This window comes from Ambystoma mexicanum, chromosome 11 (genome assembly GCF_040938575.1).
Source record: "Ambystoma mexicanum isolate Mex_15411 chromosome 11, UKY_AmexF1_1, whole genome shotgun sequence".
In the NCBI taxonomy this organism is placed as follows: Eukaryota; Metazoa; Chordata; class Amphibia; order Caudata; family Ambystomatidae; genus Ambystoma; species Ambystoma mexicanum.
Window position 1 is genome coordinate 710,302,798 of NC_090934.1, and position 1,153,433 is coordinate 711,456,230.

At 44.8% G+C, this 1,153,433-nt stretch overlaps 2 protein-coding genes and 1 pseudogene across 4 annotated transcripts in view; 2 read left to right on the top strand and 1 right to left on the bottom strand.

The window, feature by feature from the left end:
- Window positions 1-192,596: 192,596 nt before the first annotated feature.
- KIAA1549L (KIAA1549 like) lies at window positions 192,597-932,251 on the top strand. 3 transcript variants are annotated; one of them, XM_069623582.1, is made up of 22 exons: window positions 192,601-193,024; window positions 457,814-458,110; window positions 461,804-462,454; window positions 470,181-470,311; window positions 538,833-539,064; window positions 596,223-596,359; window positions 641,803-641,971; window positions 645,078-645,137; window positions 664,896-665,041; window positions 674,594-674,765; window positions 696,652-696,815; window positions 704,223-704,398; window positions 719,477-719,604; window positions 721,465-721,488; window positions 755,927-756,105; window positions 767,555-767,775; window positions 838,895-839,027; window positions 893,848-894,198; window positions 897,415-897,512; window positions 898,261-898,406; window positions 915,874-916,022; window positions 929,861-932,251. In XM_069623582.1, exons 1-22 carry the CDS (start codon window positions 192,850-192,852, stop codon window positions 930,140-930,142), a joined length of 4,221 nt encoding a protein of 1,406 aa, XP_069479683.1. In that variant the 5' UTR covers window positions 192,601-192,849; the 3' UTR covers window positions 930,143-932,251. The 3 variants fall into 3 exon arrangements, with proteins under 3 accessions (XP_069479681.1, XP_069479682.1, XP_069479683.1); XM_069623580.1 differs by having other exon boundaries at window positions 192,597-193,024; window positions 457,814-462,454; XM_069623581.1 differs by lacking the exon at window positions 721,465-721,488 and having other exon boundaries at window positions 192,597-193,024; window positions 457,814-462,454.
- On the top strand, window positions 205,350-206,084 carry LOC138504640 (divergent protein kinase domain 2A-like; annotated as a pseudogene).
- Window positions 932,252-1,039,815: 107,564 nt separating the features above from the next.
- C11H11orf91 (chromosome 11 C11orf91 homolog) overlaps window positions 1,039,816-1,153,433 on the bottom strand; it is a 356,004-nt gene continuing 242,386 nt past the window's right edge. The window contains exon 2 of the mRNA XM_069623583.1: window positions 1,039,816-1,040,020. Coding sequence (XP_069479684.1) covers window positions 1,039,935-1,040,020 — 86 coding nt within the window. The 3' untranslated portion in view covers window positions 1,039,816-1,039,934. The remainder of the gene's footprint in view (window positions 1,040,021-1,153,433) is intronic.

A 1,153,433-nucleotide genomic window follows, 5' to 3' on the forward strand; every position in this document is an offset into this window, starting at 1 on the left:
GGAGACCCCCGTCCAATTGATGACAGTGGTAGGAGCACCACCGTCATTTTTTGATGACGACATGAGGCTCGTACCAAACAATTTATGGACAACAGGCCCCCATGATGTAGGGCTTTTGCACGGAGTACGACCTGTGGTAATAAAACTAAAGCAAGGAGCAATTTTACCCAGAGTTAAACAGTATCCATTGTCCCGTGAAGCTGAAGAAGGGATAAAAGAAACAATAAATGCACTACTAGCACAAGGGATAATAGTGCCTTCAAACTCCCCATGTAACACATGTATTTATCCAATCAAAAAAGCGAAAGGAGGGTCTTGGAGGATGATACAGGACTTACGCCCCCTCAATGATGTAATTCAGAAGGAGTTCCCTCTAGTCCCGAACCCTGCATCGATACTATGCAGCATCCCGAAAGTGGCATCACATTTCACAGTAGTAGACTTGAAAAACGCATTTTTCTCAATACCCCTGGCTGAAGAGAGTAGATACCTTACAGCCTTCACACTGGGGGGTAAGAGATATGAACACTGCAGACTACCACAGGGATACTGTGAGAGCCCGAGCATATTCAACCGCATATTGCATGAAGACTTGGGAAACCTATCAGTTGAGAGTACGATTATTCAGTATGTAGACGATCTATTAGTGTGTGCACAAGACGAAGCAACATGTAGAAAAGATTCAACAACGCTCCTGACTTTACTGGCCAACAAGGGATGCAAGGTAGACAAGGAGAAGCTACAGTACTGCCTGACTGAGGTCTTATACCTGGGACAGCTCATATCAAAGGATGGAAAAAGAATAATTCCCGACAGGGTAGAAGCAATAAGATCAGTAGGAGAACCCACAACAGTGAAAGATATGCAGAAATTCTTGGGGATGTGCAACTATTGCCGAGCATGGATATTAGATTATGCAGCATACACGAGGCCCCTCCTACAAGCACTCAAGGAAGCACAACAGGAGAATGAAAAATACAATGGTCAGAAGAAATGAGCGAATCATTTCAATCATTGAAGGAGCTAATTTCAAGCGCTCCAGTATTAGCAAACCCCGATTATGGACGCAAATTTTACCTATTCTCACACTGCAAGGAAACACTCATGACAGCAGTACTGACACAAAAAACGTCCTTAGGACACAAGCCATTGGCTTACTATAGTGGTACTTTAGATGCCGTGATGCAGGGCCATTTCGCGTGCGAGCAATCACTCGCTGCAGCCGCGTTCGCGATTGAGAAAAGTGCTACAATAGTAATGGGTTGCCCTGTGACATTGTTTGTGGAACATTCATTATTTGCAATACTTGAGAGATCAAAAAGCACACTGACCACACAGCGGGCGACAGCCTACGAGATTATATTGTCCAGCGCCAACATCCATATAGTGAGATGCAAGACAGTGAACCCCGCCACATTCATTACAGAAGCGTGCACACTAGAGGACATGCAGAACCACGATTGCGCAACTTACACAGGAGAAAGAGGGGAGGACACAGTGGTGTGTGAGAATGCTCTAAGCGAGGGGGAAGTGTACTTTGTGGATGGGTCTGCATCAATTGACGTGGACACGGGAGAAAAACACGTTGGCATGGCAGTAGTGAGGTTAGAAGATGGTGAGTATGAAACACTAGTACAATACCGCCTCCCATCACATTACTCCGCACAGGCAGCAGAACTGATTGCGCTCATTGAAGCACTACATGCAGCAAAGGGTTGTGCAGTGACAATATACACAGACTCAGCTTACATGACGACGACAGTACATGGAGGTCTAGCAAGATGGGGGCGTAGGGGATTTAGACGGACAGACGGAACACCAGTTCAGCATGCAGAATTGTTGAAAGAGCTAATTGAGGCCCTACAAAACCCTACTGCAGTAGCAATAGTAAAGTGCCAAGCACATACATCCAACACAGATGTTGTGTCTTTGGGGAATGCGGCAGCGGACGCTGCCGCCAAGGAGGCTTCCTATTTTCAGAAATATGACACAGGTGAGTACATGCTTAAGCACAAGAGAGACGAAGAGCCCCCAGAAGGATACAACATGATGCCCATATCACAAATACTAGAATTGCAGGAAGGAGCTAGTGCAGAGGAAAAATTGATGTGGACAAACCGGGGGTGCAGCAAGTCGGGAACAGACCTGCTGTGGCGGCAAAATAACTCAGGGAAAGTGGTAATGCCAATACAGTTACTAGAAATTGCATTTCAACAGCTACACTTCCCTGCACATAACACCAAACAGCACATCGCAGCAGAAATACAGGAAGAATGGTTCGTGCCCTGTCTCCAGGAGCATGTGTCTCGATTGGCAATGGAATGTACAACATGCCAAATATACAATTCAGGAATGACATTACGTACTCTCCGGGGAACAATTCCTAAACCCATTGGCCCATTCAGAAAACTGCATATAGATTACGCAGACATGGGGGAAAGGTGTAATGGTGCGCGGTACATGATCGTGGTTGTGTGCCCATTTTCAAGGTGGGTGGAAGCAGGACCCTGTGCGCGACCTGATGCCAAAAGCGCCGCCAAGTTCCTAGTAAGGGAAGTGTTCCCGCGCTGGGGAATTTGTGACGTGATTCTCTCAGACAACGGCACTCATTTTGTGAATGAGCTTTTCAAGGAAGTAACTACATTATTGGGAATAAAACATAAATTGTGTTTGATTTATCATCCTCAAAGTAAGGGCGTAGTGGAAAAGATGAACGGACTATTAAAGGGCAGGTTAGCAAAACTATGCTTTTCATTGAAGAAGAATTGGATTTACTGTCTACCCCTTGCGCTATTTGAATTGAGAAATCAGCCAAGCAAAGACCACCATTTGTCCCCGCACTAGATCATGACTGGGAGACGAATGAACACAGCACACTCTCCACTGCGCGAACACTCAGATGCTCACAGAAGCGCCGCAATATTGGGAGATGAGTTCACAGACTATTTAAGGAAATTGACAAGGGCAGCGCGCGTGATATCAAAGCAGCTCTCCCCACCCTTCACTAGAGAAGAGGGAAACGTAACAGGATCTGTCACGGAGCCAAAGCAACAGCTACAGCTGATGCCAGGCGACTCAATTTATGTCAGAAGCTTTGTGCCTCGGTGGAATGCACCACGATTCCATGGCCCATACGAGGTAATATTTTGCACGCCCACGGCAGTGAAGGTGAAGGGCTTGAGGTACTGGGTGCACTTGACCGATGTACGGAAGGCATATAGCAATGTACAAGAGGAGGTAGATGAGGAGGCACAGACAACATCAAACGATGCAACTGAGCAGAATGTCTGAATATGAACTTGTGTGTGTGTGTTGGTACTGGACTTGAATGGGAGAATAACTGATAAGGATACTTAAAAAAAAAATGTGTTCTCTCTTTTATCTTGTTGAGTTGTATATAATTAATGGAATGACCAAATTATGGCCTGTATACACCCTTGTCTGTGAATACCCCTCCCCGCATCCCCACCCGCTTCCATTCCCCGTCAAATATATATTGGCACTGATGGTGCTAGCAAAATGTTTACATGCATGCACTTAATGCACTTTTATATCTCAAACAGGAGCTTCCATGGCATCTAACGGGCAGCCTGCAACGGATAGAATTTGTAGAATGAGAGAATTAGTACATGAGAGATGCAGATATTCGTATGAGTGTGGATTATCTGTATGCATCACATTGTTTTTTATGCTAATGTTTGGCCTGGTTACATATTGGTTTGTAGCGTTCATCTCTATCGAGATGAACGAGGGGGGAGGGATTAACAGCACTACTGGGCCCAATACAACTACAAGGGCCAATACAAGGGAAGGTGATTTTTTGATATGGGACGGAACTAAACTTGTATGGGGGTATCATACCACACCATCCAGTGCTGTCATCTTACAAAGAAAAAAGCCACAAGGTGGAATGCAGAACAACACAGTGTCTCCACCAGGGGTATCTAATTACAATGCCCACAGTTTAAATGACCGAAACCCGTCTGCCATATCATGGTTGTATAACACCCTCACCAGCCAGCCTGCCCCCATACTAAACAACAACCTGCCAGATAACGTCAGGAAGGAAGAGGAAAAGCTACTAGCAATACACAAAATATTATATGATGCATGGGCCAAGGGGGGCGGGAATGAGAAAGGGGGGTCTAGTTTGTCCCTTGCCCAGGGAGTTGGGAAGTACATGAGGAACAAGAACAACAGACGGAAGAGGGAAGCAGGGAGGAGGAAGTATGATGAGTACTATGGGCTAGGTCTAGATAAGATGGAAGACCCACGACACCCCCACCAAACAAATAAGTGGTATGCAGATATGAGTGCCACAGCTAAACAAACAACAAACGAGAGTTGTTATGCCTGCTCCCTCATCCCTCACGCATCAGGTACACCCAAAGTATTGTTACCCAAAGAGTTGCCAATTATAGATGCCCAATGTCTCCTTCATCTCACGTTATGCAGGATTAAGAACACCTTCCAGGCACATGAAGTGACTTTTCAAATGCTGCAGAACGAGAAAACATGCTACCCAAAAACGGCAGGGGTGGTATGTCTGAAAGAACCATTTTTTGTAATTGAAGGGACACTTTTTTCTGATAACAAGCGGAAGGATGAAGAAGTAGTGTGCAAAGCGGAAGCACTGAGAGGTGTGGCACCGGAGAAATTGCAGTGGATAGAAGAAACATGTACACCAGCATGGAAAGAACACATTTCAAAACTAACTTGGGTAACCGCCATCGAAAAACCTTTCAAACTACAGAGCGAAATGGACTATGAACTGTGTTTTAAAGGAGAAGGGAGGACCTCCATGGGAACAAACAAGAGCTGTAACAAGACCCTCACCATCCCAGATCTAAGAAAAGGGACTGCGGCCCTTATGGACACGTACTGGGTATGCGGCAACCAGGCATACCTACACCTTCCCCCATCATGGAGTGGCAGCTGCTCAATGGCCACTCTGCACTCAGCCCTAATGGTGATACCAGAAAGCCACATTGATGGGAGCAAACGGACAGAGGAACGCATGCAACAGAGCGTGGCTCAACCAACTGCAGAGTCACAAATGTATGTCCTGTCTTCCGGAAGCAAGGGAGAGGTGCTGACCCGTAACAGACGAGCATCAAATTACATATCAAAGGCATCATCAGAACTACTGGCTCAGATCCCAGACAAATATCGATTATTCAGCTCAGCAGAAACATTTTTTGCCTCGCTCGTCTCAAGTGTCCAAGCAAGGGCAAACGCAAAATGGCTCCAGATAACCCGCTGGGAATTGATTCAACTGGCAAACGACACTGAAGAAGGGTTCAACATAATAAAGGTGGAACTAAGAGCTTTACGACTGATGACCATGCAAAACAGGTATGTCCTGGACCTGTTGACGGCGATGGACGGCGGTGTTTGCCGAAAAATAGGAAGTGCCTGCTGCACTTTCGTACCCTCTGAAGACGCAGAGAACGGCTCCCTGTCCCATGTGATCGAAGCAGTCCACAACCTAGGAGAAAAAATAAAAATGGAAGGTGGAGCAGAAGACAGTACATGGTTCGATAACATCTTCTCCTGGGTCCCCTCATGGCTTGGAATAACTGTGAAATTTTTGATGCCAGCTGTGGTGTTCCTCCTTTTAATTTTTTGCCTGTGCCAGGTGGGTCTTCAAGTTTGTGCTAACGCAGTACCAAATGGTGCAATGATGATGGTGACAGTGGGCAACTCACACGGTACAATAAAAACGATGCAAGAAGCACAAGTACAAACAGGGATAGATAACACACCCAGGTACCAACTGGTGCCTATGTACCACGATAAGGATATTGTAGATAAGTTGTGGCACACCACCATCAAAGAGCCCCGTATAATAGAATGTATATATCTAACGTGTACTCCAGATGAATACGCCAGGAGAGGTGAGAGCTTAAGGGGGGTGTGCAGAGCATGGATGCCCATCAAAGGAACTCCCGCATGGGATGAGGCAGTGATGGACGAAGCAAAATGTAGGAGGATAGAAGATTTAAAGAATTTGTTACTTAAGTAACGAAAGGGGGGAAATGTAGGAGAGGACTGGTCCAGGAGACCCCCCTCGCCTGCGTCTTCTCCCCAGGTGAGGGCTATGGCTCATTGGGCGTCCCCTCATGCCACCCGGGCCCAGGTGATGGAGGGTTCACCCGCTGGAGACATTGCCCACACGTATTGATTGCCCACACGTATTGATTGCCCACACGTATTGATTGCCCACATGTATTAAAATTTAGCTAGGCCCAGAAACCATTTTGTCTGGCAAAGATGGTGTGAGCTCAGCGCACTGTAGCGCGGCCCCCACCCTTGGAGAGTCTCAGTCATCCCTGTCGCCGCAGCACCCTTGCAGATCCGCTGCGAGCACGTTCCCACGAACAAGACGGACATGAGCTAGCGTAATACACTAACATTGTATCAGTTCACCTCCCGCAGTGTATCATCGCTCCCAGCATGACCCGGCCAGCAGGCCAGGGAAATGAAAAGAACAGTAAAATGGTCATCAGATGGCAAACAGTCTTTATATATTAATGTCAAGACCACTCACAAAGTATGCTTTCTTCCACAAAATCCCTTATATTACAAAAGCCTGTAAAATGTATAAACATAAGAAAGCATGCTTCCATGATATCAGCGATGGCGAGCCCACACCATTGCAGTTGGGTGCTAATAACAAAGGAACGCACCAGGGATCTATTTGTTACGTGTATCACTGGGAAAATTACACTCTATGGGCTTGCGCCATAACTGAACTAATGCTGCTAGAGGACACGAGAAGACAAATGTAACTATACAGAGGGCTTATGTGAAGGATGCACGAGAAGGCGCTTGTCATGTGTGCATGTCTAGGCCCCACATGTGCCACCACCGTCACGAACAGTGGCGGGTTACTTTCTATGTACTTCACCAATCCTAATTCTACCTCACTTACTGCAAATATATATGCATATAACTAAATACTGTAGTTGTTAAAACATAATGTATGAATAAGGTGCTCAGACTGGGTATAATCGAGACACATCCAGCAAAGTTTAAATGCATGTTTTGTATTGATTTGAATAAGTATTATAGAGTGTTCAAATGTTTGTGATGTCTTTACCTAAAATCGGCAACACACGAGGGAGATACCTTTGTGAAATACGTGCAAGGCCATTCCCCCTCCCACCCTGCGAAGGCTGCCAAGGCATGAGAACAGAGGCCGCGCCGCACTGCTTTACCTCCCCCAACCAGACTGGAGCCGCTTCAAAGATTTGTAATCCCCTCTGTAGCACCCAAGGCCGCGGCCCGCCACCTGCATTATTTACAGCTCAGCAGTAAACCTCTGCCTGAACACACGCGCCCCCTCGTAAACCCCACAACCCACCGGACCACCTCAGACTTATGGCCCTGTGCAATCAGGACACCCAACACTTTGACAACACACCGCGAAACATCCATAACAACTTCTAACAAGGCAGGAAGACCTGTACCGCCCGTCCCAGGCCCTGAAGCTTAGCCCCTCGACCTATGGCCCCGGTCAACAGGACACTGGTTACCATGTCCTGACGTATTACCCCCAGACCCCTCACAAGGTACATTCCTCCTGTGTTGCATTAACCTGTAGTATAACCTATTTGAAGATTTACTGAAGAAAATAATATTGAAATGACTGAATGACTGCGGTGTGCATGGCATAGGGCAACCAAGTCAGGAAAAGACATTCATCTCTGACACTGGCCACAATGGCACAACAACACCGTCCGGATGAACTCAGCCGACCTGCCAGGCCCAGCCCAACCCACGAGGCTGACCAGTGACGTCTTCCAGCCAAAGCCAACCACATCGCAGCAGCACCTATAGTTAGTCGTCGCCACCCAATCCCATTGAACTTGTGCCCCCTATAGTGTGTAGGTTCTTATGACGTTTTTTGTAAATATATACGCCTGTCTTTGCTATTGTCAGACAGAGCGCTCTCGGAGTTTGCAGAGTTCTTTGCATGCCCTATTCTGATTGATAAACTCCCATTTACGCTCACCCGCACTCTGTCTTGGCCTTATTCCCATTTTGGGAGAGTCCTTCATTGTCTCTCATTGCGGGGAGGATCGTGCTGTTTGGGGACGCTTGCCTTCAGTCTGTACTGTGTAAGTAAATATTGTCAACAATTGGTGATAATTGAAATAGAATATTCATTGCTACATTTGCATAGCAATTTACACCAACTATATTTGAGAATTTAAATGGTCCAGGTAGTTCTGTATCTAACTGCTTTTTTTGGAGTTTGTCTTCCTTCTTTAAAGAAGTACCTGGTTTACTTTCTCTAATTGATTCTTTTTTATTTGTGGTACTTGATGAAGTATTAGTTTCTTTTACTCTCTTTGGAGGATTTGCGGTGACGTCCTGTTGCATTTCTGTTTGATTTAGTTTTCTTTTACAACGTTTTGGTTTTTGTGGAACAGAATATGTGTTTAGATGGGGAGTGTATAGTGAGCGAAGTCTATTATATTATAAAATGCAAGGAATATCAGCGTTTACTTTACTTGCATCAAAGTTGATTAGAAATAGACCGTCAAGTGTACGTAAGCGTGATAGTGCTACGTAGCTCATGCCTTCTTTAAAGACTGTGTTACCAATATCTATCATTGCTTTGTCTAGGGTAAGACCTTGTGATTTATGAATCGTGACTGCGTATGCAAGAGTTAGAGAAAATTGTTCTCTGCGTACATACATATCTTTGAAGAGAAGGAATCTAGCTGTTGAGCGTCCTATCCGTTTTACTTCTGAAAGTTTGTCAAAGAGTATATTGACAAACTGAATTTTGTTGTCACGTGGGTATGTTTGAAAGCCAACAACTGTACCCAGTGCTCCATTAACTAGTCCTTGGTCCACATCAAGGTTACGTTTAAGCATTACTATGCAATTTAAGGATAATTTTAACATCTTTTCTAAGCCTGCTGTGTTTGAGATTGATTTTTCTAAATTATTTAGTCTTGTTGTGGCTTGGTCACACATGGGTAGTGTCATACCATGTACATCTAGTTTGTCTGTGGCGCTAATTTCCATTATTGGTTGCATTTCTTTACTTAACATTATTTCATTGAATTTGAGACAGCTTGCAAGAGTTGGTATTAAGGCCATACAATTGACATTTTTGTGGGCTAATTGTTCCATAACATCTGTAGCACATGCATTATGTAATCTGAGGTGAATCAAAGCTAACATCAGGTTGGAGACCATGCTCACTTCATCTATTAGTAGCATTTTCATTTGTTTCAATACTCTGCGTAATTCCATTGCAGCTTCTGCAGAAAGTTTGTAATAGTCTAATTTGTTCTGGTGTTCTACTGGTAATAGTAGTAATCGGTGTAATGTAACACCATCTATGTTGTAGGCAGCTAAACCTGTGGGGGCAGTGACAACACCTGACAGTTTGTTGTTTGTCAATTGTTGAAGGAACTTAGTAATGATTTTGATTAGGAATGTTTTGCCAGAACCAGCTTCACCACTGACGTACAGTAGTATAGGTTTATAATTATGGCAGGAACATTCTTTATTTTCATGTTTTACACCATGTGCAATTTGTTTTGTTACTTCTTGAAAAATGCTACTTTGCTCATTGTTTAGTTTTGATTGTAGTATAGTTAAGTCTTCCTTATCTTCATACTGACACATGGTGTTTTCTACTTCTATCATAGCTAATTCTGCCTCATTTGTTATTAGTGGTTCTCCAAGTGGTTCTTGGCTTCCTGTTACAGAAGGTTGACTACTGTCAGGAGTATCCTTATCTAGTTGGGCTTGGAGTTCTTCTTCATGTTGCTGTTCATTGTGCAACATTGTTTTGTACTGTGTAAAGTTTACATCAGTTATAGTGCTTTCATTTGCTTTGAAAGCATCCTCAAATGAGTCATAGTTATCTAGTAATTGTTCTTCTTTTCTCCATGGTTTGAAGAGTTGTAGCAGGGACATGTAATATACTTCTTTATGTTGAGGAGTCTTCAATGACAATTTGATATGATTAATTAAATTTGGTTTAGTGAGTTTAACTAAGCTGCCTTCACAGTCTGTCACTCTATATTTACCTTTTTTTTCATCAGGTTTCATATTATTTTTGTATGTGTAGTTTTGGGCTATTTGGTATAGACACATGTTTTCCAAAGTATGACTTCTGTTTGGGTAGTATGTGTCCAACAAATTGTTTTTTAAAATGTCTTGGCTGTTGGGATCATGTTTGGCTATTGTTTCTATATCTTCATATGATTTTAGAACTCTTTTTTCTAGATTCAGCTGGACCAAGACTTAGCCATACTATATTTTCAGATTTACCATACAATGAAGTACCAGTTAAACGATCAGCTGCTTCATAAGATCCACATTCTCTATGGGTGAGCATTTTTATGCCCAAGCTGTATAATTTCTGAGATACTGTTTTATCTGAAGCCAGGTCATTCCAGAGGTCTTGGAGCACTGTCTTTTCCGCTTTAGTTAACTATGCTGTGACATATCGTGCAACTGCAGTAGAATTGTCTGCAATGTACTGCACATCTATGTTTGCATTCCATAAGTGGGCAATGATTGCATTATAATCATTGATATATTTTTCCTCTTCTTTTCTTTTAATGTAATATGTATTTTTAGGTGACTTACCTTTAACACTATGTCTAACTGAAGACATGAGGTTGTTTACTTGACCTGTATTTGTAACTGGTCTAGGGAAACCAAATCGGCATTTGGTGTAGTATTTGCCTTTGTTTTTGTATTTGCGACGACAATATTTTCCACATTTGTGTCTTTGAAATTGTAAAATTTGTGCATGAAGATCACTATTTGTGGCTTCTGATGAAATTTCACAAGTGACATATTTTTCAATAAACTGTAAAACAGTGGCATCACTGTCTTGACCAAATTTAGGAGCATTTTTAATCCATAAAAGCATGTGGATATGTGGTGCTCCTCTGGCTTGGTATTCTTTTCTCCAAAAGAAGTGTTGCACTTCTCCAAGGGGAGGAACAGTTTTATTACAAATAAAATGTAGCATAGCAATGAAGCGATGGTGAAAATATCTTGAAACATTAACAGGATCCAAAGAACAAAGTTCTCCAGGTGTTAGAATATCTATGTTTGTTTTGTTTTTATTTGATATGCGTAGGAAATCATGTAAATCTTCCCATGCATATTCTGCACAACTTAATGTAACAAACCAAGTGGGTGGGCCAAGGTTTCCGATCATACAACGTACATCTCCATGACGTCGAAACCAGTACTCTTTAGTACCACGCATATTTGCTAATAGATTTGTAATATTTGATTGTAAAACCTCATCCTTTTGTTGCACTTTCTCTAATAATTGTGTAGCTGTCATATTTTGAAAGTGTGATCCTGATTTTAATGTGTGCAACTCCGTAACATAAAGTTGCTAGTTCACTTTCAAAGAGTAGGTGGAATATGAATTCCACATTTTGTCTAAATCTGGGATCTTCAGAATACATCCGTAATGAGCGTTATTCTGAAGCTGATATTTGAATAGGTCTATCATCATACCTTCCTCCTTTGCCAGTAGGAAAGAGTAGAGGAAAGGCACGTGCTTCTATCCTTTTTTCCCATATACTGATTGGCAATCCTTTTGTTTGACGCATTTGGTAAGTTTCCAGTACATCTTGTACGGTGTCATTAAAGTGCAAAGGATGAATTGTATAATGGTCTAAAGTATTTGATATTGTAGCAGGATCTAGTACCTCAAATTGACCAGCTTCTTGTGTTTCTTGAATTATTTCAATTGTATCTTTCAAGTTTTCTTCAATATTAATTTCTTTGTAATATTCATTATTCTCTTTAAGATATTGGAAGGCTTGTCTAACTTTATATAAATCTACCAGCTGTTGCCATATTTGTTTGTCTTTTGTAGGTACTCCATTTACTAATATAATTAAAGATTGCTGCATTGGACATTGCACTCCTAGAGTATGCACATTTTCTTTTAGATTTAATGGTAAATAAACTACTTTTCCACGAACGCCTTTTACCAATTCAGAGGGAGGTAATTTTGCTGTTTTTGGTTGAAGGTGTATTATTGCTTGAAATGGGTGTACTGTTTGAATTATGATGCTCTCATATAAATTAAGTTGTTGTAGAGGTTTTGGTACTGGGTATAATTCCAAATTATTTGTGATAGAACGTGAAGGAGTTTGGTTGTTGTCAAGTTTTGTAGTGCAATAACTGCAAAGTATTAAGGGCTCAGTTATTTCATATTTGTTTTCTGCTTCAAGGTAGAGAGCTAATTCAAACCATTTAGAATCTTCATTGTCTTCTATTTTGTATGATAGGTCCACAGTTTTTGTGTTACTTTTATAAAAAATTCTACGGCAACATACACATACATGGTTTGGTACTTCAGCTGATGTACTTTTAAATTTTAGTATTTCTTTTTTGTATGTGTTTAGCAAAAGGTTGCCATGTGTAGAATTGTTGCTTAATTGGTTTAAAGCTATTTCATTCTGTAAATGGCTTTCACTTCCAAAATATTTTTTCTGGATATAGTGAATTTCTTCAAGTAGGTCTTTTGCTGTACCATGTAGAAGGATGTTATTTAACTTTGCTAGTGCTAAAGCAGGACTTTTAGCATAGTACAGTTTATAGACTAGATTTCTTATAGTTGAATGATGGGTTGATATCCTTTTGATATCATGGAAAGTGGTTTTACAAGTAGGTTCTGTAATGCAGGCCAATGAATGTCCTTGTAGTCCTTTGTACTTGCGCACTGGACAGGTATCTATATTTTGCAGTAATTTAATTGTGATTTTGTCTTTGCTTTTTACATATTTATTGAGGAATTGGCATAAAGATTTGAAACATTGTTTGGGAATGTTACACATTGACGTGCATGGCCATTTGTACACTAGACGTTCTGATTCAGTTGAATGGAGGGGTAATTCTAGGTTTTCAGGGCATATTTTTGTAAGAAGTACTTCTTGTTCCATTATGGTATTATTCACTTTTTCATAACCTCGACCACTGCTATGTATGGCAATTGTATTCGTTTGCTTTTGTTTGTACGCTTCTTCATTAAAATATGGTTCTGTGCTTGTAGTGTGATTCCATTCACCTCCGCTGATACTCAAGAAGTTCTTTCTGTTGATATTTCGCTTATTGAGAAGTCTTTTTTGTAATTTAGTTATTAGTTTTGTTAGTGGCTTCATTTTGTTTAACAGTAAAATAAATACATTTCTTTTGAGAAGAATTGCACTGTCCATCAATGCTTCTAAGATTAATTTCCTACGATAGGTTTTAAGCTTTGAACCTGATTTCTCTCCTGTTTTTGTAAGATTTTGAAGGACTTTGTGATGGTATATTTTGGCTAAAATACTTTTCTTGGTATGCTTACTTTGCACTATATTAAAATTTGAAGAAGTAGTTTTATCTGTACTGATAGCTGATTTTCTGTTAATTGTTTTTTGGTTTGTTTTAAATTTTGATAGAGGAAGCGAAGTTGTTCTACTTGAAACTTCTTGTGTTTCACTAAACGATTGTATTAGCTGTTTTGTTTCAACTTTTTTTACAAATTCTGCTAGAGATGGATGCTTATGTTGGACACCTTTATTTTCATTTGCTCTACTTTCGCGTTGCTTTCTACGGACTTGACTTTTGGTAGGCATTCTTTAGGGTCTGTTAAATAAAGAAGATATGGGTTGGGGTGTTCTGGAATGTATGTGTACTGTGTGCATGAGTGTTTGAGTAAGATGATAAAGATGTATGTAATGGTGTGTGATTGTGCATTGGGAACTAAAACTAGTAGGGATAGGTATTCTTGAATTTATGTGTTACTAAACTGGGGTTCAGATGACAAAAAAAAAGTAAGCTAGTGGTGTGGAAAAGTACAAATAGTAAATCTAATGTATACAATTAAAACAGTTGTTTGTTCTATAATATGAAAATTGTAGTGGTTCAGTTGGGTAATTTGTGTGTCCAAAAATAGAAATTTGTGGGCCATTCTGGCTGTAAATCGCTGTTTAAGACATGGACATTTTTGGACAAAATGGTACAAAATCTCTATTTTTAGAAACCGAAATAGCTCGTATTAACGGTATAGTATATTTGATTAATAATACAAATATTATGGTGATATTTTACTTACTTTTTTTAAATTAACAGGTAACTTCTTAGTTTTTCTTTCTTCTTCGAATTCGGCTGCTTCTTTTCAGGAAACTGGTCTTCACTGCAATTGTAAAAGCTTCAAATTAGTAACTTTGTTTGTATATAGCACTGTTTTTAATTTAGATATTGATTTTTTTAATTGAAATCCTCAGTGCCTTCTGTAAAACCATTAAACTAATTTATTTACATAAGATACATTGCATCAGTTCAGTACATATGATATGTTCTTAATGAACAAATTGTATTGAATGACTAACTGTAGCAACAAAAAAAATATCTTTACTATGTCTTGTGAAATTTATAATATATTAGTGAATACCACTATTTCTGTAAGTAAACTGTTCTAGGTAATAGCGCCTCAATGTCATGTCTAATTTAAAGTAATTAAGTAAATAAATAAATAAAAACAAAAAATATGAAATTGTATAAGTATTTTTATAAAGGTTTAAACATAGATTGTGTTTGCAAGCAATTTTCTTTGAATATATGTAGTCTATATATTTCATTTAAAAAATGTTAGTTTAACATGATTTGAGTGTGTGTGTATAAAGAAAGTAAATAGTATAAAGGTTTATATGTGATAGTTGATTTTAGGAAATTGAAAAAAGTACAGTAAATTCATTTTACAGATTTTACAAGGTAAAAGTCTGTTTGAAAATGTGTTCATCTACTGCACAGAAAATATGCATACCTGAAGTTTGTGTTCATGCATATGGATATGTATGGAGCTGCAAGTAGAAATCTTGAAGACTTGTACAGTATTTCTGGTAGATGCTGCTTGCCAATGATATGACACTTGTACTCAGAGAGATTCAGAGTACATTTGAAGTGCTGATCTATGATGATGCAGTTAGATGTAGAGGTCTTAAATGTGATTGGTGCATGGTCATGTGATTTTTGAGGTACATCCAATGAGGGAATGGCAGAGAGAGTGTAGTGGAAATGGTAGAAGGGCTGTTCATGTTACGATATGTCCGCGGACATGGCGGTAGTTTGCGGACATCGGGAGTTACATCCGAGGATTTTTGGGTTCAGAAGTCATGCAAATGAGAATAAGCACTGAAAGGGATTGGTCAGGAAAGTTTGGTGGGTGTGTTGTTCCAGGAGAGATTTTCTCAGATACTCTTTTTGCTGAGAGAACAAAAGATAGCTATGGCTGTGTGTTTCAGAAAACAGATTGTTTGGATTTTAGGAGATTCGTGGATACATTGGTTGAAGGTGCATGCAGAAAGCTGTGGAGTAGCTGTAGATCTTGGATTTCCACATGTGGAAGTACACTGGCATGGAGTACGTGGAATGAAGTGATTGGACTTGCTACCTCTCTGTGATACTTTGGAGACAGAGCAACATCCAGACATAATTGTAATTCATTGTGGAGGGAACAGTTTAGGACATGTGACTGGAATTTTTTTGCAATTTGCTATGAAAGAAGGACTTAGGAAGGTTATGGACATGTTTCCTAATTCTCAAGTGATATTTTCACGGATTGCGCAGAGACAAATGTGGCTTCGTTCTTTTTCATTTGGTCCACAAATGGAAAAAGCAAGGTGCAATGTTAATAAGGCTGTTTGTGCCTTTCTAAGAGATTTTGGCATGTCTTCTTTTCACAATGAAAATATTATGTTTTGTAGTACATACATTTTTCGCAGAGATGGAGTCCATCTTACTTATGCTGGCAATCAGATTTTTCTGAGAAACGCACAAAACGCATTGCGACCTTTTTTGGAATTACAACAACGATTTTGAAGTAGATGTTGAACATTTACAATTTTTGACTTACAAACACCACCCAAAGGCTCTTTTCAGAGCCACCACTTCTTTCCAGAGAAAATTACAATGTTTGTGATGGAGTAGCAACCCAATTTTTTTAATGTTTGCGAACTGTCTGCGGACTTCTAAAAAATACAAAGAGCCCTGCTTCATTTATTTTCACTTATATTTTTTAACTGGGAAAGGCGGCTCTGAAAAGAGCCTTATTTTTTTTTGATTTTTGTAATTTTGTATTTTTTTGGGTTTTTCAGACACGACACACTAGGAGAGGAGGGTAAAGGAGGGTAAAGGGGGGGACACCAACCACAGGGATAAGAAAGGGCAAGCTGAGAGAGGAAGATGTAGAGTGGGTTTTATTTGGGTAGTGAGCAGGTCTTCTCGTGCTCTGAGACGATAGTCTCAAAAGCACTCCGAAGTCGCTCTCCCCTGCAGAGTACTGTGACACAGTACATACATACAACTGTGACCCTCGAAAGGTAAGGGTCATCAGCATTCTGTATGGCCTGTGAGGCAGCTTGAGGAAGACGCTGTCCCACAGAGGTGGTCCTTGTGGTGACAGGATCAGAAACAGAGGATGAAGTAGAGGAAATCAACCTGCTACGTTCTTCGCAAGGTACACCCTGCAAATAGCCCCACATGAAATGACCTCAGGTGTCGCTTCATAGTAGTGGTCCCAAAGCTGTACTTACCGTGCTTCCCGCGACTGAGTATCATTTTGCACTCATTGCAGGTAACACGGTTCGCACGAGCCTTAGGAACATTACCATGAATGGTAAATAACCGCCACACCCAAGACTCATGCCTAGTGCGGATAGTAGGGTTTTCCTCTACCTCATTCTCATCATCTTCTTCTTCCTCCTCCGCATCCTCACTCCTGTTCCCCTCTTCAGGCCCTTGGGGAGTTGGTAGTGGTGGTGGTGCTGAAGCAGGTGCAGCACCAAGTGGCAGTTCAGCAGCCAAGGATGCCATCTCGATGATGGTGTAGTCTGCAGGTGGCAGCAAAAAGCACTGTGTTCTGAAGAATAGCCAGAAACACAATGGGAATAAGCTCTTGGGCGTGGTCTTTTATAGGGGTGCTTGTGCGCGGTTCGCGGACATGCGCACTGTCCGCGGACAGATCGAACACAAAAAAAGGATCGGAAAGTTTCAAAAGGTATATAGAAACTCAAGATTGCTATGTGGGACTTGTGCCATGGTGAGATTTTATTGAAAAATATTATGGATTAACTGAAAATGTACTTTTAAATTGTTTGGGGACACGAACAGTGTCCGCATTTCAGGACACACGATGAGCGTGGGCGCGGTCATATGATCCGTTCGCGAACTAGTCCGCGAAGGAAGCGCCTGTCCGCAGGACACCAAGTGCACGGGGATTGGTTAGCGCATGCGCATTGATGTCTTACGGACACTGTTCGGGTTTTGAAGTAATTAAAAGTGCGTCAAACGAACATTTCAGGACACCGCGTGTGTTCTTAGAACAGTTTAAACTTGGTAGCGAACAGTGAGGACAGATATAGTATTCTTCAGGACACGTGTTATTTCGTTTATGTACGAACATTTCAGGACACCAATTGTGTTCTTAGAACAGTTTCAATTGGGTAGCGAACACTACGAACAGGTATAGTGTTCTTCAGGAAACCTCCATTTTCGTTTACGTAGGAACATTTCAGGACACCAATAGCGTTCTTAGAACAGTTTGAACTTGCTGGCGAACAGTACCGGACAGGTACAGTGTTCTTTAGGACACTTTAATTTTTGTTTGTTTACGAACAATTCAGGACACCGCGTGTGTTCTTAGTACAGTTTCATGTTGCTAGCAAACACTACGAACAGTTGTACTGTTGTTCAGGACACATCATTTTCATTTATTTACGAACATTTCAGGACACCAATTGTGTTCTTAGGACAGTTTTAAATTGATAGCGAACATTACGGACAAATATAGTGTTCTTTAGAACACTTTAATTTTTGTTTCTTTACGAACATTTCAGGACACCACGTGTGTTCTTAGAACAGTTTCAACTTGCTAGCGAACAGTACGAAAAAAGGTGTGGTGTTCTTCAGGACACCTCCATTTTCGTTTATGTACGAACATTTCAGAACACTCCCACTGTCCGGCAATATATGTAATATATATATATATATATTCAGTGAAAAAACTTTGTTAAAGGGACGTTATGGTTAAGTTGCGCTACTAAAAAACCTATGAAATTCAGTGAAAAAAACTGTGTTAAAGGGACGTTATGGTTAAGATGCGCTACTAAAAACCCATGAAATTCAGTAAAAAAACTTTGTTTAAGGGATGTTATGGTTCCAAGTAAAACCGAAAAACCCCTGAAATTCGCCAGTTATGGTAAGCTAAGCAACCATAACTCGCGCCACCACTGTGCACTGCTAAGACTAACACCCAGGACATCAAAGATGACATCACAAATGTCATTGATGACATCACTGATGACATCACATGTGCATTTATTTTCATAAAAAATCTGTACAAGGGATTCTTATAGTAATGTTCATCAAAGTGTGAAGGGTTATAGTAAGAAATTTCATGAGGTACGTAGTGCATTAAGTAATGCATTGATACAAATACCATTCTATTATCAGGTTCTTTCCAGTATACGAAGCTACTCATGTAGAAAGATAGCCATTGTGTGCAACATATATGATGGATGTGCAATATTATTAATCTTACCATGTTGAATAGTAAAATGATATATGCTACTTATTACAGTTCTGTCTACTGGTCTACATTTAATAACTAGTTAATAAAACCCACTTACTTCATAATTGCATTATTCAAAACGAAACACAAATAACAACACATACAAATATGAGCATATACATGGAAAATTAAGTAAACAACAGTACTAACAGCCAATCTTCATAACCCAACTGTAAATGTAAGCCCTATGTGCTGGGTTGCGCTCTTCGATCAGGTGATGCATTTCTCGTGGTCATTCCTAAGTTTTGTCATCTGAGAATTGGGGGATGCGCCTTCACTGTCTCAGCGGCCAAACCTTTGAATAGTCTGCCCACTCCTCTTAGACTGGTTGAGAACCATCTGAATTTCCGTCAACTCCTTAAAAGTTGGCTTTTTTAGTCCCCCTACCCGGCGGCCTTGATACACTGTGTTGCTCATCGCGCCATGATGCCTTAGGGGACCGTGCATGTGATACGTATTAACATAACATAACATAACACATCAGCAAGGCATTGTGGGTATGCAAATAGCTCAAATGCAAACCTTTTGCTTTTTTCCAAAGTTTGGTAAGGATTCGTCAAGGGGGGGCCAAAGCTATAGGGGGGTCCCAAAATGTCTTTTTTTCCCTCAGACTGAATGGGGCAAAAACTTTGCGCACGGCTACAGGCGAAACCACTGGACAGACTGTCATCAATTTTGCAGCAAGGGCAGGGGTTTGTTCCCCAAAGCGTGCTTTTGTAAATTATGTGCAAAATCTTATTGTAGTTTCCTTTAAAATGATCAGAAAATAGCTCTCCAAGAATTAGTGATATCTATGTCCGCTCCGTGGTCCCACTTCCCTGTTCGCTCAGTGGAGAATATTTCTATTGGCTAATGCATGGCATGCTGTACGTCAAGATGTTGCGCTTTGACCGATTGGGTCTGCCGCAGCGTCAGGTGCGTAGCATTCTTTTGATACGGCCTCCATGGTCACTTAGTTTTTGAGTTGTACGCCGAAGTCAGCGCAAACAAACCCTTATGGAACCTCGTGTCGAAAGGTAAGCGTTACTTATAAGTGGCAGTAGAAAGTGAAACAGTACTTTGTTCTTGTTACCACTATCGTACCGTGCACTGCAACTTGGTAGACAATGTACTACAATCCTTTACTGCATCTTTGTAAGAAGCCAACACCAACATTACTGCGGTTAGACTGGCGTCCTATAGTTTGGAATGTGAGGCAGCCACCTGCACGGTTTCGTAAACAGAGCGCGTCTGCACGTGGTCAGGAGTAACAGTTCTCATGAGTGACTGCTGATATGTAGTAGCAAAACGAGAATTTATTTGCGGTCGGAGTGAAGGTCAGTCCTCTCATTTCATTTTTCAGTAGGCGCTCAGTATGGTCGCGCACGCACCAAACCTCATAAGGGTCAATTGTTTTTTGACCTTGACGTACAGGGAACAGAGACAGAAAGAATGTAGGGAGTCACAGTTTGTGAAACATTCCCTTTGATAACTTATGCTTCAAAAAGGTTTGTGAGGCACATGAAATATCAGTTCCTGTGGAAGTCTTCTAGCAAAGAACTACTGTGTGACTGCGGAGGTCGAAATGGAGCCGGTGCATTTCATGTAAGCTTATTTTAGAGGCCTGTACACCAACCTGCCATTATTTACTTAGTCTGAAAAAAAAATATTTATTACTAGTAATGATTTTGAAAGTTTGTGTGCCGTTGAAATTTCATATTGCACATTACCGCCCTTTTGGAAGTTTGTGTGCCGTTCAAAATTCATTTCCCACATTAGTGCCGTCTGTACAATGTCACAACAATTTCCACTATTACCTACGACATTTATGTGACAATCATATTTTTTTAACTACTATACAGATTGTACATTGTCGCCTTTTCTAAGGAGTCAATTCATTTCCCCATATAAAAAGAATTGTTTATAGAAATGTGTTACCCTTTACATTTCTGCAAAGGCTTTGTATTTATTCCTTTTTTTTTTTGTCATTTTATCCTCAGCTACTTCCTTCCATACTGCGAATGTCATGGACGTCAGCGTCCGACTGACGGTTTCTTTAATCGTCAAGTGCAGCTTTTCGTCACCGGTTGTATATGCGTCATCATTGAATGGGATGACCGCATCGGACCTCTATGTCCGTATGCGGTTGTAGCAGTAAGAAGCAACATACCATCCTGTCTGGTGTCATAGGTCGCAGCCATTCACGTCGCCTTGTAAACCACTGTGACAGGAATACGCCTTCTGTGTCAACAACGCATAATTTCAGTGTGGTTAAACAACAACGTCACCATTGCCAGTAACATTATAAGTAACATACTATACTTTCTGATGGACTACATCACAGCGATTGACGCCGTCTTCACAATGAATGTGAGAGGAAACTGACTACTGTGTCGCCACTGCATACTGTGTATGTGTTAAACACTGTGGCGCCAATGCATGGTGACTGTGTGGGAAAACATCTACGTGACCGTCAAAACTAACATTTTAATTGTGCAGCAGAGAAACAAGTTTCCAAATTCTTTGCAACTAAGAACAGGACGATGATTTGACACTGTGCATTGTGAAATAAAAGTCCCTTACTACTGCTCACATGTTAGTGTGTTTTTTAAGCATTTCATGTTCCCCTTCATAATCTGCCATGCTACGTTGCGGGTTGTAGTATGTTCTTTCATAAGTGGCATATTCCGCTACGTAAGCCTTTATGGAATCTTTTCTTTACGCTGCCAAGGTATGTTATCCAGAGCGCTATTGCACACCACTTGCTTTGGCAATGTTAGGCTCAGGGCCATCTATTATGCTTTTGTGCTGTTAGGGTACTTTTTAAAACCCAGATGCCCCAATTACCAAGATCAGTTCTGCATGAAGACGCTATGTTGTCAGATTTGGTATCTTTCTTTAAGTGGAAAAATGAGATCAGGTGCCGTGAAAGTGTTTGCTGTACAGAAACGTTTCAAAAGCAATGCTTCCTTATACCTTCTCAGTACACCTTTCTTCACTCATCTCACCTTGTGACACACAAGAACGTGTGCACAGGTCAGTGGTAATGGTGTTGCTTGCAATATTTCTACCATTAGTGCACTTCGCTTCACAGGGTTTGTTGTGAATTTGTCCACACATTAGAACAGTAATTCTTTGCCTTCTGTACGCACATTTTTGCCAAACATATTCCCTGTATGTTACACACATTTATGGAAAGGTCATTGCGCACGAACAAACACCTTTGTGGTTTACATGTGGTAGTGTTTTCACAAGTGTCGTCATGTACATAACACAATAACGGTACGCCTTTCGTCTCTGAAGGGTACGCTGTACTTATGCTTACTGACCACAATATCGGGCAGTACATACTGCCATTTACTGGTTGGCACAAAACATTACATTGCAGGCGCCATGTGCACCAGACACTGGCTTTCTGTTAAAGGTGTTGCTGATAACCACACATTTTAAAACAAATACAAATCTTCTTCGCCCACTACTATTACACGTTTTACTTTTTTACTTTCTGGCAGCTGTAAGGGAAAGCGGAAAAAGACTTTCTATGCAACGGCTGCCTTCCCTTTCCATGGTGGCCATCTTGGAAAAGGATTTGTCATCTTCAAACGGGAACGCCGGAGGCATTCCGGTTGAAGATAAAAAATCCTTTCTTTTGGTGCAATGGGTTAGTGGCCTAAAATCTGTGTAGCTAATGGAATTCAGCGCCCATTCTTTTAGGGTACAATGGAGTTTGCTGATTCAAAGACCTCGGTATGCACTCTTCCTTCTATTGTGGGGCAAACTTGCCCTGTTGAGTTGTGAACGGGAATTGTTTCAGTTACAAGTTCGTACAACAATATACAATGTCCTTCCGCACTATCAACAACTCACCCATACTATTGTGAAGTGTGCATGAGTTTTGTACCATGTGGTCATGCTGTGCTACAGCATATGCTACTGTGCAATTTGTAGAAAGAAGAGCACTGCAGTGAAATGTTGCTTTACAGTATGCTTATGTGTTACTATTGGAATCCTTCCAAATACTCAGTACAAACTTTGGTCAATTTATGATATGATTCACTTACAGTACTGCCAACGTATGCAAATAATTGAAAAAACGTTTCTCAAAGGGACATTATGGTTACGTTGCCCTACTAAAAACTTCCAAAATTCACTACAAAAAAAACGTTGTTAAAGGGACGCTCTAGTTAAGTTGCCCTTTTTAAAAACCTATGCCATTCTGTACAAAAACATTGTAAAAAGGCTGTTATGATCACCAGTAAAATCAAATCTAAAAACCCCTGAAATTCGGGAGTTATGGTAGGCTAATCACCCATTTTTCCCATCAGCACTCTCCACTGCTACCACTACCACCCCGACCATAACAGATGCCACCACTCATGTCATTGATGCCATCACTGACGCCATCACTTCTTTAGCCCCTTTCTTTTATGTCAGCTAAGCAACCATAACTTGCGCCACCACCGTGCACTGCTAAGACTAACACCCAGGATATCAAAGATGACATGACAAATGGGTGATTAGCCTACCATAACTCCCGAATTTCAGGGTTTTTTAGATTTTACTTGTAATCATAATGACCTTTTTACAAAGTTTTTGTACAGAATGGCATAGGTTTTTAATAGAGCAACTTAACCATAACGTCCCTTTAACAAAGTTTTTTTGTAGTGAATATATATATATATATATACATATATATATATATATATGCTGTGCTAAGACTAACACCCAGGACATCAAAGATGACATCACAAATGTCATTGATGACATCACTGATGACATCACATGTGCATTTATTTTCATAAAAAATCTGTACAAGGTATTCTTATAATAATGTTCATCAAAAAGTGTGAAGGATTATAGTAAGAAATTTCATGAGGTACGTAGTGTATTAAGTAATGCATTGATACGAATACCATTTTATTATCAGGTTCTTTCCAGTATACTAAGCTACTCGTGTAGAAAGATAGCCATTGTGTGCAACATATATGATGGATGTGCAATAATCTTAATCTTACCATGTTGAATAGTAAAATGATATATGCTTCTCATTACAGTTCTGTCTACTGGGCTACATTTAATAACTAGCTAATAAAACCCACTTACTTCATAATTGCATTATTCAAAACGAAACACAAATAACAACACATACAAATATGAGCATATACAGGGAAAATGAAGTACACAGTACTAACAGCCAATCTTCATACCCAAACTGATTAACTTTATACACAGAAGTGATCGCTGTGCTTCAAACCTACAAATTGGCTATGTATAAATTTCATATAATGTGACTGGACCCTAAGGAGAGTAGTGTGCATACAATGTATACAAATATGACCATATCGAGGAAAGTAAAGTAATTAAAAAAAGGCAGGACTATAAGAAAGTGTTAAGAACCTTACTGACTATCTTTATACACACAAACCAATGCTGTTTTCCAAATCTGTGTTTTCCCCTACGTATATGTTTCATATGCTCTCAGTGAAACCCGAGTGAATTACGGCAAGAACGTATTTGAAAAATAACTCTACAAATATAGTACTTGAATATAAATAATGACTTTATGATTTCTTAATTCCTGACTCTTACTGACCTAGATATGTCAGTAAAGGAAAAAAGAGGGAGCCAGACATGTGATGTCATCAGTGATGTCATCAATGACATTTGTGATGTCATCTTTGATGTCCTGGGTGTTAGTCTTAGCAGTGCACAGTGGTGGCACGAGTTATGGTTGCTTAGCTTATCATAACTGCCAAATTTCTTTTTTTTTTTGGTTTTACTTGGAACCATAACGTCCCTTAAACAAAGTTTGTTTCCTGAATTTCATAGGTTTTTAGTAGCACAATTTAACCATAACATCCCTTTAAAAAAGGTTTTTACTGAATTTCATAGGTTTTTAGTAGCGCAAATTAACCATAACATCTCTTTAACAAAGTTTTTTTTACTAAATATACATTTTCATAGTGTACATTTGATAGATGTGTACTAGGGTTCCCTTACTTTATATACAATTAACTTAGAGCATACCGAACACCCTGCTAATGATTTTGATGTCCGCGGATGGTCACTGATGACATCAACACTACCCAAACAAGCATGGGGTATTTGAAATTGTTCGATCATACCATATAAACACTATGCAAGTTGAAAAAGCAGCACATATACACATTATATATATTAATAAGTAAGCAGTGCAACCTACATATTTAACACACCAACCAGCCATTGAAATACGATATGTAATAAAATGGAGTATACCATAACAAAAAAGATATATCTCTAACATAATTACCTCACAGAAACTGCAGAGCTAGAAGCAACAGTAGACCTACACAACACAACGAATACAACTTTCCAGAAACTAGTAAGTAAACTTCATTTTTTGTATATATTGCTCTACTTTGTGTGTGAGGTACAGTATAATTAATATATTTTTGTTTTTCACACAGAAATGTGCAGTACTTTGGAGTGGCTGGAACAAACTTTTCCACATGAGGAAACGTCTGAAGAGAGTGATAATAATGGTAGGCACTTGTCAATACAAGGAAATTAATAATCATTACCTAATGTGTACTTAACATATATATGTTTATTTTTTACAGACCATACAAAGATTGAAAATGTGACTCCAAAAGACACAATAGAAAAGGCTCTCGAACGCATTGAACAGAAAGTGGTCATTCTTAAGGAAAATTGCAATAGTTTGAAACAGTTATTGGAGGACCACATCAAAGAAAAAATGAAGTACCTTTATCCCACCTGTACCTGTGCCCCTCTCCATGTCCCAGTGAACTATCCCCAAACCGTGAACAACAAAATAAACGTTTTGATGAGATTTCCATCCCTTCATCCCCTCCCATCCATCCTCTCCAAACCCCTAATTCCCCTATTTTTGCATCAGTTTCTGCTTCCCCCTCTCTCTCATAATTTGTGTATTTGTATATAAATAAAAACATTTTATATTTCTTGTAATGAAAATCTTTGTATCTTATTTTTTTTTTTAAAAAAGCAGTTAAAATGTTGGCGGACAGCATGCCTGTCCGGCCTGTCCGTAATTAATGAAATGTGGATGTCCTAAGGACACTACACCTCTCCGTACCATTCACAACTAAGATGGAACTGTCCGTAGAACAGGCGCGGTGTCCGGGATGTCCGTATACAAACAAAATGGAGGTGTCCTAAGGACACTATACCTGGCCGCACAGTCTGTAGAACATCTACGCACATGCGCACCATACCTATACGTCCTGCGAACATCGCACCTATCCGTAACTGTCTGTCTCACTTGTGTCGTACTTTTAATTAGTTTCAGGACCCGAACACTGTCCGTAGGAACACCCGCGCGCATGCGCACGACCGCTCCTGCGCATTTGCTGTCCTGTGGACACCCGTTCCCTTCGCGGACGTGTTCCCGACGTCATCATGTGACTGCACCCACGCTGAGCGTGTGTCCTAATTTGCAGACTCTGTCCGGATGCCCAACATTTTAAAAGAACTTATTTAGACAATCCAAATTATTTTACAATAAAACATCACCATTTCACATGTCATAGACAATGGCCCTGGCTTTCCACATATTTTTTGTAACTTTTTAAACGATTTTGAGGGTTCGATATTTTATCGAAGCGCACCCCTCCACCCCTCTAAAAAGCCACACCCCAGAGCTGATCTTCATTGTGCTTCTGGCTATTGCAGATTGACTTTTGCTGCTTTTAGTGCTCTAGCTCAGATTACTGCATCAACCCTAATGGCATCCATGGCTGCTGTTGCTACATCAGCCTCAGCACCACCCCCAAACCCTCCACCACCACCACCGCCACCCCAAGGGCCTGCAGAGGGGAACAGGCGTGAGGATGTAGAGAACGAGGATGAAGGGGTTGAAGAGAATGAGGTGGAGGAACGCCCTACTACCAGCACTCAAAAGCACGTGCTGACAAGGTCACCTGTAACCAGTGCAGTCGTGGGAGCCGTGGTTCATACAGCTTTGGTACGACATCCATGAAGCAATACCTAACTTCGTTCCACGGTGCGGACAGTCACAAGGTTGTACCTTGTGATGAAGGTAGTAGGTTGAGTTCCTTCACAGCATCCTCCGTTTCCGCTCCTCTCACCACAAGAGACACTCCTATGGGAGAGCGCATCCCTCCAGCTGCTTCAAAGGCCATTCGCAATGCTGTTGACCCTTACCTTTCGAGGGTCACAATATTGTGTATGTACTGTGACGCAGTACTCTGCCGGGGGGAGAGTCTTCGAAGTGCTTTCGAGACTACGGTCACGGACCACCAGAAGACCTGCTACCTACCTAAATAAGGCCCACCCCACATCTTCCTCTCTCCACCTGCCCTTTCTTATCCCTGTGGTTGGTGTACCTTCCTTACCCTCCTTTGCCCTCTTCTCCTAGTGTGTCGTGTGTAAAAAAAGCCCAAGAAATATAAAACAAAAATCCCCCCCAAAAAAGGCTCTTTTCAGAGCCGCCTTTTTCAGTTTAAAAATAGAACTTTCAAATAAACAGTGCCGGTCCCTGCACATTTTTTTTTTAAAGTCTGCGGACAGTCTTAGTACAGAAAAATGTTTGGGGTGCTGCCCTAGCAAAACTAATGCACTTTTCTCTGGGTGTAAGTGGTGGCTATGAAAAGAGCCTTTTGGTGGTGTTTTTGTGTGTTTGAAAAACTTGGAATCGTCAACATCTACTGCAAAATAGATGACTATAATTCCAAAAAAGGTCGCAATGCATTTTGTACATTTCTCAGAAAAATCTGATTGCCAGCATATGTAAGATGGACTCCATCTCTGCAAAAAAATAATGTGCTACGAAACATAATATTTTCATTGTGAAAAGAGGACATGCCAACATCTCTTAGAAAGGCACAAACAGCCTTATTGACATCGCGCCTCGCTTTCTCCATTTGTGGACCAAATGAGGAAGAACGCAGCCACATTTGTCTTTGCGCAATATGAGAAAAAATTACTTGGGAATTTGGAAACATGTCCATGACCTTCTGAAGTCCTTCTTTCATTGCAAATTGCAAAGAAATTCCAGACACATGTCCTAAACTGTTCCCTCCACAATGAATTATAATTATGTCAGGATGACGCTCTGTCTGTAAAGTAGCACAGAGAGGTAACAAGTCCAGCCACTTCATTCCACGCACTCCGTGCCAGTGCACTTCCATATGAGGGAATCCAAGATCTGCAGATACACCACAACGTTTTGCATGCACATCCATCCAATGTATCCATGAGTCTCCTAAAATCCAGATAATCTGTTTTCGAAAAACACACAGCCATAGCTATCTCTTCTTCTCTCAGGAAAAAGACAACCTCACTAAATCTCGCCTTACACAACACACCCACTAAACTTTACTGACCAATCCCTAGCTCCGCTCATTCTCATTTGCATGCCTCTCCACCCCCGAATGCCCATATGTAATAAGTGCTGTCCGCAGACTACCGCATGTCCGCGGACATGTAGAAGGTCTGAGCGTGGTGAACGTACATGTAAATAGTGTTCCCCATGTCCCCTTTAAGGTGGGCACCGAAAAGAGCAGTTTTTTTGTTTTTTTTTGCAGATGCCTGACATACACCTGTTATTTTGTATTTATTTATTATACTCTGATATAGTTTTATAAACAAAAACTTTACACATAATTCAACATAGTAAAATAATTACATGATTTTTAACATAATTTATACATATAGATTAATATCTTTCTTATTCATTTTCAATTTCAATGTTGCAGATTTCTCCAAGTCGATCTCATATACACCATTAAATAACTTAATCTAGTGACTTATTTCCTTATTATTTCTGGGGAGGATAGTACTTTAAGTTTTACCTTGGCCATATTCCATACTCTATAGAGAGCCAGATGTAAGCTTGCATTCAGAGTATTAACGCACATATACCAGAAATCTTTTGACTTAATGTGATCTAAATTATGGACATACTTGCTATAATGCTTCATGTAGACGATACTCAGTCTGGGACATGTCATAAGGACATGTCTCGCCGTTTCGGTGGTGGTTTTATTCTTACATATCCTACAGAAGCGCTCTGATTTGGGAATAGCACTTTCAAGGCCAAAAACGGTTAGGACTGGTAGGTGGTTAATACGTAGTAATAATACAAAGCGTCTTAAATTGTCTGAGGGACATAGGTTCAAATATCCTTGTGCCTTTCTATAGGTGTAAAGTATATAGGATATGAACCCATAGCTATGTAGGCTTTCAAGATGTTTAAAGTTATTTTGCCAGTCCCAAATTTTTAATCGCTTTCCCATTTGGTATTTCAGATGTTCGAAATTCTCGCTCCAATTAGGGGTCCACTCAATTTTCTCAAATAGTAATGTCATTTCTCTTACAAACTTAGTCTGCTTGTTCCCAATTATCTCTTCTTTCATTGTCAACAGAAGAGGATTAGTAGTGCTCGTATGCATCTTAATGTAGAGTTCAGCTCTTTTCTTTAAGACTAGGGCTTTTAGGGAGAGTAGCCCCAGTTCCAATCTTAATATCGCCATTGGAATTCCCTGTGGTAGGCCCAAAAGCCTATGCCAAAACCTACCCTCCAATACCTGGAGCCATTCAAGATCAAGATGGATCAGGGCTTCCAGTCCATAGGTTACCATTGGCACCAAGCATTGCATGTAAAGTTGGCGAGCAGCCCAAATAGAATAACCACTCTGCTTATAAGAGAACTGGCAAATCATAGCGGTTAGTTGTGCCGCCTTTATTTTACGATTTTGTATACAGGATTGAAAATTTCCTCTGGAATCAAATTCCACTCCTAGGTATTTATAGGAGTGTGTGTATTGAAATTCGAATCCTCTAATCGTCATTCTAGGGCGGTTTACCTTACTATGACTGTAAAGAATCAGTTCTGTTTTCATATGATTTATTATAAGTTCATTTTCTTCCGCATACTTCCAGAGCCTCTCAGCCGAGCGTAAAATTCCATTGAACGTGTGGTCAAAAATAACCACATCATCCGCATATGCCATAACTAAACAATGCTGGGTGCCTATTTTGGGGGGGCAGTTATGTACCTCCCGTAAGTATTCCGGAATATCAGAGACATATAGATTATAGAGGGTGGGTGCAGTTACACACCCATGTTTCACCCCTCTGGTTTGCTTTATCACCCTGGTAGTAGTCCCACTTCCATCTAGCCTCAGCTGTACTGAGGTGTCTTGATGAAGGAGCTGTAGGTAGTAAAGCAATACTTCGGGGTATGCCATTCCCCCACAGGTTCTCTCTATTGACAGTGTCAAATGCAGCCTTAAAGTCAATATATAAAGCATACAACGGGGGGTTATTAGGAGCAAGGGCTTTATCTCTCAGACTATTCATGAACAATAGATTATGAGTAGTAGAATATCCCATTCTAAATCCGCTTTGAAAGCGGTCCAAGAGTCCTGTCTTACCTGCCCAAGTCTGTAGTCTCTGCAGAAGTAAAGAGGCAAATAATTTGCCCGAACAATCTAACATGGATAACAGACGATAGTTTCCTGGGTCCGTTCTGTTGCCTTTTTTAAATACTGGTACTAGAATTGCTTTTTGCCAGGTTTCTGGAATTCTCCCCTCTGTTAGTACCTTTTCAAAAAGTATTTTTAGTAGATTTGCCCAGAAAACCGGGTTATTCTTCATGAGTAAATTAGAAAGGCCATTCGGCCCAGGTGCACGTGAGGCTTTAAGTTTTGAGATCTTATCTATAAGCTCTTCTAGATGTACCGGGAAGGGTTTAGGGATATATGTGGTAATATCAGAGGTTTCAGCCTTGCTATCCTCAGTCCCATTACGTTTTTCAAGAAAATTGACCCATTCCTCAGCGTCGATCGGATTTATTTGAGGGGTTTCCCTACTTCCCCTTGCCTCTCCCAAAAGTGCCCAAATATTACGGGAGTTTCTTGAGCAAATAGTTTTCACAGTCTTTTGCCAACATGCCAATTTTTTTGATCTTTTCCATTGTTTTAACCAGGACCTATACTGATTTTTAATCTCTTTAGTCTTAGTGTGTATACTAATAAGAGATTTTGTATTGGCCCTGATTCTGCGTATCTCCCTTCTTAGTAGGCGTTTGGCGTCTCTTATTACTTTGTCATATGTCTCAGTCGAGCTCTGATCTTTAATAACAAGTGATGATTTTTTAGATACATATTTGCCCATAAAGTTATAGATCCACCCTTCCAGGTTCTCCATAGACATATTAGCAAACATGATATTATAGTCATGATCCCAATCACCACAGTCCTCACTTGCTCTCAGTATATTTTTCTCGGACCATATTATTCGCGAGCTAGCATGATTAACAAGCAGGCTTCCTGTCGTTATAGTTGGGGGAGATTCAATACCACTATTCAGGGTTATCCTGAGGCCATTATGATCACTCCAATCATTGTCTATTATTCTCATGTCATTAACTAAGGATGCTACCTCTGCGCTGGTAAAACAATAGTCAAGGGTACGACATGCCATACCTACTCCCCAAGTGAAGTGCCCCGGGCGGTCACCCATGGTTCGTCCATTTAGACATTCCAAATCCCAACTCCTCATGAAACGTAACCACTTCTCCCCTTCCTTATCATTATAGTCATGTTGCATGATGGGATACGGGTAAAGGTACTTGTTGTTGGACGTGCCTCCTTCTCCTTTGATAAGGCAATTAAAGTCCCCTGCAATAATGATAAGATTACTTTTACATTCATTTTTCCACGCACTCAACAAGTCATGCAACCTATCTTGAATTTGATCACTAGCTGTGGCGTCGTATGGATTATAGAGATTGACCAACAATAACATGGCCCAATTGTCCTTTATTGATATGACCACTTCTACTGCTTTGATGTTATCCCCCAATTCAGTGAATATTTCTCTAGATATTATTGATTTCCCTATCCCGATCATCAAACCTCCATATGGTCTTCCTATTTGTCCTTTTTTAGCATAAGTATGATACAGCTTATAGCCATCTATTACAATCGGAACAGTCAACCAGGTTTCTTGCAACATGAAAAAAGAATAGTTCGTGATAAAAGTTAATGACCCATTAATGGCCGTAAAATGTTTAAAACCCCTGGTATTCCAAGATAGCAAGGAACAAGTTCAGGGTTTATTTAAAACCAGGGGTAACGCCTCTGCTAGCCATTTAAGAGTATTCTGAATATCGCTCATTTGTACTTGTTTCCCAACGATTGGCGGGGGTTGGTTTCACCATTATTTTTAGCAGGTTTCGTTTTATCATTAATCAATGGATCTATTTCGTAAGGGTTAACATCTACACCCAACCCCACCTGCATCAGGTAGTCTTTGCGTTTTCGTATCAGCTGTGCAGAGGCCAAGGCCGTGCAATGTAGCGCCGTCACATTCGGGTTAATAGTGTGTAAAGGCTCCACAAAAGAGAAGTCCTCTGACCTTATGACTCTTAATTGAGGGATCAGGTGGAGTTTTTCAAGCATAGCCATTCGTGGTAACCATTTACCGCAGGATTTCTGATTCAAGTTCTTTACAATACAGATCCTATTTTCTTCGCAATTTTTTCCTCTTACTGGCACCGAGGTTTCCCTCTCAGTGTTCATGCTTTCACAAATACTATTGACACTATTCCTTTGCGGGGTGGAGAATTGATTATCCATAATAGATTGATTATCTATAAGAATAGAGTCTTGACTTGTATTGCTCACCACCGATATTTCTTTAGGTTTCTCCGGCAGTATCCAACTGGTGAGTGTTCCGGGGCCCTTCATTAAAAGTTTCTTCCTTTTCAGGGCCCTTCTTTTTGCTTTTCTTGATTTTTGCTGCGGCTTTGCTGTATTAGGCAAAGGTGAGGCCGCCTCCACAAGAGTATTTCAAATGCTGCTCTCTTAGCCATTCTACGTTGTTTTTTTGTCAAATGAATATTTTCTTCTTTTGAAGGAGGCTCTGCCCCCTCAATATTCGTGGGGGTAGCCGGTATTTCAACCTCTTTTATTTCTTCGGGTTCCTCTTCATAGGCAGAGTTAGTGCCCGGGCAAGGTAAGTTCAACTGCAGAACAGTGTTGACATGTATTTTCCCACAGAGTTTTAATAGAATTTTTAGCGCAAATTGCAGTGAGGACATTGACACCTGCAAGTCTGCAATAGCTTCAGAGTTCAATTGAGATAATTCATTCCATCGATCTGCATTATACTTCCTTGGTTCTTCAAGATCAATCAATAAGTTAGGCGATTCAGATAGTCGGCCCTTATCAGTGGCCTCTGATGAGGCATTTATTGATTTTAACACCTGCGCTTCTACTGTGAAACTTACAGCTTTCTGGGTGTTCCCAGTCTCATCACTCCCCCCCTATCGGTCAGAGGGGGGGCCATTGATTTCTGTATGGACAGACATAAATCGAATAAAGAATTATTGTCTATATCGTCAAAATTTGTCGTGTCCAAGGGACGACTTCCATTGTGCACTGTCGACAGTGTCTCCTCAATATGTTCATTACTGCGTACCAGTGGGATTTTTTCAAATAGAGCAGGAATCATTCCTCTAGTATTAACTGGGGATTTCAAATTTTTCCCCTCAGACAGTTTGGTGTTCGGCATATTTAAGTTATTGTTCTTGCCTCTCCTCAAGTTATAAGACATTTTAGCACCGCATGCTTTTGGTGGCATATTCTCTCAAGGAGGGATTAGTGCAGGGATACTAAGATTGCCCCTTTATATACCTGCTCACACTGCACTTGCGGGCGAAGTTATTAAGTCCGATAATCACCCGTATAGTATAGTGGTCAACCACGCCCGTGGGATCAAAGGAGATATTACTCCCCCACAGGCTCCCACCGGCTCCCACCGGCTCCCACATGTGTAATACGCAGTGGTTACTCGATCAGGCTCACCCCTTACGCCAAAGCCTCTTCGCCGTCTGCAGTTGGCCCAGACGGCCCGTTTTCACCTAGGTCCCCCTGCAAGTTAACCAGGCGGTCTACAGATAGGAGCAAACACTGCATACCGCTTGCCCTCCCGCAGCCTCACGTGGGGTTCTCGACGTACTCACCGGTACTCACCGTTACTCATTTGTACTGGCCGCCACTCGCGGTATGCTCAGCTCAGCCAGGAAAAACCATGGTATGCTCAGCCAGGAAACCGCTATCCGCGGGCCATACACGGCCCCGTCGCCTTTGGGCTAATTCCTCTCTAACGCTCCTCTCCGGACCTCTCCGAGCCGGCCAGCCCCACGTAGGCTCACACAACGCCGGTATCACGTAGTCACGGAGTCGACGGGGCGCTGCAAGAGTCTCTGGGCGGGCTCCTCCCACCAGAGGAATGCACCCTCTTCCACGTCACTGTCAAGCCGCACTGAAGCAGGAAACAGGAAGCAAGAATTCAGCCGCTTCCGACAGTAACAAGTTATTTTGTATTATTTTGGGGGGGGTTTTCTTCTTACTTTACTCCTAAAATCTTCACATAACCTGTTCCAAAGCAACCCTTTCATTCCAAAAGAACATGGCATTTCCCAAAAAAGATAGTCAAACACCATCTGCTTCATAATAAGCAACATTACTCGAAACAATATTCCCGTTGTTACAGAAAAACATACCAGCTCTTAGCATGAAAGCACACATGCCTCGATTGATTGCACACCTAGCAATGCTTTGATCAGGACAAAAAACTGTTGTCCCATTTTGCTCTAGGAAGTAATCCAGAAAAAATTACTTTCGCATTTGGAATGATGTTGATTACTGCTTAAACCAACTGTTCCAGATCTGCTAACAAAGTAGGGGAACTCACATAGCCCAAATGGAAAGCACCATAGTGCAAAACTACCACATTGGGACTGTTCATCCTACGCATATCTCTACAAACTTGGAGAATTGCCTCTACATTGCAATCAGTCACAGCGCTCCACACCACCTCCACTCCTCTAACATCGAAATTGTTTGCCGCATGCCTGCATTGAGAATACTCCTGTAAATCATGGACAAACATATCTCCGAGCACCAGCACCCTGACTTTCTCCACATCTGCCATTTTCACTACACACACTCTCTTTCTTGACAAATCAACAACATCAACATCTGATAGGCTGATCCCTACAGTCCCCTTTCCATGCTAGATTTGCTGAAAACACCGTATGTGGCACACCCTACTCGCGGACCGCCGCAGTGTACGCGTGGCATCTAACTCTTAGCCAGCCCTTCTACCCTTTCCACATCACTCTCGGTTCCATTCCCTCATTGGATACAGCTAAGCAGTCACACAACCATCCACCAATCACATCCAAGACCTCTACATCTAACTCCATCATCAGAGTTCCGCACTTCAAATGTACTGTTGATCACGCTGAATACAACTCTCATATCATTGGAAAGCACCTACTACAAAAACTACTGTCTCAAAGATTTCTACTTACAGCTCCATACATATCCACATGCATGATTACAAAGTACAGGTATGCATATTTTATTCAGAGTACATGTACAACTCTTATGATTCCATATAAACAAAGTAATGCCACTAAATCTGCATAGCCAATACATACATGCCAACGCTCCCGATTTAATCACGAGACTCCCGATTTTTCATTGAAAAATCGCACTATTTTGTACTGTCTCCCGCATAACCTATACATACATGCCAACACTCCCGATTTACACGTGAGACTTTATTTTTCATTGAAAAATGTCACAATTTTTTACTGTCTTCCGCCTAAATTAATGCTAATCCCAATGCAATTGTATAAAAAAAATAAATGTTCCCGATTGCTGTGGTGAAATCTCCCTCTCAGGTGCTCCCGATTGTTTGCATGTCTAGTTATAATATGAAAATATTCAAATTTTTCCCATCTACTAATGACCTATCACTTCCAAACCTCTCTGCTATCTAGAACACAGCTGTAAAAAATCAAGTGAATTTCATGAACTTAAAATTCTACTCATTTGCGAAGCATGTTCAACTAACATACTGTAAATAACATATAAAGACTGCACATAGTCAAATGAAATGCATACATACACCATGGTCAAATATCAAACAAGAATACTACCACAATTACATAAAAATCAAAGTGTACATTAACATCGGTGCTATAAACACACACAATTAGTAACTTCTTCCTTTTACAATTGCAGTGAGAGTTCCACTCTCCTGAAAATCAGCAGCATCTAAACTACAAACAACATATCCGAAGAAAACCTGCTAATTCCACAAAAAAAGTACGTACAATACTACCTTTATATTTCTACTGTTCCTCAAAGACACTGTGTGGTTCATTCATTCATGTACTTTGTGCACCAAAAAAAACATCGATTTCTGAACCATTCTGTTCACCAATCTGCATTCATTAAACAGAGATTGGCAGGCAGAAGGGCACACAAATCCCCATTTTATTCTAACACAAATAACGTACTCAACCCTTAGAATATTAGTACTACAAAACAAAGAACTGTTTTAATTTTATACCATTACGTTTACTATTAATGCTTCTCCGCACCACTATCTCAATTTCTACTCTCATCTGAACCGCAGTGTAGTAACATACAAACAGAAGAATAGCCTTCCCAACTCATTGTAACTGCCCAATGCACATTCACACACCACCACATGCATCTTTCCCATCAAACTCATACACGCATGCACACAGCACACATACATTGCAAAACAAATCAACCCATACCTTTTTTTTTCAACAAACCCCAAAGAATACCTATCAAAAAGCAAGTTCGTAGAAAGCAACGCAGAAATAGAGCAAATGAAAATAAGTGTCCAAAATAAGCATCCATCTGTACCAGAGTTTGTACAAAATGTCAACAAAACAGCTAATGCAGTCATTTAACGAAACAAAAGAAGCTTCTAGTACAGAAACTTTGCCTCCTCTGTCAAAATGTAAAACGAAACAGAAAGTTATTAACAAGAATTCAGCTACCACTACTGCTAACACTGCTCCTATAAATCTTGATGTAGTGGCAAGTAACCATACCAAAAAAGGTATTTTAGCAAAAATGTTCCGCCACAGTCCTTCAGAATCTGATAAAAACAGGAGCAAAATCATGCACAACCCTTAAAACCTACCGTAGAAAATTAATTCTAGAAGCTCTCATAGACAGTGCAATCCTTCTCAAAAGGCAGTTATTTATTTTAGATTTAAACAGGATGAAACCACTAACAAAACTAAGTACTAAACTACAAAAAAACTTCTCAGTAAAAGCAATGTCAACATAAAAAACTTCTTAAATATCTGTGGAGGTGAATGGAGTCGCACCACAAGCACAGAACCATATTTTAATGAAGAAGCATACAAACAAAACCAAACAAACACAATTGCCATCCATAGCAGTGGACAAGGTTATGCAAAAATTAATAATACCATCATGGAACAAGAAACACTGCTTACAAAAATATCCCCAGAAAACTCCGAATTACCTCTCTATTCTCCTGAACCAGAATGTCCAGTATACAAATGGCCGTGCACGTTAATGTGTAACATTCCCAACAAATCTTTAAAATCTTTATGCCAATTCCTCAATCAGTATGTGAAAGGTAAAGACAAAATCAAAATGAAAGTGCTGCAAAATATTGATAGCTGTCCAGCGCACAAATACACAGGACTACAAGGACATTCATTAGCCTGCATTTCAGGACCTACTTGCAAAAGCACCTTCCATTATATCAAAATGATTTCAACACATCATTCAACTGTAAGAAATCTAGTCTAGAAACGGTACTATGCTAAAAGCCCTGCTTTAGAACTAGCCAATTTGAATAACACTTTTCTACATGGTACACCTAAAGACCTACAAGAAGAAATCGACCGTATCCAGAGAAAATATTTTGGAAGTGAAAGCCACTTACAAAATGCAATAGCTTTAGAACAGACTATCAACAATTCTGCACATGGCATCCTTCTACTACACACATACAAAAAAGAAATACTAAAATTTAAAAGTACATCCGCTGAAGTACCAAACCATGTGTGTGTGTTGCCGCAGAACCTTTTACAAAAGTAACACAAAAACTATAGACGTAACATACAAAATAGAAGACAATGAAGATTCCAAATGGTTTGAATTAGCTCTCTACCTTTAAGCAGAAAACAAATACGAAATAAATGACCCCTTAATACTTTGCAGTTACTGTACTACAAAACTTAACAAACTCCTTCACGTGCTATCACAAATAACTTCGAATTATTCCCACTACCAAAACACCTGCAACAACTCAATTTATATGAGAGCATCATAATTCAAACAGTACACCCATTTCAAGCAATAATACTGTGATGCTGGAAATGCATCAGAGGGACAGGGCCTCTGTATCCTTGTCCTTTACTGCTTTTTATCGTGTTCTGTCGTGTTTTCCGCGCAGGAGTTCATGTGGGACTCCTGGCGGCGCAGCTCTCTCTCTTAGTTTGGTGAACAGAGCCATGGGATACCCTTATGGCACCCATGGGTAGGGGTGCAACCCTGTGCCCCTAGTGTATGTTTTTGGGCACCTGTGTGTAGCCCACAGAGCTGGGTACAGGCTGGTGGCAGCTCCGTGCTGAAATGACTGGTGCCCTGAGCGTCCTCCATTTTGGGATGCCCAGGCCATGTCATTGGAATCGGTAGATTCCTGATGGAGACAAAATGGCCCCCATGGCCTCTTGCCTTCCATCGCCTGTTACCTTGATCTTCCCGAAGTCCCGGGAAGCCCTGACTCTGTCCCTTCCCCCTGACTGGCTGTTGGGTGGAAGTTCCATATATGGTAATGTGGGGAAGTGCTGACCAGACTGGCTGGAGCCTTCCCAACGACCGTATGTTGTGGGTATGCCTGTGGGTGGGACCTGGTTGAACGGAGTGTGTGACGAATACGCATTCTATGTTGTGGGTGTCTAGTATCTGGTGGTTGACACAATGACTGAGACAGCCCTGCCCGAAACCACTGTGAATGCAGTATGAAGTGTTGAATGGCTCGGTTCTTGACCCAATACAGATAACTTGTTGTGAGTGTCTGGAGAGAAGTGAATGGCCTGAATGCACTGTGTGCCTGATTGGCTGCCTGCCTGCATGAATGCCCTTGGTAGTGATTTGGATGCTTCAGTGTGACCCAGCAGAATGAATGGGAGATCAACAGTATATCTGGGGACCTCTCACTGCTAGGAATCATGTTCAGAAGTGTTCAGAGCTGAAGTCCAAACTACGAAGAGTAACTGGAGTGAAACTGACGCTTGACGTTGAAGCCCTGCTGGAAGCGAAGAATTGCTGTTGCTCTCCTTCACAATCTGAAGGCTGCTGTGTCTCCAAGGACTGACCCAGAGAGGATCTGGTAAGGCGCCCTCTTCCCGAGCTACGAGGGACCATTGTGCACCAGCTGACCTTTGCCAAAGCTCCCTGGTAGACAGACCTTCGACAGGCTGCCGACCCGATACTGGGACTGCTGCAGAACTCCAAAGAGAAGCACCCGCACTGTTGTCCGCCACTGTCACCAACCGCCGTCGCCGACCAGAGCCGCCGTGCTCCCGTTTGCCTAAGAACTTAATTGATCCAAGGATGCTCTTGTCCGCATCGTCACCGCTGTATCCTGCTGGAGAAGACCTGACCGTCGACGCGCTAAGGAGCATCCGCCGGTGGGTTTCCTGCCACCCAAAAGACCACAGAGACGACGACGACTCGACGCCCTTGCTGGGCCACAGTTCTTCAAACTCTTTGCGGTCCAGAACTTTCGACACCGAGGTGCCCCGCACGCCTCTTCCTTGCAGGATGTTTACGCTTCCCCGTCAACAAGCACCGCTAGGAACGATGCGGCCACTTCACCGTCACAGCTCAACCTGTTCTCCGTTGGACGTTCAACGACCCGTGACTCCTGCCTTAAAGGGAGGGCACTCAGGAAGGGCCGTCGATTCCCCGACGAGGAACGCTACAACGTCAGGTAGTTTGGGGTTGCAGAACTATTGGAAAGTCTAGTGAGAACAATATATGGACTGGGCTTGTGATACATCTTTGCTTTACAGGTTTCCCAGGTGGGGGGATCTCCACACAGAACTGTGTCTAGGTAAACAGGGCCAGTATTCTGCCAATTGCTCAACCATCTTGCTTTCCTTCCTCTCTCTACTGTTGGTTTCCGCTTTATTTTGATCTGTGTGTCATTCTGACCGTATGCACTTTAAGGAGATCTGATAACGTTAGTGGTACCACTTTAGAACTGTATATATTTACCATTGTTGATTTTCGGAGTCCAAAGTGAGTTATCGTGATATTGTATATACATTTGAATATTAATTATATAAAGACTGTGTTGTAACCGATACAGTGCGTGGGCATTCCTTTGTGGGTGCTTGGGGACTAAACTTATTTAAGAATCAGCACGCATCACCTCCCGAGAAGCTAAGCCTTGATTGCTCGACCATAGCTACCAAATAGAGAATCTTGGCTGGGGTCCTCTGTGCCTCTCCTCTACCATATAGAGAGCGGAAGTACAGACACCCCCCACCAGCGTCTTTACAAATACGCCTTCAACCAAAAACAGCAAAATTACCTCCCTCTGAATTGGTAAAAGGCATTCTTGGCAAAGTATTTTATTTACCATTAGATCTGGCAGAAAATGTGCTCACTCTAGGAGTGCAACGTCCAATAGAGCAATCTTTAATTGTCTTAGTAAATGGTGTACCAACAAAAGACAAAAAAATGTGGCAACAACTCGTGGACTTACATAAATTTAGACAAGCCTTGCAATATCTAAAAGACAATAATGAGTACTACGAAGAAATTAATATTGAAGAAAACTTAAGGGGAACAACTGAAAAAATTCAAGAGTCACCAGAAACTGGTCAATTTGAACTTCTGGATCCTGCTGCAGTATCCAATATTTTAGACCATTATACAAGTCATCCATTGCACTCTAAAGACAGCATAGATGATGCACTAGAAACGTACCAAATGCGACAAACCAAAGGGTCACCAATGAGCATTTGGGAAAAAAGTATAGAAGCACATGCTTTTCCTCTACTGTTTCCTACTGGCCAAGGAGGAAGGTACGATGATAGACCCACTCAGATAACAGGATCAGAATACCGCTCATTACGAATGTATTCCGAAGATCCCAGATTTAGACACAATGTGGAATACATATTCCACCCACTCTTTGAAAGTGAACTAGCAACTCTATGTTACGCAGTTGCACACATATTGAAATCGGGAACCCACTTTCAAAATATGTCAGCTACGCAATTAATACAAAAAGTGCAAGAAAAAGATGAGGTTTTACAATCAAGCATTACAAATCTGTTTGCAAACATGCATGGTACAAAAGAATACTGGTTCCGACATCACGGAGATGTACGTTGCATGATCAGAAACCTTGGACCACCCACTTGGTTTGTTACATTAATTTGTGCAGAATATGCATGGGAAGATTTACATGATTTCCTACGCATATCAAACAAAAACAAAACAAACATAGATATACTAACACCTGGAGAACTTTGCTCTCTAGATCCTGTTAATGTTTCAAGATATTTCCACCATCGTTTCATTGCTATGCTACACTTTATTTGTAATACAACTGTTCCTCCCCTCGGAGAAGTGCAACCCTTCTTTTGGAGAGAAGAATACCAAGCCAGAGAAGCACCACATATCCACATGCTTTTATGGATTAAAGATGCTCCTAAATTCGGTAAGGACAGTGATGCCACTGTTTTGCAGTTCATCCAAAAATATGTCACTTGTGAAATCCCTTCACAAATGGGACATAGTGACCTTCATGCACAAATTGTACAATTTCAAAGACACAAATATGGCAAATATTGTCGTCGGAAATACAAAAACAAAGGGAAATACTACACCAAATGCCGCTTTGGTTTCCCTAGACCAGTTACAGAAAAAGGTGAAGTGAACAACTTCATGTCTTCAGTTAGACATAGGGCCTCATTACAGGTCGTGCGGTCCGGAATTAACAGTGGCGGTAAACCCGCCGCCACTGTTAATTCCAGACCGCCCGATCCCGAGTCCTGCAGGCGCGAGGTGATCTTCCCGCCAGGTCTGACCTGGCGGGTTGAACACCTCCCACCTGCAGGTGGACGTGGAAACACCAGCACCATCACAAGATGGTGCCGGTGTTTCTACTTCCCCATTCCCATTGAGTCCTGTGGGACTCAATGGGAATGGGGACTTACCGAATTCCGCCTCTGGAATTCCCGGGACACGAGGGTCGTAATGCCCTGGTATTTCCGGGAGTCAAGGAGGCAGAATGGTAATACGAGTCCAGTGGTAACCAGGTGGTTTTACCGCCACGGTTACCGCCGGACTCGTAATGAGGCCCATAGTGTTAAAGGTAAATCACCTAAGAACACATATTACATAAAAATAACAGAAGAATCAAAATATATCAATGATTACAATGCAATCATTGCCCTCTTATGGAATGGAAACATAGATGTGCAGTACATTGCAGACAATTCCACTGCAGTTGCACAATATGTTACAGCCTACTTAACAAAAGTAGAAAAAACAGAGCTTCAAGACCTCTGGAATGACCTATCATCAGACAAAACACTATCTCAGACATTGTACAGCTTAGGCATAAAAATGCTCTCTCATAGAGAATGTGGTGCCTACAAAGCTGAAGATCGTTTAATCGGTACTGCTTTGTATGGAAAATCTGAAAATATAGTATGGCTAAGTCTTGGTCCTGCTAAATCTAGAAAGAGTTCTCAAATCATATGACGACATAGAAACAATAGCCAAAAATGATCCCAACAGCCAAGACATTTTGAAAAACAATTTACTAGACACATGCTACCCAAACAGAAGCACCACTTCGGAAACCATGTATCTATACCACATAGCCTAAAACATTTCATACAAAAATAATATAAAACCTGATGAAAACAAAGGTAGACATAGAGTGACAGATTGTGAAGGCAGTTTAGTGAAACTTACCAAACGAAGCTTAATTAATCATATCAAATTATCATTAAAAACTCCTCAACAGAAAGAACTATATTACATGTCCCTGCCACAACTTGTTAAACCATGGAGAAAAGAAGAAGAGATACTAAATAACTATGACTGCTATGAAGACGCTTTCAAAGCAAATGAAAGCACTATCACCGATGTGAACTTTATGCAGTCCAAAACAATGTTGCAAAAGGAACAGCAACACGAAGAAGAACTCCAGGCCCAACTAGATAAGGACACTTCCAACAGTAGGCAACCTTCTGTAACAGGAAGCCAAGAACCACTGGGACAGCCACTAAAAGCAAATGAGGCAGAATTAGCTATGACAGAAGTAGAAAACACCATGTGTCACTATGAAGAAGATACAGAAGACTTAACTGTACTACAATCAAAACTTAACAAAGACCAGCACTCCATGTTTGAAGAAGTAACAAAAGAAATTGCACATGGTGTACAACATGAAAATAAAGAATGTACCTGCCAAAATTACAAACCTATACTGCTATGCGTCAGTGGTGAAGCTGGTTCAGGCAAAACATTCTTAATCAAAATCATCAGCAAGTTCCTTAAACAATTGACAAACAACAAACTGTCGGCTGTTGTAACTGCCCCCACAGGTTTAGCTGCCTACAACATAGGCGGTGTTACTTTGCACCGATTACTACTCCTTCCAGTAGAACACCAAAACAAATTAGACTATTACAAACTTTCTACAGAAGCCGCAATGGAACTACGCAGAGTATTAAAACAAATGAAAATGCTCCTAATAGATGAAGTGAGCATGGTCTCCAACCTAATGTTGGATTTGATTCACCTCAGATTGCAAGAATTACTTAAATCAAACTACGAAGAACTCTTTGGAGGAAAACACATTGCTTTCGGAGATCTTCTTCAATTGACACCAGTGAAAGGTTATCCTATTTTAAAAACCTTAGGACTCAAACTCTGCCGTAAAACTGTTGGCAGCATAGGAAATGTCAACCTTTGGCAACATTTCCAATACAAAGAATTAACAGAAAACATGCGCCAATCTGCAGACCTCACCTACCCCAAAATTTTAAAAAGCATGAGAGTTGGCGTACTATGTCAAGAAGCACAAACAATATTAAAAACCCGGCACATCCATGCACTTTATGGCGATAACTCATGTGTTACTGATGTTATGGAACAATTAGCGCACAAAAATGTCAATTGTATGGCCTTAATGCCAACTCTTGCAAGCTGTTCCAGCATATCACATCCATTGTGGCTTATAACTTCAGTACTTATAACTTCAGTCTTGGGTGCATGGCCTCTGGCCATGCACCCAAGACTCTAGCCCTGCCCACAACCACCTGATAGATATTCGATTCTATGGGTGTATCTATGGGAGTGATATGCTGCGGTGGTTGTGGCCAGGGCCTAGAGTCTTGGGTATATGGCCTACGGCCTGCAGCCATGCACCCAAGACTCTAGGCCCTGGCCACAACCACCGCAGCATATCACGCCCATGGTGGCTTATAACTCATTATCACACCCATAGAATGAAACATTTTAACTGCAACATATACTCAATTTGCTCCCAAGTCTCTAGACCCTGCCCACAACCACCTAATAGATATTCGATTCTATGGGTGTGATCTATAAGTGTGATATACTGTGGTGGTTGTGGCCAGGGCATAGAGTCTTGGGTGTATGGCCTACAGCCTACGCCCTGCACCCAAGACTCTAGGCCCTGGCCACAACCACCACAGCATATCACAACCATGGTGACGTATAACTCAGTGTGACACCCATAGAATGAAAAACGTAACCTGCGGCATATACTCAATTTTAAAGTCCGCTGACACCACGCGTGTCCTTAGAACAGCTTCAACGTACCTGCGCACAGCACGGACAGCAGTACTATCTTACAATACAGTATTTCACCCATCTCTTCCTCCCTAAACCTCCCCAAGCACTCTTGCACACCAAAACACTCCCCAAAACTGCATTTCGCCTCTGTTCGCTGCCGCGCTGTTGGCGGATCCAAGATGGCGGGCGCATCGGAACAATCTGATGCACATCATGCCTCACTCCAGCCAATCAATGGTCACGTCGCGTGTCCATGGACATGACGCGAGCCCATTAGCCAATCGGTGTCCTGCCCATGGAGCGAACAGGGAAGTGTCTCTGCGGAGCGGACATAGATATCACAAATTTTTTTAGACCTACTTTTTGATAGTTTTTAAGAAAACTACTGGACGGATTTTCCCCAAATTTACAAAAGCACGCTTTCGGGACCAAACCGGTGCTCCTGCCGCAAATCTGGTGAAAATCCGTCCAGCGGTTTCCTCTGTAGCCGTGTGCAAAGTTTTTCCTCCATTCAGTCTATTGGGAAAAGTTAGTTTTGGGACCCCCCCTATAACTTTGCCTCCCCCTGGACCAAACCTCACCAAAGTTCGCAAATCAGAGTGGGCCATATACTTTTTTTTGCAAAGTTTGGTGAGGAATCGTCCATGGGGAGCGGAGTTATAAGCCGCCCAAAAAGTGCTCTTCCTATGGAAACAGCAACTTAACCATAACTACATAACTACACGGCCACTAACGTGGCCGGGTAATATATGTGTATATATATATATATATGTATATACACACACACACACACACACCCCTCTATAACAGAAAACCTGGAATGGGGGGTTGACCAAGTTCGCTCAAAATGAGTCAGTTAAACTCATTAAGCATATGACGAAATGAAATAACAGGAAGATTGTTTTTCTACAGCAATAGAACATAAATTGACCATTTTATCATAAACATCAAGGATGCACATTTCACCTGCTGTTTGTTACTAGTCCTTGATAGCCTTCGTAACTCTGAAATGCCTCGTCTTCTATTATTGAGAGCTATAGAGGCGATTGCAGAAAGAGTATAAAGTCAAGGATTATAATCCCATTAGTTTATTGTAGCCAGAAATCAATGTTATAAGAGGACCTTTACAATCTCAGCCAATATCTCTCTATTTAGACTTTCCACATAATAACTAGATCGAACAAATGCTTTCTTCCACATTCCATTTATTCAATCTTTTTGACATTCCTAGTTTGCTTTCTGATGGGAAACAATCACTAAAGTACAGGTATCTCAATGTCATCCTTAACTCTGCACCCAGATTACTTGCTTCCCCCGAACCGCTACATCTCTATCCATATCTGGACCACTTGTTATTCAAGTAGTGTTGGGGAGGAGGTGGTCTAATTCTGCCCCCTCACCATTCCCAAATCAACATACCTTGTAAGGGTGCCCTGCAACACGATATAATATAGATATATGCGTGTATAACACAACCCGTAGACTTGTTTTAGGACTCAATTTTGTACCGCGGAAGGCGCCATCTTTCACTAGGCCCAGAAATCATCCCCCTGCGGAAAGCAGCGCTCCCATCCCAATCCCCAGCACAGACAGCCCCGAGCACCGCCAATCCCTCCTACTCTGCCAGCTCTGCGCAAGCCTTGTTCTCATAGAAGCCTAGCAATTAATTTGTTGCAAACAGTCTAATATCACATCCTCACAGTGTCCATTCTGCAGAGCGTGCGATCAGAACAGGCCTCTGTGCCCGAGCCCATCCATCTCCACTAAAATGTCTGTGCCCCCCTGGGCCCACACCCAGTCGGACCACAGCCCACTAGCTCTGACCACTCAACTTCTTTCATACAGATACCTATCTGACCTGGCCTCACCCTGACCACACCAGAACTCCCTTCGAGTCTTAATCCTGCGTAGCAATATATTTTCCATAACAAACACATATCCCCTAATACCAGTAAGACAGATTGCAGATCAAACCTTCGGGTGGGCACCTGATTGTGGGGCATGAAGTCATCAAAAGCATTGTGGAGGGAAACGGGTTGGAATGCCAATAAACTAGCTAATTTGACCTAAGTACCCCCATTGATACAAGATTGTATGTGCACCATTATTCTCATATTATCAGTTCCTGTTTAGTTTAGTTAGATAGATGTGTGTCTTGTTGCCCTGACCTTCACTGTGAAGGTGAGCCCAGCCGACCCACGTGCTACGGGAGCGACATCAGAGCAGCAGCCAATCCAACTTGGCCATCCTGTATGGAATTGACTGTATCATTCTGTTTCTCCAATTATTATCCAGATTTGTGTACCTATTTCCCCTCGTCACAAGTGACATATTATTCCTTAAAATGTGCTTCCTTTGTATTGTTTGGCAGAGTGCTCTCGGGCAGCAGAGTTCTTTGTTTGCGTTGCAATCTTATATAAAGATTGTTATACTTGCAATTTATCTCAGAGCTTCATTCCCCAGATGGGGAGCGTCCTCATTATTTGGTTTATTGGATATTACGTGTTGCATTGGGAGTGTGCCTTCATTAGTCTTCACATCTTCATATGTGTCCGTGTTAAAAAAGACCTGCAACACTTCACAAACTGCATCTCAATCAATTGTCCTGCTTGGTTCTGTGTCAATGGTAGTAATTTGTAGGCATGGTTAATGCTGAACACTACATTGAGCGAAAGCCTTTCTACTGCAGGTCAGAATTCTGTCTCAACCCAAGACCGTACAAGATTTCAAATACAGAAAATTATGGCTCTTCTGGAATTATCCATGTATCTAGTTCTCCCTAACCAGCCGAAAAATAACTTTTCAGTGGTGTCTTTTTCTCATCTGAAATCCTCATGGATCCTCAATCCAAGCTTGTCACCATTTGAGAACAGGTTCAGGAATCTGCTCTGGTGGATGCAGACAAACTCCTTACATGTTTCCCGTTGCATATTCCCAATCCTCCCGTTTCAATCACAGTGTTTATCAAAATGTGGATGGGGAGGTCACTGGATTTGGAGCACTCGGGTGGAAAAGCAATATCCTGACGCTTGGAAGAATTGTCATTGCACCAATATAATTTTTCTCTTTCATTCAGAGAAAGGAGCTATTCATTTTTATAAAGACTTATTTTTTTTACAAACAGATTGCATTGTATTGTCATTTATATAGTGCCTTTTACCATTATTATAGTCTCAATGCGCTGGTGGTGGGAACGCCCTCTGGGACCGAAGTCCAGAGTGTTGGAGGTCACAGAGTATGATTTGAATGCATGTCTGCATTTGGCCAAATGAAGCTCAGCAGGGCTGGTCAGGCTCCGGTAGAGACAACCCATGAGGTCATGCATGAGGATTGGTGCTGAGAAGAGTCAGGAGATGGTGTGAGTGCTAGAGACTCACTGTGGGTTCAGCGTGCCCGAATTTGTCATAGGCATTCGCTGCATACTGATGTGGGAGGTGCTGCAGCATAGTCTGATGCAAGCAGGCAGAAAATTATGTGACCAGCATGCCAACATTTTGTCATAGTACTTGCTGTATTCTGATGTGTGCGGGTAATGTCCACTGGAGTGGTGTGTTATACAAACCTAGCAGATTCCTCTGTTGATTCTTGCGGCTTCAGTAAAACTGTTGATGACAGCGACAGTCTGTGCTTCAACAAATTGCAGCTAGAGGAGCACAGGCTATACCTATAGGTTCTTCTAGGCGGAAAGAATGGCAAACCTACCCAGATATCATGCTAGACATCATCTCAGTTGTTATCTTTACTATGGGCCGCCCTCTCATTTTTCGACAAAAAATGCTGAAAATATAAAACGGCACAAGTCACCAGGGAGAGCCCTGGCAGGGAGAGGCTCTCCCTGGTGACTTGTGCCGTTTTATATATTTGGCTTTTTTTTGTCAACAAATGCCGAAAATATAAAACGGCACAATTAGCAGATGCGCCGGGAGTGGTCGCGGGCCACGGCTCACCAAAAGCACTGCGCAGACTGCGAGCTGGTGCAGCGGGGGAACAGTTAACGGCCCTCAGGATGAAATAACGCCTGCGAGCCCCACAGCTCGTGCCGTGGCATTGATCTTTTGGTGGGAGTCCAAGTGGTTTTAACAGACGCGAGAGCATGAGGATCCCTGGGCAGGGGAGGTATTCCTGCAGGAAATACGGCGGGAGAGTGGGGAAACAAATAAATTGAAAAAGCAGAAGAATGAGACGAAAAGTGAGCAAGAGAGCGAGAGAGGGTGAGAAGAGAAAAGGTACAGCAGCCCCAGCACAGGAGGGCGGGGGGGGGGGGGACTCAAAGAGGGAGCCAGGGGCCACTTGTGTTTATGCAGCAGGCTTTTCAAATGACGGCCTAATTCCTTTTCCATATTGCAGCGAAGCAACATCACAGAGAGAAGGCTCTCTTGTGGGAGAGCGTTCTGCATTATTTCCTGTTTGAAGAGTCGCTGATCATTGGAAGCTAGATGGGAGAGGACCGCTAGGTGGAAAACCCCTTGGCAGCAAGCTGCAGCTTATTCTTTCTGCAGGCGTCTGAGCTGTAAAAGGGGAAAAGGCTGCACAGGGTGCTTCCTAACGATCTGATGTGCCAGGCACTTACCCATGGTCTGCACCTCGCCTTACAGCCATAATGTGTCATGTGTGTCATTGTGTACGAACATTTAAAAAAAATTCAAATCTGGTCGAATTCATGTCAATCAAAACTGCACGAACAAAGTGTAGACTTCAGAAAAGAAGGCTACGAAAATACGTAGAACTGTTTTAGCCCCAGGGACATTATTTCTACAGTGTCACCATATGCACTAATGGATATGGACTGGATATCGACCAATGACTGCCCTGTTTTATGTTAATTGAGAAGACAAGACACATTCATCTGTGAATTCTGGTAAGCTAAGCAATAGAGGCATTCTGTTTACAAATCTGAACATTAAAATTGGAGGCCTTAAAACTTTAAACTAGGTATACAACAGACTACCAAACGTTTTCCTTTAGGTTGTGGAATTCTTTGCTAACACAATTGTGCCTTTTGCAGGCGATTGAATGTGTTCCATGTTGCTGGGTAATTTGGTGAGTTTTGTCACTTGATCCGCTAGGTGTACAGGTGCACTCAGGGACCTATATCTCGCAAGTGTCCTTTTTTAATTATATTAAATACATGACAATTAATTCTCTAATTAGGAAGGCGTGCCAAATTCGAAGTAAAACTGCTCTTCCCTCATTTTCATTTTTTTCGACTTGTAAATTGTTTAACATTATGTCCAATGTTGTGCCATTTAATTATTTAAGAGTAGTTTATTTGTTGATGCAGGAGAGTGAGACCTGCAAAAGACTTCCAAAACATTTGGTCTACTCTGGTCCGCCAGCTAAATATGTCCCTATTGTGAACAGCTCTAAGCAGAAGTTCCTACCTTAAAGGAATCTCTGTTATGCTGGGGGAGGTAAGTTACTCCAAGGATGACCACGGTGTTGTGTTTCATAAACACTACACTATTGTGACATACCCTTCCTTTCCGCAGAGTGTGCAGGATTACTATTCTTCATAATATGTGTTGCACACGTTTTTCGCCGTTCAATGTTTTCTAGGGAAACAGATTGCAGTGCTGTTCTAGGACTCCTTTCAAATGCACACTTTGCATCACATTACATCAAAAACTCCCCCATCAGTGCTGCTCAAACTGTCGCAAAAGAAATGCAGCAAAGGAAAAATGCACTTTGAAGACATTTTCTTATATAACATATAAAGTTTCATAAGCAACGCGTAACAGAGCTCCTACTGAGCCGGGGTCATGCCCCCCAGAGCGACCACTACTGCAGGGCATTTCAAACCTTTCAAATGAAAGGGGCCTTGAGCCTCAGAGGAGCTCCAAGCAACTGCCCCCATGTTGGCAGTCTGCAGTCTTCACAAATAGCAACATATTCTTTTCATTCCTGGGTTTAAATGTGCATGTGTATTTAACTGTCAGCCTGTGCTGCTTTTTCTTGCTGTTTACCCACCTTCCCCTTTGACCTCAGCTCACTGCCTTGTGTTGTGCTTGCTTGATCTGTCTACCTTCACCCCTTCATCCCTTGTTGTGGCCAGGCACAGCTGTAGCACAGCTACACTTGCCAGGCACGGTGCCACTTGCCAGGCACAGCTGTAGCAGAATTAACTACCCGTTGTAGAAGCAGAAACATGGTGCAAGTTCCTGGGCATCATGATCTAATAGCAGTGCCTGGCAGAAGCTTACCCCGCATGCACAAGGCCAAAATGTTGGCTTTGTCAATGCTTGTGTTTGAACAGGATCTCAGTGGCTTTGCCAATGATGTTTTTAACAGGACTTCAGCGAAGGACACGTAGAGTGCTTATAAATCGGGTGCCTGAAGGGCTGCAGCAAATTAATTTTGTAATGTGAGCTCTGCAAAGCGCACTTTTAAAGCCCCAGAACGAAAACATTACAAAAATGTATATATTGCAGCATTATACAACTGACGACTGGCACATGGTGGTAGTTGCTGGTACTTTCTTTACACATTGTACTAATGATTATTCTGGTGCAGCTTCAATGTAACAAGCAGTTACTCTCTCTCCTTCATGTGTGAAAACGATTTTATACTGCTCTGAGCCTATGTTGCCCTTTCCCAAATCAGTCTCTCGCTTTCTCTTTACAGACAATCAGCAACACCGTCCTTACATGAACAAATCCAACCAGTCCAGGGCAATTGTGCAACTAAAAACATCGGAATACAACCTCCACAGTGCACCTTCCGGGATTTGGATTTCCCATAGCCTGCAAAGGAGTTCATTGCAGTGACCATTCTCCAGAACGAGGTGAGCTAGCATGAGTCTTTTGTAGGGTTTGGTGCTCAGAGCACTCCAACTCTCTTTGTGTTCATCTGTAGTAAAGAAGGCACACAGCTATCTTGTTTACATTTTTTTAAAAAGAAGCCCATGTTTGTGGGGATCAATGAGGTGGGGGAAAATCAGATGAGCAGTGCAGACTTCAGATACAGAATGGCATCTATGACTAGCTGAGAGGGTGGCATGTGAAAATGGAAAGTCATACATATAATGCAAAAAGGCCTGCTTATGGTTCAACGGAAGCAAACCTGTCCATTTGGAAACTGTTTTTCGAAGGATAGGATTGGGTGGTGGTTCCCACTTACCTCATGATGTCCTGGTATCTTCCAGTTGAATGGTATACAGTAATTTGTTTTACTGCTGTAAAATCCCACAGTCTGTCAAACATCAGAATACCTTCTTTCTAATCTTCACCATTGCTCCCACAGTGCCTGGGAGGGGTTGGGGTTGTGTGATGCAGTCAGAAAAATCTCCCTACATTGTAAACAATGTTTTTTTAGAACAGTATTAACAGAACATACTTGCCTCATTTCTTCCATAAGTACTCATTTGCCAAACAAGCTGCAATACGTACTGTGTGGCTGGTGTCAGATTTGCTAATGGGCATGTGTGTTAACGCCTGCATAGATAACATCGGCAATTATACTCAACAGTACTGGTCGAAGTACAGCAGAGTTGTGTATAATTGCAGATGTCTGTGTCTAGTACCGACTAATCATACTTATGTGTTATTGCATACCTAACAATGACTACATGATCCCATCTACATATACATAATCATTTTGCTTATTAACGGGTGTCACTGTTGCCGAAAATGAATTCAGTGGACCAATTACTCTAAAAACCATTTTCCGGACTCGCACACAGTGAAAAACTGGAGGTGAAAAGACTAGGGCCTCATCGGCCAGATGTAAAAATTGAACAGTCCGCAAAAGATAGGGGAAAGGCTTACACACGCACATTTTCCATGGTGTGGTATGAAAAGAAGACATGGCTCACTAGCAGCATTTCTAAGCAGTCTTTGTTCTGCTTCCCTTGCTTGCTGTTTGGATGTGAAACGGCCTGGGCAAAAACAGGAGTCACTGACTTAAAGCATTTGCCAGAAAAAAGCAAGAGACATGAATCGTGCAAATCTCATACTGAGAATATATTACAGCTGTGCATGTTGAGAAGTGTAAACATTGCAACACAGTTGGATGATGCCTATCGCCGGAGCGTGATGAGGCATAATGAGGATGTGGATAAAAACCGACACATCTTATCAAATTTAATAGACTGTGTGCGTTTTTGTTGTGCTTTTGAATCGGCTTTACGTGGCCATGATGAAACTGAAGACTCTTTAAATACTGGTGTATTTAGAGGCCTGGTGGATTTTGTATCCAGCATAGACAGTGCAATGGAACTACACTTAAAAAATGCAACAGTATTCAAGGGCACTTCAAAAACAATTCAGAATGAACTGCTGGACTGCATGCTCACGGTCACCAGAGAGATCATTGTAGAGCAGTTAAAATGCACTGATTATGTGGCTATTCAGGCAGATGATACAACTGATATTTCCACTAAGGCTCAGTCTGTGCTAGTCTATCGCTACATTGATGAACGATACAGAATTGTTGAAAGGTTGTATGGATTCTCTCATCTGAAAGACTCTAGTGCACAGACCATTGCTACTACCATAATGGAAAAATTGGACAAAGTATTCCCTGAAGATTGCCACAAAAAAAAGTAATTGCGCAAGCATATGATGGTGCGAGTGTAATGAGGGGGGTGTCTGGTGGAGTCCAAAAGAAAGTAGCTGAAGTGTATCCAAATACACATTATGTACATTGCTATGCACACCAGCTTAACCACATCATTGAACAGGCTGTTTCAAATATCTCACAAGCTCGAGTTTTCTTTTTTGATATCTCTGGCTTCTGTACATTTTTTTCTCGTTCTCCAAAAAGAACCGCAGTTCTAGATGAGGTATCAGATCACAGACTTCCAAAACCATCTCGCACTCGCTGGAGTTACCATATTCGGGTAGTGGAAGCCATATATCAGCACTGGGAAGCACTCTGTACATGCTTTGAGAAAATTATTGAAAGACGGAATGATTTTGAGGGGGTTACTGTGCATGAAGCCCAGGGATTCATTCGAACTCTGAAAGAGAAGGAGTTCCTTTTCTTCCTTTTTTTTGTTCAATGAAATAATGCCCCATGTCGACATTCTATATAACCAGCTTCAGAAGCGAGACATTGGGCCTCATCACGACCTCGGCGGTAACCCTTAAATCCAGCAGTAGCGCTATTACCGCCGGATTTAAGGGTCCGCCGAATCAGGGCTTTGGCGGATTTCGCCCCAGCTGTTGGCTGGGGGGAAATCCGCCGACAATTTGCCCTATTACCGCCGGCGGGAAATCCGCTGGCGGTAAGAGCACACATTTCCCCCATTGAGCCCAATGGGGCATTCCCGAATGGGCTCAATGGGGAATGGGGACTTCCAAGTCCGCCCAACTCATGATCCCGCGCTATTAGCGCCGGGGGCTATGGCGGTCACGCTAATAGCCCCCGCACTAATAGCGTTAGCGTTACCGCCGAGGTCGTGATCAGGTCCATTGACTCTGTGTATGTGCAGAAAGCTACTGCAACTTTTATCAAGTGCATTGGCAGAGTACGTGAAAGCACTGACAATCTGGAGGCTAAACTTCCATCCGAGGCAACTTTTTTAGGTCGCAATGCAAATATGAAAAACTTTGAATTGTTTGGCTAAAGAAGTATGTGATATTATAGTTACACAAGCCCAAGAACGCTTTGCATTTACTAACCACTTGGAGGGGGCCAAATTGTTGAAGAGTGACCTATTTCAAACACATGGACGCTCTTTTCCCAATGATGCTCTGAATGCAACTGTCCAAGCGTACCCCATGTTAAACAAGGAAAGACTGCGCACTGAGCTTTCAATTGTTTATGAGAGACCAGTTCAAGTGGGGCAATTTTTTTATCAAAATCGTTCATTGAAAACAATCTCGAAGAAGCATTTAGTGAGACAATGCAGTTATTAAAAATTCTGATTACTACACCCATGACAACAGCTGAGTCTGAGCGCTGTTTCTCCACCTTGAAGCGAATTAAAACATTCTTGAGAAACATGATGACTGAGGATCGTCTGAATGTTTTGGCCACGCTGTCCATGGAAAAACAACTATTTCAAGAGATCCCTGACTTCAATACACAGACTATTGATAAGTTTGCCTCTCTGAAAAATAGATGTGCACAATTTGTGTACAAACTTTCAAAATGATTGACCAGTGAATGTTCTGTTACAAACAAGCCATTTGCAGTTATTTTGTGGGTTACCTTGAATTCTTTGTTTCAATGGCCTCATATATATTAGGATTTTGTGTAAGGTTGCAGTGATCTATTTGACAGAACAGTGAGAAATGTGAAGTATGTTTTGATGTTATGGTTGTTGGTTGATAATAAAGCACTCAACATAATAAACTTGGTAAACTATTTCTGTTGCATTTTTCTCCATGCAATATGTATGTGCTATTTCTGAGACCTGTGCACTCCACGTGTTGCAACTTTGAGCAACTGGAGCAATGGCAACTCAGCGAGGCAGACAGCCATTAGAGGTAGGACAAATATGTTGCATTAATTTAGTGGTTAAAAACTAAAGTAATATTTTAGCTTAGTTTCCCCCTTTCAGAAAATGCCTAAAATCCCACCTTAGTAAGAGGATGAACGCATGCGAATACCAGTAACAGCATGACAAACATGTTTCAATCATTACTGACTGTGGGCCTCATCACGACTTAGGCGGTAACCCTTAAAATCGGCGGTAACGCTCTTAGCGCCGATTTTAAGGGTCCGTCGGATCACGACTCCAAACACCGCCGGCTCAATAACAGCCGGCGCAAGGACAGCCGGCTGTACAAGCGCCGGCCATAACAGCGCTAGGAACCCTTAGCGCTAAAACAGCATGATTCACGAGTCCGGCGTAAGCGCTATTAGCGCCAGAAAAGCGGCGGATAATCCACCGAAAATACCTCCAGCAAAAAGCTGGAGGTAACAGAACACAGGCCACAGCAATAAGGGCCCAGGTGGAAGCAATGCAAATCTGAGGCCTACAAAGGACCCACCCATGCACAACACCCTCCCCAATCCCATTACACCAGCAGGGAGGAGACAGCAATGAGGGCCCAGGTGGAGGCAATGCAAATCTGAGGCCTACAAAGGACCCACCCATGCACAACACACCCTACCCAACCCCATTACACCAGCAGGAGCAGGGAGGAGACAGCAATGAGGGCCCAGGTGGAGGCAATGCAAATCTGAGGCCTACAAAGGACCCACCCATGCACAACACACCCTCCCCAACCCCATTACACCAGCAGGAGCAGGGAGGAGACAGCAATGAGGGCCCAGGTGGAGGCAATGCAAATCTGATGCCTACAAAGGACCCATCCATGCACAACACACTCTCACCAACCCCATTACACCAGCAGGAGCAGGGAGGAGACAGCAATGAGGGCCCAGGAGGAGGCAACGCAAATCTGAGGCCTACAAAGGACCCACCCATGCACAACACACCCTCCCCAACACCATTCTGCCATTTGGAGCCGGGAGCCTTGATGTCGACTTCTACCTACTGTGCCTGGAGCTACAGAGGCCAGTCAACCAGGCCAGGGCCCTGGGAGTGCAGGGGGCAGTGGGGATGAGGAGAAGGAGGAGGAGAGCAGCACCAGCAAGGCGGCCAGCCATCCCCAGGGTCAGGCCAACACCCTGGGCCCTAACTGATGGTCAGTTGGTGACAGAATATCGGCTGGACAGGGCAACCATCACCCAGTTGCTGGACACAATCCAGGGTGACATATGCAGCCGCATAGCCACCAGCATGGCAGTACCTCCCCTAGTGAAGCTTGTGTCTGTGCTTCAATTTCTTGGGACTGGCAGCTACCAACACACCGTTGCCATGATGCATGGAATGGCCCAATCCACATTCAGTGCCATGGTGGGACAGGTGCTTGATGCACTGTTGAATCATGTGAACGAACACATTGCATTGCCAGCCACACAGGCACAGGTGCACCAGCTTAAGGGTCAATTCTATGCCATTGCCCAAGTCCCAAATGTAATAGCAGCCCTGGACTGCACACATGTGGCACTTGTACCACCCCAGGCACATGAGGCTGCCTACAGGAACAGTTAACAGTACCATTCCCTCAACGTGCAGTTGACATGTGGCCCTCACCTCACCTTCAGCCACTGCTGTGCCCGCTACCCAGGATCCACCCACAACTTCATGGTCCTACGCAACAGTACCCTGCCGGCGTACATGGAAAGGCACCGAGGCCAAAACACATGGCTACTGGGTGAGTACAAATGTATACCACAAAGCATGTCAATCCACAACTGATGGTGCCTGTCACAGAATCCATCATTCCCAATAGTCAGCAGCATCACAGCAGCATACACATTCAAGCACCTTGCACGATGAACCTTGGACATGTCCAACACAACAGAACACACCCATGCAGGATGCCAGACATGTGGCGGTACAGTGACATATGGAAGTCCCACCACAACAAGGCCTCCTGTGTGAGTAGCACCATGGCTCCCAACACTGACACAGTACAGATATCCCACCCTGGCCATCCGACAGTAGTGAAAACCCAATCCATGAGCTGGCACATCCACGAATGCTCCACACATAAGTAGGTCGAGTAATGACAATGGACATCCCACAAACACTGTCCCCAAAATGGACATGGAAATGCATGGATAACAGTACAGAATAGTGAAGAGCAGCAAATGCAACAGTAGCCAAATGGATTTGCAATGACACATGAGGCAGCCACTTCTGTCAAGCAGAAGTAGATGGAAGGGCCCCCTCTTCCTGCGACAAGTGAATGAGTACTGTTACATACAGAAACATAGGTGTACCAAGTGGAGAGTACCCCATTGATTCAATCGTGCCCGTAGGACAGCACACTCCACAATGTTATAGGCCAAATGACAAATATGGCAAAATCACACTGATGACAGGGCTCTGTACACCCACTCGACTCACCTTGTCCCCATACCGGCTTTCTCTCCCCTGCAGGTGATTCGGGATATCCCCAGTACACGTGGCTCATGACCCCTGTGCGTCACCCACACACGGCGGGGGAGCGGGCATACAACCTTGGCCATGCCCGTACACGGATCTGCGTCGAGAGGGCATTTGGCCTGCTGAAGGCGTGCTTCCTTTGCCTCGACCGCACGGGAGGTGCAATGATGTATGCACCAGAAAAAGTTAGAAAAATAGTACTGACATGTACCATGCTGCACAACATCTGTTGTCGCAGAAATGTGCCACTGCCCCAGATGCTCATGTGCAGCCACCTGAGGATGGTGGTGAGGGCGATGAAGTGACAGAAGGTGTTGCACATGCACAAAGGGTTGGGCTGAGGGAAGGGAGGTTGGCCAGACAGGTATTGATTGATGGATTCTTTTAGAAATGGGTAATAGGTAAATTGTACATATGTCACTTCAACATTAAATTGCATTTGTAACAATCACTACTGTCCATGCATTGTGATTTTTTTAACGTGATTTATTTTCCGTCCAACAATCCCCCCCTCCCCCTAGTGAACACCCAACAATCCCCCCTCCCCCCAGTATACAACCCCAATCTGTACAGTTGCCTCATCAGGCCAACAACAATGATGCCATGCACCACTAGGATGGGCGCGGGCGCTTCCCTCTCCCAGGACCCTCCGGTGTGCGTGCCCTCAGGTGGCACAAGGACCGGCGCCTTGGAGATGGGTCTAGTGAACCCTCTGTGGGTGTGGTGGAAGTTGAGGGTATGGAAGCTCTGCCTATCATGTGCTGGCGCATGAGGTTATTGGCCTCGTGTTGCTGTTCTGCAAGTGCAGACACTGCCTCTGTGAATTTGCGGACTCGTTGTCCAAAGCCGGTCAGGGCAGTGGTGCATTGTTGCACAACTTGTCATGTGCGGGCATTGTCCCGCGCAATGTACCGGCACCCATGCCAGATGGAAATGCTCATGGCCTTAATGTGCCGGCTCTGGACCTTTGCCATTGCTTCCACCTTGGCCTGTTTTGCCTCAATGACATCCAGCCGGCCCATGACTGCTGCCCCTGTGACAAAGGCCTCTACTGGTGCGTCAGGTGGTGGACCGCGAATTGGGTGCTGTCAGGGGGGGGGCTGCATGGCGACATGCCACCACACTGGACTGGGCTGCCTGGCTCCGATCGATGGCCCTCTGGGCTCCCATAGGATGGAGTGTCCACATCGGGCTGTGGTGTGCTGCAGCCACGCACAGGCACATGGGGCCTCCCTGCCTGCTGTCTGCCTGGGCTTCCATGGGGTGTTGACACCGCTTCCCCATCACTACTGCTGTGGGAGTGTTGTGCGGTGGCATGATGCACACGTGGAGGTGTTGCTCCCACTTTGGGCTCCCATTCCAGCCTCTCTCCCTCGGCATCAGTGCTGTGGATGTTGGGTTCTGGTGAGCTGACGGTCGCCTCCCTGTGGCCATCTGGCTGCTGCTGCTGTCTGGCGGGGCTGCGTCGGGGTGAGGTGGGTGTTCCCCGGTGTTGTCTCCCATGGGTGTGGCCTTTTTTGGGGGTGCTGGTGCTGGTGGAGGCACGGTGTTGTGGGCGCATTGTCTGTGTGGCCTCATCGCCATCATCACCGGGCTGTTGGGATCAAGGTGTGCCTGTGGGGTACATAGGGGGTGGCTTTAGTACAATGCTACTTATGTGTGTGATGCAGGTCATGCCAACACGTGTGATTGAAGACAGTAACAATGACGCATTCAACTTGCATTCTGTTCAGTCACCATGTGGTGCTTGTTGTGGATGTGCATGGAGGTACACTGCATGGGAACGCGTGGTTGTGGTGGACTGCGCTCAGGCTTTTGTGGTTGTGTTGATGCACAGTACCACTCTATGTAGCTGTCCTATGGCTATGGGAGTCTAACCCCTGCCCCGGTCATTCATGCACTGCACGTACAGGGTCGTCTAGGCAGCACTACCGTTCTAGGGATGTGGCCCTTCTTGCATTAACCTCTCCATTTGGGTCCATTTGAGGTGAGAAAGTCCGAGCAGGGGGCCCTGGGGGAATGTGCCCCTTGTCTGAGGGGGAAGAAAGTGCCTGAGTCAATTTTAAATAACGCCTATGCTATGCCTAATATATGCATGATCTCACAAACTCCATCACGCTTTTTAATATGGCCTTCTTTTTTACATTTTCAGACCATCTTTACCAGTATTTGAGACATTTACATAGCTATACCTTTTTCACCTCTCTCCTTTCTGTATTCAGCATTCCACGTTACACCTTTTCTCGTCATCTCCTTTGCCCCCGCCCCACAACCCCGACCATACATCAATTTCCTCCCAGCAAGCCAATGACCTCGCTCTAGCTGCTCTCGGAATTCACACTTTAGTCAGCCACTCTTTCCACAGTCGAAGTCGACATTTACTTTTAAAAAGAAACTACACATGAAAGTGCCATCCATTCAGCCTTCTGCCACACCCAGCCTCCTTCTTCAGGAGTCCTCGTTCTGCTCCTCACCGATGCCAGGATTTCTGTGCAGAGATAAAGGTTTAAAACTTTAGACGTCTGCTCGACCTGGGGGACACTACAGAGGAATCTCCCATTAACTGATTGTTCCTCCATTCCTGTAATGTCTATGCTTGTGCGGGGGACCGCGCAGCTCTGGCAGCACAAAGGCATAACCACGCATCTCGGAGGTTAAACAGTATCTGCTTTATTCACGTGCTTGGCATGCTCACATTAAATGTAGTCAGCTGACCATGACACACGCACCGCCGTGTCCCTGTCCGGTGACCACCGCCGAAGCTACATCTCCCACCAAATTAACATTGTCCTACCGCATTTCCTCGATCCATCTTCTCGGTGCGGCAGGGTCTGTTTTTGGTATGGTATGCTGTGTTGCTTGCTGCCAGTACTGCACTAGCTGCTGCACTAGCTGCTTCAGCTGCACTACTCCTCTTCTTCTGATTCATCTTCGTCTCCTGACATCACCCTTGCATAGTCGTCTTCCTCCTTGCTCCATGTCTGAATTATTTGTGAACGGTTGTCGCCTGCTTGCCTGAAGAATGAACTGTTTCTTGTCAATGTCCATCCCTCTCTTTCCGCCGTCACCGTAGACCCTTTCACGTGAGTGTCTGTTGTACCAAGACATGATCTCCTACCACCAGGTCTGCTTCTCGTGTCCAGTTCCTTTGGTCGGCATATGATTTAGTTCTTTCCTTTGCTTGGCTGTCCCTTCTCCTCACTTCACAATCTTCTGCATTCTCTTCCAATACTTGACCTTCTTGAAGCAATCTTGAACGTACATGGTGACCAAACATCAGTTCAGCTGGGATCATTCCTGTGGAGTCATGTGGCGTGTTCCGGTAATCCTGCAGGAGCTGGTACAGTGACTGTTCTACGGGCATGTGGCAGATGTTTGCGTTGCATAAGGCTCTCGTAATGTTTGCCATAAATCGCGCCACAGCTCTGTTTGCCTGGGGCACAGTAGCATGACCTTGCAGTGTTAGGAACCCATGTATGTGGCAAACTCACGAAAGTCGCTGCTGGTGAACGGAGGGCCATTGTCCGACTTCACCATGTTGGGTACTCCGAACGCTGAAAAGATCCGATCTAGCATGGGTATAATGGCTATGGCCGCTGTGGAGGACACTAGTTCTGCTTTGGGATACCTTGCGAGTTCATCTAGTACATATTCTCCCAATCTCAGTAGGCCAAAAAAGTCAATTGCTATTTCCTCCCACACCCCTTCTGGGAGTGGGGTCACTTGCAGGGGTTCAGGGAACGCAGGAGGTTGCAAGTTGAGACATATGTGGAATGTTTTCAGCGCTGTCTCAATCATTTTGTCCATTCCTGGGAACCATACTTTTCTCCGGAGCATGCGTTTGATGGACACAATGCCCCTGTGGTGTTCATGTGCAATGTTTGTTTGTTTGTTTATTAATTTGTAGGGCGCAAAGCATACAAAGAATACTTAAAGCTTAGTTACAGGTAGAGACAGGTACAGGTAGGAAACATACATACATTAATGGTAGAACAGGATACAGGACAATCGGGACCGGTTCAAGGAGCATCTGTCAACTGCGTGTCAGTGGAGGGCTGCTGGTCATACTATCTGGTCCCCTTTGAGTATCAGAGACAAAGCAGATATGGATAGCTTGTCTTTGTACTTGGAGCGTATTTTGAGTAGGTGCTCATCAAAAGCCTGATTGTTTCGAATGGAAGCCTGGGCTGAGTTCCACCGTCTGTTTCTGATGCACGCTGTGACAAGCGAGAGCGTTGCATTCTCCGCCGTGCACTTAGCTCTGCTATCAAGATGGCTGGTGGCATTGCGTAGTGGATGATGTAGTTTATGTAACCATCCGCCCGGTTGCTCGATGTCTGGGGGCCTGCAAGCGGGTGCCAGGAGAGAAAGTCAGCTGGCTTCTCGGATTTCCCAGGCTTGCGTATAATCACGTATTTGTACTGCTGTAGGCATAGTCCCCATCTTGCCATCCTGGGCGGCATCTGGCCCGTCAGTTTGAGCGCCTGATGGTCTGTGATTATTGTGAAGGATTTTTAATAGAGGAACAGGTGGAAATGTTTGCCACACATCAGCTACGGCTTCTTTTTTCTGCTTGCGAGTACCTCTGTTCAGCCTCAGTGAGGCTCTTGCTGGCATAAGATACTATCCTCCTCTGTGTATCGTCAGTTTCTGAGTGTTGAGCTAGGACTGCCCCGAGACCCACCAGGCTTGCATCCACCGTCGCTACGGTATGCAAGTTGGGGTCGAAGTATGACAATGCCACAGCCATGGTGATGTCCCTCCGGATTCTGTCAAAGGCCTTCTGTTGCGACAACCCCCATTTAAAAAGTCTATCTTGCTTCATGAGTAGGTGAAGATGGGCATTAGTGGTGGCAAAATCTGGCAGGTACCTGATACAGTAGCTCGCCAAACCCAAGAATGATCTTACTTGCACAACGTTCGCTGAGCGAGGGGCTTCTGTCAATGCGCAGATCTTGTCCGGATCAGTTGAATGCCTTTTTCAGAACAGATGTGACTGAAAAACTGTAGTGTAGTCTTGTTCAAGTCACAATTGTCTTTAAGTGTCAGATTAGCGTCGTTTAGCGCTGTGCAGACTTTGAACAGAGTGGCGTTGTGGGCTTCCTGGGACTGACCGAATACCAATATATAGTCACTGTAATTTATACAGTGTGGTATGTAATAGATAATCCTGCGTATTTCGTCCTGCAATATTTCTGCGGATGATAAAATCCCAAAGCTCAGGCGCTTATAGCAGAATAGTCCTAAGAGGGTGGTGAAGGTTGTAATTTACCTCGGCTCTTCACTGAGTTCAATCTGATGGTAGCCTTTGTTTAGGTCTAGGTGAGAGAAAACTGTGGCCCTTTTGAGTAGATGCATCACGTCGGTGATGCACGGTGACTGGTGTTGCTCCATGAGGATGGCTTCATTGGGTGCCCGCATTTCCACACATGGCCTTATCTAGCCTTCCGGGCCCCTTTTTGGTACAGGAACCACCGGAGAGACACATGCCGTTGGTCCTGATGCAGGTTTGATTACATCTACCTCTACTAAAGCAAACAGTTCTTTCTCTACTTGGTGTTGAATATTGAAAGGAATACCCCTGAAGTGTTGGGCAAGGGGTTTCACTGTTGGGTCAATGTGCAGCTGGATGTTGCCCTTTTAGCTTCCCGATTCCTTTGAAGAGTTGTGGAAAGCTTGTTGCTATTTTGGCAGCAGGCGAGATGTATTTATTCGTCATAATCTGACAGAGTATGTGTATCAGTCCCATTTGCACAGCCGACTTGAAGCTTAGTATACATCCACTCGCTGCTTCTGTCACCAGCACATAGACTAGTGTGCAATCTTGTTTGTCTAAGTGTCAGCAGGGGTTTTTAAAGGCGCCCAGGCACACAAGAGCTTCCTTGGCCTTGTATGCATAAATGGCCACTCACGCTCTTTTGAATTTGGGTTTATTTGTGAGGTTCAGATATTCCGATTCCGGCATAGCATTCATGGTTGCTCCTGAGTCAATGAGAAACTCAAAGTTTTATCCTTGAATGGATAGCGGTAGAGTGGGACTATGTTCCGATGCGGTGGGATTGCCCAGGGCATATAAGTATCCTCTTCTCTTCCTGTCAGTGCTAGATTATGATTCAGACTTGCTTGTGGATGGCTTGTTCATGTGGAGATGGTGGATCTGCCTTCTACCTTTTTGGCGGTTGTCCGGTGATGGAGAATTCTTTCCTCTCGCGTGGCGGTCTCTCCTTATAGTGTCGTCTCTCAGGGATCCTTGTTCTTTCTTCACGGTGGTGCCGGGATGGGGACTTGTGCCGGTGTGATTTCCGTTCTGAAGAGCTAGCTCTCGCCACCTTTGGGTTCCGGCACATAGCGTGAAAATGATCTTTACCCCCACATGCGGAGCATATTTGGCCGAAGGCCGGACACTACCCATCATGAGGTAGATCATACCCACATTGAAAGTACTGTTGCTTTTCTTGTCGGGTATCTTGTGTTGCATGTTGTTGAGACATGAGCTTGTTTATTCTTTCTTTGATGGTTGGTGTTGTGGAAATGTGGGTCTTGTTCAACGTGGATACTTGGAGGTTCAAGGCTGAAGATGTTGCCATGACGAGTATTTCAGCTAACATGTGTGATACCTGTAGCATTTTCTTTTTTAGTATTAGGGACTCGCATCAGACAATTACCTGGGACTTGATTGCCTCTTTATTGTTGTACAAGTGGAATTCACAGTGTTTGACTTAGGATCTGAGGCGTGTTACAAACCTGTTCATGCTTTCGCCCGGGAGTTGTGTCGTGGTGTGAAATGCGTGTCTTTCATAATCAACGTTTCTGTGGGTTGTGAAATGTTCCTTCAATATTTTCTTGAGGTCGTCATATTTATATTCCACATCTTCTCACAATTCGCCTCTGGGCGCCTGTTCCGAGGAGGCTTTAACACCGAAGCAGCCTAAACTCAAATGAAAGAAAACGTCTGGTCTCGGTGCGCACAACTAGTGTTCTCAAATAAAGTCCCAAGTAAAATGTGATCAAATCTTACAGATGGCTTTCATAATAGTATTTTATCCGGCCATGATACTTGAACTCAAATTAAACATTTTATAGCTAATTGCCACTTGTGCTATTGTGTGCCCACATCTACCTATTGGTGCACATGCAAATGTTTCAAGTTTCACCTAGTGTACGCTTTGTCTAGGCTAATACATTTTGTTTTTTGAGTTCTGAAATAACAAAGAAGTACAGTGTTTATACACTTTTTTACAATAGTTAGCTACAGCTGTGTGAGAGCACAAGAAGATAAGAAAAGAAGGGGAGAAAGAAGGACAAATGAGAAGTCCTTGAGTACATTCAGCATATAAAACAGCACTTTTTGCATATTATGTAAATTGATATTACCCCTCTATTGTGGTTGATTATTTCAACTTGATATCTCACCTATTTCCATTGTGTTCTCTTTAGGTCAGGAATGGTCCTCGAGATTTCTAGGACTTGTAAGGATAGGATGTAACCAAAATTCCAATTAGAGTTATAGTAGCCCATTGATATGGTTGCTGCTGGCTAGTAATACATAGTCAAGTTTGATTTATAATTCAATGATGAGATTTCCCTCCCAAACTTCACGGTTCTTTAACCGTATTGTTGGATGGAAGAAATGTATTCCTGGTCATTCCTTTACCCAAATTGGCTACTTTGTTGTCGCATATCGATAACACTTTTCCTGTAGAGCCAAGTATAGGACTTGTATTAGTTTGGAAGGTGGTTACCTTCCACGTAATGTTGATTGCACCCTAAACAACAAATATTTTAGGAATGATCTAAGGTTTAAATTACCTCATGCTATTTGCTCAATTTTCACTTTGCTGTATTTAGAGAAAAATCCTTTCTCAATCGCTCAAGTCTTGCATTTATGATAATATTCCAATGTTACACCTGCAAGACAAATATAGGGCCATCATTGGCCTTAGTCATGATATTAGCCTAATTTGTGTTTGTTTCATATTTGAATCTTACCTGCAATTGCAGCTGGGTCTTCTTTCAAAATGGGGCGGTGTTCCATGTGGTGGATCGCTGCCACCATTTTGAAAGACCCATTTATATTGTCTGTGATTAACGCACGCACAAGATGATGCCACGGCTCCGTGACGCCAGCTTGTTTGAATGTAAACAAACCATGAACTCGGTCTTGGATCCCTTTGTGCGTTTGCTTAATTTGCCCTTCTAGCAAATGCTCCCTACTGCCCATATTTTAATAACCATTGAAGCATTTTAGTATCAGTATATAATGGACATTTGGCAGCCTGACTAGAATATGTTAGTAATGCGTGTCATGCACTCAGTCTGATAAGTGATATTCTTAATAGTATAGAAATCACTCTGTATGTTTCGATAATGATACGATAATGTATTCCTTACACAAACAAGATGATGGCACGTATTCGTGGCTTCATCACGTACACGCGTTAATCAAATAGACAATCTTAATAGCTCTTTCAAAATGGTGCGCATAGAGAACAGAGGTTTTCTGTAGTGTCTGTCTGTACATGGTTTTGTATTTGTCATTTTATCTCTCACTGAAAGCTTTACTAACATATCGTTTTTTGTTTTGTGTATTTTGTATTTTTCCCTTTAGTGTATCCCTTTGTTGGAATTAGGCATCTCTTCCTTCACACTCCCAATGGTCCCAGGTGAAGACATGGTGCCCTTATGCAATGCCAGCCCGGCCTTTTGTGTGAATGAAAGGCGTCCCTGCTTCTTATTTCCCTTTGCTATTCAGTGTTGGCACTGCTTCCAGACTCGCCCGTGTACCAAACTACAGTGCCTCACCCTCCTTAAAATGACAGCCCCCAGATAGGCCAGTCACAACTCACCCTTCAGCTCCTCCTCTGCTGCCCAAGTGCCCACCAAACATGGGTGCACTGGCGTGCTCAGATCAGCAAGGAATCGTTCCAGTAGTCCTGCTTGCTTGGTAGCGGCAGCATAGACTGTGTGGCCCGTGACAACAGATTCCCCCAAACCACAACTCTCCTCCAGCGTCCATGTGGGGAAGGGACCACCCTAGGCTGCTCACCGATCCGTGCCCTTATGCTGCCTGGTTACATAAATACTTGCCAACCAGGGGCTCTGTCTGATCCTCCCCCGCAGAGACCGGTTATCACAGCATCTCTACCCCTCCAGGGGGCTCCGATTTGCCCCTACAGAGGCCAAGCCAAACCTCTTGTCCCTCTGCCCAGCTCTCGTGCCGGGACTCAGGCCCAGGGATTAGGAGCACTCACCGCCAGGGTGCCGGGTACCGCCTCCACCATCAAAACAGCAGCATCTTCACTACAGCCGTAATCAGTATTCCCTCTCCAGCATGGGATCATCGGACAGTGTGTCCCTAAGGGCGCCGGAAAACCAGGCAGTTAAATGTCTCTCTTCGGTATGCTCTGCCAGATGGGTGCTGGTCCCGATGAGGTAGGATCACTGCTGACCCAGTTTGGGTGGGGCTGCTCCACTCCTCCTTGTATCCCACAAACCCGTTTAAGCACCAGCCTGGCCATCACAGCAAGGCCACTGGTCCCTCTCCCCCACGTGGCCTCATCCAGTGCCAAAATATGGTCCTCCACTGCAGAAGGGACAGGGAGCACACATATTCCAGGCCGTCTTCTGAAGACGCTGCAGTTGTCCGACCCCAAACTGCAGTTATGTGTTCAGCAATGCCTCATGCAGGTCCGCTGCACATTAGCTACTCCACCATAAGGTCTCAGCTGGCATGTGCCTCCTCCTCACATACACCTCCAACGGGGCTTAGAAAGCGGCGGCCATCTTGGTTGCTGGCTCTCGAGGACCCCTCAGTGTATCCTTTTAGCAGTTTTAATTGAACAGTCTTGATTAGGTTTTGGCAGTAATTACTAACAGTCATCTTCCAGGTGCAAATTCAGAAGGTTTGGCGCTGGCTGGGGAGCGATTCCCATCCGCATGGGTCGTCCGTCCTGTAATAACTGCGTGTGCGGACAGACCATGCTTACACTGTGGTTTCTTGTGCATGTAGAACAGCGCTAGGGGCAGCGCCTGGGGCCACTTAAGCCCTGTTTCCTAACATACTTTTTAGAGCTTGAGTTTTAGATTACTGTTTCAGCCTTCCACTGTGCAGCTCAACTGGGGTGGTAAGCACAGTGGAACTGCTGATGCATACCTAGTGCCTTGCACACCTCTCTGGCAATCTCACAAGTAAAATGTGTGTCTCGGTCACCATCAATGAGTGGGAGTCGAAACCGAGCTATAAATTCAGACAACAATTTCTTCACAACAGTAATGGTCCCTGCTTTTCGGCAGGGATAGGCTTCTGTCCAACTTGAGAAAACATCAATGATCGCTAAGCAGTTAAAATTCTGGCACCAGGAGAACTGTATGAAATCCTTCTGCATGTTCAAGATTGGTCCTCTGGCACTGAATGTGCAGACAGCTTTTATTTCACTGCTGGCCCTAGGTTATGGGCTAGCCACACTGTACAATTATCACAATACACCTTTGCAATTGTCGCAAAGCTATGAGTAACTACAAATAAAGGAATTTAAGAGCAACTTACCAGATGTGTCAGGGGCATCCTTTATAACAGTGGCGACGAGCTGGTCTTAAAACCAGCTCCAAGTGTGCTCAAAAAGAGGACCAGAGGAACATGCAAGCTGCTAAGGGGGTTGCACGAAAAATGTATCAGGACCCACTGCCCCCAACAGCGTCACCCACAACCCACGGAAAATAAAAAAGAAAGGAAAAGGGATCTTTGGAAGTTCACCTACCTGCTAAGGCCCAAGCCGTCTTCCTTGGCTGGTTGTAAAGCCAAGAGACTCAGGGACTGTACCATGTGTGCACAGCTGGTTGGGAAGACCATTTTATAAGAGACTGCAGGGAGAAGTAACTCTGCGGAAGGCTGTGGCAGGGAGAGAGACTGTGCTGAGAGGGGTGCAGACAGTAAGGTCCTGTGGTGGCGAAGGCTAGATCGCAGCTGCAGAGGGCAACAGAGCTGCCTTGGGTTATTGAGGACACAGGAGCAGGGTTGTGTCGAGAGAGATGGCTGGGGCACCTTCGATGCTGGTGCTTGCGCCAGCAATGAAGACACAGAGCGTTCCCAACCTTACTTCTCAGCCTTTTTGCTGGAAGCTGTTGGTGGAGTCATTGGGAGGGAAGAGCTTTGCATTGCTCTGTGTCCTGTAGTGAAGTGTTGATGTCATAGCTGCTGCTGACGTCAGAGCTATGATGGTCCTAGAATGCCTTCCTGTGCCAAACCGTGCATTTACATTTATGTTATCTATGCATTTGTCACGTGCCATAGCCCGGAGGTATCAAGGCGCACACATAGACAAACAGCCTATAGGACAAAGTACAGTTCAATTGTCAGTCAGCAAAAGAGCAGCGTCTTCAATGATTTCCGAAATTTTGTAAGGTTTCCTTACTTCCGCATGGTCACAGGAAGTTAGTTCCATGCCAACGCTGCTTGAAACGGAAACGCCCGGCTGTTCCCTCTGGTTAGGGCAATTCAGATACATAGTATCACTTAGTCTTGTAAGTCTCGTGGATTGATGGTGGTGACTCGTACAAACATTTGTGGGTCAAGGTAGTGATTTTAAAAAGGACTGTGCTGCCACTGGCAGCCAGTGTAGCGTTTTCCTGTGTGCAAATATGTGGTTACTTTTAGTGGTCCTTTTAATGATTCGCACAGCATCATTCTGCATATCTTGAAGTTTTCTAATGGAATTTTGGCTCGCTCCACTCAACAGTGCACTACAGTAATCAGTCCATGGCATAATGATGGCTCTTACCAGAGTCTCGCAATTTTGATCAGATAAGTATGGCTTGACTAATCTTAACCTCAAATGGTACTGTGTCTTCTTTGTCATATTGTCCACTTGGGCGTCAGTCCTGAGGGTAGAGTCAAAAGTGAAGCCTAAGGTATTCACTTTCTCTCATACTTAAACAGAGTGTCCATCAATAAAGAAGCCCTCATACTGCTCTCTATGCTTGGCTCTTGCTTGCTTGGTGGCAAAAATAAGCAGCTCAGTTTTCGATCCATTAAGGCAAAGCCAGTTAGCTGACATCCAAGATTTAATTGATTCATAGATATTTGAAATTATTTCTGTGTCCTTGGCATAGTCTCCACTCAGCTCAATAATGAGCTGAGTGTTGTCTGCGCTGTTGGTGAACTAAGTCCCCAACTTGCCCAGAAGATTGCATAAAGTGCATATATAGAAGTTAAAAAGGGAGGGCGAAATGCATGCGACCTGAGGCATTCCATATGTAACTAACTCTGCTTCTGATGTAGATTTCCCCCCAGCTGATTTTAGATTTCCTATTTTTTAAGAAGGATTTTATGCATGTAGTAGCTTTTTCTGAGGATTGTCCTGATTTGGAGAGGGTGGTAATAAGTCTTTCATGGTGCATCAAGTCAAAGGCTGTTGACAAATCCAGTAACATCAGCATCTCTGACTTGCTATTATCCATTATGTCTAGCATGCCAGTCTGTAGGTGAACCAAGGTGCTCACCGTTCCGTGGTTAGACCTAAACCCTGATTGTCTGACAGCTTGTTTTTCCCAGATGTTCCTGCAGTTGTGCCGTGGCAATTTGATCTATTATTTGTACCAAAAAAGGAACGTTTGTTATGGGCCTCAGGTTAGAATACTCTTTAGGATCTTGACCAGATTTTTATGAGGGGGGGGGTTACAACTACATTTTTTATAATGTCAGGAACTGTTCTGTGCTCAAAAGTGGCGTTAATAAAGCAAGTAAAAAAAGGACTAAACAACTCTGCACTGTTGAGGATTATTTTAGTCGGAATGGTGTCACCCACACATGTGTTGGGTCACATATTGTAAAGTGTGGACACCATAGTTTCCATAGAAATATGGGCAAAATGGAATTGTAGCTAGGGTGTTAGCTGCTCAATTATGGATGTGGTAACTATATTTAGGTTCCCAGACTGGGTCCTTTTATCTGTGATTTTTCCATATGTTAGCTTAATTTTATCCCAAATGTCTTTTGGACCTCAATGCAATTGGTTATGGTGGGAGTAAATGAACTCAAGTATGCTTGTTGTTTTTCCAATTTCCTTAAAATATGAAACAGTTTTTTGGTTTTGGTTTCAGATTTTTCGATTTGGATATTAAAAAATCTCTTCTTTTCCTCTTGTATTTCTCTCTTGTAAATGTTCTCCAAGGCCTTCCAGACATGTTTATTTTTTCTGATTTATCTTTCTCAAACCCTCTCGGCCTTCCTTTTTCCTCGCTTCCTACTGATTAATTCAGGGGTATAGCAATTTTGTTTGTTAGTATGTTCTCTCACTGTTTTTAATTTCATGGGGGCCACTCGCTTTATTAATATCCTTATAGTTAAATCATAATTAACTGCTAGTTCGCAAGGTGCATTAATGTCTGAGGTAGAATTCATAATCTTGTCCATATAGGTAGCAAGATCTTCAGCACAGACTTTATTATAATTTCTGCTATATATTTGTCTTAGTTCATTCTTTTTTTGGTTACTTCTGGTAGGTAGTGTGAGCGAAAACTTCATAAAATAATGGTCTGACCAAATGAAAGATTAAAGAATATTGAGGCTTAATACCACATAATAGAAATACGCCAGCCACGAGTCCAAAGGTACCATTTAAATTTACTAACAGGCAGCTGTCTGGTCTCTTAACACCCCGCAATGTTTGGAGGCAGACACCGTGAGATGAGAGAGTGATGAACATTTCAAAAACACAAGTATTTATACAGATTTTCCACAATCCCGGACACATCGTCCAGCCCCTCTTCGCGTTATACATTTACCTAGGGTTCATGGCCTATCCACATAACTAAGTCATGCTTAAACATCTTTGAATAGTTTGGTGTTTTCCTTCAAACATTTCACATGTTTTCCAAACATAAGACACAAAGGTAACATTCCTTATTTTGCTCGCTTATATTTGTCTATCATTTGTTCTTGAGTTTAAAGTCAGCTTAGTTTCAAGGAGCGAAAACAAAGATTTCTGCAAGAAGAGCACATTCAACTATTCATCATTCTATTTTGCTGTTTGAACAGAAAAGGCACTATTGGAACAGATGGTATCTAAATTATTGATTAGTATGGCTTTTGTTTAACTCCAAGGTTTCTCAGTGTAGGACAAACAGTCCACTTTAGCAGCTTCAACATTCTTATCTGCGTTGACATCATGGAAACAGTACAAAGTTAATTTTGCTCTGCTGTAGCCAAAACACAAAAAACGTGGGATAGAAACCAATAGGCGATCAAAATAGCGGATAACTCAAAATGGCGGCGTAGTCAGCGTGTTTCAGGTTAATTCCATGCAATTTATAGTGCGATGCAAATGTGCTTAGACCAATCGTTTATTATCAGGCAGTATTCATGCAAAATATACTTTTACAAACCCTCCTTTTGGCCTAAGCCAAGAGCATTACTCAAACATTAGCATCATCAGAGCATCCTGAATTGCTATCTTCAAAAATATTGATCACCATTAATTACTTTATGGCAATGTCATGCATTACCAAGGCCTTAGTAACTTTTCCCGGCCTATGTGTCTTAGGTTCTAGTTTACCAACTGCTTGTGCACAACTTCCCCCTATCATGGAACAGATGACAGGAAGACACTTTATGGAACAACAGCAAAACAGTACAATGCCAAAGATCACCATTAGGACTGCAAAGATTTTCCAGCCCCAAGATCGTAACAAGTCCCAGAACCATGTGCCAATATCCCAGTTTCCCTCTGGAACGTGTACATCCGTACTTAAGGTGTACAATTTCTTAATTGCCTTAAATATGGTGGGGGAGGAATCTGGTACAAAAACACTACAGGCGGATCCCACCATTTGCACACCCACCACGCTCAGCTAGAATGATGTCTAGCACCATCCTATTTTGAAGAGCCACTAATCAATAGCCTTTTTCTCTAGTGTCATGTTATATAGGATGTCAGTAGTTTCATTGATTTTATTTTCTAAAACCCTTGCCAATTTTCTAATGTCTTGAGAGTTTATTATCTGCCCCCAAAATGGCACATAGGATTTAGCAACGTCACCCAGAATCTGTGAGGGAGTGTCACCATCCTCATCCAGCCTGGGACGAGTTCTAGAAACTTCAGCAGTAGTGGCGACATATACACCGGGTAACAGTATTCCTAAATAACAAGCACCCTCCCAGTGTCTTGGGAACCATGGATATGCCTCATTACTGCAAACAAAGTAAACGGGATCTCCTACATACAGACATCTATCCTCACTGGTAAGTACAGCAGTATTCATACATCCCTCAAATGTACCTATTGGCTGGGAACCCTCTCTCTGTATACAAAATGGAATGGAGTGTGGACTATGATTGATGGTATAGGAAGGAGACTTGGCATCCCTATTACCTACAGGAGCCATTTTAAAGGTAATCATAGATTGGAAAGGTCTGGAGAGTCTATCAGAAGGCCTAATAGAAGCAAGATTTAGCTGGCTCCTATTTGCAAACAGAGAACATCCTAAATGTGCCAAAACTCATTTTTCAAACTCATTAAGATTAGTCCCATCAAAATTCCCAGTGACACTATCGTTCCATCGGCCAAAGAATAATGACATAAGCGAAGCATAACAAGCAGTAGTTAGGGGGAATGGATGTATATACCAGCCCAATCCCTTTTCCCCATGCTGTGGCAGATGTGAACATATCCAACAATTGGTCGTGTTAAAAATGGCATGTGTGGCGTTCATGATCATCAGGAGAGTGTTGTTGTGATAACCCCCTCTATGTTGGAGGTCTCGAGGATGGAGACTATGCAAATGCACATTACGGTGGAGATGTACTGGATACACTTGCAGTTAGCAATAAAATATGAAGCAGATGTGTGCTCTCCAGATACCAAAACACAAGTGTCAATGTAATTACAATACAAGCTGTTATTGTGATCAGTATCCATTTGGTCCTAGGGGAACATGGCCCTCGATGTGCGGACTCATTATCAGCAAAACGATCAGTATCCTTATTAGTACGAGTGGCCCCAAACACAGGCATAGTTTCTCAGTGTCCATTAAGAATTCTCATAATTAGGCTCTTTTAGTTCATCCATGGATGTCACTTGTCCACGTGGCCTATCTTGATTGAAGGTAACTTTGCTGGTCCCTGCTTCGTATTGTATGCAGCAGAGGAATGACGAGGGACTGACTCGACGTTGGTTTCTTGTGGGTTTCTTGTGGGTGCAGAATCCTAGCTGGACTTTCCTATTCTATTTACATTCATGTAATGTCAGCAGGCCCTAAATCTAAATCCTGTTCTGTGGTCGCAGATTGTACCTTAAAACACCAAGTACAAAATGATCAGGGAACAAAGCATCGTCGTTTCCTGAAGAAGATGAAGAAAGAGAAACAAGATTGATCGACAGTGAAGAAGCAATTGAAGAAGAAGAAGCAATCTCCCCAGACCTCACGGGCTCAGGAAGAACTTTCATGGCACCCGCGGTGTCGCTCAAAGCAGGCTCGTCATGAGCGTTAAGATCATCAATTCCCTTCTCTTCCCCTTAATCATAGGGTAGAGGAAAAGGAATCCTCTTCACATGTGTCACGTGGATCTAGTGTTTCTCTCCGTTCACTCGTACTGCAGTTTGCATAGCCAAAAGGATCTGATGGGGTCCCTTCCAACGAGTTGCAATGCAGGTGCACCTCTCAAAATTTTTCACCAGGTCGGTGACCTGGACCTGGACCCTCATATTTTATAGGGAGGCTGCTCGTACCTGTTGGTGATTCAAACACAAGTTTTGAGTCAACTGGTCACAATAATCAGGCAAAACTGTTTGGGCCTCGGTGCATTCCATATGTTGGCTGGCCTCCCCATTGACAATCTCATAGGGGGAGAGCCCTGTCTTTGACTGTGCGGTCGTCCGGTCCGATAGTAAGGCTATTGGCAAAGCCTCCTGCCATTTTTGATTGCTGTGTGCAGAGACTTTAGTGATTTTATTCTTTAAGATACCGTTATGGCGTTCCACAAGGCAGGCACTCTGAGCATGTCTGGCCGAGTGGAACCGTTTATTGATCTGTAATCCCGCACATACTTGCAGGATGACAGCAGCGATAAAATGTGGGCCATTATTGGACCAAATTTCTCTCAGCAAGCCAAACCTAGAGAAATATTCCCTAAGAATGGCCTTTGCTGTTGACATTGCTTTGGCGTCTGTTAGTGGGAAAGCCTCAACCCATTTGCTAAAGGCACAGATCACAACTAAGACATATTTATAGTTTTGGCAACGTTCCATCTCAATGAAATCAAAATGGATCACCTCAAAAGGCATGGAGGGGGGGGACCAAAATTGCCCTTCGGTGTCGGTCTTCCCTTTCCAATTTTATGTTGCAAACATATCATGCAACTCTGGACCAAACGTTTAGCAGTTTTCTGCATATTAGTGTTGTACCAGACGGGATCTAATTGTTGACAAATCTTTTTAGCACATATGTGTGTTGGACCCTGAGCCATGGTGACCATAGCAGTGACATAGGCATTGGGTAGCATCCATCTTTGCTTCTCATTATTCACCCAACAACTCTCATCATCTAGACCCGCTGAACCCTCAGCCCACTGTTTGATTTCTTCTGGAGTAGCTTCAGCCTGAATTTCTTTTATACATCTAATCCCTTTGTCCATCATACAAGTATTAGTAACCCATCTTGCTTAATCAAACATGTACATTTTTGAGTGCAAATCAATAGCAGTCGGTTTGGCTTTTCTGTCAGCAAAAGCATTTCCTTTTCCTACATTGTCCGTCACTTTCTGATGTGCGGCGTACTTCATTATTGCTAGTTGTGTAGGAAACGCAACTTCTGATAGCAACCAGACTATCAGAGTGCCATGTTGAATTTTTGTTCCATTTGAGGTCAAGTATCTTCTCTCAGTCTATAGTCGGCCAAAATTATAAACCACCCCAAATGCGTATTGGCTATCTGTATATTTGTTTATACTAAGCCCTTCAGAAATTTCACAAGCTCTTGCGCAGAGTTATGCGGCATTCGTTTACTCTCCAAAACAGTGCTTAATGTGGTGATTGCATAAGCAGCGGTAGATGTACCATCTGGTAGTTTAAAACAGAAGCCATCACAGAATAGCTCCCCTTGTGGATTCCTTAAAGGTGTATCAATTAAATCAATTCTGCCCTCTTGTTAATCGAGCTGATGTGAGGTGTTGCATCTGTGTTCTGTTTAATAGAACTCCTACGGAGTGGGGTAGCATCACGGTTGAAGAGTGACCTAATACCATACCCTCACTTTGTTTCACTGATGCAGCAGCTACAGCTCTCGAACATCTCAGCAAAGGTGCATGCAACAGGGTCTAACGTGGAGGTAAAATAGCCACACGGCCTATTCTTGCTCCCATGTTCCTGTGTCAAAACAGCCAAAGCAGATCCATCACGTTCATGCACGTACAAAACAAATCCTTTTTCATAATTTGGGATGTCCAAAATTGGTGCTGAACACAACGCAGCCTTAAGCAAATCAAAAGCGTGCTGGCAATCCATGTTCCACGGTAAAGGCAAAGAAATGTCCTTCTTTATCAGTGCTAACATAGGTTTTATCAACAACGAAAATTTTGATATCCACTGTCTACGATATGAGGCCATGCCTATTAAATCTCTGACCTCTTTCTGTGTATTTGGAACAGACATATAAGAGATGCTTTGTATCCGTTCAGGTGCCTGTCTTCTTCCCTCCTTCGACAGGAGATAGCCCAAATAGGCAACCTCCTGTCGACAATACTGAAATTTCTCCAACGAAGCCTTATGCCCATGCTTTGCTAAATGAATAAGCAGCAAAACATTGCCCTCTTTGCAGGCATCTTGAGAAACAGCAGCTAGAAGTAGATCATCAACATATTGCAACAACATGCAAGTGGAAGGCAACTCGAGCGTATCAAGCTGCTCTTTCAACGCTCTACTATAGATGCTAGGACTCTCAGTGTACCCTTGTAGCACACGAGTGAATGTGAACGTGCGTACCCCTAGGGTGAACGCGAACAAATATCTGCTATTAACATTCACAAGGATACTAAGGAAAGCTTTTTTTTCTAATCCACAACACTAAAATGTGTAGCCGTCGCTGGAATCATAGTCAGAATTGTGGTGAAATCGGGTACAATCGGAAACTGTGGAGCAACAACCTTATTAATGGCACGCAAATCAATAATAAAACGAAAAGAAATCGCATTATCCCCTTTTTTGTAAACTGGTAAAATCTGACTATTACACACGCTCCTCGCAATTACCTCAATTACACCTCGATGTACGAAATCAGAAATAATACTCTTCAATGTCTGCTCACCTTCAACCGAAATGTTATATTGTGGGATACACAACAATTTAACACCTGGTTTCAACACAATTTTAACTGGCTCAACCTGTAAAATTCCAACAACATTGTCATTAGCTGCCCATAAACATGTCAGAACTTTATTCAATTCAGTTGGTAAAGGCATAGACACAAATTGTGGAAGTTTGTTGGGGCGAAATCGTTAAGTACAGTCCATCTGGAGAACAGTAAATCACAGCAATACATTTCTTTAATAAATTTAATCCCAACAAATTTTTGCCACAATTTGTCGTCAATAGAAAGGGACAAGAATCAGGAAATGGTCCCAGTGAAATTGGTACTGGCCGAGAGACCGGACTAACCACTGGCGTACCAGGGAACCCTACAGAAATGTTGTTCTGCCCTAATAGTGGAATATCTGGAACCCGTGAATGATCAATGGAACACTTCTGTGCTCCTGAATCTATCAAGAAGAGATGCTCCCTATTCCCCACCTCCATTTCAACATAGAGCCCTTTCTGATTGACGGGCATAGGTATCGGTTCCAGACCCTGCTTCGGGCTGTCCTAACGGAACAGTATATTGTCAGATCCCAAATCTTCAGAAAAATAGACATTCAAAGGATTATTAAAAGTATTCCCACTACTGACACTCTGTTGCAGATTATCTTGTGATGGTGTCTGTTGGTTCTGTGCAAACTGACTTCTACCAGGACCCCCTATCCCAGGACGGCCTCTGGATTGTCTACCCATGGCACCATATATGCTATTTGATCTCTGCTGTAGGATCGGGCATTGTGCTCGCCAATGACCCTCCTGTCTACAATATAAACACTGGTTTATGTGTACGGGACCCAGTTGTGCACCACCTTGTGGTGTAAACTGGCCTCTGAACTGTTTATTCCCACCTCTGGCTCCTCTAGCTATTTGCTGCAATAATACTCTAGTCTTCAGGTTTCCCTTTTTCTTTTCCACCTTCTCCTTCTGTGTATTAACCCTATTTTTTTTTTTAAACTTTTATTTTTTGCTGGCAGTGGTAGTTGACATACACACACAACAGGTCGAGAGTATAGTCTTCAAGCATAACAAGGTACATTGCACAGGAATGTTCACAAACAACAATATAAATTGTCAGACAGAGATCGGCTGAGTAACGTATTAGGGAGCACAATATACAGAAGTGGGGCCTAGGACGAGCTGTCCGCCAAAGGGGCAGCGTCGAGGCCGTTAAGGTAGCTGTTGAAAGCAGTCCAAATGTTTTTGGGCCGGGACCGGCCTGGAAGGGTAGTGATGTAGTCCTCCTCACAGTTACGGGACCAGGTCACTAGATTTAGCCATTTCTGGAAGGTAGGAGGGGCCGAACAGTTCCAGTTTTGAAGGATACATTTTTTAGCAATTGCGCAACATACGTTTAGCAGTTTGGCCTCCCCTCTGGCGCCCTTATCAACCCATAGACCAAACAACACCCCCAACGGATCAGGCTCGAGCACTGCATCGCAGAGACCGGACATGGTCTTAATAATCTCGTCCCAGAATGGGGCCAGGTTAGGGCAATCCCAGAACATGTGGAGATGACCTGCATCCTCCGCCCCGCAACGGGGGCAAAGTCGCGTGTCGGAGTGGGCGAATTTGGAAAGTCTGCGTGGGGTAAAGTATAGCCTATTCAGCAATTTGTACTGTATAGTGAAATATCGAAAATTAAGGGAGACCCTACTGGTGTGGGAGCACATTTTACCCCACAATTGTTCTAAAATGACAACCCCCAGTTCAGAGGCCCAGTCCTCTCTCGCCTTGGAGGGCGGTGGTGCTGAAGCGGTGAGCAGGAGTTTGTACAATGATGAGACCACTCCACGCGCCCCCCCGGAGTTGGCAATATAGGAGATGGCAGGGTGGTCTGGGGGTTCGCTGGGGAACACGGGCCAAGCCGCCCGGAACGCTGCACGGAGTCGATAATACTGTAGTAGCTCAAGTGGTGAGCCCGAGTGGGCTGGCTTCCACGTCTGTGGCGTTATGAATACCCCATCCGGGTAGAAGTCAGTAAGGGCCAGATAACCCAGGTCCCGCCAGTGCCGTGCCAGGGCTGTGTCATTCGTGGGTTCCAATCCGGGGACCTGCCATGCGGGGAGCCATTTGTAGTAAGGGTGAGCTTCGGAGCCTGCAGCGAATATCCGCCTCCAGGCCAGTAAGGTGGCCTGGACAGGGTCTATGGGAGAGTCAGGCTCATATCTCCGATGTAAGAGTAGGGACATAATATTAGCACCGGAGGCAGCAAGGGTTTCAAGCTTCACATGCGGGCGAGAAGGAGGACCAGGGTACCAATACGTGGCAAATTGTGCCTGCGCTGCGGTCCAATAGCTCATCAAGTCAGGGGCCGTGAACCCGCCCCTGTCGTAGGGAAGAGTCATAGCGCCCCACTTTTTCCGCACAGCGCCAGAGTGCCACAAGAACTGAGCACACAGCTTGTGTAGATCAGTGAAGTACCTCCTTCCAGGCCAGATGGGAACATTAGTAAACGTGTACAAAAACTTAGGGAGCAGTATCATCTTGACCAGTGACAGCCGCCCGGCTAGTGATAAGGGAAGAGAGCGCCAGCGCTCCAGTTTGGCTTCGGCCAGTGCCGCCACTGCCACATAGTTGTCAGTCAAAAGAGCCTCCCTAGTCAAGGACATATGAACCCCCAGATATTTGATCCCGTTGGGAGACCACCGGAGCGGGTACTCAGTGGCCGGCTGATGTGTGGAGTGCGTGAGGGGGAAAAGTTCGGACTTGGTGTAATTTATAGTGAAGCCTGAGAATGTCCCGATGCGAGTGATGTCCCGGAGGAGAGGGTCAAGGTGGGAATCTGGGTCCCTGACGAACAGCAGGACATCGTCAGCGTACAGGGAGACAATTTCGGGGGTGCCCTGAAGACGTATCCCTCTGCGCATGTGCCGTTCCCTGATGAAGTCTGCCATAGGCTCAATGGCAAGAGCAAACAGAATTGGGGAGAATGGGCAGCCCTGACGGGTGCCCCGAAAGAGAGGAAACAGAGCAGAAGTTTGAGAATTAACGCGAACTCTGGCAACCGGGGAGGTGTATAATAATCTGATGTACGAGATCATCCCAGGACCAATGCCCATGGTCTCCAGGACCAGCCACATGTATTTCCAGGAAACCATGTCAAAAGCCTTCTGGGCATCCACGGTAACCCCCCCCGCACTCACATTGTGGTCAATGCGGGCCATCACGTTGAGAAGCCGTCGAATATTGTGTGATGTGGATCTGCCAGGGACAAAACCGGATTGGTCCTCATGTACCATGTAAGGCATAACCGGGAGAAAGCGATTGGCAATCACCCTGGCGAAGATCTTCGTATCCAGGTTCATAAGTGAGAGGGGGCGATATGAACCACATTCACCAGGCGGCTTGCCAGGCTTAAGGAGAACCGTGATGACAGCCTCGCGTAGAGATGGGGGAAGAGAGCCCAGGCGCAGGGATTCGTTCCAAACCTCGAGCAGTTCAGGGCCCAGTATGGCTACATGCTCCTGAAAGAATTCAGCCGTAAGCCCGTCGGGGCCCGGTGCTTTCCCCTTCGGGAGGCTGGAGATGGCCTCTACTATTTCATTCAGGGTAAAGGGGGAGTCCAACTGTTCCCTTGTAGCATGGGAGACGATAGTGGTGGGGATCTGGGCGAGAAGCTCACGCATCTGGGATTCCCCATGTTCGGGGGGTTGCGAGTACAGTTCAGAGTAAAAGTCTGTAAAGATCTCCAAAATGTGCTGGTCAGACCACTGGGTCAACCCTTTGTTATCTTTGGCACAAGTGATTTGGGCTAGGCCCCACTCCCCCCTGGCCAAGGCGGCCAGTGTTTTGCCAGGTCTGTCCCCCTCACCGTATTTCCGCGCCGCCTGAGGTCGGCTAAAGTACTGCACCTCCCTGATGGCCTGCTCGTTGAAAAACTTGAGTTCCTCACTTATCTGGGAAAGGATGACAGGGTCAACAGAGGCAGGGTGGGCCCGCTCAAGATCTCGCAGTTTGGCTTCGGAGCGCGACAGGGAGGCCCTTATGGACTTGAGGACCCCGGACTCCCTAGAAATGGCTGCCCCCCTAATGAAAACCTTGAAGGCGTCCCAACGGATCCCCCGGGTGGTGTCCTGTGGTGAGTTGAATTCAAAGTAGGACTGGATATCTGACAGAATGTCAGCCCTGAAGACAATGTCCTGCAGGGCGGCCGATTTAAAGCGCCAAGTATTAATGGTGGGAGCTAGAATACCCATATTGACAGTCAGTAGGACCGGTGAATGATCAGACAGAGTATGTGCAGAGTATGTGCAAGTATACGAATATCTGAAACCCCGCCAATCAGTTGGCCCGACAATAGGATCAGGTCAATTCTAGAAGAGCTGTCGTGCACCGATGAATAATATGTGTATTCCCACCAACTGTCCAGGATGTCAAGTGACTTGCAGTGTGACAAGAGCCTGCGCGCTGACCTCGCTAAGGGACTGGGGGCAGAGCCGGTCCTGTCCACGGCGGGGTCCAAAATAAAGTTCATATCACCACCCCAAATGATCTGTACACCCACGTATCCCAGGAGTATGGACACTACTTGGTCAATAAATTCAGGGGAGTCTACATTGGGGCCATAGGTGTTCACGAGTAGATAATCTCTATTGGCGATGGCGCAGTGCAGGATAATGTATCTCCCCCCCGGGTCAATATAGCTCCTGTGAAGAACGAATTTAAGAGACTTGTGGATTAGTGTCAGCACTCCACGGGCCCTTGTAGAATATGTCGTGAAGTACCTGAGGGTTCCCCAGGTGGGCGCTATGCTTCTGGCCAACGGACCAGTGGAATGTGTTTCCTGCAGGAGTAACACCTTGCAGTGGTGCCTATTGGCGTAAGCCATGATCCTGCGACCCTTAGTGTAATTACTGAGGCCGCGGACATTCCATGTCATTATAGTCAGAGCCATATTAGTGCCCTAGTCAATAAAATCCCTGGACAAGGAACCCAGGGAAAATGATCCAACGTCAAAGGACGCTGGGTCCCCCGTCCCCCAGTACCGGACCCCAGTACCAGGGTCACCAGATCTCCCAATCTCAGAGTGACCATGACTGAAGCGGACACATGCATCTCGGCAGACTTAGTGAACATCCCACCACAGTTGTTGAAATACAGAAACAGGATGATGCATAATTAGACAAAAGCGACCCGATGTGTAGCTGGCTGCCAGCCCGCCACTGCCATTTTCAAAAACATGTCCCCAATCCCCACCCATGCCACCTCCCACCCTCACTGCCCACCCCCAACTTGCAGTGTGAATCCCCCACCCTCCCCCGCAGGTGTCTCCAGCTAGCCCGACTCTCCCAAAAACGTGGAGGTCAGGGGGCGAAATCCAACAGGGATGACGTCCTTCCCGTGCCCAACAGGGGCACCAAAGCAGTGACAACCAACAAACCAAGAACATTGCAATTGCAGCGAGGTGTGCTGTAGCCGTGTGGGCGGCTTTGTGGACTGATATGTAGGACAGCAACGCCGTCAGTAGCAGGTTCTGCGGTAAACGGATCACCAGACAGGCCTCCATAGCCAGCCGAGCACCGCGCCCGGTTAGGCGCCTAGGGGGCCTGAAACCATAGGACTGTTGTGCGTCGTTTCAATGATCACGTTCCGATTGATGGATAACCTGGACGAAAAAGAGGTGTCCGATCAGTGTGTAGCATCAGCTCAGTCATCTTCAGCCGGAGCTCCCGCCGGATTGGGAAGCGGCAGGTGCGCCTCGATGAATTTCACCGCCTCTTCTGGTACAGTAAAGAAGTACAATTTCCCATTATGTGTAATTTTGAGGCGAGCTGGAAACAGGATAGCATAGGGGACATTCCGCTCTCTAAGTAGTCTCTTGACTCCAATGAATTGGCGCCTCTCTTGCTGGACCGCCACAGGGAAGTCCGGGAAGATTCTCACTGTGTGTGACTCGAAGCGCAGGTCTCCGTTCTCCTGCGCCAGGCGGAGGATAAGATCTCTGTCTGTATAGTTGAGAATCCTGGCTATGATGGGTCTAGGGATGTCACCCGGTCTGGGCCTGGGAGAAAGAGCCCGATGGGCGCGCTCAACAGTGAAATATGGGGACATGGCAGGGTCGCCCAGGAGGGCCTTCAACAAAGACTCGTCCGCGTCTTCCATGCACCCTTTAGGGCACTTTCAGGGACTCCGATAATACGCAGATTATTCCTGCGGGAGCGCGACTCAAGGTCATCACACTTCGCTTTCACATTTCGCATGTCTCAAGACAGTGACGCCACAGTGTCCTGTAGCACATGTATAGCATCCTCGTTAGTTGATATACGGTTTTCAGCGTCCGTGATTCTAGTCCCCGCCTGATCCACCCGTGTTTTTAAAGAGGCAACATTGGCATTGATGTCGTCAAGTTTCTCGTGAAAGGAAGCAAAGTTTTTTGCCACGGCTTCCATGACCATGGTCAGGTCCGGGGCCGCAGGAGAAGGGCGAATGTTGACCTCCAGCTCCTCAGAAATAGGCAAGTCCTGGTCAGCCTCCCCCCTCGGGACAGCTTTAGTAAATCTATCCATGGCACCCCCTTTGGAGGACCCCTTGATCTTGCTAGGCATCGTGGGTTGGTGCTCGGGAGTGGAACAGGTTGTGATCCCAAGAACAGATACAAGAGTGCGGAGCCTATGCCAGGGGGGAGAACTGCGGTCGCCGAGGCTTCCCGGGGTGAAAGAGATCAGGGCTCAGCAGTAGCTGATTCGGGTGTGTTGGTGTTGGGCAGCTCCCAAAGCCCACAGAGTGGAGAAGCCCGGGCCACAGAGGCAGCCGACCCGGGACACGGATCCAAGGGGGGAGCACCACAAAGCCCCCCCGCCACACCCCCAGCACCACAGGCAAGTCACTAGCGGGGACGTAGTGAGCAATGTCCACTTTGAGGCTGCAGCGAATACCCAAGGAGGGGCACCCAGTCCAGCCCCTCCAAGCGGCCCAAAAAGTGGAGAGACTAGCAGCAGGGTCAGCGGGAAGGACGCGGGTGTCCAGTCCAACCCGCCAGGAAAGGAGCCGCACTCAGCAGGAAGCCGACAGAAGGAGTGGCAGCCCACCAACAGGGGAGAGCCGGGGCCAGATCCCCCGCAGTTAAGGGCCCCAGCCGCAGCCCCCAGCCGCAGCAGGCAGCGGTGTAGTGATGGGTCCCCCAACGGGCCGCAGTCCACCCAGGACGGGGGGGAGGGGCCGGGCCGGCGCCGCAGCTCCAACTATGGCGGCGAACACAGCCGCAGCAGGGATGTAGGGCACTCAGCTAGCCGCCTCTCACCTCCCGGGGGCGCAGCCCCGCACTCCCCTGATCCCCCGCAGCCCCGCCGCCCAGTGGGGACCGCGACGGAGACTCGCCCGCAGCCGGATGGATGGGCCGGGGCGCGCTCTGCGTCGGTCCCGGCTACGAGATCACAGTCGGGCCGCACCCCGGGGGGCCGGGCACAGGACGCCTGGAAGCTGCTGGGGCTCCGATCGGGCCGCAGTCCGCCCGATCGAGCGCCCGGGAGAAGTGCCCAGGCCCTGGGAAGGGGGGGCCTCGGGCCGACGCCGCGTACGCCGCGGGGGAGAGGGCCGGAGTCTGGCCGCCGGATCAGAGGCCTCGCACCGGATCACCTGGGGTCGCAGAGGAGCCGGAATTTCGCCAGGCAAAGGCGCTAAGATGCGAGGCAAAAGTATTGAAGAAATGAGCGTAAAACGCACAGTGTAGCCGCAGATGTCCGAGGATATCACCCAGTCCCACACGGAGCCCAAAAGCTAGGCAGCCATCTTGGGCTGCTCCACAGCGCCACCTCCGTATTAACCCTATTTTGATAGTACTGTGCACTGTGTAACACTTCAGATTGCGATTTCGCTTGCAAAGCACTCCCAGAAGTCATAATCTGTGATTGGATTTCAGGCAACAATCCACGCACAAACTTATAAAAAAAATAGCCTCTTTACTCAAATCTTGACCACTAAAATCCAAAAATACTTGCTCAAATCTGTTAAAATACTCTGTCGCACCCTCTGACTTCCCCTGCATGTAAGCCGTAAGCTTATCCCATACAATTCTTTTTTCAGGAACCAGAGTTTTCAATTTAGACAGTATTCTATCTGGTAACATCAGTATCACCTGTGGCGGTTTCTGACAGGCATTCCTTTCTCCATCTGCTCGTACTAAGGCATCCAATGTTGGATTTATCAAGTAGAGTTAAGATAGCCACAATTTCCTCTAGGAAGGTAGGAGTGTCCTGGGGAGGACGATATAGCAAAATTATGTTAATACAGTGGTTGGGGGTGGGGATAGCTTTCAAAAGTATTATTTCACATCCATTTCATTGAACCTAAGTCTGAAAAAGGCTGAGTTCTTGTTTAGGTAGGATGACAACTCCCCCCCCACCTCTTTATTGTTCTCTCTGTGTTGACCCAAAAATATATATCCTTCTGGAGTGGCTAGTTCTATATTAGGACCACTAGAGTCCTTTAGCCATGTTTCCATGATACAAATGATGTCAATATGCTTCTCTTCAATGTATTCACATACATTTGTGGTATGTTTCTCTAAGGAGTGTTTATTTAGCAGTGAGATATTAAGAGTTTGACTCATTGTCTTGCTTTCCTTGAATGGTGGGTTAGTGCTGTGTGTACGAGCAGTTCAGGCAATGGTGAAGTACTGGATAAAGTAGCCTGCGACATGTAAAGACTAGGGGCCCAATTCATGGAATCGGTCGCAGAAATGTCGTAAGGTTCGCGAGCCGAGAAGGACCTTGCACGAGCTGTGGTGCAGATAAAAAGTTGCGTGGTACACTTCTTCATGGATTCCAAAAGGCATTAGTATCCATTGCGCAAGTAATTGCTAGATGCGCGAGCAATGCCCCTGACACGCCTCCACGCACACCAAATAGCAAGTGATTCCTGGCCCACCAACCAGCACCCCAGTGAAATCGCACAACAACACCTCGCAATCCCCGGCCGCACCCCAGACAAATCGTGTGCACTCCCACACAAGGGCAGGCCATACCCCAGCAAAATTGTGCAACAACACCTCACAATCCCTGCCGGCACCCCAGACAAATCGCGTGCCCTCCCACACAAGGCCAGGCCATAACCCATCCAAATTGTGCGACAATACCTCGCAATCCTGGCGGCACCCCAGAAAAATCGAGTGCCCCCATGCAAGGCTAGGCCGTACCCCAGGCAAATCGCGTGCCCTCTCACGCAAGCCCAGACCGTACCCTAGCAAAATCACACGCCCCCTTGTAAGTGTTAACTACACCTATTGCAAAAACCTAAGCCCACCTACACCATCAGCATCCACCCTGTCCACATACCCGCCACTGCACATGAACCAGTGTAGTACACACACCACCCCATGCCCCCTCGCCTGTGAACCCCCTGCAGGCAGCCCCCACTAGATGGGACACCACATGAAAGCAGCTCACTCATGAAGGGACACCACCCACAGGCCCTCTCAACTGTGTCACTGCCTGCAGGCAGCCCACACATGAAGGGACACCCCCCAACAGCACCCATCACCTGTGACACCCCCTGCAGGCAGCACACTCATGAAAGGACACCACCCCCAGCACCCATCACCTGTGACACTCCCTGCAGGCAGCCCACTCATGAAGGGACACCACCCTAAGGCCCCCTCACCGGTGACAGCCCCTGCAGGCAGCCCACTCATGAAGGAACATTACCCCAAGTCCCCCTCACCTGTGGCACCCCCTGCAGGCAGCCCACACATGAAGGGACAACCCCCACCAGCACCCATCACCTGTGACACTTCCTGCAGGCAGCCCACTCATAAAGGGACACCACCGCAAGACCCCCTTACCTGTGACACCCCTGCAGGCAGCCCACACATGAAGGAACACCACCCCAAGACCTCCTCAACTGTGAAACCCCCTGCAGGCAGCCCACACATGAAGGGACACCCCCCACCAGCACCCCTCACCCGTGACACCCCCCGCAGGCAGCCCACCCATGAAGAGACAGCCCTAAAAAAAACTCACCTGTGACACCCCCTGCAGGCAGCCCACACACGAAGGGACACCCCCCCACCAGCACCCATCACCTGTGACACACCCTGCAGGTAGCACACTCATGAAGGGACACCCCCCCCCCCCAAGAACTCCTCACCTGTGACACTCCCTGCAGGCAGCCCACTCATGAAGGGACATACCCCACCAGCAACCATCACTTGTGACACCTCCTGCAGGCAGCCCACTCATGAAGGGACACCACCCCAAGGCCCCCTCATCTGTGACACCCCCTGCAGGCTGCCCACTCATGAAGGGACACACCACACCAGCACCCATCACATGTGACACCCCCTGCATGCAGCCCACTCATGAAGGGAAACCACCCCTCATCACCAGTGGCAACCCCTTGCAGGCTGTACCCTGACATTGTGACACGTCATCAATGCAGCGATTGTGTTTTGTGAACCTGGACCGCTGTGTCGTGACATCAGCCTGAATATCATCAGGAACATATATCCTGCAAACAAAAAATCAATGCATTCCCCAGAGCAACATCTGAGTGTTGCATCTGCGCACACGCACTTCCTGGCCTTAACCATCCCCCAACATAAACATGTGATGGTGAACATGTAACACTCCCACAGTCACCCAACCTCCCTCAACCCCAATCACAATGAAGGAAAACATTGAGTGATGCTGCACATATGAAAGGAAATACCATTTGACAGTGCACATCCATCTGTCAACTTGACACACCAGCACCAGATAGCCAGATGTGGATAGTGCCCTCGCCAACCATCCCAGCAACAATACACAGGCATGTACGCAACCAGACACATGACTACCAATGGAAGAAGCATGTCTCATAAATAGCCTAGCATCGAAGAACACACCAAAAGGAACAGCAAGAAGCGATGAATTTGAGTAAACCAAAATTATAATATACACAAGTATTAACATCATAGTCTGTTTTTCAAAAATAATAGTTTTCATGTATATAATAAAAACCTAAATATTAAATGCTAAAAATACTAGCTACACGATCAAATAGAAATAAATGTCCATCAAGTCTGGTATCAAGAACAGAATACCTACACCTAAATTACTATGTACAAACAAAAACGGGAGTATAGTCCTAATTGTCCACTCTAAAAAAAACAAAAAAATCAAAGGAAACTTACACCTACAGAACTACGTACATAGGCAGCGGGCTAGTCCATCTCCTTATCTCCTATCTCACTCAGCGTCTGGGCCAGGGCATCATCAAACACTGTGTCCATTTCCCCCAGACTGGCCTCCATTTATTCCTGGAGGGCTTGCAGGTACTCCAACATGTTCCTCTCCAACCCCTCCGCCTCCCTGCAAGTTGCCTCCTGGATGGCAGCCTGCCTCCTTGCCCAAAACAGTGCAAACTCCACTTGGGCCATTGTCACTCTCACCTCCCGAGCCTGCTGCCTCTCTGCTCCAATACGCTGCCCGTAGCACACAAACACAGAAGACATTCTGATTTTCAGGTCCAAATTTGCATCCTGCTTGATGCCGTATACCTGCCCCCTTGTGATGTTACGTCATGAGTAAAATAGCCTCCCCCCAGAGCCTGCTGCTGCCATTGCTCCCGGTGCCTGCTTAGTGTGGACACCCTTTGGGCTGATGACATTACCCGGAGGTGTCTGGCCTGTGCCCTGCTCCTGGGTGCCTTCTCTCCCTCCATTGGCGATGCTCCTATCATCGCCTGGATGGGCATGGTGACCACCTCAGCTGATCCACTGTCAACTCCTAACTCAGGCATAAATGTTTGCTCCACGAGACGGGCCGATATGGGTGGGACTGGTGCACAGGGGGCCCTGGTGTTATCTTGGTCTGGACAGTATCCCACATTACAACTGGTGCACGGAGGAGGAAGACAAGGAGGGGGTTGCATTAGGGGACAGCCCAAGCAGCACAATTGAGACCAGGAATGCTGCTAGCCAGTTGAGGAGATGCCATACGTCATTGTGATGATGTGCAAGCACTTGACAGCAAGCCTGCACTTAATCATGAATCATGCCGGTACGCCTCCCAACACCAACCAGCAGGGGTACCACTTTGTCCTGAATGGCAACAGCCGCCGGCATTGGGGTGTCGGTCTGGGTGGAAGCATCTGACACCTGGGGCTGGCTCCGAGTTGAGGCCTGCCGGCAGGTGCAGACAGCTGCAGCAGCTTGCCCAAGGACAAGATTTTGCACAGGCACCTCCACGGTGACCTGCACAGCCTCATGCCCCAGTGGCAGGACTGCAGTAGTCACACCCACCTCACCATCCCTGCCTGACCCCATGGGCGCAGTTACTACGGCCGCCTCCTCTCCCTCCACCACGGCCAACCAGGATGACTCCTGAGCGTCTTCCGCACTGGAGGGCCCCTGTGTTGTCTCACCTGTCCCCCCGCTGCTGAGGAATCCACATCCACCTTCGCCCTCGTGGACTTCCCCACCAGCCTCCTCGCTGCCCGATGATGTGCTGTCTTGGGGGCGTGGCTGGGCATTGCGCTTCTGCCTGTTGGAGGCATCCCTGCTGCCTTGCTCCACAGTACTGTATCCACCCTCTTCTGCCAACGCAACTGCGGATAAGGAGACATAGAACACAAACATCAGGGTACTGCACCAATGTGTGCATGGCAACACAAACTTGCACATGAAGTACACTGGTAAAGGGAGCAACCATCATCCTTCTCCCCAACACACATTTACATGCAATGTACATACATGCACATACATGTATGTCCATCCCAACAGACAATCACATCTGGGGACATGGCACTCTCACAAGCTATCAATCGCGCATGCTGCACATACATGCATCATGTGCTCAGACACATATCATGCACACACATCACCTGACAGTTCTCAAGCAGTGCAATGAGCAATCACATCAGAGGACCGTCAATGACAATTCTGCCCCATGACTACGCTGCACATTGAAATGCACCTCTTTCATCCAGCCAGGAGTAATGGCCAGTCACACAATCACATCTTTGACAGATACACATGAACAGCAAGCATGCATGCATATGATGTTGCCAACAGCACCTCATCTGTCACACTTGTCACACAGGCACGTCTCAGACACATCTAACAAGACAAGTGCACGTCGTGAAAGGCGGCGGAACAACACACAAAGCAAATTTAATCTAATTAAAATGACACTTGGTTCACTGCTCACATGTCGAGCACTGTCTGGGTCATGCACGCAGACATCCCTAAAACAGGCATACTTGCTGTAAGCCTAAGGTGCTCACTCCCAACATACAGGAACATGCACTGTGGAGCCCAACAACACATGGACACTCATCTGACAACTCCAGACGTTGCCGCAACTCGCTGACCTGGGTGTGCAGCACCGGGTAGAACATTTGCAGGACCTGCATGTCGGTGGTGTTGATCCGGCACATGCACCCCTCTCCGGTGGCACCGGCCTGGAGGAAGCCCAGGGCCTTGCTGTGGGTCCTGGATTTTAGGGCCTGCCAGTGCTTGCGCACATGTTGGAAGGGGTTCCTAGTCACTTTTTCGACAGTGATATTGTTGAAATACAAATGTTTCGACACAAAATCATCGGAAAAAAAATTGGAATGCATTTTTTTTGGGGGGAGGTCCCCCAAACCCCTGTTTTTTTTTTTTAAACACAAATTACACTATACGAAACAAAAAAATGTACATAAAAAAATGCATTCGAAAAACAAAATGTCTGACGATTTTGTTTAGACATTGTTTTTCGAAAATATGTTTTTGAAATATTGACTGGATACCGTTTGAAGGTGCAGGATGCCACCCCCTCTGCGTTGATGGCATCCACAATACCGTCACAGATCTGCTTACATCCTTCCTTGCCACGTTGTGACGGGGCATTGAAGAGGGCATGATAATGCCCAGGACCTGCTCCACCAGGATGTCAACTTCCTTGGCAGTGAAGGTGATAGCCTTCTGCCTCGCTGCCACGGGTTTCCACTTACCTCAGAAGATGTTGGTTGAGACATGGCAACATCCGAGGCAGGTGTGGGTGGACAAGGTGGTCCTGGGGCTGGGCTGGGGAGCAGTGGTGATGGAATGCCAAGTTGGGAGTCTGGTGAATCAACTGTGGTGGTCACAGGGCCAAGGACAGGAGCTCTGGAAATGGCTGTACAGCAGGCACTCAAAAAGCAGGGCATGTGGGCAGCAGGGACACACAGTGGGCAGGCAGCAGCAGATGGCTCGGTAGGAGGCAGCTCAGGGCAGTAGGAGGCAGGTAAAAAGGCTCGTAGGGAGGAGCATGGGTCTTTTATGTCTATTGCATGGGCAGTTGGAAACAGAGTGACGGTTACTCTGCGCATTCGAAATTAGCACCGACACGTGAAATCAGAGGAAAGGCCCTCAGCGGGTAACTTACGTGACATGCGCTGGTGTTCAGAATCGGGATAAATAAGTGTGTAGAAGCAAATCTGACCGTACGTGCTATTGGGAGTGGTTGGACGAGTACATTACAAAGTATTTTGGGGAGCCACGCATTTCGTTCACTACTGTGACAGTACAAACTTCTTATTTTGGTGGCGGATTTGCCTCTATGCACACGCGCTTGTGATCTTTTCTTTTATCAGAGGCTAACGGTGAGTCGCGTACGCATCATTCATACTCTCGGTGCCCCTGTGTATCGCGTACCTCCATTATTACCATTACAGTAGCTTTCCGGGCTTTTTGTATGCATTTTTTGTGTTGCTGGATGCCGCAGCGTATCGTGTAATGCCTTTTCTTTTTATGGGAGCTACTGAGGTGTTGCATACACACATTTTTGATTTTTGGGGTGCCTGTGCGTCTCGCGTCCTGTATATTCTTTCACCAGGGCTAATATTGAGACTTGCTGGACCACAGAAGTGCGTTTCCCATCATATACACTGCCCCCTCACTCCGATTACCCAGGACAATTGCTTAGTGTGCCTTCCATTGAACAAGTCCATCTGTACCATGAGTGGGAAGGCCCCAAGAGGGAAAGGTGGCAGAGGTGGCAGGGGTTGGGGACGTGCAGCAGAATTAGCGGTAGCTGTTGTCCCCCCCGCCAGGTACACGGACATGCAGGGGCAGATGCTGACCGTCCCTCATAGGATAAGGGATGTCCACGTTAAGCTCCTGTCCTGACCACCCGGGGTTAGGGACCTGCAGGGGCAGCTGCTGTTGTCCCCTCCCAGGTTCAGGGACCTGCAGGTGCAGCTGCTGTCCCCACCACCCAGGGCCAGGGAGCTGCAGCGGTAGCTGTTGTTGCCCCCCCCAGGAACACAGACACGCGGGGGAAGATGCTGTCCCTCCCTCAAAGGGTAAGGGACATCTAGGTAAAGCTCCTGTCCCCACCACCCAGGTTCAGGGATTTGCAGGGACAGCTGCTATCCCAGCATCAGTGGGTGATGCCATGGCCCAGGCCACTGGTGGTCCAGCATCCGGTGCCCTCAGTTGCCCCAGCCACACAGGGACTGCACCACATGAGAATAAGGCAAAGCGTGCATGACAGGAAGAGGCTCAAACCCAAACCACGGCACAGGACAGCGCCATGTCGAGGAAGAGGCGCTTCAATGATGATGAACTCCAGATCCTCGTGGACTACGTGGGTGCACACTGACACCTTCTCAGCGTATGGTGCACTGGCAGTGAGTCAACGTCATAGGGAATGAGAGGCGCACCGCTGCTCGGGTCATGAAGCAGTGGAATGACCTCCACCGTCGCACCAAACACAAGCTGGGTGCCAACCTCACCTCTGCTCTGACAACTGGAGGGGGGTCACCAGAAGAGCAGGAGCTCACACCAAATGAAGCCATGAGCCAGTTAATTCATGTGGATCAGGTGCAAGTCGTGGGAGGCCGGCCAAATTACTAGGACACGTCCGGTGAGTGACCAAGCATGTGCATCCTGAGTATGTGTATGTAGATCAACAAAGAAGTATGATTGTGTTGCATTTGTGCCTGCATTTGAATGACCGCCCTGGGTGAGCCATGTCATGGTGTACTAACTCGTGCACTGTAGCGTACTGTAGAGTGAATACAGCCCATGTGTTGTTGGCATTATGACAGCAGTCATCACCAACTGGCATACAGAAGAAACATTTTCAACATGCCACCACAATGTTGCATCTGGTTAGTTGCATCAGTGATGTTAGTGACTCTGTTCTGCTAGACAAGTACTTGTGGTTGTAGTTAGTCCATCCACACATGTATGTAGGTGGCTCCATGCTACAGATAACGTCCATGAAGTCTGCCAGCGGGCCTGACGGTGTGCCATGGGTGACATTGCATTTTTCAACACTGTGCACATCCCCGCTGCAGCTATGGCATTGACCCCATTGTCAAATATTTGGCAGGATTCATCCCTGTACTCAGCACACACTCCATGGGTCCATGCCCCTGTTCCTCTTGTGTGTCACTGTCCCTTCTTCCTATCTCCCAGTGCATGTCATTACTCTCTCCACATCACACACCTGGGACTCCACACTCAGGCCATGTCAACATTTTGTACACTCCCTGTGCTAGTTGTACACTGGTGTGTCATATAAGTGTAGTGGACTTGGCTGTGATTATGTATGTACGTGTTCACATGTACTCTAATGGCATGTTGCATAGCCACATGATGATGCATATTTAGCATGTTTCTGTCAACATTTAGCTGTGCCATGGGACAGAATGTGCTTTCAGAGATACATGTTTGTTTGCACTGTGTCCACTGGCTACATGGTCAGGGACATAGAATGCTGTTGCAAGTCTGCATAAGCCAATGTCACAGGCTTCTGGTACATAGTGTGTGTATGCTATTTCTGGCATGGTAGCATGCATGGCAATGTGTTGCAGGACAGCATTGTGATACTGATGTATATTGTGGAAGCAATTAACTTCATTCTTCATGTTTTTATATGTCCTTGTGCAGGTGATGAGGCACTAGATGCAGGGAAGGAGGTCGAGGAGGAATGTGAGTCTGAGGCACAACCAACCACCAGTGGAGGATGTGGTGTGGCAGCCCATGAAAATCCACTGGTGCTACAATCAATCCAGGGAATGGCTCAGTACGACACTGACTCCTATGAAACCGGCAGCTCTGGTGCTGGACTGGACGCCCAATCCTCTATGCTGTCGGAGGTGAGTGCACCAAGTGTTGGAGCATGGGCCCTGCACATGTGGTGGACGTGTGCAGGCTGGGGAGACAGCGTGGGAAAGTCGATGTTGCGTGTTGCACAAAAACAGGGTGCTGCCTATGAGATGTTGGCTGAGGGCATAGATGGAGGAGCCAATTCCAAGATAACACCAGAAACACATATAGAGCATGAGCTGCAGGCATTGCGGTCCACATGCCGCTCACACAGGCAGCACATAGAGGCCAGCAACTGGAGCCGACAAACCGATCTGAAGTCTCTGCAGGCATCCCTGCTTGCAGAGGGTTGGGCACACAGGGAAGCCCTGAGGCAAGAGTTGTTGGCCCTCATAGCTTCAATGGAAGTGCAAGAGGCAGCCCATAGCACACAGTACCAACATGAGATGCAACTATTGAGGCAGACCATCTTGGAGGACATCTGTGCATCCTGTCATGTGTTGCATAAGGACCTCCGAGGCTTCATATTGCAGATGCAGTCATCTGTGTCCCAGCTGGCCGCTGCCAGTGAAGACCAGGCCAGTGCACAATGTGGTCAACCTCCCTTACCACTACCACCTTCTGATTCTACCCAGGAAGGTGGCCACAGTAGAGACATGCCTCCCAATCCTAGATAGCCGTGCGGTCCATGAGCCCATGGAGGGAATTGTTTTTTTCAACATCTACCAATGTGGGAGTTGGCGTGCACCCTGCCCCTCCCCCATCCCAGCCGGGCACCTCCTGGTCCAAGATGGACATTTTTATTCTTGCTTTTTTTGTTTTTTTTTACACCCACCTGGCCAGACGTTGGCTTTTCATCTTTTGTTTTGACATTTCCTGGTTGTGTTATTTTTTCATTTTTATCTTGATTTCCCTTGAGGTGTGCCATTAACTCCTCACTGACCACACATGCGCTGTGGTGTACATGCAGGCATGCCTAGTGCACTCAACTAGCATGTTTGTATGGTGGTGCACAGGATGGCATGTGCAGGTAATTAATGGTTTGGTGTTTCGTTGCACGTGTGTGCTGTGTCAATGGTACTTCACAATGGCTGGTTTAATATGTTCTCCCATGTTGTTCCAGTAATCTGTGATGTGGCGGTGACCGCTGTCCCGGGGGAGACACCCTGCACCATTTCAAGTCCATGCTCCCCATGCCCTCCACCAGGCACTGTCCTTCCTGTGCCTGATTAGGAAACACAGTTCCTGGTGAAGGTGATGTGGGATTGACACCATGCCGGCACAGTCAGCGGTAAGCTTTTGCACGTTGAGCATGCGTATTGGTGTGCATGTTTGCTGCATGTCTTGGTTGTCTTATATGTCCTTTGCATGATGACATGCTGTTATGGTAAGTTAAGTGGTGCTCATGTCACTGTGTTGCCTACCTATGTGTATTCCTCTATGCACACACCTACAGTGTTGTACAGCATGTCATTGTCCATTGAAGACAAGGCAGTGTACTCCTTGATCTGGCATTTACTTGTGATTCCCTCTCTGTGTCACTCTCTCTGTTGTGGTACACTGTACTCCTGGACTAATCACTATCGATTTCCATTCACCCTGTGGCACCCTGTGTTGCTTCTGCACTGTGTGTTGTATGCATATTTTCTTTCTGTGATCAGGTCTGATCATGTATGTGCCTGTTGTTTGTGCTGTTACTCTGCATTGTATTCCATTTAGGTGAAGCCTCTACCGATGGTGTGCATTGTATGCAAGGCAGGCGAGTTCCATGGCCAGGTAAGGCATTTGCTGACACTTCTGTGGTGTTTGCATGGGTGTGGGGAACTGTGTATGTTCACTTTGGATTCACTTACCTTGTGCTCAAACACTATTGCTTTAGGGGGAATGATTCACAAAGGGGTGATTCTAATGATGGCTGTGGTCATGTATATCAGATGCATTGCTGGGGCCACTGTTCACTGATTATGATAACTGTGCTTTCTATCTGTGTGGTGGGCTTTCATGGTTGGCTGGGAGTGTGTAGCATGGTCAAATGGTTGTGGACTGTCAGGTGCAGATGTTTGGGCTGAGGGGTGCCTCATTCAACTTTTATCATGTCTGAGTGACACATCAGATCCCTAGCAAGGTCTGTGGGATTAGGGCTGTTTGTCACATTTGGCGTGTCCAAATTATGGATCAACTATTAGGGTGTGCTACAGCATTGTGAAGCCACAATCATGTTTCTATGTCTGATGTTTTGTGGGATATTTGGGCTAACAGCACATCAGGGTTTGTGTTAGTGGGTTTTCTTTCATTTTTCATGCATGCCGCATGAAAAATGGTGTATGCAGCTTCTAGTGCAACGCGTCTGGGTGCATGGTGGTGTTGCAATACTAGATGCAGTATTGGACCATTTCTATGTGGTGACAATGAAGTGTGCATTCACCATGGTCTGGTGGTTTACAGTGTACTTTTTGCATAAATTAATCATTGATAATTTTATCATATTGCTTTGTGTTGTCTGCTTATGTCTTCCATTCCGGCTACATCGGTGTGTAGAAGTACTTTGTGCCATCAAGCATGGTTCTAGCAGCGGTGCAACAGGTGAATGGCTCATTGATTGGCAGGACATCCACTGTTTATTCTGAAAGAACTCCTTCACAGTACCTTTGTCATGTGCTCGCAGCACATATGTCTTGCAAATACACATGACTCACTGAACCAACTTGTGGCAGGCTCTTCAAACACAGCCCTCTGCACCTCTGCACCCCCTAACACTCACCATCATCATTATTCATTCTCCTCATTCACTCATGTCTCCCCTGAAGTAGTCAACAGAGTTGACAAGTCCATGAAGGTGTCATCCCTATTGGTGTTCCGCTGCTCCTACAGAACCATCATTGCCAATATCTCCTCTCTGTCAAATACTCTTGGGGATCTATGCAAACTCTCCTTTCCTTGTGTTTAGTTTCCATCCTCCATCAGGAACTCACTTGTACGCACCATCCTTACTATGACATATGCACAGCCTTCCTGACCACCAACATACTGGGGAATCGCTTTATACACCTTCTGGGAGAAATTGCTTGGCAAGTTGGTCCGCAAACAAATGTATGCCCTTGAAGGCATTCTTGGGGATGTACGTGGACACCAATGTGGATTGAAACTGTCCGGAGCAACAGAAACTGCTCTATAAGGAAGGGGTCACATAAATGAATGGTAGCATCCCTCAATTCATAATGCCCTTCAGTCCTCATCATCTTTGATGTCTCATATGATTTTCACACAGTGATGCGTTCAATCCTCATTTTGATGCTCCACGAACGGACAGTGGACGTGCTTAGGTCATTGCAAAAAAATAAATTCCATAGATACCCCATACTCTGTCCTTTCTTCTACCCTACTTCAGCCAACACCTGTGGCATCATGCCGCTGTCCATTCCTTTTCCAAGCATCTGTGACATATATAATTGTGCTGTTACTCTGCATTGTATTCCATTTAGGTGAAGCCTCTACCGATGGTGTGCATTGTATGCAAGGCAGGCGAGTTCCATGGCCAGGTAAGGCATTTGCTGACACTTCTGTGGTGTTTGCATGGGTGTGGGGAACTGTGTATGTTCACTTTGGATTCACTTACCTTGTGCTCAAACACTATTGCTTTAGGGGGAATGATTCACAAAGGGGTGATTCTAATGATGGCTGTGGTCATGTATATCAGATGCATTGCTGGGGCCACTGTTCACTGATTATGATAACTGTGCTTTCTATCTGTGTGGTGGGCTTTCATGGTTGGCTGGGAGTGTGTAGCATGGTCAAATGGTTGTGGACTGTCAGGTGCAGATGTTTGGGCTGAGGGGTGCCTCATTCAACTTTTATCATGTCTGAGTGACACATCAGATCCCTAGCAAGGTCTGTGGGATTAGGGCTGTTTGTCACATTTGGCGTGTCCAAATTATGGATCAACTATTAGGGTGTGCTACAGCATTGTGAAGCCACAATCATGTTTCTATGTCTGATGTTTTGTGGGATATTTGGGCTAACAGCACATCAGGGTTTGTGTTAGTGGGTTTTCTTTCATTTTTCATGCATGCCGCATGAAAAATGGTGTATGCAGCTTCTAGTGCAACGCGTCTGGGTGCATGGTGGTGTTGCAATACTAGATGCAGTATTGGACCATTTCTATGTGGTGACAATGAAGTGTGCATTCACCATGGTCTGGTGGTTTACAGTGTACTTTTTGCATAAATTAATCATTGATAATTTTATCATATTGCTTTGTGTTGTCTGCTTATGTCTTCCATTCCGGCTACATCGGTGTGTAGAAGTACTTTGTGCCATCAAGCATGGTTCTAGCAGCGGTGCAACAGGTGAATGGCTCATTGATTGGCAGGACATCCACTGTTTATTCTGAAAGAACTCCTTCACAGTACCTTTGTCATGTGCTCGCAGCACATATGTCTTGCAAATACACATGACTCACTGAACCAACTTGTGGCAGGCTCTTCAAACACAGCCCTCTGCACCTCTGCACCCCCTAACACTCACCATCATCATTATTCATTCTCCTCATTCACTCATGTCTCCCCTGAAGTAGTCAACAGAGTTGACAAGTCCATGAAGGTGTCATCCCTATTGGTGTTCCGCTGCTCCTACAGAACCATCATTGCCAATATCTCCTCTCTGTCAAATACTCTTGGGGATCTATGCAAACTCTCCTTTCCTTGTGTTTAGTTTCCATCCTCCATCAGGAACTCACTTGTACGCACCATCCTTACTATGACATATGCACAGCCTTCCTGACCACCAACATACTGGGGAATCGCTTTATACACCTTCTGGGAGAAATTGCTTGGCAAGTTGGTCCGCAAACAAATGTATGCCCTTGAAGGCATTCTTGGGGATGTACGTGGACACCAATGTGGATTGAAACTGTCCGGAGCAACAGAAACTGCTCTATAAGGAAGGGGTCACATAAATGAATGGTAGCATCCCTCAATTCATAATGCCCTTCAGTCCTCATCATCTTTGATGTCTCATATGATTTTCACACAGTGATGCGTTCAATCCTCATTTTGATGCTCCACGAACGGACAGTGGACGTGCTTAGGTCATTGCAAAAAAATAAATTCCATAGATACCCCATACTCTGTCCTTTCTTCTACCCTACTTCAGCCAACACCTGTGGCATCATGCCGCTGTCCATTCCTTTTCCAAGCATCTGTGACATATATAATTGCCTGCTGCAATGCATATTTGTGCCATTGTTCAACTGATTAATGTGCTATGATGAGGAGAGACTACTCTTCAGCACTGTTCCTAGCGACACACTTGAATCCTTATTCACCATGTCTGCCTCAAAGCCATCCTGGACTGATGCACTCCAAATGACCTTGGCTTATGCGCCATTTACAAAATTGCATGTCCAAATTGAATCGACTGCAGCCTACTTCTGGCATTGACTCTGCCCTTCCTACATGGGCTCACTCCCTGCCCACTCATCCCAAGGCAGGAATCTTGGATTCTTCTTCAACTACCCCCTTCCCTTACTGCCACATATTAGTAAGATTGTCAAGGAGTCTGACTTGCAGCTCTTGATGCACACAGTTAATGTACACTTCCACAACATCACGCAGAGGTGCAATGGTCCACTTGCTGTGGTAATCCACACGCTACACTACTGCAACATCCGACTCATAAGTGTTCCTTGTTCTACCCTACAACCCCTACAGCGTACCCAGATTCTGTATGGGTGACTCGTCATTTTACTCAGGGCCAGAGCCAATGTCTCTCTTGCAACATGAATGCTCCTGAGGCTCACAGACTACACGTATTACATTGTAATACCGGTATATCATCCACAGGGATGCCTGGGTCCCGGTACAGTCTTTCCTCGCTTCCTGATTATACACTACCCTTCTGAACTCATGCATTCCTCAGGCAACTACTCCATGTGTGTGGAGCACTTAGGTATTGGAAGGGATGGTGGTGGGTCCATTTGCTATGTGTGATGCGTTCTGTGTAGTAGACTCACTCTCCCCCTGCACATTGAACAAGTACTCCTTAAGGTCACATTGATCATGTAGTTCTTTCTCTTCTTCACTTCCATCTCCCACTCTATTCCGTACTATTGATACAGTAGTCTGCATCATGTCCATGTGCCTTATTGTCCTTGGTGCCCTGACCTCCCACGTATCATGTAAAGTACTGTGTATATGGTGTACTTGCTCACGATCAGCATCGACACAAAACTAATCACTTTCATTAGTGTATTATTTTCTTGCCTTTTCTGCACAATATGTTCTCCATGCACTCATCCCAACCTTTTGACTTAACGGCATCAGCTGTACACTTGCACGTTGTAAACACTGACAAGGCATTGTGGCCTTGTCTCCCCTTCCAGTGATTGTCATGATTTCTTGGAAGTATTGATTGTCTTATTGTTCTGTGTTAGTGAATGATTGTCTACATTCACCTGGCCCTAACCTTTTGTCCTGTGTGCCCTTGCAAACTGTTTTGGATATTGTATGTATGCCTGAGCAATGTGCAACACGTGTGTTAATTGGTAATGTACTTCCATGACTGTGTGGAGTGCAATGTCCCGATAATAAGCAGGTGATGGGCTGCCTTATCCAGACATTGGTATTGTTCGGAGGCTGTCGCATGTTTTGTTTTGTTTGAATTTTTGGCATATGTGCTATCTTCACAGTTTCATGCGGCATGTGAAGTGAAGTGTGCATTGTGTATGTGACAACGTGTAATGATTGTGGATGGGTTGAATGCACATTTGCTGCATGTCATTGATGGGGACAGGCAGTGTGTGAGAAATTGTTGGGTGTGTGTATTGTGTGTTTGGATCGCATGCACTGTTCATGTGTTTGTGCATGTGTGCAGGGACACATGTTGATGGCAGTATTGGGTTGTGGTTTGCATGTGTTGGATGTCACAGAGGGGGTGCAGGTGGCTCTTCTATTCATTCTTTTCATGTATGTGGTACATGACCAATGTTTCTTGTGTTTCTTTGTCTACAGATCCTTAGATTGGGTAATGATGGCTATTTCATGGAAGGCAATTTGAATGTCAACTGCATGCAGACGGGACAGGTAAGATCTACTTTTATTTGATCGTTATGTAATATTACACATTTTACCTGTATGTTAGTTTTTCAGATACACCACTGCAGAAGGGGACGACTACAGTGGGTATGGTGCACAGGGTTCATGGATCACGCTATAGCGTCGTTGACCTCATTTGTTTCTGACCACCCATCCCAGGTGGGACTCGAGGCATTTCTTTCTTCTATAGCTCTTTCAAACTGTGGCATTCCCCAAGGATGTGAGCTCTCGCCTTGGTTCTTATATGTGTACATGGCTGCCTTGGCACGTGTGATTTGCACTTTCACCTCTACCTTCCAGTATAATGTGTTTGACACCAGACTTTCTTTCAGGCTACCCTCATCCGCCTCCTCTTCATCACTCATATCTGACTGTCTGTCCACGATTCAGTCATGGTGTGCTACAAACACCCTGTGCCTTAACGCTAGCAGGACAGAGATAATTTGCATTGGGAAACCTGCTGCAGTTTTACCACTTTCACTCTGGCCAGACTCCCTTGGCCCTGCAGCCGCACACACATACAAGTATACTAATCTTTGTGGTCATCTTCAACTCCACTATCACCTTCTCATGTCACATTTCAGATATCTCTTGAGAGTTCAACTATCAGCTACACCTCCTCAGTGGTCCTGTGCCTTTTCTCACTTTCCCCCAGCAGGTCACTGTCTCCATAGCCATGGTTATCTCCAGACTACTGCAACAGGCTCTTTATCAACCCCCAGCTTCCAATCCACCCACTCAATGATTGGACCATGATATAACCACAAGACTTAACCTTGGCATCAAGACCAGGGAGCACATCTGTCTGGCACTGAAATCCCTCCACCCGTGGATGCAAGTGGCAAATTTGAGTAACTCTGCATTGTCCACGAGTGTTTGTGGTGCCTGGGACCTATCTATCTGGAACAATTCATACCTAAATACTCTCCCTTCCGAACCCTACCCTCATGTACCTCCAACCTTCTCCAAGCAAGCCAGTTCTTGAAGAAGGGATTTGGAGGAAGATCTTTATCCTCAGCAGGGGCCTCCCTCTGGAATGGTCTCCCTGCTGCACTCTGTATGGAGTCTCATCTCCTTAAATTCATGCAAGTTCTCAGGCGTTTACTCTTATACTCTTCCTTCTCTCTACTTCTTCCCTGCTAAAGTATCCCTCTGATCTATCCCTCACTCCCTCATTTTCTCCATAAAGATCGATGACTGGCTGCCTGATGTATCTCAGGGTCTCACAGGTCCATGGAACCCCTGGCAGTGTTTGGCACACTTGCCTCAGGGACCTGCACTAGCCTCATCCTCACTGCACTTGTGGAATGGGCCTAGTGAGTTGCATCACTTAACCCCTGCCTCTACACACTGGATGCACTTGGACAACCCCCCTAACTTGTTCCCACCCTCTACCTGCCACTGCCCTGTAAACGTCTGTGCACTCGCTGGTTCTGATTGCACCATGGCTGTAGATCATCTTTATGTTCCACCCTGCCCTCACACCCTGCATAATGGCACATTGAGGCACTTGGGAAAAATGGTATAATAGTCATCCAACAGATTCACTGTTACATCCACTTTTAATAATATACTATGCACTTACTCGTCGTGTACAGACTATTATGGGTCTCCGAAATGAAGGGATCTGAACGATTGTTAATTTTCCCCTTGTTCCATCCATTGTTGAGCGCTTTAAGACACTTGCCTTATGTATTGGACATTTATGTAGCTCCTTTGACATTACGTACCATACCACAGTCTGATGATCATTTTACATGGCATATGGGATGGTTTAGGTGACACAGAGGTTATTTGATGGATAGTTTTGCATGGTGGTAGTGGCGTACTCCCTCTTCAATGTGTTTACTTTGGCAACACACAATGAAAGGTCTTTCATTTCTAAGTGATGCACACAATGTAGCACTTCCAAGGACACTTTCTCAGGGTGGATTTATGAGCACAGTGGATTGGCCCATTGCCATCATTCAATGGCACATGTGTTGTACCAGGATCGTGTGAACTCCACAGGTGAGGGATTTTTGGTGAAATACAATTGCAGAAGCTGTGTACATGCATCCTCTCCATGTACACTTTGCCCAAACATACAGAAGGGGCGGAAATGTGGGTGTGGATGGGGTGCCACAACCATGTCCACCTTGACACCATGCCATGTTGCAACATTGGGCATGGCACATGCTGCAAAAATGATCCTGTAGAGTAGAGGTGGTGCATATAGCAACACACCTACAGAGTGGTCAAGGGAGACTATCCCCTAGCCCCCTCATCTCTGACAGCACCCCCATGCACCGCAGTGGCTGATGAGTAGCATGACACAAAAGCACACACAGTATCGAGAGTGTTGTGTGCTGGTGGTTGTCCATGCATCAGGAGTAAACACTGATGAGTGCATGCCACATCTCCACAGCCACGGCCACAAACCACCTGACAGTCACATTACAAAGGCATAGCCAAATGAATGCTTAATACATGCTGCCATTTAACAAAGAGACAACATGAAAGGTGTGTTTAACAACAGAAAACTGTATTACTCACATGCACACAAAATTAAACATGGATGTAGGAAGGGGGAAATGTCCAAGGGCAAAACAGAAACTACTGCTACACACAGGATCTATTTACACAGGATGCCGGTTTATTGCTTGTCCCTTCGGTTATCCAGGGCTGACTCGCATTCCTCCTCTTCCTCTTGGAGGTGGGCCATTGCCTGGTCCTGGATGGCTTGCAGCCTGTCCCTCAACCTCTTCTCCAGCACCCCTGCAACCCTGCAAGCCTCTTCCAGGATCTGGACCCGCATCTGTGTCCTCCTCTCCACTGCCTCTGCCCTGGCAACTTGTGCCTCCCTAGCAAGCACCCTCTCTGCGACCAGCAGCATCCTCATTTCCACCTTGACACACACCATGTCCCTTGAGTGGTGGTGCTCCTCCTGCCTGGTCACCGTTGACCTGTGTGCATCTTGGCTCCTCGATTGTAATTGGCCCAGGGAAGAGTGGCCCTGACCACTGCCATGGTGTAGCTGCCTTTTCCTGCCCGCCCTGCGCATGCACCACCGCCATCTTGATGTTGTTTGATGGGTGGGTACGGTGCCAGCACTGTCATGCTGTGCCAGTTGCCCCACTGATGCTGGGCCTGCTTAGGAGCCTGGTCAGCAACAGCCACCATCTCCACTGTACTCCCTTGGACTTCCACCTCAGGCAGGGATGTTCTAACCACAAGACATGGCACAGTGGGCACAACAGGATTAGAGTGGGCCATGATGGGCACCTGCAAGGAAGGGCCCCCTGAGGATGACTGGGACACAGAGGGGGCAGCTGAAAGTGCTAGTGCACACAGACCACCAGATAGCAGTGCACGTGCAAGCTGGGTCAGGGAGTTGCTCATTGACCTGTGATGATCTGAGAATCCCTCATGAATTTCCCTCACTTCATCATGGATCACACCCACCCACCATGCAATCCCAGCCAGCATGGCGTGCAAAAGCTCTGGGGTGACCATCATAGCCCTGAAGGGGGGCCCGGCCTGGGTGGAGGCATTCACGAGGTTGATCTGTGCTGCATCAGATGGATCAGGGACAGGAGGTTGCTCAGTGCCCTCCATGCTGCGCTGTACATACTCCTGTCCCTGTTCCAGGGTTGCAGCCTGAATCCCTTCCTGATGTCTCCACCCAATTTTGGGTGGTGGACTTCATCTTCCTCCTCCTCCACCACCACCACCGCCTCCATCTCCCTTGATAAATTCAGAGAGCCTTCCTCCCTGGGCGGTCCCTCCGTCCCTGCACCCTGGACCACAGCCACTGAGGAGTCCCTTTCCATGCCGACCTCCTGGGACATCCCACTAGCATCTGGACCATGTACACCCTCAGCCAACTCACCCTCAGATGAGGCGGACTGAAGTCGGCCTGTCTGGGGATTGCGCTTACGCCTGGCGGTCTTGTCCCTGCCATGATGCTCCACAACAACGCCTCCACCCTCTCCATGAGCTGCAGCAACTGTAGGTACATAGGAGACAAAACATTGACATCAGTCATGTTTGACAATGGATGTCGGGCATACAACAAATTAACATGGCATGTCAGTCATCATGTCACATCCATGAACTGAGTCTCACACAATGCACACACGCAGGCATTTCAGCACTTGTGTCACATCCATCACATGTACATGCATGCATGCATGCACGGCCAGTCCTATCACACATTGAATTGTACATCATGCATGCAACTCACATGGCCACAAACCATCCACTCCACATCTGCCACATCCAAGCGACTTCACCACGCACACTCCCTGCCTGTGACCAACAACAAGACATTGCTGCACCATACACTAGTCGACACGCAAGTGTTACTATGCTATGTCATACACAACTAATGTCCACTATTGCCATGAGATGCCAATCAGCTGCAACTCACACTCAAGACGGAAACAGGATGTGACACCTGCAAACATGCATGCCACACATACGCTGTAGGGCAAAATCCCACATGGGTACTCACCAGCGTCATCCGGACGTCTCTTCCAGGCCAAGTACTGGGAGTGGAGTTCCGGGTTGGACCTCTCAAGTACCCACAGCTGTGTCCGGTGGAAGCGGTGGCAGCCTGCACGGTACACCTCCACGATGGGTTCTGTCTTGAGGGCTGTCAACACCTTGATATGACTGCGGGTCTTGAGATCATCCCAATGTTTACACACCCGGTCCCTGGTGCAGACTGCCACCCCCTTCGCATTGATGGCAGTCGTGATTTCATCCCAGATCCTCAGCCTTGAGTCGCAGCCCAGATGCGTCCCTGGGTTGTACAGTTCATCATAGGCATCCAAGACCCGATCCACCAGGATCCCAACTTCTATTTCGGTGAAGTTCGGTGCCCTCTGCTTCAATGTAGAGGTGCTGTTCTCACCAGATGACGCAGATGGGGCATACATGGCACCGCCGAGGCAGATATGGGCTTCCTGGGTCCTGAATGAGTGTTATGCAGAAACAGTGGCCTTTGCAGAGGTTGAAGTGCTTGGTAGTACAGTGGATGTGCTGGCAGGGCCAACACTGGATTGCAAGCAAATGTGTGGCAGCTAGCACAAGGAAACAGTGCAGGTTGCAGGCAGGCACTCGGACCCGAGCATGCTGCAGCAGTACTGTGGTGAATGTGGCAAAGCAGGACCAGAAGAGGCAAGCCTAGCAGCAGTGTGGGCAGGAGGTACCATGGTGTGCGTCACGCAACCGCAGTTGACGCCAGCCCAGTAAAGGTCCTTGTCTCGTGATGGGAATAAACATAAATTAGATCCTGCGAGCGGAGACTCTGCATGCCTATGCGGAACGCTTACGCATACACCTACGCATACGTGTGCGCCTCATTGACGAATCCATAGAAGTCACGCAACACGTATCACAAGTCGTGGGCGTGAAGGTGGAGGTTAAATTAGCCTGCGCGTATATGCGCATCTACTTTGGTATTTTCCAAAGCTGACGATGAGCCGGGTGTGCATTTTTCCTAGTCTGGGTGCCCATGTGTATCGCGTATCTCTATTCTTACCTTAACTGTGGCTTACTGGGGTTCGCATTTGCATTTCTTGTGTTGGTGGGTGCCATTACATATTGCGTAACGCATTTTCTTTTCACGGACGGTATCCAGGAGGTCTTGTGTATGCTATTTCCATTGTTTTGGGGGTGCCTGTGCGTTATGCATACCATATTAGTCACCTGGGGTTCTTTTGTGACTTGATGGGCCACAGAAGTCCATTTTCCATCACATACTTTGCCCCCTCACTCTTATTGATGAGGACAATAGCTTGGTGTGGAACATGAGTGGAAAGGCCCCAAGAGAGAAGGGTGGCAGAGGTGGGCGGGGTCTGGGACATGCAACAGGAGCTGCTGTGCCAGGTCCAAGGCTCCAGGGACGTGCTGTGTAAGCAGCTGTCTCAGACCCAAAGGGTAAGGGTCATGCAGCTGATGCAGCTGGCCAAGCCCCAGTGGGTGATGCCATGCCCCAGGCCACTAGTGGTCCAGCATGTGTGGCCCAGAGTGGTTCCTGCCACACAGGGTCAACACCACATGCCAAGAAGGCAAAGATGGCTTGACTTGTAAGTTGGTGTTTGCATGTGTTATATGTCACTGAGGGGTGCCCGTGTGTCTTCAGTTTTGTGGCCCATGTATGTGTTCCATGCACTATGTTTCAGTTTGTTCTTTGTCTGCAGATCCTTCCATCAAGGAATGATGTCTATTTAATGGGATGAAATTTGACTGTGAACTGCATGTCAGGGGGACAGGTAAGATGTTGTTTTATATTGATCGTTATGGGAGGTTGAAGAAATTGTGGGTCAATACTGCACTTCTTTTGTACACCCCACAATAGGGAAATGTTTGTGCACATCATGCACAATCTGGGACATGTGTGCATGTATTGACAATTTTTTAAAATGATCTTTTTGTTGTTTTATAACATACAGAACAAACATCAAACGACCCCCCCTCCTCTCCTCACCCCCCTCCAATCAAGCACCGGAGTTCCCACTTGTCCGTCCCATTCCCCTAGGAAAGAAGCATAAAAATGTAGTCAACCAAGAAGGTCCAACAGTTTCAACCTTTGTGGGTACCACTGTTCTCTGAATTCCCCTTTCAGGTAGGACAGCGTTGCACCCCAATCCTCTGCAAAGTTCTCCAGATTGTTGTTGACAGCGTAAGTGGCCCATTCCATAGCCACCAGATCCCACATTTTTCTCATCCATTCCTGCTCCATTGGGATCGTGTGCCCCTTCCAACTCTGCGCGATGAGGGACATTGCTGCTAAGGTAAACATAATTCTCACCTTATCTAGGCCTTTCCCCACTCCCCCATCTCCTATCCCCTGCCTCCCCATCAAGACAACCAGGGGATCCCGTCCCTCTCCCACTCCGAATGCCTGTTCCTGTGCCTCAATGACGCTGCTCCAGAAAGGCCTGATTTTAGGGCAGTCCCACCATATATGGGCTGCCGTCCCGTCCTGTCCGCACCCTCTCCAGCATTCCTTAGATGTCACTGGTTATATCACGTGCAGTTGGGCAGGTGTGTAGTGCCAACCGAAGATATACTTGTACCATGCCTCCTGTAATTGTGCCGCCCTTGCCCACTTCGGCAATCCCCTCCACAGCATCTCCCACTCCTTTCTCTCCAATTGCATTCCCAGAATCTCTTCCCATCTGTCCATGTAGGCCCAATCAGTTTTTGGGACAGCGTCCCCTAGAAGTTTGTAGAGGTCCGAAATTAACCCCCTAACCCCCTCATGCGTGAGAAGGAACCTTTCAAACTGCGTTGTGGCCTGCGTAGCCACATTTCTTACCTCCTCAGTCATCAACAAGTGTCTGACCAGAAAATACCTATGACTTTCCCCTTCCCCCAGGGCGAAATCCTGCTTGCACTCTAGATATGTTTTCACCTGCTGTTCCCGGAACATGAGGACTCTACATCCCCCATCCTCCCACTTCCTGAAAGCCCCTTTTTCCACCGGGGATAAAGTCTTTACTACGAAATATCAGGTTAAAAGGGGAGGGGTACGTTGTGATCCCTAACTTCCTCATCGCCCATCCCAAATATCCGCCAGACCCTTCGTTATAGCGCTAAGATACATTTGTGGCGGCCTAAGGTGGCGCGGCAGCCAGAGGACCTCCCCCAGATGATGCCGGGTGACTGCCTTGTCCATTTGAACCCACTGTTTCCTGTACTCACCCGAGAACTACTCCCTGACCACTCTTAGCTGTGCAGCCTCATAGCACTGGCGAAAATCTGGGAGCCCCAGGCCCCTGTCCCTCCTCGACGTGGTCATTACGTGTCAGACCAGCCGCGGCCTCTTGCCCTCCCATATGAATTCCTTTGCCGCCGTGTCCAGTTCTCTAAAAAAGCTTGAGGGGACTGGAAGCAGAACATCCTGAAAAAGATAGAGTAGCCGGGGCAGAATCACCATTTTAAGGGCTTCCCCTCTCCCTAACCATGATATTCTGAGGGAGCTCCACTTCCGTAGATCCCTTTTGACAACCTTCAGCATGGGGGTGTAATTCGCTGCATACCACCCCTCCAGAACCGGGGTAATTTTCACCCCCAGGTACCTTAATCCCCTGGGGCACCACTTAAAGGGGGATCCCTAGGTTGTAAAGACAGGTTCATGAGCTCTGACTTCTGCCAGTTGACCCGCAAACCCAATACTTCTGCAAACTTGATCAAGAGGTCCATGCTCGCCTCAATAGACCCCCTCAGACTTATAAGGGTGAGGAGCATGTTGTCAGCGAAAGCCGCCACCTTACGCTGAACTCCTCCAAGCAGTATGCCCTGTATAAGCTCCGCCTCCCGAATCGCCTGCAATAGGGGCTCAAGGTAGATTGCATAAAGCAAGGGGGAGAGCGGGCACCCCTGTTTGGTTCCCCGCCTTAGGCTAAATAGGTTTGATGCTGCCCCGTTGGCCGAAATACATGCGAAGGGGCTTTGGTAGTTAGCCCGGACCATCTTTATATAGTCATCCCCCAGTCCCATCCTCTCTATGACTTGGAACAAAAACGACCACTCCACCCGGTCAAATGCCTTTTCCGCGTCTAAAGCGAGGAGCACCGCCAGAGTGGCCGTCTTTTGGGTTTTTTCTACCAAGTGGGCTACGTGCCTGATGTTGTCTGAGGTCAGCCTCCCCAGTATGAACCCTGTTTGATCTGGGTGGATCAGCGCCGGGAGGTGCCCCTTGAGCCGCCTCGCCAATATCTTAGTGTATAGTTTTGCGTCCGTATTAATAAGCTGTTACGCTCACCTGGTATCCACAGGGACACCACCCAGCCCGGTTAGTCACTGGTATGCATCTCAGCTTTGCCCTGATGTGGTCTGCGGGGAAGGTTCTGCCTGAAAATACAGGAGGACTGTGTTCAAGACTGACCGACTAGGGTAAGTATCCTCCCTCCACCCCCGTATGATTTCAGTCCCTCTGGCGCCCTCTCCTCACCTTGTGGTAGGATTAGGCGTGCTGTCCATCCTGTCTTCTTTGCAGGGGCGCGTTGTCTTTCATGGGCGAGTGCGGTCCAGTTACTTCACTGATGCCGGCCCGTTTGATATTGTTCAGGTAGGTCTTATTGCTGTTCTTTAGTTTTGTTGCTATCCTGCATGCCTTTCTTTGTTTAAAATGTCTCTTTTTTCTCCCTTAGGTATGCAGAGTTTCAACGCGGCGAACCGGCTTGGTTGAGCCCCGCTGGTAAATGCTGGCGCATTAAGAGCGCTATGATGCGGTAAGTAAGCACTATGCGCAGCGCTGCGAAGTCTTGCCTTTGCTAACCTGTGTTTTCCTTCCTTGTAGGTCGCGCTGTTCTTCAGCGCAAGTGGAATGTCTGTAGTGGTGCCAGCCGAGAGGCGACTAGCCAGGTAAGCCTTTTGAGCAGTTCGTAATTTGTAAATGTCTCTACTGCTTTCTTTAATGTTGCCTCTATCTTCCTCTTTCAGGTCGTTCTGTCCGGGAGGCATGCAGATTCGAGGAAGCTGTTCTCAGTAGCTGCAAGTGTTTAAAGATGAAGACTGCAGGTAAGATGCTGCTGCTAATGATGTTCCTTTTGTCTCCTTGCAGGTTCTGCTTCTCCGAAGTTCAAGGGAATAGCTGGACAAGGTGAGCGTCACGTTGCAAGCTGCAAAGTAACGTGAAGCATGTTGTCTTGCTCGGGTGTGGTTTAAATAACTCCAACAAAATAGTCCAGGTAAAGTAGTCCCTAGTCTACCACACCCAAAACACTAGACTGCATAGCTTGGTTCTTAGGAACCGAGCTATGTGGATGCCGCCATGTTGGCTGACAATACAATAAAGTAGTTCCCAAGCACATTGTTTTTCATGGTGTATGAGCCTGGTGCCATAGGCGCCAGGACTGGCCCCATGAGGGCTTTTGAAGAGGATGCTAGGCTCCAGAGGCCGAGTCCTGACTCCACTGGGTCAATGGGTTTGCCAGAGGGGGTTTTGGGTGAGGGCCGTGACATAAGCGCAATGGGCCTATAAGATGTGCAGCCTTTGGGATCTTTCCCAGGCTTATGGATGAGCGTGATTTTGGCTTCCTCCATAGACGGAGTGATTCTGCCAGTTACGTTGAAGGAATTAAACAGTTGCGTGAGGTGCAGAGTGAGAATTTGGGAGAAAGTCTAGCAATAAGACGCTGGGAAGACGACCGGCCATGGGGCCTTGTTACGAGGCAGCAGCACTATTATGATTCTCACCTCGTCTTCTGATATATCGCGGCCCATCTCCTCCCCTGCCGTACGAGGCAAGCTGGAAAGGGGCAGAGCCGCGAGGAAGTCCCTCTGGGGTTGGGGTGGGGGAGCCTGTGAGGAGTATAGCTTACTATAAAAACCAGCTAAGCAACCCACTCGTTCATCCGTTCAAGTGAGTCTGTTCCCCCCCTCATCCCTCACGGCCGAGATCACATTCTGCTCCCTGGCTCCCATAAGGAGGCACGCCAGCAAGGAGTCAGCCTTGTTGGCCTTCGCATAGTACTTTTGCCTGACCATAAGCATGGCTCTTTCCGCTTTCTTAGCCCTTAGCACCCCCAATTGGCCTTCGGCTAGCCTGTACGCTCTGAATGCTTTCCTAGATGGAGCTTCCCCCAGCTTGAGCCTTGTCGACTCCTCCTCCCTCTCCAATTGTGCCTCCAGCTGCCTCATTTGCCTATTCCTGTCCGCCTTCAGGGCGATAAACTCACCCCTTAGCGTAGCCTTGAAGGCATCCCACTTCGTGCCCAGGCTCGTGTTGGTATTATTGTTCAACTCAAAGAAAGTCCTTATTTTTCCCCAATCTCTTCCCGAGTCACCGGGTCCCTCAGCAGTTCTTCGGGGAATCTCCACTTCCACACCCCCCGGTTACACTTGCCCGGGCCCAACTTCATCTGCACAATTTAGTGGTCTGCTATACCCAGGGGGCCCGCCTCTACCATCTCCACCCTCCCCACAAGACTTGCCGAAACCCATATACAATCAATTCTGGATTGGGACCCGTGAACCCCGAAACAAACGTGTGGCCCTCTTCCCCACCTCGCAAGGCCCTCCATACATACTGCAGCCCCGCCTCCTCCATCCGATCCCAGAGTTGGGGTGAGACCACCGCTCCACCCCCAGCGCCCTCGTGTACCGTCCTGTCCAGGCATCTGTCCCAAGCCAGATTTAGATCACCCATTAGGATGATTTGTCCCCTTGCGAAATTCTCCAGGACACCAAAAGTTTTGCGCAAAAAGCGATCCTGGCCCATATTCGGGGCATACACCAAAGCTATAGTGAAGGGCGTACCCGCATATTCCCCTTTAACCAGGATATACCTTCCATTCCTATCCCTGAGGACTTCCTGCGTTCTAAAGTCGAAGCCCCTCCCGAAGGCCAGCGTGATCCCCTCCCCGCTTTCATGCATCTTGAAGCAAAGAATATCTGAGAGAAGCCCCTCAACCGCAAGCGCTCCTGATCCTTTCTCAGGAGGTGGGTCTCTTGAAGGGCAAGGATGTCAGGGGTGTGCAATTTGACAAACCTTTCCAATTTAGCCTGTTTAAGAGGGGTATTGAGCCCCCTAACATTGTGAGTCATCCATCTGAACTCAGTGAGAAAAAACTAACGCAGCTCTGCTTTTTGGCCCCCTGCCCCTTGCCCGAGCACTTCTTCCGGGCGGGAACTGCCCTCCTCCATCCCCCCATCCCCCTCCTCTGGCCACTCTGTTGCAGTGCCCTACCCTCAGTAGGCTTTCATTGTTGGGATGCTCCGATACCTCCCTCCCCTCTCTCTCCCCCCTCACACCCCTGCCCCCAACTTGGAGTGTGCCCGACCCTCACTCCCCCAGCCTCCGCACTTAACGGTCCTTCCTTGATCCAACATGTTTTCTACTCCACCCTCCTTGGCTCCATTTTATGCCCATTCCCCACCACCCCCCACTAGACAACCTCCAAGGCTTGGGCCCACAGACTCAACCAGAACCCTTACCCGGATCTTCTACCCCCCTGCTTGTCCCTTCTCTCCGGGGGACCCCTCAGCGTGGCTCTCCTCCTATTCCTTTCCCCCAACGTTGACCATGCCCCCGGTCTGGGCCTCTCCCTTAGCCCTGCAGCGGCCGAGGACCCACCCCCGGGGGCCTCCCCTTCCCCTTCAAGTTCCAAGTGCAGTATACTTGCCACTTGCTGAGGCGTGGTCACTCGCTTCTGGGCCCCCTCCCATTCAAACAATAAACCAAAGGGGAATGTCCATTTGTACTTTATTCCTCTCCTGGAGAGCTCCCTTAGGACTGGGCCCATATTCCTCCTTTTCACCCGCATGCTATTTGCCAAGTCATGGAACAGGGAGATCTCTTACCCCTTGTAATGAACTGGTTCACGCAGTCTGGCCGCCCGCCGCACAGGTTCTGCCCATGTCTGGCGAAAGCGGGCAAGACGTTGCGAGGCCTGGCATTGGTGCCCCGGGGGGGCGACAGACTCTGTGCACTCTGTCAAATTCTATCGACTCCGGGCCCCCCTCCCCCTGAACCTCCCCCTTCAGATCCCGGCCCACTACTGATTCTGGAAGAAATTTTATCCTGATGTTGACCCTTCTCGATCTGTTTTCCAGATCCTCCACTTGGGCTTCCAGGTTCCTCGTTGCAATGTCCAGCCGCTCAATCGCTTTGCTGTTAGCCGATGCGTCCTTTTCAGTTTCCTGGAGCCCACTTTCCAATAAGTCCGTTCTCTCTCCCAACTGGGCCATTTCTTGTTTCAGCTCCCCGAGAGCCACATTCAAATCAGCTCTCATCAGCTGGAATTGGTCCTGAAGGTTTTAGCTAAAGTCTCTCTCAAGGCGAGCATTTCTCCTCTGAGGTCCTGCCTCGTCATTTGTGCCGAGTCTGCTGCTCCCTCCTGCTCCGGCCGCTCTTTCGACTGTCTGATACCCCCCTCTCTTCAGCTCCCTGGCCTCCATTGCTGGCCACAGTGTAGGGAGGGTGCCCTGGGGGTCCCTGGAACGCTGGCCGGACTTCGCTGTTCTCCCCATAGCCCTGGAGGACATCTAACACTGTGACAGAGTCTTGCCAAGTTATGCCCGCACTACAATCCCCTAACAAGGGAGATCCGGTTCCTACGTGCCTGTCCTCTGGGAAATTAGTGTGCCCCGGACAGTCCACCTTCTCTCTCTCCTATGGCTCCGGAGAGGTGACCTTGTGAGTGCTAGTACGTGGCTTTGTGCTGCTGAAAAAGGTCCTCAGACTGTCGGGCGCAGGTGCGCCTTTTTGGGTTTTTCCTGGGGTAACCCCCCCTCAAAAGGTGCCCCCAGTTCTGACCCCAGTGGCCACCACAAGTGAGGGTAACTGCTACTGCCGCACTATTCCCTGGTGTTGGTGGCAATGGTGGGTGCCGCTCCTCAGCCTCCTGGAGCTACCTCCTTCCCACGTTGCTGTGCACCAAGCCTTCCTCGTCAACCCCCTGTTCCGGGTCCCTGGGCCTCTCTTCTCCCTCAGCCACGCTGGGGGCCCTGCCAGCCACCCGCACACTTTGCCTGCTCTAAACAGTGCGCTTGCTGTAGATGCCGTTGCACACTCAGAGGGTGCCTGCAGGGGCTGGCTCACTCCGGACACTACACAATACCCTGGCCCCGGGTCTCAGCTCCGCCCAGACCTGCTTTCGATCAGTGTGGAAGGGAGGGGGGGTTTGAGGGCGCTCCGCTGTGCTCCTGCCGGGGCCCCCTCCTCCCCCCGCCTCACCCAATGCTCACTCAAGCCCCTGGGGAGCCGGTGCCTCTTACCTCCACTCCCCGGTGGCGTGGCCGCACCGTGCCCGGTCACCTCCTGAACGCCCGCCTCCTCCAGAGCCCGCCTCCGAGCTACCGGGCGCCGCTCTCCTGGGCCGCCCAGCCGGACCACCGCCACAGCCCACCAGAGCGGGGGGCCCACGCCGGGGAACCGATGCTTCCACGGGGTGCAGCAGCACCCGCTCTGCTGCACTCCTCTTGCCGGCTTGGCCCCAAGACGCTGCAACAGGGCTCCGCACCACTCCTCCCAGAGCCACCGGTGTCGCGTGTGGCGTCGGCCTCAGCGTATAGACGCCCCGCTCACTCCACCTGTGTCGCGGGCTTCCTCAATCAGCCCTCCGCTGATGTAGAGGACACCCCTGTGTCCCTGGCGTGTGCCTGAGGGCGCCTCTGCCCGACTCCGGTCTGATGCACCTGGGGGAGGGGGTCCCCAACAGATAGGCCTCGGAGCCCGGGAGCAGCCGTCGGCACGTCTACTCGGAGCTGGCGGCCATCTTGGAATCTCGTGCTTGTTGCACTTTGTGTATATGGGAATGGCTGAAGCCAGGTATGGCTTTCAGCTCAGACATGCTTCTGTATTTATGAATGGTTACACGTTTGAGTGGGTATGGTGCACAGTATCATAATCCTTTTACATTACATATGGGATTTTTTTTCAGAAACGGGTGAATTAATGGAATGGTTGTCATGGTGATAGTGGGGGACTCCCTTTTCAATGTGTTTCTTTTGGAACCACAATATGAAATGCGTTTTAGTTCAAAGGGATGGGCACAATGTAGCACTTCCAAGGACACATTATCAGGGTGATTTGGTGGGCACAGTTGATTGGCCCTTTGTCATCATTGAATGGTACCTGGAATGTGCCAAGGTTGTGTGCACTCCACAGGGGATGGATTTTAGGTGAAAAAAGTAGCCACAAGCTGGGTACGGGCTGCCTCGCCACGTGCCCTTTGTCCAGCTATACGCAAGCGGCGGGCCTGTGGGTGTGGATGGGGTGCCACCACCATGTCCACTGGGATGCCATGCCGTGTTGCAACATTGTTCTGGACACATGCTACCACTATGATCCTGCACACTACTGGTGGTGCATATAGCAACTCATCACTAGAGTGGTCAAGGGAGCAGAAACGTGACTTCAGCACTCCGTATGTGCACTCCACTACGGCCCGAGTTGAAATATGGGCAGTGTTGTATCTTACTTGGGCAGGTGTGATGGGGTTCCGTATTGGTGTCATCATGTAGGTGCTCAGAGGGTAGATGTTAGGCAAAGTTTGTATGCAGTACCCTCTGGGACCACTACACACAACTAGGACTACAGGTGTAAGCAAAACCAACCTTTGCTATAAGTCTGTACCACACAGTTTTGGGTGGCGAGCTGAGCAGCCAGGCTTATCTCAAAGTTAATAAAACGAATAATAGATTTACTCTTAAACAGTGCAAATAGTTTGAGTTCACCAAAGGAGTTGATTCAATGCAATAGGTAGGCCAAAGTCAATGGGCTGGAGTCTTGTAGAAGAAAAAACGGTTCTGGTAGTTTAAAAGTCTTTGCCACGGTTCTCAGACGTAGTTCATAGAAGAAAGGTGTGTATGTCGGGTCACAAGCCGACTAGGCCTGCAAGTTGCCAAAGTTGTACGCACTTTCACGGTGAGAGGTAAGTTCTCTCGGAAGGTTTTTCACAGTACCTTGTATTGAAGAAAAAGATGCAGCTGAATACTTCTGTTCCGGGCAGTCCCTGCAGATCTCGCTGTTCCTGACCCTCAACTGTGGGGACAAGAGGGAGGACGTCGGAGGACTCCTGCACTGCACAGGGACTGGTCACAAAGCTGGAAAATCTTTGATTCCGGTATCTGTCTTAAAGCGCACAAACTGGTGTCCTTCTCCCTGGCTATTCGATTTCCTGCAGCACTCTGAGGAAAATACAACCGGCTCCGAGAATGGTGTCCAGGTGGCTTACGAGTTGATTGGTCCCACCAACTCAAAGGGAGAAGTCGTCCTTGAAGGGCTTCTCTGTCGAGATGAACTTGGCGATTCGGACCTGCAACAGGTCTTCACCGGGCAAAACAACGGTCCAGAAGTTGCAGCAGCCGTCCTCTTCCAGTTCATCTTTGGTTCTTTCGTTCCAGTGGTCGACTCAGCCGTCCAAGCCAAGAGACTCGCCTTTTAAACAGTTTTCTGTCATTCATTCCAGCCTAGCTGCCACTCACCCAGCAGGGTGGCTGTCCTTGCCGGACAGTCAGCCAGCCAATAACGCCAGAGTGCATTCGGGTCTCCTAAGAGACTAAGCAGAGCGAGTTTCGGGCACCTCCCTCACTTCCTGCCCACCCCAGACACTTGGCCGCCAGAGGCGGTCTTCAGTCCTGAAGCCCGCCAAAGGCGTAGAAGCAAAGGGACCAAACCTAGTTTGGCGCTCAGAGACAAATTCCAGAAGGACCTTTCCAAAAAGAAATGGTGAAAAAAGAAGACGGCGACATGTTTAAACAAAGGGGGCATAGACGCCATCTTGAAAAACATGTCTCCCGCGATTTTTAGCTACCGGTGTTCGCGGTCGGGAAAAATCATGGTAGTTCATTGTAAAACCACTACCACGAGCCATTTCGATAGGAAAGGGTAGCATTTGACTGCTACATGAGTTTCTAGACATAGGGGATACAAGGTAACCCCTCCAGCACTCTATTGGAAGAAAGTGTGTGCTGGGTCTAGGAATTTAAAAAGACTAGTAAAGCCAATTGAACTTTACATTCTCTTGGAACAGCCAAAAAAGGCTTCCGTGTGTCACTGCACTGAGGGTGCTGTGTGACACACATGAAAAAATTATGCCTATGGAGTTGTCTAAAACTTCATAATCAAAGAACACAAGAGTAAAACACACATCAAAATACATGAGAGAGTGGGATAAAAAGGCTCACACTCTTTCCAGGTAAAAAACAAATCAAGTCCTCAAAATCCAGCAAAGTTGCTGGTGGTTTCTAAGGTGAAGGGAGTTAGCACATTTATGAGAATTCTCCCTAACAGTAGGCACTGTCCCCTCGAGAGGTGAGAATGTTTGTCATTGGTGTTTGTCTGTGTCTAACATGCATGTATGTGCAGGGCTGTTTATACTCACCAATGAGCCATGTGTTGCCATGCCTCCCAGCTTCCAGGGCCCAGTGTAGGGGTGACATTCTGAATATATAACTATCATGGGTGGAGCCAGGATAGTTTGCATAGACAGAAGTAAAGATGCCCTTGGCATCAAATACAACATGAACATGTATGTAGTGCCATTGTTTGCGGTTGCAAATATATATGCTCTGTTGCTCTAGGTGGACGTAGAGCAACATGGGTGCAATCAATGGCACCGAGCACTTTAGGGAAGTGAGCCACCCTATAAAATCCTGGACCACTTCCTGCATTTCAGCAGGTGTTCTGGGCATATAGATGTGCCGGCGTACTGAGGAGCGTGCAATCATTATTGCCAACACCTGGTGTAGGCAGTGTGACTGAGTGGGTTGTGAAATGCCCCCAACTATAGCAGTGGTCCGCTGGAATGAGCCAGTGGCCAGGAAATGCAGTACAGTGAGCAACTTTTGGAAGGGACTCAGTGCTTGGGAGCACAGGGTGGATGATGTAAGGTCATATTCCCACTCTATGACCAGGTCTAAGATGATATGAGGGAGAAACCTGTACCTGGCATAGACCAGGTCATCAGGCATCCCAAAAAGTGTGGTCCTTGGGTTGAAAATCCAGACCCTGGCCATCCTCCTCCCCCTGCGGTGTCCCACGATAACTGCTACAAGAAACGGTACATTCATCGTGGAAGTATAAGTGCGTTTGTTGATCATGCATACTTTTTATGCATTCTTGTTTGCGCATTGACATTTACGCCTGCTATCGCGTGGCGTAGCATTGTCGGGATTTGCACGTACTATTTTGCACGCCTTCGATCCCTGTTTGAATCCATGAATACAGTTTATTTGCGCCCGCATCGGCGTTGCGATTGTTTGACTGTGTAACCTTCCTAGTAACGCCCACGTTTTTGCTTGTTGTTCCCCATTCCCCATGTTCCGGCCCCTTTTTAGGTGGCTGCGCAGACCAGGACTGCCCTTTGCTTGGGTTCTCGCGCAAGGTGTACGTGCTGTTGCATTTACTTGTCGGACTGCCGCGGATTCCTCGCAAGACCCAAGTAAGCCCCACACATTGTGTTCCATGAATCGGCGAACGGGCGCTAATTCCACGATTTTCCACGCAATATATTCCATGAATCAGGCCCTAGGTGTAATCAGGATATCATTCGAGTTTCTCACCAGTTCACTAGGTATTTGCCCGGCAGTGTCGTATTCATACCTATTCTTTCCCAAAACTATACTAAGTTGGGCTTTATTTTGTGAAATCACAATTCCCCTGTGTACTGTATCTGGCGCCCCTGTATAATGTATTATGTCGTTAAAATACCTAGGTTGTCTTAAGGTGCAGCAGATCGATATGCAGTATGAAGTCCCCAAAGACTATAATCCCTATTTACAGAGCTCCAGCAGTCTGTCATTTCACGGTTCGCATTTAGCACCTGCGCGTCACACGCAGACTTGTGCAGACTTGCTGGCCCCTGACATGCAGGTGCTGAGGCGCCTGAAAAAAGCCTAAATAGTGCTCAGACTACAATTCTCTTTGGAACTTTAGTTCGCAGCACGAAGAGCGTTAAGGATGCACAAGCAGTATTCTCCCACTGCGTGGAGTCTTAAAACACACAGATATTACAATAATAGCTAAAAGGTTTAAAATGAAGCAAAGCAAATGCTAAAATCAGGCTTTGTGATGTCACCAGGTGAGGAATCTAAAGCTCCTATGCGCCAGGAAGTAGCTTGCAGTGTCGGAGATACATCAAAGGCATGGACCCCTTGGTGTGATGACGTGCACAACAACCGTGCTGCTAACGAACAGGGATACAGAAATGGAAATGGGAAGCAGATGTGCGATGGTGGAACAGATGGCAAGTTACTGCTATATGGAGAGCGGCTACCTGGGGTACAGACAAGATCATGTCCTTGTTCAGAGTCATAAGTTGATGCAGTTATTATTCGGCTGACACCTTCCAATGATTATTAGAGCTGGTAAATGTAGAGCAACCCAGCAAGAACATTTAGGGTCTGTAGCTTCTGTTGTCACATGCGGTATGAAGGGAAGGCCCATGTTGTGTTAGAGCATGTGTGTTGACCAAATTGTATGGGTGTAGCATTGGCATTTATGTTGGCATCTCATGTTTGGAGGATTTTCAGGTAAGTGCTGCTGGACCAGCAATGGACTTGTAGGGATGTTAGCCAGGTGTGTAGCATTTCAAGTATTTTGTGCTAGCATCTAATGTTTGGAGGATTTTCGGGTTAGCACTGCTCAACCAGCAATGGACTCATAGGGAACTCTATTAATATGTTTTTGTGCTTTCAGGGTTTTAATGCATAAATTAAGGGGATTATTTTTGTGAATCCAACTTGAGGTTATGCCGCTACTATGCGGTGGATGCATATGTTTCACCATATATAGGTGGTGTGAATGATTTAACAGTGAGCATTTCACTTGAAGAATTGGGTAATATGACAAATAGCACATTTTGGGACTTTGTCAGTGAGTGTACAACAAGTAGCGGATTGAAGAACTTCTAACACATCTTTTGAGTGTGGCGTAATCTGCCTGTGTGTGGAACTAACATTTTGCGAAAATGTTGTCATTCGTCTTTGGGTGATTTCTAGGATTTTAGAGAGAACTGTCAACATTTGGCGAAAATCTTGAGCAATTCGTAATTGAGTGACATGGTAAAACTAGTGCTCATTCTGGCGGATTGTGGAATTTGTGTTTTCAAAGTACATTTCTTGGAGTTTCGCTGTGGTAGTGAAGTGTCTTTGAATGGTGGTGGGGCTCGACTACGTAGCTTGTTTGGATGATTCGTTGGTCACGAGGATGTCTGATGGAAGTTAATGTAAGTCCAGCCCTGTAACAAAATGTTAGTGTGAAATGGCTTGGAAGATTGGGGGTGCCCTGCCCAGGAAAACATTTTGTTATGTAAAAAATAAAGATACTCCACTCAGCAGGGTGAATTAGTTAGGTAGTCCCAGTGTTACTTGATGATAGCAGGATTTACATACCAACTGTTGGGGTTGTATTAGGTCCCTCTTCAACACAGTGAAGTTAGATACATGGAGAATTTCTGCTGAGCTACCATTCTTGAAGGTTGGTTGCTTTAGTCAACCCTTACATACAGTGGTTCCACGGAAGGTTGCAAAGAACGAGGAGTTGGTTGGTCTTGCTCATCTGAGCTTTGACCCTTTTGGGTTCTGATCTGCCTGGCCATCAGATTAGAAGGCGTTTCAAGGTTTGCTCATTCTTTAAGAGGTTGAGGTGGTGGTCCGCTATATCTTACTGGTATGCGTGTATGAATGAGTTTCCGGCCGAGATGTACCCTAGTGGGTGTGTTGAAAGAAGGGAAGTGTGAGAGGTTGTGTCTGGAGGGATGTGCCAAGCTTTGTTGTGTGTGATGTGTTCTATGCTTTCTTAGTGCTCGCTAGAATGTATGAGGTCAGTGAGAATGCTGAGAGAGTGAGACTGGTGTTTTTGGTTATGAGTGAGGTTCCAGCCCAGGCAGTTGCACAGATGTAAGCCTGAGTGATGGGAGCCAGTGGGTTCCTGTGATGTTCCTATGCAGCTACTTGATACAACCCGATGTAACTACAAATAAAAGAACTTAAGAGCAGCTTACCAGAAGCGTCAGGAGCATCCTTTATAATAGAATACTTTGGGTGCCACCAGGCAGCTGTCTGGGGGAAGTGAATCTTGCCCCAACTAACATAGTTGGTGAGTCCAGGCCACCTTTTCTACATCTGGGACTCAATCGTGTAACACGACAAGGCTGGAAAGGGAGGCAATCAGTGACTGTTTGAACAAAAATACAAACAGTTTGATTAGGAGCCGGGGACCTATTTAAGTCCCCTGAACGAGCTGCGTCATCATCTGGGGTATTTCCTATGGTGGTGAAGGACTGTGAGGGATCATGGCCTCAGCTCTTGACTATGGTCATGCCAGCCGGGAGTAGTAGGGCATGTAGAAGGGCAGATGCATACTTTGCATTTGAGATGGGGGCACCTGTGGAGATTAAATAGCCTAGCTGTCTCCAGAGGATATCAAAATCGTACACCACTGTATGCGCATAGCAGTGTATATTGTAGCTGATTTATCTCTTACCCAGATGCATGCTTCAGTGAGAGACATGAGTTAAGCTACCTGCCCTGACTTAGCACATGGCAAACAATAGCCTTCGAGGACAGCATGGAGGGTGCATACAGAGTACCCGAAAACAAGTTCACCTCCCCCTGGGATACAGAGACAGGAGCCGTCCATGAAGAGTATAATTTCATGGTTCTGCAACGGGATGTCCCGTAAGTCTGTTCGGGGCGACATAAGCGTTTCAACAACCAAAAGACAAGTGTGTGGGTCCCCATCCTGCAGGGTCAGTGGGAAGGAGGCTGGGTCAGAACACAACAGCGACTCAGCAGAAATTAGCAATTTCTCATATTTTGTTAACCTAGAATTCAACACATGTTGGGTCTTGCCCTTGAACAGCAGTGCTGCTGCAGCAACAGCACATAAACATGCCGGCAGTCCAGCAGATGTAATGCAACACTGTGATATTACACGGGACAATGTTTACCGCTGTGCAGCTGTGCCAACACTCCTTGGGCAAATCTATCATGTTGATCGCAAAATAACACAAGCAGTTTATCATAGTCCGGGAGTCGCAGAGCTAGTGCGGTAGCGAGCTCTTGCTTTTTGGTGACAAAGGCGCCCTCCACTTCCTGGGACCATCGCAGGAGTTCTAGGGTCGAATCATGCGTGAAGATCTGAAAGGGCTTAACTACGGTAGCGTACTCTGGTATCCACTTTCTACAGTAACTGACCATCCCGAGGAAACCCTCATCTGTTTTTTGTTTTGGGAACATTCTGAATCGTCTTAATGCCATCCTGTGATAAGTGTCTTTGCCCTGTGGAAATTTCACGGCCCATGTAACGCACACAGGGAAACACAATTGTAACTTGTTTTTGGATGCCTTCTGACACTTTCCAACAAGAGCTATCAACAGAGCAAGAGTATCTTAAGCTGGTAAAATAACTCAGCGGGTTGAGAGCTTGCTGCTGTGATCTGTGTGTAATCTGCAAGTCAAAGGTTTGAATCCCAGCAAAGCCAACCCAGCCTTTCATCCTTCTGAGGTTGATAAATGAGTACCAACTCCAGTTAGGTGATAGTTTATGTATATATGCCATATGCAAAGCGCTTTGGTGTAACCGCTATATAAGTAGCACATCTTGGTCGCAGGCTTCCAAGGAGGGAAAAACCAGCAGCATATTCTGTACATACTGTGCAAGGATGTATCCTGTGAACTCTAGGGAGGATTTGGGGAAAGAAGGTGGGGCTCTCTACATATCCCATAGGAAATCATGTGAACTTGTACTGAATGGATTTATAGGTACAGGAAAATAAATATTGACTTTCAGTGTGGATAGGTATGGAGAAAAATGCAGAGCACGAATATACAACAATAAAATATGTGGCCCATTCTGGGATGCAAAACAAAATGGTAGCTGGGTTGGGGATCATGGATAAGGCTGGCAGGGCAGCAGCATTAACTGCACCCGGTTCTTGGATGAAAAAGATAAACCTCCTTACCAGGGTTTCTTGGTGGGCAAAATCGGGGTAATACGGGGACTGCGCATCGGCGTGATAATACCTTATTAGCCTGCCTAAAAAAGTGGTACTGAGGCACGCAAGGCAGAAGTTTGGCTGGGTTCAGGGTGATTTTGACTGGCATAGTATTGGGCATATAACCTGCATCATTTGCATTGGTCGACCATAATTTGGCAGGGACCCAGCCCAACAATCCCTGTTGCAATGAGTGAGAGGTGGTCTGGTCTTTTAGGATCAAATGGGAGGGACCTCCTGTAACGGCAGCCAAGACCTAGAGTTTCCTATGGGCTGGGATATCAAGACAAACCGCATAGCAGCTCAGTGTACACAATAGATATAATCCAAGCCGATTAACACGGGAACATGAACTCAAAAAGAAGGTTTGGTGGGAGATTTGACCCAATGTAAGATTCAGCAGTGAGGACACAGGGTGACGTACCTCCAGCATTAACAATGTAATCAAAATACACACCATGGTGAAATTCAGAGGCTTTCAAGGCTGAGCATGATGCTCCAGTGTCAACCAGACATGAAACCTTTTGACCAGCAATAGTACCATCAACATAAGGAGCCGTAATATTAAGTGGAATAAGTGGTGCAACAAGTTTGGGTCCCCTTGCCAATCTGAATACGCATTCTGCGGTGATGGCGGAAGAGGCAGGGTTACTGCCAGACCAATTGGTGCAGTTGACTGACCACATCATCTGTCATATTGTGGTCAGTTTGGACACTCTGCTTTCCAGTGCCCATACTCATTGCAGTAGTTGTACTGGTCATTACATGCATTTATGTTGGCTCTCTCCTTAGCATTTCCCTATTTGTCTCTCCTCCTGACATTGACTAGAGCCCTCCCCTGCCCTGGGACAGCTGCAACTGCTGAATTTCTAGTGCCATAAGATTAACATCAATACTTTCCTTTTGTCTCTCCACCTTCTCATGAAAGTGTTGTGCAGCAAACAAAACATCTGTTAAAGTCTTTCCTCCCCAGCCAATCAAGATGTATTTGATACCTTCGGCCACCTTCGGCTTTAGACCATAGCAAACTGTGGCACTGCAGCCTTGGGAGCCGCAGCAGTGCATCGGGAGTTCAAGAATATTGCATCAATTGTTTGGGATAGTCTGACGGATGTCCACCCTTTTGACCCAGCCAGTCTTTAGTGGGCAGATATTAATGATCGCCTAGACTGATCTGTCAGTAAATGCCTTTAACCTGTCAGTGGAGGTTCTTAGTCTGGCCAGTTATAATGCTGCTTAGGTAATGCAAAGGTGTCGGTAAGGGGAACAGCTCTCAGTAGTTGGTTTGGATTGGCACATGTGTGTCTGTCACAATTCATGATGACCTGCTGTTCTTGGAACTTAACAGGATCCTCTCGTATCTTGGGGAACTTTTGGGCAATTTTGAAGAGATTGGTGGCACTACATGGAAAATGAAAGGCAACTGTGGTATTCTCTCCCCCTGGTAGCTGTCTGAGAGGGAGTCCACTGGCGTTGCCCTGCTTAGTCGAGTTTTGAAACCCTTCAAAAGTGTGAGAAGTGTTTGAAGATGGAGATCTAAAGAGCCTAGAGATCTGGGCTTGTAGTGCCTTTCTGACTGTGGGCAACGTAGCCATTCTGACTGCTGAGTGGATTGGGGTGGATTGGCTGTAGGAAGGTGGCTCATGCAGGGTGGAGTCAGGGCTAGCTACTCAACCAGGAATATTCTGTTGCGGGGTAGCTGCAGGGTTCAGTTTAGCCAGATTGCAAATGTTAAGAATATTCTCAAGGGATTTCTTTGGTGGGGGCACCCCTTGCAGGCTGGAGTACTCCGTTTTTAACATTTTGACTTGTTCCTGTAGCTTCCCCTGGGTATCATTCAGGGCTCTGTTTTTTTATTCTGACTGTCGGTGTGATTCCAGCAAATCCTTAAAATTGAATTCTGCCCTACAGTAGCCAAAAAGGTGAACAATATGCTATATGTAGGTCTGCAGCTGTACTGATTGAATTCAGATATCACAAATAGAGTTTTTCCTACTTTTCTGAACTTTTCTAAGAAACTGCTGGATGAATTAGCGCCAACCCTGAAAGGATTCAGTCAGACCAGGTGTGAGGTCCTTGTACAGGTTTCTAACAAATCCAACCAGCACTTTGGGTACTAGAAGCAAGCGAACATTTGTCTCTGGCGAATGAATTGGAAAACCTAACTTTTGGGACCTCCCACAAATTTTCTCTGAAACGAGGAAACCAAACAAAACGTTTCAAAAATATTCAGATTCAGGGCTATATTTATTTTTAAAATTTAGTGGGTACTTTTTGAGTGGCACCAGAGATATGTATAAGTAGATCCAGCATAACCATAGCTACCAGGTCAACATCGTAATAGTGGGCTTAGGTACTACGCAATCGGGGCCTCCTAGTTAACACCTACCAAATTTCAGGGGTTTTGCTGAATTAAATCGGCACCTTACCGTCACTTCAACCAAAAAAATGTTCACTGAATTTTAAGGGTTTTCTTTAGCTATATCTCCCATCACCTGTAACTATGCTTTTTTTCTTCTGATAAAGTGGATGTCATCCTTTGTTATCAATATGTGCTCTTCTGCTATGCAACATGGCGTTTATCAAGTGTATATCAAGTTGTCAAGTATTGTGACTGTGAAGTTTCTCCATGTTCACATTTTTCGACTATGAGATTTGCACCAATTTGAGTACCGCTGTTTTGAATCTTGTCCACATTTGCTTTTGATTTCAGCTGCAATAGAATTGCAACCTGCTGCTTTTGAATGTAGTCACAATAGAATTGTACTGAGTTGGGTAACACTACTTTTATATTTAGCCACAGTAGAAATGTAACCCACTGCTTTTGAATTTAGCCACACTTGAATTGTACAGAGTTAGTTAGTGCTGCTTTTGAATTTATTCACACTGGAGCTCTACTGAGTTAGTTAACACTACGTTTCAATTTGGCCACACTAGAATTGCACTGATTTAGTTACCACTGCTTTTGAACTTAACCACACTAGAAATGTATTGATCTGGTGCCTGGTGCTTTTCAATATTTGCCACACTTTCATTGCACTGATTTATCTGTTTAGATTTAGTTTAGACACGCCATTCTGCAAACACTGGACAATACAGAGTGAAGAACCAACAATAAAACTGCTCAAACCCCAGAGATCATCTGAAAACAACTAACCACCCTTTTCTCCTTTCCATACCCTCACACCTCTCATATACTACACACGGCGAGAGAGGCTAGTGAAACAACCCACCAAAAAACTCACAAACCGCCCACCCCTCTCTAATCATACTACAAACACAGTGCCTGCAAACACTGGACACCACTCTTACAGACACAACAAGCCCAGTGCACATAAAGCATATCGAGAAAGCTTACGCGCACAGATGCAAGTTCCTCCTGGATCTGCAAGCAGCAACAGATGAGCACAACTGCTATCATTTTCCTCTCTCCCTCACTAACCAGCCATACCCACTTTTCTCATAGAGCCATGTGAGCGCCTGGATACCATGCAAATGGCAGCAGTGCCCCATATAAATCAACTTAACATAACATATTCCATCTTATTTATATCCACTAGATAAGAATGGATTACTATTGGGGTACTGGGATGAGGAAGAGGGATACGGGGTGTGAAAAATCCAGGGAATGTGTCCGCTATGCAAACAGGAGAGCCACTCCCTGAAGTACAAAGGTTCTATATTAAACCAAATATACTTAATTTTAAAAAGTGCGTTTTCCCTGTGGGTGACCTCACTCCCTACCTGCCGCCCCGTAGAGGACAGGCGGTCCCGAGATAGGGATTTGTTATCCTCCATGTGTCCCAAAAAACGAACAGTTTTATTGGTTATATGGGAGTTAACCTTTGTGATAACTGGAAACTGTATACATGAATGGCTGGGATGGTTTCTGACTTTTTTCAGGCACCATCTACACCCAAAGGAAGGGACCAGAAAGCTGACACACATCCGTGTTGGATGGAAAATTCATTTCCAATTAGCTTTGAGGAAAGAGAGGAAAGATGCCCGTGGTGCAGCAGAGGCTGGAAAACCTCCTCCTGGGAGTTGTGGCAGGAGACCGGAAGCACACACCCAGCATGCCGGGCCAAAGCGTGGACAAGTCCATACAACAAATGTTAGCCCTACTGGGAGACAGATCAAAAAGGCCAAGTCCCAGAGGGCCTCTAGAAGAGGACGGCATCTGAGTGGGAATCAACAGCCGCAATGATTAGCAGACGTGGGAGCCCCAGAATACGGCAGTGGGAAGGGAATCAAGGCCCCAAACCAAGCAGGACCTGAGGAAGAAGCTGGAGAAGAGATGCCACGTTGCCCCACTTTAACACCTGCCTGGATGAGCAGTGCTCAGATAAAGAATCTGGTTCTGGGCAGGAGGGCCCCAGGATACCCCATGGTGGGGCAAGAGGATGACCCCATGGCAGGGTGAGAGGATGACCCTGAGGCGAGAGGCTGATGTCGAGGTGGGGCAAAAGGCTGACCGTCCAAGGTGGGGTGAGAGTTTGAGCAGCCGAGGTGGGGTGAGAGGCCGAAGTGGGGCAAGAGGCCGAGCAGGCAGGGCGAAAGGCTGAGCGGCCAATGTGTGGCAAGAGGCTGCATGGCCCAGTCTGGGCAACAGACCCAGCAGCTGGGGCAACAGGTTGAGCCTGAAGTGGGGCACAAAGCCAAGCCCGAAATGGGGCCTAAGGCTGAGCCCGAGGTGGGTGAAAGAAAATATGCCCCAAGACAGGGTGAGGGACAGGCCCCAAGATGGGGTGATAAACCAGGAGACAACTAATTGGAGAGAGTATAGCAAGATTCCTGGGAGGGGAACCCTGGGAAAATACCTGGTGTGGACCTAGGCACACAGAAGTCTCCCACAGGCTGAATGCAGACCTGAGACGGAGACGGTGTGTCTGCGAATCACAAGGAAAATATAATAATCAGAGACTGAGACTCAATCCCAAAGAAGGTGTAATTTATAAGAGATTATTTAGGTGTAGTGAATATTAGTAAGTGCACTCTACCCATGATATTGGTTAGTGAGTTTGGAAAATAGATTGAATAAACTCGTTTTAATCTAAGCAACAAAGCCTTTGCTGCATGGCTTCATAAAGACTGGTATCCACTAACCAGTCAGTTGTAAACTAAATTAGAAAGGTGGGTTCTATGAGAGCCTTTGCGCATGGCTTACTAAGTTTAGTGCGTCCACCAAGTAAAACCAAGGCGGTTAATCTTAAAGTAAAAAAATATTCATTATTGTTAAAATGACATCAGTGTGTCAATGTGCATTCATTAGTCCCAACAATCTCCGTTAGGAGGCACATACTTGCGATTAGCCCTAACTTGGCTTTTTCAAGGCACAGTTTTGATATTTTCTTGCACTTTGAGTATGTTATATTATTCCAATAAATGTCTTACATGTTCTCTAAGTATTGTCCACATTTCATTTTCAGCATAGTTTCAAACATACATTCATTTCATCACACATTACATATACAAGTATTGGTTAAAACAGAAACAAATCAATCTATCAGAGTTAAATGCTGAGTGGACAAGCTTAGTAGTTCTGTAGAGGGAGAAGAATTAGAAACAAGGGGAGGGTTGAGGTTAGTCAGATGATTCCATGTAAGTACATAGATCAACTTCCATCATTCTGGCTAGTCTTACATTTAAACGTAAGGTTAGTTCAAATTGGTGCAGTGAAATCCTTCTCTGGGTTTACCCTTGTAATCTTAGAGTTTGCTTTGTGCAGTCAACCCTCTGTGGTTGGTCTTAAGTTTAACTGGTCGATTGTTTAATAATTGTTTAGTTTGGTGGTGCTTAGTCTGAAACAGAATCAGACTTGAGTTAGCAAATAAATCAATTGCATAGTTTTGAGCAGGTGATTGTTATAATGGTTTAAGTGCCTCAGTGCATTAATTCACCTGTATATCCTTCAATATATATTCTAAGTCAAATTTCAGACCCATTATTAAAACGGGGTTGTATCCGTTATAATGGATATCCTAATTCTGAATAGTGTATATTCACTGGTTGTTACTGTGCCAGCAATTTCTGCCGTGATACTAATATTGCTCATTAGCTGGATAGGGTTAGTTGCCCGGGTGCCTGTTTAATGTGGGCCCCAGATCCTGTAAATTATTGAGCCCTAAAACGTAGTTCGAGGTATGTATACAGTCATAAATACCCATATTAATGCTGTAATACTGGAGTTCTATGCAATTGGTTGTCCTCCTACATGGGCCCTAGTCCTTTCTCATTCCAAAAATGTGCAATTTCCCTTATTATTCATCCCTACATTATATCAGTAAATACCTCTGTGTTTTGAATCCTCAGTGGTTACGAGTGGCTTCTAACAAGTAACGCTACTCTGAGATCAGTTCCGGGTTGCTGTTGCTTTGGAACTGAATAAATAGTTGTCATCAGCATGTGCTGGTACACCGCGTGCGTGGTGACATCATTAAGGGTTGCATTACTCTGTCATTCGATTTTGTTGCCATATTGTTAAATGCAGATTTCACGCTGAAAAAGTTGTTTAATGTGCATGATGCAATTAAGGTGTGCTTAATTGTATCAGCTTTGTAATTTATGAATATAAATACAACGTTTGGAGAAATAAGAAGCCTCATACGAGGCTTATTCCAGTAGCATAATTATCAATATAATTTTTGTGAATGGAATGATTTACTTACAATAATTTTATTTTGATTGTATAAATACGAAGTTAGAAGAAATCAAAAGCTTCATTCCGGGCTTAAGCCTGTAGCATATTTAGAGATATAATTCTTGTGATTGACTTAATTACTTTACATACAGGAGTATTCAATGCCCTGAATGTTAGCTAAAATTTTAATTTAGAGGTCCATAATGATATTACATGGTCACAAACAAAGGTCTTATGGATTCAGCTATTTTAGTTTTTTTTTAAAGAAAATAAATGTAAAATTCATATTTGTGTCATATAGTCACATATGTCTGATAGATTCAGCTATTTTATCAAAATTGAATCCATTGAGCTCTTATTGTCTGAATGCATGCCAGATTCCCACGGAATTGCTTGTCCACTTGCTATTTTTAGGTTTAATTTACTACAGAAAGTGATGCATCTCGGTGTCCGTGTTAAGGCCCTCAGTAATTGATCTGAGATTGCAGATCATCTTGCATTCTTGTTGGCGTAGGGCTTTTTCTCGGTCCCCCAGTCTTGCATCCATTTCTATATGATTTGCTCCAAAGAATTTTATGTCCCCCTTCTTGTCTTTTTGGTGTACCTTGATCCAGTGTTCTGCCAGGGCATAGTTGCTTCCTGTCATAGTAAGTGTAACGCTCACCTGATTCCCACAGAGACGCTGACCCGAACTGGACTGCTACCGTTTCTTCTATCGTGAGGCGCAGGGCCCGGAAGATGCTCTGGACGGGGCCTCTGAATTTGGATTGCCTGGCTTGTAGAGTAAGTTTTCTGCAGGTGGAAGAAAAGGGATTGATTACCAGCTGGGGTGGATATGTGTTCCCACCAATCTCCCGTTTCTCACTCTTCTTGACCCGCAACTTGGTTTCTGCGAGCTCTCACCTTAGGTATTGTAAAGATGAGCTCTCCATCCTGCTTCAGGTGCAGGGGTGCGTAGTATCCAGTTACGTCACTGGATGGGAAATAGTTGCGGACACTGTGTCCTTCGTCTCTCCTACGGTAGCCGTAAGTATGAGTGTCTTTTCTCCACAGGAGCCGGGGCCCAGAAACCTAAAGCTGGTAAGTCTCTTGGTGAGTATTTGTTCTCCGTGCTTAGTTAGTGCTCACCATGTATTCCTCTTATGCAGGTGCTGGGATGTAGCTGGCGTCATAGCCGCGGTGGAGGAAGGTAAGTGAAAGAAAAGCGACTGCTTACTTCTAATGATTGTCTTTTTCTGCTTACAGGTGCCGAGATGCTGCCGGCGACACAGCCACTGTTGCGCGTGATGAGGCACGTAAGTAAGTGGAAGAAATGTGGCCACTTTAGAGCGGGCACCTCTAATGACTGTCTTTTTCTGTTTTTCAGGTGCCGAGATGCTGCCGGTGTCGTGGCCGCGGTGGAGTTCGGCGAGGCCACGGATGGGTAAGGCAAGGCGGCGCGGCTGCGAGCGTTTGAGAGCGCTGCTAATCTTGTACCTTTCCTTTGCAGGATCGTCGGAGGTAGGATTGCTGAGGCCGGATTCCGGTAAGTAATTTCTAATGCTCGCCTTTTTTTGTCTGTTTGCAGGTGTTCCGGGTGCTGGCGGGCGTGTCAGGAGCCAGGATGCAGGAGCCGACTCGGTGAGCGTCCTGCTGCTGATGCAGAATAACGGGAAGCACGTGTATTCCATCAGGCGTGGTTTAAATAGCAGAGAAGTGCTTCAGATGCGTGTTCTTCCACCGGCCCCACCCAGGTAAGAAAAGAGTTCCTGAATAGAGGAAATAGTTCCTCCCAGCCCTGATGGCTGGGGACTTCAGCCAGACTGGATTGTTCTGGATAAGTATGCAGCATGGTCTGCCTCAGGTAAGTCCATCCAAGCATTATTACACAGTTTATCAATATTAGCCCGGCGCCTATGGCGCCGGGACTGAAGTCCTTTATGAGCCTGGCGCCAAAGGCGCCAGGACACGGTCCAAAGGGCCCCTGTAGGGGTCTGCTGGGTCCAGAGATGTGGAAGAAGGGTCTGCTTCCGGGGGCGCTGGGCCAGTCCTGGCTCCTCAGGAGTAGTGCTCATGACAGTAAGGCTTCCAAAGTGCTCCCTGATTCTTACTCTTAATTCACGTATTGTACTCCTGTAAAGACTGGAGGGGTGTATCTGTACTCCTGCCCTCTATTTGGCAGAGTAAAAGCACAGACCACCCTAGCCAATATTATATATAAGTTAGTATGGACGAGCAATCAAGGCTTATCTCTCCAGAGGTGATGTGGGTTGGTTCTTAAGTACAGTGTAGTGCCCAAGCCCCCCCACAAAGGAATGTCCACACACTATGTTATGTGCTAACACAGTTCTTTATATATAAATAAGGTTCAAGATATATACATCAATTAATAACACACTTTGTACTCTGGCAAATACCAATATGGCAAATATTTACAATGTCTATGTGGTCCCACACTTAGCTATTGACTCCTTTAAAATGCAAGAACTGCTAACAGTTATAAGGGCATACAAATCATACAGTAATGGGTAACAGCATAAACCATAGGAGGGAAGGCAAGTTAGTTTAAACAATGGCAGATGGTTCTCTTGCTACTAAGACACAGTTCTGGGTGAGGATCCCCCCACCTGGGCAACCTGTAATAAAGAAGGTTAATAAGCCCAGTCCATTAAAGTTTAAATAGTCTTGTTCCCTGGTTTAAATGTTCCACTACCCCAATTTACCTGATTTAGAAGAGTTTCTTCGGCGGTTCGTCGACAGATCCCTCAAGAGTGAACTCCCTTTAAAGCAGGAGCCACGGGGTGTCAAGATTCCTTCGAAGAAATGTGAACACTGTCGTTGAGACAGCAGCTTCGGCTTTGTGATGCTCATTAATGGTCGATCATGGATGTCCTGCGAAGACGAGGCATGCGGTGCACCTCGATGTAAAGAGTTAGGTGCTGCAAAGAAACTCAGTGAAGAACGTAGGCCTGGCAGCAGGCATCGGGTGACATCATCGTCGATCGGAACTCGACCATGGCTGGATTTCGGCTCTTCACTCGCCAGCATCTTTGTGGACTTCGGGTGGCGGCAAACCCACTGGCGGATTTCCTCGGTCATCGTCAACCTCGACTTTCTCCGGTGGGACATTGTAGTCAATGGTGTTGGCGAGGGAGCCCTTTGTTTAATGTTGCTAGGCACAGTGAAGCATTGTGGCTCCGGTCATTGAGCAGCACAGCGTTAAGCTGTCCCTGCTTCTGGGCAACACGACTCGACTGGCTTCCAGCAGTTACGGGAATCCTCTGAACCCTGGTCGATGGCAATGGACTTTGATGGCCTCAATGTCTGGGTGCTTTACTTCGAGATACTCAGTAAACCCTTTCTCCGGTCGACAGCCTTTGGGACTGGCTTCGAGGGTACCTCGATGAAGATCAGCTTCTGCACAATGTTCCCTCGTAGCTCAGGGAGAGGTCTCCTAGCCAGGTCCTCTCTCGGATCAGTCTCGACAGACTCAACAGCTTTTAGATTGGGTCGAAGGAAAGCAGTAGTAATTCTTCTTCTTGCAGCTGGGCTTCAAGGATAAGCAGCTTCAAGTTTCGACTTCAGTTTCTGAACAAATTGGGAAGTGAGAGGTCCCCAGATATACACATCTGTCCCTCATTCACACTGCTGAGCCAAGCTCAGTCAGCCAATCAGACAGAAGGGCATTCGTGCAGGCAGTCAGCCAATCAGGCTCACAGTGCATTCAGGCCATTCACTTCCACCAAGACACCCATAACCAGGAAAGTGGATTGGGGCAAGCACCCAGCCTTTCAGCACACCACACAGCATTCATGTCAGGTCCGGGCAGGGCTGTCTCATTCATTGTGTCACATACACAGAAACCAGACACCCATAACATGGAATGTATATTGGTCACCCACTCCATTCACCCAGGTCCCACTCCAAGGGTGCACTCATAACATACAGTCAATGGGAAGGCTCCAGCCAGTCCGGCCTGGACTTCCCTACAATACCATATATGGTTCTTCCACCCAACAGCCAGTCAGGGGAAGGGACAGAGTCAGGCAAAACAAGGTAACGGGTAATAGAAACCAAGAGGCCACAGGGGCAATCTTGCCTTCTATCAGGAATCCATTGATTCCTATAGCAGGGCCTAGGTATCCCAAAACGTAGGATACTCAGAGCACCTGTCAAATACAGCATGAAGCTGCCACCCACCCATATCCTGCTCTGTGGGTCCCACACAGGTGCCCAAAAAAATACTCTAGGAGTACAGGGTTGTACCCCCGTCCATGGGTGCCATATGGGTATCCCAAGGGTCTCTGTTCACCACAACCAAAAAGAGGAAGAGCTGCACTGCCAGGAGTGCCAACTGGACACCTGTGCAGAAAACAACACAGAACACACATGATAAGGAAGTACAGGAGAAGGACATGGAGGCCCTGTCGCTCCAATGCATTTCCAGCATCACAACTCCCAACATATGTTTTATTGCACACACATATCATTTCAGAGATCACACATGTTTTTTCTACAATTAATGAATTCTTTTATTGTCACATTTCTACCATTGGCAATTTTGTAAGTTTGAATATTATTGAACTCATGTTTGCACATGCTGCAATTAGTGCATTTGTAAAATCCCTTCATTGGTTTACCAGTCCAGATATTAGTTTGGTGTTGAGGTTTGGCTGTGTTTATGAAGCTTGGGGTTCGTTACGTCCGTAATGTTGGCGCCTTAGTGTAAACTATGTTGGGTTTGTCAGAGATGTAGTTATCAAAGTCCAGATCTAGTTGTAACAGATGCCAATTTTTTGGGAAGATCTTTCGTACTGTTTTGTTGTCCCTTGTGCATTGTGTTATCATTCTTACTATGTCCTTGTCCTTGGTTCCATCCTTGTTTCGTGGTTTGAGGTACTCCCGCCGCTGTTTGCTATCTACTTTAGATTTAGCCTTGTTCATGCATTCCTTAGGGTATCCTCATGATGTGAACCTTTCTTTGATGTGTCTGCATTCAGTCCCATATGTGCTGTCCTGACTACAGTTTCTTCTAGCTCTTGTAAATTCCCCAATGGGGATATTGTGAATTGTGCTTTTGAGGTGACAACTATTCGCCTGGAGCGTAGCATTAACCTCAGTCTTTTTACTGTAAGTTCTGGTCTCTAGTTTTCCACTGTCCACATATATGTATAGGCTATGCCCTTTATCTGTTGGTATAGTGGGCATTGGATAGGAATACATTGTTCTTTAATACAAAATCCAATAGTTATTTTATCATTTTTATGAATGAATAATAGGAAGTTGAGACATCCTGATATGTAGAATCTATGGTTTGAAGTGCCAGGTTGTGATCTATAAAGGTAGATAGTGCCTTTATGTCCATAGTTACCAACATGTAATCATTATTCCATTCTACTGTTCAAGGTTTTCAGTACATTCATGGTGTCTCGGGTGTATGAGTCTAGTTTGCATACTTCTGGTCTGATAATCTTATCAATTAGTTTGGATAAATTTTCAGTTGCCCACCCGATTCCACTAACAATTGTTCTCACTTCTGGAAGCTCAGTGTATTCTTTGTGTATTTTCAGCAGAAAGTATATAGTTGGAATTCTAGTTTTAGTAGTTATCATGAATGACTTCTCAACATCATTGATCAGCAATTTGCTCTGCCACTTGTTGATAATTTTCTGTAAATCTTTAATACTATTGGTTATGAAGCTCTTCTGTACTTCGTTGTAGCAGCCTGCAGTGACCAGGTGATCATTTGCCATCTTAATGTAATCAGGTGTGTTCAGAATTGCAATTTTCAGGATGATGAAGGGTGGGCACTGCTTGTGGTTTAGTGGTTGAGTAGTTAATATTCTTAAGTTTAGTAAATTACATTTTCTGAGCACTCCTTGAGAACTTGGCACAAGGTTACATAAGCTAGAAAATAGAACTAGATGGCAATCTAGTTCAAGGTGTGCTCATGCATAGCTCTCCTATGGAGTTGCAGTAGAAGTAGAGTTTCATATTAATGGTGTATCATTGCCAATGAACTCAAAACATTCAAAATTTACAAAAAGTCAAAAAGACCTCTTGTATATTGTGCTGTCAGTTTTTTTATTGCTGGGAGGCTAAAAGTTGCATCCAAAAAAAGTCAGTGCCACTATTCATGGTATGCCAATGCATTTCGGAGCAAGTCCATCCTCAGGGCTAGGACACTGTACATGATAGTATATACATAAAGTATTTATCAGAATAAACATTATCAATGTTCAAAATATAACAAAGTAAGGATCAAAATTCGAAATTCAAAATACCATTTCCAAGAACCAATGAGTATACCTAGGTCAAAATTCCAAATCCAAATTCAGTTCAAGACATCCATAAGTGCATATGCAGGTCAATGACATGTGCGCAATCATCATATTCATAAATCCATCACAGAATAGTTAATTTGTTAAATATCACAATTAAACCACACCGTATTCAATTGACATCAGTCAGCAGATGAAGATCACATAGGAAATAATGTTGAAAATCAGAATTCGAAAACTAAAGTAGATGTGTGCGATCAGGCTATTAATTAAAAGTCGAAATGCCATTACCTGCTGGGGTAGCTGTGTGGCCTAAATTGATCAATACGTTTGAAAAATAGCAAGAACAATAACAAGAGAGCGTACGTGATTGAATAGTAGAATCTAGTTTCTAGCTCAAAGATCATGCTGCCGTGTATACAAATCTTGTAGCTAATGGTGCCAACCTGGCAACGTTTTCTATTTTCTAGATCTAAATGGCAATATTCATACCAGTTACTTTGCTCGATATATAGTTAACAGTTCCGTAATTGCAAGACTGCCGTCTTGACATGTGCTTACCTGCTGCTACTGTCGTCTGATCGTATGGACACCAGCTGAACAAGCCGGTGTGTGCAGAGTGGAGTGCTGAAAAAGGTTTCACTAGCCCTTTCTAGGTGATGCAACACCGTGCGCTCGAAAACGGAACAACGTTGCGTTCACCTCGCGTCCCGCAGGTCCCTGTTGCCAGGGGCTGCGGTAGGGCTTGCCATGGTCTCATCTTTTCTTATGGCATGTAGTGTGGTATGATCATTACTGTAAAGACTGGTAGGGGGTGGTCTGTACTTCTGCTCTCTATATGGTAGAGGGGAGGCACAGAGGACCCCAGCCTAGATTCTCTATTCGGTAGCTATGGTCGAGCAATCAAGGCCTAGCTTATCAGGAGGTGATGCAGGCTGGTTCTTAAGTACAGTGTAGTCCCCAAGCCCCCCACAAAGGAATGTCCACACACTGTATTGGTTAGAACACAGTCTTTATATAATCAATATTCAAGGTTATGTACACTTATCATAATAACTCACTTTGTACTTAGGAAAATCAACAATGGCAAATATATACAATTCTAAAGTGGTACCACCCTTTGTATTAGATCTCATTAAAGTGCATCAACAATACTGTAACAATGTCACACAGATCAATAGAGTGAAACCAGCAATAGAGAGAGGAGAGAAAATAAGATGGTTGAGCAATAGGCAGAATACTGGCCCCTACCACTAGGCACAGTTCTGTGTGGAGATCCCCCCACCTGGGCAACCTGTAAAATAAAGATATAGCACAAGCCCAGTCCATATATTGTTCTGCAAGTCTTATTCCCTCCTATAATGTTTTTACCCCCCAATGTACCTGGTGGAGTCGAGTTCTTCGAAGAGGCGTCGACAGATCCTTCTTCAGCGACCCCCTTTCAAGCGGGAGTCACGGATCGTCGAGAGGCGTCGAGAAGCGTCGAGGAACTCGGCGTTCGGCGGCGGGGAATCGACGGCCCTTCTTGAATGCCTTCCCTTTCAAGCGGGAGACACGGGGCGTCAAACGTCCGTCGAGGAACTCGGCGTTCGGCGTCGGAGAATCGACGGCCCTTCTTGAATGCCTTCCCTTTCAAGCGGGAGACACGGGGCGTCGAACGTCCGACAACAAACAGGGTAGAACGGCGTCGATGAGGCGGCAGCTTCGATCCAAGCGGTGCTCGTCGACGACGGAGCGTCGGCATCCTGCAAGGCAGAGGCGTGCGGGGCACCTCGATGAAAATTGTTCTGGACCGCAAAGATTGTGGAGACGGGGGCCCAGCAAGGGTGTCGAGTCGTTCGAGTCTTTGTGGTCTTCGGGTGGCAGGAAACCCACCGGTAGGTTTCTGCTCGTCGCGTTGGTCGTCCTCGACTTTCTCCGGCAGGATAAAGCGGTCGACGGTGCGGACAAGGAAGTCCTTGAATTCGAATGTTCTTAGGCAAAGGAGCGGGCGGCTCCGGTCGTCGGCGGCACGGCGTCAAGTGGTCCCCACGGCTGGGCAACACAACTTCGACAGGCCTCCAGCGGTTACACAGACCTGCGAACCCTGGTCGACGGCAATGGACTTCGACGGCGGCGATGTCCGGGTGCTTCACTTCGATCTCCTTGGCGGTCCCGTCTCGGGTCGGCAGCCTTTCGAGGGTCTGTCTTCCAGGGCGCTTCGGCGAAGATGGAGCGGTGCTCGATGATCCCTCGGAGCACGGGAAGAGGGCGCCTTACCAGGTCCTCTCTCGGGTCAGTCTTCGACGATTTCGGCAGCCTTCGGATCGGTCGAAGCAAATGCAGCAGCAAGTCTTCTTCTTCCAGCTGGACGTCGGAGATCAGCAGTTCCAGTTACTCTTAGAGTGGAGACTCAGCTCCTGAACGCTTCTGAACAATTATCAGTGGTGAGAGGTCCCCAGATATACTTTTCTGTCTCTCATCCACACTGCTGGTACACACTCAGCAGCCAATCATACAGAAGGGCATTCATGCAGTCAGTCAGCCAATCAGGCACACAGTGCATTCAGGCCACACTCCTCCCTTTCAGACACTCACAACAAGGAGTGTGGATTGGGACAAGTACCCAGCCATTCAACACTACACACTGCATTCAGGCCAGTTTCGGGCAGGGCTGTCTCAGTCTTTGTCTCTCATGCCAGAAACCAGACAACCACAACAAGGAGTGTATATTGGTCACACACTCCATTCACCCAGGTCCCACCCACAGGAGGTACCCACAACATACAGTCACTGGGAAGGCTCCAGTCAGTCTAGCTGGGCCTTCACAACAACACCATATATGGAACTTCCACCCAACAGCCGGTCAGGGGGAAGGGACAGAGTCAGGGCTTCCCAGGACTTTGGGAAAACAAGGTAACAGGCAATAGAAAGCAAGAGGCCACAGGGGCCATCTTGTTTCCTATCAGGAATCAACTGATCCCAATGGCAGGGCCTGGGTATCCCAAAATGCAGGACACCCAGAGCACCTGTCAAATTCAGCATGGAGCTGCCACCAGCCCATACCCTGCTCTGTGGGCCACCCACAGGTGCCCAAAAACATACACTAGGGGCACAGGGTTGTACCCCTACCCATGGGTGCCATAAGGGTATCCCATGGGTCTGTTCACCGAACCAAAAGAGAGCTGCACTGCCAGGAGTCCCACATGGACTCCTGGGCAGAAAAAACGACAGAACACACGATAAAAAGCAGTAAAGGACAAGGATTCAGAGGCCCTGTCCCTCCGATGCATTTCCAGCATCACAATTACACATATTCTTCAGATATCGAACCTATATGTAACGAACCTGTGTGTGAAAATCACAGAGTGTCTTGCTGGCTGTTGCTAGATGACGTAATGCTGTGCGTTTAGGAGCACAACGAAGCCACGCACACCTCGCATATCACCAGTCACTGTTGCCAGGGGCTATGGGATAGCTTCTCTCAATATAATCTATCCTGGTGTGATATACTGAAACAAATGTCCTCCTAAGGTGTGCATATATTAATATCTGATAAAATTACGTTGTGAACTCTTATTAGGAATTTGCGTGTCAATATAAGCGCACTGCAGGCGTCAGTTGGCCAGTCATTCATGATAATTACAAAACCTAGAATTCCAACTATATACTTTCTGCCGAAAATACACAAAGAATACACTGAGCTTCCAGAAGTGAGATCAATTGTTAGTGGAATCAGGTGGGCAACCGAAAATGTATCCAAATGTATTGATAAGATTATCAGACCAGTGGTATACAAACTAGACTCATACACCTAAAATACCAGGCATGTACTGGAAAACTTGAACAAGGTAGAATGCAATAATGATTACATGTTGGCAACTATGATGTAAATGCACTATTTACCTGTATAGATCACAATTTGGCACTTCAAACCAATGATTTTACATATTAGGATGTCTCGGCGCCCATTATTCATTCATAGAAGTGATAAAAGAACTATTGGATTTTGTATTAAAGAACAATGTATTCCTATTCAATTACACACTATACCAACAGATAAAGCGCATAGCAATGGGCACATGTTTTGCATCATAATGTTCAATCTGTTTGTTGGTGAATTTGAGAGTAAACATACTTGTAAACATCCAATACTGTCTCAGAAAATTGTAAACTGGCAATGATACATTGATGATATTTTTATTATATGGAATGGTAATGAGACTGAAATGAATGAGTTTTGTAAACACTTTTATAATAACACCTTTGGGTTACAATTCACTATCGAAATGAGCAGGACTGAGGTAACGTTCCTCAACCTATACATATATGTGGACAGTGGAAAACTAGAGACAAGGACATACCTCAAAAAGACTGAGGTCAATGCTACCCTACAGGCGAATAGTTGTCACCTCAAAAGCACGGTTCAAAACATTCCCATTGGGGAATTTACAAGAGCTAGAAGAAACTGTTTTCAGGACACCACATATGGGACTGAATGCAGACACATCAAAGAAAGGATTACATCATGATGATACCCCAAGGAATGCATGAACAAGGCTAGATCTAAAGTAGATAGCAAACAGCAGCGGGAGTACCTCAAACCACGAAACAAGGATGGAAGGAAGGACAAGACATAGGAAGAATGATAACACAAGGGACAACAAAACAGTATGAAAGATATTCCCAAAAAAATGGCACCTGTTACAGCTAGATCCAGACATAGATAACTACATCTCTGACAAACCCAACATAGTTTACACTAAAGCGCCAACATTACGGACGGAACTAAGCCCAAGCTTCATGAACACAGCCAAACCTCAACACCAAACTAACATCTTGACTGGTAAACCAATTAAGGGATTTTACAAATGCACTAATTGCTGCATGTGCAAACATGCATTGAATAATATCCAAACTCACAAAACTGCCAATGGCAGAAATGTGACAATAAAAGAATTCATTAATTGTAGAACAACATTTGTGATCTACGTCATGATAAGTGTATGCAATAAAACATATGTTGGGAGTACAATACGCAAATTAAGAGTAAGAATCAGGGAGCAACTTGGGAGCCTTCCTACACCAGGAAGAAATTCTGCCCTTGTAGAACACTGGATCAAGGTACACCAAAAAGACAAGAAGGAGGACATTAAATTCTTTAGAGCAAAACATATGGAACTGGATGCAAGACTGGGTGACTGAGAAAAAGCCATATGCCAACAAGAATGCAGGGTGATCTGCAATCTGAGATCAATCACTGAGGGTCTTAATACGGACACCGAGATACATCACTTTCTGTAGCAAGTTAAAGATAAAAATGCCAAGTGGACAAGCAATTCCGTGGGAATCTGGCATGGATTCAGACAATAAGAGCCCAACAGATTCAATTTCGATAGAATAGCTGAATCTATCAGATACCTATATGTGACTATATGACACAAGTATGGATTTTAAAAAAAAAATTCTTAAAAAACCTCTTAAATAGCTGAATCCATAAGACCTTTGTCTATGAACATATGACATCATTATGGACCTCTAAATAAAATTTTTCACTAACATTTAGGACATTGAATATTCCTGTATGTCAAGTAAGTAAGTCAATCATGAGAAGGATATCTCTAAATATGCTACAGGCTTAAGCCCGGAATGAGGCTTTTGATTTCTTTTAACTTTGTATATATACACTCAAAATACGATTATTCTAAGTAAATAATTCCATTCACGAGAATTATATCTATAATTAAGCTATAGGAATAAGCCTGTGATGAGGCTTCTTATTTCTTCAAACTGTGTATTTATACCTATAAATTACAAAACTGATGCAATTAAGGATAGCTTAATTGCATCATGCACAATGAATAACTTTTTCAGCGTTAACGCCGCATTTCAAAATATGTCAACATCGAATAACAGAGTAATGCGACCCTTAATGATGTCAGCACACACACGCTGTACCGGCACACGCTGATGACAACTGTTAATTCAGTTCCAAAGCGACGGCAACCCGGAACTGATCGCGGAGTACTGTTACTTTGAAAGAAGCCACTCGTACCCGCAGAGGACTTAAAACACACATTAGTAAACTAGTATAATGTAGGGAGGAATGGCAAAAAGGCGAATTGCAACTTTTTGGAATGAGATGGGACCAGGGCCCATGTAGGAGGTCAAACAATTGCATAGAACTCCAGTATTACAGCATTAATATGAGTATTTATGACTGCATACATACCTCGAACTACACGTTGGGGCTCAATAATTTACTGGACCTGGGGACCACATAAAATAGGCACCTGTAGTGCGTGTGCGAAAATGAGCTAAATAACATGGTGCCACTGTGCGGCCATTTTGGACATTTACTCCCAAACCGCAATGAAAGTCTACGTTTCTGCGAGCTCAGTTGGGAGGCAGACATGATTTCTGCAGTGGATGCAGTATTTTAGTGTGAAGTAGATGAGTATACTGTGTAGAATAGTTTGCGAATTGTTTGCTCAAGGACGAGCTGAGAGGGGAGTCGGAGATGTGCAAGTCCATTGATAAGGGATGCTGGGAACGAGAGTGCAGAAGACGAGCTGGGTATTATACTCTCTGGATTTTTCCACTCTTGCCTCTCATGCTTGCTGTCTGTCCTTCGGCCGGGGGCAGTATGCAACCTATGAGGAGCGGGGATGTGTCCCCCTTAAGAGGAGAATATACCAATGAGGTGTCTGAGAATTGGAACAAAGTCTTGCTGAGCGGGAGGACGTTCCTCTCCAGACCCAGTTACTTGGTGGGTGATCTCTCTGCCTACCTGCCTTGGGACTGCGTAGTGTTGTTGTGGCTGTGATGAAGATTTCTCCTACAACTGCCCTAACGGTGATGTATACTTGTTATGTTTGTCCTTGTTCATATTCATGTATAATCAGTTGCATTTATTCTATAGTTATATGTATGCTTGTGAAGTGTGAATAAAAGGGCCTGTAAAGAGCCAATCATTTTCTAACTAATGGTCTAAGTGTGCATTATTGCCTTCCCGTGTCCAAGAACGTTTAGTCTGTGTAATAGGGTAAGTAGTTCTGAGGTCATTACACATGTCTGAAAAGCAAAACAGCACCCGAGCAACTAACCCTATCCAACTAATGAGCAATATTAGCATCACAGCAGAAATTGTTGGTGCAGTAACAACCTGTGGATATACACTATTCAGAATTAGAATATCCAATATAACGGATACAACTCCATTTTAATAATGGGTTTGAAATTTTACTTAGATCATATATTGAAGGATATACGAGCAAATTAATGCACTGATACACCTAAACCATTATAACAATCACCTGCTCAATTCTATGCAATTGACTTATTTGCTAACTCAAGTCTGATTCTGTTTCAGACTAAGGACCACTGAACTAAACAATTATTAAACAATCGACCAGTGAAACTTAAGACCAGCCAGAGAGGATTGACTGCACAAAATGAACTCTAAGGGCCTCATTACGAGATTCCCGCTAAAAACTGAGCCATTACCGGCATGGAGGTATTAGCGCGTCCGTGCACCCTTGACGCCACCAATAGCGGCTGTTTACGAGTGCGCGAGCACGCGCTAACCCCCATGCTGGTAATGGCTGCACCGCCATGCCGCTAAATGCCCTCCAACCCCCTAATAGCACCATCACAGGACCCGCCGATACCGCCTCTGCCAAGGAGCAACCCCTTAATAACGACCCGGTAATAACAACATGCAAATACCGGGCTTGTAATACCGGACCCGGAAGTAACGCCATTGCGTCGGAACGGGAAATGCGCTGGCGGCCATCTTTAAAAACACAATCGATTGCAATCCTCCCAATCCACCAGTGCTACAGAGGAGAGACCAGGGCCATTGTATACATCATGTCCAAGGCTACCTGTAAAACCACCCCCCCGTCTGCGCAAGAAGCGCTTCTCCTTTGAGGAGTTAAATATGCTGGCAGATACCCTTGGTGCCCATGCCGATGAGGTTTTCACAAATAAACTCAGAAGGGAGGTGCAGCTGAGGAAGAAGGAAATCTGGGAGGAGGTAGCACGCAAGGTGTCAGCGGTTGGCACCACCCCCCGCACAGTCAAAGACTGCAAAGAAAGATGGGACGACCTCCGTCTCAAGATCCGGAACATCCTGTCCAGCAATCATACGGAGGCCATGGCCACAGGCGGGGGTGCCCACTCACCGGTGAGACTCATGCGCTGGGAGGAAACCTGCAGCACAACCATCCAGATGGAATCAATAGAGGGCTTCGGGGAAATGGAGACGGGTGCCGCGACATCTGGAGATGGAGGTGAGTGACCCTGCAAACCCCAGTAGGCCAAACCATGATGTAGCACAACTGATGTGAAAGTGAGCCAAGCCAAGGCAATGCATGGCCCATCATACACACATTTACAGATCCATGTCCAGATGGAGGCCCAAACCATGCCACACTGAAATGCATGCTGTGTGCCAATCCCATTACCAACAGACACCCAACACATAGGGACCATTTGCATGTCATAGGTCACCAAAAACCACAATACAATGGCATACCACCTGGTACGCATCAGTGCCGAATGGAGACGCCACGGCTAATGCCAATATGCCCCCCCTTGAGACTACCCTGTGTGACACACCTATAAGATTGCAATGCATGAGAAATGAAATACTGTACAGCACCATCTCATGCATCTATCATGTAACACCATCACTGATGCCCTGCATCTCTTCTTCCCCCACAGGCACTGATGGAGAAGGTGGGAGTCAGGACCCTGCCACAAGGCCATCTATGCCCCGGGCCAGACCACCGGGCACTGGCCAATCCACCTCCGGGGCAGCACCGCGGCCCACAGTCCAACCCAGGGCAAGTGCACAGGCCATGCAGGCACATGAGGACACCACAGCATCGGACGAGACTGCGACCACAGAGCTGCCAACAACAGCTGAAGGGGAGGCTGATGGCACCCAGTCCGCTGCCACAAGCTCAGTGGGTGAGGCAGCAGGCACAGCCCCACTCAGTGATGTGGATGTAGGAGCGGAGGAGTACGTGGACCTAGATGGAACAATCCATGTTGAATGTCCACACACCCCAAGCCCCCCGTCCACCCCCCAAACGCCACTCAGGGCACACTTTCCAGCCCCATGCTGGATTCTGCAGTTCTACTGCACAGTTCAGACCTCACTACCACCCCAGAGGCCAGCCCTGCAATGGCCCACCCAGCCGCAACACCCTCAACTTCAGCAGCCCCCACTGACATGGAGGCACGCCTGTCAAGGGTGGAGGCAAGGCAGGACTCAATGATCGAGCTGGCGCACCAATATGTGGCTGACGGGGAGGAAACACGCAGAGAGATCCGCCAGGCCAATGCTGGGACCATTGCGGCCATTAACACCAGTGCAGTCATGATCCGTGACAGTTTGGGGGCCGTCACGCAGGTCCTAACCAGCATGCTACAGCTCATGCAGCACCAACAACCAGCACCGGCGGTGCCAATACCATCTGCATCCACCCCATCGTCCACACCTGCATCCTCCACCCCCTCCAGCCCTGTGCGGATGATAAGGCGGAGTGCAAGGCAGACCAAAATGCTGCCCCGGACACAAAAAAAGCCAGCAAATAGTGTGGGATGACAATGGGTGAGGGGGGAGGTAGTGTTGGTGGTATAGAGGGGATTAAGGGGGTGTTCATTGGGGGTATGGGGCGTTCATTGGGGGTATGGGGTGTTCATTGGGGGGAATGGGGTGTTTGGGTGTTTTGGGGGGAGTGGGGAAGGCGTGTGAGTGGTGGAGGGAGAAAGCACTGTTTTGTAAATTACCTTAATATACTGGTTGTGTTTGAAATCATTTAATGCCTGGACATTGTTCATTTCGTGTGTGTCCATTCAATTCATGATAGCGCACAGTGCCCAACTCCCCACTCACCCTGTGTCCATGTCGACACGGTCCAAGTGCTCAGTGTTGCACTGACACATAACCATCAACGTCCCTGTGGTTCAGAAGTAATCGTCAATCACTGATTGCCGTACAGCACGGCCATCTTGCGCATCACGTACTGGCAGGGGTGCTGCTTCTCCTCCATCATCATCCTCATCATCCTCACCCGGTGCATGCATGTCAATGTCAGGTGGCAGTGGTACATTTCTCCGGATGCACATGTTGTGCAGCATGACACAGACCATGGTGATCTTTGCCACCTTCTCAGGGCCATAAAGAAGTGCTCCACCGGACCTGCTTAGGCAGTGGAACCATGCCTTCAACAGGCCAAAGGTCTGCTCAATCACGACACGTGTACCGGGATGTACCCGATTGTACTCCTTTTTGTGCCTGTTACGTGGATTCTGCACAGGGGTAAGTAGCCACTGCTTCAAGGGAGAGCCTCCATCAACTGCATGGGAGCACAATGAGGTATGTGTGAGTCAATCAGAGCTGACACCTTTAGGATTCACGGCCATGGCCGCAGCTATTTGGTGTTGACATGCACATGTCCCTGTATGTATGCACACAGATTTATTTGATGCATTGTGTACTGCAATATGGCCTGCTTGTGCGTCTTGCATTTTGTTATTGATGTACGGCATTGGTCTTATGCATGGCATTGATGTGTCATGTTCGGGTTAGGATGTTCAGGTCATAAGTGTTTAGCTATGGGTGCATTGTCCACTCACTGCCCATTCCCACCCAGGTGGAGTATGCATCCCCCCTCCATTCCCACCCAGGTGGAGTATACATCCCCCCCATTCCCAACCAGGTGGTGTATGCATCCCCCCATTCCCACCCAGGTGGTGTATGCACCCCCCCCCCCGATTCCCACCCAAGTGGTATATGCATCCCCCCACCTCACAACCCGGATGCACTGCCATGGGTCAGTCAGGAAACTCACCAAGCATCCAGGCACATCGTCCAGCATGTCACTCCATGTAGCGGGGTAGCATGGAGTTACGCAGCACCATGGCATCATGTATAGATCCGGTATATCGGGCGCAACAACGTGTGATGATCTTGCTGGAGTCACATATCATCTTCACATTGATGGAGTGGTATTGCTTGCGATTGCGGTACACCACCTCATTGGCATGAGGGGCCACCAATTCTACATGGGTGTAGTCGAGGGCACTGACGCAATTGGGCATGCCTGTCAGTGCATGGAAGCCTACTTTGGTGTCGGCAAGCTCTTGGCCAGTCCGTGGTAGGGATATGTGGATGCTTGCATGCCTCAGGAGGGCATCAAGCACTTGGGGCAGCATGCGGGACAAGAGTGGTTGTGATATGCCATGCAGCTGGCCCACTGTGTGCTGGTAGGTGCATGTCGCCAGGAAGTGGAGCACAGACACCACCTTTAGTAGAGGGGTGATGGCAGTGCGGATTTCTATCAGGCTGATGATGTCATTGTGTATCATGTCCACTATGGTGCTGATGGTGTCCCGGTCCAACCGGTGGAGGGTGTGGATCTGCTCTGGGGTTAGATTGAATGGACTGGGTCTGATGCGAGGGATTGGTGGCTGCCTATGTGGTACCACTGGCTGAACTGGTGGAACTTGCTGGCCCTGTCTCACCCTCCTTCTCCTCCTGCGTCTCCTCTGTGCTGCCTGTTGTTGTAGCTGTAGTTGTTGTTGCTGTTGTTGCTGTTGTTTCCATTGTTGTAGCAGTACAGGCATGTCCTCCAGCCCCATGATTGCAAGAGCTAATGGGATCATTTTGGTGTAGGAAGGGGTGTGGTGTGTGGGTGTACTCCTTTTGTACTGGGACAGGCTCCATTGACTCCACCTGTGGTGATTGTGTGCACCTGTGGCAGTTGCCTGCACTGCAGGTTGATATTTGCGGGTGGTCCGCGATGCCTGTATTGGCACTGTCATGCAGGCCCTATTTACCGCCATCGGGATGCCGGTAAGTGCATGCCCGCGTAACTTGTGATGTTCTCCTGTTAGCGGCATCTCGGTATTGGCACAGTGAAGGGGCGCATGTATGCACGCATGCCGGTAAGAAGGGGCACGGTGTGGGAGGTGGCGGTATTGGCGTGTTGTCACCTCGTAATGACCTAGACCCGTTAACGATGCCGGTAATGCCATTCCGCCTCCCTTTTTTCATTACCTCCATACTCGTAATGAGGCCCTAAGATTACAAGGGTAAACCCTGAGAAGGATTTCACTGCACCAATTTGAACTTACCTTACCTTTAAAGGTAAGGCTAGCCAGAATGATGGAAGTTGATCTATGTACTTACATTGAATCACCTGACTAACCTCAATCCTCTCCCTCTACAGAACCACTAAGCTTGTCCACTCAGCATTTAACTCTGACAGATAGATTTGTTTCTGTCTTAACCAATACATAAATATGTAATATGTGATGAAATTAATGTATGTTTAAAACTATAAGAAGAAATGGAGACGAGGCGCGCACTCTGGTTCCCAGTCAGATTTACCTGCTAAAGCAACAGTTAGTCTTCTCCTCCAAGATTTCTTTACTCTATCAATCATCAGGGAGGATGCATCACTACAGTAACCAGAATCCCTTCAGACTGAAATTGAAAAAGTAATTAGCAACACCTGATAAGGAACACAGCCTCCCTGAAGAGAGTTTGAGACTTGAAAGTACTTGGACGAGTAGAACTATTTTGCATTTGAACTGTAGCAGTTGGGATTCAACCCTGTTATTTTTTTAACACTGTTGGGATTTAACCCTGTTATTACTTGCATCAGGATTAAATAACTGGGAACTAGAATGCGCGCCTGACCTTCTTTTTCTACTTAATGTTTCAGGAGACCCGGGCTACAGAGGCAGCAGCACCGGGGTTATTATGCCCCCACTTTGGAGAGCCATAGTCATGGTTTTTCCCTCTCCCCCAATTTTGGGTAAGATTTGTGTGTTTGGAGGGGAGTTGGTTCCTGGTCTCCTGAATGAAACAATTGTGCAATCACTACAGTAACCAGAATCCCTTGAGACTGAAATTGAAAATATAATTAGCAACACCTGAAAAGGAACACAGCCTCTCTGAAGAGTGTTTGAGACTTGAAAGTACTTGGAGGAGTAGAACTATTGCGCATTTGAACTGCAGCAATTGGGATTTAACCCTGGTATTTTTTTTACATTGTTGGGATTTAACCCTGTTATTACTTGCATCAGGATTAAATCACTCGGAACATTAAATGTGGACAATACTTAGAGAACATGTAAGACACACTGGTTTGTATGATATTTTTTGGTTTTGGCTGGGGCCAGGCCAGACATCTTGCTTTGAAAATGCCATGCTGGTCCCTCGTATGGCTCAAAAGACAAATTAGACATAGCATTTACACATTTCCTATGGATATGTTTGTATTTAATAGTAGTTAATTAATATCAGGAGTTATGCTATGGTTAAGTGGAGTGTTGTGAAGGCGTGGTGTGGGGCAAAGTTTCATTTGTAGTGGGAGAGACTATATTGGTTTATGAGTATTTAATTTACATTGGGTTTTCATAGGAACCTTAATATTTGTGTTTCCGGTGTATGCAGACTTTTCTCTTTATAGTTATCTTAACTGTTTTTAAAAAAAATCACTTTTCTATTTTTATGTCACAGCTGTAAAGGAGGCTTGGTATCACAAGTATGACACTGACACAAGAGGTATGATTTCTAAAACCTTTATTCAATTTTCAGGGTTTGGAAAAACTCCTACTCTGCCCTATAACTCTGATGGGAGTAGTCCGCACCATCAAATAATAAATAAAACACAGTTCTAGTCCGTCTCTGTGAAATCAAAGATGGCCTATACTAACAAAACCTAATGCCTGCCCTTTCTCTTATACAAAAAGTGTGTAAAGGGGAATATGAATGCAAAGGAAATCAGTGTTGTAATATAAAGAATCAATGTGGCTGAGTGAGCTCTACTCCCCACGTTGGACAGTACGGAGAAACGGGGCCCCCGTAGACAGGATGACACACTCTGGCTCAGGTTCTCAAAACAAAGGCACTTCAAAACATGGATTGAGGCCCGTTTGGCCTTCCACGTTAAAGTCACTTATTCCAGCTTTTAAAAGTTCTTTCACAGTTCAAAATAATGTTCACGCATGTCTCCCGCAGTCAGGCTCAGACCTCTCAAAGCAAACGTTCAAAGCAAAAAGCTCACATAGGTCTCCCTTGGTCACGCTTGGGCCTTTCGATCACAGCACTTACAGGGGTTCCCTTCCACAAGCTTAATTCACATTCCTTAGGGGTTCCCTTCCCCTAACTTATCACACTTCCGGTCTCCCTCAGTCGGGCTCGGACCCTTTCCTGATGTCGAAGACTTTCGAATGTACAAAGCTTTTACTATAGACCTCCGCAGGACCACTTCGACTTTCCCTTCAGATCACACTCCTGTGTTATTTGCCCCAGTCCCTCTTGGTCTGAGTAGTTAAGTATCGTAAGCACACATGTTCAACATTCACCTTTTCATTTCCCCTTTTGCCATGGTTAATCTTGACCATTACCCATTTTAAAGTTCATTCACTTTATCGCTATATAACAAATAATTCACCTTTCACAGGGACTTACAAATGGACTACTTCCTTTACCAGACCACTCCGCTACTCTGTATCACTGGCTTCACAGTTATCAGTAATTTAAAGTTCACCAGAGGTCTGCCTTCCTTCGCGTCTCATCCACACGCATTCAGCATTCAATTGTGAGTTTTACTGTTGCAACTTCAATCTTTCCTTAGCACACACCAGCCTTTCATGTCGCTCACCAGCTCACCTGTTGTGTGCATTCCTTTCTTGTCTTTACGGTTTTAATTCATGATTCAAGGTTAATACCACAGGCTTAGCCTCACCTCCCCAACTCTGTCGTTCACCTGGGAGAGTTGCTGGTGCCCTTGAAACACAATACAGTCTTCTTTTCTGTAATTTGGCCTTTTCTGTGTATCCTTCGTGGCTCTTCGGAGGCAATGACCTCCTGCAGGGATCTCCTGGGTACCCCTACCCTTTGCTCTCGTCCCTCTGTCGGCCGCTCTGCTTCAGTAGGTTTTCCTTCGCCTCAGACGTTCTGCTCCTTCTTGTGTTACACCTTGCTCAGAGTGTGTCTTTATGTTCCGGCTTTTAGCCATGTGGGAGAGCTAATGGGTATCAGATGTATGCAATTAAAGTCAAGTGCCTGACTTTGCTTGACCCCATTAGCAGGACATGTCCAATGAGATATGTAAGGGTTACCCTCTTTACTCTCAGTGGCCCTGTTCCTCGGCCCAGTGTTTGTGTAGAAAAGGGGGGCTTTGGGACATGGTTATGGGAAAGGGGGGAATACTGCGTCTCACCATCGGCTGCTTCACCCCCACACACCCGAAGACCCCTCACCCAGGCGATCCTCCCACACCGGTCCGCTCCCAGGGTCTGCATCCAAGGGAGATGGCCGTGCCCTGGCTACCTGAGAGAAAGATCCCCTGGGACTAGTAGGTGAGACACCCTTTGGTTTCTCACACAGTGTATGTGTATGTTAGTGTTTTGTGGGCGAGGTCATTGTGTGACATATGAAATGAGATACAAAGCTACAACCAGGTTTTTGTCAATGGACAAATAGAAATGACAAAACTGCTTTGCCAATCTATTTATTTTATTTATTGAATGAATATTTCAAGGAAAACAATGCATTTTTTGCCCAGAAGTTCTTCCAATACTTTAACATTTATTTAGAGAGCGGAGGACCTGTGTCCTTAACAATGGATCAGGGGATGTGGATTAAAAAGCAGATGATGCTGATGCAGGGGAGGTAGAAATGACTTTACTTTCTCTAAAGGATCTTCTGTATCATTTGGCAACTTCCATAGCACAAAGCATATCACATGATATATCATTTTCAACTCAAATAAACGTTCCCACAACCTTAAATGTACAACAAACATTCCTTGTTCCTTGTTTCCTCTACAACTAAGTCTGACAATGAACATGTCCAGATATCAAAAGATAATTTCTTCGGTTAGAGGTGGCTGTTAGGAGAGTTTTTCAAAAGCCCTACCAGACTTCAGAAAAACCATACCTGAGGCAGTACATAAGCTCCAATCTTATTATAAGGCTGTACCACCTGAAGATGGAGGTAGCATGGACATAGCAGCCAGGTTTATCTTAGGAGGGAGAGAGGGTTGTAGTTTGGTACAAAGAAATTGTAGCATACAGATGGTCCAAGGAACCACTGACACACTATGTATTGTAAATATAAAGGGTTTGTTTCAATACAAGTAGACCAAGATAATTCTTGGGTAAGTACTATCACATCATATGACCACAATCATAAAGAAAACAACTCAATACCGATGGTATGTGTTAGGTAGAATTTTCTGTTTGGTGCTAAATTCCTCCCACCATAGAGACCCCCAGCTCTTTTGCTGAACTTTGGGACTTTTTACTTTTAATTGTATGTGTTTTCTTTTAACTTTGGAGTCCGACAAACTCCATAGGCATCATCTTTACATTGTGACACAAAGCACCTTCAGAAGGTTTAAGTACATTCTCTTGGTAAAACTACTGTTTCCAAGAGCAGTGAAGTGAAATTGACTTTTCTTACATTTTGTAACTTTCTAGGCCCAGCACACACTATCTTACCATAGGGTGCTGGAAGGGTTACTTAGTATCCCCTTTGTCTAGTTTCTCATGTAACATTTTTATGTTACCCTTTCTACAATTAATGGCTGGTGGCAGTGGTTTACTTTTTACTACCATTGTGTGTTTTTACCGCGGGCTGCATTTGCAGCTGCAGTAAGGCACCCATGGATGCCCATTTTGTCAAAATGGCTCTGGACTTCTTTTTTCACCATTTCTTGTTGTAAAGTTCCGCATTGAGATTTACTCTGCGTGCTAAACCAGGTTTGGTACCTTTGTTCATTTCGCCTTTGGCGGGATTCACGACTGAAGCCCGTCTCTGGCTCCAGTATGTCTGGCAGGGGCAGGAAGTGAGGGAGGTGCCCGAAACTCCCTGTGCTTAATCCCCTTGGTTACAGGAATGCACCCAAAGGGGATTGGCTGGCTGGCTGTCCTTGCAGGACAGCCACCCTGCTGTGTGATTGACAGTTAGGCTGGAATGAATAGGAGAAACCTGCATAAAAGACAGGGCTTTTTAGCTTGGAATGCAGAGTCGATCATTGGACGAAGGACTCCAAAGAAGAACTTGGAAGAGACGCCTGCTGCAACTCCTGGACCACTGGTTTGCCCAGTGAAGCCCTGCTTCTGTGCTGAGGCTACAAATTTGTTTTGACTAGAGAAGCCCTGCAAGAACGACTTTTTCCCTTGGGCTGGTGGGACCAATAAACCCCAAAGTAAACTTGTCGGGACATCCTCTCGAAGCTGGCTGTACTTCCGCTGCTGCTGCTGCTGCAACCGAAGTGCCTGGGAGAGGAATGCCAGGTCGAGTGTATCGATTTTAAGTCAGACCCGAGTACCAGGAGTGCTGGAAACCAGATGCAAGGAAAGTCTGAAGTGGTATCCGAGAACCACGGTGTTGCTATTTGCTGTAGACGCAAGGAGCTGAAACTGCAAAGTACTGTTAAATTAAAGTTTGACCTTTGCTGCTGCGACCTTCCCATTGTGTTGCAGCAGTCCCCAGAAGTCCTCCCTCTTGTCCCCACGATTGAGGCCCAGGAACAGTGGAATCTGCAGAGCCACACAGGAACAGAAGCCGGCTGGACCCATTCCTTCTAACCAAAGGTACTGTAAACCTAAGAAGACTTACCTCTTGTTGTGTAGCCTTACTTGCTCTCAGTTGAGACTGGTCTTGCTTGCCATTGCAGAGTTGCTTGCAGCTTTGCCCCTCACAAGCCTCCCAGCTTGTGGTCCTTCAAGTGAATCTTATTTATACAAACATTTCTAAAAACATTGTGCAAGACTTTTACTTACTTGCAAAGAAGATCTTCAGCTCCCCTAGACTTGTATTCAACTAACATTGACTGTGCTGGCTCCCTGATAGACTCTTCCACCTCTGAGTTGGTGCTTTTGCCTTTCCCCAGGAAAGGGTTAATTTACTTTGCATTGGAAGGTTACAACAGTACTTAGCTGTTTATGAATTATTTGTTAACTTTGGTTTTATTCCTCTATTTTATCTTTCGCACCCCAAACTCAGTATTGCTCTAAATGTACCAGTGATCAATCAATGTCCACAGTGTCCTAGCTATTTATGTCACCTGAGGGTGTAGGAAGTGTCTGTGTGCCATCCCCAATGAGTATCATCTGATTTAGAGAAACAGAGTGTATTTTGAAGGATATTATAATTGTTACATGTTTTGCTCCCTTCTGAAGAAGGCTTATATAACTGTTAAATAAATGAATAATTGTTTAATCAAGAAACCTTGAGTGTAAGTGTTTATTTGAATAACGGTCACTGTGAAACTCTGTGTTACAACCCTACTGCTCACATTGACCCCTCTTGAGATAAGCCTGGCTTCTCAGCCACACTACCAATCTGTGTAGCACAGATGTATACCAAAGGTTGGGTTCCTGTTGCCAGGAGGTCAAGGTTGTTGTAGTCTTCCAAAGGATACTGCACACAATTTTGCCTAACAGTATGCAATCAAGGTATTTATTTAGAGGAGCAAGAAGCAACCCTACGGTTTTACATTCAGGATAGTGGTATACTATTCTTGGGGAATAAAACCAGGTTAGATATACTTTTAGAATACAATCAGTATTTCAAGGGTAGTAGATCCTGTCAGTAATGTAGTAACACTGTTATTGAAATCGCATAATAAACAAACCCAGTTACAAGTATACACTTTGAAAATCACTTTTTAGAACTCAGTTCAGAGCTAGTAAAACAACTCATATACTTTCTGGAGGGGGCTTAAGCTACTCAATGATAAGTATGAACACTCAATGACTGCACCAAGCAATTCAAGGAAAGCAAATCCCAAGTACACTTTAAGAAAGACACAAAGTATTTCAAGGTAAGTAATTGACATATTGGTAAATCACTATTCTTTATCTAATAGCTAGTTATATATACATACAATGTCTACGGTAAGTAAGACTTTTATGAAACTATTTTAGAATAGCACCAAAGCAATTCAGAAAAGCACAGCCCAGGGTTACAAGTTTAGAAGAGCAGCAGCTAATCAAGGTAAGTAAGACCTGTATACTTTATAAAGGAGCCTCCAGCTACTCAAAGGTAGGTATGAACCCTAAGACTGTTTCAGATCTGTATAAAGCATACCGGGGGAAGCAAATCCAAATGTTACACATTAAGAATGATACAATGTTATTCAAGGCAGGTAAGCCGTATTGATAAGCTTTTACACTCATTCCGTTAAGCAATGATAAAACAGTATTACCTTTTAGTAGGGAGGGACACAATACAAAGTTAGTAAAGCAACGTATACCCTTTTTATAGAGGGGCCGAATGCAACACAAAGGTACGCATATATTTAATGACAGTTTGTAACTACTTCTTTCACAGAGATACAGTTACCACACTAACTTCTTTAGTAAGTACTTTTACACTTGTAATACTTTCAAGGCAGAATCCTTTTCTTATGCAGTCCTTCCCTAGTCTATTGCATGAGTTCTCTTAGAGGTGGAAGAGGGACACAAGTGGTCTGTAGGCAGGCTGATATAGGGTTCAGTTGCAGGAAAGTCAAAAATCCAGAGGTTATGTTCTTGAACAAGTACATAGCCACTTTAGAGTTAGTTAAAGTGTTTAGGTACTTCACATAAGGGTCACTATATGTGTTCCAGCATTAGGCTTGGGCGAGTGGTATGGGCAAACTCCCATCCCCACGAATCACCCACTGAGCCTCACAGGATGCACACCAGACTTATGGTAAGTATTACCCAAGCCCACACAGTAACTTAAGAGAAAAGAAGAGCTTCAGAGTGGATGCCTTCAGGATGCAGCAGCACAGGACCTGGTCCTTGGGTTTTTGGTCTGGAGACAAAACAACTGGACACTGGATGGGAACTTGCAGCAGCAGTCATCAGAGGAGGCTTCAGCAAAGGTGTATTCATGGTTTCTTGTGGCTCTGTGGATTTGGTGCCTTTTTACAGCAGCCAGATGAAGAACAAATATCACTGGTTGAATTCTCTTCACTCTCTCAGCCGTGCACTCTGGTGAGGGGATTTCAGGGATTCAAATTGTGTCTTTGGAGGTCAACGAGGAATCCACCAAAGTTTTAGAGGGATTTGGACTTCAGAAGACCATGCACTGTACTCAGGCTCGCGGTCCCAGGGTATTGGCAGTTTGCAGCCCAGCAAGTTTGCAGCACGTCATGGTATGGCTGAAAGTGTAGGTCTTCTTGGGATTAGTGGATCACACCAGGCTCTGGGTAGGAGGCATCTCATTCTGGACTCCCAGGTCGATTGGAAGGAAGGGTTACATCAGGGTCTGGTTACACAGCAGGCTCTTCGGTCGCTGGAAATCGCTACAGACGTCCTTTCTTCATCTTCCTCTTTGGTTTCAACTTCAGTGGTCGACTTGACAGCAGCTTCTAGGTACAGAGTATTTATCAGGAACTACAGCACAACTTCTGCAAACTCTCCCTGCAGTTTAAAGAAAGGGACAGTCTGGCTGTTCAATCAGGACAGCCAGCCCCTAACTGGGAGTTTATTGTTTTCAGGCAAGGTGGAAGTCAAAGGGCTGCAAACCTTTGGACTGCTCCCTCGCTTCCTGTCTTCTCAGACACTCTGGAGCCTGGCAGGGGAATACAAAAGATTCCTGCTGAAGACAAAACCTCCACTGAGGTTGTTCCCACCTAAAATGGCAGGCGATGACCTCAGAAACTACAAGCAAATGAGAAATGGCAAAAATGTAATAACACTAAAAACTCACTAAGGTAAAACGGGATTGTACGATTACTGTGGGGTTTATTACGACCTGGGCGCAAAGGGATACCGGGCACCGGTAATGACACCGGTGCCGGTAATACCTTTGCGCCCTATTCCGAGGTCCCTTTGCGGGTCCTCCCTTAACGCCTGGTTTTACCAGGCGTTATGGACGGGACCCGCAAAGGGATACCGGGGTCAATAACGGTACCGCAATTTGCATTACCGTTATTGCTGCCTTCTCCCTTCCCATTGAGCCCTATGGGGGCTCAAATGGGAATGGCTCTGGTGAATGGAGAATTACCGGTCCCGCCGACCTCGGAATGGACCGGTAATTACTCCCGTTACCAGACCAGAGTCGGACCGATTTTGGAGGCAGCCATGGTGCTAATAGCGCCATGGCTACCTCCAAAATCGGAATGAGGGCCTGTGACTCATTCACTACCACCAGCCATTCTAGTAAACTTGCAATTATAATATATGTTTTCCCAGGCAAGTAAGAAAGGGGATACATTGTATCCCCCCAAGACTCCACATAAGGTGGGGTGTGCTGGCTCACTATATAAAATGTAAAGGGGATGAAAATCCCTCTTTACTTACCCCTTGAGAACAGTATTTCACCCAAGTACATCAAAGAGAAATTAAAAGAGGAGCCCAAAGGGGAAACCCAGCCTAAGCCCAAAAGTTATAATAAACTATAACTCAAACCATACACACTATGGAGAGACATAACCAGGTCACCATCAAAAGAGTAAAAGACTAGGTGAGAGGGGAAAAAGATTCCCACTCACTTAGGGACAAGGGGAAATAACCCCCAAGTTCAAGCAAAATGCTCTGGGTTGACACGGGTCAGCAAGATTTAACACAAATATGAATATCTGACCTAACCGAGGCAATAAAGGAATTAACCAGAATGGTTATGTACCTGAGAGAGGTATGAATCCAAGGCCAAAATTGCTGGTTGTTTGTGTGCAAACTATTGATTGGGATGAGAATTTACCTCTGAGTACTGATTAAGTACCTGGGAGGCTTAATTCTTCTCCTGGCTCCGTGGATGACTTGGAGATAAATAAGGGGAAATGCAGCAGAAGTAAACCGACTAATAAGATCCAGGGGAAAGAACAAGTGAAACTTTAAAAAACAAAAAATCTTCCTTTTCCACATTCTAATAAGCAAGCTGTTAGAATGTTTTCCCAATCTATATTTAAGCAACCATCAATTATAGCGGCCTTGGAGAAAGCACCTGCTAAAACATTGACTAATTGGTTCTTGCGTCCCTGGTGCTTCTGATTGTGCACCTATTTAGGATGATGTAGTTCTACTAGTTGACCAATCTGTTGTGGATGTTGCTAGTGTGTCAGCTGAGCCTTTATAATCTGTTGAAAAAACATTTGTCTCACATTGTGTTCAAACAGATTTTCTATTTCCTGTGTTAGCCCCTCAAATAACTTCAGACCTGCTTGACCCCCCTAGAGAGGTTATTACTGAGGTTATTACTGGGCCTCTAGAATCACTGCCCCGAAACCTCATCCAGCTAAGAGCATGCTGGTATTTGGAGACACTCACTCGCTGGCTGCACTACCACCGTCTATTGCCTTTATTATTTATTTATTCTGTTTCTCCTCTGCTCCGCACTTTCCCACTTCTCCCTCCTTCCATGCACTTTTCCCCTTTTCCTTTCCCATGCACTTGCGCATTCTCAGTGTCACTGGGCCTAGTAAGATTGTTGTTCTGTCTCCCCTGTGCCCCTCCCTTGGCCTGTCGTGCTCTGAAACACTTGTGTACGAGCACGATATAAGTAAAATATCAATCAATCAATCAAACTTGAACGCTTGTCAAAGGAGGGATACAATTAATTCTGGTGATCAAGTATATAGTGTCTTGAGAGGCACAAGCTCCTAAACAGGTGAATGAGACTCTGTCCTAGACTCCCTTTTGGCCCAAGGTTAACTAGAAATCTTGGAGAACGCTCCATTAATAAAGAGTATGGAGTGCTGCAATCAACCCAAATAATCTTAAAAAGCCTACTACCTGAAAATAAGCACATAGTGTTAAACCGCTCAAATATTCTACACCTTTTTGGGCAGGTACCTACACTGCGGGCGATATCATCCAAAGACATTGAGTGGGTAGATTTAATAGATCTGTATAGGAAGGATCGTGCAGTACTATGTCAATTGTTAAATTGTTTTGGGAATTATCATCAAAGAAGTTCACTCTTTGCAGGCATTTGGCTTTGATATATCCCCTTGTTCATTAAAAGGTCCATTGGGGGATCCCATAGAAAATGGAATGAGGGGACAACCTTTACCTAAGGAGATTGCTATCTCTTTGAATCAAGGTCACGCTCGAGAGATCCAAGTGTTCCAGAAAAAGGCACTGGTTGATAAACCTACGAGGGACTGGTTCTGGTTATCGGGAGCATTGTACTCTGTGAAAGAAGGGCAAGTTCCATGTTCCACCTAGCGTTGCAGACAGGTGTCTTACGTTTCTTTTTGTGGATCTCTCGGGGACATAACCATCTATTCACCAATAATACGGTGGGTCTTTTCCTTAAGAAATATATATCTTTTTGTAAACAATTATTATTGATTTTCAACATATAACCATGCAGTTTAACAAACTATTGTTCCATTTACTTCCACATACAGTTGTGTGTTTCTTTTTCTCCCATCCCCCAACCCCAACAACTCCCGCCCCCTGGCCTACTTCGCACTGCTGCAGTTCACCTTTGAGTCCACCAGCTCCATCGACAGTTACCTCCCGTCCCCAGAAATGTTGTTCGGTGAGCCGTCCTGGTCTCATACAAATAGTGCAGCCCCCAATAGCTTCCAGGCATCCAGTCCCCCTTCTTCTGAATCTCCATTCTTTCCTCTGGCCTCTTGCCACACCATTGTTTCTGCGTCTAATACGCGCTTTCTAGCTCATTGCTATTCTACGCTTAGCCAATATATACGCTAGATCTTTTAGCTTGCTCAAATGTGTTGCTCTGTGAGGCCTTGAGAACCCTCCCAATAGGCACGCCCAGGCGGTACTCACATCTAGGTTTATCTCCACTTTAGCCATGGTTTGCACCACTTATGCCCAGAATCTACTTATCTCTGCACAGGACCAAAACATGTGCACCATTCCTGCGTCCCTCTCCCTGCATTTCGGGCATGTCTGTATTTCTGCGAGGATGAACATAGCTTTTTTCTTCTGGGTCAAGTACAATCTCTGTGAGTTATGCATAGCTGAATCTGTTGCAACCGCACATTTCTCGATACCTTCTTATGAAACCCTTGCGCTCTGTTCCATAGGCTATCCTGCATTGGTTACCCCACCTCCTCTTCCCAGTTTAACCTCGTTTGGACCATGTCCTTCTCTAATTTAGTCATCAGCAGCTCGTAAATGCGGGAGATCTCATGCCCCCTATCTGACACATCATAGAATGTTTATATTACTACATCTGGTTGTAGGACCTGTTCAGTTTGCGGCCACATGTTCTTTATGCTCTCAGGAGCTGACAGTGTGTAATACGTTGTCCCTGATGTAAACCCGTATCTTCCTCCAACTCTTCAAAATTCCTGGGCTTCCCGTCTATCCATATATCCCCCACCATCGCTCTTCCAACCGGTTTCCCACTTCAGTCTGATGTTCAGCCTCATCTGTTCATCTACTCCTTCCAGAGCCACCAATGGCATCTGTGGGGAACACGGGGTGGGATTATTTATCAATTGACAAGCTCTATGTCAAATTGCTCCCCCACGGTTTAACAACCTACTCTCCCCAACTCTTTTTTTCGGTAGCCATGTTCTTTCATTTAAAAAATAAGGGGCACTGTCGACGTTCAGCAGCTTAGTCTCTGGTGTCTGTTCTTCCGACAACCATTTAGCTGCATATTGCAGCTGACTGGCCAAGTAGTATACTTCGAAATTGGGTAGTTTGATTCCCCCTTGTTAGTATGGATTCTGTAGTTTCCATAATGCCACCCTATTCCTCTAATTATGCCAGATAAAGCCCCTACATATGCTCTGTAGAACAATCTTTTGGGTATCAAGTATGGAATGTTGGCCAAATAATGTAATAGTCTGGGCAGCATAACCATCTTTAGCAATGCTGCTCTCCCCATCATAGACCGTGGTAGTTTGGTCCAAAATGCCATACTTTTCTCTATTCTGGACACCGCCTGTTCTGTATTTTGTCTGTGTTCCTCTTCGGGGGCATGATATATATCTATACCTAAATATCTAATCGTCTCGGTTTCCCAGTCTATCGGTAGCACCGGCAGTTTGTGTTTGGGTATTCCTACATATATTCCCAGGGGTTATATACTTGATTTCTGCAGGTTAACAGTTATTCCCGACAACATCACATATTGTGTCATTACATCTAAAATATGTTGCCGGTTCTCCTCTGGGTATTGCAGGTACAGTAGCATATCATCTGCATACATTGATATCAGGTATTTCCCTCCCTTGGATTGATTCCAACCTCCCCATACTCTCTTCTTAAATACGCCGCTAGGGTTTCTGACGCTAAGATAAAGAGCATCAGGGATCATGGGCATCCTTGTCTGGTGCCCTTGCTTAGTTGCCACTGTTCTGAAATGGTGGAGTCCGTCTTGACCCTTGCCACCGGCTCACTGTACAATAACCTCACCCATTTCAAGTATATGGGCCCTATCCCGTATTCCTCTAGGATTGCTAGTAGCCAGGGCCATATGACAGAATCGAACGCTATCACTGCATCGAGTGAAATTATTGCCACTTCCTGTGAGCCCCCCTGAGTGTGATCAATTGCATGATGTAGCCTACTTATATTATTAGTTAAGTTCCTGTTTGGCACATAGCCCGTCTGATCTGCATGTATATGTTTGCCTATGACCAGCCTTAACCTATTGGTCAAGACTGCCGTCTGGATCTTCCCATCCTGGTTGAGGAGGGAGAAGGGTCTGTCGGAACTGCATTCCATGTCTTGCTTATTGGGTTTAAGGAGCGGGACGATAACCACTTCTCGCAGGGACTCAGGCAGTTTGCCAGTGCTGAGCACCTCATTGAACATCACTAGTAGTGGGGGAAGTATTTCTGTCTTGTAAACTTAATAAAATTCACTAGGGAGTCAATCTGCTCCCGGAGCCTTCCTAGTGGGCAGTTGTTGTATTACATGTTCTATCTCTTCTATTGTAACAGGGTTTTCTAGACTCTCTCTTTCTGCTGCGTCAAGTTTGGGGAGTGTGATCTCTGATAGAGCCTCTTGCATATCTATCTCTCCCCTACCTCCGAATATGCATATATTCTCTTATAATATTCAAAAAAGCATCCATTCACTCCCTCCTGGGTTTCTTGTATTACTCTGTCTTCCCCTAGCATCGCCCTGATAGGTTGTCTGGGAGTCTTGCTTTTATATAACCAAGCTAACAATCTGCCTGGTTTATCTCCTTCTGCATGTTGCCTCTCGTTGTATTTTTTTTTATAGTTTAAGTTACCTAATCTTTCCCAGTGATCCATACATTCTTGTTGCAATCGGGTCACGGTCCTGACGTCCTCTGGGGATCTTGTGCTCTCTCGCATAATCCTTTCTAACTTCTGTTCTGCCCTTTGTAGTTTCCGTGTTATAACCCTTTGCAGCCCTTTCGATTTAGCCATTGCCGCCCCTCTCACCACCACCTTAAATGCTTCCCATAATGTCCCGGCTGAATCTACACTCCCCGTGTTGTGTTTAAAGTACTCACCCACTTCAACCCTCAGGTCCTCCCGGAACCCTTTGTCTTTTAGTGCCTCTGCCCTGAGTCTCCAAGTTGGGATTTTAGCTCCGGGGGGATGGGGGGTGGTTCTGCCATGTCACGATCAGGGGGTCATGATCTGATAGGACCATTGCCTTATATTCTGCGTGTGTCACCTCATTTATCAAGTCCATTCCAGGGAACACGTAGTCCAGTCTTGTGTGTGGGTGTCACGCTCACCTGATTCCCACGGAGGCGCAGGTCTGGCTTCGAGTGCTGATGCTTCTTCAATGGTGAAGCGCAGGACTCTGATGATGGACAGGAAGGGCCCCGCTACTCTGGCTTTTCTGGCTCGCAGGAATATTCCCCTGTGCGTGAAAAGGGAGTATTACCTACTGACGGAATAATGCTCAAGCCTCCCACTCCCTTCCAACCCTCCTCGATACCCTTCCACGATTCCCCGTGGAGTCTCACCTTAGGGTCTGGAAGGATGAGTTCTCCATCCTGCTTCTGATGCAGGGGCGCGTTGAAACCCAGTTACTTCACTGGATTGAGGTTTGATGGGAGTTCAGAATAAGCTTGACTATTAAGGTGAGGCGCTGTAAGAGTTCTGTTGCAAGTTCAAAAGTTCAAGCTTAATAATAATGTTCATTGTATTATTGCAGCAAGCGCTAATGCTTATGTCTTTTTCCCCTTAGGGGCCGGGGTTCGGAATGCCGGAGATATGGCGCCGACCCGAAGTGTAAGTTCCGGATGAGCGTTCAGGTAATGTCTTTGCATTCGCTCATTCAATGTCTTTGTCTTTTTTCCCCATTGGGGCCGGGGTCCGGAATGCCAGGAAGCGGCAGGACCCGAAATGAAATGGGAATGACACAACAGGTAAGTCTTAGAAGAAAACTGAGCTTTTCCTAATTCCCTTCCTTCTCTCACCTTGTTTTCTTGTCTTTTCTCTCTAGGCTCTGGGAAGTGGGTGCGGATCCGGATGATTGCTGCTGAAGATGGAGGAGCCCAGGAAAGGTGAGTGAAATGCAGCGCTGCAGGGATCGAAGCGAAATGCTTTTAAAATGATGTCTTCCCTTTCAGGATCGTCGGTGTGATGTTTCTGTGATGCAGCTTTAGCAGGTAAGGCCTTCTTTCTCTTCCAATTCTCTCTTATCTCCCTTTGCAGGCGACCCAGGATGCTGACAGGCGTGGCTGAAGTCCAGATGCAGGAGCTGACACGGTGAGCGTCCAGCTGCGAGGAGCAGAACAACGCGAAGCGTGAGTTGCTGATCGGGCGTGGTTTAAATAGCTTTGGTAGAAGTTCCAGGTATGTATCCTTCCACCGATCAGGTATGTATCCTTCCCCGACCACACCCAGGTGGAAAGTAGTCCCACAGGTAAAGTAGTTCCATTCAGGCCTCAAGAGGGCCTGGATGTAGCAGCATGGTCTGCATCAGGTAAGTGCACATTAAAACACTTGAACACATGTCTAGCTTTATGAGCCTGTCGCCTACGGCGCCAGGACAGGGGTCCAACAGGAGCCTGGCGCCTAAGGCGCCAGGCCTGTGTCCAAAGGGCCCCAGCTTGGGCCCGCTGGCACTTCCCTGGGGGGAATGATGCCTGCCTCTGGGGTTGCTGGGTCGGACCTGGCTCCTTGGAGGTAGGCATCATGGCAGTGGGTTCTGTGGGGCAGAATAATGCGTGTACCCTCTATCTTGTGGGTGTCGTGCTCTCCACACGTCTACTAGTGGAAAGGCTTGTAATAGGGTGCTCAGGGCTTTCGCTGCCGGGGTCGGGTGAGCTAGCTTGTTATCTGACCTATCCATCTTGGGATCTAACACCACTGCCCAATCTATATAAGGACTGATCGTACTATACAGAGATCTGAAGTAGGCAGTAGTGTCATGATTGGGGGTGTACACATTGATAATACATACTTCTTTGTTTTTGTCAAGCCCCGTATTATTATTTTCTTTTTTTTTAATATGGTTTTATTAATTTTCCAACAAACAACAAATAACTTACACTCCCGACATTTACAATTACATGTGTATCACAGTTTGCATTACATGTTTCTCTCCATAATGTCTTCCCCCCCACCCTCCCCCATAAACTCGAGCTCTCCCCCTTATACCTCCTGCTTCTGTTACCCAGGATCAGTCCTCCTCCTGGTTCTCGGGCAAGTCCTCGTCACAGGGGTCACTTTGGGTGCACCAGTGTAGCGAGGCTATCATTTGTCTCCCTTCCATCAGTGGTCCCACTTCTTCTCCCTCCCCCTTGCTGGCCGCCTCATACCATGCCATTGTCTCTGCGTCTGCCCACTTAAGGAGGTCCTCCCACCACCTCTCCACTCTAGGCCTGTGAGCGGCTTTCCAGCTCATGGCGATTCTCCTCTTGCCCAAGATGTATGCTAGGTCTTTAAGTTTACATACATGTTTCAAGTTACGTGGCCTGGTGAATCCCCCTAGCATGCATGCCCATATGGATTCTACATCTAATTTAATCCCCTTCTCGGACAGCTTGAGTTTAATTTCCCCCAAAACTTCCCGACCTCCGGGCAGGCCCAAAACATGTGGATCATCCCCGCTCTCTCCTCTCCACACTTAGGGCATTTTTGTGCCTCTGCGTTTCCAAATTTCGCTATCATTTGGGGGGTTATATATGCTCTGTGGGTGACGTACAGTTGAATTTGTTGTAATCTGGCGTTTCTTGACACCTCCTTGTGGTATCTTTGAGCCCTCTCCCATTGCCCGTCTTGCATGGCTTCTCCTGCCTCCTCCTCCCAATCCTGCCTTAGTTCGAGCAGCTCTTTTCCCACTCTCGACATAGCTAATTCGTATATCCTGGATATCTCATGCCCTCCCTCCTAGATGTCATACATTGTTTCGATAGCCATATCCGGTTGCTCCGCTAGCGCTATTTCGGACCATGTTTCCTTCATTCTTTTGACTATTCTGTTATACGTGATATGCTGTCCCAGCTGTACCCCGGTTCCGTCCTCTATTGTTTGGAAATCCATGGCCTCCCCCTCCTGCCAGATGTCCCCCAGGGTGGCTAGGCCCACTGGCTCCCAATATTTCTGGATCATTTTTCTTAGTTGGTTATCTGCTGCACATAGCGCCACAAGTGGCGCCTGCGGGAGCACGGTGCCGGGCCTCCCATGGACCGGCACGCCTTGTGCCAGACCTCCCAGCCCAGTGTCAGCAAACTCGGTCTCCCTGCATCTCTGGTTTAGGTAGCCATATTAGTTCTCGTAAGAAGTATGGGGCACTCTCTTTCTTCAGCAGCCTGGACTCTGCCGTCTCGTCCTCCGCCAGCCACCTAACGAAATTTGGTAAATGTATCCCCCCCTCTGTCATATGCTTTCTGTAGTTTCCACAGGGCCACCCTGTTTCTTGTGTTATGCCACAGGAAGTCCCTGAACAGGCTGTGCAGTTTAGAAAAAAGAAGCGCCTGTGCACCATGTATGGGATGTTTGTAAAAAAATGCAGTAGCCTGGGCAGGACCACCATCTTCAGCAGGGCCGCCCTCCCTACCATAGCCAGGGGTAGTTTGGCCCAGAATTCCATGCTATTTCTTACGCCCTCCACTGCTTTCACTGTACTGTATTTGTGCTCAGCCCCTGCTGTATGATAAATGTCAATCCCCAAGTATCTAAACGTTTCGATCTGCCAAGCTATCTGCAGAGTGCGCAGGTTTCTCCGTGGAATGCCTTTGTATCTGCCCAGGGGAAACATACTTGATTTTTTGGGATCGACGGTTATCCCGGAGAAGGCCGCAGAGCGTTCCATCACTTCTAAGATGTATTGCAGGTTCTCCTCCGGCTAACGCAGGTATATGAGCATATTGTCTGCATATAGTGATATTAAATGCGGACACCCTTTGGTGCGCACCCCTATCTCGCTATACTGTTGTCTGAGGTAGATAGCTAGTTGCTTGAGTGCAAGTATATACAGCTTTGGCGACCATGGACAGCCCTGCCTCGTGCCTCTGCTTAGTTGCCAACTCTCCGATATGATCTTCCCCGTCCTTACTCTGGCTGTGGGGGAGCTGTAAAGCATTTTCACCCACCGCAAGTACCCAGGTGCAATCCCAAATCCCTTTAAAACCGCCATCAGCCATGGCCATCGGACCGAGTCACATGCCTTGACTGCATCCAGTGAGACTACTGCTATTTCATTTGGGTCCCCCTCTGTCTCCTCTATGATGTGGTGGAGCCTCCTATGGTTATCGGATATGCTCCTACCCGGAACATATCCTGTTTGGTCTGGGTGTATTAGTTTATTTATCATCGGCTTAAGTCTATTTGTGAGTACTGCCGTAAGGATCTCACTGTCTTGGTTCAGCATGGACAATGGTCTGTACGACCCGCAGTCCCCGTTGGACTTGCCTGATTTAAGGAGGGGAATGATCACCGCCCCTCTCAGGGATTCCGGCAGCCTCCCTTTCTCATATGCCTCATTCAGCATGGCCCGTAACAGAGGGAGGATCTCTTGTCTGTATGTTTTATAAAACTCGCTGGGGAGCCGTCCGTGCCGGGGGCTTTGCACGTGGGTAGGTGCTTCACCACTGTCTCTAATTCCTCCAGCGTAACTGGGGCTTCTAAGTTCCCTCTATCTTCTGCACTTAGTTGGGGCAATCCTATGTCTTCTAGGACCTCTTGTGTTTCCCTCTCCATGTCCTCCCCCACATCTGCATAGAGGTGTTTGTAAAATTCGAAGAATCTCTCGTTCACTGTTTCTTGGGTATTCCATACCTGTCCCGCCTCTCCCACTATCTCTCTAATTGCAGGCCTTTGTTCCTCGTTTTTATATAGCCATGCTAGCAACCTCCCTGGTTTGTCCCCACCTGCATGTTGCCGTTCGACATATTTCTTATAGTTCAGGTTGCTGAGCCTGTCCCATAGCTCTCCGCCCGCCAATTGCAGCTGGCTCACCCCTTCCACCTGTTCCTGCGATGTCCCCGCTTTCTCCATTATTATTTCCAGTCTCTTTTCAATATCCTGCAACTCCCGCTGTATATCCCTCTGAAGCCCTTTGGATATGGAAATGGCCACCCCCCGGATTACCACCTTGAAGGCCTCCTGCAGAGCCCCCTCCGATTCCATGCTCCCCGTGTTATGTTCAAAATAGCTTATTATCTCTTCCCATAGATCCTCTCGAAATGTAGCGTCTTTCAGGGCCTTGGCTCTGAGTCTCCATTTAGGAGGTCTGGCTCTTGGGGGCTGATGCCGCCACTCCAGAACCAACGGGGAAAGGTCCGATAGTATCCTGGCTTTGTATTCTGAGCCCACCACCTCCCTAGCTATTTCAGGGGTGGTGAACATATGATCCAACCTGGTGTGTGTGCAGATTATGTGGGGCCGTGTAGTGGGAATAGTGTCTTGCTGTCGGGTGCTGCTGCCTCCATGTCTTCGAGCCCAAAGTCCCTCAGGAGGGCCCATAGCACTCTCGCTGTGGGTGTAGGTTTATCAAATTTCGTGTCCAATCTATCTAATTTAGGGTCTAGCGCACCGTTAAACCCCCCCCCCCCATATAATCGTCTCACTCGCGAGGGGACTAATCGTCCTGTATAGCATTTTATAGTAAGTCACAGTATCTTGATTGGGGGCGTATGTATTTATGATGCTTATTTCCCTATTCTCCAAGAGCCCCCGGAGCGCCACCATCATCCCATCTGGCTCCACCACAGTCTGTAGTATCTGAAGAGGCACCTCAGGTGCGACCCATATGATCACCCCCCTAGCATACGCTGAGTAAGTGGCACCGACGGTAGTGACCTTCCACTTTTTCTTGATTACCTCCTGTTTCTCCTTCTTGAGGTGGGTCTCTTGCAACAAGGCTATATCTATTCTTTGCCTCCTCAAGTACATAATCACTTTATTTCTCTTCAGGTAGGTTTTAAGCCCTCTGACGTTCAGGTTATCATTCTAAGGTCACCCATCTCCCTTTTGGTCTCTTCTCCCTTCCCTCCCTCCAGTGTTTCCAGCCCGAGAATGCTCATCTTGAATTACGCAAGGAGGCGCGTGGGTACATGCTCGTTCCCTAACCGCTACCACGTCACACTTCCCAACACCCTTCCCACCCCCCACCCTCGCCATTCCCAACTGTTGCCCAGCTCCAACCCTGGATCTCAGGCCCTCCCGCATTTAGTCCCTACTCAGCAGCACTGGTGCTAGGATCACAGTAGGGGGTTGCCAACTACTAGCAACCCTACTAAAACTAACTTTGGGGGTATAAGAGGGAATCCTTTATGCTTCCTGCAATCATACTCCTTTATGCCATGCTAGCGTACATCTACATGCTCAACCCATGGTTCAATATTATTCAAGTCTCTATCGCCCTAGCTTATATTCGGGTCCATTGTCACAAATCATACAGCACCTCGTTTACTGGAGTTGTTGCATCATTTGTCCGCTCCGCTGTCCTTGTGGCTGTCCGTTTCTGATGGGAAATTCTGAGCATCTAGCCATTCCATAGCACCTTCAGGGGTCTTGAAAAACAAGGCCTTGTTCTTAAGGAGCACTTTTAGTTTAGTCAGGTACATCAGCATGTACTTATAACCCGCTTCCCGCAATCTTTTCTTCACCGTACCATAGTTCAGTCTTCGTCTCTGGACCAAGAGGGTGTAATCTGGGTATGCCGTGATGGACGCCGAGGCTCTTCGTATTGTGCCTCCTTTCCGAAATATTCCAAGATCTTCTCTCTGTCTCGGTAGTTCAGTATTTTGGCGATTATAGGCCTTGGAGGGGCTCCAGGAGGAGGTTTCCTTGCCAGGGCTCTGTGTGACCTCTCAACAGCGAATCCTTGGGTAAACGATCCACCTCCTATTTCTTGCAACAGCATGGTCTCCACATAGTCAGTCGGGTTAGGTCCTTCTTCGCCCTCCGGTAGCCCGATTATACGTATGTTATTCCTTCGGGCGCTTCCTTCGGCCACCTCTGCTCTGTTTTCCTGATTGCATACTTGTTGTTTTAGTATATGGATTTCCGAGGCGTGGGAGGCGCCCGATGCTGTGTTTGTGGCCATTTCCTTCTCCAGTTTGCCTGTGCGTTCCGCTACCCTCCGCACATCTAATCTCAGTAGGTTGACATCCTCCTGTACTGTGCCCACTTTAAGTTCCAGCGTAGCCTTGAGTTTGGTCATGGCTGCCTCTAGTTTCGTTTCCCATAATATTTTCAAGTCTGCGATTGCGTCTAGGATCTGCTGGTCACTGCGGGCGGGGGTTGCATCCATTTGTAAGTTCCTTTCTTTGCTTCCTGCTCCCCCCGTTGATTGCGGTGTCCTTGTGTATTCTTCTAACGTGTGTTGCTTCCCTTTCAATTTGGGCTGCTTGGATGCCATCCTGACGCCGCCATCTGTTCCGAGGCTAGATGACTGGGGTCCGGTTGTCTGGTGCTAGGGTATGTAGAAAAGTTGGTGCTTGGTTCCGTGTGGGTGGCCTTCAATTCCACTTGTTCTGTGTCCCTTTTCAATGTCTGCGGGCTTGGCGGCCTCAAGCCGCAAGTCCTTCAGCTCTATCTTGCGATCTGAGGCTGGTCCGTCCTTTCAGCAGTGGCTGCGCGAGCGGCGGCTTAGTTATATTTGAGCCAGTTCTGGCAAATATATCTCCCCTCCTGCGCCTTCAATCCGCTTTTGGCGGGGCCTTCGTATCAACTGTGTGTTATTACACTCTGGTGTTGTCTATTGGTCTCCAAAAACCTGCCTCCAGCAGGTACCAGTTCATGCACGACACCTTTTGTGTCCCCCTTAGGTCTTCACGTGCGCTCTACATCGCTTTGGGTGTCACAAAGCTTTATCTGGGTGTCTCCTGATCTTCAGGATGCATGGGCCGCCATTTTGCCCATCTTCTTTTGGCAGCACCCCTGGGGTCGGCAGCACCTTCCAGCTGCGTTTTTCCAGCAGAGGTTCGATTTGGAGTGTGTGGTTTCTTACTCTTTCTTAGCTTTGCGGTTCCCCATATATCTCCGCTTTTTGTCTTGCAACTTCCTCGTTAGCCTTTGTGGTCAGATCCCCAGCCAAGTGTTGCAGGAGGAGCGGCCGTCTATTTGGGGTGCCAGATTGTCCCAATGCGGCAGTGCAGTTCTTTTTGTCAGTTTGTGTCCAGTTCCATACAGCTGGGCGCAATGTCTGGCACCTCCACCGCCCAAGCTCGGAGCGGTATCCCAGTGTCCTCCTGCAACAGTCGTGTAGGCTCCCCGGTTTCCGTTGGTGCTCTGTCCTCCCAATCAGCTATGTGTGCACCCTTGTTCTCGGTGGGCGCACGTGTCTTTTCCTTTCCTTGCCTCCTAATCGGGTCTTTGCATATTGTACATCGTTTGCATTTTTATTTTTATTTATTATATGCTGTTGGTTCAACTGGCGTGCCTTCCAGTCCGCTCGCCCATGTGTCCGTTGCAGGCATCGGCGCACACCCTGTACGCCGGGGGATCATGTTTTACTTGTTACTTTGTTGCGCTGACCGCGCAGCTGTTGCAACTTTCGGGCACTGAATGCTCCGTACGCCAGTCGATTCTCCCCCGCCGGGCGGTTCGGAGCAAGTCCCTGGGGCCGCGCTATGCCTTATCACCGACACAGGCGGCAAGACCCACTTCGTCCAGTTATCGATGGACAAGCCTCACTTCGTGTCGCTCCCCGAGCCCGCAAATCCCACCATCAGCACTCTTAAGCCCCACAATCCGCAGCACATCCAGCAGGTTATGTTTAGGGCTGTCTTCTACTCAATGCGGCATTTCGCAGGATGTTTCGGATTACGTCCAGTGATGCTCTACGTATCCCTATTGTGGGGCAGCCCTTTGTTCACGGCGGATCGCCATTTTGAATCCTGCGCGGCGAGTCTTCTCGAACTTGTCAAAGCGTTGCACTCCAGCATTCACGGGTCCAATGACCACAAAACACGCTCCAATTGAGCTCCGTGATTTCCTATGGGTACACCATCTATTACGGGTGTATTCGTTCGTTTTCTGAGCAGTTTTTGTTGGATCTTGGAAGGATCAGCAGGAGCCCTCTAGGAAACACGTCCGTTCACATGGCTTGTAGCCACGCCCCCACAAGTCCCCGTATTATTACCATCCTGCCCTCCTTGTCTACTGTGGACTGTAGTAACTTAAACGGGACATGGGGCGCAATCCATATTATGACACCTCTAGCATATGTCGAGTCGGTTGCCCCTAAGGTCGTCCCTTTCCATTTCCTCATGACCATGTCTTATTTCTCTTTGGTCAGGTGGGTTTCTTGCAACAATGCTATGTCGCTTCAAGTATGTCATGACCCTGTTACGTTTAATGTAGTTGTTTAGTCCCCTCACGTTCCAGGTTACTATCTTAAATTCACCTATCATTTCTGCTTCCCTTCTCCACCTTCCCGCCCCTCTCCTCCTGTGTCGTTGTGCACGTCTGTAGACCTTCTCCTTAACAACTCCCCAAACTACTCCCCATCACCCGTAACTAACCCCAACAATTGCCCAGCTCCAAAACTGAATCTCAGGCATCCCTGCTTCTCTCTCTTTTCTTTGTTCATTGCCAGTACTCGGAGCGGGGCAGGTGGATACTGTACTATCAGTATTTCAACTAACTAACCTACTGGGGGTAAGAGTGATTTCTGCACCGCGCTTCTTCATACTCATGCATTTCGTTAATTGTTATAGGACTCAACACATAATTACTTATTAGTCCAAGTGTCTCTATCGCCACCGCCCATGTCATCACCCCTACTTCACAGATTGTGTCTTATAGTCTTCACTGTTGCGTCACTTCTGGCTTTCTTTGTTGTTCTGGTCATGCTGTTCTGATGGTATGTTCTGCTAATCCAACCAGTTGTTGACATCTTCTGGAGTTTCAAAGAACAGGGCCCGATCTTTGTGCAGTACCTTCATCTTTGCGGGATACAATAACAGAAACTTCAGTTTAGCTTCCCAGAGTCTTCTTTTCACTGACCCGTAGCTCTTGTACTAGGAAGGTGCAGTCTCGATATGCGGTTACAGATGCTGACGCTCTATTAATGGTGCCACCTTTCCTGAAATGCTTCCGTATCTTCTCTATGTCCTTATAATTCAGTATCTTGACAATGATTGGCCTCAGTGGGGCACCGGGTTACGGTCTCTTCATAGGGCTTGGGGTTCCCTTTCAACTGTAAAACCTTGGGTGAGCGAACCCGCTCCTATTTCCTGCAGGAACATGTCCTCGATATAGTTAGTCGGGTTCTGGCCTTCCTCTCCTTCAGGCAGTCCGATGATCCTCGCATTATTGCGCCTAGCCCGACCTTCTGCCTCCTCTACTCTATTTTCCAGGTTCTGCACTTGTTGTTTCAAAATAGAGATATCCCGGGAGTTGTCTTTGCAGCCACTGGTATTGTCCTTCACCTCTTTTTCCAGCGCATCGGTGTGCTCCAACATCACTCTGACGTCTTGTCTGAGGAGGTTCATGTCAATCTGCATGGCATTACTTTGAACTCCAAGGACGTTCTCAGTTCCGCCATGGCAACCAATATTTGTTTGTCCATCCTTCGTTGTGTGTCTCCGTCATTCGCTTCTTGCGGCTGTGTCTTTGTCCCTTCAATCATTTGAGCAGGTCTGGTGAACATGTCTAAGGACAACTGCTTCCCTTTGCTGTTGTTCGCTTTTCCTGTCACTGCAAGTGCCTTTTCTCTAGTCTTCTTTCTCCCTGGCATCCGTGTTGATGCTGGCTGCTGGCACCGTGCCCAGCGAGGGGGTGACTACTGTTGTTTCTTTGCCGGTATTTATAATGTGTCCTTCTTACTGGGTCCCCTCTTTTGCACGTACGCCGTTGTCACTTCGTTATGCTTCTTCCCGTGGTTGTGCAGCTATGGACTCATTATGTATGCCCACTTCGTTTCCTCTGTCCTCACATGCCGCCTCCCCTTGTTCTCGCCCCCTCCCATTGTAGCAGGGGGTATGTTGCAGTTCCTACTCTTGTTCCGTCCTTTCTATGCACACCCGTTGCAAAGTGGGTTGAGTGGTCTGTCTGGGTAATCTGCTGGGGTCTGAGTACCGTCTCAAGCGCCCTTTGGCACTTCTTGGTGTGTGCGGGCCCTCAAGTCCACACACCTTTGGCAGTTTGAGAGCCTACTGCTCCCAATTGCTATTAATTTTAATACCCTTCACACAGGGGGGGTGCCCAATGTTTGGCCTTATCTTGCCTTGTCGGAGAACAGTCTACTGCAGGTATTGGAGCTTCTCACTGTTTCGTTGCTGATCACCGCTGCTAGTCCTCCAGCTGGCTTCACCTACTTTTGTCCAGCTTGCATGGCATTTTATGCCATGCTGCCTCGACTTGCATGCTTTCTGTACTGCATCCGCTGTGGTCTCCTACTGTGTCTAGGGTATCACAACACCTCTGCCTGTCGTTCTTGTCCTTCCTGTTCCCCTGTGTCCTTGTTGCGCCTGTGGCCGCTGTTCAGGCGGCCTGCCCACCGTCTGTCTTCTCGGCCAGTGGGCTTTCTCCACAGGCGTGCACTCTTCTTTTTCCTTCTTGCGGCAGCAATGTGGCTCTGGAGCTTCTGCCCTTTTGTGAGCTTGCCGGTTGTGACGACAAATTCAACCGGTGGGGGGTGTCTGTACTTCTGCTCTCTATATGGTAGAGGAGAGGCACAGAGGACCCCGGCCAAGATTCTCTAATACGGTAGCAATGGACGAGCAATCAAGGCCTAGCTTCTCAGGAGGTGATGCAGGCTGGTTCTTAAGTACAGTGTACCCCAAGCCCCCACAAAGGAATGTCCACACACTGTATTGGTTAGAACAGTCTTTATATAATCAATAGTCAAGGTTATGTACACTTATCACAATAACTCACTTTGTACTCCGGAAAATCAACAATGGCAAATATATACAATTCTAAAGTGGTACCACCCTTTGTACTAGATCTTATTAAAGTGCATCAACAATACTGTAACAATGTCACACAGATCAATAGAGTGAAACCAGCAATAGAGAGAGGAGAGAAAATAAGATGGTTGAGCAATAGGCAGAATACTGGCCCCTACCACTAGGCACAGTTCTGTGTGGAGATCCCCCACCTGGGCAACCTGTAAAACAAAGATATAGCACAAGCCCAGTCCATATATTGTTCTGTAAGTCTTATTCCCTCCTATAATGTTTTTACCCCCCCAATGTACCTGGTGGAGTCGAGTTCTTCGAAGAGGCGTCGACAGATCCTTCTTGAGCGACCCCCCTTTCAAGCGGGAGTCACGGATCGTCGAGAGGCGTCGAGAAACGTCGAGGAACTCGGTGTTCGGCGACGGGGAATCGACGGCCCTTCTTGAATGCCTTCCTTTTCAAGCGGGAGGCACGGGGCGTCGAACGTCCGTCGACAAACGAGGTAGAACGGCATCGATGAGGCAGCAGCTTCGTCCGAGCGGTGCTCGTCGGCGTCGGAGCGTCGGCGTCCTGCAAGGCAGAGGCGTGCGGGGCACCTCGGTGACAATAATTCTGGACCGCAAAGATTGTGGAAACGGAGGCCCAGCAAGGGCGTCGAGTTGTTCGTGTCTTTGTGGTCTTCGGGTGGCGGGAAACCCACCGGCAGGTTTCTCCTCGGCGCGTTGGTCGTCCTCGACTCTCTCCGGCAGGATAAAGGGGTCGACGGTGCGGACGAGGTAGTCCTTCGATTCGAATGTTCTTAGGCAAAGGAGCGGACGGCTCCGGTCGTCGGCGGCACGGCGTCAAGTGGTTCCCACGGCTGGGCAACACAACTTCGACGGGCCTCCAGCGGTTACACAAACCTGCGAACCCTGGTCGACGGCAATGGACTTCGACGGCGTCGATGTCCGGGTGCTTCACTTCGATCTCCTCGGCGATCCCGTCTCGGGTCGGCAGCCTTTCGAGGGTCTGTCTTCCAGGGCGCTTCGGCGAAGATGGAGCGGTGCTCGATGGTCCCTCGGAGCACGGGAAGAGGGCGCCTTACCAGGTCCTCTCTCGGGTCAGTCTTCGACGATTTCGGCAGCCTTCGGATCGGTCGAAGCAAATGCAACAGCAAGTCTTCTTCTTCCAGCTGGACGTCGAGGATCAGCAGTTCCAGTTACTCTTAGAGTGGAGACTCAGCTCCAGGACGCTTCTGAGCGCTTCTGAACGTTCCTGAACCCCCTGAATAGTGGTGAGAGGTCCCCAGATATACTATTCTGTCTCTCATTCACACTGCTGGCACACACTCAGCAGCCAATCATACAGAAGGGCATTCATGCAGTCAGTCAGCCAATCAGGCACACAGTGCATTCAGGCCACACTCCTCCCTTTCAGACACTCACAACAAGGAATGTGGATTGGGACAAGTACCCAGCCATTCAACACTACACACTGCATTCAGGCCAGTTTCGGGCAGGGCTGTCTCAGTCTTTGTCTCTCATGCCAGAAACCAGACAACCACAACAAGGAGTGTATATTGGTCACACACTCCATTCACCCAGGTCCCACCCACAGGAGGTACCCACAACATACAGTCACTGGGAAGGCTCCAGTCAGTCTAGCTGGGCCTTCACAACAACACCATATATGGCACTTCCACCCAACAGCCAGTCAGGGGGAAGGGACAGAGTCAGGGCTTCCCAGGACTTTGGGAAAACAAGGTAACAGGCAATAGAAAGCAAGAGGCCACAGGGGCCATCTTGTTTCCTATCAGGAATCAACTGATCCCAACGGCAGGGCCTGGGTATCCCAAAATGGAGGACACCCAGAGCACCTGTCAAATTCAGCATGGAGCTGCCACCAGCCCATACCCTGCTCTGTGGGCCACCCACAGGTGCCCAAAAACATACATTAGGGGCACAGGGTTGTACCCCTACCCATGGGTGCCATAAGGGTATCCCATGGGTCTGTTCACCAAACCAAAAGAGAGAGCTGCACTGCCAGGAGTCCCACATGGACTCCTGGGCAGAAAACATGACAGAACACACGATAAAAAGCAGTAAAGGACAAGGATTCAGAGGCCCTGTCCCCCTGATGCATTTCCAGCATCACACTGGTCCTGCCTCTCCGTTATCCGGCTTCGTTCCTTCCCCTCGCAGCGTGTATTATTTCAATTCTGATGCCCTGAGTGCCACTTTTGTAGTGCGTGCCTGCACCAGTCTCCGGCAGTCTTTTTTGTGACTTTCGCTCATCGATACCGATGCCACAGCCTGGACTTCTCTCCTTTGCTCGGCCACCCTGCAGTCAGCCTGACGTGTTACCCTTTTGCATCTTTCTGTCAATGTTCGTACTTTCGATGGGTGACACAATGTATCCACCAACCCACTGTGTTCACTGCTCAGTCTGTCCGGCACACACGTAGCGAGTGCTTCTGCTTCTTTGTTGCTGTTACTCCTTCTGATGTTTGCCCAGCTTTCCGAGTCTGCTTCCCATGAGGAGCAGGGCTCTGTACTGTTTTGCTACTGTTTCTGTGATGAGTCTTTGTCTCATACATGGGTGGGTGCCATTTTGAATCCTGTGCTGCGGGGTCTTGTGGGGTCTTGCAAACTTCTGTCGCTTCTTAGTCTTACTCGCAGTAGCGTTTCATGTTGGGCTTTTCATCGCTGCATGCCCACGTTATTCATGATGCGGTAGCTTCCTTTCTGCTTCTTATTGGAGGGTTATAACGCCTATTTACAACGTTGGATCAGCAGGAGCCCACGCCATCCTTAAGAAATATTGTTTGATCTCATTGCAAGAGACTTGGCTATTGAATGTTATGTCATTTGATGATTATGGGCCTCATTCCGAGTACGGCGCTAACCAATGGCGCTATTAACGCCTTGGTTGACGCCGTACCCGGACCGGCAGCGCCTTGGTGGATGGCGGAATCACCGCCCCATTCCAAGGTTGGCGGGGCGGTAATTCCCCATTCACCAAGGCTCTTCCCCATTCCCAAATGAGCCCCCATAGGGCTCAATGGGAATGGGGAAGATGCAAATAACGGTGACCGTTCATTACGGTCACCGTTATTGGCTTGGAGGCCCCTTTGCGCCCTCGACTTTAACACCTGCTCAAAGCAGGCGTTAAGGGCGAGGGCGCAGAGGGAACTCGGAGTATGGCGGTAAGGGATTACCGCCACCGGTATCGTTACCGGTGGCCGCTATCCCTTACCGCCATACTCGGAATGAGGCCCTATGTCTCTAGTTTTCAAGATGCTAAAAAAGGTTGTCAGGGCTGTCCATATGGTGGTCTGCTTACCCTTGTGAAGTCATATAAGGAACTGGTGTTTTATTGATATTGACATATTAATTCTAAATGTGTATTGTCACCTGGGAATTGGTCATCTTCATTATTTCACAGAGCCAATTAAATGTGAATACGTGGAGTGCCACATTTTTAGGTGGGCAAGTTATCCTTTGAGGTCACTTAAATGCTACTTGCATAAATAGGAACGTATGTCTGATGAAATTACCAGGGTTGGGAAAGATGCATGCTAAACATGGATGTCAATGGCTAAAAAGGTTTATCCATGCTTAATTTTGCTACTCCTGGTGATATACCTGGTAGCAATGCATGGCATAATGGGACTCTCATCTGTACTATTGATTATATTTGTGTGTGAGGTTGGCTCTTTGAGAAAACCACATGCCTTGTGATTGATGGGAAAGAGTGGAGCGATCATTGTACACTGTCTGTAGAGTTCATATTTCGAATTATGAGATGGGTCCACGCGATCTAATTACCCGACGGGTAACAGAGTATCCTAGAATGTGAGTAATGTGAAGATATTCAATGATACCTCAGCACTGTGTCGTACTGCATCTTCTTTAGAGGGGGAGTATGAAACTTTCACTATAGATAACTGATGATTTTATGGAAGGTACCCTAAAGTGCTCCAGGGATGTTCGTTATCTTCAGAGAAATCGTTGTGCGACAAAACATCTGCATTCATGTGATGTGGAAGTTGTAGCTAGGAAAAAGGTTTTAAGAGCACAGATTAGGGGTATAAAACTCAAAGGGGGGGCGCACATTTATTAAAAGATTATTGTGCGATTAAGAAGGTAAAGTCTCTTTTAGAACTGGTTGAGGGAGATGAGGGCTATCGGGAGTCAAAGGGATGCGGAAGGCATGTTATTGACTTCATGTAATAAGAATTTGAATACCTTTTGGAGGCTAATTAATGATATGGATATTTCTCGGGCTGCCCAGCAATTAAATTCGGTTTAGAGCAAGCCTGCGTCTCACATTTTGAAGCACTGTATGCATTGCCTGTTCTGTCTGAATATGGTAAGAGCAATGGTTTAGTAGTAAATAATGATGATTGGGAGCTGGATGTTGGAGATGATAATGTATTAGAAGCACTGAAGATTGCTTCGGGACCCAATAAATTATCAAATCTATTATTTAAAGGTGACCAAGCTTTTGGGGCTTGCATTTTTGACTACTCTTTTCAAGCAGGTGGCAGAGACATATATTTTCCGAAATCATGGTCCACTGCCCACATGGTAACGATTTTTAAGAAGGGCTCACAATTTGATCCCATTCATTATATGCCAATTGCTATCTTAGATGCTGATAGCAAAGTATTTGCAACTTTGCTATTGGGAAATCTGGAATCATGGGAAAAGGTTATTGGAAGAATAAAACAATGGCAGACTGGTTTCAGTAAGCATATGGGAACTTCCTTAAATGGTTTTGTGTTGAAATGTGTACAAAATATGGTATGGTCTAGAACATATTTGATGCGGTTGATCAAGGTCTTTTATGGGCTAAACTCAGAGAGGACTGAATTTTAGCACCCTGTCTTTTTAATTTATATATGGAAGAAACAGGGGAATACTTGGAGCTGGTCTCATTTGCATCACCCAAAATGTCCTTTTTAAAAACAACCCGGTTGGCCTGTGTGTAATATTTTTATCCATGCCAATGCGCTTATCTGAACAATTGTGCATGGTTCATAAAACAGAAAAGAGCTGCACACCCTGCAACACACACAGGCAAAGTTGGTGTAAAAACAGGAATCACTGCTGTCACCTGTCATCTGTCACCTGAAACATGGCCACAGAAGGGCAAAATCTGAAAATGCCCTTAAAAATTCAGTCCTTTTCCCAGAGAATTATGGAAAGGAAAGTGTGCTGAAATCATGGATTCTCCAGGCAGTCAGAGGAATCCAGGCATCACTGCCCGACAGCTGCCTAAGGAAATTGGCTGTCAAACCCAGTTTAAACGTACAAAAAAGGAAGCCGGTGCCCCTCTCTCGAAAGAACAAGGCATGATAACCTGTTCAGTGGTTGTTAACCACTTTGAGAGTTCGCAGCCATCTGCTTTTTGCTCACTGTACCTTTCACAGATGGGAAATATCCATTTGCATATCAGTCTTTGTCCTTTTTTCTGAGGAAGTGAAAAATCCGCCTGTTTAAAGCATTTTTCTGTGAAGGGCTTAATTCCTTTAAAATGTCAAATCCATTATAAACTCTGTTCATTTTGTATCTTTTAAATAAAAGATTGTAAGTGAATTTTACAGGAACCCAGTCTGGAGCCAATCAACTGTTTAATTCTGATCTGACAGTGCCTAGCCTGGGAAAGTTGACATCTCAGCTTGACACTTCCTTGCTACAGGAAGGCTTAACTGATGCTAATGGTTCCCGCATAATGACAACAAGCAGTACAATGGGACCTCAGTAGACTTTCGTCTGGGGCTGAGCCAAAGAATAAAGGACAGGCTGAGCATTGACCTCTGCTGGGAGGGGCAGGAACTTCCCCCTCCAGGAAGGGAACACGCCCCCGCTGATCAAAAGACTGGACAGCTGCTTCATGAGAAGGGGATCTTATCAAGGAGAACTTTGATGTTAAATCCTTATGTTTGATTAAAGTTTAGAACTCTTTAACTGAGCAACCTAAAGAGGAACAAATCTGAAAATTGGTAGACATTAAACTAATTTCAGCCTTGTGATTTGAAGACATTGATGAAACTTGTACCATTTAGGGAACCAATGTTATGAAAAATGTCTTATTGTAGCAGAACGATCAATGTTGCAAACCTAAAATTGTATGTACATGATCCACTAATCAGTGCCCAGAGATGTACCGAATTAGAAATGATTAATCCAAACCGTTCTAGTGGAAATTGATAAAAATCTGTAGAATGACCAAGACAGCTCGCACAAGGATGGGGAGTGAATGTGAATGTAGACAATTGAATATAAAATATATGTGTCCAATTTTATTAGGGTACATAATGTTAGATATGTACATTTGTGCAAAAGTTATGTTTTGGTAAAAATCAAGGTGGGAGTTCCTAAATCCTGTCATAAAGATGATAGCTCTGTTCAGACCGCCAATCAGGACAAAGCACATGGCTGTAGCCACTCACAGACATGGGGGTGTGTTTTTGAAGTCCTGCCCACGTCATAAACCTTGTAATGTATAACTAGAGGAGTTAACTACACAAAACACACACTGCTTCCAGAACCCATCCAGATGTCTGTGCAGCACCTTATTCCAGAACTCTTCATCTTGTAGCTGACTCCAGAATTCTTAGAAGATCCAGATTTCTTTGCAGAATCCAGACGCTAGAAATGCTGAACTGCTAGCTTGACCCAATTGCAAACCTCCAGAATTTAAAGAATAATTCTGATTCAGCTTGGCTTGCTACCATTAAGGCTTGCCCGCTGAAACTTGTATCCTGTCACCTACCGTGTCCAGTAACCAGAAGGGCCCATCCTAATCCAGCCTGAGGCGCAGTCCAAAATTCACCAGAACCGCGCCGCTGATCCAAATCCCTCCAGAGATGCACTGCTGCCGGTAGACCTGACCCGATTCATTGACCAGAACTGACAGTCCAATTTAATTACAAAGGACTGTAAGTAAGAATGGGAAGAACCGTGACCCATAGAATATCTGCATTGTATTATCCCAATCTCAACCCATCCCATTTTTAAATTCAGAACCCTAGTATTGTTAGAATCTTTCTTGCGCTGATTGTCTCACCTGTGTTACAAAACCATAACTCTCTAGTGATTTTGAATAACTAAAGTAAATCCCAGAAATCGAATATCCACCACGGACTGGTTGCGCTGGCCACGTAGCTGTGAGGTTTCATGTGTGGCATCCTCTTTTTCATAGTCCTTAATATAGTATAAGTAAACCCATCTGTCATTTTTAAAACCAAATTTCTGTTTCCATTTTCGTGCCTATTTTGCAAAAACGCCTCTCACTAAAACCTCTATAACCTCTTCAGTTTTAAAGATAGAAAAGAAATTCCAACTCTCACTGATACCCAAGACCCTTAGCTACATCCACAACTGAAACCCGTAAAGTAAAGGTTTGCCGGAATTTGCAATTTTAGCCAAAGTTTACACGTGTCCTTTGCCCATTTCAAAGTGCTTTTTTCATCCTATCCTGATCTAAAGTGTGTACCGTTGTTCATATTATAGCTCATGTGTGTTAGGACCTGTTTAGTGTAGCTTTCCTCAGAAATTCTATCCCTGTAAGCATTTTTGCACCTTTTTGCATTATTTTACAAAGCAATTTTATACCTGTCGGTGTCATTTGCCAAAATGGTTCTCTCTCTTGTTTGGGGAGGGACGATTGTCTATAAACTCTAGACCTTGTCTTTCATGCCTGAATACCTGCTGGTTACTCACATTGGTGTAGGATTGCTCATTTGTATTTAAACAAAACTTTGTAGGGGAATATTAACCTAAACTCTATCTGTTCACAAAACAAAACTGTTCTTTTTCCTGTATTCTATTCTGCATTAGTATGAGTGAATTCAATTGCTTTACTTATTTTCTGAATTGTATTGTCACCGTTAGGTGGTTGCTGCCCCATATCTATATATATTAAATGTATGTGTGATTTGAATATTAAATAAATAAAATAAATATTTACCTTTACAAACTATCCTGATTCTGGGTTCAGTGTGACCTGGGGGGGGGGGGTATTTTGAGAGTGGTGTGATATGAGTGGTATATCATTCAGAATATTGAACTTATAGACAAAAATAAATAAGGGTTTTATTGCGCACTACATGCTAGGCGAGACTTGGGTGTGTGCCTGATTGAAATCCCTTACAGCTATGCAGATGGTTTTATGATGTTTGATTTTACGCTGAAGGGACTGCAGTTTTTAATTGATGCCTTTGCTAGTTATGCCTCTTCCAATTTTTTTTAAATCAATGAAGAAAAAAATTAAAATACAACTATGCACTGTACTAAAAAGATAAAATGTTTGTTTTAATGGCGGATTGGTAAAAATGTGTTGGAAAAGGTCAACAGTTTTATTTATCTTGTTTTTCCAATTGTCTCGAAACAACATAAACTACAAGTTGGAGAGTGGATGAAAAGTCGTGCACTGGCCCTCTCTAATCAGCTCAGTTTAGTAGATGCCAAGTATGGGAAATTCACTATAATTCCGGTTTTAATGTTTTATCAAGGTAAGATTGCTCCGAAGATTGTATATCGAATAGAAGTTCAGAGGCGCTGGATTTTCAATGTTTTTATTTATTTAGGTTTCATCTTAAAGAGAAGTAGAGCGTATCTTTATTTTATGTTCGTTTTTTATACTGATTATTAATGTTTTTATGTGAATTTTCCACATTTTGCCTAAATTTACTAACAAATATTGGCATAACCACTCATGAGTTGGTAATTAATCTTGTAAAAGTGAAATGTTGCTTATTTGAAATGGTCTGGATAGCCACTATCGAAGCTATGCATGGATATGATTCTTTGAGCCATTTATCCTTGGAACATGTATAAGCATTTTTTGGCTGCATATCATTCCATCTATCCAGATAGAGTGTGTTTTCCTAATGTTTAAATGGAATTTAGTACATACCAGGGACATCATTTGGGGGTCACCAAGGGTCGCAGCGGCGACCCCAGATGTCTCCCTTGCTACCCCTAAAAAAAAGTTATTTTTTTTTAAAGCTCCTGGGTTGTAGCCAGTGCCATGTGGCTCCTTGTTTCCGCAGTGGTTGGTTTTCTTGTTAAGGCCTCTTAAACAAACTGTGAGGTCCACCAATGTAACACTTTGAGCAGTGACCGTAAAATAAGAAAGAATAGGAAAAACAGATAATTTGTCTTTCTGGAATTCTATACAATCATTGCTAGACACAATACATATTTATTTCAGGCACACTTCAGGGGGTGAGTACTGATTTAGTGTGTTCTTAAAAACCTCAAATTCACAATGCAGACAAAAACGTCCAAAAAGCATTTAGAGTAGAATAAGCATCCACTTCGGACTATGTATTTTGCTTTTCGCAAGTTGCAGTTATAGCATGTTTTTTTCTGCCTTTGTCTCTGTTACGATCATCACAAGACATTCCATCTCAGTGTCCTCGGTCACTTGACAAAATCCTTGTGCCTAAAAGCTTGTGTACAGTGTAGAAATGTTTGACCGTAGAATATAAAGTGGCACTTGATTTAATTGTGCCGCAAGTAATGCTTTGTTGTAATGTGTCTATCTTTCATATCTCCATGACATGCTGTTCAGGATGTTGGTTTGAATGTATGAGGTAATGAGTGCCCATAGTACGGGATGCTGTGTGAGTGGGTTGCTTTCCATGTGCTACTCTCAATTTTTTAATACACAGTTATGAACCCTCCAAATGGTATGTATTTTGCCAACCTCTGAAGCCTGAAAAGTAGATCAATGCAGGCTTGACATGTGGCCAACTTTGCACCAAACCTACAGATGAACTGGCCTGCTGTTAAATTTCAGTTACCAGTTTAATGGTATTCACTACAGTGTCATTTTCTTTCTGATTTTGAAAACATTTTGGCATGTAATTGCTAATTTTACTATAGCCGGTAAGATGGCTCAGTGGGTTGAGCGCCGCTGTTGTGATGTGTGTGTGTGTGATTTGAAGATTTGAATCCCGGGAAGGACAACTAAGGCTTTTATCCTTCTGAGGTCGATAAATGAGTACCCACACAAGTTGGGTGATATTGTATGTATATTTGTTCTATATAAAGCGCTTAAGCATAAGTGTTTTTTATTTTACAATAACACATCGTTATCATCTGGCCTTGGACGTCTGCTTGCATTCACATTAATTTGGTAATATTGCCTATACACACGGATTTTAACGATACATATGGTGATCCATTCTGTATGAAATGTATATCACATTTCAGTGATATCGTAACCATATTTTTCACAGTGTACTTAGGAACAATGGTATGTGATGCCACTTCCTGTTTTGTGAAGGGGTGAAAGGTCATGTTCCATCGCTTCCTGTGGTGTCACTTCAGGGTGGGGGCAAAAGGGTCGTAGGATGTCACTTCCGCTACCCCTGGCATTTTGGTGAAATTATGTCCCTGTACATACCAAGGAAATCCTGTTGAGGTATGGCATTTTAACATTGGCTTCTACTTGTTGCAGATTCTGTAATGAACAGGATAAACCAGAGACATTAAGACATTTACTGACAGTGTGTAATGCTTTGGAAGGAAAGAGATTGATTTACTTTAAGAAGCTGCAGAATGTATTGATTCTGGGTGATTGGGAAACTTTTTGGTATAATTGCTTAGCTTGGTGCACTACATCAATTGTATTGGTGGTGGTTTGGATTTTTAAATTCTCTATAGTTAAACAGCCTGATTCAGGGAATTATTTGCGTGAAAAACGCAGATTTGCGCACCCTTCTGCCCGAAAATCCCTGTTTGAAGTATGGTGATTTTCGGGCAGAAAGGCGCGCAAATTTGCGTTTTTCGCGAAAATAATTCCATGAATCAGTCTGATAATGTGTAGAGACACAAATGCTTTTATATAGATATTTAATTTCTATCAATTGTTGCTTTTAATAATTGTTGAATTGTTGGATTGTAATATTGCAATGATTGTTTTTATGTGTCTTGAAAATCTATGCATCTTTTGTGATTGGTAGGTGTTGTTAAAGGTTATTGTGTATAACTTTAGTTACATTGTTTTCCTTTTGTTTTTATGGTCAATTTCTGAAAATCTAATTCGAAAAACAGAGCTTAATATAATCTATTCATTATGAAGAACGAATTGGTCAGATGTAATTTTGAGAAGCACTTAAGCTCTTTTTCCGCTTACCTTGGATCAGTAGGTTACTACCCACTACATACTTTTAAGGCAGCCATTTTGTTCAAAGCATCAGAATCACATACGAGGTAGTATTCCTACTCCCAAGAGCAAGGGTCCTGGTGCAGTTACCCCTACAATCTTTAACCACCAAAAGACATATTCACTTACAAACCATTTGTTGGGGCTGTTTTTCATGTTCTCTTTTTGCAGTTGTTGCATACTTGATCTAGGGCATTCGGCCATGCTGAAGATGTGTTCCCCTTATGTACCAGCTGGGTGGAGCTCATCATCTCCTTCGTTATGTAATGTTTGAGAACCATCCCAGTCATACAAGAAGATGGGATATTTGGCTAATTTAAAGTGGTCCTCCATTGGATCTTTTATAGATTAACATTTCATTTATTGACACATGTCAGAGTGGTAAATCCTGGCCAAAAGTAAGCCACATGTATGTCCACATTATTATGAGCCATGCATTAAGACTTTTTTTTGTAAATCTTGGTATGGTGTGTTTTGCATTAATTGCTTTAATCCTGCTGACCGTGGATTTCTTCCCTGTAACCTGTGAGGGTGTAGAAGGAGACTGATAAGGGAGGGGTCATGCTTGTGGCTACAAACTTTTATTTATCAGCGAAAAACCTATTTCTCCCTACTTCTAAGGGCTTGACCTACCGTAACCTAGGGAAACTTCAGGATCCTTTCAGAATGTCCGTAGAAAAATATGTTCTCTGTCCTCTGTCAGAAACCTCGCAATCTAACCCTAACACTTAAAGCAAAAGTCTGCAACAAAAGTAAAGTTCCTTCATCAGGAGAGTGACTCCCTTCTCCAGGTTGCTTGCTTCAATTTTATCATGCTAATAGTTCTTTCGGAGTCCCTTCAAAACAGGGGGAATGACTCCTTTCCCCTGCTTCTTTTATGAAAGTCCTCCACCGCTATCCTTCAGTACTTTTACAGAAAGCTTGTATCAGTCCCTTCAACTCTTTCCAGGAAGTATAAAAGCTCACTGCCTTATTTGGCTTCCTTTTGATGTTTAGTTGAGAAATCACTGTGACATAGGAGACGGCTCCCGATGCACATTCCTGGAGCAGTGGTAGTGGCTTGGCCCCTGCGACGATGGTGATGACTACTGATGCCCTCTTCCTTAATCTCTGATTCAGCAGTTGTATGCGATTGACCCACTGCTCTGAGGAAGATGACTCTCGATGCACACTTGCTTAATTTTGCTTATAGCAGTGGTGTGGCACTGGCCACTGCCCCGAGAGAGATAACTCCTGATGCACTCTTGATTTACTTTTCCTTCATCTGGTACCCACCCAGCCTTACTTTCTTTCCCCTTACCTGCTTTGCAGGAATACTTCACTGGTTCCTCATGGGGCTGCAGGTCTTGCTTCTTGCCATCTGCTTCTTCTTTCTATTCTATTGCACGGCTCTGTGACAGGTTCCTGCTGACGGACAAAGCATCATCCCAGGGCCATCCGGTACACCCGCTATGGGTTACGCCACCACCACAATCCTTTTCTGACCTCAGCGTGTCGGCTTCTTTCCGACTAGTTGGATGCTTTACTTGCGTCCATCGGCTCGCCTCTTTCCTCTCGAGGACTTGTTCGACTTCTGCTCCAAAAAGCCCTGTTTGAACTTCTTGGGGTGCACACACATCTACTGCCATGGATCTCCCTGAGTCCTTTCTTGCTTGCTCTATTATGTTGACTCCACCCTTGTGTAACGTCGACTGCACCTTTAAGAGTTCCTTGTTCATTCCTTATGCCTTCTGAGGGCCACCTCGTCATGGTACAGCGTTGTTACATTTCCCTTTTTTTTGGTTCTTTTTGTTCAGACAGTTTTTTTGCCAGAAAAACGTGTGGACAAATATGGGTGGGGGTTAAGGGGATATAAAGGGTAGAGGAGGTGGGTAATAGGTAGTAAATAATAGGGGAGGCTCAGGGGAGGCAACACCCCAAAAATAAAGAATAGAATTTGTTGATGATTTTTTTAAGCAAAAAACGGTCAGGAAAAAAATCATCAAAAAACAAATGGGTGATATAAGAACATAGAACCCTCATAACAGTAGCTCATTGCGTTTCCACATATCCATTGCAGGTGCTTCCCGTGTTCTTCCTAGTTGGAGCATACTTCACATTTGGAACCGTCAGTGTCTCACAATAGAACATGAGCTCACTATCAATAGTGGATGATAAGTGTGGTAATGAGGGTAGAGGTTTATGTACTGCGGTGGCGGTATGGAGGCGTTTCCCCAGGTGGACCTCCGTATCCCAATAAGGAGAGTCCCTCCCTGTGAGGTCCTCCTGCATATTACCACCTCTAGGGGGACTATTGGGTAGCAGCCTCACCTCCCTAGCCTCATAGGAAAGGGGTCCATCCTGGGGAGGGGTGACGAGACCTGGGGAATAGTCACAAACTCCATCTACGATTCTGTACAGTACTTGAGGCATTAGAGTGTCTCCTCATAATGTTTTGCTCTAAGACATTTCTGTAAATAAATGCTTTTTATTTTCTTAACTTTTTCCACTGTTTCCTAGATTCTGCTCCCCCAGTCTTTCACGCATTGAACGTCCAACACCTAAAAGGAATAGGGACGCCCCAAACCCTAAGACTAGTGTTAGCAATGGAGTGTTTCTGAAGGAGACCTCTTGAAAGTATGCATTCACGGCTGTGACATCTGCTGGGATTTTTTTACATAACGAAAAGACAGAGGGCAAGAGGGTAACCTACCGAGAGTCGGAGCAAGGGGCCTCCGGCAGAGCCGGAAAGAAATCAAAAACATTAGAAAAATCAAATGCCCATATAACACCAGCCTTACAGACCATTTCACCACCACATCCCAAACCACAAACTGAGAGATTCTTTCGAGGGGTACAGTAAGTGCCACACCCCTCTCTTTAACAGCAAACCGACTTTGGCACGTGCCAACATCAAGCAAAAAATGGCTGGATGTAATTTATTGGTGAACGCTGTTTAAATGTACACTACGGTTACTTGCACTGGAGGACGATGCCAGAACAAACCTTAATTTTAGCCCCAACGGTATTAATAATTCCAATGTCAGTCTGAAACCCCACCTCTACTCTAACATGAACAATTTAAAGAAAGTTGAACGGAAAAGCTATGTATAGAGAGAAAGGAGCAGAGAGAGAGTCCCCGTTTGGGAGCACCTCCAGAAGCAACTAGATACAAGGGGTAGATTAGCAAAAGATTCTGGCTGAGCATAACGCTTTCAGCAGGCCGTGGACCAAAATAATTGACCCCCACCTATGAAATAGAAGACTAGGGTGGGGTGAAACAATCCCCCACTCTCTCAGGCGCAGCCGAAAAACACTCTTACTCTTCCAGAGCAGGAGCAATCACCATCCACGAAAACATAACAAAATCCACTTATCTTAAGCTACCCGGAGGCCATTTTGGGACCAGGCAAGTCGGATTCTGATTAGTCACAATGGCCACATGACCATTAAAAGAGCTTTTTTCGCCACATGAAACATACATTACTTGATAATTACTCGAACACCAGCCATGTGTGTGGAAACCACACCTAGATAGCCACCTTACACTTGATCTGCAGACCAGCCAAGTCCAAACCAGCTTCCACTGTTGAAATCACAGTTGTCACCACTAAATTACAGTCAACAATGGCCCACCACCTTCCTTGGAGTTAGAAGCAAACAAGATATCCAGGGAAGCATGCTTCAATCATATTGTTTCTCTGGACATCAAACAATGTGCTACTCAATCTATGTACATCAAATGTAACAAGTTCGACCTTGTACTTATGCCATCTGACGTTCCCTCCCACCGCTACAAATGAACTAGATATACCAGACCTGTATATTAATCAAGCTCCACCACACAGCTGCCACAGGCAACCAAGACATCTTAGCGCTTCTTCAAGAACTTCCCTTTCTTTTTGCTTGGAGAAGACCTCATCCCACTGGCATCCATCATGGACCAAACTACCGACACTGAAGGTTCTCTGCCACACTGTTACAGAACATGTGTCAACATTCACACACGTGTGAAGCTGTGAATGAACTGGTGCAAGACCTTTGCACCATGGAACACACAAAACTTTGCAATCGCACCATCTGATGAGAAGAGAAGATCTTTAGAAACCCACATCAAGGAGATATCCTAAACATGAACACGCTGTGATCAGCTGGTGGAACACACCTCAAAGCAACCAAAGTCTGCTCCTATGCGTCAGCAATAGCAGAAGCAGCCAACATGCAAAGAACCCAAGGATTGCTCAAGAGTTAAATGTTTGCCTTCACTTGATACCAACCAGCACTTTGGAAGTTCAAATCCTGGCATGGTTGGCACATCGTTTCATCACTCTGGTACAAGAGGAGTACCATTACATTTGATAATAACAGTAGTATTACAGTACTTAGAAGTGGGTGGCAACTGCCAAGAAGAGCTACACCAAAACCTGATAAAAAAAATTATAATAATAATGTTCAATGCTGGCCAACACCACATACACCCTTTCCCGATCTCACAAGTATGCAGTCCACAGACAAATACAACACCGACATGTTTTTCAGGGTCAGAATAAATATCATCAGACACCACATGCACAGCTCCAAGCAAATGACACGTCAACCCCCCCAGCCACCCATGTGACACTTCAAGGTAGACCAAGCTCAATAAACAAAGAAACCTGTTCAACCTTCTTACAGCTTTCAAGTCCTCCTCCTGTGAAGATAAGGTCCTCCCTGTCTTGAGGGTGAAATCCATCTCTGGAGAAGCACGTATCCCACACCAGTAACGCCTTTCTCACTCAAGGCGTCTTCCCTGATTCGCTAAAGATTAGCCAAATCCGACCCATCGCACACCAAAACTGCATGAGGAAGACCATTAAGTTCACAATCTTCCTCGATGTACATGTGAGTATCACCCACCACAACCTCTTTGGGATTATCAGTTCAGATTCTGACTGAGACGCAGCACAGCTACAGCCACAATCTGCATCCCTTACTTTGCTCTTCACATTATAGGCAATAGTGACCCACCCCCGCCCCCCTCCCTCAGCTGTTGGTCTATTGTCTGCTTTCACACCACCAACCACAAGACCCTCTTCAGCATCCTTGCTATCCATATGGGGTTTGACTAAACAGTATTGATGCTGTTTGCCTCTTACCTCATAAAGAAGCACCAGCTCATTCAGACGGTCATTAAAAGTAGGAGTGTGCAAACTGAAATTCACCTTGCAAAAATGTTCAGATGTGCTTGTTTCTTGCAAAACCTTTGCTTTTTTCCACTTGCACAAACAGGCATCAATTTTCTTGCAAGACGGATCTGACTTCTCGCAAAAATGGGAATCCCTGTTACTGAAAAAATGAAACTAGGATAGAAAACCACAAGCACGTGTTTTCCAGCAAAAGGAAAACATTTGCAAATTTGTTTTCCTCAAAAGTTACTTTTCTGGGGTTTAAAAGCAAAATACGGTCATTGATTTAATTGGGTTAGTCGTGGCTCCGGTGTCTGGGGAAGAGCAGTTTAGGGATGAACTGCTGCTTTTTAGTGAATGGGCCAGGATTTCTGAGGACTTGTTTACTGAAACTGGGGTAGAGCCAGATGCAGAGAGGCGGAGCAAGGAATTTAAAGATGGCTGAGTTGGAGACAGTGCTTCATTTGGATGAGGGAGTGTGGCATTGCAAAAGTGTGGCAGACTCTGCGCAAAGCAAATAACTGCTTTATAGAATTGCAGTAGAGAGAAAAACAAAATGGTTGGCAAATAAAAATAAAACAAGCTTGCATCCATAAAAGGAAGTTTTGGGAAAGGTTTACTTTTCATTTAGTTTGCGGAGATTGAATTTGCTATATATATTTTTGTTAATAAAATGACGTTAGCCCCGCCTGGGTACCCCACATTTACCTATGGATATGGCCAGTGGGCACTGTACTCTTTCATGGCCCTTGCCCATGTCCCGGGCCCTGCACAATCACAGAAATTCGTCAGTAGGCGTTGTGACATTGACTCGATCGGTGGCCCCTGGTCTAGCACCCTCGATGGTGGTTAGCCTCCTGGAGCTGGTGGTGGCCCTTGGGCTCCAGTGACCCTCAGACACAGTCAGTGGCAGGCTCGGACTGGCCTATAGGGCAATAGGCCCATAACTGAACCAAAAACACAAAATGCTGGTGTGGGCCCGTTTTTTTGATCAAAGTGGGCCAGTTTGATGAGTTAATTCACTCTGTGGCTAGTAGTTTTAACCAGTGTTGCTGAATACATATTCTTTAAAATGCACAATTTGCATCTCACTTCCTAAAAAAACTCCCCCTTGGTTACTATTGAAACAGTGCCACAACAGGAATGAATAGCCATTTGAATCTGTGGGCCACTTTTTCATTGGTACCTGAAACAATTGTATGGCCCAGTCCTACGCTGGTCAGTGGCCTGGAGATTCCTGTGGCTGAGCAGCCATTTTAGTTAAAATTCTTGGAGCATATTTGATCCCTATGAGAGGCCGTTTGGGGAAACTCCAAGTGGGCTACAATAGCTTCCTTTTTAAAGTGTGTGCAACACAGAGTCCTGATGAACGCTACAAAAAGTCAGCGGACTAAAGGGTGGCCCCTGAAAATGCCACATCGCCCACCCCCTGCGTCCGCCCACAGAACTCTTTCAGTAACCGATCTGGTTACCACCTCTTGAAAAGGCTCGAAGACCTGTGCCCAAGTATCCAATGAGGTGGCCAAAAGTGGTATGTGGGTCTGTGGATTGTAGCGGGCAATTGTTTTGTTGCACCTTTTGGTCGAAAAATGTGTGTTAAATTTGACAAAAACACTTTTTGGGACTAGATGATCCCTCACCCCGTAGCAAAACGTCACAAAAAAATAGCAGTCTGTATTTTTTGAAATTTTTGTGAAGATTTGTCGAACACCTTCGGGAAAAAAATGCTCTTCCTATGTGGAGTCCAACTACAGGACAGCTATAGCCAATTCTGCAAAGGCAATGCTAGTCAGATGTACATAGCTCGCCAACTCCAAATGCTCGCCAGTGGTATCGTCGATTACAGTGTCACCAAACAATGTGTCCAAGTTGTGAGAAAAGGGTATGGCCAAAATGAGTCTTGGCCAAGAAAGGCGTGAATCTTAGTAAGAGGCCTAGTAGTAAGGCCGCAGCAGGCTGTGGTTTCCCGCAGGTAAGCGTGAAGCAGAAGCCCTCGGTGCAGCGCCACTCTCGGCCAGCAGAGGGCCTCGCAGACTGTGAACCTCCCGGAGCAGTGCTTGCTCCGGTTGCTACGTGATTTCTTTCTCAATGAAGGGACGTTTCCCCGCTGCAACAACAGGAGCATCCCTGAGCAACAGAGGACGCCAGGTGACCACACCTCCTCCCGCCCGGGCAGCGGGACTGGGAGCCCTGGGCTGCGGCGCCCACACCACTGGACAGAAGCACCTTCTCCCCCGAGTCCCCAGGGAGTCACTGCGCGGACGGCGCCCTGACAGGCCGCACAAGTGGGTGCCCGCAGGAGTCAGAGATGGCTCTCGGCGAGACTGGGCACGGCTGCGTGCACCTGCGGGTACTACCTGAAACCTGGGCAGGTGTGAGCGCGGGAGCGTGCCCCCCGCAGAGAAGACGCCGCGCCCGGGCCACGTTCCACCTCTTCTTGGGCATCGGGGTCGCCCTGTTCCTCTCCCGAGGGGTGGAAGCTGGTAAGATAGCCCCGCAGCATGCTTAGCTCACCTGGAGGGATGCGGGTACAGTGCCGTGGGGTGGGGGTGGAGGTGCAGCTTTTATGTGGAGGGGGGACATGCACAGGGGTCGCGGGTGCAGTGCCAGAGCATGCGTCGCAGTGCCAGGCACAGGGATGCTTGTGCGGGTCCAGGTACAGGGAGGCGGTTACAGTGCCATGTCCTGGGGGGGGGGGGGGGGGGCTGGGTGCCACCACTGTTTCGTGTCCATGGCCACTTTTGGTAACCACTGCTCATCGGCGGTGCCCTGGGCAGGTGTGGTTGGAGATGGCGTGCACGTGATGCGCGCCCTGTCCAGAAGCAGCAACGTGCATTTTATAAGCCAAGCCGCTGCGGGTCTATTGGAAACGGTTTATTGTCAGCGGCGTTGCCTGTTTTGTTGCTAATGCCCATTGCCCCTTGCTTGCCGTTCAAAGTGGGCGCTGTGACGTCCATCGCGATGGCGAAATGTTAAGGGCATAACGTCCTATTTCCCCTGTCCGCTACCGCACCTGGGTGCACTGTTCCGAATTGGACACCGTGGTTCGGCCCCCTCGCCCTCCGTGCCGTTTTCTGTTCCATTCCATGTCTCCCAGGGCACCGCAGGAGCCAGGAGGGGTGTAACACAAGACCTCAATGCTGCGCTTGTGGCAGGCTTCTGATGCCTGCCCGGGAAGCCTGGGCTCCAGCCGTGTGTTCGATACCGGTTCAATCACGTGCGCTTTCCAGCCTGGGCCGGCGTGAAGAGATTGCCCCCAGGGACAAGGGTTGGCTTCAATGGGTTGCAGTGGTGGTAACAAATAAATAAAAAAGGTGGGGGGTTTGGGGGTGCAGTATCCGAAATGACTCTCATGCAATCCCTGGGGTGTGTGCTCTGTCCCCACAGGCCCAGCCAGCAATTCGGACCCGGGGTCAGTGCACACACAACTTGCGCCTCCTTTTATTACGCCTGCATTTAAATCATGCCCTTTGTTTAGAAAAGAAAGCAGGGCCGGGCACTACGGAGATGTGCACACGGGCTGTATACTCCCACTCGCGGATTGTCCTTTTCTTTTGTGGTTCTTTCTTCTCAGGTGTCTCAAGTTATATTGCACTCATGTTCTTATTATGTGGCCCTGGGCGTGCATTCGGGTGGCAGCCCTCCCCCCCCCCCACGCTCCCCCAGCCGCATTCCAAGGACCCCACGCTGTGAGGTACGAGGTACGCGGGTCCGCACTCCACGAGGACACCACACCGCTGTGTTGTTCTTGGCATGGTAACCGCACTGCCGTGGCCGGGGGCCCTCTCGATACTATTGGACGATGAATGGACTGGAGTAGTGTCGCCCGAGCGCAGCAGCCCGCCCCACCGCTGTTACCAGGGGAGATGCTCACCTCGCGCCTGATAGGCAAATTCCTGTGTTAGGAGCAGGGACCTATGGGAGGCGGGCCCCATCCGGCGCAGTGGCAGTGCCCATTCTCCGCGGCCATTCATGTTTGGGCGTCCTGTGCGCTGCGCTGCGCTCTGGAGCTGCGGCCCTCATAATAATACAGATACTGTGGCGATGTTTACCGCGTGGTGCAATATTCTTGGGTATTTTCGTGGCATTATAGCTTCTCTCGTTTAAACGTCGCGATCAGAGAGTGGCTCATCCATTCGAACCAGGATGGGCTGGATGGTGCGGGGGGTGTGGGGGGGGGGGGCGGCTAACCACTACCAACCTCTGATCAGCCTGCGGGCTGTGCAAGCAAACATGGCGCAGTAACCATGACAATAACACACGCGAGCTGCCCACCCCCTCCTGCACACACACATCCCGTCCCCCTACTCTCGGAGAACGTGTGCTTTAAGTGGGATAAGCAACTGCGCGGCAGAGGGGCCTAATGACTCGCCAGATACATTTTATAGCAACGCCGAAGAAGTGGTGTCCAGCATGGCCTAAACATCGCAGGCAGCTAAGGAATCTTTAAGGATGGCCTACAGAGCTAAAGCAGTGGCATAAAAGAGCCTTTCGAGTTTCCGTACCTGCTATACAAGGGAGTGCAATCTACTTACAGATGTGTCTTACATATAATCACCAATCACACATTTATTAAACAATATTCACTTATATAAGTAACAGCACATCAAAATAAGTCCACGCAAGTTCCCACCCATAAGGTCTTTTGAAGGAAATCCTTGATTCTGACAGAGTAGTCAATTTTATTAAATGATGTTAACGACATGACTTCAATATTAAAATATGTTGCAAAAATCAAACAAGGTATTTACTTTTTTAACCGACCAGGGTCACACTAGATCACCTGAGAAAAGATATCACCCACCCAGTCCCACACCTAAGATTAGGTTCAGATGCACGCACCAATCCAAACTATACTCAATAGGATACAGTTGGATCATCACAACACCACCAAATCGAGTCGGCCACGAGGAACCAGCAACAACCCAACCCACAGGTATCCAACTCTAACGGAATCATAAGTACCTGAACCAGGATACAGACCCCACTAACCCAACCCTCAATCTTCTGCATACCTAAACCCACACAAAACCACACAACCATCTCTCTCCCAGCAACCCGCACGCACTTTACAACACTGCATCAACAACACATAAACTTCACCCACAGCACTGAAGGCCTTCATCCGATCTGATATTAGCACAAAAGCCCAGCACTCGGTGTATACCGAGCTGAAGCTGCCAACAGCACACCACTTCTCCCACTCTCCTTCTCCCCTCCTCCCGACTAACTCTCCCCCCACCCTTCTTGTTTACAGATCCACCAGAGCACCTGGGGACCAATTCTGTTGGTGACGGTGCGCTATACAAGTACCGCTAACATAACATAACGTAACATATGTACCCTACAGAGTATTAAAAAACAATTAATTGAATTAAAAATTAATGAAACAAATGATGTGATTTTAAACATAGGTATTAGTGCCATCTACTGGGGAAGTTCAATGCAGACACTCAGATTTCCTCATTGACTTTCCTAGTTTGAAATCTGGTAGAGGAGCACTGTGGATCCCAGGGCACATTTTGGACCCTGTAGGAGCACAGATGCAGCTAGCCCTGGCCCACTTAAAGCTCTGGTGTACCCAGATCTACGGTGAAACCAGACTTTCTAACCACTGTGTAACTTAACATGAATCTATGTGTTCGCTGCACCACCTGTGACTGTGCTGACGAAAATGTCGATGCCAATGACGTGGGGCGGTGCTGAGGCTGCTGGGTCCTTTTTTTTCTTCTTTTTCCTGTCCCCCGCTTACTGTAATGGTAAGCGGGGGACTCCAATGTGAGCTTCAATGTGTACACTACGACCTTACTAGACAGGACTCCAGCAGTACATGCCAGTGGTCCTCAAAAAGAAAACCTGTCTTTTCTTTCCCGAGATGGTGCTTATGTCCCAGCTTAGTTTATTTTATGTTCTGTGGATACACTATACAGATATATAGCATACAAGTAGCAATTACAACATAAAACTTTTCATAACATTTTGCAGTTGTGTATATCAGAAAAATCCACACAACTTGACAAAATTATAAATATACGTATCAAAAATATTCTTTACTAACAAATAGACTTCTGTGATGACCTATTGTACCTATCCAAGATAACATAAATCCCAGTAAAACCTGTGAAGTACCCGTTTAATTTGTTTACTGGCACGCCCCGCAACTGTAACTATTAACCCCATTTACAGAGGCAGTGACTGCAAGGATATTGCCCCCTCCCCCACCTCCCGGAAAGAGATACCCCGCCCCTGCACCAGCACCTGCAGGGAGGTGGCCTTGAACAATTCACCCAGAAAGACTTATGAGGGGAAAATGTGCCTTTAAGATTAAGCCTCTTGCGAGTTAAGATGGCGTCTGCTCTTCTCTAGAGCCCCTGTGGCGCTTGTTTCTCGCCCGGTTCTCTCTGTCTGGCACCTGGATATTTAGTCGTGCTTCTGTTCGTCTTTTATTCTGTGTCCATGCCTCCCTTCTCTTTACCCCTTAAGTCTCATACTCATGGTGCCTCCCTTACCACCCCTGCCGCCTTCCTTCTTCTCCTGTTCATCCTCCTCAGAATCTTCTCCTCCAGCATCTCTTTTTCCCATGGTCTGTCGGCCCATCCCTTCTGTCATGGGGGTGTCATGCTCTGTTCGCTCCCCCCTATGCTTCTGTCGCGCGAGTCAAAGGTAATATTTTTATAGTGCTCATCGCAAATCCAAATGCCTCTGGGCACTTTGTAGATGAAGTATTGCATCCTGTAATCAACCACACGTCCACAGAACGCACTTCCTTTTAATCCTGCCGATGGAGGGGGCTTGTCAGACCTTAAGCCTTACCTCCACCGGCAGGCATCAAGATGGAGCACCCCGGCACCCTCTTGATTTTGGCCTCTTACCACTCTTAATTTTCACGTTATGTGTTTCTGCCACCTTTTTTGCTTCTCAATCTCACCCATTTCCTCTTCCTTGTCTCCTTAGTTGGCCCCTCTCCTCCCCGTTCCCTCCTCTGCTTTCATTTGTACATTGTCCTTTCCCTTTGAGTCGCCACCTGATGTAGTGGCGGGCAGATGTTGGGGGCAGCGCCAGTGTGACGGGCCCCGCGTCTCTCCACGCTGCTTGCCATTATGCTCTGTGGGGCATAGGAATACGTGTGGCATCTTTTCAGTTTGAGCTGAGCAAGCAGGGAGTCACAATAGCTGGTCTGAGTTGGGATTTTTCAGTGGGTTATACTGGGGTTGCCATCACACTGGGAACTGGACTGGTTTCTCAATCGTCGAACCTGGTGGACGTCTCCAGGCGGCACACACACTGGAAGGCATCAGTCGAATAGGATGTTTAGAGCGGTGGCCAAGTCCAACATACTGGGCTCGTGAACTCGGGGCTACTCTGGGGGTGGGCAGATGAAGCATCTGCTGGGATTGGCATACCAGCAGCGGGCCAGCTGACGTCGTACCTGCAATGCACAAGTGGCCATAGGATGGGATTGTGCAAACTGTTGGTATTTTTGGGGCGGTACAATTGGGAGTTTGCAACATGTCAACATGCTGTGTAGGTCACACTGGGAATGTAATGGTATTATACATACCGGGATGGTCACACTGGCTGCACAATGAGCTTGTCAATTGGGGAATATATCGAGGTCCTGCATATTTTGTGCTTGTATTGAAATTGTGCACACTGAGAATACGTTCGTATTGTGTAACTGTAAACTGTGAGTTTAGTAGAATAGACTGTCTTTGCTCTGCTGGGAGTTAACTTGCTCAACGTGGAGTTTTATATAAATACTTATATTATGCAATGTAATGTTATATTGCTGTCACATGACCTCGTGGGATGTCATGCGAAACTCGAAGGATGGATGCAAGCATTTGAGTGAAAGTAACTGGTGTTGTGCTGGGAAATCCTGCAAGCGATCGTTTTTGAGCCCACGGTGCTCTTACATAACGGGAAACCCCGTGTGCATATCAGGCTTGACCCCACCTCAAAAGGGGCACCCTACCCTGAACTGCTCGGTCCACAGCCCTCCTGCACAAGGCCACAAGCAACGTCAGACATGGTTCGGCCTCACTGCGGGTCCTCAGAGAGGTGTAGCTTGGGTCTCTATGTACAGGAAGCTAGACGCCCACGTCTGGGACCACCCTTCCCATTTCTAGCACAAGCAACGCCAGACATGGTTCGGCCTCACTACGGGTCCTCAGTGAGGTGTAGCTTGGGTCTCTATGTACAGGAGGCTAGACACCCACGTCTGGGACCACCCTTCCCACTTCTAACACAAGCAACGCCAGACATGGTTCAGCCTCATTGCGGGTCCTCGGTGAGGTGTAGCTTGGGTCTCTATGTACAGGAAGCTAGACGCCCACGTCTGGGACCACCCTTACCACTTCTAACACAAGCAACGCCAGACATGGTTCGGCCTCATTGCGGGTCCTCAGTGAGGTGTCGCTTGGGACACTATGTACAGGAAGGTAGGCGCCTACATCTGGGACCACCCTTCCCACTTCTAGCACAAGCAAGTCCAGACATCGTTCGGCCTCATTGCGGGTCCTCAGTGAGGTGTCGCTTGGGACACTATGTACAGGAAGCTAGGCGCCTACATCTGGGACCACCCTTCCCACTTCTAGCACAAGCAATGCCAGACATGGTACGGCCTGATTGCGAGTCCTCAGTGAGGTGTAGCTTGGGACGCTATGTGCAGGAAGCTAGGCGCCCACGTCTGGGACCACCCTTCCCACTTCTAACACAAGCAACACCAGACATGGTTCGGCCTCATTGCGGGTCCTCAGTGAGGTGTAGCTTGGGTCTCTATGTGCAGGAAGCTAGGCGCCCACGTCTGGGACCACCCTTCCCACTTCTAACACAAGCAACGCCAGACATGGTTCAGCCTCATTGCGGGTGCTCAGTGAGGTGTAGCTTGGGTCTCTATGTACAGGAAGCTAGACGTCCACGTCTGGGACCACCCTTACCACTTCTAGCACAAGCAAGTCCAGACATGGTTCGGCCTCATTGCGGGTCCTCAGTGAGGTGTAGTTTGGGTCTCTATGTGCAGGAAGCTAGGCGCCTACGTCTGGGACCACCCTTCCCACTACTAGGTAATTATGCAAAACCAAAGAATGGTGCATGGACGCATTTGAACAGATCCAAACCACTGGCATTGCTCTGGGCAACTATCATTGTGGTTTCTATCTAGGCCACAGTGCCACGTCATGCCACCATGCCAAGAAGCGTGGAGATGAAGGCATCGATCAATGATTCCAGATCGGATGACGAGAGACCAGGCCACAAACCCCTGATAAGCATGAGATGGAAGTTCCCAGCCTTCAGCTCGCGGCTCATATATTGGGTGCACGCGGGTCGACGGCGTACACCCACTTTTTTCACAAGGTGGACACCGTCCCCCTGGGTATTTTAGAGGCTGTGTGTAAAATGAGACGCATTGACTGTATTTTTTTAACTTATACATTTACACCGTCCTCTGGATTTGAACCGTGGTCGCCAGGTTCACAGGCTGTGCGATGAACAATCGCATACAACTAAAGGTGAAATGTCACATTTCAGGACTAGATGTTCCAGTGAAAATAATATTATTGATTCTTGGAGTTTAAAACATACACACCTTTTAACGTTTTCACAAGGCTATTTCTAGAAAAATCCTCTCTTGGTTTTTTGTGTGTGTTGATTTTATGAAAGGCAAATGCCATTCGTCCTGTGCAATTTGTATGGTTATGCAAAACCAATTGAATGAAATGTGCATATTTCACCTTGATATGCCAATTTCTGGTGACATCACATCCCATGGCGTATGTTAATGAGTCCCCCCACCTTATTCATCAGCTAACACTCCGATGTTTTGCACCTAGGTAACAAGACATGGCAGCCCCCTATTACAATAATGGCAATTCACTCTTACCCTGACTGACAGTCGTATTTCTGGACCCACAATCCTTATTTTGGTCTCGCTCAATGGCCTGACGTGTATAACATGCACTTTAAAACCATAGGGTGCAAGATGCCCCCCAGCCACAAGCTCGCGAGCAAAGCCTTACATCGTAAACAGCATTGCACACATTTCCATGAACGGTCATGGGGATTGCCAAGACAAGAGTATACAGGGGAGCTTTGCTGTAGATCACTCTGCAATCAGCAGCTAGTCACATGAGGGAACTGTGCAGGGACGTCCTTTCACCAAAATGTCAGGGGTAGCGGAAGTGACACCACATGACTTTTGACCTCTGATGACATCACAGGAAGTGACGTCATTTGACCCCACCCCAAAGTGACATCACGGGAAGGGATGGAACACGACCTTTCACGCCCTTAACAAAACAGGAAGTGGCATCACATAGCATTGTTGCTAAGCACACTACAAAAATATGGTTACAATATTACTATAGTGTGATACACATTTCTTACAAGAATGGATCGCCATATGTATCGTTAAAATCAGTGTGTATAGGCCCATGTTACCAAATTACTGTGAATGCAAGCAGACGTCCATGGCCAAATGATAATGATGTGTTGTTATATAGCATACGCTTAAGTGCTGTATAGAGAACAAGTATACATACAATATCACCCAACCTGGGTTGGTACTCATTTATCGACCTCAGAAGGATGAAAGGCTGAGTTGAGGTGTTTAAGAACAGACTAAATCAGTGACTCGCCCCCTGAAGTGTGCCTGAAATAAACCGTTAGTGAGTTTAGCAAATATTGTATAGAATTCTAGAAAGATAAATAATCTGGTATTCCCATTCTTTCTTATTTAGGGTCACTGCTGAAAGTGTTAGACTTGTGGAACCTGTGTTCTTTTTTTGATGTTTTTTTTTAATAGGCCTGAACAAGAAAGCCAGCCACTCCAGAAGCAAAGATCCACATGGCGCTGGCCACAGCCTAGGATCTTGCATTAAAAAAAAAGTGTTAACATTTTTTTTTTTTAGGTGTAGCAAGGGAGACCCCAGGGGTAGCAGTTGCGTCCCCTGGCAACCCCTAAATGACATCCCTGGAACTGTGCACATATTACAGCCCCCTACCCCCGACCAGCCGAGGTTATTGCCTACCCTCTTGCGGGTAGGAGTACACATTTGGATGGCAGGAGCTTGCCTGTAAGTCACATGCATGCACACGAGGGGTGTGTGTAAAGGGGCAGGGACACTTCAAATGAAATGGCACGCTTGCCCCGTTGCCCGGCCTCAAGTATGACAACAGCCCAGGAGGTTGCAGCAATACATTGAAGGAAGATGTGCAAATGAGCTGCGGTGTGTCTTTCATTTATAAAAACGGCCCAGTGCTTGCTCTGTTACAGGAGTTCTCTTAAAACGTGCGCTATTCTTATTGTAACACCATCTATTCCGAGCGCACAATCAACACCAATTTCCCATTAGCAGCACTGACTCAACCTACACCTTGTATCGTGGGTGTTACATTATCATTAGGGTATTTATTGAGCGCAGACCTAGTTTTGGGACGCAATAGAGCGCTTTACAATCGGGGGAAGAACACCGAGGGAAGCAGAGAAGAAAGCAGCAGGGAGCTAACAGGGGAGGGTGGGCAATCGGCAGCATGGGAGGGAAAGACAGTGGGGAGCAGATCAAAGTCTCAGGTAGGGAGGGGAGTGCAAGGTGTGAGGACAAAGGTGTTTACGGAGGAGCCATTCCTTGAAGAGGAAAGTCTTGAGCTCTTTCCTGAACTGTCGAAGGGATGGGGCAAGTCTGATGTTGATGGGCAGGAGGTTCCAGAGTCTTGGAGCGCAGACAGAGAATGCCTGCGTTGTTTCCTTCCTGCACTGCTATAATTCAAGTCTGCACATTGCCCTACTTCTGGTGGATCGTAGGCCCCTGGATATGCTGTGTTTCTCAGTCAGGTAGCTTGGGGACTTCAGGATGACAGCCTCGTTGATGGTACAAAATGATTTGAAGGTGTTACTGGCTTGTAGTGGGAGCCAGTGCAGTTTGAGGAGGGTCGGGATGATGTGGCCAAATTTGCTGCAGCATGCAGGACACATTTCAGGGGTGGCAGGTTGGTCGCCGGACACATTTTTAAAACAATTGTTTATCTTGGCTTATATGAAGTCTGTATCGATACAAATTCGTCAAGAAATATATTAAAATCTTCATTATTGAGCATAAGTCCACGTTTTTATAATTTGCGATTCAATAAATTCCCCCAAAAGAATCCAAGCCAAAATAATTGTACTATTGTTGCCTATCATCCAACGCAACTACAACCACATTTTATATTCATCAGTATAGTATTATAGACCGAGGGAGTGATTGTTATCGCAGAATATTGACCCGCCACCATTTTATGGCCCAAAGCAATGCAGAGGGACATAAGTTGTTAAAGGGTCATTATCCCATGCGATAGCTCCTCCTGAGGTTTATACGCCTATTAGCACATGGCGATGATGGCACTTAAGGTTTTGGAAAAGTGGTGTGGAAGTAAAACCTGTTAGTTTAGCAGTCATGAAGCACACAACACCTATTTAATCACATGTGGTGTTATTTTGTAATGTTTTAATACCCAAGTATTCTTTTTACGGTAAACATTTGAAATGTAAACTTAGCAGAACTGGCATATTTTTAGCAGGAACTTTCATTAGGTGCAATGTTAAGTGAACAGGTTTTCTTTAAAAACATGAAAACAGTGGTCCATGTTTGAGCTTTCACTTTGGTGTTTTAAATTAGGTTGGATTGTCAAATTGAAATATATCTCGCTCGAAAATTGCATTGCGGTTTTTTGATTGCAGACCTAAAGTTTTGTTTTTTGACTTCTTGGCAAGAATGGCAGTAATGTAGTCAATACCGTTGGTTATTGAGGGCATGCCGCAGATTATGATTGGCTGAGAGGTCATTAACAATTTGCATGTCCTAATATAATTTCTGTCTAATACTTAGTGACCAAAATGCCTGACTTGCGCTGTGCTCAAGGCCTCACTGCCGGCCATTAGATCGTACATTCTCCGAACAACAGATATTTCGGCGCACAAAGCAATAGAGATAAAGTGCAGGTAATTTCACCCGAGTCCCCACACTTTCAAATGGTCTCAATTTGTTGCAACAAAGTATCATGTAAATCCATCATTTTCAAGGACACAAAAACCTTTTGATATAATCAGCTGTATCATCAATGTAAGTTGCTTACGGTTCTCATTAGTTTGTTTCAATTAGCCCAAATGGGCGGGATCATTTACACAATCCCATTCCCTTATTTTATCTGTAATGGCAGGTTTGGCCACAGCTGCGTCCATTTTAAGGACATCAGGGATGTCTAAGCTCCCAAGTAAATTGACGCATTCTTGGCCCAATCTACCCAGAGCACAGGAAGATGATTTTGCCAACTCTTGTCTTGATGTGGTCAAGAGGGTGTTGCAATCCATGTGCCGTTGTCTCGTAATCAAATTTGTCACTCTTCCTGTAGCCAAGGCCTAATTGAATCAGAAACCAATTCAATGGAAGCACTTGAAGGCAAACCAAATGCTCTATGCCAACGATGGACAGTTCCTCTGTGCAACCAGGTGGCGTTTGCAAACAACCATGTTTCCGTGGCCACCCCATGCATGTATAGAAGCTGTAAGAAGATTGCGGCTATAACCACTGTACTTTAGGTAACCTCTTTTTATTAAAGTTGACACCCAGATATGTGTAACCTTTCGTTAATTCAATATTGTGCCCATCTATAAGCCACTTGTATGAGGTCCTTTTGGGTTTACTATTAAAAGTCAGAACTTTAGTTTTTGTATAATTGATTTCAAGTTCATGAGCACTGGAATATTCACCAATTGTGTCCATTGCGCTCTGCAATCCTGTAGAGATTGATGAAGTATTAATATAGCATAGGCATAACCTAAGCATTACACAGATGTCTGGGCCAATTTGGCTGGGAAAGACCGTCCCTGCCCCAGGGCATCATAAAGGTCCACCATGTAAACATTGAATAGTAATGGCGCTAATAGACACCGTTGATTGAATCCCTGTGTGTGGCTGTTTTCTGGGGAACAGCGTACATCGTAACTCTGAATGAGGTGTTAGTATAAGGCGCCTTTATCATTTTTAATACCCTTGATGGAATTCTGCAATTCTCAAGTTTCCTCCATAGCGTACCGCGATTTACGTGGTGAAAAGCAGACAAGAATTCCACCAATAACGCATTAAGCGATTCAAGGCAGTCCCTAATCAATTTGTTTACAAGTAACAACTGACGGAACAATACATTAGAAGATGAACTGTGACCTTTTCAAAACGTTGAAAAGGGAGGAGTAGTTGGTTGAACTCTACCCAGTCAGATAATTCTTGAAGAATACTTTTAGCAAAATATGTGGGTGTATGTCCAGCATGGTTAGTAAATCATAGTTACGCAAGTCAGTTTTGGAACTGTTTTTCTGCGCCACCAAAATATCACCTACACCATTGCTACAAAGACAACAATATAAAGGGGTGCCAGAAAGCTGGCTTTGTGGTTGATTTGTCAACTGTAAACACTGTGGCATAATCGTTTGACACACTAAATGTTGTTATTTTGTCCAATTCGCCGATATAATCCAATAGTGGCTTGTTTAAATAATTTTCTCGGAATCAGGAGTTCTGTACCAAGTCATGTGACTGTGTCCCTTTCAAAGCTGGGATGGCATGGTGATCTTTCTTTTCTCTGTCCAAGGGAGTTGGGCTATATTTGAGCTCCTTTCCTGGCTACGTGTAGCTCTACCCCACAACCTCATTGTGGAACTTGGTGGATCTTTGGACAGGAGTGGTGTTGTAACATGGAAGATGCTGCACAAAGCCTTGAAGCGGGAGGCTGGCTACCCCGTGGGGATCCACGGCATGCTGTGTCTGCTGCCCCATGACGCTGGGCTGGCTCTGCCGCCTTCTAAAGCTGTTGCTGGTAGCCATGGCTTCAGTTGTTATGCTGCTCAACACGCACTTGCTGCTTGCCTTCTTCCAGTGCAAAAAACTGGATGATATGCGCTTTCTTGCACTCAACATGTGCCCTGCCTATTTCAGCCTTTGTTGCCGCAAGTTCCTAAATGGACAGCTGACGTTTGAGTCATGGGGTTGACTGCACGCGCTCAACCTCTTCAACGTCAAGAACGTTTACTTTGCACGCTACGGTGAGCCACGCAAAGGCAGCCGGCACGTAATGCTGAAGCGGCTAGGCTCAGCACAAGAGCTGGACCGAGACATCTGCTGGTGCGCCAGAGGTGGCCGTCCGCACTACGACCTGCTCCAAGCAATGCCCCACCCTAAGCTTGCAAGGCTGAACAGAGACGTTCGCCTTCTCACCCCACGGGCTGTGGAGGGCTGGTCTGACCTGGTGCACTGCTCCTCTCAGTGGCTGCTTGACTGTCTGGTGCAGCGGGATAATGCAGGGACCAAGGACTCTGGCAGTATTTTGCTGGGTAAACTCACGGACGCCAAGCGCTTGCAGCTGCTGCTCAACTTCGCCTTCAACCGCAAGCCGCTTGTGATTCTGGTACATTTGAGTGAAGGGGTGACCCTAAAAATCTGCATACCTCCCAAAACTCCCACTCTAACAGAGTCTGGTGTTCGCAATTGCCTTCGTTTTTACCCTTTGTAAATGATTGAATATGTATTAAATATGCCAGCACATTGGCACAGAACGCAGCATTTAAGACTATTGCTAAAGATCACAGGGCTGTTCTTGTAACCAGAGTGAAACACTCGCTCCCGGCTGATAGTCGAGAGCCTATTGCTGCAGAGCCAATGCAGCTTTAAATGTGCCTGTATCCCTCTCATCCATGCACTACCGCTACCCGCGGCCCATCACTGTGAAGACCCTGTGAAACCAGCCCTACTGTGATAAGTCCACACAGACCACGCAGACTCCTAACCCACGACTACATACTCAACCAGAGAAGATGGCCTATTGATGCTCAAGCCTCAGTATCCAATAATCACCTCTGATGGATTAAATCTATCAGCAAGAATAAGAAAGAGAGCCAGTCATCCATGCACTGGTCCAAACCCTGTACCCTGCTCTCCAATCACAGTAGAGACACCCAATGGCGGCTGCCTTGCCCATAGCCCTAAGCTGCAATGGTTTACCAGCTGTTGTCAATGCGGTCCATTTAACCAGTGCGCTTGCCACAACCCGCACCAGGCGAAATCTGTTTATGCTGGTAGTGTGCACTGCCACAACTCGCGCCCTTTCCGTGCAAATACCACCGGGGGCTCTTTTGTACAGTTATTTTCACAGCAGAAAACCCCACTTTTAATTTGTGCATGTGTGGTCTTGATGATGCAATCAATGTTTTGTTTATGCACGGTCGTGTAGTTGTAATATTAGGGTTTCTCTTAAAGCCACAGCAGTCCGCACGTAAAAAGTATGCCTGGACAAACATCACCTATTGCTAGGTTATCATTTATAAAACAGGTGCTTTTTTTAGTAATTTTATAAAACATTCAACCTATTTTGACTTCACCAACCTACTCATTCCCGTTAATGCATATCTCGCAGTGAAGAAATGCTATTTCGGTCCTGCTTTTTTACTAGTAGAGCCTGGTTAGCTTTACACCAACAGCTACCAAGAGATACTTTTGGCTCACCAGGCCAGCTGGTGCCTTACCATCATGCATATGTGACATTAATATTCATAAAGTAGAGTTAGGAAATATCGAGTACACATTTAAATATAATAGATCACACGTAAAGGGGGGAAAAGCTGAAGTGTGCATCTCATGTGGAAGTTAGATTAGCAGTGCGCTCGGCACCTGCTCCTGCCCACTGGGTAATGCCTGACACCCAGGAACTGGTTTTAGCTCCTGCTCATCGAATGTTAATTTTGATCCTTGATGTAAAATGGTCATTTAAATGTTGTCGAGCTTTCTAACCACTCAACCATTCCATTTTCTCTGCAAATAATCTTAAATATTGAATGCCCGAAGAATGTGTAAACCAGGTAAAACATATATATTTTTTAAAACACTGACTATTAGTTGAGCTTTATTTTGCAGACACTACATAACATTCTTCATGTTGGAGGCACCTTAACAGATTTCGATGGCCTGCAAGGTAAAACGGCAAGAGACTTGCGAGGAACAGTTATTTACAACTAGCTGGGGTACCCAGTGTTGCCCGTGTCCTGATCGAGTGGTGTTTCGTGTGCCCTGGAGGATGTTGCTCTTGTCCTCTTGTTGGCAAGTCTTGCTTCAGTTTGCTCTGGTGTCTCATGTGCCCTGGAGGATGTTGCTCTTGTCCTCTTGTTGGCAAGTCTTGCTTCAGTTTGCTCTGGTGTCTCATGTGCCCTGGAGGATGTTGCTCTTGTCCTCTTGTCGGCAAGTCTTGCTTCAGTTTGCTCTGCTGTCTCATGTGCCCTAGAGGATGTTGCTCTTGTCCTCTTGTCGGCAAGTCTTGCTTCAGTTTGCTCTGCTGTCTCATGTGCCCTAGAGGATGTTGCTCTTGTCCTCTTGTCGGCAAGTCTTGCTTCAGTTTGCTCTGTTGTCTCATGTGCCCTGGAGGATGTTGCTCTTGTCCTCTTGTCGGCAAGTCTTGCTTCAGTTTGCTCTGGTGTCTCATGTGCCCTGGAGTATGTTGCTCTTGTCCTCATGTCAGCTAGTCTTGATGCAGTTTGCTCTGGCATATAATTTGCCCTGGAAAAAGTTGCTCTTGTCCGCTAGTCGGCAAGTCGTGCTGCTGTTTGTTGTTGTGTTTCAGAAGTTCTTGAGATTGATTTTTGCTTTGCCTCAGATGGAGCCTTTCCAAATGATGTTTGTTTTTTGTGCGGCATGTTTCAGTCACTTAATGGGTTCAGCACATTTGAGAAAATGTCCAAGAAAGATTAATTGATTGTGCTCTCTTCTCATGAATGAACTTAAGTAAACTGTAACCTTGACATTTCCCATATTTGGAGTGGCGTGATAAAAAAAAAAGTAAAATTATTTTTTTTAAATTCACTTTAAAATGCTTTAATAAACAGTTTAGAACTGTATACAGTCGTAATACATTTTAAAAGAATAACCAACATATCAAACATTTTGCTTCACGATACTGCCAAATTTTGCATCCTTCTAGCACCTACTGTAGTGAATCTGGGTGAGCATCAGTAAATGAGGGTGTCTTTTTATGGGTGACCTTTTTATGTCTCCCCATAGTGTATGGATGGAGTGATAGTTTCCTATAACTTTTGGGCTTAGGCTGTGTTGCCGCTTTGGGCTTCCCTGTTAATTTCTCTTTAATGTACTTGGGTGAACTACTGTTCCCAAGGGGTAAAGATGGATTTTCATCCACTTTACATTTTTATATAGTGCGCCAGCACACCCCGCCTTATGTAGAGTGTTGGGGATACAATGTATCCCCTTGCTTACTTACCAATACCATTGATGTTACAATTGCAAGTTTACTTCAATGGCTGGTGGAAGTGGCAGTGGTTTTACCTAAGTTACCTTTTAGTCTTATTACTTGCAGGCTTATTACTTCAGCTTCTTTAATTCACAAAAGGGCCACTATTCTGTTACAATGGTGAGTTCCTTCTTTTTTCCCATTTTTAAGTATCTTGTTGTGTATGAGGTCTTCCCCCACCATTATAGGCAGGAATGACCTCAGTGGGTGTTTTGTCTTTGGCGGGAATCCTTTGTATTCCCAGCCCAGACTCCAGAGTGTCTTAGAAGGCAGGAAGTGAGGGAGGAGTCCAACCTCTGCAGCCCTTTGTCTTCCACCTTGCCTGAAAGGAGCCAACTCCCAGTAGGGGGCTGGCTGTCCTGACTGGTCAGCCAGACCGCCCCTTTCTGTAAACTCCAGGGAGAGATTGCAGAAGTTGTGCTGTAGTTCCTGATAAATACTCTGAACCTGGAAGCTGCTGACATGTCGACCACTGGAGCTGATGCCAAAGAGGAAGATGAAGCAAAGATGTCTGTAGCAATTTCCAGTGACTGGAGAGCCTGCTTTGAAATCCGAGCCTGCTGTAACCCTTCCTTCCAATCAACCTGGGGGTCCCGAATGTGATGCCTCCTACCCAGAGCTTGTGTGATCCACTAGTCTCAAGAGGACCTGCATTTTAACCCATCCCATGACATGCTGCGACCTTGCTGGGCTGCAAACCGCTAATACCCTGCAGTGCATGGTCTTCCAAAGTCCAAATCCATCAGAAACTTTGGTGGATTCCTGCTGGATCTCCAGAGACATGATTCAAATCCCTAAAGTCCCCTCGCCAGAGTGTAGGAGCGAGAGAATGAATAGAATCTGACTGGCAATATTCATTCTTCATCTGGCTGCTGTAAAAAGGTGCCAAATCCACAGAACCATGAGAATCTATGAAGAAACCTTTGCTGAAAGCCTCCTCTGGTGACTGCTGCTGCAAGTTGCCATCCAGTGTCCAGTTCTTTCATCTCCAGACCAAGAATCCAAGGACCGGGTCCTGTGCTGCTGCATCCTGAAGACATCCACTCCAAAGCCCTTCTTTTCTCCTAAGGTACTGCGTGGGCTTGGGTAATACTTACCTTGGATCTGGTGTGCATCATGAGAGGCTGATTGGGTGATTCCTGTGGTTGGGGGTTTGTCCACACCACTTGCTCAGGCCTAATGCTGGAACACATATAGGGAGCCTTCCGTGAAGTCCCTGAACATTTTAACTCTGAAAGGTAATACTGACTTGTTTAAGAAGATCTCCATTGGAACTTTGACTTTCCTGCAACTGAACCCGATCTCAGTCTGCCTACAGCTGGCACCTAGACCACTAGGGTCCATCTTCTGCCTCTGAGAGAACTCGCGCAAAAGACTAGGGAAGGATTGCATAAGAAAAGGATTCTGCCTTGAAAGTATTACAAGTGTAAAAGTACTTACTTGCTAACGAAGTTGGTGTGGTAACTGTATCTCTGTGAAAGAAGAAGTTATCAAGTGTCATTAAGTTTATGCTTACCTTTGTGTTGCATTCTGCCCCTCTAAATAGTGTATATGTTGCTTTACTAACTTTGAATAATGGTGTTCCTCCCTTCTAAAAAGTGATAACTGTTTTATCATTGGTAACTGAATGAGTGTAAAAGCTTACTAATAGGGGTTACCTTCCTTGAATAACATTGTGTCATTCTTAAAGTGTATTATAGAGTTTGCTTTCCCTAGTCTGCTTCATACAGATCTAAAACAGTCTTAGGGTTTATGCATACCTTTAAGTAGCTGCAGGCTCTTTTAAAAAGTACACAGGTCTTACCTTGATTAGCTACTGCTCCTCCAAACTTGTAACCTTGGGTTGTGCTTCCCCGAATTGCTTTGGTGCTATTCTTAACTAGTTTCGTAAAGTTGTTACTTACCGTAGAAACTGTATTATACACTTCTTAAAAGTATACTGGGTAAAAATAGCTATTAGATAGCAGATAATTATGTACCAATAGGTAAATTAATTACCTGGAAATACCTTGTGTCTTTCTTAAAGTGTTAGGGATTTTGTTTTGCTATCCCTGATTTGCTTAGTGTATTCTAAAATAGTTATTGCGTATTCATACTTTTCATTGAGTAGCTTGAGGCCCCTGCAGAAAGTATGAGTTGATTTACTAGCTCTAAACTGAGTTCTAAATAGTAATGTTGCAAGAAGTAAACTGGGTTGGTTTATTATGTGAATCGAGTGTCACTGCATAACTGACTGGGTCTACTACCCTTGAAATATTGATTGTATTCCAAAAGTATATCTAACCTGGTCTTATTCCCCAATAATGGTATATTATTATCCTGAATTTATACCTTAGTTTTGACTCACCTTGACTTGTATCTTGCTCCTCCAAATAAGGTTATACCCTGGTTTGCATACCATAGGTATTGAGTTGCTTTTTATTATTGTGTTTATATGATGTTATAGTACTTACTCAAGAATTCTCTTGGTCTGCTTGTATTGAAATAAACCCTTTATTTTTTTACAATACATAGTGTTTCAGTGGTTCTTTGGGCCATATGTATGGTACAATTTATTTGTATCAAGCTATACAGCCCTCTCCCCCTCCCAAGATAAGCCTGGTGGCTCTGTCCATTCTACCAACATTCTCGGGTCTGTCCATTATACCAACACTTGTCGGGTGGGTCCAGCCTTATACTAAGAGTGGAGCATATGTACTGTCTCAGAAGTATGGTGTTATGAAGCCATTAGTTTGACTTTAGAAAAACGGTACTAACACCCACCCAACCCTAACTCTACCTCTATATGCCTATCTACCCACCCTACCCCCTGTTTCTACTAATCCCTACCATATCTCTTTACCCCACCACCCACCCTACCCCATCCTACCTTCTCTTATCCCCTCTCCTCCTTCATCTTACACTCTCACTTTATTTCTTCCCCTCTCACTCATACACTTTATTGCTCATCATCGATGGCACCCTCTATCAATGGCTTCCTTCCTTACTCTATTGCTCTCCTCGTTCCATTGCACACCCTATCGCATCCAGCTTTCAAACTTTGCACTCTCCTTGCACCTAGGTGCCTATTAATGCAAAATGCAAATAGCAACAGTAAACGCCCAAAATATTGGCATTGACAATCCTTGTTTTTTTTGCAGGGATGCTCTGCGGTAGATGGTTGAGCAGGGCAAAGGAATGAGCAGCCAAGTTGGGGGCAGGGGAGCAGGAATTAGTAGGCGACTTGGGGGCAGAGGAGCAGGAATTAGCAGGCGAGTTGGGTGTAGCAGAAGTTGCGAGTCTCACAACATGGGGGTTGCAGGAAGTGCCCATCGGGGTTAGAACTAGGTATGCTCAAATTGCATTGTATGCTAACTTGCTGGAAACTCCGAAATAGTATGGATAACTCTTTGCTACACTTTATATGTGTAGTCAATGGCTGGCACTTGCCTCAACTCTGTAATGAACAAGGGTCGAAGGTGGTGTTCTCTATATGGTACTGATCCAGGGGGCATTTCTTACCAGCAGTTTAGGGGCAGCGGCAAAAATGCCTGTTACGGCACTGATTACGAGAAAACTGTAGTGGACCTTGCTACTAAATCTCATAGCGAGAAATACCTTATCCATCTTAGCACGCACGCGGGACATCCTCGATATCTAAACGACTATCCGAATACTCTGATAGCTCACACTTATTTACAAATCAAGTTTCATTTGGTTATGACACTAGAGGGCAGGGGTTGGATACAAATCAGAGATGGTGTAGGTTGTGTGGCAATTGGTCCATTGAGACTACCAAACATGATGAGGAGGATGTTCAGGGCTGCTGGGATGGGCTTGCCGGTGACGGATAGCATTGAAAATACCTGGCAGCAGTTCTATGGTGGCAGTAATGTCATTTTGCTCCCCAGTCTCGGACTGGCTTATAGGGCAATAGGCTCATGGCCAAACAAAAACACAACATGCTGGTGTGGGACCATTTTTTTTGTCAAAGGGAGACACGTTTTTGGTAATTTGGGCCATTTTGATGAGTTACTTAACTATGCGGCTAATAATTTTGACCAGTGTTACTGAGTAAATATTCTTCAAAATGCACAATTTGCATCAAATCTTATAAAAAAGACTCCCCCTTGTGTACTATTCATACAGTCTCATGAATGGAATGAATTGCCATTTGCAACTGTGGGCAACTTTGTCAATGGTGCCGAGACAATTTGATGGTCCAGTCCAACCCTATTTATCACATGGTGCAAATGTGGATTTGCGTTAAAACGGGTGTATGGGTCATTATGCTTCGTGCTAATTGTTTCAATTGTGTATTTGTATTTCTTTTTTTGCTTTCTTTATTTCTTTTAATGTATATACCTCTTTGTAGGAGATGAGTCGTTTCAGCTGCCTTTCGAGCTCGCTGATTGGTTCATGCACCCCTCCCAGCTAATATAAGATAGTGCTGACCAATGATTGCAGCACAGTAGCCTTCTTATATGTTGCTTTTTGGATGTCCTTGGCTAGGATTTTCTTTAAACAATCTAAATGGAAACATGACAAACAATATGGATATTTGATTTTTCTTGTCTACGGTGTTTCAGATGAAAGAAACCGTAGTGTATGGAAGGGTTTAATTACAAAACAACATGGATACAGTCCGAGTAAACATTAACTATGTTTTCATCATTTTGATGCCCTTCGAATGCCTATGGCATTGCTTGGTTCAATGCGTGAAACATTTCTACCCTCCATTTTCAGGCACATGCCACCTGCACCAACTACCTGCCCCCCCATTCTGAGGCATTTGCCACCTGCTCTCTTCCTCTCCCCTGCGGATCTCCTGTCTGATACTGCACTGGTTACCTGGCTACCCTCTGAATCACGGGCCCAGGTTCCTGCCCTCCCAGTTGCAAACCACTGCTCCCCTGGCACCCCTGCACTTGGGGATGTATCTCCAACACTACAACCCTCCATACTTGCACTTATCTATCACCTATTTGTTCTGCTCTTAACCCTTGCACTGCCACCTGCGGGCCGCACTTCCTGTTTCACGCATGATCCTGTGTCTTGCACTTGCTCCTCCTCGCCCTCTCCTGGCACTTCTCCCCTTCCCTCTCCCTTGCACATGCGTGATCTCAATGTCACTGGGCCTAGTAAGATTGTTGTCTTGTTCCCTCTTGTTTCCCTCCCTCGCCTCAATATAGATAAAATATCATATCATATCATACTCCCAGAAATACACCAGCCACCCTAACGCACCTGCCACCCATTCCCAAGCAGCAGCCACACGTTGCAAGGCCACCTATCTGTTACGGATACTTAAGTATCTCCCACCCATTGATGGGCCGCTGCCACCCGGTGCATTCAAGATCTTCTACCAATGTGAAGGCATATCCCCAACCCATATGCTAGATATCTTCCCCCGTTCCAAAATGTTCAGGACACCTGGCACCAATTCCCAGGCAAAACTGATGTGCCATCTTGAGTGGGGTGGGTATGCCCAGACCATGGGTGTTGAGTATTCTGTCCTCGGAGACCCAAGCTACACCTCACTGACGATGCCCAATGAGGCTGGAACATGCCTGGGTTGCTTGCGGTCTCGTGCAGAAGGATTGCGATCTGGCAGGTCGAGATGGACTGCCACTTTTGGGGAGAGACCAGGCCTGATTCACATCTGGCCTTTTCCTTTCTGCGATGGCATGGCAGGCTGAGAAGCGATGGTCTGCAGCGGTGCAAAGGTCAATGCCAGAGGTTATGATTAATTCAACACCTTGCAGCCATCACCCATCAGTGTTACCAATCCTCTGGCATCACTTTCCCATATCAAGGTGTCCGCTATCCATTAGCAGGCCAGGCACCCCTACCCTAGTTTACTGTAAGAGTTCTGGCTATATTATTTAATTTTTGTACTTCTCTTATAAGGTTCGGCATCTGCTTTCTTTATCTGAGAATGTGTCTCTTATTCCAGGAGAAGTTCCTCTTCCCGTACAGCACCAGTTTTCATGTAATTAAGCATATTTCATTTTTCATCCACATTGTGAGTGGTCCTGGTTTCCAAGAAAATAGAGGGGGCAGAGGTGGCACGGCAAATGTAATGATCTTTTATAAAAGATACTTGTAAAGCTGTCAGTGTGTCATATGGTGAAATCATAAATAAGTCAGAAGGTTCCTTTCTTTCACAGTACAATATTTGAGTGAAATAAGTTCCACATTCATCCGGAATATCACCAAATAATTGATCTAAGCGTTTCGGACTCAAATGGCCCTTCATCAGGAGAGATGACACCTGATGTACTATTAATGTAGAACAGGAAAACAGTAAATCAATAACTACAATCCGAAAAGAAGAAATACTTCATAAAAAAAGGTCACCGACCTGCTATTCCATAAGTACATCAAATATAAAACCAGTTTGTTATATATAATTAGGGCACACAATATATATTTGCAAAGTACTGTAAACATATTTTGCATACAGAGAATAGGAAGAGCCGATCAAGACATATATATATATATATATATATATATATATACATATATATACACACACCTAACCAACAATCCCCAAACGTAAATATCCAATAATTTGGTAAACCTTATCTGCATAATCGTAACAAATCAGAAGGCGGTGTCCAATAGATAGGTTTTAGAACGGAAATCCCCTTTATCAACATATTACGCCATTGTGTGTCCAGTCTGAGATTTTTAAGAACAACACATTAATTTAGCTAGAGCAAGCTTTGCATAACTACCAATGTGAACGCAGCCGCGGCTAAGCTACTCGCACCTCCAAAGTCTACCCACATACCCACATGACCACAGAGGCGTTTATGAAGCTGGAAGGTTGCCGAGCCAGGGAAGGGAGTGGAGGTACAGGAGGGGCGGCCTCCCCCCGTGCCCAGTATGCCCCCCAGCCTCAGGCTAGCGCCATATTATACACTGTGGTATTGGTGTCATGCAGGGGTGGACTGGCCTATAGGGAACTCTGGAGATTTCCCAGTGGGCCTCTGCACCCTGGGCCTCTTTTGTGTGGTATTTCCAAATTTTCTCATAGAAAAAGCATTGAGCTTGCTGAAAATGTGTCATATGGGGCCACTTTGAACAATAATTCCAGGGCCTCTTTTGGTCCCCAGTAATTATTTCCAGGGCCTCTTTTAGTTCCCAGTCCACCCCTGGTGTCATGTCTCCTTTCTGGGAAGTGCCACTCTTCTTCATTCATTTATGAAGCCAGAGTGAATACTCGTGTTTCCGCGCGCTGTACGGGTTTGTCTTATAAATGCAGAGTTGCCACCCTTTGCCTTTGCTCCTTAGCTTATGAATACTCGTGTTTCCGCGCGCTGTACGGGTTTGTCTTATAAATGCAGAGTTGCCACCCTTTGCCTTTGCTCCTTAGCTTATGAATACTCGTGTTTCCGCGCGCTGTACGGGTTTGTCTTATAAATGCAGAGTTGCCACCCTTTGCCTTTGCTCCTTAGCTTATGAATACTCGTGTTTCCGCGCGCTGTACGGGTTTGTCTTATAAATGCAGAGTTGCCACCCTTTGCCTTTGCTCCTTAGCTTATGAATACTCGTGTTTCCGCGCGCTGTACGGGTTTGTCTTATAAATGCAGAGTTGCCACCCTCTGCCTTTGCTCCTTAGCTTATGAATACTCGTGTTTCCGCGCGCTGTACCCACTTCTCCCGTTTAGTCAGAGCTGACATCTAGCAGCTCTTGGCATGGAGCGCGTCCAGACTGGGCATTTTGGCTTAATGCACAAAAACCCAGACTCGTTTAAAAGTGGAAAAGGTCGCTTTAATGTGACAGGCCAAAGCTTACAATCAAACGCTTAACTGGCTCCATGGCCTAACAAACTAAAGGAATATTTTAACCACCACTTAAATAAATTAACATTTTCATTTTCCCCCAACAATTAAATAATTAAATAACCTAATTCCTCCCTAATGATCCCTTGGATCCTACCGTCTCCTTGCCCCTTTTCCAGGCGTCCCGCTTTCTCCCAGGGGCCATGCCCCTCCAGGCTCAATACCTGTTCCCCCGGGGTGACCTGCTTGTGCAAACAGCGCCACCCCATCCTTTCCCGTGTCATTCCCCCATTGTGCTTGCCTCCCCCCACATCAAAAGGGGCCATGCCCCCGGCGCCCCGACCCACTTCAACACCCTTCAAACTCCCCTCTACACCAAACTCCCCCTTCCTATGACCTGCAGCCAGCCTGACCTGCCACATCAGCAACATATATTACACACAACTTTCCCAATGCCCTGACCTGTCACACAAAACCACCAAACCCACCTTCCTAACAGACCCCAACTCATGAACCCGCCATGCCATCTAAAAAACCCCTGCATCATCCCATGAACAATGGATCCCACCATATTACATACCCAGACACTACCCTAACGAAAGTGAAAAGGGTGGGAGGGCGGGACAATCATCAAGTCCTAACTGTCGCCTGCCTCCCGAACCTTCCCTGAGCCCTTAAATACCCCCCCAGGAGGCGCTCTGCCCCACGGCCACTCGCTGGCCATGTGCATCGCCAAAAACTCCCCGGGGGGAAACGCTTCGCGTTCCCCCCGGGGCCCCCCTTTTGGCTTAATGCACAAAAACCCAGACTCGTTTAAAAGTGGAAAAGGTCGCTTTAATGTGACAGGCCAAAGCTTACAATCAAACGCTTAACTGGCTCCATGGCCTAACAAACTAAAGGAATATTTTAACCACCACTTAAATAAATTAACATTTTCATTTTCCCCCAACAATTAAATAATTAAATAACCTAATTCCTCCCTAATGATCCCTTGGATCCTACCGTCTCCTTGCCCCTTTTCCAGGCGTCCCGCTTTCTCCCAGGGGCCATGCCCCTCCAGGCTCAATACCTGTTCCCCCGGGGTGACCTGCTTGTGCAAACAGCGCCACCCCATCCTTTCCCGTGTCATTCCCCCATTGTGCTTGCCTCCCCCCACATCAAAAGGGGCCATACCCCCGGCACCAGAAAAACCCTCCCCCGAGGAGTTCTTTCTGCCCCACCCCCCCCCCCCCAAACTTTTCTACCTCAAACTTTTTACCCAGTCTCCCAGCCCAGGAACTAAGAAGAGCCACCCGTATACCTCACCAGGTCATTCTCCCCTGCCTGCCAAATCACCACCTCTGTAACCCCAAGCGTTCACTCAACCCTGCCAATATAGGAGGCAGCTGATCCCCCCCGCAGGCCCCCCAACCCGTGCCGTCTCACCCCCACTTCCTTGTAACTGCACCCCCGTCACCTTCCAAACCCCTTTTCCCTACTTCCTTCCCAACCCACTTAACAATTCAATGGCCAACAAATCAAAACTAGCTCCAACTCCCCTTCCTTTCGCGCAGCATCTGAAAAAGAAAATACAAAATCACTGACAAGTCAAAAATATTTCCACAACAGTTGGCCCACCAAGTCCTAACCACCTTTTCAACAACCCCATTATCAAACTCCCTGCCGTACCCCCTATATTTCCCAGACCTACAACGTCCCAATCTTTTCACCTTGTCTTCTGAAAAAACCCAGCCCGGTACCCACAGATGCTGCGCCCCTCCTAAATAATGAGTCCCGAAATCCTCTTCCTTTTCTCCCACTGCCACCCACTCCTTCCGCGATACCCCTGAACACCTGGAACTGGGCATAAGACCTTGCTCCCACGACCCAGCCGAAACCACGAGCCCCTTCCCTTCTTATCCGTCTTAGACCTTTTAATCTTGATGTCTAAACCTTCTTCTGTAATTTGAACATCTTCCCCCTACAGTCCCACTACCCCCCCTTTTCCCCCGACCAACTCAAAAAACCCTGAAAGCCCCCAAACAATAACCCCGTAAAAACAAGTCGCAGACAGCTCCCCTACAAGCAATAACTATTTGTTCCACTTGTTGTGCCCAGTTTATTCCTTTCCATTCCTGCATTGTCCCCCCTGCACCGGGGGCCTACGTGCACCCCCGTCCATGCAGGACCTTTAGTTTATTCCTCCTCTCGCCATTGCACCAAGGGGCCCAAACCTGCACCCCCGTCCATGCAGTCCCTTCCCTATAACTCTTCGAGCTCCTCGCATCCATTACCACCTTTTTTTTTTTTTTTTTTTTCTTCTTCCCCGCCTGCACCAGGAGCCCTAATGCACCCCCGTCCATGCAGGCCCCTTTTCTGCCTTACTCCTCTCCACCGCTGCACCAGGAGCCAAAACTGCGCCCCCGTCCATGCAGTTCCTTCCATATCACCATCTTCAAGCTACTTGCGTCCATTACCACCTGTTTCCCACCTGCACCAGGGGGCCTAGTGCACCCCCGTCCATGCAGGCCCCCTTTTTTTTTTTTTCTTTTACTCCTCTCCACCGCTGCACCAGGGGCCAAACCTGCGCCCCCGTCCATGCAGACCATTCCACATAAATTCCTCTTCCGGCACCTCGCTTCTCTGCTCCACTTTTTTATTTTTGTATTTTTTATTTTAGCTGCACCAGGGGCCCTAGTGCACCCCCGTCCATGCAGACCCAAATCCTCACTTCCCCCTGCTGCACCAGAGGCGCTCCCGCACCTCCGTCCATGCAGCCTGAAGCCTACTCACCTTGTCGTGCGGCAAGCGTGAGAGCTTCACCCCCGTCGTCCATGCCTTCCAAACGCCAGCTACCTCCCCTTAACAATTACCACCGTTACATCCCCCCCCGCGGCCCTCCCCTACCTACGCGTCTTCCTCCTCACTCTTCTTCTGCCCCCCTCTCAGTTGCCCCCAACCATCTTTCATCAAACCTTGTGCCCCCCCCTACTTTTACATTAAACTGAGCCCGACCTACCAGCACACCCCATTTTACCTGGTATGTGGTCCTTCCCCCCCACTTCCTTGCCCCGCTCCTCACCCTGACCCACTATCCCCTGCCTGAAAACACTCTGTAACCGGATGCCGACCCGCACACCTGCTGCACTCGTGTTTAAATTTGCACATCCACCTCGTGCAGCCTTCTTTATTGAACGCCCAACATGCAGTTGAGGGCTGTCCTCCGCCTCCTCCCCCCACCCCCTCATGGGCGGGGCGACCAAGAAAGGGCCGGTAAGGCACAGGCAGCCCACTCGCTGTGTGCAATGTCGGGGCTGGCCTCGTTGGGGCCATCCATTGCAGCCAAAGATCCATATCTATCTCCCCCCAGACCGCCTGACTGTCCTCCGCCATTCTCGCTCTAAATTCCTCATCATACCTTACCCAAGCAAAGCCCCCAAAGCTCGTGAAAGCCTTCCTTATTACATCCATGTATTTAAGCAGGGCCACACAACGCTCCGGGAATTTTTCGCAATACACGCTGGCGTAAATGATAAACGCCGACGTCCAATTCTCCATGGTCACCGGGACCCTCGGGCGTGAAGCCAGCTCTCTCTCTTCCTCCTTAGACCCCTCTTTCGCTCTCACCTCCCTATGCAGCAACTTGAAGACATCCACAAATTCACCTCCCTGTATCTTCTCCCTGGTCGCTGCCATCAAATGTGCCCCCAATGGCTTTGTTATCCCCATGTATGGCAATTTCTTCTCCTTTCCCTTTACCTCCACCTCTTTATCTTTTCCCGCCTGCACCTCGAGCCCCAATGGCTCCACCACTTTGTCCGTTTGGACCTCCACTGAGCAAATGTTCTTTCCAACCCCTTCAGCTCCAAAAACCTGCACCCCTACTTCCTTCATCACACCTTGTAGATCACCCCGGTCATCCCCCAACCCCCTATTTGTGACCCCTCTCTGCCATGCAGATGACCATTCCCTTTCCCTCTCAACTCTTTCCACGCCTGCCATCTGCGGCCTGGCCTCCACACCGGTGTTCCTCCTCTCCATTCTTAGAGGGCTCCTGCTGCGGGGACAAAACATGTCAGCACAATCGCCCAGCCAATAATTTCCTCGACCCGCTTCGCCCCAACCCCCTTGTACTTCCCTTTCCCCGTCCCACCTTGAACTTCTTCTCTCCTCCGCCCTTTCCATTTCCGTCCTGTAATCCTCAAGTTCCCATTGCCCCCCGTATTCCTCCCAACCAACTTCATCACCCCTTAAATACCATTGAGGATGCGGGCTCCTGCCCGAGATGATTTGCTGATCTTCCTCCGAGCCCGGGGCGTCCGCCCCGCCACCCCTCTGACGTCTTCTCGGCGGGGCTGTGGGAACCTCTGCCTGGTCCCCTTCTCTTGGGCGAGGCGTTCCGACCTCCACCCTGACGTCCTCGTTGCTAGGGGCTGTGCTGTGCCCTCTAGGCTCTCCTTGCGCTAACCGAGGAGGGGCCGTACCGAAACCCTCACCCTCCACCTGCACAGCGGGGGCTGCGCAGCGCCCTCCGCCCCCACTCCTCCTATCCGGGGGGGCCGTTCCGCGCCCCACCCTACCCTCCTCCATTGACGGGGACCTCTCCCTCCTTCTCCCACCTGCGCTCTTCTGCAAGTATTTTCCCCCTCTTCCTCTCTGCCCTGCCACACCCACCTGCCCTCCACCCCTGCCCCCACTATTGTTCCCTCGGTCTCTACCCACTTGAGAACTCCCCTCTACCCTGGAGCTCTCATACCCTTCCTCCCTTTCTGGCTGACCCCCTGAACTCATTAAACCCCCATCTGCCCTCCTGTCTATCTCCCTCCTCATCTTCTTGCCCCTAGCTTCCCAAATCTCCCCTCTCCCTGCCGTAGGGGTGCAAGCCACCACAGCCGCCAATGCACCGTCTGACGCCGCTCTGCGCTGCGGCCGGCCCCCACCGCTCTCCTCCTCTCCCGTAACTTCCCCTACCGCCTCTTCCAATTGGGCATTAGTTGCCCTGCTAATGATTTCCAGGGCCTTCCTCAAGGCCCCGGCGTCCACCAGCCCCTTCTTGCTCGCCCCCCGGCCTGTCATAGTGCACACTAAACGCGTGTGCCCAAAAATATGCCCCTTTTACTAAAACTACTTACTCTACGCCCCCGAGCCGGTACCTACCCGAGGAAAACACCCTGGCCCTGCGAAAACCTAACGCAAAAAACAACCAGCCCCCAAAACAAAAACACCACCCGAGTGAGTACCCGAAAATAACCTCCTTAAATTTAAAATTAATGCGAGAAAAATTAACCCAATTATCCTACCTAACTACCAATTATTACCAGGGTTGCCGCTATGCTGCTTTCCTTACACTAATTTGAAAATTTAAAATTTTTTTTTTTTTTTTTTTTTTTATTAATTACCACACTTTCTTATACAGCCCCTCCCTCCCTACTCCTAGCAAAACCCCGGGAAAAGGGGGGGAACAGAAACACACTATAAAGAAAACAGCACTAATTAGTGCTTGCTCCCTGTCGCGAAGCGCTGCCCCCTGGCGGTGCCCAGACAGCACCGCACTTCACTAAGGGAGCAGGACACGGCCCCTTTAAGCCCGCTGCCCGGCCCACCAGACCGAGACAAACGCTCGCTCACAGCGGGCACACCCACGTAAAGAGCCGCGGAGAAGCCGCCGCCGCTCTGCTGATTCCTTGGCCTGAAGCCAACTCGAAATACGCTCGCGGCACAGATTGCCGCTCCCCCCAGCTCCCTGCTCACACCCCCCCCCGCCCACGGGATAAACCTGACTGAAAGCGTGGCGGCCCTAAGATAAGGTAAGATGTGAGGGGTGTCTTATCTACGGCACCCCTCCTAAGTAAACCGAAAGTAAACCACTTATCTTCTTTTTTTTTTTTTTTTTTTTTGAAACTTAAACTCCCTCCTTCCCGCTACTCCCCTCCTCACCTGCTCTAAGTGTTCCACCTAGGCCCCAGGCGCTACAGGGAAGGCTCGGGAGCAGGCAACAGGACCTGACAATCATCAAGTCCTAACTGTCGCCTGCCTCCCGAACCTTCCCTGAGCCCTTAAATACCCCCCCAGGAGGCGCTCTGCCCCACGGCCACTCGCTGGCCATGTGCATCGCCAAAAACTCCCCGGGGGGAAACGCTTCGCGTTCCCCCCGGGGCCCCCCTTCTGTTCCATAGCCGAACGCGCATGCGTACACGGGACTGAACTGTAACAGGATGGGTGGCTTCTCCTGCAGCCAGTCTCTTGGATTTTAGGAAACTGCTCTTTGCAGTTTGCATTCACAAATTCATTGATTTCAAGGATTATTTTGGTTTTCTTTCGTAACATCTTTTTCTGTGTAAAGGACAGATCTGGGGCTAATTACACCCTGTCCTCTAATGCGCCACTTTCTCTTTTCTCATTTCTGGTTGGTGCAATGGCAATTGGCAAGTAATACCTCATATCTCACCTGCATAGCCCTTTTCCAGCACTGCGTCCGGCCCCCCACCCCCCCGCCAAAACAATCCCCAACCAGATGCCTTCACCTAAACAATCGGTCCACTGGAGCTAGGTTGAAACCACTAAATGAATTTCACTTAGTCAAAGAAACCACAACCATCCCAGGTCAGGATCAGAGGTGTGCACCTGGCTGTCGCTTTGAACACAGTGCCAACGTGCGTGTTTAGAAACTGCGGCTCCCTTACCACTTCAAATCTTGAATATGAAAAATGGTGTTTATAAGCACCATTCCCCCCACCTTGCCCTCTAGTAAAGCAGATGCATTTTGAGATGATCATGAATCCGATGTCCTAAAAACACTGCCAACTGTTCCAATTAAGAACAAAAGGAAACTTGCAATGTGAGCTACACATCACCCCCACCCCAGACAACACCAGCAAACGCTCAGCTACGGCACTGCAGCCCAATTGTGTTTGTTTCTATGGCAACAGCCGTGGGAAGGGGAGGGGGGGCAGTGTGGAGTAGAGGTGGAGTTGTACTAATAGTCTGTCTTTGAATGCCTCAGTCTCGTTTGTATCGGGATCGATCGTGTATATTCTTTGACGTGCAGACAACCCTGCTCTTTTTTCATTCGGTGCTCAAGCTTCTAGTTAGTTAATGTTTGACAATTTAAGAGACACCAGATTTTGATATAGGTACAAAATACATAATTCAATAAAAACGATATTGTGAAACAAGGTCATCCTGCTTCCAGGATGGAAAAAAAACAACGATTTCATAATTTACAAAAAAGCCACATTTTCCCAAAATGGGATGCACGTTTGTGAAAAGAAACCTGCTGTGTAGCACAGAGGCCAAACTGTGTCTTAACCTGTGCATCGCAAATGCGTCCATTCACGCATTTCACGGGGCTAGGCAAATAGTGCGTGAGGTGTCGGAGATCCGGCAATGCAAGGGCCGGACCAGGCAAACGAGGCGTACAAGCTAAACTAGAGCGACCAAGCCAAGGCACAATGGGGCAAACCCCCACGAGGGAAATGAGCCTGCGCAATGTGTGCAGATCAGTGAAGGGGAAGCAAAGGGTTTGCTGCAAAAATTTTCCATTCTATCGCGCATTGGTCCTGAACGAGATCAAAACTGTACATCTGCTGGACACATTGCTCAAGGCAGTTTGTCTGACGTCACGAGGCTCGTGATGAAGGCAAGGAAGAGGAGTCAAAGGATTTCATGAATGCAAGTGTAGGGTTGATGAAGGCTACAGACATCTTCAACGCCATTGATGTCACTTGACATTTGTAAAGTGCCTTGCTGACAAGCGCTGTGGAGGGTAATGGACCTTTGGTGGACCAATCAGAACAGACACGAAATTAAAAGCATTACAATGCATAAAAATAGCATTGAAAATGTCAAATGACTTTCCAATTATTTGCAGAGATGATTAGTGAAGTGACATTATAATAGCTGTGGTATGAAGAGTGTGCAAGTGCGGCATGGATTGCTATGTCCGTGACTAATTGACACATTGATTGATTCTTTCATGGGATTGAGCTTTATTCTGTAAGGGCACAGTGCTAAAGCATGAACAAGACTGGTACAACTGAGTTGATCAGCCTGAAGGGCAACTGTCTACTGTTGAGGGCTCTGCTATACTTTACCTACATAACATATGCACAACTACTAACATGAAATCACATGCAAATTACATCCCCATTTGTCAGATATGTCAAAGGCCTATTCAATGTAATATAGGTTTGGTTATTCTATAATTGAGAATAACCAAACCTATATGATGTTCAAAGGGTAGATTTACTGGTGTACGCTATATGTGCATACAGTTTTGCTATAGGGCAAAACATGCAATAAGTGAAAAAGTGATTATTAGTGAGTATTAAATGTACCATCATTGGAGGGAATTACGACTACCAGTGACAGCTGTACGGATGGGCTTATTTTATTGATCATTGTATTGAATGAGTAGTTTTCAGTGTTAGGACCAAAAGAAAATGTAATCAACAGAAGGGACGTGAGCTTCCTTTATTGTGCAGCAGAACTTTCACGGAAGCTGTTACTAGTGACGTTGTGGCATTACGTTCAGACATGTTGTGGATGCGTGATGGCCGTGAGGCATGCTCAAGAGTTCTTAGAAGATGTGGGGGGTTACTAACTAGATAATCATATTGTATTGCCTCCTGTTGAAAGCTGGAGGAGGGGTTCTGGTAAAGCTGAGCCCGCTGACGGTAGTGTCATTGGTTGAGTGAAGTGAGAGGTAGGGGGACACAAAAGCAGAGTTTTACAAAAGGATCTCTCCCAGCGAGCCATACCAGATTGGCCTCGGTTGCTAAGAGAGAATGGGGCTCATTACAAGTATACCGGTCTCGAAACAACAGTACAGGTAAGCTTACTGGCATCGTTGTTTCCCGACTGGCATACTACAGGTCTGTCTCCCGGAGCACCCGTGCCCGACAGGTCTGACCGTGCCGGGCACAGCAGCCACGGTAGGCAGACCATCACAGAAGCACTGGCACTGTTAGTAATGGTGCTGGTGCTTCCGTGGTCCCCACTCCCATAGAGTCCTATGGGACTCTATGGAAATGGGGAACAACATTTTACCAGTGCCTGACTTTTTGGGCTGCCGGGGTTGTAATCCCCCGGTGGCACCGGGAAGTCAGGCAGTGGCAAATATTTACGCGTCCGGCAGTAAATATTTACGGGTCCCGCAGCAACCCGTCAGTAGCACCGACGCGGTTACTGCCAGACCCATAATGAGCCCCACTGAGTGTTGCCCTTTTATGTTGTGAATTCGTAAACAGGCCACTGGAATGCAGCATGAGAGAATGCAATTAGAGGTAAGACTGTAAACCTTTGCCTGGCAGGCTAGCTAGGTCAAAGGACACATGCAACATTAAGGACAGCAACGTGGAGGGCATCTGCCCATTATAACACCGACATGCAGAGGATGCCGGGCACGTTAAGCACAGACTATGAGGCCTTCCTGCACTTCCTAGGTGAATTCAAAGGTGGGCCAAATTTGTAAAAGTAACATAGTCACGAGTCTCTGGCAGTACCAGTACTTCTCATATTCAATGGGGAGCAACGTAATCGTAAAGCCTGTGCATCGAGGATGCATTCGGGACGGCTGCATTACACATCCAGGTGTGAAGATAGCCAGATTGTGTACTCATTTGCAATGTTTCAAATGTGCAACCTTCAACTTAAATACTGAGGTTTTAACCCACGGACTACTACAGTAGTTCAAACATGTTTCAAAATAAATCATGTATAAGCAATTCTAAGATTGTGAAGTTCTCTGTTTTCAGGCAAATGTCTCTGTATGTGGGACATTGTAAACCACAAATATTTAAATCAAATGATCACACCCCCCACACGCACATCTTGCCAATAGAAGCCGCGCATCCTTTATTCTCCACACTACCACGAACAATGGAAGTCTTTGCAGCTCAACTGTATGTTATACCATTTTTCTTGGTCTCTTTTCCATTGCATGCCTAACTCCCTTTTCATTTTGGGGCCCGCCACAGCCTGTTTGTTATTGTGGCTTGTCATCTTTTCACCCGTGGTAGCTGCGAGGTAGCAGAGTGGGTGTTCATTTTTATGACGTTGGGACTTTAGTACCAGTGAGCTACGTGTTAAGAGCTGTCCGACCGACTGATTGGTTAGAGGACTGAAGGAGACAATGTTTGTGGCCCATCAGCGCATAGCACTTCAGATGTCTTTTGTTATATTATGCTGATTTATTCCGTGCACCGCTACCACCCAAGGGCAGCCTTCAGATGCTCACATGGCTATGCAAGATAGGAGGGCTGGGTGTGTTAGTGGGGATAGGATCGGTTCAGAACCAGGAGGAATGGTCGTCTGTGAGCATTGTTATGCAGGTGGCAGTTGTTTCGGGAGGTGTGTTAGTGGGGATAGGATCGGTTCAGGATCGCTTCAGAACCAGGAGGAACGGTCGTCTGTGAGCATTGTTTTGAAGGTGGTAGTTATTTTGGGAGGCCCCCTGTGTTGTAACCGTATGGGTTGGACTCAATGCCTCAGATGTGTGCTAGTTTTTGTGTTTGGGTATGTGTGTTGTGTGATGTTAGGGTGGAATGTGGTTGTGCGCCATGGTTAATTGTATCCATGAGGGGTCCAGGGTCGCTAATGGCTGTCGGTGTATGACTATCGATTGTGTTGGTGTGTATTTATGTAGTTGATGGATTTATGGACTATGTGGAAACTACTGAAAACCTGGCTATTTAACTAAGTCTAAGACCCCATTCCATGCCTCAACGAAAATGACTGTATCTATCTTTCACTGAAGCCCTGTACTTAATTTTTATCTTATATGCTTTGTCTGTATATATCTATATTGCGCCCGATTGGCACATTTCAATAACTGTTTTAACCAAGCTGTCTGTAACCTCGCCGTGATACCCAAGGGTCTGGGCGAGTAATAAATGCAATAAATAAAAATAAATAAAAATAAATATGTGCCGGGGAGGTCCCTCTAGGTTTGCTACTAGACTCTCATAGAGGTGGCAGGGTGCAAACATTAGATTGATTCTTGGTGCGTTTATGTGTAATGTGGCTAGCCCCTAGTCAAGTGCAGTGGCGTTGGTTATGTTGAAGGAACAGGAACAGGAAGGGGAAATGGGTTAGTAAATCGGTCGGTTTGAAACCTTTGGTGTGAGTCTTTGGTTGCTACTTAAAGTATCTACCCATGTTCTTGGTTGTGGCTCGTTGGCTCCTCTTGCCTCCTGTCTAGGTGAGGGGTTGACTAACCTGCCGGTAATGGTGTACTTAGTGTGATCCTGGTTACTCATCCAGGTTAGTCGTGGCTGTTGGGTGTGGACCTGTGGTCCGGTCGGTTTCTGGGCGTCCCTAGTTATCGGTGGGCAGGTTGTGGTGGCTCTAACAGTGGGTGGGCAGGGCGTGTGATGCTTGGGTTTAATGGTTGTCCTGTCTGAGTTTCCTTGGTGCATAATTGCACCTGGTGTTATCCCTAAATCTGTCCGTTGGTTGGGCGGCCTTCTCTTTATTGATTACTCTAGTTGTTGGGTATTGTTGGGGGGTGGCAGGCGGGTGGTTTGGGTGGTGCAGGGTTCTTGTTTTCTAAGACATTACTACTGTTATCGGTGACTGTGCTGCTTCGTGTATTTTTTTTATTTTGTATTTTATTTCATTTTTTTGGTTGTTGCCAGTGTACCTTCGCGTTTGTCATATGGCCTCATTCCGAGATTGGAGGTAGTCATGGCGCTATTTGTCCCCCTAAGGGACCTCGTAGTAGGGCGGTAAGGGATTACCGGCACCGGTCTCCTTAACGGTGCCCGGTATCCCTTACCACCCTATTAGGAATGACGCCCATTGTCTGTTGAATAACCAGGTTTTGAGTCATTTCCTGAAGGTGATGTGGTCTTCTGTGTTTCTGATTTCCTTTTTTCGTATTGTTTTGTCTCTATTTGTAGGTCATCACTTGATTTAGGTCCCTTCTTGGCTGGCAGCGGCTGATCTTGGCTTGTAGGAATATGGCTCCTTGTCTGTTTAAGGCTTTGTAGGCGATGCAGAGTGCTTTGAATTTAATGCATTTTTTTAGTGGTAGCCAGTGTAGGCTTTTCAGAGTTGGAGTGATGTGGTCTCTTCTGTAAATATCCAAATTGACAAGGGGGGTCCTGGGAGTCTCTCTGCCAGACATAAGCCCTGGTTACGAGATACTTACCCAGAGTCTTTAGCTCACTATCTTTCACAGAGAAGAAATATCCCAAACATATCAGTCTTTGTCCTGCCCTGGGGCAGTCCAGCACCGAAATGCTAGGCAAATCTCCTCTGAACAAGAGTACCAACAGCGTCCCCAGACACGTGTTTCGGTCTGGTTGGACCTCATCAGTAGGGAGGAGCTGTACCTCTCTAAGAATAGTGAGCAAGAGGTCCACGCCGGATTGCCCTAGTAACGTAGGGTGAGACCCAAAGTTACTTAAATATCCAAATTGACAAGGGGGGTCCTGGGAGTCTCTCTGCCAGACATAAGTCTCTTCTGTTTAATCTTACTAGAATCCTGGCTGCAGTATTTTGAATCCTTTGGAGTTTCTTGATGAGTAATTCCGGCATTCGTAGGTAGAGGCTGTTTGCGTAGTATAATCTTGTAAATATCAGGGATATGATTGTGAGTGTTCTGTGAGGAAAGAAGAGGTATGGCAGTAGTCCTCTGAGTAGTCTCAGTAGGAAGAAGCATTTTTTGGCGATTGCGTTGACTTACAGTTCCAGGGATAGTCTGTTGTCCATGAGTATTCCTAGGTTATTTACTACGTTAGAAGTCTCTGGTTGTGTTTCCATGCCAGCCAGCCAGTCCAGTTGTGGATTGGTTGCGTTACTTTCTGTGGGTGAGAACATTATTGACGTTTTTGTAAATGTCTCTGAGGCAGTTGTTGAGGCATTTATTTTGTTCCTGGGTCATGGTCATCTTCACAATCAGTTGTGTGTTGTCTGCATAGTTGTAGGTAATTAATCCGTGGGTTGGAATGATTTTCATCAGGGGGCATATGTAGATGTTGAAGAGCAGGGGAGAAAGGCTGGATCCCTATGGAACTCCGCAAGAGATATTTTTGGTGTTTGAGATGAATGGTGGTAAGTAGCTACTTTCAGTTTGGTTTGTGAGGAATTAGGTAAGCCACCTTAGTGTGGAATCCTGTTGCCACATTTCATCAGTCTTTTTATTAGTGTTGTCTTGCTAAGTGTGTTGAAGGCAGCAGACATGTCCAATAGTATGAGGGCCAATTGGGTGTCGTTGTCTGCATTGATTTTCAGTTCGTCCCATGTCAATAGGAGCAGTTCCTCTCATTGGTATGAAGCCAACTTGTGACAGGTCGAGTATTCAGTTTGTTTCGATGTTTTTAAGTAGGATCTTGTACGCATGGTTTTCCAGGATCTTTGTTTGGTAGGGCAAGTTGGATATTGGTCTGTAGTTTCTGGGCCTTCTGTGCTTTCTGATTTCCTTTTTTCTTTAACCAGTGGTTTGATGTATGCTGATTTGAAGGTGGTTGATACGATTCCTATTTCGAGTGATCGGTTCATTAGTTTCTGGGAGTGTGTCACTGGGACTCTGTGATTGAGGATGCCTTTGAAGATCTCAGGGAGGGGCGGGGGGAACTTCATGTTCTATTAGAATGAGGAGCCACATGCCCCCAAACCAACTCCTCAGTTTTATTTTTCAAGAGCGCATGTCCTCATTTCAGGGTTGGGGTCATTCAGCTTGTGACAAATTAACTTCTGGGGTACCAGTGGTCCAGGGATGAATATCAGTTTCTAAACCATCAATCAGCCGCACATCTCCAATACTCCAGAAGGGATCCAAACAGATTTAAATAGCAAGCAAATTATAAACGTCCTTGTCCAATTTTGGTAACGTGGATGGAAGGGCAGGCGTATCTCTGAAAGGTTGTGGATCGTTGGTTAGTTGCAACACAACAAATATACAATTATTACCCAATGATTAAAGGAGTGTCCAGTCTAGGTTGTATTAAAAAATATCTACTTGATTAATCACAACAGACAGTCTAACAATACTACGAAGTACAACCCACCTTGTAAAGGAATGCAGAGGACAGACCGTTTCAAAGAAGAAAAAGGTATGCACTGTGGATACTGACAGGAGGGTAGTCGGTATGGTTCATAACCACAACAGTTTGGTAAGGTTTCTTTGGGTATAACACAAAGGGAGCAATGGAGCCTAAAATGGCTCTATGGGCCTTCTGGGAAGGACCAGGGGGACGGAACCACAATGTAACTGGTGCTGCAGATGTTCTTGGTGCTCGACAGGGTTGAGTCAGCTTCAGGGCATTTTGCAGGCTTCTGTGACGGAGTTCCAGATGGGAGTCGCTGTGGGTATCAGGCAGCATGACAGTATGGCGAGAGAAGCTGGACAAATGGTTGCAGGATAGCCTATATGGCGGCTCAGGGTCAGTAATCATGTTTCAGTGCTGATTGGGGGTTCTGAAGCACTGATCGAGGCATCTCGTGTGTCTTTAAGCGACGGTGGCTTGACAACGGTCAGCGTTGCCTTCAGTTGTGGATTGAGGAACTCGACTGGCTTGAAAATGTCCTTTAAGGCAGACGTCGGTAGATGCTCATCGCAGCACTTCTCCCAGCTTCTCCAATGGGCATGTGTTGTCCTTTAAGGTGGATGGCCTAACGCTGAGGAGTGTGTTGCAGGCAGTTGCCTTGTTCTTGGTTGTAGGGTCAGAGACCTTCTGGCACTTCCTATCCAGGAAGCTTGCTGGAGAGCCTAGCAGGGCACACTGTGTGCTGGCTGGGTACTGGTTCTGGAGTGGCTGCAGGGCCCTCTGAGTTCTGTAGCTCCCTCTGTTCCCTGGTAGAGGTTTAGGGGAGGGATCTTGCTTCCCTCTTTGGATATCCTGGCCTTCCTTCACTGGCGGAAGATGTAAGGCAGACTGTACCTTCAGCCATGGTCCAAGGTTGAGTTTTACTTTCTTATTTCTTGTGAAGTCTACAGATAATCTGCCAAAAGAGTAGGCCACAGTGATTGGTGTAGGCTAAACCTACCTTAGTGAACCAATCCTGGGGTGCCCACCAACAATTTTCTATATGCATGAGGTCATAACCAGAGTGCTTTGCAACAGGAAAAGGTAAAGGGATGCAAACAGCAGGAATCAGGGGCATCCCAGAACCAATATGGCGGATACTTTCTCTCAACAGAAAGATCTCCCATCTTCCTGTCTATTGTGATCAAAGAGTCTCTCTGGTTAATGGATCTCTCTGTGGCTCCTGATTAAAGTGGCAGGGGTCCCTTGAAGATGCTGAGAGACCAGACTCTCTGGCTCCTGCAGACAACATTCTCGTACCTTTTGAATGGGATCCCTCTAGCGGGGTGGCCTACTGTAAACAACAGACCCAGACATGACAGTTCACTGTCATTGATACTGAGGGTGGGAGCTGGCTCCAGGTTGACACAGTTACATGTGAAAGGTTGTTGGGTTTTCTGTCTCCTTTGTTAACTTCTGCAGCCAGACCCCATGCGGGCCTCTTTGAAGTAATCCTCTATTGGTATTTTAATCGCTGCCACCAGAAGCAGGGCCTAACAAAAGAGCAGGGCGGTTCCATGCAGCCTTTGTCAGTTAATCAGGCTGATCATGGCAGAGGGAAGGTTGGTCCTTCCCCTTCCTGAAGATGACATCGTGCTCATGCCAGAGTACACAGGTCTAAGCATTTGTCATTGTGTGACCATAGGACAATGTGTCTGGATTAGCCCCACTCATTTTCCAGAGGTTGGTCTACCATCATTCCATTTAATTAAACATTTCAAAAAAGCCCAGGCGAGTGTACACCCACCATGAAGATGGTCGAATTCCTCACACAGCTACATAATTCCCTTAATGTATATGAAGTCATTATAGGAGAGTGAGGGTTCAGCAGCCCTTAATGTGTCAAATCCAAGGAGGAGCTCAGTTAGGAGGTTGCAGGGCCGTTCTTTATATATGCCTTTATTTATTTATTGAATGCTGTGATACATATGGGTATATCCTAACTCTGGGGATATACATGCACTACATACATATATGTGCTTAATGTAACAACAGCATTGAAGATCTGAAGCTTTTGGCATGTCTTATGCTATAGTGGCTCTCCTCCTCTGTGAGTGTAGTGCTTAGATATTTGAAGATGCTCTGTGTTATGTATGAACAAACAATTATTTTAATCCCTGAAAACCAGTTCATGGTTGATCGCGAAGCTTCAACTTTAATAAGTCAAACATGGTTTATTGCACTTGCAGATAGAAGCCATCTTGTATAACTCGGGAGCCACAGGCTTGAATTCTGGTTGTTTATCTAAGCACAAGTTATTATCATCTTTGGTACATTCTATCTATGATGTATTATTTCCAGAAGAATGGATGTCTGGTAATGCTGTTGGGCATCTTTACACTGGAGGTGCAGCAGGAAAGACGCAATGGTATGGGTGCTATTGTAGCCCTATATAAATGTACTCCTGAATCCTATAGCGCTTCTCTTCTGGGATCTCTGCTTGTGAACCTAGGTGCATTTTGCCAGTACAAGAACAGGCGTCATCTTTCATGGCTCTCAGTAAGGACATCCTGGGTTCTTGTGAGCATTGTGGGTCCTTACGGGCTAGGATAGTATAGTTTGAGTGTACTCCTGAATGAAACTCCGCCCATAAAAACTCAAACCACGTGCCTCCACTTTACTAGCTATTGGAGTATGCCCACTGTTTCATGTGATTACCATTACATTAACAGCCTTTTCTATGCTGATGGTGGTCTCCATCTTTGACGGGAGTAGTTCTCATAACATTGCAATGGAATATATGCAAGCGGACTCTTCAATAGACCATCCTACCACATCTAAATTCCATCGCCCGCAAACCATGCTGACAATTATCACTGCAGATTATTTTCTAACCCCACATGCAAGTGCGCCAAATACATATCTTCTTCAAATAAATTGACCTCTTGATTATAACTAGTCTATTACTCGTGACTGGACCAGAAAACAGATAGGTCCCAAAGAAAGGAGAGTCTGCAGCTTGGAAATATCTTATCACATTTACAATTCAAAAACATATATATCAACTTCTGCCCCAGTGGGCAGTTTACCACATATATCAATTCAAGTCCTCATTACGAGTTTGGAGGTAGCCATGGAGCTATTAGCTCCATGGCTTCCTCCAAACCGGGCTTCTTTACCGGGTTCCTGCAATGAGCAATAACCGGGTCATTCCGACATCTGGCCCGTTATTAGCTCCCTCTTCCCCTCGCGGGACCCGGAATGGACACCTGGTTTTACCAGCCGATGTAATCAGCTCTGACGGAATGAAGGGGACCGGTCCCGTACCGGCCACCTTCATTCCGTCAGCGCAAGCCTTGTAATGAGGCCCCTTGTCTCATTACCCTTGGATGGACTATTTATGGTTCATCCAGGCAAGACTACGGCAAAAAAATATGTTATTAACCAATCCAAAACATTTCGTAATGGACACATACAGCGAGAGATAATACAGTGTGTATTACAAATACCCTAGTGGGCGTGTGTTGTCATTCCTGATGTATAATCATATAATACACTTTATATTCAACAATATATTGCAACACACAGCTATAAAAAAACGTGTTTCTAGGTACAGATGAACGTTCACATATACGTTCTAATATCGCATTTCTCTACAGCCAACATCACAAGAGGAAAAAACATCATTGCAATAGGTACTATCTTATGTACTCCTTTGTAATCGTAAACAGCATGAAGATTAGGCAATTTCAGAAAAAGATGGGTAGATCAACATGATTATTCACTCTATTTCCTGGACACACCCTTATAGATCAAAGAATTGACTATCAACATTACATCTAGTATTCTATCAAAGTTGCATATTTAGCAACTAAGAAGATGGACTGCCAATTCTTCATCTGAATTGTGTCCCCAAGGCTTCATGGTGTTAAATTCTATGACAAGCTTAGTTAGTTATTGGGACCGTGTCATGAGCAGAGTGGCACTTGGTAAGTGAGTGAGGGTCCAGAGGAACATGTTTTGTTTTCTGCTGTTTTTCCCGACAATTGCGGCTATATAAAAACTACGGATAATCCCCGCTATATGTAGTTCATTGCTATATTATTATTTTTTTCAATGGATATTTATACAGCTACAGTGATATTTGGGGTGAAAAACACTGGGCATGGGTAGCGTTTTAAATGTCTGAAGGCCTGGTAGTGTTGTAAAATATGAAGTGGGCACAGTCCATGGCCACTGTCCAAGGCTGAATGCCGTGGCCAGTGGTGCCGAAAAATATACAGTGGGCACGGCCAAAGGTGGCAAAAAGTATACGGTGGCCATAGCCGAAGGCCATTTCCAGTGGCGGCGAACAAAATCTATGGTATAACACAACCCTTGAAATTCAAGGGACAAACCTTAGTTGAAGTGCAGTTAAGTTGACTAAACGTAATGCAAAGAAACCCTTGAAATTCAATGCATTGGGAAACTCAGGACCGGCTTAACTCTGTTCGTTCCCGTTGTAAAGCCCAAGAGCACATATATATTATAAGAGAAGGGATTCACTATGCCATACAAAATGGCACTATGGGGGAGATAAACAGAAACGTGCCGAATTAAGCCGTTCCTGAGTTTCGCAATGCGCTGAATTTTAAGGGTTTTGTTGTACTAAGTTTAGTCACCTTAGCTGCACTTCAACTAAAGTTTTTTTCCTTGAAAATATTGAAAATATATTGCTGCACTTTAGTTAAGTTCAGTATCGAGATACAAAGTAAACATGAAAAATGAATTGCTAATATCTTTTGACCCGCATGACGGATTTGGCTGAAACTTTGCAAACATGTTTTTTACGGCCTCTCCCCTTACCCCCCTGAAGCATTGAATCGGTTTCTGAGGCGTGGGGGCGGGGGGTCTGGGGCTATTCCTTCAAGTAGATAAAATATTTGTCCGAGAAGTAGCTCCCAAACCTATAGCTATATCTCCCATGGTGCTTTGCAGGAGGGTGGCTTTACAGAAATGAAAAAGCCGCCATTTATTTTTGTTCGCTGCAAGAGATGTTCGCGAACATTTTTTCAAAATATTAGTCTCCATTGCTAATATAACCACGGTTATGGGAATGTTTTTATTTTTAAATAGTTAAACAAATGAGATTAATACAAAAAAAGTGGAATTTTACAGCTAAAGTGAGGTGTTGGGTAACTTCTTGGGGCAGCATTTCAAGGGGTGCAATATGACTGTGGCCAGTGAGCACGAAGGCCGTGCTCACTGGGCAGGGCCCAAGGCCCTGGCTAGTGGGCCCGAAAGACATTTATAGCCCTAGTGGTTCCAAAAGGAACAAATTGAGGGAACATGCGCAGTGGACAAGGCCGCAATGGCAAGTGGCCGGTTGTGTTTTAAAATATACAGCGGACACGGCCGAAGGCCAAAAGACATGTATAGTGGCCACGACCAAAAGAATCATATTGGGGGAGCATCTACAGTGGACACGTCCGAATGATGCTATAACAAAACCCTTAAAATTTACTGAAAAAAACCTTAGTTAAGGTGCAGTTAAGTTGCGCAGATTTAACGCAACAAAACCCTTGAAATTCAGCGGATGTGCGAAGTCATAACCAGCTTAACTCGGCAAGTTCCTTAAGAGAAGGGATTCACAATAAAATACAAAATGCCATTATGGGGGACATGTATTATGTGGGACAGTAATGGGAGCGTGCCGAGTTAAGCTGGTTATGACATCCCACATCTGCTGAATTTCAAGGGTTTTGTTGTGTTAAATCTGTGCAACTTAACTGCATTTTATTGAATTTTCTATACTCCTTTACCTTTACTATTTTTTCAGTGAGTATATATATATACCCGCCCCCTCTGTGCTCCCTCCCTCTCTCTCTCTCCCCCCTCTTCTCCCTCTCTCTACTCCCACCCCCCCTCTCCTCCCATCCCTCCTTCTTCTGATCTTCAGAGTGAAGCCAGACGAGCAGCGCCTGTGACCTGGGGAGCCGTATGGCTGGTCCTTGCATCGTCCCTTCTCTCTGTCACAGTCCGCAGCTTCCCCGAGGACACAGACATCAGCTCCCCCTGCTGGTAGTCTGGATGGTTCAACTATCCAGTGCAGAAGATCTTTCAACAGAATTTAGCTTTTTGAGCTTCTAAGGGCCTCATTACATGGATGGCGGTAAGGATTAACTGGTACTGGTAAAATACCGGTACCGGTAAATCCTTACCGCCTTACTACGAGGTCCCTTTGCGGGATGGGGGATTTAACACCTGCTTTTTGCAGGCGTTAAAAACCAACCCGCAAAGGGACCCAGGGAGCTAATTACAGTACCGCAATTTGCGGTACCGTAATTAGCACCTTCCCCATTCCTATTGAACCCTATGGGCCAAAAATGGGAATGGGGAGGGCAATGTGGAAGGGGGAATTACCGCCCCGCCAACCTTGGAATGGGGCGGTAATTCCCCTTTCCGCCAAGGCGGTGCCGGTATTTTACCGGCATGAACCATGGCGCTAATAGCGCCATGGTTCTCCGCCATCCGTGTAATGAGGCCCATAGTGTTGCGCTCTGTGAACAAGGTTGCACTAGAAGCCAAAAGTGGGCCTGGAAATATTTTTCAATGGGACCCGATCATGCAAGCTAGCCCAACTCCTCTAAGGTGGGATTCGGGTGCTTTTCTCCCCAAGAACATTTGGAGAAAGTGTTGATGTGGTGACCTGCATAGCAACATTCTCTACTTATGGTATACAAACAAAGATAGCCTAATATAACCTATAACATCTGTGTGTTAAGAATGAGGAAACATACTAGAAACTTTTAATCAAATTCTTTACTCCAAATAGCGGTGGGGCAGATGGAGTGGGCCCCAACATGGAATTAGTTTATGAATATAAGGTGATTGAGAGAGCGTTCAAGTTGTATATTCTTACTGGGAGTGGAAGGCAGATTTTAAGAGACTGCTAGTCCTCGTCCTACCCTGCAAAGTGACCTCAGAGACCCACCCAAAGCTGCAGACAACTCTCCCTACCGTTGCAATAGCCGCAACAGAGAATGGTGGTGATGATTTTGAGTGACACTGATTCATTGTGAATTAGTCAAACCCTGATAGCAAATGAATGATGCCTGACAATTAAGCTGTTCAGGACAAGCAGTATCCGCCTGACCTGCTAGTCGTGCGTATGTGAAGTAGAGGAGCGTATTCAAAGAGACAATCCTCCCTGTAGAGGTGGGGACGAGTCAGAAGTTCTCCTACTGCAAACCTCAGCCACTTAAGAAAGAAAGTGACAGGTTGCAGATCCTGCATCATCTATGAGTAAGCTAAGCATGGACCTCACTTTTGGCCGTGGTATCTTTGGGGTCCCTATCCCCATAATTGTGTGCTGGCATATTGGTACCCACCTGCATCATATCCATTTAGGACAAGCACCAAGAGTGCCCCTGTATTTGGTGTGTTTACAACCAGGGCTTCTTAGTTTGCGTATTTGGTGTGTTTACAACCAGGGCTTCTTAGCTTGCGTATATATATACCGATAACCTTTGTTCTGGTACCTTAGACCAAGCCATGGCCTTTACCAGTGTATAGCCCAGACCAGACCTCCTGGCCATTCTTTGAAACATCCCATGTCATGTCAGGGTGTCCTGCAGCACCATGCAGTTCTCGTTTTGGCCAATCTAAGCTCGTGTGGTCAATCCGTGTTCACCTGATATGAAATGGCACAGCCTAGAGATATCTCATTGGTCTTTACCGTATCAGTGTATGTTTGTTTGCACTTTTCTCTGCCACTGTCAACACGTTTTCTCCATTGCAGCACCTGCAAGTCCCTCAACACCAGCACTCATCACTGCCCCACTAAGATGCTATGTTCCCAGGTTGAGAGACTGGGTTAATGCTAAACTACACTGACCGCACTGCTCAGATAAGCAGGAAGTGACTGTCTCCCCCAGCAAAGGAATGATCAATATCGGATTATTACACATTAGTCTGCAGTGTACTTGCTCCCTGGCATCCCAACATGTATGCTTCTATTTGTTTGACTTGATAAACAAGCAAGTTTCCTTCGTTCATTCATACTTTGTCGGCAAACATGCCATAAAAGTAAAAAGTATAAAACAGATTCAGAACATAGTTAAAACCCAAACAATGCCAATAAAATCAAACAATGCCAGTAAGATCAAACATATGGCAATAAAAACGAATTTGTGATAAGATAGACTAAAATATGCATCTGGTAAAAACACCCCTAAGTACACAATAAAAGGAGCAGAAAGTTTTCCAACCAATGTAATTATAATTGTTTATTTATAACGCGCTTAATACCGAAGAGGTTTCTAAGCGCGCACCTGGAATTCGGACCAGTGTTGCTCTGCGCCATCTTGCTTCCAAGACGAGCGCGTTGCCAATGAGCTATACTACCCGAGCACTATATGAAATCATTAAACGCATTAGAAACATTGAGTGCGATCTGGAAGGAATAGAACATCTAGTTAGCATTTTAAGAACGTTGGGTATGGGGCCCATTGCAAAGAGCCCGAAATGTTCACTGTTCTTTTCGGCGTGAGACAAAGACAAGTTTTATCTCTAGGATGCACCGGGAAGCACCAAAAAGCATCCATGGCCATCACACGCTTGAGATGTCTCCATGCCCTGAGAAAGACCATAGCATGTGTGTGCAGAGAGCCTTTGGCATCAAGACACAATATCAGAGCCTCTGTGGCAGTCCTGACAGCACGAGAATTAAATAAAGGTTTTAAAAAAAAATCTTCTCAGGTCACTATAACAAGGACAGAACAAAACTTCGGAGTGCTGAATACAGAAAGGACAAGATGGCAGAACATTGTGGTTGCAAGCAAGTTTCGTGTATCCTTGCTTAAGGACAGCTTTTATTGTGATTACAGGTGGATTTCATTCCTGTGCTAAATAGCATCAATTAGCAAGGATGATATATCTATGCAATGTTTTGCTCAGTGGATGAGTCTTGCATGTGTACATAAAAAAAATAAACTGCAGTGCACAATTAAATCAAATGATCCAAAAACTAGTAACTCCATCAGTCCCTATGCTTATGGTCCATGCTCATATTTCCTCTGAAAGTCCCAGACAATATAAATCATGAAATCCTGCTCTCTGAGTTTTCAGAAACCTCCATGCGGGTGCTCCACTAGCTTGCCTCTTAAGTATTCCTCTAGCACAGGACAGCTGAAATAGGGATTGCCTACCTTGGCAAGTTAGGACCCATCACAGGATGACTCCCTTTCTTGCACGTCTGCACATATAGACAGTTCCTAGCCTTGTGAGAGGCACATCATGCTAACCTCCGCACTTGCACATTGGCACGGGGTGCCAGCAGCATCCATCTTCTGGTTTCAAGAAAGAGTTCTGCATATCCCAGCAGCTGTAGAGTACGCAGAGTCCTGTTTCTTTCGCACAGGGGTCAAGTCCTAAAAATAAAAGTGGGGGGACTTATCAACAAACGCAATGGGATGTGACGTCGCCAGAAATTAGCATATCAAGGTGAAATAGGCACATTTCATTAAATTGGCTTTAGCACACACATAAAACCAAGAGAGGATATGTACTTCTAATAGTGTTTATGAAAACGTTAAAAGGTGTGCATGTTTTAAACTCCAAGAAGCAATACAAATGTTTTCCCTGGAACATGCAGTACCAAAATGGGACATTTCACCTTTAGTTGTTTATCACCTTTCATCAGGTTATATAGTGCAATGGTGAAGTGTTCGGCCTGCAAACCTGACAACTGTGGTTAGATCCCTGAGGTTGGCTTTAATTTATTAGTTCAAGGAATACTTTCAATGTTTCTCATTTTAACTGAGGGGGAACTGAGTCCACCCTCTGAAAAAAGTGGGTGTACTCCGCCACCCGTGTGTAGCCGCGACTTTAGCCCTGGTTTCGCATCATCCTGTGAGCATCATGCAGAAATTCATAAAATGCAAAGTAATCACACGAAAGGAGCCAAAGGTGCAGAAGCTCCCCGGGAAATCTCCAGAGATTCCTCTCGGCCAGTCCCCCACTGTCTACGAACCCTATTCTAGAGGGATCTTCCTAAAGAGGTTGCAGCCCTTTCACACACTTATGTAAATGAGGAACATGTGCCTGGTGTCAAGGCTCAGAAGGCACTGCCCAACCTTCAGTGAGATGTAGTGTGGGGACATGCTGTGGAACACATTCACGCATACAGATAGTGTTGTTACAAGAGGTAACAAGTGCGACTGGTGCCTGTGAGCAAAATACACCTCTTGGTCAATCAGAGATATTGGATATACGTAGAAGGAGATGTGCGTGAGCACGCATGGCAGCCATTTCAAAAAAGTAGTTCTGAGTATGTCCCATCTTTCACACACTGCCCTTTTATGCTTTCCTCAAATACCTCTACAGGCTTTCTCAAAACTGATACTCCGGCCAGAGACACATTAGCCAATGAAATCATAGAAAATAATTTGTTTTCAGCTTTGCATATTTTCAAAACTCTATGTGGGATTTGCTCCTTTTTTTATGTGAATCTCTTTTGCATTGCTCATCCTTTGCCACTCCCATTTTGCCAGTGAAAATCTGTTCTCTTCCTCTGCCCGCCTTCTTGCATTCATTGCAAACATGTGGCGGCTAGGGGTGTCACGGTATTAGTTTTATGACGGTACGATAACCTTCTTGCAAAATGACGGTATATCATGGTTATCGCGGTATAGCAGGTGGAGTTAACCAATCTTAACAAATATTTTCTAAAAGGTCATACATTGTCAGATTTATCATCACAAACAAAACCAGGCACCCAGAGCCAGAATTGGGCTTTTCAACATACTTTTCACTGAAATGCCACCCCTTGCTTCCACCAAACACAAACACGTGTGGAGAGGAGGAGGGGGAGAGCCCTTCTGCGACTGGCAAAGCAAACTGAATAGCTTTTCTTAAGTGGTCATTTAGGCTTTTAACTCCCCCACTGGCTACTGGTGAAGATGAACGTGTTGCCATATTTATAACATGCATGCTCCAGATCAATGGAGGCTGATGGTAGTATAAGCTTGTGCGCATACTCACACACGCACACATGCTCTCTTTACGTTACAGCCTTTAGTTTACTTGTGGGCCAAAAGGTGTTCAGTAATCAAGGACATGTCACCCTTTGGTATGGCAGCAGAGAATACCCACAGAGATGAGTGAATTTCGCAGTGTGACATATTATATATTAATTCAATGATAGAACCAGGGACATCCCCCATTGCCATATGTTTAGCAAACATTATACATCATACATTATAAATATATAAACCCCAAAGCCGCCAACCCAAAGTAAACCCTTTTCCTTCTTGGCACTGTATTTATTCTTCCTATTGCTAACTTATTGATTTTGTGTCAGGCACGTGTAGTTTATGGAATGGCATTAAAAACTGCTCCAACTGAAACTACTTGGCAGATGGCACATCCAACAGTGCAAGACCAAGACTGCGCAGCACTTGCTGACTGCAGCTTTCCAAATCAGATTGAAAAGCACACTTAACGGTATACACGGTATACCGGTATAAACAATGTGACGGTTATTATTGTTCAATTGAGTGGTTCACGGTATCTTTAACGGTATACCGTTACACCGTTACATCCCTAGTGGCGGCCCAATTTGCGTATATATGTGGCACATGCACATTTTAAATAGTTTAGTGCTTGCGAATCATGTGCATTATAATCATGCACATATTGCACTTTGTTGATGGGAGCAAGTCTATTTGCGACTGAGGAAATATTTTTTTGAATTAGGCCCTGAATGTCTGAACTGTGGTCAGAAGCAGTATTAGTTGCTTTAAACAGTTGTCATAATCCCTAACTGTTTTCACGGAGGACATGGAGACTAATACAAATGTGATTGGTAGTGAATTGTGGTTTAGAGGCTCTTCGTGGACAGCAAAGTGCTCATCAGGAGATGGAGGTCAAAGTATTTGTGTCTACTCGGTGTTCCCTTTGGGAAGTCAAACAGCTTTTGGTGGTTTCTGGGGTCGGGCATTTGCTAAAACTGATTGTCTATTTCTATCAAGCAGGTCAGTGCATCAAGCGACAAAACAAAACAAAACAATCCAGGGCTCATCAAAGGGGCGCGGCCTAGGCGGGCACCTGCCCCATCACACCATGCCCCCTTAACAAGCCCCAGCTCAATGGGTTGCAGACACTCCCCCCACCAAGCAACCCTTTGCAGAGCTCAACAGTCTCTCCCCCCTGCTGATTATTAGCTGTGAGGGTGTGTCAAAATTCAATTTGGATTGCTGTTTGCTCCCTTTGCCGGTTTTAGACATTTCTGGCATTACGGAGGTCCGTGCTGTTCAAGCGCACTGTGTCTGTAGGCGCCCTTTTCCAGTGTGTCACCCATGCATGGTTCTTAGGTGTCACCAGGGATAATGCTGCCGCCCCCCCCCCCACACGTATTCCAGGTCCGGGGGTTCCCGTTAGGATGGTGCCTGATAGGGGTAGAGGTGCCACCAGTGTGATGCGATCTAATAGTGGTCAGTTGCTGCGGTGCTGCCCACTGGGGTGGGACTGGCGCAGATTGTCCACGAAAATTACAGTAGGCTGCTGTGAATGGGTCGCTCCTGATGTTAGCGGTTCCATTTGTTAAAATCGCGGCAAAAATGGCAGTGGACACAAAATATTGTGGCAAAAAGGCTGTGGTTTTGCCGCTGCAATCCATGTAAAGGATGCCGGGGACACCCCTGCAATCCCCGGACCCATTATACCATTTAAGGGGAGCGGGGGACACCCTCGCAATCCCTGCTCCCCTTAAATGGTGTAATGGGGTGCACCTTTAACGAGTCAAACCATGGTGATTTTTTGGACAGGCGACATTTTTGCCGCGATTTTATCACTGCATACCATGTTAGCTGCGTCAGTGGGTGGGTGCTTATATAGCCAAGGCAGGGCCTGTTACTAAGACCCGGTTCACACTGTGGTCAGTCGGTGCTACACACCTCGTGTTCCCCTGCTTTCAGGGGGGTCTCAGTCCACAGGTTCTCCATGGATATCACCTCAGATTGTCAGTATGTACCTGACTGCTACCTGTTCCTCCTGTTTTTCTGTGATTACGGCCTTATGTGGCCCTGCCCCAACTTTGCCAGAGTATTGAAAGAGGGGCACTGTCTATGGGGGGTCAGGCCGTGTGTTCCCCTCTTCGCTAGTTCAGATCATCCTTTATACATGCAGTGCAGCAGGGGTCCAGTCGGGTCTGCCGTAATTCCACTGCCCCCGCTCTGTCAGCAACCTCTAATGTCACTGTGTGCTCCCAGTGCCAACCACCAAGTGGAAACAGTCATTCAGCTTGCACCTGTGTGCATTCGCGTGCCTCCTCTCTTCCCGATGTTACCCAGTGCTATGTAAGAAGGTGCTGCCCAGTGCCATGGCACGTCAAGCAGACTTGTGACTTACTTGAGTCCGTTTAGTCAGAGATGCACCTCCAGGAGTGCCTATGCCGGCATGGTTCTTCTTGGCTGTTATATTAATCCTTGATGGCAATCTGGGTTCCGGTCATTCGCAAGTAGCTTGTTCCTACTCACTGCAGGCGGACTCGCCAACCCTTGTTAACCTCATGTTGGGTTGGCTTTGTGTATTGGCAGCTGGGCTAAGCCAGTGGGTATGGTGGCTAGGGGATCCGCACCCAGTTGGACAGGATATTTAGGCTGCCCAGCCTCTGCCCAGTTCTCTCACCGGTCTCTGTCCTCTGGTGTTCGACACTGCGGGGGCAGTCCGCCCGGTGCTCTCCCCAACACTGCCGCTCTGTACTCACCGTGCAGCCGTGTCCTTCTCTGCAGGGCTGTCGGCTTAACCAGGGTCCTGGGTGGTGCTGCCAGACTATTACGCCCCTGGGATTCATCGGTCCTCCTCGCTCTCTGGTTCTCCAGCCCAGTTGTCATCTTGTTTTTAACCGCTCCACATTCCTTTGCTCCGTTGGGGTCCGGTTGTTACCAGCACAGAGATTCTGAGCAGTGTCGCTTCACAGAGGTTCCGATCCTTGCTACAGTGGTTCTCTGCCTCAGGGCATGAAGCACCTGGGCCCACATTGATGTGGCTCCACCTCCCCCAGATCCGCCGGCATGTTTGCGGGCTCTGCATAACTAACAGTTATACGCTTTCCTGGCACCGATTCTCTCCGGGATTGGGCTCTGCAAATGCTGCAGCACTTCTCCGCACGGCACCTCTGCGAGTAACTTGATTTTTCAGCAGGGGGAATTGCCAGATAATTACCAGATCTTTTCAGGTATGCGGAAGCTTATGAGCTCGCAGCCATCTTGGTCAGGCTCTCTTGTGCCCTCCTCAAACGGCAACAAAATTATAACCCATCAAAGAATGTTGAGACCCTGCCTCTAATTTTGCCCCCTCTTGACAAAATCCCACCAAACTTTGCAAAAATGTTCAAATCTGGGTCTAAAATCTTTTTCCAAACCATCATGCGGGTCAGGTCTACAATGACAATGCAAAATCTGAGATGTTCGCTGACTTCGGAGAAGAAAAAACACCAGATTTTTTGGCTTTTTATGGCCATATTCCATTCCATACCCATCACCCCTCACCTCCGCAGAGATTGTTTCATTAGTTTGACAAGTACAATGTTGTGTTTTTAAATATGTTTTTATCGCCATGTTCGCGGACTACAGGCACAGTCCGCAAATCCAATATGATGTCTGTTTCAAATGTTTTGACGCACCACACGTTTTAATTGACCAATCAGCGGGCACGTATGATGTCACTCTGCTCTCTGATTGGTCCAGAGGCGTCCACGGACTCCAAAACAGGAAATTAGTCCGTGGACCGGACCTAGATATCACTATTTTCTTTTTTTACCTTCTTTTTGGCCATTTAAAAAACTACTTTTTAGACCAAGCTGCTGCTCCTCGTGCAAGTTTGGTGCAAACCCGTCCAGCGGTTTGGGCTGTAGGGAAATGTTTCTATTGTGACCATGAGATTTTCCAAAATGTGGAACCCCTATAGCTTTGCCCCCCCTGGACGAAACCACACTTACAAAATCAATCCAAGGAGGGCATATACTCTTTTTGCAACGTTTGGTGAGGATTCGTCGAACAGCACCAAAGTTATAAGCCACCCAAAAAGTGCTCTTTCTATGAGTTGAGCAAATTAGCTCTCAGGCCCTGTAATATATACGTTGCACCCATTTTTCTGGCATGGTGACTATTTTGACAGATGAAATGAGTACCATACCCAGTGTGAATTCCATGCTCAGAAGAAATGCATATTTGATTACTAAACCAGACAGGTTTGATAAATTGGAGGCCATTTTTATGTTCTCAAAATGCACTTTGTTGTAATGCAAAGCAGCCAGCATCCTATATTCAGGGCACCCCCATTATTCAACACCTAACTCCCCAACCCTCCCTCCCTTAGTGCCTCCTCCTGTGAAGAGAGGGGTGTCGGAAGGGGGAGTCACCTAAGTAAATTCTGTCCATTTCCAGGACTGTTAACATCACAATGATTATTTGAAGGAAGAAAGCATATGTATAGGCAGTGCCACCTACTTCACTGGCCAAGCACCATGCCAAAAGCATTGCTATCTATGTAGAGATGAGGGTTGGGTTGTTGGAGGTAGATCTAGATCCTGGGTGCTGTTTGGCTGCACTGCCACGTGTCACCATTGGAAGCGATTTATGGATCATGCAGTTATAATTCATTGCTTTAATACCTTTCTTCTGCTGATGCATACCTCTGCTTTGGCCAAAACATGTTACTATGTCTATTATTAAATACAGGTGTGCAAACAACTTGCACATATTTTTGGGACTTTTAAAAATAATTGGTGCGTATGTAAGGCCTAAATTCACCATATTTACTTAAATACGCCTACATACCCCGTAATGATGTGCACAAATGCAAATGTGTGCAGTTTTGTGTTTCCATTTGACAGTACAATGAAGCATAGTCAATAGACTTTCCTCTATTACAGCCCAAACTCTAGGCATTGTCAAAGCTGGTTTCTGTCATTAAATAAAATGTAGTGTCATTGAAGGGGTGGAACAAAGATCTGGGAGAAAATGTAAGCTTTCATTACATCTGGAAAACACAACAAGCCCTATAATGACAGAGCATATATGCACTCATGCTGGAAAACCTCTGCACCCAGCAGTGCAAAAATGAAGTGTATCTGATCATAAACAAGGGGATACTTTAGTGACAATGCTGAGGATGGAGGCCGGCTCTTTTAGGGTGACCTAGTGTAAATTGTACAGGGTGGCATGGTTAATCGGGTAACCTAGACGTGGACCCCTTGCTCACTGTTCTTAGAGAGGCACAGCACCACCTCACTGATGAGGCCCAGCCAGGCTGAAACACGTGTCTGGGGTTGCTGTTTGTACTTCTTGTTCAGAAGAGCATTGCCTAGCATTTCGGTGCTGGACTGCCCATAGGCAGGTCAAAGACTGATATGTTATCGATATTTTTTTCTGTGAAAGGGATAGGGAGCGAACACATCTGGTTCAGACTCTTCTGCGACTGAGGCCAGTAGAGACACTCCTAGCACCCCGCCCCCCCGGTTTGGCATGATGATTATCCTGGGGGAGGGAGGGAGAGAGAGGCAGAGAAGGGGAGAAGGAGAGAAGGAGAGAGGATGGAATAGTCAGACTCCTGCACAGTGACCTATTAAGGGTCTTGCCAGGTGAAAGTGCTTCCGGGTGCTACAGTGAGTGTAATCACGGGAATATAGCGGAAGTACTCGGCAGTTGTGTAGTGCCATTCTTTTGTGGCCGTGTCTGTTTGTCCATCAAAGACGGTTGGTGGGAGTTCTGTATTTTTAAATGGCGGCAGTCCTGCATTATGCTGCAGTGAAAGTCGTGTATGGTGAAATGGTAAAGTTTCTATAGGGTAGCATAGTGGCATTCCTGATATACTCAAGGCTGTGCAGGGTGTGCACAGTGTTAGCATGTGGTGTGGTGGCATAGTCGTAGTCCTATAGTGTGGTAGAATGCAAGTCTTGCATGGTGGCACAGAAAACGACTGGTGGGGTGGCATGTTGACCGCATTTGCGTTAATTGATATTTATATCACGCTTCCGCCAAAGCAATGAATATGAAATGGCACAGTACAAACAATGAGTGCATTGACGGAGTAACAAAGAATGCAGGCACAATGCTAGGCGTCAGACAGAGAGGACAGAAGATGGAGTTTAAGACGAGCCCGAAAGATGTGGTTGGTAGTAGAAGAACGACTAGCACGAGGCAAAGAATTCCTGTGAAAGGGGCCAATAGTAGGTAACCTATCACATCATATCATATCATGTTTACTCATGGGTGGCTTACAGGCTGTATTGGAGAGTTGTGTAGTGAGATTCATGTAGGGTGCTAGTGAGTTCCATGCAATAGTATTACTGCAGTTAAATCAGTGCTCATGGGTGTTGAGGAATACTCCTTACTCTTCCCCCTTCTCTTGAACTTGTATTTCATGGCCCTTACAGTCCTTCTTGTGGGTGCTGTCGGGATCCACGTCCTCCATTATCTGGGGATGGAGTGGACATGGGTCTAAATTCTGATGCGGCACACAGCAAAAGGAACATTGTGGGCCCTCAGGGGTGGCAATCAGGTGGTCACTGATGGATTCTGCCTAGGTACCCAGCCACTTGATTGTCTAGACGCTCTCCCCTGGCTGCTAATATTTGATCCGTGTATTGGCTTTGTAACACCGTCTTATATTCGCTATCATACATGATCTCCTTTCTTTCCATTGCCCAACCATTTGCAGTAGTGAACGCCTTCGCCTCAGCCTATCAGCCTATTACTCCTCTTGAGAATATAGAATGCGGCCATGTAACTTTTGCTCAAGACTACTCGGTGCAACCCTGTCTCTCCTTGGTCTCTGCCCTTCCACTGGCTGCTGAGTTGAGTCAAGCTTAAAGCCCAGTGTATGTCTCTGAGATGGCACAATTTCAGCAACCAGCTTTTCTAACCGCCATTGCCGTAAACTTGACTGTTATGCTCTTTCTTGATTCGTTTGTTGTATCATCAATATTTCACGGTGTCTGAGGTCTGGCGTTGGTGCTGGTTCTTTCTCAGTTAAGGCAGCCTTGCTTTGGGAAACCTTGCCCCTCGGATTCCCTGGATGTAACATGTTAGCTTCCGCCTACCTCGAGCTGCCCTAAGGTTCGAAACCATAGTTGTGTGCCTCCCATGCCCCTTTTAGGGTTGGCTCATTGGGGGTAGTTCAGTTCCACCCCGGGAGGGAGTAATCATAGCTTATTGTGTGTTGACTGAGAGTTGGAACTGTGGACACAGTAGCTGCCCTGCCCTGCTTATTTTGAGCTCACAGGTGGCACTTTACTGCCACCATTGTTTTCGGCTTACACGCAGCACTTCAGCTCCTTCTAGTAAGGTTATATGGTTGTTGCTAATAGGCGGCTCTTTAGCTCACTTTCAGCTTTGACTCATGTGGCACTTTAATAGAACCTGAGTCTAAACAGATTTAGTATAAATGTGCTGCATTATCTTTGCCCTTAGTTTTGCTTTTGCATCATCCAGTGAGGGTACATAGTTTTGGTTCATACGTGCTGCATTAGTGCCCCCATTAGTTTTGATTCATTGGTGGCTTTTTACCACGATCATTAGGTTTGGTTCATGGGTGGTGCTTTGTCATCACTTAAAGTATGTAGTTTTGCCTCTCAGGGGACATTTAAGTTTGACCAACCTTTTGGCTTCTAAGTGGCAAAACAAACAAATAGCTAAACAAATATTTTTTAGCTCATAGGTGGTGATTTATTGCGAGCATGCGCTTTGCTCATAGGTGGTATGCTAGCATCATACCATTGGTGAGCTATGTTCATGCGCTCATTGTCTCCAATTACAACATTTAGAAACACTGTCTCAAACGTAAAGTTACTAGTTCAGAATCTTGCCTCTCCCATTCTCAAGCATTGGATAACTGTTCAAAACACAAAATCTTCAACTGTTTAAGGATTTAATGTTAACTTGACACGCAAAGCTCCACGTGTTTCGACCTCCACCACCAGGTCCTCGTCAGGGCTTAGTACATAGTCAAAGGACGGCATCCCATCGATAAAATCTTCATTTGAGCTTACAATCAGTGACTAATGTTTCTTCCAACGAACTGTTACTGACTGGTCTGGTACCGAAATCCTAGGAGATTCCAAATCATAAAACGTCTTATTATGCTGTATGTTGCCATCGTAACTCTAAACGTGTCTTTGTTCATATATGTCTTGCCTATAAATTGCTACTTTCCAGCTATTCAAAATTGACATGCGGAGAAAATCCCGCTAGAAAACGTTTGCTCGTATCTTGATTGAATATCTAACAGTGTGGTTGTGCAGCAGACTGTGTCCGCGATCGGAAGACGCGGTCAGATCCCGCGGCGCGTTTCTTAGCAATTGTGTCTCACAGGTTGAGCTTCAGCACCACTGTTCATTTTGCTCATAGGTTTTGCTTTACCATCATCACGTGAGGATATATAATTGTGCCTTATACGTGGCCCTTTAACAATACAATACAATTAATTTTTCCTCAAAGGCAGCACTTTAGTGTCACCATTTACGTTAAGTCAAAAGTGGTGGTCTGCCATTAGTCTCTGCGCACAACATGAGCTTGTGAATTGGATAGTTTTGGCTCATCGGTGCCACTGCCTTCTTCCACTGCCTTCTTCCTGTAGCACCCAAGGCGCTCTATGGCTTAGTCTGCAAACATGCATCTATCTGGTTATCCTTAGACTTTAATGTGTTCCAATCCTTTTGTCCAGAAAAGTGCAAGTAAAGTTATGCAACATCCTTTTCCAAAGTCCTGTGAAAGATATGCCAAACCTCTGAAAAAGGTGACCTGGAAAGAGATGATGGTGGCAGGTACATGGCTATCGCAGACAAAAAAGCTGATTTCAAAAGCAAGCTTTCACTTTTTTTATGCAAGTCGTTGTAGGTATGTGACTTTCTTGGCTAAATGTTATCATTTTTGTTCAATCACTGCAAGTGATGCGCCCTCTTTTAGGACTATATGCGATGTTCACATTGTCTGATCAGAAAGGATCCCATTTCAAGTCAAGTGACCAGCTTTACTGGATACTGATGACGCAGCGCTTCTCCATTTACTGGACGGCTGAAAAGGGATATTATCGTGGCCTTCATTTAACTCCTACTCGTAGTGCAGAGACTTGGATGCTTGGCAAAGGGAGAAGGATAGCTAGGGAGTTAGAAAGAGCGCTGCTTGCCTGGAACAAGGCCAACCACCAGATGGAGATTTCTGAAGTAAATGCAATCTCCATCTTTACACTAGTCACCGCCATGCCACGGTGCCTTTTCAGAACGGTGACATGTCTTTCACAGGCAGTGGCGGCTCGTTAGTATAAGTGAGGGGCGCACCACCCCCTCACCTGACAGGCAGGCAATACAGTCCATTGTTGGTAGGGGACTGTGTTACCTGCTATGAGCAGGGGTACGTCCTCTCACACAATTGTTTTCTTTCTTTCAATATGGAGCCCTATGTGTAGCGTGAAATAATAAGAGGCTGGTCGCACTTGTGAAATGTGGCTCAGTCAGCGTGCTCTGCATGGGACGGGCTTTTGGTGGTTGTAGGTCAAAGGATCGAATCAAAAGGATCGAAATGCAATAGCGTCAAATCAAAAGGACCGAAAACAAATAGGTGGAATTTTTTGGTGTAAAAAACACTTTTTTTCCTATACGGAAACCCCAAAAAAAAGATACATTTAAAAAAAGGCATTAGACCTTTTTTTTCGATCCTATTGACGCGAACCTATTGCATTCAATCCTTTTTTTTTCGATCCTTTGACCGGACAACGCTTTTGGTCATGTTCCCCTGCATGATGAAGGCGCAAGCAGGAGTTAAGTGAAATGTAAATGTGTATTTTGTATAATGTGTTTGTCTCTATGTGTGCATACAAGTTGTCTGAATGCGCGAGTAAGGGAGAAGTGTATGCTGTGGGAATGAGAGCTTGTATGCTTGTCTGGAGTTGCTGATGGTACTCTTGGTCAGAGGAGAATTGCCTAGCATGTTGCTGCTGCACTGCTCTTGTGGGTGGGACCAGACTGATATGCAAAGGGATATTTCGTCTTTGTGAATGGTGCAGTGAGCTAAAATGTGGTTGAAGACCCCCTGAGTGGGAGAAATTCCATAGAACAGGGTATTTGACCCATGTTCATTTCCAGTAGAGCAGCTCCCACACTCCTTTGTAATGATTATTATGTAGCTAGACTGTCATTTTTTGGTGCAGAAAGTCTAGTTTTACTTTCTAATTGTGGCATGATATTAATACTGGGCATCAAGGATAAAGCACCCATGAGTGCTATTGTAAAGCAAGACTGGCTTTCATTGCTGCAGCCAGTCTGGATCTCCTTTCTTACTGTGGCATGGCATTTTTCACTGGGCATCAATGGTAAAACAAGCATGCTGAATGTTATTACTTAGCTCGAATGGCCTACTGTTTGAAGCATGGGATTTTTCACTGTCATGAAGGGTAAAGCCAGCAATATGAGTGTTTCATGTTGCTGGGCTCTTTTTCATTGGTGCAACCAGTCTGTATCTACTTTTTTTTACAATGCCATGACATTTATTTTTCCTACTGAACATCAATGGTATAGTAAGCATGATTTGTGTTATTATGCAGCTAGATTGGCCTATTTTCTTGAAGCCAGTCCAGTTATGTTGTCTTACTGCGGCATGGCATTTTTTACTGGGCATCAATGGTAAAGCAGTCAGTCTTATTAAGCGGCTAGACTGGTCTGCTTTGGTGCAGCTAGTTTGAATTAAATTTCTTTCTCTGGCATGTCATTTTTTACTGGGCATCAAGGTAAAGCAAAAACATGTTATTACAGGGCTAAACTGGCCCCATTAAAGGTTCCAGTCTATCCTTATATACTTACTGTGGCAGGGCATATTTTTACTGGGCATCAAGGTTAAAGCAAACATAAATATTATTATATGGCTAGACTGGCCTACATTAGTGCAGCCAGTCTGGACATATTTTCTTACTGTGGCCTGGCATTTTTTACTGGTAATGCCAACACAAGTAAGTTCCTATATGGTAATAATAACATGTATTGGTGCATTTTGCATGGACGGGTATGGGCACACCCAGCATAAAAAATACTTTTTTCTGGCATATATTGTGGGCAAAGGCATTATGGAAATGTGTTGGTAAATGCTCTTGTGCACTGTTGATGACTTGCATCTATTAGGTTTGTCATGTGCTATGTGTCAAAACCATTTGTAAACTGTGGCACTATTTTAACCCATTCTTTTTCAGGGGTTGAGGGGTGGGGGGGACACCCCGAACTGCTGCTCAGTCACTGCCACATATTTAAGGCAAAATGCACACCCCTCACAAGACTTGGAAATGGATGATGTACAATTTTACTAGCGCTCTTCTTAAAAAAGGATTGGTACAAATTCAATGTATGTCTTTTTTTGGATGCACACTTAATTGATCCTTTATTTACTAACCATCTCCGCTGGGCTGAAAATTATAGCACTTTCTGCTACAAACCCTTTTAAATACACTCAGTGGCACGTGCAAGCGGGGAATACAAGCAAGGTCCACAAAAGGTCTGACTGTACCAGTTCCTTCTCTGATTCCCATGATCCATCAGCATTGACTCACATGGCTAGGGGGTCTTGTTTAAAAAATCTGGAGAGCCAAAGGTTGCAGACCCCAGGGTTAATCGGTCAGCCAGGCTTGCCACCTTCAGAGCTTTGGTGCAGGCTGCAGATAAAGTTGCCAAAGAACAATCAAAACCTATTCCTCCTATAAAAAAAAACTTTAAAAAACGAACAAGATGTAGACATGGGTTTTAAATAACGCACTGTTATTTTATCATTTTCTACATGGAATATTGATACGTTTTAGGCATTGGGCATAAAACATCTGTCGACTGTTCTGCAACAGAAATTGCCGGAAAGTTGTACACCAATTCATATGAGCCGTTACGGCTTGGAAGGGCCCCATTCATATTTGAATGAGCAGGTATTAAGGTGCGTACTGTCAGTGTTCTGGAACGCCCAGATTCAACGACCTGAAGCTACTTTGCTCGTACCCTAGTGGGGAGGGGGTGGGGGGAAGCACGCGGCGCTGGTAGGTGAAGAGATTGCATTGCAGCTTTGTGTGCGGTCGACATTCTGAGCTATTGTGTTCTATATACGAACAGATTACCATATTAACCACATACGTAATGCACGTTGGTATAGAAAACTCCAAGGTCTTGTCTGCAGGGAAACTACATTCCAAGCATGTCCGCTTCTCCGCGTTAACAGAATATAAAATTGGACCTGCATTCGCCCGCCTTTCATTAATGATCCAGGCCACACCCATTAGCATATTGGGCCCACCAATAATGATTTGGAATGCACCTCTAAAGACCGGAGTCCAACCATAACTGTTTTTTGAATCTGACTCTCATTTCATAGCTTCATAAAGGCAGCATCAGCTTCTGACAGCAAGTCACCTGCGTGCAGTTGCGCAGACGAGGGGAGGGAACGCAAACAACGTCATGTCTGGTGTGTTAACAACGCCAACAGGTAACCAGGCCGCCCCAATTATGACTGATTGCTTTAGTGCTGGTCAACATTCCGACGGTCACGTTCTGACGTGGGGTCACGCAGGCAATGGCAGCAGCGTGAGACAGGGAGGGGCAGAGTCCACCTGCAGGGCACGGTTACCGATTGGGAGATTGTTGCCATGGTTTCTTTGTTGATTCAATTGGAAAAGCAGCCTGGGCCAGCCATGAGGATGCGTTTGACACCGTTAGGTTTTAAGAAAACCGTGTCTTGTTACATCTCGTACACATCTTCTTGTGATACTCGTGTTTGACGCATCCTCATTTCTGGAGTACGTCGTGCCTTGACCCTCTGTTTCATTCCTCTGCGCGCTGATGTACAGACCGGCCTACATTTCAAAATCAAAAGACCTGAGATAGATTTAACACGATGCCACGCCCACAACCATGCACGGCTCCACCTAGCTGCCTCGCGCACATGTAAACAAAAACAAAAGTTTCACACGCAGGCTGGGTGATATATACCATATTCTCATCGTAATGTGGACCCACTCCTCCTCACCTCATTGCACCCATGCACTGTGCCGCAGCTAGAAAATGAGCCAGTATACTAGGGTCACCAGATTTAAAAAGTAAAAAACCGGGACAGGGCAACTAACATAAAATGTCAATGTTAAAGGACATTTGTACCACGCACTATTACCACCGGACAGGGTCGGACTGGGACATGAAATAGGCCCGGACACCCAAACAAAAGTGGCCCGCCCCTTGCCTCAAAAAAGTGGCCCACCCCGCGCCTCAAAAAACGTGGCCCTCAAACCATCATCTGTGAATCGCGTCAATTCACGACTTTACAGAAAATGCTACATTACAACACAACTCATAAAATAACATAACTTTGCATACAGTTCTCTGACCGGGTCCACAGCTCAGAGGCGCAGGGGTGGCATGAACACAACCTTTCACCCCTTGACAAAACAGGAAGTGGTATCAAATAGCATTGTTCCTAAGTACACTACGAAAAATAGGGTTATGATTTCACTAATGTGATATACATTTCCTACAAGAAAGGATCACCATATGTATCATTCATATCTGTGTGTGTAGATCCATATTGTCAAATTACTGTGAATGTAAGCAGATGCCCAAGACCAAATGATATGTTACTGCATAGCACTTATGCTTAAGCTCTTTTTTATAGTTTCTTGCACTTGCACGATCTCAATGTCACCTGGCCTAGTAGGATCGTTATCTCTGTCTCCCCATGACGTGACAGTGGCGAGCAATACAATGCTTGACCATTTTCCAAAGCAATGGGACAACTCTGGATAATATATACACTCTCCTCGTCATCATACTTTCTCTTATTCGACCACAGAAAGTCCTATGTTTAAAATGGGAAACACTGCATGCTGGAGGAGGCTGTGGAAGGCAGCTGTTCTGTGCATCCAGTCTCGCTGTCCTGCTCCACGCTCTCTTCCATCACGCTGCTCGGAGGCCAAATAGCATAGTCGTTCCCCGAGAGCCTAGTGTATGCACTGGAAGGGACCCAAATAATGTATACATTTTGAGATAATAACGCCGTTCTCCCACTCCCCCCTCGCCCCCCCAACTCCTTGCTGTAATTGCCTGGAAACGGAAATGCGGCTCATCCCATTTTCTAACATGTTTATCCAAAAGGATGCTTAAGGGAGGCACGCCATCTAAACCTATACATGCATTGCAATTCAAACGGGAAAAACCTGCCCCTCTAGGCCTGTGGAAACAACCCGGCAGCGTGGGACCGTACTGCACTGGGCACAACCTTTACAATCCCCAACCCTCCTTTACGAGGAAACACGAGGCCGCGATCATCACAACCGCTCTAATTTATATTCCCAAATGCTGCACCTATCCTAAATTCGTGCTTCCAAAGCATCCCGTGTTAAGCAAGTTTACTCTAGTCCTGGCCCATATGAACATATTAGCACCTGGCCCATACCTCTATGCCTACAATCATTTGGCGTTTGCATAAATAGAGCTAAAAACAGCCCCCCACTTAACAAAGCACTTGAATGAAAGCGGCCAACTGAAATGCTCAAACTGTCTGTAATGTAACTGAATCCGGGGATTCAATCCGAAATTACAACCATTAAGCACCTTGTATGACCTCCCAGATCCTCGAGTAAAAACACGCTCCCCCACTCACGCAGTCTAATCCTGGCAACGCGTAAAAAACAGCCCATGTTTCCTGGCGGCCATAGAAATGTTTAACAAGTGAATTATAGAGGTTAGCCACGCATGGTACGGCGGCCCTTCCCCCCAGCTGCCCCTCAAAATGTGAATCCCCCTTTGCATCCTATAATCCAAACATTCTAAACAGTGCATGGCCCAGAAGGAAATAATTGTCCGTTCCTATGCTCTGGAATAGATGTAGTTATGCATCACGATGCCCATGCAGCACAGCGGCCAACCCTGGGCGCATCATAATTCAAGATTGAAAAAAGCGGTATCCAGCATGTAAATCAACGTCCCTTTCGTTTAAACACAACCACATTAAACATCAACAGCCGCCCATGCGGCAGATCGGCCAGCCCAGAGCGCATATATAAAAAATGAAATGATGCCATCGAGCACACAATTCAGCATCCAAATGAAATCTACATATAAAAAACTTCCCCTGCGGCATGTGCACCCCCATTAATCTGCCTGCTTCGCCCAGCGACCGACCGAAAAAAGAAGAAAGCAAACCTCTTTTTAGGCCATGGTAGTTCGCCGGCATATAGATCAAGTATGCCAGCTACTTGTACTTGCACCACTAACGCAGCCCATGCAGCACGGGGGCCGTCCATGAGCCCTCATCAGACGGGTGCATTTGAAAAAACCTGGTGTGCATCTCACCTCCGTTCCCACGGTGCAACCTTAAGTGCTCTGATGGAGCGTATATCACAGAAGCGGATTAAAATACCCGCTCCACCCACTGCTGCAACTTGGCGGAGAGCAGCCAGAGTCTGTAATACAACACACTGGGAGGGAGCAAGCCGGGCTGAGGCAGCCCCGCCCAGCCTGAGGCTTTCTCCCAGTGTTTTGTAACACTGACTGCTGCCTGAGCCATGGTGTCACGGGCCACAGCAGTTTTTTCTGCATCTGCAGCGGCCCGGCGGCGACGGGGCTGCAATTGTAAAGGATCTGTAAGTTACTTACTTACAGATCCTTTGCAACTTGCGTCCGTCCGGCGGTGGCGAGGCAGAGGTCCTGGTGGCTGGTTCCTGAAGTGTGAAAGTACAGTGAAGCCTATGCCTGGGCCGGAGTCCGGCCCAGCATGGGCTTCAGGAACCGGCCCCCAGGTCTCCTCCATGATTTCTTATCGGCCACGGGCCGATGGGCCGACGGCTCAACCCAATGCTGCCACCGGAGTGGTCCCCTGGCGCTCTGGCGGCTCTGAAAGAGGAAGGGAGGGTGAGTTAGTAGGAGGAAGCTGGAAAAGTGCAAGGGAGCAGTGATGTGCTGTTGGCGGCCTCAGCCCAGTGGGTCCTTTGGCTGGGCCTGCAGTGTTTGCGGCCGGTAGTCGTTGTGTACTGTTGTGTGAGTCTATGTGTGTTTTATGTTTTGTTGTTGCAATGTAGTGAAGTTTGTGCGGTTTGTTGTGCTGTAGGTTTGTGGTTGTGTTTGGTTTGGAGTTTGAGAGGTGTATGCAGAGGGGGAAATTGTTAGTGGATTGGTTAGTTGGCATTTCTGTCTCGAAGTGAGGCGCTGGGTTTGTGTAATCTCCCCAGTTGGGGTGTGCATTCTGCGCCTCTGTCCTGATCTGGACTTGTCAGGTACTCACAGTCCCTTTCACATCTGGCCTCCACTTCCATCTACTTCCTTCATAACCTTACCTGCCTTTCTTTTTCCACTCATACGGCCAGTGTACCTACTAATATCCACAACTCAGTTCCAGTGTGGTGATTTCTAACATTTAAATAACTCTATAACAGTGTGGTACCTGGTAGCAATTATGGGGCGAGTGAGGATGTTGGCTGGGATTGGCTCGGGTTATTGATTCTGTCTTAATGGGTGTCGCTTGTGTTCTCTTTGAATTGGCATTACCTGTCTAGTTGTGGTGGGAGTTTCTTAGTCGGATCTGGGTGTTGTCAGTGTCCTCTTAAGTTTAGGCATCCTTTTTCCTTTCTGATGTTTCGGTTTTCACTTTGAGTCTGTGGTGTTGAAGAACCAGGTTTTTAGTAATTTCCTGAATTTCAGGTGATCTTTGGTGTTTCTTATTTCTTTTGGGGTGATGTTCCAGATTTTTACGGCTAAGTGGTAAAAGGAGGTGCCTCAGAGTTTTTTCTTAAGGTAAGGTTTTTGTTCCAGGCAGATTTCATTGCTTGACCTGAGGAGTCTCGTTGGCAGGTAGATTGTTATTTTCTTTTGTAGGAATTATGTTCCTTGTCCACTGATTGCCCTGTGATTTATGCACATTGTTTTGAAGGTGACACAATGTTTTACTGGGAGCCAGTGTAGTGTTTTTAGGGCAGGAGTGATGTGGTCTCTTCTGGATAGTTTGAGTAGTAGTCTGGCTGCTGTATTTTGGATCCGTTGTAGTTTCTTCAGGAGGTATTCTGGTATTCCGAGGTAGAGGCTGTTTGCATAGTCGATTCTTGACATGATGAGGGTGACGATTGTGAGTGTTTTGTGCGTGAAGCAGAGGAAATGTAGGATTCTTCTTGCCGTGTGGAGGAGGAAGAAGCATTTTTTGACTGTTGCCTTTAATTGTGGTTCTAAGGTTAGGGTGTGGTCCATCAGGACTCCCAGATTTTTTACTACCTTAGATGGTGATAGTGCGGTTCCCATTTCCGTTGGCCATGGGATGGCGGTTTCGTTCTCTTGGTCTTTGGATATGATCATGATTTCTATCTTTCCTGGGTTGATTTTCAGATTGTTAGTATTCATCCAGTTGAAGACTCCTTTTAGACACTCGATTAGGGTTGAGTGATCGGCTTGGGTGTCTTCGATTTTGTAGATGATTTGAGTATCATCTGCATAGTTGTAGCATGTAATGTATTTTTTGAAGATTCTGATAACTGGAGTCTGGTAGATGTTGAAGTACAGTGGACATAGTAAGGATCCTTGTGGCACGCCACAGTTGTTAACTCGTGGGGTGGATTTGAAGGGTTTAATCCATACGGTTTCTGTTCTGTCTGCTAGGAATGATTTAGTCCAGAGTAGTGCTCTGTCTGTTATGCCTATGTCTTCTGGTCTTTTGGTTAAGGTGTCATGGCTAACTGTGTCAAAGGCTGTGGAGAGGTCAAGCACGATAAGGGTTGAGGTTGTGTTTGAGTCTGCGTTTGTTTTTAGGTCGTCCCAGATGGATAGTAGTGCTGTTTCTGTTCCTCTTGCGGGTCTGAAACCGACTTGAGCTTGGTCTAGCAGGTGGTGTTTTTCTATGTGTTCTTTGGTTAGTTTGTATACATAGGTTTCAAGGAGTTTTGCTGGGTAGGGAATGTTTGAAATCGGCCTGTTGTTGGAGAGGTCTTCTACGTCACCACTTGTGTTTTTAAAAATTGGTTTGATATATGCTGATTTGAAGGTTCTTGGTACAGTACCTGTTGCTAGTGATAGATTTAGAAGGTTTCTGTAATATTCTGCTGGTGTTACTTGTGCAAGGATTGATTTGTACATGTCCGGGGGACAGGGATCCATGGGTGATCCTGCTTTTTTGCTGTGTTTTACCAACATGGCGAATGCCTCTGTTGATATTTCAGGAATGTTTTGGAGTTTGTGCTGTGGTTCTGTGTTGGGTTCTTTTGGTTGTGTGTTGTGGTTGGTTGGTCTGTTTTGTATGGTTTGTCGGATTTCAGTGATTTTTTTCTTGAAGTGGTCTGCCAGATCATTGCATAGTTTCTCTGAGGGGGGTGGGGTGTTGTCGCAGCCTGGTGGGTTTCTCATCTCTTTGATGATGTTGAACATTTCTTTTTGTGTGTTGGTGGCATTTGTGATTCTGTCATCATAATGCCTTCTCTTCGCCTTTTGAATTTCCTTCTTGTATGCGCGGATTTGTTTCTGGAAGAGTGTTTTTTTGTCTGGGTTGTATTCTTTCCTCCATTCCAGTTCCATCTTTTTGTTTTCTTTTTTCATGGAGCTTAGTAGTGGGGTGAACCATTTTGCCATTGCTCTTTTTTTTGATGAGGTGAATGGTTTTTCTGTGGCGATCTTGTCAATTGTATCTGCAATCCATTTGTGTAGTAGCGCCGCTTTCCCATCTAGATCAGCTAGCTCTAGTTCTGTAGTTGAGGGTTTGGTCATCTCCAGTTGTTCAAATAGGTTTCTCTTTTTGATGTGTTTTCAGTTTCTTTTTGTGATGGTTGTGAGTTTAGTGGGTTGGATGTAGACTTGAGTTGGCAGGGTGATCACGAATGGGATGATGAGATGGTCGCTCCACAGTATTTGTTTCGGCGGTGCCATGGTGATGAGTTTTTCCTTGGTGAAAATTGCATCGAGGGTGTGTCCTGCCGAGTGTGTTGCCACTTTGACTAGCTGTCATAGTTTCATGGTGGTGAGTTGTCCAATCAGTGAGTTTAGGGAGTTGGCGTGTCTGTCTTCAAACCAGATGTTGAAGTCCCTGAGGATGATTAGGTGTTCGTGCTTGATGGCTATGTTGGTGATGGCTTCTATGAAGGTGTTGACGAAGGATGCATCGTATGTCGGTGGTCTGTACACCAGGATGAATGTGATGTTGGTTTTTGGGCTCGTAGTTAGGTTTATAACCATGGTTTCAGAGTTGATGATGTTGAGCGGTTCATCTGTTTTGTAGGACTAACTCTTGAAAGTGGCTGTCAAGGCACTACACTTCAGTAGCATTTGGGGGACAAGGGGTTTTAAGTGTTGCTCTTCATAGAAACACATATTATAATGAATTCATCATAAACGAACACTATCTTAAGTTGTAAAATGCAACATTCCTTCTGTGCGAGATTGGGTATTCCTGCTTGCCAGCTATGAAGAACTACTACAAAAAACTGGGACCACTGCAGTTTCCAATATGAACATCATCTGGAGATAGGGGGACAGAGCATCAAATACTGGGACAGTGGTCACCCTAAAGTATGCCCATGCAAATGTGGCAAACGGTGCTAGTAACATTATGTTACTACAAAACATACCATACACCCCTTTTAAAATCCACAGGTTTTCATGTGTGCTGCTGGGAGCCATTGTTACGTTAATGTTCAGTCTTCAGGCAAAACAGAAGCAGTGGGAAGTCATAACTCAAGGAGGGCGCCTTCTGCACAACCTGAAAAGCAGACGTTGATGCCGCCGTGAATCACCTAGGATTGTCTTTAAATTACGTGGCCACACCCGTGAGTGAAGCCAGCCACGGATCACTGCCCCTCCCTACATTTGAATTCCAAAGCTCAGCGCACTGTGTATAACGAACTGGAGCTGCCAACGGGACCCCACCTCTCTTTGTAGCCTACTCCCTCTTCTCCTCACTAACCCAACCCGCCTTCTCCTTTGCAGATCCGCCTGAGCGCCTGGGGACCAATTCCCTTGGTGACGGTGCACAGTACAAATACCTTTAACATTAACAATTCCGGGGAATGCGCACTCTTCCCCGGAAACCCGAAGAACAGTGTTACACCCCAGGGGTTCCGGGCTAATCCCAGAGGGTAGGCCATTTTAGGCCGTCTGCTGATGTACGCGGTAAACAGCGTGCTTCCTTGATCTGCTCCCTCATAGAGGATTTCAGTGAACCAAGGCCACCCGCAAGGAAATGCAGAAAGACGTCATACCTAGGGGGTGACAGCCGAACATTGCATCGCGTATCCAGCCCTTTGCTCCCCGTTTACAAATCATGGTCTAGTTCATTTTGTGCGAATGAAAGAAGACTATATTCCTCAGAATGCATTTGTTTGTTAAATGATAATCCAGGATTGGAAAAGTGGCGCACCAGTGTCATGAGGCCACACTATCCTCTTAAACATTTGGTTACCCCACAGCAGGGGTGTTGCTACGTCTGGAAATGATCCAGGGCTACACTAATTTTGGGACTGTCGGGACTCGGGGCTAGCTGGCCTTTTGGGTGTATCCACTGAGCTTTTATCTGGGGCTACAACCAAGAGACCCGGGGCTTTAGCCTCCTTAGCCCCCCCCTAGCAACCCCTCTGCCCCACGGAACATCTATTTGTTTGGGAGGGATTGTTGGATCCTTTAAATTTCGCACTAAAGTATGGTGTACGCTTTTGAGAAATAGCATCGATTATTCGAGGATAGTGGAGTAACTCGAACTTCACACCCGTGTAGAGCATAGGTCCTAATAAACGAAAAGAGAGATATTTATACAATTGAAGTGTTTTCTTCTGCGGGCTCCTGTGACCAGGCTGAAGTTTAACCTTTTATATGCTATCCTCATCTCATTACAATTAACTGGTAGGAACTCCCAATGGTATGGCACTCATTTTGTCCATTGTTTAAAGAATAGAAGTTCTATAGGACCCTGTCAGAATTTGAATATATGCAGGTAGATCCCACAAAGATCTCTGCAGGACTACATGCATGAGCCCAATAGAATGAACCCTTTTCATTGGCCTCCCTGCACCAGGCTTTCCTAGTCTCTCTCGCTCTCTCTTGCTCTCTAAATTGCTCACTCTCTTGCGCGCTCATTCTCTCTCTCTCTAGCGCTCGCTCATTCTTGCTCTCTCTCATTCTCTCTCATTCTTGCTCTCATTCTCTTCTCACTCTCTCTCTCATTCTCTCTTGCTCCCATTCTCTCTCTCGCTCATTCTTGTTCTCTCTCATTCTCTCATTCTTGCTCTCTGATTCTCTCTTCTCGCTTTCTCTCGTTCTCTCTCTCTCATTCTTGCTCTCTCTTCTTGCTCTCTCTCTCGCTCCCATTCTCTCTCTTTCTCTCGCTCATTCTTGCTCTCTCATTCTCTCATTCTTGCTTTCTCTCATTCTCTCTTCCCGCTCTCTCTCACATTCTCGCTGTCATTCTCTCTCTCTTTCTGCCTTCTTCTCTTTTTTTGTGCAATACTCAGCTGCTTGCTGGCTACATTCGCACTATTTAAACCACATACACATGTACATGCTTTCTATGTTGCATACACAAGGACTGCTGTGGGAACAAACTAATACTCTTTAACCCACCGCCCACTTTTGTCACCCACCTACTTCAGTCACATTAGTTTCCTAAACATATGCCGAAACAGGGCTCTTAAATCTTGTTATGCAAGTCTTGGCATTGTAAGCACGTGTCAGTTTGCACTGCTGTGCAGTTTATAAATGCAGACCTACAAGTAACAGAATGAACGATCACGTGAGCCTAAAAGCTGAGACTGATTATTTCACACCTGGCATGGGGCTACTTAACGTGTCAAAGGGGGCTGTACTATTTTCAAAATATATACACACTCTTCAGAAGAGCCTTTGTCCAAGTCGCGTGTGTAGCTATTTTCTGACACAGGTACGCTTCGTGCTATGCATAACATTTCAAGTTCCGTAAAAAGTTTAACTCGTTCTTTGCCAATCAAAGACGATCGTGTGCACCCCATGTGGTGTCAGGAACAGGTCAGACACGCTGCAGAGCAGTGGACTCCATGGCAAGTTGGGACCTGGGTCATTCTCGTCCACTCTTTAAGAATGTTTATTCCCTGAGACCTTCCTGGCGGGGAGGGGGGGTCCTAAGGTGACATATATCAAGCACGAGGAAAGATCCCTCTTGGCTGGAAATATCAGGTGGTTTATTTCGAGCAGGGACACGGACAGCCAACCCTGTGACACTCTAGGGCTAGAGAGACCACGTCATCCACCCATATGGTTGAGGCCGCAGGTATCTTCGTTTGCTTGTTTTATGGATGCCACTCTGAGGTTTATGGGCAGGTCATGTTTTTACATTGTGGGCAATTTGTTTTCCTACATGTTTTCTCTACTACGAAGGGACCGAGCATCCAACCAGGGCCTAGGATAGCGCACACTCTCCCCCAGTGCACTTCTGGAGATCAAACCGAGGCGTTGGAGTACGTTCTGTTGTAACCTGCAGCAGGGCAGCTATATGTGTTTCATTCTGTGAAGAGGAGGGCATCACAGCCACGGAGGAGTCCTTGTAAGAAGAAGTCAGTCTTGGAAGCTTAGGTCTCAAGCCGTGGTGCAACCTGTGTCTGAAGGGGCCCTGAGAAAATTCAGCGGAGATAGCAGTAAACACAGTTCTGTTTCTGGAAGTCTTTGCCGAGAAACAGTCTGCATAGAGAAGTAGTAATAGAAAACCTATGGCTGCCAACTTCACCATACTTGCCGGAAATGCTCATACCAAGCAGTTGATTATAAGGGTAATTCCTAAGTGTGCGAGGGAACTGTAGTTTAGCATCAGACTTCTACACACAAGCAAATGTGAGTGCATTTTGTTTCCATCACAGTGGTAACACCCCAGCCCCAAGAACTACAGCGAAAGAGGAAGTATTTCTTCGACACAGACATCGCCTGTTGACCCCAAAAACGTATGGTATGAGCACGATTGGCCATACTCCACTGAGATTCATCAGTACTAACACAACCAAAGTAACGTGGCGCACAATACTCCCAAAAAACATGGTCACCTCTTGAAAATGGACATTGATCTCGATGGCATCCTTAATGATCAACCCAGCATCACATGCTGGAGGAGCAAGGGCATCCCGTTGCCCCAGTGAAATCAAGATCCAAACAGCCAGGTAAGAAGACGGCCGCCTCATACGGCCAAGGGAATTTTCACACTCTGAATGCAAAGTCTAGCCCCTTTGGAATTACCAAGCAAACTACTTTTTCATTTAAAAAGTCACACAATTTTTGAAGTACATAATTTCGTCAATTGTCAAACCTGTTATGAGGTTTACCTTCGACTGTGCACATGTCCCTAAAATCTAAAGACCTATGAATAAGCTGATTTCTGAATATCTTGTAGCAATCAGAAAACAAGATAACTGCTCGCCACTAGCACAACATGTTTTTTTTACCAAGCATGTCAGTTACGCTAATTGTTTGACAATTTTTTATACAATGTACAAAACGTTCAAGATCACGCAGCCACAGAACACCTGTTTTGCAAGGCTGAAGAGAAATGGTTCCTAGCACTTCACAGCAAGGAATATGGCATCAATGTGGCTTGGGAACATCAATTGTTTCCGAATGTAACCTTTAGTTTCCATTGCTGGATGTCTTTATTTTTCAATCCAACTTATCTTGATCTTAGGCTAGTCCCTCCTCGTTCTCTCACTTCCTTAACTAATATGTGTGACTTCTTCTCTTAGTTGCTTTGGTAGTCTTGCCCCTAGGATCTGCTGCTCCCCACCGTTCAACATTGTCAAAGAGTTTATTTCATGCTTGAAACTTATTTCTGTTATTTTCTATGCGTTACCTCCGGCTCTCAACCTATTCAAATTATGACTTGTTTGAGGGTTTGCCAGCCAGTTTCTTCTGAGAGCCGATAGACCCTGCTCAATGTTAAGATCTAGTTCTTGCCCTATCATGATGTTGGTATCTCCTACCTCTCAATTGACTGCTTTCACCCGCCCCCGTTCTCCTTTCATGTTTGCTCTCCTGGCTCTACCCTTTTTTCTTCTCATTATTCTACTGTATTATTCTACTTTTCAATCTGTACCTGGCGGACATGCCTCAGCATTTGGACCAAGTTGCAAACCATCCCCCAAATATTGCTGGTGTTAAGTCCAGGTGTTTACTATACGCTGAAGACCTTGTTCTCTGCGACCATACGTTCTCTGAGTTAAAATGGTCTCTAACTGCACTGTGTAAGTACGTGGAGGCAAATGGCATGAAAATACATTTTGAGAAAACTAAATACATGCATTATGCCTACAAAAAGATGCCGACACCTAAGACGACAGTGGAAGAGCAGCATATAGAACAAGTCTCTAAGTATACATTTTTGGGTCTGCAGATTACGACCAGCTGTGATTATGCATCATTATTTGCTGAAAAAAAACACAAGGCAATTGTCCTGACTCAGGTTCTCACAAGATGTATTAAAGAAACCTCAGGCTCTAGCCTCCATGGCATTTTAGCCCTATCTAGGCAGAGGTTTAGTGGTACCATTCCATACAGGCTGGAGGCACTGTGCATGAGGATCTGTCTTGGTTGAGGTCTTGGATGGAACATTTTGGAGGTCTGTCCTAGGGACTGGCCCCAGCATGCCTGTAGAAATACTAAGGTTGGAACTGGGCTTAACTTCGTTAATAGCTCAAGTTTTAAAAAGAAGTGGCCACCTCTAAACTAAAATCTGGATTGTCTCCCATTTGTTCATTATCGAACCTCCTAGGTATTGAAACCACCAGGAAAGAGAAATAATAAATGTGCTTATATGGCAAAGGAAGTGTTTAAAATGGTGGAACGGAAGCCTAACTGGGAATCAGATTACTCTTCTCAGAAGGGCAAGTTTGAGGCAACACTGGAGAAGTGGGACTGGGGCTCCAATCACAACTACCTCAGCACGCTAAAAAGCTATCGAGAAGAGATGCCCTATGTAGTCTATGAATACAAAGAACCACAGGGCTATTTGAAATTATGTCCATCGCCGACAATGTTCAAATGTGTATTACTTCTGAGAATAAACAAACTTCCGGTTTTGGCTATTGTGGGACCTGATCTCGCCATTCCTAGTGAGGCAAGGATATGCTGCATATGTGTGAAATTGGGCAAAATGGAAACTGCCCACCATGTTCTGAAGGAATTTCAAGAATTTAGCCCATTGTATATGACTCTGCTGGGTCGCCTAGTGGCTAATTATGATGCAACCAAAAGTGACTGTTTATGGTCATATTGTCTCAATTCAGTTAACAAATCAGTACAAGTTGCAGTGCACTCTTTCGGGTTAGGAAGTAAGTTTTAGCCAGCGGCAAACTAGATAGGCCTTTTAAATTCGGGGTCTAGTAATCAGTGGTGAGCACAATTGTTCCTATGAACTGTGACTATGAATTACCGTATATGTATGCACCAAAGCGACCCTCAATGAACTGATGTTATTTTATATTGTTTTTATTCTTGATTATGAAATTGTTAATTTGTTTTTTATTTATGCTATGTAAAGATCAGAAAAATGAACATTTCTTTGTATGTTTTGATATTGTGTGAAAGGTAAATGAACTATACATAGACATACACTAAAAAAACATTTTTTGGGTGCTATATATGCATAGATTCTGTCAGAGGGTGGGTGTTTCACCAAATCTTTGGTCTAGATGTTCACAGCTAGCCTGTTCTCCACATTAGAAATGTGGCTTTTATATTGCGCTTCATGCCAGAGTCCAGACTTTAAGCATGAGATCCAGTATTGAACCCATGCTGCTCAGTGCTGTCTTGCTTCCAAGACAATCACGTTGCTCCTGAGCTATGCTTTCAGCCGTAACAAACATTCCAAACATTGGTTAAGTATCTGCACTAGCCAGAACAGTCAATGGTGTGGGAACATGGTAGTCGTAGTCCAAAACATCTGAACAGCTACACGTTGCAGATACCTAGGTTAAGAACAGTTATTAATATGTTGTATGGTATTCACTTAGCCTTGATAAAGCTCCTTGCAGACTCAAACCCATTGACATTTGCTTTGCAATGGACTCTGCCACCAGTGCTGTGCAGCTGTGGGCATTCTTTGTTTCTCTGTACGCATTGATGTACTCACTGCAGGATACCTATTCCAGTCAGCACCGGAGGGTATCCTCTTGCCTGCAACCTCAGTCAACGAAGCATAGAACTCCTCTGCAGTGCCGTGCTCCAGTTACAGAAATAGAGACATTGTCAACGAAACATTACAATACCTCTGGTGGCGTTGTAGGAAGAAGTCTGCCAAAGGAAGGTTTCCTTCTTCTTCATCTTTTGCCTCCTCCGCTAAGGAAATTGAGTAATCTCAAGGGGAAGAAGGTGACAATCAGACAAAGGGAAATACCTGAATAGACAGTTCCTTTTATAGGATCGATGCAAAAAGGCCCCTGTAATGGGCTTCACTGCACGTGATAAACCTGGACCGTTCTTGGGAAGTCATATTAGGCCCTCCCACCAGCCATCTCACTTAGGATCTCCACTCATATCTTTGGACAAGAGAAACATCTTAATTTATTACTGGGACAGTGACATGAGTATGTTAGCATGATTCATGACAAAATTACACCCGAATGGGAGATGAATCATCTGTGCCAGAAACCCCACCAATTGATTGCATTTTGATAAATCACATTGGGAGTCCATCTATGTCTGCAAAAGCACCTTCTCTGTGTTATCTGGTAGGTACAGTTGCGGCTGGTGAATTTATTATTTGGAGAGGCGGAAATGATTGACACAAATATGTGTGAGCAACTGAAGGTAGCCGGAGAGCCCAAACCTACCAAGGGGGTTTCGAGTAGGGGTTCTCCCCCTAAAAACTTTTTTGAATAATGGGTTAAAATGTTGTATTATGGAGAACACTGTTAAAAATTTGGCCAAAAGCCAGACAGTTTGCAATCTGTTTTGTTAGATAAAGCATGACAAAAATACAATAGATGCAAGTCACCAGCAGTGCAAAGCAGCATTTTCCAATGCATTCTCATGATGCCTTTCCCCACAATATAAGCCACTATAAAACACGTGTTAACTCGGGTTGTGCCCATACATTTCCATGCTGGCTGCACCTATCCAAGACTGTATTACCATATAAGAACATACTCCTATTTGCTTTGTGCATAATGCTAGTAATTATACTATAAGAGAACATGTCCAAACTGGCTCTGCCAATATGTGCCAGTATTTGCACAGAAGAATATACTCCTGTTGGCTTTGCCAAAAGAAATGCGATGCCACAATAAAAAAGTCTGACATGTAATAACACTTTTGTTTGCTTTATCATAGATGCCCAGTAGAAAAAACATGCCACAGTAAGATATGGCTAGATTGGCTGCTCTGAAATACTAGTCTAGCCATACAATAACACATATCATGCTTTATCGAAGATGCCAAGTATAAAATCACATGCCACTGTAAGAAATGGTAGTCTTGCTGCACCAAAATGCCAGTCTAGGAACTTAATAACACCTATCATGCTTAGTATGATGTATCATAAATGCCCTCAGTCACTTGTTGCGACTGAGGAAGTGTTCAGTGATTTTACTGGGCTGGCTTGCAGTGTGTCCAAAATGGGTGGGTCAACGCCCCTTCACCCATTATGGATGAGCCTCCCCATGGTACATATGAAAGTTGAATTGGCATAAAAATGAACTATGCTGGGACTCCCTTTCTCCGCAGGCCAATGGTTATGCAACACTTAAATCATACATCTGAAGTAATCCTGGTAGCTTTGTAGAGCTTGTACACAGCCACTGAGAAAGGTAATGGGTGGACAGGACTCCTAACATGGAGATGACGCACAAGCAGGTACATTTGCTTTCAGACCTGGATCCAACCACCTGACCGCATCCCTCGCTGCCTGTGTTGAAACTCCAGGGTCATAAAACCAGCTAAGAGAGAGGAATCCAGCATAACAACACATATGTAGCTGCGAGAGAAGCCACACAACACTCCCAGGTGCTGTGGGCAAACATCTGCAGCTGGCAGTCTTCTACCTAGATGGGCAGGGAATGAACCTGGCACAGACCCCCGAACAGACTGCATTTAGCACCATCACTATTTTTCAGTGGCCATGTGAGAAGAAAGGTGCGGGATTAACCTTCTATTTAACATCTTTGCTGCTTGTAACACCTTCTGGCTGCTGAAGACCGGGCCAGATTGGTCGGGGCAAGGGATCCAATGGCAGAGGAGGGGGAGAATAAAGGGGGTAACTCGAAGCAGGGAGGTGTGTGTTGTTCTGGTGAGGTCACAGGGGAGCAGGTGGGAGACCAAGAGACCAGCAGGAGGAAGGAAGGAGGTACGGAGTGCAGAGGTCATTTCTTTTTTTATTTTATTTATTATTGTTGTTTTTGATGTGAACATCTTTACAACACTTATGTTACAGAAAACGTTTTTAAAAAAATGCAAATTCAACATTAAGAAAAAAGAAAAAATATCAATTCAAGCATTTAAAACATCAATTAAAAGTTAAATAAGAAAACTCTAAACAAATCCCAATAGTTGGAGTGATTGCAATTTACAACACTAGGCAACTCTTCACGTCTCAAAAACGATCTACAGGTCTTTTTCCCACTATCGTTCGCAGAAACATCAGCAACAATGCTCTATTAACAGTTTAGGTCAACATATGGCTTCGTTGTTCCAAATTTCTATCTATTATTGTCAAAAAGTGAAACAGCGCAATTAACAGAGATTGCCTATATCCCCACATGCGTTGTATCCATAGCAGATCTAAGTTTGAACCATCTGCAAGATTCACATGAGGTCCCATAGGTTTTTGCCTCTCTTTCTCGAAAAAGGCAGTCTATAACAAGATGTTTTAGGGTTTTGCTCACATTGCTTTTACAGAATCTGCAACCATCCTCATATAACATCTCATTAGAGTTTTGCCAGTGTTTCATGCGATCTCTAGTTGCCAAAAGGTTGAATTTAAAACGCATGTACATTGTTCTAACCTTGTGGCAAGGACACTGCCTAATATATGAGAGATATGGTTTCTGGTTGTGACGAAATTTCGCATATTCTGTATACGCTGTATAGTTCCCAATCATATCACAGTTAATGGCCCAATCGTACTGATACTGCTTTGATTTTACTATTGGTGGCCGCCTAACCAAATCTTCTGTATGCATTGCAATCGGGTCCAAATTCTGTTGGCACAGTTGTGCAGCTATATGCAAAGATTTAGGGGTGCCATTCATTAACATGATGGCCAAATCTTCATATAGTGAATTCGGTATTGGATTTATCATCTTTGCATAGTTAGAAAGCCTACGCCATAAACATTTTGATGCAAGCAAAGAGAGAACTAATTCATGGATGATAATAGAGTTGGGCAATGAATTGGGTAAATGCAACACCTTTTTCCATACCTTGCCATGAATTTTGTTCAAGACCAGGCCAATAGCTAAGGTACACAGATCCAATCCGTATGGAATAATTGCTTCTACCTTAAGGAGATAAAACTCAATACGTGGAATTAGAGAGAATCTGCAGACCTTTAAGTAATTGAACTTCATCTGTGTGATCAATGGGCTAGTTTTGATTGAAATTGCTGTCTGCTATTTTGCTACAGAGTCAGTATTAGACAAATTATAACCCAAATAAATCATCCCCAATGCCCGTGGGATCACGATCCCCTTGATGTGCCATCGATAGTGAGTGATCTTTCCTTGGTTTGGAAAGACAAGAATATTTGATTTTGCCAGATTTATCGTCAAATTAGGATTGTCACAAAACTCAGCAAAGTGCAGCAATTTATTTTGAAGACCAAATGGTGACCGGTCAAACAGGTTCAAATCATCAGCAAAGGCTAACCAGTTGATACGAAGGGTTCCTAATTTGACCTGAAAGGAATTACAATTCGACCATAGATTGTCAATATCAGTCAGATACAAGTTAAATAGTATGGCCGCTAGATTGCATCCTTGTTTGACTCCTATAAAGGTAGGTATAGGATCTGTTAAAATCTCTGTTTGGTCTATTCTTGTATTAGTGTGCAAGAGGGCAATCATGGCAATGAGATGTGCTGGAATTTGCAGGGATTGCATTTTCCCCCACTTTCTAATAACGCTGTTGATGACTGAGGAAAGATCTAAGAGGGCCATATAAATTGGCCCACACTCCTTCAGTCGAGAGACCCGGAGTAAGTGCGCTAGAATGGTAGCATTCAATTGGGTGCCCATTCCTTTCCTGAAACCAGTCTGGAATATTGAAAGGATGCGCTGAGATGAAATAAATTCATTTAATTCTCTGAGGATTAATGCGGCAAAGATTTTAGCGGACACATCTATTAGCGCAATAGGTCTAAAATTCCCCGGATCATTGAGCGAACCCTTTTTGTGCAAAGGGATCACAATCGCAGATCGCAGATAACCAGGAGGATGGAAGAGTTTTTGTTCGAAATAAATACTCAAATCGACATTTCAAGCAGCTTGCCCATAACTTTGGATCATCTTTTAATACACAAGGTAAAATACCGACTGGCCCAGCTGATTTGGAGGGTTTCAAGTTCTTAATTGCCATCTCAATATCAGTAATAATAGTAGATCAGAAATAATTTTTTGATTGTTTTTGAGATAATTGCTAAATTTTAAGTTTTAATATCGTTTTTGTATTTTGTCAAGATTACCTTTTTCTCCACCATATTTTCACTTATATTCTTAGTGTTCCTTAACAAGGTGCGAATCACAATGTTTTTCTGCCATTTTCATTTCACAATTGATGCGCTAAATACCCCAGATGAGTTGTTACTTTGTGCATAAGATTTCTGGACTGCCTAAAGCTCAAGATGCTTGTGGATCATAGTTTCATTCAGCAGGTCACATGACCTGCATTCCACTGCAGACATAAAATTAGGGTTGATTATTACAATGTCCTGATTCACTAGGAAATTCAATTGCCTGCAAATACCTGGGTTCCACCTAATGGATAGAGTATACCTATCAATTTCTGGCAGTGACAATGATTTTAAAAGTTTGTACATTGGATACATAATCTCAATGGCACACTCCAACAAACAATGATCACTCAGGTACGATTTCGAAACAGTACACAGAGAGGCCATATTAGACAAGCTACTTGACAACACAATATAGTCAATAGTCAAGGATTTCGATCCCCGAGACCATGTAACCAACGATTCATTTGGATTAAAGGCCACAATTTGCATATCCCACTCTTCAAAAAACTTGACCCATAATTGTCCTCTCTCATGGGAGGCAGTAGCATAAACATAATTTTGTATTTCATTACTAAGGCTATTTGACATTAGAGTAGAATTAAAGTCACTGCCTAGGATAATTTGCACATTTGGAGTTTCAGCAACAACGTCCATCAAAAGGTTTTTCAATCAGTCAATTATGCCTTCAATGTGTATAGCGTTAGTATTACAACATAAGGAGATAATTAATAAATGAGCACTCACTAGAGAACAAGGGGCTTTTTCAATAGCAAGCATCTCAGGCGTAGAGTAAACTTGCCGCACTTTAACACAATACACATTCTTCACAAATATGGCAAGACCACCCAAAGGGCACCCAAGATCTCCCCTTTCGGCATGGTTAAAGAATGAACAATAGCCTTCAAAGTGCATATCCGACATTGACATTGTTTCTTGCACCAGAATAATTGCAGGGTGCTTGTTCAGCGGCAACTTGCTGAACCATGAGCAAAGGTTTCTAAACCCACAGCAATTCCAAGAATTTACCACCAAAATATAGTTTTATGACTTTTCCTTCACTGATATGTCATTAAGTATTGACTTCATCAAAGGTTCCAACCAGGCAAGACTTGTTACAATTTGTGCTACTGATTCCGATTGAACTCTTATTTTTTCATTCATAGCTGCCAACTGAGAGTCCCTTGAATCAGAATTCAAGTCTTGTAACAACACTGAAGCGTGATACTCAATGAACCTTGTAGCATCTTCCATTGAATAACATGCCAATATTTTATAGCCTAGCTGTTCTAGGTCTTTCTGATGATTCCAGATTAGTGAGGCAATTATTGTGGTTTGGTATTTACAAATCACACGAAAGTTGGGCGAGTGGGGAAGTCTATTCCAGTCTATATCATCAGATACCAGATTTCGCAGTGCCGGAATTTGGTGAAAAAGTTTCATCAAGGAGGCACAATTTAGATTAGGTTTATCTATCTTAGACGAGTCAGCGATCCACCCCATCACCAGTTTCATCTCAGCGGGTATTTCTTTACACGCTGTCATCGATTCAAGGCTAGAACCATCAACAAGAGTTCTATCAATTGTTGCTGGAATCAGTTTTGGAAGAACAGAGCCAGAAGTGTGTGTTTTCGGATTTAATACTGACGCGACTTTAGGGAACCCATTTACTGTGTCCATTGTCCCTTGACACTTCTTGCTTTAAATTATTAGATGGAACCAATTTGCTCTGACCCCCCATTGCAACCTTAGACCCATTGCTATTTTTGCCGAGTTCCTCAGAATGGTTCACTGTGTTTGATGAATGCTGAGTTAATGATGTAATTTTCTTATCCATTTTCACAAAGAACCTTTGCAAATGTGTTTGAATTAGATAAGGTGAGCTTTGGGAATGGACATCCTTATCAAGATCTTAGGCCCCTTTTGTCATCTCATGTGAATGTATAATGGGCTGCCCAGTAAGAGGTAAGGCTGAAAGTCCTTCATTTTGAAGACACTCATTAACCTCTAAATGTGATTGACTTTCAGTATTCCGTTGAGTAAGGTCAATAATCATATCGTCCGCAGATCTTAAAATAACGGTTTTAGAAAATGAGTGCGGGCCACTGACCTTCGAGATCTGAGGAATGTTTTTTTTGTTTTTTTGCTTTTTTTTGTAATAGGGACCACGGTTCGAATATTAACATTTTGACCATTTGTATGTGCCTGCCTTTTCAATGCTCTAGCATGGAGCTTTTTTAGCTTTACGAGACATAAAGAATGCAGATTGTTGGGTCCCATTCTGTTCTGCCAAGTCTTCAGGGGTTGGTAGAGTATCTATAAGAGGAGCCACATTCAGGTCAATTAAATCAGTCAGGGCAGACAGGCTGTCCGGCATGTGATTGATAACTGGAATCTTCATTGCAGAACTTTCAACCTGTTCGCCTCGCAATATCTCCGGAGGAACCAGATTGGCAGCCACCAGAATGTTTTCTAAGACCAGTATGCGCTCATGTTGAAGTTTGGCAATTTCTATGTAAGCCGGGATAGGGCCTTGACTGTGCTTGTTAACTATAAAGACTTCTGTCTGCTTAGTTTTATCACATATTGTTTGTAATGGGGACTCTAACACACCTCGGTTTGGGTGGCTTGTACCCGAGTGGAGCCATTTGTTGATTTTGTATATTGTGTTTCCCATTAAGGAGTTGATCCGGCCAGAATGTGTGGCATCTTTCCTGGGCCATCAGGAACCCTTCAATTCTACTTGGCCTGTTCGATATTTCAGAGTTAGATGAGCTTAAGGCGTTAATGGCACCATGGGTATATTCATGCCCTTTATCTAACAAGTTCAAAATCCTAGTCAGTACCGGGAAATTTTGAAGTTCTTGTTGGTTGAGATCTACTAGTGTATCCTCAAGTGGATATAGGGGGAGCGATGAGTTGGGTTGGCGAGGCTGATCAGGGATGCCTTTATGTTGATGTAAGTCAAATCCTAACACAGGAGAATGCGGGTATATGATGTCTCTTGGGCTACCCACGAGCCTGTGTGCCGGAGAACTAGCCTTTTGCTTCGTCCCCTTTGCTGCTACACCCATATCTTTTTCCCTTTTTCTTTTAACTGGTTCAAATTCGCAGCAATTGCCACGTGAAAGTGTACCTGCTCTCTAAACCCACGAGAGCATGAGGCTGGTGTTGATGAACTGTTAGATAGACGGGTTCTGCTGTGTAGCTCAGCCAAGACAACTGGAGCCACTAAAGAAGTGTCTGAAGGGGGGAGGATAGAAGCGTCACCAAACGCACCCAAAAGAGAGTTGTCATTAATTGGCACGTTGCAGATTGGGTTTGAGGGGTATAATTGATCATCATTAGCATCTAGACTATTGTTCTTTAACAAGTCTAATTGAGCGGGATATGGTTCTGCAACATGATTCTCTGACATGGTAGAGCTAGAAGACAGGACCATACCAGTATGCATACTGGTAGGACCTGGAGGGACACTACTCCCTACTACATTCCTCACGCACCTCCTCTTCTTTTTAATTTGATTTACAGATTCTTCTGACATATCTTCATCCGGCACATTCCCTTCAGGCATGTTATTTGGGTAGCCGTTTAAACAGCATTTCCCGCTTCTCAGATTTTTAACCATTTTTCTGGGGCAGAAATAGATTTAGGCACCGATATATATATATATATATATATATATATATATATATATATATATATATTATATATATATTTTCTTTTTTCTTTGGTATATATTTAGTCTTGACAGCACACGTTAACTGTATACTCTAACAATATCAACGTAGGTAGAACAATGCGCAGGTAACCGCCCTCTAGTGGTTAAGTCAGCACTTAGAAATCAATCAGCTTTCCACCGTTGGCGCAGTCTGGACACACGCCAAACAGCGTTTTCAGTTCCAAAAAATACGTGTTGGAATCCTAAGAACCATCACCGCCCGCCCTCGCCGGCCAGCCGAACAGTCAAACAGCCACACTTGTGAAAGCACTTTGGATGCGTGCGCGAGATGTGCGTGCACCGGTGCTATTATGGCAGTGAGGCAGCTGACGGCAGGCTGTGAGCGGTGATGTGGGAGGAGCTGAGGAGAAATGGAAATAACATAAGTTGGTCAGTAAAGTGGCGTCACCATAGAGAGAAGTAAACCAGCGCTGGCAACCCACAAACTCAAAACTAGAACTCCAACTCAAAACCTTATAGAGTTTGTGGGAAAAACAACATCCATAATTACTTTTGCCAGGTGGGCGGGCACAAAGTTCTTGTTGTTTCTGTTGCGGCAGGGACGAAGCTTCAGCTTGCTGACGGCACTCTCACAAACTCGAACAAGACAAAACTGGGGGAACAGAACTCCCAGCCAAACAGCCACACTTGTGATAGCACTTCGGATGCGCGCGCGAGATGCGCGTGCCCCGGTGCTATTATGGCAGTGAGGCAGGTGACAGCAGGCTGTGGGCGGTGATGTGGGAGGAGTTTTGCCAGGTGGGCGGGCACAAAGTTCTTGTTGTTTCTGTTGCAGCAGGCACAAAGCTTCAGCTAGCCAACGGCACTCTCCCACACTCGAACAAGACAAAACTGGGGGAACAGAACTCAAAGCCAAACAGCCACACTTGTGATAGCACTTCGGATTTTTGGTAATTTCTGTAGCAGGTGAGGTATTGGTTAGTGAATGGAAATGGTATTGCATTGTCAGTGTACATGAGAGGGTAACATGTGGCTAGGAGAGCAAGACTATGGAGCTTTTGTAAAATGCTTGTGCGAGGGAAAGGAGGGGGTTTGAGTAGGAAAGTGGCTGGGTGGTAGTTTTAGTGTGGAGGAGGGAGCTGTCGTGCGGTGGAGGGAGTTGTAATGTGGAGGAGGGAATAGGAGTATCAGGAAGGTAGCAGTGACTTCAGAGGGTAGGTGCAAGTTGTAGAGAGAGAGAGACACATATCTGAGGACTAAAGGAGAAAGACACATGGAGTAGGAGAGTAGGAGGGTGGAGTCGGATGGTGGAGAGTAGTGATATAACACCAGGAAGTGAGAGGGAGAGGAGAGTAAGAACATGATAGAAAGGAGACTGAGTCTGGCTGCGTGTCTGTAAGGCACACTTACATTCCCTGTTAGGCCATTAACCCCTGGATGAAGTAGGGACAGATAGCAAGTCCCTGAATGAGTCCAGATAGAGAAGGCATATGGCATTTAGGTCTTTACACACAGTGTTGTTGACTTAGACTGGAGGGTGGAATCTGCAGTATATACTAGCCTTGGGAATAGGGGCGCCTGAGTTAGGTAAGATTGGTGCTTTATAGACGAGAATGCGGGATAGAGATGGAGGCCCTGGGGCCCATTGCATTCTCAATAAAAACCCTTGAATGGTCTCAGAGTGTTGGAGTTTTTTTTTAAGGAAATCGAATGTCTGGTTAACTAGTCCCAACCAATAAGTCAAACGATCAAACAGGAACAAGAAATAAATTGCTTAAGTACGACTGGTGTGCAAAAGATAGACATTTGGAAAATAAAAGAGTATGATAGACTATAGGAAGGTATTTCTGAAGTACAATACAGTACAAGGATATGTTCGATGATTATTGATATTGAACAATAATATTTGTATGCTATTTCGATTCAATTTTCTGGAAACAGAAGAAATTCTTGGTGCCAAACATATGGAACTGAGAGAAACTAGTATTTGTAGACTGTGTAAATCGCGGGAGAGCATAGCGACGTTAAAACGTGTTTATTTATTGTTGTAGCACAGAAGAGTTGAGAATGCATGTTTAGGTCGTTTTGTAAGAAACAGAGAAATTATATCAACATTGTTTTTCTTGAATGCGTTTCAAATGGCACACAAGTATCGACGAATTTGCAACCTGCGCATTTTTTTTTGTATTTTGTTCTGCTTTTAATTGTTTGTAAATAGTGCATTTGCGCTCATGACGTATTAGTATTTTTGCTCACAAACTGAAAAATGTTTGAATGATTTGTATTCTATAGTGTAATGTTTACTATAAATCAGAACACATAATACATAAATAGTGTTCAACATCAATTTTTACAGAAGCAAATGCAGAGGAACTTTGGGGCTACTTTCAAGGTGAGCCACAGGTTTTATTTAAAAGCAGCCTGAGCAAGCATGCATGTGCATTCTAAGTTTGATCAAAATACAATTCTACTTTTTGTGATGGCGTCCCCTACTGGTTGGTTCATTAGGAAATTGACCACATTACCTAGGAGGCGGTGCCGGCTTGTACCATATTCCGCTCACAGCTGAACCTGCTCGGCTACTTTAACTCGGTGTTGTTTCTTGCTCCTTGTTTGTTTATGTAGCCTCGGAGATCATCCTATTCATATCAATTGAACTGAATCGACACAATTGGTCTCAATACGAGTCCGGCGGTAACCCTGCCAGTGCTACCAGCGGGTTGCCTGTGGACTCATAAAATGTTACCGGCGCCTGACTTCCTGGTTCCTCCGGGAGATTACAAGTCCGGCGGCCCGGGAAGTCAGGCACCAGTAAAATATAAGTCCACATTTCCATAGAGTCCAGAATCGGTAGCGCTGGCACTGTTGTTAATGGTGCCGGCGCTTCCGTGAAGGGTCTACCTACCGTGTCTGCTGCGCCCAGCAAGATCAGACCCATCGGACGCAGCGGCCACAACAGGCAAACACGTAGTTTGCCGGTCTGGATACAATGGTGCCTGTGAGCCTACCGGCAACATTGTTTCCGGACCGGCAAACTTGTAACGAGGGCCAATGTCTTGTCTGTCCTGGCTGCATTGTCATCGTTTCAGAAATATCACGCCTCACGCTACACTTATTGTTGTACAAGGTATTTCCCCCTCACACACGTGAGCTTTACATGTATATGCAAAGCTAAGGATTACACATTCACCCACCGGACCAGCCTCTACGGTAGTTGCTGGGAATGCCGACGTGACTTTCCCCACGCTGGTTCAGTGAGAGGGATGAGTAGGCATGATTCTGATGCCAGGTGTGACATGAAGTGGGCACCGGGTAGAACAGAGAAGCGGTCATTAGGGAATTGACAAGGATCAGGTTGGGACAGAAACGTGGAGCATTGTGTGTAGTCTGAGTTTGGCATTAAAGCTGGGCCGGACCACCAGGACCATCAGAACATGTATTCGCCTGGGGTAGTAAAGTAAAGGGGTGACACGACTTCCAGACAAATGTGCCCTCAGATTTTAGCACCTGCACCTCAAAAAAAGAAAAAAACCTTTGAACTGTTTGTTATGTTTCCATTCACTTTTTACAGCACTACAGGCCTACATTTGGAGAGTCTAGGGGGCGACGTAGTGTGAAGTTAAACAAAATCAAAAAAGAGAGCTGAATGCAATCGGAAAAGGAAATGAGAATAAATGCTGGAGTTGTGAATGAAAAGAAAAGGACAAACGGTGAGATAAAATGAAAGCAATTGGGGACGAGAGAAGATAAAAAGCAGAAAGGACGTTGGAGGGTGGAGTAAAGAAAGGGGAACTAGGGGGACATTGAAACAGTTGCCAAGAAAAAGTTGGTTGCATGAAAGTTAATAGGGAGATATGAAGAAAGAAAGACGTGGGATTGGATGATTGCCTAAGGGGAAGTGGATGGTGCAGATACGCAGATGGATACAACGAGAAGTGAATAATGGAGGCACACATGACTGGATTGATGGATAATGGGGGAATGGATGGACAAACGAGGATTATAGGCGACACAGGGAGAAGGGAGAATAGATCCAAGGTGGATAGATGGATTGGTTGGGAAAATAGATTGGATGAATGGGACATAAAATTGGATGGGAAAGCAAATGAAAGAATCAGCCAGAAAGGAAAGAGAGCAGGAAGGATTGAAGGAAGCGATTGGGAGAAAGACAGCGTGAAAGCTCTGCACTGGGTCATTGCCCATTCTCTGTGGCTCCTCTCACACCTATGATGGTCTGGTGATATAATTGGAGGCGTGTGCGGGTGTACTTGAGGGAATACAGGTTCAAATTTACCTAGGGCAGGGGTCTGCAACCTGCGGGCATCCAGATGCTCTGGACTACTACTCCCATGACCTCCCACTATTGACTACGCTGTCTAGGTCTGGTGGGCACTGTAGTCCAAAACATCTGGAGAGCCAAGGATTGCAGAGCCCTGAACTAGGGCAACATGTACTCTGAGGCCCAAGCTGCTTCAAAGGAATGCATAGTATTAGGCTGTGTCCTGGAGGAATGGATGGCGGCTCCTGCGTGCCACCTTTTCCCACACCTGCCTTGCGCTGCATGGCCAGGCTGTGTCATAGCAGTGCTGCAACTGACCCCACCACACGGCCTTTTCTAAGTAATAAGCGGCCACATATAATGGTGGCATCTCTCAAAATCACCCCTACTTCAATAGGACCTATTTTCCTTCATGCAGATTGGCCCTCACTTTCTGAAAAAACTGTCTGTTTATTGTCGGACACGGCAAGCCTTAAAATTAACCACGTGATAATAATGATTGCAAAGGAGTATAAAAAAGATACTGAACTCTGAGTGATGCCTAAATAGTATAGGAGTTGGATCAGCAGCAAAAAACGACATTGACTGGACTGTAAATGATAAACTCTCAACTTTCGAATGAGTGAACAACTCAACAGGCCGCAGCTTGTAGAATGGCCGAGATTTCAGGGTATGGAGAAGCAGCCGGTTAGAAGTTTGGTTTTGGGATTTGCTTTAGTGTGAAATCTCAAACCTTCTCGACCGCTGCGCCCTTCGCATTTCCAATGCCGTCCTTTGCCGCGAGGAAACGGAATGGGAAAGGGCAGATTAAGCTCGCAACCGTCGCAGTGTTGAGTGTGTGCACCCTTCAAGCACGCATTTTTACGCAGCACTTGCTGTGACCGTGCATAGTGCGATGGCCACTGGGTGCATGACTGGAGTGCACTAGCGATGGTGCATTTCGGAATGTGGGAGTTGTAATCCAAAGTGGCCTTATGCTTAATGCTGAAGTATACATAGCTGTTGAAAACGTCTTCTTCCGCCTTTACCAGCTCAAAGGAATTCTCCCCCTGCGCCAGTTTCAACATTAAATGGCGTTAGTGTAACCCTGGTTTTCTTAGGCGATGGGTGATACCTGTTTCTGTCCATAGAAGACATGTTCTGGACTAAACTCTACCGAGCTGTCTTTGCTTTCCCCGTTACCCCTAAATACCACCACGGTGTGGATATATCACCCTTGTGCCTTGAATGGTATATAGGAGCTAGTGTCTCCACCAGTCCTATTTGGCAGACTTGGCCCACCTGGAGGGCAGCTGAGTGCAGACATCTCTTTAGCAATTGATTTGTCATACTGGCATATATATTACATGGACGCGGTATATATATTACATGGACATTTGTGATGTCATCTTTGATGTCCTGGGTGTTAGTGGTAGCAGTGCACGGTGGCGTGAGTTATGGTTGCTTATCTTACCATAACTGCTGAATTTCAGGGGTTTTTTGGTTTTACTTTGAACCATAACGTCCCTTTAACAAAGTTTTTTCATTGATATATGTATATATATATATATATATATATATAGAGAGAGAGAGAGAGAGTGGAAGTGCCATTACGCTTACTTTAGGACCCATCAGTTTTCCATATTTACACAGACTTCCCAACAATCGTTCTCTTAGCACATTCTAATATCTCCGATTAATTTCTAAGATTGGTGAGGGAGATATGTATTATCAGGACACACATGGGGAAAGGGTGGGGCAGTTCCAGCATGAAGGGCAATTCCTCTCCTGGGTGGAGGTATTACTTCTATCCTGGAGGAAAGGCCATTTTTTGTGGTTTTGTGGACTGGTGTGGGCTCAGGGGCAGACTGTCACCTTCGGATCCCACAAGGACACTTGGGGTGCACTGCCTTTAAGAAAAGACAGTGGGGTGCTTCGGCATTCCGATCTCTGGGGGAGATTTACAGCAAGCAGGCTTCAGGGCCAGAACGTTGGGCACAGCTTCATTTGTGCCAGGAATGCAAGGAAGGCGGCGGCCATCTTGGAAACTGTAGCATAAGTGGAGAATGAGGATAAGCATCTGTGGGAGGAAGATGGGGCATAGAACAAAGGGAGCAACGCTGTTTCCAGATGGCAGAACGGGAGGCAGCAGAGAGACGCGACATGTGGGGAAGGACCATGGGGACTAGAGTTCCAAAGGTGGATACACCAACATGGAACCGTCAGTTCGGTGCGTGGCAACGTCTTGGTGTGATGGCATGTTCTCATTCATTTTCCTGGCCAGCCGTTTCTGACTACAGGCTTCTTCAGAGCGGTGGGGGTCTTCTCTATGCTCCCCTGCCAGCCTTTTCGTCTTTCACCCCTGCTACCTCTATCCTGGCTTTTCAACAACATTCTTTCCTCCCATGGACCTTGTTGTCTGTAAGACCTTGCGTTTTACTGCTCTTCCAGGTAGATCCTGCGCATTGCTTCCATGCGCCCGTTTACCCTCGCTCACATCCTCACCCCATCCTGGTGAGGTTTCCGACCAGCTCTCCTTCTGCTCACTGCGGGGAGTGATGCGCGTAAATTGAGCACAGACCTTGGGGTGATAGGGATAATGGGCGTACCTGTACTCACCTAGTAATAACCTGCCGGGGAAATGGTCCTATGTCTTACGGCACACCTGTGCCCATCTACAGTGATCCGGGGGATAGTGTGAAAGAACACCCAGCCTGAGCATAAGAGGGTGACCCTTCCCGCGATGGGGGCTGGGGGGACTTCAAGGTACAACTGGAGTAACAAAACTAGAATATACACTGGTTGGAATTGTGTGACCAACCTTTATGTTCAGAATATATAAATCCATACATGCATTCGATTCACAGTAAAATGAGATCAACTGGCCGCCCCCTTTGATTTGGTGTTTGACCTTGCATGTCAAGACATACATTACAGTAATGTGGATAACGCCGACTTTTATGCTCACACATATGAAATAAATACATGCATTAGATTCACATTAAAACATGGAGCGACCTTCCAACCCATTTGCTTGCCACACCCATTTCAGCAAGGCTCAATGTCCATTCCCAGGCCCCACCGTAACAGCATTAAATTCACAACAAACATAGAACAGTACTACACTGGTTAATAGTTATATGTGCTTATCTCCTTAGTGCAATGATAAAGGAACCCCTGCATATGGCCATTCTCCCCATCTCGTATCTTGGTTCCACATATTGCCCTCTCAATGCTCCCCCTCCATATCCTACGAGAGTAGGTTGTACACACCAATCTTTTTTCTCCAGGAGATGGTTTATCCAGAAGGGTATTCTTTTCTTGGCTACCCCCTAACCCTCACCACCAACATTAATAGGGGTCTGTATGCGGCCCACCTTGCTGTGTTTAAACCCCAGGGTGCTGCATTAAACTCTCTGTCTAGTTCCTTTAGCCCCTTACAGTATGACACTATAAGCAGCTACCTTCTACCACAAACACAATACAAAGAAGTGCATACACAGGGGAAAAACGTAGCAAAGTTTATACTTATCCTTTCTCAACTGTGACAGAAAGCCATCGAACGACTGGCTCAACAAGGGTGCCTTCAAGAGGACGGCAGTGGCAAAGACCACAGAGGAGGAAAAGAAATCCAACCTAGGTGGCACAGACCTGACTTGTTCTCGGGAGGATAGCTCAGCGGCAACGTGCTCGCCTCGGAAACAAGACGACACGGAGCACCACAGGTTCTATCCCCGGATACGCGCTTAGAAACCTCTGGGTATTAAGCGCGTTATAAATAACCTATCATAGCATGACTTCCATGAGCAGCCTGCACTGGATTCCCATATTTTGGGCTGAACAGACCCCGAATTAATTCACGAGATCTGGACATAGCGCGTGCCACCAAATGAACTCCACTTTACAATGCAGGCATCTACACAGTTAACCATACATTTTAGGCAGCACAGTCTGCCCTTTGCACATTTACATACATAGTAAAAGGGGTCTTGGCTAAACCCTACATTTTATGAAGTGTTACATGTGCACTGCAAGTAACAGCCAGGCAGTGCGTCTGATTGAATGGAGGATCCCTGCGGCGGATTCCTTTCTCCAGCTCGACCCTGTAGGAGTTACCCAATGAGAGTGATTCTCTGAGCCCTCCTCATCTTGGCCTGTTTGGTTATCATTGGCAGGAGACATTTTCATCTCCCACAGAGACTGTCACACAAGACAGCCTGGAACCCGCATGGACAAAATAACTATTAGTCTCATACTGGGAAAGACTTAGAAGATTTTGATTTTTGTACCTGGCATTGCATTATTGACAATTCCTAGTGACTTTGCGCGTGTTCATTAAGTGTGTAGCAGTGACGTGGCTATACAGTGTTTTTTCTTTCCGACTTCCCTTGACAAATTCATACAGAAAGGTTTTTTGACTTACTGTTGAGAAGATCAATCTGAGTGGGTGGGAGGGAATTGATGTCTCAGGATCCTATCCAAGGCAGGACTTGAAAATGTGGACCTCTGCCGAAGATCTCCAATGATCTGGCCTTGCGGGATGCTCTCAAAGATTTTTTTACTATTGCCACATTAATTTCTTACTTGGCACTTTTACAGTGAGACCGTATAAGTAGACTGGGGGCTTAGGACGTTTGGGATCGTGTAGCTCTGCCATCAGTCTTGCCGTTGTCCACTAACGCCACCAAGCCCCTCTAGAGCCTCTGCTATGGCTACCCCCTTTCAATTTCAGTCTTAGGTTACTTTACAGGGGGTCAGGGCCATGTGAACCGATGGTTCTGGCATGAGAGTAGGACTCTTCCCTACCCAAGCAGGGGCGGGGGGGCAATGAGCACCCCATAATGCCCCTGTGGTGGGATTTGCTCTGGCCCCTCACCTTCCGATGCACACATTTTCATGAAGAAGAGATATGATGTACAAAGCTAAGACATGAGAGATGGGGCGATCAAGAGAGCGGGAGACTGAGGGACTTTTGAGTGGCATTCCCATTGACAACGATGGGGTGGTTACTGTGGAATGTAGTCCTCACAGTGGTCTCCTTCCTTCTGGCCTACTGCAAAGGCAGGTACACTGGACCCCCAGAAAGGTCTTTACAGAAGCAAAAACAAAAATCATGCTGACCACCTCATACATGGTGTTCCCCATAGAGATCATATTGCTGCAGCACTGAATGCTCTAGACTGGCGATTGATCAAGGAAAGGGCTCAATTCAAAACACTCCTGTGGAGTCATCACTGATTCCCAGCCTAAGATCTCCTCCCATGTGGCCTGGGGGCGGCAGCCGCTATCTGATCCTGACCCTGAGGGCGGTATTATGAGGGAGGATCACATGGGAGGAGATGGCTGTCGGGGAGATGTGGTGACCCTATCAGGGGAAATGCAATCTTCTTCCTTTATAAATGAGGAGGACCTTCTAATTCCTAAATCCCTGATGGCACGCTGTCACTGTACAAATGTCTCCAGGAATAAAACTCAAACCTCTCATACCTCATGTGTATATAACACACAAATCACACCTCCTATCTCTGATGATTTTTTACTAGCTAGAAATCACAAACAAAAATCTCATTGCAAGTCCTGTTAATCCTATGGACTCCAACTCCCATAGTTCCTCAGGTACTAAGACGACAAAGAGCGAGAAGGAGTTACTGTGGATTGAAAGAAACCCTTAGCAAAACGTACAGACTAGTTGTTGTAAGGTGAATCAGCTGCACAGGACATTTAAATATGGTTTTTGTTGGCAATTGGAAGTTGGAGAGCAGAGACCTAGCTTTGGAGAAGTGGGCGTCAGAATCGCAGGGGAAGGCAGACCCATGGGAGCAGCCTGTGTTGAAGCAGGTAGGTGCTCCCAAGCTGCTGCTTATCACCAATTTGCCCCAGTGTGGCGAGCGTCCCAGAGGAGCATGGCAACCTCCAGGGAAAAGCTAGGAGGGGACCGGCACCAAAGAAGAAGTTGTGCAGGACTCAGTCGAGCTGAAAAGCAGCCACTTTACCGGCGAGTGAATACGAAACAGTGTGAACAGCTGAACGAGAATCTGCCAGGCGGGGAACGTCATACCTGCATCGAGACTTCGCCTTAGCAATTTGCTGGAGTTTGGAAACGCCATGGGACACTGGTTAGTTGGCCAAGAGATAGTGGGAACTCTGGGGCATACTGACGAGCACACAGACAATTGAAAGTGCATTTTGGATATAGACCAAGTAAATTAAAAGGACTGAATTTGCACAATTCCTCATGCCTGAAATGTCAATATGGGGAAAGCTGTAGCAAATGTGATTATAAGCAGTTGAATGTTAATGAAGACGACGAAAGACACGATTTGCGCAGGTCTCCATGTATGTGAAGCTCATATGGGGAAAGTTGGAGCAGGCATTGCCAAAAGCAAATAAGTACTGGTGAAGAAGTATAGACACAGAACTTGAACAAATCTTCATTTGTGAGAGGTCCATACGGGGAAGCTTGGGACAAGTTAAATCCAGAGTCAATGAAGTATAGACAGTACAGGAGTACAACTGTGCTAAACTTGGAAATAAAGAGAACATTGGAAGAGGACATGATACATGGGGTATATCAGGCAGTGAGCCTTTTGGGGGAAAGGAACCTGGCAGGCGAGCTCACAAGGGGATTTATAGAACCCAGAATGGAATACCTGGCAAGAGAGCATACCAGGGAGTCCGTTCAAAGTGTATGAAAAAAGCGATATTGTACAAAGATACCTGGCAGGAGAGTATACCAGGGGATCTAAGGAAACTACTGAAGCGTATGAGGGAGTATGCCAGGAGGTCATCTTTGAAGCAGTTGTGTAAAAGAGACACTTTGTCACCCTCGAAGCAGTTGTGTAAAAGAGACACTTTGCCATCTGCGAAGCAGTTATATGGAAGAGATATTTTTCTATCTTTGAAATAACAATTGTGTAAAAGGAACACTTTTTGTAGCTCTGAGAAACTGTTACTTGGAAGAGACATTCTTGCCATCCTTCCTGAAATAATCCAGGGGATGGGAACAACCCTCTGGACCAAGGACTTCTCTTATGGAGAACCCATTTTTGTTGGATTTCTGTATTTGTTTCGCCTTTGAACATTTTAGTTAAACAGAAGTCAGCAACACTTTTTTCTTCCACTGCTTAGTTGTTCATTTCTAGTGTAAGGGACAGATATGTTTTGGACACAAGGACCGTTTATATAATTTTGAGGACAAGACACTTTAGTTTTCGTTTCCTGGGCAGGGAAACGTTCTTTAGGCTATGGACAGAAAGGCCTTTATCCAACCCTTTCTTTTAATAAAGATGTCTGATGTTGAAAACACTACCACTTGTGCCCGCCTCTCATTTCTGACCCCTCACACCAGTCCACAAATCCCTTCTGGGCATTTCCCCAACTAACTTTCGGCGCTTTCCACACTAGACAACCTTTCAGACACCTGAGATCTGCAAACTCTAACCATCCTAAATGTGGAGGCCACTCCGCCTATAATATAGGGCCTCATTTTTCCACTCGGGTGAGAGGCAAATAGGCACTTTTCCCCTTTAAGCACGCATCCTCTATGTGTGTGCGCCTCTTCCCCTTTTGAATGCTCCAAGGATGCTATAAACTGCATGTAAAGCAATGCAAATCCAGATAAATCAATCAGTAAGTTGCCCATGTGGCACATAGAGTATGAACAACGCTTTGGGTTATCATGATTAAGCGGGCATGGCAGGCATTGCCAGCTTCATTTATCAAAGGAACATGTGTAGAGCAAGTGGCCTGGCCCTCGCTGCTTCCTCCTCGTTTTAGTGCTGTTCGCATTAGGAGGACTGCCTGCATTGAAATAGCCATTACTCTATGGACTTGGTGAAGGCGTGGCAGCTCTGCATAGTAAATGCATTGCAATCCCAAAATGTCATTCCATTTGAAGTTTATTTTCTTTACACGAGCTGTACATTGAGAAAGAGAATAAGGCCAGTGAAAGGCAAGGAGTGCCTTATAATTTGTTCCTTAAAAGCCCTTTGCCCTTTGCACTATGCGCATTAAACACAACTGCACATCTGTCTGCTTCTGATGATCGATGGACTATATTGCATAGACTACCTGAGCTTGGTATGTTGGTGCATTTCGGTAGGAGGTCATCATAGTTTTCTGGTAATGTGCATAGTTTCTATTTAAATTTCAGAAACAGAGTTACCAGAATTTGAGTATTGCCCTCACCTGATGAAGGGCAAGAATTGCCCGAAACGAGTTGTGCACTAAACAACAGCTTAAAGGCAACTTAAGTGAAAGAAATAAGCCTTACATTTGGACTATGTGACTGAATTCGTTATTATATTAGATGCAAAAAAAGAAATGTTTATTTAGGTTATTGAAAATGTACCATGTACATAGAAAACTGTTAATGTTGAATGCATTATGAGAAACACAGAAATTCAATTCTTTTCTTTTTTGAAACACGTTTATACTTTGTCTCAGAACATTAAATAATCGAAAAAAATTACTTTTGAGATTGAATTCATAATTGAAAGGCTAAATCGAAATTTGCATAGTGTTATGCTCAAAAGTGTGCACGGCGATATGGTCACTCGTGTGTAGAGTGGCCCTGTTTATTTTGTCTTTTAATGTGCATAGTATACACATTCATTACAAAATCCATAAAAAATATATATAAAACAAGATTAAGACTGTATCATAAGTCATAAAACCTTACTTAAACACATGTATCAACACATCCATTTCGAATATGTACCTCGAATGAACCAAGCACAGCCTATGGGAAGCTGGCAGTGGCCATGACAACATTGAAAAGATGGCAATTTCTGAGAATCTTTATGGCGGCCAGTGCACCTGCGATCCTGTTAGGGATATCCTATTAGGTATTGTACAGGGGTGAAGCATGTTCCTCCTGTCCTTGGCGCACCGAGGAAAGCAATGCAAAACAGGCATTTGCGTTACAACAATTAGCAGATTTGCTTAAGCGCTGGAAGGCCATTTGGAGGGTAAGTCTAGCAATTGGCAGGATATTCAACCTAAATTTGTTTCAAAAACACATTATTTTGATCATTTTGGCAGGGGTTAGTTAACCAGCTGAGGTATGTTAACTTCTCAAACTGTTTTGATTCATATGTAATTATAGGAAAGTGCGCCCCCAGCCGTACCTGACAGGAAGTGGCTCATTGCCCATTCAGCATTCCTATTTAGTTTAGTTTAGTTTAGTTTATTATTTGATAATGCGCTCCAAAACCCAGGGGTAGCCGGGCGCAGCAGTTACAAGAATACTTAGGCTTAAGGTTGCGTACATACAAAGGATACATACAGAATATGCATTATGTGAGTTATTAACATATATACAATACCAATGTACAAATATACAAGAAATACAGGAATGTGAGTCCCTCTCATAGGTCTGGTATCAGGGGAGTCAAAGGTGGTTGTGCGCAATGATAGGGCCAGGTTCAATGGGTTAGTTGTTGTTACTCCAGAGCCAACTTTTCACCTTACTCCTGAAACTAAAGTAGGGTAGATCAGCTCTCAATGCCATAGGGAGTGAATTCCAAGCAGAGGCCACTCTAACAGGGAAGCTAGCTCCGCCTGCTTTAGTTAGTCTAAATCTGGGAGTTTCAAGTAGGGAGTGGATAGAGGCTCTAGTACGGTGAGTAGAGGATTTTCTAGTCAGTCTAGCCGAGATGTAAGGGGGCGCAGTGTTGTTCAGTCCTTTATATGTGAGAGAAAGTGTTTTAAGGAGAACTCTGTCGTTAATTTTTAGTCAGTGGTTGTCTTTCCTAATATTAGATATATGTGCTCTGCGGGTATGTCAAGGGCTGCTCTAAGAGCATTATTCTGCAATATTTGCAATTTGTGAGTGACAGTTTTATTGGCGCCCGCATATAGGGCATTACAGTAATCCAGTTTGGACATTACTAGGGCATTGGCTAGTGTGATGCAATTGGTTTTGGACAGGTAAGGTCTGCAGGCCCTAATTAATTTGCAGGTGTTGGCTGTGGAGGAAGCCAAGGCGTTGACTTGTTTTTTGAGAGATAAAGTGGAGTCAAGGTAAAAACCTAGTGTTTTTACCTCCTTTGCCACTTTGATTATATTGCCATCTATAAAATAGTATGAGTACCAGCAGCAATGACTGCGCTGGCATTCCAACGGCGAAGCAGGTCCAGTTCTGCTAGGCCAGGGGTCCTAGAGCAGAGCCCCTTCCACAGTGGACCGTCATCTGATCCTGCAAGTTCCCACAGAACGCCTTTGTGAAAAGATACGTTGTTCACTGTGTTCAGACGCAGCCAAAATACTACTGATCTGAGGCAGGTCACATAGCAAATAGTCTGCAGACCCACGTCTAAATACAGAGGCACTAGAGGTGCTTTCTGGCAGGGCCTAGTCAAGTGGCACAGCGAGTTGAGTGCTCGCTTTGACATCCGTGCAGAGCCTGCTAACACAGGTTCGAATCCCAGGCAGGGCCAAACTCTGCACTTCATCCTTCCGAGGTCGATAAATGAGCCCCACACACCGTGGGTAATAATAAGCAGCCCTCAGATACCTGAGGGTTCGTAGCGCTATATAAATGCCAAATTATTATTAATATTATTATATATATACACTGCTCATCCACTTCCAGGATGTTATTGGCACATGTCCTCATTGGACGGCCCCATATAAAAATGCAATACGAACCTGGACCATATGTAATTCTGTGGTTGGCAATATCACCTTCCTGCCAAAACTGTGCCCCGGTGAAAGGGCTACTCCATTTCTCTGGTTCAAAAGACTCCTCCTGCGCTGAACTTGTTCTGACCAGGAGCCATTGGCTGCCCGTCTGAATCCACATCGTTGACCTGCTTTATTGCAACACCAAGTGCCACGTTAATAGACTTGGTGGGGGTGGGCAACCCAAGAGATCAATGTAACATGAGTGCAGCATTTCCAGTTGTTTCATCATGCCAGCGGGGGGGTTTGAAATGAAAACCCTGTCGTCTAGACTGAGCAGTGTCCCACTTTTAGAACCACCAATTCTAGGAGCATCACATTCCAGATCTTGGATAAACAGTGCCAGGCATTAATGTGTAGTAAAAACAAAACATAAACCCCTATCTTACACTCATGTCGACCCGAAAAGGGCCTGTGCCCTCCTCCCCTTGGCCATATATGACACTAGCGGTGTCATTTCTGTACTTACCTTGGATCACCTCTAGTAAGGGTTATGTATGTAAGCCACAGCTTATTTGCCTCAACTCAGTTGAAAAGTCAATAGAACACATTTTTTTTAGAGGGGCATTTTCTGCTGGACTAAAACATCTGAGTAAGGGTGCTAAGGAAACAGACTGCTCCCTAGTAGCCCTATTTTTCCTGTATTCTCTCTCAAAGCCTACGGTTTGGGTGATCCCTGAATCTCCGCGTATCGCTGACGGCCTAAGCTGGCCTGAGTCCGAGTAGGATCCTTTCTGCTCGCCCTCTGAGAATAACCTATCTCACTAGTCCCCATGGGGGGGGGCAGAGATCCTCCCCAAAAAACATAAAGGCATCTGCTGTGGGGACAACGATATGAAAAGTTGGGCCTCTTCTTGGAGAACCACGCTACGTTGCAGAGCAGTAGTCCCTTTTGTACAGCTCCTTCAGGGCTGCCTTCCTCTTCTTTTCTGAGCTGTGATCGGCTTTTTGCCATCACTTCATCAATGTGGAGGCGCGCATATGTGGGATAGGGTTGTGCCATCTTCTTCAGGGGCCATGTGTTTTTAATCAAGAATCCTCATCAGCAAAGATGTCTCTTGAGTTGGTTTCATGGTGTGAACACTGCCTGCTCTGCTCTCGCCGCAGTCCAGGAATAGGAACCCAACACATGGCAGCGAATGGTTGGCCATGATTTTAGTCCTACTCACGTTAGGGGCTCATCTTGTATATTACAATATACGGCTGTTGGCACTTATTAAGCGCGTTTCTGCCTTTTCCTTATAGAAACTCATCTTGCCATCGCTGTATTTGCCAAGCTCTTTTTATTGGGGTGTCACATTTATATTACAGCACCTAGATGCCTGCGGGTTGGGTGCACTATACACATTTCTAAATAGATAAATAAGTATTATAGCCTTAGAATGGGGGTGAATTAAGCAACCCGTCCGAGTAGTGCTGGCACTGGGACCCCACTAGGTCACCTTCATCCGATAGCCTGAGCCTGGGACACTCTCCTGGTTTTAGCTGATCACATGTTTATTGTGAATCTAAACCTTCTTCACAGAAACCAGTGTAAACTATGCCCTGCACTAAGTGCTTGGATAAGAAGGGCTGCGGGCAGATATGGTGCATCACCTCTGCAAATGGTGCCTGGAAAGTAAGGATTCAGGTGTGTTACTGCCATGGCAAATCTCCAAATGAATGCATTGAATGTTTGGTGCGTGCAACTAACCTAAAGTTATCTGAAATGCAAACTATTGCTGGGGTGTATGGGGAGGGGCTCATCCCTTAGGAGCAATGGGACAGCGTGCATCATGTTTCAGGTGCCCGGGTGATGACGTTGTTCTGAGTGGTTTGCTTTCACCCCTAAAGCCGGCAAGAGGCTGTTCCTTGTTAGACGTGTTCGCTTGCCGATATTTCCTGTTGCCCTCTGCCAGGAGAGTTTCCTTTGTCTTGTCTTGAATAATCTCTAACGAGGGACTCTACTCTATTCAGAATTTCGTTTTCCAAATCCTGGGCAAATGCACCCCAGTGTGAGAGTTCCAGTATGCACATTCTGCTAGCTAGCCATTGTTACCTATATTTGTATTTCCCATGCATCTTAACATACTCAAATCTTATTATAATGTTTGCATAGTGCTGAACGCTGCTTTCACTCACTTCTAAGTGCTGTAATACCAGCGTTTTATAATTACCCGATTTAATGGTACTTCCTTTCGCCCCCATAACAGACTGAAGAACTGAGCCGGCACTGGCTTGACTCAGACTTGCGAAAAGCAGACTTGCCACATGTCAGGATAAACTCTTAACCCCGGAGCTATCTACCTTGCCCTTATTCAAGACGATTTTTTTTTTTTTAGCTAGAGCACACCTTGTCTGGTTGCAGGGTCAGTCTGGCAGTAGCCCAAAGGAGGGGTGGCAGGGGTCATCAAACAGGGGGCAGAAGATAAACAGCCAAGCACCGGGACGTTCTCTGAAGTGCCAGATCGCAGATCCTGGCGGAGGAGATGCCTTTTCAAAGCCATTCTCAGTTGAAGGCAGGGAGCACGGGAGTCCAGCATGGAGGAGCCCCAGTGGCGAAAGGATCTCTGCCTGCACAACTGTGATCTCAGATGTTACTTTCAAAATACAGTAAAAGCTTCGTTATCTGGCACCAATTCGGACCCAGTTGTGCCAGATAGAAAATGTGGCGGACAACTTAATGCCAGAAACCTGAACGGCAGAGAACCAGAAACGCGATCAAAAAGACCTATGCGAGCTCGATGTCTCTGCTCGAGTGTTGCAGTTAATGCACTACCTCTTGGACAAGGTTCAGGCGCCGTCTGACCACTACGGGTGCAATGGGCGCAGTACACATGTTCAAACTATATATCCTAACAGAGCTTCCCTTGCAGTCAGGTGCCGGGCGCTGCAGAGCTTTCCCAAGAGCGCACTGTCTTTATTTACACAACATGTACAACAAAAACCCAAGACAATCAATGTACAACAAATAAGAGCACACTGTCTTGAATGCCACGGATTGCTTAACTGGCACCGGTGGATCCATTGGCGCAGAGATGAGGTCCAGCCGGCTCAGCGGGGATGAGCCGGTGGCACCATTCTTTACTCACTTGAGTGTCTCCAGATGCTGGCGGGTAAGTCTACATTGGCATTACTGTAGTATTCGGCCCTGGAGAGGGCACTTGTGCTTACTTCAGCAATCCGTGTGGCGGTAGCAGACGAGGAATTCTGTACTGCCCTTATGAACAATTCACCTGTCAACCACAAATGATAATACACCTTTCATCGAGTGAAGGGTTCAAAAATGCACTCATCCGAAAAGGTGACCTATCCTCATTCGCACTCCTTAACACTGAACATGGTTTGACTGACTGCCCACCAGCAGTACGGTCTTTTAAGAGACCACCTGGGTTACACCATTCTAATTACATATGTAAATCGCCGTTTTTAATCATAACAGCGAAGTGTGCCTCTTTCTTGATATGCAGTACCCATGTTACTTCTTCAGAAAGCAATGTGCAGGCCCCTGTGGTGGTATGGAAGAACAAAGAGTCAGGCAACTGCCTGTCCAGCCTCCTAGGTAGGGATGTCGCTGAATAAGTGACACTATGGCCAATAACCTGGTGTGATCAGACACGCAGATGCGGCTTTAAACAGGACTTGTCTTGAAGAAGCAGACTTGCCTCCAGGAAGGGTCAGAATAACATGGGTCGGAATTGCCATCAGGGAGCCTCCGAGCTAAGAAGGACAGACTGATGAAGTTGCGTCTCAGAGCCTTGCGTGCACCTCTCTCTCAATGCACACACTGATGGGACGGACCGTACCTGTGACGGCCTGGCTATTGCATGGGCGCATGGGGCGGGGCCGTGCAGTTTCCCGACATTGTGCTGACCTAAATCTGCTTCCTCACCTGGCAGTGTGTATGTTTTCAGCCTTAATAGCAATAGAATAGGGAGGATAGCTGAGGGGCAACGCGCTCGCCTAGCAAGCAAGGCGTTGCGTTCGATTCCCGGGTCCGCGCTTCGAAACCTCCGGGTATTAAGCACGTTATAAACAGCCAATCATAATCATAATTTCCTTCAATTACCCATCTTTGTGCACAGTTTCTTCATCTGCTCCTTTCTTTTTTTGAAGCACTGTTGCATTCGGTGAAAGATAATCCTTCTGTAACTTGTGGTTCTGGTTAGCGATGGACTTCTCCCGCTTTTCCCAACACTGAAGAGACTATGAGTTAGGCACCTGGCTGAAACAACACAATTACACATGTTGCATTCGGCTCATTACTTTGCAACCTTGAGTCCTTCCTGTTTTCCACATTTCTCCTAGTGGTGAACTCGCGCTTCACGGGGGCATTGAATATGATTACTGAATCTTTACTGTCCGGGGTGCTGAATAGGCCCGGAGCACCACAAGTGCACAGATGGCTGCCCGGTTAATCATTACAACCCTCTGTTCCAGTGATGCCTCAGGTGGGCTGCCTGAGCCATGCTGCAGTAATGATCTTGGTCCCATGCGCGGGAGCGAACACCTCGTATATTATCAAAAATAACCACGAACCTCGAAGCCCATAACAGGCGAAGTATCTTCAATGCTGGATAACCACCAGACCACCGGTGTCTTAAAGCTTTTGTCCTGACGAAGGCATATCACAATTTCATTGCTGTATCTGGTAGATATAACATTAGGGTAATATTGTTATTTTAAAAATGTTCACTAATTCTAAAGACATGCTATTTGTACAGTGGTCTTTCAACTGCTGGCCACACCTATTTCTTATATGATTAAAGGTGACATTGAGGAAAGGCAGGGTCCCTCCCTTTTGCTCTATTGGGGCTATCCTTTCAGCTTCTGGTGGGGGTTCCTCTTTCTTTCTGGATACCAGGGGAAGTGACTGACTGGTGGTGCCTTCCATGCGAAGGATCATGAACTAACCTCCCCTGCGGATTTCTTGGCCAACCGAGCATCTTGGAAAGGGCAGTCCTCGCAGATGGGCAGTCTGGCTGTCTCCCCCCCCCTTTTTACCCCCCACCTGGTGTAACCAGTGCCTGACCTAGATTTTGGGTCACTTAGATTCTGTCTGGGCCTTTTGGGTTACCCCTTCCAGGATCAATGGTCCCTTGTCCCCTTGTCCCATTGTACGCAATGTGCACCCCCTTGTCTAGTAGAACGACGGTTGTGATTGACTTCCACACACTCTCTTGCATGGGGCATATGTCATAAATCAACACAAACGTTATAAATGAATTACGCAATCGTGCTTCACAGGTGGGGTTTCCCAGTAAAGCCATGGAGAATCAATACAACCGCCCCACATCCATTCGCAGGCAAAGCCATGGAGAATCAATACATCCGCCCTACATCCATTCGTAGGCAAAGCCATGGAGAATCAATACAGCCGCCCTACATCCATTCGTAGGCAAAGTCATGGAGAATCAATACAGCCGCCCTACATCCATTCGCAGGCAAAGCCATGGAGAATCAATACAGCCGCCCTACATCCATTCGCAGGCAAAGGCATGGAGAATCAATACAGCCGCCCTACATCCATTCGCAGGCAAAGCCATGGAGAATCAGTACAGCCGCCCTACATCCATTCGTAGGCAAAGCCATGGAGAATCAATACAGCCATTAGCAGGCAAAGCCATGGAGAATCAATACAGTCACCCTACAACCATTCGCAGGCAAAGCCATGGAGAATCAATAAAGCCACCCTACATCCATTCGCAGGCAAAGCCATGGAGAATCAATACAGCCGCCCTACATCCATTCGCAGGCAAAGCCATGGAGAATCAATATAGCCGCCCTACATCCATTCGCAGGCAAAGCCATGGAGAATCAGTACAGTCGCCCTACATCCATTCGTAGGCAAAGCCATGGAGATTCAATACAGCCGCCCTACAGCCAGTCGTGGAAGAATGCTACCCGCTTGACCTAAGCAAAAATGTCTGTACCTCATATCCACTTTTTCCAACAACTGTGTTCCGTCCGACACGCCGGCCTTCTGCTGACACGCGGCCTGTACATTTTAGGTCTGATTCACAAAGACTCCCACTGGTGCATTTGAGAAGATCCCCGAGAGCATCTCTGATTGACACCTCATGCACAAAGCCCCCAATTGGGGGACATCTCGAGAGGCCTGAAACATATTCAAGATGCTCACGTGCAAACGGGATTCACAAAGAATTACTTTCAGGGATATTTGCTCAGGCTTCGGCTGATTTTCTGCAGTTCATGGCTTCCTGAATGAAATATCAGGCCGCTTGTGTAAATCCGAGAGGCTCAGGGGCATCTCCTGATATCCTCCACTGTATGCATTCTGAGTATCTTGTGCAGAGCGGCAATATTTCCAACCCCTCTCTGAGGTTCATTGTGCGGTCCTCCTTCTAGGTGTCAATGGCATCATGTCTCCACCTGAAACGTTCTGGCAACTCTGCACACAACCTGAATATGTCATGTGGAATTAGTCATGCAGGAGGGGACCGTGAAAGCCTGCAACAGCAGACATCTCCCTGAATATCTCTCTGGGGGAAAAAGATTTCTTAGCCAGCCCCTGCATCGTGAGGTGGTGCTGTGGCCAGGAGTGAGGCACCAGGCCGAGGAAAGGTAATTATGGACACTTGTTCCTGCTTTGCACAGCGTGATGCCATCAAAGGGCCCTTCTGTGAGGCACTGGCTCTGTGCAGTGTGCTGTGATGATCAAACACTGCCGGGAGGCCCCGGAAATGCTGAGAGGTCCTGCACCAGGCCTTGGGCATTCCAGGAACTGGACTACGCTCATACTAGACAAAATGGCCGAACCAAAAACACTAAATGCTAGTGTGGACTATTTTCTTTGATCCATGTGGGACGATTTATTTACCTATGTGGGCCAGTTTGATAAGTTACTAAACCAATTCGGCTAGTAGTTTGGACCAGTGTTACTGAATACATGTTCTTTAAAATGCACAATTTGCATAAAAAACCTTCCCTCTTGGGGCCTACTCAAACAGATAGCACAGCGAGTAGAGTGCTCCCTTTGATGACGCAGGTTCGAATCCCGGCAGGGCCAAACTCCGCCTTTCATCCTTCCAAGGTCGATAAATGAGCACCACACACCGGGGGAAATAAGCAGCCCTCATATACCTGAGGGTTCGTAGCGCTGTATAAAATGCACAAACAAACAAAAGGAATGAATTGCCGTTTTCAACTGTGGGCCACTTTTTCATTGGTGCCCGAGACCTTTTTAAGCACCAGGCCTCTTATGGAAGCTACGGCAGGCCCTGGTGCTCCTTCCAGCCTAACTGGAATATTTTGTTCCCCTCCTCTTGTCTCCCTACGTGTCCTTTTGTACGTCACCTCCACTGCACTGAAAACAGCAAGGAGGGGTGCTCCATCCATTTTATGGCTAAGTAACTGAGGCGCGGTGTCTTACAGAGGTCACTGGTGATCAGGCCATTAAGTGGGTGGAGGCTAGCCGAGCAGTCTCAAAAAAACTGCCTGTGAGCCTGGGCTCCCTTAGTCACCCAAGGTAGTGTGTGTCAGCACTAGCTGGACGACCAGCACCTGACTCCCAAACGGTTGACTGTGCCCAGATGAGCATATATGACTCTGGTTTGCGGCCATTTTACTGGTAGGGTGTTACTATAAATGAAAGAAGCAGGAAAGCCAGAGTGCATTATTTGAGTTGCAGGCTTGAATCACTGGCATGGATATGTCATATTTAAAAAATATGTGTTCATACCTATGTGCCCAAGATGGTCTTTGATTCTATGCAAATCAGCAAGTCGTTTCTCACGGGTGCTCACCTGGGTGACTTCAGGATCAACTGAAGGTGCATGGGGGGCTCGTGGTGGCCACTACCAACTCCCCCCAACCCCGAAGGCAGCTGTGTGATGCGTAGATAATAAGGAAGAGGCTTCCTAATGCAAATTCCAATGGATGATTTCCCTGGGTTTAGCATGGAGGAAGCATTGCATGAGCCTCGATATTCCCTTAGCATAATCCCTGCCTCACACCAAAGAGCTGAACGCAGGGTAAACAGTTCATTGATATGTTCACGCCTTTTCAAGAAGGTCTGTTTTTAAGGCAGATTTAGGGTAACACAGCCTCTCGTTTGAGAAGACTGGTGCGTCCCTATGGAATATGTACATACCAGCCCTTCTTTGCAGGTTTATACTGTGGCAAACTCCTCGATAGCACAATGGGGGTAGGGAGTGAATGCCTACAGATTGCCCCTGGACAGGCAGACAGCAGGAGAACTGAAGCCCTAGACGAGCAACACTTTTAATCACACTAGGCCTGGGGCATTTATTATCAGATTGAAGGATATACCCGCTGATACCATTGCTCATATAGCAAACGAGAAAGGGTTAATTTACAGGCAGCAGTTTATTTAGAAAGTGAACCTGGGACGGCTCCATTTACAGTATGCAGACAACGCCACACGAGACAACCCTGACTCACCCATGTTTGCAGGGGCGAGTGAAGTATGTTTTTGCAGAAGATGGCCCTCGTTTAACCATCTGCCCCTCCTTTAGGCCATGCCTAGCTACATTTGCCCACGCCCCTTTTCTAGGGCCCCTTTCTCTGTCGATTTTGTATCACACCTAAAGCGCTGCTGAACCTACTAGCACGGACACAATCCCATGCCTTCCACACTGTCTATACCTCCTTCTATGACATTTTGGAACTATTATTATTTTTGGACTTATTTTAGATTTTTTTTATCCTGTTCATGTAATTTGTTCGGGGTGAAAGGCTTTGTGATGTGGCTTGTGATTTAATTGGTGCAACTGCTCATAAAAAATAGCACCGATGTTTCTACTTTGGGAAAGAAGGGGTGGGGGACAAGGGGCACGCATTTTCTCTCATCCTCCCGCTTTCATGTTGTTTTAATGACAGCGGCACCAGGGTAAGAAGCTGGTCACATTATTGAAACACATCTAAGTCCATGCTTAGATGTGTATGTAATTACGACAATCATAGTCTACATCAAATTCTGCTGTCTTCAAATTTCCTGAATATGGTATTGCTCCCAGTGATCCTGAGTAAGGGAACCCTCCAGGGAAGCTCAGCCAAAATGGCGTCGCACGAATCGTATGACTTGATTTCTGTGCCCTCATCATCGCATCTGGAAGCTGACATATGCCTGCTTAGAACAATGTGTGTGATTGTGGATGAGGTAGAAGGCATGATTACCATCGCAAAACAGCCGTGTAAATAGGGTGACCAGATTTTGAAAAACAAAAACCGGGACCTGATAAAAACATAAAAGTAGGACTAGCACCCCTGAGCCTATTCAACTCCGCCCCCCTCACGCCATTCCCATCTCATGCCCCACCATACACATTCAAATACATATTTCCAGCACTTCTATACATTAACTGCAGGGTTGCAAAATTATACGACACTAGAGCATTTTTCCTTTCATATTGTTACAGGTTATGTGAGTTTATTCACTGGTCTCTGTGACGCAATTAGCAAGAGCATATAGCTATGAACAAGAAGGTTGTAGGTTCCTGGCTGCCCTGCGGTGTCATAGATCTAGTCATGAAAAGCTGGGGAACTGTATATTATGTAAAAATGCTGACTTTAATTGTTGTATGTCTGCAGTGACCACCCTCCTCGTCCCAAACCCGGGACAGGGTTTTTAAATTAAAAACACTCTCTTGACGGGGGGAGGGCTTAATCCGGGACTGTCCCGGCAAAACCGCGACGTCTGGTCACCCTACTTGTAAAGTGCATCACCAACCAATAGGTCGTTGGTTGCAATCTGTCCCCCATTGTAAGTATTCCGGGTCAGTGGGATGCTGCTGAGCAAAGGGTTTGTGGTGTCTGTGGTCTGGACATAAAGTACAAATATGCCCACTCACCATGGAGCTCATGGCGGGAGGTCCAATGGCCGGTCTTGGGTACAAGCTTGCCTCACCACAATCCGTACTGTGCTTGGTTTGTTGGATAGTGGGAAAAGTCGGTTTTCAGTATGTTCGTTCTGGTTCAATTTCGAAACGTGACATTTGTGCGCAGAGAACTGCCAACGTTTGTCTCCCTAACAAGTAGTGGTAAGAAAAACTGCTTTCCTTTTGGCTTACTGCACAAAAACCCAGACTCATTTAAAAGTGGAAAAGGTTGCTTTAATGTGACAGGCCAAAGCTTACAATTAAACGCTTACCTGGCTCCATGGCCATACAGACTGAAGAAATATTTTAAACAACCAATTAAATAATTAAACATTTTCATTTCCCCCCAACAATTAAATAATTAAATAAAGCCACTTCCTTCCTAACTATCCCTTGGACCCTACCGTCTCCTTACCCCTTTTCCAGGTGTCCCGCTTTCTCCCCGGGGCCATGCCCCTCCAGGCTCAATACCTGTTCCCCCGGGGTGGCCTGCTTGTGCAAACAGCACCACCCCATCCTTTCCCGTGCCATTCCCCCATTGTGCTTCCCTCCCCCCACATCTAAAGGGGCCATGCCCCCGGAGCCCAGAACCACTTCAATACCCCTCAGACTCCCCTCTACACCAATCCCCCCCTTCCTATGACCTGCAGCCAGTCTGACCTGCCACATCATTAACAGACATTTTACATTACAACTTCACTAATGCCCCGACCTGTCACACAAAACTACCAGACACTAGCTCCTTAACAGACACCAAAAAACCCCGTAAAAACTTGATATGGGAAGTAAAAAACCCTGCAGAACCCAAGTACAATGAACCCCCCGCCATTTAATAAAACCAGATACCAGACCTAACCCAAAAGAAAGGGGTGGGAGGGCGGGACAATCACCAAGCCCAACCGTCGCCTGCCTCCCGAACCTTCCCTGGACCCTTAAATACCCTGAGGAGGCGCTCTGCCCCCCACGGCCACTCGCTGGCCGTGTGCAGCGCCAAAAACCTCCCCGGGGGGAAGCGCTTCACGTTCCCCCCGGTGCCCCCCTTTTGGCTTACTGCACAAAAACCCAGACTCATTTAAAAGTGGAAAAGGTCGCTTTAATGTGACAGGCCAAAGCTTACAATTAAAAGCTTACCTGGCTCCATGGCCTTACAGACTGAAGAAATATTTTAAACAACCAATTAAATAATTAAACATTTTCATTTCCCCCCAACAATTAAATAATTAAATAAAGCCACTTCCTTCCTAACTATCCCTTGGACCCTACCGTCTCCTTACCCCTTTTCCAGGTGTCCCGCTTTCTCCCCGGGGCCATGCCCCTCCAGGCTCAATACCTGTTCCCCCGGGGTGGCCCGCTTGTGCAAACAGCACCACCCCATCCTTTGCCGTGCCATTCCCCCATTGTGCTTCCCACCCCCCACATCTAAAGAGGCCATGCCCCCGGCACCAGAAAAACCCTCCACCGAGGTGTTCTTTCTGCCCCACCCCCCACTAGTTTTCTTTACCTCCAACTCCTTAACCAATCTCCCAGGCAAGAGCCCAAGTCCGCCAGATAATGTTTATTCCCATAAAACGACAAGTGTACACCATCCTCTCTAAAGATCATGAATCCCTCATAGACTATTTCCTTATGGTCCATAACCTGTACCGCCACCGAGGCACAAAACTTAACCATCTCTCTGTTTATCCCCTACCTAGCCCGCTCTATCGCTCACTTACTTCTCGCTCCCCTCCAAACTGTCCGCGGCAACAACTTAGACCACACTACAGCTGCTTGAGGCCACATTTCACGAACCCAGACTAAATCCCTTTTCATTTTCCTCAGAAGAGCCACCCCCGTATCCCTTACCAGGCCATTCTCCCCAGCATGAATAATCAATGCCTCGGAGCCCCATAGCGTTCCGTCAACCCAGCCAACATAGGAAGCAACTGATCCCCCCGCAGACCCCCCAACCCGTGCCATCTGACCACAACATCTTTATAGTTGCAACCCAGTTGCCTGCCAACAATCCTTTTCTCAGCTTCTTTCCCCGCACACTTAAACCTAGAATGTCCCACAAACCAGATTTTTGCCAGCTGACCCGACCTCCTAGCAGCATCTGAAAAAGAAATTACAAAATCACTTACAAATCAACAACAACCTAATAAATGCAACACTCCTGCTACCCACTGAAAAACTCTATAAAGACATCCCGTTTGCCCCGGTCTCTGACATACCCTTTGTATCTCCCTTACTTCCAGCGTACCAACCTTTTCACCTACTCCTCTGAATAGCCCAGCCTGCTACCTACAGATGCTGCACCCCTCCTAAATTAATGAGTTACAATCTCCTAACCTTTCCCACACCACTAGTAACACCTTCCTCAGTACCCTATCCTTCCTGGCCATTTCCTTAACCCTCTCCGAAAACATCCCCTGGTATTCTCCTACCTGTCCCCCTATATTTCGCACCTTTCACCTAACCTTTAAACAATACACCTAAACCCACTTAGCCCCCCTTTTTCTTCCAAACTATTCCCCTCCTGCTCACCCTTGCCCCCCACCTTCCATCACCTTATTAATATGGCCCTGCATTGCCTCTCCTGCACCGGGGGCCCACGTGCACCCCCGTCCATGCAGGCCCTTTTCTTTATTAATCCTCTTTGCCACTGCACCAGGGAGCAAACCTGCACCCCCGTCCATGCGGTCCATTCCATATAACTAATCTTCAAGCTCCTTGCGTCCATTACCCCTGTTTCCCAACTGCACCAGGGGCCCTAGTGCACCCCCGTCCATGCAGGCCCCTTTTCTGCCTTACTCCTCTCCACCACTGCACCAGGGGCCAAACCTGCGCACCCGTCCATGCAGTCCATTCCATATAAATTCCTCTTCCAGCACCTTGCTTCGTTGCTCCACTTCCCCCAGCTGCACCAGGGGCCCTAGTGCACCCCCGTCCATGCAGACCCATCTCATCACTTCCCCCTGCTGCACCAGAGGCACTCCCGCACCCCCATCCATGCAGCCTGAAGCTTACTCACCTTGTCGTGCGGCAAGCGTGAGGGCTTCGCCACCGTCGTCCATGCCCCCTAAACGACGGCCACCACCCCTTAACAATTTCCACAGTTACATCCCCCCTGCGGCCCTCCCCTGCCCTACCTACACGTCTTCCTCCTCACCCCTCTCCTACCCCCTTTGGATTGTCCCCAAAACCTCTCATCAAACCTTGTGCCCCCCTCCTTTTACGATAAACTGAGCCCGACCTACCAGAACACCCCAACTTACCTGGCATGCGGTCCTTCCCCCCCACCTCCTTGCCCCGCTCCTCGCCCTGACCCACTGTCCCCTGCCTGAAAAAAATCTGTAACCGGATGCCTACTGCACACGTGTTTAAATTTGCACATCCACCTCGTGCAGCCTTCTTTATTAAATGCCCAGCATGCTGTTGAGGGCTGTACTCTGCCTCCTCCCCCCCACCCCCTCATGGGCGGGGCGACCAAGAAAGGGCCGGTAAGGCACAGGCAGCCCACTTGCTGTATGCAATGTCGGGGCAGGCCTCGTCGGAGCCATCCATTGCAGCCAAAGATCCATGTCCATCTCCCCCCAGACCGCCTGACTGTCCTCCGCCATTCTTGCTCTGAATTCCTCATCATAGCGTACCCAGGCAAAACCCCCAAAACTCGTGAAAGCCTTCCTAATTACGTCCATATATTTAAGCAGGGCCACGCAACGCTCCGGTAATTTTTCGCAATAAACATTGGCATAAATGATAAATGCCAACATCCAATTCTCAATAATCACCGGGACCCTTGGGCGCGAAGCCAGTTCCCTCTCTTCTTCTTTAGACCCCTCCTTTGCTCTCACTTCCCTATGGAGCAACTTAAAAACATCTACAAATTCCCCCGCCTGAATTTTCTCCCTGGTCGCTGCCATCAAGTGCGCCCCCAACGGTTTTGTTATACCCATGTATGGCAGTTTTTTCTCCTTGCCTTTCACTTCAACCTCCTTTTCTTTTTCAACTTGCACCTCGAGCACCAAATGGCTCCACCACCTTGTCCGTTTGGACCTCCACTGAGCAAATGCTCTTCTCATCCCCCAAGGCTCCAATAGCCTGTACACCAACTTCTTTCCTTACCCCTTGCCGTCCAGACCTTTCATTTCCGGTCCCCCTTTTCGTGTCCCTCTCTGCCATGCAGATGACCATTCCCTTTCCTGCTCACCTCTTTCCATGCCGGCCGCCTGCGGTCTGGCGTCCACACCGAATGCTCCTCATCTCTTTTCTTAGAGGGCTCCTACTGCAGGGACAAAACATGCCAGCAGACTCACCCAGCCAATAGTTCCCCCGACCTCTTGCCCCTGACCACCCTGCACCTGCCTTTCCAGATCCCACCTCAAACTTCTTCTCTCCTCCCCCCTTTCCCTTACAGCCCTATAACCTTCTACCTCCCACTGCCCACATAATCCTCCAATCCAACTTCATCACCCCTTAAATACCATTGTAAATGTGAGCTCATGCCCGAGTTGAGTTCATCTTCTTCTTGCGAGCTCAGGGCGTCCGCCCCGCCACTCCTTTGACGTCTTCTCGGCGGGGCCGCAGAAACCCCTTCCTGGTCCTCTTCTCTCGGGCGAGGTGTGCCGTCCTCCACCCTGGAATCCTCATCGCTAGGGGCCGTGCTGCACCCTCTAGGATCTCCTTGTGCTAACTGAGGAGGGGCTGTTCTAAAACCCTCTACCTCCACCTGAACAGCGGGGGCTGCACAGCGCCCTCCGCCCTCACTCCTCCTACCCAGGGGGGCCGTTCTGCGCCCCACTCTACCCTCCTCAATTGATGGGGACCTCTCCCTCCTTCCCCCACTCTTCTGCAGGTATTTACCCCCTCTTTCCCTCTGCCCTGACAACCCCTTCTGCGCCCCATCACCGCCCCCACCGTGGTTCCCTTGCCCCACCTCTTTTTGGGCACTCCTAGCTTCCTTAGGGCTCTCATTCACTCCCTCCCTCACTGGCTCCCCACCCGACATTTCTCCCCCGGACACCCTCCTGTCTAACTCCCTCCTCATCTTCCTGCCCCTGGATTCCCAAACCTCCGCTCTCCCCGCCGCGGGGGTGCAAGCCACCACTGCCGCGAGAGCCCCGCCAGCCGCAGCTCTACGCTGCGGCCTGCCTCCACCTACCTCCTCTTCTCCCGTTACTTCCCCTACCACCCCTTCCAATCGGGCCTTAGATGCCCTGCTAATGATTTCCAGGGCCTCCCTCAGAGCCCTAGCATCCACCAGACCCTTCTTACTGGCTCCCTGTCCCACCATTGTGCACTAATACTCTTAATGTGCACTACCAATATGCCCCTTGCAGCTCAACTAGCTAAGCTAAACCCCCGAGCCAGCACCTACCCTTGGACAAACCCCCCTAGGGATGTAAAACCCAGAACAGATAACTGTGCTCTAAAAGCTAATATCCCCTAATAAAGGTCAATTAACTTCTATAATTCCAAGATACAACCTATATAAATAATTATGAACCTACAGGATTTTTTTTAAAAAATGTATTTATTTTTTATTATTATTTTTTTAAAATAATACCCCTGCCCTAAACCCCCTACCCCTCCTGCTCCTAACCTGCCCCAGAGGAGAAAACGCCCAAAACCAGAAACCCAGGATCAACTGGGGCCCAAAAACGAGATTAGAACACTGCCCCCTAGTGGCCTGCAGGCTGCACCGCACTAGCACAGGAAATAGAGCTGTCCCTTTAAGGGAACTGCAGTGCCCCCTAACACCAGCGAGTGCTACCACGCATCAAACACTGCGTAAAAAGATGACAGGCTGAATTAAGTACAGCCACACACGAGGGGCCCGAAGATCCCTGTCTCACAAATCCTCTCAAATGAGACAAAAACTCCACTACACTGGCACCAGATGACCGATGGCTGATCAATAGCACTTTACTCTCCCTCACAACAACAACAAACGAGCTGAGATGCCCGCCCCAGACCGAAAACAACAGCTGCTCCCTACGCAACCCGCCTGAACCTCTGGTAAGAAGAGAGAGGTGTCTTATCTACTGCACCCCTAAATATATGCAGTTTCACAAAATTATAAATTTAAATTACCTAACTAACTGCCTAAACCCCGAGTCACTAACACCAACCCTACCTCACCTGCTCTAACCTCGCACACACAAGGCCCAGCTACTTCAGGGAAGGCTCGGGAGCAGGCGACAGGACTGATCAATCACCAAGCCCAACCGTTGCCTGCCTCCCGAACCTTCCCTGGACCCTTAAATACCCTGAGGAGGCGCTCTGCCCCCCACGGCCACTCGCTGGCCGTGTGCAGCGCCAAAAACCTCCCGGGGGAAACGCTTCGCGTTTCCCCCGGGGCCCCCCTTCCGTTCAGCACTGTCTGAAGGAAGATTAGGCACGATTCTCAGCTGCAGAAAGGTTTGCGCGTAATAGAAGCATTTGAAAAATCTCTTCTCTAAAAACGTCACCTAATTTAGTAGCCATTTTTGTACATGCATTAATTCATTCATTCAGCTGGCTCTTCGTCACCTCCTATAAGGTGAGACAGTTTCACATAGCTAGGGGGGAGGTCACATTTGAAGGGGCACACAGAGTTTGTGGGTGTTGTTTGCTTATTTTCTCACTCATTGACTGCCCCTGACAATGCTAATTCCTATGGCTATTTCCACCCATTAACTGCCCTTCCCCGCCCAAAACAAATCTCCTGGGATCTCTTTGAGCTATCTCTATCAAGCAATAACATCAAACATTGTCCTGCCTTTGTTATTTCTAAATGCATTATTGCTGTAATAAAATGTCTTGACCAAGTGCACCTTCAGCTATTTGATTTATATATGTTCCTTGCAGTAAAGTCCAGTTAAAAACAAGCATTGACGAACCCAACAATTTAGTCTTACATATAGGTACTAGACAGGCATCTGCCAGGCACCCCTATCAAATGCTCAAGTAATTACACCCTTTCCCACGTTTGCCATTTTATGTCCAAATGGTACCATTATGGCAGTGCCTACGCACAAAAGCAAAAACTGTTGGCCTTGCCAAGGCTTGTTTTAAATTATCGCCCAGTGGTATTCACCCTTACTCTGGGTCTTTTCCCTACTACCAACTCCCCTCTCCATAACTTCTTTTCATTCGTTTATTTGAGAGTTTCGCCGATTAATTTTTTAAGTCAACTTTACTCAGGTCAATGTTTGAGTGAACAACATTTTTTTAATAGTATTTTAATATGTTCCCACATTAAAACTGGAATGGGTCTAGAACGCTGACGATGGGGGCTAGCTGCTTTCCCCAAATTGCAATCCTTTATTTTTTGAGTTGCCTCTTTACGGAGAAACAAATTACAATCCTAAAATATATAGGCATGCAATCTGCCCCATGGGGCAAAATTGTAAGCATGCCATTCTCTTACACATATGCAAATGTTAGACATACCAGGGAGTGCAGGTTTCATGCCGCAAGCTGGCACCACCTTATTACTGAAGCAGAGACGTAGTGCAATGAGACAGTCTCACCGATCCAGTACTATGTGATTTCATCTCCGCAATAACATCTCCGAACAACAGTTGTATTGGTAAAGCCCAGCAGTTAAGTGGTTAAGATATTACTCACATGCTCTTTCTTTTATCCCAGCATTCCTCTGCAGCTAGCCCATATCAGTTAGTTCCCCTTCCTACGTCTTCACCTGTTGCCATCTTCACTGTTCCTTATCCCCCCACCGCCTCTGCAAGTTCCACAATGTCTCTTTGTCGAGCGCACACTGACCATCAGGGGAGTATCTTGGCGCTCTAGGCAGAAAAAGGTATTCAATATTTCCAAATGCAATGGTACTCATTGGGCCTCATTATAAGTATGGCGGTAAGGCAACAACGGCGTCAGTATTGCTACCGGCACCGTTGCTACCATACCGCCATACTACGAGTTATGCTTGCGGCTCTTGCTCTGCCCGCCAGGTTCGACCTGGCGGGCAGTGCGCACCCGCAGGCACAACTCGTGGATGTACCGGCAACGTTATGAACGGTGCTGGTGCATCCGAGCTCCCCACTCCCATTCAGCCCTATGGGGCCAAATGGGGATGGGGAGTCCCTTATTGCCGGCACCCGTGAATGGGCAATTACCGGGTCTGCTGACCTCAGCATGACCCGGTAATTGCCCATTCACGGGTGCCGGTAAAATCACAGGTTTGGCGGCAGCTGTGCCTTTGTTACAGGATTGGCTACCGCCAAACCCGTAATGAGGCCCATTTTATCAATCTCAGAAGTCTGCAGGGCAGAGTAAACCTGCTGGTATTTGAACATGTGACCCTGTCATCACACAGTCATTGCATTAGTCCACTGAGCCATGTATCCGGCAGCCCGCTCCACCAGCAGACCATGTGCACTCCTTCACAATTTACAGCTAACTTTTGATTTCTCTTCTTCTCCTGTTGCTTCAAAACCCTGAGCCTCCTTAAGCCAACCATACATTTTAGATGAATATGTTTTAGATTAAATAATTTTAAATTTAAATTGCAACAAGATTAATAGGAAAAACAGTGCCATTGTTGCACTACAGTAAGGGATGGACTGGCCTATGGGGAACTGTGGAGATTTCCTGGTAGGCCTCTGCATTCTGGGCCTCTTTTATGTGGTAACCTATTATATTTCCAAATGTTCTCATAGGAAAAGGCTTGGACTTGCTGAAAATGTGTCATATACGGCCACTTTGGACATTATTTCTAGGGCCTCGTTTGGTTCCCAGTCCACTCCTGACTGCAGTAGTTCTCTAGATGAAATTGAAATGGAGGTTTCATTGCATGCCCACTGACTCAGATGCCATTGCAAAATGAAGTAAATAGTTCCACCAAAAGCCTACTAAGTCTTGCAGTGATCGATAGCAGAGCCAAGTTGTCGTAATTGTGGACTGCTGCTTTTTTAGTTCCAAATAATAGAGGTGGTGAGAGCCACATGTTTCAGAAAGAAACGATTGGTAAACACAGTAAATGTGGGCTTGACGCTTTCTCCTGGCATTCATGAGGATACCGAGGGCCTCATTACGGGTCTGGTGGTAACTCTGCCGGTGATAACGGCTGGTTGCCGCCAGACCCGAAAACAGTTACCGGCACTTGACTTCCTGGTAACACTGGGGTATTAGAACCCCGACGGCCGGGAAGTCAGGCGCCAGTAATTATGTTAGTTGTTAACAACAATGCTGGTGCTCCCGTGAGAACTCTGCGAGGGGGGTGCCTTCCCGCCCGGCAGGCCAGGCCTGCCGGGCCGGACGGCACCCACCCACAGAGTTGTACTGTGCCGGTCCGGTAACAACAGTGCTGGTAGGCTACCATTTGTAATGAGGCCCAGAAACACCATTACTGTAAACAGGAACAAAGTATCTGTGTTTTCTAATTTACGGGCATATCTGGGTGATTTTAAACAGTTACTATTCCCTGTAAAAACAATTGTCTGAAAGACAGTGGGTTACCTGTAGGAATTCATGTGATCCTTACCTAGATTAATCTCACATATAGGCAATATAAAACAGCCATTTCTGTTTTGAAAAGCATCTGTCTAAAAGGTAGTGGGTTAATTGCAGACATCAAGCAGCCTCTGGCGTAATTAAACGTCATAATCATGTGTGCCTTCACCCACTTGATTCCTAAGCTTTGCAGTATCACAGTACACAGCCCTGAGTTTGTATTTGTTGTCTCTATTTTGTTTGTGATATTACACACAAACTATTGCTTTGGAGTAAAGATAGAAGAGAGATGCAGTGTGAAGAGGGACACCCGGCTCTGGGTGTTTTTTGGCTTTCCACACAACCATTGACCGTCCTCAGCCTGATGGCCATTCCCTGCCCAATACACATCCTACTGGGATCTCTTTGGGCCAGCTCTATCACACAGTAACATCGAGATTAATACTATACTTTACACTGCGTCTTACAATGGAAATATTGCAAGGGTCTGCCAGATTTCTTTCTAAGGGGTCTTCTTAGAGTTAATGAGCCTCATTACATGGTAGGCGGTAAGGGATTACCGGCACCGGTGCCGGTAATCCCTTACCGCCCTACTACGAGGTCCCTTAGTGGGTCCCTCCCCTAATGCCTGGTTTTACCAGGCGTTATGGAAGGGACCTGCTAAGGGACTTCAGAGCTAATAACGGTACCACAAATTGCGGTACCGTTATTAGCTCCTTCCCCATTCCCATTGAGCCCTATGAGGGCTCAAATGGGAATGGGGAATGGTTCCCGGAATGGGGACTTACCAGGTCCTCCAGGGTCGGAATGACCCGGTAAGTTCCTATTCCGGGAACACGGAACCGGAATGCGCTAAAGGGGTAGCCATGGCGCTAAGAGCGCCATGGCTACCGCCTACCGTGTAATGAGGCCCAATGACTTGATTGAAGTTGTAAATGAGCTACTGGGTAATACACATATCTTAATCAAGTGTGCCTTCATACAATTGATTAATCAGCATTGAGTGTGTTCACATCTGTTCCTTGCACTGAAGTTGTGTTAAAAACAAGCATTGACAAAAGCCAACGGTTTTGGCGTGTGTATAGTTATTTGATAGGTATTTGCCAGGCAGTGACATGATGTGCACCAGTGCTCACACAATTTCCCAGCAGTTGTACCATTTCGGCCACATAGTATCTTCATGGCAGTGCTTGGCAAATGCCTATTTCATGATGCAAAAGACAAATCATGACATGGGTTTTATGCGATAGGCTACCAGCGAAACAAACAGGGCACGTTGTCAAGCATTATTACTGGCAATATAGACTCTTATGAGCTTGGAAATCCAACTTATGGGCCCGAGTCAAGCAAGGGTGCCTAGGCGGAGGTTTTGGGCTCCTAAAAGCACCAGTTTGCAGAGCTGGGTGCTACTGGCCGCCAGGCGTCTGTGCTGAGAAAAAGGGGGAAAAAACAAGATGCTCAGTGGCCTGGCAGTAGGGGTCTGTTGTTTGTGTCCCAGGGCACGCGATGGGGAGAGGTGCACAGGGCTCAGGTGGAGGGGAGCTGATAGAGGTGGCAGGTTAACTGAGCTGGGGAAGGTAGGAAGAGAGCAGGGAGAGAACGCGGAAAGGGATGTAGAGGCTGCGGAGACTGTGTAGCACAGGACCCATGGAATTCTGGGAGCCATCAGGATCCATGGCTACACCAGTACATATTGGCCAGCTTTTTCCAGGATTCCAACTTCCACACTCTGTACTAATTTAGCAGTATGCATACTTATTCTCTTGCCAGCGTAACCTATGGGTCCAAGTGAAGTAAGGGCGCTTAAAGAGGGATACACATGTATATGAAGCTGTATTGCCCAGCATTATCAGAAAATATTGCTTAAATACAGTGGCAGATTTAAGGCAAAGGGCCCTGTGGGCAGCACCTGACCCTAAGGGCGAAAGAGAATTACTTAAAGCTTTTCAAGAGCACACAATTTCCTAGAAAAATGGCTCTAAGAAGTCTAGCTGGATCCAATGTTTGTAATTACAACTCTGGACCTTTTTCACAAAAATACAAAACCTTGTGGAAATATGTCTTTAATAAGTACACATTTCGCAATACAATAAATTCAGTATTGTGCAACAAAAAAAACAATTCCTTGATAGACATTCTTGTGCAATAAGGAAAGTAAAAACACAATTGCCAGCTAAGCTTCATAAAATAATGCCCAACGTATAAATAAAAAAATAAAGTGCCATGTTAGAAGTAAATAAATTGCCAGTGCCAACCAAAGGTCCCCAAATTTGATAGGAATACACTGTCTCTTCGTGCCTTTGCCTTTGCAAATGCTTCTATCAGTTTTGATACATCTAAATTACACAAAGTATCTTGTTCAATTGCCTCAAGTGCCAAGTCACTTAGACGCTTCTGTTTCATGGTACAGCGCGTATAGTTTTTCACACGCCTTAAATTACTCATGCTCCTCTCTGCGCTTGCACTGCCTATTGGCAGGGTCAAAACTATCCTGCACAGCATGGACATCTCTGGTAAGACATCTTCCAGAGAAGAGGAGACTATAAACTGCAGATAGTTTAGCACTGTACTCGTGGGACATGCACTCCCAGTTTTGACATGTTTCTGAACTCCAAAATAGTAGGTCTGGAATAAGACCAGGTTGCCTAGTAGCTCCTGGCTGAAGACCGAATATTTCTTTAGGAGCAGTTCAACTGGTTTCCCTAGCTCAACACTGCTCATGCCTGATAACCTTTGGGGCTCTAGGAAGCCAAACAGTTCGCTCACTTCTTTGAAGCCATTGCATCGCTCTCCCATTTCACCAAGCATGTTATCTAATACTTCAAAGTATCCTAGTTCATGTTTTTCCAAAGGTGAAAGTGCCACATTCGTTCAAGCCCCATTGCTTCCCATTCTTCTGTGGCACATTTAATAAAATCAAAGTATGCATCATCTGACATTACATTTTTAAGCTTCTGTATTGTCACTTTGAAAGTTTCAGCAACCAAAAATAGGTCAATGGACTTCGACTGTAAGATGCGTGCCACACCATCCATGACAGTCAGGACCTTCTGCCACCACAACAAGTTCAGATACAATACCTAATCCATTGATAAGAGGAGTGTTCTTGCCTTCATTACATCCTCTCCATTACTTCGTTGGGCATGGGCTTCATCCTCAAGGCACACAATTATGTTTAAAACGTTGTCTTTCATAGCATCAACTTCCTTCAAACGAGCAAACCAACGTGTTTCACACAGGGCTTTTAAGCGCAATGGCACATGGCAAGGTTTTTCATATTCTTGGCGTGATGAACTAGGTGTGACATCATATAGTTCTTTTTCATTTTCTACTGCACTGGAGGATTCCTCTTGTGGAATTCCGTTGCAGCCTTCTAGAGCATCAAAGTTACAAATGTCATCTAGTTGGGCATTTGCCTTTGTAACTATTTAGTTACTTTCTTGGGCAAGAGAAGTAAGGTGTGCATGGTTTTCTGCTTTTTTCAATAAAAATGCCCAGCGACGATTGGAAAATGCAAAGTAAGTGTACACGGATTGTATGATGGCAGAGAAACATCTGGTGGTTGGGCTGGCCCTATTCCCTGCTGCATCTACCAGAACCAAGTAAATTTGATGATCAGGGCAGTGCATGTAAGGGGCATAGAGATGGTCTCCCAAATAATCTTTAATTTTTGCCTGCAATCCTCCCTGTACACCTGACATCACACCTGCTCCATCATATCCCTGCCCACATAGATAATTGTGATTCAGCCCATATTCCTCAAAAAGAACATTCACAATGCGGGCACATCTGCTTGTTGTAGGTCAATGAAAGAAAGAAAGCTCTCATTGATGGTCACATTGGGGGTCATTCCGAGTATGGTCGTAGCCATGGAGCAATTAGCTCCATGGCTGCCTCCCATACCTATACCGACTCCGGTTTGGTTCAATGGGGACTTACCGGTCCATTCCGACCCTGGAGGGACCTGTAAGTCCCCATTTACCAAACTATTCCCCATTCCCATTGGGCCCCCATAGGGCTCAATGGGAATGGGGAGGGCATAAATAACAGGCTAACTAATGGCAAACCCGTTATGTGTGCCTTGGTCCCCTAACGGGGCCCGTAAGGTACGGTTAGTCAGACCAAACGTACCTTACGGGTCTTGTTAGGGGACCTCGCAATCGGGCAGTAGGGGATTACCGGCACCGGTCTCCTTACCGGTGCCCGGTATCCCCTACCGCCCAACTCGGAATGACCCCCATTGTTTTTTTCTCCATCAATATGAACATATCGTACCAATATGGCCATTTGATCTACATGGGATATATCAGTCGTTGAATCAGCAATCAATGTAAAGAATTTCGCCTCTTTACACAAATCTAGGATTGACTTCCTAGTCTCCAAAACAATCATGCCAATGAGCTCATTGGTTATGGTTTTGCTGACATACTTTATACGGCTTTGTGACTTGAGATGAGCATTAAAAGTAGGATTGTACCTGGCAATCAACTTAGCAACCGTCAAAAAAAGTCCACAGTTGAGATCATCTAGGTTTTCCCGATGACCCGGAAAAGGCATTGCTAAAGTAGACAAACTCCGAACTATGTCTAAAAGAATAGTTAGCACTTCATGCCACTTCTTAGCTTTTTTGGAAATGTGTCTGTCAATAAATGTTTCAATGCTTTGGTTATTGTTTTAAGCTAAAAAAGCTAAAGTACATCTCAGTGTGCAATTTATTTTTGCGTGTAGCATCATTGTTTGTCCAAGACGCCGTCAATCATTGAAGCTTTGAACCCACTTAACATTTTTGGCTTCATGATCACCCAAAAGCCAGCAATAATGGCAATATGCGTAGTCTTCTTTGTATGAGTAAGCCAGCCATTTCACTCTTACGCTTTCATTTAATGCATTCTTTATGGAATATGATGAAGAGGAGAAGTGACGCAAACTGGCATTTCTTGGATATTGGCCATCTGGAAAGTCTTTTTCAAGTGGTTGCCATGCACCATGAGAAACAAGAGCACAAAGTTCAGCTTGAGTAACATGTTTGTACAGCGCTTTATTTGTTACAAAACAAACATATCTTAGTTTATCACCTGGTGATTCCACCACAGTGATGCATTCATTCTCTGTATTATTATCTGCAGCACTTCCTATTTTGAAATCGGTTACAGAAGGTTTCTGGAGTACATTTTGTGGGCTCATGTTTCTGATCACATCAACATGGTCAACGTTTTGGTTTAGGTTAGTTGCTGTAGTAGCCGTAGCTACCGGTGCACATTTGTAAAGCTGTTGAGTGCACACAGACAATGGAAATGCCATAGCAGGTTCACTAATTTGCAGAGCATCTGAGACCCCAACGGACGTTTGCCCTCCTCTTTCTCTACTGAAGCTCTTCTGACAATCTGTGCTGAAAAAACATAATCTCCTCTGTTTTGGATTTCTTGCTGCAGAATTCAAAAGTAGTAGATCCTTATCCTTTTCTTTTCAAAGCACCAGACTTGTGCTTGTAGGTGGTGTCCACGTCATTTGGAGCCATTCTAGTACTATATCCTGACTGTTTCAGTAGCTGATGACTGACGCACATATGTACGTGGCAGGGCAAGTCTTACAAAAGAAAAAGAAGGGCCCTTATTAACATGGGCAATGGGAAGACATCACAGGAGGTGACATCACAGGATAATTCCTACAACATGCAGGTCCATTTTATCCATGGCCCCGCTGTCCGGCAACTTTTGTTATGAAATAAAATCTACTCTCGACACACTAAACTCTAGTTAATGATCATTATTGGTTATTTTGCCAACCACTATATATAGAACATATTCACATACAATAATCCCCCAACCAAAGTTGGCACTGATTTATCAACCTCAGAAGGATGAAAGGCTGAAGTCTCAAGTTACAGTGCTTTGAGGATATTGGGTCAGTTACACTCCAGTCAAGCTTTACCTTTAAGAACTCTTTCAGCCCCCTCCTGAGGCTCAAATGAATGACTTTCAACTTTGACCTCAGACAGTAACATTTGAAAAAAGACAAAGGCAGATTTCTCTTTAGTTTATCAGTGTCCCGATTATGCTACATTGGTGTGTGGGGGGCAGTGTTTTAACAAGCAGCAACCTAGGGTAGCAACTGCTGCACCAATACGCATGATGCACTTGTATACTCATTGAATCTCAACAGCGAGTTAGGTTGGCAAGTCACATGTTTGATTCCTAAATGGTCACGTTTGACAGAGGCCCATCTATCCCCACAAGCCCACCCTTTCCGACAGGGGTGTTGCTAGATTTGGAAAAGATCCGGCCATTCCTAATGTCGGGACTGTCTGGACTCGAGGCTAGCAAGACTTTTAGTTGTAGCCTCTGAGCTTCTAGTCCTCTACAATATTACTTTGATACCATGCCTTCCCTACACCACTAGTACTAAAACCTCCTAAGGTGACATGGGCGATGGAAGCACCGTGGGAAGAGGCTAGTGAGTATGGTAAAGGCAGGTTTGGATGCACGGTCAACCAAGTGAGCAGTGGGCCACTAGTGAGCACCAGGTTAGAAAGTGGTGAATGGTGTCAGAGCACTACTCAAGAATTGCAGGTTATACAAGGAATTACTTACTTTGCAGGCGCTGCATAAAGACTGGAGTGCAGGCCTCAAGAGACCACGTTTTCAGGGTTCAGCATGCATTGGTGGAAAGAAAGGGGAGGGTGCGGTGAGCTGGGGAGTGAGGAGTGGAAGAGAGCGCGAGCTAGATGGAAAGGAAAAGAAAAGCAAAGGGAGAGAGAAAGAGTGCTTTGGAGGTGGATGGGAGGGGGACGAGGGAAATACAATGAAAGGCGAGAGAAGTAATGATGGGTGCCAGAGAAGGGCGATGAGAAAGAGGAACAAGAGGGGCGAGGGAGACAGAGAGGGGCAAGGGAGAAGTGAGATGAAGGGATAAGAACGAAGGAGAAAGAAATATAAGGAAAGACAGAGAGGCTAGGAGAGGGAGTGAGAAAGATTATATAAAGTGAGTAAAGAGAAAGAAAGACGGAACATAGGATGGAAGAGGAAGTCGTGGTGGGTAAAGGGGAAGGGCGATGGGGTGAGAGAAGAATGCAGGTGATAGGACGGTAGAGAAACAGAGGAAGAACGAGATAGGGCGATGGAGGGGAAAGGAGAAGAAGGCGGGCAGGATGAGAAGGAAAGATAGAGAAACACACGCAGATAGAGAGACAGAGAGGTAACGAGGTGGGACCCTGATGGCGGCCCGTGGGCTGCCGGGGAGCCGGGCAGCTGCTATACGCACTGCTGTGGTCCATGACTTCCCCCTCTGAGACGGGCCCGAACCTCTGACTCACCGGGCCAGGAACGATCCCTGTCCTGGGGCTTCCTCTGGGGCAGCCGGGTAGCCCCCATCTCCAGGCCGTGCATCAGTGCAGGCGGCACAGCAGGGGACCGCAGCCTGTGTTCACTCCATCCACCCCCCATCTCCACAATAGCTTCCATGTCGTTTTAGTTGGCAGCACCAGACAGCAAACACTGCTTGACACACGACAGCCTCGACTCGACCAGCACGCAGCACCCTCCCTGCTACAGCTAGACCCGGGCAGTGGTGACTCCTCCTTCCTCATGGCACAGCACTGGCACATAACACAGCAGATGAGTCATCTGAGATGACGACCGTAACGTAGACACATCTCATTCGTACAATGGCCCAGGATTGGAAGGGAGAAAGTAAATACATGGAGACTGGTGGAGAGTGAGTGAATCATTGATTCACCAATCACCATACTGATAGGAGCTTGACTGGATTGACGTCCAACAGAAAGGGCCCTGTGCTGTATGGAAGAGGCCAGGTCGCCATTTGTCTGCCTGGCGATTGTTAGATCCGCTTCTGCTTAAATAGTGCCAAGTCGCGTTGCCTGGTGCCTCGTGGAGGTGCGCGGCACACACCGGCAACGCAAAAGACTTCCTTCCTTGCTGTTGGCCAAGGAGGGGGACCCAGCCAGGAAGAAGATGGAAGAGAACAGCGAGGAAGAGGCGGCCAGCGGCGAGGGGCAACGGTAGGTGGCGGATGACTTTGGTGAAGGGAACTGGCCCCAGATTAGAAAATGGAGGTCTCTTGGCCAGCAGGAAACTCTCCAAAATATTGCCTTGGGGCTCTCATTCCAGATTGGCCGAAAGGAACCCAACGTTGTGCTCCGTACACTAGTACTTGCGTAATGCAAGTGCAAACTGCAACCATGAGACACCATTAGAAACAATCGCTTTGCCTACCAGTTCCTAGATGTAAGTGCAATCAGCAGAAATGTAATCCTGGGTGTGTTGACATATGCATTGTGTGTCTTGGGCCTCCTTTGCCTACTTTCACATGAATCACACATCCTGGAAGGCTTCTCCAGAGCGTTTGGATCCAGCAGGCAACGCGAGGCACCTGCAAACGCTTCTGATTTCCTTGCGTGAGGGAGGACAGTGCGCCTGAGGCGGTTGTGCTCTTTCTTGAGCCACAGGCGCGCTCCTTTGCATTGCGCACCACGTTTGCTCTTAGCCCCGTGTGCGAAAGATGCCCTGGTTTGAGTATTCATGGAAAACATATCATTAGGGAAGTGAAATACCGAATATTGCTGCGTGAAGTGTAGCCTGCCATACCCTGCCTAGCGCGCACACTGTTGGGGCCCAGGCATGACGCGAAGCCTTCGCCCAGCAGGTAGAGCCCGAACAAAGCAGAAACGACGCGGTTTATCATGGCGGCCATTACTGGAGCCAAACCGAAGGGTTCCCTAATGAGTTCAGCATAGTTCAAGTCAGAGAGGCAGGTGATAACGCATGGACAGCCCTCCCCCAACACACTCTGTGCAATAAACCATCCCGCAACCTAAAGGCTGTCCTGGCGCGTGTTTCCCTCTCAATGCAGTAGCAGCAAATACCACTGAAAATATAGATATGAGCATCTTCTCACAGACTTTTAATGTAGTCCTTTTAAGAGCCATATGGGTTCGGTGGACGAGTTGAGAACCTTGGGATGTGGAGTACGGGGTTCTAATCGTGGCTCTGGCACTTGACCAATGTAAATGTGCGCTTTGTGTCCAATTATTTTATCCTATGTTTACAAGTGTAAATATGTGTAAGGTCCTATAAATATGTTTGCCAGGCACTCCTGAAGTGATATTAACTGCCCATTGATGGTAGCAGCTGCAAACTGGTCCAAGTACCTGGGCATATAATAGCACTGCCTGGCAGAGGCCTACTACTCATACACAAGCCAAAACCCCACCAGTGCTTCAAAGAAACAAGGGGAACAGAAGAGTTGTTTTTGCTAACATGTTGCCAACTTCGGAGCCAAAAGATATGGAGCCTGATCACGAGTTGGACGGTATCCCGGCTGAGATATAGCCCAACTTTATTAGCATTAGTGCCCACCAGTCCGGTGCTATTACCGCCCGATCACGGGTTGGGCGTTAACTGTAAATCCCCATTCCCCATTGAGTTCCCAATGGGGAATTCTTGACGCAATAAAAGTGCGGTAATACCGCCAGCGGTAATTGCACCAAAAAAAGTTTTTTCTCTAGGTGTGTTTACCCCCAGGTCTGAGCTGGGGGTAAACACGCCAGAATTGTAATAGGGCCAGCCCTTAAATGTGGCGGTAACAGTGTTACCGGCGCATTTAAGGGCTAGCACCCAACTCGTGATCAGGCCGATGGGCTCTAGTACCAGTTTCCATGTTTTGATCAAAGTGGAGTGATCTTCAGCAAATCATGTTCTGTCCTTATGCTTTTTTTTGCTCATCTACCAAATGTTGCAGGCTTATAGGTACAAAGTAATATGAGTATAAAGTATTTTTTTATAAACCAGAAAGACTGGCCAAAAGAGGAGTGATCTGGGCTAGTGATTAGACCACAACCTTTGGAACCAGACAATATCAATTCCAATCCCGATAAACCCACGTGACCAACATGTTGTGATCTTGGGCACATCACGAAAGCTCACTGTATTCCAGTTTCCTTAGCTACCAAATGTGGGAGAGCTTATAAATAAAAAGTACAGAGTTATGATGTACTACATTAACTCAAAAACACATTGGCACAGAGACAAAAGGCAGGAAGTGATGTAATGAAATGTGAAGCTGTGGCATCCTATTCTCAGCTTCCTTACATAACTTAAACGTTGAAATCACTTTTACTTATGAAAAATCGAAATGTCCTAAATGCAAATCAATGCACATATATAACCTCGCTATGATTTAAAGTTATGCCAAGACTTTCTTATCTGTCGCTGCGTCAGGGCAGGGCGGGCACATACAGAGCCAGCATAGCCATGGAAACTGGTGATAGATAAGCTGCCCATTATTCTTTAACTTCATTCAGCCCAACTGCCTGTCCTCATGGGAACCCTATAATACAAGAGTTTAGAAGCATTACATATTTTCTGCAATGTGTGAAATGTTCGGCACACTTTGTTTCCCGGTTGACGCATACTGCAATTCTGTGGGTCAACGAGGCCACCCCACCTTTGATGGGAAAGGATGAGGAGCCACTAGCCTCGCTAGACAGCAGATGAGTTCTACCCTTAGACGTGGAGTCTTGTTGGTCAGACACTTGTTCATAAATACACATAGATCCTCAGAAGCTGGTAAAAAAAAAATCAGGCTCTGACTCTGGTCCAAGAAACACAGCCACTGGTTGCTTGCCTCCCAAAAGGTCATCAAATCTCCTCTTTTATCAATTCACCTTTCCCCATTTAGCCGGGTGGAGGATACCATGTGGATAAACTACCGTAGAGGAGGAGACTCTGAATCCGGCATTACCGTTGAAATATGATAATCTGTTTGCATTGCGCCAATGGCGCAGTTCTACATCGTCAAATGCTGTAAGACCTCACTAAAGGAGCACAGAACTACTTTGAAAACATGGAAGGATTATTAAATTGCTTTTCAATAGTTTGATAAGGGGGGTCAGCATCAAAGATTGCAAGTATGTCATTAATTGATCAACTTGTGAGTTTACAGACAAAGATCATTTTTATAATGTATAATTGATCCACTTCTGAATGAGTTACCATTCAAGTGGACAACCCAGCAAGCATCTGGGGGTTACAAAGTCATCTCAATTGCATCATATGTTTGATTTCCCCTGATGGTCGTTTTCTGCAAATCCAGCTTGTGCCAAATACATGGGATGCTCCAATGTGCTTTGCAAGGAACAGAACGGAGATATGGTGACATAATAGCTTCTCGTTCTTGGTTAATCACAGCGGTCTGGCACCCACCATGAAAGATTTTTAATGAAACATTGTTGGTCAAGAGGTTTGTCAGGAAAAAACACACAAGTCACTTCTGAGAGCATGAACACCAATTCAGAATAGGGCAGATTATCAACAAAAAATGGTGGCATTGCAATACCGAATGTAAACATGAAAACAAACGAAATGTTTAAAGCCGTGTAAAAGGTGGAGTCAGCGAAGGTCCGTTTCCCTTTGTCCATTCTCAGGATTCTTTAAGGCAGTGGCGGGGGGTTTTACTAAGGTAGCCCTGTCAGAGCACGAGGATAACGGCACCTTTGTCTCCACCGGACTTGTGAAAAGTCAGTCTATGTTCCTGTCTTTCCTTCTCATCAATGGCACGCCTCTAATCTAGGCGCATGAAGCCTGCCATTGGGCATTCGTGCCCTGCATCACCTCTGTTGTGCGCACGCAGCCCCAGTAAAAGGATCAGATCGAAGCCAGTCGGGTAAACATGAAAGTGAAAGCAAATGCTTTGCTTAGGAACGCACTTCCTATCAATGAAAGGCTTTATAGTAGTAATTGCCGGGCCTTTGCAGCCGCCCGCGGGGCAGGCACTGCTTATTGTTTGTGTCCTGTCCTGCCAGGGCCCCGTAGTTAATGTAACGAGCCGAGCATGACAATTGTCACCAGAGCATGAGGGTGAAAGATCCCCAAGATAACAGCATCGGTAAAGGAAAACATATTTTGTATTAATGAAATGCTCCATGGGAAGACACTGTCTATGCAGCCTGGCACACAGGATTTCCTAAACTGCCACTACCAGAACGCCGTGTTGGTACAGTTAGTGTAGGCGCCTCCCCGAGCAGTCGGCAGCTCCCACAAGTCGCAGTGCAGGTACCCCTTAAACTACATTGAAAGCAGCATTGAAAAAAGATCACAGGGCCTTTCTGCGCTGATGGCGCTTCTGTAATTTTAAAATAATTAATGAATTATGCCCTTGGAGCGGCGTGCAGGCTTTCCCGCACGCTGAGGAGCATCTGGGCAGCCGTTGTAGAAGTTTACAAATTGAACGCTGCGTCTAGGTATAGCTGTTTCAGATGTGGGTGATATGTAAGGTTTCCTTACATATCACTCACATCCGGTTTTAATGGTTAATGCTATTTGTGTTTTTATTGTGGCCTCTGGGTTTAGTACAGTTGTGGTTAGGGTCCTGGGTTGATGTTAGCAGTGTAAGGCCTGTGATCTAATGTACTGCTGTTGTGTTTATGTCGTGGCCTGCTGTTTAGGACATTTCCATGGGTTTGCTATATGGACTCGTGGGTGGGGTTCATTGGCAAAGTTTGTAATCTTTGCAATGTTTTTCTTCCAGGTGGGTTGAATTGGACATGGGGGTGTGGGGTTGACGCAGGGACTTTTGCGCCATGTCAATGTTTTTGCTTTTATTTTTCCTGCACTTCATGGGTATGCTGGGATTGGCGCAGGGACTTTGGCGCCATGAATTTACAATTGGTTTTGCATTATATGGATATGTTGGGGTTGGCGCAGGGACTTTGGCGCCATGGATTTACAATTGGTTTTGCATTATATGGATATGTTGTATGTTGGGATTGGCGCAGGGACTTTGGCGCCATGGATTTACAATTGGTTTTGCATTATATGGATATGTTGGGGTTGGCACAGGGACTTTGGGCGCCATGACTTTATCTGTCATTGTTTTCATGGGATTTTATATGTTGTCCTTTGGAGTTTTTGTTTGTCATTGTTTGTAGGGGCTTGTCCCCTGGATATATGTAGATGATGTCAGTGTGGAGGGTGTCGGTGATTTTGAGGGGCAGTGAGGTGCTGCTGGTAGTATTTAGGGGCAGTGAGGTGCTGTCTTATACTTTTAAGGGGCAGTGAGGTGCTGCTGGTGTTTTAGGGGCAGTAAGGTGCTGCTGGTTATTTTAAGGGGCAGTGAGGTGCTGCTGGTAGTATTTAGGGGCAGTGAGGTGCTGTCTTATGCTTTTAAGGGGCAGTGATGTGCTGCTGGTGTTTTAGGGGCAGTAAGGTGCTGCTGGTTATTTTAAGGGGCAGTGAGGTTCTGTCTGATGCTTTTAAGGGGGCAATGAGGTGCTGCTGTTTTTTTAGAGGGCAGTTAGGTCCTGCTGGAGTTTAAGGGGCAGTGAGGTGCTTTCTGGTTATTTTAAGGGGCAGTGAGGTGCTGTCTAAGGTGTAGTAAGGGGCAGAGATGTGCTGTAAGTTATGGGGATAGTGGGTGATGTTTGGTGGTAGGATCAGAGTTCTGGTTTGGTTATTTTAGTTGGACATAGACATGGTGGCCACATGTCTGTGTGGGGATCAGAAGTTTAGTGGGTTAGTTTTGGTTGTGGTGTGCGGGGTCCCCTCAGGGGAAGGACTAGTGTTGTTCTTCCATTGTTGTGTCCATCAGCGGGTTAGAGCTGGTTGGGGGTTCAGGCTCTGGGGAAGTGCCTGCTATTCAAGTTTAGTTGTTGATGGTGTTTTTCATCTAGAGATGTTAGATGTTAGGGTCTAGTGGTGTGGCTCAGGGGAGTTGAGTATGGTCTCTGAGCTGCTATGAGTTTGGAATTTATTAACTTTTATGGTAGTATTGTTGGTGATGGGTTTCTACCATGGGTGTGGTGTTGCGTTAATGGAAGAGAGGGAGATATGTCATAATCTGTGCTGGGGCCTGATTATGGCTGTGAGTGTTAGGATGGGCTGGTGATGTCACTGGCATTCTAGATGGAGGCTTAGGGTGGTGATGTCACTGGGTGGAATGTTGAAGGATGTTTGGAGTGGCTGGGGCTCTACTGTTGGCAGTTGGACCTAATGTGCTGGGCAGGATGGATGTCCCAGTGCTTTCTTTACTAAATATTTTATGAGAATAAACCTACATGTAAACTTACCTTCTGTGGTTCTGGTTCTATGAAGAAGGAGGCTTCCTTTACTACAGTTTCTCTTCCAATGCTGAAATAAAATGGCTCTTGGCTGTCTTGGGAAACAAGCACGTACTCCAGAGCCAATCAAATCACTAGCACGCTGCACATCCAATCAGCTACTGCTTTCATCAGAAATGGCTAGACTAAGCACCGTAAATAAGGCCATGGACATTTTCATAGCCATTTTAAAACCAAATGTAACTCTTATAGTAACTTGTTTATTTTTAATACAAAATACATTACAACATGTGACATAGTTGAACAAATGCAGTGCATATTTTTAAAAGCATCAATCAAGTCAGATAACTTTTAAATAACATTCACAGATGGCGACTGCCATTTTGGAAGTAAAAATGGCTGACAAATTTACCACACAGCAGAAAATCAGCTAAAGAGTGCAAAAAGAGGTGTGTCGTGGGAGGAGATGGGTTGGAATGGGAGTAAAACCCTCTAGATTTTCCTTGGTGATGGGTGTTAAATGAGTGGGACACATGGCCAACCTACATAATATCAATCCTCATGTGTCAACCTGCTTTGAAATGCATTACAAACCTGTATCCAAAGCCCTTATTTCAAGCTCTTATGTTAAAGCTCGTATTTTATTGACCATCATTTCGGCTTTATAGGTAGCGCTTTCAGCACCACCTAATAGCCAAAACTAAAAATTGAAACAGAATTTTAATTTGTCTAGTAGCCCCAATTACATTTCCATTTGTGGCCCTAATCTTTAAGCATGATCTTAATTTTTACATATCGGTTGTACCACATTTTGATCACTGTGAGGCCTTGCTTTTAAAAGTTAGTATTAACTCTGTTAATACTTTCGGTTAACTGTTATTGTATAGACCACCTATCATGACGCCAACGTTTGAGGAACAACTTCTTGCCGCCTTGTGCAGTATTTTCAAACATCAATCATCTCTTTTAGTACTGAGTGATTTTAATTTATGGGCAAATTATCCCATGGACTATGATGCAGTATCTTTATTGCAAACGCTTCAATCCGTGGGATTTACTCAGCATGTTAAATTTACCATTCATAAGGGCAGTAATATTTTGGACTGGGCGGTAGAAAAATCTAAAGTTGTCTCCCATACTAGTAAATTACTGTATTTGGTCAGATCGCCTTTCTTTATCTTTTGAGGTATACCTCTCCCATCTATCCAATACAATTCTCAGTCAAATAAAGTATCTGCTCTGGTCAGGAACTGCAGGAAAGTGACGCATGAGGCTTTTGAGGCTGTAGTGATACCACGTTTACCCTCTTTGAGAGATGATATTCCTCTTGAGGAGTTTAACTATCATTTAAGTAAGTCTACTGCATCTAATTCATGGTAAACACCAGAGGTCTTAAGTGCTAGATTGGCCAAACGCAAAGCTGCACCTACATGGTGAAAACATCCCTCAGATATTAATCTTGCAGCGTATAACTACGGAGCTAAACCTTTTTAATCTACAGTATTTAAAGCCAAAGAAACTAACTTGAATGTCAGGATAGAATTGGCAAAATAATGACCTAAAGAATTGTTCGCAGTTTTACAAGAATTGAAGGGGACTATGGTTAAATCCTCGACGATTATTGACATTGATTGGTGTCCGTGCATTCACGATGGGTTAATCCAGAAAACACTAAAACATCAACAACACATCTCTGACCAAGTGAATACAATACAAAGTACAGCTGAGGTAACATCTTCCTCTCTTAATATTACCGTTTCCGAGGCTTCACTGTTTAATTTAATAAAGGTATCGGAGGAGGAGGTTATGGAAGTTGTACGAAAGTTGAAACCAATATCATGCAAGGGGGATATCTTTCCCGCCTCCTTGTTCAAGGATTTTTCTGGGATCCTCATACCATGGTTACTAGATTCATTAATCACTGTTTTCAGGAAGCTCATGTTCCAGATAATATTAAAGAGGCATGGTTCACACCATTGTTGAAAAAGGAAAACCTGGACCCAATGGATGCAGCCAATTATAGGCCCATCACAAATGCCCCGTTTGTGCTAAAAATATTGGATACAATTGCATATAACCAATATCAAATATTTATAGAGCAACAACATTCTTCCTTCGGAACAGTCTGGCTTTCACCCCAACTATGGGACAGAGACTGCTCTTTTGGACTTAAAAAACAATATTGCAAGTATTAATTAGTGTGGCAGTATGGCATTACTTTTGCTATTAGATCTCTCTGCCACCTTTGATTTAGTCGATCATTCCCTTCTGGCAGACAGATTGATCAAAGTTGGCAAATGTACACCTTCTGCGGCCTCTTGTTTCAAGTCATTTATAGGACAAAGAACTGCGAACATGGTCATAGAGAATGCTCAATCACGCAGAACGTCTCTTATATGAGGTCACAGGTCTCTTGTTTGTTGCCACTTCTTTTTAATATATATTCCAGACCACTATGTGATCTTCTCTCTTCCTTAGGGATACATTTCGCAAACTATGCGGACGATACCCAGATTGTGCTGAAGCTCTCCAGATCCTGTACAAAGGACTCTGAAAGAATTAATGAAGTCTTTTTCGCCATACAATGGTGGATGGCCATGAACTCGTTAGCCCTGAACAATTCAAAAACAGAGCTGCTTATTCTAAGAAAAATCTAGACTCACAATATTAAAAGTGTATGATTGCTGATAACACAATCGAAGTCTCTAATTTTGTTAAATCATTGGGAGTCTTTTTTGACTCCCACTTATCCTTCAAGAAGCATACCACTTATCTCAAACCCCCCTGTGCTACTTTGTCCACATGCTTTCTCAGATTCTCTTTCAGAGCCAAATCGAGCCAAAAGTTAGATTATTGCAACAGCTTGCTGGTGGGGACCTCCCAGGCTAACATAGGAAAGTTGCAGGTTAGAGAAAATGTAGCAATACGGGCAGTTTGTGGCTTGAAGCGGCAATCTGAAGCATCTGAGGCCTTTAGAAAACTGCATATGCTTCCAGTCGAGCGAAGGATTCAGTTTAAGGGTCTGGTCATGGTCTTTAAGTGTCTCTGGGATGAAGTGCCTTCTTATCGTTCTTCTAGAGTTAATAAGATTCCCTTTAGTCATGCTTTGCACTCCAATAACACTGTCAGATTCTATCAACCGCGAGCCACTCTTAAAAGAATGTCTGGGCGCCAGTCTTGTGGAATGCTCTTCCACCGGACCTTAGAGAATGTGCTTCAACTGTTCTTTTTAAAAAGCATCTAATGACATTCCTCTTTGACAATGAAGTAGGTTAAAGATCCTGTTATCTCAGTTTCATCTATTCTGGTTGATCTTCTTTGTTTTCTGTTGTCTGTCTTTTGAGTGCCCTGAGGCCTTTGGGTGAGTGGCTCAATATAAGAATTGTTCAGATAGACAGATAGATAGATAGATAGACAGATAGATAGATAGACAGACGGATGGATGGATGGATAGATAGATAGATAGATAGACAGACAGACAGACAGACAGACAGACAGATAGATGTGAATTTTCGAAATCGAATTGATGTTTACTGATAATTGGGTAATTAGTGCCCTTAATATTTTAATTATTACGAAAATTGTGCATCTGAAAATGGAGAGATAAAGGAAGCATGGGAATCGAGGGCATTAGAAGACATGCTGCTGCACTTATGAAGTGGAGGCTGACCGCTCCGAAAAGGAAAGTTGTCCAGGTTTCCTACCCATCAAACGGCAGGATAGTTTCGCTCAGCAGAGAAGGGATGCTTTCTTTGGTCCTGGTCAGTGCATAGCAAATGGCTCTGGCAATCTGTGTACCCTCAAAAAGGCAGGATACCTGTTTTATTGTTCTTTCAGGGGTTTCCAAACTTTGGGTCTCCAGATGTTTTGGACTAAGACTCCCATCCACCCTGGCCAGTATAATCCATGCTGAGCGGACATGGGAACTGTAGCTTTGGTTCTATGTAATGAGACGGCTCGAAAAAACCTGGACGAGGAGGGAAACACAAAGTCACCACAATAACACATTTCACATTGAAACACGTGTAAACAGTAAGAAAAGAAAGAAATGTTCAAGGGAAAAGGTGAACATACATTATTTTACTATATTTTTCATGGAGCAAGTCTGCTCGAATATAGTATTTTGTTTAAACATGTGTTTTGATATTGTGTTTGTAGAATAAGGGCACAGCTCCCTGTATCAGCAATTCAATTTCAATCCTTGTTGCTAAATTTCCAGATTGTGGTGAACACCCGTATCACCCCACCCCTCCTCCCGCCAAGCATTCTTTCAACCCTTCTACACCCTTCTTACCTGTTCTAAACCATACCGCTCAGGGTAGGACCTTTTATTTAAAAAAATAAATGATATTTAGCTTTTTACGATTAATGGTGGCTACTTTCCTTTTTCTTAATTTTTTACTTGGCTATTTTCAGTAACCATAATATTTACCTCTTTATTTTCAGTATTCATCAATTTTGTGGGGTTATTTTTACAATCTAATGCAGTTGGAGATGGGAGTTTGTATATTATTATCTCTTATATAGTGCTTGCTTTCACCACTGGAGTAGCCTCTAGGCGCTTAAGACTGAAATTGTGCCATGGGAAAGGGGTGTGTGTAACAGAAGGCACTGACATCCAGCAACACAGATAATATTTGAGATGCGATCCCACGATTATAAATGTATATTATTGACGCAGAAATTGGAAAAACGTGGCTGCCCTTCTGATGCTCCAAAGTCCCCAAATCATTCAAAACCACGTTCCTGTTGGTACCCCGAGTCAGTGGGAACATGCATGGGCATGACCTCGGGGCTCACAGGATATAAAGAGGTTACTAGAGGTCCGAGAAGCTTCTGCACCCGCTCATTATCTCTAGTGCTTCCGGTAGCACTGGAGGGGAATCCGAGGAAGAAGACCCAGTGGGAATATGCGAGAGCCATCGCAAACCAAACTTGAGGGGTCTTAGAGCAGAATAAACTCACTACATCTTTGTTTGGGTGTGTCATGTTCCAGGAGTTTAGTATAGTGCACATTTGACGTAGAGGTGGGGGAGCCAGACATTTCATGGGTAGGGCTGAGCCAGGGTCGAGCCTGGGGGTCAGGCCTGGCTCTAGGAGCCCACCGCGGGCAGAGCCCTGGAAATGGCTGCACAAAAAACTTTCTCTAAAGTGCTGTACAATAAGCATATTTGCATGGCGATAAAAGTGTACCGAGGTTGGTACCAATTTATCTACCTTGGAAGGATGAAAGGCTGAGTCAGTCCTGCTGGGATGAGAACCTACAAACCTGCATATCACACACAGATCGCAGTAGCGAGCGCTCCACCCGCTCAGCTATTTTACCAGCTATAATTAGGACACTCCTTGTTATTCTGTGGTATGGAGTTCATAGATAAAGTGATGGTGACTTTAGCTGTTCTAAGTACGTTTGCAGGTCATGTATTTTGTGCCCTCCCCTGTGCTTTTATGGACAGTGCTAATGAAGCCTTATTGCCTGCAAAAAGAGGCAGAGGGGGGCAGCAATTCACCGACATTCATAGATGGAAGTGTAGTATAAATAATTGGTACGCCGCACCACTAGTGCTTTTAATTTTTACACAGCGCACCCTCAGTTCAAAGGCTCAAGAAACGCATCCAGGACGCTTTTTCTTTCTCCAGAGCCAAATATAGAACTAGCTCAGGTCGGACATTCAAGCACTGCCCGTTTCCCCAATCGCAGCTAGGCAGACACACACACAGCATCTGTGGCTCTGCAGGTCGTTAAGGTGTTCAGGTTGCAAACACTTTTCTTTTTATCAGTGGCCGAGCCTTTTATATGCGCGATGGACATTTCCAACTCGAAGAGCTCAGTTACCCTGCAACTCTGTGCTGGAAATGTCCACCTGCGCTACAATCTTTATGTTTCCCCTAGAAGTTTCCACTATAGCCTGATTACTCAACTAAACCAGCTGCCCTGATGGTAATCCGGACTTGTCCTCCATATGAATCATCTCTGGCTGCAATGCTTCCCGCGTAATTGTAGCTTTACTTGAAACTTTTGTAGGGTGATGGTTTGCTGTCATTGTACAGATAGTAGATCAAAGTTGCCCCTCGATGAAGGTCACCTTTGTGTTTAACATAGACAATAATGATACTTGATCTGAGATCTTAACATTGACAAAGATAACATAGTGGTGTTCATAGCTGACAGGCTTAAATCCATTGTAGGTGTGGTAGTCGCCATTAACCCAAGGGACTGTCTTGGTGTAGGTTGAACAAAAGATACTGATGAATTAGAAGAAGAGTTCAAAGATCGGGCATACAGTATAGGTGATGCAGATAAATTCATGTCCCGGGCCAGTCCCACCGTCGGTGTCAGCGTATCCTGTGCCAGTCCCACCGTCGGTGTCAGCATATCCTGTGCCAGTCCCACCGCTGGTGTCAGCGTATCCTGTGCCAGTCCCACCGCTGGTGTCAGCGTATCCTGTATCGGGGAGTCCTCCCACACTTCCATCTGTAGATGCTGATCATCTTGCATATTTGGGAGGACAGTCTCTTGTATGGTGGGGGACCTCTCAGTCATCAACACTTCAGTATTATGAGGTGGCGTCCCCACCTTTCGCATCCATTCCATATTTTTCAAGCTGTATTGACTGTGGGGGTTTCCACTATCTTTGGCAAAATGAACCTGAGCCACAATAATGGTTGGAGGAGCTAGGATTGGAAATACTATGCTCCCCAACTGCCCATCTACCGCAGCTGGCGACTCCACTACTAGCAGAGTTTTGGGCAGCTGTGCTAATTGATTATTTTGAGTAGCAGCCAAACCATTATTACTTTCTGTCATCAAGGCTCCTGTCAAGAGCCCAGAGTCTGGAATGTCCACAAAAGAAATTAAATGCTCAGTAGGGCGAGGCTTCGACAGCTCTTGAGAATTTGTAGATGTTATGTTTAGTGGCATGGATCTAATCGCTAAGGTGTTCCCCGCCCTAGGTGTCTACGAAGAACAACGAATTTCAGAAGCCGAGTGATGTTGGGGTATCATTGAGGAAGCGATAGTCAGTTACAGCAATGGGACAGGCAAGGTCCTGCTGGGGGGAACAATTAACTGTTTTGCCTTCTGGGCTACCAGCAGCTTTCCCCCCGGCATCATGGATTTAGGCGTATATGCGTACAACATAATCAAAGACCCAATAAACCTATGTCTGGACAAGTCTTAGAGATCACTTAAACTTGTCACGGTGCAAGGCTGTTTGCACTGCTGGCTTCCAGTAGCTCTTGTACATGGCTGTTAAGAGGTAAACCCCCACTCGTCCACCTCTCTGCCTAACAGCCAAACAGCACACTGACTGAACTCTTCGAGTGCGCATGCGTGCGTGCTTTTAAGCATTCCCAGATGAGTGAAGGAGGGTCGCCACTCAACCAATAAGAAAGTAGAAGTCCTTGTATAAATATGTTGTAAAAAGCAAACCGAGGAGAGAATTTTAGCTCCTTCTCACAGCCACCGAGTGCATACAGCCAAACAGTATTCTGAGTGCACTCTTCGAGTGTGTGTGGGCGAGTGCTTTTAAGCAGTCCTAGCTGATTGAAGGAGCGTTTCTACTCCACCAATAAGAAAGTAGAATTCCTTCTGTAAGAACGTTGCAACAAGCAAACCGGGGAGAGAATTTCAAATTCTTCTTGCAGCCACCGAGTGCATACAGCCAAACAGCACTCTGAGTTCATTCTTCGAGTGAAAAAGTTATAAAATATGGCGAAAACCCAAACAAACAAAAGCCATTAAGAAATGGAGTGGTAGAGGCAAACAAGGAGGAAAGAAAACCATAGAGAATAAAAAAGAAAGAAAATATACAAAGGACATTTGAAAACAATTAAGAAATGACATGTAGAATAAAAGGAAGAATGCTATTATTCAAAAAGTACAAAATGAAACATGGTAAAAGAGAAACCTCCAGATTTTGGTCTCTTTACATGTCAATTTTTACCCAAGGCTTGGAACTGAAACAGCACCAGTTACCGAATGGGATGACATCTTGAGTTATTTTGATGAAGAACATTTTTCTCTTTTACTTATGTTAGACTGATCCGCAGCATTTCATACGGTTGACCATAAAACTCTTTTGTCCTGTCATTCTGCCATAGCTGGGATTTTCAACCAAGACCCGGCCAGGTTTTGCTAATTTTTGGAGGGTCGATCCCAATCTGTAAAGGTAGCCTTTTCCTTTGTACCGAATCTCAAATTCTGTGTGGGACCAACAGGGGTCTGGTCTGTCGCTGCTTCTTTTAAATATTTATATTAAACTCCACATGTTGATCTTCACCAAGATGAATATCAAATAACATTCATGTGCTCACGACACTCAGATCTATGTCTGCCTCTCAAATCCTATTGGGATTTTCTGATGTTACCTCCTGCTTAAGTGAAGTTAGAAATTGAATGATTATGAATGACCTTAAACTAAATCCCTCAAAAAGTAAGATTCTTTTTTTTGGACCCAAATATTTACTTAACAACCCAGTCGGATCGCTTCATCCCTCTTGCCTTTTTGAACTATCTGTTTTCTTTGATATTACCATGAAAAAGCTTGGCTGTATCTTGTAGTCTAACATGTGTTGTGAACAGCAGATGGTGGAAATGAGCCAGTATTTTTTTTTACTTGTTGCGTCACACTTTCCCTTTAATTTAATCAGGCAACCACCCTTTTCTAGTAGAAGCCCTCGCTAATTTCAACATTAGACTATGCCAATGCTGGGATCCCCGTGGGCCAGCTTGCATTAATGCAATGTACTCGGAATGCTGCAGTTCATCTATCAAAATTCTTGTCAATCTTTTTCCATAGAACGTCAGTCCCTACACTGGATTCCTCTTAAAGAAAGGATCCATTTTAAGATAAATTGCATGCTTTTAAATTGTGTACATGAACTTGTTGCTTCCTATTTGTTGAGAAAAATTGAACTTTAGGAACCTACGTGCACTCTTCAATCTAGTAACCACATTGTTTCAACTCAATCATGCTATTCCTTGCTGTTAATCTCCCAGTTTAATCTCTTTTGCTTATTCCATGTGAACCTGGAGGCGGTCAGGTCTGCCTGGTTTTCAACACTGCATTATAAGTCAATCAACTCAAAATTAAGACAGTTAGACTAGAACAAATAATTAAGTATAGAGCATGTGTTCTGCATATCCCACCATGGCTATTGCAGTTTGTGGTAGGTATGACTGCAGGTAGGGAGGAAACAAGGTGCGAGAATGAATTTAAGGTTAGTCAGACTCTTGGAGAGGTAGAGGAGGGTTTCGCAGTGGAGGTTAGATGTATGTCAGGGCTGACCTCGGATCTCTGTACTCTAAAATAGCCCACCTCTCAAGAAGTGAATGCACATTGTTATTAAAGCAAGTTTATTTCACAAGAATGGCCGTTGTAGAAAGGCTAGACAACTCCTTGGAGATTGAAATAACCTGAGTATCCCTGAACCACTAAAAACAGAAACAGTATATATACATTTCCAGAACAGTCAACACACTCCCACATTTCCATCATGTTCCCTTACCAAATCATCACCACCAATACAAATGGTTAAGCCTTATACAAGGAAATCTAGTCCCACAATCTCATTGTCTGCTTTCACTGCGGCACCATCCCCTTAAACATACAATTTCATGACATTTCAAATACAAGTCAACCCTCTACTTGTGTTCCTCGACACACAACCCTAACATAGGCACACAATACAGTTTTAGTACTGATTCCACTTCGTCACAGACCTGCAGCCCTTAATCTGACACGCATGGTTTATGTATGAGCACTTCACTTTATGAAGCTATAGAGCGCTAACAAGCGGTTCCTTTAATTGGACACTAACTCTTTATTTCTCCAAGAAATCCTATTCCCTGAATATTTATTCTTGGCATTCTCTCATGCCCTTTCATTATGCGACCACCATTTCAATCCATCTGGCCTCCGGTCCCATTATACTCTTTTTCTTGCTAATCTCTGTGACCTTCTCATAGCCTCGCAGTCAACTTCACTCCCAGTTACCCTTCTACAGTTTTAGCCACTAAACCCAGATTGACCCTGCCAGGTGTCAGATGCTTCTTTGGGCACTCAAACAACAATTTCCAAGCCCAAAACCCTAGAACCATCTCTCTTCATGCTATTTCATCTCCAAATAGCAGCTCCCATGTTTAGGTGGCTGTATCTCTGCCAATCAATACCTTCCCCCACAGCCAGTCTTCCGAATAAGCTAGAAATCTATTTCACAAACTCAGTCCTCAGCCTGTACAGACCAAATCTGTGGCATCCAATCTCCCCATGTATTTCCCATGTGTGCGTGTTTATATTTATGTATGTGTGTTCAAAACTACTGCATCCCCTCATAATGGGTTTCCCATTCAAGAGCCTTTTCTCACTTTGTATGAAGCTCTGCGCTTTAAACCTGATCGTGCTAAGGTGCACAATGTGCTCACATATTTGTTTGCTACCTGTTTGCAAATCAAAATGTATGTGAAAAACTAGGGAGTGTTTCACTACCTAAACCATGGGTATCCGTTGCTCAGGTGGCCAGGGGAGGGCCATCACTTTTGGATCCTGACCCTAGGGGTGGACAAGCAAGGGAGGATCACCTAAGTAAAGGGTTCTCAGTGAGTGGGGGTGGAACACCCACTAGTGAGACATGGCATCCCCTTTTCCCAACACCGTCTCTACACCTATCCGAACCTACTTTGTAGGACACTACAACTCCCATGATACTCATCCTTCCTACTCTATCAGTACTACTGGGCCATGGAAGATCAGGTACAGAATCAGGAAGATTACCTCTGACTCTTTTCAATTGCTCTGTCTGGGTAATGAGGCCAGGCCCCCCTTTCCAATCATCCCCACCTGAAACCTTTTAACTTCCCCACCTGTGATACAAGGCGGAGCACACAGGTACACTCTGAGCGAGGCTGGGAGTGAGAAGGCACCGGACATCAGGAGCTGCTGAGAATGTGAGATTGGAGGACAGAAAGCCAGAGGACTTCACGAGCTTTGGAGAAGTCTCAAGAAAGCCAGGCAAAATAACCATGCTTGCAACAAGCAGCTGATAACCCGGGTTGGAAGTCGTCCTTCTGGGGAACCTTGATGAGAAGCCTGCTTCCCTTATGGTGAAGGAATGAATTGGGAGGTTCGATAAAGTTACAAGTAAAGGAACCTTGAACTCAGACACGCAATCAGTATTAAAACAAAGCCAGTGAGTTAACAAAAGAGAAGAACAAAGGCCTGGTTGTTTTTGTTTGAAAGTAATTGCATTAGGATAAGGTTGGGAGTAATACACAAGTAATACACCAACCGCGAGTAAAGAAAGATCAACGCTTTAAAGAGACAGTGTGATACAATGTACAAAGAGTGGTCCTGTTGTTGGATACAGCACAGTCAAAAGTCTCTGTATTAACTTGCCTGAATAGAAGACATTTTTGAATCATGTAAAGATGAAAGGGAAGACGTTATAAATTTAGTGCACAAAGTCCTGAGGCAAAAGGGATTGTTAGAAAAAGAAAATAACGTGGATTGAAGCTTGCACCCGATCGAGGGGCACTTGTGTGAGCTGGAGAAACACATTTCAAGCCTGAGCTCGATTGAGGGAGGCTTGTACTGTGGAAAAAGTATTGAATGCCTGAGCCCGATTGAGGGAGGCTGATGTGAAAGTTCAGTGGTCTGAGGCAAAGCAGTAATATTGTGAGTGGCTCAAGCCGATGGAGAGAAGCCCATAATCTTGCAACTACAAGTACCAGAAAGCATTGGGAGAAAGTGGAGATAACGATTGTTCAAGTGGTCGGGCACGGTCAGAAGCCAAACCTCTGCCTTCACGAAAGTCTCCAACCAAGAAAGTTTGGGGAAAGGTATCCCTGAGACCTTCATGAAAGATTGTGACTATTAAGGTTTTGTTTCAAGACAAGTCTATTTATGGAAAACATTTGCAACCTTTGTTTTTAGAAAGCCCAAACTAACATTTGATTATAAAAGAAGCCTGAACATTCTGTTGACTTGCCCCTGTAAGCCAGAGTGTACCTCACTGGGGACAACTGTGCTGCCTAAGTCCCTTGGCCCTCGAATCCTTTTGTCCCATGGTGAAATCATGGAGAAGGGATTCATCATTGCTTCAAACCCTTTTCCATACAGATACTTTTGTTGCGAACACTATCCTTTTCATTTTCTGTACTTTTTCCTTGTACCTTTTTGTATTAGAATTAGGGTAGGCATTAGGTTTAGGTTTAGAACCTTTTGTTTTGACAGTACTGACTAGGACTGTTTTACTTTTTTACGTTTTGGTCGAATTTACTTCCACTTTAGATTTAGGGCCAGTTAGGAAGTCTCCAACCCCTTGCAAAGTTCAAAATAAAGCTGTTGAACTTGCATCTCTTGTATGCGACTGTCCTTTTGATACCATGAGTTCCTCACATGTATCATACTAGACACAAAGTAACACTAAAAGTAACGTTTAACAAACCTCAATTAACTATTCTAGATACATGCAAAACTGCAGCATTGTAACAATATTGCATCCATTCTTGTCCCATCATAACATTAATATGGTGAGAACAATGTGAATCTCCCCTTTCTTTTGGGATAAAATCCATCCAACCCAACAGGTAAAATGAGAGCGAGATGAGCGGAAGACAGAAGTAGAATGTGAGGTGAGAGGCAGACTACAGTTGGTTCTGGCTAAGGTAGGATGGAGGCAGGCACTGTGGTGGAGTAATACGAGGCATGTAGGTGAGAAAGAGTTTAGGGGGAACCTGGGAGAGATAGGAATGGAGAAGTACAGAGTTTGTAATTTAGGAACATATGAAGAATCTGATGAAGTCTCTACAGCCTGGGGGGGTAACACCCGATCAGCAAAGTGACCCACAAATCAGCAGCGTTACTGATAGTGGGTACTGACCATTTGAGGTCGTTCTCAAACCACACTATAGGAACGTGGCAGTGTTCAAGGTGGTGGAGCGGGTGGTGAAGGTCATCTGGTTGTCCCTATTACTCTAGTTCACCTGAGGCCAGCTCAGTGGGTTGAGCGCTCACTGCTGCCAAATGTGCGTGATCAGCAGGTGGCAGGTCCGAATCCCAACAAGGACAACTCAGCCTGTCATCCTTCTGGACCCTTTCAGGTACACCCAAGCCCGCTTCTAAAACCAAAGCAGAGCACTTTCTGGTCTCTACGCCTCACAGGCTGGCAGCAAACAAGATAGCTGTACCAGAAAGAATATCTGATCACTGCTCTGTCCATTTCCTGTTTTAGGTGAGTGCATAGGGTGTCTTTCCTACTCCAAAGAAAGAGGAGGCCTCCTTCTGCATCTAAGATGGCTTCTTATGCTTGGGTTTGTCGTACAGTTGAGGCACCAAAGGGCTTTGCTCGCAAGCTTGCAGAGTTATTAAAAGAAAGTGCCAGTTCTTTCAAATCAGGTCATCGCCCTAGGCAGACCCGAGTTGCTGAAGCATTTCGACACTCCACGACATCTCGGGCTGAACGGCTTTTTATAGGGTTGCGTGATTTTTTCTGCATAATCAGACATGCATGAGCCATGACTGCACAGGGTCTATCCCTTACAACTGCACAGAGACCTGAACCACAAACACACCACTTGATGTAATAAAACTGCAAACCTGCTGGCTGTGCCTTCTTCCTTCTGCCCTGCCAAGTGGGCAGACACCACTAGCAACAAATAGTCCCGCGGCGTCGCTCATTGACGTTATTCAGAGAGAAATGCTCCATATAAATCAACGCAGATCAGCATCATAATTGCTTTGCATTACGAGTTATGATCTCTGGCACAGATTCCCGAGCACTTAATGCAGTTGTCCCTATCATATAAAACACGCTTAACTACGGTATGATTTCCTCGCGGTTAGTTTGCTAAAGAACACTGTCATCAAATCCATATTCATACGAGTTTCCCAGATGTGGAGACAGAGGCCCCTACTTTCAAAGCCAAGTTGCCTTGTGGATTCCTGGAGATTTTACTCTGTGATCCAGATCCATGTGATTTATTTATTTATTTATATAGCGCGCAAGCAGCCCAGGGGCATTGAGGCGCTGTTACTTGCAATAACTTAGTTACATGGTACAGGCATGTTAGCGATTGTTGACACATTATGAATACTACAAGACATCATACTGTTGTTACAGATATTGCATTTGGTCGTATAGGCGGGTGGACCATTGAATTAGTGCTGACCCCAGTGTTTTGGGGGGTTCTGGGGGAACAGCTATGATTGAGGCGACAAGTTGATATATTATGTTATGTTCTTGAATGCCGCACACAATGGGTTGGGTGATAGACTATCCATAGCCCTTTGCGTTGTCTGAAATCCTTAAAAAAGCATTATGGACAGATTGGAACTGTGACTAGCCTTATATCTGGCTAAACGTGAGTGCATTGAAATAAGATAAACCTTAATCAAGATACTGTTGCTGGAGCAATGGAAACTGGCATTGTGCATCAGTTTCTGTCGAAACTGATCATCACCAGCAGCAATGATATCCTTCCTAACCATGGCCGATACATGCTCTGGGTGTCTTGCCTTTTCTCAGCCAGCGTGTTCCTAAAGCCCTTTGCTCTTTGGATCCTTGCCATTTACACTTGCACTCTAGTTCACCTGAGGCCAGCTCAGCGGGTTGAGCGCTCACTGCTGCCAACTGTGTGGGATCAGCAGCTCGCATTTTCGAATCCCAGCAAAGCCAACTCAGCCTGTCATAAACTGACCCAGTGTTTATTTAGCGTTCTTTTTTATATTGCCCTATATTACAAACGAAAATTGGTTCGACAGAGAGAGAGAGAGAGAGAGAGAGAGAGAGAGAGAGAAAGAAAATGAATCATAGGAGACACATAGAAGGCAGAAGATGTTCACAGCTAAGTCCAAGGACACATTCTAGGTCCATACAAAAGAGGGACAGAGGTGTACTGTATGAGGGTGTGGAGGAGGCTTGTAAGCCTTACTGATGTATCCTGCCTCCTGCAGGATCTACCCTGGGCCAGTAACAACAAGGAGCAGGAACCAGGCTGACCCAGGTATGTATAAAAGGAACACGCTTTATTGTCTTAGTTACAGGTTTAGATCAGAAAGTAGGAGAGATAAGATCATTAGCTTCTACCTTGGTTCCCTGCCCAGCTCCAAGTCCCCAACCGTCTCCACTAGAATCCCCAAGAGCCTGAACACTCCAAGCTCCCCTAACATTCCACTCAGCTCTTTCACTGACTTAGACCTCATTCATACATGTGCAGGATACAACACTTACACTGTGCCCGGAAGCACCATTTCTAGGGGGCTAATGAAGTACAGGAGGGTTGGGAATAAAACGAGTCCAGAGGAGGAGATGCAAATTGACAACGTGCATTGCATATGAACAGTATAGTTTTATAGCAGTCATGTGCAGTGAAACTATATGTAGGTCCAATGAACCGCCATGGAACGATTTGGATTTTCATCTACTAGTGACATTCGTTCCCTTATACTGTTTTTTGGGGATGTTTACTCTGCTTGGCATTAGTGTGAACCACCACTGCAGGATTACTACAGTTTTATCACACGATGCTGTGATCAAAGGCAAGACGATGAGTAGCACTGCTTGACACTGAGTCAAACGACAACCAATAGTTGAGCGTATCATTCTAACTGCTGGCTGTGCTGGCCCTAAAATAGCTTCAGGGCAGATCATGTGTCTGGATGGCTGCTTATGTAGTGAAGAAAAGAGAGACAAAAATAGAAGGCACCAAAAGATTAGCAATGATCGACAGGCGGGTGAGGTTTAGGTAACATGACCAGCTTACCCACTGCCTATCTAAATGTAGACCTAGATGCAACATGGAAACTGCCACCATCCAGGTCATAGATGATGCTCGCAAATCATGGAAAACGGTGACTCCTGCCTGTTGGTCCCCCCGGTCTCTCTAGCGGATTTGGCTTGGTTCATCAATTTACATTCCTACTCACAGATAGATTAGGGTTTATTGTCAAAATCCTCAGCTGATTTCTAACCTAGCTTTTGGACAGATCCAAGCAGTCCAGATGGGTAATTTCAGATCCGAAAATCACCAGGTCACCTGCTGGATGCCACAGACATCAATACACACTCCAGTGATCGATTAATATCTATAAGGAACTATATTGGTATCTTCCCAATGACCCTAATATATCACTTTACCTTTACACCAACAATATTCAGTCATACCTTAATGTGAATTGTACTCAAGACATATTATGCCTCAGGAAATGCCTTAATTCCATCCAACCTTTGATGACAAGTACCTACCAGAAACCAAATACAACTCAAAAGGATTTTGTCCTACTAGGCCATCCAACTCAACAGGAGGGCATTCACAGCTGGCTGAATGGCGTACATCTTGATGAATTCAAAACTCAGTTGGCCCCAGGTACCAAATCTCACTGTGTTTTGTTGTTGACGTCAATCATTTCATCTGGTACACACAAGCACTCCTCTGGCATATAAAAACCTTCCTCCATGATAATTTTACATCTTTATTAGGGAATACCCTCCCCTCCAGCATCTCTGAAACACACCTGGCTCCCTTTAGGGCTGTTGAAAATGCTGCTGCATGCCAGATAATGGAAACTGAGAAATGTGACCACATTTCGCCCATCTTCAGAGAATTGAACTGGCTACCCATTCTAGCCAGGGTACTCTTCAAAACTGACTGCACAACATGTAACACAACTACAGCCCTAACAACGCATTTAGTGTACGAGAGATGATAGGCACTCAGATAACCATATCAAATGTATTCTCGTACTGAAAGAGTGGAATGATATCCTGTGTAAGGATGTCGGCACGCACCATTGGACATCATGGAGCGATACGTGAAATCTGATGAGGGCAGGGTGATGTCATGAAGCAGATATACGGAGAAACACTGAAACAATATGAAAATACTTAAGAGTGACAATGTAAGAGGAGTCTGTGTTGGCATGGGATCAAGGATGCTATTTGAGGAATAGCAGCAAAGCACAAAGGGAGGCAGAGGGCTTAGCCATGCACGTGAGACATATTTCTCTTAGATTAAAGAAGAAGAAAACATTTATAAGAGCCACGTTTTTGCAATTAAAAGTATATTAAGTCTATACAAGATGGAGTGAGCAAGTCTCTAGAGGCCAAGTGGAGCAATGACACCCAGCATGATTTCATCAAATAGCAGTAAATAAAAGGTCGAAATTGACACATTTGTGGTCTGTTCGCTCATGATCTAGAAGTCGAAAAACAAGGGCTATTCATTGAGCTTTGGACTAAGATAGTGATTTGCTTAGACTCCCTTGAATGTCCCAGAACAGAGGTCAACTACAGACGGGAAACCTTGGCTCAAGGTGGGACTGATGAGAGATGATGGACTAATTGGCAAAGTGGGGAGTAATCTGACGTGACTCGAGCACCTGGGTTTTATTTTACTTAAGTGCTGATAGCCGAGCTGAAAGTCCAAGGTTGGGTGAGAATGGCAACCAATCAGTGGGTCTGTGGGGCAGCCTGCTATACAATGTTGCATAGACCAATCTGCTGCCATTTTGTCTGCTATAATCAGGATTATACATATTTAGAGTTAGTTTTGAGTTGTGTTGTACAGATAAGAGACAGCCAATTATGTACTAACACTTATATGATATATAGGTACATATGTTCCCCTAACCAATCCCTCCTGTTAGTAGGTTTTCCAGTTTGCCATGTAGGATGATGTCATAGATGACACACACAGATTGGTGTATAAAACCTCTGTATAATCAATGTTGTGTGTGAGTGGGCATCTGCCCTGCTTTACTAAAATGAGAATAAAGTATTACTTTGCCATATTCTTTGATTCTGTCCGGTTATTTGGTTTGAGATCTTTATTAGTAATCCCATCTAGCACAAGAGACACTTCAAGGTACTAGAGCACAGTGCTTCATATCTAGGTGCGACTATGTTGTGTTGTCAGTGATGAAGTAATTGATTTTTCAATTTGCAGTCATTTGACTTGTTCGATTGCTGACATCCCCATATCCGCCATATCATTGATTGCATATGGTTTGAATGGCTGTCTGAGAGAGTAACGTTTCTCACATCTGTGATATATGATGGCGATGCAGTGCCTAAGAGTGAGGTGCATCTGTCGTTTCTCTGCCTGCGGGCCGAGAGTTGTGTGGGGGTCATGATGGCCATGCTTGGACCTCTGTCTTCAATCCCCCTTCTGGTCAATGAGTCGACCACACCACCTACACAACTCTCTCTGTTCACGTGCAGCTTCGGGAGCCAAACCTTTGTTAGCCCTCCAAGATGTCCATGCTACTTTGCATGGTCATCCAAGCTCCATGTCAGGTAACTGCAGTCTCCACCAGTCTCCACCAGGGTTGCACCAAACCGATTTCCCCCAATAGTTACGGGTGTTGAATGAGAACTAGAACACTGTTACTGCAGGGAACAGAGGACACTGTGTCAGTTGTGATTTCAGTGCATTTGGTATCTTTGTCTCTTCGTCTTCTTCTGTATCTATGTCTACCAGAACTATTATCTCTGTGGTCTTTTCAGTGGTCTTTCTGCATTGCGTGATGGCTACTCTGATGACAGAAAAAGCGAATAACACTAGTATCAATGCTCCTACCAATACTTTCGCTTCTGCCTCCATCTTGGCATGCAGCTCTGAAAGCCAGGTAATGACCGCTGTTAGGGTCCCATTGTCTTCATCATGGGTAGGGCTGAATGTGCAGCAAAATGACCCAATTTTGGCGCAAACGCCTCCCTCCATGGCTGAGAGAAGGTCTAAAACATATCTGTTCTGGAGAGCCATTAACCTCACTGCTCGCAGCTCTTTTCTGATGGCATTGAATCCTTTGACAGTTGAATTTATCATCTGCATCAATTCCCGCTGTGTTATCTCATGCTATTTGGCATTTGCGCTTGTTTGGACTGCTGGAACGATGGATGGAAAAAACAGTTCTGCTGAACAGTCTGTGCTCTGGTGGTATCGTGTCCAGTGCCTCTTCCATTTTTGATGATGAATAGTTCCCTCTTTTCACTCTGGTCAACAATACAGATCTCTTCTTTCTTTGATGAGCATTTGATTTTGGGGGACCAGTCCACTTGTATGTCTTTCCGGGGAACTACTTATACTTGTGTGTTCGCTGTACGAGTGAGCACATTCCTCCCCAGCCTGGTGGCAGCTGCATGTATGCTTTCGACCCGCAGGCCCAGTAGTGGTCCATCAGCAAAGTGATTCTGACCTTCATGCCTGGTATTTTCGAGATCTGCTTACATCCTTTATTCTCACCAACCTTTATTGGACCATCATTGCGGAAACATTAGGAAGCGCTCTTGAGTGGTATGATGGGCATGGGCCCTGCTTCATTCTCCACCCATGTGAGCATGTGCACTTGCTTCCCATTCTTAAAGGTAAATGGTCTACTGAAAGAAAAGACAGTGGGAGTGATTGTTTGATCTTAGAGTTTATGGTTGCCTCTGATTCCTTGGATTGATTACCAGATTTCCAGGCAGGGTTTGGAGTCATGGTTTGTGAGTTGAGATAATCCAATAAGGCTGAGGTTGAGGAGTCTGATGGGCAGCATAACTGAGGGGGATACTGTGTCTCACCCAAATGAACCCCCCACCTGTCCCCTGAGACCCTCCACTCTGTTGATGCTCCCTCACTTGTGCAACCTCCGGGTTGGGATCCAACAGCAGTGGCCTGTCTCTGGCCATCTGAACAGAGGATCCATGGGGAGACAATGGGAGAATACCCTTGGGTTTCTTACAGTGACTAATCTAGGTGTGCGTATTGTCCTTCCCTAACTCCTTGGTTCTGGACCGTGTTTGCTATGGTTGTAGTGTTTCTTCTTTGTCTTGTTCTTCTTATTGCATCAAATTGTCTTCATTCTGGCCAGAGGTCTCGCCTCGGCAGGGCTTAATGTCTCCAATGTAGTTCCAGACCTTCTTGCCGCTTAATTTTACTGCACAATCTATTGCCTGCTCCATGACATACAGCCCCTCAAACCTAGGTTTATACCAGAGCCTGAAGAAAATCTGCAATAAAACAGTGTCCTCTGGGTAGAGTAGTGGCAACTTTAAAAGTCCCTAGTTCATTTCTGGGGTGTTGTTTTCCTCGCTGTTCTTCTACCTCTCCTGCTGTGCCTGCAGTTTGCGAGAAATAAAAGAGGCACTAGCCATCAAAGAGCAATATATTTGTGCATTTAATTTCTAAATATATCAGAAGTGGCATGGGCATCTGTCAATGCCCTAGTGGGTGGAGCCAGTGGGAGTTGCATGTGCTACTCGATTACCACCTCATGGGGGTTAAGTGGTCGTCAGATCCAGGCTGATTGCGCAATGCGAACAGGGCTAAGGGCAAACAATCGAGCCACCCCTTTTTTAAAGTGGCTTTTATTTTTGCAGTTTTCTCTTTGAGCAGGCCGTTGAGGTGTTCGCAGATTCCATCCGCTTGTGGGTGATAGGCACAGGAGAATTTGTGCTGTATCCCCAATAGAGCCGTGATGTGGTCAAACGTTTCATTCACAAAATGAGGTCCATTGTCAGACTACAGAACCTCAACCCTCCACCCCCATCATGGGAACACATCTCTAACAAGGAATTTTGCTGCTCTTAGAGCATAAGGTTGTGAGCAGGGACTGGCTTCGATCCACTGGGAAAATAGGCATACAACTGCTATCATGTAGCGGTAGCCCTGGCAGACGTGGATCATGTCAATGTAGTCAATATGGAGGTATTGGAAAGACCCTATGGGTGGGGTATGGCTCCTCTCACTGCATGTAAAGTATGACCAGCAGTGATTTTTTTTACAGGTAACACAATTTTACATGAATGCGGCTATGTGTTCTGCCATATTTGGACAGAACCACTCTTTCCCAATGTGTGCAGCAAGTACATCCTTATCTAGATGAGTAGGGCAGTGTAATTGTGCGAGCGCATTCTGCAATAGTGCTGTTGGAATTACTAGCTTGCCTGTGCTCTCCTGTCACCACAAAGCGTCTGTGGGGGATATTGAACATACCCTTTGTACCCATAATTCTTTCTCCTCCATCGGTGTCCTTCCCTGGAATTCCATTATCTGTGTGGCTGATAAGGTATTATAGCCTTGCTTTAGAATAATGTTGTGCACACGGATATGTGTGTTTGATGGGGTATCAAAGTCTGTTATTTCAGAGAAATATGCTGCGTGCTTCGCTTCCACGTCTGTGGCTTTATTGCCACAGGAGACTAGGTCCTCCCCCTCATGTTGGCCTCGCACTTCAGGACTGCTATCGCTGCTGGGAGTTGGAGCGCGTCTATGAGCCTGCCCAATAGTGGCATGTGGTGCACTGGTGTGCCTTCAGCATGTCAGAAGCCCCTCCACTGCCATCTTGACAGTCCAGAATGTACTTCATAGGTCAAATTGGAATACATTGTAACTTCCTGGTCCCTGCGCACTTCTAATGCTATTATGAAAACCACTAATTCTGCCACTTGCGCTGAAAAATGTGATGGCAACCTTGCACTTCCTACCACTTCCGCTGACCTATCTAACTTTATCTTCACGACTGCTATCCCAGTTTGCCTTTTCGCCGTTGCCTGGTCTATCGTCAAGGACCCATCAATATAAAGTACTTCTCCCCTCAAGTGCCTTCTCCCTCAATTCAGGAATGGCATTGTATTGTGCCATGCATGCAGAACAGTCATGCACATAGTCGCCCCCTTCTACTGGTTCAGCTAGGAATGTCGCAGGGCTTACAGTTCTGTACCTCACCACCTTTATTGCTGGGTTTGAGATAATCACCTTGTATCCAGAAGTTCTCTGTGTAGTCAACGTGCTCTGTTTAGGTCTTTCGAGGATTCCAAAGAGGGCATGCTCCACATAAAGTGTGGTGCTGCACCCCATTGTAATACTGATGTTTATACTGCTAATGCGGCAGCAGCTAGTGCTTGTTCACATGGGTAATGTCCTATAATTACTGGGTCTAGATGTCCACTATGGTAGGACTGTGGCTTGTGCCCTAAGGTAGTCTTCTGTGTGAGTACTGCAGTCACCAATACTCCATTGGAGTGTGTGAACAAGTAGAATTTGCCATGGTAGTCTGGGATTCCTAACACTGGAGCTGTGCATATTGCTTCCTTCAGCTCCTTGAATACTTCAGTCATCTTGTGCGTTCATCATAACATGCAGTCCCCTCTCTGTGCCTCTCGGAGCCCACTTAGCAAAGGTATTGTGTATGTGCTATAATCAGACACCCAGGACCTGCAATAATTGCAGAGGCACAAGAACTGCTGCATTTCTCTTATTGTCTTTGGCATCAGCGTTCTGCCGATTGCCTCTGCCCTTTCTTGAGTCACTTTTCACCCTTCCTACTATAGCCATTGCCCAATATATAGCACTTTCTTCTGGCAACATTGTCATTTTGCCTTGTCTGCTTTGTAACCCTTCTCTGCCAATACTGTCAACAAGTATACTGATCATTTTAACAATGTTCCTCTTGCTTGATGCAAATTACAAATAAAAAAATGTTGTCTCGAGGACCCTATTAAAGATAGAAGGTGACTCACAGTACCCCTGTGGTAATCTTGTGTGTTTCCACTGCGGATTTCTATATAGAAAAGAGATAAAGTTCTATGACTTTTCATGGAGCGCTATAGAGAAGAAGGCGTTCTTCAAGGCTATTACCATGAAATGGGTAGTTTCCTTTGGGATGCTACAAAGGATTGTCGCTGGATTAGGAACTAACAGATATTCTGCTACAATAGTTTTTTCAAAGGACGCAAATCCTAACTAAAACGCCACAGCCCTCCGTTTGCCTTTGTTACCAGGTACACTGCAGTGTTACACTGTGATTCTGATGGTACAAGAATGCCTTGCTTTACTAATGCAGTGATCATCTCATAAATACTTTCATCTGCTTTCTTTGATAGAGAATACTGTCTTGCCCTTGGTAAAATAGCACCATGTTTAAGTTTTATCTTGACTGCACTTATCCCTTTTAGCAGACCCACGTCATAGGGACCAATGGTCTGTAAGACGCTGGGTACTCACCACAAGTCTTCCTCGAGACATGGTGGTGGTGCTTTTCGCAACACAGTCATTCTCTGTGGTACTTCCCTCTAATGTATTCTCACCCAGTGTGTAATGCTCATGTCAAACACCATCTTGTGATATGATTGATCATCTTGAAACCGTTCCTCATCTGTCAAGTCAGTCAACCTGTATCCCTCCCCCACTGCAATCACTGTCCTCCATGATTGCCCTGTGTCGTCCATCCCATGCAACACTATTCTCTCGGCTCTCACTATAACTGCCTCAAGTTCTGTTGGGATCACCTTTCTGTCCTGTTCATAAAGGGGAATCTCTGGTCTAAATAAGAACTTGGGTATGCATAACGGCCTCCACTGTATCCCTGGAGGCCACGCTATGAACACTTCCATTGTATACTTTGATCATTTGTTCTGCAGCAACTTCGCTTCTTTCTGTTTTCTCTCCTCAAGTTTCCTTCTCGCATTCTCTTGCATTAGCCTACAATAGTACACTATGGTTAGCTGAATTTCTGACCACGGATTAGCCTCCTTTCCCTTCAAACTCCTTAGTGGAATTTGCACCTGCTCAGGTAACCCTTGGCATAATATGTGGTAAAATAACCCCACAGTTTTCCCATGGCTCTCTCGTCTCGAGACGCCAGAACTCTTGAATCTCTTGAATATAATAAAATGGGTCTTCATCCTCACGCAATTTGCATGCATTATCACACTTATATCCGAGTTGTATGAGTATTGCACCCTTAGGGCTTGCCATACAGCCGCTCAGCAATCATTGAACAGTGCCTGTCAATCCAGGGTACCTTGCTCTTCTCCACACATGGTCTGCTACCTCCCCAAGAATGGCTGAAAGTAGACTCTTCATGTCACCCACTTCTAATGTCGTCCCTGCTGTCAGTCTTTCAAGCTCAGAAATCCATTTCCCGGCCCTAGCAGTCCACAAATGTAGCTTACATCTTAAATTGTCTTTATCCATTTGTTGCCATGGAATATACTGAGGCTGCCCAGCACCCTTTTCCAGTAATGGGGACTGCGTCAGTCTTGTTCCTCCATCCTGTCTCCCCATGCCTTTAGTGGCAATGAACGCCCTTGTAATTTCTGTCTGTTTCCATCCTGGCAGGGCCCTGAGCCTCTGCGCATATGAGGAAATATCATCTGCACTGTGCGATCTGTTCTTGGGATGTGTCTTTGCAGTTTGTTTTCTCCCTCTTCTCTCCCCCTGTCTTCTCTGTCTCACCACACTGTGTCTCTGTCAAGGCTTGCTTCCCTGGAGCGGTGATATCCCCACTTTGTCATCATCACTTACCTGTCGATCCTCATCTGACTCCATGGTCATAATACTACTGTCACTGTCTCCGTCTCTCTCGTCCTCGAAGCTAAGTCTCCTTAGCATTGGGTCCTCCTGCTGCTTTCCCTTGACCCAATCTGCACTCTTGCATTCCCCTCTCAATGAGGCTGTGAGAAACAAGAATGTGTCTCACACACTAGTCCCTGGGGATCTGTCATCCAGGTGGCAAGGACACGGCCATCGCTTTTGGATCCAGTTCCTGCGGGTGGACCAGTGTGGGAGGATCAACCTGGGTGAGGGGTCTGCGGGAAGTGGGACACCGGATGGTGAGACGTGGTATCCCCTTCTGTGTAACACCTTTACCCCATCCTACCAGGTAGGATATTTAGGAACTCTGCCCCCCCCATTTACAACATAAACACCTTCAGATGGACAGCCCGCTATGAGAGAAAACAGACTAACACCCGAGCAGTATACCTGATGTGTCCCAATAAAATGGTCAGGCGCGGTCAGGCAGTTACTGACCATCACACACACCTGACTTCCACTAAGCTTCCCCACATGGATAAAAGGCAGAGCACAAGAGCACACTCTGAGCGAGGCAAAGTAAATGAGGAAAGAGCAGTTTCAAGAGAAGAAAGACAGCAAAACACAAGGGGATCGCAGGGAGGGAAGTTCCCTTGACCTTTTCGACAAGGAACCATTACTTTTCAGAAACCTCGAGAATAGAAAGCGTTAGACCAGAAAACCAGGCTGAAGAATCCTGCATTATGTGTTGGAGATACCCTAGCCCTCCTCTGTCAATAATCAAGGCGGGGAGAAGCACCAGCCGCTGTGGTACCGTCCTGGGCTCCAAGAACAAAGCAGCATCAGTGAAATTAGCATAGCCGGTGAGTTGGGGAGAATGATAAAAGAACGGTCTGTGTTAAAGCCAAGGTTGTATGGTGAGCGCTGGAACGAACATTGTTAAAACGCATGTGATAAGAGACGCAAGTAAAGTGAAACTTCTGATGAGTGATTGAACTTTAAAAGCAAGATACAATAACTTTGACAGAGTGGTCCAGCACCACGTGAGTGCTCAATCAAAGGTCTCCAGCTGAGAAGTAGCAAAAGCGAAAGTGAGAAAAAGGTTAAATCAAGAAGAGAATGAGTCATTTTGAATCAAAATGGTCCTGCGATGGGTCAAGCAAAATCCCACTCTGTCGAAATTCTTGAGAAGAGAATGTTTGGAAAAGTAGATGAATTTGGGCCGAGCGTGGCAGACAGAGAAAAATTGAAGGTTTTCTGTTAAAGTGGGTATGAGCCCGGTGGAGGGGGACCCATGGTGAACAGTAAAGCACCCGAGAAGTTGTACATGAGAAATCCTTAGAAGATAGGAACTTTAATGTCTGTCGTGTTGCATCAGGCTCTCTGGAAAAAGAGACTTTGAATGGCAAAGAAACTTTGGCACAGAAGGCCCTGACGTTGAGGTTTTGAATTGCATCCTCATGCTAGAGAAGCTAGAGAGTGTGTTAAGCTTGAGTGTGCTGCCTTGTCCTGTGCTGAAAACATAGGGAAGGGAAGCCAATAGCTTGAATATTCTGACATATCATTTCTGGAACATTTTTCTTTTGCATAACATTGTTTCCCACACCATTGTATGTAGAAGTAAGGATTGGGGGGCGCTGTTGAGCAGCCTGCAAGATGGCCGCTTAATGCTCGAGCTCCACGCCTAGCCGCCTTCTATCCGGCTACATCTGCGGTTCCCTGCCTGTTCCTGGTACCCTGCCTCGCACAAACGACGGCTGCTGTGGGGGGCTCTCTCCACACCAACTCCTGAAGGAAATCGGTCTACGGGTGCCCGTAATCCGCCCGCGCGGTACGTCTCTCGGGCCCGAGTTGGCGCTTGCCGCCGCCCCCACTGCTGCCGGATCGTGCCTGCATCTCTGGCGCGGCTCCTCCATGCCACTGGGCCGGAGTTCCAGCTATCCCCGCCTGCCCGCCCCTCCGGGAGGAGGAACATTACTGCGCCGGCCGCCGGGCCGCGGCTGAGGGCGAGGGCTGAGCGGGCCCGCTGGTGATCGTTGCCCGCCCGGCGGCGGACTCCGGGTGCCCGCAAGCCGCCCGCGTACAGCGCGAGCGGTGACGCGGCCCTGTGCCATCGTACGCCTCCCGGGTCTCTCGGGCCGAGTTGGCGCTGGCCGCCGCCCCCATTGCTGCCGGATCGTGCCTGCAAATTGGGCGCGACTCCTCCACGCCGCTGGGCCGGAGTTCCAGCCATCTCCGCCTGCCCGCCCCTCCGGGATCATTACTGCGCCAGCCGCCAGGCCGCGGCTGTGGGCGTGGGCTGAGCGGGCCTGCTGGTGATCGTTGCCCGCCCGGCTGCGGACCCTGGAGGCGACCCACAGATCTGCGACTTCTCCCTCCGCTCCCTGGGGGTTGCTGGAAATCCAACGCGCCGCGGCGGCCCTGCCTGGACCTGATCGGCTGCGCGGCATACTACGAGGTGAGATCCGGGGGTGGCTGTGTTTTACGTCTTCCCGGCGGGATGGCCTGCTGAGGCCTGGATGTATGGATCGCGGCCCTCCCCGCTGGGTCTGGGGACCTCTCTCCGCTCCTGAGCCTACGCTACACCTCACCTCCTCCGGGGCGGGTGACCTGCTCCACACCTAACGGACTCCCACTTCTCTGGTCCTGCTTGATCCTCGCCACATTAACCGGGCCCGCCACTGGCGGCGGACCTCACCGCACCGGGCCGTTCCCTCTGGCTCCAGGGCATCTCCTCTGCGCACCTCGCCTCCTCAGCACCCCAACCTCTTGTGGACTGCGCGCTGCTCGCCTTGGTGTAGTCCGCCACTGGGTCTGTGCTGGGAGGGCAACCGGTCCCTCTGCTGAGCCCTGCATTGGCTTACTATTTTCATCTCCCACGCATATGGTCTTCTTCCCCCCCGACTCAGGGGCTTCACCGACCTAGGCCTACTTGGCCGCCTCCTACGTGCCCGTAGCAGCACGTGCCGCTGTATCTGGCTACCCTTCGCTCGGCATCTCCCTCTCATTCTCTACCACCGACCATGTCGAATCGCTCCAAGAGCGGCGCTAGAGGGGGTGCCATGGACAAATTTACTAAAGCGGTCCCTCGATCCGAGGGGGGCCACACATCAACTACGCCGGAGGATCCTGATATCGAGCAGAGCCCCGCGGCTCCATCCCCTGATCTTACGGCCATAATGGAATCGATGGCAAAAAATTTCGCCTCCTTTCATGAGAAGCTTGACGACATTAATGCTAATGTGGCTTCGCTCAAAACACGTGTCGATCAGGCTGGCTCCAGAATTACAGAGGCCGAGAATCGGATTTCGACCAACGAAGACGTAATACACACACTACAGGACACTGTGGCTGCCTTGTCGCGCGACATGAAGAACGTAAGGGCCAAATGTGATGACTTGGAATCCCGCTCCCGTAGGAACAACCTACGCATCATTGGGGTTCCTGAAACCGCCCTGAAGGGTCGAATAGAGGAGGCGGTCGAGCGCCTGCTTAAGGACTTGCTTGGCGACCCGGACTTCTCCCCTTATTTCACTGTTGAGCGAGCTCACCGGGCCTTGTCCCCGCGCCCCAAGCCTGGTGATATCCCCAGGCCCATTATAGCCAGGATCCTCAATTACCGGGACAGAGACCACATTCTCCGCCTGGCACGCGAGAAGGGTGAGCTGCGCTTGGAGTCTAACACTATTCGAATTTTCCCGGACTTCTCAGTGGCTGTGCAGCAGGAAAGGCGTCAGTTCCTTGGCGTCAAGAAGATGCTTCGGGAGCGCAAAGTCCCATATGCCATTTTATTTCCTGCCAGACTCAAAATCACCCACAGGGGCAAACTTTTTTCTTTACCATCCCTGAAGAGGCGGCGAAGTTTATTGAAATGGAGATACCGCTCCAGGGCCTTTCGGATGAGAATTGAAGGAATGTTGGGGAGAGGGTTTATTCGCTACATTTGCTGTCTTTGTAATTACGATACCTCATTGTGATGGTCCATGCTCCCGTTATTGCCCGGGTTGGGATGCCCGAGCCCTTCTCCTCCTCGGGTCTGGGTTGCCCACTTTGCACAAGGCCAACATTGCAATGTTTTGCTGCCCAACTGTCATGTTTTCCTCCCTAAACGGCACCACTGCGAGACCCCCACTTCATTAAGACCGTTCCAGTTTCCCACTCAGGGGACACATGGGGTAGATGCTATTCGTTTGTTGACACTGGTCTGAGGGCTGCGGAGCCGCAGGGGCTTATACGCGGTCCCCGCATTTCCGCTTGCGGGCGGGGACTTGCGCTGGGAGCCCGCTGATATTGTTTGTTTGGTAACAGAGCCGCTGGCTCTAAGCGTGCTAGTGCGTGGCAACGGCGCACCCCACTGCGATTGCACTGTTTTTCTCTGTTATGTTGGTATGGGTTGGCCCCTGTTGGGCCCCTGGGTGGTTCTGGCCAGGTTGGGGTTGGCCTATTTTCGGGCAGCTAAGGGTGGGCGATGGGTACACTGCTGATCCATGGTTAGCGGTGCGGGCGGGGGGTGGGAAGGGGGTTGTTTTCTCAAAAGGCACACGAGGTTTCACTGGGCGCATGCTGAAGGGGCGCAAGCGCGCATGCTGTCTTAACTACGGAGGCCCACACGGCCACTTGGGCTGGGATGTTCACTGAGGATGGATATTGCGGTTGAATATGGCTACAATTGAAATGCCTACTGTCATAATGTCCTGGAATGTTAGAGGATTGAGCAACCATACCAAGGCGCGCAAGATCATGGCGTATGCCAACAGACATAACTCCAGGATCCTGCTACTGCAGGAGACACACTCCAATGGTCTGATACCAAGGGCACTTGCCCCATCCTGGGGTCCCGCCAGATCTTTCACTTCCTACTCCACGCAGTCCAGGGGGGTTCTCACGCTTATCCATAAATCAATTAAGTTTGGACTTCATAAAAGTTACATCGACCCCGAGGGTCGCTACGTTATATTACACTGCACATTGGTCAATAGGGAATACCTGCTCATTAACACCTACTGCCCCAATGTGGACTCACCGGAATTCTTTGACGCAATAGCCACCATACTTCTGGGTTATGTGGGAGTGCACATTATATGGGGAGGAGACCTAAACCTTATATTGGACACTGTCTTGGACAGAACATCCACGACTCCTAGGGCGGTCTCCCGCGCGGCGCGCAGGCTACAGTGCCACATGAAATCCCTCAACATTAGTGACGCCTGGAGGACTCTCCACCCGCAGAAACGCGAATACACCTATTATTCGTCTGTGTACGACAGCTCGTCCAGGATAGATCTGTTTCTTGTTTCCGGGGGGGTAATGGGCGGGGTGGAGGGCGCGGGCATTTTGGCCCGCACGCTCTCGGACCACGCCCCGATCACATTGTCCCTGAAGTTGGGCACTCCTGCTCCAACGGTCAGCACTTGGCGTTTTAAGTCGGAGGCCCTGAAGGACATCGTGTTTAAGGCCGAAATACTAGCGGATATCGAGTCGTTCTTTGAACTTAACTCTCTCCAGGTCACGACCGCAGCGGTTAGGTGGGAGGCCTTCAAGGTATACATAAGGGGCATGTCCATCTCTCGGGAGGCCGGGGTGCTGAAGGCCATTAGAACTGCCCTGGGGCAATCTGAGGCCAAATTGAAACAACTTGAGCAACGCGCCACTACCGACTCTGACCCCGCCATTCTTGCCCAGATTTCTAACGAACTTCAAGTATATAATACACTGGCCACCTCCGAAGTCCGCTATTTCAGTCGCCCACAGGCCGCCAGGAGATATGGGGAGGGCGATAGACCTGGGAAAACGCTTGCGACCCTGGTTAGGGGGGAATTGGGCCGTACACAGATATCCTCCATCAAAGATCGGAATGGGGACGCACAATGGGCGGACCCGAAAATACTAGAGACATTCACTGAGTTTTACAGCTCCCTCTACTCCCAGCCCGCAGAACACACCGAGCAGCATATGCGCGAACTCCTCGGGCAAATCCCCACTACGGAGATTTCCCAACAGACTAGGGACCAGTTAGACTCCCCGATTACATCAGACGAGATAGTGTCGTCCATCTCCGACTTGCCCAAAGGCAAGGCGCCTGGCCCTGACGGCCTCACCGCCGACTTTTATCTGGAACACATTGCTGTCCTGGCCCCTCGGCTGTTCGAGGTATGGAACGAGGCGCTACAAACCTCCATCCTTCCCCCCTCCATGCGGGAAGCGGTAATCACGGTGCTGCTCAAACCGGGCAAGCCGGTAGACGAATATGGGTCTTACAGACCCCACTCTCTCATGAACCTTGACACAAAGATCTTCGCTAAAATTATTGCCAACCGTTTCCTGCCAATAATGACGCACCTTGTGCACGAGGACCAGGCGGGCTTCGTCCCGGGCAGGTCCACTTCCCACAATATCAGGAGACTGTTTAATGTCATGTCTCGCATAGACCAAGACGCCCAGGCTGTAGCGGTTACGCTAGACGCCCAGAAGGCCTTTGACATGGTCTCTTGGAAATATATGTGGCTGGTCCTCGAGACAATGGGTGTTGGCCCCAACATGATAGGATACATCAGACTCTTGTACACATCCCCCGTGGCGCGGGTTCGTGTTAATTCTCTTACATCTGAGATCTTCACGCTTTTCAGAGGCACCCGGCAGGGCTGCCCCTTCTCGCCGATTCTCTTCGCACTGGCGATTGAACCGATGGCGGACTATGTGCGTTCGAGACATTCTCGCAAAGGTATAAGATTAATAGAGGAGCCTGAAATCATATCCCAATATGCAGATGACGTCCTACTCTACATCAGCGATCCCGCTACTCACCTCAACCCCATACTGAGAGACATCACTCGCATTGGTACACACTCCGGCTTCACGATCAATTACTCCAAGTCGGAGATCTTCCCGCTTACGAGAGTTACCACACACCCCGCCTCTGAATATCCCCTGCGCTGGGCCCCTAACGGTATTAGATACCTGGGGGTACATGTATCCCTCACTAAACCCACCCTACTCACCGATAATTACTCCGCTGTGGCGCGTACCGTTGAGACCAAAATTTCACGATGGCGCACTCTCCCGTTGTCCTTTGCTGGTCGACTGTCCCTGATCAAAAAGATCCTCCTCCCCAAGCTCCTGTACACCTTTAGCAATGTGCCCCTTTGGCCTGGGAAGGCATACTTCACTAAGCTTCACACGCTCTGCGCACAGTTCCTCTGGCACTCTGGTGCGGTACGCAAAAAGTGGACTGACATGGCACTCTCGTACAGGCGGGGGGGTATGGCTGCCCCTGACCTGGCTACATATTGGTTCGTGGCCCAAGCCCAGTATGCCACCCACTGGTACCCTGGCGCCCCGGGACGCCCTCACGTCAAGCTGGAACGGCTGGCATCCTCGGGTATTAATCTGATGACCCTAGTGCTGCACCGACATTACGCACCGGACTCCCCCATTGACCCCTTAGCCGCGACATTATTCGCCTGGTCACACATACTAAGCCCATCGCCTGGGACTTCTCCGTATTACAAGTGGCTGCCTGTGTGGGCCTTCCCGGGCCTGGAACCCACGCACGATGTGGCCTTGACCCGCCACTGGGAGGCTTTGGGATATAGGGCACTGTCTGACTTCTACCCAGAGGGCAAATTTATAGATCCCCAGACGTGGAGGCCGGGTCACACCAGATCCCCCTTAGAGACCCTTCAATACTTCAGGCTTCGCGCTTCGTTCCGCACTATGTGGCCCTCCTTCCCGAACGAACCCCCAGACGACCCTGCTTTAGCGTACATTGCCAATTCGGGCGGGGCACGGGGGTTGTCTCATCACTGTATCACATCCTGCAGGATGCCTCCCCTGCCCCGATCCTTGGGGCGCGCAACAAATGGGCTGATGAGTTGGGTCTAGAGATACCGGATGGGTTATGGGATGGCATGTGCCTCCACACCAAAAGAGTCTCCTTCAACTTTTGCTTCCGGGCCATGCAGTATAAACTCCTCAACAGGCTATACTACACACCTCACAGGACTTCTGGGTTTGCTCGCTCCGAGGTGCGCCTCTGCCCGCGCTGCAGGGCCACAGAGGCTGATCACCTTCATATGTTCTGGTCCTGCCACAAGCTGTCCGATTTCTGGGGAGGGGTCATGAACACACTTAGTGCAGTAACTGAAACCACTGTTGATCCCGACCCTCTAGCAGTCCTATTTGGGGTTTGGGGCACCGAGGAAACTAAACGCCAAAAAAAGTTTCTAGACATAAGTTGCATGGTTGCCAAGAAATGTATACTTCAGGCCTGGCGGTGTTCCTCTCCCCCGACCCCTCAGAGATGGTTGGGCATGCTCACATGGGCACGGAACTGCGAGGAGGACTATCTGGCTACGCTGCCTGCTCGTTCTCGCCCTAAGAACATTTGGAGTGAATTCACCTCATATCTCAATAACCTGTCTGACGCCGCTTCGGAGTCCTGCCCATCCCCGGCACCCACCCATGCATTGTGATTTTACCCAGCCTCCTCTTTTGTTTGTAAAATATTGCAGTCATTGTTGTAAAGATGTTAATGTGGCCCGTTGACAGCTCTACGAGCCACTCGATTCATATGCTTGTTGTCCTGATGTTTGTACCCTGTGAACCTCTGCCAACAAAAATAAAAGTTTAAAAAAAAAAAAAGAAGTAAGGATTGGCAATAGGTTTATTAGTATAGGCCATTTTATTTTGACAGACTCGACTAGGACTGCGTTATTATTATTTGATGGTCGTAGTTTGCTCCCATCTTTAGATTTAGAATTAGATAGGTGTTTTTCAAACCCAATTGAAGTTCAATAAACACCCTTGAACTGTGATCACTTGTGTCTGTCTTACTGTTTGATACCATGCCTTCCTTACAGGGCCTTGTGGCACTTCTACCCTCCCGTGGGGCATCCACGCCGTCTCTCCTGCTCCTGTCAAGTTCCTCTATCCTTCTTCGTATTCCTTCCCCATCCTCATCATCAAAACATGCCAAGTCTGCCTTAATTTCCACTGACTTCGAAGAGTGTCTCTTTCTGCTTTTATCTCTGCCTCGCTCGTGTCGCCACTCCTCTTCTTCCCTGCATCGACACTCTTTAACGAGCAGCTCCATTTCTGAACTCCTTTTCTCTTTATTTGCATATTTCCATATTATTGGCAATCAAGCATGTGCACGCTAGGTATACGTATACTTGGCGTCTTGCAGTTAAGATTAGGCGAAGGATACAGATAAATATAGAGATATATATGTGAGTCAGTCATCTACCTGCGTGAGTCATAAGCATGTTTTTGCGTCAATATGCAATAAGCTAATGCATGTTTTGTGTAACTTTGTAAATGGATGGCTATGTACTTCATGTCTAAGTACAGCTATGTTGTGTTGTCAGTGATGATGTCATTGATTTCTCAATTTGCAGTCAGTTGACTTGTTCGATTGCTGACATCCCCATCTCCTCCATATCATCAATTGGGTATGGTTTGAATGGCTGTCTGAGAGAGTAGCACTTCTCACATCTGTGATACATTGATAATGGCGATGAAGGGCCTAAGAGAGAGGTGCATATGTCAAGGCAATGGTCTCACTCCCAGGCATTGAGCCTAATTTGGAGCATGTTTTTTGCTCTGTTGAGCAAAGTGCATTGCTCCTTGGTTTGGCAGCCTGGTGAATAGATCTTAAGCTTCCCGGCGATCGATCCTCATGGATAATGGGATGAATAACGGTTCCATAAATAAGACTGACTGCTCCTATTCTGTTATCAGTCTCTTATAGTAATGTGTGTAGGTAGCTTCTGGCTACACGCTAATGTGATCCTGCCAAGCCTTGGGTGGTGAATTCTGGAAAAAAAGAGAGATTCCCTTTGGTAATCACAAGGGCAAAGAGCTAATTCACAAGTTATACCCACTGTCTAGCAGTGCAGCAGGCCAAAGACAATTCTGCAAATCAAAGGCTAGAACATGGGCTAATTGCTTAGCTGTTGTTGCCAACACCTTTGTGCAAGTAAATAGATTTGTGTTAGCATGAGTACGCACCGTAGCCACGAGGATGAGGTCTTCGGCCTTTGATGAAACCTGAACTCTTGGAGGAGCTCTGTGCTGTGCACTTGATCCTGGCCCCAGGGCTTTATCTGACACAGAATTGTATGGCAGACGTGACCAGGACTGCGCAGTACTGTACATGTGAGTTGTTACAAAGTCTCCAGAGAGGATGTTATTCATCGATTGTGCTGTGCCCTTTCTAACTGAGGCCAGCAGCCGGCCTCGAATATGGCAGAGGTTCAGCCAGTTACTGCCAAGCAGGGCCAACACGCCTGGAACACTTTCTAACACATAGAGCACTTTAGCGCGCCAGCAGACCTCTTCCACTGGGCTGCATTGAGACGCGTGTGCTGTGGTGGCTGTCTCACAGTCACCTATATTCTCACCCGGCAAGAGTGGGGAATCGAACCTCTCTGAAGCACACCGTGACCTTCAAACGTTCAATCAGGGATCCACGCGCACCCGCATTTATTGTGGTTTTGTGTTCTGTACTGGTTCAAGTTCTAAACAGTTTCTTCCCTTTTGACAGAGAATTGTCCCGGGAGGATAGCTCAGCGGCAACATGTTTGCCTTGGAAGCAAGACGACACAAAGCAACTATAGGTTCGATCCCCGGGTTCGCGCAAAGAAACCTCTGGGTATTTAAGCGCATTATAGATACGCAACTAAGACAAAAAACAATTACGCAACTAAAAAAAAATCTTGTAACAGCGCCTCGATGCCTGTGGGCTGTGTGAGTGCTTTAAAAAGGAAAATAAATAAAAATAAAGTCTTTGTTGTGCACAACACAGTTTATCATGCACCCGTCTGTCAGGAAATGTACCCCAGTCCAGTGCTTTTAGCGGAATGCCAAAACGAGGGGGGCTCTGACAATGGAGCGTGTCCTAAAGTGTTCAGGGTGTGGCCTAAAGGGGGGCACCTGCCCCAAAAACGCACCATGAGACTCTGCAGACATGTGTTTTGCATCAATCAGCACGGTCTCTATGGTGGCCTTCTTTGCATGCAGTTCTGCCTGTTGTACACACCTCTCTAAGGTTTGCAAATACATTGCTATGTATGAATAAAAAGCCCTCTCTCATAAGCAATCCATTCATTGAGTTAAAAAAACTTGTTCTATAAATAAATCACCAACGTGAAAGGGGAGGGAGACCCTGGCCACTTTGCATACAATCAAAGAGCATTTTGGGAGCAAAAGAAGGACCACAGATTTTTATATACTACAAAAATGTCTCTGATATTGATTAAACGATTCAATACTTTTGAGGATGAAAGGAAACAGGAATTGATGCTCAGTTCATGTGTCAGTCACATCACTCGCCCTAAAAGTAAAACATTTGCTAATAAAGAGGCATATATACTCCTTTGGCGAGCTTCACCTTCTGGTGTGGGGACTGGGCTGCTCTGGACGGAAAACGACTTCTCATTACCATAAAGGTGTTCATAGCTTCCCAATGAATTACTGAATACTGGTTCCTGGCTTCACCTGAAGCACAACTCACACCTAAGGAAAACAGCCTTGCTACTCAGTATGTGGGGTGCAGAGGGAGCCTCACCAGGACCCTGGCTTGGGAGCAGACCCTTGACACTGCCAGGGCTCTGCCATGGCTTTCCCAAGACAACTTAAAGCTCTGCCCCCATCTCTTGGGTGTTGTGACGGGTCTCACTCAATCCACTGATAATCTCTTTTTCTGGATGGGTTCCAGCAATCCTATGCTTCTCCATCTCGGTGCAGTTAACCACGATGCACTCCAATGGCATGAGCTGCTCCAGCCTACAGTGTAGTTAGTATGGCACCTGGGGGGGGGGCATGAGCCCATACTAATATGCACTAGGTCCTCGTGGCTAGCAAAAGCGTTTCCCAAAGCTTGGGCCGTCACGTCCCAGACCATTCCCGGGAAAATATGAGGCGGATGTTCAGAAGCAGAACCCTCCCACATGTCGGTCTGCGCACTAAATGCTTACATGGCAACATGTCTGTGTGTCTCCAAATAAAACAGATGCCTTTGGCACACAATGCTGGAAGGGCCTGCAATGTTTCATAGGGATGGCATTCATTTATGGCCGCAGGGTACAGGCACAGCAAACTCTTCCTTACTCAATCTTGCACACCCAATCTTTTTTCGTGGTATAATCCAACTCAATTATCATGTGTAATTAAATCCCTAGGTTTCCTTATTGACGACGAACCGACGTTGAAAGACCACATCATTAAGAAATCCCAAGCTGCCAATTTTCAAATCTCTCTCCTTAGAAGTATTGAGCCTTTTGTATCCTCCAGAGCTTTTTTTGCCTGGTGGTCTAGGCGGTTGTGATCTCCCGCATATCGGTGGCGGCACTGCAATCCTTTGTGGCGCCTGACAATGTGGACTTCGTTCCCGAAACATTTTCTATCTCTTCATCTTGTGGCAAGATTGATCCTATCTCGCAAATAAATAAATAAATAAATAAATAAATAAATAAATACATACATACATACATACATTCTATCTGCTGGGGTCCGTTTGAAGATTGGCTTGTTCTTTCTCTCGTCCCTGCTTCTGCAATAGCCTCCTCATCAGTCTTAGATGGCCGCCTTCCATTATGGTTTTTAGAAAGACATTGAAAACCTTTTAATTTCTTAAAGTCATACTATTTTATTTTTAATTATGGAAATGATTTTCTCTTGGCCTGTGCTTCGATACCCCCGGGTCTGATTTATGTATTATAATAACAAACAAATAAATACAATTTAATAAAAATGTTATCACTTTCCTCATCAAATATTTTAGACTTAAGCTGTAAATACTGTGGTCGAGCACCCAAGGCCTACTTCTTTGTTTGCATTTTCGTTGTATCACCAAGTCCAATGCATGTGTGTTAAATGAAAGCACCATCTTTTCCACTTAATTCTGTAAACATCTAGAACAAGTATAACCCTATACTGTATGAAGCAATCAATGAAAATAAATCAACAGCGAGAGACAGACCAGATTAACTGTAATCTTTTTCCACGTATAATGAACACGTGCATTTCAAAGAAGTGAATAGTGAAATTAGCAGCCAAAAATAGAGATGGGATGGCTCAAAATGAGGACCATTATAAGGATATGATATGGCATTTATAACACGCCTATACACAAAGTGTTTGAGGAAAGGGAGGGGGATCCTACCAGGCCAGGTGTCATTCAGAACGCCCAAGTGCATGGGAGGGGAGAAGGGGGAGAGGGGGAGGGGAAAGTGCAGTACATGAGATAGTAGACTAATAACAATAAGTATAGTACGGCCAGCTGGTGGCAGTGCAAAGGTAAGTGCAGACATCCAGTGTCAAGTGCTGGTAGAGGGACAGTAGGGATACAGGGGCAGTCCCGAGTGCGGGTGTTGCCAGGAAGGCAGTGCAGGTGTGCGACTGGCGGTGGAGGGACCTGGGCCCGAAATCAGAGGGTGGCCAGGAATTCAGCAGGGGAGAGGAGGAGAAAAAGCAGAAGCAAAGAGAAAGGTTTTGTGGTGCTTTCGGAACCGGAGATGATTCTCCTCAAGTTCCAGGGAGGCTGTTCCAGAAGGAGGCCCCAGCCGAAGAAAGAGATCTACCACCAACTCGTTGCTTGGAGAAGCGACTAACCTGAACTCTGCCTTCCTAAACTGAAAGAAGAGCTGCAGCTAACAGTGTCATTAACTGTATTCCACCTCTTTCGCGATTTTCCTGCTCCATTTTATCCTTTGGTTTGAGGCTGGGGGAGTAGATACATAGCTTTGAAAAACGTTATTTCTATGTTGGCGCTGAGGTGCTTCCAGTGTGATATTTTACATTTGGTGATAAACAAAGTTAGTGATTTTCTTTTCATCCCTTGATCCCACCCCAAAAAGTAATTTTGACTGTAGGCTGGTCCTTTATAACACCGAATATAGAGGAGACCCATCCACCAGCAACAGACACAGAAGGGTTGTCAAAGGCAAGAATGTGCTTCTTGCATCTCAAAAAAGTAGCAAGCATTGGCAAAGCCAACTATATGTTTTGGTTCTGATATTTTATATGAATTCTCAAAAGTCACAATAGACATTAGTTCGGCCATTAATAAAGGGCAGAAATGCATTTTGCAGTATTAGAAGTAATAACAAATATTTAACCACTGAATACAAAATAGACAGACACTCAAATAATGTAGAGCAAGAAAACGTTATGTCAAGTGTCAGACATTTGGGACTATTTTTCATTAAGTGAACAACAGTGGCAAACCAATTGCAACTAGAACTTTCACCAAATCCTAATGCCAAAAACCTAAAAAAGGAAGGGGATAATGGTGCATTGCTAAGAAACATATGCATTCATAGATATTTGGCATCTACAGCTATGCATGGGAGGATAGCTCAGGGGCAACGTGCTTGTCTTGGAAGGAAGCAAGACGACGCAGACAGGCACATGTTTGAGCAACACAAGTTCAATCCCTGGGTCTGCGCTTAGGTAACCTCTCGGTATTAAGCACGTTATAAATAACCCATTACAATTACAAATTACATTACAATATCCATACACATAGTTTTTAATTCACTAGCTGTTGCTTTAGGTAAACCATAAAATGGGGCCAAAGATGTCTTGTGGGGGAGGGATAGCACTATAAATAACATGTTTAGTGGGGTTTGTATGTCATGTTTCTATGAACACAATTGAAATACATTTTAAACATATAGATTTAGTGTTTCTAATTACTTTTGTTTGCTATATGTGCCTATTTCTGTTAACTTACATTGGCAGTTCTTTGATAACACAATTATTGGACCCTTTCAAGCAGCTTCAGACATACAAAAAGATGTGCACCCTAAACACATAGGTATGAACCTATGTGTGGGCCGTTTAACTAACATAGCTGAACATTGTTGACTATGGGCCTCATTACATGGAATGCGGTAAGGGTTTACCGGTACCGGTAAGGGCACTGGTGCCAGTAAACCCTTACCGCCTTACTACGAGGTCCCTTTGCGGGACCCAACCTCAACGGCTGCTTTTACCAACCGTTAAGGAACGGGCCCGCGAAGGGACCTTCGTGCTAATTACAGTACCGCAATTTGCGGTACCATAATTAGCTCCTTCCCCATTCCCATTGAGCCCTATGGGGGCAAAAATGGGAATGGGAAAGTGCCTTGGTGAATGGGGAATTACCGCCCCCACTCACCTTGGAGTAGTGCGGTAATTCCGCCATCCACCAAGGCGGACACGGTAAAATACTGGCGGCAGCCATGGCGCTAATAGCGCCATGGTTACTGCATACCGTGTAATGAGGCCCTATGTTTTATGTGCAAATCTGTTCACATGGAAGTTGCCTAGAAATGCCAAGTTTCAAGTTTCCAAATATGTTAGCTCAGATGAGACAATGTTCTCCACCGCTGGTAGCATGGTGTGGTTGGGAATCTTATGATAGGTGTTGACAGTAATTTCTGAAACTTTCTAAATCACAGTTTATTGCGTACTACGAAATGAAAAAAACAACATCTAAGCTTATTGGTGATTGCTGGTTATTGACCACTGTGCTTTGCAAATTATTTTGGATACTTTAGCACACACAGTGGCAACTGTTGCATTGGTAGCAAACATATACTCACACGAAATCTCAGAAGCCAGAATACACAATCTTAAAATAATATAGATTTTTGTAAAAGTTGAAAGAAAACTGAGATTAGTTTAGATAACCTTTGTCTCTCAAAATCAATGAAAACATCTTTGCAATCATGTTGCGACCTTTGACAAATTGGTGAAAAGTCCCCTTGCAAAGTTTCGGCACTGCGATTATGTTTCGGTATTTTCAGAATATTCTGAGATATAGTCGCTCATTGTCCATTTTCCGAGTGTTGATGCCACATCAGCCAACCAGGACGCGGGGAACAAGGGCATTATCTTAGGGGAGAAACCTGCAATGCGTTCCCTCTATTTCTCTGCTCCCATCTTATTTTGGCCTCTCATTATCCGTATCTTTTTTGCCGCTTTTCCTCTCATCACTCCGGTATGCCCACTCCTTCACCTCACCTCTCTTGGTCCCTCTCCACACTTTCCTGGGCACACACTTCTCAATGCTCCCGTGGTCTTCTGTATCTCTGCATGCAGTGCCGCGCTGCCGTGTGCCTGCACTCATCGTCTTCCTTGCGTATCCTCAAATGTCTTCGTCCATTGGCAGTTTGGGGCTTGTCACAGATGCTAATGGCCTTGACAGTGGCCGTACAGTCTAGTAATGGTCTGTTGTTCCTATTAATGCCCCGGCTTCGCTCAGGCCATTACCTCCAGGCGGTGGGTATTTACCAAATGACACAGCATGCCTTTGACATCATTATCACTAGGAGTTAAGTCAAAGGAAGACACTGTCCGCCCACTTTTTTTCAGAGGGTGGACGCCATCCTTGTTTCTTTTCAATTAATAAAAACATTTTTAAAAAGTGCTACCGCCCCTCGATACAGGGAACCATGTCCAGGATTGGCACCCAGCCGGGTGAGAGACAAGATGCTTAGCCAAGAGACCACAAGAATCTCTAACCAGATGGTTGTAGGCCATGCCTATTGACTCTTGGCTGTACAGGATACGTTTTCTTCCACATTTCAAGACAAAGGGTGGGATCCTTTTCTAATTAGCAAGCAATGTTTTTAAGAAAACATGTTATCTTGGCAAATGCTCATTTGTCCTGTTCACTTTCTTGAGTTGGGAAAGACACCCTAAAGCAAATAAGCAAATTGCATTCAATTTCCGTACACTCTGTGACGCCGTGTCCCACTGGCCACGTCAGAATCCCCCCGCTATTTGTTTAGGACTCGAGCCCCGATCCCCATCGTGTTTTTTTAAAGCACTATGGCAACCAGCAGCACCTATACATGTTGATATCTTTGCTGGATATCTCTGCTACTGTTGTAACTACCTTTGTGCTACCAACTGTATCTGTAACCAAGAAATCCTATTTGTGCCCCCTCCAATGTAACCATGATTCATGCCTACGTACAATTTCATGTAACAGCACCTTGATGCCTTTGGGCTGTAGTGCGCTCTACAAATGCAAACATAAATAAATAAATAAATATCCGAAGGGCCAAAGATGGCGCGTGCATGCAATCTGAGCTTCCCTTCCGCCTTCCAGCTGTGGTCTCTGGGGAGTAGTACTGCCGTCCAAATGCAAGCGCAGGGTGGGGAGACGGGCTCTGACACTGCGGAACTGGGGGGGCCTATAGTGAGCACCTTAAAAAAAAAAGCCACCACAATTCAGCAAAAGCCATAAGCTTCTATTCATTTTTCATATATTCATTTGCTATGCATTTGAAAAGGAGCTCAGGGACAGCACGCTGGCACATAGATGATGCCTTACATAGCACACTTATGTACCCAAAGGGACGAGGATTCGCTTCCAAGAGACGTAGAAGGAGAAAGAAGTGATGATGTCCATGAAAGCAAATGTCTGAGCACAAAGGACCCTGCTCAAGGATCTACATGTGGGGTGAATTTGCATGAAATCTGTTTCAAAGCAAGTAGGGAGCATCCATGCAGCACATAGGCCCGTGATTGCTACAGTCATTGACCCGCAGAATCCTAAAATCCACTAGGGGTTTCAGAATGACAAACCCATATGCAAATAATCTCCACTGAAGTTCACTATATGTAACTTTTTGCATACATGCATTTTGTGGACATTATGGAAAAAGTGACAGTAGGTTACAATTTAGTGTGTTGGCACGCCCAGCCCTAGAAGCAGAGAATGGCCCTTAATTGTACAAATAAGGGCTTGACTTTTATAGACAATAGCTTGAAAAAAGTCAAATAAATACAATCTACATTTTGAGCAAGGGCAGTGCCGGAAAAGTGGCCTTGTAAATTGTCTATTTTGATTCGATACAGTATAAGCTATATTGACAGTTGAGCCAAGGCGTAGAAATACGGCACCATTCTAGAACGCCTGTCTACACGCACCCAAGAGTCATGATGAAATGACTCCTTTCTCGCACCTTGTATTTGATGTTTCAAAAAAGATTAACATTGGATTTTCTTAATCCTTAAATGTTCACCTTAAAGGATTCTCGACTAATGCCATTGCTTAACTACAGATTGATCGTGATGCGCGAGGCTGCGCAGGAATACCAGGACCCTCTTTCTCCCATGAGGACCAGGTTTTCCGTGCAGTCTGAGCTGCACCTTATTGCAGTCATTTCTAAAAAGACCAGCATTGGCAAAGCCAAAAGTTTGGGCGTTTGTAGTTTATTGCATTTAGGAGGGAATGAAGGGCAGCAATGGGGATGAGAGAAGCACTGTGTCGGAGAAATAAGAAATAAACGGCAACACAAGGAAGAATACAAAAATCCAATAGATGGAAAGGTAGGCCAGCAATAGTACACAGGAGCATTGTACAACATTTGAAGGAAGGAGCGACAGCAGAAATGGGGGGAGGAGCAACAGCACAAGGGGGGCTGATCAATAGCATAAAGGTGGGCATAGTCACATCGCTAGAGGGGAAAGGAGCGCCACTGCAAGGGGGATCGACAGCGTAAGGGCATCGGTGCATGCAACAGTGCAAGGGGGAAGAAGAGACCGTGCAGGTGTAAGAGGGAGAGCACAAGGTGAGGAGGGAAAGCACACAGAGACAGTGCAAGGTGGAGATTTGACAGCACTCGTGTGGGAAGGGGAAGGTGCGACTGTGGAAGGGGGAGGGACAGCATAAGCAGGGGAAGGAGCAATAGCGCAACTGGCATTAAGAATGACATCTGTTGGTTGTATGTGTAATTGCAGCCTTTGGCCATAGCTGTCCTGTATTGTGGTTTTGATCTTGATCTGATTTTTTTAAAAGGACATCTGTATGCTGTCAGTAGTACTGCATCTATCCAATGAACAACAACAGGCAGATTGGATTATTGTATTGGAGAGGTGCAGTAGGAAAGTCAATGTACAGTTGTTCTCATGAAATCACATTGAGATTTCTTATGACGACATCTGTACAATTATAATTACTAAAATTGTTTTTTTATAATGCGCTGTGTTGCTGTGCGTTGTCTTGCTTCCAAGACGTGCACATTGCCACGGAGCTATAGTAGCATCGCAGACAACGTTGTTGTCAGTGGTACATCTCCTCTCCAAAAAATAAAATAAACAAGAACCGGGGAAACATGAAATAGAAATGGAAAGAGGTTGTGAGAAGAACACATTTTCCAGTGGTACTTCACCTCTCAACTGTACTGCACCTTACAGATGTCCTCACAACCTCTTTATTGGAGAGGTGCAGTACCATTGACAACATACAAATGTCCTCATAAGAAATCTGAGACTTCTTATGTAAATCTGAGATTTGTTATGAGGGCGTCTGTATGTTGTCAGTGGTTTGGCACCTTTTCAAAAAATAATTGCTTGTATGGTAACATTATTCAGAACTGGAAACGTAAATGTACCCAACGGAGACAGGTAAGTAGCCCAAATGTAGGACAACTCCCTCTGGCTACAAAAAGAAAGATCATTACGCCATCCCAGCTTTGAAAGTGACGCAGTCACATGACATTTTACAAAATGGCTGATTGGGAGAAAATTAAGTAAACAGGCCTCTATTGGATTACATTTGGCATAATGGAACAAGAAATAACATTTATTGTGTCGCTGATTATGGCATATCATTTCCAGTTGTCCTGCCAACTACAACGTCTGTTTGCTGGCCCCCTTTACTCTCTCTTCTCTGTAGCTATGGCGTTGGAGAAACTAAAAAGGAAGAACCAACCCTCAGCACTTCTGCAATACTTCAATTTAATTGTGATATCTGGTTATTACAAGGAAAGAAAAGAAGCAGCAGAATGTGTTTGTAACCATGAGAACCTTCAACAGCATAAATGTACCCTCCAGCATGATGCGCTCTCAAGTTTGGTTATTTAAAAACTCACACCAGGAACATTGACACACATGCCATGGGCGGGTGAGGGGGAAAGGGAGGAAATGTGGCAACGAGTACACCCATCAATAACTACAGGACCAAACTCAGCCTGCACAGTCCATTGTCCCCAACTTCTCTGTAGAAGCTGACGGACGCAACTCACATCAAGTGTCAGAAGATCATTGTATGTAAATACCAACCCCAGCTGAGTTGAAGCAAAAACTGTTGCATTAAGGTTAGTCATGTACCCTCGCTACTACCTGGGATCTCTCGCCAAGAAAGGCTCCATCCACTCTGTGAACACGTGTGTTTTCCCTTTATTGTCAACCGTTAGATTCTTCAGATGTAACACCGAGGCCTCAACCAACTCTTATCTCTGGATCCGAGTGTCCTTGACAGGATCCTGCAACACTAGTATTGTTTAGCCTCTGAACAGGGCTTCCTGTTTTTTTGCTAATGTCCAATGGACCAGTTCTTTCTCATCATGATGTCCCAGTTTTCCAATCAGGAAAGGCTTATTAGATCTCAGGAGTTCAGGGCCTTCGCTTTGTAGCCAAAAGGCTCTACAAATCGCTACCATCTTTTCTGTAGAGTCTGATTTTATCGGCGTCTCCTACTCTCACAATCCTTTCCGTCCTTGGTTTTTGGAAGTCCCAATATTAGTAAGATGGCAGCCCTGACCTGGTTTTTAGGCCTTTTGAATTTTATTTGAAAAGACACAGTGGAGCATACAGAACACCCCGAAGTTCTCTTTGATTTGAGGAGAAATGCACAGCTCCATGGGGCACACCTCAACACAGGAGTTCTTAGAAGAATGGTCTGCATAATGGAATAGGGTTATAATGGAGTCATGAGGTGCAGAATACAGGTGCCACAATACTGTACATGTATATGTAGTATTCTAGCACTTTTCCACATGAAAGTTACAGCCACTGTCATAGCAAGGCTGGCCTATGCCACACATACATTTAACATTTATAATAATGCACACACTTATAAATATTTAAGAATAATTTACATTCACCAACTAAATGAATAGAGGAACATTACATTGCATTAAGCTCTGGAAAAACTGATTTAAGGTGCACTGCACAGTGCCATGCTGCTTCCTGAAAATCCTTTAGTGAGAGTCAGAGCAACACGGGGAAAATCAGTTGGCACCATAAAGCACCAGGGCACCCATAATATGTAAGTGTATTTTAAGACACCCCTCATGATCATCAACTAGTTACTGGGTGGAAAAGGGCTTCTGTTTACCTGATCACTTGTGAGCATTTTAACAGGGTTCCAACGACATTTGGAGAGATACACCTTGAGGCAGAGAAGATGCTATACATTGTCAAATTCAAATTTCCCAAGATCCTTAGGGTTCTGGTGGCCTGAATAAATGTTAGTCTCTACCTTAGGACACTTCATGAACGTCACATTTGTTTTTTAAATAAATGACCTCCACATTGTCATCATCTCATAATAACAATGTGGCACTTGTTAACTTGTTGTAGCACACAACTCAGAAAGCAAATAGAGAGGTGTCAACCTCCCCTAGAATTCCCAAACCAAACCCCAGATCTGGCGCTTGCAGATTAACGTAATTACTCACCAAAGGACTACACCTCGGCATGTCATTGGACGCCCAACCCACTGACTAAAGTCATAGGCACTGAAGCAGCTGCATATCTCATGAGCAGAGATGAAGCTGCTCAGAAAAGAGTGTCACGGTCCCTTACATACATGCGTATTGCAGTTCCCTTGCAGCTAGTCTCAGCCGAGACAAGAGTCGCCACCATCTTGGAGCTCGGCAAGTCCAGCCCCTGGCGCTCTTTTTACAGCAAGCTTAAAAATCAAGATTTGATATTCTCTGGTGTTGACCTAGGACATGAACAAATCAAAGCAACACATATCAATGAAGTGAACACTTCTGAAAAACAACACATTTTTTTTAAAATGGGACATGCACTTCTCTTTCATAAAATTAATGAATCACTCGAGGGCAATAATAGAGATTTACAAATAAAGGATTTTTTTTCTTCATTTTAGCAATACTCTAATGTCATCGGTTAATGCTGGGCTAAAAGGTCGACTTGTTTACACGGTCAAACTTAGGGTAGCACCCAAAAAGCACTACTTATCTGTCTTCATCAGGAGGAGGTCATAAGTACTTATGTTTCCAAAGGGGAGTTCTCACTGCCCTAAATCTAACGACAATACAAACAAAATTAAACATATTAGTACCCGGTGGGGGTGGCGGGGGGGAGTGGCCTTGTCCCTCCAGCCAATTGGGAGGCTCGGAGTGGGGAATTACCATAGGGTAATCCCACCGCTCCAAAACGTCCACAGTGCTGGAGGCCACCATCTTCCCCTGCTGGGTGCTCAGATAAATGCTCCCCTGTGACCCCCCCATTTACACATATTCCCCACCCATATTGTCTCCCGGGCCTCCGTTCAGGCTCTCCCTTCGCTCTGGCCTGTAACTATGGGCGGCAGGGCATTGCCTGAAGCAGTAAAGACCCCCCAGCTCAGGATGGGCCGAAGCAAACAATGTATGTTTTGGTGGGGTTCAGACCAACTTTGTTGTTAATGGTCCAGTCTTAGCACATCTGGAAGGAATCTATCATGTGTGTTAGTGGATTTACATGCACATTGAACAGCTAGGGTGGGTTAATGGAGCCTTGGGCGGCAGTGGCATAGGATAAATCATCCTTAATGGCAACACATGTCTTGTAGATAGTTTCAGATCCAATTGAGGGCTGTGCCTCCCATGTTGGAGTAAGTGAAAGTTGATTGAGGAGAATGCCATGGTTCTCATGTCAAATTAACAAAGCAACAAGGTTGCGAAAGGAGGCAACCCATAATGGGGCAAGAGTCGTTAGTTTGTCAGGGTACAAAACAAGCTGTACAAAATGAATCGGCTCAAAATATGAATAACAAATCTTTATTTTATTAATATTAAAAACCCAAAGATTGGCTGTGGTACATACAAAAATACAAATCTACTAAGTACAAGTATAAAATTTCCTACTAGAGGTGCCACGAGATTTATACTTGGTGAGTCTCATTCTTCACCAGCAATTATGTGAATGCACATTGTTTACTAATTTTACTTATTGAACTGTGTTTGAGGTTTTGAGAATGAACAGGTTAGGGTGCTTGGTAGTTTGTAAACACCTTTGTCTGCTTCCACCAATTGTTCATGGTCATGGCTTAATAACGGGTGTCCTTCCTGTAAAATTCTGCTACCCCACTATCCACCCAAGGTCATTTCTGGACTTATTCTCTTCCCTCTGGGTTGGATGAGGGCTTTATAAATTAATTCCCTACATTTATGATAGCACTTATGGCTTTTGTTTCTTTTCTTTGGCATCCTATAGTGTGGAAGAAGTTAGGTGTCTGCAAGATACATTAGCTCTGAGTTTAGTGCAGAGTGATTAAAGGGTTTCATAATTGTAGATTCCCTGCATTATAAGTGACCCAACTATACTGCTCCTGAAGAATGTTCACCACTGTTGGGATTATGAACAGAAACATATTGAGCGTTGGCTAATGCTGAACTGCAAAGGCAGATGTCAGACCTAGTTACATTTAGTCATAATAACTCTTTAAGATCGTAAATTATAGACTATATAGACATTGTTCAGGTTTTGTATATTACAGCCTATTCCTACCCCTTGAATACACAAGTCACCTTTTTGCATATTTTTCACATTCTCCTTATTGCTTTTACTGTGGATGTTTAGTCTGTGTTTTTTATACTTGTACCTAGTAGATTTGTATTTTTGTATGTACCACAGCCAATTTTCTGGTTTTCATTTTTGATCAAATAAAGATGTATTATTTATATTTTCAATGGATTGATCTTGTACAGCTTGTTTTGTACCCTGACAAACTAACGATTCTTGCCACATTCTAGGTTGCCTCTTTTTCCAACCTCGTTACTTTGTTAAATTGTTCTTGTGACCGGGAAGGTGTTGGGACCAAACATTTATTTTTAAATTGGTGCTCCCTGGTGTTCCCCCTTTTGTTTCTTTGTCTCATGTCAAATGCCACACAGAAATCCTATAATATGAGCATGACACAATTGTTGTTGTCGAAAATTTCAAGGATCTTTTCTTTCAAGAGCAGGAGGGTGGTTTCTCTGCTTCATAGTGGTTAGACACCAGACTGCTTTCATTTAGGAGGCCATGGTTTTGCATTATATCATTACATGGGATGCTGTGATTTCCTGATATATATCCCTCTTGAAATGAATGCTGGAGATGGGACAGTAGTTGTCCGAACAGTGGTGGAATATAACTTGTCCTATAGACATTTGTTATGGGCATATGCACAACTCTTCATCTGCCACAGGGGTATTCCATTTTGCATACTTTCGGGAAGGGAATCCACGAACCCTGCTCAATCAAGCTTGACTAGGAAATTCTGATGTGCAGTTGTAGATAGGAGGAAAATAATTTTCTTTCAGATAAGAACTACCAATATATGTATGACAGTAAGCATAATGTCAAAGAGCAACCGTGTGTTCAAGGGGCGTTCATAATGTTATGAAGCTATTATATATCATCAAAGCCCAGAATCAAGCTTTGGTGCTTGACTACAGTAGAGGTTGGAACATGGGTTGAAGAGCAATGGCATCATCATTATTAACCTGGATGTTTCAGATGGAGCAAACCTCAGCATCTGTAACATCTGAAGGTAATAGTGAAATCTTTGTTGGTAAACCCTGCAGTTCCTCAAGATGCAAGCAGGTTTTTCAGATGGATGACATTCTTAATATGAATGGAAATGTTGAGCCAAGCAGTATTATAGAGTTATGTTGTTAGATGATAGAATTTTATGCGTATTTAGAATTATTTTGGACTCTGGCATTCCATGGCTGGCAATTGTGGGCAAATGGTAGGTTTTGCCGCAGTACATTTCGTCGAAGGAAAATTTGACACATTTTTTTCAATGAATTTTGCCACATATATGTGATCTGTGGGTTTAGGGAAGCAAGTAGCGTAGGGGATTTAAGCGGGGGCTGTGGCCGGGGTCTCTCTCTGCATATATAAGTAGCAAATTCAACCTGCCAAAAATAATTAATTCTATGAATTCTCATTCGAGGAAAGGTATTCAAGGAAATCCCCCTACACCAATTATGGACATGTGTGAGAGAGCTTCTAGAGGTGCCTTTTTGGAGATCAGTTGCATTCCATACACGTGAGCCTCTGTCATAATCTGATGTGGGATACTCATTGCATTTGTCTCATAATAGTTTTGCAATTTGATTAATTGTCTGGCATTGTGCTATGTGATGTTTGTCATGATGTATACAATGCTAAATGTTGCGTGTGGCTGCCTATTCGCTCTAGTAATCAGAGGGGATACTAGATCCTTACCTCAATAGGCTAGGGAGCAGGTGAAACGCCATTCCAATGGCATAATGTGTTCAAGTTTCATGTAAAGGGCAGTTTAACAAAGTGATTTACAGCACTTTTCCTAACCTGCCAGAACCATGGTCAATCAATTCCATCTGCTTCATACTAACCACCCCTCTACAATGTAATGATCATATTCTTCTTTAATTTCTTTACTCGTTATCCTTAAGAAGAAACATGATACAATTTGATAATTAACGCAATTCCTAAATGACCAGTAGCTTGTCTCCAACTCAAGCATGAATATTTTACAGCTTTAAACATATATACAAAATCATACACCCATATTATACACACTGTTAGTTATTTAAGATATACACCTTCAACGTTCTCATCTGAACCAAAAACTATTAAAACAATTGTCTGTCTTGTCATTGCTCTGGAACACACTGATAACCCAACACCCCAACATGTTTCAGCTCCCAACAATCAGAGCCACCTTAAGATGGCAGAAATGAAAAACAGACACGATTTGGTATATACAGTGATTATAGAAACCGTACATATAAAGTTGTTATTCAGCCCTTCAATGTAAGGGGACCTTGTAACTCAATAAATGAGAGGCATGTGCAGCATTTAGACATCTTCTCATTAGTGACAACTAACATCCTTCCCATCCTCCTTAAGGTTATTCAGCCCTTAGATGTCCTGTCAAAGCTGCAAGTAAGACTGTACCTAATTGCTGCTCTTGTATACCTCTTATAAATTCAGCAACTGCGCTGAATTCACTCTTATTGCATATTATTGGCTGCAGCGATTCGGGGAATATGTGCACACTATGACCAGGGTATATATACATTGTTAGGTATACAATCCATAACACCAATGCTCTTTTCCTTTGATATTGTGCAACTTTGCCTCTCTGCCCATTATTAGTACTGTTGTTTCTTGGTCTATAGGGCATGCAATTTCTGCAGGCTTTTAACTTTGGTGATCGCTGACCTTTTGAACTGAACAAAGGGGCTCCCTTCACATCGTCCACATAGTTACCAAGGGCTTCTCATCTGATTTTATCCTATCTGGCTATTCTGAAAATTCAGATTTTTGGAAAAGTCTTCACAAGGGTTGAAATGCACAATTATGCTTATCAGTTGTCAAAAAAAGAGAAATTGAGTACATCAACAATTATTCTGTCCACACCTTTCATCAAAGCATGTTATACCAGGCACTAGCCACCACACTAACTGGTTTGAATGAATGGGGCAAATGGAGCTCTTACTCAGTCTGTCATTAACACATTTTTATTTATAGGTTACTGATGAACAAATATTAATACACATTCAATTCTTTGTCAAGTCAGTTAAACCAGGAAGTTTTCAATAAACACAATTTGGATATTTTTTGAATATGTGTTTGAACAGCAATTTAAGTCAATTTAGCAGTCTAAACTTTACCATTTACTAAAATCTAATTATGTCATTCATCAATCTTATCCATTATTCCCAATAATACGATTAGCATTCTCGCTCTGTATTGCACTAAACACTGATTACTAAAACAATAGTATTAATATTTCACTCCTCTTGTGGAATCAGAAAATACAATATTAAGGCTTTTACACCATGCAAAGAGAAATACACCAACACGGGCTTGTAAAGATTCCCAGAATCTTTATTGCAACACTGAACAGTTTACAAAACAAAGTACACAAATAGCTATTTGGGGGGGCGTGGCCAGCATGCGAGCTCGGAAGACGTGAGTCCCGTGAGCTCCTCTTGCCGCCGACAACATCCTGACAACACTATCCTATCTGGCGCGTCGTAACGACCTGAATTTTGCAGTATATTTGGGTGAATATGTGAAGCAGCTCCGGGTGAAGTTTCGGCCCGCAAAACCTATGTCTTATGGTTTTAAAGCGAGTAATAGTCTCAGCGCGGGAAGCGCGAAGAGCGCCTCCAAGGTTGCCGCCACGACGCGTCTCTGCTAACGGTCGAAACCCCTTGGCACCTACAGTAGGGGAGATTGCCTGTGCTGTGTCGCAGTGAAACGGAACGAGCGGCAACTGCTACCTCCGACCGGCGGCTGATGCGCGGCCAACTCCTCCGTGCCTGTCCGCTGGAGGAGAGGCGCGCTGAGGCTGCGACCGGGGCCTCCCTGGATTCGGAAGGCGAGGACCTCCAGTGGCGGCCTGTGGGACCGGAGGAGCAGTGTGCCCGAGGAGCGGAGGCGAGGTCATCCTCGCCGGCTGGGAACCGGTGCTGCCTGTCGGGCTGTGGGGGCCGGCGGTGGTAGCTGTGGAGAGCGGCGTCGGCCGTGATCGTTGTGGACTGCGGCTCTGGTGGCTGGAGGGACAGAGATGGAGACCGGAGGTGAGAAGGATCCTCCTGGCGGAATCCGACTGTGGCGGTCGGTGCTTTCTCCCTTCCCAGTAACAAACCCGCCTGGGACCCACAAGCCATATGCAAAACAACTGGTACCATTGACTGATTGAGCACCTATAACACGCCGTGGGAATAGAAGGCGCAGAGAAACACACGCTGTGAGCCGCTGGCCCACGGGTTGGCGGCCAAGGCCTGGTGTCGGTCCCGTGGCTAGCCCTACCCTCCTCCCTGCGCTACTACGTGGAGAACGGTTTGTGGAAGAAGATCGGCGAGTACACTGGAGACAACCCAAAGGCGCAGCAAGTAAGTGGGACCTCCTCTCCCCCCCCCTTAGTACCTCCTGAAAGATCAATACCCAGCGAAAGGGGGTGTTCTCTCCCTACGTAGGAGGAGGTGTGGGAAGCGGAGGGGCCCTACTGCACAGTAGTAAGGGCTGGGCCCGGCTGAAAGACTAGTGATACGCTGCGCCATCTGGTGCGGGTGTGGACGTCGGACCCATTACAGAGGTCACTTACAATCCCAGATGAGTGGTGTTCCTGTAACACAGACCCCACCTACCGGCTACTCCCGGTGAAAGACAAGTCACAAACACACTGCATAAGGAGAGACCACGGAGTGGAGGCACCAGTGCGGACACCGATCCCAGCTGGAGGCTGGCGACTACGCTGGGACTGTCCATGCGGTATTGATCCCTCCACCGCAACGCCAAATGCACGCTGAGATGGGCAAAGACAGACAAAAGAAAACATCAACCCAAAGCAGCATGGACCAATTTGCGGTCGCTGCCACACCGTCTCAGACGGGAGTGGTTGCACAATCGACCGCCCTGCTAGATGAAGCACCCCTCTCTTTACGAGACGTCATGGCTGCCATCGCTAGCTCCCGCTCTGTCATGGAAATCAAGATGGACAGCATCGCAGCGGATGTCTCCTTCCTGCGACATGACTTACAGAAACTAACATCCAGAACCGTTGAAGCCGAGCAACGTACTTCAGAAGCGGAAGACAACATCAGTGGGATAAACAGACAGCTGTCCCAAGCCATGTCCCGCTTGAAAACCCTGGAAACCAGAGTGGATGAAGGAGAAGGAAGGCCCGCCGCAACAACATCCGCATCTTGGGCCTGCCGGAAGGGGAAGAAGGGCCGTGTCTGGAGTTATTTCTTGAACAGTGGTTGACTGACTTTTTTGACCCCCACTCTTTCTCGAAGTTTTTCTCTATAGAGAGAGCCCACAGAATGCCATCTGGCAAACCGGCCCCAGGTACCCCGCCTCGGACAATAAAAGCTAGGTTTCTAAACTACCGCGACAGAGACGCTCTCCTGCAAATGTCGCGCTCACATGGGTCAGTCACACACAATGGATCACGAATAGCCTTTTTCCTAGACTATACCCGAGAGGTGCAACGCGCAAGACAATCCTTTGAGCCACTGAAGAGGCAATTGGCCCAGATGAAAGTGAAATACGGCCTGCTCTTCCCAGCCCAACTCAAGATCTATCACAAGGGATCGACAGTTCACTTCACAGACCCGCAGGAGGCCTGGAAATGGGCTGAGGCCCATATCGAAGGAGACTGGTCCATAAGACCAAGAACAAGAAGAGGAAGAACCAGGCCTGGACCACAACGGGCCTCCCCAAGGAGAAATCCGGAACGAAACGAACAGATCCTGCTGTGGAACCAGTAGTGCACTGAACAAAGAAACAATCTGCAGTGAAGAAACGGAATGCCCCACGAAACTTTATAAATGCTCTGTTGCTACACCACGAGCTGTAGCTTGTGAACCACCTCACTATGCAAAACACTAACATTCGGCGCAAGCAAGAGGGGCTACCCCCCCCTGAAAAGGACCCTCTCCTAAAACTTATTTAGAAGCTAGTTTGTGTTTGAGTTACTATTGGGCGACAGATGCTTCAGTTGGGGGTGAAGTATAGGGAGGGGGGAGTTGGGTATTTGTTTTTATGTTTGAAGGATGGACAAACTCAATGGAACATCAAAATACTCAGAACACAGAATGTAGAACGAAATGGACATTCGCTCTAAGTCACGGCACGCATGCACACAAGGATCAGTACCAGCGGAACACCGTCGCCACTTATCCACGAACGCTCAAATGAACTCACCTGGAACGTAAATGGTCTGGGAAGCAGTCTGAAAAGACGATTAGTGCGGCAATTTCTCAACAGACACAGCCCAGACATAGCTTTCTTAACGGAAACCCACCTAGCTGGCACAACCAATGCTCTATTCAAACGATCCAATTACCGTACGGCAATACAGGCAGGATTCACGATGGGAGCCAGAGGGGTAATAATCCTGATACACAAAAGGCTTCCCCTCATACTCACGAGCACGAATCAAGACACTGGTGGCAGATACACGTATGTCACGGGCACGCTATGGAACAAAACGATCTCCCTACTGGCGATCTATGCCCCACCCGCACTACAAGCCACGCTGATAGCAGACATAACACCACTGCTGACGATGGACACGGCAGACATCCTGATCATGGGAGGAGATTTCAACAACGTAATGGATAATGCTCAAGATCGCACACACTTGCGCAGGAGAGACCCGAATCGCCGGACTAACCTAGCCAGCTTTGTAGAAGCCTTTGGAATCAGAGACGTGCGGCGGGATCTTCACCCGGAAGGCAGGGAATTCTCCTACCACTCTGGGGTACATGCGTCCCTGCGACACAGGCAGAATACCTCCCAAGAGGCATCTCGGACCACTCCCCCCTGCTCATGTCCATTGCAACATACAAACCACTCCCACCTCCAGTATGGAGATTGAACAATTACTATCTGGGATCCCCGGAACTGGTGGAACGACTACAGAACGCTAACACGACATACTTTGAAGTGAATGAAGGCACTGTGGACTCCCCCATCACTATGTGGGAAGCTTACAAAACTGTGATTCGTGGAGAAATTATCTCCTGGACCTCGGCACAAAAGAAAGCACACTTGCAATCGACAAGGGAAGCAGAAGCAACTGTCATATCAGCGGAAGAAACGCATCTAATCCATGACAACCCTGACACGAATAGAGCCCTGACCCTTGCTCAGAAAAAAGTGCAGTATATCGCTCTGGACAATGCTAAAGAGGCACACGGAGCGATGAGAGCCAGAATTTACGAAACAGGAGATAAAGCTGGGAAGATGCTAGCGTGGCTTGAGTGAAGGGACGAGGGCCACAATCAAGTGAGAGCGATCAAAATGCAAAACGCTGAAATAAAGTCAACAGATGCAGACATCGCGGAGGAATTTGCTAAGTATTATGAGAGGTTATACAGCGCACCCCAGCTCCCCACCAAAACTTCTGTGCTGGATGGGATCGTCCTCCCTTCTCTCACTGCAGAACAAACAGCCATGCTGGAAGTGGTAATCACAGAAGACGAGATAGTGGCAGCTATGATGCACCTTCAATCAGGAAAGACACCTGGTCCGAACGGCTTCCCCATTGAAACTTGGAAGAAGATAGGTGCAACTGAGGTGGCCCCACATCTATTTAAATTGTATCTACGGGCCCGAGACGAAGGCAGCTTACCAGCAGATTTAAGGAAGGCGAGAATAATTGTTTTACCCAAAGCAGACAAACCTCCGGACGACTGCAGCTCCTATCGGCCAATATCTCTGATAAACAGCGAGACAAAGGTACTAGCGAAGCTACTGGCCACACGACTGCAGCAGGTCGTAACATCCCTAATACACCCAGATCAATGTGGCTTTATGCCTGGCAGAGCCACGAGAATGAACATACGCAGACTGCACCTGGCCATTGAACGTGCCCGGACACTGGATGCTCCTGTGGGTGTACTCGCAGTGGACTTTGAGAAGGCCTTCGACTTGGTCCACTGGGAGGCGCTCTGGGCGATCATGCGTAAAATGGGGATTGGCGAACGCTTAATCACCTGGGCCCAACTTCTATATGAGGCACCGATGGCAGAGGTGAGGGTGAATGGTTGGACATCGCGATCCTTTGCACTAGGGAAGGGGACGCGACAAGGCTGTCCACTTTCGGCTCTCCTTTTCACACTGGGCATGGAACCACTCGCCCAATGGCTACGGGATACGCAAACTTGGGATGGCATCCCTGGAGGAACAGAATGGGAAGACAGAGTCTCACTATATGCGGATGACCTACTGATATACTTCCAACATCCTAAAACAGCATGCCCAGTGGTAACTAAGCTACTGCAGGAATACGGAACATTTAGTGGCCTGAAGGTGAACCGATCTAAATCTACATTGTTCGCTTTGAATCATCTTGGAAACGAGACCCCTGAGCCCTGCCCATACAAAATCGCGCATGAACAGTGAACAGTTCCGATATCTGGGTGTCCAGATCACAAGAAATCTTGACGACTACACATTAAACAACCTGCAACCTATTACAGACAGGTTCACAAGGGACGTGCAACATTGGAAGTCCGTACCCTTGACCCTTTTAGGGCGCGCTGCACTGTTCAAGATGCTAACACTTCCATGGTACTTGTATGTACTACAGGCAGTTCCACTGCACATACCGACCAGGACATTCCAGGAGATAGATCGTGTGCTCAGGCAACTACTGTGGGGAGGCGGACACCCGAGAATAGCCCTTCAAACATTAGAAAGGTCGATTTGGGAAGGAGGCATCGGTCTACCAAGGTTGCAGACGTACTATTGGGCCAGCCAGATGGCGATAATAAACGATGCTTTACACGCCAACCCAACACTACCACATGTGAGAGCGTCCCACCCCATGGAACTGTACGCAGGAACACGTAGAACAACCCCTAGAGACATGACCTCACATATACCACGCATCTGGGCAGACTCACATACCTTTATAGGCTGGGGAGACAAAATCACTCCACTGCAGCCATTGTGGAATAATAGGAACCTCTCTGAAGTAACTAAACTACCGAAATGGCCAGCGGGGAAGAGACACTGTATAGAAAAAGTACAGGACATTCTGAAGGAGGGAGTCGTAACACCTTTTGATGAACTAGTCTCGACCTTCGGCCTTCCGGAAACAGAGAGATACCACTACACACAGCTTCGGCATGCTCTACAGCAGTACCTCCCAGCCCTCTCCGACATGGCAGACTCTACCCCGCTGGAGAGGAACATAGTGGTAGACCATATCCCAGCCAAAGTCACTACTGTCATGTATAGTGTCATCACCTCCTTTGCCACGCCAGAACTGGAGCGACTAAAGTTGAGATGGGAGGCTGACGTTGGTGAAATTATGCCTGAAGACTGGGTCCAGATCCTAATGTACCCCAGGGAAGTCACCATATCAACCAGACTACGCCTAGTACAACGGAAGATACTACACAGGATTTATTATCCGAGAGCAGCTCTATACCAGTGGGGCAAAATAGCTGAACCCAACTGTCTACGATGCCGGGAGGTAGGAGGAACCTTCTTTCATATACTGTGGGAATGCCCGGTGATCTGTCAATACTGGCAGCAATGCTGCGATGTGCTGTCAAGGGTACTGCACCAGACGATTCCCAGAGAGCCCAAACTCCTGATACTGGGAGTAGACAGCGAGATAGACTTGTCGAAATATGAGAAACTCTGTCTCATGACAACAACAGCAATATGCAAAAGGAACATAGCACGCCTATGGGGAGCTGCGGAACCTCCGCAGGTGGAGCAGTGGATAAATGATGTAGAAGTCTGCATCGCGATAGAAAGGAGGGTTTACAGGGCCAGGGGCTGTCCTGAAAAAGCAGATAAAGTTTGGCAGCGCTGGGAAGACACGATGTAACCTGCTGAACCGCTAATATCATGATATCAGGTATCAGGAGTTGTGGACATTACAGCAAGTAACTTGTTACTGTGCCGAAACCCATTAGGCTGTGTATCGGAGGTTACATGTAAGCATGTAGTATGTGTTCCATATGAGAGTTTTTCTTTTTCCATCCAATGTTACTTTTATTTCTATTATCGTTAGTAATGTCATTGTCTAAAGGCTGGCCACAGGGAGCCCAGCGGTTATATGTTATAAAATCAATAAAAATGTGCTATTAAAAAAAATAGCTATTTGGCCGTCAGTACTTCACAGAGACCACCAGCAGGTTCAATGTGAGCAGTGAACAGGAATTGCTAGCTGGACATCAGCATATTTATACAGTTTCTTTGTAACGATGTTCAGCCTCTTAGGAGTTAATCATGTACTGGGGTAGGGTTCGCGCCAGGTTAATTCCTAATTTACATATCTCGTGCATGTGGTTTACTTCTTAATACATTTACTAACAAGTACTACTATTCTCTGGATGTGACTTTAGACTCTTTACACATTTGCTTCAATGCAGGTCAAACAGATGTTTTGCATATCATGTTTAAATAGCATTATTGTTCTTGTATACTTGTAGGTTAACATCGCCGATTCAAGTAATCCCCTGATCCCTAGGTCAAGAAAGGACAAGGTCTACATGACTCTAACATATAGCCTGCAGGCAGGTTGGACATTAACTCGCCTACAGAGGTTGAAGATGTTAAAGTGAAAACAAGAGGACACAGGTCGGCCATTTTAGGCCACAGGGTGACTTTGCACGATAAACCAAAATGGCGGTCTAACCTAAAATGGAGGCTTGATTAACTTAAGGTCACAACCTTGCAATACGGATTTCCTCGCAAAGTGACTGGGCATAGGCCAACATATACAATGAAGACGAAACAATATTATATCAGTTTCGACAAACCCTCCTTTTGGCCTATGCCAAGCGCTAAACTACCTTCGATCACTTTACGACTAACTCCACATTTCAACGTCTATACACCCCGAATCATTATCAGACATATCTATTGACATTAGATCAGACACTAGAGTTTCTTTCAACACGTACTCCTTGGAAACCTTATCTGGGGCATATATTTTATGTCCTAATACACTTGTTGCTTGCGCGCAACATCCCCCTCATACCAAACATATACCAGGGAGACACTGTATACAACAACAAGGGAACAGTAAACTACCCAAGATAATCTGCAGGGCCGAAAACAACTTCCTTCCCCACGACCGTACCATGCACTTTTCCCTCAGAAACATGCACTTCCGAACTAAGAACATGTAGATTTTGGATTGCCCTAAAGATCATTGGAGAGGAGTCTGGTACGTAAACGAAGCAAGCGGACCCCACTAATTTACATACTCCTCCACGCTCAGCCAAAATAACATCTAATGCCATCCGGTTCTGAAGAGCTACTAATCTTATTGCTTTCTGTTCTAACGTCATATTATAGAGTATGTCAGTGGTCCGGTTGATGGTTCTCTCCAGTCCCCTGATATCTTCTGAATTCATAATTTGCCCAAAAAATGGCACAAAGGATATCATTATGTCCCCTAGAGTTTGTGCTGGAGTATCCCTTTCACATCTCGCCGTGGACGAGTCTTCGAGATTTCTGCAGTACTGGCAATAAATACCCCAGGTAATAGTATCCCTAAATAGCAAGTTCCTTGCCACTCCCTAGGCAACCATGGAAATACCACATTACCGCAAACAAAATAGACAGGTTCACCCACATACAGAGGTCTGTTCTCGCTAGTCAAGTTCGAAACGTTCGCGCAATTTCTAAAATTGCCCATTGACCGTGTTCCATTCCTCTGAATGCAGAAGGACACTGAGTCGGGGCAATGGTTAACAGAATAAGATGGAGGTGTGGCATCCTTATTGCCTATAGGAGCCATTTTGAAAGAGATCAAAGACTAAAAGGGACGAGACAATCTATCAGAGGGCCTAACAGAAGCAAAGTTTGGCTTACTCCTATTTGCAAAAAGCGAGCATCCCAGGGGCATCAAAACACGTTTTTCAAAACTATTCAAATTTGTACCATCAAAGTTCCCTGAGATGCTGTCATTCCAACGGCCAAAGAATAGTGCTCCAAGAGAAGCGTAACAAGCAGTTGTCAAAGGTAAAGGATGAATGTACCAATCTAGCCCCTTATCCCCATGTTGCGGCAAATGCGAGCAGATCCAGCAGTTGGTCTTATTGAAAATTGCATGAGTGGCATTCATTATTAACAAAAGTGTATTATTCTGATAGTTCCGTCTATGCGAAGAATCTCTAGGCGACAAGGTATGCAATTGCACGGAAGGAGTGGGTATAACAGATACATTTTCAACAGGTAAAAAGTCCTCTAGCGGATATGCTTCCTCCAGGTACCACAACCCAAAACCAGTAGTTACTAAAAACCCAGTTATTATTACAAAAAGGCAACAATACGTTTTCGGGGTCCCCTTAGACGTTTGCTCATTGTCTCTGCTAGTCACATATTTATCTAAAAGTTCGGTACGAGTGGTAGCGGGTGCAGGCATCGTAGTCTTCAATCGAAAAAACGCCAATTGTTCGTTTGCTGGCGACTCCAGTCGCGCGTCTTCTTAATGTCTTTCCCACAACCCTTAGCCAATAGAATCCTTTCGTATAGTCGGGCCAAAAGGCAAGCCCTCAAATGATTTCTTCAATCGCACAGTCAAACTGTGCCGTACGTCTATTTTCTTGGACGTAAATTATATTTCACATTTTCCAGTGCTGAAGGATCAGAAAGCAAGGTGTCGTCACTTCCCACTGGAGGTGGCGAGTAAACGGAAATGGGATCAGAAAATGGATGATCCGGAAGTACCACTGTTGGAGAGTGCAGAGACACGATGGCCATTTTGCCTGGCCTTACAAACTCTGGAACGATCTCCGATACTCTCTTGTCGGTTGTTGCTGTTTCGGGCACGTTGGTTACAGCATTGGAAAGGGATTCTGTGTCTTCTGTATTGTATGGCACGGGCTGCGGGATCCGTTTGGTGTGCGTTGCATGTATCCAATTCTTCCGCCCCGCTACCCGCACCGCAGTCTGGGTGACTAGCAGGACCTGGTAGGGACCCCTCCACCGAGGTGCAAGGCAAGACGACCTTTCAAAAACTTTCGTGAGGATCCAGTCTCCTGGTCGTAGACTGTGACCGGGACCCTCATATCGTACAGGCAATGCCTCTCGCACCTGGTGATAAATTGAAAATAGATTTTTAGTCAACTGGTTACAGTAGTCTGAAAGAAGCACATTCTCTACATCCCGCAATGAGCGACTCTTTGGCATAACCCAAATATTAGCAGGCTTCCCCATCACCACCTCAAAGGGAGAGAGCCCAGTCTTAGTTTGAAGGGTTCTTCTCATCGACAGCAACACGATCGGTAAGGCGTCTGGCCATTTTAAATTGGTGCCAGCACACGTCTTAGCGAGCTTGTTCTTTATAATGCCGTTATGTCTTTCCACTAATCCGGCACTTTGGGCATGTCTGGCCGAATGGAACCGTTTATCAATCTGCAATCCTTCACATATTTGTAGGATTACAGCAGCGATAAAGTGTGGCCCATTATCCAACCAGATGACTCTCGGCAGCCCGAACCTAGGAAAGAACTCTTTCAACACAGTCTTTGCCGTGGTTATGGCCGTTGCATCTCTAACAGGGAAGGCCTCAACCCACTTGCTAAATGCACAAATGACGACCAACACATATTTAAGATTGTTGCAACGTTCCATCTCAATAAAATCAAAGTGGATGACCTCAAACGGAACAGAAGGTGGAGCGAAACTTCCTCTAGGAGTCGAGGTACCTTTTCCTACATTGTGCTGCAAGCAGACCATGCACCCTTGGACAAAGCGCTCCGCAATTTTGAAAATTTTATCATTGGCCCAAACACTGTGTAACATTTTAGTCAATTTACGCGCACAGACATGGGTCGGACCATGAGCCATAATGGCCATCATTGTAATATAGGCGTCAGGGAGTAACCATTTTCCTTCAACATTGTCCACCCAACACCCATCACCATCCAATCTCCCTGCATCCTCGACCCATTTCTTGGTCTCCTCTACAGTAGCATCTGCTTGAATGTCTTTTACAGAATCAATACTTTCACCAAAAGTGCAAACATTTACAGTTTCCCTTACAGCATACATTTCTGAACTAAAATCAGTGGCAGTTTGTTTAGCTATCTGATCAGCGAAAGCATTCCCTTTTCCTATATCATCTGTAACGTTCTGATGTGCTGTACATTTTACAATGGCTAACTGAACAGGGAGTGCGAGCGCTGAAAGTAATCGCACTATTAAAGTGCCGTGCTGTATTTTTGTGCCATGTGAGGTCAAGAAACCTCGTTCTTTCCAGAGTCTACTGAAGTTGTGCACCACCCCAAAGGCATACTGGCTGTCGGTATATATATTTACTGTAAGCCCTTCAGAAAGTTCACAAGCTCGAGTTAATGCTATAATTTCTGCGGCCTGCGCGGAATTATGCATGATTCTTTTGGTTTCCACAATCGTACTCAAGGTAGTGACGGCATAAGCAGCTGTGGATGTACCATTCGGAAGTTTGAAACAAGAGCCATCACAAAATAGCTCTCCTTGTGGGCTATTCAAAGGCGTATCTTTCAAATCAATTCTACCTTTAGTCTCTTGTTCTGTAGTGTAAAGGCAATCGTGTGAGGTTTCATCACCATCAACAGTATCTTGCGGGACAGGTAAAAGTTCAGCCGGATTTAATACACAACACCTCTGAATTTGAATGTGGGGAGCAAACAAGATCAATTCATATCTTGTCAATCGTGCGGAAGTAAGGTGTTGAGTTTGAGTTCTTTTTAATAGAACATCTACAGAGTGAGGTACCATTAGGGTTAACGCATGACCCAGGACCATTACCTCGCTCTGTTTTACACACGTAGCAGCAGCAGCGACAGCTCTCAAACATCTCGGCAAAGCGCATGCAACAGGATCAAGGACGGATGAGAAATAGCCGCACGGCCTATTCTTCCCTCCATGTTCCTGCGTTAACACAGCCAAAGCACATCCATCACGTTCATGCACATACAACACAAAGGCCTTTTCATAATTTGGAGTTCCTAAAACCGATGCCGAACACAGCGCGGTTTTGAGTAAATCAAATGCTGTCTGGTGTTCCAAAGTCCATGGCAATGGCAAAAAAATGCCCTTCTTTGTCAAAGTCAGCATTGGTTTAATCGTTAACGAAAAGTTAGGGATCCACAATATACAGTAAGAAGCCATACCTATCAGGGCTCTAACTTCCTTCTGCGTGTTTGGGACAGACATGCCAGAAATAGTTTTTATTCGTTCAGGTGTCAACCTTCTTCCCTCCTTTGACAGGAGATAGCCTAAATAGGCGACCTCCTGGCAACAATATTGGAATTTTTTGAGTGAAGCTTTATGGCCATGTTTTGCTAGATGACAAAGCAACAACATGGTGCCTTCTTTACAGGCACTCTCAGAATCAGCAGCCAAAAGGAGATCATCTACATACTGTAGTAACGTGCAAGTAGTAGGCAACTCGAGAGTATCGAGTTGCTCTTTCAATGCTCTACTATAAATACTTGGACTCTCATTGTACCCTTGTGGTGCACGAGTGAATGTGAACGAGCGTCCACCTAGGGTAAACGCAAACAAATACCCACTATCCTTGTGTATAGGAATACTGAAAAATGCATTTTTGAGGTCCACAACGCTAAAGTGAGTGTCAGAAGCCGGAATCATAGTTAGTATCGTTGTTACATCAGGTACAATGGGAAACTGAGGAGCCACAATTTTGTTAATAGCACACAAATCAATTATAAAATGAAAAGGAATCGCATTATCACCTTTTTTGCACACCAGCAAAATCGGGCTGTTACACAAACTACCTGTAATTTCCTCAATTACTCCACGATGTACAAAATCAGAAACTATACATTTCAAAGCCTGTTCGCCTTCAACTGAGATCTTATATTGTGGAATGCGAGGCAGTTTTACTCCATGTTTCAGAATAATTTTAACAGGTTCAATTTGAAGAATACCCACATCATTATCATCAATTGCCCATAAGCATTCCGGAATGTTACTGAATTCTGGCAGTAAAGGTTGAGTCAAAAACTGAGAGGCGAGTGATTGCTGAGGTGAAATTGTTAACCGAACTCCATCCGAGGAGCAATGTATTACTGCATTCAATTCCTTCAACAAATTTAACCCCAGCAAATTCTCTCCACAGTTTGTAGTAAGTAGAAATGGACACTGCTCCGTGAAGGGACCTACTGTTATCGGTACCGGCAAAGAGACTGGACAAACTACAGGTATGCCTGAAAACCCTATGGAAACGTTGGATTGCCCTAACAGGGGAATGTTTGGAACCCGTGAATGGTCAATGGAACACTTTTGGGCTCCCGTATGTACTAAAAATAGATGCTTCCTATTTCCCAGCACCATCTCAACGTAGGGACCTTTCTGATGAACGGGAATAGGCGTTGGTTCCAAATCCTGCTTCGGGCAATCCTAACAAAACAGAATGTCATCAAAAGGAAGTTCCTCAGAGAGGTATGCAGCAGAAGGATGATCAAAAATGTTTCTATTATCCACACTCGATACTTGTTTATCCTGTGAAAAAGGTTGCTGTGATTCTGGCATCAACTGACCTCCACCAGGGCCCCCTACACCTGGGCGACCTCTGGATCGTCTACCTATGTTCCCAAATGACCTTTGCTGCAAGGTCTGACATTGTGCGTGCCAGTGACCTTCCTGTCGACAATAGGCACACTGGTTAATGGTTACCGGAGCCAGGGGCATACTTCCCTGTGGAATGTATTGACCTCTAAATTGCGTACTACCCCCTCTGGGGCTTCTAACAATCTGTTGTAATAGTACTTTTGTTTTCAGGTCACCTTTTCTTTTCTCAAGTTTTTCCTTTTCATTATTCACACGATTTTCATAGTACTGAGCCATGTGCAGTACTTCTGATTGGGACTTCGCCTGCCAAGCGCTTTCGGAGGACATAATCTGCAACTGGACGTCAGGCAGCAATCCACGTACAAATTTGTCGACAAACAGCCTTTTCCCTGACTTTGTGCCTAAGTCTTGTCCACTGAAATCCGAAAACACTTGTTCGAACTGATTAAAGAACTCGGTAGCACCTTCAGACTGTCCTTGGACACAGCCCGTAAACTTGTCCCAAATGATTCTTTTTTCAGGAACTATGGTTTTTAATTTTACAATAATCCTATCAGGCAAAGTTAATATCACTTGAGGCGGTCTCTCGCCAGCTGGTCTTTCTCTGTCGAGCCTAACCATATTATCCCATGTATCTCCTAACCCAGGTACATCATCTACAGTCCTAATCTGTTTCCACAAATCAACTGGCAGGAGTACGGGAAATAATAAATCAATATCACTTATGGTGAATACCGATGATTGTAATACTGACTCTATTTCTTTATAGAACCCCGTCGGATTCTTTCTTATATCCGGCATAGATTGCTTTATGGTGTTCACTTCCTGTCTCGAGAATGGGACGTGAACAAACTGTGATACATAATGTGCAGGAATGTCCACAGCGATTATACTTTTTTTTAAAAAAATATTTTTTCATTGGTTTGTTACAAATCTTTAAAAAAAATGATTAAGAACAATTCCATCAAAACACATTTACATCAAAACATCAAAGCTTCAAGAAAATGGAAGAACTCCTTCGGTGCGTCATTCTAACTGTCACGTTTTCGAATTAAATGTGAGAAAGTTTCCGAAATGCAATTAAAAATGCAGATTAGAAAAAACAATGAGAAGACAGAGATCCTTATACTTCAAAATAAAAGCAGAGTACTATAGAGTCATGAATACTAAGGTTATTAATTATCTTCTGCATTTCTTAGTTTTTTTTCTACTAATTCCAAGAAAAACATTAGGTCAATTGTTAATCGACGATCAGCGTCCTGAAAAGAGTATCTCCACCATTCTTCCATAGTCATTGATGCTTTTTCCATTATGAATCTTCCCAGATGATTTGCACGTTCTTGATGCAGTTGGGACACAATAATGTAAGATGTTTCAATGTTTCTGTGTCATTTCCACAGAGTCTGCATGTCAAAGAACTTAGACCTCCAGCTTCTCGCATGCTCTGATTTTCCCGAGTAGGGAATTGATTTAATCGGTATTTCATGAATGTTGCTCTTCGTTTTTTTTCTGGAAACTTTTGCAGGTATGGCTGGACCGCGTTTAGTTTTTTTTCTTCAACTGGAATCAGTTGCATGATTCTATGCTTTTTGCATGAATAACTGGTGTCTATCCAATCTTGATTCCAAAGCATTGACTTGACTTTTTTAAGATTTTCTTGAAGTAGGGACATGTCTGCTCCTATATCTGTTAGTATCTTTTCACAGCGTCTTGCCCACAGCGGTAGAACGGAGTCACTTGGTCCGTTGGTCACATCTTTTAGAATGTTATATTGTGGTTGCGGATTCTTGGCAGTTACTTTTCGGAATTCATTAAGTGTATTCCAAGCTATTCTTCCGTTAATAGATAGCAGACTGAGTTCATATCTTATACAGTCTGTGGGCACACCCAGTGGTAAGCGCAGCACTTTGGACCAAAAAGAATGCTCCAACGATGCCCACACCGCTGCAGGGCAACCGGAGGCACTCTCTGCTCCATGAATTAAAGCCGGTATGACCTTTGTTTTATAAAAGGTCAAAACAGGTAACATGGAGTGTTCACCATATTTCGTGTTTACGATGCAGGCTTGTGCTGTCAATTGTTTGCATTTTCTTTTGACTTTATCAACCCATGGGGCATCATTTATGCTCGAGCTCAGCAGCATGCCCAAATACATTGTTTGTTTTGTTATATCAATCTTCCCTTCACCAAGTTTCCACAAAAACTTTTTTTTTCCAATAGGATCTTTGTTTTTCTGCATATCTTGTAAGATTAGAATTTCTGATTTTTGAGTATTCGCATTCAGCCCATTTTGTTGTATGTATTTATCTTGAATGCATAGTTTTCATTGGAGACCTATTGGTGTGAGGTCTAGCAAAACTAGATCATCTGCATACAGTATCCAATGATTTCTTGTTCGTTTATTTTTGGAGGGTAGATGTTTGCATTTTCATATGCGTCACCCAAGTCCGATATGAACAGATTGAAAACAATGGAGGCGAGGGGACAGCCTTGCTTTACACCGCGAAAAGTTTTTATGGGATCCGATAGAGTTCCACTTTTGTCCATCCTTATTTTTATCTCGGTGTCCGTATGCAAGGCTTTAATTGCCAATAATAGGCTGGTTGGGCACTTCCAATCGGACATTTTTTTCCAAAGTAATTCTCTATATATACTGTCAAAAGCTTGTGACAGGTTCACAAATGCGAGATAGATTTTTCTGTTTCTTTTTATTGCATCCATTTTGAGTATGTTAAGTATAAATACATTTAGACCACATCCCACTCCTTTGACAAAACCAGATTGTCGGCAATCTATATGATTGGACTCTTGGATCCACTTTAGGAGTTGTTGCTGCAGTTGCATGGCAAATATTTTGCCCAAGATATCCAGTAGGGCAATTGGCCTATAGTTTTTGGGATCAGCTCTGTCACCTTTTTTGAAAATTGGAATGATAATTGCTGTTTTCCAACTTGTAGGGATTTTTCCTTCGTTGGCGATTGAGGCGAACAATGATATCAAAAACTTTGACCACTAATCCGGATTTTGTTTGATGACAAAGTTGGTTAAGCCATCTGGACCTGGGGCTCTTGATGAGGAACTTCGTCGGATGCTTGTTAAGCTATTTCTCTTTCGAATTGCAGGTCCCATTTTGGTAATTGTGGCAGAGGGGGGTCAATTGAGATACTTTTTTTTCTCATATACTGCTTGATAATGTTTGACCCACTCACTCTCTCTCACCATGTTGGTTTGGATTGCTTTTTGGCGACATTCAATGTTATTTATCAGGTTCCAAAAATCACAAGAATTTTTATTTTTGAGACTGGCCAGCATTAATTCGCTATCTTGCTGGTACCTGATAGCTTTATGTGAAATTTGCCAGTTTTTATATCTTTGTTTACTGGTTGTATTTGCTTGTTTTTGTTGTTCGCCTTTAAGATTTTTGTGTTGTCTTAGTTCTTTTCGGAGTTGCTGTTTTCTTTCACGAACTTTCTGATCAAATAGATGTTTCGGTTGAAAAGATGGTTTTTGGCAACCTTTGTCTTGGATCATGAACTGTTCTAGAAGAATGGTATATTCGACTTTCTTGTGCGGTACTTCAAGTTTATACTTATCGTATGCAATTGTAATATTTTTCACTTCCTGAGGTTTTATTCGGAGCCGCAATCTATTAGGTTCTACCGTCACTTGATTGTTCCATTGCTGGGGCTTTGCAATATTTGTCATTTGTATCGAAAGCTTAAGTTGGCTGTGGTCACTATTTACACCAGGTATAATTTGAAGAGATACAGCTCGACGATGTAGATTTTGTGATATAAAGAAGTAGTCTATGGTTGACGATTGTTTCATACATCTCCAAGTTACCTCAGGAGGAATGTCGCCTTTGATGTTCCCATTGACCATGGTTATGTTTCTTTCTACCAGATCATTACACCATCTTTTTGCCAATTTTCGAAGTGGATTTTGAGGGCCACAACCATTTTTGCTCTCTTTCAGGCAATCCAGATTTAAATCCCCACAGCAAATAATGTTTGGATTTTGTTGGATACTATTTATTTCATCAATCAAGTTGTTTATCAGTTTTAAGAAAGATGCCAGTATAGGTTTAGAATATGGATTTGATTGACATTGTTGTTTGTGTTATTTTTAGCAGATATCACTGTATACTGTATGAAGGAAGAGAGATTTGATGTTTTTACTAGAGACCAACCAGAACTCTTTTTAATCATAGTCAAGAGACCAGCTGATGGACGTCCCTTGGTTCTTGTGATGGCTGGATTTATTGCCAATTGATATTCATCTGAAATTGGACAAGAAGCCATCCACGTTTCTTGCAAACAGATTATGGTTAGATTGGCACTCCAGCTGTTGGATCCCTTGAATAAATGCACAAATCCTCTGGTGTTCCAGGATAAGATTTTTATAATAGGACCAAAAGGTCCTTGTTGGCATTAGCTTTTATTGCCGCCCAAAACACCAGCCAACTAATTCCAATTTGAGTTTTTGTTTGAGTTTTGTGTGTCCATCCCATCACTGTTTTCGTTATGTTTGTATTTCCATTTATCGGGATTTTTATTTGTTCGCCAAGAATAAAAGGTGATTGGCTCTTGGCTCCATCTTCCGTTTCCAACCGCGGCTCAGCAGAGTTGGTCTCTCTCTGTGAATTCTCACTATGAGCTCGAGAGTTCTCAGGTCGCTGATTCTTTTTTGTCTGAGTTCTGTCAGCTTCTCCCCGGTCTCTTGGTCGGTCTTCTTGAGGGACAATAGGAGTTGTGATTGGAATCACTTCATGTGTGTCAAATCCCATAGAGAGTAGGAACTGAATTGCATTCAATAGAAGGTCACTTATGAGTCTTGAGTCTATGTGTAGCCTAACTTTGTCGTTCTGTTCTTCGTTGACAAATTCAAGCGTTTGAATGTCATTTGACTCTATAGAGCGGAGGCCCGGCACATGATGCAATAAACGTAAAACATTATTTCGGTTTAACGTTAAGCCATCTTTTGTGTCTAAAATTCTTTCAAGAATCAAAACATGTTTCCCAGGACTCTTATGTTTTACAGCTCGTGGACAGGATTTTTGGTTTAGGCCCCTACTTTTTTCTTCATTTCCTGAGACTGTGGATTTAAGCATAAATTCTCTTGAGCAAAATTGTCCAACGGGAGGGCTGCAAGAACTCTTAGGTCCATTGATGTTTACAACTTCAGTTTCACTTAAATTGTCACTTGGAGATTTTGAATAAGTTTTGTCAAGTGCTGATTTGTCTAACACCCTCCAAATTTCTTTTTGTTTTCTTTTTTCATCGATAGTCTCGAATTTTACTTCTGAAACTGTCATAGGTTGAGCTTTAGTTACGTCCAAGGGCAAGATCAGTTGACATATTCTTCCACAATTTGCCACAACTTCAATAGATTTTTCCATCTGTGGTTCAGCATTAGGTACTGTAGTTGGATCGGAACAGGTTTCCTCTATTTGATCATCCTTTTCTTCATAACACTTCTCCTCTTCATATGTGGAGAAATTAAGTATTTCACTTTGCGAGAGTTCCTCATTTTCTACATCTATAATCAGTTCTTTGGTAAGAATCTTATCATTTGTTTTGTGGTTTATGGGATCTTTCATTTGATTTTCACTCATGTGTTCTGTGTTTACAAATACATTTAGTTCCTTTAAATTTCTTAGAAATTTTCTTGAACCCAAGTTATTTCGTTTTCTTTTGCATTTTTGATTTTTTGTTTTCTTTCCTTGAGTTTGATTTGTATTACATGAGTTTTGCTTTTCGAAGATTCCATAGTTTTTTTTCCTTGACCACATTTTGCTCTAGCAGGGTTGTGGGTGTAGAGCCATTGCTCCCATTCTGTTTTTTTAAGGAGGGAGTATCAGTTCCGCTTTTTCCATCAACGAGTCCTGAATTTTCATTTTCCGCTTGTTCATTAATGTCCAACACAGGTTGGGAGGCTTGAATAGGAGTTTCACCTGATCCAACGACACCAACCGCATTGGCGGAAGTAGAGGGAACAACCTCCAGAGGACGCGGAACAATGGAACTCTCTGCCAAATTTTTCTTTTCTTGATGGATGTTAGCACCTTCTGGCTTAGTTGATACTCTTTGACCAATATCATTATCTAGCTGGATTGTTCGCAGTTCTTTGGCGACTGCTTTATGAGCAAAGGTAGCAACCAGATTTTCCAACGTTTACGGCTCAGGAGTTTGCTCTTCCACTAAGCATACATTCGATACTTCTCTCTCATCATGAAGTACACATACTGTGTTATGATTTACCAAGGGTCTTGTGAGGTGTGAAGATAAAGTATCGTAAAGTGCGATTTTGTTTGTAGTCCTTTTCAATGGCAAGTGTGAGGTGCGGCAGGCAGCTAAATCACATTCATCTCTTCTTAGTTTTTGATTTATTTTCAGCAAGCCCAAGGCTTCTTTAGTCACTTCGGCTAGTAGTTTCTTATCCTCACAGTTTATACGCTTTTGATTAATTAGATCCTTTAGTGACTGGTCTATCCTCTGAATGCTAGTCCATATATTATTAGATACTGAATCTCGTTGAGACTCTGGAGCATGAATTTTGGAATTTAGTAAGGCAGACAGAGTTGATAGATCTTTTATATTATCACTGATTTGTCCATACATCTTGAGCATTGGTGCCATGGCTATTGTCAGTGAGGACATGACAAAAGGTCTTAGTTCATTTAGGGCTTCCTTAATTAGTTTTTGAACATGGAGCTCCTCATGACTGGATTTAGAGAGGCTCTATGGTACATCAGTTTTGGTTTTGGCTCATTTCGTCTTTTTTCTGTTGCAAATGAAGTAGATTCATCATTTGAGGACGATTCTGAATTCTCATTTAAGGACAGCCGGATAGGTGGTGTTGATGTAAAACTCGCGTCCTGTTTATTACATGATAATTTTGGTGACGGAGTTTTAGCAAGTGGCTTAGGTCTATTTTGCAAGCATTCGAATGGAGGAGACGTGCTTAAAGCAACACGTCTTCGTTTTCTAGATCCCACTGGCCTATGGTTCATTGGTGTAGATTCTTTGAATGGATACATAACTGGTTGCTGTAATAACACAGAGTCCTTATTGTGTGCCTTTACAATGTGTGTTTCACCAGCAGAGACCATTTTTGAAGAAGTTTTTGATATTAGTGACCCATTCATTTCCGTCAAATCTAGCAATAATTTGTTCACAATTGCCAGAGAATTTCTCCTTTTAGATGGCGAAAAGGCAATTTCGCATGACGTATTACTCTTTGTATGAGGTACAGTATCTGCATTTTCCTCTGTATTCACTGCTGTCACCTCTTCTGTCACCTCTTCAGCGGTCAAATCAACTATGTACTTTTCCATATATTCAGAGGTCTGTGAGTTCATATTTATTTCTGACTCTTGCCCCACTACCAATTTCTTTGTGGACTCATCTCCTTCCTTGGGCAGTTCTGGGGAGAGTGTGGCAATATGAATGTTTATGCCTCGATTTTCAACATGGCTCACAAGACTCATTGTTGAGTCAACTGCGCTCTCTAGCCAAGAGCCGGTACTTTCGGATGTTAAACGACTCTCCCTGGGCGCAGGCACGCCAAACACCGCACAAAAATCAGAGCGATGCGTCTTTGCAGCACAGGCATCCTGAGTTCGCATCGGCGGCAATTCAGACCCCGCCGCTGTTTCTCCGCGCATCACAGCTGAATCATTGAAGCTCCCCCACACACTCGGTTCACGAGTAACAGAGACCGCCCCTCTTTTCGGGTTAAGGTTCCTCGGTACAAACAAATCGACAACTGTGGATTCCCTCGAAGAGCCCATACACCCCACCTCCTTGGGCAATTGCTCTGCAAGATTTGCACGTTCAGAATTAAGGGTAGGGTTTGGCACTGTGTATGATTTGTTATATGATGTGTGAGTGAGCAGTCATCATCATTTTGAAAACAATCCACTTCGTTTGTTGTGTTGTATGTTATGTTTTTGTGCACAGAATTCTGTGGAAGAAAAATGGTACCGGGTGTGGGGGAGAAGGTGCACTTGGGGTCTCTTACATGAGGAGCCTCAGGACGGCTCATGGTGTCATCGGACAGTTCAGAGCTCCCTCGCTCGGTTCGGCGTAGTTGCAGCCGCGTCAGAGGATGATGTAAATTTCTGGACGGATGCTTCTCGCGACTCATGCCGAAAACAGCCGCACAGGCGTGTAGAGATTCACAAGTACCCCTGGTGCCTGTTTAGCCTCGTGAGCCTCCAGAGACTCACGAGACTCTGCACCGACTCTGCGCCGCTCCGCGGAATGGAGGGGATTTTAAGTGATTAAACACCCTCACCAGTAGTAGAGATAGAAAGAGGACCAATGTCAGACTTTCCAACAGCAGCTCCAAGGACACAGGAAGGTAGAGTAACAGAGACTCACGAGACTCTGCACCGACTCCGCGCCGCTCCGCGGAATGGAGGGGATTTTAAGTGATTCCACACCCTCACCAGTAGTAGAGATAGAAAGAGGACCAATGTCAGACTTTCCAACAGCAGCTCCAAGGACACAGGAAGGTAGAGTAACAGATAGAGTAACGGTTTTCTCCTCACCGCGAATTGATAGGTGAGGAAGTGCGAATTTGTACAAAGGATGCGATAAGATGGATTTCGGATATGTCGATAACTCCAGCCGAAATATATGACACGTATAGTCAGTATACGTTAGAAATGCAAAAGAAAGTGATACAGGTTATGGTAGAATACCTGCAGGATGAGTGTGTAAAAAGAAAGATTTGTTGTCCCGCAGAATTGTTGGATGTTTATAAGAGAGCCTTTTCGATTGATACCTCTTCGACTGCCTTAGCGCTTGATTTGGCTCTGTTGCTTAGTAAGCGTTCGGAGCTACCTACTTCTAAGTTGCCTATGAGAGAGGTCCCTCCGACATTTGTCCCAAAGGTCCCTCCGACATTTGTCCCAAAGGTTGAGATTGCAGCCGATGCCGCGCGGTATAGTCGGAGTGCTGCAGGTCTAGCCTGTTTCTTTATCAATACAGGGTCTAAATATTCTAACCGAGGGATTTCAAAGCTACCATTGGTTGGCCACCGAAGACTAGGGTTATGTCTGGTCTGTCTGTGCCAAATATCATTAAATGCTATACTACCAAAGCCTTTCTTACAGTACATAGTACATGCCGGCAACCCCTCCTGTGGTGCGGGACAGCTAACTTCCAAAGATTGTCTGTCACTGCGGAATAATGCCCTGAAGCAGGCAGACAATTTCCCAGGCATATCAGAATTCTGGTGTTACCTGGTCAAATGATTGTGCTCGCGAGTACAATGCGCCAAATTCAAATTGTCAGGGTTAAATTAAGAATTGGGTCACGATTCACCTGACCAAAGGACTGGGAGGCCCGATCGGGTTACTAAGGACAATCTAAGGACCCATGTGTCTGGTGATTTTGGCAAGTTTACCGACCTCGATATATGGACCCTCGTCAAGACGTCGTCTCGGGCTACAGCTCACCGTTCAGGGATCGGATCGTGCTGTTCTGTTGAGGAATTTGCTTCTCGTCCAGAGGGGCCTTTTTGGTGACACCGTCCGATCCCGGTCCGATAGCTGAGACAACCTTCAACGAGACAAAGTCAATCTTGAGGGTCCCTATTCGGGCGCCATCTGTGGAATCAGAAAATACAATATTAAGGCTTTTACACTATGCAAAGAGAAATACACCAACAAGGGCTTGTGAAGATTCCCAGAATCTTTATTGCAACACTGAACAGTTTACAAAACAAAGTACACAAATAGCTATTTGGCCGTCAGTACTTCACAGAGACCACCAGCAGGTTCAATGTGAGCAGTGAACAGGAATTGCTAGCTAGACATCAGCATATTTATACAGTTTCTTCGTAACGATGTCCAGCCTCTTACGAGTTAATCATGTACTGGGCTAGGGTTCGCACCAGGTTCATTCCTAATTTACATATCTCGTGCATGTCGTTTACTTCTTAATACATTTGCTAACAAGTACTACTATTCTCTGGATGTGACTTTACACTCTTTACACATTTGCTTCAATGCAGGTCAAACAGATGTTTCGCATATCATGTTTAAATAGCATTATTGTTCTTGTATACTTGTAGGTTAACATTGCCGATTCAAGTAATCCCCTGATCCCTAGGTCAAGAAAGGACTAGGTCCACATGACCCTAAAATATAGCCTGCAGGCAGGTTGGACATTAACTTGCCTACAGAGGTTGAAGAGGTTAAAGTGAAAACAAGAGGAGACAGGTCGGCCATTTTAGGCCACAGGGTGACTTTGCACGATAAACCAAAATGGCGGTCTAACCTAAAATGGAGGCTTGATTAACTTAAGGTCACGACCTTGCAATACGGATTTCCTCCAAAGCGACTGGGCATAGGCCAACATATACAATGAAGACGAAACAATATTATATCAGTTTCGACACTCTCAATAAAACATTCTTGTTAGTTGCTGCAAAACCTAACCTTAGATGCTTCTAAAATGTCAAATATTTCTCAAAATGTATTGCATCCACAAAATGCGTATTGCGCTCAGCTGAGATTCCCCAATGCGGTCATCTTATTAATATGACTATGCTAATAGTTAAGTATTTTATGTAGGAATTGTGCTAGTTATCTCACAGCTCACCTTAGATTAACAATTTAAAAAAATACAAATGGGCTCTTTTGATTACATTTTAGGAAACCAGAAACCTTGGTTTGCTTTTGCATCTCATTTCTCTATTTATATGTCTACATGATTGCTTTATTGTTTAAGATTTTACCAATTTATATGGGCTAACTTAAAGCCACGGAAATCAGAATCTCTTATGCTTTGCTTTTTGAAAGTTCACTGCTCTTATATGTAAGTTTAGATGGTTACATATTTTTTAAGTCTGTATCAATATAAATGGCTGATTTCAAACATAGGATATCAGAATCCTTTTTGCTTTGCTTTTTGAAAGCTTGCTGCTCTTATATATAAGTGTAGATGGTTGCTTTATTTGTTAAGCCTCTATCAATTTAAAAGGTCTATTTTCAAATGTACGGAAACAAAATCTCTTATTTATTTATTTGGGCATTTCTAGAGCACGCTAAACCCCGGGGCATCAAGGCGCTTTGATCCAATCAATAGCTCAGTAAGACATTAAAAAAAAAGAAAATATTGACAATGTTGGGTGGTAGAAGATACAGGCTTGAAGAGTCTGTTCGGGAATGCTTGAGGAAGAGCATCACTGTGGATCTTGGGAGAAAAACAGAGTTTTGAGCTGCTTACAAAATTACCAGTTAGAGTGTTCAAGTCTCAAAGATGGTGGGAGAACGTTGCAGCTCTTCGTGGTGATGACCGGGAAACTCGCTCCCCCAGTTCTTTAGAGGCGGAAATCTAGGAATGTTCAGTCGATTTGTGTAGGTTGAGCGAGTAAGTCTGGAATTTGAGGTTTTGGTGAATTTGGAAGTGAGGTATCCTGTAGCAGCTGGCGAGGACACACCAAGATGTCTGCCATGCTTTCTTTCTTCATTTGCTACCTTCCACGTTGCCTGGAGGCACCTCCTTAAGCCCTGCAGCCTGATTGGCTCTATCCCCTAACAAATGCAGAGACCTGGCTCAGCCGTGAGGCAAAGCCAGGTCCGTGCATTTAAGGGCCGGGCTTAAGGGCTGAACCCTGTTTTTTCCCTGTCCTTGCCCGGGACTTGCATCCACCACACATTCTTGTCCGACTTCTGCCAACCTGCAGTGTCCATACGGCTAGTTTCACAAGGTAAGATGTGCGTGCATATACTCAACTTGAGTGATCACTGAACATCTCTGTGCCCACTGCTGCTTACGCCCCACCTGTTTACTATCCTGTGATCCTTCCTTCTGAGCTCTAACTTTCTTCAGACTGCCGTCCTATGACATACAGCTTTTCGTTGCTTTTTCCTGCCTTTACCCCACCTGGAACCTCATCGAAACCTGCTGGGTCCAATCGATCTTTGTTGACCAGCGTTTCGAGTGTCGCCTCGGCATGGACCCTTCCTTCACTAACTTTCTCGTCTCTATGTTTTTTTGCCACTGATTCAACTCTTCCTGAACACAACCCATGTCCTCTTGTGTTCTACATTCAATCTAACAATCTACTTGCTATGTAACTTGAATTTGCTTTTCGCTATCCCACTATCCAGTCCCTAGTGAGCTCACTACCCTCTCACTCGTGCTTAAACTATATCCAATAGCCTCCATTTTCACAATTGTTATTCGTCACTGGCCACATTGTCTAATTTTGTAGGAATTTTGTTTATTAAGTCTGCTAGCCGTGCACATCTGCTACCTTCTTTGTCAATGCACTAACCTCACCGCTGCCATAACTACTGTTTCCCTTTCCCTTTGTCTTCACTGCGGCATTACCGTAATCTGTATCCCCCCAACTCTGTGTTATTACTGCATTGCCCAGCTCTCCTGTCTTATATTATTCAACATTTGCTTCGGAGCTGCCCCCTCACTTACTGTTCTATTATGAACTCCATAACGCCACTATTGCTACGTTATAACCGCCGTTTACATTTTTAACAACAATCATCCTGAATCATTGCTACATTGTACCATCATGCTTTCTGTGCTCTAGCCTTGCATGTGCTCAAACGTATTAGTGCAGTTTACCCATTTATCCCTCCACCCCCACTTTGCAACTAAATTACTTTAGCTTATGCCTCGTACTGGCTCACCCCCTCCTTGTAACACAGTGTTTCTGTAATTCTTATTACGCACTCACGTGACCCACTATGCTCCCCGCAACATGAGGTGAAGTCCCTGCAACTTACTTACTTTGTTTCAATCATGTTGTACCTTCTACTGTTGATAGGGCTTACAGTAAAGAATAATCTGTCCCTAGCACATTCAACACTTAACAATCATAACTTCCAATGCTTTTAATGTAGCACCCCATATCAAGAGGTGAGCTCTTCCTAGTTTATTATATGTTACTTTGCTACCTGACCTATCCTATTATGTACTTGATGCAGTTCTCTATAAGAGGAGAACTTCCCCTTTGCATATACCTGCTACCTGGTGTAACCTAATATGTATTTTATGGAGTTCCCTATAAGAGGATAACTTCCCACTCTGCATGTACCTGCTACCTGATTTAACCTATGTATTTGATGTAGTTCCCTCTAAGAGGATAACTTCCCACTTTGCATGTACCTGCTACCTGATTTAACCTATGTATTTGAAGTAGTTCCCTATAAGAGGATAACTTCCCACTTTGCATGTACCTGCTACCTGATTTAACCTATGTATTTGATGTAGTTCCCTATAAGAGGAGAACTTCCCACTTTGCATATACCTGCTACCTGATTTAACCTAATATGTATCTGATGTAGCTCCCTATAAGAGAACTCTCCATTCTGTACATACCCCTTTGTATGTTTTTTTCCCTCTTTGTATGTGATCAGTTTTTGTCACCATCTGTAACCTTTTATGACACTTATTGTACCCGTTCTTTAGCCAAGCGCAGAGATACTTTAGGGCTATGCGCTCTATATAAATAAACCAAACCTAACCAGAGTTTGGGATACATTTGTGGGTTACGGCCAGAGTTCTGAATAGGATGCACTGGTTGATGTGAATCCGGTGTGCATTTCTTCTTACTGGCGAAATTTGCTCTTTTTTTTAGCAATGTTCAGGGCAGCTCTTGGAGCATTATTTTGTATGACTTGTAGCTTGTTAATATTCCCAGATGAGGTATCTGCAAAGAGGGCATTGCAGTAATCCAGCTTGGATACTATCAATGCCCTTACGATGGATGATAAGCGCAGATCAGTTTTGTAATGTAATCTGCTGAAGAGGCAATGGCATTGATTTGCCTGGATAGTGATAGGGTGGAGTCTAGATATACTCCAAGGGTTTTTACACTGCTGGTTAATTGGATAGTGATGCCGTCAATATCAAAGGATTTGTATGCTGGGTCTAGTCTGTTTAATAGAGTTGGATAGCTGACTATGAGCAGCTCCGTTTTGTCGTCATTGAGGCAGAGCATGTGTGTTCCCATCCAAGCTTGAATAGTTGGGTATACTTGTTTCCATGTTTCAGAGTGGGTGGCATAGTCAGCGGTGATGGGTAGGAGTAGCTGCGTGTCGTCCGAGTAGTTGGTATATGAGATTCCCTGGGCATCGAGTAGGCAGAAAAGTGGCTTTGCAAAGATGTTGTACAGTGTAGGTGACATGCAGGAACCTTGTGGTACACCACAGGTGACAGGGGCTGGGAGGGCTGAGTAAATGGAGGCGAAGACTCTCATTGTTCTGTTTGATAAAGGGAGGAGATCAAGGTGTGGCTTTGGTAGAGAATTGGGCTGAAGTGTGAAGGTGTTGACATAGTATTTTTTGATCCACCAGATCAAAGGCGGCCGAGATATCAAGCAATAGGAGGAGGGCAAGTTTGACGGCTTCTTTAGAATCGTCAAGTTGATTTTTTTAAGTCATGTAGGGTTGTTTCCATCCTGTAGCCTGGTCTGAAGCCAGATTGCTTCAGGCCCTGAGGTTGTTGGATTCCAGGTGTTGTTGGATCTGCAGATAGGCTGCTCTATCCAATATTTTCAATAGGAATGGTACTGTGGGGATGGGGCAGTAGTTGCTAGGGATGTCAGGGTCAAGTGTGGGTTTCTTCAAGAGTGGTAGCTCTCAGGCATCTTTTTAGTTAGCTGGCACAATACCTGTGGGTAAGGAGACATTGGTGAAGGAGGAAATGAATGGCGCTAAAGCTTCTGTGCACTCTTTGGTGACTGGAGCAGGGCAGATGTCTCCTTGACATCTGGACGTTTTGAGGCCTTTTATTATTACCTGACATCACTTTCGGAGACAGGTTTGAACTGAAATAGAAGGACATTGGACATACTGGCTTGGGATTTCAGGTCAAGAGGGTTTTCGGGAGTAGGCAGGATTTTTTTGCAGGATTTTACCTTGAAGCATAGATATCTTACCCATTAAGGCAAGTTGTATGTTTGTGCACCAGGCAGTGTCTTTGGTGCAGTTGGCATTAGGCGGGGCTGGGGATTCAAGTTCATGGAGTATGCTGAAGAGCGCTCTAGTAGTGGCGTTAACTTTTGCATTTCTGGCATTATATGTGGAGCTTTTTGCTTGGAGGATGGCGTGCTTGTAAGCTTTAGTTGTGTATGTGAATTGGGCTTTGTTTAGTTGATTAGGGTTATTTCTCCATTAGGTTTCAGCTTTGCATTTCGTGGTGTGGAGAATTTTCAGGTCTGGGGTGAACCATATTTTGACATGGGCACAGGGTTTGGCTTTCCAATTAGACAGCAGGGCAACTGTGTCAATGGGAGAGGTCAAGGTTTGAATGTATCTATCAACACTGATGGTAGGGTCGCTAATGTGTGTGACTTACTCTAGAAGAGGTTTTAAGAAGGGCAGAATGCTTGCAAGGGTAATGTTTCTAGAGTTTCTAGTTTGTATAGCGGGCAGTGGGGGAGGCTTAGTGTGCTATGCCTCCGCAGGCATCTGGAAGGTGATGACTTTGTGATCAGACATGGGGCAGTATACATTAGAGAGAATTGTGATGCTGCAGTTTAGGTTAGTAAGCCAATCTAGAATTTTGCCTTTATTTGTGGGAAGGATGTGTGATACGCTGCGTGAATCCAGCGGTGTCCAGGGTGTTGGCCAGGGAGAGGGAGTTGGCGTCTGTGGTGTCGTAGAGGCCTAAGTTTATGTCTCCAAGGATTATGCTTTTAGAGGTAGGTTTGGAGTTAACAGAGAGGATAGAGGAGATGTCATCTTCAAATGTCTGAGTTTAGTTTGGGGTCTTCAGGAGGGAGAGTAGTTCTAGTGAGCTTAGCTTGGGCTAAGGGGGGGGCCTGGTCTTACCAGTTGATTCAGGAAAAGTGTTTTGCATAGGAGGCGCGGGTGAGTTTCGGATTCCTTGTGACGAGGGCAGGCAGTGGATTTCCTTTGGTGGATAATGGTGAGCAATGGTGTGGTGTTGTTGTGGGATTGAGGTAGCGTGAGGCCGGAGGTGCATGAGGCAGGCCTAGTAGTGGGTTTGGTTGAGTTGAGTCCAGCAGTGAGGGCTGGCTTCGGTAGAATAGGGCTAGGGACATCAGGTGAGGTGGTCGTGGATGCAGGTTTGATGGGTGGTAAGATTCTGAAAGGAACGTGGGACAGATTAGGACTGCAGGGGCCATGGTGCCATAGGGTTATGGGTGCGGGACGTGGATTGAGGGAGTTTTGAGGTCGTTTTGCAGCCATTTGTGCCTTGGAACTGTTGCTGTGGCTGGCAAGGGAGTATGCAGCATAGGTTTGTGCCATCAGACGGGAACGTCTGGTGGTCCTGATACATGGGGCGGACAGCATGAGGGGGACATGTGCGGGAATGTTGCTAGCCGGTGTCTTGTGCAAGGGCTTAGATGGAACCCCGGGTGGGGAACCGCAAGGTTGAATGAGCAGGGTGGCAGGAATGTTGATGGGGGTATGGTGAGCAGACAGGGCAATACCAAAGACATAGTGAGAGTGCATTTTGTGTTTGCAGACTGGCAGGGCCATGATTTGGTTGATAGTGATGCTTGTATAGGGGCCCTTTCATGATTTGATGATGCCAAGCAAGGGAGGTCGTCATAGGCCTTAGTGGTGGGCTTTTGTAGGGCGCCAGCATTTCCTGCTGGCTACCCAACTCATGCGCTATTTTGGGTGAGGCTGCCTGGTCATGAGTAATTAGAGGCGGGCCATGCAAAAATGGTAGATAGATAGCATGTGTCCTGCAGCAATATCGGGGCAGCCACTATTGAATGGCTGAATGGTGGACCACAGTGGTTAGAAATCGGAAGGTGTTTCGTGCATGCACCTTGTTCATGGTGGCTGTTTGCTGCCGTGGTCGCAGAATCTGACATGCAATGATAGGATGGGCCTAATGCTATGATAGCATCATGTAGCAATGTACTCATGGAGCAGTGCAGCTCAGGCGGACATTTATGTAGAGGCATAACATGATTTACTTAAATTGCGGAAAACGGTACGCTTGGTAAGGCAAGGCTGTGCAAGCAAGGTGAAGATGTGGATGGTGAGTTGATATCACAGTTCGGAGGGATCGACTGAATATACACCGTGCACAGTTTGTTGGGTTGTAGCGCGATGGCAGGACTCAAGGAGTGGCACATCTGGGCGCATGGCATATCTTTAAATGTCTTTGAATTATAAATTAAAAATGTTCTAATCTGGCTTCATTTGACATTCTGAATTCTGAATTGTAGATGTGACAGGAGTTTTCCCTGGAGCTGCCTCGGCTGTAATCTTCAATGATGTCATCCCTTGCATCGCAGGGGCTCTTCTAAAGGACCACTCTCTTCCTGTTAGGGCGTCGTGGAACACAGTAGCTTTTTTTCTGCACCTTGTCAGGCTGTGCTCTGTGACTTACATATCTTAAATCAACATGCTATCTTATTGGTGTGTGTGTTTTGGACTATCAGATTAAAAACATAGCTCTAATATTGTGATTGTGATTCTGTTTTGGATTATGAGCGTGGTCACTGCGCACAGTGTTTATTTAAAACAAAATGGCAAGCCTTAATTATTTCTATCTGTGATATCTTATCATTGTGAACAGGTTAGATGCTTGATTCTAAACATCTCTCCTTATTAACTCTTTTAAGTTATCACCAATGTGCATCATGGCCGTTACATTTGAAAACATATGCTAGTTATACTGCTCGATGCCTTGGCAATGCAACTTTTCTTCTAAGCCGTTTTTCTGAAGTGCTTACGTTCCTGCAAATCACTGTGAAGGCTTTTGCCTTTCCCACTTTATTAAAATGTTCTATCTGCCTGTTTCACGTGGGTGTTGTTTACATACCACTGTGAGTTTGTTTATAGCTAAACTGTGGTCTTTGATTCTCTTAGTTGTGATGGAAAGCCAAATGCATGGTACAGGACCTGCTTTCCTGAGAGCCAGCTTTATTTTTGAATGTATAGTTGTACTACAGCTAAGGGGTATGTAAAGTACTAATTTTAGCAACACTATGTTTATCCATTGGTCTAATGTATTCGATGGGCCTTGTTAATCTATTCATGTGAAATGCATACAAGATCAAATACATACTATTTATTCAGTCACCACCCAGACACTTCCTATCCCACTTTGCTTTGTCAATGGCAGTATGTCGGGGATTCAATGGCTTGCATTCATCACAAGAATAGCCAAATATATGTTAGGCTGCCATACAGTAACTCCAAGCAAACCCATGTTTTTCTTTGTTTCTATCTCTGCAACCAGCTCTCTAGGAACTAGAGCCTCCAGCACTAGCCATCAGTGTTACTGTGTGCTTGTTTTCCATTCCAGATAGGCAGAAATAGTTACCCTGGGAGGTGTTCACTCATGCATACAAAGAGAAAATACTATGCAAGCTACACTTGGACGGGCTTCTTGCCAAATCACCACTTAACAGCACCCTAAAAAAAGTCACCTTGAGCCCCCCGCCCTCCACTCTTTCTGAGTTCACAGACCTTTCATTAATTCTTAGTTCAAGGGCAATATTACAAACCAGCCCCCATGGCGTATGCCTTTGTCTAGAAAGTCCATGCCTTTGTTTCTTGGTTTGGATGTACAATTATGCGTGTGCAACTGTTCAGAGTAGTATGACTTTGTTTTAACTGTAGGCCGTTTAAAGGTAATAACAGTGTACATTTTTAAAGAATAGCCTGACAGATTAGTTTATAACCAGATCACAAGCCTCCTCCTTTCAAAGTTGGGCATCCCGTTATCTACAATAACAATGCTGTGGTTTTAAAGTGTGTGTACACTTGTACAAAAGCGTAAAGGCCAAAAAGTATATCACCAAACATTGGGAGCCATCACCTCCATGATTACCTTTATCAATTCCTATAACAGTCTAATAACTGATGCAGGGATTCAGAGAGTGCTGCTCAAGATGGAAAATGTTATTGTGTAGTTCCCAAGCAATGAACAGCTATTAATACATTCTCAACGTGAGTCTGTGGCTTTGGTGGCTGACGGATTTGGTAGCTAAGAGATATGGCACCTGGAGAGCAGGTTATAATCCTTCCATAGGTCACACAGCTCACCCCCTTTCCTAGATGACCGATGCCGTTTTTCCCCCTCAACATTTTGGGAAATGTCGTTTTAGTCAATGCCAGCAATCACATATTCACTTACATGGCAAATCACAGAGGACCCCACACCTAACACATACATCTGCTAAATTTAACAATACGTACATGGTGGTTGGCGAGGTTTAAAAGCTTCATCAATGATAATTGATCACTCTTCACTGACACTAGAGTGATGCAAATTATCATAATCGCCCTCCAAAATTCCCACCCACTCTTTCGACTATACACAACTTTTATGTTTATTTTTCCTTGCTTCCCCTTCATCCTCCCGTTCCTCTGATGTTGTTTTCAATTCCTCCACAAACTATGGTCTGGACACCCCATACGAGGGCATAATAACCCACTTTCTGGGCAAGCCTCAGTGCTGATAGAGTACTAGGGTAGTGGCTAGCACAATATAAAAACTATTATATAACAACAAAAATTAACAACATCTCAAAACTTATAGCATTCTTGTTGGGATGGCTGGGTAACAGGCATTCGACAAGAGTCCGGCGAGAAATCCAACCATGCACATGGCAGTTGTATTTTTTACGCTCCACTAGCAAGTGTGACTAACCATGCGGTTTTATGGGCATTGACTGCATGTGGGGCAATGCCTGCAAGTTTAATGGGCTTCATCACAGAGCCCCTAACAAGGGGCTTAAGACTGGAATGGAGAACAACAAAAATTGCTGGCTTAGTCATGGGACATAACTACTCCTGCAAATTTTGTTCTTCCCCATTCCAGCCTTAAGCACCATTGTCCCATGTCTGCATGCAGCAACAGAGAAGGAAGGGTTGTAAGTAAAGTGCAACACCAATTGCTAGGTCACTCTTCTGCACCACCTACTTTTACTTCCAGAGCAGCTTTATTTTAAACATGCAATGGGTAAAAAAGGCCTTTTTTTAAATTACATTGCCTGCAGTTATTTACTATCTTCAAGATCTTTAGGTGACATGACATGCCTTGCCTTGTGTTGAGGAGCTACTTAAATCTTAGGGGGTAATGAACTTTCAGGAATGCATTACCTGTGTAAGCGGTTACAAATGCGAGAAGTGGTAGTCTACTGGAGGACATGAATCTTGTATTCAATCATAAAACTATCTTTTATTTATTTAAATATATGTACAGGAAGGAACAATACTCGTTTTATCACAAAAGAATGTACAATAGATAGAAAATCAGCTTTGATGGGGAGCAGTGAGCTTCTTACAATAGGATGAGTTCAAGTGACATTCGGACCAGGTTGTGGAGGGCCGCAAATAGAACAGTCACCAGGAACAATACAGGGGATAACTTATATAGATTAAATCAACATTAGAAATGTTTATTACAGGTATGTGGCCCAGCCAGCTGTTTTAGGGATGTGACCATGATGGATGAAGTACTAGAGAGTAGGCAGAGAAAGTGGGGAGAGAGGCAGGTTAGAGGCAAGGGAAACATGTTAGCTACAAGCAGGGATGTCGATTCACCAAAATGCCAGGGCTAGTGGAAGTGACTTCATAGACCTGATGACATCACAGGAAGTGATGTCTCTTGACCTTTGATCCGGTTGGCATCAGTTCCTCTTTAACCCTGGTGACATTACAGAAAGTGGCTTGTCGGAGTAAAAAAAGTACATAAATGTAAAAAAAAACATGTACTGAAGCAGACAAGAATATTTTAGATACCAACCACATTTTAACAAGTGCGCTGTCTTCATAGGCAATGGATGGAGTCATGGTATAATAGGGTTAGACCCAAAACTACAACATAGGCCTATGCAATATCGGTTCCACCATCGGGTTTGCTATTTGAAGATTTGAATATCTCTTTAAGCAATAATTATGACAAAGCATTGAGCACATTTGGGGAGTGCTGTGACCGATTCTTGCTGAAATGGACTCAGACAAGCTTACATTGATGGAAAGCCCGGTGAAGATGTACAACAACATGAAATTTGTAAAATGGGGAAAGATGTACAGAGAATGCCATTGTATAAACTACAAAAGGAGCTAACCACACACCTGAGGACATATAAGGAGTTTCAGTCCTCTGCGATGAGATTCCCAGGGCTGAAATATTGTTACATTTATATGCACTTTTGTCTTGACTTACTAGGCTCCCTACAAAGGTGGGGTCCCCTAAGAGGGAGCCGTTGGCAAGAAAGACATTGTTGGCTCTGTAAAAAGTGGGGGAAGCAGAAATGCTAAAACATGGGCTGTTTGGCAGTAGTGCAACACTAGGGCTGTGGAAAATGTGATTGGGAAAGTTCATAAAGGAATTAGAGAATTTAAACAGTGAGGTCAAGTGGGCTAGGCTTTGTATGGCTACTTTATCTCAATGACCATTGCTTTAGTGAATATTTTAATAGTGATACACAAAAAGGTGGGCAAAATGTATTTCTCGATTAGTCCACTGTAATGAAGCAGGGAAGGGAGTCATTCGTCAAATAGGTGGAACATTTTATCTTGGGGGTTGGAAAGGGAGCTCCTTATAGTTGAATAGAATATGACATTATATTGTATTGTGTTGAATGAATGAATGTCTGTAATGTTTGATTTAGAATGTTGTGCCTGAAATAATGTATTGCCATTTGTAATGAACTAAGAGTTGTGGAGTATATAATTAAAACTGTGTTGACGTTTTTAATAGCCTATAAGCACAAAAAACATAAATAGGCTGAGGCACTGCCATAGATATGCGACTTCAGCATTGTATGGCCAGTTACTTCCATATTTTTGCCAATTATAGCTGCATGTAGATCCCCTACATTGCCAGTTTCTGTGATAATACAGTTTCCAAAAATCCAAGATGTAATTCACTCCACAGGAACATTAATGCTTCAATCATAATTTGTTATTCATATAGCGCTTTCGGCAAAGTGCTGTACATAGCTCATATTTACATACAATTACAATCCCAACCGAAGTTGGGACTCATTTATCAACCTCGGAAGAATGAAATGCTGAGGTGGCAGTGCCAGGATTTTAACCTGTGACCTACAGATCACACATAGATCACAGCAGTGAGTGCTAAACATGCTGAGCTATCTTACTGCTTTGCTATTAAAAATGCAATTCCACCATAAGAAAGCATGTCAAAACTGGCTGCACAATGTAGGCCAGAAACTTACTTACACTTATCATGTTTGCAGTAGCCTTGATGATGCACAGTAATAAAATGCCATGCCACAGTAAGCCATATCTAGACTGGCAGCACCAAAATGCCAATCTAACCACTTAATAACACTTATCATGCTTACTGTATCATAGCTGCCCAGATAAAAATACAATGCCAAAGTAAGGACTGGCTGCACCCAAATGCCAGTCTAGCCAGATAGGTAATAACACGTATCATGATTGCTTTATCAGAGATGTCCAGTACAAAATGTCAAGCCACAGTAAGAAATTGCTGATCTAGCTGAAGCAAAATGTTAGTCTAGACACGTAATAACACTTTTGATCCTTAATTATAGATGCCCAGAAAATGATGCCATGACGCAGTAAGAAATGGCTAAACTGGCTGCCCCAAAATGTCAGTCTAGATGGGTAATAACACTTATCATGCGCACTTTATTAGGGTATACACGCATTTCGCCGACCTATTTTTCAACGTGGGACTTTTCATCGTCAGAATTTTCATCGCCAAAAACCCAGTTTTTTCAATGTTTTATTTTGGGGGGTGTTTTGTAGGGGTTGGGGTATGATTATAATAGTAAGGGCGGGTCTGGGGGGAACCCCCCACAATAAAAAAAACCCCAAAAAACAGGGGTTTTGGCGATGAAAATTCTGACGATGAAAAGTCCCACGTTGAAAAATAGGTCGGCGAAATAACGTAGAACCTTTATTAGAGATGTCCTGTAAAAATTCCATGCCACAGTAAGAAATTACTAGACTGGATGCACCCACATGCCAGTCTAGACCGTTAATAAACACTTATCATGCTTACTTTATCATAGATGCCCTGTAAAAATGTAATTTCACTGTAAGAAATGACTAGACTCGCTGTACCAAAATGTGAGTCTAGACACTAAACACATATCATGCCTTCTTTATCATGGATTCCCATTACGTGATAGCGTGCACCCCACCTACCCCACCTTCCTGTCACAGCCCCTATCCTTCCAAACTTCCTCCTCCAACCCCAAACTCAGCCCTTTGGCACAGTATTACCTCTACGTCCCTCTTCCTTGTTCCAGTAATTACCGATGAGGCAAAGCGCCAGACGGGCAAGTACTGAGACGAGGAAGAGTATGATTATGAGTAATGAAGATTATGAGTAATGAAGATTACATGCAAGTAATCTAGGTAATGAACACAAGCACAAGCACACCATTCACATGCTCATTTTTACTGCACCAATCCACCATTCACTGACACTCCCAGCCACCCATACTTCATGCACTCACTCACACAGATTACATAATATACATCTACATACACACACACACACACACACACCCTTTCATGCACGCATGCACGCACACACGCGCACGCAGACATATTTACACACAAAAAACGCTTTTTTACCTTTTCCAAATCCATTGCTGCTCCGACGAGGAGCTCCTCTGCAGGCAGGCCTTTCTCCTATGCTCCACGAATGCAAGGAAGCAGCTCTGCTCCCTGTCATGCGTAGAGCAGGGGAGACAGAGCCCTCGAAGTCCTGTGGGGTAAAGGGGGAGAGGGCTCTTTCTGAAGTCAGTCTAACTTCAAAAAGAAATTAAAATTGTAACGGAAATACATTTTTTTGAAGTCAGAGTGACTTAAAAAAAAATTAATGTAAAGAGGGCTTTCGTCTGCGAGCCATCTTTATTTTTGGTTTCTCTCTGCCCTTGCTTACACCAGGGGTCACAGAGGTAGAGCCAGGGGTCCTTCAGGGGTTGTAATTGTGACGCCTGGCAACCCCCAGTTGAGGTCCCAGGCTACAAGGCTTGTATGGAAGGTAAGAGGATGGGAAAGCGGGAAATAAATGTTTAGTTTAAAACAAAAGGGAGAGCGCGATGTAGTGGGGAAATAATGCTTTGGCAGAGGATAGGTTCATTTCAGTGCTTTTATTTGGACCATATTTGGGCCTTGCTCTAAGATTCTGCAAAAAAGCTGTGTCCTAAAGTGTTGTAATAACTGAGTTTTGTTTTCAAGGCAAATGCAGAGAATTGGACTTTAGGCCACAATGTAATGTTTAGATAAGTGGTAGTCAAACGTTTTTTATGCTGCACCACCCTCCCTTGATTAGACATATTGTTGTGGAGCCCCCCTTGAGTTGACATATTGCTGTCGAGCCCCCCTTGAGTAGACATATTGCTGTCGAGCCTCCCTTGAGTAGACATATTGCTGTCGAGCCCCCCTTCAGTAGACGTATTGCTGTCGAGCCCCCCTTGAGTAGACATATTGCTGTCGAGCCTCCCTTGAGTAGACATATTGCTGTCGAGCCTCCCTTGAGTAGACATATTGCTGTCGAGCCTCCCTTAATGACCTATCTGCTGATATAGTGAAATCAGTCACTGTACTCCCTTTTTGAAGAGTGTTGCACACTCCCTGGCCCTCCTTTTCCCCCCACCCCCAGGGGGGCCTTGCCTGACAGTTTGAAAACCACTGATTTAGATGCAAGAGAGGGGCTCAACAATGTGCCTGGCCAACCCTCGAAGTTTGGTGGCTTAGTTGCCCAGACATCCATTTACATTTTACTGTGATTGAGCTCCAGAATATTCATGCTGGCACTGCCAAGCCTGAAACCTATAGTGGTCAAGACATCGCTTGGTTCCTTCCTCACATATTAATAACGCTGCTCAAATCACAGGACATGATTCCTTATTTCCCAGACGAAGACTTCGAACCTCACATTCGTCTCGGCTAGATATCATACCAGGCTACCCAGTGCTCCTCAAACCTCTGGGGCACAATCAGCCTCGCCTTAGTGATGCTGAGTAAAAGTGAGGAGCAAACGGTGCAGTGAGCCAATGTGCATGGAGGATCTTCATAACGTAGGCAAAATGTGTGCATTCCATGTGCACTGCGAATAGCATATTGATCTACTCTGAGACATGGAAAATGTACATTGCAGACCAGTGGCCCACTCTACACAGGTAACGTGATGATGGCCAGCAGATAGAATGCTGGGGATGCAATGGGGCATATTCTCACTGTGACCTTGATTTTTATTGATGTGAATGGGTTATGAATGGAAACTTCTTTGAAGTATGATTATTGTTTAGCATTATTAATATTTACCACTAACTGTGAAATGGACTGTGTAGTGTGCCTCTATTCCTGAGATTATTTGGGGAGGCAAAGGCCGAGAGGAACTTTCCTACTGAATGGATCTGCAGTGCACTGTGCACATGGCTTTACTATGTGGTGCTAATTGTGCAGTGGGGTATAGGGAGAGATTTGCTCCACATATAAATGCTTGACAACAGATGACATCTCTCCTCATTCAATAAGACGCATATTGCACTATTATTGACTCATTGAGTTGCTACTCTTACTCCTATAAAGTGTTGACGATTGGTGTTCCCTTTATTTGACGTGCATTTTTATTTGTTAAAAGCAGATAAAAGCAGAGCTTTCGTTGGTATGATTTTCTGGCATGACTCCAATTCAATGGTATAAGGCATCTGCCTGAAAGTTTGCAATTTTGGTCCAGTTTGAGACTGGGGGGTTTTATGATGAAACATTCTGTGGGCTTGGCTTCAGCCCTGGGTGCTCCCCTCATTAGACTGGCCTTTAATTGGTCATCTACATTCTAAAGAAGCAGTGATTTTACTCTGTGGGCATTCATTTGCCCGTTATCGGTAAATCATGTAACTTTTACCCTCGGGCAAATCAGACATGCCACATTTGTGACTCCAGCTCAATGCAATTCAGGTGCCTTCTTCTATATTATGAACTAAACGTAGACCATGATAAAGTATGAAAGCCATGAATACTCTGCTGAGCGTCCGTCTACGGAAGCCGAGTGTGCTATCTGCTGAGCGGCCGTCTACGGAAGCCGAGTATCCTATTTCATGTAGACATGATCTGGGACAACATCCCACCTCGGCTATTGCTGAGCCAATACCCCTCAGCTTTATGTTCACCAATGATTCCTTTCTGCGGGAAGATGGAGGGCCCTTTAGCGGCGCAGACAGCAGTTTTCCACCTCGCTAGGTCTCACAGTCCATTAAATTGTCCCAGCTAATTCTCCCCATACGCTCTCAACGTGAAGGATTAGGGCGCTGCTCACTTAACAGGAAGTCGCACTTTCTCCCGTCTTCCACGCTCTTGCAACTCTGATATGGTAGCTCATCTGTTACTGGCGTGGGCCAACCACCCATTGCCTCTTTTGCTTTCCTTTTCCCACCAGACTGAGATTGGCAGTTCCACCCCCTGGATGTTGCAAAACCTGGAATGCGGCTAACTAAGTCAGATTACTGCAACACACGTGCCTTAAATCTAATTTATGGGGTGCACTGTTGTGTGACTTGGGTGCCATTTGCCACATTATAGCACGGTTGCGTGTATACTGATATTCACTATCGACAACAGCCGAGCGAACACCATCAGAGAACTCAAGGGAGAAGCCACTGGATGTACCACACCAGAAAGCAATACCTCCAGGGGAGCACTGTCATTCAATGATATAATATGATGTGGCATTTATAACACGCTTGTACACAAGTGTTTCTAGGTGCGACAAGACAAGGAGGGGGAAAGAAGGGAGGTCAAAATAACAATCTTATTAGGCCTTGTGTCATTCAGATTGCGCAAGTGTGGGGAAGAGGGAAGGGGAGAAGTGCCGGGGGGAGGTGGAAGTGCAGTTAACTCACAAGTGCAGCCAGTGGGGGGCTCATAAATTCAGAGAGAAGGTGCTGGGGAGCCCAGAGGCAGTGCAAAGGCAACTGGACATGCAGGAGCCTGGGCCTGAGTTCAGAGGGTGACCAGTGTGTGGAGCAGTCAGGTGCATCAGCAGCGGAGAGGAAGAGAGAAAACAGAAGCAAAAGGGAAGGTCTTGAGTTGCTTCCAAAACCAGAGGTGGTTCTGCTTCAGTTTGAGAGAGACAGGGAGGCTGTTCCAGAGGGAGGACCCAGCAGAGGAGATAGATCTGCCACCATCTCTCTGCTTGGAGAAGCATCTGACCCTCAGAGAGTTGGAGGTGTATGAGGGAAGAGCTCGAGAAGGTAGATGTTTTGGAGGAGAAAGTTGAAGGTAGAGCGGTCTCTGGCCCCAGAAAGCATTGTGGACAAAGCAGAGGGTCTTGAAGTTGATTCTTGCAGCCACGGGGAGCCAGTGAAGAGATTTAAGAGCTGGAGAGATATGGTTCCTGGGCTTGAGTCCAAGGACAAGTCTCACAGTCCTGTTCTGGATAAGTTGTAAAGGTCGAAGAGTAGAGGTAGAAAGATTTAGAAAGAGGCTGTTGCAATAGTCCAGCCTAGAGAGGACCAGAGCTCTGGAGACAGTGAGCTTCTGGGGAAAGTGAGAAAAGGAAGAATGCCTCTGAGAAGGTGCAACTGATAGTTTGACTTCTTAGAGACGTCAGAGATGTGAGGGGAGAAGGAGAGGGTGGAGGTAAAGATGACACCAAGGTTCTTAGCCTCCCACGAAGGAGCAGGAAGAGGGCTCAGAATGCGCGGTCAGAGAGAGAGAGGAAAGGAGGGAGCGGGTGTCCCAATGAGCAGGATCTCAGTCTTACTGGCATTAAGACAGAGATCATTGGCAGCACACCATTCCTGAATTGTGTCCAGACAGTCTGGTATGAGAGAAGAAGCAGAAGTTACTCAGGGGAGCCTGAAAGCAAGCTCAGTGTCATCCGCATAACATTGATAATTGAAGCAGAAAGTAGCGATGCAGTGGGCAAGAGGTGCCATGTATTGGTTGAAGAGCCAGGGAAAAAGATTAGACCCCTGGAGAACACCACAAGTAGAGGGAGAGATAGAAGAGAGGAAAGACCCCAGTTGGACCTGAGAGGGTCGGTAGGTGAGAAAGGAGGTCAACCAGGCGAGGGCTTGATCAGTAATACCAAGGTTGTCCTGCAGACGACTGAGCAGGATGGCATGGTTGACCGTGTCAAAAGCAGAGGGTAGATCAAGAAGAATGAGGACAGAAGGGAGATAAGAGTCAACATTGGAGAGCAAGTCTTCACGAGTGTTAAGGAGAGGAGTGTCTGTGCTTCTGCATCTCTGAAGCCAGACTGGTGGTCATGGAGGCAAACAACAGATTTAGTTTGTAGATTAAGCTGGGAGATGGCCAGCTTTTCCAAGAGGCCATCTCTTCTGTTATGAAACAGGTACCCCTTGCTAGCTTTCATTTTCTCGTCACTTCAGAGTGGGGAATGTCAGTGTAGCAAACAGAGACCTCTTCACTCCACTACATAGGAGCAACGGCAACCTAAAAATGTGGCTAGACCTTATAATGTCAGGTATGCATATAGTGCTTCTGGCTCGATCCCTCCCACTTTAGCTGTTGTTATTACCTCATGTATTGCCTTCGTACGGAGAAAGGGCAGAGTCAAAGCGTAGGCTTGCCCCACATTGAGGGCAAATCCTATGCCCATGAGCTCTTCCCCCAGTGGGAAGTAGAAACTTCCCCCATGATTCATGAGCAACACTTAGATGAAAACAAGACTCTACTGAAGGCTCCTATGGAGAAATATTTGATTACTACATCAGGCAGCCGAAATCCGAAACATGGTTTAGGGCAACATCTCCACCAGTGTTGGTTCACTGCACCCCTCCAACCCCTCCCCAACATTCTGACAGCACTCATTGGGTCCTCACTGAACCCTGCCTGAGACTCCTCTCTGACCTCAAAGATGTGTTTGGTTGGCACCTAAACAAAGGTGCTGGCGATTACTTTGGTTAAACCGATTCTGTCATCAGCAGCCCATTTTCATGAATGTATAGGCATTAGAACTGTGATGGGCCATTTACAAATGAAAGCCCCACACAGCCCCAGTTACGTCCCAAATATGTGCCTTAAATGCCTATCTAGAACAAGTATCAGCCAAACAACAGAACAGAGATCCCTGCTGTTCTTGTAAAGTGTGTTTAAGGACCGCGCCCATCGCGGCATGATTCTTTAATAGGTGCTGGGCTAGACCGATACTTAAGTATGCATGGCACTGAGCTGGAGGCAAGCACTCTTTATTTGCTGCAGCAGGGGGGGCACCCTTGTGCAACCACACCCACTGAGCGCACCTTGAGCCGATGCTGATCTCCATCAGGCAGAAAAAGCATGCATAAAAGTCTTCAGCAAGGAGAACAGTGAGCTCACCCTGAGGAGCCTCAAAGCCCTACCGTTTCTGGGAAAGATGGGCAGAGGTGACCATCCTGCTGCTTCATTGGAATTCAGAATCGTTAAATAAGATGCTTAGTGATGGAGGTAGCGGCTAGCTCATTAGCATCAGCTTGGAAACTGATGCAAGATTGAAAGAACCAGTCTGAAATGTCTATCGAATGGCAGGGGGATAGCTGGAGTATGGAATCCTGGAGAGATGAGTCCCCAAAAATGTCAGCGCTGCTTTTATGAAGTGAGTTAACATTTGCATAGAAAATGTCAAAGACATCGTGAGGAGCTGCTTAAAAATGTGGGCTTTTTTGGGGCTTCTGGGATGCCTTTGCCTCTTTTTTGACAGCGAAAGCAGTCAGGGGAAGGATTCCATTGAGAAAACCATACATGATGAATCCACAAAGAGATGGCAGTCTCTTGGGGGAAATCCATGAAGAAGTGTGAAATTGAATGAAAGAGAAGACTGGTGATGTTACATGAAGCAGAGATGACACACCAAGAAGAGATGCCAAGGAAGAAAATATATAGACCTTATAGAATCTCATGACGAAGTAAAGAATTGAGTAACATTTCATATGCGGAATGAAGATTGCGTGTGCGAAGAGCACTGAAGAAAATGCAAGCCGTTTTATAATTGTATAGATGCTGAAACGCAAGTAGACTAAGTAGTCATGAAGTCTGGCTATACGTAGTGAATAGACTGCGGGCGGTGCCGCCAAGAAATATATGTATAGAATCTGGATGTTTCACATTGCATTTTAGCAAACTAGGACCTCATGTGCAAAAAGGGTTGAAAGTGTGGCTCAGCAGAGAAAAACAGCTGACGATGGAGGAAGAATCGAGAAGACTTGTCTGGCCTAGTGTCAAGGGTTGAGGCAGCCAAGAAACTGGTTATCTATTTAAGAAGATACAATGAACGTGAGAAGCGAGGTGAGCTCCTGTTGAGGTGCAATGGAAAAACACTATGAGTGCCTGGTTTTATTCAATTAATAGTATTAAACACAAAGAAGGAGCTAAAACACGGTCTCCTGTCACATGGGGTAGATGGAAATAGACTTTGGGCAAGACGCATTGAGACATGAAGATAAGAGCGGGCTCGCACTCCCTTCTATTCTCAGGAGTAGTGATACTTTGCAAGGCTGAGTTCAAAGACAATTCGAATGGCAGACAGCAGGCGTGATGATGGATGTTGGGCTAATTGGGTGGGGAGGCATGGGCAAGTCCAACCACCAGCACCTGGGTTACCTGCTTGCATGCTGCTAGCGAGTGGAATATTCCAGAAGGGTACAAGCATGCCAACCAATTGTAGAGGGCCACGTAGCAAAGAGCCCTATAGTTTAAAAGCCAATTAAACATTGTGTATTTGATGACAATCAAGATGACCTGCACTAGGGGTGGGCATAGTTGTCCACCTAACTAGAGAGACCCAATCACAATCCTATCCCCTATAGAAAGTATACCTAGATGTTCCCTGTATAACAACCACAATCCCAAGTAGGTTTTCTTAGTTTGCCACATAGTATGACATCAATGATGCCGAGTTTTTACTATATAAATGTATTTTTCATGTAATACGTTGAGAGTTATACTGTGAGACGTCCGTTGATGTCCGTTGTACTCCCTGTTTTAGACAATTGATAATCAAACAGCTAAGTTTTGCCAACTTCCTGAGTCAGTCTTATTATTGGTGTAAGAGTAAATTCTGCATTCTCATCCATCCAATAAAAGGCCTACGGGTTCACCAGTAAAAAGAAGCTGTGTTTTTTGGCAGTTTCCATTATTTTAAAATAGTTTGCGGTGCAAACCTTGGCCAAAGGCAGCAGGGCACTGTGCAACAAACAAATACAGAATAATGTAACAAATAACATAATGAAGCATTCATTAAATACACAATAATGTGTCCGGCACATCCATGAACCAAAATAAAACAATTCAATACAACTAAAAAGAGGAATATGCACACTGACACAAATATGTCTTGAAGGCCTTCCGAAGCTCAGGAAGGGTTGGAAGTAGATGAATAGTAGTGTGCAGCATCCCAAGCCTCACTAGGTGAATCAGAAAAGGCTTGCACTGAGGAACGGGAGTGCTTCAAGTGGGGAACATCCAGACTCAGGATACCCACACTCCTGGTCTGCCTTGATCCCTCGAGTGTAGACATGCTTTCGGGCGAGATAGGATGGTTGACAACCTTACAAGTAATGCAGCAAGTCTTGAAAACTGCAGAAGAATGAATGGAAAGTCAATGAAGTGAGAGAAGCGCATGAGTAATGCGCTCAAACGTTCCGAATACCAGAGATTAAACAGGCAGCAGAATGTAATCATGTTTTCAGAGGGGCCCGGATGGAAGCAGGAGGGCCCATGAAGATGGTATTCTCGCTGCCCAGACGAGAATGAACTAAAGCCTGGATGGTGGTCCGGAAGCTGAGGGAGGAATAACATGTTGAATCTCACACAGAACAGACATCTGAAAAAAACAGGATTGTGACACACAGAATTTGTGTGATTTAAAATTCAGATTAGACTCATGAGAAATTTGATCCACACCAACTAGCGATAAAACCGAGCCCTTGGCGTGTTCTCGTGTAGAGGACCCCTGATTGACAAAGCTCACCCTTAGGGCTATTCTGGTAAACATAATGCAGCTTGATGTAAGATTTTTGTGCCAAGACCGGACATACCGCAATGCTTCCTTTTCCTATAAAGTGCTTCAAGATCAACAAGGAGCCCTGTAACACACATTGCCAAAGTAAACCCATTACCCTTATCATCCCGCACTCTGGTGCATGTCATGCCTCAGCTAAAGAGCTCTCTGGTACTGCACATTGATATGTCATGCCACACTAGGCTGCAAAGGAAGTAGGTACCGTATCAACACCAGAATTGAATTGACTCAAATGGGAGGGTTGATGCAATTTCCACGATCTTTGCCTTATTAAGTGAGATTTGCCATCCTATTCTGGTTCTAAGAGCGAACTCCCACCCTCATACCAAAACCGACCGCCAGCAAACTCTATAATAGCATCACCCACATTCCTGCCTGTCTTTAGACAACAACCATCAAACAAATCAAACACCCCCAAAGTCCCAAACCTCTTGAATAAACCTCATCACTTCACCAAACCCTAGGCTAACTTGCACACAGGAAAAAGGCTCTGGCATGCCGAACATCAGGATCCAGAAAATCACAATCACACACTGCACACACAATTCACACACTATCACTATCTTTCTCCTTGCCCAATAACAATACATGGGCATATCAGGATCTACCTGCAAGTAAGACTGTTCAGATGGATGTTGATAAGATAGCTCAGAGAGTGCCTACCCCCAGACAGCTGAGCTCACGCTGCAGAAACATCAATCTCAGCTTCGCCCACTGAGCTCTGTACTCTTTTGAGGTTCTTTTGAGGTTGATTATCATCTGAGTACTATTGAAATGTAAAACACCTATTTGTACAGTGCTTGGACGTATGAGTGATCCAGCAGGAAGTACCATATAAAAACATGATATAGCTGGGAATACATGGTTGTACCAAACTGTGTCTGGGTATGTGATCATTGTATCAAGTAATGTGAGGCTGCATGTGGCATATGACCACTCCAACTACTCCTCTGAGGTCCCCTCCTCTTCTGAGTGAGGGCATGACTGCACTCCTGTTCCATGCAGGATCATCCCTCCAGAGATCTGTGTGCAACCTGTAGGTAAAAATGTTGGAATCTGGGTAGGGGTGACTCAGCTTTTCATCCTTTGGAAATTAACAATAAGTATCACCAGAGGAACACATTGTGATATTCCATGACACACCTGCACCACTGTAGATTTGGAGAGGAGGAAGGAGGAGGAAGGAGAGGAGGAAATTACTTGTTGCTCTGTTCTTCATCGTGTTGTGGTCGGTTTGGGTCTATTTGACCTAATCACATTTGATAAAATTTATTTGACCTTTTTTTGGTCTAAAATGCAGGGGGGGAAGACCCCCGCAAACTCCCCCACTTCCCCTCAACCTAATCTAAACTCTTACCCACCATGTGTATATATATATATATATATATATATATATATATATATATATATATATATATATATATATATATATATATATATATATAAAATTAAATTTGACCCAAAAAAAGTCACAAAAATTCTATCCTATGTTTTAGGTCAAATGTTTTTATGTCAATTATGCTAATACTGACTTATCAACAGAGTATTATCTAACCTTACATTAGGGAGATTAAATGGCAGGTATACAACTCTGAAACATGTGCCATAGTGGGTCTGTAAAGGTGCACCGTGAGTACACAACACAGTTAGTCAGAATAATACTCAATGATGGAGGACTCGGGTGCATGTCAAAATCCAGCTTTATTCAAACAATGAATCCTAGCCGGGACAGCATACAAGCATTCAATTCGTATACCTCTCACATTTTCAACAATCGCAAGGAAGTTTTGTAGCAGAATTGCATCAGAATTATCATCACATTACACCATCAATTTACAAAACCAATGGATGGGGAAGTGGGGTTGGTTAATGGCTTGAACTACAAATAGGATGTATATGGGTTAGTTACTCTATTGGGTGATGCCTATCTGATGGCTCCGCCTGGACCCATTTTACTAATGATACTATTTCTAATACATCATTATAGGGACTTCTAATTGGCCAACATGATCTATCATATCATTATCTACCACCTTGACAAGGCTTCAATATAAAAGCGAGACATAGTGGGGGAAGAGAATTCTGTAGTCTGCCATAATTCCAATTAAAGAATATTCCTAATCATCTCGAGGCGATGAGGCCTTCCCTACTCTTTGTACTCATCCTTGTGTGCCATCTGGTGTCTGTGTCCATGCTGAGGGAGTTCGGCAAGTGCCTTATATATGTTTGGCTCGTAATGAATAAGCAGTGTTTACCATATCTGAATCAGGTGTTAGGGTACTGTTTTTGAGAGGGGATTTCTTTCTATTTATTAAGGTTTTAGCGAATTCAAACTTGCATATTGTGTTCTTTGTGGCCACTTGAGACACTACTCAGTTACTTTCTATAAAGTTTTTTGGCTTACTGATCTCATGCACCTGCTCATCAACGGTTGTTTGTGCTTTTATTAAAATCGATTAACTTGGGAGTCTACTGCTTCTTGTCCTGAGAAACATTATCTTGTGCCTGCATTCCTATTAATTTATTACTCCTGTCCATGTTCCTGAACTTGGCACTTGTTGTGAGCTACTGTCTGGGAACTGCGCGAGTTTCAAGATTAGATATGTTTTTGTAAATTCAGCATCTTGAGTTCTTGTCATACGCAAGTCCCCATTTCCTTTTTGTCACCTTTTTTGTTTTGTGCAGTGATTTCCTTCTCTCATTATTATTATTTCTTTCTCTGCTTTTCTATCTCTCTTATTCTAGCATTGTGATGTTTATGTCCCTTCTTTTTATTATTTTGTCTCTCCTTTTATGTCTCTCTTGTTGTAGCATTACTCTCTTTTTGCAACATTTTCTATATTTGTTCCCTACTTTTCTGTCTCTCTTATTATAGCACTGTTCTCTTGTTGTCCTTTCTTTCATTATTTGCCCTCTACCTTTCTGTCTCTCTTCTAGCATGTTGCTATTGGTGTCCCGTCTTCCATTATTTTTCTCTCCTTTTCTGTCTCTCTTGTTCTAGCATTGTTCTCTTGTTGTCCCTTCTTTAATTATTTGTCCTCTACTTTTCTGTCTCGCTTCTAGAATTTTGCTGTTGTCCCTTCTTTCATTTTTTGTCCTCTACGTTTCTTTTTCTCTTATTCTAGCAATGTTCTCTTGTTGTCCTTTCTTCCATAATTTTTCTCTCCTTTTCTGTCTCTCTTCTAGAATTTTGCTGTTGTCCCTTCTTTCATTTTTTGTCCTCTACGTTTCTTTTTCTCTTATTCTAGCAATGTTCTCTTGTCCTTTCTTCCATAATTTTTCTCTCCTTTTCTGTATCTCTTGTTCTAGCATTGTTCTCTTGTTGTCCCTTCTATCTGTCCTCTGCTTTTCTGTCTCTCTTCTAGCATTTTGCTGTTGTTGTCCCTTCTTTCATTTTTTGTCCTCTACTTTTCTGTCTCTCTTCTAGCATTTTGCTGTTGTTGTCCCTTCTTTCATTTTTTGTCCTCTACTTTTCTGTCTCTCTTCTAGCATTTTGCTGCTGTTGTCCCTTCTTTCATTAATTGTCCTCTACTTTTCTGTCTCTCTTATTCCAGCAATGTTCTCTTGTTGTCCTTTCTTCCATTATTTGTCCTCTACTTTTCTGTCTCTCTTCTAGCATTTTGTTGTGGTTGTCCATTCTTTCTTTCTTTCTTTTTTTCTTTCGCGTTCCCTGTCACTCTTGTTCTAGTTTTGTGTGGCTTTTAACCCTTCTTTCATTATTTGTCAGCTCCCTTTCTGTCTCCTTTGCTCAAACATTGTGCTGTTTTTATGCATCATGTCATAACTTTCCCACTCCCTTTGTGGCTTCTTATTCTAGTGTTGCATTGTTTTCTCCTTTGCTTCATTGTTTTTTTTCTCTTCTTTGCTGTCTGTCATGTTTTAGCATTGTGCTGTTTTTGTCACTTTACTTTTCCCATCTCCTTCCATAACATTTGTACTACACCTTATTTTTTTCTATTTTTGCAATTGCTTCGTCCATTTAAAGACAGCCTTTCCCACCCATGAGACTCGTCTTTATCAAGCACTTTACCCCTCTCCTGCTTCAAAGGGACTCGCCTAATGTGAAATCAAACAGTTATCACAGACAAGCTCCTTCTTTCACAATCAATGAGTGAGCGAGATCAGGTTGTAGGGTCCCTAGGGGCACTGTGTCAACAATCGGCTGTAAAAGGTTATTACAGTTGTCCGATAGAGACATGATTTTCCTATTACAAATGGGATGTGATCTCACAAATAGCTGGTAAGTAGAAAAGAAAGTGCAGGTGTTGAAAGGGAGGTTACAATTCCTGATGGTTACTACGTATTATTCTCTGCTGAAATAATAGTGAGACAGGCTAATTAATTGGCTGTGTAGTGCAAAGTCCTAGAAATAAAGGATTCGCATTCGTAGCAGATTGGTCGGTAGCTGGCAATAATACTCAGTGGGTGAATGCACTGGTTTCAGAGCTCTGCATGAGAAATGCACCTTTTAATCCGAGATTTCCACGTCAGCCTTTGCGAATCCCGATGTTGACAAAAATGAGCACCTTTGAGACTGGTAAAAAATTAAATATGTTGTAACAACGCTTTTAGAGTAAGAAATTAAACCATACACTGGTGTTTTTGTACATTTCTCAGAGGTGATTTACAAGATTAGAAACATTTCAAAAGCTACCACCCGCACAAAACTCAATCAACATAAAAAGAGGACTTGAACATGGTCTTTTGATGTAGCTCTGTGGAACCTGTGACAGCAGAATCCCATTTAGTTTAGCATTTCCTTTTACCAAGGGTAGGGCTGAGCAAGTCCATCAATCTAGAAAAGAAAAATGCAGGCACTCGTGCACTGAGAACAGTGGCTCTGAATAATGCGCAAAGGATGATGGGCTGAACCGACTCGTGCCCAGATAAGTCTGGCTCATCGTGAGGTGCCCAGGAGGAATGCACCACTGCTCTGCCATTCTGCAGTGCCCCCTGCCACATCTGCAGTGCCCCGTACATCTGCACTGCAAGTATAACCATGCGGCCCCCTCTTGAACCTGGACCATGACCACCAGATTCTGTATCACTGTTTTTCTATGTATGTATGTATTCAAGCAAGTATACTGTAACAAGCGCCACAATGCCCCAGGGCCGTTGTGCGCTATACAAATTCAAATAAATAAATAAATAAATCAATCTCGGATAGTGTGTTCCCTACTGAGTCAGAGGCTGGATAGCAGTTGTTTTTTTCCTTTTTGAATGAGATTTCCCCAAAGAGACCCATATCTTTGTTTGTTTTAGAAACTGCTTCAGGGGATATATTGCAACTAGCCACGATGTAAAGAACCACCCAAAAGACCCAAACCTATACAGAAGCAGATGCCAATACATTATGCTTGCAAACATCATCCAATAGGGAACCCTTTTGTTCCTATGAATCACTCCATATTGCGTGTCTCAATGTTTCTCGTGCAAAAGTCTACATCTCTCGAAGTAAACATTGACCAAGTAAAATACGTCAACATTATTTGTGGTTTAAATGGTGGGTCCCCCCTAATTTTACTTTGCAAAGCGTGTGCCACAGGCTCTGGCTTGTGCATCATCTTGTAGCTGCACACATCAGCTCAGTTGCCACACCATAGCCTCTCCTCCGAAGGAGAGAAAGAAACCAATGAGAGTAAATATGCATATTTCTCTCTTAATAACACTGTGGATACATTCATGTTTATAGTGTTTCTTGCTGCCATTGACCTTTGTCCTAGCCCACGTTTTGGTGCTAGGGCTTTCATTATTTATACTGCACTACTTAATAAATAACAGAGGAAAGCAATATGGGTATTATAAAGCGAGGCGATGAAGAGGGCTGCACTTGTGAGGTGCATGTTCTTTGCTGGGGCCATGGGGTACAGGAGCAAGTGTTGCAGTTGGGAGACTCAAGATGTTAGGTGCATGTCCTTTACTAGGGCCATGTTGTGTGCAAGAGGCAAGTGTTGGAGTTGGGAGGCTATGTGTGTTAGGTGCATGTGCTTTGCTCGTGCCATGTGTGTTCTGGCCTGTTTGAAGTAGCGAGGCTACCTGGGCTCAAGTGTGTGTCCTCTGCTTGTGCCATGTTATGTGCTGGCACAGTTATGGGGTACAGCCAGAGAAGAGTATTTCGTTTATTGCATTTGTTTAGTGTTATGTTTCTTGCAGGTGTGCTGTTGTTTGTCCATACACAAAGATGGTTTTCCAAGGTAAGTTGAGGCCAACCATGAAATACACTGGAGGCAGTTGTATATAAAGGATATGTCTTTTTCATTTGAGTTATTAGGTGGTGCTGAAAGCGCTACCTTTAAAGCCACAACTATGGTCATTAATATAAGAGCTTCAAATATGGGCTTTGAGTGAGGGTCTGCTTTTCCAATTTAGATAATATTTGAGGAGGGATACGCAGTTGTTATCCCTCCCATTCCCTGTCCCAATGTAATCCCTATGGCTAATCCCACCCATTCCTGCACATCTTGGAACTCTTTGATTTTGTGCGAGCTTTTCCATGGAGGCAGCCATCTTGGGTAACTGTCTCTAAGGAAGCTCTCTGGAAACAAGCCGATCATCTTTGAATGGTAAATAAACCATGCATCTTCCAAATAAAATGATACATTGTTTGAAATAGCTAAAGTAATCTGCATTTTAGGAGCTTGTTTTTCCTTGATGGATGATAACACCCGATTTTCTTTTTTAAAGAAATGATAATACATGTAAACTAAAAAGTTATCACATTTCTCATCCTAATGAGAAATGTTATCATATTTTTGTTTAAATGTATTTGAATTTCTTAAAAAAAAAATAAGGTGTTTTCATCCACCAAGGAAAAAAAGATGCATTCTACAGAACATGTTTCCATATATTTTTCTTTTACTGTAAAACGGAAGCTGTTCTATCAGTACATATTAGCGTAAACTTAACCCCCCTACTGTTGTTTTATCAGTTGGATGAAGAGTGAATGATGTATTTTCCGTAATTTCCTGGGACGTTGCCTGCCCTCTGTTTTTGCGGCATGTTCTCCTTTCTGGGATCTTCTTCGCTCTCCTCGTGTGCTGCTGCTTTTCACACTGCATGCAATTCATACTCGGTGGTTTCACACCTGGATGAGTGAGTGTGTGCTGAGTGGGCACTTATGGGAACTTGGAAACTAAGTGCATGAAAACAGAAACAAAATATCGAGGCTGAGTACCCCAAAAGGAAATACACCGAACACGGGTTACAAAGGAACATACAAAGTACTTTATTCTTTACTGAATTCAATTACAAAAACAGTGCAAAGTCAGATAGCTATCGGTCCTCAGTACCACACAACGAACTCAAGCGTGGTTCAGTGTGTTTAGTGAGAGACGCCGTACATTAGAATGCATTCGCTTTTTATACATTTTGTGGGTACTATGTCCAGCCCTACTTCGGGTTAATGTTCCACTTTATACATCACCAATTTCTAGGGTTCGTTGCCGAATCCCAAATAACCGCATCTAACTGGTTGGTTTTTTATTACATGTAACAATAAGCGTATGTATTAACTGTGTATTCTAAAGTTTCGCATTTCAGGCCTTCTTAAACATAAATACAATGTAGTAAAACAGATGTTCTTTGTTCAATATGTAAATACATTATCATAATATATACTCGTGGATTGGTTTCATTGCGCGAGTAATCCCTTTACACATAGGTCAACGTAGGACGAGGTCTTAGTTAATGACCTCAACAAGTAGCCTGCAAGCAGATTACACATTAGCGATGTACAGAGGTCAAGACGGCCATGTTGTATTTTTACATTGACATCGTCCACCATTTTAGCTCACAGGGTGACTTTTCCACACAAATCCTAAAATGGCGGTTTGACCTAAAATGGCGGCTTACATGGATTAACGGTCAGGAACTTGCAACACAGATTTCTCTCGCAAGCGACTTTCGAGCAGCTTGGCGTAGGCCAATATTAAATATATTTTTCCAAAATAGGAGAAACGATATACTTTCTATTCCGACAAACCCTCCTTTTGGCCTATGCCAAGTGCTAAAAAACTACTTTGGGTCTCCTTGCGAATAACTCCATGCATCAGTATCCATGTACCCTGATTCACTATCTGAAATATCTATTGCCATTAGGTCTTTTACTAATATATCTTTCAACACATATTCTTTGGAAGTCTTATCTGAGGCATACACCTTATGTCCTATCGAATCTATTCTTGTGCGCAACATCCCCCTAGCATCGAACACATACCAGGCAGACACTGAATACAGCAACAAAGGAACAACAGAATTCCTAAAATAGTTAAGATAGAAAGTACCTTCCAACCCCAAGATCACAAGAAGTCCCAGAACCAAGCGCCAAGATCCCAATTTACCTCGGGAACATGCACTTCGGAACTAAGGACGTGCAGATTCTGTATTGCCTTGAAGATAGTTGGGGAGGAATCCGGTACGAAAACACAGCAAGTGGACCCCACTAATTTGCATACTCCACCACGCTCAGCTAGAATGACATCTAATGCCATTCGATTTTGGAGTGCTACTAATCTTATTGCTTTCTGCTCTAATGTCATATTGTAGAGTATATCCGTGGTCCGGTTGATGGTTCTCTCCAGTACTCTCGCTAGTCTCCTGATATCCTCTGAATTCGCTATCTGCCCCCAAAATGGCACAATTGATTTCGCTTTATCTCCCAAGACTTGTGCTGGCGTGTCACCATTCTCGTCCCGCCGTGGACAAGCTTTTGAAATATCTATAGTACTTGCTATGAACACCCCAGGTAACAGGATCCCTAAATAACAGGTTCCCTGCCATTCCCTGGGCAACCATGGAAACGCTATATTACTGCAAATAAAATAGACAGGTTCGCCTACATACAAAGGTCTGTCTTCCCCAGTCAAATTTGCAACGTTGGCACAGCCTTTAAAAACTCCCATTGACCGAGTGCCATTCCTCTGTATGCAGAAAGAAACTGAATCAGGGCTATGGTTAACAGTGTAAGAAGGAGGCATGGCATCCTTATTGCCTATTGGAGCCATTTTAAAGGAAATCAAAGATTGAAAGGGACGAGACAGTCTATCAGAAGGCCTAATAGAAGCAACATTCGGCTTACTCCTATTTGCAAAAAGGGAGCATCCCAGGGGAGTCAAAACGCGTTTCTCAAAATTATTCAAATTGGTGCCATCAAAGTTCCCTGAGACGCTATCATTCCATCGGCCAAAGAACAGTGCTCTAAGAGAAGCATAGCAAGCAGTTGTCAATGGTAAAGGATGAATATACCAACCTACCCCCTTATCCCCGTGTTGCGGTAAATGTGAACAGACCCAGCAATTGGACCTATTAAAAATGGCATGTGTAGCGTTCATGATAAGTAACAGTGTGTTATTATGATACCTTTGTCTGTGCTGGGAATCTCTAGGGGACAAGTATGCAAATGCACAAAAGGTGTGGGGGCAGTGGGTAGATTTTTAGTCGGTAGCAAAAATTCTAAAGGATGAGCTTCTTCTAAATACCAAAGGCCTACAACAGTGACTATTAAAAACCCTAATATTATTACAAAAATACAGCAATACGTTTTCGGGCCCAGGCATTTTGTCCATTATCCCGGTTGGTCACCCCCTTATTTACAAGTCCAATACGAGCGGCGGCGGTAGCAGGCATTGCAGTCTTCAAACGGAAACCCCAATGTTCGTTGCTGGCGACCCCCCGGTCGCGCGATTTCTGTGTCCTTCCACAACCTTAGCCAACAGAATCCCCTTTCTCAAATTTGGGCAAAAGCAAGCCCTCGATGACTCTTTTCCTTCCTTGAATGCACAGCCGAACCGTGCCGTATGTCTATCAGATGCACAGCAGAACCGTGCCGGATGTCTATTTTCTCGGACGCAAGTGATATCCTGGTACTGATTGATCCGGAAACAATGTGTCGTCACTTCCCGTTGGAAGCAACGTATCAGGGACAAATGAAGAGGCTGAATTTGAAACAGCCGTTTCTGGATGCAAAATTTGTGGCGAGTGTGGAAACAAAATGGCAGCTTCCCCAAGCCTCCCGGGCTTAGAGATATTCTCCAACACACTCTCAGTGCTGCTTACTGCTTTGGGATCATCAGTTGCAGTATCAGCGAGGGGTTCTGCTTCTTCTGTAACGTGTGGCACAGGGTGAGGAAGTTTCTTGATGTGTGACGTGTGGATCCAATTCTTTCGGCCAGCTACCCGCACCGCTGTTTGGGTGACCAACAGGACCTGGAATGGCCCACGCAAGTGAGGCGCAAGGCAGGAGGTGCGCTCAAATGATTTAACGAGCACCCAGCTCCCTGGTCGTATGCCGTGGCCCGGGCCTTCGTACCGCACAGGTAAGGCCTCTCGTACCTGGTGATAAATCAAATACAGGTTTTTAGTCAATTGGCTACAATAATCTGAAAGTAGTACATTTTCAATATTTCTCAAATTTCGAATATTTTGGATTATTCCAGATATTGGCAGGTCTCCCCATTACCACCTCAAATGGAGTGAGCCCAGTCTTAGTTTGAGGGGTTGTACGCATAGCTAGTAACACGATCGGTAAGGCGTCCGGCCATTTTAGTTTGGTGCCGGCACACGTCTTAGCGAGCTTGTTCTTGATGATACCGTGGTGTCTTTCTACTAGTCCGGCGCTCTGAGGATGTCTGGCCGAATGGAACCGTTTGTCAATTCGTAATGCTGTACATATCTGTAGGATTACAGCGGCGACAAAATGTGGACCATTGTCCAACCAGATAACTCTCGGCAAACCGAACTGGGGAAAGTACTCCTTTAACCTGGTTTTCGCAGTGGTCATGGCTGTAGCATCTTTAACAGGGAAAGCCTCAACCCACTTACTAAAGACACAAATGACTACCAATAGATATTTTAAATTGTTGCATCGCTCCATTTCGATGAAATCAAAGTGAATTACTTCAAATGGAACAGAGGGTGGCCCAAAACTTCCCCTCGGAGTTGCTGTCCCCTTTCCCACATTATGTTGTTAGCAAATCATACAATTCTGGACGTAGTGCTGACCAATTTTTGAAATTTTGTCGTTTACCCAAACTTTTTCTAACATTTCCGTCATCTGTTGGGCACACACTTGCGTAGCACCGTGTGCCATTACAACCATCATCATCAAGTAAGCATCGGGAAGTAACCATTTTCCATCAACCGTGTCCACCCAACACCCACCATCATCAAGTTTTCCCAAGCCCTCAGCCCACCTCTTGGCTTCTTCTGATGTGGCATCGGCTTGGATATCCCGTACAGACCCCACGCCCTCATCCATCACATAAGTATTTTCAGTCTCCCTGGAAACATATATCTCCGTAAAGAGATCAGTGGCAGTTTGTCTAGCTATTTGATGAGCGAAAGCATTCCCTTTTCCAATGTTATCTACAATCTTGCGATGTGCTGCACATTTTACAACTGCTAACTGAGTAGGGATCGCAAGTGCTGTGAGTAGTTGCACTATTAGGGTGCCATGTTGGATCTTGGTACCATGCGAGGTTAGGAATCCTCTTTCCGACCAAAGTCTCCCAAAGTTGTGAACCACCCCAAAGGCATACTGACTATCAGTATATATATTTACTACAAGCCCTTCAGAAAGTTCACAAGCTCGGGTTAATGCTATAATCTCTGCGGCCTGCGCAGAATTATGGTTAATTCTCTTAGTTTCCACAACCGTGCTCAAGGTAGTGATTGCATAAGCGGCTGTGGATGTAACATCCGGAAGTTTAAAGCAGGAGCTGTCACAAAACAGCTCTCCTTGCGGATTATCCAAAGGGTATCTTTCAAATCAATCCTGCCCTTTGTTTCTTGTTCGGTCGTATACAAACAATCATGTGAGTCTTCATCGCCGCAAGTATTATCTTGCGGGAAAGGTAGGAGTTCAGCCGGATTAAGGACACAACACCTCTTAATTTGAATGTGAGGGGCAAACAAGATCAATTCATATCTCGTCAACCGTGCGGAAGTGAGGTGTTGCGTTTGAGTTCGGTTCAATAGAACATCTACAGAGTGAGGCACCATCAGGGTCAAATCATGGCTTAGGACCATTCCCTCACTCTGCTTTACAGATGCAGCAGTAGCAGCGACAGCGCGCAAACATCTTGGCAAAGCGCATGCTACAGGATCAAGGGCGGAGGAATAGTAACCGCACGGCCTATTCTTCCCTCCATGCTCCTGCGTTAATACAGCCAAAGCACATCCATCACATTCATGCACAAACAATACGAAGGCCTTTTCATAGTTTGGTGTGCCCATAACTGGTGCAGAGCATAATGCAATCTTAAGCAAATCAAACGATTGCTGGTGTTCCGAGGTCCATGGCAACGGCGAAGAAATGCCCTTCTTCGTCAAGGCCAACATCGGTTTTATCACTAGTGAAAAATTTGGGATCCACAACCTACAGTAAGAAGTCATACCTATCAAGGCCCTAACTTCCTTCTGCGTATTTGGGACAGACATGCCAGAAATGTGTTTTATTCTTTCAGGTGTCAATCTTCTTCCCTCCTTTGACAGGAGATAGCCTAAATAGGTGACCTCCTGACAACAATATTGAAATTTCTTAAGCGAAGCTTTGTGACCATGCTTAGCTAGATGAATAAGTAGTAACACAGTGCCCTCCTTACAAGCACTCTCAGAGTCAGCAGCCAGAAGCAAATTGTCAACGTACTGAAGCAAAGTACAGGTAGAGGGCAATTCAAGGGTATCAAGTTGTTCTTTCAAAGCCCTACTATAAATACTAAGACTCTCTGTGAACCCTTGAGGTACACGAGTAAATGTAAACGAGTGTCCCCCTAAGGTGAACGCGAACAAATATCTACTATACTTGTGTATAGGAATACTAAAGAACGCATTCTTTAGGTCCACAACACCAAAGTAAGTAGCTGTAGCTGGAATCATGGTTAGGATTGTCGTCACATCAGGCACAATTGGTGCCACAACTTTATTAATGGCACGTAAATCAATTATAAAACGGAATGGGATTACATTATCGCCTTTCTTGTACACGGGTAAAATCTGACTATTACACAAGTTTCCTGAAATTTCTTCAATCACATCGCGATGCACAAAATCGGAAACAATACATTTCAAAGCTCGCTCGCCCTCAACCGAAATCTTATACTGGGGAATGCATGGCAGCTCAATTCCATGTTTCAAAACTATCTTGACAGGCTCAATCTGCAAAACACTGACATCATTGTCGTCAACAGCCCACACGTTCTCTGGTACATCAATGAATTCTGGAGGCAAAGGTCTTGTCAGAAATTGAGAGACAGAAGATTGCTGTGGTGAAATCGTCAAGCGCACTCCATCAGAAGAACAATAAATCACTGCATTTAATTCTTTTAACAAGTTCAACCCCAGCAAGTTTTCCCCGCAATCCGAAGTCAATAGAAAAGGACACTGGTCCGTGAAGGGACTCTAAGAAATAGGTACCGGCATAGAGACCGGACAAACAACTGGTGTACCGGAAAACCCTACAGAAACATTGGTTTGCCCTGACAGTGGAATGTTTGGAACCCGCGAATGATCAATGGAACACTTCTGTGCTCCAGTGTCTATCAAGAACTGATGTTTCCTATTTCCTACCATCATTTCAACATAGGGACCTTTCTGATTGACAGGAATAGGTGTAGGTTCCAGACCCTGCTTTGGGCAATCCTAACGAAACAGAATATTATCAAAAGGAAGCTCTTCAGATTAATATGCAGCGGAAGGATGATTAAATATGTTCCTAGTGTCCGCACTCGGAGTCTGATTGTCCTGTGAAAAAGGCTGTTGTGGGTCCTGTGTAAACGGACCTCTACCAAGGCCCCCTACGCCCGGGCGACCTCTGGATTGCCAAACCATATTACCAAATGTATTATTCGACCTCTTTTGAAGGACGGGGCATTGTGCTCGCCAATGACCCTCTTGACGACAATACGCACATTGATTAATATTCACAGGACTCAAGGGCACATTCCCCTGTGGGACATACTGACCTCTAACCTGAGAGTTACCCCCTCTGGGGCCTCGAACAATTTGCTGCAATAGCACCTTAGTTTTTAAATCACCTTTCCGTTTTTCAATTCTATCTTTTTCATTATTGACACGATTCTCATAGTACTGAGCCATGTGCAGTACTTCTGATTGCGATTTCGCCTGCCAAGCTCTCTCAGAGGACATAATCTGTGACTGGATCTCAGGCAGCAATCCACGTACAAATTTGTCCACAAATAATCTTTTCCCAGACTCTGTGCCTAAGTCTTGTCCACTGAAATCTGAAAATACCTGTTCGAACCGATTAAAGAACTCGGTAGCACCCTCAGACTTTCCTTGGACACAGGCCGTAAGCTTGTCCCAAATAATTATTTTTTCGGGAATTATGGTTTTTAATTTAGCAATAATTCTGTCAGGCAAAGTTAATATCACCTGTTGTGGTCTTTCGCCAGCTGGCCTTTCCCCATCGAGTCTAGTTATATTCGCCCATGTATCTCCCAACCCGGGTACATCGTCAATAGTTCTAACTTGTTTCCATAAATCTACGGGCAGGAGTACTGGAAACAATAAATCAATGTCACCTAAGGTGAACACTGAGGATTGCAAAACAGATTCCATCTCTTTATAGAACCGTGTCGGATTTTTCCTAATATCAGGAATAGACTGTCTAATGGTGTTCACTTCCTGTCGTGAAAACGGGACGTGAACAAACTGCGATATATAATGTGCGGGAATGTCCACAGCGTCTATACCCCGTGCAGCATCAGCCGCAACCTCAACCTTCGGGACAAATGTCGGAGGAACCTCTCTCATCGGCAACTGAGATGTAGGCAACTCCGAACACTTACTAAGCAACAGAGCCAAGTCGAGCTCTAAAGCAGTCGAAGAAGTGTCAAGTGAAAAAGCTCTCTTATAAATATTCAATAACTCTGTGGGACAACTAATCTTCCTTTTTACACATTCATCCTGCAGGTACTCTACCATTACCTGTATCACTTTCCTTTGCATTTCCAAGGTATATTGACTATATGTGTCATATACCTCAACTGGAGTTATCAATATGTCTGAAATCCATCTAATCGCATCTTTCTTACAAATTCGCATGTCCTCCGATATCGGTTTACGACACGGAAGGTACTGTTTCTGTACATACATACTTTCCTCTTCATCATCTTCATTCCGTATCCTTCCTAACTCCTTTCTATACTCAAATAACCTCTCGACATGCTCATTTACCTTCTCCACAGTGTCTCTGGAAGGTGCTAAAGTATTTAGATCCCTTAACCCTTGCGGAACATCCGCATTATTTAATCTTCCCCACATTATACATAACTGAATCCCCAAACCTTCAATAAAAACATTTTTCTCAGGAAAATTATCCGTATTAAAAAGTGTGGTAAAAACACTAGCCTGATCATCCTTCTCCATACAATGCTTAGCCCATGCAATTAACTCACGTTTCTTCTCCGGTGGTACAGTACTGCGAGTGACAACCTTCGAACCTGCACCATGATCGATTACAAGCGGCCCAAGACCACTTGGAAGAGGGGGAGCAGGCAAATTCGATGGAGGAGCTATAACTGGTGCGATAAAAAGAGGCAGAGGAGCAGGTGGAGGGACAAAAGCCAGAGGAGTAGGAACAACAGGGTGAGCAGGAAGAGCAGGAATAACAACAGGAAAAGGTACAGCAGCGGGAAGAGGAACATACGGAGGTGGCGCAGGGGCACCAGGCCTTCGTTCATTTAATATTTTCTCAAAAAATTCATCAGAATCATGAAGATCTTTGGAAGGATAGATTTTCTGAATACCAAGTGAGAAAGCTCTTTCCATATTTTTAGCCGATTCAGACTGTTTATCCTGGTCATATAACAACGCTTTTTCGGCATTTGTTTTATGACGGCGCGCATGTTTCTCTCTACTCTTAAGCTTTTGTAACGCTTCTTTTTTCCAATTCTGCAAAACATCAAATGCTGCAGGTCTAGCCTTTTTCTTCAACAATACTGACTCGAAATATTCAATGCGAGGGATCTCAAAACTACCATTGATTGGCCACTGAAGTTCGGAGGCATGTCTGGTTTGTCTGTGCCAAATATCATTAAATACTATACTGCCAATGCCATCCTTACAGTACATAGTACATGCCGGCGACCCCTCCTGTGGTGCGGGACGGCTAAATTCCAAAGATTGTCTATCACTGCGGAATAATGCCCTAAAGCAGGTAGACGATTTCCCAGGCATATCTCAAATTCTTGGTGTTACCTGGTCAATAATTGTGTCTGCAGATACAATGCGGCAAAATTCAAATTGTCAGGGTTAAATTAAGAGTCGGGTCACGACTCACCTGACCAAACCTAAGGAGGACCGATCGGTACTTCTAAGAATCTTACATAACTAATCTTACTCGTGTATGGTGATTTCGGCAAATCTGCCCGCCTCGATAAGTGGACCCTCGTCAAGATGCCATCTCAGACCACAGGCTAGTCGTCCAGGGATCGGATTGTGCAGCGCTGCTGAGGTGTCGCGTCTCATCCAGGGGCCCCTTCCTTTTTGTCACACCGTCCGATCCCGGTCCGATAGCGTGTGTCAACCTTCAACAATCCGACATCAATCTTGAGAGTCCCTATTCGGACGCCAACTGTGAAAACAGAAACAAAACATCGAGGCTGAGTACCCCAAAAGGAAATACACCGAACACGGATTACAAAGGAACATACAAAGTACTTCATTCTTTACTGAATTCAATTACAAAAACAGTGCAAAGTCAGGTAGCTATCGGCCTTCAGTACAACGCAACAAACTCCAGCGTGGTTCAGTGTGTTCAGTGAGAGACGCTGTACATTAGAATGCATTCGCTTTTTATACATTTTGTGGGCACTATGTCCAGCCCTACTTCGGGTTAATGTTCCACTTTATACATCACCAATTTCTAGGGTTCGTTGCCGAATCCCAAATAACCGCATCTAACTGGTTTGTTTTTATTACATGTAACAATAAGCGTATGTATTAACTGTGTATTCTAAAGTTTCGCATTGCAGGTCTTCTTAAACATAAATACAATGTAGTAAAACAGATGTTCTTTGTTCAATATGTAAATACATTATCATAATATATACTCGTGGATTGGTTTCATTGCGCGAGTAATCCCTTTACACATAGGTCAACGTAGGACGAGGTCTTAGTTCATGACCTCAACAAGTAGCCTGCAAGCAGATTACACATTAGCGATGTACAGAGGTCAAGACGACCATGTTGTATTTTTACAATGACATCGTCCACCATTTTAGCTCACAGGGTGACTTTTCCACACAAATCCTAAAATGGCGGTTTGCCCTAAAATGGCGGCCTACATGGATTAAAGGTCAGGACCTTGCAACACAGATTTCTCTCGCAAGCGACTTTCGAGCAGCGTGGCGTAGGCCAATATTAAATATATTTTTCCAAAATAGGAGGCACGATATACTTTCTATTCCGACAAGTGCTGGTACTTAAGAGAACTTGTGAGAGGTCGAGGAGGATGAGTATTTTGCAGCGTCTTTACTCCTGCTGGTAAATTCCTGTGCTGGAGGTGTCACCGAATGACAGCCTATTCAGAAGATTGGTAACAGTGAAATGATTATGTCGCAATTAGCTGTTGCATCTAATTTCTGAAACTAACATCAAACACTATTGTTTACATCCATCCGATCCACACAAGCCGCTTTCATATAATAACCCGTTATTTCCAGTTTTGAAGGTGGTGTTATGTGTGAGAGTAAACTGCCAGGTCATGCTGCACCCCACCAACATTTCCTGCACCAGAACAAGGTTTCAATGATTTCAGTCAGCTGAGCCACCCTCTCTCTAAGGTTATTCATTTATCGCGACAATCATCATAATGTTTGGACTGTAATAAGTACCCTTGAAATTTCTTTGCAGTCACAGTATTCTTTCTGTTACTTTCACTTTTGTGTCATGATTTCCTTTCCGTAAACCCTCTGCTGCTCTGCTAATCTTGCTCATTGTTCCAACCATTTCTATACGTCCAGTCTTGTTTCTATCTCTTAAACTCACTAATGCTAACTCATTTTTAGTTTGGTCTGTTGAGTGACACTTGCAACACCTATAAACCAAAACTATTGCATTAGAGTACAGATAGGGCGAAATGGCATTTGAGGAGGGCACACAGCTTGTAGGTGTTGTTTGGTTATTTGCTCAACCATTGACTGCCCATGGCCATGCTACTCCCTATTGCCATTCCCACCCAGTTCCTGCCCTTGCCTGCCCTAACCACCTACTCATGGGAACTCTTTGAGCTGACTTTATTCAAGCCTTACCATCAAACCTTGCACTCAAAGTGCCTGCCAGTGTGTTTTCAAGGCAGTCTTCTGAGAGTTAGTGACTTAATTGGAATTGTAAACCCGAAACTGGTGAAATAAAAATGTCTTTACCAGGTCTGCCTTCAGCCACTTGATTTATAAGCACTCTGCATGTCCTTCGCCAAAGTCCTGTTTAAACAAGCATTGGCAAAGCCAATAGTTTTGGCTTGTTTATAACTGTTAGGCATTTGCCAAGCACTGCTATTAGATGCCCAGGTACTCGCACCGTTTTGGACCTGCTACCATCAATAGACAGTTAATGCCAATACAACAGTACCTGGCAAGTGCCTTTTCAATACCTACAGAAAATCCCAAACTGTTGGCTTGTTTTATTTGTATGCATATAGGTTGCAATATCAGTTACATGTAGACAAAGAGACACCCACCAGTCCATCCACTCTTCACTCTGCTACACTCCAACCTGAATACTAATTCGCAAATGGGGTGGTGTGTCTGTCCAATCAGGTGGCCAGGGACGTGGGTGGAATCTGTCACCACCTGCTTTCTTTCTGCCACCTCCGGGTATCTGCCATTATTGTTTGGCTTGCGACCCCTGTCCCTTTCCCCTTCCTCCGGGCCACACAGAATCCTGCACCACACCCCCACTCTCCCCACACCACACTGCCCCACTTACTTGCTCACAGGGGCACTCTTCTTCCTGTCTGCCTGCGCTCCCTTGTGTCCCTGCTGCTGTGGAAATAGAGACAGGACTTACTCCCGTTCCCATGGCATTGGCCCCCTGCACCCTTTAACCATCAAATCTCCTCTGCTACTCGTAAACCCGGGATGCGTACCCCTTATTCAGCGCTCAGTTGCTTTCCAGCTAGGTTCATGCTTTATAGATCGCATACATGTATACATACATATTTGTTTGACTTTTTTCACAGGAAATAGGGCATGTATAATATGCACAGAGCCCATTTCCCATGGGAAACCATTGAAAAATAGTCACAGTCCTGAGGGAACCGCAGGTTGCGAATAGCAATCACCAATGAGCTGTTGCAGAGGCCCTCGCCTCTATCGGGCCTACCGTTTCCTCAGGCTGACAGGCCAGTATCGACCCTCTACACCCCTAAACGTGTGTGGGATCAATATAACAACAGCAAACACACACACATGGAATCGTCTGACCGTTCAGACAGAGCATGAACTTCACATTCCACTAATATGAGCATTCACGTTCTGGAAAAGATACAACAGTGTGATCCATTTGAACATTTTGATCGGATATATTTATTGCAAATAATGCACTTAAAGAAAGACGAAGATCCCTCTGAAACGCCTGTTTGAGACGCATGAATGTTGAGAAGCAACACCAACATGGCTCCTATGTTTTGCTGCTAATTCCATAGCTGACATTGCGTGCAGCAGCACAAATAGCAACTTCAGTTGTGATTAAGTCAATCTTGGAGAGGAAAAGTAGTGAAGCTGATCTGGTTTGCAAGACTCAAAGCAGATTGGGACGTCGAAAGCTGGTCTTCCTTAAGCACCCTAACGGTAATGAACCAGCATGCACTTCTCTTAAGCTAATATCGAGCAATAACGTTACGAAAAACACCTGGCACACCATTTGGTAGTGTGGCTGAACACTTAGGGCCTGATTCACAGAGTGTTTTCCAGTGGAGTTGCGCCATGATAAAACACTTCTGTGAATCAGGCCCTTAGGCTGTACCTTGGACAACTATGCAAGCTCTAATTATAGCATAACACGTTAATGACATATATATGATCATGGTTTGAATAATCTAGAACTAATATTATTTAACAACATTACTAACCAGTGCTTTAGGTGGGATACAACATTCCTCAAGGAATTAGCTGACTGCAGGACATTTAAAGGCTCAATCTCTTTTGAGACAGGGGACATACATAGAATAATTCCAAAAGCCAGAAAATCCCAGGCTCATGCAGCGAATCAACTTTCTAACAGATTATTTAAAGGTGACCACATAAGAGGATCTGGGAATGGGATCTTGAAATGTATCTTTGATGATGTGATTGAAATTGCCCCCCCCCCCCAGTAACTTGGCAAACGTCATCTATTATACCTATCTTTAAGCGGGGTAGGCGGTCAGAGGACAATCATTATTGCCCAATAGCAATTCTGGGTACCGACAGCAAGAAGTTTGTATCTATCTTGCTGCAGCATCTCGAGGATTGGACAATTGGACTATGACAACTGACAGGATTCAAAAAGCCCAACCTGGGTTCAGGAAGGGACACAGGACTAGCTTGAATGCCTTCATCATTCATTGTCTGTACGAAATGGCTCAGCTGAAACATTACAATACGATCCACCTGGCTGCGGTTGATTTATTTACGATCCACCTGGCTGCGGTTGATTTATTTACGATCCACCTGGCTGCAGTTGATTTATTTACGATCCACCTGGCTGCGGTTGATTTATTTACGATCCACCTGGCTGCGGTTGATTTATTTACGATCCACCTGGCTGCGGTTGATTTATTTACGATCCACCTGGCTGCAGTTGATTTATTTACGATCCACCTGGCTGCGGTTGATTTATTTACGATCCACCTGGCTGCGGTTGATTTATTTACGATCCACCTGGCTGCAGTTGATTTATTTACGATCCACCTGGCTGCGGTTGATTTATTTACGATCCACCTGGCTGCGGTTGATTTATCTTCCGCCTTTGACCTATTGATCTAAATTGTTTATGGCACAAATTGATTGTGGAGCTGGGGGATGCAGGAGGGACCCCTGAGGCTGTTCATGCAGTTCCATAAAAATTCGAATGTACAGGGGTGACTTAACCAGGAATGGGCTTTAACAGAAAGATTCCCACTTGGAACGGACTTAAGCAGGGGTGCATTTTGGCCCACTGACTTTTTAATTTGTAAGTATCTGACGCAGGGGAGAGTCTTGAACAAGTAGCTTTTGCATCACCCAGGATTGGTGCCCTGAGCATACAATGGTTGGCATATGCAGATAATTGTATATTAGTAGACTGCGCCGGGGTGCAGTTACAGAAACTTTTATCTGTTTTTAGAAAATATGCTGTGGAAAATCACTTAAAAATGTATTCAGAAAAGACGAAAGTGATGTCCATTGCCAATCAGAAGAGATTGAATATTAAATAATGGGTTGGTTTGGAGGAAGTGAAACATTTGGTCTACTTGGGATATTTAATTTCCAACAAGCCCGAAATGGCTTATATCAAGAATTGTTTTAGGCACAAACTAATCGTTCTTATCACAAGAGATGAAATATATAAAAAATAAGTATTGCAAGTTCACGTTACTGCCATTAATTACGTATTATATGGGGAAATGAGGTCCTATATTGTACGATGTTGAATTGCACCCTGAGTGGGTACTTTATTGTATGAACACGTTAGAGGGACTAGCATGGCCGAGCGTTTTGGGTATCCCCAATGAGGTCCCCACCACAGCTATTAGGTTTGAGTTGGGAATCAATTCACTAAAGCCCAACGGACAGTTGAGATCATTGTTCTTACATCACAAAATGCTCTGTGCAGTTCCGAACACCATGTATAATGACCTCAGCAATAAAATGGCAAGTGAGACAGTGAATATGTTGAGACTTTAGTACGAAATGTAATAGAATATTGGACAATTGTAACCTGACCAAAGCTGACATAATCAGTGAACCATCAAAGGTTAACATTTTTTTTATACCTGTCTGATTGGTGTCAAATACCAACAGCTGTACATGGGTATGTGAGCCTGAGACACCCTCAGGGCAAACAATTAGCAACATACCTAAAACTGTCCACTGGTCCCAAGGTTAGGGAGGAATTTACGAGGTTGAGGTGGAACCTCTACCCCACGGGCAAAGCATCTCTTAGACGAAAAGAAGTAAGGTTTTGTAAAGATGGGGAAACTTTTGGAGACTCTGGAACACCTTCTTGTCTCATGTCCATTCTTGATTGCAAGGAGATCAGTGTATTTCACCATATGGTTTGGGAATGGGGCTACACTGGACAGCAACAATGCTTGACATACGTGCTTATTAGGCCATTTACCCTCGATGGTTGATGCCGTAGAAAACAATTTGAGATCACTATGCTTGGAACAGCGGGGGCCGGGCTTGTAGGTCACAAGGTAACAGGAGATGGTATAGAGGACTTGCACATGACATGCCCTGATCTGTCTATTTGTACTTGACGAACTAGCTGGAAGGAATTGAATTTCTATGTTTGCACATTGTATTATTCTATTGATTACAACTTGCATATTTTAATGTTTTTACATTTGTTGGTTTGCACTAACTGAATAACTACTGGAGAGAGGTTTGCACATTTACATGCAAATGTTTTAATTACATGTACAGAATAATATGATTAATCAGATGTTTGCACGTTTGCATAGTTATGTGTTGTGCTAATTTTGTGTTGCATAATTTGCACCATTTTAGTTATAGCAGAGGTATATACCTGGGGGCGAGGAAAGCATTTGTCAGTATTCTGATATATGGATTTTAAGAGTGATGATTGTTTTTTTTTTCTTCTTTTCTATTTTTCTATTCTTTTATATCTTAGGAAATACTGTGTATCTATCAATATTAATGAGAGTTTTAAATGGAAATTGTATTATTGAAAGCTTATTGCTATACTTTGTTAAGGTTGACTGATTTGTTTAACCTAGAAAGAAAATAAAAAAATAAAAAATGGAGGTAAGGAGTAGAACTAATTTTATTTACAACTTTGCTAACCAATGCTTTAGGTGGGATACATAATTGGATGAGGGGGGGGGTCTGGAAAGGGGCGTGGCCAAATTGTGAAGGGAAGGGCAGGTGACTTAGGCAAAAACCACCTGTCCCAAACAAACAGCATATCATGAGGACCTGCAAACATGTACTTTGGGCCACCCAGCATGGTCTCCGGCAGTCTGCTTACTGTAAACACAACTCCCTTTACTTCCGTTTTTGAATAATCCGCTTTGTGTAAATAAATTCCTTTCTGGCCCTGGATATAAGCAGTTTAATAAACTGCTCAGTTAATTAAATCAGTTAGTAAATCACCTTGCTTACTTTCCTTCTTAAATAAAGGACCCACGCCCAGTGTGCCTAAAGCTCTTAAGTGCCCATTTAGGGTTTCAGCTCCCCTGATCTCTGCCTGTCCCGAGATCATCTGTAGCTATTAACCCCTGGAAAGGTAAGGCTATTGCTATGCACATATTCCCTTTATAGGCACCAGTCCTCTCAAACTAAAGGCTGTTCACTTTAAATGTACTTTTGCTGGCCAAAGTCAGACCTCAAGGTGTTCACTTATAACTGAGTTCTTCATCCAGCTCGGTTTGGTTGCAATGCATGTATGTTTCCCATTCCCTCCCCTCGTGGCACACAAAGGCACTTGAGTTTCTCTTGCTTGAAGTATGCATGGGAAAGGTTTACCCTTGGATAAATGCAAACTTTCTTTGTTGTACCATAGCCTGTTGCTTTGCATTTCTGCACTTTCATTCACTACAAATTACAAATAGTTGTTAGTTTTCATTACTCCTCAGTACGCAGGACTAAATCCATACATGATTTCATTAATATGGGAGTAATGTTTATTCTATGTACTTTGAAAGGATTTTATTCAAAAGTCTGCAATTGCTCTTTGATTTTATGCAAGGCACTGTGAGCCCTATTCATGGAAATGTGCGCAGAAATCCCACAAGGGCCCACAAGGGCCGTGCGCCGAGAAGGAACCGTATTTGCAAGTCGTGGCCGGAATGCCCCTGACGCACCCACGTGCAAAGCATTAACAGGCAGATCAGCCACTACTGTGTGCTCCCCCGGGCTCGAATACACACACCCGTCAAACAGTTTGTGGGGTCCCCCGCAAGCAGGCTTGCATCTTGGGGACCCTGTGCACCCCGACAGCCGGCATATGAAAAATCGAACTCGGTTTAAACTCGGAAAATCTGCATGCGATCCCCCGTAAACTGTTCCTGCACCCCGCTACACTGCTTACGCACACCCCTAAGTAAGTTGTGAACCCTGGTTGCATACACGCACCCAAAAATCTGACATGCAGCCCCACCTCTGCACTGCAAATCCTATGCGCAAGTGTACTTACGCCTGCCTTCGGGTGGCGGAACGTATGATGAACTTGCGTAGCCATTTCCCAGCCGAGAGGTTGCACAATCTAATCCATGAATACGTCTTGTGCTGTGCAGTTGTGGGCATTCGAGGGACTGCCTGCAGGCCATCCCTCGGAACGGCCACTTTTTCGTAAGTTCTTCCCCATTTCTGGTTTTCTGCCCCCTTCCTAACGCTATGCGCAAGCCATGCCCATGCTGGCCATCGAGTCTTGAGCAAGGCTCTCGACGGCTCGCCGAGATAACCTAGCTAGCGAAAACTCCACGCAAGTCCAGGAAAAGAACAGTGCATTCGATTCCATGACTCGCCGAATCGGGATTTGCACGCAGAATGGAATGCAAATACCCTATTTGTCACGCAAATAATTCCATGAATCAGGCCCTGATAGCTCCCCATGGTTCAAGCCACACAAAGAAATTGGGAAAATTCTACATGTACAAGAGCACAATACATTCCAGGCAAGGCAAGACAGCTGAAGGCACACGAGGAGCCGCGCAGTGCCACGAACGTGTGACCCTGCTTGAACCCCTTGATGAGCAAATGGTATGATCCACTGAGGCAAAAAGAACATGCTTTCAGAAGTGGAAGGCTTTGGTCCTACTAAGGCAATAGTTTTTCTCTGGCCATGCTCGGGTGCTGCTGCAATCAATGATCATATGAACTTTAACATAGGCAGACATCTTTTGCAATAGGTGAAAGGCCATCTACTAGTCTTCATATTTAGCAAATACAATGCACCAATAACCTTTGTAGTACGAATGTAGGTCCACTTTTTGTGGAGGATGATATGCAGTCATTTTGCGTTGGCTTGCATTTAGCCTTTATTTCATCTGTGGATTTTGGCAAGTCGGTGTAGCTTGTGCATTTCCAGAGTATTAAAATCCTTCCCATGGTACACATTAATTCTTAGTTATTAATGATCCTAATATGAAACTTAAACGGCTTTTTATTTGGATTACAGTTTATATGTATGGCAGGATATCGTCATTTCATATCAGCCTAAACCTATATTAAGATTAAGAGTTTAGCGTGTTCAGTGCTCTAAGTGACTATGGCAAAATAGATTTTTGATCTGAGACAATTGTTTAGTTGGTTCATTTTGTTTTGCTCAAGGAGATAAACCTGGTTGGATTCTGCTTTCGCTTTTAAACGATTGCACAAAATCTTTTTCTCCTCACTTTTAAACAGTTCAGTAAACTTTAGACATAGGGGGTCATTCCGAGACGGGCGGTAGGGGATACCGCGCACCGGTAAGGAGACCGGTGCAGGTAATCCCCTACCGCCCAATTCCGAGGTCCCCTAACGGGACCCGTAAGGTACGTTTGGTCGGACCAAACGTACCTTACGGGTCCCGTTAGGGGACCAGGCCGCTAATTACGGGCCTGCCATTAGCAGGCCCGTAAAGAGCGCCTTCCCCATTCCCATTGAGCCCTATGCGGGCTCAATGGGAATGGGGAATGGCATGTTCAATGGGGACTTACCAGTCCCGCCAGGGTCGGACTAGACCGGTAAGACACCATTGAACTACACCGGTGCTGGGCCCGTTAATGGTGTCAGTCATGGTGCAAATAGCGCCATGACTACCACCAATCTCGGAATGAGGCCCATAGAGTCTATACTTTTCTTTAAACTCCAAGAATCATTTTACAAAAATGCAAATCGGAGATGGCAAGACAGCCAATGAGAGAAGCTAGGATGCTTATGTCCTGCATCTCTCCCATTCTACATGTGTACATGCAGGTGAGAGGAATTATGAAAAAGGCTGACAGGGTGGCCTCCCTGATATCATCAGATGTGTGTGTGTCTTACCCACCTCTTCATGCCAGACAGCCAAGACGTGAGCTGCAAAAACTGCATGTAATTGTGTGATGGTCCGCGATGACAGCTACCCCTTCCCGTGATCTGGAGCTCCTATGTACCTGGTGGTTGTCATGGTTAGAAGTTGAGTAGTTGCATGCTAGCCTGTTGAGGATTTCCCTTTTACTCGTTAAGTGTGCTGCGTCCTTGCTGAGTAGAGAAAGCTGTGATGCACGAGCGAGGGGGTCGTGAACTGTGTCTGTACAGCGTGGCTTGCAGGCAGGTGCTGCGTCCTGCATCTTGCCTGATGGATTGGGCAGCCCGGGGGTTCCCCTGTGGTCCTAGAATATGTTGGTCTACACACCGCATTTGTCGAGGAAAGGGATGCTGGCTGTTTACAAAGCACACATAAGATTCAAGAAATGAAAGTTTTAATTAAGATTCGTTAGAAACAGTGGCCATTTTACAGAAACATTGCACTGATGCAAGTGCAAAGTTGCATGGTATTAGCACTGGGGCAACGTTTGGACCATTTCTAAAAACACTGGGGCATATTAGAAACCCATTGCACCAGTGCAGCTTGGCATCTTATAAGCACTCCCTCTTTGAAAACATTATTAAGGCTGCTCTCCTGTTCCTCGCAGACCCTCTTTTTCATCAACAGAGCAGTGTTCACACCATTTTCAAGTTGACATTGCCATACCAATGTGCGGTTACAAACTTGCAAAATGCTACCGTTCCTTGTATTCATAAGAACATGTGTGTGCAATACCTTTGAGAAGAAGAGCCTCATGAACATAGGTCTGAATTTGATCCCTTTTATTAATAGGGACAAAGAGTATTTAAAATGTGAATATGTCATAATTCGCCTGGGTATTACCAGATAATGCATCAACATTGAAATTTACATCAGACATCCAGCAAAATGACACCCCTGTTTTACTTGAACATAATATCATTTCTGCAATCATTCTATTTTTAAGTGGGGAGACTGTTACTCTAAAGACATAAGACATGCTGTTCACTTTAAATGAACGCATTTCAACAGGTTTTTATTTGCATGCTATTGAAAAGAGTGAATGCTGTTTACTTTCAACTGGTAGACGGCAGCCTGCTTGCTCACTACATGCATCATCTATCTATAGATGGCATGTACAACTCCAGAACAATATATCTATGTAATCTGGAAACAGCCGAGACCTTGATGGCTCTAGATAAACAAGAATTTCAGCCCACTTAACATCCATGCAATACAGCTCCTGACCAGCCACATCATCACAACTAAGGAGGATACTTAAGTTGCGAAACATGGAATGCAACCCAAGAGTCGCCAATGAATACGTGAGTCTACAATATTGTAGAATATGTGAAAAAATATCCCCATGACCTAATCTACAACTTTAAATATCTGCTTGTGAGAAAGAGTGCACTAGTTCCAGTGCATTAAGAAACAAGGCATCAGCATCCTCGTGCATGTTTCTGATGTAGGAAACACACATTAGATTCATTTCAAATAATGTTCAGGTGTTTTCTAAGGGACGGAATGGGGTGTAGGCTACACACAATATACAACAATCCTTAACACTTGGTTTGCTGCCATTCATCTGACAGTAGATCATTGCATGAGAGAAGGGGCCTGTATCCTGGGCATTTCTTTTGTATCTTCTTGGAATTCATGTAGCGCTTTCACCAAAGCTCTATACAATGCGAATCAGTCGTACAATACATGATAGGATACATTTACAAAAACCTTCAATAAGATAAAGAAGAAAGAAGGTGAGATTTGAGTCAAGAGGGAAAGATAGAAAGAGAAGAAGAAAATTTAATTTCCAGAATGAATGAGTTCCAATGCTGCAGGCCAGAAGTGGGAAAGAATGAAGGCAAGATTGAGTGCTTGAAGGTTTGGGGAGAACAAGAAGACATTGAGATCCAGAGAGAAGCAGATGAGTTGGTTGATAGCAAGAAATCAGAGAGGAACAATAAGGTGTAGCCTGACCAAGAAGCCATGTACATACTATGCAGAGAAAGGGAAAGCGAAGAGGAGAATCAGAAGGAGGCCAAGAAATTGAAAGAAGGGAGGGTTAATATAAGCATGAGGGGAAGGCAGAAAAGAAGACATATAGGATAGTTATAAATAGAACGAAGAGGAGGATAGGCTGAGAGTCTGATAAGAAGGGAGGAACAATAATCAAGAAGAGAAAGGATAAGAGTAGAGATAATAAGTTTGAATATGAGGTTTGGCTCTCAGTATGTTTTAAACTGCAACTCCAACCAGCCTTAGTCCCCATAGTCAATAATAAGGGAACATGGGGCTTGCAGCCAAAAGAACCTGTGAGCCAAATGATCCCTGTATCGGAGAAATAGGTACCATTCCTCAAATTATGTGTGGGGGGCTCCGATATAGGGATATTCGCTTTAACAGTCCCATGCTGTGGCTTCCTCAACAGATAGTGCACCTCTGAACAGTGTTGGTTCTTGGAAATACTTGGCCAGAAAGCAAAGAAAACTGTTGCGAACTGGCGTTTATTCTCTAGAAGAACGCATTTCTTAATACTGAATGAATAGGATCAGTTCACTGCTTAGACAAGAACCCTAATTTCATTTCTACATGATCAGGACTGCACAAGTGACACACACATCTGTGTGATGCATTATTGAACTATGCAAAGTGATTAAGCAAATACCTTTTCCAAAAAACATATTTTCACGCTCTTTCTATTGAGCAAAGGATCTGTTGTTCTAAGTAGGCCATATCCTACACAGTTCAAGAGAGTTGATCTTCCTACATAGTCCTTTCAGTTTGTTTTAATCTGGCATCAGTAAACGTTTTTTTCTTTTGATTCCAGAGATATAGATGGTTATATAAGTGACAAACTAAGAGACATCTGCTCTTGAAATTGCGAGCTATACCTATAAGGATTCTTGTGGGCAGTTTTTAGTACTCCAGTTGATACATCTTATAGGCAAGCAATGCACATATTTTAGATGCTGCCGTCTACCACTACCAAGATAAGGCAAGCATCAGTGTCTTTCAGAACCTGCATGAAAATACTCCTTTAAGAGTCCTTGATGAGGTAGCATGCTCAATCAAATTCTTCAATATGTGTGTAGATGAACCGTTGACATGCCCACCCCGGCATGGAAAATTGATAAATATAAAACTCATTTGTTGATGCAGGCGATTTACAAGCCAAATGGATATAAAACCAACTTGAGATTATTGTGAAGAAGGCATGGTATCGAGCAGCAGACACAGACACAATGGATAACATTTTCAAAAGCCTTTATTTATGAATTTGCTTGGGATGGTGGAATTCCTAACTGGCCCTAACTCTAACATGGGAGTAATCTCGACCATTAAACAATAACAAATATGTCCAAGTTAGTCTGGTCAGAATAAAAAGGCCTATACTAAGAAAACCTAAACTTGCCATCCTCTCGAAAAAAAATGTGTTAACGGAATACAAAAAGGAAAGTAGTGTGTCAAAATAAAATGTCAGAATGGCTTCAGCACCAACTCCCTTCACCAGGTTCAATGCCATAGGGTCTAAAGAGTCTCTTAATACACAAAGGATAGGTGGATGGCACAGTTCTATCAGTCTTGCACACTTTGACTTACTGGTGCAGTTCAACAGTTCAATCATTAGGCTTTCAATTTCTGTTAGTTCAATCACTTCCTTAGGCTCCACGCACCTTGTCATCAATACTCAGTTCCTATGCTCTCAATTTCTCACAGTTCTGCACGGCTTCCCTCTGCCGAGCTCGAGCCTGTCTTGTTCTTTGTGGGGGTTCCCTTCCCCATGTTTTATCTTAGATCTCTTTCACTGTCGAAGACTTTCGAAACTGCAAGGAATTTACATAAACCACTGCATAACTGCTTCCACCTCTCTATCCTTATTCCTGCAATTCAAAATCTTCTTTTGCAGCACCAATGCCTCTTGGTACTTGTAGCTCTTATATTCTTTCACTTGCCTTCCTGGCCTTTTCCAAAGTCCTCTTATTTAACTTTCTTTCCTTTTGATTTCCGCTTGTAATATCTTTCAAAAGTTCATAACATTTCACAGAGACTTTCAAATGTGAGACTTCCTCTTGCAGGACCACTCTGCTACTCTGTATCCTTTTCTTGTCACAATTGCATATTTTTATTTGCGTGTTATCTTCAAATGTGCAACCTTCAATTTTCAAATCACTGTCACTTTCCTTTTAACATCAACCTGACTTTTGTTGTGCTTGATAACTCACTAGTTGTGTTAAATGAATGTCTTTCATCTTTTCCTCGTAGCTCAAAGCCGTTGCCAATGCCTCCTCTGCTCCTCCCCAACTCTGCCGTTCACCCGGGAGGGTCGCAGGCTGTTTCCTGGAACCCTGAAGGTTTCTTTCCTCTGCTCGCTCAGCTTTGCCTTTTGAACACTCACGGCTTCCTGAAAATTTTGAAATCTTGCCTGGCATTGTCTCGATCCTCTCACTTGATGATCAACTTGTTGGCCTTCCAACTCCCACAGCCTGGTTCGCATCAGCCTCAGAAGAGCTGTTCCTTCTCGTACCCAGCCGTGCTCCAAGTGTGTCTGTGGGGGCCACCTTTTATTTTCACAGGGACCCTTAATAAATGGCAGGTGTACATTATTAGAATTACGTGCCTCACTCTGCCGCGGCTCATTACAGGGACAGGGCCAATGCAATTCAGGGGAGGTAATCCTTCTGTCCTCATTCCCTATCTTCCATTTTGGGGGGAGGAATTATGGGAGTTGTAGTTTCCCATAAATTAAACAGGGATATGGGTTAAATGGGTTGTGGAAAAAAGGGGATACCATGCCTCACCATTGGGTGCTTCTCCCTCACTTCCAAAAGACCTCCTACCCAGGTGATCCTCACTTGCTTGTCCACCCCCGATGTCAGGATCCAAAAGTGATGGCCTTCCCCTGGCCATCTGAGCAAGGGATCCAAAGGGACTACGTTGTGAAACACCCTCTGGTTTTTCACATTCTACATGGATAGGAGCTTCTATTATGCTTACCTTAAAAGGCTCTGAGAAACCCTGGTAAGAATGAAAGGTAACAGTTGCAGAAGGGATACATTGATAGACACTAAAATAAATGTTAGAAGCATGCCTTACTAAGTTAGATTCATACGTACATACAGCAGGAAAGGTTATGACAATCTTACAAATCACTGGCCCCTGTTAAGATTGCAAGTCATTTTAATGCGACACATGGGGAACTCTCCCAAGATAAAATATAAGGCAACATGGATGAATTTGCTCACCTTTAGAGAATTTGTCACTATTTAATTTTTTTTTACCAGAGTCAAAAATCACGGAACACCTGTTTAACAAAAAAACATATAATAGATACAGCAGTTCTGGGCACCGTAATATTTTATATTTGGTTTATCTAAACATACTGTATTTTAGGATCAAGCAGAATTTTAGCATCTCAGAGCACTATGTACATTGTGAAAGCAAATTTGAGGTTTATCTTTCCACATTTCAATGTTTGTAGGAGGGACTGTTTGTAAACATAGCCTGACATTATTGAAACATGTGATAGTAACAAGGAGAAGCATAACAGTTATGTTATTTAGATGCCATGTATCCATCTACCACACATCCTAGTAGTACCAATTGGGAATTAAAACTATAACAGAAACATGTAGATTTGATCATTGCCTTGGCAACAATATGGTAAATATGGCTTTACTTTCATGAAATAAAAGAATGCATTTTGTTTCTGAACATTCAACCACAAGTCTAGATTAATTTGTACCTCATCATTCCGATGAGCTAACTATGTAAAGTCTATGGGCCTCATTACACAGTAAGCGGTAGGGGGCTAACGGGACCGGTAGAGCTGCCGGGCCCGTTAACCCCCTACCGCCTCATTACGAGGTTTTACCAGGCGTCCTTAGCGGGTCCTGTGAGCAGACCAGGTTGCAAACAATGGGCCCGACATTAACGGGCCCATTTTCTGCATCCTCCCCATTCCCATTGAGCCCTATGGGGGCTCGAATGGGGATGTACAGGGTCTGGGTTCCTGGAATGGGGAAATACTGGGCCCTCCAAGGCCAGAATGGCCCGGTATTTCCTCATTCCAGGAACCCGGACCCGGTACCCGGAATGGGGGTAGCCATACCGCAAATAGCGGCATGGCTACCTCCAGGATCGTAATGACCCCCTATGTGGTTCAATTGGAAGGTGTCCAGTCATCTGGTCGAAAAAAAACTGGTCGACTGCAATTTGGTCGACGCAATTTGGTCGAAAACCAAATGGTCGAATTTTTTTTTTAATTTATATATTTATTTTTCGGGTTTTCGTTTTGTAAAAAAAGGGGTTTTTAGAGAAAAAAAGGAGGTTGGGGGGGGACCCCCCCAAAAAAAAAAAAAAAAAAAGGGTTAAAAAAAAAAAAAAAAATTCGACCATTTGGTTTTCGACCAAATTGGTTCGACCATTTGTCTGGTCGACCAATTTTTTTCGACCAAATGTCTGGTAACCCAATTGGAATATACACATTTTTCTTTTGCATTTTGGAATGATCTAGATATTGATATGAGTTTGGTACTTTTATTTTGAATTATGGATCAATTAGCAGACACATGCAAAATTGCCAGATGCAGGGTTTTGTCATTTTTGACACAAAATATGCCTTCGAACAAACGTCCTTTTGAATATTAGTAATCAGTGGATCTGCATTCATTGCAGTTATTTAGCATTTTCCCATTCTATTGATTAGAAGATAAGAAAATCAAAAATATCTTTGCGTGTGCTAATACATAATCCAATTCTCTCATAGATTGAAGCATCAATATTAATTGCATTTGTGTTTATAGATTATTATTTGTTTAGAAGCATTTGTTTTGACATCCAATAACAATTACAAAGCTGCTTTACGAATGCTGCATACCAAATTCCTTCGCACTTCCCCTTTCAATTGACATTTTCAAATGTAGCTATCTCCAAACTAATTTGTTAACATTATTAATGTAATTCTCCTTTATTAAAGTAAGGAATAGTATTTTTCAAACTAGGTAGTTTAAGCTATTTAATTTGTGTTTGAATTATACCTATTCAAATATATTCATTTAACTGCAGCAACATTTGAAATAGAGAGCGATTGATTTCATCCTGAGTTGACCTTTTGTTTGATTCTATCGAACAAGCAAATCATTTGACATTTGAAGGAATTCTGTTATCACCCTATTAGAGCCATTACAATGAAATAACAGGTAATTTAAGTTTAGGCACTTTTGGAGAGAAAAAAATATTTTACTCAGAGAGAAACCTATTAATATTTGACAGTATTTTACACACAATGCATTCTTTGCTTTAAGTTTTTTTAATATCTTGCAAGTGATTGTTGGGTAGTGTTTTTATTGTTCAATCAATAATTAGCTGTTTTGAACAAGGCAAGGACTTTAATAAATTTAAACATCTAGTTAAAACCTATTTGCTTGTGTTTGTTGATTGGTCAATTTGATAAAAGTTTGATACAGAAGCCAAAAGCAGTTGAACAATTGTGTGTTTGTGATGATTGAAAATTGCCATATCAACTTGATAAATTGCTACCGTGGTGACTGGGCAAGAAGAAAATGTTCATAATCAGTATGAAACTGAACACTTTATAGTACTGGCATATTTCAATATGTGTCCCTACTTAGGAGCAGCCCTGCTCTGGGGTTTTGTAAGATGTTCGGTTTAATTTGTAGTTTCTTAGACTTACTCTTGCACGGTGCACTGCAGTAGTCTTTGCTACCAACATTAAAATGGTGTGACAGCCATGATGTCAATCTGGTGGGACGATTTATCCCTTGCGAATAATTTTTGTTTCAAGGATCCCAAGAATACCACCAATCTCTAAGAGAGCCAGGAAGACGATAGTCAGGGAATTATCTTTGGTTTTGGGTCTATGTAGCCATTCATTGGGCCTCATTACGAGTATGGAGGAAGCCAGGCCGCTTTTAGCGGCATGGCTACCCCCATACCGGGTACCGGGTTCCTGGAATGGGGAAATACCGGGCCATTCCGACCTTGGAAGGCCCAGTATTTGCCCATTCCAGGAACCCGGACCCGGTACATCCCCATTCCCATTTGAGCCCCCACAGGGCTCAATGGGAATGGGGAGGATGCTAGCAACAGGCCCGTTAATGACGTGCCCATTGTTAGCATCCTGGTCTGCTAGCGGGTCCCGCTAAGGACGCCTGGTTTTACCAGACGTCCTTAGCAGCACCCGCCAGCAGACCTTGTAATGGGGCGGTAGAGGGATAACGGGGCCAGAAGCTCTACCGGCGCCGTTATACCTCTACGGGATTCCTCGTAATGCGGCCCCTTGTGTTTGCTGTTTTGTGCTTGTATGAAGTGTTTAAATCCTCATTTAGAGCTTTCCATTGAAAATTATATTTTGAGGATATTGTTTCACTCATATTGGGTAAAACCAATGTCTTTCTTCACGACCATCAGGACTTGGTTACCCTTATGCGTCATCCCAGAGATTTGGTGAGCCAATGCAGAGACTATCGGGATCTGAAAAGCTGCATCATTTAGCTGGTGATGAGAAACTTGTGGGGCTCTGTATTTTTCAGTGGTACGAAAAACAGAACAATTATTTGGTGCTAACCCTGAATTGTCTTTCAAGTAGGAATCAGGAATAACATTTAGTAAAGTATCTGATAATTCAGCTTTAGTGGATAATGTATTCAATAAAATAGTACAATTCATACTGCTATATTTTACATAAACTCAAGCAGGGCTCATCTCACATTGGTTGCTATGGAGTAAATGTCAGGTACTGCTATCAATGTTGTCTCTGTTCTCTGCAGGTATTACTGTGGATACCCATTTGAATGGACTCTAGGATGTTTTACTTACTTGCGAAACACTTGCAGTTTTATTTAATATCATCTTCGGATTTTGAAGCACCAGTTAAGGTGATGTTTGTTTGTTTGATGAAGGGACTTTGGAGACATCTTAGTATTGTCCATAAGATGTCCATTGCAGCATTAAGATGATGGAATGACTCAGAGATTCAGTTGACCTTTCCAGAGGATATGGGCAAGAATGTTAACTGAAAAGTGAAGATCCATGCTTTATACCAGTGTTTGGAATGAATGGCTAATAGTCCAGAATATTCATGTATTTAGACAGTGAAGATAAGGATGTTGCAGATACCTTAGACTAGTCCAATTTGAAACTGATACGCAATTAGTAAATCTTTGAGGATGGAGATCTTTCAGAGAGCCCTCTTGATAGTACAGTAATAGGAGAGGCTAAATGGGGATGTGTTACATATTCTATTTCGGTCACTGGAAGATTATCTGCCCAAAAGTATTTGTTCCCGTGTTCTGCTGATCCCGAAAAAAATGCATGTAGCTCATGGTCTATCAGACTTCATTAACATGCCAAAAGGCCCATTTAGAATTATAAAAGGCATTGTTATTCATTGAGGATGACATCATTAATGTTTTCCACCAGTGATGAGTCAAGGTGCTATTTTAGACAATCCAGCTTGGCAATATAAAATAGACTAAGAGTCTATAGAAGTGCGGTAGCTAATGTAGTCCAAAGAGCCCCAACATGAAGTTTGATCCTTTAAATGCCACCTTCGAAAATCATAAAACTGTCCTTCAACAAATTATTTTGCAAATACCTATCGTTATTTAACTCATGTGTCCCCTTACTACAAGTATAACAGCTAACATCAGTACTCATCTGGTTGGAGCAGAGATACTTTAGACACATGTAATTCCTTTTATCTAGAAGCATCAGACACAAGGTCCCATGTCTGTCGGCCACTATACTACCTATAGTGCAGCCCCAGCCTGTAGTAATGACCAACGAGCACCTCTAGAAAACAAAGGGGCTTCACTTGCTGGGGGAATGCAAAGGTGGATAGGGCTAAAGTCTGAGGTGTGGGATTCCTCGCGATTTTGGGAGATCAAAGTCATGTGATCTGTCTCATTCATTTTGTATGGACCCTATTATTTTGTGAGAGAGGAGTCGTGGGAGAGAACCTCACTGAGTGGAGGATGCAAAACTAGCATTCACCTTCCTTCTCTGGTCTTCTGGTTGCACCGAAATAGGTCAAACCAGTCGGCTCTTTTTCTTACTGCTGTACATACCATGAAGACATAGAAGAATAGATGTTAAACTCATCCTTCATGCAATTACTTTTGACGGTCATATTCCTCGTACATTGTGAAGTGCACATGTGACTATATTCATTGCCTTACCCGAAACAACAAAAACTACCAAGGACAGTCACATTTCCAGTGATTGAGCTGGTGTGGAAAGTAATTAGTATGCAGACATGCTGAGATTGGCTATGTAATGTTGATACTATCCTTCTCCCAGTGAGATCTAGGTATTCACCTTCACATTTGAGGACGAATGATGAAGGGGTTCATAGTGGGTGGCCTTTCAGCATTATCAGCAGCAATACTGCAACACCTCACATGTTGCCATTGGTTCCACTCTCCAATTCACATTTACATTGGTGGTATTTACATTATCAAAATGTGACTGAATAAAACAAAGAACCAACATTTTATTTACACTTGGCCATTTTGGCAAGAACATGCGGTGCAGCATAGTTTTGGGCTGCTTGTTGTGATCATATTCCTAATAATGTTGGCCTAAAATGCATCCACTAGACGGTTTTAGTATTATCTAAACCAGAGGGCTGCAACCTTTAGATCTCCAGATGTTTTGGACTACAAATCCCATCAGCCCTACCCAGTATAGTCAACAGTGAGAGATCATGGGAGCTGTAGGCCAACACACCTGGAGAGCTGTGGGCGGTAGGCCCCTGATCTAAACACAAGTAAGGGTTACTATAGATTGGCAATATTTCATGTAATTTTCCAGCCACACTTTTCTTCTATTTTCATACCAAGTGCCTTTGTTGTTTATGCTAATTCATCATGAAATGTTAACATTTAAAACAAATTGAAAACATGTATTTTGGCAATGGATTCAGTATCATTATGCATATATGTCATAATTTCCTTATAAGCATTGGTTCGATGAACTCAGGTTGGAAAGGCAGAACAGAGACTCATTTTAACACATGATTTTCATTGCAGTTACGACAACAGATGATACAAAATCCACAATGGAATTTTCTGCATCTTTATGGACAGCTACAGAATTACAAACTCATCCCACTTCTTCTGGAGCCCCAGCTGTTGTGGTGGAATCAGCTGGGTACACAAGCTGGGATACTGGAAAACAGACAACTAATAGCCTAACTGCCAGTAGTGTGAATATTTCACCGAATTCTTCTCAGGATGGTAAAACCAGTTTAACCCAAGAGGATGTTTCTCATGAATCATCCACTATACCTACATCACAAACTGCTGATGAAACATCTGGTGTCTCAGGTTTGACTCAAATAAGCATTTTCACCAATCAAACATTCATCACACCACCATCACTAGTCATGTCTTCCAATGTAGCTGTGCCATCTGTGTCATTGTCCTTTGAAGCATCCTCCATTTCCAAGGAAACATCGCCTGACTTAGACCGTTCTTTAATTGTTTCATCATTTTCCTCATCACCTCAATCATCGACATTGTCGTCATCATCAACATCATTATCCTCGTCATCATCAACAACTTTTCCATTGCCTGTGACAGTTTCGCAGACTACCAGTACATTTCCTGAGACACATGCCCAAACCACTGATGAGCCTTTAGCAACTCATTCCCAGTCCAGTGTGAATAATGTGTATCTGCCCAGTACCAATATTGTATCCAATGCTGTTAATGGGAATGTTTCACCACAAAGTACTGATATTCAGACTTACTCAGATGGTGATTCTAGGGGTTCTACCAGCTTCTTTTCAACAGCAATATTTGAAAGTACATCAAATCTTCCTATTAATAACATATTATATGCATACTTAACAGATAGTGCACATGTCCTCACCAGTCAGCCCACCAACCCAACAGTTTATGACACCAGATATTCTGTGTCACCATCTTCAGAAAATGAATTCCTCTCCACAAGCTCAATTTCATCATCAACTACTAAGAGTGCATCACCTCTTGCTACTAACAGTTTATTAAGTTCTCAGTCTACAGAAAGACTGGATGCACTTTCCAGTCAGTCTTTTACAGAAATTATCACAGAACCAGTTCATGAAACTAATGCAACCATTTCCCCTTCCCCTGAAAGTGAAAGTTCATCCTCTCATTTCATATCATCATCACCCTCTGAAAGTACATCAGATCGTCTTGAGGGCATATCAAAGTCTCACTCGACAGCTAGTGTGTATCAACATTCTAGTGATCCTAGTGCAGAACTGGTGACTGAACCATTATATAACCCTATTACAAACACTGAAAGTCTCTTCACAAATTTCATATCATCATCACCTTCTGAAAGTACATCACATCTTCCTACTGAGGGTATAGTAAAGTCTCACTCAACAGCTAGTGTGTATCAACATTCTAGTGATCCTAGTGCAGAACTGGTGACTGAACCATTATATAACCCTATTACAAACACTCAAAGTCTCTTCACAAATTTCATATCATCATCACCTTCTGAAAGTACATCACATCTTCCTACTGAGGGTATAGTAAATTCTCACTCGACAGCTAGTGTGTATCAACATTCTAGTGATCTTAGTGTAGAAATGATGACTGAATCATTTTATGACACAAATGCAACCACGGAAAGCGTCTCCATAAATGTAATATTAACAACAACTTCCAATAGTACCTCATACCACTCAACTGAAAGTATATTACCGCCACACTTAACGGATAGTGGATATACACGTTCCACTGAGCCTATCACAGAAATGGTTACTGAACCAATTTATGACACAAACTCAACTGCTGCAGCATATTCTGAAAATGAGAGCCTCTCCACAAGTTTCATTTCACCGCCAACCTCTGAAAGTAGATCACCTTTTCTCACGGACAGTTTGTCAAATTCACACTCACCGGGTAGTGTATCTCCTATCACCTCTGAGGTTATCACAACAATCGCCACTGAGCAAGTTTACGTTACGAGTATGACTGTGCCACCATCGTTTGAAAGTGAAAGCTTCTCTACTGACTTAGATTTATCACCAAGTTATGAAAGTTCATCAAGTCTTACTAGTGACAGTATTTTAATATCCCACTCAACAGACAGTGTGCATTCTGTTTCCCGAGAGCATACCACAACACATGTTACTGAAGAGGTTTATGATTCGATTTCAACTGTGTCATCGTCTTCTGAAAGTGAAAGCTTCTCTGGAAACTTCATTTCAACGCCTACTTCTGAAAGTGAAAGCTTCTCTGGAAACTTCATTTCAACGCCTACTTCTGAAAATGAAAGCTTCTCTGGAAACTTCATTTCAATGCCTACTTCTGAAAGTGAAAGCTTCTCTGGAAACTTCATTTCAACGCCTACTTCTGAAAGTAGATTGAGTCGTCTTACTGATAGTATGTATTATTCCGACTCAACAGATAGGATATATTCCATCAGCGATCAGCATATCACAAGTGTTACTGAACAAGTTTCAGATACTGATGTAACAATGTCACTGTCTTCTGTAAGTAAATCACAGAGTCTTGATGTTACAATTTCATCCTTTTCTGTAACTGGCTCTTCGTATGCAAGCACTACAGTTCCCCCTTATTCAGCTAACACAGAAGTTGACAGCATTTCAGACAAAAGCTCATCACAAAACATAGAAAGCCCTACAGTGTATACAACTGTACCTGAACATGTGTATAGCTCTGTGCTTATTACTGATACAGTTTTGGCAAGCAATGCAGCAGTAACATTGCCATTTAATTCACTTGCAACAGACTATACCTTTAGCTCTTCTTCAAGTGTTACTCAAGCAACTATTACTCCAATTGATATGAGTAAAGGAACTACTGATGCCCAAAGTCTCACAGTGTCTGTTTCAGAAGGGAGCACAGCTTCCAGGTCTTCTTCTGTAGAGGTTGCAAGTGTTTCTCTGGTATCAGAAACTGCACAATTGAATACAGATGTTGCTGGAAACACTACTTCCCAAACTGCATTACATGTGACTAGCTCTTCCACACCAGAGCCTACCCAAACAGTTTCGCTTCAGGCAACCTCAGGAAATGTTCGTCAAACTTCATTTTCATTTTTGACTTCAATGGTTTCTAAAAGGTTCACTGAAACGGACACACACTCGTCATCCACAGAGGGAACTAACTTTCAGTACTCGACTGCCCTGACAGAAATTCCTCCATCTGAATCATCCATATTTACGGACATTTATGGAAATGTCAGTGAATATTCAGACAATACTTTCACCACAAAGTATGAACTTTCATCATCTATTCCTCCTGTAACCACAGTTCAGGATAACACCAGCAATTCGGAAGCAAGTATGGCCACCAGCACCGTGCAAGATTCATTTTCCACAATTGATGATTTAGGAAGTTTGTCATCACAAAGTTTAATATCACACTTTAGTACAAAAAAGGAAATAACTGTTGAGAACACTCTGACAAATGCAACAGAACTAACCAACTTCACACTACTTCCATTTACATCAGATTCGTCATTTACACTGCCAACATCGCAAGTGCCTACAACTGCTGATGCTGGCAACATGTCTTCTTATACAGATTCTATTTTCATGACAACATTTGGGCGGCCTTCATCATCTCTCGTTGCAAACATTTTAACCACTAATGAAGAAATGGCTGACACACAGCCAACTCTGTATTCCCGTTTAACGTCAAATATGTCAAAAAGATCAACGTCAGGATCTGCCCCCACTTCAGAGGAACTCACCCCATATGTACAGGCAAAAACAGGGTCTACAAATAGCTCTGCTCCTGAAACAGCTGAAAACTCCTCCACACATCACACTGACCTTTCTACCACAGTTAGTACAGAGATATTGCATTCTGGTAGTGCAAGCAGCTTTGCGGTTGTATCCACTGAACCACATTTAGTAAGTGCTCTTTCAACAATGCAGGTACATCCCACAACCTCTGTGATGCCAGGCACCATAACTCAATCACTTGCATCATCAACAAAGCATGCATCTACCATTTTTCCAACGAACCCTACCTCTTCTGTCATTACAGTGCCATCTTCTGTATCTCCTCATGGTATGTCAACAGAGGTATCATCGGAAGTTGCAGCACCAACACATATCTCTGACCCAACTTCATCGGTGCAACAATTGAACACTATCTTCAATAGCACTGGAAGCAAACCAACCCAGAATGCAACAGCACTGACAAACACTACACTGATGCCAATGACACATGTTGAACTGACTACCTCTCATTTGACAATTACTAGTAAATTTACATCAGCAAGTCGAACACCAGCAACAACAATTGTTGAAACTACTTCTGCTCCAGTAAATACTTACACTTCAGCTACATCACTCCCCACATCACACTTAACCACAATGTTAAACAGAACCACTAGACCAACACAAGTGTTATCTACTACACATTTATCAACAATAAAAACAACAGCAACACCAGTTGTACCTAAAAATTCCACAGTGTCAGAAATGACAAAAACACCAACTGCTTATCAACGGACCATTTTTGCAGCTTTGACGTCTATCACAGCATCGGCCAAAGCAACTACATTGCCAGCCGCAACCGTGACCAACACAACTGTTGCTGTGACAAAAACTACGACGACAACCACTACAACTTTAAAAACAACACCACCGGTACCAAAATGTGTAGTGTCCGAATCCCTCATGGTTAATACAGGTATGGCAAAATGCTTCCTTTATACAGGACTATTATATGTAATTAACTGTTGACACGCTATTTGCAATTTAGCAGTTGCCAGAGTACACACTGTTTTTTATTTTTCAAAAACGATTTAAATAAGGTTATTCTATTCATAGTTAGATTTATTTCAGGTGTGCAGTGCTACAAGGATGCTTATTTTCAGTCTAAATTTGCAATTATGTTTTTTTTCATGGACCACGTGTTGTTTTTTATGCTCTCTTGGTGAAGCAAATATTGTGTTTCCCGAACTTAAAATCGGAACGTTTTGCCATTGTAATATTAAGCGGATATTTGCTTGTGATATGAGGGGCTGATTATCCTGGAACAATCAATAGTGTTCAGATAAAAGGGGGTGTCTGCATACAATAGAACAACATGACCATGCACAGATATCTGAGGCCACATTTACAATTTCCCTGACACCCCTGCAGGGAGTTGGGTGCACAAGGCAACTACCAGCTCTTCTGGTTACAACTGAATAGGCTACACACAAAGGAAAACAATAAAAAGAGACTCCAAATTGCAAAACCATTTATGCTGGCATGTGGCTATTTCAAGAAAATCATTTTAGCCTTACTACATGCTACTCCTGTCTATCAATTGTCATTACTAGACTTCCGAATGATCTGGGCAATACATATTATTTGTTCCAGGGCACAAGAATGTACATGTATATGTACACTCATGTGCAACTACATATGTAAGATTCCACCTTTTATGTTGACCCACTTTGTTTAATCCCTCTTCATCATTGATTAACCAACCTTGACCCAATGTGGCAAAAAATATAGAAGTTGTGTTGTGTGTGTGTGTCAAATTAGGACTGGAATTTAAGTGGTTGGTTAATAAAGTACAGTTACATTCTGACGGATGTAATAGTTCAGAATGTTTGGAAAGGGAACTATTGGTTAAAAAAAAACTCAATGGTCCTTTATATTAATATGATGAAAATTGGAAAGCTAAGTTAAAAAAAAAAGAAATCTTTAAAAAACGTTCCCACACTGATGGACAAACTATCCATACATCATCTCAGATGTTATCAATTAATCAAATAGGTGTTATTTTAGACAAAAAATGTTTTGAGCAATTGCAAATATATGCACTCCAAAGATATTAAAATATAACAAAGAAAACAGTTTCGGAAAGTCCAGCGTTCCGTTCCTTCCGAAGGTTTTATCATTAATATAGTATAAGTTCATTGTAAAAGGTTAGGTTAACTATGCAAACCACTGTATGGGTTTCATTGCTTCTGTTGATCCATAAGTGGATAATGCAACACCTACAAAGAGAACACCAAGTCATACAATATTTTAAAATCTTAAAATGGATGCATTGCTCAAAACATCTACTATAAAGCTGGCAACGTTAAAGCAGATTTTCAGATCAACCAAATAATCCTTTTACGATTGTATCTTTTGATTTGACTTAAGCACTGAAGTTATAACTTTCAAGCATACACAGAGGCTCAAGCCACCAAAACTGACATATATGTTGGTAGATCCATATCCTTGACATTGCATACGCAGATGCATTGCTAAGCTGGGTTATCTTCCCTTCTTTTCTGGTTAAGGGCCAAAGTTTGTTGATCTCAGGGTTTTCAAAATGCTCGTACATTACAGGGGGTAATTATCTCTACACATGTCCCATATAAATGTTAACATTTCAGCACTGAAAATTCCCTTGCCATCTCCAGCCTGTGTTGAACAGCAGCATGTGAGTCCTACATGTTTCTTTCAAGAAAACAGACATATTTTCAGTATCAGATTAGAGCATGAAAATCAGGAGACAAGACCCAAAGATTATAACACCTTGTTGTTTTGGGTGCATTGTTAGACCATTGCCGCCTGTTTGACCCACTAATATGCTAATATTCAGCACTTGATGCAAAGCCAGATGGGCAGTGAGGACACCATGTACATAATGGATCCCATTTCGAGGTGAGGATCTGTATTGACAACACCCTGAGAAACATTAAGCAGGTGTCCCTTACCATATAGAAAATCAGTGCAATTTAGTAATGTTCTATGCTAAGGCATGCATCAATGGATCGACCCGACAAACATTGTGTGAAAAAGGAGAGACTGGTTTCAACTGTGACAGTAAATCTAGTTCAGACATAACTTAAGTGGGATTGGGTCAACAGCTTCTCTTGGTGAAAACGTTTGCATTAGGAGTGTTTAATAACCTAGAATGTTTAAGAACTTTGGTGGTCAGCAACTTCTGGGGTTCACGGCATAGTTCACTCAGTGCTCTTGGTCCAGAAGCTCTTTGTTTGCAAATATACTGTCATAGGAAAGTCTTTACTTTGCTTACCATTGAAGAAATGTGTTCGGCCTTTTTACATTTCTCCTCTTTTAGAAATTCCACCTTAGCCGAGAATTCTTTCTTCAAGTATATTTGTGGGGTTCTGGGGAAACTGACCTTGACTAGCACCAGAAAGGTTTGGATTCTAGCTCCACACCAGAGTGGACACAGCACCTGAGCGCAGCAGGCCTGAGCCAACATGCACAGCCCAACAATGCTAGCAAGTCAGCAACCCTTCACCCAAGCTCACTGACGAGTAGCATTGCAGTCGGTAGAGGCATCTGCAAGGTTGCCCACACTACTTTTGGTGGATATTCGCATACAGGCAAGTAGTGGCAATTGATAGTTCATAGAATCTGTCATCGGTCCCAAATAGTCAGCAATGACCAGTTAGGGTAATTCGGGCCTCGTTCCTGCAGAGTCTCCAGTAGAGGTCTGCAGTTTTACTGTCTGGAGCAGAGATTCAGCCTCTTTTCCCCTTTTGATCCAGTAAATTACCGACCATGCTTGGCTCCTAAAGCAGAATTTTCCAAGGAAAAGTGGAATTCCTAAGCCTCTAAACACACCATTCGGATATCACTTCTCCCTTTGTGTGAAGGATAACATAGGGGCGACTTTCAGAAGGATATCATTTGGCCTTGTCCAGCCAGACATCCTGATGAAACTGAGGATGCAGAGGAGGTTTTCTGTCTATGTGATGGGGGCTTGGGTCGGCAGATAGCTCAATAGATACAACATTGATGGGTTGCATACGAATTGTTCGTTTTACAACTGTTCGAATTACAATTGACCTTTTCACAATTGACAGAATTGTGAAGGTCAATTGTAACATATATGTGGGGGGAAACCCCCCACAACCCCCCACCTAACGCCAAACCCCCCAAAACCCCTATATATATATATATAAATATATATTACCAAACAGATATATATATATTTATATATATATATACGGTCAATTGTGAAAAGGTCAATTGTGACCCTTTAAATTCGGTCAATTGCTCATTCGAACAATTGTAAACAAACAATTTGGGTAATACCCATTGATGCATAATCTCAACTCAGGACAATGCCTTGGAAGGGGTTATGGTGGTGATAAAGAGAATGATAATGAGAATGGATATGAAACTGGCTACATGCCTGGCCTTCTCGCTTATCTGACACATTAATAGCAAGAGGCATTCTAAAAATATTCCTCCAAAAGGGATCACAACCACTTCCTTATACATCTAGTAGGGTCCAGGGACATCCATACATTGGTGGCACCAATAGTCTATATGCCATAGGTGTGGGGTGTCACTAAGCAGGTCTGAACACCAGTAGAAGGAGGCAACAACATCAGGGCGATGCACATGGCAGATATAATCCCTGCAGTATAGGTACCTCTTCTCTGTTTTGTGCTATGATGACACCGTTGGTGGTGCCATGACTGGTTTCCAGATCTGTACTAAGGACAACAGATTAAGACCTGCTTTCCATTTTAAAGCTCCCGTCGATTGCATATTCTTCAAAAACTGAAATATAGAATGTACCCGGCACATTCAGAAACAGTCCGGTCCTGTGTTTGCAGAAACCTGCTGCATGAAGACTCTCTCACTCTTTTCTGAATTCTTCTCACTTGCGGATGAATAAGCCAGTCTTGTTTAAGTGGTCCAAAGCCTTCAAATGCACGCGTGAGAGCATGCAGAAAATGAGCCACCTATGAAGAAAGAATCATTTCAATAGAGCTTGTATTTTGTAGAGAGGATACAAAGGTGGGTACATGTTGGTCACTCGCGGCCACTAGTATCATACATTGTCCTATTCTGGTTTGATCAAGCTTTCAAAATCAAAGCATGTTTTATTCAAATAATATCTCCTACATAATAAAGTGCTTTCTACCACCGTTCATAGTTTTGTCGCATTGTAAATATGATGGTGGATGGCCTAAATTACCAACTCATTTTATTGACTTAAGACAGATGAAAGACTAAGTAAGCCACACTGGTATTCAACCCCCTTACTTTAGGCTGCAAACAGATGTCAGTACAGGCACATAACTTGATAAACAATCATAATCTTAGGACACAATAGATGCCTGAGGCATGGTAATATTGGCTTCTGAAATATTGCTATGTTGACTCTGCCACCCTCCGATTAAGAAGAATAGCTTTCCGGTCATATAGAATAGTGCAACAACAAATCCTGGCGCCCTCGATCAATGCATTTGAGGCTGTGTATTTGTATTGGTGCAAACCTTACACTTCATGTCTGGCTAGAAAAGGGTTGGTTAGGCGAGGGTTTGGTAGATGTTTTGACACGTTCATATCTGCCACTATGCGAGGTAAATTGGTTGTGAGTTGATCTCTGGCTGTGTGGTATTCACTGTGGCACTAGGAGATATGAAGGACATTTTGGGATGATTCTGATAACGTTGGGCTGGAGACTGAGATATTTAGTTAGATGTGTTAGAGTGGAGGAGGATGTGGGAGATGCACAAAGGAGACATTGATCCAGTCCCTGTCATGACTTGGGTTAAAAGCATTCCTGGGCTCTAGGACTAGTGCACACACAACTATCATCTTGGAAATACTAGAATTCTCAAGAAGGCAACTACCGAACTGTCTATACCAGGCATCTGCAAACTGTGGCTCTCCAGATGTTTTGGACGGTGAGTCCCATGCTTCCACCTCATTGACTATGCTGGTTAAGGCTGATGCGAGATGCAGTCAAAAACATCTGCAGAGCTAAAGGTTGCAGATCCCTGATCTATACAATGGGCACATATGGTAAATGTGCTGTTATTAAGAAAACCTCTCTTTCTATCAGGACTTAATCTCTGCTCTGTACCTGTGCACCTTGGATTTGAACTACCTGATTGGAGTATTTTCTTGTGCCCAAACTCAGAACTAAAGCTGGGGAATGTACTCAAATGACACACCTGTCTTTTCACAGTGTTACACACACATGTGCCATTTTCTTAGGTTTCCTGATTGGAGCAGGGGACACTGCATTATGCTATAATGGTGGACCCCCTGTTTTTTCCTGGTGACCACCATTGCTGAACTTCATCGTATGTCAATTCCTGCTCTTCAGATTCAAGCAGTGTATTCACTGCATGATGCAGTGGTATGCATGGAAACGCCGGCTACACCCGGTTTCTCTTGCCAAACTATGCACCCTGTACTGAATGTACAGAATCTGTCAGAAAGGGCCTGTCCAATGGGAGTGGTAGCAGTCACGCTCTTTCTCCAGTCGATTTGCTGCAGGCTCCAAAATGTGTCCTTGTATGCCTGTGACTGTAATTTTCTGAAATGTGGTAAGGAGCATGCAGAGTCATTTCAACTGGTACTCCATTCATTTTTGAGTTTGCAGGTGTCTATTTTCTCCTCTGTAAGAACATTGCTTTGAAGGGTAAGTGTTTTCATGTTTTTCATCAATGGAATGGAATGGTCTTTTTTTTAAAAGACCACTTGTTCGCCCAAAATGAAAATCTTAGTGCCAGAAAGAACGTGTGCACATTTGTTGGTGAATTAGAGAGGAATAGCAAATGGGTATGTTTGTAGAGAAAATAATTCAAACATATGTCCCAGGGTGGTGGGATAAGGAAGAGGATATACACGAGCCTCACCCCGGGTTATTAGTGACATAACCTCAAGGAACCATGCACCCCCTTCTGAAGAACTCCTGTAGGGGGCATATAAAAGACATTTTTTTTCTGGAGGTCAGGGTCGTCCAAGTTGCAGGACAGTCACTGAGGGGGTCATTACGAGTGCAGCGGTAAGGGGTTAACGGCGCGGGTAAGGATGCCGGTGCCATTAACCCCTTACAGCCGCATTACGAGGTCCCCTTAGTGGGAGCCGCTAAGGGACCAGGGAGCTAATAACCGGCCCGTTATTAACCGGGCCATTTTTAGCTCCCTCCCCATTCCCGTTGAGCCCTATGGGTGCTCGAATGGGAATGGGGATGGGTATTTTGAATGGGGACTTACCGGGTCCTCCAAGGTTGGAATGACCCGGTAAGTCCCCATTCAAGGAACCCGGACACGAGTTTGGAGGCAGCCATGGCGCTAATAGCACCATGGCTACCTCCAAACTCATAATGAGGCCCTCACACCAAATAAAGCAAACTGCCTGTGAGATGGTAGTAAAGGAAACCAATTTGATCCTACAAAAGGTTTCACTGAATTCCAGAAAAGAAGATGAAATCCTATAGCGGGGAAGAGGCTGTGGGCAGGAGGTTTGGGGGGGAGAAGATTATTTATCACCCCCCCCCCCCCAGGTACAATCAATGATTTAGTCAAGATTATGACTGTGTCCTCCATCCACCTCCAGGGTAAGTCAAATGGGTATTATCCCCTTCCATGTTTCATAATTACAATTGCTGTAATGTTTTGGCTTATTAAACCTATCTGTTACATAAAGGGGGCATTTAGCCTTATTGAGGTATTCTGGGATTCTTATTTCTTTTAAGGTGAATTTAAGCTTGAAGTGTTATAAAGATGCAGTGAATACAGAGTTAGCACCTGTGCAGGGGGGTTTCCACTGAGGAGCTGCTATGTGCACCATTTTTTGAAAATCAACATCAGGAAGAGACATTGAGACCAAGTGGTGGTAATGGTAACACAGTTTGGTGGGATCTTGGCAGATTTACCACTGAGATACCACCAAACTCGTTATGAGACCCATTGTGTATTAATTAATGGAATTTTATCTCCGTGCAAAGAGCATGAGCACATATGTAAACTAACACATTTCCTTAACTCAGCCATGTCTGTGGTCTAACATTTTGGCCCTGATTCATGGATTATTTGCGCCGAAAAAACAGGATTTGTGCACCATTCTGCCCGCAAATCCCTGTTTAACAAATGGGGATTTGCGGGCAGAATGGCGCAAAAATCCCGTTTTTTTCGGCGCAAATAATCCATGAATCAGGGCCTTTTGTTTCTTAGAAGACAATGGGGGTCATTACGACCCAGGCGGTAAGTACGCCGACTTTACCACCATGGTGTAAACTATGTTTACACCATGGTGGATGGCGGATTTACCGCCCCATTCCAAGGTGAGTGGGGCGGTAAATCCGCATTTCCCATTTTACCCTTCCCCATTCCCATTTTTGCCCCATAGGGCATAATGGGAGTGGGGAAGGCGCTAATTACGCCACCGTAAATTACGGTGGCGTAATTAGCACCAAGGCGGTTTAGCGCCATGGATTTTAACGGCTGCTAAAAGCAGCCGTTAAAATCGGTATAGGCGTTAAGGGTTAACGACGGCGTTAACCCTTAACGCCTGAGTTGTAATGAGGCCCAATCTCCTTTGTATTGCTAAAGGCTCTGAGAACAAGAATTGATCCTGCCACTAACAATGAAACAATGAAATGCAAACATATTGGCCTTAAATATTTTTGTTTTATTTTATAGTTTTAGTTGTAGCTCCAAAGCTGGTTACGATCAACCTGAATTTAACGAAAGATATTTCGAGTGGACTTTCGGAAACAGTGGGGAAAGCACTTAAACAAACTGTCCAAGTTCAAATCTACACAAGTTCGATTGTAAGTATTGCACTGAAACACTGACCACAAAATGTCTTTTTTTTTTAAAAAAAAATCTTTTTAAATAATGTGTATTTTTTTAGTCATTTCTTGGTTGCTTTTGTAAAACCTAATTTGCATGTAGGATTTCAAGGTGTGGAGGCACATCTGCTTCTGCCAATTTCACAAGAACATTTTAATTCGATGTGTTACATTTTTATATACATGCTATGACTTATGCCTTGAGGATCTGACTGAAAAAAATACAACTATATAAAAAACCCAAACACATGAAAATGTGAACACAAACAATTAAAACCTAGGCTGTGAAATGGGATCCATCCAATAATTGAAATTGATCATCAATATCATTTTTCACTATGCTTGAAAAAGGGACCTTATCATGTGATTGTTTGGACAAAAGGCCACATATACTATGTGTGTGACATGCATAAACAGCAATTGAATACCACCCACATTTATCTGCAATAAGTATCAATAGAATTGAACATTGGGTTAGCAGGTAAGGTGCCTTCAAGCATGGTATCTTTGCATTAACTATTCAATGTGGAGACTAGCCACCCTTAGTGTTCTAGTAGTTTATTGATTTCTCCTCTTCTCCCATCATGCCTTTGTCTACATAATTTAAACATTTTGTTTTTGACCTTGTATTATAATGTCACAACCCCAAATTGGTATCGTTCATGATGTATTATGGAAATGCCCTCAGCTAAACACTGCCACGAATTTTGAAAGCATTAGATTCAAGGGCCTAATGGCTCCACTTGAGTTCACAATGTCAAACGCATTTTACAAAAGAGGCATTTCCTGCCAACGGAGTTTCCAACAATTTCCGGTGAATTTCTAATTTATGTGGTCTTTTGATGCTGAACGTTTAATCCCCTATTCTCTAATGAAAAGATGAATCAAATATGTGTGAAAAGATTCACAAGACAAAAGAAACAGATTGTTCACTTTTATTATACAAATATACTTTAAACAACATCAATTGGGGCGCCAAGACTAGGGGGGGGGGGCTCCTGCAACCTTTTTCATAATCCTTGAAAAGGGGCCCACACCTCTCTATCCCAGGCTGCCTACTCAACCTAGTCTTATGACAGTACAGATTCTCTAATGCCTGGTGACCAGCAATGTCTAGGCTAACCCTACTCTAGGTAGGCCTAAAGACTGAACCCATGACTATCCAACTCCCTCACGGACTTCTTATGTGACCTAGCGGAGTAGGCTGATTGTCCTGGCATGCCCTCCCTCCTGAGGAATGTCACTCAACCCTCCCTCAGTTCCCTCACCCTAGCCCTCCCTCCTTTCTGCTCCACCCTCATCTCTGTTTTTCCCTCTCTCTCTCTTTCTACACATGCTGTCTCTTTGTTTTTGCGATCCCACTGCTTTCCCCTGTGTCCAACCTCTGCTTCCCTCCTGATCTTATCCGCTTCCCTCCATATATCAATTCTCCCTACTTCATTACACCTGCCTACACTCTCTACTAACCTTCTGCCTCTCATCTCTCTCTCTCTCCACTTTGTCTCCTGGTTTACCTCTACCCCTCCTATCTCGACTCTTCTTAACTTTCCTGATCTTAACTCTCTCTCTCTCTCTCTCTCTCTCTTGCTCTATCCCTCTCATTCAGCCACTCTCAACTTCCTTCTATTCCTCCACCAAAATTATTTTCAAACACTCTCCCACTCACTTACTCAATCTCTGACTCATGCAAGCACACATGCAAGCGTGCACATATAACCAAATTGGTACCACCCTCTCAGCCCTCATGCCTTACCTTCATTCTCTACAAAAGTCTCCTCCAAGTCCTCCTCCACCTGCTGCACATTCTTTGCTGGTCTCACCCAAACACTTCTCACTCCCAACTTATTCTGCTGGCCTTTTGTATTCCTCCCCTCTCTGCTTCCATCAGCTACCCAAGTCAGGTGCTTCCCTGGCCCAGTCTCTAGCATCACTAATCCACAATCCTCCCATCTCCTTCCCTTATGGGCTTGAACGTCCCCAAGATGTTTTCACAAGGGCTCTCCCCCTTTCCAGGTGCCATATTCCTCCAGCCTGCCCTGCTGTCTCCTGTATCGTTTGCTCTTTTTTCCCCTCCTTGTTCTAACAAGTTAATGGCCACAAGCGCTTTAGATGGTTTACTGGTCTCAACTAGGGCTGTGATGTGCTCTGCACCAGCTCTGCCACATGGCTCCTCTTCTCCCCTGCAGCATGCCTGGGCTGTATATAGTAGGTGTTTGGTCACCCATTCCTTCCTGAATCGTGGGGGAACCTAGTCTATGGCAATTTGGTAACCAGTCCATTCCTGCTATTCCAGGACAGGTCTTGTCCGTTGGGCCCAGTTGCATTGTGGTCCTGAGAGGCTGATAGGAATCAGGAAAGGGAAAGGGGTACGAATATGCATACATGTCTCCAGACATTCTGGGGATCTCGGGATGGGGCTCCTTTTCAACTCTTTCATCTCATATTACCTCTGGGATATGTCTGACTCTACCATTCATTGGTAGGCCTCCTTTACCAGATTGGGTATGAGATTTTAAAAGTTCATAAGTCAAGGGAAAGAAAAGCCTTCTCCAAGCAGTTGACAGCAGTCGTCATTTGGTGACGGGTATTCCCTAGTTAGGTCCCCAGGAAGTTCTGTAACTTGCCAGTCAGTAAAGTTGTTAAGGATGACTTTCACACTTTGCGTTAAAGTTTACTTTGTATGTTCATCATTTAGCTGGTCTTAAACTCTACATTCAATAATTTCATTTGTCCTTTTTCATTCCAATTCTCAGTTCAATACTACTCTCCCTTCTCCCATTTCCACACTACAATACATTGATCTTCCTTAACTCACACGTTAGATTAACCAGACCATAGTTCCTGTCATGCTAATTATTTCCTTTGTTTTATTTTAACTTTTGAAGAGCGTTTTCTTTTTTCCTTCTTATGATTGACTCTGTACAACCCTGATAACCTTTGCCATACGTTGTCCTGGACGGTGGTCCGCAGTGCCGGGTCCTGGCAAGCATTACTAGGCGATGAGCTGCAATAGGAACTGTCTTTATGATGCCTGAAACAAGACTCTGATAGACTTTGGTCTGCAGTGTGACCGACCATGACAAATGTTATGTCATGAATAAGTCTGACATTTAACCGATGTTTGCCATGTCCAGCTGGCCGTTCGAAATTAATGATATACAGCATATTTTCCCACAGCCCCACTGCCATATCAGAGGGACCAGCTTGTCATGTGACTACAAGGATCATTCTAAGTCTTCCTGCATGGCCATATAAAACAGCCCTACCAAACAAATGACTGGTAGTGGGCTATTCCTATCCCAAGCTATTCCTATCTGCACTCAGGGGGTAAAAACATGCATTCTGAACTGGAATCCGAGTTTGCCAGGCTTGCCATGGCGCTGATGAGTCAGCACACATCTCTGCCTTGTGCAACACCCAGAGCATGTACCTGCCAATGTTCCATCGTCAATTTCCCCACCACTGTGCATTTTAGCAGCTTGTATTTGGCACAGGAGAACTAGGCCAAAAACCGTAGAAATGCTGTAATGTCGGAGAGAGAGAGTCGGAGAGAGAGAGTCGGAGAGATTCAGGGAGTCACTGTGAATATCGGACTCCACAACTCTCAGTCCTTTATAATAAGCATTCCGATTATCAATCCCACACCTGCTCACACCTTATCTGCCCTTCTCGCTTCCCTCTAGGCAAAACACTCCCACCTCCTCCTGTCCACTCAACAACCTCATCCATGCTCAATCTATCTGTATCAAAACCTTCTAACTTACTGACCATTTTGATTCCCGCACCCCACATTTTTCCGCAATGGCTATTGCTGAAACATGGATTGCTCCCAGGGTACTGCAACTTCCACACGTTCCCCCTAGCTGACCACGAGAGGAGGCAAGGTAGGCTTCTTGATATACAGTGCCACCTCATCTGCCTCCCTTGCCACCGCAAAAGTTCTCCCTTTAGATTTTGAGCACATCGCACTTGCAATTACCCCACTCACTATTGTTACCATTTATCTCCCACCTGGTACTCTCAGCATCTCCCTTTCTGATCTTGACCATCTATGTGGCTCATTTTCCTCTGAGGTGCAGATTGTGCAATCACCCTCAACTTAAATCCACCTAGTCTGTCAAATTTCTGATTTTCCTCAAAACCTCTCAACCCACACCTGTGGCTGCTGCCTGGAACTATTCTTCCTCTTATCCCATCTGTCTTTGCTTTCATGTAACCATTGCTTTCTCACACCAATCACTTCCTCCTGCGTTGCTCCACCTCTGTCAACCTCTACTTTCCTCCTCTGCTACTTGCCCCATCATCAAATACAAATTCAACCCACACTCTCTTGATCGCAATCTTGATGACGTCAGGGCTTCTTTGCAAACTATGGTTCCACCATTTACGTTAAAAGGGCCTTTGTAGAATTTCCAGTTCACCCCAATGACCTGACAGCTGTACACTACTGTGTGCCTCCACCTACATTAATACCGGAAGTCCTGTTGTCCTTCCCTCATCACTCCCTACACAATAATCTCTCCTCACTCTCTTCTCATATTATTCTCTGCCAATTTCATCTATTGTGTTATATTATATTACAAACATGCATAAAGCTCAACAACATTGCCTCCGAAAGGACATCTAGGCGCAAGCTGCATCATACAGAACTGATCGAATATCAAGCTAGGTGGTCTGGTTACTCAAGGAAAATCTGCCCTGAAGAGATGAGTTATTAGGCTTTTATGACGAGTGAGCTGACCCTCTATATGGTGGGTGTTTACTGCAGGTATGCTCCAGAGATAGGCAAACTGAATAGGGAACGAGCGACCACCCCATCTTTTCAATCTTAATGATGCTGAGCCCAGCATCCACCTATTAGAGAATGTAAGAATGTGAGTAGCTTGGTAACAAGAAGGTTTATTTCCAATAACCATTGGGCCAATCTGATGGCAAGCTCTTTGTGTCAAGCACTGAGATTTGAACTCTATTTTCTTAGTCAGTGTAGCTGAAATAGACCATGCAGGACATTGCCTCATTACTACAAGTATGGCGGTCTGGAAACAAGGGTGCCGGTAAGCTTACCGACACCCTTGTTTTCGGACCGCCCCACTACGATTCTGCCTGCCGAGGCCGCTGCACCCGATAGGTCTGACCCTGCTGGGCACAACGGCCCCGGCAGGCAGAGTTGCCGGTGCTTCTGAGTCCCCATTCCCATGGGAATGAGGACTTTCATTTTCCAGCGCCTGACTTCCCGGGATGCCGAGACTTGTAATGTGCCAGTGGCACTGGGAAGTCAGGCATCGGAAATGGTGTTTCGGGGTCAGCGTCAACCTGCCGGTTGCACCAGGGGGTTACCGCCAACCTTGTAATGATGGCCAATTGTCTCTTCTTGAAATTTGTAAAAGGATGCATGCTTATTTTGAATTTATTTTCTGTAACTTTGTATCGATTTTTGGGGTAATTCAAGATAAACTGAGTTGTAATAATTCGGTAGAGAGGAAATGTATGCATTCATTATGGTTACTTGGGGAATGAAAGAAAAAAAGAAAAAAAAAGTTCAGCGTTGCCGCAAACATCTTAAGTGCACAAAGAAGGGTTGGGTCACTTTATTGATTTGAGGTGAAGAAGAGAGTTCTGTATCAAAAATGATTCCAAGGATGCGAACATAGATGACTGGAGCTGGCTGACTGCCCAGCTATGGAGGCTAGTGAATATTAGTCCCAGACGGTCTACGCTGATCTCGTAGCATCACCCCGGTTCTTGAGGCATTGAATGTCATGTGATTTGTATTCATCCATGTATTACTCTCACACAGCAAAAAAAAAATACAGGTCTGGGTTGCTGTTACTTTTGTCTTTTTGGATCAAAATGTATGTATCATCGGTGTACGTTTCAAACTATAAGGACTGATTAATAATATATTTAGTTTAATCAAAATTGTATGTATCAAAACCCTTCAATTAACTCAGATGAAAAATGTGACTGCATGTTCAAAGCCATAACGTCTCATAGGAAACATATACAATAATACATTTTCTTTAGACGTGATTCGAAAAACAATAAATAATCATTCAATAGATGATCTCCTCAGCAGGTCAGTACTTTGAAATAGCATACGAGTGACAAATAGATCATGCAAGCAACTTACATTACAATGCATCATGCTACTTCATTCCTGATCTTATGCCCACCTTCTTTCGTGAGCATTCCTTTCTAGTTTCCCCTCTTCAGCTTGCCCTCATAGCCAAAAAGCGGTAAAGCATTACACAAGAAAGAAACGCAATGTAACATAATTGTCCCTCCTTCCCCAGCCCCCTTTCCTCGTGGCCTATTCCTAATCTCTCGCTTGTTTTCTCCTTTTTTTCTTGCTCAGTGTTTTGTGGTGGCCAAAACGCTACAAAAGCCATCTATACTCAACTAAAGTATGCCATCAGCTAATATGATATAGAATTGCAGCTAATTCTGGTTTCCACTTTTGCCCAAATTATATATGATCCTGGCCAAATCACCTTATCTCGGAATGAAAGGATCAGTTATGTCAGAGAAACTAGGCTCACACATCAATTAAAGGTGATGACAAACAGAGACAGCATCCTACGTCTAATGCCAACTGGAAGCTCTAACCCAACCCACCCTCCAAATTCCTCAGCTGTATAGGTCACCAATCACCTGACCGATCCGAAACCTAAAAACATTCTGGAAACCACCAATAGGCTTTCTGGCAGAAGTGTCCCGCCTCCCACCAATACGATATATTCTTTCATTAACATTTAGTCCTTACTAAATACCAACTTCCAGTTACCATGTCACATGATAAATCCTCTTTGGATGTGTCCCTCCAGATCCCCCACAGAGTTGCTTTTATACCCCTCCCCTGTGTCATAAGCCATGCTCTGTATATAGAAGAAAAACGGTGCGCACACCTTTCTCAAAACGTGAATAGTAAAGATTTATACAATTTCTTAATGAATTTAACGGGTGCAAGGGAGAGTAATACAACTCTGGTACTAATTGACAAGTAGGCACCATCATAGACCTCAATTATAAATCACTATAAAGATAAATAGACTAATAGCAATGTCATCTGATGTTTCTTAACTATAGGGCGGCTACAATAGCCTCCCAATAGTAAATTATTCCCCAAGCCTCCAATGATAGCCTACACAAGTGGAAGACATTTCAGAGACAGCCAGGAAAAAGCAGAAAGGATTGACACACAGAATTTTTATTTTCTCCGAACCAAAACTGGGCACATTCCTGTGTATTCACTGCAGCCACTGTAATGGTATACAAAAGGAAGATTACATAAGACATCCCCGAACTGGACAGAAATTTGATTTAAGGAACTTTGCCACCTGCGACTCGAAATTCCTCATATACCTATTAATCTGCCATTGCGGAAAATTCTATATAGGACAAACAACCAGGAAGATTAAGGAAAGACTCATATAGCATGAATCCAATATTAGAACTAACAATCAAAAATCAGCTGTGGCTAGACATTTTGCAGAAAACAGACCTACCATAGCCCAACTGAAATGTGTATTTCTGGAGACAGTTAAGACCACACCTAAAGGTGGCAATACCATTGTGCTCCTGGCCAAAAGAGAAATGTATTGGATCCATAAATTGCATTCCATAACTCCCACCAGAATGAATGAAGCATTTTCCCTGACACCTTTTCTCTAGATCGATCACACTTGGGACACTGTGCTCTAAATATTCATACATTGGTATTGTCAAGGTGTGCTCCCTGTGATTCCTGAATACATGGGTGTCGGTGTTGATGGCCTTCCAGGATAGTGCTTGGAGATGGTGTCCGTCCGGTCCTGCAGATAGTGTGATGTGGAGATCCACCTCCTGACCCCAAACCAGAAAGTGACTACAAGCGAGGGACAGGAACAGCTCCCCAACACCACGAAAGAGGACATCCCACATTTCATGTGGTACCAGGCAGTGCAAAGCACTGAATATGGGAATCCAGATGATAAGGAAAAAGCAGGAGGAAGAAGATACTGAAGCACCACTACCCAAGCGAGATTAAAGGGTAGAACAAAAGTACCAGGCTGTCCAGCTAGTAAGGTGATTCAAGAACTGGAATCCAGGTAGAGAGCAGCAGCGGCAGGAGCCAAGACAGGCCAAGAAACTGAGCAGCGCTCAGCTGCGTTTTCCCCAAAGAAAAGGTTGCGACGTGCCGGCTTCAGTGTTGCACTCTTTATATATTGTGCATCGTTACCAAAGCAGCGTGCTTGAGAGCATGTTGCCATGGCTATGGACCAATCCAACCCAACCGCGCATGCGCAGAAGATGGCAGCTGGTCCTAGGGGCATGCGTGCTGTCATCAACATGGAGACCCCCATGAGAGGATCAGATCTGGACCGCATACGCCTGAAAGGGTGATCACGAACCCGCCACCTGGCCCGTCACGGAAAGGAGACGTGGTGGGCGAACTGGGTGAGTGACCTGTCAGGTATTTATGTGCCTTAGAAACATGTATGTGAGACCATCCTTGGTACTTTTGTTGATCAATATTTAAACACAGGCTGTTATCTATCATTGTTGGAATGAATAGGAGGACCTGTCTGCCAACAGCCATCGGACATAAACAGATAAACTAGAGATATGAGAATCAATAATGTAAGATTGTTACTTGCAATAACATAAGAACTCTGTGTAATGACTCTGTAAGAAAGAATATTTAACTATCAATTGTCTGTTTATGGCTGAACATGTTAATTATGTGGTATATGAAAAAGACTTGTATGGACATTTGAACCATTGAACACCATATGTACCAGGACTTCTCTTAGAGAGGTACAGCTTCACCTCACTGATGATGCCCAACAAGGCTGAAACACGTGTATGGGGTTGCTGTTGCACTCTTGTTCAGAGGAGAATTGCCTAGCATTTCGGTGCTGGACTGCCCCTGGGCAGGACAAAGACTGATATGCAGGGACATTTCTTCTCTGTGAAAAGAACAGTGAGCTAAAGACTTGGTTGAGACTCTCCCAGGGGCCATCCACCCAAGAACAAGTCAATGGGCTGTGTTCCTGCTGGTAGAGAGTTTCCCAGACCCCCCTCTGTTTTGCACATCCTAATAGATGCACTACACGTCATTAAATGACAACGCAGTGCTCAACCAATTGCAGTCGAACAGAAAACTAAGACAATAACATGTGATGTCAGCGTGCTCTCGTAGACGCACTGAACGTCATTTAAATACCTATTGTGTTGAAAAATGAATAGACTAGGGATGACCGGGATCTGGGGCGTCATCACGCCCTACTTGACGCACTACACGTCATCTAAAGTCAACGCGGCGATCAACCGCACACCTTTTAAACTAAAATAAAAACATGCGATATCAGTGTGCCCTCGTGGACGCACTGAACATATTTAAACAGCCATTTTGCCGCACACCGTGTGATAAGCTGCTTCCTACAGGTACGCGATGGCTCTAGCATCTTCTCAGATGTGTTAAGTATTTGTGTCAACAATATGATTCCTGATAGAAATATCCTTAAGATACTAGACACTAACATTAGATTACTATTACCAGATAAGGAGCGGACAACCTCCAAAGTGATTACCCTCACTTAAAGACAACCTGAGTCAGCGACAGTAGAAGATATTCTGACCGTCTCTGATAAGTACAATCTCGCCTGACATGTTACATAAATATGTGTAACACTGCCTTAGGAGCGTACTCAAACGTTTTCCGTATAATTCCCTTGTTTAGCATCAGAAAGGAATCAATCTGAAACTCGTATCAACGAGACCAAGCCGATACCTTGCACAATCAAGGTAAGCATCAAATAGGATTCTCGTTATATGTAATATGGACTCATTTTGAGCTAAATAGCATGCATGTCCATGTCCCCCATTCCTTAGGACACCTACAGAGAAAATAACTACTATTACGCCACAGGTAGTCGATGGCGCTGAGTAATTGACAGGCAGGCATTATCATAGACCTCAATCATAAATCACTATGAAGATGAATAGACTAATAGCAATACCATCAGATATTTCTTAACTATAGGGAGGCTACAGTAATACCGAGAATACAAGCAAGAAATGAGTTGATGGATCGGCTGACTTATCAGAGAAGGTGAATTGTATTCTTATTAAAAAGCTACAAGACCGTATAGTTACAGTTTAATTTAGAGGTAATCTAATAAGATTAACACGGATTCTAGTTTTCTTATTTTATAGATATTGTGGAAAGGCTGAAGCTCGAAGTCTGGATTAATCTGTACACTTTATGAAAACACATTGTTTTGCACTTGAAGAAGGGAGTGTAGCTCCCGAAGCACGTCAAGGTATTTTATTGTACACAGAATGTTAATTTGACATTTGCATATGTGTTATGAATAAATTGCATACTTGAGAAATGTTCCACAGTATTGATACACATATTAAGCATTGCACTAATGATATTGCCTAGACCTGATCACTGTAAAATGAATATTAATTTACATTAAGGATATAAACTACTGACGGACTTTTGAGTCAGTAGAAAAGGTGGGCAAGGAATGGGAGTGTCCAACAATTAAAAACACTTTAATTTTATTGTCTTTTCATCATCCATGATCTCTGAGCAATCATATTTCCATGTCTGACCTAGTCATTTCATGCAGTCAAATGTGCCTAAAAGTCCTTGGCTTCTGCAAGATAGCACTTTTCCAGCCCTATATTTATATGCATGCTCGGGAGTCTGTAAGGGGAACGAGAAATGGCTACATCAATTTGAATAAATAATTTGAGAGACATATGGCCTCATTACACGGTAGGCGTTGGACCAAGGTGCTATTAGCACCTTGGTCCATGCCGGTAAAATACCGGCACCGCCTTGGAGGAAAGGGGAATTACCGCCCTATTCCAAGGTTGGCGGGGTGGTAATTCCCCCTTCCCCCATTGCCCTTCCCCATTCCCATTTTTGCCCCATAGGGCATAATGGGAATGGGGAAGGTGCTAATTACGGTACCGCAAATTGCGGTACCGTAATTAGCACCCTGGTCCCTTTGTGGGTTGGTTTTTAACGCCTGCAAAAAGCAGGCGTTAAATTCCCCAACCCGCAAAGGGACCTCGTAGTAAGGCGGTAAGGGTTTACTGGTACCGGTAAAATACCGGTACCGGTAAACCCTTACCGCCTATCGTGTAATGAGGCCCATAGTGTCTCTCAAGGAACACATATCATGAAACATTTGCTAATGCAATATCACTGGGGTGTAGGCTAAAATGTTACTTTTTTATTTATTTTGCTGTACTTCCACGATAATCGTCATTTCTTCTTGTTCTACTCTACCTTGTCACAGTACTTTCCTATGAGACTCCATCCACCATGATTAAACCTATTGCCAGCTCTTTTTAGTCCCACCCCTTACTCCTCTGCAGGTATATACCTTCAGCATCTTGACAAGACATCAGAAGCAGGAGTCGGACATGAGGTTGGCATGGTTCAAAAAAGTCGTTTATTAACACAAAATAAAAATCTAACCCTCAAAGACACTTTCGGGATTCCCCTATCTAAGAAACGATCACCTTGGGTGCACGTTGTCAGAATGTCCGTATAACTAATAAGCCTGCCCTCTATCCAAAACTCTCGATATGTCCCTATCACTAGTAAATAGAAAATAACAAAATAGCACCCCTAAGAGGATGACTCCTTTCTCCTTGTAACACAAGTCTCTTCATGGAGATCATAACAGTTCAAGTGTAGAAAGGCGACCAGGAGAATACCTCCCTTCTACTGGTTAACTCGTCTCTTTTAAAGTTCAACCAACACTTCTTATCAGCAGTTGCAACTGTTGCCACAATTCCTCCCGGGGGTATTGAGATTCCTTTCTTGTTCCACTCTAACAAGAGTCAACACTTTATAAATGTCACTGGGACTCTTCAAAGTCTTTCCTTACAGTGGATTTAAAGAGACGAGGGAGATTATTCCTGATGCGCTCTTTAAAGTCTTTCCTTCCAGTGGCTTTGTGCTTAGACAGCTGGGAGGAGGGAGATTACTCCCGACGCACAATTTAGTCTTTTCCTCCTGTAGTTTTGGTGGGACTACTGTGACGAGGGAGATTACTGTTGATGCACACTTCAAATGGCCTCATCACGTGTTGGGCGTTAGCTCTTAAATGCAGCGGTAATTCTATAACCACCACATTTAAGTGCTGGCCCTATCATGGGTTGGGCAGTAAATTGCAGTATTACCTCCAGCAAAAACCTAGAGGTAAAAATGTCCACTTACTGCCAGTTGTCGTTAATTTTCGATGCTATTCCTGCTGACTTAATTACTGGCGGTGGTAATAGTGCCCTCATTCCCCATTGGGTCCTATGGAATATACCGACCAACTGCTACTCGTGATAGCGCCGGATTGAGTAGCTGTAACACTATTCGCATTGGGTGGTATCCCGGCATTATTACCACCGGAATACTGCCCAACTCGTGATGAGGCCCAAAGTCTTCCCTTCCAGTATCTTTGGTGGGACTACTGGGATGAGGCAGATTACTCCCGATGCACAATTTACATTTTTTTCCTCCAGTAGATTTGGTGGGACTACTGGGGCGAGGGACATTACTCCTGATGCACACTACCAATTTTTTCCTTCCAGTAGCTTTGATGGGACTACTGGAACAAGGGAGATTACTCCTGATGTATTACTCACAACCCTTTCCTCCAGTAGTTTTGGTGGGACTACTGGGATGAGGGAGATTACTCCCGAAGCATTCCTCAATGATGCACTCCTTCTAATGAGTTCTGTGCCAAGGGAGATTGCTCCTGATGCACTCCTCAAAGATGCACTCCTTATGAGTACTGGGACGAGGGATATTACTCCTGATGCACACTTCAACGATGCACTCCTTGAGTAAGAGGGAGATTACTCCCTTTGCAACCTTCTGCACCCAACCTCGTACCGAGTCTCACAGGGCCCACGTTACCTTCTTGTGGAGGCAGCCCCATTTTCAGTTCTTCCTGGGGTGTTGGTAGTGGTTGTTGCAGTCCTTTGCTCTTTGCCACTCCGCCCTGCTTCCACTGAGCCTGAGAGCTTTCCATCTCAGCATTGTTGTGGGACCACTAGATCCACCTCATTGAGGTCACGCCACCACCACTCTCCCTCCAGCTGCTTCTCTGGCCAGCTTTTCCACCTCCTTGGGTCTAGTCTTGCTGGTTTCAAACTGCCCGGGTTTCCAGCCTCCTTGCTCGACTCTCTCTGATTCAAGTCCTTTGTCTGTTTTTATACCCGACAGCTGGTTCCTCCCCATTAGACTGTTAAGGTCTGTCTTCTGTTTCCATGGAGTGATCTTTATGTCTCTTCAGGGTTTCTTTGTCTCAGTACTCAGGGAGTTTCTAGTGCTACAATTTAGCACCTTAGTGTTATATGTAGTAGTGTGAGGATGTCGTGAGAAGCTTGAGGGGTCATAGAATAAACGTCCCCATCCCCAAGAGGGGAGTTCTCCCCTGAAAGGTCCTCCCACATGGTACCACTCCTAAGGGGATTATTGGTTAGCTGCTGCAACCCCCTAGCTTTACAGGGAAGGGCTCACCCATGGGGAGAAGCTACGTCATTCCATAATTCATCACACATCCCACAATCCCCTAATACCCAGCTTGTACCCCCAGTAGGACCATGGACCCTTCCAGATGAATAGAAGGCAAGGTGGGTATCAGTACCATGACAAGGAAGTGTAGGACTAGGAGTAATGAAGATCATAAGTAAGTTATCCTTGCTTTTATTATCCCCATGTCCCTCTTCCTAGTCCTGGTACTTAACTCTGAGGTATGCCAACCTTTAGCCCATGATATATCAAACAGACCACAGTGGATACTGCTTCACATCCAACACTACTGATTATCGAGATAAAGTGCCCCCTGTTCTCAGTGCATGCCATAGCATGGGAAACGCATACCAAACAATCCCAAATTCTCACGGTCTATGTTGATCTTTAATGCCCAATGAATGCGTTTGGTTGCTTAACTTGTTGCAGCCCTGCAGAAAGCCACCCTGCACTAGTCTCAAGACCCTGCCTTGCCTCTGGTTGATTGGACAGGGATATTCTAGCAAGAGGGTTCCCTAGTTCTACATACAGCATTGTGATTTTAGATCTAATACAGTGAGTAATGGACATGACTGAAGCTTGTCTGCTGGCCCAGAATGCCCCAAATGTGATCAACAAATTGTCAGCTTTCTGAAATATCTGAGTTCTATGAATGTATTCTGGATTGTAGACAATGCCAAGTCCCTTATTCAGGAGAAGAGTGAGTCAGAAGAATGCTGGAAGCACAATGTCTTGCAAGCTATGAAATTTACCTCAGAATGAAAGCATTCTCTTGAGCCCTCATAGAGGGAAGAGTATATGGAAGATCTCCTATGTCCACTACATACTGATGCGGAAGAGAATGAAAAGGTTACCTTGAGAGTCAGGTCCTTAATGTCAATGGATTCAATCCACTAAATAGTGTCACCTTTAACAATGTCAGTACAAGAGCCAAATCTGAGAGAGGGCCATCAGGTTAGCCAATGGGAGGCTCTTAAGAAGCCTGCCCATCATTTTATCTCATTGATAAACAAGCCAGCATTCACGAAAAGCCCTTACAGTTGCCCACTGAGCCCTAAGGGAAGATACAACCAACTCTCTTCTGAAACTCATCTTGCAGACATTGAAGGGCTGCCCGAATACCACATGCAGTCACTGAAATATTACTCCTGCTGCACCAAGCCACAGAATTAGCCCATGGCCTGTCTTAGGTCTTCAGGGTGGCCAAGTGCCTGCACTTCTGCAGTGAGTATGTGCTTGCTCAGATATACCTAAATTCCTCAAGCACTCACATTGTGTAACCCCAGATGTGACCATAGAAGAGGAGACCATGTCTGAAAAATCCGTAAGGAACTATGACTATTTGTAGTAAGATCGTGGGCCACATCCTCCTGGGCCAGTGGATTCACCATGAGTACTTCCACCTGTCAGTCTTTTACATTTCTCAGAATTGTTTAGATCAGCGAACTCAGTGGGAAACCATATAAGTGGCACTTGGGCCCATCTATTGTCATCACATTCAAACCACAGGTCCCCTGGACCTATCAAAGAAGCTCTGAAAGGTGATTGACAGAAGAGTCAATTCATGAGAGCATGGGGACACTCTAGCAGGTGGCCTGCTAGAACATCATCCACCCATCTGATGTGGACTGAGTCTGGTGAGCAGAGATGGGCCAAATCGATGACCTTCTTTGCCAGAGCCTCCAAATGCCTTGAATTAATTCCCCCCTCAATGAATTTTCCATCCTTATTAATTCTGCCTGACAGGCTATCACATCTGGGAAGGCTGGGAGGGTTGTGTCAATTTCCACCAACTCCATCCAGTTATAAGATTGATCTATTTCCCTTGGGGCCATTTCTCCTGGTGAGTTTGGACCCCAGAGTGGTACATCAGTCTGTGCCGCTTGCATCTGTGGTTGAATTAAATTGGGCTTCATACCAAAGTCCAGCCTCTAGCGCAGGACCAATATCCAACTAATGCTTCTCATTGTTGTCTTGCTTCCAAGAGAAGCATGTCGCCCCTGAGCTATCCTCCGACCCAGTGGGGATATTTTTACAATCCTTTAATGATGCTTCAGGTACACTCCCTTCCCAAGATTGTAGTTGCTGATCCACCTCTGTCGGCTCTCACTCAACTCATCTGATGAAGGTATCTGGTCCTTGAAGGCCTAGGATGCTGGTACCCAGGATCTGTGAATGTTGGAAACCAGAAACCAAGGGCCTCAGCTGCAGCCTTGCCTAGGGGACCAGAAATTCACATGAGGTCACGTGACCCTGTGGCAGCAACATAGATCTGGTTGATGCTGACCATCCCTTTAGCAAATTCTCCTTCTGTAGACGGATCATGTCCACTGGAGGAAATGTTACCCCATTCTTTTACAGAACTGAGCTCCTATAAATCTCATTGTTTTAGAGGTCTAGAACACCCCACCACTGCAACAGACACTTGCATGTCCTCTGTACAAGAACTGTCATAATGGACCAGCAGGCCAACCTGACCATCTAGTCATCTTGGGACAGGAAGACCTGATTCTCCTACATCTGTAAGGCTGAAACCAGAAGGGTTTGGAACTTTTTACATACTCTGGGTGCTGTCCATAAACTAATTGGCGTTTCCGATTCCAAGATTGCCACCATAATGCGCTTCAGGAGAAGAGCCTCTGACGCAAAGGAGAAAAATGCACAAAACCCCTTTTCTAGCTAGTTGATGCTGATAAAAAAGGCAGCTGTGAGCAGCACTACCTCCAGAGCTGCTAACAGGAGTTTTTCTGACTTCTGATGGCACCCACAGCCCGAAGTTCGAGTGGGAAACGACACAGGGCGTGCAGTTGAGAAATGATGCATGCCCACCTGGTCCTGGCATGAAAGAGTGAGCCGTGATCTCTGGCGACTCCAGCAAAGGATCACTGCTGGACGTGCCCCTTTCCACGCCCGGCCCGCTATCCTCCGGCAGTGGTGCTTTGCTGTGTAGAATGGGCTTGTGCCCGTAATGTGATGTGCGGTGGCAGGAGTTATAACGTGAGGGCTTGAGGGCAGGCAGAGGTCCGGTCACTGAAAATTGATTGGGGCTGGCCAGTAGCCGCTGCAACTTTCCTGCCCATCAAGGAGCATGGTCCTCATCCACCTGCAGCTTTTCCCCAGTGGGGACACTGCTGCGGATTCCCCTGCAATGGCTGCTGTTGCCCGTACCTCAAGATCTGAGCCACCACGCTAGCAGCAGTGAAGGTGCGTTTTGGATTAGTGTGGGGAAGCTCACCCAACGCACAGGATCCTCCCTCTGTGTAGGGCATACAGCATTTGTGCAGGGTGTACCCTTGAGGGTGGTCTGCTGGCTTCTCGTACAATTTAAGGGACCCGAGCACTCACATGCTGGCTGTCAGGGTGGAAGCATGTGGAGCCCAGTGTTGTGACTCTACAGGCAGGCAGCCTATTACCCCACAAACTCGGGCCTCTGCATCTCTACGCACCCAGCAGAATAACAGTGAATGATGGCTGGACATTGTCATTGCCTCTTCATTGACCCTAACAACTGTTGAATCAAGGTGTGCCTAAACCATTCCGCCTTCCTTGCCTTGCTTAATCTCACTTATTCCTTCTATCATCACTTTTTGTGTCTCTTTTGTATCTTTTTCAAATTCAAAGCCTAGTGTGTGTTTTTAACTTCTTTGTACCCCATTTTGCATTGGCTTTGCATTTTGTGTCTCCTTTTGCAAATTTGAAGTATGGTGTGTGTTTTTAACTTCTCATCACTCCATTTTGCATGACATTTTGTGTCTCTTTTTGCAAATTCGAAGCCTGGTGTGTCTTTTTAACTTCTTTGTACCCCATTTTGCATTGGCATTGCATTTTGTGTCTCCTTTTGCAAATTTGAAGCCTGGTGGGTGTGTGTTTTTAACTTCTCAGCACACCATTTTGCATTGCATTTTGTGTCTCTTTTTGAAATTTCTAAGCCTGGTATGTGTTCTCTGCACCAGATTTTGCATTGCATTGTGTGTCTCATTTTGCAAATTCGAATCCTGGTGTGTGTTTTTAACTTATCTGCAACCCATTTTGCATTGTATTTTGTGTCTCTTTTTGCAAATTTGAAGCCTGGTGTGTGTTCTCTGCACCCCATTTTGCATTGCATTGTGTGTCTCTTTTTTGCAAATTCGAAGCCTGGTCTGTGTTTTTTAACAACTCTGCACCCTGTATTCCCAGTGCATCTGTTCTCTTGTTTGCCTTGGCTACTAGGCCACCTGGTGAGTCTGTGATCAGACTGTGCTGTTCAGCCCCTCCTCTTTCTTCCAACTATCCACCACCGCCCCTCTGGCACTCACCATCTCCCATATTTTCTCCAACTGCTACACTATCACCTATCCTCCCTCTCTCACAAAGTCTGGAAGAAAAACGCTTAAAAAAGATATCCTGACCACTAACCATGGCCTACATACCGCAGACACCTATGTCAGCAAAACCTCCAGACAGATCTTCACTGATATCCTATTTTCTGTCCCCTTTCCAGATCGATGGACTCCACATCTCATCTCTACTCTCTCTCCTTTCACATCCTGCCACTAAATGGGAAGTCCTCTTGGCGGGTTTAGGATCATCCAGGTGTATCATTAATGTCTACCACACTGGCACTATCTTGGTTCAGGGTCCTCAACCCAACGTCCACCTCTTTGACTGGTGCCTGCTGTCCATCATTAAATTCCTTCCCACACCTGCTACTCCTTCTTCCACTCTCTCCGTGACCCCAGCATCCGACTGGTGTACCACAACCCTGTACCCCTCTTCAGAAAACCTTCAAAGTTGGAGACCTCTTGCATCTAGCCACACTTAATGCTCATTCTGGCATCAAAAACGCTGTGAACATCTGCCTCCTCCTTGAAGACCTTGACCTCGATATCCTTGCTCTTACCGAGATCTGGTTCAATGCCAGCTCAGTCACTGCTTTTGACTCGCTTCTCCCTGATGGCTATAAGATCATCACCAAACCTCGCCCTAACCATGCTGGTGGTGGGGTTGCTCTGATCTTCCCTGAGTGGGTCCCTTCTTCCCTCATACCCACCCAGCCTTACTCTTCCTTCGAGAGCCTGGTTTGCAAGCTGGTCATCTCTCTCACCTCCTCTCTGACCATTGCCATTATCTACAGGCCACCTGGCTCTACCACCCTGTTCCTCTCTGAATGGGAGGATTTCTCCCCCTCTCTCCTCAAAACCACCTCTAAACTCCTTCACATGGGTGAGTTCAACATCCACCTTGACTCCTCAATCACAGCATCCATTCTCTTCTGTGACCTCTGCACCTTGCTCTCCCTCTCCATTCTCCTTTCTGGTCCTACCTACTCGGCTGGACACACTCTTGATGCTTTCATCCACACTGATCTTTCACTCCCCCCCCACTGATCACCCCACGCTCCTGGTCAGACCACTCTCCTCTCACCTGGGTCCTCTCGACTTTCTGACCGCACCTCCCCCAGCCCTGCCAACCTCATTCACGAACATCCGTCCGATGAAACGAGTGTCGGCTTCTGCCTTCACATCTACCTTCATCCCCCTTCTCTCCCCACTACAGACTCTACCTCTGACTCTTCTCTCAGCAACCTCCATCTTGCCATTACTAATACCCTTGACAGTCTTCATTCTTGCCCCAGTCATGAGGATCCACCTGAAACATGCCTCCAAGCATAACGCCTGGTACGACTCCGAACTTGCAGCCAAGAAAAGGGCCCACATCCAGGCTTGTGTCTCTGGTGCATTTAACAACATGGATGAACTCTATAAAATCTACAGGGAACTAGCCAACCCTTCTGCAGTCTTCTCCTCACCTCTTCCCTCCAAGGCCCTCTACAATGCACTGGCCACACACTTCACTGAAACAAATCAGGGCATCCTGAGCTCCCTTGTGTCCGCCTCCACCTCCCCTTACCTCACCCCTGCCTCCTATGGCCTCCCATCCTCCCTCTGCCTTTCTCTCCTCCTTCTCTCCTATCACACCTGATGAGGTCACCAGAGTTGCCTGATCCATGAAGGTCTGAACCAAACAGGTCTCACCCTGCTCCCTCAGACCCATTAAGGACAATGTTGGCTCTCTTGCTCTTCAGTTGCTGATTTCTGGAACCACTCTTTTGCTACTGGATCTTCCCCTCCTCCCTCAAACACTCCGGTGTGCGCCCCATCCTGAAAAAACCTTCTGCAGACCTGTCTTGTCCAGCCAACCACCACCCCATATCTATCACCCCTTTCCTTGGGAAACTCTTGGAGAAGTTGGTCTTCCCCCAACTGACCCAGCACACTGGACTCATCAATTGCCTCCATGTCCATCAATCTGGATTCTGAGCATCCATAGACACGGAAACTGCTCTTCTGAACACCCATAAGGAGCTTCTCGCATTTCTTAATTCCAACTCTCCAGCTGTTCTCATTCTACTTAATCTCTCCTCTGCATTTGATATGGTAAACCACTCCATCCTCATAAATCGGCTCCACAATACTCTACGTATCTCGGAGCAGACACTGGACTGGCTGACCTCCTTCTTCAATGATCATCCATCCCAGGTTATTCTGGCCTCTTTCTCCTCCCCCACCTCAATCTCCACCTGCAGTGTCCCCTAGGACTCCAACCTTTCTCACAGGCTCTTTAGCACCTACCCTGCTCTGCTTGCACACCTCATTTCCACCTTCTCCCCTAACATCCAGTGTTATGTAGATGACACACAACTCTTCTTCAAACTTCTCCCTAACCGTCTCCTTACTTCCTCCATCATTCCTGACTACCTAGCTGCCATCCAGTCCTGGTGTACTTCCAATTATCTCTGCCTCAACGCTAGCAAGACTGAAATCCTTCCTACTGGGACTCCTGCTCCCTCTTTCTTCCCTTCACTCTGGCCATCTTTTATGGGCTCTCGCCCTTCTCCTTCAGCTGAAGCCAGAAACCTCTGAGTCATCTTCAACTCCTCTCTTTCCTTCCTCCCTCACATTCAGGACCTTGCCAAGAAGTCCCACTTTCAACTCCACCTCCTCAAAGGAATTCTTCCTTTCCTCACTTTCCCCCAGAAGCTCAATGTCTCTAGAGCTCTGGTTCTGTCTAGGCTAGACTACTGCAAAAGCCTTTTCCTTAATCTACCCTCTTCTTCTCTATGACTCCTCCAGCTAATCCACAATAGGGCTGCATGACTTATCCTTGGCCTCAAGCCCTGGGACTACATCTCTCCAGCCCCAAAAACTCTCCATTGGATCCTGGTTGCTGCAAGCATCAAATTCAAAAATCCCTCTGCATCATCCACAAGGTTGTGTGGGGCCAGGGACCATGCTATCTACAACTTGCTCTCACTAATTAATTTCCCTCCAGATCTTTATGTTCTTCCGGCACCAACTCTTTGTGTGTCAAGCGCTTTGCTAAACAGTGAGCTGGTGGCCGATCTCTTTCCTCAGCAGGCTCCTGCCTGTAGAACAGCCTCCCCCTTCCTCTTCGTCTTGAGTTGGATCTTCTAAAATTCCAGAAGCGCCTGAAGACTTTTATTTTCATCTACTCCTTCTCTTCCTCCCTCTTCTGCTAAACACCACAGTTGCTGAGATTGGTGACCAGGGCGCTTATGTGTCCTCCTGGGTCCTGACCTCCCACACCAAATCGCCTACAGCCTCTTCCCGCTCCCAGCACTTGCCTTGGCACCCTCTGACCTTTGCCACTACAGGCCTGCACCTATTTATTGGCAGATAACCACTCCACCTAGGCACTTACAGCTGCTCACTCCTTAGCACTTACCTCTTGATACACCTAGCCCTTTCTCCCCACTCCCCCACCCCTTCTATCTCTCTGCACTTGCACTTTCCGAATGCTCACAAGGCCTAGTAGGTACACCGCTATCTTTCATTGTTATATTTGATTTTCATTCCCATGTTCCTTCCCTGCTGCCCTGTGGGTGCTTAGAAACACAATTTACTTGATGTATGCGCCTTACAAATGCACAATAAATAAATAAATTGGTAATACCAGAAACAGGAAGTGTCCATTCTTCACTGTGAATGACAAAAACGTGTTGTCAGAGCAACTGATTGACAAATGGCACTATGCATCCTGATGATCCACTGATGTCAACCTATGAATACACATGGTTGATCTTGGGGGTTGGATTCACCACTGTTCTGGACTGGGGCAGAAGGCTCTCAAACTCGATCAGATATCCATAACTGACCACCCTTTTGGCCCAAGTGCCTGCAGAGTATTTTGCCAGACACTGTAAAAGTCGGTAAATCCCCACACCTCCCCCCACTGATTATCTTCGGTTTTCTGACCTTCTGACTTGGGAGGAGACTTTCCTTTTCCCCGGGCGAAGTGACCATTTTCTCTGGCCCTGTGACCAAACTTGCTCTTTGCTGGGATATGGACGTTAGTTGGCATGTGAGCTCTTGATGACTTTGCTTTATATGCTGTTTTGTCCTTTGTGCGGAGTCAATCCGCATGTTTTCCTGCCTTCGAGACATTGTGTATCTTATCCTACCAAGCATCTCCAAAAACCTTGGTCCCCTCAAATGAGAGTTTGCGGGTGATTGCTTTTTGGGAATCTTCAGTATGCCAATTATGAACGAGGATGGTGATGAAGAAAACGAGAAGTATGGGGGCCTTCTAGTCCTCTTTCTTTAAGCCTTTGTTCATGCAGTGCCTGTCCTAGAAACCTCTTCACAATCACTCTTGAACATGATACATTTCTGTCTTTTTCATTTTGCAGGTTTCTTTCTCTCTTGTGCCCTGCTCTTTTTCTGAGGAATGACCCCATGTGCAGAAATCTCAGATCCTGTGATTAGACTCCTTTCATGTTTCCTTTCTTTCGATGGAACTCATCCTGCTTCCACTCTTTTATCAAGCATTTTATCAGCCCGGCTGCTTGGCAACAATGGGCCTCATTATAGTTTGCCGGTCCGGTAACAACGGTATCGGTAAGCTTGCCGGTACCATTGTTACCGGACCGGCAAACTACGAGTTCTGCTCGCGGGTGCCTTCCCGCCTGCCAGGTCAGAACTGGCGGTTGTTCCGGCACCCGCGAGTAGAGCATGTCAGATGCCCCGGCACTATTCTGAATGGTGCCGGTGCATCCAACCTCCCCATTCCCATTGAGCCCTACGGGACTCAAATGGGAATGGGGAGGATTTCATTCCAGTTCCCGCGAATGGGCACGTACCGGGTCCGGCAGGGCCATAATGACCCAGTAATTGCCTTTCGCGGGTGCTGGAAAATTTCGCAAGTTTGGCAGCAGCCTGACAGTTTTACCGGCAAGGCTACCGCCAAACTTGTAATGAGACCCAAAATGTCTCATAGGTATTGATCAGCTGCCTAACTTAACCGGAATACCCGTGCAAGCCCACACTTATTTACCCAAATCAATATGGCTGCCACTGTTCCCAGGACAGACCATCAAGCTTGCATGCACATAAAACCAGCAGTAGTAGCGGGAGGCATCCGTTCCTACCATCCACCTTTCAAAGCAGTCTACAGGAGGAATCAGCAACCGTTGCTCCTCAAAAGCCAAGCATTAGGAAGTTTCACCTGAAATAGTTTAGCCAACAGCAGCTCACTCAGAGTCCTGTCAGAAGGACATGACATTGTATTCAGGGATTGTGGGATGCTGGAGGTATTATACTTACAGAGAGTGCTAAAAAGAGCTGGGAAAAAGACCTTTCATGGAGGCAGGAGCCTGAGAGGCACTGGAATGAGGAAGAGGGACGCTGTGGTAATGGTTCTTTTCCTCTATCTGCAACAATGGGGGTATTGAGAAACAAACTTACATTTGGCAACAAGGACTAAATGGAAGATTAAGCTGGACCTTTCCATGTGATACTGCTCTAATAGGAAGAGTAAACCCGGAGACTGTGGAGTATTTCTAGTGATTAGCGACAATGGTAAATGAAATGGAGAGAGCAGACATCGTTTGATGCCAAATACAAGGGACTGATCAAATGAATGTGCTCTTGGCACAGCTCAGAATAGCAAAGAGATTTTCAGATGATTATGTAACAGCATTTCATTTAGCTTTCTCCATTACTTTCAGCCAGTCATTTTATAATTCAGTCAATCTTTATTGTTTTAGCGTGTTGACCCACCAATGTCATGAATACGCAATGCACTAACCTAAACTGTACTTAAAACATAAATAAAAGGGTTAAATAGGAGCCACCACCAGGAAAATAAATGTTGAGTGCTTGTTAAGCCTGAGCAAACATATTCAGTCACAAACGAAAACACCAGAAGTGTATCTGTTTCGTGTGCAATGAGCTTTCTGGATCTTTGTGGGTGGCTCAGATCAAATAGTATAAATAAGGCATTTATGGTCGATTTAAGAAGGTTGCAAAAGAATTGAGGATAGGTTTCAGTTGAGCGATAGCTAGCAAATTGATTGGATTTAGTTAAGGAAGTGGGAGTAAATGATAAATTGAGATGAGGGAAAGGTAGAACATTAACATAAGATTTAGTTGATGGCGTGATAGAGTGCATTCAGTATGTGTCACCTAGTCTGCCAGACCAAATACTTGTTGCTTTCAAAGTTGCAAATAAAAGAGGTTACAAAAGACTTTCTTATAGGGGTACTCAAACTTTGAGGAACTTCACAAAAGAAGCACTGTAATTCACAATAAAATGACACAAAATAGAAAATTAAATGTAAAATCTCAAAACATGTGCTAGTACGACTATCCTGTACTCCATCTGTGCGGATCAACCATGTTTCTCCCTCTAACAGTAAGCTCACCCCAAAAAAATGCAGGAAGTGAGGCGGACCTTTGATCAGCTCACTGAACCGCCACAGACAATCAGGGGCACTGATTGGCCTATCGAAAATCTGAGGGCGCTTTATGGTTCTGGTTGGCCTATCAGTGCATATCGCACGTGTCACATTTCTTGCAGTGTTTCAGGTGTGATTTTGTACTGCTGGCAGCTTCAAGCCCTTACATAATGAGGACGATATTCGGCCAATCTTCGAGCACTGACTGGCAGTTGTATGATATGATAGGTTATTAATAACGTGCGTAATTCCCAGGGGTCTCTAAGCGCAGACCTGGGGATCGAACCCGTGGTGCTCCGTGTCGTCTTGCTTCCAAGGAGCTCATATTGCCCCTGAGCTGCCCCTGAGCTATACTCCAAAGGCAAAGACCCAGCCTTAGCGCTTACAATTAAGTATTGATGATTTGCCAACATGCAGTGAAGCAAAAACTATTAATATATATATATATATATCATTGTAGATGACAAATCTATACTGCCTTAGCGAGGTGTTATCAAACCATTCTTTTGTATGTTTCTGGCATTATGATTTGCTGAAAGGCGAAGAATCTGTATGTGCCTTAGTTGCAACTGGTTGCTGTTGCAGTTAATTTAATGGAAAGAGTTAAAGATGTTTAAATCCTGACAGGTCAGTGTTTGTTTTGTGCAACCATTTGGTTTCACCTGTGTGCCTTTTTTGTGTTAAGTTTAATTATGGTTATCACTTGTGTGGGGGCAGAATTCCATTTGTGTGGTTCTCTTGTTTCACTTTATGGCACCCCTGAACCTTTAGCTCTTTCTCTGATTGTATTCCTGATTTCTTGATCCACAGGGCTCTAGAGCAGAATGATTTTTAATCAACCGATGTTGGTCCCATGGGGATTCTATTACCCTATGAGTGTGTTTTGGAGTAGGCTTTTGGAAGCTGTAACTTAGTTTTGGCTTTACCAGAAGTGCCAGCATTTTACCTCATAGGTAACCCAATGAACCAGCGTGATAGCCATTGGGTTACTAATGTCATTTTCTATGCCCTTCTCCCAGCTATTTTGTTTAGGGTCATCCCGTACTCTGTGGGGATCGCAAGGTGTATCTAAAATGGCTGTTGGGCTGGTGTGGGCTTACTCTGAGGCCAGCTGTGTGACCTCTAACATTTTATAAACTGGGTCATCCTGGTTTCCAGCCTCAGACATGGCCCACTCACATCCTGTGAGGGTGGACCTGAGTTTCTGGTGCGTTTTCAGGCCAGCCTGATGGACTGGTTGCAAAAACCTATCTGTGTCTCCCTTGGTGAATATTTCTATTTAGAGGAGACCCTGTGTATCCCTACAATTCGCCCTGGAATGTAAGATCACTGTGAACATGGGCTGCAGTTATCCGAGGACCAAGTTTGGCAATATTGGCTCACCCTGGCTCCTTTGTCCTTGCCCCCGGTTTTATTGTTTTGGTTGCTGGAATATCTTTCTGGGCTCTTGCTCTTCTACCCTGTTACCCTTCCCTGGTTGGATTGCCACTTCCATTTTGGGACAGTTTCCTGGCGTTGCTGTACTGCCTCTCTGCAAAAAGCTCCCATACCAAATGCCTTGAAGTGGTGCGTCTAGCTGTCATGTAAATCCAGTGGCTCATTGTCGCTCCACCGCAGCTCCATTTTGGGCTAGCCTGTTGTATGACCGTTTCTTACTGGTTGGCTGTCACTCTTGCACCCTTGAGCTGTCCCAATCCCTTTGGTAGGTTTCCTCCCTCTTAATGTTGCCTTTGCATCACTGCTGCTCCCTCTGCCAGGTGGGCCATCCTCCAAGATCCACATATTCTTCTTCTTTTTGTCCACCTGGGCCATCGCTACTCTATGGTAAAAGTCCTTTGCCACCAGATCTCTTTCCCAGACCTGTAAAAGAAGAACTATGCTTACAAAGTGTGTCCTCTTTCTCTGAGTTGAAGCCACAGTGACTGGCACAATGAGCGTATGTCCCCAGGTCCTGGAGTCATGATACATTCCATGGAATCATTGCCAGGGGTGCCCTGGGTCTGGCAGTGGTTGATTTTGCAGGCCCCACACACAGCATATCTACACTGATTTGCCAGGTACCGAATCCTGCTTTGCATCCATCCTTCTCCGGCTGGCAGTGTCACAAAATTGGGGAGCTTCAATGGGGTCCTTTCTGGTTGTTCATAGGGCTGGTTGTATCTTTTGCTGTACCTGAGGGGGTAGAACTGGTACTTACATGACTTTTCATATAACCATCGCTTTCCTATGGGATTTGTCCCAGTGTTTCCAATAGAATCTTTTTTGGAAACATTTGAACACCTCCACATTTTATTGGAACAGGTACTTACCTGGACTATGGAATTTTACTTCAGTCCCCCTTGAGTCCACACAGTTGCCTCTCCAAACATTAGGACTTTAGAAGGTACCAGTGATTGTTTTGGCCATTTAATGTAATAAATCACTGCAGTTCACTCTTTTTCCCTAAGGGTAACATTGGACACTATGTTAGACATTGAGTAACTTTGTTTCTAAGCATATCCAGGGGTGAACTGGTACCTATATAGGCCCAGTGCAGCGTGTACAATTTTACATGTGTTCCTTCTTGGCTTGCAATTTCTTCTAACTCTTTCGCTCCTTCTTTGTAGCACATTAAATGTGCTCAAAATGATACCTTTATGGTGAATGTGTACTTTAGAGTTTGTGGGGAACAACTGTTGCAACCAAGTGCTGACATGGGGATTCTATGATCTACTTAGGAGTCACTTTTTTCTAACGAACCCTTACCAATTTTAATGCATAGAATTTTCATCTAGGCATAGAACTTACATTAAATTAAGGAGTGGGCAGGGTCTACGCCAAGGGCCTTCTCTGTGTTTTATACATACAATGTGTTTACTGTGTGTGGTGTTCCTGCTATTGTACTTATTTGACCTTCTGGTAACTTATTGTGTAATAAAGAGTGTGTATACTTTCAAAAAAACAAGAACTGGATATAACCCGCCTCTCTGCGCTTTCTTGTCCCGTTATATATAGTGTGGTGTGCTGCATGATTAGTGTGCAGAGGTAATACTCGTAACCTCATGTATAGTACAACTTTAATCAAGTACACTTATCACTCGTGCTCGCCCTCAAATTAGTAATTTGACAAATATATCATTGCAATTTGATGTATCCATTAATTAGGTTTTATTTTGATCCAGTTATAGTTAACTTTGATCTACAGCCAACATGTGTTTCGCATAAAAGAATTAACAAATAACTTTGATCTACAGCCAACATGTGTTTCGCATAAAAGAATTAACAAATAACGGTAACAATTACCCAATCGTGAGTAAATAATACATATCAATACCATGGTTGGGTGTAGGAAAACAAAAAGGGGAGAAGAAACAGGGATTCAAACAAAAAAGCAAAGGTAAGCAAATTTGAATAGTATTATGATCCAGTCCTCACATAACTAATTAGTTGCCATGCCATGTGTCTGTATTGCTAATTGTGTATCCACTTGATACAGTGCTGTATGTGTAACAAGGGTGATCTAAAATGTATTGGCCTTAAGAAAGCCAAGTGTGGTAAACATGGGGGGGATCTGAAATTGACTCTCAGACGGATGGAATCAACCTGCATTTGCAACTTGCATAGTAATACTGTAGGGCTTACCAAAGAACACACAATGTTTGTGTTCCTACAAGATAAGTGCTATGGGTCAGATTCATGTGACTCATACACCATATTACATAATTTAGGGATGACCACAGCTGTCAATTTACCTTTCACTTATGTTTGAGCCTGTAATGTGACATGCAACAGCATATGATCACAGCATATGACACAGGCAGTCTGTGTCAGAGCATAGGGCGCTGTACACAGTGCTGTCACATGCCACATGTGAAGAGGATGGAGGCGTCCATGGAAACTGTGCGAACGCCGGCTCTCGGAGGCCTACAAGTCCCATATGCAGCTGCACTGTGCCTGTCAGCAGGTACTGTCATGCCCCAACCAATTAGGTGGCTCTGCCCTGATGCCACAGAAATTAAGTCTGGAGCGTTCCCAGGCTCCAAGCTTTTCAGCTGACTTCACGCTTTGCCCGTGTCCTCGCTAAGGGAGTTTCTCTCTGTCCCTACACCCACTCCTGTTGTCTTCCCTGTGCCTTGAGCCGGATTCTCCCTTGCAACTCGCTTGTCTGCTCCCTAGATTTGGTTGAACTGGCAGCTTGCTCTTCTTAAATGTTTGACCCGGATTGCTCCCTTGAACTGTGCTTCTTGGATTGCCCTCTGGTTACGTTTTCTGTGTCTCACACCTGGAACTATTTTTGGGTTTGTCTTTTGGATTTTCCCTGTTGAACTAGAACTGGAACTCATATTGGATTGTCTTCTGGTTTGCCAGTGGCGTGTTGTACTAGAATCTGTTTTGCATACTTTCTTTGGAATTCTGCATCGAGTGTGCCTCGTCTTTCACCGATCTGGGAGATTTCTGATCCTCACTGTACCCCATCTCCTCACTTTTCTTTTCTGTAGGACACCTGGATTCTAGAGTCCTGCATATTTTGTGGGGAATTCCATAGGTTCCCTGAACACCAGAGGCGTAGCTAAGGTGCGGTGGGGGGCAGGGGGCTGCTGAGGGGGCTATAGCCCCGGGTCTTTTGGTTGTAGTCCCGGATAGAAGCTCAGGGGTTACAACCAAAAGGGCTAGCTAGCCCCCAGTCCAGACAGTCCCAAAATTAGCATAGCCCCAGATCTTTTCAAGATCTGCTGCTGAACACTATCACCTACCATCAGGTATAGTACAGTCCGGGAACAAGGTACAAAATGGTGGGAGTGTGCTCATTGTGTTTCCGATAGTGATAATTTGCTGTCTTTCCAGTTTGGGGACAGTGCAGTGGCATTCCTCCTGCCTTTTCACCTAATCCCGCTACCGCACAGTTGGGAAGAAAGACAATACCCCCTTGAGGGTCAATTCTAAGGGCAGAACTGACAGTCTGGAATTGTTCAGTCCTGATTCTTCCCAAATAATCTTTTTCCAATAATTATTTTTATTCTCCTTTTCACAAGTAACAATACATGCTTACACAACTTCTAAACTTGCTGAAAACCATGGCAGAGGCACACAGACGTTTTCACGAGTACCCTTGCCTTATCCAGGTCAGAATTTTACGATTGGCTTTTCATTTAATGAATGTTGACCTGGAATTCAGTTGGCATGTCTCATATTTTCTGCTCCAAAAATATTTGATTGATTTTCTTAATAAAAAACAACCATTAAAAAAAACGGAAGATAACATGACAGTCGCAAGTAAAGAAGGAGTATAGCTTATCCAACATAGGAAACACGGTGATCCAGTTTAATTCTCACACGATGCTTTTACCATGGCAGGGTTTACATTGTATTTCTTTTACATATTTTGATGGTGTTCTTAATCTAACAAACACGAAGGAAAGTAACACAATTATGAATTCAAGTTTGCAGTTATTCCTTCTTTTCATTCAATGACTTCTGCTAGCAGCTGTGGGGAAGGAAGTCATGATGGCCCCACCCCACAGGAAGCGGAAACAAGTGGGGAGGGCACTAAAGAGCAGCAGGCAGCATGAATAATCCACACTGTTGCGCGTTCCGATATTCCATGAACATTGCGCAGCATACTGGGGAAATTCGTTTTACTATGAAGTCCATAGGCAGAACTCGCCTCCCTCATACCTCTGCCAATAACTGGCTGGTGGTTTACACGACCATGCGACGCACCTTCAACTAAGTCCCCGAGTTGAGGAATCGCAGTTTCTTCATATTTCATGCAGACTGGCATAGCGTGAACACGTGTTTTCTTTTACATGCATCTCATTTTAACCTTTAAGTGCAAAGGACGAGGTATCTCGTCCTTGGGATTACCTCCCCAGTGCCAAGGATGAGATAGCTCGTCCTTGGCACTTAAAGGGGTTAATGCAGGAGAAAATGTTAGAAGGCTTTGCATGGTGAAATACTGAAATCACCAAAAAAAGGCCTTGGCACTGGGGGGGAACCCATGGCAGTCAAAAGGTTAAAGTCCTGTGTTTATCTTTCAATCTTTATTTAACCATTTTCCCATTATGGTAACTAAACAATAGGCTTGCCTCTGTATGACATTTGCATTTAAGCACTTTAATTTCTACTCTACTCCTATTCATATTTGCCTTCATATGCAGATAGCCTTTTCATTGATGTGAGAAGGGCCATCTGAAGGGTTTTTTGGGCCCTGGGCAGAAACGCCTTTGGGCCCCACCCAAAGCAAAGAAATGAAGGGATACAGGGATCTCCGTTCCCCACCAGCCTCCTCCACTCCCCTGCCGCCCCAATCACAGCCCATAGCTTCATATCCACCGACGGCATCGATCGAAAATAGGCATGAGAACTCCCTGGAATCACAATAAGGGATTTTAAGGGCAGCATTAACAGTGAAGGCAATTGTGTTCTACCATAGGTACATGACGCATATTAACAATAGAAGCCATGAGGGGTGTATACAGTCTATTGTATAGAAGCAGGACACAGATCAGCTGGTCAAGTGGCACAGCGAGTAGAGCGCTCGCTTTGACGTCCTACAGAGCTTGCCAACGCAGGTTCGAATCCCGGCAGGGCCAAACTCAGCCTTTCATCTTTCCGAGGTTGATGCGGAATTATTATTATTATCAATAGCCATATACAAACGGTACGAATCCCCAGCCTAGCAACAGAGCTACGATTAGGAGCCCTACAGAATGGACTGCTGCTGATGCTCAGATACAGGAGACCGATGGGTCCTGAGGAAGATACACACAGGATAGCAAAAACAGAAGATACGAGTTCGAAATTTCCAGGAAGGTACGTGTATTTATTTATTACAGTGTAGCGGGACATATAACGAGAATATAATGGGGCTACAGTGTTGGCAAGGAACAAATTACTTTATGGTATGCAATATAGGAATGGTCACTTTTGTTATGCATGAAGCAACGCTTGAGCCAGTTAAATCATGAGTGATATTTTGTATACTGGTAACTTAATCACCCACAAGGACTTCCATTTTCACAAGTTAGTTACATTAAAACTGTAATTTTCGAAAACATGTAAATTGCATGCATGGAATCCCCAACATTATCATGTGCGGTTGCGTTCCCTGGATGCATATTTAAAATATTTGCAAGGGGGAGTAGAAAACGCAACAGTGTAACCAGGCAAAATCGTCTTTACTCTACAGATTTACTCTCCAGACAGTGCTTAGTGATGGATTACTATACCATCAACCGGATTCCATAGAAATCTATTTGTTTTATGCTTGCATGAAAATCTCATACAAGCATAAAATAATGTGTGCACGCAAGACGGAGGTGGGAAAGAAGATGGAAGACGGAAATGTTAACTCTGTTCTGTGCCCCTTCTTCACCCTGTGTGCACACAAAAATGGGCTTGAGTGGAAAATAGAGGTATAAAAGCATCACACATTGCATTTACACCTCTATTTCCTGCTCCACCCATTTGGAAACGACCCAATGATGAATTTCTGCATAAAGGTGTGTCCGGTGCACACTATATTTCTTACAAATTCACGGAAAATTGGATTTATTTCTGGCGCATGGGCCGAAACTGCTCTCCAGCCTGGCCCGTATACATGCACAATCATGTTGATCAAGGTGAAATATCACCCGTTGTCCCCACCACTCTAATCGAGGTTTAACTCATCCAGTCATTAAATTATAATACACATGTCACTTTTATTTTTAATATAGAGAATTGGGGGCTGATTCATGGAACAAATGTACACCGAAAATTGTAGCGCAAGCTGGCCCAAGCATGAAAAATCAAGCGCATGTGCAAGCATGCGATTCATGAAAGGCCCTGCGCGTGTTTCCCCCGGGAAGTGCGCCAAATCTGTGCATGGCGCACACAGGCGCACACGTCATTGCAACATCCAGAACGCAGTGCGTGAGGCACCAAAAAGGGGGCAGAACACGGGGTGTAACGCGCGGAATGGGGAACAACACGTGAAAATAAGGGCGTAACTGTGGATGTACTGCTGGGAAGTACACGGAACGCCCACACGCACGCGAACCACACATATTCATGGAATCGAATAGGGGAAACCCACCCACGGCCAAAGTCACGCACAGGCCTAAACACGTCCGCCACGCGAAGGCAGGCGGTAGCATCCCTGCGCATTACAAAACTGTGCGCAAACAAAAACACGTATATACAGCTATGATGAATGTCCCATTCTGTGGCCCCGTAGGAGAAATGACATGTCACGCAACACACAAGCATCCCAGAAAAGCAAGAAAAAGAGATAAGAGACCCCTGTTGCCCACGTGCATGTAAAAAAACACACGCAGTACGCTGTGGCAGCCAGGAGCCCAAAAAATACATACGCGATCAACACGCAAACTAGTATGCCTATAAAAAAAGGGATACGCAACAAACATGGACACCCGCAGTGAGAAAAATAGCATGTGCGACTCACCATCTGCCTTGCGTGTAGAAGAAGAACGCGTAGCCAACACCCACCTGCTGTGAAGTAATCACGTGTGAATCCCAACGCCTGGAAAACACATGCACCGATTCCCACGAAAAGCACGTACATAGCGATGGAAACCCACGTGGGACCTTCAACCCGTGCCAGGGGAACGCCCGCGCGTGTCATGTCACAGACGCGCTTATGTGCTAAGGGTCTTTCCTCGAATTACACGCCGACGTGCAGTTTTTTCATGTGCCAAATCACTCTGTATCAAGCTGGCCACGCGGCAACACACAGAAGACCACGCTCCTGCCCAGAAGGCCATTTTCCTGCCCCCCAGAGCCCCGAGCCCGCTCCCACCAGCCATCTACTGCTGCCTGGCTACCTGCTGGCCATGTGCCCTGCTGTTTGGTGCCTGCACGTCAGCCATCTGCAGGGGTCCAATTGCTGTGACCACCCCTGCTGGAACAGAAGACTCCTGACTGAAGTTCCATCGCTCCACAACTGAGCACCAGGACCCAGTTGCCCACCCACACCTGCCTCGGGGGTTGCCATGTCGGGGGAAACACCATCAGAGACCACTTGCAACCCCCAGCCAGAGAGGCAGAGGGCTTCAGTGCTGCAGAAGTTGGTATCCTGGTGGAGCAAGTCCTGGTGAATTATGATGCCCACTTTGGAAGTTCACGCGCTGATAATGAAGGACGGAAGAGGATCTGGAAGGACATCGTGGCTGCCATCAACGTGGAGGGGGTGGCAGCCCGCGACATGCAACACATCCGGAAGCGCTGGGAGGACTTCAGGTCCAGGACCCTCAGCAAGGCCCGGCGCCTCTTGAAGGCAAAGCATGCAGAGGGGTGCTGGGTCCGCCTTACCAACATCCAGATGAGGGTCCTGGAACGCATACACCCAGTGTTCCACCTCCAGGTCCTTCAGAGGCAGATCTGTCTGGAGTCGAGCGGTAAGTGTCCATTTGTACTGATTGGACGCAGTGCATGTTGTGGTGTGCCAGGAGTGTGCAAGTTGGACATATGTCTTGAAAGGCCCATGTATGGATGTGTATGTACAGGGACATGAGCCTGCCGCATGTGAGTTCAGTCATGTGTGAGGCACATCAATGGTGTATGTGTTCAAATGCATGACGGGCAAATGCATGTGTAGGTGCACACATGTATACATTTCTGTGTATATACTGTGGCATGGTTGTGGTGTGACACATGGATGCTGGTTCCACCTTCATGTATGTGCACAATGTACATGTGCGTGTTTGTGTATTTGACATGTGTGCCACTGTGATACACCATGGATGCATGTGACACCCACATGTAGGAGGCTGATTGGCAGATGTGACATGGATGCCGATGATTTCACTGCGACAGGTGGTCGACATGTACAGATGCACGTATGTCTGGTGGTGTGTGTGCATGTGTTTGGCACTCCCTGTGTTGCATGTGACGTCAGGCTAACTTTCGGATGCTCATGCTGTTGTATGTGTATGGATGGTGCTGCCTGCTGCAACATTCCTGTTAATTTGCGCATGTGTGTGGGTTCAAATGATATCTGTGTTGGGGAGTGTGATGCCATGTGTGAAGTTTGACACTGCCACTCATGTGCAACTGTCATGTGTGTATCAGACCATTGTACAGTGCCCTGATGCCTGTGTTCTGTCTCTCCCTGTCTGCAGCATCAACTGATGAAGAGGGAGGAGACGGTGCTGTGGAGCACATCGGCAGGGATCTCACCGTCAGCCGGAGACACAAGGCTCAGTTCCCCTCCCATGTTGTCATCTCGTTGGGAAGTGAGGAGTCTGGTACCGTGTCTGCAGCTGCTGAGGGTAAATCCAAGAGGCAGAGGTCGGAGGTGGACTCCTCGGCAGCAGAGGAGGCAGCTGAGACCCCACAGGGGCCTATGGAGGAAGATGGCACGGAATCATCCAGGTTGTTGGGGGGTTTGGTTGAGGAGGAGGCTGTAGAAGGCCCATGCACGGGGTCTGGAGGGGGGGGTTCCACTGGTGCTAGTGGTGCAGTCCAGGGGCAGGGACAGGAGGCAGCACAGGCAGCCACAGAGGTGCCTGTGTGTAATCCTGTCCCCGATCCTGTGACTGCATCATCCCGCACCAGCAGGGATGCCTTCGTCCAGACCCGTTTTCAGGAAGGGGATGCGCGAACAACAACTGGCCTTCCTCTTCCTGCGGACGTGGCAATCCGGGACCGTGTTGAGCCTGTCCTGGCTGGAGTGTCGTTGCGTCTACGTGTAATTCGGGAAGATGTGCAGGGTTCCTGTGTGGACAATGCACTTTTTTTGGATGCTTCATTGACTGCGTCGACCTACTAGGACGGGTCACCAGTTCTGGGTTCCACCGTGTGCTGGACCTTCTGCAGACCCCCTCCTCAACTGAAACCCCTATGCGCCAGTCGTCCTCTGTGCCATCTTCCTGGCCATGTATCACCTGGCCACCCTGTGGAGCTGCCCCTGACCCAGCGGCCAGGCTGGTGGAGGACACATCCCTGCCATAGTCAGTAGGCGGAGGTCCAGCAGGGGTGGCCACCACAAAACTGGACCCCAGCAGGAGGTGGACGTGCAGGCATCGACAGGCAGGGCACATGCACGCAGCAGCAGGCTCAAGGTGGGAGCGATGATGGCTCGGGGCTATCAACATCACAGTATTGTATTGTAATCAATAGTGTCTTGTTTGAATTTTCAGATTTTTTATTTTCCAATTCTTTCTCATAACCTTCAGATTTTTTGTTAATGTATCTAAGTCCTGTTTACTAAGAGTAGTTATTAATGTATTGTTTAAGTTAGTAATCGTTACTTCTACACAATGTAAAAAATTGGCTAGCATCTCTATTGTCAAAATAATCAAAACTAGTGAACATTTATTGAGTATATATCTCCAGCGTTTAACAAAATAGGATTATACTTACAAAGTGTACGATGTAATTGTATCCGAGATCCTCTAGGAATCATTTGAACTTTGTGATATTTCTCTGCGTATGACCGTCTCTAATTGCCTAAAGGTGTGGTCCGGTTTCTCTGTGGTAACTAAATCCTTTTTCACAATTTAATGCAGTTTAAAATTCTTGTAGCTTCTTTGTCGGTAAACCCTAAGGTTTCTGCTCTGTAATCTGTTAAGGTGTCGATCCTACTGAAAGACATATTATGAATGGTAATTGAGGTGCAAGCTGACAGTGGGTGGCTAGAACAATGAACTAAGTCACAGCATCAATGTGCATCAGGTGCACACTGTATTTCTTACAAATTCACAAAAAATTAGTTTATTTCTTGTGTATTGTGCCAAAGCTGCTCTCCAGCCTGGGTAGTATAAAAACAGTGTTGTCCAGGATCAAGCACAATTATTAAATGATGAAGCTGGGATTTGGTTGCAATCTTCCATTTTGGCACTTGACAACATTATTTCCTGATTCTTGTCACACCGCAAGCAGCAATTATTTATGAATGTTCAGCTTCAATAAACTAAAACATGATCCTGTTTTTGTAGAAATGCCTTGGAAAGTACATAAATCATATGGTAAACCAAGATAACAATATGTTCTTTAAACAAAGAGAATGTTACCTTCATTTTCTCCATCCTGCTGGGAAGTCTGGAAGCATCAGAACACTAACTGATGTGAGGGTAAAAAACCTCATCTGGGATTCCCTATTGTACATTAACAATTCAAATATAGCCAACAGAAAACACTCTGTGGTAAGGTCACCTGACTGTAATACATTTTGATACAGACCTGCAGTTTGGTATTAATGATGTGAAGAAGAACATTTGAAATTCTATAAAAAAGTAAACTTTTTTTTGTGTCAGGTTAGTTCACCAGAGGTCTGTGATATGTTTTCATCTCTCGCCTGTCTTGGCATTTAACATGTCAAATGGCCTTCATAAAAGTAAAGAGCCGCCAATGGGAATTACAGCAGAATATGACAAGGATAACCTGTTCAAATTTAAATAAAGAGATCCACCATTGAAAAATGTACTAGTCTCAATAATTCCACCAATTTGATAAGCGCCTGTATCTAAGCTGATATCCCTCTAGACAAAACTCTAATGTTTCACTGTGAAACATCACCCTCACATACAATGTATTTGTAAAATAATGAATTGAGAGAGCTTCAGGTTTCAGTAACAATTAGTGCTTTTGGATGCACATTTATTATACAAACAAGCAGTGCAATAAAGAAAAACAAGTAAACTTGGTTAACTATGATGAATACAACAGGTTATTATTACCTACCCAGAAAGAAAATATGTAAAGGGGAGCTAAAGACAAAAATCAGTAAACAAGAATTCATTCGACGGCATGAATACATAGATGCTATGTTACCTATGTTGATTGTGTTCAAGTTCTTATTGAAATGGGGCTGTATCAATTTACCAGTTCCTTAATTCTTAGGCAATTAATAAAATACAACAATTAAGGTACATACAATGAATGTCATTGTATCTTGTGATTGGTATCTCCTACATTCATTGGAATACCCTGTTATAGCAAAGTTCGGTAATTGGAGGGGTCTACCAATGTGTGTGAACTTAGGGTTGAGTTGAGGGGTCAGGCAGTGGAATAAGACTCCACTTGGAACACGTTTTGGCGAAATTGGATGTAGTCCACTCGCCTTCCTGAGGGTGATTCAAGAAAGACTCTGTAAAGGTAAATGACAGTGCATCAGTGCCACTCTAGAGTAACATCTAGAGTTGCCCAAAAGGCCCCATGGGGAACCCAGAAGTGCTTATCCTGGAGCAGGAACGGGTGTGTTACTTCCTTCCACAGCCATCCGGTAGGCTGGTCAAGTCAAAGAGTCTGATGCTGCACGTTATATCGTGCTTTGCGGAGTGATTACTGGAGAAGCGCGGCCCTCCTTAGTTAAAAGAGCTGCTGCTATCTGTTGACAAGGGAGACAGGCAGGAGAAAGGGGGGTGAGGAAAGAAAAAAAGGGGGGAAAGGTGCCATCAGCCACGGCATGTATGGTCCTGGTCTCTAATCGTGAGGCTAAGACCTGATGGTGATAAGATGAATCATATAAGTGAAGAGTGGGCCCCAGGGGTAAGTACCACTAGCATGCGGTAGATTAAGCATGCTTGGTGTGACCCTCAGTTGTCTAATAAAAGAGTGAACAGCCCTAGTGTGTGGGCAGTATGGGATTTGCATGCTACACATCCACTGTGAGGTAAAAAGTATGCAATTTAGTCCCAAATACGGCCAGGTGTATGGGGAAGAAGGAAAGGATCAACCCCTACCCTGTAGTCAGAACGGCTCCTCTTGAACCACATAGTTCACAAGGGGTGGTGAAAGCTGGTCCACTCGATTTGGTTATAGTGTTTGATTGAACTCGGAAGAAATCTAAAAGTATGAGAGCACCCATTGTTAAACCCTGCCAGTAGGTATGATGGAGAAATGCAGTATCGGAATAACACAAACAGACCCAAATCGTGTTGCAACCAGCCACAGTGAGGACCAAAGTAATGCATTGGGTATCAGTGCATTCACCTGTAGTGCGACGAGGGAGCCTCCATCTCATGGTTGGCAGCCGCACTGTCGTCGGAGTAAAGCTGCATCCCCATGTTATGGCAATGCTGGGTTGCTGGCCTCAGACCGATGGCCTGGGTGAAGCTATGCTGACATAATCACGTGTTCTATGTGGCGGCCTGGCGAGCGAGCCTGGGTGTGTCAACGCCGTGGGTGTTGCTACGCAACGGAGAATGGAACGGTGAAAGCGCAAGCATTCACAGTCATTATGCCAGTATACATATCAAAATGCGACACAGTCGGTGCTGTTGTTGATAATGCTCCCACCTCTGCACAAATAAAAACAGAATCATGGGTAAAGTGATGAAGCAAATAACAACAATCATCGGTTGCCAGTGGATAAGAAGGCACCATCAAGGGCACAAAGGCCAAGTGCTGGTATGGAACTCCTCATTTAGCCCATTATTAAAGGAGACCAACCTGTGCATCCATCGGGCTTCTTTAAAAGAGAACCATGACTACTCAATACCGATCAAAAATATCAGTAAAGTGCAGTGCCATATCCCATAAACAATTCACTCTAACTACGGGATATGGCACTGCACTTTACTGATATTTGTTGACCAGGTATTGAGTGGTCATGGTTATCTTTTAAAATATGTGGTTAAGCACCAGCGCTTTGATGACCACCCAAGTATGAAATGGTCAAGTAGACATAATTCGGATGAACATTTTATGTTTGATCTGCAGAGTGTAAATAATAAGCACCAATTAACTCGCAGATTACTGTATTTTGCATACTTGTGATTATTTTCCAGATGCCATCCATATACAGAATCACACTAACTCGTTGCAATCATGAATTTTGCATGATCAGACATGCTACATTGTAATGAATAGCCGCTATAGCATAGCTTGGAGTGCTGGCGATCAGAGTTAGCAACCTTGATTGTCAGTTAACATAGAGGTAGTAAATGTTGGTCCTTACAACTATTGCAATGACGCAGTGATCATTTGAAAGAATAACAGCGATACTAATATATTATGTAATAATGAAGACTTGGCTGCCGTTGATCTGCTATTCACTGGCCGCCACTGCTTTTGGTATTTGGTCGAGCAGTGGTGGCTGTAATGATATGTTGAAGCACACTTGTGCAATATATTTGCATAATAGGAAAAGAAAGTATGCAAATAGTTTGACATACAATGCCCATTAGATAGGCTCAGAGAAGATATAAATGTGACATTGGGGTCACCGTGACAGAAGTATTAGGATATATTATCTATACCTATTACAGGTTTTAATCCACTTCAAGATGGCCGCACTGGTAGTGCGTACCACTCTGGTTCAATTAGAGGCTGGGCTTAAAGTCGCAAACTGTTTGTATATATATATACCGGCAAACGAGTGAGTGACTGACTGAGTGACTGTAATGTATTGAAGCCTGAAATAGCTCGTGTATTGAGCAGAACGCGTGGCATTTTTAACCCGGATGGGTTAGTGAATTTCTCTTCTCTGGTTCAAATAACCAATCTTTTTATTATTTTGTGATGCATTTTATGTAATAAAATCTATTTACCAAGCACTATCTATGAGTGCCTCGACATTTTTCTGTTTCTCTTTTTGCAAATTCTTTTCGTTTATTATATATATATATGTATATATATATATATATATATATATATATATATATATATATATATATATATATATATATATATATATATATGAAAATCGAATCCCATCCAGTGCAACGACACATCCTCACATGCACCAAGGATGAAGAAGGTTCAGGCACACCACTGGTCAGCTGCAAAATACAAGTAGATTTTATTTAATCAAATCTTTAAAGCACACGAACATGACAGAGCATTTCAGGCAATGGCTTCGTCAGGCAGAGTAATGAAAAGAAAATTACCAGCATTTCAGTTAAAAACAGCGAGGGAACCTCTAACACATTGCATGATTGTGTAAAATACACACAGCATAGAAAACAGACTCAAAAGCAAAACTGGTTTCTGAATGTTCCACAGTTCGGGTGCCACCTTGGTACAACAAATATAACTTAGGTTAGAGTAATAAATAACAGAGCCACCTATCCTAATTAATGCATTTTTAGCGTCAAAGAAAAAACATGTCCTAGTTCCCCACATTTTACCACAAGAGAGATTCCCTGGAATGCTGATTACTCTAAAACACAATTGGGAAAAACCTTCTAAAACCAGCTGTATATAAAAGACAGATCATAATTGTGAAATATAAAATAACGTATACAAATTTACCCAGATCTAAATATTAATTTCATATAATGACAAACCTACATTGTGGTTCCTTAAATAGTACCATAGGGTTAAAATTCTAAACTCATTTCGATGAGGGGAGCCTTGATCGCAACCTCGCAGTCGATAGCCAATGTATTTCTTGTTCGCAATGTAACTCCTCATGGTTAGGACGGTTTAAGCTAATTCCCTAAAGAGAAGTCTTTATCCGCAGCCTCTTAATAAATGCCCATATTCTTAACAAGGCTGGCCAAGCTCTTACAATAACGTATATTACATGAACAGGGCTTACATCAGTTTACTATTTAAACTCTGGGAGAGGTATCTTTCAAACCTTCCATCTTTGAAGCCCTGCTCTATGTACATATTTCTCAGTTGCAAAAACGACCTGAGGTCGCGTGGGTTGTCTTAAATGCATCGTGGCTTCTCTTGCGTGACTAATCCCTGGTTCCTTCAGTATAGGTTTCAAGTAGGTGCATTTCAAGTTCAGGGTCATAGGACAAATGAGCAAAGAATGTGCCATTGTTTCATTAACTGTCTTACACATGGGGCACACCCCTGATCCGTGTCAGTCCATGACCTTGGTTGGAACGCTGTTTGTAATATCCAAAATCTTAGGCGTACCCACAAGGATTGTTTATTTGGGGCAACAATTTTGTCAAGGTAAGTATTGTTATAGCGAGCCAGCGTCTGAATGGTCAGATACTACAAGCCTTGCTTGAGAGATGCTGCTTTTATCTCAAGTGTTTGCCTTGCTTTTATTTTTGCCTCCTCTTTTATGCATGATGCAGTCAGGCCTGAGCAGTCCACGACCCACTTGGAGCTTTTACCCCCATCCAGTGACATTAAATGGATTGAAGCATCCCGATATATATCCAAACCCTCCGTTTTCTATATTCTTATCCAATAAAGGACAGGTTTTAGAGCAATCTGATCACTAATTGGAGAAATGCTTAATTCTAAATGATCCAATGATGATGTAGCAATACTAAGAAGAAGCACCAGTTTTTCAGAAACGTATTTTCTATGATACTCAATTTCCCTATGTTGGCAAAGCCCCAGACATCAGAGCCATCGGTGGATGCGGGTAAGGCCTATTTTTTGCATAGATCTACAAGCATTCACTACTTCTTTCAATTATTTGATATTTTCAATTGTTTTCTTATAAAGACTACACAACACGATGTTTTGTTCTTCTTAAAAACTCATTCTGAAATGTATAACTGTACGTGAGAACAGTTTGATGTGATATTAACAAATGAAAAAATAACAAAAACGTTTTTAATGAAACATTTTTAACATTTGTTTTTTTGTTTAAATCTGAGGGGGTGTCCCCAAACTCCCATTTCCCTTTATTTATAACACCATTTATAACCCCACCCCAGCCCCCTCCCCACCTGTTTTAACCCCTTACCCTACCCCATATATAATTATTTTTGAAAAATTGTATTTGTTCGTTAAACATTTATGTTAAAAATGTTTTTCGGTAACATTACTGGATACCCGTGAGAACAACATGGAAGTTCTTGAGCAGCATGATGAGTAACATGATGCTGACGTGCCAACAACTATGGACCTAAAGTTTAATATTACCAAAGTGTTCATTGTAAGACTTGTTTATAAAGAACATTTTATTTTTTGGCAGTTGGAGCAAAGGTATACAACTGATTCGGGGAGCCCACTCTAGAACAGGCGACATACCTGCCTGTGGGAGAAACATGCAGATGCCAAGCTGGTACCAGTGCACTTGATTGACTGGCTCTGTGCCTTGTTGATCATAATACTTAATGCCAGCCTGACCAGGAACTGTAGGCGCTTGAAACTGAACGGCATGTCTGTTAGAATGAGTGGAGTGTGGGCGTTGAATACATCTTCTCATTTTCCCTTCCCGGTCAACACTATCGCTTCAATTATGTTGGGCAGCAATTTATTGATGCACAGCCTTCTGCCCTTACACAGCTTAGGTGGGTTGAGGTTGCGAAACAGCACGATAGTTGACCCAAACTCCAGCCAAATGTGATGTGGTTGCATTCATTGGGGTGTCGAGTGAGTTGAGGAATTCTGTTGGATAGTTTGTGGCTTCGTCGGTATCCACCACCATATCGATTGAGTTGTACTCAGTAACTGTGTCGGAAGCATATCCTGAATCTGATTATTAGTTGCATTGGCATACTAGTTTTTAGCAGCAAGGATGTCTTCTTCACAGAGCCACTCATGAAATAACACTAGCACTATTCCTAAGAGAGTGACAGAAATGCATGTGGCACCTCTTTATATAGCAACAATTTAAAAACCTCTGCAATGCTACATACCTTTTCCTTCACCTCTCAGGTCCATTCGCCTCCCATATGCCTTGCCTTCGCTTTCCATACGCCTTTGCTTTATGCCTCTCATACAACTTCACCTCCCCTACGCCAACATTTCGCCAAGCCACAAACTCACAAACAATATATATATATATATATATAGATATCACACTTAAAAGTGCACAGTGCGTGTATCAATTATCTTTAAAGTCAGTTTCAAATAAATACAAAACGAACTAAAACTTCCAAGGCACCGAAACAAAAAGAGAGCAAGCACACACAATCGACAGGATCCTGGCCAAAAAGTGCACAATGCATGAGCAACAAATCATTATTCATAACATTCATAAAGAAAGATATCATTCATATTCTGATAACATTACAATAGACCGTTCTCATAGCAGCCATAAACTGATCAATTGATCAAGACAGATATCGTCATTCAAGAAGTAGTGCATCATGCATATAGTTTCCAAAAAAGGGATACCTGAGATTAAAAGGAAGAGCATAAACTTCCAAATCCAAAAGTTATTTAAAGTGTATAATGCATAAACATTTGAATTATCACAGAATCACAGTCGGAAAAAGTCATTACTGTAACACATGTGATGAAAATAAGAAATGGAAATGGATATTATAAAAGGGCTCTACATCAAATAGATAATCATAGCACTTCAATATATACTTAGTAGATACTACAACCTCCAAGGGATAATGTATATGTCAAGGAAGTACAGCCCTATAGGGCATTAGATCTCCAGAAAACATATTATGGAGAATGGAAACATAAAGTGCACACTGCAACCATATGATTTTCATGCAAACACATCATATAACACATATTTACAGAATTACATACAATTCCTTATCAACATTGTGACCATGAGGCTGTAAAGTGTCAAACAAAATGATCAGCTTGGATTCTAGTTGCCATAGATTAGGCTCATGATTGACCTTAAGAGCATGTTCAGGTACATGAGCTAGGCCTAAAAATGATAAACCCTCAGGATGTCCTTTGTGTTTCTTAAAAGAAAATTGGCAAGAGGATAGGCTTCATCACAATTCTTAATAGCACAATAGTGCTATGGGATCCTTAGTTTCAAACTCCAAATAGTGGAACCAATATATGCCAATTTGCAGGGACACAATATCATGTACATCACACATTTAGTTATACAGGTGATTTCATATTTCACCTCCCATTTGATGTTATTGGAGTACTGAAACATTGAAGTGCAAATTGCCATCCGCATAACTTGCACTTGCCACAACTAGAAAAGCCACTCTTCCTTCTATGTGTGCTGAGCTACCAGTTACCAGCTACAGGACAATCATGGTTGGTGACAAAATATTTTTCATACTGGGGGCCTTGGAAAACATAACCTGTGAATGAGAACCAATGACATTAACAATATCCTTATCAGATTAAGCATGGAACAATATTTTTGCAAAATCCTTCTAACGTTGGGAGCTTGAGTGCTATATTTTGTAATAAATCTGATAGGTTCATATACAGATGTTTTGCGATTCTTGGAAACCTTGAGCAGATCACCACGCTGATAACATTGGACTTTATTAAAAGCATTAGTAATCATCTTCTTAGAATAATTCTAGTTTTAAATCGGGTACTCATGTTTTTAGCTTCTTGAATAAAATCATTATCTTTAGAGCAGTTTAATTTTGCTATGCTAAACTCACCAAAATGTATGCTTTTATTGAGCAATGGCAGATGGAGGCTTTTAGCATTTAAAATGCAGTTCACATTGGTGGGTTTCCGATATAGATGGCTTCTAAATTCTCCATCCAATATTTCAAAACACACATCAATTCAATTTTTCTAGTGTCCGTGGTTACAGTGAATTGCAGATTCAAATAATTACAATTCAATAAGTTTATTTATTCCAACAATTTCACAGGAGTACCTCTCCAAATCAAAAATAAATCATCTATGTATTACAGCAACACCATAATATCATCAAAGTATGCATAAAATTTAGGAGAACAAGCCATGCATTCTTCCCACCATCCCAGATAAAGATTGGAATAGGTAGGAGACACCCATGTCGATAAATCTCTCTTCAAAGAGAAAGTAATTATTATTGAGACAGAATGTCAAAAGATCAATCAGTAGCTCATTTTGTTGTTTAAAGCTGATAGACCTTTTCTTTAAAAAAAGGAATCACATGCATTCAAACCAGCCTGATAACAAATGCTGGAGTACAATGAAACCACATCTAGGGAAACCAGACTATAATGGGATTCCCAATTGAAACCATTGAATCTTTTCAATAAGTCAGATGTATCCTTATGTAAGAATTTAAATAAGAAACAAAGAGCTGTAGAAAATTATCAAGATATTTGGAAGCCGTGTCTAGGAATTAAAACATAGAAGAAACAATAGGGCAACCCGGATGGTCTCTCAGAATCTTATGGACTATAGGAAGCAAATAAACAATGGGGGTAACAGGATGATCACAATGCAAAAAGAGAATCTCATCGTCATCCAGCAGACCTTGACTCAACCATAGATCTAACTTTTGGTCAAACAAGTATTCAGCCTGTTCCAAAATATCTACAGTGACCAACTCATAACATGCATCATCTCCAAGTTAACTAAAGGATTCAATTAAATAAAGTGATCTTTGCCAAACCGCAATCCTACCCCCCCCTTTTCTGTGTGTCCGATGACAACACTTTTACCTTCCTGTAGGCTTCTAAGAGCCTTGGATTGGGAATGACACCGATTGCATGCTAGAAAGTTCCCTAAAATCCAAGAGAACCAACTCCTCAAACACATCAATAGTGCTATGCATCAACATCGGACAGAATTTGGACTTTGCACACAACTCCACATCATTGGTGAGATCTATTGGGATATCAAATTGTTTAGAGATCTCCATACCACTTAAATTCTCATTCAGCACAATGTTGTTCCCCAAAGCCTCAAGACATACTAAAGATGAAACATCATTAACTGTTAAGGGGTTAACCTCACAAGTATCTTTATAATCAATAGTAGCATTCATAGTGACTTTGATATTATAGTACTTGGTTAATTTCAGCTTTTGAATAAATTTGAAGAGGTCAATGCGAGCATCTATAACATTAAATGTACTCACCAAGCAGAAAGAGAGGCTTAATTCTAAAACTGACTGCTCTCCGCTGTAAGAACTCTGTTAGAGATATTGTAGATAACTAACCTTTCTTGTTGGGTCAACCCCTCCCATTCCATCTCTGTCCTTTTCCAGAGTGTGTGGCCCGATAATTTGCAGCACTGATTCCCCCGATCTTTGACTTCTCCTTGTGCGTCTTATCCTCCTGTGTGTCAGTGACCTAGAGTTTTTCCTTTTCCTTTTCTGTCTGTTGCTTTCCAAATTGTGCAGTCTGAATTCTTCTACAAAATTCATTCTGACATTAGAGCTGGCCTCCTGGTCCGATGACTCATTCTCAGAGCTCTAGGAGTATTTTACCACAGTAATTATTATCTTACTCTGCTGTGGCTTCATAACCTGGTCTTTAATTGGCTAGTCAAACTTCTTAGCAAAGGTGTAAATACAAACTGATTTATAGTTCACCTTAACATTTTTTAACTTGATCAGTTTTTCAGGCGTAGCTCGCCTCTGTACCTCTCTAGATTTGCTTCCATGCATTGTATTCTCTTTTTGCTTTCATCACCATCTATAGAGCTGAAAAGTTCCTCTTCCAAACTTTCAATATCTTTCACCAGTTTTGCTCAATCTAAGTTGGCAAACTTATTAAATGTCTCCATCATTTTAAAAGAACACACATTGTTATGTTCAGGTAATTCTGTTATTAATAACAGATCAATCTCTTCATACATCGGTATAGTAAGTATGCAATGACCTCTGGGGATCTGTTTTATCTCTAGACACATTTGCAGGGTCCCTGCTTCCCACCATCTATTACATTGTCTGCGGTAGTGGCCCTGTAGTTATGGTTAAGTTGCTCAACCCATAGGAAGAGCACTTTTGGGATGGCATATAACTTTGCCCCCCTCTGCATGAATCCTTACCAAACTTTGCAAAAGAAGTATATGGCCTTGTCAGATTGATTCTGCAAAGTTCGGTGAGGTTTCGTCCAGGGGGTGGCAAAGTTTTAGGGGGGGTCCCAAATCGCTGGATGGATTTTCCGGAAATTTGCGGCAGGAGCAGCGGAATGGTCCTGAAAGTGTGCTTTTGTAAATGTGCTGTAAAATCCGTCCTGTAGTTTTCTTTAAAACGCTCCAAAAGTAGGTCCCATAAAATGTGTGATATCTGGGTTTCGGTCCATCGACCTACTTGCCTATTCTGTCTGCGGACGGGCCTCCTACTGGCCCACGGGCCAAGGTGAGGTCCGCAGACATTGAACGCGCCTACTGATTGGATGGTGAAAAGTGTGAGGTGCATCATATTTCCCGAAACGCCATGTTGGATCCGCGACAAGCCGCACTGACCGCAGATAGATTGGTGGGGGAAAAGTCTGGAAAACACATTTTGGGTCATTTGGTGTTGGAAAGAGGGGCTGAAAAAGGTGTGGGAGTGGAAAAAAAGATGATACAGGGCTCTTGGTTTAGGTGGAAAAAGAGCATATGGGTTGCACAGCAGTCTGCGAACACTGCGGTAGACCGCAGACACTGCGGCAGTCCACAGGCAGAGTCTTGGCCAGACAGCTTGAGATACACATGTGGGGTTATTTGGTGACTGAAAGAGGGTTTGGATGGACAGCTTGGGTTATTTGGTGACTTAAAGAGGGCTTGGGCGGACAGCTTGAGACACACATTTGGGTTTATTTTGTGACTGCAAGAGGGCTTGGTCAGGATAGGGGAGTAGAATCTAGATGATATGCGGTTATTTGAGAAAAATAGGGTTGGCGGTCCATTTCGTTGTCTGCAGATGTTATTTGAATTGGGAGGTTCAGGGCGAGTTGTGGTGTGGTTGTTGTGGCCAGTGACCAGATTCTTGGGTGCATGGCCATATTATGCTGTAGTGCTTGTGGCCAGTGGCTAGATTCTTGGAAGGATGGCTGTCTGGCCACCGGCCACAACTATTATAATAATATGTGTACAGAAATTGAATCTGGCCACTGGATACAACCTTTCTAATAATATGTGTATAGTAATTACAGTTAGTGTTATAGTTTTGAGGGGTATCTTTTGAAGCAGTTCCATACATGTTGGTACATTCTAACTATTTTGCTATTCAAAAGTAGCATTGCAGTACTACGGATGCAGTTAGATACGAGTTGCTGTATTCTAACGGTTGATAGTTCTACCGGTTAGTGACTAAAATGTGTAGACCCTCATAATCAGTACATTGTAAGTACTATGTTTTAAACAACATTACTGTGTGTTCTGCACAGTTTTTGTTTCTGGCTCCATATTCATTGGGTCATTGGGAAAACAAATCTATACCGCATTGAAAAAGCCGTACTACACTTATGTGAGTTTACATTTCTCAGTATGTTTGTTTGAAGTGTGCAGTACCTAAGGGCATGCTTAAGGTGCACTAACTATTGATAGTTTCACAGGTTAGTGGCTAAATTTAGGTTTAAGGAATATTAAGTAGGCATTTGTTAGATTTGCTAGTAATCTCTGTTTTACAGTACCGCAAGTTTTGCTGCATTCAAACCAACCACATCTTTTTTTAATGTATGCAGTATAGTGACCTGCAGTGGTTGTGGCACAAGTGTGGTAGATCATGCCTACTGTTTTGAAGGTCTTCTTGACAAGAGATACTTGCCCGTGTGTGAAGCTAGTAAGCTTGCATTTGTTTTTGGTACCATCTGTTTTGTACCTTAAAAGCATTAGTATCAGATGTTGCCTATGTGAGTTTATGTGCAAGGTGGAACGATTGTCTGAATTGCAAAAAGTGCATAATATGGCATGATTTGCATTTTGCATCAGCTGATGAAATGAAATGGTTTCACAATTTGGTATAGATACATACACAAATCATTCATTAGGGATGTGCTCTCGTGAAACATGGTTGCAGAGAGTGCATGTATGTTTCCACGTGTATGAAATCTGGAAGATTTCATTTATAGGTATGTTTTTTGGTTTCCAGTACTTGCAGTAACTACATTAGAAATTCCTGTGGATCTGAGCAGTTCAAGTAACTGTTTTGAACAATTGGTGTCAATTGGAATAGAAGATTGATTGCTAGTGTTGGAAAATGTTATGTGTGTTTCCTAAGGTTTTAAAAATAGGTTCATCTTTCACTGGTGTTAATTGTAGGAGATCACCAAAAACAATAATGTTTTTTCCTCCAAGAGTTCTGCGTAGTCCGTTTTAAGGACTTCTTGCAATCTGAGGTGAATTAAAGCCAACATTAGGTTGGAAACTATGCTTACCTCAACTATTAGGAGCATTTTCATTTGTTTTACTTCAGTAGCAGCTTTTGCTGATAGTTTGTAGTACTCTAATTTGTTTTGGTGTTCTACTCGGAGCAGCAGTAGTTGGTGTAAAGTATTGATAATGATAATGATAATAAAGTAACACCTACTATGTTGTGGACAGCTGAAAGGTTGTTGTTTGTTAGGACCAGCTTCACCACTTAAATAGAGGAGCAGAGGTTTATAATTTTGACAGCTACAAGTTTTACTTTCATGCTTCAAGCAATGTTTAATTTCTTCAGTCACTTCTAGGTAAATGCTAAGTCTCTCATCATTTAGCTGTGATTTCAGCACTGACACGTTTTCTTCTGATTGTTCATATTGATACATGGTATTTTCTACTTCAGTCATGGCTATTTCTGCTTCATTTAGAATGAATGGCTCTCCAAGTGGTTCTTGCCTTCCAGTTAGAGAAGGTTGACTGCCCTTAGGAGAGTATTCATCTAGTTGTGCTTGAACTTCTTCCTCTTGTTGGCATTCATGGTCCAACTTGTTTTTGTATTGCTTGAAATTGGCATTTGTTATGCTGCTTTCTTTTGCATTGAATGCAGCTTCAAATGAGTCATGGTCATCTAATAAATCCTATTCTTTTTTCCATGGTTTAAAAAGTTGAAGTAGGGCCATGTAATAAAGTTCTCTATGTTGAGGAGTTTTAAATGATAATTCTATATGATCAATTGGGCTGGACTTGGTAAGTTTGATGAGGCTTCCTTCACAAGCTGAGACCACGTATTTTCCACTTTGTTCATCTGTTTTCACATTATTTTTGTAGGAGGTTTTGGGTTATGTGGTACAGGCACATGTTTTCAACAGCAGTACTTCTATTTGGGTTGTATGTGGATAATACATTATTTTTTAAAATGACCTGGCTGTTGGGATAATTTCTGGCTATTGTTTCTATGCCTTGGTAGGATTTCAGCACTCTTTTTTCTGGATGCAGATAGACCAAGGCTTAGTCAGACTATGGGGGTCATTCCGAGGTTGGAGGTAAGGGATAAACTGCTTACCGCGCTGGGCTATTCCGACCAGCCTAACCGCTGTTAGCGGCACCGTAATTAATGGTGCCTCTAATAGTGGCATGGGCGCAGGCACGCGGGCCATCATACCGTTAATAGCGGCATGCCGTAAAATGGAGGACATCACAAGTGAAGCGGACATGCAAATACCGGCATCATGAAGGTGCTAAAAGTGGATTCTGGCATGCTGTAAATACCGGCATCGCTGACCAACCGTAAAATGCCATGTGCAGTGTTCCCAACTGCCACAGGTGCACATCATCAGCACAGGTAGAGGCAATGGAGTCTGGGCATGAACAAAGAAAAGGAGCACACCCACATACCACACCCCTTTCCACACCAAGATCAATCCAATAGTAGCATCAACACTTCAGCTGGAGGACATGCATGCATTGCAACACCAGCAGCAACACCAACACCAACAGCAGGCACCACAGAGATGATGCAGCAGGAGAAGCAGGGTGAGACAGGCCCAGCATGCCCCACCAGTGCAGCCAGTGTAACCGCGCATGCAGCCCCCAATCCCGAACATCAGAGCCAGTCCTTCCCACCCAACCCGGAGCACAAACACACCCTGTACCATCTTGACCGGGACACCATCAACACCATGGTGGACCTGATACACGATTGTCAGCCTCATTGCAATACGCTCTGCCATCCCCCCTCTACTGAAGGTAGTGTCGGTGCTCCACTTCCTTTCCACAGCCACCTACCAGCACACAGCGGGGCAAATGCATGGCATATCATCACCCTTATTCACTCACATCCTGAAGCAAGTGCTGGATGCCCTCCTCAAGCACACAAAGGAATACATATCCCTACCACGGACTCCCCAGGAGATTCATGAAACAAAAGGTGGCCTCCATGCCATGGAGGTGGTTTACCGCAATCGCAAGCAATACCACTCCAACCAGGTGCAGATGGGAGGTGACGCAAGCAAGATCATCACACATTGTTGTGCCCGATATCCCAGATCAACCACAAGAATGCTGCATGTCACCATGGCAAAAATCAGCACAGAATGCCGAACATTGCAGAGCCTACTGCCAACGCTCCCCATCAGAAAATCCTACAGAACACAACACATCACTAAATTGACACAAACACAGCTGTATGCGTACAAAATGCATGAGCTACAAGACGGCAGAGCACACCGTGTATCATCATGAAGATGCAACCCACACCATTATTCCATGGCACGGGACACCTTGAGGGCCTAAAAATGGCGTGCATACAACCAGGGACATGTGCATGTGACCAACGATAATCTGCCATCATGTGTGACTAGTACAGCTGTCCATCATCAATTGACTGACATATACCTTTTCATGCCTCCCATGCAGGTGACAGTGGCTATCCCCTGATGCTGTGGCTCCTCACCCCAGTCCAAAACACACAGAACAGGCATGTGGAGGGCTACAATCGATCCCACACCCGTACCCGTGTGGTCATTGAGCAGACCTTTGGCCTGTTGAAGGCATGGTCTCACTGCCTTAGCCCGTCAGGTGTGGCACTCCTCTACAGGCATGAGAAGGTGGCCAAGATCATCATGGCATGTGTCATGCTGCACAACATGTGTATCCGACGCAACGTGCCCCTGCCCCCTGACATTGAACTGCAACCACCTGGTGATGATGAAGGGGATGAAGAAGAAGTGGCTGCACATCATTGCGGTGCCAATGCACAGAAGGGACATGCTGTGCGTCAGTCAGTGATTGCACAATATTACTGACACACATGGCTGCAGAGGGTGACATGATATTTTGACAGAGGCCATTGGGTGTGTGGGTACATGCACACTATGCACTGTATACGAATAAATGACACATGCGCAATGATGAATGTCCACTCAGGTCTTGCTTTTGACACAACGGGTGTATTGAATTTAACAATGAAAACGACCCTCCACCACCCTTACCCCCTCCCCCTCCCTCACAACTCCCCCACATACCCTCACCCTCTCCCTCTCCCCCCACAACTCCCCCACACACCCTCACCCCCCTCCGTCACAACTCCCCCACACATCCTCCCCCTATCCCCCACAACTACCCCACACATGTCCCATCAAGTCTCAAATGCCTACATCAGGCTGCCCAGACTGTTAATTAGCACTCCCTGGACCTGGTGGTGGCATGTCTGGCTGGCGCAGGGTGCGTGATGACCTGCGGAGCGGGCTCGTCTGGGTGGAGCTAGACGAGGATGGTGGGGCCGCCTGCTCGAATTGGGTTGCCGGACGCCCTGACTCCATGGCATCGGCTATGCGGCTTAGTACCTGGCGCAGGGCGGATACCTCCTCGCAGAGGCGGCTAGTGTTCTCTGAAAATATCCTGCCCATGGAGGCGGTGTTGTCTGAGGTGGTCCTGCCTAGAGAGACGATGTTCTCCTGCCACTCCTGCCTTGCCTGTGCATTGTCCTCAACGAACTGCCGCACAAGGACAGTCAGCTGCTCAGCACACTGCGGCCCTGCGGGTGCACCTGTGGAGGTCGACGGTTCCTGGGTGTCTTGCTCGGCCTCACTACTCACCACTATCGGACTAAAGGGCCCTTCAATTAGCTCCCGCCTACACTGCTACGGGGTGGTGGCGTGGTCTGTCTCAAGGGATGAGATTTGGGGGGATGCATGTGAACTGGGTGTGCAGGGCAGTTCTGAGGAATCATCCTCGACGGGAACCCATACCTCATCCTGTCCCTCTTCCACAGCCTTGGGTGCTGTGGCTGCCACCTCCCCAGACAAACTAGACTCATCCGAGTTGGTGCCTCGGCTGATTCCTCTGGCTGCGCAATAGGTGTTGGCGCTTCCGCCTCTGCGGCCCTTGGCAGCACCGGTGCACTGGCAACCTGGGGTGTCTTCATTGGTGGTTCACGGCGGCCCCTGGGTTGGCCCTTCGAGGTGGAAGGGCGGTTGGCGTCATCCCGGAACCTCTTCCGGGGTGTGGTGTTCATGGGAGTTGAGTCCTGGCATCGCTATCATGGTCAGAGCCTGTGGGGGTCGAAGAGAGGGACGGCATGAGTGATGTTTTGATAGGCATCATACATACATTTGGACAATTGATCATAAACACAATCGAGGATAATAGGTATTTCAGTTTGGATGATCACGTTGTTTGATACATGGGTGGGTTATGCAGGCATACGTCGGGGTCACTCATGTTGGCCAAGACCTATGCTATGTGACATGCATATTTGTTGGGGCCTGCATGCTGTGTGATTTATGGCATTTGCATTTTGTGTGGTATGTGTCAGGTACAGCAGTGCCTTGCTGCAGGCATCTGCATGTGTCTGTGATGTGTCTGGCTACTTTGCTGGGAGTGTGTGTGTGTTGGGCCATGGCTTGCCTCTTTGGATGGACATATTGGTTGACTTTCATCAGGCTCTGAATTACAGTGTTTTCTTAGGACACTCACCTCCATCGGCCAATGTTGTGGCGCCACACTCCATGTCACCAACACCTTCTATCCCCTCTATGCCAATCATGCTGGCGCAGATGTCCTCCCATGGGGTCAGCTTGATGGGGGAGCTGGCACCTCTGCCTGTTGCCATTGCCTGGCTCCTGTTGAAGGAGAGTATGTTCCTTACTCGGAGCCGCAAGTCGTCCCAGCGCTTCCTGCAGTCTTTTATGGTGCGTGGGGTGTTTCCGACTGCACTCACTTTCTGCGCCACAAGTGCCCAGATCTCTTTTTTCTTTATGTTCTTTATGATGGCCTCCCTCTTCATGCTGTTGGCGAACACAATCTCAGCATTTTCCTGCAGTGTCCCAGCTAGCATCTCCAACTAGTCCTTGTTGAAGCACTCCTTGCACTGGTGGGCCGCTCCCTTCTTAAGGGCCTTGGGCATTGTGGTGTGTTGGATGAAGGTTTTCAAACTAACAGCAGAGTCCCACAGGTCCTGTGTGCTGAGGATGGCAATGGATTGTGTTTTTAAAGATGGCCGCCGTGCTCCTTCCCGTTCATGTGCGATGACGCTACTCCCAGTTCTGCTTATTTATGGTGACTGTTATTAGCGGTCACTGCTAATAACGGTGACCGCTATTAGCGGTCACCGCTAATGCCGTAGTGGTTCATGCCGGTAGTGCTATCTGAGCTATGCATGATGCCCCAAAGGTCATTTTTCGTGCCCTTACCGGCATGGCGCAAAGCTCATGCCCGCGAAGTCGTAATAGCCCTCTATTAGCGGGCTATTGACTACACGGACACGCTATTTACGCCATGCTGGTAAGGACTGTTACTTACCTCCAACCTCGGAATGACCCCCTATGTGTTCAGTTTTGACATATAAGGTTGTGCCTGTTAAACGGTCTGCAGCTTCGTAGCATCCACATTCTCTATGGGACAGCAGTTTTATGCCAAAGCTGTACAATTTGTGTGACAGTGTTTTGTCAGATGATATATCATCCCAGAGGTCTTTTAGCTCTGTTTTCTCAGCTTTGGTGAGATAGGCTATGACACATCTTGCAAAAGCAGTGGAATTGTCTGCAATATAGTGTATATCTATGTTTGCATTCCACAAGAGGGCAATGATTGCATTGTAATCATTGATGTACTTTGAAGCTTCGTTTCTTTTAACGCTGTATGTGTTTTTAGGTGATTTGCCCTTGACACTGTGTCTAACAGAAGACATCAAGCTGTTTACTTGTCCTTTTGCTGAAACTGGTCTAGCGAAACCAAAGCAGCATTTGGTGTAGTATTTACCTTTGTTTTAATATATGCATCGGCGGTATTTGCCACACTATTTTGGAAGCGTTACATTTGTGTCAGTAGCTCAGAATGTGTGGTTTTTGAAGGGATGTTGCAGGATATGTATTTGTGAATAAACTGCAAAACAGTGGCATCACTGTCATGACCAAATTTAGGAGCATCTCTTATCCACAAAAGCATGTGGATGTGTGGTGCTCCTTTGGATTGATATTCTTTTCTCCAAAAGAAGTGTTCCACTTCTCTGAAGGGAGTGATACTTCTTTTACAGATGAAGTGCAGCATGGCAATACAGCAGTGGTGACAGTATCTTGATACATTTACAGGGTCAAGAACAGAGCTCTCCTGGTGTTTTTATGTCTATTCCTACTTTATTTTGATTTGCTATGCATAAGAAGTTGTGCAGGTCATCCCATGCATATTCTGCACAACTTAAATTAACAAACCATCTGGTGGGCCTAGGTTCCTTAGCATACAACATACATCAGTGTGACGTCGGAACCAGTATTCTTTTGTACCACGGATGTTTGCCAAGAGTTTTGTGTTACTTGACTGCAAACCTTCTTTGTCTTTTAAGTTTGAAGCTGTTGGGTAGCAGACATGTTAAAAAAATTAGAGCCTGTTCTTAATATGTGTGCAACTCCGTACCACAGAGTTTCTAGTTCACTTTTGAACAGGAGGTGGAATATGTATTCTGCATTTTGTCTAAATCTGGGGTCTTCAGAATACATGCGTAAAGAGTGATATTCTCATGCTGTTATTTGTGTCATATCATCCTCCTTTTCCTGTAGGAAAGAGTAGAGGAAAGGAACATGCTTCTACACGTTTTTCCCATATGCTGATTGGAGATCCTTTGGCTTGACGCATTTGATATGTTTCCAATGCATCGTCTATGGTGTCTTTGGAGTGTAGTGGGTGAATTGTATACTGATCCAAAATATTGGCTGTAGTAGTAGGATCTACACGTTCAAACGTTCAAATTGGCCTGTTGGTGATGAATCCTGAATTATTTGGGTGGTTTCTCTTAAATTCTTTTCAATGTTTATATCTTTGCAGTACTCATTGTTTTCTTTTAGATATTGTAGGACTTCTCTAACTTTGCTTAAGTCTACTAGTTGTTGCCAAATGTATTTGTTTTTTGTTGGTACACCATTAACTAAGATAATCAAACATTTATCTATTGGCCATTGCAATCCTAGAGTTTCTTCATTTTTGTTAAGATCTAATGGCAAATATACTACTTTGCCACAAATGCCTTTTAATAATTCAGAAGGAGGCAATTTGGCTGTTTTGAGTTGAAGGCATATTATAGCTTGAAATGGGTGTACTGCTTGGATCATAATGCTCTCATACAAATTAAACTGTTGGAGAGGTTTTGGAAGTGGGAATATTTCCAAGTTATTAGTGACAGCACGTGATGGCATTTGGTAATTATCAAGCTTTGTATTGCAGTATATGCAAAGTATTTATTTATTTATTATTAATATACATTTAGCCGAATGATTTTGTATATACAACATTAAACATGTGTAACAGGTGCAACAATTACAGTTTATCAATGTTAAGACCAAATTCACAAGATAAAAAAACTCCAAGAAAGAATCACAGAGAGAATTGTGGTCCTGTTAACACGAGTAGGACATACACATTCTAGGTTAACTACATAAAAAATAACAATTTTTTAAAACTATAACTAGGAACATTAAAAGAACCACTAAAGGATTATACAAAAGCTATAAAATTACATGTGTCACCACATCAAACAATATTTCATCATTTTGGGTGGTGGAGGACTTGATTTTAACAGGTTAATAAATTAATAATCTCGGCACATTTCCAGTGAAATTTCACGAGATAAAAGACCAGATTATGATCACAACCATTAAAGAACAAACTGGCCAGAGTACAGTAATGTTGTCACAATTAAAACAAATGTTGTAAGCTTTCGGATAGCTGGTTCATAACGTGTGTAGACTCTCACATGCTATTAACAGGTGTTCAATGGTTTCTATGGCATCAGTACCACATAGCCGACAAAATCGGAAATTGCATGGAATTTCATATCGTGCCCCTTACGTGACCAAAGCATTGCTTATATTAAATTTTAGTCTTGTGTACTGTCTGGCGATGGCACTATTTGGGTATGCAGTTAAAAAGGTAGGTTTTAATGTGCAATCAGAGATGTACTCACAAAATGAGACAGTGTTACTCCCAGAATACAAGTTCACCAAATGTTGTTCTTTACTGTGTGACATGAGTCCGGATTTCAGACGAGCCTTGATCATGTACACTACCCCATTTGAGGTTTGACCACAACATCCCTCTTGCCATTTGGTGTACAGCGAGATCAGCAGTTCCAGAGTCCCCATTGTATTACAGTTTTCTATCTCGCAGAATGCTTCAACAAAGTTTGGCATCATAGTATTGTTCTCTAACTTGAGTAAGTTATCACAAAACATTCCTGTCTTCACAATGAAGTCAGCTAATATACCAGTGAGATCAAATTCTAGGTACAAGTATTCTATTGGCAGTGACTGTGGCATATAAAATTGTTTACGCAGTATAGAGGCTTTGCATCGTCTCAATACTGCTCCATATTCATGTCCCCAGATCTCGATGCCATAAAAGACGATGGAATGAATTTTTGTTTGATTTAGTAAGAGTATTGTCACAATGGAAATATTAGATTGTTGGCCAATAAATTGACGGATGGCAACTACTGCTCTATTAAATTTGACCTTAGTTTCATTCCAATGGGTTTTCCCAGCTCAAGTGATTTTGTACATAGATACCTAAATACTTATAGGTGGAAACACATGCAAGGTGCTGCCTATTCAATGTGCAAACAACATTACGGCTTTTTGCAGAGGATGGAGAAAATGTCATGGTCTTACTTTTGTCGATATTAATTGACAGACAGTTATTAGCATAGGCTCCTAGGGCAAGAATCAGACATTGCAAGCCCTTCTGGGTGTGGTCGACCAAATCCAGGTTGTCAGCGTAAGCTAGCCAACTGGTCTAATGGTGACCCATTTTGACGGGGCAGACAGTCTGATTAATCAAAGCCAGGCCTAGGTCTGCTAGGTAAAGGTTGAAGTTTGTTGCAGTGACAGTACACCCTTGATTAACGCTGAATCATGTGGGTATAGAGCCTAACCGTTTGCTTTCCGCATCTAATCTGATCTTAACTGTAGTGTTAGAGTATAATAACATCAACATCTCATCTTAAGCAGACCTGCCGGGATATTCCGTTGAGCCAATTTCTTCGCAATCTGTTACGAAGCACAGAGTCGAATGCTGCAGAAAAGTCAATAAAGGTAGCATATACAGTCTGCACTATTTTTGACGGGACATCTAAAATGGCAAGCATTCTGTAATTAGTTGCTATGTTCTAGAGGCCTTTTTTGTGAACTGGCAGAATGTGACTTTCAGACCGAGTTTTTGGGATACAACCTGTGTTGCCTGTATGGTTGTACAAAAGATATAACTATGAGCATACAGTCCTGAGGTGGCTTTAACCAGCGCATTACAGATTCCGTCAGGACCAGCGGCCCGGGATGAGTTGAGTTGCTCGATGATTACAATAATGTCAAGGATCGACACTTTACACGACCACGATGTAATTAGAAGAGGGAATGGAACATTGTTACTCTCGCTCCGACCCAGGGTGTTAGCAATATGTGTCATCCACTCAGGTTCAGTTACTCAATTAACAGAAAGACCACGAGGTTCATTGCCTCTTAGAACAGCCCAGATATTTGAGTTCTCCTTTTGAGTCACCATGTACGCAATCTCTTTCCGTTTTTTAAAATTGCATTTTGAACGATATTCTTTTAACCCTTTCTGGTAATTGTTCTTGGCTGCTCTAATGTGATAGATTACTTTGTTTGGAGTTAGAGGGCTGATTTCAAAATAGAGAAGCGTACTAATTGTGGTGTGTAGTTGGAATTTCGGTAAAGCTATTACAGGATGCAAAATATTGAGGGGTCACTTATTTTGTATTTATTTTCTGTTATACGATATAAAGCTAATTGGAACCATTGGGATTCCTCATTGTCCTCTATTTTGTAAGTCATATCTGCAATTTGTGTGCAATTTTTATAAAAAGGTCTGTGGCAATGCGCACATACTTGGTTTGGTACTTCAGCAGATGTGCTTTTAAACTTTACTATTTCTTTTTTGTATGTGTTTGTTAGAAGATTGGTGTTTGTAAGGTTTTCGCTAATGTTCTCTAAAGTTACTGAATTTTCTAAGTCATCTTCACTTCCAAAATATTTACTTCGGATGTGTTCCATTTGTTGAAGGAGTTATTTGGCTGTTCCATGTAGGAGAATGTTATTAAAATGTTGAAGTTGTAAAGCAGGAGTTTTTGCATAGTACAGTCTCTGCAGAATGGTGAAACAATTCTGAGGAAAAGATTGAACTCTGCAGGCAAACTACAGGCTGATTATTTAACAATCAGTATATCTTTGGCATAGAAGCAGGCTCAAATTGATGAAAGTGTTTGTAGTACTGGGCACTAGATAGGCCCAGCCTTGACAAGGACCCAAGTGGGTCAAAACACGTGTTGGCTCCCTCAATGGGCTTTTTTGAAACATTGTTTTCATGTTTGAAACACCTTTTCATGTACATTGGTCTTTGGAATGGGCTTTTGATATATCTTTGTATGCAAAACTTGGTTCTCTGAATTGGCTTTTGAATCTGTAATATCTTTGTATGAACAACTTAGGTTCTTTAAATGGACGTTTGCAATACTTTTTCATGTACATTGGTTTTCAAAATGGAGGTTTGAAACATTTTGTTCAATTAAATGAGTCACCTTAATCAGGTTTCATATACTTAACGTTGATATTTTCTTTACTAGCGATAACTGGTGTGACAGCGCACACTCTTTACAAAATACTCAGTGGTTGTAAGAATAGCTGTGTGTGTAGATGTGTGAAGGACTTGGGTTAGTGTGTAAGACATTGGTAGTGTCAATGAATAAGTGAGGACATTACAATGTTTTCAGGATAATAGTGGCTGTTATAATAATGGTATTTAGGTGACCATAAAAAGAGTCTACATGTTGAGCTGTATTGAGCAACAGCCAAATAATGTTTGTTATTTTGAAAGGAATTTTGTAGGCTACTATGCGGCTAAACGATACTGTACGAGTAACAGCAAGAGTACTACTGCAGTAATGCACTTACTTTGTAGGATGTGACTAATAGTTTCCTTCAGCTTGTTGTCCTCCTGGAGGTTGTTGTTCACTGTAATTGCAAGAGATAAAAATGAGTGGATATATATATGGTAGTGATGAAGTAATTTTAGTACAGGAAGACATTATTTATGAATGTATGATGAGTTGTTGGAAAGACAACTTAATAAAATTGGCCCTCATTATGAGTATGGTGGTAACCCTGGCAGTGCTGCAGATGGGTTGCCACCAGATTCCTAATACTATTGTGGCACCCAGCAGGACATTACAAGTCCCATTGTCCTGGAAAGTCAGGTGCTGGAAACTGTTAGTCCCTATTCCCTGTCGAGTCCCGTACTCTACGGGAATGGGGACAGAGGGGCACTGGCTCTGTTGGTAATGGGGCTGTTGGTCCCATGATAAGTATGCCTAACGGGGCTGCAGCAGGGGACAGAGGGGCACTGGCTCTGTTGGTAATGGGGCTGTTGGTCCCATGATAAGTATGCCTAACGGGGCTGCAGCAGGGGACAGAGGGGCACTGGCTCTGTTGGTAATGGGGCTGTTGGTCCCATGATAAGTATGCCTAACGGGGCTGCAGCAAGAAAGTGTGACATTTTTATAGAATGCAAAATGGAAAATGCTGAGTATTTTAAAATCTGTCCTTTTTGGGATGCTCTACGTGAAAGTTGAAAAATGGTTTTGTGGATTTGCAGCAGCACTGTGTGTGAATTTTCATTAAAAAAGAATTGGAGATGGAAAACATTTGTACAACACTTTTAAGTGGCACTTGTGTGAAAATGTACTATGTTCTCAGTGCATGCATATTGCCAATGTGATGCATTCCAATGTGTGGTTGCTTATTAAATGATGGTTCTTTTGTTTGTATTGTGGGAGTTGTGGTTGCACTTTTTCCATCAGGAAAAGTCCATTACAAGTCCCAGAATGCAGAGAAAAATGTAGGAGCCAATAAGCACATACAGATTAGAAAGGGGAATGTTAGCAAGTATACATGTGCATCAAAGTTAATACAATTGCACACACTGAGTGTTATTTCAAACTGTTGCACAAATCGTTTCCATTTCATTTTCTTTCATTTATTTTTTTTTGAAATTACACAAAGTACTGCTGTAAATGTACACATGCATTTATTAGTTGTAGTTGGGATGGTGCTGAAATAAATATTTTTAAATGCATTGCATTTTCCCATTTTTCATTCCATGTAGATGCCATGCTTTAGCAACATACGTGCAGTGTTAGTATTCAGTTTGGATTGTGAGAGTTCTAGTGTAACCTTGTTAGTGGGAGAAGTAGTTTTCAGTTTGGATTGTGAGAGTTCTAGTGTAACTTTGTTAGTGGGAGAAGTGGTATTAAAAGTGACAGAATTAAAGGAAAAAATGACACTTGGTAGATTATAATGGGTTATGATGGAGAGTATGCATGCACTGTCAATGTATTGAACTTTCACACATGATCTCCCATTGCAACATGCTGTAGAAATGTTTTACATGTGATGTTCTTTTCTTTCACAAGAAATACACAGTCAGTGGTGCTGGAATTGCAATTCTTAAATGCACTAAGTATATTTTTTGACAGATACTCCTGGAACCCTTCTAGGTGAGTTCTTATTGAGCAAACAGAAATCGAGGGTTTAAGGACTTAAGAGTTAGTGCATTCCGCCCAAGCTCTCATCACGAAGCCAGCTGCGCTGCAGTCACGGAGTGGTATAGCCTCAACCACCCAAATCAAAGGGTTTCAAACAATATCAGGTGACCCAAGTTGCGCTCAGCCTGCTGAACTTGAATCAATGTAGATTTGTTAAGCGCCTATTGTAAATTTGTAAATCAATAACTATTCTTGTGCAGTTAATCAGAATCCTTTAATTTAACTGATAGCCGACACGTGTTTCGACAATACGGTCATTCTCAAGGCTGCGTAATGAGTTACATGACCATTATAATATAGGAAAATAACAGTCAAATGTATCCTCAAAAAACAAATAAAATGTATTTTAAGACAAAGCATCCCCCATGACAGGATTAAGGCAAAACCAAATGCACAATTAAAATCATTGTAGTGAACAATAGCAAAAAATAAAACAAAACAAATGAAGGAGAAAATTAGGATATTCACCAAAACCACAAAATAACTGCAGTCAAAAGCAAAAACAAATGAACATGATTAAACCATGTTAAGACAAATAATCAATAGAAATCATAAGGAACACATACCATTGTTGGCCATCGTTGGGGTACAGATGAGCGTTACATAGAATTAAAGTAAACAGTCATTGTCATGAGCCTGGGCCCTGAATACTTCATAATTTATCAAATATAGTCCAATCAGTATGATTCTAAATGAACGGATTGTAGCAACTTGTGTCCCATACACGGGGTGATAGTACACATGCTTCAAATGTTACATTGTGACTTGATAACGGCATGTACTCAGCACTGGTAATTAAGTGTAAATGTGTAGTGGATTCCCATCACTTCAAACCCCTGTATGCCGTGATAGGATGGCGCCCTGTCATGCATTAGGTAGTTGGATCTGGACCCCTTACATCTACTCAGTTACTGCCTATGGGGCAAGAATAAGAGCATGACAATTAAAAAGGAGTTGATAGATCAGGAATGGTCTGATTTTACCATAAAATACCATCCCTTACCTCAATTAGCGAATATGGTGGCAACCAGGTACGCACCTTCCGTTATTTCAATTGTAACCATCTATTCCCCGCTGGGTTGCCTGCTAAATGAGAAATTAGTCTCATCACTATTGGATAATTCAAGCCCATACGAAGAAATGTGCGCATCTATATGTCAGCATGTAGCAGGGTCACTGCTGACTACCTTGGAGCCAAATATCATCAATAACATTAATAGCAACCTTGACTCCCTCGTAACTTATAACAACTGTGCGGTTGCTGGGATAGAACCCTCACTTCCATACAGGGTTGACGTGGTCAAAGTTCCGTGTTTATATGGAAAGCAATGAAAGTGACACATCACTTCCGTACATGTGTGCCGCGGCTACTGCCATACTGGAACCAGCAGCCGCATAGCATTATCGCGGGCCTGCTGTTGTCCATGGAAACCATAGTAAACATCAAGAGATGCCGCTCCTACGCCTATACCAAATGTTATTATTCCCCGGTGGTTGTGTGTTGATATATAGCACAAGGTGTTACAATTGTACCGGAAATGGTCATAAATTTTGAGCAAGCGATATTGAAAATCACAGATATAAATGCAGTCAATCCGATCATTATGATGACACCACTTATACCCGCTGACTGTTTTTAAACTAGTCCAAGTACTGGATTGCTTTTCACATGGCATTGATCTATTCCATTAATAAATTCTATAGTTGTTCAGTTATTCTGTACAACCTGTTGCTTAACAATCATTAAATAGCTTATTAATATTATTATTAATACTCTCTCCATGAAATTAAATTATAAATCACTTCTCAGCCAGCAATGTGATATGTTAAACTGCATCTGGTCAAATAACTCCAATTGATAATTGTTGTTGTTGGGAAAAGTATAGTCAAGAAACCATATGGAGAAACTAACTTAAGTTGTTAAAAAGGGCTCTATGGTGCCTTTCTGGAGGTATTAGTGAAAGTGTGAGAGCACCAATTAAAGTGACTCACTGAATAGTGACCCATTGTCAATGGCACAAGTCTGCAAGTCTTATGGAATTAAAATTCCAAACCAGTCACTTGATCCTTATGTAAGGTTAAGGTGATGTATCATCCATCAGATACTTGTCTATTGGTTGCATGAATGTGAAAATATTCATGAACGATATGGTATATACAAGATCAATTAACATTAGCATAAGTGATTATGAACCCAGGTTTAGGGATGCCACATCCAGAATATTTCTTTGATTAGGTGATATTACATACAAAAGCACTGATCATATTGTGATTATAAGAACACATTCATTTCATGATCTGAATTTAGTCCATTTTTCATACACCTAAGAAGACATCTACATTGAGTCAAGTTCAGTGCCCTGAGTGCAACCTGCGGCACTCCATGTTGTTTGGAGTTCTTATTGAGGACTTACACATCCCACATACACCCATATCTAACTCAATGCCAGGCTGATGGCAGATTTGACATTCCTGAATCATTTATGTGTCACATGTTGTTTCACTTTGCATCTGAAACAGTGATATTCAGTTGTGTACATCCTGCAACACGTAACACTTTCAGTGACTCATTCTTGAAAAGACACAGTCACTAATTCACTCTATTGGTAACAGTCTTATTGACTGAGTAGCTCAAATGTCATATTCATGGCCTGTGACAGTGTCACATGCCCATAACAGAGACCTCCTGCCCCTCCCCTAGCCAGAACATTGGGCCAGGGAAGGTTGGAAGCAAGGGCATGCACATCCTGGACCATTCAATGGGAGCAACGTCCCTGTTACCTGAGGAAAAGTGTTGAGGCACCTCAAGACACGGTCAAGACTCCCCCAAAGTACAGTCAAACCATGGGATAACCCCATCCAGGTAAACACCTCACTCAAGAAGTGCACACTTCGTCAGTTTTAATGGGACTACTTTCACTGTTCCAAGAAGTAGCAAAAACACCTTAGCACCCCTTCTCAGACTCCAGGAGAGCCATATTCCTGCAAATGCTTCTTTCTTTAGCAGTACCTCCAAGTAAAAAGAGATCTCTCCCTCCTTAAGTAGGATAATACAGTTTGAGGTACCCATAACCTGCCCTTTAGCAGCAACACTTAAAAACAGCAAGGCATGTACTGCCCTGATGACAAATTGGGAATCGTAAGTCAAAACCCTAAAAATAAGAATAACAAATGGATCAAGAAATAAAACCCCACAGCATCAACCTTTCTTACACAAAAATATCCCAATCTGGGAAGGGAAGGAAACATGGGCTACCAGACAAGCAAACACAGAGAGCACATGGTGGAAATTCCAAACGGCCACACGTGTTATCAAAGGCTTTTATGCTTAGTCTTGAACTACAAAGCCTAATGGCCAATGATGTTGGTGTCCCAAAACATTGGACCACATGGCCAATTAGGGAGTCAGTATCTGGCAGAGGCACTATAAAAAGGGTTCTGACCCCTTATTCTGCAAGATGGGAAGCAGGAGAGAAGGTGATCGTTTGAGTAGCTGGAGAGGAAGGAGTAGAGTGACTTGGCAATATGATAGATGAGAGGGAGCTGAAGGTTCATAGACCACTTATGGGCCAGAGACAGCAAAGGGGCCCAGAAGGGCTGAGGGGCCTGGGGAAGTTGAGAAACTGAAGAGACATAGTACTTCAGAGAGAGCTGAATGGAAAAACCTGGCCCGGAGGGGTGACCTGCACAGGGGGTGACAATGTCTATGGCTGTGCTGGCACTATATCCTTGAGCTGTGACAAAGCATGCAGGGTGCATCAACCCTGCAGTATGTGACGTGAGCTGCATTATATCTCTTAGAAGTAAGAGGGGCACTATATCCTTCAGATATGAGAGTGGAATTCTATCCACTAGAATTGAGCTGGGCATCATATCTCTTGAAAGAGAGCCAGACACTACATTCCTTGAGCTGGACACTGTGTCCCCGAAATGTGAGCTGAGCACCATATCCCTCGGAGCAGGGATAAGTGAGCTGAACATTACTACCCTTGATGGATTACGATTTGCGAGTTGTGCACTATATAATTGAGATTGCAATTGTGATTGCAAAGCAAACTTGGCACTATATCCTTGAGAGTATGATTTTAGCAGCAAAGCATGGTGGGTGGTAAATCGATGGTATTGGGTGTTGAGTCAGGAGGTTTTACTGACATCCCTCTGACCTATGAGATTCTGTTAAGAAGTTGCTGGGCTCTATATCCCATAGAATGGACAGAGAACCAGAGGTGATCTGTATCCCTATTAGGTTGGAGATCACTGATGCAATGTACTTTAACCCATCCTGACCCCTTTTTTATAGACTTTTCAGAGAATAGAACATTCCTTTCTTTTGTAGTTAACCCCCAGTGCCAGTATGCCTTTATGCCATTCCCCATTCTGACAACAACACAACATACTTCTATGCCCCTTCTTTTGTTGGATCCGCCTCAAGTCTTAATGGGAACAAATGTGCATAGAGGTTTATTAATAAGTGCCAAGGACGAATGTACTTGTCCTTTTTACATAGACTTCAATAATAGCCTGGCACTTAAGGGGTTAATCTTTGGCATGTTTTTCGGCACTCTAATCTTGAAATTACACACAGGGCTCAATTCACAAATATTTACACTGGAGGAACCCGAGATACCAATGAGCAATTCAGATTTGCACCTGCTATCTTATAGCTGATTCACAAACTCGAACATTGGAGCAAATCCAGTACGGCTGCTCATGGTCAAATGTGATTCACAAAGATTTGCTCATGGTATGGAAAAGGTGTGCCAGGCAGCTACATATTTCTTTTAGGATTGGTAGACCAGGTATAAGGGAGCAAGGGCAAATCGGAGATGTCCATGGACTTCTACTAATCTGCGTGAGGGCAAATGCTTGTGAGTCAAGCCCAGAGTGTACAACCTCAGCATGTAGCGCTGCAGTGGTCCAAGTTTGAATTGCGTTCCCCTGTGAGTTTTCTTCTTCACTAATCAGCACATTAAACATAAGGTTCGGAAGTGTACATCGTGCAGTAAGGAAACACACCGACTATCTCAACGAGCTAACAAATGCAGTTACCCATTTCCGAAAATTGGGAAGCTCTGCACCTTCTTTACCCACAGGTTTCCTTCAAGTTGGTATGATCATTTCCAAAATAGATAAAGTAATTCTTAATGTTGTATGATCTTGATATATGCGAGATCTGCGAGTGACACATACATCAGGCAAAGCCGAACACTGAGTACACACCCTTTTAGAGGGGCGGTGGGGGGCGCGGCGACCATTCCAAGTGAAACAGAAAAGTGACTCCAAAGGGACTATTTTTTTCCCTCACTAATATTTGTATTTTTGTCAAGCGCGTTAAGCATTGAATTGATGTAACACAATCCATGGAAAGCTATTTAATACACAGCAAATTCATATTTAATTCCAAAATTCTGGCAGTACCAAAATGATTGAGCGATATAGTGAATAACCTCTGTGCCATGTGTCTGAAATCCTTATATAGTCCCTTCCTTGCATCTCTACATCTGCAAATGGGGACTACATAGTTCTGTGCTGCCATATATTATTTTCCAACTTTCTTTCGTTATGGCATGCACATGGCACACGTAGGCCTCAGCATTCCCTTTCAGTCCATGCGTTTATTGGCAACTGGTGTCATCAACAAAAGCCGAGGAGTCTAAGGGAGAGTTTACTACGAGAAATACTACGAAATCAGACTTCCAGCAGGTGCTGACAGACAACTCAATAATGGTTCGGAAGATGTCAATCGCGTGATGTTCAACTCACTTCAGCTAAAAATACCTAGTTCACCACGTAGTGTGGAATTGCAATTTCGGAGCTACATTTTTTAGAGAAATGTGCAAGATAGTAATGGCACATGTTATTGTGATCAATACAGCACCTTAACATTCTTACGGATATTCGCGTGTAAATTGCTTAATATTAATAGAGTTTGTGAAGCAAATCTTCTTAAACTATTCTTAATCTGCAAGTAATCTCCTAAAATGGCGTGACTAGATGACGCCATGTTACTGAGATATCACTCTTCAAATCATTGGCTATTATGTAACAAATAAATGCATTCTGGGAGTCGAAGTCCTGGTTAGCTTTAGATGAACAAAGTGAATTTAACAACCTGATACCAATGATTTGTAAAAAATACATCTTTGGGTGTGCCCGTCCAACTGGGCATCGAATGTTAACGTTAACAGAACGTGTGCAGTGTGGGAACAAACAATGCAGTCCTATTTATATTTCCCGCTAAACAATGCTAGGATGTATTGAAATGAGCTCCTTTTCAGGATAACAGTGGAAGCAGCTTCCGCGGTGATACATATGTGTCCTATTTACCCTGACCATTATTAAGTGGTGCCAAATATTTGCCATTATTATGATGGTGCACGGCAGATCACGGCTGTTCTCAGCTTGCGCACTAAATAGTAATCACTTTAAATCAGCACCGTTTTGGATAAATGTTCTCGAAGCGCTACATTTTGGCATGCATTTCTACACTTTGCTATGTTGAGCATCCAGCATGAATGAGTTGACTCTCTTTACACATGGACATTTCCTCGTGGTTTACATTAAAGACTGGCAGCAGGGGTCCCAACCTGCTGCTCTCCAGATGTTTTGGACCACTACTTCCACTACTTCCATAATCCCTCACAATTGACAATGTTGGCTAGGGCTGGTGGGAGTTTTAGTCCAAAACATCAAGAAAGACAACGTTTGGAGACCACTGACTTACAGTATAAGCACACAATGCCTAATTTCATTGGAATATTCGAAGTACTTTAGCAATGAGGTAACCGACCACATCTTTTTCTTCTAGGATAACAGCGTGGCTGACTTCAGCACCATCACCATTGGCTATTATGTTAAAGTACTCATTCAGCGTGTGATGAACTTTTATATACCTTCAGCGGTGACAGAGGCCCTCACTGCGTATGGCAACAGTAGCTTCACTGCGGACGTGAAGAAATACCTACCGAGTCTCCGGTATGTCTCAGTACTGGGCTCACCGTGGAGCACACCTCCTGACAAATTGTTCCAACTGAGAACTGGTAAGCTGCCACCCACAAAGCCAATGAGGGCATAGTTATTCCATTTTGAAATGTAGAGCTGGTGGACAATGAACTGTTTTCTTTTTTGTGGATGAACACCTAGATGTTGTACAAGCATGTCAACTTTCAAACTCACCACATACTATCCCATATCACAGTTCTACACACAGCCCTGGTACTTGTCACAGTCCTAGTGCTCATTCTAATCCTAGTCTTACCAACAGTTCTAGTCCTCATCACCATCGTACTCACAGTCTTTGCATTCATCACATTCCTAGCCTTCATTACAGTCTGAATCCTCTTTTCGGTCCTAGTCATCACCATAGTCCCAGACCATATCAGTCGAAGTTGTCCACAGAAACCTAGTCCTCATTAGTCCTCGTCCTCACCACAGTCCTAGTCTTTGTCACAGAATTAGGGGGTCATTATGACCCTGGCGGTGAATACGGGCACGGCTGCTGTCGGAGTCATGAATTTACCGGCACATCACCATTGCCGGGTGCCGGTAATTATTACTCCCCATTCCCATTTGAGTACCACTGGACACAATGGGAATGGGGAGGCCGGATGCACCGCACCGCATCTGTCGAGGTCTGCTCGCGGGTGCCGGTCCGCCCGCCAGGTCAGGAAACACACCCGCTAGTAGAACTCGTAGTTTGCCAGTCCGGTAACAACAGTGCCAGACCGGCAAACTTGTAATGAGGCCCTTAGTCCTTGTCATAATCCTAGTCTAGTCCACATTAGTCCTAGTCTTAATCATTTTCAGCCCTAATCCTCATCACAGTCCTAGTCCATGTCACAGTCCAAGTAACTTTCCTAGTCCTCATCACAGTTCTAGTCCTCATCCTAGTCCTAGTCCTCAATATAGTCCTAGTTCTCATCACAGACCTAGCCCCAATCCCTGCCATAGGCTCAGTTCTAGTCATATTTATAGTCATAAGGCCTCATTACACGGTAGGCGGTAACCATGGCGCTATTAGCGCCATGGTTGCCGCCGGTATTTTACCGTGTCCGCCTTGGTGGATGGCAGAATTACCGCCCTACTCCAAGGTGAGCGGGGGCAGTAATTCCCCATTCACTAAGGCACTTCCCCATTCCCATTTTTGCCCTCATAGGGCTCAATGGGAATGGGGAAGGCGCTAATTACGGTACTGCAAATTGCGGTACCATAATTAGCTCCAAGGTCCCTTTGCGGCACCCTACTTTAACAGCTGGTAAAACCAGCCGTTAAGGTCGGGTCCCGCAAAGGGAACTCATAGTAAGGCGGTAAGGGTTTACCGGTACTGGTGCCCTTACCGGTACCGGTAAACCCTTACCACCTACTGTGTAATGTGGCCCATAGTCTTAGTAATAGTCCTAGACCTAGTCCTTGTCACAGTCCTAGGCCTCCTCGCAGTCCTAGTCCCCATCACAGTCCTTATAATAGTGCAAGTCCTCATCAGATTCATAGTTATTGTCACTGGCCTAGTCCTCATAGTCCTAGTCCATTTCACTGTCCTCATTACAGTTCCCCTAGTCATTGTCACACTCCTAGTAACAATCCTACTCCTCATCACAGCTCTATTCTCCACAAGTCCTAGTCCTAATTCTCATCACAGTCCCAGTTCTCATCACAGTCCTAGCACTATTCATCAATACAGTCCTAATCCTAGTCAAATTTCTAGAATGTAAGCTCTGTTATTGCACATGTAGCTTGCAGGCAAGCAAGGATTCTTTCAGCCAGAAATGGGCAAATGGTCTTTATGCACTCAGATCTCCATTTCATCTGTTATAACTAGCATATTTAAATGAAAGTTGATGCCCTTTTTGCATGGGTTTGCCTGGTTTGCCACGTGGTCTCTTGAATCATATATGTTTGTATTATATTGCATAGTGGGACAGACCTATTTTTGCCCCAGTATTAAACAGATTGTTAGGTGTTTAACTGTTGTGTTAGACATCATTTATAGCCTGGACTTGAAAGTGTGTTTTAACATTATAGATCATGTCATGCTGAATAATCGATCAAAGGCATTGTGTGGGCCCCCGTATAAAGCTATGTAAACTGTAGGCTCTGTGCTTCAGCTGTCAATGTAAAATGTTGTGGGTATTTAGTAAGCTAATATCTCCCATAATGATAGCCACATTCTTAAGGCCCTTCAGCTTTCATGTTCTTTGAGGTTGTGCGGTTCTTTATAGGGATGATATAAATTCATTCCTATAAATATAACATTCAAGTAAGAACTGCAAATGCCTAAACTCTTGGCATTGGCAATGATGGCTTACTTACAGTGTTGCATAAAAAATACTGTTACTTTGTGCATCATTACTTTTGCAACCAACAACGGATCCTACCCTTAAATATGGCATTTTATTTTTATTTTTTTTTAAATTTTTATTGTAATTTTTAGTTTAATTTACAAAGAAACAAACTTTTTATTACACAATTTCCTCTGTCTTATTCTTAACAGTCCATCATGTTGCTGCACATTTTAATCCGGTCAAAGTCACATTAAATTTTTGGCAGGATTAAGTCCATGTAATTTATCACTGGCTGCACATGTTAGTTGTGTGTTTGTTCCAGTGATTATATAGTTCCACCATTGTTCTAGATCGTCATCTATTGGAGCGAATCTTGCGAGGTGCAATGTCCTTTCAGCCTTGATGGCTATGCATTCAATTATCAGGTGTTTTGCTGATTCGGCTGCATGCAGAGAATGTCCGTGATATCAGGGTCCCGCTTCATCATTCAAACTACTTTGGTCTTAAGTAGGTTGAGACGAAGTCTCATGAATTGATTGCGATGGTATCGCGAAGGAAATTTACATAAGTATTTTGGGATTTCACCGAGGCCATGCGATGAAATTCCCAGGTCTTGTATAGACTTCAACTTTTTTCGCTTCGCTTCATTTTGGATCCAATTCCAACGGCTCAATTTTGTTTTTGCCCTTTGTGGCATATTTATCACTAGCTCTTCTGTCAACTCTGCAGATCGCATGATTGCATTCAGTTTTCGTTCCCACACGCAGATTAGATCTGACTTGTTGGAATTGGTGTTTTTTTGCAATATTTCATAGGGACCGGCTACTTGAGCCATTCTCATTTTCCGCCATGCCGAGATAGACTTCCATAGCACTGTGGCATATAAAGGCTCTAAGCCTAGTTCGTAGCGGATCACTACTATTGAAAGATTCTGTGGTAGACGTAGCGCTTTTCGCCAGAACTTGCCCTCTAGCTTACACCAGAAATCTGCGGGTATATTCCAACCTCCCTCGCTGCCAAACGTTAGGGCTGGAACGACTTTTTGCAGGTAGAAGGAGAGTAATGGTTTTAGCGTAAATTGCCATGTGCAGCATGGAGTTTCAACCCTTGCAAGGCAAACATTGTAGTTCGCGTTAGTAGGTCTTGGGTCCAATTCCATTCGCGAATTGAAACATTGAATTGCACTCCAAGGTATCGGATAGAGTTTGTGACATCTATTTTCTCTTTATTGAGAACTGGAATTATTTTTACTCCCTTTGTGTCTGCTATTAATTGCCATGATCTTTGATTTCTTGGTATTTATTAGCAAGTCATTATTGTTGCAGTACTTTTGAAAAGCATCTAAGGAACGTTGAAGTCCAATTTGTGTGGTATCTAAGAGGACTATGTCATCAGCATATATGACCCAGGACACCTGATGGTTGTTTATCTTCGGGGGGAATGTCCTTGGTTCCATTAGGGCGATAGGTAGATCCGATATAAAAAGTTTGAACAGTAAAGCTGCAAGAGGGCAGCCTTGTTTTACTCCTCTCTTTGTAAAGATTGTATCAGAGAGGTCTCCTTTTGCATTCAGTCTAACCTGGAAGGAAGTATTTGTGTACAGTGCCATGATAGGTAGCAGTATCTCAAGAGGGCAAGACCATGATAGTAATTTTTCCCATAACTTCTGACGATTGATGGTATCGAGAGCTTGTTTCAAGTCTATGAAGGCGAGGAACACATTATTGCCGCTCTTGATAGATTCCAGTTTTATGGTATTTAGAATGATTAGATTCACTTCTACGCCGAATCCCTTGGTGAATCCTGTTAGGCGTTTGTCAATTACCTTTGCTTGGTCGGCCCAGAGTGCTAGTTTCTTTTGAAGGAAATGGTATCAAGCAACGTGATAGGGTGATAGTTTGTCGGATCGCTGCAGTCTCCTTTTTTGAAAATTGGCACAACTATTGCTGTATTCCAGGATTCAGGTAGGGTTTTACATGCCGCGATCCTCTCAAACAATGTGGAGATGAATATTACCCACAAAGGGCTATTTGTTTTCAGCATCACGTTGGAAATACCATCAGGGCCAGCGGCTCTGGAATTATTTAATTTTTGAATGGCGCATTTTAAATATGAATTTGATTATAAATTAGGTTTTCTTTCCTCTTAAAGTGTAAATCAAAACATCACACATATGCACCCATTTGTACTGTGACATTCGTAACAACGGAAAAAGTAGATTCACACAAAATGACAAAATAAATATTCAGGTTCTTTTAGTGCCAGAAGGATTATAACAATTTTGGACTGATTAAATGATTGCATTGTGAATGTGCATATTGCTTTCCTTAATACTCGGCCCCCTACCTCCGGTCCACCCAATCGGACCAACACCTCCACCCCCAAGCGACACACTGTGGTGACCCCCTCTTCTACAATAGATAAGCACCATTCCCTCTTGAACATGTGTATTGGCTTCCACCAGAACTCTGTGGGAACACAGAGGAGCGTGACTGTGCCATTTACCGGGCCTGACAATCTTGCTGACACCAACCTCTCAGCTTCTCCTGACCTGGCTAGGCTGCTGTCCTCGCCCGAAGCAACCATGTATACACCTTCGCCCGATTCTTCTGCTCTTTATGACAGCGAAACTGATAGTGACAGGGGGCCCCATCAATCCTCTGTATTAACTGTGCCCGGAACGAGCAGGACTCCAACTGCCATCTCAGCTCTAAAGGCCTCGTCTGCCAGAATTGAGGCTCTCATGGTCTTATGTTCTACTCTTGCAAAAGGACAGCGCGAGACTAAGCAAGCTCTAGCCATGATTGTGGACGTGATTTTAGAAAACTCTTCCCTGCCTACTAAACAGGCCTTTGCCGAAAATGCAAAGGGTGCTACCATCGCTCCTCCTGATATGAAAGAAGCCTTGTTACAAGATGCCTGCTTCCCCACAAATTCATGAATCGGTAGAACCGAAGGACAGCAGGCAACAAATAGGGCTTTTCCTGACAGTACTCAGGGGAGTGAATGGGATTCTGAAGAACTTACCTTACCACCTTTGCCCAACGACTGGCATCCTGTGCACGTGTCTCTTGTGCCTTCTCTTCCTCCTGTGGTGAGCATAGTTAGGAAAACTCCCATAATAAAGAAGAAGGCCGCTGCTAAAACAAAACCATCGCTCCAGCCTGGGCCTCCTGCCCCTCCCCTCAATGTATCTGTGCCCGCTCAGCAGTTAGCAGCAAATCTTTAGTAGTGCATACGCTACCCGATGGCACGGTCAGACAAGTACATCTTCATGGTGCGATGGACAACTGGTTGCAGGCCCCTTCGGGTCTGCTCACGAATACCACCTCATTCAAAGAGGCCCTTGCCTGCACACCTCCTATTGACATCATGAACTTAGCTCATTTGCAGGACACTGCTACTGCTTTGCACGGCAGCGAATCAACCTCCAACCAAGCCCTTCCTTTATCCTTGGCCATATCTACGCAGGCAATGGCAATCACCCCACAACTCATCACCAAAGAAATCGCTACGAATGGAAACATCAGATCACTTGGTAAATGGGCCAAGCTGGAGGAACTTCATCCAACCAACTGTAGCCCGTTTTGAAATAGGAGAATTGTCATGGAAATGTTTTCACTAATAGCCAATCTCAGCTTGCTATGCTCCGCTGACATCACCTACATAGAGCTACCCAAGTACAGCAGCCTAACCAACTGGGTAATACTTGTCTCTCCTCTGATGGTTGCGCTGCTAAAAGCCAACGCCAATGAGTTAGAGCCATAGGGCTTCAGGCTGACAATCTGCAGGAAGCAGTACATGCCCTGACAGGGAGAGGCGCACTGTCAACAGCCCTCTTCTGTGCTACGTCCAAGTACTATGGCCACTTCTGAACCTACTCCTCACTCTAAAAGATCATTACTGGTGGCCTTTTGCTCCCATCCCACCGGCGCATCAGTGTCGGAGGGGTCAGTCATCCGGTGGCTCTGTGAAGATGCATCCTCTGTCCCTCTGGCTCTACTTGACAGCGAGATCACTTAACCACTCTGACATGGCTTACATGGAACACGCGTGGCCACAATTTGTTTTGCAATCAGCCGCTGGGTCTTGCAACAAAAAAACATCATCTGATATTTTTCTTCTGCAGGAAACATGGCTCATCGCAAATCTTCACATTGATGGTTAGAGCATTCTTTGCAACCCTGCCAGGGCATCCCGTAGAGGTCGCCCCAGTCTCAATCTTGTTCTCTTCACAGTAGAGGGCTCCCTCGCTCAACTCTTGTCAACTGTGCTATTTTTGCCCTAAACCAAGGAGTATGTCCTGATGGTCAGCATCTATGATCCTCCCGATGGCACTGTAACCCAAAGAATACCCCACTTTCTTGAGAAAATGTTGTGGTCATGGTATAGTAGCCATCCTACTAATATGATATTGATTGCTGTTGATTTTAATGTACATAATCTTCACCTGTCAATGTCTGACAACACTGAAGGTAAAACGCACAACTCTGGTGGATTGCATTTAGCAAACGCAACCCCTCTTGGCTAGCCTTCCTTCCTGGTTACCCACGATCTATCTTGCCTATCTAATGTAAACTCATGTCTCCAAAACTCAGCTTACACTTGGTCTAATTGCCGCTCCAAATCTCTTATTGACTATGTGGTGTTTAACATCAGCATGCACAAACGATGCTCTCAGCTATCTATCACAAACACCATGAGTGACCACGCCACACTTACTTGGGCTTCAACTCTGGGGCATCGACCTGTGACGCCACTGCATTCCTGCAGTTAGGGTGAATTGCCGTGGGAATCGTATTGCCTGGACGGCAGCACTGACTGCCAAATGTAACTACGTTATTACACCAAACCAGGACCAATTAGAAACCTGGCTCTCACTACATACATGGGAAATAGAATCCCCTATCTCTAACCTCACAGACCTGCCAAACATTTGGAAAATGGAGTGGGCACATTTTGGTCAACTTTGACCCCCATTATCCACCAAAAAAGAAAATACTATATCGCATGGCCAGGGCTCAGATCAGGAGCCAACACTCATTGTCCTTCAACAAGAAGCAATCCTAATTTCTCGCCGTAGCGACACGCTATAAAAACTGGATACAATCACATGCATCATCTCTGAATAACACTCATTGGTTATCTGTGTTCTGTGCACTTAGCATGGGTGGTATAGTTCAGTGTCAATGTGCTCGTCTTGGAAGCAAGATGACGCAGAGCAACACAGGCCCGAATCCCGGGCCGCGCTTAGAGACCTCTTCGGTATTAAGCATGTTATAGAAAACCAATTATAATTATTTTTGACTAACGATAATCACAGATTTTGGTCAAACTTTAGGGAACACCTACTAGGACATGCCCCAATTGAATTAAACCCTATCCCTGAATTTCAGTATCCTGAAGCTTTATTTTTCTGCTAACGAGATTGCTCCGCCCACTGATATATACACTCCCTCTAGTTATCTATTCGGGGAGACTATGATGTTGAGAATATATTCCGCATCATCAGTAAACTAATACCGTCTCAGCCCCTGGCCTGGATGGTATGGCCAATGTACCTTTAAAGGCCAGACCCGGTTTCTGAGCAAAGGCATTACTGGAATTGTTCTGTCATATTGAGCTCAGCGGGCAGATACCTGATAGTTGGACAAAGTCCATATTGATACCCAGCTACAAAAAAGGAGGAAGGCAAGATCCGTTGAATTATAGACGCCTGGCATTGCTCTACTCCAGTATGAAGATATTTTCTTCTATTCTTCTTTCTAAGCTCAATCAGTGGGCTTTAGAAAGAGATCTTCTTAAACCTTTTCAAACTGGCTTCAGGAAATCGCATGGATCAATAGACAACATTTGTGCTATTCAACCTATCATGACCAACATTACTTGTCACGCTGGCCATAACCTTTATCGTTGTCTGATTGATTTCAGCAAAGCCTAGGACCTGGTTTCTCGATCTCTGCTGTGGGCCAAGCTTATCGCCTGGGGGATAGAACCGCACCTATTACACTTCCTAAAACTTAACACAATGGTTGTTTTGCACCTCAACATGGAGGGAGTCACCTCTGCCCCAGTCGAGACAAATGTGGGACTGAAGCAGGGGTGCGTATTTGTGCCCCTGCTTTTCAACCTCTACATTGCAGATATGGTTTGTTACTTGGACACAGTGCAAAACTTTCCCCCAGGGTAAATGGTGTAACCATGATATGATGATATGATAGGTTATTTATAACGCGCTTAATACCCAGAGGTTTCTAAGCGCGGACCCAGGGATCGAACCTGTGTTGCTCCGTGTCATCTTGTTTCCAAGTCGAACAGGTTGCCGCTGAGCTATCCTCCTGGGTCCATCCATCAGCTGGCTTGGCTAAGCTGATTACATCATTTTTTTTGATCAGACCCCCATTGGGCTTCGGCGCTCGATAGACGCATTGACTGCCTTTGCACCTGCTAATTGTATGATCATTAACACCAGTAAAACAAAAGTCATGTACCTTGGTGGCACTTTCCCACAAAAATCGGACTGGGGAACGAGTCACTGGAGGTAGGTTTGTCTGGGATTCCCACTGAAGCTCAACCCCTCTTGTCTTGGCTGCTACGCATTATGTTTGTTCCAAAGGGGGAAATAATCTGGAGGGCCTACTGACTATTTATCGCTACAGCTTTATTGCATCAATACTTTACAGCTTCCAGGCACTTCCATGGAGCTCAGTGAATTGGCTTGACAAGCTTGAAGCCAAAATATTACGATCTATGATGAATCTCCCTAGCTCAGTACCGGTTGAAGCACTGAGGATGGAATTTGGGGGCCTCTCTCTATCTTCTATCTGGCATGTTCAGCGCACTATTCTCTAACCCTGGACTGACTCCACCCGTGTGTGGTGTTAATAAACTCTGGAGCATATTGGGTGCAGGTACACAAGCTTGCAAGGGCGCCCTCTTCATGAGCGAACTGGCACAATCGGCTATTTCCCTCCTAAACACTCTAGCCATACCACTGGCCCTCGCCCGTGATCTTCCCAGCATAGAGCAAATTCTGAAGTTGAAGTCTAGATCTTGGGATATAGTATGCAACTTGGATAAACTAGCGTTGAAGAAGCTCTACAAGCTCTTTTTTCGACACAAAGTTTTAAGCACAACCTCATAACTAGCTATTTTACAAAGCCCTGCTCTCCGTTGTTAAGAAGGTTCTTAACATATCTACACCTCAACTTATTACCTACGCTTGAGTATCAGGGCTGGTTATAATTTAGATCAGTCTTCCTCAGGTTCTCTAGATGACAATGCATCATCAACAAGGGCTGTCAGTAACACAGCACATGTTTGCACCTGGAAGCAAACATTAATTGCCAACTATTCATTTACAGCTTTTCACTTACCACAAAGCAGACACATGTTTATTCAGCTAAAGCATCAACATGCATTTCTCTTTGAGAGTAAAGAAAATCGAGGAATTCACCAATGCTTTGTCATTTTTTATGCATGTGTGGCTTTAACTGGGTGATGGCTTATTTTGGCTTATTTTGTAGTTATAAAATTCAAGTTTCATAATGTTCTTATAGTGCAAAATAATAATAATGTGCTGCATAGTAGTCCCATCGTTGATAAACAATGTTAGAAGGTGGCTCGAGAGGGTGGTTAGAGGGTGTATGAGTTTAATCCTAACATATACGTACTGCCCACTGGAACTTAAAGGATTGTTCAGAGGCAGATAGTGGTGACCTAACACTCACTTATTTTATATGGGGGGAACCTTACACTAGACCCGTACCTCTAAATCTAACTCAGCAACCATATTGGATAGAAAAATAGATGCTGATTTTGAAAATTGAAGGTGTAACAACTTTCATTTTTATTCAAATGCACTGTAAATAATCAGTCCCCTGACACTAAGAGGCCAACTACCTAGTGAAGTGATGAACATACACTGGTAGGCATACTGGTAATGAATTAAGTAGCAGAGTTAACCCCCCTGTGCATTGGATTTTTAGCTGTCAGGATCAACCTGATAGGCGGGAACCCACAGGAGCTACAACACCCAGACTTTCCAGAACATCATACATAAGATGCCACAAATCCCGCATTTGCATTTGGCAAGTACTGTTCCTCTTGCTGAGTGAAAGGTGAGTGGGGGCAGTTAACTCACTTAGTCGATTAAGTTGTCCAGCCACCTGCACGCTCTCATACCCTATGGGCAGTTGCCTGATACAGACCACTTCCCTCGTCTTGATTGTCTTCTACCACCAGCTCCATGCAGCACATCAATCACCACTCTTTCAGCAGTCATGCAGCACTTTGCTACACTCTCCAGGTATCAGACTCTACCATGAATAGTTTGTATGGATTTGTGCAGGAACCTCTCCATCCTAACAGTTGGTTAGCTTAGGAGAAGGCTGAAGCAATCAGAACGTCATGTGCATTTACTTAGTGTAGGAGAAGACCAAAATACTGATAACCCCATGTGCATTAACTAGGCATTTATTTATATTTATTGTATTTTATTATACTTTTCAGATAGTGTTTTTATCCAAAACACTGTACACAAAGCTTAAACATTACTGTCAGGAGGGGTAAGAAGACAGATTTGGGAACACAGCAATATAGCAATGTGTGTTTATTTAATTCTGAGATGTAAAGTTTTTTTTTATTTTCCTTTACTTGATTAGTGGTTGTTTTAAAAATATTAATAATGGTTAGCAACATTTTTTTATAACCTGGAGTGAGTTGTGATTCTGCGTGACAGCGTCATGCGGCTGTAGTAGAATTCAGCATCAGAATTGTTTGGTTTTGGTGGCCCCCTGAAGATACGGTACATGGAGGAAAGGACCCATGGATGCTATTGCGTAGGACGTGCAGCACGTTACTCTTCCTCTGAGCTTCCCGGAAGGCAAGGCAGTTCGGATGTTAATGTGCTGTCCTTCATCATGGCATTGAACTTCGCAACGTGTCTGCTCTTATTGGCCTTGTCTCTGTCTCCTGTTATGATGTGGATGCGCTTTCACATGGTGATACCTGTGATGAATATACATGAGCAAACTGTTACTGGATTCTTTATTTGTGTGCTGGAGGAACCCGCTGGTGTCTGATACTGTGCAGTTATGCTCTCGCTGAAGTTAAGGTTTTGGACCAAATAACGTGCTTAGTGTACTGCTTATTGGTGATTGTTAGGTTATTTGTGAGGATATATTTTGTCGTTAGCTATGGAAACCTAGATTGCAAAATATAACTAGTTGGGGCACCATTGGGTGTATGGTTCTGAACTTTGACTGTGTGTTTGTAAATGAAGGGATCATTTTGAATTCTGCTAGCGGCAGAATTGTGTGTAATGGGATTATTATATCTTTTGTTTTGTCTTCATGTGTTTTATTTGAAAATACTATTGATGTTTGTTGCAAAATGCCATATAATGCATATATATATGGTTCACTTAACTAGGATGTGACAAATCACTACATTTGTAATAGTTTGGTTCATGTACATGAACTTGCACCACGAAGGTTATTTTCTTATCCTTTCAAATATTTTAAATAATTCCATTTTTGACCTGGAATGTAAGGGGAGTTAATTGTGCTTCTAATAAAATAAAACTCTTCAACAAGTTATGGGGAATCAAGATAGATATTGCTCTTTTGCAAGAGACACACATATTGGAGTGTGATCAGAACATGTTGCTAAACTCAAGGTACACACAAGTTTTATCTAGTTGCTATACCATCAGGTCGAGAGGGGTATGTATTCTATTCCCGGAAAGGATTGAATCTTGTGGTTGAAAGAGTCGTTAAGGACCTAGAGGGCAGATTTATATTAGCCACTATTATTCTGGATAATACTAATATCACTGTTGAATCGGTATACAGTACTTGTGCTAATGGTGTTATCTTTTTTAGGAATTTGGCTGACCACATGATTTTGGGGGGGAGACTTCAATTGTGTCCAAAATAACAGGTTAGATAAGCTGACATATTGTAGGTACTCGGGGCACAGTGTGACGAATGGTCTGAAGCGTATGATTCATAGCTTTGACATGGTAGATGTCTGGAGGACTACGTTTCCTAACACTAGGGAATATACTTTTTATTCACCAGTACATGATTCTGTCACAAGGTTAGACTTTTTGTTTATATCGAATATGTTGCTGGATGGGGAAATAGCTGTAGACATCCAGGAGAAGAACATTTTGGATCATGCTAGTGTTCGTCTGAAGTTTGTTATCAAAAATATTAGCCAGGTTTACAGGAGATGGAGATTGAAAACATGGATTTTAAAGATTGACTCCATCACATGTGGGTTGGGAAGCTATATTGACAGATTCTCTATTGAGAATGTGTATATTGCAGACATCACTATTGTGTGTGATTGCTTTAAGGCCACGATGAGAGGGGACTGCTCACCTCAAGAAACATGGTGTGGCAGAGATCAAACTTTTGGAATCCACACTGGCTAAAGTACAGAGACGTTATGCAAAAGGGTAGCGACATGCTTCAACGGAATAGGCTGAAGGAGTTGCTTAACTGTAAAATTGATCAACAAATGGAGAAAGGTTTGTTTAATGCAAGGCAAGTTTTATGGAAAAATGGAGAAGTGGGGGGTCGGCTCTTGGCTAAGAAGCTCAGGGGCTATTCACATCAGTCCATTATAAAAAAATATAGTGGGTGATGATGGTTCATCGGTTTTAACTAATGAAGATATCTGCAAGTGCTTCAACTGTATTATGAGTGCCTTTATTCTGAAAATGTATTTTCTATGTGAATTGGACTCGTTAGTCAAAACAATTGAGTTGCCTGTGTTATCCGAGGGTCATTGTCTGAAGCTGGAGGGAGGATCTTGGTTCTTGGAGGCAGAAATTACTGCAGCTATTAATCAACTACAAGTGGACACGTCGCCTGGCCTGTATCGGGTGCCTGTAGAGATTTATTGATCTTTCTCAAGCCAGCTTTCTCCAATATTCTGTAATGTTTATAATTTTTTGCTAGCAAGAATGGAACTCTGTCCAACTATGAACAAAGCTTTTATTACGTTAATTCACAAGCCCGGCAAAGGCCATTCTAAGTCTGAGAATTATCCCCCAATTTCCTTACTTAATGTTAATATGAACATTCTTACAAATTGTATGTGAATAGGTTAAGCGGCTGTATTTGAGAGGTGATTCATAGTTCACAGTCTGGATTCATCAGTCAACGATATGGTTATGATGATATTAGGACCCTTATTAATGTGATTCGACATAAGTATGACCTAACTGTGAAAGCAGCGTTGATTTGTTTGGATGCGGAGGAAGCCTTCGATAGAGTTAACTGGATCTTTGTGAGATTTACTTTAAAAAAGATGGGTTTTGGTGATCATTTTATAAACATGGCTGATTGTTTGCATTATGATGCTTCAGCCAGTATGTGGACTAACAGTACTATTTCAGAGGATTTCAAGTTGTATAGAGGCTTGAGGCAGGGCTGTCCACTAATCACCTCTTCTTTTCAATATTGCACTACAGTCACTGGTTACGTTTATTCATCAGGATGTGGGTCTTCAAGGATTGAAGAGAAGGCACGTCGAGGGTGAAGTGTTGGCGTATGCAGATGATGCAGTGGTTGCTTTTTTGCAGCCTAAGGTGTCCTGTCCACTTGTAAGGAGGATTTTTGATGAGGTCGGGATGATATCTGTCCATAGGATTAACTGGACGATAAGTAAAATTTTTCCGTTAACAGATAGTTTCTCCATGAATGATTTTGAAGGGTGGAATTGTAAATGGTGAAAGGGATTACCTTGGTAAGGGATTTATAATTATAATTATTCTTTTATAACATGCTTAATACCAGAGATTGGCTTGTAAGCACAGGATCAGGATTCAAACCTGTGTTGCGCTGCATTGTCTTGCTTCCAAAGCAAACATGTTGCCCCTGAACTATCCCCCCTCACCTTTTCAAAAGGATTGTGGATGTTAATATGGAGAAAGTGATTTCTATTATAAGGAAATATGTTGATAAATGGAGGAATATCTGTTTAAATATATGGAGCAAAATGAGTGCAATAAAGATGTCTTTGTTATTGAAGATATACATTTTCCAGTCACTAGCGTTTCCTTTCTCAAAGAAAGTACTGAATGAGGTAGATAACGTTTTCAAGGATTTTTGTGGGAGGATAAAAAAGACTAAAAGGATTCCTCATTATATCCTAGCACATGATGTCCGGCATGGAGGCATTGGTTATCCGGATCTGGGTAAATATTATAGAGACTTTGTTCTTAAGAAGGCAGCATTGTACTTTACACTAGCTGATGTGAACATACCAATCTGTGTGGCTATGGAGAGTTGGGCAGTATCGCCCTTCCGGCTTGCAAATGTTTATTCTAGGTGTAGGATGCCGCAATGTATTACTTTTTTGCCCACTATACTGATGACGAATAACCCGCTGCTTGAATGGTTAAAGGAGAACAAGCAGGTTGATTGGTTACATAAGGAAGCTTCCTTATGGAACAATACAGCTCTTCAGTTGAATAGCAGAATTATATTTTGGAAAAGCTTGGTGTTGAAGGGTATAACGTGTATTGGTTGATCTTTTTGAAGAAGATCAGATTGTTAGTTTTTAGACATTGCGCAGGAAGTATGGACTGCCTAAGAGGGATAGACAAAGGTTCTTGGATTTAAGATCTTTATTGTGTCAAAGGGTAGATATGACTAATGTCCCGTTGGCTGATGGGCCTGGGCTCCTCAAGAATAAAGACCGTCCTCCTCGGATGGTATCGACTTTTCTTGGACTCATGCCAGTTGGGTCTGAGGTTACTGATGGATCGTCTGAGGTCAAAGTGGTCGACTGAGTTGAATAGTGAGTTGTCACAGTGACTGGGAAAAGAGGTGAATAAAGAGGCAACTTTGATAAAGTTATTTCGAAGGGATTATTTCCTCTGACGTGTTCGACATCTATGATAGGTAATCACCACAGATGTGCTGCTTCGGAAAAGTTTTCGGCGTCGGAGTCCTACGTCGATGACGTCGATACACTGTCCCTCGAGGGCCTCCGTCGAGAGCCGCCATCACCGGATGTTATAAGTAGGAGGCACGATGCCCGAAGCCTCAGTTCTGTTTTTTCTGCGAACGTGTTCGCTTCGGAATCTCGGCATGCCTCGGTTCTTCTCCTGTTGAATCGGTTCTTCGTATTTGTTTTTTTTGTGAGAATCATGTCTTCATCTTCTTCTACCCCGAGGTCGGGCTTCAAGAAGTTGATGTTGAAGGCCTTGCAGGAGCGGAAGAAGAAGTTATCTATAGGAAGGGATTCCAAACCCTGTATGTTGAAATCCGCTGTGCTTTCGACCGATGATTTGAGGGGCGATTCTCTGCGTTGGCGTAAATCCAGGGAGTCTCGGTCCCGGAGTGGTTCCCGCCATTGCTCTGCCTCTTCTAGGCACTCTCGGAAGCGCCGTCACTGGTCGCCTTGCCCGTCCTCGTCTGAGAACTCCACCAGACGGCGGGTAGCTTGTCCCAACAAGCATTAATCTCTTGCAGAATGGGGTGCATTTCGCAAAGGAGATGATGGCGATTTTCGGATCGCAGGGTTCTGTTCCATCCGCACCTTTGAGAGAAGCCGGCAAGGAACGCGCTAGGGCCATCGCTCGCACACCTGCGGGCTCGGGTGGTCGGCGCGATCCTCTGGAGCTATCGAGGTCCCGATCGGACAAGGTAGATCGCTCTAGCCATGCCCGCTCCAGGTCCCGGTCCTCGACTCCCTCGAGACCGTTGGAGCATGTGAGGCCGTCTAAGAAGGCATCAACACCATCAGCGCCATGTCCGTCGAGGGACTCTCTCAAGGCTCTGGCTCCGAGGAAGTCCTCGATGCCATCGGCGCCGAGGCAGTCGAAGGACACGCTTGGGGCTCCGGCTTCGAAGTCATTGTCGAAGTCGTCAGCGCCTCGCTCGACGTCAACGCCAATTCCGTCGATGCCCTCCATGACTTTTGAGGAGGCTTTACCGGAGGTACCCTGGAGGACAGTGGAAACCCTGAGGAAGGCTGTGTTTGTGCCTTTTTCTGTGCCCTCATCCAGGGATTTATTCCAGCCTCTGGATTACATCTGAGAGGTGGATGAATGGTCAGATGTGGATGGTGTGGTTGCTCATGAGGTTCCTGATGACTTGTTGTCTGGTCATAGCCAGATGGAAGACCTGCGTCAATCCTTGCATGTCGCCAGTGGTCTGGACACCTCCCCAGAGGTTGAATTCGGCAGGCCTGAGCCTGGTACACACGCCAAGTCTTCGTACAGGCGTCTCATGTCGAAGGTGACAGAGTACTTGGGGTGGTCTGCTCCACCCGTGGATTTTCTGCAGGATGACCTGACAGATATATTGGACCAAGGTCCACCCACTGACCTGGTGCTGCCATTTCATATGGCCTTACAAAGAAGGGTGGCAGCGGCTTGGACTGCTCCGGGTAGTCTCCCAGCAGTGAATAAGTCATTGCCGAAAAAATACCATCCAGCCAATGGCGACCACGGCTACTTGTACGGGCACCCCACTCCAGAGAGTTTGGTGGTGCAGGCGGCTAAGGCCTCAGCAAAGCAGGCGGCGTACCCTACCATCCCTCCGGAAAGGGAAGACAAGCGCTTTGACAGTGGGGCGAAGAAAGTGTTTTCATCTGGGGGTATGGCTTTAAAGGCAGCCAACTCCGTTTGTGCCTTGGCAACATACACTTACATTCTGTGGAATTGTGTATCTTTGGCGGCTGAACATATTCCCAAAGGGGAGGAACGGGATGATTTTCTTGCCCTCGTTCAGGATGGCAAGGATGCCATGCGTGAATCCGTTCAGTCGGGACTGGATGTGGCACACTGTGTCAGCTGGTCCATGGCGGCGAGCACCGTGATGCGCAGGTTTGCGTGGTTGCGGAAGTCGGGGTTTGCTCCTGATGAACAGTCCCGGCTTCTCAATATGCCCCTTGATGGTGACCATCTTTTTGGCAGCAAGGCTGATGAGAGCCTTGAGGGGTTGCAGACCTCCAAAGCTGCAGCGAAGTTGTTGAGCGCTGCAGTACGTCAACCTCTGCCTTTTTGTCCTAGGGGACAGCAATGGAGGGGAGGTTCCTTTCGATAATACTCTTCCTTTGGTAGATGGAGGGGAGCTGCCAGTCAAAGGGGCCAACGTAGAAGTACCAGAGGAGGAAAACAAGGTACTCGAGGTGCCAAAGCCGCTCGGACAGTTGCCTCTTTGCCCTCAGGCACTGCCGCAGCTGCTTCAGCTCAGTCATATCTCAGGAAAGGGGGGGGATTCATGTCTAACCCTACCTGGACGATTGGTTGATCAGGGCACGCTCTCCTGAGCAAGTCCTGGATCATCTGTCCATCACCTGCCACTCCCTTCGGTATACACGCATTTCACTGCAGTATTTTTCATCGCAGGTTTTTTCATCGCCGTTTTTTTTTTTTTTTTAACTCATCATTTTTTTTTTTGGAGGGGTTAAAAAATGTAATATATGGTTGTGGGTGTAAGGGAATAAATAAAAAAAAAGGGGGGATCGGGGGGGGTAACCCCCCCAAAAAAATAAATAAATACAAAAATGAGTTTTTCGAAGAAAAAAAAACGGCGATGAAAAAACCCGCTGCGAAATAACATAGATCCCTCCCTTCATAAGCTGGGCTTCTCCCACTTGACACCTACCCAGCGGCTCCAGTACATCAAAGAAGTGCTCGACACGTCCCTGGGGCTGTGTTCGCCTCCACAGGTGAGGGCTCGTCACATTCTGCAGATGGTGAACAATTTCAACGTCCCCAGAGTCTCCCGGCGTTCAAGTTCTTGAGGTTGCTCGGCCTCATGGCATCCTGCATTCTCCTGGTGCCAGAGGCCAGGCTGCGGATGAGATCTCTGCAGTGGGCTCTCAAGATGCAGTGGTCAGAGGCCTCCGGCAGGATGTCAGATCTCATTCAGGTGCCGCCCTCGGTTGCCCAGGATCTTCTGTGGTGGGCCATCGAAGGCAATCTGATGCAATCTGATGAAGGGGGCTCCATTTTGGCTACCCTGGCCGGAGGTAACGATCATGACGGATGCATCCCTCATGGGATGGGGAGCTCATGCCAACGAGTTGACAGTCAGCGGTCGTTGGTCTCTGTCGAAGTCCAGAATCCACTTGAATCTGTTGGAGCTGAGGCCCGTCAGGCTTGCCCTGAAGGCTTTTCTGACGGACAATACAGTAGCCATGCACTACCTCAACGAAAAGGGTGGGCAGGGTCACTCCCTCCGTGCAGAGAGGCGATGCAGCTCTGGTTCTGGGCCATCCAGCAGGAAATTTCAATCTCGGCAGTTCATCTGGCCGGAGTCGAAAACGAGGCGGCTGATGCTCTGAGTAGGCAGAGCATGGCCTTTCATGAGTGGGAGCTGGCTCAAGAAGTTCTCTTGGAGATCTTCGGCCTTTACGGTACCCCACAAGTGGATCTCTTCGCCACCAGTGTCAAACGGCAGTGCGAAAGATTCTGCTCACAGGAATTTCCTCCAAGAGGAGCCTTAGGGGACGCGTTCATAGTGGAGTGGTCCTTCCCACTACTGTACGCGTTTCCTCCAGTCCCTGTCATTCCACAAGTGTTGCAGAGGTTACGGAGGTTCGGTTCCCGAATGATTCTCATTGCGCCGGCATGGGCGAGGAGAGCATGGTACCCGGACCTTCTCGACATATCCATCTGCCCTCCACGCCATCTTCCCTACCGAGACGATCTGCTCTCAAGGGAGGGGGGTCGGGTTCTCCACCCAGAGGTCAAGTCTCTCAGCCTTCATGCTTGGTATCTGAAAGGTTGAGGTATAAGGATTGGGACCTCCCTGAAGACGTGATGGAGGTGTTGCTTTCGGCCCGAAGGCCCACAACAAAGTCTCTGTACCGGTGCCACTGGAGAAAGTTCTGCGACTGGTGCAGGGTAAAGAATGTGTATCCTTTTTCATGTGCCATTCCTGTGGGTCTGTCTTTTTTTCTTTTGTTAGCCCACAAAGGCCTGCAAGTGGGTACCATTAAAAGTTTCCTGGCGGCGCTGTCCATATTTAAGCGCTCGTCTGAGGAGTGTTCTTATTTTAAGATTCCTTTGATTTCTCAGTTTCTTAAAGGGCTCACTAATGTGTTTCCACCATCACCTTTCCAGGTGCCTGGTTGGGATTTGAACTTAGTTTTAAAATTCCTGACCGGAGCTCCATTTGAGCCCTTACATTCTTGTCCATTGAGACTGTTGTCATTTAAGACTGTATTTTTAGTTGCGGTTACTTCCGCTCACAGAGTGAGTGAGTTGCAGGCACTATCCGCCAAGCCACCTTTCACAGTGTTCCATAATGACAGGGTTGTCCTTAGGGTTCGTCCTTCTTTTCTTCCGAAGGTTGTGTCGGAATTTCATTTGAGCTAGAAGGTTATTCTTCCGGCGTTCTATCCTCCTCTGCATCCTGGTAAGGAAGAGAAGAGGCTCCATAGGTTGGATCCTAGGAGAGCTTTAACTTTCTACATTTCACACATGTCCCGGGTCAGAGTGGATGAGCAGCTCTTTGTTGGGTACACTGGAAGGCGCTTGGGTCAAGCTGTTTGTAAACAGACCTTGTCCCGGTGGATTATCTTAAGAATCTCTGAATGTTACCGTTTGGTGGGTAAGAACCCTCCGGTAGGCTTACAGGCCCATTCTACTAGGGGTGTGGCAGCCTCTACTGCTCTGCAGAGGGGTGTTCCTATTCGTAACATTTGTGAAGCAGCCACATGGGCCTCTGTCCATACATTTGTACAACACTACTCCCTGGATTCTATCGATGGGCAAGATTTGGCCTTTGGCAAGGCGGTCCTCTATTCTGCAATTTGATTGGGCATTCTAAAATTCTAAATTCTTTTCCCACCTCCATACGTTGGTACTGCTTTGGGAGTCTGTCATAGATGTTGAATACATCGGAGGACACAATCCCTTTGCAGAACAAGTTACTTTCTTACCTGGTAACGTTCTTTCGATGGGATGTTCCTCCGATGTATTCCACATCCACCATCCCAGCCTCTCCCTCCACAGAATTTCTTATGCGATTGCAGCTTACGTTTCCGCAAGGATTTCTGTAGTCATACTGGCAGAAGATTGGTGCCACACGTTCTGGGAAAAAACTACAACTGAGGCTACGGGCGTTGTGCGTCCTACTTATAACATCCGGTGACGTCGGCTCTCGACGGAGGCCCTCATGGGACAGCGTATCGATGTCATCGAAGTAGGACTCCGATGCCGAAAGATTTTCCGAAGCAGCACAGCTGTGTTGATTACCTGTCATAGATGTGGAATACGCCAGAGGAACATCCCATCGAAAGAACGTTACCAGGTAAGAAAGTAACTTGTTCATCTTAAATTGCGACTGATACGGCAGAAAATGTTATTTAGGTCATATTGGACTCAAGAGAAAAGTGTTTGTTATCTCTCCAGGATGATGATCATTGCTGGGGTATGGTAATGGTGCGGGGGGGCTTTGCTGCACATGTTAAGGGGATGTACAAGGGTTGAATTGTTTTGGAGAGAAGTCCTTGACCAGATTGAGTTAGTTGTGGACACAGATGTTTGAAGATGCCCCAAACATACGTTTCTGTGTTTAGGTGGGTGCAGCAAGGGGGCAAACTTTAACTTGAAATTGTGGACTGTCAGAGTGTTGGTAATTGCTTGTAAACAAATCCTGAAAGTATTGAAAACAAGGAAAAAGGCAGAAATTGGCACTTGTTTAAATGAGTTGATCATAATGTCCACCTATGAGAAGATGATGTAGAAAAATAAAATAGCTCTGAAGACTATGCTAGTATCTGGACGCCCTTTAATGACTTGTATGTGTGATTCTGGCAGCTTTTTGTGATTTGCTCTTGTTATACGATTGCGCACAAATGGTTTTAGATTATTGAGGGTTTTTTGTGTTTTTTGTTGTTTTGCTTTGTGTGTTTTAAGTTTAAGCAAAAACAATGTTTCTGGGATCTGTAGGTTTAATTGATTTGTTGTTCTTAATACATCTTATACTAAGAGTTATATAACATTGCAGAGAACTGCATTGTTCTCATTCTACTATTTGTTTCATATTACTATATACTTGAAATAATAACGAATGTTTGAAGAAGAAAAAACAGTACAATAATAATCATAAATGACAGACTGCATGCACCAAAAAATAACTCATAGGCTACAAACTATGAAATTGACAATGGTATAATTGGGAATAAACCATTAGTAGAAAAGGGAATCGGGGTTGAAAGCCCGAAATCCGAATGTTCGTGGGAGAAAAGACTGAAGATTATTTTTCTAAAATAACTTTCGGTGTTTTCTACCCTGAACATTTCTGACTTTGCCCCTACCCCACACCCACGCCCCCACCACACCCCCAAGCCCCTACTTACATTGTGGGCATCTACTGTCCCTGCAACGCCTGTTCCCTTTAACTTCCCTGATCGGGAACCGGGGCCACAGGGCCCTCTCCTTTTTTGGGGGGTGTTTTTGGATGGCTGCGGGGGACACCCCTGCAACCTCCACTCACAATATAGTGAGCAATGGTACAGGGGATACTCCTACAGTCCCCAGCACCAAATGCGTGATTTGGTCGAACTTTTCGGCTGCTCGGAATTTTCGAACGGCCGAAATTCGCCCTAATCACGTATTCAGGCTTTTAAGCTCGAACAATTTGGACGTTTCCGTAGAAAAGTACATGTTAAGCTGTTTCATGAATTCTGCTAAATTAGAAAAAGAACTAATATCAAAAGGCAAAGAATTCCATAGTGTAGGGGCTAAAAGTTGAAAGGAACAAAAGCGTGAGAGTGCACAAGGTGGACATGAAAGGTGGACGTGAAACAGAGAAAAGAAATTGAGACACCAAGTGGAGTGAGCTAGGAGAATGATAAAGAGACACCAAAGAGCTAAGATACAGAGGTCCAAATCATGACTACCTTTGAGAACTATGCATAAAAACTGATACTTGAATCTCTGTTTAACCTGAAGCCAGCTGAGAAATGCCATACAAGCAGAAACATCCGAAGGGAAAGGAAGGCCAACCATAAGTCTAACTGGGGAATGCAAGTCCAAAAGCAGAGGGTAGAGTGCATACTTTGGAAGACCCACATATAAGGAAAAACAATAATTAAGGCGGAATAAGACAATCGTTTGTGACAAAACTTTAGTGCATCCACAGGTTAACAAATAGCAAATGTTATTTTTATTAAAGATAAACAACCAGATTAATATATGGCAGCAATTTGGGCTTTAATTGAAAAAAAGAGTAAAACATGACATCCAAAATATGTCCCCGATGCCCAAGGAACCGCAGAAGTGGGAGAAATGAGATGAACATTGCATCAGGAAAACACAGAAGTTCCACTAGTTTAGGATTGAGAGAGAAACATTGAGAAGACATTGAAGACTTGACAACTTGAAGACAAGCAGATAAACACTGATGAATAGAATTATTAAAAGAAGTAAATGCAATCTGAGTATCATCAGTGTAGAAATGAGCCTGAAAATCATCATCTGAAATTAAGGAAGCCAAAGACAATGTATAAAGAGTAAATAATGGATCTAATACAGATCTTGGTGGGTCGTCATAAGAAAGAGAATACGATATTGAGAAAGAACCCTTCCATTAAACAACATAATAACAGATAAATAAGAATAAAGCATAAGGCCAAAGCACTGAGAACTCCAGGTGCATTTAGTATGCATATGAGTAAGCCAACACTTTGAAAAGAACACCAAATGCATTTACTAAGGCATAGGAGAAGGCCAAGCACTGAGACTCCCACAGGAACTTTGTAAACATAGAAGATGGTCAAAGCACTGAAACCCCCATGTGCATTTACTAGGAACAAGCGAAAGCTAAAGCACTGAGAACACCACATGCCTTTAGTCGGCGTCGGAGAAGGACAAAGCACTGAGAACCCCTCATTAATTTACTATGAGTAGGAAAACGCCAAAGCACTGAGATAAACATGTGCATTTTGTAGGAGGAGATGGCCAAAGCACAGAAAAACCCACATACATTTTGTAGGTGGAGAAGAAGGGCAAAACACTGAGAACTTCATGTGTGTTTTGTAGGTGTGGAGGAGGTCACAGCAGTGAGCACCCCACCTGCATTATGTAGGTGGAGGAGATGGCCAAACCACTGAGAACTCCACATGCTTTTAGTAGACAAAGGAGAAGACCAAAGCACTGAGAACCCACATGCATTTTGTAGGAAGAGGAGGTCAAAGCACCAAGAACCCCACATGCAGTTGGAAGTTGTAAAATAGAGATTAAGGCCAGCGCACTGAGAAGCCCACATGTGTTAATTGAAGGAAAGTGTGAATTAAATGTACATGTTTGGATACACTGCGAGACACAAACATGGTAGGGGATGGAGAATGATTGGATGATGATTGTATAAGCTGGTCGTTTTGCAACTAATAGAACAGCAGCTGTTTGTGTTGGAGAAGCTCAGATAATATGTCAGTCTCTGTGCTGTCCATGGCAATCAATTGGCAGCCACAGACCTCTTCTTCTGCAAATAACAGAGGCAGTGGTAGAGGTAGCTTTTGGTGCCAGAGGGGTGGGGGAGGATAATACGGCCCAAGCAGGAGGCTGGGGGGGTGCACACCGGGCACCAGGGAGGAACCACCCCCTCCCATGTCTCCGCCACTGGATGCAAGCCAATTCTGTCAAGCAGGTTTCAATGGCAAGACAATTGGAAGCATTTAAAGTGGCTCAAGTCGTTTCAGACTGTATGAAGTCTTCAACAGATGAAAGAATAATCCATAGGTTTTAATGGCATTGCAGTATGGAGTAGAACTTACAATAACTGGATCTATTTCACCTTGCGCTGGCATTTACCCCGCCATGGTTCATTGGGATGCAAGTTATTTAAAATTGAAGCAGAAAGTACCTGGAGCTTCTGCACTAAGTAGCGAGCTACCAATCAGGCAGGACTGCTAGTTGCACAGAGAGCTCTCAAGTGGCCAGGGGTCAGTAGATCCAGGGCCAGCTGAAGATTTGTGTAGGCCCATTTCAGTGTGATGTTTGGGGGCTCCTCTTGAGGAGGCACCCGTGGGGTGCTTAAATAATAACGGATACAAAGAAATGCAGCGGGCACGTTCAGTGGGGAGCTGAAGCGTTGAATGTCCACTGAAGAGCTAGTAATGGATCTTTGTCAGGAAGGTGCTAATGTGGACGAAACAGAGTAAAAGGCATAGAGGAGATACAAATGCAGCTAGATGCTGGGCGCCAGCAAAGCCAGCCTGTAACGTGTGCTCTCCAAAGGACACATTTAAAGTCTTGAGTTACGGTGACAGCTGCCAGCAAAGGCAGCTGTTATCGAGCACGTGCAAAGCGCACATTAAATATCATGATTTTAAACAACTAACATGTTGCTGTGTAGTAAGACTGTCAAAAGTTTAAAGGCCCTGACGCTGTCCCTAAGCAGCTCATTAGAGCCCGACTTTAATGTCAGTCTGCAAGGTGCACTGTGCAGCTGTTTTCCACGAGACAGTACACCGTTCTGTGCACTTTATTTTCATGCTGTCATCAAAGCTGTCAAAAACACAATCACCCTCATTACGAGTTAGCTGGTAAGTGGTAAAATTGGCAGCAACTCAGTTACTGCCAATTTTACCACAATGCCAAATTATGAGTTCGCGTTTTGAGTGCAGGATTTTCACATCATGCCATGGTTTGCGTTTAGAAAGAGCCACTACACCCCGTGCATGTGCACGGAAAAATGACGTCCTCATCAATTATGAGTGTACTTTCATTAAGCGGCCTCGCGCCTGAGGCTCTTTCCAAGAAGGCGTCGCCCCGTTCTTTGAGAAGCAACCCCTGCGCGCGGCATTGCTTCTCTCCCGCCGATGCTTGGCGGGCATTCCCCCGTTCAGCTTCACCTGGGCCCTCTCTTCCGCCCTCCTCGATGATTATACAGAGGCGCGGGCGCACGTGGCTTTTAAAGGTACACCATGTTACCGGGGTCGCCACAGTATCGACGTGTGCTCATGGTCGTCGTCGCCGCAGCCCCCGCAGTGACACACCAGCGTGGGACTTAATTGTCCCTCATCTTGCACTGGCCTGGCAGCTGATTTTAACCTGGACTTTCTTTGAAGGCACTGGGTACTAAATGGCACCTACCAAGCACATGATGTCAACCCTTCCATGCAAAATGGCTGACGACATTGCCATACCTTTGGTAAACCAAATGTTTTACCATTATCATTCGGGAGCTTGGTCAAACTGCACCACAATGGAGGGAAGGCGAGGGCATTTAAAACTGACTGCTAAAATGCGGTGTGTGCAAAGGCTGTGAGGTGTGTGCAAAGGCTGTGAGGTGTGTGCAAAGGCTGTGAGGTGTGTGCAAAGGCTATGAGATGTGTGCAAAGGCTATGAGGTGTGTGCGAACTTAGGCTATGAGGTGTGTGCAAAGGCTATGAGGTGTGTGCAAAGGCTGTGAGGTGTGTGCAAAGGCTGTGAGGTGTGTGCAAAGGCTATGAGATGTGTGCAAAGGCTGTGAGGTGTGTGCAAAGGCTATGAGATGTGTGCAAAGGCTATGAGGTGTGTGCAAAGGCTGTGAGGTGTGTGCAAAGGCTATGAGGTGTGTGCAAAGGCTGTGAGGTGTGTGCAAAGGCTGTGGGGTGTGTGCAAAGGCCCATCGTGCATACCTGTGCAGCTCAGACCATGCTAAAAGGCGCTCGCTCCATTATTACGTATCGCAAGGCTGGATTCATTCAAATGGTCGTCCTCGTATTCAGAGGAGGCGCAAGCCACGGTTGGCTACACTCACCTCTGTTTTGGCTGCACGCTGCTCTGTCAACCGCCGCGACCGTCCACAAATGGCATCCTGCATCCATGGCGCCAAATTACACGGCTATTCCGAGATCGCGTGGAAAAGTCAGCGATGTTTCGAAAATGGCTGAGCAAACAATCGGGGATCGGTTTCACAACAAGAGCAGGGGCAGCACCATACACGTGTGCACAGCACCCACAATGAACTGTGCTGCATGCACAGACTATTGTATTGATATACTGCATGGTGCCAGGGGCATGGGCTCTGCCAAGCATTCGATTGATACAGCAGACGGCACCTCACCTCGGAGAGCGCTGCTGTATTTACTTACTTTTAAACGTACTTGACTGCCAGGAAAAATTAGCCTAATAGGCATTCCCATGCATCTGGGACAAGCAATCTCGTCCTTAGCACTTAAGTGGTTAAACTTTAAAAATAAGTAAATACACCACACTGCAGTTCTACCGTGAGTGCAGCCACAGCAAACGTGCTGAGGACAAAGGCCTGCTTAGGGGATGATTTGAATAGACCCCCTACATGGAAGCTAAAGGCTTAAGTGCTGGGTTCAACTTTTAGTTGGCCTATTCCTCCAATGATTAGCATCCATTCCTTTGTTTAACTAAATAGCCCGTGTGATGCGGGGGTGTAGACAGGGAAGGATCTGAGGAGGTCCAGAGGGAAACGGGAAAGGGAAAAAAAACTTATTGATTCTGTGTATGTGAGGATTGTATACATGTATTTATGCATGCATATGAACAGGGCCATTTTAAGCACTTTTGGGGCCCTGGGCACGGACATCTTTGGGGCCCCCCTCCACCAAATCAAATGAATTAAGGGATCAAGACTAATGGTCGCACCCCCCACCCACACCCGTTGCACTCACAACCTATTGGTTGATATGCTGGCTCGCAGCATAATATGCACGTTTTCTCCCTTTAAATCCTTCTTCTTTCTTGCTCTAATCAGAATGATAAACAAGTAGCATTTGAAGACCAACATTAGCCGTCTTCGAATAGTTAACTGCGCTAGTGCATGCAGGATAATTGTTATCAATAACATCCAGGAAGGTGTGCAGCCTGTAGTATTAATGCAGGACTGTATGTAAAAGGTGCATGTCACCCATAATAGACAGAGAACTCACATTAGCTGCCTCACAGAATGCAAAAGTGATCATGCATGGACAGAGGAGACCAATTGGAAGGAAGGAGAACGCTACGGGCCGAAGCTGGGATTTGTGCCAACACCGCAATTTCTGCATTTGAACACTTTCTTTTCCAGTACTTACCATTAACTAAAACAATCTCATTTTATAAAAATGGACTTGGAATGTACACAAATCACATTACCAAACATGACCATTTTTAACAAAATATTACATAAGTGTTGTATGCAAAATGAGAATGGTTCTAGCTTCATTCTCTCCATCATCAAGGGAAGTATATAAGTACCAGCATACCAATCGATGTGATTTAACTAATGTAATCTGGGTTTGTGTTTTGTATTTTAAAGCTTTAAATACTTCCAAAACAATGGCTTGTGACATTTTTATTTATAAACATTCATAAAAACCTTTGACTTTTACCAAAAAGTGAACCGTTTTTTGTGTCAAAAAAGCAGACCTTGAAATATGCTTGCCTAAGGCCTGCAACATCTGGTCCGCTCTCTTCTGTCTACCACCCCTTCCACTCAAATGGTCTACATAAGAAGAAAGATCAAGTAACAGGCTAAACAATGCCAGAAGCATGTAAGAAGTCAAACCTCACAGAAGACAGCAAAGTAATGTAAGATATATTAGATGATTTGACCAGGATCACTGCATTGTCTGCTGGCAAAGCCAGGATACAAGCATGATTGCTTTCATTCCATAGTGTTGAATTTGGATACTTATTCACCTCTTGGACTAACAGTTGATGCCATCGTTGGAGGCGATTGCCTAGGTTTTACAACACCTTATCTGAACAAACCAATTTCTAGAACTTCACCATACGGATGACATGTTAGTTTTTATAGCATTCCCTATCTGGTAGAGGTACATTGCTGATACCAGCAGATGTTGTTCTGCAAAACCAAGTACATATGCATCCAGTTTTATACACTTCAGACATAGGAAAGGCTCAGCCAGCCTTGCTGGAATATGATATTCTAATTTTGCATATGAACACATATCTCTGCAATGGGTGCTTCACACACTGGGCTAACTTCTGAACCATTGTCACACTCAATTTATCAATATGCATTTCACTGTTGCCTATTGCACATGATAAACATAATTCCCACAGGAAGGAAAGAATGCTACAGAGTTTTGCCATAAGGAACACACAAACTATGTATATCACAGTGAACACAGAAAGCATTATATGATGAATTGATCAAGGCAGAATGTACTTTTCAAAACAGAAAGGCAATGGGTTTAAGGACTCAGCAGCACCCCATAAAATATCCTGATGTGTGCTATTTAAGACTGGTTAACAATGTAATCTTACTTCTTCAGATCAGGCAGCTTTTTTGGGGCCCCCCTCCAAGGTGGGGGCCCTGGGCAAGTGCCCCTTTTGCCCTCCCATAAAGACGTCTCTGCATGTGAAGGTGTGTGTAAGGGCATATATGTTATTAATTTAAGTATTTATTGTGTCACGGTTTAGCAACAAACCGTTCACAATATGATACACACAAACAACTTATACTTAAGTGCATGTTTGTATGTTTGTATGTGAAGGGGTGTCTAAGTGCATGCATGTGAATAAATGCAGTGTGAATGGTGTACATGGGTGCGAGCGTGCATGTGAATGAGAATGCAGTGTGAATGTTCTGGGTGCTCGTGTGAATGACAGAAGCTGTATGTGTATGTGTGTGTGTGTGCGTGTGTGTGTGTGTGTGTGTGTGCATGCCAGGCTTGGACTGGGCTATACAATTGTCTCGGGCACCAATGAAAAAGTGGCCTACAGTTGCAAATGGCAATTCATTCCTTTTGTGACAGACTGTTTGAATAGTGCCCAAGGGGAGTAAAATGTGATGCAAATGTGAAGCAAATTGTGCATTTTAAAGAATATGTATCCAGCAACACTGGTGAAAACTACTAGGTGCATGGTGAAGTAACTCATCAAACTGGTCCACCGCTCATAAATGGAGTTCAAATAAACCATATCTTGTATGCGGACGACATGGTAATCTTAGACCGTACTCCCAATGGCCTTCAAAGAAAACTGACAGCGCTAAGAATTTTCATCGAAGACCTGGGTTTGGAGATCAATGTGGCGAAATCGGACATTCTAGTACTGGAAAATCAAAGAGGAAAGAAGACAAAAATATCGAAATCAACTTGGTCTATAGGGACAAAGAAAATAAATAAAGTGCCGCACACAAGTTATTTAGGAACAATCATCAACTCCAGCATAAATGATGAGCCAATGACGAAAAAACCTCTAAATAGTTGCAAATTATTAACAGCACAAGGCACCATTATACAGAAAAAATACGGGAAATTTTCTTGCGATCCTGTAAGAAAAGTTTATCAAAGCAAAGTCACTCCAATCCTCACATATGGTGCAGAGAATATGTTTGGGTGTGACCATAAAATATGGGCACGGTGTGAAGGTCTCTTTTGGAAGAGAATTCTACAGATTCCACAAAGTACACCAACAGCATGTGTTTTGTATGAAGTAGGGATCTCAACACTTAACGCAAGAATTACCTGGAACAAATTAGCACTGTTCAGGAAGACGTACGAAGATGCAAATTTGCCCTCCGTCAAAATCTTGATAGAAAAAAAGATACAAAAACAATCAGCGCTCAATGATTGGAAGCGACAGTGCAAAGAGATCCTAATACTTTTGGGTTCAGACGAGAAAACTCTATGGGACAACCCAGACCTGGTGAAAAGGAAACTATTAGACCTGGACTGGATAACAATTAATGAGAAAAGATCAACTCAAAAATGCATGCAAAACACTCTGAGCGAAGCAAAAAGACGCAGCATGCTCCCGAACTATTTAATCCTATCACCATGTAAACGGTTAAGAAGGTTTTACTTAAAATTTCGTTTGAACATCTACGGAAAAAAAAACTAAAAGACCAACGCGAGAAATGTTTAGGGAAGGAGAGGAATCGAGTCCAGACGTATACTTCAGAGGAATGGTGGAGGCATCTTCACATTGGTGAAAGCAAGTCACTGATGATTGCAATGATGAGATTCCTTGAGCGGTTACAAATTCGTCTGGAGGCGACATCAGCATACTTGGAGGATGAGGTTCCCCTGCAAGATGGAATTGAGAGCTGATGACGCCAGAAAGACCTCAAAGACACATATCAAGCATCAAGTGCATATATCAAGTTTCCATACAGAATAGAAATTCTCAAAGTTTAAATAGTGTCAAAACAAAAAGGAACTGGGCTATTTGCTGTAAGGTGCAGATGAAAAGTGATGAGTTTTTGTGAAGTCTTTTTCTGTCTTCTTTCGTTTTTTTAAAAAAGTTTTCAAAAAGTTTGTAAAAACTAAATGAAAAAAATAAAATAAAATATACTGGTCCACATTTGCCAAAAAAGTGGGCCCCTTTGACCAAAAAAAACAGGCCACGCTAGCATTTTGCGTTTTTGATTCGGGCATTGCCCTATTGCCCTCTAGACCAGTCCCAGCCTGGCACATGCATTGGAGCATGACAATGTTTTTTCCAGGAGTATGGCATGTTAACTGCCATTTATGTGCAAAGCAAAGACAACTTGAGTGTTATTATGTGAAGGAGGGGTTGCAGTAGGGGAAGGGTACTGCACTTGGTCTGGCTGGGTCCTACTGTGGCATTGAATTTTCTTACTCGCATTAAGGATCATGCCAGCTTTGTGAGTGTTCTTACATGGGGGAGGTGCATATTTCCTTACTGTGGCATGGCATTGTTTTACTGGTGTAAAGGTCAAAGTCAACATGATAAGCGTTCTTACATAGGTGGGGGGGAGGGGGCGTTTGTGCAGCCTGTAAAGCAATGTTTTCTTACTGTTGCATGACATTTTCTACTGACATTAGGGGGAAAATACAACCTGATGAGTGTTCTTAGATAGGGGATTGGTGTAATGATAATGAGTTGTTATTTTTATAGCGCTTTCGCCAAAACACTGCACAGAGAAAATATTTATATAAAATGATCACGTAACCAAAGTTGGTACTCATTTATTGACCTCAGAAGGATGAAAGGCTGAGTGGGCCTTGCTGGGATTTGAACCTGTGACCTGCAGATCACACACAGATTGCAGCAGCAAGGGCTCAACCCGCTGAGCTATTGTGCCAGCTAACCAGCAAAGGCATGTTTTCTTACAGTGGGATGGCTTTTTTTTTTAACTGTCATTAAGGCAAAGCCAAAAAGAGCATGTTCTTACGTGGGATCCGGCATATATTGGCAGAGCCAGCATGAACATTTTTGTTATAGTATCATTACTGGCATCATGGGCAGAACAAACATGAGCATTTTCTGATGTGGGAATATTGACACGGAGCACCAGAATGGATGTGTTTGGTTTGGGCACAATCAGTTTGAAAATGTTTTTTTACACTTGCGGGGTACTGGCATACAGTGGGCAAAGGCACTATGAAAATGTGAAAATGCTCCTGTGCATTGTTGATGACTTGGTATCTAATGGACTTTTTTCATGTCTTACCCTACAAAACAGATTGTAAACTGTATGACTTTTTACCTAATGCATCACAGGAAGTGTACTCTAAAATTCACCATGTCAACCCCTTATTTAAACATTTTTCTCTGCGAGAGATCACCACTGAACCCACATGGCAGGGATGTAATTTCACCAAAATGCCTGGGGTAGTCGAAGTGACATCACATGACCCTTGATCCCCGGATGACATCACAGAAAGGGATGTAATTTGACCCTACCCCAAGTGGTTGTTTTGCTGCATCTAGCTCCCACGTTTCCAGGTGCTCGAATTTCAGCCAGATATAAGAACCGAGGGACAGAGGGAGGCATGATTTATCCACGATTACCCATTTGGGGAATGGCATTTTCCAGATTCGACGTTGGGTCTATATGTAAAACATACATAATGCAGTATTTCTAACAGGGTAATCGAAATCTGTAATGCAGGCTACAGCTAGTGTATGAAACATATATAGATCAATGGACACAGAAGTATGTGTTATCTGTGGCATTGCTGTGTTAAATAAGCCAAAAAAGCACTGACCTGAGGAGGCATGCGCTGCTGTTTAGCCAGGAGACAAATGCTGCACGAGCAAGGCCTGAAAATGTTATAATTGACCAGGATTTAGTATCAACAAAATTCCCTGGTTATAAATGTATGTGATGATTCAGCTACCACTACGATAGAAGAAACCTATTGGTTTGCATGCACAGTGTGGAATGCACCTGACAATGTTATCTTTGCTGGAGTATAATACCTGGGAAAGTTTCTTTCAATATTCCCAAGAAGCCTCCTATAGTTTTTATTATCTAAGCGAAATACCTGGTGCTAGAGGACTTAAAAAAAAAACACCATTTAATGTAATAACATTTCTGCGCACAGAAATTCATAGCACCACACATTTATTTAAAATTGAAAACACCCACAAGTTGCTTCTTACCCGAGGACTCACTTGCAGACTTGGCGGCGCGCACTGCACACTACCCCTTTGTCAGACCCAGTGGTGCCCAATGGCACAGCACAAAATTTGGCAGCTCCCCTACGAGCCATGTTGTGTTGGCTCCCCCAAGCTCCTTAACAAAGCACAGGGCACGCCACTCCCCAGGCCCGTCTGCACTACCATGTGTGCGGAATGTCCATGATGATTATGCTGCTGCAGGGGCATGCTCTACTGCAAGTGAAAGAAGTAAATATGTTTTTCAATCAAAGCTTAAATCATTAACGTAACATAGAGATAAGGGGGCGGTGCCTGGTCCACAAATATACCAGCCACCATTGGTGGCTGGTGAGTTGTTTTTTTGGAGGGTGTAAATATTTGCTACAATTATGTGATTGCGACTGAGCATAGCAAGGGAGCCCGAACTAACGAAAATGCATCGGAGGGGCTCATGGGATTCTTTTCCCTCCCCAAAGTTAATGTTTTGAATAATGGGTGAAAATTGTGCATTACAAAGCATACTTTCTGGGAAAATTTGGGTAAAAGGCCAACAATGTGCGAAAAAGGCCAACAATCTGTTTTGTAAGGTGTAGGGTAAATCATGAAAAAATTACAATAGATGCACGTCACCAAAAGTGCACAGGGCATTTCCCAATGCATTGTCATGCCGGTCCCTGCAATAAATGCCAGTATAAAAAACATTTTTATGCTGGCTGTGCTGATACATTTCCATGCTGGCTCCACCAACATATGCTAGTATTGCCATATAAGGCCATACTTAGGTTCGCTTCAAGAAGTTTTTCTATAGAGTCTTTATTGGCACTGGCCACAAAACAGGCTCTGCCAACATATGCCAGTACTCCTATGTAAGTACATACGTTAGTTTGTCCATTAAAAGTGACATGTCACAATAGGAAAACCTGCCAAACTGGTTCCAATGTAAGCCCGTCTAGACCCATAAGTACATTTACCTTGCTTGATTAATCATAGATTCTCAGTTAATAAAAAGCCATGCTACAGCGAAGAATATACAGGCCGCTACGCCAAAACATCAGTCTAGTGAGGTAACACTACTTATCATGCTTGCTTTTTTAAAGATGCCTAGTCATAAATGTCATGCCACAGTAAGCAATGGCTAGACGGACTGCACCAAAATGGCAGTCTAGCCAGGGAATGGCAGACATGAATTTGCCTTTGCCCAAAAATACCAGTAAAACATGCAAAGTCAATAAAGGATGTGGCAAAAATGCTCCAGTGATCCGCAGTCTCACAGGGCATTACACACACATGCATCCCGTTTCACCCACTGGTCACTCACCCATACATCTCCTCTCAGACTCGCTCACACTGGATTCCCCATAAAGGCACACACCGAACCCCACCCAGAACATTCAAGCACACACTACCACATGTAAGCTCATTCACCCACCAGTCACTCGCTCACACCTTCTCTTACATGCACTCATTGCATTCTCTACACAGGCACACACCCACCCACCCAGAACATTCAAAAACACGCCATCACATTCATACTCATTCACCCGCCAGTCAATCACACACACATTTTCTTACATCCAATCATTGCATTCTCTACACAGGCACACATGCACCCACCCACCCAGAACATTCAAAAACACACATCACATCACTTCCCATTCACCCACCAGTCACTCACAGTTTCTCTTGCATCCACTCATTGCATTCTCTACACATGCACAAACCCATGCAGAACGTTCAATAACACACAGCACATCACTTCCCATTCACCCACCAGTCACTCACACTTTCTCTTGCATCCCCTCATTACATTCTCTACCCAGGTACACACCCACCCACCAAGAACATTCAAAAACACACATTGTATCACTTCTCATTCATCCACCAGTCACTCACACCTTCACTTCCATCCACTCATTGCATTCTAAACACAAGCACACACCCACACACCCAGAACATTCAAAAACACACATCTGATCACTTCTCATTCACTCACCAGTCACTCACGACTTCTCTTACATCCATTCATTGCATTCTCTCAACAGGCACACACCCACCCACTCAGACCATTCAAAAACACACATAACATCACTTCTCATTCACCCACCAATCACTCACACTTTCTCTTACACCCACTCATTATATTCTCTGCACACAGGCACACACCCACACACCCAGAACATTCCAAAACTCACATCACATCACTTCTCATTCACCCACCAGTCACTCACACCTTCTCTTACATCCACACATTGCATTAGCTACATGGGCACACAAGCACACACCCACCCAGAACATTCCAAAACACACATCACATCACTTCTCATTCCACCACCATTCATATACATATATCTGACATGCACTTCACACATGCAAAAGACATATCATATTACAATAAAAGCCTTCTTACCTTTTCTTGCAGCTTCGGTCCATCCTTCCAGGCCCCCTAGGCTCCTCCGTACTGCTCACAAACAGGAACCAGGAAGCTGCAAGAGCTTCCTGGTTCCTGTATGTGAGCTTTAAGGAAGCAGAGGGAGAAGGGGTTGGAGCTGAACGTGGCATGTGACATGTGCCACATGTCACGGTCAGCTCCAACCCCTACTGAGTGCCTCCCCGGCCCAGCCTTCACCCTGATGGGTGAGGACTAGGCCGGGGACCCACCAGACCTGGTTTGTTGGGTCCCACCACACCACAGGAGGGCCCGCTACACAAGGAGCACTCATTTTTTGGGGGGCAAAAAAAGGTATTTTCGTTTCAAATTCTTTTCTTTTAAAATTTGGGGTTGCAAGGTAGTCCCAGGGGTTGCAACTGTGGCTCCCAAATGACATCCCTGCCACCTGGGTTTGTTTCCTCTCCCTTGTTACACTTGGTAGTTCCCACAGATTTTGGTCGGGGGCAGAACAAGTCCAGTTCCCTCTTCTGGGACCCCTTCGGGCGAGCCTTACTAGGCTAGCTCAAGGCCCCACTTGTAAAACAATCCTTGATAAGCCTCTGATGAGTTAGGGGTGAAAGAGGTATCTAATGGTCCAAAGGAAGGCGCCATATCTACTCAGTTTATTGGGCTCCAGGTGGGGATCGAAATATGTTTAATGACCCCACTCACTACCAGCTTTCATAAATGCCATCCAGCCCCCCCCCCCCAAAACTATGTGGCTGGCTCTGCCCCTGCCCTGTTCCCGGGCAGGCAGATGGATCATTTTCTACATAATAGCAAATGTGTCCTGTGCGGTGCATGCCTGCCTGCCCGCCCCAGCAGGCTCCAGATAGTCTGGGCCTGTCTGGGCACATTTGCAAAATGGTGCAGTTTTCTGCACCGTGACGATGGCGCTGGACCAAACGCTGCTGCAGTGCCTGGCCTGGGATGATTATAGCCAAATGGATCACCCCAGGCCGGGTAGGCAGCAAGGGAAGGGAAAGCCAGTTGGCGCTCGCAGTAGGGGTAAGGTGTTGAAGAGGTGGGGTTTGGGGTGGGGGGTGGCAACAAACCAGGTGCTGAGATGCATTTCCAGATCCAGCACAGTCGGATGGTTCTGAAAGGATACCTTAGTGAACATGTTATTGACACTTAGGTCTAGCCAAACTCAATGGTACACCGGCGAAATGGTACTATGAGCAATAAACAGAGAACAGAAACAAATGGCATTATACAAAAGTGCAAGCATACTGTAATTATAAGGGCTTAACACACACTACACATGGAGAAATCACAGGTAAGTAATAGAGCTGGTGATCTCGCTAGAGATCACCTACACTTTACCCTGAAAATAGTAAAACCAGTTTGGCAATAAAACAGTTGACTGACGGCAGTAAAGTGAATAAAACACAGTGAAAAAGAAATGAAAACAAATACCCTGCCTTATAAAATAAGGTCCCTAATGAATCAGAAGTCCTTCCCTGCCAAGGTAAGTGGGCCTTGTGCCTCAAAGCATCAACAACGTCAGGTGAGTACACGTTGCAGGGATCTGGAAGTCTTTAAAAGTGAAGAAAATGTATGCAAAGCCAACAGGTAGATAAATCTTCCAGTGAAGAAGAAAACAAAGGTGAACTCAATAGATTGGGGGTACTCATCTAACCCCACCACTCTAGAGGACACCCATGTGGGATCCAATTTAGGTTAGATAGTAATTGTATGAAAATATGCACTATGTGCAGCACTTTGGTGAAAGCGCTATATACATAACAAATCCTTATCATTATCACACCCATGGCCAGTACTCCACTGATCACGACCAGGCAAGGGAGAGTTAGGGTGTGAACCTTTACGGCCATGCAATCCCTATGGCAGTTGGAGGGGGTGGAAACAGGTATGCAAACTTCCCTCCTTACTCCGATTTTGTGAGAAACCACTCTGAGATTCGTTGGGCCTACATCAGTCAAAAATCCAGTTGCCGGATGTCCAGGGACTGCAGGTGCAGTGCTAGTTTTTGGGTTCAGGATTGGATCTTTCTAGGAGGTGGTTCTGCTCGCCACTGAAACGGTTCCAGATACCTTGAAGCTGGGTGACTCGGACACCTCGGGATGATAATGACTACAAATCTCATGCCAGAAGACCCCCAGAACTTAAATGAGAAGGTCAGCAGCAATGAACATCACTATCGGGTGGTAGGTGACACTTGTGGCAATGAAGAAGACTCTGCTGCATGTGGGCTTCTCTTCACATTAGAGAGCTGTAGCTGCAGGAGGACAATTATTGGGCCATTACCAGATGACCTGAAAAGTTAAATGTCCAAAGTCAGAACCAGTACTGATGCACTGAATATGCCCTGGATGAAGCTAGTCAGCCCACAGAAGGGCTCCAGAACATGGTTGAAAGCTTCCCAGACCAAGATCCCCATGCAGAGGTGAAGACTGTTTGGTCCCATCAGCCCAAGGTTTGAATCAATGACCCAGGTTTTCTGGAGATAGGGCTTCACCGGGTCTTGACTGGAGGCAATCCTGGATGTCTTTAGCAGTCCCTCTCAGGTCTTCAGCAGGCTCCAATTCCTCTTAGGTGTCTTGGCTCCAAACGACAATCAGAAGAACGGCTGTGCGACTCCTTGTATTATCCCAAATTCGAGCTGGGGTTGCAACAAGTCCACAAACGGCAAGGATCAGCACCATTCAAACTGGAACAGCCTATTATCCCACATCTGCCCAGCAACAGACCTACCGTTGGCTGGAGCATGGCTTGTGAAAAGACAGTCACAGCCTCCACATCCGCCCAGATGCTCATGCCGCTGGTTTACACAGAAAACAAGGTTTTCCCTAGGAAAGGGGTAACCATGTATGGCATTTACTGAACTGAGAAGGCAGGAAGAAGATCAAAAGACATGATGGCCAATGGAAGTGTGGCACTGCCATTTTGAGTATATGGTATTTAAAATGGCATAATCTGGTAAAATGATGAAAAAGAACACACATTAAAAATGAAAAACACTTCAGAAAAATATCCACTGCCACCAGCTGGTTTTGGACCCCTATTAAAAGTAACAGAATGTTACAAAAGAAAAACGAAAGAGGGATGCAAAGTAACCTGTAGCACTTCACTGTAAGGTGATGTGTGCTATGGTAAAGCAACAAAGGAATCTTGCAAAGGGGTCAAGGTCCCCCTTCACTGGTAAGCAAATGGGCTGACCATATGGGCTGACCAGTGCCCCCAAAAAGGATGAATCGAGCAGGGAAAGTAAAGCAAAAAGGCTTTACTTACCTCCAAAAGTCAGGTCAGGGTTCAAATCATAGCACAAAGATGGGTGTTTCTTTGATGTCAATGGTGGAAATGTTGCAAAATAGAAAATCTTTCCTAAACCTAGGCAATCTAGTTCTTTTCCTAAATGGGGTAACAAGGGTTGGGAAAAGGAATGAGGAGTCAAGCACACATAAAATTAAAGATGGGTAGCTACCAACCCCAAGGTATAGTCTTGTACATTCCACCTTGGGGTTACAAATGACATCAGAGAGAACTGGATCTTCACTCTCATCTGTCAGATGTCATGCAAAACCTCCAAGTGGAATACTTCCCCCTAGATGATAATTACCCCTTTATAATACTATATGCGTTTAAGAATGAAATGAAAGAGCTCTGTGATAACATTGCCAAACACTGAAGGCTGGTCATAGATCATACAGGCGGCACACCCCAGAAAGGTGTAGCATCTTCTAGGCTCTGATACCTACCGCTTCTTTTTTTTGCTGGACCATAACTTTCTCTACCCTGTCCCTATTTAAGCCTGTTTCACAAAGTAAAACAATGTACCTGGGGGTAGAGGAAGGAATAGTATATGCATGCCTTCAGAAGCTATTGGTCATTGACATCTTCCTGTGATTCTTTGCATTTCAATTCTAAAATATTTCATAAACGTAGCTGATCTGACGTTCCCAGGATTTCCTGATTATGGAATGGGTATTTTGAAATTATTTGTAGGGTATTAAGGTGCAATTAATGTGATAGGTGTCATTTGCTTATCGATTTGTTATTCCAGAACTTGTCCTAGCCTTGCCTGAGTGCATTTGTGTCTATGATAGGTTAGTATTTTGTGGCAATGCATGGTCTATTCCAAGGGAAGCTCACGTCAGCAAAAAGGCAACGTTCAATTAGGTTATGTCAACGTGTTGGCAAACAATTGCTCCATGTTTTGGCGAGTATTCTAATAGTTAATTTTGGTTTCCTTGTCACTTGGCAAAAGATACACTATTGTGTTTGCCCAACAGTAATAGTATAGCTGAGAGGTTGATCTTTAGATTTTATGCGCTAAGGAAGGACGAAAAATTCAATTTTCAATTTTTCTATTTATTTTGTCATTTCCTGCTGTATTCCATGATAATCAATAAATATTGTTCATCCAAAATCAGAGTATACTTTGTTCAAGAGAAAATTCTGCAGATTGATCAAAATAATCCTCTTTACGTGTTTCACCTCTATCTGTGGATCTTCAGGAGGTAAATATAATCAATGAACATTTGTGTTTTGTTCATATGTTTGTTGATTAATCTGAAAATTAAAATGTGTGGAGTTAAGTCTGAATAACTGGAAAATAATCCACTGTTATTCAGGCAATAATTAACCATCTCTGCCAAAGTTGACAGAATTACCCTGTCGAGGATGTTGTATTTCAAGTTTCCCAACATAGATCCTTCTTATTTAAGGTAATTGAATTGGGTTTATATTCCTATATCTTGAAGGTTGAAGAGCACAAAGTAGGTGGGAAAGAGATTAGGAAAAAGCTTTTAGAATAAGTCAGTGTTTTCCCTGGTGTTTAAAACCCTGAATCTGACTAAGTCAGATAATGGCATGTTAAATGTCCAAACAGGCGTAAATTGGCTGACTCTGTTTGTAAATAGAAAATACAATGCTCTCTCTATGTTTCAAAAAAAGAATGTTTATGCTAAGGAACAATGAAATTAAAGAAACTTAATCAATAAAGCTAATTAATTTTTGCTAAGAAGGAAAAGGATATTTCACAACCATATCATTGTGAAGTCCAAGCTAAAGTATAATGACCTTCTTTGCAAAAGACACACAAACGAAAAGCAATTACTTACTTATTTTTGATATGTAGAAGAAGGAGGTATTTCTTATCACTTCAGGCTATGAGCAATGAAGTGGAGATGGAAGCCGCCTTACATTTACGGCTATTTTCAGCATATGATGTAATTACGTGTGTTTTTAAATGCAGTGACATCATCGCGCAATGAAAGCAATGACGTTTTAAAGATGGCGCCAGCTGCTAATGCGGCATACCTTGTAATGTTGATAATTTTGAGTCACACAGTTTTGTTGAGAAAGCTAAAATGATATTTAGTAATGGATATTTTGGCTAATAAAACTGTTAATGTTCTAGCTATTCAATGAGGGAAACAAGTTTAGATTCAGACCAAAAATCATAATTCATTATCATGAACTAAAAATGTGACTCTATAAAGGAAATTTGGACCATGAAAATCCTAGGTAAAATAGGATTGTGGAATTAAGATGAAAAAAGAAAGTCAAACTTTAAAGGTGAAAAGAAAATGGCGAGTGAGTAGCGCAAGTTCATCAAGATAAAAATAAATGTAAACAACTCATTTGATCATTGACATTTGGTAGCAGCAACTGTTGCAATGATAGTCTAAGTCCATCTTTGTAAGAAATGTATAAAGCCTTTTTGACATTTTTAACATTTTGACATTATTAAAGAAATTACCAAAACTCATTGTCTTGGTAAGACCACTGTGGCAGCTATCCATTAAAGTTATCCATTTGGGTTCTAGTTGCCTCAGTTTTCGGATGTTGTTTCCTCCTCTTAAGGTTTCCTTGGTTGTCACAAAGCCGGCAACTTTCAGGTTATTGATGGTTTCCTTGCCATGTTCCAAATTGAAGTGCGTTGCCAAGTGATATTTTGGATGGTAATTTCTAATTGCTCTCATGTGTTCCATGATTCTTATTTTGAGCTTCATTTTAGGTTTCCAGTTATTTCAGGCATTCTCCAGATTGAATGAATGGTTCCTGATTTTTGTTCTGAGGGTTTCATGTAGCTTGGACTAATGATCGTGTTTAGTGATATTGCTTTTCTAAACATCATTGATAGTTTTTTGTCTAGGTATTTTGCTAAAGTTGGGTCGAGCTGGAGAATATTCCAATGTTTGTACAGCAGTTAACGTATTTTGTAATGGTCTGTACTATGAGTAGTAATCAGTCTTACTTTCCTGTTTTCAGATGTGATTCTTTCCTTGGTATGATGTTTATCTACTAATAATTCACTTATGTCTTTCTTCAAGGCTTTTGATTTTGCTGTGTTCAGTGTTGAGATTGAGTAGCCCCTTTCAATGATTTTTTCTCCGCTGTGTGCCAGATGTTTTTTAAATTCCGTTTCTTCACAATTTCTTTTTATACGTGAAAATTCACCATAAGGAATATTTTGTATCGTGTGCATTGGGTGATTTCTGGAAGCGTTGTTGCCGGCTGTTGGTTTAATAATAGAGTAGTGTGTATTTCCTTGTCTTGCACATAGATTTCTAAGTCTAAGAAGTTAATCTTTTCTGTACTTTCTTCCATTGTAAGCTTCAAATTCAGGTTATTGGTATTCGAATATTGTGTATAGTCAAGGAGAGACTTTTTATCTCCATTCCAGATCATTAGTATATCGTTGATGTATCTGCCCCGAATTACTATCTTGTCTGTATCCATGAAGAATTTATGTGCCCAGGCATGTTCCAGCTCAAAATATCCCACGAATAAATTGGCATACGACAGGCAAATTTCACCCCCATTGCCGTTCCTGAATCTGCTGATAGATTTCATTATCAAAGCAGAAGATATTGTTCATTAGTGCAGATTTCAACATCTTGAGTATCATCTTTTTCTGCTCCTAGAAGGGCATTGTTCTTGATTTAAGAAAATGTTCAGCTGCTGCTATTCCTTTTTCATGTTCAAGGCATAAAATAAGCGGTATCTCATCCAAATTTGCGATATATAATAATGATGTTTTGCTGTGTATTTTAATAATAATGTCGCACCAACTGCGATATGATTTCCACAGCAAAAAGAAAAAAAGATTGTGCCTTTAAAGTTTTTCTGCCTCTGTGCACAGCGTGCACTGCAGGCAAGGCAGAAGCACCTGGGCTGGGCTAAAAACATTGTATCAATGTTATGTCAGCCCAGCCCAGATGCGGCATCATCACATCCATCGTGAGAGGAGGATCTCAGCCCCCTCTCACACTTCGGCTCAACGTTCTCAGGTAAGGAGGCCGAGGGAGTCACAGTGCTAGGGGAGGTTTGGTTGGGGGAGCCAGGTCCTTTTGATGCAAATGATGCAAATGTGTTTGGGTCCTGGTGTTAGTGTCTGATGATAATATTTCTCCCTCCCGTTTATTTTTATTATTGCAAGTGCTGGTGTTAGCAGTGTCTGAGAATGATATTTCTCCTGGCCGAGCGGGAGAAATATTATCGTCAGACACTAACACCAGCACCCGCCGCCGTAATAACGCAGCCTGCTGCCTTCTACGAGCAGGCTGCATTATTACGGCAGGTGCTGGGTGTTAGAGACCGTCTGGCAGCACCCGCCAAAATAACGCAGCCTGCTGCCCGTAGAAGGCCTCTTCTATTTCATTAAATTGCCTTTTCACAACCACCTAGATTGTATAGGACAAAAGGCATTCGCCTTCCATAAAATCAACACGTTAAAATGTCCACATGTAAACTCCAAGAACCAATACAAAGGGTTTCCCTGAAATTTGCAGTACCGAACTTGGGCATTTCACCTTAGTTGTTTTTCATCAGGTTATGTAGTGCAGTGGTGAGTTGTCCAGCCTGCAAACCTGATGGCGGTGGTTCAATGGGGCTGAGTCCATCCTAACCTGGTCAAAAAGAAGGAAAGCAAAAGAAACGCATGTTAGCATTGAAAGTCGGCAAAAAAGAATGAAAGGTGATGCAAAATAAACACGCGTTATTTTGCTTCACCTGCATTCTTTTTTCCAATGTGCTGGAAGCGTTACAGTCATTGCTGCAGAATAAAGCCACACTCAGGCAGGGAGTCCGTGGCGGCGCAGTCCTGTAAGCATAAAAAAATAAATAAAAAAGCAATTAGTGAAATCTTTCCCCCATCAAAATTCCTGAGATTCCAGGGTCTTTCCTCCCTCCCTTCCTCTACCGTCTCCCTGCAAACTCCCCCATAAGCCTACCAGACCCCTGTTCTTCATTTCTTTTGTTTGTCTCCCCCTTCCCCAAATGGCATGCACACACACATTAACTCCCACACATGCCCTCTCTCTCTTCTGGCCTCCCACCCTTGCGCTGTTAACTCATGCAGGCAACCATCTTTCACATCCTCTTTCTCCTGCCCTGCACATTTCGTATCTTTTAACTGACCCTTATTTTCAACATTTCACCTTCCCTGGGCTCATTTCCACCCTTCCAGCACTCCACATGCACGCACCCTTTCTAGCACCCTGCTTTCTCACATGCACCCAGTCACAAAACACATGTACTCTGTCTCTACCAGCTTCCCACACACCCCTTCTCTTGCATCCTGGCTCTCTCCAACACCATCTCTCACACTCTTTAACCATGGCTCTTTTGGACACTTGCCCAAACTCGTCTCTCGCACCATAGTTCTTGACTCTTGCACCAAAGCTCTCGTTCTCACACCATAGTTCTCACTCTTGCATCCTAGCTCTCACACTTAGCCCTCTCAACATGCACACTCACTACTCTCACACTTATACTTCAGAGGTACATAGAAATCATTTCTGCATTCTTGCTAATTCTACTTGGGGTACAACTAATTCTGGTGACATTCAGTATTAGTACAAAATTGGTAATCAAATTAGTTCATTTGCTAATCAAAAAAATGTTTATTAGCAAAATCTGCTAATCAATTTTTGAAAACTAATTTATGCCTTGATGGTCTATGCAGGTATAGAGTGATGTTACATCCATAGTTATCAACCTATAGTTTTCCTGCCACATTATTGATTGGATTTGTTGAATTACATGTTTAGTGTCCTTTATGGAGGAAACTGGACATTGAAGTAAGGGATTAAAAATGTTTTCGATGTATTCTGAGATTTTCTCTGTAATTGAACCAATTCCATTTATGATTGGTCTTAAAGTTGGAAATGATTGAAATTTCTTGTGGATCTTGGGGAGAAAATAGATAGGTGATAATTATGCGTATGGCTCATTTAAAAAATCAAATTCTTCATCGCTAAGTAGGCCTTTCATTTGCTGTTGTTTACTAAGATTTTTCCATTCTTGCCCTTTTTGTTTAATTGGATTAGTTGATATTTTCTCATAACAGTGTTTTTAGTTAAGTTCTTTTTTTGCTTCTTTGATGTAGTCTTCTTTGTTCATCACTACTATTTTTCCTCCCTTATTCACTGATTTGATTATAATATCATTGTCCTCTTGTATGGCTTTAACTGCTTTTCTTTCTGCTTCGGTAAGATTTTGCTCCTTTATTTTTTGGAGCTGGTTTATATAAATGTGTCTTAAATCCATTGTTACTGCTTAGTTGAAGGAATCTATCACGTTGTCTGGTGGTAATTGTGATATGAATTTGGAGGATCGTTTCAGATGACTATCTTCAATCTGAAAGGGATCTATGTTTTTTTCACAGATTAGATCGTCCATTGTGAATGCGTCCTCACTAGAATCCAAATTGATTAGTCTGACAATGTCTTGTTCTACGTTTGAAGATATTTCTGTTGGCGGTTTAGCTATATTCTTGGTGATTTTTTTGAACTTTGTTGTTGAAAGAATATTTTAAGTTTGAGACGCCTGCAGAATGTATAAAAGTATACATTTGTTGAGAAATAGTCAAAGGTGTTTGTGAGACAAAAGGACAGTCTTTTGTTTAGGGCTGATATTAGATCTTTATTTAATATTTTGTTTGAAAGGTTTACTGCTAAATCCTTTTGAGGAGTGGTTAGTTAATGAGGAAGACATGACTTTTATAGCACAATGCTATCATGGTATCAGCATTGCTAAAATCAATATTGACATTTCCTGAAACGGTTATATTATTTAAAGTGGCATACGATTTTGTAAACCCAATAAATATTCTGTAAATATATGTCGTTTTGGGGAATTTCTGGTGTATGAGAAATCTTCTGATAATGAAGCATTATGAAGCTTCATCGTGAAGTTCATGGATGAAGCCCTGGCATCACCCTCTCTTGGGAATCCTGACAGATGCTCATTGAGTTAGTCTGACTTGGCTCTCAGTGCAACAGAAGTTCATTAATGGAATGTGGAATTTCACAGTCATGATGCTGATTACTGAAAAATCCAAACATTATGTTAATCTTTTGCAAATATCACACTTTCAGCCAATTGTAGTATGGGAATGTGTCTACAATCTGGGACCCTCACAATGGTAACCCCTTCACTCAGCGGAGCAACTTTGCAGACAAGTGCTAATAACTGTATAATTCTATTTAAAATGGCTAACACAAAAACACATATATCAAATTAGTCACTGACAGTGCCACATAAAGAGCACTTGTGGCTGAAAAACTAAACTAGAGGCCAGGACAAAATAACAAAAACAGTTTTTCTCCCAAAAAAGAGTGCAAGGTACAGACACTATCTTCACCCCTCTCTTCCTCGCCACATTCCCTCAGTGCCACGTTCTCTTATACCCAATGGAACACATGCTTTTCAATGGAAGGGGTGGTCCGCACAGGTCAAGGTCACATACTGAACTCATCTTATTAGGGGAGCAATTTTGCACAAGGTCACCCTAGCAAGAAACATCAAGCAGGCCTCTACTATGAAATAAACCTTTATGCCCTCCAGTCCCAAGTGGGATGTCACCTTCAACGGTATGATGAAGTGTAGTCTCTCGATTGAAGGTAAATTCCTTTATTAAGTTAAACACAGCAATTGCAGTACAATCTTTCTCTTCCAGCTCCAAGCTCTAACTCCCTCTCTCCTCAACGTTCTATTCTTTTAAACATTCTTCAGCTTAAACCAATAACATTCTAAATGAAGTGACAGCCTGAGTCAAGATGTGTTTCAATTAGGGGTATCAGCAAGCAGGACAATTAGTTGTACATGCAGCAAGCGGACAGATACATTGTTGATAATGTGGCTCCAACATACAAACTGCTTAATAATGGCGTGCCTGGCAGGCTAAAGTGCAAACAGCAAAAGAGTACCTTCAGCATTAGTAGTTAATACTGGGGCTACTCAAAGAAGAGATATTAGTTTGCTCTGACAGTATGCTACTCTTTTCCAGGCCATGTTTGAAAGGCAAACAAAAAAAAATACATGTGACACAGCCAACTAACTACCTCTACCCGTGGATTTGATTCTACTTCCTTTATATTTTCTGCCATTTCATGGGCCAAGCTGACCATTGGCTGGAGTCCTTTTTCTTTGTCCATGGTCAGTAGACAATCAAAAGACATAGGGCCTCATCACGAGTTTGGTGGTAACCCTTAAATGCGGTGGTAGCGCTATTACCGCCGCATTTAAGGGTCTGCCAAATCACGGGTTTAGCAGATTTCCCCCCAGCTCTGAACTGGGGGGAAATCCGCCGAAATTTCGCGCTCTTACCGCCGGCGGGATATCCAGCGCCGGTACGAGCGCGAAAATTCCCCATTGAGCCCAATGGGGAATGGGGAATTCCCGAATGGGCTCAGTGGGGAATGGGCAATACCCGTTCCGCCAAACCTGTGATCTGGCGCTATTAGCGCCGGGGGGTTTGGTGGTAGAGCTATTAACGCCGGCGCTAATAGCGCCGGCGTTACCGCCCAACTCGTGATGAGGCCCATAGTCAGGCAGACTGCAAAGTTTTTGATCCATTTAAACTATGAGGTTTTCAACAGTTGGACCCATTTAGCGGTTTACGCGTATACACTAAGAAATCACCATACTTGTACTAACACAACTGCCTGCGATATCATTGCCTAGCAACACCACCACTGATCCCAGCTAAGTAGAGAACAGTTGTGGAAACACAAACTAACATTTTTAGAACAGGATGCTAATGTTTACTTAAAATGTTAGTACTGTAGAACCTGTGGCCTTAGTGACACTAGACACAATCTAACTCCATCTACAAATACTTCAGCCAGAAACTTTAATTGAGGCAGGTGACTTGAAGGAGAGGCTTCTGCTCAATTTATAAAATCTATAGATCATGTGTAATTCCTTTGAACAGAAGCATAGAGCAGTCGGCTTGCAAGTGAAGATTTTCACAAGTGTACAGCCGTGTGCTGGGTCTGAGACTACCTTTGAAGCAACATCGATACATACGTGGTTTTACATCTCCAGAAGGAGTGGGCCCGGGGCAGGAATTCTCAGAAACAAAGGTGCTACCGCGTGATATGCCTCTCTGCATTCCAGTAATGTTTCTTGGGACTGTTGCTTGCTTGCTTTTCGTCGTCGACAATGATGTGTTTACAAAAGGATCACTCACTGTACAGCAAGACCTTAGTCACCACGGCTCCCTGGGGCTTCAGAAGGCCATCTCCTTGGAAACCGGTTCTGGATTAATAGACAGGTCGTCCCTGAAGAGAATGGCCCATTCTTTCTTCTTAGCTTGCTGTTGACTTTGACGGCGTGAGTGGCTCTTTTGCAATTATGACAAAATTAGATGTATGTGTCACACGCCTCTAAAAGGTGATTAAATGCCTAGGAAATCTTACTTGTACAACGGTTAGCACATTTTCAAGAATGTGTTTCATTGAATACCACAGACTTACCAGTCGCACAAAATGATCTAGTTTCCACGAGATTCCTCTTTTTCTTCATTGTGCTGCTGGGCCATCCTGCTGCTTATTTTTTAACTGTTGTACCTGAAAGGCACAGGGATGGATTTCCTGCACAATGCAGCATGCAGAAAAGCAGGACTTTTGGGAGATGGGAGCGGGTGCTATATAAACATCTGTGACATCTTTGGAAGGCCAAGAGATCGCATATCTGTGGCTGAATCCCATTCCAGGGTCCTCAACCCTACATCCTTAGTTCACTCATAAACTCTTTGACCAGACGGTCATAAGATATGCGCTGTGGTCTCTCATTTGGCCTGGAACTTGAAACACAGGCTGACGATTATCGCCCTGACTTTTTCTTTTTGTTGTGCTGGTCAATTTTCATTCAGAAAATGTTTTACAATTTGTGGTTGTCGAGCACTGTCACAAATTACCACCTCAACGAGGTGCGTAGCATCTAATAGGTAGATTCAAACTGCAAAGGCTCTGAGGGTCTGCCTCTGGTAGTCAGGGAGGGTGTACTGAGTGAGCTCTTGCCTGCTCTGTGTGGGACAAGAAACATCTCTTCATTGGTGCTTGTTCCAGCTGATCCAAGGCAGACACGTTGATGCTTAGAAGACTGTAGGCTTCACAGTCAAACACTGGCGCCAGCTGCAGGGGAGAACTGTCTGTAACAGGATGTGCAGGAGCTTCAAAGTAGTATCTCATCTGGTGAAATTTCGGGGGCTAAGCATTACTGATTGGGCTTATGTCCCATGAAACAGGAATACATCAAAGTTAATCTGGAGGCCAGGGCAGAGGAACCTAGAGAAAATGAAGAAAAAAAACGTGAATTGCAATAGACAAACCCAGAACAACCTTAAAAGAACATACAGTTGACAAGAAGTTAATGAAATAGGAAATTATGAAGGGGAAATGCATGGAAACCTACCAATATTACCCACCAAATTCTACTAACTCCTATGTCGTAAGGCAATACAGCAGTGGCAGTGGTAAGAGCAAAGCCGTTAAAAACCGCCATAAAAAGCCAGAATGTGAGTGGGGGCACATAAACATACAGGCACCACAACCACATTCCTAGAGGAAAAGCCCAAGAGTAAGGTTGGTACATGATGGACGTTTCTGGATAAGGACTGTTGTTTAATGCAGGATGCCGCAGAAACCAGAGTCCACGCACGGCAAACTGAACATAGATCACCAAGGTGAAACACCGGGAAGGCCCCCTCACTTAAAATCCAAGAATAAAATAGAACATTAAAATACAAAATAACACCACAACAGAAAAATGGACGTGAGACCCAAACATATCACAAACAAAAGGAGACCAGACTGACTAGCAATAGGAAGATGCTGTTATAACCCCCACACTCACAAAGACCATGGCAAGGAGTAAGATTATTTCATGGAACCTCATTGTCCTCAGACATTATCACAAGAATTAAAGCATGTAATGATATCTGGCAAAATATACCCCTGGAATATTCCTGTTCCAGGAATCCTACATAACTGTGCAACAAAACTGTGAAACTGTGAAACTTAAACGAGAATTGGTGGGCCAACCAAATGTCCAGAAAAAGGATTTCTTATCCGAGCTAAACAGCATACTACCAGAGACTGGTTCCAATCCAGCATGCATAGGTGGGACTAGAGCAGGGCTCTAATCATGGCACCAGGCAGACCTGGAAAGCCAGCCACAAACAGATGTCAATTGGGGGTGCTCCCAGATCATTGCAGATCACCACACCGTACGCTAAAAGGCTGCCTATTAACGTTGTGAGCGCATGGCACATTCACAGGAATGTAGTGTTTCTTGATATTACGATCTGACATCACAAGACTAAACATGTATGACATGTTACTGGGCAGTTAAGGAACAAGTGAGTTACTGATAAGGACAGTGTATCCTTTTTCAGAAATGTGCACAGTAATACAATTCACATTCCTATATTTTAGCAATGTTTCTAATATTTTTTAACAGCACGCATCCCTCTTAGACATACGGACCAGCCAAAGGAACAATAGATAGCTGTAATGCAGGCAACAGAACTGTATTGCCTGGAACTTCACAGCTTAAGAAATTTGTTTAAAGAAACGTGACCTATGTCAAATTTCTTATATCAAGTTGTTTCCCCAAAAAGATTGCAATTTGTAGTTTCAACAAAGTCATTTCAAATTATTAACAAGTTCAAAAGAAATAAAGAAGTACATGTATTTTTGCTTCCGATTGATTTATGCAATCACCCAATGGAACCTTTAATTCTATGTATTATTTGATATATGTTCTTACTTTTATCTGGCTCTGTGTGCTAGAGTTTCACTCTCCCACCCAATCTCTGAGTTAGCAGGAGCAGTACATTAAATTACACATTCATAAAAAAGTAGTCTTACCTAGTTGCAGAAGATATTACTACCAAAGACACCGAGCATTAGGTACATTGAGTACATTGACCGATGCAAAGTGGAATGGGGTTTTCCATTGTCCACTGAAATTATTCTTTCAACAGTGTGAAAATGTGTATTTTTGTTTTGAACTAGTGAACAATAGGACATTCATTGGTTGGCTCGTATATCCTTGAAATGAAAAATAGGAGTTCCAATCGAACACAAATGGAACGTCCAAAATATCCTGGCCAATCAGTGAAAACCAACAGAATCTGTTTACACTCTGCAAATGCTAAATCTTCGGAACTCTAAAGTCCCTGGTGGGGAAATGGGTGAAGCACTTGAAAAATAGAAATGCTATCTACAATGAGCAGATGTACGCTTCATTTTGTATTCAGGTTCTCCTCCCAGGAGGCCGTTGCTTTGGTTCTAGAGGGATTTAGAGAAAGCCTGGTTCAGTGCCTGGGGACCCAATTGTGTTTGACCTACAAGAAGGTAGTGCTTTATGAGTGATGGAGTGAGATGCTCGGAGGATGGATTTCTTACTGAGAACCAGTGGCCGAGAGGGAAGCACATCTCAGCAAATATCTCAATTGTGGCCATAGATAATGAAGAGGTGGCTCGACAGGAAGGACCAGTATACATTCATCCATGAGGTGGATATATGCATTGGCTAGTGATTGGCGGTACCGATGCAACTAACTCATTAAGGATACTGAAGTAGTTGTAAACACGGTGGTAATGGTTTACCATCATGTTTCCCGATTGCTTTCAGAATCAGAGAACATTAGCAGGAAGTACTTCCTGCACTTTGCTGATAGCATTTCCTCCAGAATAATGGAGGGGTAACTGTCAGCGGAATTACATATACGCTAACCACAATGACCAGATGCACACTTCAATATGTACACAGGCTCCCCTCCCGTGAGGTTTGCCAAACTCATAATGAGGCATTCATCAGTTAAAGTCGATATTAAGTGTAGTAGGGTATGCTCAGCCTTTCAGGTGACAAATAGTGCTCTTTTATAGTACTGGCTGGAGGTTTTTTTTTAACACTGTTACACATCAGACCTTCTCCATTTCTTCTGGACCACATGAAATCCACTTGGGTCCTCTCTGCACCTCATAGTTGGAGCTAAACTCGCTAGCAGCCTCTAAGGCTGGCTTTTCCCACCGTGGCTGCTCGGTCTATCTGCGTTGATTAAGCCATAGGGAGGTTAGGCTTTCCGCAAGGTATTTTGTGAATGCTCCCAGAAGAGACACTTCTATTGTTTATAGCATCCCTTTGGATAATGTCCTGCGACTCTTCTCTCTAAGCCATCTAAATGTGCCCCTCCAGCATGGAATGATGTTTATTTCAAAAGAGGGGAGGCAGCATTTCTGACTTCGGGAGAATATATGTTCTTTCGAAGACATCTGTATGGCAGTCACATGGGCAGATGCATGCTTCCTTTAAACATTACCCTCTCGCTTGTGGTTTCAGAACCATCTTCAGTGACCTTTAGACATACATACATAAAGCCATGCTTCAAAACCTGTCCACTTGAAGCCTGCCTTCGACTTATGCGTTCATCTCCTCCAGCGGATTGCTCTTGGTATTCTGTTGCCAACAGTTGGGAACTAGAAAGAGCTGGAACACAGAGGACTGAAATGTTACCGGCCAGGTTCTGGCATTTCCAGCATGTAGTCTCACTTGGATTACCACTGCGCATCCTCTGTCCGCAGGTTAGCTTTGGTCGGTTATCTCCATACATGTCCACCAGTAAGAGTGGAATTGAGGGTTTGGCATGCAGGATCATAGAGGAGGTGGGACCAGGTGGGAACAGTGTGTATAAATATCTCACTTGAGTTACTAAACCTGTAAATATCCACGCACTGCTTCAGTCCTACACTTACCTCAACTATGGCTACAGATCGATACGCCAGCTGCTCCACTGGGGCTGTACCCATAACCATGCCTTGTGTGCCCACCTATGCAGCTACACCTTTTGCCCTGCAGCACAGGGGTCCCCCCCAAAATGCTGAAGGTTCATTTGGTTTATTTCATTTTCAAGAAGGTGGACTCTGATTCTCAACACTGTGAGCTACCAATCCAAGATGGCCATTTTCCAACTTCCTGTCCACTATTTCACTTCAGGTCACTGCTCACTTTATAAGAAGCCCTGAGCAGCCGTGCGTCTCAATGCGTTGCGCCCCTCCTAATGTCACTGTTAGTGCCCCTTGCATCTGTCTCGCTTGTTTCTTACATTTACTGGGTTAGACTACGGTCAGGTGTAGGGATTACTTTTTTTTCCTTTGTTTTTCCCGGAAGTGGTTTCCTGTTCATTTCTTTTTTTTTTACAGATTTTGGGAGAGAGTTTTGTTCCCCAAAGGGCCAGTGTTCCAGCTTTGATTTACTCTAGCAGGGCTGTAATACTGGCTGATGCGACGGATAGATAGCACTTCTCAAAAGGAAAGAAGGAGTTGAAGCAGTGTCCAGTTTGTCCTAATATTCATAGGGCCTCATTCCGAGTATGGCGGTAAGGGATAGCGGCCACCGCTAACGAGAGCGGTGGCGGTAATCCCTTACCGCCATACTCCGAGTTCCCTTAGCGCCATGGTGCTTTTAACACCTGCTTTTAGCAGGCGTTAAATACCATGGCGCTAAGGGACCTTGATGTTAATTACGCCACCGTAATTTACGGTGGCGTAATTGACGCCTTCCCCACTCCCATTATGCCCTATGGGGCAAGAATGGGAATGGGGAAGGGTAAATGGGGATTGGGGAATTACCGCCCCGCCAACCTTGGAATGGGGCGGTAATTCCGCCAACCACCAAGGCGCTGCCGGTCCGGGTACGGCGTCAACCAAGGCGTTAATAGCGCCATTGGTTAGCGCCGTACTCGGAATGAGGCCCATAATGTTTTATCAGACCATTTACAACTGGAAGTTATTAGTGGTTGGATGGGAATTTGGCAGTGGGGGTCACTTTCATTTGAGGAGTCAATTACGTGGAGGGGACTTCTTTACTTTCCTCTTAAATTCAAAAGGTCCCCTCTGTACATATTTCCAACTTTTCCACCAATTCGTGGAGAAATAAAGAATAAAACATACGTGAAATTGCCTTTACTTCACTTTTCTATTATGTTTGAGGAAACATGTAAATACCTCTGACAAATAATGATTGTAGGAGACATTTACAATAGATTCTTATGGAATGACCTTGCTTGTACCATGGGTTAATTTGAGGCTGATTACCACCTTTCTTTACGAGTGCCTGGCACCAGAAATTCAGCCCCAGTGACTGTTATCTGTGGCACGTTTTTTCTCAGACGTGTATGAGCTTTTAGTAAGCTATTTGAGGTGCGATTATTGGGTATTACAAATTATGAGGATACAGAACAAACTCAAAACTGCATGAAAGAATGCCCTTGTCATCCATTTTATTTCCCTTTGTGTCTGTTCTCATTACTTTGCATGTGGGAAATCAAAGGCTTCCATTCAGAGTGGGGAAAACAAAGCTACGCTTTTGCGCCATTTGCTCATCATGTCTGCAATGACTTATATATGGTCAAGTTGCTTTATTGTGTGACTTGTACTTTTAAAGCCATATCTTTAAAACTGAGTAATATTTCAGTTCTTCAAACCCAAGCATGAACATATATTTGTACCAACTTCAGTTGGAAAAAAGCTACATTTCAGACAAGGCTCAGATCCTGGATTCAGCACTAATCCAATGTCTGTGATCCTGGGCAGGCCATTTCAACTCCTTGCGTCCCATCTGACATATTAGGAGGCCCTATACGGGATTCATTTCACAGTATATGAGAGCCCAAGAAAGTCTCACTCATGCTTTACTGGACTAGTGTTGCCCCATATATAATAATAATGACCATTTATGTTTATCTTACTAAGAAGCAGTGGTTGCTTCCATATGTGTAGGTCACCCTGTGAATCATGGTTACATTTTGAGTAGCTCTTGCACTCTGGCTCTCTCTGGCACTTCTGGGCACCCTCAACTCCATTAAAAATGTGCCACAAAAATTCCACCAAACATTACATATTGCGCTGCAAGTAGCCACAAAATGTCCCATTCTGCAGTATTCTTAAGATGTCTGTCTTTCATAAGATGCTGTGCCCCCAATACCCTGCTCTGCGGCCTGACAGGAGTGGCCATAGTGTTCACAGTGCCAGTGCACGCTGAAGCTGAGGCGGAGGAGGGCACATAGGCCTTGTTTCCTCAGCCCTCACTTACAGGGGAGAGGAGGCAGGATCCTTGCTTTTCCCCAGCCAGGCGAAGAATACAAGGCGAGTCTGCATGTTCTGCATGAGAGTGGTGGTCAACGGAAATGGGGCTAAGGAGGAGTGGTTGGAAGGTGAATGGGCATCGAAGATGAAGTGGGAGTGGATGGAAGAGAAAGGGGGACACAGGTAGGGAGGAAATAATGGGAGATTGATACTGCCACACTACTCTTCATGTTTCTCTCTTGCTCTGGAGTTTAACTTTTTTGTAGCTCAATTAATGCATATATGGTGACCAAATGGTAAATGTATACATTTGAATTTTAAGGCATTTTGTAATTGGGATTCACTTTGCAGACTCTTGTTCAGGGGTGTACAGTTTTCATTTTTCATGCAATGGCAAAAGAAGGGGAAGCGTAGTGTGGATGAAAGGTGAAGAGAGTAGCGGGTGGAAGGTGAGGCGGTGGAGTGGACTAATGGAAGATGAAGCAAGTAGCAAATGGAAGGTGATGGGGCTCATGCAAGGTGAAAGGGTGGCAGATGTAAAATGATGGTTGATGGTGCTCATGGAAGGTGAAGGGGTAGCAGATGGAAGGTGATGGGTAATGGGGATCATGGAAGGTGAAGAGGTGGCAAATGGAAGATGATGGCGATGAGGCTCAGAGAAGATGAAGCAAGGAGAAGATGGAAGATGATGGGTGATGGGGCACATGGAAGGTGAAAAGGTGGCTGATGGAAGGTGATGGGTGATGGTGCTTATGGAAGGTGAAGCGAGTAGCAGCTAGAAGGTGATGGGTGTTGGGACTCATGGAAGGTGAAAAGGTGGCTGATGGAAGGTGATGGATGATGGGACTCATGGAAGATGAAGCGAGTAGCAGCTGGAAGGTGATGGGTGATGGGGCACATGGAAGGTGAAGAGGTAGCAGATGGAAGATGATGGCTGATGAGGCTCATGAAAGATGAAGCAAGGAGCAGATGGAAGGTGATGGGTAACGGGGAACAACTATAGTGACGAGGTAGCAGATGGAAGGTGATGGGTGATGGGGCTCATGCAAGGTGAAGAGGTGGCAGATGGAAGATGATGGGTGATGGGGCACATGGAAGGTGAAAAGGTGGCTGATGGAAGGTGATGGGTGATGGTGCTTATGGAAGGTGAAGCGAGTAGCAGCTAGAAGGTGATGGGTGATGGGGCACATGGAAGGTGAAGAGGTAGCAGATGGAAGATGATGGCTGATGAGGCTCATGAAAGATGAAGCAAGGAGCAGATGGAAGGTGATGGGTAACGGGGAACAACTATAGTGACGAGGTAGCAGATGGAAGGTGATGGGTGATGGGGCTCATGCAAGGTGAAGAGGTGGCAGATGGAAGATGATGGGTGATGGGGCACATGGAAGGTGAAAAGGTGGCTGATGGAAGGTGATGGGTGATGGTGCTTATGGAAGGTGAAGCGAGTAGCAGCTAGAAGGTGATGGGTGTTGGGACTCATGGAAGGTGAAAAGGTGGCTGATGGAAGGTGATGGGTGATGGGACTCATGGAAGATGAAGCGAGTAGCAGCTGGAAAGTGATAGATGATGGGGCACATGGAAGGTGAAGAGGTAGCAGATGGAAGAGGAGAGGCGAAGATTATGAAAGTGGCATGGAGTGCAAATCATTTTGGGAAGGGGAGAGTGTGCGATTTCAGAAAGCATGAGTGGATGGAAGGGGAGAGTAGATTTCCCACTCAAACAAAGCAAGTGATCCTGGGCAACTAATTTCACCTTGGCCAAGTCTAGTGAAGTAAACAGGCTGCTGCAACCCCGTAAAAGCACAACTCCTGCAGTAAAAAAGACGACTTAAAATCATGAAAGATTTGTACCTAGAGTTAATCCTTCTTGGATTTAGAGAAGTCATTTACAACTCCAACCCTAAGCTCCAGCTCCATGACCCGCCCACTCGGGGCCCTTTGTCAATCTTGCACACCGGGCACTTTGCCCTACATCTGCCACTTCTTGAGACTCGGGGAGTACTGGCGAGGACGGCTACAGTGCGGCCATCATGGGGGGTGGCTCTCTGGCATCCCCCAGAGCAGCAATATTATTCTAATCGCATGTATCTTGGCATCTGTGAATACTGTATATTCAATGTCAATGGGTGTACAGCACTAAACGAACCCAGCACCCTGTGAGTCTCTGCAACCATGTCACCCTTGCTTTATGATCCTCGCGCTGGCTCAGTGTGGCCACGCAGGTAGAACGTAAGGCCCACAGTAGTGTTCATCAAACCGGCTCTCTGTGCATGACCAAGAAACGCACTTGTTATCAGGCAGCCGTCCCACCAGCAACACCTGCTTCCAATCCCAACATCTGACCGGTGGTCAGGTAGCCAGAAACTATTCACCCATTCGAGGGCCGCTTTAGCTACAGGAAAGTGTTAAATATTGTATTATTTTCAGCTTAGTTTTCTCACTCCTTTACTAACTACTTAATCGTGACCATGGTCTTCACTTCCGTACCAAAATATCTCCCACGTGATATATACAATTACAAAACATAACTCAGGCAAAGGAAGGCACAGTTTGTGTTAACTCTGATGGTTAACTATTTTAAGGGTAGGGTAGTGCAGGCTACTTCTTGTGAACCGGAAGTAGAAGCAATACGGATTAAAAGGTGAGCACCAGAAATTATTTCAAAATAAATCATGGCTACATTTCATCATTCCCCTGTGGAAACAAGTACACGTGTGTTTTATTGCAACAAAAACCCTTCGGAACTTAGTTTATTGTCTATTGTCCTGGAACATTGTAACAAGTTACTCTGCATTTATGTTAAATGTTCAATGTGTGCCTTCCCCTTGCTTTAGTCCTGCAAGTTGTCGGCCTGTCAGATGACGTGCACACGTGCACTTTCGTTCAGACCATGGAGCAAAGATTGCAGCAAGCTTTCCAGTATGCGGCGAAGAATACAGCCCGCGCCAGTACCAACACCCTGACGGTCCAGGTAAGAACTGCAGGCTAGCAAAGGTGGCCGCCATCTTGTTGTTCGCATATTTGCACCAGAAATGCATAGATATATGTGAACTACCACCCGTACTGTCATGGCGATGAAAAGCAACTGAGCGCTTTGTGCATATGGCAGAATCTGTCAAACAGATTTTTAAGTGCTGCCAAATAGGAGTGTGTGATTGGCTGCAGTTTGTTGCGTCGTAAACGAGAAAATCATATGATTGTCACCTATGTTGATAGGTGTCATTTTGGTTAATGCACATTTTTTCAATGTTCCTAATGCACTTTGGAGAGGCGGGATACATGAATTGATAGGCCGGATTAATGGATTTATGTATTGATGTTATTTAGTGCTTAGAAAGGGCCTTTAAAAAAACAAACAGGAAAATAACACACTGAGAAGCTTCACGGTTTGCTCTGTGCTGTATTCCAGTAAGTATTCTTGCCCGGTACAGGTCACAGGCACCCAGTAAAGCAATGCCCGGCCATTTCCCAGAACATAATGGTGCCATGTGGAGCATCCAGAAGCTAAGCGTCACATTATATGACTAAGTGACTCCGGCACGGACGCTAAGGGCTGACGGTCAATGCTCACATCATCGGGCAGCATTGATCCCAGCGCTGTACCCCTGATCCCCGCTTGCTTCACAACGTAGCCCCCAGCAGGGTACCTTTCATAGACAGGCAAATCTCTATCTGACCTGTCAACTGCACGCGTGTTTTCCGGCAGTGAAAGCATCCCTTCAGCAGCATTGATTCAGCAGAGAGCACGCGCACGTTGAGAACACGCGGGGGCCCTGGGGGTGGCACGGACGCACTTTGATCTCTGACAAAAGAGTCTGTGGAAGCAACACAAAAAGGTGCTTTCCGTGTCCAGCTGCACAGCCTCTTGCAGCCGCTTATCAGAGTGGTTTAAGCCAGAATCAAAGCAAAAATAAGAGCTATTGGAATTCAAATAATAATTTCTATACCAAAATGTCTGCTTTGTTGACTAGAGAATTCGGTTTGAGGTGTTTAGCCGAGTGGCGCAGATTGAAAGTCCCACTCACAGAAGTCCATCATTCGCTCCTTCATTCTCTGCTCCTCTTCACTGATTGGCATCCTCCGGACCACCTTATGCCACGATGCTGCTGGCTCCCTTTGCGCAGTGGCACATTTAAAGCAAAGAGCCACGAGGTCAAGATTGAACGAGGGCTCTGGGTAGGCAGGGGATGGGGGCAGAGCTTTCAGTGGGAGGAGTCAATGGCTGTCATAAGTGAGACAATGCTGAACTTTAGGCACAACTGTTTCATGTTTTTTAAGTTGTGTTTTCTGCGATTTGAGTTGTGGGTTTGGGGTATGACACTGGCTGCGGACAGCCTCGTCACCTCACCAGGTTTTGCTGACATAATGTGCTTTGCCCAGGATCATTCAATTTGTTTAAGTGTGAAATCTGCTGTACCCTTCCATCTGGTCAACCCAGTCAAAATCACATGCCCTCCCATGCCCCGCCCAACATCTTCTGCTCTCCTCTGTGGTCCACACTTTCATTACTACCATACACCCTCTTACTTTCCACTTCCATCTACTACTCTCTTCATCCTTCACCAACCCTCCCATCTCTCGTACCTTCCATCTACTACTCTCTTCATCCTTCACCATCCCCCCCATCTCTCGTACCTTCCATCTACTACTCTCTTCATCCTTCACCATCCCCCCCATCTCTCGTACCTTCCATCTACTACTCTCTTCATCCTTCACCATCCCTCTCATCTCTCGTACCTTCCATCTACTACTCTCTTCATCCTTCACCATTCTCTCGTACCTTCCATCTACTACTCTCTTCATCCTTCACCATCCCTCCCATCTCTCGTACCTTCCATCTACTATTCTCTTCATCCTTCACCACCCCTCCCATCTCTCGTACCTTCCATCTACTACTCTCTTCATCCTTCACCACCCCTCCCATCTCTCGTACCTTCCATCTACTACTCTCTTCATCCTTCACCACCCCTCCCATCTCTCGTACCTTCCATCTCCTACTCTCTTCATCCTTCACCACCCCTCCCATCTCTCGTACCTTCCATCTACTACTCTCTTCATCCTTCACCACCCCTCCCATCTCTCGTACCTTCCATCTACTACTCTCTTCATCCTTCACCACCCCTCCCATCTCTCGTACCTTCCATCTCCTACTCTCTTCATCCTTCACCACCCCTCCCATCTCTCGTACCTTCCATCTCCTACTCTCTTCATCCTTCACCACCCCTCCCATCTCTCGTACCTTCCATCTCCTACTCTCTTCATCCTTCACCACCCCTCCCATCTCTCGTACCTTCCATCTCCTACTCTCTTCATCCTTCACCACCCCTCCCATCTCTCGTACCTTCCATCTACTACTCTCTTCATCCTTCACCACCCCTCCCATCTCTCGTACCTTCCATCTACTACTCTCTTCATCCTTCACCACCCCTCCCATCTCTCGTACCTTCCATCTCCTACTCTCTTCATCCTTCACCACCCCTCCCATCTCTCGTACCTTCCATCTACTACTGTCTTCACTTTCCCTCCACTCTCCCCTTCACCTTCCATCCACTCTCCCCTTCCCCATAAGGAAAACTATTGCCACAGTTTGAAAACTGAAAACTGTACACCGCAGACCCCTGAACAAGATCATAAGAGTGGAATTCCAATTAATCATGCCCTAGGAATAAAAGTGATTACCTTTTGTTTAACATATATGCAATAATTCAGCTATTAAACAAACCCAGCGCGAACCGAGCGCAAAAGAGAAGCAAGAAAAAGCGTGCCAACATCAGTCCACTATTTTTCCCTTCCCATCTACTGTCCCCGCTCTGTTCCATCCACTCCCCTTCGCCTTTCAACCTCCCGTCACAGCCATCTGCTTGCCCTTACCAGCATTCCCCTCCCCCGACCATGTTTTGTTGGGCTGGGCAACAAGACCCCCTGCACTTATTCCATGTGATCTTCGGTGTGCTCCATCAATGCCTCCCTGAACATGGTGGCTGGTCCCAGCAGCCAGTGGAGGAGCGGCTTGGAGTCCCGGCATCTGGTTGAGGATAAAATACATGACCGACAAAATACTGCAGTATAGAATGGGGCATTTCGTGGGTTAATACATTTCATTTTGAAGCACAAAATGTTATTTTTGGCAGCATTTTCGTAGCACATTTTTAATTGATGTGATGGTGTGAGGAGTGCTAGTATGCAGGAGAGAATGAGTCAGGGTGCAACAGGAACAGCAATTGGAGATGTAACCAAAACAAGTAACACATTTAGAAACAACATCTGCTACTTCGTATGCTCAATATGAAGGGGTTACCATTATAATATTTGGAGCACAACTAGTCTATTAAACCCTGAATGATGCTTTTTGGTAATATCGATAACTGTGAACTGAATCGATTCCAGGTTCACCGAAGTTTGGCAGGTAAGGCACAGTGAGAGGAAATGATTTTCCTAGGATCACACCCTTTGGTTAAGCGGTGAACCCATCATTTGAGCAAAGTCTGAAATGTAGGTACTTGATCAGGGATCTTCCCAGCTGAAGTTGTTACACATATGTGTTAATGTTCGGGTTTGAAAATCTAAAGTAATACTACATTTTAGACAAATTATTTTAAATGTGCAGAAGTCACATGATACAACAAACTGAAAATGAATACATTATCACAGGAACATGTTGCCTAAATAGAGTGCAAGGGGGATTTTGTTTTGATTCCTAACTTGCACAGATGGGAACACTTCTGTTTGCACTTTTGTGCAAAAGGGCTCCTTTGTGCAATATTTGTTGTTTCCACCACTTACTGCAAAAGTAAATAGTAAAAGACATGTGCAATCGCCTTTGATTTTATTTGTTAACTCATTAGGTGCTGACGACCCATGATGGTATCTAAGTGCTTTAGCATTTGCAGAAAATAGCAACAGAAACCAAGGCAGAAATCTATAAAAGCCTCGTTTAAATTTTGTGATCACTGAGAAAATTATATAGTGAATATAAAAATGTTGATTTATTTTTCTTCTTTTTGCGCAATTATGTGCGGGGTTTGACCCAAACCCATCTGCACCAATAATTGTAATGGAATGAAAAAGAAACGCTCTGCATTTTTGCATTCAGTATTTTTATAGGCGGAGTAAATGCGTGATACGGACAACAGGTCTCTTCGGTAAGAGAGTTCAAGAGATGGGCTGCACAAAACGAGAAAGAATGTCCAATTTCCTGCATAAATTTCATTTGTGACACAACTACACGTTGATTTTCCTGAGATTGTGTGGGTCTACAAGGTTTGTGAATTCCCAACCCACGTTTAAGGGGTATACCATCGGTTCATCGACAGTCATTTTTACGACTGCCTTTTATTACGAGTAGACTATTTCGAAAAAAGTCATAGTTTTTTTGGGCGGCTGGGAAAGGGTAGATAAAGGGTTGGGGGGTTGGGAATAGTAAAAAATAAGTAGGGGAGAGAGGGTTTGGGGGATCCCCCCCAAAATAAAAAATACAAATTTCGATGACTTTTTTTCATAATAGTGTACTCGTAAAAAAAGGCACTCGTAAAAATGACTGGCGATGATATTACATAGAACCGTTTAATGGACCATAGAGTCTTTCCATAGATTGCCTTTTGCACCAGGATCAAAGATTACAACTTGACCCTGGATCCAGATGATAAACAATGCAATTTTCACAAGACCAGGTTGTTGTGTTGATTTCATGCCATGTTGATAACAATTCTAGCGGTGGCATCGATGAGAGTCTGAAGACGTTTTGTCACATATAACGGGGGCCCTAAGAATAAGGAGTTGTAGGAGTTAACTCTTGAGCTTGTGATGGCTTGAGCTATGATATGTTTTGAATGATCTTGCATGAAGAAGGGATTCAACTAACGAAGAGCATAACATGGTACGTTGTGGCACTAATGATTTCATTAGCATGTTTGGACATTGATCGTAGAGTGTCAAGCCATACTCCCAGTGATTTTAATTTCTCTTGTGCTGTCATTTTGTTCCTCAGTATTTTCCGCTTCTCGTAGGGCTGAATGCAATGATACTAGTAACGTTTCCGTTTTTGAAGGGTTTAGACAAAACCAATTCTCTTGCATCCAATAATTCTTAGGTCGAAGATGCATCAAATCCGATCCAAAATACATGGGGGATGTCCTCGTAATTCAAACAGTAGTTGTGTCTCAGCTGCAACATTTTGAAATGAAATTCCTTGGTCCAGCAACAGATCTTGGAGGGGCTTGATACATGTGCTGAAAAGCAGGGACTATAAACAAGATGCCTGTGTACCCCAAATCCCAAAGGGGCAGCATTTGATGTATACAATCAATGCACAATCTGCAGGAGCGAGTGCTTCAGAAAGCTCTCATCCTGTCTGCTGCTCTTTTGTACATCCCAACTACTTCTGTCAACCTTGAAAGGAGAGTGGTTGAGCAAGAGTGTAAAACGCCGATTGGAGATCCAACAGCATGAGCAGTCTATCTTGCGCATGATCTAGAAATTGCAGTAAATGGTCCTTCATGTCTAGCGAAGCCAATTCTGTGCTACGACTAGATGTACAACCAATCTGTAGATCACCAAGTAGATTGTGATCTTCTCTGTGGTCCCGCAACTATTGGGGGATAGCTAGAGCACAAGTTCGGGTCCATGAATCGTTTCTTCAATATTGGGATGATCCAGATAGGTTTGAGCTCTTGAGGGATTATGTTGTCATTAAAAGAGTGATTCACAAGAGCTGCAATACAATGGGAAAAGGCATCAATACAGTCTTTTACCACAGAGGGTAAGCAGTTACCTATTTCTAGTCCTTTGGGTATGAAGAGTGTTCCTGTGGCCTCTATTTTGCCGATAAAAACCGGTGCCACTCTTCCGATGAGTAAGGGTCAATGAACCCCAGCAAAATCGATCTTGCAGAAAGAGATGAAGATTGGCATCAATATTCAGTATCTCAGTGAGCCAATAAAAACACTTATCAGCCCGCAGAGTTCTGGGGAGACAATCAGAGCTCATGATTCTCTTGGGAGGTTTGTTGGACTGATAAATGGCCCATAACACTTCCTGTCTCTCTGTGAGTTGTGCATTAAAAGGAGAAACAGGGCTCATCCACAGGAAGGTAGCGCAGGAGACCTTGTGGTGTAGTCACTGATAACACATCCTTCTGCACAAAACCTTCTGCACCCCCACCTGCACTTCAATTGCCCCCTTTGGAGCACGAATTGTGAAGGAACTTCCACCTACCACCTCCTCTCGCCTCTCTGCCTTATTCAACCTCCCTCTCAACTGTTATCTGCTGACTCCAATAATCGCTCTTTCCACAGCTGTCTCTATCCTTATCTACCACTCTAAAACCTATGAAAGGGTTGCTAAAATACGTAGTCAACTATCTTGAGGTAGGTTTTTTTAATGAGGCGCGATTGGTTGACAGACCTTGTAGCTGCGCTGATTCTAACTAGGGTAGTAAGTTATTTAATAATACCAGTTGTGCAGTTACTTGGTGCTGCAGATTGTAGGGATGTGTAACGCTCAACCATGTGTTACTGTAGCAATTGGTAAAGTTAGAAGTGAGTACAACCCTTTGCAAGCGCTCCAAGAATATAGTATCATATCTTGTATATATTATGATGTCCAGTTCATTTAAGCTGGACATCATGCTGTATACAAGACATTAAACTATCTTGAGGTATTTGCCCTTGCTGACACCCTTCCAATATGGATTCTTGTCCAAACACTCCACAGAGATGCCACTGATTTGCATTGCCAATTATATTATCACTGCCCACCCCCTCACCTCTCCACCATTCTGATCTTTCTAGACTTTTCCACGCCATTTGACTTTTTGGATCATCCCTCCCCCCATCAAACTCCTTCCCTCCTTGGTTTCAAAGACATTATGCTAGACTGGCTATCCTCCCATCTCTGACTGCTCCATCCCCATCCTTTGGAATTCCAGTGCCTCCTCCCTGATGCCACTGGGCATTACTCATGGATCAGCCTGGGACCACTCCATTTCACCGTATACTCTTCCTTCATCTGAAAACTATTTTTTGCTTCTGGCTTCAACTATCACCTCTTTGCTGACAGTACACAGATATGTTTCTCCTTCATGCCTGCATTCTCTGAATGCATAACAAACTGCCAGCCACTGTCCGCCACTGGATGGCTCTATGCTGCCTCATGCTAAACTCTTCAAAGCAGGAATAAATATTTCTTTCTGCCTCCAACACCAACCCCACTCTCCCCACTCCCATCTCTTTCACCTCAATCTCTTCACCCCCTCACTCACGGCTCAAACCCATGGTGCTCTCGTTGACAGTGACCTGAACCTCTTCCAGTTCATGATGGCCAATGTCACCACAGCAAGACTCATCCTCCTAACCATTAGAATAATCAGTGGACACCTCACATCCTACACAACTAAAACACTAATCTCTACTCTTGAGCTCAGCAAACCGGGATACTGTGCAAGCCTAGTTTTTGGTTTATACTCATAGCTTCTCCTCAACAAAGTCTTCACATTTGCGACACACACCATATTCAACCTATCCAGTTCTTCCTCCACCTTTACCTACCATCGCCATGTTCGATGGCTCTCCATGCAGAATTGCTCTTTTTAAAAATAATTATGGCTGCTCCCTGTCTACAATTCCATCCAGGTTTTTCCTTCCACTTCTTTAATGTCATCATAACACTGCATTCCCCATCTCAACCTCTGCAATCCTCATCTCTTCACCATCTGTCCGTCCCACCCCCCTCCCTATGCCTTCTCCTATTGTTGTTCCTTTTACCTACTTACCCCACTCCACTAGAATGCTCGCTCTGCCAATTAAATAAAAAAATTAAATAGATGTAAATAATAAAGGTGAGGCAAACACATATTTTTCGCTAACCTAACAAGGAGTTCCCTACCTAATAAACTAAGGCCCAATGTAAAAAAATGTCTCTACCTCACACTAATGTATACAACAAAATCATATAGGAATCATTTGGCTGTTTCAACTTTACAAAATAACATAAGGATTCAAACATAAAAACTATAAACAGAAGTCCTCGTAATCAGGGTTGGATCCCCTTCCCCTGGAGCAGCTCAGGATGTTTCAAACCAAAAGTCAATTTTAGGAAAGTTATTTTCATTAGCCAGGTGCCACTCCAGGTAGAATGTACAGTTCCAACAAAAGGTTCTTCAAACTTGAAACAATTGTTAAAGCTTTTGCAACTTTCTGCTTGGCAAACTCCCAAAGATTATCTCTTCATACAGCAAATCAAAAGTCAATGTGAATGTCCTTTGCTCTAGAGGCCAAACATTTTTATCACATTGCATTTCTTCATAAGCAATACTTTTGTCAGGATGGATATACAACTGCTTATTAAAACTTCTCCTTCTTTAGAAATACTTGTGTCAGGATGTATACACAACAGCTCATCAAAACACAGTAGTGGAATCACCACTTACTTTCCACCACAAATGTCTACCACATTACAGTACTTCAAACCATCTTCTTCCTGGTCCACTCGCCTACCAGGAGTAGCCACTAGTTGGCCCTTTCCTGGTATACTCACCTGCCAGTATAAAACTCCTACTACTACTACTTGTACTTTCTGGTGAGGCTTGTTCCAAACATTCCACAAAGTTGAATTTACAACTGCTTCTTGATTCAGTCTCTTGACTTTCAACACATTTGGTTTGCACATTCTTCTACATACCTATTGTACAAAAGAACAATGCTTCTCATATTGGTCTGTTTGCCATAGACAATGCAGGTTACAACTCTCTCCCCCTTGATCCTTTCCATAAGCAGGGCCTTTCTCCTGCAGTCTCTGATTTCTTTCTACAGAACGCATTGGCGGTTGGCAATGTAGTTTACAACTTTCTTCCATACGTTATCTTGTTCTAGGACTGCTGCATTCAAATGGTCTTGATATTACTTTCGGCTTCCTTTGGCTTTGGAAATGCTGGTTATAATTTTCCCTTGTTAGATATCCCTCTTTAGGCAGGTTGTATCCCCTTTGCTTAATTATTGCCTCCTCTTTGCTTGTGCAATGTGGGTTTCAATGTTGTCCCATTTGCCCTCTCACTTTTGGGATGTTGCATTCACTTTGCTTACTGTTTGTTCCCTTTAGGCTTTGGCAATGCAGGTTACAATACTCTTCCATTCGACCTCTCCCAAGAGGAGAGTTGCACCCAGTTTTCGGCAATTCAAAGGTTCAGTATTCAAAATATATATTCTTACACAGCGGTCTACGTTGGAGCGACCCAGGGCCACCTGTGTCAGGCCACCTCACCAGTGTTTCCTGGCGTCTCCTCCTGACTCACTGCTTCTGTTTCTTTGCTTGCTGCGACTTCCCTGGTGTTTGACAGTTCCGGTCAGCCCTTTGCTGCTTGCACAGTCTGTCAATGAACCCTCCGTTACTCCCCATGTGCTCCGTGAAAACCTCACACCAGGGCAAGATGCAGTAAACAGAAAGCTTCTCTCTCCCTTGGCATAGCTGGGCTCAACACCACTTACTGCTGCGCGTCTTCTGAAACTCCTAGGAACCCGAGTTCTACCATGTTCTCTGCAAAGCATACAGCGGAAGCTCACACTTTTGCTTTCTCCTGCTGCTTCTGCTGCTCCCACTGTTTCCTCCACGGCTTTCTACCGACCTGCACCTGAAAGGCCTTAAACTGTTTTAAGGTCGCACTCAGGTGTGTGTCATTAGAACAACTAGACCATTCTCTACGGTTTACTAACTCTATGTCCTTGTTTCTCGTCTCAGTACTAAGAGAGCATTATGGGACTTGAAGTACATAATGGTCTTAGTTGTTTTTAGATCAGAATCTTCACATTAAGACATTAAAACCATATGACGATTAGGCAAATTAGCCAGAGGGGTTTTCCATTCCTCCTGACCTGAGCCGCCCCCCATGTGATCCTCCTGCATAATACCACCCCCCAGGGTCAGGATCAGGTAGTGATTACCTTTCCCTGGGCACATGAGAAGGGATCCAAGCCAGGGGCTTTGGGATGATCACCTTATCACATCACTCGCTCCCCTGGAAATTCTGGAGGAATCACACATTTGTCACTTTCCTGCAATGACCTACCTATCTTGGTAGTGATGTTTCAGGTATAAAGAGCTTTGTGACTGACAACACCTTTGTGAGAATCTGAATCCCCTTAAAGCCCAGGCCTGTCAGTGGAAAGATCTTAAAGCCAACCTGGGGCAGAGATGCTTTCAAGTGCAGGCAGTAGGGGCCACAAGAAAGTAGTTCTCGTACCTGGATGGCCAGAGGCAAGAATGCAATCATTCTTCCTTCCAGAGTAATAGAAGGGACTCCAGCCTGCCTGGTTTCCAGAAGTGCTGTGGAGTCATAGATAAGGTGAGAGAGTAGGGTAAATGCAAGGGCCCAACACACTTGGTAGCGACTGCACCGATGCAAGAGTCGAAAGCAGAGGAGGGTGTGTGATAAAGCAGATGTGACGTGCAAACTATAACAGACCTACTGTCATCATCTTGGATGGTGGAAGAGGAAGTTGGGCAGTTGAAGAAGCATATTTTTATTCTTTTTTCTCTGAACCATGTCTTGAGAGGATCATTCCTGCTGCATTGCTTTTCAGTCCTCATATTGAAAGAACCACCCTAAGAGGTCAGGAATGTCTGCTGCATTGAATGTTGAGGCTAAGAACATCTATCCAAGCATGTAATCCCAGTTAGGGGGAGATGGGCAATATACTGAGGCACTGCTGGCACCAATGGCTTACCTCTTCTAGTCAAATGAATATATAACGGAAATGTTTCAAAAAAGGTAGCAGGCGCTCCTCTCCAGAAAGAACATGGCATGATAACCTGTTCTGAGATGAGAGTTTGCAGCACACGCTTTTTGCTCACTGTACCTTTCACAGATGTGAAATATCCATTTGCATATCAGTCTTTGTCCCACCCACATGGGCAGTCCAGCACCAAAATGCTATGGCAATTCCTCTCTGAACAAGAGTACCAACAGCAACCCCATACACGTGTTTCAGCCTTGTTGGGCCTCATCAGAGAGGTGACGCTGTGCCTCTCTGAGCACAGTGAGCAGGGAGTCCACATCCGGTTGCCCCCAGGTAACTCAGGGTGACCAACCCCAAGTTCCTTGCACATTTTTCAAAAAAGGTAGCAGGTGCTCCTCTCCAGAAAGAACATGGCATGATAGCCTGTTCTGAGATGGACTGTCCATGTGGGCGGGACAAAGACTGATATGCAAATGGATATTTCCCATCTGTGAAAGGTACAGTGAGTAAAAAGCGTGTGCTGCAAACTCTCATCTCAGAATGGGTTATCATGGCATGTTCGTTCTGGAGAGGAGCACCTGCTACCTTTTTTTGAAATATAACGGAAATGATATAACGAAAAACATAACGAAAATGTATGTGGGGTTGGGTAAAGGTTACATTTTATGGGGAAATGGTTGGAGTGGGTTTTTAGGGGTGGGAAACGGGGGCTTGGGGAAACCTCCCCAAAAAAAGAAAAAAAGTGTTATGTTATATGTGCATTCCTTATAACATGATTCGTTACAAAGACGTGTAACCCTTTGAAATACCTATTACTCAAACCCAAAATATGTCATTCTGCGAGGTCTAGCCACTCCACTGAGAATGTGGGTATATTTTTCAAATGAATGTTATTATTATAGAGCATCCTAACCGGTGACATATATGTTCACCATTCAGTTGATACATCATCATTGGCAACCCTACGACAAGTAGTACATAACTTACAACCGGTTGCATCATAACAATGAGGGAGAAGGTTGGCTATAAAAAGCAGAGGGGTTGTCTCAAGTGTGCATTTTGAAAGAGAAAAAGACTTTGCCAGAATGGGTTAGGAATTTGCGTGCATTGAACTATCCATACCAGGATATCTTGTCCTGGTGGACACACATGTAGGTTTTCAGATTCATGCTAGAAAATGGAATCATGCATAGCACTTCAGGCATGTCAGGTCTTACAATGCAACATGTAAAACATGTGTTAGTATATAAAATAAAGCTCATATATGTACAGTGCAATACATTTTTTGAATTAGAAAATCGTATATGCCAGGAATACCTGGGAAGTATATTTCGGGAATGTTCAAAATGTCCATTAATTATTTGGCAGTATTTCATGCCTTTTTACTCTGATCACATAGTCAGCAAAGGTAAAGTCTACGGACCATGTAATCTTATACCTTCCACCTCAACAATTATTTTAGATGAGTATAAAAGTCTGGGTACAATAGTATGGCAGGTGAAATAAAGGCCCAAGCAGCCTGGTTTTGAGTCCACCTGGCCTCCCATTTGCCCAGCAGTGTGTGGCAATGAGGTATAGGTGCTTGGGGGATTTCACTGTAGACCTCAGTTCACATGCCATGAGTCTTGTAGTGATGCGCTACTACACCACTACCCCAGGTGGGGAATGTCTCCCAGGAAAGCCAATTATTCTTAACTACACACCTAACCCCCCAAGAACTAACATCCTGTGTGACCTTACGCTCAGGAACTCAAAACTACGCTGGAGATAACCTAAAATATTCAAAATGCCTGCCAGATACCACACCGCCTATTTTAGGAATAAACATGAGACCATCCATATTAAGATCAACTATATTTCTATCATGCACCACCTCCAAACAAAACTTTGGAATAGCCAAACATAATAAACGCCCAATTATTCCAGCTGAATGTAGAAATACTGCCTCATCTACTCAACCAACAGCGTCTCCTGCCATCAAAGGAGCACTCATTAATGCAAGGTCATTAGTAGCTCACGCTGCAGAAATTTCCGACCTTTTACAAATAGGTAACTATGATTTCTTAGCTATTACCGAATCTTGGCTACATCAAGCAGCTGGCCCTGCCTTGATGCTTGCTGTGCCAGCTAACTGTACTATCCTCAAAGAAGACAGAGCTAACACCCGCGGAGGAGGCATAGCCATCATAGCCAAATCTAATTTGTTAATGAGAATAGCACATCCTCTGCATGTCAAATCCTGCGAATCCCTGTCAGTCAAGCTACCTAGTTCAAATTCCCAAATCATCACTATACACCTTATTTATAGACCACCAGGCGCCATCGGCTCTTTCGAGAAGGACATTTTCACGATCCTCTCGGATAATCTAAAAAACACATCACAGGCTCTATTACTAGGAGACTTGAATTTAGGCTTCAACGATCCCAAAGATGCACAAGCCACAACTATAGCCAATGTCCTCTGAGAACTCGGCTATACCCAAAGAGTGACATAGCCTACCCATGAGAAGGGCAGAACGCTTGACTGGGTGGCTGACTATTACTGCAATACTACTATCACCACCATCAGTCAACAGGTATGGATAGACCACTCCCTGATAGCTTTCACCATAGATGCCAAAATCCACCTGACTCAAAATAACCCTATAGCACCTCCCATGTTAACAAGGAATAAAAATAATATAACCACTGACAAACTATTACCATTGATACTCCCAACCTTAAACTCGCTACCTGGCTCATTAGATCCATCCACCCTAGTCAACAAATTTAATACAGCTATGGCTAAGGCCCTTGACACCATCACCCTGTTAAAAATGAGGAATAGTAAACCTAGAGCACACCTTAATGCCTGGTTTACCCCATATCTAAAATCACTAAGGAAAGAAAAATGCAAATGTGGATCACTTGGAGGCTTACACCATCTGAGGCTAACAAAGTTAGCCTTATCAATACCTCCACAAAATACAAATCCGAAATACGGCGAGCTAAGAAGGAAAGTTTCGACAACAAAATATAGCAAGCTAAATCAGGCACCAAGGAGTTTTTTGCAATACTAAAGGAACTGGAGAACCCTATCACGATACCTGACAACTGTGTCAAAGGTAAGACGTGGTGCTCTGACATGGAGAACGCACTTACTGACAAAATTGCCACTCTCCAAGTTAAAATCCATAAGAAAAGATTAAACATACCGCCTGCTACCCTACAAACTGGCAAACCACACACTGCTGTTAAACCAGAACAGCGATTCAACTTCGCCAAAGTATCCATACTGGAGGTTGAAAAAATAATGCTGTCACTTAAATCCTCCAATTGTCGAGGAGATAACTGTGATGCCCAAATTATAAAAGACACAGCAAGAGACTTATCACCCTATCTAAGCTTATCAATGCATCATTCACCTCAGGTACCATTCCGAGTAACCTTAAGGAATCATGGGTCCTCCCTCTCCTTAAGAAGCAAACGTTGGACCCGCCTATACCTACAAACTATAGGCCAATCACCACGGTGCCATTCCTCCTAAAGATACTGGACGGAGTGGGTTACCTACAGATTCAGAAATTCTTGGAGATAAACCAACTCCTTGGCACCCGACAATCAGGTTTCAGACCACAGCACGGTACTGAAACAGCACTTATTGACCTTAAGGCTCAGGTCGATGAGTTGAGAGACCAGGGAAAATCTGCATTACTCCTTCTCGTGGACCTCTCAGCAGCATTTGACTTGGTGGACCATAAGGTGCTCTGTAACCATCTAGAATCAGCAAGGCATTTCTCGCCTCAAGCCATAGAATGGATCCAACCATTCTTAAGTGAGAGAACCATGAGGCTGCAGACCCCATTCCTATCACTTGTGGTGTTCTCCAGGGATCCTGTGTCTCCCCTCCCATGCATAACGTTTTTACCAAACCCCTGTTTGATGATCTGGACTCTCTAGGTGTCACCTACACTAACTATGCAGATGACACCCAGATTCTATTTTATTTTATTTTATTTATTCACATTTGTATAGCGCACTTGCAGCCCATGGACATCGAGGCGCTGTTACAAGTAAGTGTTGGATTCTTAATTCAGCAGATATGCATGAGACCAGAGGTCTTATGGATACAAAATTACAGGCATAGTTGCAGGTGAGGCAGGATATTCATAATACAGTAACAGAATGCATTCAGGTACGTTTCATACAAAGAGCTTGGTTTTAACAGCTTTGCGGAAGGCTTGGTGGGATTCAATCATTCTGATGTGAGGTGGCAGTGCGTTCCAGTGGGTGGCGGCCCGAGTGGGAAAGCTGGCGCCGCCAGCGCGCACCTTGCGTGATTTGGGCGTGACAATCGTGTTGGAATAGCATGTTCTTAATGGTCTGGTGGCAGAATGCTTGGAGATTCTTTGGGTCAAGTATGGTGGAGCAAGTTCATGGAGGCATTTGTGGGTGAGGGCGAGTGTTTTGAAGACAATCCTCTCTTTCACCGGGAGCCAATGTGCCTGTCTTCTGACTTCTGAGATGTGGTCTTTTCTAGCGGTACCTGTGGCCGCCCTAAGTGCATTATTTTGAACTAGCTGAAGTTTGGCCAGGTTCTTGTTGGAGGTCCCAACGAGTAGGGCATTACAGTAGTCCAGCCTGGATCCAATTATTGCCCTAGCAATGGTGAGGCAATTCTGGCGTGACAGGAAAGGTCTGCCAGCGTTGAGGACTTTCGAGTAATAGGCTGAGGAGGAGGCAATGGCATTGACCTGTCTATCCATTGACAAGTCGGAGTCTAGGTAGACTCCGAGTGTCTTCACATGTTTGGAGACCTTGATGGGAATGTTATCAATAGTGAAGGAAGTGTACTGTTCACCGAGGTTCCCCAGCGTGGAAGGTGCTCCTATGAGGAGGAGTTCGGTTTTTTCACTATTAAGGCATAGCCAGTTATCTGCCATCCATGATTGGATAGTGGAGTAGATGGTGGTAAGAGTTTTTGTATCCGCCAAGTAATCGCCTGTGAGTGGGATGAGGACCTGGGTGTCATCCGCATAGTTTGTATACGAGATGCCCAGGGAGTCAAGGATGCTGAACAGTGGCCTCGTGAAGAGGTTGTAAAGCGTGGGCGCGATACATGAGCCCTGAGGCACACCGCAGGTGATGTGGCTAGGGGTGGCACAGGCTGAGTCATGGCCCTTTCTTGGAGGAAGGAGGTAATCCATTCGCAAGCTTTGGGGGAAAAGTTAGCTTGGGTAGCTAAATGGCGACACAAGGTGTTGTGGTCCACCAGGTCAAAGGCGGCGGATAGATCCAGGAGCAGAAGGAGAGCAGGTTTCCCTGCGTCTCTTAGATCGTCCATTTGGTTCTTTAGGTCCAAGAGAGCCGTTTCGGTACCGTGTCGTGGGCGGAAGCCAGATTGCCGCAGACCGAGGAGACGGTTTTCTTCAAGGAACTTTTGGACTTGCAGGTAAGCTGCTTTGTCCAGGATTTTCAGCAGGAAGGGTACAGTGGTGATAGGTCGATAGTTCCCCGGGATCGTGGGGTCCAGCGACGGTTTTTTGAGGAGTGGGCGTACCCAGGCCTCCTTAAGTCCCGTTGGAACGTGGCCGGACTGGAAGGATGAATTAATGAATGCTGTGAGAAATGGAGCTAGGATCTGTGCTGAGTCTTTAATGAGACTAGCTGGACAAGCATCTCCCTTACAGTTGGAAGGTTTGATGGACTTGAGCAGGGCGATGACCTCGTGCTCAGTAATATCTTTGAAGTCAAAAGATGGAGAGGGATTAGTGGTGGAGGGTGTGGTGGGTTGACTATGCAGGTTAGTTATGAGGCGGGAAAGGGCTTTTTGGTGGCCACGAATTTTGGTTTGAAGAGTGTTAAGCTTGTCAAGCATTGCGGATTGAATGCTATTGCACCAGTTGTCATCTTTGATGAGAGCGGGAGGAGGAGAGGATGGTTTTTCCAGTTCCCTGAATATGGTGAAGATTTCCTTTGACCCCGATTTGGCGTCATAGATCCTGGCGTTGAAGGAGGCAGCTTTAGCTAGGGTGATGTTAGTTTTGTAGGATTTAGAGATGGCTTTGAACGCATTTTTGGTGGTTTCTGAAGGGTTAGCTTTCCAGGTGGAGAGGGCAGTCCTCTTTTGCGCGCGTTGTTCAAGGAGTTCTTTGGAGAACCATGAGTTAGCGTGTTTGGTTTTCTTGGCTTTTTTGAGGGTCAGTGGCGCAACAGAGTCAACTGCTTGGGTGATGACTTCTTTGAAAGTGTTGGCTGGGGTTTCTGGGTTATTGGAGAATGGGGCCTGCAAGGCCGGGTTGCGGAGGTAGGGTGCTAAATTCTCGACTGTGAGCTGGCGGGAGCTCCTGGCGAGAGTAGCTGGGCAAGGTGCCGGAGGTGAGTTGGTCTCTTTTTTGGTGCGAAGGTTGAATTGGATGTAATGGTGGTCAGACCATGGGATGGGCGTGTTTTCCGTGACAAGTAGTGAGCAGCTATGTTGACTGATCCAGTCGAGGGTGCGCCCTTTGATGTGGGTGGAGTCAGAGACAGATTGCGCAAAGCCCAGGGTGGATAGGGCGTTCTTGAGGGTTTTGGCATGGGGGTCCTTGGGGTCATTGAGCCCAGGTTGAAGTCGCCCAGGAGTATGACCTGGGAAGTCTTTTTGATGTTGTTGGACAGTGCGAAGATGATGGTGTCATGGAAGTCAGTGCAAGGACCCGGAGGTCTGTAGACAATGTGCACAGTTATGGTGCAGTTAGGAGAAACATACATTTTGAGTGGGAGGTAGTCACTATTGTGGTCAAGTTGCCCTGCCATTTCCCTAATAGCAAAGGATTCCCTGGCGATGAGGGCCACGCCACCACCTCTCTGAGAGGTGCGGTCCTTCCTGAAAATGGAGTACCCAAACGGAATAGCCAGAGATAGTGCCGGGCCTGAACTTTCATTGAGCCAGGTTTCCGTGAGGAATAGGAGGTCAAGATTGTCATTAATGATCAGGTCGTTGATGTCGAGGGCGTGGGCAGGTACGGAGCGAGCGTTGAGCAGGGCGCAACTAAGGGTGTGGACCGTTGAAGGTGTGGTGGAGGTGGGTGGTCTGGGGGGGGTAGTGGGTGGGTCAGGGATAGGGGGTAGTATGTTTTTGGACTTGGTCGTGGTGTCAGCACTAGGCATAACAGGCAGTGCAGAAACAACATTGGGCATAGGGGCAGCAGTATCAGCAGTGTCAACAATATCAACATTTGGCATGGGAGCATCACAAGGCATAACAGGCGGTACATAATCCACATGAGGTATAAGTGCAGCAGAGACAGTAGTGGCAACATTGGGCTTGTAAGCATCACTTGGCCTGGGCGTGGATGGTAGTTCCGCGACAGTGATAGTAATGGGCCTTTTGATTTGGGCGTCTGATGAGTTTGGGCGGAGATGAGGTGCAATGGCTTCAGTGTACAATGGTGCCATGGTGCAGGCAGGCCTGTGGGGCACAAGAGTGTCATCCGGGTAGGTCGAGTTAAAGTTGTGCCTGCGTGACGGCGGCAAACATCTGAGACCTACCTTTAGGTTACGGTCAACAATATTCGGGGTGTAGGTGATAGAGGGGCGGGTGCGCGACCGGAGTCGTGCGTTTCTGAAGCTGCACGGCACTGTGTACAAAGTAGTAGGGAGGGCCTTCCCCCATGATGGGGGGGACAAGCAAATATTAAGGCAAGTGGCCTTACCTTGTGTGGGGCAGCATAATAGCGCCTTGCGCGCCGTCGAGCAACGGAGAGCTGCAGAGAGCGGCGTCGGCCTTTGCCAACGGCCTTCGCCAGACTGCGGCTTCGCCTGCCAGTCTGCCTCCTCTCCCTTTAAGGCAGGAGAGGAGGGGCTGGCGGGCGCGGCAGGCAGATCAGCTGTGCTGTGACCAGCTGTGCGGAGTCGCGCTGTGTGGGAGGGGCTCTGCTCCTCCAAGTGCATCGCGGGCCGGGCCGCGTGCATCCCAATGGCGGCGGGGTGGGGGCTGCAGCTGTGGTTCCTGGGGGGGTTCCTGGCGTGAGGCCCTCGCAGCGGAGCTGCAGAGAGCGGCGTCGGCCTTTGCCAACGGCCTTCGCCAGACTGCGGCTTCGCCTGCCGGTCTGCCTCCTCTCCCTTTAAGGCAGGAGAGGAGGGGCTGGCGGGCGCGGCAGGCAGATCAGCTGTGCTGTGACCAGCTGTGCGGAGTCGCGCTGTGTGGGAGGGGCTCTGCTCCTCCAAGTGCATCGCGGGCCGGGCCGCGTGCATCCCAATGGCGGCGGGGTGGGGGCTGCAGCTGTGGTTCCTGGGGGGGTTCCTGGCGTGAGGCCCTCGCAGCGGAGCTGCAGAGAGCGGCGTCGGCCTTTGCCAACGGCCTTCGCCAGACTGCGGCTTCGCCTGCCGGTCTGCCTCCTCTCCCTTTAAGGCAGGAGAGGAGGGGCTGGCGGGCGCGGCAGGCAGATCAGCTGTGCTGTGACCAGCTGTGCGGAGTCGCGCTGTGTGGGAGGGGCTCTGCTCCTCCAAGTGCATCGCGGGCCGGGCCGCGTGCATCCCAATGGCGGCGGGGTGGGGGCTGCAGCTGTGGTTCCTGGGGGGGTTCCTGGCATGAGGCCCTCGCAGCGGAGCTGCAGAGAGCGGCGTCGGCCTTTGCCAACGGCCTTCGCCAGACTGCGGCTTCGCCTGCCGGTCTGCCTCCTCTCCCTTTAAGGCAGGAGAGGAGGGGCTGGCTCATCCCACTTTCAGGGGATTACAATCAGGATTTGGCCTTGGTGAATAGGATATATCTCATCATTCAGGCATGGATGGCACTACATGGTCTATGCCTGAATGATGACAAAACGGAACTCATCAGCTTAGGGACTACATCCAACATTAACAAACTCAGCCACGACTACACATCTTTCAATATAGATGGCAACACGATTAAGATTGCTAAAGAAGTGAAAACACTAGGTTTTTTATCTTGACTCCAGCCTTACGCTGGCAAAACAAGTGAACGCAATGGCAACATCCACTGCGTACATATGTAAGCTGATTAGATCAGCGAAAACCTTCCTCTCCACAAGCAGTTGCACCACATGGCAAGAGCACTTGTGCTGTCCAAACTGGACTACTGCAATGCCCTCTATTTGGGATCTAATAAACACATCACTAAGAAAATTAAAACACTTCACAATAGCGCCTTGAGGGCAGCGTTAGGAAAGACCAAAAGAGAACACATCTCACCAGCTAGAAGACAATTTAACTGCCTCTCAACTATTGATAAAATTAAACTAAAAACTCCATCTCTAACCTTCAAGTGCCTCAACAATGCAGCAACTGGATACCTGACAGAGAGGTTCAAAAGAAGACTCACATCCAGACCTACCAGAGCAGCCTACAAAAACTGCTTATCAGTCCCTTCCTTCAAGATGACGACAATCAGTGGCAATAGCTTCCCTGTCAAAGCTGCTCAACTCTGGAATTCACTCCCACCCATCTTAAGGACTGACCAATCTTACCCACAATTTAGATTAAATATCACCAACTGGCTTAAAGAAAATGATCTTTAGCTTTAGCCAACCCGCTACTACTGTTGTATTTGACCCACAACTTACACGGGATTCTGCTTCACATGTCTGTAACCCTTTTTGTAAGATAACATGCACCTTTATTTTGACATCACATTCTGTAATGCTGTATTACTCCTTGTAACTATGTAACTATGTAACTATGTAAGCTTAAAGTATCCTTGTTCTCGCATCCTGATACCTTTGGGTCTGGTGCGCGCTACAAATAAATAAACAAACAAACAAACAAACAAACAAACCATACTCTGGCAGCGCTGTGATAGAAACTTGGTGGTGATAACAGCTTTGAATATAGCAGGCCTGCGCTCTGCATCAGAGTCAGGCTCCCCAAAATGTACTTTAGCTCTCCAGTGCGATACTCTTAAAATCACTGACGGCTTTATGTGATGGGTGCTCACTACCACCCTACAGTAGGAGTGACTGGTGCCAGGAGGTGGCCAAAACCCATTTCTGTTAAACTGGCACGTAGTTCGTTAAAACTAGACCGGGAGAGTATAGGAATTTTGATCAATTAATATGTGCCTGTACTGCCAGGTCCTTGGCATTTGCCTGGTGAATAATCACTGATTAGAATGGTTGCCAGGTGACCACAACACGAGGCTTGAGTGCATTGCTGTGCCACTGCAGACACAGTAGTTCCATAATATTCAAGAGTCACTAGCAGAGAACCAGATACATTTTGCTGAATAACATAATCATGCGTTCTACTAGAAGCAGTCTAGTTTGTAGCTAATTGCCTTAGGGTGATACATCTGGCAAGCTCTATTAACTAGCCCTGTGAAAGATAAAAGTCGAGGCGAGCCTAGCCTCCTTTCCAGATTTGGCTAGGCACAGCAGCGGTATGTTTGCTTTGATGCATGTGTCTTACTATGTAGGGCTGCATGTTCCTGTTATCTATAGTGTTAATAGATTCATTTGTTCTGTCTGAAAGTGATATAACTCCCAGTGGTCAGTTTCATTGGTCAGTTTAGGTGACTGTGCTTTCGGTATATTATATTTCCCCGTAGGGTGGAGAGCTCTTCCCTGTGCCATCACGTAGCCGTAGAGCGTGTAGGAAGATTGACAGGTGCCGTAACCTACGAGAGTGAGGTATTTTTGGCAATTGGTCCTGGAGTAGTTCTGTTCTGTGAGGTGTAGTGAGTAGGAGAAGGCTGAAAGAGCAGGTGTTGGGTAAGGGGACCCACAAACAGGTCCCTGTACTGGTAGGTTTAATCTTAAACTCCATGTGCCCCATTCCCTTAGAAATCAGGAGAGACCCCAGAACTGCAAGCATTGCGATGCTGTAGCTGTACTCAGTGGCCATTAAAATGTCCTTCAAGCAGTGGTCAAGTGGGGGGACTCATCAACAAACTCAATGGGATGTGACGTTGCCAGCAATTGAACATATCAAGGTGAAATGTGCACATTTCATTAAATTGGCTTTGCATAACCACCCAAATTGCACAGGACGAATGGCATTTGCCTTTCATAAAATCAACACACACACAAAACCAAGAGAGGATATTTTCTTTTCAAATAGTGTTTATGAAAACGTTAAAAGGTGTGCATGTTTTAAACTCCAAGAACCAATACAAATGTTTTTCCTGGAACTTGCAGTACCGAAATGGGACATTTCACCTTTAGTTGTGTGTTAGTTTTCATCGGGTTATCTAGTGCAGTGGTGAAGTGTCCGGCCTGCAAACCTGACGACTGCGGTCAGCTTTAATTCATAAATTCAAAGAGGACAGTCAATGAGTCCACCCTCTGAAAACAGTGGGTGGACTCTGTCCACCCGCGTGTACCCCCGACTTGAGCCCTGCCTTCAAGCGGTGCAATGAGTCAGCTTTAGACTAAACATAGCCACTGGCGAGCTTTGGGCTTTGATGGTTGGTGGGTTTGACAGATCCCATGAATTGACATAATGCTGGATTAACTATTATGAGGGGAGAGTTACGAACTCTATTCATTGAGCAATTTACCAGGTAGATTTAGCAAATGTGGCTATATAGGGTTGGTGTTCACAAACATTGCATGATTGCATTTTGTGAGAACTGTGGAGACGCTGGATCAGGTGCATGCCACCTTTATCAGTAAGGATCCGAATTCCCAGTAGCAAGTGATTGTTTTTTGGCCTCTGGGAGCACCGCCATAGTGCTCAGAATATTGAGGGCCTTCGACAAGGAACAGTGGGATTAGCCCCTGCAGTGTACCTCATTTGCTCATGTGGACTATGAGAGTGAATTCACCATTTATGTGGTGACCTCAATGAAGGTGTTAACAGTGTATGTCGTAGCATGAGTACACACCCTACACACAGTGATTCATTTACAATAAGGCCATCTAGGCCCAGGCTTGTCATTGGAGAAACTTTGTTTTATAGCATTTCCTTTAATTTCAATGTACTTGTCAGTTTTCTAAATTAGTTAGTTTTGTTTCCTAGAGTCTACCTAATACACAAGAGAGCTCGAGAGATTTGTAGGCGTTAGCAGTTAATACACTCTGAGAGCTGAATTTTTTATTGGCCAAACTTTTTACATATGCTTGATATTTACAAATGCTTTATTGTTAAGTTGACTGCTATTTAAAAGAAAATTAGTAAATGTGTACTCAGCATGCATTAGGTATTTAGTGATTCAGTCATACAACTCTCACGGTCATATATGAGAGATATAAACCTCTTTGGTCTTTATGTTCCCAGAATGTTCCCTAATATGCAAAACAACCAGAACCTTATTGGTTTAATTGGTGCCACTTCCCATTTGTTCTATGCACATGACATGCTTTTTTCACACCATTGCAAAAAATGAGGGGGTTTCCTCCAGAAAAGTAAAGGTTAAAAATGATGTATCATTTTATAATATTAAGTCAAGCATATAAAGTGATGTGCAGAAGCAAGCACTACTTTTTCTCCGTGACCCCACATTTCGGAGGACTGTGGCCACCCAAAATCTGCAAGCATGAAATAGATTGTACAGAAGATAAAATGGCGAACAGTAGCTCGAAACGCGCAAGTTCATCAAGAAACCTGTGAATGGTGACAGAAAGTAAAGGTGTGCCAAAGGTACACACCATTTCACAGCTGTAAAGAAGAATGGTCTGAGGTGTCCCATCAAGATATCCATTTGGCCATCTTTACAGGCGCTGCCCAAGGATAAGGAGGCAAAAGGCATCTCTGGCGGGTTTATAATGTGTCTTTGGTGACATTCAGCTGCACGCTCAGTGCTTCCACTAGAACAACTGCAAAGTATGCCACACAATGCAAACCAGTTGCATTTAGAAGTAACCTTTACATGAATTAGATTTTCCTTATTCATTTGTATTGCTACAGTCTAATCCACTCAAAGAGTGAACACAAATTTTAAATTTCCCAAAATGCTATCTGGCCGGACCCATAGACTAAACCACACGCACAAAGGTAATGTTGTACTAGAACGCCCAATCAATTACTCAGTTTTACTCTTGGGGTGTTGGTATTTTGGGCAATGGAACAAAGAGCAATGATGTAAACAGTATGTACCACTTAATTTGTTATAAAAGCTACCGTCACTGCCCAGCTACGAGGAATGCTGTTGCTTCCCACCCATGAATGTTATGTCCAGGGTCACCATTGTCTCTTACCCCACCCTGAGAATGCTCAGCCAAAGGTTGCAAGCACCTTCTCCAACTGTCTTTACCCGTCTGACATCTTTATGCCAGGCAGCGTTTCAAGATTTCACTTGTGATTTTGCCATCTCCTAACCGCATTCCAGCCCAGGGGATTGGCAGCGCATGGGCTGCAGCAGGTGGTAACTTGGCTTATCTCCATTACATCCTCTGCTGGCACCATGGCTGTAACCATGAGGAGGTTTAGTCATTTTGAATCAACATTTTTTTAAATGTGCCTGAATCACATGCACATATTTCATATGTAAACTTTAACTTTTCACAGAACTGCATGTAGAAATGTCATTCTGTTGCCCGAAAACATTCCTATTACAGTCCAGTGTAGATGCCTTTCATGAGGGGAGAGGGGGTGGATTGGGAGAAGCCAGATATCAGCACTGAAATCAAGATTTCTTGTTCAAACCCTCCCTCACTTATGTGTCCAATTTTCAGACAGCTTATGTTCTGATGGCTTCCTCTGAAAAAATTGTTCTCTGACAAAACCGAAAGTAGGAAGTCGGCCTCAATAAGTACCTCTAGTGCACTCAACTGTAGAACACACTGCTTTCTCCAAATCCTGGACAGCAGATGTTACACATCGCCGCATGTGGTCTTTGTGGGCACGGACCCGCTTGTGCGGCACTCTACTTACGAACAGTTCCAAGATGGATGCCTGTGATTCTCCCCATTCTGCTTGTAGAGGCCCAGTTGTTACACGTTCATTTGACATACGGCCAACTGCTCACGTGATCCTTTATCCAGAATTGAAGCGGACAGTGCTTCGCGTCGCTTCTGCCTTTGTCGGTCCATGAGTTTGCTTCTGATACCTCCTTCTCACTTCTGCTAGTTAATTCCTCTTGTGCTTACTGTTCATTCTAACCCTGTTTTGCATCCCCTATCCAGATTCACACTGCAGCATTCTCCCGCCTCTTTCTCAGTCTGCCATCGCTGGCAGACCTATTTGATTCCCGTTCCTGCCAGACTTCCATTAGAGTAAGTTCAGATCCGTGAGGGCTCCCCCTTCCTTTCGATTAGGATTCTTACTTGCTGCTTTCCTTCCAGAGTCTCCCGAAACTTCACTACTCCTCCGATTTCCAGCACTGAACATTATTCCTCCAACTTCGTTCCTTCGTTGGTGAGAGGATTACTTTCTGTTTCCCATTCTCTTCTTTCCCCTTGATCTCTCCTCTAACCTTCTTCTATTTTCTTCCTCTCCCGTGTACCTAGAAGAAGCCTCCCGAGTGACATCCTGGTTCTGCCTTCTGAGACGCTTACTCTTCAAACTTCTTCCCGATCCGTGCGAGTGGAACTCGTCCAGGGTTTTCTTCCCTTAGAGTGTTTCCCTGGGAGTCCTGCCCTCTCCCCAGGGTCACTTTACCGTGGGTGGAGAGGCCAGGGCTCTCGCAGGGGAGCCTTCCCAGCTGCATTGGTCCTCCCATCTGGAGCAATCGATCTGTCAAGGTGAGCTGGTTGTAGACATTTGCTGTATAATCTGTGCTACAGCAGCTTTAATTATCTGTATGCTACAGAGTGGTAATAGTAAGCGACGCCAAAGATATTGACAGCCGATGTCCCAAATGGAACAACAAATGCAGCAGCTAATGGCGGCTATGCAGGCCATGTCCTTAGAGATGCAATCCCTAAAACAGGACAATGCGCAACTATGGCATCAAGTAGCTAGAGCCTTTTCTGACACTCCCCCGTCGTCGTTACATTCTGTTATGTACAATGGTGATCCATACAAATTAAAAGAATTTCTCGACAGCTGCACTATCCAATTCACTTTCAAACCTCGCTTTTTCCCTACCGATAAAGATAAGGTGGGCTATGTTATTTCACATCTTTCCGGGCCTGCTTTAGCATGGGCTACCCCGTTAGTTACCTCCAGCAATGTAATCCTTGACTCTTACTCCACCTTCACCAACAGCCTTAAAACCATGTTCGGTAGGAAGGAAATTTTGGTTGCCACGCAAGAACGGCTCCTCGATCTAAAACAAGGAAGCAGAGAATTACTTTGGTACATTACTCATTTCAAACAACTATCCTCCGAACTGGGCTGGCCAGATGAAGGCCTTCTCACACTTTTTCGGAGAGGCCTAACGGATGAACTCAAGGATGAGGTCTCTAAGGTCCCTCGCCCCGCTAATTTAGCAGATATGATCACTTTAACCATGCAAATTGATTACCGTATGCATGAACGGACATACGAGAGAAAAAAGAGCAAAGGAACACGACCTCGGTTATAGTTTACCCCTACAACCCAACAAAAATCTGACTCAGACCGAAGAACCCATGCAAATCGGGACCGTTCGAGGACCGATTTCGGCTACTGAAAGGGAGAGGAGAAGGACTTTAAAGCTGTGCATGTACTGCGGATCATCCTCTCATGTTTTGAAAGATTGCCACTTGGTTCCTCCACGCAGCTCTCCGAACCCGAAGTCGGGAAACTTCAAAGCCTTACCGTTAGGGGAAGACCGGTAAGCGTACAGAAGTATTCTTCCCCATGTCAGACAAGTATGTCTCTTGATAATTCTCCAACACACCAGTCCATGGTGGTAGTCTCTTTGTCTGTTATATTATCAGAAAACATCATACCAGAAATCCCTGCTTTGATTGACTGCGGAGCGGCTGGGAATTTTGTGGATGTGGAGTGGGCAAAGAAACACGGAATCGCTCAGGTGCCAAAAACTATTGTCACTCCCATTCAGGGAGTGGATGGTAGTCCTTTAAGTTCTGGTCCCATTAAAGAACAGACCATTACGCTCACTTGCATGCTGGCAAGTCATAAGGAAACCCTAGTCTTTGATGTCATTAGGACGGCCCATTACCCTATCATTCTAGGGCTCACCTGGTTGAGACTCCACAACCCGTTCATAAATTGGTCAGCTGGAACCATTTTTCTAGGATCGGAGTATTGTGTCCATCATTGTCTTTCTCAAGAGTCAGTGGGGATCCGCATACCTTCCGAAGAGACACTCAAATCTGCTGTATCCTCCATAAGCCAACTCGAGATTCCTGACTGTCACATGCTATATCGATCAGTATTTGAAAACCCTGAATTTCCTATTCTCCCTCCTCATAGAAGGGATGATTGTCACATTGATTTACTTCCTGATCAACCCATCCCTTTTGGTCGTATGTACGTTCTTTCTCAACGTGAAAAGTTAGTACTGAAAGAATATTTACAAACCCATTTACGGAATGGTCTAATTACTGAATCTGTGTCACGTCACCAGCGGGAGCATCGTTATTCTTTATTCCCAAGAAAGACTCGGATGAACTCCGTCCATGTATTGATTATAGAGGACTCAACAAAATAACCACAGCCGACAAGTATCCCATGCCACTCATTACGGACATCATGGAAGCAGTTTGAGGGGCTTCTTGGTGTACAAAGTTGGATCTTCATGGTACGTACCATCTCATACGTATCATGCCGGGAGATGAATGGAAGACCGCCTTTCATACTCCTTTTGGTCATTTTGAATACCATGTCATGCCATTTGGCTTGGTAAATGCTCCAGCTATCTTCCAGAGGTTCATGGGCTATCTATTTGCTGACATACTGTTCCGGTTTGTTATCATCTATCTTGATGATATCCTTGTTTATTCCAACAACCAGGAAGATCACATTCATAATGTGAATACTGTACTAGAACGCTTGAAATAAAACCGTCTTTATTGTAAAGCCTCCAACTGTGAATTTCACCAGAAGCAAGTAACCTATCTAGGGTTCGTGGTATCCTCCCAGGGAATTTCCATGGATCCAAAAAAGGTTTCAGCTGTAGTGGACTGGCCTGTGCCTGCTGGGATAAAAGACATCCAGAGGTTTTTAGGATTCGCTAATTTCTATCGGAAATGTATTCCTTGCTTCTCAGAAATCATACTTCCCTTGACTCGACTTCTCAAGAAAGGTGTCTCATTTTCCTGGAATGAATCGGCTCAGAAGGCATTTGACAGGTTGAAGAAAATGTTTACTTCTGAAACCGTTTTGATCACCCCTGACCAATCCAAACAATTCATTGTGGAAACGGATGCCTCTCAGAATGCTTTGGGAGCCGTTCTATTACAGCTATCAGAACAGGGGGATGAAAGACCTGTAGCATACTTATCCAAGACTTTCAATTCTGCCGAGTTAAACTATTCTGTTCTCGAGAAGGTACCGATGGCTATCAAACGCGCCTTCGAGGAATGGAGACATTTACTTTTGGGATCTCCCTTTCCAGTTAGGGTGCGCACGGATCACCAAAACCTCAAAGTCCTTCAGAACGCTTATACCACAAATAGTAGGCAGGCCCGATGGGCTTATTTCTTTTTGCCCTTTCGTATTGAGTTTATTTACTGGCCTGGCAAACACAATTTGAGAGCGGATGCCTTATCCCGTAAGGATTCTCCAACTTCCTCTTTCTGCTCTGAAAATATGTTCTCCAATGCTCGATTCGTTGCAGTTTGGACTGATTTCCTTCAAGAAGTATGGACGGCCACCAACCTTAACAGAGCGTTTTGTGAAGGCCTTGCAACTACCCATCATTTAACCAAGGAAACCAAATATTATTTTTATGGTACTCAAGTTTTGATTCCCATCTCTTCCTTACAACTGGAGGTGTTAAAGATCTGCCATGTCTAACGAGCTGCAGGACATCGGGGCGTCCTCTCCACCTTAGAACTCATCCAATGACATTTCTGGTGGCCATCCATAAGACCTGACGTCCAGGACTACGTTGCAGCCTGCAAAATATGTGCTCGTGCCAAGATTCCTCGATCACCGCCGTTGGGATTATTAGCAAGAATGCCCATTCCAGACTGGCCTTGGCAAATCATTTCAACCAATTTTGTATCGGATCTACCGCTATCTGAAAACAAGACTACGATCATGGTAACTATTGATTACTTCACCAAGTTTGCACACTTTACTCCTTTACGAAAACTACCCAGTGCACCTTTCATGGCGAAGGTCTTCCTCTCTGACATCTTTTCTTGCCATGGTTTTCCAGATACCATAGTATCGGATTGAGGACCCCAGAACACCTCTCTCTTTTGGCAACATGTTTGTCACATTCTGGGCATCAAATGTGCCCTCTTCCGGATACCATCCTCAAACTAACGGTCAAACCGAGCGGTTAAATCAAACCCTTGAAGGATACTTAGGATGCTTTATTTCAGCAGCACAGGATAACTGGGTAGAACTGCTTCCATTTGCAGAATTTGCATACAATAATGCCAAGCATTCGGCACTCCAGACCAGCCCTTTATTTTTGTTCCTATGGATATCATCCGTCCTTTGCTCCGAATGTGTCACCTTCTGATTCTGGCTGCCCGGGTGTTGATTCACTAATTGCTGACATCCACGAAGGACAGAAACTGGCTAAGCAGTCTTTACAGAAGGCTCAGGATCGAGCAAAAAGGAATGCTGATCTGCACCGTCGTGACATTATGGAATTTACCGTCGGTGATTCAGTTTGGTTGGCTTCCAAATTCCTTCCTCGTCATTTGGTTCCATCTAAACTGTCTCTCAGGTACTTTGGACCATTTCAAGTTCTATCAAAGATAGGTTCGGCTGATGTCAGACTTTCCTTACCGGTTTCCTGGTCTCGGATCCACCCGGTTTTCCACCTGTCTCAGATCAAACCGGTGGTGCGGGATCACTTTCACCGAAATGGGGGTTCTCTACCACCTGCGGTGCTCACGGACAGTGGTCCCGAGTTTGAAGTGGCGGCTATCTGTGACTCACGCTTCCGACGTGGTCGGTTGCAGTTTCTGATCGACTGAAAGGGTTATTCGCCTGCGGAAAGAACTTGGGAACCGGCTTCTGGGGTTCACGCACCTCGTCTGGTGCGGCGTTTCTTTTTACTTCATCTGGGTAAACCCGGGGCGTCCTCCCGGAGGAGGGGGCATACTGTTACACATCGCCGCAATTGGTCTTTGTGGGCACGGACCCGCTTGTGCAGCACTCTACTTACGAACAGTTCCAAGATGGATGCCCGTGATTCTCCCCATTCTGCTTGTAGAGGTCCAGTTGTTACACGTTCATTTGACGTACGGCCAACTGCTCACGTGATCCTTTATCCAGAATCGAAGCGGACAGTGCTTTGCGTCGCTTCTGCCTTTGGCGCTCCGTGAGTTCGCTTCTGAGACCTCCTTCTCACTTCTGCTAGTTATTTCCTCTTGTGCTTACTGTTCATTCTAACCCTGTTTTGCATCCCCTATCCAGATTCACACTGCAGCATTCTCCCGCCTCTTTCTCAGTCTGCCATCGCTGGCAGACCTATTTGATTCCCGTTCCTGCCAGACTTCCATTAAAGTAAGTTCAGATCCGTGAGGGCTCCCCCTTCCTTTCGATTAGGATTCTTACTTGCTGCTTTCCTTCCAGAGTCTCCCGAAGCTTCACTACTCCTCCGATCTCCAGCACTGAACATTATTCCTCCAACTTCGTTCCTTCGTTGGTGAGAGGATTACTTTCTGTTTCCCATTCTCTTCTTTCCCCTTGATCTCTCCTCTAACCTTCTTCTATTTTCTTCCTGTCCCGTGTACCTAGAAGAAGCCTCCTGAGTGACATCCTGGTTCTGCCTTCGGAGATGCTTACTCTTCAAACTTCTTCCCGATCCGCACTAGTGGAACTCGTCCAGGGTTTTCTTCCCTGAGAGGGTTTCCCTGGGAGTCCTGCTCTCTCCCCTGGGTCACTTTACCCTGGGTGGAGAGGCCAGGGCTCTCGCAGGGGAGCCTTCCCAGCCAGCTGCATTGGTCCTCCCATTTGGAGCCATCGATCTGTCAAGGTGAGCTGGTTGTAGACATTTGCTGTATAATCTGTGCTACAGCAGCTTTAATTATCTGTATGCTACAGAGTGGTAATAGCAGAGACCTGAAGACACACTTTCAACTGACATAACATATAACATAACAGGCTTGTATTACAGTGTAAGCACTAACTTTCTAATCCTCTCAGTCTTAAAAAACGTCCTTATGTTTTAAGGAGCCAAAATGGGACACAGTGGTGGTGAAGGGGTGTAGTTTGGCCACTGTGGACAGAGTCTGTTGAAGGGGTGAAATTTGGTGAAGGTGCAGAATCTGGAAGAGGTGGAGTAAAGTTGTGGAGAAGGGGGTGCATACACTTAGTTGGGCATAAGGGCAGCAGAAAGCCCAAATAGCCACTGCCTACACAATTTTCTGGGAATGCCGTTTTAGGACTTCTGGTATTTCCTCCTTCATTTAGTCCATCTGAAAAATGTAACATTTGAGAATATTCTATGTGCACTGTACATTTTGCCACCTCTAGGGTAAAATAATCTTTGTCTGGAAGCATGTGTCAGGGGCTGTGAAGAGTCTATGAGACGGGGAAATGCCAAGAAAAAGAACCTTGTCTATCTACTACCTTTGCTTGCCTTTTTCTGACAATGCTGAGCGTTGGCAAGAATTTAGCAACAGAACAACCAAGTTTTCACAGACCACATTTGTGGGCCTAGGTATTACAGCCTTCTAGGTGGGATTGTTTTTTACCATGAATTCATGCCTACCATAACAGAACAACCCCACTCAGAAAACACAGAAAGCCCACATGGGCCTTAAGTCCTCAACCCTGGATACTCACAAAGGGGGAAAATGGCATTATGTTGTGAAGTGCCCACTTCACAACGTAATGCCCTTTTAACTTGTGTGAATATCCAGGGCTGAGGACTCAATGGCCATGTGGGCTTTCCGTGTTTTCTGAGTGGTTGCATATTACCTTAGCGGCATAAGAATACCGGGGTCACAGAGGGCAATCAGGGTGCTGGTAAATTGGTAGAAATAATGAAAAACACAGTGAAACTGTGGACCTGGCATGTGGTTGATGGAAAATGGAGCAACACATCTCTGAATGTTTTTGAGACAGGGACGTCAGACAGACAAGTGGATGACATGTACAAAATAAGGTTCCCTTCATAGATTGTTTTGCATTTTCTTCTCTTCGGTCAAAATTGATTTCTATTTACATGCAGCTTCTATGAGGATTTTGGGAGGATTTCCGCTATTATTTCAAGAAATTCTTCAAAAAGTGCTGGAGAAGTGGCTATTATATTTTTCTTTTATTGGCAGGATATCTTATATTGTTGTACACTAGCTCTCCATTTGAATAGCTCAAGAATAAATATGAGTAGTGGTATAGTAGCTTCTATATTTTCCTTAATCAGAAAAGTGAAGGTGACGTGAGACAGACCGACCGGGCACTTGCATAGCATAGTCAAGTTGTCAAATCTATAATTTTTTAATTTGTATTATTTTATTTTTTGTTTTGGTTTGACGATATCTTTCACAGAGAGAAACAGTTCATATTAATATCCTGGTTACAAACACAATAAATCTACAAGGAGTTTTATAAAACTATATATGATCGTCAGCTTCCTGAAAAGAAAGAAACTACAGATCATATCATTCAGTTAAAACATCCTCTATACATAAGTACATTTGATTAGCACTTATTATTGATTTCCAGATCTCTGAAACCTCCATATCTTAAAAAGTATCTATGTACCTTATTAAGTGCTTTGTGCGTTGATGATGAAGATGAGGGCAACCCATGAAAAGATGTTGCAGTGTTTTGTCTTCTGAGTCCTGCCCACAATATCTACAGAACTTTGGCACCTCCGTTGAATTCAATCTTATACATCTTATTTCCCATGTAGGGAGAAGGTTCAATCTTAATTATATCTCCAATGTTTATAAGATTTACTGAGAAAAATTGTGATAAAGCCTACACTTTTTTCAATTCAATAAGAACTGGAATATCTTATATTTCATGATTTCCTCCCTTGCTTTGATCTAATCCCTTTGGCAAAGCTTCTTTTTTACTTGCTGCAGAAATCCCTTAATTCATCTTCCGTCGCCTCAATTTTTTTTAGGATTGAGTGCATCTCAACCATCCACTGCTTTAACTCTGAACTTGTTCCCTTAGTCATGGTCATGCAATCGATTATACAGTGAGTTCCTAGCAGGCAACAATATCTTATTGTATAATAGAAATGATTTCCATACACTGGGGCTCCTTTATCTTTTTTTCGATTAAATTGCTGGTCATTCTTAGCCTGAGATTCTATCTGTGTGGCCTCCATTAGAGAGCATGTTAATCTGCTGAGATATTTCCTAGAACACCTATATTTTGCAGAGGAGACATTTTACATATTTTTGATTATTTGGATTCATTATTTCTCTCTGTGGTTACCGCCAGCGTTCTGTCCACCAGCTTTCGAGACCAGCGCTTTGCCCTGTTCACAATTAGTTGGTTCAGTCAGTAGCCACGGGCACATATGGCAATGTGTATTTGTGGTTATTGAAGAATATGGTGTTGTTTGAAACAGAAATGACATACACAGTATGCATTAGAAAAGGGGAGGCAGTACTAGGGCGAGGCCCTTTACAAAATAGCATTGTTGGATTGAACAATGTACACTGGGCGCTGAAGAGTGGGAACGTATTCCAGAGCCAGGTACTGGAGGGCATAACACAATTTCTAACATCAAGAGGATGAGGCTAGTACTTGCATATTGTGTATATCCCAATCACTGTGTGTCGTAGGAAATAATGTCCAGCGTTTGGCCAGGCGTTCTTTGGTCTATGTAGCACATGCATCAGTGTAGAATGCTGTGTGTGTGATGCATGAATGCAATGCATTGGCTGCTGAATGTTCCCAGAAGAGTGGCTATCCCAGTAGGTCATCCTTATCTACCTACTTGCATTCCTGTAGCAACTACAGAAAAAAAAACAAGCATTGACAATGCCAACAGTTTGGGCTTTTGTGTAGTCATGGCAAAGACTTGCCAGGCACAGCCGTAGTGGTATTAACCGGCCATTGATGGTACCAGGTGCAAAATGGTGAGAGTATCTGGTAATCTAATAGCAGTGCCTGACAAATGCCTAATACTTATACACAGGCCGAAAATGCTTGTTTTTAACAGGAATTCAGTGAAGGACAAACAGAGTGCTTGTAAATCGAGTGGCTGAAGGCTTTCCTGGTTAATTTTTATTAAAACAATTGAGGGGTTTACAATGTGAATAAAACCATTATACTCAGGAGACTCAAAAAGCTCAGAAGACTTAAAAAAAACACTGGCAGGCACTTCCAGCACAATGTTTGATGGTAAGGCTTGATTACAGTGAGCTCAAAGTGTTCCCTTGAGGATGTGTTTTTGGGTGGGGAAGCGCAGGAACTGGGTGGGAACGGCCATCGGGATTAGCATGGTCATTGGGCATTCAATGGCTGGGTAAATACCCAAACAACACCTACTTATTTATCATGGACCTAGCTTATCACTGCTTTCCTCTGTGGACATTCCCGGGTGTACCCCATAATGATTCCCTTCAAGCATTGGCCACACATCCAGCTACACGAGAAGGCTGGCGTAGGGCACCTTTGGGGCACCGTAACCTTGAGAGGCTTCAGGACTGTCAGGGGCGTTTCTAGGGATTTGCGTGCCATAATGATGTCTATTATAAGGTCTCATCAGGGAAACGATTCAATAAATCCACGAGGAACAACAAAAGCACAGGGTCCCCATGCATTGGCACGGCATAGGAATTTTGAGCTCACAGGCATACATCAACATTCATTCTCACAATTCTACGTATTATGTATTTTGCTGAATATGTTAATCAGATTCTAGGCAAACATGACCCAAAGTAAAAATCAAGAAGTGCTAACGATTCAACTATAATTATAAAGTCCATGTAAAAGGTGGGAATAATGAAAGAGAAAGCCTAGGAAAAAGTAACCAAATTAACGTTCGAAAACATATATATGTGAAGGCTCCTCTCTGAAGAATTGCATAATAAGTTACTAAAAAGAGGCAACACCATAATACAGTGGGTTGAATATGGTAGCTCCAAGCCCTGGCACTCACTGCACCATTCCACTTGATTAATAAAACAGTACTTTAAAACACTAAATAAAAATAAAACATACTACTCTGTTTGCCAAAGAATAGCTACCACAACGAGGCACGTTTCCCCTCCGGTATTACACCCTCTCCCCACATTAATATTAGTCTGTTTTTAAAAATGGAATGAGTCATATTCGAAAACCTTTTAGAGTGGTTTTCTCACGCAATACAGCTCTTGAGGTTTCAGCGATGATATGAGGCCTTATTTTTGTATAAATTCTTTTTTTTGTATTTAAGTGCATATGGTCAAAAAACGACCTTTCACACTACACTGTTAAAATAATTACATTATTATACAGAAATTCATCAGCATTATACATTAATACATCCATAGCATCATATTAATCATTTAATAAATAAGCCCTATAGTTCCCAGGTAGTCTAAAACAATAAAAAAAATGTATTTGATTGTTCTTCAATTAAAATAGTACGATATTGGTACTTGTGGCCAACAGACCCCACTAAAAAGAATAGTTCGGTCCAATTTAAGCTTGCTGAGGGGCAATCAGTTTGACTTACACAATCTGCCAAATATGGAGTGCTGCGGCGGTTGTGACCAATGATTCTGCAGCAAATATAGCACTCCAGAATTGGATTGGTCAGATTCGATGTTGTAATATTTAGCATAACCCTTCTTGTACAATAGACTCAGAGAGATACATTGAGTCAGAACATGGGGTGCTGTTTCTATGTTTTTTGAACAGTATCTACATAATCACTGTTCTCTGGGAATATCTCTCCAGGCATCTGTGTTCCCCAACACTGGTCAAATATCGAATCTTAAATGTAAAATGAATCGTATGAGCTCGGGTGAAAATAACTTCGAGGACTCTCTGTGAACCTGCCTTGTCGAGAGTATGAAAGATATTTATGTCACTCAGCCAAGTGAGCCAGATATTTTGTTCGGTCAAAGTCTCTAGTTTTCTTTTTGAACTCAGGTAAATAGAAATCGACAGCTGTTATAAGAGATTCATTCATACTGATGTCAGTGACATGTTTTAACACTTCAGCCTCCATCTCTTTAAACCAAATGGAACTGCTTTTCCTTTGTGCATGCTCCAGACCAAGGCCAAGAAGAGGTGTTTCAGCTGGGTTGCTGAATTTAATCTTGGCCCAGAACATGCAGACTGCGACCTCCCTGAGGAAGAACAAAGACTGGAGTCCTAGCTCCAGTCTGATCGCCTCCACTGGTACAGCACTAGGTAGTTCTCATAAGTGATCATAAGATCTTAGCCTCTAAAGTAGGTAACCATGGTAATGCCCAAATATTTGTATTCCCTTAGTTGCTCTGGCTTAATGCCACCCAGTCACCAGACAAATGTCGGATTCCCATAGGCTCTCTTACCAACAGTCATGATCTTGGTTTTCTGAGCATTGATCCGGAGACCATTGGTTTCTGCATAGCTGTACAAAGCATCCTGCAGGCATTTCAAGCCGACTGCAGTACGATCAAAAAGGACTGTGTTGTCTGCATACGTTAGGCAGGGAAGTACCCCTCTGCCAAGTCTGTGTTAATGCATCCCTTCTTAAATCCTGTTAGTCAAGAATGGGTCAGTGATTTTGCCCTCTTGAGAGGTACGAAGTCTCACAGATGTATAACTGTAAAGCAATTTAAGAAAATACAAAATGGATGGATCTATGGCCCAGTTTTTCCCAGAATTTGGATCGGTCGATACGGTCAAAAGCAAAACTATAATCCACAAAACAAATATAAAGTACCCTACTGGAATCCTAGAAAGTGTCTGAAATTAAAGTAAGTAGCACCCATATGGAATGTGTAGTACTGCTCTTTTCCCTGAATCCAGTTTGGGTCAAATGGAGAAGGCCGTTGGTTTCAGTCCATGCAGTGAGCAATTGTAACAGAAGCTTAGAAAAAATCTTTGAGCTAGAGTCAAGCACCGCTAGGAGTCTGTAGTTTCTCATAAGTTCATATGAATAGGGAACAGTACTGATTGTTGCCAGGAGCATTGAACCTACTGGTTTCCCATACATGCAGAAATAGAGATTTTAATATTGCAGCTCAGTACTCAGGATTACTCTTAATAATAAGATTCCACATGCCGTCTAGGCCAACTGCACTGGAATTTCTGAACTCGTTAATAGTCTCCACGATGTCAGCTTCTTTGATATGTTTCCATACCACAGAACCGGTCATTGTTTTAACTTTTAGTGTGTCGACCGGTTCATAAATATCCCAATAGAGTTCCTTGATATGGTCGGCCCACACTCTTTCAGAGATACCACGGACAGCTGCTTGGCCTGCTCTATGAGTACGAATCATGTGCCAGAACATTTTTGTATCCCCCGTTTTTATCAGTCTATTTACAAAATTCCATTCCACATTTGCTGTATTGAATCAGTAATTGCGCAACCATTTCTTGTAGTGCGCAGGCAATTTTGCCCTCAAGGTTGGCTTAACAATCTCCTGAGTTGAATGACATCTTTTTAATGTACGTAGTACGCTGGTTAGCTCTCTCCTCTTCTGCGCAATCCCTCTGTCATGAAGCTGTCCATGCCTGGCCAGTTGGCTATGGGCAAGAATGTGACGAGGAGGTCCCAGCCTTTTCACAACCCAATCTAAGTCTTGCAAGATGTCAATGCCCGAAGCACTCAGTGCCGCCAGTTTAGAATTAAAACTAGTGATGCTGGCGGCTGACCAGCGTAGCCTGTTACCCTGGAGGTTCACCGTCGGATTCTTTAACAATATATTTTGTGTCTTTGAGGCTTCACTTTTAGATCTATTTCAAGCATAGCATGGTCACTCATGGTGACCGGAGAAACACAAAAACACAAGAAATGGTCCATTACAGCACTGTTGACAAAGATCAAATCTATATAGCTACTGTATCGACCATTAGTCCAAGTATATTGCGATTTGCCATTATTAGTGCCTATGAGATACAAATAAAATTCAGCCATGAGGCCTTAACTAGATGAAAATAATTGCCTTTTTATATGTTTGTATATGTTTTTATAGGTTCTCTCTTCAATGGACTAAGAAGAAAGCATATCTCTATTGAGTAAGGTAGCTGAAGGGGCATTGTAAGCACCATCAATGACAAGAGATAAAGAGGCATCTTTCCACTGGTAGAAACGTTACACTCATTATGGGTTTGGTGGTATGGTTAAATTCAGCAAGTGCTCAAAATATTGCCTGTCTTTACTTGCTTCCTGACTATGGGCTATGCTGTAATTCCTACAAGCTCTTCTCTTAGGAATACTGACAAACTATCAGGTCAAAAACATCATAGAAATTACTCCAATATTAACCTCCAGGGCAAAGGTTCAGGTACAAATATTATACCCTCCCAAGATATAAAAACATCTATCTTTCGATCAAGGAAGTTGTCTCTGCATTCCTTCAACTTAAGGAAAACGAACGAGCAGGGGAACTTCAAAGGTGGTACAAATGTAATCTCAGATGCCACCTTTTGACCCCCTTTGCAATGAAATACAGAGAAGGGTCAATATTGACCCTTCTCTGACTTGGGTTACATTTCCAGATCAACAGGTTTGTCCACTGCTGTACAGAATCCATTAGCATTTTCAAAGCAGGAAAGGAAATAGATGTATTTGTTTTAAAGTTAAAGATATAATATGAGATTCGTAGAGATAGCAGACCTGGAGGAGACCCTGGGGATAGGGAACATCGTTGTATTTAAATACCTACAGCTCAAGGGGGCACTAATGTTGGAAGAATGGAAGGTAGAGCTGAAAAGAGAGCTGACATGTACGGAGATATTACTGCACACAGAGAGGGGGACAAGGGGCATCATATCCAGAATGTACCAGGCGTTGTTGGAGGCGCAAGCGGGAGAAATTCACACACATAACAAAAAATGGGAACGAGACATGGGGTTTGAAATGCTGATGGAACAGTGGAGGAGATTGTGTGTGAATGCCCACCGTACACCTGTAGCCTGCCAATACAAGTTGCACGGTATCAAGCTCCTATATAGGTGGCAGTGGGACCCAGTGAGGGTATCAAAGATGTTCACGGGGGCAGCTCCTCATTGCTGGAGGAAATGCAGGAAAATGGCTGATTACTGGCACATGTGGTGGGGATGCGACAAGGTGCAGAAGTACTGGAAGGAGATCCTGGGATGGATAAATGGCCTGGAGGGAATAGACCGGTGCCTGGACCCCCTTCTGGTGCTGTTTGGTATGGAGACAGTGGATGGGGAATGGTTGAAGCTTCCACATTTGCCACACTACCTACTACTGGCAGCTAGGGAATGCTTGGCCGGGGGACGGAAGAGAGAGGGGCTCCCCAATGAAAGAGAATGGGCCTCGAAAGCATAGCACCTATATAGAATGGAGGAACTAACCAGGCAACTACATGATCAGACCCCAACAAGGGCTATAGAACAGGTGGCCTTCCTTGAAAAATATGACCCGGAGAGGCTACAGGTGGAAGGGCAGGGGACGACACAGGTGGAGTGGGGGATATAACATGGAGAGAGTGACTTGAATACTCCAGCCACAAAGAGGGAAAGTAATGATATTGAGGAAGCAATTGAATTTTGTTTCTGGGGGAAGAGAGAATGAGGGCAACAGGTGTGCCCCAATTGAGACCCTAGGGAAGAGATGAGGACCCCAAGGAGGAACATGGTAGGGAAGTTCTTGATAAAGGTAGTAATGAACTTATGGAAGACCAAGGTACCTTGGATGTGGCAGCCCTGGAGCCACACAAGACATACATGCAAAAGGGGCAGAGGATGGGGGGTTGGTTGGAAAGGGGATTTCAAAGTTATTGAAAAGGGCGAGGGAGTGAAAAACAGAAAATCCATACGGTGGATGTATGACAGCAAATGATAAATTGATTAAGTATGTTGTAACCTAGCAAATTCACCAATAAATCATATTTGGAAAAAAACCCAATAAATTCAGACAGCTCTCTGCCATCAAGATCGCTGCGCTCTGGGAAATAACTAATGATGTTAGAGACGCCACCAACAAACAACAGATTATTAATCTATCCGATCATGTTCTTACTACTGAAGAGAAACACATTTTGAAACTGAGACTTAATTTCTGTCCACTTTCCAGTTTTAATTATGTAGAAACCAGGATAGATTTGGACAGATTTATTCGCAAATTGCGCCTCAAGAAGTTTTTTGCCACTTGTACATATAAAAAGAAGCCAAAAGACATTTTAGAGGGAAGGACAGAAATCACCATTGCATAAATGGATACCCTGATAACTCTTGACGATTTAGAACAGGAAAATTATACAGAAAGGAATGAGTCTGGTACTAACTGGGAAATATTGGGGATTTGCACAGATTGGCCGTCAACTAGCAAGCTAAGATGCAAATCAAAATTCAATCCGCTAAGTGCCCAGAACAGTCACATCGAAGCATTCGCCAATGCAGTTATAGATGACATGAAAGAAGAGAGAAGAAAAACTCACAGACAACATGAAAGCAACCTGTCGAAAAAACAAAAGAAAGTGTTAACAGAAATTGCAAAGCTGGACAAATACATAATAAAACCAGCCGATAAGGGTTGTAATATAGTCATCATGAACAAAAGGGACTATATTGCTGAAGCTTATAAACAATTGAATGATGTAAATTGTTATGAACGATTAAAGATCAATCCCATTAAGCAATTAGAAAACGATGTATGGACTTTCCTAACTAAATGGCAAAAGGCAGACATTCTTGAGGAGGAAATGGTGAAATTCTTATTTTCCAAGAACTCAAAAATTCCCACTATTTACTTCCTCCCAAAGGTCCATAAGAACCCTCTTAAGCCACCTGGCAGACCCATCGTGACATTGTGCGGGTCACTTTTGGAGAACATGTCTCAGTTTATAGATGAGGTTCTTTGCACTTTCGTAACGACATTACCATCATATGTCAGGGACACAACAGATTTTCTACTGAAAATTGCCGAACTTCCTTGGGAACCCACCTATTTGATGGCAACCATGGACGTTGTGTCCTTCTACACATCTATCAAACATGATGATGGGATCTCCGCCTGTCGAAATTTCCTCAACACAAGATTGTTGAATCATTTACAACATTCTCAGATTATCTTAGAGATGATCAACATATGCTTAAAGAACAATGTTTTCATATTTAATAATGAAATTTTCCGCCAAACCCAAGGAACTGCCATGGGTACGACTTTTGCACCATCATATGCGAACTTAATGATGGGATACTGGGAGAAAACGACAGTATGGGCAGAAGTTAACGAAAAATATAATGAGAAAATTGTGTTGTGGCTCCGTTATATTGATGATTTATTTGTAATCTGGGACGGCTCCGCTGAGCTGTGGTGTGAATTTGTCAAACTACTTAACACCAACAATGTAAATCTTAGGTTCACAGACCACCACAGCCGCCAGTCCATCATATTCTTGGATGTAGAAGTCAAGATAGAGGAGCAAAAAATTGAGTCCTGCCTTCACAGAAAAATCACAGGTGCCAACATTCCGTTACACTCAAATAGTGCCCATCCCAAGACTCTTTTATGGAGCATTCCATATGGAGAATTTTTCCGCATTAGACGCAACTGCAGCAAAATTGTGGATTTTGATCTAGCCAGCAAAGTAACGGCGCAAAACCTCCAGCAACAACAGTACCCAAAAAAGATAATTGAAAGGGCATACCTAAAGGTCCGAGAAATGGATAGACACAAAATGTTAATAACATCCAAGAAGGACCTAGCAAAAGAAGAGGTTAATTTTGACATTTGGAAGCCACTCCAGTATCATCAAACGAATAGTTAACAAGTATTGGAGAAAACTGAAAGCAGATAAGGACATAGGGGGTATGTTACACAATCATCCCGATGTTACCTTTCGTAAAAAAGTGCCTCCATAAAAGACTTATTGGTGAAAAGCTATATGGTTGCGGAAAGGAATGATACGAATAGCAATTGGCTTTCCTCTACAGGAGTTGGTTTCTTTAAATGTACCAGGTGTAAGATTTGCAAATACACAAGGAACTGCAAAAGCTATGAGCATCCAATATTGAAACATCTGGTCTATATTAACAGCAAAATTACATGTGAATCTGAACTGGTGGTGTATGTCTTGATGTGCCCATGTCTCAAATGGTACGTGGGAAGTACTAAATGCAAGCTCAAAGTACGTATCTTGCAACATGTTAGAGCCATTATTAACAAGGACTGCTCTTACCCCATGGCTAAACATTTTTCAGAAATGCACAATGCCGACCCGGCCCATCTTACGTTTTTTGGCATACATAAGGTCATTCCAGGTCCCAAGGGAGGTGATAATGAGAGAATACTCCGACAAGAAGAGACTAAATATATCTTAGACTTCGAGAATAAGACCCCGGTGGGACATAATATTGATGAGGAGCTCTACACCTTTTTGGGGACATAAGGACTATACTTTATATGATTCAGTACCCCATGTAGCCCATCTATTTTAATGACCTTATATTGTAACCGAATATGTTTGACTTCATGTGCGAAGGTTTCCTTCTTTCCTTTTTTACTTATCACTTTTTATCTTTCACTTTGTATGGTGACTTATAATCTGACTCAAATATTGAATTGATTTGGCGAATCGGTGTATATAAGGAGGCATTTTAATTGTTGATAACACAATTCTGGCATGATATTGGAGTAATGGTATCTTTTATAAATTTTTAAGGTATCTGATGTTTTTAAATAGTGTGATTAGAATTTCAGCTCAGTGTAAGGACTTTGTTACTTTTTGTTTTATATATGCAGTTGGCACTTTAGAACATGTTTCTCCCTTATACAAATTTTGATGTTATTATGCCCGAAATAGCAAATATAGGAATGCATTATTGCTAATGTATTACTTGAGGTAGTATTTATATATATGTGATACTGTTAGAAAATCTGCTCTCTGTGTTGTATTATGCAAAAATACTTTTATCGTATCAAAGCATTTTATATAATGTTAGTAGTTTGCACTATGCACTTTATTGTTCTCTTTAATGTGAAACTATTATTATCATAGGAATGCATTTTTTTGCACATGAAAAACACCAATGTATATGGTAATATCTTTGAATACAATGGATATGCACTATGCACTTTACATGCATACAACACTGTTTACTAATTGAGACTTTGATTTGAATCATCCATATTTTCATAGATTTGGTGATACACATGTTGAAATACTATCTCTGTTTGCAAGTATTTTTTGCAGATTTCTGGCCAACATATTAACTTTTTTATGTCCAAGGGATGAGCCTATTCCCTGCCGGTGCACTTGGCAAATACTGTTCTTTAAAATACATAAATGATGATTAACTTATTCATTACTAATGACCTGGTGAAACTATTCATGGTCTCGAAATTGGAGTAACATGTCAAAACTAAAAATGTCCATAAACACTAGGTCAATAATATTGTAGCACGTACGGGTAGGCATGGCCTTATCAATCATGGATTGTGTAATATGCAATTGCCTAGCTTAAAAACAAAAACGTTAATATCTAAATGCCAGAATTTGTGTTTACATTGCTTCGATTTAAAAGCCGGGTTTGGCCTGTGTAATATGTACTAAACAGGTAACATTGGGAGTTACTTTACGAACTAGTAGCCCATCCAAAATGGCTAACAGCCACTATGTTGAGTTTCTAAGTCACATTTTCTATGTTTTTCACTGAGGTGTGTGTTTTTTATAAAAACGAACTTCCTGTGGTGATGAGTGACTGTGAACAAGCCACTGGGTAGTGGCGAAATGCGTCAGGCTGCCGTCTGGCAAGAAAACTCTCACTGGGAGAACTAAATGGATTTTTTTATTGCTGCAAAAGAAAAATAAAGGTTGTTTTAAAACTTACAACCGGAATTGCAGTGTTTGCTGTTGGTTACCCGTAATTACTACTTGACAATTGGAACACTTTTGTATGTGGAGTGCTGCTCGCCTGATATATATATAATATGCAGCTATTAGGAAATACCACATGCTGTACTTAAATGCAATCTACATCTGTTACCACTGCAGTAGTATAGTGTTATAATTAGGCACATTCCCAGCATTGCTGCATGCAGTAGTAGTAATTACCACATTCAGTAATCCTATCGGAAATTCCACTGGCTACAACCATCAGAAGGTGGGTCATTCTTTAATTTGGTGAGACCACAAGCTCAGAAAAGAAACATAATGACTGTTGGAGAAGACAAGAAGAACCCTATATTGTCCCTCATATCTGTCTGCAGTGAAAGAGGTTTGGCTAATGCCCTTCCTCTCCACCAACCTTTAAACTTTCCTGATGAGGGCCTTCATACGCTGCCGACTCAACTACACCAACTAACTCTACATCATGAGACTCCCTCAACCAACCACAGAAAAACTCCAGGGAATTTAGAACAAAGCAGTTACATAGCTCTTTAAACTCAAGTCCTACAACAATGCCATGCAAGCTCGTCTCAGATCACCTTTCAAATACATTTCCTCACCCTCAGAGCAATTCTCTGCTATGGCCTCTCTCCCTTCAATCTTGCAGTACAAAAAATATAGAACCATTGAGAGTCCTTCATTCCTCTGGTTTGCTGCTCCTCCACTAGAAACCTTAACACCACACCACAGGTTATTGTTTAATGGCCAAAACTTTTTCCCTCATCTGCAAAATGGAAATGTTAACCCTATCCTCAAGAGAACCCCCAATACTCACCTGTTTGGCCTAACTTTCTGAAGATTGTTTTTCCTCCTCCATTTGCATTTTCATTCCCCGGAACCATATCTATGACTGTTAAGCCAGACCCTCCTCAGTCCTATCCTGCATGTTCTGAAATGATAGCCTATCCTACATGAGCATGTTAGAAACCACTAATGCAGACATTAAATGAATTATTCAGGTAACGCGTGGTGAGTAGATTACCACATTTTAAATGTGGCATGAACGGTCTAAGTTCTTTCAGCGAAGGAAATCATTGAACTGTAATTTACTTCATGGTAATTTACTTTTAATGAGGGAGGGGGTCCCCTCACAAACCCACCCTACCAGCCGGTACCTCCCCCTTCACTTCCTTAACCACAACCTATATCGCTTCCTCTCAACATGTACCTACATTACCACAACAAACTACCCCAAAGTTATTCATTACTCAGTAATTTCTTTCTATGAATTGGTGGTACACGGGCATGAGAGGTAGATCTCAGCTGCTCACGCGGCTTTTAAAAGGTAGATAAAAACGAGGGAAGCAGATGGACATTTCTAAGGGGGACTGACTGCAGGGAGGTTATTTAGAGTAAGGAATCTATCGAGTCACACCGTGAGAAATTGCAAATGTCATATGTTGTATCATGAGGAATGTTCAGATCTACCTGAAATGTGTCAGCAAATATCAAAAATGATTGTGAGTTATATATTTTTCGGCCAGAGTTCTAAATCTCTGGACTTGGATCTTACCCAATCCACCCTGATTTTGCTTGCATCATTTGTAGGAGGAGGGAAGCACCTGATTAAAAGTTGGTCTTGGAAACACGCTGACAACACACATCCCCTTAAACATCTGTGGGCATAAGGTGCTATTCAATTTGACAATATTGTTAATTGTGCGTCGCCATAGATGATTCTCTCTATAATTTTAACAGTGAGAACAATTTCTCGGTTTATACCCGTTTTAGTATTGTTACTAAGATTGCTGTCTTTTTTATGTTTTGATGTTTAGATTGTGAGCACATCATTTAACACGGCTGAAAATGCCCTGACTTTGACATATGCAGTGAGGAATGGTGCTGCATTCATGAATGGCACGGCTTCCAGCAGCCTCCTCAATCAGCTGTCTGCAGAGCTGGTCTGGTCTTACCTAAACTACCCTCCTCTGATCATCGCAGAAGGTAAATATCCTACATCAGGCCTTAATGAGTACCTGTGACACAACACCATGAACGTTAAATGTAGGAAAGGAAAACAGTATCATACTTTAATGGTGTTGGGATGGTTAGTATTATAGCTGTAATTGAACGAGGAGCTTTGATTTAAGTTGAATCGAGAAACACTAGGATCAGCCTGGCTGAATTGTGAGTACTGATAGGTACCCACATTTGGAGAAAGAACTTAAATAATACATCACAGCCTGAAATATCAGTATACAATCTTGGAAATAATGTTCTTATAACAGGCTAGTTGTGACATCACAACTGACCTGTAATAAGAAAATGACATCACAAATGCTCTGTAATCCGGTATTACGCTTCATGTGATATCACAATGGCTGCTGCTTGTGCCAGCAAAGAGCAGAGCTCCAGCTCTCACTGCAGCACTTAAGGCTGCGACAGGCTGTTACAAATGTCACCCCGACAATCCCCCCCCTTCGAGTGGCTATTTGCTATTATTACCCCGGCCCGCAAGACCGTGGTACTAAAAGCATTTTGTGCAAAATGTAAAATAATGGCCGCTGGGGAAGAGAAAACAAAGTCTGTTTTTCCTTTTCATGGTGGCCATTGAAAAAAGTAAACAAAAAAATGGCCGCCATGGAAAGAAGCGAGTCCCTTCTTCCTTTCCATGATGGCCTGTCACAGATCGGGAGTGGATGTGCTGGGGCAGAAGTGTTCCCAGCACGTCCGCTCCCGAAATTGACTTTAAAGAAGGTCAGTGGGAGTTGGTGGTGGGGAGGGAATTTTGTGAATGGGGGGGGAGGGAGGGAACTGGGGGAGGGAGACCACACCAGAAGGGTGAAGATGGCGGCCTCCAACTGGGAAGCGGCTTGGAGTGGGGGGATTACTGCTGGTAATTCCCCTGTTCCGAGCCTTCACATTGGCTGAGAGGCTGCCACAACCCCTCGCGGTACTAATTCAGAAAAGCACTCAAGACCCACTTCTTCACGTTGCCCACCACACCACCTGACTCGCTAGACGCCATCTGCCCCTCTCCTTCCCGCCACGCTGTACAGCTGAACCCCTCCTCTGTGCCTCTCTGTATCCTACCCCCCGCTGTATATCTGTTCTGTTGTTACCTCTGAAAAGCACTCCATGTGTATCTGTATTGTCGTATACCTCTGTAAAGCGCTCCGTTGCTACAGAATGCAATATGATGTGAGCCTAAAGGTCAAGATTGGTCGATTATTTCACAACTGACATGGGACATTGAGATCTTGCCTTGGATTGTACTACTTTCAAGACTTAGAAACACCCTAGAAGAGTTTGTGTGATAAGGTCACATACCTTTAATCATTTTCTGACAATTACCACTAAACCCATAATGAGGCCCTCCACACCACAGTTAAGTTGTCCTTAACAGTGGTGTAGAACACTGAACTGTAATTTGGTGCACCTGTCCTACATGTAATGTAATGGTGAACATTAAAACTACACAACCCCAACAGATTGATTCCAAATACGATTTGCAAAGAAACTGAAGCACTGAATTCAATTCATTTTTGCATAAAGATGCTTAAACACAGTGATACATTCAATGATATTCACACCTCTTAATATGAAACGTTTTCTTTTTGTTTTATCTATATTTGTATTTGTACTATTATGTAGTGCAAAATTAACTAGGAAGCAACACTGCGCTGTATATGTTGAATGGGGCATTTACAATATGTGGCATGGGATGCCCAGGCCATGGCGGCGTGGTGTGACATGGGAACACAAGTAGCCTGAGTGTCGCCTAGGCATTAAGGTCTGAGTTCCTTCCGGACTTGCAAGAGCATTGGCATGGTCTGTATTGCCACCAGGATGATGCTCCATGCAGAGGTCTAACAAGACAAGTCCTGTTTCCTGTTTATTTTCCTTTCTGCCAGTTTATCTTGCTATATTTCCTTAGTCATTGCCTGCAGTTTTTTGCACTTTCTAAGACTTGGGCCAAAGTAGTTGTTGAAGGTTTCAATATTGTATGGCCATTTTACAATAAACAGGGGCTTATGTTGTCAGACCATCTGAATATATAAGCAAACACACGCATACAAATTGCGGATCATTACAAGTTTGCCGGTAGGGCTTCGGTATCACCGGCGGCCTATCGGCAACCTTAGCTTACCATTTCCAATGCCCGATATCCTGGTAATACCCGGTAATAGCATGATATTACGGGCAGCACAGAACAGTAAGCTACCATTCCCATGGAGTCTGTTAAGACTCCATGGGAATGGGAACACTGAAGCACCAGCACTGTTGTTAACATTGCCAGTGCTTCAGTGAATGTACTGCCGGTAGGGGCCTGACCTTCCATCGGGTCAGGCTTGCCGGTGGTTGACAGCCCCTATCGGCAAACACGGAATGAGCCGGTTCAAAAAGGTGCTGGTAGCGTTTTTACCAACACCTTATATCCGAGCCGGCTCACTTGTAATGAGGGCCATTGTCTCACCTTTTAGAACCATCCTTGTTCAGCACTCAAGCATTATTCAGGGTATGCAGGTGAACATGAAGTCAGTCAGATGTATGAAAAGGCCCTCTTTCCAAGGTGGAACTTCTGTGTCTGCCCTATGACACCGCTTCTCACCTATGTGGAATGCTGTCATCTGGCAGAGATCAGCACCTTGCTCTTTGATGTGAGCGTGTTGGTCGGTAGCCTTGCGAAGGCAATTAACCCAGAGCTTGCAATAAATCCTTAGGTCCATTCTGCAGCTGTATGGTGAGAGCAATGAACGCTGAATCTATCGAATCAATACACTACTGCAAAGAACATGCCAGCGTTATGTGATGTGTTATAAACATGAATGAAGTGCCTAGCTGGCCTTGAAGCGCTGTGGCTTGTCTGGGAATTCGGTAGCGCTTTGCATGAGCGTCACCTGATAGACTGTATATTATATTGCAGGAAAATAACAATTGCTTTGGCAGAGATGACTAGTCATGCAACATTCTCCATGACATTTCATATGTGTTGGGTGATATCTGTGTTCTTTAGACATTAGTTCTGCTGTTTGCCATCACTGACCAGATCTTTCCACGAGGTGGTAGGCCTTTGAATGACATAACATGCTTTGATTTTCTCTCTTAGCGTTGGTGTATCCAGTCATATCAACTGCAGAATCAACTAAGCCATACTGGGTGTACACAGGTGAGCTTTTACTGTTACCATGTCCACTACTATATTGCTTGAAATCTTTTTATTTGGACTTGAGATGATGCATTGTAACATATTCTGAAATTATGGATTAATTCATCATTGCAGTGGGTAGTTAGATCCATTTAACTGATAACCATAAATGGACAGAGGCATAATGTCACCTGTCTGCAAACAGGGAAGTTTACAAAATAGGGTACGTAGGGAGCAACAGAGGGAATGGGAGACACGAGAGCTGGGGAACTCTGTTTAAATCCTCAGGCAGCATCTGCCTACCATGTCTACCAGATCCCAGATTAGAGCGGCATAGTGGCATTCCAGAAACCAGACCCCTGCCTCTCTCTGCCCCTCCCTTCACACCCCACCTCTTCTCTTCTCCTAACACTTCAGGTCCCCTCAACACGCACAACCCTCTTTGCACCCAACCCAAGCCAGCACTCCCCCTCCACCTTACACCCTCACCCCCTCTTCACCAGCCACATTTCCCATCACTAAGCTTCGCTCAGACCACCTTGGCAAACACACTGCCTTTGCTCAGCCCCACCTACACTCTCGTACACACCTTTGCCTCCCAGACACCTCCATAAACACAGAGACCTCACCCCCCGAAGGACATCAGGCCTCATTATGAGTATGGTGGTCCGGAATTAACATGCCTGTAATTCTGTTTACTAGCATGGTTCTGGACTGGCATACTCCGAGTTCGGTTGCTGGGTGGCCAGAATTACTTCCAGCTTGGAACGGGAGGTAGTTCCTGCACTCCACCTTCACAAACTGCCGTTATTACCGGCACCAGTATTACCTGTGCCGGTAATACTGGCAAATCATCCAATGGAGTATTACTGGACTCCATGGAATGGGGATATACTGTATTTACCAATATCTGTAATATGCTGGGAATTCCGGCAGACCAGGTGCCAGTAATTCTGTTTGGTGGTATCCTGCTGGATTTACCAACAGGGTTTAACCAAACATGTAATGAGACCCGATCATCTCTTCACTCCTCTCCTCTGCTCACACCCAGATCCCACCCTTCTACCCTCTCGAATACCATCTTTCTCTCTCCTCCAGCTCCCAACCCAGTCCACTCTCTCTTTGCCTCCCCTGCAAAAACTCACAAGCCTGTGCCACCTCTACCCACCCCAAGCCTGCTGAACCTCAACTCTCTCCCATTCCCACCTGCCCTGCCTCCCCTTGCTTGCCTCTTCAGCTCATCCTCCTCTCCCACTGTTTCCTAAACTTACCTGAGCACACCCCTCCACACTCTCTCAGACAGTCCTTCTATGCCCATACCCTACGCCCCCTAAGAACTTGCCCCTCACAAGCATTTTTCGCCACCAGCCCTAGAGCACCTCCAGTTCCATAAAGTTCCAGGCTTTTTGTGACACACAAGTGAAACAAAACAGTTCTATAGGAGCCGTGCAGGGCTAGGAGGATGACTCCGTTCTCCTAGCTGGTTCCCCAATGTTCTTCATCATTTTCAGCAAAATTCCTTCACAGGGGTTTTCACACTTTCGACTTTCTTTATATTCTTTATTCTGCCTCCACTGGGACGACCCCAGCCCCCCAGATAAAGGGTGTATCGGCCACTTTTATTTCCTAAAAAATGACAAATTGTCCCAAAAAATAAAAATAGGGAATAAAAATAGGAAAAAGACATGTAGAATATTTCACCCCTGCTTTCACCCTCACAGCTCCATGGATATGTTTAGACCAGTAGTACACATAGTACCACAGGAAGAAACTGCTATTTTAACTTCTTGATTGTAAGAAGTAAACATGTATCCTTTAATGTGCATGAGTAAATAGGTGCAAAGAACGAAATATTACAAAAACATTTGTTTTTCAGTTAAAACATTTTTACTCACTTATAAAATGGTCTAATATTGCCACATCCAAATCTTATCTGGAGCACCAACCATGAAGATGCTCCCTGAGTCCCTCATGACTCTCCAGCAACACACTCCTCTGGAACTGTCCAGAGAATTGTGCTACAAAGAGATTCACTACTTTAGCTGCTTCTTGGTGTCTTACAGTCTCACATCTTCCCGGCCCCCTCCTGGTCTTATACCTGTTTCCGTTAGCTTCTCCAGGGGAACTTGTCACTGGTTTTGCCAGGGGTTGCGGGTCCACTTTCTCTAATTCAACTTCTTCTTTCACTGTACTTTTGCGGCCTACTTCTCTCCTTGGCCAGTTACTGCTGGTGGTCATAGCATAGTTGTCGAACCCCTTGGTCCACCCACGACAGTTCACGCCACCAGCACAGTCTCTTGCACTCTGCACACATTTACCTACGTGGCTCTGCTGTAGGCTATGGCAGGCAGTCTTGGCACTGTTGTCGGATCCGACAATCCACCCACTACAGGTCACGCCACCACCTTTCTGTCTTTCCAGGTTCACTGCGCCAGTTCCCAACTGACTCATTAAATGCTTCTCTGGCGTCCCGCTCCTACTTTCTTCAACTTTGGAGATGTGCCTTGCTGCAGTCTCCTGAAGCTCAAGTTCAGCCCTATGGCCTTCGATGCGGCCCCCTCGGTCACCAGATCTCCTTTTGGATGTACAATAGCTTTCAGCATACTAGAACCGCATGGGCCATGGCTGGACGGGTCAGAAGCCAACAAAGAACTCAGTCCTTCTTTGCTGTTGAGTTTAAATAGCGGGGACGGCCCCAGCATAACATCAGTCCAATTGATAGCATCTGATCGAGACTTTGTCATGCTCGATTGTAGCATTCTCAAGTTCTTCTTCAACCCTGTACCTATGACATTAGGATGGTTTGATATTTTACAATACCACATAATATCGACGTGAGCTTATTTGTAGAACGTTAGGGCATTAACATCAGCCTACAGGATTGCGGTTTAAAGGGGCTGTGTCCCCCAATCGCGTCCTTATCCCCAGGAGAGGAGCCCCTCTCCATGAGATCCCCCTGCATGTTACCACCTCTAGGGGTACTATTGGTTAGCAGCCTCACTTCCCTGGCCTCATGGAAAGGGGCTCCCCCTGGGGAGAAGTGACACTACTGGAAGGATCGTCACACAACCTATCTATTTATTTACTTTACTTTTTTGTTTGACACTGCCCCTACCCAGAGGGTCTCAGAGCGCCGTAAATGGTTCAAATATTGATAAGGTTGGAGTTACAAAATGTTTTCAGGAAATTATAGGAAGATTAGGATAGACAAGTGATAGCAGTGGAGGAGGATACGGTTATGTGTGGGGAAACAGGTGTGTTTTGAGGTTCTTTCTGAAAGTGGTGATGGAGGATGCAGTGCATATTTGGAGAGGTAGGGTCTTGTGTGCCATAGGTGTCCAGGGGTAAATGCTTGTTTTTGTGTGCATGTGAATTTGCAGAGTAAAACGTGTTGAAGGTAAAGGTATTGGCTGTATTGTCTGGTGTTTGTGTGGGTGAGGGGTTTGCATTTGTCATGAGGATGAGATGGAGTTTTGTGGTTGATGGCTTTGAATGCAATGCAGAATGCTTTGATGGCGATTCACTTGGGTATGGGGAGCCAGTGGTGCTGGGCAAGAGCGGGGGTGATGTGTGAATGTTTGGGTAGGTGGAGGATGAGTTTGGCTGCCGCCTTTTTTTTGGCTTGCAGTGCGGCAAGGGTGCTGTTGGGGAGTCCAGTGAGGAAAACATTTTCACAGTGCATCTTAGAGAGAACCAGTACTTGGACTGTAGTGCGGAAGTCATCAGGAGGAAGATGTCTGATTTTGCATAGGAGGTGTAGTTGAAGATCGCATGTTTTCTGTGAAGGAAAGGGGGATTGATGGTGAAGCCAAGGAATTTGAGAGGTGTGGAGAGGGATATGTGTAGGTTGTCTATGGTGAATTCTTGGATCCAAGGTGGGAGGTCAGGTTGGTGCCTTACGGGCGGATGAGGAGGTGTTCTGTTTTGGAAGGGTTGAGTTTGAGGCAGTGGCTGGCCATCCAGTTGGTGATAGTGGAGAGTCAGATTTTGAGGGTCTGGAGTTGTGAATGGAATGAGATTTGAAAGTATATTGGTGTTCCATCTGCATATTGGTGTAAATGTACATTGTGCTTGCTAAGAGTCTGCCCAGGGGATTCAACATATAGGTTGAAGATGAGTGGAGATAGGGAGGAACCTTGTGGGACCATATACTTGATAGGTGTGGGATCTGATACATAAGGGGGCATGTAGAGTGTCCTGTCAGTGAGAAAGGAGGTGAACCAGTCGAGTATGGTGCCAGAGAGATTCATCCTGTGGGCTAGTATGTCTAGTAGAACGGTGTGGTCGATGGTGTCGAAGGCTGCCGAGAGGTCGAGGAGTATGAGTAGTGCTGTTTGTCCTTTGTGGTGCTGTGGAGGTCATTGATGGTGTGAAGAGTAGCGGTCTCAGTGCTGTGTTCAGGCTGAAATCCAAGATTAGAAGAGGTTGAGTTGACTGTGGTGAAGTGTTGTTGCAGTTGGATAGTTACAAAGCGTTCCATGATTCTGGCGAGGTATGGTAGGATAGTAATGGGGAGCAACGTATTTTTTTAAGAGGGCTGAGATTTGTCCTGTTTTCAGTGCAGTGGGGATAGTACCATGTGAGAGACAGGATTTAATAATGTTGAGCTGCATCCATTTGCATGACCACCATCTAAGGTGGTCATGCAATTGGATGCAGAGTGAGGTGTGCATGCATCATCCAGGAAGTGTGCAGGTTTTGTTTTGGCAGTGAGCGTGATGAGGTGCAAGGTGTCCCATGTCTTTGAATGTTTGCGAGGGGGTGGGTGGGAGAGCTGAGGGGAGGGCTGTGCTGATGTGTATTTTGGAGTTCATGAGGGAGTTGCATATGGCTGTGGATTGGGTGCAAATCTGTGTATGGTGGTTTAGAGAGGGACTTGACGGTATTAAGAGATGATTTTAAGGGACAATGAGAGGGATTTGACCCTATCCACTCGAGTGTGTCCTGTTCCTCTGAGAATGTGCCAATCCCTCCAAGACAGTGAACAAAGGGAGCCTTGAGGGCTGGGCTCAGAACCCTGTTGTGGGTAAACCTCAGCTCCAGACAGCAATACACAAAAGCTCTGACAACTGTAGGAGTCATAGTAAAAAAATAAATAAATAGGCCACTGTGTCACATCAGCTATACCTTTTATATTCCTATTTAGCCAAACTGCCACCAGTCTTTGGGGATATATATTTATGTATAATTTCAATCATGAGGGCTTAGTCTTAAGGGCAGCTCACGGCTATGGAATGCTTTGGATTCCAGCAGGCTGTTTCAGTAATGTACATGTTACTCTAGGACTACCATGTAGATAAGCCACCTGGCAGTTTCTGCGATGTCAGGAGATAGTGTTCAGCGAGGAGAACACATGTGCACTCTACTTTGTCTGCATCGGGCATTTAGATTGTGAGGCCTGATTAGCAGAGCTCACTTTCTGGAAGAGTAAAACCAGCATCATTTTACATATGATAAAATTACAAATCCTATGACTTGTACACTTGCACACAGGGGCGTTGCTAGGGGGGGGGCTAAGGGGGCTATAGCCCCTGATCTTTTGGTTGTAGCCCCGGATAGAATCTCAGGAGCTACAGCCAAAAGACTAGCTAGCCCCCAGTCCCAACAGTTCTGACATCAACTTAGCCCCAGGTCTTTTCCAGACCTAGCACCTCCCCTGCTTGCACAGATGGCATTTCTTCACAGGCGTGATCAGGTAAGTGATGGCTGGTCAAACACAGTGCTACTGTCCCCTGGAACAAAATGTTCTCAGAGAATAGGGTCCAAAGTATTGAGAGCTTAAGCCAGCAATGGAAGAATAACCATGTTACTGAACATTGGATAGCAGAACAAGGTTTAAATGTTGAAAGTGGGGGAAAGGTGGATGTCGAGGGCAAGAAAACACCCTACCGCAAAACCCACAAGCATACATTGAGAGTTACAGTGTACAGTGTGGGATTTCACTGTATAAATTGGGGGATTCCGGGGAATGGAGATGAGAAGAATGCCATTTTGCCTTCAGTAGACGTGGAGTCTGTGAAGTGTTATCCTGCTGTATTTGCGGGGACCTGTGTGAAGGAAAAATGGGTTGCTATCCTCAGTGAGCAAGGTTACTGAGAGGAAACAAAAATTGAGATGTTTGCTGCAGATAATGCCAACAAGGTGTGTGGCATGTAGCAAAGCAGAACTGGCATTATAAAGGACCCATCAGAGCTTGTTACAAGATGGAGGACAGAAAAAGGGTTGAGCACATGGTACTTGGAGGGAGTAGGGTGCAGGCGCCATGGTTACAGAAAGCTGACTGATAGGGAGCAGATAAGACAGGAGTAGAACGGATCCGAGTTAAGTTCAAAAGAAAGGTACATGATGGCATGGGTCTGGGGTAAATATATTGATGCTGGTTGCCTAACCTTAGAAGGGGATCCCCTGCATGAGTTTAATCATAGATATGAATGGGTAAATAGTATAATTATCTTTGGCTCTGAGATGGGTTGCCGGTCCTAAGTGAAAAGATCTCTTTTATAAAGATCTTTTTGCTAAAAGACCGATATAGAAAGACCGCTCTGCGCTTGCACAACACAGTCTTTCTAAATTAAACCGTCATGCCACTGCCACACACGAGTGTGTGCAGGGGCTGGCAGGCCCTGCAAGACCAGGAAGCGGAGGGCAAGGAGAAGGGGTAAGTGTGTGGGTGCGTGCGTGTTGCGTGTATGTATGTGTTTTAGGTGGGGGTGGGGTGAGCGGAGGGGGCTGGGCCTGAAATCCCAATGGAGAGGGTGGGGTGGGGTGGGGTGGAGTGCTGAGGAACAATGAGGGCATCTGGGGGTGGAACCCCAGAATATAAGTATTTTTTAAACACATTTTAAAGGTCTCAAGAGAAAAAGACCTTATCAATGCTGTCTTTACGATCAAAAGAAAGTCAGGCATTGTAAATCAGTCTTTCTCTCTTGAGACCTTTAAAATGAGGTATTTCCACATAAAGCCGGGTCACTAGAGGTAGATTGGAAGTAACTTTAATCTCTGAAATACTCTTCAGCCCATTGTCAGTAAAAGGCATAAACCTGAGTCAGGTTAGACTTCTTGAGATCACTGAGTATGAAGGAGGATCTCACTGGACTCATTGTGTTCATTCAGATAAGTAAAATGGTCTACAGTTTGGAAACATCCATAATTAAACTCGTAATCTGTGCCCAGGAAGCATATTGTCTGCTAAAGTAGGTTGGCTAAAAATATGAACGAGTGTCCACTTCAAAAGGTGCATGAGGCCAGGCCAGTGTGAAGGACCAGACCCACACACAGGGGTCATATTTATAGGTGTGTTCGGTTAGGAAAATATTAACAGCCAGAGGGTTGGGCAAGATGACTGCTCCATCAGCAGAAAGTGTAGTTAATATTATATTTCAATGAGATCTAAAACCAAGACACTTTTTACCATTAACATAGACTAATCCTTTACAAAATACCTGAGAGCACGTCAATTATATTGTTTTCCCATGGGTTCTGCAGGAAGAATGACAGTCTAGCGCTGCTGGTAGCAGCCCCCAAGATTATTGTGAAGTGCCTCTGAGGCACTGAGCCACGATAAACACCAACGCAGATTGCTCACAGTGTTTAGAGCCTCCCTATGTCTAGATTATGTAATGGACAGACAGAAAGAGAGAAAAGAGCAGAGTCAACAGCTACCCCTGTTCAACCACGCATTGGGGGTAGGCATGAAAGGCAGCAGGCTAGGTTTAACAAATACTAGCTAAGGGTGGTCACAGAAAAGGCTGGAGAGTTCAAGGAGTCAATTTAATTTAATTGAAAGATTGGACACACATAAAATTGTAGGCCCAAGTACACGAGATTGGACCTTAAAACACACACATATGTCCAGGAGGTCAACAAAGTCAAATATTTACACTCCACATTAAAGTGAGGGTTAGTAGCATAGATCTTTGTGCAGATTCATATACTACTTTTGATTAGTAGTATGTTATTGTTGTCAAATGGACAGACAGAAGCCACCCCTATGATGCTCAAACTAGATAAGTCACAACTGCTCTAATGAGATCACAGAATCATTGTTCAACCAATTTTGTCCTGCTATTGTCATCTCTGTTATATGGTGGGTCTGTTCTCCCCTGTCATAGAGTTTTCCACTAGTGGCCAGGTCTTCAGAAGCCTTTCTAGCCAGACAGCAAGTGAATGGCCTGGCCTCTGTCTTTTCACCAGACAGAACGGTAAGGGACGAAGCAGTTTCATGTCCTTCTAAGAGGTAGGTGGGAAAGAATCTTTTGGGGCCAAGTACACTCTGCAGAAATTGGATTAGGGGATTCTTGAAAAGCAGGTCATGTAGGATTCATCAGAAAACACAGAAGGAAAAGTCGAAAGAGTAATCCAATAGGTGTACATAACTGCAGCAATGGGAAGAGGGAGGCCGAGCACGGCATACTGGGTTGCCCTTCCCGAGGAAGCCATGCATGGTCGTTCTGCACATGGCCACCCTTCGGAGCCATGGTGCTTCCAAAAACATATGATCGAGCGAGGGAGTTGACCATCTGGAGCTCCAGGTGGTGGCAATTCACCAACCATGGGTATATGAGCTCAGATTGTTACCTGGTGAAGCAGAAATCGAGCAAAGACATAGTTGTGATCAGAAAAGGCTAATGAGAAGAGCGCAATATGATGAGAGAACCCATCTACAGGATTGAAAATGTGAAGTCCACAGTCATTGGCCACAGAACAATTAGGACCTTGAGAGTCTGTTTGACACAGAAGGTCTATAAAACAGGACTGAGAAAGTGGCAGTGTGCAAACTCTGAAAAGGAAGCCGGAATGGACAATAAGGGTGCGAGAGTCGGAAGAAGACTGGTGAAAGGCCCAAAGAAATACTGCAGCGAGCTGAAAGCCATTGATGCTGGTGCATAAACAAAGTCCAGTATCCCAATTATGCATAACAAAGATTGTGAGTAACAAAGCGTGTGAGCAAGAGAACATGTATGTGGGGACAGGCAGCCCAGTATATCACACATTATGAAACGTGAGCATGTTAATGCATGTTGGGTAGCCAAGTGAATAAACCCACACCAAATTAAAAAAACAAGTGAGATAGAGTGCCTAATTGCATACTAAGATATGAAGTCCAAGAAAACCTACAGAAAGTATAAAAGAGAGACTTGAACAAATAACCCATGCTGGGAAGGAAATCTAACAACCCAAGACAAGTGTAATGAGCATTGTGAGATGGGGAGAGTGCATGCAGGCTAGGACACATATTCCAATACAAACAAACCTGACAGAAAATCTAAAGAGGTGACTTAAAGAGATAACTAATGCTGGTAACAGAGCATTGAGAGAACAATGTATGATGCGTAAAGGGCTACACAGCCCATTCCAAGGTGAGGGATCACTGAGAGAACAGTCTGGTGCATGGTGGGAAACTCAATATTTTCAAAGTGTAAGAATCATTGAGCTAAGAAAGTATAATTCATGCTGGGATGCACAGTCCATTCCAAGTTTAAGAATCATTGGAAGAACAAAGTCTGATGCATGCCGGGAAGAAAAGTGCATTCAAATGTCAGAATCATTGCAAGGATGGCTTCCTCACCTCCTGCCTCCAGGGGGACACTTCCACCTAACTCCACCTCTCAACCACACTTACCTGCTGCTTCACCTGCCAAGCCACATGGCCTGTAAATGCCTACTGCTTCCTTGTCCCGCTTTAGGCCCTCATCCCAACTTCTCCACTGAGTGTCATGCGAAGGGAGAATAAACTAAAAATAGTTCCCTGCTAACCTTTTGCATGGCAGACATTTTTTGATGTCGTTTTTTTGCATGTGAAACAAACTCAGCACCATTTCAAGTTTTGAAATAATAGAACTATTGGCACCACGGACAACATACCCTAGTGCTAATAGCTAACCCCCTTGGTGGGTAGCATTAACACCTGATAATGGCGCTGGTGCACGTGTTCGCTCAAGCCTGTAACTTGGGCCTTGGGCCATTACCAGGCAGTAATTTCCTCCAACTCTGGGTTATTCCTTAATGAATTCCTTTGGAATGTTCAAGTAGCATTCTCATTGGGCAGTCTGTGGGTTATACAAACCTGTATGGCTGGTCTTTTGTTGAGAATCCTTCATTCTAAAGCTGCCAGCAGTGCAGGCATACTTGTAGCCAATTCCCTGTGAGAGTCCATGCAAATTGATGTACTAACAACTGCTATATACTTATTTATACCATGAAAACAACACTCTTGATACTTTATAGCATGGTTACTCATTATGTGGCCCTTTAGATGTTTTGGACTACAAATTTCATTAACCTTCACTTTTGACTATGCTGGCTAGGCACCTTGGATGTTGAATTCCAGCACATTTAGAGGTCTAGATAACGAGTAGCCATCCTATATAGTATGAACAGCTTGTAGGTAATAATAGCTTTATCAACCTCACTCTATGGCTGTATCAGTAGATATAGACATGCAAACCTCATTAAGTGGCCTCACTTCTGTGCCTCAGGCCTGGAACTCAGTATTCTGGACCATAAAACCCCACAAGGCCCTCAAACCCAGTCAATAAAGCTTAATGATTACACTGCAATGTTAGCAAGCCATTGTAAACAATGTGTCAGCAGAGGACCTTAACCACCATTACAAAGCCTTATAATTCTCTCCCAACATCTCACATCAATGCTCAGTGCCCTCCTTAGCCAACATTCCACCAGGAAAATGCTCACTACAATTTTCTGAGCAACTTCTACAGCTGTTTTCTCTGGTTTCTAACCAGTTGTGAACTTGTTTTGTGTTGTTGACATATCATAATGGCATTAACGCCCTGGGTGGCAGGGCTATAAGAGATCTATCATCCCTTACCCTCGTTATGCATACTTGGCTTCTCCTCTGGCCCATGCTTCTGGTATGGGTCAATAACACCTGTTACAGCCCACCCCACCTGGACTGGAATGCCTCTTTCAGAGAACCAGGTTTAATACATGCAAGGAAGTTAAGTCCAGTCAAAGTCTAACAGACATTGAAAGAGTAAAGTTGTGTGCACATTGAGACAAGAAGTCTGATATTCATTCCAAGTCTAGAAAAAGACTGAATGAGAGAATTAATTATAGGCTGGATATCTGGAGCAGAGTGGTAGAGAAACCATTGTTTGAAACCAGTGAACGAAAGAAAGTAAAGGACATTTATTCTAAATCTATGGCAAGATAAAAATGGGAACTTAAAATGTGATTGTCAACTTATTTGTCGACAGAAAAGAAATTATTAGACGTACTTGAAAGACTAAGAAATATGCTGAATTACGTTGTATAATTGTCGAAGGAGTGATATAGAAAATGAATAATGTAGTCTTTACTGTGTGAGAGTATAAACAAAATGGTGTGTGAGCACAAGAAGTAGTGGTCATATCCTGGGAAAGGTAAGTCACAAATCCCAAGGTGGATTGAGGTTTGAGGAGGACAAAGGTAATAAAGTAGAAACATTGAAGGAAACGGGGCCTGGGGGCAGCTATAGAGTGAAGAGAAGAAGAGATAGACGCAGGTGAAAGTGAACCCTTTACCTCAATTATAGTGATTGAAGAGTTCAACTCATCTGCTCTGCTCTGTACACAAGTAGAATCCTTTTGATTGTAATGTATCATAGTCAGGAAGGTGCTGGTAGTGTCCACTTCATCCATCTTGACTTACAGTGATGTATGGCACAGTAAGAAATCCACACATGATTTCATGCATCTCCTCTGAGCTGAGATGGCATGCAAAAATGTGTGGCTTTAGTGCCATCCTTCAGGTGGATCTTAAATGTGGTGCAGTGGTGGCGGCTCAGTGGTGTGCGGATCTTTGAACAGTTGAGGGAGATAGAATAAAATGTGTGCTATGAAGGGGTCTTTGCCTTTATCGATTTGAGAGGATAATCCTTTGCTGTGAAATGGAGGCTGGGGAATTTGGGCTTCCTCACATGCCTTTGCTTTAAAATGGTTTGTGTGAGTGCTTTTGCACTGTGCTGCAGTTGAGTGCTTGTAAGCACCTAAAATTGGGACCACCATTTTCTGTCACAATGCAGCATTAATTGGTTTACAGGAACAAAAAACGATATTGTTCTGTTTTAGATAACCACACACAGCAGGACCCACATTTAGATTTTAAAAATTCCGCTAATTAAGAGAAGGAAGATCTTCATTACCTTACAAAAATTCCATATGTGATAGCGCTTCAATGTTGTGAGAAACTCACCACATTCCAGGCCTGGTGGCTGATTTGCTCCTTCTTTTTTATCTAGAACAACTGATCCAAGTTGGTTAACATTTGATGATTTGCACTATTGAAGCAAGAAAACATGGATCCATGTTGAGCAAATAATCTGCATTGAAAATGATTAAACACCCACACACATACATATATGTTTGTAAAAACAATCCAAGTTTATTTATTGGTTAATAGACATTCACAGTGGCTCGTTCCAATTAAAAAAAATATTCGTATGCATTACATGGAATAAAAAGTTTCATATTCATATTTCATGCAAAATAAGTCTCCAGTTTATAACAGATCACATTGGTTTGAGGTATTCTAATAGCAGTAGAACCTCCTTTGAAGTCATGACATTATTTTTCAGAAATATAGATCTCAATAACATGTTCCCTCAAGTAACCATTGGGGATATGAACAGATAACGTGATGTATGTCTGCCAGTGATGTATTTACAATATGACCAACTGTGCCTAGGCCATCATGTTGCCACTAGAGAAACATTTTAATAGAAGTTCATTTCAATTTACTTGTCAATTTTTAAAAAAAATTACATTTAGTTTAGTTTTTCAGAGTCTAATACACAACAATGTTTGAGAGTTTTGAATCTCTTAGTAGTTAATGCACTCTGACAGCTGAAGTCTTTGATAGCCAAACTTGAATATATGCTTGATATTTACAAAAGCTTTATTGTTAGGGTGGCTTTTGTATAAAAGAAAAAAATGAAATGTGTACCAAACCGAGCATGCACAAGGTATTTAGTGATTGAATCATGCAACTCTCATGGACATATATGACAGACATACACCTCTTTGGTCTTTATGTTCCCAGAATGTTCCCTAATATGCAAAACAGCCAGAACCTCCTTGGTTTTATTGGTGCCACTCCCGATTTGTTCTATACACATGTATTTTCTCATACAATTGCAAAATATTAGGGTTTTCCTCCAGAAAAGTAAAGGTTAAAAATGATAGATCATTTTACAATACTAAGTCAAGTATAAAAAGGGCTGTAAAATGATGTTCAGGAGCAAGCACTACTTTCCCTCCCCGACCCCACATTTCGGAAGACTGTGGCCGCCAAAAAAGTGCAAGCATCAAATAGCACGTACAGAAGTTAAAATGGCTAAGAGTAAATCTAAATGCGCACGTGCATCAAGAAACCTGTGAAATGATACCCAAAGCCATAGAAGGGGGAGAGAAAATAACTGGAAAGAAGAAAGATCTGAGGTGTCCCGTCAAGATATCTCTTTGGCCATCTTTACAGAAGCTGCCCAGTGTTAAGCAGGCAAAAGGCATCCCTGGTGGGTTTATAATGTGTATTTGGTGACATTCAGCAGTTCACGCTCAGTGCTACCAGTAGAACAGCTGCAAAGTATGTCACACAATGCATAACAGTTACATGTATAAGTACCTTTTACATGAATTTGATTTTAAATAAAAGGCATGGCTTTTGCTGTGAAACAGTACCTCAACGACAGCAGGAAATCTAGATCTGTATCTCAAAATGTTCCTTTGTATTGCACAGTCTAATCCACTCAAAGGAGTGAACAAACATTTTAAATTACCAGAAATGCTAGCTGGCCAGACCCATAGCCTAAACCACACCCACAGAGGTAATGTTGTACTAGAACACACACTCCATTACTCAGTTTTATTTTTAGGGTAGTTTGGACAATGGAATAAACCGCAATGTTGTAAATAGTATCTACCACATAATTTGTTATAAAAGCTACCTGCACTACGCCACTATGAGGAATGCTGTTGCTTCCCACCCATGAATGTTATGTCCAGGGTCACCCTTATCTATTACCCCACCGTGAGAATGCTCAGCCAAAGGTCCCAATCACCTTCTCCAACTGTCTTTACCCCTCTGACGTCTTTATGCCAGGCAGCGTTTCAAGATTTCACTTGTGATTTTGCCATCTCCTAACCGCATTCCAGCCCAGGGGATTGGCAGCGCATGGGCTGCAGCAGGTGGTAACTTGACCTATCTCCATTACGCCCTCTGCTAGCACCATGGCTGTAACCATGAGGAGGTTTAGTTACTTTTAAGCAACATTTTTTAAAAGATGTGCCTGAAACACCTGCATATATTTCATATGTAAACTTTAACCTTTCACAAGACTGCGTGTAGAAATGTAGTTGTATTGCCCGAAACATTCCTATTACAGACCAGTCTAGGTGCTTTTCATGGGGTAACAGTGGACAAATAGGTAAAAACCAGATATTAGCATTGAAACCAACATTTCTCATTCAAACCATCCCTTGCTTATGTCTATTTTGCAGACAGTTTATGTTCTGATGGCTTCTGCTCAATAACTGTTCTCTGACTAAACCGAAAGTAGGTCGTCGGCCTCAATAAGTACCTCTCGTGCACTCAACTGTAGAACACACTGCCTTCTCCAAATCCTGGACAGCAGAGACCCGAAGACACATTTTCAACTAACATAACATAAAAGATAACAGGCTTGAATTAGAGCGGAAGCACTAACTTTCTAATCCTCTAAGGCTGAAAGACTCCCTTATGTTTTAAGGAGCCAAAATGGGACACGATGGTGGTGAAGGGGTGTAATTTGGCCAAGGTGGACAGAGTCTGTTGAAGGAGCAAAATCTGGTGAAGGGGCAGAATCTGGCAGAGGTGGAGTAAAGCTGTGGATTGGGGGGCGCATTAACTTAGTTGGGCCTAGGGCAGCAGAAAGCATAAATACGCCACAGATGTCTGCTAGGGCCATATTACAAACAGGTTGATTCTTTTAACTCTGGCAATATGCTTCTATGCTCCCTCTATGGCATATATTGATAATTGACTCAGTTTCAAATTGAAAAAGAATTGCCTCTTACCAGGATCATATATTTCCTTACGACATCTTTGTTTCCTCACATACAGCAGACTTAATCACTCCCTCTATATTTTGACTCAACAACAATTAAAATCAAGATTAAAACTAATATTGAAAACCTTTTTCTTTATCAAAACTGCAATGCATTTTTTGACATAGCTTCTAAATCCATATCGTCTATACTCAATACACGTAATGCGATATCTTTAGCTTTATCAGTCATGTACTGATAATAATTCCTGTGTCATTTTTCCTCTCATGGTAGTAGGTACAGCTGTAATAATGGCAAGCCAATTTCTTCTCCCTTGTAGCCTTTATACATAATACTCCAGGTTCCTAACTCAAGCCTGTGCGCCAGAATGGGAGTTGGTTGGCAGAGGTGCTTTTCCATGCATTGGGTTCTACAATTTCAGCAATATTTTTCTCCCAAGCAAAAGAACCCAAAAAGTATTGATGAAGGAATTTTCAATTTGCAAGATTTCTAAGAGCAATATTAAACTTTGCACGTTTCTGATGAAGAAAGACCCAATGTACACACCACAACATCATTTACACCTGCTCTCACTTTAAGAGTTTTGAAATGAGATTTCCAAGTAAGAGCCCTGTCAAACGCATACCAAGATAGCCGTATTCTTGCAACCCCTCCAACCTTTCTAAATTTAACTTTGCATTTTTTTTATATGTGAAAACACAAGATGTTAGTTGCTGAAAAGTCAGTTTGTAAATTATTCAATATGCAATATTTCTGTAACGCAAGAAGAGAGCATTGAAACTGGATAGGTTTTTAATCGAGAGCACCTGTAACATCAGCATAAGACATCACTTCTAACTATGCATTGGATCATTTCGGCAGAAATAGTCTTGCCGTCTGAAGATTAATGGAGCAAAAATGCAACTTTCTTTATATCAGTTTGCAGTCTACATTATTTCACTGACCTGACCAGCTGCCCCCACTTGAAATTGAACCCATATGCTAACATATATTTTTGGTTTTGGTGAATTTTTTGTGGTGTAAGCCGCACATTTGCCAAAAGCCAAATGAGAGAGCGAGGGAAATGGGGTTCTGAACTGAGAATATCTGGTTGGCATAGCAACCAACAATGCCACAGCATGAAAAGCCCATCTCACAAAAATCTCTTTTTCCGAACTCCTGCGCAGTACTATCCAATGAGGAGCTGCCTAACATGATTTGCTGCAATCATCAGCTTTGTAAGAAGCAAGTCAACTGGGTTTCTCCATGTCCCAGCTGCTCCGAAGCGATTCGCTTCATTAGGCTATTAAGCGCTCAAAGAAATTAAAAAACAGCTGCAGGCGGGTGTTGGCTCGGAGGCTCTGACTAAAAATAGCATTCTTTCGGGACCGTGCGCCACACATGAGCCGCAGTTGTTGTACTGGAAAAAAAGAGGGAAAACATTGAGAAAAAGTCACTGACTTTCCAAGAAGCAGTCGCAGGTAGCCAGCAGAAGGTGCCCCCGTTTTGATTGGTTTCATCGAGTGTATCCTGCCATGCCTCAAGACCTTCCTTTTTTCTTCTGCCTTCGCTCCCCCTCTCCCCTGCTGATCTGTTCTCTCTTGGCACAGTGCACCTGGCCACCCTCTGTCCTCCGGGCCCAGGTACCTGTTCACCCTGGCCACCCTCCTGCACGGCCTCCGGGCCACCCCTTGCACTGGGGTCTCTATCTGTACCCATACAGCCCCCCCTTTTTCTTCCTGCACCTATCAGACCTACCCTGTCTGCTGCCTTAAACCTAGCACTTACAAATTGCTGGCTGCACAAAAACTGTTTGTTGCCTTTTTTATTTATTTATTGTTATTTATCTGTTTCTCCTCTGCTTCCCACTTTCCACTTCTCCCCCCTTCCATGCACTTTTTGTCTCCCCCTCCCCCATGCACTTGTGCATTCTCAATGTCACTGGGCCTAGTAAGATCGCTGTTTTGTTCTCTCCTGTTCCCCTCTCTTGCCTTGTCGCGCTCTGAAACACTTGTGTACGAGCGCAATAGAAATAAAATATCAATATCAATATCAATGAAAGGTTCCTTGTGGGAAGGCAAAAGAGAATGCCCCCCCTCCTTCAGTGGCAGCCACCACGTCATACGTTCTCTTAACAAGATGGCTTTCATGCAGCTCCGCCCACGACCTATGAGGCTGTGGCCTGGTGGGCAAATGCACGAGTGAATTAGACAGAGTACTTTCATTGCAGGCAGGGGAGTTGCTAGGTCTGGAAAAGACCCGGGGCTAGGCTGATGTCGGAACTTTTGGGACTGGGGGCTAGCTAGTTTTTTGGCTGTAGCTCCTGAGATTCTATCCGGGGCTACAACCAAAAGATCAGGGGCTATAGCCCCCTTAGCCCCCCCCTAGCAACGCCCGTGATTGCAGGCCCAAAGAACGATCTCCGAGATGCCTGGATGTGTGATTTCACAAGAAGCACCAGTAGGGGGTGCAGACCAGACCCATTGCACATAGAAGTGGGATGTGTCATTATCGTTTACTTTCAGCTGCCGCAGTCGTTTTTCCGTTCTGTTTTGTATACATTGTGGTATGAATGTTGCATGTTTTTTTTCTCCAGCTCCCCAGTCTGTGGTCTGTTTTACCCGCGCTCGTGTCTCCCTGGCTTCTAGGGGTGAGACGGGAGATGTCTGCCTGTGTGAACTAGTCTAGCTAGATAGGGGTGAGTTACATGGGTTTCCAAGTTGGAATTGATGTCGCTTTGTGGCTGGATCTGGTGTCAGCTATACACAAGCTTAATTGTCACTCTACTTGTCCTCTGTGAATTATACATCTCTGAGAATGTCACCCCCACAGAGGGTGCTTTGCCTTCCACCATGGTTGACCGTCATTTGTGTTGCAGGCGGGGGGCACATTCACCGTTTTAAGTAGATATTTCGGGGGGGAGGTGGGGGGTTTGGTGATGAAATATAGTTTGGGAATTTCGTTTTAGCCCATTTAGGGTGTGCTGCCTTGGCTAGCCGTGCCCCAGAGCTGTAACTTCAAAGCGCTTAGAAGCACTGACAGATAGCCATGTAGCAAAAGGTCAAGTAATTTGCAGGGTGGCTACAAAATATTGTAATGAAGTAGCCCTAGTGGTTAATACGAAAACACGTTATTTTGCAGTCACACCATTTATTGACCTATTTTAACCACAAGCATTTTTTTTAAAACATTTTGAATCCAAATCTGTATTCACAGTGTATGGGAGGACTCAGCAATTGCACCGCTGTGTTTAACATGTTTTTTTTAAAACGCAGCACAGATTACAGATTTTTGGCAGTTGGTTTTTAGATAATTTGGTTGGCCGTGCTGACACTTGGACCTGAATCTTGTGCAGTTAGTGTCATGTGTCATGTCAGAAGTCTCAATTAAGAAAGGAGGTGAAACATGAGTGCTTGAACCCAAAGTACATTTCGTTGTAAACATAAGGGGGTTGGGTTCGGACTGGCCTATAGGGCAATAGGCCCATGGCCGAACCAAAAACACAAAATGCTGGTGTGGGCCAGTTTTTTGGGTCAAAGTGGGCCACTTTTTGAGCCAATTTGGGCCAGTTTGATGAGTTAATTCACTCTGTGGCTAGTAGTTTTGACCAGTGTTGCTAAATAAATATTCTTTGAAATGCACAATTTGCATCACACTTTATCAAACAACACCCCTTCGGTTACTATTCAAACAGTGTCACAAAAGGCATGAATAGCCATTTGCAACGCTGGGCCACTTTTTCATTGGTGCCCGAGACAATTTTCTGGCCCACTCCGACCCTGAAGGGGGGAGGAGAAGGACTCAGTTTGGGCATCCTTTCATACCGCGAAATGGCGGCGGCAAATACTGCTCTTATGGAAACAGAGAATCTGATTTCCGTAAAAAGAGACCCAGAATTTCAATACTGAATGTCTGGAAGCGGAGCGGCGTGCACCATATTCTGCCTCTGGCTGGTGTCCAGTCAACTGGTCGAAAAAAAACTGGTCGACTGCAATTTGGTCGACGCAATTTGGTCGAAAACCAAATGGTCGAATTTTTTTTTTATTTATATATTTATTTTTCGGGTTTTCGTTTAGTAAAAAAAGGGGTTTTTAGAGAAAAAAAGGGGGCTGGGGGGGGACCCCCCCAAAAAAATGAAAAAAAAGGGTTAAAATAAATAAAAAAAAAATTCGACCATTTGGTTTTCGATCAAATTGGTTCGACCATTTGTCTGGTCGACCAATTTTTTTCGACCAAATATCTGGCAACCCTCTGGCTGATCAAAACTATGATCGGGTCAAGCTGTCATCACAAGGAGCCCTGAAAGCTGTCACACACCACTGTGTACCTTCAATCTTAGCATAGCGTTTCATATATCCCCCCTCCATTTCCTTATAACTGCCACTTCTGATAATTTGGTGATTTTCAAATTGGGCAGATTCCCCCAGCTTCATTGTACTCCTGCAGCCCTTATTGCATCCTTCTTTAAAACTTTGCACTCTCTTCCCTGCACCCTGGTGCCTATAAATGCAAAATGCAAAGAAAAACCGGAAACGCCAACACTATTGGCATTGCCAATGCTTGTTTATATATCCTCTGAAAACACGACTGGATTTTACTTTTTTTGTCAACAAACGCAGCCCTGGACACAGGCAATGTTTTGTGATGTTTATTAAGTCTGTAATTTTTCACGGTTGTTATCATTGCCTATTTCATTGCCTCTGTGTACTAATGGTGCCATGTAACTGGTCTATCTATTGTTTCTTGCAATGCACAGTTCTACAAGGGGTTGAAGATAATTTGTTGACAAGCACATCCTTTGCCAGGCTGATGGAACAGCGGCTGGCAGAGCTGTTTGCGATGTCCCAGCAGCAGGCAAGAAGATTCAAGCGCGCCACTACTGTTGGAGACTACACCGTGCAGGTTGTTTACATAACTTCTTTTGTCAAATTTCGGACTGCAACTGAGAAATGCACAATTTCCATACAACTCATTATCCTTTTACAAAATGCTACATGCTGAGACTTAGTACAACACAGCTGTAATTGTTATGAGTAGTATTTTACTGAAGGCTCTTGGTTGGGGATCATAAATTCCGACATCATTTCAAATATTGTTTTTCTCTGGGTGTGAAAGGAATTCGAATGCTTATACCTCCAGGATGATACTGGGTGTATTACTCCATTACAGTCCCTGTCCCAAGGTGGGAAAACATTGGCGGTAATGGAAAATCTTCCCACTTTCTGCCGAAAATCGGCAAAATCGGCAGAATTACTGCAGCGGTAATTCCACCAAAAATGCCCCATAAAGTGCAATGGATTCTCACAAAATGGGAATTAACTCTGCCAACGCCACTTATTAATTCCGCCGGAGTTAGTGGCTGTAGCGGTAAATCCGTTGGGCGATATTCCAGCAGAATGACAGCTGGAATCCTAGCGTAATGAGCACCTAAGTCAGTTAAAAGAGATACTTAGCTATAAATTAACTAACTTGAAACAAGAAAGCCTAGTGTCGTCTTACCTTCATCTGCTTACACAGATGCATAGTGCAAAAACCTACAGGCTTTTGAGGGCCAGTCTGTGGCTTAGTGGACTAATACATCCACTACAGGAATGTATGACTGACAGCTAGGTCACAAGCTTTGTATTCCGGCAGTTCTACTCAGCCCTATATCCTTCTCAGGCCAATAAGATGAGTACCATTGAGTTGAGTAAGAATAAATATATGTTATTTGTCTATAATGCAAAGATACCCTCAGAGGGAGAACATGTATTCTACCTGTTAATATTATGTTATTTTAGAAAAAGAATGGTGACAATTGTCAGGATGATAAAACCTGTGACCCAAACTCAATCAAACATGTAAGATGGGATACGTTCTGTAAACTGGACAGGAAAGACCAGAACTACATTTAAATACAGATGTATAGATGGTAACTGTAATCTAGCTGTATGGTAAGAGTGAACACCAGAACCATGCACTCTTCCTCATCAAATGTCTAGCAGCTTGCCCAACATTGCAACCATCAGGCTGGCCACCATGCTTTCTGCATCCTCACCCCCTCATCTCGAAAGCGCCCAAACTCACAGAGTCTGGGACCCAGCCTTGCATGAGCCAATTAATACCTAGCTTATACATGGGAGTGCTCCTCCCATGATGTCCTGCACGATTTGCCAACCTGTGCTCAGAGACCAACCTGAGTTGGAGGTTGTGCTTTATAAAAGCCCTAGATAACAGTATAAGGGCCTATCTTAGGGTCCACACATGTAATCTTGGTTTATACTTTAAAGACCTTGATGTTCTGTTTCTGCTCGTCTGGTGAACTGTAAGTGGTACTTTATCTCTGGCATCTCAAGCCCATGCAGTGACTGTTTTTTACCTGGTATTTTGCAACCTGTTTGTTTCAATCACTGCACAGATTGTCCTAGTGACACAATTCAAGCGTAGGGGTGTTTCTGCTTAGAAGCCCCTTAATACAGTTTGCCAGGTGCATTTTCCAAGAAGAGAGCTGAGATCTATGAAACTATGATTTCCTAATGTAAGGTAATTCTTTCGTAGCAGGGCATCTTATATTCACAGTGTTCGTGAGATACTTATGCAACCGCAATTGTGAGGATATATAGATAGCTACTAGCACATCTTTACCATGTCCTTCAATACCAAGTGATACGTGAATGAATAGAAGAGTGCACAAGCCACAGAACAAGAGCAGCTGCTCGAAACACGTGTCAGGCTGACCCTGAACTCAATAAATTATATGCGACCTCGCATTTAATATTCTGACATATGTGCAGTGTGAATGTATCTGTGTTTTCATATGTTGTTTAAGGTGGTGTATTGAGCAGTATACCCAAGCTATGCACTCATCTGCTGCGATCTGTCTAGAACTTAATGTACGCCTAAAATTGGAATATCAGTAGATTGTATAAGCGCTTGGGTCTCTAGTCTTTTCTGCACCAGTTTTGATACTTTTGATATTAAGTTTATGGGTGTCGGGGAGTCAGCTGCTGCTGTTATCATTAGTTGGTAAAAGGGCTGTTGAAAGGTGTTGGAATACACAGGTGGGGGACAGATCTTGCCCCCTCACTACCCTCCAACCAATTGGGTGTCTAGAGGCCTGGAATAACCTTAGAATGGGCGTGACATACTGGTGGAGGATCATTAAGCTTTCCTGCGTGGATCAAGACACTGAGGAGTCTGGTTCATGAATGCTGGCTGCAGCTATGACCGAGGGACATAACAAGGCACTGTAGCCCACAGTGAAACTTCAAGAAATTGACCCATGCTCATTTGCCCCGAGTGTACCGCACATACCCAGAACAGGTTAAAAAGGTGTTTCTAGTCTGACACAGTGTGTCAGTAGCATGACATTGCATGTTGCTGGCACAAGGTGTATCATTGTGCCTGGTACCGAATGATGGGCACGAGAACAGTTACTTTCACAATCACTCTAGTGGGCATTCTTGCATTAAAGACACAGCACAGTGGACTCGTGTTACCCGATAGGGATGTTGCAGCTTAACTTGCACAGCTCTTTCAAAGCTCTGGTGAATTGTCTGTGAAGCTGCTCTTAAGGGACACCATGTACGCTTGCATGTTCGAATATCCATACATTAATTTAGAAACATGGATTTACGGTCAGTGAAGTGTTCTCACTCCTCCTCTGTCTCTGCTTGTTCATCTACAGCACTTTCTTCCAAGACGGACAAAGTGCACGTGACTTTGCATTATAATAGATTTCTCAATACTGAACTTTCAGTCTTCATACATTAATGCCCCGTGCTTCAAGGGGCCATAGCAAACATTTGAACAATTCCAAATGGTCGACAACCAGTAAAGAATCTGTCGGCAACAGAAGCCACGTCTTAGTTCATTTTGCACCACTCACTGTTCTGGGGGTAGAAACAAGTGTCTTTTTTGTGTTTTTTTAGTACTCCTGCCATTTCAGATTGCTTTACATTAATAAGTAACAAGCCAGGTCCTCCTCCTGAAGTCTAGATGCTCCTGATCAAGCATGCAGGGGCATCAGGGGTGGTGGTGGGCTGGTTCACAGGGTTAGTTACATTGCTGCACTCTGCATGCATAAGGATAAAGTGAAAAAATAAACATAACTCTGTGTCAGGCTGCCGGCATACTGCAGACGCGCCCGGCACCCCGGAACCAGGCGGTTGCCATGGAGCCTGACAGATGCACCCAACACACACTACGGCTCCAGGCATCCTCCACAGCCTGCCACACACGATGGCGTGATGTCATCCGGAACACAGAATCGCAGCAACAACCATCTGCATATTCCTATGTATGTGCTGGCAACTGACACGCTCTTGCTGGGCACCGTGGGTAGCGTGGTTCCCGGTTTGCTGTTTTTTCTTGTCTGCCTTCCAGTGTGTTGACCTGGGACTGTTTCTTTGATTCTTTTGACAGTTTATCCGTTCTGGACTGGACTGCTTCTTCATTTATTTATTTATTTATTGTGCATTTGTACGGGCGCTTATACAGCAAGGAATTGTGTTTAAAAGTGCCCACAAGGCAATGCGGAGGGAACATGGGAGCGAAAGGCAAATATATTAACAATGCAGAGAAAAGACAGAGGCGGTCCTACTAAGCCTTGTGAGCATTCAGAACGTGCAAGTGCAGGGACAGAGAACGGACGAGGGAGGGGGGGGTCTCCTGGTTTTGGATTACAGTTTGGTATCTCTTTCTGGATTGTTTATTGGAGGCGTTGAATCCTTTTTGGTGGCAATGTGCTTTACTTTGAAATCTAAATTGCTTGCATCCGCAGCAAGACATTGCGTTGCATTTTCATCCCTGGCTACCTCCTGCTCTGGTTCCCTTAGAAGCACCATTGTATAACCCTCAAAAACTCCCCTCCCTACTATCCTTGTAACAACCTTTTTCCTGTCATTTTCCTTCCCCGAAGTTGCCCATTCCCACTTCCTCTTGGATCCTGATCCTTTCTTTGCCTTCTACATCAAAAGGGTAAGCCTGGGAGAGAGCCTGGCGGTACCCCTCCTGACCTGAGGTCCGGGCCCTCCGATATCTGTGCATGCTGGTTCCACAGGGGAGGAGGTCTGGGAGAAAGGTCTGTCATGTTTACGACTCCAGAAGACCTGGGCAGGGTACCTGATACTCTGTATACCCTACAGCGGCTGGGATACGCAGAATTCGGTTTGTTTCTTGAAGATGGAAGATGTGCAGCAAGGACACTCCCATCCAATGTGCAAGTGTCTGTTCTGGCTTGATATGCATCCTACAAGTGTGAGCAGAAGGATGTTTTTAGCAGGCAAGTGCCGGGCCATTATTAGGATCTCCCTAATGTGGCAGCTCGCAAGGTGTCATCAGTTCTCCCCAATGGGGATCCCTTTTCAATGATGCTAGGGAGGTGAGGCCACCACCCAGCAATCTCCCAAGGGGTGGTTTAATGCAGGAAGATCTCAAGGGGAGGGATTCCCCTGAGTGACGTCATTTCACCAAAATGCCTGGGGTAGCGGAAGTGACATCACACGACCCTTGACTCCTGATGACATCACAGGAAGTAATGTCATTTGACCGCACCCCGAAATGATATCGCGGGAAGCGATGGAACACAACCTTTCACCTGTTGACAAAACAGGAAGTGGCATCACATCGCATTTTACACTACGAAAAATATGGTTACAATATCACTATAATGTGATGTACATTTCATACAAGAATGGATCGCCATATGTATCATTAAGAGCAGTGTGTATAGGCCCATATTACCAAATTAATGTGAATGCAAACAGACGTCCATGACCAAATGATAATGATGTGTTATTATATAGCACTTACATTTAAGTGCTTTATATGGAAAAAATATACACCCAATATTCCCCAACCTGTGTTGGTACTCATATATCGACCTCAGAAGGATGAAAGGCTGAGTTGAGGCATTTAAGAACAGACTAAATCAGTGATTCAACCCCTGAAGTGTGCCTGAAATAAACCTTTAAATTAACCTAGAAAGACATTCTTTCTTATTTAGGGTCAGTGCTGAAAGTGTTAGACTTGTGGCACTCCTGTTCTTATTTTTCTTCTTTTTTTAAGGGGCCTGAACAAGCAAGCCAGCCACTCCAGAAGTAAAGAGCCACATGGTGCTGGCCACAGCCCAGGAGCTTGCATGACAAAAAAAAAATATATATATTTTTTAAACTTTTTTTAGAGGTCGGAAGGGAGACCACAGAGGTTGCAGTTGCAACCTCTGGTGACCCCTAAATGACGTCCCTGATTCCCCCTCAGGGGACAAGGACGTCCTCCTAGGGTGCAGCCCATTGAACCACGCCACTCCCTAACATTCCCTAGTACTCCTTCCATACCGAGCCATTTCATTGAGAGTAAGCCCATGTATTTTTGTAAAACACAGGACATTGCGAGAACAGAACATACTGAGATGAGGAAGAACACAGGAACCATGAAGAGTAACCAAAACTCTTAAGTACTGCCACAAAGTGGCTCACCAGAGGCATAAGGAATGCCAAAGAGAAAATATCTGCGGGTGTTGATGCTGCGCTGGGGCTGAGACCTGGAAATAAAAAAGGAAAGAGAAGAAGTACTGAAGAGAGTCAGATCACATGGAAGCCGGATGGCCGCTGGCCCGGGAGTTATGAACTCCGAGTGAGGACTGGATGGAAGGCTGTGCAGGGGATGACGGCAGCAGGCTGCAGAGTCCCTTGCAGGTCTGAGCAGAGCAGAGCCAACTGCGAGGCCGAAGGGAAGAAGCGATGGCGTGAACACTACAATGTGGGCCTTCGGGTCCCAGAACGGAGCTAAGACTGTAAGGAGCGGAGGACTGCAAAGGTGTGCCATGACAGTCAAAGCAGAAGAGAAGAGCAGAGGAAGATGCAGACAAGGAACCCTGTCCCAGGAAGGACCGGTGATGTGTCGTATCCCACGAGAGGGTAAATGGAGGCACGGGAGACCCTTTAGGGATACGGGGAGGTGGAGAGAGGGATACAGGGTAATGTCCCTCACCCCAGTGACAGCTGTAGGACTACAGGGGAACAGAACTGTATAGAGTGCATCAAGGAGTATCTCCCTCATCCCAGTAGTAATAAGGTAGCTACTGGATACTGGAAGTGTGAACCATGCATTTGAGGAGAACTTCCTTTTCAAGGTGGCAGCAATAAGCTCACTGACCACCAACGAAGGGTCTGGGACCCTAACAACAGTAAAGCAAGCCTCTGGCACCAACTCTTTGTGTGTAAAGCATTTTGCTAAACAGAGGGCAGGGGGTTGCTCACTTTCCTCTGTGGGCGCCCTCCTATGGAATACCCTCCCCCTCCCCCTGCGCCTTGAGCAAGATCTTCTCAAATTCCGGAAGCTCCTTAAGACTCCTCTTTTCGTCCTCCTTCCCTCCTTCTCTCCTCTGCTAATCCCACAGTTGCTGAATCAGTGTCCTTGGACCTTATGCATTCTAAGGGCCATGACCTCCCACACCAATTCTTCCCTGCTCCTGTCTATCCACAGCACTTCGCATCTGCACACCCTCTGCTCTGGAGGCTCACACGTACACCTCCCGTGGCCCAGGCCGTGTAGCAATCAACATTCCTAGCACTTCGTCTATGGCTCACCCATGAGCTTGGACTCCCCAGCACTTACCCCCCTTCCCTCTTCCTTTCTGCTCTTGCACGTTCTGAATACTCACAAGGCATAGTAGGTTTGTCCTTCTCCCTCTTTCCCCCTCTGCTCCTAAATATTGTTTTGTAATGTATTTTCCACCCTTGCTCCCTCACTGCGTGTGCTTTGAAACAGTATTTCCTTATTGCATAAGCGCCTAACAAGCAAACAATAAATACATGAACAGTAAATAGAATAAGCTCACTTAAGGGTCTGGGAACCCAACAAAAAGGAACTGGGCATCCGAGGAGAACTTCCTCATTGCAGTGGCAACCATAATTCCACGGACCACCAGATAATGATCTGGGACCCCAATACAAGGGATTTGAGAACCTAAGGAGAACCTCCTTGGTGGAATGGCAAAGATAAGTCCATTGACCATCAGAGAAGGGTTTGGGAATTTGCTGGTACCGAGATAGAGTGACAACACATACAGCAAGTTGAAAGACACAAAAAATGACTTTTCAAATACTAGGAGAAGGGAGTCCAAGGATAACACAAAAACCTTTGGGACATTTCCGTTGCAGCCGTCAAAGGGAGACAAAGAAAACCAGCAGCGGCGGCGGGTCTCGCCCCCGCCACAATCAGGTAAATTGTGCCGGGGAGGGGTGTTGGGAATATTAAAAAAAGGAAGGTCGGGGGAAGATGGCGGTCCGAGTGGGGGAGGCAGCATGCTGGGTCTGTGGAATTCAGGCTGAGACCCGTGGTTTGAGCCCGCGATCCACAGAACCTGATTGGCTGCTCCCCTTGCCCCAGGTGCTAATAATCGTTATGACCCTTCCCTCTGCAAGATTGTCGTTTGATACATAATAAAGAAAACAGCTCAATAGACTTTGCATTCTATACCAGGATAGTGTCAAACTGTGGCAATACCTTAGGTAATAGCTTGCTTGTAATAAAGGGTACATGTGACGTAGTTGCACTGCAGCAGTACACGTACATCATCAATTTAAGACTATGGTTGAATTGAATGACTATGTTGCAGCACTTTAAAGTAATTTGTTTCTAGCTGTTAATATTTCAAGATTTCGTTTGATTTCATTTCCTGCCTGCATAGGCTGCATTTTGTATGTAAGGTTAATGTCATCATCACAATGTTTCAACAGGATGTGATGCAAGTGTGTGTCTCCGCACGGTCAAGAGCAAGTACATTTAAGCAGACTAGCCAAAAACATAATAGTGCTGTGGTAACATCGACCCTTCATGAGCTGTGCATCCTTGGATGTTTGAATTGCCACCCGTTAGATGTTTTTCACTGAAATATTGATTTGTAGTAAACAATGGCCCTCATTCCAAGGTTGGTGGTAGTCATGGCACTATTAGCGCCATGACTACCACCAATAACGGGACCGTGTCCGGTCCTGTTCAATGGGGACTTACCGGTCCAGTCCGACCTTGGCGAGATCGGTAAATCCCCATTGTAAAAGCCATTCCCCATTCCCATTTGAGCCCCCATAGGGCTCAATGGGAAAGGGGAATGCGCCAATAACGGTACCACAAATTGCGGTACCGTAATTGGCCCCGATTTCCCTTAACGGGTCCCGTCCATAACGCACGGGTCCCGTCCATAACGCCTGGTAAAACCAGGCGTTAAGGAAGGGACCCACTAAGGGAACTCGGAATAGGGCGCAAAGGGATTACCGGCACCGGTGTCCTTACCGATGCCCGGTATCCCTTTGCGCCCGCCTCGTAATGAGGCCCAATGTGAGTGCCATTAAACTTGCCCTATGGGCCACACTGTTGGTGGGGAAATAAAACATGGCCTGGCGGTTCATGGGGTACTGAAGTGGGGGAATACAGTTGTGACTGAAGGGCAAAAAGACCATGGGGGTCATTCCGAGTTTGGAGGTAGCCATGGTGCTATTAGCACCATGGCTGCCTCCAAATTGGGGTCCGGTCTGGCTGAATGGGGACTTACTAGGTCATTCCGACCCTGGAGGACCCGGTAAGTCCCCATTCAGTAAACCATTCCCCATTACCATTTGAGCCCCCATAGGGCTCAATGGGAATGGGGAAGTTGCTAATAACGGTACCGCAAATTGCGGTACCGTTATTAGCTCCAAGGTCCCTTAACGGGAACCGCAGAGAACGTGTGGTCAGACCACCCGTTCCTGCTGGGACCAGCTAAGGGACCTCGGAATAGGGCGGTAAGGATTTACCGGCACCGGCATCCTTACCGGTGCCCGTAAACACTTACCGCCCAACTCAGAATGACCCCCCATGTTCCGAAAGGCACCAACAGGTTAAACTGAACTTGCCCGTTATGTCCATATTTGATAGCATGATGAAATGTTGATTTTAAGCAGTATGCCAACTATATGATTGAAATTGAATGTGCAGCAAACATCTGTCTCCCCACAACCTGGCACATTCTGTCTCCCTTTACTCCCTTCCTCACACTTCTGAGCGAAGCCCTGGCCAAACTAACATCCCCACATTCCCCCTGAGCAGTCTCTCACTGTTGCTCCTTTTCCCCTCCTCCATCTTTCCACTGGAACTCCCTACTCCCAAAAATAAAGACCACCTTTCAAGTCTTTAAATTCGCTCTTAACGATGAGCTTATTGCGCGGGAAATCACACAGTATATATAGGGCTTCTTCCCTCCATTCGAACCCCCAACTCTCGCCCCATTTTTGCAAAGCATAAATAACGTACATTAAGCGCAACGGCCACCCCTCGATCCTCAACCCTGTCATCACATGTAAAGTGCTGTACACATGTCCCCTATGCGCATGTCCGTAACTGTCCCTTTTTCATGTTGCCATCTTCCCGCCTCCACCGTTGGCTCGCATTCTGATCCGTTACTAACACCAGTGCTAATCTTTTTGTCCATGATAGATGGTAAGCATCCAGCGTGTTCAGGGGCCTAAGAACTTGGCGGAGCTGAAGTACTATGCTTTGAAAAATGGCACACCTTTGCCAGGAAGTACGGCTGCAAAACAGCTGAGCACCATTGATTCCCAGACCATGGCTCTCAAACTGGGGTACGTCGTGCAAGTGCAAGCTGAGGGTAAGTTTCTTCCCCGTTCCATATTGCATCCACAGTGGGGCATATTTTAATATTGCACTTAAAATGGTTGGCAAAGCTTGGGTGGAGGTTAGCTGCACTGCAAACGGGTGGTGCACACGTGTTTAGACTATTAAAGTACAGCCCGACTTTCTTTTCACTCATGTTTGTAGTGGATTACATGTGGAATTCAATTATTTTAATTAACTCCTCCATTGTAAAAAAAATGTGAGCATTGTTTTATCAAGCAAAGTATTACGGATGTTAGTTGATATACATGTGTCTTTGATGACTGCTGTAATTTTCAATTCTGGCTGTTGTACATTGTTCAAAGCATACGTCGATGTAACATTGACAAATTATACACTGGCATTGCAAGAAGAGAAAAGATTGGTGCATTGTTTAATTTGAACCTTGACAGGAAAAGTAATCCAAACACTTTCAAGAAAGCCAACCAGACGAGAGAACTAGCTGCACAGTTAAATGGGAGAATTCACCAGAGAATACAACATTCCCATTGAGCAATAGTGTATGGTTAGCGGTGCATCATTTGTAAGAAAATAACTGGTAGGGCCCAAATATTTTCTTGCACGTCACTGACACATCATGGCGGGCCTCTCCCAGCCCACTGACACCCCCCATGCCTGCTTCATACAGTACCAACATAATTGTGTAAGGCTGCAAATACCACCGTTTCATTGAGGGTGATGGATGCATGGTGTGATTCATAGATCGACATAACATATTGTGTCTTGAAATAAAATAAATATTTAAGTGTTTCTTTGAATCACATTATCGTTCATAGTTTGCTCTGATCCTATCAGTGGCAAGTGGAACATTTTAACAATCTATCAATAGAAAATAAGAGTCAACATTCTACGGTAAATTATTGGTCAAATGCAGGCAAAATAATTACTGAACGGATGAATGTGCCTGTCAAACACTGCAGCAAGATCATTTTCATTTGGTGTGGCACTCGTGTCAGGCACTCCTCCTTGATGATGGCCTTTTCACCGACCTTGCCCCTGTGTTGTGTCTCTCCACTACTTCCTGTCCAGGAAACTCAATGTCCATTACATATCATCCAGGACTGCAGCAATGTTCATCTCCCTTTCTTAAACTCTCTGCTTAGTGACTACTTAGCATCTCCGAATATGCCACTGCCCTAAAAAGGTCCTCGATCACTCCTTGTCGGAAGAAACCAATATTGTACGCATAACTATAGGCTTTTTGCCAAAATTCCATTTGTCGCTACAGTCCTCAAAAAAGTGGCTACTGCACAACTGCAAGAATTTGTGAACTCTCAAGTGCTCTTGAGTGAATGGCAGTCTCATTTTTAATCTGTTTGTGGCACAGTAATCAAACTCCTGGATATTAGGGAACAGTTGCTATGGAATTGAGATAATCGCGATTCCTCTCCTTTATTTATGTTGGATCTCTCTATGGTCAACACTGTTGCCCACCATCTTCTTATGCATCAGTTGCACACTGTGGCATGGCAAGGGTGTCTGGCACTGCCTTAGAATGTATTACTTGTTTTCTATCTGTTCTTATTGTCTATGTCTAGATGGTATATAATCTGATTTCGGAACGATTAACTAAGGTGTTCCTCAAGGCTCTATTGTAACCTTTAAATGAAACTATTACTTCATCCCATAGCTACCTTCGATGCTGGTTTCCATTGTTTGTTATGCTGACAGCATGCAACTGACCACGATCATCTTGAGTTCTTTTTTTATAGAAATTCAAACCTGCGTGCACTCCAATTTGTACAATTTGAACACTAATAAAAATATTTTCACTACTTAGCAGCGTTCTGCTCTCTTCCAATGCTCACAAAAGTAAACAATAAAAACTTTAGCTGCTATTTTTCTTCGATTTCTGGAAATGTCAGCCTATATTAAGGACATCGTCAGTAACATCTGCTGTTATTTGCACTTTTTTTTTTAAAGATCCAGCCTTTTTTTGAGCCATTACTGTAACTCTTTTTTTATGCCTCTTCGCAAAGCACATAACAACCAACTTCAGGTGCTCCAAAATAATATGGCCCGAGTTGTTACTAATACCCTGTTTAGAGTTCATATAACCGCTATGCTATGTGATCTTCAATGGCTGCCTTTTGCAGACTAGGAATATATTCAGAGTGGCCACTGTGGCCCACATGTGTATTTATGGACAACCAATCCATATTTCTTACAAAGATTGAACAAAAAAACACACCCAACCCCTTCCTTTGCTGTTCAAACTCCTTGTTTCTCGCCATCCCCAGATTTAAGTTGACTTCTGCAGGAGATAGAGAGAATTTGACCTTTTGGGCTCTAAAACTTGAAATTAACTTCCTGGTAAGATCAGGGCCAAATCTAATCTTTTACAATTAAAATAAATCTCTTGAAAACTCACTTATTTTCACTTCTATGATTATAGATCAGCTACAACAATTTAGATTTGAAGCTAACTGTTAATATTGCATCCCGCTCTAATACCTGTGGGTTCTTAGCAATTTCTAAAACACCATAACAACATAACCTTAACAGCACTATTGGCCCCTCCTCTTCTAACCACTCAGTCTTTCACTTTACCATTGCTGTCCACCTCACTTTCTCCCTTACTTTCCAGCCATCTATAAACGCACATTCAAACCTGACTCAGTAGCTCCTTAGGTAGCCAAAGACAGGTAATGTCTTCTCTCTCTAGCTCCTCCGTTCCCTGGGCTTCCTTTATAAAACACGCGTTCTCAAATTGTAATATTGCACTCTGCCAACCCTTTGACCTCGACTTTCCCTCTCGTACTTCTACCCCTTTTGCCCTGAGTTCCCATCACTGGATGACCCTTCAGTTCCACATCCTTATAACCGAAATGCAATATCACCTTCACATCTGACATACAAATGGAACCTCCTCTCTTCTCCTCTGCTACAGGAACGTCCTTCTGATCTTCAACACTGCCCTGAACTCTGCTAAACCATAAAACTTCAACAATGTAATCACCTCCCTAATTTCTCACCCACACAAACTCTCCTCCAAACGGCAAGTTATGCGGTCTCCTGTGCGCCCCTTGGCAACCTCTTCTTCCCTTTCTGCTAATGACTTTGCCCAATACTTCTCTTATAACTTTTAACAAATCTGTGACACCCTCATCACTCTCCTATACCTACACGCTGCTTACTTCTTCCCCATCACCCTATCTCTGTCACCTCCTCCTCAGGTTCTTCCCCCTACTTCTCTTATTCTAGCCTCTGATACTTAGCCAGTCCCTCCAGTGCACTGGTCAACTCATATGCCCCCAGACTGTCAAGGAGCTTGCACCTCTCACCTCATCCTATCTAACCTCATTTCCTCTTACGTCTCCTATCAGTCCGCCTCTATGTCTTAGAAATCTGATAGGTCTAATCCAACATCTCTCTATGTTGGCATCCCAAAAGGGTTAATCTTTGTCACCCTACAATTCAACCCATTTATAGCTTCTTATTCCTCTTCCACTGACAATACCCAAAGCTTCGCATTTATCCCTGCTTTCAGTCCTATGTCACTTCCCTCATATATGATTGTCTATAAGCGAACTGCCAGTGGATGGCTCTTCACTGTTTTATGCTTGCTGAACTCCTCCAAGCCCAAATTAATCTATCTTCCTGCCTCTAACATCCCTCCTCCTTCTGTATCCCATCTCCTTTTCACCAGATTTACTCTCATTGCCTCCCAGATACTCACAACGTTTAGATCCTTTTTGATAGTGACCAGTTAATTACTGCAAGCTCAACTTTGGCCTTGATTATCCTGCTTAACAGCAAGAGAAATCTGCCTGGTCGTTAGCTATAACTCCACTAAAACCATATGTTGTACCTTGGTATTCAACCACCTTGACTACAATACAAGCCCTCTTCTTGGTCTCCTTCTCTACTCTTTATGCTCGGGAAGGTACTCAGCTGTACATTATAACCAGTATTGAACTTGTTCTGTATTTGATGTTTGTCTCTCTCCCGGTTGTCTCTCTATCATAAACCACCTCACCCACCAGCCAGCTACCATCGCTCTCTCCCTTATTTCTTAAGGAAAGTGCCTCAATGTTGCCCCACTTTTAGGTGCTTTTTGTACATGGTTCTAGCCAAAACAATTGTATCCTCCTCAATAAACAACTACAATAAATACAGTCTGAGCTTTATTTGTACAACCCCCAGTATTATCTTTGTGTCTGTAACAAGATGATGTTCACATTTTATAACCCATTTAAATTTGAATAAGATTTGAATCATCCTGAAACAGAGACCAGTTGAATATTCCTTCATGGAGAAAAATCAGAAAAGACCAGGAATTAAAAAATGTTAGGCAACATTTTCAAATAGAAAAGACATACACTTGCCAATTTATTGATCTTCTGAACAAGGGACAGCTGGTTTCTAGCAGGCATGCAAGACATTTAGTGATACAAAAATCAATTGCTCTGGGATCCATGACAGAGCAAAAAGATATCTTGTTAGAATGCATCCCTGTTACTAAAGACCACCATCTCAGGTTTGATGCATTCCATTTCAGGCATTTGTGCCTCACCCAGTTGCTAAATGCAGTCAAGTAAAGTTTCAGATTAAGGCCCTTTTAATCCTGATCTCTGTCTTGTTTGAGTGTAGTGTTGGTATGGTTAAGAGATGTTTGATAGATAGGTTCAAAGATCCAAAAGAGACAGTGAATGATGCCTGCGAGACACCTAGAGGTTATAAAGGATTAATACCAAGGAGCAACCATGCATGTCCAAAAACAGGGGAACAGAGTGTGAGGGAAGAAGGAGATGTTCGTTGAGCAGAGCCCAAGATTAAAAAAGCAAACCCTCAAAACCTGACCAGCTCCAGGCGGCCCAAACTGCTTGACCCGTAATGGTTTAAAATGCAGCATGGAGACCTAATAAAGTCGGGCATCTGTCCCCATGTTCAGGTCATCGAGGGGAGCCCTGCATCCCTGGACTCATTAAACTGATGCTTTACCCAGGGTCAATGCTTGGGCATCCTGATTGCTGTGATTTAGGGATTGTGTGCGACACTCTGATCAATGAGCATGTTTGATTAGAATTGGCGGCATTCATTTCTGTTTAGTCACTTTTATTTTCATTGTTTGGCCTGCATTCGTTTGCTACTGTGCTTGCAGCAATATTGGGGAACAGAAGGTTTTTACTCACGCTGCCTGTTTTTTTTTACACACACTGGTTTCAAATTCAAATTAGATTTATTTCAGAATTGATTCAAAAAGGTTAAATTGCAATAGAAACACACACAGCTGAGTGCAATGTACATTCAATTACAAACCAATGAATTGAATTATGGAACGAGTATTGCCAAAATATCATACTTCCACAGAAAGATTCCCTGGTTAGCTAGTCGTCTCAATTCCTGGATACAAAAAGCCTACTCTTGTTTGTTTAGTTCTTACAAACCTTTTTTAGTATCCTCATTGTAGAACACAGATAATTCTAGAGACTCCAACATACAATTGGTGCTACATTTGGAATTAGGCACACAGGGAAGCTATTTGCTGCTAAATTGCTAGTTGAGTTGCTAGCTGCACATGCTATATTCCCCTAACCCTCTAAACATGGGGTGGGAAGTGGATGATGCATGCACATTTCAAGTGGCAAGTGGCCACACCTTAATACCCTTTGGTCATTAGGTTTTTAGACCATAGTAGTACACGACTTGCAAATGGTAACTAGTTAAAGCAGTCTTGTGATTAAGATTTCAGACCACCTGTTCGGAACACTGGGAATAGTAAGCTATGTACCTGCCGATCAACAGAAAAGGTTTGCACAGGTTGTATTGTTCCTTTGCAGATCAACCTTTTCATTTCTGCCCTTTCACTTTTGGAATACAAACCAGCACCACTTCCACAGTGTTTCTGAGTAGTTTTTGTCATACTGTGCCCCAAAGAACGGAGAAGTAGCTTCTTGAGCCAACAATTAGCAAATGATTGTCTTAGATGTGGGGCCCCGTTTCTCCAGGTGGAAGATCAAGCACGGTAGAGGGCTCAATTTTAAGTTATCTGAAACTAAATATGTCCCTGTTTCGCAGTGCCGTAAGCATCACAGGGTCATTTTTATACAGCAAGCATGAATGGAAGAAATGAATGCTCTTCATTAAATATATTTTACACCTTGCATTTTCCAAATATCTCACTGTCACAACGAGCAAAGGAAATAGATTTGTCTTTAGACAGTCGAAGCATTGGGCAAAGAATATTTCTACCTGCATTGTAAGCAAATCTTAAGATCCCTCCATTCAGTAGAGTCATAAGGATAGCCTTTTTTGACATTTGTGTCTGCGACTTTCAAATGTCCCAGAATCAAACACCCAGGTAATCAAAAAGGTTGTCATTGTTTCATTTTTTGAAATCTATCAAGATTGATCGGATTGGTTTATTTCCTGCAAATACAGCCACTACCTTAGATGTTCCTGTGTTCGTTAAAAGAGCACATTCCTACAAATATTCCAAACCAGAGGTTGGAGTGGTTTGAGAGCCTGGGCTATCAGGACAGCGTAGGGAGGAAATCTGTTTTAGCCAGTAGCAGGTACATCACAGACACCACGGGAACCAAAGTCAGCCACAGACTGACTCCTTTTACACAGTTGAACACAGACTTCAGGTTCCTAAAGGTCAGATGCACTGGATCTTCGTCCTTCCCACATATGCAGTCAGGAGAAGATGCAGGTTAAGCCACTGGGGTTCATGCCTGCAACCTCCAAAACACTGTATTGCACATCCAATAAAATGTCTTCCCTGACCCATGAATATTCCACCAAGTAGTGTAACTGTGGTATCTATGATGTAGATAGGGCAGTCTGCTCAATTACTGCCCAATCACCCTTATTCAAACTTTCTACCACAAATGCAGAACTCTAGGTAAGTGGGAGCTTTTGCCACTGCACACAGCATTACTGAATGAAGACCAGTGAGGAAGGGTACCTAAAGTTCCATACATTGTTTGTACAATCAATGGACATTCCTTCATGGCCTTGTGTGCCTTAGCTTCGCTAATGGGGGAACAGAGCCCTGATAGCTTTGATGCTAACAGAAGTGTCCAATGTTATTGTTTCTGACATAGTACATGCTGTGTCATGATGCGATTTGTATAGTTTGCCCATTGTACACCCAATATGTTGTTTTCAAAGGCAGGATACTGGGTGCCGAATATTGTACATTTTTGACACATGCTGACAAAACAGGATGCATTTATTTTGGGCTGCTGCTTTAACTAAAGCCTCCCAAGCCTCCTTCTCATAATTTCTTTTCGGATCTACATCTACTCCTTATGAATCAGCATGTTTTCTGCATTGTTGGGTCACTCTGCTCCCCCCCCCTCTAGGCAGGCTCCTCTTTGCTCACCTACAGCCCCGATTATACCAACTAATAGATGTGGTACTCGATTTCCCCTCGTGAGGGTTCGACAAGACATCTTTCAGTTTTAGGGCCGATGAGAGAATGCACATAACATCTGGTCTGGAGAGGGGTTACCTTTTTAGACCCATCATTTTATATTGTCAGGTCATCAAGGTATCCTGTGTGGCTGCCGGATATGTTATAAACCACCTTGCTGCTTTATTGGTACTTTGTGTGTGATAGTTCATATTGATAGTTTGGAATAGGGCCTATTTTTTTTCTTTCCGTGGTAAGAGGAGCAGAATTGTCCTGGGATCATAATAACTCTAAATACAACAGACAATTTTCCCATTGGAAATGAAATGTCATTCTCAATAGCCAAGATAATATAATGGACTGTATTTAGGTTGCTTTTGGTAGTTTTCCCAGGTGTATAAGATGTGTAGAAGGGTAAACACAAAGGGTAAACCCAAAATCTGATAAGATAAAAAACTCAGAAGAGTGCAGGTTGCCGGATAATTGAGTTTATTACATGGAAACGGCGAAAAGAGTTAGTCAGCTTTGTAAAACTCCTTCGGCCTCATTACGAGTTTGGAGGTAGCGAAGGTGCTATTAGCGCCATGGCTGCCTCCAAAATCGTGTCCGGGTTCCTTGAATGAGGAATTACCGGGTCATGCCAACCTTGGAGGACCAGGTAATTCCTCATTCAAAAAACCCATCAACATTCCCATTTGCGCCCCCACAGGGCTCAATGGGAATGGGGATGGAGCTAATAACGGGTCCGTTAATAACCAGCCCCTTATTAGTTCCGTGGTCCACTTGCGGGACCCGCAAAGGACGTCTGGTCTGACCAGACGTTCAGAGCGGGTCCCGCAAGGGAACCTCGTAATAGGGCGGAATGGATTTACCGGCACCATTACCGGTGCTGGTAAACCCATTCCACCCACCTCGTAATGAGGCCCCTTGTAGATTTCAAAAAAGTTAGGGGTTTTATATACAAGATCAGACAATTTACATAATTAATTTATAACAGTTACAACATAATCCCCACATTTCCATTTGCTAACCCCTATAGAAACTAAACATCACCTATATTCTCTAACCCCATTGCATACAAATATCTAAACACAATCCCTTTTCACAAGGTCTCATTACACAGTCAGTTGTGATGTTTTGAAATATAATTGGTTTATTATCTCAAACAATTCAACAGTTGAAATTTGAACCCACTACATGATTTATTTTAAAATTTGTTTATTGGCATTTACAATTTCAAACAACATTCAGTTTGACCGACTCGGTCATTAAAGTTCTGTCTTTGCAAATAAACAATAACATTTACATAAAAAAAAGCATCAAACATTAACTATCTCCGGTCTGGGGGCAAGTGATGACCGATGGGGCGCTAGCTGGGGGGAGTGGCCGGAGGGGCCACGGTCGTGGATAAGGGCTTCTGAGAATGTCAATGCTGGAGGGGTCTGATTTTGAGTGTCTTGGTCGACAATTTAGGTCATGTGATAGGGCCGGAGGATTGTTCAGGGGGGCTTATCATCGGAGGAATGAAAGAATCTGGACATGGTGTCTTTCCATGCAGCCAGGGCCATACTCGACTCGTCCGTGGATCTAGCCACGCTGTCCTCCCAAGCTCTTGTTTCGGCGGTCGCCCATCTTTCAAATTCTTTGCGCCATGCTCTGTGGTTCGGCCCTGCCGGCCGTTTCCATGCCATGGCGATGGTCCTCTTGGCTGTTATACATAGCAAGTCCATCAGCTTAACCGTATCTTTGAGCTTGGCCAATCTGGGGTAACAGCCTAGGAGGCATTCGGCTGGGGTCCATTTATACCTAGTGACTTCCGCCTCTTCACAAGTTCTTTTCACCATTGACCAGAGGCTACGTGCTTTGGTGCAGTTCCATAGCATGTGGATTAGGTCAGCTCCCTCTATCCCACACCAGGTGCACTGTGTCTGGGCGGTTTTATTGAACTTTGCAATCCTGCTCGGGGTTAAGTATGTGCGATAAAGTACATTTAATTGGATGAGCCGAAATCTCTGGTTTCTAATGACCTCTTCCGGAGAGGACAGCGCTCTACTCCATTCCACATCGGACAGCTCTTGTCCCATGTCTGACTCCCAGCGGGTCTTTAGTGTATCACTGCGGGGATTGGGGATGTCAGCGAGAAGACTGTAGATTTGAGATATTGCCTTTCCCCCCTCACTCAGGCTGTATAGTAGTGTCAAAAAGGGGGTTGCCTTAGGCTCCTCTGGCCAGGTGTCCCATTTTGTGCGTGCTATCTTGCGAATCTTTTGGTACCACAGGAATTGGCCAGTGTGAATGCCCTCTACCTCTTGTAACTCAGTGAAGTCTCTGAATATGCCTTCGGTATACAAATCACCCCAAGTGTATATACCTTTGTCCTCCCAGAGCCTAATGGTGTGGAGGGTGGTGACAGATTTGAACCCATTACATGATGTGCATGGCCTCGATAAGATTTCCTAAATTAGAGGGAGGAGAGAAAATAGTGACCATTCCTTTGATTGCACAATAACCTCTTTATCGCCCCAGACAAGCTGGTGTCCCAAGCTTCCCCTTCAGCATTTCTGAGCCTCACTTCATGCTACTTCCATCTTAAACCAGATGGCCTCCCTAGCATGTATTATGCTTATTTTCCTGAGAATCCAGATGGAACCATAAAACACTGGTCAAGATCTGCCCTCGAATATCCATTCCATGCATTTATTGCCTAACTCCAATTCGACCGTAACCTAACCTAACCACCCCTAACCTCGTACGCAACCTAACCGGAGCCCACTGGTCCTTCAATAATAAGGCTTCATGTTCTCAGGAAGTTTGTCCCTTGTATCTACATATCCATCTGGCCATAAACCCAAACCTAATGGCAGTTCATTCTGTCCTCGCCTCCAGAGACGATTTGACCTGCTATCGCCATCCGCTCAATGCGTTTTGCTTCCTCCCCCTCTCTTGACCTAGTCATCCAAACCCCCCGGTTTAAGAAAAACTCAGCCAATGCAAATCGGAAACTCTGCAGCCTAAAGCATACTGCAATCTACAAAGTGTTTATGTACAGATGGTAGAACTCATAATACCATGATATTCTAACTGCATATTCAGTCTAAGTCATCTCCAGTCCCCACATGTTCACTTCAAATGATTAGCCCTTCTCTGTTGACAAACCTCTTTTCTCACAGCACATAGCCCCTCACACTTCACTATAGGCTAGTGGTCTTCAGCCATTTTGGCCTGGGACCCCCGTGAGCAAAAGGTGGGCAGGCTACCCCCCCCTGAAAATTCCAAATGGACAGTAAGTCCAAATGCCTATGAACTATTGTGCGCTGTAGCTGCGCCCTGATCCTAATATAGTCCTTGGGTCCCCCAACTGCTCCCATCACAGTCTCTGGACTCCCTCATCCTACTCCTAGCCCAGTCCCTGTGCTCTCCCCATCACAGACCCTGGGCTCCCCCCATCCTGCTCCTCCACAGACCCTGGGCTCCCCCCATCCTGCTCCACCACAGTCCCTGGGCTCCCCCCAGCTCCCTGCACATTTCCGGGACCAGTGGCGACTGGTGAATTTATTAAGTGGAGGGGCCTAAATATTTCCCCCAGGTAAGCCATAGCGACTGAGCATAGCGAGGGAGCCCGAACCAATCAATGGGGAATCGGGGGGGTTCTCCCCCGTGAATGTTTTGAAAATAATGGATTAAAATGCAGCATTTTACAGCACACTTTTTTTTTTTTAACAATTCCCAAGATTAATAGAACTTAAAGAGGATGAATGGAATGTTTCAGTATGTCACAAGTACCCATGGTATGATGACCCTTTTGCTCAAAGAGAACAGTATTAAATATACTTTTTAAACAGCCACAGCTATTTAGTAGGGTTTGGACTATCAGGAATCTGATGTGGGCTGCTGAATCCAAACAATGCAGCCTGCGTGTGTGCTGGCTATAATTCTGCAGGTGTCTGTCCGAGTCTCAGCCGCATCTTATTGAGAATCGGTTTGCAATTATATCTCTGTTTGTACTTTGCAGTTTGTGTAGCGCTTGCACACTGTGTATCCAAGCACTTCCATCTTCTGTGAGTGACTGAGATTGTGGCTGGCATGTGTTGTTGAGACCAGCATCATTACTTTTGTTGCACACAAAAAGCATGACAGGAGCAGACGTCATGATCTCTTTTGGGCAGAGGCTGCTTGAAAGTGAAGCAGTGCTGGCATATATTGTTGAGAAACTTCCTGGCTTTTCTTTGGGGACAGCTAGCATCAATTACTGTTACAAAATGCTCCTGGCTACCGATAGTGCCCTGGCATCTACTGGAGTGTCATTTGGCACACTTCGGCATTGGCTTATCTTGCTTGTTTTACCCCGGGCCTCTGACAACACTAGTGACAAAAATGCACCCGCCACAAATTAGAAAGGATATGACTGGCTTGGAAAAATAAACTGGCAGCCAGATAAACATGATTCAGGTCAGCGCTGTGACACTCTTGTATTTCCCATGATAGGTTTTCTGCAGGTCTATTTTGTCAGTCTTTATAAAAGGGGCAAAGAAACTTGCACATGTCCCAAAAAAGATGAATCTGCAAAACAGCATAGGTGCTGGCCAAAAGGTTTATGTAATCCGGCCTAATCTCTGATTTGTGAAACCAATGCATTGTGGGAATCAGCAGCCAAGCACCAAATCTACTTAACTATAGTTATCTGATTGGAAAGCAGAAGGATGGGGGTGATTGCAGACTCAAGAAAAACAAGGCTTCTATTTGCTGTAGTTAAAGAATCACATTTTAGAAAACACTTTGTCAGTGGTGAATGACTTCTGTTCCTCAGTTTGAGCGTAGCACACCTTCCGGTGCATTGGCGACTTGGCTTGTGTAGCAGCAGTCATCTCTGTGGTAACAGTTATCAATAAATGGGCAGGGAAGAGGGGATAAAGTGGGCTACAGGCATTTGCCATTTCATTTTTCAGCAAAAGTAGGAGATGTGATGCTACGGTGTAAAGAAAAAGAAAAAAAAAAACGTTTCTTTTTTTCTTCTTCAGACTGTGAGTGCACGACCCCCTGGACATGAGGCCACAGCCCCACACAGGGTTGCGCCCCACAGTTTGAATACTGCTGCTCTTGGCGCTACAAAGCTGTCACAAAATTGTCCCCCACAAATAACATTGTGATTACATTGTTGTTTGTTACGTTGCTAATTGATGCAAACTAAAATGTATTCAAAACTAGATACAAAGTAACATATATATTCCAAACATTCTACCTACACAGAACACATGTCGATTGCAACACTGAGTATGAACAAGCCACGCCATAGTCTAATACAATTTACGTATCATAAACCTCTTTTCCTTGTTGGGACATTGTACATGCATCCAAACAGCTGCCATTGCCTGACCTTAATGGTGCTTGCAGGAGAAACGAGACAGGATAATACCATGTCACATCTAACAGAAGGAAGAAAAAGTGCCTTTCTAGTTTCTTCAAAGGTTTTAACTGTTTTTCCCTGGTTTTCATTTAAGATCCTGGAATATATCAGTCCTTTTTCCAGTATGGGGCCTAGACATCAGATGTTTCGGTTACAATAATTTATTATAAACATTGTGGTAAATGTAGGAATAAATTAGCTTAATCACAAGATAATAATTGGTATTTTCAAGGGGCATGTGTGGTACATAGTTTAAGGTGGTTGAGATCTGTACCAGAAAACCACCTCAATTGCAGTTTTGTGTTGATTCTTTGGCCAGTGCACAAAATGAGAGAGCATTACCCCACAGGTAAAAGGTCAAGGCAATTAAATTGGGTTTTTATATCTCACGCCATGAAGGTGCTCAGCCTCTAAACACGGGCCGATTATCGAGCCCTCGCTGCTCGGTGTTGTCTTGCTTCCAAGACAACCGCCTTGCTCATGAGATATTCTCCTAGTCCAGAGATTATGGGCCTCATCACGATTTGGGCTGTAGCCCTTAAATGCGGCGGTAACGGTATTACAGCCACATTTAAGGGCTGCCCTATCATGAGTTGGATGCTAAATGGGCTGTTTTACCTGCAGCTTTTTTCTGGAGGTGAAAATCACATTTAGCCCCCTGCATTAGTGGGCGATATTATCGCTGAAAAAGCCCCATTGGATCTAATGGACCCAATGGGGGATTTACCATTAACGCCCAACCCGTGATCTGGCGGTAATACAGCTGGACTGGTGGGTGCTAACACTATTACAGTTGGGCGATATTGCTGCCGGGATACCGCCCAACTCATGATGAGGCCCTATGGGTCATTAAGTAGGATTAGATCATAATCTAGATCTACCAGTTTTTCTCTTCCTGGCACATTCCATGATAGAAATCGTGTGTTTCCTGTATCCCTTCTCAATACACAGTGGTTTTCCAGCTGCCTTAGGCTCATCTATTTAAAGTATGCTTGTTCTCGCTTACCAGAGGAGACCTTCAGTCCACATGCTGCATTGGGGCAAGTGCAGCAAATGTAATGGAACAGTTGATTGCTGCAAACTCATACACAACAGTACTTTTTACGGACAATTGGGTGTTGAATGGTTCGGACAATTTTGCAAGTTTTCCATTACTTTTCTAAGCATTGACCATAGGTGGCAAATCTTGTTATAGCTTCCTTCACTCATTGCAGTGCTATTCATTCTTTATTGGACAAATGGCCTTTAGTATAACAAGCATTTCAATTTTCTGTGTCCTTGTCAAGTGCGCACATGCAGTTTACCACTTTTTTTAAAAAACATTACCTAGTTATCAAGATAACTTCTATAGCCTCCCATGGAGTACCCATAACTCAAGTATTCTTAAGCTTTGTTACATGTTTAATATCTTACTGTAACTTATTATATTCAATGTAACATCATGGAATGTTAAAGGGTTATATAACCCTATCAAAAGGCAGAAAAGTCTATCTCATCTGAAAAGAACCAAACCTTCAATTACCTGTATCCAGAAATCCCACCTTTCGAATGCAGAAGCAGCTAAACTCAAACATCATTGGGTTGGCCAGGTTTTCTCGAGTGCTGTTGATGCAAAGAATAATTGTGTTATTACTCTAATTAACAAGAAATCTAACTGTCAACTATTGGCTAATGAATCCGGTGATATAGGTAGATGGGTAATGGTGAAACTCTTAGTTGACTCCACTGAATATACTGTTCTTAACATGTACGGACCTACATCGCCAGATCCCTCCTTTTGGGTGCGTTTTAAAAAGCCAGTCTGGCAATAAATCGAGTTAAGATCTGCTGACTTGCCGATGCCGATGATATTGTCCTGCTAGACAATACAGTGGTGGGGCTGCAGCGCTTCCTAAATAGGTTGGGCGTACATGCAAAGGAGAACAGTGTTTCCATCAATCCCGTAAAATCAAAGGTAGTGGTATTTAGGCACCAACGGAAGAGAGTAGTTTACCCCCAGTGGGTACTAGAGGGGCAGGTGATTCCGAGAGTTGAAGAGGTTGTCTATCTAGGTTATTTGATCTATGCATCACCCAGGGCAAAACTTTACAGCTAGTCCCCTGAATGAAGAAGGTCTTGTTTAGATACTGTAAATTCTCCCTCATTCCCTGATCAAATTCTGTATGGCAAAAATAGTGCCAGTTATTCTATACCGGCTGGAGGCCAAACCTCTATTATGGAGTACTAACTGGCAAAGACTGGAAGACTCAATTTGGAAAAGGGTACTTGGACTCCCAATGAGCTTGTCCATGTCTTGCATAAGATTTGAGTTGGGCCTCAGATCTCTAAGGGTTCTGGCAGAATGGCGTCTGGCCTCTCTTTTTCGCCTAATAACAACAGCGCAAGAGCATACACTATATGCGGATATTAAGGCCCAGTTATACCATTCAAAGTCAAGGATGTTGATCAATCTGGAATCATAGTTAGGGAACTGTTTAATAAAACAGCTACCAATGTGGAGACATTGATATGTAATCCCCTCAAATATAACAAATCTTTGGAAGAGACAGATTGGATCCTAACAAATGGAAATGTGCGATTGCTAGCAACAACAAATTTCTCTCCGAAAGTAGAAAAGAAATGAGGTACCCACCCCAGATACTTGGCAAAGTTTCCAGATTGGAAAATTAGAAGGGAATCTTTAAGAACTAGATTAAATGTTTTACCAATTGGAGCGATATTGGCCAAAAGGGGCCAAGGGAAGGCATCTGTCATGTTATGCGACTCATGCAAAGAGCTGAGAAAGCAATCTCTAAAACGTCTGCTGTTAGATTGTGAAGGTACCTGGGTTTGCAGAGTGGCCATACGTCTGAGATTTGTGGACAGTGAGGAGGAGTTATTGACTGAAATGTTCTGGGAGAGATAGATTTCCGGACATGAAGTAAGATTAACAACAGCAGTGATACACGTTTTGGTAAAATGTAACATCCTAGACTGATTTCAGTGGTCATTCCCCTGGGGAGATTGGGCTTATCTATCTTGACGGAAGGGGCACATTGTTACATCTGAGTGCTTCCTCCCTGGGTCATCCCCTTTACTTTGGGTAGATATGCATAGTGATGTAGATCCATGGTATTGCACTCCTCATGATCAGCCCTTGTTGCTCTATTCAGGTGGTCACCTTCCTACCCATCCCTTCCTGTTCCTTTCAATTGATTCTGACGTGTCCTAACAATTTGGGAGGTTTATCTGGTTTTATTAGCAATGTTATTGCTTATGCGTTCGGCTCTCTACTCTCCTCGCTGTTGTTTGTTGTGTTTTTTACTTGTTTCCTCTTCTTTTTTATCATATATTAGCTTGTGAATATCGTTAGTGATTATGTGTATATACATTGTTTGTCCTTAATTCGTTTTCTTTTTTTTTTCTCTTTTGTACAAATAAAAAATAAAAACACATTTTTCTCGCTAATCCTAATAATCTCATTGTCTGTGGTGACTGCAATTAGATTAAGGATCCATTCTTAGATAGAAAATCCAATGTACGCTTTAAGCATACCAAGTCCCATATGCAATTCAACAAATGTATTTCCGAATTAAGCCTTATAGACACCTGGCGCATTATTCATCCTTTGGACTGTGAATTCATGTTCTTCTCCAGCCTCACAAAACTTTATCTATATTAGACTATATTTTTATATCTAAACCCCTAACGAGTTGCCTTCTCGACACCAACATTGACTGTATAGCGCTATCAGATCATGCACCGTTCATATTCCATTATCTTCTCTGCAAAAGTTTAGAAAATCCAACAGATGTAGATTTAACCCCCTCAAAGACAAATCATTAACTCCCTTCATAACCCAAAAGCATGATAGTTACTTTTCAGAAAACATAAGCTAAGGCACTTCCGTTACTAGCAACTGGGACTGTTACAAACGGTTCTTGTGGGCCACATTATTTCCTTTGCAGAGAATAAAAAAAAGTTATTCGAGCAGGAGTCCGAAAGCATTCTGAAACAACTTAATGCCCTAGAATCTCAGTGCCCATGCACTAACTCTGAAACAATCTTAAATTGAATTATTAAACTCAGAATCCAATACAATAAAAGTGTAACCCAACACTCTTGTGAGAACCTTCTAAAGTACAAGGCTAAAATCTACCATATTTCTAATAAATCGAGTAAGTCCCTAGCTTGGTGTGCCACCAACAATCTTTGTCTAAATGACAACAAGACTGAGATCTTCCTCATCTCATATGTACACCTTCACCTTCCTTTGTCCTCACTCTCTGGCCGGCCTCCCTTGGCTCTCCTTCAACCCTACCTGTGAGCCCAATAACCTTGAGGTCATCTTTGACTCCACACTTTCCTTCTCCGCATACATCTCTGACATCTCTAAAAAGTCAAACTCTTACTGCACCTCCTCAGAGGTACTCTGCCGTTCCTCTCCTTCTCTCAGAAGCTTACTGTCTCCCAAGCTCTGGTTCTCTCTAGGTTGGACTACTGTAACAGCCTCTTTCTAAATCTACCTGCCTCCACTCTCCGCCCTTTACAACTAATCCAGAACAGGACTGCGAGACCTGTCCTTGGCCTCAAGCCCTGGGATCGTATCTCTCGAGCTCTGAAATCCCTCCATTAGCTCCCAGTGAATGCAAGGATTAAATTTAAAAACCTCTGCTTTATCCACAAGGCTTTCTGGGGGTACGGTCCAAAATACCCTCAACTATCCCTATGTAAATACCTGCCCTCTCGAGCCCTTCGCTCCTCTACTTCTAACTCCCTCAGTGTCAGTCGTTTTTCAAAGAAATTAGCTTGGGGTAGATCTCTGTCTTTGGCTGGGGCCTCCCTTTGGAACAGCTTCCCTGCCACTTTGAAACTTGAGGAGAACCATCTTCGGTTCTGGAAGCACCTCAAGACCTTCCTCTTCGCTCCTACCTTTGCCCCTCTTCTCTCCTGCTGATCTGTATTTTCCCTGGCACTGAGCACCTGGCCACCCCCTGTCCTTCAGGCCCAGGTACCTGCTCACCCTGCCACCCTCCTGCACTGCCTCCGGGCCTCCCCTTGCACTGGGGTCTACATCTTTAGCCATACAGTCTCCCACCCACTTCTCTTCTTAGCCCAGAACTTGCCACTTGCTGGCTGCACTACCACCTATATTTATTTATTTTTATTATTATTTATTTATTCTGTTCTCCTCTCTGTTCCACACTTTCTACCCCCACACCTCCCTTTTTGCACTTTTCCCCTTTTCCCTTTCCCATGCACTTGTGTGTTCTTAATGTCACTGGGCCTAGTAAGACCATTGTTTTTTGTTCTCCCCTGTTGCCCTCCCTTTGCCTGGTCAGGCTCTGAAACACCAGTGTATGAACGTGATATAAATAAAATATCATATCATATCAAATCATATCTTCTTACCTGAAACTCAAAAAAAGGAAAGCCACAATTACAGTCATAAAAGATTGCATAGGCAATAGAATGTTCTCGGATAAAGCAATTATCAAAGTTTTCTCTGATTTCAATTAGAAACTATATACCTCCGAATCCTCTTCTAACAATGAACACATTCAGAAATGTCTTCATGATACACCTCACTCTACGTATTCATTGGCCAACCTTCAGTCACTTAACGCTCCCATATCCATTAGCGAAATTCACAAAGCCATCAAAGACCTCAAAAAAGGTAAAGCTCCTGGACCCGATGGCTTTTCCAGCGATTTCTATGCACACTTTAAAGACATTTTAGTACCTACACTTAATGAATTCTTCTCTCAATAACCCGAGATGGTAGGGCTTGTGGATCATTTCTGGAAGCCATGCTCATAATCGTCTCCAAACTTGGCAAAGATCATGAACTTCCCCAGAGATATAGGCCCATCTCCCTTATCAACACAGATTGTAAAAGGTTTGCAAAAATCTTAGCCAACAGACTTCTTTTGGTACTGCTAAACTAGTAAAACAAGATCAAGTAGTTTATATTAAAGGTCGACTATCCTCTTCCAACATAAGACTGGTTCTAGACTCTTTAGATTCTATTCATGTTTGCAAAGATCCACATGCTGCAGTTGCCCTTGACGCTGAGAATGCACTTGATCGGGTTGAATGGAACTACATGTTCAAAGCTCTCATATGGCATGGCCTTGAGTCCTCGTTTCTAGGAATGATTAAAGTTCTTTCAAATCCGATGACATCCATCTTCATTAATGGACATATATCTCTGTATTTCCCTTTATTTAGAGGCACACGTCAAGGGTGCCCTCTTTCCCCTCTCTTTTGTATGTCGTGGCTCTCGAACCCTTCATGGAAAGAATAATGCAAAATAATAATATAAAATGTATAATATGTGGTGATTTAAAAATTAAACTTGCGGCATATGATGACGATGTCTTATTGCTACTTAAAAATCCTGATACTTCCTTGTCACATATTTTAGACATTATTTCACAATTCTCTGTTGCCTCGGGATACAAACTGAACACAGAAAAGTCAGAAATGTTACCTCTTAATGTGCATTGTACCAAACACCAAATACTAACCTCAGGTATGAAATGGTGTCTGAATGGCTTTAAATATCTTGGTATACATATTTCCTTCTCTGCCGAAGACATCCTCAAAACTCAACACTACCACTCTTCGCTCTAGAATAAACAAACTCACACATTCCTGGTCCCCCCTTTACTTGCCATGGTGGGGTAGATTAGAATCCATAAACATTATGATTTCTCCAATTAAGTTGTATCTTCTATTTATGTTACCAATCCCTCTTCCCTCCTCTTTCTTTAAATCCATTGATACTAGCTAAATTTCTTTGGGGGAAGAAGAAACATATGTCTTCATAAACTCAAAGAACCACGGGCTGCTGGAGGGGTTGGGTTTCCTGAATTTAAAAATGATTATATGGCCTTTGTGTTAAAGCACGTTCAGTTACGGTTTACCCATGAGCTTTCTAATGATGTGTCCCAATGGTTATGCCTAGAGAGAGCAATGACATCTCCCCTAAGTCTTGCTGATTGCTACCGCATCAAGGCTAAAAATAGATTTATTAAATGTACTTGTACCATTTTATCTGCCCACTACATTAGAATGTATCTGTTCTTCTCAATTCCTAAGCCCCTACATTACATCTTATTGTATATTTGGTTTGACCCCTTAATTAGGATCAATAAGAAGTCAATCTTCTAGCGGCCATAGCTCTCTCTGGGTATCAAATATCTTGATCAGCTATTCGTTCAAGGCATCCGAGTCAAATTTAATGAACGTGTTGATAAATTCAATGTCCCTTTCTCATTTTTGCGATTTGCAACACTTCATGTACATTATTGATGCTATTTTGAAAATGATGATTCTCTCATCAGTAAAACATCGCTCCAAATGCTGACAGGTTACAATCTCTCTACAAACCGAATATGTCTCCTTCATTATATTACAAAGCTCTTCTTCGCAACTCTTTTATACCTACAATACATGACTGCTACTTAGCCGGGCAGCAGGACTGTGCACTAATGGCCAACTAGAATGGCTTAATTATGGAGCCACATATCAAAGGTCACCGCATCGGCAAATCTACTTCAAACTACATACTTATTTCATCACAGAATTTGTATTACTCCTTCACTTCTTTTTAAATGTGGTCTTATGCAAAATGACAATTGTTGGAGCTGCTTACAACCTTCTGAGTCTTTCAAGCATATGGTCCTTGAATGTAGATTTGTCACACCCTTTTGGCTCGACTTTTGGAAAACCCTCAAAAGCATTTTGAACATACAGATAGACTTCTGTCCTCAAGTTTTTTTCGCTGGAAGTGCTACTGTTCAAATATTATCAATAGACACAAGAGCTTTTTATTTGATATGTTTATTATGCTTGCTATTAGAACTATTTCATCCAACTGGAAACATCTAGATAAGCTTCATTACAAAATGTGGTGGAACTCTATTTGTAACACTCATAGTGGGTCATTATGACCCTGGCGCCCGACCTTAACGGCTGGTACAGACCAGCCGTTAAAGTAGGGTGCCGCAAAGGGACCTTGGTGCTAAGTACAGTACCACAATTAGCGGTACCGTACTTAGCGCCTTCCCCTTTCCCATTGAGCCCTATGGGGCAAAAATGGGAATGGGGAAGGGCCATGGCGGCATGGGGAATTACCGCCCCGCCAACCTCGGAATGGGGTGGTAATTCCCCATTCTGCCATGGCGGAGTCGGTAAGTTACTGGCATGGACCATGGTGATATTAGCACCATGGTCCAACGCCTGGGTCGTAATGAGGCCCATAGACTAGAGAGGTGTAATGCTTCTACCCTGTCTCTACTGCGAAAACATGAATATAAATGGAAACCTTTTATTGAATTTCTAGCACATTCATCTTTGGTTTAACTTTTATTTATCTAATACTTGTCACACACTCTTTCTCACTGTCTTCCCCTCTTTAAACTCATCCTTCCCCAGGTGTATGCTCTGTTCATGTCATGTTTCTGTTCTTAAATGTTTGCATACCCTCTCCCCTTTTTCCATTTAAAATTGAAATTTCAATGATTAATGAGTATGTATTCATGCAAGGCCATCTCATATCCTAACAGCTAAGTTTATATTGTCACTCCTTTATGTTCAGACTGGTTATAAGACATGGTATGATTCATGCACATCTCACATGATTTGATTTAAATAAAAACCTTTTTAAACAAACAAAAAAAAGAAATCGCCTGCTGTGAGAAAATGCACGTTTCTAGAGCCATTCTTTCCAATGTTCTCTTCTGACCTTCATTGAATACATGGCTTCCAAGTCACTCTTTTTTGCAGGGCAGGTATAAATATTAAAAAGTATTAAATATGTCTCTTTCCCCCCACATAATTGTAATTCTTGTAGGTCATTAGATCCTGTATGAAAAGATGCAATACTAATTGCTAACCAATTGCACATTTGTGATTGTTATTACTTGTCAATCCTAACGAAACTCCACATACATGCTGATAATAACGCTGAGGAACGCCTGAAGTTGTAAACATTCCCAACCATCAAATCATATCCGCTGCCATGACCTCTAAGCATGATGATAACCCCCCCCCCCCCCCCCCCCCCGACACTGGATGCCAAAGACTGTTTGTTTATGTTTTCCGTAGCTGTTGAAAATAAGCCACCCAGCAACATGTGGATCATTGCGGCGGTGCTGGCCCCCATCGCTGTCGTCACAGTCATCATTATCATCATTGCGGCTGTGCTGTGCAGGAAGAACAAAAGCGACCTGAAAGCCGAATCCTTGGCTAACATGCCTCCAAGGCCAAAGGTAAGTAGCATAGTGCCGCAGCATTTTCTCTAATTGGTATCCACACGTCATGCATCAGCGGTAAGTCTAGACATGGCGCCCGTGCTCGCCGTGGCGAGAGATTCCTGCTCTGCTTCACTGATGACCCGGATATAAGTTAACTTGTAGGACCACGGCCATCTTAATGCAGCATTCTTCTCAGGGCTGCTCCTGCGCCTGCTTTCCCTTCTGCCCCCTGCCCCAGCACAGGTACAGTCCTGTTTCTGTCTTTCTCTTCATGGGGGTGACCCCGGGAACCCTCTGTGTTTTTTGAAGCCACAGTCAGCTAGCCAGCAAAAAGGATGTGGTGGTAAGATGGCCAGGCACTGAATTGACCCTGGGTTCATCGAGATTGGATGCAGAGAGATAGCTCAGTGGCAACGCAGGTGTCTTGGAACAAGGCCATGCATAGCAGCACTGGTTTGATACCACGTACTGCGCTTACAGGTTGGACTCTGGTACGAAGCGCGCTATAAAAAGCTGTTTAAGACTGCATTTGTGGCCAGCTGGCCCATTTCTCGGCAGGATTGGCATACAGTGTGCCCTGCTTTCACTAAAAGTTGAAATGGGGCCTTGTCATTCCCAGTGGTTTAGAAGCCTTTGCTTGAGCATTGCCATCACCTGTATGTGGTAGTCTGTACACCCTACGGGCAGCACTTCCATTGCATTGTGACATCAGTGATACAAGGCCTCTTGCCTGAGTCTCATTTCCTCAATTTATTTTCTGCACCTACCTTTGTAAAATATATGTTTCATGTAAGCATTGCTTCAACAACGTATGTTAAGCTCACCACAGCAATCCAATATTGATTGAAACATTCAACGCAGGCCTTGTGCAGAGAGAAGTGACAAAGGGTTATCAGCTGCTTGGTTGAAGAATTACATTTATCTGCGAAGTCTGAGCGGCTTTTCACTGGCACCAATTTATGAAGCTGGCAGGACCCGTCCACTTCACTTACTCATGCTGCAATTGGCTGCCAGCGGGCCTGCATATTTTTAAAGCAACAATGCTCCAAAATTCTTCACATAAAAAGGGCCCTTTTCGTTGCCACTGTTATTTCCGCGCGTGTGTCTCTCTTTCTTTGCTTAAAGAAGTCTGTTCAGGTAGCATAGCTGAGCCTGTTGAGCGCTTGCTGCTGCAATCTGTATCTGAACTGCAGGTTACAGGTTCGAATCCTGACGAGCTTCACTCTGCCTTTCATTCGTTCCAAGTTGATAAAATGAGTACCAATTTCGACTGGGTAATAACAATTGTATATTACATAAAATATTCTAGGTAAAGTGCTTTGGATGAATGTGCTATATAAATAACAAGTTATTATCATCTGTTTACACATGACAATGTGAGAAGATGCTTGTTTTAATTGTATCCACGACCATGCATTAGATAAAATATCTACAAGGTAACGTTTTTGAAGCACAATATCATGCTAGAGCATACTTCCCGATCATCGGGACAGCGCTACACGCACTTGTCCCTACACGCACCTAAGGGTAGACTAGGAACCAAAAGAGGCCCTGGAAATAATTTTCAAAGAGGCCCCATATTACACATTTTCAACAAGTCCAACCATTTCCTATGAGAACATTTAAATATAAAATCGGTTACCACACAAATAACCCCATGGTGAAGAGGCCAACAGGGAATCGCCAGTCCACCCCTGCATGCACCCATGTGCCTGAAAATGTGGCAGAATTAAGGAGGCCTACTTACAGTACGCTTGAGCAGTAATGTACACCACCAATGTAGCTATGACTCACCAACTACCCTGTACTGAGCACACTACGTTAGTGAAGTATGAGGGACTATTATCACATATTTCCAATGCTTGGCGAATCTGTGCTCAAAGAGAGAAAGAATGGCCTCATATGTCTCCAGAAAACGAAGAACTCCTTAAAATGTTATAGTATAGGAATGCCCTAAGACAGGGTTCTGTGACATGCGGCTCTCTGTTTTTTTTGGACTAAGACTCCCATAGTACCCACCATTGATTGCACTGGGGTGGGGCTCATGGGAGTTGTGGTCCAAAACATCTGGTAAACCAAAGGTCGAAGACCCCTGTTCTAGAATCACTGTCACTATCAGAAGTGCCCCGGTGGGCCAGGAACAATTCCGAATTCTTGAAGTGAATACCTTTAATACAACTGGAGACCTCTTTGATTCCACCATCAAGAAGGATTGGATCCTGCATGAGCCATCAGAAGTCTCTGGAGAAGACCAATGCAGTAAATTGAATAAGCTGTAAAATGGTTTATCGTGTTCAAAGGAATCACACCTGATGGCCGTTGACCACTGTACTTCAGCCAATTAATAGAGTAAGATAGCGAGGAACATCTCCAAGCAACAATGAATTTATAAAATCTGACCAGAACCAGCAATCATGTTTATGCAATGATTTCAGGAAGCACTGTACATAAGGCAGCTGCAATTTCAATTCCTTGAAGTTAAGGATGAAACCACAGTTAATGTAAAGAGAACACTATCCCCCAAACCTGTCCAATGAGGCATCCTAATCCACACTACAAGACCTCGCAGCAACCCTACCATCTCTGGATTAGCATTATCTGCAACTCAAAAAACTGTAGAGGCAAGCTGGAGACCATGCAGACCAGGGGGCACGAGTGATCAAGAGCACGAAAAGAAATGCTTCTGAGTATAAACATCTCCTGAAATGTGAAATGTCATGAACACGAGCTACACAATGAGTATAACCTTTCAAGACTATTGAGGTCATTACGACCTGGGCGCAAAGGGATACCGGGCACCGGTAATTATACCGGTGCCGGTAATCCCTTTGCGCCCTATTCCGAGGTCCCTTTGCGGGTCCTCCCTTACCGCCTGGTTTTACCAGGTGTTATGCACGGGACCCGCAAAGGGATACCGGGGTCAATAACGGTACCGCAATTTGCGGTACCGTTATTGCCGCCTTCCCCTTCCCATTGAGCCCTATGGGGGCTCAAATGGGAATGGGGAATGGCTCTGGTGAATGGGGAATTACCGGTCCCGCCAACCTCGAACTGGACCGGTAATTACTCCCTTCATCCGACCGGAGTTGGACCGATTTTGGAGGCAGCCATGGCGCTAATAGCGTCATGGCTACCTCCAAACTCGGAATGAATGCCTTTAGCATCATACAAAGGGACTTACCGGATAGCAGAGGAATATACAGCATCTTTGAAAATCCTTTAGTCTATTCGGCAGGCCCTGGAGTCTGCGCCATACAGCATGCTCAGGGTGTTCTTATTCCTAAGAAAACCACTGCCTTCCTTTGGAGTGGGGGAGGGGTTAAACATGGGTGCTGGGCAGCATGATCGCAGGGTTTGGCAATTACTTGAGTTGATGATGATCCCATGTACCCCCAGAATATCCCCGATATATATTCACAGCTTGGATCCCTTTACAACCAGCCAGCACTTTCATTTCATTGGCTGGCCCTTTGCACCACAGCAAGATTATTGGGCAGTGTCTTGGGAGGATAGCTCAGGGGCAACACACTCGCCTTGAAAGCAAGACGAGGCGAAGCAACACAGGTTCGATACCCGGGTCTGCACTTAGAAACCTCTGGGTATTAAGTCCGTTATAAATACCCAGTTCTAATTATATAATGACCAATCTAAGGCAGTGAAGTGTTCATCAGGAACAACATGACGGATGATTCTCATGCATAAAACCATTCACGAATTTATTTGACTGGGAAATACAATATTAAAGATGGAACTGATGTGTATGATAGCAACAGCCCTATATGAAACACGGTTCCATTAATCCATTTGCTGCCTTACTCACTTCATGAGAATGGCCTGGCAGATGCCTAGGTAGAGCTACACACAAGCTAATAAATGACCTACACATGTAGTGGTGGAAAACAATCCTGTATACAACAGAATAACTTTGCAGAAGTGATCGATTCTAAAATAGGACCTATGACCTATGCTTCCAAGCACTGCAATAACAGGGGACACCACCCAATCCTGTGACCCAAAGGACACATAGTGAACCTGGTCTTGCCAGGATTCACCCTCAGATCCCCTGACCACAGACAGAGGAAAGGGGCTGGATAGTATTTTAGAGCATTTTAAACCACAGAGAAAATTAAATCATTGGCAAACTGCACATACGATGAGTGCTGGAGGCAGCTGCCCTGCTGACATTACCAGCAGCCCGATGAATATACTGAGTTTCAGGAACACAATCTGCCCAGACCACAGGGATCTACAAGCTGTTAAATCTGGACTTGTGCTGTCTCTGGTACCTGCTATAACCCATGCAGCTGTTGTAGTGTAGTCTTGTCTTGCCATTGGCCTGGGTGCTTGCTGTAAGAATGTTGGTGCATGAATGCAGCTCAGGAGAATGTTGGGTGTTTCTGTGTGTGAATGTTCTCAGAGTGTCAGTTGGGGGCCTGCGCTGAGGATGGCTGGATGGCCGGTGGGTCTACTCATTTGTCAGTAATGTCTACACCTATCCATGTTCCTGTCAGTGTCTACATGTGACTGTAAATACCTACAAGAGTAACCATAGTAATGTACAGGTTGTACATATTTGAAATAAAGCCTACCTGGAACTAATCTAGACTACAGCTTGTCTGTGCTTCAGTGATGCATCCGGAATGCCTAGTATAAGGCTTTACTACAGCAGCTTGCACACATGCTGTCTGCACCCATGTAGATTGAAACCATGCAACTTGCACCCATGTAGATTGAAACCATGCAACTTGGAACACTTGCCTGTGGAGTGGCCCAGACCACCCGTGTCTTCCAATATAAAAGATTTATTTTGAGAAACAAATGTGGTGATTGGCAAGCCTTCCTAAAAAAACATGAAGCTGCGCTGCTTCCACCTGACATCCTAGACTCCGACACCCAGTGGGAGTCATGCTCTCTCCTCCTCCTTAGCAAGGTTAAACAGGGAAACCACCAGAGAGAGCATCTAGACCCGATGATCCACCCGGGGCCAGCACTGGTGGCATTGTCACATTAGGGTTGGGCTAAAGTTAGGTGTACCTGCAATAGCGCCTTGTAGCCTGGGGTGAGCGTGGCAGCCTCTGCAAAGACATCACCACGACACTACCTCATGAAACTGTCTGAACGAGATAGAACAAAAGAGGATGTGATGGGTGGTAGGCAGTTGTATATTCATACAGGGATCAGCAACCTGCCGGTCTACAGATGCTGTGGACTACAAATACCATGATCTTGCACTATAGACTATGCTGACGAGGGCTGATGGAAGTTAAAGTCCAAAATATCTGGTGAGCCAACAGTTGCAGGCCCCCTAGGAAGTAAGTCAATGTGGCAAAACAAAATGTTATTTAATCTTGGTAAACTAAGGGATTGTCTATCAAGACCGCTTAACTAGTAAGGACTGCTTCGAGGAGGGGGCCCGTAGGGATTGTTTTCTATTGGTGGAGGTGTAGAAGTCTCATACTGTGAATTCAAAGATTGCCTATGAATGCATCAAACCTTGTATCAACACACAGCCTGACTGGTAGTGACCACAAGTGAACGGGTATACAGTCTTTTCATCTACAGTTGTTTCATCGAGGTGATGTTCATCGAAACATTTTCCATCAAAAAAATCTTTCAAACATTTATTTTTCCAAAATCAATGTATGAATGTTTGGGTGGTGGCAAGGGTTCAATTTTGAAAATCTCGGTTTGGGGGGAACCCCCAATAAAGAAATAAGCACTGCATAAGTTAGAGGGAGCTGTCCAGTGCTGAAATACATGATAACCGTATTGAATTGATTTCAGCGCTGGACAGCTCCCTCTGACTTGTGCAGTGTTTTATTTTGTGTAGCATTAGCTAGTAATTTCAGGACTGGGGACTTTTATTTTATTGGGGGGATGGGGTGGACCCCCCATAATAAAAAAAAAAGAAAAGTCTCAAGTGGACTCGCTACACTACACAGGTTAGAGGGAGCTAGCCAGTGCTGGATTAGATTGTTATTTTTTTCAATCAACTTCAGTATTGGACAGCTGTCTGTAACGTTATAACGTTATACATGTTTCAGCGATTTTCCATTCAATAAATGAAAAGTGTTTATATAACGAAACTCTATTGGATGAAAGGGTTTCGATGTATAACCACTTTCCACTTTATGTATGGAAAGTCGTTGAAACATCTTTCACTAAAAAAGATTTGATGTAACATCACCGCGATGTACATGTAACCAACTGAACGTGGCATAGCACCCCAGTAACATAGAAATGTGGGCTTAGAAATGATACCCTCCCCATTTCTCCCCTTAATTTCTTTTTGTATTTATTCAAATGACCATTTCTAGCATTCCTTCCTTCATTTCTGTGAATCCCTTCCTTTCTCTCCTTCCTTCTTTTCTTCCTTCCATTTTTTGCTTCATCTGCAGTGCAGCAAAAAGGCTCAGCATTGAAATAACGATTGTTTTCTTTAAAGAGATCACATATTTTATATGCAATTTCTTGACATCAGCAGATAGTACTGATTGACTTTCATACTTTTAACATTATATGTCATGAGCGGCGTGAGAGTGTGATTGCAAGATGGCTGGAACCAGTGTGTTGCAAGGAGCCAAGGATTTGGGCAGATGTAGTTCCAGCAGAGTTGGGTGTCTCCCTCTTTCCTTAATTTGAGTTGAGTGGAATCCTGGAACGCTGGCATTGTGTGTGATTGGAGAGATTGAAAAACGCGAGATGAAAAGGTTCCACTTGTGCTTGTATTCTTTCTGCTTTTGGGGACACAATGGAGCCTGGTGTCTGCAGAGTGTGTGTGGGGTGCATTTGGGGATCAGGAATTCACATCCCAGACGTGTGTTACTCTTTGTGCAATGCAGGCTGCATGAAGGTGGGTTCTTTTTCCAGCGGTCCAACAGCAGATGCAACCCTTGCCGTCAAGGCATAGAAGGGTATAGCTTCTGCATTGTGGGCATGCGGAAGGCTTCGAATTTCGGAAATTGTTAGTTTGTGCCGTAATGAGGTTCCAACGTGTTTAAGGTACCAACCACTTCTACTCAGAGGAGAAGAGGAAGATGAAAAATGAAGGGCACTGATCACAGTCTTCACTTGGGATGTGAAGGTGTGAAAGAGTCTGGTCGATTATGAAGCTCTGATCTTTTATAGATTTGTCTGGAGTAGGTAGGAAGCAAAGGATGGTCATCAGGGAGCTATGAGCCTTAACCTAGTCACACAAATACAGTTTTTAAAGAATGCAATTCCAATTGTCAGGAGCTCTCCGGCTGGTGACAGGAGACATGGTCCGGGTCATTCCAGCACCTCTTTCGATTGCCATTAATTCTGAAAGCCCGACCATACTCTTCTGCCACATTTCAAAGCAGCGATATTTCACTTGTCTGCTGCTCAAGGTGTATGTCCGAAGAATGTAGGTTAACACCGGAATCTCTTTTTCCCTAACAGCCAGTTCAAGGGTTCGACTTTGCAAAGAAGCACATAGGGCAGCAAGGAGCTGAAGATGACGCCCTTCCAGTGACTCAGGAAACGGTGGTGCCTCCACTTACCATATCCCAAGAGAGGGAATATGCTCAGGATATGAGCACTGGAAAAACAGAAAAATCCACTGGAACAGGGAAAAGGTACAATCACCTTGCCATATTGCCATCAATGACTTTTTATATTTGACTAGAGCATTCCCATTGTTCTCTTAGAACATTAGAGTTCTGTGTTGTGTGAGTTGTATGCTAGTGATGTGTTTGCATTATAATTTAAATAGGTATTTGCCTGGCAGTAATTGCTGAATAGCTGAAATTAGAATATCATTTATAGGTTACACTTTCTTTTTTGCACACTGATCTACTTTCCTAAAAAATAAATCAGCTTTTCTGAAATTTTAACATTCAGAAGTTGTAATAGCCAATGGTTCAGCCCTGGCCTAGTGCATACATGCTACACAAAGTGCAGCCTGGGGCTTTCTACCTTATAACCTCATCTCCTGTGTAGGTTTTGCTCATGTGTTTGATCAGGGGTGCCTTGGCCTATAGGGAACTCTGGGATTCGGTCTATGTCAGCCGGTCCGATAGCACAGCGAGTAGAGCGCTCGCTTTGACATCTATGCAGAGTCTGCTAACGCAGACTCGAATCCCAGCAGGGCCAAACTCAGCCTTTCATCCTTCCGAGGTCGATAAATGAGCACCACCCACCGTGGGTAATAATAAGCAGCGCTCAGATACCTGAGGGTTTGTAGCGCTATATAAATGCTACATTATTATTTCCCAGTAGACCTCTGCACCCAGGGCCTCTTTTGTGTAGTATTTCTCAATTTTCCCATTGGAAAAGGATTGGGTTATCTGAAAATGTGTAATATGAGGCCACTTTGAACATTATTTCCAGGACCTCTTTTGATTCCCAGTCCACCCATGTTTTTGATGATGTAAAACGGATGAACCCTGGTTTAATATCTGAATTTTAAAGGGGGTGGGATTTCTTAAGCAGTGTTGTGCAATTTAGCATTAGTCTGAAATAGTTGCATATTTTAGCATTTGGGAGACTAAATGAGGTCATAACTGTCTGAAATGACATGGGATTACTTTGAGATCTGGTGTGAATCAAATAATGAAAAAGGTGAAATGACATGTTTATTTTCCTATCCTCCCATATTGTGAAAAATAAAATATTTTACACTTTGAATGCACACACACTTGTCATAGGGTTTGCTTCCGGTGCATAGGTGTTTTATTATCATAGTCTTCCTTCTCATATGATCTCTCAATATGTACACTTTGGTAGTTTCCCCTCTTTTTTCAGGGATTGCATCTCTGTCCAATTTGGTATTGCCTTACGATTCCTTCCAAATAATGTTTTGCCTGTATAAGGATAAAGTAGTTTAAGCCATTTGAAAAACCTGGTGGGCCAAAACCCACCTCCCTTTTCAGTGTCTTCAGCCTTTCCGGGTGGAGCAGTGGTTTCTTACTCACCCGTAAGATTTGTATCATTAGATGGTCACGTTTGAGGACTTTTGCTTTAATCCTACCCACATGTTTCTGAAGGTGGACAATATCGTGGATCGTCATCTTTATTAAGTTTAGCTTTTCCCAGAGATCCAACTAATGTAATGTCCACCATCCAAAATCCACTGTAAGTCTTTCCAGTAAGGCTTCTATATGTAGAGCACACAATCTTCTGTCTTCTCGTAAAATGTACTCCCAGTGCACACATTTGATTGCCCACAATATAAATTGTCACATCCCTGTTCTCCTGATTTCATGAGACACAGGCATACCTTTCGATTTCATCCAACTGACCTTATCTCTTCAGATCAGACCAAATTCCTTATTGTTTCTATTTTTGTGGGTGTAGATTTAGCTGGATTGGTTGTTAGAACCTTTATATCATCCTTATAGAGCAGCACTCAGTACTCTTTCCCATTAATCCTTAGAACCTTGAAGGACACATTTTCTTTCATTGCTTTCATTGATAGATTAAAAAGGAGTAGCCAAAGTGGACATCTTGGTTTGAGCCCCTTTTCACTTGAAAGATTCCAATAACAGGGTATTCACCTTAATCTATGCTTGAATGCCTTAATAAAGTGCAATGAACCCTCACATTACTATAGACAGCTTTCTGGAATGCTCAACTGTCATTACTAAATGCCTTTTCTGCATCATCAATCCTAATTTTACCTTGCGCTTCCTCTGTTGTATCAGCTTGGAGCCTTGAGTTCTCATGTTTGTGTCTGGGCTGAATAATCCAATTTGATCTCTCTGTATTCATGTTTGGATGAGTGCAGTCTCACAGTTCATATTTTGGTTAGCAGCCTCACATCATCATACGTTGTTAATGATATTGAGTGGTAGCTGCCACGAAAAGAAGGGTCCTGATCTGGTTAGAAGTTACAGCGATGTTTGCTAGCACATCTCAATGCTTTAAGATCTCTCTGAAACATATTAATTCCATAGTTATTGCAAGTAATGTTGCAACAAAATTCTAAATTCCTTATGCACTTCTCTTGGGAGGTCATCTACCATGAATAATTTCTTGATAGTACCCCTAATTGTATCTATCTATGTCAAACAAATGAATATCTTACTTAACTGCTGGGGCAATATAATTAAACTCAAGACGCCTTCAATATTTCAAAATAACATTTCTTGGGGTTTATAAAAGCTCTCATAGAAATCAATGGATGTTTCTCCAATCTCATTACCATTAGTTTTGAGGGCAATGTTCATGTCTTTTATGGCATGGATTAAAGGTTTGGTGCCTGCCTTTGCTTTACTCCATAACATGGTAATTTGTTACATTTTCAGCTGTTGTGTCAATAGTTTTGCTTCACTTGAAAGAACACAAATTCAGACGTTGATGTGTGTCATATTCTATTTTTGCCCTCTTCATTGTGTCAGATCCTGTGAGTACATAATCTTTTTATAACATTTCCAGTTCAGCCTTGGCTAATGCTACCTTTCATTTGTTGTTTCCAAGTTAAGTATTAAATTATCATGGAGTAATCCCACAATTCTCTTTATTAGAGATCATCAACAAAGTGAACCAAAACACTTGTAAAGGACCCACCTATGCAGGTTTTAGGCAATTAATTAATTCACAAGAATTGTTATGACTTGAAAAATACACTTGGGGCCCAATTCATGGAATTATTTGTGTGGAAATTAGGGTACTTGCGTGCCAAACTGCACACAAATCTGTGTGCAAATTCGCGTTCGTCTATTCATGAAATCAAATGCGCAGTACTTTTCCTATACTTGCGTGGAGTTCGCACAGTCTCGGCATGTCTCTGCGAGCCGTCAAAGGCCTTGCAAGAGACTCCATGCAGAGTGTAGGCGTGGCTTGCACAGAGGGCTGCGAATGGTGCGGAACACAAAAAATGGGGAAGAACTTCTTCAAAAATGGGCATTCCGAGGAATGGCCTGCAGGCAGTCCCTTGCACAGACACAATTGCACGGCATGTGATGTATTCATGGATTCGATCGTGCAACCTCTCGGCCGGGAAATGGCCACGCAAGTCATTCATACTATCCGCCACCCGAAGACAGGCGTAAGTATAATTGAGCGTAGAAATCGCCATGCAGAGGTGGGGTTGCATGTCGGATATATGGGTGCATGTACACAACCAGAGTTCCGATCTAATTGATTTAGTATCTTCCGGGATGAGAAGTGGGACTTGGATAAAAATGGGAATCTGGGAGGATTCTCTGAGAGAGGGTTCTGAAAGAGGATCACCCAACTGCCAAAGGGTTTTTCTAATGACACCATGGAATTAGATGTAGTATTCAAATCCATTACTCAAGGAGTGCACAATGTGCTGGCATCATATGGAATTAAGAGGACAGTGGCAACAGCTTATCATCTGGATTCTGCATCTAGAAAAGTTGAGGAAACTGAGTCTGGGCGTAAGCACCGCAAAGCAGGATATGCAGCCTTGTATCATGACAACAGGCCTCAGCCTCGTTGTCGGGCTGCGTTGCGCCCACCATTTTGGGGCCAGGCGCTCAAATAAGGACAAGTTCAGGCGGCAATGGAGCGGAGGGGTTAGGGAGCTGCTCCGATGGTGCTTGTAGGATTGCACCTTGCCAATCAGATCTCGCGGGTAGATGGTTGGGGCTTGTGACTATCTGGAGGATCTGGCCATGTGGATGCGTGCCTCTGCTAGTAGTGGTGGTCTCAGGGCGCGGATGGCGCGGTGCAGATGATGGTGAAGGGGTGATGGGGTAGCTCCTTCTACAAGGGAGTAGGGGCTCCTGCCCGCTCCATGGGAATGGAGTAATGCTGCTCACTGGGGCAGAACAGGGCCTTTTTCTTTCGCCCTTTGTCGGGAGGCTGCGGGCTTCCGCCTGCCGGCAAACCTAATTGGCCAGCAGGATATGCAGCCTGGTATCCTGGCAACAGGCCTCAGCCTCGTTGTCGGGCCGCGTTGCACCCGCCATTTTGGGGCCAGGTGCTCAAATAAGGACAAGCTCAGGCGGCAATGCGGCAGAGCATCGGTCAGGGAGCTGCTCCGATGGTGCGTGTAGGATTGCACCTTGCCAATCAGATCTCGCGGGTAGGTGGTTGGGGCTTGTGACTACCTGGAGGATCCGGCCATGTGGATGCGTGCCTCTGCTAGTAGTGGTGCTCTCAGGGCACGGATGACGCGGTGCAGATGGTGAAGGGGTGATGGGGTAGCTCCTGCTACAAGAAAGGAGGGGCTTCTGCCCGCTCCACCAGAATGGAGTAATGCTGGCTGCATATCCTGCTGGCCAATTAGGTGTGCTGGCAGCCTCCAGATGAATGCCGAAAGAAAAAGGCCCTGTTCTGCCCCTGTTCGCCCCGGGACGCTGCGGCATTGCGGCCCGATTACGCCAGTCTAAGTCTATACATGTATTTTTCCCTACCTACTTCCCATGACCACCCAGCCCCCTATTGACTGCTATTACCTGTCTCACTCGTGCGCCTGATCGACTCCTGCACACCCTTGGTCAACGATGTGTAACGCTGGTAAGCTGCCTACTTATTGACTCACTGACTAAGGTCTAAATCCGGCACCTTTACCTGTATAATTGACCATCGTACTGAGCACAAGATACACTCTCTGCCATGCTATGCGCATACACGCTTGAATGAACGTTGCCAAATGTTATTATGTAATTAGTTATATACCATAAGGCAACCCTGCCTGACTAGATACTCAGTTGCCTTCACTGCTAACAGAAAAATACATTGTATTACTGTACCTCTGCCAAACGACCAAGATCCCCAGTATGGGTGACACAATAACATTTATGTGATGACTATGCGAAATTGTGCCGGCTGCCTTTCATGATGATCTCTGGATACATTAGCAACTCATATTCACATGTTATAGCAATGTTTATGCATAGAGTTGCAAATCATTTCTAACTATATAACTGTCTACCAGTCTATACTCTACTAAAGTGTCTAGGAAATGTTGATGCCTATATTAATAGGACTAGCCAGCAGTGCTGTACAGCCTACCTGCTCCTAGACATGCTATCCTTAGTATAACATTATAGCCAATTGATGTTTATGTTAATCCACATTAACCATTGACTAAACCCTATGTCGAGTCCACTAGTGAATGCCACCGGTCATTTATGGCAACAACCATACTCTATGTGAAGGTAACACCTTCTTTCCAAGTTACAGCACTCTCTCATTGTATGTTTTACTAATACACTATGCACATATGGCCTAACTTAGTTTACTTGGGTGCCACACTCATGCTAATGGCACTGTACATAATGTTCACACCAACTAAGATAGCAGATATATTGGACAACCATACCTTGTCTACAAAACTACCCATGTATAAGTCCAACGCACCTCTCCTAACAACCTCTTGCAACATTGTGCTTAGAAATTCTAGACTCCGAGCACGGTTATCTAGAATATTTGACCCACTCATCAGATATGAGGCTATCTCTAACTGTAAGAGTAAAGTATCTTACAAACACTCATTAAAGCCCAGTCACACTACTAACAGTAGTAACAAGCCCCATACAAAAAGTGCTAGGACTCACACCTGCTCAGACGCAACAGACAGCACTACCACACCATCCCCAGACAAATCCACCCCTAACCTTAAAGGAGCCTTAATAAATGCAAGGTCTTTAGTCGCTCATGCCACAGAAATAGCCGAAGCTATCCTAACGGAAGACTATGACTTTATTGCAATCACAGAATCCTGGCTTCACAAGGCAACAGGCCCTGCACTGTCCCTAGCCATACCAAATAACTACACCATCCTCAGAGCTGATAGAGGCGAAGACCGAGGTGGAGGACTAGCTATCATTGCCAAAGCCAATCTCTCTATGAGAATATCACCCTCGCCGAACATCAACTCTTGTGAAGTTATGTCAATCAAAATACCCACAGCCAACTCACAAACGTGGAACATTCACCTTATATACAGACCCCCTGGCCCTATTAATACTTTCATTGAAGACCTTTCTACGATTCTATCGGAAAACTTAAAGGATACCTCCCAAACGTTACTATTAGGAGACCTTAACATAGGCTTTGATGATGCTCATGACCAACGTGCCACGGTAGCGGCCAACATCCTGTCAAAATTTAGCTTCACCCAGAGAGTGAACGAACCAACTCATAATAAAGGGAGAAGTCTCGATTGGGTGGCAGATCACAATTGTAATGTCTCCATAACTTCCATCTCACCCCAAATTTGGATGGACCATTACCTCATATCTTTTACAATAGCAACCAAAAGACCTGCCTTACAGGCCCCTCTTGCCCTTCGTACATTTACGAGAAACAAGAAAGACATTACAGCGGAAAAACTACTCCCCTGTATCCTGCCTACCCTTAATTCCCTACCTGACAATATAGATCCTAGCCTTCTAGTTGAAGAGTATAACAAAGTTATGAACACAACTCTCATCGCCCCTCTAAAACTCAGAAATAGTAAGCCTAAAAGTCACCTCGACAATTGGTTTACTCCCCACCTAAAAAATATAAGACTAGACAAAAGAAAATGCGAAACTGCCTGGAAACTAAATCCCACTGCAGAAAACAAACTAAAGCTAATCAAAATCTCATCCCAATATAAGAAGGATATACTCCTGGCCAAACAAGATACTTATAATACTAGAATCATGCAAGCTAATTCTAGTATGAAGGAGCTCTTCACAATTCTAAAAGAATTAGAAAATCCTATCATATCCCAAGACAACTGTGTCAAAGATAAAACATGGTGCTCAGACATCCAGCAGGCGTGAGCCAACAAAGTGGCTAACCTTCAAAATAAATAGCACTAAAAAAGGCCTCACTAACTGTCACCACACCACTTTCCAACAAAACTATTCCACCCAAAACTAAACATGTCACCCAATTTCACTTCTCCAAAGTCTCCACTAAGAGGTTTATGTTTAGGTTTATGTTTAACATTTATATAGCGCAACCAGGTACCCTGAGGCTTAAGGGCGCTGTGAAACGTAAAACAGAACAGAGACAACAAAAACAGAGCCAAGTCTGGGATGGGCTCGATGAGCAGAAATCATGCAATTACAGGATCAGACGAGAGGCAAAAACGTTTTATGCGAAGAGTGCAGTTTTCAGCCCTTTCTTAAATATTTCCATAGAAGAGGTGGTCCTCAGTGTAGATGTAAGAGAGTTCCATTTAAGAGGGGGCTGCCGAGATGAATGCTGAATCCCTGGATTTTTTTGTTTTCATGCGTGGCATAGCCAGGGTATTAGAATCGTCAGATCGAAGGGATCTATTGTTGTTTTTTACCATGACTAATTCTTTCAGGTAAAGTGGCATGACTCCATGTATACATTTGTGTGTAATGAGGAGGAGCCTAAATATAACCCTGGCCTGCACAGGCAACCAGTGCAAACTTCGCCGTGCTTCAGACACATGGTTGAGAAAGTTATACTGGGTCTCAAACCATCCAACTACAAAGGTGACCAATGCCCAGCACAATTTATCAAGGACGCTGCTAGGGATCTAGCACCCTTCATTACCAAATGTATTAATGCTTCCTTCCCATCCGGCACGATACCTAGCAATCTTAAGGAATCTTGGGTACTCCAACTTCTTAAAAAAACAAGCGCTAGACCCCTCCATACCGACCAATTACAGGCCCATCACCACGGTGCCATTCCTATTGAAGATCTTAGACAAGGTAGCATATATCCAAATCCAGAACCTCCTAGAACTTAACCAACTCTTAGGCTCTCATCAATCTGGTTTCGGGCCACTACACGGCACAGAAACTGCTCTCGTTGATCTCAAAGCACAAATAGACAAATTAAGAGACAATGGAAAGCTTACATTACTCCTCCTCCTAGACCTGTCGGTGGATTTCGACTTGGTGGATCACAACGTCTTATGTAGCCACCTGGATTCAGCTGCCCACTTCTCTAGCGAGGCCATAGCATGGATACAATCCTTCCTCAGCGACCGAACCATGACGGTCTTCTCGCTCTTTGCAGCCGCGGACCCCATCCCCATCACTTGCGGGGTGCCCAGGGTTCATATGTTTCTCCAACCCTGTATGATATATTCACCAAGCCCCTGTTTGATGAGTTGGACCGTCTGGGTATCACCTAAACTAACTACACAGATGATACCTAGATCCTCCTACCACTGATGGGGGACTACTGCAAGGATTTAGCACTGATGAATAGAATTTACAGCATCTTTCAGACATGGATGGCCACTCACGGCCTCTGTCTGAACGATGAAAAAACAGAGCTTCTCATCCTGGGATCCGCATCTCTTCTCACCAGACTTGGCACAAACTACTCATCATTCATCATTGATGGGAACCTTATCAAGGTTGCCAAGGAAGTAAAAACATTAGGTTTTTACTTAGACTCCACCCTAACATTTACTAAACAGGTAAACTCCCTAGCCTCCTCGACAGCATCGCATGCAAACTAATTAGAGCTGGCAAAAACTTCCTTTCACCTAACAGTTGTATGACTCTAGCTAGAGCTCTCATTATATCTAGAATAGACTACTGTAATGCCCTATACATTGGAGCAAATAAATATATTACTAACAAAATATAGATACTTCAAAACAATGCCTTTAGAACTGCACTCAGTCTCTCTAAGAAAGAACATATTTCTGAAACAAGAAAGAAATACAAGTGGCTATCCACACTAGAGAAAATTAAACTAAAAACAGCTTCCCTCATCCACAAAAGCCTAAACAACAAAGCACCACGATATCTAATAGAAAGATTCTCTAGAAAAGCATCTACTAGACCAACAAGACTAGTTAACTCTAACTGCTTTCAGGTGCCTCGCTTTAAACTATCCATTATCGGGGACACCAGTTTCCCAAGCAAAGCAGCTCAACTCTGGAACTCACTACCCACCACACTCACAATGGACCAAACATTCACTAAATTCAGACAAAACCTGATCATATGGCTCCTAGAGAATACTGACAAATGAACTTGTAGAACTCCACCACAGGTGTAAATAACTGTACATTTCTCCTGTATATTGACTGTCTATATTTAAGAACTTGACCACACTTGTAAATAACTGTATAACTGTATTTCCTCTGTATATTGATTGCCTATACTACTGTACATTTCCTTTGTATATTGATTGCTTATACTGTATATTTTCCCTACCACCACCGACTGTTTGCACCTATATACCAATTATTGCTAGATCATATGTTTGCTATCACCTGTAACCAATGTAACCTGCATACTAAGTTGTATGACTTCTTATTGCCTGTGCCCTGATACTCTCGGGTCTGGCACGCATAATAAATACTAACAAACAAACAAAACAGAGGCACGCTTGGTGGAAAACACATGCTTAAGCTGCAGAAACTAAATGCAGTTCTTTCGGACAGAATGTTTGAAATTGCAGAGCAGCCACAGCCATGCCTGGCTCTTTACCCTCAACTCCTCAGGAGCAAATATAATACACTCTGGCATGGGGTAATATCCTGCCATTAGATGATTTGTTGAAAAAAAGGAAGAAAAAAGTAATACGACCTTACTTTGCTGTAAAATCATGAGGGAGGATTTACAAAATGTATAATCACAGAAATATTTTGTTGAGAGAGGAGGGTTTTGGGGAACTAGCCTGGCAGTGTTTTATCTTTTATATGACTAAAAACTCAGGGGTAATGAAGGTAACGGCAAGCTATCGTAATGATGTATGAACTTTAAGAGCCAGTGGTCATTACGAACAGACAACTGCAGAGGTGTAGCCTGGCTTGTCTAACAAGTGGGGCCTGAAGGTGATGTAGTTGGGTCCACTGCAAGGGGTGCCTGCAGAGGGAAGGGGGCTTGCTCTGCCCATGATGGAAATGCGCAGAAGCGACCGAGAGCATGGAAGGAACCTGAACAATTCAAGAGAGTTTTGGGGGGTCTCGACCATGAGAACACTTTTTAAATGATGGGTGAAAGTGGTGGATTTTACAGTACACTTTCTGTGAAAAATAGGTAAAAAGCCACAGAATTTACAATAGGTTTTGTGGAGTAAAACATTAAAAAATCCATTATATGGCAGGTCACCAACAATGGACAGGAGCTTTTTCCAATGCATTTTCATAATGCCTTTGCCCACTATATCCCTCCCCTCCTCCATGTAAGAACACTCATCATGTAGGCTTGCCCTTAATGAGAGTGCAAAATGCCATGCCACAGTATGAAAATATTCGGGCCCATTATAGTACCCTCCACCCAAACCAACTCCTTCTCTACTTAATAATACTCATCAAGGTGGCTTTGCTTTACCCAAAAATGCCAGTAAACACATGCCATGCCCTTGTGAAAAACATTAATGCTCCAGTGCCCCTTGGGCCCCAGCCTAGCATAAATACACAAACACACACACACTCGACTACAAGGCAAGCCCCGATACAGCTTCTCTGTCATTCTCACACAAGCACCCAGAACATTCACACTACTTTCTCACACACACCTCCCCATGCACACCATTCACACTGCATCATTCATATGGGCGCATTTACAGGCACTGACTCACATACCTACGGCACTTACACAGACACCCATTCACATGCATGCACATATACATCCATTCATACAATCCTCACACACTTGCATGGCACATACAAACATTATTTTTCTTCTTGCTTGTTTCCCTCCAGACTTGACAAGATGACGCCTCCTTAGCTGCTCTCTGTGCCTCCAGCTCCCATTCTCCATGCAGACCGGTACCAGGAAAAAGGCAGAACTTCCTGGTTCCCGACATACTCTGAGGAGCCGGAGAGCAATCCCTACAAGCTTGTTCCTAAATCCTCTCTATTCTATGGCATTTTCTTTAAAATACACCATGTGCCTATCATGTTTGTAAATATCCTAAGGGGAATATTATTAATAATATTAATTGGAAAAAACAAATTTATTGGATGTGTTATCTCATGGTATTGCACAGTATTTAACAGCAATCTCACCTCATTTCTCCCATTTTTGTTTTCTTGCTTTACCAGGGACCATGATCCCCAAAAATAAACTTCCGGTTAAGAGCCTAACATGAACCTTCTAAAGCGTAATGCACATTCTGAATAACATATCAATGCAGCATTTAAATATATGCAGCTGACTGGAAACCCTGACCAAATATTTCCAAGGGCATTCTGTTTGTGTACATACCCACCATTTATACCTTCAATCACGTATAGACTGATTCCCCCCTTCAATGATTTGAAGATTATAAATTGCAAGTGCTGGGTGACCAGCGTCATTGACATCTGTAAATACCCATTCAGCTTCTGAGTGGGCATTTACAGATTTTGGGTGGTCCTTGCCGGCTCAGGCCCTACCCTGTCTATGCCTCTGGACAACTGTGGTAGCTGAAACTATGTTTCTATGTTATTCAGTAGTATGTAAGTATTTATTGAGTCTACTCACTTTTAAGTTGTAAGCTTGATGTTAGCAGGGTTATGAAGAGTGGACTAGTTGGCGAGTAGCAATAATAGCTTTGATGCATTTTGGGATGTTTTATGGAATTGTAAGCCGATTTGTCTTTTTTATTTTTGTTTTAATTTTCGGGTGATTTTAATGCTTTAATCTTGTTTTGTAAAAAGCTTTGCATGCAAGACCACCACTGGACAAAACTTTAAAATCACGTCTTCTTTATTTTAAGACAACTACATTTCCATACAATTATTTAAAAAACTTAAAGAAAACAGAAAAAAGATCTGCCAAATCGTACACATTAGCATGATTGAATGTAGCACTCAAATCTCCCATTTAAAAGGTTAGAGTTGAAGTGATGGGCTATTTTGTAAGGGTATGCATTAACTCTTGGAGGCACTCTTGATAGCCACATGCAGCCAATACAGCTTGGCAAGTCTGGAACAGATTCAGTGTCTCCACTGCAGGGGTCTCCAACCTTTACGTTGGCAAGAGCTACTTGTTGCTAATGGCCAATACACGCTACTGGCGAGAGCTAATGGGGTGGTGATGTCCATAGAGCATGAGAATGTGGACCAAGATTATTTTGGGGTGTTATATTTGCTCTTTATATAAAAAAACAATATCATTTTCATTTAAGATATTAATATCTTAAAAAAACATCTTTATTTCATTATTTGTTATTAGTAGTTGTCTTCTAAAGAATGTCATGCATATCGGAATTGTAGGGAACCAATCAGGACATTCACTGTGAAGCAGCCACTGCATGCTATGCACCCGTGTTCGGTAATCTGGTGTGTAGTGTGAAACAACAACCGCACTCCGATGCTGTCTGACGGGATCAAAGTTTTGATTTCCGATAGTTTGCCTGAAAAAGGCAGATTCACAGCGATAAGCAATCACGTTGGCTGATAGTGCAGATACCTCCTTGTCATAGTGTTTGCACCCGTCTGCACACCTGACATGCTACTCATCATTTCAGGACAGTTTTTAAAATCTCTTGCAAAGGACTTCGCCATGGGAGTCGTTGCGCCCTTCACAATTGCACCATCTCTGAAAGTACATTTGTTGTTCATCAAATATTTATCAACTTTGAAGGATGCCTTTGTAACAGCATTTTCATTGCCGTGTTTAGTTTACCTACTTTTTAGGATTGCAGACAGCTTTTGATAATGTGTATGTATCATGGCAAAATTCCTACAGAAATCTAGTCAGGAAGAGGTGAGGGCTGAGGTCCTCCAGCTCATGTGCAAGAACTGAAGAAGGGCTAGCACTGAGTTGAGGCTACATGTCGGAAAGAAACTGGATTTGGGAAATGACTCAATCTGCCATCCATTAGTTTCTCAGCGAGCTGATCCTCGAAGTGGGGTCACTATGAGAGCTAATTTAGGCTCTTACTACCATTTTGGGTGAAGTGTTAATGGTACTTAAGTTGCTTTAGTGCAAGTGAAAGTGGTCATGTCCTTCTAGCCCGAGCCCAGCTAGGCCCAAGCAAAGTGAGAACTTTACTGCGCCACTGCGAAGAGAAAGAGGAGAAACGCGACAAGTCTGTCATGCAGGTACAGTGTGTAGATGATTATTTGCAATGCGTAAGATGGTGGTTTCTGCATTGCATAGTGTTTAGCAGCTTGGCCAAGCACTGGCCGTGTACCTGCAGTGCGTTTGCACTGTTCCTGACTTTTGCCATGAAAGCTACTTTTATTTGGTGGTCAGCACGATTCTTCAACAGCCTTTTTAGCAATATGGAATCCAGTGTCCATTGGTGATTTCAGGGAACGTTCACAAGTTCACGGATATGCCTATAACGCTGGTGCCTGTGTGATTAGCAGGCATATACTTCTTTGACGGGATGGCATTACTTTGGTAGTGTGCTCTTACCATGTCCTAAATGATGCCAAGGAGCGCGCATTGAGAGTGAGTAGAAGAATGTACAAATGGTAGGTGTGCTAGGTAAGTAGGCAGCTTTGTGGGATTGTTCGCTGTCTGACAGGTTCAAATGTATCCTTGAGAAAGTGATCAAACTGGCTATCATTATGTGTCTGCTATTGTACAAAAGTGTTTGAGGTTAGGTTGATTTGTCATAGCATTCATGAGAAAAATGCAGATATCTCCAGGGTGTATATATATATATATGTGTGTGTTTGTAAAAAACAGCTACTAACAAGCAAAATATTAGAAATTATTTGATTATAGTAACAGTGTAAACTTGCTTTTTTAAGTTTGACAATGTTCATTTCTATTGATCACTTGTAGGATATATATTTGAGTAATTATGAGAATATGAGAATGTTACACTTGTCTTACTGACCAAAGCACATAACCCAAACATAGAATAGCCATGCAAATAATTTCTGGTAGAAATGTATCATTAAGACAGTCTTGTATACTCCTATTGTACTCTTTTGTAATATCCCTATTAGAAAGGAAAGGGGGACAAATAGCACTATTGAGGGTTCCACCCTGCTTTGCATGAAATCGAAACACATTTTGGGAGCATAGAATGGGCAAAAATATTTATATTTGACAAGTATGTCTTTGATAAAAGGGCTTGCAACATTCAACCATATCTACTGATTTTAGCCAAGGCTCTGGGGAGGATGGCTGTGCACAAGCTCACTTGCCAATGCAGAGACCCCCTAAGAGGATGCCATACCCAGGTTTTTACCTGGAGGCTGTGTCATGGCCACTCTATACTTTAAATGCATACTTGTTGTCACACTGTAGTCCATCCTGTAATATACTTTACTAGTAGTAGTGTGTGCCGTAAAACACCAAAATACATTGGAAGTCACATAATTATTGTTACTTGTAACCTACATCAAAATCTAATTCGAACGTTATTACTCTACATATTGGAGAATGAGAGGTGGGCGGAAAGATGCATGTTTGGTGACTTTGTTTAGTTTGCTGTCGGATGTCTGTATTGCTGAGACCGTTTGTTCCCAAGGCACTCTGTTACATTGGTGAACATTGCTGGACATCAAAATATTGACATGGTAAGGAACGGCTGTGTTATTTTTGGCAACATGTCTCTCTCCTGCATTCTTTAGTAGGAGCTGCGTCTTTTTTTTATTGCTGTCATTGTGAATTTGTCAACACGAGACTTTATCCTGACGGTAGTTGTTTGTACACACTCGTTCCTTATACAAATCTGTGTACGGTTTGATTGTATTTCTGTTCCGATCACTAAACTAATTGTCATTCTGTTTAGGCAATTAAGCTAAAAGGTCAACATAGCACACACGACCAACCACATAACCTTGTAATAAGAGTTCAGCTGCTGAGAAGTACACTTACGCTCTTCCTTGTTCCCATGGTTACTTGCAGCCAGTCACCGAGTGAGAATGGTTCTGTCATGAGCAATGAATCAGGACCACCCAGTTCAGGAAGAAGCACTCCACAGAAAGTCATGCCGCTGCAGAAAGTAGCCCGAGAGGAGACCAGAAAGAGAAACGGTGAGAGGGCGCCGGAAGCCTTACGTTATTCTTTCATTGCATTGAATCCCAGAAACACACACATATTCTTGCATTTTCACATGCACAGCATAACAACTAAAATCAAAGCGATTATGCCCTCATTAAAAGTGGCAGTAATTCTGTTACCGCCACTTTTCCCATGACATCAAACTACAAGTTTGCCAGTGGGGAGCCTGATTTACCTCCAGCCAAGAGCTGAAGTTAAGTCAGGCACCACACCTGCAAAAAGCAGACGGTAATAATGCTGCCATTCCCCCATGGAGTCCTATGGAACTCTATGGAATGGGGAATTATCTCTCCTCACTGGCACCTGTAATCTGTTGGTAATACCCGCAGACCAGATGCAGATAACGGTAGATCCATTTGGTGGTATCCCGCCGGATTTACTGACGGGATACCACCAAACTTAAAATGAAGCCCATGTCATTGAGAGATGTTGACCCCCAATATGAGCTATCTGGGTAGGTGTGAAGGGCACTAAAAGAAGGCAGGGAGTCTAAAGGCCCGATTCATGGGCTTTTTTTGCAGCGTTCAAAGTGACTTTGCACTGCTGAAAAGTGACTTTTCACTGCTGACACAAGCCCAGATTCATGGAACTGTGCAAAGTGTATTTTTGCAGTGCAAAGTCGTTTTGTACTGCAACAATGACTTTGTACTAACTTTGCACTGATTTTCCAATGCAAAAATACACTTTGCACAGTTCCATGAATTAGGGTTTGTGTTGGCGGTGCAAAGTCACTTTGAACCGTGCAAACAATTCCATGAATCGGGCCCTTAAGGTCATGTGCAGTGCATAGTTAAATGACAGTGGGATCGATCTGAGACCATGCAAATACTCGGTAGCTTAGAGGGTAGCAGACGGGTCATGAGAGAGATGTGCTGTTTTTCTGGGGAGCAAAGGTGATATTTGTTAGGGGACAATAAGGTGTTCCTGAAAGAGATGTGTCTGCACTTTCTATCTGATAGAGGGGCAGGTCTGATGTGGAAAGGATGTTTCAGAGCTTTGGTGGGCAGCGTGAGAACAAACACTGGTTTCCTAGTCTCTTCTACGGTCCTTTATTTCAAGATGGGAAGTGTTGAGGCTCCTCATGTTGTATTGCTCTCCTGACATGGTTAGATTTTCAGCTCGTAAAAGGTTCTTTTATTTTGTTACTATCTTTATGTGGCGCGCATGGTGGCAACTGACAGACTATCATGCAATCATGTAAGGCCTCCAGGGTAACCAAAGCATAAGGAGGACTGACTTGCTATGTTGAAAAATCTCTGCGTTAACATTAAATGTACATGTATTGTAATTTACATTGTGATAATGATTTCTCACCCAATCTATTTCATAGAGAGAGGAAGATGTTATGTTGCTGCTTATTTTAAAGAGCAATGTAAAATCTGAATGCACGGAGCACAACATGTAGATGATAATATTTAATGTGACATGCTTTTCACCTGTCAGATTTTCCTTTCAGGTTTCCTGCTTTTTAAAAAATGTATTTCATGTACTATGAAGACATTTTAATAAAAGCATTGTGCTTTTTAATGAAAATTCAATGTTCGCCATGTAATTCTGTATCCTCCTATTATGTGATATCTCCCGTTCGATAGGTAAATCACACTTGTAACTGGCTGGTGTATTTTTTTGATTGTGTTGCTACATTGTTGCCGATGTTCACAGGGCTACACGAGCAGTATTGAGTCGTGCTACATGTTTAATTATACCGGAGCCTTGTTTTAATGCACTCAATATTCACTATTGTGTTTTCTCACCGCAAGAATTCATCTTAAGATTGATTTGTTGTACATTTTCTTTTTAAGTATTTTAGTGTTTTTCTTTAATATACTTAGGTTTTAAAACCTCAAAGAAAATTGGTAAGAATGAAGTTCGTCTTACAATTGCCAATGATCTTCATCTTTGCATGCATTCATGTCATTCTTGCAAATACGTCTCCATTATCAGGCCAGTAGTACTTGAATTGGCAGAGTTGCCATTACATGAATCTTCCTTCCCTCAGCTCGCGTAAATACAGTGCCAGCGAGGGGATAGCAACTGCAACGTTTGACCCCCATAACAACAGGACATTTGACATAGAACACATTACCAGCGTTCAGATGCCCAACACCCTACCTCACAACACTACACCCTACATTTACCAGAGGTATACAGGTGAATCATTTTATGACAGAAGCGCTTAGACACTGCCTCATCACGAGTTTGGCGGTAACCCTTAAATGCGGCGGTAACACTATTACCGCCCCATTTAAGGGTCTGCCAAATCACAAGCTTGATTGATATTTTATTTCTATCGCGCACGTACACAAGTGTTTCAGAGCGCGATGAGAGGCGGATTTCCCCCCAGCTCTGAGCTGGGGGCAAATCCACCACAATTTTGCCGATTTTTGGTTCTATTACCGCCGACGGGAAAACCACCGGCGGTAATAGCGCTAAAATTCCCCATTGGGCCCAATGGGAAATGGGGAATTCCCAAATGGCCCAATGGGGAATGGGAACTTAACGTTGCGCCAAACCCGTGATCCGGTGCTAATATCACTGGGTGGGGTTTGGCCGTGGCACTAATAGCCCCGGGGTTAGCGCCCACTCATGATGAGGCCCAATTGTATACATCTGAGTGAATGTACTCAGTATTTTAGACAAATAAAACAACAGTTTTAGCCAAGACAGAAATGGGTGTGATTCTTTTACTGATAGTGAACAGATCTTGAGAGGTTTTACATGAGACTAAAATACAAAAGAGCGCTAATAAATGGGTTCTTTACAGAAGGTGGTATTACTACAAACTTAATACAGGACCATTCAAACTAACCCATCCACAGAAGGGCAAGAGTGTGCCTTAATACGGTACTAGAAATGTAATTTGAACACATATGTTGCATATCTATGATACACTGCACCGATGTACCAGTTGTGGGCACTCTGCGGCATATGCAGGACTGACGAAGGACCCTACAGTCCTGGTGTATATTGAATTAAGGTTTACCCTTAGCGAGAGGCCCTGGTATACCCCAGGAATCATGCTCTGTTGGAATGCGCCAAATATTTGGATAAAATGCAAGTAAGAGGTCTTTATTAGTAAAGTGCTGAACTAGAGCAGTAGTGAAGATATTATGCGAGTGGATAGACACGCCCTGGCGTATTAAACACAGTCTCATCATGGAGAGAATGACTGGTAATATGCTCCTGGTTGATACTTAAGCTCTGAGCTTTCTCAAGAGTTGCAACCTTGTATAATTCTTATCTGTAGTCTTACAGACTTGCTGAGTACTCAACATACTTTAGGCAATATGGAAAGTGGTAAGGGATCGCTAGTTCCCCTTAGGACGGATATAGAGGACGAAGGAGTGGTGGCTTCCATGCTTTCACATGTTCTATACATATATAAAGAACATGTTTGTGGCCATTTCTTCTTGACCAAAATCATTCTGCTTGCTTGGAGAGCAGGCTGCTATGCCATTTAGCCATTTGGAAACTTCTGATAAAAACCTGCAGTGTCAATTTTAGCTGGTGAAAGCCCTGCCCAAGGATTTTCTGTGAAAACGAATGTTTCTGGTCTGTGATGAGTAAACAGCAGGTTGGTGAAAAGGAAGGAGGAGCTCTGCTTACCACCTGACCTTAAAAACTCACTGAAATAATTTCCATATTGTACATCGGTTTGTTATTGTAGCACTGCAACTTCGGATCCAAATCTGCAGTGACATTACAACCCTCACAGTGTATTTGTGTAATTGTGAGTGGCCCACACTGCATTGCACGCGCAGATTCCTTTTAAGGTGTTTTCCCAGCTTCGTAGATGGCCTTCTTGCTGGGTTACATGTGCTGCTGGGCTTGAGTAACTGGTTATTAATGCACGCTACCTACTCCGAAGCTCCTTTAGTGAGAAAAATCCTAAAAAGATTCATTGCTGAGCGATACTACTGGATTTCTTAATAATTGGTAAATACCAAGTGGAAGCAAATACACCAGGGACATAGATCACTTAAAACTTCAGTTTAAAAAATACATTATTATAAATCAGTTAAACAAACCATTTTCAAAGTTGCCTTCCCCATTCCCATTGAGCCCTATGGGCCAAAAATGGGAATGGGGAAGGGCAATGGTGGAAGGGGGAATTACCGCCCCGCCAACCTTGGAATGGGGCGGTAATTCCCCTTTCCGCCAAGGTGGTGCCGGTATTTTACCGGCATGAACCATGGCGCTAATAGCGCCATGGTTCTGCGCCATCCGTGTAATGAGGCCCATTGTATACATTTGTCTTGAGTTACTGCATAGGCCCATGTGGTCATTCCATATGTCTTCGTATGCACCTAATTTGTCTTCTGCCCTCTTTGACCACCGCCCAAGTTTCAATATTCAGTAGATCTTTCAGCCACGCATCAGCAGAAGGTGGCCTTTTTATTTCCTTTCTTCCTTTTTGCACAGTTGGTGATGGCCTTTCTAAACCACAGCTTTTCATTCTCACTAAGCAACATACACATTTTGCTATCCCCAGCTACTGCCACTGGATCAAAAACAGCCATCTTGTGGAATATTACATTTATACTTTGCCCTCCCCGCCCCGCCCCAAAATCAACTAAACAATAGATGTGAATCTCACCACCACTGGGAAGGGCTGCAGGATTATTCAAATCAGCTGTGGATAAAATCGATAGAGATTTAGAAGGGTGTGGGAAGAGTTTCCCAGGGGTTCCTATTTGACTCGTGTGCTGGAATATAAGGAGAGGCCCTGGTCTACAGTTTTTAAAGATTTACAGAGAAACGCCGCAGTTTAGGGACGTATACCAGCAGTTGATACGATGTCATCAACCTTCTTAAAAATAGAGGGCCAGCTTGAAAGAAAATCATCCAGCACCTTCAAAAGAGTTGAAAGACCTGGAGATATGAATTCAATGCTCATTGCTGGGGTACGAAAAACATTTGAGGCTTGAATGCGGGAGGAGAGAGAGAGACACAAGTTCAACCTGCATCTCTACACATGATCTGTTGCATGGAACCATTTCAAGGATTAAGGGTTTCAGCAAAGTGGGTCATTAGAAAGACAACTTTAATGGAACATTTGCAATGCGGGAATGTAATGGCAACTGTTAGTGGTCTCACTGAAGACAGTGGTTATCGACTAAGATAAAAGTGTCTATGCTTGGATACCATCTAGCGACTATAAATTGCACAGGGATGTCCATGTTCTTTACAATGAGGATTGGGCAGCAGAACCTTGAGCTGCTAAAGTGGCCAACTGATGTGTTCCCTCTTGACCAAACTTCAAATCAACATACCCAAAGGAGGACATTGTTTAGGGCAGTCCTTCCGGAGGTTGCAGTTAGGGAGCACGTAGAAAATGATCCGGGCATTAAAGAACATGAGGGTGGTGGGTGCCACAAGAAAGACTTGGAACCTGAGATTCCCTTTTGGCATTAGAAAATATAGATACCGCAGAATATCATCTGGAACCCGATATTTTGGAAGATATATCGATAGCTAAAGTGACTGGAGAGCAGACACCGAACCTCAATGCAAACAACGTGATTTATGCGCTGGAAGCCACCCCATGAAGCTCTAGTTGACTCAGGAAAAGTATGTTTCCCATTGAAAATACAGACACTGGAAGACATTTTAAATTCACGGACCTGGCGTCTGCTTTCAGATATGTAACGTGAAAATACACTTTTGCCTCTTCAGGCTTAAATAGCACAACATCACTTTGCCAGCTGGGTGTACTCTGGTGTAGGTTGGTAGTTGTGCCAGGGGAACATCTTCAAATCAGGAAAATAATGCAAACAATAACCTTACTTTTTATAAAGTGCTTAATGGCAGATTCCTCCCACTTCTAAGCACTTTAATACAGATGTTGGTAATTACACATTTTGATGGTACTCCCTCACGATGGAGCGAATTTTATTTATTTATTTTTATTTTATTTATTTATTTATTTTATTTCTATAGCGCTCCGGATCCAGGAGTATAGGGGCGCTTAGTACAAGGTTACAAGGCACAGTAAATGGTAATAAACAGTGATGCTAGAGCAATTTAAGTAGCAGTTATATACAGGCAGTGGGGGTGATAGCACCCAATCGTGACATAAGTGAGGCATGAACAGTCAATATATTATATAGCAAGGTCTGACTTCAAAGTTGACTATTTGTCAGAAGCCACCCAATGACAAGTTTCCTGAATGACTGGAAGGAATTGGAGGATTTGATGCTCAGTGGCAGGGAGTTCCAGAGTTGGGGGGCGAGGACAGTAAAGCTCGAGCCTCCGGCTCTTTTAGAGTTAAATCTGGGTACTGTTAGGCATAAGGTGTTGGAGGATCTTGTGGTTCTAACGGAGGGTTTCATGGTGAGTTTGTTGGTTAGGTATGGGGGTGCTAGATTGTTGAGAGCTTTGTACGTCAGGCAAAGTGTTTTTAGGTCAATATTATGTTGGATGGTGAGCCATCTGCATGTGGTTCTGGTGGTCGAGATGTGCTCACGTCTGGGGATATTTAGCGCTGCCCGTAGCGCGTTATTTTGAAGGACTTGGAGCTTGTTAGTTATCGCTTTGTTGGCACCTAAGTAGAGACTATTGCAATAATCTAGTTTCGATTGTATAAGGGCTCTGGCTAGTATGAGGCAACTGTTAGGGGAGAGAAATGGTCTACAGGCTTTAATGAGTTTTCCGGTATATGCAGTGGCGGAGGCAGTTGCGTTAATTTGTTTAGTGAGGTTAACGTTGGCATCAAGATAGAAGCCAAGTGTTTTCACATTTTTGGCGACCGGGATGGTGTTGCCATCGATTATGATGTTAGAGTAGTTGGGGCTTAATTTTTGTAGGTTGTTGGGCGAGCCAACAATGAGCAGTTCGGTCTTCTCGTCATTGAGGCAGAGGCCATGTGTGGCCATCCATGCCTGAATGACGGAGAAGATTTCATTGATCCTGGCTACATCAATATCGTAGTTGCCCGAGATAGTGAGGAGTATCTGGGTGTCATCCGCGTAGTTTGTATAGGTGACACCCGAATACTTTGATGTAAGCAAGCCTGAGTCTTCTTTGGGGGTAGGGGGCGGTATATTTCTGTACCACATTGACTGGTTTATTTGGTACTACGGTCCTGATATTTATTTCAAAATACAAAAAAAAAATAAAGCCCAGTTCAGTTTGCATTAATCTATTGGAAGCTCTGACTTTGAGCTTAAACTGCTTTTCTTTCCAGATGTCAAAGTACTGTATTGAAACAAACCGTGCCGAGAACAGCTGCGTTTATCCAATAAAGCAGCTGGTTAAGCAGGCTCTATGAAGGGCAACCTTAGCTTTGCGTAATGTATTTGATAAACGGTGAAATATATTGTTTGTGCTACGGACCTGTAGTTTGGTGCGGATTAATGGACTCAGGCATGTCAAGTGCGTACGCTCTCTAGCCTTCTGTCACAAGTAATAGCAGGTGTTTAAGCATGAATGAAAGCTTTTAATCTTCAAAAACTGCCATGTATATTTTTCAAAGTCTTACACCACAATTCCTCAAAGACCTAGGCAAGGGCACGCGTGAACATTCCTTCCCACAGGCTTTCCATTACGCGGTGTGCACTGGGAGGGAGGGCCATTGCGGTAGCTAGATCTCAATTATACAAGGCCAGGGTTTTCTTCATAGGAGTTTCAGATCTGTATGGTGACTTCAGGTAAAGGTAAAATGTAAAATTATTTTTGAGAACGTGTCAGGTAACCAGGTCAGTATGACATTCTTTGCTGGAAATGGAAAGAATTTGCTGTGGGATTCCGGTGCGTGGAGGGAGAGGGGAGGCATTCCCCGAGTCAAGCAGCAAGGAGAGCATGTTGCAAAGAGCCTGGTAGCGGCTCGAGCCACACGGTAGCCAAAGCCAGAGAATTCTGAAGGAGAAGGCAGTTATTTCTAGCCTTGCTGGGGACTGTAGCCTAGCTCCTGGCAGGAGCCAGAGAACCGGAAGAAGAGGAAGAAAAACAGAGTTTGTTGTGGACTCAAGCCCAGGAGGGCAGCCCTTGTCTGAAAAACTGCAAAACCTCAGTCAAGCACTGTTGGGTAGAGGTGGGTAATTGCTTTATGTAACATCTCAGCCATGGCGGAATCATTGTTTCTTTCTGGTAGGCCTTTGCTGTGTCTACATCCCAGCAGCCTAGAAAGCAAATGTCAAGAAAGTGTGCTGGTCTACTGGGAAATGAACGAAAGAGAACCAGCAGAGCTTATTCTCCGAAACTGTGTTTTTTAGATTTGGGAATTGGACTTGGGCTAGGATACTAGGTCCTATTAGATAATATACATTCACCAATGTGGTTGCATCGTGTGCACAGCATTCGACAGTTATCCCTTTTTCCGTTCTAGTTGCTCCCTTTTCATCCTGTAGGGGTTCACCCAACCCCTTTCCCTAGGGACCTAAAATCAAAGGCTGGACTAACCTATAGGACAAGCATTGAAAACCTTGCTAGGAAGGATTGTGTTTTGCCCAGAGACTTCCAGACCCTGTTCTGCACAAAATGTTTTGTTCCTTCCCCTTCTGATCACAGTTTACACATCCCGTCTGAGTACGCCATCATGTTTGGTTGTAACCCTTTGCTTCATCTAACACTCCATGTGGCAAAAATAAAAGTGTTGAACCTGATTTCTTCTGAAGCAAGTGTTCGCTGTCCCAATGCTTTAACAATCGCCTTCAAAGTACCTTTTCACTATCTGCCTGATCCTATCTTACAAAGAGGAATTATTTATCCTCTTAAAAATGCCCCTTCAATGTTTTGGGAGAAGAAGTAGAGGAATCCGGTTTAGCTATTCCTACCGAAAGCTTTCTTTTGTCTGTCTTCTTTTTAAAAAATGATTTGTTTATTGTTTTCCACACAACAATCCAAACAGTACACGAGTGGCTCAAGAACCAATTGAGGAGATCTTAACAATTATAAATACAGGATGTAAGTCCTTGTCGGGTGGTAGGAGTTTAGCGTATATTTTATATCCATGTTTATAAGTGAGATTGGCCGTTAAGAGGCACAATCACAAGGTGCCTTCCCCGCTGTATGCAACAAGGTGATCATTGCCTTCCTTGTTGTTGGGGGAAGAGAACGCAGATCGATTGCTTCTACGTATAACTTAAGCTGATAGGGGGCTAATATGCTTGCATAGGCTTTGACGGGGGCTTTAGACTCTGGCAGATCTTTAATAATTTGCATTATTTCCTCAATAGTAATATCTTGTTTAAGGATTTCTCACTGCTCAGAGGTCAACCAGTATACCACGACTTCATCCAAACATTGGTGAACCTGGGCAACAGGCTCAGCCCCCTTTGCAGCATAGATATCGGTATAGAACTCCCGAAACATCTTGGCAATTTTGAAATTCTCATATTCATACACACACCAGTTGTATCTTTAATCATGTCTATAAATGTGGTTTCACGTCCATGGTGAGCATTCTCGCCAAAAGTGCACTGAGTTTTTATCCTTTGCCATATTGGCAGACCTGGTAGACCCTGCTGAGATATTTAACTTCCCTAGTGGCATTCTTTTGAAATGTATCCAGTTCTTGTGTGTGTACGCAAGCTTTTGCCTCTCACCCGTAATCTGAAAGCCTTCCTCGAAATTTCCAGGCCTTGATTCAGTGGCTTCTAACTCCTTCCTAATCATCCAGATTACCCACGCCTCCTTAGCAATGCATACCCAACTTATATAGCACTGAAATGCCTTGCGGAGCATCCCGTATGAGTTCACTGAGCCATCATTGAAGGAAAAAAAGGAGCTAATTTCATCCTGCAGCTCATGGTAGAAGACCCCATCCTTAAGAGCCTCAGCCTTGAACAGCCACTCCTCCTATGTTTCATTTTGGGAATATGACACTCTAGTGTCACCTGAGAGTAGTTGGAGAGCATACGCTGGAGGATTTTGCAATGACAACACTATGCACTAGGTTTGTCCTGGAGACCGGCAGGAAATCTAACCACGAGGCGGTGTTGTGAACCCAGGAGTGGAATGTGTAACCTCTGTGACCTGGCTGCTTCTTCTTCCACACATCAACCAGATCATACATCTGGCAGATTTCTTGTATCTTTTGGCCCACTTCTGAGCTCAGTTGAGATTTAGCGCCAGATCGATCTATGTCTGGGTCAAGGACAGTTTTAAAGCCCCCCCACCCTCAAATCACTACAGACCCCTCCACCATGTCCAGGTCCTTCAGCACCTAACTGTAGAACCCAGGGCTGTCAATTTCGGGGCTATAACTATTAACCAGTGTAACAGGGATACTTTTCACATGTCCTTTACCAATCAAGGCACTACTTTCCCCATCTTTCAAGATGTCCCGCATTCTAAACCTAAGAAAACTATGAATCAGGATGGCAACCCCCCTGGCATAGGGAGAATAAGATGAATAGTACCTGTGGCACATCCACTGCGATGGCCACCTACCTTCTGAAGCATCTGTAAGGTGTGTCTCCTGCAGCAGCATAATGTTTACATTTTTTGTCTTGCCAGGGTGGTTACCCCCTTTTATATTCCAGGTGGCCACCTTAATTGCCATCTAGGGGTGTCTTATGATATTCATGCTCGCTGGACCCCATCTTCACATCGCCCCCGGCCCAACACACATGACTAGGCGGCACAACTCCCTTGGTGCAATTATACTTCTACACATTCAACCAGCTCCTAGGATCTTGATCGCAAGCATTCCATGGGGACCTAGACACTCATGAATATAACAAATAAAACTATACAAACTTCCCCACCCCTCTGGGAAACCCCCTAATTTGCCTGGTTTGAACCCCCCCACCCCAGAATAACAACCAAGAGCGGAACGCGCACGGGTTTGCTCGAGCCAGCCACGACTCCAGCCCATAGCTACAGATTCCCCAACATTAAATTGAACATATCAATAGACTGTGCTTATCTCCCACCCTTCCAATGTCCTCCTCCTGATATATCACTCCAGACTGTGTCTGCAAGCCTCAGAGGCATCCAGATAATCGGGTTCCAACACACCACACAACCTCAGCTGGTGGCATTCCCTCGTTATGTCAGATCCTGTCTGGCCGAGACACAACAACGTTTCTCAACAAAGGAATTGGTGGCGTCGAATGAGGTGAAAAACTGGTTCTTGCCATTTTATTGCACCCAAAGCTTAGCAGGGAAGAACATGTTTGCCTCTGAGTGCTCGTTTCATGCATGCAAATGTTCTCCTGGGCTGCTGGCGAAGGTCTGGAAAGATTTGGATCTGGTCGCCATCGAAGGTCAGGTTGTGCTTCAATCTGGGCATCCTGAAAAGTGCATCCAGATCCCTGTAATTCAGGATCCGTGCAATAATGGGCCACGGAGGGGCCCCAGGAATCCGTCTAGATGCTTGGATCCTGTGTGAGTGTTCCACAATGACGGTGAGAGTTCATTCTGATTGAATACCATCTTGCACAATTTCTTAACAAACTCCTCCATTTTCCCATTCATCTGCGATTCTCCCACACCCATGCATATATTGTTTCACCTTTCGTGATCTTCCACGTCTTCATTCTTTGCCACCACAGCTTTCAGGGTCTTTTCAAATGATTTCATCTTAGAAGAAGTCGATGAGGATGCATTCTCTATTTCTGAGATGCGATTTCCAGTCTCGTTGAGCCTAAACACGCTTTTTATCCAGCCACACTTGGAGCAGATCTACTATGTTCGTGAGAGTGTCTATTTTGGTATCCAGTTTCCCTATACCAGCCTTGGGCTGCAACAGAAGCTCCTTGACATTCTCTGAGGGTCTGTGATCCTGCTTCATCACTGCCCCCACATTTTTCCGTTATTTATGGAGTCGCCTCAGGAGCCCTAGGTCTTTTTGGTGTTGTGTCACTCTCGGAGGAAAGCTTTCACTGGTGCTTATCTCCTTATCCCATTGTGCGTTCACAATAGGTGGTGGCTGTCTTGGTGGATCAAACTATGTGGAGTGAAATATTCCAGCTATCCTCCAGCTGTGCAGTCACAAGTTTCCCTTTCCTTTCTTTTTTTCTTGTTCCCCTCTAGCACGGGTGTCAGTCACAATATATTCTGCCAGCAAGTGGGAGGACCCGCCATCCACTTTTGCTAATAGTAATCAGGAGGTTCTCCCTCAACGGATCCGCACAGTTTCTAGTGGGGCTACACCGCCCAGATCACAACTGTAGGGTGCCCCCTTCTCCTTTCCAGGGACCTTATTCAAGGATCTCTTTGCTGGAAGCCACTTCCCCACCAGCAGCTCCCTCCTGGATCACTACACAGGAGTTCTCGTTTACTCGATTGGTGGTAGGTTATGTCCCCAGCTGTCCGAGGCCAGTGTGAGCAGACCATAACAAAAAATAAAGGTACTAAAACAGCATATGGATTGCAGCTGTAGGGTGCTTTTCTCCTCCCAACCAAGGACCTGGGGAAGTGTCCCCTCCAGTCATTAACCCGTTATCGGGTCATGGGGCTCAGGCTGCAGATGTCCCTTGCAATCTGACAGGAGTTATGACCCGAGGAGCCTGGTCCCGGCATCCACAGAGGGCCGCACTACCCCCCTCCCCCCGGCATCGGACGTGCTTCGACCCAGAAGTGCTTCTCAACGGCTCCTCGCATAGCACGTTCACACGCTGCTGTGCATCTTGGGGATCTCGGCCTCCTTCCCTCTTCTGTGCAGCACTAAACTGCACCCACTCCCTGGCGTTTCGCTTCACTGTCCCACTAGCAGCTTTCACGGGATGAAGCACAGGATTATTCTAATACTCCCTGTCAACCCCCGGGGAGATAAAGACTGTGGGGCCAAAGGTTTTTTTCAGGATTTTTGGCCCGTCGAGCGGAGCTCACAGGGGAGCCACCATCTTGGTTCAGCTCTCGCACACCCCTCTTGGCTATCTTCTTAATTGTTTGATTGATTGCTCATGGTGATGCTGCTGTGAACAACACTGCCATAAAACTGCCAATGGAGGAACCAGGAAGCTGTCTTTTGAGCTCAATTGCACATCAGAGCACATCTGTACATTGGGCAGGTGGAGAAAATGTGCCTGCAGCACTGCATCTATACCCGCCAGTTAGAGGAGCTCTGGAGAGAAAGTATAGTGGTGGTTTCAAGTATCATTCAATGAATAAGCTGGTACCTACTCACCATGTGTGTACCCCTCAAGACCCATGGTTCCCTATGTATCTCTTTGGTAATTCTTAACTGGGGACCTCACCAAGCAGGCCTTCATGGAGCTCCTTCCATTTCCAGGACCATTAGAGAGATGTAACCTGTTTACCCGAAAAGCTTGTTCTACGACTGTGCTGTCTAATGTGAGAAATCAGGAATGAGACACGGACACAGAGGCTTAGGATTTTGCCAATAAACCTTTATTGACAAAAGAAAAGGGGGTTTGGGAAATGCCTCCCTGTCCCTACACTAAGAGGTGTTTTCCTAACTCAAACAAAACTAAGGGTGTGTCGGATGTCAGAATGTCGAAAGCAAAACATCCTATGTCCAAGTACTATTCTGACCCTCACATTCTAAAGATCAATTTTAAGGTGAAATGAGAAAATGTCTTTGGCCTTGAGTGATGCATAAATGTTCAAAAGTAAATATGTAACTCCAACACAAAAGTTCCAGGAGGATAGAGTTCCTTGATCCAGAAGGTGGTTCCCTACCCCTGCATTTCTCTTCACTCTGCTTTAGATTTTCAAGAATATTAGTTCTTTGAGTTTCTCTTGTTCAACAACATAACTGGTACACAAAACAATTTATCTGTAAGCCTGTATCTTGATAGGTATTCTCCTTCCAGGCTTGTGCTCCTTTTCAATATGCTTTAACACAGCCTTTTCTGATCTTGATGTATTCTTCTCAGGATCTCTTTAGATGAGATATTTCACACACATTTGTTCAACTTGTCCTTGCCTGGTGCATTTCCCTACCAGACCTTTCTCACATGAACACACTTGTACTTGCATCCACCTGGCATACTCTCATGCCAGTTTTTTTTTATATGAGCACACTTGCAACTGCCTGGTGTACTCTCGTGCCAGGGCTTTCTTTTATAAACACACCTGCAACTGCCTGGTATACGCTCCTGCCAGGGCTTTCTCTTGTAACCTAAATATGCCTGATAAATTCTCTGGTAAGTGCTTTTCTCTCGTGACTTGTATCTGCCTGGTATACGCTCCTGCCAGGGCTTTCTCTTGTAACCTAAATATGCCTGATATATTCTCTGGTAAGTGCTTTTCTCTCGTGACTTGTATCTGCCTGGTATATGCTCTTGCCTGGGCTTTTCCCTTGTGACTTAATCTGCCAGGTATGTTCTGTTGCCAGGGCTTTTCTCTTGCGGTTTGAGACTGCCTGGTATATTACCTTTATAAGGCTTTCCTCTTGTGACTTGAATCTGCCTCTTATATTCTCTGGCCAGGCCTCTTCTCTTGTAGCTTGAGACTTCCTGGTACATTCCCTTGCCACAGCTTTCCTTTTGTGACTTATATCTGTCGTGACTTATATCTGTCTGGTATATTCTCTGTCAAAGGCTTTTCTCAAGGGACTGTTCTTATGTCTTGGGTCTGCCTGGTGGACTATCCTGCCAGGAATTCCCATATACATATATATGCACTTTGTACATTAACAAACTTGACAGTCTTTCATCTTGGCTTCGTTCTGTCTCTTTAAATGATATTCAATAGCACTTTCTTTCTTGTATATTGAATTCACCGTTATGTGCTTTTGGCATGCTTGCCAATGTGCCCTGGTATCCCTGCTTCCCTTTGGAGGACTCACCGGCTCTTGACGACGTGTGCAGGTTCTCCTGCGTTATGCTTGCAGTGGCATTTTGGCATTCTGCTCCCGTCCGCCGCCTCTGCGCTGCAGCTTCTGTCTCTCTCGTAGCTCCCGCTCACATGCTTGGCAACCCGCCAGGCCTGGTTAGCGGGAAAGCTGCTCTACGGTACCTGCAGACACTCTGGAGCCTTTCTACTGCTTGGGGAATCTCCGCAGCATACCGCAGCCTTCTGACTGCTTCCTTCGGTCTCCTCAATGAGCCGGTTAGCTCCACAGACCCCGTACCAGCACCACAGTCCCTCGTTCAAAAAGGAGAGGTGGTGAGTTCTCCAGCCAGTGTCTGATTGTCAGCTAGTTCATCAGTTTAAATCTCCCGGCATCAGGCCAGTTCTCAGAACAAGAAGAGCGCTGCTTACGCTTTTGGCCTCCAGTAATCTGTACCGCTTGGTTCATCTTTCTCGTCACAGTACTTACGCATATAGGAAAACAAAATTCAGTTCTTGATAACTTGTATGCAAAGTCTGGGACCGTATTCTCAGTAATCTTGAAAGACGAGTCGGTTTTTAATGACTTGTATGCAGAGTCTGGGACAGTGTTTTCAGTGGTCTTGAAAGACAAGTCAGTTATTGATGACTTGTTTGCCGAGTATGGGAAGGTGGTTTTAGGAGTCTTGGAAGGCAAGGAAGTTCTTTTTTGACTTGTATGCAGATTATGGGAAGTTATTTTCATTAGTCTTAGAAGGCAAGTCAAGTTTTGAAGACTTGTAAACAGATCCTATGTAAGGGTTTTCAGTACCCTTCCTAGGTGCATGTGGGGAGGTATGACAATGTGCCATTAAGGCATGGGGAAGGAAGGGGGGTATCTTAAAAAAGAAAGGGGGATACCATGTTTCGTCCGATGATGTCATGACATCTCCCTGAAGGTTTTCTCCCCCCATGTGAACCTCCCTCGTAGAGCCGCCCCCAGGGTCGGGATCAGGTAGCAGCTGCTGTACCTGGGCCCCATGGGAAGAGGCTGCCACCAGAAAAGATGTGATGAGGCTGTTGGTTTCATCACACTACCTATTGCATGTCAGCATGGACAGTCTCTGAACAAAAAATAAATAAAAGCCTGCCAGTCAGGCAGCAGGGCTACCAGTGTAAAGCTCAAGAAGATGGTCAGGAGGATTCAGAATAGGGGAGACATCTCAGGACTCCTAAAGTGCAGAGTGGTGGCGGCTATTGTTCATGACTGGACTATCATGAAGACATAATTCAGAGGCCAACAACTATGCTTTCCCCACATTCTAAACACACTCATGAGGCGGATACCCAATTTCCATGCAGGCCCTAGAATCACAGACCTCTCTTGCATACACCCTCATGCCAAACCTATCAGCTTTTCTGCAGGAAATAGCTCAGGTCCAGGATGAAGAAGGAACCCCTCAAAGAGGAAGACCACAGAGGGGTTTAACAGAAGTCAATGCAATGTTATGGCTTCTCCAGCCATATAAATTCGTTTCACCACAAAATATGATCTGACAACACGTGGTCCAGCACAGTATAAATACCCATAAACACCATATAGATCCAAAAGTCTATGTGTGCCAAAGGATGGTACTAACAGAAATAGTTATATAATGTAGAATATAAGAACATGTACTTGAAAGTGGTGCCAGAGAACTAACCACCCAAGTCCCGGGACATTGCCAGTGCCCAGGTGGTGCCATGCATTTGAACCACTTGCTCTGACCAATATCAATGTATGATGATCTGGGACAGGGTGCCGTTAGCAGAATATGTGTATATGGGCAGTGTGGCCGAAGACTGAGGATGCAAAGGGTGTGGGGGCAGAGGTACCATGCGTAGCACAGCCACAGTGGAGGAATCAGCAGCAGCAGAACATGAAATGCACACATACTGATTTTACACAATGATCTAAAGTGTCAAGGTAACAGAGTAGAACGATATATATACAATTCATGAGATCCTGCTGAGCAAGACAATGGAGATGTATTTACTGGGAAGTTTGGGGCCTTTACTTTATCACTGTTTTGCATGCACTTAAAAGCACAACTAAGGTTTCTTTTTCTCTTTGTTAATCAAGAAGTTTGATTTGTAACTGCATGCACATCCACAGCTCTTGAGGACATGTTTGGAAGAAGATTATGCTTTTATTACAGTGTTTACCAATACTGGTAGACATATTCAGTCACGCAAGAATGTTTATTGCAGTCAAAATTGACACTGTATCAAGCAATTTCTGTATCCATGATGTTTTCCCTTTGTATACCCTTTATGTACCGAAGACAGGATCTTGTGCTGATGTTTTGTGTATCTCTGGTGCAATCTTGAAGAGGAGCATAGCTTCATCAGCTGGTTTGGAGTTTCTAGAAGCTTATCATTGTCGCAAATGATCTGGGGGTGTAGTAAAACATCACAGGGGCAGCTCGTCATAATGGGTGACTAGGTGTCGACGCACCCCATTATGGATGAGACACGTCAGCCCATTGAAAACACTGAGCACTCTCTCAGTTGCTCCAAGCGTCTGAGGCAGCGCTCCTGGGCTGGCTTTAACTGAACTGTCAAAGGGAAAGTTGGTTTTGCTTTGACAGCACATTGCGTGCATGACCAATGAGCAATGAAAGGCAGAGGGCGTTTTGCTTCCCCCGCCTTGCATGTCCTATTGGTGATGCAGGATGGGGTCTTGTATGCCTAAATGTGCAAGGGGTGCTCATGCTCCTCCTTCCACATCCAGGCCCATGGGGCTTCGTGATTAAAGTGCCCCAGCTCCACTGTGCAAAATCAAGAGGGGCCATGTAGCACTATTTGCTTCCTGTATCCTGTTGTATGCTGCACTGGAGCTGGTGGGTCTTCATCGTGAGTTCGAAAGGACTGGAATACAGAGCGATGCTGCAGGTAAGAAAATAAAAATAATATGTGTGTGTGTGTTTATGGAAGTGTTTGTGTTCCTTAGTGGGTGCGTGAATGAGAGAGTGTATGTTGTTTGGGTGCACGTGTTTAAGATATACTGTGAGAATGATTGAAGAATGAACAATGCCGTATGAATGCTGATGTTTGTGTCTGAATGGAGAGTGAATGAAGACTGAATGCTGCCATAGGAATGCTGATGTGTGTGTATGTGAGTGATTGAAGAATGAAGAATGCCGTATGAATTCTTATGCTTGCGTGTGAATGTGAGAGTAAATGAAGAATGAATGCTGTACGAATGATCATTGACGAATGCGCTGTGTGCCAACTGGGCACCATGCCTCATACTGAGGTGAGGAAGAGGAGGGTAGGATGGCAGCCAGGAGAATTTTTTTTTATTGGTGAGGTGATTATTTATCCAAACTGGACACACCAAATTGGTATGTCCAGTTTGGACAAATATTCATAGTGGCATTTCTTTTTACTGGGCAACAAGGGGGTAGGCGTCATAATGAGAGTTCCTACTGGTACTGACCCACATTGGTGGGTCCATTCTGAGCATATTGCTTTACTATGTCATGTCATTTTTTTAATGGGCATCAAGGGTTAAGGCAGCTTGATGAGTGTTCCTACATAGTACTGGCCCACATTGGTGGGTGCAGCCTGGACATATTTTCATACTGTGGCATGGCATTTGTTCCTGGTAAAGCCAACATGAGTATCTTCTTATATGTTAATACTGGCAAATATTGGTGCAGCCACCGTTGGACAGAAATGATGTGTCAGATCAAAATAATTGAAATTGTATCTGAACATTGCATTGTGCCCCAATAGTCATACAGAGTCAGTGTGAGCCAACTCGTTGCCGGTCCATCCGACTGCTTCACACATTGCCCTGCTTTTAATACGGGGGGAGTCAGCACCGTATGCCTTCTCCCATGGCCGCTCTGTCCTGGTCTTCCTCAACCCTTCCTGTTCCAGCTTGTAATTGGGGGCCCTGCCCATGCCCCTGTTTTTGCCTCATCCTGCCCCACACTTGTCTTTCACCACCTCCCATCTAACACTATGCTGCATTGCACCCCGTTGCACCTCTATAATGCTGCTCCCCAGGCCTTGTGCTATTCATACATAGTCTTTATCATCTCCTGCAAAATATCCTGTATTTGAGTCTTGATAGCATACTGAGATTGCAGAGTAGATATTATTAGCTAGATCTGCTCTTGTTATGGTGATCATTAATGATTATTAATCATTTGTGATCCTTTATTTGGGCCTGTATATAATTTTATTTTATTTATTTTTTTGCATTTATTTCAGCACACAACGTTCAGAGACATCTAGGCGCTAGTACATTAGTGAAGGGAATGAATATGTATATGGTTACAGACAAGGTATGTGCGAGTCCTTGACTGGCAAAGCCACACCTCATTGTACGGGGAGGCTACATCAGGCATGCAGAGAGGCATAAGAGTCAAAACAGGTGCGAGTACAGGACTGGCAAAGTCACACCTCATGGTGCGTAGGCTACATCAGAGAGGCTTATGAGTCAAAGTAGGTGCGAGTGCAGGAATGGGGGAAGCACAGTTGGAAGAAATACACCTAAGTTCGAATTTGCCAGTGAGCACTTAAATCAGTACAAAATGGGGGAATGCACAGTTGGAAAAGCATAGGGTGCAAACAACAATGCCACGAGATGAGAAGTGCTGAGTGTACAGAAGAAAGAGGGGTAGTGAGCAGTAAGGATGGCAAAAACTAACAAGATGCGCAAACACAACAACCAGAAATCCGATAATTGACAATGCTGCACAGGTCAACTGTTCCAGATGAACGGGTCACTGACGTATTGAAATGCTCACGCTGTTACTGTGTCAAAAGATAGGCAGTTCACGATGCAGAGTCTCATAGGAGTGGAGGACGAAACCGAGAGGCAACAACGCCAGCCTCAGGAGTGCACCCGCAGACTGGTGTAAGGGGCGAGTGCCAACAGTCTGAGATGGTGAAAAGGTTCCGAGGCCGGGATGGAGAACAGCTGAAAGGATGCATAGGGAAGGAGCAGTGCAGGAGGAGTGATGAGAAGTGCACTGGGAGCGGGGAGGACGGAGTATGAAGGCATGGGGCAGTGCGCGCAGCCGAGGACAGAGCAAGGTGGCAACGCTTACCTTTAACATGTTAAGATGAGAAAGTAATGGCCTAGTTGCTGGAGGTAGGGATCTGTGATCGCAGCACGATGCAGTCAGGAGGATGAGGGATGATGAATGGGGTGGGCAGGCATGGCACTTCGGCCATGGCCATACAGGGCCAGACCTGGCCCTTAGATGACACCCTGTGAGAGGGCCGGCTGTCGCCAGCCAGCTCTGCACACAGGAGGATGTTGTGGGGGCCAGCCAATCACGGTGAGCATCTCCCTGCAGCCCGGGAAACACAAAACACCTGATCTGGCTGCCGCGCAGGGCAGCCATGATAAAAAAAAGGTCCCTCTCTGGTACAGATATAGTGAAAGCACCATGTGTTGCAGCGTGAAGGTGAGGGCCAGCCTCAAGTAGCGAAGGAAAGAATGGCACTCCAACAGGAGGGAAGTCTCCTATAGCGTGACAATAGGTACAAGCCTTGTGGACAACTTTCCCACCTGAGGATGCTGCAGTAATGCAGTGAAACACGTGCTGAGGACTTCCTTCAGTGCGATACAAGCAAATATGTAACGGACGTTTAGGACACCTACTTCAGTGCAATGTAAGTAACACGTCTTTGATAATAGTTACTCTGAAAACAATACTACTTTACGGACCCTAACCGAGGGGGGATAAATGAACACAAGGAATCGTCTTGGTTATCTCTGACACACTCCAAATGTAAAACGGCAACAGCCAACCCGCTCTCTCCAAAGCTGTTATCGTCGGTGTACCAAGGCAGCTTTCTCTTAACACTTTCACCAGAAGCGCAGAAGACAGCACTTCCTTGCACACGCTTTGCTGTAACGCACACTGTCATCAAGATCTTTATATCGCAGAGACCCGAAGTGGGGTATTTCAGAATCCGAAACAAGTACTGGTCTGAACAACCACAGGCTACAGATAACTGCTTATCGCTCCTAATCCTGCAGGGCTATAATCAGAGAGTCCTTCTTGGTTTTGGCTGCGTTAGCGCCAGAATCAATCCCTTCTGCGTGATTTAGGCGATTTAATTTCCGGAAAGTGTAAGCTCTTTGGCTTGATGGTAATGAAGTATTGTAATCTGCATTCTTGGAAAGCGAAATCCCTGTTTGTGCTTCAAAGGCAGTTCGATGGGCTTGACTCAATATTTGTTGCACAGAACTCCACAGATAAGTGGAAAGTGCATTGTGCAAACAGTTAGCCTTGATCGACAGAGGGTGGACCAGCGATTCTACATGGCTGAGACAACTACCCCCGTGCAATTGAATTGCACATCATTGGTCACTAGTCTAATGATTTCTCAGATGCACGTGCTTAAGTGGATTAAGAGTCTCTTTGGAGACTTTAAAGCGAGGCATTGGGCTTCATTATAAGTTTGCCGGTCCGGAAACAACGGTACCGGGTAAGCTTGCTGGTACTGTTGTTTCCGGACCGGCAAAATGCGTGTTCTGTGAGCGGGTGCCTTTCAGCCCGCCAGGTCCGACACCCGCGCAGAGAACTCGATGGATATACTAACACCATTCATGAATGGTGCCGGTGCATCCGGTCTCCCCATTCCCATTGAGTCCAGGGTTACTCAAATGGGAATGGGGAGTAATATTCTCCTGCACCGGGAATGGGCAATTACCGAGTCAGCCGGGGCTGTAATGCCCCGGTAATTGCCCATTCCCGGGTGCCGGAAAATTAATGAATTTACCAGCACGCTACTGCTAGGGTCATAATAACCCCCATTATGTTTTAACACCCCTCCACACTTTTCTGCACTGATGAGACACAGGAGGGGAATGGAGCAGACATAAGATCTCTGTGTATTCCTCCTCCATCTCATTAGTGCACCTTTTCGTACGCCAGCATCACATTTTCATGCACGCGTCCAACTAATGGATTCCTATTGGAACCGCTTCGGACGTTCACCCGCTTTTGCTCTTTCCATGTCCACTCCGCCTCAAGCACATTTAAAATTGCTAATGGTGATTGTAACATTGGTGGCCCAGACATGCAATTAACGATTTATGTAAAACATGTAAGCTAAGGCTGTAAGGGAACCACGATAGAGGCTTCTGATGCTTATGTCCACTCCCAAACATGGCAATTCACAGGTGTAAACTAGTGTTGACCAACACTTTGTACAGTACTCTTGTCCCTTTTACTTTGTTGGACCATCACTTCACCAGTGTATAGAATACATGGAAATAATGTTACCATTGCTTCTGGGACTTCTGCATAGTACCACTTCGCCTCCAGCATGTGAAGGTGCACAGATAAAGCACTCACATTCCCAAAACAGATCCCTTCTCCACAAACCTCCAGCTCCCAAACTCCATTGCTCTCTTTATAATGGGAAGCCCCCAACCTACTTTCCATGCTCGCCTCCTGCTCATCTGGGTAGCACCAACATAACCCCACACATCTAAGGTTTCCCTATTCCCTTCATCTTTCCTTATTTCCATGCCACTCTCTTCACCAACCTGCAACCTCTGAGGCTTAGTACATACTGTTGGAAGGCCGGCACTAGATGGAGATTGAAGTTCTGTACCAGCCGTCAATACACATGGAGAATAGCCTTCCTCTTAAATTCAGTGGATTCTGAACAAGCGACAATGCACGTTTTTTTAATGTTCTTAATATTTGGAATAATATAAAATAAAGAGATTGAAGCATTCATTAACGTACAAACTGTAAAGGGGAATGTTTAAATATGATGAGAAAACATGTTGAAATCTGAAGCAAGGTGACTGACACTAACCCAAGGCGAGGTGTGTGGCGTGCCGGAGGAAGGAGTCGGACAAAGGTGTGGCATGGTATGAATGCTTCTTTGTGAAACAATAAGCAAAAAGGCCTAACTCTCCCTATTCCAAAGAGCATTCCCTAACTAAGGAAAATGTGAGTGCTCATCATCAGGGTGGTTGTCCAAATGAAAGCGTCCTGCTCTCTGTCCAAAACTACCTAACTCTAGCTATACCACTATATACACAAACAACATAGAAAACACTGGGAGAATGACTCCCTTCTCCTGGTTCACTTGTATCCTCCTCAGTGATTGTGTTTAAAAAAGTCTTAACTGAAAGTTAATGTTCCACAAAGATATACAATACCAGGAGGATTACTTATTTGGCAATCGTAGCCCTAGTGTCTGAATCAACAAAACTGCTTTGGGAGGTCAGAATAATGACTCCCTTCTCCTGGTTCACTTGGCATTTGAAGACATTGGGCCTCATTACGAGGAGGGCGGTAAGGGGTTAACGGCGTCGGTAAAGGTGCCAGAGACGTTAACCCCATGCCGCCCTATTATGAGGTCCCCTCGTGGGACCCGCTCTGGACGTCTGGTTTTACCAGACGTCCTTTGCGGGTCTCACGAGGGGACAAGCATGCTAACAACGCGCCCATCATTAACAGGCCCATTGTTAGCATGCTCCCGATTCCCACTGAGCCCTATGTGGCTCAAATGGGAATGGGGATTAATTTTTACCGGGTCCAGAAAAAGGGCAATTACCGGGTCCGCCTAGGTCGGCATGACCCGGTATTTCCCATTTCATGGACCCTGTAAAAATTCATTTCCGGCGGCAGCCGTGCCCTTAATAAGGGCATGACTACTGCCAGGGTCCTATTGAGGCCCAATATTCCTTAACAGTTCTTATTACATTTTGTACTTCTCTCCAGGCTTTCTCCAGAGTTAATTTAAGTGATCCTGCTTCACTTTGTTGCTTCACTTTATTTACTGTTACCTTAAGTATTGTTGCGAGGGAGACTACTCCCAAGTGCTTGGTTATCTTTGCCAGAATCACTGGGATGAGGCAGATTACTCCTTATGTTTTGGTAGACTTTGCACAAACCACTGAGGTCAGGGAGATCACTCCTGAGCCGTTGGTCATCTTTGCAACAATGATTGCGGCAAAGGGCGATCACACCTGATGCTTATTCCATTTTGCTTCCCCTTACAATAAGTACTGCGACAAGGGAGATCATTCCCAATGTTTTGGACAACTTTACAACAATTACTGAGACAAGGGAGATCACTCCCCATCCTTTGATCAGTTTGCAAGAATCACTGAGACGAGGGGGATCACTTCTGACGCACTTATTACTGATAATGTCACTCTAGCACTTCTCCACCGACCACTGTGACAGAGGAGATTACCCCCATGTCTTTGCTCAGCTTTGCAAGAGTTACTGGGACAAGGGCGATAATTCACAATGCATTATTTATTCTCCCCAAGCCATTACGGAGTTTACAATGGTTCCTGTTACCTCTTTCGTCCTGGGACCAAATCACTGGTTCTTCCTGGGACGTTGGAGCTGCTGTTCTGAATTCGTTGTTCGTCACTGCTCTTTCGTCACTTGCCTCTGCCCCAGTTCTGCAGGGCCTCTGGTTCTGCTGTATCAGTGCTGTCAAGGGACCTACCAGACCACCTCATTGAGGTCACGCCACCATTAACCATCACTTCTACATTGGTCAAGACTCCTTCTAGCTTCTGAGGCTTCCTCCAGCCTTCCATCTATGTCCTCTCGATGATGACTTGCTTCTCTGCACAGCGTCTTAGTTGGTGGGTTTGAATTTCCCAGGCAGGTGCGTCTTCATACTGGATTCTCCCTGGTTTTCATGGTTCCTTTTAGGGCGGTCATGTGTTTTTATGGTCAGTAGCTGGGTACTCCCCATCGCAACGTCAAATGTCAAAGTCACTTGTTTGTATTGACGATGCACTCTTCAGACATCCTCGGGGCCACCTCTTCTCAGTATTTTGGAAGTCACATGAAAGAGTAGTTTGTATAACTCCTGTAATCTTCTTCTTCACAGTATTTCCATAACACAGTAAATTAGGTTGTATAGGAAGAAAAGTGTCACGATAACATACAGTGGTGCTGTCAGAGGCTTTTCCTTCAGATTTTAGGGAGTTCGGGGACTCAAAGGTGAGAGGGTTAGGGAGTTCCACCATGGAACGGGAGTCACCAAACCCATGAGGGACATCCCTCTTTGTGAGGACCTCCTGCTTTTTACCACCCCTAGGGGGAATATCGGGTAGCAGCCTCACCTCCCAAGTTTCACAGGGAGAAGTAACATGATCCCACGATTCATCACAGGTGACAGAGACTAAACGAAAGTGAGGTGAGAGAGATTAGGCAAAGTGAAACTGTAAACCAAAAAGACAAATCAGCAACCTTGTTGAAGTAAAACAGGGAAGACGCACAAGGAAACAAGGTGAGTGAAGAAGTTATTTAAACGAAGTGAATTGGGCATAACCAACTTGTGAGCGCATGCCACAACAGCTGTATCATGTATACAATGTGTTGCTGATGTCAATTAAATACATGAATCTATGCTGCTCCTAATTGCTCGAACCCCCATCCGTCGATGTCACTGTGGAACGCTGAGAAAGTCTGGTAGGGTTAGCAGCCAAACAAGAGATCAGGACAAGAATCTCCACCATTAAACTACATTACTCTCCATAGTCAAGTGTCAGATGGGGTTTTGCCATACAAGAGAAGCCCCAAGGGAAAAAGCTATCTTTATTGTAAACGTGCACCTCTGCTTGGGATATTTACATCATGCTTTGACATCACTGTTATGCAGCCTTTGTGACATGATTTCTGCCTAATACATCGCAGATTTAACACGAAGTTACAATAACATAGATAAGACAGTAGCCCATTTTGAGTAAGCATAACATACGGACTGATGGCTGCAAGCAGGGCTATTGCCCGGGACAGTGGCAGGGACTTTCACTATTTTCTGATGAAATATTCCCCAGGATTCTTGTGGGGGGCAGGGCGCAAGCAGCTGTCCCGTGCTGGCAGTCTTATGACACAGAAACAAACTCAACTAGGACATGAACCATGCACAGCACATACGTTAGAGAATGCCTTTGCTGACACTTTCAGGCTGTCACCCTCTGGCAGTCTTTGACAACATTCTAGGCACCTAGTTGCCTTTTTATTCAGGTTTCCCTGGCATTAACACCTTGCTGTCAAAGAGCAATTGTTATTTGTTTGGGTGACATCTAGTGTTTCAGCCCCATTCTGTCTGCCTGTCCCTTGCTAGTCTGCAGCTATTCACTACCTAGCTGCATTATTTTGTATTTATTATGATATACTCACACCCCTACCCCCGGTTGCTTCTGACTATTTTTACTGGCTGTAAGTCAACAAGGCCTAGAAAGCATTCTTTTGAAATGGGCCCCCACTAGCCCTGACACATCTTCAGCTTGCTCTGGCTATTACTGTGCAGGGCATACTAACAATTAACTACCTTGGGTCAGCAGTGCCAGGTGGAGGCTTCCACCAATGAACGTATGGGCCACTTTGGTATGGGGGGGTGTGCCACATCAAATCAGGGCATCACCCCTGAGCTGCCATCTCTGAATGCTGATTCGATAGAATGGAGAAAATCCGGTAAAAAACACAAACACTTACACCAGTTCAGGTCATGTCGGATGGGCATTTTTATGTAGTATGACATCCTTTTGGCGACAGTCATTTCTTCCGATGGCATTTTTATTGAAATTATTTCATTAAAAAAACTCATCAAAATATATATGGGTGGTGGGCATGTGGAGCGGTTCGGGGTGGGTCAATAACATAGGGAAATGGGGAACTTGGGGGGACTCCCCCAAATGAAGAAAAAATAAATAATTAATTTAGTTTTTTTAATGGATTTTTTGCAGAAAATCCATCAAAAAAGTGACTGTCTGTAACAAGACATAGAACCATTTGTGTGGGGCCATCCTCAGGTGCCACTGATAACTAGCATATTGAAGCATACAATAATCCTTTGCACCCAGTGCAGGAGACTGAACTTGTCCCCTGACCTGTATAGGGCTACACACCCGTTCTCCCAGTGGATGCTGGGGGCTGCATTGATCTTGTGACTGGTAAAACGGGCCCTTCAGACATTTTTCCAACCTACTCCGCGTAATTGGGACTACCTTTTGTAATCCCAGTCCACTTGTGTTTTCCTGTCTGTTAGAGATATTACTGTGCACTTCGGCAGACAATCACTTTTATGTAATAATGAACTAAAGTTTTGAGGAGGCTGTCACGCTTAGTTAACGACTAAAGTAAATATTGTTCTTATTCACCATCTCAACTTCAGTCCCAAACCTTAAATAAGGATCTATAAAGCCCAGGGTCTTGCAATCAGTAGTGACAGTGACATCAGTGTACTGCTTTGTACTGAGTATAAAGTGGGTGGCACAGCCATCTAAGTCAGATCTTCAATCCAGAAGAAGGGGAGATCATTCATTCTCTAAGATTATAAACCTCCACTGGCAACATGATTTCACCTGTGGCAAAATGAACACACTTCTAAAAAATTAACCTGAAATAATGCTTTGATTGCTTACCAGAATCTTCATTACTCCTAGTCCTTCTCTTCCTCACCACAGTATTTACTCTATAAAGGTTCTCTGCCTTGCGACAGAACTCTTTCCCAATTTTTTTTTTTAGCCCCTCTTCCCCTCATAGCTCAGTGTATAAACCACCTGACCTTTCCCATGATCCTTCTGTCGATACCAAAGGAGCCAGGAAAGTATTACTTCCGGGGAGGGAGATGAGGCTGTCAGTACTGTGACAATGAAGTTTAGGACAAGGAGTAATTAAGATTACCGGTAAGTAATCAGAGCATTACCTCCAAGTCCCTCTTCCTTGTCACAGTACTTACTCTATGAAGTATACCAAAGATCCAAAGCTGAAACCTGCACATACTTGGCCCCAAAGTAATAACTGCACCATCTCAAGCACGGGCAGTAACCGCCCCAAGAAGTTAAAGGGGAGTGTGGAGGACATCCCTCACAGAAACTAACCGGGCAAGGGCATACATCCCAGGTACTATGGATAGACACATTTCCAGACTACTCAAAAACACCACTTCAGAGAAGCGGACAGTTGTTGCACTGGACAATCCAACCCAGGTGCTAGCGGAGATTCACAGAAGTCCCTATTAAAAGACCAGGGAGTAAGGTATCACCAAAATAACTTCCAGGTTGAGTAGCCCCATGAAATAGAGCAAGATGGAGGTCCAATCACTCCCTGCAGCATAAATGGGCAACAACCACACTGTATTCCCAGAGCCAGATGATCAGGAATAGCCTTTCAGAAAGACCCCCTATACCGCATCGAGGGTAAGAGAGACGATATGCACTCAGACAATTGTATTGAATGTATCCTCACACTGAAAGAGTGGAAGAATATTGTGTGGAAGGATTCCAGCACTCACCGTTGGACATTATGGAGAGCTGGGTGAAATCTGATGAGGACAGAGTGAGGTCATCAAGAAAATGTACAAAAGACATACTGAGACAATATGAAAATACTTCAGAGTGACGATGTAACCAAAGCAAAAAGGGAAACATGTACGAAATGATAAAGTAATCATATGTGTGAAAGAAAACAATGTAACTTGTTGACCAATAAGTGTAAATTTGCAGCAGCTCAAGGTAGATAAAACATAGAAGCTTGCTATAGAGGAATATATAACATGACTAGGACGGCCATAAATGGAAGATCAACGCTGGCTTGTGCTAAAATTCAGTCCAGCTACTTCAGAGACAGACCAGGGTTGCACAGTCAGGAGACACTAGAAATTAGTCTTGTGTGCAAAATAAAGAGGAGTCTATGTTGATCTGGAATCAAGGATGCTATTTGAGGAATAGCTGCAAAGCACAAAGGGAGGCAGATGGATAAGCCATGGATGATACATATTTCTCTTATATTAGAGAAGACGAAAACATTTTGAAGAGCCAAGTATTGGACAATTAAAAGTGTATTTAGTCTATACAAGATGGAGTGAGCAAGTCTCTAGAGGCCAAGAGGAGCAACAATACCCAGCATAATTGAATCAAATAGCAGTAAATAAAAGGTCGAAATTGTCAAATTTGTGGTCTCTTCACACATGATTCAGAAGTTGAAAATACAGGCTATTCATTAAGTTCTGGACTAAGATAGTGATGTGCTTATACTCCCTTGAATGTCCCAGAACAGAGAGCAGGCTACAAGGCCAACTACAGCCGGGAAACTTTGGCTCATGGCCGGACTGATGAGAGATGCTGGACTAATTGGGAAAGTGGGGAGTAATCAGACGTGACACGAGCACCTGGGGTTTGTTTTGCTTACATGCTGCTAGACGAGCCGAAAGTCCATGGTTGGGTGAGAATGCCAACCAATCAGTGGGTCTATGGGGCAACCTTCTATACAATGTTGCATAGACCAATCTGCTGCTATTTTGCCTGCCATAATCAGGATCTTACATTTTTAGAGGTAGTTTGAGGTGTGTCTTACAGATAAGAGACAGCCAATGATGTACTAACACTTATATGATATATAGATACATATGTTGCCCTAACCAATCCCTCCCGTCAATAGGTTTTACAGTGTGCCACGTAGGATGACATCATGGATGACACATTTTGGGGTAAAAGACCTCTGTATAATCAAGTTTGTGTGTGAGTGTGCAAGCATCAGTCTGATGTCTGACAGTTTGCCCTGCTTTATTAAACTAAGAAAAAAGTAGTACGTAGCCATATTCTTTGAGTCTGTGCGGTTATTTGGTCTGAGATCTTTATTGGTAATCCTATCTAGCCCAAGAGACACTTGAGGGTGCTAGAGCCCACCACCAGTCAAAATGCTCTAAAGACCAGTAATCTTCAAATCCTCTGTCTTCCCAAGGACATGCTGCAATTTATTAGGTGAAGCCCTAAAGCTCCTACCCACTTCCCAAGATTTTCTGTCTTATAGCAACAATGTTCCTGCATTCCTCAAATGACAGGCAGGAGCGAAACATCTGAAATTTCATCTGTGAGGTTTTTTTATTTTAAGAGCAACCTGCACAATTCTATGATTTAGCACTATGTGAGAAGAGAAATCCCATCTGTAGATCTCATAGTCCAATGCTCTAACCGTTGTGCTATTCATGTCCCATCCAAAACGGTAGCTGAATAATGACTTACATTGAAATTCCTATCCAATTCCAATGTAATTGTACAAAGGTTTTCTTTTCACTGAAAAGCAGAGTAAGCAGAGTTGCATTACACATTGATGATTTTATCACATTAACTTTTTTCTTTGTAAACATTTAAAGCCTGAAATCAATATAATTTGGTCAAACACATTTCTACAAGAAGGAAAAGGTAATACCCACGCTTTACAACATATTCACAAAACCATCGTTCCACCTCATTGAAAATTTGGGTGTCACCTATAACAACAATGCGAATGATACCCAAATCTTCATACCCCTTACAGGGACCTTGACTCCAAATCCCTCAACCAAATCTACCAAATTATCCAGGCTTGGATGGTCCAACACGGCCCCTGTCTCAATGATGAAAAGAAAAGAGATAGCTGCTCCTTATCGGCCCACATCACCACATAAATAAACTTGACGATACTTATCGTTCCTTTACAATTGATGGCAATACCATCAACGTATCTAAGGAAGTAAAAATCCTGGGCAACTATCTTGACTCAGCCCTTATGCTAAAGAGGCAAGTTAATGCTATTGACTCAGTGACTGCCTACATATCCAAGATCATTATCGCTTGCAGACCATTCCTGTCCACAGCCAGCTGCACAAAACTAGCCAGAGCTCTGATCCTATCCAGAGTGGATTATTGTAATGCCCTCTACATGGGGACTAACAAAAGCAACATAAAAAACGACAACTGCTTCAGAACAATTCACTAAGAGCAGCCTTGAACATTCCCAAGAGGAACCATATTAGTGAGGCAAGACGCCAGGCCCGCCGGCTGCTAGTACAGGACTGCATCCTGTTTAAGACTGTCCACCTGACTCACAAATGCATCTCTCGATCAGCTCCCAAATACCTATCCAACAAATGTGCACTGAACAAATCCAACAGACCAACGTGCAGTGCCTACACACACCTCCTCTCTATTCCCAATTTCAAACTACAGAAAGAAGGAGGTAACAATTTTCCAGTATTAGCAGCGAAACACTGGAATGCCTTACCACCTTCTCTTAGGTCCGAAGCATCCTTCTAGATATCTGCAAACGTCTGAAAGCTCAATGATTCATGCTAGAGTAACTGGTTTAGCCCAACTAAACTTTCTGATGGCCTACATATCCATTCTATCCTCGACCTCAAATGCTGATACCTGTAGTATCGCGTATGCCCTACTTGAATGTAAATCATTAATCTGTATGCTAATCCTATTGACTCCAATAACATGTATGTACCCCTCATCCTAGAACACCAATGCTGACATGTATGTAACCTGTAACCTTGTATCCTTGCAACCTTTTAAGAATATGAGTGCCCAGATGCCCTAGGGCTAGGCACGCTTTACAAATGCCTAAATAAATAAATAAATAAATAAATAACAAAAGCTGGGACACCCAACACCTAAATTTGATTCAAACTGAAGAACTGCATGGAAGGCTGCTCTTTCACCACCTTCCTTTAGTTGCCTGCTTGCAGTGTTACCATAGTAACCGTGGAAAACAATCCATTCACAGGAACGGGCAGTCCTGACATCAGAGACTGGATCAATATGCTGCTAGGAACCCAATTTCTCAGGCATGGCACATTGGGGAGAACCTTCACAAGCTTTTTCATGGTATCCAGTTCAAGCTAATGCCTTACTCCTTCTACAACAAGAGAGGAGTGAAGGTTGGACAGAGGGAAGTTGTCAGGTTAGTCTGACTGCAAACCCTTTTATTGAGGCAGCATCACAAGCTACACCCAAACATGCTGAGGAGGGAGAGGGGAAGGGCATAGGGTTTGCACAGAAGTACAGGCAGACTACCACTTGGCTGTGGGAGGATTCACAGACTAAATATCACTCAGCCCCTATGTCTGCCTGCCATTACCGCAACAGGGAGAAGACCCCAGATCTTTACCCACTTGAAGAGACTGGGAAGACCACCAGACGTGCAAGAGCCATGTCAGTTTGAAACATGAGGTTGGGGAACTGCCAAATTCCGTACACAGAATAATAACAACATACATAAGATTTACGAAATAGCACTGTGACTACAGTCCTATTCTCCACTACCTACTGTGAACTCAAGGCTCCTTACAGGGTCATCTGCAATTCACACATCCCCATGCAGCATTCCTTCCTTTCATTTGGGGGAGCTTAGGAGACAGGGTTATTCCAGCAGTACCGGCACCCTGTCCACCATGCTGTCCGCAGATTCACAGCCAAAAATGTCCCTCAACCACTACATCATGGTTAATGCTCATGCTGGCAGTACCTAAACCTGTACCCCCACCAAGTGACTGGGAAGCCCAACAGACCTGTCGGCCATGTAAGTTGCAAACCTGAGAGTGGGGAACCACCAGACCCCACAACAGAATAGTGGCATTGTGCATGAGCCGTAGAGAAAAACACAGTGACCATAGTCCAATTCCCCTGCAACTAACTATGACCTCAAGGCTCCTTGTGGGGCGCATGCACTCCTCATGTCTCAGTGCAGTGCTCCTTCATTAAGTCATGGCCATAGCGTGGTTCTCAGTTACCCCTGGTACTTTTGTCGTCTATTGCTCACTTCCAGCACCTTACCATTTGTAGGCCCAGGGAGAGTGATTTGCAGCCACCCAAAAGCCTGAGCACCCCTGACGCAACTCCTGGGGTACCCCATACTCAACAATCCTCAGCTCACACTCTCCCCCTGAAGTCCAATCCCAGCAGGGACTGAAGGGGAAATAACAAAACATCATTCTTAGACCCACAAGGCCCAGCAGTGCGGTCATAAATTCAGGTAAACAATAGACCAGCACAGCTGGCTTCTCAAGGGTTTATGGTTCGGAAGGACAGATAGCAAGAGGGGGATCCTCGGGCAGGTAATGTGCTGCATACACTGGGCCATAAGGAGGAGGGGCTAAACGAAAAAAGGAATTATTTTTGGGAAAGTGTTCTGTAAGAAGGCAAAGCGTTTGAGTAATTACTGTGACGAGGAAGAGGGAAGTGGAGCTAATACATTTTGTAGACGAATCAAGAACCACTGCTTAGGAGCCAAGCAAACACAATCCGTTTTCATTAGGAGTATATCTCTTTACCAGACAAGGAGTTTTTTGTGCTGGTTATGATCTCTGATGTGATTTCTTTAAGATAAATATAAGCATACACATATAGGTAGTTATTTGATGCTGGTATCCTGTCAATACACGAACAAGAAGTACTCAGCGCCAGTACTGAACCTTTAGGAAAGCTGCACATGCTCTGTATAGCATCTAGATTATTAGTGGCCTATGCTACAGTATCGTACATTTTCTGCATTTATGTAGACGCTAATTCAAAGTTTTCGCTGTCTCCCACTATGCGCATTTCTAGAAAAGTGTGATTAACTTTTGCCTTTTTTCAATACAAATTGCAGGTTCATGACATTTTAGAATAGATGAAAAACGTTTGTTTATGTCACGTCAAAGGCTGGGAAAGTTAGTTTTAAATGGTCGCATAAGGGATGCCAGTGGGTGTGGATACGAGCACGTGCCTCCGGTGCAGACATCTGCGGCTTCAGCATACAGTGTCCATTTTTTATTAATGTTAGGGTCACCTATTCATTGTTTGTGTCACATCGCCAGCAGAAAAAGAAACTGTAATTTTCGAACTATTTTAATGATCATTTTCACAACTCTTCCGGAACACCAATTTTCCTTGAACCGCACTGTGGGGACCTGGTCTCGCGAGAGGTCGGGCAGATGGCACTCTCGCGAGATCAATGCGAACATGCGCGGCTCCCAGAGCGTGGGCTGGGCCAGGAGCACAACCCTCCCCCCCTGTCACCACCCCCTTACCCCCTCCCCTGCGCTCCTGCTGATAAAGGCTACGTGAGAACATTGATCCTGTAACCAGAAGTGTATATAGTTTAATGAGACTCCACACATGATTTGCAGAGCAATGCCACATTGAAGCAGCTGTGCTCTGCACAAAGGGCTCATACCAGAAGTCAATAAAGATACTAACTTCACTAAGGTGAAGCGTGATTATTCTGGACACTATAAGCACCTTCTATAGCTGTCAGATTGCCTTTTTCTGTATAAACATTTTACCAATTTAATTTTGCTTGGTGTGCTTTTGAACAAACGCTGTCAGAGTGCACTACCAGCTTTAATTGAAAGCATCTACTCATTCCGCATTCATTATGAATTGCAAATGACTTCATTTTTATCATGATAGTGTAGGCGAACATGAGGCCATCCTCATATTTCATGGGGATGCTAATTGATGCACCATAACTTTGCCACACAGGTGAGTGTGTGTGTGTGTGTGTGTATGAGAGAGACAAAGAGAGAGCGCATGTCTGTGAAAGATACACAAATAGAAGATAGAGTTACAGAAAGAGCGGGAGAGAGAGCAGAGGAAGCGAGGGAGAGTGGGGAGAAAGTGTAGAGGATACATGTATAAAAAGGTACAGAGTCATTGGACGACTGACCTATAGGGAACTCTTGCAATTTCCTGGTCGGCCTCTGCATCCTGGGCCTCTTTCATGTGGTATTTCTAAATTTTCCGATAGGAAAACGCTTTGGCCTGCAGGAAATGTGTCATATGGGGCCACTTTGAACATTATTTCCAGGGCCGCTTTTGGTTCTCAGTCCTCCCCTGTACAGAGTGAGGGAGTGATAAGGAGCAAGAGAAAGAGAGATCTTGTGAGGGGATAGAGCACGGAGAGGGGAAAAGAGAGAGCGATACAGCAGAGGAGAGATGGGTACAATAGAAAAAGAGAGCGGATGTACAAAGAGAAGTACATATAGAGACATTCTGAGAGAGGTGCAGAAAAGGAGAAAGAGACTGCTGAGGATTAAGAGAGAGAGAAGTAGACTGATCAAGAGGTACAGAGAGAACAGGTAGGAAACAGAGTAGAGAAAGCCCCAGAGCGATAGCGTGGGTGAGAGAAATAATCAGCCTGATTACAAGTTTGGCAGTATCTCGGTGCTAATACCAACAAACAATATTACTGTTATCACCACTTGGTCCAGCATTATTACCTCTGGCGATATTACCAACGGATTACAAGTGGTGGTAAGTAGTGTTAGTCCCCATTAATTGGAGTCCATAGGACTCCATAGGACTCCATAGTGATTTCAGTGGTATTACCACCGGCAGCATTACCACTGGTGGTAGTACCACCAATTTGGCCATTTTTGGCCCGGTGAGCCAGAGGACTTACCTCCATCATTCTGCTGGAGGTGTTTCCTCTGACTTACCGCCCAACCTGTAGCCCGGCAGTGTGGTAATGCAGTGGTAACCCTGTTACCTCTGCATTACCACGATTTGTTGCCACAACGTCAAACCCGTAATGAGGCCCAATGTCTAGTAGTGATAAAAAAAAGTGAAGAGAGATGGAAGATGTTTCAAAAAGAGACAAAAGGAGAGGAAGAGAGAAAGAGAGAGAGAGAGAGTTCAGAACACAATCCCACTCCACTTGGGTGGGGATGGAAGAGGGATGGACTGAATAATGGGGTCATATGTGTTCTACGAAGAAAAGAGCACACTCAACCCAGCTCCCTGGAGGTCAGCGGTATCCCTTAAAATCTCCCAAAATCCACGGTTGGCCTCATGAGTGCCCTCCAAAGCAATTGCTCAAAATTAGTCTAGCAAAGACCCGATCTCATTCTCTGTTGTTTTCTTTATTCACCATAATAGTACCATTGTGGTTTTCAGAGTTGCAGTGAGAGGGATCCAGACATATTTGCATAAGACACACCCCAAGCATATTTATCCCAGCCCGACACCCACAGCCAGTGATTAGTGTATTACCCAGTGGCAGAAAACTCCACCACCTGCTGTTCTTGCTGAAATATCGCTCTTGCTGATTTAATGTGACCCTGCGAAGATCAGAATGACTACATCACACAATTACTGGCCTGGCCATCTTGCGTTTCCTACTGCCATTGTCTACTATAAAGTACAGTTTAGTGGCAAATACAGCAATATGCTCCTGCATCAATTCCACTTAATTCAGATTTCTTTACAGATATATTTCTCTGTTCTTTGGCATGACTTTTTAGTTAGCCGTACATGCAGTTTATATACCTTACCATGCACTCCAAAATAGTTCAAAAATAGTTTTTGAAAGATATTTGAAGAAAATGTGCCAATTTTCATTCATTGATTCATTCCGAAATTATTAATGAGCATGATGTGCTTGTGGACATAGTTGATTAGAATTCACTTTTCAGGATGGAGGGTGTCCAACGTTTTCTGTCCTCAGGTCTCCATTCTATGCATGCCTGGGGAGCCATCTTCACGGGTGTAAGAAAGCATGTCTTCCATTTTATGCCTGGTCGTGACCGCCATCGTTGTGAAGATAAACTAACATTGTTGAACACTCAAGCTGATAAGCTGTAATGGTAATGACAGATATTATAAGTGTCACACTTTGTTTAAAGATGCCTATGAGAGGAACTTTGATGACATTATCTTGCATAGAACTCTCTGAAAGACATGATACACCGACATTTCCTGATCCCTTTGTTGATCTTTTATGGGTGTATAACTTTCTTTTCCAATGCCCATGCTATACATATTCATTTGCAATGTCATCAGATTAACAATGGCTGATACTTAATATGTTCTAGTGCCTTTGAGTGATGAGGAAGACGGCAGTATGCTCTATGACAACAGTGCCAAAATGGCCTCTGACCCCTTTGACACATCCTCGGGATCTGTCCAGTTGATTTCTATCAAGACCGCGGGGGCGCCTCCTTCTCATCCAGCGTCTGACCGGAGCCAGGAATCAGCTGTGATAAATGGAGAAGTAAGGACCACTTTGCCTCACAAGTAGATTGTTTCCACTATTTCTTGAGAAGATAATGATTCGTTTTGATTATTCTGCCAATCCAGCATGCAACTGCCATATCATTGGCTTCTGTAGAATCAGTGCAGTTCTCAGTTGAAATCATGCACGTTGCTCTGCATTGTACACAATGGATTCTTTGTAAAGGCATGTGTCTAACAAGGGCAACAGCATGTCATGATGAAATACTTTTATGTAAAAAATGTGTATCCTGGTGAGCAATGCCGGTACAAATTGTCATTTGGCAACATTGGCAGTCCAGAAATACAGGTGCCGATAGCAAGGTACCGGCACCCTTTCCGGACCTCCAGACTATGAGAATGCCTGCATGGCCCGGTGCTCCCGGCAGGTCTCATCGGCCCCTGCAGGCATGTTTGTCACAGAAGCACCGGCACCGTTAGCAATGGTGCCGGTGCTTCCGTGTCCCCATTCCTGGGGACTCCACAGGAATAGGGACTTATACTTTCTGCCGCCTGACATCCCGGCCCAACACCACCTGGCATATCCCAGTGGCACCGGGAATTCAGGTGGCAGAGTGGTGTTATGAGGTTGGCGTGTTATCGCCGACCTCGTAATGAGGCCCTATGTCTCCCTGTCAGGCCCTTTATACACTTGCCTTATATGCTAAGTTTTATAATCGCAAATGGAGCCAAAAATGACCTTTTATCAAAACATCTTTCAGAATGTTTGTCTCTGCCTAGAAGGCCCCCACAACTCTGTCACCATCACACGACTCAACACCCTTTCAACAAATGACATATCACAATGAACATAATGACAAAATACTCAAAAAGGAACAACACAACAACTTTTTCAAAATCACAACTCTACTGAATAAGGCTAGCAGGCCAAACCGGGCTGCTTCTACAGAGCCACCACTACCAACCAATAACCTGGGAATCGTACATGGAATGGGAATACAACAAGAAACATATCTGCAAGACAATGAAAAATACACCCACCAATGCGGAAGGACAAAGGAAAAAAAACAGTCTTGCCGATTTTGCACAAAAAACCTAACCAACTAGGAACTTCAGCTCCCCCCCAAATCACTCAACACATGCTCATCAACTCGCAGAACAAAATGGCTAAAGAAAACCCACAGTCCAGCCCAATATAGTCACAATTGTACACATCTCCAATCAAGTGCTAAACCCATGCACTGGCCAAAAACACTCAAGTCTGCACCAGACCCTCAGGTTTCCAATCTGTAAACAAGCACCTTTGTGGTGAATATCACAATCCATCTAGAGAACACATCCACATAGATGCCAGTTGCTCCTGGTTCTACACGCACTAACAGTCAAGTACAACACCCTGTCTTTTTCCGTTACTCCCGAACCAACACCTCCCTCCATTCAATTTCCTATCCACATGAGCACCTGAAAACTATGAAAATGGCAGCGGTGCATGCTACAATACCATGTGCCAAACCACCACCATAATGGTCTCAAAGTGCCTATCCTTGTCTGAGATTCTAGGGGGTACTGTGTCGCCACCGCAGGATTGCCAGACATTAGTCTGCTGCTGGAAAGGTAAATAGGGGATTAGAGATGGATGAGGTATAGAGAGGAGGGTAGGAAGAATGGACAGAAGCTTGAACTGAGGGAAAGAGTGAGTGGATAGACAGAAATAATACAATTATAAGTGTATAGTCTAGATACATGAGCATCTTGCGATGTGCTTGGTCTTTCCTAAGTATAATGAGGGCTTGATTGATCCAATCGCTGCTGAGATAGAGCGTGGCTTTTAAAGCTATTGAGAAGTTGGCTGCCAAGGCCAAAGACAACAATGTCCAATATGTATATGTTGCTTATGCAGAAGTGCGAAGAGAAGTGGAGATAAAGGAAGCCTAGGGTCAAGGGTTTATGGATATGGTTAATATAGATATCATCAAGTACAAAACTGTGTTCCTAAAAATAAAAGAGATAAACATATTATAAGATCTGACATAAAATACAATAAATCAAGTCTGCTGTGTGTATATATAAGCCTGGGAAAATACGTTTCTATGATTCCTCTTACTTTCACTGTAGTTAGGTGATTTGAGTTGGCCTTACCTTTTAAGGGATTTACGTGAAAGATTCAGATTAAGTTGATAACAATTCATGTTGACTTAACATTGCTGTGAGCATTGGGTTGAAGAAGTCAGACCTTTTCCTGCCAGCACATGTTCAAGGCAAACATAATATAAAGTGAATTGTATAGGCTGTACATTCAGAACCTTTCTTGTGAACTGTCTTTCCATTTATCCATTCCTTTAGTATGACCTTGTTTGGCCCACAATGATTGGACATTAATCTTTTGTAAAGACATAATGTTACCTGGTTTCATTACCACCAACATCCAGAGTCAAGTGTCCTGCTTGCCTTGGTGCAAATTACTACAAAAAGTCAGTTGCAATGTTTATACCACATTGGTCTGAAAAGGTGTATTAAGGTTCACCGGTACACTTTCAGCAAGTGATTAGAGACTGAATAATGACTATGCTATTATAATTTCCATGGTTAGAATGTAGATAATCATTTTCCAAGGTGGATCGTACTGTGAAATACCAAAAGCTATGAATAGCTATCCTCCTCAAACTGCTCAAATATTTTTTGCAACAAATCCCTTTGGAGCAACCCTTTCCAATACACAACCCCCCCTCCCACACCAGTAACATTTCAGCCCCTTACCATGCGAAACACATGATGAGCTTAACGTCTTGACACTAGTGCAGTGTTGGACTGAAAACATTATTCTTCAAAGTCAATGGTAGGAAAAAGAAACCCTCATATAACTAAGCAACACTTAAACAATTTCCGTGCAACGTCTGGACAATGGTTATTGAGACCAAGCGGGGACAATGTTATAAAGATGCCCAGGTGGTGTTGCTCTATTGATCTTTAACTATAGTTCCAAGAAATAGAACAGAAAACTCTGGACCCGGTGCAGGAGAGTTAGGAAATATGCTGATCTTAGAGTTATTTACTTGCTGCTGCCTGGTAGGGCATTTAATGGCTCAGGGTGAGTGGTGGAAGTGAAACATCAAGTCCTTAGTGAGTGGGTGCCTGTCACCCATGATTGAAAACAAGAGACTTCTAAACATTGCTAGTATGAAGTGGTGAGCAGTGTGGAAAAATGTGTCCTGGGGTCAGATGCCCAACTGTTAGCATAAAATAACATTACACAGGGGTCTGCAGCCTGTGGCTCTCCAGATGGTTTGGTCTGCGACTTCCATGATCCCGCACCATTGACTAACACAGGATTCCATCACTTTTCCACAGGCGGGAGCCTTTCCCAGTAAGGCTAGCGACGTGAGCCCACTAACCGATGTTCTCCCTAGGGATAGAGGCAAGTGGGACCCCACTGGGAGAGACTCCCCCTTGTAGACAAGTACTCCTGCTTCACAGAGGAACTCCCTAAATAACTCACCCACAACCCACCACGAACAGCCTCCATCCAAATGAAGATATGAAGAACAAGCTAATGTTTGCTATTGTGGTGTAGAAACATTATATCAACTTGAGAAGGAATATGTGTGCAATACTGAAACGAATACGATTGTGCGAGTAATAGAGTACTCACGATTGATGCTCCGCTGGGGAAGGCTCAGCATTGCATCACAAATGAAGGAGGAGGAGTCCTGAAAGGGAGAGAAGCCTGGGATTTTCGAATCAGCTGTGATAAGAGTGCTGAAGGAGACCGAGACATGTAGATTTCTAGCATGGCAGAAAGCTGGCGTGTGAAGGCTACACAAGAGAAGCCTGGAGTGAGAGAAACTGAGGGAAGGAAACTTCAGATAAGTTACCCAGCCCTGCGTGGTGGCGTGACCGAGAGTCTGTGGATTGCTAAGTCCAACAACAAGGCTCAGACCACAGACCTGTTCGAAGCATGGAGTGGGTATAGGGGGAGAGACAGAGAGAGAGAGAGAAAGAGAGAGAAAGAGAGAGAAAGAGAGAGAGAGAGAGAGAGAGAGAGAGAGAGAAATGGAGAATCCAGAAGCCAACCTGATGAACAAAGGGCAGGATCCCGTCCTGAGCACAGTCTTGGTGATGCTAACCCCAAGAGAATGAGGTAGCAGGGAAGGCAGGAAACCAGGGAGGGATACCAAATATAACGAGCGTAAGAATCCTACTCATCCCAGTAAGGCCCTAAAGTTAATGTTCCTTAAGAAGAGTGGGAAGTTACCTGGGAACATTCAAACTCGTCTCAGTAACAACAAAATATCAGAGAATACTAAGAATTCTTATTTTAACGCTGATGCTCATAACAATAAGAAAATAACAGTAAAGAAAATAGAAAATCCTTACTGGAACATTCACCCTCATCACAGTAAGACCAAAGAGGTCGAGAAAAGCGAGAATCATTACTGGTATCTTCCTACTTGTCCCAGTAAGACTAAAGAGGCAGAGTCAAGTGGAAAATACAACTGGCATATTCACACTTGTTTCAAAAAGACTAAAGAGGTGGAGAAAAGCAAGAATCATTACTGGTACTCTCACACTTGTCCCAGGAAAGCTGAAGAGGCAGACACAGGTAAGAATCATTACTGGTACTCACACACTTGTGCAAGTAAAGCTAAAAAGGCAGAAACAAGTAAGAATCATTACTGGTACTCCCATAAATGTCCCAGTAAATATGAAGAGGCAGACACAAGTAAGAATCATTACTGGTACTCCCATAAATGTCCTAGTAAATATGAAGAGGCAGACACAAGTAAGAATCATTACTGGTACTCCCATAAATGTCCCAGTAAATATGAAGAGGCAGACACAAGTAAGAATCATTCCTGGTACTCACACACTTGTGCAAGTAAAGCTAAAAAGGCAGAAACAAGTAAGAATCATTACTGGTACTCGCATAAATGTCCCAGTAAATATGAAGAGGCAGACACAAGTAAGAATCATTACTGGTACTCCCATAAATGTCCTAGTAAATATGAAGAGGCAGACACAAGTAAGAATCATTACTGGTACTCCCATAAATGTCCCAGTAAATATGAAGAGGCAGACACAAGTAAGAATTATTATTGGAACCCTTATAGTCATCCCAATAACTATCAAGTGGAAAGGAAAGCGGGAATCCTTTTGGAAACCTCTCTAGCTGCCCCAGCCAGGGCAGAGAGTGGACATTGTGTAAAGAACAATTAACTAGTGTGATGTACCGAGAGAGAGAGAGAAGAGTAATCTCGGAAGGGGAAACCAAGGTGTCAAAGACCTGATTGAGAGATTGAAGAGCCCTATTGCTGAACTGTGTGAACTGATAAAAGTAGTTGATAAGAACTGCCTGCGAATAAGTTACAAAAGTGACCGTGCTGACTAGCAGACCACATGAGAAGGGAGTCATTCTCCTGTGCCTTATTTAGTTTTGATAGTGGTAGGAACAGGATAGATTATCTTTGGACAGAGGAGAGATCTTCCTTTGACAACTGACGAGCACCCTAGTTAGTTTGCGTTAGGTGGTAAAAATCCTTAGTTTAGGGATAGTCAGGAGTTTGTTCAATAAAGTCCTTAAAATTGAAGATACACAAAGATACACGATTCTGTTCTTCTTCTGACCTGCCCGAGTTGGCTAGGACTTCTCGGAGTTGTACCCTAAAACATCTGGAGAGCCAAAGGTTGCAGACCCCGTAACATAACATAACATAACATAACATAACATAACATAACATAACATAACATAACATAACATAACATAACACAACACACACTTGCAATAATGTATTGAGACTTAATTGATTAAGTGAAGACAATTATTTCAGATTTGCAAAATGATTCAGCTGATAGCTCAGATGGTTTAACGCACCCATTGTAGGTTTTGTATACCTTCAGGGTAATATGTTCTAATACTATTATCAGAGCACACATATAACTGTGGTTGATCGTGATTGGTATTGCATGAGATATCAATTCACACAGCAACCATTAAAGGGTGCAGATCTCAAAGGTTTAGGAAAATATGCTGGTTTTACATTACAAGTATGCTTCTTTGGGTGGCATAATTTTAAAACACATTTGCAGACTGTTGTAACTCTACCATACCGACATCTGCAGGGAATAACACAAGGGGAACTCTCTGCATAAATAATACAAAAATGCTTCTGTAAAAGCAGGTGCTGTGGAAGTGTACTCAATCTAAACTGGAAACCCCAGGCATCCTAGGGGACCTTATATATTTTATCTTCCTACTCACTGGGGGAAATAAAGTCATTTATTATCACAAAAGAAGGTTTCAAAGGAATCTCATCCCTCACTCTGGAATATGACACTTACGGGGTAGTCCTGAATTAATGGACCCTTACTACAATGGTATTTTCCACAATATCACAAATATAAATCCACAATGTACACACTTTAATTACCATAAAAAACCTACTTTGTGAATAAAACACTAATACAATACATACACGTCATGCAACATGAATTACATATTGTATAAAGCACACATTTGTGTAATCATTTTCAACAATTAATTATTGTGCCCAACCTTTAGTTTTTGGATCTTGAATGTGGCATAGTCAAAATACATGCATTGCCATAATCATTTCCCACAATCCACTATTTTGTCCACAGTATAATTCATGGACCTACAGTATAGTAGACTTGTCCAATACTCATTTAATTGCCCTACATGTACATGTTTCTGTCCTTACAGCGTCTCTCTGCCAGACATTCCTCAGGGGCTACAATTCTCTATCAAAGTGCTTCAACTTTACATTTCATTAAAACTTCATCGTGTTTTCAGGAAGAAGACTTCTTCCAAGATTATGCAAGGAACTACCTATGGGGATGGAGAAACACACTTAGTCTAATTCAGGTCTATTTATGACCGTCAAGTCCCAAACATTTACAGATAAATGTCCTAAGTGTACCTGGAAAAAATGCCCATGAAACAGACAACCATGGATGTTGAGGTCCAACCAACATTCATCAGTGTGGTCCTTAATGATTAATCACCAAGCCATGCTACTCTGTACAAAAGGGGACAAAGGAAAACCCCCAGAAAACCTTCTTAGTAAGGTACCTTCGTATATTCAACTCATCATATGGAAGTGTGTACACACTTTAGGTTTGAACCGTGTGCGCGTGTTCACGCATGAGCATGCACACACGTGTGTGTGTGTGTGTATGACAGTGAGGACCTGAATGCACCATATCCCATTACTGAAGTGGCATGTTCAGCCGTTAGTGCCTACACCTTTCAGATACAAGTCCTAAAATGGATACCCTTATCCTAAACTTCCCAGAACTTGTGATCAACAACCTATTGGACAATGGGAATAACTTATACCTGGCAATTCCTTTCTGTCAAGTCATTCAAAAAGATGATCATCGGTTTGCAATATTGGGCCATGGTCACTCCCATACTGTGGGTCCTGCAGGAACCCTCACTACACTGGGTGGTAAACTCAAGATATTTCTTGCAATTACCAGTGCCATCCACAGACTGGATCTCCTAAATCCACAAGATAAAAATCTAGTTTAGATTAGTTTGTTTATTTGTATAGCGCAGCCAAACCCTGGGGTAACTGGGCGTTTTTATAATTAGACCTGCAGTAGTTACGGAAGGTTGCACATACATTATGTGAAAGCAGATAAAACAGTACAGAGGAAAGTATGAGGGACCAGGTTACAAGGTGGTCCTTGACGAGGCATAAATTAGATTACGAGTACATGCGTTGCATCTTTATCTATTCATCACCCAACTATTCATTGTAGTTCCTCTGGATCAAAATGGCTGACCACCTCCATGGTAGAACGTGGTCTATTACAGAGTCTGCCCTTTCTGTATAGAGATCCATTCCTTGAAATCGCAAATGAGTTATGCGTTTCATCTGCGCTTTCATGAAGAGTTCCCGCTTATCACTATTGCCACAAATTATTATTCTGACTAGATTTTATCAGTGATTGCCAATTGCCTCATGCTTTTGTGTCATAACCATGGGATAGAGGAAGATGCACCTCGCTCTTTCTCTCTTACCCTCTCTCCAGAAGCACCGGTGAGCCCCGTTTTCCACTCCTTCTGCTTTTTACCTTTTTTCAGAATAAAAGTCAGATGTTAATGTCTTTTCAATGGTAAGAGTTGACTAGAGGAAAAATATAAATTCGAGACTGCCCACTAATTTATCAGCGCCATTGTAGCAGGTAAAAAATGCAGCTGTCAGACCCACACCTATTACTGACCTAAAAAACAAACATACTCACATAACAATCTTAATGTAACTCAACTTGATATATATGTGATTTGAGACGAGACACTATGTGCACAAAGGAGATTGAGATTAGCATAATGTATGAAAAACTAACTCTGCTCCATTTCATATTAAGAAAATCTGTCACAAGAAAAGTAAGATGATGTGATGACTTTTTAACATATACAAAACACAAGGGACCGTTGTGGGTTGCCCAATAATATGATCACACTCAGGAACGCACAGTTACTTTAATTGGGGTGGGTTAGGGTGAGTACATATCTATTCCTAGACTTACGGGTGCAGGTGGGTGCACTCTAGCGTGCTAAAAACACATATTGAGCCACTCTGGGCTGTCTATGTGTCTGCCACTGTTCGGATGAAATTCTGGAAATTTTAATAGGTTTTCTCCGTCAGGCAGGTACCAGTGTATTTCTTAAAAGACTGGAGGAAGTCCATTATATTCTCCAGTGAGTTCCTCTTTTCCAAATTTACGTTGAAGTATCTTGTAGGGCCCTAATGTTAATTTCTCCAGGGTCCTAAAACGGAAGACCATGCCTATGCTTCTTTTCTTTGGCACTAGGTTAGGTCTCCCGATAGCTGACTGGTTTCTGTGGTGTAAAGTAGTTAGACCACATTGCTCAGGGCTTAAGGGGGCATTAAAGTTGGGTGCCTTCTAATTTACAATGGCAGCGTGGTCTGTATTATTCCATGTCCTCTCCCCTTTCCATGTAGTCAGCGGTTCTGGGCACGGAAGGGTGCGGCAGCCTGTGACCTCCTGCTCTCGTCCGAAGAGGTCTGGCGGGCCGCGCGCTGGCTAAACCGGTCGGCTATCGGGAGACCTAACCTAGTGCCAAAGAAAAGAAGCATAGGCAGAGTCTTCCGTTTTAGGACCCTGGAGAAATTAACATTAAGGGCCCTACAAGATTCTTCAACGTAAATTTGGAAAAGAGGAACTCACTGGAGAATATAATGGACTCCCTCCAGTCTTTTAAGAAATACACTTGTATCTGCCTGACGGAGAAAACCTATTAAAATTTCCAGAATTTCATCCCAACAGTGGCAGACACATACACAGCCCGGAGTGGCTCAATATGTGTTTTTAGCATGCTATAGTGCACCCACCTGCACCCGTAAGTCTAGGAATAGATATGTACTCACCCTAACCCATCCCAATTAAAGAAACTGTGCGTTCCTGAGTGTGATCATGGCTTTTTAACAGTCAATAGTGGGTGTTATTTAAATGCCCTTGAAAGCTTCTCAGGCACCAACGTAGTCCCCTGCAAAAAGGCCAGTGTCTATAAAAATAATTAGTACTTGTGTTTACCTGGATTACTTGCACTTTGAAATGAATGAGTCTAAATCTTTATATCTTGCTTCGAGTGATTTTTATTTTTGTTTTTTACTTTAAATTGAATTAAGTTGGCAGCCAACACGTGTTTCAACCACTCAGGGTCTTTCACAAGGCTAATACATTGTGTTCTTGTAGACCAGGTGGTGAATACGGTGCTGAATGGCAGGGTGGATTGGAATCCTCACACAGTTAGGAAGAATCATCAGGCCAACCGGCGAGAACCTAAGCCCAGTGGGGCACGCTAGTCCAACAGATCTAACTGTGGGAGGATTCCAATCCAACCAGCCATTCAGCACCTTATTCACCAACCGGTCTACAAGAACACAAAGTATTAGCCTTGATAAAGACCCGTGATCTCGCAGCACACGACCTCTTACAAATTCTACAGCTAACATTTCAGGAGTGCAGCTCAAGTTGATTTATAACCCTAGTGCCCAAACAACTGCTATGTCTATAAAAAGAATGCACCAGTCACTGCGATGTGAAGAAAAGAGAACATATTTTTTTGAAATATATATATATATATATATATTTCTTTAAAAAGACAGAAACGTCACATTTCTTTTGGCCCTTATTCCCACTTTTATTCTGGTGGTGTCAACCAGTTCTGACTATTAGAAACACAACAGTACATCAGAAAACTGTCATGCCTGTTGTCCCTTCTCTTCTTTATTTTTTATACCTCCTTTTCCCAGACATTTCCAGGACCTTTTCTCACTGACTGACATCTCAAACACTTGGTTTATCTGAACAAACCACACATGGAGTGTTTATGCCAAAATATATGGAATTTAAATGAAGAGAAAATGAAGAAAATTATATATGTATGTCTAGAACAGAGCCACACATAGGCAGATTAACCAGTTAATGACTTGCTTATTTGATAAATAGAAGCAATTCATTTACAGCTAAATCTCTAGACCTGTGACAATACTGATTTCTGTAAAGGTGCACCTTGCACACACAGTCATAGCAGTGGTGTTGCTAGGGAGGGGTCCAGGGGGGCCAGTGCCCCCCCTCTGAAATCCTGTGCCCCTCCTTGTGCCACCCATACCTAAGGCGAGGAGTGACCATGTTCTCTGTTCATGGTGTTCTTTTTGACACTCACTGAGACAAATATCTGCAGATCACAAGACAATACTCCTTTTGTCTCAAAGCGAGCAGTGATCTAGCAGCTTGCAGCCCCTCCCATCAGAATGTATTGCAGCCCCTCCCATCAGAATGTATTGCAGCCCCTCCCATCAGAATGTAGCCACAGAACTGCTAATGATGGGTCATTAGTCACTGAATGGTTTCCTGCATGCATTCTGATGGGAGGGGAAGTGCAGTGGGGTGTGGGTAGTTGGTGTGCACAAAAGCCTCTCTGGAGGAGTGCCTGTGACATCACACATTACCTTTCATAGGCGCCCCCCCCTCCCCTACTCTTGTCTTTGGCCCCCTCTGTGCACCTCCTAAATTTGATACCTGGCGACGCACTGTAGCAAACCCAACGTTAAATATGCTGAGTGTGGCAAGCGTTGCTGTGGTATTTTCCTCTTCAGCTATGATGAATGCTGGCTCGGTTTATAGTGACAGATGAGCCCCTCCTCCCTTGGTGGGCACAGCGAGATCTTTTTCCTAGGGAATAACACTGCTCATGCCCTCGAGAAAGAACATCATTCTCAGCCATCTGATGACAAGAGCACAGGGAACTTCCTGGGCAGAACTCTCGTTCGTGTGATGCTTTCAGCTCACTAGTAAACGCTGGGCATAGGTGCTCATGAAAGCAGCATGCGTTCTCTCTAACGTTGCTAATGTATTTTGTGGTTACTTCCTTGTGCATGCCTTGTAAATGCAACTCAGTATTAGATCTTTTTGCTGAGCCGTTTCTTATTGTGTAGGTTAACAAAGCCTTGAAGCAGAAGTCGGATATAGAGCACTATCGCAACAAGCTGAGGCTGAAGGCCAAGAAGAAGGGCTACTATGACTTTCCTCCCGTGGATGGCAGCAAATCCTTGACCGAACGGAAGCGGAAGGTGTACGAGAAGAAACAGAAGGAAATTGACAATGTGTTGGATCCTGATACGGATGTGTCGTCTCCAATGGCTGAGCCTAAAAACAGGTAAAAGCTCTTAGTCCACACTATTGTTCATCAGTAGAGTAGCATTTCTTTGAGAGACAGATAATCTGCTTGGGGTGTGTTTGCTTCCTCTTTGGGTGAGCTACTTATCCTTTGGATGTTGAGGTACATGGAAGAAAGTTGTTTCTTGACATTTTTCTTTTTCTTAAAACCTTATTTTTAAAACTGCTGTCTCTAAAAGTTTAAACTTTCTCTTTCTTGTCATTAATTTGCTTTCGTTTTGTCTGAGTCTCGACGCCGATTTCCCGAAAGTGGCCATGTTCCTAAATGCACAGTTTTTGAGGGAAAAAGAGGCCTGCACCTTTTTACTCTAATGCATGTCTTGTGTTAGCAAATTGTACAGCTCTGTGATTCGCAATAGGGTGTAGCTGAACAACATTGTTTTATACCCAGATCAGTAAAACATAGAGGGCCTCATCACGAGTTGGGCGGTAACGCCGGCGCTATTAGCGCCTGCGCTAATAACCCTACCGCCAAACCCCCCGGCGCTATTAGTGCCGGATCATGGGTTTGGCAGAACGGTTAGTATCCATTCCCCATTGGGCCCAATGGGGAAGATTTGCGGTATTACTGCCAGTGGATTTCCCGCCAGCGGTAATCGTGCTGAAAAATGGCAAATTTGCCACGGATTTCCCCCCAGCTCAGAGCTGGGGTGAAATCCCCCAAAGCCATGATCTGGTAGACCTTTAAATGTGGCAGTAATAGCGCTACCGCTGCATTTAAGGGTTACCTCCAAACTCGTGATGACGCCCAGAATGTTTAATTTATATTAGTACCCGCCGCAAAAAAAAGAAAATCACTTACCTCTGGTTGGCTGGATTCTGAGCCTTATCTGATGGTAATCCTGATCACGCAACAGTGTGTAGCTAGCTCCCATCTCGGACGGCATTTTCGTTCCGGAATGGGCACCATGGAAAGGGAGAAGGGACTACATGTAGTCCCTTCTCCCCTTCGAGGGTGGCCATTTTCTTGGTTTACTATGGCTGCCACGGAAAGAGAAAACTGACTATGTTCTCTGTCCGCTGCTGTGATATTTTAAAACTTTTTAAAACTTTTTATTTACGGATGCGAAACGCAATGCGTTTTGCAGCCGGGGAAATAAAACATTAGTACCCCGGTCTAATGGGCTGGGGTACTAATGACAATAAGCCCCTTGACGGTGGGCCATTACTGCCTACGGTAATGCCCCCGGGGCCCACAGTTACCTAAGGCCCCGGGGGCATTACCTTAGGCGGCAATGCCCTACCGTTGAGGGCCTTATTGCCACATTAGCAAACAGGCCAATATGCTTATTTCTCATTGCTTGTGTATCAAAATGAAAATAAGCACAGTGGTGGATTTGATGTTTTACTAAGTAACGTACGAAAAAAAACCAACCAATATTTGTTCCATTCTGTGAAAGCAGCCAAAGAGTTTCATAGCCATTTGGATGGTTCCATATTGATCTACCCTAGTTTTGAGGTGTTAGCATTGTCCTTCTTCTGTTTCCCAGCTTTACTTTTCTTTTTCTAAAATGTCACTCTGGACTTTTTTCAACTCCAACCCCATCATATTACTTTTGGATTACTAAACATGCCCCCGGAACTTGGGCAACGTGTTATACTTATGTACAAACCAGCTATGTACCTAAGTGTAACATTATGCCTTCTGTACAAAACATGTTTGTAGAAGTTATGACTTCAGAACCCATTCACTGTTTTTCACATGTTTTATTCTCTTTTATAACCATTAGAGAATATTTCTCAAAGCATACATCTTTGTGATTTCCTTGTTGATCTTGTACAACGAGTCTCCTGCTGGTGCTTTTACTATGTTTAAACATTCATCTGACACTAGGTATCATGTGCTCAGCAGGCCGCATCATACAAAGTGCACTCATGAAACCATGTAGACCCTTATACGTTGGAGCTGAATTCAGGAAACGTTTATCAGAGGTTCCAATGTTTTTTGGGATGTTTTTGAAGGAAAAATGTCAACTTTTTTGTTTGTTGTGCAGGTTTTGTTATTTATAGCGGTAAGAGGCAGCTAAAATGAACAAAGTTGCACTACACAAAACAGCATTGCATTGTATTATAAAAACAAAAACTCTACCTTTACCTACATCCCAAGCATTATGTCAAGTGAGCGTTGGGATGTTTTTAGTCGTATGCAGTGTCTTGTGAAATATTACTATTATTTGACAGACTTTTCGTATTTCCCTCAATTGGAAGGTTTGTGCACGTGCTGTCTATATACAGTACCAATTTACCTGTCAAATGTATATTTCAGACTTTAAATCTTATCTGGTTCTTTCCTTTACTTTTTTTGTCAATCCATGAACTGGTTACTTATTAGATTCTCCTTCTCTGTCTGTCTGTCTATCCGTTTAGGCGATTGTTCATATTTCTATACAGCTGTCACTTGGAAAAAAAAGATACGAGGAGACAAAAGCAGTCCAGAACATAAACTATAACGTGACCATTAGCTTGCTATGATGAAACCGTTAGGCTGGCATTGGCTGCTATTTATTTCCGTTCATCAGCAGCTTGCATCATGTAATAGCTAATAGTTGTAGCACACATTAGCAATAGTAAAAGAAACTTTGCACTGTAGACAATTTCTCGATTACAGGAGTGGAATAACTAATTCCACCTGTGTTTCCATATACGCAGAACAGACAAACATTAAGCCATGCTTGTATTCCATTTTCTTTATGAACTGAAATGGTTAACTTTTCAGGAAGATCAGAGCAGCCTCCTTACTATTTTCAATCACCGCATTACATACAGGTGTATGGACAAAGTAATAAAGAGAGCGGGTTACTTTTTCAAACTAGGATAGAGGAAGGGATTGGATAGGAATGTGGGATTATGTACATTCATGGAGTAGCCGTCTGAAAATAATGTTCCTCGTGGATTTGCTTTTTGATGATAGGGTGGTTTTATATTTTTTTCAGGAACTCATGCGTCCTTTGAAGCACTTTTTAAATGGTTATATACAGTCACATATGTGTTTTCAGAGGGGTTTATATGTAGAAGTAGTAAGAAGACTGTTTGTTAATTGTAAGCCGTGATCACTAAGAGAACTGATAGATTCCATTCGATTTGATGTGTTTGCTGTATCCATGCATCTAGTATTTTCTGGGCGTGTAGATTTCTCCCTGTCTTTCCATCTCTGTCTGTATATTTCTCTGCTTGTGCGTTCTCCCCCATGTCTGTCTGTTTGTCCATCGTCTATCTTAAATTTTCTTTTCTTTGTATTATAATGTTTTCTATGTTTTCCTATCTGTTCCTGCCTTTTGCATTCCAGCGTGTGTGCTTGCATGCTCGTCTGTCTGTCTCCTGGCCTTCTTTCTGTGTTTACTGTTTCATCTCTAGAAGGGAAGACACTGAGACATGCCCAGTGCTTGCGCTCTTCTGCAGACAACTACAAGTGCATTCATTTTAATCGGTTTTTTTAGTTGCATTTGTAATGCATAATTTATAGGAGCCTTTGGATTTGTAATTGGTTCTTGCAATGAGGGCATTTATAACTATTGATTAAGGAATCAGCAGCCTTGCAACAGCCAGCCTAACTAGGAGCAGCTGCTCGGTGTTTATACGCTGGACTCTGCGCACTGAGCTAAAAGCAGGGCAGTGCTTTGTCAGGAATTGCTCGAAAGGGCAGGGTATGGCATGATTTATGTCTCTCCACGTAAGAAACCTCAGCTATTACACATGTGGGAAACCCAGTGGGACAGGAGCAAAAACAATGCCTCAGTGTTCATAATTGTTTGCATTCTATAACAGACCGATATGATCGATCATTTGAAACCTTGACAGCACTGCAAAAAGGACGTGCCGCTCTGGGAACCGTTCCGAACCATAGTGATTTATTTCGGTTGTATAAGGTGCCACCAGTGAACAAGTCACTTCATAGCATCACCAAAGCAAAGAGAGGGGTAAAGGAAGATGATCACCCAAAGGGTGTGGAAACATTCAGATTACTGTAGTGCGGAGAGGTGTAGGGGGGCAAGTGCAATTATGGAATGGAAACGGTGCCTAGAAGGATAGAACAATACCCGTATAGCTCAGGCGGAGGTGCTACAATGTGCAAGGGTTATTCCGTCTCTGAAGGAAAAGGTGCTCCGAAAAGGTGAATTTTTTCTTAACTGGAAGGGGGTTCTCCGCACATCCAAAATCATCTGAAAGGTCATCGAAGAGAGTGGCCCCAGCAAAGTCCGGAGACCTGCCTCGCAGTTTCTTTCGCTGGAAGGCAGTACTAACAGCGTTTTCGAACGCTCTGCTAATTTCTCAGGAGCATAGGAAGGTTATTTTCTCAATCCTTTGCCTGTGGTAGCCAAAGCTAGTGCTGCAGAAGGCTCTATGGATGAAGCAGGACACTTTGAATGTGATGCCTACTTCAACAGGTGGCCAACTTCCTACGGTCCATTTCGTTAACGGGGAAGTGACGAAGCTGGGGCACAGACTCCACAGTTTCCGTTTAGTTTTTACATGAGGTAGGGATGAATTGTGTACTCTTAACACGCTAACAATGTCCAACAATAAACAATGAACAGATTTTGCAACACAGTGTTGCAGTTGGTTACAAAGGCCGTTTGATCAACTGGTGATTGGATGGTGAATCAAATGTAACTTTGTATACAAAATGTTTTGTGATAGTGCTTATGTGGGTTGCTTTCCTCATTAAATGTTTTTATGTGAAAATTAGAATATTGTGAAGATATATCTTTACAATATGGAGGCAAAGCTTTAGATATGTTAAGTAGAACAGGTATATTATACACCTTAATGTGACAGTTGTTTTAGTCAAACTGGCAGAATTTGTGTGTCTATTAAAAAAATATCCAAAAGTGAACGTGTTCAGTCTTTCTTGATTTTTAGTAGCAATGTATATATTCTCATGTAAATGGGCACAACTCTGTGCTAGATAATCTGATAAGGTGTTGCCTCGTGGCCAAACATTGCATCTCACAGGTCTTGATCTAATCAGTCACACTACTCAGTTTTCGAATGCCAGTGTATATGTACACAGGGGGACCCGTTAACACAACTAATGCGTTAACATAAGGTTTGCTGTGGTGGTATATCCCCCACAGGAGAGTAACGGTCTATGCATCAGACGTAACTTGCTAGGAACATCAGAGTAAACTAAACCCATGATGCACAACCCCGTCAACCAATAACAGAACAGCACTTTTTTGTTTTAGGAACACCAATATGCATTGTCAATTTGTGAGAAAACATAACGAAACCATTCAAATACACATGGATTTGGGGACAGAAGCTGAGAGACATTTTGCTAATTGTATATTTGTGTGCAGAAACTGATCAACATTTTAGTTGGGAAGGTTTTCTTATTTGAATGTCTTCACACTAAAAACACAATAGGCGCTATTCAGACTTTATGGAGGGTGTTGTTAATGACCAGTGCTATGTCCCTCCAATAAGCCTATGTCGATAATTTTACATAACTTGCAGTCCTTGACGTTGTGCCTTCAGAGCCCACTTCACAAGTTGCTACAGCCTAATATTACAATTAGTTTTGGATATCGGTAGTTTTTTACTGCTGCAATTAGTTTTGGTGTATTATTTTTGGTTTATAAGGGATGCTTTGTAATCACAGTTCGTTTTGCCCAATACTTGGCACTATAGTGACGATAGTATTTTTGCTCTTAGGTGTTATATCAGTAACCCCCCTATTACAGTTACGTAGTTTTGGCACACTTGAGGCACCTTAGCACAATCATTACTTTTGTCTGCTGTGTGGTGCCAAATGTATTCTTATGCATTTATTACATGTGGTTTGAAACAGGCAGCGGACACTGCAAATGAGCAGGCTGTCAGGCGTGGTGTGGGAAGTTCAAAAATTCTGCACATCCTTCCTATGCTGTTGCTCCTTTGGCCATTCAGCCCACCTGGCCTTTCTACCTGGAACCAAAGAGACAGCCAGTGAAGCTGAATGTGTCCCCTTTATTACATCCCAAACGGCTAGCTTTATGGATGCTTGTTTATTTACTAGTGAAAATATGTATGATTAACTCCAAATATTTGTATTTGCAGTTCTTCTCAGGGATGTTTTTAATATCAGACGACATGCGATGCACTCTTTGCATACACAGCGCCGGCCATCGTGCCGGCTCTCGCCGGGTCCGAGATCTGACACCAGATGTGTAGCCAGATCTCGGGATCCGGCCAGAGTCAGTGCACGGGAAGAAAAAAAAAAGAGAAAAGAAAGCGCCTGCAAGCGAATTCTAACTTCCTCTGGTGACCCCGTGCAAGGAATCACAAGCGGAAGTTACAGTCCTCAGCCACGACCCGGTCCTCAACCACGACCCAGTTTATTTATTTATGCAATGTTTGTCGGATACCTGTATCTGACAAACATTGCATGGATAAATAAATATACAGGTATCTGACAACTATTGCATGATTAAATTAAATAACCTTATTAACATTGAAATTATCCCACATGATGCAGCCACCCCACTGCTTTCAGATTGGAGCTGCAGGATCTGTGCCCGGTGTGGTTCAAGTAAAGGAAAACGTTTCTTATGGCAAACAGAAATCACGCTGTTTAAATAGTACCCAAGGGGGAGTTTTTTTATAAGTAAAATGGGATGCAAATTGTGCATTTTAAAGAATATTTACTCAGAAACACTGGTCAAAACAATTATCCGCATAGTGAAGTAACTTATCACCAGGGTCATGGAAGTGGTTTAAAGTGGAATTGATATATATTTTGGAAAAGAAGCAGCATGAAAAAATAGCACCGTTTTAGACTATTATTTTGGACATTTCCTTTGATCGGAGGTCAAATGCCAGGTCTTCCCCTCTAAACCCTGCCTCCTCGAGCAGCACCCCCAAACTCTGCCCCCCACCCCAGCCCTTGTGGGGTAGCCCACCAATTATTTTCCATTTCCACCACTGGATATAGACAAGACTCTTTCCTCAGCGACCAACCTGTGTAACACTTATACTTTCCCTCCATCACCAATAGGCCTAAATAGAAACTAACTACATCCCTCTACGCTCTGCACATTGTGGTGCTAGACGCAAACTGCACTGCACATGCACAACACGTCACATTATTCAGTGTCCTGTGCACCATGCACTCTATGGCTATCTCCACGATGGAGCTGAGCGCGTCGGGACGTGTGATGATGTGCAGTGCTGTGCTTAAACCTATGTTCTTACGCCACCGTTCCACTCTCATGAGCAGGTCCAGTCATTCAAACTAGGAGGGAGAGTTTATTGTATTAGGGAATGCTACCTCATATACCGCTCGCTTCCTTAACGTCATATTTTGCTTAAGCGTGTCCTCAGACATCAGATTATTGACTGGCCATTTGTGAAGGAAGAGCATTATATCGCTGTAATGGCGCCATATTAAAGCAACATGGGCCTCATTACGACCCAGGCGCTAATGGGTTAACGGCGCCGTAAAAGGCTGCGGCGCCGTTAACCTATTAGCGCCTAATTACGAGGTCCCTTTGCGGGACCCGACCTTAACGTTTGGTGTAGACCAGCCGTTAAAGTAGGGACCCGCAAAGAGACCTTTGTGCTAATTACGGTGCCGCAATTTGCGGCACCGTACTTAGCACCTTCCCCATTCCCATTGAGCCCTATGGGGCAAAAATGGGAATGGGGAAGGGCCATGGAGGAAGGGGGAATTACCGCCCCACCAACCTTGTAATGGGGTGGTAATTCCCCCTTTCTCCATGGCGGAGACGGTAATTTACCGGCATGGACCATGGTGCTAATAGCACCATGGTCTTCCGCCAGGGTCGTAATGAGGCCCCATGGGCCTCATTACGACCCAGGCGATAAGTTACCACCTGGGTCGTACATTTACCACCATGGCGTAAACTATGTTTACGCCATGGTGGTTGGCGGACTTACCGCCCCATTTCGAGGTTGGCGGGGCGGTAAGTCCCCAATCCCCATTTACCCTTCCCCATTCCCATTTTTGCCCCATAGGGCATAATGGGAGTGGGGAAGGCGTTAATTATGCCACCGTAAATTACGGTGGCGTAATTAACAACAAGGTCCCTTAGCGCCATGGATTTTAACACTTGCTAAAAGCAGGTGTTAAATCCTCCATGGCGCTAAGGGACCTCGGAATCAGGCGGTAAGGGTCGGCGCTGTTTACGCCGCCGTAAACCCCTTACCGCCTGGGTCCTAATGAGGCCCCATGTCTTTATATATTCCCCACGCTGACAATTTAATTCTACGCATAGAGTCACTCACTGCTTTATCTGTTGCCCTGGCATCAGTGAAGTCTGAGCACCCAACAAAAAACACTATGCGATTTAGATTGATATGAGGCAAACACCTCCGTGTCCTTCTTTGCACACAGATCGTTCATTCAAAGTTAGTGGGAGTTTGCATAATGCATAGTTGAGGAATGCTCTGAATTAAAGTCTAGCTGTAAATCTCAGTTCAGCTGTTAGCAGTATCTTTGTGTTTTATGGTGGCTCTTTTAAAATGTCAACAAATAATTCCTGTCACATTAAAATGATCACTTTATACCAGCTAAATCAAAACCAAAATTGTCTTTTTATGTCAAACATTGAACCTTCGTAAAACTGATTAAAAATACAGAAATAATGTAACAGCAAACATAGATCCACAAGGATATATATAGTTTAACATCAAACATAGATTAAGTATAATAATAAAAATAGTTAATAATAGATAAAACAAATCTCTATGTGATATTCCTTATTTTCCATATCACTAGTGCTCATTAGTGCAGGAACACAGTGCAAGTGCTGTCTGCCTGTCTGTCAGGGAAAGACAGTCATTGCTGTAAAGCAGCACTAAACTGCCCAATTACAGCAGTTACATTTGTTAAACCACCATCAGAGGATGGTGATGTTCATACATATGGGCGAGTGTTGTGAATACTGAACATGTGTTGAATGTCTGCTCAGCACAGTGCGCCTCAGCTTGCTGCTTCCAGCTCCTGATCCACCACTATCCAGTTTATTGTATTAAAAACTATGGACCTCATTCAGACAGAGTTTGGTGGTAATTTTGTGATAATTCGGTTACTGTTAGTGCCACTTGTTCCCGTGGGTTTACCACAGGATTACAAGAGGTGGTAGAATAGTATTAGTCCCCATTCAGACTCTTTCACATAATTCCCATGAGCGGTAATTCCACTGCAGTAATTCAGCCCTTGTTTGGCTTTAAAGTGGAGGATTTACCTCCAGCATGCTGGAGGTAAATCCTCCACATCAAAGCCAAACTCAGGATTTGGCGGAGCGATAAACACTGCCGTAATTCCGTTACCACCTAAAACAAGTGGCAGTCACAGAATTACCAGCACTTTTTTACCGCTAAGCCAAACTCGCTATGAGCCCCCCTTATCACGATTAATTAAAACACCAAGCATTGGGCTAACCCAGCCATCATTATGTCCTTTGTACAGTGCTTTTTTGTCAAAGCGCTTCTTGTTTTAAATTCATAAATAAAAATACATAAGATGCATTATCAAGTGCTCTGCGTCCCCGTGCTGTATCATGGACATCCAGGCAGTAATTTGCTTCATGGTCATGAACTTGCCTAGCCAAATGGCTGACCTCTTGCAATGCCGTAGAGTGGAGGGGGGGGGGCTTAGGAGTGGGGAGGGGCTAATAGCGTCCATGCTTCGGAGCTGCATGAGTGGACAGTGACAGTAAACTGATATTGAAAGACAATCCTATTGTCCGTGAAATGAATCAAGGTGCATTTCGAGCTAACCATCTACTAGGCTGACTAGTGACCATACTGCTAATGAGACTTTGCACGTGAAAACACAAACAAATAACAGAAGAATGACACATTTAGCAAGAACTCCTCATTTTATGAAACTTCTATAGTTTGCCTTAAAAGAAAACGTACATTTGGTAATTGAAGGATATTTTTCAAGTGAATTTCAGCAATTCATTACACACGTATCGCATTTCATACATTTTGTACACGATGTTTCATATATTTACTCCAAACATGGAATTCATGCATGTTTAAACACAGACTTTTTACATTTTTTGTGTCATATTCTTTTTGATGAATATTGAGTAACATTTTCACGCTGTCTGACTTAATGTTAACCTCCTTCTTGTCATTTTCTGTCAGTGCCACATCGCCACCCTCGTAAGCTGGTCCACTTGGTACCCACAATTCCGTGTCCCCCAAGTTCCGCAGGAAGCTGCATCCCTTCATTTCCAATGCACACAAAGCCTCCAGCTGGCAGCATGCGCCCTTCTTTCAATGTGAAGACATTATTAATCCCTGGGCACATTTTATCAGGCACTAGTTTGCTTTTGATTGGTGTTCTAATCAACTCCATGTCAGCGATAGAAAACATTCAATCTATCAATGCTTTCATTTTCAACCAGCGATTATTGTAATGCTTGGACCTGGCTCATTTATATCTAATCAGCAAAAATGTCCCAATTTCTCTGGTTGAATTACCAATCCTCCACGTGGACCAGTAGCAGGGTGGTGGTAAGAGGTCCACACATTTATTAAAAAAATAAGTTCTGGGTTTCCAGAATTGAAATGGGGATGTGATTGCAAGGGGTAAGGAGTTTGGTGTTGGGACAGCTTGGTCCCCTGCGCAACTAGTCGTCTGTGGTCAAGGTTTGGCCTGCAGTCTAGCACACGGTCACTGGGATCACTCGGATTCATACTAACATCGTTCTCAGACTAGCTATTCAGCCACCACCCAGCACCCTATCCATGGTGTCTCATCTACGTGCTCCAACGTGAGCCCACACCTCAACCTACTTAGCCTTGAGAAAGACTTCGGTTGAAACGCGCGTCGGCAGTTTTTTTGTTTTACCACCCTGGCACAATGTGCCTCATGTGTTATGTTGCACCTGAACCAATAAATATTAATGCACAACTAAAACTCAAGACTGAATTGTGAAATATCTACCCACAATACTGGAGCACCAACTCCTTGCCAGCGCCCGCAACCAACAAGGTTTTGTCAACCCACCCTGTTCTCTTGAAATAGGGATGCTTACGATAATGGCCGTCACTTTAGTCGCACAAAATGTTCTATTGCCATCGCTGATCTGGCCCATGAAGGCACTTCAGTTATTTCAGTCTGACCTGTCAGCAAAGAGGAGTTTTATCCACGGCAAAGCTATTTTCATAAAAGACTATTATCGCTCAGGTTTTGCTAGAAGAAGAAATGAATGGAGCCACAAAAAAGTCTGCTGGGGTTGTTGTCACTTTTCCGTTTGCTCACGCGCACGCATTGACTCGCTATGGATCCGCGTTGTTTGCCTCCCCTTGTTTTCTGATCCTGTAACCAGTGCCATGATGCCTACGGGTTTAGTGTGCTTTACACAGTGAAAAATAAAATAAAATGAACTGTGGGAGAACTAATACTTTTTATTTAATCCTCTCCAGTAGAGGTGAAAGATTCTTGTTTTAGTTTATTAGGCAGATAGGTGGTGCATCGTGTTCAGGAACAGGACACAAATTAATGTGCTGACCATTATGGTACAAAACAGAGTTTCTGACCTGGTTCCATTCCTCTTTATCACGCATCTCACTGATCTGATCCACCTCTTGTTCAACGTTGACTCCTTTATGCTGAAAATAGGCAGAGGTCCTGTCCCTCATTATTTAACACAGATAATGAAATTCTGCTGTATGAAACACTAAGATGACTACAAAAATGTTATAAACTATATGGCCTCTCACTCACTGTGACCAATAATGTGTGATGTACACTGAGGTGGCAGGCAGACCTTGCCGGTAACGGCCCACTGCCCAAGTTAAGGGCCTGAGTGAGGCAAAGGGCCCTTAATGCGGATGGAGGAGCCATTACCGGCAGGGCCAGCCCACGGCCGAGGTGAATATCGCCATTAGCACCCAATGTAGTAGTTTTCTATGTGGGTGCTTTTATGTGTTTAATTAAAGAAAAAAGAAAACTTACGTCGTTGTTCGACGCCGCACCATAGTTTTGTAAGTCTGTTTTCTATGTTCATGACTGTGAAGTAAACAACAAGAAAACAGACTTCCGAGACTACGGCTTGGCACACTGCAAGGTAGGCTTTCATTATTTTTACATTAAACACTCTTTGCACCTGCGTATTATCTATAATGGGTGCTTAGAGGTGAGGGGAGTGTAGGGAAGGCGAGGAAGTGTGGGGAATGGTAGGGGCGCTTGCCAGCAGCACTCTGGCTACTCTAAACGCAGGCTTATAGCATAGAAAACACCCTGCCTTTCTGAGCTTCCTGTTTGGTCGACACCCCCTCCAGGATGTAAATGTTTTTAACTGGAATCTCTTTGCTTACGGCCCAATGGTTAGATCAACTAAAAATACGCCAGTAACTTTGTCTAACTGGAAGTACATTTTGTTTCTGGAATCAGCACATCGAGAAACTAGGCTTTCCAATATTTAAAAGGTATCCCGTGATTTAATCACAAATATACTACAGCTGTGGTTCTCCCCTCTTAAGAGGGTATTCTGTAAATGTGGCCTAGTTTGTATTGTAAGAAGACCAAGCCTGGTGTTTCCAAGACACAAGGGCGAAATATGTTCCAGAAATAGTTGTACGGGGTTGCAGTGAGTCATTTTTACCAATACCCCAACAAAAACACTGCATATCAATTTAGGGGTTTGAAAACCTACATTTTGTGACAATGGTCAGTGTTGAATGTTCACAGGAAAATACTTTCTAGTATAATGGACGTAAGTACATTGTGCTCTCAGTAGGAAATGTGAGGGGCAAGGTCACCCTCACATGCTGCACTTGGATTTCCCCACACACAAATCCCAGGGAAATCACTTCTCCGACTGGAAGCCCCTCACCCACATAGGTTCATAGGTTTAGTTCACCCATTTGCAGTGACAGACCATAAAATAAAGTTTCTAATTGGGGCACAGCAAGACTTCCATTGTCTGCGTTGCTTTTTTCTTGTTCCTGGTTTCTGTCTGACAAGGAGGAATTATAATGATTACAATTATAATTGTTTTTTTATAACTCGCTTAATAACAAAGAGGTTTCTAAGCTTGGACTGGGGATTCGAACCTGTGTTGCTCTGCGTTGTCTTGCTTCCAAGACGAGCGCGTTACAACTGAACTATGCTACCCATGCCAAGAAGATTTGGTGGAGGCAGCTTTTGGTGCTGGGGATGCGATTGGGTGACACCAAAGGGGCACTGTCTCTTTAAATGATTAAAAAAAAACATGGTAGCAGATCAACATTTGTAATGGAGTGGTATTAATATTTACTCCGAATTAGCTCAAGCGGCAGATCGTAGGAGCCCCAAGTAAGATGTCTTCGGAGAAGGTTCCCCTCTGAGAACATTGGTTGAAACGGTTCATTAGAAAGCGCAATCGGTAAGACAAATTGAGCAAAAGTCTTTGGGCCTCATTACGACCCTGGCGGTAAGGGGTTTACGCCAGCGTTAGCTGCGCCGACCCCTTACCGCCAATTACGAGGTCTCTTAGCGCCATGGAGGTTTTAACACCCGCTTTTAGCGGGTGTTAAAATCCATGGCGCTAAGGGACCATGGAGTTAATTACGCCACCGTAATTTACGGTGGCGTAATTAACGCCTTCCCCACTCCCATTATGCCCTATGGGGCAAAAATGGGGAAGGGTAAATGGGAATTGGGGACTTACCGCCCCGCCAAGGTCGGAATGGGGCGGTAAGTCCGCCAACCACCATGGCGTAAACGTAGTTTACGCCATGGTGGTAAAGTCACGGCCCAGGCGGTAACTTACCGCCTGGGTCGTAATGAGGCCCTTTACATTTGATAATCGGTTCTGTAGGGTAACTCATGAAAACTTCCTACAGATGCCAGGTCACCAACAGAACACAGAAGCATTTAATGATGCATGTACCTAACACACTTTCGTGATGCTGTGCCCACAATATGTGCTAGCATTACCTTTGTAAAACATTTCCCTTGATGCTACACTCTCAATATAAGCCAGCATTCCCCTTTCATGCTATGCTATGTTATGGTATATTTAGTTCAAGTATTTGTAGTGTGTTACAAACCCCAAGCCATTAGAGCGCAAACAAAAAGACTAAGAAGCTATATGTTAAAGTGGACAGCCAAAAGACAGACTCAGGAAAAAATGAATTGATGAAAGAATCGTTTTACATGATTTTTGAAGCAATAACTATTTGTTTAGGCTCTAAAAAATGTTGGCAGATTATTCTAAATCAAGGCAGCCTGGATAAAAAATCTTGTTCACCAATCATTCCCAAATTGAACCTAGCAGGAAAAGGTGATGGTCAACTTTACAGGAGCAAAGAGGTGAAGAGGTAAAGGAGGTCTAGCGGTAATGCCAGCTTGTAACCCAGATGCTAGGTGATCATGTGTGAGGTGCAGAGAGGAATATATGAGGACCAAACAGGAAGGGAGCCCGGGACACTCATTGAAAATTCTTACAAAGCGTGGGACAAGGCAATGCTAATACTTAATGGGTAAAGAGGAATCATTCTAGGCAGACTCACACCAAATTAGAAAAAGTAAATATATGTTATTGGTTACATATAGACAAACCAAAAACACAAGAGTGCTACATGAAAATCAATTTAGATATGTTAGGAATCTGCTGTGAAACGAAACAGGACAACACACGTGCAAAGAGACACAACCTTGGCTCACATGAAGGAGTAGAAATCACAAGACACAATTAGTAAAAATCTATATTTTACAAAATCAGTGTAGACCATAGAAAGGCACACTCATTTAGCCACCAAAATATCAACCTCAGGCATTCATCCGCACATATACCTCAACACACCCTTCATGAATAGACACAGTGTGGTAAATGATACTGTGCGAAAGAGTTGCACATATAACACAGCTGGTGCAAAAAATCCCAGCTGGGGCCACTCTTTGTTTCATTGTGCACCAATAGTTATTATACCACCTGGCGTTCAACAAATTTGACCCCTAGGAACATACTTTCACCAAAGGTATGTCACAGAGAAAACTTCATCCTTCAAGTAAAAGTACAAATACTGCCAACTCGTGTTTCGGTCATCTGATGTATACGGTGTATACGGTGTATACAGTTCTTATGTGTACTCCCGACCTTCTTCAGGGCAGACACAATAGAATCTTAGCTGTTGGATGTATTATTCATGGACACAATATTGATCTTAACCAGGAGTCTAACCTGTGGAATTTGAAACCAGAAAGTTTCAATCAGAGTTAAGGGCACAGAAAGAGCAAAGTACCTTGTAGAAGTTGCCACAACAGTCAATCCAGGCACAAGTGAGTATTGGAGTTAATATGTGGGCAAGGTCAATATCAGAGTTTGGTTCCACGAGGAGTGCAGTAGCGGATAACTTCGAAGGCTACCCTATCCAGGTTCCTCTTTGATCCCCAAAAAGCCCCATTTAGCCCAGGTGCTAAAATCAATTATATGGGAAAACCTCACTTTTTGTTGTTTTAGAGGAATTTATGAGGCAACATCATCACCTTGAAGATTATTTTAGCATGAATGAATAACCAGTGAAGGTGGTGCAGAATCAGTGTGAGGCATGAGCCATAAGCTGAATTAATGGCAATTCTGTCAATGCAATTTTGAATAACCCAAAGCCTCTGAATTAGTCTATTGTGTGGGCGCAAGTACTATGACCGTAGCAATGATGCCCAGTTGGGATTCATTTAGCAAAGGTCAAATGTGCTTGAGCAACCATACTTATTAGCTAGTGATGCTCAGGACAGAGTTCAACTGAGATGTCATAGTCCAGGAAAGAGTTGGAGATAAAGTCAAAGTCTTCAAAGTAGGGAGAGTCAGTCAAACCGAATGAAAGCATTCCTCGAGCTATCATGGGAGCTGCTTCCAGCCAACTATATTTCTTTTACTAGTTGAGCTCAGACAGTATGTTTGCACCCATTTCTACAGGATGGAGTAGATGCCAGACAGATGCTTATTATGAGTCAGTTCTATGGAAAGTTTGATAAAAATGTAAGTATTGTCATGTTAGCCGTGGCATCCCATGCTGAACAATAAATCAACAAGTGTTTCTGTGTACATTTTTAATAATAGAGGGAATAACATTGCCCTCTCTTGGACCCCACCCTTCTAAGCCGTGGCCGCAGACATCATGCCGTCTAGGTCCTATTTCCAAAAAAGAACCAAACCATTTCAGAACTTTATTCAATACCCCACAACCAAAGGCAGTTTATGAAGAATAGTTCTGGGGTTTTGGGTGTTAAATGCAGAGATACGTGGTGGTTGTCCATACTCCAGAGAAGTTGGTCATAGACATCAACTAATAAGGTTTCTTTGCTGCCGTCTGGCCTAAATCCTGACTGATGCTGCACCCACAATATGTGGCAGAATTCCAACTGTAAAGTAATTCCTTGACGCCTGTTCTCACAATATATTTCAGCATTGCCTGTAAAGTTCTTTCATGATGGTGCACAATATATGCCAGGCAGATTTGCCAATGTAACATAAATTCATGATGCTGCAACCACAATATTTGCTAGACTTCCAGCTGTAAGACTTTCACAGTGCTGCACGCACAATGTCTGCCAGCATTGCCATACAAACCCCTTGATGATGCTGTGCTCACATAATATAACAGGCACCATTGTCACAGCATTTATATTTGTATTTATTTAAACAACAGGGATGACCATTTTGAACAGAATGGCTTGCATTAACACATTTAAAGATAGCTGAGGCATTGCTTGGAAGGGTGTCTGCACAATAGCACAAAGATGCAAAAAAGTCATGAGACAGTTTGAGGATGTGAACAAAGTGGAACATAGACCTGCGGTAGATCAAAACAAAACAAAACAAACAAAAACAATATAAGAAACAGGTGACTTACAAAGATAATATTAACGATGGGGGACATATGCTTTAAACAAAAGAGTACTGTAAACTATTAAAGAATAACATTATTATGTTGGCTGAAGGGAGTGGTGTGGATAAGGTAGTGAAAGGATGGGGGAGAGGGAATAAGGAGCTCCTTCTTTGGCAAACATGTGGGATTTAAGATTAGCGTTCAAGAGATTCAGAGTCAGACTGGATTTGATTGTGATGAGCAGTGGGTTTCGATGGAGTAAGGTGAGAAGGGAGAAAGTGTGAATGTGACGAGGCATGGGGCAAAGAGACAGTGAGGTTGAGTGCAGAGGATACATGGAAGTAATCAGAGGGTGAGTAGACAGGGATACTGAGTAGCAAGACTATTGATACCTGAGTAGACAAGGAGAAGGCACTTGAAAAGGTAGTGGTTGTGTGTGCAGAGCCACCCAGCTTGGAATCCATCGGTAGAAGTGGGGGAGGATCTGGGTAGGTTATCGAGAGTGCAAGTAGTAATGTTTAGGGGAATGAGAAGCAAGGAAGGCAAAGGAGTCGGCAAAACAATACTTGTGTTTGCTGAAACAAGATGACATAGCCTTCCTATAGCTGTAAAGAGCTCCCTCTGTCTACACTAGCCCTGCCCCTTCCCTTCTCAATAGGAACAAAGTCCCTTTTAGTGTGCAGCACCCTTGGTTGAGGCTAAGCCTTTTGTTAATGGGTGTGCCCTATGATTCCTGTTCCCAGGACAGCTTCCTGTGGGGAGTTGCTGTCTCTCGGGAGAGGGAGTTACCTGCTCTCCCCAAGGAACAAAGAAAGGCAACCCCCAAGGCTACATTCCTGCTAGCAGCAGCAAGGGCAGACTGTCTGAGGGAGAATACACAAAACCCTTCCACAGCTGAACGGGGGTCACATGGCTGACACATATATGATAACAAATTGATGTGGCTTGAATAACAATGAGAGAGGCTGGTCACCATACCTTAAACTCAGGTATGGGTTATATGTAATGTTTTACATGCCACCAGGACAGAAAACTCAAAGTTATGTAGTTTTTTCACAGGGGTGCATTTTTGAAATGCAGCCCCTGCACTGCAGAGACTTGATTGTCACTGTGGCTGTCAGATAGGCACTTGTAAGCTATGAACCTGCTCTGTGCCACTGGAGAGCAGGTGCTGCAGATCAGGCTACCCATGCAACAGGGCACAGGTGTACACTTTGCTTTTGGTATGGAGCTTATGAAAGAGGAATCTGATTTGTTGATAATCCTTCCAGAGGTGGAATTGCCTGTATCATTTTATTAATGTAATACTAATCAAAAAAGCCAGGGCTTCTACACCCAAATGGCAGTCACAAGGACATATTAATGTATCTATCAAAGACCCTTACATCACAGGCACAGCAAACTCATTCATCCCGCGGTTCATATATATATATATATATATATATATATATATATATATATATATGACATTGGGCAATCTACGAACTCTGATGGCGAGGCCCACAATTCTGTAGTTGGTGACATTTTAGTTAGCAATAATCTGTGCCCTTGTGGTCTAAATCTATCCCAGAAAGTTGTAATAGTATTTCTGATCATCCTATTCTATTGCTCCCAAAGGTTGACCTTATCTCATGCTGCTCTGAGGGTTTCTGCAAATGATCGTATTCTGCATCTTTGCTTCCAGTACTGCTGCTGAACACAAAGAGAAAGCATGATATGCAGGTGCCCGAAATGGAAAGAGAGTCTATTAGAAAGCAATGCACTATACCCCCCTCCATAACCATCAATGCTACAGGTCTTAATACATGCAACAGTTGAACATGGAATAAGCATTCGGCTGGTGTGGAATATGTCATTCCGAAGGTGCACAAAACACTTTTATGAGGGAAATGATCTAGACAAGGAAAATGAGGAACTGTGAAATATGTGTTAGATGGGAAATACAGTTTGAATATCAATCACCTTCTGATAACTATTAAAGTTAAGAACCAAGTAGAACACAAATAGCAAAAGGAAAACCCTTGATAACCAATGTACTTATATCGTTGAAGAAAAATGTGCATTGTCTACAGGGTCGGACTGGGACATAAAATTGCCTCAGCCTCAGTTGCAAATGGGAATTCATTCCTTTTGTGACAGACTGTTTGAATAGCACACAAGGGGGAGTTTTTTGATAAAATGCGATGCAAGTTTAAGAATATGTATTCCACAACAATGGTCAAAACTACTAGCCACATAGTCAAGTAACTCATCAAACTGGCCCACATTGGCCTAAAAAGTGGGCCACAGTAGCCTTTTTCTTTTTTGCTTCGGGCATTGCACTATTACCTTATAGGCCAGTCCAAGCCTGAATGTCAAGTGCATAGGGCGAAAAAAGGCAAACTTTAAATTCAGAACTTTTATGGGCACAAACACATGTAAGCACTTTTTTATGTGTGCACTTTTGACCACTTAATGAGAATCATTCAAGTTAATCATGCATTGATAGAGGGATACATTTAGGACATATTTTCTATAATTAATATATTCACAGTTTATATAAAAAAAAATCTCCATTGTTGTGTGGATTAAGTGAAAGGAGAAGCCACGTTTATAAATAAAGACTTAGGGGTTATGCCTCCCCCCCACCACCACCCAAAACGGCCAAAATAAGTAAAATTCACTTAAAACCAAACCTAGCATTTCAATCACACACCACAGAGATAGACATAGTGCATAGGGGATTTAGGTATAGATGGGAAGGGGGTACAGTAGAAATCGTTGTAGGGTCTGAAGAAGATCCCATACAAGATAAATCCTCAGTCTCTGATGAGACTTAACGGGAATGTGTGGCGAGGAATTTTGGAGGCAGCGACAAAGCACTACCAGTCCCCAAAGCAGAATCTGAAGCAGTGAAATCGGTGCGAAGGGATTCCTTGATTGTTCTTTTGAGTGTGGTGAGAAATCCTAGAGTAGAAGAGCTGCTGTGTTCATCTTATAAAATCGTGCATCCAACTTTCAAACCACACTGTGTTCCCAACACAGCATCTTCAGCAAGTAACAACAGACTTCCTGGAGCTCTTCCACTGGCCTCACTAGGGACCTGACTGGGTTGTGTGCGGAAAAGTGGTACTTCCCTCTTGACTAGAGGGAATGAGTCATTGCACCTGCCCAATACTGCCGTCTGGGCTTTTAGGTCCTTGGTCTCTTGATGAGGGTCCGTTTCATAGTGCAAACATGCAAAATTCCCTCTGTTTCTATATGAAGGGTCTTGGAACCAGTGTACTGCTCTGGAAGAAGTTTGAAGTCCATTCAAGGACTTAAATACATAAGCAGCCCTCAGTCTGATAGGGGCCTTATTAGCCGAAACAATGTTTTGAAGTAGTGTTTTGAAGTAGTAACCCATAGCTTGGCATTGTAGAGTGAAATACATTCTTCTAATTGGATCTAATTGCCTCTAATGTGAGTAATCGGATTTTCCCTAAACAAAGACATCTGCCATCTTTGCTGCTCTAGGAGTTAGACCTACCCTCCAAATGTCCTTACTGTAGCACAAATCACAGCTACCATTTCCTCCTCCACAGAAGCACAGGTGCCTCCTGGACGACTGTTTATTGCTGCATTATTACCCTTTTATTTGGTGCTACAAAAAACTACTATCTACTTTAGCCTACGAGACACTCTACTAACAACTGCACAGGTCAGAACCTTTGCTGCTATCAGACCCATGGAGTCAACACATGTGAACAATAGTTCTTCGAGTCCACAATAAAAAAAAGAGGCTTGTATAATTCTCTAGAGGAAATTGAAGGGCACCTACTGGTAGTGGCATATAAAGTAAACATGTCCTTAGTCCTTATTATTGTGCTTTTATAATTGTTCTTTCTTAACACGCTTACTACCGCACGAGACCAGGATTCCAACCTGTGTTGCTATGCATTGTCTTGCTTCCAAGGCAAACACGTTGCCCCTGACCTATCCTCCTTCAATTTAGGGACATGGCTGATTCTATAGAAAAGTAGAGGAACATCACACCTTTTTGTTCCTACCCAGTTCGACCTTTGCACAACCCACTCTGCTTCGGTGGCCTCTGCTCCCATCTATCATGCCATCCCTGCCTGCACAACCACCAATGCATTTATTGCACCTTGGTGGCATTAAGCGGAGGATGGTTCACTTTCTCTCCACTCAATCATGCTGTCTAGTTTTCTGCCATTGATGGCTTTTGCCTAGAGGTTTGGGAAACCCCCAAACCTCCCCTAGCCTTCTATCTCATAAACATCATTCTTCAGTGCTACTGCTATCCATGAGTGACAGTGGCCTAGGTCTCCAGATGCAGACTCCTCCCACTCTCGCCAGTCTCCTTACCCTTTCCCTTTTTACCCTCCTCTGAGCTACTCCCTTTCTGACTCTTCCCCCCTGGCAGTATGCCACTCATGTCTATCAGAGCCATTCTAGAACCCTGCACCACCATCCCTTCTGGGACTCTCCCATCCTCCCAATCCACCCTTGAACTGAGAACAACAGATAAGCATTTTCACAGAGCTACACAGCACAGGAAAGCTAGACACTCTGGCACCATCCACCATCCGCTAGGGAATAACTGGATATGGGTGTGGAACAATGCACCCTATGGGAAGTATAGGGCCTACAACAGTGGATCACAAACTACGGCGCTCTAGTTGTTAGTAGTCAGTAGTGGAGTCTGGGTAGCAGTGCTTTTTGCTCACTGACGTATGGGCATTTCATAGCATCAGGGAGTGGATTTATCTAAAAAAGAATTGAATTGCTGAAACAGAAAGGGCTCTGCGGTACACGTATTGCGGCTGAGGTTCATAGCATCACCCAATCCTGGAAAAGGTTTCGTCAGAGTTTAACCCTTTACAAAGTTGTACTATCTAGAAACTCACTGTGTCCTCATATGAGCATTGATTGTGTATGTTCATGCGTACGTGCCTAGGATCCGAGGACCCACAAGGGGGCGATAGCGCAGACAGGCTGCGTTGGCCCCATGGCCATATCCATAAGGTAATTTGTCTTTCTAGAAAATGTCTTATTGGAAATTAATTGGAAGAGCGTATAGAAATATATGATAGTTGGAGGAAAGGGCAGATTCTAAACACGGACCTTGCAAGTTTCCAGATAGACACATCCTCTAGAAGGAGAATGACATCCATGTAACATGTCCTCATCAGAAGGGTTCGGCCCACCCTCCATGTTCCCAGAAGGGAGTGTGGCATTGCATGCGATTCAGATATGATCCACCGGTTGGTCCCACCACCTAGCACCGTTTTTGTTTTGTTTTTAGAGTTGGCCTATGAGCCACTTGAGTGGCATCGGGATGCGGTGTTTCATTGGGTAGTCATGGTGAATCGGTGCTTGAGTTCCCTTGCTTCAAATGCAACATGAAAGAGTCCTCTGCATGAAGGGCAGGCGAGAGAGTAGGCCCCCTTTCCGAGTGAACTTGTTCAGATGTATATGTTGTGCAGAGAACTTGGGCCAGGGTGCCATATATGTGATGTGAGAACAAAACTATGAAAACTAGACAAGGAGATGTTAAGGCATTGCGGGCTTCATACGTCAGATTTTCAGCAAAGCCCTAATTCATATTTATGTCATACATGTACACATAATGATAATAAATGTTTAATGAAGGGGATCCTAAAAACCTGACACGTTTGCAGCCCTTGAGGTCTGGAGGAAGAGAATCTTAAACGTTTAGAACTATTAGTGGAGAATAGGTATTCAGGCCCTCCTCGCGAGTTGAGCGGTGATTCAGTGAAAAATCTGCTAAATTACCACCACAATCAGTTATAGTTACTGCCACACGGTTCAGTGGACTTCCCAGAGGATTCTGAGTGGTGGTATGGTGGTGTAAATCCATAGGACTCCTTGCGGATCTTGGTGGAATTACCATGAGCGAGAACTCGGCTGTCATAATTCTGCCGATTTGGAATTCCATGGTTGTATGGTAAACGTGGTGGTAATATCGTTACTGCAAAACAAGTGCCAGTAACAGAATTACCACAACTTTTTACTGCACCGCCGAACTCATAATGATATGATATTTATCACACGCTTAAAACCGAGAGGTTTCTAAGCACGGACCCGGGGAAGGAACCTGTGTTGCGCCGTGTTGTCTTGATTCCAAGGCGAGCACGTTGCCCCTGAGCTATACTCCCGAGACTCCCATGGTTACTTTTTTTATTTTTAAGACCCGCTCTGACATGGGTCCTTGAAGTAACGCACTCTAACAAGGGTGAATGTACTATTGTTGACAAGAAGATCAGAATGCTGAAGCAAAAGCCACCAGCAAGCTGAATTCAACCCATTTAAACAATATCTATTAGCTCACCAATGGCAAGGACCGCTTTTAAAACAAAAAAACAAAAAATGAACGTGTACATTTCTGCGAAAAGATGTGATTTGCATTCTTGCTAGTGTTACAAGAAAGCCTTCTTTTCTGGAGACACTCCAGATATTATGTTAACGTTGTGGGTTGCTATTTTGTTCATTAATATGGTGCACCCGAGCTGCCCTTTACACCTGGTCCAGTGTCTGTCAGGCCTTTCAGGTACCCGTGAAAACAGAGCCCCTTCGAGCACCGGCCTCCTGGAAGTCTTTGCTGCCACAGCCAGAAGGCTGTGAGGCTCATTAAATCCTAGAAATAAGCCAGACCTATTGACCCTTCTGAAAGAAATGTGTCTCGTTAGGGTTCTGAGGCTAGAAGGAAGAACCATCTATAAGGAAAATAGAGGTGTCTTAAAGGTCATGAGGCCACATAAAAGGGCTCGGGCCACAGCTTGGATGGCTGAGGCTAGCCGTGCATGGCACACGCTGGGGCTCCGCCAATAGCTGTGCCTGCCATGCCTTCCGCACCTTAGATAGAAAAGTAATAGCTCTCCTGCATGACAGGTGTACAATTCAGGCAAAGGAATTAAATAAAACAGTAATAATAACGTTTTGCAAAGTAGATTAGAACCGACTGCGACTAAATACTGGACATGCTTAAAAGCAAATACACAGTTTCCTTTCAAAGACATAACACGTTCGTGTCAGCTTTGAAGTCCACAGCAGCCTTTAAAGCCTGCATGCATGGGTAATATATGCAAATCGCCATCCTGGCGCTTTTTTTTTACAAAGCACACGGTTGCCAATTAGCCCATTTAAGCAAACACGCACTAATGACCCTAATAGAGGAGGAGGCCTTCCATTCACAGCGCGATGCCCACTGAAGGAGACCATTCTGACTGCAGGAACCAGGCGGCGGTGGCGGCTGCGCGCGCCTCCAATTTCACGGGATCCAACCTTCCATGCATTAAGCAAAGCATTATCAACCATAACACAAGAAACGGAGTTATTTACAAATCATTGATTGAACTTTCCAGAACATTTTAAATGGTAACTCTGAGAGCATTTGAAAAATAAGAATGCAGTCACATGACTTGGAAGGTCTCTTCCCTGATAAGCTGCTCTTGGCTGGACCCTTCGTTGATGAACTTGTATGTTTTCTACACGGGCAGCTAAGGCTGACATCCAAGTTCATTCTTCATTGGGGGGCCCTGCTCTGCTTAGCATGTTTTTCTTTTCCTCTATTCAAACGTATTCACCTTATTTCAAAATAAATCAAAACAGAAACACTGACCACCGCTATAGAACCACCTCCCCCAACATCTGCCTCCATCTAACTTTTATCAAATCACACCTGATTTTACGTCTTCACTCTTAGACCAGCCTAGCCCTTTGTTGCATGATATAGCGTTCTAGTGTTCCGGGATCCCCAAGCCCCTTTTCCTGTTTAGAACTGTTTGGCAGGAAACACGTCACCCAAGTTTCCTGCAAAGTTAATTAAAGTACGCCAGCATTAAAGAAAGACGCAAGATTCAAGCTGCAGCGTAGTGGTGTCTTTATTCAACATCCACAACCTAAGCACACAAGCCGGTAGTGTGGAGATATCACACTGGGGGTGAAGGTGTTTGCAGGTCCATGCAAGCACAAGCACACCCGGTCGATTCCCTCGTGCAGTGTCAGATCGGTGTATCGGCTGTGTGCCGCGACCAGAACATCAGTTTCCTGTTGGGTGTATCCGCACCATGAGAGCGCCTTGCTGCCGCTACCCTGAGTGCCCCACCGCCTCCAGAAACACAGCAGCCTGCTGCACGTGCTTGCAGGTGCAGCAGCATTGTGTGCAGGAACGTCACATGGATCAAGCACACACTCTTCTAAGGACAGTTTGGCATTGAGGAGGCTGGGCTCTTTTGTATCATGGGGCACACCAGCACAAGGAATCCTGGCAAGCTCAACCACATAGTACAAGGTAGTGGCTGCTGAAGAGTGTGCTACAAGGTGAAACCAGGTGAGGAGCCACCCATAAAAGGTCTTCTGAAGAGACATCTGTGTCCACACCGGCCATCCCCTCCCCTTTCTCACCCATCACACCTGTACACAGACATGAGTAGTATGGTGACTAGGTGGGCTCGATGGCTGTTGGAGGTATACGTCTATGTAGAGGCACTAGGGGTGCGAGAACCACAACGTTTAAGGGACCTTTTGCAGATAAATGGCAGCACCCAGGAGTTTCTCACTGACAAAGGCACCACCATGAATGTCATGAGCGAAGGAATGTATGCCACATCGAAACACCCTGCTCACTTGAAGCTCTCAGACATTAACATTTATGCATACGGTTCACACAAGCCACTTACCTGCCTAGGAATGTTCCAGTGCACCTGCCCCTCCAAGGACAAGGATGAAAAGTGAGAATGTATGTTATAAAAGGTCACATGCCCTCAGGCAGCATACTGAGTTTAAACTTGGTGATCAAGATGGGTCAGGTACACGTCATGGTCCGTATAACGTTGGCATATACCTCCAGCCCCAAAGACATGGTAGTTCAAATGTTCCCATCACTTTTTTCAGGTTTGGGATAACTAAAAGGAAAGCAAATAAAATGACATATCGACAAACACATAAAGCTGACAGCTCAACGCTATAGAGGGATTCCCCTGAACATCCAAGTACAAGTTAAACAGGAATTGCAAACCCTATTTGCCCAGGACATTATAGAGCATGTGAAAGGCCCAACACTGTGGGTCTCCCCCATTGTGCCAGTGCTCAAAAGAGAGCACAGTGAGGGAATACGTCTATGCGTGGACAGCAAATGCCAAATCAAGCGATAGGACGAGCAAGGTATCTCTCAGCCCAAATGACTGACATGATGGACTTGCTGCATGGCGCCCCAAATTGGACCTAAATAAAGGCTATCACCAGCTGGAGCTACATCCTGCCTGAATGTCATACTATGACGCAGAACTGGAAACAGAAGTCACGGTAGATGCACGTCCTGTGGGACTAGGGGCCATATTGGCACAATGTAAGAAAAGATCCAACTTGCCAAAATGCATCATGTCCTACACCAGCATGAGCCTCTCCAATGCTGAGCATACCTATTCACAACCAGAAAAAGAAATCTTGGCTGTGGTGTGGGCCTGTGGGCATTATCACCTGTTCTTATATGGAAAGAAATATACCATCATGACGGACCATCAGGCCCTCATCGCCATCTACGGCAAGCCCAACGCTAAGATGCATCCCTGAATAGCTTGATGCAGCCTCTGTCTCCAGGAATATTCCTTCAACATTGTTCACAAGCCTGGGAAGGAGAGCAATCCAATTTACTTCCTCTCGCAGTTGATGTGGAGGCACAGACGTCTAAGGTGGATCAATACATTAACTATCTAGTGAACAAGACCATCCCTACAGCGCTGCCCATTCAAGAAATAGACATAGCACAAGAAACAGAGAGAGACATACTGTTGTCTCAGGTAAAGGAGAAAATTCTCCCAGGATTATGGTGCATCAAGGTGAGCGGAGAGGCAGTGCTCGATGACGATCAGCAAAAGACGATGCAAACTTTCACACTCATGAAGGATGTGTTGTGCACGTTGGCGCAAGGGCTAATCCTAAAAAAAACAGGATTGCTATTTCACTCCCTCTAAAAGACTGCATCATAGACCTCACACATCTGGGTCACAGAGGCATTATGTTCACCAAGTGGCAAATAAGAACCAAGGTGGCATTTCCCAAGATGGACTCAAAAATCAGGTGGCACTGGAGGACTGCCTGGTGTGCAATGCCGTGGCAGCCTGCACTTTTCCTCAACCATTGCAAATGATCCCCATGCCACTAAATGTGTGTGATGAGGTGGAGTTGACCTGTTCGTGCCCCTGGAAAATGTAAAATATGTATTGGTGGCAATTGATGCAAACCCTTGATACCCTGAAGTCCATTTGGTGTCTTCCACAAGTACACATGCCATCATTCCTGCACTCACAAGACATTTGTGGACAACAGTGTCCCCACAGGGGTAAAGGTGGACAATGGTCCCGCTTTCGGTGGACAGAAATTTGCCATGTTTGCCGAACATCTGGGATTTCAACACAGAAAGATCACACCACTGTGGTCCCAGGAAAATGGCACTGTACAACGATTAATGTCTAACATCAAGTGTACCCTATAAGTATGTACTACCACCAATGGGTCATTCATGCAAACCATCTGTGCATTACTGAGAGACTATCGAAACACCCCACGCAGCACCATGGGGGTATGTCCCTTGGAACTCATGTTTAATCGCAAGATCTGCATGTGTTTGCCTCATCTACCAGGCATGGATCCTGAAGAAGACAGGAAACGACGTGCCTGTGAATCGGACAAAGCCAGCAAGCAGAAAAGGAAAAAATATGCTGATATGAGAAGAAGAGCAAGAGAGCATGACATCCAGGTAGAAGACGCAATGCTGATGTGCCAGGGACAGACCCAGAAGAACATACCCATCTTTCATCCCAAGATGCTGCGAGTGACAGACATCAAAGGGTCAACAATGGTCTCAGCTGAAAATGACGTTCACTGCATTACCCAGAACACAGCGTTATGATGATATGGTATGGCATTTATAACATGCCTATACACAAGTGTTTCAAGGCATGATGAGGCAAGGGAGGGGACAGAGGAAAGACAGAGACACCGATACTACTAGGCCTGGCAACATTGAGATCGTGTAAGTGCAGGGGTGGGAGGGAAAAGTGTGGTGGTAACGGGGAAGGGGCAGTGCAGTACATAGGATAATAGAAAAATAAATAAAGACAATAAATAGAAGTGCGGCAAGCAGATGGCAAGTGCAAGGGTAAGTGCAAACATCAGGTGTCAAGTGTTATTTGGTGCTGTAGGGCTACAGAAACAGTCTCTGAGTGCAAGGATTGCCAGAAGGGCAGTGCAGGTGTGCAACTGGCGGGGAGGGACCCTTGGCCAGAGATCAGAGGGTAGCCAGGTAACCAGTGCAGTTTCAGATTCAGCCAGGAGATCAGCAGGGGAGAGAAGGAGAGAAAACTGAAGCAAAAAGGAAGGTCTTGAGGTGCTTCCGGAACCGGTGATGGTTCTCCTCAAGTTTCTGAGGGGCAGGGAGGCTGTTCCAGAGAGATGCCCCAGCAGAAGAAAGAGATCTACCACCAACTTGCTGCTTGGAGAAGCGACTGACTAAGAGGGAGTTGGAGGCAGATGAGCGAAGAGCTTGAGAAGGAAGATATTTAGGAAGAGCAAGTTGAAGGTATTGAGGTCCCAGGCCCCAGAAGGCCTTGTGGACAATGCAGAGGGTTTTAAACTTAATCCTCTGGGAGCCAGTGCAGAGATTTCAGTCCTGGAGAGATATGATCCCTGGGCTTGAGGCCAAGGACAAGTCTTGCAATCCTGTTTTGGATGAGTTGCAGAGGGCGAAGAGTAGAGGCAGGCAGATTTAGAAAGAGGCTGTAGCGGCAGTCTAGCCTAGAGAGAACCAGTGCTCTAGATACAGTGAGCTTCTTGGGGAAGGAGAGGAAAGGAAGAATACCTCTGAGGAGTTGCAACTGGTAGTGTGACTTCTTAGAGACGTCAGAGATGTGAGGAGAGAAGGAAAGTGTGAAGTCGAAGATGACCCGAGGTTTTTAGCTTCACAGGTGGGAGCAGGAAGAGGGCCAAGAGAGGCTGGCCAGAGAGTGACAGGAAAGGAGGAAGCAGGTGTGCCGATGAGGAAGGTCATTCTTTCAGAGACCACTTGGCCAATCTTTCAATGAAGGAGTCTCATCAGAAGAAAATCTCAGTGACCCGTCTGACAGTTGTTCTGACTACATTGATGCTGATGTGGACACTGGCGACAGCAGTGTCAGTGAGGTAACTGTGCAGCCACCTGGTCGAAGTCCATCTAAGCGGGTTTTGTGTCGACCCACGAGGAGGATTGAAGAAATGGAATGAGTAAACACATGTTGTGGTTAATGTGGGAGGGACATGTAGTGGTCTAGTGTTCAGGGATTCCTGACTCTCTTTCCATGTTTATAACTATTTGGCAGGAAACACGTCATCTGTGTTTCCTGCAAAGTTAGTTAAAGTATGCCATCAATAAAGAAAGACGTATGATCCAAGCTGCAGCGTGGTGGTGTCTTTATTCAACCTCCACAACGACCTTAAGCCCTTGAGCCAATCATTTGGAGATAGCACACTTGAGTACCCATCTCCATGCTATTTATGTATCTAAGTGTGTAAAATACTAACTAGATTAACTATGGCAATACTCGCAATGTTGGACTTCCTAGCTTGTCAAAGTCCAACACTGGTTGAGAGCTTGCTGTTTGACAGAAGTCTTACTCAATCCATTCTTTCCTTTTACGTTGCTTCTTAGGGCCCTCCCGTTCTTACCTACCTTGAGGTATATGAGGCAATGACTCCTTGTATCTGCTTGTCTTACCCAAAGTTAATTAGGGTAGATGCAACATCCTGTAGGGAGGGTGGGAGGGGAGTGATTAATGTGATTAAGGGAGAAGGTGTAACATAATGAGGATTACCGTACGTCATTAGGCATTAACCCTGGACCTCCTCCCTAGTCACCCATTTACTGAATATATACTAAATTCAGCATGCTTCATCAGACAGTAAGGAACACAGATATCATATGCAAACGTTTTTACTCCCCAAAATAAAAAGCATTCACAGTTACGGTTTAGTGTTCCAAAACGGAATGAAAGAGGGGAGAACCCATATTGGATTCTTTATTTAATTCTATCTGTTTATGTGAAATAAAGTCATGTAGGGACCCCCAAGATGCTGCCCAGCCAACATCCACCAATGCAACACCTATTGCCTCTGCCCGGAAGTAGACTTACTCTTGGCCAAAAAAACCTGCATATTTGGGACAGCTGTGATCCACACAGCTCATATGCAATGCCAATTAGAAACCTGGTCGACCGGCACAGACAAGTACTTTAAGGTTTAATGCCCTTCCTACTAACACCGAAAGCTACAAACAAATGTAGGACTTTTCTTCATTTTCAAATAGCATAGTGCTGCTGTCTTAACAACATCTCTATGGAATGCATTTTCCTCCTGGGAATGGGATGTGACAACACAGTGGTAAAACCACTTCTTGGTACAAATGAAACGAGGAACAGATCGTTAGAAGGCATGTGGGACTAGTGAGCAGGACCAACGAATGAGGATGAACAATAAGTGCAACGCCGGCAAACCAAAACCCTAACATCTCTGAGCCTCTGCAGAGAACAAATAACCACTAGAAAGAGAAACTTTCTGGTGGCTCAAATGTGAGATCTTGAAGATCCTTTAAAACCAATGGGAGAAACGGGAGACAGATCCTGAATGAGAGTTAAACCCAAGAAACCAATGGGTCCAAAACTCACAAACCATCAAGAGGAAGCCTAAATGCCTTGCTGGCTCAGTACCAGACATTTAGCATAGGAGTAGCCAAACTCTTATGAAATCTATCTAACAGGTTTTACAGAATCAACAGAGGGTCACAGTCTACTGCACAATAAGCATTCTCAAAATACCATCACTGAAAGGTATCTCAGTGATGCGAATAAGGACTCTGGGGAGATAACAACCTAGAATTCCAAACAGCCACCACAGCTCTGTCAGATTAATGCAACTTTATGAACCTCCCTTTTTCAAGGAAGGCCTGCCATATTTAACCAGGCCAATGTCTGTTTTGGCATTTTTGAGACTGCTAATCAAGCTAGGTCTTGTCTTAACAACAACCTCTCTGAGCTGGGCAGATTCACCAGAATCAGGAACCATTTACCATTTGCCCAACGAGACACCACCACAATCAAATCCTGATAAACTCTAGTGTTTCACCAGAATCCAGTGTATCAAGGGAAAGGGAGGACATGCATGAAGAACGCCTGTGGGCCAAAGGATAGTCAGAGCATCTGTGCCTCAAGCCATTGAGTCCGGGTGAACAGCGGTACATTTCCACTCTCCTGTTTTCTCGTGTCGCAAATGCATCAATGCTGGGAATCCCAAACATCCGACACATTCGCTGGACTGCTGTTCTGCAGTGTCAACTCCAAGTAAAAGAGACATTCCAGCTCTGTCTTTCCACCTTGACGTTCATTACCCCCTAAATAGAAATTGCAGTTAGTGACTATAGTATCCATTCTGCCCAATCCATTAGGGCTGACATTGATTCTACTCATGTCCTACCATCCAACCTGGCAAGAAGGACATCACTTTTGCAGTCAGAGGCAGATGTGGACTCAGCCATCCTGTCTGTTAATTTTGTAATATTACCCATTGTTGATTACCGTCCATATTCATAAGTGTGCTATTCAAATATTATTTTGTTCATAAAAGGGTGATATATATATATTGTTTAATTCTTCAAATAAATCTTTTAATTTGCAAAACAAACCTACTTCTTGGCTCAGTGAGGTCTGGGGGATTCAAAGAGAGGGGCGTTATATAAGGGTTCATCATCCAGATTTAAAGAACTTTGACATAAAAATATATAAATAAGGGCTTCCATTGGACATCCCATCCTAAGCATTGACTTAGTTGGATTGCTGGATTGAAGTCCCTTACACATATATGAATGTGAATACACCTCCTGGCCTCAATCAAACTGCTAATAGCACATACTACAGCTGCTGCTTCTGGAAACTAAAGCTATTCCACATCTTAAAAACAGAATGTATATGATTACTCGCTGCATTCTCATCATAGGCAAGAAGCAATCTTGAGAAAACCGTACACATAACACAAAACTTAAGTACTGCTTAACTGCTGCCTGTCATTGCAGCCACCACAAATAAGTCCATGACCATATCAGACATGAGCCACATGTGTTTCTCTATTATAGCCAATCTTCTGCCTTGTTCCATGTATTACCTTTAGTTTGACTGTCCTTTAACTTCAATTGAGCCAGGTATACCATATACATGCCTAAGTGCAGCAACACACTGGGGATCCTGCATATAACATCTTTACTGCACCATCAACTCTGCAGTCATGGACGCCTACCGATAAATCCACTTTAACATTCTCTGATAAGGCTGTACTGACCCCTTGCACAGGGTACTGTTTTGATGTACGTGTTGGGATGATAATCTTTTGGGGGTCCTGCCATTCACTGTTAAGTTCCCTCAATACAGTGTGCAAGACTGGGGTATTCTTGCTTGGAATGCCATTGTATCTGTTAAGGCTGTCTTTCTGCATTTCCTCCTTTCAGGGGGAAGACCTGGACTCCAGTTTTTACCAAACATAGGCCAAACTCTCAGTACTTTTCTCTTTTGATATATATCTTCCCTTAGGCTCAGGTTTTTCACCCTCGTCTGCATTTTCGTTTTTGGCTTTTCCCTCTCTTCCTACAGTGCTTGAGCCACTGCATCAGAGGCAGCTAAGTTGGACTCTCCTTTCCTTTTGATAAGTTTGGAGAATGAGGGTTGGCATTTGGCTGACTGCTTCCAGTGGGGATATCATGTGATAAGGGGCAGTCTCTGATGAGATCTGGGCCCGGATCCTGAGTCATATCTGGTCCTGCAGCAGCTCCAACCTCTAGAGAAACTCCTGACATTCTGCAATGCTCTACTCGGAGTCTGTTTCTTGAGGTGGCCATTTTCCCCATCCCAGGGAGAGTTCCTGTCTCTGCCATGTGAGGTTCTGGAATGGTGACGCTGCACTGATTGTTCCATAGCAGTGGTTCAGAAAGGCGATGAATGAGGAATAATACATTGATCAAGTAATCATATTATCTTATAGTCACTGTAAGTTTACTTGCCTGCAAAATCATTTTAAGTGCTGAGTTAGTACTAATTATTCCTGTACAAAATATATAGCATAAAAATGTGTTTAATAAAACTTGAAAAAACGAACCTATGTGCAGTCATGTTTCTCACTCATAGATATAGCAGCATAAATAGTCAGCATAAATAAAGAAATCCAGTTGTGTTAGACAGCGTTTGGCAAATTTAAACCTCTGTTACTATCCCATAGTACTGGACAACCCTCTGCCAAGCCTCCCGCAATATTGGCTATCACCATAGAGTACACTCGGGTCATCAGACTGTCTGCAAAGGTTATAGGCCTGGCCTGAGCCAGATGTCTGATACTGTACTCTCTCAAAAAATATATCAGCCGTTACCATTTTAAAGAAGCATATTTGGGGCAAATGAAGATGGAGAAACTGGCTCAGACTTTCCATATTGTCAATCCCAAATGAGCACAATGTTGTTTTCCCATTCAGTTACTTCCAGATGTCTCATAAAGATAAAAACAGGAGCGATTGAAGCCTTCATTTGGAAAATAATATTTTTAACAATGGAGTTTGCAAACAATCACGACACTTTTCCAATCAAGTGATAACGTTTACTATCAAGTAATCAACTGATAACCATAATTTCCGTAAATGATTCAGATACATGGCCTCTATCCTGCTCTACAATGCTTTGGAAACAACTATTCTGCTTTAATTACATATGGAATGGAACACAAGATAGAAACACCCAAAAGGGTCAGCCATAGAAATGCATGTGTAAACCATGGAACCCCCATGAGCTTGTCGTACTTCCAAATCTGTTTCGGCTGGTGTCTTACACAGGTCCAAAACTGGTCTGTCCCAGGCACAGAGAACAACAGAGGCCTCAATGTGACCACATCATCTATCGCCTTAAGACCAAGTAGTGCGTGAAAAGGGTTAGGGTTGGTAGACATCAAGGTGGGAGTCTAGAGCAAAACCTTCAGAAATATGTTCTCAAATAAAGGTTTAGGTTTAGCTTAAACCCAAATGTCTGTCACGCACATTCCCACTGATATAGCCTTGCCTTTACAAGCAACTATGGTAGGGGAAATCATGTGTTTTCTCATTTTAGCATTAGATGCACGCAGGGTGTTACACAAATGTGCCATCGAGGCTCTTGCATTATCTATTTGCTATGTCCAATAGAAATGTATTTATTTTATTGTATTTTTATTTTTACTTTTATATAGTGCACAGTCAGCCCGGGGGCATTGTGGCGCTGTTACTTGTAAGAGACTTAGTTACAGTAGGTATACGTTCAGTCCATTGGATGGCATGGATGTTATACATATTATGCATAGAAGGTATACACAGTTCGCAGTATCCCTGGGGAAGGAATGGAAGTCACATCAGAAGGTGGGGGTGATCAGGCAAACAAGGTGGTTTTCATGGTCTTACGGAAGGCAGTAAGTGACGGTTCGGCTCGCAGGGCAGTGGAGAGAGTGTTCCAGTGTAGGGAGGCCAGGTAGGGTAAGCTAAGTACGGTGAGCAAGTTGGCATAGGGGGTCCTCGTTGGTCTTGTGGAGGATGCAGGGTGGATTCTTTGAGATGAATAGGCTGGTGCGGAGAGGTGGATGCATTTGTGGGTGAGGGTCAGGGCTTTGAAGATGATCCCCTCCTTTATGGGGAGACAGTTGGATGCTTTTCTGGAGGCAGTGATGTGCTCTCTTTTGGAGATGCCTTGTGCTGCACGTAGGGTGTTGTTTTGAATTATTTGTAGTTTCTCAAGGTTTTTTGTGAAGGTCCCTAGGAGGAGAACATTGCAGTAGTCCACCCGGGATCCAGTGATGGCTATAGCTATGTTTGTGCAGGTGTCATTGGAGAGGAAGGGCCTGACTGCATTGAGGAATTTAGCATGGTAGGCAGCCGAGGAGGCAATAGCATTTACTTGCCTAGTCATGGATAGATTTGCGTCTAAATAGACGCCTAGGGTTTTTACTGACTCAGATACTGGAATTTGGATGGAGTCCTTGGTGAAGTGGCTAAACTGGTCGTCAAGTTTTTTGAGGGTGTCAGGGGAACCTACAAGTAGGAGTTCGGTTTTGTCCGAGTTGAGGCAGAGACTGTTGGCAGCCATCCATATTTGGATGGTGTTGTATATGTTGTTGAGGGTCGTGGAGTCAGTGTCATAGTTCCCTGTAAGAGTGAGAAGGATCTGCGTGTCATCCGCGTTGTTGGTATAGGAGATCCCCACGGTGTCAAGGATGAGAAAGAGGGGGCGAGTAAAGGTGTTGTAAACGGTGGGAGAGAGGCAGGAACCTTGCGGTACACTACATAGCATGATGGTAGGTGAGGCAGTGGCTAAATCAGAGAAGACCTGCATGGTCCTACCTTGCAGGAATGAAGTAATCCAAGTACTGGCATCTGCAGAGAAGTTGGCTGTGGATGTGAGGTGATGGCATAGGACGTCGTGATCTACGAGGTCGAATCCGGCGGCGAGATCGAGGAGAAGAAGCAGGACCGGTTTGCCTTGGTCTCTTGCGTCATCCATCTGGTTTTTAAGGTCAATTAGGGCGGTCTCAGTCCTGTGTTTGGGGCGAAAACTGGATTGTCCCAGTCCTAGGAGTTTATTCTCCTTGAGGAAGTGCTGAACTTGGAGGTATGCTGCCTTGTCCAGAATTTTAAAAAGGAAGGGGATGGTGGTAATGGGCCTGTAGTTGTTGGGTGAGGTGGGGTCAAGTATGGGTTTCTTTATGGAGGCCTGACCCATGCTTTACTTGAGGAATGAAGGGACTTTCCGTGTGGTGAAGGAGGCATTGACAAAGGCCGTCAGAAATGGAGCAAGGGAGTCAGCACAGTCCTTGATAATGGCGGGGGGGGCAGGGGTCTCCCTTGCAATTGGAGGGTTTGATACCTTTCATTAAATTGATGATGTCTTTTTCCTGGATAGTTTTGAATGAGAAGGTAGGGGATGTATCCCTGGGGGGTGGGAGGGTAGTGGGAGTAGGGGGAGTAGGGAGCGTAAGTCTGGTGTTCATAATTTTAGCATGAAGCAGGTCCAGCTTGTTACGCATGGCTGTTTGAATGCCATCACACCAGGCCTTATCTTTGGTAAAGATTTGGGCTGTGGGTGTTGGGGTCTGGAGCTCTCTTAATATGGTAACCATTTCCTTAGTGTTGGATTTTGCTTTGGTGATTCTGGATTCAAATGATTTGGCTTTGGCTTGGATGATGGCTTTTTTTTATTTTCAGAGTTACCCCTCAAAAGTCATAAATAAAGACCGCTTACAACATACGGTTGTTGACCAAAAATGTGTTCTTGAAGGGGTGCCTTGTGCCAATTCTCATGAACTTTATTTTTTCTGTGTTAATTTCCAAGGCTCTCTTGAGACATACATTTACAAACTCTTCCACTAACCTCCAGAGAGACAGCTCAGAATGTACCGCAGTGACAGCATAATCAGCATAGAGGAGAATTGGCTGGGGAGGTCCATTGATCACTGAAACATCTGTGCCACCATCCTCCTAATCCAATACCATCTGATCTGAGAAGATACTCAATTGTGCAGGAGTGATGACACATCCCTGACAGATTCCCATATTAAGGTTGAAATGCTCAGTCCCTTGGCCCGATGTTCGAAACCTGACAAAACCTTTATTCCCACTGTACAACATCATAATTAGCTTAATAATCTCTAAATTGAGGCCCATATCTACAAATGCACAGTTTGGTTTTATTTACACAGTCAAAAACAACCCTCAGATCAATAAAATAGAGAAATATGAGCCCCTATTTAAGGATTACATACTTTTGAATAAAGGAACATCATTTGATAACCTGATCGAGAGTTCCTTGCTGGGCTCCTGAAAGAGGACTTTTTTCTTGCCTTTCTCCTTTCAGCCTTTTGAGCAACAATTTTCCAAATGTTTTCCCTATGTAAATTGGGATATTTTCAGATAATTTGAAGATACAGTTCTATTGCTCTTTTTGTGTATCAGAACTACTAAAGCAGAGATCAATGGCTACAGAGGGTCCCCAAACTCAACTGCTGCCTCCATTAATCTTAAAGTAAATGAGGGCCCTTGTCACCGGGCCTGACCTCAATAAATCCATGGAATGCCATCAGGTCTGGGTGCTTAGAAAGCTTTTAAGTGTGCTTCATCCTGGGCTTAAGCTAAAATTAATTTAGGTTGGATAGGAGTAAAGATCTCTTCCTTGCTTATTTCAAAGCCTTGCGCTGGGCATTCAGTTATAGTCTCTTCCCTAGATAACTTTGAAAAATGGTGACGCCAAGTTTCACCATTAATAGAATGTTCATGAGTAGGAATTAGAGAATTCCCAATGGAACCTTGGATAATATATCTCCAAAACCCCTTTTGACTTTTTGTCTCTCGGTGATCTTGGAGCTCTTGGAATTATTTTGATGGTAAAGCAATCTTTTTTCTTCTTAATCAAATATTTATAATTTAACTTGGCCTCTGTTAATGCTAATTTAGTTACAATCCACATTGCCTATCTCTTTTTTGCTTGCAAACACCGCTCGTCGTACCATGATTCTGGTGTGGAGTCAATCTTAATGTTATGTTGCACATTTCTAAGAAATTCCAAACCAGCACATTTAACAAATGTCTTAGAGTCACAGCTCAACTTATCACTCGGCTCTAGGAACTGTGAGGATATCACTGGCACCTTGCTGAATTACACTGGCTCCCTGCCACGGCTAGCATGCCTCCATACAAAAGCAATTATGGCCAGTATGCCGGCTTACCTGACAGCCAAACTCACAACTTTGGATGGCACACGGTCATCTAGTAGTAAGACCATTACCAGACTGGAAACTAGATTGGCTCACAAAGAAAACAGGGTAGCTCACTTTGTCATTTAACAATAACGTCTTTTTATGAAATATCTGACAATTTTAAACTTTGTAAACTGATATTGTAAAGTTGATGAAATTCAGCTAAAACAATAAACCAACAAAAAAAACTAAGAAACAATCCTTCTCGTGCTACACTCCAGTCATCTGAAGGTCCAAGCAGCAATCCAGAGTGCTCCAAGTCCCCTTCAGTTTAGGCAAGAACTTAATACCAGGCTCTTCCAACAAAACCTTGGTGTAACCCAGATTCTGGCTATCATGTGCAAACCCTCATCAATATATTGTACTGTGACAATTATTTCTAATGTTTACTTCATGCTTGTTACATTTTTGCTTCCAATGTTTTTCTATATGACCGCTACAGCGCTCCGTTACTCCTGAGCTCGATTAGCTCTATACACATATATAATAACATGACTTCAATAACACTACCAGAAGAAGACTTGGTTCCTTAATGTTCACTTGTTCTAGTATTTTCTTAGCTATGATAGCACATACAAACTTATTGACACAGAGTGTTGTCAGTGTATTGGTTGCATGACATTACCAGTTGCCATGCGTTGGCTTTGTGCAGTGTTATCCTCTACCCCAGAAGCCAATTTCAGATTCACGCATAATGCTCGGGATCACTTTCCACCCTTTCTACTGTAGTTGCCAGTCACCAACATGTATTGATACATAGTCAATGCTACCTTTGTTTCTGACTGCCAGAAATGTAAACCTTGCTGGCATATCCGACTGTGCTCTCTTATATGAGCCGTACAACCATTGTTTCTCTAGAGCTATCATTAGGGATTTGGTGTCCTTTGATGTTTTCATTCCCAGCAGATAAATTGGGTTTGGAACACAAGAAGCCACACTTTGTAGAATCTTTCTCTCCACCTTTAAGAAATGTATCCTTTTATGTGCCTGCTTGATTGCTTCAGGCGCCTCATATAGCACCCTTTGTCTAGCAATACCATACCCAGCATTCCGCATCATTCCACGTGAATGAGACGGCACATCCCAGCAACGCAACATAGCTTGCTTCCAGTTGCCCCAGCTCCTTAGAACATCCCTCGTTACTGTCGGCCCTGCCAGCTACCACAAGGGACATCAGCTTCATAGAACTGGCTGGACATATGCCTACCTGTGATATCCAGTTGTCAGGATCTTCGGTGGGCCTGCATGCCCAACCCTGAACCAAACTCTGGTAAGACCTTTGCAGAATAAAAAAAAGACAGAAGCATGCATGCAGTTACTTCCTCCTATACCACAAGGTAACTAAAAAGGGGAGAGGTTTATGGCGCCATGTAGCAAGAAAGAATGGCTTGGGTAAGGGTTCTCTGGGAACGGTGAAGCCTCAACTAAAGAGGAATGTGAGGAGGGAATGGGCTTCGGTGTCATTATATAACAAAAACCCAGCTATGAGGCAAAAGAGTGCTGTACAATGGCTTAGCAGTTAGCTTATTTTGTAATCATTGGTGTTGAAGTGACTGTACTCCCTGAATTCTCTTTTTTTTTTAACAGTCCTTCAAGTTCATCTAGCATTTCCTATCTCATTGGTAATGATTAGAACAACAGAATACCTTCTTGGTATTCAGTCAGAAAGCACCTGCAACATTTGGATCTTTGTCTTTACTGCCCATAAAATGCCCACATTTTTCGTCCGATTCTTTATTCTCAAATTGTCCCTCTTCTCAGCTATTATGGGATGTCCACTTCAAACACTTCATCTACTTCCTCTGAGCCCACTGCCATTGTTTAAATAACCCCACTACCCACGGTTTCTATCTCCCCTTTTTCTAACCAAAATGCAATTTTCGGGTTTACAGGAGGTTTGCTCATTTTTGGGCAGTTTAAAAAAAATGCAGACCTTACACACAGGCACACGTAAGTGAGGGAACAGGCAGGCGCGTGCTGCATCTCTTGTTCCTCCATAATTGTGAACCTCTGATGCAGTGTAACCAGGGCTCGAGTCGAGGGTACACGCGGAGGGACTCAGTCCCCCCAGCTAAAAGAGACACATTGGATGTACTCTTTGAATTCATGAATTAAAGAAGACCTCGACTGCAGTCACCACTGCACTATATAACTGATCAAAAATAACAAACAACTAAAGGTGAAATATCCCATTTCGGTACTGCAAGTCCCAGGGAAAACATTTGTATTGGTTCTTGGAGTTTAAAACATGCACACCTTTCAACGTTTTGAAAAACACTATTAGAAGAAAATATCCTGCCTTGGTTTTGTGCGTGTGTTGATTTTTTGAAAGGCAAATGCCATTCGTCCTGTTCAATTTGGGTGGTTATGAAAAGCCAATTTAATGAAATGTGCATATTTCACCTTGATATGCAAATTTCTGGTGACGTCACATCCCATTGCATTTGTTGATGCGTCCCCCCACTTTAATTTTTAGGACTTGAACCCTGAGTGTAACCCTGCTCAGGAGCAGCCCCTGGTATTCTGCTGATCCTAAAGGCCGGTCCCCCAATGCATTTAATCCCCCACAGCAGCCTACCTGATATTCGAGCAGTAATACCCTGCCAAAACACACCAGCAGTGCTCCCGGTGCTGGGCTGTGGAACACGTGCACAACTCTAATAATGCACCCCAATCGTGACCCGCAGCCCCTCATTCTTTCTGGAGACAAGTGCCTTTATCTTTCCTGCAGGGTCTCTTGCAATACACAACCATTGATGAAGCCTAAAACACATTGCAGTAGTTATAACAGACAGAAAGAGATGCCACAGTATTTTCATCCCTAAGCAACCCAGTGATGAGATGGCATCATCACTGGGTCTGACACACAACTTCGCCAGTACCAAGGTGTTTGGCAATTGGCAGCGAGGAGCAAAACCTAGGGAAAACACATTTGAACACCCCATCTGTCATCCTGGTTTCTTACATGTGAATACTTTGCACTAATCAAAAGCTGTTATTAAAAACACTTTCCTAAAGCAGGTGTATGGCTTAAAAAAGTGTTCTTTGGCATGTAACACGGTTCATAGACATAATTTCGAATACAAAATATTCGAAAGTCAAAAAGTCGAAAAAAAAATGTCGAAAAAAAATGTCGAATTTTTTTTTAATGACGTTTTTTTTCGAAATGGGGGGGTTCCCCCTCAACCCCCCTTTTTTTTATTTTTACCTATTTTTTTCACAGAAACTAGAGCCAAAAAAAAAATATCGAAAAAAAAAACAATTCGACATTTTTGTTTTCGACATTTTTGATTCGACTTTTTTTACTTTCGAAATTATGTTTTCGAAATTATGACTGGACACCATGTAACACATGTCAGCCAGTTTTTACCGCTGGTTATCGAATATTGAACCTGAACATGCATAATAATAAGCAGTGAAATGTTGGAATGTTAGTGGGCAATTGTGAACGATGGGTTTGCTGAGGCCCTTAACCACTGTTACAACGTTTCTCTCCTGACCTTCTGCCTCATTGCTCAGTGTCTCCTTAAGCGACAGTCTACAAGGGCAATGCTAAATGCACGGTTATGAGCACCTTCTCCCTATGTTTTATTTGGTTGTGTACCTGTTTTTGTTATGTAGCCATATCATAGTAGCATTACAGCCATGGAGGAGAGTGCTGTAAGGTGCTATTCCCTACCTACGTTATGCTTTGCCTCGTACCCACAACTCGGGGGAACGCCAGTAACACCTGTTACATTCCTCTCACAATGGCTGGGATGGCTCATTAGAACATGTTTGTTCTTGTTAGACAATCAGCAATTGTGTAATTCAGATTTTAACCAGAATAGAAGCTTACCTGCTTCTCCTTTGTACCTCGCATGTCATCCAGCTTTCTAGCCAATTAGCACGCTTGGAATTGATGCTCTGTCTCTAAAGGTTATGGTCCAAGCTTCTTTTTGCGATGTGTACACACTGGGCACACTGTCAAGGAGACATAGACAAGCTGTGCCACTGGAACCCTCAGCTGACGCTGCCCTTTATTCACCTGGCACACGCTCTAATAACATTAGAGCCCTTGCCACCAGGCTCTATTGTGAGCTAGGCGGCCTTTGCCCTCATTAGAGGCCCATGCATTCAGCTCTCAAAACTACAAACATGGGCAGTGGTCACCTACCATACAATAAAACCCTCTGGTGTGAGCTCTATCACCTCACTGAAAAAAGAACAATTTATCTCCTGTGTATTCAAATGTAGTTGTTCATCAATAGCCTTTATGACACCTGGTGACAATATGGGGGGTGTCCTGGTTTCAGGATAATTTTTAGTTTTTTTAGTAATCTTGATTGTGACTTTTTTATTTTTTTATTTGATTTAATTGTACAATACAATTTTTACAAAATGAAAATGACGCTCTTCTGCAAGGAGATTATGTAGGGAGGAAGGAGAAATAAGGAGACGTTTGTTACATGTAACACCACAAACTGAATCATATCTAGGTGCAGAGTAGGTGTTTAGTAATCAAGCAGGCTCACAAAGCAGAGTTGTTATTGCTTTCCTACACACCAGGAAGACAACAAATCTCAAGAGGCAAAGTGTTCCAGCCGCGTAGGCCCTGGACGGCAAGCCTCCAGTCGCCTCTTATCTTGCAACTGGAGCAGGATCCGGCAAAAATGTGGCATTGCTCCTGTAAGTTAAGCCCCCACTCTTTGGGCAGAAAATGTGGAATTCTGGGATCTCCCTGTGAGAGATTGTCGCTGCCATTGCTCCATGTCTCTGAGCTCTGCCAATACACCTACTTCTGCCTTGTAGCACTCTCTGCTATTCCAGTGCTGGGCTCATGTATAGCTATGCCACTGCACGTTCAACCTGACGTGCTGCATGACCTGCTTTTCCAATACTGGCGCTCAGCCCGAGTTACTGCAGTGTACTTCAATCTGTGCCCACAATAGGACCTGCTATTTTAATAGTGCAACACTGCCACTGCGTCTCAGGCCAAAGAGGGAGAACTGAGGCCCTGATGAGTAGATGGACTGCAGTCTTGACCTATTACAGTTTGCCAATGTCTCTTTTCCATGCATGTCACTTATCAACGTGCATCCCATCTCCCTGCACCCCTCAATCCCAACACACCTCTCCTCTTCCCATACATCCTCCTGTACCTAAACCCTCCCACTCCCTTTGCACTTGTCCATCCCACCACATCCCTACACCTACCTTTCGCTCTCCCTGCGCCCCAATCTCCTCAGAACCACCATACCCCACTCTTAATTCTCCCACTCGCTCCAAGTCTACATTTCTCTTTCCATCCCTCTCTCCATGCACCCCACTCTCCCCTGCACCTTTCTATCCCATGCACCTCTCTCTCTCTCTCTCTGTCTCTCTCACACACACACACACACACATACATACACCCACATACACACACACACACCACACCGCCCGTTTCTCTATTTTCGGTGCTAAGTTCATACTATGTCAAAAGCCACTAATGCAACTAAATTTAATAATGTCCATATTTTCTGCTTGTGTCCTTAATCCTTTGACAAATGGTGAACACGAAGGCAGTGTAGGAATGCATTTTTCTATTGGAAGAATGAATGAAAAGGTAGGACTACACAAAACATGGAAATGAAATCACCCTGCCAGCTCAAAGTACAAGTAACAACCTGAATGTTAAAATAAATAGTGACACATGCATGCAAAATATTGACGATATGTTTTCCTTACATATGCATTTTATTGATGATATTAGGCAGTTAATTGAAAATGTGATCACTTACAGAAAGGCTTTGTAATAACCTATCTTTATCACGTGACCTTGTGGCTAATTTTTATATGGCTTTAGATGATTTTCTAAGCAGGTATTTGTGGGTTTCTACATTTCTCTCATTAGGTGATATCCTCTCCACTTCTGTCTCACTCTCATCCTGACCTTTGCTTATACAGGCCCCTCCAAGCCTGGGGCGGAGGGGACTTGTCATCGGGAACTAGCGACTGAGGCAAGTAGACAGCATTCCCGCTTGCAGAAGAATCATGCAATACGATTAGTGAATTACAAGCTCTTTCTGCTTCCTAACTGTCTATGAAATCCTGCTCAGGGACACATAAAGATGTCCTCTTTCCATAAGAAAGGGTCTCTTATTTGGACATCAGTAAAGATGCTCGGGCCTTTCTTCTCTTTCCGGTCTTCATGGATCTGAGAGAGAAACCCTGCTGATTGACAGGTTAGAGGCGAGACCTGGGACAGGTTGCTTATCTTGCTATCTATTGAACTGGCTTCATTGCCGGTAATGGGCACATCACATTATATTCCTGTGATTCAACATATACTTACGTGCAATTAAACATATAACAAAAATGCAACCTACAAACAAACTATTCTATGAACTGTGCCTCTTGTGCAGGAGGCTCCAGTTAAAATAAAACCTTCTCTCCAGCATGCTTGGTTGCCCCTTAGAATTGGGTCCATGCTATATCAAATACCTTACATAAATAGATTTCTGTCAGTCTAAGGCAGGGGTCTGCAACCTTTGACTCTACAGATGTTTTGAAATACACCTCCCCTAGCCATTTTAGTCAATTGCACAGGATCATGGGAATTGAAGTCCAAAACATCTGGAGGGCCAAAGTTTGCAAACACTGGACTGGGGCAAGCACATTTATAAAATCTGTTTCTTTTTCTGGGTCACGCCTCTCCCGCAGACACACCCAATAAATGACCATGATGGAGTAATAATGTGTTCAGTTTAATGCTTCATCTGAAGAATAGAACTCATGGCAGAGTATCCTGCCTTCCAATATTGAAGCAGCTTCTCGACTTTACTACAAATTGTTTCTGAGATCTTCACGACTGCCACATGTGTTATTCTTTTTGTCATCAGCAAACAATACGGTGTAAGGGCTAGCACTTGCTCTGATACTGCTATTGATAGCACCATGCTATGCAGTGCAGTGTCCTGAATCCTCATCACCTTTTAAACTCGTTTACTCTTCTCTGTAATGTGTTGCAAACATGCAGGAAGCAGAAGAGAAGTTAGAACAGAAGCGTTTGACAAGTGGGTGACTTGTAACCTGGATCTCTCCAGTATTAACTGCACACCTCTCTCAGGCTGTCTACGTTTGAGTTTATTTTGAAATTGTATGTTGGTCTTTCAGATCATGTTAGTCAATATCCTAAGAATCTTTGATGAGATTAACTATTCATGTACATTTATATTAAACCCAAGTGACTATACCATCTGTGAAATGCCTTGGTGGTCTGCTAACCGCTGCGCATGCTTCAATATATGCCCCTGCAAAGCTTCAGACTCCGAATCGGCCTGGCAGCCTGATGCAGGCGTGCATTGGTTCCTCACGATTCCTCTCTTGGCCATGCTGAATTGTTGGTTTGACAATCATAACATCTTGCAGGTATTGATGGTGGTATTCAAAGATGACCACATATTTCTAGTGATTATTAGTGTGGTCTTTCTCCTTAGTTTCTGCTTTCTACATGTGTGCACTGCCTTTATTGCATATAGAAACCCTGAGCCTTCAAGCACTGCTATCATCTGAAGTTCCTTGGGGGGTCTTCTTGACCTGGAATTGCATATTTCAGGGAGCGGGGAAGGGTCTTTTTAATTCTCAAATCTTGACAGCGGTGCAAACCTATGTAGGCAATATCTACACATTTTTGTATCACACATATCTCATTGGTTCTTTTTTGGGCAGCATTGATAAACATTTGGATGTTCTAGAGAAATGGGATCTACATATTCAGGAAAACTGAAAGAAAGGGGGAATAGTTCCGTCTTTATGACTGGTATAAATCTTGCAATGTACCTAATGTATTAAAACCAAAGGGAGACGCTTTCCACAATAGCAAAACAAGTACATGGCGGTTGTTTGGGTCAAGCTAACTCATCTTTGAAAGCCAGTGAGACAGACAGCAGATTACCTGTTTAGGATTCACCGCTGGTGGATAAAAAGCCTTCAAGACAGGACTCCGGCCTGTTTGCTTCCACACTGAATAAGCCCGTGATGGTGAAAACACATCTTGACATTTTGAGAATGTAGTAGCATTACAGTTTTTGGTGACTGACTAAGGCACTGCACTACACAGTGTATTTTACAAGCATTCCCATCCCGAGAGGTCTTACTGGATATGTGGACCTGGCGGGTTGGCTTCCTTGACCTAGTTGGGTATGTAGTTGGTTCTATGCCATTAAAGTGAAGCAGTGCTTTAAATGGGGTAAGACATTATGTGGGGGGACCTCGTTTGGGGGCGTGCGTTGCCTGGTGGGCGTGGTCTAAGACCTGATGGGCGTGGTCTAAAGACGAAGATGTAAAAATGGTCCGGGCTACATAACTAAGTAGATATCGCTTTGGTGTGTTAGAAAACAATGCAGCTCTTAAAATAAAATCTGAACAGCTCACTGAATGAGTGTCTGGCAGCCCCTGTACAGCCGCATGATGTTTTTTGGCTCTTGTATATAGCCGCCAGATTGCAAATATGGGCCCCTGCTTCTTTCATTTTATTCGGTGTTTTTTGGAGCAATGCTCTTGAGAAAAGGGAAGGCCATTCGGGAAATCCTGACCTAGCGGGAGAGCGCATCAAGACACACCCTGTTGTTGCAGGGAGTGGTGACATTCTTCAGAAAGAAATCACTGCGAGGCTCTCAAAGATCCCCCATTGGCAGGTCTGGATGATGCCCAGGTCTGCTCATACAACTCCAAACCCCGTGAGGAAATTGTCTTTGCATCAAAGTGCAAATCATTTCAAAATACCCAAAGAACGCTCACAGAAGAGGGATTTGTAAATGCTGTGCTGTCTATCGGAGGAGGGCACATCTTCATTTGCTTCTCCAGTTGCATCTCCCAAAGACTGCTAACAAAATGTGCACTGGGTCAGGACCGGCAGATTGCCTTAAGAATAGTGGTATTCATACTTGTGTATGCCATCTGTATCATAGCTAGCATCCACCCGGCCTTTCCGCAGAGGCGGGAGCACCTCTCACGCCTCGGGCTTGGTGATCTGTTTGATACAGAGCAGATTAGATCACCAGGTCCCCAGGTTCACCTGGGACAGCAAATGCCTCTCGTGACCCTCAGAGAGGTTGGTAAGGGTCACGAGAGGAAGGTACGGTTTGGAGACACTGTGACTGGCTGGCACTTCGGTTAGTCACAGCTGCCTGACTTGATCATGGCGGGTGCATCTCCCATCGCAGCTGTGGCCGTGGTGGGATAATTAGTCCCGCCGTGGCGGGACCGGGGGGCCCCAGCAGGGCCCTGGCTCAGCCCCACTTTTTGGCGATTGCTGGTGCCCGGCCCTGGCTGTCCCTGCCCCACTTAAAGCACTGAAGTGAAGTCCTTTTAACCGAATGTTCAACCCAATGCAGCCTTTTCATGGCAACCCATATCAATGAAAACATTTTATTTCAATTTTGCCTCGGGATAGCTCACTTGATTTTTAGTTTTGGCTATCAGGCAGTGCATACGTGCTGCATTGAAGTACAGGTAGGAAGGAGATGACATGTGAGGAGGGGTACACAGGTTGTGGGTGTTGTTTGGTGACTCAACCACCTATTGACTGCCCATGGCCATGCTGATCCCTATGGCCATTCCCACCCATATCACTTCATCATGAGATATCTTTGAGCTCGTTCTATCAAGCACTAACAACAATGTTTGACCTGCTAGAGATTTCTAACCTGCCTGCAGAGAGTTCATGGCTTAATCGAAACTGTACATTGGCTACTGGAGTAATACAAATTTCTTAACCAAGAGTGCCTTCAGTCACTTGCTTCGTATCTCTTCGTACACTAAAGGGCTGTTAAAACAAGCAACAACAAAGCCAACAATTTTGGCTTGATGTATTAAATAGACATTTGCCAGGTATTGCCACCATATTCACAGACAATCACTCCATTTTCTAGATGTTGCAGCTATTGCGATCTTAAGGGCAGGTAGGGATCATTATGTCTATGCTTAGTTCATGCCTATCACATTACTACACAAAATCCCAATACGTGTTGTGTTTGTTTTTCATTATTGTTCTCCTTTTTGAAGCTGTATTTGCTCTGCCCTAAATGCAAAATGGGAAAATATCGCTTTCTCCTCACCATACCCTTCTTCAATGGTTTTTTAAATTCCTTCTTGTGTATTATTCTAGGCCCTATTCCCTTACTAATTATTAATTAGATATTTACATTCTATTTTAATTTTTTATTTATTTTTTTATTTTTTTTTAAATTAGTCACTGAGTTTGGTATTTATTTATTTATTTATAATGGTTTCTAGCGCACGGTCTAGGCCCGCAAAGGGAATCCGACCGCTTTATATTTATGCCGGTAAAGAACACTTTAGTACATAGATTACAACTTTTCATGTCAATCACGTGGTAGCATAAAATACTGAAGCGAAAACATTGTTTTAGTCCTCTTTGGACCATAATGTCAGTGCTCAAAAGGAAGATGTGAACATCTGGGTTGATGGATAAGTAGAAGACTGGGATGGTCGGGCCCAGTGAAGATGTTTGCCTCCATCTATCCTCCATCTAGCTGTTTGGTGGGCTTGTGTCAAGTAGGGTAGTGTCTTATTTGTGAGGGCTCCGGGCACTCACTGGGAACAGCCTTGCATCATTAAATTGGTGTCAGTTGGATATTGTTACTCTTATAATGCTATTTCCAGTTATCATACTTTAAGCCTTACCCTTTTGTTTCATTTGGGTTGGAGAGTTAAACATGAAGGGGAGGAAATGTGAGAGCAGAGACCAGTACCAGCTCAGTATGATTCTCAGGGGAGAAGGTGGGATTGGAAGGTAGGTTGAAGAACATGTCATACTGGACTAAAATGTATGTTTATCTATAACCCAAAAATGTCATTTTCAGTTAGCCCTACATTAAGATATGGTGTTTAATGCAATGGGTTACATTGAAATAATTGTAATTTTAATGGATACCATGGTGATGACTTTGATGAGGATTGGCTCCCAGTTCCTCCGTGCATGTACTCTTCACAGCTGTACTTGCAATAATTTCTGATCGAAATTGACATCCCTGTTCTTCAAATAAATACAAATACCTCCATGCCACTGGGCGAATTAGTAGAGGTAGCTCTGTGCCTGCAGAACAAGAACAGCGTTTCATCTCTAGGCTTTTCCTGCTACCCTGGGTGTTTCTCATCCCTATAAGGCATGGAAGGGTTTAAGACGTTTCCGTTGATTCATTGGGAGTGCAAGTACTGCTCCTTGCATCTGGGCGCTGCAGCGGGTACCCAAATGGTGATTCTGGAGGTTTCCATTTCCACAAATACTGCCCATGGACCATCTGTGTCGTGCATATCTCTTTTCCGTTATTTACTTCTTGTGCGTGTTGTGATTGGTGGCAAATCATGGAAAGGGCCAAAGTGAAAAAGTGCAGACTAGTTTGCATTTGTTATATCTAAAGTTCATTTGGAACCACGTGCTACATTCAAATTGCGTACCTCGCTATTTGTGCAGTTCTCCATTTGTCTCACTCTGAAAGTGTGTATTGTTCTATCTCTATCTCTCTCTCTATCCCACTCACCCCCTCAAGTCACATTGTCACCCTTTCGTTTTTGCTTTGTGTAAGTCCCTCTTTTCTGGCTAGTGCAGTGGACCAATGCATGCTGAAACATCTCAGTCAGGTTCATGAACGAATGAACACATAGGTGTAGAGCGGGCTTCAAACCTGCTCACCCTACCGATTTCCTATGCAGACTTTACTGAGTCCAACATACCTTGCTTAGGTGTTGGTGGGACTGCAAACAGTTTCATGGACCGTGCAGCACAGACACCAGAAAGCCCTTGCACTACACCCAGTGCAGTTCTATATGGCTTTCACCCCCGCTGTGGGGGGCAGACGTGGCTTTTAACGTCCCGCCAGCCTGAGCCTCGGGGATGAAAGCCATTCGCACCCCAGGGTTTATCCAGGGTGCAAATTATTTTCTTTTCCCTCAGCCAATCTCTGGAGGGGGAAAAAAATAAATATGGGAGTAGCGCTGGGATTGCAGCACAAAGTTTCGGTCCAGCAGGTAATTTATTTATTTATTTATTGGGCATTTGTAAAGCACTTATACAATAGCATACAATGTTTCAAAGTGCTTCAAGACAGCGGAGGGAACAAAGGAAATGCATAACAAACTATGCTTACTAACATTCTTACTGGCCCTGGAGACGTAGAGAATGGGCACGTGCTGTAAGTATTAAGGTACAAACATTATACACTATTAGGGGATGTTAAAACCAGCGGACACAAGAACACATAACAGGACTATCATACTAGGCCTGGTGATATTTCAAATAGCGTAAGAGCTCTAACAAAAATAAGGAGAAGGGGCGGGAAGGGACAGACAATGGAAAACAGAAAACTAAAGTACTCGGCCTGGCGGCGTTTCAGAGAGTGTACGAGCTAAGACATAAATGAGGAGAGAGGAGTGGGAGGAAGAGTAGGAAAAGGACGGACAAATGATGAACAGAAGCAGAAGGAAGAATAGAGGCAGGAAGATAATGGGAAGACAAGCAGCCTACAAATCAGGTTATAGCAGAGCACACAGTTTACCATGAGGCAGTGCGGCACAGAACATCTAAGACAGATACAGTCAAAATCAGCACAAAATCGAGCAGTGCACAGGTGGTAGGGCAGGTCTAAGTGGAAAATTAAAGTCTTGCAAGATAGACTGAGTGCCGTAGAAGAGAGGAAGCAAGTCGGACCCCGTAAAAAGTCAAAGAGCAGAAGAAGGAGAATTAGAGGGCACGCAAAGTGAGCTAAGAAGCATACTGGGGTATGTTGGCGATGTGTAGAACCAGTTCCTGGGTGCTGGGTGTAGTTCAGTGTAGGGAGGCAGAATGTAGTGGCAGTATAGGGGGTGGCCCTACCAGCGCCAAACAGAGCCAAACAGGCCCTTTAAAGAGGGCCCTGTAAGGGAGGGTCAGCTCCACGCCTGTCAGCTCTCCCATTGGCTTTTTGTATGTAGAGGGAGCCAATCACGGCAGCCGAAGCGAGGAATGGAAATCAGGCACTCCAGTGTCCAGTGGACTTCGGTGTCATCGGCCATGATGGAAAAGAACAAAGGCCATGGTGGATGGAGGCCCAAGGGTGCTGGATGGCGCTGGACAGTCACTTCTGGCAATTTTGGTGCACAAAACACACAAAGCATGCACATGGGGAGCACATTGTTGCTTCCAGATCATGTCGCAGAAATGCGCTCAGTGTTGGAGCACTGCAGATAAAATGAAAGAATGAGTGAAGAGCCCTGTTGGGCTTACCGAGTGGTGTGGCAGGGTGATCCTGCCCATACCGGGATGCAGAGAGGTCAGAGGAGGTGAGCACAGGCAGTCAGCCGTGTAGAAAAGTGGAAGGAGGAATGTGCCGGGCCAGACAGCGGACTTTGAAGAGGGCTTTGGAGGGCAGTGGGGAAAGGGGAAGGATTGTTTTGGGAGGGGCGTTGTGAAGGGAAGGTGTGGAGGCAAAAGGGCGAGGCTCTGTGTTGCCTCCTCACATAGCAAAATAAATGGCACCACCTGGCAAAGGGCCTTGGGTGACTGGAAGCATCGGCCGGAGAATGTGTATTCTTGCCCGGTGTTTCAGCCACCTAATTGGCTAAGCACCCTTCCATGCGTGTGAATGCATATTTTACCCCAAGATAGGTAACTACAAAACGAAAGCGCCAATGGGAAGAGACAAACTCGACAAATGCTTGAAATAGCAGACAACAAATGGGTGATCCACATTCGCAATGTGGGTATCCAACTTGTTTGTGATAAATAGCAACACTACAGTAATTGGCTAGCAACAGAAGAGGGCTCTCTTTTTTATTAACCCAAGGGGATCTCCATTATTGATCCACTGCTTCAGCTTATGCTGAAGGCATCTGTTGGTGGTTCATCATACTACATTGTGTTAGTCTAATGTCAGATATATAGTGAAGTCAGGGAAAGATTAATGTAACTTTTCTTCTTATAGGTGTGTGCTCTCACTAAATCCACACAGCCAGTTTCTGGCTAGTAAACTGTTTGCAAAGGCAGTTCTTAAACATTGTTCCTTTATTGCTAGTGCTCAGTGTGGGCCATAGAGACTAAGCTCTGTGACTCACAATTTTAAAGGCCAAAATGAGCTTATGGTCGATTTAATACCCATTTCCAAAAATTCTAAATTTCTATTAGAAATCCTAGAAATTCATTTGATTATCCAATTGCTGAAACATCGTAAAAGACTCTTGATTAAATGGCTTCAACCTAAGGTTCTTGTCGTGATCTAAGCATCAATAAGGCGGGTTGAAATTGTTAGTCAGACTTTCTTAATCAGCTCTGTTTGCCTATTAGCAGTGGTGCTATTGTTGCATTTGATGCCACCAGTTGGCACTGCAGTTGATTCATACCACCAGGATCTGCATTTGAAATTATTTGGTCTGAATTTTGCAGTCCACAGATGCATAAAAATGAATCTGTAAATATGGACAGAAAATTCATACGGAGAGTTTGATTTAAATTACAGTAATACGGTGCGGAAAATAAATCAAATCAGTATTTCAATGCACCTCCTTCTGCCAGACCAGTAAATAGTTAATAGATATGCTGATATGGGGGAATGGAAAGGTGCTCCATACAGTCAGGCTGTAAGACTCCAGAAGGTTGTACTGGAAGCAAGCCAAGACTCCCAGAATGCATTCATCAATGTTCCAGTTACTCAATGACAAAGCTAGTCTATTTTCACTTAGTTTCTTTATCTGTATAAAATAACATGTTATGGTGCACATAAAAGACATCAGCAGTTGGCAGATTACTCTGGAAATATTCTTTACATATATTCACTCTTCTTTGTTTTCATCATTTATATATGAAGTTGCATTAAATCCTCAACTTTGCTACCTGCACTGTTCCTAACCTACACAGATCCTCCCCTGTTCTACCTACCGGCAACATGCTGGTTGGCTCTTGATTGCACAACTGCTCTCTTTTTAAGCTCCTTCTAGCCTACACGGTTATCAATGGTCATGCTCCTCAGTACCTGATTGTATCTCAGTTTACTCACCATCTCATTCCATCCTCACTCGGCCTCACTATCTCTCCTCTCGCTTCCTCTCTTTCTCCCTACTCACCCTGTTCGAGTTGACCGTCTGCCCAAAACAATCAAAGGCAGCCCATCTGTGAATCTCTTCAAGGCTTGGTTTAAACTTCACTTACTTGCTTAACAGGCATGCCCCCTCCCTGATCCCCCTGCCAGACCCAATCACAGCCTCCCGTGATACCGAATAATGTAATTCTGTGTATATCTAAATAGTATTCCTCTTTGGTTTGAAGCACTTACCACCTTACGTTAAGGTTAAGTACTCCTCTTTGGTTTGAAGCACTTACCACCTTACGTTAAGGTTAAGTACTCCTCTTTGGTTTGAAGCACTTACCACCTTACGTTAAGGTTACTTGTATAAGTCAACTGTTTTCTTATATATTTCTTTTCTGTTGGTTTTTCACTGTCATATGTCCCACTTTCTTACACCCACAAAACCTGGCTCACCAAGTGTCCTCATATTTGTGCTATTGTACAGGCACCCTTCTTCGGCATGCCTCTGCCATGTTTAAATGTATTATTGTAAATCATTTCTAATCAAAATTGACATTGCTTTTCTTCAAATACAAATACAAAATACAAATATAACTACATTAATTGCTGTTCTAGAATGAATATTTCGAAATGTAGAAATGTTTTCCAATGTGAAATATGGCTTGTTTGATTGCCACATGAATGCCCTACATATGAACCATTGTTGTCCATATTACAGTAGCCACCAGGAATTAAGTGTTTCTATCAGGCATTACTCAGAATCAACAATATAAGGACAAAAGCCAGATAAGTATTGGACATGAATCCACTCAGATCCGGCCAAACAGTAAATACTTTTACAGACAATTTCCTTAATTTGACCCGTTTTTTTGGATCAGAAGTTTTAATCATCTCACTTAATAAACTGCTTAATCCCCATATATAAGAGTTGTGTTTTAGACTAATACCTTTTCTTTAATTTCATAATTAGTTGTCTCATCAGAACTCTAATTTGGATGTACGTATGGTACAGTAGGAATAAGAACATTAGACTGAGAGACACAAAGGACCTTCTAGAAAATATTTATTTTATTTCAAAATGCAGATGTTATGTCATGATTTCTCTCTCTGTCTCTCTCTCTCATACGCACACACGCACGCACGCAAGCACACACACACATATTCTCTCTCTCTCTCACACTCACTTTCTCTCTCTCTCTCTCTCTCTCTCTCTCTCTCTCTCTTTCTCTCTCTCTCTCTCTCTCTCTCTCTCTCTCTCTTCCCATTCCAGGTGGTAATAGAATGCCCTTTTCATTAAAAAGCCTGTCGAACTTTACCGTCCTCTGTTTCAGCACAGTTTTTCACGCCTGGTTCTATTATCATAGTCATCCTAACCATGCCTATACATACGTGCTGAGCCAAAGAGCTAGAAGTTAACTTCAATGCTGACCTCACCTATGAACTACAAATAAATCCAGTTTGAAAGGGCGCATTCTTTCATGGAAGGATTCTTCCTTGGGATGAATCCTTGAGTCTATGACTTAATCAGAACTTGGTACTGACATTTTCCTGGTAGGTACAACGTTGATGAAATATTTATCTCAACACAGAGAAAGGAATCCCCAGCATGCGTACATGAATTATCTGATACAAATCCAGTTATTGCCAAGGATTTACTTGACCCTAGAGGAGTTCTCTGTCAATCTAATGATGATGTTTGACATATAAAGCATACAATCATGTCGAACATGTTATACATCACCCACATATGTTTGTTATCAAGATGAATGAAACTGCTATGGTGGGTGAGGATACAAACTGAGCTCTTCGGGATGCTACAGTACATCAAAGTAACTGATACAATCTGATATTGTGAGTTTACATGTGTTTATACACACACAAACACACACACTCAACTCCATGTATGACTGCACTTGATTAAACAGACATTGAGGTTATGACACCTCAAATAACTCAGTTATATCTTAAACTTAATGAGCGCTCCAGTTGTTTGCCAAATGCCTAGATAAATATTCACTCATTACTGCACACGTCCAAGATAAAGGCTTTGTTCATTGAGCTATTTCTTCCCAAATCATTGCCATGCTCATGGCCGTCCTACTCATACCTGCCCTCCTGAGCCCAGTTCTCAGGTTTATATGTTGGAGTTACCTTTGATGCTGACCTCCCCTTTCTACCACAAGTGAATGTAGTTATAAAGGGCAGAAACTAGATTGGACCCTAGGATTGGAGCACAGGGCTTACTTCGATACGATACAGGACCCCACATGGGGCAAGCGCCAACTACCAATAGCCTTGATAAAGACCCACGAGGTCGAAACACGTGTCGGCTGACCACAATTGGGGACCATGAGCCCACACCCTAATTGATGAATAAAAACTGCACTAAATGCAAATAGCGCGGAAAATCTGCTTTTTCAACAACAAAAATTGCGAGGTATCCAGGAAAATCCCCCCTATCGAAACTAGTTATAAAGGGCCCCTTTCGTCCATGTTAGGATTCCCATGGTTGTACTTCCCTTATTGTAGACATTGCTGAAACTATATACCTTGTCATTGCAATCATGCTAGCCTGCCTGCAATGGGATCTATTTATTTCAATGTGATCTAGTTTGGCCCATTCACCTTGTGGTATCTTTCCATTAAATTGACTGCTCCAGAAAACAACATGACCACAGGATCTGGCTACTGGGTGAAAATCCATGAACTTACTTGTTTACAGAACTTCAGCAAGTCAGTAGTCAATCTAAAATCCATCAATCGGGAGTTTCATAACTTTGCAGTCTTATACAAGCTGAACTCATCATAATTGTGGTATAATCAAGTTTTTGTTTTGATTGGGAATGCAGGTGATCCACTGTGGAAAGCCTTGTGAACTAGGCGCATCACTTTGTGCTCAGGGAGTCAATGCAGTATAAGCAAACCTGATGACACAGAGTCACAAGGACAAGATTTATGGAAACATTGGGCTGGCAGATTTCTAACTAAATGGAGTCTGCAGGGAGCTGATTTTGGAAGGCCTAGGTATGTGGCATTGCATCTATTTCATGAGGACAATCTGGGAGATTGGGCGTGGGGGGATAAGTGGACCACAATCCCAAGTTATCTCTAGCAAATAAGATTGCTTCAGTTTTATTTTTTTTGCAACAAATTAGCTGCCTCTAAGCATATTTAGAGTTTTATAACTGCCACATCTAGCTCTTCCTTCAGTCAGACATGTATGGTGCATTAGCAGCATACATGTAAAAGCACTTACACTAGGATTCACTGATTTTCAATAGTGGCTTAATCGCTGATTTAAACAGTAAAGGCAAACAATTGGTAGCTCTGATGAAGCCCGTATGTCGGGTGGGCTCGTAAGGAGGCAATGCCACAAACTGCTGACAATGAGAGAGAGATAGGACTACAGCCACTCATATATTGTACCCTGGAAACCGAGGCGATGGAGTGGGCATAGGAGCAGTCCATGGTCAAGCAGCACCAGTAAAGATGTACTCCCTGAATTGGCCACTCCTGGGGCGCCATCCAGCAGGCTGATCAGCACAGTCTCAGTTGTTATTTTAGGGTTAAAGTCTGCCTTCTGTTCATTAGATATTGTTGTTTTTGACAAGTATCTGCATTTGAGATGCCACCACCTGCTCCAGAAACTTGACAAGATATGGAAGTTGCACAATAGGCCAACAATAGGCTTATTTCCGAGGAGGGAAGACTTTATTAGAAGGGTCTTGAGTAGTGCAATGTTTAGCTCCAATCGGACTATGGCTTCTGCCACATTTCAGAAACCTAATTGTGCGTAGGGGTTTCAACTCTTTCTAGGGCAAAAACAATGAGAGCATCAGGATGAATTACTTTCTTTCATTGGGTCATCTATATATACTTCCAAAAAAGAATCAAAGCATTCATAATGCTTGTCTCATTTTTCTAGATTGGGGCAACAGGTTGCCTGTGCAGGTTTTTGTACATGCTGCCATAACCTCACATAGGGTAGCAAGAACTTGGGAGAGGGAGTAGCATAGACCATTAAGGCTGGCATAGTTTCGTCTATTGCTGCTGCACTGTGTAATTTATTAAGAATATTAAATATGCATTTTGAAGAATTTGGGGCACTCTATATTCTTTATATTCCTTTACTACCGAACTTACATTTGGCCCACCAAATGGCCTTTTTGTATTCATTCATCTGTGTAATGTATATAACTGTCATTGATATTAGAATGTCGGTGCCAAACATGGTTCTACATTGATGCGCATTTTCAGTAGCCTTTGGCTTTTTTAATCGCTACATTTCTAAAATCCACTTGGTCGATGATTGCACCCATATGTTTCATTAATATCACTGAAGAGGCATCATGTGTTATTGGAGGGGGGTGTTCATGTATGTTGGTCTTCGGGTGAAAATGATCAGCAAAATGCAAAGTGTTCAGTTCTTTAATGCCAAGATTTAAGATATCTCCATTGGCTACCAGTGTAATACCCAATTGACTGAAAGACTCTAAATTGCAATCCATGGCACGCACCAGAATACATCTTTCCCAGATAGCAGTAAACCAAATGCCTTCATTTGGTTTTTCCAAAGTGTTCTGGCTGCTCACCAGTAGAGACTCAACCATTGTGCTAGACTTCTGCGCACATAATGACAATGGAACGCCCTGCCACATCATCTCCGTCTTGAGCCAGGTGGACTGATGCTCCAGAACATTCCCCCTGAACCTTTTCCAGATTGCATTTGGCATCTTTGGTGCCCTAATTTCTCTAGAGTCTGGGCCATATCCCCCTGTTTCAGTCCTTGTGTCTTGAAGTGGTCCAGTAGTCATCTTGAATGTGTTATATAAACTCATAAATAAATTCATGTTTTTAAAGCCTCTGTTCTCCTCAAGCCTGACAATCCAAAGCTAGAGCAGGACTCTTGTGAACTATGCTGTATTCCCATAGCCTGCAGGTGCCTGCCAGGTGAAAGTCCAAGGAGGTTAGGAAGACAAGTACATTGCAGCAATGTGAGAGTGTCCTTCGGATGCGGGCCTCAAGGAAGAGGGAGGATCATGTGAGGAATAGGATTCCAAGTGGCCAGGCTCCTGCACCTTCTCCTTCCTCTGTTCCAACCTAGGGTCGGAGGCTCATCAAAATGACATCATCGCCTCGTGCCAGGTTAGGCTATTTAGAAGGCCGCAGTGTGCTGCTGTGGCACTTTCTGGTGACAGCACATGGAGAGAGATTTGTTTCCCCATCCAGATGCATTAGAAGTTGGCTTTTGCTTAGCAGTGAGTTCTGTTGTCATAACGGGAGTGGAAGGGCAGTACCAGCTGAGGTACTTGGCAAACCCAACTTCTCTGCAGTCAGTCGCCTTTTATTTCTCCATCTAAGGGATGTTAAGCTACTGGAACAAAAAGATCAAATAACAATATTATCCGGGATCTGCAAATCCTACTGGTGAGCAAAACAGACCCGCAATAGGTGGGTAAGCTCATGTTGCCTCACACATGGACCTGTTACGCAAACCGAACCAATTTCAAAGTAGTGAAGACTAAACCCGAGGTAGAGCCACGGAATGATGCCAGATGCATGGAGAAATTAGGCTTTGACCCTGCAGTGTTAAAAAAAATCGCAAAGAAACTCCTTAGGTGGTAGCCATATTGACTGCTGGAACCAGGTGCACTTTTCATAGAGTGGCTTTTCCTGCCTATAAATTTGACCCTGTAACATTAATGATAATGGGCTGGTTGCAGCCTATTTTAAATCCAAGTCAAGTTGTACTGTCTTTCTTTGCCTACAAGTCTAATTATGTCCTTGTCCAAATATCTGTGTGTGTGCACCCTATGTGTGGATAGGCCCTGAGGGTGGATGAAAACCTTGGTGTTGGGTTCTACCCGACTACTGCCACAGTCATACATTACGTCACTTTCACTCTGCTATCAGAATCATATTGACAACCGTTTTAGCCAGCGGTTAAAATGGGTTGGGGTCCATTGGCTGTGTCTTGGTTAGGCAGGATTAATGCCTTAAAGATGGTTATCCTTCCAAAGTTGCTGTATTTATTTATGGCATTGCCAGTGAAGGTACCAACCCCTTTCTTTAGGAAACCAAGAAAAATCACCCAGGCCTTCATATGGGGATCAAAGAAGCCCAGAATTCCTAGTAGACTGATGCAACTGCTGAGAAATAGAGGGGGTCTTGGTGAACCAGACATGGTGAATTATTATCGGGCAGCACAGTTGAGGGTAGTTCGGGACTAGTCGAAGGATGATAGGGGGAAGATATGGAGAGAAATGGATAGAGCAGTGGTAGGGCGGGGGTTGGAGGGAGTTTTGTGGCTTCCTCTTGAGGATAGACCCAAAAGGATGTATTGTAGTGCAATCGAGGAGTTGGTGGGTAGGTTATGGGACGAGGTGGTGGCTAAATCGAAAATCACTACCTTTCCCTCTCCTCTTACGCCCCTTCTGGCTAACCCCCAGTTCACCCCTGGGCTGGAAATAGATTTTGGGTTTGATGCGTGGCAGGAGGGGGCTGTAGGTTTCTTAAAGACCTCTATGAAGGAGGACAGTTGAGGGACTTTGTTACTTGTAAGTCCAAGTTCGGTGTAGGAGAGGTAGAGCGGTTCAGGTATATGCAGCTAGGGCACTGGGCTTTACACCCTGCCGTGAAAGAAGCGGCCACAAGAGACCTTACCCAGTTCAAAGAATATGTGACCACAAAGGCAGTGGATAGACATCTAGTGGGGGGATCTTTACAGGTTATTTAAGGAAGGGGAGGAGGTGGGCGGGAGGAGTTTTATGGCCAAGTGGGAGAAAGAAACGGGACAATCAATTGTATTGGAACAGTGGCAAACCCTCTGGGCGAGGATTCCTAAATTGACAACCTCTTTGCAACTACAAGAAATTTGGGTGAAGTTGATGTATCAGTGGCATCTCACCCCTTACAGGTTGGCTAAGATCTATCGGTCCGGGACCGCCCTTTGCTGGAGGAGTTGTGGGGAGGAGGGTTTCTGGAGGCATGTCTGGTGGCTTTGCCCGAAGATTTCCCCATTCTGAGCTAGGGTTCGGGAGGATTATGCTTATTTTGTTCGGTTGCTGTTATAAATGCCAATAAAAAGATTTATGGAAAAAAAAATACCACAGATTACGAGTCGGTCTGCTACAATAAGCAGGTAAAAAGTATATCACCGCGAAAAATGCTACATCTAGTTTCACTGCATGTCGGAAAAGTGTTTTGTGTGACAAGAAGCATAGAAGCCTCATTTAGAAAAGTAAATTACATGCGTATAGTTGGTCAATATACTTTCAGATAAGCAATTCACAGGCGATATTAAAGTACTAAAGGCACGGGCCAGCCGAGCGAGCTCCTAAGCAGAGTTTGCGGCCTTCTCTTTTACTGGGGCGCTCTGCTGCTCTGTTCTTTCATCAAAGAATTAATTGTCAGGAGGATCAGCAGGAGAACTCGGCCCCAGACAAGGGTGCTGCATTCATAGTGCACTGTATTGCGGCACAAAAGGAACCCGAGAGCACGCAGGGCGAATAGAAGAGCAACCATCGGGCAGTTTTGTGTGAAATAGAATATTTCAATGTGTCTTTTATGTTGGGAAAAGGACTGTTTCCAAAAGCTCTGTATTGTGAAAAAAGAATCTTTCAGTGGAGGTGCATCACGATGCCTCCCTTGAGCTGGGCCACTTTGTTTGATTGGAATGAAATACACTTTATTCTTTGGACACTCACCTGTTGGAGTAAGCGCAGTTATTGCCATTTCACATTTGCTATTCCATTCATGGGTTCCCTGCATGCTTTGTTGATGAGTCAAGTTGAATAACTCATTGGGCCTCATTATAAGTTTTTCCAGCCCGGTAACAACGGTACCGGAAAGCTTGCCGCTACCATTGTTACCAGACCGGCAAACTACGAGTTCTGCTTGCGGGTACCTTCCTGCCTGCTCCATTCCCATTGCGCCCTATGGGGCTCGAATGGGAATGGGGAGCATTTTTTTCCGGCACCCAGGAATGGGCACTTACCGGGTCTGGTGGGCCTGTTATACCGGCACGGCTACCGCCGGTATTGTAATGAGGCCCATTGTATGAAATATATTCATTTCAGTTAATTTCATACTTAGCCGAAATCATAGTAGGTGTTCTTTTGTCCACCCTAACTGGGAGCTGCTTGTTATGTTGCAGTGTTTTATGTTCAGTGCAAGAAATTATGTTGATTATTAGCACAATGCAAAGCATCCATTTTCAATAGAGCTTCTGTATTGACCCGCACAAGTAGGTGAAGGTGTAAAGTTAGCCAATCCCCACCCTCACATTCCACAGATACCCCCACCACAGTTCAGAACCTCGGCAATTACCCCAAATGGTGAACAGTGCCACAAGGACATGCACATGGCTGAAGTGCACTATGTAAATTCCTAGTAATATAACATAACACAAATTGTGTATAAAAATGTCAATTGCTTCACTAAACTTGTGTCCCCTTCATACAGTGTAGTCATTGACACGATTGTTTATTAATTGATTTATAAGGTTCCCTTTGTGAACGCAGTCACTATGTGGAACAACAGGTAGAAAGGAGTAGGAAGCGGGGAGGTAATTGATCTTTGCAACCTTGTAACATTCAGACAGATCGGGTCTAGGGAGTGTGGAACGGGAAAAGTACATAGGCATGCACAGGCAGCCTCAATCCAATATACTGACAAGAAAAATGTGGGGTAAAACACAACCCAAAATAGCACGTCGGGGAGTGGCAGGCCAAGGAGCAGTTCCCACGTCCATGCACACAAAAGGGCTAACAGGGAAAGTGCAAGTCTACAGAAGGGTCCTTTAGAAGCAGGCACATGGATAGAAGTGCAAACAGGGGGAGTGCCAGGCCACACCAGGACTTTTTGTTCACAGGCCAACAGCTTATTTTTTTTCTCTCTCTGGGTGCAGTCCCACTGATACCCATCGCAATGGCACATGGACCCAGGCAAATGGACCCGGAGCCAGCGCGAGAGGCAGCGAGCACAAGGAGTAATAGAAGTAACAAGAGGCAGTCATGTGGGAGGGTGAAGGAGAGTGGACCGGGTGGCCCCTAGAGGAGAATTTGGAGAATGGACCATCCTGATGGATAAAAGAGTTCATTAAAAAGAAGCGTTTTAAGGGCCCGTCTGAGCAGAGGTGACTTTATTCTTCTCTGATGGGCCCCAGGAGAAAGCCCCGGAAATTGGCCTCAGCAGAACCTAAACCCAGCCACCATGCTTTCCTTTTCTGGAGTTTAAGACCATAAGAGATCTGCAGGAGGATGATCTCAGTGGTCTAGTTGGGCAGTACGTGGCCACCACTGGGCTCATGCCTCCAGTACGTCCGGTGAATTATGTAAAGTGATTTGATGTCAACAGGGAGAAGGTGGAGTATTTCACAGCGGGAGGGATGTGGTCATGAGGTGTGAGGTCACACACAAGTCTCCCAGCCTTATGCTGGATATCCTGGAGAAAATGAAGAAGGAGCTTCGGGGGACCCACATAGAGGGAGTTTGAGCAGTCGAATCTTGAGAGGATTAATACTCTGGTCACCTCCATCTTCTGAGGGAATTTTAGGAAAAGCAGTATACATTTAAGGTGATGGAGTTGAAAATAAGATTCTTTTGAAAGCTTGAGGGGTTGTGGGGCCAAGGACTGGGAGCTCTCAAAGATAACAGGTTCTTTGCAGAGGAAACAAAAGTGGGTGTGGGGTTAAGAGAGGGAGGCCAACGACATGCTAAGGAAGAGGAGTAGGGAAGCCTAGGTTGACGACTTCTGTCTCAAACACATTTAGACACAGATTGTTCTTAAATATCCAGGCTTTTAAGTGTTGGTGGAAGGGCTGTATTTGGCAAAGGGCTGCAGAGTGGTTAACCTCTAGTCTGTAAGCAATCTGAGTGTCATCAATAAAACACATCAACAAAAAATCATGATCAAGGCCTCCATGTTACACAATCTCCACCCACTATTATTGCGTCACTCAATTTTAACAAAAAATAGATTATTTTATTCATGTATCAAAAGTTTAAAAACTCTGCCAAAACTGGTGTACATATTTGAACCCACAAACAATTCATACATACATAGATGTAGTACATAAGTCAACATATATTCAGTACTCCAGACTCAAAACCCCTGATATTCAACATAAATCCCAGATAACCAGGAACCAACATATAGGTGTAAAGTGGAACAGACCCTGACACATCTGGCGACACCTAAACTCATTTTAGTTCTTAATTTCTTCTTTGACCTGCACCTTATTTTGCAGTGTGTGGATTGCTTCTTGAAAGTCGACACAGTGTGTTTCAGCCATCTACAGAGCGTCAGATGGTGCTTCAGTCAATTGCGGCCTTCATCAGGACATAGAAGTGTTTTTCACGACCACCCAATGTTTTCCTGAGTCTACAAATCAAATAAATGTACATATATTCTGTTAAGATAGGGTGGATTGAATTGTGACATGCAATTTAAATAGGATTTACAGTTCTGTCGTTTAGCTAATCTTTTTATCAATAGATGTAATGCTAAACTGCATACCTTCTGGTAGTAGCCCGTGAAATAGTGCAGTCTTGAATGAACCACTTGTGCAGCCAATGCTTTTCAATGGTCACCTAATCCTGAAGGCAAATATAATACATATCTATCAATCAACAGGAACTACCAGTGTTCCCTCATATACAATGCGGGCATCCAAATGCTTTGTACGATAAATGCTTAACTGCTAAGAATCTATCTCAAGGTAAATGAAGTTCGCAGTGTTAAAAATAAACGTGCAATATTTCCAAAAAGGCCTGCATGGCAGAGGGAACACACATAACAGGCCTCTCAGGGATCCCATATTTAAATTGTTTGAATCAGTGTACCTGACACACAGGGGACTCACCAACTGTATGTAACTCAGCCTCCTGAAAGCGTCCCGAAAACAGAAGAGAATTCATGGTAACCCTGTTCTGCCTGCAGTACAAAAACTGCCATAAGCAATATGCCAATCGAAGCCATCTATTGTGGGCATGTCTATCACTTATGTGTGTAGAGACTCAGGACCTCCTCTCTCCAGGCCACCTCAAGTAGGGTAATTACATGGCCCCTTCCCCTAGGTGGCCAGTGGTATTTATGTGTCTATATCACCACAAAGCGTTGGTGAGTGCTGTGGTTTGTTCTAGTCCCACTTGTAGTGGCCCCCTGCCTCCTCTAGTTCAAATGGACCACCTGGGTCATAAATGACATAACTAATTATATAAATAATAACTTCAAACCTGCACGGAGAGAAATAATGATAAGCTCTCGTGTTGTAAGAACACATGAAAAGAAAGTTATGCAAGAAGATCTAACCACATACAGTATTAAAATAGGCCACATCAGAACAACTTTATCTGATTTTAATCAGCAATACGGCTGTCACTGCAGGTGGTGTAAACATATATGCCCCATGTGTTGCAGAGACTCCTCCAAGGGACGCTATCTGCCAATCAAACACATACAGATGCAAGAGAAGGGGTAAATGTGGTAGGAGAGTGCTACACTGTAGGTGTGAACGTTAACAGGGCGATCATTGAATGTTGGGGGATCCCACAGTGGGGTATGGTAGGTTGGGAAAGGGAAGGGGCTGGCCTCAACAGGACTTCCCTGTCCCTGTGAAAGTGCGAGATACTAAGGTCTCATTTATGGGTGCAATAGGACGACTGAAGGGGCTTTTTCCAATCTGTCAGACAAGCCCTGGAGCCTCTCGTATGCAATATCCCCAGGATGAAAAGAATCCTTAAGTCTTTAGGTAAAGTGCTGTTCACTTCCTAATAATGCAGTTGCCGTGCAAAGATCCATAGCTATGGTGAGCGTATTGACCGTTCATGTGTCAACATAACAGTATATAATCATCAGCGAAAAGGTGATATTCAACCAACTATATGTAAAGTGAATTAAAGTGACACCCTTAGCACAGGGAAAGATAGGCGTTTGTTTCTTTTTGTTAACCCCTTAACTGCCAGGCTATTATGCAAGTCTATGCAAAAAGGACGAGCACACTCGTTAATGGAAGTACCAGTGAAATGAAAAGTCAGAGTCTGTGTCCTTCTTCTGACCCGCCACAATCTCCATGCTACATTGGGAACTCCCTTTCCCATGCCATATGGAGGACATGCATCCCTGTGTCACCAAAAATGTGCACTTTCCCATTTCTCATGAATGACCATTTTCCCTGTGAGGCTAAAATAAAGATTCAGCTGGGTTTTCATTTAGGTTTACTTTTTTCCGCAAGAAAATCCTTAACACAGAGTGGTGTGCTTGCATTAATTTTGTTGATAACAGAACGATAACTGCCTTCTTTAATAAAGCTAGATATTGATTGACATATGTGTCACAGGGAAAGGGTATTGTGGAATTCAGGTTACCACATGGATGTTGTAGTAATCTCTGAATCTGTGAACATCCCTAAAAAGGATGCAATGTCATAAATGGGGCCCTACCTGAGAAACCAAGCGAGTCTGTGATTTGAAAGATTGTGTGAATGTTTGCAGAGTACTTTCCCACTCCAGCCAAGAGACAGAAAGTTTGCACTCAGGTCACTGCTGAATGGGAATACCCTCACCATTTTACACAGGCACATATGCGACCCCCGATTGGTCCCTTGGTATTATTGGTGATCTATCATTTTAAAGGTTTGTGGCTGAAGATACATCTCTGCTTATTGGGATGTATACAGTTTGGCCGTGGTCAATTCGCCCGCGAAGCCAGTTTTGCTGCGGCCAAATCTACCCAAACTAAAAAAAAACACCCAACCCCATACACCCCTCCCACCCCCTACTTACCTTTTCACCGTCCACTCATCTTCTAACCCTGCAGCTTCGAATCCATCCCTCCTAAACGGGTTGGATCCGATGCTGCAGGGTCTGCTTTTCTTTTTTTTTCTTCCCGTCCCCTGCCTCCAAACCTCCAGAAGCGGAGGATACCGCTGCTACCCCCAAAAGCCATCACTACCAAATATTGGGGAGCAGGGAACAGATTTACCATACAATCGTTTATAACCGATCAATGTGGGTAATACCGCTTATTCGACCTGCTGGTCTTCTTTGCCCCTCATCTCTACTTTGGGGACCCTGACAACTGCTCTCCATAGACTTTATCCAAGATTTCCGATGCCGGAAGGCTACACAGTCTAATGGTGTCTGCCGACGCATGTCCCCATTTGGCTTATTTCACTTCTTGTTCTAAGATATTAGCTGCTCCTTCCGTGGAACATTTATTTCTATGAGAATTGGTCAGACTCCACAGCTTCCCAGTAGGATAATTTCTCATTGTCGACCCCAACACATCTAACAAAGTTGAGGCACATTCTCCTATGCACTTGGCTCTGACATGCTTTCGCCTTAGGGTTCCAACCTCAATACAACTTCCAGAGTGTGATAAACCGGTAGTGAAGCATTGTCTGTCCTGCTGTGTCAAAGCCATGTATGATAATTGGCTGAGTACCTATCCAAGGCCAGGTTAACTTACCACAACTCTGTGCACTTCTTTACCATATACACACCGTTCTTTTTGGCCACAGGTCTACACCCTTGTTTTTTCTGTCTGTGCGTGCAGTTGACACACTGGTACCCAATGCAATGTCAATTCTACATAAATGTACACATGCCCATACAAAAGCCACTTCCAATCTTCAGTCCACAACCTAACTGATGTCATTCTCCCCCTCCAAATTATAATGTCAAAAATATGTTCTGGTTGATTTTGTCGTCCTTGCCTACATGTTCCTTAACAAGTTGAGACCCTAGTTTTTCAGTCCCTTCTTAACTGTCGTTCCCCTCAACCCAATAGCTACTTGGTTGACTGTAACAGTTGCCTGTTTTGTACAGCTCAGTTTTCAAATCTCTCAACTCAAACCATTGTAGACCCTATTTGTGACATGGTGTCTCTTCTGCCCATTTTTAGTTTTGGTGATTCAGCGGTGCATAACCCGCCATCTCTAAGTCAAAACTATTTTAGGGTACAGCTAGAGAGAAATGGCATATGAGGGGGGCCATAAAGCTTGGAGGTGTTGTTTGATTATTTACCCACAAATTGACTGCCCATGGAGTCTATTTAATCCCTATGGCCATTCCCACCCACTTCCCGCCCCTTCACACCCAAAACATATCTTCCTGGGGTCTCTTTGAACTTTCTTTATAAGCCTTACCATCCATGTTTGTGTTCCAAGTGCCTGCCATTGTTTTGTCAAAGCAGTTTTCTGAGAGTTAATGACTTAATTGGAGCTTAAACACACTACTAGTGTAATAAAAATGTCTTAACCACGCCTGCCTTCAGCCACCCTATGCATAAGCACTATGCGTGTCCACTGAAGTCTTGTTAACAACACGCAAAGCCAACTGTTTACCTTGTGTATATGTATTAGGCATTTAACCAGGCAGTGCTATTATATGCCCAGGTACTCACACCATTTTGTAGCTGCTACCATCAAAGGCCATTTAATACCACTATGGCGGTGCATGGCAAATGATTTTCCCATTCCTACGCACAGGCCAAAACTGTTAGTGTCACGGATGATTGTATCTTCATTTGGTCTGGAAGGGACACAGTCCTACAGATGAGTCCTGAAAACCGGCATGCAGTCTATGCACCTCTTTCTTGGCCCCCTAGATTCCTTTCTTGCCCCTTCTCTCTCGCTCTCATTGTGCCTTTTCTGTGTGGTTATGCCATCCTGCAGCAAACATTTTGGTTGTGTTGATATCCCTTCTCCACCCGGGGTGGGGACTAGGGGGGATTAGTGGCTGGGGGCTTTCAGTTTCCTGCTGTGCATTTAGTGTATCAGATCCACCATCTAACTAACACCATTTAGTGCCATTTTGAAAATACAAGGTGCCATTTTGAAATACAGTTTTAATTGGAACCAGTACACATTGAACAGGAACGTTCCCAAACTAAAATGGGGGCAGATTCTTCTTCTGGCACTTGCTCAGCTCCTTCTGGAACACAGATGAGGTTTCACTATGGAACAATCATAGAAACTGAGTCACACTACGGAGCGAGAGGCCAAAACGCTCTGTGTGTGCTTCTGTAAGCAATGGTAGTTTTCCTCATAGGAAGCTCCTTGTTCCTTTCTCACTCTGCCACCTTGTGCTCTTGTTGCCTTGTTTCCCTTATTCTAGAGCCTTCATGTTGTCTCCTGCCATCCAATTTCCCCTCTGCTACACCTATGCTGGCTTTCTTCAATTCTCTCCTGGCTTATCCTGTAGTCGATCACTGCTCTCCAGCACCTCCCCCCACCCTCTTCCTTGCATATCTGCTCCAGCCATTGGCTACAGCTTGCTGACCTGCCTGAGTCAACTGCTCTTCCTTGGTGTCCTGGGTTAGGTTAACATCTCCAGAGGTATTTTATCTGCTTTTCGCATCACGACTTTGGCGGTAACCGCCGGCGCTATTAACCCTACCGCCATTCCCCATTGGGCTCAATGGGGAAAATTTGCGCTCTTACCGCCAGTGAATTTCCCGCCGGCGGTAATAGCGCACATTTTCAGCGGATTTCCCCCCAGCCAAGAGCTGGGGCGAAATCCACCGAAGTCCTGATTTGGTGGACCCTTAAATCCGGTGGTAATAGCGCGACCGCCGGATTTAAGGGTTACCGCCAAAGTCGTGATGAGGTCCAATGTCAGGAGTGGGAACTCCTGCATCCTTCAATTGACATCATTTCTGCGTATTGTTTTAAAGTAGTTTGCTGATTTAAGATAGGTGACCACATTACAAAGAATTCAATATTAGGTGCCCTGGGCATGCACATTTATTTTCTGCCGGAATAGGATGTGTTAAGAAGAACTGTGATCTTATGAAAATCTGGACTGTGACCCCCCTCTGGAAAAAGTTCAACTGAAACAGAATTTCTATACATTGCTGTCTTAAAAAGTGAATGATTTGGTTATCAATTAGTTGTTTTTTTTATTTTCTTACTTTATTTAAAATGTGTATATGGTGCTGTTTATCCTCAATGAAGGCAATGCAGTGTCTAAGGCTGTTGATAGCGTAAACATTGACCATAAAGACACTAAGTCAAAGAAAAGGGCAAGGAGGTAGTTATATGTGAGAGGGGCTAATATATATATATTCAAAGCAAAACATATGGAAAGAGGAAGGAAAGAAATGTGAGGGAAAACAGGGAGAGCAATGTCTATTTTTAGCATTTGGACTTTTGTATTTTCTTTAGAGAATGCTTATGCTAACAATCAGGGGTCAAGTCCTAACAATTTAAGTGGGGGGGACTCATCAACAAATGCAACTGCATGTGACGTTGCCAGAAATTAGCATATCAAGGTGAAATATGCACATTTCATAAAATGGGTTTTGCATTACCACCCAAATTGCACAGGACGAATGGCATTTGCCTTTCATAAAATCAACACACACACAAAACCAAGAGAGGATATTTTCTTCTAATAGTGTTTTTGAAAACGTTAAAAGGTGTGCATGTTTCAAACTCTAAGAACCAGTGCAAATGTTTTCCCTGAAACTTGCAGTACTGAAATGGGACATTTCGCCTTTAGGTGTGTGTTATTTTTCATCACATGTTATAGTGCAGTGGTGAAGTGCCGGCCTGCAAACCTGACGACTGCGGTTTGATCCCTGAGGTCGGCTTTAAGTCATAAATTCAAACTGGGCATTCAATTTTTCTAATTTTAGCTCGGGCAGACTGAGTACAACTACTGAAAAAGTGGGAGGACTCCGTACGGAGCCCCGCCTTCCCTTTCCAGGGTGGCCATCTTTGTAAAGGATTTTCCTTCATTCAACGGGACGTGCGCTTCGTCCTGCTGAACGAAGGAAAATCCTTTTTTTTAGCACCCCGGGTTACCGATTTGGTAGCCTGTGGTGCTAATAGCCTTAAGCCCCCGTTCCAAGTGCTGGAACGGGGGTAACATCAAGAGCCCTCAGTAATGGCACTCGCTTCGCTCGGGCCGTTAACTTTGGCTGCCGGTCCATTACCCCCTGTTCTAGCCTTTGGAACGGGGGCTGAACACCACATTGGGCGACTATGTTTCGTGCTATTTTATGCAATTTAAGGCTTCTGGTGACAGAACTTAACATACAGAAAGAGAACAACCAAGCTGCGTTGAAACCTCCTTTAATGTGGTTAGGATATGGGACATTGAGAAAGCAGTATCCCTCTGTGCAGCTGTAAAAGTGATGCTGTTTCTAGCAGGACATCCTGCGCGTATTGTGGGCGAACCACACTGAGTTACGGTCAGTGGTCGAAGTGTACGAAAAGAAGTAGTGGAACCATGTTCCCTACTGGCCTGCACCGCTCCCCACAGACCCCATCGCTGTGCCCCCTCCCATGCACAATACAAACCCCAAAGCACATGCTCCTGCTGTCTAGGGGAACGCTCAGTGCAGTGCACTGAAAGTGCAAGTTTCAACTTCTTCCTACACTTTTATTTTAAAACGAAACCATTCCAGAACGCTTTCTTTTTAAAATAAAAGTATAGGAACTGTAACACTTAATTAAAAGAAGTAGAGGAGCACCGCTCCCGACAGCTCCCGCTCACTTCGACCACTGGTTACGGTGCCGCATAACAATATGAAAAAGAGTTATTTGAATAACAGTAAAGCTGCCCATCAGAAGAAGAGTTGGCTAGCAGTATCATTTTACAGTGGTAATTAACGATCAAGGATATTTTTGGAAGATACTCTTATCTGGATAGCCAAGACCTGGCAGAAGTGAAACTGCACATTATATCTTAGAGTTGAGCTTGAACAGCAGATGTTAGAGGGGGGCGTCATAGACAAAACATTGACTGTACAGTGAGAAAAATGAATACTCTGGGGTGTTGTTTTTATTTGCCATCCCATTTTGAAATCGCTATTGGCACCAGTGGATCAAACCAGTTCTGTGGAATGATGATGTCAGTGCTTTCAGGACAGCCTTATTAATTACGAATACTTACCCACAGTCTTTGCAGTACCCCCGGGGTAGATCGCTGTGTCTAGCCTGGCCAGTTTGAATATATGCTGAATGGGAGAGATGAATCTTAGGGGAATGATGGTAAGTGCAATGCTTATCAACAAGGTGGTTATATATGCAGGGAACATTGGACTATGAGATATATCATACAATGTATTTTGAATGGAGACTCTGGTGTCCCCATGCTTTATCAAGTTTTAAATTTAAGATGGTTTGGCTTTCCGTACCATACGTCGAGCACTTTGCCAGTACCAGGGCGTGAGCTTCCGCCTACCTTACGCAACATTTACAGCACTTAGCACTCTATGATGTTATTTTGATGAATCACAGCTTCTGCTAATGTCTAATTTTAACACTTTGTCTTTTGTGATTGATGCATTTTTCTTGTTTGTGTGTGAGGAGATAAATAATGTGATCTTTCCTATGTATATATTTAGAATTACTGTCCAAAATAGACATATGGTAATGCCTGAGAATAAATTCCATTTCACCTGGCTTCTATTTTTCTGGTGATTATTTTTCAGGCAACAGCCTGCAAAGAATGTAGTTTACAGAAGTAGACAATCCCTCAATAGCCCAAGCCCAGGAGAAACGGAGATGGATCTTCTTGTTACCCGAGAAAGGCCGAGACGAGGAATTCGAAACAGCGGATATGATGTAAGTTTATCAAGTGCATTGAAACATGTTCATTTTAGAAAGGAGGCGGTTATGTTCCCGTTAAGTAAGAGGTCTTTGGCTATAACATTGACTATATATGGTGTTAGCCAGGCAGCACAACACTCGACAATCAAAATGATTGCCTGTCCAGTGTAATAATAGATCAATTTAGCACCTCAGAAAGGTTCCTAGAAGTCCATCCAGAGCGTGAGCTGGAATTCATTGGATCTGCATTGCTTTTTCCTTCTGGAGGAAAGGAGCTCTTTGTGATATTGCTAAACACAAGGGCATGGGCCAAGCTCTAATAATTGTGTACACAAGTGCGCTCACACACCCCAACAACTGTGTACATTTATAGTCAATCTTTCAGTCAAGACATTTTGCCAAAGTCCACTTGTGTTCAGATCTCTGCGTTCATCAATGTGAACAGGTACGCTTACCATGCACTGTGGATAATATGTTTGTGAAGTTGGGTCGATAGATGTATTTGTTTACCAAATACCCTCATGGGAACAGAGCATATTTTCCCATGCAAAAGTGTTTTATTAATCATCCCATTCCCAGCACTTATACATAATAAAATTCTTTAAGATTGAGCCATGCTTTGCATCTTGGCGTCATAATTCCCAGGCATGTAAGTAATGCCACAAAATGGTGAACCATATGTGCGAATTGACTTGTTTGATATGTTATTGTGGTGCGTATTTTGAACGTGAATATTTGATTAAAGGTGAGTGTTTCCCACGTGGACACCTACAAGTGGCCACCTACTGTTTTGTCCATAAAAATGGTGTTGAAACATGTCCTGATAACTGACAATATTGGCTTGTGGTATGGGAATGAGTTCCATGTGCTGTACTTGTCTCATGATAGGGTATAACTGATTTCTGCTTCAAAATGCACAGATTAAAGAATAAAGAAATTAATTTATCATCAGTGGAATCAAATAATTCATATAAAATACTGTTTCTTAGTGTAAAACCTTTTTGCATTAGAAATAGAAAAAACACATTTCCTATTGGCACGCCAAAATCTAGAAAAAGTAAAAATACAATGACGGGCCTCATAATAGAAATGTATTTCAAGAGTCATGTTCCTCCCTCAGTGCAAATAAAAACAAATATAGTATGTCTGGGCTAGCCCCCGGTTACCAATACAAAAAATGCTGTTTTTAGCACAGGTCTCACCTGTATTGGACAAAGAAAAAGCAATCTATGCAGCGTTAGTAAAACATGTGTTTTCTATTTCTATTATTTTGAAATTACATCATGGACTTGGTGGGTTCAGGAAGGAATACGGAGCTGCAAATATTACCAAGAAAACCACATTTTACAGGGCTTTTCCAAATATCCACGTATAACTTGAGTGATTTGAACAGTATTACTTTCAATAGCTCCTTTATCATTCTACCTTTATATCAACATTTATAGCAAAACAGTTTCAAGCACTGAAACCTGTTCAACACAAATACCATTCAAGAGAGAAAGAGACAATAGACTGAAAGACAGAGTCCTCATTAAGAGTTTGCCGGCATCCAGCATACAAGCAAACGGACCTACTGTTACCGGCACTTGATATCTTGGTATTAATGGAATATTCAAGGTGCTGGCAACAGCGGTCCTTCACCATTCCATGGAGTCCCATGTGTCCCATGTGTCTCCATAGCTGAATTGTCGGTATTACCAGCACCAGTGCAAGTAATACCGGATGTTTTTTGCTAGGAGGGGACCAATTTGATTAAAATTTGCACACAAAGGTCTTCAAATTGTAAATTACGAATACCCTGGGTTTGGCCAGCAGATGGCACTGTTGATGCATATGAAATGGGCTCTAATTCATTTTACTGACATAGGAAGCTCAAAGATGTATACTCTTGAATGTGTTTCCCTTGTGGTTTGTCTTGTGACTATCATTATCTTGATACTGGTTGAAACAGGATTCAATCAAGGAAATCTTCCTTGAACACAATAACAAGGCTCAACTTGTAAGCAGGTCTCATGACTGGATTCCTAAAGTGTGGGAAACTGGTGTGAAGTGAACTGGGACAGTCTCAGGTTTCCCCAAGCAATAACATCAATATGTCTGGGCCTGTGTCCTCTCAAGTTTCAAATATATCGCAGCATATCTTGAAGTGATGCACATGCAATGCAAAACAAAATGGAACTTTGAATTATACTTTTTCAGTGGGACACTTCACATTACTTAAGTTAAATTATACATATGCAATCATTTCAAATAAATGAAATATTTGTGAAATGTAAGTGGATTTTCCTTGCATACTAGAAATGCAGGAACATAGCACTGGTGATGAAATCCAAGACTTGTATGTTTGTGTCATGTTCTGCAATAAACATTTTGAACCTACTGAATTATTTTGGGAAGTAAGTGCACTTGGAGGTTCTGGGCATTGCCTTCAGCACTGATAAGCCAGTCTCTAAATTTTATTAAAAATTCCTTGGAAATGGTTGCACACTTTTACACTCTTAAACAATGTTCTTAAGCACGCGCATGAATTAGCATTTTGAATTTTTCACAGGCATGTTCTTTATCATGACAGTGAGCAATTCGTGAATGGTGTCTCTCTCAATCTTTCAGAAAAGCCTTTCTCAGTTTACGTTATTTCAGGCCATCATCCTTTGCTGTATTTTCTCTGACAGGTCCAAAGTTCCCTACAGTAGTAGGATCATGTTGAAAAAAGTCAAGTGGCAAGAGAAGGGCTCTCAATTGCCTAAATAAATGAAAACTCTAGGTTATGTAAATATTATACTTTATCAATGCAAGAGGTAACACAAGGATGCACAAGCAACTAGAGTGCTTGTTTGCTGTTGCTTTAGTGTTCTTAGTCTTATCGAGTCTACAGTCTTGCCCTTTGGGTATAATAGGGACAAAGACACTCCAGTATACCAGTAGTTTTTGATTTTGATTTAGAAAAAGGATTAACCCACCTCAATATATTAAAACCTAACTAATTTAAAAATTATCCCTTACTAAGAAGATGCATGCAAATGTAAAAATAGTCTTTAAAAATGTGCAAGGTCTATAACATGCACTTTACATAAAGATATGTACAAAAGGGTCCTTACTTTTAGGAAGCAGCCTTGTCATGGCTGCCTGGATGAATTCTTGAATGGAATTTTGCTCCTCAAAGGCCAGAAAAAGCCTGGGTTACATGTGCTGGTTGGCCCAGGGCAGCAGAAGCAGGGTACAAACAACAGAGATTTGACCTGGGTTGCATATGCAGCCCAGGTAATGTACTGGTGATGTTGCTGGGGATCTTCTGGGCCCAGACTGCGGTTGCTAGGAGTCGCCAGGCTTATGAGCAACACTAGGAGGGCTCACAAAGTCTTAAGGCCAGGCCACATATGCCAGGAGTGGCCTGGTTAGTGAGGCAGCAGCAAGGGGTCTAAAAGGCAAGTGCCAGCCCGGGCCTCATATGCCACTATGGACTGGGCTTCTGGTGCAGATGGCCGGGTGCTGGCAAACTCTTTATCCTGGGCCACATTCTTGCAGTGGCCTGGGGGTGGAAGGCAGGACTGCTGGCAACCAGATGCGGGCTCATCAGGAGTTTCCCTGCCACATTCCCTCTCTTGTGGCAGTGCCACACAGCTAGGCTGGGCCTGTAGCAGTGTATCATTGCTCAACACCCCTCATAACACCGGTTGAAAAGAAAGCCCCAACTACAGTGGTAAAGCGCTGTGCAGTGCCACTCGAACGATGGATCGTCACTTTGACAAAAATAAGTCCCGGGCAGTGGCAGTGATTGTGGCACCCCTCCTGGGAGTCAGGCACACAGATTATGACAGGATCAGCCAGGTATTTGTTTTTATACTCATTTAAAGCTCTGAGCCGTGGGCGGGGGGGCAGTTTGGTGTCCATGGTGACCGCTCCAGCTGCTTAACCATGCTCAGTTCTGGTGACAAATCACATTTGTTTTGTTTTATATGAAGGGTCCCTTGAATGACACACATACGCTATGGGACCATTCACTTAGGAGCAGCGTAGGGGGAGACCAGTACAACCTAGGGTATATCCTTCCTACTGTCTGAGAAAAGGTACAACACAAAAACAAATGATGAAATGATAAGTTTATATAAAATCTAACGGGTACAGGTGTCTACAAGTGCAGTCTTCGAGAGCAAAATACAATCCATAAAATAAAATAAATAAAAATCTGTAAAAAATAAATAAATCTGTAAACTCTTGCCTTTATCGTGTCTGCTCCAACCATCTATTGTCCCATTGTAATTATTGCAATGCATTGTAACGTGTAAACAAGCTGTGAATAACCTTGTTGCTCCTGTGCCCTCATACCCTCGGGTCTGGTGCGCAATACAAATGAATAAACTAAACTAAACTAAATATTTTCAGAATATCCACATAAAAATACATTTGAATACAGTGAATCTAAATGGCAGTACAAAACATTGTCTGTGCTTTTTCACAAAGCCTGAAGTGGTTGTTGCTCACTGGGACTCGTCATAAACAACTGGAATGTTATATTAATTCCAAAGGATTGCAGGGAGCAATGTAGAAGCTAAAAATACCCCCTCCTTAGAAATAGATACCTTGTATGGTTGCTATGATGTTCTAACTCAACAGATACAATGATACAATACGTTCGGCTAAACCAAAACAGTTAACTCTGTTAGCAGTAAAATGCAGATGAAATTAAAGATATAAAGACTGGGAAAAACGTGTTGAGGAGCAAGCATGGTAAGTTGAGAGGAGCAAGTATTGTAATTTGAGTATGAGATGGAAGCATATGCAATTGAGAAGAAACTATTCTCGAGTACAATATCATTGAATGAACATAATTCAATTGGCAAGTAATCAAATCCTAAATGAAGAGCAAGCATTGAATTTAGGATCAAAAATTGAACATAGAGAAATAAAGTTATAATATTGTGGAAAAACAAATCGCCCTAAAAGGAATGGAATTGAATGAATGAATAGAATTCAATTGAAAAACTTGGGAGCAAAAAAAAGTACCTAAATGAGGAGCAAGAATTTGTAACCACCTTAATGAACAGCAAGTACTTATAATGGAGGAGACAGCATCCTTAAGTATACTTTATTGAACAAATACAATTTAATTAAAAAAGGTGCAAACTTATCGGATTCCAAAGGTTTCTTTTTTCTATCTGATTCGAAGCCCTGGCCAGCTTCAGGACACACAAATCCAATATTGCAGCCAATTAATTCATACAACAAAAGAATAATGTTCCTAAACTATCACGAATCATCTGGGAAGCACGAATTGCTGATAAAGGCTGGATATTTTTTACTGAAATGAAAGAGCCAGAGCATTCTGCAAGTGACTGTCCGATCGGGAGCAACACTTGCACTTTGTGTAAAGTTTTGCAAAACCTATATGAACGACAGACTGATATGGGTAAAAAGCTATTTTATTAAATGCTATCACATGAAAGGTTCTACTGACCTACTCAGATTTGAATCTAGCCAATGAGTACTGTTATCGACAGCAATCTGGTCATGCCACTTACCAGAAAGATTTCTTTCAACAATACACTCCATCCCTGCCAGTATGTTTTTTCACTGTTCTTTCAAGGTGCCAGACAACATCCAATTTAATGCACCAAAGTGAAAGCTAAAACATCAAAAAATGCTTTTTCTTTTGTAAAGGAAAACCATTTTCTATTACATATCACCCAATGCATGGTCATGTTAAAGGAGCTCCAGTACAAAGTGCTTACCTTATAAAGACAACCTTCTACAATGAATTATAAAAAAACACATTTAATTTAATCACGTTTTGTCTACGTACTCACTATTCAGCAATTAACGGCTCTGCGTTTTTACTTAATCAACACAACTGCAAGTCCTATGTTGCTTTCACCACTGTATGCTAATAGACCTTGGGAGGTAGTTATTATCATCGATCTCCAATAATGTGGACCGATTGTGCTAGACTCGTAACCCAATCACTAATTGCACTTATGAGCTTGATCACTGCCATGCAATTATGCATTACGCTATAAATCCAAGAAATGCCCATGCTTGTTAATCCTGCTCATCTGGGAATCCATGAGTAGAACTAGATACCGGGGGCCGGCTGGCACTTATTATTTGCTGATCCCACCTATCTGGGAATGTACTAGGCAGAACTACCTCATGGGAATCTAGCAGAACTACTAACCCAAGCACTAATAGCACTTATGAACTTGATCATTGCCCTGCAAATATGCACTACGCTATCAGTCCACAAAATGCCCTTGCTTGCTAATCCTACTCACCCAAAATTCCCTGAGCAGAACTATATACGAGGGCTGTCTAGCACGTATTCTTTGATAATACCAACTTTCTGGGAATGTATCCTACATATTATCCCCACCAAAAGTATCGCCGTAGATATGGTTGTTTGTCTCGCCATAGGCAATTCTCTATTCAGAGAAAATGAACCAGTGTTAATGTCGCCATAACTGGGGCACTCCACATAAAGTGCAAGGCTGACAGGACAATGATCACTCTCTGAACGCGGGCGAATGCCCATGTCGATCACAATAGATGGTCTGTTAGCCACAAAATACATAGTCAATAATATTAGAACTGGAGGAAGAAGCCTGTGCTAAATGTGGTGTGCAGTTAGGTAGGTGGGTTCCGTTCATCATAACAAAGCCTCGCGAATAAAGTAGGGTCGCCCAACTCAGGCCCTCAAGACAACGATGGGCAAGTCGAAACTCGTGTCTGAGGCCCGAATGATGTGCATCCATGCCTCAGAAGCTTGGTTACTGGGAATCCTGGAATTAAAGTACCCAACCAATATTATTGTCAGGGCATTGGTCTCGAGGTCAAGCCATCCCACCAGCTCTTTCATGACTGCGCTATGAGGGACAGCATAGGAGGGATTATAAAAGTATAATGTCCTGTGCCCCGGGCAGATCATTTAGGGACAGCCGTCCCATCTAGATGTTGGGGGAGTGGCATGGGATGTCAGTCAGCCGCAGTGGTATTTTTTGTACCCAAGGCCAGTCCACCCCTCGGCCTGCCAATTTTCCCTTTGATTGCAGATTTTTGAACTAGTGCCCACATGCTTTCTGATTGTTCGCACTTTTGCTGTCAATCCATGGTTTTGTGCAGTGGAGAGGCTGACTGTGCATTGGGAATTCTCAATCATTGCAATTCATCATCAATTGGATTAGTGGTCTTACCCTAACAAATAACAATTACTTTTGTTGATAGAACGCAATGACACGCACTGTCGTTATACGCACAAGCCCGTGATTATTGGAGCATGCTTTATGAAAAAGTCACCTCTTCTAAACCACTTTGTCATTGATTTGTGGTCTAGATTCGTTACGGTCCAGGTCCATGATACCACAGGGACCAGCCACAGTTTGACTGCTGTCTAGCATATGGTATTTGTGAAAACAGATGTGATTACACTCACAGTAATCTGAAAGATGTCGCTTGAGTGGCTGACTCCCAGCGCGGTGACAACTTGCGGCGCATCGCTCATCACTCCTTCATAATGTCATTATTTCCTCCCTGACCTATCTTTCTCTGTGTGTGTTATCCAATTTCTCCCAAAGCAGAATTCATACAGAGATGTTCGCCAGGTGAAATGTGGGAACACCTTCTAAGGCACGTATGCTATCATGCCCGCGTTGCTTTACAAATGGGGGTACCATATCACTGGAAGGCAAGATTAGGTAAAAAGCACATACTTAAACAAATGTGTACATCCACATAAAGCATTTGATACTATACTCCTCGACCATAAACCGCAAGCTAAATAATGAGGACTACATTTCAGGAGCTATGTGTGCTCAGTCTGTACAAATGGGGTCTACTGTCTCTGTACTGCTCAATCCCAAAAACCTAGACAGCCCCACCGCCTGCGTGTGGTTTAACAAGCCTGTTAATTCTGATACATCTGGCCACGGTGGGAACATAATTTGGGTGCTGTGCAGAGCCAGAGCCAACCAAAGTGGAATGTCCTTGATCATTGCTTTGTGGGTGCCGCCATGCGCCAGCCCTCCCTGGTGCAGCAAATGGCGGCATATTTCCCAATCGTGGACACACGAGCCTCTGGCCGTACCTTGGTATTGGAAGCATCCTAAGAATAGCAGAGGCTGTCATTATAATTTGCGGGGCCAATACTAGCCCGCAATACTGCACGGTTCCAGCAGCACTAGCCTCTAATGTATTCACATCTGGGAGGCAGAGGCGGCCCTCATTTATTTCAGCGTTGGTTCTTCCCAGTCCTTCTCCCTTGAGATTCGAGGCATTGACACTTTTATGGTCAAGAGAAATAGGTCAGTGCTAAACCTATTAATCGTGGACAGGGAGTACTGCAGAGCCGGGGGATTTTTTAATGGTTAGCAGAATAAACATGGCCCTTTTTGCATTTCTGAAACACTCTGTTTTAGGGCAATGCTGTAGGAGTAATGGTATATGTGAAATTGGGAATATCTTATTAAACAATGGAAATCAGCAGTACTGTTAGTATATTCCGCTTCTTTGGAAATTATATGACCATCCTAAATTATGATTTAGACATTACTAATGTATCCTATTCTATAAGGTTGTTAGATTTTTTATATCCTCATTCTGTACAAGATGGTGTTACTCTATAGCAGAGACAGAGTGGTAAATTAGACATCACTCGAAATCGTGGTGTCTGTGAAAAGTCAGAGGGCTGTGACAGAAGCCCTCATAAGACTGACTGTGTCCTAGACCGTCCAGTTTTTGACGATTTCACTATGGACCTCCCGCCTCTGTTCTGCACTCACATTCTAAAAGTAATATTTCAACCTGTATATTTTCGGAAATACACACACACACACACACACACATTCACTTTTTCTTGCAAGGTAAGAACCCGAATTCATGTGTCTTGCTAGAATCACTTTTACATTTTCATTCATTAACTTGTTACGCTATGATTTCATTATAATGCGAACAACACATAAAAGTGTGTCACAGAGCAATACATTTTAACCATATAAAGTGTAGACAATCAATAAAGATACATAGGGCCTCATCACGAGTTGGGGGTGGTATCCCAGCGGTATTCCCGCTGGGATACCACCCATGCTAACAGCGCTACCGCCAAAGGGTCCAGCGCTATTAGCACCGGATCACGGGTTTGGTGGAAAGGGAATTCCCCATTGGGCCCATTCGGAAATTCCCCCTTCCCCATTGGGCCCAATGGGGAATTTTCGGCATGAATACTGTCGGCAGTATTACCGCGTGATAATTGCGCCAAAAATTGGCAAATACATGGCGTATTTACCCCAGCACAGAGCTGGGGTTATATGCTACCAAACCCATGATTTGTTGGACCCTTAAATGCAGCGGTAATAGTGTTACTGCCACATTTAAGGGTTAGCGGCAAACTCGTGATGACCTTGATAGTGTAATTAAGCTTTAAAGACCCTTCCCGAGGGCTATACCAGGACTTATGGGCCCTGAGAGTGTGTTAAAGTCCTTAAACGAGGTACATGGGCTGATAGCATCCAGTGATTCAACATTTTTCTTTTTTATAGTTCTGTATCAATGGAATCTTATAAACAATAAACTAATAAACATCACGAAATTAAAAAGGGCACAACCATTCAAGCAATAAGCCCCGATGGGCTCGAGCATTACTGTGTCAGGTAATGCCTCGGGGCAAGCTACATTTAGCCCTTGGGAATTACCAGACCTACTAATGCCCCTGTCCGGAGAAGTTTATTGCTATTAGCATCCTGGCATGTTATACCTGGATGCTAATCGTTTTTTTCAAGTTGAGAAACAGCGTGTTTGGCGTTTCGCAACTTGAAGAAAACTAAAAACCAAAATGGCCACAATGGACTAGGGAGAAGGGAACTACAAGTAGTCCCTTCTCCCTTTCCATGGTGGCCATTGCAGCAATGGAGATGTGTGGGGTACACAGATGGACAATGAGCGCAAGGTAAGTGGGGCTGTGGTGGGGATGGCTGAGGAATGTGGAGATTGGGGTTGGGGGAAGGGAAAAGGGGAAGAGCGGGGTGCATTTAACTTAATCCCAGCGGGGAAGATGGCGGCCTTCCGCTTCCAAGGAGGCATGGTGCGGGGGCTTTACCATGAGGTAAAGACCCCATTCCAAGCCTTCTTATTGGCTGGGAGGTACCCCCCAACCCCAAGCGGGGTAATAATGATGCTTAATCCTGTGTGACTCCATCCGAAAATGTACCTTAAAACAAAACTCACTGATTACAAGTCCATTAGTTTGATGCGGTGAGGCCCATCATATTTGCTGAAATCCTCTTTGAACAATACAGTTCATTGTGCACCAATTCTAAGCAACAGGGCAATTATTTTGGTGATTTTTAATTCATTCTAAGCGCCCAGTCGTCCCAATAAGAGAGTGATAGAAAAAAATCCATAACATAGGCACATAGTACATGTTTCATGACCTTCAAATCTAAGGTGGCGTCCTATCAAATAGATAGTCAGGGTGTCTGCACACTTCTGCCTTATTGTATATCCCATGTCCCCATCCTTAGAGCGCCTTTCTAACCATCCCTTCCAGCCATTACCTATATCCTAAATTCCATTTCCAAGTCCATCATCCAGGGGAACGTAGGACATCCAACATGTTTCCTGCCTGTGCTTTTCTAGAGACTAAAATCAACAACCTGAGCTAACATCTAGCAACATAAACGTATGCCTCCCAAATATCCCCCTAATGCTCACTAGTGCATTTCTATAATTCTACAGCATTTAAAGCCAATTCCCGCATGGAGCGCAGCACCAAGAGTGTTGCTTTGGAGTGGTTATTTGTGGCAGAGTCTCTCTTCCAGTTTGCCTGTGTGGAGGAGGAGCTCCTGAGACCGACCCATCAGTAAGCAGCATTTAAAGCCACTTCCCACGCAGAGCGCAGCTTGGAGAGTGGCGCTTGGAGTGGTTATTGGTGGTTGCTTGGGGTTGATGGTGAAGTGATCGCTCCCCTCAACGTCGGAACATTTGATCTGGAAGCTTGTCCTACATCTGGGTAAGCCTGGAGGAAACTCATGCTTGGCCCCAGTGAGTCAGAGTCTGAATATTTTATGGGCTGAAAGCATTGTTGTGCATAATAGTGACTATAATGAAGGCTGCCAGGGGCCGGAAGGTGGGCCCCCGGAGTACAATGGCGGGGTAGACAAGAAACAGTCCTCCTATTTGCCAGAGTCCTCCCCAGTTGAATTGTCTAATTGGCCATAAGAATGGTACTGAGGCATCCCAGTCCAACAAAATCACGTGCTACTTTGGAGCCACACCGTCGGCCAAGCAGTTAGTTGCTGTCAATATGGCAGGCCCCCTTCAAACACTGATAGTAAACTTAGCAGAGCCACCGTTGGTGGCTTGTGAGTCTGAACTTAATACTGGCCAGTCAGGAGCCACTGTTAGCATTGCTTGACCAACAGGTGGCACAAGACACTCAGGAAGGGAACAGTAATGGATCAGTATCGCCCTCACAGACGCTTTATGACCAAATAGATGGGCTATCGACTTCGATCAACAACAACAATTCTTTGCTCGACCTCGTTATGAATCTTCATCCAAACTCATTAGGTCCAGCAGAGAGGAGTACTGTCTTAAATTCATTGGCCACATATAACAATGTAATTGGTACGCAGCTTTCAGCAACTCTGGACTTAAAAAAGGTTGCTCTCCACATCTAGCAGCTATGATAGCAACAGCAAGAGCATGAGTGTGGCAGATGAAGATCAAAGAATGATTGTTGAGTCTCGATCATCGCCCCTCATAAACACCCAATGTAAGCGGGGGGGGCGGTGCAGCCTACCTGGAACGCGATTGGAGCCTCACTTGATGCTTTGTTAGTGCTCTGAACTAACCTGGCAAAGCAACAGAGTGAAATTAAAATAATTCTGGCCAAGTTCGTAGATATTCTCCTGGATTCATATGAACAAAAAATTCAGGGACCCAGAAATACCAACCGATGAAACAGTGTCATCTTCACTAAGATGCATCCGACCCCTGACCACTCAAATGATAGAAGCTGACAATCTGCCGATTGGCGTACTGTTTCTTATCATCAACCTTATGAGTCAAACACAGCCTAATCCATGGCACAGACAAGTACATTCCAATTTCTCAGGTTCGCCATTGCAGGACTTCGAGAATGAAGACCTTCTGAACAAGAACCCTACCCAGACTAAACCAAATAAAGAAATCAAGAAACAAAAGATGAAAGGGATTCTTCTGCCATACGCATCAAGGGAAATTCCTCTGGATAGGCAGCAACAAAAAAGCTTAAGTGAACTAACTCCATCAGAGAGTCACAATAGAATTAGTGGCAATATGTCCATAATGGGGCCAATCATGACGTCTCGTGACCTGCAGGGCTGGCCTACCACTACTGTCTCTAACGTTCTGCCTGATGGTGCAATACAGCAAGTAGATCTGCGAGGACCACTTGAAAGGTGGTTGCAACCGGCGTGTAGGCACAGGCCGACTGAACTTGAACATGAATTCCTGCCACACGAAATAAATTCCCCCTCTCAGGTTAGAGTTGATACTGACTTTATAGAACAGGAAATTGCGGTTATGGATTTCCGCCAGCAGGTCAGAGCTGATTTGCAAATGCATATGAGCACATAAACCAGTCCGCACAAAATGCTGAAAATGGGCTGAGCCAAGAAAATGGGGTGGAGCAACATTTTGAAAAATCCCTACTGCGGGAGAAGGGGATTAAACTGGAAGAACTATTACCCCTGTCAACCAGCCCATTTATGAACAGAAGTTTTCTAACTGGTATTTTCCATCAAATACCATCTCTTAAGAATATAAACAGCAAAGATATAACAAGAATCGTTTTACCGGATGTATATAGCTCCTCCTATTGGGTTGTAATGGAGTTTATTTCTACGGCCATTACAGCCCTCTTAAGTTTACATCAACACAACCTAAAGAAGATGGGATTTCAACTCACTGTTTGCCGGAAGCAAAGTGTGAATCTATGTGACTTTGAACTTCCTTTTTGTGCACAGAAAATAACCGCTCACACCTCTTGTACATCTGCTATTTGTGCAATGTGTCTCAAGAACTTAAACATGTCTGTGGCTAAAGCTGGGACTATATGTGCTGAACGTAAAACTACCTCTTGGAGGTTAGATTCTTTCAAACATCCTGCCCCCCAGTTGGGCATGAATCCTCTAAAGCCGGCACACCTTAGTTGGGGTTCCTGGAATTCGTGTGGTTTTAATTATTATCTGGTAAACCTTATGGGTTTAAAAATATTAACCTCATATAATGTGTTTTAATTGTAGGAGCCTTGGCGTATTGACACATTCTATATTGATGGATATAATGTTATCTGTACACCAGCGAAACAGAACACACAAGGGCGGCCGATGGGCGCTCTGGCTATAGAGGCTAAAGTCTCATTACACTTAAAACCTCTATCAGTAGTCAAAAGTTGTCTGTATGTTCTATCAGCAATATTACATTATAGGATATATATACAAACATCAGTTTTGATCAAACATATATATAAGCCTCCCAGAGAGAAATATACCAGTATAATAAGTGGCAAAGTGACTGAACTGTTAGATTACTGTCATACCCACTATCCCCAGGGGAGGGAAATCTTTGCAGGGGACTTCAATGGACATAAGTATCTGAAAGATGGATCAGAACCTGTATTAGATACCAAGGAATGGCCAAGTACATCATCAAGCTCTATGCAAGATTTCCACAAATAAATAGATGGAGACATAATTTGGAAACATATAATCTAGTATGTCTCTATCTTAAGGCGATAGCAAATCTTCCTATGCAAAAAACCTGGACCAATGGAAAATCTTCCTCTTGCATTGATTATGTATTCATTAGTCAAGACCTATGGCCTTACTTCAGTCCTATTTTTGTCTTGGAAGGATAGCTCAGGGGCAACGTGCTCGGCTTGGAAGCAAGACGTGAGCAACGCAGTTTTGATCCCCGGGTCTGCGCTTAGAAACCTCTGGGTATTAAGTGCGTTATAAATAACCTATCATATAATATCATCATCCTGGTACCTCAGTGATCACCTACTACTGACATAAGAATGCTCATTTTAAAAGGTTCAGAAACCATTAGTCAGGAAATGTTGCATGAAGGTTGATTGATCGAGGGATTTATAACACACACGCAACTAACCCATTCAAATCCCGGCGCAGTTGGAATACATCATCATATAGAGTATAATCACCAATCACATATCAAGAGTAGCCCATGAAGAAACTGGTTGTCTACATACATGCAAAGTGGCTTTCATAAGACCCACAACACAATACACAATAATTGTACAATACAGTATTGGTTAGCCGGCACAATTTCTCATAAGTGAAATACTTATTTAGGCTTTATAGATTTCTCAAAAGCTTTTGACAAAGTTTCTCGATCGAAGCTTTGGCATAAACTACCACAGTGGAGCCTTGATCCTGTATTATTACAAGTGGCAGTATTATCACGCCAAATTAAAACCAACATTGGCCAAAAACAGGCTTGCACCTGTGCACCCCCTGCTGTTTAGCCTATATGCCTCTGATTTAGATAAACATTTGGTGGTTGGTGTAAGAAACTTCTCTGCACATATTGGAAGGGACCCACTACCTTGGCTAATGTATGCCAATGACATGATCCTTATGGGGGTCATACAGCAATCGCCCTTCAGAGTGCTATCAACACCTTGGACGTAGACTCCAGCATCAATAATCTGTCCATAAATTCGGCAAAAACCAAAGTCATGGTGCTGGGTAGTAAGTTAAAACGTAAAGATCCATTTGTATGGAAAATCAATAATGTCAAGTTGGAAATTATAGACTGCTATATATATTTGGGATTTCCCAATTGTGCTTTTTCAACCCGTTCGCATTATGGTGATTACATCTCAGCTGATGTATTGAAGAAATGGCAATTAATAAAACGCTTTGTGGCAAGCTCGGGTGGAAACAATAAGGAGGGTTTGATAAAAATATATCAAATGAGTATCATCCTTGCGGTGAACTTTGGTCTCAAATAGTTATCAGAGGCACATGTAGGCTGGTTGGACAGGTTTATGGGGAAGATACTAAGATCCATATTAAATGTCCCTAAAGCAACTACGGTAGAAGCCTTGTGATGTGAATTGGGATGACGGTCACTTTGCGCTTTTTGGCTACTAAAGAGATACAAGCTTTAATGCCTTTTATTGCTTAGATCGTGGATGATAATACGTTAATTTGCCTTGTGGCGACAAGATTACCCATAGATTACGCATAGAATCTTTAAACTCTTTTCTTCGATCATGGCAACACACTGTTCATTCCCACTGTGACAACATCGACTTTTCATTAGATATGTTATCCGATATACTGGGTTACACGAACCAATTTAGAAAGAAGACCTGGGTTTGGGACAGAGCTGATTCCATCCAAAAGCTAAATAAAAAAAGGCGTGGTCATGAATATACACACTAGGGCTTTACTATAGATGGTCCCTGTTCTAATATGCACAAACCTTGTAATGGGAAAATTAGGGACTTTGTTATTTACCTCCGACTGAACATCCTTCCTACATATGAGTATACAGGAAGCTGGTACGGTGTACCGAATGAGGACAGAATATGCTGACTGTGTCATAACTATGTAGAAACGTATCACCATTTTCTGGCGCAATGTCTTGCATTAAAAGTGCAGCATTATAAGGTTTATTCTGCATTCGTTACTAAGCTTGTGAACATACAGGCAGATCAATCGTGGAGCACCCTCTATGGAGCAACCTCAATGGTCATTACTGGAGCAGGCTTTTATGTATGGCAGGAGGCCATGAAGCCTTTGCTGGGTGGTTAGCAGGTGATTGCAGGGGAAATGTATTTGTTTGGGATATTTTAAACAAACAGATTGTGATGGATTTGCACAGATCATCAATTGGAATGATTGTATTGTCTGCATTTTAATGGATTGGGTGTATTTCAAGACCATGTAGAATAAATTAATTATGTTTTATAATCATATTTTAATTTTGATAAAATTGTATTTAAAGTTTTTTAACCAAATGAACAATAAAAACAAACAATAATTAAAAACAAATTCTACAGCACCACCACATATGGAACACATCTGTGTTCCGAATCCCACATCTGTGCCAGAGCGGGACCTTATCCTAACTGATAACGTTACAAATGCAGAGTGTTATAGGGGGACTTAATGCATTTATTATAGTGACATATTTTGAATCAGCAATTCTGAAAGACACTATTTATGATACAAGCTCCTCCCATTCTTTATCTGATGTGGATGGCCAGGCCAGACCCTAATTCACCCCCACCTTGATAGCCACTGACGATGGAAAAACTGAACCAATACAGAATTACATTGTGAGGATGCTGCTTCCACAGCGGCAGTATTTACTCCATGTGTTGCTGCAGCCTCAGCAAACCTGTGGGGGCCCCCCTACACCTGCCGCTCCTAAGCATATCCTAAAAAGGAATTCTCTTCCGAATTAATTTGTCACAATATGATGCAGAACTCTTTCATTACTTTCTTTGTACAACTATCCCTTTCTTTACCCACCACTTAAGAATGACAAAACGTCCTGCACTCTCATCCTCACCCACACCTGAAGATACTCTGCAATGGTAGCTTGGTAAGTACATTGAGAGTATCTGGGTATCTAGGTGAATTGACGGGAAGCATCCACAGTGTGCTCACATGTTCCACTGTGCACAGGAACTACCTACTGATATGCTGACCCCTAGTTGTGTAACCATAGTCATAACCAGGCCTAGCCGACTGTCACGAAATTACTTCTTTACCACAGGAGAGCAAGGATGAGTAGGTGCTACAGCGTCTATTCAGCCCTCACACTACTACAAAATAAGATCGATCACAATCAGAAAGATGAAACAGGTACAGTTAAGAAATATAGATCCTTTGTCTTTTAGTGATAATGTGCCCCGAGGGCAGGGTATACTCTCACAAGCGGGTGCGGATGTAATCCAGTAGCAACCCAAGCAGCAAGCAGCAAAGTATAACACTCCAAAATAAAGGTTCTATAAAAATATATATACTTTAAATTAACAAACCATCTGCAGTTACAACTAAATGGAAAAACAATGCACAAAACCCACCCCTGTGGAAAGAGCACAGAATATGCAGAGATAGAAAAACTGCAGCACTCTGGGTAGTAAAATAGGCAAGTTAAAAATCAATGTTCTCAAAAAGGATATGTTCATGTTTAAAAGTGCAACAAAAGTGACCTTGCCAGTCTCTATGGCCCAAAGGTGGACCGGGGAGGTAGTTATTGGTCACTAGTACTTTTTTTGTTGTTCTTTGATTGTTTGACAGCATCAAACCAGGCTTCAAGCTGTTGTGCAAATCGATTGAACCATCTTCAGGTGCAGCAAGTAACTTTGTCCTAGGCAGCAAGCTGTCTTAGAGACGGTTTGAATGCAGTGGTTCCGTGCAGTTGGAAGGTGCAAGTGATACAGGTCATATTGCTCACCAGGATCAGCTCGGAGTTGAGCTGGTTTGAGATGTGCTGTAACCACTAGTTAGGGTTGGCACATGATGCCCAATTGGTTCAAGTCATAGACCAGTGATGATTCGAAGCTGGGATCCTGATGTTCCAGTGTGCGGTTTGACAAAGCGGTGGTTCGAGGTCGAGACATTTCCAGTCATAAGGTAATTGCTGGTTTGAGTCGATGAGTGATACTCCAACAGTTAGAGTTGAGCTCCGGCAAGGAACAGGTGATTTGAGGTGAGCCGTGATGGGCACTGCGAGGTATGATGTGGCATTGAGATGGTTCGAAGTTGCAAGCACCTTGATTCAAAGGGTTCAGTTGAGTGCCTGTAGTTCGAATACGGTGAACTCGGTTCAAAGGCAGTTTGATTACTTGAAGGTGGTGAAAAACAGGGATCCGGGTTGTCTTGGCTCTCAGAATTATGTGAGTCCCTATCCAGAGGCTCAAGGATAACATTAGTCCTTATTCCCGGGATCCAAATAGAGTGGAGGCTGGCACACAGTGCAGTGGTCCTTCAGGGAAGAGAGGGCCTGGATACCAGTATGCGTGGCAGAGAGGCAGGTCTTTCTCCAGCAGCAGGTCGCTCTCAATGTGCCCTGGTGATGGTTGGGGAGCAGAGCTTGCTTATGCCTTGGACATTTAGTCTTCAGCTTCGGCAGAGGGCTTGGAAAGGCAATTCTCCCAACAAAGTCCAATTAATTCTTCCTCAGATTTTTGTGGGAGTTTCACACTTTTATAGGCAAAATCCTACCAGTGATTGGACTAAAGCAACCCTCCCTGAATGGGTACAATCCCTGTCTTTGAGACAAGTGGTCTTTGCCTTTTGACATCAGACCCAAAGTGATTTGTACTAAAAGAAGTCGAGGGGTCAGAAAGGAAGCGATATAGAGAAAATCAAGATGGTGGAATCTTCCTCCAACTAATCTGAGCTCCCTCTGTGTACACTAACTCTACCTCTTCCCTTTTCAATAGCATCAAATGCCATTTTAGTATGCAGCACCCTGGTGTGAGGCTTGTCCTTTGGTATGGGTGTGCCCATTGATTCTTGTTTCCCAGGGCAGCTCCTGTTGGTGGGCTGTCTTGTTGGAGAAGGCTGTGCTGAAATTACTTGGCCGTCAGCAGCTGTCAAATGAACCTATGAACCCTGAACCTTTGCTCTGGTGTTAAATTGGATTTCCAGGCATCTGATGTTTAAGGCAGAGCAATCCAAAGCAGAGAAATGATGTATGTAAGACAAATAAATATGAACTGTCATTTTTAAAAACGCGCACAATAGGCATTCTGATTTGATTCAAAGGCAAACCTTGACCATCACTTCAGTTGACGACTGCAGGCTACGGAAATTGACAGGAACTGGGAGCTATTTAGCACCTGCTTGTTGCCTAGATGAGCATAGTTAGCTGTATTCCGACATCTTTTTAAAAACATTTCTTTTAAACACACAGTTATTTCAGAACCATTACATCCATACAAATACAAACATAAGTTCTTTTAAACATTCAGCAAAACAATAAAACACAACATTCCACAATTCCCATTTTAGTAAAATCCCAACAGAGCCACATTAACAAACTTTGTTGAATCTATACAGTGAGAAAAACAAAGGATGGATCTCATATTTGTCGTCCTTTGCAGTATAAAGGATATTGAAAAAGCTCTTACCATGTAACTTGCGCTTTCAGATGGATGCCCTGGTAACTTGGTGGTTTTTCCCATCCACTCTTTTGCTTTTTTGCTCTTTTGCATCTGGCCTTTGGCAAGTTGCTAGAACAGAAAGAGACCATATTTACTGTGCTCTTTCTTTGTTTCATTTGCCCAATTACATTGTGCTACTTACTCACCAGTCACTGCTGCCCTCACCCCATGTTGCGGAGCGCGTGCATCAAAAGGCCAAAGGCGGGACTTGTAGATGCATTTTCTGCATGAAAATGAAGAAGCAGACGACTCAATGGGAAAGCTTCTTGTTCCCCTACATAGAACGTTTAAGGCCGATGTAAGGTGCTGCTTTGTTATTCTCTACTGCATTACTCATATATCCCAGCGTGTTTCCTCTATTTACATACCTCAAGCTTCTTAATCGACTCGTCCTCACAATTTACTTCTTTCACAGGTACTTTGTGTGTTGCCTATTCAGTATGGCTCTCTCACTTCCATAGTCACATGCTCTCAAGTGCCTATTTCCCCACATCACGTCTCTATGGTTTCTATGTAAGCTTCTATGTGAGCTTTGCGGCCATCTTGTAGCGGTTCAACCGCCCCTAACTTTCCGAGTCTGCATCCCACAAATTCTGTGTCCAGTGGGAATAGTAGTTTCCAAATACAGTATCCACTGATGACCCTCTTTTTTTCTCTTATTATATATTCTCCCGTAGTCCTCACTTTCCGGCCCATACGTATTTAGTACTCCATGGGTTTTTCACCTCAGTTAACGCTCTATGGTCTCTGTCCAAAACCCAAGTGGCCATCGTTACCACAACTGGACCTAATATCTTCCTATGTGGCTAATCATGCACTCGATTCTCAGGAGATCAACTGATTTCTTAATGAATGCTCATGGGTACACCTCTATTGGGAGCAATGTTGATCGTGAACCAAAAGCAGATGGCCGCTTAGATCTTGTGCCACTCCACCCCTTCACTGAGGCCGCTTCTGTAATTTTTTGTGAGGAAAATCAATTCTTGCTCCCTTCTATTAGTTTTCTTTCTTTCTCCTTCTCATTCAGACCTGAGATTTTCTGTAATATTGCCCAAGTGAAATCTTCCAATCCATGTTTAAACCAACCAAAATGTTTAACTAGAGGGGCCTGCTCAATTTGGTTCTTCAGGCAACTCTGATGTTCCATAATCTGTGTTTTAGCATTTCTATTGGTTTTCCCTATATAGTTAAGCCCACACAGGCATGTAATCATGTATATCACATGTTCGGTATTACAGTTGGTCAGTGTATTCTGCGCCCATGGTTTCTTCAAACCAATCTCCATCATTTTTTTTGTGAGTTTACATACTCCACAATTCCCACAAGGGTAGTGGCCTTTAATAGGACTTAACCCCCAGCCACTCTGTACTGTGTTGGTTCTATCTACTTTGTGGGTCATCCTGCTGTTGCTCACCATAATCCCGATGTACACACTCTTTTGGTATGCAAACAAGGGTCGTTCTAACTCGGGCCAACTGTTTTTAAATATCAGCCAATGTTTATTCGTCATGTTGCATATTTTAAAACTCAAATTCGTGTAAGTGGATACAAACACCAATTTGTTCCCATGGGGAGTTTTTAAAGTCCTTTCTAAGAAGGCCTCATATTTGTTATTATAGGCCCTCTTGGAGGCTCTTCTTATCACCTTTTTCGGATAGCTCCTTTCTCTGAATTTTTTATTTTGGGTCTTGGTCTCTACCTCAAAGGTTTCTTTTGTGCTGCTATTTCGCTTTAGGCATAAAACTGTCCAAAAGGATAAATGTTTGAATGATGGCTAGAATTTCTAGATCTGTAGGTTTATGATATGGTTTTACCAGTAGCCAACCATCTTTTTTTATAAATGGTGATGTCTAGGAAGTTTATTTCCTTTTCACTATGACTCATCATGAATTTGAAATGGTTGTTTTTGGTGTTCAGCCAGCTATTGAAAGCCTTGGCTAGATCTACTAAGTCTTCCCACACTAACAGGACATCATCAATGTACATGATCCATTCCTTGTTATGATCTCTATACAGGTTAGTATCTGCATAGATAACATATAAATTGGCAAGGCATGGAGCCCATAGCTGTACTTTCAACTTGTTGGTATTTTTTCCCCGCAAACTCGGAGTAGTTTTGTGTGAGTGCGAGTTCTATGCACATCAGAAACAAATTGGGCACAGGATCTTGATCAATCCTCCCCCTTAATACCTCATCAATGACCTCTAGTGTGGCCCTTTATGTGATATTGGTATAAAGAGAGACCACATCCAATCCAAAGTTTGGATCAAATTCAAAGATTTCAAATTTAAGAATTTCACTCGTGGTGTCTTTCAAGTACGATCTCATCGTAAATACAATGTTTTCCAGATAATGGTCCAAATATTGTGACAATGTTTCCAAAATGGAATTGATCCCTGAAACTGTTTGTTGTCCTTGGGGATTTATGAGTGTTTTGTTTATTTTGAGGAAACAGTAAAACCCTGGGATGGTGGGTTCCTTATTACAGAGAAAGGCTGCATCTTGCTTTCCAATCGATTGTCTATCCAGTGCTTTCATAACTTTGGTCTCTATATCTCTTAAGCAGTGGGATCTGTTGTCAGGACCTTATAGCAGTTGGTAGCAGCTAATTGTCTAAGGCATTCTTGCACATAATCTGTCCTATTCTGTATCACAATACCCCCTCCTTTATCCGCTTTCTTGATCATGATAGATTCATTTGTTGCCAATGCCTGTGCTGCAATCCTTTCTTGGGTACGGTACTTAAGTTATGGAACACTTGCTGTGTTTGGGTTTCCAATTTCTCTATATCTGAAAGGACCTTTTTTTCAAAAACCTTTGATTCAGGGGAATGGGTTTGTGTGCGAGGCATGAACACAAACAGTCTTTTAAATCCTGTGGCATTATCTATTGATGAAAATTCATTATTAGCAAAGAATTCCTTCAGATGTATCTTTCTCATACATTTCATGAACTCTGCCTGAAACTCCAAGGGGTCATGTTCCTTAGTCAGGACAAATCCCAGACCGTTGTTCAAAACCTTTTCCTCCAGCTCACTCAACTCATAGTCTGATATATTAATTACAAGAGTGCCCCACTTCGGGTCACCCTCTGGTCCTCCCTTTGGCCTCTGGTCTGGCCCTCTTGAAAAAAAGCCTGATTTCCTTGCCTTGCCCCCTTTCTTGTCTATTTCGTTGACCTCTACCACTGTATGGGGTTGGTCGTCCATTTGTGGCCCAATCTCCTAGATCCTCTATTTTGCTACTATCACCACTCGTGCTGTATGAGGTGTCACAATATCTGACTCAGCGATGCCTGTTATTATCATTCACTCGTCCCTGTGCTTGACCTAGAAACTCATTTTGATATCCTGTCTTGGTATATAGGAAAGCTCTCTCAAGATTAAAACAGTTGGACAAGTCCTAGTGCCGTTTGATATGGTATTAAAACATAACAATTTCATATTCATATGAACAACCACAGTCCGAGCATCATAAGCAGCCACAATCAGATTTAAAACCTGCTGGCCATGGAAACTGTTACATTTAATGACGTCCTTCCCCAGGGTCCTAAGGAGAACTAGGAACAACCTTCACATTGCCATCCAAGTCAAAGCTGTTGACAAGTCCCACTATAGCGAAAACGATGCTAGTGGTGTGCCAAGATAACAACTCAGACGGAAGATTCCCAATGCCCATGCTATGAGTTCTGTGAAGATACTTCCTAAGATGTGGTGCCCGCTTTGTTATTAATGCTGGGCAAGACAGGATGAGTTGTTCAAGATTTTCCACCCTGTCTTTATTTCCACTAAAGCAGCAATTACCCATGGCGAACTCACACTGGCCGTAACGAAACAACAGCTCTTTGGTCTGCAACAAGTTGAATTGAAACAACAATAAGGTCCTCCTCGCCCCATGGCTAGGATAAATCATCAAGCAAGTCACAAGCACCCCCCGACTCTTATGTTCTATGTTCAAATGTTTTAAGGAGTCATAGGAAAGCATGTGCTCAACAATCTCGATCCAGTCCTATTGATAGAGTGCTGTTTTTACCCTAGCTGTATCCCTCCCAAGATCGTCCTTTGAGAGACCCAACTGGACCAAAATCATTTCACAGAAGACTGAGACTTCATTTAAGAAAGGCACCCTCCCGCTCAACATTACAGTCTCGAGATCTTGATACAAAGACTCAGCCAAATGGGAAGCAATTTTCCCAAATACCGTTCCCTACCTATTTTGACCCGGCTTCCCTGTGACGTAAAGGTAACTATGCTAAGCATAATTGTACTGTTCCTCTTGCCTGGTGTGTCCTCTACAACACCACCGTACCCTGACCTGAACCTGCGGGCTGGACCCATCATTTGTCCTTATGCTTATCTGTACATGGCCCCCGTACCATTAGGTGTGGCTTTGCCAGACTGTGCATTTTCACTATTTTGTCCTGCTTTCCTATCTGTACACCTGCAGTAGCCCCCCCTCCTTATAATGAGGTGTGGCTCTGCCAGATTATGCATCCAAGATCCACATGTTTGTTGTAACCCTATGCGTGGTCTTGCACTTTATAGAATGTCACTTCACACTTACTATAACTAACGCCTAGATGCCTGACGGTTTTTTGCGCTGCTACAAATGCAAAATTAAATAAATAAATAAAATAATGTTAGAAGCCTCCATATTGCTTGTGACCTCAGTGAGTTGACACCCAATTCATATTGAATGGCAGCTATGGGTACAAACTTCCCATCTGAGGAAGGGAAGCAATGGTCCAGAAGAGGTGGATTTCAAAACCATATAATAATCTTAGAACAATTTTCCCTTCATAGAATCGAAATGATGGTAACAACGAAAACCTGCCAAATGTTATGTCCACTCTTATTAGTTGATTTGCTACGGGATACAATTGGAAAGCCCAAATATGTGAAGCTATCAACCCGTTCTAAGGTTTGATCTTCACCCCACTATCAAAAAACAGTGGATTTCTTTCTCCGGCAACAGTGCGTAATTTTTCTTTTCTTTGAGTTCATTGTTAATGAATGACTCTTTACAAAGTTGCTGGAAGCCTTCAGCTGCCTTTGGAGGCCGACTTCTGTGGTGTCAAATAATAAAAAGGTCATTGGCGTAGCTTGAATACGCAACTCTCAAATGATTCAATTTAGGAGGTACAAGTGCCACCGGATGAATGTAGTCCTCCACATCAGACATATAAAGGTTGAACAGACAGGGGGCCAAAATACACCCCTGTCTTACACAGCTTGATGTGGGAATCTAGATAAGGCACCAGACACATTAAAGTCTAACCAAAGAGAGACCATTTTGGACCCCCCCATTGCTTAATTTCGACCAGAGTAGACTTCTGCAAACTGCCTCAAGTGCAGCAGATAGATCAATGGTGGCTTTCAAAACAGAGGTGTATTTTTTGCCCACAAAAGGGATTGGATCGATTTTAATATCACTCCATTTAGCGAGGTGCTCATGTGCTTATGAAAGCCAGTCTGCCATTTCTTCAAGATACTCGCCGTACTGGCCCAAGACTGGCCCAAGACTGTAACTCATCCAACAGCAATGTCCCAAAGACCTTGCTGTCGGCATTCAGAATGGCTGCAGGCTTGTAGTTGCACTAATTAGAACTGGACCCCTTTTTATAGATAGGCACAACCTGGGCCACTTGCCAAGAAGCCGGAACATTTATTGTTGCCAATATAAGTTTAAACAGCATATCTAATATGGTTGACTAGTTTACTGGAAGCTTTTGAATAGAGCATTGAACAGTTTCTTTGGTCCAGTCGCACGAGGGGAACTGATCCAGGCGTCACCGTAATTTTCTTGAAATGATAAACATTCCCAGTTTCAAGTGATGGAACACAAAACAGTTTCGCAAAATGAAGGACCCATTTGGATTCAGAAACTGCATTTACATGAGAATGTTGTGGTTGGGAAGGACATTGATTTGTTCCAAAACTCACAAGTATTCTTATTTTTTAAGGTGGCCAACATAGCCACCAAATCTCGCTGTAGCAGGGTCCCTCTGTGACCCTTTAACCAGTAACTATAGACCAGTTTATCCCTCATATTAGTGGCCATACTTGTGACAGGATCGGCTGCGCAGCTCACTTTGATAGCCCTAATCTCAACGTTCTCAACACCAGCTTTCGATCTGCAACCTCCCCGTCATAAATGTGCACATTTCGCCCATTGGATTGTTGTTGTAAAAAATGTAAGCATTAACTCCACGAGAAAACGTTACATGAATGGCCAAGAAGCCTCTACAGATCTCTGTAGATTTTACAACATGTACAACTGGATCAGCTTTTACCAGGATTAGTAGGCTGCAAGAACGGGCACCCAAGCAGCCCTTTAAGAGCTAGTTGATGATATGAAATAATAATAATAATAATAATTTGGCATTTATATAGCGCTATGAACCTTCAGGTATCTGAGCGCTGCTTATTATTACCCACGGTGTGTGGTGCTCATTTATCGACCTCGGAAGGATGAAAGGCTGATTTTGGCCCCGCCGGGATTCCAACCTGCGTTAGCAGGCTCTGCACGAATGTCAAAGTGAGCGCTCTACTCACTGTGCCTCTTGACCGGCTATGAAGAGAAGCCATCAAACACTGGAATTTCTGTTAACTAGGTCTCTTGCAAAAATATCAAGTGCTGATGTTTGAGCCACTTTCCCAGTTCTGGATTGGAGAAAAGTATCCGATGGCCTCTAGTGTTTCAAGACAGAATGGAGAAACAAACTCCCTCCTCCAGCCTCGCTGAACCCACGGCTCCCGCAATCCAGGACCGATCCAGAGCAGCGCCCCTATTTTAAGGCCTTTGTCTACCAAAAGACACCTCTCTTGCTAACCTGCCCTCTTCAGTGGATGTTATGATTTCATTTGGGAGCAGGAAGCACCCTCCCAGACTATCTTACTTCTGAAAGGACACAGTTGGGAAGGTACTTCTGTAAGGTGACAAATCGCAGCCCAATTGTCTCATTGATTGTGCCTGAGACAATGTTATGTAAAATTCTAATTTAGACCGTAAGTATAGTATGATGCGATCTGTTCGGTGCAAGTCAACAAAATCCTCTCGCTCAATATCCTTAGAGGAGAGTGCTGCTTGCATCTCAAGCACCTCTCCCAGAAGATGAAGAATGTTGGCACGATTTAACAACAGGTCTCTATTGTCCGGAAGCAGACTAGCGGCCAGGATTTTCAACTCATAACTGTTATCTTGCCCATCCTTTGATTTCGAGCCAGACGAGCCCAGATTGGCAACAAGCCCCCTATGATTTATCAGACGGATGGTAGCCCACTCTTCAGACAGCTCTGGCCCTTGCAGCCCCTCAAAATACTGGCTGCCTGGCCAAGTGGCAGACGTGAGCGGCACACAGCTTGAGATCCACAAGGGCCACTAAGATGCTCCAGACCAGACATAAGACACCTGTTGGGTGAGGACCAACAAGCTGGGTTTGAATTGCTTTATACCGGACCCCACCAGTCTGTGCCAGACACTAGCCAGAGTCAAAACGCTGACTTAAAGAAGCAGAGGGAACCGAGGGAGTAGGCAGTTCAGCTCGCCGTGGATCGATAACAACAGAAGGTGAGGAAGACTCATGTTCCCCTTCCACGTGCCATGCTAAGGTAGCATCTGTAGCTGGCCCTACTATAGGGATCAATACCCCCACAGGAGGCAAAGACAGCATTGGCTTCCAGAGAGAGGAATCCGTTTGAACTTCTTGTGACACGTTTGATGGGAGAACAATCATCTCTTGCTCATTACAAATCGTAGGGTTTCTATCCTCTACGCACTGATGTCTGCCGCTAGTGCCATTGGCCTTAGGAATTTTCCTTTGTGGGGCATTTGGTAACACAGCCATGGTGTTAGTCTGTTTAGCCAGCGTACGCCGAAACTTGCATGATGATTGATTTTTTGCTTTGGGTGGAGGTTTGTTTTTAGTTTTCTTTTCATCCCACTTTTGTTCCATTATATTCACTCTCACAATTTTCCGCATCTTCTTGCCCTTGATTGGCAGTAGAAAATGGAGGAGTCAAACTGATTTCAGCTACCACTATATCTTCAGAAATATTAAGCACTGCTGCATTGATATTTCAGGTTTTAGTGCAGCAAGAAGTTCCTTCACTTCGCAGCCTTCCTTGCTGAAGTCCCAATAAAATGGCATTGGTCCCTCAGTTATTGACTACCACAGAGTGGAGAGCAACATTGCTCCGTCCAGCTGGTCTGTGACAGAAGGAAGGGCTGGATCCAGAACAGGCAAATTAGTCAAATCTGTCACTCATATGCTGTGGCTCAAAAGAAGCAGTCTGTACACCAGCGTGGTTAATAGTCAAGATTCCAACAGTGAGGAATGAACCTGTGACTCAGCTTTCAGGCTTTCATACAGGAAAACTAAGGTGCACAAAACCTGATGTGTTCCCACAAGGAGGTTTTCTTGGCCAGAAGCCATACATCCAGTAATGCCATTGTCTACATAGTTCAACACTGCTGAGAGCTGCCACGGTGGAGCCGCCGCCGCTGCAGAGGCGTAAGAAGATGTTAAAGAGTCAGAGTCATGTGTTGTTACTTCCATTAGATTTGAGGAGTACACCAAACCTTCCTGAAAACTGGAGTCTAACCCAGATCTATAGTCAGATCTACAGTCGGGGGAGCTCAGCATACCATTGTCATAAATAATTTACCCGGAGAGATTGAATTGGCAAAAGAGGTGCATGGGCAGACGAAATATTGCAGCTAACGTGGTCTGAAGGATCCAAATATTCTACCCGTTCCACAACAGGATTAAAGAATTCAGTTATAGTGAGCGTCTTTGCTCTGGGGTTTTTTAATGACTTGGCATTTACCTTTTTTGAGCCATGAGACTTGCTAGCAGCATTCAAGTCCATAAATCCTGCCAAGGGAGCTGAAGTGAGACCATTGCAGGGCGAGCATTGTAACAGTAATTTGATTGCGCATGGCATCAATATCGAGGTTTCAGAAGTCATTTCAACTAATTTTAACCTACTGCGCAGGTTGTTCATGCACTATAGATAATGCACCCTCAAAAAGGCTGTCACAAAGAAAACACGGAAGAATAACAGTCTTGCAAACTCACTTGCCAGTGGATTTCAGACGAGGAAGACTAGGAAGACTTGGCTTGGCTCTAGTCTTCAACAGGGCAACAGGGCAAGTCAGAATATGGGTCGGCGTGTAGAACAGCCACAGCTACTCTCGGGTCAATGACCAGATGAAGGGTCTACGGACTACAGGCACTCTGTTCCACTAGCTCCGGAGTAGATCTGCGCAGAGGCCACAGAAACGCTGATGCAAGGAATAGTGATTCCAACATCTACCAGGAGCTACTTTTGGCTCCCCAGGCCAACTGATTTCAAACGAACACACTGGTGTGAATCTATCTCTGTGTATTTGTCACAATCTATAAATAAGCATTAGGATACATTCATGCAACATTTAAAGTAGAAGGGGTCATAAATAATGGACACAATTATATGTTTGCAGCTTATGTGGAAGTTAGATTTGTGGAACACCATCTTCTAGCTCCCCGTTCCCCAGTGACAGCTCCTAGTCACTGGCTAATGCTGGACACCCAGGAGCTACTTTTACCTCCTTCTTATCCAATCTTAATTTCGATCCCTATGACTGAAAAAGCCACCAACGTAACTATGAAGAAAATTGCTATTTGTGGATTGAAGTAAACCCTTGATCAGGAAGGAATCTATTAGGGCGGCGATAGTCCTGGCACCAGATCGCCATATGGTTTGTCACGATGAACTTTCCAGCATCTTATGTTCTGTATTGTCATGAGTCTAGGGCCCTGATTCACAGAGTTTTCCATTATAAAATGCATCTATAAATCAGACCCCAAGAGTTCTTGCACCAAACAAAGTGCTGCTGTAATTGTAAGCACGCTCATGTACACCTGGCCTTTCATTAGGCATGGTTTAGTGCCTAATGCAATCTGGAGCATGTTACTTCTCAGCAGTGGACTAATTGCATGACACGGCAACGCCCACATGTCCCTATTGCCATGTAGTTACAACACAGGCACGTTAAGGAACACACTGCATGAAAGAGGTTGTGCAATAGAAGCTTGTGTGTCCTAGAACGCTAGAGCATAATCTGTAAATACTATCTGGAAAGAGTCGTTCTAAAAGATGGGGTTGAATCGATGCAAACAATGAAAGAATGAAGCTGTGCTGTGCCGTGTTTGCAAGTTCCGTCTCGTGCAAAGATGGTTCTTCTCACTCTTTGCTTCGGCACTGCACGCGCCATTCCACACATCTCTGCTGGTGTTCCCCTTGCCCCCTCCATGAAGGTTTCTTCCCTGGCCGCTATCATTTCGTCACTTCTGCAAAGGGGACTCTTGCACTCTTGTGTATCCTTTTCATACCCACCTACCCACCTACCCAGCTTACTTCCCAATCTCTTTCACCGACTCTGACTAGGTACAAGTGGGAGTGACGCAGCCTTTATGTGTAAATCCCTCTGCACTTGCACCCCTTCTAAAGAAAGATCATACAAAGAATAGCGCGAGACTATGAACTGTTGTCTACCAAGTCTTATAAGGTACAGATCGGCTACAGAGTTCATGGGGCCACACTTCACTTTACAGTACAGGGTTACACTGTATCATGCAGTGGATTTTCTGTCTACTCTCTTACCCAGGCCACTACAAGTTAGCCAATGGAGACATGTACAAGGTGCAGGATACAAAATGGCAGCTCACTCAAGGCCAAGAATGTGGCAACGCATGCCAGCCCTTCTCAGAAACTAATACAGTATTCCAACATTACTTAGAATGGACTTCCAAGCCCCACATCTCAAATGCATATGCCGAGAGGGTGCCACTCCCACATGCAGTGTGATATTAACTGAGAATTAGTGGGCCAATTGAGCCGTATACTCCATCCATGCTGATCTCCTTGTCATCTCAAAAAACAAATACAAGTAGTGGGGAAAAAGACATATTGTAGCGCTCTATGCACATGAAGATGTGGGGCTGACAATAAAGTCGCAAAATGAGAAGAATGTTAAGTGCCTTGGATAGGTGAGGGAGGTGCAGCCATTTTTTTTAACTGTTATAAAGATTTTGCCGTTCTTACCTAAAATTACTTGATGATCCCATATTCACTCTTAATGATCCAAAGAACACCCTACGTGAACATCGACCAAGCAGTGGGAGAGCATTAACCATTATGGATTGTTGTCGAGGGAGTGATTTAGTAGGGATATGTGGGGGCTCTGAGCTTTGCCTTGTGCCCAGGTATGTTGTCCACACTACCCCAAGTGTCCATTCCTGACAATGGGTTTCTGGCATGATGGTGTGCACTGCTATTAATGGGCAACAGTAGCCTGGTGAAAGCCCGATGACATTGTGATGTCTTTTGTCCATAGCAACACTGTGCATGCAACATTAATGCTGGAAATGCATTATGACAGAGGTCAGTGGTGGGGTTTGCTAAGTTACTTGCCGTTGTTGCGGTCTTTGCACAGATGCATGCACTGACTGTTTTCTAGAAGCTGTGAGGTTTCTGTGGTTGGGCAGCAGCATAAGAAACTAGGGTCTGTCCACATCTTGTGCCTGGACAGCCCAACGCTTTTATATGTGTTTTTGAGCATGCACTGAGAAGAGAAGCCACACACCAGCACTGAGACATAGGTTTCTGCTAGGTGTGGGTAAGGGATTGCTGAGCACAGAGTGAAGAGACCATATGCCAATACTGTAACATATGCCAGTGCTGACAGAAAGCAAAGGCGTCTGATAGACTATATGTGCACATGGTTGCAGATCATTTACAAGGTGTTGTTTTTGGTGCCACTGCAGTTTTGGATGTTGTACATTATATCCTAGCATTTCTTTTGCAGGCTGATATTTGCAGGACAGGATCCTGTTTGTGAAAGTGTTTTTCCTTGACCTCGTTTGATTAACGTGAATGTTCTGTTAGTATATTCTGTGCATGACTGACTTTGTGCACCTACTGCTGTCTTTCTGAATTTGTCACACGTACCGAGTTTCCTTCCGGTTGTGCCCGTTTTACCCTGAAAGCATCGGCTGGTAGGACACTGCTGAGGGTCTACACTTTTACTCGTGTTGGGCAGTGATCATCAGATGATGGGAAAGAGGTGGCGTGTTGACATAGCACAGGTGGTTTGACGCGATTCAGGCATGTATCAAGGCTGAGGTTGCTTGTGGTCATGTGGAGGGTGGAGGGAGCCATGCCAGTGCACAGATCCATGGGGACATTGTTGGTAACTTCATTCCATGTTTATAAAGACTGATTTCTAAAAGTAGATTTGCTGGTGTTGATGTAACATATTTGAGGGACAAACTAACAATACATATATCCAATTGTAAATGACTGTAGATATTGTGGGTAGTCAAGGACCCACTTTTCCTGTGAGAATACCTTCGACTGTAGAACTAACAGCCAAGTGTGTAAAAAGTGTTAATGCCAAGAAAGGCGATGGAGACATAGTTCCTAAGTCATAAGAATACTCTACATAACAACAGATCGATTTGCAGGACACCCCATAGATCTCACATTGTTTCTGTTTCCTCCCAAAGTCTTCTGTCACTTATGCTTTAGTGTTTTCATCAGTAATCTTCAAAAGGGTGATGCACACATTGCTTGGTCATTAGTTTCTTTCAAGACAATACTTTGGTCAGTCATGAGAAAGGGTGGGAATATGGTGAGAAGAACCATCATATGTTGATACCTGTAAAAACAAAGCTTTGATTATCATGCTTCAGAAATGTCAGATCGTGTAGATGTCAAACGTCGGTCGATATCACGTTAAATGGAAGCTCACCTGATGACCAGTGTCAACTGAAATAGTTATTTATTTAATTGAGTAATAAGTCAAGGGTACAGCCAATTCTTCAGCTCGATTGATCGGATGCCCCATGAAAAAGGCTCCGAAGACATTTCCATTAGTTAATCACCATGGCATGAGTGTGGGCTGACACTGATCCATCAGGGACAAATGGTGCCTATTCCCTTTTCAGTTCGATATTGAGGAAAGAAGAGAGCATAGAGAATAAATGGGAGGCTCTGACAGAGTGTTGGCCATCCCAAAAAGTGCAGGGCTTAGCATGCACTCTATTAACAGCTCGTTTTTCTTTTCTTTTTTTTACAACTCATGGATTAAATTCAATTTCACTCTTCATTGTTGGATTGAGAATGGATATGCAGGATTTCAGTTTGTGGTTGACTATATATTGAGTTCCAGGAATTTTTTGGACGATAGTTTGTCACATTTGCCATCAGAGTATTGTGATAAGATTTAGATTTAGTAGGGTTTACAAAGTAGCACTGGCATACCCGTTTTTAGAGGAAAAGTAATGAAAGGAGTCCAACTGTTCTCATGCAGAGGTTAATCTTTTAAACATGAGTTGTGCTAATAATTGAAATTACATTGTATCAAGAAATAGCTCTGTGACTCTGCGCCAATTTCTTTTTCAAGAGTTATCTGATTTTTATTGACTCAAAAAATGTTTCATACAGGGCGCTTTTGACTTGGTTTTTGACCCTGCAAAGGGCGCTTTGACAAAACTAAAACACTTTTTGAGTCAATAAAAATCAGATAACTTTTGGAAAAGAATTTGGCGCAGAGTCACAGAGTTATTTCTTGATACAATGCAATTTTACGGTGTAGGCTTTATACCGACAACTCCGAGTAATTGCGACATCATGAGAAAAGTATAATATTTTAAATTCTGAATTAAGAAGTGTAATATCAAAAAGGAATACTAAGGAGTCGCCCACAAGACCAGCTGTAAACAGCAAAAGCCAAACACATATTTCATAAATAATTGAAATTAGTTGTTAAAGATCTGAAGAGGTTTGGCCTTGCCAAACATGAATTTGTGAGCTGTGATTTTGGTATTCTAAGAGGTAGAGATTGGTGTCCCTGCAAGGGATGAGTCACAGGTGGCCTTTTCCATCAAACAGAGGCACAAAAGGACTAAAGGGATACTGAGCGATCCATTGTGGTGGCCGTGGATGTTTTTATGATTTGTTGCATTTGTCAAAGATTATCAAGTTCATAGTTTCTGCAGTTGAACTGATAAGTGGCAAATCGTGTGAGTACAATCTTTATCTCCAGTAGAGTTACCCGGTAAAACATTGGCCATGGATATCATGGAAGTATTTACTATGTTATGTACAGGTCAGGAATATGTTGTTCTGTTAGTAGACTAACATTGAAATAGATTCAAGGTGAAGAGTATGGAGGAGACAATGGATGGAAAGAGTCAAAGGTTTGTCAAGGATTACATGCAGTTGGTGTTGTGTGGTCATACAGGCTCTCAGACCATTCATATAATATACAGTATTCTTTTGCAATGATGAAAGGGCCTGCACCTGGGACTATATTGCATGGCAGGGACATATTGCATGGCTAATGCATTTCTGGTGATGATGGATACCGATGATGATTTAAAACAAGTTGTTCTGAGGCAAGACAAAGCAGAAGAGGTAGCACAATGAAATATTGCAAGTACAAAATATTGTTTTTGACTCTCAACTATCTGCTCCAATAACAATCTATACCAAACTGAGTCATTGCACATTCTCCTTCGCTTCATTGGGGGGCTACGGAGACTGTTCACCACGGGTGGAGGGGGTCTCTGCCCTCCACAGTGACCTGAATCACAGACTTGAGTTGGAGGTAATCTAGAAAGGAACCATGCTCCATGTGAAATGTTTAAATGATTTGATGCTCAGTGTCATAGAATTGGTACACTGAAAAAATGGAATATATGGCAAAGTTTGTGTTAGGTTACGTGTAGAGCAACACATGCAAGAGGATTTGTGTGACCGGTGACACCTCTAAGATGGCTCGGGGTGGGGGGGGGTTCTTTGTCCTATTTAATAACTGACCAACAACATGTGGCTTGTCGTATTGAATATGAAAATGGATAATCCTCAAAAACTAAATCCCATCCCATCTATTTTCTTTTTGTAATGTAGTATTGCAGATCATGGGTTCATGCCCTTTCCATGAGAGGTTTATCAATATTTTGCAGAATGTGCCAGGAGGGAGGGATTTGAAGCATGGATAAGATATACAAGAACTTAGACAACAATACAATTTTAATATTCACAGGTGAGTATTGTCTCATAAGGCCTTCAATAGTTTCAATGGCTTTGGTACAAGTGATAGCAGCAGTTCCTATCAAAGATGGGTCCACAGATATTTGAATCCTACCCTTTTTTAGGTAAATGGAAATGGTGAGAACATTGACTTAACAGATACAGTGTTTAGCGAAAGAACCTCAGTCTTATCACTATTGACTTCATTCTCGACACCTGGGAGCAACACCCTATTAATGATATCAGTGTCCAGAAGGATTGCTCCGATTGGAAAAAGTATACAAAGACATCATCAGCTTTTGTAGATATTGTATGCTGTAATCCCCCAATGGAGATGTTCACTGCCTTTGGCCCTGTTTGGATCAGAGCAGGAGGCGCTTCAGTGCTAAATTGAATATGATAGGGCTGTTAGAGCATCTTTAATTCATACCCATAGTAAGTTGAAAATAACTAGAATACAAGCCTGTAATTGTGACAGATGATGTGGGGGCACATATGGTAAGCAAAGGAGCAACATTATTTTAGGCCCAACGCAAAATCACTCGAGGCCCCACCATATAATTTCCACTCAGGACTATCTAAAGCTTTTCATCTTTGCAGGAGATCAGCACTGTGGGTGCCCCTGATTCTCCACCGGCCTGAATTATGCTGCCCAGAGGCCACGTATTGTCTGATGCTAAGCAATCTTTAATGAATCCCACCTGCTCCAGGAAAATGAGATTTGGGAGAATTTTGGTTACTCCATTTCCCAGAATCTTAGAATAGATTTTACATTCACAGTTTATTAGTGAGGTCAGTCTGTAAATATTTGCTAATTAGGAAATGCCTCCCTGGCTTTGAAAGGATTACCATGGCTTCCTCAAAATATGTCCCTGTCTTTTCCAGTGCTTCTAGTAGATTAGATTATAATGACAGAAAGTCTGGAGCCAAGAGTCTGGAAAAGGTACAGAAAAGGTCTATCGGAAAAGGTCTACTGGAAGACCATCCAACCCCAGGGATTTACCTTTATTGAGAGATTTGAGTGTGGGACCGGAATTCAAACCTGTGTTGATCTGTATGGTCTTGCTTTCAAGACAAATGCATTGCCCCTGAGCGTTCCTCCCGGCCAAAGTTAAAAATAAATGGCTCTCGTACCAGTTTTTTTTCTAAACCTTGGACATTCCAAGTCAATGGGCCTCATTTTGGGTCCGGCAGTAACCCTGCTGCTGATACTGGCGGGTTGCTGCCAGACCTGATATGATATGATATGGCATTTGTAACACGCCTATACACAAGTGTTTCAAGGCGCGAACAAATTATTGGTGCCAGAATTCCCGATGCTACCGGGCTATGTCGAGTCTGGTGGCCGGGAAGTCAGGCGCCAGTAATATTGTTAGTGCCCATTCCCATTGAGTCCACTAGGATTCAATGGGAATGTAGACACGGGAGCACCGGCACAGTTAACAACTGTGCCAGTGTTTCTGTGAGAATTCTGCGAGCGGGTGCTGTCCTGCCTGGCAGGTCTGACCCTGGTGGGCGGGACGGCACTCGCCCGCAGAGTTGTAGTGTGCTGGTCCAGAAACAACGGTGCCGGTACATTTACCGGCACCGTTGTTTCTGGACCAGCAATATTCTAATGAGGCCCAATGTCTTTAAAAATCACATCTTAAATTAGGTGTCTGTTATCATGAAATGTGCAGTTGTATGACAACTTTATATTGTCAAGCATCATATGAAGCTGGCCCAAGAAGACCAGCCTTCTCAATCCTCTGAGCCTAGCAACCCCTTTTGTCAATGTGAATCAGACCCCCATTTCAAGATGTAAGGGACCGGAAATTCGGAGACATGCACAGAAGCATTTACCTGTCTCTGCTGTGTGATCGGAGTCATCTTGATTCAAGTAGATGCAGTGACTAACCCACTTCCTAGCAGCCACGTTTTTGTCTGCACACATATTCTCCATCCCTTAGGTAAGGAGAATCATATTCACTCTGATACTTCTCAGTGTTGTCTTTGGTGTTTGCACCTCACCTCAAACCCAGTCGATGCCCCTGATGAAGTTCTATCGTACTAGCGGAGGCAGGTGCACTGAGGGACTGTGGAAAAAAAGGTTTTAGGAAGCCTACAATATCATTGCCATTTCTGTCCTCCGAGATGTCATACATGCTAAAGATGTCCCATCTGCTCCTGTTTTTAAGGTTGCCCACAAGCATTTGCATCTCATTTTCCCACCAGACTATCTTACCAGTGTCAGTTTCACAGGTACAGACTCTAGTCTCTAAGGCAGATATATATGTCTCACTCCTGGAGAGGCCCTCCTTAATATCACAGGTATCCACTTGTATCTTGTCAATATTATCCTTTAATTGGTTCATTCCTGGGTGAAGGGATGATATCTCCGCCATTAATTCAGGGTAAGCTTTTGTAGGCAATGGTGGTTCAGACTTCCGTATTGTATTCGACAAGGTGGAGATTTCGTTTTGTACAAGCTTATGATTTGTCATAGTGATAGATTGAGCAGACCTCAGAAGCCCTGTCTGTTGCCTTTGCCTAAAACGCTTCCTTTTGCAAGTCAGCGTTGATGCGAGGCATGTCTGTCTCTCACAGAGAATGAAGTAAATCACATATAGAAGTTGCCACTTGTTAGGAAGGCATGTATTTATTTTATTTATTTGTTTGGTATTTATAAAGTGCCTATACAACAAATGGCGTTTCAAGGTGCCAAAGCCAAAAAAGGGAGGGGGGCAGAAGAAAACAACAGTAACTGTCCTTCTAGGACTTGTGTCATTCGCATCGTGCAAGTGCAGTAACAAGAAGTGCGAGGGGGAGGGGAGTGCCAGCAGCGCTGGCCAATTGGCTGGCTCTCACCGGGTCTGAGTTCTGGCACCAGATGTGTAGCCGGATCCGGCCAGAGTAAGCCCCAAACAACCCATGGCGTGAGCTCTCAGCGCTGGATTGTTTAAATAAAAAAGAATTTGTGTTTGCACATTGCGGTATGGAGTAGGGGGTCAGAGCAGCACATTGGCACCATGAGCGCTCTTCTGCCCCCACCCTCTACGTATGTCACACAGCAGCACACTAGGCCAAAGGCCTTCTTAAGGATTGCTGGGACTGCACTCAATCCCAGCTGACACCGTTTTTGAGGAGCCGCCACTGCCATCAACCTGCTTCTGGACCCGTAGTCATTGTCGCCACCATCATCATCCTTCTTCTTCTTCTGCTGCTGGATCCACTGCCGCCATCGCCATAATTCTTCTGGAGCCGCTGTTATACTTGCTACCAGCCAGGCTTGCCAATCCAGTCCCTACTGGTAAGCAATTTGCCATGCTGCACCCAGGCAATTACATTACAGAGCCCGCAAAGGTGGGGACACGGTGACCTAATCTGCCCTGTGCAAGCGCACTGTGCGCACAGAAGAAAAGGGGGACAGGAGACACCCATTCTCACATCAGCCCTCCTAAGAAATTGGAGTTTCTTAAGTGTTGATGCTGGAGTTTTGTGTGCTGAATCCACAGTACTCCCCAAGTGAAACATGCAGTACTGTAGTACATGTAGTAACAGATATCTATACTTTGTCCCGTTCATCAGGTCCTACAGTTTTGTGACGTATAGACAGTGCAAGCAGGTGACCTGAACCGTACAGTTGGGTGAAGCAGTCTTACAGCCTGGAAAGCAATACTAATTACCCCATAGGGATGCAAAAGCAAGCATCTATCTTTGCATTTTTCCATAAATGGAAACGCAGAGAGTTAAATTGTGCATCGGAAAATGCAGCTTTCAGAATCGGTGTCCAACAAGAAATTCTGTCTTGACTAACTGCTGACCGTCAAGCTCCTTTGACTGATCTATAGATATTTGCAGACAGTGAAGAACACATTGTCACTGTTCGCACCTATGGTGAGGAGGATGATTCCTCCCGAGGCAGTGATGGTACCATTTCCACCTGTAACTTTGTAGTCGAATCTGAGCTACCAATTGGCTGGACAGAAGAGCAAGCTGCATATTTTAAGCCACAGCATCAGCAGCTTGTAATTAAGAAATGAAAGGTGGGAAGCAGTGTGTGTGCTAAAGTTATCAACCATGGTTTATTATATACTGGAGGAATAAGAGTATCCAAGGAATGGATTCAGTCCCTTGTTTGCACTGCCTCCACAGCAAAAAAGGCCAAGCAAACGGCCTTTCGAAAGAAGATATGTCAGCAACAAAGATAGCCATAGCCACCAGGAAGCGGAAAAGATTGTTCTGTGAGAAAAAGTTGGAGAGATTGAAAAAAAACAGAAAAACAAAATGCACGCCAAGAAAAAGTAACCAATAGCATTTTCCGGACTGCATATATTGTAAGCAAACAAAACCGGCCATTCACGGACATGCACTTTCTTGTGGATTTGCAGATTTCAAGTCGGTTATCAATTGTCCGAATGTTGCAGAGCAGGAAAAATGGTGCAGATAGATGTTACTTCAATGGCAATTAAATGAAAATGAAACTTACCAAGTACATTGTTGAGGAAGACCTGAAATTTGCCTTTTTGATGGATGATTTCACAACCGTGAGTCACCTCTGAGTGCTATCAGTCTGTATTAGAACAGCATTTGGAGGTGAGCCGATATTCATTTTTTGAGAGTTACTGCAATTGGAAAAAGAAAATGCTGAAGCTATCACAAGAGAACTACAGCCTTGCCTACTGAAGTATTACCCACAAGTTCATTAAAAAAAAAACTGGTCTCCTTCACTGCAGATGGTGCACCTGCCATGATGGAACATGTGTCAGGGGTTGCAGCAGAACTGAGGAAACCAGATAACTATCCAGGTCTACTTGTCTGGCATTGCTGCATCCACCGGCTAGAGCTGGCTGTGGGGGATGCCTTAAAAGAAGAGTGTGGCACAAACAACTTTTGAAGTCTTTTATGGATGCTCTTTATGTCCTTTACCGCTGCTCACCCAAAAATCAAAGAGAATTGCACATGTGTGGGGATCAATTAGCACCGATCTTCCGTGCAATAGTTGGGATTCTTGATACCAGATGGGTGGCATCTAGTTGCTGCACTGTAGAAGTTGTTTGGGACCTCTATCCAGTGCTTGCAGTTCACTTCCAGTAAGCAGCGGCAGATGCAAACCGTGGAGGTCCTGAAAGGGCAAAATATAGAGGACTTCTGGAAAGTCTGACTGCTGTGACTGCTGTGGAGTTTGTTACGAACCTGGGCCTGATGAGGGATGCTCTATGCAAACTGTCTGAGCTGTCTTTAAAATTGCAAGTAAACTCCATCCCTCTCCCAGGGGCCCATATATTTATTTGCCGCCAAATTAAAGTTTCTGAGGTGCTGGCAGGAGGCAGGCAAGAAGTGTTCACCAAACTAGCCACAGAATCGGCAAATACTCTAACATTTCAAGTGGTTACTTTGCGTGGAGGGAGAAAAGTTGATGTAGAAATCGATAAACGGAAATTTCTCAGAAGTCTTGCAATGTCATGCAAAATAGACTTCTTACCACAACCTCCTCGCATGTCCCACGCACTTCAGGGGAAGCAATCGCTTCAGAGTTTCAAAAACTGATATTGGCATGCACATTGTTTACCCTGGGTACCGGCCAAATGATTATTATATATTTTATGGCGAAGATGAAGTGCAGGCACTTTGAAAAAGATTTAAGCTAGAGAAATAGTGAGTGGTTTTTGAGAATATAAGGACAATGGTGGGAAGCGTGAGGAAAGAGAAGTGCTAGAGGAAACGATTCCACTTATCAAAACACTGGACGCCATAGCCATATCTACTGCAGAATGCAAGCGTTTGTTCAGTCACATGAACAATACACTCACACCCACTGAAACCTCAATAGGCATTAAAAGAGTGAGCAATCTATTGTTTGTGCACTGCAATGGCCCGCCCCTTAGTGACTTCAGTCCAGAAAAGTATGTTAAAAAAGGGCTACTTCAGGGTCACCGTGGAGCAGATCACACAGCTTGTGGGGCATTGAGAATAAAGCTGGTGACAATGACAAAAAAAATGTTTGGTCTTTACTGTAAACTATTGCCACAATTTGGTCAGAAGTAACCAGTTCATCTTCATACTGGCTAGTGCAATATTTGTGTGGTTGCCCAATGAGACAGTCTACAGTTTGGACACTGAGTATTTAAAATGTAGTCTATTTTGAGCAATAATGTACATCTGTGCAACACCATCACATCACCAACTTTGGTTTTGAAGACGGACGTATATTCTGTAAAGAATGAAAATGTAAGTTCACTTTAGTGCTGTACAAACACTAAAAAAGATTCATTTTTTTAAAATTATTATTTATTGTTTGGCTGTATGAAACAACCTTTCAATAATTACAAAAATGAATAAAAACATATCATAAACATATTACAATTCAATTCATCAATATATAACACGTTTCAATATTTTACGCCTGGCACCCAATGTATAAAAAACCTTAATAGCAGCATTCTTTTTCTTCCTTTTTCCCTCTTTTTTCTTTCTTTCCTTCCCTTCCATCACCGTCCCCTCATAAAAGCATTCACAATTACTTTGGGTATAATTCATTTAAAAAACCTGTTGTTGCTAATCTAATTGACATTCTCTTTGCGCCAAAAATCAGTAGCCATAATTCTTCCATATCGGTTACAATTTGCGCTCTAAAGCAATGGAGATAGTATTCACGACGTATAGCATATAATGCAGGACAGTAGGCGATGACATGTTTCAACGTTTCTGCGGTTTCAGGATCCTTACAAAATCGATAGATGTTCTCACTGGCATCTATTAGTTTTCGCCTAAATAAAATATCCTTTGTATGCCACAAATTTAGACGAAAACAAATATAGTCATCTCTAAATTTTGGAGATGGATATTTTAAGATATAAGATTCTACAACTCTAAATTTTTTGTGGCCAAACTGGGCAGTGTTCCAGTCTTTAGAATGGGAACATTTTTCCAAGGTATATATCCAATCTTGCTGATAGTTTAATTTTAGCTTGTGTTGGATTATGGATTAAAGTATCTAAAGAGATGTCCGCATCAGAAAGGATATTTATAGCTGTATTTAACCAGCATTTTGGGTATTGATGATCTGAATATAGTAAATATTTACCCAAGATACAGGATATATCTACACATTGTAATGACAGGATGCATTTTCTCAACAGAGCTATCAATTTCCATGCAATAGTACTGTATAACGATAGCAGCCCTAATTCAAAATGAATCATTGCAATGGGGACAGAGGTAGGCAAATTAAGAATTGAGCGCCAGTATTTACCCTCTAATCGATCCCACACTAAACGGGGCAGCATTGATACAGCTTCAGAGCCATACGAGATAATGGGTTTTGCTTTCATGGAATAAAATGATATTATATGATTGCACGTAAACTTTCCAAACTTATATAAAATAACCCTAGATTGGGAGATTAGGGTTTGCAGTTTCAATTCAAGTTCTTTTTGAAACACTTTATCATTGTTACCCTGGCTGATCATAATACCCAAGTATCTATATATTGAAGTTGAGAAAATTTGCTCCTTTTTTATATACCACTTGAATTGAGTGTTTTGTCATTTTACGATTTTGGCACATCATAATTTGAGTTTTCGTTAAGTTTATAGTCATGGCATTTTCTACAGTATACTCCGATAACCCCTTAATCAAACGTTGCAAACCTGCCGGAGTTTTTGACAATAGAACAAGATCGTCTGCATAAAGGATCCATGGTATCTGTTCTTGGTCTAGTTTGGGAGCATCAGAGTTAACATTCTGAAATTTTTCACCCATATCAAGGATAAATAGGTTAAATAGTGTAGCTGCCAGGATGCATCCCTGTTTCAGTCCTCGATATGTTGAAATGGGAGGAGTTAGTATCCCATCGCGAGTAAGACGAATATGAACTGATGTATTTTCATGAAAGATAGAAATTAACTTGACCAATGAATAAGGGCAGCCCAATAGCAGCAGTTTATGCAGCATTAGATTGCGGTCTATAGAATCGAATGCTTCCTTGAAGTCTACAAAGGCAATGAATAACGATTGCCTTTGCTGACAGCAGAGAGCCTTGATTGCAGTCAAGGAGACGATATTTATAGCCGTTCCCTTACCAGCCACAAATCCTGTCTGAAACCTATCTCTCATGTTCGATGAGTTGATCCATTGTTGGAGATCTCTTAGAATTAGTGAAGCAAAGATTTTCCCTGGAACATCTAATAAGGCGATTGGCCTATAATTTGCGGGGTTTTGTCTATCGCCTTTTTTATAAATGGGTATGATCAATGAAGTACACCACGATTTAGGGATCTTTTGGGTAATTATAACTTGAGAGAAGATTTCAAACAGGATGGGAGCCCATAAATCCGGAAATTCTTTTAGCATGGCATTAGAAAGCCCATCAGGGCCTGGAGCACGGGATCTAGTAGCTTTGTGGATAAGATAAAGAATATCGTCCATTGTAAAATCTATTGAGAAGGATCCCTCAAGTTTTACAGAAGATACGCAATTAGTAGAAGGGAGAAGAGCATAAAGACCAGCAAAATGGGAGATCCATATGGAAGAAGCAACATCATTAGTCTGCATTTGACATTGAGTGGTGTTATATGTGTCTGTTATTAATGACCAACATCCTGCAGAGTTTTTTGTAAACACTTTAACCAACATTGCCTCACCATCTTTTTGATATAATAGCGAACGATAAGTTCTTCTCCAATTCCTATGTTTGGTTTTAATTGCTTTAAGAGCAGCCCAGCGCTGATCAACTGGTAGAGATTTCTTATTATTTCGAAATAAAGCTTTCGCTTTCTGCATATCTTGATTATAAGAATGTGCTGCAACTGAAGATCTTGTTATCTTAGTAGAACCGGCAAATTGATACATTAGTTTTGTGTAATCAATATCAGAATTCCAATAATTTAGCGAGGTTTTACATGATATTTTAAGACAATCTGTAAAATGCAATAGTTTGGTACTGGTCCATCGTAAGCGGTTTCGACCAGGATTTACATCAATAGTACCTTCCATTGTTATAGAAGACACAAGTGGAGTAATTCCTTGATCACCAGAGTTCAGTGGCCAGTGGAGATGTAGCATATTATGATCACTAACCGAAGATGGCAGAACCTGAAACCCCTTTAGGAGATAGAACAATGAACGGCTAACATAAATGAAGTCAATAGTACCCACAGAACTACCCCTTTTCCATGTCGGGTGGGGAGGAGAGTCCTCAGGAAATTATCCATTTATCATGAACATATCTTTCGACTGTATAAACGCATTCCAGCTTCATACTCGATCGTCAGACAATACTTTACTATTATTTAAACAATGGAGATTTAAATCTCCCGCTAAAATTATGTGCATTTGTTTCTTGTATTGGTATATTTTTTCCCATAGGCGCTCAAGAGAGCGCAAGTAGGAATCGGTGGAGAAAGCAGCTGGATTCCAATATGTATTAATCAGAGAATACTGACAATCGTCAATAGATAGTTGAGCTAACTGGATATACGGGGTCAAGATTTCATGTGAGATAACACTCATGGATGGAGTTGTTTTCAACATCATCAACAGACCAGACATTGGGCAACCTTTAATAGCATAAATAGCAGGATTTAGGATGGGATAATAACCATCCCACGACGGGCAGTTAGTTAGCCATGTTTCCTGTAATAATATAAAATTGTACTCTCTTAGTTTAATGGCAGCATCAGAGAGAAGATGTTTGAAGCCTCTAGTATTCCAGCTTAATAATGAAAGTTGCTTACTAGGGGAGACGCTAAGCTTGAGAGGTAGAACACCGACATTTACACTGTTTGCATTGTGAACCACTCAAATCCGCTTTAGTAGAGGCGCCCAATGTTACTTGTGCATCTTTACATGGGACTGAGATAGCAGAGCTTCTTTGATGGTCAATAGCTAGCTCAAAACCCAGATCCCACAAGGCTGTGCGAGCAGCCCAAAGAGTATTTAAAACCACTCTTGAGCGGAGCCAGAGTCGCACTAAAGACAGGTTGTTATTATTTAAGAATTCAACTTGTTCAATATCACCCGAATTAATATCCTGCAATGCATATATATCACCAAAAATGGCTAGAAGGCTAGGACGATTCAAATCATATGAATGATACGGCAAAGGCCTACATTTAATAATTAGTGAATGGAGATTTTTTTTTACATCAGGTTTTTTCTGTCTATTTTGAGTACTTTCCGAATTCTTAGTGAGTATCGCATGGGAGCTTACCTGTTCAGTAAGGCCAAACGGAATTTGTTTTAAATTAGAAGCAGCAAATACAGTTTGGTTTAGATTCGAAGTAGTAATTTCTGCCCGCCTTCATCACATGTAACAGCACTATTATCAGAAGTCTGGTGATATTTTAACATGTATTGTTCAATGGCTGAAGCTATGATACAATCTAAGGTTGGAGGCATGGAGGATAAATTACATTGATCCATTTTATTCGCAACTGCCAAGGAAGGGAAGGCAGCTGTGGTACAGATTTTATTGTAGAAGGTAATCTAAGTTGAGATGGCTTATTTGCTCCAATTTGAGAAAGAGCACTATCTTTAATTTTAGATCCATCAATGATATTAGATTCAGCTAGAGGAAGTTTAAGGCTTTTAGCGTCTAGATAAAGGTCTATTTCTTTGCGCAGCTCTGAACGTTTTAGACACAATTCAGTATCCAATAGATCCTTCACTCTTGGAGCAGTGATTAATATCGGGTGATTATCAATTACAGCAGATTCATTGTCAATCAAGGCCACAATGTTATTTAAGGGCGAGTGTTCAACTGAAAGTTGTACATTTGCAAGCCCTTTTAGGCTTTTCTCGGCAGCGATTTTTGCATATTTATCCTGTACTACTTTAGCAGCTATGGTACATTTTATTTTTGGCAGGTAGCTTTAGCCCTTTCAAGAATGATTTGGCGATCGAGGAGGGAATATGCTGCTTTGGTCGATTTTTTGTTTTCTTTCTTAAGGGGCTTGTATGAGTCTGTTTAGCAGGGGTAACACCCGAAAAAATTGTGAATAGTTCTTTAGAAGATTGTAATACATTCACTGATGGTGAAGACAACACCGTATTAGTTAATGGACATACAGGAGCACACTTCTCAACAGGGGAATGAAGTTCTCGAATAATATGTGGGAATGTAGGTAGGGTAAATTGGGCAGATGTAGCCGTATTTTCCATGGCCAATTTCGGTTTCTCCAATTGATTAAATGGAGAATCCTTGGTTGCTTTCTGCTGTAATAATTTAGCAGGAGATAACTTTGATTTTTTAGGAGAAATGAGAGCAATGTCATTTAATGATTTCAACTGTTGTAGGCGTAACTGTGATTGCCATCTAATTAATTTAGTAAGTTGTTTATCCTGGATTTTAAGTTTTTCATCCAAGGTCTCACATAATTTAAACAATGATGATATAGCCAGATTCATAGCATGCAAGGTGGTTTCAATTAGTATTGTGGAAGACAAACATGCAGTAGATGGAGGGGACAAAGAAGGCAAGGGCATGGAAGGAGAAAGGATGGGTTTCGGTATGATATGAGACCGTCTGGGAGTAGGCGCTATATATGAGGATACTGACATATGTTTCTCGTCATCAGAATAAATGTGGGAGATTTCTGGTAATTCGTAGTTTGCCTCAGGCGCCACATTATTATCAATAAAGGATGAATTAGAACAGTGATCAAGTTCGTCTTGATCCTTTATAAACTCGTCAGCCAATACTATAACCGTAGGATTAAAAGATGTACCACACATAGAAGGAATACACGAAGCAGCAGCAGTTAATAAACAATTTGACCCAGGTGTAACTAAAGGCTTGCTAGTGGGCATACAATTATCACTCCGCGGCAACAGTGTGCTCACTTCTTTTGTAGCCTGTGTATCTTTGTCACATGGTAATTTTCTCAGATCAGTATTGGAATCCGGCAAAAGAGCCGGTTGTATTGGAATTTCGCTATCCTTCAACATTGTTATATCTGAAATAGAGCACTTGGATTTAGGCTGCATTATGGTAGATGGAATATCAGGCGTAGCACAATTACCGGGCAAATCACTGCTACATACCCTTTTGTCTTTGCCCATAGTGGCGAGCATCTCCTGTATATCGCGCGACGCTACTGTTGCTTTAGATCTTGCGATTTTAGGAACTCGGGAAGCTGAAGCCGCTTGCGGACGCGGCGTACTGCCCATTACTTTCCTTTTCTGAGGAGCAAGAGGTGGGGAAGAAGATGGAGCTGCCGCCAGTTTGTTTGATCTAAGATAGTAAAAGCGTCGGCGCATTTAATACGCCACCCAGAAAAACACCTGGATTAATATTTCAGTTAGAAAGGGTGGATTTGTTAATATTTTTTTTTCTTTCTTCTTTCCCTCCCTTTCCTCCTTCCCTTAAAAGAAGGTAGAGTAAAAAAAAAAAAAAAAAAAAAAAGGCAAACTTTGGCGCCACACGCAAGGTGCTACACAGACTAATACCAGATGTATTGAAAGCTTAAATTAATAGTATTCTTAGTCAATACACAGTTATGTAAATTCCCCTTTTTTTTTAGAAGTGGTGTCATTCATCCGAATAGTCTAAGGCAGCTGTTCAGTTTTCAGGGAAGGGAACGCCCGACAGCTTGTGGAGCTGCCAGAGTCTGACTCTCCACCCCAAACCCTGAGAGCTAATAGAATACGTGTAAGTAAAGTTAGCAGCTGAAGTCTTCAATCCAGATCACTCACAGATCACAGCCAAACAGCATAACAGCGACTCCAGCCCTTACTTCCTCCAGGGCTTAACGCTGCAAGGGTGGATATATCGGCAATTTATGCGGGGATAGAGTCACGTGACCACTCACGTGTGCACGATAGGCCCCGCCTCCTCCAGGAAGCAGGGAAGGCAGCAAGAGCTCGGCTCGCAGTGCTGCTAGGCTCAGAGTCAATTGCAGGCAAATTCCAACGCTCGGTACATAAAGCGAACCTTCCAGTTAAACAAACACACGCTGCTCGGGCGGATATACTGGCAATTTATGCGGGGATAGAGTCACGTGACCACTCACGTGTGCACGATAGGCCCCGCCTCCTCCAGGAAGCAGGGAAGGCAGCAAGAGCTCGGCTCGCAGTGCTGCTAGGCTCAGAGTCAATTGCAGGCAAATTCCAACGCTCGGTACATAAAGCGCACCTACCAGTTAAACAAACACACGCCGCTCGGGCGGATTTACCGGAAATTTATGTGGGGATAGAGTCACGTGGCCACTCACGTGTGCACGATAGGCCCCGCCTCCTCCAGGAAGCAGGGAAGGCAGCAAGAGCTTGGCTCGCAGTGCTGCTAGGCTCAGAGTCAATTGCAGGCAAATTCCAACGCTCGGTACATAAAGCGCACCTTCCAGTTAAACAAACACACGCCGCCCGGGCGGATATACCGGCAATTTATGCGGGGATAGAGTCACGTGACCACTCACGTGTGCACGATAGGCCCCGCCTCCTCCAGGAAGCAGGGAAGGCAGCAAGAGCTCGGCTCGCAGTGCTGCTAGGCTCAGAGTCAATTGCAGGCAAATTCCAACTCTCGGTACATAAAGCGCACCTTCCAGTTAAACAAACAAAAAGATTAATTCAGTGTGACTCCGTCCTTAATGCTGAGTGTAAACTCTACCCCAACGCTTGCTGCTTGCCTTCACACCTCATCAGATGATGGGACCCCAAAGTGAATTTGAAGTGGTAATGATAGCATATTTTGGGTGCACCACTGCCATGGAAGTGGTTTAAAGTGGATTTGATACATAGTGTGGGGTTTGGAAAAGAAGCAGCATGAAAGAAATTGCACCATTTTTAAACTATTATTTTGAATATTTTGATCGGAGGTCAATTGCCAGCTCTGCCCCCTCTGAACCCCACATCCTCAGACTCTGCCCCCTCCTCCAAAATCTGCCCCCACGCCCGGTCCTTGTGGGAACCTCCTACTCATTTTTTTCATTTTCACCACTGAGTGCCAGTCGGGGGGAGGGGGGATAATGCTAGGGTGGGAGGAAAGTGCGGGCAGAGGGGAGGCATACAGGTGCAGGGGGGAGGAGGAGGGAAAGAAGAAGGCCCCTGGGGTTAGGTAAGTGCTAAGGAGAGACTAGGTGGGAAAGTTCCAGGGAATGCAGGGAGAGCAGGGAGTGAGGCCCACAAGCTAAGTGTGAGGATGGGGGTGGACCAGGCTCGGCAGGGATGCACACCACACCAGGCTAATCAGGGGAAGGGGACCTGGAAGGGCAAGTGCAGTGCAAGGGGGGGCAGGGAGACCAGGGTACTTGGGTAAACTGGGAAAGGAGGGCCTGGTGGCCTGTACAACTTAGAGGAGACCAGGCAGCCAGTCAATGCAGCAGAGAGGGGCATTAGCAGGGGGGTAGAGAGAAGGAAGAAGTGAAAACGAGGGTCTTGAAAGCTTCCCGGAGCTTAAGGAGATCTGGCTCAAGCCTGAGAGGGGCAGGGAGGCCATTCTAGAGGGAGGCTCCTGCCGAAGAGAGAGCTCTACCCCCACTCTCTGCTTGGAAAAGTGTCTAACCTGCAGAGAGTTGGAGCTAGAAGACTGAAGGGGTCTATCAGGGAGGTATGTAGGGAGAGAGATTTGGATGTAGTGGGGTCCCAGGCCCCAGAGAGCCGTGTGGATGATGCAGAGGGTCTTGAACTTGATCCTCGCAGCCACTGGGAGCCAGTGGAGAGATTTTAGGGCTGGCAGATGCAGTGCCTGGGCTTGAGGCCAAGGATAAGTCTTGTATTCCTATTCTGGATTAGTTGAAGGGGGCGAATGGAGGATAAAGGCAGATTGAGGAAGAGGCTGTTGCAGTAGTCCAGCTTAGAGAGGACCAGAGCTCTGGAGACATTGAGTTTCTGGGGTAAGGTGAGGAAAGCGAGGATGCCTCTGAGGAGGTGCAGCTGAAAGTGGGCCTTCGTGGCAAGGTCAGCGATGTGAGGAGAGGAGAGAGAGGAGGCGAACATGACGTCACATTGTTTAGCCTCACAAGAGGGTGAGGCAGGGGTCCCATGGATGACGGCCAGAGAGTAGGAGGGAAGGAGGGAGCAGCGGTCCCAATGAGAAGGCTCTCAGTCCTGCTGGCATTAAGGCAGAGATCGTTAGCAGCACACCATGCCTGAATAGCACTCAGGAAAGAGAAAGGAAGAAGAGGAGGAAGTGCAGGGAAGCTTGAAGGAGAGCTGCGTGCCATCCACATTAGTAGTGTACTTATCAGGGTGCATATAGGCAACATCTTGCAAACTGCAAAATTACAATCACCACTGATGAGCATATACCCAGAGGCCTGTCAATTGATTGGGGGACCAGATCTTAGCTCAAGTTCAATTGGGCATTTTGGACAGTCCACACTTAATTCATCCCCTTCAATGTAACATCCCATAGTTGACCATTGGTGTGCAGTTACTAATTTAGGCTATGGCAAGTTTATTTATTAACCAGATGTGGTTGCATATGTCTGCATGCAGTGTGTGCAAGCCCAATGGTGGTCTGTAATGTGTTTTATGTGCATATATGCTCAGATATTTCAAAAAGGGTCTGCAACATTACAGAATTTGTTTTGTCAATGATCTGAAGTGTCATTGCATTGGGAGGTGGGTGACAAGTACACACTAAGATGCTTCGGGGCACCTTTCATTCGGACAATACAGTACAATCCAAGAGATGCAACCTGTAAAATAATGTCTGTTTAGCTTTTGTTGATCGTAATCTGGTGAGCAGTGCTCACATCCAATATCAAGACAGGTTGGTGCAAAATCCTACCCTTACATTTCTGCCACTGCATTCCACCACAGTCACTCAAATATCCCCCAGCATTTGGTGCAATCAGTTTGCAGGCATTCCATTATATAATGGCCATGTGTGCCACACCCATGATGCCATTTTGTAATGTTGCAGGTTGAGTTTCAACTCCCAAGAACCTGCTGTTCCGCCGCTGCTGGCTTGCTCTGTAACAGTTCTGAGTCCTAGTACCTCACTGAAGGCTGCAGGTGTCAGATCCTGCTTGGAGCAGTTGCTTGACACATCAAGCTGCCATAACAGCTGGAGCTGATCAATCTCGTTACTCAGAAATGTTTATTATACATCTAGTCGTCAGCTTTTTCTTCAGATCATTCTGTTCCTTATTCCTTCCAATGGCCAGATCTCCTTGTTGGGCCCTGTAGCTGCTCCAGTGCCTGACTTTACTTCCTGTGCAGGTCAAAACAATGAAGAGGTTTAGAGGAGGTCGGCCAGACCCACTGCCCACTGGTGTCCCATCCAAAGAATTGTTACTTTGATTGAGGCCATGATTTCAACACTGTTATCAAACTCTTCTTCCTTGCCAAAATTATATTTTAAGATTATTCGTCACACAATGTTTGGTGAATATATGCATTAAACTTTGATACCCTGCTACTTAGTGTCATGTTGATGCTAAGGAATGTGGATATCCTTTCCGTATCGGCCCTACAAAGAGCAAATATTATTAAAATGAAGCTACTCAACACGGTGTTATTTTTATATTAGTCCTTACTAGTTAATTTGAGGTATAGTTTATTGAAAATGAATACATTAATTTCTATACTAATCTTTAGAAAGGGGGGACACCAAAGGGCAGTCCGGCTAAAGTTATGTTGTGTCGTGGAAGTTGGGGGATGTGACATTTTATTTTGTAAGCAGCCTCCGTGCCGTCTAAAACTAGACGCTAAACCAAGGTGGATCCCATTCAGACGATCCTTCAGTCCCCAGACTGATGGTGTATCCTTAGATTTAATTACTGAAGGTTCAATGAAGTGGCCATCTTAAGGTAATTAAGCATGACGCACACAATCACATACAAATTAAGATGGAGGCTGGCGTATCAGGTACCACCATCTGCTCTCCTCCAGTGGTCTAGAATGTAGGTGAGATTCATTTACTAAAACATGAATGCACGCAGGTAGAGCAGCATTCGGCTTGCTGTTGAGGCTGCGCTGCCTGTGCCTTTCTCTCAATATTTAAAAAGCAAAACAGTGTGTGGGTGTGTGCTGTGTGTTCGACTGTAGGTGTGCATATGGCGGGGACATATTTGCATATCATAGCAATAAAAATATGTTTGTACGTATGTATCAAGAATGTGTAATGCCCAAACTGCTGCTATCATAGTCTTCCTGGTCATGCCTTTTCATGGGTATATCTCGGTCATGAAACAAATAAATGACCAACACTCACATTCAGACATTGTTCTGCCTTTTGGGGGAACCATCAGCTTTTTAAAAGCTTTGTAAAGCCTGCTTGGATGTAACCGGGTAACTGTTGACATCAAAGCTGTCCTGTTTCAAATGCCAGACATTTGGTCGAAAGACCTTGGCATTTGATGAGAATACTTACCATTTGAAGGGAGAAATATAGGATATGATGGCACAAAAGCATGCGGTGGGTGTAAATGGTCATATTGTGCTGGTGTGTGCTGGAAGAACTTGGCATATTATGGCAAAATAGCATATGGCGTGAGTACCTGTAGTACATGGATATATCTGGTCAATATCTGCTAGGTGTGCCTAGGAGTCTTGCTGAATGAAGATACAAATTTTGCATATGGTGCCATTGCTCTACCTTACGGCTTTTAAGACTGATTCCCACCTTTTTACACCACTCTGTCCATGTATATATCACACAGCCAACCATGGATATACAAAACATGCATCTTAAAAACCATACAAACACAGGCATATACTACACATGCCCTACTAATATGCTGTGCGTTCTATGCACTACACAACACATACACTTAAAAATAGTCAATGTTGATTGTATTTCTGCCCCAATAAAGCTGTACATTGAAGAAATGTATATTAATGGTGCATGAGTATCTTTGTACAGAGTAGTAACAAATCAGATAATGGTTATGATTGGCCCTGTCTGATTTGTACCTTGCACGGTACATGCGCAGACCAGGTGCAGGAGAAGACCAGGCCTGGAGGAGTGCATGGAGATACTTCTCTGTGAGAATCCACAAAGCTATTAAATATGTGTTAGACATCTTCTGGCCTCAGATGTATAGTCAAAAATCTGCATGTCCTACACCTTGAGTACTTGTCACAAACATGCAAATCCCTTCAATAATCAAAGAATGCAGTTTGCAGTTCTTTTTCACATTGTGCCCTCAAATGCATGTAGAAGATGAAAAACAGCTTTGCAAATAGTCCCTATGAGGTTTGCCTTGTCTGACCACTCTTTGTAATCTCATCTGAGCAAACATCTGCAGAGAAAATTATAAAACTATAAAGGCAACTGAAGGCCTCGATCATGGTATGGACTGCCATTGACGAGTTATTGAAATAAAACAAAACACCAAGCGTTGGCCACCAAGGAAAAAGGAAGGGATGTTCTGCTTCATAATGTAGGATGAGCCACCAGGGAGACCAAAAGCCAAAGAGAGGGAAAGCAATGGAGGGCATGCTGCCGCCACCTAGGTAAATAAAATAATCACTGGCACTGTGCTGAACACTCAAGTACCTGTGTCTGTGTCCTGCCGTACCGTCATGTAGGAGTAAGGATATCAGTGCTGTTGTTCTCTATCTTAGGGATACTGGAGGCCGGATTGTGCTGCACATTCTAAAGCTTAACCCCTCAAAGACACAGAACATGATTAACTGATCGGCCAAAAGGACATCATTGCCCTGTCAGTCTTCTCATCCACTACTCGAGGATTCTTGAGTATGCATTATTCAAAAGGATCACCCACTACCTAGAAACAATCTATGTGACCCTCGTCAATCAGGGTTCTGCAGTTGAACCTCCACTGAAACTGCCTATGCCCTACTCCTCACCAGGGCTCGCACACCGAACTCACCTCTATTTTCATTCACCCTGACCTTTTTGTTGCCTTCGACACCATTGATCATCACTCCCTCCTCGTTACACTGCCCAACCTAGGAATTAATTATTCTTCTGTAAGCAATCATTTGCTATCTCCTGAAACATGCAATCCACTCCTCTACCTGTAGGCTTACCATAGTGCTTTATCCTTGGCACTCTCCTCCTCACCTTACACACCACACCCGGTGAATATGATCATTTTGTCCTTTGGGATCTCCTGTAATCTCTTTGTTGATGACCCTCAGGCTATCTTCAGCTTCCCTGACTTCACCTCAGAGCTCCCCAACAGAATCTCTGACAGTCTCTCAGTCACATGTCCCTGGATGGCCATTTGCTGGCTTATGCGTAACTCCAATAAGACGGAGGTCCTCTATCTGTCTGTCACAATGCTCCTCCCCTTCTCTTTTCTCCTTTCTCTTTCTACCCAACCTACTCACTCCATCCCATAAGGCTTGCAAACTAGGCGGTCCTACATCTCCATCAAGTTGTAACATTGACTGCCACAAAACAAAGATCTGTCCTCCCCTCACCTGCCATTCAACTATAACTCTTATCTCACCACTAGTACGCATTTGCCTAGGCTACTGCTCTTGCCTCCTTCTTGGCCTCCCAATCTACTCATTTTCCCTGCTTGACAAACTCCTCAACTTTGCAACATGCACTCTCTGCAGTCTTCCCTGCTCCACTCCTACCTCTCCTCACTACCTTCATGAAGGATGGATCTCTAAGAGCTACTGATCCCACTTCAAATCTATCTGTGGTCTTGTGCCCCGTAGCGCAACTCCTCCTCTTCCTGTACTCTCTGGCCTAGCACTACTTTCAGCCGTTTCATTTCTCGCCCACCCTGTGCCGCGACTCACTTCTAATACCTTGGCCTATAGCCCATTATCACTTGAATGCCTCACCTAATGAAATTAAAAAATGCAACCAACATCACACATTTGGAAGATGTCACTTTTTCGGCCACTGTGGAACTCTTTTTTTTACCAGAATAGTGAGCTACCCTGTGATTAGTGAGGAATTGTTATGCATATTGAAATAAATCTTTCAGGTTCAGCAGGTGTGGGAAAATAGTTCGGGATGACCACCGTGAAGAGTATCATTCCAGGGGCATGGCGGAGAATCTGACTATTCGCTGTTATATGCCTACAGTTAAAGTTTAGACAGATGGAGGTTCAGCCTAGTGCCCATATGTTACTCAGTCACTGCATCACACTAAGGAAGTCATTCACTGATGATTGAATACATGAACACACTTGAACTGTATTATCCAAGGAGCTCTGTGGCATGTATACGTATTTGTAAAAAGTGCAATGGGTGGGGTTAATTCGTGTTGCAGATATTTGAAGTCCTTGTTCAGTTGTTCTCTGTGGGCACAGTATAGCTCAGTGGCAACACGCTTGTCCTGGAAGCAAGATGATGCAGAGCTGCACAGGTTTGAATCCCGGGTCTGCACTTAGACACCTCTTTGGTATTAAGCGTGTTATAAAAAAGCAATTTTATATGCATTTGTGTATGGGACTGGGGACTTTGAAGGAGTCCCTGGGTGTTCATGAGGAGTCAGTGGAGGGCTTCCGGGTCAGAAAGCTGGAGTCTTGGGGCATCTTTGCATTTAAGAGTATTGCTGCAAGTGTAGATTGTTGTAGGGAATGTCTGTCTGTTTCCTGTTTAGGTTCTGCCCACCCTCTGATTGACGCCTAATTACCAGCATATAAAGGTGACCTGCCATCCCTCTTGCACTCCTACAGGTGACCTGTTTATCTAATGCATTAATATTGTATTCCGTAGACTGAACCCGAAATCATCGAAGAAACAAATGTTGACCGTGTCAAGGAATCTCGACGCTTTGCCAAAACTCGCCAGGTGAAAGGACACTCAGAAACCTCTACGCTCAGTTCCCAGCCCTCTATTGATGAGGTCAGGCAACAAATGCACATGCTCCTGGAAGAAGCCTTCAGCCTGGCTTCTGCCGGCCATGCAGGGACTAAAAGGCCGCCCGAGCCTTATACCTCTCCACAGCAGCTGCCCTACTCAGAGGTGGTGACCAGTGCGCCGGGGACTATGACGCGGCCTAGAGGAGGAGTACAGTGGGTGCCAACGTACGGACCTGAAACCTATCAGTACAGCTTACCAAGACCAGTAAGTTCATGTTATTGCAGACTGTTGCTGTGATGGGCATATCATTGGCAATGATATGGAGCAATGCTGACACCTTCGTAATACTTGCCCCGGTGCATTCACTACCGTATTGACTGGTCTCTTTTATGTATTGGAAATTGTAATGGCAAATACTTACACTAAACTGCCTGTTGGATGTTTGATATTTGTTTTAAAATCACATGGTAAAATTAGGTTTTTCATACCTGGGTCTGCATTCTATACAATATTGTGGTGGTTAAATCACATAATTGAGGGTACCCAGTGTATTATTATGTGCGGCATAATGTTACATTAATTGGTGGTTCTATGTTCTTAGATCGCCAGGTTTATTTCCGCTGAGTTTTTTGCTGAATATTTTCAGCTGAAAAAACTCATCAGATGTTTTATTTTTTTATTTGTGGGGGGTTGCCGCCTAACCCCCTTCACTATTATCTAGTCCCTATTCCCCACGCCCCTACCCCTTATATCGACATCCCACCCCCCCCCATATTTTTCCATTTGTTTTTTCGGCTGAAGTTTTTCAGTAAAAATCTCTGTGAAAAAAAAGCCTGGCGATGTACAACATTGCTCTGTTATGGTAGGTGCAAATCTCCTAGTAGTGCACTGCCACCACTGCACCAAGCACATGCAGTGGGAGCTACTCTTCCCACAGGGTGGTACTACCAGAGACGGAATCATCCATGTTGGGGTTCCTTGGGACTCCACACCGAGAAAAGCCGGAGGAAGATTTTGCTAGTGCAGGGACATAAAGTGGCTGTGCTCCCTCTCCATGTGACAGGGGACACCCCATGACTGCCGTAGCAGGATCCATTGGGTGTCCCTGCCCACACTGCAAATGGCGCCTGCGTGGGGAGCGCACTTTCTAGATCACAGGATGACTTACCCAAAACTGTATATCATAAAGAAGGATGTGATGATGTAACACACTGAAAGAACTCATGTGTGTCATAACCCTACCATTGGGAAACATTCATTTATTTATTTGTTGTGCATTTGTAAGGTCCTTATAAAACTAGTAAATTGTGTTTCTAAGCGCCCATAGGGCAACTGGGAGGCAACATGGGAATGAAAGTCAAATATAACAATGAAAGATAGAGGCGGACCTACTAGGCTTTGCGAGCGTTCAGAATGTGAAAGTGCAGAGAGAGAGAGAAGAGATGAGGTGTTGGGGGGATACATGCAAGACATAGACCCCCATCTAATGGAGCAATACAGATTTCCCCCTCTCCCTGTTTTCTACCATGCCACACCTTTTCCTGTTTTTCTTACTCTTTCTTCCCATCACTTACATGTCCCTTGTAGAACAACAGAAGTATCTTACAAAAGGGGCTGCTGTGATAATTGAATGCTATAAACTTCAAGACCCTCCTTTTCTCTTCTTCATTCCCTCTCCCCCTCCCCTGCTAACATCCCCGTCTGCCACAGTGACTGGCTACCTGGTTCCCTCTGAGTTTTACAGGGCACAAGCACCCCTGCTCAGTCTACCCCCTCCTCGCAATTAGCGTGCGGACCCTCACCCCCTGCACCGCATGCAATCCCTGGCACTTGCCCTCTTGGCCTCCCCTTAGCATTTTCCTAGTCCCGTGGCCCTCTTCCCCTCCCCACCGCCCCCCTTTTTCACTTGCACTCTCTCTGCTTTACCCTGCACTTCCCTTCCCACCCTTGCACTTCCCTCTCCCTCGCACTTCTTGTTACTGCACTTGCACGATCCGAATGTCACATGGCCTAGTTGTTCCATTATTGTGATCTTTCTCCCTTGGCCCACCCACCCTTTTTTGTCTTGTAGCGCCTTGAAACACCATTTGTTGTATAGGCGTCTTGCAATATCCAATAAATAAATAAATGAATACACAGGTCGGTGAAATTATGACAGGTGACTGACAGCTCTAAGATGGGAGGAGCTGCTAAATAAAGCAGGGTGGTTGAATGGAAATAAATACCTTGACTCGTGATCCTACCTAATTGGGCGCCTTGGCTCAGCTTCAGTGCGTGACTCTTGTTAAGTGAAGTAGACCCTGACAGTGAGAGTCACAGTAGTCAAGGCGCAGTAGTGCATACCATTCTCAGTGACAACTTAAACACACTTCAAATGTTGCTATAGCGACTTCAGCAGTGTTCAAGGCAAGTCTTCTGAGTAAGGAGAAGAAGAAATAGAAAAGTGCTTTATTTGTATTGTTTTAATCACACTTCTTGGTGTTTTTAATTAGGGAATGTGATATAAATGATTTATAACCCAATGTATCTCGTTTAAAGTGGCTGCATGCCCTTAACATACCATATATTGGTCCCTGACCTCAGCCTTTATGAGATCTTATCTAGTAGATGGCTAGAATTGAAGCCTGGTTTTCCAGAAATCCTAAAAGTTAGACAGGATCGTGGCAGGTGCTACCACAAGGCAATTTGTATTTATTTGAGGGACGGAGATGTCAATTTCAATGAGAAATGACTTACAATAACATACTTACAGATAGTGGTGGCATTTTCAGGAATGGTGCCTGTACAATAGCACAAAGACAAAAACCATTGGCCAGACAGTTTTGAGGGTGTAAAAAAGAGGATCATATACCAGGCACAAAACAAAACAAAAAAATATTCATAAGAACACAAGTGACTTACAAAGGTAACATTAAGCTAAGGGGGCAGGCGCCTCAATTCTAGAAGGCTGCCAAGAGCCAACGGAAATAAGGAGGGGAGGTGGAGGGCCCTAAACACATGAGGTCTGGCCCCATGGTTTGGAGATGGACACAAGCAAGTCACTTTGCCTACACATGCATTAAGTGTTGTACAGGCCCTGCCAGGGTGTCACCTGTTGCTGGAAGTGCCATTCTGTAGCACAGACAGGTGCACGCTGAGCGGATCCATAATAAACACAAATTGTTGCTAGGGCGACGAGTCCCACCACACGAGTGTCTCCTTCGCCACCTTTGACACCAATCCGAGCGTTCGGCTTTCTCTGCTAAAATTCCCTAGAAAGCCGTTTAGAAATGCATACAGATGTGATGATGAATTTTGAATGGGACTGCAATGCTGTTAAGCAGCACTCCTTCGCTGAACACCACCCGTTAAGCTGTCACCTTACTAACCCTGCCCCATCGTTCTCCCAAGAAGGCCACATCCCGAACAGCCTTTGATGAAGTGCCTGCCTGTTATGTGTTTGCTGATTGAAAAGCTCGCTGTGCTCTGCTTCCTTCACAGGCATTCAGATTTTCTCAGCTTCCTGAAATGGTGATGGGCTCGCCCCCACCCCCTGTCCCGCCCAGAACTGGTCCCGTGGCCGTCACTTCTCTCAGGAGGTAATTGATTTCCCGCTTCCTTCCAGCAATAAACTGTAAATCTATACAACTGCAAGGGGAGAGAGAGCCTGCCACGCCACGCCGAGCTCGCGCCTGCCACCCTCGTCACCGCAGACGGCCTTGTGTCTTAAAAGACGACCTACCGGCTGCCCCGCGCATCAATATTCACGGCGCATGGGTGGATAATTGTGATAGCCATCTTCCTGCTGAACGCGACAACAGGATCCCACAGAACTGTGCACCGTGTGTGCTCTTACCGAGCCCCCTATGTGTAGGCAGTGCAAGGCAGCTGTAATACGATTACCCCTTATAGGGCATGTCTGGGTGGACGCATGTCTGGGTGGGAGGACCCCGTGGGAGGGCCCCCCTGTTCTCACAGCCCTGAACCGTCACCTGGTGGCAGGACTGGAGTGTAGGATACGCACACCCGTGTGAGGCATGGCTGAATGGCGTCGTGCGCGGTGGGCAGCATAACACGAGGGGCTGGCTACACTGCAGCACATTCGTGTTTACGCAGGCACATCCTCTGAATTGCTGCAGTAATAAAACAGGGCCTTGTAGCCCACTGAACTGCTACCCCCTCCCCAGTCAATATTTATGTCATAGTAAAAGCGTGCGGAGGAATTTTGCATTTGGAAGGGCTGCCACCCTGTGGCTGCTGGTAGCCACGAAGACTGATTGCAGTCGGCAGGGTTATTTGTCTCTACTGTTTGATGCCATCCGTTTTTTTGTTTGTTTATATGTACAGGTCGACGTCAGACATCGGCAGCAAGACGAGAATACCTGAGTCGAGCGGTACCGAGCAAGCACAGCACGACACTGTCGCCTTTGCCTCGGTTCTAAGAAACCCCGTCCCCATTGCCCCACTGGACCAGTCGGCTTCCAATTACTCAGGTGACTCGAAAGGACGAAAAGATCCCATTTACACAGCACGCAGCACTGGGAAATGATAAAATGGGACACTGGGACTGCACATGAGAGGAGAGAACAACTATATTGTGGTGATATAGGCATGTTTCCAATGGGAGGCTGCTCACATCTGTCCAACCTTGCTTCAGCGGATAGGTGCTCATTTTACATGATTCATATATTATTATTTTTTTGTAGGTAATGGCAGGGGTGTTAAAGGATTGCATTTTTCACATGGAAACCTATTGACATGTGGCTGTTTCCCCTTTTGTTAAACTTAGGAACAACGTTTTTTGTGACAGGAATTGGGCAGAGCGTTCACCATGGCATGAACATGTAGGATACGGCCCCTGGGTTGCGGGCTACAGATTCTGGGTTGTAGGCTAAGGCCCCTGATGTGCAGGCTAAGGTCTCTGGGTTGTGGTCTAAGGCCCTTGTGTAGGCTAAGGCATCTGCGTTGTAATACAATGCCCTTGTTGTGCAGGCTAAGGCCCCTGGGTTGTAGACTAAGGCCCCTGTTGTGCAGGCTAAGGCCTCTGCGTTGAGGTCTAAGGCCCTTGTGTAGGCGAAGGTCTCTGGGTTGTAAACTAAGGCCCCTGTTGTGCAGGCTAAGGCCTCTGATGTGCAGGCTAAGGCCTCTGATGTGCAGGCTAAGGCCTCTGATGTGCAGGCTAAGGCCTCTGGGTTGTGGTCTAAGGCCCATGTGTAGACTAAGGCCTCTGGGCTGTAGAATAAGGCCCCTGTTGTGCAGGCTAAGGCCTCTGGGCTGTAGAATAAGGCCCCTGTTGTGCAGGCTAAGGCCCCTGGGTTGTAGACTAAGGCCCCTGTTGTGCAGGCTAAGGCCTCTGGGCTGTAGAATAAGGCCCCTGTTGTGCAGGCTAAGGCCCCTGTTGTGCAGGCTAAGGCCTCTGCGTTGAGGTCTAAGGCCCTTGTGTAGGCGAAGGTCTCTGGGTTGTAAACTAAGGCCCCTGTTGTGCAGGCTAAGGCCTCTGATGTGCAGGCCAAGGCCTCTGATGTGCAGGCTAAGGCCTCTGATGTGCAGGCTAAGGCCTCTGGGTTGTGGTCTAAGGCCCATGTGTAGACTAAGGCCTCTGGGCTGTAGAATAAGGCCCCTGTTGTGCAGGCTAAGGCCTCTGGGCTGTAGAATAAGGCCCCTGTTGTGCAGGCTAAGGCCTCTGGGCTGTAGAATAAGGCCCCTGTTGTGCAGGCTAAGGCATCTGGGTTGTGGTCTAAGGCCTTTGTTGTGTAGGTTAAGGCCTCTGGGTTGTAGTATAAGGCCCTTGTTGTGTAGACAAAGGCCTCTGGGTTGTAGACTAAGGCTCCTGTTGTGCAGGCTAAAGCCTCTGAGTTGTAGTTTAAGGCCCTTGTTGTTTAGGATGAGGCCTCTGGGTGGTAGTCTTAGGCCCCCTGCTGTGTAGGATAAGGCCACTGAGGTGTAGGCTAGCGATCATAGGATGTAGGTTAAGGCCTCGGTTTTATTGGCTAAGGGTTCTGAGTTGTAGGCCAATGCCCCTATTGTGTAGACTACCCCCCTCCCCAGTGTGTTAGACAAAGGTGCCTGTTGTGCAGGCTAAGGCCCATGGGGATTTGTGGCCTGAAAAGTTGTATCAATCAGCCGGTTGTATGTGATAAAGAGGCACATTTCACCTGGGGATGAATGCCAATGAGCTGCACTTTTCTGAAGTACAATGAGGTTTGTGCTCAAACACAGACACAGGAATCGACTGCAATGGGAAGACGTTTGCTTCTCGTTCCTTGCACACACGTTTATGAAAGTTCTTTTTTCATCGCATCTTTAAAGAAAGGGGGCACTTTGTCCTTTTCAAGGCAGTTTCTTTAATGATGACTATGACTCGATGGGTTTACTTGCCACTGTGTGGCAAAGGCACTTACCTCAAAAGATGGCGCCTTTCAAGATATGCGCTTTAGAGATGTCAACAAATTTTTTAAAATGAATCCCTCCATAGAAAACATTCCGCTACCATTGAACTCTTCTCTGGATCTTTTCCTCAAGTGTTGTGAAAAATATAACACTGCCCGTAAGTCACCAACTTTCTCTCACTTGACCTTGGCCTATCTGGTGATTAGGGGAAGTGTCAGCACTTCATAGACTGACCTTTGTAAAATAAATTAATTCCACAGCTGATCCGCCCAGGGTCCTGTGATGGTTTGAAGACATTGATAAACCTGCCCGAGATTAAAGGATGCCTAAATGCTGTAAACCTATAATACGCTCATGGGTAGGTTGGGCTTTGCGACTTAATGTGGAAAAGGCATCATATTCTCTGGGCTAGACTATTGCATGTCCTGGTCATGTACATTGCAGAAACAGGGTTATTCCAGGACTCATGGTGCAAGAACACACTCATCACACTCTATATAGAAGGGGTGACGGACTGTACAAAATGATCACGTTTGCTCTCCTGGACATTCTAGGTAGCAATTTGGTCGAGCTTACTTCTTGGGTTGCGGTCAATTACATTCTGCCTATGGCCCGGACAGGTTCTTGTAAGGGAATGTCCGCCTCGGCCGGCTCATTCGTGCTGATCCTGTGAGCCACGATTGCAGGCGTAATGATCTGAGACCACCATACGTGGCTATTCTGGATTACACTGGGAGAAAGCCATCTCTCATAGGCTAAGTTACTCTCTTGGGGTATGGATCGGGCACTATTGAATATCTACTCTCTGTAAACCGGCACTGACGCCCACGTGTACTATGTCATCGTCTGAGGGTCTTCATGAGTTTTTTGTGTTTTCATCCATTCATTCCTTACATGGACGCATCTGGATGTCGAACCATACATGGATTGATTTTATACATTCATGGCGCATTTTGGTGTTTTATTATATTTTCACCTTTTGGTATCACTCCGTATGCACTGCACATTCCAGTGTTTCTGTGCTCTGCGTTATAAAGAAACTCTTCTTACAAAGTTAACATCTTGCGTTCCGTTGACGCAAACCTTTAAATGTTTACGGTGTGCACTAGCTCAACGTAAGGGCTGGGCGTGAACAATATGAAAAACTGAAGGGAACGATTTTGACATAGAATTCCCAAAAGTGTGGTTTTGTTGTTCAGATGCGGCGCTTGATAATTTGGTGCATTATCTTTGATGAGGTCGAAAGTAAGAGATGTTAAGTGTCATGTGACCCTAACTAGACCGCCACTACTGCGGCAGTATAATGTCACTTAGCCTTAAAAGTCCACATATTCAGTGTTCCCCATGGCATGCGCTGTGGAAGAATAACAGAGCACCGTGGCTGAAAATAGGTCCAGAAAATGGTTACACCCTATTTCTCTAATTATTATTATGCTGTTTATAGAGCATGGACCTGCTTTGATAAGCAACGGATCGCTTTACAAAGGTATACAACAAGACAGACGCATAACAGAGCGCTTTACACGGATATACAGCAGTACAGATGCAGAATGGAGCACTTTACAGAGGTATACAACAGTACCGACCCATAATGGAGTGCTTTACACAGGTATACAACAGTACCGACGCATAATGGAGCACTTTGCAGAGGTATACAACAGTACCGACGCATAATGGAGCGCTTTACAGAGGTATACAACAGTACAGACACATCAAGGAGTGCTTTACGGAGGTATACAACAGTACAGACGCATAATGGAGCACTTTACAGAGGTATACAACAGTACAGACACATAATGGAGCGCTTTGCAGAGGTATACAACAGTACCGACCCATAATGGAGTGCTTTACACAGGTATACAACAGTACAGACGCATAATGGAGCGCTTTACAGAGGTATACAACAGTACAGACACATCAAAGAGTGCTTTACGGAGGTATATAACAGTACAGACGCATAATGGAGCACTTTACAGAGGTATACAACAGTACAGACACATAATGGAGCGCTTTGCAGAGGTATACAACAGTACCGACCCATAATGGAGTGCTTTACACAGGTATACAACAGTACAGACGCATAATGGAGCGCTTTACAGAGGTATACAACAGTACAGACGCATTAAGGAGTGCTTTACGGAGGTATACAACAGTACAGACGCATAATGGAGCACTTTACAGAGGTATACAACAGTACAGACACATAATGGAGCGCTTTGCAGAGGTATACAACAGTACCGACCCATAATGGAGTGCTTTACACAGGTATACAACAGTACAGACGCATAATGGAGCGCTTTACAGAGGTATACAACAGTACAGACACATCAAGGAGTGCTTTACGGAGGTATACAACAGTACAGACGCATAATGGAGCACTTTACAGAGGTATACAACAGTACAGACACATAATGGAGCGCTTTGCAGAGGTATACAACAGTACCGACCCATAATGGAGTGCTTTACACAGGTATACAACAGTACAGACGCATAATGGAGCGCTTTACAGAGGTATACAACAGTACAGACGCATTAAGGAGTGCTTTACGGAGGTATACAACAGTACAGACGCATAATGGAGCACTTTACAGAGGTATACAACAGTACAGACACATAATGGAGCGCTTTACACGGATATACAGCAGTACAGACGCAGAATGGAGCACTTTACAGAGGTATACAACAGTACAGACACATAATGGAGCGCTTTGCAGAGGTATACAACAGTACAGACGCATCAAGGAGTGCTTTACGGAGGTATACAACAGTACAGACGCATAATGGAGCACCTTACAGAGGTATACAACAGTACAGACACATAATGGAGCGCTTTGCAGAGGTATACAACAGTACCGACCCATAATGGAGTGCTTTACACAGGTATACAACAGTACAGACGCATAATGGAGCGCTTTACAGAGGTATACAACAGTACAGACGCATCAAGGAGTGCTTTACGGAGGTATACAACAGTACAGACGCATAATGGAGCGCTTTGCATAGGTATACAACAGTACAGACACATAATGGAGTGCTTTACACAGGTATACAACAGTACAGACGCATAATGGAGCGCTTTGCAGAAGTATACAACAGTACACACATATAATGGAGTGCTTTACACAGGTATACAACAGTACAGACGCATAACAGAGCGCTTTACACGGATATACAGCAGTACAGGCGCAGAATGGAGCACTTTACAGAGGTATACAACAGTACAGACACATAATGGAGCGCTTTGCAGAGGTATACAACAGTACCGACCCATAATGGAGTGCTTTACACAGGTATACAACAGTACAGACGCATAATGGAGCGCTTTACAGAGGTATACAACAGTACAGACGCATTAAGGAGTGCTTTACGGAGGTATACAACAGTACAGACGCATAATGGAGCACTTTACAGAGGTATACAACAGTACAGACACATAATGGAGCGCTTTGCAGAGGTATACAACAGTACCGACCCATAATGGAGTGCTTTACACAGGTATACAACAGTACAGACGCATAATGGAGCGCTTTACAGAGGTATACAACAGTACAGACGCATCAAGGAGTGCTTTACGGAGGTATACAACAGTACAGACGCATAATGGAGCACTTTACAGAGGTATACAACAGTACAGACACATAATGGAGTGCTTTACACAGGTATACAACAGTACAGACGCATAATGGAGTGCTTTACAGAGGTATACAACAGCACAGACGCATCAAGGAGTGCTTTACGGAGGTATACAACAGTACAGACGCATAATGGAGCGCTTTGCATAGGTATACAACAGTACAGACACATAATGGAGTGCTTTACACAGGTATACAACAGTACAGACGCATAATGGAGCGCTTTGCAGAGGTATACAACAGTACACACATATAATGGAGTGCTTTACACAGGTATACAACAGTACAGACGCATAACAGAGCGCTTTACACGGATATACAGCAGTACAGGCGCAGAATGGAGCACTTTACAGAGGTATACAACAGTACAGACACATAATGGAGCGCTTTGCAGAGGTATACAACAGTACCGACCCATAATGGAGTGCTTTACACAGGTATACAACAGTACAGACGCATAATGGAGCGCTTTACAGAGGTATACAACAGTACAGACGCATTAAGGAGTGCTTTACGGAGGTATACAACAGTACAGACGCATAATGGAGCACTTTACAGAGGTATACAACAGTACAGACACATAATGGAGCGCTTTGCAGAGGTATACAACAGTACCGACCCATAATGGAGTGCTTTACACAAGTATACAACAGTACAAACGCATGATGGAGCTCATTACAGAGGTATACAACAGTACAGATGCATAATGGAGCGCTTTACTCGGGTATACAACAGTACAGACGCATAATGGAGCGCTTTACAGAGTTATACAACAGTACAGACCCATAACGGAGCGCTTTATACAGGTATACAACAGTACAGATGCATAACAGAGCGCTTTTCGGAGGTCTAAAGCATGCTGTTGCAAATTCTTTAGACAAAATAAGGACCAAACCTTCAGGGTCCCTCTATCCCACCAATACACTCGTTTTTCAGGACCAATCAAACTCAGGCAACGCTGCCCCTTGTCCCGCGCTGTAAGCTCTCCTTTTAACACACTGCCTCAGATATTTCCGCGGGTCCGGTGGGACTGAACGCTGCAAGGCATCAATTCCTGTTGTTCAAAGGGTTTCTTGTGCTCTGAGGTTCTGAGAACAAAACGTTTAACTGTTTGCATCGTTTACCCTTGTGTCTGCTTTCATTTGCCTTTTAAGGGGAGCCGAGGCACCACTAGAGGGTTCTGAAATCACTGTTTTCGAGGAGCTCTGCTCACCAGGGATGTGGGGTCGCCGCCCTCACAGTCTCGCCGTTTGCAACAGACGAAACCACGCCGTTAACTCCCAGTGTGGTGTTCTATAATTGCTAATGGCATGTGTTTATAAACAGATTATCTATTAATAATGCAATGAGCGGCAGGTCTCCGGAGAACCTGATTCCTCCCGCCCTGCACTATCGTCTAGGAATAAAGCTAACACACAGGGCTTGATTTACAAAGCATTTTTCAATGGGACTTTCCCATTGACAAACTGTTTTGTAAACGGGGCCCACTGTGTTTAATGCTTGGTTCGGCTGCTAGTTTTCTTCGATGGAGGAAAGGCTTAGTTGGTAAGAAGTGAACTTGGCAAGTGGACCTGTGCCTCCCTCCCAGAAAGGACACGTTTACATGTCTCTAGTAGTAATGGGTGAAATCGCTCAATTTCCTTCTGCCATGAAATTGGCAGATTCCATGCAAAATTCGCCCAATCCATCAATTTCGCTTGTGGGGCGGAATAGGCAGTTTGTGGCCTTTTCCCTGGCAACATTTCATTTTTCGAAATGTTGTGTGTTTTGCCCTTTTCAGTTTCACTGTATTCCCAAAAGTTTGCTTTTTGGGTGTTTCAGGCAAACAAAACCTGACATTTTAGGGAAAAATGAAATTTCCACACCAAGAAAACCACCAAAAGATGTGGCAGGAGAGGTAGAAAATCACCCAGCTGGTGGAACGTAATTGTTGGAGAATTTCGCCAATTCCATTTCACCTGTGGTAATTTTGCCCACCAATGGTCTGTAGCAATGAGCTAACCTCAATAGCAGAAATGGTTGTAGGCTTCTGAAGAGTTTTATGATGTCAGCATGGCCTAAGCTGTTAAAAAGAAAGCCAGTGTTCTCAGTGATTAATCTTACCTACTGGCTATGCAAGTCATTAAGTTCTTGGAGGTACATCTGGAAGGTGGAGGAACCATGACAGATATGCATTTTGAGGTTTATATAGAGCATAGCTAACTAGGAAGCAACTGAGCACTGATCATGTCGATGAGGGTGATATATGAAGTAAAAAGGGAGTCTGGTCTGGAGGTCCTTCCTGAACTTCAAGAACACTGGCACAGTCCAAATTGTTACTAGGATAGGGATGTGAGGATAGCTCAGGGGCAACATCCTCTTCTTGGAAACAAGACACAGCTGAGCAGTTTGGGTTTGATACCCACCCCCACGCTTGGAGTCTGGAGTCCGACATGAAGTGCGATATAAAAAGACAAAATCACTGTTTTTTGCCCACGGGCAGTGGTTTAGCTAGAGAGGGCATGGTTGCTGTTTTTTCGTTGTGCACCAGTTTCATCTTGAGCCTGATTTTTGGAGAAGCGCAACCCACCTGAACTACAGAGTTTTGCAGGTTGGTAGTCAGTTGTGTGCAGCAGTGGTGTAGGTGTCATGTGTTCAGGCTTTCGGCCATGTGCACCTCCATATGTGTACATTAGTTACATGCAAACCTGAAGCAACATACATGTTATACCTACATGGCGATTAAGCTCTGTCTTGCATGTGGATACTTTCTGTGTTCATCAAAACTACTGAAGGCCGCTATTGATTAAGCTATGCGCAGCGGTTAATAAATCTACCCCAATGTTACTGACATACAAAGTACTGGTCCAAAGACTTAGGCACCGACCGCTCTGCTCTCTGGAGTGAGGCAGGTAAGGACTACTAACACACAATTTGAAACAAGGAACCTCCAAGAACCTCACCCCTTAACTGAAAGGATGAAGGATATTTCAGGGGCAATGCGTTTGTCTTGGAAGGAAGACAACACTGTCCAACATGGGTTTGAATCTCGATCCCGCGCTTAGGAACCGCTTGCTGGTGTTAAGCGCATTATAAATGAACAATAAAATAAAGACATAAAATCCATGTCACTTATTTTGGGTGCCCACACACCATCCTCTTCCTATGAAGGAACCAAACATTCCACATTCAAACATGTGGAATATATGCCATTCTTTTGGCATATATTCCATACAAGCTCGTCTGGGATAGCTTTGCCTTTAGGAATCCGCATCGCAGTACCATACTCACACCCGCCTCTCAATGGTTGTTTGTGCTGGAGGAGGTGATGTCTTTTATTGATCCACCAGAAACATGCAAGGATGTTTCTGAGTACATTAGCATTCAGGATCACACAGCTTTCAAGTTATCTTTCTGGGACCGGCAAAGCTACGCACAACCATCTTGCTATCCAGCCAGGGTCATTGTGTATGTAGCGGTGAAGGCGGGGCAGTCATGTACCACAGGCACTGAAAGGAAGAAGAATAACAGGCCCCTCCCACCCTGAAATGTAACTGTGCGTCCAGCAGTTGTCTGAATGAGGCAGCCAAATATGTTGAGAAGAGTGTGTTTTTTTGTAAGTGCAAATCAGAGCTGAGGGAAGAACAATCAAAGTATATTGAGAGTGAGGTGATAGCTCCCCTAACTTGTTGGCAGAGCAGCTTGTTAACATGACACAGCCGAAGACGTTTGTGAGGAGGTGACATGCACAGGTTATGTTTTCAGAAATCAAATTTAAGGATGACTATTGGTAATGGAGTCCGCGCACGGCCTCTGAGATGTACCGTTACAGCCAAGGGCATGGGTCCCTGGAGCTCTGTCCCATGGATTCACCTAGCTAGGTCCCTCCAGGCTCTCCTACCCGTACTGCTCCTTCCTGCACAGTAGGGCAATTTACTCTCCTTTGAGTGCACTCACGCAAGTGCTATAGTCTTCAGCAAGTGCACAGAGATCATGCTAGTAGGGGAGCATTAGCCACTGAGAGGTTCCTCTTTAGCTTGTGATACATTCACACCAAAAGGACATGAAGAAAGCTATGCCAAATGATGTAAACATGGCAAATTAATGATTTGTTGTGGACCAGAAATGTTGAAAAATACTAAGAATAGCTAGTGAGGTGAACTGAGCAGTGTGCTCATGGGCGTAATTTTAGGGGGGACGGGGGTGTTTGTCCCCCCCTACTTTCAGGGCACACTATGTTGTCCCCATTCATTTGAATGGGGCACCTTTTCTTCAGAAGTCATGTCCCCCCCCAACATTTTCAGCTAAGTTTCTCCACTGAGTCTGCTAATTGCAAAACCATGCAGGAGCTCATTTTCTTCAAATTGTAAATTAGGTCAATGACGACTTAGTTAAAGTAGGTCAAGGGCTGACCTTTACCATAAATAACTGATCAAAAATATATAACGGTGCAATCCAAGGATCTGGGGCAGTTTTATTAATAACTAAATACAAGACATGTATGGTTTTGACAAGGTGGCTACTGGGATTAACCAATTACACAGCCATAAGCAGTTGATGTCATTTTCTTTTCAGCTTGGTGGGTAATGACTCATCTATGACAAGGAATGTGTGTATTCAGTTTTCTCGGATGATTTCACCCAAAGCAACCATTTAGTTTCCCACCTAGGAAACGATCCAGGGTGCAGATTACTGGAAACCTTTTGATGTAGGCAGAGAGAGGAAGGGGCGGAGTCAGAGTAGCCCAGGAGAAACCTTCAGTCAACCGAGTGCTCCCACCGTAGAGGAGCACATCATGACATGTGCACTGGGGGGCCCTGCCTGTGATGCTGGAAACGCATCGGAGGGAAAGGGCCTCAGTAACCTTGTCCTTTACTGTCCTTTACTGGTTTTTATCATGTGTTCTGTCATGTTTTCCATGCAGGAGTCCATGTGGGACTCTTGGCAGTGCAGCTCTTCCTGTTTTTGGTTTGGAGTACAGACCCATGGGATACACTTATGGCACCTATGGGTGGGGTACAACCCTGTGCCCCTAGTGTAGGTTTTTGGGCACCTCTGTGTGGCCCACAGAGCAGGGTATGGGCTGGTGGCAGCTCCATGCTGAATTTGACAGGTGCTCTGAGTATCCTCCATTTTGGGATACCCATGCCCTGCCATTGGAATCAGTTGATTCCTGATAGGAAACAAGATGGGCCCTGTAGCCTCTTGCTTTCTATTGCCTGTTACCTTGTTTTCCCAAAGTCTTGGGAAGCCCTGGCTCTGTCCCTTCGCCCTGACTGGCTGTTGGGTGGAATTTCCATATATGGTGTTGTTGTGAAGTCCCGGCCAGACTGGCTGGAGCCTTCCCAGTGACTGTAGGTTGTGGGTACACGCTGTGGGTGGGACCTGGGTGAATGGAGTGTGTGACGAATATTCCCTTCTTGTTGTGGATGTCTAGTTTCTGGTGTTTGACACAATGACTGAGACAGCCCTGCCCGAAACTGGTATGAATGCAGGGTGGAGTGTTGAATGACTGGGTACTTGTCCCAATACACATAACTTGTTGTGAGTGTCTGGAGAGAAGTGAATGGCCTGAATGCACTATGCACCTGATTGGCTGCCTGCCTGCATGAATGCTCTTCTGACCAATTGGTTGCCTTAGTGTGACCCAACAGAATGAATGGGAGATTAACTAGTATATCTGGGGGCCTCTCACTGCTAGAATTCGTGTTCAGAAGCTGAAGAGACTGGAGTTGAAACTGAAGCTTAACCTTGAAGCCCTGCTGGAAGAGAAGTCTTGCTACTGCTCTACTTCACGAATCCGAAAGCTACTGTGTCTCCAAGGACTGACCCAGAGAGGACCTGGATAGGCGCCCTCTTCCTGAGCTACGAGGGACCACCGTGCACTGCTAATCTTTGCCAGCGCTCCCTGGTAGACTGACCTACCACAGGCTGCCGACTGGGGGGCGGGGACTGCCGCGGAATCACAAGGAGAAGCGCCCGGACACTGTTGTCCATCACTGTCGACGACTGCTGTCGCCGACCGGAGCCGCCATGCTCCCTTTGCATAAGTAATATTTGATCCAAGGATGCTCTCGCCTGCACCATCGACGGCTTTGTCCCGCCGGTGAAAGCTGAGGCTGCCGACGTGCTGAGGAGCATCTGCCGGTGAGTTTCCCGCCACCTAAAGACCACAGAGACGCCGACGACTCAACGCCCTTGCTGGGCCACAGTTCTTCAAACTCTTTGCGGTCCTGAACTATTGTCACTGAAGTGCCCTGCACACCTTTTCCTTGCAGGACGCCAACGCTCCGTCGTCGACGAGCACCGCTAGGAATGGAGATGCTACCTCACTGTCGTCGTTCAACCCTTTTCCTTGTGGGAAACTCGACGATCCGCGGCTCCTGCCTTAAAGGGAGGTGCTCAAGAAGGATCCGTCGACGACCCGACGACGAACTCTGCTCTTCCAGGTACATTGAGGTGGTAGAAGGAAATAAGACTCTTGTGAACAATATATGGACTGGGCTTGTATGATACCTTTATTTACAGGTTGCTCATGTGGGGGGATCTCCATACAGAACTGTGTCTAGGTAACGGGGCCAGTATTCTGCCAATTGTTCTAACCAACTACTTTCCTCCTATGTCTATTGTTGGTTACCTATATTAATTGATTTCTGTGGCATTTAACTAGAATACAGTTGATACACTATAATGGAATCTAATAATAATTGGGTACCACTTAAAACTGTATATGTTTACCATTGTAGATTCACTGAGCACAAAGTGAGTTATTGTGATTGTGTACATAACCTTGAACTTAATTATATAAAGACTGTGTTTTAACTAATACAGTGTGTGGACATGCCTTTGTGGGGGCTTGGGGACTACACTGTACTTAATAACCAGACTGCATCACCTCCTGAGAAGCTAGGCCCTGATTGCTCGTCCATTGCTACCAACAATAGAGAATCTTGGCTGGGGTCCTCTGTGCCTCTCCTCTACCATATAGGGAGCAGAAGTACAGACCCCCCTCCAGTCTTTACACTGCCAGCAATGTGAAATGAGACATAGAAAAGTTACACAAATGCAGCAGCCTGCTGGATTGCAATGTGAAGTTAAATGCAAACTTAAACATAGTGTCTTCTAGGTCAAGGTACATTGGAAATAAAAGTGCCCATTGAACATATGTTCTCAATGTGTTTTTTTACTATGATTGCCAATAAAATACAGAAACAAGAAACCACTCCTTTAAGTACCACTGACCAAAATAAACAATGCGAAAATACATATATTTGCCAAGAAGCACACATGGATTGGAAACTTACACCCATGCTTTTTTTAACCATGCGTTAAATATAGTCACATTGAAGGGTAACTGGATATCAATTGTGAAGGCATTGCATAATTTTGAAGTGAACAAAGAAGGAGCGCTAAACCAAAACAAGGCACCAAAATGAAGTCAGATGTGAAATGACTAGGGGAGTTAGAGAAGCAGACATCAGAGTGGCTTCATTGAAACAATGCATAAGAATACTAGTTAGTAGCAAGAGACTGGTAGTATTTAATCAAAAGCTGCAAAAATGATACAGGAAACAAGGGAAGAGATATAAGGAGGAAGCAAGGATGATCAAATAGTAAGGGCAAAGTGGAAAGAAGAATTAGTTAGAAAAGAAATAAGTATACTGGGGAGCAGCTAGCCAGGGGGAGGAACATGCATCTAGATGTAAGTATACTGGGGATGAGCTAGCCAGAAGGAGGAACATGCATCTAGATGTAAGTATGCTGGGGATCAGCTAGCCAGAAGGAGGAACATGCATCTAGATGTAAGTATACTGGGGATCAGCTAGCCAGAAGGAGGAACATGCATCTAGATGTAAGTATACTGGGATCAGCTAGCTAGAGACAGGAACATGCTGTAGATGTAAGTATACTGGGGATCAGCTAGCCTGAGGGAGGAACTTGCATCTAGATGTAAGTATACCCGGAATCAGCTAACCAGAGGGAGGAACATGATCTAGATGTAAGTATACCGGGGATCAGCTAGCCAGAGGGAGGAACTTGCATCTAAATGTAAGTATACCGGGGATCAGCTAGCCAGAGGGAGGAACATGATCTAGGTGTAAGTATACCGGGGATCAGTTAGCCAGAGGAAGGAACATGCATCTAGATGTAAGTATACCGGGGACCAGCTAGCCAGAGGGAGGAACATGCATCTAGATGTAAGTATACCGGGGATCAGCTAGCCAGAGGGAGGAACATGCATCTAGATGTAAGTATACCGGGGATCAGTTAGCCAGAGGGAGGAACATGCATCTAGATGTAAGTATACCGGGGATCAGTTAGCCAGAGGGAGGAACATGCATCTAGATGTAAGTATACTGGGAATCAGCTAGCCAGAGGGAGGAACATGCATCTAGATGTAAGTATACCGGGGATCAGCTAGCCAGAGGGAGGAACATGCATCTAGATGTAAGTATACCGGGGATCAGTTAGCCAGAGGGAGGAACATGCATCTAGATGTAAGTATACCGGGGATCAGTTAGCCAGAGGGAGGAACATGCATCTAGATGTAATTATACTGGGAATCAGCTAGCCAGAGGGAGGAACATGCATCTAGATATAAGTATACCGGGGATCAGCTAGCCAGAGGGAGGAACATGCATCTAGATGTAAGTATACCGGGGATCAGCTAGCCTGAGGGAGGAACATGCGGAACATGCATCTAGATGTAAGTATACCGGGGATCAGCTAGCCAGAGGCAGGAACATGCATCTAGATGTAAGTATAATGGGGATCAGCTAGCCTGAGGGAGGAACATGCATCTATATGTAAAACAGTAAAGGCATGACCTAAGAGTTTGTCAGGTTAAAAAGGCACAAGAGATACTATCTTTTGATGATATGAAACTGGAAACTACAGCTTCGAGGGACTGACACAAATGGTTCCTGGAATGTTGAGGATGAGTGACAGACTAACCTGAGATTTCATACAGAACAAGAGGGTCTGTATGGGTAAACCCTTAGCGAGCACGGCCCATCCATGTGTCAGTAGCCCAGAATGAGTTTGAAAGGAGATACTGCAAGGAGACTTATAAGGAAGGAAAAGAGAAACATATATACTTATTGTCAGCAAAGAGTTGAGCTTTGAAATCCTGAGAAGACTGAGACAGATTTGGATTGGGTCCACCAGGGGACAGCAGTCCACCTCGTATTTTTATGGATATCATATTTAAATATTTAGGCCCTTATTCACAGAGCGTTTGCCAATGGGGTTTTGCCATTAAGAAACGCTTCAGTGAATTAGGCCCTTAATCTGTCTGAAAACTAAAAAAGATGTTCACCTCCTGTTCTCCAACAATGCATTCATGAGGCAAAATTGGATTTGGAAACATTTGAAAAACTGGCAAGAATGCGAATTGACTTGACCCACTCTGAAACGCATATTTTTTTAACTAAACCTACAACTTGCACTCCCATTTTGACAGTATTTTTTGTCACGGAATCTTTGCAGTTATAGATCCCGGTGGCATGCATCTGTCTGAGGTGACTTAACATTGCTATTGCTGCAACGACAATTGGCATGCTGCCGTGGATAGTTTATAAATGGTGCTGCCAGTTGGTCGACCGGGCATGCTGTTTTGTGAAAAAGAGCTGTTCCATTTGCTCAAAACAGTGATTGCAAAGTATCTATCACGTGGAAGATATGTATGTCCCAAAAAATGTCCCACAAAGCAACCTGCCAGTCCCAAGCGACTGCGGAATGCCTGGCCTGTGACAAAGGAGCGATGATACCCAATAACTGCTGAACCCATATGCATGCATTAGTATTGGCCGACCCCCAGAGCCTCACCCGTAATAATAGGCTCACAACTTGTGTCAAGTATTGGCAATAAAAAGGCCGTAGGATTTTTATTGGTTATTGGTTATGGCAATTACAATAATCACATATCATATTAGTATCATACTTTTGGGCACCGGGTCCTGAGGTAACCCCCTCAGGCCCGTGCCCGCCTTCTTGTGTCCCACGACTTGTTGTGGGCACCGTACAGTAACTTGTACTTCTTTTCCCTTTTGTTCTTCTCCCTTCTTTTGTAGGGTGGGAGGGTTCTGTGGTAAAGAAGCAAAAAGGTTGGAAGACACTGAGTACACAGTGAACCTCCTGTTTGTTTGGGTCCCCGTTCAGGGTCCACAAACAGATTGTGTTTACACAGAGCCTGCTGCTCTTAATTATAAGACCCAGGGAGGCCCTGAGTCTTTGTTATGTAAGTAGTGGGGGCTGCTGTTGTCACAGACCCCGGCCAGATAGCCGACTGTCTGGCCCCCTGATGGGGGCAGGTCTTTGAACCTGGGCCCTGCCTGACTGTTGGTTCCCTTTTGGTGCTTAGCACCTTGCAGTTTGGAGGAAGGGTGAGGTGACTGTTCACACTTCACCCTTCCTTGGCTTTGTGCTGCCGAGACAGCATGTCTCTGCAGTTGGGGGGAGGAGAGGAGCATGGCTGAGCAAGGTAGGGGCTGCCCCTCTCGCAGGCTGCTAATGGTAACAGCAGTTACCCTGCCTCGCTTGGGGGGGCCCTGCAGCATTGCCCATGTGTGAGCTACCCTGGCCAACAACAAGTTGCCTACATTTTTATTTCTGCCAGATGTTAACCTTTTGATCTTTTATCCAGCTTTTTGGGTCTTACGCCATAATGTTTTATGTACCATTTTCATTTTAATGGGTACCTCCCTGGGTCTTTGATATTTTCATTAATAAATGCTTGTTAGATTGACTTCTTTGCAGTTACTTATATAACATGATGCCCAGTGTACTGATAACCCTAGGCCACTGCCACCACTCTGCATGTTTACCTTCTCAACATCAGGAAAATCTGCCCACATCTCACCCACAACTTGGACAAACACTCATCTCGTGATGGGCAAACTTGATTATTGCCTAATCCCGGGTCTCCCTCTATACTCTTTGTCTCCCCTTAACGAAGATCTCAACCTTGCGACAGGCACCCTCTACAACTTTCCTTGATCCCAGCCATTGTGCACCAGGCTGGATGGGTCTTCATGCAAAATCATGCTCCCTTTAATGTTCCACTATTCACAGTCTTGCCACCCTCCACACACCACTTGCACCACACTAATGGCACCTCCTTGCCTTTTGTATTCCGCTCTTGAATGTTTGATCCACCTCTCCCCTTAAACTATCTGTCCCCCACCAAGGGACTCCTTCCACTCCCATTACTTTTCCTACCTGCTTCCCCTCCACTGGGATGCCCTCACTCCAGACTTTGAAGCCATCCTTATCTATGAAAGAGTTGAAGGCCAGGCTAAAGCTCCAGTTACTGGGCAATACACTGGTTCCTCTGATCCATTAATCCTCTCAAGCTGGCCCTGGTCCACCCGTTCCCACTATGCCCAGCACATATGTTCCATAGATTTGAAATGACAAGTCATTTACAACGCGCCTGTACACAAGTGTTTCTAGGCGCGACAAGACACGGGAGGGAAGACAGAGGGAGGACAAAACTCGCGATCTTACTGGGCCTTGTGTCATTCAGATAGGAATATATCTGTACATTATTGTTAGGCCCCTCACTCAGACATCCTTAATTGTATTTAAGGGTATCATGCACTAGGACTTTCTCTGTCACCTGTATTGCCTCTTGTTTGTGTCACATCTCTTTGAAACGACTTCCCCAATAGTCAATAAAAACAATCCAGTAAATGCCCCAAAGAACTTGATGATAGAGCTAAGAAGGATACACACAAATACTAAATAAATACCATACACCATGAGCAAACACTCAATTATTTCAGCAAAACATTTAATGAATTGCCATTTGTCACACCATCCAATTTCTGAATGTTTCAACAAGCTTCTCAGGGGAGAATAACAAAGACTGTCTCCTCGACCAGTTTCATGTTATTTTCACCCCCATAATGACATGGAATTCCAATGGATGTTCTTTTTTTCTCATGATTCGCGGCAGGTGATACAGTCCCAGCTGTGTTCGCAATTCCGGCCAACCGAAGTGGGTTCACAGGCTACTTCGTCCCCAGACCGCCAGCATCATACAGAAACCAAGCCTGGGTATCCTACACGGGAGAAAGCGAATTACCAGGTCAATGGGCTGATTCGGTGAGTACTGAAAAGCAAGCACCACAAGGGCCACGTGACTTGTGAACTGTATGTAGATAGCATGTTACTATTCAATCACCCCAATAGCCATTAAGAAAAGCAAGAAGCCACAAAAAGAATGAAGACTTGTGATTTGGTTTAGAGCCACATTTTGGGGGGCATATTAATGATCATTTGCACTAGGACAAGAATGGGGTACATACATTTTGTACCAGACTTGCTGGATATGTAATAACAAATGCACCAAACAGAGTGTCCATATATTTGTGCAGTATTTTCCAAAATATGAAAGGCAGCAAACACATTTTTACTAAAACTTAGACCGATCTTTCAACTTTGAAAAGCGCGGAAACGCACTTGCTCCATCCTTATTTTTCGAACTTTGGAATAATAGTCCAACATCAGTTAGCTTCTTTGTTCGTCCTGGTACAAAACCTTGTGTTATAAGGTGCATGCTAACTTCAAATATGGTGCAAAATGGGCTGGGCCCATTGTTTTCACCACACCAGTGCAAAATTGTAAGTATTATGAACTTTGCATCCTCATTGTAATGCACAGCAAGGCGTTTTGTACTCTACATACTTCGTAAAGTAATCACAGCTTAATGCGGTTCTTATGATGGAAAGCATTGCCTGGTTCTGTGTCTACTGAGCCACGAATAAAAATGCATAGAGGTGATAGACCAATGAATCTTAGACTAGCAAGAGTTTGAGTGAGCAACTGAAGGATAAGGAACCGTGTTGTTCCCCGCATGGCAATTTCATCGTATCCCGGTTCACCGAAACCGATCACGGCGCTTCGGGCAAACATCTTTTAATTTCTGCGCCACCTTCTCTCTCCATACAAAAAGCAGGGGACACCACCGCAACCCCTGTTCCCTTCCTCCCACTCCCCCTCAGCCCAGTCAAGTGTTCTGAGGGAAACGACCCGCAACACACGTCTCTTCACCCGCATCATACCGTTCTCCCCCACCCCATCCACCAATCCACACACTGTCACTCACACCAAAATAACACCGGCCACCCTCCTTACCTTGTACTCCCCCTTCGTCCATTACTTCCTGGTCCCATCTTCCTCTACTTCCGCATATGCGCGTTTATCAACCGCAAGCAATTTGGATGCCCTGTTTCACGCAGCTGCAGTAGAACAGTGAGTTTGCTGCCTGCAATGAAACCGGCTACTTTGAAAGATACCACTCTCCTTCGTGCTTACCTAGTACTGGATGAAATAGCGATTCCTCTGCAGGTCAAGGCAAGATCACCGTACACAGATAGGCAATGCTAGCAACATAAAACATCTTTTTTGCTGTGGACTAATAGCTAAGCTAGGCACGATACTGGTTAAAATAGTAAATTACCGGGGTATGATTTTCAAGTATTGACGTTCATTTGTTCCCCAAGTCAAACCACGCAATAACTAGCCAAGAGAACACACTAGCAGCCTGAAACATTCCTCCACCACAAGAGAAGCAAAGAAGAATTAACTAGACCTTAAATGGTCATTTAAAAAGACGATTGCAACATACTGTACTGGAAATCCACCTCCACTCAGTGTGACCATCGATCACCATCCGCTGGTACTTCACCCATTTTATTAGATGGTGGTCTGCTGGCACTCTGTTTCCTCCTCATGAGATAGCTGTCTCCTTGTACTCTGTTTGAATTGTATGGGACAGCTGTCTGCTGTAACTGTGCCTGCACTCTGTGGGATAACGGCCAGTTTCCACTGCATGATTCAGACAGATGTCATCAGGTACTCTGAATCCACTCCATGAGACAATTGTCTAGTGCTATTGTGTTTGCACTTGATGAGCCCTCTGTCTGTTGGATTCACTTCTCGGAATGTCTGTTGCTGTCTCTTTTTAATGTCTTGCAGTATGCAACTACTGGTCTTCCAGTTCATTAGCCTACAGCCTATCATATGTTTGGTGCATGCAATGAATTTCGGCTTTAATCAAACTAAAAGTAAAAGAAAACAACACAGGGGATTCCCAGGGGTAGGTATAGATGGGAGGAGCAAGGAAATCCTTTCCATAGGATGGTCCTTGGAGGTTGGTACCCTCAACTGAAAACAATGAGCCTCATTATGAGTTTCGCAGTACAGCAGAGGCAAATCCGCTAATTTACCACCAAAATCATTCACCGTTGCCACCAATCAGTCCAGTGGGCTTAGTATATAATTTCGAGTGGTGGTATGTGGGTGTAAATCCCCATTTTTGGAGTCCCTAGAAATCCATGGTGATTTTTGAAAGATTTACTGCAGGTGGTATTCTGCATGGTAAATCATTGATTTTTGGCCTTAAAGTTGAGGATTTACCTCCAGCATTTTGGTAGGGGTAAAAGCTCCACTTTAAGCACAAAGTTAATTTTTCTCCTTATTTATATTCCCTAAAGGATTATTATAAGGATTCAATGAAGGATTTGGCTTTATAGAGGAATGAGAGTTGCCAAGGTCATCTAAATTGGTACTATTTAAACACTCATCTTTATTATTCACCTCAGGGTCATAGGAGCTTTCATCTCTATGAATGTCAGTGACTTTAAAAGGAGTTTTCTTACTCCCAATGCATAACTGGTTATAATTGTTTTCATCCACATTCAGAGACTTAGCTTGGGAAAATAAAATCTCTCTCTGATAGCAAGGCATTACATATTCCGTTATCAATGATATTTCCTTCTTTGAGGAAGACAAATACCACGTCTCACCCAATAGAGTCTTTCTGTTCCCCCGGCAAATACCACCCCGAGGGTTAGGATCAGGAAGCATTTGCCTTTTCTGGGCCACCTGAGAGGAGACTTTAGGTAGGGTATTTTTGAGGACTATGTAGGATTCACCACAGAGGTCTCCGGATAACTATTCATAAAGACAGGTATGCTCACAATTGTTGGGACAGTCCGTATTCACTGTATTCATAGATTTGTCAACCAAACCTGACATGCGATTCACATTAGTTTGATTCTAATAGGAAAAACCCATTAGGCATGTTTGAAAAATAATTTATATATTTAAAAAAACAAGCTCTCAAAAAGAAGTCCAGCAACCTTTTTGAGCTGAAGATGTTATGTTATCCATTTCATACCCAGAGGTATAGCGCAACTAACACCAAAAGGCAACCTGGCGCTACAAGACGTTCAGAACACCTACATTGGCCCAGCACAGACTGTCAGAAAAGCAAGGTTTTTAATGAACGTCTAAACTGCAGATGAGCCACAGTGGACTGCAGTGTAATCGGCAGGGTATTCCACAATTTGACAGCCATCACAGAAAAGGAACGACCACCAATTCAGACAAACTAAAATCTTGACACAGAAATAAGAAAACTGTCCCCCGAGCGCAGAGAGCAGCAGTGTACACAAGGGTGACATTTGTGCTGCAGGTATTCAGGCCCCACAGCATGGAAAGCCCTGTGTGCAAGACACAGGGTTTTAAAATGCACCTGCTTGGCCACTGGGAGCCAATGAATATCACAAAGAATTAGAGTTACAATAGTCAATACGACTAAGGACTAAAGCTGCAGCAATCGGGGCACAAAGATGTTGAGGAATGAACTGCAGCACCTTTCTCAGGGTCTTCAACTGGAAATGGGCAGCCTGACACACCAGACTGATCTGAGTGGCCGTAGACAGGGATGCAGAACATTTAACACCTAGATTTCTAACAACTGTTACAGCGACAGGAAAAGGACCAATAGATGAAGGCCAAAATGAAGGAGTCCAAAGAGAGGTGGCAGAAGCAGAACCCACCACCATGACCTCAGACTTCCCACTGTTCAATCTAACCCAATTGTCGCTCATCCAGCTCCCAACGGCCTGCAGACAGCCCCTTAGCTGAGTAGCACTGGAAGGATGAAGCAGATCCAGAGGGACTATGATTTGAGTATCATCAGCATAAGAGTAATATCCGAAACCGTTGGAGCGGATAAGAGCAACAAGAGGCTGAATGTAAATATCGAACAGGGTGGGAGAGAAGGCAGAACCCAGCCAAAAAAGTATGTCTGTAACAGAAAAGAATGGAAAAGAGTCCCACACGGGTACCGGAACAGCCAGAGGCACAGGAATCAACACAGAAACCAATAGAGGGGCCGCACACTCACTTGTCTGACTCCGACTAGCATGATATGCTCGCGAATATCCACAATTTTGTGGATAAAGAAGTCAGCCAGGGAGTCACATACATTTTGGAAGGGGGGAATAGAGTCAGAAGGAGACACCTTAGCAGACAACAAGCGGACAACCTTAAACATTTCTTTAGGCTGAATAATCAAGTTCTCAATGCGAAGAGTAAACAAATTGCATTTGGCCTCAATAGTAGCTCGATGATAACTAGCTTTAATAGCATAGAACAAGGCCCTATCACATGGTGCGTAAGAGCAGCGCCACTTTCGTTCAGCTTGCCTGCGTTTAAGGCGCAGTAGTTTGAGATCATCATTAAACCAGGTCTTTGAAGGCCGATCCCAAACTCTAATGCATTTGAGAGGGGGCCATCACATCAGCTGTGGCAGAAAATATCTGAGATAAAGAGGGGAGATCCAAACATGGAGTGGCCAGGCACAAATCATTAATATGAAAAGTAATCAGGGAGTGATCAACTGACCGCCATTTTCGTTTCCACACATTTTGATTGCAGGAGACAGTAGCACAGTCTATGAAGTTATATACAAACGGGTTGACAAAATGATCTGACCAAGTGACCCTATGAGCGGTGGCTGTAATGTCGGTAGTCTTGGCAAAGACCAGATCGAGGCAGTTACCTAAAATATGGGTTGGTTCAGACATAAGTTGCACAAGCGACATGTCTGCCATGGCCAAGATGAAATTGGATGCTGCAGTATCAGAGGGGTCATTACATCAATATTTAAAGTAGCTTGTCACGACCAAACGAGTGTGTTGAAGCTGGACAGAATCCACAAGACTAACAAAAGCCTCAATAAAAGCAGAATCAAAGCGAGGAGGATGGTAAACAATCAGAAAATGAACGGGCCTGGAAGCAGATAGGACCATACGCACCAAAATAACAGTTAAACAACAAAGGAATGGCAGCTGATACAAGTGTAGACTTAAAAATAAAAGCAACACCACCACCGGGGCAGTTGGAAGCATGATCTGACCGCAGTATATCGTAACCAGCTGGCAGCATGGTAACTACAGCAGGCCCTGAAGAGTCAGATAACCAAAATTCATCAGTAACCAGCAAACAGTCTGGCCTCAGGTCAAGCAGATCAAAACAGTCAGAAGTATGAGCCACCAGAGACCTAGCATTCCACAACTTACAATGCAGCTGAGTCAGATTGGAAGATTGGAAGATGGCGTCGCAAATGTAGCCAAAGGATTCACCACAAAGCCAGGAAGCCAGCAAGTAGCGGGGTGGGCAAGACCAATCCGCCATTTCCGTGAAACAGGGAAGCGGCATACACGCAGGAAGCAGGGGAACAAGAAAAGATGTTACCCAGCACCCTGACTGGGACTCGGACGGGCCCAGACGGGCTTGCCTTTTGGGCACTTTGGCGTGCATAAGGTGTGCCAGCTGCGCTGCCTGGACTGCCGGCACATAAGTGTCGGTAGGGAGATCACCTGACCACGTGGGACGCAGAAATAAAAAAAACAGACTGAGGCAGTAGAGGAAATCATTACTAAGCAGATCGCACACACATTAAATAAAAATCTATGGGAATTTCGGGGAAAGTAAGAAGCACACACACAATTTAAAATTAACAGAACTCTATAACAAATTACACGAGCAGAGACAGCGAGTGCCGACCAACGGCATCTTCCCAAGTCAAGTTAAAAACATGATCAAAAACAAGATAAAAACACTGCTGTGGCCTTTCTCTGCTCCCTGAATGAAAGCAACTGAAATATTGCAGCCAGAATGAGACCAGAAAAAGGGACTTTGTATAACAGGCCCCTGTTTTGCCACTCTGCAAAAACATCATCATCAAATAAAATAGAGACCTGGGAGGACACGAATAAGCACATTTAAAATATGGTATTAGTCTGGTGGAAACGTTTGCGAATACAGAAAAAAATAAAAACACTTGGCTTTGCACAGCTTTATTACACCACATTTTCAGATTAATTTCTGAAGCCATTTTTGAATATTCAAGGCCAATGTTCGAATGCAAAACAGCTTAATATGACATATCTAAGCCCAATATGTTACTCATGTTGAATCGTTATGCTCCTCAGTGACTTCTTTACACATTTACTCATTTCCTTTCATCAATCGTCTTCAATTAGGCATCCTTTAATTCAAATTAGTAACCCGGCAAGAGACAATCTGAATGCAACAAGCATTCTGATTGGCTCTCGCCAGGTCCCTACCCGGCCGGGAATCCCTCTGTCGGGATTCCACGGCCTTTGTCCCCGGCCGGGGGCTTGGCAACCCCTCAGCCAATGAGGAGGCTCGAAGCGGGGCCATCCCCGCTCTGCGCCTCCACACGGCTGGGGGCTTCCCTCGTCCCCCGCCGGGGACTCGGGTATGTTTTTTTTTTTCCCCCTCTCCCAACCCCACTTACCTTCTTTTTGATACTTTTTCAGGAGCGGACGCGCTGGGAACACTTGTGTTCCCAGCGCGTCCGCTCCCGATGGCCGCCATGGAAAGGGAAAACGGACTCCGTTTTCCCTTTCGATGGCGGCGGCCATTTTCTTTTTTTTTTCTCCCGAAACGCTGCAGCGTTTCGGGACAAAAAAAAAAGCTTTTAGTGCCCCGGTCACGCAATTCTTGCAGGCCGGGGTACTAATAGCAATAGAACCCTCGCGTCGGGGGCATTACCGACTCTGGTAATGCCCCGGGGCCTTCGGTAAGGCCCTCGCTTCGCTTGGGTCCTTACCTATGGGCCGGTAATGCCCCCGACGCTCGGGTTCTATTGCTTAATTACTACCCGGCGAGAGTCAAGCAGAATGCAACACGCATTCTGATTGGCTCTCGCCGGGTCCTTAACCGGCCGAGAATCCTTTCGGCCGGGATTCCAGCCGCTTTGTCCTCGGCAGGGGGGCGTAGCAGCCCCTCAGCCAATGAGGAAGCTTGAAGCGGGGCCGTCCCCGCTCCGAGCCTCCCCACGGCTGAGAGGCTGCCTTCGCCCCCCACTGGGGACTCAGGTAAGCTTTTTTTTTTTTCCTTCCCTCCCTCCTCCCTAACCCACCCCACTTACCTTATTGCTCCTGCGTCCCTGTTGTGGGATGATGGCAGCCTCCAGCAGTGTGGGGACTCCGCGCCTCCACACAGCTGGAGGCTTCCATCGTGCCCTGCCGGGGCCGCAGGTACTTTTTGTTTTTTTTGTTCTTCCCCCCTTCCCCTAAAACCCCACTTACCTTCTGCTTCTTTTTTTTCGGGAGGAGACACGCTGGGAACACTTATGTTCCCAGCCCGTCCGCTCCCGAAGGCCGCCATGGAAAGAGAAAACGGACTCCCGTTTTCACTTGCCCGGCGGCCATTTTCTTGGTCGGCTTTTCGGGACAGAAAAAATGCTTTTAGTGCTCCAGTCACGCATATATTGCAGGCCGGGGTACTAATAGCAATATGACCCTCGTGGCAGTGGCATTACCGACTCAGGGTTTCGCTCGGGCCTATAACTCGGGACCCCGGGGCATTACCTGAGTCGGTAATGCCCCTGCCGCTCGGGTCATATTGCTTAATTGGTACCCATTGCGCCGCTGGAATGAATAAAGCAGCACACCGATTGGATAGTTTCTGAACTTTACCCTATGGTAAGCCCGGAGACGGCTGTGCGTGCATCGCGCCATTGTCCAGACACAACGTTTCCATTCCAGAGAGGCTGCCATGTTAAGGGAGAAGGGACTACATGTAGTCCCTTCTCCCTGTCCCATGGTGGCCATTTTTTTGTTTACCTTTATTTTCATTTACACTAATAGCTGCTATGGAAGGGGAGAAGGGCCTACATGTAGTCCCTTCTCCCCTTCCATGATGGTCATTTTCTTTGGTTTCTATGGTCGCCATGGAAAGAGAAAACAGACTACGTTTTCCTGTCCATGACAGCCATTTTTGTAACTTATTTTTTTCCGGCTGCGATACGCAATGTGTCCCGCAGCCGGAAAAAAAAACAACCATTAATACGCTGGTCTAACGGGCCAGGGTACTAATGGCAATAAGCCCCTTGACTGCCAGCCATTAGGACATAAGCCCGAGGGCATTACCTTGTGCAGTAATGTCCCACAGTCTCAGGGCTTATTGCCTTAGAAATCTGTAGAATGATGAACATAGTTTAAAAATAGATCTTCCAAGTAAGGTGCCATTTTCCATTCTTCGATATTTTACTATTGCCTGTGCTATTAATTTTTCAAACTTTCTTTTAAAGTGATCTGCTATTGGCCACCAATTTGTCATTAAGGGCAGAGCCAAACATTTCCTATTGTCAGGGGCCCATTCATTGGCTGAAGCGTTTCGTATTTCAGCCATTTAATATTTTTGATCTGGGCCATTTATTCTGGCCAAATTCATCCGAAGTCCTTCCTATCTTTAGAGTAACTTTACCAACCATAGACTGCCGCTGACTGCTCTCACTCAGATCTCAGTCGTCCATGTTTTTGCAGCTGCAATATACATTGGCTGTTGGTGGACTTCTTTGTCCAATTTATGCATCGTAATGACATCATCTGCTCACCACCACAAGCGCTATCAAAGAAAACTCGATTAAGCCTTCTCACTCAAGCAACCTTTATTTTTGACATTTTCTATAAAAGCATACATGTCATGAAATAATATTTAAAAACAAATAATAAGTATAAAAGCAATTGAAAAGCCAAATAATAAAAAATCACAACATCAAGACAGATCTAAAAATATATCCACAAATGATAATGAATACCATGCAATGGAATAACACAAAAATAAAATATGGTTTAAAATATAAAACAGTAGCCTGATAGCTGTAATTACAACACATCATTTTAGGGACATTTGTAAAATGCAAAATATTCCACATTCTTTTTCTGATCCTAAGGCCTGCCACACATAAAATTCCAGTTTATACGAGTTAACTGTGGATTGGGGATTACAAGAGCTTTAATCACCTTCTGATAGCAATGACATCCACAAAAGAGCACGTCTTAACGGCATTGTCTCAAGTGTCCATACCAGTAACAAAATAAGGGCACCCAGCCAATCGAGTGGCTGGAACAACAGGCGAGAATACAGTATCCCCAGCCGCTGTCCCAGCCATCCGAGGCCCTTTCCTGGGTGGCAATTTTCCCCCCTTTTTTCACTATGGGGAGGCAAGAGGGAGGTTCTCCCTCTTGCCTCCCCACCCCTTCCGCTTACCTGCGAGACCTGAGCATTGCACTGCGGTCCCGGAGCTCCTCCCATCTCTCTGCCGCCATAGACATGGAAGGAGCTTAGTCCCTTTTCCATATGGCAGCGGCCATCTTTTTTTATTTTTATTTTTCATCGGGAGATCAGCTGCACTAGTAGCATGGATCTCCCGATGAAAAAATGCGAAAGCCATTCGCACCCAGGATGAACCCCGTGGTGCAAATGGCTTTTATGCCCTGCATGGGAGGACGGGCATGGCCTTTAATGTGCCGCAGTCCGAGCTGAGCTACTCGCTATGCCTCGTGTCAGCCTTAGCTCAGGTTGGCGTGCCATTAAAGGCCATGTCTGCCCTCCTGACAGGGCATAAAAGCCATATTAAGTGACCCCTATCCTCCACCACTGCCAAACTCAATTACAGATGTTATTTCAGTTTACTCTGCTATCTCATTTCATAATAAAGTTGTCAAAGGAGATCTGAATTACTGATTCAGACTCCCAGCATACACACACCTATTAAACCTCTGCTGGATTTTATGTCTGATTTGGGCCCCGGACAATGGGTCCAGGTTTCTTTCCATATGGCAGGTGGCACTTTAGATTGTATTTTCTTTAACTTTAGTAAGCTCCATTTTGGGGTGTGTCTGCTACTTCTTTGAACCAATCATGTCAGTCTCACATTCTTTTTCAATTTTGATGGCACCCAGATAGTGATTCTTAACTCCATTATCAAAAAATGTCCAGCATCACGCTGGAGGTCCTTAGTCTCCAGTTCAAATCCTAATGTAATAATCCTCAAATATGAAAAACTCAGGGAACACTCTCTTTTGATGAATTATTGGACACATTTATGATGAACTCTCTCACCATGGATATTCTTGCCTGTCTTAAGAAATGAATGGTTATACCGTCGTTTCAACCTAGTAAAGCTTGATTCACAGGGGAATTAAACTTTCTAAGGAAAGTGCAATTCAGAGAATGCTCTGAGGGCTTATTACGGCTTAAATCTCTGATGTGTCTGATTTCACAAGGTTCATTTGTAAAAAAAAGTATTGTTAAGACAAAAACATATTCATTTCCACTCTTATCATTTCCTGCTGACATATTTCCAACTAACTCCCACTTCACTCTCTGACTCCATCCAAGACAACATTGTATCTGGTAGAGCCAGCAGGTGACTCTCCTGACACTTGTCCTACTGCTCAAACTGGGGAAATGTGTCCCTTTGATTGACTTGTTTCTCTAGAGTGTCAGACCCTGGAGGTATTGGCACAACAGCGAACAACAGGTTCTTCTCAGGAACATGCCCTTCACATATTTTGCTGAATGCAAGTGTGTTGGTACTCAATGATCTCTGTGGCATTATTAATTACTATTTTCGTCTTGTGTTGTACGTTATCACCTGATTAAGTCAGGGGTTATCACTCTTTTGAAAAGGCCTAACCTTGACCCTGATGATTCTTCCAATGTTCACCCTATTTTGTAGCTTCCACAGACTAGGTAGCTAAAGGGGGATATCATTACTTTTCAGCTCCAGGAGGTTATGGAAAATGCATCTCTCCCGGATGGTTACCAGGTTGGTTTCATGCCCGGGTGCAGTACAGAGTATGTTGTTGCTGCAAAGGATGATCCTAGGAGGTTTGCACAGGGTGACATTTGACACCATTGATCATCTCACCCTCCGGGGTCAATATTTCATTTTGACATCAGAGATCAAACCTGAGCATGGCGAAAGTCTATGCATGTAGTCCATTGAGCTTCCCTCCTATTTGCATGCATTGTGCACCGAGGCACCTTGTTGAGTTCTTTTTTATTCAATCTTTACATGAAACCTCTCCATGACCTTGTCCATGCATTTGCCATACGTTTTACCTGTGCACAGATGTCACCCAGGCCATACTCAGATTGAGAGATGACCTGGGTGCTGCAACTAATAGATTTTGGCAATCTTTCAAAGTTCAACCTCACAACAACTGAGGTTCTGCTTTGTGGCATAGGGTCAGCTGCAGTAAACACTGCGAGGAGCCAGTCCTTTAGTTTGTAGACAGTAGCATCAAACCTTGGTGTCTTTTTTGATTCTTCCTTATTGCTAAAACACCAGATCAGCACGGTAACCAGGTCCTGATTTTACCACTGTCATGTTGTCTGTAGGTTTCTTGATTCCTTTTCCTTTGGGTGCATTCTCCAGCTGATGAATGCTTTTATTTCTAGTAGTATGCACTATTGCAATACATCTTATTCTGGCTCCTGGTAATTCCCTCCACCAACTCAAATTGTCTTGAATGTGGCTACCAGGATTGAGCTTGGGCCAGCGAGTTCATCTTTCTCTGGGCTGGGTTGTATTCTCTGGCTGTTGATTTGAGTTTTCTAGTACCATTTTAAAGCCCTATGTCTGGCCCATCGAGAAGTGCATAGCCAAGGACCTGTTTTGTTTATTGGACACATGTGTTAATTATACTTTGGCTAGCAATCTAACATATGGCTCCCAGGGACTTCTTTTAGTCCCTGCATTTAGGCCTTTGACATGCATGTGCTTATCCTTTTCAATTGAGCCAACTATCTTGTGAAACACTCTTGCTCTGTTGCTTAGAGTCATTTCTGAACCCTTTCAGTTTCACCTCAAACCAAAAACATTTTTTATTTCCTGTAAATCTTCTTTCATTAACTTAGTCAGTACTGCTATTTCTCTCTAGTACCATGATACCCTTTTAGGGGGTGACTGCACCCTTTTTAAAGCGCTATACCACTCCGTAGCAGACCAGAATATGTTTGGGTAGAACGTATAGAGTCTTTAGATAAAGTCCCAGTCACATATGGCAGGTTCAGCAGGCAAACTCATGATAGAGATAAGGCAACAAAAGATCAGCTCTTAGATGAGAAGATTTTTGAATCACAAGCAATAGTAAAAGCAATAATTGCACTCACTCAACCCTTCCTGAGATTCTGAGCCAGGCAGGCTTGTGGCAGTGGGTCTGGAATGGAGTCCTTCATGGCCAGTATCAGCTTTGAGGCCGGTTATGGGCAGAGCCTATTGGGTTATAACTCTCTTGGACACAGGGCATAAATCATTTGTAAAATGTTATTAGTGGAGCTCTGAAGTGGGCTAATGACTTGAAACGTATGGCATGTTCAGAGTTGAGCTTCATAAGGGGTCTGGTATTATCCATACGTGCATGATTTTTTATAAATGTAAAGAGAAATCGGTAGGTCAGGAGAGGAGCAGGTTGTGTTGTTCTTTTGACCAAATACCCTAGCAGCTGGCAGCACACCTATGTAAATATAATATTTTGAAAAAAAATCAAGAACGTTAGGGGGGTGCAAGGGAGACAAACCAACCCTGACACTAGGTGGTATGCAACAGTAGAAAAACAGTAGATGTCCACAGTCTTGTGGAACACTCTCGTCCTTCGCACACCCTATGTATGTTGCAGAAATACAACCAAATATTTGTACAATTCAATAAAGATTCTTAATTCATATCACGTTGCTTGTGCAGTGTACATTTTTATAAATTTCAAAGGTCATTTTTCATCAACAATAGTATTCAAGTGACACAACGTAAAATTTCTTCAAAGAATATCCATCTTCAAACTAGAAATTTATATAGCGATATGTTGAAAGTTAGAAACATGGAGCGGCCATTTTGGATCACGCTCATCTTTTGCGGCGCTGCTGCAGCTAAACCTGCACGGCTGGGATCACAAGACAGAATTTCTGATGTTCTGCATGGGCCAATTCAATCGAAAGTGGTGGAGAGGAGATTGGTATGGGGTCCCAAAGGGGAAACAAAAGGAAAAAAAACCCTGTATGATCTTTTAGAGAAGTCTGGAAATGCCGGAACACGTACTATCTGGTAATGATTGGTGAGGTGCGTGTGCGGCCATCCACTCAATTTGTGTCCTGTTAAATGTTAACCTCGGTAACTCAGGTATTTTACATTTTACGCAGGGAGTCCGGCAATGGTCAGTGATTAGGGTTATGCCTGCTTTCTCTTACAAAGTTGCACAACCTTCGGCATCTCTTGTTATGTCACAGATGGTTTCTTAACTGTCAATACTCAAAACGGTCTCTAATGTACGTAGATGTTGTTGAGTGTTATCTTATCATCTAATTTACCCTGTTTTTTGGAGTAGTTCTGTGAACTTTTTAAATAGGACCTGTTATAAAATGACATATCTTGAGCTAGTTGCCAAATGTCGTTAGGAATGTAAAACTATCTTATCACTTAGTGAATTTTAATTGTTTGGTTTATCCTAACCTTGCGAACACACAAAAAACAAAGTTCATTTAATTATATCTCATTTGTTCTGGTTTGCTTTACATTGGAAATGCTCACATGACATGTTTTAAAATAAGAAAATACGTAATCAAACAAACAGGTATTATTTCTTTAGTAAGTTCTACTACACCGTATTGAAGAGCCTTTTAAATAAGAAGAAATGTTTAGTACGATAACTGGAGGGTTTACAGTGCAAAGGAATCTAGCATAAGTATTTGGGGAATGAGTAGAAACACATGTTTTCTGTATAGTAGGAAAACCCTCTACAATGACCATTTCTGTGTTGATTCTTTAGGTTCCTCTCCCTGGCTATATCGAGGCATATCCACGGCCACACTACCCGCAGAGCTCCCCTTCAAGACTCCCCCGCCATTACAACCAGCCTTCAAATACGCATCCTGGATTTGAACAGGCCGCAGTGCTCTCAGCTGCGGCTTCCCAACAGAGTCTAGCAGATACGGACACTCCGGACACCTCCCTCACAAACCTTTCGACCGCAGCTTTGGTGAAGGCAATACGGGAAGAGGTGGCTAAACTGGCCAAAAAACAAACAGATCGGTTTGAGTTTCAGGTGTGAAGCCAGCAGCCCCGACATTTGTATCTATTCTACTGAAAATAACATATTTTTCAATATCCCAGGGATTTTGCTGTGGTGTGTGGGACTACACATGGTATTTAACTTAAAGTACTATTGGAGCGGTACCACAGCGAGTAGCCCTACTCCCATCCCTTGTGGAAAAGGCTGACATTTTATTTCACCTAATTATAATTACAAGAAGTCAACTATCTATTTTTCTGTGACAGAAAGATAAATGAGACTGAAGGACCTAAAAGTATTGATTGTGCCAGCCAGCTACACAGGTGCTGCTAGGCAAATGCGCCTTCTCTTTTTACTAAAAAATATATGATACAGCATGCCAGTATGTTTTATAATTCTTCTACCCTTTGCCACTCCACTACAAAAGAAGATCTCAACCAGTATTAAATAAGGTATTGCCCAAAAAGCAGTGGAAGTTTGCAACTTTTGAGTTTGATGGACCTACAGAGTGGCAACATACGTACTCAGGAGGACAGGTCACCTTCCCTCACCACTCGATGATCTTCGGCATCTGAGACCGGAGAAAATAAAGGTGATTTGCTCCCCCGCAAGACAGCAAGCCTCTCTCTCTGTAGAACAAGGTTTATTACCAGGCTGATCAAAGGGTTATTCAGCGCACACAGCATTAGCATTAATATTTCTGTTCTTATGGGGCAGGTTTTCAGTTTTTGCCAGTTCCAACGTTCTGTGAAATTGATCATTTAGGTTCATTAAAGAGGTCACAATTGCAAAAAAAACAACATACATTTACTGTGCGATACTCTGTGTGCAAGGAGCAAAAGTCAAAATGGGCAGAATACAGAAAATGGCTGAACACTGAATGGGCACTGACCCTTGTGAATGAGTTGCACATTGGCCAAAGACAATTTACTGCTTACGAGGTTTCTCCGTTCCTATTGGTGAATGTTTCCAGACTAAGAAATGCAAAGTGGGTCAGAGTTCAAAAGCCACAATTTGAGATCGGCCACTAATCCCAGCTCATTTTAGTTCAAGCCCTGGAAACGACCGGAAGTGAAACATCAACCTTGATGCACCCCTGAAAATACCCATGTAGTCAGTTACACAGACCCTTGAACACATGTCACTCAATCGCATATTATTGTCAAAGTCTTTCACTGCTTCTGCCTCGTTTTTCCTTCTCAAGTTCAAATTGTTGCCAATCGGGATCATTTGCTGGCCTCCCGCGGAAGACCAGAATGTTTCTATGGCAACCTTTGTCAGCACACCAATACAAGCCTACTCAGGTTTGCCGCTGGTTGTCTAGTCCACTTCCTGCACCTGTAAACAGTGCTCATGATGTGGCGAGCGGAGCGTATCGTGCAACTAACTGTAAGCTCATTCTCTGCGAATCCCTGTTGCGCAGGCCCATTCATAGGTGCGCAACAGACACAAGCACCTCTAGCGATAAGGAAACCTTTGTAAGCATTAGGTCTTTCTGATCTTTACAAGTACATTTTGTTTTGTGGGGAAGCGTTTTTAGCATGTTTCCCAGTATGCAACTGTGGATTTTTCCAATGGTAGGTTCATTGGCAAATGTTCTTCTTATGCAGATTTGCCCATTTCTCATTACTTTATTTGCACCAAGGTTTGCACTGGTAGTAGGCATGCCACAATTTAAAGAGAGCTCAGGATTTTTTTTACAAGTCTCTGTGCCTGATTCGCAAAGGGTTTTCCCAAGGGGTTTTGCCATTGTAAAATGCTTTGTGAATCCGACCCTCTGTCTCAAAACAGGTACAGCAATGGACCGTGCAGATGTGCAAAGAAATTGGGAGTAAGAGGAATATGCGCATTTTAGGATATTGACCAATCTGCCCATTGTACCTTGTTTTTTTCCGTATCACACAAACTGCTCACAGGTGTATTGCAATTTTGCACTTACATTTCGGCAGGGGCAAAACGATTCCAATCTCAATACTCATGGCACCAAAACTTGTTTCCGTTGGAGTACATTTTGCCCCTGCATAAATGTGCAAAATCGAACTGAACCCATTCAAAGTTTATTCAAATGTGTGTTTCAATAATTTACGGTAAATTCATTGTGCCAAACATGATTTTCTACAATTAAATGCAACTGTGCAATTGATCAATTCCAATTCCAGTTTATTGCCAAGAGAAAGGGAGAAAAAAACACTCGGATAGTGTCGTTTTTCAAAAAGCTAATAACAGTTTCATGAGTTCTGAAAGGCCAAAACAGCTGAGTATTTTTTCAAATCATGCTTATTTTATTATCCTCATCCTAACAAGGCGGAGAGAAGGGATTCAACATATAATTTAATTAAGCGTTTGTGTTCAAGAATGTTATGAATATAAAACATGTTTTCGGAATTGAGGGTTCTGGGAAGAGAACTATACACGGTCTCTAGAGCTTGGGGCTTTTGCATGCGTAGAAAGTAAAAGAAGCTTACACAAAGGAGATTTCTTGTAAAGGGTTTAATCATATTTAATTTCAGGAACATAAGATCCCAGTAGCATTATGAGTTAATCATTGCATGGGCTTGTAAGAGGATCCCATATGCTAAACCCAAACACGGTTCTATATTCAGAGTTAAGATGATGTGAAGCGACATGAAGACTAACCGGTTTTATTGTAGGGTCGGCCAGAAGGATACGCGTTCCCGAAGTTGCAGATCTTGATCTTTGCTTTTGGAAATTCACAAAAGTAGATAACTTTTTGTTAAGCCAACATGAATGCCAGACTAGTGTAACAGGGTGATATGGAGTCAAGGACATGAAGCCGTCTATCCTAAAATGGATTCTTTAATCGTTGGGCAAAGGAGATGCTTGTAGCCTTGTAGCCAGAAGTCAGTTGGCTGCAACCGGATTAGTTAACGAGATGACTCCAGCGGTAAATTACCATTTGCTGGTGGGACGCATCTGGTCTGAAATTAAAAGATCCTCTCATGGGAATTAAGCTGCTGGGCTGCATTGCATCTTAGTCAGCGGTGGCCTGGGCATGCTGAATGTGTAACTGTGGTTCTGTGCTTCATTTTGTTTACAAATACTGCATATGTGGCTTGGATTCACCTCACCATTGGTTGCAAGGATTTTCTTGGGCCTGCAACAGGGGATTTGCAATGGTTTACTGTAGAATGCTGAGCGCTGCAGCATTGCTTTTCCGTACTGTATCCTCTCAGCACGGCCCCAACAAAGGCCTTCAAAACCTAGGTTAATCCCTAGATCTCGACAGTGAAAACCCAGACAGTACATGTTTCGAGCCTTAACAATGCAACATGGAAGATGTGATGAAATTCGAGATGTAATTCTGATATGTATATCATGTTTTTTTTAAAGTATATTCTGTACATATCTATAAAGCAATTGACTCATTTCTCATAGTAAACCTAAAAAGTGCAGTTGTCTGTTATTTATGTTGGAGTTAGACATATGTCACAGGTACAGAGAGTCAGTCCTGCAGGTGTCATTGCGACTCGGACGGGGTCATTCAGAATGGACCCGGAAGAAGCAAAGTGCCAGGAATCTTATTTTGCAAATTAATTTTTTCTTGCAACTGTTCTGCATTGAGCCCACATATTTCTGTTAGATCAATTTCGTCTACATATGTGTGTTTGTGCGTGTGCGCAGTAAACAGTGTATGTTATTCTTGACATTAGTTGGTGAGCATGTAACATGTTAATGATTTGTAGATGGTCTTGCCCCTTTCTGTAATGGCTTGGCAGGCTAAAGAACAATGGTTTGGAGGGTTGCCCACAGCTGCTCCAGAGCTTAAGGTTAATTCTAAACCTTCCAGCCATCACCTTTTGTTTTGTCACAGTTCAGATCTACGCCTTACAGTACATAAAATGAATGTATGTTACTCCCGTAAGTGTTTTCCTGATCCTCGAGTTGCCTTTTTAATTTTTCTGTATTGACGTGGACACACGTAACCACTGAACCCTCTCCCTTCGCCTTTCACTTCAACCCCTAACCCTTCACCCATCACTGATCCAAAACCAGGACCTCTGGTCACCCTACCTCTGCTTCCCAGGCCTACAGAGTGCAACCGCTTATATGTGTATAGTTCCCTTCATATACATGTCCATCATCTGGCCAGGATTATAAAAGGACAGGGCCTTTTCAGGTTTGAGGACACTACATATACATTTTGAGGGCACTGAACCTCCTTTTTGAGGGAAAAGTCCACTTTAAAAAGGCAAAAGCTGACCTTCGGAGGGCAACCACAACACATTTCAGAATCTTGGTAGACAATGGTAGGATGATACAATGCTGCCTGTCAAGAGTTGATCGCAGGGACACAATTGTCAGAGTGCTGGACTCCGACCATGCTCCTCCCGTATTAATTGATGCCACCTGGCACAACCTTCTCTTCAGAGATTCCTCCTTCATAATTAGACAAGCTATCTGGTGGACTATCACACCAGGTCTGCACTATGCTAAATGTATTAATTTAGCGACACAGAACGTTTTAATAGATTTTCCAAAATGACTTAGGCAACTGGCCGTTCTCAAAGTAGTCCACGGTTTTCTTTCAAACAAATGTGGCTCCAAAAAAATGGCTTCATTAGTCGTACTACACACTCCACGACACTTCCTCACGGAATATGCATGTGCAGCCCCCCTTGGAATTAGCATCTGCTTTAATGCTCATTCATACAACATTCCCTATAGACTCAGGAGTGTCCTTTTTCAAATAATTCAATGCAATAGGAGATATAATATAATTCGCAATGTGTGCAGCGTAAACACACATGCATCTGATTACAGAGGTCTTGTTTTGCAACCACTACACTATCATACATAGGATTTCATGTCATTTTATTATTTGATGCTTTCGGCACAAACCCAGTAGGTGATATCTAAAGACATAGAAGGGGTGCGTAAAAGGGACATAGTGGCAATACTCAGGTACGAGAAGTTCCACACATTTATGGATGTAGGTGCACGGGGAGCTTTGGCCCAGTGCTACATCAGATTTGGAATACGGGGCTGCTAATCATAACGTTCACATAATGGCCTGGTCACTAATCCGCTTCTAAGTGACGTAGCGGGAACTCACTTGTTGGGGTTGATAAACCTTTGTATCAGTGGGGACCATGACAGCATGCGCATTGTGCACTCCTCCTACACTCTACGTGCTGCATGTGCCACCTACTGCACTGTTGGCCATCCCAAAGATAGCGTGGCAAGACAGTAGGCCTTTGAACAACCTCCAACCACCCCCACTTGTTCACAAACTACATGGTTGACCTACTTTCGAAGACACCTTTACTGCAACGATCATCCCCTCATATCTCAACCTGGTGGCGCCCCATGCATGCTCACTTAGGCATTATAGAACTACAGCTCATGACTAACAGTTATATTCTCTACAACATAGAGAAACTGCATGTATCCCTTAGTTGGAATCAACATGTTCATTGCAGGAGCATCCTTGAGCCAACACTCTATTCATATCATACTCAACAGTGTTGGGATGTAGCATAGCCCTCTGTGGGAAAATGTTCGCTGAGGACATCCCACCCCTTGCAAAGCAGCCACTTGCCTCCCTGACAGCGGAGAGCTGCAAGAAACCAGGGGAAACATGACCATTGCACTTTTTAAATGCAGCTTAACACAACTTCATCTCAAAAGAGAGTGTATTATTACTGTGCATTAGCATGCAGAGTGCATGAATGGAATATGCATTCGACATACCCAGATGTTTAGTTTCTGAACACACTGCCAAACACACCCTTCTCCTGTTTTCGGGGTGCCTTCCCAGAATCTAAGAAAAACAATAATATTAATAATAACACTCATCATCTTCATTTGTGCTGCTGTACATTACTTTATGCAGAATTCCTCTTCCTTGCAAGAGCTGTAATAACCATGTTTTTAAAATTATTATTATTATTGTTAATAATGATAATAATAATATGATTTATCAATGGTACTCAAAGATACATCATGTGGCCTAGACGTTTCCCATGACTTTCCTCTTAGACTCCCAAAGGACCTCTGAAGATTACATTCCTGTTAGGAAGTGCATAATAACTCCTTATGACTCCCACTACCTACAGGATTTTTCAGTACTCTTGGTTGAATCCCATGGGCACAAAATATCTTGTACTTGTCGAGAATCCAGAGTCTGTTCCAGGAAGGAAAATAGAAGGCTCCTGGTGTTTTTTCCTTTCTTCCTTTACGGTGTGCTCTTTCGTTTTGAATAATGTGTATTTTATGGTATTTTAGATGACGCATGCGTCTTCTGCATTCACTTAACCATACATTCACTTTGTCACATACACCTCTTCTTACCTTTACTTCTTTTGCCTTTCACTTCTTCTAACATTCACTTTAACACTAAAGAGGGAGACTCCCTGTACCCGCCTTCTTTCCTAACCCATATTCTTCCCCCAACCCTCCTTGGCCCCAATACCAACCTTACAGCTAACATTACCACATCCATTGCCACTTTAACAATATGAAGATGACGACAAAGAAAATGTCTGACGTATTGAATGTAGCAGAGGTAAGTAAGTGTGGAAGTCGTTTTCTAGACGACGTAAAGGGCGGGCGTATCCGTGCAATGGAAGTAGGTAACATCCAGAGGGATGCAGATTATAAATGCATGGTTTGTTGTTTACAGATCAGAGCATATGCATCCTTCTCCTTTAAAAGCCCACATGTCAGGTGATCCTCCATTGCGTCTCCTTGATTTTGCAATTTTAATTAATGATTGACAAGTTAGTCACTGTGGTTCACCACCAAAGGTGGTACTGCATGTCATCCCTCTCAAATGAATCCCATGGAGTTGTGGGCTGCAGTCATCTGTTTAGATGTTGAGTGGGTCGCTTGGATATCTGTAGCGACATTACATTGTGGGCTATTGTGCTTATTGTATGTGAACTCGCATGCATTTAGAGCATGCATTGTGATGGGAGTGATTCTGATTGGCACCACGCATTATGGAGGGATGATGACTGGAGTGGAGGAGACAGTGCGTTTTGTTGCAGTTGGGAAATCTTAGAGTGGAGGCGGCCTTAATTGTCTGAGATCATGCATCCATCTCAAAGCAAAACCACCACCCGGAGATGCACCGCAGCATTGTAAGGTGCACACACCAAGAGTGTCTGTGCACCCAATCCACTGCAAAGCGCATTTGTTCTAATTTGCCTTCTCTTTCTAATGTTAACATACGTGTTTTAAGCTATTTTATATTGTAATTGTACCGTGTTTTGATATCTGTTTAACTAAAAAATGTTCTAACAGTTTAATAATTCAATTCAATGAAAACCAGAGAACATTTTACTATTTGGGGGAAAATCTAAAAAGCCAGAGTTGCCTTGATAATTCTGAATCAGCGTTCAAAGTGTTGCTTTTGAGGTACCCACTAGTGGCCCTTTACACCTGGCCTTTTCTATTACTATGCATTGGTCAATCTGTTGCAACTTGCCTGTCTTTTAGATGCCCTCTCCATCTTTATGCATGCTCTTTTCCCTCCACAGGTTCACAATCTGAATCCTGAAATGGCTGCATGACTTTCATAGGTTGTTACACCCCAAATGCTATCACCCATACATCAGAACGCTTTGTAAATGACTCCTTCCTCCTCATTCTCTCCCCTACTTCAGAGATATAAACCTGGATGCATCACTACTCCTGGTAAACATTACTGTAAGTGCATTGTATTCTGCACTGCTCCACCTACTGGCTTGCCTGGGTGACCAGGAGAGAGGAGTAACCTGTGACTCTGACTCCCCAGACCCTCTGATCTGATGATGCCTTGTGTTGGCCATGGTCAACGCAGCCTTCACATCATCCAGCATTCATGAGTATTTCACTCTCCTATTAGTGACCATCTTTGAAGCAAAGTGTTTCACATACCCGTCCTCAAATTATCCTGCAAATTATCCTGCACCGTTTCTTTTGGTAGACGATTTATGGTAAACAATCCAATGGAAGAATTCGGGGTGGGCAGCTAAAATCCTAATCATTCCTCTTGTGGGGGCCCATATGCAATCCCTCGATTATCTCAGATTTTATTGAGGGGTTATTGTTGGGTTATTGTTATTAATAGCACTTGTCTAGAAATCTTTAGCCTTGGTATATAAAGTCAACCTGAAGTGCTGTGTTGGCTCTTTGATGTTGTAAAAGTGCATAAAAGAAAAAGGAAATATATAAGATTTGTCTCATTAGAACCTCTTTAGAAAATCACATAACTCTTAACTGATTTAGATGTATGCTTTGACATACAGAGAACAACATCTGGACAAATAATAATGACAATTAATTAATTTAATATCCTGAGGAAATTCTTTCACAATGATTAAATGGGTGAAACATGTCAACAAAACTGATTAGAAAAAGATTATTTTACACACCAAATAACACAGACATGTTTTTGGTATTCTACTTCTATTGTAGAAACTGGTTCACAGATTTATTTCTCTGTCGATATCAAGTGATTTGACATACAGAGAACAACTGGACAAATAATGATGACAATTTAATATCCTGAGGAAAGTCTTTCACAATGATTAAATGGGTGAAACATGTTGACAAAATGGATTAGAAAAAGTTTATTTTACACACCAAATAACACAGACATGTTTTTGGTATTCTATTTCTATTGCAGAAACTGGTTCACAGATTTCTTTCTCTGTCGATATCAAGTGATTTGACAATTTTTCTAAACTTTATGCATAAATTAGCATGTTGGTGGCCTTTACAGGTGTGATTTAAACATGTCACTGTTCAATGTTACCTAAAAACAATTTATAATCGCCAAATTATTATATTCAGTCTATAAATCTCTGTGCCTGTTTCAGGCACGCATCCCAGCTGAATGAATGAAGGAGATCACATAGAAATGCCTTGTGATATTTGGGGGCCCTTGATCTAGCATGTAGAAAGACAAGCACAGGGAGGCCTCAACATGTGTCTATACTGTTCTTCCATTTGCAGTTTTAAAATAATGTTCATGTATTGTTTTAATAGCTGCTTTTGTAGTTGTATTGTTCTGACATGTCAACCTAAACTAATGTTTCACAACAAGCCCAGCAAAATAAAAAAAGGTCAGGAAAAGCAAATAAACAATGTACAGAGGTCTAAAAGTCGAATAAAGCCATCAATGAAAGTGTCTGTTTTTTTGGAGGGGAGATCTGAAAATGTTTAGTCGACCTGTTTGAGTTTTTTCCGACGAGTAGAAATTATGGAAAGATCTTCCTTTGAGTGCAAACATGGTGTGATAGTGACTTCAATTTGCAATAAGTAAACATGGCCTGTTGGAAAACGCAACAACATTAATTGCCCAAATCAAGAGGTAAAGATAAAAAAAGAAATGAACAAGCTTTGGCAATGCCAACAGATTGAGCTTTTGTGTAGGCAGGGGAAGTGCACTTGCCAGGCACCGTCGTAGTGGTATTAACTGGTCATTGATGGATGGTAGCAGGTGTAAAATTGTGCTAGTACATCAGCATCTAATAGCAGTGCCTAGCAAATGCTTACTGCTTATACACAAGCCAGATTGTTGGCTTTGGCAATGCTTGTTTTTAAACAAACCTCAGTAAAGGACACACATGGTGCTTATAAATAGAGTGGCTGGAGGCAAACAGGGCTAGGACATTTCTATTACACCAGTTGTGCGTTTACAGCTCCAATGAAGTCATTAATTCTCAAAAAGCTGCTTTGAGAAAATACTGGCAGGCACTTTGAATGCCAGGTTTGATGGTAAGGCTTGATGAAAGCAACCGCAAAAAGTTCCCATGAGGAGGTGTTTTGGGTGGGGAGGGGCAGGAACTGGAGGGGAATAGTCATAGGTATTAGCATGGCCATGGGCAGTGAATGGGTGGGAAAATAACCAAACAACACCTACAAGCTTTGTGTCCTTCCCTCCCCCATATGCCATTTCTCCATATATGTACTATATTGTAATAGTTTTGGCTTATAGGTGGCATTAAAACACCACCTAATAGCCCAAACTAAAAATATAAAAGTGGAGATTGCGCTAAGGCCTAAGCAGGCAGAACAACGTTTTTCCCCAAGATGATTTTCAATGCTGATGACAAAAGCATGCTTAAAACGTGTTAATTCTCATCAGGCTCAGCTGCGTCCACATATACAAATCACACTACTCGAAATGAGGTGTTGGAGAGCTGCCTGTGAAGAGAACATTTGCATATTCAAAACATGGGAACCCCACTATCCCATAAAAGTTGGCCAGAGGACAGAGGGTGGCCAGGTTCAAGATATCAAGAGAGAACAGATCAGCAGGGGAGAGTGGGAGCGAAGGCAGAAGCAAAAAGGAAGATCTTGAGGTGCTTCTGCAACCGGAGGTGGTTCTCCTCAAGTTTTAGCGTGGTAGAGATGCTGTTCCAGAGGGAGGCCCCAGCCGTAGACAGAAGTCTACCCCCAGCTCGTTTCTTTGAAAAACGACTGACCCTGAGGGAGTTAGAGGTAGAGGAGCAAAGAGCTTGAGAGAGCGGGTATTTGCGGAGGGATAGCTGAAAGTATTTTCGACCCAGGCCCCAGAAAGCCTTGTGGATAATGCAGAGGGTTTTGAATTTAATCCTTGCATCCACTGGGAGCCAATGGAGAAATTTCAGAGCTGGAGAGATACGATCCCAGGGCTTGAGGCCAAGGATAAGTCTTGCAGTCCTGTTCCGGATTAGCTGCAGAGGGCGGAGAGTAGAGGCATGTAGATTTACAAAGAGGCTGTTACAATAGTCCAACCTAGAGAGAACCAGAGCTTGGGAGACCATGAACCTCTGGGGGAAGGAGAGGGAAGGCACCTCTGAGGAGGTGCAGTAGGAAGTTTGACTTTTTAGAGACATCAGAGATGTGGGTGGAGAAGGAAAGTGTGGAGTCAAAGATGACCCTGAGGTTCTTAGCCTCGCAGGTGGGGGTAGCAGGAGGGCCAAGGGAGGCCGGCCAGAGAGTGAGGGGAAAGGATGGGGAAGGTGTGCCGATGAGGAGGATCTCCATCTTGCTGACATTCAGACAAAGATCATTGGCGACACACCAATCTTGAATGGCAGTTAGGCAATCAGAGACGGGAGAGGGAGAGGAGGTGGTCGAGGGCAGCCTGAAAATGAGTTGGGTGTCATCAGCATAGCACTGGAAATTTAAGCAGAAAATGGCAATGCAGTGGGGGAGCATTGCCAGGTATTGGTTGAAAAGCCAGGGCGAGAGGTTAGACCCTTGGGGAACACAACAGGTAGAGAGGAAGATAGATGATAGGAAGTACCCAAGTTGGACCTGGGAGGGTCGATCGGAGTGGAAAGAGGTCAGCTAGGCCAGAGCCTGATCAGTGATACCTAGGTTATCACAGAGACGGTTGTGCAGGATGGTATGGTTGACCATGTCGAAGGCAGAAGAGAGATCGAGGAAGATGAGGACAGAAGGAATGTTAGAGTCAAGGTTGGAGAGCAAATCTTCACGGATGTTCAGGAGAGCAGTTTCCATGCTTCTGGCAGCTATGAAGCCAGACTGGTGGTCATGGAGACAGCCAACAGAATTGGAATGAAGGTTAAGCTGAGAGATGGCCAGCTTTTCCAGGAGTTTGCCCAGAAAGGGAGTAATGGAAATTGAGCGATAGATAGCCGGACAAGTAGGATCAGCTGTGGGTTTCTTGAAAAGAGGATGCACAAAGGAGTACTTCAGAGGGGAGGGGAAGGATCCCGAGGCAAAGGAGGGGTTGCAAAAATCAGCAAGGGCCAGAGCAAGGGTGTCAATGTGGTCCTTGATGGTTTTAGAGGAACAGGGATGAACCTGTTTTGATGAGGCTTTCATAGATCGGACTTCTCTAGCAATCTCATCAGGGGAGAAAAGAGGATAGGACGAGAAGGAGGGTGGAGGGGTGGCTGAAGGAGGGTCACCAAGCACAGACAATTAGTGGAAAGGGGAAGGGGTGGAGAGGGTGGACAGCATATCATGGGGTTTTGAGATAAAGTGAGAGGCAAAGGCATTGCAAAGAGCCTGGGAGGCAACAGGAGGGGTAGAGACTGCAGCAGTGTTGGCCAGCTCCTTGCAGATTTTAAAGAGTTCTGCCAAGTTGTTAGGTGCCGCAGAGACACCATCTTAAATGTTGACTCTCTTCTTGTTAACGTAACGACAGAGAGTCGGTATTGCCTTTGGAGCAGGCGACAGGCCCGTTTTTCAGAGGATGAACAAGAACCCCTCCATTTCCGCTCAGCCGCCCTACACTTACATTTAAGTGTAGCTAGGACGAAGTCATACCAGGAATTGTACTTGGCTTTGAACTTCAAACAAATCCTCATGACAGGGGCAAGAGCATCAAGAGTATCAGAAATTGTAGAGTAGAGCAGAGACATGGCTGTGTCAGAATGTGAGACAGCCAGAGGTGGAGGGGGGGAGAGAAGGTGGCGTGGAAAGCCTCAACTGACACACACTTCATGGGCTAGATGTCCGTGAAGGTAGGTGGCAGTGTTGGGGTAGGCCTGACTTGAGGGGAAGATAGGGAGAGATGAGAGGAGAGGAGGGAATGATCGCTCAAGGAGAGAGGAGTGGTCAGAGGGATGGAAAGGGGGAGGTCAGAGGAGATCAAGACATCGAGTGTGTGCCCTGCAGAGTGAGTCTGGCCAGAGGGGAGGATGACAGGGAGAGGGAGTTGCAGGGGTCATGGAAGAGTACAGAGGAGGAACAAGGAGGGTCAAAATAGATATTGAGGTCACTAAGGAGGATGAGTTGACTGGTAGAGGCCAGGAGGGAGGATGAGAGGTCCACCCACTCAGAGAGAAATGAGGTCGGTAGATGGTAGCCACAGTAAGACAATGGGTAGGAGAGAGAGAGAGAGCCTACAGACAAGGAATTCAAAAGAGGAGTAGGTCTGAGTGGGAATGATAGAGGCAGGAATTCACTCAGGAAAGATCAGGGCTGCCCCCCACACCGGACTGTGAGGATCTGGGTGCAGAGAGGATCTTGTAGCCATCAGGGTGGAGAGTGTCAAAGCTCATGACAGAGCTGCCCGTGAACCATGTCTCAGTAAGACCAATGACATCAAGGTCTAGTTCTTCAAGGAGGTGGCAGATGCCAGAGGAGTGTTTGACAGCAGAGCGATAGTTGAGAGTGGCAATATGAAGAAGGTTGCCAGCCTTAAAAACCTTCCGGGGAGGGGTACAGATCAGAGGTATGCCCTGCGGAGGAGAAACAGCCCTAGGAGGGGCAGAGGAGGAGGAGAGAGAGAGGGCAATGTAGCCAAGGGGGGAGAGGACGGGACAGCAGGAGATGAGAGGAAATTGAGGAGGCAAGGGAAGCGCCTATCAAAGAGGAGGAGATTGGCCTGAGGGCCTTGGACCATGACAGTGCCATTAAGGTAGACATTCATGATGACTTTAGAGGAGTCAAAGGAAGCTATGAGAACTTCAGAGCGAGTGCCACCATTAATGGGAGAGGAGGAGATAGGACAGAGCACAGAGATCATATGAAGAGTCCATAGATCTGGCGAAGGAACGACAAAGAGGATGTCGGTGAGGGTCTGTCTGGAGGAAGTATTGAGTAGGTGTCAGCGATAGGATGACCATATGCCTTTGCTGCCAACCCCTCACCAACTTCTTTCTATTGATACCCACCGGGACTACGTTGGGCAAAGGAACGAATATCAAATTCTCAAATGAGCTCAGTGTCCTGGTGGACAGCATTGCAAGGTAGAAGCCCTATCGCTTTGGATCGCGCATGGTGGAAAGCACTCCATGGATGGGGTTCTGTCTGTTAGATCATTCATCTGGCCAATGTTTAACTCCCAGCTCTCACATTACTAAAGGCATAAGGAAAAGGTGGAACAACCTGAAAAGTCATATCCATAAGAAGGTAACGATTCATGTGATAACGTCCGTTCACACCAGTGGTGGCTCATCACCGAATCTCTAGCTGTGCCTATGCAGAAAAAAGGGCATGATAATCTACAAATTAGCTAAAAGGAGCGGGAGGCACGTAGACCACTAGGGGAGTTTGGTGCATGGGTACTGCAGCACTAAATATGCTACTTAATGAATACAGGTCTATGTACAGTTCTATCATGTAGCCAGTCACATCGCCAGCAATAACACACTCTCCCATTGGTGACACACAGAAAGCAGTAGCTGAGAAGGCAGGAAACAAAGGCCCACAAACCAACATATCAAGCTGAATTTGTGGGTGCCTTTCTACAAATCTGCATTAGCCACCATCACCACCGACCTCACTAGGGTGATGTGGTCACCATAAACTCTTATGGCCCCTAGGTAGTACTGCACCTGGGGCCAGAGGATCATCTTTGCTTAAAAGAATGAGGGGGAAGTTGACACCATGCATGACCCTGGAGAGACATGACAACTCCGAATTGCAGCTGTAAGATCTGCTCGCCAACGATAGCACTCTGCTCGCCCACACAATGCAGCACCTGTGATGTAGGCTTCAACATCCTAATTTTCAGGGTCCAGGTAATGAGGGTCGACCTACATGTGGTTGCTAACAGGAGGTAACATACGGTAGTATATGAACGTGGTGACCAGTTGAGCCAGGCCCATCAACAAACCAGCAAACCAAGCAGACACCAAACCTGTTGTGGAAGTCAATGCTGCATGAGCTCAGTGAGGCCTGAGATGGGGCAGGGGAGTCACAGAAGGAGGCATGTGGTGAGGCATATCCTACTCACAGACATGGTCAACTTCATGCTTCTGAAGGACATGCTGTGGGAGCTTCTATTCAGGAGCAGACATGCAAGGACACAGACCAGAACCGGGAGAGACCCACTAAGTTCTAGTCCAATCTTGCTGTATCCACATGGTTCCCCACATGCACCATCCAGCATGTGGTAGCATCCAAGCTTGTGCAATGCAGGCAGATAAGCCCATTCTCATGCCACCGTTACCACCAACTGTGAGAGGAATACTACCACTTCTGTCTCCTCTGCCTCCTCTCAGACCTCATCACAACAAGGCACAGCCATGCCCAGTTGCCAATTAGTTTCCACCCCTAAGGTGCACACATTTCACATGCACATTTCTACGGCTGATTAAGGAAGCCTATGCACACTATTGAGATAAGGGAAGTAGAAGGGTTTTGGAAAGAGACAAGAGGGGACTGTTGAGGTTAAGGTTAGGGAGGAGGGGACTATTGAGGTTAGTGAGGTGGACTGAAAAATCACCAAACTAAAAGGTGTTGCATCACTACATGTAAGAGGGCACCATTTCACCATCCTCCAACACAGGTGCCAAGTTCCATGTATGTCTGTCATCCATGGTCTCATCATCCACCTACTGGGGTAGCAAGGATGCAATGTGTTTTAAGGTTATGTTGTGAACCAAGACTGCTAGTGGTACACCTTATCAGATGAGTACTGGCTAGAACCATTTGTCTTGTACAGACACTGGGACCTTTTCTTAAGGACTCCACATGCCCGTTCTGTGGTGGTCTTGGTGTTGATGTGCCCGGTTTTATAGCACTGCTGTGTGGCTATGATGGGTTGTAGTATGGGGTCTTGAGCAAGGGTTTCTGTAGGTATTCAGATTCCCCTGCAATCTGTGGTGCCCACAACTCAGTGAATGGCCATGTATCGAAACAGTTCAGGGTTATGGTGGTGGGTGCTCAAATGTACAGCCCAAAGACATTATCCCAGTGACAGATGCTGAGAGAACCCCAAACGAAGATATCTAAACTCCCACCACCCTTCATCGCCCAACACATACAACATCCCAGGCTCAGAGTATAGTAGAATTGACATTTATTATTAAAAAGTATCAGCTGAAATTGGAGGGGGTCTGAAACTCACAGCCTTTTGTTCATAAAATATCATTTCATACAGTGGACTACATAGAAAGTCGTATCTCTTGAAAGATAGGATAAGAAACCATAATGGACATGAATTTAGTTTGTCCTGTAATAAAACCTGCCCCTCCTTCTTGGGGAAATAGTCAACTGCCAATGAAATGAGGCATAGTAAACCAGTAAACATAGTTGACTGAGGGATTATGTCATGCAAAGAAAGGAACTAATTACCAGACCAAGACTTGAAAAGGTCATAAACCATGTTATCACCACATTAAAAAAATACTTAGCCTTAAGAGGAAACCATGCAAATGGAGAACAAAGCTTTTTTTAGTAGGCAGTGTCTCATAAAGGGCTTGGCCTTTACCAGAACATGATCTGCCATGATCGCTGATCAAAAACTATTACTTGTTCTGTATGCATTATCCTCCATAAACAAGGAAACCAGGAAGTCAGCTATCCCTTCTGGAGGAGGTGAAATTGAATCAATGTACCCATCTTTGCACCAGCTCACCAATCATGACCATGCATAAGGCTAGATGGGCTGAGTAGACTGGTCCAATGAGTCCCTGATCAATCACAAATAAACTGTTGAAAGGCCTAGAAAGGGCCAGGAAGAGCTGAAATCTTTGAGGCCATGAGGGACAGATGACCCTGTTGTGTTAAATCAGGGAACGGAGCCCCTAGACCTGTGAGCAGATGTGGATGTCACGGGAGGAGGGTTGGGAAATCCACTGAGAACTCTAGAAGGGACGGGAATCAAGGCTGGAAATCCGCTGAGAACTCTAGAAGCTGTGGAAATCAAGTCTGGGATGGCCAAAGGGGAGTCAGGAAAACCAAAGTTGCTATCTCGCTATCGTAGAGAAGAAGGGTAAATGCATACAATACCTCTGTATTTTGGACTGATCATGAAAAAACATCTGTGACCAGCACTTGAGGGACTGGGTGCAAAGTGAAAAAAACACGGAACCTGGCAATTGAAATGACAGGTAAATATTTATTTCTCTAGTTGTCCCCAAAGATTCTGGTGGAATAGATTGTGATAGAACTGATTGTGGTCTGACATACAGTCTCTCCTAACCTGCATGTACCTGGAGTTCCAATCCGCCATTGCATGAGACAACCCAGGGAGATATTCTGACTGTAGAGAAATATTTCTGTCCAGGCAAAAATGCAGAACGCCTGTGTCAAGTCTACCAAACCCCTGGATTTGTTTCCCCCTCTTTAATTTGTGGGTCGATCCACCGGCATATTCTTCATGTGAAGGAGTGCACTACCATTTACTTTATATTTTACTAAGCTATTTAATGCAAAGTAACCTGATAATAGTTTGCAAGAATGTATATAAAGTTGACACTCTTCTGTGGACCATTTCCCAACAGTGAAAATGTCCCCTATTCTTGCACCCCAATTCAAGCTATTGGCATTAGATTCCAAGACTATATTAAGACAGGAACCAAAAATCACCTTTCCGTTTCAGGGCTCCATGTGCTTTAGGCACCAGCGACACTCTTCCCTCTTGTCTGGGAACAATTGGACTAGCTGCGAATAAGAAGCATCCTCTTAGAGAAGTCTGGCTTTTAGTCTTTGAAGAGCCCTGAGGTGAAGTAGCCCTAGGTAGGAATATTCCTTGAATAAAAGCTGAGAGCATCCCAATTACACTCACTGACAACCTGAATGAAGAAACCCTTTGTCTAGGCTCTGCTGAATCTCCTGTTGTATCCTTTTCATTCTGAGGTTTGGTGGACTTAATCTACGGTCCTCCAGGTAAGAATAAGGTATATAGAACAACTTAGATCGTTAGATAGAGGATGGCATTACACTACTCACTTGCTATTTTCTCATCATACTTTTATTTCATCATATATTTTGTGGTACACAAATAAACTATGTTTTTCTCAAACAATATGCTCAGTTAAATGCTCCATTTCGATTCCTCTATCGCTCACACACACTCATCCGTTCATACATAGAACCTATTTTTCTTATTATTACATGGTTTCATAATATATATAACCATCTAACACATAATATTTACAAAGTGAATCTAGCACCCTTTTCCAGTACAAGTGTGTCTATCTGTGCACATGACAGACTATGCTTTTAGTTGACACGTGTTTCTGTCAGTTATGCTGCGCTTTAAATCTGTAGCCCTGTATTGACCCAACCTTCATCAGGACGGAAGCTATGTTCAAACTATGCCAGGCTTCAGGGTAGCTGGAGTGAGAGACATCATCTCCAATGGAAATCTTGGAGGTAGTACAACACATCTGGGCAATTGTCCATTGAGCTGCTAAATGTAGCCACAGCTAACTGTGAACAAGTCTTCCCGTAGACCTGTTCAACAGATTATCAATGTGAGTTCCTGTTCATCAGGTAGAGCATGGAGCCTCGGCTTCCTATCGCTCCTCATCATGTTTGCACAACATTGCGCCTCTTCTAGCAGCAGTTTTCTAGTAGAAATCTAAGGACGTTCTAGTCCCATCTGTCACTTGTGTTCTCAGTGTGTAGCTGATACGCTGGGCAATTAGTTCCCCTGCACTCGTAATGCTGCTGCCGCTGTGTAGTCTGCAGTGTTCTGGATCCAAATGCGGAAGACTGCACTGCTCAGATTCTATAACAAAGTCCAGAATTTGGATGCATTGTGCAGGCGTGATGATTGAGGAGGACAGGGCTGGTAATGGCCCACCATCCTTCAAAAGGCTCAGGGCCGTTGCAATCCCTGTCTGTCCTACATATCGGTGTTTACCGCTATTAGCACCCTGCAGCTCCCTCAGGGACATTATACTCCCTGTCTGCTCCACACATTGGTGTTTTTTGCTATTAGCACCCTGTGGCTCCCCCGGGTGTGCTAAAGGTTTTTATTTTAGGAAATTGCAGCAATGACTTTCAAGCGTGCCCAATTTCCCTTAAAAATCTACAAGCCAAGATAGCTGCCGCAAAGAACAATCAAGGGCTCTAATAATTGTTCTAGTTCCATAGCGTCTATACAAATGGAGTACATACTGGAGGCTTTGGACACAAGGTAAGGGAGGGAGGGTGTTCTGGGTGAGAACGGCACTCCGGTAGTCATTTGGGGCATCCAGACCATTGAAGCAGGGGTGGGTTGAAAGGAGAAGAGGCCTGAGGTGCCGGCTGAAGTGGGGAGAAATATGACAGAAACCCTGGGGGAGGCACTTGTGTGGTGGAGAGAGTGGGGGTGCCTACTGTTGGATTCCTACTGCATTCCCATCCACCTGATTATCCGTACATTCGCCCTGCGGTGCTTATACTTATACTGGCCATGGTGGGTGAATGCTTCAGTGATACATTTAAAGTTCAAGCAACATTCTGTCTGAAATTTGAGACATCACTCTTGATCCCATTTATACAAAATAAATACAAATGAATGCTCACAGGTATGGTATTGTCTGCACTAATATCTCAGCTCTTTTTCTCTCTCTTTGTTTCTTTCTTTTTCTTTATTTCTTGTTCATTTCTCACGTTTGCATTTCACACTTTACAGATGATTTACAAAGCCTAAAACGGGTGAAAATCTAGGGTTGCCTTGACTGGCTCCTTTTTTGCTAACACTGCATGTTAACCCCTAAAATAGACTATATTACTTGTGTTGGTCGATTTTTGCTGCTGGTAATATTTTGGTAGATAGACCATTTTTAAAATGTTTGTATTAAGTGTTTACAGCTGAGAATAGCATTTACACTATCAAAGAAACCAAAGAAAAAAGAAAAAAAAGAAACACAGCAATAGAATTACAGCAATAAAATAAAGATAAGATCCTAAGTACAGGAGTTCAAAAACAAGTTAAAAGGAATAAATCATATGCATCAATTTATTTCACTTCATAAGACCCCCAAAACCCTTCTCCATACATGATAAACTGATGCAGTAATCACCAGTGCTTCTCCAGAATACAAGGTGGCCCAAAAGTGGCCTGTGGACACTTGATCGATGGTAGTGACACAATTGCCATAGCTCTTCATATACAAATGTTCAAAAGCTTTACAATTGGTCAATATGTGTCTAGCTGTTTCACACTCCACATCACAATATCTACATTTCCTATTTTCTTTGCTAATACCTTGCATGGCACCAACATAATCTAAAGTGTGCAGTATATTAAACCTAAGGTATAATATAAAGCACCTAAAATCTTCAGTGCATATCTTTGTTAAATAGGAACGTTACTTCCCCAACTCAAAATGTTGATTAACATAGGTAAGATATTGCTTATTCTTATTAAGGGATTCGATGTTCTTTATAATGTCCCATTCTTCTGATGTTCTCTTTCATTGTATATGGAAGATTCCTAGGGTGGACTCTTCTGGCAGTTCCAGGTCTATTGCCTTAAGGAAATCCTTTGCCATCTTTTCTAACATCAGAATTCTCCCCTTATACTGATTATGCACTTTATCATTTCTCAAGAGTCACAGCAACGAAATATCAACGTAAGCAACCCCACAAGATGTTCACACAGAGTTTAAAACATTGAATTTTCCATAAAGTGGATAGTGAGATGAGTCCCTGCTCGCATCTATTAGCTGCTATTTGGACTTCTACAGGAATTCTCAGTACTTTCCTACAGATGTTCCTCTTCTAACTATCTAAACAACGTGAACTTTCCTTCTAGGACCTCCAGTCCATAAAGCACTGCTGGCATTATACTAATTTTATATATTTTCAGCTAACCTTCGATCGAATGGCCCCCCTTTCTCATTATAAAAGCACAAATAAGGTTCAATTTTGTTATTCTTTTCCTCCCTACCTCCTGCTCATAATCGTCTCACTTGGGAAGGTTCTTAATTGGGACACCCAAATAAGTATAGGAATCCACTATCTCTAGGGTCAAATCACCAAGTTGCCATCTATAAGGATTCTTTTTGGTTATCCATTTACCTATGATCATGACAATAGTTTTTCCCAAGTCTATCTTTAGGTTATTGTCTTCTGCATACGTCTTAATGGCAGTCAAGGAATGCTAAAGTCCCCCAGGTGTGCTGTCCATCACGACCGTATCATCTGCGTAGGAGAACCATCAAATGGTCTCCTGTGCATTTCTAGGGGGAAAATTGCAGCAACCAACTAATACCTGGTCCAGATCGGCAACATAAAGATCATAAAGCACTGGGGCAAGAACACAGCACTGCTTTAAGCCGAGATTGGAGTAAATCGGACACCACATGTTCCCTTGTGTGTCTAGCCTGACCTGGACCTTGGTTCCTATATACAGAGATTTGATGAAATGTACGATGGTAGTATCAATCCCCAGTTTTCTTAATTTGTGCTAGAGTATTTCCCTGACCATGCAGTCAAAAGCTCCTGCATAGTCAATGACGCAGAGATAGAGTCGCTTCTCCGAACTCCCATGGCTATCAGCCATAATGTTGTGTAGAACCCAAATATTATCAAGGGTGCTATAACCAGCCTGGAATCCTGTTTGCTTCCAAGGCCAAAGAGATTGTGCCCATATCTAGTGATTGACAATGTGGAGTAAAAGCGTCTAAAACATTTTGGCACTGGTGTCAATCATAGGAAGAAGTCTATAATTATGAGTACAAGTCCTATCACCCTTTTTATTCACAGGTATCAGGATTGATTTTTCCAGCTAGCTGGGAACTTAGCGCTAAAAGTGAATACCTTCAATAAGAGAAGAGCCCAGAGATCAGGCTTGTGCTTAATTACCACATTAGCAATATGGTCCAGACCCGGAGCTGTAGAAGCCTTCAGATTACCAATGACAGCCCTTATGTCTATAAGTCAAAAAGCAGCTGACTAGGAAAATATTAGGATTATCTGGAATCTCAAGCAACATTGTTCTCCGATTCATAACATAGAGTTCCGTAATATATCTAATCCATTCAACTTCACCTATGGGATTAATGTCCACTGGTTCTCTTTCTCACAAATGATGCCTATAAAGTTGCCAGAATGTTTTATTTTCATTTTTATTTAAAATGCATTCAGCCGCATGGCTTTACATATAATCATCCTTACATAGTATACAATTCCTTATCAAATCAAGTTCACATATTTCAGTACAATTACACAATTTTAAAATCAATACAGCATTCCATCCTTTAAGATGGATAAAACAATTCCATAAAATCTCATCATATGATATATCAAATTCAAATCATTTCCAGATAATAATAGATACCAAGTCTTGTCCATACTACAAAGTTCTGGCTGTTATCATATGATTTCAAATATTTCATTCTTAAAAAGTTCAAACTTTCACAATAGCATAACAGATGTTCAACCGATTCTATCATTAAAATTCCACATAATCGTCAGAATCTCATACGTTTTTCAATTCCCACTTTGGCTCCTAAAACCTCTAGCGTATGTTTTATTATCATTACTCTTGAGTGTGCCAAACAACAACATCCAATTAGCATTATTGGAATCCATCTTATGGGTCCTGATCCAGTTCTTATATTGATGTCGCAATTTAGAACAGTGCTTACGCTTTTCTACCATGCTCAAATGTGCAGATCCCTTGTTGAGGTGAATATATTTCTTTTTAAGCTTTTTTTTCTTCTATCGATCATTATGTCAAATATGTTTATATGAGGTCTACTACTTGAGCAAACCACTGTGGTTCTCATCATGCTCTTCAATATATCATCTAATGTAATCAGAATTTCAACATCATTATCAAGTAGTGCTATCTGACCATGATCAAAATAAGTATTCATCATAGTGGCAAATGTATCCACATTTCGCTCCGTCCATAATACCATGTTACCCTAGATGTTCACATTCATACCCCAGTAGGGATCTGGTCTATTGTTGCAAGTACCTTTAGATAGACAGAGTCTACAGTGGTCACTAATGCTAGTAGATTCAACAAGTGTTGATTCCGTATAACTACCTATCTTCAAATTAACTAAAGATGTAGTCAATACGAGACGAGGATTTCCCATTAGTATTGAAGACTTGAGGTTTAGAAAGTACATTGCATAGTCACCAAAACATTACAACTACTTGTAATCATTGGTTAGCTGTATACTCTCCCCTGCACAGGGGCCATTACTGCATATGGAAACCACAGGACCATTCCAATACATACAATTCCATCAAGGGATGAACTTTGCGCGAGGGCACAATAAGCATTAAAGTCCCCAGCCACAATAACTCCCTATTTGGGATGGGTATCTAGCCAAGTATCCAGGATGCGTTCAAAGTGGCTAATGATGCCATCCGTGTGGAACCGTCCCGGGGGATCACACAGAGTGACAAAAAGTGTCTCCCTAAGGAGTGTGTCTTCCCATATAAAAACAACCTGCTAGAACGTAAGGGGAGGAAGCGCTGATTTAGTAAGTGCATGATTATTTTTTGTACCGATGCATAATCCACCAACTCTGCGGCCCCTTCGCGAACAGCAAGCAGGATTCATGATGGTTTTATAGTCATCCACATATAGATGATCTCTTAGCCAAGATTCCTGCAAAAAGAAGATATCACTAATACCCATTGCTATTCGTCCCTCATTACTAAGAATGGAAGAGTGGCCCCTGGTGTTCCATGTCAGTATGTGAACTTTCTTAGCAACCACTTTAGTTCAGTTGCCCATCGTCAGTGCTGACTCAGTTATCCATTGCACAGGTTCTACTTCTTTTGCCACACAAGCGGCATGGCAAAGAGGTGCATTCAACAAACTGAGTTGCTTTTTGCAGACCATTATATCAATCCTAATTTAAGTAAAGGCACAGCATGTTTAACAATCATCTGGACAATTATCGGGGACACAAATTGTGCAATGGTCCAATTTGTCTCGCTGTAAATGTCTGTTAATTCTACAGACACCACATCCGTTGTAGAGATAGATGCAAGCTGTTCATAACGAGCAACGATTTCCACCAAGTTACCATGATTAATAAACTAACTATCTCTCAAGGTCGCTATTTCAACAATTTTCATATATTTGGCCGATTGGTTGGTGTTATTGTCAATACAATGTGTATCTCTTGTACAAGTCTTTCTTCAATCTGTAGCTATCGATCCAGTTTATTGATCCAGGCTCAAGTGTGGATATTATGTCAGCGGCTTCCACCTGCAGCAGGAGAGTGGGGCATGATACTCTCACACTTTTTCCCCGCAACCACTTATCCTTAGGGCCACTAAGTGAGACCTTGGGCACGGTTGCGTTATTCGAGGGGTTGACGTCATTAACACGCAGAACATCATATTCATCCTGTAACTCCACACATATTAATGATTCAGTGTTAGTCTCTGCCAAAGCCCCCACATTTTTCCCATTTTTTTTGGGTGCTGTTCCCACCTTGCCTTTCCTCTTCCTCAGCCATTTCCTGTTGTTTCTTATCCGTCTCGCCCGCTTGCGTTTTAAATATAGTTCTTCATTTTTAGGTGAGTCGTTAATCTCAGGCATCGCAGATTATCTCGGACTATTCTATTCTCTGGCAAATCCTCCTGCATTATTTCCCCCATCTCAGATCTTTCGATTGGGGAATCCGCAGCCAGCTATAAGGCTCCTTCTATGCTTGTGGCATGTGATTCATATTGAGAAAGTCCACTATTAGCCGATATGAAGTCCAAGATTTTTATCATAGCCCCCTTCATTTCCCGCTGCTCTTTCATAAGGTTGGATCAAAGGCCAAGAAACTGCATCCATTGTGGCCGGTATTGCATTCAAATTCACATTTCAGCATTATTTTCACTTCCAGTCGATGAGAGTGAGGTACTCTCCAGCACGGTAGAATCAACACTGTCCCTGTCAACCTAGGCTGCAATGTTAGTCAAGTTAGGTGAGGCTGCTAAATTGGTACTTATAATATTGTCATAAATTTCTGGATCAGGTCTTAAGTAGTCACCACTGTTTTTCCCAAGGGATTCTCTCTGGATATCATAGCAGAGATTCCTGCATGAATTATTATCCACAGGGGGAAAGATGTGTCTAGCTTCCATGGGAGCAGCGAGCCACCACTATCTCCAATTCTCTTTTCAGTCATTACTTTTGTGTTTGGTTTACAAAGAAACCCGTGATCTTCTTTTGGGATACGTTGGAATGGTTCCCCTTTTCCTTTTTTGCAAAATGAGTCGGGGCCATCAAGTCGTCTGAACCATTCGATATGGAACTATGGTTCTGCTTTCCCCTAGAACGAGGCTTGCTACAGAGGTAGTATACACGTGGCTTCGGGGGCATGGTGATACAAGTCTCACAATAAGAGAGAGTACTATGTAATGAATTAAATCCGTTGTTGATAGTTCCTTGCTGTGGTTAGTCGCTCCCCAGATGTAAGGGCTGACGGTGTTGTTTGTTGCAAAGTCAAGTGATTCAAACAACTGCTTCCACCCACCACACCAGCAACGCCAGACAGCAGACAGCACTCTGCAAATCACTCGATCTGGCGAGTCAGCTGTTTTATACTTTGTTCCAATAAGGGGCGGACCCAATAGCAGAAAAGGGAAAGCTGTATCCAAGAGGCACAGAGGAGAGCAGCAGACACAGCGGACAGCACTCTGCGAAAAACTTGACCGTTAGGTTGGTTTATTTATTCATTTAATTTTATTTATTTTTGCATTTATTACAGCTCGCAAAACCCTCAGGTTTCTAGGCGCTAGTTACATTAAAGTACAAAAAGGAGAAAGGAGGGGCATATAGGAGGGGCATATACCATATAGCAGTGTAACAATAGGAGTTCTCACATGCTGAAGTCAACTGTTGATCCTTGATACCCTAAGGGAATAAATAGATGGGTTGTTTTATTGTTTGGAACAAAAAGGGTAAAGTCAGTGGTGCTCCTCTGTGGCTCATATGAAACATAAACAGGCCCTCCTTTGGTATGGCCTTTTCCTCTTCCCCTCCCCCCTGCACTTGCACAATTTCAATGTCACCTGGCCTAGTAAGATCGCTGTCTGTCTTCCCTCTGTTCCCCCTCCCCTGCCTCATTGCACCTTGAAACACTTGTGTATAGGCGCGTTATAAATGCCATATCATATTCTATCCTATCATATCATATCATATCCTAATGTGTTATTTGCAGGCTTTTCTGACCTTTGTTTTGTGCATGAAAGTTGCTTTTAGGGTCGTAGCACGCTGTCTCTGGATCAGGTGCTCCCCCAGAGACAATTGTACAAGGAGATTAGGACCACAAAAAAAACAATTGAGGACCAAAGCCAATGGATTGTGGAAAAACAGCCACCTCTTTGTAACTAAAATGAGTATTTGGCGGAGTAAAATGGAGCCTCATAAAAAAATCTGTTCATGAAAAAACCTCTCGATTTGTGAAATCAAAATCCAGCAGAACAAAAGGGCAGCTGGCAGAATGGCAAACAGCCACATGATCCAATTTTCTCTTTACATTAAATTGATTCACTTTATGAATTAATGTTAGAAAGGAGCCTGTTGTGGCCTTAAAGGACGACAGGATGCTGTAAGGGGTTCCAACTGTCTTTATTGTAAGACAAACGGGTGGACCTTAAACTGCCTCAACTCGGGACAAACAATTACTCACAGTTCGGTTCAGTTCAGCTTCATGGCTTCCCAGTTAACTCACTGTGGGAAGGGTGTGCACAATGATGGCATGCTGCAAGCTTCTAGGGCCCCCATGTAGCCTCCTGTGGCTGTGGACTTATGCCCTAGAAGCTGTGACTGGAGGCTGCTCAAAACCTCCTGTTATTGCCTCCTTATCAGGAGCAGCGCTGTGGCATGACCTGCTTGGTCTGCCGCTGCATCAACACTGGCGGGAACGTTTTCCCGCGGAGCGTGGGCTCGCAAGATCACGTTATGCCGAGATCTCGCGAGAACACGCTCCCGCGATCACGTGATGTCCCCACAGAGCCCTTATTTTACCAAATGTGGCATGACACTAGTAGAATGAACATGGGTAATATAACAAAGCAGACAGAAAAGACAATAAAATCAGGGTTCAAAGTATAGATGGTGAAAATGGACATTGCAGTAAGTCCAACATCAGAGTCTCATAACCAGACACTGGTCTAAGGAGCGCCCAGGAAGACAAGCCAAGGCCCAGGAGAAGTGGACAGTGAGCAGGGTCAGGGCCCATTAGTCAAGGGGAAGTTATCCGATGGTGGGTATGCCAGCAGCCCTGCAAATGGAGGAAAAGAGCTGGCGATGTGGTCTGGCCAACGCTAATCGAACCTGGCAACCATCTCGGGAGACAAATGGGATGCTGCAATTACAATTACATTCCCAAAGAACCAATACCAGTTATAACATCTATTTATCAGAGCAAAAGACATTGAACTAAACAGCTGTAAAGAATCAATTCGGATGGAAACACACTGGAAATCGTCCAATGGTGGATAAGAAAACAAGTTTTTAATTTCTTGTGTAATGGGGGCAAAGACCCCCAAGCTGATCTCACGTGGCATCAAATTCCACTAAGAAGCTGTCCCCGAGGAATAAGTGTGCTTGAGTGCCTTTGCTCGCTTGAAGCACAGAGGCTCACACTTAAGACTAGTTGGACTTCTAGAATTCCTTGCACTGCAGTAGATTTCCATCTTACGTTTAAGAATTGGTAAACTAGACAGATGGAGTAACGATTAAACCATTCAAGAATGCTTTACAACAAAATGGGCAGGGAGAGTCCATTTATTTCCAAAATAAGCGTGATCTGATCCTCGTCCTTGCTCGGAATACCAGGCTGGCAGTGACATGGATTGCTGCATTAGCAGAGAGAGGGTGGATTTCAAAAGACCAGCCAGGTGTAAAAGTGGACGTTGCAATTGCATAGAATGCAGATTGAAAGACCACTGGTGGAATTAAAGACTCTATTTCCCCACGAGAACAAAGATGGAGAGTTCACTTAATCACCATCTTAGAATCTTAAGGATTTATGCTGTAGTCTGACTGCAGGGCCAAGATCAGGGACCCAGTGGATTTAGCTGGAGATGGACTGTGTGTGGTCTGGGCCCTTCCATGCATCAGCTGAGCATGGCAGTGCTAGCTTATACTGCACTACGTTGCTTCCAGGCTATGTTCAGGCTCTATAAATCACCACGCATACAAACATATTTAACTTGGCGCCAGAAGCAAGTATGTCAATCCACTCACCTGAATATCCGCAGATGACTAATGGTCATGGCTACGTTTTTTTCTTTTTCTTTATTTGGACATTACTTAAAAACCTAGCCAAAATATCATGTCTGCACTGAATAAATACACATAAAACAAAACAAAGACAAATGTAACAAGCCAAACAATTTCACCTTACTGCCAATGTTTAATGTAGCAGGCAGAGCCTAGGAATTTGCGCATATTCCTCAGCTGGGGCTTTAACCGCATAGCTGGGAGGGGCCTGGATGCCCATGTTCTAGAACAGGGGTTTGCAACCTTTGTCTCTTCAGATATTTCGGACTACAGTTCCCATGATATCTGGCTATTGACTATGCTAGTTTAGGGATGATGGGATATGTAGTCCAAAACATCTGGAGAGTCAAAGGTTGCAGATCCCTGTCCTAGACGCACCAGCTCACATTGTCCCGCCGTACTAGCATGGCTTTTTGCACTGCTGCTAAGTGCCACCATCGTTTAGCCCTGCTTCCCCACTGGTAGCCCTACCTACAGTGAGCCCTACTGTGCCTCATCACAGTGATCCTCTTATGAGGGTCGATTCCACCTCGAGAAGCATGAACCCTGTTTACACTTTAATAAAAGTAACATGAAATTCACCCATAGAAAGCACACAATTGTGACTACCCCGCTTCCCCGCATTTCTGCGCTTCGACCCAATATAGTAGCTAATGAATTACTCCTGCGGTCACATAGACCTCAACAGCACATATAGAATCCCTCACAATTGGAGGCCGCAATGAGCAATGAACTTAATCGCAGATATCCAAGTGAATGCCCCCTCTAACTTCTTCCTAGAAGGTAAACATTCCCTCTTGTTGACCTCAACTGAACACAGAAAGGCGCAGGAACTAGCTCAGATTTGTAGGCAAAAATAATTTCCTGTTTCGCCCAGCTACTCACTGAATATGTTTCCTATGGACCACAGTTCGCCCCACTTTTATTATTTATAGTATAACGCCTAATAGGGTACACATTGTGAATGCCTTTGTGTCCAGTCAGCTTGATCAACACAATCTATTTAAGGCTACCATAAATACGGCTGACCAGGCTACAATTTATTCAAAATGCTGCAGCCGGATTATTACTTCATTTGAGTCGTCGAGAGCATATTTCTCCAGCTCTGAAGGAGCTCCACTGTTACCGTTAGCTAAGTGTGGAGTGTTAATTTATTAAGAATTTGATTCCATCGTGCCAAAAGCCCACAGGCCTCAGAGTGCACAAACAACAAACGACCAAAACAAGAAGAATCCAGGACGATGCGCAAAGAAGGCCAGGGGACGGAGTTCAGCAGTCGAGAAGGGGCCTCACCTTGATAGAAAAAAGTACTTAGGAGAAATGTTGAAGAGGAAGGTTTTCAGATCCTTCTTACACTTTGTGGGTGTTTCAACAGCTCTGATACTGAGCGGTAGCGCAATCCATGCGCTCGGGCCTTGGGCATTAAAACTACACCCACCTGCCTTCACCAGCTTAAACCTTGGTTGGGTCAATCTAAAATGGTGTTGTGATCTAATTGGACGATTCAGGACATAAGGCTGGAGACGCTCTAAGATATTAAGGAGCAGCATTCACCACACATGTATGTGTTAATGTAAGAATGTTGTGAGTAATGCGATGTTTCAGTGGTAGCCAGTGTGGGACCCTTCTGGCAGCAATAATATGGGAGCGTCTAGCCAGCCCCGCAACGGCCTGTACTGCACCATTCTGGGTAAATGTAAAGCAGCTATAACAGAGTTAGCGCAACCACTAAGCAAACTATTACAGTAGTCGTGACGAGTGTTTATGAGAACTGAGGCTAACGTCGCCAAGTTCTCTTGTGTGAGAAAAGGTTGGATATTATGTAAAAGCTTGTTTATCAGACCGCAGGTGGATCTCACAGAGGCCACATGTTGACACATAGAGAGTTCAGCGTCCAAGACCACACCAAGTGTTTTTACTTTTTATTTTACTGCAGTGGACGTATCCATGATTTGAAAGTTCACATACTGAGCTGCGAGGGATCCCAACCTTTGACTGGAGACAACGATAAGCAACTCAGTTTGAAAACAAGAAAATGTATGGCCATCCATACATGGAGGGCCTTATAGATGTTCAATGTTTCCAAATCCTGAAGCTATGAGCCTGAGAGTTTCTTGCATGTCATCGGCATAATGAGCCACTAAAACACCCAAGCTAATCGTCAGAAGCAAAAAAGGGATCATATAGATATTGAATAGCATTGGGGAGATGCACGACCCCTATGGAACACCACAGATGATAAGAAATGGATCAGAAAAGACATCACCTGCATTTACTCTTAAGTTCCTTGGGCTCAAGAAGGAAGACATCCAATGAGCAGCTTTAGGCAAACAGCCAGCAACTGACTGAAGTCTGTCTGCTAGTAGTGCATGGTCGATGAGATCAAATGCTGAAGATAAATCCAAAAGCATAAAAACTAATAAGAGCCCTTGGTCTCTGGAGCAAATTAGCACTGAGATCCAGCTAAAACCGTCTCGGTGCCAAAGCCTTTCCTGACACCAGATTGGCAGGGGAGCAAGATGTTATAATCCTCTACATGGTTCTGGAGTTGCAAGTATGCTACTTTGTCCAAAGCTTTCAACAGAAACGGCACATTTGTAATTGGCTGATAATTATCTGGAATGAAAGGGTCCAAGGATTCCTTTTTTTTAAAAAGAGGGGACACTGCCTTTAAGGAACAATTGATTGATGAACTTGGTCACCCACGGGCAAAGGGTTTCCCGAAAAATGAAAGCAGTTGAAAGCTATGCGCATGGTCCATAAGGTCCCTCACTATTGTGGACCTCTTTTTCATTGAACCTGCTGACCCGCCACATTCCCAAAAGACTGCTGAGATCTTTGTTGGATTGCTGGTGATCCCCAAATCTAGATGTCAGAAGTGTGGCGGGTGTCTCTTACAGTCCAGGCAGCAAATCTCTGGAACAAACTGCTGCTACCTATTCTTCCACCGATGATCCTCTGGAATTCAGGGGTAAGCTGAAATCTGCTCTGTTCCCCAGGTATCCGGTGGTAATCTGTTACAGATTTGTCAGCAGTATGTCTGCTACAGTAATGTTTGGAGGTATGTCATTGCTATGCTGCCTCTGTCGAGGCGATATGTTTTGTGCTTTTTAAATGAATTAACTATCCTAAACCATCCCAGCTCATACCATACTATCCATTGCTATTGGGATCTTGACCTGTTCTCCCACCTTTTATATGAATGTTACTTATTTACACAAGTTGATGAATGCAGAACCACCCCAATAGCCATATGGAGTTGTTCAGGATGCAAGAACTCCCCAAAAAAACAACATAACCTCACAGTATGGTGTTACTCCATCCTATCATTGTTGGCTATAGAAAATGTTCAGTAAGGAGGGGAGTAGAATGCAGAGGAAGACACATGTGGAGAGGGACTAAAACATCAAATTCTAATCACACATGTATTAAACATTTCCATGTTTGCTCTTTTTGCGTTGGAGAATTGGCAGGATAGGCCTGATGTATCACCTATAATTTAAACATATGCACATGCCTTTCTGCTCAATCAGTGGTTCTAGGTGGCTGCATCTTTTAGTCTTTCCTTTGTCTCCCGTCAAAAAGGCCCAAGCAACCTGTGTTTGTGTTAAGAAAAAACTCTCACTTTTTGATGCGCTCTGGACCTGGATTGCTACCCAGTGATGTGTTGATGTTCCATTGCAGGAAAGCTTTCCAGGCCAGCAGAGGCCCTCGCCACCTCCGATAGGTTGTCGGACTAAGATTCTTTTAGTGTGATCGTCACTTTTTCTGCACCTTTCACTTCTCAATGTGAGGCCCATGATTGTAATTTGGCTGCTTTTTTAATCAGGGCCCTCAATCCTTCTGACATCCCGAATTTCACCTTGAATTCTTCAATATAATACTTTTTGATTGACAACTTGGATGCCCTCAATATGACGCAACTCATAACAGACACACACATTGCTGGCCACACCCTAGACGTAGTGTTCAGCTCGTCCAACCTGATCTCATCCCCTCTAATCTGCCTCCCTGATCTGGACTGACCTCTCTGCTATCTATTTCCCAGCTCTGCCCCCCGCCCTTCCCCCATTGCTGCCTTTGACCCCCCAGCCGACTCTGTGAGGATCCCACTGTGGAACAAGGTAACTATCTCCCCAGATCTATCCTCCTCCCTTCTCACCCTCACCCTCCAAGAAGGAACCCCTTCCCCAGACTCGCTCGACCAATGGCTCTCCGATGCTCTTACCCCACTAACCCCCTCATGACCCCCCTCTCTCTGCACAGGCCCTTGGCCCAGCTGGTTCAGCCCTTCCCTCAAATCTCTCAAAACCCTCAACCATCACCTAGAATGCCTTTGGCAGACGAATGGTTCCGCCCAAAACAAAGCCACCCGGCTAGACAGACAAGACCCTACAGATTAGCAATCAGAAAAGCCAAACATGCCTTTTACAGCTCCTGCATTGCCAATGCAAGAAACTCCTGTAAAAGAACTCCACAAGATTATCTCTGAGTTCAAGACCCCCCTCTGCTCCTCCTCTCTCTCCCCTGTATCCCAAGCACTTGTACGACTCCCTGTCTGACTATTACTTAAAGGAACTGCCCCATCATTGCCAAACTTTCACCCATTTCCACCTGCCACCGACTGCCCCACTACCACTGCCCCCACACGCACACTCTTTCGCTCCTTCTCGGCAATCTCCCACCCTGAATTCTTAAGGCTTCTCTCTAATAGCCTCCCCTCAGGAGCCGCAGGAGACATTTGGCCACTGGCCCTCCTCAAAAACATCATCTCCTCCACCTGTGAAGGCACCTTCACCAGGTCTATTAGCAATCACTCATTAACAACTGGGATATTGCTGGCAGCATACAAAACCTCTCACATCAAACTGCTAATGAAAAAGCCCTTTCTTGAGCCCCTCATCGCGTGCAATTACCGCCCCATTTCTAATAATCACAAAATAGCCAAACTGCCTATTTCCATCTTAGACTCTTCGCAGAATTCCACGGCCTTCTTGACCCTATCCAGTCTGGCTTCAGACACCTCCACGAAACTGAATCCTCCCTTGTCTCAACCTTGGATGATCTGAAAACAACTGCAGATTCTGAGGGCTGCGACACACTCATCCTCCGTGACCTCTCGGCAGCCTTCGACACCATCAACCACTCCATCCTCACGAACAGACTCTTTGATTTAGGCATCCGGGACCCTCCCCTATAAAGGGATCTCCTCAGCCCTCTCTGACCGCTCATAAATAACCGTTCTCCATCCTTTCTTCTCTGACTCCTCCCCAGTCTCCCACAGAGACCCGCAGGGAGTCTCCTTCTCCCTTCTCCTCTTCAACTTCTACCTCTCACCACTTCTCGCGCTCATCCGCTCCCACAATTTCACCTGTTACAACTATGCCAATGATAGTCAGATCATCCTCAAGACTTCCAAATCACTGTCCTCATCAGTCCCAGATCTGGCAATTTGCCTCTCAGATATTGACTGCTGGATGACAAGAAACTGCCTCCTCCACAACACGGGCAAAATCAAAATCCTAATTTGCGGCAAAGCAGCTCTCTTTCCCCAAACTACCCCTTGGCTGCCTGCCTTAGGCCCTGTGCCCATTGCATCCCCCTCAGTAAAAAACCTAGGATGCACATTCAGCTCGGACAGGACCCTCTCCCACCACATCAATGCAGTCTCCAGATCATGCACCTTCCACCTCTGCATTCTAAAGCAGATTTTCCCATACCTCTCCTACCCCCATAGAGTCTCTGAATTCATGGGCATCCTCTTTTCGTGCCTAGACTATTCCATCTCTCTCTATCTAGGCGCACCTGCATCTCAACTCAGAAAGCTCAGATGGATTGAAAATGCTGCAAAAAACAAGGGGGTCCTGGGAGTCCTTCTGCCGGACATTAGTCCCGGGTTACCAGAGCCGTGCTCAGATTCTTTAGCTTACTATCTTTCACAGAGGCGAAATATCCAAAACATATCAGTCTTTTTCCTGCCTTAGGGCAGTCCAGCACCGAAATCCTAGGCAATGCTTATCTGAAAAGAGTACCAACAGCAACTCCAGACACATGTTTCGGTCTGGTTTGACCTCATCAGTAGGGTGGAGCTGTGTCTCTCTAAGAATAGTGAGGAAGGGGTCCACGTCTGGATTCCCCTAGTTACTAAGGGTGGCTAGCATTTCGGTGCTGGACTGCCCCAGGGCAGGACAGAGACTGATATGTTCAGAGGGTGAGTTTCCACTTATATATTTATTTACTCACTGGTTTATTTTTTTACTCGCTCATAGCACTTAGATTGTATGTGAGACTAAGCACTGTTGTTTGCACATTAATTGAATCCAAGGAGTAGACATGGTTGGTTCTGCAGCTAACCCATTTTCTCCCTCGCACCCTGTACCTTTGTTTTGTAACTTAGCCAAAGGCACAGCCTCACTCCCACACACCTCTGCACACACACACACATATAACACAAACACTACTGCACAACATCTCTGCCATAAGTATGAAGCTACCCTTTACAACAGAACATGTGAACTGTAGCTACTCACACAATTTCTATTTAAACACTATCCCCCACCCCATGGCTTAGTTCATAGTATTCCCCCTTTCCGTCCGTTCACTTGCCATCCAGACACGGGTTACTAGCAGGGTCTTGGGCACCCTCTTTAACTTTAATGGCCGAAATGCACACAGGCATTATAGCACCTCCCAATTTTCCCATATCTGGACTTTGGTCCCTCCGAAGCTGTTCAACCAACAGCACTTTGGTTCCCTAATTATGGTGAAAGGCGCTATAAAAATGACAAAGCAAATTAATGAAAATCTCTTTTCATATATGGGGAGGCGGCAAAAACGTGTATGTTGGCAGTTCTGAGAATATTTATTACTCTACATTTAAAATTCCACCACACAGCTCTAACCAACATCCCCAAAAGTCCTTCCGCTCTCCCTTCCACAGCCCTATCAATGGACGCTGTTTTATGAGTTATCCATCGGAGAGTTTCTAAAGTAGCCGTCATAGTTTGCTCCCTCTTGAGCTTGCCTGATAGACTGTAGATTATGGAAGGCTGCCCTCTTCATCCTTGCCAAAGCCCCCAACTGCTGACAATCGTAGTTTAAAAAAATCAGCTTTAACCCTTTAACGTTGTAATGGGTCTAAGAGGGATAACAAGAGATGAACGCCAAGAGTCTGCAGTAGAAAGCCAAGGGCCACCTAATCTGGCAATGGGGAGTGGATGAATGCAACCCCACATTTCACCTTCTTGCTACATTCACTGTGATTCTTTCCTATTGGGCAGCTCAATCACTTCTCTTCCTGATCTCTGCCTTAAGGCCTCCACCAAGGAGCTCTGAGAACAGGCAGCCACCCCCAGTTCAGCACCGCGGGCATGCCAGCCAGCAGAGCCATGATGGGATTGCAAGTCTCTTTTTTAGCAACACTTCTGCTCTTAGCTTCCCAGGCACTTCTGACATATGCTGTGGATCACAGGCCCAAAATCCTTTTCTAGATTGCAGACAACATGCCATACCCCACCAAGGACATAAAGGCCTTAAAGGTCAACTGTGCGTCACTGCACACCCTTTATCTACGCGGTCACATTTATTTTGTAAGTAATATTGAGGACCGCTCAAGTGATCAGTTTTGGTCTACTTTACTTGGTGCATCATCAATTGTTATATTGGCTGCTGCTTTTAACATATGGAAGGAAGTGCTGAAGACATTTTAAAAGAATTAATTGTGATTTGATTGTTTATAAACAGCGATTAACTCTTGGTTTTCTTTTTAGGATAAGTCTTATTATTAATTGTATTAATCAATTGTATTATTGTTATTGTTTATTTATTTTTTCCTTTCATGTGCCTAAAGTTTTGTAATTAACTAAGTGCACAATAAAATAAAAATTACAAAAAATAAAGGCCTTTTCTATGTCTAATGAGAGGATCCCAAGAAGGGCATCTAACTTGTCCGCCTTTGATGTCTGCCTGGGTGGCATTATCTGCATTGTTCAAGTTGTTTTAAGCTGGTGTGCAGCAAGAGTAATTCTTTAGCAAAAGGCTTTCCCAAGATATTAGCTTTCACGTTTAGTGGGGCTATGTGGTGGCCTGTCTCTGGGCTTCCAGGCAGGCCACACCGAGCGCTTGGGTCACCAGGCAGACACCCGCTCTGCATACATGCAGAGGGCGGACTGTAAAGGGCACCCTACGGCCTCTGGATCACTGGAGTTCCATACCTTGGAGGGAGGACCGGAGCCGCAGGGGGCACCCTGCGTCATCCGGAGCACCAGATACACCGACAGTGGATGGGGGCCCCCAGCTCACAGCAGCCTCGGCGGTCGGAACACCCAGGCCGAAGCTGCCACCATGGCCATGATCACATGGCTGTACAAATCCATTGGGATGGTGTTGCTCAGCAGGAGCACCGTCTAAATGCTGGCCCACACAGACAGGGCCTCAGCAGGCAGCGCCGCACCAGCATGGTGCCCATGAACAAAGGACGCAGGAGTCAGCTTGGGATCGACTGCCGAGCCGGAAATGGCCCGTCCCTTTTATTAGGTGGGTCCTGGGAGCTAGCATGCTCGCAGGAGGGGTGACATGCAACAGACTATAGGGTCGTAGGAAACACACCCAACCTAATGTACAGAGTAAGGGAGTTCTCCTCCCTACATTTCAGAACTCATGTGAGTAAACCTCAAGCATTCCTCTTCAGTCCACGCCAGCCCTGTATTCCCAATTTCCCACTGACTGATTGTTTAATTCGGTATTTAAAATTCTGATAGTATGAGCTCTTTTTGCTTCCCTTCTCTGTCTACTCCTGAGGGAGCCAGGATTTTTAAGATCCTTTTGTGTACCCCACGTATTTTACTCTATGCTTTCTGTTCATTTTTGCACAGGTTTGCCTGGAGTGTCCACAAACGCCATGCCTAATACCAGCCAGGGATAAAATGTAATGCAAATTTTGTGACTCTGTACCACTAATTACTCATTTCCCAGAACAACATGCCATGTCTTTATTCAAACCCACCGTATGCATCTCCCCATTCTCCACCACGTTGTTTCCTTTGAAGTGTAGGCAATTTGGCTGGCGCTGGCACTAACTAATCTACTGCTGGCAAGCATCCATATTATCCGCAGGCACTCGTTTATGCACCTTCACTCTATTGACCAACCTCCCATTGTTCTTTCAGCATGAAATGGCGAGGGCACTCACTTTTATTTCCGCCTTTTGACTGAAGGAGAGATTGAGGGTCTTTGCTATTATATGTGTTTAGTTTTCATTGGTCAGACTAGATGCCTTTCAGATATTTGTAACTCCTGGGCTGGTCGGGCATCCTATATACAGTCTGTGGTGTCAGCCGCATGGGTAACTGCGCTCTGTTCTTAGGATTTATGTGGAGAATGTCTGTGCACTTTCCGGTGTCAGACATCAAGAAGTCGAGACACGGAATGAAAATTAATGGTGAGATGATAAGTGATATTATTTTAATTAAGTAATATATTTAACAAGATCACCCTGGGGTATAAATAAATACAAACCAGAGTCCTTTTTATTCTTGATCTCATCCTATCTCACCAGTATCTTCAAGTGGTGCCTTCCAAAGGATTATCACTTCTTGGAAGATAGACGGCCCAGAAAGTAACTGGAAATACTGTATTAACTATGAAATGAGTTTTTAAATATGACATAATAACCATCAATGAGGTGGAAAATACAAATGATCCTGGAGTGAAATTGGTTTGATTGGCTCTGTTTTTAGGTGATAAGCCTAATTGACAGGCATTTGACACAACAGTACGAGTGAAAACACAGACTGGTCGTAAGCATAAATCGAGTTATTAATTTACAAGAGGAATGCAGAAAAATAATGATGGGTACTGCACTAATTGAGGCTGTTTTACATTGTGTTACAGGCAACTGGAAACAATAACATAGTGCAAACAAGGCAAATACTGTGTGAACAGATATATTCTTTTAAGTATGCCAACGCCATACTTTGTATAAAAATCCCTTGAAGAAGTTCTCAAAAATATTCTGAATTGAAGTAAAGAGAACGAAACATGTTGGGTAATATCGTAAGCTATATGAAGACAGCTTAATGCCAATGGAAGGATCCTTACGTGAACTACAATACTGTGGTTTTGTACAACTAAAAACGTTAGCCATATAACATCATTCATTGTATGATCCTGTTCTATTTTATGTTGATGCACAAGTCACTTTTGGGATGCACATGTCATTTTTGATCAATTGGAAATAATATGTGTTTTTAATTAAATATATTATTGATTAAAACACTTTTTCAACTTTTCAAGACACTACCTATGATTGGTAATTCTATAGTTCAGGAATAAATGTCCTGTATTGATGAGAATGTATAATAATTGTGATTTCGTCTGTATGTTGCCTTAACAACAATGTTTTTTTTCCAAAGGGGTCTATGTAGTAATTATAGTATTCTTCCCAGGGACGACCCTCTCTGAAGTTGACTCTTTTTGATATTCTTTTGCATAATGTTTTTATGTCCTCCTCCTTCAGGTGTCTCATACATTCTAGACACTCAGAGAAAAATAGAAAAATCCCGAGCCACATTATCTTGTAGCCCCTGTTAAGCGACTTCAATTCAGCAATCCTACTAAGTCAATGCCTCGTCTGGGACACCCAAGGGAAGCCCTTATTTATATATTTCTATGACAAATTATACTCTGGATGATAAACCCTTATATAACGCCCCTCTCTTAGAATCCCCCTGACCCCACTGAGCCAAGAAGTAGGTTTGTTTTGCAAATTAAAAAGGTTTATTTGAAAAATTAAACAATACATATATATCACACTTTTATAATAAATTAATATTTGATATCACACTTAGACATATGACAGTGAGTGATCAACAATGGATGATGTTATGTATAGAGGATAAGGTAGCTGAGAATGCTTTATATGGTACAAGGAAATGCAAGGTGGATAAGAAGCAACACAGGAATAAACCTGATATGATTTCAGCAAAACATAATATAATCACTTTTCCCCTTTTGGCAATTCACCCACCCTCTATGCAATGTAAGGAGGTGGAAGTAACACACACTGGGCCTCATTACGACCGAGGCGGAGGACCATGGTGCTATTAGCACCATGGTCCATGCCGGTGTCCGCCTTGGCGGAATGGGGAATTACCACCCCATTCCGAGGTTGGCGGGGTGGCAATTCCCCATGGTGCCATGGCCCTTCCCCATTCCCCTTTTTGCCCCATAGGGCTCAATGGGAATGGGGAAGGCGCTTAGTATGGTGCCGCAAATTGCAGCACCGTACTTAGCACCAAGGTCCCTTTGCGGGTCCCTACTTTAACGGCTGGTAAAACCAGCCGTTAAGGTCGGGTCCCGCAAAGGGACCTTGTAATTAGGCACTAATAGGTTAACAGCGCCGAAGCCTTTTACGGCGCCGTTAACCCATTAGCGCCTGGGTCGTAATGAGGCCCACAATCTTCAGGAATACAATCACAGTACATTATGAATTCAGTTTCCCCACCAATAAGCTTAGAGAAACAGGGATGATTTTAAACACAGGCAAAGTACTTTAAAGGTGGTATGCAAAGAAGGGAAAAATATGCTAAAAATTATTTCAATTCCCTCTAGAGGTTCAGGGTGAGTGAGAGATACTTTAAATCAGTTCAGGCCAGCCCTATCAATGATTCAGGGCTGGTTACCAGGTTGAAAACGGAATTCCGTAATGGAAGCAAAAGACAAATATTTGTACACGTGGCTGAAATGAAGCAAAATGACAAATCGCGGCAATTTAGTCGCGTGCGTCAAGCGCAATTACGGAGGAAGTATAAGGAGTATCAAGTCACATTAGAGCTTGTTGGAAAGATGTTATACTAGCACACTGGTTTAATTACTTAGGAGTAGTATAGAGGATAAGGTAGCTGAGAATGCTTTATATGGTACAAGGAAATGGAAGGTGGATAAGAAGCAACACAGGAATAAACTTGATATGATTTCAGCAAAACATAATATAATCACTTTTCCCCTTTTGGCAATTCACCCCCTCTCTATGCAATGTAAGGAGGTGGAAGTAACACACACTGGGACTCATTACGACCCAGGCGGAGGACCATGGTGCTATTAGCACCATGGTCCATGCCGGTGTCCGCCATGGCGGAATGGGGAATTACCACCCCATTCCGAGGTTGGCGGGGCGGCAATTTCCCATGCCGCCATGGCCCTTCCCCGTTCCCATTTTTGCCCCATAGGGCTCAATGGGAATGGGGAAGACGCTAAGTACGGTGCCGCAAATTGCGGCACCGTACTTAGCACCAAGGTCCCTTTGCGGGTCCCTACTTTAACGGCTGGTAGGGTGAGTGAGAGATACTTTAAATCAGTTCAGGCCAGCCCTATCAATGATTCAGGGCTGGTTACCAGGTTGAAAACGGAATTCCGTAATGGAAGCAAAAGACAAATTTTTTTATACGTGGCTGAAATGAAACAAAATATCTAATCGCTGCAATTTAGTTGCGTGCGACGAGCGCAATTACGATGGAACTATAAGGAGTAGCAAGTCGGCCTAGAGCTTGTTGGGAAGCATAGAATCTCAGCTTTAAAATGAAAGGTAAATCTAGCTTCTATCACAAACGGTTCAGAAGATACGGACGATTCTGTGAAGGTAGATTCTCAAAATAAAAGTAAAGCTCAGAATGACAGATGACAATTTTGCAGCTTTGAATCAACAGGAAGGACACGATTTCTGTGATGCAGTTCTCAGTAGGTTAAAATAGTTTGAATTAGATTATTTTAAACTAAGAGATTGGTTTTGCACAGTTCTGGCTGAGTACTCACACTATATTTTGGGCAGGAATGCGACTTCGTCACGAATCGGGTCAGGATTGGCTGCGGTTCTCTCGCCACTGGGTACTGGTTCTGCGCACAGCGATCTGGGTCAGCTCTCAGTGATCTGGGTCTGGTCTGCGGTTCTGCAATCAGCACTTCTTTCTGGGTCTGCTACCGGTTCTGGCAAAAGTTCTTGGCAAAGAATTCAACAGCTCGCCCGGCTGTAGAATAGTTTGGTTGGATTGCTGGATTCTGAAGGCCTGCTGAAAACGGATTTAGCTGGTGGTCCAGGCCTCTCTGCTTTAAGTTCTGGAGTTAAGTTCTGGTCTCTGGAGATTGATGGATTTGAAGTCTGGAGTCTCCCGGCAAAGCGTCCCGCAAGAAAGTGGAAAGTGAATGTCCCTGCCTGGCTTCCAGTGGCTCTTTTTATGTCTTTTGAAAATGGGTGTGGATGCTAACTTTCTTTGCCCATCCCACTCACGATTTGATAGGTCAAGGATTTCTCTTTGACCTGATTTGAGAAGGGAACAGTGAGTCAGAGTGATGAGGTAGGTTTATGGTCAGAGGATCCTCCCCTTGTCAAATTGCACACAAATCTGTTCCTGATCCAAATACCCATTTATCTATGTACCATTTTTCTAATATTATATGTCCAGTTAACATATTTTATGTAGCACCAAACCATCCGATCCCTGTCTTTGTAAGATGTCGTGTCAACTTTTGACAGAATTCTACCCTTTTCATCCAGATAACGACCTCTAAACTTTTCCAGATTTTACACAAATATGCACAAGGGATATGGGTTTCAGATGATAAAGTGTCAGATTTTTAACATGCATACATTTGGAGTAACAACCTTATTTTCCGCTACTACTCCCCAGAACTTACCACAGAGTCCTGACACCTCTTAAAATGTGCACAGAAAAATCACAAGAATGATGATATTATTTATATAATTTTTACAAGTCCGCACTATGAATTATCCATCTTTTTAAAATTATGCTCTGGCCCCAAAGGGGTGTGGTTTTCCAAAGCACATGGTGGAATTTCTGGTTTATCCACTTCCCCCAAGCTCAGCTTGCTCACAGAGGCACTTCTCCTCCCACTTCTCCCAAGAGGAAGCTATTTTACGACCTCCCCCAATATAACATTTGCCTGAGCCCAAGACAGTACTTTGTTCAGTTTCCCGCAGTCCCCAGGTGCCACTCCCCTAATTCAATCAGAGAGGTGTCATCTCCTTTTGGCAGGGGCAGCAGAATGCAACCAGGCCTGGGAACACAGCTGCTGATCAAGTTTCAACTCCTGTCGGGGGTAGTTGTCAGGCAGAATTCAATCTCTTTAAGCCAGGCTTCAGCTAAATGTCACTTTGGTTCCCAGTTTTCTACATTCAAACCAAACTTGCAATTTTTACACATGCAGCTAGAACACTGATTCTAAGTTCAAAACTATGACATTTAAACAATTGCAAACTATGTGACACTCAACAGTAGGTGACTCATTTATTTTAAACATTTAGATTTTAGTGTCTTTCAGTCCAATTTCACTTCAGCTGCTGACATCCACGGCTCAGCCAGTTTCATTATGAACATTATTTTGGGCTCTTTCTCTTTTCAGATTTTGTATGCCCACAAGAATACATTCTGCCAAATGTCTGCTGGTGTTCATTGAGATTTTTGAATATCTTGCAATGTTTAAAATAGGCATTTTTAGCTTGCATTTCAGAGAAACAAAAGTGATTTCAAAGCTTTTTTTTGAGCCACCGGCACTGCTGTTTTTCCTTTGGCACACATTTCACTCATGGCCCTCCTGTCCCCTCACGCTCGCACTGGTGGGTGGCAGGTCAGGGGAACATTTTAGTGTGCGCCAAAACTGCGCAGTTTTCCTGGATTCTGGCGCAATGTGGGCATTTTCGGCCATCTTGGATTTTCTAAGCCCACAGCACCAAATATTGCAGCATAATAGTCCAAACGTGGGTCAGGACACCCAACACCCCACATGTCTTTGCACCACTTTTCACAGATCACAGTATTGGCTACTTGGCCACTATCTCTATATGTAGAGACCTAGCACTGTGGAATGGCGTGAAATGAAAATTATATCTATATATATTGGAATCAGTGGTAGGGTTTAGGGGCGGCTTTGATATTGTTAAGGATCGGGAGATGAACAGAGCAATGAGTTTGCTCGTCCAGAGTGGGGCCGGGGGGAGTGATCACAGGAAGCTCTTGGTAGGGGCAGGCGTCAGGGGAACTTACCCCTGTGACAAATGAGCCTTTAGTTATTTAGAAAATTGGCAAATCGATGGGGCAGCGGGAGATTATTCCGTAGCATGGGGTATATAGATTTGCGAAAGCGTGTCTGCAGAGCTCCCCCACGTGACATTGTGTGATCTCCTGTTTAGCCAGGTTTTGGTGCCAAGTAGACCAGGGTCATCCACAGCTGAACCAATCCCCTGCTAGTTAGGGCAGATCCTTGGTGGGGACCGCCTGGGAAGTGGTGCAGGATGCTTTGAGCGGAGTCTTGGCTCGGAAGGAAAGCCAGCGTGGTTCTACCTGTGTGAGAGACATGTGGGAGAGCTGTGATCACATCTGTGGTCATAGCCTATGTGCACGAATACTAATTGGGGGAATCCACATTGCCAGCACCCAGGGAATCTTAACCGCAAGCACAACATTAACTCCTCTACTTTAAACGTGAGCACTCATATTTTCTTCAGAAATTAAGCTATTACGGTGAGATTTCCTTTCACAGATACTGTCAATCAATGTATTCCAACCATTTATTTTTACAAATACTTCTCATTAGTCACAGTCCATACACACAACAGCAAAAAGGTAAAAAAATGTCTACCCTTTTAGGGTATGATGTTTGTTGTCGCCACAAATAAAAACTCTAAGCTGTCAATACATTGTCAAACTGGATATTAAATTATGCCTCCTATTGTAAACGATTGTATGTATATTGGCCTACGCCAAGTTGCTTAAAACTGTACGCGAATAACTCTCTACGGCAAGGTCTTGACCTTAGAAATTGATGTAGGCCGCCATCTTGAATCAAGCCGCCATTTTAGGTTCTCTTGCTGTGTAAAAGTCACCCTGTACATCAAAATGGTGGGCGATGCCATTCCGAATAGAATCTAGGTCGTCTTGACCTCCGTAGAGCTAATGTATAACTTGCCTACAGGCCACTTAGGGTCGTGCACTGAGACCTTGTCCTTCTGTTGACCTGCGTGTAAATGGATTACCTGTATCAACGGAACTGATCTGTGTGCATACTGATGTATATATTAGAAGAATGACCTGGCAGAGACCCTAGACCAGTAATACATTCATGGAATGGTTAATCCGCGAAGGGGTTGGACAACAGGCTGGAGAAATGTATAAAAGCCTGAATGTCCCAATGTACAGTCTCTCACTGAATACATCGAACCCCGTTAAGTTCGTTGTGTAGTACTGAGGGCCGATAGCTATCCGATTTGTCGTTGACTTTGTCATTGCTTGACCTTAAAATAAAGTACTTTGTATGTTCCTTTGTAACCGGTGTTTGGTGTGTTTCCTTTGTGTTTCCCGGCCTCATATTATTTTTCTTTTTTCACAGCATCTGTGAAAATGCCCATTCATAATACACATTTCAGTACACATCCTACTGGTGCCAGCTTTGTGTCTGTTGGGATGGAAAGGAGTATATCCCACCCCCCTAGGCACTTTCAGGTGAGGCGAACACCATATGAAGTGATGTAATGTACAAGGAGGGAGAAAACCACACCATAAAACACAATATAGAAGCAATGTAGTGCCAATAATAGGTGTGCCGCACTAGAAAACACATAGGTGGTCATTATGACCTTGGCCGTAAGGGGTTAATGGTGCCGGTAATGGTGCGGAGCCATCAACCCCTTACCGCCCCATTACGAGTCTGCTTGCGGGACCCGCAAAGGGCGCCTGGTAAAACAAGGTGCCCTTAGCATGTCCCGCTAGCAGACAAGGGAGCTAACAACGGGCCCGCTATTAACGGGCCCGTTGTTAGTTCCCTCCCCATTCCCATTGAGCCCTTTGGGGGCACGAATGGGAATGAGGATGTACCGGGTCCGGGTTCCTTGAATGAGGAATTACTGGGTCCTCCAAGGTTGGAATGACCCGGTAATTCCTCATTCAAGAAACCCGGACCCGTTACCCGGTAAGGGGGTAACAATGCCACAAATTGAGGCATGGTTACCTCCAAGGTTGTAATGACCCCCATAGACCTGAACTCCATTTTGGAGTAGGCCAAAAAGCACAGGCTTGTAAAATCGCGCCACAACTGCCAAACTCCATGAACCCAGTTCTCTAGGAATGCTCACAGCCAGTTCTCAAGGTAGTTCACTTCCCTTGTCCCGTCACTGTTGAAAACATACACAGCCTGATTCACAGTGAGTTTTTCTATGGGATTGTGCCATAATAAAACACTTCTGTGAATCAGGCTCTTAGTAGCTTTCCAAAGAATGTGCCTGCGAAAGCGTGAGACACCCCCTAGGTGCTGCAGCATGTCCATCCATCTCCACTATACTGCCAATAGGCCTCTAACCCCCACCCAGTGAGCCCAAAGCGGGGCCCACACCATTGACTCGACCCCCACACCTGTGCATTCCCTGATAAGCAAGCAACCCTCCTGTCGTAACACAAATCACGTGTCCATAAAAGATCCAAGCATGCACAACTGTATATCTCTCAGCATAAAATACAGCCTTTGTAACACGAGGTACAGGGAGGGATAAATTAAAGATAAAACCCAGGGTGGAGACCTTAAGTACGGGAAGTGTGGTATCAATGAAGCCCTGAATGTGTGGGTCAGCTTGACTCTATTTTATCCTCCCTTTCCCTTGGCACCATTTCCCCTGCTGCCAAAGTGCATGCCACAGTGATGGAATATGGAGCTTAGTGTGTTAGTTCAGATGAAACATTGTAGTATACGAGTAGCCTGACCTTCACCCAAGACTGAGATGAGCCCAGCTGACCCACGTGGAGACTGACCTACGGCAACATAACTAACCATTTGTAGCCAGGCATCCCCTATGGAGCAGGGACATGTGTATAATATTTGCCAATCAGAAACACTGATTTGTACTGTATGTAATGACACCACATAGCCTTTTTAAGCTTATGCTTGTCCTTGAATTAACCAGAGCACTATCGAACAGCAGAATCCTTTGCGGATATTTGTATTCTGTGTAATTAAACCTTGGTTTTCTTTGCAACACTATCTCCTGGCCTATTTCCCTAGAGTGTTGTGATTATTCTGTACTGTGTGTAAAAAGTGACTTGCCTTCATTTGTTGACCCTTGTGACTCAATTCCATCGTCCCTGTACCTGCAGAGATATCCAGGTGGCCTGTCCCGAAGGGCCGTGCCCACCTATGGTGACCAGTCCCAAAACGCCTATGCTGAGTGGCTTTGTGAGTGCCGTCTTTGCAGAACTCCTGGCTGCTTGTTGGAGAGGGGTGCGGCCCCAGGGAGATGCCCAGGCCTGGGTAGAGCAGTGTGAAGAGGGTGAACATGCAGTGAATGAAAATGAGAGTGTATTTTGGTTTATAGAACGTAGAGTTTTTTATGGCCATTTTTCATTTATTTTTAAAAAAAATATTAAGGATAAGGAAAAAGGAATACGGAAGCCTCCCCGAGTGATGGGAGAGAGTGGCGCCACATATGCAATGTCTCGACCAGTGCGATAGAAAAATACAAGGAGAAATATAGGAGCTCTGTATAATTAGAGAGCTCGGAAGAAGTAGTGGTTGTTATTTTAGCTTATTTTAGTTTGTTTTGTTGGTGCATTTTAACGTGTACGGAGGAGGCCAAGGAGCGGCGTGTACGACGTGTGAGAGTGCATCAGGGGAGTGTGTAGGGAGTCTATGAAGAAGCTCTAGCAGGAAACAGGAGGAAAAATAAACTGATGATTTATTTGTAAAGTTATCGATAGTATTGACTGATGTTAAGGACACAATTAAGGAACATATGTTTTAATTAGCTTAGATGAATTTCTGTTTTGACCGTGACATAGTAGTATAAGGTTAACCCCGACACCTGGCACCCTTCGGACACGATCATGAGGACGGACACACTCTTAGACCATATATGTAAAGCTAAGGTAGTTTTAGGCTCTAGGGTTGGAACCTGCCAGTGCTGAGCTCCAGTTATATTGATCATGAGCAAGACCACAGGAGTAATTGTAAGGGTTTAGCCCAAGCCCCTGTTTGGTTGGATAAGAAAAATGGTGGTCTCCTGGTTATCTCGCTTGGAAGTTAGTGAAGTAATTACTGTGACACTTTATTCCATACGAATTGGTTCGTTTTTATTAGTGGTGGTTGTACTTGCATTGAGTTTTACATACTCATAGTTGTTTTTGAGAAACACTGTTTCAACCTAGATAAGCAAGTTAGGTCAGCCGACACGTGTTTCGACCCGTACGGTCTTTCTCAAGGCTGAGCAATGGTCATGGTGCCAAGTGTGGGGTGTTATGTGACAATATAGTGACATATTGCAATAATTCATTTGTGGTGTGAAAGTGATGTGTAAGTATTGTGACAATATATGACATTGACATCAAAAACATTGATGTTTAGGCAAACCATTTTTACATTGTATTGTAGGAGGAAAGGAAGAGAAAGGAGAGGTGAGCAACTGGTAGAGAATGAAAGCTTCATTTAATATGTGAAAAATTGGGGGGGGGAAGGATAACCCCTTACCATTTAATTCTGGTGTGTGCCCTCTGTGGGGTTCTGTTGGAATGTGGACTGTCCTTACGGCAGTCCAGGCTCCTGTTGGGCCCTGCAGGAAAGTAAAAGTAGTGAGCTTGTACTGCGGCTCAGCGGATACAGATAGTGCCCTGTGCTAAGTCTCCTGGGTCCATGGACAATCCCACCCGTGCCGAGTCTGCTCCTAATTGTGTTGTGGTTGCCTTTTTGATGGGCAGTGCAATATGAAAATCACATCACGTGCCGTTGTCCATGGCCATGTGTGTTTTATACTGCTTGGGTCGTTTTATCTGTATGATGGATTATCCGAGATGAGACGTTGAATGAGTAAGGATGGGTTTGGATGAACATCAAGAGCTTGATTGAAGTTCTTGTGTTCCCCAGGCCCATGATGGCCGTTTGGATTGGTGCTAGCGCTGGAGCGTCAGGGGTAAAACAATTCTAAGTGTAGTCACTGTCTCCCCGCGGTGTGCGAGTAAGGTGGCTGCTGTGGGGTTCCGTGGAAGGGGCAAGTCACTGTCGCTAGTGCTGGAGGTCGGGGGGATTTGCAGGAAGGTTACCTGAGTGCTTCTCTGTAGTCCTCGGCGGCGGTGCGCTGCTGCTAAATGAGCCGTGCAGCGCCGCCATTATGTAGTGTTGTAATTCGTGTTGAGTCATGTTGATAGACTCAGCGCGCATGCGCATCACTGTAGTGGCAGTGGTCTGCGCATGCGCGTGCGGGCAAATTACTGCCCGTCTGACGCTGGTCCATGCGCATGCGCGTTTCGTGCTCTCGGTTGCGCATGCGTCATGGATCAGCTCAGAGAGGGAGCGTACCAGCTTCCATGAGTACGTTCCATTGAGAACAGCTGGGTGCAGCCAGTGTTCTGGGGTCGGACTGTTGAAAAGGGGGGTCGCAAGGGGAACCGTGGCTAAGAGTGTGTCCTGGTCCATGGGTGCTAAGTAGTCACTGATTGCCCTATTGTAGTCTTGGGTGGTCATATAGTTTGTCCTATGACCAGTCAGTGTTGTGGGGGGGGGGTTGTTTTTCCCCCCCCTTTTTTTTCCCCCCTTCCCCCCTCCACCGTAGTTAGAGGGATTGGGGTGACTAATAAGGGGCTGCTGGAGAGGCCCTAGGACCCCGTAAGGGCCAACATGATGAAGGTCCATCCCTTTGGTGGTTTGTAGAGAACTTCAAAAATGGAAGACAGTAAAGGATCATAGGAAAACATTAAAATCATGATCCTTATTCAAGCCATTTTTTACACATCTGAAGTGGCAGATAAGACGTGCTTCTTCTTGTCTGAGTTTCAGGATTCTGTCCCCTCCTCTGGGGCCAAGCCGGACCGTCTTGAGTCCGATGAATCGTATGTCACTCTTGTTCTCCATTTGGTGATTCTTTTGCCAGTGGTTGGCCAGAGGGAGTCGAGGGTCCTGTGAATGTATACTGTTAATGTGCTCTCTAATTCTGAACCGCGTCTCGCGGATTGTACTGCCTATGTATATTTTTTGGCAAACACATATTAGGGCATATACCACAAACTTTGTTTTACAGTTAATGTGCTCTGTGATGTTGAACATTGGGCAGCCTGAGAATTTGGCACAGTTGGTCTGAGTTGCATACTTGCACATAGTACATGTTCCACATTTGGTAAATCCATGTGGTGACAGCTTGCTAAGCCAGTCCTGTGCTGTGATCTTTTTTTCTGAAAGAAATGAGGGGCTCAGTAGGGTCCTCAGAGTCGGTGCTCTACTCTTTCTCTTCCTTTCCTCCTACAATACAATGTAAAAATGGTTTGCCTAAACATCAATGTTTTTGATGTCAATGTCATATATTGTCACAATACTTACACATCACTTTCACACCACAAATGAATTATTGCAATATGTCACTATATTGTCACATAACACCCCACACTTGGCACCATGACCATTGCTCAGCCTTGAGAAAGACCGTACGGGTCGAAACACGTGTCGGCTGACCTAACTTGCTTATCTAGGTTGAAACAGTGTTTCTCAAAAACAACTATGAGTATGTAAAACTCAATGCAAGTACAACCACCACTAATAAAAACGAACCAATTCGTATGGAATAAAGTGTCACAGTAATTACTTCACTAACTTCCAAGCGAGATAACCAGGAGACCACCATTTTTCATATATGTAAAGCCTTGCCCCTGTACTGTGAGAAAATCAAAAAGTATCACAATCAATGGGTGACTGACACAAAAGGGGAAGGGATGCCCTGCTCCTAGCCAGAGCATGGGTCTTTCGACAGATGCGCCCTGGACCATATGTCCACATACTTGACTGCGAGATATAAGGGGAGGCCATTGTAAAGCCAAAGGGAAATATTAGACCTCTGGAGAATGTTTGAAGAAACAGAGATCCCAAAAGTGGATGAGGCAACATCTCACAGTGATAGAAAGACAAATACAGAAGAGATTGGAAAGAATGGGGAAACAAAAAAGGGAATATACCCACTAGCAAGGTGCCCAGCAAAAGGGTATACAAACCCAACCTATTTGTCGGCGGGCACTATGGTGGCCACCCCAGGTATGGCCCCACCCCCACTGTACGTCTCACCCACAGAGGTATCAGCACACACTGAGGTGAGCGCAAGAAACCTAGAGGTAGCATTAGCCTCAACACACACAGAACTGGTGATATTGCATTAGCCTGTGAGGCAACAAGGGTGACAGAGGTTCCAATGGTGCCTGCAGGGGCACCCCAACAACCACCAGGAGTTGAATGGAAGTCAGGCGACTTCTTGTTCAGAATAGATAGTGCACCCTTAAGAGCAGTTCAAGTAGAGCGTGACGGGGAAACAGACAGCTTGGGATATGAGAATGTAGGGTCCCGGAGACGGGATGAGGAGTATTGGAGCGACTTTGATGACACAGAGGAAGATAGAGTGTTACGCTCACCTGGTTCCCACAGGGGCGTCGATCGGACCCGGACAGCTGCGGTCTCCACCAATGTGATGCGTAGTGAAGAGATGACAGTCTGGACTGGCCCGCCTAATCTTGTCTGCTGGACTCGTAGAAGTATTCTCCTGCAAGTGGAGAAAGGGATTTAGCCACCCGTGGACTTTAGTGATGGCCCCCCAACAGTTCTCGTTCTCACTACTAATCACCTCCGATATTCCCTTTTGGTAACCTCATCTTATGTTTTTAAATGATGAGCTCTCCATCCTGCATGGCATTCAGGGGCGCATAGATACCAGTTACTTCACTGGGTTGAAGGTACTGGAGGAGTTCCGGAGGAATATTGACTCCAGTGTCTATAAATTTCAAAGAGTTCAATATGTCCGATGTTCACTCTTGTTCCATTCCCTCGTTAGGTTGCAGCTGGGTCCAAAAGAATATTGCCTGGAGGCAGCTGATGGCGTTCAGGTAAGAGTCTGTATTATCAAACACTGTCCGGTAAAAGTTGCATGAGTTTAACTTGCTGTTCTCTCTCCCTTTATAGGTGCGGCATAGGAAGATGCAGAGAATTAAAGAATAATACCTCCGGTGGTAAAGCAGGTAAACCTATGGTGGCAAAGAGATTGTCCTTGTTGGTTTTCTCGGTTCACCTTGTTATTCCTTTTGTTTCCCCCCAGGTGCTGAGTTTCGACGAAGAAAATGATGGAGGCAGCGCCGAGTCGAAAGATGCGGTGGACTGGTGAGTATAACGCGGCGCTGCTGCTGGCGAAGCGACGCGTGCTGAAATAATGTCCTCTCCAGGCTCAGAGATGTGCTGGGTCCGGAATCAGGTAAGGAATCAAATAATGTCTGTGATCTAACCTCTTCTCCTTTCTTTGCCTTTTGTCTAGGAGCTCCGGATTCGAGGCGGGCGTGGCAGAAGACTGGATGCTGACTTGCAGGCACGGTGAGCGTCACGCTGCTGGATGCAGAATAACGCAAAGCATGGGCTGCTGTTCGGGCGTGGTTTAAATAGCCTGCAAAGTAGTCCCAGGTAAGAAGTTCCCCAGAACCACACCCGAGTGAAAAATAGTCCCTGTAATAAAATAGTCCCATCCAGGCCTCACGTTGTCTTAGACTCATTTGCAGCATGGTCTGCATAAGGTAAGTAAAGTCTATGAGCCTGGCGCCTATGGCGCCAGGACTGATTTCTATGATGAGCCTGGCGCCTAAGGCGCCAGGACTGAATCCAAACAGCTCCCAGCCGGGGCTGTTGGGGTTTTAATGAGTATCTGGATGCCTGCTCCAGGGGCTGATAGACTCGATCCGGATGCACGGGGGTAGGCATCATGACAGCACTCCTCCCCAAGGCCCCTCCTAAAGTTGTTCTTCCCCTTGGCCCTGACTTGTCTGGGAAGTCCCGATGGAATTTTTTCACCAATCGAGGAGCATGAACGTGGTCACTAGGTTCCCATGACCTTTCTTGTGGTCCGTAACCCTTCTAGTCGATTAAATAAAAAAGTCTTGATTGAACCATTTTAGAGTCCAGGATGTTTTTTACCTCAAATTCTGGTTCTCCATCTATTAGGATGGGGTCAGGTGGTTTGGTTAATCTTGTCCCGGGTTGAACTGGTTTTAGAAGTGAAACATGAAAGACAGGATGAATCTGCATATTAGAGGGGAATTGATAATGATAATGGCCTTAATGGTGTAAGGTCCCAAATATCTAGGATTAAATGTCCGAGTTCCTTTCAGAGGACCTTTCAGAGGAATATGTCTTGTAGCCAGCCAAACTTGGTCTCCGATTCGATATGGTGGGGTCTCACTTCTGTGTTGATCAGCATTTTTCTTGTATTTCTCTTTTGCTTGTTTCAAATGTTTTGTTGCCTCTTTAAAGGCTTGTGTAATAGTAGAATGCAGATGAGTTACTGCCGGCATTTCTAAATCCTGGGGCGAATCGAGTTCTGAGGTTCGAGGATGATGTCCATATATGGTATAAAAGGGGCTTTGTCCGGTTCCTGAATGTACAGAGTTATAGTATGCATATTCTGAAATCCATAAAATGTCCTTCCAATTACCTTTGGTTTGGTGGAGCATACAACGTAGGTATTGTTCAAGAGTCTGCTTAGTTCTCTCCGTCTGACCATCGGTTTGGGGATGGTGACTGGTTGATAACCTTACGTCGATTTGTGCCAATTGACAACACTTCTGCCAAAATTGTGAAATGGACTGACTACCTCGGTCAGAGATCAATACGGAAGGAAATCCATGTATTCGAACAATATTTTCGAGAAATTCCTTGGCCAAGATTGAAGCAGAAGGTAATCCTTTTAAAGGAATAAAGTGGGCCATCTTGGAAAAAAGATCCAGAATAACTAGAATGGTGTTGAATCCATTAAATGGCGGTAGATCTGTAATAAAGTCTAAAGACAAAGTGTGCCATGGTGTGGGTGGAATATCTAAAGGTTGTAAAAGACCAGCTGGTTTCTTCTTTTGGCTTTTGTTCTGGGCGCAGATGCCACAAGACAGTACAAATGACTTTACATCTTTTCTCCAGGTGGGCCACCAGAATTATCTTTTAATTTTAGCTTCAGTTTTTGAAATACCTGGGTGCCCTTCCATCAGACCTTCATGGTAATTGGATATGACTTGTTCTTGTAGTTCCTTGTGTGGTAGAAATAGATGCCCTTGATAGTAAGGTAGGTCATTGACAACTGAATAATCTTGGCCCCTTTTAACCCAGTCCTGCAGGGCTGCTGAATCGAAAAGTTGTTGGATCTTTAAATGAATATCTTCTGAGGTCTGCAGAGTAGTTAACCCAAGAATTCTTTGTTCAGGAATTATAGGCACCGGTTCCGGGTTCGAATATGCTTCTCCCATCCCAATTCGGGATAAAGCGCCTGCCTTACCATTCTTACAACCTGGTCGGAAAGTGATCACGAAATTAAATTCGGCAAGGAATAAGGCCCATCGAAGTTGACGCGATGATTGGGCCTTGGCTGTTTTTAAATACTGCAAGTTCCTGTGATCAGTGATTACAGTAATGGTATGCCTGGCACCGAGAAGATAATGCCGCCAAGCCTTGAAGGTGGATTTGATGGCTAACAACTCTTTATCGGTAACCACATAGTTTAATTTGGGGGCCGAGAATTTTCTGGATGAAGTTGACTACTGGATGAAGTTGACCGGTTTCCGGATCCTTCTGGGACAGGACAGCCCCCATGGCTAAACTGGATGCATCGGTTTCAACTATCTATGGGAGCTCGGGGTGTGGATGCTTTAAGACAGGTGCCAACATGAATTTCAATTTCAGTTCTTGGAAGGCTTTTTCAGCCTCTTCGGTCCACAAGAAGCGTTTGTTTTTCCGCAAAAGTGCTGTGATGGGGTGTCCAACATATGAGGAGTCAGAAATAAATATGCGGTAGAAATTAGCAATTCCAAGCATGCTTTGCACCCCTTTAAATGAACTGGGTGATGGCCACTTGAGAATTGCGTCCACCTTTTGAGAGTCCATTCGGACTCCTTTTGGAGTCAGGATAAATCCAAGGAATTCAACTTCTGTAGCATGAAAAACACATTTTTCCAATTTTGCATATAACTTGTACTGGCGTAGTTTCTCAAGGACTGCACGAACGTGCTTAACATGGTCTGATTCTTAGGAGGAGTACACTAGAATATTGTCTATGTATACAACAACACAGACGTCAATGAGTTCACGAAGGACAGCGTTCATAAAATACTGGAAGGCTGCTGGTGCATTGCACAACCCGAAGGGCATCACCTCATATTCGAATAATCCGTACTTGGTGCGAAAAGCGGTCTTCCATTCGTCACCCCTCTTTACACGTACCAGATGATATGCCCCTCAGAGATCTAATTTAGTGTAGATGCAAGCCGGGGCTGTTGGGGTTTTAATGAGTATCTGAATGCCTGCTCCCGGGGCTGATGGACTCGATCCGATTGCCCGGGGGTAGGCATCATGACATGGAGAGGGAGAGGCCGAAATGGCGCCCCAGGCCACACCGATATTAGGGAGCCTATGGAACGGAAGACTGAGGGAAAGGTTTGGTAGAATAGCATTAGCCCCGGATGAAGGAAGTGCAATTAAGGGTGAGAAAGGAAAGGCAAAGCTGCAAATGCTCCTACTACACTATGTACCCTGGGCACAAATGGACAAAAAGAACATCCTCAAGGTGCTGCCACTACTGACAGCGGGGGCAGGGAAATGGATTTACGCATTAGAGAAAAACACAGCCGGGGTGCCCTTGGCCATAGGGAACATTTGCTGGTAGCCGCAGTAAGAGATCAAGCACAGACGGTGTGATGCACATGATGGAGCATCATTCAACAAGATCAGAGCATGAGTTTGGGATGTGCTGTGATGCACGTACCCAGACACCACAGATTTACAATCAATAATGCAATGCATAATGCAATGAATAATGGGGGATGAGGAAGCTGATGCACAGTATAGTCTTAGGGTTCACGAGATGTGGATAGCAGAAACGGGCAGCACCTGGGATCAATCAACATCATTGTTTTATTTTATTGTAAAAAGAGGACTGCCTAAAGAAGTGCAGAAAGTGCTTGATAAGATAGCAGGGGTGGAAGCAAAGGGGTGGCCTGAGATTCAAAGCATCATAGTGCACCATTGTAGGAGGATCAAGGAGCAAGAGAAGGAAATTATTCAGAGGAGGCAAACAGAGGAAGCAAAACTAGTTCAAAATAAACTAGTGAAAGTACCGGCAGTATCGACAGGGCCTCCCCAAGAGCAGACGGGAGAGGAAGGGTGCACCTCAGTTGTGACCCAGGCAAGAATAGCAGCAGTTTTGGCTGAAGGTGGACAAGGAAAGTGGGGAGGAAACCACCATTTTTCAGGAACCCAGTGGCAAGGAGGACAACAACGAGGACAAGGTGGGTTTCCCGTGGGTCTAGGGGAGGGGGATTTGGAGGTCAAGGTCAGAGGGGTGGCGGACCAGGACAGTGCTGGTCATGTGGAAGGTGGTTCGCACTTCCTGAGAGAATGTCACAGCAGGGAGGCAGGAAATTTTAACTACAATCAACAACCCTGTGGGTATACCCACCCAGGTAGCCCCCAAGGGCCAGCTCCGGGAATGTCATCAATCCCATATGAGATTCACCATGCCTATATGCAGCTACCTCCCCAAATCTGCAGCACTTAACACCCACCACACCAACAACAAGCAATGCAGCCACAATAGCCCTGCCCCAACCAGCAGCCTGCCGAGAGCAGACACCCTTTCACTACTGCACCCAATGGAGCAGTGGCCCCATATAAAGGAGCAACAGTGGTAGGGGGAAACCCTTTCTGGTTCCCTGGGACAGACACGTACTTCGACTAGGACACCGCATAGAGAGCACTTGCGTGTCCAGTCCTATCCACTACCTTAAATCCAGAAGAGGAACCAATGGTGGGGGTGGAGATAGGGAACAAACAGTTCATCTTTATGGTGGACTCAAGGGTGGAGAAATTATCTCATATGTGAAGGTGATTTTCTGTTATCTGGCAAACATCTCGAAATGCAAAGGTTTCTCTGGGGTTGTAGTCACGGTTCTTTTTACAGAAGATTTGGATGGAAAGATAGGGAGAAAAACATTACGAGCTCCCCAGTCAATTTACTAGGATGAGATTTGCTCAGTAAGTTAAACATGACAATATGATTCACTGACAGAGCAAGTGTTCACTCCACTCCTGGCATGTCTCCCCTCAGAGCAATGTTGTTGATACATACTGTAGCTAATGAACTTAAGGTGAGAGAGGTACCAGTAGATCCCAACATGTTCATGTACGGGATCAAGGTTTTGGCTAGGGCAGTGCCTGAATTGACCAGAAAAGAATGGAGGGTACCCTCTGATTTTGTGTTCTGACCTGTAGCTGCCTCTGAAATAGTTGCTGGCTCAATATTGTCCCTAGACTTAGAAGGAGTACAGGTATATGTAAAAAGAATAGTGGCAAAAGGAATGGACATGCATGGATACCAATGGCACACAGTGTTCTGCATCGACCTGTGGGATGTTCGGACCCACTAGGCTCTGCCCTGCAACATCACTGTGTGCTGCTTTCATCAAAAACAACAGAATGGCCACCGAAAAGCCAAATGCGCACTAAAAATCTTTGAGAAGTGCGAAGGGAAACCGGAAAAATAGGCTGCCAAATCTATTTTGCCTGTGTCAGTGGTAAAACAGGAGACCACACTGCCAAACCTGTCATTGGTCTGCCCACAGAGTGAAATGGAACTACCTGAAAAGGCAGTGCTTCATTGCCAGGAAAACCCAGAAGTGCTCTAAAATCCGTTTTTCCTTGGCTGTTAAAATTGCAAAATAATGGTTCCCAAATATCAACAAAAAAATCCAACATCTTTGTTGGGTGTTAAACATCACCTTATTTAAGGAATCCCCATAAGCACAATGTCAGGAGAAGCACATTTCATCACAAGAAAATCCACATTCAAAAAGGTCCTTGCCAGGGAAAATATGTCAAAATATGGGCGCAGTACTGCCACCTGCCTGTGTCAAAGCTCTCATTTACTTATACTGGCAGTTTAAAATTTGTGTCTTAAGATCAAATTGTGGGAAAAAAGAGACTTACCATCAAAAGCAATATAGGTTGTTACTATTCAATTTCCATGTTTTAAAAATACTGGAATTAAGAGATCTGTATGTATATTTGTTGAAAATGTAAAGTTTATTTAGAAAAGACAATTTTAAACAAAGTGTTTTAAAGTGAACTGATGTCAGCCACAGTACTTCAAAGGCACATTCCACAGTTTGCCCCAAACAAAGGTGCCTTCCCTTTTGCTCTCTGCCCAGGAACTATCATTTAGATGCTAATGAAAGAAGGAGGGGATTTTGCTCTGCTTCTCTGGGAGAGACATTAGGCTTCCTGGACTGAAAGGGAATGCAAATTCAGATGTCAACAGAAACAACTGCCAGCAGGAAGAGAGCCCTGGACTGCTCTGGGCCCAGGAAAACCATGGAGGCGGGACAGACAGATTTGTGTATCTTAAACTCAAGAAATTATCTTTTTGAAAAAGACTCACAGAGAACTGTGCAAAATTTGTAAAAATCTGTACATTATAGGTTGTTAACAGGAAAATTCTGCCCACAGGTTGAAACTACTCTGAACTCTGTGCTATGTTCAGAGACAGGACTACAGATAATTCGATTTAGTAGCAATTGTGATGATGCTAGAAATATGAAACTTCACAGGAATATGCCCAAATGTCATGTGCATATATGTGACTATTATACGGATGATAAAACAGAACTCATCATCTTAGGCACCACAATCAGTATAAAGAAACTTGGCCCGGCTTATAACTCCTTCATGATTGACGGGAACAACATCAAAGTCGGACAGGAGGTCAAAACATTGGGATTCTATCTAGACTCCAATTTTTCCCTCAAAAGACAAGTGAGCTCCCTTGCATCCTCCACGGCTTACACGTGCAAATTAATCCGTGCAGCCAAACCTTTCCTGTCGGATACTAGCTGTCTGACACTCGCCAGAGCCCTCATACTGTCTCGCCTCGACTATTGTAATGCCCTCTACCTAGGATCCACCAAGGCCACCACCAATAAACTGCAAACCCTTCAGAACAACGCTCTCAGAGCAGCTCTGGGCATTTCCAGAAGAGAACACATCACAGGATTCAGCCAACAGAACAATTGGCTCTCCACCAGAGATAAAATTCTCTTAAAAACGGCATCACTCACCCACAAGTCTCTTAACAACGCAGCCCCAACCTACCTGATCAACAGGTTCCACAAACAATCCTCCTCAAGACCCGTCAGAACCGCATACAAAGATTGTTTATCTGTTCCCCACTACAAACGGGCCACCATAGGAGGCAACAGCTTCCCGGTAAAAGCTGCCAAGCTTTGGAACTCCCTGCCTCCAAACCTTAGAGTAGACCTGCCTTATCAGAACTTCCGTTCCAAGTTAGTCTCCTGGCTGAAACTGGAGACCCACTAAGACTAGGTAGTGTCCAGCGTTACACGCACACATTGTAACCACGTGTGCCTCTTGCTTACCTGTATATTATATTACGGCCTGTTGGCCTTACTGCTGATTTGTATATATTGTATATAACATTTGTGTACATATTTCTGTATTATGTATATTCCTCGTGTACTGTAACCACGCTTTGAAAATTCTTGTAAAGGCTGCGCCCTGATACCCCCGGGTACGCTTGCGCATTATAAATTATAAAACAAAACAACAACAAAACATGTAGAAAAATGTGTACAAATCTGACACTGGGTACCCAATCAAAAGCGCGAAAAACTGTCAAATTTGAACCGAAGCTCTCACTGAGCTGGGACTTGGACGGATCCTTGCTCTACTAAATCTGTGATGAAAATATGTATTTTTAGCAAGTTGGTGAAATTGTCAATATGATTTATGTGAAAAATAGAATTACTGTAGAGAACCAAGGGGAGGTACTCCCTGGATTGTAAAATACAGCATTACTATGACACTAGATTTCCTTCTCAAATCAGGAGAGGGGAAATACTCTAACCAATAGGATTCCTAGAGGGTGTGCTTAGTATAATTCAGCCTACCCACCATTGGGAAATACATAACTAGGGACAGTTTAGGACCTAGAGAGACACACAGATTCACCCATCAACTGATTTACTGGCGAAGTGCTCTGCAGGAGAAACCCAGATCCAAGACTCCAGAATTCTGAAAGCAGAAGGCCCAATCCCAAAGCTGAACCCTTCTCAGCTGGCCTTTAAAATCTTGCAACCTGATTTTATCCCAGACTTCCAAGGGGCACAACAAAAAGAACAGCCGGGCGTGCTATTTCTGCTTTCTTGCCAATAACTCTTGCTAGAACCCAGAGATCCAAACCAGTAGAGCAGAGCTGTAGCCAGATAGCTGCAACTCAGAACCAACCCATCAGATCCAGTCCAGAGGCCGTGCAGTGTCCAGAGTGCTGTGCTGAGTGCAGATCCGAGCGCCTGAATCCTGTCCGGTGGGCTAGCAGAATTCCAGTCCAGAACCCTTTGACCAGATCTTTGATGGGCCTACTCCAAACAGTAGTTGTGAGTATCTATAGCATAGAATTGTCCATAGCCAGTACCTTTTCCTTAAGTAATCCTATCCAACCCATTCAATCATATCCAGAACTGCATTGTAGAATCTCTTTTGTTTTTCCTGAATCTTTCCCCCATCCATATAGTCCTTGATAATAGTAGTGATAATATCATCTTTGCGCTAATATATTTTCTGAAGAAAGACAAGTGTCTCAGCGGGCAAAAGTCAGAACAGAGGCGTCACTGATCTGGTGGCTGTACGGTTGGGTATCTTGTATCTTCATAGCCTCCCTAGTGTAAAGAAATTCCTGTTTGCAATTGAAAAGTGGATCTTTCATTTGAAAATCATGACTCTTTCTGAGAAAAAAACAACCTCTACTAAAACCTCTGTAACTTCTGAACCGTGCATGCTAGAAACGAATCCTCAGCTTTCAAACGAAACTAAAATTCCAATATATATAGTTTTGCCGCAATCGCGTTTCTCGCGCGCGGAAAAGTTTGCAGTGAATTTTTCATTTGGCTCAATTTTATCACCTGTAAAATAGCTATTCTTTGCAATTGACCTCAGAATTCAATTTTCTATCTGCTAGTTATTCAATCATCATTGCGAGTGTTCACCTGAAACTCTACAAAGCGGCTCCCACTAGTTTTGAACCCAATTTCGAGAATTAAATCCATTTTCAGTGTTTTTCCCATTCATTCAAAACCACATTCAAAAGCATTTGACCTGTTTTGAAATCATTCCTGTTTCTCTCTATGCCTGCTGGGGGAATTGGGATTGAAACTGTATTTGTTGAGTGTGTATTTCCTGAAACCTGTGTTCTCCCCTTCCATCTCTATATTGCATATTGGGGGGGAATTGAGTAGTGTGCAGGGGAAAAGAGTGATTACATTGCATTTGATTGAACACACAAAAGTATTATTTATGTGCTGCATTAATTTCTTATCATTGCATTTGACTGAACTCACACAACGTTTTATTCTGTGCTGCATGATTTTTCTTATCCACACTCCTTCTGATTAAAGAGATTGTTGATTGTAACATCACCCATTGGTGATCCTTGTATAAATATTAAACAGTGTGATTTATATATATATTGTTCAAATTCATAAAATAAATCTTTTAACTTTGCAAAACAAACTGCTTCGTGGTTCAGTGAAACCAGGGGGGATTCAAAGAGAGGGTAATGACATAAGGGTACATCATTCAGAAATAAAAGAACTTATAGACATAAATATATAATTAAGGGTTCCAGCTGTGCATCACACGCTAGGCATTGACTTAGGTGGAGTGTTGGGTTGAAATCACTTACAGACCCAAACATACCATTGCGCAAATTAACAGATGAGGAACTGTTCACTTATGACGACAATGATGGGAACATTATTTTGGAAATAAGTATCCCTTGTGAAGTGATGGTGCAATACAGAAAGGTACCGAGCCCCCTCATGGCGGTCATCAGTGTCCCACAATCATACTATGACACAGATATGCAGCAAGTGCCCCTCCACCTGTGGACCACAAATCCCCATGATGTAGGGTTACTGAGGAAAGTGACCCCTGTGAAAATCACCCTAAAACCAGTAGAAATCATACCTAGAGTGAAGCAGTATCCATTGTCCTGAGAGGCAGAGGAAGGGATCAAGAAACAATATGTGCATTACTCCAGCAAGGTATAATTGTCCCCTCAAATGTGCCATACAATACCGCAGTGTATATGATCAAGAAAGCGACAGGGGGTTGTGGCGTATGATCCAGGACCTCCGCCCACTCAATGACATCATGCAAAAGGAGTTCCGTCTTCTCCCAAACCCCACTTCTATTTTGTGTAGCATCCTAAAACAGGCCACTCATTTTACTGTGGTCGATCTGAAAAATCTGTTCTTTTCAGTGCGCCTTGATCCCGACTAACAGTATCTCACAGCATTTACACTGGGTGGGAGGAGGTGTGAACACCACTGACTGCCCAATGGTACTGCAAGAGCCCAGCATATTCAAGAGAATATTGCACGAAGATCTTGGCAATATTCAAATCCCAAACATGATTATACAATATGTAGACAACCTTCTGGCTTGCAATGAGAATGAAGAAACCTGTTGAAGAGATTCCATTGCCTTGCTCTAGTTACTTGCCCATAAGGGGTACAACGTAGACAAGAAAAAACTACAGTACTGTCTGTCTGAGGTCCTGTACTTGGACCAATTGATTTCAAAAGATGGTAAATGAACAATACTCAACAGGGCGGCCACAATGCGCGCCTCAGCCAGAACACACGCTGTTAAGGATATGCAGAAATTCCTTGGAATTTGTAACTACGGTAGAGCCTGGATACTTGATTATGCAACTTACGTGAGGCACCTCTTACAAGGCCTCAAGGAAGAACAGAAAGACAAGACACACATAACATGGACAGCTGAGATGCAAACAGCATTTGAGAGCCTGAAAAAACTGATCAGCTCAGCTCCAGTCTTAGCAACACCTGATTATGAGTGAGAATTTTACTTATTTTCTCACTCCAATGGAACACTAATGACAGCAGTTTTAACACAAAAGACATTCCTGGGCCATATACCCCGAGCATACTACAGTGGCGCCCTAGATTCAGTGATGCAAGGCACTTCACGTGCGAACAGGCCCTTGCAGCCACTGCCTGTGTTATTGAAAAGAGATCAACAATTGTCATGGGGTGCTCCGCCACCCTGTATGTTGAACACTCCCTGTTTGCCATTCTTGAAAGATCAAAATCCACTATAACCACTCAAAGGTCATCAGCCTATGAGATAATCCTTTTGAGTACCAATATCCACGTGGTGTGCTGCAAAACAGTAAACCCAGCCACCTTCCTAACAGAGCCATGTACAGTAAAAGATATGAAGGAGCATGATTTTGCCACATACGAGGGGGAAGGGGATGACAATCTAAGAAGCAAAGGTAAATGTGTTGCAGGAAGGAGAAGTGTTCTTTGTAGATGGCTCAGCATTCATTTGCCAAGAAACAGATGAAAAACATGTCGGGCAGCAGTAGTGAGGTTGTAAGATGGAGAATATGAAGTACTGGTTAAGAAACAACTGCCCATGCAGTATTCCGCCCAAGCCGCTGAGCTAGTGGCACTGATCGAAGCACTCCATGCAGCAAAAGGGTGTGCTGTAACAAAATATCTAGATGAAGAAGAAGGGGGTTCTGGAGAGCCAATGGGTCCCCAGTACAACGTGCAGAATTATTGAATAAATTGATTGAGGCACTTACAGAACCCTCTGTAGTGGCCCTAGTGAAATGCCAAGCCCACACACACAGTAATGACAAAATGTATTTAGGGAACGCAGCCGCGGACACAGTTGCCAAAGAAGCAGCGTATCTGCCCATGCCAATGAGTACAGAATGCATATTGATAACAAAGCAAGGAAAATCCAAAACAGAGGGCTACAATTCATGAACTATTACCCAGATTATTGAGCTACAGAAAAGAGCCCCATCCGCAGAACAGGAGCTATGGACAAAACAAGGGTGCACACAGTCGCCCACTGATTTACTGTGGTGACAGGAAGCGACAGGTGCCATGATGATGGAATCAACGCCAAACACAAATGTGCAGTTAGATAGCAGTAGGAATAGAATAAGCGCTACACGCGTATATAGCTATGAATGTGGATTGCATTTTGTTATAATAGTGTTTACATTAACTAGCTAATGTTGGTCAGCACCTTTTATCTGGGGGTCCCATATAAAAGAAGGGGGGGCACTATGGAAAAGTGGCAGCAATGCATCTCCGAATTTAGTGACATTGTATAAAAATGTCACTAAATTGACCTCACAAATTGAATTTTTTCTGGACAATGAAACTGAAAGTACGTTGAAGGGTTTTAAAGTTACACTACCAACGCCTACCATATTTACAGTTTCACAAGCTACCTCACAACCTACTGTAATGCCTACCTCAATGCTTAGTGAAATGAATAATGTGCCCCACATCCCAGCCTCTAATACGAACTCTGTTTCTTCTCCTCCCCCTGGGATGCATAGACAAGACCCTGCAAGTATTAATATATATATATGAAAATGATGGTTATTTTTACTATGTACTGCCGACAGCCCACAAACGCCCAACGGTCGGTGTGTACTACTGATAGAATGTGTAAAATGTTTACGGGACAACAAATACCTCTCTTGTGTAATAGAAGAAAGAAAAGACAGGCACAACAACACAGAAATGATGCCTACCATAGGTTGGGGTTAGAGACGGTTGAGGATCTTCATCACCCTGGGCAATCTAACAGCTGGTACTCTGATATGAGTGCAACGGGAAAAAGATCAACCAATGGCAGTTGCTATGCATGTTCCTTGATACCCCATGCTCTGGTATGCCAAAAATGTTAGTGCCACAAGAAGCTCAATTAGTAGAAGCCCAATGTCTCCTCCATCTAGCACTTTGTAGAATAACAAATTCCTTCCAGGCACGCACAGTGAAATTGAAACTCCTCCCGCCAGACGAAAAGCTCTGCGAAGAAGGGTTGCAAGGTCTGAACTGTTTTAAGGAACCATTTCTGGCAATTGAAGGCACAGGTTTTGTGGAAAACAAACGGTTAGACTCGACATACATGTACAAAGCTGAAGCACTGCGTGGTCTGTCTGATCAAATACTAGAATGGATGGACCAAACCTGTGCACAAATATGGAAAGAACATATCACAAAGCTGATATGGCTCACAGCCCTCGAGAAGCCAATAGAGGTCCGACAGGAAGAAAATATAGCGAGGGAAAGGTGCCTATGGGTTCGAACACACACTACAACAGAACCCTTGTCATTCCTGATCTTCGGAAAGACACTGCTGTCTTAATGGAATGCTATTGAGTGTGCGGCAAGCAGGTGTACTTGCACCTCGCGCCATCATAGAGGGGTTATTGTACGCTTGCAACGCTGCCCTCTGCACTGCTGGTGATACCGGAACAGCATGTAAAGGGGGGAGAGGTGCCTCAAGAGAAACCAAAAGCACCTCGACCAATGGAAGAGCAACCCCCATCTTTCAAATATTTCCTGAGGAAGAGCAGCGTAGTCACTTATGCCAAAAGAAGCATGCATCTAACTACCTGTCGAAGGAATCCTCTGACCTCCTTGCTCAAATCTCTGATGAATACAAACTCTTTAGTTCAGCAGAAACTTTCTTTGCATCACTTTTGCCCAGTATCCAGACAAGAGCAAATGCAAAATGTCTTCAAGTTGTCCGGTGGGAGGTGATCCAGCTGGCGAATGACACTGAAGAAGGATTCAACATCATCAAAGTGGAATTAAGGGCCCTCCGACTAATGACAATGCAAAATAGGTATGCGTTGGACCTCCTCACAGCAAGAAAATCGGTAGTTCATGTTGCACCTTCGTACCTTCTTCAGATGATGAAAATTGAACATTATCGCATGTGATCACAGCCGTACATGAACTGGGCATGAAAATGAGAAAAGAAGGAGGGATACAGAACGATCACTGGTTCAGCATTACATTCAGCTGGGTACCATTGTGGCTTGGAGCAATCATAAGATGGTGGTGCCAATCATTGTGTTCTTCCTGCTGATTTTCTGTGTGTGCCATTAAGGACTCAGGTGCTGCACAAAAGCAGCACCAAGTAGTGCGATGATGATGGTGACAATCGGTAACAGAAATGCAACCAATAAGGTGCCTCATAATACTAGGGAAGCCCAAGTGCAAACTGGCAAAAATGATGAGCCCAAGTACCACATGGTGGCAATATACCATACAGAGGATGAGTTAGACAACTATTACCACACTATCAAACATCCCCAAGATCTGCAGAATTATAAGGCGGTGTGGGTTGACCTGGATGGAGATGGGGCTGTATTTACATGTAGTAGCACATTTTGGTATTAGGTAAATTGATTTGTAATTATTTTCAAGTTTCACAAATATATTGGTTCTTTATAGCTTGCCCTACTTCCAGTGCGTGTCAACTGCTTTACAAGTGAAGTTTTTCAAATTTTATTTGATTTCTATGGAAATCAGAATTTAAAAATAATTCCTGGCTCAGGAAATAATTGCCAAACAATTACAATATTTACTTCTGGAAACACGGTTAAACCGACCGAGAACTCTCTGTATATTCTCCTGCACACTACAAAGGGAGTCTTGAAGCTTCTTCGTCTCCCATCACAGTGTGGAGTGTATCTTCACCCTCTTTTGTGGGTTGTGAGCAGATCAGTATTCGACCTGTCACCAAGTTAGTAATTCTTGACAGGACTGAACCGGCAAGGATACTGACAGAATGTCACAGTGATTTCAAAGACCTACGATGGAAGCTAAAAAACAGATAGGCTATAGCAGTTCAATATCCGATTCTGAACTGCATACAGGACACTCGTTTGCTTTCCTTACCTCGCGATTCTGCACAGAGACTTTTATTATCATCGTAACACCAGGCTGTTGTGTGTATTCATCGCGAGCGGCGTTGCGACTATGTTGTTAAAGCAATTACGTCTAGCATAGAACAAAGACAAGGCGTGGTGAAGTGTTACACCTCATCAAACAAAAAAAGTGGACAAATGCGGGCGCGATTAGCAAGTGCCATATTTGAGTATCTATGGCAAGTATGTGTGAGCGAACAGTATGGAAATTATTCCCCCAAAGGCGGCTACAATGTATCTAGCATGGTGTTATCCACATATTATTACATTCTTATCACAAAACTGTTGCAATGGGAAAAACACAGAGATGTTTGAAAATACCAGTGGTGATACTACTGTAACATTATTCACATAGTGTTATATTATGTGTACAAGTGGAACTTTTGTTCAAATTGTGCACAACAAAACCACGGACTGAAACACAAGTACTGTGACAGGGACTTGCACAAAATTTGAGAGGCGAAATGTTGTGGCCAGATCAAAGTGGTTGGTTCCCTCGCTGCTTGTCGGCAGAGATGGTATACTCAGACAAAGTGTCAAGATCATAAAGTTGCTTGAGTCTGCCAGCTTGTCGGTTCATTCAGGCCAATGATGTCAGACTTAAACCTGCAGATCCATGGCTGTTCCCTGTTATATAGTAGATTATATAGGTTACCTCCTCTGGTGGGGATAGCAACCTTCTCAATGATCATCAACTGGAGGTCGGTTGGGCCATGTTGTTTATCCACAAAGTGTTGTACCATCGGGGCAGTGAGTTTTTCAGTACGGATGCATGAACGGTGTTCGGCAAGTCTGTTTTTATGGGGCGAGTAGTCATACCCACATATAGCAATCCACATGGGCAGGTGATGAGATAAATGACATTTTTGCTGTTACAGTTGGTCAATTCTTTTTGGATCCATGGGTAATGCCATCCGATATCGATTGTTTTGGTTCTTGTTGTGCCGGCACATGTGCTGCATGCTCCACATGGGGCATGACCTATTTGTTTTGCCTAGTTGCACAAGGTATTCAGGTTGGGATTGCTTGGTTCTTTATAGGTCTGGACCAATGAGTCCTGTAGATTTTTGCCTCTTCTTATGGCAAATCTAGGTGTCTCGATGTGCATCTCTCCTACATTCAGGATGGGCCACAGTTTAAGCACATCCATTTCGATCTTATTCGTCATGGGTGAAAAGCTGAGCACTGCTGTGATTTTGTCATCGTGTTCATTGCATTTACCATGCTGTTCTAGTGTAGTGTCTCTCTGGATATTCTTTGCTCTTTTTCTGGCCTGTTTAATGATCTGTTTGGGGTATCCACGATTTCGTAGTTTGCTGGAAAGTTGATCTGATTGTCTTTCGTAATCACAAGGGTTGGAGCAGTTCCTACGAAATCTTAGAAACTGTCCAAACGGTAAGTTATTTCTCAGGCTTGCAGGGTGGTAACTTGAGAAAGTCAATAGAGAGTTCCTATCAGTTGGTTTGTTATACACTAGTGTTGCAATTTGGTTGTTTCTTATTTCTAGTTGGAAATCTAGAAAGTGCATTGATGTTCGGCTATGTGTCTCCGTGAAGTTCAAAAAGTTGTTCTGTTCGTTCAACCAAATCATAAATCATGACATGCACTCCTGAAGAATATGCACAGCGTGGAGAGAGTTTGAGAAGTGTGTGCAGAGCATGGATGCCTATTAAGGCACCTCCTCCTGGGATTAGCAAGTAAAAAGGGCTGAGGAACGTAGGCATACTGGGCAGGGTATTCGTTACTTTAGGATTAACGAAAGCGGGGAATGTTGGGGAGGAGGTGGTCCAATCCCACCCCCTCATCATTCCCACAGTGAATAGATCATGTATAAGCCAAGGGGGGAGAGGTCCCCTCCACCACGGCACCTTGCTTTATGACCTAACATAGAGATTCACCTGCGTAACATAACTCATAGTCCCGCCAATAGACGCCATTTTGTATTAGAACAGATGCCTTCTTTTACTAGGCCCAAAGTTCATCCCCCTGAAAAATCCAGCTCTCCCATCCCAGCGTCTCGCACAGAGAGCCCAAGTCACCGCCACCTCCTTCCTCCGCCAGCTGTGCATGAGCCTTGTTCTCACTGAAGTCCAATCATTTATTGTTGCAATTGCCTACCATCACTTACCCAGCTTATGCTCTCTGCAGTGTGTGAGATCGAAACAGGCCCCTGCACAAGTGCCCATCCATTTCCACAAAACTGCCCATGACCCTTGCAACCCCAACCCTGCCAGGCCAAGGAACACCAGTCCCCATACCTTCACTGTCTTTCATGCTGATGCCCATCTGACCTCCTCATACTGACCACTCCAGAAAACCCACCATAGACTTAATCCTGTATAGTAGTATATTCCCTGCAAGTCAAAATATGTCTATCAGTGTCATGAGATATGGAGAAACATAAAATAGTAGATCACAACTTCCAAGGGAAGACACCTGGGTGCAAGTCCCTGATATCAAAGAGGGCCCGAATGCAGAGGTCGGAATGCCAATATATTAACCATTTTTTCTCCAAAGTGCCCCCATTCATGCAAGGATTTTATGGTTTTCATTAATCTCATATTATCAGTTCCTGTTGTATTAGCTTACACAGTTAGGAATGTTTCATACTTGTCCTGACCTTCACTGCAGAGATGTGCCCCACTGACCCACGTGCCACCAGACTGACTGGGAAGCAGCAGCCAATCACAGCCTGGCATCCCCTGTAGAACAAACTGTGCCACATGGCCCCTCCAATCTGGACCCTGAATGTTTACCATATGTGATGTCATATTTGCTGATGATTTTTACTCTTATTATGTGCCGACCGTGTATTGTTCGGCAGAGCGCTCTCAGGCAGCAGAGTTCTTTGCTTGCTAACTTTCTTTTATATAAAGTTTGTTATCTTTGCAATTCTTTGGTCTCATTCCCTAACAGGGTGTGTTCATTATTTTGGTCTATTGGAAAATTGTGTTTTTTGGGGGCCCGCCTTCAATAGAGACCCAATGCCTAATTCATCTTGCGCTATGTAGGATCAAAGGCACTTTCCAGGAACGCAACATTCATCTAGAGCTCATCGATCCCACCGCCTGAAAAATGCAAAGCCAGATCCAATAACCCCAACTGTCTCAAAGAACTGCATCCAGTAATCGAAGGGGCGAGCTATGTCAGCAACGAGTGGCAAGAAACAACACATTCATGCAGGGCCGAAGGACTTCTAGGGTTATCTGAGAAAATTGCAACACTCGTGGAACAAAGATGTGAGCAAACATGGGCAGAACATATCACAAAACTAACATGCATTGCAGCCCTCGAGAGAGCCCAGTAAAGGTGCACCAACAGAAATCATATGAACTTTTCAGCGAAGGGACAGTCAAATGAACAATGCAACCAAACTGTCATAGTACCCGACCTCAGGAAAGGTACAGCTGTGCTGATGGATTACTAGTGGACCTGTGGCCAGCAAGCATACTTGCACATCCTTCTCGTCGGGGCTACTGTTCACTAGCAAAGCTGCACTCCACCCTGTTGATAGTACCAGAAGAGCAACTGAAGGGGGACTCCTAGTCAAAGCTCCCACTGTGACCCCAACCGCAGAAGCTCGACACACAGTGCCACCACCAAATTTATGCATCCTCCCTGAAAAAGAGACCTATGACCAACTGCGTAGTAGAAAAAGAGCAAACATATCCAATGACTCGTCCGAACTGCTTGCACAAATACGTGATGAATCTAAGCTCTACAATTCAGCAAAAACATTTTTGCATCCCTAGCACCCAGATTCCAGACACGGCCCAGTGCAAAATGGCTCGGGATCATACGATGGGAGCTGATCCAGCTGGCTAACGATACGGAGCAAGGAATCAACATCGTGAAGGTGGAACTAAGGGCCCTCAGACTAATGACAATGCAATGCCGCTATGGAAGGAGGTGTTTGCAAAAAGTTCGGGAGCTCATGTTGCACATTCGTACCTTCTGAAGGTGCTGAAAATGGGACATTGTCACTCGTCATTGTAGCAGTGCATGGACTAGGGGTAAAAATGAAGAAAGAAGCTGGGGTCCAAGAAGAAAACTGGTTTACCCTGGCCTTCACCTGGGTCCTGTCCTGGCTTGGAACATTGGTGAAGATGTTAGTGCCCGTCATCATGGTTATCACGTGATCTACTGCATGTGCCAATTGGGTCTCTGGTGTTGTGCCAAAGCTGTGCTTAATAGCGCAATGATGATGGTCAGTATTGGAAATACTAAAGTACCTCGTGATACAAAGGAAGTAGAAATGCAGACTGATCAGAATGACTGGCCCGTTCACCACATGGTCCCAATTCCTATTGAAGATATAGTTGATAACTTATATCACACACCCATTGTTCCTCCCCCCCGACCCAGAAAACTTTTATGAGGTATGGGTGGATCTGGTGGGTGGGGGAGGGTGTATCGATTTGACATGTACACCTGAACAATGTGCACAAGGGGGAGAAAGTTTACAGCACATGTGCAGAGCTTGGACGCCAATTAAGGGAACACCAGCATGGGACGAAGCGGAAAGGCGCCCAAATGAGCGTAAATTCGGTGGAGGAGAATTTGTTACTGTAAAAGTAACAAAAGGGGAGAATTGTGAGATGGAAATGAGTATATCCCACCCCCTAGGCGTTTCAGGTGAGGCGAACCCCATATGAAGTGATGTAATGTACAAGGGGCACAAAAACACACCATAAAACACAATATAGAAGTAATGTAGCACCAATAGTAGGTGCGTGGCACTAGAAAACACATAGAACTGAACTCCATTTTGGAGTAGACAAAAAAGCACAGGCTTGTATAATCGTGCTGCACCCGCCAAACTCCATGAACCCAGTTCGCTAGGAATGCTCGCAGCCAGTTCTCATGGAAGTTCTTTTCCCCCCTTGTCCCTTCACTGTTGAAAATATTTAGTATCCTTCCAAGGAATGCGCCTGTGAGAGCGTGAGACAAGCCCCTGGGACCACAGCATGTCCTTCCATTTACAATAAACTGCCAATAGGCCTCTAACCCTCACCCAGTGAGCCCAAAACTGGGCCCACACCAGTGACTCAACCCCCACACCTCTGCAATCTCTGATAAGCAAGCGACCCTCCTGTCGTAACACGAATCACGTGGCCATAAAAGATCCAAGCATGCACAGCTGTATATCTCGCAGCATAAAATACAGCCTTTGTAACACGAGGTATAGGGGGGGTATAAATTAAAGATCAAACCCAGGGTGAAGACCTTGAGTGCAGGAAGTGCGGTATCAATGAAGCCCTAAATTTGTGGGTCAGCCTGACTGTATTTTATCCTCCCTTCCCTTGCCACCATTTCCCCTGCCGCACAGGTGCATGCCACAGTGATGGAAGAGGGAGCTTAGTGTGTTAGTTCAGATGAAACTTTGTAGTATACAAGTAGCCTGGCCTTCACTCAACTCTGAGATGAGCCCAGCTGATCCACGTGGAGACTGATCGACGGCAACAGAACTAACCGATTGTAACCTGGCATCCCCTATGTAGCAGGCCCATGTGTATATCACTGATTTGTACTGTATGTAATGATGCCACATAGCCTTTTTAAGCTTCTGCTTGTCCTTGAATTAACCAGAGTGCTCTTGATCAGCAGAGTCCTGTATAGTTATTTGTAGTCTGTATAATTAAACATTGTTATCCTTGCACTGCTATCTCCTGGCCTATTTCCTAGAGGGTTGTCATTATTCTGGAGTGTGCGTAAAAAGGGACTTGCCTTCATATCTGACCATCATCTCAGAAAGCATCAACATGTTTCTGTTTCATAGGTTATTGTAACAAATTCAACAGGAATAATTATAATCAATTTCTGCATACTGTGATTCAGAAAAGATTGAAGGTAATGGAGGGTCATTTTTAAGTGGAACGTACAGCACTATAATTATTCATAATGTAGCTGGTTCATGTATAGTGTGACTACTGTCTTATGAGGGCCTCTTGTTGCCACAAACATATTTTATTGGATGTGCCTGCACAGCCTCGAGCTGAGGCCAGTCAACCTCAAGCAGCATTTCTACTAATGTGTTTTAAAATGTTGTGGCACAGAAGAGGTGACCTATATGTGCCCCCTATTCCCTTTCATCAAACAAATCTCTCCTGCAATGATTTTAATTGGGCAAGCAATTACTGTTGGCCTGCTTCTGAATCAGAATTGTCAGAACAATTAGATCCTCAGCCACCCCTCAGCATTTAGATCCTCTGCCGATTGTGTGTCGAATGAGATCGACACATTGGGCCTCATTATGAGATTGGCAGTCCGGCAATAACAGAGCCGGTAAGGCAATACCGGGCTCCAATACCGGTCCATAGTATTATGACCCTAGACGCTGGTCCCACCGGCATCAACAAGGACCCGCTGTGGCCGTGCACCACCGTACCTACATGCGGGCGCGCGCGGAGGTGGCGTGCCCGTAATACCGGCATCCCGCAACGAGATGCCGGTAAGAAGGGCCACCATGATGCCAGCAATACTGATATCGCAGACCACCCATTAACAGCAAACTGCTGTGTAACCAAGTGCCACAGGTGCACACAATCAGCACAGGTGGAGGCAATGGAGTCAGGGCCAGCACAAAAGGAGCACACCCACACACCACCCCCCTTTCCAAACCAAAATGCTACCACTTGCACTTGCCATACTGGGGCTGGAGGACATGCCTGCACTGCTACTTCTTGAGCAGGCAGTACAACAGGCAACACAGAGGAGACGCTGGAGGAGAAGGAGGGTGAGACTGGCCCAGCAAATCCCACCAGTGCAGGTAGTTGTTCCCCGCAGACAGCCATCAATTCCACATGTAAGGGCCAATCCATTTGACTTAACCCCAGCACAGATCCACACCCTGAACCGGCTGGACAGGGACACCATCACCAACATAGTGGAATTAATACAGGAAGACTTGGTCAGCCTGATCAACATCTGCACAGCCATCCCTCCTCTGCTGACGGTGGCATCTGTGCTCCACTTCCTGGCCACAGGCACTTACCACCACACAGTGGGCCAAATGCATGGCATGTCGCAATCATGCTTCTCTGGTGTGTTAAACCAAGTGCTGGATGCACTACTGAAGCACGCATGTGCATACATATCCCTACCACGTACACCACAGGAGGCAAATGCCACCAAAATAGCATTCCATGCACTGGCAGGAATGCCCAATGTAATTGGTACCCTCGACTGCACGCACGTAGAGTTGGTAGTCCCATATGCCGTGGAGGTGGTGTACCGCAATCGGAAGCTATACCACTACATCAATGTGCAGATGGTGTGTGATGCCAGCCAGATAATAACACATTGCTGTGCCAGATACCCAGGATCCATGCATGATGCCATGGTGCTGCGGAACTCCTCACTACCCTGCTACATGGAAGGAGATGTCGTACGAAGTGGCTGGCTTTTGGGTGAGTCTGCCCCCTGGGCCATGGGAGGAGAGGGATGGGGGGGCTATATGCATATGCAAGGGGACTACCACCCTGGGCCATGGGAGGAGAGGGATGGGGGGTTACATGCATATGCAAGGGGAATGCCCCCTGGTCATGGGAGGAGAGGGATGAAAGTATCTTGAGTTATCCACCGCCACACAGCCCTCACATGTGCGTACATAAAGACCCTAGCCAAAATGCATCGGGGGCCTGGTGGTTTAAATGCCTAGGACCCTAGGTCATGTATGTCACCCAAGGCTCGCACCATAGATTGGCATGCACTGTACAGGGCTGATAGTCGTGTTGATGTGGCTGCCATTTACGGGATTGTGCATATGAACTTGAAAGATGTACTGGCTGAGCACACATGGCAACTGAGCATTATCCTTACACATACCTCCTTCTGCTCCCATGTAGGTGATGATGGATATCCTCTGAAGGGGTGGGTACTCACCCCTGTCAGGAATCCGCAGAACAGGCACGAGGAGGACTCAAATCATGCACATACACGCACGCGTGTGGTCATTGAGCAGACGTTTGGCCTTTTGAAGGCACGGTTTCGCTGCATAAGCAGGTCGGGAGGGGCACTCATATACAAGCCTGAGAAGATGGGCAAGATCATCATGGTATGTGCAATGCTGCATAACATGTGCATCCGGCGGAACATACCCCTGACACCTGACATGGAGCTGCCACCACCTAGGGAAGTAAAAGGAGTAGATGTTGGACATAGGCCAGGATGCGATACACTTGAGGGTCGCACAGTGCGGCAATTGGTCATAGACCAATCATTCTGATGTACTTGGATACAGAGGGTGCCTTGTATTGGGAACTGTGGGCACTGGGTGTGTGGGTATATGGGCACAGTTCACTATGAAGCAATAAATTGACAAACAACAAATAAGCAATGTCCACTCATTTGATGTTTTGTACACAACAGGTGTATTAGTGAGATTTTTTGTACAATGGGATTCAACAATCCATGCCCCCCACACCCCTCCACTCCCCCCCACACACCCCCACACTACCCCCACACCCCCAACACCCCTCACCCTCCCCCACACACCCCCACGCTACCCCCACACCCCCCAATAACCCCAGTACTACACCCACCACCACCCTCCACCCTCCCCCAACACCCAAAGTCAACAATGGCACAACATGTATCTGTATGTATTCGGAAAGAGAATCTGCAGGGTGGTCCTGCTACTGTGCAGCCCCCTTTGGAGGTGGGGTTTGGATATCTGAGCGCTGTGCACTTCCCAGGGACCTGCGCACGGAGCTGGTCTGCCAGGAACTCAATGGCGTGGTCGATGTGGATGAGCCAGATGGTTGTGACCCCAAACTCGGAGTTTGCCGCTGCTCCATGGTGTCAGCAATCCTGGTGAGGATCTGTCCCAAGGCTTTGAAGCCATTGCGCACTTGCTGTGTACTTGAGTTGATGGCCTGGCTTACGGCTGCAGTGCTGTCATGGATGACACAGCGTGTTGTCTCCCCTTCAGCAAGGTACTGCTTGACAGAGCCTTGCATCTCCTCCTGCCGGCCCTCCATCCTGGACAGATGTCCCTCAAGGTCCCGTATGGCAGTGTGGGTGGAGGTTGGTGGGTTATGTGGTGGTACCGCATGCAATATTTGGCTGTGCAATGTCGGAGACCACTCACCATGGCTGCCCTGTTCGGATGAATCCCGGCAAGCTGTGTCCTGTGTGGTGATATGCGGGCTTGGTGTTCGACCTACAGGCTCTGAGTGGGTGAGTCCTTCATTGCTGTCATTGTCAGGGTCAGCTTCCTTGTCGACGCTATGCTGTGCCGATGCAGCCATCTCCCCAATTGTGCTTGCAGCAGCAGACTGTGTGCCATCGTCCATGCCAGATGTGTCTTCGGCTTGTGTCAATTGTGTGTCCAGGGGTGCAGGGGCAGGTGTCTGCTCGTCCTGTGTGGGTTGCAGTGTGGCTGGTAGGGCACTGGTTGTTGTCCCACGTGCCACTTGGCCCAGCCTTGGTCCACTTGAAGTACATGGTCCGGTGCCATCACCTTGCCTCCTTGACCTTTTGGCTGGTGTTGTGCATTGTGTACTTCCCTGTGCTTCTTCGCTGTCTGCATCCGTACCTGTGGGGGACAGAGAGTGGCAGGGCATAAGTGATGGTGGTGCTTGCATCATGCATGTGATTGTCTTTGTGCAGATGGCGCCATGTGATCAGTTGCATGCCTGGCTTTGCAGCGGAATGGGTACATGCAAGGTTGGGGGGTGCTGTTTGGAATCGTGCAGGTGTTCACATGTACACCATGGTGGCTGCTGTTGGGCCTTGATGTGTGTTAGGAGTGATGTGCTGTGTGACACGTGCAGGTCATCTGTGTGTCGGGTGTGTATTCGTGTATGGGCGCAGCATGCATTGGGATGTGATAGTGGTGGGCCCAGCATGTGTATATGGATATGTGTAGATGTGCATGATGGGCCATGTATTGGCTGGTGTTGCTGTCACATTTGGAGGCTAATGGTGATGATTAGTTGTGTGTTTGTATGGACACTCACCTTCATCTGCCGATGTTGGCACGCCAAACTCAGCTCCACCGACTCCTTCAATAGACTCCACATCTATGACTGAGCTGCAAGTCTCATCCCATCTGGCCAATTTCACTGGTGAGTGAGGTCCTCCACCTGTTGCCCGCTCCTGGCTCCGATTGGCCAACAAGATGTTCCGTACTCTCAGCCTGAGGTCATCCCATCGTTTTTTGCAATCGCGCACTGTGCGTGCGGTGGTGCCGACTGCACTTACTTTCCGGCCAACTTCTTCCCAGATGGCCTTCTTCTTCAGCTGGGCTGGACGCCTGAGGTCACTGCAGAACACCACATCAACATTCGCCACTAGGGTGTCAGCTAACATGTTCAGCTCCTCATCCTTGAACCATGGTTTACGCAGGCGGGCAGTGCCTTTCTGGGTAGACTTCGACATTTTGTCTGTGGTGTGCTAGGAATTCTGCTGGTAAAGGTCCTGTACGTGGAGGATGGCAATGGATTGTGCTTTTGAAGATGGCCGCCTAAGCATTTCCCATTCCGGTGCGATGACATTACTTCCGGGTCGGTAATAACTGGCCCGTTCTTAGCACTATGTTAATACCGGTACCGCTGTTTGGGGGTTGCCGAGGCCAGAGCCGTTATGTGTGCATTCTTTGATGCCGCTATCTGGGGGTTTGAGGGTCGTTACCGGTATGCTGGTACGGCCGTTACTGGCATGCAGGGGTGTATGTGCTCGCGCACTCTTAATCACCCGCTGTTTGCGGGTTCGAGCCAAGACAGACATGTTATTAACGACATGCCGTTAATGGCTGCTTTTTAGCGCCAATCTCGTATTGAGGCCCATTGAGCAAACTAGCCTTTGTAGAAATGAGTAAAGGTGTTGAGCTATTCACACTGACATGTCATATTTTTATGTGCAGGTGTGTTTGAAATGTAATGCATGGTTAACAAACTAAATTAATATATATTACTCCCCTACCTTATTTAGCGAGATACTACCTCGTTGTAATGTTTCGTCCAGTATCGCTAGCGTAGGCCTCTCTCTTCAAGCAGCCGAGGTGGTCTATTAAAATATCTCTTTGATATATTATGCAGCATTTTTGGTGAGTGCTAGTTATCTTTGTCAAGGTTTAAACATGAATACCATTCAGTTGGAAAGCCTTCTCAGTGAGACAGAGATCACTCTGTGACATATTACCTACCATTTGTCACACGAGCAGAAAACATATTTTTTAAAAGAATGAAGTAACTTGAAAGCATTTTTGAGCTCCTGCTGCCATCTAGTGGATCAGTAAGAACCTATAGCTTTGTTTATTGAATGTGTTTTATGGCCGCCTCAGCCCAGCGATTGGCCTATATAAAACTTGGGTTCCCGGCAGCCATTAACATTATTAGCACCCCATTGCAATTTCCAGAATATTAATTGCCATATTTTAAAAGCAAAAAAGGCATTATTCATGCATAACGTGCAAATCAATTTCCCAATGGCCACACAGGGCAACGGGAAAGGGATCTTTCGCTGAATCCATTTACTATTTGCTCTATGGAGAACTGTGACATCAAGGGAGCAAAGGGGGATAGTGGCGTGTGTAGATTCCCAGGGCAATGGAGGGTTGGGGGGATTCGTAGGGGCAGGAACGTAAGACAAAAACCCGCCTGCAGGATTGGCTTCAGTTGCTGGGATGACAGGTGAGCTTTAATTGCCGAATTATGTGGCCTTTGTTGGCCGCATGATTGGCTGCCGCCTCGTCCGTAGGTGCAAATCATCAAAATATTGCAATGCTTGCTGTTAGCAGCCTTCAAGCGTCATTTCCCCCAAATTATGTAAACCACGTCACACTGTAGTGCCCCAATGTCAAGTCAAGGCAAATGTCTGCAGAATCTGCTGGCCCCCACAGACCCGTGAACACGTCCGGTCCACAGCAATTACTTTCTCCTGCTCTTTCCCAATTCCCCTGAAGGAAACAGGAATTGGACAAAATATTAAAAGCCCAGAATCTCTCTCTCGTCGTCCTTGTGGATATCTGCAACGAGAGAAGCATCAAATCAGGACTGGCTCTCTTGATTTTCCCCCATAAGGCCTACCCTCCCAAAACTTAAACTGTAGCTGGACACTGCTGCATGAAGGCCAGAAGTCATACATTCCAGTCTGAGTTTTTCAGTGAGTTACTGATCCCTCCAAATATCAATTAAGATGGCTTAAAGGATGACTGGTGTTGAGTTGTGTTTGAAGAGTTCCTAGCGTCTCTATTGAGTTTTTTTAAAAAAAGTTTTAGTTCTCAATGAGCTACTGTAGAGAATCAATATGAGTAGGCAGTCGTTTCAAAATGTTTTGAAGGTAACGGTAAGTTGTCTGTGGTAATTCGACACTCGACGAGCGGCTTGCTAAATAGGTTCCTGAAAAAGTACGTTTTTTCAATAACTACAGTTCCTAAACAGTGAGTTTTGCATAATCCATGTATCTCATCATTTTCTAATATTTTACGACTGCTTGCGTTTTGTAATGAGGTGCAGGCACCCACACATTTTTGTTTTTAATGGTTATTAGTACCCGGCAAGAGACAATCAGATTGTTAGAAGCAATCTGATTGGCTCTCCATACCCCACACAGAATCCCTCGAACCTTCATCCCCGCCCAGGGGGAGGGGGGGAGTGGCAGCCCCTCCACCAATCAGGAGGCTCGAAACGGGGCAATCCCTGCTCCGAGCCTCCACACGGCTGGAATTGCCTGTGCTGCCAAACCACGCGCAAAATTCTGTGTGTCGATTCGTGGAATCGACAAACAGGACTTTTTTGTACTTTGCGTGGACTTCGCGCAGACTGAGCTCGTCTCTGAGTGCAGTCAATCAGCCTGCACAAGATACCTCGCAGACTGTGGGCGTGCTCTGCACAGAGGCCAGAGTAGGGGGTGGAACATGCACAATGGGGAAGAACATGGGAAAATGGGAGCGTTACGAGGGACGAGCTGCAGGCAGTCCAACACACACCCAAAAATGCACAGAACAAAGCTTATTAATGGATTTGACCATGAAAACTCTCGTCGGGGAAAGGCCCAAGCAAAGCCCTCAATCTATCTGCCACCCAAAGGCAGGCGTTCAGACGCTTGCGCATAGGAATCCCCTCTGCATGGTGAGATTGCATTTTGGATTTAGGGGTGTGTGCACGCAGACTTGGTTCGGGAATGTACTTACAGGTGCGCGTACGCAGTGTAGCAGGGTGCCTGAACGGTTTACGGGGGTTTGCACCAAGATTTTCCGCAGTTTTACCTGAGTTACGGAAATGTGTATGCACAGTGTCCCCAAGGTGGAGACCTGGTTGCAAGGGACTCCACACACTCTTTCAAGGGGGCATGTGTTCTTGTCTGAGGTGCATGCAAAGCTAGCTGTATTTATTTATTTTATTAATTTATATGATATTTATAGAGTGCACAAAGTCCATGAGGTATCGAGGCGCTGGAGGAGGTGAGAGAGGGGGAAGTCAGAGAACTAAAACAGAAGGGTCTTTAGAGCCTTTTGGAACGGGAGGAAATCATGGATCTTGTGAAGATCGGGAGGTAAAGTGTTCCAAAGGGTAGGAGCGAGAACTGAAAAGGATCTTCCTCCATCTCTGGCACGAAAGAATCTAAGAACATGTAGCAGAAGTTTATTAGCTGAGCGCAGTGGTTGATTTGGAGTGTAAGGCAGAATCCGTGATCGCAGGAATGAAGGCTTTACATTGTGAATGGCCCGGTGAACCATACAAAAAACCTTAAACTTAATTTGGCTCCTGGTGGGAAGCCAATAAAGTTGATGTCAGAGTTCACTGGAGTGTGCAAGTCGTGTAGCTCCAAGGGTAAGATGTGCAGCAGCATTATGAAGAGTTTGAAGTTGTTTAAGGAACCTCTCTGGCTGCCTGAGGTAAATCGCATTGCAATAATCAAGAGGGCTCATCATTGAAGCTGTGACCATTTTTGCCTTAAGAGCAGGCGGAAGGAGGGGGAGAACTACTTTTTTTAGAACCTTAAATTTAAGAAAGCCAATCTGGCAAACTGCTGAGACCTGAGCTTCCCGCAAGCCAGTGGTCATAACCTTGATCCCAAGACTTTTAACTATGGGGGAGGGATCAGGACAAGGGCCAAGGGAAGACGGCCAGTGATCAGAAGACCAAACGTGAGTATCCACATTTCGATCAACCAAAAGAACCTCTGCTAGTTCAACCATTGAGTTTTAGCCAGTTGTTAGCCATCCAGTCTCCAACTGCAACCAAACAATTTCTCAATTTACGGGGAGGGTCGGAGGAAGGCGTGTTGCGGCTAAACAGAATCTGGGTATTGTTAGCGTAGGAAAAGAAATGTACTCCATGGCTGGCGATAAGTTTGGCAAGTGCGGGCATATAAAGGTTAAAAAGCCAAGGGGACAGGGCGGAGCCCTGAGGGACCCCGCAATGCAACCCACTGGGAGGAGATGTGAATGGGGGAAGGGAAACTGATCGGGCCCTGTCTGATAGAAAAGAGGAGAACCATTTAAGAAGGATTCCCGATATTCCCACCTCATAGAGGCAGGACAACAGTTTCTGGTGGTCAATCATATCAAAGGCCGCAGAGAGGTCAATGAGCATCAAGGCTCCCACCTCTCTGCAGTCCTGAAGCAAAGCAATATCATCCATAAGTGCCACCACTTTTCAGGTCCCAACCCGGGGCAGAATCCGAATTGAAAAGGATGAAGAAAGGAATTGGCCTCCAGGAAGGAAGATAATTGAGGTGTCACAATTGCTCCCATCAATTTCATTAATACTGGGAGAAGGGAAATGGGGCGATAGTTTGACGCAGCTCTGGGATCTTTAAGCTTTTCGTGGAAGCATGGCAGGGGCATTCCAGCTGCGACTTGCGTATAAAGTCACTTTGCGTGAACAATTTCATGAAAACGTGGATCGCGCAGAAAAACCTCTGCGCACAGGCTCGGTCCGAGGCATTCTCAGTGCGCAGCATTTGTGGGAGCGCTATGCACTTTTCCATGAATCGGCCCATTGTACTTTAATAGCATTGTCATTTTTAGTTTTGGCTGAAAGGGGCACTAGCCACCTATAAGTCTGAACTATTGACATTGGGGTACAGATAACTAGAAAATGGCATGTGAGGAGGGACACATGGCCTGCGGGTGGTCACCCATTCAGCGTCCATTTCTATGAAAAACCTATGTGAACTAACTCCCATTTCCACCCATCTGTGCACAAAACGCATCCCTCAGAGAACTCTTTACATTACCTTTGCCCTCTGCAAAGACCATCCAGCATATTGCGAGTTACCCCCAAAAAACAAACACAATATCGTCCATTTGCCACCATCCCCACTAAATCCATCAAAATGCCTGTGAAATCCTGGGCTGGTATGGCCGACTTCAAACAATGACTATTTACATTTTTCATTTGCTGTACGTGATGAAGTCTCAACACGTACACGTTTGCTCAATGAAGATAGCAGCGCCTCAGCACTGGCAGATAGCCTGTGTAGGCAGAGAGAGCAAACAGCCTGAGTCTGTCATTAGCAGTTCCCATAACTCACCTTATCTCACCTTATCTCACCTTATCTCCCAACTCAGAAAACGCAGCCCCCACATAGGATATGAACTACATCTACAGTCCGTGCTGCTGCGGACAAGGATCAGAAGGCCAGGGGCCCTGTCATTATGATGCTACAGCTGCTAGCTCTTCCCAAAAGACCCATCACTATATATTCTGCTTTTTTTCTTCTTTAAAGTTACCCACAGTTAGAGGTCAATAATGGGGCTTTTCTTTGGGGATTTTGCAAGCCCCATGAACCTCCCTGGGACGGTGCAAAAACCTCAAAGGGGAGCCAGGCTCAGAGCCCAAGGGCTTGTCAAAAACGTTCTGTCTTAGTAATGGAAGCAGTGCATTAAAAGGCCTGAATTAAATATCTTGTGTTTCTCTCAAGGGTGGGCCTTTGCTTCTAAAACGTGGTGTCTATGTGCTCAGGGTGGTAGGAACACCGTAGACGTCGGTGACACAGTGGACCGCATAGTTGTCAGAAAGGTGCTTGAGTGACAGCAAAGTTGGCAGAAAGGTGCTCGAGTCGTTCTGTGAACTGGTGCATGCTGGAATGTGTAGTCTACTTGGAATGCAAATGCAGTTATGGGTATCTCCGTTTGGGGTCGGTGGAGGCAATTCACAAGGTATGCCAATGCTGGCAGCTGCCCATGAGGAGAGGGAGAGGCAGGTCCTGCATGGAGAGTCTATCTTGTTTGCTGGAGTAATTGGGGGACGCAGGGGTGAGGATAATTGATTATAAATTCTTTGAATTCATCAAGTAATGTTTACATTAGTAAAAAGTACTTTGATTTCAAATGTATCTGTCTCAATGTACAATCCTTCACATGCTAAGAAATATCTATTTGCTATGCTTTAAAAAAATGCAAAATGATTACATTTAGTAATCTAAATGCCGCATAAATGCGACAGAAATTGTGCATTCCAGCCCGCAATACAAACTAAGATGAGAGGCTTCCATTTCTGGACAGTCTGTTATTTTCAACTTGTAAATAGGTCATATTTGGAAGGACACTTTACATTCCAATTTAAAATACCTGCAGTTAGAGATTTGGTTCGGAGATCATTTCTTTACTTTTAGGGACAACAAAAAATGAGCAATTTCAGAGTACAAATTATTTACTGTATTTTGGTGACTAATGTTTACATTAAATGTTTTTACAAAGGCAATATTCCGTGTTTTTTCTGAAATAGTCACATTTAAATTTCTAGTTCTCTGAAAATGTTTCACTTCATTTGTTTTCATTCTGAAATGACCACCAGAATGTTGTGATTGCCCTCCTGCTCTGCCTATCATTTAAATGGTTGCAGAGTGAGCTTTAAACACTGCCTGTTGCATTCACCTGAGGGATCTGATGCATTTATGGAATGTGAGGGAAGGAAGCATTTTTCTAAGAGAACATAGTCACAGCGCTGAAACGCTGGTTACATTTATAGGAATCTTCACCGTAATTTAATGTGAAGGCTCTAATCTGTTCATGTTTAAGCGGATAATTGAAATGGGCTCCCGCCAGCCCTGAACGTTTACATCCACGGTTGTGTTCATGTCAGCACCCTGAATAGGGGGTCCAAAGAATGCCCCGCCTCGCCCCAGGATTCATGACAGGACGAAAAGCCAGAAACGCTTGCAGCCACCCATCTTATTTCATACAAATCCCAAGTGCACCAACGGCTGACAGGAACACAGAATTATATCCCCTTAGCCAGCCATACAGACAAAATCCAGCACATGTTCTCACAGGTGTAGGGGAAGAAATGGAGATCGTGGACGGAAATATCTTGATGGACAGTTTTGATTAAGCACCAAGAAGACACGATGCTGATGTCATTAGTGACAACACAACATAGCAGCATTCATCATGAATCACACTCAAAGTCCTGCACCGCATTACACAAGCACACATTCGCATACACAAAGAACATGCTTCCACAGTTCTATAGCTAGAGGACGAATTCATATACATACTGTCAAAATTTTTATTATTTTTCTCATTAGTGAAATGCTGTAACGCAGAAGCGCAAGGAAACAAGAGAACCAGAGCAAGCTTGCAGGTGCTTAAAGCCAACAAGCTTATGGAACTACCGGAGTATAAATAGAGCCTGCTAGGACCATGTGCAACTAACTTATAGGTTACTTAGAATAACACGAGCATATAGAAATCATATTATAAGTCTAAGGAAAATTACAGAAGGCCTCAAGCCACAGAGCATGAGATGAGAAGAGCTAATTTAGGCTGCACAGAGAGCAAAGGAGGCTTACAGTCAAGGTCAGAGATACATGGCTACATTTCAAACTTCAGATGACAGGGGACCAGCTGCGGGAAAAGGGAATACATCCTCATAAATGAAGGCTCAAGAAGCTCAATTTTGTGGTCTACTAGCATGTGATGCAGCCGAGCCAGACAATGGGCATTCACCCATGGTGAGAAATCAGTACTGATCCCAGCAAAACCAGACAAAGAAGGCAACAAGTGTTGCAAGGTAGGAGCGCACTCTCATAGGCAAAGGTGGTATACTACCAGTTACAATACAGGCACATAATCATTCACATCACCTTGACAAGGTGCATAGAGATCTGAGAACCGAATCGAGTCTCGGGCCTGGGGAGATCAGCTCTAGCCAATTACAACGTAGAACATCAGGGGTGGATGGCAAGGGGCAAGAACCAATGGTATGCCCATTACGCTGCAACAATGTAATAGATAGTTTCTTGGGGACGGGACAGGCCAGTCACCTGACATGCAAGGACCAGTAGAATAACCTCTATAGGGTACTTCCATGCGTGTAATCACTCTCAATACCCAATCATTTGTGGTGATAGGTTTTACGGGGAAGGGCCCAGGTGATAATGTAGAATCGTTACAAAACTGGGAAGCACGCATTGTAATTTCGAGAAGTACTGGAGAATCTCGATTGCCTTGTATGATCCCCGTGAAGATCCAAAATCCAGCTGTGGTCGAGTCCGGACACCTGAAGCCCGCTGTTGGGCCAACATTCTTCACTGAGTCTCCTTTGCAGGACCAAACTCTTTGCATCGAGGTGGACCGCAGGCTTCGTCTTCACAGGACTTCCACGATCGATTGTCAAAGAGCAGCGCAAAGGTCAAAGCTGCCATCTCGACGCAAGTGTTCTCCTGCTTTAAAGGGAGTCCACTCTCGAGGGATCCGTCGATGAACCATCAAAGAAACTCTTCTAACTCAGGTGCATTGGGTTAGTTGAACATTTTAACCAGGAAACAAGACTAAACATTAATGGACTGGTCTTGTTAACCCTCTTTATTACAGGTTGCCCAGATGGGGGTATCCTCACACAGAACTGCATCTATGTAGGTGGGGTCAGCATTCTGCCATTGTTTAACCCAACTTGTCCCCCCTTCTATGATATATGCTGTTACACCTTTCAGCATGATTTGTATGCCATTATAACTGTCAGCTGTTGATGCATTTTAAAGGAGTCAATAGCTAAGTGTTTTACCACATAGACATTGTATACATTTGCCATATTAGTACACAGTGTGTTATTAATTTATATGTATATCTTGAAGCTTATTTATATATAAAGAACTGTGTTAGCACATAACTTACTGTGTGGACATTCCATTGTGGGGAACTTGGGGACTACACTGTACTTAAGAACCAGTCCGCATCACCTCCTGAGAGCTAAAGCCTTGGTTGCTCGTCCATTCTACCATAGAGAGAATCTTGGCTGCAGTGCTCTGTGCTTCTGCTCTGCCATATAGAGGGCAGGAGTATGGCTACCCCCCTCCAGTATTTATAGGGCCCAAGTGAGGATGTAGAATCATTACAAAACTGGGAAGCACGTATTGTAATTTCGAGAACTACTGGATAATCTCGATTCTCTTGCTGAACCCTGTTGATTTTTTGTAATAATCCACATTTCCAACTTGCCGTTGGCTGAGTCCTCTGCTTAATCTGGGTTAGGGTGTAGGGCCCTTGAGAGTCAGGTGGACCCCCAGATGACCTCTGGCACACTTGGGAGAATTACCCCAACAACTCCCTGTATGGTGTTTTGTGTCCTCCTACCTGTTGAGGTGCTGCTTCCAGACAAGATCCTAGGATATAGAAATCTACAGAACTCAACACTCCTTTTGGCATTAATTATCACCTTTTGTTTTGAATCACAGCAAAGGGGCCATAGATTGAAAAGTCTTGACAAAAACACTGTTCGTCATCTAGAGGTTATGTCCACACCACATTTATGTATTTGATTTCTGTGAACTCCCAGCCAGTGCATACATGGAGGGAGGCACATTGTGGCCCCAAAGCTTCCCAGTTCTTGTTGTATAGCAGGGTGTAGTTATTTGTAATTGTTTGCTTTAAGGAATTGAAATAAAACCCTGTATTTTGGACCTTACTTGAAAAGTGCAAAAATCACATTCTATGTTATGGCACGGAGGCTTCATATTATTTATTGCAATCTCTTTGTTTGCTCCACAGCAGTAAGAACAAAACATATTTGAGGACTACCAATCCCATTATTTTCTCTTAACACATCCCAATAGGCCCTCTATAAAAATCCTCTGCGGCAGCAATCCTAACTCTTTTCTCACTGCTCCACATATCATTGAAGTATCTGTCTGTTGTATCAGGGATCTTTTTTGGGTCTTTTTTAGGGATTGTATATGCTGTGTAGGCAATGTGAGGGAGTTGCTATTCCCTGTGAATCCCTGATGTTCCCTCCTGAATGCAAGCTGGTGCAGAGGCACTTTTTGTTGCTCTCCGATGTGAGGAGGTGGTCGCTGGTGCCTGTTTTTGGCTGCATCGAGCAGGGTAGAGGGAGGACGCTTCGGTGCCCCCCCATGAGCAATGGGCTTCAGACAGTGCTTTGGGTTCTGAAGTAGACAAAGGCAGCATGTTTTAGAGTAAAATACCTGCGTGTTAAATTCTGGTGTTCTTTTGGGTTTTGGGTAAGAGGAAACACTTGGAGCAAGGGGCCGCCTTGTCCTCAGCCTAGTAACCCTAGAGCTGGGACAATTCTCAGACCATCCATGATGGAGATGCTTCAAGCACTCAGTTGACCCTCAGGTCTAGAGGGGGACCCTGTGGCGGCTAATAAGAAAATGGCCTCTGAACCCTCACCTTTATACTCTGGTCTGGGTTCAGCCCTAGGTTCAGATGTGGACCCACAGGGGAAGAGACCAGGAGAGAGAATGACTGTCTGCTGGACCCCAGCGGGGGTCTGCCCAGCCTTCAGGGTGCTGTGGGAAACCCCAGGTTTTGCCCAGACTTGCTGTTTTGCCCTGATTCCAGTGAGTGGAGCCCCTCAGTGGTGGCCTAGGAGTGTGCTTGTACTTTGATAAGGTATACATTGGAAGCCTCAGCCAGGAGCAGGATACACGCTAAGTACCCCTGCCTTTTCCTTCCCATTTTTATGGCCTCTACCCCTATGTGTTGCTGGTGTGTGGAATGTGCATGTGCTATGGAATGCTGTGTGCTGGATGAGTGAGTGAGTGTTCTGTGAGGGGCATTTGATGGAAGCTGGGGTCTCCACGGCGCCACGCACGCGACTCGCGAGGCCTCGAGGTTCTGTGTGAAAACAAACAATTCTGGGACTGGAGAGGAGATGTTGTTTTGTTTAATAAAATACAAAGCCGCCCGGGCCTCGCGCTCAAGCCGCCCACACCGCTCGCGCGAGGCCCCCCCTGAGCGCGAGGCCCGGGGCAGTTTGCCTCCCCTGCCCCCCCCTTGTGACGGCCATGTGTCTCCAGCTTAGTAATTGGAGGAAGAACTCATCTTTGGTTATTTCACTGGTGGCGAGTTGGTTGAAGGAGTTGACTGCTGTCTGTGGACAAAGGGGCTGGCCATTAAGGCTGGAGCTGCGGTGGGGGAGCAGTGTGTGGCACAGGCACTGCCCCCAGGGACTACCATCCAGATGCCAATTATTCACAGCCAGCGAGAAGGCGGGGTATCTGGCCAGAGAAGCACTGGGGTACCGGAGTGTCGGGAGCTGGGATCCGTGGACTAGCCCTGTATCGAAATGTTCGCAGGCTGCAAGGTTCGAGCAGGGAAGAGGAGCTGGTGAAGGTCGGCCCAGCATGTGTCAGGAGACAGGATCTGTCTGCGGGCCATGTGCTGCAGGCACGGTTTCATCAGAAGCTGCCTGGAGGCAGAGTCCAGGGATGCCAGTCCGGAGGAGTCTGTGGAGCAACAGAGTTGGCGCAGTTTCTGTGGTCAGCGGGGTTGCTTGTGACATGATGAGGAAGGAGGTGATTGGCAGGCAATGTCTTGTCATGGAGATCGGGAGAAGGCGTGCCTGTGGGCAGGAGCAGGAGAAGCTTTCATAAGCCCCTGTGTGGGGGCAGGTGGATTCTGTGTGTCCAATGAGACACACGACGGTTGGCCAAGGGGGGGCCAGCAGAGATCAGGCAGTGTTTCCTGTACGGGTAGAAATTATTACATCAGGCCAGGTTATTGCATGGTCGCCACCACGTAGGAGGGTGCATGGGGTGCACATGCACCCTTGCTGTTGAGCTGATGGAGGCTGATGCAGTGAGGACGTGAAGCAAATGTTGCTGGCAGGAGGGACAGTGCAGGCAACACGCAGTATTGGGCATCATGGTGAGGAGAAGGACGGCGTCCACAGGAAAATGACAAGGACCAGGGGTGAACCGTTCCAGAGGGTAAATGGTTTGGTGGTTTGGAGAGGATAACTGTGGTCAAAAACCTGTATTGTGTTGAGGCTGGTGTTGTTTATAATGCAGTTTGTGTTTTGTTTTGTAGACTCATTTGTGTTGAGGTTTTGGGTTCAACCCCCCCCTAGGCGGTGGAGGGGGATATGCAAGTTTGAGAGGCCTGTTCTTGTATGATGTTGTGTGTCTTTGTGTGGTGGCCTCCTTTCAGGTTTTTTAGCAGGGTTAGAAACCTGGGTCATTGTGTCTTTTTACATGGGAAATGCCTGTTATTTTTATTGCATGTTTTGGGGTCATATTGTGGGTGCAGTGTGCACTCATCTTGGACATGAGGGTGCGGGGTGGTCCGTTCCCAAGCAGTTGGTTACGGGATCCATTGTTTGCAATGGTGGGACATTTTCTGGACATCTTCTGGAGGGACTGTGTTGCGGTCTGCATCTTTTGGGTCAATTGGGGTTTTCTGTTGTATTTTGTTGTTTATCAGTCGCTGCTTGGTATCAGTGGAGTGACGTCGGGTGTGTTGGATGCTTTGGCACATATAGTGGCCCTCATTACGACCCTGGAAGAGATCGCGGTGCAAAATGCACCATGGAGCACGGCGGAAAGCTGCCGATACCGCCATGGGGGTTGGCGGATTTACCGCCCCATTCCGACCTTGGCGGGGCAGTAAATCCCCATTCCCCATTTTACCCTTCCCCATTCCCATTTTTGCCCCATAGGGTATAATGGGAGTGGGGAAGGCGTTAATTACGCCACCGTAAAATACGGTGGCGTAATTAACAACAAGGTCCCGTAGCGCCATGGATTTCTCCGCCCGGAAAAACCAGGCGGAAAACGGCTCCATGGCGCTACGGGAACTCGTAGTAGGGCGGACGGGTCCGCCGCGAATACCGCTGGCGTAGACCCACTCCGCCAGGGTCGTAATGAGGGCCAGTGTCTTCAGAGGGCCAGGTGGCTCAGGAGGTGTAACTAACTGCTGGTTACAGTTTGGTCAAGGAATCTTGGTTGACTATGGGTTACAGTTGGGGAGGTTGTGCCTAAGGAATTTTGCATTTTGATTGGCTGTTGATTACAGTCTGGGAGGTTGTGTGTTAGAGGTTCACAAGACAGTTGGTTACAGTCGGTGCCATGTGAAGGTGTCTGGTATTTTCAACTGTTGGTTAGAGTTGCAGGTTTCAGGGCCATGTGAGTATGGCATGTTTAACTGTTCATTACAGTTCGGTCACAGCATATCGGTTGACTGTTGGTTACAGTCAGGGTGGTTGTGTGTTGATGCTTCATATTAGGTGCATGGCTGGAGTTTCACATGACTGTTGGTTACAATTGCATTTTGATGTTTAGGTTTGACTGTTGTTTACAGTCGGGTTAGGTGTTTAAGTGACTGCTGGTTACAGTCGATTTGGTGTTGGGGTTAGACTGCTGTTAAAGTTGGGTGGGCGTTTGAGTGGGTGTTTGTCTAATGGTAGCATGCTCAACTGCAGAGACAGTATGGTGCAGTTCAACTGTTTAGTCATTGGTTGGTGTTGTCCAGCATTGGTTGCCCAATGGCATAGCTCTACTGCGCAGACATTATCGCGTGGTTCAACTGTTTGGTCAACTGCTATCTGCCATGTTCAGTGCATGTTATGGGTTGTCAGGCGGTGCAATGGTTGGGTTTAGATGTTTTGTGCTTTGGGAGGCGGATGTCATTTTTTCTATTTGTTTCAACACATTGTATTACTTACCTATTGTAGATGGTTGGTGCTGCTTAGGGTGGGTTTTATTTAACATCTGTTTTTATTGTGAGAGAGTGATTCAAGGTATCATCTGTTCCATCATTACTGGTTGTGATCCTTTCTGGCTTTCCTTCTCTGCTGGTTTTGTGTGGAGTCGGGTGTGAGAACATGTGTTTTTTATTTTGCTGTTTTCCGGTCCTTTGTAGGAGGGATAGAGAGGTTGTGGGTTATTGGATGTGTGTGATTAATGGTCGGAGAGTTGTTGTAAGTTGCTGGTTGTACATTACGTGGAAGGTGTGTTGATTAACGGAGGGAGAAGTGTAGTAATGTGCTATATAATGCTGCATGCTGGTTGAGTGAGTGAGCATTCTGTGAGGGGCAGTTGGTGGAAGCTGGCTTAGTGTGTGGATGGGCCAGTGTCTGTGCTGTATCTGTATGTTGTACACTTTAGTTACAAATGTTACACTTTAACTACAAGTTTGCATCATGACTGAATAAACATATAAGTAACTTACCTGTGGTCTCAAGCTTATTTCTTGGAGGAAGAACCCATTTCCGGTAATTGCACCGTAGTTTGGATTCTAGGTTCATTACTTTTTTCGTGGTATGGCCGTGATGTATCTGAGGGGGTGTATAGGGCATGGCAGTCCTGTCAAGACAAATTATTGAATGTGGCAGGCCCTTTGATTGAAATAGATTCTCTTTCTAGCCAAGGGTACTAAAGTTGCAGAAGGTACTCTGGTCGCAATAGAAATTAGTTGCTAGGGTCAATGAGCAGTATTATTCCTGGAAGCAAAGAAAAGGGGTCTTTCTCAAAATGAGCTCCATACTTGGCCTGGATGACACTAGGGCAGAAGAGGCCTGTGGCCAGTTTCTGTTAGGGGACAACTTTGTGAAGGATCTTGGGCGCGATGTAGGAACCTTCACTTCCTTGGATAAAGCCCAGGCTTTCCTGAAGAAGGCTCTTTCCCAGCAGGTTTCTCCCAGGGCTGGCCGCATGGGCTGAACATCTGGCAGCGATTCCTGCCCATCAGGCCCACCTGGTTTTATACAACTTAGCAGTTCGATGTCCACAGAGATCTAGACAGGCCTTGTACCCTCTGCAGGCGGGAGAGGGTAGAAGGCCTTTCTAGATCACTGTGTGGCAGACCCTCAGGGGATTGCAGCTCACTAGGGGGGGGCAGATGAGTTTCTTTACAAGAAGTTGGTTGCTGGTTTCTCAAGACTTGTGGGTTCAGCAGACCATTAGGACTTTCATTTGAAATTTGTCTCATCTTCTGTGCAGCATTGTGGCAGCTAATAAAGGAGGAACCAGGAACTTGTTGCCCAAAAGCGCAGTAGAGAAGGCTTCTATTCACCTGGTAGGTTTTCTCTGCACAATTTTCCTCGTAAGAATGTAGCATGAGGGTTTCCAACCTGTGATCAATTTGAAAGAGTTGAACCAGTTTGTGGTATAATGCCACTTCAAGATGGAGACTCTTGCTGTGTTGAAAGACGTGTTGAGGCCAGGGGAAGGGTTTGTGAGATTAGATATCATGGATGCTTACCTCATGGTACCTATTTTCAGACTGCTCTGGCATTTTTAGCAGTTTCTGTGGGCAGGGAGTTGCTACAATTTTTGTATTTTTTATTTTTGGTATGTCTTCTACCCCCTGGTGTTTCACCAAGCATCTCATACTGGTGGCAAAATATCTCATAAACATGGGGGTTTGGGTTATTATATATATATATATACAACATTCTCATTGTGAGCACTTCAGCTCTGGGGTATCACTAGCATGCTTAGTTGACCATTTCATATTTCCAGGCCCTGGGGTTTGTTACCAATTTTCAGAAATCCAACATAGTAACCTTGCAACATTTGCAGTTTTTTTGGGTTTGGCATAGACTGCACAGCTTCCACTTTCAAGCTTCCCTCAGGGCGATTACAATTTCTCAGTAGGGAGCTCAGGGGAGCCCTCTCTAGGGCATTCATTTTGGTGAGATATCTGGCCCAAATTATAGGTTTCGCCTCCTCCTTCCCCCTCTCCCTCAAGTGCTAAACCCCACAGTTGCTGAAATTGGTGGGCTGGGTCCTTATGTGTCCTTCTGGGACCTGGCCTTTCACCCACTCGCCTTCAGCCTTCCACCCTCTCCCAGTTCTTGCCTCTGGGCACCCACTGGCCGTGTTGTCTAACAAGCCTGCACTTATTATATTGGCAGGTGATGACTCTTTACCAAGTGATCTCTGCCAGACACTTAACTGTTGCTTGAAACTGACCCCCTGGCACTTCCCTCTGTGGAACTCCTAGCACTTACCCCCTTCCCTTGTCCCTTCTCTCTCTCTGCACTTGCACGCTCTGAATGCTCACAAGGCCTAGTTGGACCGCCTCTTTCTTGTTCATACGTTTTATTCTATTTGCCTTTTTGTTCCCATGGTCCTTCCCTGTTTGCCCTGTGGGCGCTGTGAAACACAATTTCTTGATGTATAAGCGCCTTACAAATGCACAATAAATAAATAAAGTAAATTCTATCATCCTCCATTTAGTCAGTCTTCCTGGGACCTGTCGAGTACAGGGTTGTTCAGAGACAAAACATACAGGCCTTGTGCAGAAGGTCAGGCTGTTGAAGCTGGGTCCCATTTTCCATTGAAGCAAAAGATGAGCTACTCTGGTGGAAAAAACACCTAGACACCTACAACGGCATGGATATCTTTCCTTTTCCCCCAGTCTGCAATTAGAATCAGACGCAAGCTATAGAGGCTGGGAATGCGCGATGAACTTGACTGGGAGGCTATGATCTCCAACTGAGTCGCACTGGCACATAAACCTTTTGGAAAAACGATTTTCCCATTGCATGGTCTGCCTGCCGATGGACAATGCAGCATTGTGTTGTACATCACCAAACTGGGGGGGTATCCGGTCTTGTACTTTGGCAGACCTAGCATTATATTTTAGGGATGTTGTCTCAGGAGCCGGATCCAGGTTCAGAGGGTCCTCATTCTATCGGTGGACTGGCACTCCGGACACTGGGTGGACACAAGTGACTGGAGATTACAACAGCATCTATTTCTGTGTCTTCAGGATTTCTGGGGCCCGTTCTTTGCTTTCCAGCTGAACACTTAGCTTCCGGGCTATTTAAGCTTGCAACCAGATTCATTCACAAGGGTAACCGCTGCTTTCTTCAAACATGGGGGTCAAGGAAGACATTGCACATTCCCTCCATTCTCCATGATTGCAAGTCTGTTTCTTCATGCACAAGTGCAGGGGACAGTCTTGGTTCTCATTACTCCTCTTTAGAGGCGTCAACCTAGGTTTCCTCTTCTTCTGCACATGGCCATGGCTCCTCTGATTCGTCTACTGAATCCAGCCCTCTGGCCTCATCTGCTTGTTCTGCTGGGGGTCGTTGGACCTAGGAGGGCCTTTGACAATCAGCTTCACCACTCATTCAGGACTCGTGGGCTCCTGCTAAACTTAGATCATATAAGGGGGCAAAGTGTGCATGGGTATGTTGGTGCAATTCACAGGATATGGATCTTTTCATGCGGGTGCTGTTCAGGTGGTACATTTTCTGGCAGATCTGGCCTCTTCCTTGCGCTATCGTGCTATCAGTACCTATATATGTTGTAGGTTGTTCAATGCATTTGGGTGTCCAGATCTCCTCCGGTTTCAAGGTATGCCTGTTGGTGGGATGTGAATTTGGTATTGCCCTTCTTTTAGACCGGGCCGGCAAATGGGTTTTGTCATTGCAAGACCTATCAGCCTTATTGGTAACGCTGATGTGTCTGATGTCCTTCAGGAGGACAGGGGACAACAGGGCTCTCAATCTCTTTGGGAGATTCTTTTGTGCAGAGGGGATCAGGTTTCATGAAAGAACTAAAACTGGGTCCAGGATTATTACCTTTCTTTCCTTTTCAAAGTTTCCAAAGGTTTGTGTTTTTTTCTGTGTTTATGAGAGTATGAGGCCAGAACTGATTCTTTCTAGGGCTCTTCAGATCAGTTCTTAGGGCCTCATTACGAGGTATGCCGGTAAGGCAAAAACGATGCCGGTATGGTAATACCGGCATCGTTTACCGTCCCGTTGCATTCCGACCCGCAAACCCGGTATTAGCGGCACACTAAACAATGTTGCCCCTAATAGCGGCATAGGCGCGTACACGCGCCCCTTCAGGGAGCAAATACCGGCATGCCCGTAATAGGGGGTAATCCCAACCCACGTATACATGCAAATACCGGCATCGCGAAGCCGGTAATCACGGGCTGCACGATGCCGGCCATACAGGCATCGCGGACCACCCGCAAACAGCAAGCAGGATACAAGGCATCTGCCACAGGTGCACACAATCCCCACAGGTGGAGTCAATGGAGGCTGTGCCAGTATAAACTGAGCACACCCACACACCACAACCCCCCCCCCCCCACAGGTGTAGGCAATGTAGAGTGGCCCAGTACAAAAGGAGCACACCTACACACCACACCCCTTCCTACACCAAAATGCTACCACTAGCAGTTGCAATCATGGCGCTGGAGGACATGCCTATACTGCTACAACTACAGCAACAACAGCAACAACAGCAACAACTACAGCACCAAGAACAGGCAGCACAGAGGAGACACAGGAGGAGAAGGAGGGTGAGACAGGCCCAGCAATTACCACCAGCGCAGCCACCAGTGCCTCGTAGGCAGCCACCAATCCCTCGCACCAGACCCAGCCCATTCAACCTAACCCCTGAGCAGATCCACACCCTGTACCGGCTGGACCGTGACACCATCACCACCATAGTGGACATGATACAGAACGACATTGCCAGCCACATAGAAATACGCACTGCCACCCCCCCACTACTAAAGGTGGTGTCTGTGCACCACTTCCTGGCCACAGGCACCTACCAACACACAGTGGGCCAGCTGCATGGCATTTCACAACCACTATTCTCATGCATGCTGAACCAAGTGCTGGATGTCCTCCTGAAGCACAAAAGCACCCATATATCCCTACCACGGACTGCCCAGGAGATAGCCGAAACCAAAGTAGGCCTCCATGCACTGGCAGGCATGCTCAATTGTGTTGGTGCCATCGACTGCACCCATGTGGAATTGGTAGCCCCCCATGCCATAGAGGCGGTGTACCGCAATCGCAAGCAATACCACTCCATCAATGTGCAAATGGTATGTGACTCCAGCAAGATCATCACACATTGCTGCGCCCGATTTCCTGGATCCACACATGATGCCATGGTACTGCGCAACTCCACGCTACCCCGTCACATGGAGTGACATGCTGGACCACGTGCCTGGCTGCTCGGTGAGTTGCACAACAGGGCCATGACCATGCTGTTGGGTCCTGTTGTGTGCAGATGCAGAAGGGGGGGGGAGGCTACTGCACCCGGGTGGTAAAGGGGGGGATAGTGCACCTGGGTGGGAAAGGGGGGGGGAATAGTGCACCTGGGTGGTACTAGCCAGTGAGTGGAGAATGCATGCAGAGCTAAACACTCCTCACCTATACCAGCCAAACGGAGCATAACACATCACTGGGCCACATATCACAAATATTGCATATGGATGACAACAAGTAAGAAGCACAACCAGGGCACCATGGTGATGGCAAGCAATGCATGACTGAATAGGATGGCAACAGTGGCAATGCGGCTAGTGTGACCATGCATAGTAAAGAATAGACAGCATGATTTGGAGGCCAAACATTTTTGCACTACCACAGCACATCAGCCTCAGCATGCATGATTACATCCTGTATCATCTATTGAACCCCATCCAGTGTACCACACCTCATTACAGTATACATTGCATCTAGGTGACTATTTTGTACATGTACAGGGACATGTGCATGCCCACACCAAATAGCTGCTGCCATGACTGTGCTCCCTGAAGGTGGCAGTTCAGAGTGACACACACCTATTTGTATCTGCTTGAAGGTGATGGAGGTTATCCCTTGAGGCCGTGGCTATTTACCCCTGTGCGGAACCCGCAGAACAGCCATGAAGAAGAGTACAATCGTGTGCACACTCGTACCTGTGTTGTGATTGAGCAGACCTTTGGCCTGTTGAAGGCGCGGTTCCGTCGCCTAAGCAGGTCTGGTGGGGCACTCCTATATAGGCCTGAGAAGGTGGCGAAGATCACCATGGCCTGTGTCATGCTGCACAACATGTGCGTCCGAAGGAACGTACCACTGCCACCTGACATTGACATGCATGGGCTGGGTGAGGAGAAAGGGGATGGAGACTGAGACGAAGGAGCCCCCCTGCCAGTACGTGATGCAAGGGATGCCCATGCTGTACGACAAGCACTAATTGATGAATACTTTTGAAACACAGGGACCATAAATGTAATGTGCCTGTGACACACTGTCTGCATGTGGACATGCACACTTGTTTTGTTAGAATTGCCCTACTGTACACCATCCCAGATTAAATGTACATGCACAAAAATAAGTATGTCCAGCCAATGATTTTCTTGCACACAACGAGTGTCATTTCCAGACACGTGATAATGTGAACAAAAACCCCTCTCAACCCCCAGTGAACACCCTCCACCACCCTACAAACCCCAAAAATACCCAAGTAAACTCCCTCACCCACCCTACAAACCCCAAAAATAGCCAAGTAAACTCCCTCACCCACCCTACAAACCCCAAATGTCCCCATATGTCCAACAAACACTAGTCCCTTCACCAACGTACATTTTCAAAATGTCATTGTCTGCCCACTCTATTTCTTTGCAATTTTGGGATCCGGGGGTGCCATGGTCAAGCGTCGTGCACTCCTCCGCGTAACCGCACGGGGCTCGATTGGGCCGAGGTAGAAGGGGTTGTGGCAGTGGAGGTGTCGATGATCATTCCCATGCCTGCCCCAGGGTGTGGGCACTGCGTTTGAGGTAGATTCACAAGCAGGGCCTGTGTAAGTGCCCCCATACACTCGCTCATGGCACGTGTCGATGCCTCAACAGCAGCAGTGTTGGCTGCAATGGCTGTGGCAATGGCCCTCATGGAGTCATTCCCATTGGATATTTGTTGCCGCATGAGTTCGAGCATCGACTCCTGTCCGGGCCTCAACCCTTGACAGGCGAGCCTCGAAGGAGTCCTTGGCTGCAGGAGTACTGGTGGGCAGGGTGGTGGTAGGCAGGGTGGTGGATGGCAGGGTGGTGGTAGGCAGGGTGGTGGATGGCAGAGTGGTGGTAGGCAGGGTGGAGGATGGCACCTGCGTGGGGCCCACGTCCAGGGCACAGTCCTCCTCAAAGAGGGCTATGTCGGAGTCTCCAAGGTCTGAGTCGTGGAGGCAGGGATCGTCCATGCTCTTGGCCTCTGTAGGGTGGGGTAGGCTGGTAATGGGGCTTGGGGTGGGTGTGCCAGACATGATGTCACCCTCATTCTCCACTTCCTCTATCCACAACGTCCGCGGTGGCTGGCGGAGCGGGAATGTAGACGCCTCGCACTGTTGTTGGTGGCTGCTGCTGTACTGTGGCTGCAGATGTCTCCTGCAGGGTTACTGCCCGGAGTGGCACACTACCTGTTGCTCTGGGCATTTTCTTGGGCTGGGGGCTGGCGGTGGCCCTGGTCCCTTGCGTGCAGTGGATGAACTTGCACCCCTGTCCTGCATTCCATCTTCCTCATTGGTTCTTGGGGGATAGAAGAGATGCAGGTCATCAGTGATGGTGTCACATGGCAGCTATGATGTATTGCGCTGCGATATGTTCATACATTCATGCATCAAATTATTTCTGGGGTGTGGCATTTGGTGTTCTGAGGGGGCATGTGGGCAATTAATGCATGGCTGGTGGCATGGCATTGGTATGGTGTCTGTGTGGTGAGTTCCATGGGCACGGTTGGGTCATGTTGCACTTGTGTTGGCATTGGGATTGGCACTCAGCATGCGTGTGTTGCAGGGTGTGCCACACATTCTTGATTGGATATGTTGATGTGGGCCTGGGACATGCATTGCCTTGCCTAGTCTCACTTCCACATCACTTGTGCCACATTTATTTTATTTATTTATTTATTTATATATTTATAACGAGCCGCAGCTCGCAAGCATCAGGGCGTCATGGTTTGGCCTACATGGATGTGATGGGTCACTCACCTTCTTCTGTGGATGATGCGGCGCCCGCCTCCTGGTCTCCGAATCCCTCGATGGATTCAGGGTCAATGAAGGTACTGGTGGTCTCCTCCCATGCCGTCAACTTCACTGGGGAGTGTGGGCCCCCGCCTGTCGCCATTGCGGCCCTCCTGTTATCCGCCAGGATCTTCCTCACCATGAGGCGGAGGTCATCCCACCGCTTCCTACAGTCACGCACACTCCTTGGGGTGGTTCCCACTGCCGACACCCTCTGTGCGACCTCCTGCCAGACTTCTTTTTTTTGGTTTGGGCTGCATGCTTCATGTCAGTGCTCCTGATCGTGTCCGCATGCTGGGCCAGGGTGTCAGCAAGCATGCTTAGTTCAGCGTCTGAAAAACGCTGTTTTCTCTTCCTTTGGGTCGCCTTCTTGGTAGCCTTGGACATCCTGCTTCTATCCTGTCACAGAACAACACGAAAGAACTGGTGGTTGTGGAGGATGGCAATAGATTGTGTTTTTAAAGATGGCCGCCAGCCCATTTCCCGTTCCTGCGCGATGACGTAATTTCCGGGTCCGTTTTTGGCGAACACGGTAATACCGTGCCGGTATTACCGTGCCGGTATTTAGGGGTTGTTATGAGGCGGTAACGCTATGGGCGGGCCCCGTATTGCCACTACCGGCATGGGGGAACGCGCATGCTCGCGCACTCGGAATCACCCGCTGTTAGCGGGTTTATACGAGCACGGACCCGCTCATTCCGGCATGCCGGTAATGAACCCGCTTTTACCGGGCAACTCGTAATGAGGCCCTTAGTGTCTTATTGTAAACCATTTAGTCCTGCTTCTTCTCTCATTCTGGCTAAGGACGTTCAGGTGATAATGACTGTGGCTGCGGTTGGTGTGTCTCTCTTTGAGGGCCTATTCGGCATGGGGGGCTCTGGGTTCTAAAGCCGTTTGGTTGGGGGGCGACCTGGAGGTGATTCATCCAATGAAGGGACGTTTTATTAGTCTTATTGTCAGTCTTTTGCACACGCTTTGCAAGCTGTCTTGGAGCGGCTTTCTAGGAAGCATATGTGCCATGCCATAATATGTCGATTGCTCCTAGCTTGTGATGGAGAGTTGGAATTCTATTAATGGCACAGAGTTCAGAATTATCCCTCCAAGTCCTTCCCTCCTTTACTTGTTCTGTTTGCATTTCCCTGGTAGAGGGTTTCTTCCTGGGACAATCCTTGTACAGATTTGGAGGCTGGGCATTTTGGATGGTCTTGATGGTTTTGGTCAGTGTTGGCATTGCTTCTGTTTCTTCCACAAAGTTCGCTGACAGACGGTTGAGGTTCACTGGTCAAAACGAGGAAGGACTGATGCTTGCGAGAGCTTTCATAGAGGACCTATTGTGATGCCATAAGAGAGGATTATGGGATTGTTAGGCCTCCATTTTTAATTGCTGCTGTGGAGCAGATAAAGAGATTACAATGCATGATACTGTCCTCCATGCCACTATTAGAATCCTGACGGCTCATCGCAAGCTAACGGCAATCAACAACAGCACTCTAATGGAAAATTGACAAGCCTATGCGTTCAGAAGTTTACCAGTTATGGTACATATTATGTTGTCAAACCTGGCATCCATATCATGTCAGTTTTCTACATGAGTTTGAGCCACTAATTTGATCTGGAGCCAGAACACTATAGCCAAAGGGAAGGGCCGCCGCTTGCTTTGTGGAACTTAAACATTTCACAAAGCAATAAAGTCTTAAATGAGCCACCTGGCAGGGCTGGATAAATATATAATCCCTCATTGCTTATTAAGATTATGACAAACAATAATGAACAATGAAAAATATACTTATATATTTTACAGGGTCAGGGACAGCAACCCTGTAGTTTGGGTTAAGTTGGACTCCCCATATGAATTTAAATTGTTCAGACACTTATTGCTTTGGCACCATTTGACACATCCTCGTGAAACCTTCCCAAAAAATATAAAGCCCGACTCTCGGTCTGTTTGGAAAGTTTCAGAGGCGTTTGCCAATTGTTGTCAAATGTATACTTGGGATCCTGCCAAAGGATGATTACTCATTCATTTGCAGTTGGATAATGTTTGCTCTCACTGACAGCCTCAAGAAATAGACACATTTGCACTGGTCCCGAAAGCATGCCTTTGCAAGTTTGGGGCAATTTTTGGCTATTAAATCTGGCCAAAAGTAGCCAAAAATTATCTAAGTTTGCTTGAAATAATACTAAGATCTACCTACCACCTTTCAGTTTGTGCCTGGACTATCTATATGTGTCAGCAGACTTTGATCCAGGTCTGTGCGCTGAGAGTAGCAATGATGAAGGTCCTGGAGGGATTCAATGGGACCCAAAAATTGGAAAAGAGAGTCTGTTTCAGCTGCTGTGTCCATGGGCCACTTGCCGGATCCGCAGGCCACTTAACTAGTCTGCAGGGTACATCTGGGTCCTGGGCGCACCCTCGAGTCCAAAGACATGAGTTATGGCACCTGAACCTGTCTGGGGATGACCACAGTCCTGCAGTTGGGTCACAATTGCCACTGGACATGGTACATGCCCTTTTTTGGGTGGTTTGGGAGGGCCTGGAGTGTAGCAGAAATACATGCTGCAGGCATGGGCCTCTTGTCATGGCCACATGCCATTGCCAGCCACATGCTAGCCACGTGCTAGTGGTCATTTCAAGGGGAAAGTGGGCCTCTGATCGCATGCCAAGGAAATATGCTTGTATTGGCCACTTCTGGGAGATGAATGCCCTGACCCAGACAGAGTGACCACAGGCCATGAAATAATGAGAGAGAGTCGAAACAAGCTTGTAAGAGGACTGGCATGGTGATGTGAACAACATAATATTTGGAAATGCATTCCACATGCCTATGGAACGCCCCAATTTATCATTGTAAACAACTATTTTATTTTAAACGTATCAATTTCAAGGTCATTGTGTTGTGACCTGGAGGACTCACCATTCATTATTTATTATCTTTGGAAGGTTTACCTTGTTGTGTACTGCATATGATGTTATGCAATGATGCATTGTTATTTCAACAGCACCGATTAGTTAGGTAGGAAGGGGGATCAACACAACATTTTTATTAATGTTATTTGAATGTGTGTATATTCTCGAATAAAGCTCATTCTTTCTTGATTGGGTTGCACATATTTGTTTGAGCTTGGATACTATATAGTGTAATTTCAATGTTGTTTACACTGCCCATGGCCACAGGCAAGAGTGGGAGGGAGGGGATTAGTGGCTTTGCGTGACCGTGGCCAGTTCATTGGGCAAGCGGACCCATGACCATGGCTTCAGGCTATGTCCAGTGGCTACCTTTGGTACTTTGGGGAACCAGTAGCCACTATGTGGGGTTTGGTATACATGGGGCATGTCTAAAGGCCATGCCCTGTGCAAAGTGACCACAGGCCATGTGTGCAGGCCAGTGCCCGCTACAAGTGACTTTGATGGCCTGGTCTTGGCCTATGGCCGTGCTATGGAAGAGTGTCTACTATGTCTAGCCACACACCATGTCCAGTGGGCCTATTGGCTGACTCATGGGTGACAAAGAAGGGCCTGATGCCCTTAACTTGCAGCTTACTCACTGTTCATGACCACATGCTGTGCACAACTTCTCTTTGGGTGGCTTTGGGGAACCTAACGTTGGTTCAAAACCCATGTAGTGAAAATTGGGCCTACTTGGTGGATTGGGAGTTCCAGAGGCAGTGCCAATTGGGTCACAGGCAATGCGCTGTGGATCCTTCAGCTGGATTGGTGCTGCACAGGGCAGTCATAAAAGCCTTGTACTGGGCAAATTGTTTTCTGGGAATAGCCACAGGCCATGCCCAATGTGCCCTATCGGTGACTCAGGGACCTCCTGGACATATCCGCAGTGCAGTGCAATGATGCCCGAGCATGGCTGAATGTCATGCTCTGCACAAAGTGTGCTCTCTGAACTGTTTATATGATATTCTACATCATTGAACAAAACTGAAAAATCAGTTAAAAAAATCATTTCCCTTAAAAGAAACTTTGAAATTCATTCAAAATCTATACTAACTAGACATTGTGGTTTCAACACAAAAAACTAAAGCAACCATAACTTTGTTAACTCCACCATAACACTGCCATAACTATACACTATACATGATGTCACGTATGCCAAAACCAATGACACACATTCATAGGGTGAGCTACGAAAAGCAGCTATGTATTAGGAGAGTACCCCACACGGATTAGGGTCATTTAAAATGTCATGTCATGTGAAAGCCGCCCCGGAAGTAGAAGGTGCTGGTGAGATCCTGACTCAATCACAGTGGGTGGACGTGGGAGCGCTACGGGACCGAAAACGCTGCCCGGATCGATATATGGTACGTTAGGACCCGCTTTTCTGGTCTTGCTGGAATCCGTTTAATTACGGAAACAGAGACGGAACAAAGTCACCAGCCATAAACGTAACCCTTCACCATGAGAAGGAAATGAGAGGAGATTGAAGTATATGAAATCTCTTGGCCACCGCACTGAGTGATAAACAGATCAAGACAATTCTGGGATTATAAATATGGGGACAAAAATGGAAAGAAGTGAATTTTAAATTCCTTTTGAGAAGGATTCGGTACTGGGACTCGCTTAATGGGAGATACCTTTTTCAGCAACTGCGAGACGGTTCCTTCCCTAACCAACCAGTAATACCCAGCCCCAAGGTCTTGACAACACAAGGCAGCCACGGTACAGGATACAGAACAGAGGAGATCCTCTTCAGGGTATACTTACCAAGGGGTAACACAAACCCATGGACTAAGAATATAATTGTAACCCTGAGAAGGATATTGCAAAAGAACCTTTTTTAGTTGTAACCAATGGGTTTTGTTTTTATTTTTACTGAAATGTGCTGCATGCTTTACTAACCTCTTACACCAGCCCCTGAAGAATTTTCGAGTATTAAAAACAAGACACCAAGATCGGAAAGAAACATGTTGGGCACAATGTGGGGTTGTTGAGTGATATTGTGAAAGTGAATGAAAAACAGAATTAATGGAATATGAGTTTGAGTGAGATGTGTATATTGAGGTATAGCCCAGTGTGAACATTAGCACAGCACAAGACACTTTTATGTGCACGTAACTGAAGTAACATATTTACTTGTTGAGGGGGTAAAGCTTATGTATATACCGCAGTGAATGTGTTTCTGATCTTCAATGTAGAAGACCTGGTAGACACAATAATACACCAATGGTGCTCTTATAATTTCTATGTAATTGATAAATAAAATATGTATATTTTTTTAATGCAGAAATTGGTTTCTCAGCAATGGCTTTTGTCGATGCCTTGAATTATTAGGGTACCGGAATAGAAATCTCCCAACCAAGGAAGCAATGACAACCACAAGCTTTGTGTTTCAAAGTATTAAGGGTTGATCCCTTTAGCTCAGAGAGTATGCTTGTGGGTTGTATATCCCTCTACCCCCCTTTGTTGTTTGAATGGCCTAAACAAAAACGGCACATCCAAGGCAAAACCCTGAAAGGTAAGCTTTGCTACAGCACCAACCAGGGAGTCCCATTGCATGTATGGGTGCAGGATGAGTGAACACAATCCGAATGCTGTTTGGTCTTCCCCAGAAAGACCTTCAGCTAAAGATTGTGCGAAAGAGTAAAACAATGTTTAGGCATGATATAACATGTTTTTTAATTCAGCTATTCATTGTGACAAAATAACTAGGTCATTTCCAGAATTGGACGTGTGTAACAAGATGGGAGTTGCAGATGCAGGGGGCGGAAGGCCAAAGGGCCAATCATGGGGCAGCGATTGCAGTGTTTCATGGGATGCAACAAAGTTTTCACCTCACTGATTCCCACTCACTATATGATTGGTCCATCTCAGTAGGATGCTACAACCTGAGCTGTCTCAGGTGTCACTGTCCAATTAGGGCAGAACTTTCCTATCAATTGCACCATAGAGAGTGCCAACCAATCAGAGTGCGACATTTTGTGCTATGAAATTTTGTTAGGTTTAAGGGGTGGTATTGATAGTGACAAGAAAGGAAATTCCCAATCATAATGCTTGATGACGAGCAGCCAATTGAAATGTCAGAATTATAATTAATATTGCATTTGCAGAATATGCTAATTTTGCGGTTTTCCACCTTAAATATTGTAGCCCGGAATGGTCGTGTTGAGGTGCTTTTCAGTTCAGTTCTATAGAACTTTCTGCTGCTCCCTGTATTGCAAATAAAAGCTGATTTTTCTTGCAGGTTGTGGTCTCCATTTTTGATTACATGTGTGTTTTCTTTGGATTAACTTGGGGGCTACACCTTTGCAATAGGTCTCTTCCACCATCTCCTGCTTCACCCCTTGGGGCACCTCCCTCAATCATGTCACATTTGCACTCTTATTCCACGACTCCTTAACTCCTGACCAGCAGTTTCAGCCCCGTGGACTTCTATTCATGCGTCCTATGCTCTTCTCCCCCGCCAGGGCCTCCTCCGTTCTCGCCTCCAGCTGTCTCCAAAACAGTTCCTGTCTTCTGTCTCCACTCTACAGCTCCTTCTACAACCTTTTCCAACATTAGGTTATAGGGCTTTAGCCTTGCCTCCCAGCTTCTCTCGGGTTAAAGGGAATTCATTCAGGTACGTTCGCTGGGACGGGGATTGGCTGTTGCGCTCTGTCCTGTGGATTGTTTACAGTTCCGCTGTGGGACTTGGAATGGGTCTGTCCCTCATCTTGGGTGGTCCTCCCTTTGTCTGCTATGGACTGGTCCTGCCTTCCAGCTTCCACGTCCCCCCTTGGTAAAGGAAATACGGCTACATTTCTTCAGGTAGCTTATACAGGGATGGACTAAAAGCCCTACTGTTGAGGATGACTCCCAGTTGAGATTTGAGGCTGGCTATTACCTCCTCTTGGGTGATCCTCTGTCTGATTATCATATCGTAACCCTGCACCCATCCCCCCACCCCCCGGGTGGACTCCCTGCACCGTTCTGTTACTAGTGGTATGCCAGTTGGGGCGTTTGCATTTGGGTTGCCCTCTTTCTCGCATTAGATGACATTCCTGCACTTGTGTGAGGGTAGCCGAGCATGAAGGTGCTGCCGGACCACTGCCCGTCGATTCTTTTAAAGGGACAGTAGCTGCAGAATCAATGGCTTTAGAATAATGGAAAGCACTGTGATTTGGCGTTGGGGCGACCTGATTTCCCAAATCCTAGTTAGACTACCCAAGTATATCTTTAGATTGCTTGGAGTTACTAAATCAGAATTTTGAAAGTAATATGCTATAGTTGTTTATTACTTTTTAGGGACTGCGAATATTGGCATCCATGAAGTATCCTTAAGTTAAATAAACAATGGACATGTTTCGTGATTACAACAAACGGTTCATTAGAAACAATCTCTGGAATCAGCCTGTACACAGGACAGATGGATAACAATAACCTGCCTTTACAGGAAGCCAGGCTGCCCAATCCTGTATGGGGGCCTGTAAGCCTTCATGGCAGGACCCTTTGCATTGGCACTTTAGATTGTAGCACTGAGTTATTTGTTGTCAGGGCGGGTCAATTCACCTGCTCTATGGGGATTGGTCTTTATGTTCCAATAGAACTCATGTTTCTATAATTATTTACAACCACACTAGTTAATAACGAGTAAGGAGTGATCTAAGTTTTGCACTTTGATAGCAAGTTGCTTTCCAAAGGATAGCACATTTGGCTGCTCGTGATTTGTAGTTATGTTTTATAATGTTTCAAGAACATAATGGATGAATTGATGGAGTCAGATGTTACCTATATATGGGTTTTATGTATCTCTGTAAATTATTATGAGGTGAATGTGTGACCCTTGTGGCGCTTCTGTGAAAATAAAGAGTTTGAACTGAGTACAGTCAGAATAGGTAATAATAACTGTTATTGGCCCTCATTCCGACTCAGGCGTTAAGGGGTTTACGGCGCCGTAAACGGCGCCGACCCTTAACGCCTGATTACAAGGTTCCCTTTGCGGGATGGCTTTTAACGGCTGCTTTTTGCAGCCGTTAAAAGCCATGCCGCAAAGGGACCTTGGCGATAATTACGGCACGGTAATTTACGGTGCCGTAATTATCACCTTTCCCCAGTCCCATTATGCCCTATGGGGCAAAAATGGGAATGGGGAAGGGGCCATTGGTGAATGGGGAATTACCGCCCCACTCACCTTGGAATGGGGCGGTAATTCCGCCATCCACCATGGCGGAATTGCAACCTTAGCGGCATGGACCATGGTGCTAATAGCACCATGGTCCTCCGCCAAGGTTGTAATGAGGGCCATTGTGTTGCTTAGAAGTGGACAGAATCCAGAATGGGCATGGTATAAAACATATTATTATTGATTCGCCAATCCCTACACTGAAGAACCATTGCCATAGACATAACTGGTTGCAAGCCTCACCAGCATGAGGCAGCTGGCCCCACTTACAAACCACACTTGGGTTTAGTTGGAGATTGCAAACCCAATTAACCCATACAAGCAGCGGCATAACACAAAATGTGGGGGCCCCCCTTTGAGCAATGATGAGGGCTCCCCCCAACTCGGCAACAAATCACGGTTCGCGCCACACTCTGGGCTGGTCTATATTGCCCTCCTTGCACAATACGCATGAACGTGCCGCTGCAGGGGTATGCCACACAATGCACTATGCAAAAGATATAAATATGTGTTTTAATGCATTATACGGCACACTTGCTGAGAAAAATGTGCTAAAAGGCCAAAGCATTTGCATGTGTTTTGTAGGGTAACACCAATCCAAAAATCCAATACATGCAAGTCACCAAAAGTGCACAGGACCATTAATGCTTTAGGTAATATAATGCTTTGCTATTAAAAATGCCATTCCACAATGAAAACATGTCCAACTGGCTGCAATGTAGACCAGTCTAGACAGGTAATAACGTATTACAGTAAAGCATACCGTGCCACATTTAGACATACCTAGACTGGTTGCAGCAAAATGCCAGTCAAATCAATAACACATATCATGGCTATTTTATAACAGATGCCCAGAAAAATATACATTGCTGCAGTAAGAAACGACCAGACTGGCAGCGCCGAAATGCCAGTCTAGACAGGTAATTACACTTAGCAGGACTGCTTTATCAGAGATGCCCAGTTAAACAAAAGTGAAGGCAAACTAAGAAATTACAAGACTGGCTGCACCAAAATGCCCCCCTCGCCACGAATACCACATAGTAAGCCTGCTTAGCCTGGACATTGATGACCATTATGATTTATAGCACAATCCCCGTCCCACCCCACACCCCCACACATCCCCTCTCCCTGCCACACACTGCCCAAACCCCCAAAATCAGCTTATCAGCCCAGAATTATCTCTACACCCCTTTTCCCTGTCCCAGTGCTTACGTATGAGGCTCCTTGCCTCATAGGTAAGTACTGGGATGAGGAAAAGTGGAACTAGGATTGATGAGGCTTACAGGTAACTAAGCTGACCTACATAGCCATTGCCTGACAGAACAGGACACAGATGCTAAATGGTGCCTAGGTTTCACTGTTAACACAGGCCCAGCAATTCATAACATAAAGCATTTCACTGTTAGTACCTCCATTCAAATGCATAATTCGTTATGCAATTGAAATCTTGATGTGGGTTTAGTACTCGCATGCCAGGGAAGTGATTGGAAGGGTAGCAAGGACACATCAGTCCATAAGTGGGTGCTTTCAGACTTAAAGGAGAGAGTTAACTGCTTGTAACATTGAAGCGGCACTAGCAGAGATAGTCTCATTAGAATGCATAAAGAAGTTAGATGCCTGACACGAATATGTTTGCCCCCCCACCGCCTGTAAAGTTAGCACCTCTCCCAACATTTGAAGGGTTAGCTCCCCCTACCTGAAATGTAGGTTTTGTTGCCCCCCTGAGCACACACACCATTCAACATACACACACACGTACACCCAGCCACCCATACATTTAGGTGTGTACCCTTTTACCATACAGGCACACCCAGGCAGCCACACATATATTTAAGTGTGCACCCTTTCACCATACAGGCACACCCAGGCAGCCACCCATACATTTAAGAGTGCACCCTTTCACCACACAACACACACACCCAGGCAGCCACCCATACATGTAAGTGTACACCCTTTCACCATACACTCACATAGACAGCCAATTATACATTTACGTGTGCACCCTTTCCTCATTCAGGCACTCCCAGGCAGCCCCCCATACATTTAAGTGTGCACCCTTCACCATACACTCGGCACGCACACCCAGCCACCCATACATTTAATTGTGCACCCTTTCACCATACACTCACACAGACAGGCAACTATACATTTAAGTGTGCACCCTTTCACCATACACTTGACGCGCACACCCAGCCACTCATACATTTAATTGTGCACCCTTTCACCACACACTCACACATGCAACCACCTATACATTTAAGTGTGCACCCTTTCACGATACACTCACACACGCACATGTCATGGGGTTGAGGGGAGCCCTATTACTTAAAAAAGAAATGGTTTCTTTTTGAAGTCACTCTGATTTCATGAAGAAATGATTTCCGTTAAGAACCGAACCATAATGGAAATAATGTTTTTATGACGGCAGAGTGCCTTCAAAAAGAAACTATTTTTTTTTTAATTAATAGAACTCCCCCACCCCATGACATGAAGGCCTCCAGCCTAGAAGCTTCTATGTCATGGGGTGGGGTTGCCCTCGGACTTCAGAAAGGAATAGTTTCTATCTGTAGCCTCTCTGCCTTCATAAAGAAATTATTTCTGTTACTTGCAACAGAAATCATTTCTTTATGAAGGCAGAGTGAGTAAAAAAATGTTTTGTCCAAGGGGGCCCCCATCCCAGGACATGTGGTGGCGGGGGACACCACACCACAGGGGGGTGCGGGGCCCCCATTACACCAGTGCATACAAGTGATGCACACTGATAAATCCACTCTACTGTCATGCAAGGCTGCAACATTTTGCCAGGCCAAGGAGTGCCTCACTGCTGTCTCTAATCACTGATACTGTACTTTGTAACCTCCCTGTCTCTTCCTCACCCACCCCCACACCCCTCTTATTACCGTTCCCTCACCTATTAAGTGCTCTGATGCCTATGGGTTTGGCGTGCTCTACAAATACAAAAATAACTAAATAAACAAGGAGCAGGCCCAGACTGACAGTTGATCTCAAGTGTTGAAACAGGCTGTAATAACATAATGTTGTGAGAGAAACACACCTGTGCTGACCAACCACGCTGAGGTGTCGTGGAAGGTTTGAAAACCCAACCTCCAGAGGAAAAATGCACATATTGACAAATCACAATTGGGTGATCAGTCGGATTGCAGTACCTGTCTGACTGATCTAAGTAACAGACGCACACTGAGAATTCCTCTCTAAAAAGTGGTCATGGAAGGTTGCATAACCTGACAAATTGGAAGAAAAGACACAATCCCAGCAAGATGTCATGCAAGGTTCCAAAATCCTACCACCTTCAGGGTACACATGCACCAGAATTACACATGTATTTTTTGGATATACTGCCCATCAGAGAAGTGCGTTGGAGGGGAGGGGTGACACACTTGCAGTATATTGCACGAGTGTGCACCGTCCATAACCAGTGCCAAGAGGTCATGCATGTGACGAATATTGCTTCTTACAGATAGCATGCCGCATAATCTTATATTTATAAGTTCCCCAACAATGATTAGACAGGTGTGTTCATCCGTGCCCACTCTCAGCTCTAATCAAGGTAAGCAGGACACGTGCTTCTGTCCCAGAATACGAGGTGGGTAAAATCAGAGAACCTCACCCTTTCCTGCTCCATTGCCCATCAGCCAATCACGGCTCGACAAAGGGCGGGTTACAACACGCATGTGAGCGTGACTGACTTTGCAATTGTTAGTTTGGGTCCAGCAGGGACAGCGCATTGATTATTTGCGTGGTTGTTTTTCAATGCGATGCATCATTCCCAAAACATACTCTAATGCTGCCTAATCTAACATTTACATCCTATTTCCATGTTTAGGTGAAATAAACGCACAGCCACACTCATTTTGGTTACAGCACTACAAACAAGAAAACTACGAGAATGGTTCAGTTAAACGTTCACCTACATTATATTACAATAATTAAAACATGAGTAAAATAACAGACTTGCCTTAAAAAAAGATTTAAAGAAATAATAAGTATTATGGCAAAGCATGGCAATATTGATCGAAATGCGCATCACGGCAAATGAGTTTGCTTCTTCACGTGTTTGCCTGCTGTTATTTCTTGCATTTTTTCCTCCTTCAGAGACTTTAGAAACTTATCTGAAAAAAAGACAAACGGGAAACTTTTAGAAATGTCACCGATGAAATCAGGAAATCATTTGTCTAATGCAAGGTTATATTTAAAGATTGGGTTTATAAAAAAAGCACATCTGTACAGAGGGCACGCTCGTGATCCAGTTACCCAATCTTAGTCTCGCATCTTCATAGAAACGTGTATGTAGGATTTGTTGAAAAAGAGAGCGCTTGCACAACTCTCAATGCAGCCACACAGCAAGCATTGGCAATGCCAACAGTTTGGACTTTTGTTTATGCATGTGAAAGGCACTTGCCAGCCACTGCCATAGTGGCATTAACTGGCCATTCATGGTAGCAGGTGCAAAACGGTGCGAGTTCCTGGGCATCCAATAGCAGTGCCTGGAAAATGTCTGATACTTATGCACAAGTCAAAACTGTTGGCTTGACAATGTTTTTTTTAACAGGACTTCAGTGCAGGACGTGCAGAGTGCTTAGAAATCGAGTGGCTGAAGGCAGACCTGGCCAAGACATTTTTATTACGACCCCAATTAAGTCGTTAACCCTCAGAAGAATGCTTTGAAAAGACACTGGCAGGCTCTTTGAGTGCAACGTTTGAGTTCCCATGAGGAGGTGTTTTGGGCAGGGATGGGCAGGAACTGGGTGGGAATGGCCATACGGATTAGCATGGCGAGAGGCAGTCGATAGGTGGGCAAATAACCAAACAACCCCTAAAAGCTTCCTCATGTGCCATTCCTCTCTATCTGTATTCTAATGAAATAGTTTCAGCTAAACTGCCACCTAATAGCCCTACTGCCACCTAATAGCCCAAACTAGAAATGTATTACTGCCACCTAATGGCCCAAACTAGAAATGTACTACTGCCACCTAATAGCCCAAACTTGAAATGTACTACTGCCACCTAATGGCCCAAACTAGAAATGTACTACTGCCACCTAATAGCCCAAACTAGAAATGTACTACTGCCACCTAATAGCTCAAACTAGAAATGTATTACTGCCACCTAATAGCCCAAACTAGAAATGTACTACTGCCCCCTAATAGCCCAAACTAGAAATGTACTACCGCCACCTAATAGCCAAAACTAGAAATGTACTACTGCCACCTAATAGCCCAAACTAGAAATGTACTACTGCCACCTAATAGCCCAAACTTGAAATGTACTACCGCCACCTAATAGCCCAAACTAGAAATGTACTACTGCCACCTAATAGCCCAAATTAGAAATGTACTACTGCCACCTAATAGCCCAAACTTGAAATGTACTATTTTCCACTGTATAGACGAAAACAACCTTTGGTGAGGAAAACATTTTGTAAAGGAATAACTTCTGTAAAAGCAGTGTTCTCTTGGCGAAACATCCACACGGAAAATATATGGACTTGTGCATTATGGGACATGTACTGAGTTGGTTAATTCTTTTACGTTTTTTAATAATACATTTACAGTGACATGTGAAAAGGAAGACAAGGCATTTCTGTGACTTGTACGTGTATGTCAGAATGTCTGCACTCAGAGCATTAGAACACGCTTTGAAGCCCATCTCTGAAGAATCCTCTGGCTTTATGCTAACAATGTCACTGAATTAGGAATTATAGATTTGGCACTATAGCACATGTTTTGTTTTGTAAAAGAACTTCACATTGCATCATCGTGGAACCTTTGCAAATGGACTTTAAGGAAGGCCTCTTTGGGTTCTCCCAATGCTTCTCTCTTCCCCCTCTTCTTTTCAATGTTTGTCTTTCAGCGCTCCCCTCCTTCTAACGACCACCTAATCTCTCTTGGTATAACTGGTATGGTAATGACACACAACTAATCATAAAGCTTTCCAGCAACTCTCCACTGTCTTTCAATATCACTGAACACATTCAGAAAATCTACCTCTGGATGGCACACAACCACCTATATCTAGTCAACCCAGAAAAGATATAAGTTCTCATATTTATTACTAGTCCATTTTCTATTTGTACACTTTACTGATTATATATAAACAAAGAAAAGGTGCCTTCTCCCTTTCCATGAAAGGCACTCGCAGAACGAACACTGAGGGAAGCAGCAGTGACCGGTGCCTTGTCAGGATGCTAAGGACCCGGTGATAGGCCAATCAGATAGTTTGTAACAATCTGGTTATCCCTTGTCAGGTACTAATTGTACTTTAAACTGTCTACTTAGATAACATTAGAAAAATTAACACATTCAAGAAAAGCAAAACTGTTACATATAATGTCATTACTTTTGTCACCAGTGATGTCATCAGTGATGCGATCTGTGATGTCAACAGTGACCTGATAGAACATCTAATTAGTGAGGTCATCAGTGATGTGATCTGTGATCTCATCATTGTGGTCATAGGCTGCGCAACAGGGGGCGCAAAGTTAAGTTGGCTTTAACGGAATTTCGGGGGTTTTGTTGCGTTAAAATCTCATATTACCATCCCTGTAACTAACATTTTTTCCTTGAATATCAAGGGTTTTGTTACAATGCATTGCTCACCTTAGCGTCCTTGCAACTTAAGTGTTTTCCTTGAATTTCAAGCGTGCTATAAACCCTTTGTTTTGCATACAGTCTCTTGGTGACACTCCTAAATAACATTGTGATCTTAGTTGCACTCCACGCAAATGGACAGTGCAGACATTGTTTACATTGAAGTGAAAGCATACAGTCCTGAACTTCAGCAAAACGGGACAGATGTCCCTGTCACCAGAAGACAGTAGATTGGCCCACAACGTTCTCTTTTGTTTAGTCACTGATTTCCCAGAGCTAGTGGGGAGACCGATCAATGTTGACGTCCTCACATTTATCAGAGACCCAGCAAATATTGCACAAATGGGCATGCACTTGCATGGAATAGTACTGCAAGTGGAACTCTCTAACCATCAGCAGAACTATCTGAGGAGATTCTATAAGCTTTCCGCCGAGAGACAGATCGAGAGAGCATTGCCAGAGATTTCCTTTCTTATTTTCCAACACGTCTTTGGGACTGAAGCAAATCAGGGGCATGGACTGGGAGCTGACATACTTTGAACATGCACAGTAAAGAGACTTGCTGAATTATCACTTAATTTTGACACTTGCCATATTTTAGTAAAAGAACTGTATCCTGAGATAATAGACAATTAATTATTCACAGGAGGGGGGACAATTGAGTAACACCTGAAACACACAACAAAGAATCCGAAAGACAATATTGTCTAAAGGAGTATCGTACAAATTAACATTTTGGCGAATGATGGAGATGGGGATCCAGAGCAGCAACCTCGTCCTCCCGCAGGAGGAACAACGTCCCTATTTCTCTGGAAGTAAATGCTGCCGCCTAACATACAGGGGCATAATGTATTTGTGTATTATATTCATCATTGTTTTACTGTCATTAACAATCAGAACTGCATTTTTCATTGGTGCACAAAGCGTTCCAATTCCAGTGCACCCACCTGATGTACGCATGAAACCCACGAAAATACCCAGACCTTACATAGTCATTCCAGTCCCTAGAAGATCTGATGGTAGAATGAATGAACTTGAGATGGATGTGGTCAGCAATAAACACACACACTTGTGGTAACAGATGAATTGAAAAGCTGGAGACAGGGTCGGTTATGAATGAATGAAAAAAGGTTACTGACAACCACACGCATGCACACACGGAATGCACATGCAACAGGCCTAATATCAATGACTGCAGGACCACAATCCAAAGCATGGGAAAAGAAAAGACTGCCTACTATGAGAAATATTACTCTGAGTAAAGTGAAGAGCCAAATGAGGGAAGCAGACATAGTGGAAAGACAAGAGAAATTGGAGAAGAAACCAACAGAAATGACAGCAATGAACACCCCTGAGATGACACTAATGGAGATGAAGACACACTCAAAGAAAATCACACGAGCACAGCTGATAGCAGAATCCATCTGGCCGTCATTAGCCAGAGCCAGGAAGAGGCAAGAGGAAATAGAAAGAATTGCCAGACTTTCCTCCAGTCAAATGCCGCAAATGAGGAGGCCTTCACCATGGACCGGGATACCTGAGAATGCTTCAGCAAGAAAGAGCCATACAGATGCATTCAGGGATGTAGTAATAGCAAACTACATGAAAACCTTAAGAATCAAGAGGAGTATGTATGGAGATGACAACGAACTAAACGATTACCTGGATAGCAAAGCACATTTGGGAAACAACATTTGGTACCAGCACATGAAAGAAGTTGGAAGACGAAATTCAGAAGGGGAATGCTTTGTTTGTGCACTCCTACCATACAGCATGGGGAAGTCCAAGATCTTTGTAGCTGTAGAAATTGATGTCCAAACAGCACACTGTCTTTTACACGTAGCCATGTACAAAACTAGAGGCCAATTCATGGGCAGTGATGCTTCCCTAATATGGGCAACTGAAACAGCCTATCCCGATGAAGATGATTATGTTCAAGACATTAAGACAAGAAATAGAGCTCATACTAGGAACCATGTAATCCGATACGAGAAGCCTGGAGTTAAAGGAGCAGAAATCAGATGGGAAGTGAACCCGGAGCTAAATGTCCAAGGAAAAACTCCAGAAGAGGCTCAAAGTTGGAAGAACAGAGGACAAATACAGATTTGGGGAACAGTGCTTTCACCAGACGGATGGGAGAAAGGAGTAGTAATATGTAGAGCCTGGATGGTCACTGGTCGTTACCAAGGCACCATCGACATCGTACAGAATGGATGCAAGCCAGTATGGCCAAAGGTTGCAAAACTACTGATATGGGTCGAAGACAGAGGAGAACCCTTACAGATAGTGCCACTAGAAAACCCAAAATTCTGCTTCAGGAATAATGGCACAAGAAAAATGGCAGAGAACCAGAACTGTGTTCGAGTTGTTGATGCTCCAGAAATGGTGCACGGAACTGCAGTAATTATGGATCGTTATTGGGCATGTGGATCCAAAGCATACATCAGACTGCCGAAAAACTGGGGAGGTATATGCACAATAGTGAACATCTACGTTCCAGCATTGGTGATCCCGAAAAGTGACCTGAACATTGACAGTTTCCCAAAAGCAGATGCTCACCTGAGGAAAAGGAGATCTGTGGAACTGCTAACTCGGATGAAGAGAGAGAATTACTTCTCTGCCAAATCAGAAGAAACCTTTCATGCAATCCCATATGATCAAAGGCTGTTCAGCCTCACCTCATCAGCATTCACAACTATTTTCATGCCAAGATTCCAAGTTGGAGCAAATACTAAATGGTTGCAGATAACCAGATGGGAGTTACTGCAGACCATCAACACGACAATAAAAGGATTCAATGCGATTAAGAAAGAGTTAAGAGCCATCTGACTGATGACTCTCCAGAACAGATATGTGCTTGACATGATCACATCAATGGATGGAGGAGTTTATGCAAAAATCGGAGAATCATGTTGCACATTTTATACCTTCTCACGATGAGGAAAATGGAACTTTAACAGAAGCCATAGGTATGCTGACAAAACTGCAGAACCCGATGATTGATGAAACTGACGAAGTGGATGATGACAGCTGGTTTGGATTACTATTCTCATGGGTCCCACAATGGATGGCAGATGCATTCAAGTTCCTGGGAGCCCTGCTATTGATGATATTACTAGGCTTTTGTGTTATAAAGATAATAATCTCTCAATGCCAGAAGACTGTGAAAAAAAACCATAGGGATGAAGATCATGATTGATGTCAAGCCAGGATGGAAGCCTAAAGACCTGACTAATGAAGAAATAAGAGACTTGTGAAAGCCAGCATTCACGCACCAGAGGGAACAAAGTTTCTCTACCAACATCGAAACTATGTGGGAAGATGGGTTTACTGCAGCCCAAATGGACAATGTCAACTAATGACATGGAATAAAGACGAACATGTAAGGACCGCAGGAAGCCTGAAAGGAGTGATAAAGATATGGACTCCAAAGAGACACTTCTTCAAACCACCATGTATAGATCCAGAAGATGAAGATGGAATTAACCCAGGCAATGGAGTGAAGATGAATACAGAAGAACCGAGTAAGATGAGTCCAAAGACAGAAGTTAAAGTGGTCGATGAATCTCCAGTTGCCCATTTGGAAGTACCAGGAATGTTCACGCCAAAATAAGTGATGTATGATGAGCAAATAAACCAGCAGAGAGCCGCAGTAGGGCTCTGCCCAGTGACTATCAGAAGAACTGCACCTATTGAAGTACCAATACCAAGAAAACCATGGACAGAAAGGTATCCATTAGGAAAACCCTATCAACAAATGAAACAAAATGAAGATTTCCTAAGTACAGTCCCAGAAGAAACCAAAAAGGTCTTAATGGAAGACGAATGGTGACGTCACAAGGACCCGGACTGACTTGCAGATAGAAGAAATGACAACCAGAGAATGATGCAAAGAGACGAAATGCCATGAATAACGATATTGTGAACCTAAAGTGAAAGGACGATGTCGAAATGCAAAGAACTTTAAAGCTGTAAGCAAGATGAAGACATTTGACCAGTTTACACCTGTAAATATGCTTGGAACCACAAGAAAGCTAAGAAAACAGTGCGGCTTGCTATGCATAGTAGAAGAATAGTGCGGCAAGCCCCATTATACATAATCTACCTCAAAACGAAGCACAGTATTATAAGTGTATTTCTACTTTGCACAAGAAGCAGAATCAACCCAGGTTACTAAAGGCCAAATGAGAAAGATTTATATTTAGCCAAATGAGAAGAGACGGCTGAAACGAAACTCAGCAGAGGCAACTAGTACCAGGAAAGCCAAGGTCATACTAATAAAAGAGGCAAACAGTAGCTACATCTAATTGAAACTGAGAACAGAATGGGCCTCAGACCGAGTATGGAGGTAATCATGGCGCTATTTGCACTAGGACTACCTCCCATAACGGTACCAAGTCCGCCCTGGTTCAATGGGGACTTACCGGTCCATTCCGACCTTGGAGGGACCGGTAAGTCCCCATTGAAAAAAACATTTGCCATTCCCATTTCAGCCCCCATAGGGCTCAATGGGAATGGGGAAGTAGCTAATAACGGTACCGCAATTTGCGGTACCGTTATTAGCTCTCTGGTCCCTTAGCGGCTCCCGCTAAAGGTTACCAGGTAAAACCAGGTGCCCATTGCGGGACCCTCTAAAGGAACTTGGAGTAGGGCGCAAAGGGATTACCGGCACAAATGTCCTTAACGGTGCCCGGTATCCCGTTGCGCCCTACTCGGAATGAGGCCCAATATCCTGCCACTGAAAGGTCGAGATAAGAAGACGAAGGCAGGTGGTGGGCTAAATGAGATTCAAATACACACATTTAGAGAAAAGAGACAAAGTCACGGTGTAGGAATCACATGACCAGCCGAGCAAGAAGAAGCGAGGGTTCACACCTACGCTTGGCACCTGACCAGGTGGAGATATCAGAACTTTTCCAGACAGAAGATGCAGTCTCGAGGCCAACCACAGTGAACTAATTGACACATGGCTACTAAAGTGATGATTGTTTGTAACCATAATTGGAGGAAGGCCGGGTAACTAAGGGGCACCCAGCACCTGGCCAACCATTCTGCATGCTGCTAAGCGAAGTGGAAAAGTATGAATGGGGTTGGTGCCAACCCAATCACAATGGACCAAATAATCTAGGGTCCTATAGTTAGTAGAACCAATGGAACGTTGTACTTTTAGTGACATCTACAGTAGTTATTTCTGAAGGAAGGGCTTAGACGCCCACCTGATAGTGTTTACCCAATCCTCTCACTCTGTTACCATATACAGATATAGTACCTATAGTAAAATTACCTTTTCCTACCCAATAGAATTGCATGTTAACTTTTGAGTGTTACACGTCAATGATGACGATTTTTGAGTATATTGTTACAACTTGTATGAAGTTCGTTTGAGTTGAAGCGAGAAGGATGATCGCATCACTGCTGATATCCATAACTCCCCGTTTTCTGTACTTGTCATTAAACAGACTCCCTTTGCCAAACCATTGAGTTGTCCTTATTGATTGGTGTTGGAGTAATGCATCTGCACCCCCATCCATCTCAAGGGTGCAGCTATCTCATCTTAAAGTACCTCTGAGCAAACCTCGTTCCATGGGCCGGCCGGGGGTCTCGGAGTACAGCAGAATGAGGAAAGCACTGCTTCCCCTTCCTCTACCTCCATAGACATTTGCAATGTCAGGTTGTCCACCGACCCTCTAGTGTATTTCAAAGTACAGCTAGTGCAGGAAACCATCCTTTACCTTAGCACAGATCAATGTTGATTTGCTAATGCAACCGTCTCCCCATAACCATTCTCTCACACCTCTTAGACCAACTAATCAAAAACAGTTGAAAGCTCCGCCTGACTATCATTTACCAACAGAGATCCAAACCTTCCCACTTAGAAGCCACATGCCCCCAGAAAAGCAATACTGGGGACACATCTGGGGTCACAAACAGAATTGGAGGTGGAAGGCAGAAACAAATAGATACTGTCAACAGGCCTAATGAGTCTAAGTAAGTCGCATTTTGCAGCTTGAATGTATTAACTAAAAATATTACATTATCAACTTTATATTCATTTTAAGACAAGAGAGGGTCTGCAGAAGTGGTGCACTGCATATGTCCCACGGGACGGATGTGGCCTCTCAGGACATTATCTCTCTGTCTCTATTTCTCACTCCCTCACTTTCTCTCTTTTGTCTGCTTCTCTCTCTCCTTATCTCCCTATTGTTCTCTCTCTCATGTCAGACGTTTGAAGCCTTTCTGGTGCACATTCAGTCTTTACCTCTGGACACACAGAATAAAAACATGATTTCGGTCCCATAACATAACATAATTATATGGAAGTGGTAATGCTGGTACACGGCAATGTATGACACAGGTTATGGATATAAAATAGAACAATAAATATGGAGTAAGGATCAAAACCCCTGTTTTTGTTCTTACTCATATTTGCTCACTGCCCCCCTCCTATCAGCTGTTCGCCCTCATGGATACTCCTGCCTACTGCACGAGACTGGTCTGGTCCATTCGGCCGTCCATCTAAACCAGTTGTGCACCCAGGGTCTACAGCAAGTTAATATAGAGCCTTGTGAAATATGTTAAGGTTAACAGCTGCACGAAAAAAGACAGTAAAGAACATTTCAAAGCTTTTAATCTTAGAATTGTTCTAATGTTTGTTTTTCATTACACACATAGTTTGCAGTCATATGGAGTGCTGCAGCTCTTTATCCATTAATTCAAAATACATGAACAAAAGCAATTAACAGTCCCTAATGACTACCTCCCTTTTCTTCTTTATCAGCTGCCTGTAGGTTCGTTCACCAATTCACTTGATTTGCAGCTCCACAACACTTACAGTATGACATAAAACACTTCACTTGTGTTCTATCAACCCGTCGCTGCTAAGACTGTCCACTCAATATTTATTTAGCAGTTTTAGGAATTAGAAAAAACACAAAACAATGGGCCTCATTACAACTGTGGCGGCCACGGAATGAACGGTGCCGGTAAGGGACCGGCACCGTTCATTCCAGACTGCCACATTACGAGTTCTGCAGCGGGACCCGCTCAGGACGCCTGGCCAGACCAGACGTGCAAAGCGGGACCCGCTAGCAGTACAAGATGCTAACAACGGGCCCGTCATTAACGGGCCCGTTGTAAGCATTCTCCCCATTTCCATTGAGCCCTATGGGGGCTCAAATGGGAATGGGGACGTCCGTGTCCCGCGAAAGGGAATTACTGGGCCCTCCAAGGTCGGAATGGCCCAGTAAATCCCCTTTTGCGGGACCCAGACCCGAGTTTGGAGGTAGCCATGCCGCTAAAACGGCATGGCTACCTCCAAACTCGTAATGTGTCCCAATGTGTTCAATTAAGCCCTTACCCGTTAACACAATGCTGCTATATTTTGGATGTTTCTGCATTGTGGTGGCATAGCCACCAAAATATCACCAACGCCATTGTTATAGAGAAGTAAACGGCGCCAGAAAGCTGACTCTGTGGTTGGCATAACAAATGAAAATGCTGCAGCATAATCAACCAGCACATTCATTGTTATTTCTTTTTCTGTTATGTTGATAGAATCCCATAGTGTATCATTTAAGTTTCTACCAATCAGGAGTACTTTAACATGTACCATGTCTGTGTCACTTTCAAAGCTGGGGCCTCGGAGTGATCTTTCTTTTCAGGGAGACGGGGGAGTTGGGCTATATTTGGGCTACTGTCCTGGACCCGTTGGGCTACATGTAGGTTTCTCTTTTTTCCCCCTTGGGTTGGCCAGGAAGGACATGGGTCTCTTGGAGGAGTGCAGTTTTAAATCGATTTGCTTACTTACAAAAGGTGGCAATGTTTTCTGGTGGATAGGTCATGGGTTACGTGATCGCTTCTAGCATTGGGCAAGCCAAGCCTGCACTTCGCAAGTTCAAATCCAGGCATGACTGACCTCTTCCTTCGACCTACATCTTCAAGTCCATTAAATGGGGTACTAAAAAAAAATATTTTATTACAGATGTAGGAGGCATTTTCAGAGACATCATTTAGGTGTCACTAAAGGTTCTGTCTGTGACCCTGGCTGTTTGCTTGAGACCCCATGCCAATCCCTTGCGACCTCTGGTCATTCTCCTATGGGAACACTGAATTAGAGAAGGGGTGTGGCTAAATTCAAGGCATGGGCAGCACATTTCTTTGGGACCCATTTTGTTAGCAGACCCAGCAGCAGAAGAACAAATTATGTACCCCTGGTAATGTTCTTTCGACTGGATGTTCGATCCATGTATTCTTCATCTTTGATATACTCTGATATCCTGCTCACAGCTCGGAAACTTTTCACAGCAGAGGGCACTGTGCATCGCCATCGACAACCTTGTGTACATCGACAGCCTCCGTCCACTCTCAAGAATGATGTCTGCATCAGTATAAATGGCACGCACTGCACCCTTTGCCTGAGTTCATGTTTTTCCTCTCAGCAGCACAGCGGTCTTGAAGATGAGCAAGGCATGAGCATTAACAGAAAGGAAGGTGTAAATCACGGAAATTCTCTAATGAAAGAAAGGTAAGATGGGAGTGGTGATGAAGAGTATGTGGGAGGAACATCCAGTCGAAAGAACGTTATCAGGGGTAAGTAATTTGTTGTTCGAATGAATTGTGTCATCCCACGTATTCCTCTTTTTTGATTGACTCCTATAGGAGGGCTTTGTAGGAGGTGGGAAAGGGAGAATGTATTTCAGATTCACACTATGTAATACAGCCCTCCCAAATCTGGTATCCTGGCCCGATAGGGAATACAAGCAATATTGCTTTGTGAAGGTATGCAACAAAAACAAGGTAACATCATTGCAAATATCTTGCCCCAGCACCTCCCTCTGATGAGCAGAGTAAGTTGTTATTCCTCTAGTTGTATGTGCCCTTAGGCCTTCAGGAATTTCATTTTCAGCTAGATTGTAGCATTCAGAAATACACAGGATAGTCCAACAAGACAGTGTTTGTTTTGTAACTGCCTGTTCCATCCTATGGCCTGAATAGCCAACAAAATGTTGATCATCCTGTCTCAATTTAGAGAGACTATTAATATTAAAATGTAACACTCTCTTAGGGTCCAGTCTGTGGAGTCTTCTCTCCTCTTTAGATTGATGTGGAGGAGGATATAAAGCAAGGTGGACCCTCAAAACGACTTTGTCATTATAAAAGATTGTAAATGATGGCTTCGATGACAAAGCTTGAAGCTTGCTCAACCTGTGAGCAGCGGCAATGGCTTTCAAAAACAGTTTTCAAAGAAAGGATCCTAAAAGGACTGGAATGCAAAGGCTCAAAAGGAGTGCCCACCAGGAAGCAGAAGACTAGGTTAAGATCCCAAACCGGCACAATAAAGGGAACCAGTGGGAAGATAATAGACAACCCTTTCAAAGATTGAATGACAATAGGGATCTTGAAGTAGTCCCTGGGCCATAGAAATGTGTAAATATGTTATGTTAAGTTATGTTGATTCATACCACGTACCACCACCACCCACGGGCAGTATCCAGGTGCTTGTATAGCTGGAAGGACAATACAGATGGTGTGTCACAAGGGAATGGGCCAATTTCTTTATCTCCAGCTGCAGAACCTGTTCCAACAGCAGCAGTATAGAGATTTTGTGGCTTGCCTTTTGGCCGAAAGCAACATCTCCATCACGTCGTTCAGAAAGGTCCAAATCTTTGTATCTTAACCTCTCAGAAACCGTGAAAATTGAGTGTCCTGATTTCTGGGTGAAGAATGCAATTCCCCCTCTTGCGAGAAGAGGTCCTCTCTTTGTGGATGACGAACTGGAAGACAGATGAACATTTCCTAATGGTCCAGATACCACATCCTCCTGGCTCAATATGGAGCAATCAGGATCATGGAATTGTATTTGGGGTTCTACAGGGCATGCAATAAATAAGGTACCACCAGTATTCCAAAAAGGAGCGCAATCTGGGCAAGAAGTAACACTGTTTTTTTACAGCTGGGCGAGCACATTTTTTTTTGAAAATATGTTTTTATTGACATTTTGTAGGTTATTATTGCAGACATTGCACCAAAAAACAAAATTACATTTATAGAAAGCGTACCCACCAATAACCCTTTCATCCCCCCTCCACCCCCCTAGCCGTTTAATCAAAGAAGAATCTTGATTGAACACTTCGGAACACAATGCACAGTCCCAGAGCACAGGTGATGGGCACATTTTGGACACTTGTCCTTGGGCTCAACCTATTAGGACCCCCTTGTGGGGGGGAGAAAGCATGTCCCAGTTAATGGGTGCCTTTGGAGTCCCCGACTTTACAGTTTCACAATGTCTAAAGGACAGAACCGGGTCCACCGTGAGGACTGGGCCCCTTATGCACTGCACTCGTATCTTTCAAAAAATGGAAGCCAGAGTTCTCCGATGTTGGTTTTAGATTCATCAAGAACGTGCGTAAAGAACTCCATGTCATAAATCGCTCGGACCTTGGTGACCCATTCCTTTTCCTGTAGCATGTTTGGGTTTTTCCATTTTTGGGCCAGGCAACACCTGGCCGCCACGAGCATGACCTGGAGCATGTGGCCCTGAGTGTCCTCCTGGTCGTCCCCAACCTCAATCCCAAAGAGGAGTAACCAGGGGCAAAGGGGTCTGTCTATCCCATCAACTGCCCTGATCCAGGATAGGACCTCACCCCAATACATCTGTACCCTGGGGCATGACCACCACATATGTATGTAGTCTCCAGTGGTGTTTCGACATTTCCAGCAGTGTGGGTCATAGCCTGGGAGCATTCTGGATATTCTCTGGGGGGGATAGTGCCACCTATGTAGGACCTTTAATGCCTGGTGTCTGTATTGGAGGGACGTAGTTGAGCGATGGGCTCGGATACACATCTTGGTCCATCTCCTATCATCTATTGCCACGCCAAGGTCTCTTTCCCATTGCGTTCGTGCTGGGGGTGGGCGAGCACATATTAAACGACACAGTGGGACAGAACTGATTGATAGGAACTGACAAACTGGCTTAGAACAGACAACAGTTTTTTACCACTAATATAATGTTTGCACAATTAGAAACAGCTGTGCATCAGACTTCACGTCTTCTCGGTTCCCAAGAAGCTTACTGGTTAAGCTATGTCATACACCTATAGCTAGACATACATTAGTTAATCATGACTTGAGTGAACAGACCTACCCCCTTTCAGACCATCTCCTCCCCGTGTGGCACCACATTGCTTCCTACAAACACTTTGCAATTAGAAATAACATAATTGTACTGACCTACGGGTCTTTATTCATCCGCCATTGGTCAGCACCAGAAAGGAAGGAACACGAGACACGATGAACTAGTGGGAAGGGAGACATTTGCATGGCACCTGCAAGATAGTGACTTTGGAAACACTGTTGTGAACATTCTGTGGGCTTGTTACTTTCCAGGGACACCAAAAACGTACCACCTGATTGGCTCTTCTTGGAGTGCCCCTCCATTTCACCTCCTCGTTCGATGCCTGCTGGCCAAGGGGTTATTTGAAACCGCCTTGGTGCCATGTGAGGGCCTCTCTGGGTCAGGTTGAATTCCCCAGCTCCCACGAGTAGCGTAGGACTGGCTCACTGACCTAGATTACATCACTTGATGCTGTGTCCAGCAACTGTGGTCTGCTGGAGATGAGCAGCTGAATTCACCCCCCCAGCCAAGGTGCATGGGCCATGTGCTCAAAGTGGGCCTATGAGGTGTAGCCCACCTGCGGTGCCCCAATAGAGAGCCCTTACCATCAGCTTTGCCTTTCTCACATTTGTGGAACTATATCCCTTGTGTCCATGGTAGGTTATGTACAAAATGTCCCCTCTTGATCCTCTCCACACCTAGCCCTTGTGGCTTGCTACAGCTCCTTGTAGCCCTCTTGTTTCCCCGCTAGAGGGTCTCCCAGACCACCCCCCCTTTTCCCTCAATTGGTAGGTATGCCCCCCTGTCCGTCACTGAATCAGCACCTTCTTTACTTTCCCCCCTTAGATCTATGCTTCGATCAACATTCCTTCCTCATCATTTCCCTACCGTGGTCCTTGGGCATCCATAACCGTGTTAACCTTGTCCAAGTCCCCTTCTTGTTCCTCGTACCCTTCCAGTGTGACCCCAATTATTAAACAATCCTGTCCATCTAGGGAGCATGCTACCCAAAAAGGATCATAGTCTTCTGCATTTGGTGGGGGTGCTGTAAAAACCACACACACACTCCATCCTCCCCCTAATCACCATGGGTGGTTGCCTTTCTAATTCTCTATCTTCATCACCTGATTTATTAGCAGACATTATATACACCATACTTTTCCTTTGCAACATTTTAATTGTTTGATGATCCATAGGGTGATGCAGAAGGCAACGAGCATCATGACAAGCACAGGGACTGTTATTTTGGATATAGCCACTAGCCACTCTGACACCCAGGCAAAAAGGGAGTCCAGTCAACTGTCCAAGGTGCTATTGTGTGTTTCTTTTACAATTTTTTCATGCAGTGTAAGTATCTCCTGGACAGTCTCTGTAAGAATTCCATTGGCAGCATCGTTAGCGTGTATTGCTGTGCAACAGCTGCTTCTGATTTTGTGGCAGTCCCTGCCCTCCATTGCAGTAATTGAATCAAGAACAAAGGTGTTCTGTAGGGCCACCAGGCACAGGGCACATAGCTCTTCTCACATTGCGTTTAGTCCTTTTTCGGTGGCATTCGCCAACTGTAGGACCTTGTGGCAGGTAATCTGCAGCCATTTGGCATTAGCGGCTGCTTGTACCCCAAGGAGTAGGATGGCCGAGAATAAAATTGATGCTTTGTCAAAAGGTCTTAAATGCTGGGGTTTGCATCCAAACTCTGAGCTGATTAGCAGATATATTATTGCTGTTGCTTTTCTTCTTCGTCACTTTCCATTGCTTGTCTCTCACCTCCTTCTGCCCTTCTTCCTTAGTCTTCTGCCATTTTGTAGAACGTTCATTGAAAGGGTTGTGGAGGGTCACAAGAAGGCATACCCCACCCCATTCTGGAGGCAGATAGACATAAGCTTTGGATCCACACACCCACCAGAAGTCCATCACTGCTGCTGTCCCTTTCTGTAATGTCGGGATGCTCACCATCCTCTCGCAGCCAGCATTCATTCCCAGTATGGTAGTCCCTGTCACTCTGAAACATAAAGAATGCTGTGTAAGTGGCTTTATGGACACTGTAAAGTGTTTCTCATCCATCCATGTCAAGGCATGCACATTCATGTCCCATATTACCCTGCATTCATCATTTATTTTGTTTACTACCCTCTCTTCAAATCCTACCAGCCCCTTTGCGTGACACTGCATCATCCCCATTCCCACTTTCCATCATGAAACACTGAACCCCTTATTTACATCAGGAGTCTGGTGTGGCATCATGGTATGTCATGCCTTGTTGAGGTTTTGCAATATATTTTCCTATAGGCAGTAGCCAATTGCTACCCCCTTTGTGCCCCTTCTGTATTGTACTCCAGGATCACATGCTTTGTTGCCTCTTCCCTGGCTATGCTTTCAAGTTGCAAGTAATTATCTGCATATACCTCCTCCCCTTTGTCTATCCTTTGCACTTCTACCGTGTGCCCCTGAATCAGCCCCTGAGTTCTGCATAAGGACAAGTGCATCAGGTATCCCCCGCCTCTTCTGCTACTTCTTGTGACAAGAATAGTTTTTGGTGTCCATGCAATGTGTTGGATTAGCAAGCACTCATAGCAGCTACCATTAGTGCTCTCTCACCCCACCCTTTTAATTTTGTCATACCACATGTTCCCAGATGCCGTGTTTCCCCCCTATGGATCCATAGCACCTCTCAGTGCTTAATATACTTCTCTTAACATGTGTCTCCTTTACATTGCTGGTGGGCACACCGTACTTTATTTATATAGTAGGAACTAGAAGAGAAAGAAGAGAGAAAACAGAATGAAACTAAAGCAATCCTATCCCTATATTTTCTACATCATATTTATACCTTCTCCTATTCCCCCAACTTGTTTCCTGCCCACCTCCTCCTCCCTCTGTGGACTTTCAGTAAAGTCTGATAGCTGTAATGATAATTGCATTATGCTTCCCATCACGTTGCCTTTCACTCTTCTCCTTCTCTGGTGCTGTTGTTGACCTTGAGGACATCAGAGATATATGTCCATGCCCTCCTTTCATTCAATTTCACAGCCATGGGTGTCGCATACACAACTTTGTAAGGACTGGCAAACCTTGGCTCCTGCCACCTCCGTACGACATTACGGATGAGTACCTTGTCCCCCGGGTAGAAGAAATATGCTTGTGGCAATTCTTCTTCTCTGTGTGCACTTGTCAGTTCTTCAATGTTGGTCGGCTGACTTGTTGAGAGTTGAACCTGGTGGGAAATGTATTTGAGGGCAGCTGTCATTTCAGTTAAATATATTTGCAGCTCTTCTCCCAGAACCTGTGCTGTGGTATTAGCATCTGAAATTGAACATGCAGGAGGGACAGGCACTTACATTCTCCTGTCAGGTACAATTTCATGGAGAGTCACGCAATGATCCACAACGGGTGAGTTGCAAAGGACAAAAATTGCCAATGGGATGCAATAAAGCTAGTTTTTGCACAATGTCAGTGTTAGCTTCGTCAAGCGTTCCTTAAGAAAGCCATTTAATCTTTCAACAATTCTGTTCACCTGTGGCCTGCACACTGTGCATAGCCAGGAGGTGTGTTATTTCTTTAAAAAGATCATTGGCAAAATGCTGCCCATTATCTGACCTTATCTCTTCACATACCCCCCACCTCGAGAACACCTCCTGTACTAAGAACTTTGCAGCTGACTGTACATTGTTTTTAGAACAGGGCCCCACCTCAAGCCAACATGAAAAAGGACAGACCACAACTAGCATATTTCTATAAGAGGCACACCTATCTTCCATATCAATGTAGTTGAAGGGTTATTTCCAGTCACAGCAATGTTCCCTTTACAGTCTTAGAGTATGGCTGGACAAAAACTGCTGACACACCACACAATTCCCTCTAAACTCTGCCCCATGCTAATGTAGATTTGTAACACACCATCCCTCGCTTATTTTTGCCGCCATGGATGAGAAAGTGCAGCTGCTCTAATGCTACACCCAAAATTTTGTTGGGCATAATTCGTGTTGTTTTGCCTCCATATCGGATCCATGGGTGACAGGGAACAACCTCCATAAATCTTTTTCCTCCTGCAGGCCTTCTCCTTGAAACTCTATAATCTGTACAATCGGTATGGTGTTGAAACTTTCCCCCTTTATTCCTCTTGACCCTTTCCTCTCTCTGCTGCCATTATTTGCATCCTCCCTTTTGCACCCAGATACAGTCGCATACTTCCTTAAGGTAAGTAGGCTGTTTCTTTGGCTGCTCTGTCGGCCATTCCATTCCCTAAAGATATTTGATCCTGCTCACCTGTATGGGCGGCACATTTTATTATGGCCATCTCCACTGGCAGTTTCAGTTATTCAATCAGTTGCCCGAGCAATGCAGCATGTTGTCCTAGGGACCCGTCAATTCTCCTGAACCCCCTTCTTTACCCCCATGCTAATCCGGAATGTATTGTAGATGTCATGTAAGCTGAATCGGAAAATATGTTAGCTGTGTGTCTTTCCATCTTGTCCAATGCACTTATCATGGCAACTAACTCTGCTGCCTGTGCTGAATAATGCAATGGTAACCTCTGCTGGGATGCTATTACATATTCCTAGGTTTTGTAGCATACTACTGCTGCTCCAGTATGTCTCCCTACTATGTTGGGGTCTATGCTTGATGACCCATCAATGAAGACCATGTCTGCCCCTTCTATTTCTTCTTCTTTGACCCATATGTTCTCTTCCGTTCTGTCCATATGTGCTGCATAGTGATGTACGTAGTCCCCTTCTTTTGCGGGTTCTGCTTTGAATGTCACCAGGTTTACCACACAACACACCTCACTACCTCAATGGCTGGGTGTGTCAGTATTACCTCATACCCTGATGCCCTTTGTGTCGTTAATGTGCTTTTATTTTCCAATGTGGCAAATAACGAATGCTCCACTTACAGTACTACAGGGCACCCCATGGTAATTGTCACTGCCTTTTCTGTTGCAAACACTGCAGCTGCAAGTGTGCTTGTTTGCAAGGGAAATGTCCCTGCATGACTAGGTCTAACATACTGCTATAGTAAGCCAATGGTGTGTGTCCCTGTGGCTTCTTTTGCATGAGGATAGCCATCATCACTGAGCCATCTGAGTGGGAGAAGAAGTAAAACCTATCATTGTAGTTAGGGGTGGATAACATGGTGCATTGGCCAATGCTTCCTTTAGCTCCGTGAAGCTTTCATTAATTTCCTGTGTCTATTTTAGTTCCCTCTTTTCCTTCTGTGCCTCCTTAAGGGCCTGCAGTAAGGGTTTTGTGAATGTAGAGTAATCAAAAACCAATGCCTTGCAGTAATTGCATAACCCCAGAAACTTCTGCATTTCCTTCACTGTGCATGGACGTGCAGTCAAGTGAATTGCCTCTACCCTCTCCTGTGTTATCTTGCGTCCCTCAATTGATATTAATTGACCCAAGTACACAACCTCTTCCCTCCTCCTGGCAGTACTGTAGTTTTGCCTTATCCACCTTATACTCCTTGTCTGCTAATAGCGTAAAGAGGTGCACTGAATCGGCCCTATGCTCTTCCTCAGTCTCGCTGCATACTGGCAGGTATTCAACATATTTGTAAGGGCCCATTTGTATCACTCTGTTGAAAATGCTAGGTGATTCACAGTACCCCTACGGCAATCTAGTGTGTTTGAAATCGGGTTCCCCAATATGTAAAGCATGTCAAATATCTAGTGCCTGGGTGTAGTGGGGTGAAGAAGGCATTCTTCAGGTCGATGACCGTGAAGTAACTTTCCTTCATTGGGATGTTGCACTGTATTAAAGCGGAGTTTGGTACCAAGGGAAACTCTGCTTCCACCACATCATTAAGAGGGCATAAATCTTGTATGAATCTCCACGATCCACCATTTGATTTCTTTATTGGATATATAGAAGTGTTGCATGGTGATGTGGATGTCTGTTTGATGCCCTGCTGCCATAGTGCATGTAGAGTCAAGTTTATTCCCTCTTCTGCTTCTGTGGACAATGGGCATTGCTTTGCTTGGGGCAGCAGTGCCCCTTCCTTTAACTTTATCTTCACTGCCCCCCACTCCTTTTAGACCCCCTACATCGTGGGGCCCTTTGGTCCATCATTTCTCTGGAACCCTTTTGAGATCTTCATCTGTGTGTTTGCTTCCCCTCCTTACCAGTTGTGTCAGTATCAGCTCTAGCTTCTCTACTACTTTTAACTAGCAAGGTATTTGTAGCTGGAACACCATCTCTCCCTCCTCCTGTTTTTATTGTTTTTAGTTTAAAATAAACCTATACAAAACAAACAAGCATATAATAAAAACAAACATGAAAACATTTAAAACAGAGGATCAACGAAAAAGATTTCATCATGATATAGTCACATTTCAGACAAACAAGGAGAAATACCAAGCACAAGATAAAATGCACAAAATAAACAAAATGAACAAAATAAACAGAGACAAATATCTGTGAGTAAAAACAACTAAAATTACATCAGATTTAGGCTATTAATGAATCCTGAGACTGCTAAATCTTCACATACTTTCAGGATCTTTAGAAATCTTTTCCACAAATTATCATCTGTAAATGCTGTGCAATACACCAGAAGAGGCCTCATGTCTTTGGTCCTGTTGGCAGTTAATGCCACACAGTCAAGTACCAAGTGCTTGATTGATTTAGTTACTGAATTACAAAATCTGCTTCCACTTTTAGCTTCGGTTATTATGCTTCTTCTAAGCAAAATCTTTTTCGTGGGAAACAAATTCCAACGTAGCCGGAGAAGCATAGTCCTGTGCCGTTGATTAGGGAATTGTGAGAGCAATGTAGAAAGGTTCCCTCTGTGTTTATGCTCATGGGATGGATGGCTCATAGAAGAATATGAGTAAAATAGGTTGGTCGTGGCAGCCCAATCAAGTTGAAAGAGGCCCCTTTATACCTTGGTCTGGTTAGTAGTCAAAGTATCCAGATACAATGAAGTTCTAGAGAGAATTGCTTCACATTTCTGGCCAAACTGAGCCAGGTAGTGAGAATTCACTTGGGGGTCATTGTGACATTTAAGGGCACCACCCAAAATCTCAAATAGATAATCTGCTAGAGGAGAAGTCAATTTTAAGTATAGTGACAGCAGGCGCCACGCAACGCAAGCTTTTATAGATGATACACCCAATTCATACCTATTTGCCACAAGGGGAATTGCATTGGGGATACCCAAGATCATACGCCACAGCTTGGCCTCAATCCGATCCAAAAGTGAGAAAGTAACATCGCCATACAGTTCAAGTCCATATATGAGTTTCAGAATGATTTCTAGAGTAAATCTTCTGAATTTGCAATCGATTTTGATGACCTGGCTCTGAAGCTCGGCTGCTTTTTGCAGAAGGATCTCCAAGATGTTTTTCAAGCCCACTTGGGCCCCAAAATGGAACTCCGATAGACAAGTCTAGGGCTGTTCCTGATATTTACATTTTCCACAGACCAAGAAAAATAGCATTTTTTCGACTTTTTCTTTGAGAAGGCCAAGATTCTGGTCTTACTGGGATTAATAAGAAGCCCGTTCTCATTAGCATATTTCGAAAAGATGTTCAAGAGCCTTTGAAGACCGACCTTGGATTTGTCAAATATCAGAAAATCAACGGCGTAAGCCAGCCATGATATTTTGCAATGGCCTACCTTAGGTGTAATAAGACCCCCTTCGGCAAGACAGTCCGCCACGTCAGACAGATATTGTCTGAACAACCAGGGGCCAAGACACAACCCTGCCTTAAGCCCCTGTATGAATGTATTCTCTGCGAGAGATCGCTCTTTTGATTCAGCCGAATCTGTATTCTGGGATTATCATAAACACCATTGACTAAGCATAGTAGACCAGGCGGCATACCCCAGCCAGCCAAGTTAGACAACAACCGATTCCGATCGACATGGTCAAATGCTGCCGAAAGATCAATTGAGGCCATGTAAATACAGCCTTCAGGTTTGGCCCATGCCGATTCCTGTATTGACTTCACAACAAGACCATTAAAGTTGGTTTAATGTCCCTTGCAGATGCCCATCTGGAATCTATTCAGTCCATGAGCAGAGGAAGCCCATTGCTCCAAATGAGTCAGAAGAAAAACTGAAAAGATTTTACAGTGAACATCGATTAAGGAGTTTGGCGGATAATTTGTAGGCTCTGACCTACGCCACATTTAAAGATAGGAACGAAGTGAGTCGTGCTCCAAGAAACTGGCAATACTCCTTTGTGGAGAATACTTCCGAATTGAAGGAATGGTATGTTAGCCCGATTAATTCCGTCGGCCTTAAAGTTGTTATTAGTTAGGCTGTTCGGCCCGGAGCACAAGACTTCTTGCATTTCTTTAGTAGATGGTAAATAGCTTCAATGTCTAGGTCCGGCTGCCAAGAGTAGTTATATGTGGCAGAGCTAGGGAATAAATCAGTACCATCATTGCCAGTAGGTGTTCTGAATAGAGTCTCAAAAAAATGGACCCATTCCTGCTCCCGAATGGCATTTAGTTGGGAGATAGAAATATTAGGGTCTTGGTCGTTAAGTAATGACAAGAACGACAGCAAACGGGAGTTTATCATAACTTTGAGCATGTCTCACAGTCACTCTGCAACATTGCTGCTCGCATAGACTTGCAAACGTTTTTATAATTTTGCCTGATCTACTTTGCAGGTTTAGCTTTGGTAGCAGCATCACTAGTTGTAGCCTTAAGTTTCCTAATCTCCCTCCTCATGTGGCATTTAGTTACAGCCAGCTCTTCATTGCAGCAGCGAATAGGTCTGTACGGTCTCATTGGCCTAAATCTAGGATCGGTTCTTACACGAGTCACCAAATCAGTGATGAGATCCTGAAACCCATTCACATAAAAATTCTGCATTTTCCACTCAAGTGTAGTTGTCGACATAATCGAGTGGAGATCTTAATTTAGGATAGCAATAATGGAGTCAGAACATCGAATTGCATTACCTGAGTGAGTCGTTCTTAAATGTAACGCTCACCTGATTCCCGTAGAGGCGCCGGTCTTGACTGGGCGTATACCGTATCTTCAAAGGTGATGTGTAACACACGACTGGCTCTTTGGGCTGGACCTCTGTTCACTGTATGTTTGACTCGAAGGGTAAGATGTCTGCAGATAGAAAATATGGGATTAAGGAACTGGGTTATTGAATGTCTCTCTCTTCTTCCCTTTCTCTTCTCCTGTAGAACCCCAAAGGTTAACGCTCTCACCTTAGGTAAGTGAACGCCGTGCTCTCCATCTGCCTCGGGGCAGGGTGCTGTAACCAGTTTCTTCACTGTATAAGGGGAGCAGGCATCTTGACTTCAGAGGACTGCTGTCCATCGTTTACTGCACGAACGGTAAGTTTCGAGTAATTCTAATGTCTTTAAAGTCTTTAGTAATGATGTTTCTTGTTTTGCAGGGTTCCGGCGATGGCGGATGACGGGCTGAAGTGAGTTGAAGATGGAGCCCGTGTGATGAATAGAAGCGCCTGGAAGCACGTAAGTAAGCGCTTGTTGCCTGCTTCACGATGCGCTCTAACTGTCTTTTTATTTTGCAGGTACAAGTTCGGAGCGGCTGCAGGGTGCCGGAATACCCACTGGGTTAGATGTGGAAAGGAGTAATGGCACGTGAGTATTAAAGTTCCCCAATGTCTTTAAACGCACCATGTTTTGTCTTTCAGATGCGGGATGCAGCGCCAAAGGCCTCCGGAGCGTGCAAAGAGTTGGTAAGCTTTTGTCTTTCAGATGCCGGAATGCAGTGTGAAGACCTCCGGAGCGCACGAAGAGTAGGTAAGCCTTTGTCTTTCAGATGCCGGAATGCAGCGCGAGGCGTTGGTGACAGCCGATGGACCAGGTAAGTGAAGAGCTGTCATTGAAGACCGTAATGCTAACCTGTTCTTTCTTGTCTTTATAGGTGTTGCTGAAGACTGGATTCAGGATGGTAAGCCTTTTTCCTTAGGCCCAGGATCAGATGCAGAAGACACGATGAGCGTACTGCTGCAGAGGATGCAGAATAACGCAAAGCAAGATTCATCCATCGGGTGTGGTTTAAATAGCCTCCTGTAGTGCTTAGGTGTCTCCTTCCACAGCCACGCCTAGGTAAGAAAAGAGTTCCTGCTTTCCAGAAGAGTTCCAGTGTTCTGAATCTAGGGAGTGGCTCCTGCCCCACCCAACAGGAAAAGTAGTTCCAAACAGAAGAGGATCAGAGGCTCAACTGGCAGGCAAGCAAGCAGCATGGTCTGCTGCAGGTAAGTCCACCCAAGCATTATGAGCCCGGCGCTTCCAGCGCTGGGACTGGGCATATTTATGAGCCTGGTGCCACTGGCGCCAGGACTGGGTCCAAAAGGTCCCAATTGGGACTGGTTGGCACTCGGAACCTGGGTTATGGATCTGCTTCCAAGGGAGTTGGGAAAACCCTGACCTTTTGGAAGCAGAGATCATGACAGTACCCCCCCTCAAGGCCCCTCCCACACCGGGCTTCTCCGGGGGTTTTGGCTTGTCAGGAAATGTTCGGTGAAATCTTTTGATTAGGCGAGGAGCGTGGACATATTCAGCAGGTTCCCAGGATCTCTCTTGGGGGCCGTAGCCTTTCCAGTCAATTAGGTAAAATAGTTTAGATTTGGCGATCTTGGAGTTCAGAATGCTTTTGACTTCAAACTCGAGTTCTCCATTAACTAGGATAGGTTTTGGAGATTTAGTTAGTCGGGTTTGAGGTTGCACGGGTTTTAATAGAGAGACGGGGAAGACCGGATGTATCTTCATGTGCGGGAGCAAGTCCAACTTGACCGCTACTGGGTTTACTATGGTAGTGATGGAATAGGGACCAAGGTATCTTGGGTTGAATGTGCGTGGCCCTTTTAGAGGTAGATATTTGGTGGATAACCAGACTTGATCCCCTACTTGATATTGAGGGGCTTCCTTCGATGTTGATCTGCTCCTTTCTTGTATTGTTCTTTAGCCCTTTGAAGGTGAGAAACAGCTTCCTTAAAGGCTTGGGTGATTGTAGAATGCAGGTAGTCTACTGCTGGTGTTTCAAGATCTTGGAGGGGATCCAACTCCGAGGTTCGAGGGTGACTGCCGTACAAAAGAAAAAACGGGGTTTTCCCAGTTCCCGAATGGACAGAGTTATTGTAGGCATATTCGGCTATCCAAAGGATGTCTTTCCAAGTTTTTTCAGTTTGTTGCAGCATGCAGCGTAAATACTGTTCCAGAGTTTGATTGGTCCTCTCGGTTTGTCCGTCGGTCTGAGGGTGGTGACTGGTCGATAGTCTCACATCAATTTGAGCCGACCGACAGCAACTTCGCCAAAAATGAGAAATAAATTGACTACCTCGATCCGAAATTAGAACCGAAGGAAAACCGTGCAGTCGGACGATGTTTTCGAGAAATTCTCGGGCCAGAGTTGCTGCTGTTGGCAAGCCTTTGAGCGGAATGAAATGTGCCATCTTGGAGAATAAGTCCACGATTACTAGAATCGTATTGTATCCGGAGCATGGAGGTAGATCGGTGATGAAGTCCATAGAAAGCGTATGCCAAGGGCGAGGTGGGATGTCAATAGGGCGTAAGAGGCCTGCTGGTCTTTCCTTTTGACTCTTGTTTTGGGCGCATACTCCACAGGACATTATAAAGTCTCTGATATCTTTTTTCCAAGACGGCCACCAGAAGTAGCGCTTGATCTTTTCTGAGGTCTTGGCCATACCGGGATGTCCTTCCATTAAAGAATCGTGATAACAAGAGATTACTTTTTTCTGTAAATCTGTGCTGGGTAGGTATAATCGTTCTTGGAAATACAATAAGTTGTCCTTTACTGCAAAGTCCTTTCCCTGCAGATGCCAATTCTGTATGTCTGCTGGAGTTACAAGTTGCCTGGCTTTATCCTTAACTTCCTCTATGGATTCTGTGGCAATTACACCCAGAATTCTTTGTTCGGGAATGATTGGTACAGGTTTAGGGTTGATCAAGTGTTCTTCCACTCCCATCCGAGAAAGGGCATCAGCTTTACCGTTCTTTTTTACCAGGTCGATAGGTAATTATGAAGTCAAACTCGGCAAAGAATAATGCCCAACGGAGTTGTCTAGAGGATTGGGCTTTTGCGGTTATCAAATATTGCAGGTTTCGGTGATCCGTAATCACAGTAACGGTGTGTCGGGCCCCCAGCAGATAATGCCACCAAGCCTTAAAGGCAGACTTGATAGCCAGAAGTTCCTTGTCAGTAATCGTGTAATTGATTTCAGGAGGCGAGAATTTGCGGGACCAAAATGCCACGGGATGCAACTGATTGGTTACCGGGTCCTTTTGTGATAGAACTGCCCCCATGGCAAGGCTTGAAGCATCAGTTTCCACGATGTAGGGGAGTTCGGGGCGAGGGTGTTTTAAGATTGGTGCAGAGATAAATTTAGTCTTCAAATCCTGGAAAGCTTGTTCCGCCTCGGTAGACCATTCAAAACGTTTATTTTTCTTTAACAAGGCAGTGATGGGCTGGACTATTCGAGAGAATTCGGGGATAAACCTGCGGTAAAAGTTAGCGAAGCCTAACATGCTTTGCACACCTTTTACGGAGGATGGTGATGGCCATTTGAGAACTGCATCGACCTTCTTTGAATCCATACGCACTCCGGCAGGTGATAATATGAATCCCAAGAATTCAACTTCAGTCATGTTGAAAACACATTTTTCCAACTTAGCGAAAAGTTTGTGTTGACGCAATCTTTCGAGGACCATTTTCACGTGTTTCCGATGTTCAGATTCCGATGAAGAATAAACGAGGATGTCGTCAATGTAAACAACAACACACACATCTCTGAGCTCTCTGAGGACATCGTTCATAAAATATTGAAAGGCGGCCGGGGCATTGCAAAGTCCGAAGGGCATGACCTGATATTCAAATAGCCCATACTTGGTGCGGAAGGCCGTCTTCCATTCATCGCCCTCTTTTACTCGTACCAAGTGGTAAGCTCCTCTAAGATCCAGCTTTGTATATATGCATGCTTTTCTGACTTGGTCCAGGAGTTCAGGGATCAAAGGTAACGGATATCTATTCTTAACGGTGATCTGGTTCAGGGAGCGATAATCTATACAAGTTCTAAGGTCTCCTTCCTTTTTTGGAACGAGGAACAAAGCTGAAGAAGCAGGGGACTTGGAAGGACGAATAAACCCATTTGCCAGGTATTGATCCAGGTATTGTCGAAGGTGAAGGTTCTCAGGCTCGGTGAGGGCATAAATTCTACTACGAGGAGGAGTAGATCCAGGTATCAGGTCTATCTGGCAGTCATAAGACCTTTGAGGAGGTAGAGAGTTAGCCTGATCCTTCCGGAAAACATCTTGGTATTCTAGGTATTCGGGAGGTAACTGGGGAGTCTCTGAAGAAATTGCTGCCAGTGCAACACCAGGTGGAGGGTGACAAGTAGAGACACATTCTGGAAACTGGACCGTTCTTGCTCGCCAATCGATCAGAGGATTGTGTTTCTCTAACCAAGGTATTCCTAGAATAATCTGAAACTGAGGGGCCTTGATCACATCGAACACGATCTTCTCATGGTGTCCATCTTGACTTACTAGCGTCACCTCTTGAGTGGTATGCGTTACTGGCCCGGAGGCTATCTCCGTACCATCCACCGTAGTAATGACGTCCTTTACAGCCTTGGGACAAAGAGTTAGATTCCTCCTCAAAACCATTTCATGATCCACATAATTGCCGATGGCACCACTGTCGACGTAAGCTTCAATTGCATGTAATCGATCCGGATTATCAGGGCTAATGAGGACCATAGGTATCACGAAATGCGAGGTCACGGAACTGGTTTTCACGCTCGGCAAGAGGACCTCTATTCTTGTCGGGCGAGGTCGTTTCCCTGCTCAGAGTTTGTAACTTTGGTAACTGCAGCTCCTACTGCCTTCTTGGCAGGTTTCACCGGACAGTCTCGAAGAAAGTGCCCTGAGTTTCCGCAATAGAGGCATAATTGCAACTGTTTTCTCCTTTCCCGCTCCTTTTGTGTTAGAGGACCTTTCAGACCCCCTATTTGCATGGGTTCCCCGGAGTCTACTCCTTTGGAAGGAGTTGGCGGTTTGGAAAATACTCGAGCATCAAACTTGGAACGATCGGCCTTCCTGTTCTGCAGTCTGTGATCTATTTGAACGACTAAGTCTATATAGTCCGAACAATCTTGTGGGGGATTCACTACTTGGGCTAACACATCTTTGAGCTCTCCACGTAGACCTCTATAAAACAGCGTAATCCTTTTGTCCTCAGGCCATTGAGTTTCCACTATCAGTCTGTTGAAAGACGCAATATAAGCCAAAAGGTCTTGATTACCTTGTCGCAACGAAAGAAGCTCATTGTCCAAGGCCTGCCCCTGTGAATGTCTTGCGAACAGTTTTTCCATACTGAGCTGAAAAGCTTGAAAATCATGGAGGACCGGATAATCTTGATTTACTAGAGGGATCGACCAGTCTGCCGCATTGCCACTAAGGTACGAAAGCACGAAAGCTACTTTAGCTTGATCAGTTGGAAAGGCTGCTGGCCGGCATAAGAAATGCAACCGGCACTGATTGATAAATACTGCAAACCTCTTTGGGTCACCAGAAAATCGTTCGGGCGGAGCCAGAGGTACATTCCCAGGTAGGTTGATCTGCACTGGATTCATAGAGGATGTAGAAGGAAGATTTCCCCCAGATGCGGGTAACGGGGTCTGTCCGGCTTGTGACTGTAGCAATTGTCTAGCGAGATAGCGAGATCATCTGTTCGCTCCTTGGAAATAATCAGTTCCCTTCTTAGAGCATTCGTTTTCTGATGGGCTGCATGCACTTCTGCCCTTAGTTCCCCAAGTAACTGGGCTAGCTGGTCGGTATCCGAGGTTTCCATAGCGCCTGGACGGGAGTTTTGTGGTAGGCTTTGCGTTCTGTAACGCTCACCTGATTCCCGTAGAGGCGCCGGTCTTGACTGGGCGTATACCGTATCTTCAAAGGTGATGTGTAACACACGGCTGGCTCTTTGGGTTGGACCTCTGTTCACTGTATGTTTGACTCGAAGGGTAAGATGTCTGCAGATAGAAAATATGGGATTAAGGAACTGGGTTATTGAATGTCTCTCTCTTCTTCCCTTTCTCTTCTCCTGTAGAACCCCAAAGGTTAACGCTCTCACCTTAGGTAAGTGAACGCCGTGCTCACCATCTGCCTCGGGGCAGGGTGCTGTAACCAGTTTCTTCACTGGATAAGGGGAGCAGGCCTCTTGACTTCAGAGGACTGCTGTCCGTCGTTTACTGAACGAACGGTAAGTTTCGAGTAATTCTAATGTCTTTAAAGTCTTTAGTAATGATGTTTCTTGTTTTGCAGGGTTCCGGCGATGGCGGATGACGGGCTGAAGTGAGTTGAAGATGGAGCCCTTGTGATGAATAGAAGCGCCTGGAAGCACGTAAGTGAGCGCTTGTTGCCTGCTTCACGATGCGCTCTAACTGTCTTTTTATTTTGCAGGTACAAGTTCGGAGCGGCTGCAGGGTGCCGGAATACCCACTGGGTTAGATGTGGAAAGGAGTAATGGCACGTGAGTATTAAAGTTCCCCAATGTCTTTAAACGCACCTTGTTTTGTCTTTCAGATGCGGGATGCAGCGCCGAAGGCCTCCGGAGCGTGCGAAGAGTTGGTAAGCTTTTGTCTTTCAGATGCCGGAATGCAGTGTGAAGACCTCCGGAGCGCACGAAGAGTAGGTAAGCCTTTGTCTTTCAGATGCCGGAATGCAGCGCGAGGCGTTGGTGACAGCCGATGGACCAGGTAAGTGAAGAGCTGTCACTGAAGACCGTTATGCTAACCTGTTCTTTCTTGTCTTTATAGGTGTTGCTGAAGACTGGATTCAGGATGGTAAGCCTTTTTCCTTAGGCCCAGGATCAGATGCAGAAGACACGATGAGCGTTCTGCTGCAGAGGATGCAGAATAACGCAAAGCAAGATTCATCCATCGGGTGTGGTTTAAATAGCCTCCTGTAGTGCTTAGGTGTCTCCTTCCACAGCCACGCCTAGGTAAGAAAAGAGTTCCTGCTTTCCAGAAGAGTTCCAGTGTTCTGAATCTAGGGAGTGGCTCCTGCCCCACCCAACAGGAAAAGTAGTTCCAAACAGAAGAGGATCAGAGGCTCAACTGGCAGGCAAGTAAGCAGCATGGTCTGCTGCAGGTAAGTCCACACAAGCATTATGAGCCCGGCGCTTCCAGCGCTGGGACTGGGCATATTTATGAGCCTGGTGCCACTGGCGCCAGGACTGGGTCCAAAAGGTCCCAATTGGGACTGGTTGGCACTCGGAACCTGGGTTATGGATCTGCTTCCAAGGGAGTTGGGAAAACCCTGACCTTTTGGAAGCAGAGATCATGACATTAAATGTGATAGATCTGTATATTCTCTGGTAAACAGAATAATATCAAATTCTGCATCTAGAATAGCATGGTCGCTCCAATTATTCCTAAGCACATAGAATGAGGTACAACAGTTTAACAAATAATCATCAATAACGATGTAGCCCAGAATTGAAGAAGTAACCCCTCTATAACATGTTTCCATTTCCACATCATTTGCTTGATTAGTACCCGGCGAGAGTCAAGCAGAATGCAACACACATTCTGATTGGCTCTCGCCGGGTCCTTACCCGGCCGAGAATCCTTCGATTCTCGGCCGGGACTCCAGCTGCCTTGTCCTTGGCGGGGGGCATGGCAGCCCCTCAGCCAATGAGGAGGCTCGAAGCGGGGCCATCCCCGCTCCGAGCCTCCCCACGGCTGAGAGGCTGTTTCCGCCCCCCGCTGGGGACTCGGGTAAGCTTTTTTTTTTCCCTTCCCACCCCCCTCCCCACCCCACTTACCTTCTTGCTCCTGCGTCCCTGGTGGGGGATGATGGCAGCCTCCAGCAGTGTGGAGACTCTGCGCCTCCACACAGTTGGAGGCTTCCATCGTCCCCTGGCAGGGACGAAGGTACGTTTAAAAAAAGAAATTAGCCCGCCTTCCCCTCCCTCCCAACCCCACTTACCTTCTGCTTCTTTTTTTTCGGGAGCGGACGCACTGGAAACACTTGTGTTCCCAGTGCGTCCGCTCCCGAAGGCCGCCATGGAAAGAGAAAACGGACTCCCGTTTTCCCTTGCCCGGCGGCCATTTTGTTGGTAGTTTTTTTTTCTGTCCCGAAATGCTGCGGCTTTTCGGGACATAAAAAATGCGTTTAGTGCCCCGGTCACGCATATAATGCGGGCCGGGGTACTAAAAGCAATATGACCCTCGCGGTGGGGGCATTATCGACTCAGGTAATGCCCCGGGGCCTTCGTTAAGGCCCTCGCTTCGCTCGGGCCTATAACTATGGGCCCCGGGGCATTACCTGAGTCGGTAAATTAATGGCCTTCCCCGTAAGAGGCTGAAGCCATAACGCTCCCAAAGCAAGGCACCAGCTTCTTCCATCTTGGGATTTGACGTTCTGCGAGATCATGTCTGAAGGTAGATCACACAGATCACAGTTCAAGTCCTGGAAGAGGCAGTAGACATTTAGATCCCCTGCTAACCTAAGCCTTCCACAAGGGCTGTTAGATGACCGCACAACAATAAATTGACAGATCACCTCTAAGAAATGAGCAAGTTTAGTGATCCCCTTGTGCCAATATACATTCACCTCCAGTAGATTGATAGCTAAATCTGCTGAAGACAGGGCGACTGCCATGGCACCAAGCAGAAGATCAGCAATGGGCACTGCTGACATTCCCAAAGCTGAGTCAACAGCAATTAAAAGCCCTCCCACACTTGATAGCCTTTGTTGCCTCAGTGAACACTTGGTAACCATCAAGTACTGGGGCTTCGATCGGCAGGGTCTCTTGAAGAAGGATACAATTTGCCTCTTTTAAGGTGGACATAGCAAGCTGGTTAGTAAAGAGATGAGGACTTCCATGCATATTCCATGATTTAAGATACAGGGATATGTCTCTCTTCACAGGTGACACTATTCTAGGAGAATTATGGGACTGGTTTCCGCCATAAAGTTGACGTAACTGCAGCATAGTCGATGTTCATACCATCAGATTGATCATCGGCCTTTGCCACTGATCTGAATCCATGACAATACGCAACACCCCCCATGCGCCCGAGGGAGTGCACTCCTGCGGCATGATGGAACAAATTTTAAAGCCCAAAGCCTGTAGGCTGGTTCTTTGAGAGAGGACACACTCCTTAACCAGATTCAAGTTAAAGTGGATAATAGAGGTGTCAGGGTGGTTTCTGTTAGGGATTGCAACAAGATCAATATTGGAGGAACACAGTAAACCCAAAGCTAGGATTTCAGCAAAAATCAGTAAGATGTTGGACCAGTTCAAACAGACCGGAACGTTACCGCCCAGTAAGCTGCTCATTTTTAGTTGTAGCTCAATTTTACTCATGCAAAGGTCTTTCCTCCAGCCCCCCTGGTTAAAGTAATTAGTACCCCATGGAGCATCATTACTTCTTGCTTGTTGCAGTATGCTATAGGACATAGGCCTATTCGGCGCAACACAGCTTAATTGGGGCCCCAAAGATTGTTGTGCATTAGACATGTATAATTGCCCCAATAGTTGGCCCACGCCTGCAGCCAAAGAAGGGTACAGGTTTGATGGTAAATTGCCCATTATAGGTGCACCCTCGGGGCATGGTTAATTTTGCTTATCCAGGCACCTAAAGCCAGGGTTACCAAATTGAGGGGCGGCCTGCATCCAGCCTGAGGCCGGGTCCTGGCATCCGGCATCTGCTGCGAACCAATTACACTAGAAACTGAATTCTGGAAGTTAGATATGCCTCGTGCAGCGGGGACCTTAAATTGGTCAGAGACCATACTAACTGGGAGGCATAGAGACTGTAGCAGAGAATCACATTTACCCATAGGAGCCCTTTACCCTCAACTGTTTTAATGCCATACAAACAAGAATTTGCAGCATTATTCCTACAGGTGGATGAGGGGACCACGTTTGAGTTACCGATTCCACAGGAGGAATTGAAGTAACATCACTGCATCCCTATTCTTAGTGGTAAATCTTTTGTTACTGGAACCATCACTGCCGCCACAGAGAAGTCCTGCGTATCCATCACTTTGTTTTATAGCGGGAATCCCCCTTCCCTTATACAAAATATGGTTGCTCCTATATCTATAAGGAACGAGAACTGTCTTGGTCCTATTTTCACTGCTACCTCAGGTTCCTCTTCAGGCCATCAGTTACTGCTAGGACTGGACACACTAGAGCTTTCTGCGGGCCTCTCTATTGCTGTAAATTACTCTGTGAAAAAGAGAAAGGATTTCCTACAACACTGACCCTGGTGTAGTGGGGTACCAGGCTCTGTCCTTGCACCACTGTACTTACTGCAGTTAGTGCTGGAATTTGTGTTGCATTTGGAGCTGTCATTCTACCATCCGTTAGTCTGCCTTGAACCTGCTGCTGTCCCTGTGGCAGGGGTGCCTTTCTCTTCTGCAGATGGGGATGGGAGGGGTGGATCGGCTGCTACTGTGACAAACCCTTGCTGCTGCACCATTTGAATGGCTTGTGCCTGAGCGTATTGTACGAAAGGACATGTGCATGCAAAATGCCCCATGTTCCAGCGCATAAAGCACGGTCCGAAAGCCCTATATCGCACAGCCTTGTATCCTCCTCCTCTTACTCATTGCGAGTGTACTCTCCCCATTGAAAAGTACCCCCCTGCATGTAAATCCCCTGTTGTGGTGCTCCTCACTTTGGCATATACTGCAGCAGCACATGATCCCCCTGTTGTGGTGCATTTCCCACGGGAAACCCTCCCTAGTGAGCGGGTGCCACAGTGGCAGTGTCAGGCACAAGTATTGCCCCTTCGATTGTATAACGTGCCAGTTTCTTTTGTATTCATTTACTTTCTGCCTTTGCAGTGTTTTCTGCCACCTGCCTCGCGCTTTCCTCCTTCCCTTTACAGTAATGTACTACCGTTGCCTGTCTCTCTGGCCATCCCTTTGCTTTTATTCCCACAATCTTGTCTAATAAGGCGTGGACATCCACTGGCAATCCCTTGACCAGTATGTAGTAAAACAAGGGTATGCACTAGCACCAGCACCTTCGTGTTACCTGCACCCAGAGATCCTGCACCTGTTTTATATATCCTGTGGGGTCCTCGTCCAGCCTCATCTTGTGTGCCATTACTGTTCCTAAGTTGTAGCTATCTTCTGCTTCTCAAAACCTCCCACACGTGTGCTCAACAGTTGTGGAATGGAGCCCCATCATGTGCGTTAGTGCTTGATTTCGGTCCCTTGTACCCAACCTACTCCCATATTTTTGCCCCTTGCTATCCTATTATGGCCACAAATACACCTTTCATATCCCCTATTGCCAACGTCACCACAGCTGTCTTTTTCTCATGTGCCTGTATCCATTTGCTGGCTCCTGCCATGAGGGAGGGCAGGCTGCATATTAGATTCTCCCGGTCCATTGTACGTAACGTGCATTCCCTCTCCCCTTTTGTAACAGTGGCATCTGTTTTGCCCTGAACCATGTCCCCCTCCCCCTTTTGTGGTCTGAGCAAGCCCTACTTTTACCTTCCTCATCCTACTACAAAGTGAGGTTGACCAATCCCTCCTGGATTCACTGCTGTCCTGTCGTCTTCTTTCCTTTCTCCCCCTTCTCCTGTCTTTTTCAGGGTCCACTTGTCCCCTTCTCCATCACTACAGTCTCCCCCTACTTCTTCCTCCTCTGAGACCGCACTATTCTCGCCCCCTCCTTCTTTCTCTTCCTTTTATCCACCGTCCAATCTGAATTTTATCCTTCCCAACAACCTTACTCCCTTGTCCCCTTTATATTTCATCCACACCTCCTCTTCTATCACCATTTCTGCTTCATTGAATAATGCATCCATCTGTTGTTGCGTGTTCTTTCCAATGTCTGCTAAGTATTTCCTCTCCCCCTTTTGAGTACCTCATCCCGCCAGGTGTCTCTATCCTTCTTTTTCTCTGTCATCTCTCCCTTCTGGATTTCACGTTGCAGGTTTGTATACCCTGCCGAGGGCTAAAATGTCAGATAAACACCGTAGGACAGGGGCAGGGAACCTGGTCCATTCCCCCTCCTTTATCCCCTCTCCCTCTTTCTTTATCTGCTCCCCTTTTCTTTCCTAGTAGTTTCCAGAGCCCCAATATATTATGTCTACTCTTTAACTTTGAGCCCTTGTATTTTGTTAACAAATAAGAGAACATGTTTTCTATTATTCTATTATGGAATGTTTCTTCTCCGGGCAATGCATGGAAACACTGACCTGCATTCTCCTGGACCCACTAAAAAGTATACTTTAAAATGTTATCGCAATGCTGTGGCAATTTTTTACACATATGGTTGAGAGGGCTATCCTGATCGGCCATTATTTCCCATTTTTAGCTGCCCTACCTCTGTGTCCCAATTGCCCTAGGCATCCTCCTCCCACTCTTCTTTGCATACCCTTCTCCCCGCAACACTCACACTCATCTCTTCCTATTTTCCCACTTTCACTCTGGCTTCTCCACAGGCCCACCACACACTCTCACTTGACATACTGGCCTTCTCCTCAGAACCAACCACTCATTCTAGGTTAGCAAGCAACTGCCCTCTCCATGGACTCACCTTCCCCTATGTAACCTGCACACCTCTCGCTTTCGACTAGCGCAAAAAATGGCAAGCATGCTATTATACACAAGGTACCTGTCGGTGATGACCCTTCCACCTAGGTCAATGCTGCTAAAACAAAAGAAACAACACTTACTAACATGTGAGCGTCCTTTTCTTCTTCTTCAAAATACTACTCCAACAACTACATTACACAATGACAACCAACTCCCCCAAAATGACGCAACTATACAATCGCCATACTATGCACAACTTCCAACTACTGGGGTTCACCCTCACTACGCACCTCTCCTGCCCTAATGCCGTGGTGCCCAAACTCACATGTCCACTCCCTATTGGGTGGCGTGTATAAAATCTATGACTACTTTGGCTAATCGTCCACCCACCAAGAGGATGCATGTTAAACACCATAAAATACAGTCCTTCCCCACTCCATGGGCATGCAACCATGATGCAGCGCTTTCTTGCATGGTTACACTCACTTTTCCTAAAGATCCTCGAATCCCCTCATCACAGAGCCTCCCGTGTGGGCTGACTCATCCCACTGAGCGCGGGCGGCGCTCTGGACCAGACAGACTTTTGTGAACTCAGCATCTGCAAGTCTTCCTCAGAGTTGCGAGAGTTCCATGGGAGGGCGGCTGGAATTCCCTCAGTTGAACGAGAAAATTGAGGATCTCGCTGGAGCAACCAAAAATGTATTAGGGGTTCTCATGGGCTCGCAGTAAGTAAGTTACCACCAGTAGTTCAAAAAGTAGCACACACCGGGCAAAAAGTTTTTACAACTGGACGAGCACAAATCAAACAGCACAGTGGAAAATAATGGAATGATGAGAGCTGACAAACTGGCTCACAAAGGACAGTAGTATTATACCGCTAATACAATGGGCTTCATTCTGGGTCCGGGGGTCCGGTAAAAAGGTGCTGGTATCCGTGAATACCAGCACTTTACGGGATCGTCTGACTACAGTTTTGCCGGTGGGGCACCTGGGTTACCTCCAGCTAGATGCTGGAGGTAAGCAAGGTGCCCTACCAGCCAGAAAAGCCCTCATTACTGCCATCGGCATTGCAGGAGGTGGTAATGATGGAAAATCCCCTCATGGAGTCCTATGGGACTTCATGAATGGGGATTTACACCGTCCCACTGGTACTCATAATCTGGCGGCAATGCCACTGGACCGAGTGCTGGTAGAGGTAAGGACCAAATGCTGGTATCCTGGTGACTCTACCGCCAAGACACCGGCATACCCGGAATGAGACCCAATGTTTGCACAATTAGAAACAGTTGCGCTTCAGACTTAGAATATTCTCAAGACCTTGGTCTGCTGGAGAAGAGAAGCCTGAATTTAGCTGAATTTACCTTCCCCTCTCCCTCAGCTGCAGTGCATGGGCCATGTGTTCAAAGCGGCCTATGAGGTGTAGTCCACCTGCGGTGCCCCTTTGGAGAGCGCTTACCAGCGGCTTTCCCTTTCTCGCATTCATTCAGCTTTTTCCCTTGTGTCCATGGTATGTTATGTACAAAGTGTCCCCCCTTTGTTCCCCTCAACGGCTAGCCCTTGGAGCTTGCTACATCACCTTATGGCCTCCTTGTTTTCCCCTTAGATTCCATTAAACTTATTCCTGAAATTGGTAGGTGTGCCCCCCTATATGCCTTTGAATCAGCACCTTCTTTACAAACTTTCTAAACCTCCTTAGACCATGAGGAATGACAGGAACAGGTAGAAATGCGTACAGAAGTGGAAAATCCCAATCCACCATGAACACGTCTCCCAGAGCTCTACTCTGAGGAAATTTCCTGGAGCAGGACAGATCACAATTCCTGTTGACACTGGATGCAAACAGATCTACCTGAGGGATTCCCCAAAGGGCTAAGACCTCCTGAAGGTCTTCCTGAGCTAACTACCACTGGTTGGAGACTGTGCTCAGCATGCTAAGAGCATCCGCCACCATGTTTCCTCTCTGGCTAGGTGAATGGCTGCAAGAGAGATTCCTTCTGGAAGTGCCCAAAACCAGAGCTGCATTGCCTCTCTGCTTAGTGGTAGTGACCCTACACTTCCTCTCTTGATTTGGTTTGCATGGCCATCGTATTGTCTTTCATTATCAGGACGTTCTTCCCTCACACAGAGGGCAGAAAGGCCATCAGCGCTAGACTGATAACCATCAGCTCCAAAAGGCTGATGTGTATTTTGGACTCCGAAGGAGACACGCGTCTGCTGATCATCAGATTGTTGACATGTTCTCGCCAACCTGCGAGGGAGCCATCCATAACTACTGTTATCTCCGGCCATCAATGCCAAAAAGGCTCCCCTTTGAACATGCTCTCCCCGCAGGCACACCACAAGAGATCATGCACGACCTTGCTCAGGATCTGAAGTAGATTTGTCATTCTGCCAGTGAACTGTGACCATTGGGATCTGATGGTCCCCTGGAGGGATATCATCCTCAGATGGGCTTCTGACATTAGAAAAATGCCGCAGGATGCCATGAGGCCCAGAAACCTCATTAATTCAATAGCCAGAAGATGTTGGCACTCTGAAATGTGATTACCATCTGCAAAATGTGAAGAGCCCTATCTCAGGTGGCAAAGCTTTCCCTGAGGAAGAGTCCAGGACTGCTCCAATAGATTGCAGCTTTTGGGAAGGTGTCATGTGGGATTTATTGAAGTTGAGGGAGAAGCCCAACTTGTGGAGAGAGCAGCAGGTACTGTTTAGATGTTCCAGAGCCTGTTCGAGTGAACAGGCTCTGATCGGCCAATCGCCCAGGTAGAGGCTATATGTGACTCTCCCCCTCCTTAGATTCGCTGCCACCACTGCCATAACCACCTCTAACACCATGGCCAAACTCTTTAAAATCTGCAAGGAGATGGCCAATCCTTCTGCAGTCTGCACCTCTCCTGTTCCCTCCCAGGTGCTCTGTACGGCGCTGACTTCTCACTTCACCACCAAAACTCAAGATATCCTGTCCTCCCTCTCCTGTTGCTAACCCTTTGCCTCTCTTGTCCCCACTCTGGCTGCCTCTCCTCTTCCTTTCTCCTCTTTTTCTCCGACAACACCTGACAATGTTTCTAGACATGTCCAATCTATGAAAGTGTCATCCAAACAGGTGCTCTCCTGCTCTTCCAGAACCATCAAGGATCACATTGAAACCATCGCTCCAGCCTTGCATGACTTCTGCAATCACTCTTTCGCCACTGGATCTTTCCCTTCTCTCAAGCACGCCCTTGAGCATCCCCTCTTAAAAAAGCCTTCTTCCGATACTGCCTGTCTGGCAAACTATCGCCTGAACTCTACCACTCTTTTCCTGCGCAAACTCCTGGAAAAGCTGGCCATCTCCCAGCTTACTCTCCACACTGAATCCGTCTGTTGTCTCCATGACCATCAGTATGGCTTCATAGTAGCCAGAGGCACAGAGACTGCTCTCCTGTAACACCCGTGAAGATCTGCTCACTAATTTTGATTCCAGCCTTCCATCTGTCCTCATCCCGCTTGACGTTTCCTCTGCTTTTGACATGCTTAATCACGCCATCATGATCAATCGACTCCGTGACAACCTGGGCATCACGGATCAGGCCCTGGAGTGTTTGACCTCCTTCCTCCTGGACCAACGCTCCCAGGTGCAACTTGGGTCCTTTCTCTCCACCAACTCTCTCTCCCCATGTGGTGTTTGCAGGGCTTTATCCTCTCACCCTGGCTTTTCAATGCCTACTTGTCCCCTTTGGCCACCCTGTTCTCTACCTTCTCCTCTAACTTTCAGTGTTCTGCAGATGGCACCAACCTCTCTTTTATGCTCCCCTCAGCCCCCTCCTCCTCCTGGCTCATTCCTGACTGTCTTTCCATGATTCAGGTATGGTGCGTCTTGAATGATATCTGCCTTAATGCTAGTAAGACTGAGATCCTTCTCATTGCTCCCGGTTTCCCTCTCTCACTCTGACTGCCCTCCTTGGGCCATCTTCCTTCGCCTACCTGTGAGGCAAAAAACCTTGTTATCATCTTTGACTCCACTCTCTCATTCTCTCCACACATCACGGACCCTGCCAAGAAGGCCCACTACTAGCTGCACTTCCTCAGAGGTATTCTTCCTTTTCTCACTTTACCCCAGAAGCTCACTGTCTCCAGAGCCCTGGTTTTATCTAGGCTGGACTACTGCAACAGCAGCTTTCTCAATCTGCCTTCCTCGACTCTCCTCCCTCTACAACTAATCCAGAACAGGACATCAAGACTTGTCCTTGGCCTCAAGCCCAGGGACCGTATCTCTCCAGCCCTAAAATCTCTCCACTGGCTCCCAGTGGTTGCAAGGATCAGGTTCAAGACCCTCTGCATCATCCACAAGGCTTTCTGGGGCTGGATACACACTAAATCCAGCTCCATCTTCCAAAATACCTTTCTTCTCGTGCCCTTCACTCAGCTACCTCAAACTCTTTGAGGGTCAGGCGCTTCTCCAGGCAGAGAGTGGGGGGTAGATCCATCTCCCCTGCAGGTGCCTCCCTGCCCCTCTCAAACTCGAACCAGACCACCTAAAGTTCTGGAAGCAGCTCAAGACCTTCCTTTTCTCCTCTGCTTTCTCTCTCTCTCTCTCTCTCTCTCCCTGCTGACCTACCTGTCTGCTGCGCTGACTGGTTGCTTGGCTACCCTCAGAGGCTCACTGGGCACCAGGCTCCTCCATGATCAGTGCCCCCTTCACTGACTCCGGGCATACGGCATATTTAGGGGCTTCCCTAGCTGCACTTATTAAGAGCAGTGCTGCCCTGATTGCACTCCCCCCATCCCTCTCCCTGGCACTTCCGCTCTCTCCTTTCCCCTGCACTTGGCGTTGTTGCACTTGCACGATCTGAAAGACACACGGCCTAGTAAGATCATTTGTCTTGTCCTCCCTCTGTCTTCCCTCCCATGTGTTGTCGTGCCTAGAAACACTTGTGTACAGGCACATTATAAATGACATACCATATCATGTCATAACTTTGTGAAAACCCTCTGGAGGAGATCAACCATAAAGACAGTACTAAAAACTGATAATAAGAACTGCCAATAGTGAATCTTAGGTACTTCCTGTGCCTGTGATGTATTGGCACATGTAAATAAGCATCCTGAAGATCCAATGACACCATCCAATCCTGTAACTGAAGGGCCTGGAGGATCTGCGAAAGAGTGACCATCTTAAACTTCTGCTTCCTGGGGAACTTGTCAAGCACCGCAAGTCTAAGATGGGGCGCAATCCTCTGTCCTTTTTTGGGACCAGAAAGTACAACGAGTACCAGCCTTAATTCCTTTGCGCTGCAGATATCGGTTTGACTGCACCTTTCTCCAACAGGGTTAATACCTCCTGTAAGATGAGCAGGTCTGGTTCTGGCCTCTTGGGGGACAGTTGAGAGGTCTTTTTAGAAAAGGGGTGCACTACTCCCCATGGGCAACTGTCTTCATAGCCCAGGTATCGGCAGTGATACTTTGCCACTCTTCTAGATGCTGTGTTAACCTGCCCCCTAACACAGTCTTGTGACTTAAGGTCTCAAAGTGCTTTTGAGCCACAGAGGTTGTAGATGGCAAAGAAGCAGAGGTTGTTGCAGCACCTTTGCCTCCATGTCCTCGTGAGCCACAAGTCTGTCTCCTTTGTCCCCCCTGAGAAAACTGGCCTCTCGTACTTCCGTTGGAGGAATAGAAATAAAATGACCCACCTGTCCAACCTTCAGAGGAAAAAGAGGGTGATTGTCCCTGTTATCACTGCTGAATTGCAGCACTGAGCGATTTAGCAGCAGCGGTAGAGGTCTGCAGCTTCTCTAAACTTTAATCCGCCCTGGAACAAAAACGTTGTGATGCCTCGAAGGGCATATCCATATGTCTAGACTGCACATCAGGTGCAAAGCCTGACTTTCTCAACCAAGTAAACCATCTCAGAACCGTACTGGCAGCCATGGAGTGACTCACACAGTCTGCTGGAGAAGTGTCTAGCCCACTAGCATCCCTAAGTGTGTCCACCAGGTGCCCCTGTTTTAGATTCCTCTGAGATTAGCTCTTCTGGGGTACCATAATCCAGGCCAAACACAAATATAGGGCTTTCCTCCTCATAGATAGAGCTCATAGACTTAAAGAAGTGTTCCTTTGTCTGAGGTTTAAAAACCTTTGATACGCTGGACGATGATGTCGGAGATTTCGACAACGTCGACTTCAACAATGAGGGACTCGATGTCGACACCTTCAAAGGCACAGACTGGAGTGAAGATGGAGTCTTTACTCGAGGCGTTGAGTCCACAAGTGGCACTTGAGGGACCTTTGAGACCTTTCTGTCTGGGCTCTTGGGCACACAAACCGTATTTTTGTTGACACCTTGTCAGCCTGACATGGCTTGATCGGGTCGGAAGTCTTTTTTGACTCCTCGGAAAGGGGTAGGTGTTGCCGCTTTCACAAATACATCTAACATTTTCTTTTGGGATTCCTCCAAATCGGCTATAGAAGCTGTTTCTTTGGGGAAGTGTGCCAGTTTTTCATCGGGAAAGGGATCTGAAGCGGTCTATTGAGTATGATGGCGTCTCTTTCAGGACTTCCTCAAGGAGGACGACAAAGAGTTACGAGACCTTGACCTGGAACGCCTTGCATGTTTGCTGCGTTTCTCTGAGAAATGTGGAGAAACTTCTATCTGGCTCTTGCCTTTGAAAGATTTAAAGTTCAACGGATTGGTTGAAGCGTACTTGGGGGGAAGGCCTGACCAGGATGAGTTTCCCTTTCCTTTCTTTTAAGATTTTCACTGTCATCTATTCACATGAGCCATAGTCATCGACCTTGTGGCCCGTTCCCAAACACCAAAGATATACTTGTTGTGGATCCGTTATTGACATATAAGAGCCACAATCAGTACATCTTTTGAATCACATTTTTGGGGTAGACATGTTGAGTAATTCAAAGTGCTTAGTAAAGATGAACGCTGAGCGGAGTGAATTGTTTTAAACAAGCTATGCGAAAAAACGGAAGTGAGGCAATGGGCACGGTGCATGCCATTTATATTGACGCCAATGTCATACTCAAGAGTGGATGGAGGCTGTCAAGGGACACAAGGTTGGGGATGACAATGCATGGCACCCTCTAGCATAACAGGTTTCTGAGATGTAAGCAGGATATCGGAGTATATCAAAGATGAGGAATACATGGGAGGGTACAATCCATTCGAAGCACATGTCCACACGTGTGAAGAAGCTGGCAGCGCACTTAGCTTAAAAAATGTAAGTATGGTCGAGGGGCAAGCTACACAGATTTCCCTAGCCATTTTTGCTTAAGATGTTTATTTTTCACATCCAGTCCCTATTAGCAAACTCTGGGCCTCATTAAGCGGATGGCGGTAACCTGCTGGTGCTACCGGCAGGTTGCTGCCATTCTCGTAACACTGAATCTGGCACCTGACTTCCCGGTGCCACAGGGACACTATAAGTCCCGGCGGATCGGGATCTCAGGTGTCAGAAAATGTTAGTCCCCATTCCCTAAAGTACTCCATGGGAATGGGGCCATGGAAGCACTGGCAACATTGCTAACGGTGCCGGTGCTTTTGCGAAAACTCTGCAGGCAGGTGCCGTTACGCACGGCAGGTCAGACCTGCCGTGCGTAATGGCCCCTGCCTGCAGAGTCTGAGTGTGGCAGTCTGGAAAGGGTGCCGGTATGGTGCGACGGGCACCCTTATTTCCAGACCGCCACACTCATAATGAGGCCCTCTGTCTTTTTTTTTCACTATTGATCACCGTGCTGGGCAGCAATAGTTGGTTTAGCTTGGTAGCAGCGAGGGGTTTTAGCATGAGACCCACATCCCCTGTCAGCGTGTAATCATTGAAGGTTAATAGGTTGCATCCGTCATTATGGCAGCTCGATAGCCATCTGCTAGACGGGCAGGCTGGTATCCGTATAAAACTTCCTCTGAAAAATAAAGAATGGAGAAATGATTGCATGTTTTTTGCGAACACTTCTCCACTCTTGGGCACATTTAAAAAAAATACAGGTGTGGGACGCGGTAGGGGAAATAGTTCTGGCGTGGGGAGAGGGAGGGACGTGGGTCCCACCACAAAACAAAAATGCAATTCTGGGCAATGCTGCAGTGCCTCACAAAGCGAGGCAGGGTAACTGATGTTATCATCAGCAGGCCCAGAAAGGGACAGCCAAACCTCTCCCCTTCACTGCTCCTCTCCCCCCCCAAGTCGAAGAGACACGCAGTCCGACCTACACAATGCTGAGGAAGGGTAAAGTGTGAACAATCACTTCATCCTTCCTTCATGCAACAAGGTGCTAAGCGCCTAAGGAAACCAACAGGCAGGCAGGGACCAGGTTCAAAGACCTGCCCCCCCCGGGGGGGCCAGATAGTCGGCTATCCGGCCGGGGGCTGAAACATAACAGCCCCCACTACTACGCATAACAAAGACCCAGGGCTCCCCTGGGTCTTATAAATACAGAGCAACATGCTCTGAGAAAACACAAACAGTTTGTGGACCCTGAACGTGGACCCAAACACACAGGAGGTGCACTGTTTACTTACTGCCTTCCAAAACCTTTGCTTCTTTAGAAATCTTTAAGTTCACTGTATCTGCAGCGTCTTACTCCTCTGAGCATTGTACTGCTCATGAACTTTCCGCGACCGCGAGCGAGCAGCGGTTTGTTGAACAAACAAACACAGAAGCAGAGTGGGGTTTTCCATTTACCAGCGCGAACGAAGAAAACTTCAGTGAAGCCCGGCAGAGGCAGCCTCTGCGAGAGACCGTGTCAATTTCCAAAGTAAGCCGCCTCGCCGGGTGACGAACACTCAAATGGGAACACTGTTTCCAATCGTGAACAGTTTAATTTAAACATCCGCAAGACAGCCGCTTTTTCCCGGCTTTTTGAGCATGCGCAGCATGTATCATTGACTTCAAAGCAGCGAATGTGATGGACTGAAATCGCTGGAAACCCCGGACCGGGGGTATTATTCATAGGTCCCTGTAACGGGCTACTGCTTATTTGCTCGAATAGAAAGTGTGCACAGTTTATATTAACTACTGCTGGTATACAACGATCAGGTTTTTACTAGAACCCAGCCCAAAAGTGGGCACGCACGAATTATTAAGAACTACACTCAAAAATACAAAGGAGTTTTGGTTGGGAAGCCAACTGAATAATCCTGCGAACAACATAGCAGTTATCCAGCATGGGTAACCCCATCAACAAAATTCTAATCAGTCACAATAGCACAGCAAGTAGAGCTTGCGCTTTTTGACATCCGTGCAGAACCTACTGATCCAGGTTTCAATCCCGGCCGGGAAAAACCCAGCCCTTTGTTTTGATGCAAAACATTTATTTCAGCAAGTACAACGTTTAATTTGACATCTGTACAGGGATCGCGGACACGGGTGCAAATCCTTACAGGGCCAAAACACAGCCCCCCACCCTTTTTCAATATTTTTCCTTTTTAATCAAAACAGGCAGAAAGGAAAGCATGGGTCCCAAACGAAAAACACGGGAACTCAAAACACCAGCACAGAAGCCCAAATCACCCCACTTGCTGGCAGCCCTCGAGGCAGCAGAACATTACGGTTGGCCATGGGTAAGAGAAAACATGTACGGACTACCAAGGGAGGGGATCCCCTCGCCGCCCAGTCAAGATGACGTCATACCTCCATCAAAGAGACAGAAACTGACAGATGGCCCTAGAAAAGGTAACAAAAAACTGGCAAAATTGTGTAATAATATGTCAGAAATGCAACAACTATTGCAGGAAATGAGGGAGAAAAAAGTTCCCCAAACAGGGGATCCGGGGCTCACAAATCACAATAGAATGCTTGAACCTATCATATTGGTGAACCCCACTACACCAACAACACAAATAACAGCCCCAGTCACATCAGTGACACAACCGCCAGCAATGCCAGCGGCAGCTAACGCAACTGCTCCGGCAGTGGCCACGGCAGACCCAACAGGTGCCTTGAAAGCATGGGAAACCCCCAGCACGGAACCAGTGAGGCAAACAGGACAAATCAATTGCAATCCAGACATAGCAAAGATCTGCAATGACCAGTTAGAGGCAAAATTGAAATTCTTCCAGACAGAGATACTAAATAGATATGAAAGATGCCTAGCATGGTATATTGATACCACAATCAAAGAAGCCATATGGGCCAAAGAATTCATAGAAATATTTTCACTGATAGAAGCCCAACGCAAAGGTAAGGATGCCTTTAGGGACCCCAAAAAAGATAGAAGAGAAAGCCATAGCCAGAAACGCCCAAGTAGAGCAAAATTGGGACAACTGGCTGCAGGCTTTCGCCATCCTGGCAACAATTTATGAGGTGAAATTCCCCAATGATGGCAGAAAATTATGGGCTTACATGGATAAAATACGAGAAGTAAAAGTCGCTCATAAAGGGAAGACCTGGCTAGCTTATGACATCAGATTTAGGAGAAACATGTCGGAGAGGCCAGCCATAGAATGGGTTGAGGTTCAAAATGATTTATATATGTTAAACACTGAGCCTCCAGCAGAAGAAGAGGCACCACAGAACTTCTCTAAATATAATAAAAATACCCAAGGTGCCAGGAACAATGACAAGCACAAAAAGAGCGAACAGCCTTTTCGGAAGAACCCACCATGGGGGGCGAAGTCTAATACCCAGAAGCAGAACAAAAACCACTCTGCAAAAGCCAACATTTCATGCAGGAATTTTGGAAAGAACCAATGCACCTGGGGCAAAGAATGCTGGTACAAGCACAGTTGCACAAACTGCAACGGCGACCATGCAGCAAGTAATTGCACCAGATTACGGGCCAAAAATTCAAAAGACTAGCAACAATCATCCCCTGCCAAAACCCAGACTCGCACCAGGCAGAACTCCCATCAACCCAAACAATTTTAGGGAAGCGCTCAGCAACTACCCAAACAGAGTAACCAGCGAGGCAATCTGGCTGGGCTTAACAAGGGCTTTAGGATCCCTTTTAAGGGTACGGGATCACTGAACATCCCATTGAACCTAAAGTCCGCAAGGGACAACCCCCAAATAGTGGATAACAAAATCAAGAAAGAACTGCTGTTAGGCAGGATTTCTGGACCCTGGGATCACATGCCCCTCAAAGATTACTTAATATCACCTTAAGGCCTGGTCCCTAAAAAAGAAACCAGGGAAAATTAGGCTAATTCACCACCTATCATATCCCAAAGGCCAATCACTAAACGACAGCATTCCGCACACGGAATCCGCAGTATCCTACACACAATTCCAGGAGGCAGTAAGACTCATTCAAGAATGTGGTAGGTATGCCCTGATGGCCAAACTAGATATCAAATCCACATTCAGAGTTTTACCAGTCCATCCAGATTCCCAACAATGGTTAGGTTTTACTTTTAATAATTAGTTCTATGTAGACAGATGCCTACCCATGGGGTGCGCAGTTTCCTGCACCCTATTCGAGCAATTCAGCTCCTTTTTCCAATGGGCTTTTCAGAAACAGAGACCAGGGGCCAAAGTAGTACATTACCTAGATGTTTTCATGGTTATGGGTCCAACAAACTCAGAAGAATGCCATGGGGCCTTGAGGGAACTAGAAAGAATGGCTGCTCAGTGGGGCATACCTCTAGCAATAGAAAAAACGACGAAACCAGCCACCAATATAATTTTTCTAGGCATTGAGATTGACTCAGCTCAAGGACTATGCAAGATCCCGAAATCAAAAATTGCAGAACTCCTGGAGAAAATACAAGCCCTGAAAATAAAAGACAAGGGCACAGTTAAGAAAATTCAATCATTAGCAGGCAGTCTTAATTTCGCTGCCAGAATAATCCCGCAAGGGAGGGTCTTTTCCAGAAGTCTGGAATTTAAAACCAAATCACTTACCACACCCCATTTTTACATCCAACTAGGCGCAGAGGTGAAACAAGATCTGGAAATTTGGGGGAATTTCCTCAAAAATTTCAATGGGATATCGCTGTGGCGAACGCCTTTGAACACATGGACAAAAAGGGTACTTTTCACTGATGCAGCCGGGAGCAAGGGTTTTGGAGCCATACTAGATTCAGGATGGGTGGCAGGCCACTGGCCCAACTCATGGCAACAGACAGGGTGGACAAAAAACATCACCCTCCTTGAAATATTTCCCATCTGGCTAACATTATACATCTGGGGCAGGCAGCTAGCTAACACAGAACTCTTGGTCTGGTGCGATAACATGGCAGTAGTAGGCTCCATAAACAGAAGGTCTACCAAATGCCCTCTAGTGCTGAAAGTCCTACGAGCCATCACAGCAATCAGACACTGCAGTCTCGTCGTTGTGCGGGGAGGAGTGGGCTGGAGCCCCCTCCCTTCATCCTGAGGACTTCAGGAGACCGTCAGGAGATCGTTGCGACCCCAACGGCCCCCCCCCACCCTCGGAACGAGCAAAGTGGGTTAATTTTATTATTTGCCTGCTTTTGGCATTATTATTCCGGGAAGCGGTCCCCGACCTTCCTAAAATGCCTAAATATTAAATTTGGGCCCGAACACCACTGATCTGCACAGTGGCTTCACTGGCCGCCATTGGCCCCAACGTGTTCAATGGCCGCTGGCCAGGACATCCCTCAGCGTCGCCCGGAGCCCAGCAGCGCCCACAGCCTGTCATTGGCTGCATCCACCAATCTCCCGCCCTCCAGCTCACCGAGAGGCGGCAGCCGAAGGGCAAACCTAAGGGCCTGTCTGCGCCTGACTCCACTGCAGTCTCGTCGTTGTGCCGGGAGGAGTGGGCTGGAGCCCCCTCCCTTCATCCTCAGGACCTCAGGAGACCGTCAGGAGATCGTCGCGACCCCAACTGCCCCCCCCACGCTCGGAACGAGCAAAGTGGGTTCATTTTAATATTTGCCTGCTTTTGGCATTATTATTCCGGGAAGCGGTCCCCGACCTTCCTAAAATGCCTAAATATTAAATTTGGGCCCGAACACCACTGATCTGCACAGTGGCTTCACTGGCCGCCATTGGCCCCAACGTGTTCAATGGCCGCTGGCCAGGACATCCCTCAGCGTCGCCCGGAGCCCAGCAGCGCCCGCAGCCTGTGATTGGCTGCATCCACCAATCTCCCGCCCTCCAGCTCACCGAGAGGCGGCAGCCGAAGGGCAAACCTAAAGGCCTGTCTGCGCCTGACTCCACTGCAGTCTCATCGTTGTGCCGGGAGGAGTGGGCTGGAGCCCCCTCCCTTCATCCTCAGGACCTCAGGAGACCGTCAGGAGATCGTCGCGACCCCAACGGCCCCCCCCACGCTCGGAACGAGCAAAGTGGGTTAATTTTAATATTTGCCTGCTTTTGGCATTATTATTCTGGGAAGCGGTCCCCGACCTTCCTAAAATGCCTAAATATTAAATTTGGGCCCGAACACCACTGATCTGCACAGTGGCTTCACTGGCCGCCATTGGCCCAACGTGTTCAATGGCCGCTGGCCAGGACATCCCTCAGCGTCGCCCGGAGCCCAGCAGGGCCCGCAGCCTGTGATTGGCTGCATCCACCAATCTCCCGCCCTCCAGCTCACCGAGAGGCGGCAGCCGAAGGGCAAACCTAAGGGCCTGTCTGCGCCTGACTCCACTGCAGTCTCGTCGTTGTGCTGGGAGGAGTGGGCTGGAGCTCCCTCCCTTCATCCTCAGGACCTCAGGAGACTGTCAGGAGATCGTCGCGACCCCAACGGCCCCCCCCACGCTCGGAACGAGCAAAGTGGGTTAATTTTAATATTTGCCTGCTTTTGGCATTATTATTCCGGGAAGCGGTCCCCGACCTTCCTAAAATGCCTAAATATTAAATTTGGGCCCGAACACCACTGATCTGCACAGTGGCTTCACTGGCCGCCATTGGCCCAACGTGTTCAATGGCCGCTGGCCAGGACATCCCTCAGCGTCGCCCGGAGCCCAGCAGCGCCCGCAGCCTGTGATTGGCTGCATCCACCAATCTCCCGCCCTCCAGCTCACCGAGAGGCGGCAGCCGAAGGGCAAACCTAAGGGCCTGTGTGCGCCTGACTCCACTGCAGTCTCGTCATTGTGCCGGGAGGAGTGGGCTGGAGCTCCCTCCCTTCATCCTCAGGACCTCAGGAGACCATCAGGAGATCGTCGCGACCCCAACGCCCCCCCCCCCCCACGCTCGGAACGAGCAAAGTGGGTTAATTTTAATATTTGCCTGCTTATGGCATTATTATTCCGGGAAGCGGTCCCCGACCTTCCTAAAATGCCTAAATATTACATTTGGGCCCGAACACCACTGATCTGCACAGTGGCTTCACTGGCCGCCATTCGCCCCAACGTGTTCAATGGCCGCTGGCCAGGACATCCCTCAGCGTTGCCCGGAGCCCAGCAGCGCCCGCAGCCTGTGATTGGCTGCATCCACCAATCTCCCGCCCTCCAGCTCACCGAGAGGCGGCAGCAGAAGGGCAAACCTAAGGGCCTGTCTGCACCTGACTCCACTGCAGTCTCATCGTTGTGCCGGGAGGAGTGGGCTGGAGCCCCCTCCCTTCATCCTCAGGACCTCAGGAGACCGTCAGGAGATCGTTGCGACCCCAACGGCCCCCCCACGCTCGGAACGAGCAAAGTGGGTTAATTTTAATATTTGCGTGCTTTTGGCATTATTATTCTGGGAAGCGGTCCCCGACCTTCCTAAAATGCCTAAATATTAAATTTGGGCCCGAACACCACTGATCTGCACAGTGGCTTCACTGGCCGCCATTGGCCCCAACGTGTTCAATGGCCGCTGGCCAGGACAGCCCTCAGCGTCGCCCGGAGCCCAGCAGCGCCCGCAGCCTGTGATTGGCTGCATCCACCAATCTCCCGCCCTCCAGCTCACCGAGAGGCGGCAGCCGAAGGGCAAACCTAAGGGCCTGTCTGCGCCTATCCACAGCCGTACGCGCCGTCGGCCAGACTCCCTGCCCGATCGTGGTCAATAATCCATGTAAGTACATTGCCCCCTTACTATACAGTGACACGTTCCATATAGTGATACAATCTCCCCACCACTTCATGGAAGTAGATTTCCAACAATCACTTTCCTCTATAACCTTTATATTCCCTGCGATCTCTATCCCCCTCTGTACCTGAGGGATCGAGCGTCCACAGGATCAGGAGCTCTTTTCGCCTGGTTGACCGGAGCTACCCATAGCCAACGGCCGCGCATCCCGTTACCACAGGTGTGCGGGAGATCTTTCACCGCTACCCACGAGGATGGCCCCTCTCACCCTTGGTAAGGCTCCAACTCCTCAAGCCTACCCTATCCGCACTCTTTGCCCAATTGGGTAAATTCGATTTCAGACGCTGATACTACTGCCACCAACTGCCCCCAGAACTGTCATCCGAAGCCTAACGGTGTTACCTCAGATTCTAATGTTAATGTTGGGCCTCTGGTTATACAGGCTACACCTGACTAATGTGCTGTGCCTTATGGTCGCCTCAGACCACATTTGTTTGATTTATGCTGTGCCACATGGTCGCCTACTTACCACACTTCATGGTCTTATGCCTCATGGTCGCCAACAGTTTACATCTGATTGATTTGTGTTGTGCCTCATGGTCGCTAATAGCCCACACTTGATTGTATCTTGCCTTATGGTCGCATACATACCACATTTGATTGATTTGTGTTCTGCCTTACGGTCGCCATTAGACCACATTTGATTGTATTATGCCACTGGGTCGCCTACAGACCACTTTTGATTGATTTTTGCTCTGCCTAAGGTCACCATTAGACCTCACTTGATTACTTTACCATATGGTCGCATACAGACCACTTTTGATTGATTTGTGTTCTGCCTTACGGTCGCTATTAGACCACATTTGATTGTATTATGCCACTGGGTCGCCTACAGACCACTTTTGATTGATTTTTGCTCTGCCTAAGGTCACCATTAGGCCTCACTTGATTACTTTACCATATGGTCGCCTACATACCAAATTTGATTGATTTGTGTGTGCCTTACAGTCGCTAATAGACCCACTTGCAATCCCTGCCTTCTAGCAACACAACCATCATCATGTATTGGTGTCTATCTACTCTTATCCACCTACTGTACATCTGCACTAGACGTTGGACTAGTCAACCTAACCCAGATCCTAATCAAGACACTTTCACCTGCACACGTATGATAACTACCACCCTCACTTCATGGCCTAGCACCATGACACCTTCTAACCCGTATTTGGATGATCCAGCACTCTGGATACGCCACTTCACTACTAGACCAATACCAAACCAACCTTGTACTATTGCTATTAGAAATACCAGATTGAATTGTAGAACCAGCCTACCTACCTTTCCATGCTCTTCCCAACCTAGCATCTTAACCAGAAACATTAGACTAAGAGCCCGCAGCATGAAACACTCGCATACTGACCACAACCTTGCTAATCCAACCACTGACTTAGACAAGTTAGCCCATACCCATTCAATTGACCTACCTATACCACCGGAAAAATCACCCCAAAAAGACAAACTTATCAAAGCAGCCTTGGTGAATGCCAGGTCTCTTCCTGCCCATGCTCTCAACATCGCTGACTTTATATCTCACGAAAAGCTTGATCTCCTTGCAGTCACGGAAACCTGGCTTAACGCTGCTTCCGGTCCATCGCTGGCCCTTGCTATACCGAAGGATTATGCTATTATTAGATGCGACAGAAACACCACTCAAACGAAGGGAGGAGGGCTTGCCCTCATATTCAGAAATACATTCGATATTAAAGTCATCCAGGACGCTCAAATCCTTTCTGCTGAATCCTTGTCTATCAAGTTACCCTTATCACCTAACAACACGGCAACCATGCACCTCATTTACCGACCACCAGGACCCATCTCCTCTTTTATTGAGGACATTGCATCACTCATAACCGTAGATACCAAACCTAACTCTCAAACCATCTTACTTGGGGACTTTAACCTTGGTTTTGACGACCCTAAGGACATTAACGCCCATGACCTAGCCAACACCTTATCTGACCTGGGTCACACGCACATTATTCACGGGCCCACTCATGTCAAAGGCAGAACACTGGACTGGCTCACTCACTCCAATTGTTCTATTGACCTTCTATCCAATGACCCATGCATTTGGTCGGATCATCACAAATTAACCTTTTCTATCAAAGCCAACACACCTCACCCGGCACCTATCATCGCCCCAGCCACCAGCACAAGAAATAAGAAAGATATTACACCTGACAAACTCTTACCCATACTACTGCCCATCCTGAATAATATCAACTCAGATGCTGACCCCACAGTCTTAGTGGATACCTACAACCAGGCTATACTCCAAGCACTGAACACCATTGCCCCACTAAAATTGAGGAAACCCAAACCACAGCGTCACCTTAACACCTGGTTCACGCCACAGTTAAGAGAACTACGCAAAACTAAGAGAACCGCAGAAGCACATTGGAAAAAAAATCCCACAGCATCCAATAGAACTGAGCTAACCCTAGCCTCCTCTAGCTACAAAGAAGCCATCTTTCTTGCCAAAAAAGACACCTATAACAATAGGATTACACAAGCGGAATCCAACACAAAGGAACTCTTTAAGATTCTGAAAGAACTAGAATCCCCCATTGCCCCCATAGACAAATGTGTTACAGATGCCCCCATAGACAAATGTGTTACAGATGGACTATGGGGTAATAATATTCAGAAGGCCTTATTAGATAAAATAGCTCGCTTACAATCTAAAATCAATGCAAAAAAATCCCTACTACTAGCTGACCCTGACTACAAACAATTGCCCAACAAATCACCTACCTTTAAGTCAACTTGTAAGCCTTTCAGCTTCTCACCCCTTTCAAACTGGGAAGTAGAAAACATCATCAAGAAACTTAAACCTTCAAATTGCCAAGGTGATGCTTGCCCTTCCCCGATCATCAAAGCTGCTGCGCACGACCTAGCACCATTCATAACCAACCTCATCAATGCCTCCTTTAAAACTGGAGTAGTACCTGATAACCTAAAAGATGCATGGGTCATCCCACTTCTTAAAAAACCTACTCTCGATCCAGTCATCCCGGCTAACTATAGGCCGATAACAACTGTTCCTTTCTTATTAAAAATACTGGTCAGAGCAGCCTATTTACAAATGCAGGCTTACTTAGAATCAAACAATCTTCTAGGACTTAGACAATCAGGTTTTAGACCGAGACACGGCACAGAAACTGCATTAATAGATCTCACTACCCAGATCCAAATCCTGAAAGACAATGGCCCTCATTACGACCCTGGCGGAAATCAACCGACCGGACCGCCATAGCGTAAATAGCGTTTTCCGCCATTGCACGATGGAGCAAAGTGCGGCTCATTCCGACCCATCGGGCACGAGCACCACACCATGGCGGAAGTGCAAAGTCCGCGATGGCGGAAATGACCGCACCCCGCAACCCACAGCAATGCAGAAAGCGATGGGACGACCTGCGGATACGCGTCCGTAGCATACTTTCTGCCAACCGCAACATTGCCACAGCTACCGGGGGAGGATCGGAATCACCCATCAAGTTGACCCCCTGGGAAGAAATCTGTGCCTCCACCATTGGAATGGAGAGCATAGAGGGAGTCGGAGGGATGGAGAAAGGAGTGCAGACATCCGAAGATTCAGGTAGGTGTCCCAAATAAAACAATGCCAAAACCACAACGTCCAATCATGTGAAGTACCACGTGCCCACATAGTGCAACAGGAACACATGTCCAGGAGAACGTCCACATACATAGGCCTGATAGCACACTTTAAAACTCACATCAAATACATAAATAATTAAAAATCCTAAAAACACCCTCTACACGTGCAGCAGGCACACCCTAACTGCAGGCTGCCAAACAACTGCACCCACACTCCACACACAAATGAAACCACCTCCAAGGCCCCGACCCAAATCACCCTCAGGTACCACCCCAATGCATGTGATACATTGCCATTCCAATTCCCACAGACCCATTAATAACGCTCGCCCTCCTTTACTCCACCACAGGGTCCGATCCAAACGACGAGCTCCAGGACACCCCTACCAGCACACCTGCAAAGAGGGCCAAGACCAACGGCCAAAGACCCTCCACCTCAGCTGCACGCATCAAGACACGGCAGCAGCACAAATCAAGTGACAGCACACAGGAGGGAACTCCAACAGGCACCCCAGCAGCCAGCATGCCCACAACACCACCACCACAGGTCCCCCCAATGGATGCCACAGTAGGCACTGCTTCTGGTGGCAGCAGCACCATAGGTGATACTGCATTAATGGCAGCATGCTCCGACACAGAAAACGGGGATGTCGAAGTTAGATCCATCCATGACCTGTCTCAATCCCCCTGTCTGTTCCATCCCGTACACCATGAGGATACCACACAGGGGCACCCACAAGACGACGACTGGCCATCCCCCACAAGCCCTGTGGCAAGGCAACATGAGGTGATCAGCCCCTCTGTGACACCACCGCAAATGGCCATGGCCCAGCAGAGGCAACAGTCCCTCGACCAGGTAATCGTGCAACAGCAGCAACTGGCCACGCTCCTCAAGGACCATGCCGATGAATGTGGGGGCACTAAGGCAGACATAGAAACATCAACTGAGACACTTAGGGCACAAATGGAGAGTAGCACCGAGAGCCTGAGAGTACAAATGGAGAGAAGCACCGAGAGCCTGAGAGTACAAATGGAGAGAAGCACCGAGAGCCTGAGGGGGGAACTGCATGCGACGTCCAAAGACGTATGTGCCGAACTTGCCGCAGTGCGCCGTGTGCTCACTGAGCTCTCACAAACCCTTAGGGACATGCATGGACGTGAGCAGGCAGAGACATCATCCGTTGCAAGTTCCGTCCAGGGCAGCCCCCAACGTAGATCTGGGAGGAACCTGCGCTCCACAGGCAGGGGTGCCCCTGATACCCGCAGAGGGGGCTTGCAATAGCGACAGCCCACTGACAATGAGCATCTTTGGACACTGGTGTTCGGGGGGAGGTAGGAGGGTGGAGGGGGTGTGTTGGGCTCACTTGGGTGGCGGGTCGATAGGGTGTTTAACATGATATCACATATGCCATAAACAATGCACGATCATGCAATGAGATGTGTGGACATTGATCTCTGTGTACGAGGCCATTATAGGCGTACAGTCCATATTGTGCATGTTCCAGACACACACAGTGCCACGAGTCCCGTGTCCATGTATCAGCCACCAGGCGTGGGTGCTAGAAGCATGCATCTATGAGATGCTGACGAATGTCACGGCCCTCCTGTGCCTCGCAGACTCCTTGAGGTGCTGCCACATCCCCACCCTCATCATGACCATCATCAGGTGCTTGCAGTTCTGCGTCAGGGGGCATGGGCACATTTCTACGTACGCACATGTTGTGGAGCATGACACATGCCATGACCATCTTTGCAACCTTCACATGGCGGTACAGGAGTACCCCGCCAGACCTGCTGAGGCAGCGGAAACGAGTCTTCAGTAGGCCGAATGCCTGTTCTATGACTACACGGGTACGTGAGTGGGCATGGTTGTAGTCCTCCTCATGCTGGTCCCGTGGGTTCCGGACTGGTGTGAGGAGCCATCTCTTCAGTGGATACCCGGCATCACCTGTATGTGGACAAGTAAGGAATTTTGAGGAATGCCATTGCTACGTACGCACCCCCCCCCCTTCCTGCCAGGTCATTGCCGCATCACATACCCCACATCATCATGCATGAAATGAGACTCACCGAGTAGCCAGGATCTGTTCCCTGCGTGTCGCTCCATGTAGCGTAGTATAGTAGAGTTCCTCAAGACCATAGAATCATGGGTTGATCCAGGAAATCGGGCACAACAATGTGTAATGATCCTGTTGGAGTCACACACCATTTGTACATTCAGAGAATGAAATTGTTTTCGGTTGCGGTACTGGGCCTCCATGGCATGTGGGACGACAAATTCCACATGGGTGCAGTCGATGGCACCAATGCAACCCGGTATGCCGGCAAGTGCATGGAATCCCACTTTAGTGTTGGTAATTTCCTGCTCCGAGCGTGGTAGAGAGATGTAGTCGTCTGCGTGCTTCAGGAGGGCATCGAGCACTTGCAATAGTGTCCGTGAGAACAGTGGCTGTGATATGCCATGCAACTGTCCGACTGTGTGCTGGTAGGTGCCTGTGGCCAGGAAGTGGAGTACAGACACCACCTTCAGTAGGGGTGGGATGGCGGTTGGGCTATCTATCATGCTGACAAGGTCAGCCTGTGTCATGTCCACAATGGCGGTTATGGTGTCCCGGTCCAAACGGTAGAGGGTGTGGATCTGCTCATCAGTGAGGTTGAACTGATGTGCTCGGAGGCGTGGGATTGCGGGCTGCCTGCGTGGTGGTAGTGGCTGTGCTGGCGGCCCTTGCTGGCCCTGCCTTGCCCTCCTCCTCCTCCTGCGTCTCCGCCGTGCGGCCGGTTGTAGTTGGTGTTCGTCTTCTTCTTGAAGTTGGAGTACTTGCAGTGCTATCAGGTCCCCCAGGGCCAACATAGCTAGTCCTGCCGGTAGCATTTCGGAGTGGGTGTGGTTGTCGGAGGAGACTGGGTGTGCAATTTATGTGTTTTCAGGCTGTATGGCCTCCACCTGTGGTGATTCATTCCACCTGTGCAAGATGCACTCCCCTTTGGGCGAGCACGTCCCGCACACAACGCTGCAATTCGACGAATGGCATCTTGCTATTGCAATCATGTATTTGTACCCGATGGCAGTGTAACATTGGTTGATATGTTCATTCGGCTATGGTCCCATTGTTTCACATACTATCTTTGCAGTCGCGAACAGACTTGTGAAGGGTCAGTGGAACGTAGTACTCGAGTAACGGTGGACCCTCATGCAACACTGTACCGAGCTTCACCGACGGGCGGGGCGTCCCATTTGTGAGTGAAGGCAGTTGCCATTTTCACACACAGCCGCACTAGATGGATTAATTTGTGATTTCAAGCGGCCACAGATGCCTTTTCGACGTGATGTTGCAAATGAGGAATTCGAAGGGCGGCGCTTTCGGTTTTCAGCTAGCGGCGAGGAGATGCCCACAGGTCTGACTGCAAATATAACGTTCTATTGTTCAATGTCCTTGGGACAGGGGCCATGGCAAGGATGCAATGATTGATATGAATAGTTTGGGATGCGCAATAGCGACGTGGGCGATGAGGCCGGACGTTCCCAAATACATGTTACTTCACAACACTGGAATTACGGGCTGGGGCACAGTGGATTTTGCAGGCTGCATAACGCACAGACTCAATGGAAATTTCACATGTTATGTGAGTATGGAAACAGGCGTTTTCATTACGGGATGAGGGAATGATGTATGGATGCATGGACAGATGATTTGATACAGAGTTTGCCATGTACAGGGCTTCTTGGAATCTATCCGCCTCCCCTGCGCTATGTGATGCAGGGCTGCCATAGTGGGACCATCGTCTATCTGGCCTTGTTGAGCCCTCCCTGTCTCGACGCGCCTTCAGACACTTGTGTCTATGCACGTTACCAATCCCATCTGATGGATTCTGTTTTAACAGACGCATGCACAGGTACACTCGTTTGTGATGGTGTTTTCACCTCGATATAGATAGTTATGATTCGCAAGTGGTTTTTAGGTGGTGATGATCCTTTGGAGTGGGCTAGCATGCATATGGCTGTGGATTTGGTGTGATCATTGAAGTGAGTAATTCAAATGTAGTTCTGATGGCCATACTATTCTTTTTCATTTCATTTGGTTGACAGGTATCTCCTCCCCTTTTGCCACTGCCATCTGTATGCCACTCCTGCAGATGGATTTTACTCCCGACACCTGCTGCTTCGTGTTAATCAGTGGAGCAGCATTACGATTTTATGGGACGATCGCCAATGGGCCACATGCCCTTACGCAGTACTAGTGGCTAGGAGCAACATTTCGGCCTTTCAGCTGGACTAGTGCCTCCCTATTGGGACGGCCCTGCGGTTCTAGGCGCTTCCATGTTGCCTTTTCGTACGGGAATGTAGCCCCTGTGTACCATGAAGGAACAGGGCGTCACACAAGAAGTAGCTGGTCATTTATTGCGGTTGCAGCCCACAATAATGAAATATATTTTGGAGTTCATGGCCTAATGGCTGTATGGGCTTGGAGAATTTGTTGTGCATTAAATTTCTATTCTGATATGAACCGTGTAGCGTTCTTCTTTGCAAGTGATGTGGCATATTACTATTTGGGGAGCGATGTATTGTGAGGAGATCTGCATTGGGTTCCAGCTTCGGGGTATAGTTGCGTGGTACTGTGCTGGGCGCGTTTGCCTACGAAGCCCAGTGAGGTCAGGGATGAGGGCTGCCATTATGACTGTTTTGATGATGTCATGCTCAGGGGCGGGGGATTATCTTTTGTGTAACAGATGCCGGTCAGCCAGTTGGATAGGTGGAATGATGTGATTATCGGAATATTGCTGGTCACAGGTGCCTGTGTTTGCGTGCGTTTCTTGGTGGGAGACTGAGGTCATGTCCATTTGTATGGCTTCTGTATTCGTGCCATCTGTGCCCTGCAGCTCCCATTGGGCCCTCTTGAGATTCATTTGTTCGTTGGCAGGCATGGATGACTAGTACATTTCACTGGTTGCATTGTGTGACTTCATTGCACCTACGGGGGGTTGTACAATGTGGCCAGGGAGCGGTGTACAAGCACTCAGTAGGGCCGTTTACGGTTGGTTCGCGATGCCGTACTTCTCACCATGGCGGAATGGTACTTTCCGCCGTGCTTGATGGCGTTAGGTGCATGTCCGCTAGGGTCGGAATTCGCGTACCGTTGCGCCATGGTGCTAATTACGGTTTGGCATGGCGCGCGCGCGCGTAATTGGTGCAGTTAGCGTTGGCGTTCACTACGGTGTCGCTAATGGCATCGTACTTTGCGGTGACGGGTCATGATCGCACCGAGCGCTATTCGATGGCGGTATTGCATTTCCGCCATCGTTTTTCGATTTCCGCCAGGGTCGTAATGAGGCCCAATGGCAAACTTGCACTCCTATTATTGCTTGACCTGTCAGCAGCGTTTCACCTGGTCGACCACCAAACACTCTGTCACCACTTGAAAACTGCGGCGCACTTTTCAGACGCAGCCACGGCTTGGATTAGCTCCTTCTTGGCGAACAGAACCATGAGGGTCTTCTCTCCCATTGATTCCGCTGAACCCTCACCAGTACCCTGTGGAGTCCCGCAAGGCTCTTGCGTGTCCCCGACACTTTATAATGTATTCACAAAGCCCCTCTTTGATATCCTTGACTATCTGGGTGTCACGTATACCAATTACGCGGATGACACCCAGATACTCATTCCCATCTCGGGTAACTATGAAACAGACAGCAAAACCCTTAACGAAATCTATTCAGTAATCCAAGCATGGATGGCACATCATGGATTTTGTCTCAATGACGATAAAACTGAGTTGATCATCCTTGGCACTCACGCCAAACTCAAAAATCTCAATCCCGCATTCAATTCCTTCACCATAGATGGCAACCTCATCCCTGTGTCAAATAACACCAAAACCCTTGGTATCTACATCGATGCCACCTTATCCTTTTCAAAACAAACTAATGCAGTAGCATCATCAGCCGCTTACACCTGTAAGCTGATCACTGCATGTAGGCCGTTCATCTCCTCACCTAATTGCATTACTCTTGCCAGAGCATTAGTCCTATCCAAGATAGACTACTGTAATGCCCTGTACTTAGGCACTAGCCACAAAAATATCAACAAACTGCAAGTAACTCAAAATAATGCTATCAGGGCTGCCCTCAACATCCCCAAAAGGGTGCACATCTCTGAGACCAGACGGAAACTACGCTGGCTCCCAGTCAAGCACAGAATATCTCTTTAAAACTTTGGCCCTCACACACAAAGCTAGGGCCAACCTTGCACCAGCCTACCTCACCAACCAACTTACACGTCACACTTCCTCAAGACCACTGAGATCAGCACAAGCTAACACTATGGGCCTCATTACACGGTAGGCGGTGGACCAAGGTGCTATTAGCACCTTGGTCCATGCCGGTAAAATACCAGCACCGCCTTGGCGGAAAGGGGATTTACCGCCCCATTCCAAGGTTGGAGGAGCGGTAAATCCCCTTTCCGCCATTGCCCTTCCCCATTCCCATTTCTGCCCCATAGGGCTCTATGGAAATGGGGAAGGCGCTAATTACGGCACCGCAATTTTGCGGTGCCGTAATTAGCTCCGAGGTCCCTTAGCGGGTTGGATATTAACGCCTGCAAGAAGCAGGCGTTAAATCCTCCAACCCGCAAAGGGACCTCGTAGTACGGCGGTAAGGGTTAACGGTCACCGTTGCCATTAACGGTGACCGCTAACCCTTACCGCCGTCCGTGTAATGAGGCCCTATGTCCATACCGAGATTTAAACTCCATAACTCGGGTGGTGCTAGCTTGCCTGTACAAGCCTCTAAATTATGGAACACTATCCCTGCGCCTCTGCGAGCAGAACCGTCATTTAACCGATTTAAACACAACACGAAGTGTTGGCTTCACAAAATGGACTCTATGACAGACTAACTGCCTGATCCCAGCATGTTTGACTGCCACCAGCACACTTTTGTAATTAATATATTTATACTAGACGAAGTATGTATGCATATGCATTACCAAGATTGTACCTACCTGTAACTGTAATGTAACGTAACCCTTATTGACTGCTTTCAATTGTAACTGTAACCAGATCTAATTTTTGCGCCCGTATGCCCTTGGGCCTGGCTCGCTTTACAAATAAAATAAACAAACAAACAAACAAACACTACAGGAAAACATTGTAGTCAAAGCAAAGCACATCGCCGGGGCGGATAATAACATAGCAGATGCTTTATCTCGCTTTCAGTGGCCAAGATTCTGGGAGCTAGCGCCGCACGCCCAGGAACAGATGGCCCCGATACCGGCGGAATGCTGGTATATAATGGGAAATCAATAATAACGGCATCAACGCCAGCACCAGAGAGCAAAGGCCGGGATGCCCAACAAGAACCAGGCACCTCAGAAACTGGTGCCAATAATATAACCGCATCAACGCCAGCGCCAGAGAGCCCAGGCTGGGATGCCCAACAAACACCAGGCACCTCAAAAACGGGTGCCAATAAAATAACAACATCAACGCCAGTGCCAGAGAGCCAAGGCCAGGATGTCCAACAAGAACCAGACACTTCAAAAACGGGTGCCAACAACTCCTGAGGCTTCCTCACCGAGATGGCAGGGAAAGCACTGGCAAGCACCACCGCAGCTCAGTACAGTAAGTGCTTGCAAACAATTTTTAAAGCCACAGGCATAGAACACGTAGAGTTAATAACGATTAAAGACATAGGGCCTCATTAGGACCCTGGCGGAGAGGGTTTTACGCCAGCGTAGTGCATGGCGTACCTCTCCGCCATACTACGAGTTCCCGTAGCGCCATGGAGGTTTTCTCCGCCTGGTTTTACCAGGCGGAGAAAACCATGGCGCTACGGGACCTCGTTGTTAATTACGCCACCGTATTTTACGGTGGCGTAATTAACTCCTTCCCCACTCCCATTATACCCTATGGGGCAAGAATGGGAATGGGGAAGGGCAGAATGGGGATTGGGGATTTACCGCTCCGCCGAGGTCGGAATGGGGCGGTAAATCCGCCAACCCCCATGGCGCTATCGACGGCTTTCCGCCGTGCTTCGCGGTGCATTTAGCACCGCGAAATCCGCCTGGGTCCTAATGAGGCCCATAGAGATATTCTTAAAATGGGCATATGAACAGGGTTTTAGGAGAGATTGGGCCAAAAGACACTTAGTTGTAGTCTCATATTTTTCAAAAATACGGGGTGATTCAGACCCCACCCAAAGTCCACTCATTAATTATGCATTAAAAGGTTGGGGCAGATTAGAGCGCCCTCAGGTAGACACCCGCAGGCCCCTTGATTTCAGCAAACTGGTACAAATTGCAAACCAACTGGAAGCCATATGCTGGCATCCATACGAAATCTTACTGTTCAGAACAGCCTTTTTTCTTCCATACTTCGGGGCTTTCCATGTGAGTGAACTCATTGCATCCAGCACCAAGGCCAGCAACGGGCTGGGCTTCCTGGAAGTCAGGGTCAGAAGGGAGAGCATCAGCATAGAAATCCAACAATCAAAAACCGGGGCAAAAAGATCCATCAACATTTGTTGTATCGATGAGGCGGTAAACTGCCCAGTATGTATTACCAACCTCTACTATGCACAAAGACCCAAGGTTGGGGGGAGGTTCTTGATCCATAAGGATGCCTCGGCACTAAGCCGCTACCAATTTAAAGGGGTGCTGATGAAAACAATCACCAATGCTGGGTGGGACCCCAGGGGTTTCGGCACCCATTCCTTTAGAATAGGGGCCTCCACCCCAGTATGGCAAGGAGGTTTAGCCCCACAACAACTGAAAAACATAGGGGGCTGGAAATCAGATTGTTACAAAAGGTACATCAGACCGCAATTAATTTAGCCAGCCATCCTCACCCTTTCTTTCTCCCCACCCCTTCATACAGAAATACCAGGCGAAGGGAGGACCAAGCTTCAATCAGCATGGATAGTCGGCCACTCTTTTATCTTCAGGACGGGCCGATGGGCAGAGGAGTCCAAAGAAAGGCCACCTTTCAGGAACACCATTGCGTCATGGTGGGGTTACAGAGGCGTACGATGGGCAGAAATCCACGAAACATTAGCAGAACTAGTCGCATACAGAGACCCGCCAGAATTCCTGATCATACACTTAGGTGGTAATGACCTAGTATCTTTTGGGAGGAGGAAGTTACTTGAGGACATGTGCTCCTCCCTTGCAGGCATCTCACACAATTGGAAAGGAACAGAAATATACTTCTCGTCCATCCTACCCAGAAAGAAATGGCAAGGGGCCAACTGCTACAAATCAGTAGACATTTCTAGATGGAAAATCAACAGAGGGTTAGAAAAAATTTTGCACGGCAAGAGGGTTGGGTTTCATAAAGCACCCAGCCATCACTTTGAGTGACCCTGACCTTTTTCACAAAGACGGCACCCATCTATCAATCAAGGGCATGGAACATTTCTTTCGAGAAATTACAGCAACTCTAGCCTCCAGGGGTTGTAAATAAGAAATACTTTTGGGAGAATGCGGTCAGCCGTCAACCTGCCCACGTGTGGCGGCACGGGCCAGAGGGGGCAACCCCAAGTCCCGGTGCCCAAAAAGTATGTTATTTATCATGATATTTGATTATTGTTATCTGCATAACCATATCTGTACAATAAAACCTATGGCCTTTTATTGCCAACACCGAAAAACAATGTGTGAGACTAATCATTCAGGTGAGGGTATGGGATTGTCAATATATAAGTATGCATGCATATGGGTTCAGCAGTTATGGGCAATGCTGCAGTGCCTCACAAAGCGAGGCAGGGTAAATGCTGTTACCATCAGCAGGCCCGGAGAGGGTCAGCCAAACCTCTCCCCTTCACTGCTCCTCTCCCCCCCCCCAAGTCGAAGAGACACGCAGTCTGACCTACACAATGCTGAGGAAGGGTGAAGTGTGAACAATCACTTCAACCTTCCTTCATGCAACAAGGTGCTAAGCGCCTAAGGAAACCAACAGGCAGGCAGGGACCAGGTTCAAAGACCTGCTCCCCCCCACCCCCCGGGGGGCCAGATAGTCGGCTATCCGGCCAGGGGCTGAAACATAACAGCCCCCACTACTACGCATAACAAAGACCTAGGGCTCCCCTGTGTCTTATAAATACAGAGCAACAAGCTCTGAGAAAACACAGTTTGTGGGCCCTGAACGGGGAGCCAAACACACAGGAGGTGCACTGTCTACTTAGTGCCTTCCAAAACCTTTGCTTCTTTACCACAAAACCCTTCCACCCTACAAATAAGGGAGAAGAACAAAGGAAAAGAAGTACAAGGCACTATACGGTGCCCGCAACAAGTCGTGGGACATGAGAAGGTGGGCACGGGCCTGAGGGGGTAACCTCAAGTCCCGGGGCCCAAAAAGTATGTTATTTATCATGATATGTGATTATTGTTATCTGCATAACCATATCTGTACAATAAAACCTATGGGCCCTCATTACGACCCTGCGGAAAGGGGTTTACGCCGGCGTAATGCATGGCGTACCTTTCCGCCTGACTACGAGTTCCCGTAGCGCCATGGTGCTTTTTTCGCCTGCTTTTTCCGGGCGGAAAAATCCATGGCGCTACGGGACTTGTTGTTAATTACGCCACCGTAATTTACGGTGGCGTAATTAACGCCTTCACCACTCCCATTATACCCTATGGGGCAAAAATGGGAATGGGGAAGGGTAAATGGGGATTGGGGACTTACCGCCCCGCCAAGGTTGGAATGGGGCGGTAAGTCCGCCAACCACCATGGCGGAGTTGGCAGCTTAGCGCCATGGACCATGGTGCAAATTGCACCATGGTTCTCCGCCAGGGTCGTAATGAGGGCCATGGTCTTTTATTTCCAACACCGACAAACAATGTGTGAGACAAATCATTCGGGTGAGAGTATGGGATCGGCAATATATAAGTATGCATGCATATGGGTTCAGCAGTTACAACGTACATTTGGGCAGGCCCAGTCCCTATTTCTCTGGAAGGCGGGTTCACCTGATCCAGCAAAGACCTGCAGCTCGCAGCGCTTCCCCGGAGCTCAGTCACACGCCCTCAGCGTGTCAAACAGCAGTGTTTTTATTTTCCATTGACACTGGAAAGTGAAAGGAAGAGAAGTTAGAACTCATCCAGCGAGTCATGAGCATAACATGAAATGTCTTCATTTCCATTCTGGGCCTACTCCACGGCTCTCTGTTCTGCTCGTTATTGGTGTTATTCATAAAGTGCTGCTTGTGTATTCCCACCTGTACACAAAGCAGGGCCGACATGAACTGCTTGTCTCATACACTGTATATAAAGCAAACGTGTAAAATATTGGGAAGGCAGCAAGAGCTGGCACGGGTGGCGCACAGGGGCAGCACAGTCGGTTGCTCAGGGTGAAGATGCGCAATTTGGGCCTTCTGTTTTGCAGGCACTGCACGCACAGTAACATACTTCTTGGCCTGGAGGCTGAGCTTGCAGGGGATGTTGTCTGTAATTCTGTGAAATGTGTTCATGTTTTTATTTTCAATGCTTACTGTTTGGCCATAACACAAGAGCCACAAAACTAGCATTCTCCCGCTTGAACGCGTTCCCTTTTTCATCAGTAATACAAATCATTTTTGGAGCTAATGTGACCCAACACACGTTTCAGGCTATTATTTATAGCGAACTTTAGAGCTGAAATCCTATTTAATGCAATACATTTACGTGCTCCTACTGTGCGATTAAGTTGCTGTGCAAGGCCTGCATCAACTATCAAAGTGGGGTACGGTCACTCCTTCACGAACCTGCTGTATGCAGGAAAGTGGAATCCTAGGCAAGGTTCCCTCTGTATTTTACAATATGGGCGTGATTTTATGTTTTTTGGAACTGCGTAAAGTGACTTTGTACTGGTGCAAAGTTGCACTGCCAACAAACACCCTGATTTACAGAACAGTGCTAAGTGTATTTCTTTGCACAGCAAAAATACATTTTGCACTGTTCTGTAAATCACTTTGCACTGAAAAAGTACTCTTTGCACCGTGAACTGGGCCCATTTAGCGCAGTGCAAAAAGTACTTTGACACCTCTTGTCACATGGCACCTTTCGCCTCTGCATACTCATACGCCTCAGCAAAGAGGCATCTCTTGCCTCAACACAGCGCCCTTGCCACTGCAGTCCATACGTGTCTTCTGCCAGAACCTAGGGTACCCCCTTTCCTAGGCATCTCCTGGGCAAGCAAATGTCACTTTTTGCCTTAGCAAAGGGGCACCTGCTACTCTGACGCACTTTCTACCTCCCTCAAGGGACAATTCCTACCTCAGCCAAGTGCAACTTCTGCCACAGTGGAGGGCCAGTTCATTCCTCATCCTTGGGCACTTGCTTCCACAACACATTTGCGCCTCTTACATCAGCATGTGCGCCCCTCCTGCCAGAGGACACCATTTGACTCAGCATCGGGACGCCTTCTGCATCAGCCTTGTGGCACTTCCGACCTCAGAACATGGGGATCGCTTTTCTCCACAAATAGGCACCTCTTGGCACATGGCAACTTAGGTCTCAGTACAAGGGGGCATCTCCTGCCTCAACATTGAACCCTTGCCATCTCAGCACGCAGACATTCTTGTCTCAGCCTCAGGGCGCCTCCCACCTAGGCCTAGGAGAAGCCTCTTCTGTACCTCGGGGATAGCTTTCTGTAACGCTCACCTTGTTTCCTCGGGGACACCTCACGATAAGCCGGGTAAGCTCTTCGGGACCTCTCACCTTTCAAGGAGTTCAGGCTGTCGAGGATCGGTTCTGGAAGATAGTAGGTGAAGTTTAACAGCTGTTCCTTCCACTGCAACCCACCTCCCGAGTTCCCTTGGCAGTTCCCCCCAGGAGACGTCTCTCACCTTGTGTTCTATAAGGATGCTCTCTCTGTCCTGTCGCGCTGGGCCGGTGCGTGTCATTAATGGCACCGTACCGCCGAGTTCCTTCACTGGCGAGGTCCGGAGTCCAGACCGGCTGCAACTCCTTCTTTTCAGGTAAGTCTTTATTGGTAGACATCTCCTACCGAAAAGCACCCCCTCCAATATGTTTGTGCACTTTCCACTCTACCTCACGGCACCTACCATTGTGTCATGGTCTCATGCCACGCTCGTCTTACCTTAGATCATCTCCTGCCCCTGCATATATGCACCGCTTGCCACATCTCAGTCCCTTCCAGCCTTGGTATATACTATCCCATTTGAGGTGCACCTCCTGCCTGTACTTCAGTCCAGAGGCACCTCCTTTCTAAGTGCACTACCCTGCATTAACAGTGAGGCTCACAGATAACTGGCACAGTGCTGTGGTGCTTGCACCAACGCACGCGCTTATAGGAGGCATATTACTTGTTCCCCATGAACTGCTCAGCTTGTAACTCTCCCGAGACCGCAGCTTCTCCACGATTTGGTGCCTGGCGACGGCAGACTTTCTAGCTGCTGGCGCTCTGTCTACTAATGTTTAGCTCTAGGCTCCGATCTTCTTCCACCCACCAGTATTCAGACTCCGCATCTACACTCCCGCATGATTTACAAACATGTTTTCAATTGGACTTCCCCATGTGAAAACATTTGTGTAAATCAGGCCCTATGACTTAAAGAGCAGCCAACCGTCCCAGTGCATTAGCTCAGGTGAGTAGACAGTCACTGGTTTCTGCACATTTCGGGAGATATCAATGCTCAAGTGAAACCCTTGTAAGATTTAAGAGATTAGCAACAATATTTTACATTTTAACATAAGCATATACATAAAATCTCCTGTGGTGGGCCAGTATTTGGGTCGGGGGAATCCCATGAAAGTATATGGAACGTCACAATGTGCCAGGAATGAGGTCATGAGGTCTTTGCAAAGGGTCACATTCCAATAAAATATACAAACTCAAACATGGGGCCTTGTCATTGAATCTCTAGCAAGAGTGAGGCTCTATTAAACTGAACAGGACCCTTGAGGATCTTCCAGATGCCACCAATATTGCAAAATAATGAGGTCTCAGTCATTAAATTAGTGTAAATTACACTTTTGTACGATAGGCCACCTTTTTCTCAGCAGGATGTATTTTCTACCAAAGGTGCAGAATGTATCTTTTTTTAAATTTCTTTTTTATTTTAAGTGCATTTTGATTATTCAGCCTTTCACACTACGGTCTATAAAATTCGTACAAAACATGTCTAAAATGTCACACTTCATGGCAAAGATTATAAAAAATAATTTCCTTCCAAATACATTTCATTGTAAAAAGGAATTACATATATGGACATTCAATCCAAAAATCTATATATGCCAATTTTCCAAATGTAGTAAGCACCCGAGACTACAAGTGATTCAGCCCCATAGAGCATGCTCCAGAATTGATCTTGTTAAACATCCCAAATTTGTGCATTTCCCTTGGTACACAAACGTTGTTACTTGGGGCATTGGGCCTCATTAGGACTCTGACGGCTGCGGAATCAACGGTGCCAGTAAGGGACCGGCACCGTTCATTCCGGGCCACCCTATTACGAGGTCTGCAGCGGGTCCCGCTCTGGAACGCCTGGTCAGACCAGGCGTCCTTAGCGGGACCCGCTAGCAGACTAGGATGCTAAAAATGGGCACGTCATTAACGGGCTCGTTGTTAGCATCCTCCCCATTCTCATTGAGCCCTATGGGGGATGGGGATGGGAATGGGGATGTACCGGGTCCGGGTCCCGCGAAAGGGATTTACCGAGCCCTCCAAGGTCGGAATGGCCCAGTAAGTCCCATTTTGCGGGACCCGGACCTCCATACTTGTAATGAGGCCCATTGTGTTAGTATGTGTCTAGCTGTTTCAACAACTTCACAAATCCTGCAGAGTCTCAAACCTTAAGGAAAGAATTAAATGGACCAGCCCAGGAATTTGCAGTTTAGTAAGACAGCTGCATAGTATATCCACAAACATGCCTTGATGGGTGTATTGTGCTTACTTGGGTCACAGACAATATGCAGTCTTGATACCTAGATTCTTTCTCAATCCTGGCTAGAAGGAATTCAACTTCACTCTTGGGCACTTCGCTCACGCAATACCATTTGGTCCATCTCTCTAAGCCAGACGCTCCTAGAAAACCTAAGTGAATGTCCCACTGTAAGTTTCAGGAGACTGTATCTCCTTGACTAACATATCAGGCCATACAATGCTTTGGATATAAATACAATAGACCTCAGTATGAGTTTGGTAGTTAATCAGTGCTAAATATAACGATTTACCACCAAACTCATTTCCCTTACTGCCACTCTATCCCTTGGCATTACCACAGGATTCCGAATGGTGGTATTGGCCATGTAAATCCCCATTTTTGCAGCCCATAGGACTCCATGGGAATTTCGGCAGATCTACTGCTGGCAGTTATACCGTGCAGTAAATCTGCCAATGTTTTCAGGTAAAGTGAAGGGTTTACAGCCAGCATTCAGTGGTGGTGTAGAAGTGGCAATAAGTCTGTGGTAACAGACTTACTGCCACTTTCTTTTACTGCACTGCCAAACTCGTAATGAGGCCCAATTGGCCTTATATAACAGCTGACCTGACCACAGCACTGAACAGATACTGCACAGAGCAGCGACCAGTCCAGCACGTATTCTTGTATGGGCAGTAAAAATCATGAGGTGCATGCTGCTTCCACATATGGGGCCCGATTCTCCAAAAATTGGGCATCCAACAATAATGCAGCGGATGCCCGAATTTCAGGAATTCACAGGACATCTTATTCACGAAAGGGACCAGCACATTTCTGGGGGTTCGAGGGCTGTGTGACAGGAGACATGATGCACTGGCTAACCCAGTTGAATATATTGGTGTCGGAGCACATACCATGATTCACTTCAAGGTCTGTGATTGTGTTTAATTACAAGTACTGTGTCCTGAGAGGACATTCAGAGTCGTATAATGGAACAAAATGGCTACCTTGTTTCAAGGCGGTTCATACCACTGATGTTCTTATCTACGCAAAATAAAATCCTTATACAGGTCATACATTATCCTCTCATACACTGTACAGGCACCCACGAACCCTCCCCCATACCCCCCCCATCAAGACACGCACAATGGGGTTTGCGGGGGGTGGGAGGGTTGTCAGGATTGGCAGGATTAGGGATCGGGAGGGTGTGTCCTAATCCCCAATTCTGTTCACGAATTCAGGCTGTGCTTTTAGAATACAGACACGCTACGTCACCCCATGCTCTGTGCAATTGTGTACAGGGAGGCATCTAAGAATATCACTGAGGTTGGTGCTGCATTGGCGCCTCATTGTGCGAGGAAGTCTTCAAGCGACAGCAAGGTTCTGGCCATGTGTTTGCATTTGCACAAGTAACCTTCAGCGGGGCAAGCGCAGTGCCCTCGGGTGAGCGCTGTCTGCTCCTATGAAAGTTGCATCAGTTTCGGTGGGGAAATGGGACGTAGCCGCCACGGACCACTTCCGCCTTACACATTGTTACCGCTTGCCTTGGCAGTCAGTAACTATTCACATGTTGGTGACCACGTTAGCAGTAGGATACAATTAGCCAGGGCACAAGAAAAGAATTTAAAATGCAAGTATTTTATTCTCTATTTGTGGGAAGTTGGGAGAAGGGATTTTTTAGGCAATAACAAAGTAGTTCTTATTAGTGGCTGGCATATTTTTAGATAAGTAAACAAATATTTGTATTTATAGAAGAAAGATGCACTTAGAGAAGAAAGTCATTTTTCTTGTAATCCATATTTTCATTGTAGCAACAGTTCCCATAAATGGAAAGAAGCACATTTATCATATATTCAAGCAGCATTGGAGCTGAGGGCCTTGTTGTGAAATGTGCTCCTTACAATACTGATCTGAACACATCATTGGAGCAATACAAGACACATGCTTATCTGTCACTCCACATTTTTAGTTTTTGGCTATTTGGTGGGGCTTAAGTGTCAACTATAAGCCAAAACGATTGCATTAGAGTACAGCTAGGGAGAAATGGCATATGAGGAGGGACACAAATCTTGTAGGTGTTGTTTGGTGTGTCTACCCACCCATTGACTGCTCGTGGCCATGCAGATCCCTATTGCCATTCTCACCCATGTCCTGCCCCTCCCTGCTTGAGCCACATCCTCCTGGGATCTCATTCGCTAGCTTTATCAATCCTTCCCATTAAACTTTGTGATCAAAGTGCCTGCCAGTGTTTTATCAAAGCAGTCTTCAGAAAGTTAATTACACGATTGTAGCTATAAATGTGCTACTGGTGTAGTAAAAAAGTGCTTACAGCCACTCAATGTATAAGAACTATGCGTGACCTTCACTGAAGACCTGTTAAAAACAAGCATTGGTAATCCAACAGTTTTGGCTTGTGTATAAGTATAAATCATTTGCCAGGCACTCCTATTATATTCCCAGGTTCTCACACCATTTTGCAGATTCTACCATCAATGGCCAGTTAATACCACTATGGCAATGCCTGGCAAATGCCTTTGCCATGACTACACAAAAGCCCAAAGTTTTGCCATTGCCAATGCTTGTTTATATGGATGCCTACAAAGCTTTAACTACATTGCCCACATTTGATTTGGCTACAAGTTGAAATTTCCATTCCTAAAAACTGTGGGATGTTCTGACCCACTAGGCTCTGCCCTGCAACATCACGGTGTGCTGCTTTCATCAAAAACAACAGAATGGCCGCCGAAAAGCCTTATGCGTGCTAAAAATCTCTGAGAAGTGCGCTTGGAAACCTGAAAATTAGGCTGCCAAATCTATTTTGCCTATGTCAGTGGAAAACAGGAGACCACATTGCCAAAACCTGTCATTGGGCTGCCTGCAGATTGAAATGAAACGACTTGAAAAAGAAGTGCTGCATTGCCAGGAAAAACCAGAAGTGCTTTAAAATCCGTTTTTCCTTGGCTGTGGAAAGTGAAAAATCATGGTTCCCAAACATCAGAAAAGATCCAACATCCTTGTTGGGTGTTATACATCACTTTATTTAAAGAATCCACCTAAGCACAATGTCAGGAGAAGCACATTTCATTATAAGAAAATCCACATTCAAAAAGATGCTTGCCTGGAAAAATGTGTCAGATATGGGCACAGTATCGCCGTTCGACTGTGTCAGAGATGTCATTTGCTTATACTGTTAGTTAAACTAGTACATTAAGATCAAATGGTGGAAAAGAAGAGACTTCCCATCAAAAGCAATATAGGTTGCTACAATTCAATCTCTATGTTTGAAAAAGACTGGAATTATGAGATCTGTGTATATATTTTTTGAAAATGTAAGTTTATTTAGAAAAGACAATTTGAAACAAGGGGTTTTAAAGGTGAACTAATGTTAGCCACAGTACTTCAAAGGCACATTCCACAGTTTGCCCCAAACAAAGGAATCTTCCCCTGGCTCTCTGCTCAGGAACTGTCATTGAGTTGTTAATGGAGGTGAGAGGAGATTTTGGCGTGTTGCTCTGAGGAGAGACATAAGACTCCCTTGATTGAAAAGATACGCAGATTCAACTGTCAACAGAAAACAACTGCCAGCAGGAAGGGAGCCTGGGAGTGCTCTGGCCCAGCCAAACCTTGTGGGCGGGGCCAGACGGATATGTGTATCTTGACCCACAAGAAAATATCTTTTGAAAAAGACTCACAGAGAATTGAACAAAATTGATAAAAATCTGTAAATACAGTGTTGTTAAAATGAAATTTCTGCTCACAGTTTGAAACTACTCTGAAATCTGTGTGATGTTCAGAGACAGAACTACCAACATGTTGATGTTGTAGCAATTGTGATAATGCTAGAAATATGAAACTTCACAGGATTATGCCCAGATGTCATGCGCATGTATGGAGAAAAATATGGACAGATCTGACACTGGGTAACCAACCAAAAGTGCGAAAAACTGTCAAATTTTAACCGAAGCTCTCACTAAAATGGAACTCGGACGGATACGTACTCTATTAAATTTGTGATGTCAATATGTATTATTTGCAAGTTGGTGATATTGTAAATAAGATTTATGTGAAAAATAGATATACTGTACTGAAACAAAGGGGAGGTACTCCCTGGATTGTAAAATGCAGCATCACTATGACACTAGATTTCCTTCTCAAATCAGGAGAGGGGAAATACTCTGACCAATCGGATTCCTAGGGGGTGGGTTTAGTATAATTCAGCCTACCCACCCCTTTGGGAAATACATAAATAGGGACAGTTTAGGACCTAGACACCCACACCTTCACCCATCAACTGATTTACTGGCGAAACGCTCTGCAGGAGAACCCAGATCCAAGACTCCAGAAATCTGAAAACAGAAGGTCCAATTCCAAAGCTGAACCTTTCTCAGCTTTGACTTTAAAATCTTGAAACCTGATTTTAAGCCCAGACTTCCAAGCGGCACAAGAAAAATTGAACAGCCTGGCTGTGCTGTTTCTGCTTCTTGCCAAGAACTCTTGCTAGAACCCAGAGATCCATACCAGTAGAGCAGAGCTGTAACCTGATAAATCAACCCAGAACCAACCCGTCAGGTCCAGTTCAGAGGCTGTGCAGAGACCAGAGTGCCGTGCTGAGTGCAGAACCGGGTGCTTAAATCCTGTCCAGTGGGCGAGCAGATTCCAGTCCAAACCTTTGATCAGATCTTTGACGGGCCTATTCCAAATCATAGTTGTGAGTATCTATAGCATAGAATTGTCCATAGCCAACCTCTTATCCTAAGTAATCTTATTCAAATCATTCCATCATATCCAGAACTGCATTTTAGAATCTCTTTTGTTTTTCCTGAATCTTTCCCTCATCCATATAGTCCTTTGTTAATGGTAGTGATAATATAATCTTTGCGCTAATATTTTTGCTGAAGAAAGACAAGTGTCTTGGCGGGCAAAAGTCAGAGCAGAGGCGCCCTGATCTGGTGGCTGTCCCGTTGGGTATCTTGCATCTTCATAGACTCTCTAGTGTACAGAAAATTCTTGTTTGTAATTCAAAAGCACATCTTTCATTTGAAAATCTTGACTTTTTCTGAGAAAAATCGACCTCTACTTAAACCTTCATAACTTCTGAACCGTATATGCTAGAAACAAAATTTAAGTGTCATATTGAAGCTAACATTCTCAGCTTTCAAGTCTAAAATGTACAACTCCTTATAGTTTTGCCACAATTGCGTTTCTCGCACGCTGAAAAGTTTGCTGCAGATTTGCATTTGGCTCAATTTCATCACATGTAAAATAGCTATTCTTTGCATCTGAACTCAGAATTCAATTTTCAATCTGCTAGTTATCCAATCATCATTGCTAGTGTTTACCTGGAACTATCCAAAGTGGCTCCCACTAGTTTTAAATACAATTAAGTGAATTAAATCAATTTTCAGTGTTTTCCCCATTAATTCAAAGCCACATTTAAAGCATTTGACTTGTTTTGAAATCATTCCTGTTTCTCTCTATACTTGCTGGGGGGAAGTGGGATTGAACTGTATGTGCTGAGTGTTTATTCCTGAAACCTGTGTTCTCACCTTCCATCTTTTTATACTGCATATTGGGGGGGAATTGAGTAGTATCAGGGGAAAGAGTAACATTGCATTTGATTGAACCCATACCAAGTATTATTCTGTGCTGCATTGTTTTCTAGCCATATCAAGTATTATTCTATGCTGCATTATTTTCCTATCCATGCTCCTACTGATTAAAGAGATTGTTGATTGTTGTGACATCACCCAATGGTGATCATTGTATAAATATTAATAGTGTGATATCAAAATATTGTTCAAATTCATAAAAGTGTGAAATATATCTTGTTCAATTCATAGAAATAAATCTTTTAATTTTGCAAAACATCCTGCTTCCGGGCTGGGGATTCAAAGAGAGGGGCGTGATATAAGAGTATATCGTTCAGAAATAAAAGAACTTTTAGACATAAAAATATATAATTAAGGGTTCCAACTGTGCATCACACGCTAGGCATTGACTTAGGTGGAGTGCCGGGTTGAAATCACTTACAAGATTGGGGGCTTGTGTCTGAGATTTCTGATTTAGATATACCACTTGTGACAGTCTAATACAGTGTGCTAACTGACGGGGTACATAATCCCTGCTGGGCTACCACGCTGTGTTACACTGTGAAAAGCACCCCTCGAAGGGAACGCTCTAAGAAATTGGTCTGTTTTGTAAAAATAAAATAAAACTTCTGTAAATCAGGAAGGAAATTAATATTTCCAGAATGGCGACTGTGGTAGAGATGAACATGGCTAGAGAACACCGATTGCATAAATTATTTGTAAGGAGTGAGAATGTGTGGTTGCAGGCAATCACAGAACAGATCACTGCAACAGGGTTAGATATATGGCAAGATCAGGGTCCATTACATATGGCCCTGAGTGAACTATATATGGCCCCTAAGGCAAAGGAAGAGCAAAACAAGATTGCCAAAATAGCGGCATATCTATACCTATATATTGGAGCCATATAGGATAAATATGCAGAGGGCCAAGATCTGGCAAACAGGCAACTGCAGGTATTAGAAAAGGGCCAAACTGATCTGGACTCTTCTGAGCAGAGTCTGCAGAGGAGCCAGGAGTCAGAAAATGAAAGTAGGCAGTACCTAACCAAAATAAAAGAGGACATGGGTATCCTTCAGCAGGAAAAGGCAGACCAGGATACCAGAATGCTGGCCCTGCAGAAGGAGTACCAAGAAAGTTTGGACTCCCTACTGCAGAGCCAGAAAAAGCTGGAACAACAAATACATTTCAACAGGGCATGCGCAGAGAAGGTAGTCACCCTGCAAAGCCACCTAAACAGAGAGAAAGAGGAGAGTAATAAATTCATCCTGAAAGACCTGGATACCCAGGCAGAATTTGATGAAGAGCGCCAGAAAGCTGGTGCGCTCCAAAGACAGAAGGACAACCTGGCTGCACAGAGGCAGGCTCTTGCTCAGGAAAGGGACATCTTATGCCAGGAAGTCTGTCACTTAAAAAACAAAGTAGAAGAAAATCACCTGGCCCTTCAGGGACTGGGTGACCTCCAAAAAGAGCATGAAAGATTGTTAGAGCACACCAGGAGGGTGGAAGATGCTCTAGCAAGGAAGGAACAGGCCAGTATGGATAGGACCCAGCAGGTAACCCTCCTGCAGCAAAGACGGGCCCAGTACTCTAAAACAACACAAGAAGCACAGAGAGAAAATGAGGCTCCCTGTGAGAACAGTGACAGGCTCCACAGACAGGTAGCTATGCAAGAGCGATTGATAGAAACTAGCAAGGCCTTGATTGAGGAACAGAAAGCTCAGGTTCTTGCATGGCAACAGGGAGCAGGGGCTGACAGAGATGAGGGTGGCTGGGAAAGGGAAACACCTGAGCATAACCTCAGGAACCCTAGTACCAGAGGTCTTCACCTCTTCCAATCCCTGGACTCTGCCACCCCCATGTCCACTGGCGCACATGAGCCAAGGGCCACGGGGATGGCAGATTTCAATCCAATCAGAAATATGGGGCTCATAGACCAGCACCTCCCAGGAAGGGATGGGCGGGAATCTGGGTGGGGGTACCCAAGTACTGTCAAGTTTAGTGGGGAGCTCCATGGGAATAGGCCCACTAAGGGCATCCTGCAAACCTCTGCCCAGCCAGGACAGTGGGGGGATACCCATCGAATCCTGGGAGCAAGGAGGAATCAGAAGATTCCTCTGAGCGCCCCAGGACACAGGAGACTAGGGGCCTCATTACAAATCACGCGGTATGGAAACAACAGTGGCGGTAAACCCGCCGCCACCGTTGTTTCCATGCCGGGCGATCACAACTCCTGCAGGTGGGAGGTGATGTTCCCGCCAGGTCTGGCCTGGTGGGTTTAACACCGCCCGCCTGCAGGCGGCCGAGGAAACACCGGCAGCATTACGAGATGCTGCCGTTGTTTCCATGATCCCCATTCCCATTGAGTCCCATAGGACTCAATGGGAATGGGGATTAACACCATTCCGCCTCCGTGATTTCCGGAAAACCGGGGTTGTAATGCCCCGGTAATTCAGAGAATCACGGAGGCGGAATGGTAATACGAGTCCGGCGATAACCAGGCAGTTTTACCGCCTCGGTTACCGCCGGACTCGTAATGAGGCCCTAGGTCTCCACATTCTGCCAGCCATTCCCAGGCTCGCAGAATCCGGGAGAGCCTAGAAGACCAGACGGGCACCTCTGGAAGCAGTGCCTCTGAGTCAGAGGAGGAGTGGACCAGGGTTACCTGAACCAAAAAGGCCAATAAGGCCAAAAGGGCCTTGCTTAAGGACCCCTTAAAGCAAATAAAGGCGATAAGGAGCGTCATCACGCCTTACCATAAGAACACTAAGTATTCTGTTTGGGAGCATTTAGAGCTCTTTGAGCAGATGATGGAAACTTTCCATTTGAAGGACAGCCAAAGCTGTATTCAATATGTGAAATGGACCTTCTCACCAGAATACTCCAGCTTCTTTGCAGGGCTGGTGGACCAAAATCATTCTAGATGGTCCATCTATAGGGCAGCCATCTTGAAGCATTTTTCTGTTCACAGAAATCCTCAGGAGGCTCGCAAGGCCACCTACAACTTGCAATGTGGGGAGGATCAGGCCCCACAAGAATTTGTGCAGGAATTAAAGCGTGCCTTTGCGCAGACCACCAGAAGGGTGCGCACGGACAACAAAGAATTTGTGAATACTTTTTTCCACGCTCTCCCCAAATACATCATGACCCAGCTAGTCAGAGATTTTCATGAGAAAAGATCACTAGACTGGGTCATTGAGCAGGCCACACAAATGTATGAGGTGCAAAAGCCCAATAAAAACCCAAATAATACAAAAAGCCCCAAAACAACCAACACCCCTGATGTTGCTAAGGTGGCAGAGGTTGAAAGTTGCCCCATTTTAGACTTAGAGATGGGGGGACCTAAAAACCTGCCTGCTCAGCAGAATAATCCCAAGCCCAGAAGGCCCTCGGGCCAGTCACAGACAGGGAGCCAAGGAGGAAGTCCCACAAATAGGATCCCTCACTCCCCTGAATACATAAGTCCCCGCTACAAGGGGAACTGACCCATCCTGGGTTATGTGTGGACTCCTCCAGCCCAAGGGGGGGATCCAACCAAACAGCAGCTAACCCAGGGAACTTCCCTCCTCACTTCCCCCAGGAGGGCAGAAATTCCCCAAATCCTGGACAGAACTTTTTCCCCAGGTACCCACAAAACTTTCAACCCCAGAAGAATCCTTCCTTCTTTCCCCACTTTCCTGAGCCCAGACAACCTAATCCAGGAGAGGGGAGGCCAAGGGTGGAGGGGTACCCACATTTTCCAAACCCAGGGTATTTTCAGAGAAGGGATAGCTACCCTTCCCGGGATCAGCCCAGGGAGGACAACAGGACGCCATATCAGCCTGAGTGGGTGTCACAGCTAGAGCGCCAGGTCCAAAACATGGCACAGGATCTCGGTCGCATACTGAGGGCTCAACAGAACCCTCAGATGAGCATGCCGGCGCAGAATGCCTCAAACTCCGGACCTGGTACTCCAGAGTAATGACGGGGGCAGAACCCCAACAACCTACCGGTTCCCAGGGAGGAGGCACAAGGGGAAGGGGATGTAAAGCCTTGGAGGAAGCTTCCTTCCCCACTTGTAAAAAGCCCCTGGAAACCCAGGAACCGGAACCAAAATCTCCTGCCCCTGAAAGTCTGCCACCCAAGGAGCAGAGCGGGGGGTAGGAGAAACAAAGAACCCAAACAGACCCATTTTGAGGAGGAGGTACAAATCTTCCAATTTGAAGGAGAGGGATCCTCAGAGGTTCCTGGGAAAAGGATCTTCTCCTTCAGAGATAGGGGAACTCCTCCCAAAGAAGTTTGGGCCCAAAGGATCCAAATCCAGACTGGGTAGATGTGGGGACTGAGCTAGCGCCGCCCATCATCCAACCCCAGAAACAACAGCATGAAAATCCCCTGGTTCATACTCATCCTGGTGACTGCCTCCAAAAAGGGGGGGGGGGCAGAACTGGAACCAGGGGAACCCAAAACTTCACCCATCTCTAGTTGCCACCTTTTCTTTTCAGATTCCCTAGACTCCAAACAGAATTCTACCCAAATATCTTCTCTATCAGTGTCCAAAACTAGAAAACTAACCCAGCAATTGTCCAAATATGTACATTGTCTGTGCCCCCTTGAGGAGAAAGAGGGAATATTCTATGCCCCTGTCCAAATACAGGGGCAGGGTACAATTCTGGCACTGGTGGACACGGGATCCCAAGCTACTCTTCTGTCAAAAAGGGCCTTTGATGAACTAAATTCGGGAAGGGGGGAGAATTACCAAATTTCTCTTACCCTTCTTCCTGGACAACTTCAGAACTTCGACTGGAAGGAAATTCCCATCGAGGGGACTGCGGATATGGACATTACAATTGGGCGACACAAGGTGAAGCACCCGGTCATAGTTATAACTCCAGAGGGCACCCCTTGTTTACTAGGGAATTAACTCCTGCGAAGGTTGTCACCCTTAATAGATTGTGTAAACAAGGTCCTCTGGACCTAGAGTAGGGGACCGATAAAATTGAAACAGAGTGTCAACCGTGTTAGTTTAAATGGCACCTGCCACATGGTTGAACAAAAATCTGATCAAGTCTAATTTCACTTCCAGAACAACCAAATCCCAGACGTGACAGTAAAAGCAGTAGGACAACAAACTGGTGATGGGGGGTCCTCTCTATTTCTGAAACTCAACCTTCCTTCCAGCCTAAGGTGGCATTCCACACTGGAAGGAAACACTCTGAAATTCTTTACAAATCCACAATCAGACATTTCCACTCCTATAGTCCAGAAAGATGAGAAATCAGCTCAGAGCCTGGCTGATATTCAGCAAATTGGAGAGCAGTTGTTCATCCCTGTTCAGTTAAATGAAGAGAAGGACTCTGTTCTCGCCCGAATGTGTGTGAACAACGGGAAGAGCTTCATCAGCGAAGCCATGTTCCGCCAACTCCCAAAAGATCCAGCCATTCCCGCATTTAAACTGATAGGCAAATGGGAAATGGATCTGGAAACACCCAATTCCAAACATCTCCTGCCAAGCAGGTGCATGCTCAAAATCTCCAATAGCCACAAGAGCATAGTCCATAATGGTTGGGTTGTGCGAGACGTCACTGCTGCCTTTTATTTAGGCAGTGACATTCTCAATCGCTTTGCCATTAGTTTGGACCTAATAAACTTCAAAGCTTAGTCCCGATTAGCAGATAATCCCATGGGCTTTGATGACCCAGAGAAAGCATTTAGGTCAGCTCAATTGCTGCCTTATGCAGTTGAAATTCAGATTTGAGAGGAAGTCACCATCCCAGAAAGGACCCGACATTTCTCCCTAGAAGTGAAAGTTAAAAGAGGACAGAAATTGTAAAACCCTGATGCCTATATTCATCTAAATGCTTCTCTCCAACAGCAAGGGCTGGGGGTAATCCCAACACCACTAGTCAATATAGAACATGGCAGCATTCCAATAGAGTTAGATAACAGCGACTTAAAGAGTATAACTCTAGCCGCAGGCACCATTATTGGAATGATGGTTGATGACCAACATTTTTCCATAGATTTAGGTAATGAACTGTTAAGACCAATCCCCAAGGACTGTTTTGACAGTGATAGTGATGACAACACAACACCAGACAGGATCTTTACCCGGCATGGGGGGAACTTCCTGGTGTACACTTCCTGCCCTTATGGTAAGGAAGATGTGACCTGTGACTTCAGGAGGGATGAGGAGATTTTCCAAGTCCGCGAGGACTGCCTTCCCCACCTGAAGCCACCAGTCCAAATCAGCACTCTGACCAGGGACTTCTCCACCCAGCTGGAGGAGGCCGTTGAGATAGCAAAATCAGAAGTCTTTCCAGGCTTCATGCAGATGATTGAAGAGAGAGTCAACCTAGCTGATGCCTGTGAGACTCTGGAGCAGAAGCAAAAATTTAAACAAGTTTTCTTGGATTTTCAAGATCTCTTTGCGGTAGACTAATATGACTGTGGTCTCACCGACATCCACACAACAACCATTCCCACGGACCCTGGCATGACTCCAGTGTTTGTGAGGCAATATCGCTTGCCTCTTGCATCAATGGAGTCCCTTACTGAAATAATTAAGAACCTTGAGTCCCGTGGGATAATCCGTCCAGTCCACAGCACCTCCAATAATCCGGTGCTGGGGCTATTGAAGCCAAACGGCCAGTGGAGACTCTGTGCTGACCTTAGGGAGCTCAACAAATGGGTCCATACTTCCCGATGGCCTCTTCCCTACATTGACCAAGGGCTGGCCCAGATCCAGGTATTCACTGCAATAGACCTGACCAATGGATAGTGGACTAATCCTGTCAGTATGGAGGACCAATACAAGCTGGCCTTCACTTTTGGGGGGCAGCAGTACACATGGACCCGGACTCCCTTCAGATACATCAACTTCAGCAATGAATTCAACATTTTTCTACATAAGGCCATGCCCGATCTGGGTGAAAGGGGTAACCTGGTCTATGTAGATGATGTTCTCATCAAAAGCTCAACTGTGGAGGAACACATAGTGGAGATCCGTTATGTTCCGACACAGTTGAGGGCCGCCGGAGAAAAACTTTCCTTTCAAAAGGCACAGTGGTGTAGAACCCGGGTACTTTTCTTGGGGCATGAGATTACTCCTCAGGGTCTCTGTCCCCAGGAAAAGAAAGTAGAAGCACTCCAGAAATTGAAAGACCCCACAACTCTGCGGGAACTAAGGAGCCTCCTTGGACTGACTAATTACAATAGAAAGTTCATTGAGGACTACGCAGAGATCACAAAACCCCTGATTCATCTTTTGAAGGGGGGGTCAAGTGGGAGTGGGGTCCAGAACAAGGCGAGGCAGTAAGACAACTCAAAAGAAGCCTCTCACAAACGCCTTGCCTAGCTTACCCCGTCAAAAACAAGGAGTTCTTCTTGGAGACAGGGTTCTCAAATACATGCTTGACTGCAGTATTATACCAAAAGCATGACAAGGTCAATAAAGTAATCTCCTGTGCAAGCAAAACTTTATCCTCTGTGGAGGAAAAATTCAAACGATTGTGAGAAGACACTCTTGGCAACGGTGTGGGCATTGAAGAATTACCGTCCGTTTATCCTGGGGGAACACATCATAGTGGAGACTCCACACCAGCCTCTGCAATATCTCCAAAGTGATAGAATCTGGGCCGGAAATGAGAGTAATTCCCAAATTACTTCCTGGATTCTGTCAATGCAAGGCTTTCCTGTGGAGGTCAGATATGGCCAAAACAAGAAGAGTCCCCTCGCGCAAGGTCTGGCTGACTTGCATGATTGTGCCAGAGAAAACTGTCTCGAGGACGAAAGTCTTAAAATCAAGGACAACATGGAGGCATCCCTTAATTCCCCACACAAAGTCTTTGAAGAAGACAAGTGTGAGGGAATGCCCACTGTCTATGTGGATGGATGCTCTTACCATGTTGACAACAAAGGGGAAAAAGAACTGGTGGCCGGCGTATGGAATGCATGGGTGAATGAGACCCCAGAACCCTCCGCTGGGTACAAGATTGGTCCCCGAAGTAGTCAAGTGGCAGAGTTGATGGCTGTGCATCAAGCCATCCTCACTGCTGTCCAACATCAACTCCACAAACTGGTCATAATCACTGATTCGGATTATGTACGGAACGGGTTTGTGGAGCACCTGGTTAACTGGAAAACCAGAGGCATGCTATGTGCTAACAATAAACCATTGAAACATGGAAAATTAATTCAAAACATTGATGATCTGGTCACCTCAAATGGGTTGACCATCTACTGGAAAAAGATCAAGGGTCATTCCAAAGTAGAGGGACCAGACAAAACTGGAAATGACCTGGCGGATCAGCTGGCCAAAACCGAAGCCATCCAAGGGGATTTAATTGTGATTGAGTCCCTGTTGAGGGAAATCCAGGTCACTGCTATCACTAGGTCCCAGACAAATGCTCACAATGAACTCTCAACTGCACAATGGAGTAAGTTAGACCCCAGATGCTGATTTGATTATGGCTCAAAAAGGGGATTCAATAATTGGTAAGTTTTATCAACACATTGAGCGCCCTGAGAACTTTCCACTGACGGATACCGATTACATAGGGAAAGAGGACCTCAGAGTGTTGATGAAATGTCCACAAATGTTCCGAATCCAAGACGGTTTGTTGGTGAGGAAATCCCTAGCTGGCCATGATCAGTGGGTGGTCCCTACCTCATTCCGAAGCCTGATGTTAAGTCATGCACATGATGCGGCCACAGCCGGTCAAAGGGGGTTTCATACAACACTTGAAATCTTAAGAGAGGTTGCATACTGGCCACACATGGGGCAGGACCTCGACCAATACTTGAAGGGGTGTCTTGTGTGTGCACAATTTCAGACAACATCCCTCACACACCATGCGCCTCTCCAAAAGAGGAGGGTGACACTGCTTTGGTCAGATTTACAAGTCGATTATATTGGGCCCGTGATTCGCTCCTCTAGGGGCAATAAGTACATGTTGACCGTGGCATGCTTGTTTACTAAGTGGGTAGAATGTCTCCCCGCCCCAAACTGCAAGGCAGAAACAGCAGCTGCCCTCATGATCAAATACATCTTCTCGCGTTTTGGACTACCCAAAAGGATCGAGTCAGACTGAGGTAGCCACTTTACTAGCGAAGTAATGAAAAAGATGTGGGAGATACTTGAGGTCAAAAGGAAATTACACATTGCCTACCGGCAAGCCTCTAGTGGTGCAGTAGAGAGATACAACAAGACAATTGTGAGCATATTAAAAGAGTTTGTGCCAGATTCTGGGCCAAGTTGGGATATTCGAATACCTCTTGTCCTAATGGCCATCAGATCTACCCCTTCATCTGCAACTAAAATGTCACTGTTTGAGCTGATGACTGGACGGAGGATGGTGCTTCACAAGCATCTGCTCTACAGAACCCAAGAGCAGACATTGGTCAATGCCTCCACAACTCATGAGTATGTTGAAAATCTAAGAAAACACCTTCAACATGCTTTTGCCTATGCTCAGCGAAATCTAGAAAGATCTGCAGACAGCATGAAGACCCACTATGACTTAAAGACTACTAGAAAAGAATACAATGTAGGAGACCGGGTCTACTTGTACAATTTCCAAAGGAACCAGGCCAAACAGCGCAAATTTTTGCATAGCTGGAGGGGACCTTTTGAAATTGTAGACACAATCTCACCTGTCGCCTACAAGATCCGCATCCCCAAAGGCAGTTTGGCAGAGAGGGAAGATAAGTGGGTCCATATCAACCAACTGAAGTGTTGCCATCCTAGGCACACTCTTCAGCAACTGTCGGAGTCTTCTGGAATCCAAGAGGGGGTCACTCCAGCTCCCTAGAATCCCCATCATAAAATATTCCATATATAGTCAATAACTTACAAATAGAAACATGTGTCCTGATTGGCAAGATGTATGTGTCCGCCCCACTACATTAATAGTGGTGGGGAAATGTCTACAAATATGTTTTTGCTTTGTCATCCTAGAATTGGAAACCATGGAGACTAAAACCAAGGAGGACCACCCAGGGACCGGAAGCAAAGATCCAAGGGGCCCGGGGTATCGCTTCATACCCACATCAGAACTGTGCGAGGAACTGGGCGATCCACCACTGATGGAAGAAAAGATGAACTTTGCCATTTTTGGAACCAAAAGAAAAGAGACTGATCATCCCAGTCTTGCGACTTCCCATTGATGGATGAACAACGCCAAATCGCAAGGGGGGGGCTTGTGGGATGTTCTGACCCACTAGGCTCTGCCCTGCAACATCACTGTGTGCTGCTTTCATCAAAAACAACAGAATGGCCGCCGAAAAGCCTTATGAGCGCTAAAAATCTCTGAGAAGTGCGCAGGGAAACCTGAAAATTAGGCTGCCAAATCTATTTTGCCTATGTCAGTGGAAAACAGGAGACCACATTGCCAAAACCTGTCATTGGGCTGCCCGCAGAGTGAAATGAAACTACTTGAAAAAGCAGTGCTGCATTGCCAGGAAAATCCAGAAGTGCTTTAAAATCCATTTTTCCTTGGCTGTGGAAAGTGAAAAATCATGGTTCCCAAACATCAGAAAAGATCCAACATCCTTGTTGGGTGTTAAACATCACTTTATTTAAAGAATCCACCTAAGCACAATGTCAGGAGAAGCACATTTCATCATAAGAAAATCCACATTCAAAAAGATGCTTGCCTGGAAAAATCTGTCAGATATGGGCGCAGTACCGCCACTTGCCTGTGTCAGAGCTGTCATTTGCTTATACTGTTAGTTAAACCTGTACATTAAGATCAAATGGTGGAAAAGAAGAGACATGCCATCAAAAGCAATATAGGTTGCTACAATTCAATCTCTATGTTTGAAAAAGACTGGAATTATGAGATCTGTGTATATATTTGTTGAAAATGTAAGTTTATTTTAAAAAGACAATTTGAAACAAGGGGTTTTAAAAGTGAACTAATGTTAGCCACAGTACTTCAAAGGCACATTCCACAGTTTGCCCCAAACAAAGGAATCTTCCCTCTATTCTCTGCTCAGGAACTGTCATTGGGTTGTTAATGGAGGTGGGAGGAGATTTTGGCCTGTTGCTCTGAGGAGAGACAAAAGACTCCCTTGATTGAAACGATATGCAGATTCAACTGTCAACAGAAAACAACTGCCAGCAGGAAGGGAGCCTGGGAGTGCTCTGGCCCAGCCAAACCTTGGGGGCGGGACCAGACGGATATGTGTATCTTAACCAACAAGAAAATATCTTTTGAAAAAGACTCACAGTGAACTGAACAAAATTGGAAAAAATCTGTAAATATAGTGTTGTTAAAATGAAATTTCTGCTCACAGTTTGAAACTACTCTGAAATCTGTGTGATCTTCAGAGACAGGACTACCAAAATGTTGATGTTGTAGCAATTGTGATAATGCTAGAAATAGGAAACTTCACAGGATTATGCCCAGATGTCATGCGCATGTATGGAGAAAAATATGGACAGATCTGACACTGGGTGATCCAACCAAAAGCGCGAAAAACTGTCAAATTTGAACCGAAGCTCTCACTAAAATGGAACTCGGACGGATACGTGCTCTATTAAATTTGTGATGTCAATATGTATTATTAGCAAGTTGGTGATATTGTAAATATGATTTATGTGAAAAATAGATATACTGTACTGAAACAAAGGGGAGGTACTCCCTGGATTGTAAAATGCAGCATCACTATGACACTATATTTCCTTCTCAAATCAGGAGAGGGGAAATACTCTGACCAATCAGATTCCTAGAGGGTGGGCTTAGTATAATTCAGCCTACCCACCCTTTGGGAAATACATAAATAGGGACAGTTTAGGACCTAGACACACACACATTCACCCATCAACTGATTTACTGGCGAAGCGCTCTGCAGGAGAACCCAGATCCAAGACTCCAGAACTCTGAAAGCAGAAGGCCCAATTCCAAAGATGAACCTTTCTCAGCTTGGCCTTTAAACTCTTGAAACCTGATTTTAACCCCAGACTTCCAAGGGGCACAGCAAACATTGAACAGCCTGGCTGTGCTGTTTCTGCTTCTTGCCAAGAACTCTTGCTAGAACCCAGAGATCCATGCCAGTAGAGCAGAGCTGTAACCTGATAAATCAACCCAGAACCAACCCTTCAGATCCAAATCAGAGGCCGTGCAGAGACCAGAGTGCCGTGCTGAGTGCAGAACCGGGTGCCTGAATCCTGTCCGGTGGGCGAGCAGATTCCAGTCCAAACCTTTGACCAGATCTTTGACAGGCCTATTCCAAACCATAGTTGTGAATATCTATAGCATCGAATTGTCCATAGGCAATCTCTTATTCTTAAGTAATCTTATCCAAATCATTCCATCCTATCCAGAACTGCATTTTAGAATCTCTTTTGTTTTTCCTGAATCTTTCCCTCATCCATATAGTCCTTTGTTAATGGTAGTGATAATATAATCTTTGCGCTAATATATTTGCTGGAGAAAGACAAGTGTCTTGGCGGGCAAAAGTCAGAGCAGAGGCGCCCTGATCTGATGGCTGTCCCGTTGGATATCTTGCATCTTCATAGACTCTCTAGCGTACAGAAAATTCTTGTTTGTAATTCAAAAGCACATCTTTCATTTGAAAATCTTGACTCTTTCTGAGAAAAATCAACCTCTACTAAAACCTTCAAAACTCCTGAACCGTACATGCTAGAAATGAAATTTAAGAATCGAATTAAAGCTAACATCCTCAGCTTTCAAACAAATCTAATAGCGCATTCCTATTCCTTAAAGATTTTCCGCAATCGCGTTTCTCGCATGCTGGTGAGAAAAGTTTGCCGCGGATTTGCATTTGGCTCAATTTCATCACATGTAAAATAGCTATTCTTTTTATCTAAACTCAGAATTCAATTTTCAATCTGCTAGTTACCCAATCATCATTGCTAGTGTTTACCTGGAACTATCCAAAGCGGCTCCCACTAGTTTTGAATACAATTAAGTGAATTAAATCCATTTTCAGTGTTTTTCCCATTAATTCAAAGCCATATTCAAAAGCATTTGACTTGTTTTGAAATCATTCCTGTTTCTCTCTATACTTGCTGGGGGGAAGTGGGATTGAACTGTATTTGTTGAGTGTTTATTCCTGAAACCTGTGTTCTCTCCTTCCAACTCTTTATACTGGATATTGGGGGGAATTGAGTAGTATCAGGGGGAAAGAGTAACATTGCATTTGATTGAACCCATACCAAGTATTATTCTGTGCTGCATTGTTTTCTATCCATATCAAGTATTATTCTATGCTGCATTATTTTCCTATCCATACTCCTTCTTATTAAAGAGATTGTTGATTTTTGTGACATCACCCAATGGTGATCATTGTATAAATATTAATATTGTGATATCAAAATATTGTTCAAATTCATAAAAGCGTGAAATATATTGTGTTCAATTCATAAAAATAAATCTTTTAATTTTGCAAAACAGCCTGCTTCCGGGTTCAGTGAGACCGGGGGGGATTCAAAGAGAGGAGCGTGATATAAGGGTACATCGTTCAGAAATAAAAGAACTTTTAGACATCAAAATATATAATTAAGGGTTCCAACTGTGCATCACACACTAGGCATTGACCTAGGTGGAGTGTCGGGTTGAAATCACTTACAAAACCTAGATCTGCGAGACGTTCCTCTTCCATTGTTGTGTGTAGATCAGTGCATTTATAGTATTGCTGAGAAGCTTCTTACACAAGATGCACTACTTACTGGTAATCCAAATGCAATTTGAAACACGTGGTAACATTGAAAAAATGGAGCAGCATGAAGGTGACAAAAGTTGGTAAAATCCAAAATGTGTAAATATCTCGATGACATCAGGTGCTTTTTCTATAGGTTTAGAATTCATTGTTGCAGTTAATTTCCAAACTATGAAGACTGCATTAATAACAAATAGCCATTAATCTTAATGTCTCACCGTGAGGAATATTTAACTGCTGTCAATGTTTTTAGCACTAGAAACAGAGTGCCTCATTACGAGTTTGGTGGTATCCCGGTGGTAAATCTACTGGAAAACCACAAAATGGAATTGCTGTTACCGCCACTTGGTCCTGCAGATTTAATGCCAGATTATAAGTGGTGGTAGGTGGTGTCAGTCCCCATTTATTGGCGTCAATAGGAATCCTTTGGGATTTCAGCAGAATTGCCACTTTTTGCTGGAGGTAAGTCCTTCACTTCACTACTGAAATGGTCATACAGCGGTGTGGTAATGCGGCGGTAACAGAATTACCACTTGGCTATTGCTGTTTTTAACCACACCGAAGTACTTGTAATGAGTCCCATAGTGCCAAGAACCTGGCCTTGCCATTCTTGGCAGTTGAGGAACTAAAGATTGTAGTACTTCAATGGCTGAAGTGAGTCTTTTGAAAATCGATATTTAAGTTCAGAAATGATACTGCCCAGAAATGTATAAACAGAATTTTTAGCTGAAATCGTCATTATTTATTTTCTGTCTTTGACCCACTGTACAGTTTCCATAACAATGCCATATGTAGTTGGGCAATTTGGTTCTTCACAGACATTTGCTGCTGGGAGAGATTGTAATGTAAAGGAGCGAGAACTTCCTTGCATACTTAAAGTTATTTTTTAACATCATTTACAAGAAGTGCAGAAAATTCAGGTCTAGATGTGCGGTTTACAACATGTTGGCTCGACTTTGTACTCTTTTCAGTATGTTTTGAAATAGCACTATCGACAAAATAAAGCTCAAGTAAATGTTTTGATGAATTTGCATTGTGTTGTATCTCTTCTTGCTTGCCTGTCACAGTTAGTGGCACACTGTGTGAATGGAAACTGTATGGAGTTCTCGTGTCAGTGTTCTATGTCAGGCTTTCCATGTCCTACAGTTTGAGAGGATGTTTGCCTGGGTGTAGGATGCCCAGTACCTCTGCTCTCGTCTGACTTACTCCTTGATGTACCTGTATGTCCTACAAATTAAGGTACTCAACTGCTGCCTACACCTTCTGTCATCCTTGGCCTCTCAGACCAGTGTCGTGTCCAGGGAGTGGCCTGGGGTGGAACGTGCTACTCCTGGAACACTAAATTATGATCATTAAAGTTTAAACACAGAAATATAAGAAATTAATGTTATTAATTAAAGTAGATAAGGGTAGTGGCAAACAAATAGTACATTAATGCTATTCAGACGTGTGTGTGTCTGTGTGTGTATGTGCGTTCGCTCGTACTTCATGCCACCTCTGCATAAGTCAGCGCCCACTTTGGCCACCCCAGTCAGAAGAGTCCGGGCACGCCACTGTCTCAGACAGCAATAAAGTTCATATTGGCCTTAAATGCTCTCTCTGACTGTGCTCTTTCTCCTACTACACTGAGCATTTCCAGAAAAGCTCACGCATCAGGAGAACGGTTTCCTGCTTGGCATTTAACATGCCTACTGCAAGCCATTTGGTCATTTCCTTATGCACAAGCATAGAGTGCATCACGGTAGAATAGAATACACAAAGAGCTTTTCAAGCCAGGCAAAACATTCCGAATCCATCTTTACATTCCTCACAGTATCAACAAGTGATAGATGTAGACATGGAAAAGTCATTAAAAGCATTGGGAACCTCATTTTGCAGTTTTGGTTGCATCCATTATCTCCACCAACCACAACACAGGAACATCAGAGCCTTTGCCAACACACCCATGTGTATGTATACCCATGGTTGCAAGTACTGTGAATATGTAATGAGGCAAGGACTCAGCAACAAGGCAGTCCACTTCATAAACTTTAGAAATGATTAATCAAGAATTGGTCATGAAAATGTGGAAGGCAGCTGCTCTGTGTCACTGCAATCTTTAGTTCTGGTCAGCCAGAATGAAAGAATGGATTTCCTTTCAGGCTATCTCCAATGCCCTCTCTCACTGGAGTAGCCAAGTTGGGAAGCTGCCAATTTAAAATAGAGGGTTATGCATTATTTTGGCCCATTAACAATGTTAGTGCCCTCAGCATATATATAGTCAGATACAAAAGCTGTGCTCTCCTTTCACCACAAGGCGTACATATACATTCTACTTAGGGTGTTGTAGTAAGTACTGTCCCTCCTAAAATGCCACAGCGATCACGGGCCAAAGCCTATTTTATGCCCACCATAATGGGCCACTGGGGAGCAGAGGCAAAACAAATATGTTTCTTTTTCAAAATAGTCTCATGCTCTGCAATCAGATACAGGATTTTTCACAGTTCCGGAATTGAGATCGTCCGACCCAGAACTACAGTCTTGCCCTCAGTCTGGAAATTAAGCTATTAAGCAAGCATCTTCAGTTTTCATTTTAATGCGATGTGGTTTTCATTTACATTTTATACATATGCTTCACACAGTCTTTTTAGGAGTGAATTGCCATTTTTAGTTTTGGCACCTAGTGTGGTAAAACCTTTGGTATCAGAATGCTGTTCGAGGTCAAATAGCATTCGATGAGGTCACACAGTCTGCAGATGTCCTTTGGCCATCCATCCTCCCTTTTTGGTGCTCATTGTCAGACTCAAATCTATATGGGTTCCCATTCGTCCCCTGCTCATCCCAGCTCAATCCGCACCTACAGGAATCTCTTTAAACTAGCTGTTCCCGGCTTAATACATGCCGTTTTAGCATATCTTAAAGGTCAATATCGGTTGGTAATTCATAGAGTCACTTCTGTCAACCTTCTTAAATATCGGAATTACCACTGATTGCTTCCAGGAATGGGACGTAGGTCCCGGTGACTTATTATTGGTCATTGAAAAGGCTAAACATATAGGCAACTGAATTTGCAAAGCATGTTTGTATCAGATGGAATGAGAGGTATGCGCGGTATAAGAACAGTATCTAAGTTCCATCTATTACACAGGCCTCTATGATGTGTCTTTGTAGACGAGGAATTGTCAACCTTGTTCCATTGCAGAGTCCCTGTGATTGCCTCAGATTGCATAGTAGCATAATTACAGCATCTACTTTCAGTTTTAGCTCGTGTGGAGGCATTCCTCCTAAAGCATTTTACTCTTTAGAGACTGAAATATTGAGCTGGTAATTAACTGTTCATTGACACTGGAACTGCCATCCCCTGTGTGAAGAGAAGTGGGGGTGAAAAGAAATACCTTGACATTTTTCCAGATGTTCGCGATAGTGGAAGGTGAAGGTGACCGCATAGAATCGTGCTCATTCTGTTTGCTAAAATGATAGCTGTTATTGAATTTGAAGGTGCACTTTGCCATTTGGACAGCACAGGGCAACCTAACACTGATAAATTGCATCAGCTGAGTGCGGGAACATACCTAAGCATTTTATATATATAGATGCACTGCATTCATGCATTTCTTTATATACTTAGTTTTTATTGGCATTTAATAAAACATGGAACACATAGATCACCATTAGCCCAAGTAGAAATGGCAGTTTTTTCAATTTTACTCCCTTCCCTCATAGACGGCGGAACCCAACTCTTGCAGATTCCCAGGACATGATGCCCAAGGACTCCCTGTCTTGTAAGGGTATCCCCTGAGCCCCTACAGACCAACAAAACAACAACCAATGAACTCAAACTGAAAATAAGGTGCTTCCCCCCCTTTCCCCGTTCCCCCCTCCTACCTTCCCTCCCACTAGAACAAAGTTCTCTCTCTGCACAATCTCTGTGTACTTCCCGGTATGTTCAATTTGGTCTCTCTGGAGCCTTTAATATGTGCAGGTTAGCTCCTGTATTTCGTCCTCCGTACCCTCGAGCACCATTCATACCTCGGTCAGGATTGCTGGAACACACACCTCCGCCTCCCCCTATATAAGAGAGCATTCCATTCCCTTCTGAATGCCTCAAGCCTATCATTAACAACCATCATCAGTTTTTCCATCACCATCATGGTATGTACTTTTTGTAGCCAAACCTCCTTTGATGGGAGGTTTTCATCTTTCCACCCTTGGGCGATGGCCAGGCGTCCCGCTCGCAGCAATGCTTCCCACATTTTCGGGAGTCTATTCGCATTCCTTTCCTTTGCAAAGATCCCAAGGAGCATCTGTAACATGGCTAAACCCAACTGTATCCCTGTAATGTCCTTCATTCAGCTAAACACTTCATCCCACCCAGAACACCTTAACCTTGGGACAGCGCCACCACATATGAGAAAGGGATATCACCTGCCCACATCTCCTAGGACACAGGTGGGAGGCCCCCGGGAACATTCTAAATATTCTCAATGGGTCTCTATGCCATCTCACCAACATTTTATAATTATGCTCCATCATACAGGTAAACAGATTGCCGTGGAATGTTACTTTATATATTTTCGCCCAGTCCTCCTCTGATATCTCCTCCCCCACCAAGTCGACTCAGTATTTCTGTAAAGTTTACCTCTCGCCTGTGCCGACTGATTCATAGCCTAGATAGAATGCCTTTTCTTGTAATTGATTGGTCTAGGGTCTTCTCAAAGATGGTAAACTCCCTTGCCGTCTAGCCTCTCCATTTCGGGTCAGTCAGCGTGCCCTTCACTTGGATATATTCAAAGACGGAGATTGCATATGGTGATGCTGGAAATGCATTTGAAGGACAGGGCCTCCATGTCCTTGTTGTGTGTGTTCTGTGATGTTTTCTGCACAGAAGTCCTGTTGGGACTCCTGACAGTGCAGTTCTTCCTCTTTTTGGTCATGGTGAATAGAAACCCTTGGGATACCCTTATGGAACACATGGGTGGAGGTACAACCCTGTGCCCCTAGTGTATGTTTTTGGGCACCTGTCTGTGGCCCACAGAGCAGGGTATGGGCTGGTGGCAGCTCCATGCTGAATTTTACAGGTGCTCTGAGTATCCTCCATTTTGGGATACCCAGGCCCTGCCATAGGAATCAATGGATTACTGATATAAGGCAAGATGGCCCCTCTGGCCACTTGGTTTCTATTACCTCTTGCCTTGTTTTTCCCAACGTCCTGGGAAGCCCTGACTTTGTCCATTCCCCTGACTGGCTGTTGGGTGGAAGAACCATATATGGTATTGTGGGGAAGTCCAGGCCAGACTGGCAGAGCCTTCCCATTGACTGTATGTTGTGGGTACAGCCTTGGAGTGGGACCTGGGTGAATGGAGTGTGTGACCAATATGCATTCCATGTTGTCGGGGGGAAATTCAGCCGGGGTCGGCCGGGACGTCCGCAGACCTCCGGGCAGGGAGGCCCCAACTCCTCCCGTATATCCCAAAAGTGATAGAGTATGAGACACACGCAAGAAGCAAGGTGGTTCTGCTGTTTATTAGACAAAACGGCAGGGATGGGTCAAGGATCGTACGCGTCCGTCCTGACACACACTCAATCGTGGGGCTCGCAGGACCTTTTTACCTTAGTATGACGCGCTACTTGCGTCACCTTAGAAAGTTTAGCAAAAAACCTATCTCCACTCTGGATTGGTTACTCGAGTGGTAGGGTTAGTATAGCATACGTATAGAGAACGGTGTTAGTGGTTGAGGGTCAGTCAGGTGATATACTTGGGTTGTCCCTTCAATTTGATACATGAAAATTGTTACATGAAGACCCCTGAGGGTTGATCAATGCTAATGGCGTCAGTGATAAGAGCCCCATGTTCTGATTGGTCCGCTCGCGAGCCTCCCAGTCTGGGACCATCGCTGTTCCCAGCTCGCGGTGCACCTGTCATTTGCAACAATGTTTCACTATGGGTAGGTGCAGACAATGTGAGGATTTATTCATATGTTGGAAGGCCGACTACTCCCACTGTCGCAGATGTCCATTGAGTCTTTTAATTGTAACTGCCTGTGTCTTGTAACGGGGGATTCAGGCGTCTCCTTCCTCCTGACCTTGGCATCCTGTCAGGTTTGGCTTGGTCACGTGAGGTGGGACCGTGTTTGAGGCCGAATTCTGCACAATTAATATTGTTTTTTCCACTGTGTGCCTGGTTTAATTTGCAGGTGCGACCTTGGCGTCGGCTTGCGGCGTGCGAGATTGCAACATTGTGCCCTTGGCTGTGTGCTTTCGCCGGGCTCATTCTGCAGGGTCAGCAACCGAGCTCTTGCTCATTCAATGTTCATGGAAGCTTTTGCTTGCGGCCTACTTGGGCCTGGTGCATAGGTGGAACCGTTTGGTGCACAGCGCTTTAGGTTACGGTATCATATTGCTCTATCCCCAGTATCGTGTCTCCGTTATATTCTTCATTATGGTACATGGTTTTAGAAGAAGCGTGAGCAAGCCTTTTTAGATAAGTTCATTATGCGTCTTGCGTTTCTGCATTTTGAGAGCCTATGTGGAAAATAATAAAGATGCACGTCCGTGGGTGTGTTCGTCACCTATGTCATAGCACTGAGTATGTTCTTCGTGTGGATTGGTGTGGGAGTGTCCAGTGTGCATGTTTGCACAGGTGTGCTGACCGTTGGCTAGGTCGTCATGGCATCTCTAACGATGTGTTGGTTTAGTCGAGTTGATCCATGCCGCAGGTGTCGGCATGGGCAGGGCGGGCTGCTGGGCAGGTGGGTGGGCACATCCGTATGGTCCTGTACCAGGGTATTTGGTCGTCTGGTAGATAGGCAAACTCCTCTCGTGGCGGGTGTCTAGGCCGTGATCCTCTAGGCCAAGCGCGAGAGGGGATTGGCGGGAGCCTGTTGTTCCATTCTCCCACTTCAGTCCCCCCTCTGGTCGACTTGTCGACCACAAACATATCCTTTTCTTTATCTCCTCTCACCCTCCATATTTTAGTTATTCCTCCCAAATGTCCATAGTGGTTAACATGGTCTTCAAATGACCAATACATATATGCACAGGTTCCTCCAGGAGTGCAGTATACCCATTTCCCTATGTATCTCCTTGGGTTTCTTGGGTTTTCGAGCTTCACAGATGGTGGGTCCAGGTGGTTGGTGATGATCTGGTTGCGCAACTTCTCTCTCTCTTTTATGATTGTGCCTGTGTGTTGGCCGTCATCTGTTGGCATCAAGGGGTGCATACCAACCATTTCGATCATCTCGTCTGTGGTGCGTGCCTTCCGGGCCTTCCAAAATCTTATTATGATCAGTGTTGCTCCAGCCAAAATAGTACATCCAACTATAATCTTCAGTCCATCTGACAGCCAAGATGGCATCCATGACCATAATATTGAAAACCAGCTCTCATCCTTTTTCACACCTTTACTTTCATCCATCATTTTGGAGTGCATCTGGGCCAATTGTGAAACTGCTTCTGTCAGTGTACCATTGTCAGCATCATTGGCAGGGATGAATGTGCAGCATGATTGTCCTATCTTTGCACAAACTCCTCCTTCCATTGCTGTGAGGAGGTCCAGTACATATCTGTTCTAAAGTGCTACCATCCTCACAGCTCGCAGTTCTTCTTTTATTGCGTTGAATCCATTTACTGTAGAATTAATAGTCATCATTAGTTCCCATCAAGTTATTTTGCGTTTGCGTAAGCCTGTAGTCCTGGATGTATTATTGAGGAGAAGAACATTGCTGCTCTGCTGAATAGTCTGTGTTCTGGCGGAATTGAAGTGAATGCTGTTTCCGACCTTCCCCATAGGTAATTTCCTGTCAGAGGTTCTCCTTGTCTTTTCCTTCTATTCAGGACAGTATTATTGCCGTTGTTTTTGTTCTCTGGCCCCTTCTGAGGTTGTACAGATCTCTTCTTCCTCTTGTTCCCTTCATCCATTTTGGGGAAGTTCGCCACATTCACATGTTTCTGGGGTACCACTAGTGATGGTACATTAACGTGCACCATTGTGCATACACCATTCCACAGAGGGGGCAGTGTGTGGTATGCCTTTTCTCCACAGGCCCAGTAATGGTCCATTACTACTGCTGTTGCTGCTCCCCCCTCAGGTAAATCCATCACGCTTGCACAGTTGGTGTTGTATCCTACGTCCACCTCTCCTTTATGTTGGTAGCATACCTTAGGCGCAGTTAGCGGCAGTATTTTTATTGGGTCTTCATCCTGCTCCATCCACGTGAGCATGGGTACGTACTTGACCCAAGTCATCCAACATCTATGGTTGTGTTCATCAATAGTTGAAATATTTTCGCTTGTTATCATGTTGCTGCCAACCACTCCTATCTCCCATCTGTTGTCCATGTACACCTTCCCTGTTATTGTCACCAGTGGCCTTTCCCAACATCCTTTTTTACCAGGAACTTCAGTGGCGTACCAATCACATGGTAGGTACTGTAGTGTTACTTTCTTTGTTTCTCCTTTTTCAGGACCACTTGTTATGTATCTGAATGCTTCAGCATGTAAACTGCTCTTGTGGTAACTCAAATAAGTCTTGAGGAAGTTGTTTTCGTATGGATATGTGTCTCGTGTTTTCCACACCAGTTTCACCACTGTCCCTTGAAATCTTCCTTTCGTTTGGAACAGTGCCAGGTATATTATACATCGTGCTATCTTTTCATCTATTTCCGTGGCAACGAATGTTCGAGAGGCGCTCATGGCGTATGGGATTAATGAGCAAACGTAGCAGCTGTCTTCTGTTGTCTGCTTACCTATGTGGGTCATGTGTTGGTACCATATGTTGTTTGAGATGTGTGCTGAATCTTGTATGTAGTTGTCAATACCTTTATTATCTGAGTATGTGCTGCGTTTAACTCTATTTCCCTTGTGTGGGATTTTACAAGTACCACCTGACGTAACACCTGTTGCAGCTGTGGGTGGGGGTGTATTAGGTTTGGGTACAGCAATAATATTGATAGCATAGCTGTACTGCCATACAGAGGCAGCCAAGAACCCGGTGATGATTAAAATCCCTATCAATTTTATTACAGAGGCTAATTTCACCGGCATTTTGCTCTTACCTTGCTGCAGTCCGGCAGCTTATTCTTGCGACGTTAAAGTTGGCCGCCTGAACATTCTTAATATGCTTGTTATTAGTGTTAGATGTTGTTTTTAAGCTCTCCCTATCAAATAGTCATTCAGTGCCCAGACGAAGAGCTGTTCCCATGCCAATCTAAGCGACCTATCTCTTAGGGCAGGCAAGTATGGTTGGAGGTGGGGCATTGAATGTTCTATGGCCAAGAGGAATGCTGTGTAGTAGACACGTACCCTCCTTCTTTTCAGGTACGTTGGCCTTTTTATTTCATATATAAATTGGTGTGACAATTCTTCTGGGTAGTTATCGTCTGAGGGTACCATCTACTCCTGGGCAGTGAATTTGTTAGTTATCTGTTTTCTTAGCAGTACAATAATACGCTGTACCTGCATGTGCGAGAGAAAAGAAAGAGAACATTCAAGTGTTTACATGTGTATATGTGCAAGACAATGTCCTTCAGTTCAGTTATTACTGCAGTGGGTAGGGGGTCGATGGGCAGAGGGTTTGGGGCTCAACTGGCGGAAGTCTCTTTACTCTTTGATCGTGTGACCATGGGGTGGGCGGTATGGGGATCACCCCTTTCTTTTATAGTAGTTGTCTCTGGGGAATCTGGGGGGTGACAGGGTATGGAGACACTTAGGCCGTTAGCTGTGGTAGAAGTCTCTTCCTCCGTTGGTGACGCTGTTGTTGTTCTTTCAGTGGCCCTGTCGGTGGCACTGGGGCGGGTCTGGAGTTTGTAGATCTTTACGTCGTGTAGGTGATTCCAGGCACGTTTGTCCTGTAGCTTTACTGCTCTCGTTGATACCTCCTCTACCAGATGGGGGCCAGTGAAGCGTGGGCTGTTCCACTTTCTGTTGAAATTGCGGAGTAGTACGTGGTCACCTTTAGCAACTTTGCACAGTCTTTCCTTTTCCAATTCTTTATTCGTGTCTTCTTGTTGATCGCTGTTAGACCCGCCCCGTGTGCGCTCGAGCTGTTGAGACACAAACACTACACTAGTAATCAAAGAAGACACATATTGGTACATTTCATCACCAAGAACAGTTGCAGTATTTTCGTGGTCGGTGAATGCTCTTGATGTTGGCGTCAGGGGAAGGCGCATTTGACGTCCAGTAACCACCTCGTGAGGGGTGAGGTGGTGGTCGGAACCTGGTCTATTCCTTAGCTCAAATAGGGCTAGCGGAAGGCAATACAACCAACTCTTCTTTGTTGTTTGCTGTATTTTTGCAATTGCCTCCTTTAGTAGGCCATTCAGGCGTTCGCATATACCGTTGGCCTGTGGGTGGTATGCACATGCAAATTTATGTTTGATGTTCAGTAAGGATGTGATGTGCTGGAGCACACTCCCCACCTGGGGAAGACCTCCCTCACTAGGAATTTAGCTGCTCTGAATGCATCTGGGTGTGAACAGGGCCCTGCTTCAATCCACCTTGAGAATGGGCATACTACTACAATCATATACCTATTTCCTTGACATACGTTGATCATATCAACATAGTCAATATGGAGATGTCGGAAGGGTCCCTCTGGCTGGGGTATAGTACCTTTTATCACCTTCAGCGTGTGACCGGCCGTGAACTGTTGGCATGTGAGACAATTGCTGATAAAAGTTGACACATGGGAATTTAACTCGGGGCAGAACCAATCTTCTCTAATTCGTGCTGCAATTACTTCCTTGCCTGTGTGGGCTGGGTGGTGTAGTTGGCTCAGGGCGGTGTTCAATAGTGCCAGTGGCATTACAATCTTTCCAGTGTTACCCGGGCGCCATAGTGCGTCAGTTGGTGACATTGTGCATCCTCTCTTTACCCATGTTTCTTTTTCTGCCATTGGTGCAGCCGCTTGTAGCTCCATTATCTGTGTGGCTGGGAGATGGGTGTACCCTTCTCTTATCAACATCTCCTTAGCCATTCCCCTCCCTCTCCCTCTCTCTGACTCTGAGGGGTTCCATATCTCACCAAAATATGCAGCATACTTCGCATGTGCGTCTGCTGCTGCATTCCCTCTTGAGACATGATCTTCTCCATGGGTGTGTGCGGTACATTTGACCAAAGCTAATTCTTGGGGGTCATTTATTACTTCAATTAGTTCAGCCAATAAGAGAGCATGTTGCACTGGAGTGCCGTCAGCCCTCCTAAACCCTCTTCTTCTCCATTTCGACAGCCCTGAGTGGACAGTGGACGTAACATATGCGCTGTGAAAATATATGGTCACTCGTTTGTCAAAGCTTTCCTTCAACGCCAAGATCAGTGCAACTAATTCTGCTGCTTGAGCAGAATAATGCTGTGGTAGTTGTACACATTTCATTGCCACACACACCGGTACCTCCATCATTTTTACCACCGCTGCCCCATTCCTCCTTATGCCATCCCTTTGGTCAATTGTTGATGACCCATCAATGAATAGGAGCTCACCTCCCTCTAGTGCGTTCTCTTCAACCTTTCTAGTACATGAGTACATTTCAGTGGTTTGCGTACAATCGTGTGCATAATCTCCTTCCTCAATTACTTCTGCTAAAAACCTTGCAGGGTTGACCGTGCTACATCTAACAATTGATAGTTCAGCTCTAGATAAGATGATCTCATAACCTGATGCCCTCTGCGTGGTTAGGGTGGACTTAGGTTTATTCAATATTGCAAATAGTGCATGTTCCACAAATAGTGTGGTTGGGCACCCCATGGTGAATGCTGACGCTTTCTCTACCGCAAAAGCAGCTGCGGCGAGACCTTGTTCGCAAGGGAAATGACCTAACATCACAGGATCTAAGTGGCCGCTGTAAAACGCAACTGGTTTGTAGCCCATGCTTGTTTTTTGAGCCAACACTGCTTTCATTACTGCTGAGTCGCAATGTGAAAATATAAAGAATTGTCGCTCATAGTCTGGGGTTGCCAGTACCGGAGCAGTTGATATCGCATCTTTTAGTTCATCAAAAGCCTCTTCCATTTCCATTGTCCACCCCACCTTTTTCTTCCCTTTTTTAGCTTCCTTTAACGCCTCAAGCAGGGGTCCTATGTATGAGCTGTAATCAAATACCCATGCTCTACAGTAGTTGCACAGACCCAGGAACTGCTGCAGTTCCCTCACTGTTTGTGGCACTGGCGTTTTTGAAATGGCCTGTGCTCTTTGTGGTGCAATCTTTCTTCCATGTTGGGATATGAGCTGACCAATGTAAAGTACCTGTTCCTGACAGTACTGTAACTTTTCCATGTCTACCTTGTAAGCTTTTTCAGCCAATATTGTCAGCATCTTTAATGAGTCCTCTCTGCATGTTCTTTCGTTTGTGCTGCAAATTATTATGTCATCGACATACTGCAACACTGTGCTTTCCACTTCAATGTTACCCAAATCCATCTGTATTACTCTGTTGAAGATTGAGGGTGATTCGCAGTACCCTTGTGGCAATCTGGTGTGTTTCCACTTTGTGTTTCTGTAAGTAAAGCTTGTCAGATCTTGTGAGTCTGGGTGCAATGGTATTGAGAAAAAAGCATTTTTAAGGTCGATCACTGTAAATCGTGATGCTTCTGCTGGAATGCCACACAATATTGTGGCCGGGTTTGCGGCTATGGGGTATTCTGCTTCCACTATGTTGTTCAAGGGCCTGAGGTCCTGTATGAAGCGCCAAGACCCCCCTTTAGCCTTGCGCACTGGGTATACAGCCGTGTTACATGGTGATTCTGAGGGGACCAATATGCCATTATTTATAAGGGCCGTTATTGTTTCATATATGCCCTCATCTGCCTCTTTTGATAGTGGGTACTGTTTCACTCTGGGGAGTATTGCACCTTTTTTCAATTTTATCCTTACTCCCCCTATACTTTTTATGCACCCCACGTCATAGGGGCTAGTAGTCCATAATGATGTGGGTACTTTTGTCATATCCTCCTCAAAGAAGGGAACTGGGGTGGATGTGGGTGCCTCAAGTGCCATTGCAATTTTCTGTGCCACTTGTTTGTACGCCACTCTTAGCCATATTTCCACACTCATCATAAACACCATTTCACCTTCCTCCTTTTCTTCTGAGAACAGCTCCTCATCTGACACCTTGGTGAGTCTACATCCCTCTGCTAGTGCTATCACTGCCCTCCATGCTCTTCCTTCTCTGTCTTGGGCATGTACCACAATGTAATCAGCTGTTGCTATAATGCTCTCTATGTCCACTGAAATCACCTTTCCTTCTGGTTCATTGGCTGGTGTTTCTGGTCTGAACAAATAGGCTGCTGGCCTCCTCCAGATCTTTCCTTCTATCCCTGGCATCCATGCAAATGCCATGTCTGTCCCGTACTGGAATAGTTCACCATCTACTGGCTCAGCCCTAATCGCTGTCTGTCCGCAGTATGCTTGCTGTCTGTCCGCAGTATGCTGCCCCAGTCCTCCTTATGCCATCCCTTTGGTCAATTGTTGATGACCCATCAATGAATAGGAGCTCACCTCCCTCTAGTGCGTTCTCTTCAACCTTTCTAGTACATGAGTACATTTCAGTGGTTTGCGTACAATCGTGTGCATAATCTCCTTCCTCAATTACTTCTGCTAAAAACCTTGCAGGGTTGACCGTGCTACATCTAACAATTGATAGTTCAGCTCTAGATAAGATGATCTCATAACCTGATGCCCTCTGCGTGGTTAGGGTGGACTTAGGTTTATTCAATATTGCAAATAGTGCATGTTCCACAAATAGTGTGGTTGGGCACCCCATGGTGATTGCTGACGCTTTCTCTACCGCAAAAGCAGCTGCGGCGAGACCTTGTTCGCAAGGGAAATGACCTAACATCACAGGATCTAAGTGGCCGCTGTAAAACGCAACTGGTTTGTAGCCCATGCTTGTTTTTTGAGCCAACACTGCTTTCATTACTGCTGAGTCGCAATGTGAAAATATAAAGAATTGTCGCTCATAGTCTGGGGTTGCCAGTACCGGAGCAGTTGATATCGCATCTTTTAGTTCATCAAAAGCCTCTTCCATTTCCATTGTCCACCCCAACTTTTTCTTCCCTTTTTTAGCTTCCTTTAACGCCTCAAGCAGGGGTCCTATGTATGAGCTGTAATCAAATACCCATGCTCTACAGTAGTTGCACAGACCCAGGAACTGCTGCAGTTCCCTCACTGTTTGTGGCACTGGCGTTTTTGAAATGGCCTGTGCTCTTTGTGGTGCAATCTTTCTTCCATGTTGGTATATGAGCTGACCAATGTAAAGTACCTGTTCCTGACAGTACTGTAACTTTTCCATGTCTACCTTGTAACCTTTTTCAGCCAATATTGTCAGCATCTTTAATGAGTCCTCTCTGCATGTTCTTTCGTTTGTGCTGCAAATTATTATGTCGTCGACATACTGCAACACTGTGCTTTCCACTTCAATGTTACCCAAATCCATCTGTATTACTCTGTTGAAGATTGAGGGTGATTCGCAGTACCCTTGTGGCAATCTGGTGTGTTTCCACTTTGTGTTTCTGTAAGTAAAGCTTGTCAGATCTTGTGAGTCTGGGTGCAATGGTATTGAGAAAAAAGCATTTTTAAGGTCGATCACTGTAAATCGTGATGCTTCTGCTGGAATGCCACACAATATTGTGGCCGGGTTTGCGGCTATGGGGTATTCTGCTTCCACTATGTTGTTCAAGGGCCTGAGGTCCTGTATGAAGCGCCAAGACCCCCCTTTAGCCTTGCGCACTGGGTATACAGCCGTGTTACATGGTGATTCTGAGGGGACCAATATGCCATTATTTATAAGGGCCGTTATTGTTTCATATATGCCCTCATCTGCCTCTTTTGATAGTGGGTACTGTTTCACTCTGGGGAGTATTGCACCTTTTTTCAATTTTATCCTTACTCCCCCTATACTTTTGATGCACCCCACGTCATAGGGGCTAGTAGTCCATAATGATGTGGGTACTTTTGTCATATCCTCCTCAAAGAAGGGAACTGGGGTGGATGTGGGTGCCTCAAGTGCCATTGCAATTTTCTGTGCCACTTGTTTGTACGCCACTCTTAGCCATATTTCCACACTCATCATAAACACCATTTCACCTTCCTCCTTTTCTTCTGAGAACAGCTCCTCATCTGACACCTGGGTGAGTCTACATCCCTCTGCTAGTGCTATCACTGCCCTCCATGCTCTTCCTTCTCTGTCTTGGGCATGTACCACAATGTAATCAGCTGTTGCTATAATGCTCTCTATGTCCACTGAAATCACCTTTCCTTCTGGTTCATTGGCTGGTGTTTCTGGTCTGAACAAATAGGCTGCTGGCCTCCTCCAGATCTTTCCTTCTATCCCTGGCATCCATGCAAATGCCATGTCTGTCCCGTACTGGAATAGTTCACCATCTACTGGCTCAGCCCTAATCGCTGTCTGTCCGCAGTATGCTTGCATAATCTGTCGTGCTGTGAGCATGTTAATTCCTGGAGTAGAGCAAATTATGCCGTCCTCCGTAAAGGAGATCGTCATATTCAACCTGTTCATGATGTCTCTCCCCAGTATATTTACTGGTGAGGCACTAGAATATAAAAGTGGGACTGACATGTCATAATCCCCTATTGATAAGGGAATGTTATCAGTAAAGGGAACCAACCCCCTACCCCCAGAGAATCCTTGGGTGTTCATGGCTTCGCCTGACATCTTAAATTTACCTTCCCTTATGCAAGACCGGGTCGCCCCGGTGTCAACAAGGAATGATAATTTTTTGTCACCTATCGTTACCTCTATGCGTGGTTCCTCCGCACTATTAGGTGTTACCGACAGGATGGGACACACCAAGGCCGTCTGTGGGCTGTCCTATTGAGGGTACAACGATTCACCATTTCCTGTGTAAGGGTTATGTCCCAGGACCGTCACCCTACCCAGTTGTGTTTGTTGTGCTTGGGGTTGTTGTGTTATCGCTACCTGTTGTTGTGGCAGTGAAAATGTCTGTGGCTGTTGTTGTGTTACTAGTTGTTGCTGTTCATTTCCCTGTTGCAACGTCTGCTGTTGCTGTATGCCCTGCTGTACCTGTGTTGGCCTTAGTTGTCCCTGTTCGCTCCATGATGGTGTTCCTGGTCTTACTGTACACGTGCGTGACATGTGCCCTACTAATCCACAACTCCAACACACCGGTGGTTCCCTACTCTGCCATGGAAAGCTTCCTGTGTTGTCCTGGTATACTGGTTGCCCGGTGGGGTAGGAATTTCTAAGTCCTCCCACCTGCTGTTGTGTGTTATATCCGTATCCTCTCCCTCTCATAATTGCTCCTCTTCCCCTGTTGTAATTATAATACCCAGCTCCTGGCATTGAGTATCCTCCTCCCATGTTGGTCATGTATGGTTGGAGTGGCAGCACCTGTTGTGTTATAGTCTGTGAGGATGGTATTTGGGAGGGGTCTTGTGCAGCCACTACTTGTGTGGGGCTTTGGGTCATTGTTGCAGGTGTAGTTATTAGTGCCCCTCCATTGTGTATTTAGTAAGTTTTTTCTGTACTAGTTTAGCCTCTTCCGTTTTCCTGTCCTCTTCTTTTTGTTTCATTTTTCCTTGCCATGTCCTACAATGATGCACTATTGTCAGTTGTATTTCTGGCCATGCTTTTGCTTCCATTCCCACTACTTTCTTCAGTTGTTTCTGAACTCCTTCTGGGAGCCCTTGTACTAGTATATGATAGAATATTGCTGGTGTTTCGTCCCATTGTTCTCTAGTTTCCATGCGCCACTTCTCTTGGATTTCCTGGATATAATCAACAGGATCTTCGTTCTCACGCATCTTGCGTGAGGTAATTGCTCCTATGTCTGATGTGTCTGGGTACTGTACCCACAGTGCCTGCCATAGTGCATGTCTGCAGTTTGCGAATGGTGCCCCATTGTGCGATGTGTTTGTTATTGTTACCCCAGTGAATCCCGCTCTCTTCCAAATGTCATCCGCTGCATCCCATAATATAGATATTAGAAGGCCCTTTACATCTCCCACTGCCAGTTTCTGTCCTGCGGTGTGTTTTTCCATTTCATATATCCATTTACCCGCACCTCCACTTAATGATAGGAGCCTGCACTTTATATTTTCTTTGTCTGCATGCTTCCAAGGGACGTATTGTGGTCTAACCCCTCCCCTCTCCAGAAGTGGCATTACGTTGTGTCTCGTTTTACCCCTTGGGTTCCATAAAATCGAGTCCTCACACCCCTCCTCTTCTTCCCTCTCTCCTACATCGTCAATTTCGTCCGTATTTCCCCTGCTCATAACTCTTTCTTCTCCATCTTTTCCCCTTCTTTCATCATTTCCTGTATTTAATGTGGGCGTGTGTATTCGTCCTTCCTGCCTGCGTCTAGGGAGGTCTCTAAGCCTACCTGCATAGGGTGTCAGTTCGTTTGTGAAGGGCGCGAGTTTGGTTGTACGTAATGAGCGTGAGGTGGTTGAGCATGTAGGGTGGGATGGTGACGGTGTGGCTTCATGTGTCTGTCTTTCCGCTATTCCTTGCTCTTCCTCCTCACTTCTCTCCAGTTCATCCTTTCTCCTACAGATCCATGGTGAGTCTGTATTGGTCCGGGTGGTGTATAGTTTATCTAGGCTTTCCCTTTCACTATTTCTTCCTTCCTTCTCCATTCCTTCTTCTTCTTCCTCACTACAAAAGTCATTTGTAAATGGCGGCCCCCACTCTGTCTTTTTCCCCTTGATCGTTACTGTTTTTAAGTCTATTAGGTCCGGTTCTCCCTTTTCTCCTTTACCAACCACTCCCCTTTGCGCTGATGTTGTTGCTACTTCTGTTTCTCTATATACATACCTCCTTACTTCACTCTCCCCTCTCCTATCTTCTCTTTCCCCTTCATTTCTCTCCTCCATCTCTCTACCAATTTCCTCCCTTTTCCTTTTTAATTCCTCCATTACTTCACTACTCATCTTTTCCAATATCCTTTCATCCTCTTTCTTCCTTTCCCATCTCATCCTCTCCCGTTCTAATATACTCTCTATCACCCTCCCTTCTTCGTATTTCCTAGTCGTTTCTGATAGTAATCTCTTTTTCCACATTGCCATTTCTTTTTCTTTCTCTTCTTCTTCCTTTTTCCTCTCTCGTAGTACTGCTCTTGATAACCTTTCTGCTGCTGCTTTTACCCTTTCGGCTTCTCTCCTTTGCTCCTCAGTTCGTTCCCTTATTTTTTCCAACTCGTTCTTACCTACTTTCCTTTCCCTCGCTCTCTCTCTTTCCTCCCTCTCGAGCTGTTTGATCAGTTCATTCTGCTCATTCCTTAAGTCTGCTAGTCGTTCCTCCAAAATCTCTTCCTTTTGTCGTAACAGCTCTTCCCCTTTCATTTCACTCTCCCTGGTATTATCCTCGTCCATTTTCCTTACTACCTCCTTCTCTTCTCCTGTTAATGAACCTCGTAATTTTAATAGTATCTGCGCAGCTACCCACTCATCATGTCCTATTTCCGCAGTTTGCTCTTCTCCAGTCCTCCCCTCCCCTGCTGGCATCTTCCTATGAGCTGCATATGGTGGCGGGCTGTATGCCGGGTTCGAGTACCCCTCAGCCGCCCTTAACTGTTCTCTTTCTATTTCTCCTAGTTCCCTCTGTTTTTACTACCTTCGCTAGGGGTATATCGTCGCTCTGTTCCTTTTTTATTTCATTTTCTTTTGAGTTATTATTCTTTTCTCCTCCCTCTTGTCCGTTCCCTGTGTTCTTTGGGCCTTCACTCTCCTTTTCCCCATTCTCTCCTTCCTCCTTAATCTCTTTTTCTTCCGGTGTTTCCCCCACAGTGAACATTCCATTTGGTCCTGGTCGGGACCCTTGGAACATCCTCCATAAGTTAAACACCTCCACGTGGTGTGTCAACTTCTTCCCCTTGTATGTGTTATGCAGATGGTTTAATAGTGAATGTTGGGTATATGGATCGAAGCTACCATTAGGCGGCCATGGTGTTGTCATTTTGTTGTCCGTCCCCTGTGTCCATTCTATGCTATACTTGATCAGTTTCTCCCTATGGGGTGACAATGTTGTACATATGTGTTGTAGTGGGGTAGTGAGGGTGTTCCCCCACCCTCCCGATCCTGCCCCATATGACATAGTAGCGCTCCACTTGTTATCCCTCCCCTATTTGGTAGCTATTATCTTACTAACACTTACGATACACAGCCTTATACCTTTACCTGGCCCCGTGAGTTTGGGGACTTGCGATAGTCTGCTAAGGAAAATTATTAAAATATAGTATTTACATTTGTATATTCTTTTCTTTCTTTACAGAACACCCTTACGGCCCCCTGCGGCCGAGGCGCACGTAGCCCCCTGCGGCTGCGTACCCCTTGTGACGTTCTTATACAGCCGTCCTATTTTCATTTGCTCCTCCTCCCTCTTCTACACTTGCCGTGGCCGGCGTTCTCCGTGCGCAGCCACATCCCCCGTTTCGCCTTCCCCCGATCAACTCATTACCGTTTATCTCCGTTTCCACTCCCTTACCACAATTCTCTTCCCCACCACTCTCAGAAAGAGAGATGCCTTGTGCTCGAGGTATCCTATGAAAGCCCTACTGGTGACGTCACCGATCTCTTCAAACTACTGGTAAGTTCTTAATACACTTGCAATCTACCCACGTTAACCCCACCGCTGTCTTCCTGTCTCGCCTGGAACAAGTTAATCAATAATATAATCGGACTGCTCACGCTGCGTCGCCTCGCGTGTGATACGCCCCTCGACAGGAGGGCTTAACCAGCCAATTATCTTATTATGTTCCGTATTGGGCAACTAGCTAGCTACCGCCTACAGGGAAACGTCATCTACCTATCGAGTTTCTTGCTCGATCAATAGGGATCCTCATCTACTCATTGATCAATAATTATCAAATCGTAGGAAACCACACACACACACCCTTACACGTAGTCGCGACCTAGGCCAATCAGTGTCTACGAGCGGCCGCACGTGATGTTTTCGTGCTCCGCCCCCCTCTCTCGCGTAACGTAGCCGACTGCTCTCGCACTCGTTCGGCTACCATTCATTTCATTGCCAACACTAAATTGTCAAACCTTCGCCGCGCACCTGTGCAACACCTCCCACCTCCCGTATTTAATTCCTCCCCCCTCCCTCACAATTTCACATTGCTTGTTGTGCGTGGCATACTCACCAAGTTCTCTTGATGCGGGGCCGCTCGACTGTGTGCACCCCTCCAAGCGGCTCGCCACCTCCCCTCGTCTGGACCACGTCTGGACACTCGCCAACCGCGGGCGGGATACTTCTCAACCGGCTCCCGAAGGCCAATATCCGGATTGCGCTGTTCGGTCTTCTCGCAGTTCCGCGATGGTCCTGTAGTCCTCAGATGGGGGCAGCGGCAGAGGGGGCCGCGCCGCCGGGCCTCCTCGCAACGGGAGTACCTGGAAAAATGAAAATAAAAAGCAGATCTTAAACAGATCTCAGCAGTGCCTCCAACTTGTCGGGGGGAAATTCTGCCGGGGTCGGCCGGGCCATCCGCAGACCTCCGGGCAGGGAGGCCCCAACTCCTCCCGTATATCCCAAAAGAGATAGAGTATGAGACACAAGCAAGAAGCAAGGTGGTTCTGCTGTTTATTAGACAAAACGGCAGGGATGGGTCAAGGATCGTACGCGTCCGTCCTGACACACACTCAATCGTGGGGCTCGCAGGCACTTTTTACCTTAGTATGACGCGCTACTTGCGTCACCTTAGAAAGTTTAGCAAAAAACATATCTCCACTCTGGATTGGTTACTCGAGTGGTAGGGTTAGTATAGCATACGTATAGAGAACGGTGTTAGTGGCTGAGGGTCAGTCAGGTGATATACTTGGGTTGTCCCTTCAATTTGATACATGAAAATTGTTACATGAAGACCCCTGAGGATTGGTCAATGCTAATGGCGTCAGTGATAAGAGCCCCATGTTCTGATTGGTCCGCTCGCGAGCCTCCCAGTCTGGGACCATCGCTGTTCCCAGCTCGCGGTGCACCTGTCATTTGCAACAATGTTTCACTATGGGTAGGTGCAGACAATGTGAGGATTTATTCATATGTTGGACGGCCGACTACTCCCACTGTCGCAGATGTCCATTGAGTCTTTTAATTGTATCTGCCTGTGTCTTGTAACGGGGGATTCAGGCGTCTGCTTCCTCCTGACCTTGGCATCCTGGCAGGTTTGGCTTGGTCATGTGAGGTGGGACCGTGTTTGAGGCCGAATTCTGCACAATTAATATTGTTTTTTCCACTGTGTGCCTGCTTTAATTTGCAGGTGCGACCTTGGCTTCGGCTTGCAGCATGCGAGATTGCAACATTGTGCCCTTGGCTGTGTGCTTTCGCCGGGCTCATTCTGCAGGGTCAGCAACCGAGCTCTTGCTCATTCAATGTTCATGGAAGCTTTTGCTTGCGGCCTACTTGGGCCTGGTGCATAGGTGGAACCATTTGGTGCACAGCGCTTTAGGTTACGGTATCATATTGCTCTATCCCCAGTATCATGTCTCCGTTATATTCTTCATTATGGTACATGGTTTTAGAAGAAGCGTGAGCAAGCCTTTTTAGATAAGTTCATTATGCGTCTTGCGTTTCTGCATTTTGAGAGCCTATGTGGAAAATAATAAAGATGCACGTCCGTGGGTGTGTTCGTCACCTATGTCATAGCACTGAGTATGTTCTTCGTGTGGATTGGTGTGGGAGTGTCCAGTGTGCATGTTTGCACAGGTGTGCTGACCGTTGGCTAGGTCGTCATGGCATCTCTAACGATGTGTTGGTTTAGTCGAGTTGATCCATGCCACAGGTGTCGGCATGGGCAGGGCGGGCTGCTGGGCAGGTGGGTGGGCACATCCGTATGTTCCTGTACCAGGGTATTTGGTCGTCTGGTAGATAGGCAAACTCCTCTCGTGGCGGGTGTCTAGGCCGTGATCCTCTAGGCCAAGCGCGAGAGGGGATTGGCGGGAGCCTGTTGTTCCATTCTCCCACTTCAATGTTATGGGTGTCTGGTGTCTGTGTGTGTGACACAATGAATGAGACAGACCTGCCTGAAACTGACATGAAAGTTTGTTGGACTTGGAGGCACGGTGGATTTTTCGATTAGGCACCCACATTCATGGATTGAATGAGGAATTTATTCCACCTCTATAACGTTGCCACACCCTTATCCACATTCCCATCATCAGTTAGCCAAGCAGGATCAGTGTTTACATACAACTATTTTTGTTGCACTCTCCCTTGTTTCCAACATCGTACTTTTGGATTACTACCAGCGTGGCAATTGCTCAGAGCTATCTTTATTCTGCTTGGCAGCTACCCCCCTTTTTTAGGCACCCCTTCCCTGTGCCCGTTCACATTTTGGAACCGTATGTCAATATATTATGTTGGACATACCAATTAATGCTCTCCTGCCTGCGGCTTTCGCACCCATTTTTTTGTTTGTGTACAGCCGGTTCCGGGGAGGCCCGACACCCTGGGGTTCCATGTTTACCCCCTTTGCGCGACCGCAAGGTCCCTCCTTCGGACACTCCTCCTCCTATAGGGTGTGTCACTGACAGCCCCACCGGGATTGGCTACGCTCCGTGAGCCAATCAAGATGGAGGTGTGTCAGTCCCACACCAGCGCGTCACAGCTGTGAGGATTCCCACACGTAACGCGGCTCTCGGACAACACGTCATTACGTTGCCCGTTCAAACTCTAGGCAGGTCTGAAGCACAGTCTCTGCTGCCAGACTAGTGCAGGAACCTGAACTGAACGGCATCGGTTCCAGCAGTACTCCGTCGACTTTTAGATTTCACGGTAAGCACTTTTGCTTCGCTGAGCATCCATCATACTCAATTATTCATTCAGAGCACTCTAACGGGCCAAGCAGATTCTTCATAGCTCACGTATTCAAACGCGCTACATGATTCATGATTCCTACTAGCTTTTCAGCAGGTTCATCCACCTCTAGTGAATGTGCTTGACATTTCAGAAGTGGATGGGAAGTTTTAATTAGGTTTTAATCGCGTCTTTCTTACGTGGTTTAGATGCACATTCATCAGTGCAATTTTCCTTACTCCTTCTACTTACACTTTCCTTTTCATTTGATACGGACCCTAACAGGACCTTTCTGTCCTTTGTTTCTTTTTTCTTCTTTTTCTGTTATGATTGGCAGGTATTCATTACCGGACTAGCGTTCTCTAATTGGACATCCTTTTGTCATTTATATCAACAACTTGTGGCAGCCCTTCCTTCGTTTGAAGATGGTTTTTGATCACTGCCCTTGATTAATTCAGGACAGATGCCTTGTTTGGAGAGACATGGGCCCTCATTACGACCCTTGCGGAAATTGACTGACCGGACCGCAACAGCGTAAATAGCGTTTCCGCCATTGCACGAAGGAGCAAAGTGCGGCTAATTACGACCCATCGGGCACGAGCATTACGCCATGGCGGAATCCGAAAGGCTGCGATGGCGGAAATGACCCCAAAACGGCCCTTACCGCCGCCGTACGCTGCACCAGGTGCAATACCGCCACCCATCTTAGCGGTCACCGTAATGAGCGGGCACCGTAATGAGCGGCCACCGCAAATTACGGGCACCGTAAATATACGGAAACGGAAGTAAAAGCATGTGGCCGGAACGGGAAACAGCACGCCGCACAACTATAAAATCCGAATCCCAACACAACCATTAAAAATCCGACCCTGACACACATCCCAACCCGTTCGCAACCCCAGTTAAAAAAATAAATATGGGAAAGGTAGCCAAGAAAGCGTGTGATCGCAAGCGGCAGGTCCACTTCTCCCGAGAGGAACTGACCGTGCTGACCGAGACCCTGCAGGAAAATGCCGCCGTCGTCTTCTCCAGTCAAATGACCAGGACGGCCCTTGCCAACAAGAAGGCCATATGGGCCCTTGTGGCACAGCGCGTAAGTGCGGTGGGGACAACACCCCGCACGCCACAGCAATGTCGCAAGCGGTGGGACGACCTGCGGATCCGCGTACGCAGCATACTTTCTGCGAACAGGAACATCGCCACAGCTACCGGGGGGGGATCAGAGTCGCCCATCAAGTTGACCCCCTGGGAGGAGATCTGCGCCTCCACCATAGGAATGGAGAGCATAGAGGGAGTCGGAGGGATGGAGAAAGGAGTGCCGACATCCGGAGAATCAGGTAGGTTGGCCAAGAGAAACAATGCGAAATCCACAAACCACGAACATGTGCAGTACCATGTGACCCCATAGTGCAATACATACTTTGCCCTGACAGCGCCCTCTAAAAGTCAGAATGAATAAACAAATTTATCAAGATGCCATAAACAACCCCTACATGTGCAGCATGCACCCCCTAACTGCAGGCAGCCAAATGAATGCATCCTCAACCCACACGAAAATGAGACCACCTCCAAGGCCCAGTCCCAAATCACCCTCATGTACCACCCCAATGCATTTGATACGTTGCCATTCCAAATCCCACAGACCCATAACTAACGCTCGCCCCTCTTTACTCCACCACAGGGTCCGATACCAACGACGAGCTGCAGGACACCCCTACCAGCACGCCTGCAAAGAGGGCCAGGACCAACGTCCCAAGAGCCTCCACCTCAGGTGCAAGGATCAAGACACGGCAGCAGCAGGAATCAAGTGCCAGCACACTGGAGGGGACTGCAACAGGCACCCCAGCAGCCAGCAAGTCCACAACCCCAGCACCACAGGTCCCCCCAAAGAACGTATCTGATGGCACTGCCTCTGGTGGTAGCAGCACCATAGGTGACACAGCTGTCATGCCAGCATGCTCCGACACGGAAAACAGTGCTGGCGACGTAGGTACCATCCATGACCTTTCCCAATCCCCCTGCATGTCCCATCCCCTACACCATGACGAAACCACGCAGGGGCACCCAGAAGACGACGACTGGCCAACCCCCACAAGTCCTGTGCCAAGGCAACATGTGTTGAGCAGCCCCCCTGTCACACCACCGCAAATGTCCATGGCCCAGCAGAGGCAACAGTCCCTCGACCTGCTGATCGAGCAACAGCAGGAAGTGTCCACGCTACTCAAGGACCATGCGAATGAATGCGGGGGTTCCAGGGCAGCCATGGAAACATCCACCGAGACACTCAGGGCACAAATAGAGAAAAGTAGTGAGAGCCTCAGGGGAGAAATGGAGAGAAGCACCGAGAGCCTGAGAGCACAAATGGAGAGAAGCACCGAGAGCCTGAGAGCACAAATGGAGAAAAGCACCGAGAGCCTGAGGGGGGAACTGAATGCGACGTCCAAAGACGTTTGTGCTGAACTTGCTGCTGTGCGCCGTGTGCTCTCGGAGCTCTCACAAACCCTCAGAGACATGCATGGACGCGAGCAGGCAGAGACGTCATCCGTGGCAAGTTCCGTCCAGGGCAGCCCCCAACGCAGATCTGGCAGGAACCTGCGCTCCACGGGCAGGGGTGCCCCTGATACCCGTAGAGGGGGCTTGCAATAGCGTCTACCCACGGGCAGCATGCATATTTGGACACTGGTGTTGGGGGGGGAGGAAGTAGGGTGGAGGGGGTGTGTTGGGCTTCACTGGGTGGCGGGTCCATAGGGTGTATGAATCAAATCACATTAACAATACAGCACTTCATTATCATCCAATGACATGTGTGGACATTGATATTTGCGTACGAGGCCTTCATAGGCGTACAGTCCACTATGTGCCTGTACT

Bases quoted from the DNA above. Each gene is read 5' to 3' on its own strand.
- KIAA1549L (XM_069623580.1), top strand. From the start codon at position 192,850: ATGGCTCTCGGCGAGACTGGGCACGGCTGCGTGCACCTGCGGGTACTA. The intron at 839,028-893,847 runs GTAAGTTTATCA...TGTATTCCGTAG, and splicing joins TTCGAAACAGCGGATATGAT to ACTGAACCCGAAATCATCGA. The intron at 898,407-915,873 runs GTGACTCGAAAG...GATTCGCGGCAG, and splicing joins GTCGGCTTCCAATTACTCAG to GTGATACAGTCCCAGCTGTG.